Below are 1,135,518 nucleotides of genomic sequence, written 5' to 3' on the forward strand. Positions count from 1 at the left end.
CAACAATGAAAAATCAATTCTGGACTCACACGCCATTCCAGCAGGGGGTGGTAAGTCATCTTTATATTAAACGTTTGAGTGTGTGCAAGCATGCATGTGTGTGTGCGTGCATGATTTTATTTAGTAAGTTCAATGTAAGTACATAATATAATTGTAAATATGTTAAAAATACATGGATGACACAAGAAATTGAAAACACTTATTTCCATTGTGGTCCAAAATGACAAAATAGATGTAATAATACAATAAAATATCAGTAATACTGATAATAATAATAATAATAATAATAGTTGTCTATGATAAGAAGAACCTAAACAATTTATAAATACAGTACATTTCAGTAAATTAACAATAAAAATGATTAAAGGGTTCAGTTCTTCTAAAAATAGTTGAGGTAAGGTCCTAAAAACATTCTGGACTCACACATATTCTAACTCATTATACAAACATTGCTTAATTTATTACCATCCTTGAAAAATGTCAGCTACCTATTTCATAAATATGACCCAATCAAGAGCCCGTGGATCCCCACAGGCAATGTGCTAGATTAAAGATATTAGTGTATTTCTTACAGAATTAGCCTATCAACCACAGCTGCTTACTGTACTGTAGTGCTGTAATTGTTCTTACAGTAATAAACTGTTGTATGTTACAGTAGGCGCACTGTAGAAGAATACTACAGTAAAGCCCTGGTCCCACCCAATAATGAAGGATGAATAATGAGCCACGTAGCATGTTTTTTTTTTTTTTTTGGTACAAGTCCAGTTATTCAACAATCGTGGGAGAATAGTGGCTCTTAGAGGCTCTTAGAGGCAGAATATTCAGCTAACAAGGGTCATCTCTGAGTGTGGCGCTAATTTCAAGAAGTTCAAAATTTCGCAACAGCGTGGGGCAGTTTGTGTATGAGGTAATACGAGGACTAAGGAGGATTTTAGAGGCTGTTAAAAGCCCATTATCCGAGCACCTGGCGGCTACAAGAACAGGATAGGTTATTTTGGACAGGCTATTTTGGCTCAGCCCTCTCACACACTTCGTTGTGACAATCCCCTGCTTTATGCGCTGGACACTGTATATAAAATAATTATTTTGTAGTGGATTATCATTTTCTGTCACACTTTGGCAGTTGAAAACTCCTCTAATCGCTTCTGGAATCACATAGGACTGTTTCATCTGGACCCTTTTTTTCTTCTCTCTGTCTCTCTCTTGTGCGGTGAGGTGGAGAACATATTTGGAACAGCCTAAAAGGTAATGATTTAAAATGTTTATATTGTAATAGCTTGGTAAAACAGTTGCATGCTCATTCCTTCTTTATAAGCAGCTGTAAAAGTATGTTAATTACAAGTGCACAAAAGAGTATTTTTGCAGAATTTAGTAAATTAGCACAGGGTCCATTGATACTTATGTGTAGACACTAGTCTCTAGAGCAGGGGTGGGCAATGAGGGCCGAGACACTGCAGGTTTTCCTTGCAACCAATCACCTCAGCAGGTGGGTTGCTGATGAGCATCTCCCTTGAACATAAACACCTGGTTGTCAATGAAATCACCTGTTGAAACACCTGAACATTAATGAAATCACCTGCTGAGGTGATTGGTAGCAAGGAAAACCTGCAGTGCTTCGGCCCTTCATGGCACATGATTGCCCACCCCTGCCCTAGAGGCAACTATTTTTGGTTTCAAATCTGGGCAAATGCAGTCCCAGAAAATTCTGAATGTGACAAACAAGAAACAGGTGTTGTAAACAAGTCAATGCTGCTAAAAATACAAACTTGCAGAAACAAAGATACTATTCTGACATGGTTTTGCACATAAGAATGACATGGTTTGACTGGCATAGCATGTTTCAAGTACACACATATATGACCCGACTCCGGATAAAGCGGAAGAAAATGGATGGATGGATGGACATATATGACAGAAGGTGGGGGGACATACCATATTCTGTTCCCCCCTGGTTGAAAAGGTGGGGGGGACATTCCCCCCATCCCCCACCAAATTGCACCCATGGGGGGAGCGACTGGGGGGGGGGGGGGGTGCTCGATCCACCCAGTTGCGGTTGTATATAATTAAAGTGGCCACCTCATTGTGGTGTCTTTTTTTTTTTTTTTTGAACACAGAGAGCTGGGTGAACAAGTAGGACTGCTGCATTTAATCACTCTGGAACACAGGTGAACAGCAGCCTGGCGGTCAGATGTGTACACCTGTGGACTGTACAGGAGCGTCTTTTTTTGGACTGCGTTTAAAAAATATGACAACATCTTGAACGGATGCTGTGAAATGAAAACCCACACTTTAAAGGGACCAAGTGTGGGAGGGCTGGAGGTTTGGACCAAACCCATCCCTAAACATGCACCAACATCACATTATATGGCACTACATAGATCATATGTGGCTTGACGTGGATCATATACGGTGACACGACAGGTCAGTCGTGGCTCACTAGAGGCTGATACATGGCACATGTGAGGTACAGAGAAGCACATAGAGGCGCCTTAGTTGCGGGTACGTGACGGCTTAAAATGTGGATCATTCTTTGAATAATCGCTGACATGCCCATGCGTGGCTCATTATTCATGGATTATTATTCGGTGGGACCGAGGCTTTATATGCTGTGTCCTGGCTCCAACCCATCTCACATGAAAATTCAGTAAGCTATTTCTTATATATTATATTCCAATTCTAGGTGGAACTGTGCTAGTATACTAAGGTATATTTATAAATATCTAAAAAAGGAAGAGTAAAATAGAGGAGTAGAAAAGTGTAGAGTAGAGTCACTTAGGTGCCTGGTCTTGAGAACCAGGGACCAGGAACCAGGGAAAAGCTTTTTTATCCCAATGGGAACTCTCGCTACCCACCCAAGCGGCTCAAGAAAAAAGGTATATATAATAATAAATAATAAGACATAAGAAAGATAAGACATCATATATATATATATATATATATATATATATATATATATATATATATATATATATATATATAACATATTTAATGGGTAATGAACAACATATATAATAAATATGGTACTATATAATATACAGGAGTAGGTATTAAAATCTATTAATACAGGAGAAGATTGTAGTATAGGTAATTTAGTATGTAGACTAGTAGTAAAATTAAATTATAGTTAAGCTATAAGCTATAAATATGGTATTTTATTATAGAAACAGAAGCTATGATGTAATGTGTATTGGTATCTATCTAAAGCAACTAAGAGCGTCAGGAAGGTGGCTCTTGAGGACAGAACCTGGCCACCCCTGATCTAAAGTAACTCTGTTAGCATACTATAGATACGGTCGACATCCGGGTCCCTGATGCGTGTGCACATAGTAACCAGGGAGCCGCTGCAAACAAACCGCTGTCACGCTCATTTCCTGCTTGACGTCCATCACGCTCGCAGCATTCTGCCGTGGCTTTTTCTACTTAACACACACCAGTTTTCACAGAGAATGCCACGACTGTGTGTTCTAGTTGGCTGTACCAACCACGATAAGTTAAAAGATCAAAAAGTGCGTTTTTTCGAGCTCCCAAAGCACCACATTCTGCTTCTCTCCTCATTCCGCTCGGCTCGCAGGAACACATTCTGTCTTCAGCTGTGAGTTCTCCACTTTCAGGCATTCCAACTCTTCCTTTTAGGACATCTGTTCCATGTTAATGTAATCATGATGTTGGACAAGACGAGTCCTCATGGTCACTCAGGTCAGCTGGAGGCAGGTACTCTCTGGGTGAGGTTACGGCTGCAGCAGGTTCACCAAGAGAGGCAGCTGCAGGAGGTGAGCCGAAATGAAGCTTCGACTTCGCCCTCATTGGCCTGGGGCGTGGCTGGTCGAGAAGCTTCATATTTCTGCTTTGGCTGCGGCTGTGGCGTTCCACAGCCTTTGAAGCACTATTACTGCAGCACACGATTGTGGCATTTGTTGTGAAAACTGGTTATGTTAAGTAGAAAAAAATGTGGCAGAATGATGCGAGCGTGACGGATGTCAAGTAGGAAATGAACGTGACAGCGGTTTGTTTTCAGCGGCTCGCTGGTTACTATGCGTGTTGCTATGTGTGCGCACATCAGGGACCCGGATGCCCGACCGTACCTACGCCATTAGGCATGACCAAAAAGGCAGGCCTTTGCGAATGAACTGCAATAAAGATGGCATGAGCATCTTTATGACATGAACACTCCCTTTTCTACTTTTTTTACTAATAGCCCAATTTCATAGTCTTAAGAGTGTGCATATCATGAATGCTTGGTCTTGTTGGATTTGTGAGAATCTACTGAATCTACTGGTACCTTGTTTCCCATGTAACAATAAGAAATATACTCAAAACCTGGATTAATCTTTTTAGTCACATAGTACTACTATTATTCTGAGCACTACTGTAGTTAGAGGAGCTAAATTAGCCGTTAATAAGCCAACCATATAACATGTAGGAGGAGGGAGGAGGAGGACATCGCATGCGATCCATGCCATATCAACATGCAGATCCCCCTCGGATTTGCTGTGGTGACCCCGAGTGAAAAAGACCAAGGGAACAACCAAAGGTCTTACTATGTTATTGCTGAATAAATCAAATCAAAAGACGCATACCCCAGAATTGCTGCTGGACATCACGCTGTGTCATGGAGAGGTCACCATTCCAACATGTCCAGGAGTGCTTCAATCAGATCCCGAGGAGAGGAGAAGAGTGGATCCTATAGAGACATCATTCTGAAAATAGGTGACTGTGCTGTCCACACTTTTCTTCCTGTGTTTTCCCTCTCCATGGAGCCACACCAGGAATTTTACCTCCGCCAAAGAGGTTATGTTTTCGGTCGAGTTTGTTTGTTTGTCTGTCTGTCTGTTTGTCAGCAGGATAACTCAAAACGTTTTGAACAGATTTTGATAAAATTTTGTGGAGTGGTTGGAAATGACAAGAGGAACAAGTGATTAAATTTTAGTGGAGATCTGGATCATGATCCGGATCCAGGAATTTTTTAAAGGATTCTTCACTATTGCGGGATAGGGGGAATTTTGACATTCTAGTTTCTAACTCCACAAAAACAAGGCAGAAAGGCTTGAAAAAAAAAATTAGGGTGTAACATAGTCAAATGTTCTATCAAACAACAAAGTTTGGTGATGATCGGATCCAGATTCCGGATCTGGTGATCCAGAATATGCAAAAATATAGGGAAAATAGAAAATGTGTCAGTGTGAGGTGACAAATGAAGGTAGAGATGCACAACTAACACCAAATTGTAGCTGAATCTGTACTGATTCAGTAAGGTGTCATCAGATTTGATGTAGCTTCAAATGTTATGGAGCTAGATCCAGAAGAAAACCGCCATTACCGAAAAATCGTTTTTATACAATAACCTTTGAACTAATAAAGACATAAAAGTGATTCCAAGTTCTAGTGGTTTGTTTTCATGGTCAAGGATGTCAAATATAAAGGAAAGAAAAGTGTATGTATCGTAGTTTTGGTTGTAACACTGAATTGTTGAATAGATCACTGTGCCAAGGAGGGAATCTCTTTAGGGTCAGTGACCCTATGGCCTTGTTTAGAGAAGTGTTTCATAAATGTTAAAAAATTCATATATTTGCAGTTTACTTGATTAATAAATTGAATTTTGTCTCTTATTTGTTTTTGTCTATAAGCACATGCAATATCAATATGAGTGCTCAGATGACAGTAGCTTCTGGGAAAGGTGCAAGTTGCAATAAACTGTGATGCCAAGCGCTAAGGATACATGCAGATGAAACTTTTTTTTACTACTGAGCAAACATCATTGTTAGACTTTTTTAGGTTCAATGATTCTACGGCGTGTAGATGTTATGGCGTCAGTGACCCCATGGCCTTGGCAGAGGTTTGCACTCTCTGAGTGCTTCTAGTTTTTATATATATATATATATATATATAATTCTTATTATTTACATGGCTGTGCCTTCCTGGCTACAGTCTGAGGAATGTCCACAGCCTCTTTTCACATAATTGCAGGATAATAACAGGATAATACCCACAGCCATCATGAGAACTTTGTTCACGAATGTGTCATCATTTCAGCTGCTAGTGGCATTTGACATCTTTGTATGCAAATCAGCGAGATCCTTGCACCTGTGAAAGCCGCGTTTAACCTTTGCCATGCAACATTCGTGCGGCACCCATACGATATGTATGCAGCCATTTTATCCATAAGTCTATGCAATTTTTGGCCGACATTCGGTTGATGTGCATTAGCATGTCATGAGTACAAATTTAGTGAGATACCAACCGAGAATTTGTTGCTGATTTGCATTTTGTCGCAAATGACCATCTCCGACTATTCTCCAACAGTCGCAGCCCAGTGAGATAGCATATTCATGATATGACAAATTGTGCTCGTCCGTGTTCGTGACAGAGATTGCAGGCACATGCCAAGAACATCGACCCCTTGAGGACAGTGTTGTTATGAAGCTCTGTAGTGACAAACTGTGATGTAAATGACTTTTATCTTCTTAGTTCCTGTTTTTCTCTGTAATGACAGTCTGTCATGCACTAAATGGCCAAAAACAGCAATTAATGTTTACCAGAATAAAAAGTTTGAATGTTTGGAACTTGGAGTACAGACACTTTAAGAAGTGTGACAATTGGAGGTCATGCACTGTTCTGAATAACAAAATTCACTGCTGAACTCAGAGTTCATATTTTATAAACTGTCCCAGCCCCAATAAGCTCATTTTTATGCAAACCTTTTGTCTTTCAGCCTAATAAAGTGATTTTTCAGGGGTATTTGAGAGTCTAATATAATCTACAGAATGTTAAGCTGTTTTTAATTGTATTAGTGACTCTTACCTGTGCGGCGAGAGAGCAGCAGATGCTCCAGAAGACGTCTCTTCAGTAATTAGAGGATTAAGAGGCTTCATCGCATGTTAATTAAGATATAGACACAATGTTAAAAAAAAATAGCCAAGCAGACAAATGAGCCATCTCTAAGTACTAATCATCAGCATTTACACGCACTTAATTATGTTATCTGAGCTTCCTTTGTTGGTCAGCATCCCAGAACCTTCTCTGTATATATCTACAACCCCCAGTGAAGCCAGGATGCATGTAAAAAAGGAAACTGATGCAGTCTCATCCATCCATCCATTTTCTTCCGCTTTATCCGGAGTCGGGTCGCGGGGGCAGCAGCTCAAGCAAAGCCGCCCAGACCTCCTGATCCCCACACACCTCCCCCAGCTCCTCCGGGGAAACCCAGAGGTGTTCCCAAGCCAGCTGAGAGACGTATTCCCTTCCAGCGTGTCCTGGGTCTTCCCCGGGGCCTCCTCCCGATGGGACGTGCCCGGAACACCTCTCCAGCGAGGCGTCCCGTGGGCATCCGAAAAAGATGCCCGAGCCACCTCAGCTGGCTCCTTTTGACGTGGAGGAGCAGCGGCTCGACTCCGAGCTCCTCCCGAGTGACCAAGCTCCTCACCCTATCTCTAAGGGAGCGCCCACCCACCCTGCGGAGGAAACTCATCTCGGCCGCTTGTACTCGCGATCTCGTCCTTTCGGTCATGAGCCGAATCTCATGACCATAGGTGAGGGTTGGAACCTAGATTGATCATTAAATCGAGAGCTTTGCCCCCCTACTCAGCTCTCTCTTCACCACGACGGTCCGATACAGCGACCGCATCACTGCAGACGCTGCACCGATCCGTCTATTGATCTCACGCTCCATCCGTCCCTCTCGCTCGTGAACAAGACCCCGATACTTAAACTCCTCCACTTGAGGCAAGGACACTCCACCGACCTGAAGAGGGCAAAGCACCTTTTTCCGGTCGAGAACCATTGACTCGGATTTGGAGGTGTTGATTTTCATTCCGGACACTTTTCTCTAACATCTTCTGAATAACTGAGCACAGCACTGGGTTAAGGATGGTCTTTGTCACAGAATATTATGCAAAATAAGTGATCATACAATATACATCTTTGAGGATGCATGTGTCAGTCTTGGTTATTAATATTTATATAGCACCGGAACAGATCCTTGTCATGTAATTGGTGGATTGTATATCACGTGGCATTAATTATTTCTCCCATCGTATTGAAAAATAGTTCATTATTTGATTTACGCCATTTTTTCTTGTTGTTTAATTACGCCCACCGAGGACATAATAAAACCATCAGTGTTTATTTATTTATTTGTCTTTTAGCAAGATTACATCAAAACTACTGCAGGGATTTTGATGAAATTTTTACCACAGATAGATATTAGACCATTAAATTTTGGAGGTGATCCGGATCCAGATCCGGATTCTGGATCACGTTTCACTTCATATAGGCTTTGAAGGATTTCGTCAAAACTACTTCACGGATTCTCACCAAATTTGCACCACACATAGATATTAGGGCATGGAAGACTCCACTGAATTTTAAAGGCCATCTGGATCTGGATTGGTGGACGTCAGAAATCTCTGATTGCTCTTATTCCATATTTTTTGCTTCACTTAAACAACTCCATTATTTTTTGGTAAAAAATGCATCCATGATATAAGGAAGCTAAATCCAGCATGCCATAAGCCTATCAGAAGCTTACGCATTGTTCTCTGTGACATCTTTAGTGGCCGCAGAAGTGCTGTCAGAAAATTGGTTAAGTTCCTATTGTGACTTTTTGCTTGATGGAAAGGAAAGCAGATATGTGTTTCCTCACACTCCATTTCGGTCCTCAGTGGCTCTCAGACAGATCAGTCAGTGTGTTGGTTGCTTGTCTGCCAGGCAGTGTGAACTGTTCTGTGGACACAGTGCCCACTTTGCCCCATTGCTTTTGGCTTCCTGTTCCAAGTACAAATGACTATCTAATCTTAAGTAAAATATCAAATGACACTGATCTATTTAGGTGTCATATAAAACGAATAATGAATGTTTGAATTAGGAGAAAATCAAATTGAATTATTTAAAAAATGGAATGTGCCATTCAGCAAGGCAAATGGAGGATTACTTGCTTAATACGAGGATGGCCTTCAGTTTGTACACTATTAAGATGGCCATGAACTGCACAAAAGAGCAATAGCCATGAAAGTTTATAATGAACTCAGTTGGCCAATCTCTGATGTGTCATTCCAAGGCCTAAGGTCAAAGTCAAATCATAGGTCATCAACTAAAATATGTTAATTTTAATTTAATTTAATTAGCTTATAATGTGCCAAATCACAGCAAAAGCCGTCTCAAGGCGCCTTACATAAAACAAGTCAACATAAAATTGAATAAATAATTTAAAATGAATAAAAAATTCAAATACATAAATAAAAACAGAAGTAAAAGAATAAAACAAATAAAATAAAAACTATCCATAAGAAAGAGAATAAAAATAGGTTTTGAGTCTTGACTTAAAAATGTCCACAGACTCAGACTGCCTCACAGTCGCAGGAAGACTGTTCCACAGGGTGGGTGCACGATACGAAAAGGCTCTTTGACCTACTGACTTCTTCTTCACCCTGGGAACACAGAGAAGTCCCGCATCCTGCGACCGCAAAACCCGGGCCGGCACGTAGAGTTCCACCAGATCACCCAGATAAGATGGCGCCAGTCCATGAACAATAAGTCAATAACAAAACCTTAAAATTTGCTCTCACAGAGACAGGGAGGCAGTGCAAAGATGCCAAAACGGGTATGATATGTTCAGACCTTCTGCTACGTGTCAGAAGTCTGGCGGCAGCGTTCTGAACCAGCTGAAGACTCCTAATGCTGGACTATGGTAACCCTGAAAATAGAACATTACAATAATCTAGTCTAGAAGAAACAAAAGCATGAATCAGGGTCTCAGCATCAGCCATGGACAGGATGGGGTGGATCCTCGCTATATTTCTCAGATGGAAAAAAGCAGTCCTAGTAACATCCCTGATGTGGAGGTCAAAAGACAACGTGGGATCAAAAATTACCCCAAGGTTCCTCATTTTGTCCATATGATGTATGACACAGGAACCCAGGCTGAGCGCCAGCTGGTCACACTGATGCCGATGTCTCGCTGGACCAAGAACCATCATTTGTTGCTATGTTAATGACCATACCTCAGAAACTAGAAGAGATAATGAAACATGGTTTTCTGCATAGACCTATGTTCTTTTAGTCAGCTCTAACATCTAACGAATGGAGCAATACCAGAGAATCGTCACAGTACTTTTTGCCCCGGGTGAGTTTTACTCATTACTTTCAAAAGGTATTGTAATATCAGAGAACTGTAATCCCAGACAGCAAATGGATCCAGGCTGGATGTAGTCCAATATCCAGTACCAATCCTGAAAACACATCCAGTCCAGACAATTTTTGCACCCTGGCCCAGATCCAGTGTCCCGTCGAGATGAGGTGAACGTCGAGATGAGGTGCGTCGCGCTACTGCGCATGCGCACATCGCTCTACCCCAGATTTGAAGATGTCACCTGTCGAGGTGAGATGCGTCGTGCAATTGCATGTGGAGATGATGCAACTCGCTCGATGTGCAACTGCGCATGTGCATTTTGTGTTTTTTTTCCTCTACCCACCACGGAGAAGTGTACTTCATCTGCGGAGGTGAACAGCCAGTGGAGCAAACGACGTTTTTAAAAAATATATATAGAAACACACTGCTTCACTTTAAATGCACAAGCCCGTTTCAGACGATCAGCACAGACCCTTTCTCTTAAAAGGCTTTATTTTACTCAGCATGTGGCTTTGTAAACTTGTAGCATCGCCTGCTACATTGATTAGCGCTTACATTAGTTATGGACATGCTCTTTGGTCTTCTTCTGGGATTTTTATACATTTACGTGCCCATCAAAATAAGCGAACTTCATCAAGTAATTTTTTCAGTGCATGCATGTGCAGTTACGCGAGGCACCTCATCTTGATGACGCACCTCCGCTCGACAGAACACCGGCACAGCTCCACTTTACAGTTCTGGAACAGATCCAGATCAGATCTGAACCGGATCCGCAAAAGACCAACCATTTACAGCCCATATCTGTCACGGATCTGGGACAGATGTGGTCCGCATCACATCACCGTGGCAGGAACATGGGGTTAGCATAACGATGAGCAATTTTATCTGCACTCGGCAGAAACTATTCATTACCGGTTATAAACTCAGGGCTGTGAAAACTCCACAAATCATGTGGAGGAGGGGGGGTGTTAGTGTGTACTCTGTAATCATGATCGTCACTGAGGTTTTTTAAATGCTTATCGCAAAGCGGTTTGTTTCAGTCCACGGACACTGATCTGTGTGTTACAGATACAAATCAGTTTCCTCGGATCCATGGAACTTACCCCTGTAAAACTTGTTCCTGCTACGGTGCTGTGATGCAGACCACATCTGTCTCAGACTACATCTGGCCCGGATCCATTTACTGTCTGGGATAGTACAAACAGGTCAGGGTCAAATGACCTTGAGTTTGCAAGACGTCACTGAGGTTCCAGAAGAGCATGGTACACTAAAATTTTCCTTCTTGTTTAAAGTGCAAGTATTTGTTTCTCTTACTGTGGCGCGCTGGTCGGGTGGGACATTAAGATGACACAAATTTGGCCCACAGGACTTCTTCACACTTTGTGTCAGCTTTGGTTCCCCCACTCTTTAAAAATGGGTTGGACAGGAACGTTTTCTGATGCTTCATTTTTCTGTGACATGATGCTTGGGTGTGCGTTTATTGTAAAACCTTTGTGAAGCTTTTTAAAGCTGAATTTCAAAGCAGCCACATAAATCAAGCAGCAAATAATCATTTAGAAATTGCAAATACAGGCCCAGCACCGTAGAACCGCAGGGAGCACAGCCAGCCATTAGTGAGAGTTTGTTGGTCTCACATCATCAATTTAATTAAAAATCCATTTAAGATGGAGGCACGGTTAAGCCCCCCCCCCCCCCCCCCCCACCACACACACACACACACACACACACACACACACCCTGCCTCCCCCCACCACACTGCCTTTTCAGTGAAATCAGTACTTCAAGGCCAACAAAAGTAAGATTATATTTTCCATCTTCCAGGAATGGATCTGAACGCAATCAGTATATTTCCTCTTCTGTATCCAAGCAGACGTGAACATACGTCTAGAACCGGCACCCAGGGGAGCGGACACAGTTCGTCTTTAATGGGCTGTCCGGATCTACTCCTACCTGAAGAAGCTCTGTTATCATAAAAGACAAAACTAAAGTCACAGTGTTGTTTTAATTATGCAGAGTTCTCCATCATTCATTCCTCTAGTGGCTGACAGTGAAACCCCTTCTTGACCAAAACGGGCTCTTCTTCTCCCTCACAGTCCACAGGCTGAGCTCAGGTAGCAGCACACTGCACACCGATCCTTCTTCAGTTACACACAGTCAGTGATCCTAACACCATGAGCAGCAGACTGCAGCAAAGGGAGGCTTTTAAATGGACTGCATTTATATGTAACGCTTTTCCATCTGCAACAGACACTTAAAGCATTTTACAGTGATGCCTCACAGTCACCCCGATGTCAGGGTGATGCCACAGAAGGCGCTCACTACCCACTGGGAGCAAGTAGGGGATTAAGGACCTTGCCCAAGGGCCCTTTGTGATTTTCTGGTTAGGCTGGGATTTGAACCAAGGATCCTCTAGTCTCAAGCCCAACGCTTAACCACTAGACCAGGGGTGGGCAACCTGTTCCAGAAAGGGCCAAGAGGGTGCAGGTTTTCTTTACAGCCACTGACTCCACCAGGTGATTTCACTGATTAACTGATTGCAACTGATTCCATCTGCTCAAAGTGATATTAATCAGTGAAATCACCTGATGGAGTCAGTGGCTGTAAAGAAAACCTGCACCCTCTTGGCCCTTTCTGGAACAAGTTGCCCATCCCTGCTCTAGACCTTCACCTCCGCTTTTTCATTGTTACTGATTTATTTATCCTTTAAAATGACAACATAATTACCTCCGCCAAGGAGGTTCTGTTTTCGGTCGCGTTTGTTTGTTTGTCTGTCTGTCTGTCAGCAGGATAACTCAAAAGGTTTTGAACGGATTTTGATGAAATTTTGTGGAGTGGTTGGAAATGACAAGAGGAACAAGTGATTAAATTTTAATGGTGATCCGGATCACGATCCGGATCCAGGAATTTTTTAAAGGATTCTTCACCATTGCGGGATAGGGAGAATTTTGACATTCTAGTTTCTAACTCCACAAAACAAGGCAGAAAGGCTTGAAAAAAATTAGGGTGTAACATAGTCAAATGTTCTATCAAACAACGTTTGGTGATGATCGGATCCGGATTCCGGATCTGGTGATCCAGAATATGCAAAAATATAGGGAAAATAGAAAATGTGTCAGTGTGAGGTGACAAATGAAGCTAGAGATGCACAACTAACACCAAATTGTAGCTGAATCTGTACTGATTCAGTAAGGTGTCATCAGATTTGATGTAGCTTCAAATGATATGGAGGTAGATCCAGAAGAAAACCGCCATTACCGAAAAATTATAAAATAAAATAAGTTATTTTTATATAATAATTTTTGAACTAATGTAGACATAAAAGTGATTCCAAGTTCTACTGCTATGTTTTCATGGTCAAGGATGTCAAATATACAGGAAAGAAAAGTGTATGTATCATAGTTTTGGTTGTAACACTGAACTGTTGAATAGATCACCGTGCCAAAGAGGGAATCTCTTTAGGGTCAGTGACCCTATGGCCTTGGCGGAGGTTTGCACTCTCTGAGTGCTTCTAGTTGCATATACAGTGGGTAAAATAAGTATTGAACACGTCACCATTTTTCTCAGTAAATATATTTCTAAAGGTCCTACCGACATGACATTTTCTCCAGATGTCGGTAACAACCCAAGTAATATACACATAGAAAGAAACCAAAATATATGTACAGAAATTAAGTTATGTGTAATAAAATGGAATGCCACAGGGAAAAATTATTTAACATACTTACTGAAATTCATTTAATACTTTGTAGAAAAGCCGTTGTTGGTTTAAGATGCCTCCTGACACGGAGAAACTACTTACATGCATTGCTTAGGTGTGATTTTGGCCCATTCTTCCACACAAACAGTCTTCAAGTTTTGAAGGTTCCGTGGACCTCTTCTATGAACTTTGATCGTCAGTTCTTCCCATAGATTTTCTGTTGGTTTCACATCAGGTGATTGGCTGGATCATTCTACCAGCTTTATTTTCATTCTCTGAAAACAATGGGGCAGTGCAGTCTCCTTTGAACCCTTGCATGATATCACAAGATTTGACCACTTCTGGGAACAGCCTGCACAAATGCAGCATCACTTCTAATGGAAAAATGGTGTACTGTTTTGTTTTTGGTTGCAATCACCGAAGCAGTTGTGAAAAGTGCACGTTTTTTTTTTCAGTTCTTCATCGAAGGGAGAAGAAAAACAAGTCAAATGGCAGAGGTTATGTCAGTAAGTTTGAGCGATATTTACACACCTTGACAGAGTAGCTGCAGTCTCTCATGGACTCCTGCACAACCTCTGTGACATGTCTGAGTTCCGGGTCATAACCAAACGACAACACATGTCCACTTTCCACTACATCTTCACTTTCGCTTTGCATTTTCTCTTTGTTTGCCGTGTAATTTGCCCAAAAACTGAGACGATGCCATGTTTCTAATTGGGACAGATGAGTGACTGGGCAGTAATGGGGCTCTCCCAGGAAGTACATTTATTGGGTCATAAGCTCTTTCATTTTAACCCTGTAGGGCCCAACCTCAAATGAGCCTATGGTACCCAACTGTGAGTTTCCTTGGCTGTGTATTTGCGATCATTGTCTAACTGAAATGTCCACCCTGTTAACCCCCAAAATGTGAATCAGCTGCAAATCATGAATTACCCAAAAACCATGAACTACAAAAAGTGAATTCTGAAAAATATCTCCCAAAATGTGAACACAAGTCTTGCAAAATGTAAGTTGCAAAACATGAATTTCTTCACAAATTGGTGCATGTACTTGGCAAAGGAGCCAATGACAGGAAGCTACCATCTGTGGGATTGTGACTGTGCACTAGGGCTGTTCATGTTATATAGTGAAAAAAATAAAAGTTGTGAGAGACTTTGGGCCACATGTTTTTGTTCCACTTGGGGTTTTATAGGTGCAGACCAAGTTTGAACTCGATTAGATTTTGAGGTCCCCCAGACTGACATATTTTCCTCTCCCTCTGCTGACAAGGCAACGTCACCCTAATGGGAGAAGGCTCTGGTGCTATTATTTTTCTTTTCCAGGTGCATGTGATGGCTTCTAATCGCAAAAGGTGGTGGTTGATTGTCACCAAGAGGAGAACATTACTGGAATTACTGCATTACTACATTGCTTGTTTGGGGAAAACTATCGCTTTGTGCGGGACCCCTAAACAGTGTCCGATTACAATCAAATTTGGCACAGATCTTTATTTTATTATTGAAACAAGAACAACATGTGACCCAAAAGATTTTGTAACATCTGACATTTTGAACAGGTCTGCTGTGCCTTCACGTGCAAAGAAAATTTTGAAATGTTCCAAACTTCTGGCACGCATTAATTTTGTGAACTAGTCATGAATATTGCACAACCTCTTCAAAAACACTGCGTGTCAATGCATGTCATTACACACAGGGCATCTGAACTTGAAATTGAGATTATAATGAGATGCAACATCTATGATAAACATAACTTTACAGATACATTATCTAACTCATAACAAAGAATGAAAATGTAACTGTTTTACCAATCCTGTTGTGTGTTGGGGGGTTTGGCTGGACATTTGGGTGTTCTTTTCTTTTCTTTGCTCTCCAGGTGGTATGCAAACTGATTTATTGTCTGTGGAGAAGGTGCTGGCAGAAGACTCCTTCACCCTCATCAACGTGATGTGCAGCACCTCTGGATGGTGCTCACGTGCAACCTTAGACTTTCAGCTGAAGCAGATAATTAGATGGCGTTCTGCATTTAAGCCATGTGTGATTCAAGCAGAATTGCCGGGAACTCGACCTTGTGATGTTCGTTTGTGAGACGCTGAGGACCGCGCCTGGGTTTGACACATTGTGCCTGTGAAGGAGGACGGGTGAGGGACACATACTGTCAGCACACATCAGAGGTGATTAATTGTCTGAATAAGTGTTAACAGTAATTTGGTATTTTGTTACGCAGTATATGTGAATATTGATGAGAATTGTGCAGCTCGCTTCTCACGGCCGTGGCGTGCGGACTGATGATCCTCCACCTGTTGTGAGAAGCTGCTCATTTACATAAAGCTTAAATTCAGACCTGAATGTGTTGCTGATAGTGTGTGCCTTTGAAGGATATTAGTTGTAGCTGCTGACTTACCTCACCTTTTCTATCCTTCACAGAGTCGGTTTGTCGTGTCCACCTGGGGGGTGTTTGGCGATGAACGTGAGTCCAGAAGCGCCGGGCTTCGATCCCTTTGGGAGCTGGAGAGCGCGCCGTCCTTCACTCCGCCAGATAAACGCGCCTTATGTTTGTACACTGAGTTTTGCACAAAAGGGGGAAAATAAACTGTTTTGTTTTTGGAACCGCTTTCTGGTTATTTAGCGCTGGGTTCAGTCAGACGCAGGTCCGCTCCTCAACCCGCGTCGACACATAAGAAATCCATTGCTATATAAATATTATAAATAATTACCTTTGAGACAAGATTCCAAATGTGTTCACCACACAATGCACACAAGACAACTTGCAGCTGTAGATAATTTCTCTGGGATTCTGTGATGAGAGATAGTTTCATCACCCAAGTTCTGTGGCAGGACTGAATTATAATTATTGATAAATTTTAGTTGGTGTCTTGGCTTTCCATGTCTTTTTACACCTCCCTTTCTTCAGGTGTTAAATACTTTTTTCCTGTCGTTTTACATTATTATGCATAATTTATGGACATCTATGGTTTAATTTCTTTGTATGTGTGGATTACACAGCTTGTTACCTACACCTGGTGAAAACCTCATGTCATCATTAAAAATATATTTACTGAGAAAAATGGTGTTGTGTTCAATAATTATTTTACCCGCTATATATATATATATATATATATATATATATATATATATATATATATATATATATATATATATATACAACCCCTGGCAAAAATTATGGAATCACTGGTGTTGTGAAAGTGTAGGAACACGGACCCACAACAGGGGGCGCAATGAACGGACAATGGAGGAAGGTGAATAACAAGGTTTACTATTGTGAAACGAGCACAATGAATACAACAATCACAATTTGGGGTCGAATCCGCTGGTGTCGTGTGGGCAGGCTCGAAGGTAGGAGACGTCCGTCTCAGTCGAACCGGAACCACCCAGATCTCCTCTGCCACCGAACCCTGGAAATACTGGAACCGCCAAGTCCCGAATTCCCAGGTGGCCACTGCCTCCGCTCGTTGGATCCGGTACTGCTGGCGGGAGAGAGCAACAACACACAGGTGTGGATGCGACAGCACCCAGTAACGGAGAGGAGAGAAGCCGCCTCCACCTCTTGTCAATGTATAGCAGGAAGGTGAGTACTATCCAAGCAATGTAGCTACCAGTAGTCAACAGTCCTGAAAAGGTTTAACAAGTTTTAGCTGGTTGTTCAGAATATGAATGCAGAGAATGTTACCTCAGTCTTAGGCGATATCTCGGCACTGAGGTGGAGACGCCGTCCTCCTGATATACCTCTGTGCTGAGTGGAACAGCTGTGTCCAGTGATGGGTGACAGCTGTCACCCCGGCTGCTCCCATAAGGCGGCAGCGCCCTCTGGTGCCTGGAGCCCGCACTCCAGGCAGGGCGCCCTCTGGTGGTGGTGGGCCAGCAGTACCTCCTCTTCAGCGGCCCACACAACAACTGGCCTCGGATGATGTTCATTCAGTTCTTTAATTTTGTAGAAAAAAAGCAGATCACAGACATGACACAAAACTAAAGTCATTTCAAATGGCAACTTTCTGGCTTTAAGAAACACTATAAGAAATCAAGAAAAAAGATTGTGGCAGTCAGTAACAGTTACTTTTTTAGACCAAGCAGAGGAAAAAAATATGGAATCACTCAATTCTGAGGAATAAATTATGGAATCACCCTGTAAATTTTCATCCCCCAAACTAAGGTGTGCCTTAGACTGTCCACAATAAAAGGCCACTCTGAAAGGTGCAGTTTTGTTTTATTGGGGGGGATACCAGTCAGTATCTGGTGTGACCACCATTTGCCTCATGCAGTGCAACACATCTCCTTCGCATAGAGTTGATCAGGTTGTCAATTGTGGCCTGTGGAATGTTGGTCCACTCCTCTTCAATGGCTGTGCGAAGTTGCTGGATACTGGCAGGAACTGGTACACGCTGTCGTATACGCCGGTCCAGAGCATCCCAAACATGCTCAATGGGTGACATGTCCGGTGAGTATGCCAGCCATGCAACAACTGGGACATTTTCAGCTTCCAAGAATTGTGTACAGATCCTTGCAACATGGGGCCGTGCATTATCCTGCTGCAACATGAGGTGATGTTCTTGGATGTATGGCACAACAATGGGCCTCAGGATCTCGTCACGGTATCTCTGTGCATTCAAAATGCCATCAATAAAATGCACCTGTGTTCTTCGTCCATAACAGACGCCTGCCCATACCATAACCCCACCGCCACCATGGGCCACTCGATCCACAACATTGACATCAGAAAACCGCTCACCCACACGACGCCACACACGCTGTCTGCCATCTGCCCTGGACAGTGTGAACCTGGATTCATCCGTGAAGAGAAACCTCTCCAACGTGCCAAACGCCAGCAATGTGAGCATGTGCCCACTCAAGTCGGTTACGGCGACGAACTGGAGTCAGGTCGAGACCCCGATGAGGACGACGAGCATGCAGATGAGCTTCCCTGAGATGGTTTCTGACAGTTTGTGCAGAAATTCTTTGATTATGCAAACCGATTGTTTCAGCAGCTGTCCAAGTGGCTGGTCTCAGACGATCTTGGAGGTGAACATGCTGGATGTGGAGGTCCTGGGCTGGTGTGGTTACACGTGGTCTGCGGTTGTAAAGCTGGTTGGATGTACTGCCAAATTCTCTGAAACGCCTTTGGAGACGGCTTATGGTAGAGAAATCAACATTCAATACACGAGCAACAGCTCTGCTCCCTCAAATCTTGCGACGTCTGTGGCATTGTGCTGTGTGATAAAACTGCACCTTTCAGAGTGGCCTTTTATTGTGGGCAGTCTAAGGCACACCTGTGCACTAATCATGGTGTCTAATCAGCATCTTGATATGGCACACCTATGAGGTGGGATGGATTATCTCAGCAAAGGAGAAGTGCTCACTATCACAGATTTAGACTGGTTTGTGAACAATATTTGAGGGAAATGGTGATATTGTGTATGTGGAAAAAGTTTTAGATCTTTGAGTTCATCTCATACAAAATGGGAGCAAAACCAAAAGTGTTGCGTTTATATTTTTGTTGAGTGTACATACATACATACATATATATATATATATATATATATATATATATATATATATATATATATATATATATATACGTGGTCTATTAGATAATAAACCGACCCTTTTATTTTTTTTTTAACTATATGGATTTGAATGACGTGCGATTACACCAATCATGCTTGAACCCTCGTGCACATGCATGAGTTTTTTCACGCGTGTCGGTGACGTCATTTCCCTGTGGGCAGGACTTGAGTGAGATGTGGTCCCACCCTCTCGGCTGAATTCCTTTGTTTCACACGCTGCTCGAGACGGCGTTGCTTTATCAACATTTTTTCTGGACCTGTGAGGAATATCCGAGTGGACACTATTCGAGAAATTAAGCTGGTTTTCGGTGAAAAGTTTAACGGCTGATGAGAGATTATGGGGTGTTTCTCTCGGTGTAAGGACTTCCCACAGAGCAGGACGTCGTGCAGCGCTTCCAGGCACCGTCGTCGGCCTGTTTTGACCTGAAAACATCCTAATTTAAGGCTTAATTCACCCAGGACGTCGTGAGAGAACAGAGAAGATTCAGAAGAGGCCGGCATGAGGACTTTATGCGGACATTCCACTGTTTAAGGACATTTTTTAATGAAAGACGTGCGCGCAAATTTGCCAAGTCGTCACGGAAACGACTCGGCAAATCTGTGTGTGCCGCGAAAAGAAAAACACCTCCGTGTTGAAAACCATTTGTAAAATTCAGGTGGCTTTTGATGGCTTTCAACAAGTGAGTAACTGAGAAATTGTTTAACAGCTTGGGCATGTTCCAACTTGCCCGTTAAGGTTTCCAACGGAGGTGTTTTTCCTGTCGCGACCCCCCGCGGTCGGGTCCGGCCCGACATGCGACTCTGCCCACACGTTCTTTCATTACAAAATGTCCGTTAATAATGGAATGTACGAATAAACTCCTCATGCTGACTTCTTCTGAAAGTTCTCTGTTCTCTGACGACTTCCTGGATCAACAGAGCCTGAAATGTGGAAGTTTTCAACTTGAAACGGCGAGACGCTGCCGCCTCGAAGCGCAGATCACCGTCAGGCGCCGTGGGCTGTCCTTACGGCGACACTACCAGACCAAAATCTCTCATCAGCCGTTAAAATTTTTACCGAAAACCAGCTGAATTTATCGAATGGTGTCCACTCAGTTGTGCCTTACAGTTTTGAAAAAAATTTTGATCAAACAAAGCAGCAGTCTCTGAGCCATTCCTAAACAATGAAAAAACAACAAGAGGGTGGGCCACTCCTCACTCAAAGACTGCCCACAGGCGAATGACGTAACCGACAGGCGTGAAAAAACTCTTGCATGCCCACGAGGGTTCAAGCATGTCTGATGTAATCACACGTGATTCAAAACCATATGGTTTTTGAAAAAAATAATAAGGTTGGATACTTTTCTAATAGACCTCATATATATATATATATATATATATACATACATACATATATACATATATATTTATATACTGTTTTCGCCGTTATGTGTCACGGGGCACTGTTGTTCCAGTCGGCGCTTGGGTGGTGCCCATCATTGGACAGCGGGAGGATCTCTGCGCGCTGTGCCCTCGTCATTCTCTTCATTCGGGCTCTGGTGGTGTGTCCCTGAGTAACCTTAGGCCGCTGGGCCGGGTGGCTCATACGGCTAATACGACGGCGGCTGCTACAAAGTGCGCGCTCGTGAATGCAAGGTCCGTAGGGAATAAAACCTTCATTCTTTGAGACTTCTTCACATCATGATCGCTGGATGTACTGTTTTTAACTGAGACATGGATCAACGTTGGTGAGTCCACCGCTTTCTCAGAGTTATTACCTCCTGACTGTACTTTTATTAACACACCAAGAGCCTCTGGTCGTGGCGGAGGAATAGCTACTGTTCTACGGGTTGGCATTCAGCACAAAGTTGTTGCGGAGTGATCTTTTGCCTTGTTTGAACTGAGCTGTTTCGAGCTAAGAGCGCGACAGACTGATCCAGTGTTGTGTGCTGTCATTTACAGACCACCGAAACACAACATGGATTTCATCAAGGATTTTTATGATTTCATGGTTTCTATCTGTACACGCTATGACAGGATTTTAATTGTCGGAGATTTTAATGTGCATGTATGTTGTCAGTCCGTGCCGATGGCCAGAGACCTTTTAGACTTATGTGAAGTTTTTAATCTAACACGTCACTGGCTCAACGCAAATACACGGACACACATTGGACCTGGTGTTGTCGCATGGCTTTTCGGTTGGCCATGTTATTGTTGAGGATGCTGTGTTCTCTGATCATTGCCCTGTCATGTTTGACGTGTTTTTAACTTTTGGAGAGCAGCTGCCAGCTGTGCGTCATAGCCGTGCTATTAAGGCTACCACAGCGGCTGATTTTAGCTCTCTCTTTACCGCTGCAGCGTGTAGTCTTTTAAACCCGTGTCCATCTATAAACATGAACACGGAACACCTGATGAACTCTTTTGTTTCCACCTGCTCTGATGTGCTGGACAGCGTAGCTCCTCTTAAAATCATGCGCCCAAAGTCCAGGCAGGAGCCCTGGCTAAATGACACTGCGCGTGCAGCTCGGCGTGAGTGTTGGAGGGCGGAGCGGAGGTGGAAAAAGAACCACCTGGAGGTTTTTTACCAGGTTCTTAAAGATAGCTGGAGGAACTATCAATGTGTGGTTAAAGCAGAGAAAACAAAATATTTATCTGACTTAATCCCCAACAGTGTTAACAAACCCCGTGTTCTTTTTAAAACTGTGAACTCTATTTTTAATCCTAATCCTTCCACTGCATTGGAAATAACCAATGAAACCTGTGAGAGATTTCTCTCCTTTTGTAATGATAAGGTTGCTACGATAAGGACCAATATTTCGTCCTCTTCACCTTGTGGTCCAGGGGCTAACGCATGTACGGCTGCATTTAGCCAGTTTGAGCCTGTGCCACTTGCTGTTCTTACTGGGATTGTAGGTAAACTCAAAGCCTCTACTAGTCCTACAGACCCAGTTCCTCCTCACTTTTTTAAAGAGGTTTGGGGCACCATTGGCACCTTTGTGAGCAAGGTAATAAACAGTAGTCTGGTCTCTGGCACTGTCCCCACGTTTTGTAAAAATGCTGTTGTTGAGCCTCTGATTAAGAAGCCTGGCCTTGATCCTGTGACTTTAGCAAATTATCGGCCCATTTCTAAGCTTCCTTTGGTTTCCAAGATCTTGGAGAAATGCGTGCTTGCTCAATTTCAGCCGTTTTTAGATGCACATGGCATTTTAGATCCATTTCAGTCGGGTTACAAAACGTTTCACAGTACAGAGTCTGCACTTCTTAAGGTTTTTAATGATCTGTTTTTAATAGCTGATGCAGGAAGCTCTGCTAATTTTAGTGCTTTTAGACCTGACTGCTGCTTTTGACACAGTGGACCATGCAACTCTCTTATCTCGGTTGGAAACCTGTGTGGGTGTCAGGGGGATTGCTTTGAAGTGGTTTGAGTCTTACTTGAGTGGGAGGTCCTTCTCTGTGAGGCTGGGGGACTCCTGCTCCTCTTCTGCTCCCCTGCAGTGCGGTGTCCCCCAGGGTTCTATCTTAGGCCCAATTCTTTTTGCTCTGTATCTCCTCCCACTCAGGAGATATTTAGAAAACATGGCATGTCATACCATTTTTATGCTGATGACTGCCAAATTTACATGCCGATTGTCAAGAAAAACCACTGCCCCCTGACACCCCTTCTCGACTGTCTCGGTGATGTCAAGACTTGGTTAGCACAGAATTATTTAAAACTTAACGAGGGAAAAACTGAGATAATTCTGTTTGGCCATTCCTGCTTTGACTTGGGACCTCTCCAAAGTTTTGTGCGTCCCAAAGTCACCAGCCTTGGTGTCACCATAGACAGCGATCTTAAATTTGATAAACAGGTTAACACGGTTTTAAAATTGAGGTTTTTTTACCTTCGTCTTTTATCAAAAGTGAAACCTTTTATCCCTTTTAAATTGTTTGAACAAGTCATGCACACTTTTATTTCTTCTCGTTTAGACTACTGCAATGCACTTTATTCGGGGTTTAGCCATAACGCACTTTCCCGACTGCAGTTAGTCCAGAATTCAGCGGCTCAACTTTTAACAGGGGCCAGAAAGCGTGAGCATATTACCCCAATTTTGGCTTCTCTGCACTGGCTACCTGTATGTTTTAGAATTGATTTTAAGATACTTTTGTTTGTTTTTAAAGCTCTGAGCGGACTGGCCCCACAATATATCATCAGCTGCCTCCAGGTCTACACTCCAGCATGAGCTCTGAGGTCTGAGGGCCAGTCCCAGCTCATGGTGCCTAGGACGAGACTTAAAACTCGAGGGGACAGAGCCTTCTCCGTGGTCGGTCCCAGACTCTGGAACGCTCTGCCCCTACACGTCCGATCTGCTCCCACTGTGGAGTGTTTTAAGTCCCGTCTTAAGGCCCATTTTTATTCCTTGGCTTTTAACACCGCATGAGTTGTACGGTCCTTGTGTCTTATTTTATTTTTATTTTATTGAAATTTATTTTTTTTATCATGGTTTTTATCTATTTATGTATTATTTTATCTTATCTATTTTATTGTTATTATTGTTATTATTGCTATTTTCCGTGTCTATGCTTTTGTTGTGAAGCACTTTGGAGACTCGGGTCTGTTTAAATGTGCTTTATAAATAAAATGGATTGGATTGGATATATATATATATATATATATATATATATATATATATATATATATATATATACACGAGGTCTGTCCAAAAAGTATCAGACCTTTTTCTTTTGTGCAAAGACCATATGGATTTGAATCACGTGTGATTGCATCAGCCAAGCTTGAACCTTCGTGCGCATGCGTGAGTTTTTTCACGCCTGTCGGTTGCGTCATTCCCCTGTGAGCAGGCTAAGAGTGAGCAGTGGTCCACCCCTCTCATCGGATTTTTATTGCGAATAAATGTCTGAACGATTTGGAACTTTGCTGCATCAAATTTTTCCAGAAACTGTGAGAGACCTCCAGGTGGACACCATTCGGAAAATTTAGATGGCTTTCAGCGACGATTTTATGGGGATTACACAGATTAAGGAGTGCTCCAGCCAGTTTAAAGACCCCCCACAGCGTCTGAGAGCGCGGCGCGCTCCAAGCGCCGATCGACAGGCTCAAACCCCACTCAAACAACCAGATCATTTCCAACGTGAAGGCTTTGTTGATCCAGGACGTTGTCTAACTTTCACAAAAAAGGCAGAAGGCGTGGACATCAGCACTTTTTCGGCACATTCTACTGTTACAGGAGTTTTTTTCATGGAAAGAGAAGCGGAGGATTGCGCCACCATGCCGCTCATGGCGCGGGACAAAACCACCTCCGTGTTGGTCTCACAGGACGGCTTTCAGATGGCTTTTGGTGGCTTTTCAGTCGTGTGAGTATCCGAGAAATTGTGCATGAGCTGGACATGCCCCAACATGTTCTGTGAGGCTTCATCACGGCGTTGCTTTGCGCCATGAGGCTCCACCACGACGCGCGGAATTCCGCTCCTCTTTCCATGACAAAACTCCTGTAACAGTGGAATGTGCCATTCATTTCTAAACTGGACGTTGTCTTGATCCGGTATGTCGTCTGACTAGCACAGGAATTGCGGAAGACGTGGACATCAGCACTTTTTCGGCACATTGAAACAGACCTGCGGCAGAGCCACATGGCGCAAAGCACCGCCGTGATGAAGCCTCACAGGACATGTTGGGGCATGTCCAGCTCATGCACAATTTCTCGGATACTCACACGACTGAAATCGGTGCTCAGAGCGAGCGGCACTCTCAGACACTGTGGGCGGTCTTTAAACCGGCTGGAGCACTCCTTAATCTGTGTAATCCCCATAAAATTGTCGCTGAAAGCCATCTAAATTTTGCGAATGGTGTCCAGCTGGAGGTCTCTCACAGTTTCTGGAAAAATTTGATGCAGCAAAGCTCCAAATCGTTCAGACATTTATTCGCAATAAAAATCTGACGAGAGGGGTGGACCACTGCTCACACAAAGCCTGATCACAGGCGAATGACGCAACCGACAGGCGTGAAAAAACTCACGCATGCGCACGAAGGTTCAAGCTTGGCTGATGCAATCACACGTGATTCAAATCCATATGGTTTTTGCAAAAAATATAAAGGTCCGATACTTTTTGGACAGACCTCGTATATATATATTAGAAGTGGGCGGATTGATCCTAATATCGATAATATCGATACCAATGCTGGTATTGATATTGAACGATCTTCATGTAAAAAGATTGAGACTCAAGCTTTTTTTCTCCCCTGCACGCACTGACTGCTGCGCACGCAGATTCATCAAAATCTATTCTCTGTCTGTAAGAGCAGCGCTGCATTGTGTTACACAACACGGAGCAGCGCACCCTCCCCTCTCTGGTCTTTTGTTGTTGTGCCATCACGTGGCTCAGCGACGCCAGCTAACAGCCTTGCAGGTAGGCTCAGCCTGGCCTGCCCACTCAGCGCTCTCCTCGAGTTAAACAAAAATGTTGATTGTGATAAGGTATTTTGTTGTCACGTACAATGTTTGGCGAAATTCTATCCTAGGTCCTTTGGATCCTTTGGCTCTAGGAAACTTACATATGAAAAAGTATCGGTATTGGTATCGATATCGGTGATACTGGGCCTGTATTTACTTGGTGTTGGATCAATGCCAAAATTCCCGGTATCGCCCACCTCTAATATATATCGCTGACGGTATGATCCATCTTTCACCTCATGAAAATATTTTTACCATTACACTCATGACCATTCATTATTTGTATAATGTACAACTCAAAATCTGGATCCACTATTGTCAAAACATTATCAGAACAAAAACTATATCCAGCCAATCGTGTCACTTGTTGTAGTGCAGCATCCAGGATTGTTTGCCTTCAGTGGAGGTAAGCCCTCTCTGAGTGCCCACAGCTAAATCATCATTATTTAATATCTTTCTGTCAAAAACCCATTTTCTTGGAGTGGTAATTTGATGTGGAGCTTTTGTATCTATTGAATCAATAGCATCGCCATAGATGTGCAGAAATGAAACAGTCAACAAGCTGCTTGAAGTATTTAAGTAAAAACAGAAGAACCATGAAATATGCACAACTGTGTGTGAGGAACGGTTGCATTCATGTGCTGACTTGCTCAGAAAATTGAATCAGCGCAGATCTGTGTTTCAGGAATGGTCCCACTCTCCTCCAATGTTACATTATGAGTTTTGCTGATTAGCAGTCTGACGCACACTGCAGCAAGAGTTAACATACTGTGAACATTATTACGCTTGATTAAAAAAAAAAAAAAAAAAATCATCCAGCACGACTGTGGTGATATTAAAATTCACAATGCAATTGTTCAACCTGCCCATTTTTTTAAAAGGACATTTTCAAAGATGATTATTATTTGTGCAGCTATCTGAACAGTAAAACGTCCATGTTGAAAGTGTTAACATTTCCCACCGCCTTTGTGTCCACGTGCACCCCGAGAGCGTGAGAGAACACGTTCCATTCCACTTTGTCCTTCACTGTGCTTTCCCACACACTTGGGGAACAGAGGGTAATGAGATCTTAATTGGCATTTCTTTCAAAGCTCACCAAACTTTAAACTTGAAGGAGCAAAGGAAATGTCACATTACCATGTTGTGCAGATACTCAGCTTAAAAGCATTTTCAGCGGCTGGCGTTCACGTGGTGTATGAATAAATGAGAGTAATAATGTGCTTGAAGAACACCAATGGGCAGCATTAAAGAGAAGCTGGCTGTATTGTGTTTTGTGGGCATTTTAAAATCTCATAAAATAAAACTCCTCACACATAAATGAATGTGTAATTTGCTCCTTCTGTTCCTCAGCCAGCCATACTAACACAAACTTCAATTTTTAAAAAAAGCCCTTTGAAAGTGAAGTTAAACATTAGTTGCAATCAAGCATCTGAATTCACGGTTTTAGAGTATCCCGCTGGTGAGGGAGGCTTGATAATGGTGAGCCATTAGCATTAAGTTAGCATTAAGCTGAGGTTTAATGCTAACTTTAACATTTAAAATGCCATAGACATGCTAACACGTTAGCATCGGTCCCGTTTTTAAGTTATAAAATACATCTATCAACTGTTTCAGAAGACCATAACAGGTCAGTTTAACATAAAAAGGTAAATATTACTCACAGACATATGCTCTTCGGGGTTTTAGCAGGGAAAAATTAAGATCAAGCAAAATAAAACAAAGAACCAATGAAGCAGCAGATCGAAGATCGAAACACTGCTTCATTGGATCAAGGTTCAAAGCAAAGCCGTGCTGCAGAAATGGCTGATTATAGAGACCCGCTGCAGGGTCTGTAATCAATGTAGAGAAATGATCATTTTCCCAAGAAACACCCTCAAAAGCAATGGCCACTCTGAAGGACCGATAAGGGAATTGTTAAGCAAAAAGGCTATTGATGTCAATGGATCAAATCATTTCTTAAGGATACCTGAAAAGAACCAGTTCCCGACACACAACCCTAATGCTACACAAACAGCAACAAGCTTTTTTTTTATTTTTATAAAACTCACATTAAAGACTCACGATTATCTTGGTTAAACACCTAAATACATATTTTGGTTGAACTCACCTCCATAACGACACAATAATGCAAACAACTTGCTTGTTGCTTGTTCAAACACCACCCGCAAAGGCTTGTTTACACTGACAACGAAATCTCCGCCTCCTCAGCGAGAACGTGATTACGCGCGAGATTTGACACCGCAAAGGCGTGTATACCATATTCACCTTCCGCAATGGCTGAATTTGCATTCTTTACACTTTTTTTTTGTAATTTAATCCATGTATGAGTTAAATGTACAGCTGTGCTAGGAGTTAAAAAGCCAACATGCACTCAAAGTTGAAACAAAATAATGCTAACAATTGAGGTTTTTTTTTTTTTTACTTTGCTTTGTTGTTCTGATATGTTTATTAGATAAACATACTGCCAAAATATGGCCAACATATCATGTTTCCCTAATATGTATATGTCACGGACATGAACGAGTGAGACTCTTCAGCATCTCACCATGTCTTTTTTCAGTTAATGCTTCTGGGAAGCATTAGCATGGCTATAAACATTCAGCTTCTAGGGAGCTTCCCCCAAACCCCACTATGGCCCTCTTAACCCCCCCATCAAGCATTTTCTTTATTTGCATCTCACATGCCTAGTAAGTCCTCACTATCTCATTTAGGTCCTTCGGACTTTATTTTCAGTAAATGCTTCTGGGCAGCATTAGCATGGCTAAAACATTCACGCAATTTACACACTAAATAATCACTGACCTCATGTGCTGTCAAGGTGCATGCTGCCTCACACTTTAGTGTTCCTGGATTCAATGTCGTCTCAACATTTTGTATTTCCTTTTTCTGTGTCGACTGTACACTGAATTCCCACGAGATCTCCTCTATTCACGTGAGAGCTCATCTTTGTCTTTTAAAATTTTACTTTCTTTTTTTTTAATTGAGACAAACAAAAACTTACACAAAAACTTTACAGAGGATAAACATTGCAACGCGCAAAAAAAAAAATGTAATGAAAAACAGGTAAATATCCTCTGATGTAGCTCCAGGAAGTCAACATTTGACATTTCCTGTTTCACTGTGGGCTCAAAAGTTGGCACTTCCTGTTTCAGTGTCATCTTGTCACTGAATTCCCACAAGGTCCCATGAGATCTCCTCTATGGTCAATCCAGAAAGTGTTCAACATTTGACATTTTGTTTTTCACTGTGGACTCAAAATTGGGCATTTCCTGTTTGTGACACAGTGTACCATGAGCGAGCTTCACGCTGCTGAGCATCGCTTCACTCATAATATGTATACGAGGTCTGTTAGAAAAGTATCGGCCCGTTTTATTTTTTCAAAAACTATATGGATTTGAATCACATGCAATTACATCAGACAAGCTTGAACCCTCGTGGGCATGCAAGAGTTTTTTCACGCCTGTCGGTTACGTCATTCGCCTGTGGGCTGGCTTTGAGTGAGGAGTGGTCCACCCCTCCTGTCAGAATCTCTTTGTCTGAGAACTTCATGAGAGACTGGCGCTTTGCTTGATCAAATTTTTTTCAAAAACTGTGAGGCACATCGAAGTGGACACCATTCGAGAAATTCAGCTGGTTTTCTGTGAAAATTTTAACGGCTGATGAGAGATTATGGACTGCTGCTGTCGCTTTAAGGACTGCCCACAGAGCGGGATGTCGTGACGCGCCCTGAGTCGCCGCTGTCTGCCTGTTTCGAGCTGAAAGCTTCCAAATTTAAGCCTCTGTTGACCCAGGACGTCGTGAGAGAACAGAGAACTTTCAGAAGAGGTCGGGATCAGCAGTTTATCCGGACATTCCACTGTTAAAGGAGTCCGCGCATCAGGACGCAGCCGGCACCGCGCGCCGCCACAGGAAAAACACCTCCGTTGGAAGCCTTAAGGACAAGTTGGAACATGTCCAGCTGTTAAACAATTTCTCAGATACTCACTCAACTGAAAGCCATCAAAAGCCGCCTGGTTTTTACAAATGGTTATCAACACGGAGGTGTTTTTCCTGTGCCGCCGCACTGCGCCGGCTGCGTCCCGACGCACGGACCCGTCCGCACCTCTTTCATTAATAAAATCTCCTTTAACAGTGGAATGTCCGGATAAACTGCTGATCCTCTTCTGAAAGTTCTCTGTTCTCTCACGACGTCCTGGGTCAACAGAGGCTTAAATTTGGAAGCTTTCAGCTTGAAACAGGCAGACAGCGGCGGCTCAGGGTGCGTCGCGACGTCCCGCTCTGTGGGCAGTCCTTAAAGCAACAGCAACTGTCCATAATCTCTCATCAGCCATTAAAATTTTCACAGAAAACCAGCTGAATTTCTCGAATGGTGTCCACTTCGATGTGCCTCACAGTTTTTGAAAAAAATTTGATCAAGCAAAGCGCCAGTCTCTCAGGAAGTTGTCAGACAAAGAGATTCCAACGGGAGGGGTGGACCACTCCTCACTCAAAGCCTGCCCAGAGGCGAATGACGTAATCGACAGACGTGAAAAAACTCACGCATGCGCACGAGGGTTCAAGGTTGTCTGATGTAATCGCATGTGATTCAAATCCATATAGTTTTTGAAAAAAATAAAAAGGTACGTTAGTTTTATCACAGACGTCGTATGTCGCCGACATGAATGACGGAAGTTCTTCAGTATCTCACCATGTGATTTAGGTCCTTCAGACTTTTTTTGAGTAAATGCTTCAGGGGAGCATTAACATGGCTAAAACCTTTAGCCATGACCAGACCCCCCCGCCTTTTTAAACATTTTTCTTTTTTGCCTTTCAGCTTCTGGGGGGAGGGGGGGGGGTCCACCCCACAGAACCCCCTTGTTATAGCCCTCTTAACACTCTGCCACTTCAAGTATTTTTAATGTAGACGTAAATTAATATGCAAAGTTTTCAGCTAGTTGACAAAAGGCTGTACAATAGGGCCAAATTATCGTATCTCAATATTGTCATATCGTGCTGAGAGCGCAAATGGTCACACATTTTCTAAGTGCGAACCATGCGGTGTTAGATGATTGTGTGTGTGTCACCTGCCGCAAGAGGGATCGAGTGGGCTCACAGGGCACACTCTGTCTTTCAACCGCTAGTGTGGGCAAGTTGTTGTAGCAGCACGTGTATGAGTTGTTGGAGCTCCAGTGTTTCACAATTGCATGCAATTCCTCCTTCATGTGCAAGTGGACGTAGATTGCGTTATGTGTGAAGGGGCCCTAAACAAAACAGTAATAATACCACACTCATTTGCATTCATCATAAAGTTAGGATACTGTGCCCTCCAAAAGTAATGGAACACTTGGTATTGAGTACAGTTGAGAAACACTTCGTGGCATGTGTATTTGAAGTGAAATGCATCATCCTGGTGTAATTTAGAGGGCAAAATTAAGAGGTTATTCAAGTCCTTCAGACAGCAAAATTAAGAGGTTACTGAATCAACAGCTGCCTACTCGTTTAAAAATCACTGGAGACACATATATAAGTCAACCCAAATTAAAGGAGAAATGCCGCCTTTAACAACCTGGACCACATTTCTGGCATAAATTATGGTCGTTTACTCACTAATATAACTTTGGTGTCATTAGTAGTCCATGGTTCAAACAGTGTTTTCAGTTCAAATCTGAGGCAAACATTTTTCTTCTTCTACTAAGGTGGATTAGAACTTTTTTGTGGTGCACCGCACCAACTACTGGACAGGAAGTACTTAGCAGTCAAAATGACTCACTGATTTCAAAATGCATCCAGATGTGTGGTGCTGTGACATGTCAATCATCTGTGTCCAATCAGATTTCAGGGGAGTCCAGTGCAACCCCGGCCCCCGCTCTAGCTCTACCAATGCCAGGAAGTGTTTGCCATTTGACATTTCCTGTTTCACTGTTAACTCAAAATTTGGCAGTTCCTGTTTGGGACTCCCTGTACCATGAGTGAGCTTCATGCCGCTGCGCGAAGCTTCACTCGTATAATCTCCCTGTTTATATTGACATTGTGTTAGTCTTTCTAGTTAGCCCTGATCAGTAACAATCCATAGTACACCAATCAAACGAAAAGTATCTATTTATGTGTCGTATACAGTAATGGAGGCTGTAGCACACTATAAACAATTCCTATATTAATTTAGCAACTGCCTGCAACATATTCTAAGTTTTGGTAAAATGTGGTTTGGACTGCTTGGTTGGGGCCACATTGCCACCCATGTTATTTCCTTCTGCAGCAATTTTCTAAAAATTAGATTTCTCTCAGATGATGTATTAACACTTATGTTGGTAAGGATGATAGCATGTTGTGCAAATGCATCAACCTGGAGATATCTGGATGCACAACACGGGATCAGGGCAGTTTCAGCATTAGGCAATACCACAAAAGTCAGGTTTGTTATTAAGGACATTTGTCATGATATATGTAGACATTCATGACACAGAGATGGACAAAGAAGGACATTTGTGGGTATTTAACAAAAGAAATATCACAACAAACAACTACAAAAACGCAGACGTAGCTGAGTTCACAAATAAAATAGATGTACGCTAAAGCTGATGACCACTGTCAACATTTTGTTGACTGCCACCATGAGCAGACCAGACTTTCCAGCATTGCACTGTCTCTATGACCTTACAAGGTGTGGATGATCAGTTCTGAAGATGGCAATGTGCATTGAGACCATCACTGTGCATATATATATATCTATATATATATAGATATATATATATGTGTGTGTGTGTGTGTACAGCCCCAATTCCAATGAAGTTGGGATGTTGTGTAAAATGTAAATAAAAACAGAATACAATGATTTGCAAATCCTCTTCAACCTATATTCAATTGAATACACCACAAAGACAAGATATTTAATGTTCAAACTGATAAACTTTATTGATTTTGTGCAAATATTTGCTCATTTTGAAATGGATGCCTGCAACATGTTTCAAAAAAGCTGGGACAGTGGTATGTTTACCACTGTGTTACATCACCTTTCCTTCTAACAACACTCAATAAGCGTTTAGGAACTGAGGACACTAATTGTTGAAGCTTTGTAGGTGGAATTCTTTCCCATTCTTGCTTGATGTACGACTTCAGTTGTTCAACAGTCTGGGGTCTCCATTGTGGTATTGTGTGTAAGTTGCCCATGGCATGGGCAACTTACACCCCCCCATACCATCACAGATGCTGACTTTTGAACTTTGCGCTGGTAACAATGTGGATGGTCTTTTTCTTATTTTGTCTGGAAGACACGACGTATATGATTTCCGAAAACAATTTGAAATGTGGACTCATCAGACCACAGCACACTTTTCCACTTTGTGTCTGTCCATTTCAAATGAGCTCGGGCCCAGAGAAGGCAGCGGCATTTCTGGATGTTGTTGATGTATGGCTTTAACTTTGCATGGTAGAGTATTACCTTGCACTTGTCGATGTAGCGACGAACTGTGTTAACTGACAATGGTTTTCTGAAGTGTTCCTGAGCCCACGCGGTAAGATCCTTTACACAATGATGTTGGTTTTTAATGCAGTGCCGCCTGAGGGATCGAAGGTCACGGGCATTTAATGTTGGTTGTCAGCCTTGCTGCTTACATGTAGAAAGTTCGCCAGATTCTCTGAATCTTCTGATTATATTATGGACTGTAGATGATGGAATCCCTAAATTCCTTGCAATTGAACATTGAGAAACATTGTTCTTAAAGTGTTGGACTAGTTTTTCATGCACTTGTTCACAAAGTGGTGATCCTCACCTCATCTTTGCTTGTGAATGGCTGAGCCTTTTGGGGATGCTCCTCTTATACCCAATCATGACACTTGCCTGTTTCCAGTTAACCTGTTCACCTGTGGAATGTTCCAAACAGGTGTTCTTTGAGCATTCATCAACTTTCCCAGTCTTTTGTTGCCACTATCCCAACTTTTTTTGAAATGTGTTGCAGGTATCCATTTCAAAATGATCAGATATTTGCACAAAAACAATAAAGTTTATCAGTTTGAACATTAAATATCTTGTCTTTGTGGTGTATTCAATCGAATATAGGTTGAAGAGGATTTGCAAATCTTTTCTGTTTTTATTTACATTTCACACAACGTCCCAACTTAATTGGGATTGGGGTTGTAAATAAACACACACACATTTTCTACATATTCCAATGAAGGGTCATGGGGGAACTGCAGCCTGGAGCACTCATAGGGCATCAGGAGCCGTAGACCCTGGACACGCACACTTACGGTCAAGTTAAAGTTTCCAGTTCACCTAACCTGCATGTCTTTAGATATGGAAGGAAGCCAGAGCACCTGGAAGAACCCACATAAACATGGTGAGAACATGCAAACTCAATGTTGTGTGGGCCGCTGAAGAGGAGGTACTGCTGGCCCACCACCACCAGATGGCGCCTGCTTGAAGTGCGGGCTTCAAGCACGAGAGGGCGTCGGAGCAACGGAGAGTGACAGCTGTCACTCATCATCTGCACCAGCTGTCACTCATCTTCCACATCACCATAAAAGCCGGACTACAGCTCCACCTCCCCGCCGAGAAATCAGCAACCAAGAGGTAACCGTCTCTATTGAGATTTCTCTGCTAAACTGAACTCTTCTTTGAAGCCGTTTGCCCTGTGGTGTCCTTATCAGAGCTGGAGTAAGGGCGTGACCGCGACAACTTCGCATCACGCTCCATATCAGATAAGTGGTTACACAGGAGCTGCACGAGTGTGTGATTGGAGGTGGAGGTGCTCCCTCCTTAAAGAACATTATCTGTGAGTGGACTACTGAGTGTGCGGACTCACACTCACCTGGATTTTCTCTGTTCTCTGCCAGCAGTACCAGGGTCGACAGCCGAAGGCAGAGGCCACCTGGGGACTCGGGACTTGGCGGCTCCGGTGTTCTTCAGGCCCGTTGGTGGTGGAAGCTGTGTGGGAATCAGCTCTTCTCTCGCCAGAGGTCTTCTATCTTCGAGCCTGCCCACACGTCACCTTGTGTATAATCGGCAATCCATATTTCTGTCTGTATTCCGTTGTGTGTTTCCACAACATTAAATTGTTACTCGTTGGCTTATCCATTGTCCGTTCCTTAGCGCCCCCTGTTGTGGGTCCGTGTCACGACACCTTCCCAACACTCAACACAGAAAGACTCCAGGTGGGATGTGATCCCACGGCCTTCTTGCTGTGCCAATCACTAAGACACTATGCTGAGGGGTCTGTTTTCCTGACTGTTTCTGCCTGGTCAGTGTGTTGTACATCTGGGTACCTACACATTGATGCATGCGTAAAACATGCCATAACCGTGATAAATGCTGGTTGTCAAACATATATGCAGCTGTCTGAGGCTCGATGGGTAACTATGTTTTAATATGACAAAGAAGAAGTAAGTATATCCTATAAAGACTCTCAGGCCTGTTCGTGATGGTAATTAACACAGGATTCTGAAGCATGAAGCACATGAGAGCCTACAATTTCCCCTGGACAAATTTACCGCCTGATACAGGTAACTTCCCCAGCCAAGGCTGGTACCCATTTTCACCTGGGTGCACTTGGACAATGTACGTAAAGTGTCTTGTCAATGGACAGAGACAAGTAGTGTGACCAGGACTCAAACCCAAGCCTACATATTGGAGGCCAAACCCAAACGTGTCCATGAAGATGCGGTCAATAAAACCTGATACAATACCTCTTTATATTTTTGTGTATTCCTTAAATGTTATGAAAATACAATTTACAGAGTAACAATACAATGCTTTTTAGGACACTGTTCGGTGTATACATAAAAAGTTCTTCTGCCACGTTAAAGAGGAGGAACTGAAAAAAAGTTGTGCCTTGTGTTTTGGACTGCATGCAGACTTGGTTTGGTATTTCCAGAACTATGAAGAAGAATAAGGACTTGGCATGAGAAATATCCATAAAGTTACAAAACTTCCAAAACCATTTAATGAGTATACACATTCCGAACATCTATGCAGTCGCTGATCATTTTAAAATCTACATGTTGACTGATTATCACAAGTTGATGCAGATCAGTACGCTTTCCTTTATTTTATTGTGTCTAAGCCCATAACGATAAAATTATGATACAAAGGTAATAACTGATAAACAAATGTTAAAGAACCATCTGAAGTCCTCATTCATTGATTTTTTTTTTTCATGGTCATGATACAATATTTGCAGAATCACAAGAATGCTCTTGAATTTGGGGACCCTTTCACGGGTTTGGGTAATCCTCTTTCACGCACCTGTAGGTGTAATTTCTGCCCAGAACATCTTTCTTATGAAAGGCATAAGGGTGAGTTTGTTACAAGTGCGCACAGTGCATTATGCCACCTCTTTTGTGGCACAATCATTTAATCTTTCCATGTAATTACGAAGCTCCTTGGAGTCACCCATCTCCACATCTTGGCACACCCACTTAATGTCTTGACTGTGGCTCGCGCTGAGCGTGTTCACTGTACGGTAGCTACTGTCTGAGGCGATGGTGGTGAAGGTGGTGAATTTGACTCGCTTCCGCTTGGTGGTGGGGGAGTCTCCTTTGCTGTCCTTGGTTATGCAGCCCACGTCTGCTCCTCGGTGCACTTGTCCCTGCACATTCTTCTGGGCTGAGCCTCCGTTAAGTAACTGACTGCCTTCCTCCAGTCCACTGTTGGAGTCCATCATGGACGTTTGCTCCTCCTGCTGGGGTGACAAGCTGATCTGGCTCTCCAACAGCTCTGCCTCATTCCCTAGCCACACCCAATCATGGGCATGGCTCATGTTCTCTTGGTCCTCAATGGAGAGCTCCTTGTGGCGATATTTGAGGGTGTAGGAGATGCAGTTGATGAGAAAGACCAGAATAGCCAGGCAAAAGACCCCGAGTAGGGCGTACATGCCAATCTCCAAGTCTGTAAGTCCACGAGCAGTTTGGATGAGATCATCATCCATGTTTCGACCACGGGGCAGGTCTACTTGAGCGGGAAAGTCTGCAAAGTCAACAGGTATGTTATGGTTGCTGTCATGTGAAAGTTTATCCCCACTGGGTCTGCGCATTATTGCACTTCTTGTGGTGGTGGCCCTCCTTAAAACCCCGTCCTCCATGTCAGAGATGGAGCTGCCATAGTAGTGGGTGTCGAGGCCGGTCCTGTCCTGGGAGGGTGACAGCCTGCCTCTGTTCTCCATATAGTCTCCATCTGGGCTGTAATCACTGGTCCCTCCTCTGGAGCTGTCACTTTGACCAAACTTCACTCTGACGTTGCAGTTTCCTGCTGCCAGGATGCTGCGGCGCTTGAATTTTTGGCAGATCTCACAAACAGTCATTTCCACTCTGACCAGGAGGCCTTGGCCCTCTGCCTCCGTCACGATGACAGGCCATTTCCAGGATGGCTCCTGCTGCACTGTCACCACATCCTCATCCAGGGAGGTGGCTGTCAGAACAAAAACATCAGGATTGTACAAGTCTAGAGGAGCCACAGAGCCGTCACTGAACTGCAGCCAGGCGCTGATCAAGGCCTCCTGTGGACACACAAACACAATAATAGTCATGAGTAAGAAAAGAATTCAGCATATTATGTTTTGGCACACCAAATACATTGAAATTGTAGCACAAAAATACAACGGTATCCCACATTTCATGGAAACAGACTGGAAGTAATAGTTTCATTCTCAGTAGATAGGGCCTCATGTTTTTCAAAGGTTTCTTTGCTGAGCATTTAAGAACATCCATTAGACCAGTGGTTGGTGGCAGTCACAAATGGCTCAAAGTTCAGTTCATGTGTAGTAAAATGAATTAATTAACAACTGTACTTCACGTTTCATATGTCTCGTTTATGGTCAGATCATTTAATATTTCTTTAAAGAGTGAGAATACATCCTGTTCAGTAGAACCAGAAGCTTACAACATTTTGCTGTGGATATTTATATTCAGTTACGTATTGTAGGTTACTAGTGGAATTGTAAAACAATATATAAGTAAGTAGTTATTTTCTGTTTTCACATATGCATGAATATGTCCATCAGCTCAAGAAGCAACTAACTACTCACCAACCAAAATGCATCATGCCCTTCAAACCAAAGCAACAACTAATTACACATATTGTGACCACAGTACCACGGTCCAGACAAAATCAAATCAAATCAAATCAATTTTATTTATATAGTGCCAAATCACAACAAACAGTTGCCCCAAGGCACTTTATATTGTAAGGCAAAAGCCATACAATAATTACAGAAAAACCCCAACGGTCAAAACGACCCCCTGTGAGCAAGCACTTGGCGACAGTGGGAAGGAAAAACTCCCTTTTAACAGGAAGAAACCTCCAGCAGAACCAGGCTCAGGGAGGGGCAGTCTTCTGCTGGGACTGGTTGGGGCTGAGGGAGAGAACCAGGAAAAAGACATGCTGTGGAGGGGAGCAGAGATCGATCACTAATGATTAAATGCAGAGTGGTGCATACAGAGCAAAAAGAGAAAGAAACACTCTGCATCATGGGAACCCCCCAGCAGTCTAAAGCCTGGTTCACACGACAGGATTTTAAAATTATCTGTAGGTTTCCAAAACCTGAGAGACCACACACGTGAAGATAAAAAATCATGGATCTAACAGGTTTGGTGGTACAGTGTGTGGTGTGCAGCCACACGGTAAGGACAACAACACCACACACGAACAGATTTCAGGCACCAACATTTACAGTTCAGACAGGAAATCTCGCAAAATCTCTCGAGATTAAACGTGACTTCAGAGTAAACAAACGGAGGTACTTTGTGGACTATTTACAACAGAGGGAAAAAAACGATACAAAAAGAAAAAGAAAAGGTGCTCTTTAAAGGAGTGGAGACAGCGCGACCACCGGACTTTCTGGTAAGTCAGAACAGCTGTTTTGATTTTATTTTCCGCTCCGTACGTCCGTCACCTCACTTGCTGATTGGCTGCACGTCACATTCAGCAGGCTGCGTGCTCGTTTATGGTCGGAGGACACAACACACACTGCGATATTGGGCCAAAAAGATCCAACATGTTGAATATCCCCGATTTGCGATCGGAGCGTTCCTGACGTCCTTCCGAGCAGATGAGAGCGCTCTTAACACACCACACACGGCAAGAATATCTGATAAGATTATCTTTAGAGTCATCACGATTGTTGGGGCGTCCTTAAGATTGTCAGAAGGGGGAGATCGGGTCCAATATTGGCCTAATTATCCTGCAGTGTGAACCCGGCCTAAGTCTATAGCAGCATAACTAAAGGATGGTTCAGGGTCACCTGATCCAGCCCTAACTATAAGCTTTGGCAAAAAGGAAAGTTTTAAGCCTAATCTTAAAAGTAGAAAGGGTGTCTGTCTCCCTGATCTGAATTGGGAGCTGGTTCCACAGGAGAGGAGCCTGAAAGCTGAAGGCTCCCCACCTGGAAGTGAACATTTGCAAACATCAAACAAATGTTCATAGAATGTTTACTGTTCAGCAAGTTTGCGAATGTTCATATAATGTTTGTGAGCAAAAACCAATCAAGTGTTCATAGAATGTATGCTTAATGTTCAACATTCACATAATGTTCATGTTGTATGTGTAAAGCTTGCCTCTAAATAAAAGTGTATATATATATATATATATATATATATATGTAAAATTTCACATTATAGGAAAACATTAAATATCATTTACGGCATACAGAAAGTTAATGTTGGACTCCATTTAAATTATGTGTGCAAACATACGTAGAATGAACAATAGGAAATGATTTAAGCACTCTACCATGGTAACCAAGAATTTGTCAATTTATGATTTATTCAGGCCTACTGTATATCCTGTATAATTTCAAGATTACTGTAATAAACTGACAAAGCTAACTCCAAAACATGTCTTGGTGCAACTTGCATAAACATGCACTCTGTTAATTGGAACACTAATTTTTGCAAAATAATTTACATCACTACAGACTGTGATTGTCAGCTACCAAAATATGTTTTTTATGGAAACAGATTGCAATGGCAGCTTATTATCCAGACGTCCCACAGACCTGAGTTACATACATTTTGCCAAATTTTAAAAAAGCCTATCTTTAGCATTTTTATTTTAATATGGAAAAATACATTAAAGTTATTAAAAATTGATTTACAAAATAATGTTTTCAACATGCATGAGCAGGAAGCATTGACATTTAAATAAAACAGCTCACAGACAAATAATATTTTTTACTGGTCACTTCACAACTTGCAGTTCAAACATGTTTTTAAACAAACATGCTGAACATGAGATGAATATAACAGTCACACACGTTACAGTGGCAGAAATCAACTCGATTTCACATTTCCAGAATGAACATTTGTCCAGAGTTTAGTGTTTCGCTCAGGACTCATTTGCCAGAGCAGGTTTATCAGCTCAGAGAAATGCTGTCTCACAAAACTACTGTAATAATTGGGTCAGAACGTCTGAAACACTATAGTGCTTTATTTTAAAACATGTTTGACCAACATTATCAGAGGATACAATTCCAATGAATTAATTTTATTTAAAGTAGTTTGTGTACATAGATCTATTTACTATTAAATTATTTTGTTAACAATATGCTTGCTGCTTCACAGTTGCTTGCTGTGCTGCTCACGAACCAGTTGGTGGCAGTAGTGCACCGAGTTGGGTTAAAACCCGCTGTTTAACAGAGCAGCAGAAGAAGAAGATTTAGATGAGTTGCAGCAGGCAGGTCCGTTCTGTTTTAGCAAATAGAAGTTTGTGTTCCACAAGTTAATTTGCTTGTTCAGTCTCTATACTATGATTAAGAGACCACTGAGAGCAGAAGAGGAAACTAATGCTGGACGCTCGTCGACTGGGATTCCTCACAAAGAACCACCACATAGCTACCATCGGGTAGCAGCTAGCTTCAAATGGCTGGGCCTTTGTGTCGTGATATCGACGCTGTGACTATCAAAAGAAGGTAATGGAACCTGATGTGAGCACAAATTCGTTTTAGCCAGAAATAACAAAACTTGCTTGAAGCTTGATTATGCCAGCCATAGATTAATGGGAACCAAACCAACACATTTTTGACTAGCATGGAGCTAACGTTAGCCACAAGAGAGGCACAGGCCTAATTAGTATTTTGACTAAAACATGACTAAAATATATACTCTTTTATTAGGTGTTGACGCATTTGAAGTTTAAGTAATGTCAGTGCCCAGAAAGAGAATTTATGAAGATAAGCTTGTGATATTATTTTTGGATTATTGTTTGTTTCCCCCCCAACAGCAACCATGCCGGCTGCCATAAGAGTTGTTGAATCAGTGAATCCTCCATCTAATCAGTGGGTTGAGTGTGTGCCTGCAGTTGATTCACAACAGCCCGATTATCCCGAGGTTTGTACTATGTTTAAATAAGATTGTACAGTGTCTTGTGCCAGTAGATTCTAAAATTCATGTTCAGCAAGCAAAATATTCAAACATTTCTGGCAAGAAATACTCTGTTCTATTTGGGATATAATTTGAAAATAGAGTAAAATCTGTCAGTAATCAAGTTGTATATGCTAACTTTCCTTCCTTAAAGAAATAATTTACAGGCCCTGTTACTCAAACATATTTATTTATTGCTGATATAAAGTTTCAGAATTTCTTATATAAAAAATTCTGTGTCCCTTGCATAATGTTTCATTTGCATAGTGTGTGCATACTGTCTATGGTACCATACACTTGAAACATAAGGACTTCTATGCTGTACTACTGAGGTTTACCACCTTATCTGGGGTGGAAAAACTGACCTGTGCCAACAAAAAAAAATAATTTTTGGAGATTATTTTGGAATAGACCTGAGTAAGCACCAGAATGCATTTGAGATTTCACATTTTTCTGGGGGACAACCACCAGACCCCACCAGGGCCTTGTCAAGATCTTTCAAGTTTTTTTTTTTTTTCCTCAGTTCATTCACAGATTTGTCCGTGCTCATGATGAAAGGTCAACAGCATTGGCTTAATCATTTGTGAAACATAGGATTTAATAAAAAAGTGGGAACTTCTGTATTAAGGTTGTAACGTGGATCTATATACATTTTGTGTTCCAGGAGAAGCAGAATGACATCATTCACAGTATCGAACAGCTGAATGACAAAGTTGATGCACTGCATCCTTGGACCATCCGTGAAAGTGTCGGTTCCCAGACATAGCAGGAGAGAGAACAATGTGGACGTTGCTGACACAAGCAGTGCCTGGAAGTAATGGGGCTTCCAGTAAAGTCGCTCAAAGAAATGAGTTAATGTGTTTTCTGTTTGTTAGATCCTCTTCACTTCAATAAAGTTTTGCCTTTTTTTTTTTTTTTACACAGTGTATTATAAACATGCTGTATTTATGGAAACTAGTAACTAAAGGGCCTTTCACATTGCATGCTTTATACGCGTCAGGCAACAACTCCCAATGTGTCGTCAGTCATGTTGTATCAACGCCTCCCTATGCCCTGACGCGCAACATGCAGCAGGGTGGTAGAGATTTTCACTTTTTTTTTTTTTTCCAGAGGAAAGCTGAATGATCGCCATGTTGTATATGTGTCGATGAACCAAGAAAAAGCTTTAATATAGCAATTTGATTTCACAATCAAATTAATTTTTGGGTTAAACATTTGCAAGGATTTTTCTTCAGAAACTGCTCTGTATAAATGAGCAGTCCTGTGACACGTTTCTGTTTTGTAGAGATCAGTGGTTTCTGCCACGAGTATTCCATGTTTGGACCCAACACGTTTCTATTGGACAGTGCGAAGCTTTGTCACAGTTCAGAGCGCCAAAAGTTGGATTGGGTTGAACTTTGAACGTCATTCTGTTGACAAGCAGGTATGTGCACACTCCTGGCAGAAGCATCTGTTTAGCTCAGCTTTTGACGCAACACTTCTAATGCCTGTAAAAAGCTACGTGTTTCATTGAAAATAATGCTTTTTAGACCGATTTGTGATGCCTCTGACACTTCCAAAGCATGCGGTGTGACATGCCCTTTACACAAATAGCGTTGGGTACAGAGGATTAATCATTTTTGTCTGATCTGCTTTCACCTGTGTGGTATACCTCGCTGATAACTAACCTGAGAAAAATTCTGCAAGCAAATAAACAGCTTGTTAAAAATATAGGGCCTGTCCAATAAGGAGTTGAGTTGAATACCAGTTATGACCATGCCGCTCAAATTATGCAGTATCTGAACAGGAAAGTATATGACTAACAATGGAAATGTTCAACTTGCAGCTCAAGAGTGCTAATGACAGACTTGAAGGCGAGGACAAGTGAACCAGGCACCAGAGGAATGCCCTAATCAGTGCCTTGACTGCATACACCCCTGGAATGGAACAAGGGAAGAATACGGTAACAAGCATTGTCAGGGGCTGCTTGTACGCTACGGCTCCTGTTTATCTTTGTCAGTGCTTCAGCAGTCAGGGCAAGTCAGGAACCGTCAAAGGCAGCCTTGCCAGGGACGTGCCACAAATTTACAGAGTTGTTATGGAGGCTGCAATAAATATCACATCAATGGACAATACTACCATCATTTCTACAATTGTGCCATAATCCGAAGTTGTCCTATCCAAGCAGAAGTATAGACAGGACTATCCTGAACTTCTTCCTGACCCAGATTACAGGTTTGAGAAACTAACAATCTTGCAAATCTGTCTTTTTTGGGGGGGGGGTGACACCCAGTCACAGTAGAGAGGCACTGTGACGTCTGGTCTCTCTCTGGCTACTAATGCAACATGGCAGAATCCACTCCAAAACAGATAAATTTCCATGTAAATCTAACATGTCCATCATATATTATGTAAAAGCTACTGAAAAACACTTCAAAAATGGAAAACGCTGTTTTCACAACCTGATAACATGACATCTCGCAGACAGTGTGCACACACATCCTGCAGACGAAGGTAACTTACACATTTTTCAGAAGCTCATGCATGTGCACACGCATGATCTCCTTTGGATGCCATTAGAATGTCATTGAGTTTATCCTACAACACCAATATAAACATACAGAGGCGAATATATTAGTGACACACAGATAACACAATAAAGGGCGCATATATATATATACTTTGCACTGGGATACCAATTAAGTAATTAAGAAGACAGTCCTCATACGGCTGAGGGTATTTTAGTGCTGTGTTTATATTTCATAATATCAAAGCTGATGAGCAGATTAGCAGCAGCATTTAATTTGTAAATGGAATATTTTTGATAAAATTAAATTTTACTTCCAGAGAAACTTTCTGTGGTGACCAAACATTAACTTAAATTAATATTTTTTTTATTTATATATATATATATCATATGAATTTCCTCAGGGAATTTTATTGTAATGTGTTTGTTAAAACTTCAGTTTTGCTTTAAAAATTGTGTTCAGTTGTCGTATCTGACTCATACTTTTATGTGATAAAAACTTAGTGTTTTGTCATGTGAATTTCCTCAGGAAATTTATTGATTGTAATGTGTTTGTGTTAAATTGTTCAATTTTCAGTTTAACTATGTAGATGTAAGCTGAATTTTTTTTGCTCCTAAAATGTGTAGTTGGTTGTAGATCAATAGAATTTTTTTAGGTTTCATTATTATTTCTCGAAGATTTGTTCTTATTTTGTCTGAACATCTTTTGTAGTAGTGTCAGTGGTATGCCATGTAAGAAATCATTTGTAAAGTTGAAAATTTTTCATTTTATGTGCTTTTTTATTTTGGAGCATGATGTTTAATTCTGTAAAGATGAATTCCATCATTAAATCTGTAACTGATTTCAAAAGTTTCTGCATTATTGATTTTATATGTGAATTCCATAAATACATTACAAGTTACTATTTGAATAAAACCTGTTGAATTTTAAAACATTTATAAAGTTTGTTTTACATCATTTTTAGTTCTCAATAGGAAACATCACAAAAAAATTGTAGATATTGAGCAGGAACATTGCACGAAGGTAATGTTAGCATTTGAACATTCTACAAATGTTCATTTAATGTTGTGGTTCAACTGTTTGTTTCTGTTTGTGAATATCTGAATGTTTGTATAATGTTCATTGAATGTTTGCATGCAAACATTACCTCGTCATTCTTTGTCATATGATGTTCATCCAATGTTCATGCATGTTTGGAAATGTTCTCATGCAAACGTTCAATGAACATTCAAAGAATGTTCAGTTTCCGGGTGGGTCTGCCTCCCATTCTACTCTTAAAAACCCTAGGAACTACAAGTAAGCCTGCAGTCTGAGAGCGAAGCACTCTATTGGGGTGATATGGTACTATGAGGTCCCTAAGATAAGATGGGACCTGATTATTCAAAACCTTATAAGAAGAATTTTAAATTCTGTTCTAGAATTAACAGGAAGCCAATGAAGAGAGGCCAATATGGGTGAAATATGCTTTCTCCTTCTAGTCCCTGTCAGTACTCTAGCTGCAGCATTTTGAATTAACTGAAGGCTTTTCAGGGAACTTTTGGGACTATTGAAATACAATAGTCCAGCCTAGAGGAAATAAATGCATGAATTAGTTTTTCAGCATCACTCTGAGACAAGACCTTTCTAATTTTAGAAATATTGCGCAAATGCAAAAAAGCAGTCCTATATATTTGCTTAATATGCACATTGAAGGACATATCCTGATCAAAAATAACCAAGATTTCTCACAGTATTACAAGAGGTCAGGGTAATGCCATCCAGAGTAAGGATCTTGTTACACACCATGTTTCTAAGATTTGTGGGGCCAAGTACAATAACTTCAGTTTAATCTGAATTTAAAAGCAGGAAATTAGAGGTCATCCATGTCTTTATGTCTGTAAGACATTCCTGCAGTTTAACTAATTGGTGTGTGTCCTCTGGCTTCATGGATAGATAAAGCTGGGTATCATCTGCGTAACAATGAAAATTTAAGCAATGCTTTCTAATAATACTGCCTAAGGGAAGCATGTATAAAGTTAATAAAATTGGTCCTACCACAGAACCTTGTGGAACTCCATAATTAACCTTAGTCTGTGAAGAAGACTCCCCATTTACATGAACAAATTGTAATCTATTAGATAAATATTATTCAAACCACCGCAGCGCAGTTCCTTTAATACCTATGGCATGCTCTAATCTGTAATAAAATTTTATGGTCAACAGTATCAAAAGCAGCACCGAGGTCTAACAGGTCAAGCACAGAGACGAGTCCACTGTCTGAGGCCATAAGATCATTTGTAACCTTCACTAATGCTGTTTCTGTACTATGATGAATTCTAAAACCTGACTGAAACTCTTCAAATAGACCATTCCTCTGCAGATGATCAGTTGGCTGTTTTACAACTACCCTTTCAAGAATTTTTTGAGAGAAACGGAAGGTTGGAGATTGGCCTATAATTAGCTAAGACAGCTGGGTCAAGTGATGGCTTTTTAAGTAATGGTTTAATTACTGCCACCTTAAAAGCCTGTGGTACATAGCCAACTAATAAAGATAGATTGATCATATTTAAGATCGAAGGATTAATTAATGGTAGGGCTTCCTTGAGCAGCCTGGTAGGAATGGGGTCTAATAGACATGTTGATGGTTTGGAGTAAGTAACTAATGAACATAACTCAGAACAATCAGTAAGAGTCTAACCAAACACCAGCATTACTGAAAGCAGCCAAAGATAACGATATGTCTTTGGGATGGTTATGAGTAATTTTTTCTCTAATAGTTAAAATTTTATTAGCAAAGAAAGTCATGAAGTCATTACTAGTTAAAGGAATGCTCGGCTCAATAGAGCTCTGACTCTTTGTCAGCCTGGCTACAGTACTGAAAAGAAACCTGGGGTTGTTCTTATTTTCTTCAATCAGTGATGAGTAGTAAGATGTCCTAGCTTTACGGAGGGCTTTTTTTGTAGAGCAACAGACTCTTTTTCCAGGCTAAGTGAAGATCTTCTAAATTAGTGAGACGCCATTTCCTCTCCAACTTACGGGTTATCTGCTTTAAGCTGCGAGTTTGTGATTTAAGGCTCTCTTTTTCAGAGGAGCTACAGCATCCAAAGTTGTGCTCAATGAAGATGTAAAACTATTGACGAGATAATCTATCTCACTCACAGAGTTTAGGTAGCTACTCTGCACTGTGTTGGTATATGGCATTGGAGAACATAACAAAGAAGGAATCATATCCATAAACCTAGTTATAGCGCTTTCCGAAAGACTTCTACTGTAATGAAACATATTCCCCACAGCTGGTTAGTCCATTAAAGTAAATGTAAATGTTATTAAGAAATGATCAGACAGAAGGGGGTTTTCAGGGAATACTGTTAAGTCTTCAATTTCCATACCATAAGTCAGAACAAGATCTAAAGTATGGTTAAAGTGGTGGGTGGACTCATTTACATTTTGAGCGAAGCCAATTGAGTCTAATAATAGATTAAATGCAGTGTTGAGGCTGTCATTCTCAGCATCTATGTGGATGTTAAAATCGCCCACTATAATTATCTTATCTGAGCTAAGCACTAAGTCAGACAAAAGGTCATTATTAATTATTAATTCACAGAGAAACTCACAGTAACGACCAGGTGGACAATAGATAACAACAAATAAAACTGTTTTTTGGGACGTCCAATTTGGATGGACAAGACTAAGAGTCAAGCTTTCAAATGAATTAAAGCTCTGTCTGGGTTTTTGATTAATTAATAAGCTGGAGTGGAAGATTGCTGCTAATCCTCCCCCTCGGCCCGTGCTACGAGCATTCTGACAGTTACTGTGACTCAGGGGTGATGACTCATTTAAACTAACATATTCATCCTGCTGTAACCAGGTTTCTGTAAGGCAGAATAAATCAATATGTTGATCAATTATTATATCATTTACTAACAGGGACTTAGAAGAGAGAGATGTTAATGTTAATGTTAATAAACCACATTTAACTGTTTTAGTCTGTGGTGCAGTTGAAAGTGCTATATTATTTTTTCTTTTTGAATTTTTATGCTTAAAAAGGATCCAATCTTGGTGTGACTAAAAACAGTTGGGACTTTTGGACAAATTACAGGAAGGAAGCAAGTTGTCATCGCCCATTATACAGTAGACGAAGAAAAGAAATGGTCAATATTTTAATTAATTTATCTGATTAAAACTGACTGTTTCGACCACTGTCTTCACTCACCGCTCGCTCCAAAAAAGAAAACATTCGACATTCAGAGAGGTGCTGGCCAGTGACCCCTGGATCAACCAAAAAAAAAAAAAACCAAAGCAGACCAAATGGATACAAACGTCAACATTCCACTACTACAATTTTTCTCTCCAGATCACTTCCAAAATTTAGTCTTCCATGGCCTACTATATGTCCGTGGTGAAAATTTGGTGAGAATCCGTGAAGCAGTTTTGACATAATCCTTTGAAGCCTATATAAAGTGAAACTTGATCCAGAATCTAGATCCGGATCATCTCCAAAATTTAATGGCATCTTCAATGGCCTAATATCTATCTGTGGTGAAATATTTGTCAAAATCCATGCAGTAGTTTTGATGTCATCCTGCTAAAAGTAATCCGTCAAAACCTATATAAAGTGAAACCTAATCCAGAATCTAGATTCGGATCTGGATCACCTCCAAAATTTAATGGTGTCTTCCTTGGTCTAATATGTATCTGTGGTGAAAATTTCATCTTACATAAATAAAACGTAGATGATTTTATTATGTCCTTGGTGGATGTAATTTAAAAAATACATTACATGGGGTTTTCAATGTTAAATTGAAACGGCCACAAAATCTGTAATCTGGATCAGATCTGGATCAAACTTTGTCAATTAATACTATCCTACATAACACTCTCAAATATGAAAGAAATTTGATCTTTATTGACAGAGTTATGATTTTTTTTTAAATTCATTCACTGTTAAAAATAGGGATTGTTCCACGATTTTTCCTGACTTTGCCCTTTGACATATGACCTTGAAAATGAAATCACTTCTTGGCTATCAGGGTATGAATTTTCAGTAAAACCTTCATAACAATGTATGAAAAATTTTGGGCTCCAGGTCGTTCACAATCAGACAGGGGCGAAAACATAACCTCCTCCAACCTCATTGGCAGACTTAATTATTACCCACTGGGGTTGTTTGTGTGGTGCTACGTCGCTCTGAAAGAAAAGATGAGCGGAGGATTAAATATTAAACATGGTTCATGTGACTGAGAATTTGATGTACATAAGCATTTTAAGCCCTTCTCCTCCTGCAGTTTCACATTTCGCCCTTCAGTGTTGCTGCAGGAGGACAAATCCCCAAAGACTCACATGTACTCATGGGTACGTCGGTGCTCTCTAATTATTGACACCAGAGGGCTTATAGAGCACAACCGTGTGCTCGTACCTTCACACTGTGTGTGTGCAGATACAGGAGATAAACGGATCTCCGAAGATCCTCAGAGGAAAAGTAAGAAAAATGCGCAGTTCAGAGATATTTGTGAAAGGGGTTTGAAGGCCAGATCAAAGGGGGCGACAATTAGAATAGCTCAGGTCAGTTGGGAGAGGAAGCAAAGTCTGAGAGGACGAAGTTTGGGCTGTGATATTTTGGTGCAGACGGCGCACTGGTACTCTGAGATTAGACTCCTGTTTGCATTAGCTGCCCAAGGAAACACATTGTGTCGCACTCTGGCATTTAAAGCGTGGAGTTAAGAGGGTTAGAGAGGGTGGGGAACGCACAAACACACACCACTTTATTGCATGCTAACTCACTCGCTCATACTTGCAAAACTGCTCATTCAAGGACACTCATAGTGTAAAATTAAATCTTGTTCTGGGATGCACATTAATTGAGAATACAGAATGCACTTTTTTGTACTTATACAAATGTCTCTACAGATACAGAGTCTTATACACTGTAAACCAGCAGTGGATGATACATATCTTCCCTGTTCCGGCACAGCAAGCCTGCTGCAGAATATCACTCGTTTCATGCCAACAAGACTGACAAAACAGAAAACAGCATTGATTGTGGCATTTTTGCAAATTACTGCATGATCTGATTTCAATCAAAGATGGCAGAAATTTACAGTGCATCCGCAAAGTATTCACAGTGCTTCACTTTTTCCACATTTTGTTGTTACAGCCTTATTCCAAATTTCTACACACAATACCCCATAATGACAATGTGAAAAAAGTATTTTTTGGGAGATTTTGGCAATTTTATGTAAATACTAGCTGGGGTACCCGGCGCTGCCCGGGTTAACCTGTTTTAGAAATAAGCCAAATGCCAATCATTTTAATCAAAACAATTGCCCAACATTTGTTTTTTTAATGCTGATGTCTTATAAATATAGATAATGGGCTAAAGTTTGTCCACCAGAACTATAAGAGGTGGACTCCCCAAACTAAATGGAAATAAAATCAAAAATCAAATCAATTTTATTTATATAGCGCCAAATCACAACAAACAGTTGCCCCAAGGCACTTTATATTGTAAGGCAAGGCCATACAATAATCACTTGGTTAAAAGACAAACACATTTGAAATCCTTTGTGCAGACTTTGTTTTGCAATCAAATTGATATCAAAATTACACACAAAAGGTAGGTAACAGTAAATGTAAATATCAATGAATCAAAATTGAGGCAGTAATGTATTTCACTGTTTTTGCATTGCAATTTTACTCTGACTGTTGTTTGTGCGTATGCACCGAACAACATTTTGGAGTATTCGGCCTTCTTGGAGTCCCTGAATGGAGTCCTGTATGGGGCTCCAGAGGGGGACTCCATTGTTCTGCTGGGGGACTTCAACACACACATGGGTAATGACAGAGACACCTGGAGAGGTGTGATTGGGAGAAACGGCCACCCTGATCTAAACCCAAATGGTCGTTTGTTATTGGACTTCTGTGGTAGTCACAGACTGTCCATAATGAACACCATGTTCGAACATAAGGATGCTCATAAGTGTACATGGTACCAGAGCACCCTAGGCCAAAGATCGGTGATCGATTTTGTGATCATATCATCTGATTTGAGGCCACATGTTCTGGACACTCGGGTGAAGAGAGGGGCAGAGCTGTCAACTGATCACCATCTGGTGGTGAGTTGGATGAGAGGGTGGGGGGAGGACTTTGGACAGACCTGGTAAGCCCAAACAGATAGTGCAGCTGAATTGGGAACGTCTGGAGGAGCTCACTGTCCGACAGATCTTCAACTCACACATCTGGTAGAGCTTCTCTAGCATCCCTGTGGAGGTTGGGGGCATTGAACCAGAATGGGCAATGTTCAAAGCTTCTATTGCTGAAGCTGCAGCGGGGAGCTGTGGCCTGAAGGTCTTAGGTGTCTCAAGGGGCGGCAACCTCGAACACCGTGGTGGACACCGGTGGTCAGGGAAGCCGTCCGACTGTAGAAGGAGTCCTTTCTGGATATGTTATCTCAGAGGCAGTTGCAAGGTACCGACAGCCCCGAAGGGCAGCAGCCTCTGCTGTGGGGGAGGCAAAGCAGTGGGTGTGGGAGGAGTACAGAGCAACCATGGAGAAGGACTTTTGGTCGGCACCAAGATGCTTCTGGCAGACCATGAGGCACCTCAGGAGGGGAAAACGGGGAACCATCCAAGCTGTCTACAGTAAGGATAGGACTCTGTTGACCTCAACTGAGGATGTAATCTAGCACTGGAAGGAACATTTTGAGGAACTCCTGCATCAGACCGGAGCACCCTCTATAGTCGGGGCAGAGCTGGAAGCTGATGGAAGTCACTGAGGTAGTCAAACAACTCCGCAGTGACAAGGCCCCGGGGATTGATGAGATCTGTTCAGAAATGCTGAAGGCTCTGGGTGTGGAGGGATTCTCTTGGATGACGTCTCTTCAACATTGCATTGAGGTCTGGGACAGTGCCTAAGGAGTGGCAAACTGGGGTGGTGGGCCCCATATTTAAAAAGGGGGAGCAGAGAGTGTGTGCCAACTACAGGGGTATCATACTACTCAGCCTCCCTGGTAAAGTCTATTCCAGGGTGCTGGAAAGGAGGATTCGGCCGATAGTCGAACCTTGGATTGAAGAGGAACAATACGAGTTCTGTCCTGGTCATGGAACAACTGACCAGCTCTTTACTCTCACAGGGATCCTGGATGGTGCCTGAGAGTATGCTCACCCAGTCTACATGTGTTTTGGGGACTTGGAGAAGGCGTATGATCGGGTACTCCGGGAGATACTGTGGGAGGTGCTGCGGAAGTATGGAGTGAGGGGGTCCCTTCTCAGGGCCATCCAGTCTTTGTACTCACAAAGAGAGAGCTGTGTTCGGGTGCTCGGCAGTAAATCGGACTTGTTTCCGGTGGAGGTTGGCCTCTGCCAGGGCTGCGCCTTGTCACCAATCTTGTTTGTGATATTTATGGACAGGATATCGAGGCGTAGTCAGGGTGAGGAGGGTTTCCAGTTTGGTGGGCTCAGGGTCTCATCACTGCTTTTTGCAGATGATGCGGCCCTGTTGGCATCATCAGCCGGTGACCTCCAACACTCACTGGATTGTTTCTCAGCCATGTGTGAAGCGGCTGGGATGAGGATCAGCACCTCTAAATCTGAGGCCATGGTTCTCAGCAGGAAACCGATGGATTCCCTACTGTGAAGGAGTTCAAGTACCTTGGGGTCTTGTTCACGAGTGAGGGGACGATGGATCATGAGACTGGCCGGAGAATTGGCGCAGCAGGAGCGGTATTGCATTCACTTTACCGTACTGTTGTGATGAAAAGGGGGATGAGCCAAAAGGTGAAGCTCTCGATCTACTGGTCAGTCTTCATTCCTACACTCACCTATGGTCATGAGTGTTGGGTCATGACCGACAGAACTAGATCGCGAATACAAGCAGGCGAAATGGGCTTCCTCAGGAGGGTGGCTGGTTTCTCCCTTAGAGATAGGTCATCCGTGGGGAGCTCAGAGTAGAGTCACTGCTCCTTCACGTTGAAAGGAGCCAGCTGAGGTGTTTTGGGCATCTGGTAAAGATGCCTCCTGGGCGCCTCCCAGGGGAGGTGTTCCAGGCACGTCCATCTGGGAGGAGACCCCGGGGAAGACCCAGGACTAGGTGGAGAGATTATATCTCTACACTGGCCTGGGAATGCCTCTGGATCCCCCAGTCAGAGGTGGTCAATGTGGCATGGGAAAGGGAAGTCTGGGGTCCTCTGCTGGAGCTGTTGCCCCTGTGACCCAAACCTGGAAAAGTGGTTGAAGATGAGTGAGTGAAGAGTGAGTGAATTTTACAAACATAAAATTAATGTATTCAGACAGGAAGGCAAACTGGGTTGTACAGGACAGTCAGGTGCTTAACAGCTGAGAACATAAAGTAGCTGAAAGAAGGGATTAAATAACCAGAGATGGCCAACACATATACAGGGCTGGAACTTTGAATCTGCCTGGTCATACCCACAGACTCAGCCTAAGCATATTGTTGTTCTGTTGAGTGTGCTGTGGCTGTGCTGTGCTGAGTGTGCTGTAGAAAGGGATTAAATAAACAGAGATGTCCAACACATAAACAGGGCTGGAAATTTGAATCTGCCTGGTCATACCCACAGCCGGCTATTTTGGGGGTAATTTTCAGTTCAGCTTTTAAAAAATGGTACCAGTTTGTTCACCATGTCACAGAGATTCAGAATATATATAGTTTTTAGGGCTACGTTATAGTTTGGGAGTTTATCCCAGACAGACAGAAAGACAGACAGAAATGCCAGCATGACAAGCACATGGTACAACACTGTATGGTCTTACATAAATGGCTATTTTGGGGGTAATTTTCAGTTCAACTTTTTAAAAATGGTACCCGTTTGTTCCCCATGTCATGAGGATTCAGAATATATATAGTTTTTAGGGCTACATACTATTGTTTGGGAGTTTATCGCACATGGTACAACACTGTATGGTCTTACATAAATGGCTGTTTTGGGGGTAATTTTCAGTTCAACTTTTTAAAAAATAGTACCATTTTGTTGCCCATGTCATGAGGATTCAAAATATATATATACGTATAGTTTTTAGGGCTACATATTATGGTTTGGGAGTTTATCCCGGGCAGAGAGACAGACAGACATAGCCCTTTATGTATGAATGTATGTATGTGTGTATATACGAGGTCTGTCCGTAAAGTATCGTACCTTTTTATTTTTTTCAAAAACTATATGGATTTCATTCATATGTTTTTACGTCAGACATGCTTGAACCCTCGTGCGCATGCGTGAGTTTTTCCATGCCTGTCGGTGACGTCATTCGCCTGTGAGCACGCCTTGTGGAAGGAGTGGTCCCGCCCCCTCGTCGGATTTTCATTGTCTGGAAATGGCGGAATGAAAAGGACTTTTTTTCCATCAGAATTTTTTCAGAAGCTGTTAGAGACTGGCACCTGGAAACCATTCGAAAAATTTATCTGGCTTTCAGTGAAAATTTTACGGGCTTTACAGAGAATAAGGACTTTAACTACAGGTTTAAGGACCCCTTTAAAGGACGGTCGGTGCGCCGCGCTGCGAGCTGTGATGATGCGGCACAAACCACTGGATCATTTCTAAGCTGATGGCTCTGTGGATACTAGACCGTCGTGTGCTCTTTCTCTGGTTATCACAAGACCTGGACATCAGCCATTTTCCGGCAGATTTCACTTTTAACAAGAGATTTTGTCATGGAAAGCCGCGCGGAGGCTTCGCACGTCACGACCGATTCGCTGATGAAGCGAGACAAAGGAACACCTCCGTTTCGGAGTGTTAGAGGACAAGTTGGGACATGTCCAGCTCTCCACAAGTTCTTTTATACTCACTGGGCTGGTAAGCACTGAAAGCCAAGATAGACATGTCCCAGATGTATATATAAAACAAATGGTGACTGGTTTCTAAACACAATTATGACAGAGTTTTTTGGGGAAGAGCGAGCAGCAGCCCCACAACAAGCAGCGGAGTTTCTTTTTTTTTCTTTTTTTTTTTTTGTTTATCGCGCCCAGTGTGAACGCTGCATAAGACAAAAAAGCATAGACAAAAAAAGAGGTTATTGTGTTTGGTCCAAAACACCACCAAAACACATTAAGTAATCATCTACTTACTTTACATGGCATTGCCTCGACTCCCAGCACCATTGTGCTTTAACTGCTAAATAAAAACTTGTTGCTTAGTGATTGGTCTTTTGGAAGTGATCAAATTATGCAGTCCAGAGTTCAGTCTGGACTTGGTGCTGTATGAATAAAACTGAATTGAGGTCACTATGTCTTTTTCAGGAAAAAAATTACAAAAAGTGCCACTCAAGTCCAGTTCCATTCCAATGGCAGTGTTGGTGAAAGTAAAATAAGTTTTCAATGACTCAATCCCTAGATCTGTAGCAGTGCTGAAACTTAATAAGTTAGCTCAGTGTACATCTGGGGAAAACACGACTAAGTTCGTATAGGCTCTATAACTTGTCTAAATCAGTCCATTAGGTTTTGAGTTACCTTGATGACAAACAGATGAAATGAGATGGCAGACACAACATTATTTAGACGTTTATCAGACCTGTTTGGGACTCTGCAGAACCTCCTGGGTGGTTGTGGTGGCCAGGATGGCTCTGTTGCTTCCTGGGCTAAGCTGCAGTGTCATGGAGAGGCCTGTGACCAGCTGGACTCCCAACTCTGTGATGGTCACTTTGTCATCCACCACCATGATGGTCTTCTCTGCTAAGATGGAGTCTGACAAAGGCGACAGCACCTAGTAGGGGCAACAACAAGAATGTGGCTAGTTGAAACAAAGCAGCCAGAAATAGCAAATGCAACTTTGAAGGAAAGGAATAACAATTATTTAACCTGTGTTGCAGGGTGGCCAACCTGAGGGAAACAGGCTGTGTACAGCCTGCCTAGTACCAAATCAACTGCTGCCAAACAGCGAGGGCTGAATAGATCACCAAACTTACATGATACTGCAGTCAGTTTATGAAAGCTTCGTGGTCCAAGATGAAATCCACAGCTGGGTCACTTCATGAAAAGGAGTCACAATATGTGTTACGAGGGTTAAATTTTTTAATTTCCTAGCAAGGTGATATAGACTGTAAGATATGAATATACGAACCACGAGGAATTCAAAAAATCCACTATGGAGATAAGTTATGAACTTACGATGTACTTTTTTTTTTTGGATGGGCTTCCGGAAAAGCCACACAAATTTGGTATGGTGGGGTTTAGTGTCCCCCTTTTCAGATAAAAACTGAAAATAGAAAAATTTCAAGATAATTATGCCCTCTAAGTTATCACAATTATTTAATCAATATATAGAGAGACAGCTGCAGGGACTACATCTCTCGGCTGGCTTGGGAAAGCCTTGGGGTTCCCCCGGAGGAGCTGGGGGAGGTGCGTGTGGATCGGGAGGTCTGGGCGGCTTTGCTTGAGCTGCTGCCCCCGCGACCCGACTCCGGAAAAGCGGAAGAAAATGGATGGATGGATGGATATAGAGAGACAATCATTTTATATTTTCCCTGCACATAGGGCTGTTCTGTTTTTACTGACCAATAATGTTGGCTTGCATAATGGTCACCCCTTTCATGAAGTGACACAGTTACAGCAATCAGAGTACCACCAACTGCATTGCTACAAATAGGAGTCGCTGCTGGTCATGTTGTTTGACTGATGCTCTTGTATGTCAGAGACAAGCAAAAACATCACATCAGTGACATCTGAGCAGTGATGCCACAGTTACTTTGAAAAGTTACTTTATTATTTACTTTTTACAGTAACATTTTACAGTTACTTCATACAATTACTTCATTAGCAGCTGTGGACAACTTGTCAGCAGTTGCTGAAAGTATCTAATAAAGTAACTAGTAATCTAACTTGGTTATTTTTAAGGTTGAGTATTCAGAAAAGTAACTACAACTACTACTAGTTACTTTGCTGATTAGTTACTCTGCTGATTACTCAATCTTAAGAGTAACCAAGTTAGATTACTAATTACCTTATTACCGTATTTTCCGCACCATAAGGTGCACCTAAAAGCCTTAAATTTTCACAAAAATCGGCCGTGCGCCCTATAATCCGGTGCGCCTTATGTGCGCACTGAATTCCAAAATCTGTAAAAACGACTGACGTTGTCTTTGACCGTCCGAATATCGGACCATTTCCTGCTGACACAAGGACGTAATACGTAAAGTACGTACGCTAGCAGCGTAGAGTACGTACCCTAGCAGTGATAAACCAATCGGAGAACATTACGTAATATGTAAAGTACGTACGCTGGTAGCGTAGAGTACGTACGCTGCCAGCGATAAACCAGAGAAGAGTCCGTGAGTCCGTGGTACGTACACTTACCTCCGCCACTCCTCCGGTAGTTACCGTATACTACAGGTATCCTGCAAAACAACATTTGTTTGTCTAAGGACCCCCGAAAATGGCGCCAGCGAAGAGACATGCTTACGAGGCACAATTCAAACTGCAGGCTATCAGTTACGCGGTTGTTCATGGGAATAGAGCAGCTGCGAGAGGAAACAAGAAAATGAACTGCGCCAAGTTAAAAAGACCAAACAGAGTTTCCGCAGAAACAAAGCGAGGTGGCCACAGCTAGAAGACCAGCTGTTCAATTCAGACACAGAAGATGAAGACTTCGATGGATTTGTGACAGAACCATAATAAAAAATAATGTGAGTACCATATTGTTAAATACTGGTAGTTCAAAGTTGTTAAAAAGTTCAAATAAACTCACTGTTTTGCTTCCGTGACCTTTTTTTGTTTTTTTTGTAGACTATATGTTTTAGCGTTCGCCTTTTGTAAGGGTTAAGTACCCGCTAATTGAGGGCATGCCTTATAATCCGGTGCGCCTTATGGTGCAGAAAATATGGTAGTTACATTCCTTATTAGTTACAAGTTGTCAGTAGCTGCTAATAAAAGTAACTTCATAAAGCTGCTAATGAAGTAACTATAAATTTACTGTATAAAGCAGGGCTGTGAAAAATCTGTGGATCCACGGAATTCCGCGGATTTTGTCATTGGGAGGAATGGGGTGGGGTGGTGTTAGTGTTTTACTTTGTAATCGTGATTGCCACTGAGTTTTTATAATACATATCGCAAAGCTTTCTTTTTTTTTTACAACATTGTGCAAGTTTTCTAAGTCCGCGGACACTGATCTGTATAACAGATACAGATCAGTGTCCGCGGATCAGCAGAACTCCGTAGAGAAAAATGTCAATCAAAGCAAGGCTGTTACGACAGTTGTCGTAAAGTGGGACTGGTTAGTTGCTATGGCGATGCTGTGTGCCTGGTCTTTAAGCTAAACGTAACATGTGGGTATATCGCATACTTTAAGAGCTATCAAGTTTTTAAAGAAAAAAATCTGCAGTATGTCTGTGTCACGGAGTGATGTCGGATGTCAAAATGTTGGATAAGGACTCAAGAGTCTGTGGTAGAGGTCGGCGGATCGATCCTAATATCGATAATATCGATACCAATGCTGGTATTGATATTGAACGATCCTCGTGTAAAAAGATCAATACTCAAACTTTTTTTCTGTCCTGCACGCACTGACTGCTGTGCACGCAGATTCATCAACGTCTCCTCTCTGTCTGTAAGAGCAGCGCTGCGCTGTGTCACACATCACGGAGCAGCGCACCCTTGTATTGTGGTTTGTCAGCCCTCTACCTCAGGAGATTTTGTTTTAAGTTGTGTTGAGTGATATTTTTTAAACAAAAATGTTGATTGCGATAATAAAGTATTTTGTTGTCATGTACAATGTTTGGCGAAATTCTGTCCTAGGTCTTTTGGATCCTTTGGATCTATGAAGCTTAAATATGAAAAAGTATCGGTATTGGCGATACTGTGCCTGTATTTACTTGCTATCGGATCAATACCAAAATTCCCGGTATTGCCCACCTCTAGTCCGTGGAACTGGTGCTGATTTAAAATCGTCTTCATAAACACACTTGAAAGATAAAAGAAATGGGAAACGCAAACTGCATCTTCTGCTCTCAGAAAAGATGGTAAGAATTTTTCTCTCTCTGGAAAATATACATTGTGCTGTTCAAACAGGATTTCAGACAAGTTTATGTGACTTTTTTTTATGAATGTAGACTTTCTTTCATTGGAAAAAAGACACTCTGGCCTCAATGGATTTACAGTAATTCACACAAGAATATGTGACTTTTTACTGTAAGGTATGTTGATAATTTACCATGATTTTCTAAATATTCTACAAGCTTTAGCTGTAGTTTTTGAAATTGTTGTGAGTTAATGCATAATTTGGTTTACAATTAAAAGGAAAATCATTCTAGGTCCACATTCCATGTCATATTCTGTTATTTCAACATTATCATTGACAGTTCAAATGAAAGAGTGAATATAGGATCATTTAAATATGCACTTCTTTTGAGATTTTTTCTTCCAGGAGATGCTCAAAATGTATCATTAGACACAACATTAATTTGGTTTCTGGGGCCTCGCAGGCCCCAAACCCCAGCTCGCCCCCTGCAAATGTTCCTGGGGCTTCACAGTTTTCATTTCACAGCTCTGATAAAGTAACTAAAAAGTAACTAATAAATTAACTTTTCAAAGTAACTGTGGCAGCACGAAAAATGCCACAGACATTAGATAATCACAAATTAGAGGCAATTAAATGATGCATCAAGTTGTCTATCTAAAGCCCCGGTCACACGGCACTAACGAAGGACACCAAAGCCAAAACGAAACAAGAAATCTGGACTTATATTGACTTTTGGAGGCATCGTTTAACTGTCATCCAGCTTCATTAATGTAGCGCTTTGTCAGAATTTTCAAACTGTTGAAAAATTTGAACGAATCCCGACGACAACTTCAGTTCTCCTCTATTCTGTTTTGCTTTCTGTCTTAATGGTTCCTCATCGTTTGCATAGTTCCCACACCGTCAGCTGTCCAAATTCGACCAGCCTCCCAAGTCCGATGTCGTGCATGTTGACGATATCTGATCGGATCAATAACTAAAACTCTGAAGAGCTGAGCATAACATCCTTGTATCGCTGATGACTCATCCATGTGTGGGACGAAAAGCAACATTGTCATACAGAAACAATAGCAGCAAGAACGTTTTATCAACTACTTTAACAATTAACGTATGTTCCAGCCGTCTGTGGCTGGAAAGGCTGTGCGCACGCGCACACTCCAGCCGTTTCTGGCTGTGCGCACAGCCATTTGCATGTTTCGTTTTGATTTTGTTTGCAGCGTCAAGGTCGGCATTCACCTCGTTTTTCTTTTGTTAGTTTCGGTTTTGTTTCGTTCCTTTATGCTCTCTTGATTCGCAGGTTTTCCGGTGATGGGAGAAGTGCAGGATCATTCGTCCACCTTTTCTCGACGATTTGTGACTTTTTTCCTTGGTTCAGCTATCGTCGTGTGCCGTTTGACCAGGCCCTAAGCAGCCACTCCCAAACTATATAGCTTACCTGCAGTACCTTCATGCCACACAAGGGGACTGTGGCGCACATGCAGTATCTTTACAAATCACTGATCTAACCTACTTTTTTCTTTTTTAAATGGCTGCCTTGACCAAACACCAAATCTATGTGCCGACTACCTTTGGCAGGTAAGAATTGATTCTCTCTTGACTAACAGGAATAGTCCAGACTATTTAACACCAAATAAAAGTCAGAATGTGGTTGAAAGAGATTTGTCTGATCCTCTGGGTGCACACATCCTGAAAAAAAAAAGGTTTCCTGCTTGTCAAGCTTGTTGGTGGTAGAATCTTGTCACAGCTGTCAGGATTTCCCAGTTGTTATTTTTCCTGTCTTGTGAAAGTGTTTTACTCAGGCGAGCACACATCTGCACGCATAGACAGCCAAGGCCTGGACAGCGGGCAGAAGAATCCATGTGCACAGATGTCATTAGGAGGCTGATATTCATCCAGTTATCCTACAGAACCTGACAAACTAAAGAACCGCGGAAGGAACGTGTTTACTGTCACCATGGGCCAATACGGCCAGCTGCTGAGAGCCGGCAGCGCACGCGCTCACACACCAGAAAGCACCTGTCTGCACCAGACAAAAAGCTAGAAGTCATCAAACAGCAGCACTGACAGCAGCATCTGTCGTCAACCTGGAAATAAACAATATGTTCACATCCCTACAGTACAGTCATTCAGTTTTCATGAGTTTGTTGCCTGCAACAAGGAAGTTACACTTTTTTCTGCACCTGTCTGTTGGATTACTTACTCATTATTACAGCAGGGTTACTTAATTTTTAGCGAACTGATTTTCACCAGAGTTGCTGAGGAAGTCAAGTCCAAACTAACACAGTCATTCAACTTTGTGGTCTCAGTTGGAACTGAAATGATAACATTTTGAGGAAAATTATCCTGAAGTTCTGGTGTTGATGCTGCAGCTCTCTATGTTCCAGGGGTCAATGCTCCAGCACCTGATACCTACTTCCCTGCTTCAAAACCACAATCAAGATCCATCCCCACTCAGCCATATCTATCTGAGGAAAGTTCTGCCCAGTTCTGTTCTAGAGCTTAAAGCCGTTTTTAATGTACAACCCCACCTCTTCCACCTCAGAAAAGGCCTCTGCAGCAGCTCCAATCCCTCCTGTTCATAGAACCAGAGCAAGATTTTGCGTGCACAAAGGCCAGCCAGAGAATCTGCTTTCGTGAGTTGAGAGCCTATACCCCGAGGCTGTTCCAAAGCCTGTCTATCCATGGATCTTCTTCCTACTTGCTTGAAGCAGACTGTTGGCAATGCCAGGACATTATAGGCAAGATCCTGTTCCCTGCCCTGTTTCTGAGTCTGCCTGCTGCACTGTCTGTGTGTCTGTTCTTCTTCCTGCTGTGATCGTGCTGTTCATGATTCTGTGTGAAAGTCCAGCATTGAGAGCATCTGCCCAATATCCAGTTTAAAAGCCACCTACTTCCAGCATATCATCCTCTTGCTCAGTCTGATCCTCTACCTCTTGATTGCTCCTATTTACTTTCTGTCTTCATGTGCCATCGCTCATTTGACTCAGACCTGGTCCTTCCCTCTTCCACATGACCACTCAGGCCCCGTTGTTTTCCCAACAGATGAGACAGGTCAAGTCTGAGAGCAGGTTCTGGCGCTGCTTGTCGCCATGCACAGCACACGACATATTAGACCAACTCATATTAGATACAACTGCACATGCATCATAATTCATACTGATTTCACAATAAATTGGAAAGTTGGGTGAACAATGGTCTTCCCTGTGACCTTTGACATGCAAAAAGCAAGCCAGTCAAACAATGAGGGTCAATAGGTTCCTACTTTACCACAATAAAAGTTGCATAAATTAAAAAAGGCATGAAAACATTGTCTGACTTTTTAAAAGAGAGTGGTACTGGCATTATGTTTGGTCACTATTGACAAAAAAAAGGCCACATATTACACATACACATTTACACTACAAATTATGGGCTTGACAGAAGACTGCTTTTGACAAAATCTGACTAAGGGGACAAAAATAATATATATCCCACTTTTAAGCAGCTTGTAAAAAGGTGCTCTTTTAAAAGTAACACATTACCTACCTGTATAGTGGTCATTCCAGTGTCAAGTCCGACAAGTATCCTCCTGTCCAGTAGCTTGGCGATCTGTTGATTCTCTACCTTCAGGAAATCCCACACCAACTCTGTGATGTCCACCTGCCAATCAGATCCCAGCATGAAGGTTGTCTGGCCGCGGGGATCTGCAGATTCAGCTACAAAATGGGTCAGGACTCTGAGTATTACATGCTGGTATTGCAGAGTGCAGGTTCGTCCTCTTCTGTCTTCATAATCCTCATCGTCACTATCCCTTATGGACCTGTCAATTAAAAAAATGACATACATATTGTGATATGCTTAAGGACGTTCCCCTCCCCTCTCCTCTCTGTCTGTACAGTTGTATGCAAAAGTTTGGGCACCCCTGATAATTTTCATGATTTTCCTTTATAAATCATTAGTTGTCTGGATCAGAAATTTCAGTTAAATATATCATATAGCAGACGAACACACTGATATTTAAATATATCATATAGCAGACGAACACACTGATATTTGAGAAGTGAAAGTTTCTAGTATTTATAGAAAGTGTGCAATGACTATTTAAACAAAATTAGGCAGGTGCATAAATTTGGGCACACTGGTCATTTTATTGATTTGAATACATTTAGCACTAATTATTGAAACACAAAATTGTTTGACCTCCTTACACAGGTGTATCCAATCATGAGAAAGGGTATTTAAGGTGGCCATTTGCAAATGTTCCCCCTCTTTGCATCTCTTCTAATGAGTAGCAAGCCTCTAAACAACTCTCAAATGACCTGAAAACTAATTTTGTTCAACATCATGGTTTAGGGAAAGGAAACAAAAAGCTATCTCAGAAATTTCAGCTGTCAGTTTCCACTGTGAGGAACATAGTGAGGAAATGGAAGTACAGGCACAGTACTAGTTAAGGCCCAAAGTGGCAGGCCAAGAAAAATCTCAGATAAGCTGAAGCAAAGGATGGTGAGAACAGTCATAGTCAACCAGACCTGCTCTAAAGACCTACAACATGATCTTGCTGCAGATAGTGTCTCTGTGCATCGTACTGAGACACAACACACTTTGCACAAAGACATGCTGTATGATGCTGTAATGCAGAGGAAGACTTTTCTGTGTACACGCCACAAACAGAGTCGCTTGAGGTTTGCTAAAGCACATTTGGAAAAACCAGCTTCATTTTGGAATAAGGTGCTGTGGACTAATGAAACTAAAATTGAGTTATTTCTTATACTTTCCTGTGTCATCCATGTATTTTTAATGTATTTACAATTATATTATGTACTTACATTGAACTTACTAAATAAAATCACTTGCCACACTCACACTTTTAATATAAAGATGACGTACCACCCTCAGCTGGAATGGCGTGTGAGACCAGAATGTAGTTAGCAACATCCATTGTTCAGTGTTGTTAACTAATATCTTCAACTTCTCCAAAAATATTAGTTGTATCAATGTTCCATTTTTGCAGCATTCATCCTTGACCCGAAATACAAAAGCATACCAAACGGCAAATGTCAGCTGTCCACAGTTTGTCTGTGATCAAAGTTGCATGCATGCATTCACGTACTCATGCATGCACGCTTGCACGCATGCACATACAGATGCTATAAGCAGGTGCTTTTAATTTGACAAAAAAAAAGACTGTGGCGAAAGACATTAAAACCTACACATTTCACTCTTGGTACCAACATGAGACTTAACTATCTGATGGTAAGAGCAACATAACACTTAACTAAACTGACTAAACCAAGTGATCTACAAAAACACAATAAATCAATAACACAACACTGTTAAAATAACATGAACCACAATAACAACATTTAAAATCTGAAAGCCCTGAACACCCATGGTTCATTGCAGCAGAATGTCTCCCTCTTTATTGGTTAGATAACTTACTAATTTCTCCAAAAATATTTGTCCTGTCAACTTTCCTTTTTTGCAGCATTCATCCTTGATCCAAAATACATAAGAATACTAAACAGCAAATGTCATCTGTCCCCTGCTTTTCCGTGATCAAAGTCATAGACACGCATGCACACACATAGAGGCCACTTAGCTATTATAATATGTATATGTCGCGGACATGAATGAGCGAAGCTCGTCAGCATCTCACCATGTCATTTAGATTCTCCAAACTTTATTTTGAGTAAATGCTTCAGGGGAGCATTAGCATGGCAAAAACTTTTCAGCTTCTGGGGGGCTCCACAAGGAAGTTTTATAAGTCCGCAGACACTGATCTGCGTGTTACAGATACAAATCAGTTTCCTCGGATCCATGGAACTTACCCCCGTAAAACTTGCTTGCCGTAAAGAAAAAACTGCTTTGCGATAAGCCTTTAAAAAACCTCAGTGACGATCACGATTACAGAGCACACAGTACACCCCCCCATGATGAAATCTGCACATTCCACGGATTTGCAGAGTTTTCACAGGCCTGAGTTTATAACCCCTAATGGTGAGTTTCTGCAGACTGCAGATAAAATTGCTTATTGTTATGCTAACCCCATGTTCCTGCCACGGTGCTGTGATGCGGACCACATCAGTCTCAGATCCATGCCAGATATGGGCTGTAAATGGTTGGTCTTTTGCGGAACTGGTTCAGATCTGGTCCGGATCTGGGCCAGGCTGCAAAAATTGTCTGGACCGGATCCGTTTTCAGGAATGGTACCAGATGCTGGACTACATCCAGCCCGGATCCATTTGCTGTCTGGGTATGGTCCCACTCTGACTAGAGTAGGACCATATGTACACCAGCAGTGTTAATTTAACACTGTCAGTGTTAGTTTCACACTGGTGATTTTACTGTATGTGTGACAGAGCTACGGTATAATAAACACAATGAGATGTGTGAAAATGTGAATGAATGTGAGGAGTTGCACCAGTGCCACATAGCCCCCAGATTGCAGAGACAGCTTCACCACCAACAACCACACCATGAAGAGGCAAAGAGCACCCACAGGGAGCACACACCAGCTACCCCATGAAGAGGTGCCCCTAACCGTGCCACCCTCAGGAGCAAACCAGCCTCGTGAGCAGGAGCTACAGGACACAGATCCCAGTGCAAATGGACACATTTGAACTAATTCACATGTTCACATGCTGCAGATACGTGTGCCTGAAAAAAACACCAAGTGCTGAAACAGTGTTACTCATTAAAACACGAAAAAAAATTATCAATTCATTACCCAGGCATCACTTTTCATCCTCGTTCCTTTAAGATGGAGCACTCAGTCAGGAATCAGTGAATGCGCCTTCACCTCCTTAATGCTTTATTTAATAGCTTCTACAACTGCTCTGTTGCTTACGAATCTAATTTGATTACTGTGGGCAACAAATCAGCCGCTACTGGCTCTGCTCGCTCTCACTGAGAAAATTGCTTGGAGCATAACAAACTAGGCTTAAATGGTTACAACACAGCTATGTTGGGATTTAATTTTGCCGATGAATGTTTAATTTTCGCTTCAACAGATGACTTTATCAAAGCAGCAGATAACAGCTCTGTTGGAGCCGTTATTCCAGCAGAATAAATGCTGTTGCAGGTAGAGCAAACAGAAAAGTGACTGAAAAAAAAGATTAATCACACTGTGCTGTGGATGTACGTCCATCCGTCAGTGTAATCACCATCACTCACTGCTTTGACTCAAATACACACACATTTAAGAAACAATACATACTCACAGGTTGAGCTCATGATAAAGGGGAGAGAAAAATACACATTTCCCCCCCTTTACTTGTTTTTTTTCCCCCTAGGAATTATCCACTCCGCTTTTAGTTCCTCCTAAGGAACGTATCTGGATGTGGAGTCATGGGAATTAGGATATTACTGCATGCTTCAGAGGGAAGCCGAGAGCACGCAGGGAGATTTGAGGTTTTGTCTTCCAGCCGGCATAAACCGGAGCGCACCCCAACACAGGAGTCATTTCTCAGTTCCACTTCGCGCTGTTGTCATTTTTATATCCAGTGGCCCTGTCCTCTGAGTACAGCACAGTATCTTTTTGTGTTACAGACATGAATCACTGATCTGTGGATTTATGCTGAGCAACGTTTCAGAAAAAAGTACTCCACAGCACTGTGAATCCCCCCTCACCCCTACAATATATATATATATATATATATATAAAACAAGAGCAAACAGTGAATTCTGACGTCCACCAAGCCGGATCCGGATCACCTCCAAAATTCAGTGGAGTCTTCCATGGTCTAATATGTACCCGTGGTGCAAATTTGGTGGGAATCCGTAAAGTAGTTTTGACGTAATCCTTCAAAGCCTATATAAAGAAAAATCTTGATCCAGAATCTGGATTCAGATCTGGATCACCTCCAAAATTTAAAGGAGACTTCCTTGGCCTAATATGTGTCTGTGGTGCAAATTTGGTGGGAATCCGTAAAATAGTTTCGACGTAATCCTTCAAAGCCTATATAAAGAGAAATCTTGATCCAGAATCTGGATTCAGACCTGAATCACCTCCAAAATTTAATGGCGTCTTCCTACTCGTAATATGTGTCCGTGGTGCAAATTTGGTGGGAATCCGTAAAGTAGTTTTGACGTAATCCTTCAAAGCCTATATAAAGAAAAATCTTGATCCAGAATCTGGATTCAGACCTGAATCACCTCCAAAATTTAATGGCGTCTTCCTACTCGTAATATGTGTCCGTGGTGCAAATTTGGTGGGAATCCGTAAAGTAGTTTTGACGTAATCCTTCAAAGCCTATATAAAGAGAAATCTTGATCCAGAATCTGGATTCAGACCTGAATCACCTCCAAAATTTAATGGAGTCTTCCTTGGCCTAATATGTATCCGTGGTGTAAATTTGGTGAGAATCCGTGAAGTAAGTTTGATGTAATCCTTCAAAGCCTATATATAAAGAGAAATCTTGAGCCATAATCTGGATTCAGATCTGGATCACCTCCAAAATTTAATGGAGTCTTCCTTGGCCTAATATGTATCCGTGGTGTCAATTTGGTAAGAATCAGTGAAGTAGTTTTGATGTAATCCTTCAAAGCCTATATAAAGAGAAATCTTAATCCAGAATCTGGATCCAGATCTGGATCACCTCCAAAATCTAATGAGTTCTTCCATGGCCTAATATGTATCAGTGTTGAAAATGTCATCAAAATCTGTGCAGTAGTTTTGACGTAATCCTGCTAACAGACAGACAGACAGACAAATAAATAAACACCGGTGATTTTATTACGTTCTTGGCGGACGTAATAAAATAAGCAAAATAAGTGAAATCACATGGCTCCTTGTGTGACACACAACAACATTAAGTGGACCTTTTCAGCCTGTATTTGTTGTTGCTTTCAGGTGATCGAGTGTAAAATAAACTGTACTTGAAGGTACATCTGAGATGCAAGCCGAGATATGATGTTTTAGTGAAAGAAAATCCTCTTCTATACCACTTCATCATGAAGCTGTACAACTGGTGATACAAAATGCAAAATATGCATGATGCACAATTTCTCCAATCACAGCCACAGAAGCCTATATCTTCTTCAGGGTTGTCTGGGTGTCTTGGTGGCTTTCCTCACTCTTCTCCTTCTTGCATGGTCACTCAGTTTTTGAGAACTGTCTATTCCACACAGATTTACCACAGAGTGTCATACTGTTTGTTCTTCTTCATAACTGATGGAAATAAAGTCCAAGACATATTCAGTGAGTTGGAAATGTTCATGTATCCATCCTCTGACTTGTCTGAAGAAAACTGGCAATTAAACTGATTATCTACTTATGCAACCCATCATCTTGTCTTTTATATTTTTAATTAACATATATCAAGCTCTAAAGATTTGAAATAAACGAAACACTCATGATGATGTGACCGACAGTGGGTATGAGACCGAGCGTAGCCAGCCTTGTCCTCATGTCTGCAGTAGCTGCAGGTGCTGGTGTCGCCGACCGAACGGTCCCCCCTAAAAATTGCACCTGCACATGCGACATTAGCTGCGGTTCACAGATTATCACCTCGTTTCTGCTTCAAACTGTACTCCAGTCATTATCCATCTCAGCGACAGATATTTGAAGCTTTTGTACAACAATCTTTTCCACATAAACTCAGCATTATTTCACCATAATAGACAGCGGAAGTGATCAGAGCGCTATGGCTAAATGAGCTTCTAGCTGATGCGTTCACTGTGCGTCGGCCATTTCAAAGCATCACAGAATTTTGCAGAGTTTCTGCTTAAAACTGACTTTAGAATGATTTAAGAAGTTTTGCCTTGACATCTGATGGTTAATAATCCCATTAATCCATTTGATTACTTTGGGTGAAGAGACACTGTCTTAAGGCCCCGTCCCACTGGCGTTTAGGAAGATTTGCATATGAATTGCACACAAAATTGGTTTATATTCGCTAAACATCTGTGAAACATGCTTGTATGAGTCGGCCGATATCCGCACATGTCCGCAATTTTTGCAGAGGCACGTTTTTTTCCGTTGCCACCTTTTTTGAGCTGCACAAAATTTTGGTTGCAGATCGATCCAGTTCCTCAATACATGCGTCATACATCCGTGATTGCATATGATGGTGATTACATACCGAGGAATTTGTTATTTTTGGCCAGTTTTGTTGCGGACGACAACGAACGCCCAAAATGTGTATACTCAATTCATGCGCAATTAATCCTCTCCCCAGTGGACCGGGCCTTTAGACAAACGGCAGAGCTCCGAAATGACGCATGCGCAGATGCAAAAGGTAGACGGATTTTTAGGGGCGGACCATTCGGTTTGTGACACCGGATCTGGTTGTCTTGACAACAGGTAAGATATGTTGTTTGTCTTCACAACAACGTGTGTGCACACACAGGCCAGCCACAAACGGCTGGAATGTGCGTAAATAGTTAAAGTAGTTGATAAAACGTTCTTACCGCTATTGTTTCTGTATGACAAAGTTGCTTTTCGTCCCACGCATGGACGAGTCATCAGCGATACAAGGATGTACATTCAGCTCGTCAGAGCTTTAGTTATTGATCCATTCAGATATCATCAGCGATCGTGCAAGACGTCGGACTTGGGAAGCTGGACGAAGTTGGATGAGTTAAACGGAACACTGATGTCACAGCAACTACAGAAATGATGAGGAACCATCAAGACGAAGAGCAAAAAGGAATACGGACGAATTGAGGTTGTTGTCGGGATTCGTTCACATTGAAAATTCACACAAAGCGCGAGCTACAGGATTGAATCTGGACGACAGTTAAACGATGTCTAAGTCCAGATTTGTGGTTTTGTGTGGGCTTCGGTGTCCTTTGTTAGTGCTGAGTGACGGGGGCTTAAGCTTCCATGGAGAGAGATGAGTCGATATTAAAACTACATCCCAAGGTGAAAATAATGATCTGTCAGTAACCCTGTGTGATATGCACAGCCCGCTTCACCACACCATCCAGCACAGACTGTTTCAAGAACAACACATACAAAGACAGATGGCAGGATGAAGTAATACTGGTGTTGGAGTCTTAACTTGGCTGTCTTGGATACAACTCAGCCACTTAACGTTTTCTGTAATGTTTCTCCAAGGTGATCTCAGTTTGGCAGACCTACTCGTGGCAGAGCACTGTCACGAGTAATATCAGACCAGACTGCTCACACACAAGACACTTATTGGTGGAGGATTTGATTCTGGACCACACCAACACTGTGTGTTCCAGACGGGCGCTGACAGAAATGAATTTCATAGAGTTTACGAATCCAGACATGTTATAATTCGGTTTGAATGTGATGCAGACCTGCAAGGAGAGGATAACTGATTTTAGATATCAGACTGATACTAGGAACATGCCAATTTGGCCTTAATACCAGACTAGGATGGAGTCTGGGTCAGAACCCACATAGTTTGTACAGCACCTGTTCCCCCTTTTTGTAACACTGCTAACATTTTGTTTTAAAACTTACATTTTGATGACTGCTTAAACTCACTCATTAGTATGTCTGAACAATCTCAATCTTTATTTCAATGCATATTCAGGAAGAGTAATTCATCCACATGTGACACTGTGACAAATTTTCCAAGAAGAATGATATCTCAGGTTCTTATGTGAGGTCAATAACGGTTTTAGTTTAATCAAAAATATTGAGCGTTCTCACTCTGTTAATTTATACCACCACAGATAATTAAATACTAAAATGAGAAGTCACGTATAAACAAAAAGACAAGCAGCTGCAGAAAATCAAGCACTTGCTCTGATCCATTTTTTAAATTACAAAATGAACAGTGACTGTAATTAATGGATTGTTGAGCAGATATTCCAGATTTACGTTCTCATTTCTTAAAAACCTCTTATCAGCTGTCTGCTTTTGTTTCCCTTCAAAATATTAATGAATCTACACTGTGTCCACTCAATGCACATTTCAGCCAAAGTGCATGAAATTCAAATCTGGTTTGCAAACCCAATTTGGAGCTGTTATGAGCATTTTGAGCAAAAAACCAACCAACCAAAAATAGGCTGTGTGTGTGTGTGTATGTATGTATGTATATATATATATATATATATATATATATATAGTATAATTTCTATCATTTTGTGTTCAAAACACATTCTCGGGCACAGTGTGTATCATTCTGTATTAGAAGGACTCCAGCCAGATGCCAGGAATGCCCCCAAAGTGACACAGTGTCGTGATCTGGAACCGGCAAAAGTGATCCATTTCTGGCAAATGTTTGCACCACACATAATGTGGCTTCACACTTTAAGTAGAAGTGCCACTCCACCCAGACTTTTTCAGCTAAATAACATCCAAATACCCAATACAACAATACACAATAAAGGACATTCAGTTGCATTATGGCTACGTATAGCGGGACTTTAAAAAAGGTGATCCGGAACTGGGCAACCGTCTGTATCTGAGCACAACAACCTTCTTCCCTCAGTAAGAGTGTTGAAGATGGGTCATGGCTGGGTCTTCCAGCATGACAATGACCCCCAAGCACACAGCCAGGGAAACTAAGAGCTTTAAAAATGATCAGCAATAGTCATTTTAGAGATCCATCTAATCCATTATTCATTAAGTATAGGGTACTTAAGTTTCATGATTTATGTTGTGTGGGCCGCTGAAGAGGAGGTACTGCTGGCCCACCACCACAAGATGGCGCCCTGCTTGAAGTGCGGGCTTCAAGCACGAGAGGGCGTCGGAGCGACCAGGAGTGACAGCTGTCACTCATCATCTGTACCAGCTGTCACTCATCCACTACTCATCACCACCACCATAAAGGCCGGACTGCAACTCCACCTCCCCGCCGAGAAATCAACTACCAATCAGGTAACCTTCTCTGCTGACTCAAAACATTGAGTAATAATCTGTACTTCTTTGCAGCCGTTTTCCTGTGGTGTGTCCTTATCTGTGGGATTGGTGTTTGGTGTGATCAGCGACGGCTTCGCTTCACACTCCAACCAGATAAGTGGTTAGACAGGAGCTGCACGAGTGTGTGATTGGAGGTGGAGGTTCTCCCTCCTTTACTGAATACAGACTGTGGGATTACTGAGTGTGCGACCTCACACTCATCTGGACTGTCTCTGTTCTCTGCCAGCAGTACCGGGTCTGACTGCTGAAGACAGCGGCCACCTGGGGCGCAGGGCTTGGCGGCTCCGGTGTTCTTCAGCTCCGTTGGCGGTGGAAGCTGTGTGGATCCGACTTTTCTCTCGCCAGGCGTCTTCTATCGTCGAGCCTGCCCACACGTCACCTGGTGTATGATTGACAGTCACTGTATTGTTATTGTCTGTACGTCGTTGTGTGATTCACAACATTAAATTGTTACTTTTTGGCTTATCCATTGTCCGTTCATTAACACCCCCTGTTGTGGGTCCGTGTCACGACACTTTCACAACAGGATTTCTCGGCCAGCGTCATGGATCCCGAGGGGCGTCAACCATCGCTTGAACAGCCAATGGGAGAGCGAGGTGCACAGGCGCCAGCAGGAGGCATGTTGGGTGAGCTGCAGCACATCTTAACCGCCTTTACCGCTCGGTTGGACTTAATTACCGAGCAGAGCAGTGTTCTCAATCGTAGGATGGAGGCTCTCACCACCCAGGTGGAAGCGCGTGCTCAGGGCGCTGCTGCAGCACCTCCTCCTGCTGACCGTGTGCCAGAAACAGACATTCCGCTGGTCGTTCAACGAACCCCCCCCACCTTCCCCTGAAGCATACATAAGTCCTCCGGAGCCGTACAGAGGCTGTGTGGAGACGTGCGCGGACTTCTTGATGCAGTGCTCGCTCGTCTTTTCACAGCATCCCGTCATGTACGCAGCAGACGCCAGCCGGGTGGCTTATGTGATCAATTTGCTTCGAGGAGAGGCACGCGCCTGGGCTACGGCGCTTTGGGAGCAGAATTCACGGCTCCTAACGGTTTATACTGAGTTTGTGAGGGAGTTCCGACAGGTGTTCGACCACCCTCATAGAGGCGAGACCGCTTCAAGTGTGCTGCTGTCGATACGGCAGGGGCGTCGGAGCGCAGCAAAGTATGCAGTCAACTTCCGCATCGCGGCAGCGCGAGCCGGCTGGAATGCTGTTGCGCTCCGCGCCGCCTTTGTAAACGGACTGTCTCTGGTCCTTAAGGAGCACCTGGTGGCGAAGGACGAGCCGCGGGATTTAGATGGGCTTATCGACCTGGTTATACGGTTAGACAACCAATTAACGGAACACCGACGGGAACGAGACGAGGGGCGTGGCCAGGCACAAGCCGTCCCTCTTCCTCCCGGGTCCAAAAGGAAGCCAACTTCTCCACGTGACAACAGCTCCCCCTGTTGATGTTGCTATGGAAACGAGCAGGGCCAAAAAAATGATCAGATCAGAGACAAAGGAGGCTGATCCGTGGAGAGTGTTTTCTCTGCAGCTCTACCAAGCACATACACAGAGAATGCCCCAAAAGGTCAAAACAACAGCACTCGTCCTTAGAGACTGGGCTAAGGGTGGGTCACAACACCCACGTGGGGAAACCCCGACGATCTGCACGAATCCCAGTCACGATCCTGAGTGGGGATCTAACCCTTCACGCCCCAGCACTGGTGGACACGGGGTCGGAGGGGAATCTGCTGGATAGCAGATGGGCAAAGGAGGTTGGGCTCCCTCTAGTGGCCTTACCGTCACCGTTGTCGGTGCGGGCGCTAGATGGCACCCTTCTTCCACTAATCACACACCAGACACAGCCAGTGACATTGGTGGTGTCTGGGAATCACAGGGAGGAGATTGTGTTTTATGTAACACCTTCTACCTCCCGAGTGATTTTGGGTTTTCCATGGGTGTTAAAACACAATCCCCGGATTGATTGGCCGTCTGGGGTTGTGGTTCAGTGGAGCGAAACCTGCCACCGGGAGTGTTTAGGATCCTCGGTTCCACCCGGTGTGACAGCTAAGGAGGAGGTTTTAGTCCCCCCCAATCTGGTGGCGGTGCCAGCCGAGTACCACGACCTTGCTGACGTCTTCAGCAAGGATATGGCACTCACGCTGCCCCCGCACCGTCCGTACGATTGTGCCATTGATTTGATACCGGGCGCTGAGTACCCGTCCAGCAGGCTGTACAACCTCTCACGTCCGGAACGCGAATCAATGGAGACCTACATCCGGGACTCATTAGCAGCCGGGTTGATCCGGAACTCCACCTCCCCGATGGGTGCTGGTTTCTTTTTTGTGGGCAAGAAGGATGGCGGACTCCGTCCATGCATTGATTACAGAGGGCTGAACGAGATCACGGTTCGCAACCGATACCCGTTACCTCTGTTGGATTCAGTGTTCACGCCCCTGCATGGAGCCCAAATTTTCACGAAATTGGATCTTAGGAATGCTTATCACCTGGTTCGGATCCGGGAGGGAGACGAGTGGAAGACGGCATTTAACACCCCGTTAGGTCACTTTGAGTACCTGGTCATGCCGTTCGGCCTCACCAATGCGCCCGCGACGTTCCAAGCATTGGTTAATGAGGTATTGCGGGACTTCCTGCATCGGTTTGTCTTCGTATATCTAGACGATATACTCATCTTTTCTCCGGATCCTGACACCCATGTCAAGCATGTACGTCAGGTCCTACAGCAGTTGTTGGAGAACCGGCTGTTTGTGAAGGGCGAGAAGTGTGAGTTCCACCGCACTTCTTTGTCCTTCTTGGGGTTCATCATCTCCTCTAACTCCATCGCCCCTGATCCGGCCAAGGTTGCGGCGGTGAGAGATTGGCCCCAACCAACGAACCGTAGGAAACTACAACAGTTCCTCAGTTTTGCAAATTTCTACCGGAGGTTCATCAAGGGCTACAGTCAGGTAGTTAGCCCCCTGACAGCCCTGACCTCCACAAAAGTCCCCTTCACCTGGTCGGATCGGTGCGAAGCAGCGTTTAGGGAGTTGAAACGCCGGTTCTCGACTGCACCGGTTCTGGTGCAGCCCGATCCCAAGCGCCAGTTTGTTGTTGAAGTGGATGCCTCTGACTTAGGGATAGGAGCCGTGCTATCCCAGAGCGGGGAGTCCGACAAGGTTCTCCATCCATGTGCCTACTTTTCCCGCAGGTTGACCCCAGCTGAACGGAACTATGACGTCGGCAATCAGGAACTTCTTGCGGTGAAGGAGGCTCTTGAGGAGTGGAGACACCTGTTGGAGGGAACTCCCCGTTTGAGGTGTGTTTGGGGTACCAGCCCCCATTGTTTCCACTGGTGGAGGGAGAGGTCGGGGTGCCCTCGGTCCAGGCCCATCTGAGGAAGTGCCGTCGGGTGTGGCGTACCACCCGCTCTGCCCTGCTCAAAGCCCGGACGAGGGCTAAGGCCCATGCAGACCGCCGGCGTTCCCCGGCCCCTGCATACCAGCCCGGGCAGGAGGTTTGGCTATCCACTAAGGACATCCCCCTGCAGGTGGAATCCCACAAACGTAAGGACAGGTACATCGGACCATTTCCCATACTCAAAGTCCTCAGTCTGGCCGCAGTGAAGCTGAAGCTGCCAGCTTCACTGCGGATACACCCCATGTTTCATGTGTCAAGACTCAAGCCCTGCCATACCTCACCACTGTGTGCCCCGGGACCAGCGCCGCCTCCTGCCCGGATCATTGACGGGGAGCCCGCTTGGATGGTACGCCGGCTCCTGGACGTCCGTCGAAAGGGCCGGGGGTTGTAGTATCTGGTGGACTGGGAGGGTTATGGCCCCGAAGAGCGCTCCTGGGTGAAGAGGAGCTTCATCCTGGACCCGGCCCTCCTGGCCGACTTCTACACCCATCACCCAGACAAGCCTGGTCGGGCGCCAGGAGGCGCCCGTTGAGGGGGGGGGTCCTGTTGTGTGGGCCGCTGAAGAGGAGGTACTGCTGGCCCACCACCACAAGATGGTGCCCTGCTTGAAGCGCGGGCTTCAAGCACGAGAGGGCGTCAGAGCGACCAGGAGTGACAGCTGTCACTCATCATCCATACCAGCTGTCACTCATCCACTACTCATCACCACCACCATAAAGGCCGGACTGCAACTCCACCTCCCCGCCGAGAAATCAACTACCAATCAGGTAACCTTCTCTGCTGACTCAAAACATTGAGTAATAATCTGTACTTCTTTGCAGCCGTTTTCCTGTGGTGTGTCCTTATCTGTGGGATTGGCGTTTGGTGTGATCAGCGACGGCTTCGCTTCACACTCCAACCAGATAAGTGGTTAGACAGGAGCTGCACGAGTGTGTGATTGGAGGTGGAGGTTCTTCCTCCTTTACTGAATACAGACTGTGGGATTACTGAGTGTGCGACCTCACGCTCATCTGGACTGTCTCTGTTCTCTGCCAGCAGTACCGGGTCTGACTGCTGAAGACAGCGGCCACCTGGGGCGCAGGGCTTGGCGGCTCCGGTGTTCTTCAGCTCCGTTGGCGGTGGAAGCTGTGTGGATCCGACTTTCCTCTCGCCAGGCGTCTTCTATCGTCGAGCCTGCCCACACGTCACCTGGTGTATGATTGACAGTCACTGTATTGTTATTGTCTGTACGTCGTTGTGTGATTCACAACATTAAATTGTTACTTTTTGGCTTATCCATTGTCCGTTCATTATAGCCCCCTGTTGTGGGTCCGTGTCACGACACTTTCACAACAATTTAGTTGATTTGAAAATATTACAAACAATGCACCAAGCTAATAAAAATACCTTACCAATAAACATTCAAAATATGTTTGAAAAAAGAGTAAGTAGTTATAATTCGAAAGGAATAGAAGTCTTTAAAAAACCAAGATTCAGAACTAAAGTAAAGGAACGGAGTATTGCAGTGAATGGTGTAAAATTATGGAACAACCTCAGCAAAGAAATCAAAGAATCAACTTAACAAATTAAACTAGATGTATTAAGTAAGTATGAAACTATGAAATAAGTCAGTGGGTTGTGACAAAGTCTAAAATGTAATCTGTTAATAATGTCTAAAATGTTTTAAGTCTAAAATGTAACCTGTTAAAAATATAATGTTTTAAATAATGGCTAAAATTATGAAATAAGTCAGTGGTATGTGACAAAGTCAAAAAATGTAATCTGTTAAATAATGTTGAATAATGATGCTTAAAATGGAAAGATTGTATTGTAAAAAGGGGCAGAAAATATAAGACTTCTTCTTCCCTCTGCTCCTTTTCATTCAATGTCTTGTAATATATTCATTAATATATTAAATAAATATTGAAAAAAAATACTTATTTCCCTCACTGTATATGTATAAAATACTAGACCTATAGTTCTCAAACTGTGTTAAATGTCCAAGGTTCCTTATTATGTTAATCAAGAAATAATCTAATCTGAAACAACAGGTAAGTATGGTTTTAATTTACAGATGAAGAAAGGTTTCTAAAGATTTTTTCACTATGTTAATTACATTACATTACATAATTATATTCATTTTGTCAACTGTGTCTGTAGCATGGCCCAAGCAGAGGGTCACCCCTTTGAGTCTGGTCTGCTTGAGGTTTCTTCCTCAGAGGGAGTTTTTCCTTACCACTGTTGTTCTGGGGGTTGGTAAGGTTAGACCTTACTTGTGGGAAGCGCCTTGAGGCAACTTTGTTGTGATTTGGCGCTATATAAATGAAATGAAAAGAAAATACAAGTGTTCTAATGTAAGAAACATTTTTTACAGTAATCAGAAAAAAAAAAAAAAAACATTTGTAAGGATTTTCTTCAGAAAACTGCTGTGTATAAATGAGCAGTTCTGTGACATGTTTCTGCACTGTAGTCTACCGTGTTTTGGCCTGATGCCTCATTTCTATTGGACAGCGCAAAGCTCCATCACAATGCACAGCGATGAAAGTTGGACCGTGGCAGCTTGATAACAACCAGCAATGTGCGCTCCCGGCGAAGAGAAGAAAACTGAATGATCAAATGCATTGAACACTGTTATCAAAGATTTAGAAAACTGAATGATCAGCCATTATCTCTCTCTCTCTCTCTTTCTCTCTCTCTGTCTCTCTCCCTCTCTGAAATGTTCAATTAACAGCTTGTGTGTGCTCAGCAAGTACTCAGCAAAGTAACTAATAGTTACTTTGCTGAGTACTTAATCTTAAAAATAACCAAGTTAGATTACTACTTACTTTATTAGTTACATTCAGCAGTAACTAACTGTATAATATAACTGTATGAAGTAATTAATATAGTAACTTTTCAAAGTAATTGACAAAACTGGTGAAAACTAGGGATACACGATACCACTTTTTTCCAGACGTTTCCAGAAGTATGCATACATATATTTGGTACTCGTTGATACCGAGTACCGATATGAATACTTAATGATGCCATTACAGTTTTATGATGACTTTGAAAGCTTTTTTTTTATTCACAAACATTTCAGTTAAATCATGTAACATCACTTTTTGACTACAACAAATTGTCCTTTAACATTAATTGCGTGTTTCTTAAACACAACACTGCCAGACATCTCATTGAAATGTAACCTGTGGACTTCATCACTACAAAAACACCAATAACTGAACTGAAACTGTCCATCAATAACTTTACTTATGTCTGTGAGGACTAAAAGAAGCTTCTCTGTGTTATCAGCTCTTTTTTTAATGTACAATGTGTGACACTGAGCTAAACAGCCTTGCACTCTCCACACTATTTTTTTTTACTTTTAATTAAATACGTACAGGTAACATACAAACCGTAAATGTTTTTTTCCCCCATAGGTGGAACATGTAAATGTTGATGAGTATGACATCGCACGTAGACACACACACATGGTGTTGTGCGGTGTCTCCGCTCCACACGGGGGGCAAAATGGAGTAATTTTAACATTAGCCGGTTGGACAATGGAGAAGTAAGGTGACTCCTTCCCTCCACTAGCCTGGGTGCTCACCTTGGGCAAGTGTCAGTACACCCTAAGCCTCCCTTGGCTGGGGTTACGGTGTGCATGCTCACCAGTCTGGTGTGTATCCATCGACAAGACCAGGGTATGTCTCAAAACTACTTCCAAGGACGCTGGCAGCAGCGTGTCCCTGGTGCTCTGTGGCAGAGAAACCCTTTAGGTCAATGGAAGAATCCTATAGTTGGTCGATGGATGCCATCAGCGAGTAGGATTACTGCCACTGCAGGGCAACCTCCATGTCTGCCAAGCCTGTGGTACACCTATGCACCACTTGACACTCGACCTGGAGGTCCATAGAGGCAAAGCAGTGGGGGCACGACACTGCTTGCCTTAATTACTGTGCAAGGCGTTATTTCTACACGTTAAGAGTGTAGAAAGAATGTGACCTTTTGACCCCTTAGAACAGGTTAAGGTTAGCCATCTTTGAACTTGTCCAAGGTCTGTGTCTCAGGAGTGCTCCCAGCAAATGTGAAGACCCTGGCATATAATAGGACTGGACTCATGCTAAGCATAGGCAGATGGACAGACAGACAGCGGACACAAAGTCTTCGCAATACCTGATGGCCATATTGTGGGCTCGGGTAAAAATAAAAGCTCCTACCTATTTAAATCCAGTCGACTCTGTACTTAAATAATCCATTTGTTGCTGTCCATGATTCCTGCTTGTCAAAGTAAAAAAAACAAAAAAAAAAATCCATATTTTCCCCTTCAGCCTCTCACTGAAAACAGTAGAACATCCAGACTGTTGCTGCTGGGTGTTCTCTCTGTCCCACTTCGTCACACTCAAAAACAACAAACAAAGATCCAGGCAGCAAGAAAGATCCATCTGAACTGCGTTCAAAGTTCTGAACATGCACAAAGTTAGTCAGAAAGGTTTGTGCATTTCCAGCTCATTTTGCTGGATGGTAAAAAGTACTTTTGTCAGAAAAAAGGGACACATAGTACACAGGATGATACAAAGCCAGCCACATTGTCACAGAACACTTCCTGTTCCTTGCACAAGAGTCTTTCACAATAAGAACACAGTACAAACAGATGACATGATCACAACTCTGACAGGGAAGAGGAGAAAAGCATCATTTTTTTGCATTTTACATTGTGCTGGTGGTCACAGAATTAATTTTAGGTGGGCGTTTAATAAACTTGAAGTTAAAAAAATAATAATTTTGGCTGGGCATTTATCCAACTTTCGTTCTGGGTTTATGCATGACCCTGGGCTCTCAGACATGTGAATATGGTACAGTGAAATAGTTTTAATTTGGCAGCACCATGGCTTAGTGGTTAGCACTGTTGCCTCACAGCAAGAAGGTCATGGGATCTCTTCCCACACGGGGCCTTTCTGTGTGGAATTTGCATGTTCTCCCTGTGTTCACATGGCTTCCCTCCAGCTGCTTCAGCTTCCTCTCACTTCCAAAGACATGCAGGTTAGGTGAATTGGAAACTTTAAATTGACCGTAGGTGGGTGTGAATGTGTTTGTTTGTCTATACAGTGAGGAAAATAAGTATTTGAACACCCTGCGGTTTTGCAAGTTCTCCCACTTAGAAATCATGGAGGGGTCTACAGATGGACTACAGGACAACAGGCAAGCAGCTTGGTAGAAGACAACAACTGTTATGATTATTTATTAGAAAGCGGAAGAAACACAAGATGACTGTCAGCCTCCCTTGGTCTGGGATTCCATGCAAGATCTCACTTTGTGGGGTAAGGATGATTCTGAGAAAGCTCAGAACTACACAGGAGGACCTGGTCAATGACATGAAGAGAGCTGGGACCACAGTCACAAAGATTACATTAGTAACACATGATGCTGTCATGGTTTAAAATCCTGCAGGGCAGCAAGGTCCCCCTGCTCAAGCCAGCACATGTCCAGGCCCGTTTGAAGTTCACCAGTGACCATCTGGATGATCCAGAGGAGGCATGGGAGAAGGTCATGTGGTTAGATGAGACCAGAATAGAACTTTTTGGAATCAACTCCACTTACCATGTTTCGCGGATGAGAACAACCCCAAGAAAACCATCCCAACCGTGAAGCATGGGGGTGGAAACATCATACTCTGGGGGTGCTCTTCTGCAAAAGGGACAGGACAACTTCACCGTATTGAAGGGAGGATGGATGGGTCATGTATTGCAAGATTTCGGCAAACAACCTCCTTCCCTCAGTAAGAGCACTGAAGATGGGTCATGGCTGGGTCTTCCAGCATGACAATGACCCCAAACACACAGCCAAGGAAACTAAGGAGGGGCTCCGTAAGAAGCATTTCAAGGTCCTGGACGGGCCTGGCCAGTCTCCAGCCCTGAACTCAATAGAAAATCTTTGGAGGGAGCTGAAACTCCAAACCTGAAAGATCTAGAGAAGATCTGTATGGAGGAGTGGACCAAAATCCCTGCTGCAGTGTGTGAAAACCTGGTGAAAAACTACAGGAAATGTTTGACCTCTGTAATTGCAAACAAAGGCTACTGTACCCAATATTAACATTAATTTTCACAGGTGTTCAAATACTTATTTGCAGCAGTAACATACAAATAAATTATTTAAAAAATCATACAGTACATTGTGATTTCCGGAATTTTTTTTTTTTTTTAGATTATGTCTCTCACAGTGGACATGCACCTAAGATAAAAATTTCAGACCCCTCCATGATTTCTAAGTGAGAGAACTTACAAAACTGCAGGGTGTTCAAATACTTATTTTCCTCACTGTATATTGTACAGGAAGTGGGATATATGTTTATAGTGTTATTGTATAGGTTGTCTTGGTTTGGTATGGAATTGTACAAGAATTATGATTACATGGAAAATGGGTGGGATCAAATAAGTGAAAATGTCTCCCTGTTCCCTTTTGAACATGTAACTTATAATATTGAACTTTGCTGTTATTAATTTTGTATGTCTTTTGTTAAATTTTCTCAGAAAATTGCATTTTTTCTTCTTTATTTTTTATGTGTTCAAAATAAAAAATAAAAAATAACTCATTCACTTATTCACAGCTCTATCCATTAAAGGTACAGCCACGTTGCTTGTTTTAAACCTGATGGTAGTTTACACTGGAAATGACCTGTTTTAATTCATTTTAAATAGTTGTAAACCGAAGGTAAAAATTAAAATTTTCTCTAAAAGTCTAATAACCTGCTCCACATGAACCCATTTTTCCCCACTGGCAACATTGTTGCCGAAGTGTATCATCATCATCATCACTGTCACTTTCTACTCACAATAAAAAATCTCAAAGGTACTAATGCAAGTTTTTCCACTTATAAAAACAAATCTGGGCATAAACGGGTTAAGGATAGATGGATATACGTATATTGCTGTTAAAACATTAAGCCTGAGTATATTTGACATTCATTGGATTTTACTGATTATCAAAGCATGTGAATATCTGAATTTATGGCCATTGATCACAAGAGCAGGCAAGTTTTTTTCTGGTATTTTAAGCAGCCTGAGTAATTAATAATGGGCAGATTTATGGACATAATAAACCTGGTCGATATGCATGCACACAGACTCAGCACTTTCACAATATAGAATTTATTGACATTTATATAGTATATGCAGGTATTAGTCAGGTGTAATGAACACCGGTCTAAACAAGCTGATAATGATGTTCAAATACTTTAACTGTGCTATAAATCTGACAAGCCAGTGATTGTGCCACCATCTCAAAATCTAATCTGAGGTTAATCTAATAAACAAATCACACTCGGCACCAACAACAACCTGCTTCAAAAGCACATTTCCTTTCTGCTTTGTTCGCTTTCAAGCCCGGATTTGACTTCACAGGCGATGCTGAATATTAATGTGTACGTCACGCTTATTTTTATTGTGCTGCATGGATCCTGTGATGTATTTGTTTTGTCATTTTGCTGCCTTTTATTTTCTGCTACCATATCACTGTGAAGGTCATTTGGTCTGAAATAGGAAGCGGTGCTTCTATATATACAGAGCGGCCGATTGTTTTTTTTTTGGCTTGAATGTTGTGAAGGGTTCCAGTGCGCCTGTTTATTTTACAGTACAAAGGCAACATGGAGTTTAAGAAGGGTCAACGCTAAAGCAAGATGAAGACGGAGAAATAAAAACTGCAAGATGCAAATATGCAACACTCTGGAGAAGACGGAAAAAATCTCGATGCGTGAATCTTAAAAGGAACATTAAAGGAGCGGTGCAATCCTCCACGCTTAGGTTTGCTGTCTGTGGAGACTTATCTTGTCTACGTTTTGACAGGGATAAGCCAGAGAAGAGGTGAGGCATCAAAACTATGTGAGGAGTGCTTCTGTAGCTATAGCACTAACGGGTCTGATGTCTCTTTGTTTTTCATTCATCTCTCTCTCTCTCTCGCTCTTGTCTTTGTGCCGTCCAAACATGCCGTCTGGCTGACAGATGAACATCCCACCACTTCCTATTGTAGCACTTTGGCTTATGTGCTTATGCGTAGTCCTTTTGGCTATTGTGGAATTACAGACAGTGGACCGATGCCCATTTTGCAAGGTCACGCCTGCTATCCCCAGATAAACAAAGCCGGGCAATAAGAGAGGAGAAAACAAGCTCTCCGCTGCCCATAAGCGCCGTTTGCTGACGTCAGCAGTGACAACGTGACTCGGCTGTCTCCGCTGATAAAAGCGTACCATCGTACAACTGAGAAAAGAACATCCTCAACATGCCGTGGCATTGCTCGCATGCTGTACCTCTGTTGGTCAAAGGAAAAATGGAGCAGCAGTGATTAGAGTAGCTACACTGGTATGTGGGATGATTCCAAGGAGAAATCCGGAATTAATTACAGCAGGTCGACTGTAGCTGTGAGGGTGCACAGTGGCAGCGATGAGGCCTTCGGGGGAAGGTCTGACCTCCACACACTCTAATAATGTTCCATCCTACTGGCAACCAAGGAGGTGCAATGGCAGGTCACTTTGGGTCGGTTGTAATGACAGGCTCTTTTGCACAGGTCGGCAATTTTTTTTTAAATCTGCCTGAAAGTGATGAAGAGACAAGCGGAAGAAAGTTCGTCACATATCTCATTAGCGTCTCGTCTCAGGCCGATGCATCTGAAATGGAAAATATCACTGAAAGGCGATGTGCTCCAAATGAAAACCAAGCTGGACTTTCCGTGACAATGGACAAAAGACTGAATGTTACACAAGTGTATGAAGTACTTAAAAAGCTAATATGTCTGTGTTTTGATGGAGTCCTATTCCACTAAGCTGTTGCTGTCCATTCGCCTGCTCCTGTTTTGTTCGGGGTCGCCACAGCGGATACAGCCAGGATGCCCTTCCTGACGCAACTCCAGTGTTACCAGGAGAAACACACACAGCTGCTGGTGTTCCAAAGAGGTCTCCCATCCAAGTACTAACCAGATGCCACACTGCTTAGCTTCTGAGATATGTTGGTATCAGGGTGACACAGAGCAGGCTGGGTGCCCCTATTCCACTAAGTAGAATGTTGTTATTATGATTTGTGTTCAATGGAACCCAAAATGCAGCAAGGCAACCACACAGGAAGTATAGAAATGACTTGTTTATTACGTAGTGTCCAACAAGCCCGTTAAAAAAGGGGAAACAGTCCAAAACATCAGAAACACAGGAGTCATGTCGTCAGTAGAAAGTGTCAGAAAGATAATAAATAATAGGAGTAAAGAACACCGTAGACAAGAACAAACTGAGCAACTAAGCTAGAACTGTGACAAATAACTACATAGTGACACATAACAAGGAGAACAGTGACAGGTGTGGTGATTGTGATGTGAAACAGCTGTGCAGTGCACCAGGTGACAGGACCACATCCAGAGACACACAGAACCAGACCAACAGACAGAATGAAATATCAAATTACGAAGGACCCAGAGTCCTTTATCCATCCATCCATCCATTTTCTATACCTGCTTAGACCAATTAAGGGTCACGGGGGCTGGAGCCCATCCCAGCAGTCAAGGGGCATGAGGCGGGGTACACCCTGGACAGGACACCAGTCTGTCACAGGGCCACATATAGATAGATGGATAGATAAAGTCCTCTGGCTTTATCTATCCATGAAGCCAGAGGACACACACCAATTAGCTAAACTGCAGGATTGTCTTACAGACATAAAGACATGGATGACCTCTAATTTCCTGCTTTTAAACTCAGATAAAACTGAAGTTATTGTACTTGGCCCCACAAATCTTAGAAACATGGTGTCTAACCAGATCCTTACTCTGGATGGCATTACCCTGACCTCTAGTAATACTGTGAGAAATCTTGGAGTCATTTTTGATCAGGATATGTCATTCAAAGCGCATATTAAACAAATATGTAGGACTGCTTTTTTGCATTTACGCAATCTCTCTAAAATCAGAAAGGTCTTGTCTCAGAGTGATGCTGAAAAACTAATTCATGCATTTATTTCCTCTAGGCTGGACTATTGTAATTCATTATTATCAGGTTGTCCTAAAAGTTCCCTAAAAAGCCTTCAGTTAATTCAAAATGCTGCAGCTAGAGTACTGACGGGGACTAGAAGGAGAGAGCATATCTCACCCATATTGGCCTCTCTTCATTGGCTTCCTGTTAATTCTAGAATAGAATTTAAAATTCTTCTTCTTACTTATGAGGTTTTGAATAATCAGGTCCCATCTTATCTTAGGGACCTCGTAGTACCATATCACCCCAATAGAGCGCTTCGCTCTCAGACTGCAGGCTTACTTGTAGTTCCTAGGGTTTGTAAGAGTAGAATGGGAGGCAGAGCCTTCAGCTTTCAGGCTCCTCTCCTGTGGAACCAGCTCCCAATTCAGATCAGGGAGACAGACACCCTCTCTACTTTTAAGATTAGGCTTAAAACTTTCCTTTTTGCTAAAGCTTATAGTTAGGGCTGGATCAGGTGACCCTGAACCATCCCTTAGTTATGCTGCTATAGACGTAGACTGCTGGGGGGTTCCCATGATGCACTGTTTCTTTCTCTTTTTGCTCTGTATGCACCACTCTGCATTTAATCATTAGTGATCGATCTCTGCTCCCCTCCACAGCATGTGTTTTTCCTGGTTCTCTCCCTCAGCCCCAACCAGTCCCAGCAGAAGACTGCCCCTCCCTGAGCCTGGTTCTGCTGGAGGTTTCTTCCTGTTAAAAGGGAGTTTTTCCTTCCCACTGTAGCCAAGTGCTTGCTCACAGGGGGTCGTTTTGACCATTGGGGTTTTACATAATTATTGTATGGCCTTGCCTTACAATATAAAGCGCCTTGGGGCAACTGTTTGTTGTGATTTGGCGCTATATAAAAAATTGATTGAATTGATTGATTGATAAGTCGATTATTAAACCCATACCAAAGTCTGCAAAGAAAGACCCTAAAATTCCTATGAACTATATGGGAATAAGTCTGATGAGCACAGTATATAAACTTTATACAAGTGTTCTCCACAACAGATTAAAGCACTACCTCGAGTCTTCAAACTTGATAGAGGACGAGCAGAATGGTTTCTGCAAAGCGAGAGCCTGTATCGATCACATATATACAATTTCTACTGTTATCAAAGCAGGAGGGAAAATCAAGTTTTGCATGTTATATTGACTTCCAAAAGGCATTCAATTGGATAGACAGAGATCTCCTTGCATACAGACTTATTGAAGCCGGGGTGGACAGTAAGTTCTACGAAGCACTTATGACATTATATAAATTGCCTGTGGCATGCATCCAACTCAATACACAATGGTTCCCTACTCCTTTTGGAGTTAAGCAGGGCGATGTTTTGTCCCCAACTTTATTTGTATTGTATGTTAATGATCTTGCAAAACTAGTGAAAGCATCTGGGCTTGGAGTTAGGATAGATGATACAACACTTAGCATACTACTCTATGCTGATGATATTGTTCTAATAGCTGAGACTGAAGATCATCTCCAGGAAATGTTGAATTTAGTAACAAAATGGTGTTCTCGATGGAGACTAATGATTAATCAGACAAAAACTCAAATCATTCACTTTAGGAAATATGGTACTAAACAAAGTACTTATGAATTTATATTTCGAAAAGTGAAGCTGGAGTATGAAAGCTCCTGCAAATACTTGGGTCTCTATTTAGATCAACATTTAACTTTTACTCCTGGTACTATTATACTTGCTGATGCAGCAGGGAGGACTTTAGGAGGAATACTTGGCAAAGTTAAATGTTTAAAGGACCTAGGGTACCAAACATACTCTGCACTTTTTGATGTATGTGTTTGTCCTATATTGGACTATGCTGCAGGAGTATGGGGTTTTAAAAACTATGACAAAAGCCTTGTTATTCAAAATAGGGCCATCCGCTGCTTTCTTGGTGTTCACCGCTTTTGCACCCACCTCTGCAATCATTGGTGACATGGGCTGGATACCATGTGAGGTTAGGTGGAAGGGAGCTATGTGGGCACTCTGGAACAGGCTAGTGAGTATGCCTGACGACAGGATCACAAAGAAGGTTGCTAGATGGGACATAAGTAATCGAGGTCCCTGGAGCAAAAGATTTATTTAAATGCTTTTGTGACTCAGAGCAGGAACATATTTTCTTGAATATGCTCAATTGTGATACAAGGCTCATCAAAGATGCATTGTTCTCTAAATATGAGCAAAATTGGTCCTCTCATATATGGATAAAACCAAAGTTAAAAACGTACGTGATGATTACAGATACATTCTCACATGAAAAATATGTAACTCTACCTCTTACATGGTCCCAGAGGTCTTTGTGTGCCCAGGTTAGAGCTGGGATTCTACCTTTGTCTATTGAAATGGGCCGATACCGTGCTATTCCAGAAGAAGACAGAATTTGCTTGTTGTGTGACTTACATGAAACAGAGAATGAGGCTCACTTTATATTTTACTGCCCATTCTATGATAACCTGCGTCACGCTCTTTTTGTTAAAATGTATAATAAGAGACCGGATATCATCTGGGAAAGAGATGAAATTAAACTTAAAGGGTTATTTACAGAGGGTGTGTTTGAAATTGCGTCATGTTTACAGCAGGCGTGGAAAAGATGTAAATATTCCATTTATGTGTAAGAGAAAGTGATTTTATATTGTGGAAATATGTAATGTTCCCTTTTAGATGACTGTAAGATTAAATATCTTTACGTTTTGTAATGAGATTAAATTATTCTATGTAGTGTATGTAATACTCTTGTTATGGTGTCTTATAAGCCCATGTGGGCTGGGCGACCTGTGGCCGCATGACACGTTAATAAACTTTCATTCATTCATTCATTCATATAGACAGACAAACACATTCATACCCACGCACACACACGGTCACTTAAAATTTTTAGGAGGGATTCCACGCAAACACGGAGAGAAAATGCAAAGTCCACACAGAAAGGCCACAGGTGGATTTCAAACCCATGACCTTCTTGCTGTGGGGCAACAGTGCTAACCACTAAGCCACCGTGCTGCCCACCCAGACTCAGCATAACCTAAAACAATCCAAAAATACATACAACACTAGTGCAGAGAAACTAAAGTGGAACCAGCATGTTCCCAAACAGTGAGTTGCCACATACGCTATCGAACATAAGAAAAATTCACTGTGATTTTGTCCTGTGTGTGCATGTGTCTGTGCATGTGTGTCTGCACACGTGTGTGTGTGTGTGTGTGACTGCTCTCTCATGCCTGACGTTGCCCTTCTCTGGACGCAATGCCCTGAAAATTCACTGTACACTTCCCAGCGACTCATCTTATTTTGTCTGTGTACTATTGTGAATATCTCACGATGTCACATAATTCGAAGCAAAACTTGTCACAAGAAGCACTTGAATCTCCAACCTGCATTTCAAAGATTTGAATCAGCGCCTTACATACTGACTAAGCTATGATACCGAGTTATCAATTGATAATGTTTGATATCAAAGTAATTTTGGGTAATCCACTGTGTGAGCAGTGGTTTTTCTAGGGCAGTTGCAGTGTGAAGCACTCTTTCAAGCTCTCTTAGATCACTGAGTTGAAGTGACTCTTGTAGGCTGAAGTCAAAACAAGAAGCTGTCTACAGAAAACGTCAGCTACAGTACCTACCTATTGGCTGATAACATTACATATCAAGGTAACATGCGGTATTCCACTGAGGTATCAGGCATCTCTGCTTGAAATTGTGCTGCTAACAAATCCTGTTGATGTGGCTGGAAACCCAGTTATATGCTTATTATTATTGCTCAACTCAAAAATGGATAAAGTATAAAATAAATGACCATGTAAAACCCAGAAATGACAACTATTACAGTAAAAGACAAAACAGAAGACAAAGACTACACAATGAAAAGACCAGGTCAAATGGTGGATCATGACAGTTTTCTTATTTCACATTTTAAAAAGGATAGGCACTGGTACAAACAACAAAAGTTTGCACCATAGCTGTAGGTTACTTACTATAATTGAGCTAATCACTTCTTACCCTGTTGTATACCATTTAGAGAGCCAGAAATATATCTGTAAATTATTAATCACTAAGTGGGAACTCGGCTGCCTGACACATGGGAAAATTTTGTTTTGCATCTCCGGCTGAATCCACAGAACTTGAATGAATTTTTCTGACACTGTAGCATTCTGATCATTTAGTTCATCATTTCATCATTCTTACATACAGCCCCAATTCCAATGAAGTTGGGACGTTGTGTAAAATGTAAATTAAAACAGAATACAATGATTTGCAAATCCTCTTCAACCTATATTCAATTGAATACACCACAAAGACAAGATATTTAATGTTCAAACTGGTAAACTTTGTTGTTTTTGAGCAAATATTTGCTCATTTTGAAAAGGATGCCTGCAACACATTTCAAAAAGGTTGGGACGGGGCAACAAATGACTGGCAAAGTTGATGAATGCTCAAAGAACACCTAATTGGAAACAGGTGAGTGTCATGATTGGGTATAAAAGGAGCATCCCCAAAAGGTTCAGCCGTTCACAAGCAAAGATGGGGTGAAGATCACCACTATGTGAAAAACTGCATGAAAAAATAGTCCAACAGTTTAAGAACAAGGTTTCTCAATGTTCAATTGCAAGGAATTTAGGGATTCCATCATCTACAGTCCATAATATAATCAGGGGATTCAGAGAATTTGGAGAACTTTCTACACGTAAGTGGCAAGGCCGAAAACCAACATTGAATGCCTGTGACCTTCGATCCCTCAGGCGGCACTGCATTAAAAACCAACATCACTGTGTAAAGGAGCTTATTGTGTGGGCTCAGGAACACTTCAGAAAACCATTGTTAGTTAACACAGTTCGTTGCTACATCTACAAGTGCAAGTTAAAACTCTACTATGCAAAGCGAAAGCCATACATCACAACATCCAGAAACACTGCCGCTTTCTCTGGGCCTGAGCTCATTTGAAATGGACAGACGCAAAGTGGAAAAGTGTGCTGTGGTCTGATGAGTCCATATTTCAAATTGTTTTTGGAAGTCATGGACGTCGTGTCCTCCTTGACAAAAGAGGAAAATGACCATCCAGATTGTTACCAGCGCAAAGTTCAAAAGCCAGCATCTGTGATGGTATGGGGCTGTGTTAGTGCCCATGGCATGGACAACTTACACATCTGTGATGGCACCATCAATTCTGAAAGGTATATCCACGTTTTGGAGCAACACATGCTGCCATCCAAGCAGGGACGTCCCTGCTTATTTCAGCAAGACAATGCCAAGCCACATTCTGCATGCGTTAAAACAGCATGGCTTCATAGTAAAAAAGTGCAAGTACTAGACTAGCCTGCCTGCAGTCCAGACCTGTTCACCCATTGAAAATGTGTGGCGCATTATGAAGCACAAAATACAACAACGGAGACCCTGGACTGTTGAACAACTGAAGTTGTACATCAAGCAAGAATGGGAAAGAATTCCACCTACAAAGCTTCAACAATTAGTGTCCTCAGTTCCCAAATGCTTATTGAGTGTTGTTAGAAAGAAAGGTGCTGTAACACGGTGGTAAACATACCACTGTCCCAGCTTTTTTGAAATGTGTTGCAGGCATCCATTTCAAAATGAGCAAATATTTGCACAAAAACAATAAAGTTTATCAGTTTGAACATTAAATATCTTGTCTTTGTGGTGTATTCAATTGAATATAGGTTGAAGAGGATTTGCAAATCATTGTATTCTGTTTTTATTTACATTTTACACAACGTATATAAACCCAACACTTTTGGTTTTGCTCCCATTTTGTATGAGATGAACTCAAAGATCTAAAACTTTTTCCACATACACAATATCACCATTTCTCTCAAATATTGTTCACAAACCAGTCTAAATCTGTGATAGTGAGCACTTCTCCTTTGCTGAGATAATCCATCCCACCTCACAGGTGTGCCATATCAAGATGCTGATTAGACACCATGATTAGTGCACAGGTGTGCCTTAGACTGCCCACAATAAAAGGCCACTCTGAAAGGTGCAGTTTTATCACACAGCACAATGCCACAGATGTCGCAAGATTTGAGGGAGCGTGCAATTGGCATGCTGACAGCAGGAATGTCAATCAGAGCTGTTGCTCGTGTATTGAATGTTCATGTCTCTACCATAAGCCGTCTCCAAAGGCGTTTCAGAGAATTTGGCAGTACATCCAACCAGCCTCACAACCGCAGACCACGTGTAACCACACCAGCCCAGGACCTCCACATCCAGCATGTTCACCTCCAAGATCGTCTGAGACCAGCCACTCGGACAGCTGCTGGAACAATCGGTTTGCATAACCAAAGAATTTTGCACAAACTGTCAGAAACCGTCTCAGGGAAGCTCATCTGCATGCTCGTCGTCCTCATCGGGGTCTCGACCTGACTCCAGTTCGTCGTCGTAACCGACTTGAGTGGGCAAATGCTCACATTCGCTGGCGTTTGGCACGTTGGAGAGGTGTTCTCTTCACAGATGATGCAAAGGAGATGTGTTGCACTGCATGAGGCAAATGGTGGTCACACCAGATACTGACTGGTATCCCCCCCCAAATAAAACAAAACTGCACCTTTCAGAGTGGCCTTTTATTGTGGGCAGTCTAAGGCACACCTGTGCACTAATCATGGTGTCTAATCAGTATCTTGATATGGCACACCTGTGAGGTGGGATGGATTATCTCAGCAAAGGAGAAGTGCTCACTATCACAGACTTAGACTGGTTTGTGAACAATATTTGAGGGAAATGGTGATATTGTGTATGTGGAAAAAGTTTTAGATCTTTGAGTTCATCTCATACAAAATGGGAGCAAAACCAAAAGTGTTGCGTTTATATTTTTGTTGAGTATATATATTAGAAAAGAATGTCATGTGTTAATATACACAGAATGGTGTGAGTAATGGGCCTTTTACATTGAACAGGCCGAAACTTCACGCAACGCATACCAACGCTTTAACGGGTCAGATGCTTCGCTTCGGAAGCAGCAAGGGGGAGGAGATTGCTAAGTCACACTCTAGCTGTTTGCACAACCTGAAAAAAGTTCAGCGATCGCCATCTTGAATTTGCATTGCCTGAACCACAAAAAAGCAGCAGTAGAACGATTCTCCCATCACCCTGCTGGGAGAAGCTTTTTTTCAGCTACTTTTCGGAGTGATGCCGACCGACGGCTTGGTGGGATATTGATCAAACCGCGACAGCGGGCCGACCCGCATGGAGAAGCCGGCCTTCAGGAGGAAGGCCGGCTTCTCACCACTCAAACCCACTCAGTCCGAAATATCCCACTTTTTGGATATATGCGAAGTCCCAGTTTGTCCATCGGAGTTTAGTTCTGCAGCTTTATCGAGGTGAGAATAATGTAAAAATAAAACGTGATGTTTACTGAACTGCTGTGAAGGTTTAATGATCGGCTAACATTAGATTAGCCTTTTAGCACAGTTGATTTGAGTGAACGCTTTAATTTGTAAATGGTTGTCTTTTTAATTTTTACCAAATAAAGCTACAGCTTTTTTTTTCAGAGACCACAAAAGCTCAACTTTAAATAACTTTTTTCGGGCGTTTTTTTTCCATCGTTTTTTTTTTCTTTTTTTATATATATATGAACTGTTTACTGTTTCTTTATATTTAAAGAAATATTTTTATTTGTCCCAATCAGGAACATTTGCTGTGCAGACAACCAAACATTGATGAGCTGAACACCACGAAGTCCAGTCGAAAGAAAACATCTCTGCTCTTCAAAATAGGACAAAAGTGTCTTCAGCAACACCACCAGAGTTCAAAGCTGCAGAAGAGACCTTCATCTGGCCCTGAGAATTCAGCATAACATCGCCTGCTTCTAAATAAAAGGCTCTTTCAACAGCAACTTATTATTTTTTAAAAAGCTGTTTCATTTTATATTTTAACAATAAATGAACGGATCATTAAAAATGTCCACGAATCAAAGTCCAAAGACATTTGCACAGGTAGAAGCTCTCCACTTATTCTGCTCAAATTCATATTTTAGAAACGACTCTGTCCTGATAATAATATTAAAGGCCAAGTGGTTAATGCGCTTGGTTTCAGTTCAGAAGGTTCCGGGTTCAAATCCCACCCCTGCCACATTTCTCCATGTAATGTGGAGTTGTGTCAGAAAGGGCATCCGGCATAAAACTTGTGCCAATTCAACATGCAGATCCACCTTGGATTTGCTGTGGCGACCCCGAGTGCAAACAAGGGAGCAGCTGAAGGGACTTTCTTTTAGTTGAATGTTGAAATGACCATTAAAAAATTCATCATGAGGTTTATGTCACAGAAATCCTACTTTACAATCACACTGCAGTCACTGGTGATGTCATGACAGGCGGCTGCCCGACACCAGGAGTGGGTGGACCCATGGTACAAACTCCCAAATCAGACGTCGTTATGTTTATTGCAGGCAGAGGTTCGGTACACAGGTGGTCATATCGCGGAGCAGAGGTACAAAGCAGGACCAGGCAAAACGTATCATAGACGAGCAGGGTCCAGTGGCACAGGCAAACTCAGACATCAGAGATTAGTAAATACGCAGTCAAAAAATCAGGGCAAAATACGGTACACGGCTGGACAGAAACAAGGCTGTGAACAAAGGCTGGAGAGTGTACTAAGACAACAATCCTGGCGGTGAGCTGTAAGACTGTGAGGGCTTAAATAACAGGTGCTGTGAAACAATGTGCATGTGCAGAATGATTAGGTAATAAGGTGCAGGTGTGCAGTGAAGATTCCAGAGAGGGGGCGTGGCTAGTAGACAAGATCAAACACTGTGCAAGAGAGTGATGTAAGGAGCAAACATACTTGGGCTGGTGTAGGGAGTGTGAGTGAGATGAACACACACAGAAACAAGGTGAGAGACAGGGCCATGTGCAAAGAGCGTGACTGAAAGGAAACAAAGCAGGCAGAACCAAAGAGAAAGACAGACATGAGGCCAGGTGCAGAGAAGTGAACATGATTAACTGGAAGTGAGGAATAGCAGGGAATGATGAACAGGCTAGACGTGAGACAGAATAGCATATAACAGAACTGGGCAAGAACAGGAACAAATACCAAAACAGAGCAACAAGGAAAACAGAGACTACATGATACAGATGCAAAACCCAATGTAACTGACAACACAATGAAAAAATACACAGATGATGATCTAATGATCACTAATGCAAACATAATCTGACAGAACAAAACTAGAACGGAACTGGATGATGGCAACAGAATAACAAGAAACAAAGTAACAAGAAAAACATAACCGAATAAATCCCAAAGAAAACAAATATTAATAATCAAAGCCGAAGCAGACCAGAAGCAACAGAAAGGAGGAAAACAAGGGCTCAGTGCCCTGACCCTGCCAAAGCCCTGACAGTACCCCCCCCCCCCCCCCCCAAAGCAGCTGTCCCCAGACGGCCGCACCAAAACAAACCGACAACTGGGAGGGTGGCTGGGGAAACGGCAAGGAGGCGGGGACATACAGAGACCCGGTGACACACAGGAGGCCTACATGGCATGAGGCCCCAAGGATGACTGACAACCTGACTAAAAATGGGCCAGGGAACAATGGGTGGTTAACAGGGCGTAAGGAATTAGCAGGAGGCCGGCCACATGGCATTACATGGTGCAACCCAAGGTCTGGGGTCCGGCTTAAACCATGGTCCTGGGGGCGATCAGGAGGTTTTTTACAATGTAATATATCATCCGGGGCCTGAGACAGAGACGCTGACCTCAGGGCCAAAACATTGGGACCCCCATAGGGTAGAAGCCAGATGCTTAAAGGAGGTGTCTACAAATAGGGAAGCCATAAAACAGACAACTTAGCAGAACCACCAAAAATAACATAGGACCCCTGACTAGCCGCCAACCCAGTCAGTCTTCAAGACCCAATGTACTGGTAAAACATAGTCCATGTTTAAACCTTGAAACCAGTCAACCGACTGTACTAACCAGTAATGCACAGTATCCTGAACAGGCCGTAAAATTTTACCAATACGCCAAGGTGAGCATCAGAAGGGAGTTTAAGTGAGGCCCACAGGCACCCAAACCAAAATACCAAAACATCTCGTATCCAAAGAAAGGAAGAAAAACACTGCTGCAGAAAAGGAATCTTACCAGAAAACAAGCAACTCTTGTAAGCCTTTTCAGTCCATGAACACAAAAAATAACTGATTTCACCAAAAGATCCAAAACCTGTGGAGACAGAGAAATGCAATTCTGGAACTTATTAAAGGTCTCAGCAATGGCTATGAGAAGAATTTAGCCCCACAAATGACAAATTTTCTCAGAAAAGGGCCTGAAAAAGTGAAAGAAGCTGGCAACTCGATATTAAACTGATGTAATCAGAAATTCCAAAAGACACCGATATGTAGAGCAGCTCAGGCTCTGGCGTGACAATTTTAACAAATTTTCAACAGATATACATGAAAACCACCTTAGGTTAAGTCGTGGCATCATTAACAGAGAACCCACGGATTTACATGAACATTTCTTCAGAAATACGTGCGACCTCTTTAACAGATCTCTGCCGGCATTAAAAGACTGAGAACAGAGGAACAAAGCAAAAAAGCAAAAGGAAAAGTCACTGACCGTCCCATAGTTACATTTTTCTGGAGAGGCATGCAGGATGGACGCTGGAGCAGGCAGCCGATGAACAGGAACAGCTGCTCCGTGCGGGCGGAGACCCTCCTCTGGAGCCGCCGCTGCAATGCTTCCCACAGGGCGTGAGGAGGTGGAGCTGACTGAGGCCGATGTTTCTATTGTGTCGAGCTTTATTGAGAGCGGCGCAGGCGTTGTGGGCGTGGCTTGAGCTGAGAGTTGTAAGGAGTGCTGAACAAGTGGTTCGGATGATGTCATAGTGGAACTCCGTGTCGCCTGCACAGCCACCGTGGTGCGCGCTGATGCAGAATCGATGACCGTGTGTTCATTGTCATGGTACTCACGATATCATGGTCGGGTGCAGTCTGGTGAGTGGTGACGTGAACTCTGACGTCGTTGTGGCCGGCAGGAGATCCCTTAGACACGTGCTGCTGCAGAAGCAGAGTAGGCGTGGTTGGGAACAACAGCTCATTGACGGTCTGTGAAGGCAGCTCTGATGACGTCAGCATCATTGTTGTGGAAGTTAGTCGAGCACGTTCGGCCGGCTCCTCCACTGATGCAAGCACCGAGGTAGAACCGACAGGCGTGCTCGCCATCATGGTGCCCACAGAAGTTCTGATCGGTGGAGCGGAAGAGGACTGGGCCGGCTGAATGGTCGGTAAGAGTCTAACTGCCGGCTCCACAGGTGCCATTACTGAGTCTCTGGGCTCGTGCGCTGCGACTTGCGGCAGCGATATGGAGATTCCCGATGGCTCGGCGGCATGTATGGCGGCGTCTGATAGTGTGATTACACGTGGTTCCTTCCAGAGGATGGCAGTAATACTGATTCAATCAAAAAGTCCATCGGATCTTCGATACATGGAGGCACCCAGCCCTGCTGGAACTGTGTTTAATGTCTCTTAATTCAGGAAAAGCAGTCAACAGATCAGGCGCTGTAACAAAAATCTGATCCAGCTCTGAAAAAATACACTCTTTGCTCCGCTGGCTGTGGCAGTCCTGATATTCAAAAAACAGATCTTGTATTCTGAACAGTTTAGTAGCCGTGTCCTGTAATGCCTGACCTTCAGCCTCGGATGACTCGTCGTCCTCTATGTCCTCCCACTCTGAGTCATTATCAGTGTGTAGGAAGCTAGATGCCAGGTGATCTTCAGGCTGTCCAATCCAGGCCGGAAGTTGCTCAACAGCAAAAAACTCATCCAGATTTTCTAGGCCTGGAAAAAGATCATATAGCCAAGCATTGGCCTCAACAAGATCTAGGGCCTGGTTGAGATAGTCAAATTTATTTTGGTGTAAAGCATGCTCTATAACAGTCAAAACAGAATTCGATTTCTGAAAAAATGTCTCTCAAGATGGCAAGATTGTTGGCTGAGATGGCTGATGAAGAGTTCGCTGGGTCCATCTTTTGGCCAGATTGTACTGTCATGACGGGCGGCTGCCCGACACCAGGAGCGGGGTGGACCCATGGTACAAACTCCCAAATCAGACTTTGAGGTATCAGAAGTCATTATGTTTATTGCAGGCAGAGGTTCGGTACACAGGTGGTCATATCACGGAGCAGAGGTACAAGCAGGACCAGGCAAAAACGTAGTCATAGACGAGCAGGGTCCAGTGGCACAGGCAAACTCAGACATCAGAGATTAGGCAAATACGCAGTCAAAAAATCAGGGCAAAAATACGGTACACGGCTGGACAGAACAAGGCTGTGAACAAAGGCTGGAGAGTGTACTAAGACAACAATCTGGCGGTGAGCTGTAAGACTGTGAGGGCTTAATAACAGGTGCTGTGAATAATGTGCATGTGCAGACTGATTAGGTAATAAGGTGCAGGTGTGCAGTGAAGATTCCAGAGAGGGGCGTGGCTAGTAGACAAAGATCAAACACTGTGCAAGAGAGTGATGTAAGGAGTAAACATACTTGGGCTGGTGTAGGGAGTGTGAGTGAGATGAACAACACACACAGAAACAAGGTGAGAGACATGGGCCAGGTGCAAAGAGCGTGACTGAAAGGAAACAAAGCAGACAGAACCAAAGAGAAAGACAGACATGAGGCAGGTGCAGAGAAGTGAACATGATTAACTGGAAGTGAGGAATAGCAGGGAATGATGAACAGGCTAGATGTGAGACAGAATAGCATATAACAGAACTGGGGAAGAACAGGAACAAATACCAAAACAGAGCAACAAGGAAAACAGAGATTACATGATACAGATGCAAAACCCAATGTAACTGACAACACAAATGAAAAAATACACAGATGATGATCTAATGATCAGTAATGCAAACATAATCTGACAGAACAAAACTAGAACAGAACTGGATGATGGCAACAGAATAACAAAACAAAGTAACAAGAAAAACATAACCGAATAAATCCCAAAGAAAACAATATTAATAAATCAAAGCCGAAGCAGACCAGAAGCAACAGAAAGGAGGAAAACAAGGTGCTCAGTGCCCTGACCCCTTTCCTGTTGCATTTATAATAAACATTTGTATTTATTTACAGTGTCTGTTTGTTTGGTTGAAATGAGATATAAATAATCTACCAGACTTTAAAGTTTCCATGTTATTTTATTTGTCTAAAAATAAATGTCCAAGGTTCCTTATGTTAAACAAGAAATGATCTAATCTCAAATAACGGGTGGTTTTAATTTACAGATGAAAGGTTTCTAAAGAACCATTTATTGATTTATTTAGCTATTTTAATAAGTGTTCTAAACTTTTTTTAACAGTAATCAGAAATTCTGAGGTAACAAACAACAACAACAACAAAACATTTCCAAGGATTTTTCTTCAGAAAACTGCTCTATAAATGAACAGTCCTGTGACACGTTTCTGTTTTTATAGATCAGTGGTTTCTGCGACTAGTCTTCCGTGTTTTGGCCCGACGCGTCATTCCTATTGGACAGGCGAAGCTACGTCACGGCTCAGAGCGTCGAAAGTTGGACTGGATTGAACTTTGACCACATCAGCCTGCTGACAAGCGGCAATGCCCGCTCCCGTCAGAAGTGTCGTTTTAGCTCGGATTTTGACGTGACGCTTCTGACGCGTCTAAAAAGCAACGTGTCTCATTGAAAATAATGCATTTTAGACCGATTTTTGACGCTTCTGACGCATCTGACACTTTCAGTGTGAAAGGCCCTTTAGTGAGTGAGTAAATGTGTTTGTCTCTGTATGTCTATGTATGGCTATGACAGACTGGCGTCCTGTTCAGGGTGTACCTCTCACCCCATGACTGCTGTGATAGGCTCCAGCTCCACCATGACCCGTGGAGTAAGCGGGTATAGAAAATGGATGGATGGCTCATTCAGGGTACATATCTGTCAATACATACGATGAGAAGATCTTGCTGTAATTTCATATCTTAGATGTGATGCTGCTGCTTTTGCAGTGTGAACGATACCATTGACTGCTGTTATTGTTTGCATTCTGTTTTTCTGGTGTGTGCTTCCTGGTTGGCTAAACAGCTGTAGTAGCAGTATGCGACAACAGTCATTCATTTTCAGTCAGTTGTTGGTGTTATTCGGCAGTACATTTTGCTATTTGGTAAAGACATTTATTTATATTTGCTTGCAATGAGCATGATTTCTAATTGGATTTTATGTCCGGAGCCCGACCATCAATAAAGACATGAAGAAGAGCTCAAAATATTGACATCATCACGATGGCTTTAATTGTTAGCCCACGTACCCAACATCACCATCTTGTGTATGGTGTTAAATTTGTCTCAGTACCTGCAAATGCACAGAGGGTGATCAACAAATATTCCTTGATTTATACACATCCACAAACAGAAATTTCTGGGTTTGTAAGTTGTGTGTTGGTTTTAACAAACATATGTGTTTTTGTAAATATATCTTTTTTTTTTCATTTGTTAAATAAAAGCATTTGCAAAACTGAAAATTTTGTTTGTGAAGTGTGAATTAGGAATTGTGGCTCACTGATCACACGCATTCATTGCTTTGCTCAGTTATGGAATTTTCAGACATTCTAAGCACAAAACTACATAAATCCACTAACAAAAAACTCGCAGTTCACACAAAGCAACACTGTCATACTTGCAAATGTACAGAGGGTGATCAACAAGTACTCCTTGATTTGCACATGTTTTGCGATCCACAAAGTGTGATTTGTGGGTCACCAATTACACACATTCATCGCTTTGCTCAGTTACAGAATTTTGAGACATTCTGAGCACAGAGCTGCATTTCAGTTTTACAAATATGTAGCTTGCGATTCACACTGCCATCCAGTAGATTTCTACGACACTATCTGGCTTTTTGAGAGGCCGATGAGGGAAAAGCAAAACAGTCATAACCACAGAAGAATGAGTGATGGATATCACCCACTGATCTGTATATCGCCCTGCTGGGAGAAGCTTTTTTCAGTGACTGTTCAGTGATGAGGGGGAAGTGATCAGATACTCGGAAAATATTTTCCCATAATTCCTTTTAGAGCGTGTGTTGGTTAAAGTGCAAACCTTCAGAATTAGTGCTTTACTTTAAAAGATATGTGTGATATTTTCACTTTGTAAAATTGTCTGAGTTGCAGTTAATGTCGATAAACTATTCAGAATTAGTTTGTTTCTAAATAAACCATGAGTGTAACTGTTGGATGGTTCTCTAAGAGCGATTGTGACTCTTTGTTTCTGAATTCATGGCCAAGCCCACATCAGTCTGGCCATGTAACAGTACATGCTAAATAGTAAGTGTGTGTGTATCACATGCTGCTGTTGCAGATGTTACGCTGTTGCAGTAGGCAGTAGACATGCTGAGTGAAACTCATCGGATTTAACGTTGTATGCTAACTGCATAACATTACATTTATTGTGTGATTAAAAAAAATGCACAGATAGTCCATTTGCAGGTATTATGAGACAAATTTAACTCCATACATCTGCCACTTCTTATAGAATGTCTGAAGTAGTTCATATAACTTGTGTTAGTTACAAGTCCAAATGACACTCAGTGGTGGGCACAGTTCCGATAATCTTGCCAAGGTTGCGGCGGTGAGAGATTGGCCCCAACCAACGAACCGTAGGAAACTACAACAGTTCCTCAGTTTTGCACATTTCTACCGGAGGTTCATCAAGGGCTACAGTCAGGTAGTTAGCCCCCTGACAGCCCTGACCTCCACAAAAGTCCCCTTCACCTGGTCGGATCGGTGCGAAGCAGCGTTTAGGGAGTTGAAAACGGTTCTCGACTGCACCGGTTCTGGTGCAGCCCGATCCCAAGCGCCAGTTTGTTGTTGAAGTGGATGCCTCTGACGGATAGGAGCCGTGCTATCCCAGAGCGGGGAGTCCGACAAGGTTCTCCATCCATGTGCCTACTTTTCCCGCAGGTTGACCCCAGCTGAACGGAACTATGACGTCGGCAATCAGGAACTTCTTGCGGTGAAGGAGGCTCTTGAGGAGTGGAGACACCTGTTGGAGGGAACTCCCCGTTTGAGGTGTGTTTGGGGTACCAGCCCCCATTGTTTCCACTGGTGGAGGGAGAGGTCGGGGTGCCCTCGGTCCAGGCCCATCTGAGGAAGTGCCGTCGGGTGTGGCGTACCACCCGCTCTGCCCTGCTCAAAGCCCGGACGAGGGCTAAGGCCCATGCAGACCGCCGGCGTTCCCCGGCCCCTGCATACCAGCCCGGGCAGGAGGTTTGGCTATCCACTAAGGACATCCCCCTGCAGGTGGAATCCCACAAACGTAAGGACAGGTACATCGGACCATTTCCCATACTCAAAGTCCTCAGTCTGGCCGCAGTGAAGCTGAAGCTGCCAGCTTCACTGCGGATACACCCCATGTTTCATGTGTCAAGACTCAAGCCCTGCCATACCTCACCACTGTGTGCCCCGGGACCAGCGCCGCCTCCTGCCCGGATCATTGACGGGGAGCCCGCTTGGATGGTACGCCGGCTCCTGGACGTCCGTCGAAAGGGCCGGGGGTTGTAGTATCTGGTGGACTGGGATGGTTATGGCCCCGAAGAGCGCTCCTGGGTGAAGAGGAGCTTCATCCTGGACCCGGCCCTCCTGGCCGACTTCTACACCCATCACCCAGACAAGCCTGGTCGGGCGCCAGGAGGCGCCCGTTGAGGGGGGGGGGTCCTGTTGTGTGGGCCGCTGAAGAGGAGGTACTGCTGGCCCACCACCACAAGATGGTGCCCTGCTTGAAGCGCGGGCTTCAAGCACGAGAGGGCGTCAGAGCGACCAGGAGTGACAGCTGTCACTCATCATCCATACCAGCTGTCACTCATCCACTACTCATCACCACCACCATAAAGGCCGGACTGCAACTCCACCTCCCGCCGAGAAATCAACTACCAATCAGGTAACCTTCTCTGGACTCAAAACATTGAGTAATAATCTGTACTTCTTTGCAGCCGTTTTCCTGTGGTGTCCTTATCTGTGGGATTGGCGTTTGGTGTGATCAGCGACGGCTTCGCTTCACACTCCAACCAGATAAGTGGTTAGACAGGAGCTGCACGAGTGTGTGATTGGAGGTGGAGGTTCTTCCTCCTTTACTGAATACAGACTGTGGGATTACTGAGTGTGCGACCTCACGCTCATCTGGACTGTCTCTGTTCTCTGCCAGCAGTACCGGGTCTGACTGCTGAAGACAGCGGCCACCTGGGGCGCAGGGCTTGGCGGCTCCGGTGTTCTTCAGCTCCGTTGGCGGTGGAAGCTGTGTGGATCCGACTTTCCTCTCGCCAGGCGTCTTCTATCGTCGAGCCTGCCCACACGTCACCTGGTGTAGATTGACAGTCACTGTATTGTTATTGTCTGTACGCGTTGTGTGATTCACAGACATTAAATTGTTACTTTTTGGCTTATCCATTGTCCCGTTCATTATAGCCCCCCTGTTGTGGGTCCGTGTCACGACACTTTCACAACAATTTAGTTGATTTGAAAATATTACAAACAATGCACCAGCTAATAAAAATACCTTACCAATAAACATTCCAAATATGTTTGAAAAAAAGAGGTAAGTAGTTTTAATTCGAAAGGAATAGAAGTCTTTAAAAAACCAAGATATCAGAACTAAAGTAAAGGAACGGAGTATTGGCAGTGATGGTTGTAAAATTATGGAACAACCTCAGCAAAGAAATCAAAGAATCAACTTAACAAAGTTAAACTAGATGTATTAGTAAGTATGAAACTATGAAAATAAGTCAGTGGGTTGTGACAAAGTCTAAAATGTAATCTGTTAAGTAATGTCTAAAATGTTTTAAGTCTAAAATGTACCCTGTTAAAAATATAATGTTTTAAATAATGGCTAAAATTATGAAATAAGTCAGTGGTATGTGACAAAGTCAAAAAATGTAAATCTGTTAAATAATGTTTGAATAATGATGCTTAAAATGGAAAGATTGTATTGTAAAAGGGGCAGAAAATATAAGACTTCTTCTTCCCTCTGCTCCTTTTCATTCAATGTCTTGTAATATATTCATTAATATATTAAATAATATTGAAAAAAAATACTTATTTCCCTCACTGTATATGTATAAAATACTAGACCTATAGTTCTCAAACTGTGTTAAATGTCCAAGGTTCCTTATTATGTTAATCAAGAAATAATCTAATCTGAACAACAGGTAAGTATGGTTTTAATTTACAGATGAAGAAAGGTTTCTAAAAGATTTTTTCACTATGTTAATTACATTACATTACATAATTATATTCATTTTGTCAACTGTGTCTGTAGCATGGCCCAAGCAGAGGGTCACCCCTTTGAGTCTGGTCTGCTTGAGGTTTCTTCCTCAGAGGGAGTTTTTCCTTACCACTGTTGTTCTGGGGGTTGGTAAGGTTAGACCTTACTTGTGGGAAGCGCCCTTGAGGCAACTTTGTTGTGATTTGGCGCTATATAAATGAAATGAAAAGAAAATACAAGTGTTCTAATGTAAGAAACATTTTTTACAGTAATCAGAAAAAAAAAAAAAAACATTTGTAAGGATTTTCTTCAGAAAACTGCTGTGTATAAATGAGCAGTTCTGTGACATGTTTCTGCACTGTAGTCTACCGTGTTTTGGCCTGATGCCTCATTTCTATTGGACAGCGCAAAGCTCCATCACAATGCACAGCGATGAAAGTTGGACCGTGGCAGCTTGATAACAACCAGCAATGTGCGCTCCCGGCGAAGAGAAGAAACTGAATGATCAAATGCATTGAACACTGTTATCAAAGATTTAGAAAACTGAATGATCAGCCATTATCTCTCTCTCTCTCTCTTTCTCTCTCTCTGTCTCTCTCCCTCTCTGAAATGTTCAATTAACAGCTTGTGTGTGCTCAGCAAGTACTCAGCAAAGTAACTAATAGTTACTTTGCTGAGTACTTAATCTTAAAAATAACCAAGTTAGATTACTACTTACTTATTAGTTACATTCAGCAGTAACTAACTGTATAATATAACTGTATGAAGTAATTAATATAGTAACTTTTCAAAGTAATTGACAAACTGGTGAAAACTAGGGATACACGATACCACTTTTTTCCAGACGTTTCCAGAAGTATGCATACATATATTTGGTACTCGTTGATACCGAGTACCGATATGAATACTTAATGATGCCATTACAGTTTTATGATGACTTTGAAAGCTTTTTTTTTATTCACAAACATTTCAGTTAAATCATGTAACATCACTTTTTGACTACAACAAATTGTCCTTTAACATTAATTGCGTGTTTCTTAACAAACACAACACTGCCAGACATCTCATTGAAATGTAACCTGTGGACTTCATCACTACAAAAACACCAATAACTGAACTGAAACTGTCCATCAATAACTTTACTTATGTCTGTGAGGACTAAAAGAAGCTTCTCTGTGTTATCAGCTCTTTTTTTAATGTACAATGTGTGACACTGAGCTAAACAGCCTTGCACTCTCCACACTATTTTTTTTTACTTTTAATTAAATACGTACAGGTAACATACAAACCGTAAATGTTTTTTTCCCCCATAGGTGGAACATGTAAATGTTGATGAGTATGACATCGCACGTAGACACACACACATGGTGTTGTGCGGTGTCTCCGCTCCACACGGGGGGCAAAATGGAGTAATTTTAACATTAGCCGGTTGGACAATGGAGAAGTAAGGTGACTCCTTCCCTCCACTAGCCTGGGTGCTCACCTTGGGCAAGTGTCAGTACACCCTAAGCCTCCCTTGGCTGGGGTTACGGTGTGCATGCTCACCAGTCTGGTGTGTATCCATCGACAAGACCAGGGTATGTCTCAAAACTACTTCCAAGGACGCTGGCAGCAGCGTGTCCCTGGTGCTCTGTGGCAGAGAAACCCTTTAGGTCATGGAAGAATCCTATAGTTGGTCGATGGATGCCATCAGCGAGTAGGATTACTGCCACTGCAGGGCAACCTCCATGTCTGCCAAGCCTGTGGTACACCTATGCACCACTTGACACTCGACCTGGAGGTCCATAGAGGCAAAGCAGTGGGGGCACGACACTGCTTGCCTTAATTACTGTGCAAGGCGTTATTTCTACACGTTAAGAGTGTAGAAAGAATGTGACCTTTTGGACCCCTTAGAACAGGTTAGGTTAGCCATCTTTGAACTTGTCCAAGGTCTGTGTCTCAGGAGTGCTCCCAGCAAATGTGAAGACCCTGGCATATAATAGGACTGGACTCATGCTAAGCATAGGCAGATGGACAGACAGACAGCGGACACAAAGTCTTCGCAATACCTGATGGCCATATTGTGGGCTCGGGTAAAATAAAAGCTCCTACCTATTTAAATCCAGTCGACTCTGTACTTAAATAATCCATTTGTTGCTGTCCATGATTCCTGCTTGTCAAAGTAAAAAAAACAAAAAAAAAATCCATATTTTCCCCTTCAGCCTCTCACTGAAAACAGTAGAACATCCAGACTGTTGCTGCTGGGTGTTCTCTCTGTCCCACTTCGTCACACTCAAAAACAACAAACAAAGATCCAGGCAGCAAGAAAGATCCATCTGAACTGCGTTCAAAGTTCTGAACATGCACAAAGTTAGTCAGAAAGGTTTGTGCATTTCCAGCTCATTTTGCTGGATGGTAAAAAGTACTTTTGTCAGAAAAAAGGGACACATAGTACACAGGATGATACAAAAGCCAGCCACATTGTCACAGAACACTTCCTGTTCCGTGCACAAGAGTCTTTCACAATAAGAACACAGTACAAACAGATGACATGATCACAACTCTGACAGGGAAGAGGAGAAAAAGCATCATTTTTTTGCATTTTACATTGTGCTGGTGTCACAGAATTAATTTTAGGTGGGCGGTTAATAACTTTGAAGTAAAAAATAATAATTTTGGCTGGGCATTGATCCAACTTTCGTTCTGGGTTTATGCATGACCCTGGGCTCTCAGACATGTGAATATGGTACAGTGAAATAGTTTTAATTTGGCAGCACCATGGCTTAGTGGTTAGCACTGTTGCCTCACAGCAAGAAGGTCATGGGATCTCTTCCCACACGGGGCCTTTCTGTGTGGAATTTGCATGTTCTCCCTGTGTTCACATGGCTTCCCTCCAGCTGCTTCAGCTTCCTCTCACTTCCAAAGACATGCAGGTTAGGTGAATTGGAACTTTAAATTGACCGTAGGTGGGTGTGAATGTGTTTGTTTGTCTATACAGTGAGGAAAATAAGTATTTGAACACCCTGCGGTTTTGCAAGTTCTCCCACTTAGAAATCATGGAGGGGTCTACAGATGGACTACAGGACAACAGGCAAGCAGCTTGGTAGAAGACAACAACTGTTATGATTATTTATTAGAAAGCGGAAGAAAACACAAGATGACTGTCAGCCTCCCTCGGTCTGGGATTCCATGCAAGATCTCACTTTGTGGGGTAAGGATGATTCTGAGAAAGCTCAGAACTACACAGGAGGACCTGGTCAATGACATGAGAGAGCTGGGACCACAGTCACAAAGATTACATTAGTAACACATGATGCTGTCATGGTTTAAAATCCTGCAGGGCAGCAAGGTCCCCCTGCTCAAGCCAGCACATGTCCAGGCCCGTTTGAAGTTCACCAGTGACCATCTGGATGATCCAGAGGAGGCATGGGAGAAGGTCATGTGGTTAGATGAGACCAGAATAGAACTTTTTGGAATCAACTCCACTTACCATGTTTCGCGGATGAGAACAACCCCAAGAAAACCATCCCAACCGTGAAGCATGGGGGTGGAAACATCATACTCTGGGGGTGCTCTTCTGCAAAAGGGACAGGACAACTTCACCGTATTGAAGGGAGGATGGATGGGTCATGTATTGCAAGATTTCGGCAAACAACCTCCTTCCCTCAGTAAGAGCACTGAAGATGGGTCATGGCTGGGTCTTCCAGCATGACAATGACCCCAACACACAGCCAAGGAAACTAAGGAGGGGCTCCGTAAGAAGCATTTCAAGGTCCTGGACGGGCCTGGCCAGTCTCCAGCCCTGAACTCAATAGAAAATCTTTGGAGGGAGCTGAAACTCCAAACCTGAAAGATCTAGAGAAGATCTGTATGGAGGAGTGGACCAAAATCCCTGCTGCAGTGTGTGAAAACCTGGTGAAAAACTACAGGAAATGTTTGACCTCTGTAATTGCAAACAAAGGCTACTGTACCCAATATTAACATTAATTTTCACAGGTGTTCAAATACTTATTTGCAGCAGTAACATACAAATAAATTATTTAAAAAATCATACAGTACATTGTGATTTCCGGAATTTTTTTTTTTTTTTTAGATTATGTCTCTCACAGTGGACATGCACCTAAGATAAAAATTTCAGACCCCTCCATGATTTCTAAGTGAGAGAACTTACAAAACTGCAGGGTGTTCAAATACTTATTTTCCTCACTGTATATTGTACAGGAAGTGGGATATATGTTTATAGTGTTATTGTATAGGTTGTCTTGGTTTGGTATGGAATTGTACAAGAATTATGATTACATGGAAAATGGGTGGGATCAAATAAGTGAAAATGTCTCCCTGTTCCCTTTTGAACATGTAACTTATAATATTGAACTTTGCTGTTATTAATTTTGTATGTCTTTTGTTAAATTTTCTCAGAAAATTGCATTTTTTCTTCTTTATTTGTTATGTGTTCAAAATAAAAAATAAAAATAACTCATTCACTTATTCACAGCTCTATCCATTAAAGGTACAGCCACGTTGCTTGTTTTAAACCTGATGGTAGTTTACACTGGAAATGACCTGTTTTAATTCATTTTAAATAGTTGTAAACCGAAGGTAAAAATTAAAATTTTCTCTAAAAGTCTAATAACCTGCTCCACATGAACCCATTTTTCCCCACTGGCAACATTGTTGCCGAAGTGTATCATCATCATCATCACTGTCACTTTCTACTCACAATAAAAAATCTCAAAGGTACTATGCAAGTTTTTCCCTTATAAAACAAATCTGGGCATAACGGGTTAAGGATAGATGGATATACGTATATTGCCTGTTAAAACATTAAGCCTGAGTATATTTTGACATTCATTTGATTTTACGATTATCAAAGCATGTGAATATCTGAATTTATGGCCATTGATCACAAGAGCAGGCAAGTTTTTTTCTGGTATTTTAAGCAGCCTGAGTAATTAATAATGGGCAGATTTATTGGACATAATAAACCTGGTCGATATGCATGCACACAGACTCAGCACTTTCACAATATAGAATTTATTGACATTTATATAGTATATGCAGGTATTATTCAGGTGTAATGAACACCGGTCTAAACAAGCTGATAATGATGTTCAAATACTTTAACTTTGCTATAAATTGACAAGCCAGTGATTGTGCCACCATCTCAAATCTAATCTGAGGTTAATCTAATAACAAATCACACTCGGCACCAACAACAACCTGCTTCAAAAGCACATTTCCTTCTGCTTTGTTCGCTTTCAAGCCCGGATTTGACTTCACAGGCGATGCTGAATATTAATGTGTACGTCACGCTTATTTTATTGTGCGCATGGATCCTGTGATGTATTTGTTTTGTCATTTTGCTGCCTGTTATTTTCTGCTACCATATCACTGTGAAGGTCATTTGGTCTGAAATAGGAAGCGGTGCTTCTATATATACAGAGCGGCCGATTGTTTTTTTTTTTGGCTTGAATGTTGTGAAGGGTTCCAGTGCGCCTGTTTATTTTACAGTACAAAGGCAACATGGAGTTTAAGAAGGGTCAACGCTAAAGCAAGATGAAGACGGAGAAATAAAAACGGCAAGTGCAAATATGCAACACTCTGGAGAAGACGGAAAAAATCTCGATGCGTGAATCTTAAAAGGAACATTAAAGGAGCGGTGCAATCCTCCACGCTTAGGTTGCTGTCTGTGGAGACTTATCTTGTCTACGTTTTGACAGGGATAAGCCAGAGAAGAGGTGAGGCATCAAAACTATGTTGAGGAGTGCTTCTGTAGCTATAGCACTAACGGGTCTGATGTCTCTTTGTTTTTCATTCATCTCTCTCTCTCTCTCGCTCTTGTCTTTGTGCCGTCCAAACATGCCGTCTGGCTGACAGATGACATCCCACCACTTCCTATTGTAGCACTTTGGCTTATGTGCTTATGCGTAGTCCTTTTGGCTATTGTGGAATTACAGACAGTGGACCGATGCCCATTTGCAAGGTCACGCCTGCTATCCCCAGATAAACAAAGCCGGGCAATAAGAGAGGAGAAAACAAGCTCTCTCCGCTGCCCATAAGCGGCCGTTTGCTGACGTCAGCAGTGACAACGTGACTCGCGCTGTCTCCGCTGATAAAAGCGTACCATCGTACACTGAGAAAAGAACATCCTCAACATGCCGTGCATTGCTCGCATGCTGTACCTCTGTTGGTCAAAGGAAAATGGAGCAGCAGTGATTAGAGTAGCTACACTGGTATGTGGGATGATTCCAAGGAGAAATCCTGAATTAATTACAGCAGGTCGACTGTAGCTGTGAGGGTGCACAGTGGCAGCGATGAGGCCTTCGGGGGAAGGTCTGACCTCCACACACTCTAATAATGTTCCATCCTACTGGCAACCAAGGAGGTGCAATGGCAGGTCACTTTGGGTCGGTTGTATGACAGGCTCTTTTGCACAGGTCGGCAATTTTTTTTTAAATCTGCCTGAAAGTGATGAAGAGACAAGCGGAAGAAAGTTCGTCACATATCTCATTAGCGTCTCGTCTCAGGCCGATGCATCTGAAATGGAAAATATCACTGAAAGGCGATGTGCTCCAAATGAAAACCAGCTGGACTTTCCGTGACAATGGACAAAGACTGAATGTTACACAAGTGTATGAAGTACTTAAAAGCTAATATGTCTGTGTTTTGATGGAGTCCTATTCCACTAAGCTGTTTCTGTCCATTCGCCTGCTCCTGTTTTGTTCGGGGGTCGCCACAGCGGATACAGCCAGGATTGCCCTTCCTGCGCAACTCCAGTGTTACCAGGAGAACACACACAGCTGCTGGTGTTCCAAAGAGGTCTCCCCATCCAAGTACTAACCAGTGCCACACTGCTTAGCTTCTGAGATATGTTGGTATCAGGGTTGACACAGAGCAGGCTGGGTGCCCCTATTCCACTAAGTAGAATGTTGTTATTATGAATTTTGTTCAATGGAACCCAAATGCAGCAAGGCAACCACACAGGAAGGATAGAAATGACTTGTTTATACGTAGTGTTCCAACAAGCCCGTTAAAAAAAGGGGAAACAGTCAAAACATCAGAAACACAGGAGTCATGTCGTCAGTAGAAAGTTCAGAAAGATAATAATAATAGGAGTAAAGAACACCGTAGACAAGAACAAACTGAGCAACTAAGCTAGAACTGTGACAAATAACTACATAGTGACACATAACAAGGAGAACAGTGACAGGTGTGGTGATTGTGATGTGAAACAGTCTGTGCAGTGCACCAGGTGACAGGACCACATCCAGAGACACACAGAACCAGACCAACAGACAGAATGAAATATCAATTACGAAGGACCCAGAGTCCTATTATCCATCCATCCATCCATTTTCTATACCGCTTAGACCAATTAAGGGTCACGGGGGCTGGAGCCCATCCCAGCAGTCAAGGGGCATGAGGCGGTTAACCCTGGACAGGACACCAGTCTGTCACAGGGGCCACATATAGATAGAGGATAGATAAAGTCTCTGGCTTTATCTATCCATGAAGCCAGAGGACACACACCAATTAGCTAAACTGCAGGATTGTCTTACAGACATAAAGACATGGATGGACCTCTATTTCCTGCTTTTAACTCAGATAAAACTGAGTTATTGTACTTGGCCCCACAAATCTTAGAAACATGGTGTCTAACCAGATCCTTACTCTGGATGGCAATTACCCTGACCTCTAGTATACTGTGAGAAATCTTGGAGTCATTTTGATCAGGATATGTCATTCAAAAGCGCATATAAACAAATATGTAGGACTGCTTTTTTTGCATTTACGCAATCTCTCTAAAAGCAGAAAGGTCTTGTCTCAGAGTGATGCTGAAAAACTAATTCATGCATTTATTTCCTCTAGGCTGGACTATTGTAATTCATTATTATTCAGGTTGTCCTAAAAGTTCCCTAAAAAGCCTCAGTTAATTCAAAATGCTGCAGCTAGAGTACTGACGGGGACTAGAAGGAGAGAGCATATCTCAACCCATATTGGGCCTCTCTTCATTGGCTTTCCTGTTAATTCTAGAATAGAATTTAAAATTCTTCTTCTTACTTATGAGGTTTTGAATAATCAGGTCCCATCTTATCTTAGGGACCTCGTAGTACCATATTCACCCCAATAGAGCGCTTCGCTCTCAGACTGCAGGCTTACTTGTAGTTCCTAGGGTTGTGTAAGAGTAGAATGGGGAGGCAGAGCCTTCAGCTTTCAGGCTCCTCTCCTGTGGAACCAGCTCCCAATTCAGATCAGGGAGACAGACAACCTCTCTACTTTTAAGATTAGGCTTAAAACTTTCCTTTTTGCTAAAGCTTATAGTTAGGGCTGGATCAGGTGACCCTGAACCATCCCTTAGTTATGCTGCTATAGACGTAGACTGCTGGGGGGTTCCCATGATGCACTGTTTCTTTCTCTTTTTGCTCTGTATGCACCACTCTGCATTTAATCATTAGTGATCGATCTCTGCTCCCCTCCACAGCATGTGTTTTTCCTGGTTCTCTCCCTCAGCCCCAACCAGTCCCAGCAGAAGGACTGCCCCTCCCTGAGCTGGTTCTGCTGGAGGTTTCTTCCCTGTTAAAAGGGAGTTTTTCCTTCCACTGTAGCCAAGTGCTTGCTCACAGGGGGTCGTTTTGACCATTGGGGTTTTACATAATTATTGTATGGCCTTGCCTACATATAAAGCGCCTTGGGGCAACTGTTTGTTGTGATTTGGCGCTATATAAAAAAATTGATTGAATTGATTGATTGATAAGTCGATTATTAACCCATACCAAAGTCTGCAAAGAAAGACCCTAAAATTCCTATGAACTATATGGGAATAAGTCTGATGAGCACAGTATATAAACTTTATACAAGTGTTCTCCACAACAGATTAAAGCACTACCTCGAGTCCTTCAAACTTGATAGAGGACGAGCAGAATGGTTTCTGCAAAGCGAGAGCCTGTATCGATCACATATATACAATTTCTACTGTTATCAAAGCAGGAGGGAAAATCAAGTTTTGCAGGTTATATTGACTTCCAAAAGGCATTCAATTGGATAGACAGAGATCTCCTTGCATACAGACTTATTGAAGCCGGGGTGGACAGTAAGTTCTACGAAGCACTTATGACATTATATAAATTGCCTGTGCATGCATCCAACTCAATACACAATGGTTCCCTACTCCTTTTGGAGTTAGCAGGGCGATGTTTTGTCCCCAACTTTATTTGTATTGTATGTTAATGATCTTGCAAAACTAGGTGAAAGCATCTGGGCTTGGAGTTAGGATAGATGATACAACACTTAGCATATACTCTATGCTGAGATATTGTTCTAATAGCTGAGACTGAGATCATCTCCAGGAAATGTTGAATTTAGTAACAAATGGTGTTCTCGATGGAGACTAATGATTAATCAGACAAAAACTCAAATCATTCACTTTAGGAAATATGGTACTAAACAAAGTACTATGAATTTATATTTCGAAAAGTGAAGCTGGAGTATGAAAGCTCCTGCAAATACTTGGGTCTCTATTTAGATCAACATTTAACTTTTACTCCTGGTACTATTATACTTGCTGATGCAGCAGGGAGGACTTTAGGAGGAATACTTGGCAAAGTTAAATGTTTAAAGGACCTAGGGTACCAAACATACTCTGCACTTTTTGATGTATGTGTTTGTCCTATATTGGACTATGCTGCAGGAGTATGGGGTTTAAAACTATGACAAAAGCCTTGTATTCAAAATAGGGCCATCCGCTGCTTTCTTGGTGTTCACCGCTTTTGCACCCACCTCTGCAATCATTGGTGACATGGGCTGGATACCATGTGAGGTTAGGTGGAAGGGAGCTATGTGGGCACTCTGGAACAGGCTAGTGAGTATGCCTGACGACAGGATCACAAAGAAGGTTGCTAGATGGACATAAGTAATCGAGGGTCCCTGGAGCAAAAGATTTATTTAAATGCTTTGTGACTCAGAGCAGGAACATATTTTCTTGAATATGCTCAATTGTGATACAAGGCTCATCAAAGATGCATTGTTCTCTAAATATTGAGCAAAATTGGTCCTCTCATATATTGGATAAAACCAAAGTTAAAAACGTACGTGATGATTACAGATACATTCTCACATGAAAAATATGTAACTCTACCTCTTACATGGTCCCAGAGGTCTTGTGTGCCAGGTTAGAGCTGGGATTCTACCTTTGTCTATTGAAATGGGCCGATAACCGTGCTATTCCAGAAGAAGACAGAATTTGCTTGTTGTGTGACTTACATGAAACAGAGAATGAGGCTCACTTTATATTTTACTGCCCATTCTATGATAACCTGCGTCACGCTCTTTTTGTTAAAATGTATAATAAGAGACCGGATATCATCTGGGAAAGAGATGAAATTAAACTAAAGGGTTATTTACAGAGGGTGTGTTTGAAATTGCGTCATGTTTACAGCAGGCGTGGAAAAGATGTAAATATTCATTATGTGTAAGAGAAGTGATTTTATATTGTGGAAATATGTAATGTTCCCTTTTAGATGACTGTAAGATTAAATATCTTTACGTTTGTAATGAGATTAAATTATTCTATGTAGTGTATGTAATACTCTTGTTATGGTGTCTTATAAGCCCATGTGGGTCTGGGCGACCTGTGGCCGCATGACACGTTAATAAACTTTCATTCATTCATTCATTCATATAGACAGACAAAACACATTCATACCCACGCACACACACGGTCACTTAAAATTTTTAGGAGGGATTCCACGCAAACACGGAGAGAAAATGCAAAGTCCACACAGAAAGGCCACAGGTGGATTTCAAACCCTGACCTTCTTGCTGTGGGGCAACAGTGCTAACCACTAAGCCACCGTGCTGCCCACCAGACTCAGCATAAACCTAAAACAATCCAAAAATACGATACAACACTAGTGCAGAGAAACTAAAGTGGAACCAGCATGTTCCCAAACAGTGAGTTGCCACATACGCTATCGAACATAAGAAAAATTCACTGTGATTTTGTCCTGTGTGTGCATGTGTCTGTGCATGTGTGTCTGCACACGTGTGTGTGTGTGTGTGTGACTGCTCTCTCATGCCTGACGTTGCCCTTCTCTGGACGCAATGCCCTGAAAATTCACTGTACACTTCCCAGCGACTCATCTTATTTTGTCTGTGTACTATTGTGAATATCTCACGATGTCACATAATTCGAAGCAAAACTTGTCACAAGAAGCACTTGAATCTCCAACCTGCATTTCAAAGATTTGAATCAGCGCCTTACATACTGACTAAGCTATGATACCGAGTTATCAATTGATAATGTTGATATCAAAGTAATTTTGGGTAATCCACTGTGTGAGCAGTGTTTTTCTAGGGCAGTTGCAGTGTGAAGCACTCTTTCAAGCTCTCTTAGATCACTGAGTTGAAGTGACTCTTGTAGGCTGAAGTCAAAACAAGAAGCTGTCTACAGAAAACGTCAGCTACAGTACCTACCTATTGGCTGATAACATTACATATCAAGGTAACATGCGGTATTCCACTGAGGTATCAGGCATCTCTGCTTGAAATTGTGCTGCTAACAAATCCTGTTGATGTGGCTGGAAACCCAGTTAGTATGCTTATTATTATTGCTCAACTCAAAAAGGGATAAAGTATAAATAAATGACCATGTAAAACCCAGAAATGACAACTATTACAGTAAAAGACAAAACAGAAGACAAAGACTACACAATGAAAAGACCAGGTCAATGGTGGATCATGACAGTTTTCTTATTTCACATTTTAAAAGGATAGGCACTGGTACAACAACAAAAGTTTGCACCATAGCTGTAGGTTACTTACTATAATTGAGCTAATCACTTCTTACCCTGTTGTATACCATTTAGAGAGCCAGAAATATATCTGTAAATTATTAATCACTAAGTGGGAACTCGGCTGCCTGACACATGGGAAAATTTTGTTTTGCATCTCCGGCTGAATCCACAGAACTTGAATGAATTTTTCTGACACTGTAGCATTCTGATCATTTAGTTCTCATTCATCATTCTTACATACAGCCCCCAATTCCAATGAAGTTGGGACGTTGTGTAAAATGTAAATTAAAACAGAATACAATGATTGCAAATCCTCTTCAACCTATATTCAATTGAATACACCACAAAGACAAGATATTAATGTTCAAACTGGTAAACTTTGTTGTTTTTGAGCAAATATTTGCTCATTTTGAAAAGGATGCCTGCAACACATTTCAAAAAGGTTGGGACGGGCAACAAATGACTGGCAAAGTTGATGAATGCTCAAAGAACACCTAATTGGAAACAGGTGAGTGTCATGATTGGGTATAAAAGGAGCATCCCCAAAAGGTTCAGCCGTTCACAAGCAAAGATGGGTGAAGATCACCACTATGTGAAAAACTGCATGAAAAAATAGTCCAACAGTTTAAGAACAAGGTTTCTCAATGTTCAATTGCAAGGAATTTAGGGATTCCATCATCTACAGTCCATAATATAATCAGGGGATTCAGAGAATTTGGAGAACTTTCTACACGTAAGTGGCAAGGCCGAAACCAACATTGAATGCCTGTGACCTTCGATCCCTCAGGCGGCACTGCATTAAAAACCAACATCACTGTGTAAAGGAGCTTATTGTGTGGGCTCAGGAACACTTCAGAAAACCATTGTTAGTTAACACAGTTCGTTGCTACATCTACAAGTGCAAGTTAAAACTCTACTATGCAAAGCGAAAGCCATACATCACAACATCCAGAAACACTGCCCGCTTTCTCTGGGCCTGAGCTCATTTGAAATGGACAGACGCAAAGTGGAAAAGTGTGCTGTGGTCTGATGAGTCCATATTTCAAATTGTTTTTGGAAGTCATGGACGTCGTGTCCTCCTTGACAAAAGAGGAAAATGACCATCCAGATTGTTACCAGCGCAAAGTTCAAAAGCCAGCATCTGTGATGGTATGGGGCTGTGTTAGTGCCCATGGCATGGACAACTTACACATCTGTGATGGCACCATCAATTCTGAAAGGTATATCCACGTTTTGGAGCAACACATGCTGCCATCCAGCAGGGACATCCCTCTTATTTCAGCAAGACAATGCCAAGCCACATTCTGCATGCGTTAAAACAGCATGGCTTCATAGTAAAAAAGTGCAAGTACTAGACTAGCCTGCCTGCAGTCCAGACCTGTTCACCCATTGAAAATGTGTGGCGCATTATGAAGCACAAAATACAACAACGGAGACCCTGGACTGTTGAACAACTGAAGTTGTACATCAAGCAAGAATGGGAAAGAATTCCACCTACAAAGCTTCAACAATTAGTGTCCTCAGTTCCCAAATGCTTTATTGAGTGTTGTTAGAAAGAAGGTGCTGTAACACGGTGTAACATACCACTGTCCCAGCTTTTTTGAAATGTGTTGCAGGCATCCATTTCAAAATGAGCAAATATTTGCACAAAAACAATAAAGTTTATCAGTTTGAACATTAAATATCTTGTCTTTGTGGTGTATTCAATTGAATATAGGTTGAAGAGGATTGCAAATCATTGTATTCTGTTTTTATTTACATTTTACACAACGTATATAAACCCAACACTTTTGGTTTTGCTCCCATTTTGTATGAGATGAACTCAAAGATCTAAAACTTTTTCCACATACACAATATCACCATTTCTCTCAAATATTGTTCACAAACCAGTCTAAATCTGTGATAGTGAGCACTTCTCCTTTGCTGAGATAATCCATCCCACCTCACAGGTGTGCCATATCAAGATGCTGATTAGACACCATGATTAGTGCACAGGTGTGCCTTAGACTGCCCACAATAAAAGGCCACTCTGAAAGGTGCAGTTTTATCACACAGCACAATGCCACAGATGTCGCAAGATTTGAGGGAGCGTGCAATTGGCATGCTGACAGCAGGAATGTCAATCAGAGCTGTTGCTCGTGTATTGAATGTTCATGTCTCTACCATAAGCCGTCTCCAAAGGCGTTTCAGAGAATTTGGCAGTACATCCAACCAGCCTCACAACCGCAGACCACGTGTAACCACACCAGCCCAGGACCTCCACATCCAGCATGTTCACCTCCAAGATCGTCTGAGACCAGCCACTCGGACAGCTGCTGGAACAATCGGTTTGCATAACCAAGAATTTTTGCACAAACTGTCCGAAACCGTCTCAGGGAAGCTCATCTGCATGCTCGTCGTCCTCATCGGGGTCTCGACCTGACTCCAGTTCGTCGTCGTAACCGACTTGAGTGGGCAAATGCTCACATTCGCTGGCGTTTGGCACGTTGGAGAGGTGTTCTCTTCACAGATGATGCAAAGGAGATGTGTTGCACTGCATGAGGCAAATGGTGGTCACACCAGATACTGACTGGTATCCCCCCCCAAATAAACAAAACTGCACCTTTCAGAGTGGCCTTTTATTGTGGGCAGTCTAAGGCACACCTGTGCACTAATCATGGTGTCTAATCAGTATCTTGATATGGCACACCTGTGAGGTGGATGGATTATCTCAGCAAAGGAGAAGTGCTCACTATCACAGACTTAGACTGGTTTGTGAACAATATTTGAGGGAAATGGTGATATTGTGTATGTGGAAAAAGTTTTAGATCTTTGAGTTCATCTCATACAAAATGGGAGCAAAACCAAAAGTGTTGCGTTTATATTTTGTTGAGTATATATATTAGAAAAGAATGTCATGTGTTAATATACACAGAATGGTGTGAGTAATGGGCCTTTTACATTGAACAGGCCGAAACTTCACGCAACGCATACCAACGCTTTAACGGGTCAGATGCTTCGCTTCGGAAAGCAGCAAGGGGGAGGAGATTGCTAAGTCACACTCTAGCTGTTTGCACAACCTGAAAAAAGTTCAGCGATCGCCATCTTGAATTTGCATTGCCTGAACCACAAAAAAGCAGCAGTAGAACGATTCTCCCATCACCCTGCTGGGAGAAGCTTTTTTCAGCTACTTTTCGGAGTGATGCCGACCGACGGCTTGGTGGGATATTGATCAAACCGCGACAGCGGGCCGACCCGCATGGAGAAGCCGGCCTTCAGGAGGAAGGCCGGCTTCTCACCACTCAAACCCACTCAGTCCGAAATATCCCACTTTTTGGATATATGCGAAGTCCCAGTTTGTCCATCGGAGTTTAGTTCTGCAGCTTTATCGAGGTGAGAATAATGTAAAAATAAAACGTGATGTTTACTGAACTGCTGTGAAGGTTTAATGATCGGCTAACATTAGATTAGCCTTTTAGCACAGTTGATTTGAGTGAACGCTTTAATTTGTAAATGGTTGTCTTTTTAATTTTTACCAAATAAAGCTACAGCTTTTTTTTTCAGAGACCACAAAAGCTCAACTTTAAATAACTTTTTTCGGGCGTTTTTTTTCCATCGTTTTTTTTTTCTTTTTTTATATATATATGAACTGTTTACTGTTTCTTTATATTTAAAGAAATATTTTTATTTGTCCCAATCAGGAACATTTGCTGTGCAGACAACCAAACATTGATGAGCTGAACACCACGAAGTCCAGTCGAAAGAAAACATCTCTGCTCTTCAAAATAGGACAAAAGTGTCTTCAGCAACACCACCAGAGTTCAAAGCTGCAGAAGAGACCTTCATCTGGCCCTGAGAATTCAGCATAACATCGCCTGCTTCTAAATAAAAGGCTCTTTCAACAGCAACTTATTATTTTTTAAAAAGCTGTTTCATTTTATATTTTAACAATAAATGAACGGATCATTAAAAATGTCCACGAATCAAAGTCCAAAGACATTTGCACAGGTAGAAGCTCTCCACTTATTCTGCTCAAATTCATATTTTAGAAACGACTCTGTCCTGATAATAATATTAAAGGCCAAGTGTTAATGCGCTTGGTTTCAGTTCAGAAGGTTCCGGGTTCAAATCCCACCCCTGCCACATTTCTCCATGTAATGTGGAGTTGTGTCAGAAAGGGCATCCGGCATAAAACTTGTGCCAATTCAACATGCAGATCCACCTTGGATTTGCTGTGGCGACCCCGAGTGCAACAAGGGAGCAGCTGAAGGGACTTTCTTTTAGTTGAATGTTGAAATGACCATTAAAAAATTCATCATGAGGTTTATGTCACAGAAATCCTACTTTACAATCACACTGCAGTCACTGGTGATGTCATGACAGGCGGCTGCCCGACACCAGGAGTGGGTGGACCCATGGTACAAACTCCCAAATCAGACGTCGTTATGTTTATTGCAGGCAGAGGTTCGGTACACAGGTGGTCATATCGCGGAGCAGAGGTACAAGCAGGACCAGGCAAAAACGTAGTCATAGACGAGCAGGGTCCAGTGGCACAGGCAAACTCAGACATCAGAGATTAGGTAAATACGCAGTCAAAAAATCAGGGCAAAAATACGGTACACGGCTGGACAGAAACAAGGCTGTGAACAAAGGCTGGAGAGTGTACTAAGACAACAATCTGGCGGTGAGCTGTAAGACTGTGAGGGCTTAAATAACAGGTGCTGTGAACAATGTGCATGTGCAGAATGATTAGGTAATAAGGTGCAGGTGTGCAGTGAAGATTCCAGAGAGGGGGCGTGGCTAGTAGACAAAGATCAAACACTGTGCAAGAGAGTGATGTAAGGAGCAAACATACTTGGGCTGGTGTAGGGAGTGTGAGTGAGATGGACACACACAGAAACAAGGTGAGAGACATGGGCCAGGTGCAAAGAGCGTGACTGAAAGGAAACAAAGCAGGCAGAACCAAAGAGAAAGACAGACATGAGGCAGGTGCAGAGAAGTGAACATGATTAACTGGAAGTGAGGAATAGCAGGGAATGATGAACAGGCTAGACGTGAGACAGAATAGCATATAACAGAACTGGGCAAGAACAGGAACAAATACCAAAACAGAGCAACAAGGAAAACAGAGACTACATGATACAGATGCAAAACCCAATGTAACTGACAACACAAATGAAAAAATACACAGATGATGATCTAATGATCACTAATGCAAACATAATCTGACAGAACAAAACTAGAACGGAACTGGATGATGGCAACAGAATAACAAGAAACAAAGTAACAAGAAAAACATAACCGAATAAATCCCAAAGAAAACAAATATTAATAAATCAAAGCCGAAGCAGACCAGAAGCAACAGAAAGGAGGAAAACAAGGGCTCAGTGCCCTGACCCTGCCAAAGCCCTGACAGTACCCCCCCCCCCCCCCCCAAAGCAGCTGTCCCCAGACGGCCGCACCAAAACAAACCGACACTGGGAGGGTGGCGGGGGAAACGGCAAGGAGGCGGGCATACAGAGACCCGGGTGACACACAGGAGGCCTACATGGCATGAGGCCCCAAGGATGACTGACAACCTGACTAAAAATGGGCCAGGGAACAAATGGGTGGTTAACAGGGCGTAAGGAATTAGCAGGAGGCCGGCCACATGGCATTACATGGTGCAACCCAAGGTCTGGGGTCCGGCTTAAACCATGGTCCTGGGGGCGATCAGGAGGTTTTTTACAATGTAATATATCATCCGGGGCCTGAGACATAGAGACGCTGACCTCAGGGCCAAAACATTGGGACCCCCATAGGGTAGAAGCCAGATGCTTAAAGGAGGTGTCTACAAAATAGGGAAGCCATAAAAACAGACAACTTAGCAGAACCCCAAAAATAACATAGGACCCCTGACTAGCGCCAACCCAGTCAGTCTTCAAGACCCAATGTACTGGTAAAACATAGTCCATGTTTAAACCTTGAAACCAGTCAACCGACTGTACTAACCAGTAATGCACAGTATCCTGAACAGGCCGTAAAAATTTTACCAATACGCCAAGGTGAGCATCAGAAGGGAGTTTAAGTGAGGCCCACAGGCACCCAAACCAAAATACCAAAACATCTCGTATCCAAAGAAAGGAAGAAAAACACTGCTGCAGAAAAGGAATCTTACCAGAAAACAAGCAACTCTTGTAAGCCTTTTCAGTCCATGAACACAAAAAATAACTGATTTCACCAAAAAGATCCAAAACCTGTGGAGACAGAGAAATGCAATTCTGGAACTTATTAAAGGTCTCAGCAATGGCATGAGAAGAATTTAGCCCCACAAAATGACAAATTTTCTCAGAAAAGGGCCTGAAAAATGAAAGAAGCTGGCAACTCGATATTAAACTGATGGTAATCAGAAATTCCAAAAGACACCGATATGTAGAGCAGCTCAGGCTCTGGCGTGACAATTTTAACAAATTTTCAACAGATATACATGAAAACCACCTTAGGTTAAGTCGTGGCATCATTAACAGAGAACCCACGGATTTACATGAACATTTCTTCAGAAATACGTGCGACCTCTTTAACAGATCTCTGCCGGCATTAAAAGACTGAGAACAGAGGAACAAAGCAAAAAGCAAAAGGAAAAGTCACTGACCGTCCCATAGTTACATTTTTTCTGGAGAGGCATGCAGGATGGACGCCGGAGCAGGCAGCCGATGAACAGGAACAGCTGCTCCGTGCGGGCGGAGACCCTCCTCTGGAGCCGCCGCTGCAATGCTTCCCACAGGGCGTGAGGAGGTGGAGCTGACTGAGGCCGATGTTTCTATTGTGTCGAGCTTTATTGAGAGCGGCGCAGGCGTTGTGGGCGTGGCTTGAGCTGAGAGTTGTAAGGAGTGCTGAACAAGTGGTTCGGATGATGTCATAGTGGAACTCCGTGTCGCCTGCACAGCCACCGTGGTGCGCGCTGATGCAGAATCGATGACCGTGTTCATTGTCATGGTACTCACGGATATCATGGTCGGTGCAGTCTGGTTGAGTGGTGACGTGAACTCTGACGTCGTTGTGGCCGCGGCAGGAGATCCCTTAGACACGTGCTGCTGCAGAAGCAGAGTAGGCGTGGTTGGGAACAACAGCTCATTGACGGTCTGTGAAGGCAGCTCTGATGACGTCAGCATCATTGTTGTGGAAGTTAGTCGAGCACGTTCGGCCGGCTCCTCCACTGATGCAAGCACCGAGGTAGAACCGACAGGCGTGCTCGCCATCATGGTGCCCACAGAAGTTCTGATCGGTGGAGCGGAAGAGGACTGGGCCGGCTGAATGGTCGGTAAGAGTCTAACTGCCGGCTCCACAGGTGCCATTACTGAGTCTCTGGGCTCGTGCGCTGCGACTTGCGGCAGCGATATGGAGATTCCCGATGGCTCGGCGGCATGTATGGCGGCGTCTGATAGTGTGATTACACGTGGTTCCTTCCAGAGGATGGCAGTAATATCTGATTCAATCAAAAAGTCCATCGGATCTTCGATACATGGAGGCACCCAGCCCTGCTGGAACTGTGTTTTAATGTCTCTTAATTCAGGAAAAGCAGTCAACAGATCAGGCGCTGTAACAAAAATCTGATCCAGCTCTGAAAAAATACACTCTTTGCTCCGCTGGCTGTGGCAGTCCTGATATTCAAAAAACAGATCTTGTATTCTGAACAGTTTAGTAGCCGTGTCCTGTAATGCCTGACCTTCAGCCTCGGATGACTCGTCGTCCTCTATGTCCTCCCACTCTGAGTCATTATCAGTGTGTAGGAAGCTAGATGCCAGGTGATCTTCAGGCTGTCCAATCCAGGCCGGAAGTTGCTCAACAGCAAAAAACTCATCCAGATTTTCTAGGCCTGGAAAAAGATCATATAGCCAAGCATTGGCCTCAACAAGATCTAGGGCCTGGTTGAGATAGTCAAATTTATTTTTGGTGTAAAGCATGCTCTATAACAGTCAAAACAGAATTCGATTTCTGAAAAAATGTCTCTCAAGATGGCAAGATTGTTGGCTGAGATGGCTGATGAAGAGTTCGCTGGGTCCATCTTTTGGCCAGATTGTACTGTCATGACGGGCGGCTGCCCGACACCAGGAGCGGGTGGACCCATGGTACAAACTCCCAAATCAGACTTTGAGGTATCAGAAGTCATTATGTTTATTGCAGGCAGAGGTTCGGTACACAGGTGGTCATATCACGGAGCAGAGGTACAAGCAGGACCAGGCAAAAACGTAGTCATAGACGAGCAGGGTCCAGTGGCACAGGCAAACTCAGACATCAGAGATTAGGCAAATACGCAGTCAAAAAATCAGGGCAAAAATACGGTACACGGCTGGACAGAAACAAGGCTGTGAACAAAGGCTGGAGAGTGTACTAAGACAACAATCTGGCGGTGAGCTGTAAGACTGTGAGGGCTTAAATAACAGGTGCTGTGAATAATGTGCATGTGCAGACTGATTAGGTAATAAGGTGCAGGTGTGCAGTGAAGATTCCAGAGAGGGGGCGTGGCTAGTAGACAAAGATCAAACACTGTGCAAGAGAGTGATGTAAGGAGTAAACATACTTGGGCTGGTGTAGGGAGTGTGAGTGAGATGAACAACACACACAGAAACAAGGTGAGAGACATGGGCCAGGTGCAAAGAGCGTGACTGAAAGGAAACAAAGCAGACAGAACCAAAGAGAAAGACAGACATGAGGCAGGTGCAGAGAAGTGAACATGATTAACTGGAAGTGAGGAATAGCAGGGAATGATGAACAGGCTAGATGTGAGACAGAATAGCATATAACAGAACTGGGGAAGAACAGGAACAAATACCAAAACAGAGCAACAAGGAAAACAGAGATTACATGATACAGATGCAAAACCCAATGTAACTGACAACACAAATGAAAAAATACACAGATGATGATCTAATGATCAGTAATGCAAACATAATCTGACAGAACAAAACTAGAACAGAACTGGATGATGGCAACAGAATAACAAGAAACAAAGTAACAAGAAAAACATAACCGAATAAATCCCAAAGAAAACAAATATTAATAAATCAAAGCCGAAGCAGACCAGAAGCAACAGAAAGGAGGAAAACAAGGTGCTCAGTGCCCTGACCCCTTTCCTGTTGCATTTATAATAAACATTTGTATTTATTTACAGTGTCTGTTTGTTTGGTTGAAATGAGATATAAATAATCTACCAGACTTTAAAGTTTCCATGTTATTTTATTTGTCTAAAAATAAATGTCCAAGGTTCCTTATGTTAAACAAGAAATGATCTAATCTCAAATAACGGGTGGTTTTAATTTACAGATGAAAGGTTTCTAAAGAACCATTTATTGATTTATTTAGCTATTTTAATAAGTGTTCTAAACTTTTTTTAACAGTAATCAGAAATTCTGAGGTAACAAACAACAACAACAACAAAACATTTCCAAGGATTTTTCTTCAGAAAACTGCTCTATAAATGAACAGTCCTGTGACACGTTTCTGTTTTTATATAGATCAGTGGTTTCTGCGACTAGTCTTCCGTGTTTTGGCCCGACGCGTCATTCCTATTGGACAGTGCGAAGCTACGTCACGGCTCAGAGCGTCGAAAGTTGGACTGGATTGAACTTTGACCACATCAGCCTGCTGACAAGCGGCAATGCCCGCTCCCGTCAGAAGTGTCGTTTTAGCTCGGATTTTGACGTGACGCTTCTGACGCGTCTAAAAAGCAACGTGTCTCATTGAAAGTAATGCATTTTAGACCGATTTTTGACGCTTCTGACGCATCTGACACTTTCAGTGTGAAAGGCCCTTTAGTGAGTGAGTAAATGTGTTTGTCTCTGTATGTCTATGTATGGCTATGACAGACTGGCGTCCTGTTCAGGGTGTACCTCTCACCCCATGACTGCTGTGATAGGCTCCAGCTCCACCATGACCCGTGGAGTAAGCGGGTATAGAAAATGGATGGATGGCTCATTCAGGGTACATATCTGTCAAATACATACGATGAGAAGATCTTGCTGTAATTTCATATCTTAGATGTGATGCTGCTGCTTTTGCAGTGTGAACGATACCATTGACTGCTGTTATTGTTTGCATTCTGTTTTTCTGGTGTGTGCTTCCTGGTTGGCTAAACAGCTGTAGTAGCAGTATGCGACAACAGTCATTCATTTTCAGTCAGTTGTTGGTGTTATTCGGCAGTACATTTTGCTATTTGGTAAAGACATTTATTTATATTTGCTTGCAATGAGCATGATTTCTAATTGGATTTTATGTCCGGAGCCCGACCATCAATAAAGACATGAAGAAGAGCTCAAAATATTGACATCATCACGATGGCTTTAATTGTTAGCCCACGTACCCAACATCACCATCTTGTGTATGGTGTTAAATTTGTCTCAGTACCTGCAAATGCACAGAGGGTGATCAACAAATATTCCTTGATTTATACACATCCACAAACAGAAATTTCTGGGTTTGTAAGTTGTGTGTTGGTTTTAACAAACATATGTGTTTTTGTAAATATATCTTTTTTTTTTTCATTTGTTAAATAAAAGCATTTGCAAAACTGAAAATTTTGTTTGTGAAGTGTGAATTAGGAATTGTGGCTCACTGATCACACGCATTCATTGCTTTGCTCAGTTATGGAATTTTCAGACATTCTAAGCACAAAACTACATAAATCCACTAACAAAAAACTCGCAGTTCACACAAAGCAACACTGTCATACTTGCAAATGTACAGAGGGTGATCAACAAGTACTCCTTGATTTGCACATGTTTTGCGATCCACAAAGTGTGATTTGTGGGTCACCAATTACACACATTCATCGCTTTGCTCAGTTACAGAATTTTGAGACATTCTGAGCACAGAGCTGCATTTCAGTTTTACAAATATGTAGCTTGCGATTCACACTGCCATCCAGTAGATTTCTACGACACTATCTGGCTTTTTGAGAGGCCGATGAGGGAAAAGCAAAACAGTCATAACCACAAGCAGAAGAATGAGTGATGGATATCACCCACTGATCTGTATATCGCCCTGCTGGGAGAAGCTTTTTTCAGTGACTGTTCAGTGATGAGGGGGAAGTGATCAGATACTCGGAAAATATAATTTCCCATAATTCCTTTTAGAGCGTGTGTTGGTTAAAGTGCAAACCTTCAGAATTAGTGCTTTACTTTAAAAGATATGTGTGATATTTTCACTTTGTAAAATTGTCTGAGTTGCAGTTAATGTCGATAAACTATTCAGAATTAGTTTTGTTTCTAAATAAAACCATGAGTGTAACTGTTGGATGGTTCTCTAAGAGCGATTGTGACTCTTTGTTTCTGAATTCATGGCCAAGCCCACATCAGTCTGGCCATGTAACAGTACATGCTAAATAGTAAGTGTGTGTGTGTATCACATGCTGCTGTTGCAGATGTTACGCTGTTGCAGTAGGCAGTAGACATGCTGAGTGAAACTCATCGGATTTAACGTTGTATGCTAACTGCATAACATTACATTTATTGTGTGATTAAAAAAAATGCACAGATAGTCCATTTGCAGGTATTAATGAGACAAATTTAACTCCATACATCTGCCACTTCTTATAAGAATGTCTGAAGTAGTTCATATAACTTGTGTTAGTTACAAGTCCAAATATGACACTCAGTGGTGGGCACAGTTCCGATAATCTGATAGCTGATAATTATCTAAGATAATGTTTTCATTATCAGATTATCTTTTTAGATAACTTTAAAAATCATTATCGGACTAATTATCTTGCGATAAATTTTTGTCCAATAATTTTAGAACGATAACGTGGTAAATACAGCTGAACAGCTACAAACATTTATAAAATTTAAAATCAGTTGAGCACCTACCTGTTAAATGTTTTGTAGCTGATGTGTAGTTCTACTCTCTGCAAAACAGAGAAGAGCTGCTTCAAGAAGAAACCGCTCTATCCTCTGCAGGCAAAGGAGCACTGGTCCCCAAAAAAACCTCATTTCTTTTAACCCCATGCTAATACGAGGGCAATATCACCCAAGTCATCCAGAGGCATACATTTTTAACTTATGGTTCAACTTTTAACCAAACTAATTTCGGAAAAGTTATTTAAATTAATGTCATATCTGAAGTTTTACAAAGTGAAAATATCAGATATATGTTTTAGTTTTAAAGTAATGCGCTAATTTTTAAGGTTTTAGTGTGGATATATGCTGTGCCCAGCAGTGCATTATGGGTAGGATAGGGTAATCTCAGTACGTTCATGCCATGAGAAATGCATTTGAAACACTCTAATCAGGCTCCACGGACAACAACATTAAACTCTAGTGCCTAAAACTCTTGTGAATATATTCTCTGGGTTTATAGATGTTGTTATTGTGTCTGTATTTATTAAATTCCATGCATAATTAATGTAGCAGACACAGATTATCTGGAATTGTGTTTTTGCAAGTTTTCAAGGTCTCTACTACCATTTACTGGCCAGTAGTGTTCATGGCAGTATTGGCCCTGAAGCTGGGCTGATATATTTTTCAATCACTGTACTCGGTTCCACCTCAAACTGTACCACAGAACCGCACGGTGTAAAAGTTCAGAGCACACGATTTATGTTCTCATACACATTGTACGTTCAAAAACCACACATCGGACTCATGTTTCCAGAAGCAAAACGTAAACAGAAGCTTCTTTTTCAAACTTAATTTACAAAAACTCCCGATGGGAGTACGGAACCCGGGAGAGGTCACTTAAAGTGATATTTTTTTATGAAACTGGGAGAGGTCACTTAAAGTGATATTTTTTTCTGAACCCGGGAGAGGTCACTTAAAGTGATATTTTTTTCTGGCCATGATCATTTGTGCACACGTTTTCCTTTAATTGAGCCCACGAATTAATAAAACATGCTCTCAAATGAATAAAACATGCGCATGTTTTCCTGGCTGTGATAATTCGTGTGCACGTTTTCCTTTAACTGAGCCCTCGAATTAATAAACGTGCGCACGTTTTCCTTTTGTTCCAAATGAACTTCATAATATGACCTAAATTGTCATCCTCACAATGGGAAGACGCTTCACCCTCAGCATCCTTTTAAATGTGCTTAAACTCCAGATGATGTCATGCTGGGCAGCAGGAGTTCTCTGTATGTCCTTGTGCACCCAAACCATGATGATATACTCTGAATCTCCAAACCTGAAATATGTAGAGAAGATCGGTATGGAGGAGTGAACCAAAATCCCTGCTGCAGTGTGTGAAAACTTGGTCAAGAACTACAGGAAACGTTTGACCTCTGTAATTGCAAACAAAGGCTACTGTACCAAATATTAACATTGATTTTCACAGATGTTCAAAGACTTATTTGCAGCAGTAACATACAAATAAATTATTAAAAAAATCATACATTGTGATTTCCGGATTTTTTTTTTTTTAGATTATGTCTCTCACAGTGGACATGCACCTAAGATGAAAATTTCAGACTCCTCCATGATTTCTAAGTGGGAGAACTTGTAAAATCGCAGGGTGTTCAAATACTCATTTTCCTGACTGTAAATACCAATATTTATTGGATGGAGAGTTTTGTGATTCTCGTATTTGTCTATTGTCTTACCTTAAATGAATTATTAGGCTATGCAAATTGATTAATAATTTTATTACAGCCTAAAATATAAATAGGATGACATCAAATTAATTATGATGTGTAATTTAAGTGAGATTTTCAAACTACAACTGCTTCAAAGTAATGAAATATACAATGATTTTTTGAAAAATCAAGTGTGGGTGGTGGCTTAATGGTTAAAGATAAAGATCAATATCAACTCTATTTATCCTGAAGGAAATTATTTTGCCAGAGTGAAAACAGTGAACAACAGTTAATTAAATATACACAATTACAGAAAGTGTTAGTAGTTAAATAGAAATAATTAAAAAGTCAACTAGAATACAAGTAGAAAAAGCAAGTGTAAAATAGTGCCTAAAATAATAATGATAATAATAATAATAATAATAATAATAAGATATAGTGCACAAGATGTTAGATAATATTGCACATAAGTTGAATAGTACTGTTAGCACTGTTGTCTCAGAGTGAGGACGTTCCAGGTTGGCTTCCGACTTAGTCCTTTCTGTGTGGCATTTGCGTGTTCCTGCCATGTTCATGTGGGTTCCATTTGGGTGCTCTGGCTTTCTCCCACTTCTAAAGATGGGCAGGTTAGATGAACTGGTGATTCTGAAGTGACTGTAGGTGTGAGTGTGATTGTGTATGTGTTTGTCTGTCTACATTTGGCCCTGTGATGGGGTAGTGACTTCTCCAGGGTGTACCTTACCTCTTGCCCAATAACTGCTGGGATAGGCTCCAGCCCCACATGACCCTTAACTGGAATAAGAAGGTTTAGAACTGGCGTGCCCAACCAGTTGATTGCAGGCAACAGATCGATCTCTGGCCGAATTCCAGTCAATCGCATTGGGCGGGGGTAAACTCACGTGCTTCTTTATATCTGTGCATGTGCAGGGTCAAGAGGTTGTGATAAGTTACAGTGGAGAGCGAGGCAGGCGTACAATAGCGGAAGCTAAAAAATCCAAAACATATCGTTTTCATCTAGAGTGGGAAGAGGATTATTTTTTTTATTTATTTGAATAGCAAATCCTTCTGCTTTATCTGTAGGGTTGGGTATCGAAAACCAGTTCTTTTTAAGAATCATAAAGAAATGATTCGATCCACTGACATCAATAGCCTTTTTACTTAACGATTCCCTTATCTGTCCTCCAGTTCATATTACGCCGGAGTGACCATTATTTTTGAGGGTGTTTATCAGGGAAATGATCATTTCATGATCATGATCTGCTTGAAGCTTGAAGCAACGAGGCAGCGCTGTGACCCTCTGCTTCACTGGTTCTCTGCTTCGCTGCTTTTCAGAAGCGGCAGGTCTGCAATTTCTTAATTAACCCACCTCAAAGCCATTTAAAGATGTCAATTGTGAGTCACCTTTGTGCAGATTAAAGTCGCTAACTGGGACTCTTGTCTTGTTGTGGGCAAGAAATGAGAATTGTCCTCCATTCTGTTTGTACAGCTTGAAACGCTGCGTGGCTCTCTGCCGAGTAAAGTTGCGAAGTTAGAGTCCAGTTGGAATTAATAACAATAACAATAATAAAACAAATCACCAATTTAAATCAAATGACACCTCTTTCCAAATGTTCTAATACAGACAACAAAGTACAACAGACCAAAACTGTTTTTTTTCTCCCAAAATAAGACGTCCTCCGTTCTTTACAAATTACACTGATGTTGATTTCCAGGACAGCCGGCTGTATGAGCTCAGCTCAGGCTTATGGAGTTACATTTGTCTCATTAATATCTGAAAGGAAGTGATTTTGGCAAAAATTACAGATTTTGTTTATTTCTAAGATTGCGTGTTCTGTTCGAGCCAGGAGTCTGCAGAGACGATTATAACATCAAAAATAGCATCACTCTTCAACATGGATATCTTTGCTACTGAGAATGAGATCCTGACCTAAAAAATGACATTGAGCTGAAATCCAGAGAAAGACCAGGCATGAATGCCCAATTTTGGAACCTAATGGCCCGGTCACAAGACATACGATGATTCCTGAACAAAGACAAAAAAGTAAAAAAGTCACAAATCATCGAGAAAAGGCCAACAAATGTGCTTTTGACTTGTCACCAAATAGCCTGTGAATCAAGAGCACAAAAGGAATGAAAGAGGAATAAAACAAAAGGGAAGCTAACGTTGATCTCAGCGCTTTAAAAGAAACACACCTGGATCCACTGTGATCCACCTGCTCTGATTGCTCTTCCAGAGCAAAAGAGTTATCATCTCCATCATCAGAATCCTCACTGTCTGGTTCAGAATCTGATGACGCGCTGCGCACTCCATCTTGCTCCGACTGAGAAAAAAAAAAACTGAAACGCTTGCTCAGCATTCATAAGACGCCTCATTTAAAAAAAAAAAAAAAACACCACCACACTAACCGCACACGCTAAATACTCCACCAAAATATAATACACACTCCAAGCACACCAAATATTTCTCAAATCTCTCAAACACCAAAACTCTAATCGCTGTCTGTACAACCAAAATGCGCATGTTTTTTCGTGTTGTTGCATTCATACATTTGCTTGCAGTTACGTATGTTTGCTTTTTAATGTATGCATTCTGTCGTGATGCCACATCCTGCCTTCATTTTTTTTTCCATTGCAGAAATGCGCTCCATTCTCAAAAAGATAAGGCAAACGGCACTGTTTTCCAGATATACAATGGGACACACTGTTTCCTTGTCAGGCCGCAAAGTTCAGAGTGCTTCTGTGCCCCCCCCACAAAAAAGTAGAAAATTGCAATTGCAATTTAAAGTCACAAGCAAGCTTACAACTTTCCGTCTCTTGTTTCAACATTGAGAGCAAGACAGAGAGAGAGAGAGAGAGGGAGAGAGAGAGATAGCACTGTCTCTGCCTTTTTTTCAAAACCCTGGAGTTTCTCATAACCGGTGCCGCGACTGTGTGATCAAGCAGTAAGTCACACGCACATGCACGGGTTTGATTACTAATTCTGATCACGCACGCACAGGCACTGCGTACGTGGATCAGACACACACACACGCGTGCTTCACCTTTTCTCCAGCTGATTCATTCTGGATGAAGTGTTTGGATGTGTTGTAGTGCACGAGCAAGTACATGTGCACACAAAAGGACTGTCTCGTACATGATTCAGCGGTGGAAACAAAAAGAAAAGACTGCAGCCATTTGCGATCACACTGGGTTTTCTGTTTTTTATATATCACACCTCTGTGGATCAAAGCTGTTCACACACAAATGTCTGCTACTGCTGAAACTTTTTCCACACTTGATGCTCAAAGTCACGCTTCTGTAAACTAGTGCCTGGTTTGCACAGACCGAGGTGCAGTTCGCTCTGAGAGATCACTGCAGACGACATGAAATATTATTACGCTGTATCGGCCCTCAGCGGCACCATGGCAACAAGGCGAAACTTTTTCCACACTTGATGCTCAAAGTCATGCTTCTGTAAACTGCCGCCTGGTTTGGACAAGTTTGGACAAACCGCGGTGCAGTTCGCTCTGAGAGATCACCGCAGACAACACAAAATACAGTATTACGTCCACAGCAACGAGGCTGATCGTGCTCCTGCAAAACTCCCCCGCTGCAAACAAATACACAGCGATCAAGGATCACCTCCTCAAAACTGTTGAACTGTCAGATGTTGACAGGGCCAGCAGGCTCTTCTGGACTGGAGGACAGCAAGCCCTTAAGAGTTCATGGCATTTGTTCAAATTTTTCGACAGTTTAAAAATCCCGACGAAGCGCCAGCTGCAGGAACCAGGTTAAATGATGCCAACGAAAGTCCAGATTTCTTGTTTTGTTTGAGCTTCGTTGCCCTTTGTTTTGTTATGTGCCGAGTGATCGCGCCTTAATGCAGAAAGAGAAATACCCTAACCTCAGACAAACTGCACACAACTTGACTGCACCTTTTGTATCACCTTATCTGTGTGAATCTGCATTTTCAAAAAAGAAAACCATCAAATCAAAATACAGAACCATCATGACTGATGACCACCTTGTGGGCTGGCACTCAGCTCCTACTGTCCAGACTATGAGAGACTAGCTGTGTCCTCTCAGTGCTAGAAGTCCCACTAAGGTAGGGAAAAACATTTCCAACTTGAATTAGGGATTGTATAATTTGAGTTGTTCATTGTCGTTGTCTAATTATGGGCCTGTCCTAGGCCTATTTGTGCTTATTCTTTGCACCATGGGCACTATAATGTATTAATACTATTAAAACTTTATATTTGTGCCAGAAGATTGTGCTATTATATTGGTGCACAAAAACATTTAGCTACGCTATGGCTTTCAATATGGGTTGGTAGATCTCGATACACTTTTCAACTTTAAAAGTAGATCTCAGTTCAAAAAAGGTTGGGCACCCCTGGTTTAGAAAAAGGATGGAAGGACAAGTTTGGATGACAGCAGACTAATTGCACATGACTGCTACTACAGGTCTGGACCACTCATAGGTGTTGGTGCCTATGGAAAATGTCAATTATCAGAACATTGGTTAACACAGGAAGTTCTTTATTCACTCCTATACATCACTGATGAGCAAATCTATTAGTATGAGAAGTTCCTGCATGATGCCTATTAACATGGAGTGCTCTTGCAATTTGGTACTGGGACATTCCACTAACTTTTAATTTGGATGTAACTACCACTACATGAATTAGTGTTCAGATGACACAAACCTGTACTGAGTGTTAACTGTACCTGGTATGCATAATAATCAAATTATTTCATTTTCTGCCATTTATCCAGGTCCTGAAGGTAGAAGTAGGTCATCTTACACTTCCCTATTTTAAGCCATGTCCTCTAACTCTTCCTGAGGGATCCAAGGAGTTCCCAAGCCAGCTGGGAAATATAATCCCTCCAGCGTGCCCTGGGTTACTTGGGGCTTCCTTCCAGCTGGATGCACCTGGAAGAACTCTCTGGAGACAACCGAGGCCATCCTACGAGATGCCAAAAACACCTCAGCTTGCTCCTTTTGATGTGAAGAAGCTGCTGCTCTACTCAGAGTCCCTCTTGGATATTGGAGCATTGGAACCTGTGCCTGAGGTTAAGCCCAGCTACCTGATGGAGGAGTCTCATTTCAGTGAGATTCATCAATTGCAATCAAAATAAATAAGTAAATAAAATAAAATAAAAAATTGGCAAATCATTGATACATAAAGGCAACAAAACAGGGAAATGTGCACATTGCAAAACTACAGGAAAGAATATATAATTGCTACAAAAAAGACATTCTCAATCCATATTAAAGAAGGTGCTGCCCAAAATTAACATATCTGATTCTTTAAACAATATATTGGCATAATTTTTATTGCATTTGAAGTTTTTCTCTTGGCGTGGACATACAGTAACTCCGTTTGTAGTGTTCGTTGTCCGTTCACCGAAGGGCCAACACAGTAAACCCTGTATATCTGTGTCGAGGTGCATTGTTAAAAGTTTTTCACAAATTTGCACGTCATTATCCTGCCAAGGCCTAAGTCCTGAGCACAATGTTAAACTGTATCTGGGACTGTGGATGGTCCTGCTAATACCTACTTTATGGACATTGGCAGTAGGAGTGGCACTCCAGCTATCACTTCACAGGAACAAACATAAGATGGTTCATGCAGATGGTTCATGCAGGTCGGTACCTTGAACATTCTTTCTCTCAGCAAACATGAGCATCTTCCCGTAATGTCAAGGAACCTTTGAAAGCTCTGCATTACAGTAGCTGCACTCTGTGAGGACTGCAGACCTGGAACTAGTCAATTTGGTGGATGAATACAGCTTCTTTCAGGCTGGTAACTACACAGTTCATTATAATTTTAATTTCAATTTATTTTCATTGATTTAGCACCAAATCACAACAAAGTTGCCTCAAGGTGCATCACACAAGTAAGGTCTAACCTTACCAACCCCAAGAGCAAGCACACAGGCGACAATGGTAAGGAAAAACTCCCTGTGATGATTTGAGGAAGAAACCTCAAGCAGACCAGACTCCAAGGAGTGACCCTCTGCTTGGGCCATACTACCGACACAATTTACAAAATGAATATACAGGAAATTTTGTCGGGGCACAGGACGGGAGGGTTGCCGAAGTAGACACCACACCCATCTCTGGATTGAACCGCACCTCAAACTGAGAGAAACAAACAGAATCAGGCATCGGAAACACAACAAATACAGTAGAATTGGTCAGCATTAAGCAACAAGAAAAACAGAAGAAATACTAAGGTGATTGCCGGCCACTAGCCCTAAGCTTCACTAAAAGACCCAGACTTTAGATAAGGTTGAGGCTGCAGCCCGCTCCGTTTCCCAATAAAATGAATTTTAAAGGGTAAGATACTATGCCAGTATGCTAGCCATATGAAAGGGAAAATAAGTGCATCTTAAATCTGGACTTGAAAGTCTCCACAGAATCTGACTGTTTTATCGACACAGGGAGATCATTCCACAGAACAGGGCATGATAAGAGAAAGCTCTGTGACCCGCACATTTTTTATTCACCCTAGGGATAGAAAGTAGTCCTGCACCCTGAGAACGCACAGCCCGGGCCGGTATGTAGGATTTAATTAGGTCAGCTAGGTATGGAGGTGCCAGTCCGTGAACAATTTTATAGGTTAGTAGCAGAATCTTAAAATCTGATCTCACTGGGACAGGAAGTCAGTGAAGAGATGCCAAAATGGGTGTAATGTGGTCAAACTTTCTGCTTCCTATCAAAAGTCTGGCAGCAGCATTTTGAACCAACTGGAGACCCCTAATGCTGGACTGCGGTAAACCAGAAAATAGAACATTGCAGTAGTCCAATCTAGAAGAGACAAACGCATGAATCAGGGTCTCAGCATCAGCCATAGACAGGATGGGAAGTGGCTATCACAGTAGCAGACTGGCTCCTTCGGTTGGTAACAGATAAACCCCCTGTCAGGTCAGGTCTGGCAACATGAGCTGGTGTTGAATGTCAACACACATTGACACATCTATCGCACCATGGAACTTTTCAAAAGTGCTGTGGCCAGATGAAGTGTGGACAACACCTTGACCTTCTGCACTGGCTGAGGTCCTCAACACTGAGGCACCTGTGTTCATCATGCCCAGAGAACATGCCACATGGCCAAAATGTTGTAGCTGATGTTTCCTTACAACACAACCAATACTCTTCAGCTGAGTCTCCTTAAGTCACCATTCATTTGAAAGAAACTCATTGCATTGGTACCCAAGGATCACCCAAAGATACCTAGTATGAAAGACATCTATCCATTATCTTAGGTCAATGGTGTGTGTCCAAGTCTCGCAACCATCCAATAACACAGGAAGAAGCAAGACTCTAAAGACTTGGGCCTTCATTCTCCTGCAAGGATATTGATATCTGCAAAAAACTTTGTCCAAAAATCTCATGACTTCATGAGTTTTCATAAGATTGTTTTCTCTTGATCTCAAAGGCCAAGGATCCAGAGACAGGAATGTCACTGCCATGATAAGAGAATGTCTTTAGTCTTTTCTCCTGAGTTCAGGAACTTATTGAAAGCCCAGGCATTCAGAGGCGGTCCTGGAGGCGGGCCGATGCCCGGGGCGGCATCACGCGCGGGGGGGTCTAGGAGCGTGCGAAAAAAAACAAAAAAAAAAAAAACGGTCCAAAAAAACAAAAAACAAAAAAAAAAAACCTGTCCAAAAATAAATAAATAAATAAATAAACAATAAAACCGGGGGGGGGGGGGGGGGGGGGGGGGGGGGGTTGTCCTGATGGGGGAGTTCGTGGTTACGTTACGGCAGAGGCCCCCCCCCCCCCCCATCTCACCTCTCGCGTTAGGTGTGCAACGCTGCACAGTGCAGAGTTTGTGCAGGGGGAGGGGGGAATCATTCAATGTTTGGACGAGGAGGTGGTCGAAACGGAGTAAGACATAATCATGGATAGGAAACGATCAAAGCCATCAGGTGCCCAATTTCGAAAGAAAAAGAAAGAAGAAGAGGAGAAACCAGCAAAGGAAAAGGTATGTATTAATTTACGTATTCCCGCAGCTTCACAGTGCTTTAAACAGTGTGGACGCTGAGCGACCACAGAGTTAAATAGCGACACAAAGCATGCAGCGAAACGAGACGAGTCATTGGATAAATGCTGGGCTTTGTCCCGCCCATTGGATGCTCAGCGTGTCTGGGGGTCTATGGGGCAGTGGGCTGGCCTTGGCTGGCCCTGACGTTCAGCTTCTGCATGATGATTGGATGATTTGTCTGAGGCTGAATCCCTTTTGATTGACAGCGAAATGAGCGAATCAGCGATCTTTTGGTGTAAACATCCGTGGGAGCATTTTTTAATTTTCATTCTGTTCTGAGTTGAACTGGAGACTTTTCTATTCCTCTTAGCGGCATTTTCTTTGTTTAAAAACAACTAGCGACAAATCGAGCTTCTATTTCTGGTGTGTTTTTTTGTAGCTGCTTGTGTTTGGAGACTGACTTCTATCACTCTTTCTGACTTCTATCGCAGTTTCTGTCCCTACCGAGCAGCGGGTGCTGCTGAGCTCCACCACCGTCACAAAGCACTCACAGGCGGACACACTTTACACTAGCCTCGCGCCAGTCCCAGCTAGTGAGCTAGCTAGGTAGCAAGCTGCACATAATGGCAGACAATTTGAATGTTGTTGACCAGATTTTGGCGAAGCCATTTGATAGTCTTCCTTACGATGAAGCCATGGCTGCTGTCATGGCTTCAGCTCGCAATGGTTTGCAGGCCAAAGTTAAAGCAATAGCCCCCAGTGCAATGTTTGTGCATTGCTATGCACACAGACTGAATCTGGTTCTGTCTCAGGGGGCTAAATGCTTATCTGAGTGCAGAATATTTTTTGCATCACTCTCTGGGTTTGCCACATTTTTCTCAAAATCCACAGAGGATGTCTTTTCTTGAGTCTGCAGGCTGCTCAAGGTTGCCCAGAAATGCTCCTACTCGATGGAATTTCACATCATGGATAGTGAGCACTGTGGCAAACAATTATGATGCCTCCTGCAAACTTTTGTATATAGACTGTTTTCCTCTTACTTCTTTTGCACTTCTTATTTATGACAAATGATTGTGGTTTGCCATTTTTGCCTTTAAAGAGTGTTAACTTCTTCACTTGTTGCTTCCTGTTACTTATGATACACAATAGTGTTTGTTATTTCTTCTTAAGTGTACAGTAATGGGTATAGAATTTACCTAGTGTTTGTTATTTCTTCTTAAGTGTACAGTAATGGGTATAGAATTTACCTCTGTCATTAGTTCATTTATTTATGATACATGATTGAGCTTTACCATTTTTGCCACTTTAATGTATAGGTTTTTTTGTACATTTTTTGTCACTTCATGGTATTCTGTAATATACAGATTGTTTAACTTCTTTTGTTATTTATATGGTGCGACTTTAATGGAGGTTTAAGTCTTGTTCATTATGGTGAATGGTACTCTGTGATAATGCAAAGTGCACTCTGTTGGTAAAACTGAATGACGTGCAATATTTTGACCATCGGGTGGTGCTGTAGTGCAGTTGTGCTTTCTTAAATACCTGTACTGTACATAGTTGTAATGTGAAGTCACTGAGTCTTTTGTTTTTTTATGTTCAAAAACTTTATTGAAGTAATTATTGTTTATCTTTGTGTTTGTTATTGCAGTAGAGATTAAAACCGGAAATTTGTTCTTGAAAATAGCTGTTGTGAGTTAATTTGTGGGATTGTGGGTGTTCTGGATGAAGTTAGTGTTTTCATGGGTGGTGGGGCAGAGGTGGTGGCTACGATAGTGTGCGCGCGCGGGGGGGGGGGGGCGCACGCAGGGGGTTTCACCCGGGGAGTAAATCACTCTAGGACCGCCACTGCAGGCATTTGTCTTGATCTGGGACAATTGCAAACCCAGTCACTCCAACTCCTTGCTCTGCTTTTCAGGTACTGAAATCACGTCATCCACTGACTCTGCAAGGATCAAAATGTCATCTGCGCAGTCAAAGGCAGTCAAGTTTTTATTCACCAACAAATGCTTTGTGAAACTCAACATAGGCTGGAAAGAAGCCATGTTGATATTCACAATTATATTCAGTGAGCAACAGCAAAAATAGGACACAGAATTTGGTCGACATCCTGTGTGCTAAACCAGATTGCTTCGGTTGCCAAGTGGCAAGTAACTGGGAGTGAAACCTGCAAAGAATAATCCTTGTGAGCATCATTCCTGATGCCACAGACAGCAGTATAATAGCCCTGTAGTTGTTGCATTCCCGGTAATCACTTTCCTTTCCACGGTAGAGTAACAATTCCATTCTTTCTGTCCCCTAGATTACAAGAAAGATAGTTTGCAATGCCAAGAGAAAGCCTTCTCCACGTGCCTGGAGGAGTTTAGTTCCAATACTGCAGATACTTGCAGATTTCTCCACCCTCTGCTGTTTCATTGCCATCCTGGCATTGGTGTATGAATGAGAATGTAAATTGCTGTAGAGAAAAGCATTTATTAATCCCCCCAACAACAAACAAAAGAATGAAACAAATAAAAAACAAAACAAAAACAAACAACTTGAAACACCTTATGTATCTAATGTTTAAAATACTTTTAAAGTGCATCCAGAAAGTATTCACAGAGCCTCACTTTTCCCTTATTTCAAAATAGACCATTCTATACGCAATATCCCATAATAACAGTGAAAAAAGGTTGTTTTTTTTTTGTTTTTTTGGATGTTTGCAAATTTGTTAAATATTAAAAAGCTAAGAAAAAAAAAATCACATGTACATAAGTATTCACAGTCTTTGCCATGAAGCTCAAAATTGAGCTCAGGTGCATCCTGTTTCCACTGATCATCTTTGAGATGTTTCTTCAGCTTAATTAGAGTCCACCTGGGGTAAATTCAGCTGATTAGGCATGATTTGGAAAGACACACACCTGTCTACATATAAGGTCCCACAGTTCAGAGTGCATGCCAGAGCACAAAACAAGCATGAAGTCAAAGGAATTATCTGTCGACCTCCAAGACAGGATTGTCTCAAGGCACAAATCTGGGGAAGGGTACAGAAATATTTTTGCTGCTTTGAAGGTCCTAATGAGCACAGTGGCCTCCATCATCCATAAATGGAAGAAGTTTTGATCTACCAGGACTCTTCCTAGAGCTGGCCGCCCATCTAAACTGAGTGATCGGGGAGAAGGGCCTTAGTCAGGGAGGTGACCAAGAACCCGATAGTCACTCTGTCAGAGCTCCAGCATTCTTCTGTGGAGAGAGAAGAACCTTCCAGAAGGACCACCAATCAGGCACGTATGGCAGAGTTGCCAGATGGAAGCCATTCCTTAGTAAAAGGCTCATGGCAGCCTGCCTGGAGTTTGCCAAAAGGCACCTGAAGGACTCTCAGACCATGAGAAACAAAATTCTCTGGTCTAACGAGATAAAGATTGAACTCTTTGCCATAAATGCCAGGTGTCATGTTTGGAGGAAACCAGGCACCATCTCTATAGTGAAGCACGGTGGTGGCAATCATCCTGTGGGGATGTTTTTCAGCAGCAGGAACTGGGAGACTAGTCAGGACTGAGGGAAAGATGAATGCAGCAATGTACAGAGACATCCTGGATGAAAAACTGCTCCATAGCGCTCTTCACCTCAGACTGAGGTGACGGTTAATCTTTAAGCAGGAAAATGACCCTAAGCACACAGCCAAGATATCAAAGGAGTGGCTCCAGGACAACTCTGCGAACATCCTTGAGTGGCCCAGCCAGAGTCCAGACCTAAATCTGTTTGAGATCTGAAAATGGCTGTGCACCGACGCTCCCCATTCAAGCTGATGGAGCATGAGCAATGCTGCAAAGAGGAATGTGCATAAATACCCAAAGATAGGTGTGCCAAGCTTGTGGCATCATATTCAAGAAGACCTGAGGCTGTAATTGCTGCCAAGGCTGCATCAACAAAGTATTGAACAAAGGCTGTGAATACTGATGTACGTGTGACTTCTTAGGTTTTTATTTTTAATAAATTTGCAAAAAAAAACAAAACTTTTCATGTTGTCATTATGGGTTGTGAGTAGACGTTTGAGGGACAAAATGAATTTACTCTATTTTGGAATGACGCTGTAACATAACAAAATGAGGAAGAAGTGAAGCGCTGTGATATTTAGTTTAATTTATTAATTTATATAGCGCCAAATCACGACAAAGTCGCACCAAGGCGCTTCACATAATTCACAACACAAATTAATCTAAATTCAAAATTAAAAGCAAGAAAAGCACGGTTAAAAGATAAAACACAGTAGAATAAAAATAAATTACAAAGCAAACACAAACAGATTAAAAAATTAATGATAAGACAGTCTAAAAAAGTGGGTCTTCAGTCTTGATTTAAAAATCTCCACCGTGTCAGACTGCCGAATAACAGCAGGTAGATTATTCCAAAGAGCCGGACCACAGTAGGAGAACGCTCTATACCCCATAGACTTTTTGTTCATCCTCGGAACACACAGAAGCCCTGCACCCTGCGAACGCAAAGGCCTCGCAGGTACGTAGGGCTTAACCAAGTCCGCCAAGTAGGAAGGCGCCAGTCCATGAACAGTTTTATAAACCAACAATAAAACTTTAAAATCCAATCTGGCAGAAACCGGTAGCCAATGAAGGGATGCCAGAATGGGAGTAATGTTTCTTCCTCTTCCTGCACATGCCTCGTCGTACAGTGATGAGTTGCTGTGCGGTGCTAGCAGTGGCTGCAGGGGTTAGCATGGCCATGGACCATGAGTCACTTTGAAGGCCCTCCGGCACTGATGGAACTCCTCACTGTTATTCATGTAACACACATTTTTATATACACAGTAAAATCTAAAATCCTTCATATTTCAATAATCACTGCTATTACCCTGGCCACCTTCTTGCATATACAAGGTTTGGTTGTTTGTTGCTTGTTATGTTCCATCTATCTCTTTTCATTATCCTTGTTGGCATCTTTATTGTTGCAAATATTGTCTTTGTTGGTACATCTTAGTGACACTCAGTGGTGGGCACAGTTCCGCTAATCCACTAATTATCGAAGCTAACGTTTTCATTAGCGGATTAGCTTTCCAGATAACTTTGAAAACCATCAGCGGATCAATTAGCTTCCGGTAAATTTAGTTCTGATAACTTTTAGACCGCTAACATATTTTTGCAGGCATAGTGAATAAAGCTTAACAGTTAAAACATTTGTAAAGTCTGAAATCAAAGATTTTAGTGCCTGGCTGTTGCATATTTTGTAGCAGACAGACAGCCATGAATGGAAGAGCTCTATCCTCTGCAGGCAGCAGAGAGTTGACTACCAGAGAGAACGGAAGAGCGAGTGAAGAAGAAGAAAAAAAGATAAATCTTTGTTGTTATTTGGTAACTGTTATGGGGTGAAGAGAATTTTTTTTTTCCTTCTTTCCTTTCTCTCTGAGCATCAGGTCTCTTTTGCTGAGAGAAAGTCGATCTGAGGCTGAAGCGCTGACTTGTTGTTGTGTCAGTAGCTGCCATGTACTGAAGTCAATACTGAAAGTTATTGGTTTAGCTTTTATCTGTAACATCCACAAAATTTTTTTAGGGATTTATCGATCTAGCTTTATCAAAGTTAACTTTTCAGTTAGCGGATTAACGGTTATCGAAGCTAGCTTTTTGTTTAGCTGTGCCCACCACTGCTGACAGTGTTGGTTTAACATTGCTGTAGTGTGTAATGTAAACTAAAAGAAAATGGAATCGATATACTGTAATGGAGACGTTTGTTTTTAATATCAGCAAATCACTGCTGCAACATGAACAGCTGTATGTATTCTTTATGGTATCAGCCATCCATGACTCATACTGAAGTGATAGGCAGCGAAGAGGTAAAAAAGTGCATATGAATCAGCAAACAGATTGCCATATGCTGATTTGTGCAAGATATAAGATATGTCATTATGTGACAGTATACAATTTAAAATTCACACAGTAGCCATGAAACTAGAAGAGCTAGAAGGATGATCTACAGCAAATATGAATCAGAAAATAGAGTGTCATATTCTCATTTATATTTGTCATCATTGTAATGTCAGTGTTGGAACTGAGATTCTTCCACCTTGTGTCTGAGTGCAGAGTGAGAAAGCCTGACCATCCCAGGGGACTTGGAGTTGAGCTGCTGCTTCTTCGCATCGAAAGGAGCCAGCTGAAGTACTTTGGGAATCTGGTGAGGATTCCCCCTTGTTTCCCTAGGGAAGACTTCCAGGCATGTCCAACTGGGAAAAGTCCCCGGGAAAGACTCATGACATGAAAGATTATATTCCCAGTTGGTTTGAGAATAAACAGGGATGCTCCAGGAAGAGTTAGAGGACTTGGCTGAGGACAGGGAATTGTGGGAAGAGCTGCTTGGTCTCTACTGTGACTTCACTGAATCACTTAAATCTTTGTTGTTATTTGGTAACTGTTAATAAATAAAACAAGAGTCACCAGGAGATGCAACATCACCCAGGTCCCTACAAATCTTTAATACAATGTGTCGGGGACCATCCAAGTACACCCTTATGCTAAATATGAATGAAATTGGTCAACTGGTTCTTGGGATATCATACTAACAAGGGTGGCAATGACAATACATTGAATATCTCACTGTGACCTTGAAATCAACCCCAAGGTCACCATAATCAACTGGTGTTGAGGGATTACCCAAGTACATCCTTATGCTAAATATGAATGAAATTGATCAACTGGTTCTTGAGATATCATACTAACAAAGGTGACAATGACAATACATTGAATATCACGCTGTGACCTTGAAAGTGACCCCAAGGTCACCATAATCAAATGGTGTTGGGGATTACCCAAGTACACCCTTATGCTAAATATGAATGAAATTGGTCAACTGGTTCTTGAGATATTGTGCTAACAATGGTGGCAATGACAATATCTTTAATATATTGCTCTAACCTTGAAATTGACCCCAAGGTCACCATAATCAACTGGTGTTGGGGGATTACCCCAGTACACCTGTATGCTAAATATGAATGAAATTGATCAGCTGGTTCTTGAGATATCATACTAACAAGGGTGACAATGACAATACATTGAATATCGCGCTGTGACCTTGAAAGTAACCCCAAGGTCACCATAATCAAATGGTGTTGGGGATTACCCCAGTACACCCGTATGCTAAATATGAATGAAATTGATCAGCTAGTTCTTGAGATATCATACTAACAAGGGTGACAATGACAATACATTGAATATCGTGCTGTGACCTTGAAAGTAACCCCAAGGTCACCATAATCAAATGGTGTTGGGGATTACCCACGTACACCCTTATGCTAAATATGAATGAAATTGGTCAACTGGTTCTTGAGATATTGTGCTAACAATGGTGGCAATGACAATACATTGAATATCTCGCTGTGACCTTGAAATTGACCCCAAGGTCACTATAATCAACTGGTGTTGGGGGATCACCCAAGTACACCCTTATGCTAAATATGAATGAAATTGGTCAACTGGTTCTTGAGATATTGTGCTAACAATGGTGGCAATGACAATATCTTAAATAACTTGCTGTAACCTTGAAATTGATGCCAAGGTCACCATAATCAACTGGTGTTGGGGGATTACCCAAGTACATCCTTATGCTAATCATGAATGAAATTAGTCCATTGGTTCTTGAGATATCATATGAACAAGGGTGGCAATGACAATGTCTTGAATATCTCGCTGTGACCCCAACATCACCATAATGGACTACTCTTGGGGGATTACCCAAGTACACCCTAATGCAATGAAATTGATCAACTGGTTCTTGAGATATGATGATAACAAGCGGGTGAACGGATGGACAAACAGACATGATGATTGCTATATCCCCAATATTTCATACCTGGGGGATAACAATTTGTATTGTGTAAAGTAAAAATTAATTAAGGCAAGCAGATTTTTGACCGACACCCAAGTTGGTAAGTGAAACAAACAAACTGATAACTTTCGTGTTGCTCTCCGACAAAGACGTGATTTTTTTTTTCTCTCTGACTTCCCTTTGGCCTTAACCTAAGGAATCGTGCCCTCTGTGGGCAAACAGCCTGATTGCAAAAATGAATTCCAATCAGTATTCAGTCCAACATAAGTCCCGTACCTCTGACCGCCGGGCGTGACGGGAACCCTCCACCCTTTGATCTGGCTCAGCTCCGTGTCAGACACCTCGATCTGGAGGGGGAGTTGAGGAATCCACACGCTCAGCTCCAACTGAGCACTCAGGTAGCTGTATGTGAAATTCACCATCATCTTCATTTTTCCCTTCATCTCCTTTCCATTCACAAAAACGTAGTCACACCTGTCTGAGACCTGAGTGGGAGGAGAGAGAGAAAGAGACGGATTTAGACAGACGGTATTACACCCCCTGAAACGGTGAATTTCACAGTGCGCGTGGCGCATGCTTGGCCCTCGCGGCTGATTGTAAGGCTTTGCACTCCTGGCCGCACTGATACAGTACTCCTGTAACTACTCTGAACAAGCTGAAAGGTCCTCTACCTGCTCCTCTCTCCGGAAAAGAGAGAGGGAGGCAGCGAGGTCGTCTTTGAACCTGAGGGAATACAGGCTCTTCTCTTCCATGCCTACAGCTAAAACAGGAACCAACACACAGAATGGAGGATGGAGAGAGCACCAGATGTCTCTTGATAAAATAACCAAACTCAAAGCCACCTGTCTTGTAATTTCCATTACAAATCCCCATATTTTGGGCTGTAGGAACACAACACCTTGATCTTTGGCTTAGTCCTTTTGAAGGAACCCAAATGTCTTTTTCTTGAACCGACTGTCAAGAATTTTTAAAAGTATCGTGATATGGCCATGGATGCAAAGCGAGCCCTTAAAATACACGAAATAGAGGAAATACAGGTAAAGAGAGGTACAGATGTTCAGTGTGTCTATAAAAATACAAAGGGTTTTTTTTTCTTGGCCACTCAGTTGATCCCATCATACAGCAAACTATCATTCCTGAAGCCAGATGAATGAGGTTGTCTTGGGAATGAACATTTTTTTCCCCACTTACAAGTTATTTCTCCTCTGCGAGATAAAACCTTTATCAGCCCTTCATCATAAGGCAGAGGCAGGATCTCCTCTGTGACCAGCAGGAACGCTTGGCATGCGACACATCCACTTCTTCCACTTCACTTCAAGAGTGACGCTGGCAGTTTACTTCGCGAGGAAAATACTTTTGACTAATTCTGAATTCCTATTTTAATCAAGCTTCACCAAAGCATTATTTTATTTTACAGTTGAATTCCATTCTTCATGATTGTGTGTACATTTTGCATCAGACCTCTGCTACAGATCAAAGTACAGAAACAAATACAATGTCAGATTTTCTTTGATTTCAATTGTCATTTTTCAGTTAAACATATAATCTAAGGGCCCGGTCACGCGGCACACGGCGATAGCTAAATAAAGGAAAAAAAAGTCACAAATCATCGAGAAAAGGTGGACGAATGATCCTGCACTTTTCCCATCACAGAAAAGTCTGCAAATCAAGAGCACAAAAAGGAACGAAACAGAACTGAAACTAAAGAAAGAACAACGAAGGGAACGTCTACCTCGACGCTTTAATTGAAATCAAAACGAAACATTCAGAATGATGTGACTAACAGGATGTATGAGACCGAGCACAGCCAGCCTCGTCCTCATGTCCGCAGTACCTGCAGGTGCGGGTCTGGCTGTCTTAACCCCTTCACACATAGCGTGAAGTTTGGTCGAAGTGCACATGAAGCACAAAACTTGTAAAATCGTCCCTGCCTCGAACGCCTCGTACACCTGTTACTACAGCTATTTGCGCACACCAGCGAGTGAAAGACAGAGTGTGCGCTGTGTGAACTCATCGATCCCTCTCGCTGCAGGTATCATCCAAATTCCAGTTGACACGCACGTAAATCTAACACCGCTCGTTTGGTTGGCACTTAGAAAATGTGTGGCCAGTTGTACTCTTGGCACGATAACAGTCTGCAGACAATCACTGTCGTGCTGGCAGTGAAATTTGTCTAAGTTCCTCACAAGTGTGGCTTTGGTGTGTGCGCTGAACTGGCAGGAGGTGTGGAGAGGTGTGTCGTTAGTAAGTTAGATCAACTCTAACTTACTAACTTACGTTCAAACAACTTAATTCATTTAGATGTTACCAATTTAAACAATTCATTTATGTTGGTTCAACTATTCTCTTTTTTCCAGTGCAGGAACAGAGAACATTTCTAGTATGTGCAGACTGGGTGACTGCTCTCAATCCAATCAGAGAAATGTTTACATTTTTTGGAAATCAGAAGATTAAATAGCAACAACCAGCCTCATATATGCATTTTTGTCAGTCTGGAGTATCAGTCTTGCAGCAAATAATTGAATCTAAATTAATTTCATTGTATTTTCAGTGGCAGCACGGTGGCTTAGTGGTTAGCACTGTTGCCTCACAGTGAGAAGGTCATGGGTTCAATTCCCGTGGCCTTACTGGTTGGAGTTTGTATGTTCTCCCCGTGTTTGTGTGGGTTTCTTCCGGGTTTGTTGCGGTTTCCTCCCACATCCAAAGACATGCGGGTTAGGTGGATTGGAATCTTTAAAAAATTGTCTGTAGGTGTGGGTGTGTGGGTGTGTCTGTGCTTGTTTGTCTATTTGTGGCCCTGCGACAAACTGGCATCCTGTCCTGGGTGTACCCCGCCTCACGCTCTATGACTGCTGGGATAGGCTCCAGCCCCCCGCGACCCTTAATTGGACTAAGCGGTAGAAGATAGATGGATGGACGTATTTTCAGTACTTCTCCTACAATGTAACTGTCAAATCATGCTTTTTGTTTCACAAAGATGCATTCAAATGCATAGTTTCATGTAAAACAGTGTCAAAAGTTTCTGCCGGCCTGTTGGGCCAGGGGGCACTGTGTGTGTCTGTTCACTCCGACATCGCACAGAGACGAGGTGAGAACGTGCACAGATTTACAGAATTGGGATTCAATGATCCTAAAACAGTTCAACAGACAAAATGCTTCCGCTACCACAAGAACATCACTGAAGGATGCTGATTTTTGACCAGATTTCCTGTCCTGTGCTCTGTACTGTAGTTTATCGCCCACCAAAATTTAATAAGGATTTTATTCAAGATTCCTGAGTTTTTTGCAGATTTTACCCAAAATATGACAAACTCTTGATCCGTGGTGATTTTTATATTCTTGTTTATTGTCAGTTTAATCAGTTGGCTGATGATTTTAAAAGCTTTTTGGACTAACAGTCAGTGGGTGGACCAACACATCACCTTGGACACACTTTGGACATAGTTATCTTTCATGGGCTCTCAGTTTCCCTTTATGACATATTGAACACTGTTATTTCAGATCACTTTCCTGTTATTTTTGAACCTACTGCTCCTCTCTCTGCTCATAAGCCACTTGTTTCTGGAAAGAAGGTGGAGAAAGGACAAACCACATCATCAGCATTTATGTATTTGTCTGTCTCTCTGTTAGCAGGATTACGTCAAAGCTACTGCACTGATTTTGGTGAAATTTTCACCACACATACATATTAGGCCATGAAACAACCCATTAAATCTGGGAAGTGATCTAGATCCTGACAGACATAGTAGAGAATCTTGAATCTTCAACTGGACTGGGTTGTTTGACGCGAGGACGTTTCGCTTCAAATCGCAGAAGCTTCCTCAGCTAAAATTCTTACTCTGGTAGTCTGACTTCTGTCTTGACTCTTGTAGAGAAGAATGAACAGAAACCAACAAAAGCTGGAGTTTTAAACCTAACCAGACCCCTCCTACCGAGAGGCAGACTGCTATAGGCTAGTGACTAAACAATAGCTCTAATTATCACCTATTGTGCTCTAGTTAGCACCCTCCTAATGACAGGGCAGCTGTCCCTCCTAATGATGGGACGGACCCTCTCCTGATGGCTCCCTTGACGACTCTGCTGATGACGTGAATGACTCATTACCATGAACAAAAGACTGAAACTGCTTTGACCTGAGTACCCCATTGTAAACAGGGGACAAAGCGTGTCTCAGACCACCTCCCGGGTTAAGGCTGGGTTTCAACCGTTTCACAAAGAATGCCTCCTTGACGCCTCTCTCAAACCATTCTTCTGCACTTCTGCACAAAGTGCAGAAGTCCCAGAGAACAAAGAGACCAGATAGACAGGAGATGGAGACAAGAAGATGAGGAGTGTCTCTCCCTTATTTAGCAGGAGTAGGGGAAAAAACTACAGAGGATCTTCAGACAGCACAAAATCCCAGTTTACTTTAAACCGGTTAACACCTTGAGACAGAAATTAGTTCACCCTAAGGACAGGATCCCTAGTTACAAACAGAGCAATGTAGTGTATTATATCAGATGTCAGGAAAACTGTAATGAACACTACATAGGCGAGACTAAGCAACCTTTACACAAAAGGCTATACCAGCACCGCAGAGAGGGCACCAGTGGACCTCAGTCTGCAGTTCATCTCCACCTTAAAGACACTAACCACACGTTTCAGGACAAGAAAGTTAAAATATTAGCCAGTGAGAAGAAATGGTTTGAGACAGGGGTAAGGGCATGAAAGACTCCATTAAATTCTGGAGGTGATCCGGATTTGGACTCGGGTTCAGGATTTCACTTTATAGGCTTTTAAGGCTTACGTCAAACATACTTCATGGAGTCTCACCAAATTTGCACCACAGATAGATTTTAGGGCATGGAACACTCCACTCGATCTTGGAGGTTGTTGTTGTTGTTATTATTGTCATCATCATTAGTATTCTTCTTTTTATTATTACTTCTAATTTGTCATTTGATTTTTAAATGGACCCCAATGGAAATAAGTGTTTTCACTTTCTTGTGACATGTATTTTTAACACATTTACTATTATATTATGTACCATTACCTTGGCGAAGGTAATGAAAATAAATAAATACATATAGAAATAAACAACTGTTTCCTGTGAACACCTAGTGAGTAGCCTACTCTTGTTTAGGTTTTGAAACCTTGTTTTTGAAGTGTTTTGTGTGATGTGAACAATTTTCAGTATTTTGACTAATACTACCAGTCATTTACAAGCCTAGATAAACTTATATATATATATACATACGAGGTCTATTAGAAAAGTATCCGACCTTATTATTTTTTTCAAAAACAATATGGATTTGAATCACGTGTGATTGCGTCAGACAAGCTTGAACCCTCGTGCGCATGCGTGAGTTTTTCCACGCCTGTCGGTTGCATCATTCGCCTGTGAGCAGGCTTTGAGTGAGGAGTGGTCCACCCCCTCGGCGGATTTTCATTGTCAGGAAATGACGGAATGATTTGGGCTTTTTTTCCATCAGAATTTTTCAGAAACTGTTAGAGACTGGCAGCTGGAAACCATTAGAAAAATTTATTTGGCTTTCGGTGAAAATGTTACGGGCTTGGTAGAGAATAAGGAGTGTTACTGTCGCTTTAAGGACGGCCCCCAGCGGCTTTGGGGTGCGCTGCGCGCCAAAGCCGCCATCAACAGGCTGAACGACCATTTCATTTCTAAACGGATGGCTGTCTGGATCCGTGACCATCGTGTGCCATTTCTCTGGTTATCACAAGAGCTGGACATCAATCATTTTCCGGCAGATTTCACTTTTAACAAGAGATTTTGTCATGGAAAGCCGAGCGGAGGCTTCGCGCGTCACGATGGATTCGCTACTGCAACGAGACAAAACCACCTCTGTTTTGGTCTCACAGGACAGCTTTGAGATGGCGTTCAGACAGCTGTCGGTGGTTTTTCCATCGAGTGATTATCTGAGAAATTGTGGATGTGCCTGGACATGCCAGAACATGTCCCGTGAGGCTTCATCACGGCGTTGCTTTGCGCCATGCGGCACCGCCGCGACACGCAGAATTCCTCCGCACGTCTGTCTCAATGTGCCGAAAAAGTGCTAATGTCCACGTCTTTTCACAATTCCTGTGCTAGTCAGACGACGTCCCGGATAAAACACAGCATCCAGTTTGGAAATGAACGGCACATTCCACTGTTACAGGACTTTTTGTCATGGAAAGAGGAGCGGAGGCTATTAGAAAAGTATCCGACCTTATTATTTTTTTCAAAAACCATATGGATTTGAATCACGTGTGATTACATCAGACATGCTTGAACCCTCGTGGGCATGCGAGAGTTTTTTCACGCCTGTCAGTTACGTCATTCGCCTGTGGGCAGTCTTTGAGTGAGGAGTCGCCCACCCTCTCGTCGATTTTTTCATTGTTTAGGAATGGCTCAGATACTGCTGCTTTGTTTGATCAAATTTTTTTCAAAACTGTAAGGCACAACTGAGTGGACACCATTCAATAAATTCAGCTGGTTTTCGGTAAAAATTTTAACGGCTGATGAGAGATTTTTGTCTGGTAGTGTCGCTGTAAGGACGGCCCACGGCACCTGACGGCGATCTGTGCTTCGAGGCGGCAGCGTCTCGCCATTTCAAGTTGAAAACTTCCACATTTCAGGCTCTGATGACCAAGTAAGTCATCAGAGAATAGAGAACTTTCAGAAGAAGTCGGCATGAGGAGTTTATTTGTACATTCCATTGTTAACGGACATTTTGTAATGAAAGAACGTGCGGGCAGAGTCGCATGTCAGGCCGGACCCGTCCGCGGGGGGTCGCGACAGGAAAAATACCTCCGTTGGAAACCTTAACGGGCAAGTTGGAACATGCCCAAGCTGTTAAACAATTTCTCAGTTACTCCCTTGTTGAAAGCCATCAAAAGCTGACTGAATTTTACAAATGGTTTTCAACACGGAGGTGTTTTTCCTGTCGCGGCGCACACAGATTCGCCGAGTTGTCACGGAAACAACTCGGCGAATTTGTGCGCACGTCTTTCATTAAAAAATGTCCTTAAACAGTGGAATGTCCGCATAAAGTCCTCATGCCGGCCTCTTCTGAATCTCCTCTGTTCTCTCACGACGTCCTGGGTGAATTAAGCCTTAAATTAGGATGTTTTCAGGTCGAAACAGGCCGACGATGGCGCCTGGAAGCGCTGCACGACGTCCCGCTCCATGGGAAGTCCTTACACCGACAGAAACACCCCATAATCTCTCATCAGCCGTTAAACTTTTCACCGGAAACCAGCTTAATTTCTCGAATAGTGTCCGCTCGGATATTCCTCACAGGTCCAGAAAAAATTTTGATAAAGCAACGCCGCCGTCTCGAGCAGCGTGTGAAACAAAGAAATTCAGCCGAGAGGGCTGAACCACATCTCACTCAAGGCCTGCCCACAGGGAAATGACGTCACCGACACGCGTGAAAAAACTCACGCATGCGCACGAGGGTTCAAGCATGATTGGTGTAATCACACGTCATTCAAATCCATATAGTTAAAAAAATAAATAAAAGGGTCAGTTTATTATCTAATAGACCTCGTGTGTATATATATATATATATATATATAAAATTCAGTCCGTTTTTGATTATTAACATTTACTTGTACTTTTACTTTCAATACTTGAGTACATTTAGTTGTACATTACTTGTCATACTTAAGTACAATAAATACTAGATACTTTAAGACTTTTACTTAAGTAGCATTTCAATCGGTGACTTGAGGTCAAGATAGACTTGAAATCAACTCCCAAACCTATTGGCGGTTTTTAGAAGATGCTTTCTTCAAACAGTGGTACAGGATAAAGTCTGCGTCATTCAAGAAGGTCATGATTGTTGTGGAGAGCAATGCTTCTTCACATGAATCCAAGTAGTCCACTGCTTCACTAACCAGCAAAGGCTTCAAAGGTGATAGAATAATGACACGGATTCATTCCTCACCTGACTTCAATCCTAGCAGATTGCGGGTTTTATGCAATGAATTTATTTTACAGATGCTGACTTGAGTTGTGCATCTTGGTGTTACTGTCAGCACAGCAAAGCACCACAAAACCGTGACAATCCCTTTCTCAGGATGGTGGATGAAAATATCACGGAAAGGAGCTGCTCTCATGGGTTTTTTTTCATCTCTATGATGAAAGGTCGGCAGTCGCTTTTAGTGGAGATGAAGCTAGCTGGCTAGTGAGGGTGAAAATGAATGAGAAAATGAAGAAACAAATGACAAGAACTTTTTTTCTGGGCTGCAGATAAAAAAAAGCCCCCAGGCACTGAAGCTTCATTCATATCAGTGGGGAGGAATGGATATGTGATACTTTTATTTCCAAACCATCATCTTAATCATCTCTCACACCAGCACAAGAGGACAAACTACGGAAGTTACAAAAAATATATAAATAAACAAATGGAAGAATAAAAACTTTATTCACATCCCAATGTGTCTGGATTAAAGTTTAAAGAGAATACCCAGAATTGCCTGTGAGGCTGGATTTTCTGCTCTGACTGTCTGACTGTCTCCAGAAAACAGGCTCAGGACTCATATTGATGGTGAGTTAAATAATTATTTTCATGTCTTTTGTATAGCGGTTAAGGTTGAATTATGAGGTTACTATGCTTTATGCTTCTTAACGTAGAAAATTACAATCAGGTCTGCAGTACCCCCCCCCCCCCCCCCCCCCCACCCCCTTCCCTCCACACTGGTCTAACATGTCTGTGGAGTGAAAAAAGGTGGCGGCCCCTGATTTAAAGGACTTATGGGCTTTTCACACTGAACATGTTCAGGGCATTAAATGCGTCATGCATCACTCTAAAACCCATTATTGTCAATGAGAAGCATTGCGTTAGCTCCCTTGAGAAAATCCAGAAAATCACTAAGGGCCCTTGGAGGCAAGGTCCTTAATCCCTAAGTTGCTCCCGGTGTGTAGTGAATGCCTTGCATGGCAGCACCCTCACATCGGTGTGTGAGTGTGTTTGTGTGAATGTGAGGCATAATTGTAAAGCACTTTGAGTGTCTGATGCAGATGGAAAAGCGCTATATAAATGCAGTCCATTTATCCGCAAAATGCAGAGATGCAACTCTGAGGACACCAAACTAGACACCTTCCAGTCCCTCACTGCACCTTGAAATCCCATCCAATTAATAATCACAAATAGGACTGGTTGACTCTGGGCAGCCCTGGTGGAGTCCAACACCTACCGGGAATAGGTAATTAAAGTGTTACTATGAAGAGTTTTGAAAATATCTACATAGCAGATATAGATATCTGGGTTTGTGTACATCTGATTTCTTAGTACCCTAATTCGTCACTACCTCCCCAAGTTGGGAGTGGGTAATTTGCACGCCTGCTGCCTACCTTGGATGTGGTAACGCTTTGTCAGCCCCCCTCTCCAGAATTGACCCCTGATTTCCCGTTACCCGTGGTCACCATGGTAGGCACAGAAAGTACCACTGAAAGTTGAATGGGTAGACATTCAAATGAGACATCGCTGCCATGGGGGAAGCGATCAGCGCCAAGTTATCTAGAGTCACCAAAGGGGCCAAGGCGCCTGCTCCGGGTTGGAACTGGCCACCCCGCATGGGTTTTGGATCTGATAAATGCATGCATCCCATGAGGGTCAGCGCTGGTTGGAATGTACGAGGGCTGTCAATAAAGTAACGGTCCTTTTTATTTTTTTCAAAAACTATATGGATTTCATTCATATGTTTTTACGTCAGACATGCTTGAACCCTCGTGCGCATGCGTGAGTTTTTCCACGCCTGTCGGTGACGTCATTCGCCTGTGAGCACTCCTTGTGGGAGGAGTCGTCCAGCCCCTCGTCGGAATTCCTTTGTCTGAGAAGTTGCTGAGAGACTGGCGCTTTGTTTGATCAAAATTTTTTCTAAACCTGTGAGACACATCGAAGTGGACACGGTTCGAAAAATTAAGCTGGTTTTCAGTGAAAATTTTAACAGCTGATGAGAGATTTTGAGGTGATTCTGTCGCTTTAAGGACTTTTCACGGTGCGAGACGTCGCGCAGCGCTCTCAGGCGGCGTCATCAGCCTGTTCAAGCTGAAAACCTCCACATTTCAGGTTTCTATTGATCCAGGACGTCGTGAGAGAACAGAGAAGTTTCAGAAGAAGTCTGTTTCAGCATTTTATCCGGATATTCCACTGTTAAAGGAGATTTTTTTAATGAAAGACGTGCGGACGGATCCGTGCGTCGGTACGCAGCCGACGCGGTGCGGCGGCACAGGAAAAACACCTCCGTGTTGATAACCATTTGTAAAATCCAGGCGGCTTTTGATGGCTTTCAGTGGAGTGAGTATATGAGAAATTGTTTAACAGGCAGGACATGTTCCAACTTGTCCTTAAGGCTTTCAACAGAGGTGTTTTTCCTGTGGCGGAGCGTCGCGGCGGCTGCGTCCCGACGCGCGGACCCGTCCGCACGTCTTTCATTAAAAAAATCTCCTTTAACAGTGGAATATCCGGATAAAATGCTGAAACCGACTTCTTCTGAAACTTCTCTGTTCTCTCACGACGTCCTGGATCAATAGAGCCTGAAATGTGGAGGTTTTCAGCTTGAACAGGCTGATGACGCCGCCTGAGAGCGCTGCACGACGTCTCACACCATGAAAAGTCCTTAAAGCGACAGAATCACCTCAAAATCTCTCATCAGCCGTTAAAATTTTCACTGAAAACCAGCTTAATTTTTCGAACCGTGTCCACTTCGATGTGTCTCACAGGTTTAGAAAAAATTTTGGTCAAACAACGCGCCAGTCTCTCAGCAACTTCTCAGACAAAGGAATTCCGACGAGGGGCTGGATGACTCCTCCCACAAGGAGTGCTCACAGGCGAATGACGTCACCGACAGGCGTGGAAAAACTCACGCATGCGCACGAGGGTTCAAGCATGTCTGACGTAAAAACATATGAATGAAATCCATATAGTTTTTGAAAAAAATAAAAAGGACCGTAACTTTATTGACAGCCCTCGTATTAGCTCAAGAATTACCATCATTATCCAAGTAACTGGGAGTGACCAAAGGAACCATAACTGATTTAATGAACCATTTGCAGTTTCACTTTACCGGCCATGTGTACTTAAACTTGCATGGCTTAATCTTTGAAACAAGCATATGCTACTGGCAGGATCAAGCAGGTAGGCTGACTCTTAGCAGTGGTGGTGGGAGGGAGGGAGACAGGGCTGCAAGGCAGGGCCCTGCTGTGACCACACCTCTCTTCCTCTGCCACCAGCATGCGCAGTGGCCCAACACAGTGCCCAGATTCCCTGGGTAATGGACAGGAAGCCTGGATGTGCAGGAGAGAGTTGGGTGGGGGGGTCCTGAGAAAGCAGTATTTGTCAGAGGCAAGCTGCGCAGGCCAGGTTGGCCCCACCACACCAGTTTCTCGAGGCTGGGTGGCAGGGACCCCCTGGGGCATGGCAGGCTCCATCGGATGACACCTGGGTGAGATGGGGAGTCTCGGTTTCACTACCGCCCTTACCAAAAAATAGTACTGATAAGTATATAAAAAGTAAACTAGAAGTATACTTGAAACATACTTGTATATACTACTTTTTGGTAAGGGCGAGCTTTGGTGGACACCAAAGGACCAGGAAGGGCGGGCGGGAACAACGACCCATTGCCACTCAAACCGCATCCAGCAAGTTGCCACGAGTAAAGGGGCCTGCCAGGCGGGGAAGAACCACCTACCGAAATGCCAGCGGTAAGGCCGCGCCTGCCCAGCCTTACCGGGACAGGTAGCAGTTGCCTTTTGGTCAAAGAAAAAAAAAAAATCAAGTTTGGGAAGGTGGGACTGTGACCAGAGGTCCCTATATTTGACTCCCTGTGAGACAGAAAACTCACAAAGTTGCCCTTAAATCCCAAATTGGTGCATAGTTGAGCAACTTCAATGACAGCACACGGACATCAGTGGGAATGTGTGTGTGAATGGGAGAATGTGAAGTATCATTATAAAGCATTTTGAACATCTGCCTTAGATGGAACAACACTGCAGAAATGCAATCCATTTATCAGTAAAGGTCGTGGATACAGGCCTGAATCACTGCTGGGAAATCTTTACAGCAGAGATGAAGCAGATGCGGGACTGGCGGAACCCGGGAGTCAGTGTCCCTCTGAAACTGGGTCAAAAGGCAGGTGGCACACAAACAGGTAGTTCAGCTACAAGCAGGGTTCAGGAACAGTAGTGTGGTCGGAATAGGAATGCTGGAACGTTTTACACAGGCACACAAATCTGTCTGGCATCCTTCTTCTGTTCTGTGTGCACATTTTATGCTGAGTACACTCAGTGGAAATGAGATGTGTGTGTCCAGAAATGCTGGTGTCATCAAGAGGGAGAGTGCTACAGAGGGCCAGACAAGGGGGTGGCTCCAGACACGCTTTGACACTGCTATTTATTACTGTTATTCATGATTACCTTCATCATTATATTTTCAGAATCATCATGAGGCTTCATATGAAAGAAGTAAGAAATTATTAAATTAAATCTGCATTGATTTCCATGAAGTGCAGATAGTCTATAAATGTCACCAAACATAACCAACCATCTGTGCTATAGGTCAGGACTGTGGGCTTTCTATCATAAACAAATGCTGGGATTTGTCTTTGCATCTTGACCTGAAGATATCAAATGCATTTTAACCCTCTGGGGTCAGAGGGCATTTTTTTGGACAGTTCACTCACCTAGCATAAATGTTTTATTATTGCTGTTAACAGCTCTCCCTGCATCCCACAATCAAGTTTTATGTCTCTTTTTTTCAGCACAACCTGTGTTTTCATAATATATATGCTTTTGTTGTGTCTTATAAGTGTAATAAAGGTTTACAATCAAAAATAAGGAAGGAAAAAGTAAAGCGGAAAATAATTTTCCACACATATTTATTCAAAACACACAGAAAACTATAATAAACATCTGTTTTGACACTTTATAAAGATAATTTGAAGTCTTGTGTGAAAGACTGTACAACAAAAAGGTTCAAACAATAAACACAAATGCGCATTTTGAAAAATATATACAAAATAGTCGGTGTGTTTTTTTGTCTTCATGGTAAAAGCAACCGAGTTATCCAGTAACATTCACATGCAAACTAGTGGAGCAAGCCTGATAGTTACACACTCTTTGTTTGAGCATGTGAGATTGTCATCAGAGGCTTTCCGTCTGCTCCGTCTGCTTTCAATGATCGCAGTGAGTAATGGCGCAGGGCGCATTTGGAGCCCGATAGTATGTACTCATTGGAGCACCCAGGGGGCTATTCAAACGGCCCAACTAGTAGCATATCACTCCTAAAAATGATCTTTGGCTTTTCACGTGAGGTGAATCTGCCCTACGATTGGATTTTGGAAAACCATGTGATGGTGAACCAATTCCGAATGGACATTCACATTGTGCACATCATCACACAGCTTCTGTGAGGAGTACAAAGATGGCCCGATGGCTGGCTCGAAAGTCCGCGGAGTTAACTTCTCAACAAAAAAAGGTAAGTTCCTATCTCATATCATTAAAAAGTTATTTAAAATTTAGTAAAGCTTGGTCTTAGCCGTCATATATAACAGCGTCGGCCCCAGAGGGTTAAATATTAGACATTTGCTATACAGAAATTTTTAAAAGTCTTTATATTAACACACTTTTCCACTATTTTTTTTTTACAATGTATGTTAATTTGAAGAATTTAGAAAAATATCATGTATGTTTAGAATTGAGTAGGCCATATAATTAGGCAAAACCAGATGGTTTAAGTTGGCCAGTAGTTCATTAACGCATTGCACAGTGCGCACTGGCACATATGCAGTTACCGCACTTGCAGCCCAAATAGAATATCTGTTTCAAGGCTGGACAAGCAAAATTCTCTTTGTACAGCATTAGAAAAGCTAAATCAACAGGATCTCAGAATGAAGCTCCTTTAGTGCATCCAAGGAAAATGGATGAAACACTGTGAAATTTTTGGTAGGGTAAAGGCATTTACATTTTTTGTATCTATATGTTAAAAGCCAAGTGGCCTCTGTGTGCGTGTGTGCATGCATGCATGCATGTGTACGGCTTCGATCATGGAGAAACTGAGGAGAGCTGACATTTGCCAATTTGTATGCTTATGTATTTTGGGTCAATATAGAGCCTGTTTTTTTTTGTTTTGTTTTGTTTTTTAACAGAATTATTCTGGCAACCACAGCTGTTTACCGCTTACTGTTGTTTAACACTGGTACAGTAATCTTTTTTTTTTTTACAGTAATAACCTGTTGTGTGTTACAGTACGGTACATTGTAGAATAATAGTATAAAGCTGGCAACTGTAACTGCCAGACTTTTACTGCATCCAGAAAACATTCACAGTGCTTCACTTTTTCCACATTTTGTTACATTACAGCCTTATTCCAAAATTGATGAAATTAATTTTTTTCCACAAATTTCTACACACAACACCCCATAATGACAATGTGACAAAAATATTTTTTTGTTGAGATTTTTTCAAATTTATATATAAAAACAAACAAACAAACAAACAAAAACTAAGAAGTCACATGTACATAAGTATTTACAGCCTTTGCCATGAAGTTCAAAAATTGAGCTCAGGTGCATCCTGTTTCCACTGATCATCATTGAGATGTTTCTACAGCTTAATTTGAGTCCACCTGGGGTAAATTCAGTTGTCAGCATATACGAGGGCTGTCAATAAAGTAACGGTCCTTTTTATTTTTTTAAAAAACTATATGGATTTCATTCATATGTTTTTACGTCAGACATGCTTGAACCCTCGTGCGCATGCGTAAGTTTTTCCACGCCTGTCGGTGACGTCATTCGCCTGTGAGCACTCCTTGTGGGAGGAGTCGTCCAGCCCCTCGTCGGAATTCCTTTGTCTGAGAAGTTGCTGAGAGACTGGCGCTCTCAGCCGCCGTCGTCAGCCTGTTCAAGCTGAAAACCTCCACATTTCAGGTTCTATTGATCCAGGACGTCATGAGAGAACAGAGAAGTTTCAGAAGAAGTCGGTTTCAGCATTTTATCCGGATATTCCACTGTTAAAGGAGATTTTTTTAATGAAAGATGTGCGGACGGGTCCGCGCGTCGGCTCGCAGCCGCCGCGACACTCCGCCACAGGAAAAACACCTCTGTTGAAAGCCTTAAGGACAAGTTGGAACATGTCCTGCCTGTTAAACAATTTCTCATATACTCACTCCACTGAAAGCCATCAAAAGCCGCCTGGATTTTACAAATGGTTATCAACACGGAGGTGTTTTTCCTGTGCCGCCGCACGCGCATTAAAAAAATCTCCTTTAACAGTGGAATATCCGGATAAAATGCTGAAACCGACTTCTTTCAGGTTTTCAGCTTGAACAGGCTGACGACGGCGGCTGAGAGCGCTGAGCGACGTCTCGCACCGTGGGAAGTCCTTAAAGCGACAGAATCACCTCAAAATCTCTCATCAGCCGTTAAAATTTTCACTGAAAACCAGCTTAATTTTTCAAACCATGTCCACTTCGATGTGTCTCACAGGTTTAGAAAAAAAATTTGATCAAACAAAGCGCCAGTCTCTCAGCAACTTCTCAGACAAAGGAATTCTGACGAGGGGCTGGACGACTCCTCCCACAAGGAGTGCTCACAGGCGAATGACGTCACCGACAGGCGTGGAAAAACTCACGCATGCGCACGAGGGTTCAAGCATGTCTGACGTAAAAACATATGAATGAAATCCATATAGTTTTTGAAAAAAATAAAAAGGACCATTACTTTATTGACAGCCCTCGTAAGGTCCCACAGTTGACAGTGTATGTCAGAGCAAACCAAGCATGAAGTCAAAGGAATTGAATTTCCGTTGCTGTGAAGGTCCTATTGCACACAGTGGCCTCCATCATCAAAGTTCAGACCCAGCAGGACTTTTCCTAGAGCTGGCCGCCCATCTGAGTGATCAGAGGAGAAGGGCCTTAGTCAGGGAGGTGACCAAGCACTCGATGGTCACTCTGTCAGAGCTCCAGCATTCCTGGGTGGAGAGAGGAGAACCTTCCAGAAGGACAACCATCTCTGCAGTAATCCACCAATCAGTCCTGTATGGTAGAGTGGCCAGACGGAAGCCATTCATTAGTAAAAGGCACATGGCAGCCAACCATGAGCTTAACAAAAGGCACCTGAAGGACTCTCAGACCATGAGAAACAAAACTCTTTAGCATGAATGCCGGGAGTCATGTTTGGAGGAAACCAGGCACCATCCCTACAGTGAAGCATGGTGGTGGCAGCATCATGGATGCAGCAATGTACAGAAACATTTTGGATGAAAACCTGCTCCAGAGTGCTTCTGACCTCAGACTGGGGTGACAGTTCATCTTTCAGCAGGACAATGACCCTAAGCAGACATCCAAGATATTGAAAGAGTGGCTTCAGGACAGTTAACTCTGTGAATGTCCTTGAGTGGCCCAGCCAGAGCCCAGACCTGAATCTAATTGAATATCTCTGGAGAGATCTGAAAATAGCTGTGCACTGATGTTCCCCATCCAACCTGCAAAGAGGTGCTACAAAGAGGAATGGGCATCATATTCAAGAAGACTTGAGGCTGTAATTGCTGCCAAGTTGCATCAACAAAGTATTGAGAAAAGGGTGTGAAGACTTGTGATTTCTTAGATTTTTATTTTTAATACATTTGCAAAAGTAAAAAAAAAAAAAAAACTTTTTTCATGTTGTCATTATGGGGTGTTGTGAGTAGAATTTTGAAGGAGAAATGAATTTATTCCATTTTGGAATAAGGAGGTAACATAACAAAATGTAGAGAAAGTGAAGCGCTGTGAATACTTTCTGGGCGCACCAAAAATTATTTAAAATAAACAGGGACATTTTTTTTTACAGTGCAGCCATCACAATTTGGTCCTTGTCAAAGTTACTAAAATCTTCCGTTTTGTTTTTCTTCTTTTTTTGCTTCAAACACATCATCTTCAAGAACAGAATGTACAGTAACTTACTGTGTAATACATCTCACTCACTGACAGGTGTCATTGTAATGAGATAGTCAGTATTATTTACTTCCCCCATCAGTGGCCACAGTGTTATGGTTGATTGGTGTATTTACAAGGAATCAGTGATGTGCAGCATTCTTCCCGAGGCATTTACACGTTGCCTCTTCAATTTGGGAAACAATGTTTTTCTGTAAAATGTTCCTCTATTTACCACTAAAAGCAAAGCATTAATCCTGTTCTTCAATATTCCCTTACTGGGAAATTTCTGTCTTGATGGACACATGGTGGTTTCATGTACACCAAATGACTTGTTGTGGACAAAACAACCATCTTTCTTTCTACAGATTTAAATCAGATGCAGAAAGATGAGCTAACTCTCTGAAGTAGAATGTTTAGCAAATATGTCAATAATGGTAACCTGTTACTCTCATCTTATTCGTGCTTGAATGATATCTGATAATTTTAATAAAACAGACTCACAGGAGTCTGTAGGATTGCCCTGTGTGTGTTCGTGTGCACAATCCAGCGGGTAAAATGACACTGATTTATGTTGAAGTCTGGCACTCAATCAACATTTTTCAAATACACTGGATTTGAAAAATGGATCAATATAGAAATTCTAACATTGACTCAACATCTACATTCACCGTAGTTATTCATTATAATATTCAACTTATTATAATAAATGTGAAAATCACCAAGTAACACATCTGCTGCTTTATGTGAAAAATACTCCACATGGTTTTCTGACAGAAATTAAACTCAATCAAAATACAGGTAAGGAGCCCATCCAAATTTTAATGGTGTATCAATGTCATATTCTGATGATGTGACAATATTGAGAGATTTGACATTGAAGTGACATTGGTATCAAGTTGATTCAGGTCAAAACACAATATAACCAAAAGAGAACCTTGATTCAAAGGTGCTGTGCCTTCTGGGACGTTACTGTGTACACAGATTTGGGAAGAGAAAACATCAGCACAGGTTCTCAGATATATTAACTTTTTAATTGGTGACCATTTGTTCTTTCTCTATAATGATTGCTCGAGTGCATGGGTTAATTCAGGCAGCATCAATGTCATGTCAAACTGCTGTTAAAGGTGTAACATGGATTGCAAAGACTGCAAAGGGGTGTTGATTTGTTTTAATTAAACAGTCAGATACCACTGGTCCACACCAGTTCAAAGTCATCTGCTGGGTGCCAACTTACTTGTCAGCAATTTAGCATCAATAAATGTTGCACTCACAAAGGCATCTCAGACCAAAGCACTGTCTTAGATTGGCCACTCCTCCCAACCATCTCTTGTAACATCCTCCATTCTCTAAGCTCAGGAGAAGGAACGTCAGTTGGAGCCGTTCTGCAGCATGAAGAGCTGTCCATCTCAGGAAAACAAGACTTTGTTGATTCTACCATCGTCCTATGACATGTTTGTTCAGATGCTTTCTAAATCCTGTGAACTTGGTTTCTAAGAGACAGCAATTTCTGGAATGTTGCTGCTGTCATCTAGAAATACGAGGTCTGTCCATAAAGTATAGGTCCTTTTTATTTTTTTCAAAAACTATATGGATTTCATTCATATGTTTTTACGTCAGACATGCTTGAACCCTCGTGCGCATGCGTGAGTTTTTCCACGCCTGTCGGTGACGTCATTCTATTGATCTCTATTGAACTCTATTGATCCAGGACGTCATGAGAGAACAGAGACGTTTCAGAAGAAGTCGGTTTCAGCATTTTATCCGGATATTCCACTGTTAAAGGAGACTTTTTTAATGAAAGACGTGCGGACGGGTCCGCGCGTCGGGACGCAGCCGGCGCGATGTGGTGGCACAGGAAAAACACCTCCGTGTTGATAACCATTTGTAAAATCCAGGCGGCTTTTGATGGCTTTCAGTGGAGTGAGTATATGAGAAATTGTTTAACAGCTGGACATGTCCCAACTTGTCCTTAAGGCTTCCAACAGAGGTGTTTTTCCTGTGGCGGAGCATCGCGGCGGCTGTGAGCCGACGCTGCAATCCGCCCGCACATCTTTCATTAAAAAAATCTCCTTTAACAATGGAATATCCGGATAAAATGCTGAAACCGACTTCTTCTGAAACTTCTCTGTTCTCTCACGACGTCCTGGATCAATAGAGCCTGAAATGTGGAGGTTTTCAGCTTGAAACAGGCTGACGACGGCGCCTGAGAGCTCTGCGCGACGTCTCGCACTGTGGGAAGTCCTTAAAGCGACAGTATCACCTCAAAATCTCTCATCAGACGTTAAAATTTTCACTGAAAACCAGCTTAATTTTTCAAACCGTGTCCACTTCGATGTGTCTCACAGGTTTAGAAAAAATTTTGATCAAACAAAGCGCCAGTCTCTCAGCAACTTCTCAGACAAAGGAATTCCGACGAGGGGCTGGACGACTCCTCCCACAAGGAGTGCTCACAGGCGAATGACGTCACCGACAGGCGCGGAAAAACTCACGCATGCGCACGAGGGTTCAAGCATGTCTGACGTAAAAACATATGAATGAAATCCATATAGTTTTTGAAAAAAATTAAAAGGACCTATACTTTATGGACAGACCTCGTAGAGGTGGAACAGTACAAATCATGGTTGGGGGGCAACAAACATCACCTTAGTATTTCTTCTGTTTTTCTAGTTGCTTAATGCTGACAAATTACACTGTATTTGTTGTGTTTCTGATGCTTGATTCTGCTTTTTTCTTTTCTCTCTGTTTGAAGTGTGGGCGATACCGGGAATTTTGGTATTGATCCGATACCAAGTAAATACAGGCCCAGTATCGCTGATATCAATACCGATACTTTTTCATATTTAAGCTTCATAGATCCAAAGGATCCAAAAGACCTAGGATAGAATTTTGCCAAACATTGTAGGTGACAACAAAATACTTTATTATCACAATCAACATTTTTGTTTAAAAAATATCACTCAACACAACTTAAAACAAAATCTCCTGAGGTAGAGGGCTGACAAACCACAATACAAGGGTGCGCTGCTCCGTGTTGTGTGACACAGCACAGCGCTGCTCTTACAGATAGAGAGTAGACTTTGATGAATCTGCGCACGCAGCAGTCAGTGCATGTGGGAGAGAAAAAAAGCTTGAGTATCGATCTTTTTACACGAGGATTGTTCAATATCAATACCAATACCAATCGATATTAGGATTGATCCGCCTGACTCTACCGGAAACCGTCCTGTGCACTGGCAACATTTCCTGTTTTTCGTTTTGTGAATTGTTCTGTAATTTGTGTCTGTAGCATGGCCCAAGCAGAGGGTCACCCCTTTGAGTTTGGTCTGCTTGAGGTTTCTTCCTCAGAGGGAGTTTTTCATTACCAAATTACCTGTCTTCAATGCAGGTTGATGTAGCTCAGTGGAGGGCGATGTTGTACTGCAGGACCTCAATGCTTGGCGACAGTTTATGAACCTACGATGGGAAATTGTTCACCTTTCACCATTGGAGGTCGAGCTCATTAGTAGCGCATGCTGTGAAGCTGTAGTGTAGCTTGGCAGAGCTGATCGTTGACTCAACATTTGAGACGCCGCATGACAGAGTCTATATAAACCCGACATAACTGCAATTATGTTGACTGCTACTGATGCATTGAGACAGAATCTACATTCCTTCATATTTCATCATGCCAAAGTGATCTCATGGAGGTGGTGTGTCCAGTCAAGCCTCTGACGTTGGCCAGCAGAGGTCGGCAGAGGTGAACGGAGCAGTAGCAGTGTGCTGATGAAGGTGATGTAATGGCAATGGCGCTAATAAAAGCCAGAATTTTAGAACTTCAAAGACTGTACACATGTTGACAATTTTTTCAGGTCAACAACAAGCATCAGCGTTGCCGGGAAGAACTTACACATGTGAAATTTGGTTCTACATTACATTTTTATACCACATATTCGCCGTATGATGCCTGCACTGAACCATCATGTCTGTATTATGATGGTTCAGTACAAATAGGGCAGCACGGTGGCTTAATGGTTAGCGCTCTTGCCTCACAGCAACAAGGTCATGGGTTTGATTCCCACCTGTGGCCTTTCTGTGTGTAGTCTGCATGTTTTGCGTGGGTTTCCTCACACATTTAAAGACATTCAGGTTAAGTGAATTGGAAACTTTCTAATTGTCCAGGTCTCCCTTGCAAAAGAGGTCTCGATCTCAATGGGACTAACCCGGTTAACCCTCTGGGGCCAAGCTTTACTAAATTTTAAATAACTTTTGAATCATATGAGATAGAAACTTAGTTTTTTTTGCTGAAAAGTTAACTCCGTGGACCTTCGAGCCACCCATCGGCCATCTTTGTACTCCTCATAGAAGCTGTGTGATGACACATGTAATGTGAGTGTCCAATCAGAATTGGTTCACCGTCACATGGTTTTCCAAAATCCAATCATAGGGCAGATTTACCTCACGTGAAAAGCCAAATATCGTTTTCAGGAGTGATGTGTTACTTGTTGGCCCCTTTGAATAGCCCCCTGGGTGCTCCAATGAGTACATACTATTAGTACATAGTCGGTGTGCCTTGCACCATTACGCACAGCGATAACTGAAAGACGGAGAAGCTGGAGAGCCTCTGATGACAATCTCACGTGCTCAAACAAAGAGTGGGTAACTATCAAGATTGCTCCGCTAGTTTGCATGTGAATGTTACTGGATACCTCTGTTGCTTTCTCTGCGTAAAACACTGTTTACCATATCAATGGACAACAAAACACATAGACCATTTTGTATATATTGTTCAAAATGTGCATTTGTGTTTATTGTTTGAACCTTTCTGTTGTACAGTCTTTCCCACAAGACCTCAAATTAACTTTATAAAGTGTCAAAACAGTTGTTTATTATAGTTTGCTGTGTGTTTTGAATAAATGTGTGTGGAAAAGTATTTTTCGCTTTATTTTTTCCTTGCCTATTTTTGATTGTAAACCTTTATTACACTTATAAAACACAACAAAAAAACATATATTCTGAAAGCACAGGTTGTCCTGAAAAAAAAGAGACATAAAACGTGATTGTGGGATGCGGGGAGAGCTGTTAACACCAATAATAAATTATTTATGCCAGGCGAGTGAACTGTCCAAAAAATGCCCCCGACCCCCAGAGGGTTAAATAAAAGTTAAATTAAAAAATACATGTACTGTTCCATCACTCTTTTGAATGCACAATGCTATGTGGGCAGTTACTTGCTGTCTCTTTATACACGTGTAGTAAAGGTGCACATGCAAAACATGAATGCGCAGTTGCTACGGCAATGAAAACTAGGGGGAGAAAAATTCAGATTACAACACACACAGAGTGAGTGTGGCATTAGTCTCTGAGCAGGATGCTATTACTTACACAACAACTTTACAACAAGCAGTATTGCAATATGAATGTTTAAAATTATGTTCAGAACAAGTGGCTTGTTGATTAGAGGCACATTATTCATTCACATCTGGTTCTGTTCTGGTCCACTGCATTTTGAATCTGGTGCATTTAGCCTGGGGAGACTCTGGATTTCATTAACCTCGGGTTACTTCCAGCACGGTTCTCTATTTATAGAACTGAATGTCTGCATTTGCAGGTCCACACAGGAGGTCAATTTAAACTCACTTTCAATGTTTGATTTGTGTTATTTGGTCATCAATCATCACGACGCATGTGGTGACAGGTTCAGCCAGATTTGCTTGATCGATGTGAATTTTGTGGAAGAAAAGGCAGTGTGTTAAATTATCCAGGAACACTGTATGGATCTGTTGTCCAACTGGTAAATAATTTGCTGAGCAAGTAAATCAAACATGTTGGCAACAGCACCGAAGGTTACGCGAGTGCACGGGGTCAACAGAACACCGGCAACCTCAAACGTCGGTGTGGTGTGTTGATACACAGACTCACCACAGACTTTCTCACTGAGATAAATGAAACAAAGATGAAATGGCAGGACAGAAAGAAAAGAAAAAGGCGAAAAGAGAAATCTTTTAAAAAGCGAAAAACTCAAACCGTGTCATCAAAAAACTTTTAAAGAAAATACTCTGGCTTTACTTGCAACATGGTGAAATGAAAGTTGTGAACGAAGACGACTGTGAATGTTTCCACTTGCAACTTGGAGAAGGATGTAAAATATAAAAGATGAAAGACGTTCATTCCGTTGGGGGTCCTGGACAGACCTGCACCGTGTCTTTCAGCACTGACTGATGACTTTTTGTCCTGAAAATTTTGCTTCTTTTGAAGTTCACTTGCACCTTTAGGCAGAGACAGTTATTAAAAACATGGGTGCAGAAATCGAGCCGTCCCTGTCGGTGCCTCCTGTGGTGCACCGTCGGCAGTGTAACTCCAAATCAGTACTTTTACATCCAGCCCTGTTTGACACCTTTGACCTCAAATACACCCACCCCCAACAAGATGTGTACATTGAGTTTCTCTCTGTGAATCATCAATGAAACGTCCCGGAGGACCTAGCACCACTTTAATCGGACACATTAGGCAGCCAGCAGGAGAATACTTAAAGAAGAGTGCGTCTAGAGCTAACCCAGGAAATTAACAGCTCACCAGACAGGTATAAGCTGTGGCAGATATGAACGATGGGAGTAGGGGGCGTGAAGGTGCGTTTGGCTTGACAGAGACAATTAAGCTGTTCATTCTTTTCTGCATGAGCCTCAGCACTGCCGCCAGTGCTAGCAAGTGATATATATCAGTAAAAAGGTTTATACCAGACACCACGTACGTACAGCGTGGCCTAGAATCACTACAGGCCAGAGTCAGGGTTGTTATTCAAAAAAAGTAAATATTTACACATTACGCACAATTTTTAAGATGGCCATCGGGTATTGCAAAGGCTTCGCGAATGTCTGTACGTCTGTCTGTGCTTAGCATAAGTCTAGTCCTATTAATGCCAGAGTCTTCAAATTCTCAAGGAACATTCTTGGGACCCAGACCTTGAACACGTTCAAAGATGGATAACCTGGACCTATTTTAGGAGGTATTTTAAGAAGTTAAATATCACATTCTCTTTCATTCTGTTCCGTTTTCTTTTTTGAGTGGCGGGGGTGACAGCCAATCAGAGTACAGCGGCTCCTTGATGTCAGTGGCTGGTCTCTGTAAAACTGCTTAATTTATGTATTTATATAACATGTTTCTCATATATTCTCTAAAAGGTAGCGAGAAATAAACACTTCTGAAACTGAAAACACTGTTTTTGGAACCTAATAACACTTGAATTGATTTACAAGACATTTCATGGGTGTTAGCATGGGGACGTCATAGGCTAGCTGCAAACTGTTTCATTTGTGTGCAACTATAACCTCTTTGTTATATATTATGTAAAACCTAGCAAGAACTAAACACTTCTAAAACTGAAAATGCTGTTTTTGGAACCTAATAACACTTTTGAAATGATTTACAAGACATTTCATGGGTGTTAGCATGGGGGCGTCATAGGCTAGCTGCAAACTGTTTAATTTGTGTGCAACTATAACCTGTTTGTCATATATTGTGAAAAACCTAGCAACAACTAAACACTTCTAAAACTGAAAATGTTGTTTTTGGAACCTAATAACACTTTTGAAATGATTTACAAGACATTTCATGGGTGTTAGCATGGGGACGTCATAGGCTAGCTGCAAACTGTTTCATTTGTGTACAACTATAACCTCTTTGTCATACATTGTGTAAAACCTAGCCAGAACTAAACACTTCTAAAGCTGAAAACGCTGTTTTTGGAACCTAATAACACTTTTGAAATGATTTACAAGACATTTTATGGGTGTTAGCATGTGGACGTCATAGGCTAACTGCAAACTGTTTCATTTGTGTGCACCTATAACCTCTTTGTCATATATTGTGTAAAACCTAGCAAGAACTAAACACTTCCAAAACTGAAAACTGTTTTTGGAACCTAATAACGCTTTTGAATTGATTTACATGACATTTCATGGGTGTTAGCATGAGGACATCATAGGCTAGCTGCAAACTGTTTCATTTGTGTGCAACTATAACCTCTGTCATATATTGTGTATAACCTAGCGAGAACTAAACACTTCTAAAACTGAAAATGCAGTTTTTGGAACCTTATAACACCTCTGGAGGCATTTACAAGATATTTCGCTCTTGAAATGCGTTGAAAGATGTTGGGCTTGAGACCAGAAGATCCTCGGTTCAAATCACAGCCTGACGGGAAGATCACTAAGGGCCCTTGGGTAAGGCCTTTAATCCCCTATTGCTCCTGTGTTGCGTTATGATTGAAAATGTATTGCCTTGCTTTACTTGCTTGTCTGTGGATAGACTTGCACAGTGGCATACTAGTTAGCAGTGTTCCCTCACAGCGAGAAACTCATAGATTCGATTCCTACCTGTGGCCTTTCTGTGTGTAGCTTGTGTGTTCTCCAGGTGCTCCGGCTTCCTCCCACATTCAAAGACACGCAGGTTTGGTAGTTTGGAAACTTTAAATTGTCCATAGGTGTGCGTGCGGGTGTGAATGTGTTTGTTTGTCTAAATGTGGCCCTGCAACAGACTGCCGTGCTGTCCAGTGTGTACCCCACCTGCCGCTCTGTGACTGCTGGGATAGGCTCCAACCCCCCGCAACCCTCAGTTGGACTAAGCGACTAAGCAGTTGAAGATGAGTGTGTGTGTGTGTGTGTGTGTCTTGTCTCAGACCTCTATAGATAATTAAGGAGGCTGCTGGAGAATGTGTTTGTGAATGTGAATGTGCTTGGCTCAACTTAATAGATCTGGCATTTTGTGTGTGTGTGTGTGTGTGTGTGTGTGTGTTGTGCACAACATATGAAAATGTCTCAAAAACCAAACGGAAAACTCAAACATCCTGAGAAAATTTGCTGCATATCAAAGGCATGTGCCTCGCCTGGTTTTTATTTGTCCATGTGCCAAACATAAAATCAAAGCATCTGCTTTTTTTTTTTTTTGACTAGTTATTGATTTCATACAAACACAAGGCGATTGTCGTTGGACCACTGCCCTTTTGATTTATTTTGCGGTTGTGCTGGATTTAATAGGAATTATGGGGAGGGAATGTGAGCTGGAACTGCCAACTGACAGTTTGTTACTTTAAATGGTTTAAAAGAGACAAGCTGCAGATAAGGATCAGGGGAAGCATCAGATTGGATCCTCATCTTCTGGGAATGGATAATCTGTTCTTATCTTGAACCTTATCAGAAAAAGCCAACTTTAATTTCACATTTATGTTGTATTTCAAGTGTTGATGTAAAGTTTTGAACTTTGGCCCTGCATATCTGTCCATAAAGTTCTCCACATTCTATGAAGAATTCCAATGACAGATAGCTCCATATGGTGAGAACAACGTACACCTTCAGCAGGCATTAGGAACTGTATAGATCAAACTGAACTGATTTAAGAGAAATCAAAAACATAGAGGCAATTTTAGTGTCTTTCAATTATCTAGACCTGCGTTTGATTCCCAAACGCGCTACCTGTGTTCTTGTGTCACCTGCACTCTCCTAGTCCACCCAGCTGTACATGTGTGCCAGACTTAGCTGGGGAAGTAATTTGGCGTCACGTCCATGGGGAGGTGTAGACAGCACAGTTTCGCACCCAAGTCATCACATTTCGATGCAAATGGTTCATTTGGACCAAAAGTCACTATGTGATGAGTTGGGTAGCCAGGAAATGCCAAACATAACCCTAAAATAACCCCAGTCCATAAAGTCAACAAGAACCAAAACATGGATGAATGCTCCATGATGATGCAGAAATGAAGCAGATGCTTCTGTGCACAGTCAGAGAGGAATGATGCTATCCTCAAAAAAATGCATCTCCTCGCCCATCACTAAACGTTGCAGCAGAGCTACCTGACCTGTCACACAGTGACGTGAAGGGACATTGACCAAGTGTAAAAACGTGATGAATTGGGAGCAACAATGTGTTGGTATACAACCCCTGGTAAAAATTATGGAATCACCGGCCTCGGAGGATGTTCATTCAGTTGTTTAATTTTGTAGAAAAAAAGCAGATCACAGACATGACACAAAACTAAAGTCATTTCAAATGGCAACTTTCTGGCTTTAAGAAACACTATAAGAAATCAAGAAAAAAAATTGTGGCAGTCAGTAACGGTTACTTTTTTAGACCAAGCAGAGGAAAAAAATATGGACTCACTCAATTCTGAGGAAAAAATTATGGAATCATGAAAAACAAAAGAACGTTCCAACACATCACTAGTATTTTGTTGCACCACCTCTGGCTTTTATAACAGCTTGCAGTCTCTGAGGCATGGACTTAATGAGTGACAAACAGTACTCTTCATCAATCTGGGTCCAACTTTCTCTGATTGCTGTTGCCAGATCAGCTTTGCAGGTTGGAGCCTTGTCATGGACCATTTTCTTCAACTTCCACCAACGATTTTCAATTGGATTAAGATCCGGACTATTTGCAGGCCATGACATTGACCCTATGTGTCTTTTTGCAAGGAATGTTTTCACAGTTTTTGCTCTATGATTTCATCATCCCCAAACATCCTTTCAATTGATGGGATAAGAAAAGTGTCCAAAATATCAACGTAAACTTGTGCATTTATTGATGATGTAATGACAGCCATCTCCCCAGTGCCTTTACCTGACATGCAGCCCAATATCATCAATGACTGTGGAAATTTACATGTTCTCTTCAGGCAGTCATCTTTATAAATCTCATTGGAATGCACCAAACAAAAGTTCCAGCATCATCACCTTGCCCAATGCAGATTCATCACTGAATATGACTTTCATCCAGTCATCCACAGTCCACGATTGCCTTTCCTTAGCCCATTGTAACCTTGTTTTTTTCTGTTTAGGTGTTAATGATGGCTTTTGTTTAGCTTTTCCGTATGTTAATCCCATTTCTTTTAGGCGGTTTCTTACAGTTTGGTCACAGACGTTGACTCCAGTTTCCTCCCATTCGTTCCTTTGTTTAGTTCTGCATTTTCGATTTTTGAGACATATTGCTTTAAGTTTTCTGTCTTTACGCTTTGATGTCTTCTTTGGTCTACCAGTATGTTTGCCTTTAACAACCTTCCCATGTTGTTTGTATTTGGTCCAGAGTTTAGACACAGCTGACTGTGAACAACCAACATCTTTTGCAACATTGCATGATGATTTACCCTCTTTTAAGAGTTTGATAATCCTCTCCTTTGTTTCAATTGACATCTCTCGTGTTGGAGCCATGATTCACGTCAGTCCACTTGGTGCAACAGCTCTCCAAGGTGTGATCACTCCTTTTTAGATGCAGACTAACGGGCAGATCTGATTTGATGCAGGTGTTAGTTTTGGGGATGAAACTTTACAGGGTGATTCCATAATTTATTCCTCAGAATTGAGTGAGTCCATTTTTTTTTTCCCTCTGCTTGGTCTAAAAAAGTAACCGTTACTGACTGCCACAATTTTTTTTTCTTGATTTCTTATAGTGTTTCTTAAAGCCAGAAAGTTGCCATTTGAAATAACTTTAGTTTTGTGTCATGTCTGTGATCTGCTTTTTTTTCTACAAAATTAAACCACATGAATGAACAGCCTCCGAGGCCGGTGATTCCATAATTATTACCAGGGGTTGTACAGACTCTCATCTAGTGCAGCAGATAAGTGAAACAATCATGCAAATGGTGATAAAAGCATCACATTTGGCAGAAATATTCCTTAGACACTCCTCTTTTGAAAAAAATGATTGGCCACTTGACTTTTCAATCGGTGGTCAGGTAGGGGTCACTTGAAGAATTACACAGAGGTCAAAATTAAAAGATCCTCCAATCATATTGAAAAATATTCCACATTATTTGCCTGATCATAAAGATTCCAAAAAGGTATAGTTTGGACTATCTGTAACTGAATTCTATGGAGTTACGCGATAAAAACAGTAAGAATGGTGACAAAGATCAGTGTCATTTTGTACAGGGGTCAAAAGTTAAAGTTGCTCCAATTTTGGTAAAAAGTGATGCAAATTATTGGTTGAGCTAATAGGATTAATAAATGGAATACTGTTGACAGTGTTGAATGCTTGGTCTCCAAAGTAAAGGTCAAACAAAGTCTTCATCTATTGGATTCTATGACATCTGACATATGTTACCCTGTAACGTGGTAAGTAAGGATGATACATGATCCAAACTATTCCTTTTTAGAACCGTGTTAACTCAACTAGTAATTTGCATCACGTTTTACCAAAATTGGAGCAACTTTAACTTTTGACCCCTGTACAAAATGAAACTGACCTTTGTCACCATTCTTGCTGTTTTTAATCCCGTAACTCCATGGAATTCAGCCACAGATAGTCCAAACTATACCTTTTTGGAATCTTTATGATCAGGCAAATAATGTGGAATATTTTTCAGTATGATTGGAGCATCTTTTAATTTTGACCTCTGTGTAATTCTTCAATTGACCCCTACCTGACCACCGATTGAAAAGTCAAGTGGCCAATCGTTTTTTTTCAAAAGAGGATTGTCTGAGGAGTATTTCTGCCGAATTTGTTGCTTTTATCATCATTTGCAGGATTCCCCTCTAAATATTCTCTTATCTGCTGCACTAATCTACTTCATTTTATGGGAACTAGGACCACCGGCACCACTGAGCTTCGGAACCTACCCAGGCTTTAGCTGATGTTTGTAAAATTGGATTTTGCCTGTTTGTTCTTTACCATGTTACTCAATGTCAGCATGACAAAGATCATTGAAGTTGTGATGACACAATTTTGTTAAAGTCTGAACAAAACAATTGCTGCACTGAAAACACATATGTCCAAATGAATAAATAATGTATTTTGGATGGATGGGTGCTTGGAAAAGGCTAAAGAAAAAACAAAAATCACAGTGATTATTACTTTTGTTTGATGTCTATTTCATTGCAGACAGCACAAACACAAGAGATTCCATGTTTTGCGTTGTCACCCCCCGCCCCTTTTTTTGTTTTGTTAATATACATTAGGGCTGCCACGATTAGTCGTCTAGTCACGATTATGTCGGCTATCAAAGTTTTCATGCGACTATAATAATCAATGTCATCGTTTATTTTTTAAGCTTCGTTTCTCTCAAAATTGCTGCTGTAGCTTCTGCTGCCTTTCTGTCCTTGATGCACATGCACAGTAGTGGTAATCCGGGTCAGCCGTGATGTCACTGGACAAAGCAGAGAAGCTTGAATCTTCGACTGGACTGGGTTGCTTGACACGAGGACGTTTCACTTCAAATAGCAGAAGCTTCCTCAGCTAAAATTCTTGCTCTGGTAGTCTGACTTATGTCTTGACTGTTATAGAGAAGAATAACAGAAGCCTCAAATGCTGGAGTTTTAAACCCTCCAATAGGCTAGTGACTAAGCAAAAGCTCTAATTAGCACCTATTGTGCTCTAGTTAGCACCCTCCTAATGACAGGGCAGCTGTCCCTCCGAATGATGGGATGGATGCCTCTCCTGATGGCTCCCCTGATGACTCTCCTGATGACGTGAATGACGTCTGCATGCTGGTGCATTAAGCCGCAATTTATGTATGATCCGATTAGTCAACTAATCACAAAAATAATCGGTGACTAGTTGGTTATCAAAATAATAATTTGTGGCAGCCCTAATATACATCCATGCCTGGATGTAAGGCCAAAACACATGGAATAAATCATCACTTTTACAGCCAGTTTTCCTGTGACAAGTCAGGGGATGTAGACATGAACATCTGGAGACATGAAAAGTCACTGAATACGTCCTCAACTTCATTTACATCATTCATTTAGTAATGCACCACCAAAACAACCAGACAACTATGAAGGAGTCATAGTCTTCTGTGGTTGAGATGGAGAAACTGCACAGTACAACTTTTGTCTGCTGCATCACCGGTTACACAGCTTCATGATGAAATGCTATAGAGGAGAATTTTCTTAAAAGGAACATGCAAAATTTCAGCTGCAGCCTAGATATGATCTGTTTTCCAGTTTCACAGTAATCTTTGTGAAGTGATGATGTCAAATCCTTTTGACAACTGCTTAGCTGGTTCTACATTAATGGATGCTTGGGGAAAAAAAAAATGTCATCACAATAGCCTCATTAGTGTCCTATTTTTCTGAAAAACCAAACCTGCTACAGTGAGGAGAAAACAACCACAAATCTGATCATGTGGAAAGCTGTAATTATTTTCCAGGTGACCGTGAGCCATCGTGCAAGCGAGCATGGAAAAAACAAACAAAAAACAAAACAAAAGCTGTTCTCCATTCTGTTATGTCATTGCCGGTACTGAAGTCCTCTCTGTCCATATCAGTGTGCCTTTGAGTTCCGTGAAAGATAAATGCTGTGATAGATAGGCTAACCTCTGTGTGGATGTCATATTTATTAGCCTCAATCTGACAGTGGCATGCCATATAATTTTTCACAATGTTGTTGATTTAAAAGTTCCCACACTGTGTAAATCCTACACAATGGATGAGTAGTCTGATTGTAACCCTGGTGCATGAAGTGTTGTGCACAGTGGTGGCATTTGCAAGCACTCCAGGTACTAACTAAGTTGATATTCTGTCACCAAATTGAGGATTCAATAAGATAAATATATATAATTATATAACGGCTGAGTGGATCCTTGTCATTTCATTGGTGGGTTGTATGTCACGTGACATGGATTATTCATAACATTTGCCGTTGTGTTTCATTGACCGTGCAATAGTTGTTTTTCAGCATGCAATTTTGATGCTATATGAACTATGCTATTGCACACCTCGACCACTGCGTGCGCTCACACTACAGGGGCGGTGTTGAGCTAAACATAGCAGTTTGTTTTGCTGATGGACGATGACTTGAAAAGGCTACTTGTAATTGAGGCTCCTAATTTTTCACACACGCAGAAAACAAATCCACTACACTGTAAGCCGTCTAGAGGCATGAAGAGCTGTTAAGATGAAAAGCTAGAAAAATTCCTCGTGATTTTTTTTTGCTGGACTGAGGAACTACACAAAGTTTTTTTTTTAAATACATGAAGTCAGTGCACAGCATCACGGACTACATTATCACAATTTTGGACTCTTATTTAAAGTTTGTGTTGAACTTGTAAGTCCCTTTTCTGTTTAAAAATTAATAAAATATCATATGACAAGGATCTATTTTAGCAATAATATAAAACAAATAATGAATGTTTTTACATTCTACCAATGGAACAAATATTTAATTTGGTGAAAGCTGGAACATACCATTCATTCATACCATTCCACTCATCTTATTTGTTTAATCCACCACTGCTGTACACAAGTATGAGGAAAGTCCACACATTGCACTTGGAGTGGACTTTCACCACAAAATAGCCATTTTGACAAGATTTGAGTTCAGTATAGACTTTCCACAGCATTTCACCATGCCTACTTTATATATATATATATATATATATATATATATATATATATATATATATATATATATATATATATATACGAGGTCTGTCAATAAAGTATAGGTCCTTTTTATTTTTTTCAAAAACTATATGGATTTCATTCATATGTTTTTACGTCAGACATGCTTGAACCCTCGTGCGCATGCGTGAGTTTTTCCACGCCTGTCGGTGATGTCATTCGCCTGTGAGCACTCCTTGTGGGAGGAGTCGTCCAGCCCCTCGTCAGAATTCCTTTGTCTGAGAAGTTGCTGAGAGACTGGCACTTTGTTTGATCAAAATTTTTTCTAAACCTGTGAGACACATCGAAGTGGACACGGTTCAAAAAATTAAGCTGGTTTTCTGTGAAAATTTTAACGGCTGATGAGAGATTTTGAGGTGATACTGTCGCTTTAAGGACTTCCCACGGTGCGAGACGTCGTGCAGTGGTCCCAGGCGCCGTCGTCAGCCTGTTTCAAGCTGAAAACCTCCACATTTCAGGCTCTATTGATCCAGGACGTCGTGAGAGAACAGAGAAGTTTCAGAAGAAGTCGGTTTCAGTATTTTATCCGGATATTCCACTGTTAAAGGAGATTTTTTTAATGAAAGACGTGCGGGCGGATTGCAGTGTCGGCTCGCAGCCACCGCGACGCTCCGCCACAGGAAAAACACCTCCGTTGGAAGCCTTAAGGACAAGTTGGAACATGTCCAGCTGTTAAACAATTTGTCATATACTCACTCCACTGAAAGCCATCAAAAGCCGCCTGGATTTTACAAATGGTTATCAACACGGAGGTGTTTTTCCTGTGCCGCCGACCCGTTAAGTTAACAGGTCTGTGTGAGCCAGAATTCTTGCTGGTTGGTAGGGGGTCAAATACTTATTTTATGCAATAAAGTGCAAATTAATTATTTAAAAATCACACAATGTGATTTTCTGGATTTTTTTTTTTTTTTTAGATTCTGTCTCTCACAGTTGAAGTGTACCTACGATAAAAATTACAGACCTCTCCATTCTTTGTAGGTGGGAAAACCTGCAAAACTGACAGGGGGTCAAATACTTATTTCCCCCACTGTATGTGTGAAATACCAAGTGTTCCAGTGCTTTTGGAGGGCACTGTATCCTGTATAAATATTGCAGGGCTGGATCCAGAGTGAAAATTTGACAGATGCATTTTTGCCCAGAGATAAAATAAAAATCGTACGCGTCTTGTTATTCAATAATCTTCATTCTTTTATTCGTGTGCAACATACACTGTCACACTTCTTTTAATATATTTGTTATACTTCATGGACCATAGTGAACACTTCTTATTTGTATAAATATGATGTCCTAAAAAAACACTATAACAAAAATTGACATGGTGGATCCTTGATATCTGGACATAAATAGGAATAAACAAAATCTGTAGTTTTTGTCAAAAGCATTTCCTTTCAGACATTATTGGCATGAATGTCTTTCCATACATCTGAGCTGAGCTCTTACAGCTGCTGTGCTGCACGTCAGGATGAAATTTGTAAAGAAATACAGCACGTCTCATTTTGGGAGGAAAAAAATGTTTTAGTCGATTGTAGTTTCTTGTCTGTATTACGACGTTTGTAAGAGGTGTCATTTTATTTAAAGCGGCAATTCATTTTGAAGATATTAATTCTGACCAGACTCTGTCTAAGCAGAGAGCTGCACAGCATTTGGAGCTGTGCCAACAGAACAGAGGACGATTCTTGTTTCTTGACTGCAACAAGACAAGAGTCCCAGTTAGTGACTTTAATCCACACAAAAGTGACTCACGATATTTTAATGGCTTTGAGAGGGGTTAAGAAGTGGACTTACCGTTTCTGAAGAGCAGCGAATCAAAGAACCAATGAGCTAGTGGATCGAAGCATTGCTTCAATGGTTCACATTTCAAAGTGGAGTCACGCTGCAGAAACGGTTGATTACAGAGCCGCTGCAGACCAAACCCTGAATATCCGACTTTATTTGTACATCCGTATCACTCTGAAACTCGGAAAAATCTGTATAATTTACGGACAATCCATATAGGTTGACATGTATGGACGGAAAACCACCGAAAATGTAATTTCAGTCATCACAGAATTTCACCTTTCACCTTTCAAACACACTACTGTCTGAAAACTATTTATAAACAACTCACCGTTTCTTGCTGAAATAAGCGCCCAATTTTCCTTGCACAACTTTTTTCCTGGATGCCATGATCATCAACTCGACTGGACTGACGCTATGTTTGTTTGATCCGGTTTGAATTTTCCTGTGTACACCTGCGTGGTGCATTGTGGGATAAAATCAAAAGCTGTGTTCACCGCGGGGACACGTTTGGCACTATTCGGGATTATTCGAGATTTTTTTTTATAACCGATGACGATCGATGCATAAACAAAATCTGACCAATGCAACTGCATCGGTCCAAACCGGTCTGGATCCGGGCCTGTATTGCCATATGATATTTTGGCCATATTGTAGGCAAAAAAAGAAAAAATGCTTAAAAAGGCAGTGGAGCTCCCCCAGAAGCTGAAAGGCAAAAACAACAACAAAAAATGTTTAAAAAGGCAGGGGTCTGGGGGAGCTCTGAAAGGTTTCCATAAAGCATTTACTCAAAAAAAAAAAAAAAAAAAAGTCTGAAGGACCTAAATGACATGGTGAGATGCTGAAGAGCTTCACTCGTCATGTCCGAGACATATACATATTAAAACTGAATGGAATTGAAAGGCCAAAAAGACACCCAAGATTCACCTGGCTCAGGGAGAGGACAACCTCTCAAGATGTGGTGATGGACTGGTTGTCTACCTGCATGGTTGAAGTCCAGAACCCAAAAGAAATCCATGGTGTGGTTTATGTGGTAATGCGGGGAACCAGTACATGGTCCCACACAGTGTGGTTGTGCCATCATCAGGCTGGAAGACGAAGGGAATTAATGGACTAAAACATCCATAGACTATTTTCAAAGTGCTCATGCAGCATAAATCTCTGAAGTGCTGTCTATCATTATGCTGAGGATACAGTATATACAATAAAATGAAAAATAATCCCAGCAGAATGCCTTTATAAATGGATACAGTCCAAAATTCAGATTTTGGAACACAGTGTGGACAGATGTAACTGGATGACACTGCAGATTTGGCCTGAACAGCTTATGTGCACAATTCAATCATTATTTCTGCTGTCAATGATTTTTTTTTTTTAAAATGTGTCAATCAGTTGGGGAACTTACTGACCTTGACCACATCTTCATCTGTGGAGCGGCACGTGACTGCTTCAGACACATCTGTGATGGTGGCATCAATTCCAATGGTCACCACTTTAACAGGGACAGCGACTGTTTTCCCTGTTAGCACGGCGGTGTTCAGAATCTCAGAATCCTAAGAGGGCAGGTTGTGAGACACAGAGACAGAAAGATGGAGACATGGAGAAAAGAGATTAGGATAAATAAAGACACTGACATGACACAAGTCCACACAGTAACGCAAGATTTCAGACTTTTTGTGAAGTTGGTTCATGCCCAACTTCTTTAAAAAGGGTGTTTGCAGCCCAGAAAGTAACACCGATTAGTACTAAACATGAAAGCATGTTCGTCTGCCGACAACAAACAAATGTATCCTTTAATCTGTATCATTTCATACAGATCAGCAGGTGTTGCTGAGTTACTTTTTTAACATTTCACCACAAATATGTGTAAAAGACAAAATCCTTGTAAAAATGACCCCATTTCTCAAAGATAACATTTTTTTTTCAAACTGTCATTTCAGCTGATGAATGACATGAATGCCATATTACTCCATGCTGTGTAAAGAAGGGCATCCGGTGTAAAAACCAGTTAACACGTGGCAACCCTGAGTGAAAACAAGGGAACAGCTGAAGGGAATTACTTATTCCAAACTGAATGAAATTCATTTTCCCTCAAAATTCACCACACAACATCCCATAATGACAATTGGATTTTTTTTTTTTTTTTTTTTAGAGTTTTGGAAATGCATTAATGTAAACACAAACTAAGAAATCACATGCACATAAGTATTCACATCCTTTGCCATGAAGCTCAGAATTGAGCTCAGTTGCATCCTGTTTCCACTGATTATCCTTGAGATGTTTCCACAGCTTAATTGAAGTCCACCTGGGGTAAATTCAGTTGATTGGACATGATTTGGAAAGGCACACCCCTGTGTACATATAACGTCCCACAGTTGACAGTGTATGTCAGAGCACAAACCAAGCATGAAGTCAAAGGAATTGTGTGTAGACCATCGAGAAAGGATTGTCTCGAGACACAAATCTGGGGACGGGTACAGAAATATTTATGCTGCTTTGAAGGTTCAAATGAGCACAGTGGCCTTCATCATCCATAAATGGGAGAAATTCTGATCCACTAGGACTTTTCCTAGAGCTGGCCGCCTGTCTAAACTGAGCGATCCATTGAGAATGTAGCCAGGGAGGTGACCAAGAACCTGATGGTCACTCTGTCAGAGCTCTAGCATTACTCTGTGGACAAAGGAAAACCTCCCAGAAGGACAGCCATATTTGCAACAATCCACCAATCAGGCCTGTATGGTAAAGTGGCCAGACGGAAGCCACACCTTAGTAAAGGGCACATGGCAGCCTGCCTGGAGTTTGCCGAAAGGCACCAGAAGGACTCTTAGACCATGAGAAACAAAATTCTCAGGTCTGATAAGACAAAGATTGAACTCTTTGGTGAGAATGACAGGCATCATGTTTGGAGGAAACCAGGAACCATCCTTACAGTGAAGCATGGTGGTGGCAGCATCATGAATGCAGCAATGTGCAAACATCCTGGATGAAAACCTGCTCCAGAGCACTCTTGACCTCAGATTGGGGCAACGATTCATCTTTCAGCAGGACAGTGACCCTAAGCACACAGCCAAGATATCAAAGGAGTGGGTTCAGGACAACTCTGTGAATGTCCTTGAGTGGCCCAGAGCACAGGCCTGAATCCAACTGAACATGCCTGGATAGATCTGAAAATGGCTGTGCACCGACACTCCCCATACAAATTGATGGGTCTAAAAAAACAAAACAAAACAAAAAAAAAAACTTCTTTTATTTTGTTATTATGGGGTGTTGTGAGTAGCATTTTGAGGGAAACATGAATTTACTCCATTGTGTAATAAGGCTGTAACATAATAAAATGTGGAAAAAGTGAAGTACTGTGAATACTTTCTGGATGCACTGTAATTGCCACTTCGGAATCAACAGAAAACATGTAATTAGTAGTACATAAAATGAGTTGAATGATCTTGACACAGCCTCCACATAATTAGTAATTATTAGGTGAAGTACTTTGAATTCAGAACCACTCGTGGGTGGACAGCTCCTCGCTGTTTACTGTTGGTGAACAAATTACTTTGGACAGTGTTGAAGTGCACAGTGTTTTTCTTATTTAAATTTCGCTGCAGCAGTTTTTTTCAGCCTTTAAATGAACTCTAGGAAAGATTTTGTTTACTGATTAGTTTTTAAAGAACAGAATGAGCTTCACTTTTTGTTTCTCACAATCATCACATACATACTTAGGATTTAAAAGGATGAACCTGAATTTAAAGCCTTAAATGCTAAATATGAAACCACAGTGACTTGAGATTTATGTCAGTTATAAATTATGAAAATATATAAACCACAAACATGCTTCTCATTCATTTGATGAAGGTAATTAACATAAAATCATGGTTGAGTAGTTACCAAAAGCCACATACCCTGCGTTGCCTGTAGCCCTCAATTTTTCAAAACCCATGTGATCACTAATTTATAGTACAGATGAAAAATTTGGGTGTTATCCCCAGTCACACATTCTATCCATTTTTTAATTCCAGTTTTATTTCCCTTTCAGCCCCATCCCATATTTTTCCATGTACTGGCTTGCATAACTTGTTAGCTGAATCATATGAAGTGGGGGCTGGTAAGCAAAACACACTGATGAGCACATGCTGTGCACAGTGGGTGACAGACAAAATACATTTAGGTTCAACTACAGTTGTTTAAAGAATTCTTTATTGTATGTAACATCCACTAATCATCCAACACATGGCAGAAATATTTATGCATTAGTTACAAAACTTCAAGGGTTGGAAAGTTGAACTTTTTTTTTTTTTGCTTTTACACAATGAAATCAGTGCATGTATCTTGCAGCTAACATTGATTGGGCTATCCAGTGCATCCAGAAAGTATTCACAGTGCTTCATTTTTCCACATTTTGTTATGTTACAGCCTTATTTCAAAATGGAGTAAATATTTTTTTTTCTCAAAATTCTACCCACAACCCCTCATAATGACAACATGGAAGAAGTTTTTTTTTTTGTTTTTTTTTGCAAATTAAAAAAAAATCTAAGAAATCCTACATACATAAGTATTCACACCCTTTGCTCAATACTTTGTTGATGCACCTTTGGCAGCAATTACAGCCTCAAGTCTTCTTGAATATGATGATGCAAGCTTGGTGCATCTATCTTTGGGCAATTTTGTCCATTCCTCTTTGCAGCACCTCTTAAGCTCCATCAGTTTGGATGGGGATGCTGGAGTTCGGACAGAGTGACCATTGGCTTCTTGGTCACCTCCCTGACTATGGCCCTTCTCCCCCCAAGCAATCGGTTTGGACTTGCGGCCACCTCTAGAAAGAGTCCTGGTATAAATATATATATATATATATATATATATATATATATATATATATATATATATATATATATATATATATATATATGTTTTATTTGTTTTCCCTGTTTGTTTTCTCCTGCTCTGAAAGCAACATTCACACTTTGAGGCTCATTCAGTTTGAGCCATTCTATTTATTTATTTATTTATTTATTTATTTAGATAGATAGATAGATAGATAGATAGATAGATAGATAGATAGATAGATAGATAGATAGATAGATAGATAGATAGATAGATAGATAGATAGATAGATAGATAGATAGATAGATAGATAGATAGATAGATAGATAGATAGATAGATAGATAGATAGATAGATAGATAGATAGATAGATAGATTGATTGATTGATTGATTGATTGATTGATTGATTTACTAGTCAAAAGTTTGGACACACCTTCCCATTCAGCTGAATTCTACAGTGAACCTAGAACTGAGCCCTACTATGCCACATCCTTCAATGGGGAAATTTCAGACATATTATTGTAAATAAAAATGCACTGCATTCAGCCTGACAAGCAAGGTCTGATTCTGTCCAGCAAAATTCTGCCCAGCAGAAATATACATTCACCACTTAACAAGTGCAGTTTCCAGAGATTGATGGACCTTAAAAGCTGGCCTTAAATGTTTAAGTAGGTGATTCTCCAACATGTATGCAAGTTTTTGATTCTGGATCATCTTCTTAAGAATTTTCAATAAAAATGGAGAGGCTGAAACAGTTTAATAAATAACCAGCATGCCTGGGTCCAAATTAGGTTTCTTTCAGAGAGAGCTTACAGCAGCAGTTTATTAGAAACAAGAGCAATCTGAGATTTCTGATGTCCACCAATCCAGGTCACCTCCAAAATTCAGTGGAGTCTTCCATGCAGTAGTTTTGACCTAATCCTTCTTACAGGCAGCCAAATAAATAAATACAGATGATTTTATTATGTCCTTGGCAGATCTAATAATGCCAGTGGTGATATATTTAAAAGGGTGAGAGATCTTTAATAAATGAAGATGGCAACTGATCCAGAAAATGAATAGAACATCTGACACCTCTAATGATCACTGAAAATTTGGAGGAAGAAAAATCATATCTAATTAAAATACAACCAGTTTAGTCAAGCCCAAATAAAGAGTCTCACCACAGAATACAAATGGCTACACTATTTCAAACATGCTTTTCTTCAGTGTGGCCTGCTGGAGGAGCATTATTAGAGCTGGGGACAACAACACACTCAACAAACTCATAAGAAGAGCTGGCTCCCGGATTGGCTGCAAGCTGGACACTTCTGAATCTGTCGTGGAGATGAGAACACTGATCAAACTTGTCCATCATTGATATCCTGAACCACCCTCTCCACCACACAGTGGGCAGACAGCAAAGAACCTTCTCAAGTAGACTCCTACAGCCCCACTATCACACGGAGTGCTCCAGGATATCTTTCCTGTCTTACTCAATAGAACTCTCCAATAAGTCACACTCTTCAGACAGAGAGCAATGTACAATGTCCTTTTTCCTGTAGTTTTAGCTGTATACTTTGGCCTTTTTGTTGCATATTTTCTATATTTTGTAGCTGTATTTTACTGATTATCTATCTATCTATCTGTCTGTCATTTTTTGCACTATGGACAATCACCTAATTCCCATCATACTCGACATTACACATTTTCGAGGAGAGAGATGCACATACTTGAGGACCCAGAAAAGACTGTCAAGGATTTTAGGGTGAAAAAACTTAAAATATCAGCAGACATTCATGGAAAAGATCACTTTTCACCATTTTCACCAGTCTGTGGTCCCAAGAATGAAGCAGAACCACAATGTCAGCATCAGCATAGATTTAAAAGGACCTGTGAAACACAAGGCAAAAGCCAAATGAGCATAACCCTACTGACCAAAATAAAAGAACACAACCACATTCTGAAATTGACTATATTTTAAATGTGATTTAGATCTCAAATGTAAACCCAAACTGTGAATCTGAGCCATCCTTCTGCCTGGTCTTGCATCTTGAGGAAAATGATTAGCATAGCCAAGCAACAGGCCACATTTGATGGCATGTGAACATCCAGTTTCAGCCATGTTTCAAACAAAAACCTCATATGTAATTCATGTCCATTAGTGAGGAACAACTTAGTGGACAATGACAATCAGCTGGACCTTAATGAGTAGCAGGAATTAAACATCTTCGTCGGGAAGAAGAATTAGGCCAATGTTGTTAACCCTGTGCAACACAATCATCATTTAATGCCAAGTTATGTGCCAAGTCACAAACTACAGGCATTAGCAGTAAATGCTAATTTTCCTTTTGACCTCGATGAATCGTGTTGCATGTGTAAATCTCACCTGTTTGCATGTTTCTTCCCACATTTTTGAGCTTTTGGGTGGACAAACCTATGAGTGACAGATATAGTCTGTGTCTTTGAGACTGGCTGTTCAATCTTTGAGATTGAGAAAATGTAAGAAATCATGCTCTCAAACTGAATAACTACACTTTGGAAAAATGAAGGAATCTAACTTTCATAGTTCTCAGCACAACACTTATTTGCACTGTCTCTGACAACAAGGGCATATATTTGTATTGTAAATATATAATGCCCTTTTAATTACATTGCACTTTCACCTCACTTATGAGCATCTGTTCAGTGGTGACAAGAAGCAGTTTACTTACACTATGTGACTTGTACTATAACATTAATTAGTTTGTTAGCTTATGCTCACTTAACACGGTGTTTGGGTTCTAAAAAAAGTAATGCACCAATTAAATTCATTTTGCTTCTTGCTGAGCACCATGTTTGTTTTTTGTTTTTTGTCTGTTACAGTGATTATAGACAGGTATGACTTTTTTTATGTTCATGATTAATTATTTGGACAAATGCGACTTATAGTCCAGAAAATAAGGTAGACTTTACCACTAACAGCCTTTGCATGAGAAACAAACTAACAAACAGGCATGAGCGACAACATAACTAAGGGCCCCTTCACACATAACACGAAAGACGCAGAAACCGGAAGAAAATCCACAAACCAATCATGAAATGGGGAACCATGAAACATTCCACCTGCTGTCGTGAGGGACGCACATTTGCACAGGTGTGCACGACACAACAGTGATGGTTTCGGGCACACTCATGAGAAACAAAAAATAAAAAATATAAGTCACCCGCGGGATCCGAACCTGCAATTTAAAAAAGCGCCGACTAATGGACAGAAACTTTACCACTGCACTACAATCGCTGTCCTGGAACACGAGAATAAATGCCTAAAATCAACAAGGAGATAAACATATTTTTTTTAAAAAAAAGAGAAATTAGACGATGTAGATGAAGAGGAAGTCTTTAATTTTCTCTGTAATAACTGACAAAATGCCATTTGTTATGGCACATTTTTGGTGATACGTGACTGAAAGTGGTGTATTTGTTGAATTTGAGCGGGAGAGGGCATGAAACACATGCACCCACATGTTGTGTGTGTGTGTGGGGGGGGGGGGGTGCAACACACACGTGATACACATGCACGGCACATGTGTTGAGGGGGAGCTGACACTCTGGCATGCCACGTGTGTAGCTTGGCAATTCCACACTCATGGGGGCACTTACACAAATGCCACAGCCAGCTCGAAAGTGGCCGCATGCTCACTATTTTCATGCTGACAGTATGAATGGCGTCACATTTTAGTGTTCAGCGAGCGGTGTTGGACGTTCGTGTGTGTCACCTGGAATTTGGCCGACACCTGCCTTGAAAGGAATTGAATGGGCTCTCACATGGCACTCTGTCCTTTCCTCCACTGGTGTGTGTGAATAGTTGTAGTGACAAGTGTACGAGGTGTTAGAGGCAGCTCCAATTTTTCATGACTGGCATGCAATTCCTCCTTCGTGCGCTAGTCGGCTTCAATTGTGTTCTGTGTGAAAAGACACTAAGTAATGTTTGGTCCCCACAAGGACCCCATAATTCATTCTGCATGTCAAATTCAACAATACTGCTTCTGCCTCTTAAATGTTTCAGCACCAAATGAGTGACCTTAGCTGTCTGGTTGGCCTTGATTTTAAAGTTCACTGGCACAACTTCAGTATTCTTAACACAAGTCTTAGCCTTTAATTACACTCACACACTTTAAGGCACCACAATGGTCACAGAAGATAATTGGGGCCAATTAAGATAAGTTTGAAATACGTTTTTCTCTTCAACTCCAGCCATGCACACTAAATTGTCACTTTTAACTTTTCAGCCCTTAGAAATTGCACTTAAATTGCAGAGATTTGTCTGGAAGTCTGAGCAGCATTGCAAATAACTGCCACAAAGGCCAAAGTACACTCCTAAGTAGTTGTATTATAGAGTGAACAGAGCCATAATTTCTGCAGGCTTGATAGGCTTTAGGTAATTGTACAGCACAACAAAAGTCGCTGTGAAGCTGTTGTTGTCTTCTTACTGGGATTATTTCATACAAAAGCTTGGCATTGATTCCCTTAATTTCAATGGACAGGAATACATCGATTTCTCCCGTTTTTCATCTTTATTTAACATACTACAGCTCTGCCAGCACATCAAACCGCCTGCTGACTGACGTAGTTATTATTTAGGTTTTCTTACAAAAGCCTCGTTGAATAAAGTGTCGCATTCATTTCCAGTGATACCGCTAAAACCAAGAAGCTGAGACGGGGCCAGTCGACGGCGCCGGTGGAATTCCTGCTGATTCCACAGTCACAAGCAGATTTTGCTGGATTTGTACCCCGCTCTGTTAACTCTAAAGACGAGCCTCTGAGCTCACCAGGACGACAATCGCAGGCATTCAAAATGGAGAAAAGCCAGATTACGTTTGGTTGAAAGGATCCTGGTCTTTATATGCGTCAATTACTGAACCCATTCAGCATTTGGAGAGAAATGATTATTAGTTGAGCCGAGAGATACAAATGAATCACAGAAAAACATAATCTTCAAATGGCTTTTCATTACAGTTTTATAGAGTGTGACAGTGTTCTATGGTGTTATAAACACTCCTTTCTGTGCAGTTGGCTTTGATTCAATTCCCCTTAAAGTCGAGGGTTGCTGTAAATTAATTCTCTGTCTGCTGGGATTCCTGCATTTCCACGGGGTTATCTGTAACCCATGATGGGCTAAATGGATGGGTGATGGTGACAGCGGAGGCTAATGTCTGATTACGGCAGGTGGAAATGACCCTTGCTGTTAGGGAGCACGGCCCGGCTGTAATACGCCACAGTGATGCTTCAACGGGCCACCCGCTGACACCAAGGAAGCATAATTAAACGGGAGCTTGACTCACTCTGCGGGCTGAGGGAAGACACAATGAAATACTGGCCTGTGAAATTGGAGTTTATTACCTGAAGAGAGGTTTTATTATGGTCACAGATTTATATGATTCTTGTTGGAGACGTTAGAAAGAGAAATTTTCCTGAAAACGATTTTGACCTTCGACTTGATGCGAGTGCTCCGCTGGAACACTTTATGGCCGTTTGTGTTGGAACATTGCGAGGTGCAGAAATATTCCTTGTGGTTATTTTCATGTTTTCTGAATGACAGATGATGTCACTATAAAAGGTTTTTCTGTTACCTCAAACCAGATCTTTGGATTTTCCGTCAGGAAAGGGTTCCATTCCCATTGTGGTTTGTTTTTACGTCCTTTAAGGACGTAACAAAATCATCAGCATTTATTTATTTGTCTGTCTGTCCGCCTGTTAGCAGGATTACATCAAAATTACTACACGGATTTTGACAAAATTTTCACCACAAATAGGAATTAGGACATGGAGGAACCCATTTAATTTGGGAGGTAATCCGAATCCAGATCTGGATTCTGGATCAAGTTACACTTTATATAGGCTTTAAAGGATTAATTTTAGCAGGATTATGTCAAAACTACTGCACGGAGCTTGACGACATTTTCAACACAGATACATATTAGGCCATGGAAGACTCCATCAAATATTAGAGGTGATCTGGATTTGAAACTGGATTCTGGATCAAGCTTTCACTTAGGATGATGTCAAAACTACTACACAGATTCTCACCAAATTGTCACCATGGATACATATTGGGCCACGGAAGACTCCATTAAATTTCGGGGGTGATCTGGATCCGAAACCGGATTCTGGATTAAGATTTCACTTTACATACACTTTGAGGGATTACGTCAAAACTACTTCATGGATTCTCACCAAATTTGCACCACAGATAGATATTAGGACATGGAAGACTCCACTCAATTTTGGAGGTGATCTGGATCCAGATTAGCAGATGTCACAAATCTGTGATTGCTCGTTTCTTTTTTTTGTCTTTGATATGCATATTCTGTCTGTGCTAAATCTCATTGATTTATTTAAATTAAAATATAATCAAACAAAAGCAAAGCTGTTTTTTATTAAAGTAGCATTAATAAGCATGTCCCACATGGTTATTTTCACTGCTTACACACATTCCTGTTGAACAAATGAAATTGTTTCAATTTGCCCAAACTTAGAGTTCTTGCAAAACTGACATAGGAACCAGGAGCAAGGTGATAGCCATCCTGCTTTGTCTTTTACTGGTGGACTCACAAGACCTCAAGGTAGGAGTCCTGTCCTGTTTAAGATTTGTTTGAATCAGTAACCTTGTGCTATAACAACCAGTATGGGATACCAGGGCACAGTGGATCAGAAATGTTGTTTTGTGGCAGCATAAACACATTATGCATAGGTTTAGGTCATTCTATTGTGGATTTAATACAGCAAGTTATAAAGCAATTATTAAGCAAACCAGCTATGCAATGTGTGACTAACTTATATAGTGATATAAGTCCTTTAGAAACTACTATAAATACAACTGTCACAATTTCTATTCAAACATGAAAACAGTTGTTTATGGAAAAATAAATGTCTACACTTTAACAAGTAATATTTGTCATCCACTTGATACTGGGGCTTAGTAAATCAATTTCTAGACTGATTCACTGTGTCCTGAGTGCATGTGACACACAGGAGTCATGTTATCAAATAACTGATAGTCTGGAGAAGACATAACACATGCTTATCAGTTGGACGGGGTAGTCTTCTAACTTATACGTTTTTGGGCCACCTTTCCTCTGTTGTGAGAAATAAATACAAAGACACTGACATCCACAAAATTTACTTTTGATAGGAAAAAACTGACTTCACTTGCCACTTAGTTTTTCTCTTAACCCTCTGGGGCCAACGCCGTCATATATGACGGCTAAGACCAAGCTTTACTAAATTATAAATAACTTTTGAGTTTGCATGTGAATGTTACTGGATAATTCTGTTGCTTTCTCTGCGTAAAGCACTGTTTACCATATCAATGGACAATAAAACGCATAGACCATTTTGTATATATTGTTCAAAATGTGCATTTGTGTTTATTGTTTGAACCTTTTATTGTTTGACCTCAAATTACCTTTATAAAGTGTCAAAACAGTTGTTTATTATAGTTTGCTGTGTGTTTTGAAAAAAAAATGTGTGTGGAAAATTATTTTTCGCTTTATTTTTTCCTTGCCTATTTTTGATTGTAAACCTTTATTACACTTATAAAACACAACAAAACATATATATTCTGAAAGCACAGGTTGTCCTGAAAAAAAAGAGACAAAAAAGTTGATTATGGGATGCAGGGAGAGCTGTTAACAGCAATAATAAAACATTTATGCCAGGCGAGTGAACTGTCCAAAAAATCCCCTTGGACCCCAAAGGGTTTATGTATCTAAAAACAAAACACTAATTTATAAGGGGGATGTCTTTATACATAAAAATATGGCATAATTGCTGCAAATATACTGATTCACTATGCCCTGTGATTCACTGTGCCCTGGTTTCCCCTACACAATCAGATCCATAACTAAACACACTGTCAAAAATTTGGAGTGAAACTTACTGAAAAAATAAATAAATAAATCACACAGAAATTCTATGTAAATTTTTCTGAGTGTATTCTCCTGCTTTGTGGTTTGCACTGTTGCCTAATAGCAAGAAGGTCATAGCATCATTTCCCATGTAGGGCCTTTCTGTGTGGCGTTTGCATGTTCTCCTGGTGTTTGTGTGGTTTTGCTCTGGCTTCCTCCGACATGCAGATTAGGTGAACTGGAAACTTTAAATTGTCTTTAATTGTACGTGTGAATGTGTTTGTCAGTCTGTATGTGGCGCTGCAACAGACTGGCATCACTGTTTTAAAGTAAATTTCACTCCTCATTTTTTCAGTGTGGCCAACGAGACAATTTTTGTCATGTTGCGTCTGTACGCCACCGCAATGGCATTAAAATGAAATAGTTAAACTTTGTTTGTAGTGTCGGTGATCAGCTTTAATTCAAACATCACATTATCTGTTTAGCAAGTATGGCCATTTGTGTACATCGTGTCTCCATTTTCAGCGCCCATATGCAACTGCACAAATTAAATATAATGATTATTACGATCACAGCTCTTTTCCAGCTAGTTTTCTTGAGACAAATCAGGGGATGGATATTTGAACCTTTCCAAGTGACTGAATACGTCGTAGATTTAATTTATATCAATCATTCTGAAATAGAAGCAGCGGGGTACTGTAAGGCAAATATGTCTGGAGTAGAGAGCCCTCAAAAGCTGAGTGACTGTGGAAGAACTTGACTCGTGAGGGAAGCCACCAAAACACCTCTGGAGGAGTGACCGTCTTCAGTAGGTGTGATTGGAGAAACTGGGCATAGTGCAACATTTCTCTTGCATACAGCTTCATAGTGGATTTCCACAGATGAGCATATTCTTAAGAAGAAGATGTGAAAATTCAGCAAAAGCTTGCCATAAGGTAAGATTTGCTTTCTTTTATTAAAATCCTTCTCTGTTTCACTTCACCGTGAAGCCGTGATTACACATCTCGATTGTTTAATTTTAAATCCACAGAAGCAAATTCCAAACACTGAATCACTTCCAGGCTGATTTTCATGAAGCTTGGCAGATGGATAGAAAACAGGCAAAGGAAATATCCTTAAAATTTTGGAACAGATCCAAGTCAAGGTGAGACTCCAGGAATTTTTTTCCCCCGACATTAGCAGACATCTGCTTTTTCTAAGTGCCTTTTGTTATATTTTTTTTTTTTTGTCAGAGGTGATAATATTTCATATAGTTTTATCATAAGCAAACCCAGAGGTGAAAACACAAAATTAAATAATTAATAGGAAACTTATACATCACACAAGAACTACAACCCCTAGCAAAAATTATGGAATCACCGGCCTCGGAGGATGTTCATTCAGTTGTTTAATTTTGTAGAAAAAAAGCAGATCACAGACATGACACAAAACTAAAATAATTTCAAATGGCAACTTTCTGGCTTTAAGAAACACTATAAGAAATCAAGAAAAAAAGATTGTGGCAGTCAGTAACGGTTACTTTTTTAGACCAAGCAGAGGAAAAAAATATGGACTCACTCAATTCTGAGGAATAAATTATGTAAATTTTCATCCCCAAAACTAACACCTGCATCAAATCACATCTGCTTGTTAGTCTGCATCTAAAAAGGAGTGATCACACCTTGGAGAGCTGTTGCACCAAGTGGACTGACATGAATCATGGCTCCAACACGAGAGATGTCAGTTGAAACAAAGGAGAGGATTATCAAACTCTTAAAAGAGGGTAAATCATCATGCAATGTTGCAAAAGATGTTGGTTGTTCACAGTCAGCTGTGTCTAAACTCTGGACCAAATACAAACAACATGGGAAGGTTGTTAAAGGCAAACATACTGGTAGACCAAGGAAGACATCAAAGCGTCAAGACAGAAAACTTAAAGCAATATGTCTCAAAAATCGAAAATGCACAACAAAACAAATAAGGAACGAATGGGAGGAAACTGGAGTCAACGTCTGTGACCGAACTGTAAGAAACCGCCTAAAGGAAATGGGATTTACATACAGAAAAACTAAACAAAAGCCATCATTAACACCTAAACAGAAAAAAACAAGGTTACAATGGGCTAAAGAAAAGCAATCATGGACTGTGGATGACTGGATGAAAGTCATATTCAGTGATGAATCTCGAATCTGCATTGGGCAAGGTGATGATGCTGGAACTTTTGTTTGGTGCTGTTCCAATGAGATTTATAAAGATGACTGCCTGAAGAGAACATGTTTACAAGTTTACGTTGATAGTTTGGACACTTTTCTGTTTGAGGATGATGAAATCATTTTTCAAGAAGATAATGCATCTTGCCATAGAGCAAAAACTGTGAAAACATTCCTTGCAAAAAGACACATAGGGTCAATGTCAACGAGCAGATGTGATTTGATGCAGGTGTTAGTTTTGGGGATGGAAATTTACAGGGTGATTCCATAATTTATTCCTCAGAACTGAGTGAGTCCATATTTTTTTCCTCTGCTTGGTCTAAAAAAGTAACCGTTACTGACTGCCACAATCTTTTTTTCTTGATTTCTTATAGTGTTTCTTAAAGCCAGAAAGTTGCCATTTGAAATGACTTTAGTTTTGTGTCATGTCTGTGATCTGCTTTTATTCTACAAAATTAAACAACAGAATGAACATCCTCCGAGGCCGGTGATTCCATAATTTTTGCCAGGGGTTGTACACACTACAGAGGAAAATCTAAATAAACTGTGCTCTGCGGTAGGCAGCAGGATCTGCTCCTCTCAGTTTGAGTGAATTTTTTCCACATGTAACTTCCATCAGAAGAACCAAATCATTCTGGTTCAAAGACCTAATTTTGATGTATGAAAATTGCAGAAGTTGTGGGTAAAACTCACGGAACTCCGCTCGAGTTGGTGTGTGCTTTCCCCCCTCAGCACAAAAGAAAAAAAAAAAAAAAAAAAAAAAAAAAGCATTGCAGCATGTTAGAATCTCACTGGAGTGTGTTTGAGGCTGAAGTGAAACCATTTTGCCGATGGGCTGATCCAAGAACAGACACCTTTCTGTAGATTGAGTAATTAACATTTTTACATCTGATCAAAAGCCAATCAAACCAGAGCCCAATGCAAATGGTGTGAAAACACTCCAACTGGGCTGGTTCTTGGTGAGTCAGTTGTTCCTAAGGGCCCCCTTTACACATAGTGCGAATTTGGCCGAATTGCACATTAAGTGTGCATGAAGCAGGAGTTGTATACAAAACGTGTAAAATTGTAGCTGCATCCGACACCTCGTACACCTGTTGCTACAACTATTTGTACACACCAGTGGCTGAAAGACAGAGTGTGCGCTGTGTGAGCCCATCGAACCCTCTCGCGGCAGGTGTCAGCCAAATTCCAGGTGACACGCACGAACATCTAACCCCGCTCACATGGCACTTAGAAAATGTGTGGCCATTCATACCATCATCACAAAAAAGTCTGCAGACAATCACTGTCAAGCTGGATGTGAAATTTGTCTAAATGACCCACGACTGTGGATTTGTCGAATGCACATGTGGCGTGCCAGAGTTTCAGCTCCCCCGTCCAACACGTGTGCGTGTGTTTCGCGCACTCCCCCCGCAAGCGAGGCATCACTCATCTGATCACAGAGTGACATCTTGGTCTGTGTGCTGACAGGACAGGGGGTGTGGGTGACTGCCCACAGCTGTTGAGACATCTCCGGTTCTGGACATCACCGCTGCAGCACACGTCCCGTGTTTTGATGGACATGTGTGTGTGTGTGTGTGTGTGTGTGTGTGTGGAAATACATAAAAACATATATCGCTTTGGTGACAGGATGGAGAAATGGACCGTCAGTTCAAAACAGCGATTGTAGTGTAGTGGTAAAGTTTCCGTCTGCTAATCAGGGCGTGGGTTTGAATCCCGTGGCATTTTTTTTATTTAACCAGGGTTATTTAGTCGCGGGGTTCTGTATTGCGTCCCCTTTTATGTATTATTCATATCAACGCAGTGATATTCACTAATTATACAGCTGGTTTTTATTTTATTTTCCTCATCTCGTTGTGCACCTCATCTCATTCCTGCTCGAAAGACACTGTTGCGTGCACAAACCGTCGCACCAGGATCGTGCACACCTGCCATCAGCACAATGTTTCGAGGTTCGCTCATACGAGCTGTTTCGCCGTGAGTCACCTTGAGTTATTCGCACTATATGTGAAGGGGCCTAAGGTTTTTCCTTCAAACCTGCAAAAGTTTCAGTGGAACCCACGTGTCTTCTTTTCTGTGTTAAACCTGACTCTTACCTCATTGCATGGATCTGTTTTATAGCGTTGCAAGATGAAGTGTCTTGGACCTTTTTATTTATTTGTTTAGTTGTTGCAAACACAATAACTCAAATAAAGTATCCATCTTGCTTTGAATTTCCAAGTACTAGTTTTATCCTAGTTTGTGTTATTTATTATGAATTTGAATGGAGAAATCTGCCATGATTAAATAAATATTTGACATCATATTCATTGTTGTGACAATCCTTCGGCAGTGAGGAAGGCTGTCTCTTGATTGATTTCCAGATAGGTTGGTGCATGCGGAGATGATTAAACAGGCCCAGTCTTGACGTGCACTGTTTCTGATAGACCCTGCACGTGGTTTCTGCAAGAAACGTCTACCCCTCAGGATCTTGCTCTCTCCTCTTCCTCTTTCTTCTCTTCTCCCCTGTGTTGTTCATCTGTATTTTTTCAAAGACTTCCACTCCTGCATGGATCATTGCATCATGTTCTTCCCGGGTCTTCCAATCAGAGGAGCAGTTCTTGAGGTTGTGCTTCAGGATGTCCTTGGAGCATTTCTTCTCCTCTCCTCTGGACTGTTTTCCTTTCGTCAGCTGGTAGTAGAAGATCTACTTGTGAAATTAGCTGTCATCTATCACTGTGACATGCCCAACCCACCCACCAAAGCTGGTTGTTGATGATAACACACTCTGTACTCTGGAGCTTGACTTCAACCAGGGTGCTGATGTCTGTATGATGGTCTTCCCACCTGATGCAGAGGGCATTCCTCAGGCATCATTAGTGGAATCGCTTGGGGGTCTTCAGCTGGCAGTAGTAGGTGGTCCAGGTTTCAGATCCCTACAGGAGGGTTGGCATGTTGATGAGGATTTTTGTCTTGTGTTGAAGGTCCCTATTGTTGAAAGCATGGGTGTGAAGACATCTCAAGACATTTGCTGCACACTTGAAGTGGTATTGGATCTCATCATTGATGTTGGCATTTGTTGACACATGAATGGTTTCTGCTGTCAGACGTGTCCTTTAAGCTCATAGATGGTAACAATCAATGAGTCTGCGGGTATTTTTTCTTGAGTCCAGATTTTGATGAGCTGCGGCAGATGGAGAAAGGAACCTACCTTTTTAAAGATCTCAATGGGAATGTAGTCTTCACTGGGTGCTTTGTTGTTTTTCATGTCTTGAAGGCAAGGAGAAATTCTGTGAGAGCTGGGGTTCAGCATGCAAATGTAATATCTAGGAAAAACTCATATCAGACCGATGTCACAGACCAAACAGTCTGCCCCTAAAAATCGGCCCGCCTTTTGCATCTGCGCGCGTGTCATTTCAGACCACAGCAGCACGTCTGAGACGGGGTCTCTTCATCCAAAGCAATCAAATAGATTAATGGGATTATTAACCATCAGATGATAAGGGCCCCTTCACACATACTGCAAAGTTTGGACAAAGTGCACACTTAGTGCGCATAATACTTCCACGTCCTTCCTGATGTGAGGCAGATTCCCGCAACTTTCAAAGAACAGCTCCGTCGCTCGGAGTCGCTGACTGGGAATCAGAGCTTTTGAAAGGCGTGAGTTCACATCTGGTGGGTTGTGTGTTTTTCTCTTTAAAAAAATAAAAAAAATTCCACATAAGTGACACAATGTGGTTCCACAAGTACCGGCTGGTTTTTATTTTTTTTATTTCTTTCACATAAGTGGCACCATGTGCTGCACCTGGCACTGTTCCTGCTCAAAAGACACCAGCACGTGCACAAACTCTTGCACCAGATTCATGCAGGCCTGCCCGTTGGCGCAATGTTTCGTGCGTTAATTTCAAACTGTTTCGCACTGTTTCACCGTTTTCATCCAAACACCGTCCAAATGTCATACAATGTGTGAAGGGGCCATGAAGGTAAAACCCCTTAAATCATTTTAAAGTCAGTTTTAAGCAGAAACAAGGTCGTTTTAAGCAGAAATTCAGCAAAGCTCTGACGTTTTGAAATGAATGACGTGCAGTGAATGCATCAGCTAGCAGCTCATTTAGCCACAGCGCTCTGATCACTTCATCTGTCTTTTATGATGAAATAATGCTGAATTTATGTGGAAATGATTGTTGTACAAAAGCTTTACTTATCTGTCGCTGAGATAGATGATGACTGGAGTACAGTTTGAAGCAGAAACAAGGTTTTAATCCGTGAACTGCTAATTACTGCTAATGATGCATGCGCAAATGCAAAAGGCGAACCGATTTTTAGGGGGGGACTGTTCGGTTGGCGACACCTGGACTCAATATCGGCAGATAGTCAATATTAAATGACTCAGATTGTGAATGGGAGAGGTGGTATATCTGCACTGCCTTAGTTCCAATTACTTCAACTTTCAGGGTCTTTCCTGTTCCAGCCATGAAAGTTTAAACCCGTGCAGTGTGGTTCATATTTCATTTGATCTCTTCTGCTTCAAATCATAAATCCTTGTGGATTATTTACTTGTAGATCTCAGTGTCACAGATAAGAGTCTTTCTCTTCAATAATCTGTGGGACAACCGCCTGTCTGCTTTATCAAGGATCTCTGCCTTAGCATTCAGCACCCTACTGGAGCTGGTAATGTGTTCTGGGCCGTAATTTCTGCCTGTGTCTTGGTGGGATCTGAAAATAAGTGAGATTTATGGTGTCAGCCTGAGTGACACAGCCAGCATGGGAAGTAGCAAAGCTGCCCATGCTGGCCTTGTGAATAGCTTCTGATTCTACCCTGGTACCACACATCCACAGTCTGACCACTGGTTCCTAATGAACAGGTCAAGCACAGTGTGGATTTGGGGATTTTTTTTTCCACCTGCATTATTCATGGTGCAATAGCACAGATCGTGGTAAACACTGTATATATGCTCAGTACACCTGCCTGTTTTTGTCAGTAGCACACTGTTTTGACTCTCCGTAAGCCAACAGACTGTAATTATAATCTCATTCGTGCTCTGGGATTGTTACAATGGATAGATGTAGTTAGGTATACACTCACTGGCCACTTTATTAGGTACACCTTGCTAGTTCTGGGTTGGTTTTCCCTTTAGAACTGCCATAATTCTATGTGGCACAGATTCAACAAGGTGCTGGAAACAGTCCTCAGAGATGTTGGTCCATATTGTCATGATAGCATCACGCAGTCACCCATTCAACCAGTCTGCCCATTCTCCTCTGACCTCTAACATCAAGAAGGCATTTTCTTCCACACAACTGCCACTCACTGGATATATCCTCTTTTTGTACCATTCTCTGTAAACCCTAGAGATGGTTGTGCATGAAAATCCCAATCGATCAGCTGTTTATGACATATTCAGACCAACAACCATAGTTCATAGCCTCAGAAATCCCCTTTCTACCCCATTGTGGTGCTCGGTTTGAACTTCAGCAAGTTGTCTTCACCACGTCCAGATACCTAAATGCATTGAATTGCTGCCATGTGTTTGGCTGATTAACTATTTGTGTTAACAAGCAGTTGAACAGGTGTACCTAATAAAGTGGCCAGTGTGTATTTGCAACAGCTCCCCAGAGTTAAGACAAAGGCCCTGTGTCCATATAGCATATTTTTTCTAAGTGCCAGCATTTTTCAGTGCTTTAAATGAGAACTGAGTACATGCTGACCACCACCTCAAAAAAAAAAAAAAAAAAAATCACATGCAGCACTTTTTATCAGATGGGACCCCTTTTCTATGCACCAGCTCAATGCATGAAGTTGAAAATTTCTCAACTTTTGAGAGAAGTGCCGTGCGAGTGCTTTACCTGGCCTATGGGAGGAGAGGGTTATTTTTGCTGATTTGTCACTCAAACTCTGTGCAGTCTGTGATAGCAGATTGGTCAGACCCTTGGTTCTAGCTGTGGACGACTACACAGGAACATATCAGATGGAGAACTTTTTAGTGCCCACTCAATACACAGGAAAGAAAGCGTTTCTGAGTGGTCACTCAGCGCTTTTCCGTTAGTGGTAGACTCCCCATTGCCTCGGGCTTGTTCTTGTGCTGTTGTGATCAACAACTCTGTGCTGCACTTTAGGCTGTCGTTATCCTCTTCAGCCAATAGGTGTGGCTCATATCTGGTCCTGGTGATGTCCATCTCTGCATTCCTATATCTTTCCCTGTCTTAAGCATTTTTCAGCTTAAAGTGTTATATAAATACATTTACTATGATTATTATTGTTGTTCTTGTTGTTATCTGATTGTTAAGTGCTGACGTAATGCATCACGTGATAAATCTGTTTCCGGGTCCAAAGACCTCCACGTTTATAATTAAAGTTACGTCTGTTTGATCCTTTTAAGGATTTACAGTTTAAGTTTAGTTTGTGTTTACATTATGCGCAAACCTCCGTTAACCGCATTCGTCTGGTTCTATGGTCAGAACACTTAATAAAACTTTTTTTTTCTTTTACTTTACATATTTTATTATGCACAGGTAAAAGATACATGTCTGTTTGTTAATAAAAAAATTATTTATTAAAATAAACAGGACGTTAAAGTGCAAACTTCACTTTCTCCCCGAACGACATGAACAGGAAGCGATCGCTGCTCGCAGTAACTCCCATTGAAAATAATGGAGAAACAACCTGAGCGTCTGACATTTTTACATAAAACAAACAGTAACAACGTCTAAAAACCCAGGTAATATATCCAGGAGAGTTTTAGGCACAATATACAAAGAGTTTTATGTTGCGATGTTAATGCTGTTGTCCGTGTGCAGTGGTGTAAGTGCAGCCTGATCAGATCATCTCAGTGCAGTTCTCAATGTTAATGACAGCGCGCCTTTTTTGTTTGGAGCCGGAAGTTGAAAATCACATGATGCGTTATGTCACACTTAACAACCGGATTATGACTAAATCATGTACAAAATTGAGTTGAATTCATCCATTGAGCTATTTTTTGAATGCATATAAGTCTTAATGACAGTATGCTTCATGCATTCTGACTAAACATAATGACAACAGATGACATGTCAGGAGTTCAACAGAGAATTATTACTGATCAAAACGTGTTTCCAGATAGCGACAAGTTCTTTTTCAATGTATTAAATAGAATAAGAACTAAAATTCATCTTAACTCCACATTAGTTGTGACTACTCATAACCTGTCGTTCAGATATGGTAAATGGACTGCATTTATATAGCACATTTTGCACCTGAATTAGAAGCTCAAAGTGCTTTACAACGATGCCTCACATTCGCCCATTCACACACCGATGTCAAGATGCTGCCATGCAATGCACTCAACTGCACACCTAGAGCAACTGGGGGATTAAGGACCTTGCCCAGGGGTCCTTCGTGACTTTCCAGTCTGGCAGGGGTTTGAACTGAGGATTCGCTGGTCTCAAGCCCATCACTTAACCACAAGATCATCATCTCCGCATGGACTGAATATTGGGAGGTGATGGTCTGGACTGATATGGACTGTTATATCTATCGAACACTGAAACATTTTAAAATTGTGTACACTTAAGCTGTCTAACTGGGATGAGTAGTCAGCACTGCAACTGAGAACTCGTGATTTTGAATTTTGATGTGTTATAACTTAAATTGGTCAGAATTAATTCAAGAGGTTAAACTGGTGGGCTCAAGACCAGATTATCCTCACTTCAGTTCCCTGTCAGAGTGGACGTCTTGTACCAGCAAGTCCACATTAATGTTTTTTTTGTTGTTGTTGTTGCTGTTTGTTTCTGGACCCCATAAGGGTTAAATAAGAATTTTGGCTCATCTTAAATTAATTTCTCATATTGTGATCCTGGCTAAGTAACAAATGTTAAAATGGGTAGCTGTTGTACAGATGAACTCCAAAACACATCTAAAGTAAAAAAAGAAAAAAAAAAGAAACAGGTGAACAGACCCTTTGGAGAAAACAGGAATAATTCTGATCAAATATGGGGCAATAATGATTAATAATCAGTGAAAATCTTTGTGCAGGTAAACAATGATTCCAAGAATCTATATGCAGATTTATAGAAAAAAAAAAATATAAAGCAGTTCTTCTGCAATAAACTGAGATGTGTGCAAAATGTCATATTTGGCCTGAACAATGATGCAAGGACAGTTCACCTCCCAAAGAATCTATCCATCCATTTTCTATACCTGCATACTCCAATTAAGTGCCTCTGGGGGGTGGGGTGGAGCCTATCCCAACAGTCATACACTCAAAAAAAAGATGGCTCTTTAGACGAACTCAATTCAGTTATGTGAAGGATTCCATCCCCAACTCAAAAAAACAAACAAACAAACAAAAAAACCCATCCATACAAGATCATTTTATTTAATGTAGTAGGGACTACATATATTTATTAGATGGAATCCAATCCAGTACGTCAGTTTTTTGATTGTATCACACAAACAAATGACTCATTGGATGAACTCAATTTAATTATGGACAAGATTTCCATCTAATAAAAATCTGTAGTCCCAACTAAATTAAATTAATTTAAATTATCTTGCATGGATGTGCTTTATTTGAGTTGGGACTACATATATTTATTAAATGGAAATTCTGCACATAACTGAACTGAGTTCATCCAATGCATCAGTTTTTTGAGTGTAGGGCGTGAGGCAGGGTACACCTTGGACACAACACCAGTCTGTCGCAGGGCCACATATAGACAGGCAAATAGCATTCACACTCGCACGCATACATATGGTCAGTTTAAAGTTTCCAAGATGTGGGGAGCAGCCGGAGCACCTGGAGAGACACAGCGAGAATGCAAACTCCACACAAAAAGGACAGGAAGCGACCTCCTGTCCTTCTTGCTGTTAGGCATTAGTACTAACCACTAATCCACTGTGCCACCTCCCAAAGAATCTTCATGCAAAATTGGAGATAAAGCTATTGGCAAGTATTTTATCTTTTTGTTGTTGTTTGCCTTTCTTGGAGACCAATACACTCAAAAAATGGCTCTTTGGATGAACTCAATTCAGTTATGTACAGGATTTCAATCTAATAAATATATGTAGCCCCAATTCAAATAAAACACATCCATGCAAGATAATGTAATTTTGCGTAGGGGTTGTGGCCAAGTGGTTAATGCACTTGGTTTCAGTGCGGAAGGTTCCCGGTTTGAATCCCACCCCTACCACATTTCTCCATGTAATGTGGAGTTGCGTCAGGAAGGGCATCCCGCGTAAAATTTGTGCCAATTCAAGATGCAGATCCACCTTAGATTTGCTGTGGCGACCCCGAGTACAAAACAAGGGAGCAGCCGAAGGGACTTACATGCAAGATAATGTAATTTAATTAGATGGTACTACATATATTTATTAGATGGAATCCAATCCAGTGAGTCAGTTTTTTGAGTGTATCACACCAACAAATGACTCATTGGATGAACGCAATTCAATTATCGGCAGTATTTCCATTAAAAATATATATATGTAGCCCCAACTAAATTAAATTATCTTCCATGGATGCACTTTATTTGAGTTGGGGCTACATATATTTATTAGATGGAAATCCTGCTCATAACTGAATTGAGTTCATAATGCATCAGTTTTTTGAGTGTAGGGTTTCGCTCTGGAAGTCTAATTTACCATGAGCAGACAATTCTCCAGTGATTATCTGTACCACATTTCAGAAAAAAAAAATTCTCAAAATCATTGGATGCACAACGCATTACGGGGAGAATGTTGATGGCATCAGTCCTACGGACCGTGCTCCTTGGGACAACTGCAACCAATGCATGATCACAACCACTTCATATTCTGGTTTTACCTCAATGATTGATGAATGTCACTCGACACGTGTGTCATCATCCTTCTTGTCATTTCAAGAATGAAAACACTTAAAGTTACCTTTAAAGTTTTGCAGTCACCTAAAATGTAGCCAATGACACAGTCATCATTCCATTAAACATTGTTATTGCACAATGATAAAGTATGCATACAGAAACTGAAATGAAAGGTTTAGATGAAGATACCGTCAACACTAAACACCACTCAAACAGAGCGATTAAGTGGACTAAAAGAGATGTCCTTTCATCAGCTCTTCTCTCCACGTTGTGCAGCGCTCAATGTGGCACTTCCTTCCTCTATTCCAGTGACCGTTTAATTGGCAAGAAGTGAGGAACACAGTGGAGGGAGAATAAAGGCCTTGGTAGCACCATGCAGAGTGATACATCACTGCATGACAGCACACTGAAGTGGTGAGATGATTGTGAAGCCAACATACCGCCTTTTAATAAGGGTCTCTTTCTTCTCTCTCTACTCTCACTTCTCCAAAAAAATGAACCTGTTCCTCTTCTGTCTTTCCCCTTCTCCCAGCTTATAGGCTGAGGTCGGCTGCAGCAAAGACCTGTCCTCCACAAGGCAGTCATCGCTCATTGCCTCCTAAAACACCACTAACGCCTTTTCGCTGGCGGCCCCTCTCTGTGGTACGCGCCATTCAGAGATCTGATCTGCCCATTATACTTGGCTGTGGCTGACAGGAAGAAGATTAACTCAATGGCCACTTTGATAGCGGATCCGCTCCACAAAGAGGTGACTAAAAGGAGAGGTAATGAGATATCAAGCTGAGAATCACATGGAAACGATGAATGAATTGGTGCCTTGGTATTAGCTGCTGTGTCAAAGCCCAATTTAATAGGTACCTCATTCAATAATTAAGAGATGTTATCAAAAGGTCACTTTGCTTCCTGTCAAAGTGCAGACTATATCAATTATACACACAATAGTGACCAAATGTTGACCTCTGGACCACATTTAAAGTGGCACTATATAGAGGGCTGGTACGATTGTGATAATAACTGAATAAAATATACTTGCCTCCAGTCCACTCAAAGAGAATGACATATAATTACCTTCAGACCCCTGAAAGGGCAGATAAGGAGAATGCCACATATGTGAGTCCATGTTTCAACTCAAATGAATGGGAAATTTCTCTAATTGCCTTAAATATGACTTTATAAACTTTGCCATCACAAAAGTATCTGTTTGTGGTGGAAATGTCAAACTTGTTGAGAGATTCATGTCTCTGGGACATCAGCCTTTGATATCCACAAACATCTGGGTCACCTTATGGAATCATGTGGTTACTGGTCAAAATGTGTGTTGGCAATACATTTACAGGAGAACAAGGATTGAGGTATTTAGAGTGATGGTGCTACCCGTCTTACTGTACAGTTGTGAGACCTGGATCCTAACTTGTGACCCAAGATGAAATTATGATGATTGTATTTCTAGGTCTTTGGAGACTAGAGGATTCTGAGTACTGCTGGAGCTGGGACTTCAGCGAGGGCGGTTGCATCTCCTCCTCCTCTCTCCTGCGAATTCTTCAAACTATATTGGAATAACCATGGAATTGATCAGCTGGTCTCTGAACGCTATTGACACCATTTTTTCAACAAAGAACTCTGGCTGGGGGACCCTGTGTGCCCAGATGGAACCTATCCTGCGGGCTATGTTCTCGACGCCTGGAGAAATGGTGCATTGCGTGCTTGGCTCTGCTCTCTGTGGAGGACATCAAAGATTTATTTTTATTTGGTTTTATAGAATAGAATGCTTTTTATTGTCATTATACACAAGGTACAACGAAATTAAAAGACAACTCCCGTAGTGCAAAGGTGTAAAAGTAAATATAAAAAGACAAATAAGAATATGTACATGTACGAGGTCTATGAGAAAAGTATCGTACCTTTTTATTTTTTTCAAAAACCATATGGATTTGAATCACGTGTGATTGCATCAGTCAAGCTTGAACCTTCGTGCGCATGCGTGAGTTTTTTCACACCTGTTGGTTGCGTCATTCGCCTGTGAGCATGCCTTGTGGGAGGAGTGCTCCACCCCCTCGTCGGATTTCTGTTTGTGCAGAAAATGGCTGAATGGTTGGAGCAGCGCTACTGCATTAAATTCTGCCAGAAACTTGGCGACAGCCAAGTGGAAACGATTCGGAAAATCCAGACGGCTTTCGGAGATGAAGCTATGAGCACCACACGGATTAAGGAGTGGTACAACCGGTTTAAAGACGGCCGCGTAACGGTGGAAAGCGAGCCGCGCTCCGGTCGACCTTCAACATGCCGAAATGAGGAGATCGTTTCCAAAGTGAACGCTGTGGTGATGCGGGACCGTCGAGTGACCATCTGAGAAATTGCGGAGGAAGTGGACATTAGCACTTTTTCGGCACATTCCATCATGACAGAAGATTTGGGCATGAAGCGAGTGGCTGCGAAATTTGTGCCGAGGTTGCTGACGGCGGAGCAAAAGCACCTCCATGTTGAAGTCTCACAGGACATGCTGGACTCCATTCACACTGATCCCAGCTTTATGGACAAAATTATAACCGGTGATGAGTCCTGGGTGTACGGGTACGACCCGGAAACCAAATTCCAGTCGTCACAGTGGAAGCATTCCACGTCGCCACGACTGAAGAAAGTGCGCCAAGTGCGCAGAAATGTGAAGGTAATGCTGACTGTTTTTTTTTTTACTCCTGTGGTGTGGTACACCATGAGTACGCACCACAGGGTCAAACAGTAACGAAGGAGTATTACAGGAATGTCCTCCGTCGCCTCCGTAATGCTATACAGCGCAAGAGACCAGAGTTGTGGGCCACAGGAAAATGGCGCCTCCACCACGACAATGCTCCAGCACATTCCTCGAACTTAATTCAGACTTTTTTGTCTCAAAACGAAACTCATGTGGTTCCACAGGCTCCATACTCTCCTGACATGGCCCCTTGCGACTTCTGGCTGTTCCCAAAAATTAAAAAAACCATTAAAAGGAACACGTTTTGAGACGAGGGAGGACATCATGGCTGCAATGACGGCGGAGCTGCGCTCCATCCCGAAAGAGGCTTTTTTGGAATGCTTCCAACAGTGGAGACACCACTGGATGAAGTGTGTGGAGTCCCAAGGAGACTACTTCGAGGGTGATTAGGTTTCCAGTGCTCCAGGTAAGCCAGTTTTTTTTCCCCAACCAAAGGTCCGATACTTTTCTAACAGACGTCGTATTTACAAAGGAGCCAGTAGGTGTATATACGAGGTCTATTAGGTAATAAACTGACCCTTTTATTTTTTTTCAATCAATCAATCAATCAATTTTATTTATATAGCGCCAAATCACAACAAACAGTTGCCCCAAGGCGCTTTATATTGTAAGGCAAGGCCATACAATAATTACGTAAAAACCCCAACAGTCAAAACGACCCCCTGTGAGCAAGCACTTGGCAACAGTGGGAAGGAAAAACTCCCTTTTAACAGGAAGAAACCTCCAGCAGAACCAGGCTCAGGGAGGGGCAGTCTTCTGCTGGGACTGGTTGGGGCTGAGGGAGAGAACCAGGAAAAAGACATGCTGTGGAGGGGAGCAGAGTACAATCACTAATGATTAAATGCAGATTGGTGCATACAGAGCAAAAAGAGAAAGAAACACTCAGTGCATCATGGGAACCCCCCAGCAGTCTAAGTCTATAGCAGCATAACTAAGGGATGGTTCAGGGTCACCTGATCCAGCCCTAACTATAAGCTTTAGCAAAAAGGAAAGTTTTAAGCCTAATCTTAAAAGTAGAGAGGGTGTCTGTCTCCCTGATCTGAATTGGGAGCTGGTTCCACAGGAGAGGAGCCTGAAAGCTGAAGGCTCTGCCTCCCATTCTACTCTTACAAACCCTAGGAACTACAAGTAAACCTGCAGTCTGAGAGCGAAGCGCTCTATTGGGGTGATATGGTACTATGAGGTCCCTAAGATAAGATGGGACCTGATTATTCAAAACCTTATAAGTAAGAAGAAGAATTTTAAATTCTATTCTAGAATTAACAGGAAGCCAATGAAGAGAGGCCAATATGGGTGAGATATGCTCTCTCCTTCTAGTCCCCGTTAGTACTCTAGCTGCAGCATTTTGAATTAACTGAAGACTTTTCAGGGAACTTTTAGGACAACCTGATAATAATGAATTACAATAGTCCAGCCTAGAGGAAATAAATGCATGAATTAGTTTTTCAGCATCACTCTGAGAAAAGACCTTTCTAATTTTAGAGATATTGCATAAATGCAAAAAAGCAGTTCTACATATTTGTTTAATATGCGCTTTGAATGACATATCCTGATCAAAAATGACTCCAAGATTTCTCACAGTATTACTAGAGGTCAGGGTAATGCCATCCAGAGTAAGGATCTGGTTAGACACCATGTTTCTAAGATTTGTGGGGCCAAGTACAATAACTTCAGTTTTATCTGAGTTTAAAAGCAGGAAATTAGAGGTCATCCATGTCTTTATGTCTGTAAGACAATCCTGCAGTTTAGCTAATTGGTGTGTGTCCTCTGGCTTCATGGATAGATAAAGCTGGGTATCATCTGCATAACAATGAAAATTTAAGCAATGCCGTCTAATAATACTGCCTAAGGGAAGCATGTATAAAGTGAATAAAATTGGTCCTAGCACAGAACCTTGTGGAACTCCATAATTAACCTTAGTCTGTGAAGAAGATTCCCCATTTACATGAACAAATTGTAATCTATTAGATAATATGATTCAAACCACCGCAGCGCAGTGCCTTTAATACCTATGGCATGCTCTAATCTCTGTAATAAAATTTTATGGTCAACAGTATCAAAAGCAGCACTGAGGTCTAACAGAACAAGCACAGAGATGAGTCCACTGTCTGAAGCCATAAGAAGATCATTTGTAACCTTCACTAATGCTGTTTCTGTACTATGATGAATTCTAAAACCTGACTGAAACTCTTCAAATAGACCATTCCTTTGCAGATGATCAGTTAGCTGTTTTACAACTACCCTTTCAAGAATTTTTGAGAGAAAAGGAAGGTTGGAGATTGGCCTATAATTAGCTAAGATAGCTGGGTCAAGTGATGGCTTTTTAAGTAATGGTTTAATTACTACCACCTTAAAAGCCTGTGGTACATAGCCAACTAATAAAGATAGATTGATCATATTTAAGATTGAAGCATTAAATAATGGTAGGACTTCCTTGAGCAGCCTGGTAGGAATGGGGTCTAACAGACATGTTGATGGTTTGGATGAAGTAACTAATGAAAATAACTCAGACATAACAATCGGAGAGAAAGAGTCTAACCAAATACCGGCATCACTGAAAGCAGCCAAAGATAACAATACATCTTTGGGAGGGTTATGAGTAATTTTTCTCTAATAGTTAAAATTTTATTAGCAAAGCAAGTCATGAAGTCATTACTAGTTAAAGTTAAAGGAATACTCGGCTCAATAGAGCTCTGACTCTTTGTCAGCCTGGCTACAGTACTGAAAAGAAACCTGGGGTTGTTCTTATTTTCTTCAATTAGTGATGAGTAGTAAGATGTCCTAGCTTTACGGAGGGCTTTTTTTTATAGAGCAACAGACTCTTTTTCCAGGCTAAGTGAAGATCTTCTAAATTAGTGAGACGCCATTTCCTCTCCAACTTACGGGTTATCTGCTTTAAGCTGTGAGTTTGTGAGTTATACCACGGAGTCAGGCACTTCTGATTTAAAGCTCTCTTTTTCAGAGGAGCTACAGCATCCAAAGTTGTCTTCAATGAGGATGTAAAACTATTGATGAGATACTCTATCTCACTTACAGAGTTTAGGTAGCTACTCTGCACTGTGTTGGTATATGGCATTAGAGAACATAAAGAAGGAATCATATCCTTAAACCTAGTTACAGCGCTTTCTGAAAGACTTCTAGTGTAATGAAACTTATACCCCACTGCTGGGTAGTCCATCAGAGTAAATGTAAATGTTATTAAGAAATGATCAGACAGAAGGGAGTTTTCAGGGAATACTGTTAAGTCTTCAATTTCCATACCATAATTCAGAACAAGATCTAAGATATGACTAAAGTGGTGGGTGGACTCATTTACATTTTGAGCAAAGCCAATTGAGTCTAATAATAGATTAAATGCAGTGTTGAGGCTGTCATTCTCAGCATCTGTGTGGATGTTAAAATCGCCCACTATAATTATCTTATCTGAGCTAAGCACTAAGTCAGACAAAAGGTCTGAAATTCACAGAGAAACTCACAGTAACGACCAGGTGGACAATAGATAATAACAAATAAAACTGGTTTTTGGGACTTCCCAATTTGGATGGACAAGACTAAGAGTCAAGCTTTCAAATGAATTAAAGCTCTGTGTGGGTTTTTGATTAATTAATAAGCAGGAATGGAAGATTGTTGCTAATCCTCTGCCTCGGCCCGTGCTACGAGCATTCTGGCAGTTAGTGTGACTCGGGGGTGTTGACTCATTTAAACTAACATATTCATCCTGCTGTAACCAGGTTTCTGTAAGGCAGAGTAAATCAATATGTTGATCAATTATTATATCATTTACTAACAGGGACTTAGAAGAGAGAGACCTAATGTTTAATAGACCACATTTAACTGTTTTAGTCTGTGGTGCAGTTGAAGGTGCTATATTATTTTTTCTTTTTGAATTTTTATGCTTAAATAGATTTTTGCTGGTTATTGGTGGTCTGGGAGCAGGCACCGTCTCTACGGGGATGGGGTAATGAGGGGATGGCAGGGGGAGAGAAGCTGCAGAGAGGTGTGTAAGACTACAACTCTGCTTCCTGGTCCCAACCCTGGATAGTCACGGTTTGGAGGATTTAAGTAAATTGGCCAGATTTCTAGAAATGAGAGCTGCTCCATCCAAAGTGGGATGGATGCCGTCTCTCCTAACAAGACCAGGTTTTCCCCAGAAGCTTTGCCAATTATCTATGAAGCCCACCTCATTTTTTGGACACCACTCAGACAGCCAGCAATTCAAGGAGAACATGCGGCTAAACCTGTCACTCCCGGTCCGATTGGGGAGGGGCCCAGAGAAAAGTACAGAGTCCGACATTGTTTTTGCAAAGTTACACACCGATTCAATGTTAATTTTAGTGACCTCCGATTGGTGTAACCGGGTGTCATTACTGCCGACGTGAATTACAATCTTACCAAATTTACGCTTAGCCTTAGCCAGCAGTTTCTGTCGCCTGCTCTGGCCCCCGGAAGACAATTGACTATGGTTGCTGGTGTCGCTAACTTCACATTTCTCAAAACAGAGTCGCCAATAACCAGAGTTTGATCCTCGGAGGGTGTGTCGCCGAGTGGGGAAAAACGGTTAGAAATGTGAACGGGTTGGCGGTGTACACGGGGCTTCTGTTTAGAACTACGCTTCCTCCTCACAGTCACCCAGTCGGCCTGCTTTCCCGGCTGCTCGGGATCTGCCAGAGGGAAACTAACGGCGGCTAAGCTACCTTGGTCCGCACCGACTACAGGGGCCTTGCTAGCTGTAGAATTTTCCACGGTGCGGAGCTGAGTCTCCAATTCGCCCAGCCTAGCCTCCAAAGCTATGAATAAGCTACACTTATTACAAGTACCATTACTGCTAAAGGAGGCCGAGGAATAACTAAACATTTCACACCCAGAGCAGAAAAGTGCGTGAGAGACAGGAGAAGCCGCCATGCTAAACCGGCTAAGAGCTAGTAGCTGCGCTAAGCTAGCGGATTCTTAAAAACACACAAAGTGAATAATGTGTAAATAATTTAGAGGTGATTCAGCAGAGGGAGTGCTTTAGTTAAGGCACGTGAAGATTACACTGTGAAACAAATCATTATCTAGTTAACTAGATCAATCTAACTGCACAGATTAAACAGCTAACAGATACAGCAAAACACCGCTGTGCTCCGGAACAGGAAGTGATACGATACCGCAGTGAGAGCCAACCACCAGTAGAGGCAAGCAAGTTTTTTTAACTATATGGATTTGAATGACGTGCGATTACACCAATCATGCTTGAACCCTCGTGCGCATGCGTGAGTTTTTTCACGCGTGTTGGTGACGTCATTTCCCTGTGGGCAGGCCTTGAGTGAGATTTGGTCCCGCCCTCTCCTGAATTCCTTTGTTTCACACGCTGCTCGAGACGGCGCGCGTTGCTTTATCAAAATTTTTTCTGTACCTGTGAGGAATATCCGAGTGGACACTATTCGAGAAATTAAGCTGGTTTTCGGTGAAAAGTTTAACGGCTGATGAGAGATTATGGGGTGTTTCTGTCGCTGTAAGGACTTCCCATGGAGCAGGACGTCGTGCAGCGCTTCCAGGCGCCGTCGTCGGCCTGGTTCGACCTGAAAAATCCTAATTTAAGGCTTAATTCACCCAGGATGTCGTGAGAGAACAGAGAAGATTCAGAAGAGGCCAGCATGAGGACTTTATGCGGACATTCCACTGTTTAAGGACATTTTGTAATGAAAGACGTGCGCACAAATTCGCTGAGTCGTTTCCGTGATGACTCAGCGAATCTGTGTGCGCCGCGACAGGAAAAACACCTCCGTGTTGAAAACTATTTGTAAAATTCAGGCGGCTTTTGATGGCTTTCAACAAGTGAGTAACTGAGAAATTGTTTAACAGCTTGGGCATGTTCCAACTTGCCCGTTAAGGTTTCCAACGGAGGTGTTTTTCCTGTTGCGACCCCCCGCGGTCGGGTCCGGCCCGACATGCGACTCTGCCCGCACGTTCTTTCATTACAAAATGTCCGTTAACAATGGAATGTCTGAATAAACTCCTCATGCCGACTTCTTCTGAAAGTTCTCTGTTCTCTGAAGACTTACTGGGTCAACAGAGCCTGAAATGTGGAAGTTTTCAACTTGAAACGGCGAGACGCTGCCGCCTCGAAGCGCAGATCACCGTTAGGCGCCGTGGGCCGTCCTTACGGCGACACTACCAGACCAAAATCTCTCATCAGCCGTTAAAATTTTTACCGAAAACCAGCTGAATTTATCGAATGGTGTCCACTCAGTTGTGCCTTACAGTTTTGAAAAAATTTTGATCAAACAAAGCAGCAGTCTCTGAGCCATTCGTAAACAATGAAAAAAACGACGAGAGGGTGGGCGACTCCTCACTCAAAGACTGAAAAAGAATGACGTAACCGACAGGCATGAAAAAACTCTTGCATGCCCATGAGGGTTCAAGCATGTCTGATGTAATCACACGTGATTCAATTCCATATGGTTTTTGAAAAAAATAATAAGGTCGGATACTTTTCTAATAGACCTCGTAAATATGTGTATATAAATAGAAGTCTGTACTATTCATTGCATTCACCTTTATAAAAATTAAATGCAATGAACAGTGCAGACTGTAGGCTAATGTGCATTCAATACTCGTATTGCACTTGGAAAGAACATGTTGAGTCTGGATGTGCAGGCCTTGATGGATTGGTACCTTTTTCCTGAGGGCAGCAGTGAGAACAGGCTGTACCCAGGGTGTGAACCATCGAAGCTGATGCTTCTGGCCCTGTGCAGGCATCTGGTGTTATAGATGTCTGACAGAGAGGACAGCTGCGCTCCTATGATGTTCTGTGCTGACTTCCTGACTCTCTCCAGAGCCTTCTTGTCAGCCTGAGAGCAGCTCCTGTACCACACCAAGATGTTGTTGGTGAGGACGCTCTCTACAGAACACCTATAGAAGGACAGCAGCAGTTCCTGGGACAGGTTGACCTTCCTCAATGACCTTAAAAGTACAGAAAAAAGTACCTTTTTCACAAGGGCACTGGTGTTGGTGCCCCATGTAAGGTCCTGAGAAATGTATGTTCCCAGGAACTTGAAGTCACTGACCCTCTCTACGGTGTCTCCCTGAATGAGAAGGGGGGGGGGGGGGAGTCCTCTCTCTTCCGCCTAAAATCTTTGAGGAGTTAAGTGCCAGGTTATTCAGGGAGCACCAAGTAGTGAGGTTCAGGACCTCCTCTCTGTAGGCCGTCTCATCGTTGCTGTGAATCAGCCCGACCACGGTAGTGTCATTCGCAAATTTGACAAAGATGTTGCTGCTGTGGGTTGGTGCACAGTCATGGGTGTACAAAGTGTACAGCATGGGGCTGAGCACACAGCCCTGAGGGGCCCCAGTGCTCACTGTCAGCACTGAGGAGTGGTGGGACCCTATCCTGACTGACTGCAGACAGTTGGTGAGAAAGTCTCTGATCCATCTGCAGGTGTGCTCACCAATGCCCAGACTGCACAGTTTGAACAACAGTCTGCTTGGAACAAGTGTGTTAAAAGCAGAACTGAAGTCCACGAACAACATCCTCGCATAACTGCCAGACTGTTCAAGCTGTTGACACACTGTGTGGAGGGCTGTGTTGATGGCATCACCTGTGGACCTGTTGGCTCTGTATGCGAATTGGTGCTGATCAAGGCTGGGAGGCAGTAAGGATTTTATGTGCCTCAGCACCAGCCTCTCAAAGCACTTCATCACAGTTGAAGTGAGAGCCACAGGTCTGTAATCATTCAGACTGCTGACCGACTGTCTGTTGGGGATGGGCACATAAGTGGCAGATTTTAGGCAGCTCGGGACTGCGCAGGCAGCCAGCGAGAGGTTAAAAATGGTAGTAAAAACCTCTGCCAGCTGGTCTGCACAGCCCCTCAGTACCCTCCCCTGGACACCATCGGGACCAGCAGCCTTCGGGTTCACACCCCGGAGCACCCTCCTGACCTCTTCTGTGTGCACAGTGAGAGCCAGATTGTCAGCGGGTGGCAGCATGGGGACATTCTCTTCCTCACTAACTTCAAACCTAGCAAAGAACTGATTTAGCTCCTCCGCTAGGCTTGTGCTGGTGTTGGTGGTGGTGGCATTAGAAGAGGAAGTGTTCAAGTTGACAAGTCACGAATGACCTGCCAGACACGTCGGGGGTTCCCCACCGTGAAGTGCCCCTCGATCTTCTTTGCATATGCTGCCTTTGCCCGTTTTATGCCTCTTTTCAGGTTGGATCTGGCTGAGCTATACAATTCCATGTTCCCAGACCTGAAAGTGGAGTCCCGCTCTCTCAGCAGCTGTTTGACTTCACTGTTCACCCACTGTTTCATATTTAGATAATGTCTAACCCTCTTCTCCACCGTGACATTATCCACGCACATTTTAATGTAAAACAGTACAACAGTACAGTGGATGTGTAGTCCGTGAGGTCCTCCTGTGCAAAGATGTCCCAGTTGGTAGTTTGGAAGCAGTCCCGGAGCTGTGGAATGGCATCTTCAGACCAGATCCGAAAAGATCTCACCTCAGGCAGAGTTCTTTGTATGAGAGGCCTGTATGCTGGGGTGAGGAACAGGGACAAATGGTCTAATTGTCCAAGGTGTGGGGGGGGAGGGGGGGGGGACTTTATATGCATCCTTGATGTTACTGTAAGCCTTATCCAGCACGTTATGGCCTCTCGTTACACATGTAATGTGCTGGTAAAACTTAGGGAGCACAGATCTTAGGTCAACATGGTTGAAGTCTCCGGTCACAATGAAAATGCCATCTGGGTGGGCACACTGTTGTTTGCTAATAGCTGTTAGCAGGGTCTTTAATGCTACATTAACATTAGCACTCAGTGGTACGTACACAGCCATTACCATGACAACCGCGTGCTCTTGGGCCAAATAAAACGGACGGCATCTGAGTGTCATAAACTCCAAATCAGGGGAACAGTGTATCTCAGTCACTGTAGTATTTGTACACCACCTGTTGTTGGAGTAGATGACCAGTCCTCCTCCTCTGCTTTTCTCCGAGTCACTCGTCCGGTCGGCTCGGTACGCTGTGCGGCCAGCTAGCGCAATAGCTTCATCTGCTACCCCGGGGTGAAGCCAGGTCTCCATCACGACGACGATGCAGCTATCCCACACAGTTTTCTGTGCCTCGATGGTGACCAATAGCTCATCAAACTTGTTGTTCAGTGACCTGGCGTTCGTAAAGAAGATGCTGGGTAACGCTGGTCTGTGCGGGTCTCTCCGTAGCCTAGCCTGGACACTGGCTCAGCAGCCCCTCTTCCTATGCCGCCTGCTCCTTTGTTTGGCCCAGGTAAGCTCCAAGCTGCTTGCTGATCGTGCGATCTCCGGTGGAAAGTTATGGTTAAAACTCAGTTTGGAGTCCGCCTCGCCATAACACATACCAATCCAGAGTAGCTCCTCTCTGCTGTACTTCGTAGAACACATAATTTAGTAGGGTTAAAGTTGGAGATAAAGAAAAAAAAAAGTAAAAAGTAGGTCCAAAGCAAGAGAGAGTTGTCAGGCTGCTGCACTCCTGCGCGCCACCATTATTTGTCCATTATTTGTCCATTATTATTTATAGTAGGAGGTCTAGTGCTTATTGGTTTATGTGCTGCCCTGACCTACCAGAGAATTGGCAAGACGGCTGCTACCAGAACCACGACCTCATGATTAATGAGGTGGGCAAAGCAGTACAATCTCAGACTGTTAACCCTTGAACAGATGCAAGTTGGAAAACATCTCAGAGCAACTGTCCACCTTGCAAAGGAAGATATCGGAGACCAGGTAATACTCATAAATTGGATTTGGTCAGTCAGAGAAGCCATAAATGGAATTTGTGTGTTTCTCTGCTTATTCCTAAACATGGCAGGCTTATCAGCCCCAGAAGGTCAAAACGTCCCATTTGTTTTCCTCCAGAAGAATCTCTACGGCCTTGGTGAACCATTCAGCTCCCCCTATTATCTTTCTGCCCTCCCCTACAGATGTTGTCAAGGCAACTCCAGACATTATGGACACACGGACAGTAACTGATATAAACTCATCTGCGCACTCATGCATGATGCACGCCTCCCCTACCAAGATTTCTACCTCCCGCTCTGCCGCTCCTTTTCTCCCACTGAGAGACAGCATGGGTCAGCTGCTGCAGCTTTCTGTTTTCCCCCAAGCTCGCGACTGCGTGGGAGACTGCTGTGGCCCCCCACACTCATATTGCTTCAATTTAGATGACGGACTGTCTTAAAGTTTAGTGTACATAAACAATCAAATCTATATATGAGGTGTTTTAATTCTGATGTGTGCCATTATTACATTCAACTTGTAATAATTGTGGATTATCTGTTGTATTTTTTGTCTGAGATAATTGGGTGTGATATGAATTGCCCTTTTAGGGATCAATAAAGTTGTTTGAATCTTGAATCTTGAGATGATTGCTTAGCACTTGTGTCTATATGTTCCCAGTTAGTTTCCATTTAGGTTCCAGATATAAACTGGGAAGCAACTAACATCTGAAAGGGGCAGAGCTGAAGCTGGCGGTGACTTTGCCACTGGTGACACCTATTCACAGGATGGAATATTTCGCCACCTGCTTGCTGCACTGCCATGGTGAGCATTATGATAACAAATTGGGTTCAGATCTGCATCAGTGTTTGGTACAAGTCTAATGTCGTCAGCTTGCAGCAGGGTTCCTGGAACATTGCAGATGGCCCGGTTAAGTTGTCGCAAGCTTGCTGGTGACCAGGTTGGGTTCCCAATGACTTCTATCAGCGTAGAAACTTTGAACAGTCCAAGATCTTGTTCACAATTGTCCCACTAATCCCGATAGTCCAGACAGTGTCCGGCATACTCTGAGATGACCATGTGTGCTTGCAGATGGGTTGCAGTGGAGTCCGCGATTATCCTGTGAATTTGCTGTTTTGCAGTTGTTTCTATTCGGATACCAACTACAACCAAACAAGACATATGTGGACATGGCGTTTTGTGAAGATGCATGCATTGCATTATGAGAGAATGTCAGATATGGTACTTTGTCCATGTGGTGCACTTCCTTGAGCACAATCTAGCATGCATGTCCCTCGGTACTGAGAATCCCAGAAAAGCCAAGTGTATGTCTGTGTATCAGTCTAGCAACTGATTCCAGAAATGGCTGGGGTGCAGGTTTTCTTTGCAACCACTCACTCCACCAGGCGATTTCACTGATTAACATCACGTTGAGAAAGATGGAATCGGTTAATCAGTCTGGTGTATGCAGCAACTAGACCTGATTTGACTTTGAGTCATTCTGATTTGGCTGATTTTCTGATAGGATCAGACATATTCAGGCTTTTTTTTGTTGTTGTTCTTTTCTTCTTTCTGGCAATTTTGGCATTTACTGTTAAGTGATATTTGAGAAAGAACAGCAAACACAAGAAAGAGACAGTGCAAAGCCAAGCAGTACAGCTTGTACATAGAAGAAATAGAACTGTTTGTGATCAGAATGGGCAAGTCGAAAATGTTTTTAAAAATGTGCTATTATTGACAGAAAAGGAAATTTACATTTTTGCTCCCAATCATGTTTCTGCAGCTAACTTGACATTTTACCAAACTGGAGATTACTTTGTGTGCATACCACTGCCAAGGGTGAAAAGTCTTTTTATCTATTTAAAACGCAAATAAAATAAACACCAGTGAGAGGTATATAAAATCTTAATAATACATTTTTTGTGGCTAGCTGGCAGTAAAAAAAAAAAAAAACCTTTGAGATTATCCTGAAATTCACCATATATGGTGTGATATATTTACAGAAAATGTGAGGAATGTGATACAATTTCAGGCTAAGTTTTAAGTAATAAGACAGGATCTGCTAAAAATTACACATCTTTATGAACAAAGTCTTTCTACTCGTTGAATTCCATTCATTAATCTTTAAGAAATTACAGAAAATAAGATAGACCATATCTGCTTGCTCTCATGTAACTCACAATTCCACACCCCTCTCAATCGAAGCCACGCCCTCCCAAACCAGAACGGGGCCAAAAGTTTGAAACTGAAAAAATAAGATCTGAAAGTGGAAAAAAAAAAAAAAAGATCTGAAGGTGAAAAAAAGAAATATGAATGAAAATAAATTATTTGATCAAAATAATTACAGAGCTGAATCAAAAATGTATTTAAACTGAAAATATATATCTTACACTTATTTTAATTTTAATACTTTTTAAATGATTATAAAATTCAAGAACAAACATTGAATTTTCAGTTTAAAAATGTATTTTTTCAATCTTTTTTATTTTCAGATTACAAAACTTTTGGCCTGGATTTAGCTCCATATAGCCCCACAAAAAAAAAAAAAAAAAAAAAAAAAACCACATACACAAAAAAACACAAAATAACAAAAATAAAGAAATGAATAAAATAAAATATAACTGACATTTGCCATGGAACATCCTGCTTTCAGTCTTTTTTTTTCACCACCATCCTCTGCTTGATTCAGTTCTCCAGCAGCCCCACTTTCTATAGCTTCCATGACAGCTATAGGAGCAACTGAGCAAGTTCACTCACATAATATAGGTCAGGTCTGGGAAAATTCCCTGGTACCTTGCATTGTTGCATCTACATGCTATGGGACCCCTTGGGCCATGGTTGACAACGACCAAGGCAAACAATTGGTTCATCCCCATCTTCTGAAAGAACCTATTTATCTCATCACAGTCAGGTGATCCATGGCCACCTCGCTGACCTTTTCCAGTTGCTGGGATTCTCAGCACTGAGGCACGAGTGCTGAATGATGCACAGAGGAATGTGCTACTTTTGTAAAATGTTATAGCTGACGTTAACATATGATGCAAGTAGTACAGTGTCATTGTAGTTTCCCTAAGAAAGAATTCCTTTGATGCAAAGTCACTCAAGCAGTACATCTCTGGAGAGACCTAGTACCAAAGACATTCAGTCATTGTCTTTGGTCAATGATATGAATCCATGTTCCCCACTACAGTAATAATGGAATCAGCAGGACCCTGAAGACCTGGACCGAGTTTATGAAGCAGTAGTAAAAGAGAGAGACCAAGACTGATGCCTAGTATTCAAATGTTAGTCACATACTCAAAACTGTGGTGTGTCTAGTCCAAAGGCTAAACATTTAGACCACACCTTTGGCTTGGTTTAAGCTTCTTAGTTCTGGTCTAACTCCAAGATGACAGCAATTGTTTTGGTTCAAGACAACTGCCAATCTTCAAATACATGATTTATTTATTTATTTTTTGGCTGATTTTGATTAAAGCATTTTTTGAATCATATATGAGTATGATTCAAAAATGGTTATGGAGTGTATTTGTTGATGCCTGCAGCAAGATGCATGCAGAATTAAGCCTGTGAGAGTTGAAAAAATGTATTTGACAGATGAATCATTCCTGTTTCCATTAATTTTCACAATTTTCCAGTGGGTGAAAATAGGAAAAAACATGACTAAAACTTTGCTTTTTGGTTCCGGACTTTCCTTATAATGTTCTTTAAGTACCACAAGCAAGAATCCACGTGTGTTAAATTTTAACACACCACAGTTTTAATCCAGGAATAGAGAACTACCTCAATTTTGCTTCATTTTTTTCCTTTGGACGTGTTTCAACAGCAGCATTTCTCTTTCAAGTCACCATTTTCAAGGAGTGTATATTTTGGCATTGGTAAAATTTTCACTTCTCCTTTTTGCATCAATTCCACTTATGATGATGAGAAACCACAAAGCCACAGCTGATGAATGCAAAAATGACACCACAATAAAGATAAAATGAGATTTTGCCCTATCAAGCAAACATGCAATGGACAAAAAAAAAAAAAAAAAGTGTATTTGTACAGTGAATACGTCACACGCAACTTTAGTGTAAAACTTTTCCATAGTCAAGGGCTATCTAGAAAGCAACCTAAGCACGAATAAGTAGGAATCAGGGCAAATCAACATCCGAAATGAGTGAACCACAAAAACACTGTTGGGAGGGACACACAGTTGGGCAAGCGTGATGATCCAGCTGCGACAGTTTAATGCACGTGCACGAGCATGCACAAAACCATCCCAGTGGGAACAGAGTGTGAGCATATGGAGCATGTGGAACCACATCGTGCAGCTGCTGTGGAAAAAAAAAAATACATACCACCCACTGGATTCAAACTGGCAATTTAACAAAGCTCTGATTACAGACACAAACTTTACCACGCGCTACCATCACTGTCCTATAAAAGGAGTGTAAAATGCCTAAAATCAACAAGGACATAAACGCATTTAAAAAAGAAATTAGACAATGTAGACGAAGAGGAAGTCTTTTATGGTGAAAAAGCGCTGTAATTAGGAGGGGGGAAAAAAAAACAGCTGGAAGTGTGTCTGCTGTGGAGAAACAAACACACACCATAAAAAAAACCACCCCATTTTATTGAATCCCTCTTATTGAGCAGACAATACAAGTATGAACCGTCTGTTCCTCTGTAGATGACCCATAGACGTACAGTCATGACATGACATGAATGAAGCAGGGCGCTCTTATCATGTCCACATCTGCTTACCCGGCATGTCCAGCCACCCCTGTGTGCATGTCTGGCCAGACATGCATGTCCTGTGGATGGTGCACCACAGGCCCGACACCACGTCATGTGGAACAGAGCTCACATGGATGACATGACATTCAGATTGCCCATTGCGTGTTATGATCTGACTGTCTGTTTCACCTTGGACAGCCCGCCAATGTGCGTGCCATGTGCTCGCTCACTGCAGCCTGTCGCAACAAAGGAAGTCTAACTTAGGGTTGGTGATGAGGTCCTGGATGAGATGTCCCTTGCTTGTCACTGAGCGGATGCAGAGCAGAGTGAAGTTGAGTGAAGTGTTGTCACAGCTGGTGGCAGTGCTAGCTGACTGGGCTAGGTGAGCTAACACACTGATCAACTGTTCGACTGGGGGAGGGTAGAGGGCATCGAGAACTGGACCAGATGGACTTTATTGCTGTTGAAATGTTGTTGTGGATATTCCGGTGGGATGTATCTCCAGCGGGGCTGGAAAATGATGTCCAGATGAAGGTGGAGTGCCAAGGCAGGTGACAGCACAGCCAGAGCCGGTCAGTGGCTGAGTAATGAAGCAAATCTGTCACTGGTAGATGAACAGGCAATAGAAAGAGCCATACACAGATAAACAAAATGTATGTCCTACCAGCCCACACTGTGGATGTGGACTCAGGCAGCGTCGACAATCAGAAAACACCAGATGAGGCTCAAGCCGGTGTTGCGGTGAACAAACAATGAGGACTCACAGATGGTAGTGCCAACAGTTCATGAAAGTATTCCAAAATGAAAGCAATTGCATAGTTAGTTTAGTCATAAAACCACAAAAATAAGTCAGAAGAGTTAAAAGCTACTAGCGAGGAGCTGCAGCAAGGTGCGCCAGCGTTCTTTCATCTGCCATAATAGCGCCAAGTCACAACAAAGCATTAGCGTTACATACGAGGTCTGTTAGAAAAGTAATGGACCTTTTCATTTTTTTTCAAAAACTATATGGATTTGATTCATATGTTTTTACGTCAGCCAAGCTTGAACCTTTGTGCACATGCGTGAATTTTTCCACGCCTGTCGGTTGCGTCATTCGCCTATGGTCAGGCTTTGAGTGAGCACTGCTCCACCCTTCTCGTCATTGTTTCATTGCAAGGAAATGGCGGAATGATTTGGGATTGTTTTCCATCAGAATTTTTTCAGAAACTGTTAGAGACAGGCAGCTGGAAACCATTCGAAAAATTTATCTGGCTTTCGGTGAAAATTTTACGGGCTTCACAGAGAATAAGGAGTGTTACTACAGCTTTAAGGATGGCTCACAATGGCGCACGGCGCGCCGTGCTCCAAGCCGCCATCGAGAGGCAGAAACCACCACATAATTTCTAAACGGATGGCCGTGTGGAGCCGGGACCGTCGTGTGCAATTTCTCGGGTTATCACAAGAGCTGGATATCAGCCATTTTCCGGCAGATTTCACTTTTAACAAGAGATTTTGTCATGGGAAGCCGCACGGAGGCTTTGCGCGTCACAACCGATTCACTGATGAAGCGAGACAAAGGAACACCTCCGTTTCAGAGTGTCAGAGGACAAGTTGGGACATGCCCAGCTCTCCACAATTTCTCTTATACTCACTCGACTGGTAAGCAGTGAAAGCCGAGATAGGCACAGACCTTGTATAGTAAAGCTAGAGGGCAGACCCCCTATATAGCTAACGTAATGCTGCCTTGCCTACATGGGGGCATGGTTGCCATTACCAAAGTGGGCAAAAAGCACATGAAGTACCCTGATGTGCAGTACAGCATGCATGTTGAGTGAACAAGATTTATCCAACTACATACATAAATGTCGTTTATAACCTTACCTAACCTTATTCATTGGAGAAATTAGTTAAAACTTTATTAAATGTGTTTATCATTGATTGAATCCAATAATGCTTCAAAACTAGTTTCTGTTATAATGGTAATGGACTACATTTATATAGCGCTTTTCCATCTATATAAGAAGCTCAAGGCACTTTACAATGATGCCTCGCACTCACCACAGACACACTCATGCGCCAATCACAGCAAAGCCATCTCAAGGCACCTTACATGAAACAATTCAACATAAAATTTAAATAATTAAAATGAATAAAAAACAAATATATGATTAAAAACAGAAGTAAAAGAATAAAACAGATAAAGACTAAAAAAAAAACAAAAAAAAACTATTCATAAGAAAGAGAATAAAAATAGGTTTTCAGTCTTGACTTAAAAATGTCCATGGACATTGACTGCCTCACGGTCGCAGGAAGACTGTTCCACAGGGTGGGTGCACGATGAGAAAAGGCTTGACCTGCTGACTTCTTCTTCACCCTGGGAACACAGAGAAGTCCCGCATCCTACAACCTCAAAGCCCGGGCCGGCACGTAAGGTTCCACCAGATCAGCCAAATAAATCTGCTCACACAGATTTTAAGGCTGGCAGAAGAATGGCTGACTGTAAATCTCTTCAAAATAAGGCAAATAATAATAATGCACCCCCTATGATGGCCCAGATGTGAGTATATGCTGGTAGGAAGAATTCCATAAGGGTGAAGGACAGTAAAGCAAAGCAACCTCTATTCTGACTATTTTGCTTGTTGTTGTTTTATGTACTTTTTCAAATTTTTTTGACTATAGGTTTTTCACAAATTTTTGAAATTTGCATTTTTGTCCTGTCAGAAGAGAAATTATGAGTTTTAAGTCTTTGATATAGTTAGTTCTATCTGTTGTGTACTCAATGCACAGCCCAGTCTCAGTTTTTTTTTTTTTTTTTGCATGCCCGTGATGAAATTAGTCAAATTTTCATGACAGGTTTTTTTTTAACTCATTATTACTAACCCTACTCCTACCCCCCACCCTAACCATAACCACTCCCGACTCCCCCGCTTCACTTTAATTTCATGCAGCCGTCACGGACTGAATTAGAATGAATTCATGCTGCCGTGACGAAAATGAGGCGCTTTTCGTCGCAATATCATGAACCAATAGATTAATGTATATTTTGTGCTGCTGAATCATGACTTGCCGTGAGACTGGGTTGCTATGCAACATGTATCCAGCAGTCACAGGACTTAAGGACAGGCTAGTGAATCTACCACTCTATCACAAAGCCACATGTAGATGGACAAACACATTCATTGATCATTACATTTATATGCATATCTGTATATGTACAACAAATTCTGCTGCCTCACTACACACCAAAAAGCCCTCCACCTAACCTCAACTAATAAACTCTGGAGCCGCCACTGTGTTTGACTTAATTTTTCCCACCTGACCATAATAGCAGCTGAACAGGCTTCAACAAGACCTCCGGTTTATGTTTGGAGTGTGAAGCACTGGAAGACTTTGCTGGGATGATTAACGTTGTACAGTTGCACTCGTATATTCCAAAATATGGGCAACCAATGTCGCATAAAGAACTTCATTTTTATCAGAGCTGCTTAGTGAGAGGTCAGTTACCTCGGGAGGATTCACACGACAGCACCTTGATGTATTGACGTTTTAGTCACATTGAATTGCTCTCAGCTGCTGCAAATTATTTATGAATGCACACGATTTATGGGTAAATCTCGGGTGTAGAAAAGAATGGCACAATGCTGACGGGACAGTCCCTCGACTAATAATTACATTATAGATTGTCCCTGATTCCTTAATCTGGAATGATCGTTGAAAAGTTAATCATTTTTCTAGCATGCAAACAGTTTTTTTTAATGGGTCCAGCCTAAATCCTGTTGAGAAGGGAAGAGAAAACATTTCTTGTTAGACAGAATGAACTTCATTGTGAGTTCTTTCATCTTCTGCACATCTCTGTAAAGATTCCTGCCAATCACATTAATGTTGTCTGTAATTTCAGTTGATGGGAGATATAGTGGGTCAGTACTGGAGAATGTTTCTGGGGGAACAAAGACGTTACCTGTCGCCAGACAGCCATAAATTCCACCTCATGCTGTGAAACCTTTGAATAAACATGGCCAAACCTGGAAGCACTTCATTCTACTTTGTAGGACAAATCCCTGCAGTTCTAATAAACACATTACCTGTAATATATCTAGATGGGTAGGGGGGTGGGGGCTGGATGTCCCTGCTGAATTTTAAGAACAGTGAGGCTCAACTGCAGATGAATCAAGGACAGGCAACAGGACGCAGCCAGGTCCTTGCGCACTTCCATGTGTTGGTAGTATAGATGTTCCGACCAGGTTCATTCATTCATTCCTTTTCTCTGCTAATGCCAGTCAAGTATCATTGGGGGTTGGAGTCTATCCCAGCAATCACAAGGTGAGGAAAAACACTTTTTTGTGGAAATAACTTCCTGAATGTCAGGAGGAAGGTCATATCACACCCCCTGTCCATCAGAAACAGATTATGTGTGTATTTTAACCCTCTGGGGTCTGAGGGCATTTTTTGGACAGTTCACTCGCATGGCATAAATGTTTTTTTATTGCTGTCAACAGCTCTCCCTGCATCCCACAATCAAGTTTTATGTCTCTTTTTTCAGGACAACCTGTTCTTTCATAATATCTATGCTTTTGTTGTGTTCTTATAAGTGTAATAAAGGTTTACAATCAAAAATAAGGAAGGAAAAAGTAAAGCGGAAAATAATTTTCAACACACATTTATTCAAAACACACAGCAAACTATAATAAACTGTTTTGACACTTTATGAAGGTAATCTGAGGTCTTGTGTGAAAGACTGTACAACAAAAAGGTTCAAACAATAACCACAAATGCACATTTTGAACAATATATACAAAATGGTCTATGCGTTTTTTTTTGTCTTCATGGTAAAAGCAACAGAGTTATCCAGTAACATTCACATGCAAACTAGTGGAGCAATCCTGATATTTACACACTCTTTGTTTGAGCACGTGAGATTGTCATCAGAGGCTCTCCGTCTGCTTTCAGTGATCGCTGTGCGTAATGGCGCATGGCGCATTTTGAGCCCAATAGTATGTACTCATTGGAGCACCCAGGGGGCTATTCAAACGGGCCAACTAGTAACATATCACTCCTGAAAATGATCTTTGGCTTTTGATGTGAGGTGAATTTGCTCTACTATTGGATTTTGGAAAACCATGTGATGGTCAACCAATTCCGATTGGACATTCACATTGTGCGTGTCATCACACAGCTTCTATGAGGAGCACAAAGATGGCCGATGGCTGGCTCAAAAGTCAACTCAAGAGTTAACTTTTCAGCAAAACAAATAAAGAAAAAAAAAGTAAGTTTCTATCTCATGTCATTCAAAACTTATTTCTAATTTAGTAAAGCTTGGTCTTAGCCGTTGTATATGACAGCGTTGACCCCAGAGGGTTAATAGCCACATTCGAAGATGTTAAGGGTGCTGTGGTAGGTCGCTTGTGCGCATGCACCATCAACCTAGCAACATGCATGGCCAGGTACAACATACTGCGATGCCATTTTGAATCTATGTTTAGGTAGCTGAAGTAACCCCATGGCTGAGAAATGGGCAATTAAAAGCATCAGAGAGTATTTAAAATTTCAATTTCAATTTATTTTCATTTATATAGCAACAAATCACAACAAAATTGCCTTATGGCACTTCACGCAACTAAGGTCTAACCTTACCAACCCCTAGAGAAAGCACACAAGGAACAGTGGTAATGAAAAACTCACTCTGATGATTTGAGGAAGAAACCTCAAGCAGACGAGACTCAAAGGGGTAACCCTCTGCTTGGGCCATGCCACTGACACAATAGACAATACGTAAAATTATAAAGCAAATTTTGGGAGATTTTGGGAGTCCATGCTGGTGGTTTAACCAAGAGGAATGTTTCGACCATGGGTTACAGAAAGCAGAAGCTGTTAGATTTGGCGGAGAGAGCGGATGAGTTTGGCATGCCGGCGAGAGAAGACAACAATCAGGGACGGGAATACCAGTAACAGACTGGACATTGTTCCGATGGACCGACACTACCAGTAAAATGTAATGAGCAAACCCGAGAAATGTAAGTTGGCTCATTTTTGTCAGGTCTACGACACATCTTCACTCATTGAAATCTTAATTTATCTTGACAAGTTTTGTGTGGAAATCGGTGAAGTGTAATGTCTTGAAGCCATCCATGCTTCAGGAATCGATCAATCAATCAACTTTTTTCTTATATAGCGCCAAATCACAACAAACAGTTGCCCCAAGGCGCTCCATATTGCAAGGCAAGGCCATACAATAACCATGAAAAACCCCAACGGTCAAAACGACCCCCTATGAGCAAGCACTTGGCCACAGTGGGAAGGAAAAACTCCCTTTTAACAGGAAGAAACCTCCAGCAGAACCAGGCTCAGGGAGGGGCAGTCTTCTGCTGAGACTGGTGGGGCTGAGGGAAAGAACCAGGAAAAGACATGCCGAGAAGGGGGGCAGAGATCGATCACTAATGATTAAATGCAGAGTAATGCATACGGAGCAAAAAAAGAAAGAAACAGTGCATCATGGGAACCCCCCACAGTCTACGTCTAAAGCAACATAACCAAGGGATGGTCCAGGGTCACCCGATCCAGCCCTAACTATAAGCCTTAGCGAAAAGGAAAGTTTTAAGCCTAATCTTAAAAGTAGAGAGGGTATCTGTCTCCCTGATCTGAATTGGGAGCTGGTTCCACAGGAGAGGAGCCTGAAAGCTGAAGGCTCTGCCTCCCATTCTACTCTTACAAACCCTAGGAACCACAAGTAAGCCCGCAGTCTGAGAGCGAAGCGCTCTAATGGGGTAATATGGTACTACGAGGTCCCTAAGATAAGATGGGACCTGATTATTCAAAACCTTATAAGTAAGAAGAAGAATTTTAAATTCTATTCTAGAATTAACAGGAAGCCAATGAAGAGAGGCCAACACGGGTGAGATATGCTCTCTCCTGCTAGTCCCCGTCAGTACTCTAGCTGCAGCATTCTGAACCAACTGAAGGCTTTTTAGGGAACTTTTAGGACAACCTGATAATAATGAATTACAATAGTCCAGCCTAGAGGAAATAAATGCATGAATTAGTTTTTCAGCATCACTCTGAGACAAGACCTTTCTGATTTTAGAAATATTGCGTAAATGCAAAAAGGCAGCCCTACATATTTGTTTAATATGCGCTTTGAATGACATATCCTGATCAAAAATAACTCCAAGATTTCTCACAGTATTACTAGAGATCAGGGAAATGCCATCCAGAGTAACGATCTGGTTAGACACCATGCTTCTAAGATTTGTGGGGCCAAGTACAATAACTTCAGTTTTATCTGAGTTTAAAAGCAGGAAATTAGAGGTCATCCATGTCTTTATGTCTGTAAGACAATCCTGCAGTTTAGCTAATTGGTGTGTATCCTCTGGCTTCATGGATAGATAAAGCTGGGTATCATCTGCGTAACAATGAAAATTTAAGCAATACCGTCTAATAATACTGCCCAAGGGAAGCATGTATAAAGTGAATAAAATTGGTCCTAGCACAGAACCTTGTGGAACTCCATAATTAACTTTAGTCTGTGAAGAAGATTCCCCATTTACATGAACAAACTGTAATCTATTAGACAAATATGATTCAAACCACCGCAGCGCAATGCCTTTAATACCTATGACATGCTCTAATCTCTGTAATAAAATTTTATGGTCAACAGTATCAAAAGCAGCACTGAGGTCCAACAGAACAAGCACAGAGATAAGTCCACTGTCCGAAGCCATAAGAAGATCATTTGTAACCTTCACTAATGCTGTTTCTGTACTATGATGAATTCTAAAACCTGACTGAAACTCTTCAAATAGACCATTCCTCTGCAGGTGATCAGTTAGCTGTTTTACAACTACCCTCTCAAGAATCTTTGAGAGAAAAGGAAGGTTGGAGATTGGCCTATAATTAGCTAAGATAGCTGGGTCAAGTGATGGCTTTTTAAGTAATGGTTTAATTACTGCCACCTTAAAGGCCTGTGGTACATAACCAACTAACAAAGATAGATTGATCATATTTAAGATTGAAGCATTAAATAATGGTAGGACTTCCTTGAGCAGCCTGGCAGGAATGGGGTCTAATAAGCATGTTGATGGTTTGGATGAAGTAACTAATGAAAATAACTCAGGCAGAACAATCGGAGAGAAAGAGTCTAACCAAATACCGGCATCACTGAAAGCAGCCAAAGATAACGATACATCTTTGGGATGGTTATGAGTAATTTTTTCTCTAATAGTCAAAATTTTGTTAGCAAAGAAAGTCATGAAGTCATCACTAGTTAAAGTTAATGGAATACTCAGCTCAATAGAGCTCTGACTCCTGGGGTTGTTCTTATTTTCTTCAATTAGTGATGAGTAGAAAGATGTCCTAGCTTCACGGAGGGCTTTCTTATAGAACAACAAACTCTTTTTCCAGGCTAAGTGAAGATCTTCTAAATTAGTGAGACGCCATTTCCTCTCCAACTTACGGGTTATCTGCTTTAAGCTACGAGTTTGTGAGTTATACCACGGAGTCAGACACTTCTGATTTAAAGCTCTCTAAATTGCCTGTTTCTTGTCAATTATTTTTGTTTCCTTGTGTCCAATTTGCAGATGCCCAACAGTTATTCCCAGCTATGTCTACAATCTAATTATTTCCAAAGATTGATCAAATTTAAGAATAATCTGTCATTTCTGCAGCAACAAATGTCCTATAGCACAGCCAGACTTCTGAGCTCTGGATAGCCAAAAATGTCCGGTTTCTCAACTTTGACAGTGAGGAAAATAGTATTTGAACACCCTGTGATTTTCCAAGTTCTTCCACTTAAAAATCATGGAGGGGTCTGAAATTTTCATCTTAGGTGCATGTCCACTGTGAGAGACATAAAAAAAAAAAAAATCCGGTAATCACAATCTATGATTTTTTTTTAAAGATTTATTTGTATGTTACTGCTGCAAATAAGTATTTGATCCCCTACCAACTAGCAAGAATTCTGGCTCACACAGACCTGTTAATTTTTCTTTAAGAAGTCCTCTTATTCTGCACTTCTTTACCTGTATTAATTGCACCTGTTTGAACTTGTTACCTGTATAAAAGACACCTGTTCACACACTCAATCAATCACACTCCAACCTGTCCACCATAGCCAAGACCAAGAGCTGTCTAAAGACACCAGGGACAAAACTGTAGACCTGCACAAGGCTGGGATGGACTACAGGACAACAGGCAAGCAGCTTGGTAGAAGACAACAACGTTATGATTATTTATTAGAAAGTGGAAAGAAACACAAGATGACTGTCATCTCCCTCGGTCTGGGATTCCATGCAAGAGCTCACTTGTGGGGTAAGGGATGATTCTGAGAAAGCTCAGAACGACACAGGAGAACTGGTCAATGACCTGAAGAGAGCTGGGACCACAGTCACAAAGATTACATTAGTAACACATGATGCTGTCATGGTCTAAAATATTGCAGGGCAGCAAGGTCCCCCTGCTCAGCCAGCACATGTCCAGGCTTGTTTGAAGTTCACCAGTGACCATCTGGATGATCCAGAGGAGGCATGGGAGATAGGTCATGTGGTCAGATGAGACCAGAATAGAGCTTTTGGAATCAACTCCACTTACCATGTTTAACCCAAGAAACCCCAAGAAAACCTTCCCAACGTGAAGCATGGGGGTGGAAACATCATACTCTGGGGGTGCTCTTCTGCAAAGGGGACAGGACGACTGCACCGTATTGAAGGGAGGATGGATGGATTCATGTATTACGAGATTTTGGCAAACAACCTCCTTCCCTCAGTAAGAGCATTGAAGATGGGTCATGGCTGGGTCTTCCAGCATGAAAATGACCCCAAACACACAGCCAGGGCAACTAAGGATGGGCTCAGTAAGAAGCATTTCAAGGTCCTGGAGTGGCCTGGCCAGTCTCCAGACCTGAACTCAATAGAAAATCTTTGGAGGGAGCTGAAACTCCAAACCTGAAAGATTTGGAGAAGATCTATATGGAGGAGTGGACCAAAATCCCTGCTGCAGTGTGTGCAAACCTTGCAAAATACTACAGGAAACATTTGACCTCTGTAATTGCAAACAACGGCTACTGTACCAAATATTAACATTGATTTTCACAGGTGTTGAAATACTTATTTGCAGCAGCAACATTCCTCACTGTACATCCGGGCATTGCAAAAACTGTGTGCACACAAGTGACCTACCGCAATTGGGCAGCCGCATTTGGGGGCGGGTACTAAAGGGTTAAAATATGAGCATATAACGCAATAACCCTACATCTGGGGACAGCCCTAGTATGTCCCCATCAGAAACACGCCACTTTTTATGGGTTTTTTGGGAAAATTACATGCAAACAAAGTGAAAATACAAAGAAAAAGTGACGATGCGGTGGAAAGTAGACATGTTTTGTGGATTGCTTATGACCCGGAGCTCAAACACGTCTGAGGCGTTTGTACAGGCGATGAGACCGCAGCTGCTTTCGCAAGGTGTGTAGGCTAACACTTACCAACACGACCTCTTTACTTGCCTCGTCTTCCCTTCTCCACTGGGGAACCGAAAAAAACTGCACTTTCGCGACTGCTTTGGCAGCCGAAAACAAAAACATTTTTGTGAAAAATGGTGTACTGTTTTGCATTTTGGAGTACTGTACTGCATTTCAGACCAGACTCAAAGGGGTGACCCTCTACTTGGGCCATGCTATGGACATAAATTAAAGAACAATTCACGAAATGAATATACTGCTGATCCTGACCTCTTCTGAAACTTCTCTGTTCTCTCACGACGTCCTGGGTCAACAGAGGCTTAAATTTGGAAGTTTCAGCTCGAAAAAGGCAGACGACGGTGGCTCGGGGCGCAGCGCGCCCTCGGCTCGTGGGGAGTCCTTAAAGCGACAGTAACACTCATAATCTCTCATCAGCCGTTTAAATTTTCACCGAAAACCAGCGAGTTTCTCAAATGGTGTCCACTCGGATGTGCCTCACAGTTTTTGAAAAAATTTTGATCAAGCAAAGCGAGAGTCTCTGAGCCATTCCTGAACAATGAAAAAAAGATGAGAGGGGTGGACCAGTGCTCTCTCAAAGCCTGCCCACAGGCGAATGACGCAACCGACAGGCGTGGAAAAACTCACGCATGCGCACGAGGGTTCAAGGTTGGCTAATGTAATCGCACGTGATTCAAATCCATATAGTTTTTGAAAAAAATAAAGAGGACCGTTACTTTATTGACAGACCTCGTATATATATTTTCTACCATTACCACCTCCTGCTAACCAGATGAACCTGCTTTCTGAAACGACAGAGGTGACTCAGATATGTGAAGCGCCCTCTACTGGAACTGAGTGGTATAAATGACTCAGTTCTTATGTATGATCCTGCATCTGAGCCTATTCTATTTTTTTCTTATGTCTTTTGTAATATTCTGGCATTTATTGCTGATATTTGAGGAAGCTTGACTTTTGTCCAACAGAAACACAGAGAGTTTACGTGTCATTAATGCCCCCCCACAGGCTTTCAATTAGAAATGATTGTAAACTTCAAAATCTTGGGTGAAACTAGAAAAATATGCTATTAAAGTGCAGCATGCCTGTTGTTTTCAGGGATTACTTTCAGTGTGTAGCATTCACATGCAAATGCACTTCACACCCACACTGTCACTTGTAACAGGCAGTCAAACTGAAAAACTGTGACACTTCTTTTCTCAACTGTGTGATTATGAAGAAGTCAGAATTTAGGTAACTCTCATACTTCGTTGAGTTTGACACAGTGACAAGCCATGTTACAATGTGGAGCACTTCGGCTCATTTCCCCAAAGCTGTTCCCGCCTGGCGGTATTCAGCTTTGTCATTCTGAGCAGGCGCACCTCTGTGCAAACCTCGTGAAAAGTCAGCAAACGGCCGCCTCCACCCTGCTCACCATCAGTGCAGAATAGCAGACCAGGTGCAACTCTGTGTTTCATATTTTGCACCGTATCAGTCATGGGATTTCTGTATTTGTTTGGGAGAAATTTATACGAAACCTATACTCAGGTGCAACCTATATAGGGGAAACCCGGGATCAGAAATATTGTTTTGTGGTAGCATAAACACATTATGCATAGGTTTAGGTCATTCTATTGTGGATTTAATACAGCAAATTATTGTTTATAAGGATGTGTTATTTATCTCTCCCCAAGTGTAATTTACAGGTGCTTTAAATCGATTTTAAACTTTTTTATTCACTGTGCCCCGGACACTAATTCACAGAACGCAGTGAATCAACTTAGAATATAATGAAAAAAACACATGATTATAAAGATTTCTTCAAAATTATTAAATATATGCTGATGCATATACAAACTATAATTCAGCAAACCAGCTATGTAATGTGTGAGTCTTATATAGTGAACTAAGTCCTTTATAAACTATTATAAATACAACTGTCATAATTCTGTTCAAATGAGAAAACAGTTGCTTATATACAGAAATTATAGACATAATTCATGGAAAAATAAATGTATAAGCTTCAACAAGTAATATTTGTCATCCACTTGATACTGGGGCTTAGTAAATCACTTTCTAGATTGATTCACGGTGCCCCGATTCATTGTGCCCCAGGTGCATGTGACACACGAGTCATGTTATCAAATAGCTGATAGTCTGGAGAAGACATAACACATGCTCATCAGTTGGATGGGGTAGTCTTCTAATTAATAAACTTTTGGGCCACCTTTCCTCTGTTGTGAGAAATAAATACAAAAAGACACTGACATCCACAAAATTTACTTTTAATAAGAAAACACTGACTTCATTTGCCACTTAGTTTTACCCTTAATGTCTCCAAAAACAAAATACAAATTTATTAGGGGGATGTCTGTATGCATAAAAATGTGGCATAACTGCTGCAAATATATATGTCGTTTTGCAGATATAGCTACTGATTCACTGTGCCCTGTGATTTGCCGTGCCCCGGTTTCCCCTATCTATAAATTATGCGTTTGTTAATAATAATAATAATAATAATAATAATAATTATTATTATTATTATTATTATATTATAATTATTATTATTATCATTATAACAATAATAATAACAAGAACAATCCGAGACTTCTGACATGTGCCAATCCAGATCCAGATCACCTCCAAAATACAGTGGAGTCCTCCATGCCCTAATATCTATCTGTGGTGCAAATTTGATAAGAAGACGTGAAGTAGTTTTTTTTTTTTTTTTTTTTTTTTATAAAAACCTTAAAAGCCTATACAAAATGAAATATTGATCCGGATCACCAAAATTTGGCGGATGTAATTATGCATGTGTACATCAGGCTTTTCAAGGAATCAATGCACTAAAAAAAAAAAAAGAACTCCAATAATAAAAGCACGATAATAATTTGTAAAAGCTAAAGAGCCAAATTAACCAAATTAAAGAGCTGATTACAGAAAAAATGAATAAAATGGATTCAAATTTGTATCGTATTTTCCAACACTGTGGGACAGCTTACACATGTTCATCTGCATCAAATAACATCACATATGTTGTACAATGCAAATTTATTTGTCCATCTTGCTTGTTCTTGGAATTTAAATGTCATGATGACACACATCACAGATGGAGGGCTTCCTGCATGAATCCACATTTCACTTCTCCATTTGTGAGCATACATACAATGCACATTTATTTGTCAATCTTGCTTCATTTTTTAAATTTAACAGTACTTATGCTAAGTACAGCACACTGTTGTGTGGACATGTGCTACAGAGATCCTGTCTGCTGTTAAATGCACCAACAGAGAAACACTGTTGAAAATGAGACCCATTTACAGAAAAATGGTATGAATTATGTGTTTTTATTTTTTTTCTAATTGGCATTTTTTAACAGGTGCAACATCTGTGTGATTTATACTCCAGAAAATACTGTAATTCCTGGAAACCACGGTGAAGCATTTGATATCTTAGGGAAATTCTTCCTCTCTTTGATGTGAAAACTGGATGCTGAGTATGTTTTTGTACAGTTTCCACTTTGTTTCATATCCAACAATAAAACATATTACTGTTTCATACATCACACTGGATGACCTGGAGAAAAGAGCAAGGTGACTGAGCTGCTGAAAAACTTTCAAGCCAGGCATAAGTTAAACAGATATTTCCGTACTTGTGGTGATCCACAGTGCATTTCAGCATTTTCCACATTTTGTTATGTTACAGCCTTATTCCAAATGGAGTAAATTAATTTTTTCCCCTCAAAATCCAACTCAACTTTGTCTGAGAAGTTGCTGAGAGACTGGCGCTTTGTTTGATCAAAATTTTTTCTAAACCTGTGAGACACATCGAAGTGGACACGGTTTGAAAAATTAAGCTGGTTTTCGGTGAAAGTTTTAACGGCTGATGAGAGATTTTGAGGTGATACTGTCGCTTTAAGGACTTCCCACGGTGCGAGACGTCATGCAGCACTCCCAGGCGCCGTCGTCAGCCTGTTTCAAGCTGAAACCTCCACATTTCAGGCTCTATTGATCCAGGACGTCGTGAGAGAACAGAGAAGTTTCAGAAGAAGTCGGTTTCAGCATTTTATCCGGATATTCCACTGTTAAAGGAGATTTTTTTAATGAAAGACGTGCGGACGGGTCTGCGCGTCGGGACACAACCGGTGCGGTGCGGCGGCACAGGAAAAACACCTCCATGTTGATAACCATTTGTAAAATCCAGGCGGCTTTTGATGGCTTTCAGTGGAGTGAGTATATGAGAAATTGTTAACAGCTGGACATGTTCCAACTTGTCCTTAAGGCTTCCAACGGAGGTGTTTTTCCTGTGGTGGAGCGTTGCGGTGGCTGCGAGCCGACACTGCAATCCACCCACACGTCTTTCATTAAAAAATCTCCTTTAACAGTGGAATATCCGGATAAAATGCTGAAACTGACTTCTTCTGAAACTTCTCTGTTCTCTCACTACGTCCTGGATCAATAGAGCCTGAAATGTGGAGGTTTTCAGCTTGAAACAGGCTGACGACGGCGCCTGAGAGCGCTGCACGACGTCTCGCACCGTGGGAAGTCCTTAAAGCGACAGTATCACCTCAAATCTCTCATCAGCCGTTAAAATTTTCAATGAAAACCAGCTTATTTTTTCGAACCGTGTCCACGTCGATATGCCTTACAGGTTTAGAAAAAATTTTGATCAAACAAAGCGCCAGTCTCTCAGCAACTTCTTAGACAAAGGAATTCCGACGAGGGGCTGGACGACTCCTCCCACAAGGAGTGCTCACAGGCAAATGACGTCACTGACAGGCGTGGAAAAACTCACACATGCGCATGAGGGTTCAAGCATGTCTGACGTTAAAACATATAAATGAAATCCATATAGTTTTTGAAAAAAATAAAAAGGACCTATACTTTATTGACAGACCTTGTATATATATATATATATATATATATATATATAAATAAATTTTTTTCACATTGTCATTATGGGGTATTGTGTGTAGAATTTTGAGGAAAGAAATTAATTGAATCCATTTTGGAATGTATGCGAAACAACATGGTACAGGTTCCCTGTGGATGTGTCACAGGGAAAGGTTGAGAAAGGTATAATGAATTAATGCCTTTCTGAAATACCACACAAATTAATTCATGTTTACCTGTTTCTAACTGCATAAAAAGTTACACAACTTTTTAAAATGCTTTAAGTGCCAGGGCTTCCTGTTTTAATAGAATGTTGTGCAATATGTTAAAACTCTGTTGTGTCTTTCAATACAGTTAATTATTGTCCATGTCATTACCATTGTAAAATGACCACACCCCTCTTCATCACCTGTAGTCGACAGAAATTCTACTAATCAACCTCTGTGATGTTTTTTTCTGACACCAACATCTTAAGGCAGCATAAACCCAGATACAAACACATACGGCTTGAATTCAGCTTGATCCAGATTGAGTTTGGACATGTGTGTTGGATGAGCCAGATTTCAAGAACACATCTTAATGCTATCCAGCTAGAAAGCAATTCGGATTGATTGATTGATTGATTGCCAGCCTGGGCCTGAACAGGGTCTGAAGGTTGTTCACATACTAACATGCGAGAGCTGTCATGTTCAAAAGACAGTTGTCTGAGGCGATGCAGCCATACAGGAGAGGCTGTAATATTTTAACCAGATATCAAAGTCTGACTAAATGTAAAGGAGTTAAAGATTTCACTTGCCACCTTTTGGTATATAAATACCCTTTATTTTACTTTGTAAATTGTTTAAATGCTTTGTGTTGAATTTCAAATATCCCTGGAGACTTGGTGTATTAGGAGCGCCCCCTGCTGGTGCCCTTGCAGACTTGAGCGGTGCAACCTGTACATTTTCTGCCAGAAAACACCACACTTCTCTGTGGTAGGTGTATGTGTTAAGCTCAGCTAAAATACGTTATAAAAGTCAGTTTTTCTTTATAAATGTAATACCTTTCCATCTGACATGGTTGAGAGAGTCTCTGAGACTTCTGTAAAACCTTTCTGTGATTATATTTGTTTTTGAGTCATTTAGGCTGAACTTGTGGTATATTTTGCTAGCTAAAATCTTCTGTTCTCCATGGTGTAGCATCCTGGACTTTTAGCTCAATTTTTTATTTTTTTTTCATGTTTAGCAAAGCTGGAGCTTATTTTGAAAGAGTGGCTGTGAGAAGACATTTCTGCTTCTGTTCTTATCAGAATAAATGGCGTGTTGGTGCCAAAAGCTCAAGATCTTGCCTATTTCATCACACAACACATTCTCCAGGGCGGGATTCTGCTGTGACACCGCAGGGATGCAACTTTGGTTTGCCCCTTTTCTGAGTGGTTTCAAGAGCTTAGCCGCGGCGCAGTGAGTGTTTATGGACTAAGTCATATGATGAACTTTATTTCAGATCCAAGATAAGAAAAAAAAAAGAAAGGGGAATCAATAAAGTTGTTTTCTTTTGTGAAAGTGTGTTTTTATCCATACAACTGGTCATTTTCTTTTGCAATTATTATGACATTTAATGGCACATACAATATATATACAGTAGTGTTCAGAATAATAGTAGTGCTATGTGACTAAACAAGATTAATCCAGGTTTTCAGTATATTTCTTATTGTTACATGGGAAACAGGTACCAGTAGATTCAGTAGATTCTCACAAATCCAACAAGACCAAGCATTCATGATATCTACACTCTTAAGGCTATGAAATTGGGCTATTAGTAAAAAAAGTAGAAAAGGGGGTGTTCACAATAATAGTAGTGTGGCATTCAGTCATTGAGTTGATCAGTTTGTGGAACAAACAGGTGTGAATCAGGTGTCCCTATTTAAGGATGAAGCCAGCACCTGTTGAACATGCTTTTTCTTTGAAAGACTGAGGAAAATGGGACGTTCAAGACATTGTTCAGAGAACAGCGTAGTCTGATTAAAAAGTTGATTGGAGAGGGGAAAACTTATACGCAGGGGTAAAAAAATTATAGGCTGTTCATCTACAATGATCTCCAATGCTTTAAAAATGGACAAAAAAACAGAGATGCGTGGAAGAAAACGGAAAACAACCATCAAAATGGTAGAAGAATAACAGAATGGCAAAGGCTCACCCATTGATCAGCTCCAGGATGATCAAGACAGTCTGGAGTTACCTGTAAGTGCTGTGACAGTTGGAACACGCCTGTGTGAAACTAATTTATTTGCAAGAATCCCCCGCAAAGTCCCTCTGTTAAATAAAGACATGCAGAAGAGGTTACAATTTGCCAAAGAAACACATCACTGGCCTAAAGAGAAATGGAGGAATATTTTGTGGACTGAGAGTAAAAGTTGTTCTTTTGGGTCCAAGGGCACAGACAGTTTGTGAGACGACCCCCAAACTCTGAATTCAAGCCACAGTTCACGGTGAAGACAGTGAAGCATGGTGGTGCAAGCATCATGATATGGGCATGTTTCTCCTACTATGGTGTTGGGCCTATATATTGCATACCAGGTATCATGGATCAGTTTGGATATGTCAAAATACTTGAAGAGGTCATGTTGCCTTATGCTGAAGAGGACATGCCCTTGAAATGGGTGTTTCAACAAGACAATGGCCCCAAGCACACTAGTAAATGAGCAAAATCTTTGTTCCAAACCAACAAAATTAATGCCTCGCAGATGTGAAGAAATCATGAAAAACTGTGGTTATACAACTAAATACTACTTTAGTGATTCACAGGATTGCTAAAAAAAGCAGTTTGAACATAATAGTTTTGAGTTTGTAGCATCAACAGTAGATGCTACTATTATTGTGAACACCCCCTTTTCTACTTTTTTTTACTAATAGCCCAATTTCATAGCCTTAAGAGTGTGCATATCATGAATGCTTGGTCTTGTTGGATTTGTGAGAATCTACTGAATCTACTGGTACCTTGTTTCCAATGTAACAATAAGAAATATACCCAAACCTGGATTAATCTTTTTAGTCACATAGCACTACTATTATTCTGAACACTACGGTATATATTGAGGGATGAGTATGAATGAGTGGACTGTGCAAAAGCAACTTCTGAACTGATTTCTGAACTGCTCACATTCAAGTGTATTGAATTTGGTTTTTCTTTGGGAATGGAGAAGCCACATTTTTCTGGTTTTGGGAGGGGGTCAAAAGCTGTGGTTTAGCCCATCTCTTCCAACTGTGGGTGGGCTTGATGCGGGACATCTTTTGTCTTGTACTGCTCATCCGGCTGAAACTGATCATAGGATATGTGATGAAACCTATGTTGATGCAAATGTTAGGTCAGGTGGCCTTGCTTTTTCTGAGGGTCAAGATGGAGAGCATGTGTCAGTTAATGCTCTCAGTGAATTAGTCAAGCAGATAGGGACAAGTATTGGTGAGAATATTGTCTCTTGTCTTAAGTCTATCCCAGCTAATGATGCGAGTGTAGTTCACCCGACCGTTGCTGATCTTTCCAAGTTTAGCTTGACAGTTAGCCACCAGAATATGAGCCACAACCTTTTAGGGGGGACAGCACTGATAGATTCTCAGTTTTGGAGTAGGAGTAAGCTGTCAAAGTGTATATGTCTAAAAGTGGCAGTCAGCTTAACGATCAGGCTGGGGAGGTCTTGAGTAAACTACAGGGTAAGCTCGTGATGTAGTGAAGATTGGGCTGCGTAGCAAACCCACTGTGGACTTACAGTTCGGTCCTCAGCCCATTTTTGACATTTTGAAACAGCACTTTATTGACTCTGTGTCCTCTTTATGCCTTTGGCTGACTTTTATGATACTAAACCTTCCTCCACTGAGACTGCTGGTTGACTACTGGATTCGGCTCACCAAAGCAGTTGATACTGCTGTAGAAGGACTTAGAAGGCAGGGCAAAACCCTTGATAACCCTTCTAGAGAGGTAACTGTAATGTTTATCACTCATTGCCCTGACCCTGAACTGTCCGTGGTCTTCAGCTGCAGACCTATCAAGCAGTGGACAGCCAGTGATGTTCACGTACGTAAAAAGCGTCTGCAAGCAACGTCAATCTGCAGATTCAGTGACTCAGCTGCATCCAACCCAGGCTGTGGGGAAGCTGCACAGCCATGTTCAGACTGTAGTGAGCCCTCCAGCTCCTGCTCCAGCTCCTCAACCAGCTACAGCCTGTAGAACCTTGTCGGGTGAAGGACAGTCCTTTGAACATGTTATCACCTTCTTGAGCGCTTGCTGCAGAAGGATTCGGTTTCAACACTTCAGACGTTCTAGACCCAGAAGTTACAGTCATGCCAAAGTTCGAGGGCTGTGTGTCATCTGTGGAAAGGGGAATCATGACACTGTGTCCTATTGTCGAAAGGAGCGCCTTTGCTTCCGTTGTCATGCTGCTGGGCATCAGGTGATAAACTGTACTGTCACGTCAGTTTCTAATGCCCCTGCTGCTCGAGCTGATCCACCCACTCAGCAGGGAAACTAGATGTCCACACGAGGGGGGGACTAGTGAAGGGCCGGATGACATGTCCCCACATGATTTGTGACATCGAGTCAGTCTACTCTCAGTTTCTGTGCTTCAGTTGCGAGTGATGCTACAGTGACTTTTCAGAACACACAGAGACTGCTAGTGAAAGATGATCTTTTCTACACTAATGTGACCATTTAGGGTGCTGTTGATCTGCAGGCCATGTTGGATAGTGGCTTAATGGCTTGCTCTCCAAGTTCACGTGTGCTTCCTCTGCTTGAGAAGTCTAATGGTGTTTTTTTCTGACTCTATCTCGCCCACATCAGTTGTTCTGATTGGATGTGGTGGTTTGAGGACCAGCCCCATTGGCGTCTGTGAACTTCAGATGAAAGTGCTAGATTGTAATATTTCAGTGCCTACGCTGATTGCGGATGGTCAAAGTGATGACTTGATTCTTGGAAGCAATGTTATAAAGTACCTCATTCGTGTTCTAAAGGCTTCTGGTGATTTCTGGTATAAAGTATCCCTTTCGGATAAGTCAGCTGTTGATGATGGGGGTCTGCTGCAGCTGTTGGCTTCTGTGGAGAAATGGAGAGGCAGTGACATACCAGACAAGGTGGGCACAGTGAAACTGAAACATGTTGTGACTTTAGAACCCATGAAAGAACATCTGGTTTGGGGTCACCTGCCGAGTCATAAATGCCTGTCAGCTGGCAGCACAGTTATTGTGGAGCCAAGTGAGTCCCGTACAGTGCCCAGGACAGTTATGGTGGGATGGATAGTGACTCCGTTATGGGGTGATGGATGGGTTCCGGTGAGAGTCATCAATCCTTCCAATAAGCCAGTGACTCTCAGACGCAACTGCAAGCTAGCTGACGTGTCTCCCTGCACAGCACTTGAGGACTTTGACATCAACTACCTGTATGCTAATGACAAAACAGATGATGTGAACTCCAATGTGACCAGGACTGTTACAAAGACGGACACTGGTAGTGAAAAGAGCTTGACTGTTGACCACTGACTCTACTCTGCCTAAGCTAATGGTTCAGTGCTATGTGGCCTTGGACTACAGGACATTGACATTGACTCAAGTGACTTGTCCCCCTTCTGGAAGTCGAGGCTGGTTGAACACGTGGCCAAGTATGAGTCGATCTTTTCTTGTAACAGTTTGGACTGTGGGAAAGCTAAGGACTTTGTTCACAGAATCAGGCTCAAGTGAGTGAGTACGCATCACCCCTAGTTTTGGTCTGGAAGAAGAATGGCGATTTGTGGCTTTGCACAGATTTTCGTTGGCTCAATGCGAGGACCATCAAGGATGCTCATCCCCTGCCTCACCAGGCTGATGCTTTGGCTGCTCTTGGAGGGAAGCTTTCTTCTCAACTATGGATCTGACCTCTGGATACTACAATGTGGAAGTCCATGAGGAGGACAAGAAGTTCACTGTGTTCACCTCTCCCTTTGGGTTGTACGAGTACGACAGGCTTCCACAGGGACTCTGTAACAGCCCTGCCACGTTCATGAGGATGATGATGTCCATTTTTGGTGACCAAAACTTCTTAAGCCTCCTGTGTTACCTGGATGAACAGCTTGCCTTGCAAAGACTTGAGATGGTGTTTGAGAGGTTACGGGCACACAACTTGAAGTTCGCGCCTAAGAAGTGCCATTTCATGAGGTCTTCTGTTAAGTTTCTTGGGCACACTGTGACCAAAGATGGCATCTCCGCTGACCCAGAGACGGTCAAAGCCATTATTGATCTGACTGAGAAGGATTTAATGGAAGAGAGCAGCAACAGCCCCTCTCCACCAAAGTCGATCGATCATTTATTGAAATGGTTGGATTCTACCAACAGGTCTTTGAAGGCTTCTCCACATCAGCAAGCCTCTCTTTGCCTGACATCAGGCGCGAGAAAGCCATGGCATGCCAAAGGTAAAAAGAGCTCAATTGTGGAAGAACAGGAAGTTGACTGATGATTGGACACCAGAGTGCAGCAGAGCTTTTGGGTCACTGAAGCAGGCTTTGTTGTAGAGTGCCACGCTGGCTCATCCAGACTTCAGTAAGCCTTTTCTGCTGTCGGTTGATGCTTCATTCAATGGCCTCGGTGCTGTTTTGTCGCAACTGGCAGATGGTGATGATGTTGCTCGACCGATAGCCTTTGCCAGCAAATCTCTGAACTATGCGCAGTCACATTATCCAGCACACAGGCTTGAGTTTCTGGCACTCAAATGGACTGTTACTGATAAGTTCAGTCACTGGTTGAGAGGTCATCCATTCACCGTATGGACTGATAACAACCCTCTGACCTACATTCTCAGTAAACCAAAGCTTGATGCCTGTGAACAGAGATGGGTTGCAAAGCTTGCTCCTTATGACTTTGAAATCAAGTACATTCCCGGTCCTGAGAATGTGGTAGCAGACGCACTGAGCCGTGAGCCCTTTGTGCAGCCGAGTATGCTACGTTGCCTCACCAAAGTACCCTATGGAGCACTTCTGGAAGGAGCTAATGCTCTAAACTCTGACTGTGTGCAGGATGCTTTCCGCTGGTCCTGTGAGGTTCCGGATGTGTTCCACACAAAACATCACTCGAATGTGGCCTGTAGAGCAGCTGTTTCTGGTGTTTTGGAAAAGTCTTTGGACCAAGACGAGCTGCCCCCTCAGGCCTTCCTCTTGCCTCATCTCGGGTCAGTCTGTTCAACCACCTGAGCTGTCGGAGGTCCGTCCTCTGCCAAGAAACAAGCTGATGGATGTACAACGTGCTGACCCTTGCTTGAGTCATGTTCTCCTGTTTGTGGATCGTCAGAGATGCCCATCAAGACGAGAGCGCTCACATGAGCCTGTTGAAGCTCTCGGAATTCTCAGACATTGGGATAAGCTGACAGTCAAGGCAGGTGTTCTCTACCGTGTCTCAAAGGACCCTGTTACTATGAAAAAGACCTACCGTTATGTTGTGCCCCCTGCACTGAGAGGTGAAGTCTTTAAGGGTGTTCATGATGAGGCAGGTCATCAGGGTCAGAGACGGACACTATATCTGACAAGACAAGATTCTTCTGGCATAGGAGTGAAGAGCGATGTAGGGGACTATGTGAATGTGCTGTCGCCGTTGTGTGTGGCAAGTCCCCTGAGCCTGAGGCCAGAGCACAGCTTGAAGGTGTGACCACATCCAGACCTCTTGAGCTAGTCTGCATAGACTTTTGGTCTGCTGAAGACTGCTTCAACAAGTCACTTGATGTGCTGTGTTGTCGTTACTGACCATTTTACTAACTGGCGTAGGCCTACCTGTGTCCAAACCAGTCAGCCAAGGTTGTTGCCCAACAGCTCTGGACAATTTTTTCTGTGTTTACGCTTTCCCGAGCAGATACACTCAGATCAAGGTGCTAATTTTGAAAAGCAGCCTGATTGGTGAAGTTGGGTGATGTTCAAAAGTCACATACAGCGCCTTACCACCTGATGGGCAATGGTACTGTAGAGAGATTCAATTGCACGCTTGGCAATATGATCAGAGCCCTTCCCCCTAAAGCCAAACACAGATGGCCTCGATTGCTGAGATCTCTCACCTTCTCCTACAACGCTACAGTGCATGAGACCACTGGTTTTGCCCCGTTTCAACTGATGTTTGGCAGAACTCCCAGGTTGCCGGTTGATGTAATGTTTGGGTCTGTTCTCATGGATGATCAGGGCGGTGGACTATAATGACTATGTGCTGAGTCTCAGACATGGACCTAGCAGAGGCTGTGAAAGTTGCTCAGGCCTCTGCCACAAAACAGCAGCAGAAACAGACAGAATATTACAACAAGAGGTTCAAAGGTGCTGTGGTTGAGGTCGGAGACAGAGTTTTGTTGGCCAATAAGGTGAAAGAGGTAAAAGGAAACTGGCTGATCATTAGGGAGAATCACATTTACACTGTTGTGGAGAAGCATGACAACACTCACACCTTCAGGATCAAGAACAGTGCTGCGGATCAGGAGAAAGTGGTCCACAGGAACTTCATAATGCCTGTTAATTTTCTGTCAGTTCAGACTATGTCTGAGGATGATGATGGTTCTTGTTTGAGTGATCTTACCACTGGAGCTACGGATGGCTCACTACAGGTCTCTGATGTTCCATGCTGTGTTACACTGCCTGACGGTGAACCTGTGGACAGGAATGTTTCATGGATCTCTCAACTGCCTACTTCCTCTGGGGACAGCCAACCTGATTTACTTGATGTTCCTTTGACTGGCCTCTACTGGTGGTTGGCTCTCACTGCGGTATTGTATCACTTCCTGTTCCGGAGCACAGCGGTGTTTTGCTGTATCTGTTAGCTGTTTAATCTGCGTAGTTAGATTGATCTAGATAACTAGATAACGATTTGTTTCACAGTGTAATCTTCACGTGCCTTAACTAAAGCACTCCCTCTGCTGAATTCACTAAAATTCTAAATTCTAAATTATTTACACATTATTCACTTTGTGTGTTTTTAGGAATCTGCTAGCTTAGCGCAGCTACTAGCTCTTAGCCGGTTTAGCATGGCGGCTTCTCCTGTCTCTCCCGCACTTCTCTGCTCTGGGTGTGAAATGTTTAGTTATGCCTCGGCCTCCTTTAGCAGTAATGGTACTTGTAATAAGTGTAGCTTATTCGTAGCTTTGGAGGCCAGGCTGGGCAAATTGGAGACTCGGCTCCGCACCTTGGAAAATTCTACAGCTAGCCAGGCCCCTGTAGTCGGTGCGGACCAAGGTAGCTTAGCCGCCGTTAGCTGTCCCCCAGCGGATCCCGAGCAGCCGGGAAAGCAGGCCGGCAGGGTGACTGTGAGGAGGAAGCGTAGTCCTAAACACAAGCCCGCTGTACACCACCAACCCGTTCACAACTGTAACCGTTTTTCCCCACTCGGCGACACACCCGCCGAGGATCAAACTCTGGTTATTGGCGACTCTGTTTTGAGAAATGTGAAGTTAGCGACACCAGCAACCATAGTCAATTGTCTTCCGGGGGCCAGAGCAGGCAACATTGAAGGAAATTTGAAACTGCTGGCTAAGGCTAAGCGTAAATTCGGTAAGATTGTAATTCACATCGGCAGTAATGACACCCGGTTACGCCAATCGGTGGTCACTAAAATTAACATTGAATCGGTGTGTAACTTTGCAAAAACAATGTCAGACTCTGTAGTTTTCTCTGGGCCCCTCCCCAATCGGACCGGGAGTGACATGTTTAGCCGCATGTTCTCCTTGAATTGCTGGCTGTCTGAGTGATGTCCAAAAAATGAGGTGGGCTTCATAGATAATTGGCAAAGCTTCTGGGGAAAACCTGGTCTTGTTAGGAGAGACGGCATCCATCCCACTTTGGATGGATCAGCTCTCATTTCTAGAAATCTGGCCAATTTTATTAAACCCTCCAAACCGTGACTATCCAGGGTTGGGACCAGGAAGCAGAGTTGTAGTCTTACACACCTCTCGGCAGCTTCTCTCCCCCTGCCATCCCCCCAATAGCCCATCCCCGTAGAGACGGTGCCTGCTCCCAGACCACCAACAACCAGTAAAAATCTACTTAAGCATAAAAATTCAAAAAGAAAAAATAATATAGCACCTTCAACCGCACCACAGACTAAAACAGTTAAATGTGGTCTATTAAACATTAGGTCTCTCTCTTTTAAGTCCCTGGTAGTAAATGATATAATAATTGATCAACATATTGATTTATTCTGCCTTACAGAAACCTGGTTACAGCAGGATGAATATGTTAGTTTAAATGAGTCAACACCCCCGAGTCACACTAACTGTCAGAATGCTCGTAGCACGGGCCGAGGGGGAGGATTAGCAGCAATCTTCCACTCCAGCTTATTAGTTAATCAAAAACCCAGACAGAGCTTTAATTCATTTGAAAGCTTGACTCTTAGTCTTGTGCATCCAAATTGGAAGTCCCAAAAACCAGTTTTATTTGTTGTTATCTATCATCCTCCTGGTCGTTACTGTGAGTTTCTCTGTGAATTTTCAGACCTTTTGTCTGACTTAGTGCTTAGTTCAGATAAGATAATTATAGTGGGCGATTTTAACATTCACATAGATGCTGAGAATGACAGCCTCAACACTGCATTTAATCTATTATTAGACTCAATTGGCTTTGCTCAAAATGTAAATGAGTCCACCCACCACTTTAATCATACTTTATATCTTGTTTTGACTTATGGTATACCAACACAGTGCAGAGTAGCTACCTAAACTCTGTGAGTGAGATAGATTATCTCATCAATAGTTTTACATCCTCATTAAGCACAACCTTGGATGCTGTAGCTCCTCTGAAAAAGAGAGCCTTAAATCAGAAGTGCCTGACTCCGTGGTATAAACTCACAAACTCGTAGCTTAAAGCAGATAACCCGTAAGTTGGAGATGAAATGGCGTCTCACTAATTAGAAGATCTTCACTTAGCCTGGAAAAAGAGTCTGTTGCTCTATAAAAAAAAGCCCTCCGTAAAGCTAGGACATCTTACTACTCATCACTAATTGAAGAAAATAAGAACAACCCCAGGTTTCTTTTCAGCACTGTAGCCAGGCTGACAAAGAGTCAGAGCTCTATTGAGCTGAGTATTCCTTTAACTTTAACTAGTAATGACTTCATGACTTTCTTTGTTAATAAAATTTTAACTATTAGAGAAAAAATTACTCATAACCATCCTAAAGACATATCGTTATCATTGGCTGCTTTCAGTAATGCTGGTATTTGGTTAGACTCTTTCTCTCCGATTGTTCTGTCTGAGTTATTTTCATTAGTCACTTCCTCCAAACCATCAACATGTCTATTAGACCCCATTCCTACCAGGCTGCTCAAGGAAGCCCTACCATTAATTAATGTTTCGATCTTAAATATAGTCAATCTATCTTTATTAGTTGGCTATGTACCACAGGCTTTTAAGGTGGCAGTAATTAAACCATTACTTAAAAAGCCATCACTTGACCCAGCTATCTTAGCTAATTATAGGCCAATCTCCAACCTTCCTTTTCTCTCAAAATTCTTGAAAGGGTAGTTGTAAAACAGCTAACTGATCATCTGCAGAGGAATGGTCTATTTGAAGAGTTTCAGTCAGGTTTCAGAATTCATCATAGTACAGAAACAGCATTAGTGAAGGTTACAAATGATCTTCTTATGGCCTCAGACAGTGGACTCATCTCTGTGCTTGTTCTGTTAGACCTCAGTGCTGCTTTTGATACTGTTGACCATAAAATTTTATTACAGAGATTAGAGCATGCCATAGGTATTAAAGGTACTGCGCTGTGGTGGTTTGAATCATATTTATCTAATAGATTACAGTTTGTTAATGTAAATGGGGAGTCTTCTTCACAGACTAAGGTTAATTCAATCAATCAATCAACTTTTTTCTTATATAGCGCCAAATCACAACAAACAGTTGCCCCAAGGCGCTCCATATTGCAAGGCAAGGCCATACAATAACCATGAAAAACCCCAACGGTCAAAACGACCCCCTATGAGCAAGCACTTGGCCACAGTGGGAAGGAAAAACTCCCTTTTAACAGGAAGAAACCTCCAGCAGAACCAGGCTCAGGGAGGGGCAGTCTTCTGCTGAGACTGGTTGGGGCTGAGGGAAAGAACCAGGAAAAAGACATGCCGAGAAGGGGGGCAGAGATCGATCACTAATAATTAAATGCAGAGTGATGCATACGGAGCAAAAAAAGAAAGAAACAGTGCATCATGGGAACCCCCCCACAGTCTACGTCTAAAGCAACATAACCAAGGGATGGTCCAGGGTCACCCGATCCAGCCCTAACTATAAGCCTTAGCGAAAAGGAAAGTTTTAAGCCTATATTAAAAGTAGAGAGGGTATCTGTCTCCCTGATCTGAATTGGGAGCTGGTTCCACAGGAGAGGAGCCTGAAAGCTGAAGGCTCTGCCTCCCATTCTACTCTTACAAACCCTAGGAACTACAAGTAAGCCCGCAGTCTGAGAGCGAAGGCGCTCTAATGGGGTAATATGGTACTACGAGGTCCCTAAGATAGGATGGGACCTGATTATTCAAAACCTTATAAGTAAGAAGAAGAATTTTAAATTCTATTCTAGAATTAACAGGAAGCCAATGAAGAGAGGCCAACACGGGTGAGATATGCTCTCTCCTGCTAGTCCCCGTCAGTACTCTAGCTGCAGCATTCTGAACCAACTGAAGGCTTTTTAGGGAACTTTTAGGACAACCTGATAATAATGAATTACAATAGTCCAGCCTAGAGGAAATAAATGCATGAATTAGTTTTTCAGCATCACTCTGAGACAAGACCTTTCTGATTTTAGAGATATTGCGTAAATGCAAAAAGGCAGTCCTACATATTTGTTTAATATGCGCTTTGAATGACATATCCTGATAAAAAATAACTCCAAGATTTCTCACAGTATTACTAGAGATCAGGGAAATGCCATCCAGAGTAACGATCTGGTTAGACACCATGCTTCTAAGATTTGTGGGGCCAAGTACAATAACTTCAGTTTTATCTGAGTTTAAAAGCAGGAAATTAGAGGTCATCCATTATGGAGTTCCACAAGGTTCTGTGCTAGGACCAATTTTATTCACTTTATACATGCTTCCCTTAGGCAGTATTATTAGAAAGCATTGCTTTAATTTTCATTGTTACGCAGATGATGCCCAGCTTTATCTATCCATGAAGCCAGAGGATACACACCAATTAGTTAATCTGCAGGAATGTTTTACAGACATAAAGACATGGATGACCTCTAATTTCCTGCTTTTAAATTCAGATAAAACTTAGTTATTGTACTTGGCCCCACAAATCTTAGAAACATGGTGTCTAACCAGATCCTTACTCTGGATGGCATTACCCTGACCTCTAGTAATACTGTGAGAAATCTTGGAGTCATTTTTGATCAGGATATGTCATTCAATGCGCATATTAAACAAATATGTAGGACTGCATTTTTACATTTGAGCAATATCTCTGAAATTAGAAAGGTCTTGTCTCAGAGTGATGCTGGAAAAACTAATTCATGCATTTATTTCCTCTATGCTGGACTACTGTAATTCATTATTATCAGGTTGTCCTAAAAGTTCCCTGAAAAGCCTTCAGTTAATTCAAAATACTGCAGCTAGAGTACTGATGGGGACTAGAAGGAGAGAGCATATTTCACCCCTATTGGCCTCTCTTCATTGGCTTCCTGTTAATTCTAGAATAGAATTTAAAATTCTTCTTCTTACTTACAAGGTTTTGAATAATCAGGTCCCATCTTATCTTAGGGACCTCTTAGTACCATATCACCCCAATAGAGCGCTTCGCTCTCAGACTGCAGGCTTACTTGTAGTTCCTAGGGTTTGTAAGATTAGAATGGGAGGCAGAGCCTTCAGCTTTCAGGCTCCTCTCCTGTGGAACCAGCTCCCAATTCAGATCAGGGAGACAGACACCCTCTCTACTTTTAAGATTAGGCTTAAAACTTTCCTTTTTGCTAAAGCTTATAGTTAGGGCTGGATCAGGTGACCCTGAACCATCCCTTAGTTATGCTGCTATAGACTTAGACTGCTGGGGGGTTCCCATGATGCACTGAGTGTTTCTTTCTCTTTTTGCTCTGTATGCACCACTCTGCATTTAATCATTAGTGATTGATCTCTGCTCCCCTCCACAGCATGTCTTTTTCCTGGTTCTCTCCATCAGCCCCAACCAGTCCCAGCAGAAGACTGCCCCTCCCTGAGCCTGGTTCTGCTGGAGGTTTCTTCCTGTTAAAAGGGAGTTTTTCCTTCTCCCTGTCGCCAAGTGCTTGCTCATAGGGGGTCGTTTTGACTGTTGGGTTTTTCTGTGATTATTGTATGGCTTTTGCCTTGCAATATAAAGTGCCTTGGGGCAACTGTTGTTGTGATTTGGCGCTATATAAATAAAATTGATTTGATTTGATTTAACCGCTGACTTACCTGACATGACTGTTGATGTGCCTGTTGACACTGGCTGTCCTGCTGACCAGTCTGACCTTATGCCTGTGATCTCTGAACATGGACTTGAGTCACAGTCCTTAGATACAGGTACTGAGGTCTTATCTGAGGCGGGGCAGTCTCAACACAAGGGTTCCTGCTCTGACAGGGCAGTAAGTTTTCATACCAGATATGGGAGAGTCGTTGCTTATTCAGCAAATGCAACAGAAGGTTTTTGCTGGACACTAGTGTTATGTCCTGGGATTTTGAGGAGAGTGATGGTATTTTATTTTGCTTTATTTTTGTAATGAGACCATCTTCTACTTGGGAGACTATGCGAGTGCACAGGTAGAGTATGAGAGGTGTATGGGTTTTGATACCTAGTTGCTTAACATGTAAAAAGGCCATGTTTTCCTATGGGGTTGTTGGAAGGATTAGCTCCCCTTTCTCATTCTATTTTTTTTGGGAATAGTGAATGACTGGGTTTCTGGGTATCAGTGTCACATACAGTCCTACGTAATTGTTTTTTTTATTATTATTTGTTGATTTTTTTTTCCCTCTTTCACTCTCTTTACAATGGTTGTGTGTGTATAAAGTATTTGTTGGTACCTGATATGTTTTTGGTTCAAGGTGTTCTCACAGTACTTACATTATTAATTTTTAGGGGGAATTGTTTGTTTGTTTGTTGGGATGGGCAAGTAGAGATCAGTAGGGGGGCGTGTAAAGGAGTTAAAGATTCCACTTGCCACCTTTTGGTATAAAAATACCCTTTATTTTACTTTGTAAATTGTTTAAATGCTTTTTGTTGAATTTTAAATATCCATGGAGACTTGGTGTAGTAGGAGCGCCACCTGCTGGCGCCCTTGCAGACTTGAGCGGTGCAACATGTACATTTTCTGCCAGAAAACACCAGACTTCTCTGTGGTAAGTATATGTGTTGATATGTATATGTGTTAAAATATGTTATAAAAGTCCATTTTTCTTTATAAATATAATACCTTTCCATCTGACATGGTTGAGAGAGTCTCAGACTTCTGTAAAACCTTTCTGTGATTATATTTGTTTTGTTTTTGAGTCATTTAGGCTGAACTTGTGGTATATTTTGCTAGCTAAAATCTTCTGTTCTCTATGGAGTAGCATCACAGACTTTTAGCTCAATTTTTATTTATTTTTTTCATGTTTAGCAAAGCTGGAGCTTATTTTTGAAAGAATGGTTGTGAGAAGACATCTGCTTCTGTTCTTATCAGGTACACATTTCAATTCATTACTGTACATTTCTGCCAGAAAACACCAGACGTCTCTGTGCAAAGCTGGAGCTTATTTTTGAAAGAGTGGCTGTGAGAAGACATTTTCTGCTTCTGTTCTCAGAATAAACGGCGTGTTGGTGCCAAAAGCTCAAGATCTTTGCCTATTTCATCACACAATGCAAGAGAGAGTACAAATCCACTACATAAAGGCGCTGCTGTCACACCAACCCTGTTTAGTTTGGACATACTGATTTTTGAATTCGGTCTGAAAGACGTGAACGCAGCCCTGGACCATAGTATTGAGATCAACAGCCATATTATGTGCACACAAAAGAGATGCTATTGCTCCAGATTAAGTGTCTTGTTGGGATCATGCCAGAAAAACAGCCTCATCCTGCCTAAAGTTTTAGTAAAGTAACACTGCTGTTAGATTTTGTTTAAACTATGTCTGTGATTCCTGGTCCGTGATTGTGTAAACAGCTGGTTCAGCTGGTCAGTCCGACCACATTAATTCCTTACACTGTTGGCTCAGATGTACTAATATCCATAGATATCAACACTTCCGGGTAAATAATAATTTGAGACTGCTTTTCCAAGAGTTGGTTATTAGTCTTTGAAACCAGGAGTTGCCCCATAATTAATAAATTTATTCAATAATAAATTAAAGAATTTCTTTAATATTAAAAGATCGCTTTGATAAGTGTTAATATTGTGCTTGTAAAAAGACCTGTTCTGTCTGTTCACAACAGTATCATTGTTCACTTTGTTTGCGCTGTAATTAGGCTTGCAGTTTTTGGAAGATCGGTTGTGGTCACCTAATTAGCTATTGCAAAACAATTGCTTTGGCTTGCTAGACTATTTGTACTCTTTGGCTTTCCTGTCACTGATGACAGTTTTAGCACAACAAGGTTGTTCTTTTGGCAAACTGGAGCTTTTGCACATGGATTTGTTGTTGCTGGTAGCAATGCCACAATAATATTATTAAAATAGCAGCAAAATGAATTGAAATTAGCTTGTTCACTTTCTTTTTTTTTTTGCTGTTGATTTTTACTGTAACACTGTTAGATTTGAAAACATGTCAACATTTGCAAGTGTAAGGGCTCCTTCACACATAGTGCGAAGTTTGGTCAACGTCTGGTCGATTACAGTGAAACAGCGTGAAACAGTCCTTTGCACTATGTGTGAAGGGGCCCTAATGGGAACATTGGGGCAGAAATATACTTCTTTAACCACACTTTCGCATAGACAACTGGTCATGTCATGAATGTAATTTTATACAGATTTGCCTATGGACGACATGCATTATCTGAGAATTCCACCAGATCGTGCAGCAGTGGACGCACCGAGGATGCTTCCAGATTTATATGGTGGAAACAAATTAAAAATTTGACCAATCTCTTGCTAGCTGTTCTGACAAACACATTTCTCGCTGTGCAAAGCGAATGACTCATCATATAAATATAGGAAATTGTGGACTAGGTCACAAAATGTCTTTTAAATTTTGTTTGTTGCTCGCCTATATTGCAAACTGTTTTTCTTTTTTAATTTCACGTTTGATAACCTGTTTTTTTCTTACTCTGTATCCTGCTATACAATGCTGCTGGAACTTCAATTTCCCCAAGAGAGTCTTCCCAAGGAATCGATAAAGTTCTATCTAATCTAATCCTAATTTCTGAGGTCGTACACGAGTGGTGCACCACATGGATGAAGAATAAGCATCATGCGTACACGGATGTGTAGTTAAAATCTAATCCAATTCATTAACACTTTAGAGTCACCAATTCACCTAACCTGCATGTCTTTGGAAGTGTGAAGAAGCTGGAGCAGCCGCTGGGAACCCATGGAAACACGGAGAATATGCAAACCCCACACAGAAAAGACCTGGGCCCGTATTCACAAAGCATCCTAAAGCCCCGGTCACACGGCACTAACGAACGACACCGAAGCCAAAACGAAAAGAAATCTGGACTTATGTCGACATCCTTGAACCATCGTCCAGCTTCGTTCCTGTAGGTGGCGCTTTGTCAGATTTTTTAAACTGTTAAAAAATATGAACGAATCCCAACGACAACCTCAATTTGTCTGTACGAGGTCTGAGGTCTGTGAGAAAAGTATCGGACCTTTTTATTTTTTTCATAAACCATATGGATTTGAATCACGTGTGATTGCATCAGCCGAGCTTGAACCTACGTGCGCATGCGTGAGTTTTTCATGCCTGTCGGTTGCGTCATTCGGCTGTGAGCAGGCTTTGTGTGAGCAGTGGTCCACCCCTCTCGTAGGATTTTTATTGTGAATAAATGTCTGAACGATTTGGAGCTTTGCTGCATCAATTTTTTTTCCAGAAACTGTGAGAGACCTCCAGGTGGACACCGTTCGGAAAATTAATATGGCTTTCAGGGACGATTTTATGGGGATTCTACAGATTAAGGAGTGCTACTGCCACTTTAAGCACGGCCCACAACTACTGAGAGCGCGGCACGCTCCCAGCGCCGATCGACATGCTCAGACCCTGCTGAAACAACCAGATCATTTCCAACGTGAAGGCTTTGTTGATCCGGGACCTCGTCTGACTTTCACAAAAAGGCAGGAGACGTGGACATCAGCCCTTTTTGCACATTCCACTGTTACAGGAGTTTTTTTCATGGAAAGAAAAGCGGAGGGACACGCCACGGAGCTGTTCATTACGCGGGACAAAACCACCTCGGTGTTGGTCTCACAGGATGGCTTTCAGGTGGATTTCAGATGGATTCCAGTTGCTTTTCAGTCGTGTGATTATCCGATTGTGATTGTGCATGAGCTGGACATGCCCCAACATGTCCTGGAAGGCTTCATCACGGCGTTGCTTTGCGCCATGCGGCTCCACCGCGACGTGCGGAACTCCTCCGCACGTCTGTCTTAATGTGCCAAAAAAGTGCTGATGTCCATGTCTTTTCACAATTCCTGTGCTAGTCAGACGACATACCGGATCAAGACAGCGTCCAGTTTAGAAATGAACGGCACATTCCACTGTTACAGGAGTTTTTGTCATGGAAAGAGGAGTGGCTCCACCGCGCGTCATGGTGCAAAGCAACGCCGTGATGAAGCCTTCCAGGACATGTTGGGGCATGTCCAGCTCATGCACAATCACAATCAGATAATCACATGACTGAAAAGCAACCGGAATCCATCTGAAATCCACCTGAAAGCCATCCTGTGAGACCAACACCGAGGTGGTTTTGTCCCGCGTAATGAAAGGCTCCATGGCGTGTCCCTCCGCTTTTCTTTCCATGAAAAAAACTCCTGTAACAGTGGAATGTGCCGAAAAAGTGCTGATGTCCACGTCTCCTGCATTTTTGTGAAAGTCAGATGAGGTCCCGGATCAACAAAGCTGATGCAATCACACGTGATTCAAATCCATATGGTTTTTGAAAAAAATAAAAAGGTCCGATACTTTTCTCACAGACCTCGTATTTCGTTTTGCTTTCTGTCTTGATGGTTCCTCATCGTTTGCGTAGTTCCCGTAACGTCAGCGTTCCGTTTGACTGTCGTCCAATTTCGTCCAACCTGCCAAGTCCAACGTCTTGCACGAACGTTAATGATATCTGAACGGATCAATAACTTATGGGCCTTTCACACTGAATACTTCAGGCCAATCCGTCAATGTGTCCCAATCCGTCAACGCATCCGACGCATGACATCAGACGCGTCGCTTTGGAAGCAGCAAGGGGGTGGAGATTGACACGTCACACTCTGGCTGTTTCCACAACCTGAAAAAAGTTCAGCGATCGCCATCTTGAATTTGGGTCACCTGAACCACAAAAAAGCTTTAAAAAACAGCAGTAGAATGATTCTCCCATCACCCTGCTGGGAGAAGCTTTTTTTCGGCTACTTTTCGGAGTGATGCAGACCGAAGGAGGACTGGCGACTTGGTGGGATATCGATCGAACCGCGACAGCGGGCCGACCCGCACGGAGAAGCCGGCCTTCAGGCATCATCACTGGGCAGAGCGAGGCAGGCAGCCGGGGTGATGGAGCAAGCCCACTCAGTCTGAAATCTCCCACTTTTTGGATATATGCGTCCCGTATATAAGTCCCAGTTTGCCCAATGGAGTTTAGTTCTGCAGCTTTATCGAGGTGAGAATAATGTAAAAATAAAACATGATGTTTACTGAACTGCTGTGAAGGTTTAATGATCGGCTAACATTAGCGTAGCCTTTTAGCACAGTTGATCTGAGTGAACGCATTAATTTGTAAATGGCTTTCTTTTTTATTTTTACCAAATAAAGCTACAGCTTTTTTCAGACACCACAAAAGCTCAACTTTAAATAACTTATTTTTTCGGGCGTTTTTTCCATCGTTTTTTTTTTTTCCTTTTTTATATATAAACTGTTTAGTGTTTCTTTATATTTAAAGAAATATTTTTATTTGTCCCAATCAGGAACATTTGCTGTGCAGACAACCAAACTTCCATTGATGAGTTGAACACCACGAAGTCCAGTCGAAAGAAAACATCTCTGCTCTTCAAAACAGGACAAAGGTGTCTTCAGCAACACCACCAGAGTTTAAAGCTGCAGAAGAGACCTTCATCTGGTCCTGAGAATCCAGCATAACATCACCTGCTTCTAAATAAAAGGCTCTTTCAACAGCAACTATTTTATTATTTAAAAAAAAAAGCTGTTTCATTTTATATTTTAACAATTAATGAACGGATCATTAAAAATGTCCATGAATCAAAGTCCAAAGACATTTGCACAGGCAGAAGCTCTCCACTTACTGCGCTCAAATTCATATTTTAGAAATGACTCTGTCCTGATAACAACATTGAAGGCAATTACATATTTTAAGTTGAAATGACCATTAAAAAAAAATTCATCATGAGGTTTATGTCACAAAAATTCTATTTTACAATCACACTGCAGTCATTGTTAAATTATTTCCTGTTGCATTTATAATAAACATTTGTATTTATTTACAGTGGCTGTTTTTCTGGTTGAAATGAGATATAAATCTACCAGACTTAAAAAAAATGTACAAATTTCCATGTTATTTTGTCCTTATGGTTCCTTATGTGAAACAAAAAAATATCTAATCTGAAATAACAGGTGGTTTTAATTTACAGATGAAAGGTTTCTAAAGAACCATTTATTGATTTATTTAGCTAATTTAATTACAAGTGTTCTAAACTTTTTTTTTAACAGAAATCAGAAATTCTGAGGTAACAAACAACAAAAAACATTTCGAAGGATTTTTCTTCACAAAACTGCTCCATAAATGAGCAGTCCTGTGACACGTATGTTTTGTACAGATCAGTGGTTTCTGCACCAATCTGTTTTGTAGAGATCAGTGGTTTCTGCACCAATCCGTTTTGTAGAGATCAGTGGATTCTGCACCAATCCATTTTGTAGAGTGGTTTCTCAGAGTCACAGCTCAGAGCATCGAAAGTTGGATTGGATTGAACTTTGACTGCGTCAGCCTGCCGACAAGCGGCAATGCGCGCTCCCGTCAGAAGCGCCGGTTTAGCTCGGCTTTTGACGCGACGCAGTTGACGCATCTAAAAAGCAACGCACCTCATTGAAAATAATGCTTTTTAGACCAATTTTTGACGCATCTGACGTATTCAGTGTGAAAGGTCCATAAAGCTCAGACAACGATAATGACGGATAATGGATGGATAATGTTTGTGCTTGACCTCATCAGGTATGAGCATTACTTTTCCCACTCAGCATAGTCATGCAATTACACCTGAGATGAATGTCATTAAAACATTGTGATACCTGACTACTGGAAACATGTAAATTGCATGTAAATTCTGTAACATTCATACAATTATTAATAGAGTAAGTGATGCCAGCAGCCAGAGCCTCAACTCTAACTCAGAACTTGCCTTGTGTGCTGCAATCTCCGCTCTCACTTTGGATTACAGCACGCACCATCACTTCTCACACTCATCGCATGTGCGCAATTACAGCACCATCAAGTTGAGTAAACAATAAGATAATCAATATACAACCCCAATTCCAATGAAGTTGGGACATTGTGTAAAATGTAAATTAAAAACAGAATACAATGATTTGAAAATCCTCGTCAACCTATATTCAATTGAATACACCACAAAGACCAGATATTTAATGTTCAAACTGATAAACTTTATTGTTTTTATGCAAATATTTGCTCATTTTGAAATGGATGTCTGCAACACGTTTCAAAAAAGCTGGGACAGTGGTATGTTTACCACTGTGTTACATCACCTTTCCTTCTAACAACACTCAATAAGCATTTTGGAACTGAGGACACTAATTGTTTAAGCTTTGTAGGTGGAATTCTTTCCCATTCTTGCTTGATGCACGACTTCAGTTGTTCAACAGTCCGGGGTCTCTGTTGTCGTATTTTGCACTTTATAATGTGCCACACATTTTCAATGGGTGACAGGTCCCGACTGCGGGCAGGCCAGTCTAGTACCCGCACTCTTTTACTATGAAGCCACGCTGTTGTAACACATGCAGAATGTGGCTTGGCATGGTCTTGCTGAAATAAGCAGGGACATCCCTGAAAAAAGACATTGCTTGGATGACAGCATGTATTGCTCCAAAACCTGGATGTACCTTTCGGCATTGATGCTGCCAAATAAACTGATATGAGTGAATGACTGTTCAGAGTGAATGGCTGTTCAAACTGATAAAGTTTCTCAGTTTGAACATTAAATATCTTTTCTTTGTGGTGTATTTAATTGAATATAGTTTGAAGAGGATTTACAAATCATTGTATTCTGTTTTTATGTACATTTTACACAATGTCCCAACTTCATTGGAATTGGGGTTGTAATAATCGGCATGTGAATGAGGTACGTTCAAACATTTTGAAGCTGTGTAACAATTTAATTTTGCTGAGGTTCATCTCCATGACATTTCCCCTTTTGTGACATCCAATCACAGCTCTTAGAAGACTGTGTCATACCTAGCAAAGGGTCAACCCCACCTCCTCACAAAGATAAAGGTTCTGTCCACTGTTTGCCCAGAATTGCTCTAAGACACTTCCTGGATCAATCTTAAGCTAAGATTCCTTGCTAGGAATCTTAATTTGGAGCTTGCTAAGAGAACTCTGCTTTGTGAATACAAGTCCTGGTCAGAAGCAAACCTTGTGAGACAACACTGCTAACCACTAAGCCATCGTACTGCCCATTTCTAAACCATCAATCAGAAAAAAGAGACCTTAAAAGCATTGCTTCCTACCTTTCCTGGGGGCATTTGGTGTGTACTAATTCAAGTAAGATACCCCTTTCAAATGAAATTTCAGATACTTGATACTGTCTTGAATACAATTATGTTTTTTCCCAAAATGTATATATTTCACAGTTATTTGCAATGTGTGAAGTGTTTTAAAACACCTGTCGTAGGTTGTGGGAGGTGTAGGGGAAGTGATGATCTACTTGTTAAGGCGTTGGCCTTGAGACCAGAAGATCCTCGGTTCAAATCCCAGCCTGACTGGAAAGTCACTAAGGGCCCTTGGGCAAGGTCTTTAATCCCCTATTGCCCCGGTGTGTAATGAGCGCCTTGTATGTGAGGAATTATTTGTACAGTGCTTTGAGCGTCTGATGCAGATGGAAAAGCACTATATAAATGCAGTCCATTTATTTGTCATATTGCATTCAGTATGAATACAGAAGGGCAGCAATTACTCATAACGAAAAGGTGACCGATTCAAGGCCACCATTCCTTTCTCCACCAATCCATTCCCCTTGTATGTAAAAAGCAGTGTCAGGAAGGGTATTTGGCATAAAGGTCGTGCTAAATCAACATGTAAATGCATATTGTATCCACTAAGGTGGATCATTGGGTTCAATGCCTTCAACTGGAGAAACAACATTTGTAAGGTTTGTGGTAGAGAGTGATGAGAAAAGGTTCTGGGATGGAGTGTGGATATTTTCTGACATGAAGAAGCAAATGCCACTTGATAAAATCAAGATGACTGTCTTCAACAATGACATACTCTACAGGCATCTATTGGCAGTTTCACACAACAGAGCAATTGACCTCAAATTGGTACTTACAAATGAATTGGCAACTGTGTCTCCTACATTGTTCCACGCTGATGGCACAATGAGAGAGACATACAGTCTGATATGGCTAAAAAAGCTTGAATCAGTATGTGAGGAAATAACTGAGCTTCCATGGAACCACAGAGATGTAACCACAGGGTACATCATTTATGGGATGGGACTAAGTCAAGCCCTCAGTGAACATCACTTCCCGACTTACAATGACCTTGTTGAAGTAGTTCTGAAGAGAGTTCTTAGAAGTACGTAACATGCTTGTTTTGAGAGCAGTAAAGTCACTCTTCTTTTAGACAGACACAGACAATTGTCAAATAAATCTGGAGAATGTCAGAGTAGAGAAGGCACAGCTGGACAGTTTGCAGCTACTCATCAGATCATAAACAGTTCTTGAAGGCAGGCATTAAGGTGGCTCTGGTCATCATCATTACTGACTACATTGTAGAAGATGCTGGAGAACATAAGGGAGTTGTTGTGGCTGGGTGATTCTAGGATAAAGAAAAAGTAGTGAAAATCACAAAGTATGATCAAACTCTACAGCACACAGAAAGAGTTGAATGGTTTTGCAATAAAGCAACCACTCCGTTTTCAATTCGAGAGAGTCATTATCCACAAGGATGACACTGATGACTTTGTTTTGCTTTTGCAATATATGAATGAAGGAATGTTGAGTCAAGACGTTTTCATGCACACAGGCTATATAACAAAATCCACTACAAAGAAGAGTTTAATTCCTATTCACATCATTGCATTTGAAACTGATGACAAGATTTGTGAGTGTTTGGCAGCAGTGCACGCTCCTACAGGTTGTGATACGACTAATGCCTTGTTTGGAATTGCCAAAATGACGGTGTACACCACACTTCAGAAACAGATGCTACCATTTAGTCTGGTAATTAATCTGAAAGATGTAGCATCTCGATGATGGACTGAAGGAGCCAGAACTCTGATCAATCAATCAATCAATCAATTTTTTTTATATAGCGCCAAATCACAACAAACAGTTGCCCCAAGGCGCTTTATATTGTAAGGCAAGGCCATACAATAATTATGTAAAACCCCAACGGTCAAAACAACCCCCTGTGAGCAAGCACTTGGCTACAGTGGGAAGGAAAAACTCCCTTTTAACAGGAAGAAACCTCCAGCAGAACCAGGCTCAGGGAGGGGCAGTCTTCTGCTGGGACTGGTTGGGGCTGAGAGAGAGAACCAGGAAAAAGACATGCTGTGGAGGGGAGCAGAGATCGATCACTAATGATTAAATGCAGAGTGGTGCATACAGAGCAAAAAGAGAAAGAAACAGTGCATCATGGGAACCCCCCAGCAGTCTACGTCTATAGCAGCATAACTAAGGGATGGTTCAGGGTCACCTGATCCAGCCCTAACTATAAGCTTTAGCAAAAAGGAAAGTTTTAAGCCTAATCTTAAAAGTAGAGAGGGTGTCTGTCTCCCTGATCTGAATTGGGAGATGGTTCCACAGGAGAGGAGCCTGAAAGCTGAAGGCTCTGCCTCCCATTCTACTCTTACAAACCCTAGGAACTACAAGTAAGCCTGCAGTCTGAGAGCGAAGTGCTCTATTGGGGTGATATGGTACTACGAGGTCCCTAAGATAAGATGGGACCTGATTATTCAAAACCTTATAAGTAAGAAGAAGAATTTTAAATTCTATTCTAGAATTAACAGGAAGCCAATGAAGAGAGGCCAATATGGGTGAGATATGCTCTCTCCCTCTAGTCCCCGTCAGTACTCTAGCTGCAGCATTTTGAAATAACTGAAGGCTTTTTAGGGAACTTTTAGGACAACCTGATAATAATGAATTACAATAGTCCAGCCTAGAGGAAATAAATGCATGAATTAGTTTTTCAGCATCACTCTGAGACAAGACCTTTCTGATTTTAGAGATATTGCGTAAATGCAAAAAAGCAGTCCTACATATTTGTTTAATATGCGCTTTGAATGACATATCCTGATCAAAAATGACTCCAAGATTTCTCACAGTATTACTAGAGGTCAGGGTAATGCCATCCAGAGTAAGGATCTGGTTAGACACCATGTTTCTAAGATTTGTGGGGCCAAGTACAATAACTTCAGTTTTATCTGAGTTTAAAAGCAGGAAATTAGAGGTCATCCATGTCTTTATGTCTGTAAGACAATCCTGCAGTTTAGCTAATTGGTGTGTGTCCTCTGGCTTCATGGATAGATAAAGCTGGGTATCATCTGCGTAACAATGAAAATTTAAGCAATACCGTCTAATAATACTGCCTAAGGGAAGCATGTATAAAGTGAATAAAATTGGTCCTAGCACAGAACCTTGTGGAACTCCATAATTAACTTTAGTCTGTGAAGAAGATTCCCCATTTACATGAACAAATTGTAATCTATTAGACAAATATGATTCAAACCACCGCAGCGCAGTGCCTTTAATACCTATGGCATGCTCTAATCTCTGTAATAAAATTTTAATGGTCAACAGTATCAAAAGCAGCACTGAGGTCTAACAGAACAAGCACAGAGATGAGTCCACTGTCCGAGGCCATAAGAAGATCATTTGTAATAGAACAATTATGGACCCAGTTAGTTGGTTTTGTGATGATACAGTGCTTCATCCAACATTTTTCACCAGAGTTTGTGGAGGGTTGGTGAGTGTAGCAATAATAGCACATACACATGTGTGACAGCTAGTCTGTGTTGTATTGAGATCTGAGAGTGTGGGAATATGTTCCAGTGTCTTACCTCTCCCAATAGAAAGTGATTATGAAATATTGCAGGTCCTCAATAAGAACTGCTTACAAAACAATGCACTGTACAATTTCCAAAAAAATTCCCCAAATACATTTAGAATAAAACATATTGGAAATATAAAATTGACTGTTAATGGCTGTTCCTATAGGCATTATGTTTCCATATTCTTACAAATTCAACCCAGTGCCCTTGTTGTGATATTGGTCATTTAGCACTGACTTGTTGAGACTTACTTTCTGCTAAATTATAGCCTCTAATGCAGGGGTGGGCAACTTGTTCTAGAAAGGGCCAAGAGGGTGCAGGTTTTCTTTGTAGCCACTGACTCCACCAGGATGTATTGAAACTACGTTTAATAAGTAGCGGTGATAAACAAAGTTTAGAATAGTCTTTATTGTCACTGTACAGTGGGGTACAATGAAATTGGAGTAAATTCTTACTCCAAAATGGAGTAAATTCATTTTTCCCTTAAACGTCTACTCACAATACCCCATAATGACAACATGAAACAAGTTTTTTTTTTAATTTTCACAAATTTATTAAAAATAAAATAAACTAAGAAGTCACATGTGCATAAGTATTCACACCCTTTGCTCAATACTTTGTTGTTGCACCTTTGGCAGCAATTACAGCCTCAAGTCTTCTTGAATATGATGCCACAAGCTTGGTGCACCTATCCCATTCCTCTTTGCCACGCCTCTCAAACTCCATCAGCTTGGATGGGGAGTGTCGGTGCACAGCCATTTTCAGATCTCTCCAGATATGTTCAATCAGATTCAAGTCTGTGCTCTTGCTGGACCACTCAAGGACATTCACAGAGTTGTCCTGAAGCCACTGTTTTGATATCTTGGCTGTGTGCTTAGGGTCATTGTCCTGCTGAGGGATGAACTGTTGCTCCCATCTGAGGTCAAGAGCGCTCTGGAGCAGGTTTTCATCCATCCATTGCTACATTCATCTTTCCCACAATCCTGACTAGTCTCCCAGTTCCTGCTGCTGCTGAAAAGCATCCCCACAGCATGATGTTGCCACCACCATGCTTCACTGTGGGGATGGTGCCTGGTTGCCTTCAAACATGAACTCTTTAGCATTCACACCACAGAGTTCAATCTTTTTCTCACCAGACCAGAAAATTTTGTTTCTCATGATCTGAGAATCCTTCAGGTGCCTTTTGAAAAACTCTAGGTGAGCTGCTGTGATCCTTTTATTTAGGAGTGCCTTCTGCCTGGCCACTCTATGATACAGGCCTGAATAGGTGTTTGTATTTGACAAACTGCATTCTGTTTTGAGAAGTTCTGAAGTTACTGGGAGCAACAGTGCATGCCAAACAATTTGTTACAGGATCGAACTGCAGTAAATGCAAGTAGTGCAGCTATTTAGCTCCAGAAATCAGACACTTTCAAGCAAAAGTATTCATGCACTTCCTTTAGCCTGCACAGTATCACAAGCAACCATGCCATATTTCCGTGGGATTACCCAGCGTGAAAGGACCTCTGTCCGTAAGTCTATGTGTTTGATAAATGGTGCCCCAGATTCCACTTTCCTGGCAGAGAAGATGTGCAATGCAACGAAGGGAATGAAATCGAAAGCAGTAAAATGAAACATTCATTGGAAGATGTTGATAGATGACTTTATCATGTGAGAGCAAAAGTGGCCAGAGAAGGGCTCGGTGATGTATTGTTTAACGATACATGGGAGCAGCACGTGAATGCAAACGGCTGCTTTCATTTCTTCTCATCTCCATGCCTGCAAACGCTTGCGTGAGAGAGCAGGGTTTGGTGTCTCGGCTGGAACAGGAAGACTGATGAGTCCAGATATGATGTATGCCCTGTCCTCCTGCTCCCTCTCCATCACCAGAATTCTACAGGATGGGTAATGATGATGAAGGCAGCATGGACAGGAGCATATTACTTCATGATGATAAAGATAATGGACCAGCCTCCTACTGTGCAAAAGAATTTGCTCAGATCAATCACACGGTGACCCCAAAAAGAAAAAGAAAAATATGGTGGAAGCAATTCATTTACATCTGGAATGCATTACTATATGTTTGTTTGGAACACCCTGTCATGGGTAAACTGGTGGTTTCCGCCTGTCTTCGGTCTCTGTCATTATCCAGCATTGGTTGTAATTCGTCCCAGCTCATTCTTCTAACTACCTGCAGCTGCTTAACTGGATTCTGTCTCATTATGGGCTCTGCATACATAGTGTTACATCCATGTGGTTCATTTGTACCCCTGATTGTTTGTGTCCAGGTGCACCGAGGAGAGAGAGTGGATGACTGGACTAAGTTGAGGCACCTGGTGTTTCTACTACATCCAAACAGGCTCAGCTGCTGCCTGAGTCAACTGGGACTCTCTACTGCTCACATCTTGTTTTATTTTATTTTCATTACAAATGAATGTTTCACTGTTTGTTTGTTTGTTATGTCTTCAAGCCAGACATAACAATGTTTGTTTTATGTCTCCAAGCCAGACATAACAATACCTTCACTAACTGTGATTGGCTTCTTGTTCGTAAGTGTCAGAAATTATCTGTAATGTATCTATCTGTGGTGTCTGCAGTCCTCAGGGACCCCTTAATCTGCATAGGATGTCTGTTAACTCTCAAGTGGCTGAGCACACCTGAATGATCTTTTTGGCCTTTAGCAGAGCACAAAGACAGGAAAATTTTGCAGGTCTTGTTTCAATGAGGACCAGAGTTGGGAACTATAATGTACAAATAATGAATGTTTATGAGTTCAATGATACAAATATTTCACCAAATTAAAATATTCCACTGAAAGAATTTAAAAACATTATTTGTTTTATATAATGGCTAAAATAGATCCTTGTCATTTTATAGTACATTAATTTACAAACAACAGAAAAGGGACTTACATTTTGGTACCTCCTCAGTGCAGTGAAAAAAAAGTCAGAAATTAATCCAGCTTTGGTGTGTCACTGTTGCTTTGGCATCAACAGTCCAACACAAACGTTAAATTGGAGTCCAAAAATAATTTTGACGATAAAGTCCACCATGCTGTGCATGAAATCGTTGTGGCATCAGAAAAACAAACTCTGCCACATTTGCTTAAAAGCTAAGCACTAGCTGGCTTGTGTGAATGTGCGTACACGCGGTGCACACTCACACAAGTGCAAAGGTGCTTGTGCGCACGTGTACTACCAAAAAAAGAGAGACTGTATTCCACAGTGCAGCAAAAAAAAAAAAAAAAAAAATCACATCAGATGGCTTACAGTGCAGTGGATTTGTTTTGTGTGTGTGTGTGTGTGTGCGCGCATGTTGTGTGTATGTGCGTGCATGTGTGTATGTGCACATGCACATACACACATGCACGCACATACACACATGCACGCTTGTAAGTGTGTGTGTGTGTATATATATGTGTGCAGAGTGCAATGGTACCAAACGTATGGAAGCAAATTTGCACTCTAAATGGAACCAAATTGCACGCTAAATGCAATGCAGCACAAATGGGACGAATAATCCATGACATGTGACATACAAAGCACCAATCAAATGACAAGGATCCACTCAGCTGTTATATAATCAACATTATTGCCCTGTTGGCAGACAGCTGACAGCACATTGTGATATTCTTGGTACTGTACTCTTAAATGATTAAAGAACTTTCTTCAAAGCCAACACATACACAATGAAGTAGCATCATATTTCAATATGCCAAAATGAATTCACATGTACACTGTGGACAAAATTGGTGGTACCCCTATAGTTTATGTACACATTTCATTATATGGTCAGAAATAAATGCAAACAAAGAATTTATTCTGAATTTATTCCAAATATTTTTTTTTAAATGTCCAAAGTTATTTGGCAACAGCAACAAAACAAAATGTTTTCAAAAAATGAAACCAAAAATCCTGACATAAAATGTATGCTGGACACAGTAATTAACACACTTTGATGAATTTACAGTAAATCATCCCTTTTACAGCCAGTTTTCTTTAGACAAGGCAGGGGGTGGATACATGAGCATTTCCAAGTCACTGAATATGTTTTGGACTTTATTTACATCAATTATGAAGAAACGCAAACAGTGTTTTACTGACTGGTAAAGCTGTTCTCAAAAACTAAAGTGCTATGCAAGAAGTAGATAAGTGCGGAAAGCCACCAAGACACCCAGACAACCCTGGAGTGAATCAGAGCAGAGAAGGATTTGCATACAACAAATCAGATCAAATCTAGGCTTGCATCTCTCCTGTACCTTCTGGCAAACTGTAGCTGAAATTTCATATCTTGAAGTGGTATAACTGGTGATGCAAAATTCTAAAGTTGCCTTATGCACACTTTCTCCATTTCATAGCCACAGTAGCCTATAATGTCTTCAGCCTGCTGCTTCTGGATTTGTTGACTTGGTATGACAGATCTCTGTGTACTGACCTACTGCTTGTATTTTGGATAACTCTTCTGCTACTTCCTGTGAAAGACTGTTGGATGGATTACCTGTGTGCCTGACTTCCACCTACATTACCGACAAAGCCTTTTGTCTGCCACTCTGAGAACGGCATCTCCAGCTGTATAAAATATAAAGTAGTTTTTTTTTTTGTTTTTTTTTAACCTATGTTCGTTGTGGTGCTGTCTAACGATTACAACCAACACCCCTGATTTTTAAAGACAAAATTTTAAATATGTTCAGAAATAAATATAAATGTGAAATGACCAGTTTTATGTAACTAGAATATTTATTAAAATGTCAAAAGTTACTGAATGACAATCATTTTTTTTCCCCAGTATATCTTGAAGCTGGGACATTTTGGTACATTTACTTTGTTTGTATTTTTACTTTAGTCCATGCATCATTCATGTGATGGCAGAACTGGGCCTCAGACTGCTATAGTTACATAAGTAGAAAACATACAGCCAGAGACAAAAAAATAGAGTGAGAAGCAAAGATGTGAAAATGCAAATCTGTAAAGAAGACAAACCAGAACAGGCAAGCAAGTACTACATGCACTCGACAGAAAATACTTCTTTCGTCTCTCTAAACTGACTAAAACTTTTGAGTAGTCTTTCTTTTTTGGCGTTTGAAATAATTGCTGCATTTGCAGAACTCCTCGTGGTTTGAAATTGGTGACAAAGTGGCGAGCGTTGCTCTGAGCCCTCCCACTGCAGGTGGGAGTGTGACAACACGCAGGAGGAGATGTCTTCAAAGACACATCGGTGACAAAAAAATCGAGCGTGAGCTCCTCTTTCAAAGCGATGTCGCTGCTTTCCCAGAGGTGCTACCCACAGCACAGCCCGTCACTTCATCGGAGAAATGCAAGAATGAAAATAGACCTTTCTTTATAATCATGATTTCCAGCAAGGGTGCAGTAATTTCGAACATGCTGTAAATGGAGCGGGTCTGAGGAGCCATCGCAATGTAATAGGCCATAAATGTGATCAAAGCCAAAATAAGTTTCTCATTACAAATAGTCATTAGCTTTATTACATTATAACCTTTACGGACGCAGTCACTTCTTGATTCATATTCAGAGAATCGGATTATTCTTTTGGGTCAAAACACAATTACAGCAGCTTTTCCAATATGACAAAACAGCCAATTTTATGAAGCTAATTAGTGCTAATTATATATGAAAGCTCTTCTCGAGCAAAACCAGTGAGTTGTCGTGTCAACAGATGCCTTCAGCATGCTGTGTGAAGTCTCTCCTCTCAGCTTGATTAAAAAAAAACCCTGCAGATGTTCCTCTTCACTGTGCACTGTACGCCTGTTCCTCACATTTTCTCCTTTTCCATTTACTGTAAACTTGATTTAGTGTCAACATAATAATAGTGTTCAACTGCAGCGAAAATAAGACGACGATAATCATAAGAGTACAACCGCAGCACCAAACTGTTGTGCACAGGAAGGAACTGGTCTGATTATTACCATAATATTATAGCTGCCAATGGTAACTGTTAAGTGAAGCTCTTCAAAATCTCACTGTCACCCCCCAGACACTCCCCCGCAAGTCATCTTAACCCCCCACCACTTTAAGCATTTTTCTTTATTTGCCTCTCACATGCCTGGTAAGTCCTTACCATCTCATTTAGGTTCTTCACACTTTATTTTCTGTGCATGCTTCTGGGGAGCATTAGCATGGCTAAAATACTTCATGCAATTGACATACTAAATAGTCACTGACTGACCTCGTGCTGTCAAGGTGCGCGCTGCCTCTCACTTTCACGTTCCCGGATTCAATGTCAACTTACCATTTAGCATTTCCTGTTTCAGTGTTGAATGTGCACTGCATTCCTGTGAGATCTCTTTACTTTCATTAATATATTTTATAGTGATGTGCGGGTGAGGGTTTTTGAACACCTGCACCCAATTGACCCATCAGAAGAGTCATTCTGTAAAGCATATCCTCCAACAATACGCACTGATTAATGACCCGTGTGACCTGATCCATGCCTAGAGATGCCTATGTGTGGGTTTGTTTAAACCTCTTGGTACGACGGCTAAGACCAAGTTTTACTAAATTATAAATAACTTTAGAATGATATGAGATAGAAACTTACTTTTTTTTTTGCTGAAAAGTTAAGTCCGCGGACTTTCGAGCCAGCCAACGGCCATATTTGTACTCCTCACAGAAGCTGTGTGATGACGTGTGCAATGTGAGTGTCCAATCTGTATTAGTTCACCGTCACATGGTTTTCCAAAATCCAATCGTAGGGCAGATTTACTTCACGTGAAAAGCGAAGATCCTTTTCAGGAGTGATATGTTACTAGTTGGTCCATTTGAATAATCCCCTGGGTGCTCCACTGAGTACATACTATTAGTACATAATCAGTGCGCCCTGCGCCATTACGCACAGTGATCAGTGAAAGCAGGAGCAGACGAGAGCCTCTGATGACAATCTCATGTGCTCAAACAAAGTGTGTGTAACTATCAGGATTGCTTCACTAGTTTGCATGTGAATGTTACTGGATAACTCTGTTTTCTCTGCGTAAAGCACTGTTTACCATATCAATGGACAACAAAACACATAGACCATTTTGTATATATTGTTCAAAATGTGCATTTATGTTTATTGTTTGAACCTTTTTGTTGTACAGCCTTTCACACAAGACCTTAAATTACCTTTATAACGTGTCAAAACAGTTATTATAGTTTGATGTGTGTTTTGAATAAATGTGCGTGGAAAATGATTTTTTGCTTTATTTTTCCCTTGCCATTTTTGATTGTAAACTTTTACTACACTTATAAAACTCAACAAAAACATATATATTCTGAAAGCACAGGTTGTCCTGAAAAAAAGAGACATAAAACGTGATTGTGGGACGAAGGGAGAGCTGTTAACAGCAATAATAAAACATTTATTCCAGGCGAGTGAACTGTCCAAAAAAATGCCCTCGGACCCTAGAGGGTTAATGTGGAAATGTCGCTGCACGCTGACAAACACAAGGTCCTTGACAGATCCTTTGCCTGGTTTGACGGCTGGAAAATCCCAGATGATCGGGATCTAAAGATCTGTTGCAGCCGCCGTCCACCTTCACAGCCACTGGGTTACAAGCCATCACCTCCTTCGTTTGATACACCATTGAGGACTTCTTGTTTCACCAGAGGCTCATTAGCTGTCTCATGTTCAGGGTTCCTGTTGGGCCTTCAATTACTTACTGGGGAAACTGGTTTGTCATTTTTTGACCTGCTCCACCCACAAGTATGATATTTTTAGACCAAGTCTACCCCCACACCTGCTCGACCAGCAGGTCAACCCATGGGAGCCTGCCGGTTAAGGGTTGACCCGTACATTGCTAGTACTTTATTTACTAATGCTAGAACACAAAACAAATATATAACCAATGCTATATATGTTTGTTAGGCAGATATGTGTCCCATACTGGAATGGGGCAATATATCAAGATGGCTGCCAGCCATATTGACAGTATCCCAATTTAAGATGGTAAATAGACTTCATTTATATAATGCTTTTCTGTCTGCAACAAAAGCTCAAACCACTTTACAATTATGCCTAACATTCACCCATTCACACAGAGACACTCACACGCTGATGTCAGGATGCTGTCATACAAGGCTCTTACTACACACTTGGAGCAACTAGGGGGCAAAGGACCTTGCCCAAGGGCCGTTAGTGATTTTCCGGTCAGGCTGGGTTTTGAACCGAGGATCCTCTGGTCTGCAGCGCAACGCTTTACCACAAGACCATCATCTCCCCTACGATAAGCAAAACGTGCTGGAGGTGTGGCTTTGCCTGAGATCGAGAGAGGTAGAAATACAGCAGACACTCACAAAGCAACTAGTTGTGGCAGCTTTGAACAAGATCATCAACACAGGAGTCTACTTAGCTGATAGATTTACAATCCGTTATGTGTTTGCTTCTCTCAGTGCCCACAGTTCATGGACAAAACAATATATAATCCTGGCCAGACGCAAGCATCTTGGAGTATGTAGATGTTGTTTGTTGTTACAGCATAGATCTGTGCTGAACGTTGAAGCCATCCATTCACTCACGCAGAAGTACGATCACAATCACAACTTGAGCTAATCTCCCTTGGAAATGGGTGGAGCTGTGGTTTATGGCTTCATCAGTGCTTGCACCCTTAAGCAGGTTGATGCCAAAGCATGGGGTGATGATGCTTCCTTGGTTGTGAGTTACAGGTAGATGCCAGTCCTGCACATCATATGGAGAATGGGCAGGGGTGGGCTTGAACCTGCTTTGGAAACAAGTGCTCTAGCCGCATGACCACCACACTTTTCTATGGATCAATTTGCAGAAAAATGACTGAAATTCAGATTAGAAACCACTGAGAACCTGTGACAATACATGCCCATGTTAAACTAATCCTGTCTGAACAGGGTTTAAGAAAAACTCACCAAACTCATTTAAACAATATGGTTCCCTTTTTTAAATAATATTAAAGATGATTCAGAAAAGATTATTGTAATTTCACAGTTTTAAGCCCCTTTCACACTGGCACAAATGTAGAGTTGCGCATTGTGGCGTACGTAGTACATTGGGTTATGCAGCTCTACGCAGCTCAGTGCCAAGTTTTTGGTCCTCAGCACAGCAGTAAGCTGTAAAAATTAAAAATGTTTAATTTCTCTGTAGAGCACTGGATGATTAAAGCACACCATTTTAAGTAAGTCTGCACTTCTGCATGTAAATCTGCGCTACACTGAGCTACTGCATGCAAATCTACACAGTACACTGTAGAAACTGAGTCAGTAGCTCTGAACGTTCTGTGGTAGAAACAGAAGCCGGTTTGTGAGCGCTGCTGTGGTGGGAGAGGCTTCGCAGGATCACAATTACCCTTGTTGTCTTGGTGCTGCTGAGTGCCAGCATGGTGATCAGAGTGAACTGCGCCTCAGATTGTGCAAACCAGGCAGCAGTTTACAGAAACGAGACTTCAAGTGTGAGAAGGTTTCATATTTGCATGTGAACAGGTCTGATCCACACAGCACGCAGCGCGTGTGATCCAAGGTGTGCAAGTCTGTGATAAAGAATCCACTCTGCCCGGTGTGTGTGCATGAGCCGACAGGGATCCATCCGTTAAAATGCACATCAGAAAACATGGTTACATTCTTTCAATTCATAAAATGGATTTCTTTCGAAATCCAGAGAACACAAACAGCAGGTCTCGAAAAAAGAGCAGTCAGAGAGACAGTGCGCTCTCTCTCTCTCTCCATATCTCTCCCTCTCAGGAAAAACGTCGAGTATGCGCACATTTCAGGCGTACTCTAAATGCAATAAAACGCTACTCTATGTTTGTGCTGATGTGAAAAGGGCTTTAGTTTCACAGAATTTCTGTTGTCAATCTCTTCACACATTTTATGACAACAGTCCCCGAAGTCATGTGATCATGCTCCTGTCACCACCTTAACTCCCTGTGCATCTTCTTTCTGAAGCACATAAAAAAAATTGACATTCGAAAATACAAAGTCAGTGGAAGGCTTCAGACCACCTGCTCTGTTTTGGCTGAGTACACCTCTGCATAAAATGCACGTCTGTATAAAATGCACCTCTGCATACAGTGCACAGTTGCATAGAGTGCAACAGGTCAAAAACAAAATAAGATGAAAATCCAACAGACAACATACTTTCAAGAGGAAGATGGTAGAGACTGTGAAGATTGAATACATTCAGCTGCATAACAGAAATCACAGATAGTGCAGAAGCCTGGTAAATGTCTTATTTACTTTTTATTTTGGTGGGGGTGGTGGTGACAGTGGTGCATCAGGCCAGTTTCCTGAGAAGCCGCTCTGTCATTTATACAGATATTTATAGTAAAATGACATCATCAACCTCCCCGTGTAAAAATCTGGTCTGAACAGGGCTTTATTCGTATTATAAATACTTATTCATTATTAATACATTGTTAGCAATCAAGCCTTTGAGAGCTCCCCTCACCTTGGACAACTGTGTCATGTCAGACAAATTCCTTTTTTACATAAACTGCAAAAGAAACTACACGTGTATCAACAGGGCATCTGCAGTTGAGCTCCAGGTGAACCCAGAATACACTTTTTTATTAAACTTCAAATTGCATAGTTTAGTTATTAATGTGTTTGTGCCTTTTATAATAACATTTTATTTCATATAACATACTATTTCTATTTACCTTCTGTGGTACTGTGAAATTCCAAAAAAAAGAGATGCATTTGGGAATAAATAATGATGCTTCTGGTTTTCAGCTGTATGTTAGCCAGTTTAGTGAATAGTAAAGATGGGTCACGTCATGCTGGCTTGCTTAATAGAGAGGCTTCAAAATTATTTTATGTTGTAATGGTTGGAAACATAATTTATATTTCCAGCTATTGGTTTTATTCAGTTGTTTCTTATATTTTATTTTCAGTATGTTAATAAAATTAAAATAAATAAATAAATACATAAAAATTCAAGTGAGATATAAGCACAAAGTCACCAATAAAGAAATTGGACATCATTTCTCAGTTTAATGGTGTAGGTATAATGCAATATATATATTAGACTGCAAGAACCTATCCATCATTCATGAGACTTCATTGTACCATGAAAGTTTAAATGGCAAAATGATGGAAAAGTGGCTGACAGTCTTGCCTCACAGCAAGCAGGTCTGCGGTTCAATTCCACCAATGCCCAGTTCTGGTTTCTTCCAACACTGCTTCTTAAATGAGCAGCACATCCATTACTGAGGGGAAATACCCATATTCTGTTAACATTTGCATCACAGCCCACGTGAACAGGCTGATCACATTTATTGTTTGACTTTGAAAATCTAAATGAAAAGTAATGATGGATAAATAGTCTTTCATTTCATCCATTTTGGCATTGTGACAGAAAGCTCTGAAAGTACAACTTGACTCGTCCATCAAGTCCAACTCAGTAAAATCCTTTCAAGCTTTCTGCACAGGGAAGGAAAATGAGCAAAGAAAGTGTTACAGCGCAGTCACAAAATTTGTAGTGAAATGTTTGTGCCCTTTCTTAACGTGACAAGGACCAAAATTTCTTTAAGTCCAAGTTACATCCTTCAAAGTAACACAACAACATATTTCAAACATGCTTAAGGGCCCTTTCACACATAGTACGAATATGGTCGAATTGCGCATGAAGCAGAATTGTATGCAATACGTCTAAAATCGTAGCTGCCTCCAACGCCATGTACACCTGTTGCTGCAACTATTTGTGCACACCAGTGGATGAAAGACAGTGTGCACTGTGAGAGCCCATTGAACCCTCTCGCAGCAGGTGTCGGCCAAATTTCACGTCACACACACGAACATCTAAAGGTGTGCTGAAAATTGATGCACGCACTTGGATGCACATTGTCGTGACGATCCCACTCGCTGTGTTCCCAGCTAGATGCTGTGCTTTGTTCCACTAACTGCCACACGCTGAGCACTGGACACTGCATGTATATAACCCTAACCCTAACCCTTATTTTATAGAGGATTAACCATTTTCTCTGCAAGTTGACTGCTGAAAATGGCTCTCATCGCTTCCTGAACCACAGAGGACTGCTCCAGCTGGAGTTGTTCGTGCGCACAGAATAAGCTTGATAAAGCATTTGGAGCTGTCTAACAAGGTAATTATTTGTCATGTTGACATTGTCATGGCCAGTGTTGCCACAGTTACTTTGAAAAAGTAATCCAATTACTGATTACTGATTACTCCTTGAAAAAGTAACTTAGTTACTTTACTGATTACTCAATTGTAAAAGTAACTAAGTTAGATTACTAGTTACTTTTTTAGTTACTTTCCCCAGCTGCCGCAACAACCCATGTCAACATGACAATGATACCTGTTTTGCCAAAACTCACTTTATAGTCACCCTTTCTTGACTTCAATGAAAATAAATACTTGTTTTATAAAAAGTAAAATAAAGACCTCTTTCTTGACCTCATATTTAACTGTTGACAGCACTGTAACAGTAAAACTTGCAATTTCGAACCTACATTGTTTATAAATGTAACTATTAAATTCATTCTAGCATTTTTCTAACATTTAAATTCTCTCTAAATATTTTACTTGTCGAAATTAATATTATTTTAAGTAGTATTAGTAGTTGTAGTAAAAAAAGGCTTCAAAACTGGACCTTTAATCTAGGGGTGTTGTGAGGGGGGCACATCCCTCCCCCACGCCCCCATTCCATCTGGATTCGCCCCTGCTTTGGCGTTTGAGCACAAAGAATGGATAACATGTTGACGCGTCGCGGAGGATCAGCTGTTTTAACGTGCAGATACGGAGCGGCTCAGCTCAGCTCTAAATAAAGGAGGAAAAAAAGTATAAAAATGTCTTTGTAAAGCTCAGTGCAGGTGTGCTGATCACCGTGCTTTAAGAGGAGACGACGAGTCGAGCAGCTGCAAAAAACCGTGGATGAAAAGCTCACAGCTCGCTTAAAGTGGGCAGTTCAGTCGAACCCCGACCTCCTGCCCACGGACCAAGTTTAATGCTGCTATCGACCCACAATGAAAAATAATAGTAACGCACAGTGACATGAAGAAGTAACTTTAATCTGATTACTGATTTGGAAAGATTAACGCGTTAGATTACTCGTTACTAAAAAAAGTGGTCAGATTAGAGTAACGCGTTACTAAGTAACGCGTTACCGGCATCACTGGTCATGGCTTGGTAAAACAGTTGCATGTCCTTTCCTTTTTGTGTGCAGCTGTAAAAGTATGTTTATGATAAATTTAACATCTCGTTATAATCAATCAGACCAGCTACACTCTGATGCAGTGTCCTGATGCAACCACTCGCTCTGTTCACTTCTTCTTTACTCCACTTGACAAGCTGCACTTAGTGTTGGCGAGCTGATTGTGCCACGTTGCACGACATTTATGCGTGAAAGATTTTTTTGAACATTTTAAAATTCTCTTTGTGCAGTTGCACACACCGACGACCCTCTCGTGTTCAGTCTGCACCCATTAAAGATGACTTTACTCTCCTGCACGACACAGGGCGTGCAAGTGCATGCATCAAAGTTCTGCAAGTGTCAGTGGCCTTAACACCGCTCACTCGGCACTTAGAAAATGTGTGGCCATTCACGCTATTAGCACGACAACAGTCAGCCGACGATTACTTTCGAACTGGATGTGAAATTTGTCCATGTGCCCCCACGAGTGTAGCTTTGCAAACAGACACAGTGACACGTTGGCGGTGTGTGTGCTGAACTGACAGGGGGTGTGTCCGCCCACAGGAGCACCTGTGGAGATGTGTGGTTCTGGACGTCCTAGCTGGAGAACACGTACTGTGTTTGGACAGACATGAACTAACAACTGTCCACTGTGACGCGCATGTGTCTGCTTGCTGTCCTCACGTGGACATACATAAAAACATATATCGCTGTGGCAATGGGCTGCAGTGAGCGAATGGACGCTACGCACATTGATGAAACGGACCGTCGGATCATAACATGTAGCGGGCGATCTGAATGTCATGTAATGTCATGTCACCCATGTGAGCTCTGTTCCACATGATGCTGTGCCTGCCCTGTGACACACCATCCATCAGACACACGTTTCAGGCAGGACATGCATGCGGGGCCGTCTGGACATGCCGCCAGCAGATGTGGACATGATAAGAGCTCCCTGCTTCTCATTCATGTCATTTCATGGCTGTACATCTGTGACCATGGGTCATCTAGAGAGGAACAGATGGATCATATTTGTATTGCTCGCTTGATAAGAGAGATTCAATGAAATGCAATGTTTTTATATGGTGTGTGGTTGCATTTTTTTTTTATAGGGTGTCCCAAAAAATATACAACATTTAAAACAGTTTCACCCTTAAATGCTACAAACTTAATCACTTATGTTTCTTTTTTACTTGCAGAGACCCTGAAGTTTATGTTGATGCCAAGCAAGACTCAGGAAAATGCTAAGATTAACTATACTACAGCAAACACAAATTATTGTGTTTTGGCACCAGACTAAGAGTGTCAAACAGGTGCAGTGACTTTAGGCTAGACTGACAAAATGCAGGGCCAATATTGACATTGGTATGAAAAACTCCAACCTTTCAGCTTTCTATCCAGCCATAAATTTATTTGCTAGACATATGCTTTGACCATTTTCTTTGTTGATAAATTTAGCATATTTTTTGGGACACCTGATAAATATGTCAATGTCCATCTTGATATCAGGCATTTCCCCCTACCTTTTACAGGACAGCGATGGTAGCTCAGTGGTAATGTTTCTGGCTGGCAATCAGAGCTTTTGGAAATTGCAGATTCAAATCCCATGGGTGGCATATATGTTTTATTTTTTTTTTTTTTCACAGCAGCTGCGCAATGTGGTTACACATGCTGCTGCTGCTCGCACTGTGTTCCTGCAGCCACAAAACTGTCACAGCATCTATTTTTTATTTTTTTATTTAATTTTGTTTCACAGCAGCTGCACAATGTGCAACCACATCGCACAGTTGCTCGCACTGTGTTCCCGTGTGCACGAAACCATCGCAACCATCGTGGTTCACTCATACGAGCTGTTCCGCCCTGATTTGTACTTCTTCGTACTATATGTGAAGGGACCTTAAAGCTTAATAGGCAGACATTCCGGGCCTGATTTACTAAGATCCCAAATATAGGGTTAAATCGTGTTAGCAATCCAAAGTTTTGCGGGTTGAGGTGAAAGCAGCTTTGTGGGTCATTTACAAAGAGTAACTGCACAGTTGATAACGGCCGGGATACGTGATGTTCGTAATGTCTGTAAGTGCAAAATGAAAGTAAAAGCGCCTTAAAGAATCTTGACACTTACATGCATTTAACTCCCGCACTGCCATGCAATTCGTCATGCCACTGCACCCTGCTGTGTTCCGCTGGATGCTGCGCTTTGTGCCACTGGGTGCTGTGTTATATAAAATAATTATTTTGTAGCGGATTAATCATTTGCTCTCAGAGGTTGGCTGATGAAACCACCTCTAATCCCTTCTGGAATCACAGAGGAATTTTCTACAGCTGCAGCTTTTGTGTCTCTTTCGTACACTTCATGATGTGGAGAATGCATTTGGAATCATCTAAAGGTAATTATTTGTAATATTTATATTGTAATAGTTTGGTAAAGCAGTTAAATTTTCATTCCTTACGAGTATCTGTAAATTATGTTTATGAGCAATTTAACATCTTGTCATAACCGTTCAGATGCGCTGCACTGACACAATGACTCGCACTGACACTCAGTGTTTTTGAGTTGTTTGCACAATGTTTACATAATTAAAGCGTGCCAGGGAATTTGAACATTTCCAAATTTTCTTTGCGCACTTGCACCAAACCATGCACACTTTACAACAGTTTACAATGAGTTTACAGTGAGACTGCAGATTGCGTACCAGTGCACGGATCAAATTTGTGCAAGTGTCAAGGCACCTTTGCATACAATATCTGCCACATAGCTGAGCGTGTTCACTCACTGGCAATAAAAAAGACAGAAAAACAAGCTCCTCTTTCAGACATTTAATTATTGTTCCATCTATGGCATTTAAGCAAAGTGGTGAATAATTATCCTGTGCACTGCCGGTGGAATGCACGCAAATAACTGCGCATGTGGTTTTCTGTATTCCACAGGTGGAACACAGCATAATTATTCACCAGCTTGCTTCAATGCCAGGGATGGAACAATAATTGAATGTCTGAAAGAGGAGTTTGTTATTCTTTGTTTTTGTACCAGGCAGGGCATGAGTGTGCTCATGCATTGTGCGGACAGCTGTGATGTACCACACAGAGTTGGATATCTATGTCTGTGTACAGTGTTTTTATTATGCATGGATACATTTATTCTGAAAGAAACAAGCACAAAGTAAAGGTAATATGCTCAACATTTAAATTAAATCATTTTTTTTTTATTCGGTATGACCTCTGAATTGGAACAGTGTTCTGGAACAGCAGTCTGTCAAGTGCAAGAAGTTAGGCCAAAGTTTCAAACTCTCAGACACCTGCTAAATTTCCTTTTGATCTTGATAAATTATGCTGGTGGGGCAGCCTTGCCTATATGCATGTTTTCTCTCACAATATTGTGCATTTTGTTTGACAAACTCCAGCTGCATATTCAGCACAGTGGCTTGGTGGTTAGCACTGCTGCCTCACAGCAAGAAGGTAATGGGATCGATTCCCACCTCTGGCCTTTATGTGTGCAGTTTGCATCTTCTCACTGTGTGTGGGTTTCCTCCGGCTGCTACGGCTTCCTCCCACATTTAAACACATGCAGGTTAGGTGAGTTGGAACCTTTATAATTGTCCAGGTCTCCTTTGCAAAAGAGATCTCAATCTCAGTGGGACCAAGATGGTTAAATTAAATTAAGGGGAAGGTGCTAAATGGACAACACATGATAGTTTGCACTTTTGAAAGATGCAGTCCTCAGTGCATTCTGTTAGTAAATCAAATTGAACGTACTTTTTTGCAAGGGCCGTGGTGTTTATGTACATTTTAACACATTCAAACCTTTAGCAAATCAGGCCCTTTGTGTTCAGGCTTAGATAATTAAATTCATTCATTCATATTCTACCTTTTATCTGGGTCGTGGTGGCAACAGCTGCATTGATATAGAAAATCTGGACTATTTTTATCCACACAGAAAATTGATCATGGATTCATATAAGAATGGTATTGGTGTATAAATTTTTTTTTATCAATTTCCATCCTTTCTGCAAATGGAATTTTGTAATTAGCCATGCAATGCAGGTATTGGCCAATTAACTCAAAGGCATTTAATTATCCAGATTAATTTCCCAACCACAGCTCACTGATGATGTTGTTGTTTGCCTTTTCGACTACAGTAGTGTTCAGAATAACAGTAGTGCTATGTGACTAAAAAGATTAATCCAGGTTTTGAGTATATTTCTTATCGTTACATGGGAAACAAGGTACCAGTAGATTCAGTAGATTCTCACAAATCCAACAAGACCAAACATTCATGATATGCACACTCTTAAGACTATGAAATTGGGCTATTAGTAAAAAAAAGTAGAAAAGGGGGTGTTCACAATAATAGTAGCATCTGCTGTTGACGCTACAAACTCAAAACTATTGTGTTCAAACTGCTTTTTTAGCAATCCTGTGACTCACTAAACTAGTATTTAGTTGTAAAACCACAGTTTTTCATGATTTCTTCACATCTGTGAGGCATTACTTTTGTTGGTTTGGAACCAAGAGTTTGCTTATTTACTAGTGTGCTTGGGGTCATTGTCTTGTTGAAACACCCATTTCAAGGGCATGTCCTCTTCAGCATAAGGCAACATGACCTCTTCAAGTATTTTGACATATCCAAACTGATCCATGATACCTGGTATGCGATATATAGGCCCAACACCATAGTAGGAGAAACATGCCCATATCATGATGCTTGCACCACCATGCTTCACTGTCTTCAGTGTGAACTGTGGCTTGAATTCAGAGTTTGGGGGTCATCTCACAAACTGTCTGCAGCCCTTGGACCCAAAAAGAACAATTTTACTCTCATCAGTCCACAAAATATTCCTCCATTTCTCTTTAGGCCAGTTGATGTGTTCTTTGGCAAATTGTAACCTCTTCTGCACATCTTTTATTTAACAGAGGGACTTTGCGGGGGATTCTTACAAATAAATTAGCTTCACACAGGCGTCTTCTAACTGTCACAGCACTTACAGGTAACTCCAGACTGTCTTTGATCATCCTGGAGCTGATCAATGGGTGAGCCTTTGCCATTCTGGTTATTCTTCTATCCATTTTGATGGTTGTTTTCTGTTTTCCTTTTGATCTTGATAAATTATGCTGGTGGGAAAGCCTTGCCTATATGCATGTTTTCATGTTTTCGTGTCTCTGGTTAAAGCATTGGAGATCATTGTAGATGAACAGCCTATAATTTTTTGCACCTGGGTATAGGTTTTCCCCTCTCCAATCAACTTTTTAATCAAACTGCGCTGTTCTTCTGAACAATGTCTTGAACGTCCAATTTTCCTCAGGCTTTCAAAGAGAAAAACATGTTCAACAGGTGCTGGCTTCATCCTTAAATACACAAAATTGACGAACTCACTGACTGAATGCCACACTACTATTATTGTGAACACCCCCTTTTCTACATTTTTTTTTTTTACTAATAGCCCAATTTCATAGCCTTAAGAGTGTGCATATCATGAATGCTTGGTCTTGTTGGATTTGTGAGAATCTACTGAATCTACTGGTACCTTGTTTCCCATGTAACAATAAGAAATATACTCAAAACCTGGATTAATCTTTTTAGTCACATAGCACTACTGTTATTCTGAACACTACTGTACCTTCATTTTGTTTTTAGGGTAACTATAATAGATCCAGTATAGATCTGCTTGCACGCATGCACAGAATTACAATATCCATAATGTGTAATATCATGTGGAATATATGCTAGTGTATACTACTTTTATTCAATATGCAATAAACAAGTCAAAGTTTGCAAAATCCCTCTCCATTTTCATTTTTTGATCACTTTGATAATAGCAACTTACTTTACTTTACTATCCTTAACGTCACATTGTATTGCCAATTAATTTTCTATTCTGTGATGAAGGCATTTAAGTATTTTGTATTTTAGCTAAGCAATTTTACAGCATAGCGCTTTAATGACAACACAAAGCATGTTGGACAGGAAACAGCACTTAAGGGACATCAAAGCGCTTTGATGACATCACAACGCATGTCAATGGTTGCACAGCCAAGGGTGCAATTTAGAACTAGAAATTGGGAGGTACAAAGTGCGAGGCCCACAGGGCTGAAGCCCATAGGCAGGGGGTCTGGAGGCCGCTTTAGGCTCCCAGAAGCCAACGGTTTCTAGATAAGCTCAGATGCATTCTGAGCATCCAGAACAGTAATTTTAATGTTTTGAGAAGACCATAAAGTGGACACCATTTGACTTATGCAATTTGAAACTATGGATATAAGTACTTTATTCTGAGAATAGCCAGCACTGATTTTATTAACATCCTGGTGTAAATAAGGTATCACCACATGTGTAGAACTCAAAAAGAATGATAGGTTGAGTTTTCATTAAAAAAAACAACTGCAATGTGGTAAAATGTATTCATAAATATGAAAGAACAGGCTCTTAATAATTATTAACTATTGCATACTGTATTTTTTTCTCAAGATTTATTTTTGCAAAAGTTTGAAAAAACAACAGATCATAAGTTTAGGATAAATTACTTATCATGAATTTAATTTCCGAAGTGGCACTAATGACAACACTCATACTGAACATAATTTCACTTGCATAAATTGATTTTGGAGATCAAGCACTAATTGCAGATGGGCTTTCTGAGGTCCCAGATAGCTTTTCTGATTTCTTTTTCTAACTTTCAGAATTTAGTAAATTAGCATATGGTTAATTGATACTTATGTGTAGAAACTAGTCCCTAGAGGCAACTATTTTTGGTTTCAAATCTGGGTAAATGCAGTCCCGGAAAATTCCGAATGTGACAAACAAGAAACAGGTGTTGTAAACAAGTCAATGCTGCTAAAAATACAAACTTGCAGAAACAAAGATAATATTCTGACATGGTTTGCACATAAGACTGGCATAGCATGTTTCAAGTACACACATATATGCCAGAAGGTGGGGGGCGGGGGGCATACCATATTCTGTCCCCCCTGGTTGAAAAGGTGGAGGAGACATGTCTCCCCTATCCCCCACCAAATTGCGCCCATGTGCACTGCTGCACTTCACTGACATTACAAAGCAAGCTGAGTTAACAACTAGTGACTACACACATGTGGCAGTTGGTGTTTCATTCTATATTTCTGCATCATCAACAGAAACAGAAACAACACCACAAAAGCCTGAAGTTAGACTATTTGTAACTACTACAAGCATTCAGACAGTGCAAACCTCCGCCAAGGCCATAGGGTCACTGACGCCATAACATCTACACGCCGTGGAATCATTGAACCTAAAAAAGTCTAACAATGATGTTTGCACAGTAGTAAAAAAAGTTTCATCTGCTGTGACTGGATAGCATGTATCCTTAGTGCTTGGCATCACAGTTTATTGTAACTTGCACCTTTCCCAGAAGCTACTGTCGTCTGAGCACTGATATTGATATTGCATGTGCTTATAGACAAAAACAAATAAGAGACAAAATTCAATTTATTATTCAACTAAACTGGAAATATATTAATTTTTTTTTTACATTCATGAAACACTTCTCTAAACAAGGCCATAGGGTCACTGACCCTAAAGAGATTCCCTCCTTGGCACAGTGATCTATTCAACAATTCAGTGTTACAACCAAAACTATGATACATACACTTTTCTTTCCTTTATATTTGACATCCTTGGCCATGAAAACAAACCACTAGAACTTGGAATCACTTGTTTGTCTTTATTAGTTCAAAGTTATTGTATAAAAACGATTTTTCGGTAATGGCGGTTTTCTTCTGGATCTAGCTCCATAACATTTGAAGCTACATCAAATCTGATGACACCTTACTGAATCAGTACAGATTCAGCTACAATTTGGTATTAGTTGTGCATCTCTAGCTTCATTTGTCACCTCACACTGACACATTTTCTAGTTTCCCTATATTTTTGCATATTCTGGATCACCAGATCCGGAATCCGATCATCACCAAACTTTGTTGTCTGATAGAACATTTGACTATGTTACACCCTAATTTTTTCAAGCCTTTTTGCCTTGTTTTTGTGGAGTTAGAAAGTAGAATGTCAAAAATTCCCCCTATCCCGCAATGGTGAAGAATCCTTTAAAAAATTCCTGGATCCGGATCGTGATCTGGATCACCACTAAAATTTAATCACTTGTTCCTCTTATCATTTCCAACCACTCCACAAAATTTCATCAAAATCCGTTCAAAACTTTTTGAGTTGCTGACAAACAGACAGACAGACAAACAAACAAACACGACCGAAAACATAACCTCCTTGGCGGAGGTAACAAGAAACCATGAGCCATGGAACCAAGAAGCAGCAGGTTGTTCAGGACATGAAGGAACCATCAACCTCAACAGGCCCAGTTTCAGTGGACTATAAATTCACTGAAACTGAGGTCTTAGGTACCGCCCAGTGGTACAACTTGAAGGATGGATATGGTTTCATTAGAAAAGCTCACACAGAACAAGACATTTTTCTTCACCATATGGCCATTGGGAGCACCAATGTCCAAAAACACCTCTCCTGAGAAATGATGAAATTTGACCTTGTGGAAGGAAAAAAAGGACCACAAGCTGCAAATGTCACCATCACTGTCCTGTCCAGTCAGTACACACCTCTTTTTTTCTGTGTGATGCTGATGTGATGTTTTGGTGGAGTGTCAACGAGTATTTTTTTAAACACATTTCGCATTTCATCCTTGTTTGGTGTTATATCTGATCTTTGCTGGTGTCCTCTGCAGGTCTGACAACAAAAAGTGAGCTCTCGGAGGCTTACCTGAAGGAGCTGTGGATGCACGAAGAGCAAGTGCACCTCAAAGAGGAGCTGGAAGCTGCAAAACTTAATTTCAACGAATAGCTGGAAGCCATGAAGAAGGACAATGACAGACCTGAAAGCCACTGAGGAAGAATACAAAAGGAAGCTGGAGGCCCAGATGGCAAATTCCAAAAAAACATCAGGAAGAGAGAGAAGCTGAATTCTGTAAACAGCTGGAAGTCCAGGAGGCCAACACCAGACTAGAGCAGGAAGAAATTGAAGCCAGATTCTGTAAAGAGCTGGAAATCCAGAAGGCCATCACCAGAAAACAGCAGAAGAACAAGAAGACTGGTACCATGATTAGCTAGAAATCCAGGAGGCCAACACCACAAAACAGCAGAAGGAACAAGAAGACCGATTCCATGAACAGTTAGAAATCCAGGATGCCAAAACCTGAAAACAAAGGAAAGACTAAGACGACAGGTTCCGTGACAGCTAAAAATCCAGGAGACCTATGCCTGAAAAGAAAAGAAAGACCAAGAAGATTGTTTTCATGAACAGCTGGATGCCCAGGAAGCCATCTTCCAAAAGATGCCACTCCATGGCACAGCGCCAAACTAAGCATGCAGTCACAAAGTTCTGCAGTGGATTAATTTAGATTTTGATTGTTCAGCAACTGATGGTTGGATGAATATGGGTGCGTGTGTGTGGAGACAATTCACCTCATTCACAAAGTGACAGAACTTAACAATGTGCTGTCCTGGATCTGGGCTCATGTCCTGTTTTGCCTTTCATATGTAAGACATTTATCTTTGCTCTTCTGTTTCAGTCAATGGTTATATGTATCTGGTCATGGTATTTTAGTCACTTGCTAAGTCTCATTTTGGTTTTGTTCTGATTATCTCTTTTCTGTGCGTATTACTTTTGTCACTGGTTTCATGCTCTGTTTATCATTTATCATTCATTTGTTTTCTGGGAAGTTGTTAGTTGTATTTTCTGTTATATTGTTGCCACTTGTTTAGTACCATTCTGGTTTGGTCTCTGCCTTTATTTTCTTGTTGATAACTGTCTGTTCATGTTAGTATTTTTCTTGTCTTTCATATTTGCTTCCTCTCTGCATTAGGTATGATTTTCAGTCACTCTGAGTCTGCTTCTGTTAGTCATGCCTACCTGTCACTCTAATCCTGTCTCACCTCTGTCTTGTCTGACCACACCCCTTCCAGCACATTCCCTGACACCTGCGTTTTATTTCCCTAATTACAGCACCTGTTATTTAAGCCCCTCACTTTCTCCACTCCTTGCCAGTTTGTTGTGATTTCCAGTCCACGTTCCAGCCTGTCGTCTTGCTCCGTTTTTGCCTTCTTGTGTTTTGACCAGTGTTCCGTTTTTGACCTCATTCTGGCCTCTGCACATGAATTTGTTTACTCCTGTCTTGACCAGTGCTTGTTTTTGACTACGCCTAAGCACATTACCTTTCTGTACTGCTGCCTCTGACTGACAACCTGTGTACCGAATTCCAGCCTGATTTTTTTTAATATAAAAACTTCTACTCTCACGCCTGTGTCTGCAAGCTTTACATATGTGTCCGACCACCTTCTGTGACACACCTATTCAGACCTTAACAGAAACTGCTCTGCCAAAAAAAGTTAGGAAAAAAATTGTGAAGACTGTTTGTCAAAATATTTAAAAATAAACAATGACAATGTGCACCCGCTTCTCTTCTTAAACATATTTTTAGGGATTTAAATGAAAACTCATAATTTATTATCAGAGTTCTGTCATTTTTAAGATGATACAGATGTTTTTCAGCAAGGATTTCATGTTCTTGTGTTGGAAACAGTAAACCTTAATGGTAGTGGTGCTCCAATCAATTGGCCACTGATTATTGTCGGCTGATTTCCGTGAAAAAGCATGTGATCGGCATCTGCCGATCAATGCGTTTCATTGCTGATCACAAAAATCGATCGCCTGTAGCTCATACTTTCAAGCAGTTGGTGGCGGTAATGCACCGTGTTGGTTTGCAAACTGCAAATAAACTTGAAAAAAGAAGAAGTTCCTATGTGCAATGTTGCGCAGGTGCGACACTGCACATAGGGCAACAAACCCCAACAAACATGTCTACTGTGTGGAACTTTTATCTGGTCTGTGAGAGCAATGGAAAGTTTGCATCATTGTGGGGGAAGTACGTTAAAATGCTTTAATACAGCTAATTTAATCAGACATTTAAAGAACAAACACTTGTCGAAGTATGGTGAGTTTCCAAATCTCATGGCAGAGAATGAAAGGAAGACAGCCAGAGCTACAGTCAGATGTCATCTAACACAGCCCACACTTAGGGCCCCTTTACACATAGTGTGACTTTGGTTGAATTACGGTGAAACAGTGCAAAACAGTTCGAATTAGTGCACCATGAAACATCGCACCAAGGGGCAGACGTGCACGATCCCGGTGCAATGGTTTGTGCATGCGAGGTGCTGCAGCTGCTCGCACTGTGGGTCAACCTGCACCACATTGCACTGCTGATGTGGAGGAAAATAAAATAAAAACCAGCTGTAAAATTAGTGAATATCACTGGGTTGATATAAATATACATAAAAAGAGACGCATTACAGAACCCTGTGGTTAAATAACCCTGGTTAAAAAAAATGCCACTCACAGGATTTGAACCCACACACTCCGATTACCAGATGGAAACTTTACCACTGCGCCACAATCACTGTCTCATAACAGGAGTGTGAAGTGGTTAATATTAACAAGCAGATAAACATATTTTCTAAAAAGAAAGAAAGCGTTGTGATAACTGACCAAACGGAGTTTGGTACGGTGTATTTCTGCTGATATGTGACTGAACGTGGTATATTTGTGGTACTGTTGGCCTGTCATATGGTCCTGTGGCATGCCGCTCACTGTCCTGTCAGCCAGACGTGACATTCAGATCACCTGCTGCATGTCCACATGAACTGGTGGTCCGGTCCAGCTAGAACAGCCTGTCAGTGTGCACACTCTACAGCCCGTCGCAGAAGCGATATATGTTTTTATGTATTTCGATGTGAGGACAGCAAGCATACACACACACGTATGTCCATCAAAACACGGTGCGTGTTCTGCAGCTCTGATGTCCAGGACCAGAGTTGTCAACAGTTGCCACGCCCCTGTCCGTTCAGCGCACAGACCAAGGTGTCACTCTGTGATCAGATGAGCGGGGGGCATGAACCACACACATGCACATGTGGGGGAGAGTGGGGGGAGCGCGCGACACATGCACACGTGTTGTGGGGGGAGCCGACACTCTGGCACATCACATGTGCATGTGGCAACTCCACCTTCGTGGGGCACTTGGTCAATTTTCACATCCATCTCGACTGTGATTGTCTGCCGACTGTTCTCCTGATGATAGTATGAATGGCCACATTCTAAGTGCCAAACAAGCAGTGTTAGATGTTCGTGTGTGTGACCTGGAATTTGGCCAACACCTGCTGTGAGAGGGTTCGATGGGCTCTCACAGCGCACACTCTGTCTTTCAGCTGCTAGTGTGCGCAAATTGAATTGAATTTATTTATGCTGGCACACAAACTCGACAATAACAAAAAATGATACACAAGACAATTCCATAATGACGTGTGACCAAAAAGGGGGTGAGCAGAAGCAAAGCTTATAAACGCCCACCGCATATATACATACATACATATATACTCATTACCAACCCCCAGAGCAAGCACACAGGCGACAGTGGTAAGGAAAAACTCCCTCTCATATATTGAGGAAGAAACCTCAAGCAGACCAGACTTGGGCCATTCTACAAACACATTTAACAACACAAACTCAAATCCCATTATCATAAACAATATCATATACTGAACAATATGAGCCTTCCAATTAATTTTTCATTAATAATGACACCTAAAACGTATTCTCTTTGACATGTTCTATGTTTACCCCATGTATATTTAACTGAATTTGTATGTCTTTTTTATAATTTCCAAATAAGATTAATTTAGTTTTTTGTCAAATGTAATGATAATTTGTTAATATTAAACCATCTCTTTAACTTTATCATTTCTGTTCCTAAATCAGATAATTGTTGCAGATTTTCCCCTGAGCAAAACAGGTTTGTGTCATCTGCAAAGAGAACAGTTTTAACCAGATCTGAGACTTTACATAAATCATTAATGTATAATTGTAGTAACTGGTGTACGAGGTGTTCGAAGCAGCTACGAATTTACACGTTTTGCATACAATTCCTGCTTCATGTGCACTTCAACCAAATTCGCACTGTGTGTGAAGGGGCCCTTGCAACACTCACCCATGTCAGCATAACAATCAGAAGGCGAAGCAAATAACTTGAATAATAGTTGAATTCATCGGGTTAGATGACCAGCCTTTCTCAGTGGTGGAAGACACCGGGTTCCGCTGACTGCTCTCTCACTTGGAGCCCCGCTACGTGCTACTGGGGCCGTAAGGAAGGAAAGGTATACACTTGTTTTTTTGTTTGACAATGCACAACAGAGTTTGCTTATGCACAAACCAGTGAGCCATGCTCTCGGGTATTTTAGATTTAGTAATTTATCATAGTTTATTTGAATGCCATCTGCATTTGACTTTGAATATATCTCTTTGTACTTGATACGATTTGACTGATGCAATGTTGTGAGATAATCTGTTAGAGATTGTGTTTCTGATAGCAGGTAAGTTTTGGTGTTTTTCAGTTGTCCTTTTGTACCTGTGTGATTGTTTGTACATTTTTCCTTGAAGAATTAAGTAAAAATATGTTTTTGTCTAAATTGAGGTGACTTTATGTAGCCAGTAGCACTCATCATAACTAAGTCCAAAAATTTACAGCCAATCCATGTGATCGAAATCGGTGTCGGTGGTCGACAGCATAAAACCTGATGGGAGCATCCCTACTTAAAGGTACAGGGCCTTTCAAATGTCAAAATCTGAGAGAATTTAGTGTCTCCCAAAATCCAAGCATTATAATGTAGGTTTATTTCTGTAACATGTTGCAAAATTACAGCTCATTATAAATGAACAGGACATATTTATGTGGTTGGAAATTCTATTGTGAATATGGTCTTTTTCTTTATTGACATCATGCAGACTAACTATAGGAGGAAGCACATGTGTGCATGTGATGATTTGAGATTACCTGTCACCCATTTTACATTAAAATCCATAAGATTTCTTGTAAATCACTTTCAAATCTACCAAATGCTGGTCATATCATCTGATCCCTAAAATTTCTCCTCCTCAGGGGTTGAAATTCTAAATTATTTCCAGAGAGCATGAATTTTTATCATATTTGCAACATCATATTATGAATACTTAATATAAATACGAAGGGATAAAATTATAGTGGTGCCAAAGAAAAATCTTCTCATGACTTAAATCTTTCACATTTGGTGTGTTTTATTTTTCTGTTGACTTGTTGATGAAGAAAATAAAATCAAAGTGATCAAAATATTGGAAACGGACACACACACACACACACACACGGTTTAGGTTCTGAGATCTGATGGGATCAGGTTTACACAGAGCAGTCTGTCTGCACAGCTCACTTATGATGTTAAAGGTAAACCTCACTGATGGCCTACTGTAGGTAAATAAACGCACCGGTCCAAGTAGACAATGAAGTTTTCAATGATTTTTCTTTACTCAGTGTTAACTATTTTTAATTCATTTTTAAACTTTTCATCAATGCACACTGCCAATTTGGCTTGTGCTGCAACATTTTTTGATCTGTTAAATCACCTGTACAGTTGTTCTTGTCTACCGGCCTCCAAAATCCAGCTCATCCTTTATCCCAGAATCTTTTTAATTTCATCATCTCAGTATGTTGTACTCTTTCTAACATCTACATGTACACTCCCCCAAATGTTCCATGGCTACTGACTTCCTGTCCCACCACAACTCATTGAATCTTACACAACATGTTCATGGTCCCACCCATAACTGTGGCCACACACTGGACCTTATTATGACTGGAAACATACGTGTCTTCAACCTGAACATCGTCGATCTTGGAGTCTCTGACCATAAGGTCTTTTCCCTTTCTCTGGCAATCCCATTCTCCAACCATCCACACCCCATTGAGAGGGTTATGAAGTACCACAACCTGCACAATCTGGACACTCCTCTTTTCCTCAATTCCATAATACCCAATTGATCTCAGTTCATTTTCTGCCGATGACATGATCCATCTTTACAATACCACCATGATGACCTCCCTCAACACCCTTGCCTCTGAACAATCAAGGAAAGCTACCTTCCAACACTCCTCGCCTAGTTCACGGACGACCTCCACTTAACTGCTGCTCTAAAGGCTGCACGCTCATGCTACTACTCTGCACTAATTGACAGTAGCAAAGGCAATCCCAAAACCCTATTCTCCACCATCAACCGCTTTCTCAACCCCACCAACACAGGCCCTCTAGCTGCTTCGTCAGGTCTGTGCAATTGTTTCTCTGCTGTCTTCAAGGCCAAGGTGCCCCTACATGTCCGATCTGCTCCCACTGTGGAGTGTTTGAAGTCCCGTCTTAAGGCCCATTTTTATTCCTTGGCTTTTAACACCGCGTGAGTTGTACGGTCCTTGTGTCTCATTTTATTTTTTATTTTATTGAAATTTATTTTTTTATCATGGTTTTATCTATTTATGTATTATTTTATCTTATCTATTTTATTGTTATTATTGTTATTATTGCTATTTTCCGTGTCTATGCTTTTGTTGTGCAGCACTTTGGAGACTCGGGTCTGTTTAAATGTGCTTTATAAATAAAGTGGATTGGATTGGATTGGATGGTCGCAGATATTAGAGCTAACATTGTACTTTCCACAGTAGCTGTGACCCCACCTACATGCCCTCCCTCTTCAACAGTTCCACCCTGTGCCGCTTCAACAAGGTGACAACATCTGCACTTTTAGCTATCATTAACAAATCCAATCATTGCAGACTGGTGAGGTGCCTGTTCATTATAAAACAACAGTTGTCATCCCACTTTTAAAGAAACCAAATGTGGACCGAGAACTCCTCTCCAATTACAGACTAATTTCCAACCTTCATTTTTTTTGCCAAAATCCTTGAGAAGGTTGAGGCCGCACAGCTCCATTGTCACCTTTCCGACAGTAAACTTTATGAAGTTTTCCAATCTGGTTTCCGGCCTGCACATAGCACAGAAACAGCCCTGGTAAAAGTGGTTAATGAACTTTTGATGGCAGCTGACTCTGGGTCACCTGGTCCTACTTAACCTGAGTCCGGCATTTGACACTGTGAACCATAACATCTTCCTCCACCACCTAGAGACTTATACTATGGTGTCAGTCACGGCCCTGAAGAGGTTCTCCTCCTACCTGGGTTGGTTTTGGGTCCGGCAACATCGCAGTGACATGGTGTCCCACAGGGGTCAGTGCTTGGGTCTATCCTGTTTGTAATCTATCTATTCCTACTTGGTCATATCATCAGACAACACAATATTGATTTCCACTGTTACGCCAACAACACCCAGGTCTACATCAAAACAAAACTCATACCTCACTTCCAGCTCAACAGCAACAAGACAGAGGCAATCCTGATCAGCACCCCAACCAGCTTGCCAAGGTGGCCAATATTAGTCCCTCCCTTGATGGTCAACTCATTCCTCTCTCCTCTGTTGTCATCAATGTTGGTGTTAAGTTTGACTCCACTCTCTCATTCCAAGCCACTCTCTCATTCCAAGCCCATATCAAACATCTCCAAGACTTCCATTTTTCACCTCAAAAATATTTCCAGACTGAAACCTTCACTTTCATGTGATGACACCAAAAACTGGTCCATGCACTAATCTTCTCACAAATAGATCATGGCAATGCACTCTTCTCTGGTTTCCCAGCCAGATCAAACAGCTATCTTCAACTAATCCAGAACAGTATGGTTCAAAAAAGGCAACCCACATAACCTCCATACTTGCCTGACTCCACTGGCTCCCAGTCCACTACAGCATCAAATTCAAAGTCCTCCTACTGTCTTACAAAGCCCTGAATGGCCAAACCCCAGCTAGGGGTTTGTTAAGGTTAGACCTTACTTGTGTGAAGCACCTTGAGGCAACTTTGTTGTGATTTGGCCCTATATAAATAAAATAAATTGAATTATTTCTGTGACCACATCTCTATCCACACACCTACACACTCCCTATCCTCAAACCATGCTCCTCTGCTTCACATCCACACCACACGTCTCTGGGCAATGGGAGACCGAGCCTTCTGCTCATTTGCTCCTTGCCTCTGGAATTCCCTCCCAGATGACCTAAAATCCACTGAGGCCTTTAAAACTGGCTTTAAGACCCTCTTCCACGGGCAGGGCTTTCAATAAACCTTTATAGTGGTCCATAATCTTATAACCTTTGTTTTATTTTAGATTTTATCATTTTTATTTTATTTATTTAACTTTTATCATCATCTTTAACCTGTGAAGTGCTTTGAGATTTGTCTTGGCAGATGAGAAGTGCTATACAATCTGTTATTATTATTATCACAAAAGCAGCCACAATTCATTTAATTTTCCCAAAAATGTAGAGGTGAAAAAATGATCTCTCATTTGGACCCGCGTGGTGGTGTTTCACTTATTCAGACAAGAAATTAACTTCAGAGTGGAGTTGATCAGTAGCCTGGTATCAGTGCAGCTCAATGGGGATGAGCTGGCTCGCTTTTTTTTTTTGCCACAAACAAGCTGTAAAACAGGATTTTCATGGACAATTTGGACTACTTTTTCAAGACAAGCAGTAGAGCAAATAGCTGAGTGGATAAGAAGCTGGTCTTTCAATATGTAGACCTGAGTTTGTATCCCACTAATGTTATGTGTCTGTGTCTTTGGACAAGACACTTTATCTGTCTCAGTCCACCCATCTGTAAATGGGTATTATATAACACGTCATTTAACTGGTGGTTTTTATGTCATGTAATATTGATCATTCATCCCATTTCCCATTATGTTCCATTTAACATGCAACTTTGGTTCCATACTTTCTGTAACATTGCACTAGTAGCAATGGCGCTTTGCTTAAAAACAAGCAGCACCCCAACATAGTGCCCAGACTAACTGGGTAATGGACGGGAAGGCTAGATTTCGCAAGGAGGCTTGAGAGTGAGTCAGGGGGGCCCTGAGAAAGCTGTGTTTGCCTAGAGACAGAGCCACACAGGCCAGTTTGGCCCTGCCACAACTCAGGGCTTGCAGGGGGCCACTGGGGCACAGCGGCTTAATCAGATGACACCTGGGTGAGACCGGGCATCTCAGTCTTGCTAATGAGCTTTGGAGGGCACCATAGTTCCGGTAAGGGCCTAAGTCCCTTTTCTCTTGTTTATAAATTAAAAAAATCAAATGGCAAAGATCTATTTTAGGTGTTCTATGAAACAAATAATTTAATGTTTTTAATCATTTGTTCAATGGAAATAATACTTTCATTCAATGAAAGATGGAATGTTGGAACATGATGAAAATGAAACATTCCATCTTTCACCTCATGGAGTATTCTTACCATTGCACTCATAGCAAATGGACTGCATTCATATCACACTTTTTCATCTGCATCAGAAGCTGAAACGCTTTACAATTATGTCTCGCTTTCACTCATTCACACAAACACACAATGTCAGGGTGCTGCCATGCAAGGCGCTCACTACACACTGGGAGCAATTAGGGGATTAAGGACCTTGCCCAAGGACCCTTAGTGATTTTCTGGTCTTGCTGGGTTTTGAACCGATGATCCTCTGGTCTATAGCCCAACACTTAACCACGAGACCATCACCTCCCCAACACACTCATAAACATTCATTATTTGTATACCAGCGTAGGTTGGGAGTGTAACCTGCGTAGGACCGGTGTCCCATCCATGAGGAGTTGTAGACTCTCATCCACTTGACACTATGGAATCCGGAGATAAGCACCGACACCAAAGGACCTCAGGGCCTGTATAGGACTTATATTTCTGACAGAAGTATTTCTTAGAAAGCTATTCTCTGGGTGACATTCTGTGAAAACCTCCATAATAATGTTGCATTTCTACCACAGAAAATGTACTTGAAATAAAATAAAAATACATGTGAAATGTTTCATATTTACTTATTTTTTTTATTATTTCAAGTAAATTTAAAGTAACAGATGTTATTAATTACTGTTAATTACTGTTTACATGTACTCATCTTATCAGAAACACTATAGCTGCAAAGGATTGTGGGGCACCCCAAAAATGTCTGATTCAGTCTAAAGTGCTGCAAAATTCCTCTAAAATGTGATGATTCTCAGTGACAGTCATGGTGTGATTCCATTCCCAAACTATATTATATTCATGGAATCACACCTTTTGAAAGTGTTCCATAAACATGCGCTGCCTGCCTGTGAATGCTGGTTGTGTAGCTGAACACATTTATGAGCAAATGCTGCCACAAAACACCCTGCATCTGCAGTTAAAAAAAACAAACAACAACAAAAAAAAAACTGTGTACAGTCTGGGTAATTTTTGTTCCATCCAATTCATGACAATATTTGCTGATATAATGTGACATGCCTACAAATTACAGTCTAATCAACAAACAGTCAGTGTTGGTCTGTTTTTCTCACTCTATAACTTTGCACATTCATTTTCACATCTGTTGATTTGGGTCATGTGATCACAACAAACAAATGGCTGCAGCCAAGTATTCAAAGTGAAATTCCGAATAGCAATCTAAAAAAAAAAATTTGTGTGCGCGCGCGTGCGTGCGTACGTGTGTGTGTGTGTGTGTGTTTGATGCTAATACAGATGAACTGCTTTGTTCATATCTCCACCAAATCTGGTGTCTTTGGTTGGGCTATGTTAGTTAGTTAATCCTCCTGCATTCAAGGTGCATGGAGCCATACATGGTAACTAGACGTCTCCATCTCAGTCTATCATGGGTGATATCCTGTTAATCTGTCAGGGTCACGTTACAGGCTCTGAGGTCCCAGGCTATTACATCCAGCCAGTGGGTGCAAGGGGAGCCTCTGGGTCGCCTACAGCCAGCTTGGCATGTGTTTGATGTTCCGTGGGCAGGTGGAAGATTTGGCCATATCATCACATGTGCCGCATTGCTTCATGGCGGGAGCTGCTGGGTCAGCTCTCTCAGAACCTGGTTGGTTATGTGTTGGGACCAGGTAATGTCTTCCATCCTCCTGAGGGATATGGTATCAAAGCCATCAAGTCTGGTTGCCAGGGTGTTGCTCAGTGGCCAGGCTTAGAACAGAGGTATTATAGACCCGGAGTTTGGTGCCCCGAGAGATGTGCCGGTGCCCCTACAGAGGTCTTGACAGAGACTCCATGATGGTGACTGCCAAGGCTTGGCATCATTCAGCCTCTGGCTTGAGATCCCCAGTGTTAGAAACTATGGAGCCGAGCTATTCAAAGGGCTACAAATGGATATATTCAAAATATGATTTGTTGCATATTTAACAGAACATTCACATTTCTTCTTCTATACAGTTGAATCAACAGGCAATCATGGTAGGATGCCAGGAGCTGCTGGGTCAACTCTCTCAGAGCCTGGTTGGTTATGTGTTGGGACCAGGTAATGTCTTTGATCTTCCTGAGGGCTATGGCGTCAAAGACATCAAGTCTGGTTGCCAGGGTGTTGCTCAGTGGCCAGGCTTAGAACGGAGGTATTATAGTGCCAGAGTTTGGTGCCCCAAGAGATGTGCCGGTGCCCCTACAGAGGTCTTCACAGAGACTGCATGATGGTGACTGGGGACCAGAGATCCCCAGTGTTAGAAACTATGAAGCCTAGATATTCAAAGGGCTACACATGGATATATTCAAAATATGATTTGTTGCATATTTAACAGAATATTCACATTTCTTCTTCTATACAGTTGAATCATCAGGCAATCATGCCATGGCTATAAATAGCTTGGCAGTCCCGGCCAACTTGTAAATGGGTAAAGAGGTGGAGTGTAGTCAAGACCCTTGGTGGCCTGGGAGGGACAAACAGGCCCCATCTCAGAGTTACTGAACAAAGCTAACAGGCTAAAGTTAGTTCTGGTGTTTCATTTAAATAAATTTTTGTGGACTGGGTGATGGGTGTCGATAGATGGCTTGGGTGGGGTGTGGGTATTAAAAAATATGACAGGCTTATTGTTTCACCGTGGGATATGAAGGTTAATGTGGAGTGGAGCTAACTTCAGCTCTGCTATGATACATGCTAACACACTCATGGTGCTAAGATAAATTAAATAACACAAAAATTTCACTTGACAGAAATACTGGCGCAAAGACCTCTTATATGATCCTTTATAACAATTAACACAGCAAGCCATATTTTTACTGAAATTTGTTATAAAATGCTCAGAAAGGATGCCGGGCATTATAATACTCTAGTAAGCTGAAAATGATAACATTAATTTCAAGATACGTGAAGGATTAAATCCATCATAAATAACTGTCTAAAAGGCACTGCCCTCACTCAGGTTCTCAACCACAGTTTGGAAGGAAACTTTAAACTTTTCTGCGCAAGCTACCCGCACTAAAACTACATTTCCCATAACTCAATTGTGGTTCGTGTGTGATTCATTGGTGTTTTGGAGTGGAGTTTTGCTGAGTTTTGCTGCATTCAGAAGCGTCAGAAGTTTTAAGATTCTGACCTCTAGTTTGGGGGAAACTGCCTTGAAGTCAACATTGGGCAGGAATTTTCATTCGGAAACTTGTGAGGAATTTGAGGAGCCCGAGGTATCCAAGTTAGCGTCACAACCATAGTGGCCCCCTTTGCAACTGGTAAGATATCAATGCTACTCATGTCGAAAAAGCATATTTAAATGAATTTCTAACAAGACATTACAGCTATATGTATGTAATATATTCACATTCTACACACAGTTAATAAAGTTTCTCACACCGCGCATCAGCAAGCATGTCTTCGACAATTTCATTTAACCCGAAAGCTAACGTTAGCCTAGCTCTACTGTGGAATAGGCTAAGTAGTTGATGCCTGAAATTCTAAAAACATATTTCAAAGGTTATCTGAGGTAATCTATATTTTATAGTCTATTTAACAGAATATTAACATTGTAATTTTGGACAGGCAGAGGTTGAAATCTGGTATATATCACAAATGTCTAGGTACTCTCACACCTGGGTATTAATGCGCGGGTGCACCGCTCTGTGTAAATATATGTTGCACTGCAGGGAAAGCACATCTGATAACAACATTTTGCCCATGTTAGAGTGAATTGTACCAAGTCACTGTTATGTCTCTTTCACTGCTGTGTTCCAGTGACTTCAGTTCTGTTTTTCAGAAATCTGTTTTCTATTGGAATCATTGAGCATGTTTTCTCTCTGGTGGATGCAAGTGCTGATGGAGGTGTGTGTGGCGGTTGTCAGCACAGCTTTTACATTACCTTGCTTCCCTTTTTAAAATATATGTCAGCGAGGGCTGTGCAAGGGGGAGGGAATGGAACTTATCTGTGGGCCTTTCATGGCAGAGTGATCCCAAGTAATCTAATTCAGCCTTCCGCTTCCTCGCTTTTGTGCTTCTCTCATATTGGTGCATGCAGATTGTAAAAGCCTTATGTATCTGAGAGTATCTGAGAGAGAGGCTGAGAGACGGAGAGGGAAGCAGGAGGACAGACAGAGTTAATGTCTTCTGAATGCGCCTGCATGTGGACGTGTTTGTGTATGTGTGCTCTAAGCACTGAGGTGGCTGGAGAGGTCGCCTACCTGCGGAATGGTTCTGAAATAAACAGAGAAAGCTAAAGCGAGCACATGACCTTGTGACAGAGTGGAAAAGTCTGAGCAGATAAATCAACTTGTTTTAACTGACTTCTGCTTTCTCTCATATATAATAAGGGGATTCAGTGCCCTGGATTTGCTGTTCTGTATCTTGCTCAAAGACACACTCGGCACACAGTAGCACACAGCGCACTTCAAATGTCACTAGTAGTTTCCAACTGACAAAAACTGTCATTTATTACTTTTTGTAGTAACAGGCTGAGTAGGAACCTTTGTCCCTGTATGTTCCTGGAGGGAAGACAAATAAATGGTCCAGATTGACTTGAATGCAGCGGTGCCAGTCTTAGCCCGACAACCGGCCTGAATTGGGCCAGATACTGGACACCATTTACGAGTAGGAGTTCCCACTCCGAGTGACCTGACACCTACTTGACCTGGTGCTGGTCACGTGACGCGTGATAATGAATATGGCGCGATAGTTGAGGCTGATGGACTTGGATCATGCAGTTTCATCGTAAAAGTAAGTATGCGGTTGCGTTTGTTTCTGTTGAGGAAAGTTTGAAGAATGAGGTCGGGGAATCCCTTTTGCAAAGGACCAATAGGAGAGCAGCGCTTGCGCCACACCCCCAAACTTGACCAAAGTGAGGCTGACCAACGCTGATGCCAGCATCTCGGCCGCCAACCAATTATAGGCTATGAGAAAAAGATAGGTGTCCGTCCTTATTCAGGACGGTTGTCGGGCTCTGTGGGGTTCTATGTACAAGGTCTGTGAGAAAAGTATCGTACCTTTTTATTTTTTTCAAAAACTATATGGATTTGAATCACGTGCGATTACATCAGCCAACCTTGAACCCTCGTGCGCATGCGTGAGTTTTTTCACGCCTGTCGGTTGCATCATTCGCCTGTGGGCAGGCTTTGAGTGAGCACTGGTCCACCCCTCCCGTCGGAATTCCTTTGTCTGAGAACTTGCTGAGAGACTGCCGCTTTGCTTGATCAAAATTTTTTCAGAAACTGAGAGACACATCCATGTGGACACCATTCGAGAAATTCATATGTTTTTCGATGAAAATTTTAACGGCTGATGAGAGATTAAGGAGTGTTACTATCTCTTTAAGGACAGCCCATGGCGCCGGACGGCGCGCCGTGCCCCAAGCCATCGTCGTCAGCCTGTTTCAAGCTGAAAATTTCCAAATTTAAGCCTCTGTTGACCCAGGACATCATGAGAGAGCTGAGAAGTTTCAGAAGAGGTCATGATCAGCAGTTTATCCGGACATTCCACTGTTAAAGGAGATTTTGTAATGAAAGACGTGCGGACTGATTCGCGCGTCGGCACCCTGCCGCTCATGACACGGCACCACAGAAAAACACCTCTGTTGGAAGCCTTACAGGACAAGTTGGAACATGCCCAGCTGTTAAACAATTTCTCGGATACTCACTCGACTGAAAGCCATCGAAAGTCGCCTGAATCTTTCGAATGGTTTCCAATACGGAGGTGTTTCTCTGTGCCGCTGCACGATGAGCGGCTGCGTGCTGACGTGCGACTCTGTCCTTATTTTGTCTTTCAGCTTCTGGAGGGGCTCTGCCCCCCATACTCTCCACCTTTTTAAGCATTTTTCTTTTTTTGCTTTTCAGCTGACCCCCCTCATTACAGCCCTCTTAACCCCCTGCTACTTTAAGCATTTTTTTTTATTGTAGATGTAAATTAATATTCAAAGTTTTCAGCTAGTTGAAAACTGTAAAATACTGTACAGTATGGCCAAATTATCGTATTTCAATATTGTCATATAATTTGTCATGTAAATGTCACTTGTGAGGTCTGTCCATAAAGTATCGTACCTTTTTACCTTTTTTTACAAGTTGGGACATGTCCAGCTCTCCACAAGTTCTTTTATACTCACTCGAATGGTAAGCACTGAAAGCCGAGATAGACATGTCCAAACTTGTCCTCTGACACTCCGAAACGGAAGTGTTCCTTTGTCTCGCTTCATCAGCGAATTGGTCATGACGCGCGATGCCTCCGCGCGGCTTTCCATGACAAAATCTCTTGTTAAAAGTGAAATCTGCTGGAAAATGGCTGATGTCCAGGTCTTGTGATAACCAGAGAAAGAGCACACAATGGTCTCGTATCCACAGAGCCATCAGCTTAGAAATGATCCAGTGGTTTGTGCCGCATCGTCGCAGCTCACAGCGCGGCGCACCGACCGTCCTTAAAGGGGTCCTTAAACCTGTAGTTAAAGTCCTTATTCTCTGTGAAGCCCGTAAAATTTTCACTGAAAGCCAGATAAATATTTTGAATGGTTTCTAGGTGCCAGTCTCTAACAGCTTCTGAAAAAATTCTGATGGAAAAAAAGTCCTTTTCATTCCGCCATTTCCAGACAATGAAAATCCGACGAGGGGGCGGGACCACTCCTTCCACAAGGTGTGCTCACAGGCGAATGACGTCACCGACAGACGTGGAAAAACTCACGCATGCGCACGAGGGTTCAAGCATGTCTGACGTAAAAACATATGAATGAAATCCATATAGTTTTTGAAAAAAAAAAGGTATGATACTTTATGGACAGACCTCGTATATACATGCTGTTCATATTGTTGAGCCGCTTAGGTGGGTAGGGAGAGTTCCCATGGGATAAAAAAGCTTTTCAACCTACCATCCCTGGTTCTCAAGACCAGGCACCTAAGTGGCTCTTCTCTCTATCTCTCTCTCTCAAGATATTTACGTGTATCTTAGTAAACACTAGTAGAGTTCCACCTTAGATTTGGAATGTATAGTAGAAGATATACCTTACTGAATTTTCATATCAATATGATAAACAATATGACTATGATTTGACACAAAGTGCAGCAACAATGAAAATTAAACATTCTTAAACAAAACAGTAATAATACCACGCTCATTTTGCACTCATCATAAGGTTAGGATACTGTGCCCTCCAAAAGTATTAGAACACTTGGAATTTCACACATTTTAACTTATGTCATTTTACACTCAACAAAAATATAAACGCACCACTTTTGGTTTTGCTCCCATTTTGTATGAGATGAACTCAAAGATCTAAAACTTTTTCCACATACACAATATCACCATTTTCCTCAAATATTGTTCACAAACCAGTCTAAATCTGTGATAGTGAGCACTTCTCCTTTGCTGAGATAATCCACCCACCTCACAGGTGTGCCATATCAAGATGCTGATTAGACACCATGATTAGTGCACAGGTGTGCCTTAGACTGCCCACAATAAAAGGCCACTCTGAAAGGTGCAGTTTTATCACACAGCACAATGCCACAGATGTCGCAAGATTTGACGGAGTGTGCAATTGGCATGCTGACAGCAGGAATGTCAACCAGAGCTGTTGCTCGTGTATTGAATGTTCATTTCTCTACCATAAGCCGTCTCCAGCCCCGGACCTCCACATCCAGCATGTTCACCTCCAAGATCATCTGAGACCAGCCACTCGGACAGCTGCTGAAACAATCTGTTTGCATAACCAAAGAATTTCTGCACAAACTGTCAGAAACCATCTCAGGGAAGCTCATCTGCATGCTCGTCGTCCTCATCGGGGTCTCGACCTGACTCCAGTTCGTCATCGTAACCGAGTTGAGTGGGCAAATGCTCACATTCGCTGGCGTTTGGCACATTGGAGAGGTGTTCTCTTCACGGATGAATCCTGGTTCACACTGTCCAGGCCAGATGGCAGACAGCGTGTGTGGCGTTGTGTGGGTGAGCGGTTTTCTGATGTCAATGTTGTGGATCGAGTGGCCCATGGTGGCGGTGGGGTTATGGTATGGGCAGGCGTCTGTTATGGACGAAGAACACAGGTGCATTTTATTGATGGCATTTTGAATGCACAGAGATACCGTGACGAGATCCTGAGGCCCATTGTTGTGCCATCCAAGAACATCACCTCATGTTGCAGCAGCATAATGCACGGCCCCATGTTGCAAGGATCTGTACACAATTCTTGGAATGTCCCAGTTCTTGCATGGCCGGCATACTCACCGGACATGTCACCCATTGAGCATGTTTGGGATGCTCTGGACCGGGGTATATGACAGCGTGTACCAGTTCCTGCCAATATCCAGCAACTTCGCACAGCCATTGAAGAGGAGTGGACCAACATTCCACAGGCCACAATTGACAACCTGATCAACTCTATGCGAAGGAGATGTGTTGCACTGCATGAGGCAAATGGTGGTCACACCAGATACTGACTGGTATCCCCCCCCCCAATAAAACAAAACTGCACCTTTCAGAGTGGCCTTTTATTGTGGGCAGTCTAAGGCACACCTGTGCACTAGTCATGGTGTCTAATCAGCATCTTGATATGGCACACCTGTGAGGTGGGATGGATTATCTCAGCAAAGGAGAAGTGCTCAGTATCACAGATTTAGTGTTGGGAAAGTGTAGGTACACGGACCCACAACAGGGGGCGCAAATGAACGGACAATGGAGGAGGTCAAATAACAACACTTTACTGTTGTGAATGGGCACAACAAATACAACAGATTACAACAATAGACAAAAAGCCAAATCACAAAAGGTGTCATGTGGGCAGGCTCGAAGATAGGAGACGTCTGTCCAAAGCAGAGCCGGAACCACACGATTTCCTCCGCCACCAGACCCCGGGAATACTGGAGCCGCCAAGTCCCGAACTTCCAGGTGGCCACTGCCTCCACTGCCTAACCCTAACCCTAACCCTAACCCTCGTCCTGCTGATGTACCCCTGCTGATCGGATGATTGGTAACAGCTGTTGCAGGCGATGCGTGACAGCTGTCACCCTGGCTGCTCCTGTGAGGCGGCTGCGCCCTCTGATGCCTGGAGCTCAGGCTCCTCTCCTGTGGAACCAGCTCCCAATTCAGATCAGGGAGACAGACACCCTCTCTACTTTTAAGATTAGGCTTAAAACTTTCCTTTTTGCTAAAGCTTATAGTTAGGGCTGGATCAGGTGACCCTGAACCATCCCTTAGTTATGCTGCTATAGACGTAGACTGCTGGGGGGTTCCCATGATGCACTGTTTCTTTTTCTTTTTGCTCTGTATGCACCACTCTGCATTTAATCATTAGTGATCGATCTCTGCTCCCCTCCACAGCATGTCTTTTTCCTGGTTCTCTCCCTCAGCCCCAACCAGTCCCAGCAGAAGACTGCCCCTCCCTGAGCCTGGTTCTGCTGGAGGTTTCTTCCTGTTAAAAGGGAGTTTTTCCTTCCCACTGTAGCCAAGTGCTTGCTCACAGGGGGTCGTTTTGACCGTTGGGGTTTTACATAATTATTGTATGGCCTTGCCTTGCAATGTGGAGCGCCTTGGGGCAACTGTTTGTTGTGATTTGGCGCTATATAAAAAAAATTGATTGATTGATTGATTGATTGGAGCCCGCACTCCAGACAGGGCGCCCTCTGGTGGTGGGCCAGCAGTACCTCCTCTTCTGGCAGCCCACACAACAGGACCCCCCCCTCAACGGGCGCCTCCTGGCGCCCGACCAGGCTTGTCCGGGTGGCGGCGGTAGAAATCGGCCAGGAGGGCCGGGTCCAGGATGAAGCTCCTCTTCACCCAGGAGCGTTCTTCAGGACCGTACCCCTCCCAGTCCACCAAATACTGGAAGCCCCGGCCCATCCTACAGACATCCAAGAGCCGGCGTACAGTCCAAGCCGGCTCGCCATCGATGATCCGGGCAGGAGGCGGCGCCGGACCCGGAGTACAGAGGGGTGAGGTGTGATGCGGTTTGATTCGGGACACATGAAACACAGGATGGATCCGCAGTGAGGTCGGAAGCTGAAGCCTCACTGCGGCTGGACTGATGACCTTAAGGATCTTGAAAGGGCCGATGTAACAGTCCTGTAGCTTGGGGGAGTCCACTTTGAGGGGAATGTCCTTTGTGGATAACCACACCTCCTGCCCTGGCCGATACGCAGGGGCCGGGGTCCGCCGATGGTCTGCATGGGCTTTTGCCCTCGTCCGGGCCTTTAGCAAAGCAGAACGGGCGGCACACCACACCCGACGGCACTTCCGTAGGTGGGCCTGGACCGAGGGCACACCGACCTCTCCCTCAACCACCGGAAACAACGGGGGCTGATACCCCAGACACACCTCAAAAGGGGAGAGGCCGGTGGCTGAAGACACCTGGCTGTTATGGGCATACTCGATCCAGGCCAAATGGGTACTCCAGGCCGCCGGGTGCGTGGCAGTCACGCAGCGCAAGGCCTGTTCCACCTCCTGGTTTACCCGTTCTGCTTGCCCGTTGGTCTGAGGGTGGTACCCGGACGGGAGACTCACCGTGGCCCCCAGTTCCCGGCAGAAGCTCCTCCAGACTTGCGAGGAGAACTGGGGACCGCGATCGGAGACGATGTCTGTTGGAATCCCATGCAGCCGGACGACGTGGTGGACCAGGAGGTCCGCTGTCTCCTGGGCTGTTGGGAGCTTCGGGAGGGCCACGAAGTGGGCCGCCTTGGAGAATCGGTCCACTATCGTGAGGATGGTGGTGTTACCCTGGGACGGCGGGAGGCCCGTGACAAAATCCAGGCCGATGTGGGACCAGGGGCGATGAGGCATAGGCAGCGGCTGGAGTAGTCCTGATGCCCTGCGATGGTCAGCCTTGCCCCTGGCGCAGGTGGTGCAGGCCTGGATATAATCCCAGACGTCGGCCTCTAGGGACGCCCACCAGAAGCGCTGCCGGACAACTGCCACGGTTCTTCGCACCCCTGGATGACAGGAGAGCTTGGAGCCGTGACAGAAGTCCAGGACTGCAGCCCTAGCTTCTGGTGGGACGTATAGTTTGTTCTTCGGCCCAGTTCCGGGGTCTGGGCTTCGTGCCAGGGCCTCCCGGACGGTTCTCTCTACGTCCCAGGTGAGGGTGGCCACGATAGTGGACTCCAGGATGATGGGTTCCGGTGGATCCGACAACTCCGCTTTGACTTCATCTTCATGTACCCGGGACAAGGCATCCGATCTCTGGTTTTTGGTCCCGGGACGGTAGGTGATCCGGAAGTCAAAACGGCCGAAGAACAGTGACCAGCGGGCTTGCCTGGGGTTCAGCCGCTTGGCGGTCCTGATATACTCCAGGTTCCGGTGGTCAGTGAAAACCGTGAATGGCATGGACGTTCCCTCCAACAGATGTCTCCACTCTTCAAGAGCCTCTTTCACCGCAAGGAGTTCTCGATTGCCGACGTCATAGTTCCGTTCGGCCGGGGTCAACCTGCGGGAAAAATAGGCACACGGGTGAAGGACCTTATCGGTCTTCCCGCTCTGGGAAAGCACAGCTCCTATCCCTGAGTCCGAGGCATCCACTTCAACCACTAACTGGCGACTAGGATCGGGCTGCACCAGAACGGGTGCAGACGAGAAGCGTCGTTTCAACTCCTTGAACGCGGCATCACAACGATCCGACCAGGTGAAGGGGACTTTTGGTGAGGTCAGGGCTGTCAGGGGGCTAACTACCTGACTGTAGCCCTTAATGAACCTCCTGTAGAAATTTGCAAAGCCGAGGAACTGTTGCAGCTTCCTACGGCTAGTGGGTTGGGGCCAGTCTCTCACCGCCGCAACCTTGGCCGGATCAGGAGCGACGGAGTTGGGGGAGATGATAAACCCCAGGAAGGACAAAGAAGTGCGGTGAAACTCGCACTTCTCGCCCTTCACAAACAGCCGGTTCTCCAACAACCGCTGCAGGACCTGACGTACATGCCGGACATGAGTCTCAGGATCCGGAGAAAAGATGAGTATATCGTCTAGATATACGAAGACGAATCGGTGCAGGAAATCCCGCAAGACATCATTAACCAATGCTTGGAATGTCGCGGGGGCGTTTGTGAGGCCGAACGGCATGACCAGGTACTCAAAGTGACCTAAGGGGGTGTTAAATGCCGTCTTCCACTCGTCTCCCTTCTGGATCCGAACCAGGTGATACGCATTTCTAAGATCTAGCTTCGTGAATATTTGGGCTCCATGCAGGGGTGTGAACACTGAATCCAACAAGGGCAACGGGTATCGATTACGAACCGTGATTTCGTTCAGTCCCCTATAATCAATGCATGGACGAAGTCCGCCGTCTTTTTTACCCACAAAAAAGAAACCTGCACCCATCGGGGAGGTGGAATTCCGGATCAACCCGGCGGCTAAAGAGTCCCGGATGTAGGTCTCCATTGATTCGCGCTCAGGTCGTGAGAGGTTGTACAGCCTGCTGGACGGGAACTCAACGCCTGGAACCAAATCAATGGCACAATCGTACGGACGGTGGGGGGGAAGGGTGAGCGCCAGATCCTTACTGAACACATCCACAAGGTCATGGTACTCCACCGGCACCGTCCCCAGATTGGGCGGGACTCTGACCTCCTCCTTAGCCTGGGAACCGGGAGGAACCGAGGAACCTAAACATACCCGATGGCAGGTCTCGCTCCACTGAACCACTACCCCGGACGGCCAATCGATCCGGGGATTGTGTTTTAACATCCAGGGGAACCCTAGAATCACGCGGGAGGTGGCAGGAGTCACAAAAAACTCGATCTCCTCCCGGTGATTTCCTGACACCACCAGAGTTACTGGTGGTGTCTTATGTGTGATTAGAGGGAGTAGGGAGCCATCTAGTGCCCGCACCTGCACAGGTGAGGTAAGCGCCACCAGAGGGAGCCCTACCTCCCTGGCCCATCTGCTGTCTAACAGATTCCCTTCAGAGCCCGTGTCCACCAGTGCTGGGGCCTTCAGGGTTAAATCCTCATAAAGGATTGTCACTGGGAGTCGTGTGGCAATATGGGTATGTCCCACGTGAATGTTTTGGCCCACCCCTAACCCAGTGTCTAGGGGCGGGCGTTGGTGTTTAACCGCTCGGGGCAGTCCCTTACTTGATGCTCTATTGAGCCACAAACAAAGCACGCTCCGCGGGCCAGCCTTCTCTGTCTATCTGGTGCCCTAAATGTGGCCCTGCTCGTGTCCATAGCTTTGTCAACAGGGGGAGTTGTCACCACACGAAGCGTAGACGCCGTGGAGCGTGGGGAGGGCGGAACTCGGTCGGAACCGGAAGGGAGAGGGACGGCGCGTGCCCGGCCACGCCCTTCGTCTCGTTCCCGACGGCGTTCTTCTAACCGATTGTCTAATCGTATAACGAGATCAATAAGCCTGTCTAAATCCCGCGGTTCGTCCTTGGCCACCAGGTGCTCCTTCAGGACCAACGACAGTCCGTTTACGAAGGCGGCGCGGAGGGCAGTGTTATTCCAGCCGGACCTCGCAGCCGCGATGCGGAAGTCGACTGCATAAGCAGCTGCGCTCCGGCGCCCATGTCTCATTGACAGCAGCACGGCTGAAGCGGTCTCTCCTCTATTTGGGTGATCGAACACTGTTCTGAACTCCCTCACAAACCCATCATATGTCAGAAGGAGCCGTGAATTTTGCTACCAGAGCGCTGTAGCCCAAGCGCGTGCCTCGCCGCGAAGCAGATTAATCACATAAGCTATCTTACTAGCATCAGTCGCGTACATGACGGGACGTTGTGAGAAGACGAGCGAACACTGCATAAGAAAGTCCGCGCATGTCTCCACACAACCCCCGTACGGCTCTGGAGGGCTTATGTATGCTTCAGGGGAAGGTGGGAGGGGTCGTTGAACGACCTGTGGAATGTCACTGTTGCGCACAGGATCGACAGGAGGGGGAGCCGCAGCAGCGCCCTGAGGGCGCGCCTCCACCTGCGCGGCGAGAACCTCCACCCTGCGGTTAAGGAGGACGTTCTGCTCGGTCATCAGATCCAGCCGAGCCGTAAAAGCGGTGAGGATTCGCTGCAACTCACCGACCATTCCTCCTGCACACACCTGTGCGCCCTGCTCTTCCATTGGCCGTTCAACAGCCGGTTGACGCCCCTCGGGGTCCATGACGTAAGCCGAGATATCCTGTTGGGAAAGTGTAGGTACACGGACCCACAACAGGGGGCGCAAATGAACGGACAATGGAGGAGGTCAAATAACAACACTTTACTGTTGTGAATGGGCACAACAAATACAACAGATTACAACAATAGACAAAAAGCCAAATCACAAAAGGTGTCGTGTGGGCAGGCTCGAAGATAGGAGACGTCTGTCCAAAGCAGAGCCGGAACCACACGATTTCCTCCGCCACCAGACCCCGGGAATACGGGAGCCGCCAAGTCCCGAACTCCCAGGTGGCCACTGCCTCCGCGTGTCGGACCTGGTACTGCTGGCGAGGAACAAAAAACAATTAAATGTGGATGCGTTTGCACCCAGCAATCCGCACGGCAGGAAAACTACCTCCACCTCTTGTTGGAAAAGGAGTCTGCTAAACAACGCACAAAAGTCACAAAAGGTTACTGTCACACAGTCAGCTGAGTACGTTACCTTCCAGGTAGAACGATATCTCGGCAAAGAGGTGGAGACGTCGTCCTGCTGATGTACCCCTGCTGATCGGATGATTGGTAACAGCTGTTGCAGGTGATGCGTGACAGCTGTCACCCTGGCTGCTCCTATGAGGCGGCTGCGCCCTCTGGTGCCTGGAGCCTGCACTCCAGACAGGGCGCCCTCTGGTGGTGGGCCAGCAGTACCTCCTCTTCTGGCGGCCCACACAACATTTAGACTGGTTTGTGAACAATATTTGAGGGAAATGGTGATATTGTGTATGTGGAAAAAGTTTTGGATCTTTGAGTTCATCTCATACAAAATGGGAGCAAAACCAAAAGTGTTGCGTTTATATTTTTGTTGAGTGTAAACACAAAAAATAAAGAATTAAAATTTCTAAAATTATCTTCTGAACTGAAAACAAATCTCTAAAACTTGATAAAGCCTGTAAATAATAATCAGTTTTATTGCCAGTTTTCTTTAGACATATGTCTTTGACTTTATTTACATCAATTATGAAGAAATACAAAAGTTTCTTTCACCAACACATCAAATCTAGACTTTCATCTCAAATGTACTTTCTGTCAAATTGTAGCTGATCTCCTCTATTGTCAATCCAGGAAGTGTCAATCCAGGAAGTGTTCAACAGTTGACATTTCCTGTTTCAATGTGAACCCAAAATTTGGCACTTCCTGTTTCAGTCTCAGTTTGCCACTGAATCGCCACGAGATCTCCTCTATTGTCAATCCAGGAAGTTTCAATCCAGGAACTGTTCAACAGTTGACATTTCCTGTTTCACTGTGGACTCAAAATTTGGCACTTCCTGTTTCAGTTTCAACTTGCCACTGAATTGCCACAAGATCCCACGAGATCTCCTCTATTGTCAATCCAGGAAGCGTCAATCCGGGAAGTGTTTGACAGTTGACATTTCCTGTTTCACTGTGGACTCAAAATTTGGCACTTCCTGTTTCAGTCTCAGTTTGCCACTGAATTACCACGAGATCTCCTCTATTGTCATTCCAGGAAGTTTCAATGCAGGAACTGTTGAACGGTTGACATTTCCTGTTTCACTGTGGACTCAAAATTTGGCACTTCCTGTTTCAGTTTCAACTTGCCACTGAATTCCCACAAGATCCCACGAGATCTCCTCTATTGTCAAACCAGGAAGTGTTCAACAGTTGACATTTCTTGTTTCACTGTGGACTCAAAATTTGGCACTTCCTGTTTCAGTCTCAGTTTGCCGCTGAATTACCACGAGATCTCCTCTATTGTCATTCCAGGAAGTTTCAATGCAGGAACTGTTCAACGGTTGACATTTCCTGTTTCACTGTGGACTCAAAATTTGGCACTTCCTGTTTCAGTTTCAACTTGCCACTGAATTCCCACAAGATCCCACGAGATCTCCTCTATTGTCAAACCAGGAAGTGTTCAACAGTTGACATTTCCTGTTTCACTGTGGACTCAAACTTTGGCACTTCCTGTTTCAGTCTCAACTTGCTACTGAATTCCTGTGAGACCCCACAAAATCTCCTCTGTCAATGCAGGAAGTGTTGATGCAGGAAGTATTTAACATTTGACATTTCCTGTTTCACTGTACACTCAAAATTTGGCACGTGCTGTTTGGAAGTCCCTGCACCATGAGAGAGCTTGTGCCACTTGCATGGAGCTTTGCTCGTATTATTTTATTATTATTATTTTTAATATTTTAGAAGTGTCCCTGAAATTGCAATTGAAATTGACATCAAAAGACTGCAGGCTACAATACAACTCTTATACAAAACATCCATGAATTGTAAATTTGAATAAACATGCTCTTGCTTGCTAAATGTCTGTCATTAGACACTTTATTAATCTGTTCTTCAGGGAGGAACAATTAGCTCCTTCATTAGTCCCTCGAACTCTATGCTTGACACACTTTTATTTATGACTGGTTAAACTGTGCCTTGTCATTAAACAGAGATGTAGCAAATCGCAAATGTTCATCTTTGAAACTACCTACAGATATGAAAATTCTCTTGGCTAATTACAGGACCCAATGTTAATGTTAACCCAAATGATGGCTATAAATAATAAATGAACTTGTAACAGTTTTGTTGCAAGCATGAGTCATTCTCTTATTGAAATGTGTTCATTTTACACACATTTCTGCTTATTTGACATTTCTCTCATAAAATATCCACCCAGAAATGACAGAAATTTGTTTGCACTAGTTAAAGAATTATCTTATTTACTTGTAACTCACCTTCAGCCATTTTTACCTCACAAATTCTCATAAATAATAATAATAATAATTATAATAATTACAAGTATAATAATAATAATAATAATAATAATAATAATAATTATTATTATTATTATTATTATTATTATTATCATTATTAGTGCATCCCTCTGACAATATCCAGTTTATGCCATTTAGCAGTGTGTAAAATAATAATTTTTAAAAGCCTGACAATTTGTCTGACCAATCTGAGTACAGTTTTATGATGAAATTAGATCTCATTTTTGTTGCGTTAAGACTGAATTATTGTTGTATAAGCATACCAACTTAGCAAGTATCATAGCAAGAAGGCTAACACACGTGTTACACGACCAAATAACATTAGCCCTTCTTTCATGACATGGGCACAGTAATAATACAGAGAGAACACATTTCCATTCATTTATCCTTTGCTCGTTTGTCCTCTTCTTTTTCTAAACTGGGCACCTGATGGCTTTGACCATTTTCTGTCCAACTCTGCTAATTTGGCACCCCACAATCAACAGACCCCCCCCCCCCCCCCACACACACACACACACACACTCACAACCAAAAGTCAAGACTAAACCATTTCACCTGGGTGTCCACATAATCGTTTTGTATCACCTATTTTTATTAGCCATTTCACATATTTCAGAAAAAAACATGCAGGAATTATAGTCCTGTATTTATAATATTGTGAATGAGATGTACGTTAATTAAAGAAAGTCGAGGTGTAAATGATTTCAGCCCACTAACCACCCTCCCTTGTCCCTTCATTCAATTAGAGAAACCCAGAGGTGAACGGTCTCCAACGAGCCTCTCCCCTTTCTCACAATGATTCTGTGTACCGTTCTTCTCAGCAAGCAAGGGCGCCAACAGCTGCAGGGGCAAGAAAACCGTTTTGCGGCACAGATGTTTTTTTTTTTTTAAAGTGTTCGTACCCATGGTGCTGCCCCCTATAAATGCTAAACCAGGCAGCTGCCCGGTTCACCCGTACCAAAACCTACTACTGAAAAATATGTTATGTTCAGAAGTACAGTACATATGTTTAGGACTACAAATGAAATTCCTTCTGTTGAATCTTGGGCTTGGAATTTCAATTCAATTCAATTTCAATTCAATTTATTCAGTTTATAATGTCGCCTCAAGGTACCCCACACAAAGCAGTTTAAAAAAACAATGTAAAATAAAATTAAAAGATCAAGAAGCACAATTACAAGTTCAGAAAAGCACAATAGAAAAGTAAACACTTAAGAGTTAAAAAAAGATGCTAGCACAACATTCTAACCATAGCACTGAGTAAAAAGATGTGTCTTTAGTCTGTTTTTAAAAGTCTTCACAGAATCTGAATGAGACCATTCCACAAGACAGGGGCACGGTATGAGAAGGCTCTCTGACCTGCAGACTTTTTATTCACCCATGGAACACGGAAAAGTGACCCAAAAGCACCCTCTAGCAGAGTCCCTTGTTTTGTTTTGTTTTTCTACTTTAGTTTTCTTAAGTCTGGTATTTAGAGCAGTGATTTCTTTTTGAGGAAGAAAAAAATCTGTCAAAATGTCAACAACTGTGACTGGAACACCAGGCACTTGAGGCATTTATTCATTATTTTTGCTGTTTGGCTTTAATTTTGAGTGTCTGTGAAAAACACTTAACACTTGGGCTAAAAACAATTTATGAATAAAACTTTATGTAGCAAAAAATAAACACACAGTTACAGAGACGGAGGCAGGAACCAGCCTGTCTTGCATTTGTGTGAGCCCATCAGAAGAGCTCAGTACAAAGAGCTCTCAGCCAATGTAATGGTGTAACTAGCTGCTGGTTGTCTGCCTCCTTTTCCGTATGAGTCGAGGAGGCAGGCCGTCTCCTGTGAGTGCTTTGGGCCGGGGGAACGGACCAGTCCCACAGCAGCACACGCTGCTCACTGAGGAGAAATACAGTGAGGAAAATAAGTATTTGAACACCCTGCGATTTTGCAAGTTCTCCCACTTAGAAATCATGGACGGGTTTGAAATTTTCATCTTAGGTGCATGTCCACTGTGAGAGACATAATCTAAAAAAACAAACAAAAAAAAAATCTGAAAATCACAATGTATGATTTTTTTTTTTTTTATAATTTATTTGTATGTTGCTGCTGCAAATAAGTATTTCAACACCTGTGAAAATCAATGTTAATATTTGGTACAGTAGCCTTTGCTTGCAATTACAGAGGTAAAACATTTCCTGTAGTTTTTCACCAGGTTTGCACACACAGCAACAGGGATTTTGGTCCAATCCTCCATACAGATCTTCTCTAGATCTTTCAGGTTTGGAGTTTCAGCTCCCGCCAAAGATTTTCTATTGAGTTCAGGTCTGGAGACTGGCCAGGCCACTCCAGGACCTTGAAATGCTTCTTACAGAGCCCCTCCTTAGTTGCCCTGGCTGTGTGTTTAGGGTCACTGTCATGCTGGAAGACCCAGCCATGACCCATCGTCAGTGCTCTTACTGAGGGAAGGAGGTTGGTTGCCATAATCTCGCAATACATGACCCCATCCATCCTCCCTTCAATACGGTGCAGTCGTCCTGTCCCCTTTGCAGAAGAGCACCCCCAGAGTATGATGTTTCCACCCCATGCTTCATGATTGGGATGGTTTTCTTGGGGTTGTTCTCATCCTCTAAACATGGTAAGTGGAGATGGTTCCAAAAAGCTCTATTCTGGTCTCATCTGACCACATGACCTTGTCCCATGCCTCCTCTGGATCATCCAGATGGTCACTGGTGAACTTCAAACGGGCCTGGACATGTGCTGGCTTGAGCAGGGGGACCTTGCTGCCCTGCAGGATTTTAAATCATGACAGCATCATGTGTTACTAATGTAATCTTTGTGACTGTGGTCACAGCTTTCTTCAGGTCATTGACCAGGTCCTCCTGTGTCGTTCTGAGCTTTCTCAGATTCATCCTTACCCCACAAAGTGAGCTCTTGCATGGAATCCCAGACCGAGGGAGATTGACAGTCATCTTGTGTTTCTTCCACTTTCTAATAAATAATCATAACAGTTGTTGTCTTCTACCAAGCTGCTTGCCTGTTGTCCTGTAGTCCATCCCAGCCTTGTGCAGGTCTACAGTTTTGTCCCTGGTGTCCTTAGACAGCTCTTTGGTCTTGGCTATGGTGGACAGGTTGGAGTGTGATTGACTGAGTGTGTGAACAGGTGTCTGTTATACAGGTAACAAGTTCAAACAGGTGCAATTAATACAGGTAAAGAGTGCAGAATAAGAGGGCTTCTTAAATAAAAATTAACAGGTCTGTGTGAGCCAGAATTCTTGCTGGTTGATAGGTGTTCAAATACTTATTTGAAGCATTAACATACAAATAAATTATTAAAAAAAATCATACATTGTGATTTCCGGATTTTTTTTTTTTATATAGATTATGTCTCTCACAGTGGACATGCACCTAAGATGAAAATTTCAGACCCCTCCATGATTTCTAAGTGGGAGAACTTGCAAAACCGCAGGGTGCTCAAATACTTATTTTCCTCACTGTATGTGCCTTCACATTCCAAAAATCTCGAATAACACCAGGAAAAGTGGCTAGATTTCTTGTTGGTCACTTTTTGGAATAAAAAAAGTCCATACAGGGGTTTGAATAGTCACTAAATTTAGCAACAAAGCCATTAAATTGGCAAGACTGCCTGACCCAGAAAATTGCTACAAACATGGCTAGATTTCTTGTTGGTTATTTTTTGAAAAAAAAAAAAAAAGTCGCTAGAGGGGTTTGAATAGTCACTAAATTTAGCGACAAAGCCGCTAAACTGGCAAGACTGCCTGACCCAGAAAATTGCTACAAACAGATGTTCTGATGGTGTAAAGATACAATGTTAAGAGCCTAGCCTGTGGGCGTGGAAGGTCTCGCCCTCAAATAGTATAACGGACAGGCATGTATCTAGGTTAGGTCAGAGCGGTCTTGGTATAACTTCAGCGCACTGCAGAATTTTGCTCTCTTTTCTGTCGTGGCAACAAAGATACAGTGTTACACCAGTGAACACCTTTAAGTACTTACAGCTGCACTGAGTTTTTCTTTTTCTGTGTAGGTTGGAATGTGTGATTGTTTTTTTGTAATTTGGTTTTTGTCCAAACTCAGGTTACTAGGCATCTTCATGATGTATTATACACATTCAACACTTTTACTTCAGAAGTTTAAAGGTCTGACTCCCTGTGAAAACTGAATTAACCCAAGCATGTTGACCTTGATGAAACAAAAGCCCAGATTCCTTTGTGCAAATGAGGACTCAGAACTAGCATATTGGAACAGAAAATCAAGTACTGTTGCAGTTTTTGTATTTTACAAAAAAGTAAGAAATGCTAGTACTAATACAAAAGTGTTAAGCAATTCAAGAAAATACAGAATTGGTTTCAATGCAGCTAATTCCTTTTAATACTGGATTTATTGTGACACAGTGTCTCTGCCAGTTGAAGCTTCTTCAATACGTTCCTCAGAAAAAGTGTACTGTCGGCAGGGCTTCTTTTCTACCCAAACATGCATCACTGCCATTACTGACATGACTATGATGAACACCCCAAGTTGATCTTTTTCCCCAAAAAGAATAGGTGAAGGTTGCCAATTTTCAGTGGTCTTATGGTTCATCATTTGATGTATCACTGACATCAAAATGATGAACATCTCTTGGTCAGTTCAGGTGCTATTGGGTTAACATTGTTACTGACCATGTTGACCTGTTTCTCCAAAAAAAAAGCAGGTCAATGTGACCAATCTTCAACAGGTTTCTGGTGCATTCTAAGACATATCAAATTAAGTTAAGTCAAGTCTGGGAGCATGTGCTGGTGCTGTTCTGCATGTTGCTGCATCTGCCATACAATGGAACTGCCTTGGGTCATGGAAAGCAACCAGCCAGACAACCAGTCCATCCCCAGCTCTGGAAAATAGCCATCTATGTGGCACAGCCAGGTGAAACATTGGTATCCTGCTGAAGTCTTCAACATTGAGGGAACTGCTGGGTCATGCCCAAAGAAATGTGCCACACATCCAAGACATGGCATTCCCTCACCGTACAATTGATACTCCTTGTCTGAATTTCCCAAAGTAACTGCTCATTTGACACAGCGTCATTCCAGAAATGCCCAAGGGGTACTAGTAATACTACTATTAGTCCTAGTACAGTAAAGACATCTAGTCATCGCCTTTGGTCACTGGTTACCATTCAGCGTCAAAACCATACGGTAACACAGGAAGCACCAGGACCCTGAAGACTTGGATCATTGTTCTCCTGCAAACACACTGACACTTTGAAACACATTTGTCCAGCAATCTGTAAGAGTGTTCCATGATGCATAACACAAAATGGCTGACGCACATCCAAAATGTCTTTGTAACTATCTGATCTTAACCTATCTTTTTTCAAAATGCCTGACGTGCAAAATGTCCTTGTATTTGGTAAAACTATCAGATCCTTTCACACCTGTCTAATTGATAAAACCATCTGATCTTTTTATAGATGTTTAATTGATAAAACCAATAAGCATGATGGAACACTCTGTTTTATTGCGTGACACTACACCATATACATAAACACACACTATAAGATTTTTATATTACAACCATGACCGCACCACAGACAGACAGCCACCTATTTTCACTACACTTTGCAGCCATCTCAAATAGATACTGATTCAAGCCAGGTTAAGGACTGCCCATGGGCACCATGACTGCCCATGGTGGCTTAGCCTGAAGGAACAAAAGGTAGTGAAGGAGAAAAATCTGGGTTCTTTGTTCCAGGTGGTTCTTTGTTCAAGATCCTAGCGCTGAGATAACTCTGTATCAGCCTAACAACTCTTTACAATACAACATCTAAACTTTGAAATCCATTTCCTGTCTAATTCTTTTCGGGGATCCCACCATTATAAAAGAACCTAACAAATCTCATGACTCAATAAGCTCTTCCCAGTCTCCTGATCTCAAAAGGACAAGATGCCAAGTAAGACATATGACTGACTATAAGGAGGAGTACAAAGAAGTTACAAAAACAAAATAAGCAAAATTATTTCAGTCATCATTCAGTGTCAACTAGAGATCTTGGATTAGTGTGCACTCAAAGAATTAACTGGAAGAATCGGTAAATTCATTAAAAACAAATCAACAAAATATCAAATTTTAAAGTCTGGCCTATTTAAGTCAGATGGGGTTAAAAAAAAAAAACAACATTCTTTGTAAAATTTTGTTCTAACAATCTCAAGTCGATCTTTTACCAAATGATCTTACAAACCATGCTTAGATTCTTCACCTCCAGAGGAAGGTATGGGAGCATACTTTTGTATTCCTTGAGTGAGAAAGCAGGCTGTTGATAAATGAAAAGGATGTGAAGCAACGAACTCTTACGATTGCTGCACAAGCTTCAATTATCCTGAGAAGTGATCGGTGGGTGAGGATACCTTCCTACATTTGTCTGAACCCAGAAACAGCCACCTGCAGGCATCTATCATCTGCAGAGCTACAGGCAGAGAATAACATTGACACAGCAGTCAGTTGTGTGTCATGCAGATCACAAGCACCAAAATAGAAATGAAAGCAATCTTTGTTTCGCTAATCAGAGCTGATATAGGAACATGTTTTTCTTTGTAGTAAAAAGAAAATTTGGGCTTTTTTTTCTCACCTCGGTGTTCATGTAAATCAGAAACAGCGCTGAACAGACGTGTGAAAACATCTCCCCTTGTGAGGATCTTTTAGGGAACATTGTTAATCCACACAGCCGTGTAGCTGCAGATCGCTGAGGGAGACACAGAGCTCCCGGCTCCGCTTCAGGCCAGAACCAGCCACTGGGCTCCGTCACAGGCCCACTGGGAGTTACAGGTGCCTGAATATATCTGTCTGGCAGATGACTGAGGATGAAAATGAAAGTTGTTTGGGTTGATGAAGGCTATGTCTTATATTTTGTAGGATTTCCATGTCAGGGATTTTAGCAAAACAACAAAATGCTGTGTATGCAAATATCTTAACATGCATATACAGTACTGTGCAAATGCACATTTAATGCATCACAAAAGCATTAAAAATGATGAAAACCTGATAAACATTAACAAATAATTCAAAGCTTATTTAACGAAGCCATACACGCATGCATATACACCCAATAAAGCGTAGAAAGGACTGTATGCCTTCAGTAACCACACCCAGGGGCAAATTAAAGCACAGGTTTGCCTGGGTTGAAGAACAGTGACCCAAAGTTACACAGGAGCCCCACATTAATGTCCAACAACATGTTTTGGAGACCACACATAACAACTTAAACACGAATATACAATCTAAAACAAAATGATCATCTACAAATGCCAGCAACTATCACCAGTCACACAGACTGTATTAAGGAGCAACAGTTCAGACAATCTGACTGAGGCACAGAGGAGAATACAGACGACAGAACAGTACAGTGTGAAGTGAAATCAGAACAGCCGTGTCTCAGCTGTAATGCTGTTGAGCTTTTTTAATTTAATAGCGCTTCATATTAAAGTTTATGAGCTGTCTTGAATGTTGTTTTTAATTTGCACTTCCATACTATTAATTACTCGCACATTTCCATTAATTTACATATTTGGATTTTTTTTCTTTTGAATCAATGTGTGGCTGTTCAACCAAATAAAATGTAGCAGAACAATCTTCATTTATTTTCTGAAGCTTATCTGGGTCCGGGTCATGGTGGCAGCAGACAAAGCAGCTCAGCTCACACATCATTATCTTCTGCCAAGTCCTGGTCATCTTCCCCGGGGATCCTGAGGTGTTCCCAAGCCAACTGGGAAATATAATCCCTCCAGCATGTCCTGGGTCTTCCCCAGTGCCTCTTCCCAGTTGGATATGCCTGGAAAACCTATCTATGGAGTCAACCAGAGGACATCCTCAACTGATGCCCATAACACCTCAGCTGGGTCGTTTCGATGAGAAGAGACAGCAGCTCTACTCCGAGTCCCTCCCACATAGCTGAGCTTCTCACTCTGTCCAGGAATGTAAGCCCAGATACCTGATGGAGGAACCTTATTTCTGTTGTTTGTACCCGGGACCTTATTCTTTCAGTCATTGCACAAAGCTCATGTCCATAGGTGATAGGAGTGTAAGGTGACTGGTAAATTGAGAGCTCCAGCTTCACCACAGTAGTCCGGTACAGTGTCCATAAAACATCAGATGCTGCCCCAATCTGTCTCCAAAGCAGAGTAATGCAGATTGTTCCACCCAGAGCGGAACAGTCTGAATTACTCATTTGATTTTTGTTTTCAGCTTCAGCTGAAAATGCTTCGATCTATGGTACCTCACCCCTTAATGCGTTAGTGTTCAACTCAACCATTTGGTAGGGCATATTGATATTTACTACACACTACTGAAAAATATGAGGTCACCATATCTGCTAACAATTGAACTTACCAATGTGGGACACACACGCGTGCCCGTCAGCGCCAAAAGCACGAAGCACAACTAGGGGGGTTCGGGGGCATGCCCAGACCCACACAAATGCAGGACAAATGTGTGACCCACACACACCCATGCGGGAAGCAGGACATGGGTGTACATACTGGAACTGTCCCACCCAATGTGGGATGGTTGGTGGCACTGGGCCACAAAAGGATTAAAAAGATATTTCCTCTGTGCTAATTATGACAAAACCACTTAGGTTCACTCAGGAATCCTGTGGTGACACAAAGAGATGCAAGAAATAGTGTTAGTTGAAGTTAATGACATGTGACCTGGCTTGGGTCCCGGCTGAATTCACTTGTGAATACCTTCACCCCAAACAGAATGCACTCTCTTATAACATGGCTCACATTTCAATCAATCAATCAATCAATCAATTTTTTTTTTATATAGCGCCAAATCACAACAAACAGTTGCCCCAAGGCGCTTTATATTGTAAGGCAAGGCCATACAATAATGATGTAAAACCCCAACGGTCAAAACGACCCCCTGTGAGCAAGCACTTGGCTACAGTGGGAAGGAAAAACTCCCTTTTAACAGGAAGAAACCTCCAGCAGAACCAGGCTCAGGGAGGGGCAGTCTTCTGCTGGGACTGGTTGGGGCTGAGGGAGAAACAGAAACATTTTCAAACAGAAACCTGTTAACACTTTTGGGGTATTTTAAAGCAGCATTGCACCTGAATGTGTTGTGTTAAGATACCGCAGGATCACCAAAAACATAAGAACCCCCTAGAACAAGCCACTTGAGTTCAGATCCAGAACATTTGCCTGAGCTACTATTCCATGCCGTACCCCTGAACAGACTAAGCACATTTGATTGTCTGCTTCATGCCGTCACTCCACATGATTAAGTTTGTATTTATAAATGTGTAAAACAGGCTGCATCTTCAAAGCAAGGAATAGCCTGAGTACGGCCTTCTGTTTTGAGTTTTGACTGAAGGAGGTGTCACTCACCATAGCCAGTGGCACAATGCCTGCAAGGTCCTCCTGTGCCAGACGGATCTCAGTCTCGGCCTCTGGTGTGGTGGCGTGGCTGGCTGGGTACTCTACCTGCCAGGCCATCCAGCGACTGCCCTGCAGCTCTGACATAGTTTCCATTTTCAGATCCACCTGGAGCACTCGCTGAACACCCATCTCAGACCTGCCAGAGTTCACAAAGACAGTCAGTGGACATGTGCAATTGTGCACCTGCGAGTATGTTTTATTCACAAACTTGTACTGTCAGTGGTAAAGGCTGATAAATGTCTTTGGCACCTATCTAAGACATTTTATCAACTAATTTTCTTCAAAATGTCAGGTCCCTTTCAGTTTGATTCTTTCACCAGTCCTCCTCTATGTGTAATAAGATAATTCCCTTTGTCTATTGCTGTATTATGTTTCTGTTGGTAATGTGCACTTCAAACAGAACATATTACGTTCATAAGAGTGCTTCAGCAATCATCACCCCTGCTACCTGTGTTGATAGTCAGGTTTTTCATCAGTGCCCTTGTTTGCTGTTGTACCATGCAAATATACAGAATGCCTTAGTGCAATATATGACATGGTTGAATTAAATCATACAAATGTAAAATGTTGATCATAAAATTTCTCATGGCACCATAAGTCTCTGGTGCTTGCCGTTTAAATATAGCCAACAGGCAGGAAAGGTCAGTTTTTTTGTAGCAGCCGGAGTTGATGGGAATCACTGTAAGATCTGTTGACCATATCATGTGTGTCAAATGGTGGCACTCAGAGCCAATAAATTTCAAGAATGTGTCTGTGGTACACAGCACAAAACAGCAAAAATTCCGAATGGAGAGGAAAGAACTGGAGAAAGACAGGAACTCTGAACTTACAATATATACTCAACAAAAATATAAACGCAACACTTTTGGTTTTGCTCCCATTTTGTATGAGATTAACTCAACGATCTAAAACTTTTTCCACATACACAATATCACCATTTCCCTCAAATACTGTGCACAAACCAGTCTAAATCTATGATAGTGAGCACTTCTCCTTTGCTGAGATAATCCATCCCACCTCACAGGTGTGCCATACCAAGATGCTGATTAGACACCATGATTAGTGCACAGGTGTGCCTTAGACTGCCCACAATAAAAGGCCACTCTGAAAGGTGCAGTTTTGTTTTATTGGGGGGGGATACCAGTCAGTATCTGGTGTGACCACCATTTGCCTCATGCAGTGCAACACATCTCCTTCGCATCATCCGTGAAGAGAACACCTCTCCAACGTGCCAAACGGCAGTGAATGTGAGCATTTGCCCACTCAAATCGGTTACGACGACGAACTGGAGTCAGGTTGAGACCCCGATGAGGACGACGAGCATGCAGATGAGCTTCCCTGAGACAGTTTCTGACAGTTTGTGCAGAAATTCTTTGGTTATGCAAACCGATTGTTCCAGCAGCTGTCCGAGTGGCTGGTCTCAGATGATCTTGGAGGTGAACATGCTGGATGTGGAGGTCCTGGGCTGGTGTGGTTACACGTGGTCTGCGGTTGTGAGGCTGGTTGGATGTACTGCCAAATTCTCTGAAACGCCTTTGGAGACGGCTTATGGTAGAGAAATGAACATTCAATACACGAGCAACAGTTCTGGTTGACATTCCTGCTGTCAGCATGCCAATTGCACGCTCCTTCAAATCTTGCGACATCTGTGGCATTGTGCTGTGTGACAAAACTGCACCTTTCAGAGTGGCCTTTTATTGTGGGCAGTCTAAGGCACACCTGTGCACTAATCATGGTGTCTAATCAGCATCTGGATATGGCACACCTGTGAGGTGGGATGGATTATCTCAGCAAAGGAGAAGTGCTCACTATCACAGATTTAGACTGGTTTGTGAACAATATTTGAGAGAAATGGTGATATTGTATATGTGGAAAAAGTTTTAGATCTTTGAGTTCATCTCATACAAAATGGGAGCAAAACCAAAAGTGTTGCGTTTATATTTTTGTTATATATGGAACAAGAAGGGCAATCAGAGAGCACAGACCTCTGTCAAGGCCAACAGTCCACTCTACTGTGATATGTGTTATTTCCAGTCAGGTCCACAAGTCATTTTTATTATTATTTTGCTTCTGTACCCCACCACAATGGATGTGAAATGAAACAACCAAGACGCACTTATGGTGTAGATGCTGAACTTTAATTTAAGAGATTTAACAAAGCTATTACCCATTTAGGTTTTACAGATGTTGGTATACACAGTACCTTCATTTTTAGATTCAGACTCTTTATTGTCATTGTAACAACTACAAAGAAAAGTAAGGTGCAAACCTTTTCAGTGCAAATGTAAACCACAAGCAGACTTAAAAGGTCTTAAAAGGCTTAAAAGAAAATAAACATAAAATGTAAGAGAAAGAAAAAAGATGTCAGGATTTGGCCCTGATCTGGGTTATGGTTTAATTTTTCCCCCTTTCTTTTGCCCTTCATCTGCCCCAGCTGTGATTTATTAGCTGTTTTTTGTCACTTGTTTGTTCTCTGTTTTGTTGCTTTGTCACTTTTTGTTACTTTTCATACTTTGCCCATGGTTCAGTTCGGTTCTTGTTTTGTTTAGTCAGTTGATGTTTTCTTTGTTTATCATTTAGTTATTTGTTTATTTTGCCCTTCTCATTTCTGTAATTATCTGTTGTGCTTTAATGTTGGGTTTTGTTTATCACTTGGTCTCCATTTTACTTAGAGTTTGTTTCTTAGTCAGTTACAGTTTAGTTTTGTCGTAGTGTTTATTTTCTTATTGTTCTCAGCACTGTTTCCATGTAGTTTTTGAGATCAATAAAGTTTATCTTCATCTTTTTCATCTTTATTTATTATCTGATGGTTTGTTTTTCAGTTCTCGTGTTCATACTCAGATTGTTTTACAGTTGTATTGTATTCTGTCCTCGGGTTTTGATTTTGTGCATTCTCTATATTCTTCATTCCATTTGTTCCTTTTCATGCTACACCCCTGCACCTGCTAATTGCATCTTTATCTTTCACTTTGATTCTTTCTGCATTGTGTTTCTATTCACTCACGCTCTTGGCACCTGTTCACGTGTCGTTGTCTTTTTCATCACTTCACCTTGTGTCGTCATTCCTCACTATCTTGCACCATGTATCATGTTTGTCCTCCAGCCACACCCGTTTTCTAGATCATTCACATGCATGTGCACCTTGGTAACACCAGTCTGTTTAAACTCCTCTAGCTACCACACCTCTGCCAGTTTGTTGTCTCCATGCACTTACCAGCTCTCTTCACACTCCTGATTTCCCTTGCCATGTTTTTTGATCCTGCTTTGTATTTTTGACCATGCCTTTTGCCTCATCCCTGATGTCTGTGTTTGCTCGTGTCACTGAGCACTGCTTGACTATGACTCCATGTTTGCCTAGCCGTGTGTGTACCTTTGCTCCACTGAGTGATAACCTGTGCACCAAACATAAGCCTGGAATAAAGATGACTTCTTTTACACTAACACCTGGTCTGGGAGTCTACATTGAGGCTCCACCCTCTTCAGATGCCAGGCACTCTGACAGCATTCCAAAAGGTATGTTCGGAGCGCAAGTTACAAAAAAGAAAAAAAAGTTATAAGGACATAGTTGCAAAATTATATGCAAAAAAAAAAAAAAAAAGAAGAAAGAGAAGTGTATACTGCATTTATTCCCAGTGTGGTATGTGACATGGCTATTATATTTCAGTGGCATCCAAAGCGCTAACAGCAGTTGGGTAGAAACTGTTTTTCATTTGATTTGTACTTGCTTTAATGGCCCTGTACTGTCTGCCTGATGGTAACAGCTCAAACAGTGTCCAGGGTGGGATGAGTCCTTTAGGATAGTGTTGACTCTCCTGAGACAGCAAGAGCCATGAAGGTGTAGTGAGAGGGCACCCAGTCATATTTTCTGCCATTTTGCTAATCCTCTGGAGTTCTTTCCTGTTTGCCACTGTGCAGCTGGCAAACCATGTACAGAGGAAGTGTGTTATCAAATCAAAACAAATCAATTTCATTTATATAGCGCCAAATCACAACAAACAGTTGCCCCAAGGCGCTTCATATTGCAAGGCAAAGCCATACAATAATTACAGAAAAAACCCAACTGTCAAAACAACCCCCTGTGAGCAAGCACTTGGCGACAGTGGGAAGGAAAAACTCCCTTTTAACAGGAAGAAACCTCCAGCAGAACCAGGCTCAGGGAGGGGCAGTCTTCTGCTGGGACTGGTTGGGGCAGAGGGAGAGAACCAGGGAAAAGACATGCTGTGGAGGGGAGCAGAGATCAATCACTAATGATTAAATGCAGAGTGGTGCATACAGAGCAAAAAGAGAAAGAAACACTCAGTGCATCATGGGAACCCCCCAGCAGTCTAAGTCTATAGCAGCATAACTAAGGGATGGTTCAGGGTCACCTGATCCAACCCTAACTATAAGCTTGAGCAAAAAGGAAAGTTTTAAGCCTAATCTTAAAAGTAGAGAGGGTGTCTGTCTCCCTGATCCGAATTGGGAGCTGGTTCCAGAGGAGAGGAGCCTGAAAGCTGAAGGCTCTGCCTCCCATTCTACTCTTACAAACCTTAGGAACTACAAGTAAGCCTGCAGTCTGAGAGCGAAGCACTCTATTGGGGTGATATGGTACTATGAGGTCCCTAAGATAAGATGGGACCTGATTATTCAAAACCTTATAAGTAAGAAGAAGAATTTTAAATTCTATTCTAGAATTAACAGGAAGCCAATGAAGAGAGGCCAATATGGGTGAGATATGCTCTCTCCTTCTAGTCCCCGTCAGTACTCTAGCTGCAGCATTTTGAATTAACTGAAGGCTTTTCAGGGAACTTTTAGGACAACCTGATAATAATGAATTACAATAGTCCAGCCTAGAGGAAATAAATGCATGAATTAGTTTTTCAGCATCACTCTGAGACAAGACCTTTCTAATTTTAGAGATATTGCGCAAATGCAAAAAAGCAGTCCTACATATTTGTTTAATATGCGCATTGAATGACATATCCTGATCAAAAATGACTCCAAGATTTCTCACAGTATTACTAGAGGTCAGGGCAATGCCATCCAGAGTAAGGATCTGGTTAGACACCATGTTTCTAAGATTTGTGGGGCCAAGTACAATAACTTCAGTTTTATCTGAGTTTAAAAGCAGGAAATTAGAGGTCATCCATGTCTTTATGTCTGTAAGACAATCCTGCAGTTTAGCTAATTGGTGTGTGTCCTCTGGCTTCATGGATAGATAAAGCTGAGTATCATCTGCGTAACAATGAAAATTTAAGCAATGCTGTCTAATAAAACTGCCTAAGGGAAGCATGTATAAAGTGAATAAAATTGGTCCTAGCACAGAACCTTGTGGAACTCCATAATTAACCTTAGTCTGTGAAGAAGATTCCCCATTTACATGAACAAATTGTAATCTATTAGATAAATATGATTCAAACCACCGCAGCGCAGTGCCTTTAATACCTATGGCATGCTCTAATCTCTGTAATAAAATTTTATGGTCAACAGTATCAAAGCAGCACTGAGGTCTAACAGAACAAGCACAGAGATGAGTCCACTGTCTGAGGCCATAAGAAGATCATTTGTAACCTTCACTAATGCTGTTTCTGTACTATGATGAATTCTAAACCCTGACTGAAACTCTTCAAATAGACCATTCCTCTGCAGATGATCAGTTAGCTGTTTTACAACTACCCTTTCAAGAATCTTTGAGAGAAAAGGAAGGTTGGAGATTGGCCTATAATTAGCTAAGATAGCTGGGTCAAGTGATGGCTTTTTAAGTAATGGTTTAATTACTGCCACCTTAAAAGCCTGTGGTACATAGCCAACTAATAAAGACAGATTGATCATATTTAAGATCGAAGCATTAATTAATGGTAGGGCTTCCTTGAGCAGCCTGGTAGGAATGGGATCTAATAGACATGTTGATGGTTTGGAGGAAGTAACTAATGAAAATAACTCAGACAGAACAATCGGAGAGAAAGAGTCTAACCAAATACCGGCATCACTGAAAGCAGCCAAAGAGAACGATATGTCTTCGGGATGGTTATGAGTAATTTTTTCTCTAATAGTTAAAATTTTATTAGCAAAGAAAGTCATGAAGTCATTACTAGTTAAAGTTAAAGGAATACTCGGCTCAATAGAGCTCTGACTCTTTGTCAGCCTGGCTACAGTGCTGAAAAGAAACCTGGGGTTCTTATTTTCTTCAATTAGTGATGAGTAGTAAGATGTCCTAGCTTTACGGAGGGCTTTTTTATAGAGCAACAGACTCTTTTTCCAGGCTAAGTGAAGATCTTCTAAATTAGTGAGACGCCATTTCCTCTCCAACTTACGGGTTATCTGCTTTAAGCTGCGAGTTTGTGAGTTATACCACGGAGTCAGGAGTCAATTATGATGCTCGCCATGGCAGAGCGGTAAAAAGACACAAGCAACCTCTGGTTTGTTATTTTTCCTGAGGATTCTCAGGAAGTGGAGTCTTTTCTGTGCCTTCTTTGCCAACTGTGGTTTTTTTTTGTCCCAGGTCAGTTTCTCCTCTATGTGGACTCCCAGGAAACAGAACTCCCTGACCCTTTCCACACAGGTTCCCCAATGATAATGGGCTGAATGTCTGTTGTGTTTCTCTTGAAGTCTATGATTAGCTCCTTGGTTTTGGATGTGTTCAGGAGCAGGTTATTTTCTCTACACCACACTGTCAGCTGTTCCTCCTTGTCCCAGTAGGCGGACTCATCTCCTCCAGTGATACACCCTACCACTGTGGTGTCATTCGCATACTTGATGAAGGTGTTGCTGGTGTGGATAGGGGTGAAGTCAGAAGTGTGTAGTACCCTGTTGCTCCAGGTGGGTCAGTGTGGTGTGGAGGACAGCGGTCACAGCATCCTCTGTTGACCTGTTGGTCTGTAAGCACATTGGTATGAGACTGAAATGGGAGTTATGATTGTCATGATGTGACTTCTAACCAGTTTTTCAAAACACTTCATGACCACCAGTGTGAGTGCAACAGGCTGGGAGCCATTAAAGCTGGTTATGGGGGATTTCTTGGGTAGGGGGACTACAGTGGAGGTCTTCAGGCATGACAGGACAGCAGACTGTGTCAGGGACTGGTTGAAGATTGGTAAAAATCCCGGCAAGATGGTCTGCACAGTCTTTTACCACTCTCTGTCCCCCCCCAGACTCCCACCTTTTTAAGCATTATTCTTTATTTGCCTCTCACATGCCTAGAATAGCTCCTCACCATCTAACCATGTCCTTTAGGTCCTTCAGACTTTTTTCAGTAAAATAGCTCTTAGGAGCATGAGCATGACTAAAACCGTTCAGCTTCTGGGGGGCTTTGCTCCCAATACTCCCCACCTTTTTAAGCATTTTTCTTTTTTTTTGATAATTATAGCCCTCTTAACCCCCTGCCACTAAGCATTTTTTTGTTATGTAGATGTAAATTAATATTCAAAGTTTTCAGCTAGTTGACAGTAGGGCTGTACAATATGGCCAAATTATTGTATCTCAATTTTGTCATATAAATTGTCATGTAAATGTCACATATACATGCTGTCCATTTCTTGAGCCATTTAGGTGGGTAGGGAAAGTTTACATGGGATAAAAAAGCTTTTCAACCTCCCATCCCTGGTTCTCAAGACCAGGCACCTAAGTGGCTCTACTCTCTCTTTTTTTTTTCTTTAAAGATATTTAGGTGTACCTTAGTAAACGCTAGCAGAATTCCACCTTAGATTTGGAATGTATAATAGAAGATATACCTTACTGAATTTTCATATCAATATGATATACGGTATGACTATAATTTGAGACAAAGTGCAGCAACAGTGAAAATTAAACATTCTTAAACAAAACAGTAATGATACCACACACATTTTGCACTCATCATAAGGTTAGGATACTGTGCCCTCCAAACGTATTGGAACATGTGGAATTTCACACATTTTAATTTGTTTATGCCATTTTAAATACAAGAAAAACAAAAAATAAAGAATAAAAATTTCTAAAATTATTTTCCTCAAACTCAAATTTTGCACTCTTAAACAGCTAACAGACAGACATGGCAAGCTGAATTAAAGGAGAAATGCTGCTTTTAACAACCTGGACCTCATTTCTGAAATAAAATACGGTCGTTTGCTCACTAATACAAGTTTGGTGGGATTAGAAGTCCATAGTTCAAACGACATGTTCAGTTCAAATATGGAGCAAACATTTTTCTTCTTCTACTAAGGTGGATTAGAACTTTTTGTGGTACACAGCACCAACTACTGGACAGGAGGAACCTAGCAGTCAATGTGACTCACTGATTTGAAAATGCAGGTCTTTCAACCAGACGTGTGGTGCTGTGACATGTCAATCATCTGTGTCCAGTCAGATTTCAGAAGAGTCCAGTGAAACCCCGGCCTTCGCTCTAGCTCCACCCATGCCAGGAAGTGTTTGACATTTGAACATTTCCTGTTTCACTGTGACTGATAAATTGGCACTTCCTGTTTGAGTGTGAGCTTGCCACTGAGTTCCCGCGAGATTCCATGGTATCTTGTCTGTCAATCCAGGAAGTGTTTGACATTTGAACATTTCCTGTTTTACTGTGGACTTGAATTTTGGCACTTCCTGTTTAGGATGACCTGTACCAAGAGTGAGCTTTGCTCTGCTGTGTGACGCTTCGCTCATATTATTATTTATTGATTTTATTTATTAGTATTTCATGACTAATTTTTTTATTTTTTATTATTTACAGGGCTGTACTGGGTACAGTCAGGGAAATGTCCACTGCCTCTGTTCACATAACAGCAGGATAATAACAGCTGAGCACTTTGTGCGGCAACGTGTCATCATTTCAGCTGCAAGTTAGACATCCGTGAGAGCGCCGCATGGCATTCTCATACAAATCCTCAGACGCTTGTATCTGTGAAGGCTGCACTCGACATTCGGGATATTTGAGCGGCACTCAACCAATATGTATGCAGACATCTTTGCCATGAGTTCGTACAATATTTACCTGACAATCTGCCGACATTCTGGTGACATGTGCTAACGTGTTGTTAGCACCAATTCAGTGAGATACCAACTGTGATTTGTCGCAAATTTGCATCTCCAACTACTCTTGGACAGTCAAAGCCCAGTGGGATAGGACCCTTAGCATTGTCATGAGAGACTTGGTGGCTTTTTTGGTCATTCATTTGTCTACGTTTTGCATGATCACTGAGTTTGAGACAGATTCATCATATTGTTTCACACTGTTTGTATTTCTCAATGATCAATGTAGATGATATACAATTAGTAGTCATTTTAGGGAGTGACTGTGTGGAAAAAAATGTCTGTAATTCTTAAAAGGTTCAAGTGATGTTTTTGTGAAATCCTTTAAGAAAAGATATTTATGAATCCAACTGCAAGTCTGACTTTAATATCAGGCAGAGAAAATGTGGTGAATCCAATTCATGTAGTTTAGTGAATCTTAGAAAGACAGGTGACAGACTGCACAACATCCTAAATTAATAAAGATGTCAAATCTTTTAACTATGACTTTGATATTCACAAAGCTCTGACATGGTTACCAGAATATTCTCTTACCTGAGAAACTAAGCTGTTTGCTACACAGCACAACAACTCAATTTTCACATTTTGTTGACTTGTGTGTTAATAATTAATATGACAACCAAATAACTTGTCAAATTTCAATGACCACGTTCTTACAGCACACCAAGACTTTTACTGCAATGAGGTTGTTCTGACAGATAAACATAGAAGTCCGCATACGGCAGGAAGGTTACACTGCACTCACTGTACACTGCAGGAGCCAAACATTGATGTTTGAGAACTTAAAAACCCCACAGAATGAATGATTAATTTAATTTACCCAGGTTAGTCCCATTGAGATCAAGATCTCTTTTACAAGGGAGACCTGGACAATTTTAAAGTTTCCAATTCACCTAACTTGCATGTCTTTAGATGTAGGAGGAAAACAAAGCACCTGGAGAAAACCCACGCAAACACTCCACACAGATAGGTCACAGGTGGGAATCGATCCCATGATCTTCTTGCTGTGAGGCAACAGTGCTAACCACTAATCCACCGTGCTGGTTGTTGAAAGTTAACTGTAATTACAGTTTTTTTTCTTTTCAGAAACGCCAGTAATTTCCCTCACTTGAACCAGTTTAATAGCAAATGTGATTGAGTAAAATGAATGCATATGCTGGTTAAAAAGAAAAGAATTGTAACACTGAAACATGGTGCAAGTGTGGCATCCCGTACCCATAACAATGACACACTCTTTTTCAAATGGCTATTTTGTGCTTTGGAGGCCGACGTCATAGTTCCGTTCAGCCGGGGTCAACCTGCGGGAAAAATAGGCACACGGGTGAAGGACCTTATCGGTCTCTCCGCTCTGGGACAGCACGGCTCCTATCCCTGAGTCAGAGGCGTCCACTTCAACCATGAACTGGCGGCTACGGCTATATATATATAAATTAATCCAGATAAAGAAGAAGAGGAGAGTGAGAGCCCAACAAGGGATCAGATGGTAGAAGCTGAAGGAGGAAAACTTTTGTGTGAAATTCAGTGAGCAGGTAACAGATGCACTAGAGGTTGTACTCCAAATCTGGTGAGGGAGAAAGCTCGGGTGTGACATCTGGACAGTGGAATGAAGGTAAGAAGACTTGGTGGTGGAAGGAAGATGTCCATGAAATAAGGAGAAAGAGGTTGGTAAAAAGATTAAGAAAGTCGGAGAAATTAAGAAAGTAGACAGGAGTAAAAGGAGATGCAGAATAAGGCAAAAAAGCTAAGAAAAAGGCATTTAGCGAGCTGTACAAGAGGTTGAATAGTAAAACTGGAGTTGCGTCAGGAAGGGCATCTGGCATAAAACTTGTGCCAAATAACAATGCGGATCAACAACAACAAGAGGTTGAATAGTAATACCCCTGTCACACATAGCCAGAATCACACAGAGTGGCATCGGACTTATGAATTGACGCACATCCAAAAAGTGTCGGATTTTAGTTCCAAAACGTCCTGACAGCCATCTGCGGAAGTCGACACAGTTGGTCAAAATTGGCTGGCGGCCCCGAGTGTGATGCACATGTTCAAAACTCTCCTGGCACTGTCGAAGTGGGACACCTATCCGATGGCGGTCCATGTGTAATCTGACGACCATCTGACCACAATTTACATATTCTGATGGCATCAAGACAGCATCTGAAACAGCACATGACAACATAAAGAAACATATAATTCACCTCCGGTACCCGCGTTCCACAGCACAGCACAGACAGCTGGTGAAGTCCCTTTCACCCGGCTGCAGGGGTGGTGTTGCATTCGCTCTACTGTACTGTTGTGATGAAAAAAGGAGCTGAGCCAAAAGCCAAAGCTCACAATCTACTGGTCAATCTTTGTTCCTATTTTCACCTATGGTCATGAGGATTGGGTTATGACTGAAAGAACTAGATCATGGGTACATGCGGCCTTAGGAGGTTGGCTGGTGTCTCTCTTAGAGATAGGGTGAGAAGCTCGGTCATCCGCGGGGAGCTTGGAGTAGAGTCGCTGCTCCTTTGCGTTGAAAGGAGCCAGCTGACTAGGCGGAGAGATTATATCTCGACACTGGCCTTTGAACACCTCAGTATCTCCCAGTCAGAGGTGGTCAATGTGGCATTGGAAAGGGAAGTCTGGTGTCCCCTGGTAGAGCTGTTGCCTCCTCAACCTGATCCCGGATAAGCGGTTGAAGATGTGAGATGAGTGAGTTGTTCCACTGCTATTTTTTTATTTTTATTTATTTATTTTGCTTCTGTGGACTATTTCATAAGTTATTTTTTGTTCTTTAGTGCTATTTACTTACCTTTATGGCTATCGCTCTGTGACTTCAGTTGTGGTATTTGCCCCTCCCAATAGTCTGTGTTCAGTTTCACTTTCAGTTCTTGTGCACCAGTCACACATGTTGCCAATTTAATCAGTAACCCCTCACAGCCAATTGTTGTAATTAGGTCTGCCTAGAACCTCCTGGTCAAATGGTTAAGTCATGGAACTTTCCTTCTCATGGTCCTTCTAAGTTATACTCAGGGTTTTTTTTTTTTTCTGAGACAATATCATTATCTGGTTGTCAGTATTTTGCACAAATAACACAATCTGCATTTTATTTTGATTTCTTCTATTTTAGCCTGGCATCCTTAAAATAAATGAGGTGTCCACTCCATATTTAGGTGGGCATTATTTATTACAAGAGTCACAGGTGAAATAATAACAATGACATCTGTCCAAATAACAGAGTTCAGTACCCGTATAAAGTACTGTATCTCCCGGTGAGTTGGTGTACGTCCTGCTTAGCTGCTGTGTGCCCCACGAAGCCATGCAAATCTCCTCCCGGTTCCTGGTGCACAGTTACTGCACCACTGCACATATCCATGCCTGCTCAGGTTAATGAAATTGCTGTGCACCCAAACAAAAATAAACCTGCATTATATTTTTATTTCAGCACATAAGTTTAACTTGACATCTAAGTGAGTGTGCAGCCAAATCTGCATTCAAGCAGAAATTATTCATTTCAAGATGCAGTAATGTGGACAGCACGGTGGATTAGTGGTTAGCACTGTTGCCTCACAGCAAGAAGGTCATGGGATCAATTCCCACCTGTGGCCTTTCTGTGTGGAGTTTGCATGTTCTCCCCATGTTTGAGTGGGTTCTCTCCGAGCACTCCAGCTTCCTCCCTCATCCAGAGACATGCAGGTTAGGTGCACTGCAAACTTTAAATTGTCTGTAGGTCTGCATGTAGGTGTGAATGTGTTTGTCTGTCTATATTTGGCCCTGTGGCAGACTGGCATCCTGTCCAGGTTGTACCCGCCTCATGCTCCAGGGCTGCTGCACCCTGTGACCCTTAATTGGAGTAAGTGAGTATAGAAAAAGGATGGAAAATGGAGGCATGTAATACAAAACAAATAGTCTGTAACAGCAAAGTAATGCGTATCGCCACGTATCTGCACAGATTCCAACCTGATTGTTCACATTTGTGGATCATGACCATTTTCAAAACCTTCACACCTTCACAATAGGATATAGTGGTCTGCATCCTACCACCCTTGGTTCTCAAGACCAGGCACCTAAGTGGCTCTACAGTACTCTTTTCTACTCTTCTATTTTACGCTTCCTTTTTTAGATATTTAGATATACCTTAGTATACTAGCATAGTTCCACCTTAGAATTGGAATATAATATATAAGATATACCTTACTGAATTTTCATGATTATCACATATTACTCACGATAGTATGATCCGATTGGGTAGCTGATTTTTTTTTTTTTAGCAACTATAGTAAACAAACACGTGCCAGACATTGGAGTGCCAAACTCTATGTATGATGACATGTGACTGCAGTAACCATCTTTACCCAACCAAAATGCTATTTGCATTGCCCCAGTCCATCTGGCTGTAAATGGGTACCTGCCTTGCCTGGGGAAGCAACCAGAGATGGACTGGATTCACATCCCTGGGGAGTCATAAGCTTTCATCCACATCAGGCTACATTGGGTGAGGCAATAATGGATTACATGTCATCACGATTACATAACAACATAAAAAGAAAAAATAATCAGACCAGATTATACTGGGAAAGTATAATCAGAACATAGATGCATGGTAAAGGATTACTTTATGACATAAATTATTCAAATATGGTAAATTTAAAATTGTGAACATTTTTTAAATGACCCTATGTTATAAACTCATCAACTTGACTAGTGGTCAACCTTTCACTACAATCACAAACTGGATAATAAACAGTACACTTGCACATATTTCTGTCATCTCAACAAAACTATAGATAAATACAGTAGTCCCTCGTTTATCGCGGGAGTTACGTTCTAAAAATAAGCCGCAATAGGCGAAATCCGCAAAGTAGTCAGCGTTATTTTTTTACAATTATTATAGATGTTTTAAGCCTGTAAAAGCCCTCACTACACACTTTTTACACTATTCTGAAACAGGCATTAACATTTTCTCACTTTTCTCTCCTGTGTAAACACTCTCAAAGTTCAAACCTTTAATAGAAAAATAAGTCCAGTATTATAGAATGAAACCAAAGATAAAAACCTGTTTTCAGGCCAAACGTGTTTGAGAAATAAAAATAGAACATTTTCTTATAAATAATTATGATGGCTTTTAGAACTAACGAATTTAATTTTAATGATCAACCTATGAGGTTGGACACATAAGAAATTATTAATAGTGACTCACCAGTATTTCACAGTTCCTCTGACTGTGCCTCTTTGTCCTGGCGCCACTCCGATGTAGCGTCTTTTTCCACTGATTTATTCCATTTATTCAGTAATGGCGCCCTACACGCACGTAACTTCTACCTTCCTTTAGCATGTCCAGAAGTCCAACTTTTTGTGCGATGGTCAGCATCTGCAGGTCACACCTACAGATGCACCTGCGGTCGCACGTACGACCGTAGGTGCCTTTGACGGTGCAGAATGTTTTGTTGACATTGTGGGTTTTGTTGGGGAAGAAAACTTACAAACATACAGCACTTCAGAGTCACACTGCTGAAGATCGAAGATTTATGTAAATTTGGCAAGCGGATTGCATTCTGTACTGTACAGGAGACACAGCACAGAGGAGACTGATTGACGATGGTCTACAGTCCCTTAGCCAATCAGGATGCAGAACACAATGCACATGCTCTCCCTTAGCCAATTGCGGTGATGCCAACCAGTGCTGCGACTGACCTGCCTAATGAGGACACAGAACAAAAAAAAAAAAAAAGGATGCAAAATTGCACTAAAAAATCTGTGAAACTGCGAGTCCACGAAAGGTGAACCGCGTTATAGTGAGGGACCACTGTAAATCACTTCAGTGTCAGTAATTGCACAGTCTGATCAGAGAGACTCACCTTGGCTTATACCATAGAGATAGTATCTGTAAGGTTTCGATTGTAAGCAGTCTGTAGCTTGGTAGCTCCTGGTAGCACACACCCATACAATTTCATATTTAATTTCTGTAAACAGAAACGTGAGATTTCAACATGGACTGTATACCAGGGTGCTATCTGGGTGCAGGTCCTGTCCATAGCAGTAATGACCTAAGCTGTAACATATCAACAGTTATATCCTGTTTACCAGTGCTCTCTGTTGTAAACAACAGTCCCATACTAACCTTAAGCATGGGAGAAGGATCCCTGTCTTTCCATGTGAGGAAGAGTGGTGAGCATTGAGATCTAAATACTGTCTGACCACCCTGTGGCACATGATGGGTAGTGAGGGAAAGGTTGAACCCTGTACCTCTGGAGAATGATACTGCACTGGGAGGAGGTTACAGACAGACTCTACAGTCATTATTTGTAATAAGTAAAGTAGAAGCAGCTTTACCCTGCAGCCACTCGAAGTCAGTCTAAAACCAATAGCCTGGCTTGTTTTCACAAGACGTCTATTTACAACACTTGCAACTTGAAAGAGAACATCTCCACAACATGGAACACTCAAACAGCAATCTTTCATCTGCATTACCTGGGGAAGGGGAAGCACGCTTTCAGTTGCAGACATGCGTGGAAGTGTGAATGAGTTTACCTGTCTACAGAGGATATGCATTTATTACATCAAACCAATCCCTGAGACGGTATACCTCCATGTTGGGTGGAAAATGGCAGAATGAAAACATTTGTTTACAGCGGCCGAATGTTCCGAAATTCTGCAACATCCATCATCCATCCAGCATGGATGGTAAACTGCTGACTTCCAGTTCTGACAACATCACGTGCATGCCCTCTATATATAGCTCTGCGACAGATTGTCATGGGTGTACTCTGCCTCTCCCCACATGACTGCAGGGATAGGTAAAGTGGGTGCAGTAAGTGGGTGTAGAAAATGAATGAGAGTGATATGTTTTGAGATAATTTGTTGTAATTTATAATTTGTAGTGAAATAAAAGAAAAAAGAATATTGTGGGTGTGTCCTTATTTTCATTTGATGTGCATCATTTTCAATAATTGATTATGAAGCCCTCCAAACATGACTTTTTTTTGTAATTCAAAGGATTACCTTACGAATTTTTAAAAATAGCCATGTAATATTTCAAAGTAATCTGACCAAAGTAATCTGACCAAGCTCTGACAGTATGGAATCCAGGGATAGGCAATGTGTTAAATATCAAAATCAATAAATATTGGTGGAAGTATGGTTTCCAACTTCATTAATATTTTTTGTGTTGTTAATTCATCCTAAATGCATTTTTAAAAGCTGAGGAATGCAAATGCAAATGTGTGGATCGGGAGGTCTGGGCGGCTTGCTTGAGCTGCTGCCCCCACAACCTGACTCTGGATAAAGCGGAAGAAAATGGATGGATGGATGGATGCAGTTTGTCTGAGGGCTGGAGAAGAAGGGTACTGTTTACATTTTAGGAATAAGTAACCACAGAGACATAAAGTTGATCAGCCACAGCATGAAGTTATGGGATATAGAAGTGGAAGTTAGGGCTAGAAAAGAGGTGAAGATCTACCAGCAGCCAATATGTTTTCATGCCGAGAAGAGCACTACAGACGTAGTGTTGTTGTGAAAGTGCTGATGGGATAGATATAGTAGTATAGAAAGGTCCACAATGAGTTACATTGTGTGTTTGTGGATTTTGAGAAAGCTTATGACAGGGTGGCAAGAGCAGAGTAATGGTATTGTATGAGGACGTGTGAAGTGACAGACAAGTATATGAGGGTGGTACATGATATATACAAGGATAGTGTGACAGCACTGAGATGCACAGTAGGAATGACAGATGCATTCAAGGTAGAGGTGGGATTACCCAAGGATCAGCTCCGAGTGCTTTCACATTTACAAAGGTGATGGATGAGATCAGAATGGAGTCTCCATGGACTATGATGTTTGCAGATGACTGTGATCTGTAGTGAGAGCAGAGAACAGGTTGAGACTCGCCGAGAGAAATGGAGATGAACTCTGGAGAGAAGGGGAATGAAAGTCAGTAGGAGAAAGACTGAATGCAGTGTGTAAAAGGGGGAGAATGGTGTAATAGTGTGGTTGTAAGGGTAGTTAAGGTAAGTGAGTTTAAATACTTCGGTTAACTGTCCAAACTAATGGAGAGTGCTGGCAGGGTGGAGTGAGTGGGAGAAAGTGTGGCAGGAGTGATTCGTAACAGAAAGATAAGGGGAAGTTTGTAAGATGGTAGGGAGACCAGTTCTGTTGTACGACTTAGAGGTGGTGGCACAAATGACAGAAGATAGAACTGGATGTGGCAGAGCTGACAATACTGTTGTGATGAATGTTGAGATTTTCATTTTTAGTGATGTGATGGACAGGATTTGGAATGAACATAGTGTATCAGAGGGACAGTGCAGGTAGGATGGTTTGGAAAGGTCAGAGAGGTGAAAGTGAGCTGGTTTACACATTTTAAAGACTCAACTGTTTTACCTTTCGTATGGATAACATACATGTGTAGTGTCAAACTATTTTTCCTCTCTTAAATTGTGTTATTAAAAATGGAGTAGGTTTCAGTCTCATTTTATCAAATTTTTTTTGGTAGTTAGTGAAGCATGTTGTTAAGATGCACAGGTCAGGTGCAGCTCCTTCATCTTCCACTATCTGATCCTTTGTTGAGCTCTCACTCTCTTCCTCTTCTTCACTTCTAATATCCTCCTACAAACCAACATCCCATGCTGTGTAGCTACACTCACCCCTGCCACCACCTTACAGTCTCCAATTTCTTTCTGGTTGTATCTTCTACAAAGAATGTAGTCTACCTGTGTGCACCTTCCTCCACTCTTATATGTCACCCTGTGCTCCTCCTTTTTCTTGAAGTAAATATTCACCACAGCTATTTTTATCCTTTTCGGAAAATCTAGGACCATCTCTCCTTCCACATTCCTCTCCTTGATACCATTCCTACCCATTGCTTTCTCATCACATCTGTTCCCTTCACCAACATGCCCATTGAATCCACTTCAATCACCACTCTTTCATGCTTGGGTACACTCGTCACCACGTCATCTAACTCAATTCAGAAATCATTTTCCTTCATCTCACAACCTACCTGTGTGGCATATGTACTGATGACATTCGTCATCACCCTTTCAATTTGCACCTTTACACTCATTACCCTGTAAGACACTCACTTAACTTCCAACACACTCTTGATATACTCTTCCTTTAAAATGCCCCCAACGCCATGTTTCTTTCTATCCACACCATGATAAAATAACTAGAATTCACCGCCTATGTATCTGGCCTTACTTCTCTTCCACTTGGTTTCTTGTACACAGAATATGTCTACCTTTTTCCTCACCATCTTATCATCCAACTCTCTTCCATTACCAGTTATACTGCCTACATTCAACATGCTGACTCTCACTTCCACCCTTCTAACCTTCCTCCTCTGTCCTTAATATTATTATCTTCAGTAAATATTTTTAAGTGGCATTTGTGAATGTAACTCTGCAGTGTAGTGCTTGACAAAGCTTTCCCAAAGTTATCTCTTGCCTATGTGGTTATATAAGCTATTGATGAAAGATGGTTCTCCATGCAGTGCATTTTTCATGCATTTGTGCACAAACTGAAGATCTTCTCTAGCCGTCTTTGTTCCTTAAAGTCTACATTGCCTTTCTACCAAATCATAATTGCAATCATCTGTTGACATCGCCTGCTTGAAATAGCATAATTATTTATTTACCCTTTTTTTCTACATCATTTCTTGCCCCACATTGCCCAAATCCTAACTTTTGTGGAATGTGTTGCAGGTCTGAAATGCATGAATAGATGTGCATTGGAAATGAAATTAAGTTGACCACACAAAACATGAAATATCTTGGGTTCATACTGTCTGTAATGAAACAGAAGTCCAAGTAAATGTAAGGATCCCTGCTGTTTGTTTGTGTGTGTAATTTATTTTGCATTTTCCACATCACATTTTTTTTCTGATTTGGCATTGTAATTCCTCTCTTGTTTTGGCACACCAAAGAAAATTAGGTAACATATCAATTTTTGGATGTCTGTTTTCTTTAACCAAAAGAAAAAAAAGGACAATTTTTTTACCTACTTTAAAATACAAACTGGAAATCAGGTTGTTTCCAAATAGTCAGAGTTATTCAGTTACTTAGAGTTATGTGTAATATTGTTGAACATGTGCAAATGTCTTCCAGTATTTTCACAGAATATGCTGTACTCATTGGAAAACAAACAACAACAAAACAACAACAACAACAACAAAATAATGTTCACTGTTAATTGTTTCTGTACTCTGGCAAAATAATTTCTTTCAGGATAAATAAAGTTGATCTTGTCTTATTTTTCATTTGAAATCCAAAATCCAATCACTGCAAAGTACAGGCAGCAGCCCCACAATGTCTAATCTTCTGGAGGTTTCTTCCTGGTAAAATGACGTTTTACCTTGCCAGTGTCACCAGTGTGCTTGCTCATGGGGTAGGTACTAGACTTTGTGTTGATCAGTATGAGACAACCTCTGTTATCAAGATGTATATATATGTATATATTTATGTATGTAAAGTATATACGTATGTATATAGGTATATATGGCACAGCCCAAGCAGAGGGTCACCCCCAAGAGCCTGGTCTGCTTGAGGTTTCTTCCTTATAGGGAGTTTTTCCTCACCACAGTTGCCTAGTGCTTGCTCTGGGGGTTGGTAAGGTTAGTCCTTACTTGCGTAAAGTGCTTTGATTTGACTTTCTTGTGATCTGGTACTATATAAGTGAACAGTATATTGATGTGTATGTCTGTGTGTCGACATGTAGTAGTGAATTTGTTCTTATGTAAATATGACTGATTAGAATTGTTGGACTTGTACTAGCAGGGGTGGGCGCTAATAATTTGCGTTTTGATGGCGCAATGTGGACATTTTACAGTCTCCACCTCATATGCAATCACTGGCAGAGGCTTTTATTAATTTATTTGTTGCACTTAACATAGTGGACATGTGACATAATACCACCACAGATATGTGCACAATACACTCAAGTTATGCCATCTCTAGGCAACCTCCAGCACAAGATTTAATTTATTATATTGAGCCTGTAGGTTTGTGACATAAAGCTGACCTCAGCCTGTTAATTATCTAACTACTAACTGGGGTTTCACTGAATCTGTGGCCACACAGACAAAAGAAGCACAGCCAAAGGGACTCAGATAAGAGGCCATAAAGACTGAAGCAGTTGATTTCAGAGACTGGACCAGGCAGGAAATCAAACCTAAACTGTCTGAGATGTCTGACAACTGACTCACTGACAGTTTAAATACATGCTCCAAGACAACTATTTTGAAGACTGTGAAGTTGTTCATAGCCACAACATTTACTGCAGCTGTTGTTGGAGAGTTGCAACAAAATTAAACAATTTGACTGACACTGCATAATCATAAATCCTGCGTTTTGAGTGTAATCAATTTTAGTATCTCCACATACTAAAAGTGTGTTCATGAGGAACTGAAGGGGACAATGTGCATTATGACGGAACAGCTTGAGCAGAACACTTATTGCACCCTTCAGTTAGTGCACACGCTGTTTACCAGCAGCTTTGCTTGTATAGTTCTGCCCCGTTGATCTTGGGTATTCAAACTGCCATTCCTACCAAGCAGTTTCCAACTCACACCTGCAGCTAATAAGGCAAATTCAAATCCATTTCCTCTTCACCACAGACAAAGTATGATTGTAAACATGACAAGCTTGGCTATTCCTAATAAAAGTTTATTGCCACAAAAAAAGCAACCTTTAAATCCACCACCAATAATTGTCATTTGGGTTTAAACATCTCAGAGGTCCTTCAAGTCCATTTAAAAACATTGTGAATGGAAGTATGTTGGGAAATGGTATTTTAGGTTCCATCCATCTTTCTAAGGTCCTAAAGAATTGCTCCAGGCTATTTTTTCAAGGGACATGTTTTTCTGTTTGTCTTTGTCCCATTATCAAACTCACCATTTCAGTATTCTGCCATTGTTTAATCACAGTCAGATTTGATTGGATCGGTGTGTCCTCTCCTTTCCCCAGTGGGGTTTAAACCATATAAGAACAAGAAGGCAATGGGACAGTGCACCTTTGTGCATTTTATTAGATAAATTAGATTTGTCAAGTTTGTTCATTGCCAGATGTTTAGATCAGGGGTTCCTGGACATGTTGAAGTCTTCTCTACATTAATATGTAGATTTTTAAAAACAGATAGGTCTCTGTTTTAGCCGTGCACCCACACTAATCTGTCATTTTCACAGCCAAACATGCTGGTTTTTGAAAATGCCTTTATGTGTAGATGGGAAAGATGGAGCTTTTGCTAAGTGCTGCATTCATGCCACCTGTCAGGCGATGGTAGCCGTTGTATGAGTTTTGCACTCAAAAACAAAAGAATAACACCACATTTGCTGTATTATAGAACCGCCTTGAGTCCTGGATGTCATCCTCACAAATCCAGAATACATGATTTGGCTGCACGTGTGAAATGAGTGCATCATTGCAGTGACCTGTGCCAACAAGAATGATGTAGTCACAACTTCCACCACACGCAGACACATCTGAATCTTTGCCTGAATATACTGTGTGCCACTACCTTGGATTATTCTTAAAATAATTCTCATCCTCACTCTATTTCCTTTTTTCTACATCAAGCACCAAGCTAAGTGATATTCCTGCATCAGAGATCATGAAATCATCTTGCAGTTCTTAGCATCCCACTGAAACACCAGGATCTAGTTCATTGAACTTAGAATCCAGTGAATGAAAAGAGAACACTAGAGAGAGGCAGCTTGTTTTCTCACTTCCTTAACCTGTTACAATATCCCTATAGCCAAGATTGGGTATGATTACTTTGAAAGAATACATGTGGATTACATGTACGTATGTATGTACATACATTTGGATTACTTGTAATCTGATTACTTTTGGATTACATTTCAAAGTAATCCTACCCAACCCTGCCTATAGCATGGCCACAAGTCCTTTTTTGCATCACAAAGAAGAGCTTATTGTGTGGCTGCAAGATTGTTATTGTTTGACCACAATATTCTTATTGTGTGGACACGAGTCTTATTACATTGCAATTAATTCCTTATTTTGCAGCCATTATAGCCATATAGTGGTGCCACAAGTTCCTTCATGCATGGCCGTGACATCCTTATTGTGTTACCACTAGACTGATTGTTAGATTAATTGATTGGGTTATTGATAATGTCTGACATCACATTTATTATTGCATTGTCATGAGCTCTCTATTACATGGGCACAACATTCTTATTGTGATATTACTAGATCATTATTTTGGCTTTATACTGGTCCCGAGTCCATATTAGTTCATTGCATGTCCATGAGGACTTCACTGCATGAACACAGTTTTAAAGAGCACGTGGGAACAAGATGATTAAAGATGTATAATCTGCTTTTTTTTTTTTTTGAGATTTACATCATAAATACAATTTTCTTTGGTTCTATAATTTTATTCCTTAGCATTTAAATGCGGGATTCATAGCACCTCAGTTCCACAAGGTCCTGTTCTACTATGATTGCCCAGGATCCAAAAAAAGTGCAAAAAAAAAACATGGTGAAACAGCTTAAGCCGACTTGCCTCTTAAAAGGCTGCTTTATAAAGTGCAGACCTGGCAACCCACCCAAAAACAAAATTTAAATGGAGCTGTGCCCTCGGCCATAACGGCAACAAGTGCTACTTTGGCTTCAAATATTTAACCTAATGGAGCATGACCAAACAAGTTTCAAGCCATAATCTCTAGGAATACCCCTTTTAAGACGTCAAACATGACTGAAGCTGTAAGACTACGAACACCCGGAAGTTATCAACCAACCAGCAATGAATTGCAAACTGGGATGAAATTTTTGAACAGTTCGAAAATTTGATCCTGATTTCAAAAACTGTACCAGTGATGGCCATAAACTACTATGTATACCAAGTTTACTCAACATTGACGAAGATGGATGAAGAAGTTACTATGATGCTTCAAGAAATGCCCTAATTTGTTATGTGGGATTAAACAGAAAGAAACGGAGCTCTGTGGACTAGCACCATAATATGATCTACTCAGACTACCCAATCATACGCCTTCCACAAAGCATCAGCTGATCTGCATCAGCTTCCAGCTCTGCCTCTACTACAGAGGGCACTCCAGTCTGATGCAGGAGTTACTCAAAGTGTTCCTTCCACCGCCTCCTCAGTTGAGGTCAATAGAGTCCCATCCTTACTTTATACAGCTTGGATGGTTCCCCGTTTCCCTCTCCTGAGGTGCCTCATGGTCCTCCAGAAGTATACTGGTGCTCCAATCTCCTCCCACACCTGCTGCTTTGCCTCCATCACAGCAGAGGCTGCCGCCATTGTACCTTACAACTGCCCCCGGAGTCCTCAGAGATGACATGCCGGAATGTTCTTCTGTCGGATGGCTTCCCTGAGTGCTGGTGTCCACCATGGTGTTCAAGAGTTACCGCACCTTGAGGCCCCTACGACCTTCAGGCCATGGCAATGACAAATAGGCAATTGCTCAAATAACTCCAATATATCTCATAATGAGTATTGTTGTGTTCTCCTCATTGAATGGAACATTCCATATTTCAAGGAATGAAAACATTCTTTCCATTGCACAAATCGAAAACATTCATAATAATTTGGTTTATCTTCGTCTGTTGGCTGCTCCCATTAGGGGTTGCCACAGCAAGTCAACTGTTTCCAAACCATTTCTAAACCTCCTCTTTGGCACCTTCTGCTCCTCCAGCCTGGTGGGTCCATCCACAACGTCTTTCTCCCTATATACCCTGGGTCCTTCCTCTGCACATGTTTATACCATCTCAATCTCACCTCTCTGACTTTGTCTCAAAACCATCTGACCTGAGCTGTCCCTCTGATATGTTCATTCCTAATCTTGTCCATCCTCGGCATTCAGCTCTGCCACCTCCAGCTCTGCCTCCTGTCATTCTGTTAGTGCCACTGTCTCTGAGCTGTACAACATAGCTGTTCTCAGTACTGTTTTGAAGACCTTCCACTTCACTCTTGCAGATAACCTTCCATCACAAATCACTCGTCACCTTTCTCCATCCACCCCACCCTGCCTGCACTGTATTCTTCACCTCTATACCATACTCTCCATTACTTTGGATAGTTGACCCGAAGTATTTAAACTCATCTACGTTAGCCACCTCCATCCAGTCACACACAGGTACTCAGTCTTGCTCCTACTGACTTTCATTCCCCTTCTCTCCAGAGCATATCTCCTTGTCTCCAGGTTAGTCTCAACCTGCTCTCTACTCTCACTACAGATCACAATGTCATCCGCAAATACCATAGTCCATGGAGACTCCTGTCTGATCTCATCTGTCAACCTGTCCTTCACCTTTGATATGTAAAAGTCTTTTACGTATTTGATACATAAAATGAACAGTAAACACAAGCAAACTGCATGAAAAATATGACAAATAATCAAGTGACAAGGATCTATTCAGGTGTTATACTACCAGATTATTAATATCTTGTTGCCACATATACTTACGTTGTGGCCACACAAAGAGGATGTTGTGGTCATGTATGATTTATTTTTTTAATTTTTATTTTTAAATTTCACTTCCTAAGCTCTATGGAAATGTTTATTTTCCCCCCTACCAGTTTGTGTTTTAGCTATTAGTCATTCAACATAACACAAAAGCCATCAAATACCGTTGAAGATTTACTGCAACAGGACATGTTGACAGATGGAGATACATGATGCAGGCTGGTGAAAGAGTGACAATCTGAAGCAGTGGTGCACACGATGCCCTCGTAAAAACAACAAACAACAGCAACAAAAAAAAAAATCAAAACTACATGCAGAGGGTGGGGCGAAAAAAAAAATCAAATTTGTGGCTTCAGTGGTGCTTGAAAACAGCCCTGAAACTCTACTACTCTCATGCTCCGTCACCTGGAACAGCAATAAAGCAGTCAGCACAGTGAGGCCAGAAACCATGTGCAATCTCAAAAACTCACAGCAAACCTGGAATGTCCTCAGACACACACAGGGAGGGACAGACGAATCACTCATACACGATGTACTGAATCGACAAAAACACAACACTAAATCTACATATCAAAGCATCTTTATGCATGTAACTCATTTGTCTAGTGTGTAATTTGTTTTCTAAATACATCAAGACACCCTTTTGTAAAAAATAAAAAAATGTGTTTGCACAAGATTGAGTGAGTACCAATTTTTAAAAAAAGGATGACAAAAAACTTTGTGTTGTGTTGGGCTCAATCCCCCCCAAAATTTTTATATCCACATGAAAGTATAATTGAAATACACCTCTCAACTACTGTGGGTCAGCATCCGTCAGGAAAATATTTTAAAATAGCTCCTAATTAGTATTACTTTCCTCTCCAGCATGTGATTTGCTGTCATGTCATCATGTCAGTGGAAATGTTCCTTTTTTAGGAACACAATGCTTTTAAATCATCCCTTTATTTTAGTAATTCATCATGTCATCTGCTGAGATAATAAATCAGAACATGTAACAGTGTATGTATTGGCAGAGCTTAACCTTACTATCAATTCCAAGCAGAACACAAGTGAAAAAGGCAGATGTTGTGCTCAAAAGATTCACAGTGAAGATAGAACAGCTTTTGTATGTAATCCCCTGTAGCACGGGAATGATGAATTACATGTTACCACAGTATGATTCATCATGTGCTCCAGTACTTGACAATTTAGATTCTCAGTCAGAACATATCTATAAATCTGGGGCAAAGTCAAAGGTCAGAGATGCTTCTTTCTAACTGAATGGTGTGTATGTTTGATTACTCTGAGAGCATTGGCAAATATGGATGGGGAATGTGAAGGTGCAGCATTTTTCTAAACTTATGCTGCGTTTACACATAACGACGACAAGTCACGAATGCCACGAAGTATACATTCTTGAATGTGATGATTCGGGGCAGAGGCGTCAGGTGTCCTCAGGAACTGTTGCAACCTGTTACCACACGTTATGATTAATGGCACGTGTTGCTGGAGAATTATCAGGAACCATTACGCACGCTCAAGAATAGTGTTCCAAGTTGTTCCGCACTATTGCGCGTAACAGCGCATCATTAAGTCCTGTCACGTTGTGAACGAGGTGAATTGTCTCCACACACACAGCCATATTCATCCAACTGAATTCAGATCGCTCCAGTTTTTGAGAAGAACTTTGTGACTGCATGTGTAGTTGGGCTCTGTGCCATGGAGTGGCACAGAGAGGGGGAGGACAGAGCGAGATGTGTGGCTTCATGCGGCTCTCGTCTCGCGCATTTTCCCAAACATCAGGCACATGCAGCAGGTGGAACACCTGCAGGAGCACGCTGAAGAGCACTGAAATTAGACTTTTAGCCAACTTGGCGTCAGCAATCAAACTGAATACGGTGCAGCAGGGTTTAATTGTGCGTGTGCTTCTTCCTCCACCGGACTGGAGGAGGTGCAGAGATGATCTCCCGCTCATCGGTTACAACAGCAGGTGGAACACCTGCAGGAGCATCCCGAGGAGCTTCAGCAGAAACTGTGGAATGACATTTGGAGCCAAGTTTAATTGTGCGCATGTGACAGAAAACTGATTTGTCGTGGCGTGCAGTGAAATGTGACGCCGCGTTACAAGTCGTGTGAAAACTTGACAGTTTCCGTGTCACTTCATAATAATGCCTGACAGTTTGGGCTCCAAGAACCATCGCAGGAACCATTACGAACGTTGTCACGTTCTATTAAGGATCACTACTCATCAAGACGGATCAATATGCTCAGTTGTGACCTCCACGACGTGAGACGAAATGAGGGTGGTGTGTGACATTCGTGGAAGATTTTTTGACAGCCAAAAACATGCTCCACGAATATCAAGAATATCACACACCAAAACGCACTATTAAGAAACCTATTCAGATGCGTTAAGTCACATTAAGAATGTCAGGAATGTGTCACGAATGACAGAAAAATAACATTCGTAACACGTCTTGGTTATGTGTAAACGCACCTTAACTAGTGTGTCTCTCACAAAATAGAGGGTCTAGGATAAGAAGTTGCTGTCCTCGTAGAAAGGATCACATGAATTGATTTAGTACTTTTCCTCATCCTTGTGATCTATTTATCATTTTACTAAGGGTTCATCTCTGTTGAAGAAACAGTGTGCAAAGGTTTAACGCCAGCAAAGAAGGAAAAAAAGACTGTGCAAACTGATTGTGATGAGTGCAGAACTGACCACTCAGCACATAAGACTACTGAAGCTGTCAACGGGTATGTCACAGAGATAAAATAATTAGTTGGCTGCATACACTCAAATGGTGAGATCGACAACAGAAAAAGGTCACGGTTCCTTTTCTTTCTCAGCTAGATCTCCTTTCAGCATTGACTCAGACTCACTTGGGCTGTCGATAGACCATAAAAGCTGTCATCTGTGCATGATTTACATTTATCTTGGCTTCCATGCTGGTAGGAAACTTTTCAGTCCTGTGGTGTAGTGGGTGGTCGGAACTGAACTACAGAAATTGGTCTCTGTGTAGGGGTTTGCTGTAGATGTCAGTGACCATGTTATTGCTTTTTTTAGCTTAACCCATTGGGTGTCGGAGGGTATTTTTTGGACAGTTCACTAACCTGGCATAAATGTTTTATTATTGCTGTTAACAGCTCTCCCTGCATCCCACAATCAATTTTATGTCTCTTTTTTCAGGACAACCTGTGTTTTCATAATATATATGCTTTTGTTGTGTTTTATAAGTGTAATAAAGGTTTACAGTCAAAAATAAGAAAGGAAAAAGTAAAGCAAAAAATAATTTTCCACACACATTTACTCAAAACACACAGCAAACTATAATAAACAACTGTTTTGACACTTTATAAAGGTGATATGAGGTCTTGTGTGAAAGACTGTACAACAAAAAGGTTCAAACAAACACAAATGCACATTTTGAACAATATATACAAAATGGTCTATGCGTTTTTTGTCTTCATGGTAAAAGCAAGAGTTATCCAGTAACATTTACATGCAAACTAGTGGAGCAATCCTGTTGCACACGCTTTGTTTGAGCACATGAGACTGTCATCACAGGCTCTCCTTCTGCTCCATCTGCTTTCAGTGATCGCTGGCGCAGAGTGCATTTGGAGCCCGATAGTATGTACTCATTGGAGCACCCAGGGGGCTATTCAAACAGGCCAACTAGTAATATATCAGTCCTGAAAATGATCTTTGGCTTTTCACATGAGGTAAATATGCCCTACGATTGGATCTTGGAAAACCATGTGACGGTGAACCAATTCCGATTGGACACTCACATTGCACGTCATCACACACTTTCAGTACAAAGATGGCTGATGGCTGGCTTGAAAGTCCGGAGTTAACTTTTCAGCAAAAAAACAGTACGTTTCTATCTCATATCATTAAAATGTTATTTATAATTTAGTAAAGCTTGGTCTTAGCCATTGTATACGACGGCACCAGCCCCAGAGGGTAAAAAACCTTGATCATGAGTGCAGATTGATTTCTTTCTCCTTTTTTAATTATTTTGGGGTATATCCAAGCTCTATTTGCAAACAAGAAGGTGCATGTAATGAGCACAAAGCTGGGCACTGGAATGGAAATGAGTTGGATGTACTGTGTTCCTGAGTCTTGGGTGTGTTGTGTTCCTAACATTAATTCCACCAATCAAAGTGGCACCTGCCACTGTTGCACAGTGCTTTGTTATTCAGAAAGCAGACACAAGGGATGAGCACCAAACTGTCAGAGCACATCAGCCACCAAAGCTCCCTGAGGTGAAGTTGGAAGGTGATGTTTTGTATTTTTCCTTTAAATTCAATGAATGGTTGCTATCAGTTGATCTTTACTGGGTATGTTATGGCAGATAATGTTATCCATATATTGTCATCTAGTACAATGTGTGCCAGAAGTGTCAATCAATGGAGTCAACACAGCAACAGCATGTGCTCCAAGTCTTTGACAACATGTTGCAACAGCTGTGTGTGTTACAGAGAAAGCGAGACCACCTTATGAAATGTGTTTTTTCTCCCATCAGCTGCTCCATTTTTCCTCTACAATTGCCACAATATGATTTTATACCACTACAGGAAGGTGACTGACACTGACATGTGCATGTAAACAGTTATGCATTGTGAACATGCTTATGTGGGCAGGGTCGACACATCGACCCAATCAGTTGCTTAGTCGATGCATCACAAGGAGGGAGTGACATAGCAACATTTAGGCAGAACATGGACTCTACTGAATAGCAAGCTGAAGAGAAAATCCTGACCTGTGTGGAAGGGATGTGGACTGAAACCCAGTATAAAATGGGTCCCAGGGCTAAATTATTAAAGACCGCTATCAGTAGCTCCAGTGTTTGGTACTGCTTTTGGTACTGCAGAAAGATCGCTTTCTCTCACTCTTCCTCTGTAGGGGCCTCTGCAAAACATATGCCTCTCCATCCATCCATCCTTGATAAATTAGGACCTGTTGGTGTCTTTCTTGCTAATCTTGATGACACACAGGTGTGCACCTCTTGTGTGTGAACACATATGCACTCCATACAGATAACGCACAGAGGCTTGCCTCTACTGGTGGTTGGCTCTCACTGCGGTATTGTATCACTTCCTGTTCCGGAGCACAGCGGTGTTTTGCTGTATCTGTTAGCTGTTTAATCTGCGCAGTTAGATTGATCTAGTTATCTAGATAACGATTTGTTTCCCAGTGTAATCTTCACGTGCCTTAACTAAAGCACTCCTTCTGCTGAATCACCTCTAAATTATTTACACATTATTCACTTTGCCTGTTTTTAGGAATCCACTAGCTTAGCGCAGCTACTAGCTCTTAGCCGGTTTAGCATGGTGGCATCTCCTGTCTCTCCCGCACTTTTCTGCTCTGGGTGTGAAATGTTTCGTTATTCCTCGGCCTCCTTTAGCAGTAACGGTACTTGTAATAAGTGTAGCTTATTCATAGCTTTGGAGGCCAGGCTGGGCGAATTGGAGACTCGGCTCCGCACCATGGAAAATTCTACAGCTAGCCAGGCCCTGTAGTTGGTGCGGACCAAGGTAGCTTAGCCGCCGTTAGTTCCCCTCTGGCAGATCCCGAGCAGCCGGGAAAGCAGGCCGACTGGGTGACTGTGAGGAGGAAGCGTAGTTCTAAACAGAAGCCCCGTGTACACCGCCAACCCGTTCACATTTCTAACCGTTTTTCCCCACTCGGCGACACACCCGCCGAGGATCAAACTCTGGTTATTGGCGACTCTGTTTTGAGAAATGTGAAGTTAGCGACACCAGCAACCATAGTCAATTGTCTTCCGGGGGCCAGAGCAGGCGACACTGAAGGAAATTTGAAACTGCTGGCTAAGGCTAAGCGTAAATTTGGTAAGATTGTAATTCACGTCAGCAGTAATGACATCCGGTTACGCCAATCGGAGGTCACTAAAATTAACATTGAATCGGTGTGTAACTTTGCAAAAACAATGTCGGACTCTGTAGTTTTCTCTGGGTCCCTCCCCAATCGCACCGGGAGTGACGTGTTTAGCCGCATGTTCTCCTTGAATTGCTGGCTGTCTGAGTGGTGTCCAAAAAATGAGGTGGGCTTCATAGATAATTGGCAAAGCTTCTGGGGAAAACCTGGTCTTGTTAGGAGAGACGGCATCCATCCCACTTTGGATGGAGCAACTCTCATTTCTAGAAATCTGGCCAATTTTCTTAAATCCTCCAAACCGTGACTATCCAGGGTTGGGACCAGGAAGCAGAGTTGTAGTCTTACACACCTCTCTGCAGCTTCTCTCCCCCTGCCATCCCCTCATTACCCCATCCCCGTAGAGACGGTGTCTGCTCCCAGACCACCAATAACCAGTAAAAATCTATTTAAGCATAAAAATTCAAAAAGAAAAAATAATATAGCACCTTCAACTGCACCACAGACTAAAACAGTTAAATGTGGTCTATTAAACATTAGGTCTCTCTCTTCTAAGTCCCTGTTGGTAAATGATATAATAATTGATCAACATATTGATTTATTCTGCCTTACAGAAACCTGGTTACAGCAGGATGAATATGTTAGTTTAAATGAGTCAACACCCCCGAGTCACACTAACTGTCAGAATGCTCGTAGCATGGGCCGAGGCGGAGGATTAGCAGCAATCTTCCATTCCAGCTTATTAATTAATCAAAAACCCAGACAGAGCTTTAATTCATTTGAAAGCTTGACTCTTAGTCTTGTCCATCCAAATTGGAAGTCCCAAAAACCAGTTTTATTTGTTATTATCTATCGTCCACCTGGTCGTTACTGTGAGTTTCTCTGTGAATTTTCAGACCTTTTGTCTGACTTAGTGCTTAGCTCAGATAAGATAATTATAGTGGGCGATTTTAACATCCACACAGATGCTGAGAATGACAGCCTCAACACTGCATTTAATCTATTATTAGACTCTATTGGCTTTGCTCAAAATGTAAGTGAGTCCACCCACCACTTTAATCATATCTTAGATCTTGTTCTGACTTATGGTATGGAAATAGAAGACTTAACAGTATTCCCTGAAAACTCCCTTCTGTCTGATCATTTCTTAATAACATTTACATTTACTCTGATGGACTACCCAGCAGTGGGGAATAAGTTTAATTACACTAGAAGTCTTTCAGAAAGCGCTGTAACTAGGTTTAAGGATATGATTCCTTCTTTATGTTCTCTAATGCCATATACCAACACAGTGCAGAGTAGCTACCTAAACTCTGTAAGTGAGATAGAGTATCTTGTCAATAGTTTTACATCCTCATTGAAGACAACTTTGGAAGGAGAGCTTTAAATCAGAAGTGCCTGACTCCGTGGTATAACTCACAAACTCGTAGCTTAAAGCAGATAACCCGTAAGTTGGAGAGGAAATGGTGTCTCACTAATTTAGAAGATCTTCACTTAGCCTGGAAAAAGAGTCTGTTGCTCTATAAAAAAGCCCTCCGTAAAGCTAGGACATCTTTCTACTCATCACTAATTGAAGAAAATAAGAACAACCCCAGGTTTCTTTTCAGCACTGTAGCCAGGCTGACAAAGAGTCAGAGCTCTACTGAGCTGAGTATTTTAGTATATAGTTAAAGTATATTAGTTAAAGTTAATCTTTAACTAGTAATGACTTCATGACTTTCTTTGCTAACAAAATTTTAACTATTAGATAAAAAATTACTCATAACCATCCCAAAGACATATCGTTATCTTTGGCTGCTTTCAGTGATGCCAGTATTTGGTTAGACTCTTTCTCTCTGATTGTCCTGTCTGAGTTATTTTCATTAGTTACTTCATCCAAACCATCAACATGTTTATTAGACCCCATTCCTACCAGGCTGCTCAAGGAAGCCCTACCATTATTTAATGCTTCGATCTTAAATATGATCAATCTATCTTTGTTAGTTGGTTATGTACCACAGGCTTTTAAGGTGGCAGTAATTAAACCATTACTTAAAAAGCCATCACTTGACCCAGCTATCTTAGCTAATTATAGGCCAATCTCCAACCTTCCTTTTCTCTCAAAAATTCTTGAAAGGGTAGTTGTAAAACAGCTAACTGATCATCTGCAGAGGAATGGTCTATTTGAAGAGTTTCAGTCAGGTTTTAGAATTCATCATAGTACAGAAACAGCATTAGTGAAGGTTACAAATGATCTTATGGCCTCGGACAGTGGACTCATCTCTGTGCTTGTTCTGTTAGACCTCAGTGCTGCTTTTCATACTGTTGACCATAAAATTTTATTACAGAGATTAGAGCATGCCATAGGTATTAAAGGCACTGCGCTGCGGTGGTTTGAATCATATTTGTCTAATAGATTACAATTTGTTCATGTAAATGGGGAATCTTCTTCACAGACTAAAGTTAATTATGGAGTTCCACAAGGTTCTGTGCTAGGACCAATTTTATTCACTTTATACATGCTTCCCTTAGGCAGTATTATTAGACGGTATTGCTTAAATTTTCATTGTTACGCAGATGATACCAAGCTTTATCTATCCATGAAGCCAGAGGACGCACACCAATTAGCTAAACTGCAGGATTGTCTTACAGACATAAAGACATGGATGACCTCTAATTTACTGCTTTTAAACTCAGATAAAACTGAAGTTATTGTACTTGGCCCCACAAATCTTAGAAACATGGTGTCTAACCAGATCCTTACTCTGGATGGCATTACCCTGACCTCTAGTAATACTGTGAGAAATCTTGGAGTCATTTTTGATCAGAATATGTCATTCAAAGCGCATATTAAACAAATATGTAGGACTGCTTTTTTGCATTTACGCAATATCTCTAAAATTAGAAAGGTCTTGTCTCAGAGTGATGCTGAAAAACTAATTCATGCATTTATTTCCTCTAGGCTGGACTTTTGTAATTCATTATTATCAGGTTGTCCGAAAAAGTTCCCTAAAAAGCCTTCAGTTAATTCAAAATGCTGCAGCTAGAGTACTAACGGGGACTAGAAGGAGAGAGCATATCTCACCCATATTGGCCTCTCTTCATTGGCTTCCTGTTAATTCTAGAATAGAATTTAAAATTCTTCTTCTTACTTATAAGGTTTTGAATAATCAGGTCCCATCTTATCTTAGGGACCTCATAGTACCATATCACCCCAATAGAGTGCTTCGCTCTCAGACTGCAGGCTTACTTGTAGTTCCTAGGGTTTGTAAGAGTAGAATGGGAGGCAGAGCCTTCAGCTTTCAGGCTCCTCTCCTGTGGAACCAGCTCCCAATTCAGATCAGGGAGACAGACACCCTCTCTACTTTTAAGATTAGGCTTAAAACTTTCCTTTTTGCTAAAGCTTATAGTTAGGGCTGGATCAGGTGACCCTGAACCATCCCTTAGTTATGCTGCTATAGACGTAGACTGCTGGGGGGTTCCCATGATGCACTGTTTCTTTCTCTTTTTGCTCTGTATGCACCACTCTGCATTTAATCATTAGTGATCGATCTCTGCTCCCCTCCACAGCATGTCTTTTTCCTGGTTCTCTCCCTCAGCCCCAACCAGTCCCAGCAGAAGACTGCCCCTCCCTGAGCCTGGTTCTGCTGGAGGTTTCTTCCTGTTAAAAGGGAGTTTTTCCTTCCCACTGTAGCCAAGTGCTTGCTCACAGGGGGTCATTTTGACTGTTGGGGTTTTACATAATTATTGTATGGCCTTGCCTTACAATATAAAGCGTCTTGGGGCAACTGTTTGTTTTGATTTGGCACTATATATATATAAAAAAAAAAATTTGATTGAATCGATTGATAACAATAATAATGTCTAAATTAGTATGATGTGAAACATTTGTTTTGTGCCTCCATGAGATGTTCAGACAACTACCTCTGATATGCCCACAAGACACATTACAACCCCTGGCAAAAATTATGGAATCACCGGCCTCGGAGGATGTTCATTCAGTTGTTTAATTTTGTAGAAAAAAAGCAGATCACAGACATGACACAAAACTAAAGTCATTTCAAATGGCAACTTTCTGGCTTTAAGAAACACTATAAGAAATCAAGAAAAAAAGATTGTGGCAGTCAGTAACAGTTACTTTTTTAGACCAAGCAGAGGAAAAAAATATGGAATCACTCAATTCTGAGGAAAAAATTATGGAATCATCCTGTAAATTTTCATCCCCAAAACTAACACCTGCATCATATCAGATCTGCTCGTTAGTCTGCATCTAAAAAGGAGTGAACACACCTTGGAGAGCTGTTGCACCAAGTGGACTGACATGAATCATGGCTCCAACATGAGAGATGTCAATTGAAACAAAGGAGAGGATTATCAAACTCTTAAAAGAGAGTAAATCATCACGCAATGTTGCAAAAGATGTTGGTTGTTCACAGTCAGCTGTGTCTAAACTCAGGACCAAATGCAAACAACATGGGAAGGTTGTTAAAGGCAAACATACTGGTAGACCAAGGAAGACATCAAAGTGTCAAGACAGAAAACTTAAAGCAATATGTCTCAAAAATCGAAAAATGTACAACAAAACAAATGAGGAACGAATGGGAGGAGACTGGAGTCAACGTCTGTGACCGAACTGTAAGAAACTGCCTCAAGGAAATGGGATTTACATACAGAAAAGCTAAACGAAAGGCATCATTAACACCTAAACAGAAAAAAACAAGGTTACAATGGGCTAAGGAAAAGCAATCGTGGACTGTGGATGACTGGATGAAAGTCATATTCAGTGATGAATCTCTAATCTGCATTGGGCAAGGTGATGATGCTGGAACTTTTGTTTGGTGCCTTTCCAATGAGATTTATAAAGATGACTGCCTGAAGAGAACATGTAAATTTCCACAGTCATTGATGATATGGGGCTGCATGTCAGGTAAAGGCACTGGGGAGATGGCTGTCATTACATCATCAATAAATGCACAAGTTTATGTTGATATTTTGGACAATTTGGGGATGATGAAATCATTTTTCAAGATGATAATGCATCTTGCCATAGAGTAAAAACTGCAAAAACATTCCTTGCAAAAAGACACATAGGGTCAATGTCAATGAGCAGATCTGATTTGATGCAGGTGTTAATTTGGGGGATGAAAATTTACAGGGTGATTCCATAATTTTTTCCTCAGAGTTGAGTGATTCCATATTTTTTTCCTCTGCTTGGTCTAAAAAAGTAACCGTTACTGACTGCCACAATCTTTTTTTCTTGATTTCTTATAGTGTTTCTTAAAGCCAGAAAGTTGCCATTTGAAATGACTTTAGTTTTGTGTCATGTCTGTGATCTGCTTTTTTACTACAAAATTAAACAGCTGAATGAACATCCTCTGAGGCCGGTGATTCCATAATTTTTGCCAGGGGTTGTAGCTGGTGAAGAGCACATAACCCCCAAAAAACACCAACCTGGGAAAAAAAAAAAATTGAACGTGACTAAAAAGGCACAGAAGCCCAATTACTTGTTTCATTTATTTAGGATTGACAGCTGTGCATCTGGCCTGTTTGTTCACTCTGTCATTTAAATACGATGCTGCTCCACCTCCTTACATAGACAAATCTCTTCAGAATATGGCTAAACTCAGTTGTCTATAAACAATATGCTCCATTACTGTGATGTGTGGAAGAGCACTCGTTCTCAAAATAAAAATACGAACAAAAGCACTGTTAAAATACTGAACCAATAAACAGTATATTGCACTACATTTCCTTTACCTGAATGAAACAAGCTCTTGTATTAATTTTGTTTGGGATAAACTTTATGTCAGACATTGAATTAGGGAATAACCCTGTTGTGTCTGATGATTTGCGGACGTTAATGCTGGATTTTACGGTCGCAAGTTGAGTTTTACCGGCGACGCGTTAGTGGAGCCGGTAAAACAGCTATTTACAATATTCGCACTATGTGTGAATGGCCACTTCACACATAGTGCGAAGCTTGGACGGCTCTTGGATGAAAATGGCAAAACAGTGCAAAACAGTTCAAAATTATTCCACGAAACATCGCACCGACAGGCTGGCATGCACGAACCCGGTGCGAGAGTTCGTGCAAGTGCCGGTGTCCGTCGAGCAGGAACAGTGACAGGTGCACCACATTGCGCCGCTTATGTGGAAGAAATAAAAAATAAAAACCAGCCAGTACCTGTGGGACCACATTGTGCCACTTATGTGGAATAATTTAAAAAAAGAGAAAAAAAACCCCACACCACTCGGGACGCAAACTCACACCTTTCAGCAATTCTGATCCACAGTCAGAGACTTTACCACTGACCTACAGAGCTGTTCTTTGAAAGCTGTGGGAATCTGCCTCATATCAGGAAGGACATGGAAGTATTACAAAAAAAAAAAAAATCCCACACCATATAAAAACACCACATTTATCAAGCGAGCACTACAAATATGATCCGTCTGTTCCTCTGTTGATGACCCATGGTCACAGACATACAGTCATGAAATGACATGAACGAGAAGCAGTGTGCTCTGATCATGTCCAAATCAACTGGTAAGGTGTGCTCAGTCAGTGGCACACATGTTCTGCCCAACACGTGTGTCTTGTTGACGGTGTGCCACAGCACAGACACCACATCATGTGGAACAGAGTTCACGTGGGTGACGTGACGGTCAGATCGCCCATTGCGTGTTCTGATCTGACGGTCCGTTTCAACCTGGGGGGCTGTCAGTGTCCGCTCTGTGCGTGCACTCACTTGCTGCAGCTTGTCGCTTGCTTATGTGGAATAATTACAAAAAGAAGAAAAAACACACCACCTGGGATGCAAACTTGTGACTTTCAAAACCTCTGATCCACAGTCAGAGACTTTACCACTGAGCTACAGAGGTGTTTTTTGAAATCTGCGGGAATCTGCCTCATATCAGGAAGGACATGGAAGTATTACAAAAAAATTTAAATCCCACACCATATAAAAACACTGCATTTATCAAGCGAGCAATACAAATATGATCTGTCTGTTCCTCTGGTGATGACCCATGGTCACAGTCATACAGTCATGAAATGACATGAATGAGAAGCAGTGTGCTCTGAGGTCCACAGCTACTGGTCAGGTGCGTCCAGTCAGCCGCGCACGTGTTCTGTCCAACATGCGTGTCTTGTGAACAGCATGCCACAGCACAGACACTGCGTCATGTGGAACAGAGCTCATGTGGATGACGTGATGGTCAGATCGCCCGCTGCATGTTCTGATCTGATTTCCGTTTCAACCTGGGGGCTGTCAGTGTCTGTGCTACACATCTGTCCACATAAATACAATAATCAGACACATGTGCCTCACAGTGGACAGTTGTTTGTTTATGTCTGTCCAAACACAGTCGGTGCTGTCCAGCTGGAATGTCCAGAATGACAGATCACCTCAGCTGCTTCTGTCGGAAGCTACTCCTCCCATTAGTGGGGCGCACACACCCACGTGTCAGTGTGTGTTTGCAAAGTTACACTCATGGGGAACTTAGACAAATTTCACAGCAGTACGACAGTTATTGTCTGCAATCTGTTGTTGGCCAAGAGTGCAACTGGCCACAAATGTACTAACTGCCATGCGAGAGGTGTTAGGTGTTCGTGCGTGTCACCTGGAATTTGGCCGGCACCTGCCGCGAGACAGTGCGATGGGTTCGCACAGCACACAGTTTGCGTTTCAGGCAGTTGTGTGCGCAAATAGTTGTAGCAACAGGTGTATGAGGTATTGGCGACAGGAACGACATTACATGGTTTGCACACGATTCCTGCATCATGCGCACTAAGTGTGCACTTCGTCCAAACTTCGCACTGTGTGTGAAGGGGCCCTTAGGTGAGTCAGAAAGTTCTGGTCTTTAAATAAATAAATAAACAATGTTAGACTTTAAACCAGGCTTTTGGTGGACTGAGGCACAAATGCTTTCTTGTGGCAGACCTATAATTGTATAATTGTTTTTAGAGCATAGGAGCTTAAGCGGTCTTGTGATTTATAGGATATAGGTGGTTGACGTAAAAAATAAGGGGAAACTAGCAATAATAATTAATAAATTCATACATTCATTCATCTTCTACCGCTTAGTCCAGTTAAGGGTCGCAGGGGGCTGGAGCCCATCCCAGCAGCCATAGAGCGCGAGGCGGGGTACACCCAGGACAGGACGCCAGTCTGTTGCAGGGCCACAAACAGACAAACAAACACAGACACACCCACACACACCTACGGACAATTTAAAGATTCCAATCCACCTAACCTGGATGTCTTCGGAAGTGGGAGGAAACCAGAGCACCCGGAGGAATCCCACGCAAACACGGGGAGAACATGCAATCTCCACACAGAAAGACCACGGGAATTGAACCCACGACCTTCTCGCTGTGAGGCAACAGTGCTAACCACTAATCCACTGTGCTGCCCTAATTAATAAATTGATTACATCATTTCAGTAGAAAAAAAATTACACAGCAAAACATCAAGACACAACGGTATAACAAGTTCAAATAAAACAGTGACCAGCAGGTGCAATGAAGATCAGGTCAGGTCTGGGAGTATGGCACATCCACCAAACCACAAAAATGCCTAGGGTCATGAATAGCAACAAGCTAGGCATCCATCCCTGTTATTTTTTCATCCAGTCTTTCAAAAAAGGTAAATATGTATAGTGGGAAAACACGTGAGGGACTATGTGCTGAATGAAAACAGTGACTAAATAACAAAGATAGCAAAACGATAGAATCAAACTGAGACTAACATGATAAAGTATGAACTAATGAAAAGTAAAACCAGAAAAATCACAAAAGAAATATGCCAAGGGCTAAGACCTAAAACCCGAGCCGGGCCAAGCATGACAGAACCCCCCTCAAGGCAGCCAACACCGAGGGCTGCCAAAACAACCCCGCACACACCCGACAATGGGAGGGATGGAGGGGGACTGGAGGTGGGCACCAAGGCCATGGGAAGCCGGCAGTGACCCCTAAAAAAATGCCCATGAGGCAGGTGACCAAACGGTGCAGGACCCCAAACAAAAATAAAGGGGGCAGGAGACACGGACCCAAATGGGCAACTAAAGGAATGAAACCCACCAGACAGGCGACTGTATGGCTGACCAGGGGACAAGTGAACACCAGGGGACCGGTCTGGGGTCCCACCATAGCTCACGGGAGGGTCAGGAGGTCTACCACCAGGACAATTCAGGTGCAATGACACATCAGGGGGTCTGCCAGCAGTGACATCGGGAAAAGAGGTGGGACAGGGATCAGGACCAAAATAAGACAGGCTAGTAGGACGACCTCTCTCCTGATCAATAGCAGACAGTACACGGGCAGGACAGAAAAATTTCAAAACCCTGAGTAACAACCTGCGGCAGAGAAGAGTCACCACTAAAATCCAGATTACCCAATAAGAGAGTGGTGAATTATCAGCTATAGACAATCCCACATCGGACCTGGGGGAGACAACCTCAAACTGACCTTGAGAGACAATAGGTTGGAAACTCAAGCAGTGTGGAGACTGGAGAGACAAAAGTTCCCAGAACCACCATACAAGGAACCTGATTGCCACTAGCTGGGTAATGTATGTAAGCAGGGACCGGGCCTGGTTGACATTGGAATCACCTAACAGTTTACCACATTGATGCAAACAAAAGAATATTGCATGTTTGACAACAGAACTAATAACATGGGGCAGCTTGCTCAAAGTAGAGAAATAAACCGGTGACTTGTGGGTGGAATTAACTGGTCCCAAAAACACATCTGTAAAGCGGGAAGAAAATTTTACTGAACCATAAAAAGGAGTGCTGACCATTTTCCAAGGAAAATGAATATTCTGAGGAGACTGAAAAAATGAACAAACTTCGAAAGTAATGATTAATATCAAAACTGGTAACCACTTCGCAAAACAGGAGGGCGAGGCCCATGTGGAATCCAGAAATACGTCACAGAACAGACTTTCAACAAAGCATGTAAACTGGAAACATAAGATCAAAAAATAGAATGACAATACACTCACTGTCCTGTTTATTATGGCTGTTGCTGTTCCAGTTGGGAAGAACACAGAAGAACAGGTGAGCGCCAGATGTGATGAGATGATTGTCTGCGTTGAGTGTTCCATGGAAGTCTCTGCTGGTGGGACTGAGAACTGAGGTGCGGCAATTGCCGGGGCCATCTCAGCTAGGTTAGCAGAAGAGCATGGAGCGCTGTCTGAATCTGCTGGCTTGGCTGTAAGTGGAGGCGTGGGGCATGTAATTGCGGGACGTGGTCTTTTATGCACGGTGTCGGAATCCGCAAACGTTGGGGCTGGCGGAGGAGCAGTGCGTGCTTCTATTGAACGAGGTGAAGCAGCTGGCTTCAAGTCTGGCCCAGGAGCGGTGTGTGCTTTAGTTGTTTCAGCTGCTGGTCGTGACGGCAAGCAGCATGCTGTAGCCGCTTCAGCTAGTACTGTCACCTGATGTGCAGACGATGTAGCGGGAGGCGGGACAAGCTGTGACGTCATGAGTGGTTCCTCTTGCTCCTGAGGTGTGAGCACTGTGGAAGTCTCGGGTGAAGCGGCCGTGCTCTGAGGAGGCGTACTCATTCCCGGTGACTCTGTGAAACCTGGGAGAGGCATGACCTGCACAGAGGGGTCGGGCAACTTGGGGACTGAGGATCCCGTGGGTGTGGACATCACGGTGGCTATGGGTTGGCACAGAGGTGCACGGAGCTTCCGGGGGACCGGCACTGGAGCTTGACAAAATGGCACCGGCTCTGTAATGGCACCCGGTCATGTATCTGATTCCCCAGGCTGATTTTGCTCCATCAGTTCTCTTGTGGAAGATCTCCGAGGAGCAGGTGTGGGAGGCAGACAACATGAGGGAGGAGCGCAAGGCCGTGGAGGTGCTACTGCTTCAGCGGTAATGAAGCTGGTGTGTCAAGACAAGCAATGATGTCTGCTTCAAACAGGAAGTCCATTGGATCCTCAATGCAGGTAGGTAACTGACCTTGCTTAAACAGTGCTTTTATTTTGGTTAGCTCAGGAAATGCAGTAACCATTTCTGGTGCATCGAGGAGAAGTTTATCTACTGTAGAAAGAATGTACCGCTTGCTCCGCTCACCTGGACTGTCCATGTACTCAAAAAATAAGTCCTGAAGTTTGAACAAAAATTCTGCCTTGTTCTGGAGTGATGATTCCTCCGTTTCTGATGAGGAATCTTCTTCCAGGTCAATCCAGTCATCTTCATTGTCTTGTGGTGGGTGAGCGTATTGCAGGTATGACTCAGGGTGTTTTACCCAATCAGGCAGCCTCTCTGCCGCAAATAAGTCGTCCAGCTCTTCAAGCTCAGGAAAGTATTGATACAGCCAGGTGTTCGTTTCCACCACTTCCCAAGCCTGATCCAAGTAGTCAAACTTTTCTCTTGGAGTGTGGATGTGGCGGAAACAAGTAAAAAAAAATTTAGGTCAGCAAAAATCTCTTCAATTCAGGGGCTGAGTCTGCGGCCTCCTGGTATTGGCCCGATTGTTCTGACAGGACTGGTGATGGCTTGACACATGAAACAGGAGGAGACCAATGCAGACTTACAGGCATGGTTGGCTTAGATTGGTAAACAGCTTTATCCGAAGACCAGGCATAGGATTCGGTACACAGGTAGTCAAACTTACTGGCAGAGGTATCAGACATGATGCAGGTTGGGTCAGGGTCCAGGAAGTTCATACAACCGGCGTCAAGGAGTAAAATGGGCAAAACAGTGGCAGAGTCAAAAAACAGGCTGAGTCCAGGGCAATGGCGAGGCGGAGGTCGGAGGATACAAGCAAGGTCAAAAACACAGAAGAGCAAAAACGAGACAAGAACAAAAGGCGAGAAAGTGAGCAGAGTCAACAATCGGGCAGCATGATCTGTGGAACTGTGAGGGTTTTAAAGAGGAGCAAAGTAATCAGGCTGATGTGAAGCAGGTGTGTGGAGAGAGGTGTGGTGAAGTGAACAAAGAGGAGAGAAGAAAGGCAAGAGTGTGCGAGAGGGCAAAACAAAGCGGTGCAAAACAAGAGAAGTGAGTGACAGAAAAACTGAGAAACGTATATACAACGTATATACGTATATACGTATATACAAAATCTTTAACACATGACATGTTCAAAAATGAATGTGAACAAAACAAAAGGGGCAAACGTAAGAACTACCATAACAAATCAAAAAGGGGAAAACCAGAAAACTAAAACTTGAATGGACTAACTGAACGGTACAGAAAAGTGAATACAATAAAATGGCAAAACAATCTATCGGTTAATCCACAAATAAACAAAACCTGCATAATGCAAAGAATAAAACAAGATCAATGATAAACAGAAAATGCAATGAATAACAAATGGAACATAATCTGATGAGCAACACCAAAGATAAATAATAACAAAAACTTGTAACTAAACATTATAAAACAAATGTGATAACCAGAACTAAATTAAGACTAAAGTAACATAAAAGACCCAGAGTAACAAATACAAACTGCACAATAAATGATAAGCAAAGAATGAACCAGTGACGAACGTGTAACACAAGGAAAAGCACCAAATAACTGAAAGACTACAAACTAAATGATGAGGTGCTGAATGAAAACAGTGACTAAATAATAAAGAAAGCAAAACGATAGAATCAAACTGAGACTAACATAATAAAGTATTATGAACTAATGAAAAGTAAAACCAGAAAATCACAAAAGAAATATGCCAAGGGCTAAGACCTAAAACCCGAGCCGGGGCCAAGCATGACAGTTTCAGTCTTTTGTTCATGGTAATGACTCATTCATGTCATCAGGAGACTCGTCAGGAGAGTCGTCAGTCCCATCGTTAGGAGGGACAGCTACCCTGTCATTAGGAGGGTGCTAACTAGAGCACAATAGGTGCTAATTAAAGCTATTGTTTAGTCACTAGCCTATAGCAGTCTTCCTCTCGGTAGGAGGGGCTGGTTAGGCTTAAAACTCCAGCTTTTGTGGCTTCTGTTTGTTCTTCTCTACAAGAGTCAAGACAAAGTCAGACTACCAAAGCAAGAATTTTAGCTGAGGAAGCTTCTGCGATTTGAAGTGAAATGTCCTCTGGTCAAGCAACCCAGTCCAGTCGAAGATTCAAGCTTCTCTACTATCATAAAAAAATACTTTTGACACATATGTGTCTGGGCCAGAAGAAGAAATAGTCAGTAAAGATCATTTGCCATTTTCCCTGATGGTGGGGGTATTTCGTTGACCTGATTTGTGTCTTTTCCAACAGCAGGAAGCATGTGTCAGTGGGAGCTTTTAAGGCTGATTTCTATGAAAAAAGCTGAATAGTCACAGCATGAAACAGTTCCAGTTTCTTTGGACGTGTGATTACCACCAGGCAGTAAAAGTAAATCCCTCAGTGCATGAATGAACTGTACTAATGGATATATTAAAAGCAAAAATCTCTGAGCAGATGAGAGAAGGCTTTTGCGTGAGTTACTACACAGTTGCAGACCCGACATGAGCATGTTGATGTGGCACAAGCTTTACACCAGATGTGTGAAGAATGGGTGTTTAACCAGGTACTTTCTACTCCTGGAACAAACACACTAACCACTTGGCCACCATCCCTGACCTGGAGCTACATAGATGTATTTAAGAAATATTAGACTTTTGTGAGTGGAGAAAAGAAAATTGGAGTACAAGGACAGGTAAGGTAAGCCCATCAGCATTTTGATATTCCCAAAAGGTCTTTCCAGTAAATTACAGTCTGTCAGTGTGGGGGAAATGAGAAGCAATACCAGAGGGGAGGGGACGCCAGCATTACGTCTGAGTGAAGAGGGCAAAGCGCCCTGTGACACCCATAGTCTGTAGACTTTTTCAATTCAGCCTTTGTTGAAAGTGACAGGAGTAGGAAAAGGTGCAGTTCCCCCGAGAAACTGCCAAATAAAACGAAGACAGGACTGAGTACAATAGTGATAAATGTCAGTGAGCTGTTGATGCATGTGTCACTCTCAAGGTTCACGTTTCTGCAGAGATCTGACAAAAGTAGTGATCACAGCAAAGATAATACACAACAATTCAGGGAAAACCAAAACAGGAGAAAGAACTTCAATGATATTCAAAGATATTTCAAAGATCAATGATATTTCGAGAAAAAAAGTATTCTGAGACTAAAGAAAAGCTTCTCGCCTACAGAGTAAAGCTTTGTCAAAAGACTAAAAAAAAAAAAAAAAATGCAAAGTAGGTACTTTTCTTGACATTTTTAGATGTCATTATGCAGGATGTGTGACATGTCACAGCTCAGAAAATCACAGTCAAAGGAACAAACAAAATTATTATGGGGTAATGATAGCCTCCCCTTTGTGTTCAACAACCTTCAGAAATAGGGAATACATTGAAGCATCATGGGAATGCATGCCCGAGTTGTCCTTCATGACAGACCCAGTAGGATGTGTGCGAACAAAGACGGGAGAGGGCCTGCAGTCTGAAGATGGAAAAAGTTGCACATATTCGTCGATAGCACTGAAGTAGAAACATTAGCCTAATATGCTCATTCAGTCACATAAAAATATCATCTCTTTAACATCACACAAGTCATTCCTGCTAACCTGTGCACAGTTCTAGGTTTTTAATAGACTTCCCAAAGAGTTGGGTCAACTGCAGTCTGAGCAGTATTGAGCCACATCAACTCAATTTTCAGCATTGAAGTATGGGGTACCTCAAGGTTCTGTTGTAGGTCCCTGTTAGCCTCCCTGCAGCACTTCTTAGTCAGATTATACATAGATATTAGATTTACTATGTGTTTATTCTGGTGACCTTCATACAGTATATACATAACTATTTATGTTGCTAAAGTATCTCATATCCTAAAGATAGAAACTTGTCTGGCTCTGGTATTCTCTTATTGTTTTTTAACAGTTGAGTCAACAGTCAGAGAGCACTGAGATGATTATTACTCCCCCGACTAGGAAGATACGCCATGATCATTAATTCGCACTGTCACTGGGTGCCTGTGTGATTTATCATTATGAAAGAGCTGTTGGTGTGATGTTTTTTTTTTATTTGTTTTTGTTTTTGATCCAATGTGGTCTACTGACTTGCAGGTTACAGAGGTGGCTAAGATGGCCATTTGTTTTACATAACATTGCCAAGACTAGACCTATTCTGTCCATGGCTGATGCTGAAACACTGATTCATGCTTTTTTTTTTTTTTGTCCTCCAGAGCTGATGTCAATAAATAAAAGTGTTTTTGGCAGCAAAAACTGGTTCTGGCATGTGTTTTGGACCCGTTTTATACAATTTAAACAGCAGCACCAAAGCAAATGTTTTTATTTTTTTAATAGTGCCCAAGAATAATAGCACATCCACAGCACACACACATTAGTTTATGTTCTTCTCTGATGTGAAAATAGCATTGTGAAGGGCCCTTTCACACATAACACAAGACTGAGTGAAAGAAGCAGAAACTGGCCCCAAATCTGCAAACAAAAAACAAAATGGGGAACCACAAAATATTTATTGATCGCTTGGGAAGACTCCCTCATGGAAACTGAGGTTCCCGCAGCATTGTGTAGTAGCACATAGTGTAAGAAGCACACAGAGTATCAAAAGTGAAAGTAAATAAATAAATAAATAAATAAAAACAGTTTGCAAATATCAATATAAATACACAAATATAAATACTAGACATACTGATCGCTACTGCCCTACTGGCACTATTGTTCCTCTCCTTCCCGTCCTCTGTCTTCCCGTTACTCCTCCTCCCGCTGAGTGATGTGCCATTTTACCAAAGTTTACCGATTACAATTAATTTTATACAATAAAATATTTCTGTAATTGAGCCTGAACCAGTGACCTGTGCTGCCAACTAGTGGGGAAAATTTCATGTCTCATCCGGGCAGCTAGTGGACACACAAAATCCAACATGACAATCTGCTCTTTGTCACAATGATGGGAACACAGCCTTGAACATTTGCTGACGTTTATTTTATCCGTAAAATTGCCACTTACATCTTTCCCTTCACATCTGCTAAGGTTTTTCTTTGCATCTGTTTTGAGCTGCCGGGACTTTGGGCTATTTGACTCAGCTGACACTCGAAATCCACGAGCAAAGCTCTAGCTTTTTCAGTTTGCCAGAATGTGACACACATTCTGCAGCTTCACAGAAGAAAATCCTGCTGTCTAAGAACAATTAATGTCAGTAATTCACTTTAAACACACACTTGATAAGAAAAACTTTAGAATGACAACTAGAAATGGTGAGGCAACTCAGTCTCACGGCAGTTCATGGTACCATTACGAAAACTATATAAATCTATATGGGTTCACGACGGGGGCACAAAAATGGGGCGCTTTTCATAACAGGGACACAAATTAATTTTGTGATGGCAGCACAAAAATAGGGTACTTTTCATGATTTGGGCACGAAAAAAGTGAGATTGGGCTGAACGAGGCATGTTGACCTTTTTCCCCAGAGTGCATTAAGGTGACACACAAATGTTTATCCACTAGGGGGCAGCACAGGTCACTCAGTCAAGCTGAATTGTTTTTTATAAGACTGATTTTTTTTTCATTGCTTTGCATTTCTGAGTGCATTACAATTTGATATTTTCAAAAATGTATTCATATGACTAATCTAGATAAATTAGTCATAAACCTTGTATACTAAAAAAAAAAAAACAACTGAATGTGTTCAAATGGTAACAGATAAATGAAGTTCTTTGAAATTAAGTTAATAAATTAGATTAACATATGTGTTATTCTGACAATTCAATTAAGTTGGTTCAAGTATTTTCTTTTTCAGTGTAATTCAATCAGTCATTTATTTTCTATACCTGCTTACCCCAGTCAAGGACTGGAGCCTATCCCAGCAGTCTATCACAGGGCAACAGAGAGCAACCAGAGGGAGCCCATGAGAACACACAAACGCAATACAGAAATGACCAAAAGAGAAGTGATCCCACAACCTTCTTGCTGTGAGGCAACAGTGCTAACGACTAAGCCACTGTGCTACCAACCTTGTAATTAATCGGATTCATTTTTTATTTCATTTTTCATGTAAGGTGCTTTGAAATTTTCTGACAGAAAATGCCATATAAATAATTATATTATTTCAGACTTTTGACACGTAGCAGAAGGTCTGAACATATCACACCCATTTTGGTATCTTCTTGGTATCTGCACTGGCTCCCTGTCTCTGTGAGAGTAGTTTTTAAGGTTTTGTTATTTACTTATAAAGTTGTTCATGGACTCTGTGTTCCCAGGGTGAAGAAGAAGTCAGCAGGTCAAAGAGCCTTTTCTCATCGTGCACCCACCCTGTGGAACAGTCTTCGTGCGACTGTGAGTCCGTGGACATTTTTAAGTCAAGACTGAAAACCCATTTTTATTCTCTTTCTTATGAATAGTTTTTTTTTTTTTTATCTGTTTTATTCTTTTACTTCTGTTTTTAATTATGTATTTGATTTTTTTAATTCATTTTAATTATTTATTTAAATTTTATGTTGAATTGACAGCTTTTGTTGTGATTTGGCGCATTATAAGCTAATTGAATTTAATTGAATTTAATTGAATTGAATTGAGTTGTGCCATCAGCTTTCAGATACTGCAGTGAAACAAAGTAGGAAAAGAAAAACAAACTTCCTTTGCTTGTATTCATCATCAATGTGACCATGCAGTCTGAGCACCGTCTGCATTCTCAGCTATACAGAGCTTTCTGTACAAACGCCACGACACGAGGCTGTAGTCACCACCAGCCCGCTATTAACTTGTCAATATGCCATCTAACACAGCATCAGTTTGGCATTTGATTAAACCTTCTGAATGCATGTGTTTGGGATGCATGGTTGCAGACTCTCATGTGTCAAAAAAAAATTGAAATATTTTGTCTAATACACGGAGGCTGGAAGTGAAAGAACGGTGATAGAACCCAGCGTCACCTGCTCTGCTATCATTTCCTCCACTGTACCAAAGCAATAACTTTGATTTATGATGAGTCCGCTAACATTCGTTTACACCGCTCTAAAAGGAAAGAGCAAAAATAGACAACGCGATAAAGTTGGGCTGTTCAGAGGAAGCTCATGCTTTAAAACTTTATTGGCGATAGTGTGAAGAAAAACAAAGCGGTAGGTAACATTTCCTTCATTTTTAAAGGCAGACAGATGAATTACTGTCAGGCCAACAAATAATTCACTGAATGTTTAGTAGGGGAGAGTGGGGTTGGCTGCAACAGTGCTTGGTATTATCAAGGTTCACAGTGTGTACTCGTCTCCAGAGGTGGCAATTTAAAACTGACTGCGATATAAGATTGACTTTTGAGAGACAGAAATTATCATCAAAAAAACCTACCACACATCACATTTTCAACCGCTTATTCAGGATCAGGTACCTTAGAAAATACCACTGCTTACATAAATTATTTTAATATGCTTCATGTTAAAAATTTTATCAGCTTGTTAACCTCCAAAATGTGACTCAGCTGCAGATTGTGAATTGTCCGCAAACTATGAATTGTAAAATGTGAATACTGTAAAAATATGTCCCGGATCGTGAACGCAAATCTTGCAAAACATGAATTTCTTCAAGATTTAGTGTATGTGTTTGGCTGAGGAGCCAATGGTGTGACGCTACCATCTGTGGGATTATGACTGCGCGCCTCTCACTTAAACTGCACCATGGAGCTTCGCGCCACCATTCGACTATTTCACTTTCCCCATTAGTGGGTGAATAATCCAATGCTTGGTGAATTCTGCTTCATGATGATACAGTAGGAAGACTCGACATTGAAGGATCAAAAAGTGATGTTACTATAAACATTTGGCCGCCACATGCCAGTTAGCCCTGTGGTAACTTCTGTGACACCCAAAAACTCAGAAGGATCACGAGGCTACACTTTCAAGGTCCCTATTCATACTAAAAATCCAGATCAAGTGAGCTTTTGTCCTTCTGCTCCATGTGAGGTTCTGTGCTCCCTAAGTTTGCCTTCAGACACCTGCGTTACCATTTGACAGGGATATGACCCCAGTCAATTTTTTGTTGAGAGAGAATCTGCGATCAAGATTTCCTGAAGTAATTGATCCATAAACTGAAATCCGTAAACATATGTCACATTTTGTGACATATGTTTTATGAGATCTGTGTTCACGTTTTGTGGGATATTTTATTCACTGTTTGCAGCAAAATTATTAACAGTTCATGGATATTCACAGTTTCTGTAAATTTTCATTAAAGGTTTGCAGATAATTCAAGATGTGCAGCAGAGTCATGTTTTGGGGGTCATCACAGCTTCTACAATTTCAATTATAGATGACCGTGCTGATGCTACCATCTTGGTGGGTAAAAGAAATGCCAGCTTGATTTGTTCAGTGCAACAACAACAAAAAGTCCTCTTACTGTGACTGTGTGTTTTGTTCTCTCCTGCTCTGAAAGCAGCTTTAACACTTCGACGCCCATTTACACTCTGAGGAGCTGCCTCTCCCCCCTCGCTCCATCGATATGGTAAATAGTGATTTATGCCGGAGCGAGAGAGCTTGCCACAGGCTTATCCAGTAACATTCACACGAAAACTAGTCGAGCAATCCTGATACACACTCTTTGTTTCAGCATGTGAGATTGTATGAGAGGCTCTCCGTCTGCTCCATCTGCTCACTTTCACTGATCGCTGTGCGTAATGGGCCAACTAGTAACACATCACTCCTAAAAACAATCTTTGCTGTATCACGTGAGGTAAATCTGCCCTACGATTGGATTTTGGAAAACCATGTGACGGTGAACCAATTCCGATTGGACACTCAGAACCACATCAAGAATTCATTTCATTACATGGCATGGGTTAAATGGACCAGCCTTGTCCCTTTGTTATCTGATAAGTGAATGATGTCAATATCTGACTCCATACAGATTTTGGAACAATCCTTGGGCATGAAATTTGTTTCCCAGCTCTGAAACTTTGTAAATGGGGATCTAACAGCTGGTTGTTATTTTTTATTTATTCCACATAAGCGGCGCAATGTGGTTCCACAGGTACCAGCTGGTTTTTATTTTTTATTTATTCCACATAAGCAGAACATGCAAACTTCACACAGAAAGGCCACAGGTGGGAATTGAACACATGACCTTCTCACTGTGAGGCAACAGTGGTAACCACTAAGCCACCATGCTGCCTGATTGAGCTAACAGATGCTGCTAATTCTTGTAACACACACACACAAAATCCACTCTGCTGTAAGACATCTGGATGCATGAAGAACTGTTCAGATGAAAAGCTGACGTGATTTTTGGCTGGACTGAGGAACTACACAAAGTCTTTTTTTTTTCATTTTTTATGGAAGTCTGAAGTCAGTGCACAGCATCACTGGACTACATATCACAATTTGGACTTTAGCAGCAGTAGACCACCAAAATGTTAGTCCCTTTTCTGTTGTTTAGAAATTAATAAAATATCAAATAACAAATAATGAATGTTTTTACATTCTTTCAATGGAACAAATATTTAATTCGGTGAAAGCTGCTCACCTTTTTGGAATTTTTATGATGACACAAATAACGTGGTATAGTTTCAAAATAATTGGAGCATCTTGTAATTTTGACCACTGTGCAATTCTTCAGTTGACCTCTACCTGATGTTTTTTTTTTTTCAAAAGAGGAATGTCTAAGGAGTATTTGTGCTGAATTTCATGTTTGTTTCACCATTTGAAAAAACTCATCTGTTATCTAATGCACTAAAAGGGCTTTTCAATGTTGAAATCAAATATCCACTAATTCCGCAGTGCACTGCAAACTTAATCTATTCATTGAGACAAATGAGAGTGAATGAGGCAATTTTGTTTGATATAATGCAAAATGTACCCCCAATGAGCTTTTTCATATTATATTCAAATGTCCACAAAATCCACAATCTGGTTAAGATCCAGATCAAACGTTGTCAGGTGATATCAGAGTGACTGAGGCATGTTTGATTAAGATGTAATGTAAAATATACATTAAAAGTGGTTTTCAATGACCACAACATCTGCAATCTGGATCAAATCCAGATCAAACTTTGTCAGTCGATAAAGGATCCCATCTGCTGGATGGTTGCATTGGCATGACAAATTGCAAGGCAGTATGGGGTTTAAATGCGTGCAAGCGTCAAGGTGCCTTTAGAGTGACTGTAGTTGTCTCACAAAACCCTCCACCAGGGTGTTAACAGATACGTTGGTTTTAGTTGTAAAACTGTCTCCTTGCTTTCTGAGAAATTCTGTTGGACCTTTTGCCAATATTTTCTGACATTTTACAACTTTATTAATTCATCATTCATCCATTTTCTATATCTGCTTACTCCAATTAAGGGTCACGGTTGCTGTAGCCTAACCCAGCTGATTCATTATGAAAATAATCAAAATGTTAACTGATAACAAAGTCGGTGATTATAAGAAAAACAGTCACTGAGTCAAGTAATAGTCAAATTTCACTGGTGATTTTTTTTTATTTAGATTTTTTTTTTTAATTCTCTTTTTTCAAACATTCCTGCCTTATGATGCCTGCTTTCTTGCATACGCTGTGTTTTTTGAGTCACCACTGCAGTTCAGGAGACTCCACAGAGGACAGTTAAATGTCAGTTTGGAAAGGCATAAAAAGTAGAAGGATGAGTGAAACATAGAGTGTCTGAAGCTGAATATCTCATTATTAAATTTGTTTTCAAAGTTATTCCTGAACTAGCGTGTTGCCCGTGGGGATCCACGGGCTCTAGATTGGATCATGTTCATAAAATAGATATCTGACATTTTTCAAGAGTGGTAATAAATTACACAAAGTTTCTATAATGATTTGGAATGACGTGTGAGACCAGAATGTAATTATCAATGTCCATTGTTTACCGTTGTCATGTAATATTCATAACTTCTCCAAAAATATTTGTCCTATCAACATTCCGTTTTGGCAGCATTCATCCTTGACCCAAAATACATAATCATACCACACAGCAAATGCCAGCTATCCGCAATTTCTCTGTGATCAAAGGTGCACACACGCATGTATGCACGCATACACATACAAAGGGACCATATGGCTTTTAATATATAGACAATTTACTGCCCTCTGCTGGAATGGAGTGTGAGTCCAGAATGTAATTATCAGCGTCCATTGTTCAGTGTTGTTAGCAAATATCCATAGTTTCTCCAAAAATATTAGTCCTATCAACATTCCATTTTGGCAGCATTCATCGTTGACCCAAAATAACAAAAGGCAAATGTTGGCTGTACTCAGAGTCTCTGTGATTGAAGGTACTCGCACGCACGCTTGCATGCACGCATACAAGGACAAGGAGGCCACTTTAAATATATAGATTTACCGCCCCCTGCTGGACTGGAGTGTGAGTCCAGAATGTAATTATCAATGTCCATTGTTCATTGTTGTTACCTATTTCTACAAAAATATTAGTTCTATCAACTTTTTGTTATTGCAGCATTCATCCTTGACCTAAAATACATAATCATACCACACGGCAAATGCCAGCTATCCCCAATTTCTCTGTGAACTAAATCATACACACACATGCACGCATAGAAGTACACAGAGGCCACAGGAGACACAATACACTCAGCAAACCAGCCCATACAAAAACTGAAGCACATCAATTCCCCAAAACAAACTGTTATCTTGAATGAAATGAAATGCACCATGGCAACAATTGTCAAATTAAAACTAAATGCTTTTCTCCAGTCAAAGATCATTAGAGTCCATCAGCTGAAGTCGCTCCACGGCCTAATGGCTCCCTAATGACTGCAGTTATCATCACTGCTGACCTGTGACCTCTGTGCAGCACTCTTCCACTCAGTCATACTCCATATCTGTCTCATTCAGCACAAGGCCGTCTACATGGCAAATTGCAATATAATATATTGCTGCATATGTCCCAACAGTTCCTCTTAATTTGCCTCATGTCAGAGCACTAAGCTCAGTGCTGCATAACCATCATTAACCATCAGGAAAGTGCCACTGGCCTGTTGAGACAGCCATACAGACACACACACACACACACACACACACACTAGGGGGCAGCAGACACTTATCCCTGGGGTGCTGATGCAAATGATAAAATATGGCATAGGCTCACCCTGCTGATTTATGGGTGACGTCATGTGACCATCCGGGTCTGCCCTTGCACCTGTGGGTGCTGTAACACTGGGAGAGCCTGTCTTCTCCCAAAAGTCCTTAAAGACCTGCAAAACCAATCTTTTCCTCTCTCTCTCCCTGCTCTACCACTGTTGGCATGGCAACAGATCCAAGAGAACACACAGGAGCCATTGACCAGGAAGGGCTGGGTGGGGGGGGGACATGACTGGATCAATGACACTCTATTTTCACCTAGGCTTTAGCCCTGCTTGTAGGGTGTGTGAGATCAACTCTGCCTCTGCGACAAATGCTGTGAGAGAAAATACTTCAATATTACAGCTTGTGTTTTCCAAACAGGTCAGTGGCAAACAGGGACAGCAGAGGCAGATGTCTAATATTCTGGATCGGTACAGCCAGATGTGTGCGGAAATCTTATGAGGAGCAGTGGGATGATTCAACAGGAGGTATTTAACCTTTTGCACTGATTGCAGAGAAACATCCCACATGCATATCAAATGCAGAGCGCGCTGGAATACCAATGTCACTTATTAGAGGTGCAAAGCAAACAAAGAGTTCAACATTTGCAGACACTTTTAAATACAAATGTCGTGGAGGTCAAATCAAGTTGTTACACAATTAACTGAAGAAAAAGCTGAGCAGTTCACTGGGTGCTAGAGGTGGGCGGATCGATACTAATATCGATAATATTGATACCAATGCTGGTATTGATATTGAATGATGCTCATGTAAAAAGATCGATACTCAAGCTTCTTTTCGCTCCCACACGCACTGACTGCTGCGCATGCAGATTCATCAAAGTCTACTCTCTGTCTGTAAGAGCAGTGTCACACAACACAGAGCAGCGCACCCTCCCCCCTCTGGTCTTTTGTTGTTGCGCCGTCATGTGGCTCATCGGCGCCAGCCAATTTTGTTGTAGCATGTTAATTTTGTTGTATTGTGGTTTGTCAGCCCTCTACCTCAGGAGATTTTGTTTTAAGTTGTGTTGAGTGATTTTTTTTAAACAAAAATGTTGATCGTGATAATAAAGTATTTTGTTATCATGTACAATGTTTGACGAAATTCTATCCTAGATCTTTTGGATCCTTTGGATCTATGAAGCTTAAATATGGAAAAAGTCAGATACTGGGCCTGTATTTAGTTGGTATTGGATCAATACCAAAATTCCTGGTATCGCCCACCTCGACTGGGTGCTGGATTGCTTATAATGTTCTGTTGTCAGCTTTGTATTGCAAATGTCAGAAGATTAAATCAATAATACCAGAATAATACCAAAAATAATTCTGAATAATACAGATATTCCTTTACCAAATTCAATATCGTCAAGCTTTCTGCTTGACAATTCATGGAACATTTTCACCATTTGGGAAAGTTGTGCAATATCATCAGGTTGAAGAGCTTTCCATCCCTTAAGTACACAATAACAATTAATGGATGCACTTTGTCATTGATCAGGTGGCGGATTGTTGCCACAAAGATGATGAAGCGTGTCGGGGTGATGACATAGCCCTGCTTTAATCCTGAGTGAACACTGAAGGCTTCAATTTGTGACCATTCACCAGAACTTTTGCAGTTGGAGAAGCGTCAGGATCTTGATGAATTTCTCCGGACTGAGGAGAAATTCATCAAAGATGACAATCTTCTACAGAAGTGGGCGTGAGTCACTGGTGAGTCACAGGCCTATGTAGGCCTGTGAGGTATTTTAAGAGTTTAAAAAGTCAAATTCAGTTTTGTTTTTGAGTGGTAAGAGTGAGAGCCAATCAGAGTAGAGCTGCACCGTGACATTAGTGGCTGGTCTTTCCTTTGCTTTCTGTGTTTATATGCATGTTTCTCATATATTATGTAAAAGCTAGTAAGAAATAAGCATGTGTAAAACTGAAAACACTGTTTTTGAAACTCAATAACACTGCTGAACTTATTTACAAGACATTTTGCGGATGTTAGCATGGTGACATCACAGGCTGGTAGCTAGCTGCAAAACTTAATTTTGTTTGTGTGTAAATATAACCTCTATCATATTTTATGTAAAAGCTAGTGAGAAATAAACACTTCTAAAAGTGAAAACACTGTTTTTGGAACTCAGTAACACTGCTGAACTTATTTACAAGACATTTTGCGGATGTTAGCATGGTGACATCACAGGCTGGTAGCTAGCTGCAAAATGTAATTTTGTTTGTGTGTAAATATAACCTCTGTCATATTTTATGTAAAAGCTAGCGAGAAATAAACACTTCTAAAACTGAAAACACTGTTTTTGTAACCTGATAACACCTATTCAGTAATTTACAAGACATTATGTGGATGTTAGTGTGCATGGTAACTATCGCTAAAGACTTTTTCCCCCCAAATAATAACGCCATGAATAATGAGCCACGTATTTGTCATTTCTAATAATAATTTGTTTCACTGGCTTTATTTCTTCTGCGGTTTACAGTCATTTTGACACTGCTGATCCAAATTTTGTGTTCATCTGTTATTGTCAGCAAAATCGCTCTTTTGTGTGCTCGCATTCTGTGTTCCTGGACAGTCATCTCTGTGCTTCTTCTCGTTGACTTTATTTCTTCTGTGGTTTTGCAATCATTTTGACACAGGTGATCCAACTTTTAACTTTGTGTTCATCCTTTATTTTCTGCAAAATCTCTTTTGCACGCTCGCGTTCTGAGTAAATGCTGGTCTTGAGAGTGAATCATTGCATGATTTGCCTCATTTGATCCATTATAACAAGATGTTAAGTCCATCATAAACATACTTTTACAGCTGCTTATAAAGAAGGAATGAACATGCAACTGTTTTACCAAGCTATTACAATATAAACATTACAAATAATTACCATTTAGGCTGTTCCAAATATCTTCTCCACCTCAGTGCACGAGACAGAGAGAGGAAAAAAGCTCCAAATGAAATGGTCCTCTGTGGTTCCAGAAGTGATTAGATGTGTTTTCAACATCCAAACTGACAGAAAATAATTAATCCGCTACAAAATAATTATATACAGCATGTGGCGCACAAAGCAGGTGAGACTGAAGTGCGCAAGAGGGCGGGGCCAAAATAGCCTGTCCTGTCCTTGTGGCTGCCAGGTGCTCGGATAACGGGCTTTTAACAGCCTCGTCCTCACCACTAACACGCCTCTAAAATCCTCATTTGTCTTCATAGTACCTCGTACACAAACTGCCCCATGCTGTTGTTGCTAAATTTTGAACTTCTTGAAATTAGTGGCTTGCTCAGAGATGAGCCTCGTTATCCAAATATTCTGCCTCTAAGAGCCTCTCAGAGCCATTATTCTCCCACAATTGTTGAAAAACTGGACTTGTACCAAAAACAAAAAACATGCTACGTGGCTCATTATTCATCCTTCATTATTGGGTGGGACCAGGGCTTAACTCAACGCTAACTTCCTATGGAATTAAATTTGTCTCATTAATACGTGCAAATGCACAGAAGGTGATCAACAAATATTCCTTGATTTGCACAACATGAAGAAATGATGATTTCATTTGAACATGTACAAATTGTACGTAATCAGTAGGATCTTAATAATTAATTAAACAACTGTAAATTATAAAGAACACAATGCTCAAATGGCCGACGGTATTTTAGCATCATGTTATATTTTATACTTTATTAATTTAATTGAATTTAATTAACTAAAATCTATATAGATTACAGTGGATTTCGTTTACACTCCTCAGTGACTGTTACTTGAACTTGTTGAGTTTCTCTAAGTCACAGTTATGGTTCTTCTCAAGTTACTTTGTTACCTTTTACATCTTACTTTCATCACAGTGTTACAGTTACCCTACTTATTGATGACTGGATCTTCTCAAAAATTCAAAGAGGTCATTCTGGGACCAGTGCCTCTGCACCAAATTGAATTCTCTTCATGTGTTTATGAGTTATTGTGCTGATAAACAAACACACACAAATAGCAATGAAAGCACAGCTTCTACTTCAGTGGATGTCATAAACAGTGGCGCCTATGATGAAAATATAAATGTCTGCACATTTATGAATATATTAGCCTGCATTAGTTTACAGACTATAGAAAATAATATACTTTGACATAAAATTCAGTTTTCTCTTCTGTAAACTCCAAGCACACATGCATGGAGAAACACTAATGAAGATAAGTCAGTCAAGAGGAAGATTCATTCATGTTTGAAATCCACAAAGGCCTGATCTACTAAGGGAGCTACGACCACTACCTTTGCACCCCCAGGACTAAACCAAACCAACCTTTTTAGGTTCCTCAGATGACCCCAAAACACAATCAGTGTTATGATAAGGGTCTATTGGTGGCCATTTTGGACGCCATTTTGAATCTTAAACCCATGAATGAATTTAGTTTAGGCACAGCACAAACGAGTTTGCTGTGACCTGCAATGGTGTTCCCATTGAATCTCTGTGATATTTAAGTTGTTTATATGTTGTTTAAAGGTGTTTTAGTGAAAAACCCTATTTTGGCAGCCACTGTGGATGCCATCTTGGATAAATGGGTTGAGGCCAGTTTTTATTTTTGGGAACATGCAAATTGTGTTTTGGGGTCATCTAAGGAACCTAAAAAAGTTGGTTTGGTTTAGTCCTGGGTGGGGGGAGTGGTGCAAAGGTAGTGGTCGTAGCTCCCCTAGTAATCAGGTAACACAGGTTCTTGGAACTGAACCCCTGGAGCCAAATCACCATTTCCAGAACACAATCAGAGTATTTTACAGTCTCCGAGCAGTTTATCAGCATCTCCACACGGAAACAGAAGACGGCCCCGTTTCCCGCACTGCTGAATCAGCTCTGTTTTAACGGATGACCGCACATTATCAGTCCAGATGTTCATTACATCATGCAGATATGAACACATTAGTGTGGGCCATTCTGTAAATAAAATGTGGAAAAGTGTGATTATATTCATAAAATAAATCATAGCTGTCCACTCATCATAATTCTTACAGCAGCAGTTTGTCATTGATCAGCAGTTAGGTGATGTGATGTGAGCAGAGAAATTAGAAAGCATTTTGGAACAGAAAAAAGAACCTTCACACACCCAGGACTCTCTGCTGAAATGAGACATTGATCCATAATTGGAAGCACTCAGTCATGAAATCTAAAGACTAATTAAAGAAAGAAAGCTTTAATGGCCACCATTTAGATATTCAGCAAAAGTGATCCGGTGCTGCTGACTGACTCTGGCTGCTTTGAGACTGCACGGTGAAGTCCAAGCTGTGAAAACTCAAGCTGGCTCAAACAGCAAAGAAAGAATGATAAATGTCTGAAATGTCATGCTGCATTGGCACAAGCTGTACTCAAAACACAACCAGGATGATGAAGCATCTTTACTTCTGTGGGCTACATTCAAAATAAGCTAAAAACTAACAACTTTACACTCTGAAAGAAGCCAAAAAATGTTACAAATGGCACGTCTGGGAGCCCACACTGGTGCCAGGTGTCACTGCATCCACCACACTATGCAACTGGCTTTGGTCCTGGGTAGCAACCACCCAGGTAGACAACCGGTCTATCCTCACATTTCAAAAATACCCTTCTATCTGCTGCAGCCCCGTAGAATGTGGGCATTCCTGAGTCTTTTTGACTGTTTCTTTCCCAACTTACTTAACGCATTACTACTTCCACGGTTACAAACATGACCAATTAGCCAATGAAGACTAAATAATAAAAAGTAAAACAACAGCATACAGGAAACTGGCAATAATTTGGTTTGCTTCACTGAGCCCAAATATCCTGGGCCATTTTGGAAGGAAACCCAAAAAGAAATTTGTATCTTTGTGTAGTTTTGCCCATTCCCCGCTTCTCAAGCTCCATCGCGTTGGATAGGGAGCGTCGGTGCACAGACATTTTCAGATCTCTCCAGAGATGTTCAGTCAGATTCAGGTCTGGGCTCTGGCTGGGCCACTCAAGGATATTCACAATGTTGGCACTCCTTTGATATCTTGACTGTGTGTTTAGGGTCACTGTCCTGCTGAAAGATGAACTGTCGCCCCAGTCTGAGGTCAAGAGCGCTCTGGAGCAGGTTTTCATCCAGGATGCCTCTGTACATTGCTGCATTCATCTTTCCCTCAATCCTGACTAGTCTCCCAGTTCCTGCAGCTGAAAAACATCTCCACAGCATGATGCTGCCACCACCATGCTTCACTGTAGGGATGGTGCCTGGTGTCTTCCAAACATGATGCCTCAGACCAGATCGGAGCAGAGAATTTTGTTTCTCATGGGCTGAGAGTCCTTTGGGTGCCTTTTGGCAAACTCCAGGCAGGCTGCCATGTGCCTGACAGCTCTAACAGAGTGACCATCAGGTTCTTGGTCACCCTGACTAAGGTCTTTCCCCCCTAACCACTCAGTTTAGATGGGCGGCCAGTTCCAGGAATGGTCCTGGTGGATCCAAACTTCTTCTGTTTACAGATGATGTAGGCCACTGTGCTCATTGGTACTTTCAAAGCAGCAGAAATGATTCTGTACCCTTCTCCAGATTTGTGCCTCAAGACAATCCTGTCTCAGACGTCGACAGACAATTCCTTTGACTCCATGCTTGGTTTGTGCTCTGAGATGCACTGTCAACTGTGGGACCTTATATGCAGACAGGTGTGTGCCTTTCCAAATCATGTCCAATCAGCTGAATCTACCCCAGGTGGACTCCAATCAACCATCTGGAGTCGACTGGCGTGCCTCTGCATCAAAGGTCACATGACTTAATTAAGCGGATGTAGCACACAGTCTGCTTCACTCTGTCTGTTTGAATGTGTGTTAAAAGTGTGGAATTCAACCTCCACACCACTTTTTAAATTTGTTAACAGGCCAAGTATAACTTGAATTATGATTAATAATTTGCATGCATTTTTTAAGGGGATAATATTCTCATATTCATGGCACCTTTTGCAGACACTCACAGCAAAAATGACTCATTTACTGATTAAGCTGGAGGAGGGAGAGGACTGGAATGAAATACGACTCCCTCAACTGCAGCAGGAGAAAGGGGTGTTACTGTTGGTGGAAAACACAGGAGTGAACCAATCACAACCTCCAACTCTCACGTGGGTTTGATGACAACCCACAGACCCCACGTGGGTGTGTGTGCGTGTGTGTGTGTGCACGCATTTTGCAAACGGGACTTGTCTTCCATCAAAAAAACGCCTGAAGCATTTCCTGCACTTTAATGTGAATTGTTGTATATAACTTTGTTTATGCTATATTTTTACATATATTTTTGAAATTTACAATTTATATTTGCATTCTAGGTTATAAAAATGGTTTGTAAAACATATTTCTGGTTTTCACAGAAAAAAAAACTTTTTTCTGCTTCGAATTTTAGGTTTTGAGATGAACTTGCTGTCACTGTTTTAATGTAGTATGTCAGAAAGAATGAAAACTGTCACACAGGTGATTTGCTGAAAAAATGACCAAACAAGGCCAGGTAAACAGTTTTTAAGGTAAATTATGAAGGTAAAACCAAAAGTAGTCAAAAATGCCTAAAAACTGCCAAGACTCCATAGGGTTAAGTTGTAGAAACATATCAAGGATGATCAGTGGTAACAGGATGCACCTGAGTTCAATTTTGATCTTCATGGCAAAAAGTGTGAATACTTACATAAATGTGATTTTCTGGCTTTTCTTTTTTCTTTTTAATAAATATGCAACAATGTCAAAACATTGTCACATTGTCATTATGGGGTACGGTGTGTAGAATTTTGAGGAAAACAATGAATTTCATCCAGTATGTAATAATGCTGTAATATAACAAAATGTGGAATAAAGTGAAGCGCCGTGAATACTTTTCAGATACATCGTACAACCCAGAACAACCAACATTTAGAAATATCTTTAGAAACAGACACTCTAAAGCCTTTAATAAAAAAAGAGGATTTGGCAACAGTGAGCATGCACCAAGGTCTTTGAACAACAATCAATCACACATAGACTTTTGGCAAACACACTTGTGCAACTATTGAAGTTATTGCTTTGGATGCATTTTCAGTGTGATTCCTACATTTCAAGGACATCGTCTGATGCTTCAGTTTCACCATAACATGTAAAACAACAATTCCTGCAACATCACTTGTCCTTGTGTGTAAACTTACATCTGAATGCCTATGATGTGTACACGTGCTGTATGCTCAAGATAGAGGAGGTGACAAGTACAAAGTGTGGAATCTTATCTGTAGGCATGAACATGTGTCGCAGCTTGTGGCTTTGATGCCCCTGTGGCCCATTCACCCTGACAACGTGTCACAGCTGGTAAATCAGACTGTAGACCTTTTGTGTTTGTCTTCTTGAACATCCATTTCTATACACATGTGAAAACAGCTTGTATTTATTTAATCAAAACATTTTCTGGACCCTTTTGAAAAACCTAGGACATCTATAATATACTGCTGCCTACCACAGAAAATTCGCCACATCAGGGTTTGTATAAAGTAAAATCTTTGAATAATTTGAAACAAATCACGGGGGATGAGTTTTTATAATTATTCATCAAATGCAACGTGGTGAAAATTTAATCACTTCTTGCCAATCAGGATATGAATCTTCAGTGAAGAATTCATGACGATATATGAAAAACTATGGGCTCCAGACAAATAGACAAACAAACAAACAGGGGCAATAACATAGGGCCCCTTCACAAATAGTGCAAATTTGGCTGAATTGCGCATGAAGTGTGCATGAAGCAGGAATCATATGCAAAATGTATAAAAACATAGCTGCCTCTAACGCCTCGTACGCCTGTTTCTACAACTATTTGTGCACACCAGCAGCTGAAAGACAGAGTGTGCGCTTTGCAAGCCCATCGATCCCTCTTGCGGCAGATGTCAACCAAATTCCAGCTGACATGCACAAACATCTAATGCTCGCATGTCACTTAGAAAATGTGTGGCCATTCGCACTATCATCACAAAAACAGTCAGAAGACAATCACAGCTGAATGTAAAATTTGTCTAAGTGCCCCATGACTGTGGAGTTGCAAAAAGCCACACACATGTGGTGCATGTGTCTTGCACGTGTGCACGTGTTGCATGCTTATATGTATGTACAGATCTGACCACATGGGGGCTGGACAGCAAGGTCTGATTTCACACAGCATGGGGAGGAGCCTGTCAGCTGATCGCAGCACAATGACAGCTGGATGACAGATCAGTGCACACATTAAAAACAGAAACCACCGCTAGGACAGGTATATAAATAATTACAACAATACCTACATATGCAAGTACATAACAAATAGCGAAAATGAATGACCACATAACACTGATGACATGTTGGTCTGGGCGCTGAATAGACAAAGGGGTCCGTGTCCGCCCACAGCTGTGGCTGTAAAGATCTTTGCTCCTGGACGTCCCGGCTGGAGGACATGAACTTACAACATTCCCCAGTGAGGCACGTGTCTCTGCCTGCTGTCCTCAAGTGGAAATATGTAAAACATCTTTCGCCTTTGCACCAGGCAGCAGCAGCCGGACACAGTGCACTTCGTTCATGTCTTTGTTGATTTCAGGCATTTTTCCACACTGATTACAAGCCAGTGATGGTAGCGCAGTGGTAAAGGTTCCATCTGGTAATCAGAGCTTACGGGTTAGAATCCTGTGAGTGACATTTTTTTTTTAACCATTGTTATTTAACCGCAGGGTTCTGTATTGCGTCCCCTTTTATTTACTATTTATATCAACCCAGTGATATTCACTAATTATACAGCTGGTTCAGACAATGCAGAGCGGACCCCCCCCCCCCCCCTGGCCTCCGCTCTGACACTCCAGAAGACTGCGCGGCACATAGCCGCAGCGCCTCCATTCCACTCCCCCCAGCTTGGCTGGCTGCTCGGGTAACTGTTGTTTCATTGTTCTCCACATCAGCATGATGTGGTGCAGCTGCTCACACTGTTTTCCTGCTCGAAAGACACCATCACGTGCAGGGACCTTCACACCGGGATCGTGCATGCCTGCCCGTCGGCTCGATGTTTGCATGGTTCGCTCACCCGAGCTGTTTCGCTGTGAGTTTCCCTGAGTTGTACTTATTTGTACTATGTGTGAAGGGGTCCATAACTTAATTGGCGGCGGTAATAAATAGTTCTACAAGTAGACCTTAAAGACATGTTAATGATCCCCTATTAACCCCCAATTATACCAAATAGTAATTCACAAGCTCTTAAAGATGATTTAAAAACCTTTGGAATTCATTCAAAGCATTCATCTTGGTGAAAATGTATTTTAAGTTTTGATTATTGCTGCTCCAGCTTTAAATCAATGTGTAACTGTAAGTCGCTTGCTCCAGTAACTAAATATGAACTCTAGCAATGCAGTACTTTAAATGCTGGTCGTCACAATCTAATCCTCTGGAGGATTAACCTCAAAGTGCAGGATATTCTTTCATAAACCTTTTTAAATCTGAAACACATGAACCCAAATACATGCAAATGCAATCTGTCTCTCTTGTGCATAGCACAAGATGACACACACAGACACACACCACAGATCAGAGTGGATTTAAGGTAGTACCGCATGCCACGGCTACAAACAGTACTGTGTATGCAGCATGACCATATGAAAAGACACCTGATTTTGCCTAAATCAGCCTTCTATTTTAGGTGCTTTTGAAGAGCATTGATTGATGGGGGTGGGGGGTGCAATGCCAGTACTGACAAAGAAACATTGTTTTTTTCTTTACGTTCATAAAAGACAGCCAAGTGTCTCCTGAACAAGAATCTATATTCTAATGGCCAAGGAGCATCTGTGTTTTGTGTGGTTATCTCTTCGATCACGGAAAAACCGGGAAGAGGTGACATTTGCCGTTTGGCATGCTTATGTAGTTTTTAACTGAACCTTTATTTAACCAGATTAGTCCCACTGAGATCGAGATCTCTTTTGCAAGGGAGACCTGGGCAATTCTAAAATTTCCAATTCACCTAACCTACATGTCTTTTAAATGTGGGAGGAAACCAGAGCACCTGGAGGAAACCCACACAAACACTGGAAGAACACGCAAACAAAAAGGCCACAGGTGGGAATCGATCCCATGATGTGCTTGCTGTGAGGCAACAGTGCTAACCACTACACCACCATGTTGCCCATTGATGGGTCAAAGATGAATCCTGCAAAAATGGAAAGTTGATAGGACAATTATTTTTTGGAGAAAGTACCAATTTTATATAACCAGGAAACGATGGATGTTGTGCTGTAATGCACCATGGGGGCTCTGGGTTTTGGGGTTTTAAATGTTGTTATTGTGGTTCATGTTAGTTTAACAGTGTTACTAGTGTTATTGATTACATCCACCAAGGGCATAATACAATCATCAGCATTTATTTATTTGTCTGTCTGTTTCTCGGTTGGCAGGATTACATCAAAACTACTTCATGGGCTCTCACCAAATTTGCATCACAGACAGATATTAGGACATGGAAGACTCCACTGAATTTTGGAGGCGATCTGGACCTGGATTCTGGATCAATAATTCACTTTATATAGGCTTTGAAGGATTACATCGAAACGACTTCACAGGTTCTCACCAAATTGGCACCACAGAGAGATATTAGGGCATGGAAGACACCACTGAATGTTGGAGGTGATCCAGATCTGGATTGGTGGACATCAGAAGCCTCTCGTTCCTCTTGTTTATTTCGAATTTGTAGTTCAATTGGTTTGTCAGTTTAGTTCAGTATCATGTTGTCATTACCATTAGTGAGTTAAGTTTCATGTTGCCAGTACTGAGTGGAAGCTGTAGTGTGTTTAATGTCTTCCGCCACTGTTTCTGCCTGTTTAAAATTAGAACCACCTAGTTGTGGCAGAATGCGGGAAAGACAAAACACTGTGTGTGTGTTTGTGCATGCATGTGTGTGTGCATACATGCATGTGTGTGAGTAACTTCGATCACAGAGAACCTGTGGAGAGCTGACATTTGATGTTTGGTATGCTTATGTATTTTAGGTAAAGGATGAATGCTGCCAAAATTGAACATTAATAGGACTAATGTTTTTGAGAAGTTACGGATATTAGCTAACAACACTGAAGAATGGATGTTGCTAACTACATTCTGAACTCACATACCATTCAACAGAAGGCGGAAAGTCATCTTTATATTAAAGTGTGAGTGTGGTGAGTGATTTTATTTTGTAAGTTCAATGTAAGTACATAATATACTTGTAAATACGTAAAAATACATGGATGACACAAGAAAATATATAAGTCCCTTCGGCTGCTCCCTTGTTTGCACTCGGGGTCACCACAGCAAATCCAAGGTGGATCTGCATGTTGAATTGGCACAAGTTTTACGCCGGATGCCCTTCCTGATGCAACTCCACATTACATGGAGAAATGTAGCAGGGGTGGACTTGAACTGGGAACCTTCCACACTGAAACTAAGTGCATTAACCACTTGGCCACCACCCCTGCAGATGAAACAAGAAAGTGAAAACACTTATTTCCATTGTGGTCAATTTAAAAATCAAATGACAAAATAGAAGTTAAAATAAATAACAGTGGTGTGTATATGATAACAAGAACCTAAACAATTTCTAAATACAACCCCCATTCCAATGAAGTTGGGACATTGTGTAAAATGTAAATAAAAACAGAACACAATGATTTGCAAATCCTCTTCAACCTATATTCAAACTGATAAACTTTATTGTTTTTGTGTAAATATTTGCTCATTTTGAAATGGATGCCTGCAACACATTTCAAAAAAGCTGGGACAATGGTATGTTTACCACTGTGTTACAGCACCTTTCCTTCTAACAACACTCAATAAGCGTTTGGGAACTGAGGACACTAATTGTTGAAGCTTTGTAGGTGGAATTCTTTCCCATTCTTGCTTGATGTACGACTTCAGTTGTTCAACAGTCTGGGGTCTCCATTGTCGTGTTATTCGCTTCATAATGCACCACACATTTTCAATGGGTAACAGGTCTGGACTGCAGACAGGCCAGTCTAGTACCCACACTCTTTTACTACAAAGCCACGCTATTGTAACACGTGCAGAATGTGGCTTGGCATTGTCTTTCAAATAAGCCAGGATGTCCCTGAAAAAGACATTGCTTGGATGGCAGCATTTATTGCTCCAAAACCTGGATGTACCTTTCAGCATTGATGGTGCCATCACAGATGTGTAAACTGCCCATGTCATGGGCACTAACACACCCCCATACCATCACAGATGCTGGCTTTTGAACTTTGCGCTGGTAACAATTTGGATGGTCTTTTTCCTCTTTTGTCTGGAGGACATGACGTCCATGATTTCTAAAAACAATTTTAACTGTGGACTCATCAGACCACAGGACACTTTTCCACTTTGCATCTTTCTATTTCAAATGAGCTCTGGCCCAGAGAAGGTGGTGGCGTGTCTGGATGTTGTTGATAGTAGAGTTTTAACTTGCACTTGTAGATGTAGCGACAAACTGTGTTAACTGACAATGGATTTCTGAAGTGTTCCTGAGCCCACGTGTTAAGATCCTTTACACAATGTTGGTGTTTTTAACGCAGTGCCACCTAAGGGATCGAAGGTCACGGGCATTCAATGTTGGTTTTCAGCCTTGCCGCTTACGTGTAGAAAGTTCTCCAGATTCTCTGAATCTTCTGATTATATTATGGACTGTAGATGATGAAATCCCAAAATTCCTTGCAATTCAACATAGAGAAACATTGTTCTTAAACTGTTGGACTATTTTTTTCATGCAGTTGTTCACAAAGTGGTGATCCTTGCCGCATCTTTGCTTGTGAACGGCTGAGACTTTTGGGGATACTCCTTTTATACCCAATCATGACACTCACCTGTTTCCAGTTAGGTGTTTTTTCAGCAATCATCAACTTTTCCAGTCTTTTGATGCTCCGTCCCAGCTTTTTTGAAATGTGTTGCAGGCATCCATTTCAAAATGAGCAATTATTTGCACAAAAACAATAAAGTTTATCAGTTTGAAGATTAAATATCTTGTCTTTGTGGTGTATTCAATTGAATATAGGTTGAAAAGGATTTGCTAATTGTAATTGTGTTGTGTTTTTATTTACATTTGACAGAACATCCCAACTTCATTGGAATTGGGGTTGTACATTAAGACAGTAAATTAACATGAAGAATTATATAATTAACAGGAAATAAAAAGGGTTGAGATCCTCTTCTAAAAATCGTTGAGGTCTAAGGTTTAAGCTTCTTAAAACATTCTGGACTCACACGCCATTCCAAGTCATTATACAAGCTTTGCTTAATTTATTACCACCCTTGAAAAATGTCAGCTACCTATTTTCTAAACATTACTCAATTTAAAGCCTGTGGCTCCCCATGGGCAACATGCTACTAGACCTATATTATACTAAATATAAATGCTACTTTAACCTAGTGGTCTAGTGGTTAAAGCGTTGGGCTTGAGACCAGAGGACCCTTGTTTCAAATCCCATATATATATATATATATATATATATATATATATATATATATATATATGCATGCCCTTGGATGTGGCTGGATGCCGGAGCACGTGGAGGGAACCTATGCAAACATGGGGTGAACATATGAACTCCACAAAGAAAGTAGTGGGAAATGATCAAATGACCTTCTTGCTGTTAGGCAACAGTGCTAACCTCTCAGCCATGAGAAATATGTATCTCATGATATAAAGGATTGTGTCCAGATGCAAAGCACCATTTAAATGCAGTCCAATTTCCATGTTAACAATTTAACATTTTTATAATTTTAAGGTTGCTGTTGTTGACGGTGTGTGATCATAATAATTTCAGGGAAAAAAATCTGTAAAATAACTATTTCTCTGGAAAGGTTTATGCAAATTTTTTATTTTCACTTCACTGTATTCAGTTTGCTTTCATGTTTCTGTTTGGCAGTCTTTGCTGCAAGTTATTTTGCTCTTTTCAGTGGCTTACTCTTGTTATAATAGCCTTTTTGTAGATAAAAGCACCATAAATAATGTTTGATTCTGCCCTACATGTATCAATTAGAAAACAACACATTTGTGATGATTTGTCCATTTTTCATGAGTGAATTTCTAAACTTTAACCACATAAACTTGCATGAAATCTTAATTATCTGCTGGTGCAACTTGTTAAATTACTACTACTACTACTACTACTACTACCACTATTTGTCAGTTAATGTATTACAGAGTAGAACAATACTACGTAACAAAAAATGGAAAGAGAAATAGAAATGAGAGGAAGAGGGAAAAGAGGAAAAAAATACAGTACAGAATGTTCAGAAAAACATTTCAAAAGTTCCAAAATACAGCTCAAATGTTCAGAAAACAACAACAACAACAAAAAAAAACAGTTCAGAGTTCATTTCCAGAAGTTTGTTTGGTTGAGTCAGTTGCATATTGTCAGCATCTTCTATTGTTTTCCGGAATTTCCCAATTTCTATGAACTGCTTCGGCGCCTTCCCTCACTACCGTGCACCATCCAACTTGGCCGTTCACCAACATCTCCAGCTGCTGATACCTGATACCCGCCAGGCCAAGGCAACATTTTACCGTGTCCTTAAAACGCAGTCACAGTCGACCACGGGGCCTTTATAACAGCAGGTCCTGCAGCAGTCCTTTAGACAACCTGATTCCATCTCCAGTCCAAGCAACCTTTTACAGTAAAAAACTAAAATTAAGAACCTTATGCTGCTATATGTGAGCTCCAAACTGTGACCCTCAGCTCTTGATTGCACAAACGTCATTTTCTGGATTTTGTTTAAATAGCAGATGTAGGCATTAACTCCTGATTTTCATCGCGAATTCTGCACCGCAGCAGCAGAGTCGATGCACACACACACACACACACACACACACACACACACACACACACACACACACACACACATACATACACACTCACATATTTACTAGATAGGGTTGAGCTGTACAAAAGGCCTGCCCGAGCAGATCGCAGCCATGCCATCTTGGGAGGTTGAAGCGCTGCAGCGGTCTCGCACTGTCGGTGGAAAATGCATGCTCTGCACTTGTAATCACTGTCGATTCTCTGGCCGACTTCTCTGCTGTTATTTACATTTAAGACATGGAAACTTGTACTTAGGTCAATTCAGATACATAGATTCGATTTGTGAAGTCAGATTGATCATAACTGTTTATCGTTTCACCCTATAAGGCTGTGAATGGAGTGTAAAGTGGAGCTCCTGTCAATAGAAAATTCATGTCATCAGTCAACTCTCTGGCTGATTACTCTTTTTTTTCCTCTGTGCTTTGACAGTAAAGGATAGGAACAAAATCACTCCATGCTAGACCACAGTCTCCAGCTCCACACCCACCGTCCCCCGAGAAAGGGCAACCACGCAAAACGCATGGATGCTGAAGCCCCCGCATACCTGGCAGCTGCATTCAAGCACCCGGCCGCCGAGATCGCTGAACCGGCCAGCAACACAGCTCATGAGCTCCTCGTTGTTGCGGACAGCCAGCTGCTGCTGATGGGGAATAATACAAGTCTTCCCACTGTGACTGTCCCGAGCAGTGCCGCCGGCCAACTTGAAGACCTCAGCGACCAGGCACTTGAGCACAGCCGCAAGGTAAATGGGCCCCAGTACCCCCACCCCACCCCCCCGGCCCCATGACTCACTTTTGTGCAGATTAAAGTGACTAACTAGGACTCCTGTCTTGTTGTGAGAGAAAAACGAGAATCATCCTCCGTTCCATGCTGCACCGCCGAATCAAGTTAGAAACATAGAGTCCTCTCAGAATTTATAACTTCAAAGCGAATCGACGTTTAAATCAAATGACACGTCTTTCCAAATGTTGTAATACAAACAATAAACTGCAATCGATCAAAATGTTTTTTTTTTTCCTCCCAAAATGAGATGTCCTGGCTGACATGCAGCAACCCAAGACTGTATGGCTGCAGACCTGCAGACTCCAGGAGCCAGCAGAGTTCAGCTCACATGTATGGAGAGACATCCATGCCAATAATGTCTGAAAGGAAATACTTTTGACAAAAACTACAGATTTTTTTCTGTCTATGTCCAGACATCAAGCATCCACCATGTAGAGTTTATTTATAATAATTATAATTTACAATAATAATAATAATAATAATAATAATAATAATAATAATAATACTAATTTATTATTAATTTATATAGCGCCAAATCACGACAAAGTCGCACCAAGGAGCTTCACATAATTCACAACAACAGAAATTAATCTAAATTCAAAATTAAAAGCAAGAAAAGCACAGTTAAAAGATAAAACACAGTAGAATAAAAAGAAATTACAAAGCAAACACAAACAGATTAAAAAATTAATGATAAGACAGTCTAAAAAAGTGGGTCTTCAGTCTTGATTTAAAAATCTCCACCGTGTCAGACTGCCGAATAACAGCAGGTAGGTCATTCCAAAGAGCCGGACCACGGTAGGAGAAGGCTCTATACCCCACAGACTTTTTGTTCATCCTCGGAACACACAGAAGCCCTGCGCCCTGTGAACGCAAAGGCCTCGCAGGTACGTAGGGCTTAACCAAGTCCGCCAAGTAGGAAGGCACCAGTCCATGAACAATTTTATAAAGCAACAATAAAACTTTAAAATCCAATCTGGCAGAAACCGGTAGCCAATGAAGGGATGCCAGAATGGGAGTAATGTGGTCAAACCTTCTACTTTGTGTCAAAATTCTGGCAGCAGCATTCTGCACCAACTGAAGTCCTCGAATGCTAGACTGCGGCAGACCAGAAAATAAAGCATTACAATAATCCAATCTAGAAGAGACAAATGCGTGAATCAGAGTCTCAGCATCAGCCATAGACAGGATGGGGCGAATCTTTGCTATATTTCTCAGATGAAAGAAAGCAGTCCTCGTAATGTCCCTAATGTGGAGGTCAAAGGACAACGTAGGATCAAAGATTACCCCAAGGTTCCTCACTTTGTCAGTATGATGTATAACACATGAACCTAGGCTAAGCACCAGCTGATCAAATTGGTGCCGATGTCTTGCTGGGCCAAGAACCATCATTTCAGTCTTATCAGAGTTCAAAAGTAGAAAGTTGCTAGACATCCAACTTCTCACTGCTGCAAGACAGTCCTGTAAAGATTTTATGTGGACAGGATTTCCAGCAGCTATCGGCATATACAACTGAGTATCATCAACATAACAATGAAAAGCAACCCTGAAACGCCGCAAAATGTTCCCAAGGGGTGCCATATACAGGGAAAAAAGCAGGGGACCCAGAACGGATCCCTGCGGAACCCCGAACTTCATGCCCTTAAAGTCAGAGGTAGTGTAATTGCACAAAACACAATGGGAACGACCAGACAGATAAGACGTCAGCCACACAAGAGCAGTTCCAGTAATCCCGAAACAGTTTTCTAGCCTATCAAGTAGAATATGATGATCAACTGTGTCAAACGCAGCACTGAGATCCAACAACACCAATACTGTAGTAGTATCCGAGTCCATTGCTCGCAGAAGATCATTAACAACTTTAATAAGTGCTGTTTCTGTGGAGTGATGTCTTCTAAAAGCAGACTGCAGTGGCTCAAAAAGGTCATTCTCAGTAAGATAGTCCACAAGCTGCCGTGAAACCACCTTTTCCAGAATTTTAGAGCAGAATGATAGATTTGATATCGGCCTATAATTTTTCAATTCACCAGGATCAAGATTAGATTTCTTGAGTAGTGGTTTAACCACTGCAGATTTAAAACAATTTGGAACAGATCCAGAGTTTAAAGAAAGGTTAACAAGTTCCAGCACAGTCGGCCCAAGAATGGGCCAAAGATCCTTAAACAATTTTGTTGGTATAGGATCAAATAAACAAGTTGTGCTTCTAGTAGACATCACGAGTTTCATCAGCACACCTTGTGAGATACTGTTAAATTCCATGAATCTAGGTAGCACCTCAGTAGTAGTCCCCAGCTCAGTAGCTGGATACAATGATTCAACCAAAGTATGCTGAGATGTGCTCAACCTAATATCTTCTATTTTCTTTTCGAAATAGTCCAGAAAGTCCTGTGCTGAAAAAGGAGAACGACCAACAGGTGGCTGTCCATGAATAAGAAATGCCACCGTATCAAACAAGAACTTTGAGTTATGCTTGTTTTTGTTGATCAATTCAGAATAATACGCCTGCTTCGTAGCCAATAAAGCATGCTTCTAATCTAAAATAGCTTCACGCCACGCAAGGTGAAACACCTCTAGTTTGGAACTACGCCATTTCCGTTCCAACCCTCTAGCCTTCTTCCTAAGGTCACGCAAATAACTATTGAACCAGGGTGTCTGTGCATTGGGAAGGCGTGGCTTTAATAGAGGAGGCGCAATCTTATCAAGTGTGGTTTTTAGCACTAAATTCAGGCTATCTGCAAGACTATCTACTGACTGAAATATCATCAAGCTTGAAGTTAGGATTTCAGGTAGTCTTGCTTCGAGTTCAGTCAAAGTTGAAGGTTTAATTTGTCGCCGCAATGATAGGCAAGGTTGTTGCTCCACTAAACGCGGCAGCGTAATTGTAAACCCAATAAGCGAGTGGTCAGAGACCACTGATGCAAGAGGCAGGATGTCAATATTTGTGACAGCAAGGCCACGTGCAAGAACCAAATCCAAAGTACTACCAGTGATATGCGTTGAACCATGAACAAACTGCTGAAATCCTAATGCATCCATGATTTCCATAAATTATTTACCAAGGGGATCAGAGAGCTTATTTATATGAATGTTAAAGTCACCAATAATCAAAATGTTGTCTACACTAGTTGAAAGACTAGAGATGCATGTGCCAAATTCATCTAAAAAATCAGAATATGGGCCAGGAGGCCTGTAGACAGTGACAATATAACATAGCTGATTTCCAGTTTTATGATCCTGACAGTACTTAGCATCATGGGCATAACGGAGAATCAGATGCTCAAATTAATTATATTTCTGACCCCCAACAGTTACTAAAGTAAACCTGGATTTATAAATAAAAGCAACACCCCCGCCTTTCTTCACATCACGTGAAACGTGACTAAAAGTGTACTCCGGTGAGCAGGCCTCATTCAGAGGAAGGACAGCTGTGGATTTAATCCAGGTTTCACATAATCCAAGCATATCCAGACGATGATCCACAATTAAGTCATTCACCAGCAATGACTTCAGAGACAATGATCTGATGTTAATGAGACCCAAACTAAGGATCTCGGTGGGATCAGCAGGTTTTAATGAGGTCATGCGGAAGTTCGGCTCCTCAGCAGCCAGTGACGCAGCGTGTTTCAACGGCAGGAGGAGCTCAGGTGAAACACCACGTCTGAGAGCCTGCAGACGACAGCACCGGCATAAAAACTCCGCAGCCCGGCGAGAGGCAGCCGCGGGAAGCTGCGGCACAAACGGGCACAGCTTTAGCAGAGCTGGTCCGGTCATCAGTTCAGGAACAGGACGAATCCAGCAGCCTCTCGTGCGCAGCGCGCACTCCCACGCCCAAAAATATTGTCCATCACAGAGGCAGTGAGGATCAGACCCTGTAGTGAAGGCTGCCAGATAAAACTTAAGTTTCACCAACAGACCGCTCCGCTTTCCGCGCCTTCTAAAGCGCCTCCTCCGGAGAGGAACGCAAGGAAAACAGAGCAGGTGGAGCGGGACGTCCGCGAGCACAGGTGGCAGAGCAGGGCGGGGCCCTCCAAGCCCGGACCCAGACGACAGCAGCGGCTCATAAAGAGCATCAATGTCCAAGAGAGACTGGCGACCATACACAATCAAGGCTGAAGTGTCCCGGCAGAACACACAGAGCAAAAACACAGCAACAAATAGCAAAAAACTCGACGAGCGACAGGGCTGACGGCATGCCAAACACACAGGCGCCATCTTTGATATCTGGACATTTATGTCCAGATATCAAGGATCCGGTGACCAATTTCATATTTATTTACTTTAAGACTCAAAAAAATGTTTTTGACATAAAAAACCTGTAAAGCCTACTTGTAGCACACAGAAAATTCATAGGAGGTATTGATAAGGGAATCTATAAGGAATCAGACTGATAAGCGGAATCGATAATGGTATCAATATCAATAAAATGCAATAAGCTGCAATTTACGTATAATCGCAAAAATAATTGTTCACTAGTCGACTATCAAAATAGTTGTTTGTGGCAGCGGTAATCGGAACTGACCTAAGCACAAGTTCTCACATCTTAAATGTAAATAACAGCGGAGAAGTCGGCCAGAGAATCGACAGTGATTACAAGTGCAGAACAAGCATTTTCCAATGACAGCACGAGACCGCTGCAGCATTTCAATCTTTCAAAATGGGCAGCTCAGCGTTCCAGGTCACGTGACCAAAATACCTGTCTATTATGGGGTGTCTATGCACACACCCCACATGCTAATGTTAGCATCACATTACATGATGTGAGCAAACTGTAAAACATAATGTTTTCAAGACATGAATGATTAAATCCATGTTGAATCACGGCTTCCACTCAGTCCTTTCACTCAGGCTGTCAGCCGTCATGTGTAAAATTAAATTTTACAACATTTCTGCAGTCTAACATTGCTAAAACAACATTTCCCATAATGCATTTGGACAAATACTTTGTGGATCACGTCTGATGCCATACTTGTGGTTCCTTGCTATTTTTGCTTTAAAAGAAAGAATTTGACCACGTTATATTAATAAACTCTGTTTCTCCGATTCAGACAACATAATAGAGTACCCCTGTTAGCTTTTCTACTTGTCCTGGATAATCAGACAACTGCTAGTTCCAAACCCTGTATACCCTGACTTGTCAAAAGAAAACAGGATTTGAAAGTGTTTATTTGAATTCAAAATAACCCTGATCAGTTTTCCCACATTAGGTATGCTAGTCTCACTCAGAAGGTGTGTGTATTATATGTTAGCATTGTGTAGTTACATGTTTGTGGCAGACAAACCTTCTGGAGTCACAAGCACATATTTATATTTTAATATTTACACAATTTTGGTGATGCATCGAAGCAAAATTTCAAAAACTGTGTCACTGTGCAAAACGTTGGAGACTTGTCTAAAAATAACATTGATAAAAACATGTTGCCAGCCTCTCTGGTAAACTTATAAACTTTGTAACATTTAAAAAAAACAAAGGCTGCAACTCAAAATGACTATTTTCACCAATGCTAGTGGTCAGTAGAAATTTAATAACATTAATCACAATGTATGTTTTAAGTCTTTATAAAATGCAAAAAAAAAAAAAAAGTTTTAATATAGAAGGCTGACAAATTATAGGGAGTAAACTGAGGAAAAAAGTGTATAAACAACAAATACATCTGGATGTTTGATGAGTATGAAAATATATGTCTAATTTGCTATGGCCTGTACAGTCACCAGATCTCAACATAATTGCACACCTTGAAAGATTTCAGGGTAAGACTTTTGGCAGTGTACTCCACCATCATCAAAATGGCAACTGACTGGATATCTTATTGACATATTGGTGCTTCATCCCTCCAGTAGAGTTGCAGAAACCTATAGAATCAGTGACAAGGTGCAATGAAGCTGTTCTAGTAGCATGTGGTGCACCAAAACCTTCCAAAGACACAATGTTAGATTTGCCTTCACGTTTTCACCGCATGTAATGACAGAATGTACTTTTAGGGTTTGGATCCATGTACTGTGCAAACTACTTCCAACTCTACTACAGGTGTCCCAAACATCAGATGTATTTCTGTTTCAAGAATTTGTTGAAATAGGGATTCCTTATCCAGCACAACTGACCAAGGTAAGTAGCACACTCAGAAATCTTATATGCACACTTTAATTTTCAAAAATGGATTTCTTACAGATGAAGTAAACCTCAAACATAAGTACAGCATTGAGAGGCCTGATGGCTATGAATGTTTTAATTTCACTAAGGCCGTCAAAACAAACACAAAAAACAACTTGTCTTGTAAGAGCAATCTTCCAGACTTAAAATGAACAAAAGCAAGACATGATTTTCTTTAACATGTGGAGGGGAAGGGGTACATTTCTTATTGCATCTCGAACAGATGCAGCTTAATACGTGTTGCCAAGGCCTCTGACAAATGTGCCAAGACTTATTGCCCCGGGGATGAGTGTAGTCTTGAATAGTTAAGGTGATGGGTGACACTTGAAATTTTGACACGTTACCTTGGTAACACCATGGCCACTGCAGCACAGAACAGATCCTCCCCAATGAGTGTTATTACTGTGTTTGGTCAATTGGGAAACATGGGATTGGCACGCAAGGACATTACTTCCCCTTATTGTTTCCTTGGCAGCAGAACAGAGGAGCAGCCAGAAGAGTCAGATGTAATCTGTGCTGACTGCTGTAATCAGCTGGCTGTCGTAGGCACACTCAGAATGCCACATCTCTGCTGTGGACCTGATAAAGGAAACCAACCCATATTCATTCTATTAAAGTAATCGGACTTCTCCTATCTCATCAAACTTACATTATAGCAGTAATGGCAGTGTGCATCCCTGTGTTCGCTCTGTCCCGTTGGATAAAGAGCCTTAGTGCCGAGCTGGGACGCATCTGTGCTGTCAGACATAAGCACTGATCACTCGTCATTGTGATTATTATGAGACAAGCATGAAATTAGAGCAGCGCAGACAGTTTTGTATTGGTAAACAGTGCCAATGAGGCTGCTTTGAGATGGTTTACCGTAAACAAGGACCACGGGGAACAGAGCTGATTCATTATTAAGGGTGTTAGCATTAAGACTGTCAAGTTAACATCCCCGGTTGTCCCTAATGTAATTGGGCCATTTCATTCCAGCCTTGATTTATGCAGCATTTTGCAGCATTAATACCTGCAGTGGATGGCTTGTTCTCAGAGATGCACAGAGAAGGTTGATCAAGAAAAAAAAAATCAGTTTAGCACCTACAGTAAGTTCAAATAAAGTTTTATAAAAGCAGTTGCATTGATTTTGTGTTTTTGGAATAGTCTTGAGACAGGGATCTCAAATCTGTATTACAGCCATCGGCCATAACACTGTGACAACCTGCTTAATATTGTGTAGGTCTCCCATTTGCCACCACGACAGCCCTGACTCATCCAGGCATAGACCTCAGAAGATGTGCTGTGATAACTGGCACTAATTTGTGACCAGCAGATCCTTTAATTCCTTTAAACCAAGAGTTGGGGCTCCATGGATCAGACTGGTGTCCAGCACTTCCATCTTCACTGGTTATCTTTCCTTGAACCAGTTTTGGTAGGTACTGACCACTACAGACAGGGAGCATCCTGCAAGACCTGGAGTTTCAAAGATACTCTGACCCAGAGTGCCAATCTGAGCCCAGCTGTCCTCACGCCTTCTATAGAGGAACAATAGAGAGTGTACATACCAGTAGTATCTTTCTGTGGGATGAAAGTAGCAGGCTTGCAGACAGGAAGGCACTGGGGAGAGTCATAAAGGCAGCAGAGAAGATACGATACGATACACTTTATTGTCCCTTCCGGGAAATTTGTCTTGGACTCCAAGAGCTGCACAAGTAAAACGGCTATGACATAATTACATGACTCATGCATATTACATAACTGAATACATACACCAATCATACATATTGCACATATCCCTAAAACACATACCCCTATTGCACAGCCGTCTCCCACATATGGTTAATGAAAATACTGACAGTGAATAAATAACACTAAAATAGCAATGCCACCATGTCATTAACACACAATCCTACTACCTATCCCACAAACCACTATTTAAGACTCTAATTGACGTGGGCACAAATGAGTTTTTAAAGCGATTCAGTTTGCACTGAGGGACTCTGTATCGCCTACCAGACGGTAGGAGTTCATACTCAGAATAGAGGATGTGAGAAGGATCTGACAAAGCTCACTGTGCTTGTTTGAGAACAGACTGTTCATACATGGACTGCAGGGAAGAGTTTCCCGTCCTCCCTACAACTTTCATAGTAGTCTTCACCAGACGTGCAAGCTTAGATTTTAACTGGACAGAGAGATTACCATACCAAGATGACATCCCATACCGGATAATGCTTTCCAAAACAGCCTGATAAAACAGAAACAATCAACCCCATAACACCCTGAGTCTGCGCAGAAAATATAACCTCTGCTGTAAACGAGAGCATAAATTATTGACGTGTTTCCCAGCTGAACTGGTTATCTATGTAAATGCCTAGATACCTGTAAAAGCTGACCTGAATGATTTCTTCATCATGGATTACCAATAGAATGAGGGTCAATTATCATCTCCTTAGTTTTCTTTACATTTATTTTAAGAAAATTAGCATTGCACCAGTGGACAAAAGACTGCACCTCCTTAAAGTACAATGATGGATCTAAGTCTTTATGAAGCAGACTGAGGATGGCAGTATCATCAGAAAACTTATAAACATGATTTCCATGAAAGTGGCTAATGCAATCGTTAGTATAGAGAGTAAAAAGGACAGGTGAACTGACACAGCCCTGAGGTACGCCAGTACTGATGTTTTTAGGATGAGAGATAGTGTAACTTTGACATTTTGTATTATGTCTGTTAAAAAAGAATAAAACCATTTTATAATTACAGGGTTTACTGACAGATGAATTAATTATTGGATCAGTAAATGAGGCTGTAACGTGTTAAAAGCAGAACTAAAGTCAATAAATAAAAGACGTGCGTAAGCCTTTGGGTCTTCAAGGTGTTTTAGTGACAGGTGGGTGATGCCATTAATGGCATCATCTGTACCCCGCCCTCTCCTATAAGCAAACTGTAAGGGATCTAGATCTGAATTTATCTCTGACTTTAAAATACACACCATATATTTTTCTAAACATTTCATAACAACAGAAGTTAAAGCTACCGGTCTAAAATCATTGTTAATCGTTGGGCAGGGTTTTTTGGGGACTGGAACAATAATTGACTTTTTTCAGAGTAAAAGAACTGTGTGCTGATCTACAGATTGCTGGAAGACAGGGCACCAGGCTGGTGTGAGCTCCTGTGCAAAAGTCTTTAAAAGAAAAGCTGAGATGCCATCTGGGCCAGCAGACATATTTTTCTGAAACCTACTAAAAAGTAACTTAATTTTGTCTGTATCAACTACTAACCTAGGGTGCGAATCAGTAAGTGAAATGGAATTTAAAATGTTAGCACGATCCAAAGAAAAATCCAGAGTCTCAAATCTCAAATAAAACTCATCGAGCTCATTCGCTTAGATTATTAGGGCCAGGCTGCCAACCACTGGTGAACTGGCAGAACAGCACTGCTTGTCCAGGGCAAGAAGGATAATCAGGGACACTTCACATCCCTTTAACAATCTGTTTTTCCTCCTGCCCTCAGACTGATGATACCATAGCCTGAGTTGCAAAACATGTAGATTCAGGGACAGCTTTTACCCAACCTCCATAAGACAGTTAAATACAAATTGATAAAAAGAACTGTGCAATACAGAATGTAGGATATAGAATACTCTGTAGCATCTGGCAAATGTATCCTTGTAGCAATATCCTGTGTCCTTTATTTACTATTGCATGTTGTGTATACACAGTTGCAGAGACAGTTACCAACAGATTAAAAAAACAAAACAAAACAACAACTATTTATTACTATCACACACCTTGGACTGGTATTTTGTGTTTTATTCTGTGTTTTTATCTATCCATGCAGTGCCTTGATATTTGTTCTGTGACAAATATTGTTATTTCTGTGAGCATTTTTTACTGAATGGCAATAAAAATGAGTCTAAGTCTAAGTCAGTCTTCTAGATATTATAATTTGGCCCTTGTGAAAGTCACTCAAACTTTTATGCATCCAACACATCAACTTTGAGGATGAAATGTTAACTTGCTGCCTATCATATCCCACCCACAACATAATCAATTTTATTCATTTGACCTGCCAGTAACAATGTTATGGCTAGTCGGTGTACAAATACAATAAAAAATATTTTTGTATTATTATGACATAAAATATAGCAACCTGTTTTTTTACAACTGCTGTGTAGTTTTGTCTATTAGTTCAAAAAAGCGACACTGCGTAAACAAGAAAGGTACTCAATGAGCGCAGACCTCCACCAAGGCCATTAGTTGGGGCTCCATGCATCAGACTGGGGGCTAGCCCAATACAGTAATATAATGGATTCAGGTGAACCAGCGAATTTTGTCCATTATAATCGAAATCTGTTACACACACACACACACACACACACACACACACACATATATATATATATATATATATATATATATATATATATATATATACGAGGTCTATTAGAAAAGTATCCAACCTTATTATTTTTTCAAAAACCATATGGATTTGAATCACGTGTGATTACATCAGACATGCTTGAACCCTCGTGGGCATGCGAGAGTTTTTTCACGCCTGTCTGTTACGTCATTCGCCTGTGGGCAGTCTTTGAGTGAGGAGTCGTCCACCCGCTCGTCGATTTTTTTCATTGTTTAGGAATGGCTCAGAGACTGTTGCTTTGTTTGATAAAAAATTTTTCAAAACTGTAAGGCACAACTGAGTGGACACCATTCAATAAATTCAGCTGGTTTTCGGTAAAAATTTTAACGGCTGATGAGAGATTTTGGTCTGGTAGTGTCGCTTTAAGGACGGTCCACGGCGCCTGACGGCGATCTGCGCTTCGAGGCGGCAGCGTCTCGCCGTTTCAAGTTGAAAACTTCCACATTTCAGGCTCTGTTGACGCAGTAAGTCGTCAGAGAACAGAGAACTTTCAGAAGAAGTCGGCATGAGGAGTTTATTCGGACATTCCATTGTTAACGGTCATTTTGTAATGAAAGAACGTGCGGGCAGAGTCGCATGTCGGGCTGGACCCGACCGCGAGGGGTCGCGGCAGGAAAAACACCTCCATTGGAAACCTTAACGGGCAAGTTGGAACATGCCCAAGCTGTTAAACAATTTCTCAGTTACTCACTTGTTGAAAGCCATTGAAAGCCGCCTGAATTCTACAAATGGTTTTCAACACGGAGGTGTTTTTCCTGTCGCGGCGCACACAGATTTGCCGAGTCGTCACGGAAACGACTCGGCGAATTTGCGCGTACGTCTTTCATTAAAAAAATGTCCTTAAACAGTGGAATGTCCGCATAAATTCCTCATGCCGGCCTCTTCTGAATCTTCTCTGTTCTCTCACGATGTCCTGGGTGAATTAAGCCTTAAATTAGGATGTTTTAAGCTCGAAACAGGCCGACGACAGCGCCCGGAAGCGCTGCAGGACGTCCCGCTCCGTGGGAAGTCCTTACACCGACAGAAACACCCCATAATCTCTCATCAGCCGTTAAACTTTTCACAGAAAACCATCTTAATTTCTCGAATAGTGTCCACTCGGATATTCCTCACAGGTCCAGAAAAAATTTTGATAAAGCAACGCGCGCCGTCTCGAGCAGCGTGTGAAACGAATTCAGCCGAGAGGGCGGGACCACATCTCACTCAAGGCCTGCCCACAGGGAAATGACGTCACCGACGCGTGAAAAAACTCACGCATGCGCACGAGGGTTCAAGCATGATTGGTGTAATCGCATGTCATTCAAATCCATATAGTTAAAAAAAATAAATAAAAGGGTCGGTTTATTATCTAAGAGACCTCGTATATATATATATATATTAAAACAGACAAAATCCGTTATATGTATGTATGTAATGGATTAATTACAGTCAAAAGCCGCCGAACGATCTATGGGGAAACCTGAATCAGGACCTGTTTAATTTATTGATCTGAAAAAAATAAAGATCTCCATTAAAAAGATTACATTTGGTCAAGTCACTCTTTTTTCCAAGTCTGCCGTGGAATCTACTTTAAAATCCCCTGCAACTCTAACTCCGTCGACGTGCGTGTCATGTTTTGGCCGCAGTCTGCCCCAGTCTGTCACTGGTTTTATTTTCTGTTTATATTTAGTCATGTGTCTAGTTTCAGTCCTGCCATTGCATAATCATTAGTTTTATCTCCTGTTTGCTTTTCTTTTGTCTTATGTTGAATTATCTGTTTATTATTACGTGAGTTCTGTTCTAGTTTATCTTAGCATTTATTTTCTTGTTGACCCCCTTTTCAGTTCTTGCATTTGGTTCCTTTTGTTACTCCTTCGTGTTAGGTTTTATTTTATTTCTTTTTTATTAGGTCTTCGGTTTTGTTGTATTTTATTTAGATCACTGTGGCTTCAGCTTCATAATTTGGTTGGGTCTTGTTCACTTTGCTTTTTGTCTTACTGCACTCTCTTGTCTGGTTTTCAGGGTTTGGTATGGGTGTGTCTTCTCCCTTATGTTTGCCACACACCCCTTCCGCATTGTTCCTCCACACTTGTGTCTTGTTCCCCTAATCACCACCTGCCCTATTTAAGCCTTTTGACTTTACCGCTTCCCCGCCAGTTCGTTGTGATTTTTTTGTCCATGTTCCAGCCTTTGTCTTTTGCTTTGTTGTGCCTTGCCGTATTGACTGTGTTTTGTTTGTACCTCGCTCCTTCCTTGTTGTGGTCCTGTAATCACTTTTAAGCTTTTTCAGCTGTTCTCTGCGTTGACGTAATGTCCGGTTAGCCGGGTGCGGCCAAAGACTGGGAGATTTTCTCATTTCGGATTGCTTCATCCACCTCTCTGGATTCTCTCCTCCGCCAACAAACACAAACATCCGCAACTCATCCACAGACCACGGTGTGGTTTTGTGCGAGTTAAAAAAAAAAAAAAACTCGCTGTGAAACGAAAGAAAAGGACGGTCGCTGTAATGCCACTGCGACTATTTGAAAATGGCGGGTTTTGATTTTCGTCTCAGACGGCGCGCTCATGACTCATCCAGTGACGACATTCTCTGACCAATCAGTGGACGACAGCCTGTTGACGTCATATTTTAGTATTGGCTCGACTCGCTTGGAACCGCTCCTGAGCAGGTACTAAAAAAAGCACCCGGTACCAGGTACTAACCCTAGTGGAAAAGCAAAAAAAACGAGTAGAGTCGAGCCGAGTAGTGCAACTTTTGTGAAGTAGAAAAGCGCCATTAAAGTACTGAGAGAGAAACATGAGGAAGAATCAAGCCAAGCACAGAGTGAGAGATCCTGTCTGTGTGTGTGTATGAAAAGCTGCAGTGAGACGTGTCTGTGTAGGGAGGGACGGGCACTGTGTGTGACTGGCCAATCACAGAGTGTGAAGAGAGTAAGTTAGCCAATGAGAATTTTCCTTCAGCACGAGCACAGATATTGATGTTTTGTTTTGTTTTTTCGGATCATGCTCGTTAAAAATGCTTTATCCATACAGGATACTTGTCTGAAACGAGTATCTGGCTCAATCCTATTTGCAGCTGTATTACCAAGCCATCATAGTATGAATAAATTGAAGTAAGTAACAATAAATAGTAACATAGTAACAATAAATTGAATTGAATTGAACTGAATTTATTAGACACCCATGCATAACAGAAATTCACTCGTATACAAACAACCAAACTCATAACAGAAAAGTCAAAGACAAAAAGAAATATAAGAAAATAAACAAAATACATGGTGCGTAAAGGCGTAGGCAGAAGCAACGCTTATCAATGCCTACCCCCTGTATAAAATCAAATCAAACCAGGCATATACGAGGGCTGTCCGTAAAGTATAGGTCCTTTTTATTTTTTTCAAAAACGATATGGATTTCATTCATATGTTTTTACGTCAGACATGCTTGAACCCTCGTGCGCATGCGTGAGTTTTTCCACGCCTGTCGGTGACGTCATTCGCCTGTGAGCACTCCTTGTGGGAGGAGTCGTCCAGCCCCTCGTCAGAATTCCTTTGTCTGAGAAGTTGCTGAGACACTGGCGCTTTGTTTGATCAAAATTTTTTCTAAACCTGTGAGACACATCGAAGTGGACACGGTTCAAAAAATTAAGCTGGTTTTCAGTGAAAATTTTAACAGCTGATGAGAGATTTTGAGGTGATTCTGTTGCTTTAAGGAGTTTTCACGGTGCGAGACGTCGTGCAGCGCTCTCAGGCAGCGTCATCAGCCTGTTTCAAGCTTAAAACCTCCACATTTCAGGCTCTATTGATCCAGGACGTCGTGAGAGAACAGAGACGTTTCAGAAGAAGTCGGTTTCAGCATTTTATCCGGATATTCCACTGTTAAAGGAGATTTTTTTAATGAAAGACGTGCGGATGGGTCCGCGCGTCGGGACGCAGCCGACGCGGCACGGCGGCACAGGAAAAACACCTCCGTGTTGATAACCATTTGTTAAAATCCAGTTGGCTTTTGATGGCTTTCAGTGGAGTGAGTATATGAGAAATTGTTTATCAGCTGGAGATGTTCCAACTTGTCCTTAAGGCTTCCAGCAGAGGTGTTTTTCCTGTGACGGAGCGTCGCGGCGGCTGCGAGCCGACGCTGCAATCCGCCCGCACGTCTTTCATTAAAAAAAATCTCCTTTAACAGTGGAATATCCGGATAAAATGCTGAAACCGACTTCTTCTGAAACTTCTCTGTTCTCTCACGACGTTCTGGATCAACAGAGCCTGAAATGTGGAGGTTTTAAGCTTGAAACAGGCTGTTGACGCTGCCTGAGAGCGCTGCGCGACGTCTCGCACCGTGAAAAGTCCTTAAAGCGACAGAATCACCTCAAAATCTCTCATCAGCTGTTAAAATTTTCACTGAAAACCAGCTTAATTTTTCGAACCATGTCCACTTCGATGTGTCTCACAGGTTTAGAAAAAATTTTGATCAAACAAAGCGCCAGTCTCTCAGCAACTTCTCAGACAAAGGAATTCCGACGAGGGGCTGGACGACTCCTCCCACAAGGAGTGCTCACAGGCGAATGACGTCACCGACAGGCGTGGAAAAACTCACGCATGCGCACGAGGGTTCAAGCATGTCTGACGTAAAAACATATGAATGAAATCCATATAGTTTTTGAAAAAAATAAAAAGGACCTATACTTTACGGACGGACCTCGTATACCTGTTCATAGACATTTATATCCAACACAATCTGAACAACAGAAGCACATAGCTACAGATAAAAGAAGTCAAATATTTCTCCAGGCAGCTGCCAAAAAAAACCAACAAAACAAAACAAAAAACCCCCAAAGGTTCCAGTATAACAGCATCTACACACAACTCAACCATATTCATCTAATACATATCTAGAAAATACCATTTCTCTGTATAAATATTTGAACCGGTTAATATCTGGACATCGCTTAAGTTTCTCCGGTAAATTATTCCATTTTTTTTGGACCACAAATGGAGACACAGAAGCACTTCCTAGTCGTCCTAGCGCCAGCACTTTTAAAATAAAGCGAACCCCTTAAATTATACATTCCTTCTCATTGCATAAAATATTCTTGAATTCTGAAAGGTAATTGTTTATTTCCCGCTTTATGCATCAACTGAACAGTCTTAAATGAAATCATATCATAAAGTTTTAACCCTCTGGGGCCAACACCGTCATATACGATGGCTAAGACCAAGCTTTACTAAATTATAAATAACTTTTGAATGATATGAGATAGAAACTTTTTTTTTTTGCTGAAAATTTAACTCCGCAGACTTTCGAGCCAGCCATCAGCCATCTTTGTACTCCTCATAGAAGCTGTGTGATGATGTGCGCAATGTGAGTGTCCAATCGGAATTGGTTCACCATGACATGGTTTTCCAAAATACTGTCGTAGGGCAGATTTACCTCAAGTGAAAAGCCAAAGATCATTTTCAGGAGTGATATGTTACTAGTTGGCCCATTTGAATAGCCCCCTGGGTGCTTCAATGAGCACATACTATCAGTACATACTCAGTGCGCCCTGCGCCATTATGCACAGCGATCAATGAAAGCAGGAGCACACAGAGAGCCTCTCATGACAATTTCACATGCTCAAACAGTGTATAACTATCAGGACTATTTGCACGTGAATGTTACTGGATAACTTTGTTGCTTTCTCTGCGTAAAGCACTGTTTACCATATCAAAATAACAAAACGCAGAGACCATTTTGTATATATTGTTCAAAATGTGCATTTGTGTTTATTGTTTGAACCTTTTTGTTGTACAGTCTTTCAAACAATACCTCAAATTACCTTTATAAAGTGTCAAAACAGTTGTTTATTATAGTTTGCTGTGTGTTTTGAATAAATGTGTGGAAAATTATTTTTCGCTTTATTTTTTCCTTGCCTATTTTTGATTATTTGCAAGGGGGACTCGCACACAAAATAACAAACTCAGAGTTATTTCAGAAATGTTTTTTACTTAAAGGAGCCTTACCCAGAAGGGTGCAAGAAAGAAAAGAAAAGAAAAGAAAAGAAAGGTGCAAACGTTTCAGTCCCCCTGGACTTTCCTCAGTGCAAACCGGGTGTGACATTGGAGCCATCATTTACAGAGTTCATCAGGTGTCATGAATTAATGGCCAATCAGCCACATACCAATCACAGACTAAGACCAGTTACAAAAAAACTATTATTAACAAACATTACAAAACTATTTTTGATTATAAACCTTTATTACACTTATAAAACACAACAAAAACATATATATTCTGAAAGCACAGGTTGTCCATCTACTGCCTGGTGGCTCCATCCTCAGCATTCTTCTCCCTATGTATCCTGGGTCCACCCTCTGCACATGTCAAAACCATCTCAGTCTCGCCTCGCTGATATTGTCTCTAAACCATCTGACCTGAGCTGCTTCAAAGATATTTTCATTCCTAATCCTGTCCATCCTCATCAGTCTCAAAGAAAATTGCAGCATCTTCAGCTCTGCCACTTCCAGCTCTGCCTACTGTCTTTGTGTTAGCGCCACAGTCTCAAAGCCATACAACATAGCTGGTCTCATTACTGTCTTGTAGACCTTGCTCTTCACTCTTGCACATAGCCTTCTATCTCATATCACTTCTGCCACCTGTCACCATCTACTCCATAATTCCTGTACTCTCTTCTTCACCTCTCTACCACACTCTGCATTACTTTAGATAATTGACCCCAAGCATATAAACTGATCTACTTTCACCACCTCGACTGCTTGTAACCACACTATTCCACTAGGCTCCCTCTCATTCATACATGTGCTCAGTCTTGCTCCTACTGACTTTCATTCTCCTTCTCTCCAGAGTGTATCTCCACATCTTCAGGCTAGTCTCAACCTGCTCTGTACTCTCTCTACAGATTACAATGTCATTAGCAAACATTATAGTCTATGGAGACTCGTGTCTCATCTTGTCTGTCAACCTGTCCATCAGTGTTGTGAACAAGAAAGGACTGAGAGCTGATCTGTGGTGCAACTATACCATCAACTTACACAATATTTGCCACCCCATGCATATGAAAGAGGGTTATGAATAGAAGACTGCCTTTAATTCTCCATTTGACCATTTTAAATATATAGTTATGTGTTTTTGGCTTGACTAACGCTCTATCCACATTTCTTGTCTTAGTTAAGAATATTATCCAAGACTTCCACAACCAGCTCATCTTTCTCTATCTGGACAATATTTTCATTTACTTCAAAACAATAGTGGATCACTCTATCCATGTACGTTAGGTGTTACAGCGCCAGCAATAAATACGTCTATCCATCAAGGAAGAAAAGTGTGGTTTCCATAAGTCATTTTTTTTCCTCTTAGGTTAGATCTTTGAGAGGGGGCTCTTCAAACAATATCAAGGAAAGATGCATGCTGTTACAGTTTGGCCTGCACTTACTAGTGCAGCGGATAAGAGAATATTTAGAGGGGAATCCTGCAAATGGTGATAAAAGTATCAAATTTGGCAGAAATACTCCTCAGACAATCCTATTTTGAAAAAACAATTGGCCACTTGAATTTTCAATCGGTGGTCAGGTAAGGGTCAATTGAAGAATTACACAGAGGTCAAAATAAAAAGATGCTCCAATCATATTGAAAAATATTCCACATTATTTGCCTGATCATAAAGATTCTAAAAAGGTATAGTTTGGACTATCTGTGACTGAATTCTATGGAGTTACAGAATAAAAACAGCAAGAATGGTGACAAAGGTAAAGGCCCTGTCCCACTGGGGAGAGGATTCATTGCGCATGAATTGAGTATAGAAATTGCAGGTGTTCATTGTCGTCCACAACAAATATGGCCAAAAATGACAAATGTCCCAGTATGAATTACGGATATATTAATAATATATAGCGAATATATGATGAACAATCACGGTTATATAATGCACGTAGTGAGGAAACTGATCCGACACATTGAGATTATCACGGCACTATTACGGGTGTATTATGAATGCATCGTGCACATGTTGCGCGTGCACGGCATCTACATTGCGGTCATAAAAGAAGCTCACTCAGGCCGTCAGCATCACTATTCACACCAACAATACAGCCTCTGGAGCATTTGCTGGAGAGTGTTGCCATGCGAGGGTTAACTGTTCATGAGTTTGGGGAGTGGGAGCGGTGAAGCCGCTCCGGGTGTGAGACAGTGTTTTTTTGGGTTTTTTTGAGTGAGTTGTGGATAAACAGCAACTTTTCCTTTTGTTGGTGTTAAATAAAAGTCCTGGATTGCAGCAGCTACGTCTTTGTGAATCTACACAGCTGGACCGGCACTGACAGGTATGTTGCTTTCTGCCACACTTTGGGTTTACGTGACGTGTTTGTTATGCATTCACACATTGTCCGCAAATCAGCTGTAAAGCAGATGTAATAACAACGCTTTATTTGTGGCCAGTTTGTATGCATTCACTACAACATATTTTAGTTTATGATGTGGACATCATAGGCACGATATATATCTGTTTTACACACTGTCCCAGTCCGCTGTCAAGCTGCAGATCCCCATCAGTTGCGGATATCAGCGGTTAACGTCAGCTATACAGCACATTGAGTATGTATTGTGTATGAATTGAGTATGTATGGAGTATGTCAGGCGGACGTCATCCACATCCAGATTTTTGAACAGCTCAAAAATCCTGGCTGCGGACATGCGTGCCTCTGCGGATGATCACGGGCTTGTTCGGATGACGGCCGACTCATACAGGCATGTTACACGGATATTGCGGATGTTTGGCGAATATGGGCCAATTTTGTGCGCAATCCATACACAAATCCTCCTAAACGCCAGTGGGACAGGGCCCTTAGGGTGTATGGATTGCGCACAAATTGGCCCATATTCGCCAAACATCCGCAATATCCGTCTAACATGCCTGTATGAGTCGGCCGTCATCCGAACACGCCCGTGATCATCCGCAGAGGCACGCATGTCCGCAGCCAGGATTTTTGAGCTGTTCAAAAATCTGGATGCGGATGACATCCGCCTGACATACTCCATATATACTCAATTCATACACAATACATACTCACTCTATGCGCTGTATATCTGCCATTAACCGCTGATATCCGCAACTGACGGGGATTTGCGGCTTGGCAGAGGACTGGGACAGTGTGTAAAACAGATATATATCATGCCTATCCTATCCACATCACAAACTAAAATATGTTGTAGCGAATGCATACAAATTGGCCACGAATAAAGCGTTTTTATTACATCTGCTTTGCAGCTGATTAGCGGACAATTTGTGAATGCATAACAAACACGTCACGTCAACCCAAAGTACTATATGTGGCAGAAAGCGACATACCTGCCAGTCAGTGCCGGTCTGGCTGTGTAGATCCACAAAGACGTAATAGCTGCAGCAATCCAGGACTTTTATTTAACACCAATAAAAGGAAGAGTTGCTGTTTAGCCACAACTCATGCTGAAGCCTGTTTTCTGTGACACTCTCAAAAAAAAAAAACATGTCTCACACCCCAAGTGTCTTCCCCTCTCCCGCTCCCCAAACTCATGAACAGTTAACCCTTGCATGACAACAAGAACATTAACTTTGTGATCAACTTGTAAAGTCCAGCAAATGCTCCAGAGCCTGTATTGTTGGTGTGAAGAGTGATGCCGACGGCCCGAGTGCGCTTCTTTTATGACTGCAATGCAGATGCCGTGCACGTGCAACACGTGTGCGATGCATTCATAATACACCCGTAATACTGCCGTGATAATCTCAATGTGTCTGATCAGTTTCCTCACTACATGCGTTATATAACCGTGATTGTTCATCCTATATTCCCTATATATTATTAATATATCCGTAATTCATACTGGGACATTTGTCATTTTTGGCCATTTTTGTTGCGGATGACAACAAACGCCCGAACTTTGTGTACTCAATTCATGCGCAATTAATCCTCTCCACAGTGGGACAGGGCCCTAAGATGTAGATAATTTCTCTGTGATTCTGGGAGCAATGAGAGAATGGTTTCATCAGCCAAGTTCTGAGAGCAAATGCGTCATCAGCTACAAAATCATTATTTTATATAGCGTGGTGTCAAACGGGACAAAGCAGGATGCATTGGCACGACGAATTGTACGGCAGTGTGGGGATCAAATTCATGCAAGTGTCGAGGTGCCTTTCAACTTCATTACCTGATGTCCACCTCAAAAGGAACCAAAACACCACACAGAAAGTGCCAGGTCAGAAGTAAAGCTTCTCACCTTCTCACTGTGAGGCAAAAGTGACACACAAAGCAATTATGCTCCCAATTTTCTTGCTAAATGACAAAGAAAATTCTACAAATCCTGTTTATGCATGAATAGCCAATGTGAACAATTTGTTTGTTAGCTCTCATCAGAACTTTACCTTTGAGGAAGAAGTGACGGTAATTGGTAATTGGGTGATTCATAACAGAATAATTGATTTGTTGTAATCAATGGATTAATAGAGTATCAAAATTGCAAATTTTAATGCAGTCCTACTACCAGTTGATCAGCTTTTCAGTCAATTATTTTCTCGATTAATCAATTAAAAATAACTGTTAGTTGTGGTCAGTTCTGTTACATTGATTCCATTTTGCACAATCATCAGTTTTGATGCTATGCATTTTTTTTCCTCAAGATAATCCAGCATATAGGGAACTTAGTCCTGAAGACCTCAGCAACGGGATGAGGAGCATGAAATTTCCACATTTCACCAGGACAGGTGAAATTGATACCGACTTCCATGAGACAAAGTGAACTGTTATCCTGTCTGATACAGGATGGTTCAGTATGTGACAACACATAGAACGAGTGTATACTTCCAGACATGAGACACTGATTGATAATTGATGTATTATGTTGAGTCAAAATTTTTTGTTTCATACAAATGGGTCCTGGATAAGCCCAGAGGCCACTTGGTGACACCGCTTATCCCCAGTTTCCATAGCACGAAGTGAATGAGAGTCTATGTACGAGTACCCCCTGGATGGGAGGCCAGTCCAGTGTCCGCTACTTCCTCATCTAAGGCTGGTACCATTAACACCAAGAGCAATCAGAGATTTCTAACACGCCAATCCAGACCCAGATCACCTCCAAAACTCAGCGGAGTCTTCTACAACCTAATATCTATCTGTGGTGGAAATTTGGTGAGAATCTGTGAAGTGATTTTGACCTAATCTTTCAAAGCCTATATGAAGTGAAATCTTGATCCAGAATCTGGATCCAGATCCAGATCACCTCCAAAATTCAGTGGAGTCTTCCATGCCCTAATATCTATATGTGGTGCACATTTGGTGAGAATCCATGAAATAGTTTTGAAGTAATCCTTCAAAGCCTATGTAAAGGGAAATCTTGATCCAGAATCCAGATCTGGATCACCTCCAAAATTCAGTGGAGTCTTCCATGGCCTATTATCTATCTGTGGTGCAAATTTGGTGAGAATCCGTGAAGTAATTCTGAAGTAATCCTTCAAAGCCTATGTAAAGTGAGATCTTGATCCAGAATCCGGATCCAGATCCAGCTCACTGCCAAAATTTAATGGAGTCTTCTATGGCCTAATATGTATCTGTGGTAAAAATTTGGTGAGAATCTGTGCAGTAGTTTAGATGTAATCCTGCTGACAGACAGACAAATAAATAATGATTTAATAATAATAATAATAATAATAATAATAATAATAATAATAATAATAATAATAATAATAATGATTTTATTACATCCTTGAGTGACATAACTAGACTGAGACAATGGAGATAAAGTGCTAAGGAAACAGACAGGTAGGGTGACCAGGAATCAAACGAGATGTACATATTGGTCGTGCAACATCTTCTCCCACTGAGCTACCTGCTGTCATGCCTCATGTACACTTGAAGAAATACTGAAAGTCAGTGTCATTGAAATATTCCATCTTCGTTTTGTCTCCCTGTAATAAGAGTTTCTCACTTTGAGCTATGCGTGTGGGTGCACATTTCAAACTCTGACACACCTGAGTAAGAGTGACACAAGCACACTGGAACACAGTTAATATTTCTCCAGAGCCCAGAGGACTGAGCAAGCTATCTTGGGCCATTTTTGTCATTGCAGTTTTGCAGTAAATGTCAGAAAGTATAAATGATTATGTTCGTAAAGGCTTTCTCAAATTTGAAATTGAGATAAATTGCGAGTTCCCTGCCAAATCTCACCTGTCATTACACAGCTGCATGATTTTCTTTCCCTCTGCTAACCATTCACAACGATGAGATTTATCGGCCTGATTCAGGGGAAAAGTTGTGTATGTTAATAACCGGTGTACTTTGAATATAATTGCATTAATCGTGAATGTGTGCAAGTTTGTTTGAGACACTGAGAGAACAGGCCACACGTGTGTCGAGTGTTTAAGGAGTGGACGCCTGCTGTTTCTCTGCTGGCTGTGGGGTGGAGGATTAATCAAGTGACTGTTCACAGGGGAGATCCATCTACACACAGACAGTATTAATGAAGTACCAAAGCCAAGATACAGCATTTTCACCGAGGATTCCACTTTCTGCTTTTAACATTGTGAGGAAGCGTTTGTTTTGAAAGACTGTCCATTTAATGGTGACAAAGTGAACTTTTCACTCTACCTGAGTGCACTGATATTCTATGCACTCCATAGGGCAATTTGTCCCTTCCTATCAGGACTCATTCCAATTGTTGAAAACTTCAACCTGCCACACACACACACACACAAACACACACACACACAGTATACGACATTGCTGGTCACTATGAGCCACTCCGTCTCCCACAGATAACATAGGCATGATGCAAAGACCACAGAATTAGCAAAGGAGTATAACATTTTTCCCATTGGCAACAGCCATGGCTCAATAATCCAAAGTCAGCCATACACTAAATGACAGTTGTAATATGAATGTCTGTTAGACCAGGATTTTAGAAAAAATGGGCAACATATTGCAGCCTGTATTGGGCAATTCAAATTCAATTAAATTTATTACATTTATATATTGCCAAATCACAACAAAGCTGCCTCAAAGTGCTTCACACAAGAAAGATCTAACATGACCAACCCCTAGAGCAAGGACACAGGTGGCAGTGGTAAGGAAAAAACTCCCTCTGGTGATACTGAGGAAGAAACCTCAAGCAGACCAGACTCAAGGGGTGACCCACTGCTTTGGCCAGTCTAGCAATTGCAAGGTTTTGCAAAGTTTTACGAAGCTGAAGAAGCAGAAAACATGAAACCAAACAACATAATAATATAAAGAAGATGAGAAATCCACACAGGCATTAGCACGGGTCATCTGGCAATCTTCACACCGTCAGTGGGCCTGGTCCTGCGACAGGGTCGCTCTTAAACACAGACAGCAGCATGCAGCACCTGTTTCAGGCTTTGTATCTCACAATCAATCTGGCCCCTTGTGGTTTGGATCCATCAATACTACAATCTCATGTGACATTGTCTGTGCCTCGGACAAAGAGAAAAAGAGCAGAATCAGTTGGCCGATAAAAAAAGTTACACCAAAGGTATAATTCACCAGCAGTAAGTCGACAGGAAAACAGAGAAATTACTAAGTTGATTGCCAGCCGCTAGCCCTAAGCTTCACTACTAGACCCAGAGTTTAGATAAAGGGATAAGAAGTATATTATGCCAGTATGTTATAGCCATATGATAGGGAGAATAGATGCATCTTAAATTGTAGGTGACACATAATGCCATGTTTTCATGAAAATTTAAGATGAGAATTAAACAACAGCGCAGTTCTTGAAGAGATAAATATTCCAATTTTGAATTGCATGCCACTGAAAAGAGAGTGTCGACATCAGAGAAGAAGGAGTAAGTGGCATCAGCACGCAAACCATTATCTTAATAGCCCCATTAATTTATGGACTTTTACAGGCTACTGACAGCCCCGATTCCACCGAGTGGTTCCGGTCGGAGCTGCACCATGTTTTTGGTCTCAGAACGGTTAATTTTCTCCGGCAGAATGGCAGGTGGAACACTTATATTGATGTGTGTGCATCTTCATGGTGTCCGTGACTGCTCCACATGACATGGAGACAAAATAGTATTTTCAGATTATATTATTGTTTTTCTGGATCATGGGGTAATGTTGTCGCATGCAGACTGAGATGTTATGTTTTTTTTTTGTTGTTTTTGTTTGGTTTTTTTTGTGCTCCCGTGACGAAATCAAATTTTTGTAACGGGGGTTTTTTTTAAATCACTATTCCTAACCCTACTCCTACCACTGACCCTAACCTTAATCATAACCTAATCTTACTCTCCCTAACCATAACCACCCCTGACCCCACCGCTTTACTTTTAATTTCATGCAGCCATCACAGAATGAATTAGAATTAATTTGTGCTGCTGTGACAAAAATGAGGGCTTTTCGTCACAATATCATGAACCAATAGATTAATGTATGTTTCATGCTGCTGAATCATGAGTTGCCGTGAGACCAGGTTGTATGAGCACATGAGGCGCTGCGAGTCTTTTTCTTGCAGCGCAAAGCGGCTCCTTAACAGAGCGGCTTTGCACAAAGCTGCTCGTTAACAACAGCTCAATAACTGATTACAGCCGGCACAGGAATCTGGCACCAAAGTCCCATGTGACAAATGGACTTTTCTTCAACCAGGACAGAAGGAATTAAATTAATTTCAGATGTTGTTTCTAAAGGTGGATAAGTTTAAAGATGATCTCGCTGAAACGGACAGGTAAGACTATATTATTTACTTCTTGTGCGAATGGTTTTAATAATAATGTGTTACACACTAACTACAGTACATTAAATGCATTCAAGAAGGAAACTATTTCTTTTAAAAATAGCTGATATCTTCAGTCCCTCGTGTCATTTTTTAGATTTGAAATTGTTTCTAAGAAAAAAAAATAGTAAAACTATTTTTTTCATCAGTTGAGTCTGACCAAAGAGCTTAAAAAACAAACAAACAAAACTAAAAAAAAAACAGTTAATCACCTCCCCCATGTCGAAATTGCTTGGATTATTTCTAATTTTTTATTTTTTTTATAACCACCATTTTGTGGTCTGAACTCTGTCAATATTGTCACTGTTGTCAGACTGAAGGTTTTCCTCTGAAGTTTATTGTCATCTAAATAAGGCTCAAACCATAACTGCTGTGTCCCCCACAGCTGCTTCAGAAACACCTTCAGACTGGACTTTTAAAAAAAAAGCTCCACACTAGAAAAAACATCCAAAAACAGTTTGATCTCCACAGTGTTTACAATTGATGTGGGCTTGAACTAGCAGGTGCAGTTCACCTGATGACGTAGCAACAATATGGCTGCGGCTGAGGGCTGAACGGGGCTGAAATAGAGTTGCAGTTTATCCTTCACCTGTACACTTATCGTCGACTTTTATTGTTCAGGATTTTTTAAAATATCAACACTTCATCATTTTTAGTGATTACTTGTGCACATTTTTGGTGTCACCTACAACACTTTAAGTCCAGACTTGAAAGTCTCTATAGAATCTGACTCTTTTATTGACACAAGGAGATCATTCCACAAAACAGGTGCATAATAAGAGAAGGCTCTGTGGCCCACAGACTTTTTATTTACCTTCGGGACACAAAGTAGTCCTGCGCTCTGAGAACGCAGAGCCCAGGTCGGTACATAACAACTGCATTTGGTTAATGCGTGTTGCTGAGGTCAGACCACAACACAGCGGTCTGAGCATGTTAAAAAAAAATCCTACAATGTGGCCTGTGCTGTATTTTCTGGATTATATCATATTGCCTTATGTGTAGCATTACATAGATGTTATCACAGGCACAAGGGGAGACAAGGGTATACAGGTGTGGGTATACACACAGCCAGTCAAAATATACAGTTGCATGATAGCATCATGCTGTTGCCTCACCATTAAACCACTGCCTCAGCCAAGATTGTTGAAACCATTGCAGACATAAGATTACATATACGAGGTCTATTAGAAAAGTATCCGACCTTATTATTTTTTTAAAAAACCATATGGATTTGAATCATGTGTGATTGCGTCAGACAAGCTTGAACCCTCGTGCGCATGTGTGAGTTTTTTCATGCCTGTCGGTTGCGTCATTCGCCTGTGAGCAGGCTTTGAGTGAGGTGTGGTCCACCCTCTCGTCTATTTTTTATTGCGAATAAATGTCTGAACGATTTGGATCTTTGCTGCATCAATTATTTCCAGAAACTGTGAGAGACCTCCAGGTGGACACCGTTCAAAAAATTAATATGGCTTTCAGGGACAATTTTATGGGGATTAAACAGATTAAGGAGTGATCCAGACGGTTTAAAGACCGCCCACAACTCCTGAGAGCGTGGCGCGCTCCCAGCGCCGATCGACAGGCTGACACCCCGCTGGAACAACCAGATCATTTTCAACGTGAAAGCTTTGTTGATCCGGGACTTCGTCTGACTTTCACAAAAAGGCAGAAGATGTGGACATCAGCACTTTTTCCGGCACATTCCACCGTTACAGGAGTTTTTTTCATGGAAAAAGAAGCAGAGGAACGCACCACCGTGCTGCTCATGGCGCGGCATAAAACCACCTCGGTGTTGGTCTCTCAGCACAGCTTTCAGGTGGATTTCAGACGGATTCCGGTTGCTTTCCAGTCGTGTGAATATCCGATTGTGACTGTGCATGAGCTGGACATGCTAGAACATGTCCTGGAAGGCTTCATCACGGCGTTTCTTTGCACATTTCATGCGCAAATGCTCCTAAACACCAGTGGGACAGGGCCCTTATTCAGTGAAATCACCTGGTGGAGTCAGTGGCTGCAAAGAAAACCTGCACCCTCTTGGCCCTTTCTGGAACAAGTTGCCCACCCCTGACTTAAATTGTTCAATATGTGGTGCTAAAGGTTCTTCAATGCCTTGTAATGTGACAATTCCAATGCCTATCAACTCCTTGTCACTGATCATGATTGACTACATTTGGTAGTTTATTTTTGTCAGCATTTGGTAGTTTCATTTTGACAGCATTCATTGGACTGACCCATACTCAGAACAATGGGAAAGCCCAAGGAACTCAGTGAAAATCTAAGAACTGTATATGAATTTCACAAGTTGTGAAGGTCTCTTGGAGCCATTCCTGAACAAATGCAGATTCCAGGATCATCAGTTCAAAGAACTGTACGTAAGTACAAGTTTAATGTGTCACTGCTTTTCTGAGGACTGGAAGATGATCCAAACTGTCACCATCTGATGACAGGATTAGGATGTTCAGGAACAACCCAGGAACCACCAAGGTTCAGGCCTGCCACAAACTATAACACCAGCCTCACTGTCCACAGTGAAGCAAGATTTATATCACCTTTGACTGAGAAGGTGCCAACCAAGAAAAAAGCTGCTGTTGCAAAATTAACTCCTTGAAAAATGAAATTTGCCACTGCACACATGGGCAAGCAAAATGTCATCTGGAGAAACGTTTTTATGGTCAGATGAGACAAAGATTGCGCTATTTGGCCACAATGACAAGAAGCATGTATGGAGGAGTAAAGTTCAGGCTTTTCAATTTAACAACACTGTACCAGCTGTCAAACATGGTGATGGTAGCATCATGCTGGGGGGCTATTTTGTTATTAGTTGAAATGGTGGATTACACAAAGTGGATGGAATAATAAAGAAGGAGGACTACTTCTAAATTATTTAATGTCACCTCAAATCAACAGCTAGATGGTTGAAACCTGGCCACAATTGGGAGTTCCAGCAAGACAAGGATTCCAAACGCATTAAAAGTGGTTGTGGTTTGGCTAAAGCAAGTTAATATTAGCCTTATGGAATAACCTTCCCAGAAAACCAACCAGTTCAACCAACCAGTTTTTCCTTACCACTGTCACCTGTGTGCTTGATCTAGGGGTTGGTAAGGTTAGACCTTACTTGTGTGAAGTGCCTTGAGGCAACTTTGTTGTGATTGGATGTTATTATTATGGGTGTTTGTATATATACATATATATATATATATATATATATATATATATATATATATATATATATATATATGAATAATTTTGAACTTGTATGGGTTAGAAAAGCTCCAAAATAAATTCAAACTTGTGCTTCCAGGTCTTGTTTTGTAAAGTCATTAATGTTGTATGCTGTACAGTCATTCCACCCTGTCAAAAGAACAGTTCAAAACATCTTTAAAAGCCCAAAAGTGGTATGACATTCATGTCCATGATGTGTGTATGTAAATATCTGACCACAACTGTAGCTGTGTAATGAAGGAGGGTGTGGCCAAATGGCAGTGGGAGTGGCCTAAAGTGATTAACACTCAATATCATGTTGAGGGTAATTAGTAGGTAACATCCTTAGCATATGCAAAATGGGGGAAAAGAAAAAGACAGTGAAATGTCAATTTTTTTAAATGCCTTTCAGAGGGATGCACCACTCCTGAAATAACACAGAAAAATCGAACATAATTTTACAGCTGGTCAACAGGACTACAAGAATCTTGTGGAGAAGATAATATGTAAATTATATGCAAAAGACTGAGAAAAATGAAACAGGGCACTACCTGGAACCAATTATCCTCCATTGCCACCATCCTCCAGAACTGCAACCTACCTGGAGTGTTCAGAAGTACAGGACGTTCACTGCTCAGAGATGTGGCTAAGGTAAGAAAGGTTGAAATATGACCACCACTGAATAAGACTCTGAAGACAGTTTTCAAAGGTTTTATGGACAGATGAAAGGAGAATGATTCTTGATGGACCAGATGGATGTGCCTGTGGCTGGATCACTAATGGACACACAGCACCACTTTGAGCAAAGTGGAGGATGGGTACTGTTATAGGCTACTATTACTGGGGATGAACTACTTGGAACTTTTTGTGATGTCTTAAAATCAACTCCCCAAAAAACTTTTGGCTGAGGAGTCATTGGAGGACCTCGTCATTCTCAACAAACCAGTCCTGGTGCTTCCCTTTCTGGTGTTTCTGGAGTGTTTCTCAGCAGATTGTTGTTATGGCTGTGACTGTCTAGCGTTGGGACCAGGAGGCAGAGCTGTGGTCTTATACACCTCTCTGCAGCTTCTCTCCCCCTGCCATCCCCCTATTACCCCATCCCCGTAGAGACGTTGCCTGCTCCCAGACCACCAATAACTATCAAAAATCTATTTAAGCATAAAAATTCAAAAAGAAAAAATAATATAGCACCACAGACTAAAACAGTTAAATGTGGTCTATTAAACATTAGGTCTCTTTCTTCTAAGTCCCTGTTGGTAAATGATATAATAATTGATCAACGTATTGATTTATTCTGCCTAACAGAAACTTGGTTACAGCAGGATGAATATGTTAGTTTAAATGAGTCAACACCCCCGAGTCACACTAACTGTCAGAATGCTCGTAGCACGGGCCGGGGCGGAGGATTAGCAGCAATCTTCCATTCCAGCTTATTAATTAATCAAAAACCTAGACAGAGCTTTAATTCATTTGAAAGCTTGTCTCTTAGTCTTGTCCATCCAAATTGGAAGTCCCAAAAACCAGTTTTATTTGTTATTATCTATCGTCCACCTGGTCGTTACTGTGAGTTTCTCTGTGAATTTTCAGACCTTTTGTCTGACTTAGTGCTTAGCTCAGATAAGATAATTATAGTGGGCGATTTTAACATCCACACAGATGCTGAGAATGACAGCCTCAACACTGCATTTAATCTATTATTAGACTCTATCGGCTTTGCTCAAAAAGTAAATGAGTCCACCCACCACTTTAATCATATTTTAGATCTTGTTCTGACTTATGGTATGGAAATAGAAGACTTAACAGTATTCCCTGAAAACTCCCTTTTGTCTGATCATTTTTTAATAACATTTACATTTACCCTGATGGACTACCCTGCAGTGGGGAATAAGTTTCATTACACTAGAAGTCTTTCAGAAAGCGCTGTAACTAGGTTTAAGGATATGATTCCTTCTTTATGTTCTCTAATGTCATATACCAACACAGAGCAGAGTAGCTACCTAAACTCTGTAAGGGAGTTAGAGTATCTTGTCAATAGTTTTACATCCTCATTGAAGACAACTTTGGATGCTGTAGCTCCTCTGAAAAAGAGATCTTTAAATCAGAAGTGTCTGACTCCGTGGTATAACTCACAAACTCGTAGCTTAAAGCAGATAACCCGTAAGTTGGAGAGGAAATGGCGTCTCACTAATTTAGAAGATCTTCACTTAGCCTGGAAAAAGAGTTTGTTGCTCTATAAGAAAGCCCTTCGTGAAGCTAGGACATCTTTCTACTCATCACTAATTGAAGAAAATAAGAACAACCCCAGGTTTCTTTTCAGCACTGTAGCCAGGCTGACAAAGAGTCAGAGCTCTATTGAGCTGAGTATTCCATTAACTTTAACTAGTAATGACTTCATGACTTTCTTTGCTAACAAAATTTTGACTATTAGAGAAAAAATTACTCATAACCATCCCAAAGATGTATCGTTATCTTTGGCTGCTTTCAGTGATGCCGGTATTTGGTTAGACTCTTTCTCTCCGATTGTTCTGTCTGAGTTATTTTCATTAGTTACTTCATCCAAACCATCAACATGCTTATTAGACCCCATTCCTGCCAGGCTGCTCAAGGAAGTCCTACCATTATTTAATGCTTCAATCTTAAATATGATCAATCTATCTTTGTTAGTTGGTTATGTACCACAGGCCTTTAAGGTGGCAGTAATTAAACCATTACTTAAAAAGCCATCACTTGACCCAGCTATCTTAGCTAATTATAGGCCAATCTCCAACCTTCCTTTTCTCTCAAAGATTCTTGAGAGGGTAGTTGTAAAACAGCTAACTGATCACCTGCAGAGGAATGGTCTATTTGAAGAGTTTCAGTCAGGTTTTAGAATTCATCATAGTACAGAAACAGCATTAGTGAAGGTTACAAATGATCTTCTTATGGCTTCGGACAGTGGACTTATCTCTGTGCTTGTTCTGTTGGACCTCAGTGCTGCTTTTGATACTGTTGACCATAAAATTTTATTACAGAGATTAGAGCATGTCATAGGTATTAAAGGCATTGCGCTGCGGTGGTTTGAATCATATTTGTCTAATAGATTACAGTTTGTTCATGTAAATGGGGAATCTTCTTCACAGACTAAAGTTAATTATGGAGTTCCACAAGGTTCTGTGCTAGGACCAATTTTATTCACTTTATACATGCTTCCCTTGGGCAGTATTATTAGACGGTATTGCTTAAATTTTCATTGTTACGCAGATGATACCCAGCTTTATCTATCCATGAAGCCAGAGGATACGCACCAATTAGCTAAACTGCAGGATTGTCTTACAGACATAAAGACATGGATGACCTCTAATTTCCTGCTTTTAAACTCAGATAAAACTGAAGTTATTGTACTTGGCCCCACAAATCTTAGAAGCATGGTGTCTAACCAGATCGTTACTCTGGATGGCATTTCCCTGATCTCTAGTAATACTGTGAGAAATCTTGGAGTTATTTTTGATCAGGATATGTCATTCAAAGCGCATATTAAACAAATATGTAGGACTGCCTTTTTGCATTTACGCAATATCTCTAAAATCAGAAAGGTCTTGTCTCAGAGTGATGCTGAAAAACTAATTCATGCATTTATTTCCTCTAGGCTGGACTATTGTAATTCATTATTATCAGGTTGTCCTAAAAGTTCCCTAAAAAGCCTTCAGTTGGTTCAGAATGCTGCAGCTAGAGTACTGACGGGGACTAGCAGGAGAGAGCATATCTCACCCGTGTTGGCCTCCCTTCATTGGCTTCCTGTTAATGCTAGAATAGAATTTAAAATTCTTCTTCTTACTTATAAGGTTTTGAATAATCAGGTCCCATCTTATCTTAGGGACCTCGTAGTACCATATTACCCCATTAGAGCGCTTCGCTCTCAGACTGCGGGCTTACTTGTAGTTCCTACGGTTTGTAAGAGTAGAATGGGAGGCAGAGCCTTCAGCTTTCAGGCTCCTCTCCTGTGGAACCAGCTCCCAATTCAGATCAGGGAGACAGATACCCTCTCTACTTTTAAGATTAGGCTTAAAACTTTCCTTTTCGCTAAGGCTTATAGTTAGGGCTGGATCGGGTGACCCTGGACCATCCCTTGGTTATGTTGCTTTAGACGTAGACTGTGTTTCATAATTATTGTATGGCCTTGCCTTGCAATGTGGAGCGCCTTGGGGCAACTGTTTGTTGTGATTTGGCGCTATACAAGAAAAAAGTTGATTGATTGATTGATGGCTGTCTTCAGCTTCTCCCAGTGTTTAACCCTCTGGGGTCCGAGGGCATTTTTTGGACAGTTCGGTCACCTGCCATAAATGTTTAATTATTGCTGTTAACAGCTCTCCCTGCATCCCACAATCAAGTTTTATGTCTTTTTTTTTTCAGGACAACCTGTGCTTTCAGAATATATGTGTTTTTGTTGTGGTTATAAGTGTAATAAAGGTTTACAATCAAAAATAGGCAAGGAAGAAAAAAAGCGAAAAATAATTTTCCACACACATTTATTCAAAACACACAGCAAACTATAATAAACAACTGTTTTGACACTTTATAAATGTAATTTGAGGTCTTGTGTGAAAGACTGAAAAACAAAAAGGTTCAAACAATAAACACAAATGCACATTTTGAACAATATATACAAAATGGTCTATGCATTTTGTTGTCCATTGATATGGTAAACAGTGCTTTATGCAGAGAAAGCAACAGAGTTATCCAGTAACATTCACATGCAAACTAGTTTAGCAATCCTGATAGTTATACACTCTGTTTGAGCATGTGAAATTGTCATCAGAGGCTCTCTGTGCACTCCTGCTTTTACTGATCGCTGTGCGTAATGGCGCAGGGCACACTGAGTATGTACTAATAGAATGTACTCATTGGAGCACCCAGGGGGCTATTCAAACGGGCCAACTAGTAACACATCATTCCTGAAAATGATTTTTGGCTTTTCACGTGTGGTAAATTTGCCCTATGATCGGATTTTGGAAAACCATGTGATGGTGAACCAATTCCGATTGGACACTCACATTGCGCACGTCATCTTTCTTCTATGAGGAGTACAAAGATGGCCGATGGCTGGCTCAAAAGTCCGCGGAGTTAACTTTTCAGCAAAAAAAAAAAAAAAGAGTAAATTTCTATCTCATATCATTCAAAAGTTATTTATAATTTAGTAAAGCTTGGTCTTAGACGTCGTATACGACGGCGTCAGCCCCAGAGGGTTAAGATCTAGCATGGAGTACTTTGTGGGGAGTTCTTTCATCATGCAATCTTAAATCTTGGCTTTTGATTCTGGGTATTCAAGCTTGGTGCTGTTGAACAGTTTTGCGGTGTCCAGGCCTCATGTTGGGGCAGATGTTCAGTTGGATCATGGGGCAGATCAGCCAATGATCCATCCAACAGTCATCTGCACCAGTCATTGACTTGGTGGGCATGACATCTCTCTGGTCGTGCTTTTGGACAATGATGTAGTCAAGCAAGTCACAATGCTTTGAACAAGGGTGTTGCTAGGAGACTTTGGACTTGCTTTTGCCTGTAGATGGTGTTGTGATGACAAGATCATGTTTGGTATACTTCTTGAGAAGTAGGGTGCCGTTGACAATAACTTGCCCCATAAGATTCTCCTGATGTTTCTGTTCCAAAGCAGGTGGTGTGTTCCAACACAGTTATTGAAGTCACTGAGGAGGATGATCTTGTCTGATTGCTGGAATGGCAGATAGAATGATGTCCAGGTTGGTGTAGAAGGTTTTCTTTTCTTCATAGTTTGTTTCAAGTGTTGGTGTATAAGTACTGATGATGGTGTTATGGCATTCACTTCCAAGATGGAGACAGAGTGTCATATTTTGTTGTCCATCAAGTTTGATATGATGTTTTTCTATTGCAGAGCAGGTTGGCCTAAATTTTTTGTTGTACATCAAGGTTTTTATGTTCCATATACCAAATTTCATCATTTGGCTATGTGTCTTTTTGCGGACTTCTTGTATCACCAATGCCCCATTGTCTGTCTCATGTTCAGAATTCCTGTTGGGCCTTCATGGTTACCAGAGTGGCCATAGGGCACATAAGGTCCCCACCGAATTTTACCCAAACAAGTAATCCGCTACTTGATTGGTTGTCCAGGTCCACGTTAGTATAACACAACTAAATTATCAGTTCATACTGGAAGTGGATCTCAGCAAAAACAGACAATGAAATGATGTGGAAGCATACTGACATCATACCAGCAATATGAAACAATTAATAACTGTGCTGTAGTTCCCACAGCAGTATTTCTGGTCATTCTGACTCCCAAGGAATGATCCTGTATTCATATCCTGCCCATTTATATAATATATTATCCAAGTACTAAATGTCTTCAGTTTTATGAAACAGTGAAGCTGTTTTTTATGAATTATTTGTATTTCGGTACTAATCTTTAACAACTGTGTTGCTGGTTAAATCTTCTTAAGAATGTACGTAAGTAATGTGCTATGTTTTCAACTCAGTCTTTACTCATAGTTTTAGGAAGTTACTCTATTCCACTTAAATTACAAAATTGTTTCTAATGATTATATTTCAGTTTGCCTGTCGACAAATTAGTACTTTTTATTTTCTGTGAACCACAAAGCAAAAATGGTGTATGGCTAATTATGTTTTCTTCAGCAATATTTAGTGCATATATTTGTCTTGTAACTTGCCTTGTTAAATTAAATCAAAACATTAGATTTAATCTTTAACTTGCACTTTCATTACTGCATCCTTTTTGGCCTAATTAACTGACAGGCAAACTGCTCCAAATCTACTTATTTTAATAGCAGAGCAAGCTTTTTCTGAACAAAAATGAGCCCATCTCCTTTTTCAGAATCTAAATGATTTCTGTTCGGTCTCTCACATGAGAAACATCGATAACTACTGCAACATTGAGCTGAGCCCACAGAGCTTATATGCTTGATTTTGCAGGGAAACTGGTCAAGTTGCAATGTGACTAAATTCTAAAAGATCTTGTTTTCAAGACATCTACAAATAAATGCATTGTTAATTGTTACACTCAACAAAAATATAAACCCAACACTTTTGGTTTTGCTCCCATTTTGTATGAGATGAACTCAAAGATCTAAAACTTTTTCCACATACACAATATCACCATTTCCCTCAAATATTGTTCACAAACCAGTCTAAATCTGTGATAGTGAGCACTTCTCCTTTGCTGAGATAATCCATCCCACCTCACAGGTGTGCCATACCAAGATGCTGATTAGACACCATGATTAGTGCACAGGTGTGCCTTAGACTGCCCACAATAAAAGGCCACTCTGAAAGGTGCAGTTTTATCACACAGCACAATGCCACAGATGTCGCAAGATTTGAGGGAGCGTGCAATTGGCATGCTGACAGCAGGAATGTCAACCAGAGCTGTTGCTCGTGTATTGAATGTTCATTTCTCTACCATAAGCCGTCTCCAAAGGCGTTTCAGAGAATTTGGCAGTACATCCAACGAGCCTCACAACCGCAGACCACGTGTAACCACACCAGCCCAGGACCTCCACATCCAGCATGTTCACGTCCAAGATCGTCTGAGACCAGCCACTCGGACAGCTGCTGAAGCAATCGGTTTGCATAACCAAAGAATTTCTGCACAAACTGTCAGAAACCGTCTCAGGGAAGCTCATCTGCATGCTCATCGTCCTCATCGGGGTCTCGACCTGACTCCAGTTCGTCGTCGTAACCGACTTGAGTGGTCAAATGCTCACATTCGCTGGCGTTTGGCACGTTGGAGAGGTGTTCCCTTCACGGATGAATCCCGGTTCACATCTGTCCAGGGCAGATGGCAGACAGCGTGTGTGGTGTCGTGTGGGTGAGCGGTTTTCTGATGTCAATGTTGTGGATCAAGTGGCCCATGGTGGCGGTGGGGTTATGGTATGGGCAGGCGTCTGTTATGGACGAAGAACACAGGTGCATTTTATTGATGGCAGTTTGAATGCACAGAGATACCGTGACGAGATCCTGAGGCCCATTGTTATGCCATACATCCAAGAACATCACCTCATGTTGCAGCAGGATAATGCACGGCCCCATGTTGCAAGGATCTGTACACAATTCTTGGAAGCTGAAAATGTCCCAGTTCTTGCATGGCCGGCATACTCACCGGACATGTCACCCATTGAGCATGTTTGGGATGCTCTGGACCGGCGTATACGACAGCGTGTACCAGTTCCTGCCAATATCCAGCAACTTCGCACAGCCATTGAAGAGGAGTGGACCAACATTCCACAGGCCACAATTGACAACCTGATCAACTCTATGCGAAGGAGATTTGTTGCACTGCATGAGGCAAATGGTGGTCACACCAGATACTGACTGGTATCCCCCCCCATTAAAACAAAACTGCACCTTTCAGAGTGGCCTTTTATTGTGGACAGTCTAAGGCACACCTGTGCACTAATCATGGTGTCTAATCAGCATCTTGGTATGGCACACCTGTGAGGTGGGATGGATTATCTCAGCAAAGGAGAAGTGCTCACTATCACAGATTTAGACTGTTTTGTGAACAATATTTGAGGGAAATGGTGATATTGTGTATGTGGAAAAAGTTTTAGATCTTTGATTTCATCTCATACAAAATGGGAGCAAAACCAAAAGTGTTGCGTTTATATTTTTGTTGAGTGTACTTTAAGCTGCTTCCCCTGCTCAGGTTATCAAGAAAAGATTGAAGCAAAACTTTAAAAATATATTTACAGGCTAACAGTGGCAATAACCAAAACAAACTATTATTCCCATAATGCATTTCTACTTCAATATGTGTAATGTAACGCAATGCTATCATACCCTCGGCCATATAAGCATAGGTTTCTTTATAATTTGAAGTTGTTTAATTGGTATACCAGTGCAAAGTGTATGTATAAAATTAATTGTACATGTATTGTTACTTAAATTAATTATTAAGATCCTATTGTCTACGTTTGTGAGCTTTGGACAAGAGTGGAATTTAGCTTTGAGTTAGCGAAAGTTAGTGTGCATGCTGACATCTGCAAAATGTCTTGTAAATCACTCCAGAGGTGTTATCAGGTTACAAAAACAGCATTTTCAGTTTTAGAAGTGTTTATTTCTCCCTAGCGTTACATAATATATGACAAAGTGGTCATATTTACACACAAATGGAATGGTTTGCAGCTAGTCTGTGACGTCACCATGCTAATGTCCATGAAATGTCTTGTAAATTACTTCAGATGTGTTAGGTTCCAAAAACAACGTTTTCAGTTTTAGAGATGTTTATTTCTTGCTAGCTTTTACATAATATGTGAAAAACTTGTATATAAACACATAAATGAAGCAGTTTTATAGAGACCTGCCACTGACTTCATGGTGCCGCTTTAGTCTGATTGGCTGTTACCCCGGCCACTTAAAAAAAGAAAACAACCAACACAATAGAATGAAACTAAATGTCACTTTTTAACCTCATAAAATACATCTTAAAATAGGTAAAGGTTAGCCATCTTTGAACTTGTCCAACATCTGTGTCCCAAGAATGTTCCCTGTCAATTTGAAGACTCTGGTAATAATAGGACTGGACTTAACCTTAGCACAGACAGATGGACAAATAGATGGATGAACTGATGGAGGCAAAGTCTTTGCAATACCGATGACCATATTTGATGTCCTCGGGTAAAAACACATTAATATTGGATGGATATACATGCCATTTGCTGCTGTGTTCAAAAACTGCATACAGTTAATTTAATCTGTGAGCAGCAGACAGTAAATCTAAACACTTTTTCATTAAATGTTTTTCAATTGGATTATAACTCTTGCCATTCATGTTGGAATAATTTACTCTGGAGCACATTTATTTATTTATTTATTTTACTGGAGGTGTGGCATGTTGCATCAGACCTTCAATATTTTGCCAATGTTAAGTCTGACTTTTGCACAAAATATGGCATGTCACAAAGCATCACTCTGTACAAAAAAAAAACAAAAAAAAAAAAACAAAATCATCATAGGCAGTGTTTCTACTCGGCAAACATCCCATCTGTGAAATCTTATACCAATTAATGTAAAACGTCAAATGAATAATAAGCAATGTAATACAATAAGTTGCTGATGTCACCCATCAGGGTCAGGGTTACCCGTCTTTGAACTTGTCCAAGGTTTGTGTCCCAACAATGTTTCCTGTCAATTTGAAGACTCTGGTAGTAATATGACTGGATTTATACTGAGCACAGACAGATGAACAGATGGATGGAGGGATGGACAGACGCAAAGGGTTCACAATTCCTGATGGCCATATTTGATGAACTTGAGCAAAAATTACAATACCTTTCACCAGTCAACTGTCTGGAAAACTACGAAAACATACCAGTGTTGCAAGATGTTACAGTGAGAAGCACACAAATTTTGGGGCATTTTCATTGGCATAAATTTTGACATGTGCACCCAGTTAGTGCCCGCCCCACCAGTCCCTGCAGATGGAGCCCAAGGTGACTGCCTAGGTTGCCAAATGCCCAGAGCTGGCCATCAATGTTCAAATCATATGTGGTGCACAAATGTGCATCAGGCTGGAGGCTGACATGGTACATTATGGGTGGTTGCTGTGTATATAGTGTATTTGTGTAATTGTTTCGAATGAAAACCAGTGTGGGCACATTTGGGCATGTGCACAGTCAAATATGTTGTTTGTTATTATCAATGTGTTTTCTTTTTCTTGATGATGAGACTGGAGCAGCAGAGCTTCTTAATCAACTGTCTTTCTGTGTTCAGTATTTGTCAATAAATACATGTGCAAAGCTGTGAATATCACACACTGTCAGCAGCGGCGCACCTCACGTTTTTTACTTCAGTGTGTGTGCGCTGTTCTGAGCCAACAGCATTTATGGGCTTACACACACACACACACTCCCACGAAGACAAATAAAGGTTAAATTAAAATAAATATTCCATTTAACAGGGTACCAAATAAACTATCGCTGTGTGTCTCCATGTAATTTCCAGTCATCTTAAGCTCACACTCATTATAAATTCTTTTCTGTATTCATGATGACTGATCTGACGGGATGGGGAATCCAAGCTCCAGGGTCTATTTACATGGTTTTACATATTTAAATAGGGTGTGGCCAGGGCAGAGTTTTGTGCATGTCCATGTGCGCTCAATTCTGCGTTCAGTGGGATGTACAAATGAAAAGTGCTTACGCACACTTTGATAAATGTGGATATTTTAGTGCTTACACCAGTTTCTGTGTTTGGGCATACGACATTTTTCAGTAGGAAATCCACAAAAGTCTTTGTACATGAGGCCCCAGGTGAACAAGTAGGGAATGTTCAGCTTTCATAGGGATTCTGGATGTTTAACACACTTTGAAACTAGAGCACCGCGCTCATACAGCGCAAACCTCCTCCAACACTAGTTTCCATTTCTACAATGTTTTACCTTGGAAAAAAAAATTCAAGGTCAAAGTCCTGTTAGGAGTGGATTTTCACAAGCTAAATTAGATGTGATCAAATGTCAAGGGTACAACTGTCTTTAGTTCATGCACTTGAAGTGTTTTTTGTGGTTTTGTCAGGTTTTTTTTTTTCAACTTTTTTGGTTTCTGAAATCTATTTCAGATCATTTTTAAAGAACACTGGTTATCTCTGCTATTCACAATCTGTCATTGCTTTTTGGCACTTTGACTGATAACTAGAAGATAGACAAGTACGCATAAAATTGGAACCTCCATCCAACTTTGGTGGTGTAGGTAAATCCAGAACACAAAAATTACAGTGATTAAGCACTTCTGTTTGAGATCTAATGGAAAATATACACTAAATAGGCTTTTCAATATTAAATTCAAATGTCCACAAAATCCACAATCCGGATCAGATCCAGATCAAACTTTGTCAGACAATAGTAAGTGCCAGTCTGCACCTCACTTTCATAAGAGTGAGTGGGGCACCTTTGACTAAGAATATAATTGAATGGGGTTTTCAATGTTTAATTTAAATGGCCATGAAATCTGTAATCTGAGTCAAATTCAGATCAAACTTTGTCAGTCGATAAAGGACACCATCCTACATAATGCTCTCAAATATGAAAGAAATTTGATCTTTATTGACAGTTGTGAATTTTTGAAAATTTGTTCAATGTTAAAGAATATGGATTTTTCCAAAATTCCAAGATTTTTCCTGACTGATCTTTGACCTATGGCCTTGAAATTGAATCTTGCTTATCAGTGAAAAATTTCACAATGATTTATGAAAAATTGCGAGTTACAGGCTGTTCACAAACAAACAAACAAGGGTTAAAACTAGTGGTGCTCAAATCGTTTGACCACTGATCATCATCGGCTGATTTCCACGAAAAAGCATGTGATCGGTGTGTGCCAATCAATGCATTCCATTGGCGATCACAAAAAACTGATCGCCTTTAGGTCATACTTTGCAGCCTGTAGAGGCAATGGAGCAGCAATGGTCAGACGGCATCTAATGCAGCCCACACTTAACAACGCTCGCCCGTGTGAGCGTAACAATCAGAAGGCAAAGCAAATAACTTGAAAAATAGTTGAATTCATCGGGTTAGATGACCAGCCTTTCTCGGTGGACAGCACGGGGTTCCACCGACTGCTCTCTCACTTGGAGCCCCGCTACGTGCTACTGGGACCGTAAAGAAAGTTAAACACTTGTTTTTTCTTTGACAATGCACAACAAAGTTTGCTCATCCACAAACCAGTAAGCCATGCTCTCAGGTATTTTAGATTTAGTAACTTACGATACTTTATTTGAATACAATCTGCATTTGACTTTGAATATATCCCTTTTTACTTAACATGACTTGATTTAGGCAATGTTGTGAGATATATTGCCTTTTAGTTATTTGACTTTCTGCACTTTTTGAGAGCCTTAATGTTTTCAATCTGTTCAAGATTATATTTCTGATAGCAGTGCCTGCAAGGTTTTTGTACATTTTTACTTGAATAAATAAGTAAAAATATGTTTTTGTCTAAGTTAAGGTGATTTTATGTAGCCAGCCCAGGAGCACTCATAACTAAATCGAAAAATTTACAGTCAATCCATGTGATCAGCATCGATGATCTGTATCAGTGAAGTTGTGGGCAGCACTGTGGCTTAGTAACCGTTAATTGGAGTAAGCGGGTATGAGTGAGTCCACTTAATAGGCCTCATGTATCAACGCTCTGAATACACTTCTCAATCAGGCATGAACATTTTCTCACTTTTCTCTCGTGTGTAAACACTCTCAAAGTTCAAACCTTTGTAGAGAAATAAGACCAAATTGTTTTCAAGCCCAAACATTTGTTTGAGAAATAAAAATAGAACATTTTCCTATAGATAATTATGATGGCTTTTAGAACTAATGAATTTAATTTTAACGATCAACCTACGAGGTTGGACACATAAGAAATTACTAATAGTGACTGACCAGTATTTCACAGTTCCTCTGATTGCGCCTCTTCGTCCTGACGCCGCGCCACTGAGTCAAACCTCGCTGCAGGTGTCTTTTTCCAAGTGAAGAACACAGTTATGGGTAGTTGTTGGCGCTCTTTTTTCTTCTGGGTGAGAAGATTCTTATAAACAGACACGCAGACCACAATGCACTGTAAAAAAAAAAAAACATGCAAAATTGGACTAAAAAAATCCGCGAAACTGCGAGGCCACGAAAGGTGAACCACGTTATAGCGAGGGACCACTGTATTCTCTTTTCACATATCAATAATTCTTGACATGTGGATATTTGCTCGCTCAATTAATAAGACATGCCTAATTTTTCAGATTTCTTTATTTTTAAAATGTATTTCTTTATTTATTTTATTGTAACAAACGAATGGAGAAGACAAAACCTGATTGCAGCACGGGCGAAGGGAATGACAACACTACAGCTGTAATTATCAATTCCATTGTCTAAAACGATCACACCACATAAAATTAAGCTCAGTGCTGCTCTGGCTCCAGGCTTGAAGTCTGGAGAAAATGGCGAGCAGCGCTTTCTTTGTGGTCAGCGCTGTCGCCACGGATCGTGCTCGAGACCAACAATCCCGCAAAAGCGGGATTTGTATTATTAGGTAGTAGTATAATCAAGAAAGTGTTATTTATGTAACATATGCTTTGATTTGTATAATGGCACTGTTTATCATGTTGATAATTTTCATTTTTATGTGGATTCCAGTGCTGGTTCATTTTGGTGTATAATTTACACCACCTCTCAACCTGGTGTATATTTTCAGTGCACCGTACGCCAACGACCACAATGATAAATGCCAAGTAGCGCAGCCATTTTGGCGTACACCCCATATACGCTCAAATATCGCCGTACGCAATGTTGATACATGACGCCTAATGTCCTTATGTCATACATAATGCTGAGAAGGGCTTTGGCCTGGCAGAGAGTGGCTAGTTGCATGATTCAAAACTGATATATTCAAACTTGTCTGGCTTGTGTCGTCCTGAGTGCACCACCTTCTAAAAGTCAACAGTTTTTACCTTACCATAAACAGTTCTGTAAGTGATGAGTCCTCTTCCTAATCATTCCTTTAATTCCATTAAGGCACAGTGGTCAGTGAACAATCTTCACACATAAGACTGACGGCAACTGGTGTTAATGCAACTATCATACCAGTCAGTATAATTCCAGGTTTTTGCCTGATTCTGACTGAGTGAACTGACAGCTGTAGCAGGCGTTTCACTCTCCTTAATGAAACACATGATTTTTTTTTTTGGTCCACTGTAAAAATACATTCTTAAACAGATCATCACCATAAGCATGCCCTTGAGCAAGGTACTTAATTTTGAAATTAATGCTGGTGTGTAGCTGGGTACCACATAAAATTGGTATATGAAGGAGTGAATGTGAAGCATTGTTGGAAAACTGTTTGAAAAACTGTGGTGAAAATGGACCCCATTTCAAATTTGTATGCATAATTGCTTTAGACTTTGGGTTCACAATGCAGTATTTGGGTGGCAGTTCCATTTTTTTATACCTGTAATAGACAGTTTGAAGACATTATAATCCTGAACAAGCCGTACTTTTTAAAAATAATTGCAAAAAGCACAGTCTGAAAGGGTTCAGCATCAACAACAAGAACAACAAAGTAGTGGTGCTGTTGTAAAGGACAAGCTCGGCCCATCCTGCAGTATATTTTAAACTCTATGCACCATGTACTGTATATGTGGAAAACAGAGGGTCCACAAAGATTTTAAGAAGATATACACTACCAGGCAAACATCTGGACACACCATCCCAACTATGTCCAAATGTTTGCCTGGTAGTGTATATTTAATGTTCTAAATGTCATCATCGATTAAGATAACATGCTAAACTGAATCACTAACTTCTCAGCCAGCAGTGCTGCAGCCTGGACATTCTTTTGAAGTATTTCATTCCATTACTGAAAGGCTGCTGGTGTTTTGGCGTGTTTTAGCCTTGGGTTTGAGTACGAATTAAACGCAATGTACGGCAGCCATGAAAGAAGGTGAATGATCTAAATCAAAGGAAAAAGCATCCCTCACAAATCCTTCATGACCAGAAGAAAAATAAAATGAAGGTTAATATCAGAGTGGCATTTGAAAGATGGAGGTGGTTTCAAACCATGAAGGATTTCAAGAAAGACATGTCTGGGAGTATGCCATGGTGTTGCACTTTGCTGCACCCACAACACTACAGAACTGCATTGGATCCTGGATCGCAACCATCTAGGCAAACAACCAGTCCATCCCAACCTCTCAAAAGTAACAACCTATCTGCCAACAACAGGTGAAGTGTGGCATCCCCTTGGTCTTTTCCAACTACTGCAGTCCTCAACATTCATGTAACTATGCGCTGCACCATGCACAGAGAAATGCACCACATGGCTAAAATATTTTGGCTAATTTTCTCTTGAACACTTAAGCATTAACCTTCAGTTAGGGTTATCTAACCTTAACTAATTCATTGCAGTTACTAATAAGGATGAGCATTTTTAGGTCAGAAGTCAAGTATTCACTTTCTTAAGCCCCGGTCACACAGCACTAACGAAGGATACCGAAGCCAAAATGAAACAAGAAATCTGGACTTATGTTGACTTTTGGAGACATCATTTAACCATCATCCAGCTTCATTCCTGTAGCTGGCGCTTCGTCAGAATTTTCAAACTGTTGAAAAATGTGCACGAATCCTGACAACTTCAATTCATCCATAATCCGTTTTGCTTCCTGTCTTGATGGTTCCTTGTCATTTGCGTAGTTCCCGTACCGTCAGCATTCCGTTTGATTGTCTCACACTTCCTCCAACCTCCCAAGTCCGACAACTTGCACCAAAATTGACAATATCTGAATGGATCAATAGCTAAAGGTCCGACGAGCTGAACATGATTTATCATGTGTGGGATGAAATGCAACGTTGTCATACAGAAACAATAGTGGTAAGAACGTTTTATCAACTGCTATGAACTATTTACGCACGTTTGCATGCCATCTGTGGCTGGAGAGGCTGTGCGCACACACAAATGACTGTGCACCACAGACGGCTGTGTGGACGTTAATTTTGTGAAGATCCGCTGTCAAGACAAACAGAACTCGCGCCTGCAGGTGCTATGGAGAGCACATGTTGGCTGCAGAAATGATCACAGGCTGGCGCTCGGTTTGATACCTGCTATCAAGTCACGTCATCATGAATGTTTTGTTTTGATTTTGTGTAAAACGTCAAGGTCACCGTCTGCTTCATTTTTCTTTTGTTAGTTTCATTTTTGTTACGTTCGTTTATGCACTCTGGACTCACAAGCTTTTCGGTGATGGGAGAAGTGCAGTCTCATTCGTCCACTTTTTCTCAACGATTTGTGACTTTGGGACTTTTTTCCTTCATTCATCTATTGCCATATGACCGGGCCCTTACACTGTGGTGTGTGTGTATGTGGGTTAGAAAAGGCAGCAAGTGTTTCAAACACACAGTCAACTGGCGATGACTACTCATCATCATGCTAGTGCATTCTAATGCTGTGTTCACACCGGACGACACAATAGTGATGGCGGCGACAGGTTGCCATGCAATCCCTATGGAAGGATGCGTTGTGGCACCACAAACGTCCAAGCCACGCAATGCGATGCAATGGACGCGAATGAAGCAACGCGACTGAAGGGATTTTGAGTGATTGCACGTTTGTGGAGCAATATTGCGTCGTGTTGCCCTCCTCCCCAAGTTGAAAAATCTGAACTTTTTCGTCTTGTCGCATCGTGATGACCAATTAGGGACTGGATATGTAGTGACGTGGAGATGTCTGGAGTTTATACTTGATGTGGACATATCCTGTCTCTGGCAGCCAACCTGTGAGCAGGACTTATATCCCTTTTGTCCTTTACTTCATAATTATGACAGAGTTTGAGGGCGAGTGAGAAGCAGCACTGCAACAGTGGCAGCAGCCAGTTTTTTTTTTCATGTGCACATGTGAATGAATTGTCGGTGAAGATTATTTTATTTATTAACTACACAGATGTATAATAAAACAAATGGTGATTGGTTTATAACACAGTTATGACAGAGTTGGAGGGAAGAGCGAGCAGTAGCACCACAGCAGTGGCAGCAGCCAGTTCTTCTTTCATGTGCACACGCGAACAATTGTCCGTGAGATAATTTTATTAACTACACAGATGTGTAATAAAACAAATGGTGACTAGTTTATAACACAATTATGACAGAGTTGCAGAGCAGCCAGTTTTTTTTTTTAATTGATCACATGTGCGCGCGCGAACAGGTCAGGAGGTCCTCAAACTGGGTCCTGGAGAGGTGGAAGTACTGCTGAAAGCGGCCGTCATCCAGACGTAGCTCCTGCAGCAAATAATGAAACTCCCTGAATTAGGAACGTCTCATGAGGATATTGTGAACCCAGGGACAGCACCGCTGGTGACATCTGTCAGCTTTCCACAACAAATAGAGCACAGCAACTCGCTCCATGTGATCAAGGTCTGGTATGTTGACTTGACGGCGAGTGGAATGGAAGCTCCTCCTATTTGTTGACGCATTGGGGTGAATTTTCGCAGCGACAGCAAAGCGACACACCGGGCCATTGGTGGTGCGTCCATCGCCAGGCAAGAGACGCAGATTTGTGGCGTTGCGTGTCGTGCGGTGTGAACGCGGCATAAAGCCTAAAACCCAACGGCAACTTCAAGTGCACATCAAAGTTGCACTGCATGATGTTTTTAATTATGGCAGCCATGTTAACACATTAAATGTTGCAGAATACTGTCATAAGCAAAACATCCCAGACGCATTTGTTGAATCGCAATTGACACACCCGGGGACCTGCTTTGTTACCATGATTGCATTGAAATGAACACAGTTATCACTTTAAAAATGAGTCATCATGAAACAAATTCACACTTAAACTTTGCAATTAACCTGCAGCTCAGTTACAGCAGTGGCGGCTCCAGATTTTTTTTCTGCAGGTGCTATGGGGGACCTTGGCATTTTTATAAGGGTGCTATGGGCTCGTGGGTTGCGGCGGCTTTCTGCTACACCTCTGCCACATTCACGGGCATGCCCACACAGAGCCACATTCTGATCTGTGACAGTCACTAAAGACATACACAATGACCAAAATCACACACACAAACCTAGACTACTGTTCAATACAAATATTTACAGACCTACACATGTAGCCTATTGCCTCAGGGAAAAAAAAATGCTAACTGCAAGCAGAGAGAAAATCTTTCACCTACCATTGATGTCTTCATAACAGCACAATCCACCTGTTGTTGTGATTAAGAGCAAAAGCATCAATGATTTGGTTGCTGTCCAGATGCCGTGCTCTCCAAGGGGTAATTGCCATGAGTCACTGGTTTGTTTGTGCCTACTGCTGTTTCTCAGGTAGTTATTTAGGCGACACAGACTTCACTTCTTTCCAATTCCACTCATGGATATTGGGGCAGCAAAAACCGAACCATTTCAACAACTTGAAACTACACTCACTACAGTACGACCTCATCGTTGATGCTGAAAAACTCCTCTAGGCTTGACTACTGTAACTCCCTGCTCTTTGGGATCTCTGGAAAAACCTTCAAAGGCTCAATACATTCAAAACAGTACAGCTAGAATTCTGATGAGAGTACGTAAACAGGAGTATATTACAACTACACTCCATAACCTTCACTGGCTCTCCATCACCTATAGAATCCATTTTAAGATTTATGTCATCAATCGCCAATGCATCCATGGCAATGCCCCCACATACCTCAAAGACCTCCTCACTCCCCACACGTCATCCCTTTCCCTCTGTCCATACAACACTAATCTTCTCCATCCCCATCACACCAAACGTCACACCGTGGGAGACAGGGCCTTACGTTCAACTGTCCCTCATATTTGGAACTCCCTCCCTGACCATCTGAGGACTCCACAGACTGTTGAACCATTTTAAAAAAGCCTCAAGACATACCTGTTTAGACAGGCCTATCACAGATCTCAATAATTTGAATCTGTTGCATTTTAGTCTTTTTATTCCATTTTATGATTTTATTTTGGTTTTATTCTGTTCTGCTGACTATATTTTATCTTATGATTTTCTATTTTTATTCTCTTGTTTATCTTTCGTTTTATTTTATTTAATTTTTCTGTTGTACTTTGAGATTTTTATTGATGAAAAGTGCATTATAAATGAAATTTATTATTAAAGTGTTTGCCAATTTCTTACATTTTGCAAAATTTGGCTTGCTGTGTCAAAACTCTACACACAAACAAGACAAGACACAACACTTGCAAAACACCTCACATACCTGTCAAAATGAAACCCTACAATCAAAACTTAACAATCCCTTCTAAAAATCTCATTCTAGCAACAAAATGATACACACATTCACTGCTTTGAAACACGTTCAAATCAACTGAAGTAAAGATATATTTACTTTTTCTCAAACAAGCGCTCAAAGTTACAGCATTTAGCAACAAAAGTGTTACATGTATTTCCCTGTTTTGATTTTTTTTTACAAAGAAATTGAAATTTCTTACAAGTACCGAAAGAACAATAGAGTACTGTACAGTTCAAACTCAAAACACAAATCAAAACAATGAAAACAAGTATTTACAGTGCTGTAGGATGGACTGCATTTATATAGTGCTTTTCCATCTATATCAGAAGCTCAAAGAGCTTTACAGTGATGCCTCGCATTCACACAGACACACTCACACACATCGATGTCAGAATGATGTTGCACTTGACAGTACTGTCCACTGTGTGGTGGCTTTGTCCAGTTTCCCTCAGGGAGAGGCTGTGGTTGATCACACGGTCCTCCAAAGTTGCTTGAATTTCATCTGAAACATTTCTCCTTCTTGATCTTCTTTCTAATGTAGGAAACCATGTGTAGTGTTCTGCAACAACTGTGGTGAAAAATTGCGAGCAAAGGGCAAAGCAGAAAATGTGTTTAAGGTATTGTCACGTAGCTATTGTTACAAGTTTTGGATTTGAAATTCTGGTTTAAGCATTCACTTTTTGGGTGTAAGTAGTTGACAAAAACTGTAAGGAAATCTATGCAAATTCTTACATCACTTTTTCTCACTGAAACAGCGTTTTATTTTTTAGAGTGTGGACAATGGGTCAACTCAAACCTCAGCCACCACACAGTGGATAGTACTGTCAAGTGCAATATCATTCTGATGTTACTGGTCCATGTATGTAAACTACAGTACTGTAAACACTTGTTTTCATTGTTTGATTTGTGTTTTGAATTTGAACTGTACAGTAATCTGTCTTTCTTTAGGTATTTGTAAGAAATTTGTATTTTTTTTCTAAAAATAAATAAATAAAACAGGGAAATAACACTTTTGTTGCTAGCTACTGTAACTTTCAGCTTTTGTTTGAGGAAAAAAGTAAATAAAAAATATATTGACTTCAGATAAGAATGTTGAAAATATTTATCACTACTGAATTTTCATTGTTACATTTGCAGCAGTTTGAGCAAATGTCTTAGTGTGCATTGTGGAAAGGAATGTAGACAGAGTGATGTAAATACTGTCAAAAAAGTAAGTCCCTTCGACTGCTCCCTTGTTTCCACTTGGGGTCACCACAGCAAATCCAAGGTGGATCTGCATGTTGAATTGGCACACATTACATGGAGAAATGTGGCAGGGGTGGGATTTGAACCCGGAACCTTCTGAACTGAAACATTCAGAAAAACAAGTACTTTGTTTTCAACAGTCTCTGTAGCTTTTTGTTTTAATTTCTGTATGCTTATACCCCATCACACTAGTGGCTGAATTAGCCCAAATCCCATCCAAATGAAAATTTGCCCCACATTCGGGAGGTGTCGAGGTGCATTCACCGCCATCAAACAGTATTCCGAGCGCAGTCTAAACAGTCAGGCACAGCCGCCTCGACTGTTTTGCACATGTTCAAAACAATCGTGGCGCAGTCAAAGTGGAAAAACCATGGCACCATTATTGTAGCAAAAGTATTTGCAAATGTGTATTTCGAACTGTGTGTATGTAACCAGATCCACAAATGTATATAAAAAAAAATCTGTGTGTGTTTTTCAATTCATGCGTGTAACCAGATCTACAAATGTGTAAAAACAATATGTGTGTGTGTAACCAGATCTGCAAATGTGTAACAAAAACAAAACAAAACAAAAAAACTGTGTGTGTATTTCAATTCACGCATGTGTAACCAGATCCACAAATGTGTAAAAAAAATATGTGTTTGTGTAACCTGATCCACAAATGTGTAAAAACAATGTGTGTGTGTGTGTGTGTGTGTGTGTGTGTGTGTGTGTGTGTGTGTGTGTGTGTGTGTGTGTGTGTGTGTGTGTGTGTGTAACCAGATCCACAAATGTGTAAAAACAATATGTGTGTGTAACCAGATTTACAAATGTGTAAAAACACTCTGTGTGTAACCAGATCTACAAATGTGTAAAAAAAATATGTTTGTGTAACCTGATCCACAAATGTGTAAAAACAATCTGTGTGTAACCAGATCTACAAATGTGTATAAACAATATGTGTGTGCGTAACCAGATCCACAAATGTGTAAAAACAATATGTGTGTGTAACCAGATTTACAAATGTGTAAAAACACTCTGTGTGTAACCAGATCTACAAATGTGTAAAAAAAATATGTTTGTGTAACCTGATCCACAAATGTGTAAAAACAATCTGTGCGTAACCAGATCCACAAATGTGTAAAAAAAAAAAAAAAAAAAACTGTGTGTGTATTTCAATTCATGCATGTGTAACCAGATCCACAAATGTGTAAAAAGAATATGTGTTTGTGTAACCTGATCCACAAATGTGTAAAAACACTCTGTGTGTAACCAGATCTACAAATGTGTAAAAACAATATGTGTTTGTGTAACCTGATCCACAAATGTGTAAAAACACTCTGTGTGTGTAACCAGATCTACAAATGCGTATAAACAATATGTGTGTGTGTAACTAGATCCACAAATGTGTAAAAAAAATATGTGTTTGTGTAACCAGATCCACAAATGTGTAAAAACAATCTGTGTGTGTAACCAGATCTACAAATGTGTAAAAAAAAATATGTGTTTGTGTAACCTGATCCACAAATGTGTAAAAACAATATATGTGTAACCAGATCTACAAATGTGTATAAACAATATGTGTGAGCGTAACCAGATCCACAAATGTGTCAAAAAAAAAAAAAAAAAAAAATCAGTGTGTGTGTATTTTGATTTGTGTGTGTGTAACCAGATCCACAAATGTGTAAAAAAAATGTGTTTGTGTAACCTGATCCACAAATGTGTAAAAACACTCTGTGTGTGTAACCAGATCTACAAATGTGTAAAAACAATATGTGTGTGTAACCAGATCTACAAATGTGTAACAAAAACAAAACAAAACAAAAAAACTGTGTGTATTTCAATTCATGCATGTGTAACCAGATCCACAAATGTGTAAAAAAAAAAAAAAAAAAAATCAGTGTGTGTGTATTTCGATTTGTGAGTGTGTAACCAGATCCACAAATGTGTAAAAAAATCTGTGTAATTCAATTAGTGTGTATGTAACCAGATCCACAAATGTGTAAAAACAATCTGTGTGTGTAACCAGATCCACAAATGTGTAAAAAAATCTGTGTAATTCAATTAGTGTGTGTGTAACCAGATCCACAAATGTGTAAAAAAATCTGTGTACTTCAATTAGTGTGTATGTAACCAGATCCACAAATGTGTAAAAAAATCTGTTTACTTCAATTAGTGTGTATGTAACCAGATCCACAAATGTGTAAAAACAATCTGTGTGTGTAACCAGATCCACAAATGTGTAAAAACAATATGTGTGTGTGTAACTAGATCCATAAATGTGTAAAAAAAGAAAAAAATCAGGGTGTGTGTATTTCGATTTGTACGTGTGTAACCAGATCCACAAATGTGTAAAAAGATCTGTGTACTTCGATTAGTGTGTATGTAACCAGATCCACAAATGTGTAAAAAAAAAAAAAAAATCAGTGTGTGTGTATTTCGATTTGTGAGTGTGTAACCAGATCCACAAATGTGTAAAAAAAATCTGTGTACTTCAATTAGTGTGTATGTAACCAGATCCACAAATGTGTAAAAACAATCTGTGTGTGTGACCAGATCCACAAATGTGTAAAAAAAAAAAAAAAAAAAAAAAAAATCAGTGTGTGTGTATTTCGATTTGTGAGTGTGTAACCAGATCCACAAATGTGTAAAAAAATCTGTGTAATTCAATTAGTGTGTGTGTAACCAGATCCACAAATGTGTAAAAACAATCTGTGTGTGTGTAACCAGATCCACAAATGTGTAACAAAAAAAAAAAAAAAAAAAAAAAACTGTGTGTGTATTTCAATTCATGCATGTGTAACCAGATCCACAAATGTGTAAAAAGAATATGTGTTTGTGTAACCTGATCCACAAATGTGTAAAAACACTCTGTGTGTAACCAGATCTACAAATGTGTAAAAACAATATGTGTTTGTGTAACCTGATCCACAAATGTGTAAAAACACTCTGTGTGTGTAACCAGATCTACAAATGCGTAAAAACAATATGTGTGTGTGTAACTAGATCCACAAATGTGTAAAAAAAATATGTGTTTGTGTAACCAGATCCACAAATGTGTAAAAACAATCTGTGTGTGTAACCAGATCTACAAATGTGTAAAAAAAAAATATGTGTTTGTGTAACCTGATCCACAAATGTGTAAAAACAATATATGTGTAACCAGATCTACAAATGTGTATAAACAATATGTGTGAGCGTAACCAGATCCACAAATGTGTCAAAAAAAAAAAATAATAATCAGTGTGTGTGTATTTTGATTTGTGTGTGTGTAACCAGATCCACAAATGTGTAAAAAAAAATGTGTTTGTGTAACCTGATCCACAAATGTGTAAAAACACTCTGTGTGTGTAACCAGATCTACAAATGTGTAAAAACAATATGTGTGTGTAACCAGATCTACAAATGTGTAACAAAAACAAAACAAAACAAAAAAACTGTGTGTATTTCAATTCATGCATGTGTAACCAGATCCACAAATGTGTAAAAAAAAAAAAAAAAAATCAGTGTGTGTGTATTTCGATTTGTGAGTGTGTAACCAGATCCACAAATGTGTAAAAAAATCTGTGTAATTCAATTAGTGTGTATGTAACCAGATCCACAAATGTGTAAAAACAATCTGTGTGTGTAACCAGATCCACAAATGTGTAAAAAAATCTGTGTAATTCAATTAGTGTATGTGTAACCAGATCCACAAATGTGTAAAAAAATCTGTGTACTTCAATTAGTGTGTATGTAACCAGATCCACAAATGTGTAAAAAAATCTGTTTACTTCAATTAGTGTGTATGTAACCAGATCCACAAATGTGTAAAAACAATCTGTGTGTGTAACCAGATCCACAAATGTGTAAAAACAATATGTGTGTGTGTAACTAGATCCATAAATGTGTAAAAAAAGAAAAAAATCAGGGTGTGTGTATTTCGATTTGTACGTGTGTAACCAGATCCACAAATGTGTAAAAAGATCTGTGTACTTCGATTAGTGTGTATGTAACCAGATCCACAAATGTGTAAAAAAAAATCTGTGTACTTCAATTAGTGTGTATGTAACCAGATCCACAAATGTGTAAAAACAATCTGTGTGTGACCAGATCCACAAATGTGTAAAAAAAAAAAAAAAAAAAAAATCAGTGTGTGTGTATTTCGATTTGTGAGTGTGTAACCAGATCCACAAATGTGTAAAAAAATCTGTGTAATTCAATTAGTGTGTATGTAACCAGATCCACAAATGTGTAAAAAAATCTGTGTACTTCAATTAGTGTGTATGTAACCAGATCCACAAATGTGTAAAAACAATCTGTGTGTGTAACCAGATCCACAAATGTGTAAAAACAATATGTGTGTGTGTAACTAGATCCATAAATGTGTAAAAAAAGAAAAAAAATCAGTGTGTGTGTACTTCGATTTGTACGTGTGTAACCAGATCCACAAATGTGTAAAAAGATCTGTGTACTTCGATTAGTGTGTATGTAACCAGATCCACAAATGTGTAAAAAAAATCTGTGTACTTCAATTAGTGTGTATGTAACCAGATCCACAAATGTGTAAAAACAATCTGTGTGTGTAACCAGATCCACAAATGTGTAAAAACAATCTGTGTGTGTAACCAGATCCACAAATGTGTAAAAACAATATGTGTGTGTGTAACTAGATCCATAAATGTGTAAAAAAAGAAAAAAAAATCAGTGTGTGTGTACTTCGATTTGTACGTGTGTAACCAGATCCACAAATGTGTAAAAAGATCTGTGTACTTCGATTAGTGTGTATGTAACCAGATCCACAAATGTGTAAAAAAAATCTGTGTACTTCAATTAGTGTGTATGTAACCAGATCCACAAATGTGTAAAAACAATCTGTGTGTGTGACCAGATCCACAAATGTGTAAAAAAAAAAAAAAAAAAAAAAATCAGTGTGTGTGTATTTCGATTTGTGAGTGTGTAACCAGATCCACAAATGTGTAAAAAAATCTGTGTAATTCAATTAGTGTGTGTGTAACCAGATCCACAAATGTGTAAAAAAATCTGTGTACTTCAATTAGTGTGTATGTAACCAGATCCACAAATGTGTAAAAACAATCTGTGTGTGTGACCAGATCCACAAATGTGTAAAAAAAAAAAAAAAAAAAAAAATCAGTGTGTGTGTATTTCGATTTGTGAGTGTGTAACCAGATCCACAAATGTGTAAAAAAATCTGTGTAATTCAATTAGTGTGTGTGTAACCAGATCCACAAATGTGTAAAAACAATCTGTGTGTGTGTAACCAGATCCACAAATGTGTAAAAACAATATGTGTGTGTGTAACTAGATCCACAAATGTGTAAAAAAAAAAAAAAAAAAAAAATCAGTGTGTGTGTATTTCGATTTGTGAGTGTGTAACCAGATCCACAAATGTGTAAAAAAATCTGTGTAATTCAATTAGTGTGTGTGTAACCAGATCCACAAATGTGTAAAAACAATCTGTGTGTGTGTAACCAGATCCACAAATGTGTAACAAAAAAAAAAAAAAAAAAAAACTGTGTGTGTATTTCAATTCATGCATGTGTAACCAGATCCACAAATGTGTAAAAAGAATATGTGTTTGTGTAACCTGATCCACAAATGTGTAAAAACACTCTGTGTGTAACCAGATCTACAAATGTGTAAAAACAATATGTGTTTGTGTAACCTGATCCACAAATGTGTAAAAACACTCTGTGTGTGTAACCAGATCTACAAATGCGTAAAAACAATATGTGTGTGTGTAACTAGATCCACAAATGTGTAAAAAAAATATGTGTTTGTGTAACCAGATCCACAAATGTGTAAAAACAATCTGTGTGTGTAACCAGATCTACAAATGTGTAAAAAAAAATATGTGTTTGTGTAACCTGATCCACAAATGTGTAAAAACAATATATGTGTAACCAGATCTACAAATGTGTATAAACAATATGTGTGAGCGTAACCAGATCCACAAATGTGTCAAAAAAAAAAAATAATAATCAGTGTGTGTGTATTTTGATTTGTGTGTGTGTAACCAGATCCACAAATGTGTAAAAAAAAATGTGTTTGTGTAACCTGATCCACAAATGTGTAAAAACACTCTGTGTGTGTAACCAGATCTACAAATGTGTAAAAACAATATGTGTGTGTAACCAGATCTACAAATGTGTAACAAAACAAAACAAAACAAAAAAACTGTGTGTATTTCAATTCATGCATGTGTAACCAGATCCACAAATGTGTAAAAAAAAAAAAAAAAAATCAGTGTGTGTGTATTTCGATTTGTGAGTGTGTAACCAGATCCACAAATGTGTAAAAAAATCTGTGTAATTCAATTAGTGTGTATGTAACCAGATCCACAAATGTGTAAAAACAATCTGTGTGTGTAACCAGATCCACAAATGTGTAAAAAAATCTGTGTAATTCAATTAGTGTGTGTGTAACCAGATCCACAAATGTGTAAAAAAATCTGTGTACTTCAATTAGTGTGTATGTAACCAGATCCACAAATGTGTAAAAAAATCTGTTTACTTCAATTAGTGTGTATGTAACCAGATCCACAAATGTGTAAAAACAATCTGTGTGTGTAACCAGATCCACAAATGTGTAAAAACAATATGTGTGTGTGTAACTAGATCCATAAATGTGTAAAAAAAGAAAAAAATCAGGGTGTGTGTATTTCGATTTGTACGTGTGTAACCAGATCCACAAATGTGTAAAAAGATCTGTGTACTTCGATTAGTGTGTATGTAACCAGATCCACAAATGTGTAAAAAAAAATCTGTGTACTTCAATTAGTGTGTATGTAACCAGATCCACAAATGTGTAAAAACAATCTGTGTGTGACCAGATCCACAAATGTGTAAAAAAAAAAAAAAAAAAAAATCAGTGTGTGTGTATTTCGATTTGTGAGTGTGTAACCAGATCCACAAATGTGTAAAAAAATCTGTGTAATTCAATTAGTGTGTATGTAACCAGATCCACAAATGTGTAAAAAAATCTGTGTACTTCAATTAGTGTGTATGTAACCAGATCCACAAATGTGTAAAAACAATCTGTGTGTGTAACCAGATCCACAAATGTGTAAAAACAATATGTGTGTGTGTAACTAGATCCATAAATGTGTAAAAAAAGAAAAAAAATCAGTGTGTGTGTACTTCGATTTGTACGTGTGTAACCAGATCCACAATGTGTAAAAAGATCTGTGTACTTCGATTAGTGTGTATGTAACCAGATCCACAAATGTGTAAAAAAAATCTGTGTACTTCAATTAGTGTGTATGTAACCAGATCCACAAATGTGTAAAAACAATCTGTGTGTGTAACCAGATCCACAAATGTGTAAAAACAATCTGTGTGTGTAACCAGATCCACAAATGTGTAAAAACAATATGTGTGTGTAACCAGATCCACAAATGTGTAAAAACAATCTGTGTGTGACCAGATCCACAAATGTGTAAAAAAAAAAAAAAAAAAAAATCAGTGTGTGTGTATTTCGATTTGTGAGTGTGTAACCAGATCCACAAATGTGTAAAAAAATCTGTGTAATTCAATTAGTGTGTATGTAACCAGATCCACAAATGTGTAAAAACAATCTGTGTGTGACCAGATCCACAAATGTGTAAAAAAAAAAAAAAAAAAAAATCAGTGTGTGTGTATTTCGATTTGTGAGTGTGTAACCAGATCCACAAATGTGTAAAAAAATCTGTGTAATTCAATTAGTGTGTATGTAACCAGATCCACAAATGTGTAAAAAATCTGTGTACTTCAATTAGTGTGTATGTAACCAGATCCACAAATGTGTAAAAACAATCTGTGTGTGTAACCAGATCCACAAATGTGTAAAAACAATATGTGTGTGTGTAACTAGATCCATAAATGTGTAAAAAAAGAAAAAAAATCAGTGTGTGTGTACTTCGATTTGTACGTGTGTAACCAGATCCACAAATGTGTAAAAAGATCTGTGTACTTCGATTAGTGTGTATGTAACCAGATCCACAAATGTGTAAAAAAAATCTGTGTACTTCAATTAGTGTGTATGTAACCAGATCCACAAATGTGTAAAAACAATCTGTGTGTGTAACCAGATCCACAAATGTGTAAAAACAATCTGTGTGTGTAACCAGATCCACAAATGTGTAAAAACAATATGTGTGTGTGTAACTAGATCCATAAATGTGTAAAAAAAGAAAAAAAATCAGTGTGTGTGTACTTCGATTTGTACGTGTGTAACCAGATCCACAAATGTGTAAAAAGATCTGTGTACTTCGATTAGTGTGTATGTAACCAGATCCACAAATGTGTAAAAAAAATCTGTGTACTTCAATTAGTGTGTATGTAACCAGATCCACAAATGTGTAAAAACAATCTGTGTGTGTGACCAGATCCACAAATGTGTAAAAAAAAAAAAAAAAAAAAAAATCAGTGTGTGTGTATTTCGATTTGTGAGTGTGTAACCAGATCCACAAATGTGTAAAAAAATCTGTGTAATTCAATTAGTGTGTGTGTAACCAGATCCACAAATGTGTAAAAAAATCTGTGTACTTCAATTAGTGTGTATGTAACCAGATCCACAAATGTGTAAAAACAATCTGTGTGTGTAACCAGATCCACAAATGTGTAAAAACAATATGTGTGTGTGTAACTAGATCCATAAATGTGTAAAAAAAGAAAAAAATCAGTGTGTGTGTACTTCGATTAGTGTGTGTGTAACCAGATCCACAAATGTGTAAAAAAAACTTTGTGTGTGTAACCAGATCCACAAATGTGTAAAAAAAATCTGAGTGTGTGTAACCACATTGACAAATGTGTAAAAATCTGTGTGTACTTCAATTAGTGTGTATGTAACCAGATCCACAAATGTGTTAAAAAAAAAAAATCTGTGTGTGTGTATTTCGATTTGTGCGTGTGTAACCAGATCCACAAATGTGTAAAAAGATCTGTGTACTTCGATTAGTGTGTATGTAACCAGATCCACAAATGTGTAAAAAAAACTTTGTGTGTGTAACCAGATCCACAAATGTGTAAAAAAAATCTGAGTGTGTGTAACCACATTGACAAATGTGTAAAAATCTGTGTGTACTTCAATTAGTGTGTATGTAACCAGATCCACAAATGTGTTAAAAAAAAAAAATCTGTGTGTGTGTGTGTTGGTTGTGTTCTTACACGTGACTTTTGCTACACTCTTGCAGCATTAGGATCTGTAAACGCATGCAGCGATTTGTGTGTGTATCTGTAGGACTAAGTTTCTTCTCAGAATTGTTGGTTACCAAAGGAATGACTTGAGAGCCGTTTCGAGCACCTTTGCATGTATCTCCACTAGGGTTAGGTATCGAAAACTATTTCTTTTTAAAAATCGTTAAGAAATGACTCGATGCATCGACATCTATAGCCTTTTTGCTTAACGATTCCTTTATCGGTCCTTCAGTTCACATTACGCCGGGTGTAGGTGTTTAACAAGAAAATGATCATTTCTCTATGTTGATTGCAGAACCACTGTACTTGAAGCAACAAAGCAGTGCTGCGACTCGCTGCTTTGTTGGTTCTCTGCGTCACTGCTTTTCAGAGGTGTCAGGTCTGCAATTTCTTCATTAACCCCTCTCAAAGCCATTTAAATATGTCAGTCGTGAGTCACCCTTGTGCAGATTAAAGTCACTAACATGGACTCTTGCCTTGTTGCAGGCAAGAAATGAGAATTGTCCTCCGTTCCATTTGCACAGCTCCAAACGCTGCGCAGCTCTCTGCTGAGTAAAGTTAGATAGATAGAGTCCAGTTGGAATTAATAACGTCAAAGCGAATCACTGTTTTAAATCAAATGAGACCTCTTTCCAAGCATTGTAATACAGACAACAAACTACAACTGACCAAAACCGTTTAATTTTTCCTCCTAAAATAAGACACCCTCCATTCTTTATGAATTACATTGATGTTGACTTGCAGTGCAGTCAACTGCAAGAGCTCAACTCAGAGGCTATGGAGTTACATTTGTCTCAATGTCTGAAAGGAAATGCTTTTGACAAAAACTACAGATTTTGTTTATTTCTATTTATGTCCAGAGAGCTAGGATCCACCATGTACAGATTTTATTTATGTTCAGATATCAAGGATCCAGTGACTATGTACAGATTTTATTAATTTTGATTTATGTCCAAAGATCAAGGAACCAGTCACCAATTTCATATTTATTTACTTTATGACTCAATAGAATGTTCTTGACATAGAAAAGCTGTTAAACCTACTTTTAGTACACAGAAAATTCGATATAGAATTGGATCGATAAGCAGAAATGATAATGGCCATGATATTAATACCCATCCCTCATCTCCACTGCAGGATCTGTCACAAATTTTGTTTGTTTGATTGTTTTTTGCCTTTTTTGGAGTCGAAAAAGTAACTGTTCTGGGATGGATAATTCTGAGCTGCTCTAAAATGCTACTGGGCGGGGCTCAATGCTGACTGGTAAAACTCACTCAAGAGAAGATTACGAGTAAGCAGATGAAAATGTAACAAATAAAACTTGGACAAAAGAGCTGGTGCTTTTAATGTCTGACCACAGATGTTTCAATGGAAAGCAGGGCTGTAAGTATCTGAAGGACCACAGGCTCACACCGCAAATGTCTGCACTGTGCCACAGACCTTAATGTACTGGTGACTTATGGAAAAGTATTTGCTGCTTTTTTGTAAAGCAAAAGACACTGCAGAGGAGAGGACATTGCTTGCATTACTTCTACTTGCATTACACTGCAGCAAACTCTTCATCCAGAATATTAACTAGTTGCAGGCCATGTTCTTTGTGACTGCGAGCCCAGCAGGTCTTCACCGCAGTGGAGACACAACAGCTGAAAAGGCCAGTTGTCTGTCAACCAGTCTGTAAACCAATGGTTCACAACCCTGGTCCTCAAGTACCATCTAACCTAAACCACCATCATGGGAAATGAACAGCAACAGGCCTATTTGCATCACAGGATCCTGATCTACTCCCCAGATTTCACAAACATTCACAGCACTCTGCAAAAAAAAAAAAAAAAAAAAAAAAATAGACAAACAAACAACACCTGGTTAACAGTCCAATTAATGTCCTCAGTCCCCAAATGCTTATTGAGTGTTGTTAGAAGGAAAGGTGATGTAACACAGTGGTAAACATACCACTGTCCCAGCTTTGCAACACATTTTTGAAATGTGTTGCAGGCATCCATTTTAAAATGAGCAAATATTTGCACAAAAACAACAAAGTCTATCAGTTTAAACATTAAATATCTTGTTTTTGTGATGTATTCAGTTGAATATAGGTTAAAGAGGATTTGCAAATCATCGTATTCTCTTTTTATTTACATTTCACACAACGTCCCAACTTCATTGGAATTGGGGTTGTAATGGCTAAAACAGATCCTTGTCATTTTATATTGCATTCATTTACAAACAACAGAAAAGGGACTTGCATTTGGTACCTCCTCAGTGCAGCAAAAAAAAATAATAAATAATAACAATAATAATAATAACATCAGAAATTAATCCAGCTTTGGTGTGTCACTGCTGCTTTGACATCTACAAACCAACACAAACTTTAAATAGGAGTCCAAAAAGTAATTCTGACGATGACGTCCGCTATGCCGTGCATCAAATCATCATCCATCAGCAAAACAAACTCCGCCATGATTGTTTAAAAGCAAAGGGCTGCCCGGCTTGTGTGAGCATGTGCACGGTGCGCCGTCCACACTCACACAAGTGGGAAGACTCTTGTGTGCACGTGTACTACCAAAACAAAACAAAACAAAAAAGACTATTTCCTCAGTGCAGCGAAAAAAAATCATGTCAGATGGCTTACAGCGCAGTGGATATGTTTTGTGTATGTGTGTGTGTGTGCGTAGGTGTGTGTGTGTGTGTGTGTGTGTGTGTGTGTGCACGTGCAGAGTGCAATGGTACCAAACGTATGGAACCAAATTTGCACTCTAAATAGAACCAAATTGCACTCTGAATGCAATGCAACACAAATGGGATGAATAATCCATGTCACGTGACATACAAAGCACCAATCAAATGACAAGGATCCACTCAGTCGTTATATAATACCTGCTGCCACTTTCACATTGCTAACATAAAATAAATTAGACTAAAATTTCAGTTGAGGGGAAATACTGGACCAGACACTTCTTAGATGATCTATTTGGACAATTAACTGCACAACAAGCCATATTATGAGATGTTTGTAATAAAATGCTCAGAAATGCTCATGCTAATTACCACTTGCTAATGATTTCCAAAGGATAAAGTTCTCTAAAAAAAAAAAACATGCAAAACCCTCTGGGGTCTGAGGGCATTTTTTGGACAGTTCACTCGCCTGGCATAAATGTTTTATTATTGCTGTTAACAGCTCTCCCTGCATCCCACAGTCAGGTTTTATGTCGCTTTTTTTTCAGGACAACCTGTGCTTTCAGAATATATAATTTTTTGTTGTGTTTTATAAGTGTAATAAAGGTTTACAATCAAAAATAGGCAAGGAAAAAACAAAGCGAAAAATAATTTTCCACACACATTTATTCAAAACACACAGCAAACTATAATAAACAACTGTTTTGACACTTTATAAAGGTAATTTGAGGTCTTGTGTGAAAGACTGAAAAACAAAAAGGTTCAAACAATAAACACAAATGCACATTTTGAACAATATATACAAAATGGTCTGTGCGTTTTGTTGTCCATTGATATGGTAAACAGTGCTTTATGCAGAGAAAGCAACAGAGCTATCCAGTAATTTACATGCAAACTAGTGGAGCAATCCTGATTGTTACACACTCTTTGTTTGAGCAAGTGAGATTGTCATCAGAGGCTCTCCGTGTGTTCCTGCTTTCACTGATCGCTGTGCATAAATGGTGCAGGGCGCACTGAGTATGTACTAATAGTATGTACTCATTGGAGCACCCAGGGGGCTATTCAAATGGGCCAACTAGTAACATAAACGATCTTTGGCTTTTCACGTGAGGTAAATCTGCCCTACGATTGGATTTTGGAAAACCATGTGACGGTGAACCAATTCCGATTGAACGCTCACATTGCACACATCATCACACAGCTTCTATGAGGAGTACAAAGATGGCCGATGTCTGGCTCAAAAGTCTGCAAAGTTAGCTTTTAAGCCAAAAAAAAAAAAGTATGTTTTTATCTCATATCATTCAAAAGTTATATATAATTTAGTAAAACTTGGTCTTAGCCGGTTAAATCCATCATGAATCACTGTTTTAAGGCCATCCTTTTAGACGTCATTAGCAACAACCTGAAAATAAACTGCAAATAAAAATACTAACATTCTTTGTATTTATTGTCAGATCACAAATCAGTTTTACAGGCACATACTGCCATGTACTGTAACACAGTGTGTGGAATTACAGCATTAATTATTCTACATCAATACAATCCAGAATGTGAAAAAAATTAAATCAAGAACAAAACTGTTAGTTCCTTCAGCTTCTCCCTTGTTTCCCTCTGGGTCACTGCAGAAGATCTGCTGTGGGTCTGCATGATGATTTGGCACACTGGATACCCTTCACTAGTGGATGAACCTTGGGACTGTGTTTTGATTGGCAGGAAGATGGATGACCACTTTAAAAACTGACAACTTACTCATCCGTCTTAAAGAATTACAGACACAACTGGGCATGAATTCCACAAGGCACCAACAAGACGTGTCCATGCGATGGAACAATGCATTCTATATGCTAAGTCTGCTGGAGCAGAAGCGAGTGCTCACAGCATATGCAGTAGATTTTGAATGACCTCCATCTCAGAGTGTACATCAATGGACTTTCAGTGAACATATGTGGACTATTGCTGACCCATGTGAACAGTTGGCAAAAGACTTTAGTTAAGCTGCAGCAGCAGATGTGATCCCCTCAACCGAATCCTAAAAAATAAACCTCAAACAGGCAGTCACAACTGTTCAGGGAGTTTAACCTTCGAGGATCACCCTATTACAAGCCACAGAGCAGAGATTCAGTGATATCTGTTCAGCCCCTGTTTTATCTGGCCACAAACTTGGACCCTTAGATATCAGAACTGTTATTTTAACCAAGCAACAAAAAATCAAGCTCCAGAAATGCTGCTGGCCAAGATAAACTGTGCACGAGCAGAGAACATGGATGAGCTGCAAGGGAAGAAGACCAAAACAGATGGCAACGATGTCTCCTCGCTGGCAATGTCTGAAGAAATAACAGTGTCACAAACGAGGTGATCCAAAGTAAAAAGTGCAGGTAATTCAGTGTTTAAATAAATAAAGCTTTCAGTGTATCTTCAACAATATACCAAAACATCCATCTATCCATGCATCTTCTACCGCTTAGTCCAATTAAGGGTCGTGGGGGGCTGGAGCCTATCCCAGCAGTCATAGAGCGCGAGGCAGGGTACACCCAGGACAGGACGCCAGTCTGTCGCAGGGCCACAAACAGACAAACAAACACAGACACACCCACACACACCTACGAAACAATTTTTTAAAGACCCCAATCCACCTAACCCGCATGTCTTTGGATGTGGGAGGAAACCGGAGCACCCGGAGGAAACCCATGCACACACGGGGAGAACATGCAAACTCCACACAGAAAGGCCACGGGAATTGAACCCACGACCTTCTCGCTGTGAAGCAACAGTGCTAACCACTAATCCACCGTGCTGCCCCTATACCAAAACATGTTAATACATAATTGTGTTTTTATTCTACTTTAAGAGGATATTTTTCAGAGTTGTCTATCACCAGACCCAAGAGTCCCATGGAATACTGGGGAAGAACAAATCCCAGTTTCCGGATCTCACCTCATTTGCACGTAAATACCTGTCAGCCACTTGCACGAGCATAGCCAGTGAATGGTTGTTTCGTGCTGCTGCAAATGTTCCGGAAAAAATGAAGGCAACTAGGTGCTTCTTTTTAATCAAGAAACATTTTCCGATGATGTCCGCAAAAAGCAAATAGAAGGGATAACGTAGAAACAGAATACGCGTAAATAATACTATATACTATTATAATAATAATAATAATAATAATAATAATACTCGTAAAAGGTACTTTTGAGGACTAGCTGATTAGTGGAAATGTGAAAAAATTAAGTTGTTTTCAAAAAAACCTACAACATTTAAGAGAAGAAAAAAATTCTCATCAAAATCTCTAGTGGCCAGCCTACTTTGCCCTATATGCAGATAAGCAGTCATGACTCTGCAAAACCCTTTTGTGGAGCTATGCACTTTATTTATTTATTTCGTACTTGAGGGCATTTAATTAACTTGTATTAAAATATTTATGAAAGATATTTGACTTAAAAATCTACCTTATACTCGTGCACTAAACGTTGCATGTATACACTGCCACTTCTTTATTGAGTTTGATAAATTTAATTTAAAGAGTTAAAGCATTTTCTTGAAGGATGCACTTTTTTGTTTTAACAGTGTGAACTCATATGAACTTTTTTTTACATTATTTGTGCCTTTTCTGTTTTTTTTTTTAAATATTATTATTTTTTACACCTCCAGCAACTGACCATAGGCCTTAGCTTTAAGATTTCTAAATACACTACAATGCACTTGACTTCAGTTCACTGTATGCAATCACAATTTATTTATTTCCATTTCATTTTTGCATTTTGTTTCACCTGCTTTCTTATGAATATGATATGACAATGCACCCAAATGTTATTTACTGTTTATGATGCATTGCAATATTCAGTTAAGAAACAAGCTAATAAACATCTGAAGAGCTAAGACTGATGTTTGCTGTTAAAGTTGGGTCAGAGCCACAAAATACCAATTTTGAATTAGTTAAAATTTGCCTTTTGGCTCTCGCAGGTGCACAAACTGCAGATTATATGGAAAAAATTTTAAATCTAAAAATGTGAAGTTATTGATTACTGATATCAGTATCCACCAAGAGTGGCAGTTAATTATCGGTTACAGGTATCGGTGTAAAACTTTCATATTGTTAAGCTACTGAGTACAGAAAAAATATGCACATCGATGCTGTGATTTTAGGCTACTGACAAAAATTAAAATACTGTAGCTCTCACAGAGTGCATGCCTCCCCCAAGGAAAAAATCCTTAAAACTTGGTAATGACAGGGCAGCGAAACAATCTAAGCAAACTGTGGTTAAAGGCTATAAATGAAAAGGCTTATTAACCACGGTGAAGCTGGGGACCTCTGAAACCTCATCATGTTTTCAGAGCAGGTTCCTATTTTGTAACAACACAGTGGTGCAAACAACAAGCACTTTTGTCTCCCAAGCAGGGTCGGACTGGGAACAAATTTTGGCCCTGGCATTTTTCCTCTGGACCAGCCCACTATTGGCCCGACGAATCCACCCCCAAACACGCACACCCACCCGGCCATACCGAACCCCCAATGAACAAATACTATACACCTAAACACCATGAACACACACCTAAACACACACTTTCACTGTCATTTCACCTTGATCATAGTACAAAACGCGGACCCGGCGCCACGAGGGGGCGTCCTGATAACATTAAAGGCAATTGCATATTTTGACGAAATTACAAGTTTAAATGACTATATATATAAAACATCATGAGGTTTATGTCACAGAAATCCTACTTTACAATCACACTGCAGTCATTGTTAAATTATTTCCTTTTGCATTTATAATAAACATTTGTATTTATTTAGTGTTTGTTTTTCTGGTTGAAATAAGATATAAATAATCTACCAGACTTCAAAAAATATACAAGTTTCCATGTTATTTTATTTGTCTAAAAATAAATGTCTGAGGTTCCTTATGTTAAACAAGAAATTATCTAATCTGAAATAACAGGTGGTTTTAATACAGATGAAAGGTTTCTAAAGAATCATTTAGGTGGTTTTAATACAGATGAAAGGTTTCTAAAGAATCATTTATTGATTTATTTACCTGTTTTAATTAGTGTTAATTAATTAATTAAGTGTTCTAAACTTTTTTTTTAACAGTAATGTTGTGTGGGCCGCTGAAGAGGAGGTACTGCTGGCCCACCACCACCAGATGGCGCCCTGCTTGGAGTGCGGGCTTCAAGCACAAGAGGGCGCCAGAGCCACTGGGAGTGACAGCCGTCACTCATCCTCAACACCAGCTGTCACTCATTCATCTCATCACCATCACCATAAAGGCCGGACGGCAACTCCACCTCCTCGCCGAGAAATCTTCTACGATTAGAGGTAACTATCTCTGCTGTGATTACTGTTAATCAACTATTGTTCTGTGTGCAGTCGCATGCCCATGAAGACCCAGGAGAGGGACAAACGGGAGCTGCACGAGTGAAGGCGTTTCCTGGAGGTGGAGGTTATCCCTCCCGGAGGAATCACTACTAAAGGTTGCTGGGTGTGAGGACTCACACTCACCACCTTCTGTTTCTGTCTGCCAGCAGTACCAGGGCCGACAACAGAGGACAGAGACCACCTGGGGACTCAGGTCTTGGCGGCTTCGGTGTTCTTCAGGCCGTTGGTGGTAGAAGCGGTGTGGGCCCTGGCTCTTCGTTCATCCGAGGTCTCCTATCTTCAAGCCTGCCCGCAGTCCTCCTGTGTATGATTGGCATTATTACTCTTGTTTATATTCCGTTGTGTTCTTTCGCAACATTAAATTGTTACTCCTTCTCTTATCCATTGTCCGTTCATTTGCGCCCCCTGTTGTGGGTCCGTGTTACGACACTTTCCCAACAGGATTTCTCGGCCATTCGTCATGGATCCCGAGGGGCGTCAACCACAGCTTGAACAGCCAATGGGAGAACAAGGAGCGCAGGCATCAGCAGGAGGCGTGGTAAGTGATCTGCAGCAAATCCTTACCGCGTTCACTGCTCAGTTACAGCTGGTAACCGAGCAAAATGCAATCCTCAATCAGAGGATGGAGGGTCTCACCGCCAGAGTGGAAGCACGCGAGTCGAGCGTCGCTGCAGTGTCTCCTCCTGCTGGCCCGGGGCCTAATGTAGATGTTCCATTGGCCGTTCAACTACCCCCCCCCACCGTCCCCTGAAGCTTACATAAGTCCTCCCGAACCGTACGGAGGCTGTGTGGAAACGTGCGCAGACTTCCTAATGCAGTGTTCGCTCGTTTTTGCACAGCGTCCAGTCATGTACGCAGCAGACGCCACCCGGGTGGCTTATGTAATTAATCTGCTTCGAGGTGAGGCACGCGCTTGGGCTACAGCGCTCTGGGAACAGCAGTCATGGCTTCTGACGTCATACGCTGGGTTTATACGGGAATTCAAACAGGTGTTTGATCATCCCAACAGAGGCGAGACCGCCTCGACCGTGCTGCTGTCACTGAGACAGGGGCGTCGGAGCGCAGCTGATTACGCTGTCGACTTCCGCATCGCGGCTGCGAGGTCGGGTTGGAATGACGTTGCGCTCCGCGCTGCCTTCATAAGCGGACTGTCTCCAGTACTGAAGGAGCATTTACTGGCTAAGGACGAACCGCAGACTTTCGACGGGCTTGTCACTCTGGTTATACGCTTAGACAACCGCTTGAATGAACACCGTCGGGAGCAGGCCGGGGGGCGTGGCCGGGCACAAGCCGTCTCTCTCTCTTCCGGGTCTGAAAGGGTGACGTCGTCCCCACGCTCCATTGCCAGTGGGCTCCGTGTGGCAACAGCTCCCCCTGCTGACGAAGCTATGGACACGAGCAGGGCCAAAGTGAGATCTGATATCAGACAAAGGAGACTGGCCCGCGGGGAATGTTTTTACTGTGGCTCATGTGAACACATGTTAAAAGACTGCCCCAAACGGTCAAACACCAACGCCCGTCCTTAGAAACTGGGCTAAGGGTGGGCCATAACATGTGCACGGGGAAACCCCGCAAATCAGCACGAATCCCAGTGATAATCCTGAGTGGGGATTTAACCCTTCACGCCCCAGCACTGGTGGACACGGGGTCCGAAGGGAATCTGTTGGATAGCAGATGGGCAAAGGAAGTGGGGCTCCCTCTAGTGGCTCTGCCTTCGCCTTTGAAGGTACGGGCACTAGATGGCACTCTACTCCCGCTAATCACACACCGGACCCAGCCTGTGATCCTGGTTGTGTCTGGGAATCACCGGGAGGAGATAGTGTTTTACGTGACACCTTCTACCTCCCGAGTGATTTTGGGTTTTCCTTGGATGGTGAAGCACAATCCCCGGATCGATTGGCCGTCTGGGGCCGTGGTGCAGTGGAGCGAAACCTGCCACCGGGAGTGTTTAGGATCCTCGGTTCCTCCCGGGATCACGGCTAAGGAGGAGGTTAAAATCCCTCCCAATCTGATGGCGGTGCCAGGGGAGTACCATGATCTGGCTGACGTCTTCAGCAAGGATCTGGCGCTCACTCTTCCACCGCACCGACCGTATGATTGTGCCATTGATTTGATTCCGGACGTTGAGTACCCGTCCAGTAGACTGTACAACCTCTCACGTCCGGAACGCAAATCAATGGAGACCTACATCCGGGACTCCTTGGCCGCCGGGTTGATCCGGAACTCCACCTCCCCGATGGGTGCTGGTTTCTTTTTTGTGGGCAAGAAAGACGGCGGACTCCGTCCATGCATCGATTACAGGGGATTGAACGAGATCACGGTTCGCAATCGATACCCATTGCCCCTCTTGGATTCGGTGTTCACACCCCTGCATGGAGCCAAAATATTCACCAAACTTGATCTTAGGAATGCGTACCACCTAGTTCGGATCCGGAAGGGAGACGAATGGAAGACGGCATTTAACACCCCGTTAGGTCATTTTGAGTACCTGGTCATGCCGTTTGGTCTCACCAATGCGCCCGCGACGTTCCAAGCATTGGTTAACGACGTCTTGCGGGACTTCCTGCATCGGTTTGTCTTCGTATATCTGGATGATATACTCATCTTTTCCCTGGATCCTGAGACCCATGTCCGGCATGTACGTCAGGTCCTACAGCGGTTGTTAGAAAACCGGCTGTTTGTGAAGGGCGAGAAGTGTGAGTTCCACCGCACTTCTTTGTCCTTCTTGGGGTTTATCATCTCCTCCAACTCCGTCGCCCCGGATCCGGCCAAGGTTGCGGCGGTGAGGGATTGGCCCCAACCAAAAAGCCGTAGGAAGCTGCAACAGTTCCTCGGCTTTGCAAACTTCTACAGGAGGTTCATTAAGGGTTACAGTCAGGTTGTTAGCCCCCTGACCACCCTGACCTCCACCAAAGTCCCCTTCACCTGGTCGGACCGGTGCGAAGCCGCGTTTAAGGAGTTGAAACGCCGATTTTCGTCTGCGCCAGTTCTGGTGCAGCCTGATCCTACTCGCCAGTTTGTAGTGGACGTGGACGCCTCAGACTCAGGAATAGGAGCCGTGCTGTCCCAGAGCGGGGAGTCCGATAAGGTTCTCCATCCTTGTGCCTACTATTCCCGCAGGTTGACCCCCGCTGAACGGAATTATGACGTGGGCAATCGAGAACTCCTCGCGGTGAAGGAGGCTCTAGAAGAGTGGAGACACCTGTTGGAGGGAGCTACGGGGCCTTTCACGGTTTTTACGGACCACCGGAACCTGGAGTACATCCGGACCGCCAAGCGGCTGAACCCCAGGCAAGCCCGCTGGTCCCTGTTTTTCGCGCGCTTTGACTTCCGGATCACCTACCGCCCCGGGACCAGGAATCAACGATCCGATGCATTGTCCCGGGTGCACAAAGAGGAGGCCAAGGCCGAGTTGTCGGACCCCATCGACACCATCCTTCCCGAGTCCACTGTCATGGCCACCCTCACCTGGGACGTGGAGGAGATTGTCTGGGAGGCCCAGGCAAAGAACCCGGACCCGGGAGACGGTCCGAAGAACAAACTCTACGTCCCACCAGAGGCTAGGGCTGCCGTCTTGGACTTCTGCCACGGATCCAAGCTCTCCTGTCATCCCGGAGTGCGTAGGACCGTGGCAGTAGTCCAGCAGCGCTTCTGGTGGGCGTCACTGGAAGCCGACGTCCGGGACTACGTCCAGGCCTGCACCACCTGTGCCAGGGGCAAGGCGGACCATCACAAGACCAAGGGTCTACTCCAACCCCTGCCTGTGCCTCATCGCCCCTGGTCCCACATCGGCCTGGACTTCGTCACGGGCCTCCCGCCGTCCCAGGGCAACACCGCCATACTGACAATAGTGGACCGGTTCTCCAAGGCGGCCCACTTCGTGGCCCTCCCGAAGCTCCCGACGGCCCAGGAGACGGCAGACCTCCTGGTCCACCACGTCGTGCGTCTGCATGGGATACCGTCGGACATCATCTCGGATCGTGGTCCCCAGTTTTCCTCACAAGTCTGGAGGAGTTTTTGTAAGGAGCTGGGGGCCACCGTACGTCTCTCGTCCGGGTATCACCCACAGACGAACGGCCAGGCAGAGCGGGCGAACCAGGACCTTGAACAGGCTCTTCGTTGTGTCACCTCCGTGCACCCGGCGGCCTGGAGTAACCATCTGGCCTGGATCGAGTACGCTCACAACAGCCAAGTATCTTCTGCCACCGGCCTCTCCCCCTTTGAAGCGTGTCTGGGCTACCAGCCCCCGTTATTCCCACTTGTGGAGGGAGAGGTCGGGGTACCCTCGGTCCAGGCCCACCTGCGGAGGTGCCGCCGGGTGTGGCAAGGCCCATGCAGATCGCCGGCGTTCCCCGGCCCCTGCATACCAACCTGGGCAGGAGGTGTGGTTATCCACCAAGGACATCCCGCTCCAGGTGACATCCCACAAACTAAAGGACCGTTTCATCGGGCCATTCCCCATCGCCAAGATCCTCAGTCCGGCCGCAGTGAAGCTGACACTCCCGGCTTCACTGCGGATCCATCCGGTTTTTCATGTTTCTAAACTCAAGCCATACCACACCACACCACTCTGCACCCCTGGACCCGACCCACCTCCTGCCCGGATCATCGACGGGGAGCCGGCATGGACTGTTCGTCGGCTCCTGGACGTCCGTCGGAAGGGTCGGGGTTTTCAGTACTTGGTGGACTGGGAGGGTTACGGACCCGAAGAACGCTCCTGGGTGAAGAGGAGCTTCATCCTGGACCCGGCCCTTCTGGTCGATTTCCACCACCGACACCCGGACAAGCCTGGTCGGGCACCAGGAGGCGCCCGTTGAGGGGGGGTCCTGTTGTGTGGGCCGCTGAAGAGGAGGTACTGCTGGCCCACCACCACCAGATGGCGCCCTGCTTGGAGTGCGGGCTTCAAGCACAAGAGGGCGCCAGAGCCACTGGGAGTGACAGCCGTCACTCATCCTCAACACCAGCTGTCACTCATTCATCTCATCACCATCACCATAAAGGCCGGACGGCAACTCCACCTCCTCGCCGAGTAATCTTCTACGATTAGAGGTAACTATCTCTGCTGTGATTACTGTTAATCAACTATTGTTCTGTGTGCAGTCGCATGCCCGTGAAGACCCAGGAGAGGGACAAACGGGAGCAGCACGAGTGAAGACATTTCCTGGAGGTGGATGTTATCCCTCCCGGAGGAATCATTAGTAAAGGTTGCTGGGTGTGAGGACTCACACTCACCACCTTCTGTTTCTGTCTGCCAGCAGTACCAGGGCCGACAACAGAGGACAGAGACCACCTGGGGACTCAGGTCTTGGCGGCTTCGGTGTTCTTCAGGCCGTTGGTGGTAGAAGCGGTGTGGGCCCTGGCTCTTCGTTCATCCGAGGTCTCCTATCTTCAAGCCTGCCCGCAGTCCTCCTGTGTATGATTGGCATTATTACTCTTGTTTATATTCCGTTGTGTTCTTTCGCAACATTAAATTGTTACTCCTTCTCTTATCCATTGTCCGTTCATTTGCGCCCCCTGTTGTGGGTCCGTGTTACGACACTTTCCCAACAAGTAATCAGAAATTTTGAGGTAACAAACAACAACAAAAAAACATTTCCAATGATTTTTCTTCAGAAAACTGCTCTATAAATGAGCAGTTCTGTCCCACGTTAATGTTTTGTACAGATCAGTGGTTTCTGCACCATTCAGATTGGTCCAATCCATTTTGTAGAGATCAGTGGTTTCTGCCATGAGTCTTCCATGTTTTGGCCCGACGCGTCGTTCCTATTGGACAATGCCAAGGTACGTCACAGCTCAGAGTGTCGAAAGTTGGCGCATCTCATCTCGACAGAACACTTACTCTGTGTGGAATGCAGGAGATCACTTGACCGAGCGTCTATACATTCAAATAATAATTTTAAAAAAAATACTGTCATCACTCTTTACTCTTAGTCAGTCTCTTAAATAAATAAATACACGAGCTTTCCAGGAGCGCACGTCTCCTCCGGTGCGCACTTTTTTGGGGGGGAGCGACCCTGCCCCCTGTGATATTTTTTTTTTTCCTGGCGCCGGGTCTGACAAAACGGAAGCAAAAGCACACAAGCGGAAAAAAAAGTTTTTGTGTCTCCAAAGTGTGTGTGTGAGTGAATGAGAGAGAGAGAGAGAGAGAGAGAGAAAGAGAGGGGTAATGTGTAACCACTGCTAGGATTCACACAGCAGCAAATTAAGGAGCTGAAGTCCATAGCTGTTGCATTTAAAGATTAACAAAAGTAAAGCACAGTTAATTAAGATAAAAGAAATGATTCCAACCTTGTATCAGTAGAAGAGTGGAGAGAAGTCCAGGCGCCAAGGACTCAATCCATTCACAGGGGCGGGAGCGGCTGCCTGCTCTTCCTGCAATCTGATTGGCCACCCTGTATGCTTCTCCATTGTCATTGGCTGTTGGTCATGTCAATCATTGTGCTCGATGTAAGTCTCCGTTGTGTGATCAAATGGAAACAAAACTGAAACCTAGAATAAGACTGCGCCATGTATGACACACTATAGAACTTTTATTTTGACACAAATTCAGGAAGTGGCTCTGCAGCTGTGCCGATTAAATGCTGTAGCTTCACCGATCATGGATTTTCCTCGAGAACACTGTATATTTCCATAATCTCTATAAATATGGGAGGGCCAGCCCACACACGTCTAAACGTGCAGCAGCCCACCAGGCAAATGCCCAGAATCACAGATTATCAGTCTGAGCCTGCTCCCAAGCTAAATATCGCAGACTCAAGGCTGCCCAAGGCCAATTCACCTTACACAGCTCGAGCTATGTTCGAAAAAAACGTCAACAACATATGGATCCCATGCTAAAACTCCCGTGGTGGCCCTGAGCAAAGTGGGAGTAGAACAACATCTAACTAAATAGGAAAGAAATAGCTTTACAATAAGCATGATAATATAATTTCACAAAATAAAAATAAACGAGCGAGCTGCTCATGGGGGTCCACGGGCTCTAGAATGGACAGTGTTAAAAAATAGGTAGCTGACTTTTCTATCACCAAAACAGATCAAACTTTCAGGTCTAAACTGTCAGGTCTTCTTTTTAAGAAAATCCTCCTCTGTACCACTTCATCATGAAGCTGGATAACTGGTGATACAAAATGCAAAGCTTGCACTGTGCACAATTTCTCCAATCACAGCCACATAAGCCTATAACTTCTTCTGGGTGTCTTGGTGGCTTTCTTCACTCTCGTCCTTCTTGCACAGTCACTCAGTTTTTGAGAACTTCCTACTCCATGCAGATTTACCATAGAATGCCATATTGTTTGTATTTCTTCAGAATTGATGTAAATAAAGGTGAAGACATATTCAGTGGCAGCTTCACCATCAGAGAGCCTCATCCACAGCTACCACAGTTCTCCAAGCTGTCATTGATATTAAACTGTAGGTGACATGATATGTAAAATTAAACCACAGTTTGAAATTTATCCTTTCCTGGTGCTCAGTTATTGAAGAGATAAATATTCAGATTTTGAACTGCGCGCCACTAAAAACCAGGAACTTCCTGGTGAGTCCCGACATTGGAGAAGAAGGAGGAAGTGACATCAGCATGAGAATCATTAACTTAACCCCTTAACGCCTATTGTCGCATATATGCTACAATATTTGACTCAAATATGCAACATACCAAATTGACCAGTATGCCTGTTGTCGCAAATCTGCAACATACCAGTATTATTAGTATAACATTATAACATACATTATTACCAAAATACCAAAATTACTATTTATTTTTTGTGCAAAAGTGAAATTAATAATCTCAACATTATTTACCATCTACTTAAAGGCAAAAACACACACAAAACATTTTTTTATATACAGCTATATAAATTCAGGCGTTAAGGGGTTAATAGTCCCATTCATTTATGGATTAATTTATGGATTTTGACAGGCTACTCAGAGCCCCGTTTCCACAGAGTGGTTCGGGTTCGGAGCTGCACGGTGTTTTCTGTGTCAGAATGGTTAATTTTCGTTGACAGAATCCTTTTGATTGGCAGGTGGAACAGTTAGATTGACGGTGTCGTGTGGATTCTCCACTCCACATGGAGGCAAAACAGAGTATTTACACATTATTTTATTTTATTGTTTTGGGGATCGTGAAATAATTTCATTGGGTGCTGACTGAGACGTTATGAGCATATGAGGGACTGGGAGTCTTATAACTTGCAGCGCAAAGTGGGCTGCAGTGGAGGAGAGGAGAATTTGTTCACAGCAGAGGCTCACTTTTCTTCAGCCAGGACAACAAATTAAATTATTTTTCAAATGACTTTTTCCAAATGTGGATAAGTTTTCATCAATTTCTGAATATGATCTCACTGAAATGGACAGGTAAGACTATATTATTTACCCTTGTGTAAATGGTTTTAATATTTAATAATAATGTATTGCACTGCTAATGTACAGTACTTTAACTGTATTCAAGGAAACATATTAATTTTAAAAATAGCTGGTATTTTCAGCCCCCCCCCCCCCCCCATGTCATTTTTCAGATTTGAAATGTATGTACTTGTTTTGATGAAAAAATAAAAATTAAAACATAAATAAAAATCCACACTTCCTCATTATTTTTTTTCAGATGTCACAGATAGTTAAACTCTTTTTTAATCATTTGATTATGACCTAAGAGCTGGTTAAAAAAAAAAAAAAGTTTATCATCTCCACCCCATGATGACATCATCTGCATTATTTATTTATTTATTTTATAATCATTTTGTGTTCTGAACTCTGCCAATATCATCACTGTTGTCAGACTGAAGGTTTTCCTCCAAGGTTTCTTCTCCCTCGTGATCTAAATAAGGCTGAAAACCACAAGGCTGTGTCCTCCACAGCTGCTTCAGAATCATCTTCAGAGTGGACTTAAAACAAAAGCTCCACACTAGAAAAAAATCATCCGAAAACAGCTCGACCTCTGCCATGTTTACAGTTAAATTACGCTTGAGTCAGCAGGTTCCGTTCTGGTGATGACGTAGCAACAGTATGACCGCGGCTGAGGGCTGAAATAGAGCGTAGGCTTCAGACAGCTGTAGTTTATCCTTCACCTGCGCACTTATCGTCGACTTTTATTGTTCAGGATTTTTTAAATTTCATAATTTCATCATTTTTAGTGATTATTTGTGCACATTTTTTGGTGTCACCTACACTTTAAAGGGTGCAACACATGGTATTAGTAACAGGGGTATGTAAACTTCTGATCGGGGTCATTTGGGTAGTTTCTGTTGTCATTATGATTTAAAAAGAGCGGACACAGTTGTTTGACAATAAATGGCTTCACTCAACCACTAACCATGAGTGAAAAAAAAAAAAAAGTTTTGTGCTATTATACATATTCTTTGAAAAATGTCAAAAAATAAAAATAAATTCTGCCATTGTATGTAACCTTTTGAGTACATCTGTCAGCATACCAAACGACAAATGTCATCTCACCTGTTTCTCCGTGATTGAAGCCATACACATGCATGCACGCATGCACACACACACACACACACACACACACACACACACACACACACACACACACACACACACACACACACACACACACACACACACACACACAGAGAGAAGCCACTTAACTGTTTATATTATTGATAAATTAATTAATTAATAATAATAATAATTGCTGTGGGATTTACTAGCTTAAAATGTATTGTCAGTGATTTTTTTTTTTTTTTTTTGGTTTTCTCACAACAGCTTTATGAGCCCAACTCTCATCTCCATCCCCTCCAGTCATATATGCACATGTTCATGCATATCTACTTTCATGTGTTTTATCAAAAACATTGCAGAGGGGACGATGAACATATTTTTGCTTTATAAACTGCACTCAGTACATTCATTTCATCAAAACTGAGTTGAGGTCAGCGTTGAACTGCACACTATCTGCAGTCTTCACACCACCAGCAGGCTGTGACAAAACTGTTACACCGCTGCTTCTATTGCTGTGGATGTGTGTATCGGGAGACATATCAAGTGCACAATTTCATGTGAAAGACGCATGTGACAACAGCATGTAGTGAAGCTGAAGACAACATGTCCTATGATGTGAAAATCTTAAGAACTGGCAAGTGCACAGCCGTTACAATGTGCATCGACAGCAGGTGTAGTTTAGACTTCAGCTGTGAAAGAAAAGAAAGGAGAGGCTCAGCTGGTCAGCGCTGCTCGCTCCGTGTGCCTGATTTAACATACGTCTGTGTGCTCACACTTGCAGTGGAGCAGCGGTCACATCACAGCACATACACAGGCTTTAATTAAGTCCAGGAACAATATTCATCACACTTGCACTCCACAATCTAACATCCAGTATGTGTCTTAACAAGCTATTTCAACTTCCACTGGCACTTGGTGCTATGACGAGAGTTATTGTTGCCTTGAAAAGAGCTTCTAATGTCTCATCCTGTATGTTAGCTGTTGTCACAAGGCAGCTATGAAAACTGATATCCGAAAGCGGGGTTTCCACATTCATAAAGTGTTACATTCTATTGTCCAAACCACCACAAACTGCCACACTCACCATGTCACCATCACGCTGCTGATACATCCTCATGCCAGTGTTGCTATGGTGCAACATCATTAAAGACATCAACACCACCTCTGCCAGACCTGACAAAACTTCAGCAAGAATCATCATGAATTGTGACAATGTAAATTTGGAATATAAGACTACTCATAAGTACGACTCATAAGACTACCCGTAATAAAGGACTTGTTCCATAATGTGCATATGCCAATTGAGTTTCTGTTGTGTGTGTGTGTGTGTGGGGGGGGGGGGGGGGGGGGGGGGGGCTGCAGTGCAAAAATGCATGACGTGGTGTGATTCTGCAGCTATCTTTATCTAAAGTAGTTTCAGCAGTGAAAGTCAAATGGAAACAGGAGGACCTCATCCTGATGTGGGAACAGGAGCACATGGACTCCTGGGTAATGGCAAATAATTTGAATTTATTGTGTCTTTTATGAATTTTTTATGCTAGTCCTTGTGTAGATAATTAATTATGATGTTGAAATGTAGAGAAGCACCATATGGCAACATGCGTACGTGTAAATAGTGCATGAAAGTATGGCATTAGCTTGATATTGCCTGTTGCAGAAGAGTCATGAGAGCCACAGACAGCTGGGTTGCACACTTGGTTCATGCATTACATTTTTCCACATGTATTTTTAGGAAAATAAAACACGTCTTATATTCATGCCAATGTGGTAACTATGGATGCATGAAATGGTTTAGTTAACTTCAATGGTTTGGGTTAATCATTTTCTTCAAACTGAGTTGGTCTAATTCAGATTTTTATCATGTTTACAGTGTTGGTAAAAAGACAAAAAGCAAAGAAACATTTGTTTAACCTCCAGTTGTCATGTGCCTCATTATCCTCAACAAGGAAACAAGGAGAAGAAAGACATCTGAACAACAGACACCTCCACAGATGAGATAGGGATGTTTAATCTTCTAAAAAGGGGTTTCTTTGAAATATCTGAATGCAGGGAAAGCAAATGAGAGCATTTTGAGTTATATAGGCTTCATAGGGTGTCTTTGGTCTTCTGTCTGAAGTGACTTTGACAGCTGCGGGGATTAAGGAGCAGTCTGTCGTACATGGCCTAAACAGCAGGGATTAAACTAAATATGCTCCATCTTGCCTTTGACTCCCTCACTTAGTGAATCAATAAAACATGATTTCACAACACGTGCATCAGTGAAACAAGGTGAGGCCACAAGACAGAGCACAGAGAATATTATATATACTTTTAAAGAAGGAAGAATGAAGGAGGAGCCATCTGCCAAGTGGCGCTGCAATTTGCTGAAAGCTCCTTTTAATGTCGTTCAAGATGCTGCCGCTTCATTCAGCACCACACATCAAAATAACACCACATCCTTGGGAGCATTAAGTATTAAACTTGGACAAACCTGTAGTGAGATGGAAGTTCCAAGCAGTAAAGCAATTTTGTCGAAGAAAACAAACACACACTCACACGAAAACAGCAATTTTCCTGTTTATATTTATGACAAAGGAGGTCCACCTTGGATCTGCTGTGGTGACCTTGAGTGAAAAAAAAACAAGGGAGCAGCCAAAGGGACTTACTTGATGTCATTAAAGGGGATATTCCACAGAGCGCCGTTCCTTCCTGTTTCATCTCATTTTATCCCCAACTGCAAATCAGGAGGCATTTTGAAGCAAACTTTTTGATCTGTCTTTGTCAATCTTGAACAAACGTGGTAGACATAGTAGTTACAGCCATCACTGGCACCCGTTTGTGAATAAGGATGAAATTTTTGAACAGCTTGAAAATTTCATCGCTATTCGCCAAATCATCACTAGTGCATTGCATGGTAACCTCTGCATGATTGCCGTCTTATCTGCTTCAGTCATGTCTGAGCGTCTTTACGGGCCCCTTCACACATAGTGAGAAGTTTGGTTGATTACCGTGAAACAGCACGAAACAGTTCAAAATTAGCGCACCACAAAACATCACGCCGACATGCAGGCCTGCATGATCCCGGTGCGAGAGTTCATGCACACGCTGGTGTCTTTCAAGCAGGAACACAGTACCAGGTGCAGCACATCGCACCGCTTATGTGGAAATAAATAAATAATAAAACCAGCCGATACATGTGGAACCACATCTCGCCGCTTCAATGGAAATACATAAATAATAAAACCAGCCGGTACGTGTGGAACCACATCTCGCCGCTTCAATGGAAATACATAAATAATAAAACCAGCCGGTACGTGTGGAACCACATCTCGCCGCTTCAATGGAAATACATAAATAATAAAACCAGCCGGTACGTGTGGAACCACATCTCGCCGCTCCAATGGAAATACATAAATAATAAAACCAGCCGGTACGTGTGGAACCACATCTCGCCACTCCTGCGGAAATACATAAATAATAAAACCAGCCGGTACGTGTGAAACCAAATCTCGCCACTCCTGCGGAAATACATAAATAATAAAACCAGCTGGTACGTGTGGAACCACATAGCGCCGCTCCAAAGGAACTCACTGCAGCTTCTCACCACAGTGATATATGTTTTTATTTTATTTATGTCCTTGTACGTACAGCAAGCAGACGCATGCGCTTCACAGTGGACAGTTGTTAGTCCACGTCTGTCCAAACAGAGTAGGGGATGTCCACATCCAAAGCTCCCCACAGCTGCTTCTGTCAGCGACTACACCTCCTGTGGCACCCTCCGACGTGTCAGTGTGAGTGCGACTGGCCACACATTTTCTAAGTGCCAAACGAGCGGTGCAAGATATTAGTGCATGTCAGTTGGAATTTGGCCGACACCTGAATCCAGAATGTTTTTACAACCTTAGACCTCAATAGTTTTTAGAGGAAGAACTCAACCGTTTTATTTCCCATTAATTATGTAATTATTTAATGTTAATTTACTGCAGGGGTGGTGGCCAAGTGGTTAATGCGCTTGGTTTCAGTTCAGAAGGTTCCGGGTCCAAATCCCACCCCTGCCACATTTCTCCATGTAATGTGGAGTTGCGTCAGGAAGGGCATCCGGCGGAAAACTTGTGCCAATTCAACATGCAGATCCACCTTGGATTTGCTGTGGCGACCCCAAGTGCAAACAAGGGAGCAGCCGAAGGGACTTACTTTTTATTTAATGTTAATTTACTGTTTTAATGTATTTATAAATTATTTAGGTTCTTGTTATCATATACACACTTTGTTGTCCATTCATCTGCTTCTGTTTTGTTCGGGGTCACAACAGCAGATACAGACAGATCCGCAATGGTATTTGGCACAAATTTTACACCAGATGCCCTTCCTGACGCAACTCCAGTTTTACCTGGAGAAACACACACAGCCGTAGGTGGTCCGAAGAGGTCTCCCATCCAAGTACTAACCAGATCCCGCACTTAAGCTTCTGAAATCTGACAGGATCAGGCTAACACAGAGCAGACCGGCTGCATTATCATATACCCACTATGATGATGATGATGATGATGATGATTATTATTATTATCATTACTTTTATTTTGTCATTTGATTTTTAAATGTACCACAATGGAAATGAGTGTTTTCACTTTCTTGTGTCATCCATGTATTTTTAATGTATTTATAATTATATTGTGATACCAACAACATGACACTTAACTAACCTGGCCAAACCAATTGAACTACAAAAATCACAATAAATCAGTAACACTAACAACACTGTTAAACTAACATGAACCACAATGGTAACATTTAAAACAGCAAAATCCTGAACTGCATTGTAGCACAATGCCCATTGTTCATTGTTGTTAGCTAATATCAGTAATTTCTCCAAAAAATATTTTTCTAATTTTGCAGCATTCATTCTTGACTTCCAGCTCAAAACTGATCATCTGCTGACTGTTTCTGTACTAATAGCGCAAATGGCCTCATATTTTATTTTATTTTTTTACCACTGTTGTCGTGCGTTACCTGTGCTGCTCCTCAGCCTGTCTAGTGGATTTTTATTTTATTTTTTACCACTGTTGTCGTGCGTTACCTGTGCTGCTCCGCAGCCTGTCTAGTGGATTTTTATTTTATTTTTTACCACTGTTGTCGTGCGTTACCTGTGCTGCTCCACAGCCTGTCTAGTGGATTTTTATTTTATTTTTTACCACCGTTGTCATGCGTTACCTGTGCTGCTCCACAGCCTGTCTAGTGGATTTTTATTTTATTTTTACCACTGTTGTCGTGTGTTACCTGTGCTGCTCCACAGCCTGTCTAGTGGATTTTTATTGTATTTTTTACCACCGTTGTCGTGCGTTACCTGTGCTGCTCCACAGCCTGTCTAGTGGATTTTTATTTTATTTTTACCACCGTTGTCGTGCGTTACCTGTGCTGCTCCACAGCCTGTCTAGTGGATTTTTATTTTATTTTTTACCACTGTTGTCGTGCGTTACCTGTGCTGCTCCACCAGCCTGTCTAGTGGATTTTTATTTTATTTTTTACCACTGTTGTCGTGTGTTACCTGTGCTGCTCCACAGCCTGTCTAGTGGATTTTTATTTTGTTTTTTGCCACCGTTGTCGTGCGTTACCTGTGCTGCTCCGCAGCCTGTCTAGTGGATTTTTATTTTGTTTTTTGCCACCGTTGTCGTGCGTTGCCTGTGCTGCTCCGCAGCCTGTCTAGTGGATTTTTATTTATTTTTTACCACCGTTGTCGTGCGTTACCTGTGCTGCTCCGCAGCCTGTCTAGTGGATTTTTATTTGTTTTTTGCCGCCATTGTCGTGCGTTGCCTGTGCTGCTCCGCAGCCTGTCTAGTGGATTTTTATTTTATTTTTGCCGCCGTTGTCGTGCGTTACCTGTGCTGCTCCACAGCCTGTCTAGTGGATTTTTATTTTATTTTTTGCCGCCGTTGTCGTGCGTTACCTGTGCTGTTCCACGGCCTGTCTAGTGGATTTTTATTTTATTTTTATTTTTTTTACCACCGTTGTCGTGCGTTACCTGTGCTGCTCCGCAGCCTGTCTAGTGGATTTTTATTTTATTTTTTGCCGCCGTTGTCGTGCGTTACCTGTGATGTTCCACGGCCTGTCTAGTGGATTTTTATTTTATTTTTATTTTTTTTTACCACTGTTGTCGTGCGTTACCTGTGCTGCTCCACAGCCTGTCTAGTGGATTTTTATTTTATTTTTTGCCGCCGTTGTCGTGCGTTACCTGTGCTGCTCCACAGCCTGTCTAGTGGATTTTTATTTTATTTTTTACCACCGTTGTCGTGCGTTACCTGTGCTGTTCCACGGCCTGTCTAGTGGATTTTTATTTTATTTTTTACCACCGTTGTCGTGCGTTACCTGTGCTGCTCCACAGCCTGTCTAGTGGATTTTTATTTTATTTTTTGCCGCCGTTGTCGTGCGTTACCTGTGCTGTTCCACGGCCTGTCTAGTGGATTTTTATTTTATTTTATTTTTTTTTACCACCGTTGTCGTGCGTTACCTGTGCTGCTCCGCAGCCTGTCTAGTGGATTTTTATTTTATTTTCTACCACTGTTGTCGTGCGTTACCTGTGCTGCTCCACAGCCTGTCTAGTGGATTTTTATTTTATTTTTGCACCGTTGTCGTGCGTTCGCTGTTGCCGTGCGTTACTTGTGCTGCTTCATGGCCTGTCTGGTGCCTTAACTAAAGCACTCCTTCTGCTGAATTACCTCTAAATTATTTACACATTATTCACTTTGCGTGTTTTTAGGAATCCACTAGGTTGCGTAGCTACTAGCTTTTAGCCGATTTAGCATGGCGGCTTCTCCTGTCTCTCCCGCACTTTTCTGCTCTGGTTGTGAAATGTTTAGCTGTTCCTCGGCCTCCTTTAGCAGTAACGGTACTTGTAATAAGTGCAGCTTATTCGTAGCTTTGGAGGCCAGGCTGGGCGAATTGGAGACTCGGCTCCGCACCGTGGAAAATTCTACAGCTAACCAGGCCCCTGTAGTCGGTGCGGACCAAGGTGGCTTAGCCACCGTTAGTTCCCCCCTGGCGGATCCCGGGCAGTCGGGAAAGCAGGCTGACTGGGTGACTGTGAGGAGGAAGCGTAGCCCTAAACAGAAGCCCCGTGTACACCGTCAACCCGTGCACATCTCTAACCGTTTTTCCCCACTCGACGATACACTCGCCGAGGATCAAACTCTGGTTACTGGCGGCCTCTGTTTTGAGAAATGTGAAGTTAGCGACACCAGCACCATTGTCATTGTCTTCCGGGGGCCAGAGCAGGCGACATTGAAGGAAATTTGAAATTGCTGGCTAAGGCTACGCGTAATTTGTAAGATTGTATTCACGGCGGCAGTAATGACACTCGGTTACGCCAATACGGAGGTCACTAAATTAACTTAATCGGTGTGTAACTTTGCAAAACAATGTCGGACTCTGTTGTTTTCTCTGGGCACCCTCCCCAATCAGACCGGGAGTGACATGTTTAGCCGCATGTTCTCCTTGAATTGCTGGCTGTCTGAGTGGTGTCCCAAAAATGAGGTGGGCTTCATTGATATTGGCAAAGCTTCTGGGGAAAACCTGGTCTTGTTAGGAGAGACAGCATCCATCCCACTTTAGATGGAGCAGCTCTCATTTCTAGAAATCTGGCCAATTTTCTTGGATCCTCCAAACTGTGACTGTCTAGCGTTGGGACCAGGAGGCAGAGCTGTGGTCTTATACACCTCTCTGCAGCTTCTCTCCCCCTGCCATCCCCTCATTACCCATCCCCGTAGAGACGGTGCCTGCTTCCAGACCACCAATAACCAGCAAAAATCTATTTAAGCAAAAAATTCAAAAGAAAAATAATATAGCACCTTCAACTGCATACACAGACTAAAACAGTTAAATGTGGTCTATTAAACATTAGGTCTCTCTCTTCTAAGTCCCTGTTAGTAAATGATATAATAATGATCAACGTATTGATTTATTCTGCCTAACAGAAACCTGGTTACAGCAGGATGAATATGTTAGTTTAATGAGTCAACACCCCCGAGTCACACTAACTGTCAGAATGCTCGTAGTACGGGCCGGGGCGGAGGATTAGCAGCAATCTTCCATTCCAGCTTATTAATTAATCAAAACCTAGACAGAGCTTTAATTCATTTGAAAGCTTGTCTCTTAGTCTTTTCCATCCAAATTGGAAGTCCAAAAACCAGTTTTATTTGTTATTATCTATCGTCCACCTGGTCGTTACTGTGAGTTTCTCTGTGAATTTTCAGACCTTCTGTCTGACTTAGTGCTTAGCTCAGATAAGATACTTATAGTGGGCGATTTTAACATCCACACAGATGCTGAGAATGACAGCCTCAACACTGCATTTAATCTATTATTGGACTCTATTGGCTTTGCTCAAAAGTAAATGAGTCACCCACCACTTTAATCATATCTTAGATCTGTTTGACTTATGGTATGGAAATAGAAGAACTAACCAGTATTCCCTGAAAACTCCCTTCTGTCTGATCATTTTTTAATAACATTTACATTTACCCTGATGGACTACCCTGCAGTGGGGAATAGTTTCAATTACACTAGAAGTCTTTCAGAAGCGCTTCGTACTAGGTTTAAGGTATGAATTCCCTTCTTTATGTTCTCTATTGTCATATACCAACACAGAGCAGAGTAGCTACCTAACTCTGTAAGGGAGTTAGAGTATCTCGTCCATAGTTTTACATCCCTCATTGAAGACAACTTTGGATGCTGTAGCTCCTCTGAAAAGAGAGCTTTAAATCAGAGTGTCTGACTCGTGGTATAACTCACAACCTCGTAGCTTAAAGCAGATAACCCGTAAGTTGGAGAGGAAATGGCGTCTCACTAATTTAGAAGATCTTCACTTAGCCTGGAAAAAGAGTTGTTGCTCTATAAAAAAGCCCTCCGTTAAAGCTGGACATCTTTCTTACTCATCACTAATTGAAGAAAATAGAACAACCACCCCAGGTTTCTTTCAGCACTGTAGCCAGGCTGACAAAGAGTCAAGAGCTCTATTGAGCTGAGTATTCCATTAACTTTAACTAGTAATGACTTCATGACCTTCTTTGCTAACAAAATTTTGACTATTAGAGAAAAAATTACTCATAACCATCCCAAAGATGTATCGTTATCTTTGGCTGCTTTCAGTGATGCCGGTATTTGGTTAGACTGTTTCCTCTCCGATTGTTCTGTCTGAGTTATTTTCATTAGTTACTTCATCCAAACCATCAACATGTTTATTAGACCCCATTCCTGCCAGGCTGCTCAAGGAAGTCCTACCATTATTTAATGCTTCAATCTTAAATATGATCAACTTATCTTTGTTAGTTGGCTATGTACCACAGGCTTTTAAGGTGGCAGTAATTAAACCATACTTAAAAGCCATCACTTGACCCAGCTATTTTAGCTAATTATAGGCCAATCTCCCAACCTTCCTTTTCTCTCAAAGATTCTTGAAGGGTAGTTGTAAAACCAGCTAACTGATCACCTGCAGAGGAATGGTCTATTTGAAGAGGTTCAGTCCGGTTTTTAGAATTCATCATAGTACAGAAACAGCATTAGTGAAGGTTACAAATGGATCTTCTTATGGCTTCGGACAGTGGACTTATCTCTGTGCTTGTTTCTGTAGGACCTCAGTGCTGCTTTTGATACTGTTGACCATAAAATTTTATTACAGAGATTAGAGCATGTCATAGGTATTAAAGGCCACTGCGCTGCGGTGGTTTGAATCATATTTGTCTAATAGATTACAGTTTGTTCATGTAAATGGGGAATCTTCTTCACAGACTAAAGTTAATTATGGAGTTCCACAAGGTTCTGTGCTAGGACCAATTTTATTCACTTTATACATGCTTCCCTTAGGCAGTATTATTAGACGGTATTGCTTAAATTTTCATTGTTACGCAGATGATACCCAGCTTTATCTATCCATGAAGCCAGAGGACACACACCAATTAGCTAAACTGCAGGATTGTCTTACAGACATAAAGACATGGATGACCTCTAATTTCCTGCTTTTAAACTCAGATAAACTGAAGTTATTGTACTTGGCCCCACAAATCTTAGAAGCATGGTGTCTAACCAGATCTTACTCTGGATGGCATTTCCCTGACCTCTAGTAATACTGTGAGAAATCTTGGAGTCATTTTTGATCAGGATATGTCATTCAAAGCGCATATTAAACAATATGTAGGACTGCCTTTTTGCATTTACGCATATCTCTAAAATCAGAAGGTCTTGTCTCAGAGTGATGCTGAAAAACTAATTCAGCATTTATTTCCTCTAGGCTGGACTATTGTAATTCTTTATTATCAGGTTGTCCTAAAAGTTCCCTAACAAGCCTTCAGTTAATTCAAAATGCTGCAGCTAGAGTACTGACGGGGACTAGCAGGAGAGAGCATATCTCACCCGTGTTGGCCTCCTCTTCATTGGCTTCCTGTTAATTCTAGAATAGAATTTAAATTCTTCTTCTTACTTATAAGGTTTTTGGAATAATCAGGTCCCATCTTATCTCAGGGACCTCGTAGTACCATATCACCCTAATAGAGCGCTTCGCTCTCAGACTGCAGGCTTACTTGTAGTTCCTAGGGTTTTGTAAGAGTAGAATGGGAGGCAGAGCCTTCAGCTTTCAGGCTCCTCTCCTGTGGAACCAGCTCCCAATTCAGATCAGGGAGACAGATACCCTCTCTACTTTTAAGATTAGGCTTAAAACTTTCCTTTTCGCTAAGGCTTATAGTTAGGGCTAGATCGGGTGACCCTGGACTATCCCTTGGTTATGCTGCTTTAGACGTAGACTGTGGGGGGGTCCCATGATTGCACTGTTTCTTTCTCTTTTTGCTCTGTATGCATCACTCCGCATTTAATCATTAGTGATCGATCTCTGCCCCCCCTCCACAGCATGTCTTTTTCCTGGTTCTTTCCCTCAGCCCCAACCAGTCTCAGCAGAAGACTGCCCCTCCCTGAGCCTGGTTCTGCTGGAGGTTTCTTCCTGTTAAGAGGGAGTTTTTCCTTCCCACTGTTGCCAAGTGCTTGCTCACAGGGGTCGTTTTGACCGTTGGGGTTTTTCATGATTGTTGTATGGCCTTGCCTTACAATATAAAGCGCCTTGGGGCAACTGTTTGTTGTGATTTGGCGCTATATAAAAAAAAAAGTTGATTGATTGATTGATTTTCTAAGTGCCAAGAAAACGGTGTTAGATGTTTGTGTGCATCAACTGGAATTTGGCCGACACCTGCTGCAAGGGGGGTGGAATGGGCTCTCACAGGGTTCACTCTGTTTTTCAGCCACTGGAGTGCTCAAATATTTGTAGCAACATGTGTACGAGGCATTAGAGGTGGCTCCAGTTTTACACGTATTGCATACAATTTCTGCTTCATGTGCAATTTGTCCACATTCGTACTATGTGTGAAGGGCCCTTACACATGAAATCAGTGACACTTTGGGTTCTAAATATACCTAAAATTTGTCCAGTCAAATGGTAAATGGCATGAAAACACCCTGTGATCAACCACTGCAAATTCACAGTACACAGAGGTCAGTAGACTGTCAAATGAGGCTGCATGTGTGGATACTGTTATTTGCATTGAAAACTCATTAATTAAGATGACGCAACAGCCCCTACTGCAACCACTCACTATTTATAGTAGACATAAAATGCCTGTCATATGGGATTCATTCCAAGAGCAAATAATACACATAAACTTTGAAAAGTATCAAACGCAGTTTGATACTGAGAGAGATACTGAGAGATGGGTGTGGTATTTGTGCTGGAGACCCTCCGGTCCTGTGCACCAACAGCATTTCCTGTATGTTCGTTTTGTGAATTGTTCTGTAATTTATGTCTGTAGCATGGCCCAAGCAGAGGTTCAACCCTTTGAGTCTGGTCTGCTTGAGGTTTCTTCCTCAGAAGGAGTTTTTCATTACCACTGTTGCTCTGGGTGTTGGTAAGGTTAGACCTTACTTGTGTGACGTGCCTTAAGGCAACCTTGTTGTGATTTGGCACTATATAATGAAAATAAATTGAAAATTAATTGAAACTGAAAGTATACTAAATGTACTGGGATGTGAGAATTCCTGTAACGCAGGTAGATCAGTTAGGCTACCTGTCTGTGTCATTGGACAAGACATGTTTTCTGTTCACCCAGCAATAAATTTGTGCTGTCTTTGACTGATAGAGTAATCAGCAATGGACTGGCCATTCAGGAGAGTTACAGACTCCCATCATCTGCTCCCTCATTTTGCTTCAACCTATGGAAAATGGGGTTTGGGCACCGGCACCACTAGGCCTCAGAGCGTACTTTGTATATAGGACTTGCTTCATTAATCATCAAGAGTATTGAGACGGGAAATATCCTGCATAGAAGCAAATGATCACTTGTAACTGACAAAGAAGAAATGAGGAAGACCAGCAGTAGTGAGTGCAAGGAGTTATGCAATACTACACAACGTACAATTTTATTACTCACTCATTGATTATAGATATGAGAAATAAAGCTCCATGGCTATTCTGTAACTTCATCCTTAGTTTGAATACCAGTCAAGAAACCTGCTTCTGATTTAGAAGTACTCCACTCAATGTATTTTGACATCAACAGTCCAACATGAACTTAAGTTGGAGTCCAAAATTGTTCTGAGTTAATTGGAAAAACAGTTAGATAATTGCGACTGCTGGAGGGTTTCCCATGATGCACCCAGTGTTTCTTTTTATTCACCTCTGTTTGCTCTGTATGCACCACTCTGCTTTTAATCATTGGTGATTGATCTCTGCTCCCCTCCACAGCATGTCTTTTTCCTGATTCTCTCCCCTCAGCCCCAACCAGTCCCAGCAGAAGACTGCCCCTCCCTGAGCCTGGTTCTGCTGGAGATTTCTTCCTGTTAAAAGGGAGTTTTCCTTCCCACTGTCGCCAAGTGCTTGGTCATAGGGGGTCATTTAGACCGTTGGGGTTTTTATGTAATTATTGTATGGCTTTTGCCTTACAATATAAAGCGCCTTGGGATGACTGTTGTGATTTGGCACTATATAAATAAAATTGATTTGATTTGATTTGATATAGTCTGTGATGCTGTGAGAGAGTAAACTGAGTGACCTTATGTCAAAAACTGATTTATGGCCCTGTCAGCCAATCAGAATCGACTATGTCACTAAGCCCCGCCCCCTTATGACGTCACAGCCAATCAGAATCGACTACGTCACTATGTCCCACCCCGCCCCTAACCACACCCCTAACCCCTCCCTAGTCCTGCCTCCAAGCCATGCCCCTGGCTCATCCCCTAACCCCACCCCTGGCTCCTCCCCTAGCCCCACCCCTAGCTCCTCCCCTAGCCCCACCCCAAGCTCCGCCCCTAGCTCCACCCCTAACCCCGCCCCTAGCACCTCCCCTAAACCCGCCCCAAGCTCCGCCTCCAAAAACCTACCTCCCCTCCCACCCGGGGTCTAATATTTTAATGTCATTTTATTTCATGAATTAAAGAATGATTAAAAAAATACCTATATCTTTTTTAATGTATTAAAGAATTAACTAATTCTGAAATAATTAAACATAAATCAGTGTCTAATATTTAATACCCCTTTAATATTTTTTAATTCTTAAATTAAAGCGTGTCCTTTTATGGTTTTTAATGCCTCAATTAAAGAAGGATTAAAAAATACCCGTAACTTTTGCACAGTTATGGGAGGTTTTCTTCAATTTAGTGATTAAACACGAATATTTTAATACCCCTTTAATATTTTTTAATTCTTAAATTAATGCGTCTCCTTTTCTGTTTTTTAATTCTTAAATTAAAGAAGGGTTAAAAATAACCGTCTCTCGGCTGTAACGGCTGTAAGTCTTTGCAGCAAGACGGTCAAATACCCACGCATAGAGCTCCTCACGGAAACATGACCCCACGGCTGTAATACCTGTTGCAGACGCTAGCTGTGTGCGTGTGTGTCGGTCTGGGGGTGTGTGTGCGTGTGTGTCTGTGTGGGTGTGTGTGTGTGTGTGTGTGTGCGTGTGTGTGTGTGACCTGCGCAGCGGGGGTGTCATGCCGGATGGTCTTTTATAACATAGTAGAGAAGCTTGAATCTTTGGTTGAAGCTTGAATGTTTTATTACATCCGATTTCCTGATGACGGGGTCGTTCGCTGGGCTTGTTTGAAGACGGGAAAACAAAGCTTATTCTTAGTCATGATAGATGCAGTTTCTTTTAAGATAGTACCCGCCTCGATCAGGGGCCTGCGGGGACACCCGCTGATCAGAGATGACGCCCGAGGTGATGAAGGTGGAAAAAACAAAGTTTCTTCTCAGTCACGTCCCCCTGTGGGAAGGAGTCGCCGCTCATTTCCACTACGGACCGGTGAAGAGTGAAGGGTCTGGACCCCGTGATGGGTATAAAATAGAATTAATTTGCGGTGTAAAAAAAAAAATCCCCTGGTCCTGAAAAACCATGTTGTTTAATTAAGTTTTCTCGTCTTCGAGCAGAGTGCGGAAAACCACATCAGCTTTCAGGGTAAGTGATTTAAGTAATTTTTTTGATAGAAATGACTGTTTTTAAATGATGCACGCGGTCTGAAACTGTCTTTTTTAGACAAAACCGCGCAGACGCTCCAGAGTGCGTTCAGACCCGGCCTCCTGTAATATATTTGAAATATTACAGAATATCTGCTTGCGAGGGTGCTGCTTTTTATTATTTATTATTTTAATTCTAGAAATCAAGTCACAGCCCCTGAAGAAGTTCGAAGGCTGGAAGCCCGACTTCACCACGCAGATGTAAGTACACCGACCCGAAATTAAATCACGGTTTAAAACTCTGGAATAACCCAATTTTTTTCTGTTACAGCCCATGGAGAAGCGGATCAGCGGCAGAGAACCGTAAAACGATCCACGGATTTACATGGTAAGGAGTCAGAGTTATGTATTTATTTATTTTTAAATATTAATAACTAAAGTTTTTTCTCTTTTTTTCAGCACGCGGTGGAGGGAGATCGTCTATTTTCCACCGAGACGCAAGGCTCGAAGATATTCTGAGCTGGGATTTAAAACTCATCTCGCAATTTTTTGAAAATGTGTATTCTGGTTTTTTTTTTCGTATTCCGATGGAACGGGAGATGAGAGAATTTATTTTGAAGAGGTATATTAACTGATTTTCTTGAGGTAGATTCATCCTGGTACAGATTTTAAAGATGGAAGGAGAGAATTCAGGTCGGGAAAATAACTTCAGACGTGTATCGGATTTAAACGCTTCAATAATCGACCTCAGCGGGGAGCGCTCCTGGAACAGATGGCCCATTACCCGAGGCGTTAAATTCGCCGCCCGAATAACATCGAGTCCGGAGAGAGACTTTTAAGCCATGTTCGTTTAACACCGCTAAATGATACTCTTAACAATTTTGCGGCTGAACGAGAATCGGAAGAAATTAACCCCTACATCATTTCTGCGATTAATGCGATAAATTCGATGGTCTAGTCTGATACTGAAGAGCCCCCTGACCCCCCGCACACCCGGCCTCGAGACGAGTCCGGTCCCCGCGGCGTTGAACCAGGTACATCTGACTCCCCTAAATAATGCCATAAACCTCCTCGCGTGTGAAGTTAATCCTCACGTCCAATCCGCGGTGGATGAATTAAATCAAATGCCTAACGACGCGTGCGTTTTTTTCACTTTTAAGAAGTCCCTCCCCGCGCAATGCGCACGGAGAAGATATTTTAAACAGAGCTCGTTTAACCCCCGATAAACGCGGCAATCCTCTGTTTTGATGGAAGGCGGGGATGATGCACGACCGGGGTCCAGCCGACACGCTCCCATGACGGGCGGTGGGGCTGCTAACGTCATCAGGAGACCGGCTTTTAACAATATCGAAATCAGGCAGCCTCTAAATTTCCACCGCGTCGACAAAATTCTCGACTACGCGGAATTTTATCGTAACGTCATTGGGACTCTTCAGAACTCGGTCGAAAAGGCTTTAACACACACCAAATGGAGATTCGTGGGGACTCAGTCTACAACGATGCCGCTTTGGTCAGCTCATATAACGACGCGGGCGATGTGACGGGCTTCCAAAATCTGCTAGAACGATTGATACAATCGAATTCCAACGTTTTATCTGACGAGTCTCTGGAATTAGTGGTCCAAGTCATCCGCAACCAGAACGGCGCGGGGAAGCATAGAATAGATGACCTCCTCCATCACGAGGTTCTGCGGAAAAAATCCAAATGCCTTAATATCGTGTATAATCCTGACAATAGTTTATGTTTCGCGATAAACCTTGTTCAGTTATTGAATCCTCATCTGACTATGCACGAGGCGGAGCAGCGTAGGCTGGCGTTACAAATTAGCGTCGGATTAACGGCTGCTACGCCGGTATCTTTAGAGCAGGTGGGAAAATTTGAAAACGTTCTGGGTTGTAAAATTGTGGTGTTTTTTCAGAGCTGAAGGGGGGAGAAAGCTGACAAAATTCCAAACAGGAATACCGGCGCAGTTTTTCTATTTGATAATCATTTTTACGGAATCACCGATTTTAAAGAGCTTTTTGGGAGTGAGATATGTATGTGAGTTTTGCTTTGAGGGGTACAATAACCCCGCCTCCCATAATTGTCCATCATATTGTAAAATTTGTGAATCCATGCAGTGTTACGAGAAAAATAACCCGGTATTCTGCAGCGAATGTAACAAGAAGTGTCGCTCGCCCGCCTGTTACAGCCTACATAAACAGCCGAAGTATCGTCCTTCCGCCGGTAAGTTCGTTAATGTGTGTGATAACAGAAAAAAATGCCCTCAATGTAAATGCGAGTATTACATAGCATTTTCTAAAAACAGCGCTCCGCACGTGTGTAAGCAGAAGAGGTGTCATATATGCGGCGAGGCTCTCCAGGAGCCGAGCGAGGGTCACCTCTGCTATATGACGCCGGTCAAAGCTGGAGATGCATTCAGAGAAATATGTTTTTTATGACTTTGAAACGTATGTCAATAATAACGGGGAACACGTGCCGTTTTACGTCAGCGCTGTAACAAAGACGGGTGATTTTTGGAGCGCATGGGGGACAGACTGCGTAGCCCGCTTTTTTAAACATTTTAGAACGAGAACATTCAAGGAATACGTGTTCATCACTCACAACTCAAAAGGTTTTGACGGCTATCTGCTTCTAAAGTATTTAGTCCAGCAGGGCGTAACCCCCGCTGTGATTATGACCGGGAGTAAACTATTACTCATGACAGATGCCGCCTTTAAACAGAAATATATAGATTCGTTATCTTTCCTTACAATGCGCTTATCTCAGATGCCTAAAGCCCTGGGAATCCAACTGAAAGACAAAATCGTCCGCAAAGGTTACTTTTCTGCACCTGTTCAGTTCAGAAAAAAAATCTGAACTATGTCGGGCCGTACCCTGACTCTGCGGCTTACGGGTCGCAAATATGTCAGAGGGAGAAAAGAGAGGAATTTAATGCGTGGTACGTGAGCAAAAAAAAACGCAATTTTCGATTTTAAAATTTTAAAGCCGAGGCCGTTATGTATTGTGATAACAATACAAAAATCCTGGCTGCAGCCTGCTCCAAATTTATGGCTGAATTCATCGCTGAAACACGCGTGGATCCTTTTACCTGCGTTACAATAGTCTCGGCGTGTATGAAAGTCTTCCAAACTAACTTTCTCGCTCCAAAAACGCTAGCGATCCCCTCCGCCGACAATTATAGAACGAAGCATAAAAAATATTCGGACGTGGCCGTGCAGTGGTTAGAATGGGTTGCTGAGACGCAAAACATTACCATCGATCACGCTCTAAACAGGGGCGAGAAAAAAATAGGAGGTTATTATGTTGATGGGTATGTTCAGATTGACGGGCGGATAAAAGTGTGGGAGTTTCTCGGGTGTTTTTACCGCGGGTGTGCAACGTGTTTTACACAGCATGAAATAAACCCTCTCACAAACACCTCATTTGGAGAGCTCCACGCAGCCTGTCAGAAAAAAATAGCCTTTCTGCGGGCTATGCCGGGCGTCACCGTCAGCATAATTTGGGAACATCAGTGGCTTGAAATGAGGCTGAGGGATGAGAGCGTTCGCTGTTTTCTCAGCCGCAGGGGGTTACCGCCGCCCCTCGAACCTCGCGACGCTTTATACAGAGGTCGGACTTGCGCGTCCCGTCTGAGGTACACGGCTAAGCTAGATGAGAGGGTCTATTACGTCGACATGACCTCGCTGTATCCTTACGTTAACGTAAATTTCACATATCCCACGGGGCATCCGGAAATTATCGAGAGAAATTTCCGAGACCCAGGACTTATTTCGGGCTCATCAAACCCGTCGTGTATCCGCCCCGGGGGCTAAAATTCCCCATCCTCCCACACAGAACTCTTCACGGTAAACTGGTGTTTACTCTGTGTCGCACCTTCGCTGATGAAAATAATCAAGCAGGAGCGTGCACACACAGTCAGCAGCAGAGAGCTCTGTCTGGGACTTGGATGACCCCGGAATTCCACAAAGCTCTGGATACAGGCTACGTTGTAGCTAAGATTTTTGAAGTCTGGCATTTTGAGGAAAAAAGTGATAAAATCTTTGAGGGGTACATAAACACCTTCTTAAAACACAAGCAGGAAGCCTCTGGTTTCCCTCCCGAATTTGATAAAGACCCCGAGAGCAGAGAAAATATATCACGGACTACTGGCTGAATCAGAAGATTCGTTTAGACCCAGAAAAAATCAGTCACAATCCGGCAAAACGACAGATGGCTAAGATCTGCCTCAACTCCTTCTGGGGGAAATTTGCCCAGAGGTCAAATCTGACGCAGACCGTGCTCGTTAAAAACGCTGACGATCTGTTCAGGTATCTGTTTTCTGAAGAGTACGAGGTCACATATCTAACATTCCTCAGCAGTCAGGTGGCTATGGTTCAATGGAGGTACGGCCCGCGGTACGTCAGCCGACCGGGTAAAGCGGTCAATATTTTCATCGCAGCGTTTACAACAGCGTACACGCGTTTGACCTTGTACGGTTTTATGGAGGCTGTGGCAAATCCTGACAGGATTCTGTATTATGATACCGATAGCCTGATTTACGTTTGTAGGCGGGGTGAAACCCCGCTGCCTACCGGTATTATCTGGGGCAGCTCACCGACGAGTTGAACGGCGGACGTCATCACAGAGTTTGCAGCAGCGGGGCCTAAAGTTACGCATATAAATCGTACGAAGTAAAATGGTCATGCGTGTGAAGGGGATCACTCAAACCCACGAGAGCTGTCAGAAAATAAACTTTGACAGCGTCAAAGATCTGGTCGAGGGTTATATAAAAGACCCCGCCCTCGCTGCATCTATCAAAACACCACAGCAGGGAATTAAACGTCATAAAAGCAGTTTCAGTTTGACAAACGTGTCATTTCAAAAATTGTTCAGGGTGGTGTATGACAAGCGCCGTCTTTTAAAGGACGGGGAAACTGAACCGTTCGGATTTTGAAACATGTCTCACTTGGGAAATACGGTGGAGTTTGACCCCAGACTTTAGCCACCATTCTCCTGTCTCATCGTTGGACCGAGTGGTTTTTGGAAAGAGTGTGTTTGTGAAAACATTGCTGGAAAATTGTTGCCACGCTATGAGATATGTGCCTGACAACATTGTATGGCTGTATACGTCTGAACAACCTCTGTATTCTGAACTGAAGAATAAAAATATTAAATTTACTTGCGTCGCTAAGCAACCTGAGGAGGAGGAGGAGCTGGATGAGACTGTCACAGAGGTCCTGAAGAATATCCCCTCCAGAGAGCGTAGAAACGCTGAATATATTATGAGGAAATTGTCGATGGGTGATACGCGCTGGAGTCCGTCGGGGGAATTTATTTACAAGGGGAAAGCCGTGAGGGGGTCTCACGCCATAGATCTTATGAAACATCTCGGATCCTCGTTCAAGAAATCGAGCCCCCCTACAGGTTGGGCGAAGTTCCTCAATATTTTACAGGAGCGGAACATTCCGGTAGCGTGCGTATCAAAACCCCGCAAGCTTGCGAGCAGTTTTCAGAAGCTTAAAAAAGGATGGAGCAGCTCGCCAGAATGAAACCTTCTTTTAACCGATTCGCCGGCCAGGAAGAAACTTAAGAAAAAAAAAGACTTCCAACGCTGGGAAGGTTTCTCACTATAAAAGGAGGGTGTCGAATTAAAAACTGACTGGATATTATGATCAAGATTTTTAAAATACATCGCAGTCAGACCGTTTTTGTATATTGTTACTAATAAACACCGACTGAAACGCATCTCCGGCCTTCATCACTTTTATTCGCATATGGTTTAACACAACTTTCAGCACTTCTCTACTTAATAACAACCGATGCAAAAACACGAAAAACATTAAAGGTATATCGGGGTGCATTTTCTACACATCTGGAACATTTTTCACAAAAAAAAAAACCACACATAAAAAAATCAAAGGTCAAAGGTCAACGCTTCTTTCTAGGGTTAATAACGGGGGTTTAAAGCGTGCAAAATGCGATAAAACTTTAAAGGTATGATCGGGAGGCCGCTCTCACACATCCATCCCGTTTTCAGGTGAAAAAAACACACATAAAAAAATCAAAGGTCAAAGGTCAAGGCTTCTTTCTACCTTAATAACGGGGGTTTAAAGCTGTGCAAACGCGATAACAACTTTAAAGGTATGATCGGGAGGCCACTCTTCACACATCCATCCCATTTTCAGGCGAAAAAACACATAAAAATCAAAGGTCAAAGGTCAAGGCTTCTTCTATGCTTAATACGGGGGTTTAAAAGCATGCAAAACGCGATAAAACTTTAAAGGTATGATCGGGAGAGCATTTTCTACACATCCGAAGACATTTTTCACAAAAAACACACATAAAAAAATCAAAGGTCAAAGGTCAAGGCTTCTTTCTTCTATGCTTAATAACGGGGGTTTAAAGCGTGCAAACGCGATAAAAGTTTAAAGGTATGATCGGGAGGCCACTCTCACACATCCATCCCGTTTTCAGGCGAAAAAACCATAAAAAATCAAAGGTCAAAGGTCAAGGCTTCTTTCCTACGCTTAATAACGTGGGTTTAAAGCATGCAAACGCGATAAAACTTTAAAGGTATGATCGGGAGAGCGTTTTCTACACATCCGAAGCATTTTTTCACAAAAAAAACACATAACAAAATCAAAGGTCAAAGGTCAATGCTTCTTTCTACGCTTAATAACAGGGTATTAAATTCTGCAAACGCGATAAAACTTTAAAGGTATGATCGGGGGTTACATTTTCACAACGAAAAACATAAATAATAGGACGCCCGGGTAACACAAGCCGTGACATATTTAAACTCATGACAAGAGGCCCTGCTAGCTGGTTACAGGAGGTATTGCAGCTTTTTCTTAAGGCAATAACAATATCAGAAACCAAATCATCGTTCGCGATAGTATTTTCAGTGTATAAAGACACCACGTCCTGGTACGACTTCCCGGCGGCTCTGTTATACAGATAATACCCATTGTTTGTCCGCATACATCCGATAACTCGTGCTGAAGCTGTTGTTGTGATACAGAATGTTTTTAACATCTGGGAGATTCTCCAGAATATCGCAGGATTGCTTTAGGGTAGTATCAAAGTCTGGGCTGAGGCCGAACGAGTCAAAAAATGTTGGCTCGACCATTTTTTTCAACAGTGACGCTAACCAGTGTTCCCCCGGTAAATGTCTAGGGTGGGTGTTTACAATGAAATAGATGGGTGGGTCCGGCCTGATCCGGAATTAACTCTTCAGACGCGAAAACACCGGCGAACAGGTCTCCTATTAAGCCCCTCATAACAGCGTCCAATTCCAGGGCTGTGTTCACTCGCAAAAATTGCGAGTGAACGGCGAGTTGTTTCTTGGGCCTAAGCCCGTAATTTTGCTTCACCCTGAAACGGACAGCAAGGCTTTCCGGGATATTTAACCAGTGTGTGGGATAAGAAATTTCCGTCAGCGCCACATCCCAGTCACCCTCTAGATTCAGGTGTCGAGCCAAGTCCACCTGTACATGAATTGTGTTTGTTCGGGAATACTTTTTAGGCTGGCGTTTTGAAGCAGAGTCATATAAATCCATGTGTTCAGAGTGCCCGATCCATTCATCATATGTTCGGTGAAGATAGATGTTCTCATATTATACGGCCCATCAGCTGGTCCGCGGGAACCCAGAGTTAAATTTCTTCGGGCCAATTTTTTCCATCTGACAAATACAAATTCTTCCCCTTGGTAAACGTTCACGAATAATTTCTTGACCTGATACGGTCGTGGCTTTTGCTATTTTAACCTTCTTGCATTCTGGTTCATAGAATGAACCTTCAATGATCTCGCCGTCATATTCTTTCAATTTATAGTTTTATACATTCTGACAACCGTGAACAGTTCATCCGTAAAAACTTTGTTCATATTTTTTATCAAAAAACTCCCCCGGATCTTGGAGACCCTAGACTATATCTCCCGACCTTATATTTAAACTTCACAGGCCTCCTGCGTAGGTGGATGCCCCGTACAAATTTTGAAACACTCGATCTACGTTTCCGAGCGTTAACCTCATTCGGCCTCATCTTAATGCTTTATGATAACTCTCGTTATAAGCCGTGAGTAAAGACGGCAGGACGTCGATGTATCTTCGTGTGTTTTAGCAGTAAATATCTCCACATTCTCGTCTTTAGCATGCGATTAAACCTCTCGACAACCGAGGCTTTCAGATCACTGGCCGTGGCAAAATGTAGAATCCGGTGTTTTTTTCATTAAATCTTTGAACGTTTTTTGTTTAAAAAAACACTTTCCCAGCATCAGTCTGCAGCTTCAGAGGCACCCCGCTGTGCTTAAGAGCGAGGCAAAGGCCTGTGAGACTTCGCCGCCCTTGCTTCGATTTCAGGGCTCTGGCATAACGCTTTTTTTGAGAAGATATCGATAACGTCAGCAGGTACTTGTACTCGTCATTAAAATCTGATTAACCCCTGCATGTCGCATAAATCCGCCTGAAATTGGTTAAGCGGGTTTGTGACAAATACTCTATTTCTTGGAAAATGCGTCCTGGCAGGTTTGTGTAATGTGTATGCATCTTCCCCCGACAGGAAATCTCTGATATGCTTCATACGAATTTTAGATCCGAGTTGATCGCGCAGAGCCCTCCGTAAACGCTCCGGTCCTCCAAAACTCCCCGGATTTGCCGGACTATAATACATAACCCTCATTAAATCCTCATCACCCATCTTTTAGGCAGATCTCTTCAGAATGATGAAGCGGATAGTCCTTTTCATTTTTATATGTTTTAGCGAAATAAAAATATTAATCTTTTGTTTTAAATAGGCGCTCTTGGAAACATTAAATTGAACTCTGATTCAGTACCGCGGAGAGCGCTCACAGATGAGCGCGGGCCTTTAATACAGCCGCTCTTGAGACTTAAATTGAACTCTGATTCAGCACCGCGGAGAGCGCTCACAGATCAGCCTCGACCTTTTAATAAGAACCGTGTTAAAAACCACGCATAAATTCATACGAGAACCTTTTTTTCCACCAAAACCTCGTTTGTATGACTCTGTCTTGCAATATGAAGCGCCTTGGGGCAAACTGTTTGTTGTGATTTGGCGCTATATAAATTTGATTTGAAAACATTTCACCCTTTTTTCAACATTATTGGAAAGAACACTGACCGTCTAAGTTTAAGAATATATGCTTTATTACATTCATTAAAGTCACACACAGAGAAAAAAAACAATTGTTCATGTTTATTAAACACAACATACGTGGAGGAAAAAAAAGTATACGTTCATGTTTATTAAACACAACATACGTGGAGGAAAAAAAAGTATACGTTCATGTTTATTAAACACAACATACGTGGAGGAAAAAAGTATATGTTCACGTACAAAACTGGAAAACTCTGAGTAATACATCTCCCCCGCATTTACGGTTTATTTCAGTATTCAGACTGTAAAAGTGTAGGAACAATCTCCCTCTTGGCCAGTTCCAGCTGTTTCACCCGGCACGCCATCACATCCACAAACAGAGTGTATAATGTAAGCAGGTGCAGCGGATTACACCGTGTAAAATCGTCGGTGGTCAAAACAGAGATTTTCAGTAATAACGTTGTACAGAGATTTTTCAGATGAATGGAGAGCCCGCGTTGTAGATATGTTCTGGTCCAGACTTCGGTCCTGTGACGACATCTGATAACGTCGAAGGACCCTCTCCATAACGCATGAAGGCGGGGTTGTCTGGGGTCTCCAGCCCTGCGAATGACGGCCCGCTCCAGCTTATACGAGAGTCCACGTATAATATAAACTTCCGCAGGCTTTGAAAGAGACTCATCACACAATTACCCATGACTGTAAACAATATAATGATGATATTAAAAAAAATAAAAAAAATGCAGGTTTTTTTTCAGTCGTCGGGGTTATAGTGGCTACCATCCCCTCCAGGTCCGAGATCGGTGTCTTCACCGAAACGTGTACAGTTCGTTGATCTTTGCTTCAAAATTATCAGTGTATTTCAGCTCAGTGAGGATGTTTTCTACCGCCCCCTGGACCCTCGCCGTCGATGGTTTGAGGAAGCGCTGGGCTAGGAGTTTTACCACAGCCGGAATGAAGGTCGGTCTCCAGAGTCTCACCATTAATCTCTCAAAATGTTCGGTAAAGAAATATTCATTAACGGGTCCAGGCACTCGTGCTGGCGCTGGCCTGGGGTGATCGATCTCACACCCGTAACAGAGTTTTTGTCTGTAACTTTTGATCACAGCCAAAAGTAAGTGGGCCACGCCGACTTTCACCATTTTCAGGAATTTCTCTGACAGGGAACACGTCTGGCTGGTCTGATGCTAAGATGTGGCGTATTTCTCAGCCCGCTCGAGGTCTTGTACCTCCCCCGGACTCGCGGCCGTCCGTGATCAGCGGGAAGAGAGCCCACCGCCTCCCGGGCTAGAAAGCGCGTGAGAAGGATGGATCTCGCCCCAGACCGGTTCGAGCTGAACTCCCCACAGGGTCTCGTACCCGCCGCGGGTCTGTGAAGCCTTCTGACGCCGGTCCTGGTTCACGACCGGCTCGGCGGATCTCGTCCAGGCCTGCCCCGGGGATGGCGGGTCCTCTTCCACAGGCGAGTGGCACAGTCCACAAGTGATGTCATCGGCCGGTGCGATGGGGGAGGTTGAGGAGCTCATGCTGGTACCGTCGTCCGATCTTAAATGAGATGTGGTCCGCTGGTTTTTTTTATAAAAATCCCCGTGCATGCGGGGGAGGAGCTATGGCAAACGACCCCGTCATCAGGAAATCGGATGTAATAAAACATTCAAGCTTCAACCAAAGATTCAAGCTTCTCTACTATGTTATAAAAGACCATCCGGCATGACACCCCCGCTGCGCAGGTCACACACAACACACCACACACACATGCACACACACCCCCAGACAGACACACACGCACACAGCTAGCGTCTGCAACAGGTATTACAGCCGTGGGGTCATGTTTCTGTGAGGAACTCTATGCGTGGGTATTTGACCGTCTTGCTGCAAAGACTTACAGCCATTACAGCCGAGAGACAGTTATTTTTAACCCTTCTTTAATTTAAGAATTAAAAAACAGAAAAGGAGACGCATTAATTTAAGAATTAAAAAATATTAAAGGGGTATTATAATATTCGTGTTTAATCACTAAATTGAAGAAAACCTCCCATAATTGTGCAAAAGATACGGTATTTTTTAATCCTTCTTTAATTGAGGCATTAAAAACCATAAAAGGACGCGCTTTAATTTAAGAATTAAAAAATATTAAAGGGGTATTAAATATTAGACACTGATTTATGTTTAATTATTTCAGAATTAGTTAATTCTTTAATACATTAAAAAGATCTAGGTATTTTTTTAATCGTTCTTTAATTCATGAAATAAAATGACATTAAAATATTAGACCCGGGTGGGAGGGGAAGTAGGGTTTGGAGGCGGAGCTTGGGGCAGGGTTAGGGGAGGTGCTAGGGGCGGGGTTAGGGGTGGTGCTTGGGGCAGGGTTAGGGGAGGAGCAAGGGGCAGAGCTTGGGGGTGGGGCTAGGGGAGGAGCCAGGGGCGGGGCTAGGGGAGGAGCCAGTGGTGGGGTTAGGGGATTAGCCAGGGGTGGGGCTTGGAGGCGGGGCTAGGGTAGGGGTTAGGGGCGTGGTTGGGGCGGGGCTTAGGGGGGCGGGACATAGTGACATAGTCGATTCTGATTGGCTGTGATGTCATAAGGGGGCGGGGCTTAGTGACGTAGTCGATTCTGATTGCCTGACAGGGCCATAAATCAGTTTTTGACATAAGGTCGCTCAGTTTACTCTCTCTCTCATCCTAACAGCTCTTTATGGCTCCAGATGGCTTACAGTGTAGTGGATTTGTTTTTTGTGTGAGAAGAATTAGCAGCGTCAATTAACTCCTTCAAATCATCGTCCACCAGCAAAACAAACGCCGCTATGTTTAGCTAAACACCGCCCCTGGTAGTGTGAGCGCACATTGTGGTCGGGTGTGCAATAGTATGTTTCACATACCACCAAAATTGCACACTAAAAAAACCTACTGCATGGTCAATGAAACACAACGGCAAATGGTACGATGTACCATGTCACATGACATACAACCCACCAATCAAATGACAAGGATCCACTCAGCCATTATATAAAATTCAATAAACACCAGTAAGCTATATATATATATATATATATATATATATATATATATATAAAGATTGTGAAAACTCTTCATGGACTTTGGAAAAGCAGAGTTAAATATTTGGGGTAATTCTGAGTTCTGTGTGGGTGTGAAACCTGAGGACAGCACTGCAAAGTGAGGCCAAAATACCCAAGTTTTCTTTGTGTGAGCTGGTTCAACAGATCCAAAGGTCGCTGTCACACTTATTTGGTACCACAGCAGTGATTACCAGCATTTTTTTTTTAACCTGGCTTTCTGCTTCAAGCTTTGTGTGTGTTCCCATAAAACAGGGTGTTGAATGCATCATTTGGCTTTTTTTTCCACAAAAATGGACCAGTCAGGTGTTGCATATTTCACCCAGGGGAACAGGTTATTAGGGAGAGGAATAAAAGACATCCTTACACCTACGCACAATGCTTTTTCTCCAAATTAAGCAAAAGAGGAATGCTGGTTAAAATATGCTGATCATATCAATTTGTAGATATTTGTCTATAATTTTTCCTTTCAATGCCTTCCACATTCAGAGCTCTTAAACTTAAAACCTGATGCAGCAGATTTCAAAGTTACATAGAAATGACTTCCATTTAGGTCTGACTCTTGCATATTGAAGGACAATTAGAAATCAGTTTAGCTTGGGCAAAATCAGAGTGAAATTAATTTTATTATCCGAACTCCCCCTGATTGAAAAACAGCTCTCTGCATTTCAACAAAATCTCATTCCACAGAAGCCCTTACCACGTACACCATTACCATATAAACAGCAAACGTTCAATTCTGTAATCAGTTTACCAATAACTTTTACAGTCAATTTAAGCAGAAAGTCAAAAAATAATCAGACTCACACTTTTCTTTCTTGATAGTGTCACTAAATGCCTCCCATTTTCATGACATAGTCAAGTTTCAGTGACTACTTTTTACCCTAATCCTAACCCTAACCATAACTGTAACCCCGATGGCACTCCACGTCACCCCAAATTTCGTGATAACATCATGAAATAACTTTGTGACATCATCATGAAAATGTAACACATTTCATGGTGGTATCACAAACTAACAGATTAAATCACTTTTTGCTATCATGAACTAGGACTCAGATTGTGTTACAGATTACTTGTCATGATCTGGACTTGTTATATCATGCTTTGTCTGTTTTGTTTTGTTTAGTTTAGTTTTGCTTGTTGTTTCACTGTGTGATTTCTCTTGCTGGGTGTTTCCTGCTTGGGCTTTGTCTGTCCCTATCTCTCTTGTCTGTCTCTCTTGGTGCTTGGTGGTGGGCATCACACTCTGTCTGGGCCACACTCTGTTCTGGAAATTGCCACACACCTGTTTCTAATCTGTAGCTCATCACCTGGGTGTATTTAAGATCCACTGGTCGCAGATCATTGTGCCTTGTGCCTTTGCTTCCAGCTCTGTGTTCTAGTATGTCTCCAAGTCCTGCTACCACGTTGTGTTTCGAGCACCTGCCTGTTTGTACCAACCACGCCTTATGCCTGATGTTTTGGACCTGTTTGCTCATCTTTGACTGCCTTGCTGTGTACCGGACCCCACTGAATCCTTCAGTAAACGTTTTGACTAACCAGAGCTACTGTGTTGAGCCACGCTCAGTGGCTCATGCAGCCATTATGAACACACACACACACACACACACACACACACACACACACACACACACACACACACACACACACACACACACACACACACACACACACACACACACACACACATACACACACAGGTGAGTGATCAGCGGGGCACACTTGTGCATGTGCCTCTGGACACCTTTGCTGAAAGTTTGCTGGCAGTGGGCCAAGCAGTCACATCATGCGTCAGACGCAGCCTTTCCAGCGAACTTTCATTTGTTTTTCTTTTTTGCTTACTTCAGGAGCACAACGCACCGCTGTACACTGTGATGTCGGTTAGAGTAACACATGGGATTTTATTTTTGTGTGGTCATTTGCAGCACACGGAGAGAGGGAGAGAGGCTTTTCACCACAGGCTGTTTTGGATCCTGTGCACTCTGCGCTGTTCTGGTTCCATGCTGGAGGTGAGTTTTATGTTTAATAATGTTGTCATGGCCTGGCAGTACAGTTCAATGTCACATCTCCTACAGTTTAGATGGTGATCAGGTAATAATATGTTATTATAGCGTGAGATCCATTCAGCTCTGTGCCTGACGTGCGCTATGATGCATTACTGTGCATGAGACCATGGAGAGGCACAGCAGCACACAATGCTTTCGGTTTGATTGCGCACTATTCATACTCACTGTACATGATGAATGTGTGCCACATACATGTTATTACATATCAACATTTCCTTTGCTCTTTGCTGTGACCGGTTGATGTCAGAGCTCAATCAACCGTGATCAGATTGTTTCAGATGCTGTTTTGATGCCGTCAAAATATGTAGACCGCGATCAGATGAAGCAAAAACTGCACATAGACCACTGTCAGATGTCTGTTCCAGTTCGATGGCGCCAAAAGTGTTTTGAACATGTGCACCAGCCGAGCGAATGGGACCAAATATGTAGATTGCTCATAGACTGCCACCTGTAGGTCTTCAGACCGCACCACGATATTTCCCGATTGTGGCCGGATCGGACGCCATTCGGCCTCAATCGACGTATGTGTGATGAGGGTATAAACTAGAAAATATAAAATTTTCACTTTTTGAAACAACTGGCAAAAATATAGAATTTTTTTGCAATATGCAAATTTTTACATCTGCCAAGGACATAATCAAATCAACAGCATTAATTTATTTATTTGTCTGTCTGTCTAACTTTTAGCAGGATTATGTCAGAACTACTCCACGGATTTGGACAAAATTTTCACCGCAGATAGATATTAGGCCATGGACGACTCCATTAAAATTTGGAGGTGGTTCAGATTCATATTCTGGGTCAAGATCTCACTTTATATCTGCTTTGAAGGATTACATCAAAATTACTTCACGGATTCTCACCAAATTTGCACCACATATAGATATTATGGCATAGAAGAGTCCACTGAATTTTGGAGGCAATCCGTATTGGCAGACGTCAGAAATTTCTGATTGCTCTTGTTTGAGGTGCACCTCTACTTTATGTTTCACCTCCATGTATAAGAAAAATGTAATTCTGTAAGAAGTACTTTAAGACTAGTCAACTATTGCTGCAACAAATTATTAATGGATAAAAAACAAACCAACATTTGTTTTTGTTTTTTTTTAATTTACCACCCCCTTGGCTGAATATGGTGGAAGATAGAAACCGAATGATCTGCACAGCCACAGTGCTCCAATACAAAAAAGACTTTATTTAACAAAACATAAATGTAATGTTTCATCACCCAAAACGTTACATTTATGTTTTGTTAAATAAAGTCTTTTTTGTATTGGAGCGCTGTGGCTGTGCAGATCATTCGGTTTCTATCGTTGGTATATTTTTCTTGGTCCTGCACACCTTTTTACGTGTTTTGTATTTGTGTGTCTTCATTGCATCACATGACTTGAATATGGTGGAAGAACACAACAAGCTCTGTCCTCATGGAGGTGCAGTGATTACTAACTGAACAAACATTACAAAGGAGGAGAGGCACACCTGTGATTGGTCACGTCAGCTCAGGTCTGAGCTTGTGCCTAGTATCACTGCATCTGTCACGCTACAGAAGTGCCATGGACTTTGGTGGGAAACTACCCAGGAAAATGCATGGCATGGCATAAAGAAAATTGTTTATATTTTTGTAAAAAATCAGATTTTTCCTGAAAACAGATGTTTGTTTCTGTTGCACTTCATCCAGTAGTTCCCATTGTGCAGAATTGGTACCTTTAGGTATTGAAATAATGGGGAAATAATTTAAATTACAAGGCTGACATTATTTTGATTTATGAGGAAAACAAATGAAACAAAAAGTGCCAATGCTGCAAGGCTACCACAGCTCATGTTAGCTCAGGGCATGACCACTACAGTGTGAGAACATTTGATTTAGACAAAAAAAAATAAAATAAAATAAATAAATAAAAGTGATAGTGGTGTTTCCTCACAAAAGTAAATATTTCAATATTTAATTAATGTGATTCTTCTGTTCTGTCACCACAGTGACTTAAACTTTAACACTTTGGAAATCAGCATTAATGAAGTAAATCAGCTTAATTTAAGCTTAACTCCATACTTGCTGCGTTCCATTGACCTGAGCTTAATTTCTGACCTTTGATCGTAGCTGGATTCCTTCCTGCGGCAGTGGAGCGTGACCACACGGTGGCCTTCACTCCGCACATCCTGGCTTACTATCCACTGAGTGGGATTGCTGGGCCGAGCTCCCAGAAATGTTATTCCTTCTTTCAACTTCACCCTGTGGAGAGACAAAGACATTTTCAGAGAGCTGATGAGGCAAACTCCCTCCAACACATGGAGCTTTAGAAGAACCTTAATTTAGGCAGCCATTGGAGGTACCTGCTGATCCGTGTGAAGCAGCTGGGGCAAACAAAAAACCATTTTTTTTTTGGTCACTGTGAGTTTCCCAGATGGTGCACTGCAGGAGCTTCAAAAGATGCCCCAGCTGTTTACTTGATTTTAATCATCTTTTTTGTTTTCTCAGGAGAATCGTGTGCTTTATATACTTGCTTGTGTAGTACACCTGTCCACTGTAAATAATCAAAACACCACACACACACACACACAACCTGAGACATGAATCTTTTTAGCATAAAGGTCTATACCGCATCACAGTATTGTTGAGTACCTGTATAAGATGTTTGGTATGCATACCCATAATCCCATCCCACTGTGTCTCATAACGCAGTGGCAAAACAAGACCAGCACATTCGAGGTGAGTTTGAGATACATTTTTCCACTTTATTTTCTTTCAAAGTCTATGCACATCATCTGGCTGTGTTTGTGTGAATTCGATAGCTTAAAACAGAGAACAGCAGCACATCCACAGTGTTAAAAACACTAATGCTTTGCTTTTTTTTCAAATGCATACAAAGTCTCTTTCTGAAGATGGCACGAGATAAAAGCATGGATAAAACCTTCTTACATGTCAATCAGGTAGGGCTTTACATATAAAAATACAAGTTCTCCATTCTTCCTGCTCAGAATGAGCAGGCCAGGGGCACAGCCAGAGAGAAAGAGGACAGAATAGTCTCATCCCCACACCCTTTAGAGGAAATTTTTTAGGGTCCCTTCACACAGAGTAGGAATAAATACAAATCAGGGTGAACCACAGTGGAACAGCTCGTATGAGCGAACTTGAGGTGGGTGATACCGGGAATTTTGGTAATGATCCGATACCAAGTAAATACAGGCCCAGTATCGCTGATATTGATACCGATACCGATACTTTTCATATTTAAGCTTCATAGATCCAAAGGATCCAAAAGACCTAGGATAGAATTTTGCCAAACATTGTACGTGACAACAAAATACTTTATTATCACAATCAACATTTTTGTTTAAAAAATTATCACTAAACACAACTTAAAACAAAATCTCCTGAGGTAGAGAGCTGACAAACCACAATACAAGGGTGCACTGCTCCGTGTTGTGTGACACAGCGCAGCACTGCTCTTACAGACAGAGAGTAGACTTTGATGAATCTGCGTGCGCAGCAGTAAGTGCATGCGGGAGAGAAAAAAAGCTTGAGTATCTATCTTTTTACACAAGGATTGTTCAATATCAATACCAGCGTTGGTATCGATATTAGCAATATTAGGATCGATCCGCCCACCTCTAGAGCGAACCATGAAAACATCCAGCCGACAGGCAGGCATGAACAAACCCGCTGCGATGGTTTCGTGAATGTGACGTTGTCATGCACGAGTGTGCATGAAACCGTCACAGTGGGAACACAGTGCGAGATGTTGGTAAGGTTAGACCTTACTTGTGTGAAGTGCCTTGAGGCAACTTTGTTGTGATTTGGTGCTATATAAATTAAATAAATTGAAATTCAGCAGCTGGAGCATGTGTAACCACATAGCACAGCTGCTGTGAAAAAAAAAAATAAATAAATAAAATGCCACCCACAGGATTCGAACCTGCAATTTACAAAAGCTCTGATTGCCAGCCAGAAACTTTACCACTGCGCTATCACTGCTGGCTTGTAAATGGTGCGGGAAAATGCCTGAAATCAACAAGGACATGGACGAGGTGCACTGTGTTGGCCGCTGCAGCCCGGTGCAAACGCAAAAGATGTTTTATGTATTGCCACGTGAGGACAGCAGGCAGAGAAACCCGCCTCATGGAGGAACGTTGTAAGTCCATGTCCTTCAAAACACTGTATGTGTTCTCCAGCTGAGACGTCCAGGAGCACAAATCACAACAGCAGCGGCTGTGGACGGACTCGCCCCTCTGTCTGTTCAGAGTTGTGCCACTCCCTGTGTTATGTGGTCATTCATTTTCATTATTTGTTATATAATTGCGTATTGTCGTAATTATTTATATAACTGTCCTAGCACTGCGCTGTCATTCAGCTGTCAGTGTGCTGCGATCAGCTAACAGGCCCCTCCCCGTGCTGTGTGTGATCAGACCTGGCTGTCTGGCCCCCATGTGATCAGATCTGTACATATAGTATATATAAGCATTTTATGCAAGTGTGCACAAGTGCGAGACATATGCACCACATGTGTGTTGCTTTTTGCAACGCCATACTCATGGAGGCACGTTGACAAATTTCACTGCCAGTTTGAAAGTGATCATCTGATGACTGTTTTCATGCTAATTGTGCAAATGGCCACATATTTTCTAAGTGCCATGCAAGCAGTGTTAGATGTTCGTGTGTATCACCTGGAATTTGGCTGACACCTGCCGCGAGAGGGATTGAATGTGGTCTCACAGAGCACAGCCGCTGGTCTGTGCAAATAGTTGTATCAACAGGTGTATGAGGCATTGGATGCAGCTCTGATTTTACACGTATTGCATATGATTCCTGCTTCATGCACAATTTGACCACATTTGTACTATGTGTGAAGGGGCCCTTACACATATCACTTCTACTACTACGGCTAGTACAATCACATGAATGTATCAAAATTGTGATACCTATCTAGTAGCAGACATCCAATGATACGTATTGTACTGAGTTTTGAGAAATGATATAGACCTCTATATAGAACTAATCATCCTTCTATGTTTAAAAAAGTCATATGACATAGCAGTGCAACATGCACATTTCAGCAACCATGTACAGTATATGATCGGCTAGGTTGGGATGGTGCTTGTATTTGTACAAAACCATCATAGTACAGACATTACAGTTCTGTGAAGGCACTCATAAGGCAAATACAAGGTATAAAAATGCAATGTAGAGTTGGGTTTCACACATGCAAGTTCTTTTAAGATACCTCTAAGTCGGTCAGAACCAAAGATTATATTAATCATCTTCTGTCAGTGGTTAAAATTTAAGGACCCAAGCTCAATCCAACCCAAAGTCTCAAGCACAAAGTCCATTTGGGGCATGTCCAACTCCACTTTTCTCTTTACATGGCACAAAATCTGTGTAACATAGGGGATAGGATGCCAAGTACTTGTCTTTACTCAAATGTATACATATCACAATGTATGTCTGCTGTGAACCCAACTATGTAAGGTGTGCATGTACATTTTGCCAACAAATAATAAGAAACCCTACACTTCACTTTAGACCAGGTTTTCAATAGTCTGCAGCACAAGAGCTTTCTACTTCTTCACAATACCAGTGCATTGCACCAGACCATTTCCTTTAACAACCCCAATTCCAATAAAGTTGGGACGTTGTGTAAAATGTAAATAAAAACAGAATACAATGATTTGCAAATCCTCTTCAACCTATATTCAATTGAATACACCACAAAGACAAGATATTTAATATTCAAGCTGATAATCTTTATTCGTTATATGCAAATATTTGCTCATTTTGAAATGGATGCCTGCAACATGTTTCAAAAAAGTTGGGACAGTGGTATGTTTACCACTGTGTTACATCACCATTCCTTCTAACAACACTCAATAAGCATTTGGGAACCAAGGACACTAATTGTTGAAGCTTTGTAGGTGAAATTCTTTCCCATTCTTGCTTCATGTACAACTTCAGTTGTCCAACAGTCCGGGGTCTCTGTTGTCGTGTTTTGGCGTTCATAATGCACCACACATTTTCAATGGGTGACAGGTACTAGACTGGCCTGCTTGCAGTCCAGTCTAATACCTACACTCTTTTACTACAAAGCCACGCTGTTGTAACATGTGCAGAATGTGGCTTGGCATTGTCTTTCAAATAAGCCGGGACGTCCCTGAAAAAGACGTTGCTTGGATGGCAGCATTTGTTGCTCCAAAACCTGGATGTACCTTTCAGCATTGATGGTGCCATCACAGATGTGTAAATTGCCCATGTCATGGGCACTAACACACCCCCATACCATCACAGATGCTGGCTTTTGAACTTAGTGCTGGTAACAATCTGAATGGTCTTTTTCCTCTTTTTTCCAGAGGACATGGCGTCCATGATTTCCAATTTCTAATACAGTACTGCCTGAATTTTCTGATTATATTATGGACTGTAGATGATGGAATCCCTAAATTCCTTGAGTATTGAGAAACATTGTTCTTAAACTGTTGGACTATTTTTTCATGCAGTTGTTCACAAAGTGGTGATCCTCACCCCATCTTTGTGAATGGCTGAGCCTTTTGGAGATGCTCCTTTTATACCCAGTCATGACACACAATTAGTGTCCTCAGTACCCAAACATTTATTGATTGAGTGTTGTTCGAAGGAAAGTTGGTGTAACACGGTGGTAAACATATCACTGTCCCAGCTTCTTTGAAACGTGTTGCAGGCATCCATTTCAAAATGAGCAAATATTTGCAGAAAACAATAAGGTTCATCAGTTTGAACATTAATTATATCGTGTCATATATCTGTCTTTGTGGTATATTAATCAGCCGAATATAGGTTGAAGAGGATTTGGAAATCATTGTATTCTGTTTTTATTTACATTTTACACAACGTCCAAACTTCATTGGAATTGGGGTTGTAAGTCCAGCACTTTCATGGAACACAAGTAAATGACATCGACGCTGGGCACAAAAATGACAATTGCACGAGCTGTACACAAGCAATGACACTTTATACCCAATTAAAGATTGGGCCCAATGCCACATGAACACATACTAAAGCCAGAAGCACGATGACCCTGAAAACATTCTCCAACATACACCTCTGTTCAGTGATTTGATGACTCCATAAGCTTTTCTGAGATGTCTCTTGACATTATAGGCCACGCTGCTACAAACAACAAACACACCCAAGATTTTATATAGCCAAGTGAGCCTTTAGCAATCCAAGGGGGTTAAATGGGTCAAGCTAAAGGTTAACTGGAGCTCCAGTCACAAAGAGAAAGCATTCAATGGATACAATTTTCTGAGAGATATGATCTACACCTAAACATATATATAGTATAAGCCTCTTGATATGCCACACCACCTCTGTGAATGGACTGTCCTGTTCACTGACACAGATTTTAACAAATCAATGGTAACAATTTGAGGAAAATGTTTTGTGGATCATGGGAATTTTGTCACATGCAGACTGAGACGTTATGCTCAGATGAGGAGCTGTGAGTTTTTTAACTTGCAGCACAAAGCAGCTGGAACAAGATGATCCATTCACAGCAGAGACTCTAACCATCAGGCGCAGCCGTGTAATGGATTACAACTGTTGCTGACCGTACCGGTTGCAGATCAGTACAGCAGAGACTCAAACCATCATGGACTTTTCTTCAGCCAGGACAACAAATGAAATTGTTTTCATTTTAATTTTGATGTTTTCATCAAAATGAAGATGATCTCACTGAAACAGACAGGTAAGACTATATTACTGACTCCTTGTGTGAATGGTTTTAATATTAAATAATAACGTGTTACGCTACTAACATACAGTACATTAGCTGTATTCAAGAAGGAAGCAATATTTATTTTTAAAATAGCTGATATTTTCAGTCCCTCATGACATTTTTCAGATTTGAATGTACCTTTTTCTCATTAAAAAAAAAACCATAAATAAAAAAATCCATCACTTTTCTTCTGATGTCACGGATAGTAAATCTTTTTTTAACGAGTTGATTAGACCAAAGAGCTGGCAAAAAAAAGTATCATCTCCACCGGGATGTCGAAATCGCCTGCATTATTTATTTATTTTTAGGGAATAACCCTGTTGTCTTTGATGATTTGTGGACGTTCATGCTGGTTATACAATCACAAACTGAGCTTTCCTGGTAAAAAGGAGTTTTACCGCCGATGCGTTAGCCCCACAAGTGTAGTGTCACCAAGCAACACACAAGGCTGTGGCTTGCCAGTGTGTCGGCTCCTCCCTCAACACATGTGGTGTGCGGGGGGGCACACTTGCATAACATGCTAATATTTATGTGCAAAAAAGATCACATGGAAACCAGCTAGCCACGTCTGTGCACACACAGCACAGCAAGGCGCCTTTCAGGTGATCGCTGGCGAGCCCCTCACTGACAGCTGTAAATGATGGCTCAGTGCACATGATGTGTCAAATTGAAAACACAGAGAGCACAGCCAGGTCAGGTATATAAATAATTACTACAATAACTACATGCACAATTACATAACAAGTAACTAAAATGACAAATCACAGAACACAGAAACAGAGAGTGACACTTTGTTCTGTGGGCTGAACGAACAGGTGGGTGTGTCTGCACACAGCAGCAGCTGTTGTGATCTCTGGACCCACCTGTCACAGCTGGAGAACACATACCGTGTTTTGAAGGACATGACATTATAACTATACACCATGTAGCACGTGCATGTGCTTACTGTCCTCACGTGGAATTACATAATTCCACGTGATTATTAATCATTTGTTGTGTGGGCCGCTGAAGAGGAGGTACTGCTGGCCCACCACCAGAGGGCGCCCTGCCTGAAGTGCGGGCTTCAGGCACGAGAGGGCGCAGCCACCTCGCAGGAGCAGCCGGGAGTGACAGCAATCAATCATCACCACCTCATCACCAGCTGTCACTCATCACCATCCACAATAAAAGCCGGGCAGCAGCTCCACCTCCCTGCCGAGAAATCGTCTACCTACAAGGTAAACTCTCAGCCGTAAGTCAATATTACAACATATACGTGTTATTCTTGAGATTGTTTGCAGGCGTACGTAGAGTTTATCCGCAGCTGGAGGCTGAGTCGGTGGAACTGTGGAGGAGACGACGGATTTCGCTCCTCACCGGATAAGTAACTCACACAGACGCTGCATATAATTGTGATCAGGAGGTGAAGGTGTTGTTTCCCACCTACCGACAGGAGAGGACGTTTGCTGACTGTGTTACTGGGTGTGCACACACCCACGCCTAACTGTTTCTGCTTCTTGCCAGCAGTACCAGGTCTGACAGCTGGAGACGGTGGCCACCTGGGGACTCAGGACTTGGCCGCTTCGGTGTACTGCAGACCCGTTGGCAGTGGAAATCGTGTGGGACCCGACGTTTCTCTGGACAGACGTCTTCTATCCTCGAGCCTGCCCACACGTCACCTTTATACATTGACTGATTTCAAATTCTGTAATTGTCTGTATTTCGTTGTGCACATTCACAACAGTAAAGTTGTTATCTTTTGGCTCATTCCATTGTCCGTTCATTTACGCCCCCTGTTGTGGGTCCGTGCCGAGTATGCAGTCGACTTCTGCATTGCGGCTGCGAGAGCCGGCAGGAATGCTGCTGCACTCTGCGCCGCCTTTGTAAACGGACTGTCTCTGGTCCTAAAGGAGCATCTGGTGGCTAAGGACGAGCCGCGGGATTTAGATGGGCTTATCGACCTGGTTATACGATTAGACAATCGGTTAGAAGAACGCCGTCGGGAGTGAGATGAAGGACGTCGCCAGGCACGTGCCATCCCTCTCCCTTCCGGGTCCAAAAAGGTTCCGCCCTCCCCACGCTCCACAGCCGCAGCGCTCCGTGTGGCAACAGCTACCCCTGCTGACGTTGCAAGGGAAATGAGCAGGGCCAAAATGAGATCAGATGACAGAATGAGGAGGCTGGCCCGCGGGGAGTGTTTTCTCTGCAGCTCAAAAGAGCACATACAGAAAAACTGCCCCAAACGGCCAAAATGACAACACTCGCCTTTAGAGACTGGGCTAAGGGTGGGTCAAGAAATTCACGTGGGACACACACGCATTTCAGCACGTCTCCCGGTCACGATCCTGAGTGGGGATCTAACCCTTCAAGCCCCAGCACTGGTGGACACGGGGTCAGAAGGGAATTTGCTGGACAGCAGATGGGCAAGGGAAGTGGGGCTCCCTCTAGTGGCGCTTTCTTCACCATTGAGGATGCGGGCACTAGATGGCACCCTTCTTCCTTTAATCACACACAAGACACAACCAGTAACTCTGGTGGTGTCTGGGAATCTTCGGGAGGAGATTGAGTTTACATAACTCCTTCTACCTCCCGCGTAATTTTGGGCTTCCCATGGATGATTAAACACAATCCCCGGATTGATTAGCCGTCTGGGGTTGTGGCTCAGTGGAGCGAAACCTGCCACCGGGAGTGTTTAGGATCCTCGGTTCCTCCCGGTTTGACTGCTAACGAGGAGGTTAAAGTCCCTCCCAATCTGACGGCGGTGCCTGCGGAGTACCACAATCTTGCTGACATCTTCAGCAAAGATCTGGCACTCTCTCTTCCCCCGCACCGGCCGTACGATTGTGCCATTGATTTTATCCCGGGCGTTGAGTACCCGTCCAGCAGGCTGTACAACCTCTCACGTCCTGAGCGTGAATCAATGGAGACCTACATCCGGGACTCGTTAGCTGCCGGGCTGATCCGGAACTCCACCTCCCCGATGGGTGCTGGTTTCTTTTTTGTGGGCAAGAAAGACAGCGGACTCCGTCCATGCATTGATTACAGAGGGCTGAACGAGATTACGGTTCGCAACTGATACCCGCTGCCCCTGTTAGATTCAGTGTTCACGCCCCTGCATGGAGCCAAAATCTTTACGAAACTGGATGTTAGGAATGCTTATCACCTGGTTCGGATCCGGAAGGGAGATGAATGGAAGACGGCATTTAACACCCCGTTAGGTCACTTTAAGTATCTGGTCATGCCGTTTGGCCTCACTAACGCCCCCGCGACGTTCCAAGCCTTGGTAAATGATGTCTTGCGGGACTTCCTGCACCGATTCGTCTTTGTATACCTGGACGATATCCTCATCTTTTCCGCAGATCCTGAGACTCATGTTAAGCATGTACGTCAGGTCCTGCAGCGGTTGTTGGAGAACCGGCTGTTTGTGAAGGGCGAGAAGTGCAAGTTCCACCGCACTTCTTTGTCCTTCCTGGGGTTCATAATCTCCTCCAACTCCGTCGCCCCTGATCCGGCCAAGGTTGCGGCGGTTAGAGATTGGCCCCAACCAACAAGCCGTAGGACGCTGCAACAATTCCTCGGCTTTGCAAATTTCTACAGGAGGTTCATTAAGGGCTACAGTCAGGTGGTTAGTCCCCTGACAGCCCTGACCTCCTCTAAGGTCCCCTTCACCTGGTCGGATCGGTGCGAGGCCGCGTTTAGGGAGTTGAAACGCTGGTTTTCGACTGCACCAGTTCTGGTGCAGCCCGATCCTAGCCACCAGTTTATAGTTGAAGTGGATGCCTCTGACTCGGGGATAGGAGCCGTGCTATCCCAGAGCAGGGAGTCTGATAAGGTCCTCCACCCCTGTGCCTATTTCTCCCGCAGGTTGACCCCGGCAGAAAGGAACTATGACGTCGGCAATCGGGAATTCCTAGTGGTGAAAGAGGCTCTTGAGGAGTGGAGACACCTGTTGGAAGGAGCTGCGGTACCATTTACGGTTTTCATGGACCATCAGAACCTGGAGTACATCCGGACCGCCAAGCGGCTGAACCCCAGGCAAGCCCGCTGGTCACTGTTCTTCGGGCGTTTTGACTTCAGATCACCTACCGCCCCGGGACCAAGAATCAACGATCTGACACCTTGTCCCGGGTACACGAAGAGGAAGTCAAAACCGAGCTGTCAGATCCACCTGAAACCATCAACCCCGAGTCCACTATCGTGGCCACCCCCACCTGGGACGTGGAGAAGACCGTCCTGGAGGCCCTGGCATGGAACCCGGACCCGGGGACCGGCCCTAAGAACAAACTCTACGTCCCACCAGAGGCCAGAGCCGCAGTCCTGGACTTCTGTCACGGTTCCAAGCTCTCCTGTCACCCAGGGGTGCGAAGAACCGTGGCAGTGGTCCGGCAGCGCTTCTGGTGGGCGTCCATGGAGGCCGACGTCCGAGAATACATCCAGGCCTGTACCACCTGCGCCAGGGGCAAGGCTGATCACCCGATGACACAAGGACTCCTCCAGCCGCTACCGGTGCCTCATCGCCCCTGGTCCCACATCGGCCTGGACTTCGTCACGGGCCGCCGTCCCAGGGCATGGCTACCATCCTCACGATAGTGGACCGGTTCTCCAAGGCGGCCCACTTCATTCCCCTCCCGAAGCCCCCAACGGCCCAGGAGACAGCAGACCTCCTGGTCCACCATGTTGTACATCTGCATGGGATTCCTTCAGACATCATCTCCGACCGTGGTCCCCAGTTCTCCTCGCAAGTCTGGAGGAGTTTCTGTAGGGAACTGGGGGCCACCGTAAGCCTCTCGTCCGGGTACCATCCCCAGACGAACGGACAGGCAGAGCAGGTGAACCAGGAGCTGGAGCAGGCCATCCGCTGCGTGACCTCCGCGCACCCAATGGCCTGGAGCAACCATCTGGCCTGGATCGAGTACGCTCACAACAACCAAATCTCATCTGCCACCGGCCTCTCCCCGTTCGAGGTATGTTTGGGGTACCAGCCCCCATTGTTTCCGCTCATGGAGGGAGAGGTCGGCGTGCCCTCAGTCCAGGCCCACCTGAGGAGGTACCATCGTGTGTGGCGCCCTGCCTGCTCTGCCCTGCTCAAAGCCCGGATGAGGCCAAGGCCCATGCGGACCGCCGGCGTTCCCCAGCCCGGGCAGGAGGTTTGGTTATCTACGAAGGACATCCCACTCCACGTGGAATCTCAGAAACTCAAGGACCATTTCATTGGACCCAACAAAATCCTCAAAGTCCTCAGTCCGGCCGCAGTGAAGCTGCAACTTCCTGCTTCACTGCGGATTCATCCAGTATTCCACGTGTCCCGCATCAAGCCTTACCATACCTCACCACTCTGCACCCCCGGACCGGCGCCGTCTCCTGCCCGGATCATCGACGGAGAGCCTGCATGGACGGTGCGCAGGCTCTTGGACGTTCGTCGACAGGGCCGGGGGTTCCAGTATCTGGTGGACTGGGAGGGTTATGGACCTGAAGAGCGCTCCTGGGTGAAGAGGAGCTTCATCCTGGACCCGGCCCTCCTGGCCGACATCTACACCCGTCATCCGGACAAGCCTGGTCGTGTGCCAGGAGGCGCCCATTGAGGGGGGACTCCTGTTGTGTGGGCCGCTGAAGAGGAGGTACTGCTGGCCCACCACCAGAGGGTGCCCTGCCTGAAGTGCGGGCTTCAGGCACGAGAGGGCGCAGCCACCTCACAGGAGCAGCCGGGAGTGACAGCAATCAATCATCACCACCTCATCACCAGCTGTCACTCATCATCATCCACAATAAAAGCCGGGCAGCAGCTCCACCTCCCTGCCGACAAATCGTCTACCTACAAGGTAAAATCTCAGCCATAAGTCAGTATAACAACGTATACGTGTTATTCTTGAGATTGTTTGCAGGCATACATAGAGTTTATCCGCAGCTGGAGGCTGAGTCGGTGGAACTGTGGAGGAGACGACGGATTTCGCTCCTCACCGGATAAGTAATTCACACAGACGCTGCATATAATTATGATCAGGAGGTGGAGGTGTTGTTTCCCACCTACCGACAGGAGAGGACGTTTGCTGACTGTGTTACTGGGTGTGCACACACCCACGCCTGTTTCTGCTTCTTGCCAGCAGTACCAGGTCTGACAGCTGGAGACGGTGGCCACCTGGGGACTCAGGACTTGGCAGCTCCGGTGTACTTCAGACCCGTTAACAGTGGAAATCGTGTGAGACCCGGCGTTTCTCTGGACAGACGTCTTCTATCCTCGAGCCTGCCCACACGTCACCTTTATACATTGACTGATTTCAAATTCTGTAATTGTCTGTATTTCGTTGTTCACATTCACAACAGTAAAGTTGTTATCTTTTGGCTCATTCCATTGTCCGTTCATTTACGCCCCCTGTTGTGGGTCCGTGTCATTACACTTTCCCAACATAATTCCATAATTCCATAACAAATATTGCTTTTGCCATGGGCTGCAGTGGCTGCACAGCGCGCACATTGGGAGGCTGTCCCATGTGAAAAGGACCATCTGATCATGTGCACACTCAGATGGCGATCTGAATGTCCACATAATGTGGTGTCTGTTCTTTGGCATGCTGCTTGCTGGATATGTGTGCAGGGCCAGCTGGACATGCCGGGCCAGCAGATATGGACATAATAAGAACAAACTCCTTCATTCATGTAATTTCATGACTATACGTCTATGACCATGGGTCATCTACAGAGGAACAGAAGGGTCATGCTTGTATTGTCCACTTGATAAGAGGGATTAAATATGATAAATTATATGGTTTGTGGTTTTTATTTTTTTTCTCCACAGCAGTGGCACAATGTGGTGCAACACATTCCAGCTGCTCGCACCGTGTTCATGCATCAGCACAAGCATGCACAAAACCATCGCTGCTGTATCATGCACGCCTGTCCGACTGTGTGCCCCTCCTGACAGCAAACGGAATGTGTCATGGTTCCCCATTGCATTTTTTGTTCTTGTTTTTTTTTTCATTTTCTGCGTGTTTCGTTGTGTTATGTGTGAGGGGACCCTAAAACCCACATAGCAAGAATGTGGAGGAGCCATTCCGATACAGCAAATATTGCAATTATCCAACACAGTCGGGAGCAAATGAGGCGTGGCCAGCTGTGATCCGAACGCATCCAGACTGCCTCACCCACACCTGCATGATGGCATCCAAAGCATATGTCAGATGCATGGCAGACCAGAGCGCTGTTTTCCTCACATGCAGGTCCACGCGTGTGTGGGTGGCACACCTGTGCTCCGCACACACGTGTGGGGCTGTAACTATCACTCAGCCGTGTGTGTGTGTGCATAACACTGCATGGGCCACTACACGCGCATGCAGGGTGCACGTGCACGCGCCTGCCACTGGACAAGTCGACAGCTTAGTTCCAAAGTTTGCTGGCAGTTGGGCCATGCAGTCCCTCGGACAGAGTGCCATTCCAGGGAACTTTCTTTTTTCTTGTTTGCCCACTTCAGCAGCACAACGCAACTCTGGACACTGCAATAGTTGGATTATCACATGGAATTAATTATTTTCTTTTGGGTGAGAGGATTCAGATTGCAGGCTGCTGTCCCAGCTTCATGTCCATGTGCGTGCTGTGAAACATCCTGGACCGCTGTTGGAGGTAAGATGCGTGTTTATTAATGGTGTAATGGCCTTCCACAAGGTCCATGTGATATCTCCTCCAGAGTTAGAAGGTGAACATTTATTACATCGTGAGATCTGTTCAACTCTGAGCCTGGCGCGCGCAATGATGCGTTACTGCACAGCATGGAGAGGTGCAGCTGCCTGTGTTATGATGGAGACAATAGTTCACATTATTTACATCACCCATGGGAAGAAATGGACAAATATCTGTACTCTAAGGTTTATTGTGGATATAACAGCCTGTTCAGATTTGCAGCACCATGCAAGCAGCAGCGCACAGAGCTTTCGGTTTGATAGCCGCTGTGCACTGTGCATGATAATAATTCATAATTATTGTGATGAAGCGTGCCACATACAGTTTAACAGTTCCTTTGCATCCGGGGGGGCATTATTATACATGGCACTGCAGGTCATACCGGCAGGCATACTCTCCCAGATTCATCTCGAGGTTCCCTTGTATGCGCTCAAATCTTTTTGGATCCCGTTTTACCGCCACCGGAATATGTAATTTGCAGTTAGATGGTCCTCAGATAACACATGGACCGCCGTCACATAGGTATCCCATCTCGATGGTGCCCAGAGAATTATGAACATGTCACACTCGGGCGGCCTGCCAAGTTTGACCAACTGTGTGGACTTCAGCAGATGGCTGTCAGGCTATGTGTGATTGGGGTATTAATGTTGGGAGATGCCGGGGAAGAACTTATGGCCTCATTAGATCACTGAACAGAGGTGTCTGGTGATGCAATACATTTGCAGGAGAACGAAGCTCAAATTCTTGAAGGGCATGGTAATACTTACTTTATGGTTGTGAAACCTGACCACTGTGACAAACTAGCATTTAATTATGGAGAATAAGATAAGTATTGTTTGCATATTGTCAGCCACAACAGTTTGGTCATTTGGTGCATTTCCTCAGTACACAGGTACCTTGGTGGTGAAGACTCCAACATCTGAAGAAGGCCAATGAAATGCCTATGCCTCACCTGGCTACAAAAGATAAATGGCTACTCTCAAGAGATAAGGATGAACTGGGTATCTACCTGTTTGGTTGCTAAACAGGACCCCATGTGGTTGGTTGAATTGTGTTGTGCAAACAGCAATATGTGGCACCAGAGTATGTTCCCAGACCTGACCCTGTATACAAGGATTATTTTTCATCCAATTCATCAATTTTACATCCAGCTTTCTTCAGACAACTCAGGAATGGATATGTCAACCATGGCAAGTCATTGAACAAGTCTTGGACTTCATTTACATCAATCATTAAGAAATACAAACAGTATGGTAGTGTGAAGTGAATATGTCTGCCACAAGACATCCAGACAGCTCTGAAGGTCACTGTGGAGAAAATACAGTAGTGATAGTGTATCACTAGTCAGAGCTTCATGTTAGAGTGGAGGAGTGTAAGATTTTAATACAGGAAATGTGATGTTACCTTACAACACACTGTAGCTGAAATGTTATGTCTTTTTCTGAAAATCTTTCTTTGTTTCACTCCACCATGAAGTTGTATAACTGGTCATGCAGTACCATGCTCCATGTATTTCTTAATGATGGTCATTTCTCCTTTCCCCGACTTGTCCTGGGAAAAGTGGCTGCAAAAGTGATGATCTGTATGAGCAGTAATCCTTATATTTACTTTGTCCAATTAATTGTGTATGTGTGTGGGGTGGGTGGAGGGGTACCAACTCATGTAATTCATGTTTGGATTTTCTAAATGGTTCAAGCAATTATTTTCTTCAAAGCATTAAATTAAAAATGAAAGTTTACAGATCAAGCACATTTTGATTGCTTCACGGCCGCTCCATTGCAGTGGAGGCACAATGAGGCAAAATTACAATAAATAAATGAATAAATAAATAAATAAAAATTTAAAAAGCTGTCTGTCACGGTTTGAGTTTTGCTAGGTGTTCTGTGTTATTTTGTTCTTTTGTGCTATTAGTTATTTTTGCGTTTCACTGGTTGGCTTCTTCTCTTGCTGTTTTTTTTCTGCTTGGGTCTGCCTGTCTTTGTTTCTCTTGTCTCACTCCCTTTGATCTTGGTTATGGGTGTTTCTCTCTCTCTCTGGCCATGCCTTGTTCTGGTGCTTTCCATGCACACCTGTTCCTGATTTGCTGATTACCACCTGCAGTTATTTAAGCTCACTGGGTGTGTTTGTCTCTCGCCAGTTTGTCGTGCCTTGTGCCCTCAATCCAGCTCTGTTCCTGTGTTCCATATTTCTGCCTGCCTCATTGTGTGTACCTGACCTCCAGCCTGTTGCTTTGACCACGTCTGATTGCCTGATGTTTTTTGTACTGCTGCTTTTCCTGGACTGCCTACTCGTGTACCGACCTCCGCTATCTTCTACAGTAAAATCACCTAAAAACCAGAGCTGTTTGTTTGAGTCATGCATTTGTGTCCTGCAGTTCCAGACCATCCAGCCTGATACTGTCACTGTCCATATATGTGTTGACCAGACTGTAGATTTGGGAAATGTATATATTTTGTAAAAGCGATGTAGATATTGTGAATGTCTATGGGCAAACTGGTGTTCAATCAGTCAGAGATATGATATGGATGTGGCACTGAGGGAAGCATGATACCTTATCACCTGTAATGACAATCTAGTAATCATAGACTTCATGTAGCAAAATGTCAATCATATGATTTTAAATTAAATCTATAATACTAAATTTGGAGAGAAAATTTGCCTATGCAAATCGCAATGTTTGGATGGATGGATCTGATACCGTGCCGTCATGACCTGTTGCAGATGGCAGTTAAATCTTTCTTCCCCATCTTTCATCCTGTGGGAGGAGAGGGATGTTTCCCCCTATTAAAGTATGGGCATTTGCTGTGCACAGTGTAGGCCCTTGTGTAAAGTCAATATAATGTGGGTATATATATATATATATATATATATATATATATACATGCACCACCCCACAATCCACACACATACACACACAAACACCTCCCTCTGCAGACACCCCATCCCCTCACTGCCACCACACATGCAAATTTTTAACAAATATAGTACATTCCTAATGTGAACTACATAAAGGTATTGATCCTTGAATCATTCTGCAAATGTAGATATCCACAAAATGTCACATCCAGGCACCGCCTGGTTACACGGCTGGTGTAATCAGAGTTACTGGGTGTAAATATTACTTGATTTTGCATGGTTGTCACACACTAAAAAGGTCTGACTTGGTCAAATTTGTCTTATTTTCATATGCTTTCATTATACAGTGAAACCTCGAGATACAAGTTTAATTCCTTCCATAACTAAGCTCGTAAGCCAATCTGCTCATATTTCAAACAAATTTTCCCCACTGAAAATCATTCAAATAATTTTAATTCGTTCCAGCCTTGCAAAACATCCCCAAACCACTCTAAATTATGAAAAAAAAAAATCAAATTTTTTATTAACAAATAGACATACATATTTTACCTATGCATAATAAAATATATCAAATAAAAGAAAACATTTTTAAGTGTTCTTAGAAACAGATGAATGCATTTAACAGAGCTGGAGGTGGAGAAGGGAGGGAGGAAGGTTTGCACACACTGTAAACACAAACTAAACTTAAAACTGTAGCTCCTTAAAAGGATCATACAGATGTAACTTTAATTGTAAACTTGCAGGTCTTTTGGATAAAAACCTATACTAGGAGGTTTGCTTCTACCTGTCTTTCAAAACGTTGTGGAAATGTGACGTACAAGTGTCATTAAAAAGTGCTGAAGCACGACCAGTCGACACTTTTTCTGAGTGTTTCTTTTCAATGAAGCAACTTCTCCTCTGCTGTTATATACGTCCTCTGTGGCATTTTTTTTTAACAAAATAATCCAGTTTCATCACAGTTAAACACTTGTGGAGGGACATAGCAACCCAGTCTCACGGCATGCCGTGATTCAGCAGCATGAAATATACATTAATCTATTGGTTTGTGATATTGTCACGAAAAGCGCCTAATTTTTGTCACGGCAGCACAAATTCATTCCAATTCATTTCGTGATGGCTGCACTAAATTAAAAGTGAAGCAGGGGGGTCGGGGTGGTTATGGTTAGGGTTGGGGGTCGGAATAGGGTTAGTAATATTGAGTTAAAAAAAAAACCCTGTAACGAAAATTTGACTCATTTCGTCACTGGAGCACAAAAAAAAAAAAAACAAAAAAAAAAAAAACAAAAACAAAACAAAACAAACAAAACAAACAAACAAAAAAAACATGAGACTGGGCTGCACATAGCCTTCCTTCGCAACAAGTGCAGCCAAATGTTTGACGTAGTCTTCCAATGTCTTAACGTCCGCAATAGAAGCTTCTCCTCCTTCTTCTCTCCACTTTCCTTTTTGCTCTGGTGGTGTCCCGAAGCGCGACTCGTAACTCAGATTTCCGCTCATATTCCAAACAAAATATGGACCGAGCGACGGCTCGTATTTCAAAAAACTTGTATGTTGAGTCACTCGTATGTTGAGGTTCCACTGTAATTAGTTGTCCTACGTGGTAATGGGCCTACTTGTTCATGGGACACATTAATGAGGCTTCTTAATCAAGTGCCTTGGTAATTGGGTTAGTTGGTAATGGGGCTCCTAGGTAATTGGGTTAGTTATGTATGGGGCTCATTGGTAATGGGATTACTTGGTAATGGGTTTCATTGGTAATGGGGCTGTTTGGTAATTGAGCCACTTGTTAAAGGGGCTCCTTTGTAATGGGGTTAGTAACGGGGCTCCATGTTTATGAGGCGTCTTGGCAATGGGACTCATTGGTCATGGGGCTAGTCGACTGTAAACTGTCAGGCTGAGAAAATGGTAATTTACCATCCATATTGTTGTGCTGTTTGCCACAAAAAGACTTCATGTGTTTGAAGTGAGCATACTGTTGTATCGTTCTTCCTCTTTTCACCTTCCTCTGTAATAGATTCACTGTCTCTGAGTCTCAAAAGGACATCATGAGAATACTTCTTTTTCTGTGGCAAAATTATAGTGTCGATGCCTTTGGCTCAGTGGACTACAAAGGAAGAAAATGTCAAAGTGAAAAAATAAAATTAAATGCAAATGCCAGTCAAAGGTAACCCATTTGTAAAGTGTATTCACAAAGAAGACAGTGATCTCAGGATGAAAGTGCTGACATAAAATAGATTCAGACTAACATGTCATGGTCAAAGGCCTGTGATTTGGTCTGAGAGCGACAGCAGCATCCCAGGTTTGAAGGAGAGACGAAATTATAACAGAAGGCCCAATCACTTTCCCTATCCAATCTACAGCCACTTGGCAGATGAGACCACATGCAGGACTTTTGCTTTCATCTTGAATTTGCTGCCTCACTTCAACATGCACGATGTGATTGCCTGCCTGTGTGTCAATGAATATATCTGCCCTCTCCAGTCAAACCTTTCTTTGATGTGATGTCTTATCATGTTGTGAAGAGGGGGTATTTTCACAGTTAAAATGGTTAATATGACAGATGGTGTGCTTCCTCTCTCCAGAGGAAAAATTCATTCACACTGCACATACAGGCCTCTTTCAATATCGGTGTGTATTTTTGTTTTTACTGTGTCCACATACTATTATTTTGCCTGCTTCCTTTCTTAATGGTGATTAAATAATATATTTGCTTTTGCTACAATGTCACATTTAGTCTCCAACCTGTAGAGAGAAGTTAACAATATAATAATAAAAATGCTAATTGATTGGTTTGTGGACAAATGTGCAGCTGACTTCGATATGTGGTCAACTGCAACAATATTACAATCTGAATCAATAGAGGAAAAACTGTAAGGTTCATCTTATTGTTCAAGTAATACTCAACAGGAGTTGCATTAGCATTTCTGGTCACCACGTCTTAGGACACACTTCGTATTAGAGGTGGGCGGATCGATCCTAATATCGATAATATTGATACCAATGCTGGTATTGATACTGAACAATCCTCGTGTCAAAAGATCAATACTCAAGCTTTTTTCTCTCCCGCATGCACTGACTGCTGTGCACGCAGATTCATCAAAGTCTACTCTCTGTCTGTAAGAGCAGCGTTGCGCTGTGTCACACAACACGGAGCAGCACACCCTTGTATTGTGGTTTGTCAGCCTTCTACCTCAGGAGATTTTAAGTTGTGTTGAGTGGTATTTTTTTAAAAATGTTTATCGCGATAATAAAGTATTTTGTTGTCACGTACAGTATTTGGTGAAATTCTATCCTTGGTCTTTTGGATCCTTTGGGTCTATGAAGGTTAAATATGAAAAAGTATCGGTATCGGTATTGATATTGGCGATACTGGGCCTGTATTTACTTGGTATTGGATCAATACCAAAATTCCCGGTATCGCCCACCTCTACTTGGTATTGAATTTGTGAGTCCCAAGTAAAGTGTGTCTAATTTATGTAGTTTCGTATTTGAAAAAGGCAATGTAAACAAAATTAAATCTAAGAAAGGGGTCCAGGGCTTTTGAATGAAACAAGTGGTGGATCTATTTCTTCTTTTTTTGCACATTCAGAATTGGCTGGGAATTTATTAGTGAAGCAGAATACAATAAAAATATAACACAAAGCTAAAATACCCTCGGCCAGATGAGAATTGTCTTCTTTATAATTTGTAGTTGGCATGTGATAATTTGACAAGGACCACAATTGAAATAAGCGTTTATGCTTTATTGTGTCATCTGTGGATCATTGATATTTTCACCTATGTGTGTTTATACTGATGTTATGGAATAAACTCAATCAATCAATCATAAACAATATTTTATTTGCGTTTTAATGGCATCTGCAGGAGGGCCTGAATGTGTGCATACATCAGCTTTTGACAAGCGCGGACATTACCTTTGGACTCGTGTGATGCGCGTGAACACTGACGACCATGAAATGTCTTGTAAATCACTCCAGAGGTGATACCAGGTTCCAAAAACAGTGTTTTCAGTTTTAGAAGTGTTTATTTGTCAGTAGCTTTTGTATAATATATGAAAAAAATGTTATATTTACACACAAACAAAGCAGCGTTAGCAGATTGCTAGACCAGCCAGTGACATCACCATGCTAACATCCATGAAATGTCTTGTAAATCACTCCAGATGTGATATCAGGTTACAAAAACAGTGTTTTCAGTTTTAGAAGTGTTTATTTGTCAGTAGCTGTTGTATAATATACGAGAAAGACGTTATATTTACACACAAACAAAGCAGAGTTAGCAGCTTTCTAGACCAGTCAGTAACATCACCATGATAACATCCGTGAAATGTCTTGCAAATCACTCGAGGTGTTATCGAGTTACAATAACATTTTCAGTTTTAGAAATGTTTATTTTTCACTATCTTTTTACATGATATATGATAAAGACATTACTGTATATTTACACACAAACAAAACAGAGTTTGCAGCTAGCTACACCAGCCACTGAAGTCACGATGCCACTCTACCTACTTGGACTGGCTGTCATCTCCGCCTCTCAAAAAATGGAACAGAATGAAATGGAATGTGACATTTTCTTAAAATACATCTTAAAATAGGTCAATGTTACCAATTTCTGAACTTGTCCAAGGTCTCTGTCCCAAGAATCTTCCCTGTGAATTTGAAGACTCTGGTAGTAATAGGACTGGACTTATGCTGAGCACAGACAGACAGATGGACGGATGGATGGACGGACGAATGTAATGACAGACTGATGGAAACAAAGTCTTTGCAATACCCAAAGGCTGTATTTGATGGCCTTGGGTAAAAACACATTAATATGGGATGGATATAGCATTTGCTGCTGTGTTCAAAAACTGCATACAGTTGATTTAATCTGTGAGCAGCAAACAGTAAATCTAAACATTTTTTTTCACTGAATGTTTTTCAACTGGATTACAGCTCTTGTCATTGGATGAATTTACTCTGGAGCACATTTATTTATCTATTTTACTGAACATGTGGCGTGTTGCATCAGACTGCCTTCAATATTTTGCCAATGTTAAGTCTGACCTTTGCACAAAATAAGGCATGTCACAAAGCATCACTGTGTAAAGATAAAAAAAATATCATCGTAAGGCAGTGTTTCTATTCTGCAAACATCCCATCTGTGAAATCTTACACCAATTAATGTAAAATGTTAAATTAATAGTCATGTAATGTAATAGGTTGGTGGTGTTGTCTTCTTAAAAGCACATTCAGCGTGGTCTCTCATACAGGGACAGTGATTCAACACAAATGTGGATCAGTACACTTTGGTTTTTAACCCTCTGGGGCCGAAGCCGTTGTATACAACAGCTGGGACCAAGCTTTACTAAATTATAAATAACCTTTTAATGATATGAGATAGAAACTTGCTCTTTTTTTTCTGAAAAGCTAACTCCGCGGACTTTCGGGCTACTGTCGGCCATCTTTGTACTCCTCATAGAAGCTGTGTGATGACGTGCAGAATGTGAGTGTCCAATCGGAATTGGTTCACCATCACATGGTTTTCCAAAATCCAATCGTAGGGCAGATTTACCTCACGTGATAAACCAAAGATCATTTTCAGGAGTAATATCTTACTAGTTGGCCCATTTGAATAGGCCCCTAACTCCTCCAATGCGCCTTGCGCCATTATGCACAGTGGAAGTGAAAGCAGATGGACAATGACAATCTCACATGCTCAAACAAAGAGTGTGTAACTATCAGGATTGCTCCACTAGTTTGCATTTGAATGTTACTGGATTACTCTGTGGCTCTTTCCCTCTGGTGTAAAGCACTATTTACCATATCAATGGGGTGAGGGAGAGGGGCTACTCCTCAGACTCTAAGGAACCAAAGTATGAAATGAAAGCTCCTTGCAGAGTCAGACAGAAGACTCCAAAACACAGTAGAAATAGAAATTTGTGATGTAACCTTTGTGTAATAGCAGACAGAAATTGCTTTGAGATGAAGACAAACAAAAATACATAGACCATTTTGTATATACTGTTCAAATTGTGCATTTGTGTTTATTGTTTGAACCTTTTTGTTGTACAGTCTTTCACACAATACCTCAAATTACCTTTATAAAGTGTCAAACAGTTGTTTATTATAGTTTGCTGTGTGTTTTGAATAAATGTGTGTCGAAAATTATTTCTGCTTTTTTTCCTTTGTTATTTCTGATTGTAAACCTTTATTACACTTATAAAACACAACAAAAGCATATACACTCAACAAAAATATAAACGCAACACTTTTGGTTTTGCTCCCATTTTGTATGAGATGAACTCAAAGATCTAAAACTTTTTCCACATACACAATATCACCATTTACCTCAAATATTGTTCACAAACCAGTCTAAATCTGTGATAGTGAGCACTTCTCCTTTGCTGAGATAATCCATCCCACCTCACAGGTGTGCCGTACCAAAATGCTGATTAGACACCATGATTAGTGCACAGGTGTGCCTTAGACTGCCCACAATAAAAGGCCACTCTGAAAGGTGCAGTTTTGTTTTATTGGGGGGGGGGATACCAGTCAGTATCTGGTGTGACCACCATTTGCCTCATGCAGTGCAACACATCTCCTTCGCATCATCCGTGAAGAGAACACCTCTCCAACGTGCCAAACGGCAGCGAATGTGAGCATTTGCCCACTCAAATCGGTTACGACGACGAACTGAAGTCAGGTTGAGACCCCGATGAGGACGACGAGCATGCAGATGAGCTTCCCTGAGACGGTTTCTGACAGTTTGTGCAGAAATTCTTTGTTATGCAAACCGATTGTTTCAGCAGCTGTCCGAGTGGCTGGTCTCAGACGATCTTGGAGGTGAACATGCTGGATGTGGAGGTCCTGGGCTGGTGTGGTTACACGTGGTCTGCGGTTGTGAGGCTGGTTGGATGTAGTGCCAAATTCTCTGAAACGCCTTTGGAGACGGCTTATGGTAGAGAAATGAACATTCAATACATGAGCAACAGCTCTGGTTGACATTCCTGCTGTCAGCATGCCAATTGCACGCTCCCTCAAATCTTGCGACATCTGTGGCATTGTGCTGTGTGATAAAACTGCATCTTTCAGAGTGGCCTTTTATTGTGGGCAGTCTAAGGCACACTTGTGCACTAATCATGGTGTCTAATCAGCATCTTGATATGGCACACCTGTGAGGTGGGATGGATTATCTCAGCAAAGGAGAAGTGCTAACTATCACAGATTTAGACTGGTTTGTGAACAATATTTGAGAGAAATGGTGATATTGTATATGTGGAAAAAGTTTTAGATCTTTGAGTTCATCTCATACAAAATGGGAGCAAAACCAAAAGTGTTGCATTTATATTTTTGTTGAGTATATATTATGAAAGAACAGATTGTCCTGAAAAAAGAGACATAAAACTTGATTGTGGGATGTAGGGACAGCTGTTAACAGCAATAATAAAACATTTATGCCAGGCAAGTGAACTGTCCAACAAATGCCCTCGGACCCCAGAGGGTTAAGTTCCCACTTTGCAAGAAAATGATGACCGGTTCAGTTCATTTTTCCAAACTTTTGTAACAGAGTAATGCAGGCTGTTTCACTGTTGTATGATGTCCCCTCTAAGCACTCTTTCAGTTTGAAGAATCAACAGCTCCACTTTGAGTTCCTCCCGTATAGTTGAGCTTCTCACCCTGTCCTGAGTGTAAGCCCAGATACCTTCCCGGAGTGTAAGCCCAGATACCTGACAGAGGAATCTCATTTCTGCTACGTGTATCTGAGACCTTATTGATGCTCTCATTACCTGAAGTTCATGACCATATGTGGGGACAGGAGTGTAAAATGTGATGGTCAGGTACAGCCTCTGTAAAACATCGGACACCTCCCCAATCAGTCCATCAATCTCACGCTCCAACTTACCCCCACTCATGAACAAGACCCTGAGATACTTAACTTGTCCCCTTAGGACAATAAGCCTCCACTGAACCAGAGTGCACAATCCACCCTTTTCCGAGAAAGAACCACAGTCTCAGATTTGGAGGGGCTGAGTCTCATCCCAGTCGCTTCACACTCTGCTTCAAATCTGCTAAGTGCACATCGGAGCTCACCGCCTGATGAAGCCAGATCCACCTTATAGTCTTCCACTGCTGCCTCAAATGAAGGCATGTCAGTAGGGTTGATGAGATCCTCAAAGTGTTCTTTTCCCCACCTGACAATATCCTCAGTTCAGGTTAGCTGCTCTCCTCCCTTGCTGAACATAGCCTGGGCTAAGAACTGCCTCCCTTTCCTGAGTTGTGATAGTTTACCAGAACCTCTTGAAGGCAGACCAAAAGCCATTCTCCATGGCCTCTCCAAACTCCTCCCACACCTGTGTTTTGCCTCAGCCTGTTATGTGTCGGACGCAGCTCGGAGAACCGACCAGCGTTTGAAGGACCCAGTATGAAATAAGCAGAGCACGGTACAAAGGCTAACTGAATTTAATACATAACAGTGATAATATAACAACAAAAGGTGCGGCCTGGCGTGGTGCGCTCCCAGCAGCGCTAACGGTCCGGAGCCAGAAGTTGTTTCGGACCCAAGGACCCCGCCGACACCCCCCAGGTGGCCGCAACAACCGAGTCTGTGAAAGAAGGAACCATTATGTGAGTCCACACTCTACACACAGAACACTTAAAGGTGTACAAACAGCAAACACTTCCTGGCTTGATTACTGATCAGCTTCCCAACCTGCAGGCATGGAACAATCAGTTCACAAAACTCCACTGCAGTGAAAGCTGATACATGACTAACATACAGCTCAATACAATAAGGTGTGAGGGACACCACATTTACTGACTGTATAACTGTTAGTCACAAAATCTAACGTACCTCAGGAAGTGTGCTGACGAGCGTGAGACCTCACCCCCTCCTCTTTCACAGACTGTGCATCAAACCTGGACGTTCTCAGCATCCGCTGCTGATGAGATGGCTCCCAAGACGACGATCTCACCCGTCTGGTCACAAGGTCGAGTCTCTGGCAAATACACACTGTGCACTCCAGTCTTAAATGCCAACATGTTCCAATCCATCCAGATGCACCACAGCTGTGAGTCCTGACGAGTCGCAGGTGATCAGGGTGAGGTCCTGACAGCCTCAGCAACACAGCCACTCAGTCCCAAACGCACGCCACCTGGGAGGAAAACCAAAAAACAGAAACAAACCGGCAGCCAGGCCCCCCCAGCCATATAACACAGCCACCACTGTGGCTGCAGTCCTTCTGGCCTGCTGGTAGCTGTCCACTGATTACAGACACTTCTGTGCCTACCAGACACAAAAGGCCCCCATCTTCAGCGTGAGGGTTTATTTACCGCAGGTGTCCACGAGCAGGTTCTTGGGTAGCCACCATGACAAGCACCGCTCAAAACAGAATGAGTTAAAGGCTGTCTGGACAGGCTCTTTCTCCTAATGTTGCCAGAAAACCCTCACCACACTGTAATGCCTTCCAGATTATTTTGGTATCTTACGCCACCATCTGACAGCAACATCCTCCTCTTCACTCGAGGGTAGAAGACACATGGTCGTAGGTCTGTTTGGTGCATATGCACAAACAACAGACTCAACTCTGAGACATGAAGTTGCACTGAGACAGCTCTCTCGTTCAATGGGGAAAACTCCATAATAATGACAGCAGGGGATTTATGAGTATCCTCACACCTGCCGGGCACCTCTCGCCCAGGACAAGCATGGGCAAGCCCCTCTCAGGCAGTTTGTTTTTGGAGCCCATGCTATGCATGGAGATCAGCCCAACTATTTCTCGTTTGTATCGCTCAACCTCCTGCACAAGCTCTAGCTTCCAATTGTCAAAGACCTTAACCAAGTGCCAGCCCTTGTGAGCATTTGCCTATAACAGGACAGGACACCATGTGGTTGTGCCTGACAGAGTCCTCTGGGTGTAGACCTGGGCACGAGAACCCCCCCCCAGGCCTGGCTTCAGGAGGACGCTCCAGTTTCTCTAATCTGGGAAAGGTGACTCTGTCCTTTATTGTGTCCATTAGAGACACCTCACCCAGATTAGGGAAGCATCAGGGTTGTTGGAGAGAACTGCCACGTGGCCAAAAATATCATAGGTGACAATTTCTCACCATGCAAATGATACTCTTCAATTTATTGTTGACACAAAGTCAATCCAGCAGTCTCCAAGGATCCTAAGAGATCAAGCACCAGAGATATCCAGTCTTTGCCTCAGATCACAGGTTAACATCCAAGTCTTACAACATACAGTAAAACAGGAAGTACCACAATCCTGAACACTTGCACTCTTTCCTTATACTGCAAAGTAATTGGCTGTGGTGAAATCCACAGATAGATCCACCACTATCAAAATCCATTCAGTAATTTTGACATAATCCTGCTAACAGTAATCCTTCAAAACTTATATAAAGTGAAACTTGATTCAGAATCCGTATCTGGATCACTTCCGAAATTTATTGGAGTCTTTCATGTATCTGTGGTGAAAATTTTGTCAAAACCTATGCAGTACTTTTGATGTAATCCTGCTAAAAGACAGACAAATAAATAAATAAATGCAGATGATTTTATTACGTCCTTGGCACATGTAATAAATACATTGCAACACAACTGAATCCTGCTGACTTTACTTCTCCTGAAGTGGCACAAAACAAAGACATACAATATCATGCTGCTGTCTGATGCTGCTTCAGGCTTCACATGGCTTCATAAGCTTTGATACTCCAAAATCCCGCGAGTTCCGCATGACGCTCATCAAACAACCAAACGCCATTGTCACATTTATGTTTCTTGATTGTCTTATTTATCCAACCACACTCAAGCAGGTATTCATGTTTAATCTCTGCATTGTGTATGTGTTTCTCTCTCTGTCGCTCCACCTTGGGATGCAAACTCATGATCTCCGGCATGGGAGGCGTGCACTCTGACCAGGATGCTAAAACAACTTCACCCAACTGAGATATCCCATAGACCTTGCACTCCAGAGAGGCACTGCAGTCAAAATAAAATGGATAAACCACATGACGACATTGCAAATGAACATTATACTACCAATATGTACATTTTTATGCCTTTCATAACATTTATAAGAGACGGCATGCATGAGACCATGAAAACAAATATCCCATATATTCCTGTCTGCCAAGTTTAACCTGCATTGATCTTCATGAACGTAAACTGAATTTCAGACATTTCATATATTACTCTGGAACAAACAGGACAAACAGTGCTGTAAAGGACAATAAGCAGGGCGTTAAAGCGCAAACTTCACTTTCCCTCAGAATGACAAGAACAGGAAGCGACCGCAGCAATTCCCACTGTAAATAACAGTGACATCACTTGAGATTATCGCATGTTTACATAAAACAAACACAATAACAATGTCTAAAAACCCAAATAATATATTCATGAGAGGTGTAGGCACAAAGATTTTGCGGGATTTGAAACCTTAATAGGGTGGATGGGCTCTGGTGTCTGTGGGCAGACCTTTTTGGCGTTGGGGAGTGAGGTTTACAAACTACTATATGCACAGTGAGCTCCGCTGGCCTCCATCACACTCACCCCCCTAAACATCATTTCCACCTCGATCAATTTAACATTGTGTATGCATTGTGTAGCATTGTGTATGTGTTGTTCTCCCACTCTCACTCCACTTTCAGGATGTGAACCCATGATCTCCAGCATGGGAGGAGGCTATGACCAGGAGGCTAAAACCCCATGGGCACTAGCACCTATGGCCAGAGCATCTTTTGGCTTTGGGGAGTGAGGTTTACTGACTATCATATGCACAGCGATTCCTGTTGGCCTCCATCACACATGGACATCGGTAATAGTTAGCAGTTGTAACTGTTCGCTATCCCACTGAAATCCCGACCAGAGCTGTCTGCTGTTGTCAGAAGATGCTGCTTCCTCACCAAGTCTTCATGGTCACACATTTCTAACATGGGAGAAACATGTGTGATTGTCATGGTTCTCCCTGACCCCTTGTTTTTATGCTGTCTTTAAACTTGTTGTCATGTGTGCTTTTCCCCCAGATGGTGCCGTTGGGTTAGTTCCACACCTGCTGCACCTCACCGCTTATCTCTGCCACACACCTGCTGTGAATAAGCAACTGATGAATGGCAGACTATTTAAACTCAGACTTTCAGATCAGTGGTTGCCAGATTCTTGCATGAGATTCCACAGCAAGATTCTTCCCAGAAATCCCAGAGATTCCAGGTGCTTCCATGATCCTGTGGACCAAGCCTGATTCCTCTCTGTGACCTTGACCCCGTGTTCCTGCTGCTCCCATGTGCTTAAGACATCGGAGCTTCCCACAGCTAAACTCAAGGTAACTTGGCCAATGCTCTAATTACCGTATTAGAGCGAACTGTCTTTCCTGGTGTTCCAGACCACTTCCTGAGTGGCTCCCATGCTACCCTGGTTCCTGGCTCCAGGGTACCTGCACAGCAACGTCACTTTGGAATTCTACGGCTCTTAGCTCAGAGATCGGCTCTGCTTCACACCAGTTAAGTTCCTTCTCATCTCAGTGGGATTTTGTTGTCACTTGTGCCTGTCTGTGACTGTGCTATGATAAAGAACTGTTCCAAGAACTCTTTCTAAGAACTGTATGAACTCTGACATTACGATTAAGAGCCCAGCTGTCTAAGTCCTGCTTATCTGGAACTGTATCACAAACCCGCAGTACTTGATCTCTGGAGACGATTTATGAACTGTGAACTCTTTCTGAACAGTAAACCTTATTTTCTAAGAAGAGAACATTATTTTCAGAACTGTGAACAATTCTATTTTAAGCCTTCTGAGAGCTGTGAATAGTTTAAGGTTCCAGTGTTACAAGTGCAATCACTCATAATCAGTGTCTTCATTCCCTCAGTTCCCTGTCTCAGATCCATGCGTTCCACCTGGTCCTGGTCCCTGAACCCCAGCTCTCAGTTCTCCTTCAAGACTTGCTCAGGAAACTGCAGCTCCCACTCCTTATTTTCACTGCCCAGAGCGGGCTAATTCTTTATTCTGCAGGCATCCCCAGCACAGCACTTTCATTTGTCCTTATAAATATCTTTTCTTTTGCAATCCACTCTGTGTCTTGCATTTGGGTTCATTGCCTGAATTGGTCCGGTCCCGACTGGACCTCTAACCTTAACAGTGATGTTCTCATTGACACATAGAATTAAAAGATAGTCGTCAACCACTGCAAAGTGAATCTCTTCAATATGTGAATGTGACCGCACTTTCATGTGTCAGAGGAACAGTAGAAGAAAAAAAACATTGGATATTTATGATGTAATACATTCTAAGTCAATTCTGACGATATGTGATAGAGAGAATTACAGCCCCAATTCCAATGAATAAAAACAGAATACAATGATTTGCAAATCCTCTTCAACCTATATTCAATTGAAAACAGCACAAAGACAAGATATTTAATGTTCAAACTGATAGACGTTTTTGTTTTTGTTTTCATTTTAAAATGGATGTCTGCAACATGTTTCAAAAAAGCTGGGACAGTGGTATGTTTACCATTGTGTTACATCACCTTTCCTTCTAACAACACTCAATAAGCATTTGGGAACTGAGGACACTAATTGTTGAAGCTTTGTACGTGGAATTCTTTCCAATTCTTGCTTGATGTTTGACTTGTTTGTTCAACAGTCCGGGGTCTCCATTCATAATGTGCCGCACATTTTCAATGGGCATCAGGTCTGGACTGCAGGCAGGCCAGTCTAGTACCCGCAATCTTTTACTACGAAGCCACGCTGTTTTAACGTGCAGAATGTGTCTCTGCATTGTCTTGCTGAAATAAGCAGGGACGTCCCTGAAAAACACGTTGCTTGGATGGTAGCATGTGGTGCTCCAAAACCTGTATGTGTAAGTGTAAGGGCATCAATACAAGGCTGCATTTTCTCAAAGAATCCAGGCTGAGTGAAATGAATTACTGAAGCTGAACTAACGCCAGAGACACAAAATGCACACAGGTGTTTCTAGTTCATTTCCACTTCAGAAATCAGGATGTCTACCAGAAATTTTCAATGAGGCTTCACAAACGTCTAAACACCATATAGCCTGAGCGTTGCAGCCATTAATCCACAGACTGTGTCCAACTATGCAGATCAGTTTTCAGAGTATGCTTCAAGTATTGTTTATTGATTCAGTGTTCAGCCTGGCCATGTATCCAGCCTATGGACGTTTTGCAGCAGGTAATGATTAGATCCATGTTATAACATCTCTTAAGACATAATTACTCATAACCATCCCAAAGACGTATCGTTATCTTTGGCTGCTTTCAGTGATGCCGGTATTTGGTTAGACTCTTTCTCTCCGATTGTTCTGTCTGAGTTATTTTCATTAGTTACTTCCTCCAAACCATCAACATGTCTATTAGACCCCATTCCTACCAGGCTGCTCAAGGAAGCCCTACCATTAATTAATGCTTCGATCTTAAATATGATCAATCTGTCTTTATTAGTTGGCTATGTACCACAGGCTTTTAAGGTGGCAGTAATTAAACCATTACTTAAAAAGCCATCACTTGACCCAGCTATCTTAGCTAATTATAGGCCAATCTCCAACCTTCCTTTTCTCTCAAAAATTCTTGAAAGGGTAGTTGTAAAACAGCTAACTGATCATCTGCAGAGGAATGGTCTATTTGAAGAGTTTCAGTCAGGTTTTAGAATTCATCATAGTACAGAAACAGCATTAGTGAAGGTTACAAATGAGCTTCTTATGGCCTCAGACAGTGGACTCATCTCTGTGCTTGTTCTGTTAGACCTCAGTGCTGCTTTTAATACTGTTGACCATAAAATTTTATTACAGAGATTAGAGCATGCCATAGGTATTAAAGGCACTGCGCTGCGGTGGTTTGAATCATATTTATCTAATAGATTACAATTTGTTCATGTACATGGGGAATCTTCTTCACAGACTAAGGTTAATTATGGAGTTCCACAAGGTTCTGTGCTAGTACCAATTTTATTCACTTTATACATGCTTCCCTTAGGCAGTATTATTAGACAGCATTGCTTAAATTTTCATTGTTACGCAGATGATACTCAGCTTTATCTATCCATGAAGCCAGAGGACACACACCAATTAGCTAAACTACAGGATTGTCTTACAGACATAAAGACATGGATGACCTCTAATTTCCTGCTTTTAAACTCAGATAAAACTGAAGTTATTGTACTTGGCCCCACAAATCTTAGAAACATGGTGTCTAACCAGAGCCTTACTCTGGATGGCATTACCCTGACCTCTAGTAATACTGTGAGAAATCTTGGAGTCATTTTTGATCAGGATATGTCATTCAATGCGCATATTAAACAAATATGTAGGACTGCTTTTTTGCATTTGCGCAATATCTCTAAAATTAGAAAGGTCTTGTCTCAGAGTGATGCTGAAAAACTAATTCATGCATTTATTTCCTCTAGGCTGGACTATTGTAATTCATTATTATCAGGTTGTCCTAAAAGTTCCCTGAAAAGCCTTCAGTTAATTCAAAATGCTGCAGCTAGAGTACTGACAGGGACTAGAAGGAGAGAGCATATCTCACCCATATTGGCCTCTCTTCATTGGCTTCCTGTTAATTCTAGAATAGAATTTAAAATTCTTCTTCTTACTTATAAGGTTTTGAATAATCAGGTCCCATCTTATCTTAGGGACCTCATAGTACCATATCACCCCAATAGAGCGCTTCGCTCTCAGACTGCAGGCTTACTTGTAGTTCCTAGGGTTTGTAAGAGTAGAATGGGAGGCAGAGCCTTCAGCTTTCAGGCTCCTCTCCTCTGGAACCAGCTCCCAATTCGGATTAGGGAGACAGACACCCTCTCTACTTTTAAGATTAGGCTTAAAACTTTCCTTTTTGCTAAAGCTTATAGTTAGGGTTGGATCAGGTGACCCTGAACCATCCCTTAGTTATGCTGCTATAGACTTAGACTGCTGGGGGGTTCCCATGATGCACTGAGTGTTTCTTTCTCTTTTTGCTCTGTATGCACCACTCTGCATTTAATCATTAGTGATTGATCTCTGCTCCCCTCCACAGCATGTCTTTTTCCTGGTTCTGTCCCTCAGCCCCAACCAGTCCCAGCAGAAGATTGCCCCTCCCTGAGCCTGGTTCTGCTGGAGGTTTCTTCCTGTTAAAAGGGAGTTTTTCCTTCCCACTGTTGCCAAGTGCTTGCTCACAGGGGGTCGTTTTGACCGTTGGGGTTTTTCCGTAATTATTGTATGGCCTTGCCTTACAATATAAAGCGCCTTGGGCAACTGTTTGTTGTGATTTGGCGCTATATAAATAAAATTGATTTGATTTGATAATATAGCTCTTTGAAATACAGTGAAGCAATCACCATATTTTTCAAATCTAATGTGACACAGAGTCCTTTAAAAATAATCCAAGCATGGTTTTAAAATACTTATTTTTAATCGCAGTGGAGAAAATGTCTCCATTAGGTATTAATTTTTCAAACACACAATGGTACCTTTCTTACAAATGGCTTAATGTTTATTGTGTTTTCTGTAGTTTCAGCTCTCAGACACTGAATATATTAAGAGCGAGCGAAAGAGAATATATACATTAGACATTAAATTATTCACAATATACCAGTGCTATCAGATATTTTGGTTCATCTGCACAGCAGATCTGAAGAGCCCATCTACCACCCAATCTAAAGTGTCAATACTTGTGCATAACTGATGCAGTTGTCATTTTCACCCCAAGTGCCCACATTCTTTAATATAATGCAATGCTAAAATACCCTCAGGCATATGAGCATTGTGTTCTTTATAATTTGCAGTTGTTTAGTTAATTATTAAGATCCCATTGTCTTACATACAATTTGTATATGTTCAAATTAAGTAATCATTTCTTTATGTAGTGCAAATCAAGGAATATTTGTTGATCACCCTCTGTGCATTTGCACATATTAATAATGAAACAAATTTAACTCCATAGAAAGTTAGCTTTGAGTTAGTGAAAGTTAGTGTGCAAGCTAACAACGACAAAATGTCTTGCAAATGACACCAGAGGTATTATCGGGTTACAAGAACAGTGTTTTCAGTTTTAGAAGTGTTTATTTCCCATTAGCTTTTACATAACATACCAGAAACTAAGCGATTAGGAAGTCGCTAAACTAGGAAGTGATGTCTCCATGCTAACCTCTGTAAAATGTCTTATAAATTCAGAGATGTTAATAGGTTCCAAAAACAGCATTTTCAGGTTTAGAAGTGCTTATTTCTCACTAGCTTTTACATAAAATATGATAAACGTATATAAACAGCACAGAATTTTTCTGACACTTGCAAGGCACAATATTCAATATTCAAATTGCCTCACATATGTGATTTCACAATATACCTACATTTTGCTTGAATATTCAGGAATGCAGATTAGTGCATTATACTGCCTTGTAACTGAACTGAAACCTAAATTTTTAAAAAGGTTCAAAGTAAAATTTATGCAAAAATAGAAAACTATGATATCACTGATTTGTACTATAATTTTACACGTGTTTTCTTAAGCTGACCAGTGGACAACACCAACAAACAGACCAGGAGGTCAGGGAGGTATTCAGTTTCTCACTGTTATATGTGGTGAATGCCTGAGGACCCCGACACAAACATAAAGATGGGCTGAAACAGTCTTTATTGCAAAAACAAGGGATGGTGTAGAGGTCAGTACACAGAAATTCAATTTGATCAAGCAACAGTGTCTGTAAGGGGATAGGCAGGTGGATAACTCAAATAACAGAGCTTGACGTCAAAGCACAGAGAGCAAACAAAGTATCTGGCAACAGTGTCCAATAATCACCAGGCAATATCAAAAATACAGGAAAGAAAATAAGGTTCACCAGCAAGAAGTCAAACATGAGATAATGCTGGTAAACACAGGCAAAAAAAAGGTAAAAGGCACAATGTTCTGGCAAGGACTGAGTGGAACACAGGGGTTTAAATGAACCTGGAGACAGCTGAGGATAATCAGTAATGAGAAACAGCTGAGGAGATAGACAGGAAGAAAATCAAAATAAAATAGGAAGAATAGGAAGAAGGACTGAACCAGAATGAAAAAAAATGCTGTATAAAGAAACAGAATGCCCAGAAAAATAACAGAGCTATGGTTCTCAACCGAGTCCTCAAGTGCCACCTATCTCACATATTTGTCTGCCACAAGTTGATTTGCTCCTTTAGGTGCACTCAGCCAATCAACGACAAGTAGACACTAGCTTTAGAACTGCCTTAGCTATACATGAAACCTGATTTCCAGAGGAAGGCTCTCACAGATCTCATCAGTGGGTATTTCTTCTTTGGGAAAGGAAAAGCACCTAAGAAATGCAGGACCTATGTTGTTGGCCTGACTGTCAAGACAATTCTGATTAGTCGACGGTGCATCCAGAAAGTGTTCACAGCTCTTCACTTTTTTCCACATTTTGTTATGTTACAGACTTACTCCAAAATGGAGTAAATTTATTTTTACATAAAAATCGTGCATACATAAGTATTCACACCCTTTGCTATTCACACCCTTTGCTCAATACTTTGTTGATGCACCTTTGGCAGCAATTACAGCCTCAAGTCCTCTTGAACATGATGCCACAACCTTGGTGCACTTATCTTTGGGTAGTTTTGCCCATTTCTCTTTGCAGCACCTCTCAAGCTCCATCAAGTTGGATGGGGAGCATCAGTGTACAGCCATTGTCAGATCTCTAAAAGAGATGTTCAATCAGATTCAGGTCTGGGCTCTGGCTGGGCCACTCAAGGACATTCACAGAGTTGTCTTGAAGCCACTCCTTTGATATCTTGGTTGTGTGCTTAGCGACCTTGTCCTGCTGAAAGATGAACCGTCACCCCAGTCTGAGGTCTTCATCCAGGTTTTCATCCAGGATGAAAATGAAAACCTGGATGAAACATCCAGGATGTCTCTGTACTTTGCTGCATTCATTTTTCCCTCAATCCTGACAAATCTGTTGTGTGGGCCGCTGAAGAGGAGGTACTGCTGGCCCACCACCACCAGAGGGCGCCCTGCCTGGAGTGCGGGCTCCAGGCACCAGAGGGCGTCGCCGCCTCACGGGAGCAGCCTCGGTGACAGCTGTCACCCATCACCTGAGACAGCTGACGGCAATCATCTGTGGGGTATATCAGCAGGACGGCATCTCCACCTCATTGCTGAGATATCGTACTACCTGGAAGCAGTACCAGGTCCGACACGCGGAGGCAGTGGCCACCTGGGAGTTCGGGACTTGGCGGCTCCAGTATACCCGGGGTCCTGTGGCGGGGGAAGCCGTGTGGTACCGGTCTTACCTTGGAGAGGCGTCTCCTATCTTCGAGCCTGCCCACACGACACTCTTGTAAATTGACTGTTATCCATTTCTGTGATTGGTTGTATACGTTGTGCACATTCACAACAGTAAAGCGTTGTTATTTGACTTACTCCATTGTCCGTTCATTTGCGCCCCCTGTTGTGGGTCCGTGTTCCTACACTTTCCCAACAAAATCTCCCAGTTTCTGCCACTGAAAAACATCCCCACAGCATGATGCTGCCACCACCATTCACTGTAGAGATGGTGCCAGGTTTCCTCCAAACATGACACCTGGCATTCACACCAAAGAGTTCAATCTTTGTCTCATCAGACCAGAGAATTTTGCTTCTCATGGTCTGAGAGTCCTTCAGGTGCCTTTTTCAAACTTCAGGTGGGCTGCCATGTTCCTTGTACTAAGGAGTGGCTTCCATCTGGCCACTCTACCGTACAGGCCTGATTGGTGGATTGCTGCAAAGACGATTGTCCTTTTGGGAGGTTCTCTTCTCTCCACAGGGAAATTCCTGAGTTCCAAAAAAAATCCAAAGTGCTTTAATAGTCCAAAGGAGATCAAAAACAACACAAACAGGTGCAGGGGGGTTACAACAAAAATACAGAGTCCAACACATGGGACTGAGGGAGACCCGGGGGTGCAACAGCGATGTTGTAACCAAAAAGAGCTGACCAAAAGAAGTGCAAGAAATCAAACAGAGTACTTACAATGACCATACACACTGAGGGAACGTGAGCTAAGAACACCAGTTAATCAGTCAATCGACCCACAACACAAACAAAACAGGATGGGCTTAAATGCAGAAACACAAATGGCCCTTCACACATAGTTTGGATGAAATTTGGACAAAAATGGCAAAACAGCGCAAAATGGTTCAAAATTAGTGCACGGCACATCACACCGAAGGGCAGGCGTGCACGAATCTGGTGCAAGAGTTTGTGCAGGTGCTGGTGTCTGTCCAGAAGGAACAGTGCCAGGTGCACCCCATGGTATTGCTTATGTGCACTGAAAAAAATGATACTTTGGATCAACTTAAAAAAATTGATGTAATTTGTTACAGCTAATTTTTTTAGTTTCTCACAACGTATATTTATGATTTCGTAAAGTGATTCCAGCAGATTTAAACTGGAAACCACAATTTTCCATTAGACCAATGTAAATAAGTACTTTGAATGAAGTGCACTGTGTTTCACTTTTTTAGTGTGGACGAAATGAAAACCAGCTGGTACATGTGGAACCACATCGCACTGCTTATGTGGAATAATTAAAAAAAGAAGAAAAAACACACCACCTGGGATGCAAACTTGTGACTTTCAAAACCTCTGATCTGCAGTCAGAGACTTTACCACTGAGCTACAGAGCTGTTCTTTGAAAGCTGTGGGAATCTGCCTCATATCAGGAAGGACATGGAAGTATTACAAAAAAAAAAAAAAAAAAATCCCACTTCATATAAAAACACCGCATTTATCAAGCGAGCAATACAAATATGATCTGTCTGTTCCTCTGTTGATGACCCATGGTCACAGACATACAGTCATGAAATGACATGAATGAGAAGCAATGTGCTCTGATCATGTCCACATCAACTGGTCAGGTGTGCTCAGTCAGCCGCACACATGTTCTGCCCAACACCTGTGTCTTGTTGACGGTGTGCCACAGCACAGACACCATGTCATGTGGAACAGAGTTCACGTGGGTGATGTGACGGTCAGATCGCCCGTTGCGTGTTCTGAACAGATGGTCTGTTTCAACCTGGGGGGCTATCAGAGTCCGCTCTGTGTGCGCGCACGCGCGCTTGCTGCAGCTTGTCGCCACCACGGTGATATATGTTTTTATTTATGTTCACATAAATACAGCAATCAGACACATGTGCCTCACAGTGGACAGTTGTTTGTCCATAACTGTCCAAACACAGTAGGTGTTGTCCAGCTGGAATGTCCAGAATGACAGATCACCACAGCTGCTTCTGTCAGAAGCGACACCTCCTGTGAGTGGAGCTCACACACTTACATGTCTGTGTGTTTGCAAAGTCACACTCGTGGGGAACTTAGACAAATTTCACATCAATACGACAGTGGTTATCTGCAGTCTGTTGTTGTGCCAAGAGTGAGACTGGCCACACATTTTCTAAGTGTCATGCGAGCGGTGTTAGGTGTTCGTGCAAGTCACCTGGAATTTCACCGGCAAGTGAGACCGCGAGAGGGTGCGATGGATTCGCACAGTGCACACTCTGCCTTTCAGGTGCTTGTGTGCGCAAATAGTTGTAGCAACAGGTGTACAAGGTGTTGGAGGCACGGACGACATTACATGGTTTGCACACGATTCCTGCATCATGTGCACTAAGTGTGCACTTCATCCAAACTTCGCACAATGTGTGAAGAAGCCCTAACAATGGGGTAACCAAAGACACAAAAAGGGTAACCAAAAGACACAATGCAAGTCAAAAATACAGAACAGTGAACAGGTGACAAAATCACAGAACATATAATAAAAGATACTGAAGAACCAAAACCATAGAGACAAGAACAACCAAGAATGTAGGACACGGAGACGTGACAAGAGTACAAAACAAAAGACATGATGGACCAGGAACGAAGGAGTGACCAGGACACACAGATAACAGACACATACCGAAGGGGACACACGGCGGGAGACACAACCACATACGCCAAAACTGGACACGCAGAAATGACAGACGCAGGACCAGACATACACACACCTGACCCACACGAGACACACCTACACATACAGGACCTACACCAGTGACACACACATACGGGACACACACAACAGAGACACACACGAGAATCCAGACACGAACTAGGAAACAGACACCTACTGAGACATACGCCACACCAGTACGGCCCTGGGTGAGATGAGATGGCCGCTGAATAGTTACACTGCATACAGTGATTTCAGTGATTTGCAGTGTTACAGCATATATATTTAACTCTTCTCCATGGTCTAGTCATACAAAAAAGCATACAAATCACAATATATTGTAATAATAAATTGCAATACTTCACATTTCTCAAGCATTGCAAAACATATCGCATCACATATCGTATCACATATCGCAAGTGTATCCAAAGAGAATGTAGTAACCAAGAGGTGTCACTCAATAGAATGCCCCATAGCAACAGATTCCCCTATGGCTTAATTCTGCCGCTGCCATGTTGGACTGTTTTGAACACGTCAGACCCACACAGTCTGTGGTCAGACCGCATGATGTGGCTAATAAAAGAAGCCAGGATCACCGCAGTTGTTGTGGAAGTGAACATTTTTTTTTGTCTTTTCGTCATATATCGATACTTTGAATCAGTAAAATTAGTACATTAATAAAATGGGCAGTCTTAACATGTAATAAGCTCCCCAATGTTCCATACAAGCCACACTGTTCATGCAAACTGTACACATCCATAAAATGACAGCATTGTGATTCTTCCTCAGAAATCAAAGCTGCGCTAAAAGCAATTTTAATTGTGCAATTTTTCTACTTTGGGGGACAGAAACACTGCATTTTCTCTGAGTTGTTGGGCAAATTACACGCAAACAAAGTGAAAATGCAAAGAAAAAGTGATGATGCAGTGGAAAGTCTTGGAAATGTATTGCAGTTTGTTTACGACCCGGGGCTCAAACGTTAGCTGATTAGCTGTGCAGGCTAACACTTACCGACATGACGTCTCACATTTGCCTCGTCTTCCCTTCTCCATTGGACACTGAAAAAAAAAGCACTTTTTGCGACTGCTTCGGTGATTGCAACTGAAAACAAAACAGTACGCCATTTTCCCGTGTGAAGTTATGCTGTGTATTGCACAAAGGGCGCGGGTGTTCCCATAAGTGGTCCTACACTTATTTGGACTATGTGAAACAACTAGGACAGCACTTTTAAGAAGAAGAAAATTACTGGTGAATTTATGATCTTTTACATATGTACAGCAAAAGAGTTTTCAAATGTTAATTGCACTGCATGTCTGTTCACTAGCTTAAATAAGCAGTTTATTCACATTTTGCAGTTGTTAAAATAACATTAATTAGCTCATAGCTTCTGATCACTAAGGCAGTGATTGTGTGATAAATAAATAATTACTGGTGAATTACTGGCAAAAATTACTGGTGAAATTATGATCTTTTACAGGTGTACAGCAGAAGAGTATTCAAACGATTAATTGCATTGCATGTTTCAAATCAAATCAAATCAATTTTATTTATATAGCGCCAAATCACAACAAACAGTCGCCCCAAGGCGCTTTATATTGTAAGGCAAAATCCATACAATAATTACAGAAAAACCCCAACGGTCAAAACGACTCCCTGTGAGCAAGCACATGGCGACAGTGGGAAGGAAAAACTCCCTTTTAACAGGAAGAAACCTCCAGCAGAACCAGGCTCAGGGAGGGGCAGTCTTCTGCTGGGACTGGTTGGGGCTGAGGGGAGAGAATCAGGAAAAAGACATGCTGTGGAAGAGAGCAGAGATCAATCACTAATGATTAAATGCAGAGTGGTGCATACAGAGCAAAAAGAGAAAGAAACACTCAGTGCATCATGGGAACCCCCCAGCAGTCTAAGTCTATAGCAGCATAACTAAGGGATGGTTCAGGGTCACCTGATCCAGCCCTAACTATAAGCTTTAGCAAAAAGGAAAGTTTTAAGCCTAATCTTAAAAATAGAGAGGGTGTCTGTCTCCCTGATCCGAATTGGAAGCTGGTTCCACAGGAGAGGAGCCTGAAAGCTGAAGGCTCTGCCTCCCATTCTACTCTTACAAACCCTAGGAACTACAAGTAAGCCTGCAGTCTGAGAGCGAAGCGCTGTATTGGGGTGATATGGTACTATGAGGTCCCTAAGATAAGATGGGACCTGATTATTCAAAACCTTATAAGTAAGAAGAAGAATTTTAAATTCTATTCTAGAATTAACAGGAAGCCAATGAGGAGAGGCCAATATGCGTGAAATATGCTCTCTCCTTCTAGTCCCTGTCAGTACTCTAGCTGCAGCATTTTGAATGAACTGAAGGCTTTTCAGGGAACTTTTAGGACAACATGATAATAATGAATTACAATAGTCCAGCCTAGAGGAAATAAATGCATGAATTAGTTTTTCAGCATCACTCTGAGACAAGACCTTTCTAATTTTAGAGATATTGTGCAAATGCAAAAAAGCAGTCCTACATATTTGCTTAATATGCGCATTGAAGGACATATCCTGATCACAAATGACTCCAAGATTTCTCACAGTATTACTAGAGGTCAGGGTAATGCCATCCAGAGTAAGGATTTGGTTAGACACCATGTTTCTAAGATTTGTGGGGCCAAGTACAATAACTTCAGTTTTATCTGAATTTAAAAGTTGCCTTGCATATGGTCGCAAATGTTTGCCTTGCATATGGTCATCTTTTCAGTGGCTTAAAGAACATTTACTCATTTTTTGTGCCTGGTACAGCATCATTAATTAACTTGTTAGCTGTGCTGTGCCTTATAAATAATTACAAGGTTGATTAAATTCATTTTTTGCTTCTTGTTGCATGAATGACCTGGTGCAACTTATATAGGTTTTTTTTTGTTTGTTTTTTTGCTATTTAAGAGGCATTTTTGGACAGGTGCAATTTATACTCTAATGCAACTTGTACTCTGTAAATCTGGGACTTACTTTATTTATCTATTTATTTTTTCCTGTTTTTTAAATCATTCAACATGAGGTTGTTTCAGACAGGTGATAGAGACTGTGAAATAAAATTCATTATCAAAGACAAATGATGGGGAAAAGATTGAGCAGTCACATGTAACATCTCTGCCCAGTATAAATACACACACACTTGCATGTGACATGAATGTCTGATGTGATATGGCTTTGCCACTTGCAGTGTGATTTAGGTGTCATGTAAAGTGGATGCAGTGAAAGCAGTACTGACCGGATACAAGCGCAGAAATAAAAAAAAAACAGGGTCAATGCAAGGATTCATAGTCAAAAACAGTCAAACAGGCCAGAACCAAAAGACAAACCATAAACCAAGAAGACAAGACAGATGTGGACAAGGCATACAGAAAGCAGATTTTATCACCAAGTGATAAAGAACTGAACAACCAGAAGGAATCAGGAGAGTTCAAACAGGCACAGTCGAGACTCTACTGGCTGAGAGCAGAGGGCTGTATGAAAAAGAAAGGGTGTCGCCGACCAAACGGTCCCCCCTAAAAATTGGTCCACGCTGCCCACACTGCGCAATGCCCATGTGCCATTTCTGTGCATCAGCTGCGGTTCACCGATTATCACCTTGTTTGTGCTTCAAACTGCACTCCAGTCATCATCTATCTCTGCGGCAGATATCTGAGGCTTTTGTACAACAACCATTTCCACATCAATTCAGCATTATTTCATAATAAAAGATGGAGGAAGCGATCAGAGCGGCGCAGCCAGAGGAGCAGCTGCTGCTGCATTCACTGTGCCTCCGTCATTTCAAAGCGTCAGTAGCGACCCACGATTATCATTTTGTTCTGCTTAAAATGCCATTGTTTCTGCTTAAAACTAACTTTAGAACAATTTAAGAGGTGTTACTTTGTTATCGGATGCTTAATAATCACATTATTCCCTTTGATCGCTTTGGGTGTAGAGAGTCAGACTCAGACAAGCTGCTGTGGTCCCAAATGATGCATGCACAGTGAAGGCAGGGAGGACCAATTTTTAGGGGGGACCGTCTGGTCTGTGACAAGGGCAATGGGTAGTGAGTTATTTTAAGGGCTGCAATAATTAATGAAAATTAATAGTCAATTGGTTCCATTAATCATTCACAAATCAACTACTAATCTTGCAACACATTGTTATTCACCCATTGTTTTTACCTGAGGCCATCAAATATAGCAATTGTGTATTGCAAAAGGCATGCGTCCATCTACCAGTCCATAGGTCTGTCTGTGCACAGCATAAGTCCAGTCCTATTATTGCCACAGTCTTCAAATTCACAGGGAACATTCTTGGGACAGAGACCTTGGACAAGTCCAACCTTGATGTATTTTAAGAGGTTAAAAAGTCACATTCTGTTTCAATCAGATCCGTTTTGTTTTTGAGTGGCGGGGTTGACAGTCACAGTAGTGCTGTACTGTGACGTCAGTGGATGGTCTCTCCTAAAATGCTTTGTTTAATAACAACTCTGAACTTATTTACAAGACATTTTTTGGATGTTAGCATGGTGACGTCACAATAGCTAGCTGCAAAACATCATTTTGTTTATGTGTAAATATAACCTTTTTGTCATATATTATGTAAAAGCTAGTGAGAAATAAACACTTCTAAAACCAAAATTAGAGTTGTAATCACAAGGGAACCCATTCTGTGGGTGGTAGCAGTGTGAGTGTGGACCGGAGCGCGGCTCGCTCTCCACCGTTGTGCGGACGTCTTACGGTTGTACCACTCCTAATCCGACTGGTTTCCACCTGGCTGTCTGTCAAACTGTGATGCAGTCGCGCTGCTCCAGTTGTTCCGTCTTTTTCCTTGGAATGAAAAAACGCCGAGCGCACGACACACACCTCACACAAAGGCTGCTTACAAGCAAATGACGCAATCGACAGGCTCATGCAAGCACACGTGATTCAAATCCATCAGGTTTTTGAAAAAAATAAAAAGGTCCGATACGCGGGAGCCAGAGGGAAAAGACGCGCCGCCGAGAGAAGAGACAGACGGAGTCCCTCCCCTGATGGTTTTTTTTTTCTTTTTTTGGTACATTATACAATAGGATCACTTTTCATAATGTTTGAGATGTCACTGAAACAAAAACAATTATAATCAAAGACATTTTCTCCTTGAAATGTTGCTTGTCACAAAAAGCCAATTTTCTCAGTTTTTTTTGTCAGAAATCAGCATTTTTAGTGATACCCACACATGTTCTGCAGACAATTACTAAAGAATAGAAAGAGGTACAAACAAACGTTTTTTTTTTTTTTTTTTTTTTTTCTGATGATAAAGGAAAGTCTGAAGTTTCTTTTGGTATGTTTGTTGTTGACATGGACATAGAACTCAATTTTCTATGGGTCTTGAAAAAAACACTCAAATGCTGAAAAATCCTGGCACTGGGATGTTCTGAACTTTGAAAATGGCTGGCACTCAATGAGTTAATACCTGCAAATGCACAGAAGGTGATCTACAAATATTCTTTGATTTATACAACTTCCACTCATGTTCACGCACACACAAGGCCTCATGCAGATTCCATTAAAATGTAAATATTGTTTTTGATTGATTGATTGATAGAGAGGCTTTATTGAACATGTACAAATGGTATGTAACACAAAAGATCTTAATAATTAATTGAACAACTGCAAATTATGAAGAACACAATGCTCATTCCCGTCAAGGGTATTTTAGTATTGCATTATATTTTATAACAGAAAAATAAAATCATGAAAATTAAGTCATACCTGCCCCAGATGACAGCCCACATCCGTGTTAATCAGTCTACAGTTCCCCATCTTAACAATTATATCTGAATTAATAAACATTAAACAATTAACAACTAACATATGTTCCGACTCCATCCTCAGCAGTCCCAGGTGTTTGCAGATCTTAAACAAGTGCTAGTGAAACACACACACACACACACACACACACACACACACACACACACACACACACACACACACACACACACACACACACACACACACACACACACACACACACACACACACAAATAATAATAATAATGATATTAATAATAATAATAATAATAATGTGAAGGGAATGAACAGATAACAGATAACCAAAATGGCATATCAAACTAAAATAGATGCTAAAAAATAAATAAATAAATAAAAATACATATATGGGCCCGAGCTCATTTGAAATGGACAGATGCAAAGTAGAAAAGTGTGCTGTGGTCTGATAAGTCCACGTTTCATATTGTTTTTGGAAATCATGGACGTTGTGTCCTCCAGACAAAAGAGGAAAAAGACCATCCAGATTGTTACCAGCACAAACCTCAAAAGCCAGCATCTGTGATGGTATGGGGGTGTGTTAGTGCCCATGGCATGCGCAACTTACACATCTGTGATGGCACCATCAATGCTGAAAGGTACATCCAGGTTTTGGAGCAACACATGCTGCCATCCAAGCAACGTCTTTTTCAGGGACATCTCTGCTTATTTCAGCAAGACAATGCCAAGCCACATTCTGCATGTGTTACAACAGCGTGGCTTCATAGTAAAAGAGTGCAGGTACTAGACTGGCTGTCTGCAGTCCAGACCTGTCACCCTTTGAAAATATGAAGTGCAAAATACGACAATGGAGACCCCGGACTGTTGAACAACTGAAGTCGTACATCAAGCAAAAATGGGAAAGAATTCCACCAACAAAGCTCCAACAATTAGTGTCCTCAGTTCTGAAATGCTTATTGAGTGTTGTTAGAAGGAAAGGTGATGTAATACAGTGGGAAACGTACCACTGTCCCAGCTTTTTTGAAATGTGTTGCAGGCATCCATTTCAAAATGAGCAAATATTTGCAGAGACTGTAAATACTTGCTTAGAGATTCTTAGGTAATTTCCCCAGTACGTAGTTCAATACCCAAAACTCTCTTTATTTCCTTTTGCACAGATTTCCAATAAGCTACAATCTTTGGGAGATCCCAAAATATACGAGTGAACTCACCCAGCTCCCCACAGTTCCTCCAACATAAATGAGATGTTTTACTGTATTTTGAGGTGACAGATGGAGTGTTAAAATAACGCTTCCCAACTCACCCATTATTTTGCTTCATCAATGCCCCTTTCTGTCACTATCTGACGAGTTACAAAACCCCGTAGCATCACTTAATGATGGGCAGGGAGATGTGGTTTTTTGACATCAGTATCATTTTTCCCTGACAGCACAAAGAAATACCTGCTTTATTCTGTGTCACCAGGGAACATTTATTTCTGTTTGAGCTATGGCTGAGATTCTGATTAGGGTTAGAATTTCCCTGCACATCACATGGTGATGCACCAGGGCTACCCAATTCATCACGTATTAATGTTCATCAAAATGAAGAAATTAACGGGGTCCGAGGGCATTTTTTTGGACAGTTCACTCGCCTGGCATAAATGTTTTATTATTGCTGTTAACAGCTCTCCCTGCATCCCACAATCAAGTTTTATGTCTCTTTTTTTCATGACAACCTGTACTTTCAGAATATATATGCCATAGTTGTGTTTTATAAGTGTAATAAAGGTTTACAATCAGAAATAAGAAAAAGTAAAGCGGAAAATAATTTTCCACACACATTTATTCAAAACACACAGTAAACTATAATAAACAACTGTTTTGACACTTTATAAAGGTAATTTGGGCTCTTGTGTGAAAGACTGTACAACAAAAAGGTTCAAACAATAAATGCAAATGCACATTTTGAACAATATATACAAAATGGTCTATGCATTTTTTTGTCTTCATCTCAAAGCAATTTTTGTCTGCTATTACACAAAGGTCACATCACAAAACTTCTGCTGCAAAAGCAGCTTTGACACTTTGGCCCAATTACACTCTGAGGAGTCGCCCCTCCCCCTCGCTCCATTGATATGGTAAATGGTGCTTTACGCCGGAGTGAAAGAGCTTGCCACAGGCTTATTCAATAACATTCACAGGCAATGAGGAGTGGAGCATCTCTCTAACTCATACAATCTGTGTTTGAGCACGTGAGATTGTCATCAGAGACCCTCCGTCTGCTCACTTTCACTGATCGCTGTGCGTAATGGCGCAGGGCGCATTGCAGAAGCTAACAGCCAGATGGCTATTCAAACGGGCCAACTAGTAACACATCACTACTAAAAAATGATCTTTGGTTTATCACGTGAGGTAAATCTACCCAACGATTGGAATTTGGAAAACCATGTGACGGTGAACCAATTCTGATTGGACACTCACATTGTGCACGTCATCACACAGTTTCTATGAGGAGTACAAAGATGGCCGATGGCTGGCTTGAAAGTCCGTGGAGTTAACTTTTCAGCAAAAAAAGTAAGTTTCTATCTCATATCATTAAAAAGTTATTTATCATTTAGTAAAGCTTGGTCTCAGCCATCGTATACGACGGTGTCGGCCCCAGAGGGTTCATATATGCAAATCCAAACAGATCACCCATTTTCTATACCCGCTTGCTCCAATTAAGGGTTGCGGAAGGCCTGTAGCCTATCCCAGCAGTCATAGGGCATGAGGCGGGGTACACTCTGGACAGGACGGCCGTCTGTTACAGGGACACACACAGACAAACAAACACATTCACCCACGCACACACACCTACGGTCAATTTAAAGTTTACAGTTCACCTAACATGCATGTCTTTTGGATGTGGGAAGAAGCCAGAGCATGTGGAGGGAGCCCACGTGAACATGGGGAGAACATGCAAACTCCACACAGAAAGACCCCAGGTGGGAAGCAATCTCACAACCTTTTTTTAATTCTAACCACTAATCCACCGTGGTCCCAAATCGAAAGAGTAACACTCCAAATTAACTTTAATTAAAATCAACTATATAACAGCAAGTTGAAAATATACCATTAACACACTAAACCACATAGAAAAAAATGTTTGTGCTACTACTAGATGTAAGCTATTTATTGAAAGCCCTTGAGTGAAGCTTGTGCTGGCTGCTGGTGGATGTTGGCTCCTGCCTGATCTTTTTCCTCTATGACATAGTCTCTCCAAGGGTACTCTGTGTGTTTTTGATAACTGCAGGAAATGTTCATTCACTTTATCTGGGTCCAGATGTGCCCTGACCTTGGCAACAGTGTTATCAGCAGCAAAAAATAGACTGAGCATTGAAGCCATGAAAATACATTAAGTTATTTGAAATTAAAATGTAATACTGAAATGAAATATTCGTTCCATTGAAAGAATGAAAACAAAAAACATTCAATATTTGTTTTATATAATGGCAAAAATAGAGCCTTGTCATTTGATATTCATTTTATAAACAACAGAAAAGGGACTTAAATTTTTGTGTTTGTCACTGGTGATTAACAGTCCAACACAAACTTTAAACAGGAGTCCAAAATTGTTCTCAGTAGTCTGTGATGCTGTGCACTGACTTTGTGTACAGACTGCCGTCTGCTTTCCTCACTCCAGCGAAAAATCACGTCAGAAATTAGTCCAACTTTTCATCCTAACTTCATCCTCTTAATCCTAACAGCTCTTCATACCTCCAGACTGCTTACGGTGTGGTGGATTTGTTTTTTTTGTGCTAGAAGAATTATCAGTGTCAATTAGTTCCTTCAAATTGTCGTCCGCCAACAAAACAATTTCTGCCATGTTTAAATAAACGCCGCTCCCGCTAGTGTGAGCACAAGCGGTGGTCTGGGTGTGCAATACACTCAAAAAAAAAAAAGACTCATTGGATGAACTCAATTCAATTATGAGCAAGACTGCCATCTAATAAATATATGTAGCCCCAACTCAAATAAAGCACATCCATGCAAGATAACTTAATTTCATTTAGTTGGGACAACATGTATTTATTAGATGGAAATCCAATCCACTGAGTCAGTTTTTTTGAGTGTAGCAAATTTCATCGCGCACCAAAATTGCACGCTAAAAAGAACTATTGCACAGTCAATGAAACACAACGGCAAATGTTACGAATAATCCATGTCACGTGACATACAAGCCACCAATCAAATGACAAGGATCCACTCAGCCGCTATATAATTTATCATGATATCGCTTCATACAACACATAACTTTTAGGTGGATTTTGTATTTAAGTTAAATAATCTCAAAAATATCAGTGCAGCTGCCTGCCTTTTGTTTTAAAGTTTTCTCTCTTTTTTGATAGCAGGAGAAAATATACGTAGTGAAAAGTGACTGAGTTCCTTTAAGTTTAGGAATGGCTGGTTTGTAAAATTACATCAATTATTTATGTGCTTTATTTATTTGAGAAGCAGTGGGCTGAAGACCAGAGGATCCTTGGTTCAAACCCCCCAAAAATCACTAAGGGCCCTTGTAAGTTGCTCCCGCTGTGGAGTGAGCGCTAGAGGTGGGCGGATCAATCCTAATATCGATAATATCGATACCAACACTGGTATTGATATTGAACGATCCTCATGTAAAAAGATTGATACTCAAGCTTTTTTCTCGCCTGCACGCACTGACTGCTGTGCACACAGATTCATCAACGTCTACTCTCTGTGTGTAAGAGCAGCGCTGCATTGTGTCACACAACACAGAGCAGCGCACCCTTGTATTGTGGTTTGTCAGCCCTCTACCTCAGGAGATTTTGTTTTAAGTTGTGTTGAGTGATATTTTTTTAAACAAAAATGTTGATTGTGATAATAAAGTATTTTGTTGTCACGTACAATGTTTGGCAAAATTCTATCCTAGGTGTTTTGGATCCTTTGGGTCTATGAAGCTTAAATATGAAAAAGTATCTGTATCGATATCGGCGATACTGGGCCTGTATTTACTTGGTATTGGATCAGTACCAAAATTCCCGGTATCGCCCACCTCTAGTGAGCGCCTTGTGTGGCAGTACCCTGACACTGATGTGTGAGTGGGTGAATTTGAGGCATTACTGTAAAATGCTTTGAGCTTTGATCAATGGAAAAGCACTTTTTTTATTTGTAAGTCAAAGTATGCCTTTTGTCTTGGTTCAGTAAGTGTTCTTGTCTCATAAGTTTTTATCTAAGTGTTTTCACCCCCTGGTTCTATAGACTAAAATCTGATTCCAAAAAACTTGTTCTTTCAATCCCTGTGCATGTACAGATTGTTATGGAAATTAAATGATCTCAGAGCAGATGAGTTAGATGTGAAAAAGTACAACTGAAAACAGAGTGATGAATGACATATTTGGTGGAGTTATGATGGTGCTGCTTCCCCATCAAGACAAACGCTAGACCAGCTTAGTGATGCAAATAAATAAGAAGTGGCCTTCATCATAAAATTAAAATTAAATAAATATTTTTTATTGAATTTCATTAAAATTAATGAAATTAAAAAGGGAGATGAATAATTACAGAGTTTTTTAAGTAATTGTAAATGCTGATTTTGCAAGAGTTGATAAAAAGCCAGTAAGAAATGCATACTTAAGCAGTTTAGGCCAACCTTTTTTACTGCTACTATTATTTAGACAGAGAGAGACATTTAATTCAGTGGATTGGAACCAACTGTGAATTACAGATGAGAATGGCCATGTGTTGCATTTCTTTGGGTATGTTCCAGCACATTGGTGCCTCAGTGTTATGAACCCCAGTGGCAGGAGAAGGCCGTGGGGATGCCCACAATTCACATGGCTGATGAGTCTTCAGTGGCAAAGAGAAGAATCTGACCAAAATACTAGATGTAGAGAAATGTGGAAGCACAAAGGTCATTGCAGAGCAGAGAGCGGTCCACTTCTAGTAGGGAGGGGTGTTATTTCAAAAAATTTGGAAATCTATAAATGTTTGCATGGAATATGGACTTATGCACAGAATAAACCATAGCAGGATAAATTTTGGGTCATTTGTCATATCTTGAGAACAGCTGCACTGAGAGACTTGAAATTTGGCTCCAAATGTTGCTTGACCCCAAGTTTATATTCAACTTCTATAGTAACAATAAGCCTATCTGGTGTTTTTTTTTGTTTGTTTTTTTTTTAAGAGTAATTGACAAAAAACTAATTTCAGTACATATGTTACAATCAATTGTAACAAACAAAATCTATGTAGTTTTTATTTCAGGAACATTAGTTGAGTATAATCATCACATGTAAAGAATGACATGGCCACAATGAACTAAGTATAAGCAATAGAGTGGTTTTCTACGTCAACACCACATATACGACACACGCGTTACTTGAAATTTTCAAACGCTCCATCCATATGGGTTTTTGGAACCAAATGACCCAAAATTTATCCTGCTATGGTTTATTCCACGTATATTTCCATATTCCATGCAAACATTTATAGATTTCCAAATTTTTTGAAATAACACCCAATCCCTACTTCTAGTTTAATGCTATGCCACCTTTGGTTCTTGTTGTTGAGAAACAGTGCAAAAATATGTGCTTTCTCAGTTGAGTGTTTCTTTTGTCTCCAGCTGTTTTTTTTTTTTTTTTTAAGGATGATGTTCAGATAATCAGGTCTGGATATTGTATGGATTTGCTCTTTCATACATGTAGCACAAGAATGTCACAGCACAAGAATGTCACCTACTGCAAATGTTCGCTTTGGTTTGGCTGAGGGGTGGTGGCTCAGTAGAACAACCAGGAAAAATAACAAAATGCAAAAAGTACGAGGGCTGTCAATAAAGTATAGGTCCTTTTTATTTTTTTCAAAAACTATATGGATTTCATTCATGTGTTTTTACGTCAGACATGCTTGAACCCTCGTGCGCATGCGTGAGTTTTTCCACGCCTGTCGGTGACGTCATTCGCCTGTGAGCACTCCTTGTGGGAGGAGTCGTCCAGCCCCTCGTCGGAATTCCTTTGTCTGAGAAGTTGCTGAGAGACTGGCGCTTTGTTTGATCAAAATTTTTTCTAAACCTGTGAGACACATCGAAGTGGACACGGTTCGAAAAATTAAGCTGGTTTTCGGTGAAAATTTTAACGGCTGATGAGAGATTTTGAGGTGATAGTGTCGCTTTAAGGACTTCCCACAGAGCGGGACGTCGCGCAGCACTCCCAGGCGCCGTCGTCAGCCTGTTTCAAGCTGAAAACCTCCACATTTCAGGCTCTATTGATCCAGGACGTCGTCAGAGAACAGAGAAGTTTCAGAAGACGTCGGTTTCAGTATTTTATCCGGATATTCCACTGTTAAAGGAAATTTTTTTAATGAAAGACGTGCGGACGGGTCCGCGCGTCGGGACGCAGCCAGCGCAGTGCGGCGGCACAGGAAAAACACCTCCGTGTTGATAACCATTTGTAAAATCCAGGCGGCTTTTGATGGCTTTCAGTGGAGTGAGTATATGAGAAATTGTTTAACAGCTGGACATGTTCCAACTTGTCCTTAAGGCTTCCAACAGAGGTGTTTTTCCTGTGGCGGAGCGTCGCGGCGGCTGCGAGCCGACGCTGCAACATATGAATGAAATCCATATAGTTTTTGAAAAAAATAAAAAGGACCTATACTTTATTGACGGACCTCGTATGCTGTGTAAATCACTTTTGCGGTTTCAGCAGTGGCCCTGCTATTGTCTAACATGTACCACAAACCTGATTTGTGAGAAGTTCTCGATCTTGTTGTGTCTCCAGTTAGACATTCTATTTTTATTGATGAGAGGCGTTAAATGTTAGCATACAGTAGCCTAATTTCTCTCTGATGACTTACAACACTATTTGCTTGACTCCCACATCATCTGTTAACACAGCAGGGAAAATGTATCTGTCACTAAATGGTGCATCACATATTGACGTTTACTCACAACAAGGATTTTACATCAAAATGTGATTACTTAGGTATAAGATAGTTTTGCGCTGGCATGTTAATGTGCACTCAAAATAATTTAGTTATTTGTGTTCTCTCTCTCTCTCTCTTTCTCTCACTCGTGAATTTTGTACTAAAAGTAGGCTTTACAGGTTTTCTATGTATTTCATTGAGTCTTAAAATAAATAAATATGAAATTGGTCACTGTATCCTTGATCTCTGGACAGAAATAAAAATAAACAAAATGGTGTTTCGCTTTGAAGTTATTAATTCAGACTGGACTCTATCGTTCTAACTTGACTCGACAGAGAGCCGCGCAGCGTTTGGAGCTGTGTGAACTGAACGGAGGACGATTCTCGTTTCTTTCTCGCAACAAGACAGGAGTCCCAGTTAGTAACTTTAATCCGCACAAAAGTGACTCACAATTTCACATATTCAGGGATGAAAGTGGTGAAAAACAAAAAAAGCTGAAACCCAAAATTACCCCCCAACACCACCTGCACGAAAATGTTTGAATTCTAGAAGCTCTGAAATGCAATCTGGGACTATTCCAGACAATAAACTGCAGTGAGAGCAGCACCCATTTAGTGAGAAAAAAAAAACAACTTTCCTTATTCAAATTCATTCCAGTAGTATTCTGCTCTTACTAGGATGCAGCAGTTTTCTAGTTTGGCAGATAGTTCTGGAGGAAATCACTGAAGAAATTAACACATTAAAAATATGGTTTGACTGAAACAAACTGTCAAACTTAAATAAGACAGGGATGAAATGGAGGTGTAAGAGTCACTAGGTGTTCACAGGAAACATTTATTTCTGTATGTATGTATGTATTTATTTATTTATGTATGTATGTTCATTGTTAGTTGGTTTTATATTTTCTGTTGTGTTTTTAATTCAGGTGCTTTTTGTCTCTTTCTCTAAAATTGTATATAATCATTAGATTAGTTATTAGGGCCCGAGTAGGCAACGTCCTACGAGGACCCTATTGTAATTGCGCTGTTTATTATTATTATTATTATTATTAGGGCCCGAGAAGGCAACGTCCTATGAGGACCCTATTGTAATTGCGCTGTTTATTATTATTATTATTATTATTATTATTATTCTCACTTTTGAAATCGAAATTTCGGCCTCTTCCCATGCTCAAAAACTCACCAAACTTTCCAAAGTCGTCCGGCCAGATCTGAAATTCAATATTTTGGGGGCGTCGCACACGCTTGCAGAAAAATTGTGAAATAGCGCCCCCTAGAGATTTTCAAAAACCCCTCCTCATTGGGCTTTTTTCATCGTAGCCTCACAAAATTCGGTACACATATTTACCATGCCAGGACGCACGAAAAAGTCTCTTACTGTCATGGTGAAATATCGACAGGAAGTCGGCCATTTTGATTTTAAGTTTCAATTTTGAGCAAATTTTTGCCATTTTTGGCTATTTCCACTACTTACATTTGAACGAACTCGTCCTAGGGATTTCATCCGATTGTCTTCAAATTTGGTCAAAATCATCACAACACAATGGTGATCAAAAGTTATCAAAAGATTCTAATTAAGTCAAAAGGCGTGGCTGCTAGGGGTTGTCAAACTTTGGCGAGCTTTTCGGAGCACGCCATTTCACTTCGAACGGCTGTCACGCCCACATACTTCATCATAGATCCTTCAAACTTGCTGGACATGATGAGGGCTCTGCCCTGAACGTCTACATATCTTAAGTTCCCACTTGCGCCATAGCGCCCCCCGGTGGTGGCGGGAAATGTCCTATTTTTACTTTAAGAGGTCCTGATGTCACATACTTAACCAAATCAACTTCATTCCACTTCTAAAACATGCAGAAGAAATTGGTGAACGTAGGCGATGAACGCCGTGAAGTTACGAGTAATGGCGTCCGTGTGGCGGCGTGCCGAATATTGCCCATTCACCATGAAATTACGTTCTTCATTTTGACGGCTTTAATTTTGTCACATCATCATGAAAATTGATACACAGGTCGAGCACGACAACCTCTTACAATTCATAGGGGCGTTGCCCATGGGCGGGGCAAAATGCCTCAATAGCGCCCCCTTGAAACTTTCAAAAATCCCTCCCCATAGGGGTTTTTTTTTGGAGTAGGGAGATGAAAATTGGTACACATGTGTGACTTGCATAGACGTACAAAAAACTCTCTTGCACCATGGGTCTACTCCAAACAGGAAGTCAGCCATTTTGAATTTTGTTCTCATTTTGGCGTGATTTCCACATGTTGTATTTGAACGAACTCTTCCCAGGGATTTTGTCCAATGCACTTCAAATTTATTTAACAGCATCCACAGATGATACTAACCAAAAGTTTTTGAAAGCTTTTTCTCTATGTTGAAGGGTGTGGCCGCTGTGGTGCCGCCATTTTGACCCTTCGCCATAGAACATCAAGTCATGATAACTCCTTCATGCTTTGCCGGATTGACTTGAAACTTCACATGTATGATGACGGTTGGCCCCTCAACACACCTGGCCCCTCTGTTTCTACACTGAGCGCCGCCTAGTGGATGAACCATCAACATGTCATAACTCCTTCATGCATTGTGTGATTTGCTTGAAATTTGAACTGTGGGATGAGTGGTTGCCCCTGTACGCACATGCCCACATCTGGTCACAAGAGAACACAATGCCCTGGATAGGCGGTCGCGCGGAACGAGGGCCCGTATATGACTGCTTGCAGTCCTATTTATTTATTATTATTATTAGGGCCCGAGTAGGCAACGTCCTACGAGGACCCTATTGTAATTGCGCTGTTTATTATTATTATTATTATTATTATTCTCACTTTTGAAATCGAAATTTCGGCCTCTTCCCATGCTCAAAAACTCACCAAACTTTCCAAAGTCGTCCGGCCGGATCCGAAATTCAATATTTTGGGGGCGTCGCACATGGTCGCAGTGAAATCACAAAAAAACGCCCCCTACAAATTTTCAAAAACCCCTCCGCATTGGGCTTTTTTCGTCGTAGCCTCACGAAATTCAGTACACATATTTACCATGCCAGGACGCACGAAAACGTCTCTTACTGTCATGGTGAAATATCGACAGGAAGTCGGCCAATTTCATTTTAAGTTTCGATTTTGAGCAAGTTTTTGCCATTTTTGGCCATTTCCACTACTTACATTTGAACGAACTCGTCCTAGGGATTTCATCCGATCGTCTTCAAATTTGGTCAAAATCATCACAACACAATGGTGATCAAAAGATATCAAAAGATTCTAATTAAGTCAAAAGTCGTGGCTGCTAGGGGTCGTCAAACTTTGGCGAGCTTTTCGGAGCACGCCATTTCACTTTAAATGGCTGTCACACCCACATACTTCATCGTAGATCCTTCAAACTTGCTGGACATGATGAGGGCTCTGCCCTGAACGTCTACATATCTTAAGTTCCCACATGCACCACAGCGCCCCCGGTGGTGACGGGAAATGTCCTATTTTTACTTTAAGAGGTCCTGATGTCACATACGTAACCCAATCAACTTCATTCCACTTCTAAAACATGCAGAACAAGTTGGTGAACGTAGGTGATGAACGCTGTGATGTTACGAGTAACGGCGTCTGTGTGGCGGCGTGCCAAATATTGCCCATTCACCATGAAATTACGGTACACTGATACACAGGTCGAGCACGACAACCTCTTACAATTTGTAGGGGCGTCGCCCATGGGCGGGGCAAAATGCCTCAATAGCGCCCCCTTGAAACTTTCAAAAAACCCTCCCCATAGGGGTTTTTTTGGAGTAGGGAGATGAAAATTGGTACACATGTGTGACTTGCATAGACGTACAAAAAGTCTCTTGCACCATGAGTCTACTCCAAACAGGAAGTCGGCCATTTTGAATTTTCTTGTCATTTTGGCGTGATTTCCACATGTTGTATTTGAACAAACTCCTCCTAGGGATTTTGTCCAATGCACTTCAAATTTCTTCCAGATCACCCAGAGACGATACTGACCAAAAGTTATCGAAAGCTTTTCTTTATGTTGAAAGGTGTGGCCGCTATGGCGCCGCCATTTTGACCCTTTGCCATGGAACATTATACTTAAACAGGTACTGAAGTCACATAGTTAACCCCATGAACTTCCTTCCACTTCTAAAACATGCAGAACAAGTTGTTGAACATAGGCGATGATCGCCGTGAACTTACAAGTAACGGCTTCTGTGTAGCGGCGTACCAAATATCGCCCCTTCCCCATGAAATTACGTTCTTCCTTTTGACGGCTTTAGTTTTGTCACATCATCATGAAAATTGATACACAGGTCAAGCATGACAACCTCTTACAATTCATAGGGGCCTCGCCCATGGACTGGGCAAAATGCCTCAATAGCGCCCCCTTGAATATTTCAAAAACTCCTCCTCATAGAGGTTTTTTTGGAGTAGGGAGATGAAAATTGGTACACATGTGTGACTTGCATAGACGTACAAAAAAGTCTCTTGCACCATCAGTCTACTCCAAACAGGAAGTCTGCCATTTTGAATTTTCTTCTCATTCTGCAATGATTTCCACATGTTGTATTTGAACAAACTCCTCCTAGGGATATTGTCCAATGCACTTCAAATTTCTTTGACAGCATCCAGAGATGACACTGACCAAAAGTTATCGAAAGCTTTTCTCTATGTTGAAGGGTGTGGCCGCTATGTTGCCGCCATTTTGACCCTTTGCCATGGAACATCAAGTCATGATAACTCCTTCATGCTTTACCTGATTGACTTGAAACTTCACATGTATGATGATGGTTGGCTCCTGAACACACCCAGCCCCTCTGTTTGTACACTGAGCACCCCCTAGTGGATGAACAATCAACATGTCACAACTCCTTGATGCATTGTGTGATTTGTTTAAAATTTTAACTGTGTGATGAGTGGCTGCCCCTGCATGCACATGCCCACATGCGGTCACAAGAGAACACACTGCCCTGGGTAGGCGGTCGCGCGGAACGAGAGCCCCTATATGACTGCTTGCAGTCCTAGTTATTACTGTTATTGTTTGGTTGCTATTATTATTAATATATAAACAAAAATAAATTTAAAAAAAATTACAATTTGTAATACATTTGACTCTTTTACGACAACAAACGCTTGACAGCTGCAACTGCTTAATGCTAACTTTAACATTGAAAATGCCATAGACATGCTAATGTGTTAGCATCAGTACCATTTTTAAGTTATAAAATACATCTATCAACTGTTTCAGAAGACCATAACAGGTCGGTTTAACATAAAAAAAGGTAAATAATACTCACAGCCATATGCTCTTTAGGGCTTTAGTGGGGGAAAATTAAGATAAAGCGAAAGAATAAATGAATCAACCAAGCAATGATCAAAGCACTGCTTCAATATGTGAATCACTGCTTCGATTGGTTCAAGGTTCAAAGCAAAGCCACGCTGCAGAAAAGTTGATTACAGACCCGCTGCAGAGTCTGTAATCAGTGTAGAGAAATGATCATTTTCCTGACAAACACCCCCAAAAACAACAGCCACTTTGAAGGACTGATAAGGGAATCGTTAAGCAAAAAGGTTATTGATGTCGGTGGATCGAATAATTTCTTAACGATACCTGAAAGGAACCAGTTCTCGATACCCATCCCATATATATATATATATTTAGAAGCAGGTTCACAACTTATTCATCATCCTCTGTCAAAGCTATTTAAAGATGTCAATCATGATGACTGGGACTCTTGTATGTTGCAGACAAGAAAGAGACTCATCCACCGTTTAATTCACACAGTAGTGTTTTTTTTCTTTCCTTCCTCATAACGTGCCTTTTCTGTGGGACAGTGCGCAAAGGTTCTCTGGTGTGGACTTACTTTTCAATCAGTCTTTTCCACCAGCACTCACTATGCGGCTGTAGAAGTTCTCTTGCAGTGTGCTGCAGACGTATTTGTAGGTGAGACCGGGACCATTTGCCCCCGGAAAATTTTTTAAATTTCTAACTCTCTGAAACACTATTGCCTGCATTTTGAGGGCCAAATTTTGTGAAACGAGGCATCAGCCCAAAACATGGAAGCGTGTAGAAATGTGTCAGGAGCAATGAAGCAGGTACCTCTGGCGCCCTCTTTTGGCTGCACTGGATCTGTTCAGTAATTCTGCCCTTCATCACGTTTGTAAAATAAAAAAATACTACTCTATCATTCTGGGAGGGGAATTGGTCCGTGCCATCAGTCTTCTAGCCATCATTATTAACTACCAATACTTTATTAATTTGCTGTCAAATGTCAGCATAATACTCATATTAATATGTTGCACAAGTAGACAATCAGGTAGCAGCTCAAAAAACGGTTTTAATAACACTAATCCAAATCAATATCAGATGGAATCGAATCAAATCAAAATAATTGAATAATCTGAATCTTAAGAATCGGAACTGAATCGATGCTCCCACAAAAAGCTGCACCTTGTAACATGTAGTCAGGCCTCTTTCATATGTACGTGGCACTCCTGAACTTGTGTCTTTCTGCTGTCCAACCTCCTTCAGACATAATTTGTGTGGTTGGACTCCTCAGAGACTCCCTTAATACATAGTGATGAGATAAGTGGAAGCATTGCTTCCGCTTATCTCAGCTGAAAGGCAGTTGAACGGAATGAATATTTCCACAAGACATTCAATAAGGTTGAAGCTTGACAATAATGGGAGTCCCCAGCCAGCGGTCTATGTCCTTTGACCCAGGCTGCACTCCTGTTCCCGCAGTGGCCTCCTTCCATCTGGCTCCGTCAGGCTGCCTGGCTCCAATGCATCACAATGTTTGTGACCAAATTTGACCATTTGTCTCTGGCGACTCCCCTGAGAAGAATATGCATCTACAATCAGCAGCTCCCCAAGGAAGTGTTTGCTGTTTTATTGTGCCATATTGCTTCCATGACCAGTGCACAGGGAATGAGACGCCTAAGTCAAAAACGGGGAAAAGAGAAGCTGTGGGGGAAATGGCAGACAGACAGTGGGGAGAGTGTGTTTTGTGATGGTTTGTGCTTGATGGAAAATGGAAGAGAGTTCTTCTGAAGCATTGTGTTCATCCACACATCTGCTGCATTCAGTTGCACATCTGCAAGAGCACAAGTTGGAAAGCATGCTCACATACACAGTTACTCAAGCTGTGCAGCAAACAAGAAGGTCAGTCAGGTCAAGTGCCAATACTCCAATCCCAAAGCCAAGAAGAGAAGAGATGGAAATCAAACGGATTCCGAAAAAGTTGGTACACTGTCTAAAACGAAAATAATGACATCAGAATGTTATTATTTTCAAATTATTCAACACCTTATTCAATACCTATATATATATATATATATATATATATATATATATATATATATACAGTGGTGGGCACAGCTAACCAAAAAGTTAGCTTTGATAACTGCTGATCAGCTAACTAAAAAGTTATCTTTTATAAAGCTAAACCGATAAACCACACAAAAACTTATCGGAAGCTACAGCTAACTGCTAACTCATAACTTCAGTATTGTCTCCAGTACACTCTCAATTACTAACAAGCGGATTTTGAGTTTCAACACCGCCAACTCTTCTGATAGAGTCAAAGGTCATCACAAACACAGCCAATGAGCCAGCACTTGTCTTGTCTTTGTGCACCCTGCCCACAGCTGTAGGGAAGCGTCATTCACGTAAACAGTATACATTCATCTTGATGTGCGATATATTTGGGGTCAAAATACATAGAACACTGCCATGTTCAATGCATGTGTTTTATGCATTTTGACCCTGGCTATATCACATGGTTGTCGAATCAGTAATCACAACTTAAAAAAACAGACTTTTCGGTTTTGCAGATGCCTTTTTTTAACAAGTGAAAAAAATGGCATATTTTACAAAAGCATGTTTATTTGTAAATGCCTACACACACATCACATTAACTTGTCTTGGTTTTTACATAGAATGAAAGACCAATCAGTGTTAGCGGAGGATCAGCTTACCCATCTGTGTGTGTTAATGTTAAAAAACTTCAGAATTAATGCATTATTTTAAAATTAACACATATGTCTTATACTTTCAATCTGTACAAATGACAGAGTTGACATTAATGTAGTTATTCTATCCAGATTAATTTGATTTATAAATCAAAACCATAAGTCAAACCAGCTTCCTTTTCAAGACTCTGCCTCATGGCAAGACCACTGTATGCTGTCAAGGGAAATATTTTTTTGTTGTAGCAGCTTGGCAGCGAGGCTCTTTCTGCTGGGGTAGAGTTGAGCTCAGCTCCTCTCAGCTGCTTCACTTCTGCAAAATACGTAGCAGCTTGGAGTCAACAGGATTTATTAATGTTTTTTTCCCAACGTTAGCGGTCTAAAAGTTATCGGAACTAAATCTATCGGAAGATAATTGGTTCACTGATGGTTTTAAAAGTTATCTGAAATCCGTGAACAAAAACATTAGCTTCAATAATTATCCGTTAGCAGATTAGCTGAACTGTGCCTACCACTGCGTGTGTGTGTATATATATATATATACTTCTATATATTATACTATATATACTTAGAGCTTATGTCTGCCTGTTCCAGTTTAGTTTTGTCATGGTGTTTAATTTCTTATTATTCTCTGAGCAGTTTTATCTAGTTTATCTCCGGTCTGCTTTTCTGTCCTGTTAAGTACGTCTCGCCAGTTCATGTTTAGTCTAGTTCTCATGTTCATGTCTGATTCCTGTTCACGGTAATATTATTCAGCTGTAGCTCAGTTTTGTTTTTGCCTCTTGTTCCCACGTAACATCCTGCACCTGCTTTCATGTCCTCGTCTCACCCAGTTATTTATGTTCACTTCACGTCCTGCACCTGCCATGTTTTTCTCTCACTTTAACTCTGTCTGCTTTGTGTTCTTCTCTCACTCACGCTCTGTGCTCCTGTTCACATATCTTTGTCGTTTTTTCACTCCACCTTGTGTTGTCCTCCCTCACTGTCTTGCACTGTCGTATCTTCGTTCACTATCCACGCCCCCTTCTTGATTGTTCCTCATGTTCACCTTGTTAACTCCTGTCTTATTTAATCTCCACCCAGCCACCACACCCTTGCTCGTTTGTTGTCTTTGTACACTTACCAGTTCTGTATCTGTTTTTGCTTTGCTGTGAATCCTGATCCTGCTTTGAATTTTTTGACTTTGCCTTTTCCCTCACCCATGAAGTCTGTGTCTGCTTGTGCCTTTGAACCCTACTTGCCCATGACTGCGTTTTTGCCTGACCCTGTTTGTGCTTCTGCCTCGCCGACTGATCACCTACCTGTGTACCGAACCAGAGCCTGAATTAAAGACTATGATTTCTTCTACATCCAAGCCTAGTCCGAAAGTTTGCATTTTGGGTCCAAACACCTCGGTTGCCTGGCACCCGCTGGGTGTGACAGCAGTTTCTGGTTTCATTTCATTTACCTTCTGTGTGTTTTATCTGGTTATGTTACTTTAGTTATTTATTGCATTCTCTGTTTATCATTTACTTTGTGTTGTCCTTCATTGCATCATCTGTATTCTTTAGTCACTGGTTTCATTTTCTGCCATTTATTTTCTGTTTAGCTTGTAGTCTGTTTTGCCATCTTATTATCAGCTATTGCATTTGCATTTATACTTTAGCCAGTATCAGTTCTGTTCTAGTTTTTGTTATAGTCATTAGTTTTCTTTTTGTCGTCCTTGTAGCCATGTCATGTTATTTCCTTGTTTTGCCCCTTAGTTTTGTTCACGTTAATTATTGTTTGTCTTGGGCACGTCATGTTTTTCACCATTGGGTTTTTCTGTCACTTAATTCTCTTGCTTTGGTTTGCTTTGCTTTTTGTGTTACTTTTCTCTATTGCACCTGCCTTTGTGTTTGTCAGTCCAGCCCCTCCAGAACCTTCCTCACACTTATTCCTCATTCACGCCCTGATTAGCCTGCCCCTTATTTTAGCCCTCACAGTTCCACAGCTCACCGCCAGACTGTTGAATGTTATTCACTTTCCAGCTTTTGTACCTTGTACCCTTTGCCTTGTTATCAGCCTGCCTGTATTTGACCTCATTTTGCCCTCGACCACAATATTGTCATTGCCTCTGAATGCCACCACACTGTGTTTTTTGACCTCTGCCTGTTTTTTGAACCAAGCCTCAGCCTCACGTCTGTCTTTACCTTAGTCTTGCTGCTAAACCACACATGTACCGATTCCCTGCTTGTTTTTTCCATTAAACCTTATTCTAACACCATCAGCTGTGAGAGTTTGCATTTGTGTCCACCCAGTTTGTGCCATGCCTGATAAAATATTTTTATTTGTGTTCCAGTGATGTGAGCTTTTTATCTCCTCATGCTCCTCTGGGTTAACCGATCTCAGAGCTGAGTGAACTCAGATCACCTCTTCTAAGATGAAAAAAAAAATGTATTTAATTTAAATAAAAAAAAAGTTTTAGATTTTCTTTCTGAAACAAGTGGTCGCAATCGCTGACATGATAATTGTGTTCAGCCGGAGTTAATCTTCTTGATAAAAAGCCACAAGGATGTAACCTCTTATCCATAGGAACGATCTGGGACAAAACGGCTCTGATACCTACATCGGAAGCATCCACTTTGACCACGAACTGTTTGGCGGGGTCAGGGAGGAGAAGCATGGGGGCCGTTGTGAACTGTTTCTTTAGAACCTGAAAAGCTTTGTCACACTCCGGTGACCACTGAAAGGTCTGGAAGGACGAGGTTAATTTATGCAAAGGAGCTGCCACAGAACCAAAATTGCGAATGAACTTTCTGTAGAAATTAGCAAAACCCAGAAACCTTTGGACCTCCCTACAGTCCTTTGGAGTTGCCCACTCATGAACTGCGGCTACTTTTTGAGGGTCCATTTGAATCTTCCCTGGGGAGATAACCAATCCTAAAAATGAAATTACGGATTTATGAAACTCACATTTCTCGGCTTTGACAAATAACTGGTTGCGTAATAAAGTTTCCAGGACCAAACGCACATGTCGGGAGTGAGCATCAACATCGGGAGAGTAGATCAGAATGTCCTTTAAATATACAAACACAAACTTGTTCAGGAATTCCCGCAAAACGTCATTAACCAGATTTTGAAACACAGCTGGTACATTAGTTAAGCCAAAGGGCAGGACTAAATACTCATAATGCCGGTGGGAGTGTTGAACGCAGTTTTCCATTCATCGCCTCCTCTAATGCACACTAAATGGTACGCATTGCGGAGATCAAGTTTAGTGAAAATAGTGGTGCCCTCTAGTCGCTCAAAGCAGTAGCAATCAGAGGTAGGGGATAACGGTTCTTAACGGTAACATCATTCAGTTCCCGATAGTCTATGCAGGGCTGGAGTGACTTGTCTTTCTTTTCAACAAAAAAACCCTGCCCCTACAGGAGAGGACAACAGACATATCAAGCCAGCCTCTAATGACTTGCGGATGTAAACATTCATGGCGAGGTGTTCAGGTACAGTCAGAGAAAACAACTTCCCGCGTGGAGGGCTGGCGCCGGGAAGTAGCTCAATAGCACAGTCATAAGCCCTGTGGGGAGGGAGCGATTTAGCCCTTGCTTTGCTAAACACTTCTGCTAAATTGTGATACTCTGGAGGAACACCAATAAGATCGGGATTAGGAGAACAGGTGATTCTTGCAGACCAAACTATGCATCGTCCTGTACAGGCGGGGCCCCAGGAACTGATACGTCCCTCACCCCAGTCTATCTGTGGACAGTGTTTCTTTAGCCAGGGATGCCCCAAAATGGCGGAGTGAGTCATTCTATCAAATACATGAAAGCTGGTACATGAAATGTGTACCGGCTATGATCAGCTGTACTGACTGGGTGCGGTGAGTTATTTGACCGAGTTTATGGCCATTGACAGCGGACATAACCAGCAGACGTGAGAGACGGTAGAGCTTAAGGTGTAGTGACCTGGCCAGAGAGGACTGCAGCAAATTAGCATCACATCCAGAGTCAATATAAACCGGTACCAAACATGACGAATGTCCGGAAACAAAACTCGCCATGATAACATTCTGGGGAGAGATAGAAGTAATGGAATTCTGACTCACCCGTCGTACTGATCGCGGCCGCACGGGGGCACCCCTGGCTTGACATTCTGTGACCACATGACCTGCTTGTCCACAATAGAAACACAGGCCCTTGTCTCTTCGGCGTTGCCACTCCGCTGTGGTCAGCTTGGTGCGACCCAACTGCATGGGTTCCTCTGCAGGTGAGCGAGAAGAACTGGAGCCAGAGCTGGAGGAGGTGGTTCTGACGTGATGAGCAGATGACTCCTCCAAGCGCTGGACCGCAGTGTGTCCGTCACATCAAGGCCGGTCTGCCAGCCGGCGGTCAGTGCGGATAGCCAGTGCTATCAGCTGGTCCAGCTCTTCTGGGAGGTCGACGGCAATTAACTGGTCCTGGATTTGCACCAACAGACCTTGAAAAAACACATCATGGAGTGTTGCTGGGTTCCACTCGCTTTTTGCCGTCTGGACGCAGAAGTCGATGGCGTAATCGGTGACGCGCCGGTTTCCTTGACGAAGCCGCATCAGGGAATGGGCCTCTTCCTGGCCTGCAGATGTGTGCTGGAACACCTGCAGGAATGTTGTCCTGAACGCCTGGAGTGAGTCACAAGCTGGGGACTGCCTGCTCCACTCTGCCGAAGCCCACGCCGCTGCCCGGCCAGTCAGGTGAGTAATTATGAATGCAATCTTCGTTCTGTCGGACGGAAACATTGCTGACATTAATTCAAAGTGGAGGTCACACTGAATGAAGAAGGGTTTTGCATCTCCGGATTCTACAGGGAACCGTTCTGGTCGTGATAGCTGGTTGCAGACAACAGGGGGTGCTGTAGGCGCAGGCGGGGCAGCACTTGGTCCTGGAGATGGCCGACTGGCGGTGACTGGAGTAGACGAGGCCTGATGAGTCAAAGTGGCAACTAGTTGGTCGATCTGCGAGCTTACAGATGTCATAAAGGCATCCTGCCTCTTGGCGAGATCTGAAATACTGGCATTTAATGCTGTGAGGCGATCCTCCTGTTCTGTCAGCTTGCGGCTATGGTGACGGACCGCCAACTGGAAAGGGTCTGAGTCTGCTGTCTCCATCGTTGACCTGATTGTTCTGTCAGGTTTGCTTAGAATAGATGGTTGGAGACAAATGCAGGACTCAACACAGTAGCTCAAGCTCAAAAAAGCGTTTACTGAATTAATCAGTGGGGTTCGGTACACAAAGAGGCAGTCCAAAAACAGCAAACAGATCCAAATCATCAGGCGAGTAGAGTGGTCGAGAAAAACAGGCAGGTGGTCAAAACACACGTGGAAGCAGGACTAGAATAATACAAGAACAGAGTTAGAAGCAGTGGCACAAGGCACAATGATCAGGCAAAGAACAGTGCAACCAGTGAAGCTTAGATACACCAAGTAGTGAGCTGAAGACTGGGAACACCTGCGGAAAGAACCGGAACAGGGTGTGGCCCAGACTGAGAATGACCCCCCCCCCCCACCACCACCACCACCACCACCACCACCACCACCAAGCACTAAGCGAGACAGACAAGAGAAACAGGGGAAAGGAAGCCCAAGCAAGAAACACCCAGCAACAGAAGTCACAACTACCGCACACAACAACCATTCCCCAAAACAGACTATAATCCAAGAACTACACTGAAAAGCACAGAACCCAAACCAAGACATGACCGAAAACTGGATAACACACCCAATACATGACAGATTCTACAACCCCAATTCCATTGAAGTTGGGATATTGTGCAAAATGTAAATAAAAACAGAATACAATGATTTGCAAATCCTCTTCAACCTATATTCAATTGAATATACCACAAAGACAAAATATTTAATGTTCAAACTGATATTTATTGTTTTTGTGCAAATATTTGCTTATTTTGAAATGGATGCCTGCAACACATTTCAAAAAAGTTGGGATGGGGCAAAAAAAAGACTTGGAAAGTTGATGAATGCTCAAACAACACCTCTTTGGAAACAGGTGAATGTCATGATTGGGTAAAAAAGGACCATCCTCAGAAGGCTCAGCCATTCACAAGATGATGGGGTGAGGATCACCACTTTGTCAACAAATGCGTGAAAAAATGCCCAACAGTTTAAGAATAATGTTTCTCAATGTTCAATTGCAAGGAATTTAGGGATTCCACCAACTGCATTCCATAATATAATCAGAAGATTCAGAGAATCTGGAGAACTTTCTACACATAAGCAGCAAGGCCGAAAACCAACATTGAATGCCCGTGACCTTCGATCCCTCAGGCAGCACTGCATTAAAAAACGACATCATTGTGTAAAGGATCTTACCATGTGGCCTCAGGAACACTTCAGAAAACCATTGTCAGTTAACACAGTTTGTCACTACATCTACAAGTGCAAGTTAAAACTCTACCATGTAAAGCAAAAGCCATACATCAACAACATCCAAAAACTATGACACTCACCTGTTTCCAATTAGGTGTTCTTTGAGCATTCATCAAATTTCCCAGTCTTCTGTTGCCCCGTCCCAACTTTTTTGAAATGTGTTGGAGGCATCCACTTCAAAATGAGCAAATATTTGCATAAAACAATAAAGTTTATCAGTTGAACATTAAATATCTTGTCTTTGTGGTGTATTCAATTGAACAGGATTTGCAAATCACTGTATTCTGTTTTTAATTTACATTTTACACAACATCGCAACTTCATTGGAATTGGGGTTGTATTCAGTGGGAATCCTCAATGAGTGTGGGCACAGCCGCCTACACAGCACTCCTTTAAACTTTTTCCACTGTCACATTACTGTTCTGTGTTGCATTGTTGTTTATCTGCCAACACAAGTCACTGCTTAAAAGAGACTCAAGACCAGTTTGCACCTGTATCAGCTTAAACACAACACCTCAGGTTTATCATATACGAGGGCTGTCCATAAAGTATAGGTCCTTTTATTTTTTTCAAAAACTATATGGATTTCATTCATATGTTTTTACGTCAGACATGCTTGAACCCTCGTGCGCATGCGTGAGTTTTTCCACGCCTGTCGGTGACGTCATTCGCCTGTGAGCACTCCTTGTGGGAGGAGTCGTCCAGCCCCTCGTCGGAATTCCTTTGTCTGAGAAGTTGCTGAGAGACTGGCGCTTTGTTTGATCAAAATTTTTTCTAAACCTGTGAGACACATCGAAGTGGACATGGTTCGAAAAATTAAGCTGGTTTTCAGTGAAAATTTTAACGGCTGATGAGAGATTTTGAGGTGACACTATCGCTTTAAGGACTTCCCACGGTGCGAGACGTCGCGCTGCGCTCTCAGGCGGCGTCATCAGCCTGTTTCAAGCTGAAAACCTCCACATTTCAGGCTCTATTGATCCAGGACGTCGTGAGAGAACAGAGAAGTTTCAGAAGAAGTTGGTTTCAGCATTTTATCCGGATATTCCACTGTTAAAGGAGATTTTTTTAATGAAAGACGTGAGGACAGGTCCGCGCGGCGGGACGCAGCCGGCGCGGTGCGGCGGCACAGGAAAAACACCTCCGTGTTGATAACCATTTGTAAAATCCAGGCGGCTTTTGATGGCTTTCAGTGGAGTGAGTATATGAGAAATTGTTTAACAGCTGGACATGTTCCAACTTGTCCTTAAGGCTTCCAACGGAGGTGTTTTTCGTGTGGCGGAGCGTCGCGGCGGCTACGAGCCGACGCGCGGACCCGTCCGCACGTCTTTCATTAAAAAAATCTCCTTTAACAGTGGAATATCCGGATAAAATGCTGAAACCGACTTCTTCTGAAACTTCTCTGTTCTCTCACGACGTCCTGGATCAATAGAGCCTGAAATGTGGAGGTTTTCAGCTTGAAACAGGCTGCTGATGACGCCGCCTGAGAGCGCTGAGCGACGTCTCGCACTGTGGGAAGTCCTTAAAGCGACAGTGTCACCTCAAAATCTCTCATCAGCCGTTAAAATTTTTACTGAAAACCAGCTTAATTTTTCGAACCATGTCCACTTCGATGTGTCTCACAGGTTTAGAAAAAATTTTGATCAAACAAAGCGCCAGTCTCTCAGCAACTTCTCAGACAAAGGAATTCCGACGAGGGGCTGGACGACTCCTCCCACAAGGAGTGCTCACAGGCGAATGACGTCACCGACAGGCGTGGAAAAACACACGCATGCGCACGAGGGTTCAAGCATGTCTGACGTAAAAACATATGAATGAAATCCATAGAGTTTTTGAAAAAAATAAAAAGGACCTATACTTTATGGACAGACCTCGTACATGCTTTTCAAGGTTGAGTTCAATGGCCTGTTTCTTTTGTCTGACGTCTTCTTAAGTATACAGGTGCACTGCCTGTGTACTTGCAGGCAAGAGTACATCTTTGCAATCTGTATCGACTTAAAATGAGTCTGTTTGCACTGTTGAGTTGGACCACTCAAAAAAGGAACAGATGCTTTGAGACATTGAAATCGCTATGTTTGCAGGAATGCCAGTGCTGAGAGACGGTTTAAAACATCATAAACTGTTAACAGGACAACTACAGTAATTGAAATTCAATGCACTGACAAAGTGTTGAGTTTGTTTAATAAAAGCATTAACGTAAGCATGAAGCAGGGACAGACATCACTGTCTGTTGGCTGTCAGCAGCACCTCAAGTTGGTAACTCATCCTCACATCAGGCTTTTCTCATCACATGAATTATTCATGCTCTCCTCTTGTAACAAAGCATCATGCCAGTGTTATGATAAGAAAAGACTTGGGATTCCCAACCTGTAAACGTCATGTAAATGTCAGCATTTATTAACATATTTTAGCTTTTCTTTTTGTTTAACAGAGTGCAACTGTCATAACACAATAAAGGGTTGCACCAGCGATGGTGTCAGGTTGCATTACATCTTTACTAATTTCCCAAAGCAATTGCTAGTTACAACTGGGGCTGAGTCCTCCCCTGGAAGTGCACCACACTCCCAGCCAACCGGGCCTGGCACCTGCAGGCTCGACTCAACTCAGTGTCACTCCACAGTACAGTCCATACTCAACTCTTCATAGCCTACTGAAATTACCCTGCGTGCCAGCAAAGCAGGGTATTGTAATCCATCCTGCGTGTGTCTGTCTGTGTTAACTAAAAAAACAATTAGATGTATTTTCAACAAGCTTGGTGGGAATGTTACTTTGGCAGATATCTTGAGATGATAAGTTTCTTTGGAGGATCGGTCTATGCCAACCAAAACATGGTGCAAAAAACAAACAAACAAACAAAAAACATTTCCTGGCATATTACTAGGGGAGCTACGACCACTACCTTTGCACCCCCACCCCCCCCAGGACTAAACCAAACCAACTTTTTAAGGTTCCTTAGATGACTTCAAAACACAATCAGGATGTTCCCAAAAATAAAAACTGGCCTCAAGCCAGTTAGCCAAGATGGTGTCCAAGATGGCCACCAAAATGTTTTTTTTCCACTAAAACACCTTTAAACAACTTATAAACAACTTAAATATCACAGAGATTCAATGGGAACACCATTGCAGATCACAGCAAACTCATTTGTGCCTAAACAAAATCATTCATGGGTTTAGATTCAAAATGGCATCCAAAATGGCTGCCAATATAGCCTTATCATTAAAATACATATTAGGAAGTTGTTTATATGTTGTTTAAAGGTGTTTTAGTGAGAAAAAAAACCATTCTGGTGGCCATATTGGACACCATCTTGGATAACTGGCTTGAAGCCAGTTTTTATTTTTGGGAACATCCTGATTGTGTTTTGGGGTCATCTAAGGAACCAAAAAAAGCTGGTTTGGTGTAGTCTTGGGGGTGGGCGGGGGGGGGGGGTGCAAAGGTAGTGGTCGTAGCTCCCCTAGTATATGTTCACAACCAATAGATCTACAGAGATGATCTCAAGTTTATGAGGCGCGCTGAGCGTCCTTAAAGCTGTCCTTAAAGCTGTCCTTAAAGCTGTCCTTAAAGCTGTAGTAACAGTCCTTATTCTCTGTGAAGCCCGTAAAATTTTCACCGAAAGCCAGACAAATTTTTCGAATGGTTTCCAGCTGCCAGTCTCTAACAGTTTCTGAAAAAATTCTGATGGAAAAAAAAGCCCAAATCATTCCGCCATTTCCTGACAATGAAAATCCACCAAGGGGGCTGGACCACTCCTCACTCAAAGCCTGCTCACAGGCGAATGACGCAACCGACAGGCGTGGAAAAACTCACGCATGCGCACGAGGGTTCAAGCTCGTCTGACGCAATCACACGTGATTCAAATCCATATGGTTTTGAAAAAAATAAAAAATAAAAAGATTGGTTTCTTTTCTAATAGACCTCGTATATATATATATATATATATATATATATATATATATATATATATATATATTTTTTTTTTTTTTTTTTTTTTTAAATGGAGTGCCAAGATGGTGCCATTGTGTCTGGCTGCTCGTCTGCTGCTCTCCAGTCTGTTTGTTATTTTATTGTTTTTAATTTATGCTGTTTTTGAGTCAGAGGCACTGCGGGTGTATGATCGCCAAACTCTGCTGGATCTCCAGCCCCCGGTTCGTGGTGCGGTGTGGTTATCGCCAGGTGGACAGAACTTTCCACCCCCATTTTTATCGGAGGTGCCGGCTTTTCTGTGCCGTGCTCATGCGCTGCCTTTCAGCCGAAAGCGCAGTCGTCGCCGCGGGAGACGAAGTGGACATCTGGTGAAGCTGAAGCTCTGTTTGGCCTGCTGTTTGGCTTCTGGACGAGCTGTGCACAGAATTCTGGCAGGATCTGTGCTGCCCTGGCGCCTTGTGGATCCGGTTAGAGCCTGTGTGGTGCACTGGTCGGCTCTGAGGACCGTCGGCCCGGACGTCCACATCTTCACCGGATTGATGTGCGCCAGTGGTGCTCTCGGAACCTGGGCTTGCTTTGCCGGGTTCCGAACAATGAGACTGTCATCCCCACTGAGGTCCTTACCCTGGGTCTCCTGAACATCAGATCACTGTCCTCGAAATCATTGTTGATTAATGATTTAATCATGGATCATCATTTAGATATGATTGGCTTGTGTGAAACCTGGCTCAAACCCACAACTCTCCTTCCTCTGAATGAGGCCTGTCCACCAGCATACACATTTAGTCACGTGTCTCGTGGTGTGAAGCAAGGCGGGGGTGTGGCCTTTATTTACAAATCTAGGTTTTCTTTATTAGCTGTTGGGGGTCACAAATATAATTCCTTTGAGCATCTGACTCTCCGTTATGCCCATGATGCTAAGTACTGTCAGGGTCATAAAACTGGAGCTCAGCTATGTTATTTTATCACTGTTTATAGGCCCCCTGTCCCATATTCTGACTTCTTAGATGAATTTGGTGCGTTCATCTCTAGTTTGTCTACTAGTGCAGATAACATTTTGATTATTGGTGACCAGTGTTGCCACAGTTACTTTGAAAAAGTAATCCAATTACTGATTACTGATTACTCCTTGAAAAAGTAACTTAGTTACTTTACTGATTACTCAGTTGGAAAAGTAACTAAGTTAGATTACTAGTTACTTTTTTAGTTACTTTCCCCAGCTGCCGACAACAACCCTCTGCCACCTCAACATGACAATGATACTTGTTTTGCCAAAACTCACTTTATAGTCATCCTTTCTTGACTTCAATGAAAATAAATACTTGTTTTATAAAAAGTAAAATAAAGACCTCTTTCTTGACCTCATATTTAACTGTTGACAGCACTGTAACAGTAAAACTTGAAATTTCTAACCTACATTGTTTATAAATGTAACTATTAAATTTTTTCTAACATTTAAATTCTCTGTAAACATTTTACTTGTCGAAATTATTATTATAAGTAGTATTAGTAGTTGTAGTAAAACAACAACTTCAAAACTGGACCTTTAATCTAGGGGTGTTGTGGGGGGGCACATCCCTGCCCCACGCCCCCATTCCATCTGGATTCATCCCTGCCTTGGCGTTTGGGCACAAAGAATGGATAACATTTACTTACGCAGGAAACATGACCAGATTTACAGGTAAGAAAGTTTTATTGTGTTTTCACATCATGTGGTCCTCAGAAAGAGAGTTTAGGTGCATTTGAGTGGAAAATAGTGTTAGTTGTTGACGTGCCTGACGCGTGGCGGAGGACCAGCTGTTTTTAGCAGCAGATACGGAGCGGCTCAGAGAGAGAAAAAAAAAGCATAAAAATGTCTTTGTAAAGCTCAGTGCATTTGTGCTGTTGTCACTGCTTTAAGAGGTGAGGACAAGTCGTAGCTGCTGCCCGGAAGCTGCTGCAAAAAACCGTGGATGAAAAGCTCGCAGCTCACTTAAAGTGGGCAGTTCAGTCTTCCTGCCCACGGACCACGTTTAATGCTGATATCGACCCACAATGCAAAAATAATAGTAACGCACAGTGACATGGAGAAGTAACTTTAATCTGATTACTGATTTGGAAAGATTAACGCGTTAGATTACTCGTTACTAAAAAAAGTGGTCAGATGAGAGTAACGCGTTACTAAGTAACGCGTTACCGGCATCACTGTTGGTGACTAACATTCATATAAATAAGCGCTCTGATCCCCTTAGCAAATCATTTATGCAAATTGTGGATGCTTTAGGATTCCAGCAATGGATTCAGGATCCGACACACATTATTGGAAATACCCTGGATCTGGTTCTTGCACGTGGGTTTGCTGTCACAAATATTGACATTTTGCCTCTCGCATCTATAGTCTCTGACCATTCACTTATCAGGTTTACGTTTACGCTGCCACGTTTAGTGGAACAACAACCTTGTCTACTACTGCAGTGTTGTATTAAACCCTCAACTATGACTGAACTTGAGGCCAGACTACCTGATATTTTAGCTTTGAATCTGGAGAATGCTAAATCAGTGGACAGCCTCGCGGATAGTCTAAATTTAACGCTTAAAACTACACTTGATGAGATTGCGCCTCCTCTTTTAAGGTCACGCCCTCCTAAGGCACAGTCACCTTGGTTCAATGATTATTTGTGTGACCTCAGGCAGAAGGCTAGAGGTTTGGAACGGAAATGGCGTTATTCCAAATTAGAGGTGTTCCGCCTTGTGTGGCGGGATGCTATTTTAGATTATAAGCATGCACTACTGGCCACAAAGCAGACCTATTACTCAGATTTGATCAGTAAAAACAAACATAACTCAAAGTTTTTGTTTGACAAGGTCGCATTTCTTATTCATGGGCAGCCACCTGTTAGTCATTCTCCCTTTTCAGCACAGGATTTCTTGGATTATTTTGAGAAGAAAACAGAAGATATTAGGCTGAGCATATCTCAGCACACCTCAGCCCAGCCATTAAAACCTGCTCTGGAGGTGGGCGCTACCATTGAGGTGTTACCTAGATTGACAGAATTTAATAGTATTTCACTGGGCGTGCTGACGAAACTTGTGGCGTCTACAAAAAGCACAACCTGTTTATTTGATCCCATACCAACAAATCCTCTGACATTTTGTTTTACTGATTTGTGGTAACCGGGGGATATGTCATCTCCTCATGACTCTTGTTGAAACATGGCACTACCACTTTATGCAGCAACAAGTCCCTCCAGCACAATCATTTATGTTCATCTCCTTGGGAGCTACCTCGGCACGGAGAGGTAACTCTACTGTTGATGAGCTTCTACCAATGGCTCCCTGTTAGAGGTGGGCGGATCGATCCTAATATCGATAATATCGATACCAGTGCTGGTATTGATATTGAATGATCCTCATGTAAAAAGATCGATACTGAAGCTTTTTTTCTCTCCTGCACGCACTGACTGCTGCGCACGCAGATTCATCAAAGTCTATTCTCTGTCTGTAAGAGCAGCGCTGCGCTGTGTCACATAACACAGAGTAGTGCACCCTCCCCCCTCTGGTCTATTGTTATTATGCCGTCACGTGGCTCAGCGGCGCAGCCAACAGCCATGCAGGTAGGCTCAGTCTGGCTCGCCCACTCAAAGCTCTTCTCGAGTCAGCCCTCTACCTCAGGAGATTTTGTTTTAAGTTGTGTTGAGTGATATTTTTTTAAACAAAAATGTTGATTGTGATAATAAAGTATTCTGTTGTCACGTACAATGTTTGGCGAAATTCTATCCTAGTGCTTTTGGATCCTTTGGATCTATGAAGCTTAAATATGAAAAAGTATTGGTATCGGTATCAATATTGCCGATACTGGGCCTGTATTTACTTGGTATCGGATCAATACCAAAATTCCCGGTATTGCCCACCTCTACTCCCTGTACAAGGACTCACTTCCAAGTCTGGCCATCAGGGTTTCAGCACAGAATTAGCATTCTTTTTCAAAGTAATAAGAGTTATTGGTATTCACTGCTTTTCGCCAGTCCCTGAAAAGTGTCTCACTCACTGCAAACTTTCTTGTATAGCTAACTTCTCCTTCTGTAGCTGCAGTTACGTCATAAAATCCAAATCAACATGTGGATGCCAAACAGAACCTTAAAATTCTGTCAGAAATGGTATACGTCATGCCGGGGCATGATCAGTTATCAGCCATCCCATCCAGGAATTGATCAAGAGACAATCTTCCCTTCCACCAAGGGATTACCACGATGATGACAACAATGGCACTGTAGAGTAAATTAACTCAAGTCATGTCTGGGAACATGTACTGATGCTATGCTTTGCTGTATACACAACACAGCAGAACTGCCTTGGATCCTGGATGGCAACAACCCACACAAAGAACAACCTCTCTGTGGGGTTTTCCGTATGTATTGCAAATTAACAGGGACTTTTTTTATACAGTATAGGGTTGTGAAAAAAGTGGCATTTCGATAGTCTTTACTTATCATGCACCATAACAATTTGCCTTTGATATTAGGAAGTCCATTTCCATTTATTCTTTTTGGGCTAATTTTAAAACCTATTTATTTTCTGTTGTCTACAATTAAGTAAGTAAGTAAATTTTATTTTATTTATATAGCACTTTTCATAGATAAAAATCACAAAGTGCTTCACAATGAAATATAACATATCCCAACTATATAAAACAATAGAATACAGCATAAAACAACAAATTAATTAAAAGCTTATCTGAATAAAAATGTCTTCAGCTGCTTTTAAAATAGTCAATGGATTCTATACAGCTTAAAGACAGGGGAAGAGAATTTCACAGCCTTGGTGCCACTACCTGAAAGGCCTGATCCCCACGAGTTTTGAACCACGTACATGGAACCAACAGCAACATTTGACCTGATGATCTAAGAGCTCGGGATGAAGAATAAGGTTTCAGCAGGTCAGAGATATACTGAGGAGCTTCACCATGTAAGGCCTTAAAACTAAAATTTTAAAATGAAACCTAAAATTTACTAGCAACCAATGAAGAGAAACCAAAACTGGAGTGATATGGGATATTTTATTGGTGCCAGTTAAAAGCCTCGCAGCAGCATTCTGTACAGACTAAAGGCAATCCAAAGCTGATTTACTGAAACAAGTAAAAAGGCCGTTACAATAATCTAAACAAGAAGAGATAAAAGCATGAATAATCATCTCAAGTTCAACCTTTGACACCGGTAATCTTAGTTTTGAAATATTCTTTAAATGATAAAAACAATTTCAAACCAGCTGTTTGGAATGATGCTCGAAGGACATTGAACTGTCAAAAATGACACTGAAATTTCTAAGGCTCGACTAAACAGAAGAGCCTAAGAAGCTGATATGCTGTCTAATTTCTGAAAACATATGGTCAGGAGTAATAATCAATGATTCTGTTTTATCAGTATTCAACTGGAGGAAATTGTTGTTTAACCATTGCTTTATTTCTGTCAGGCAATTATTTAAACTAGACAATTTATAAAACTCAGAGGCTATGAAAGAACAATATAACTGAATACCATCATCATAGAGATGATAAGAAATGTTATTCTTTCATTCATTCATTCATCTTCTACCGCTTAGTCTAATTAAGGGTCGCGGGGGGCTGGAGCCTGTCCCAGCAGTCATAGAGTGTGAGGCGGGGTACACCCAGGACAGGATGCCAGTCTGTCACAGGGCCACAAACAGACAAACAAGCACAGACACACCCACACACACACCTACGGACAATTTTTTTAAAGATTCCAATCCACCTAACCCACATGTCTTTGGATGTGGGAGGAAACCGGAGCACCCGGAGGAAACCCACGCAAACACAGGGAGAACATGCAAACTTCACACAGGAAGGCCATGGAATTGAACCCACGACGTTTCTCACTGTGAGGCAACAGTGCTAACCACTAAGCCACCGTGCTGCCCAAGAAATGTTATTGTAATGTCTTATAATTTGTTCAAGAGGGAATATATATATATATATATATATATATATATATATATATAGTAAAAAGAGAACTGGACCCAGAACAGATCCCTGAGGCACCCCACAAGACAACATTTCAGACATCACTTGATTCATATAAACAGTAAAGGATCTCTCAGATAAACATGACAAAAACCATTTTAAAACAACACCAGTAATCCTAAACAGAGCCCTAAGCCTGTTTATTATAATACTGTGATCAACAGTATCAAAAGCAGAGGTGACATCTAGTAAAACCAGAACTGTATACTCTCCAGAGTCTGCTGCCATCAAAATATCACTAGACACTTTAAGTAAAGCGGTTTCAGTGGAGTGCAATTTGAGAAAACCAGACTGAAAAATGTCCAAAACACAGTTATCCTCCAAGAAAGAGTTAAGTTGTGTCGCTACTGTTTTTTACAAAATCTTTGACACAGAAGGTAATTTGGATATCGGCCTGTAACTATTTGGAAGAGATGGATCTAAATATGTTTCTATAAAATTGGCTCAACAACAGCTTGTTTAAAAATGATGGGAAATAAACAGGTATGAAGAGTAGAATTAATCATCTCCACTACACAAAGGCCAATGGGGTCAAACACACTAATAAACAAAGAAGTAGGAAGGACATCAAGAGGGCTTGAAGTCGGTTTCATATGACCAAACAAAGCACTGATGTCCTGTAAAGTAACAGAAGCAAAGGAGGACCAGGTATCAGAAGTAAGCAAATTACAAGCATAACATTGAGAGGATGATGGAGAAATACTTGACCTGATGGCAGTGACCTTATTCACAAAATAATTCAAAAACTCATTGCAATCAGACTTTGTATAGACTGGTGCATGAGGAATATCTGGAGAGACAGTATTCTTAATGGTATCAAACAAGACTTTAGGATTTTTCTTTTTTGAAACTGTAAGATTTGCAAAATACTTTGTTCTGGCATTTTTCAACATGTCATTTAATAAAAAAATAAATAAATTCTTTAAGATGTAACCTATGAACGTCAAGCTTGGAAGCTTTCCATGAGCGTTCTAACTTGCGACATCATCTTCTAAAAATTATGAATATTTTCGTTTATCCAAGGATAGCAATTTGAACATTGGACCATGCTTTTTTTTTTTTTTTTTTTTTGAGGTGCCACTATGTCTAAAACAGAATTACACTGATTATTAAGGGACAAAACAAATGAGTCCACATCACTGTGAGCCATATTTGCGTTAAACAAGGCAGAGAACCTTTCAGCAGTATCCTGGTTAATAATCCGCCTTTGAATTTTCAATTTAGGAGGCAAAGGATCCAAATAAAATAACAGATTAAAATATATGCAGGTATGGTCACTCACATGCACATCCTCCACACATACATCATTTATATTTAAGCCCAGGGAGAAAACAAGGTCCAATGTGTGGTCCTTGCTAAGTGTGGGGCCAGAAACATGTTGCCTAAAGTTAAAAGTCTCAGTGATAGCAATGAGATCAGCAGCCATGATACAGGATGCATCATCAATATGAAGGTTAAAATTTCACAATATTACGACCTTCTCCAATTTGATGATGGATGATAGCAGGTCGTTAAATTCGGTTAAAAAGACTCCAGCAGCGCCAGGAGGTCGGTAGATTAGAATACAATAAAACGTTTTCAAAGAACCGACCTTTATCATCTGTAGCTCAAATTAAGAAAGGGAGTCTGAATTCATCAACCTGCAAGTGAATTTGTCCCGGTACACCGCAGCGAGTCCTCTGCCATGTCCTGAAAGACGTGGAGTTCCGATGAAGGTGCAGGCAGCCGGGCAAATTTCCTTCAAGTGAATATAATCCATGCTTTGCTGCCACTTCTCAGTCAGACACATGATGTCCAACTTTTAATAAAGAGATCGTTGAGAAAAAAAAAAAAAAAAGATTTTTAATTGAGCGAGCGTTAAACAGGGCGAACCGGATCAGTGAAGGCTGAACGGCGAAGTTGACGAATGACGCACCTGTACACCTTCTGCACAGGGTGGTGACTCCAAAACCAGGTGGGACCAGACAGCACTGGCAGCAGCAACAGATGAAGGACACAAGGTGAGCACATCGTCGTCCAGCCACGGACCCCGGGCCACAGACGACAGGGCAGGGTCCCCGCCAAATGACAGGAGAGGAACTGCTCGCAGGCACTGGGAGTCTCCCCTCAGCCAAAAAGCTAACCTCCGGTCTCTTCTCAGTTTCACCTGGACACCAACCCACCAACCCAAGTTGTGAACAGCAAGCACTGATGTGCAGAACACACAAAAGGAGGTGGAGAAGTTTTCCTGTAGCTGTCACAGTAGCTCTCCATTGAGTCCTTAATGTTTAACAGGGTGCCCTGATCATAAATTCGAACAGCAGAAACAGCGTCATAACACAAAATAGTAAAAATAACATTGCAAACAACGATGACCGGCAATGCACAACTGTACCAGTGAGACACAAGAGCGGCAAAGCAAAACACAGGCACCATCTTAGATCATCAAGATGAGTTGAGTTGTCAAGTCATGCAAATGGGTTCTGCTCATCTCATGGTTTTGTCTCTTGTTTGCTTCCACGTCGTTCGTCATACCCACTGTCTTTGATCATTTGTTTATTATTCGTTTGCCACTTGTGAGTTCTGTTCTAGTTTAGGGCCCATTCACACATAACATGATTGAAGCCGACTAGTGCACAAAGGAGGAATTGAATGCCATTCGTGAAAAATTGGATCCGCCTCAAACCGACCTGTCACCACAACATTTGCACACACAAGAGGCCGAAAGACAGCGAATGCCCTGTGCGTGCTCATTCGATCCCCCTCTCGACAGGTGTCAGCCAAATTCCAGGTGTTGCACATGAACATCAAACACCACTTGCTGTATACTTAGAAAATGTGTAGCCATTCGCGCTGTTAGCACTAAATTAGTGAGCAGACGATCACTTTCGAGCTGGATGTGAAATTTGTCTAAGTGCCCCCACGACCGTAGTGTTGTAAAGCAATGCACATGTGGCATGCCAGAGTGTCGGCTCCCCCGTCAACACAATGTGCCGTGTGTGTTTCGCGCCCCCCCCCCCCCAACACGCAACATGCGTGGTGTGCCCGGGGGGAGGGGGGGGCACACTTGCATGGAATGCTGATAGATGGGGACTGGCCATCCACGTCACACAACACAGCAAGCTGTTTCCCAGCTGACTGCTGGCCACAGCTGCTGCAAATGATGGCACAGTGCACACAATGTGTCACATTAGAAACACACAGACCACAGCCAGGGCAGGTATATTAATAAGTACGACAATAACTACATACCCAATTACATCAAGAGGGGCATGAATGGGGTGGCAAGATGGCGCCTGTGTGTTAGACATGCCGTCTGCCCTGTCTCTACCGCTCGTCAAGTTTTTTGTTATTTGTAGCTGTGTTTTTGCTCTGTGTGTTCTGCCAGGACATCTCTGCCTTGCTTGTGTATAACCGTCAGTCTCTGTTGGACATTAATGCTCTTTATGAGCCTCTGCTCTCATCTGGATCCGGGCTGGGAGGGCCACGCCCTGCTCTGCCACCTGTGCTCGCGGAGGTCCCACTGCACCTGCTCCGTTTTCCTTGCGCTCATCTTTCCTTGCGCTCATCATCATCAGGAGGCACTTTAGAAGGCACGGAAAGCGGAGCGGTGCGTTGGTAAAATTTAAGTTCTACCTGGCAGCCTTCACTAGAGGGTCTGATCCTCGCCTCCTCTGGGATGGATGATATTTTTGGGTGTGGGAGCGTGCGCTGAGCACGAGAGGGTGCTGGATTCGTCCTGTTGTTACTGGACTGTCCTCTCCGATGACTGGACCGGCTCTGCTAAAGCTGTGCCCGTTTTGCCGCAGCTTCCTGCTGCTGCCTCTCGCCGGGCTGCGGAGTTTTTACGCCAGTGCTGTCGTCTGCGGGCTCGCAGACGCGATGTTTTACCTGAGCTCCTCCGGCCGCTAAAACACGCTGCGTCACTGGCTGCTGTGGAGCTGAACTTCCGCATGACTTCATTAAAATCTGCTGATCCCACCGAGATCCTTAGTTTGGGTCTCATTAACATCAGATTATTGTCTCTGAAGTCATTGCTGGTGAATGACTTAATTGTGGATTATCGCCTGGACATGATTGAGTTATGTGAAACCTGGATTAAATCCACAGCTGTCCTTCCTCTGAATGAGGCCTGCCCACCAGCGTACACTTTTAGTCATGTTTCACGTGATGCGAGGAAAGGCGGGGGTGTTGCTTTTATTTATAAATCCAGGTTTACTTTATTAACTGTGGGGGGTCATAAATATAATTCATTTGAAGATCTGATTCTCCGTTATGCCCATGATGCTAAGTACTGTCAAGGTCATAAAACTGGAAATCAGCTATGTTATATTGTCACTGTCTACAGGCCTCCTGGCCCATACTCTGATTTTTTAGATGAACTTGGCACATTCATCTCTAGTCTTTCAACTAGTGCAGACAACATTTTGATTATTGGTGACTTTAACATTCACATAAATAAGCCCTCTGATCCCCTTGGTAAATCATTTATGGAAATCATGGATGCATTAGGATTTCAGCAGTTCATTCATGGTTCAACGCATATCAGTGGTAATACTCTGGATTTGGTTCTTGCACGTGGCCTTGCTGTCACAAATATCGACATCCTGCCTCTTGCATCAGTGGTCTCTGACCACTCGCTTATCAGGTTTACAATTACGCTGCCGCGTTTAGTGGAGCAACAACCTTGCCTATCATTGCGGCAATGTATTAAACCTTCAACTTTGACTGAACTCGAAACGAGACTACCAGAAATCTTAACTTCAAGCTTGATTAATTTTCAGTCGGTAGACAGTCTTGTGGATAGCCTGAATTTAGTGCTAAAAACCACACTTGATAAGATTGCGCCTCCTCTATTAAGGCCATGCCTTCCCAAGGCACAGACACCTTGGTTCAACAGTTATTTGCGTGACCTTAGGCAGAAAGATAGAGGGTTGGAACGAAAATGGCGTAGTTCCAAACTAGAGGTGTTCCACCTTGCGTGGCGTGAAGCTATTTTAGATTATAAGCATGCTTTATTGGCTACGAAGTAGGCCTATTACTCTGAATTGCTAAACAAAAACAAGCATAATTAAAAGTTTTTGTTTGATACGGTGGCATTTCTTATTCATGGACAGCCACCTGTTGGTCATTCTCCTTTTTCAGCACAGGACTTTCTGGACTATTTTGGAAAGAAAATAGAAGATATTAGGTTGAGCACATCTCAGCATACTTTGGTCCAGTCATTGTATCCAGCTACTGAGCTGGGGACTACCACTGAGGTGCTACCTAGATTCACGGAATTTGATAGTATCTCATTAGGTGTGCTGACGAAACTCGTGATGTCTACTAAAAGCACAACTTGTTTATTTGATCCTATACCAACAAAATTGTTTAAGGATCTTTGGCCCATTCTTGGGCCGACTGTGCTGGAAATTGTTAATCTTTCTCTAAACTCTGGATCTGTTCCAGATTGTTTTAAATCTGCAGTGGTTAAACCACTACTCAAGAAATCTAATCTTGATCCTGGTGTATTGAAAAATTATAGGCCGATATCAAATCTATCATTCTGCTCTAAAATTCTGGAAAAGGTGGTTTCACGGCAGCTTGTGGACTATCTTACTGAGAATGACTTTTTTGAGCCACTGCAGTCTGCTTTTAGAAGACATCACTCCACAGAAACAGCACTTATTAAAGTTGTTAATGATCTTCTGCGAGCAATGGACTCGGATACTACTACAGTATTGGTGTTGCTGGATCTCAGTGCTGCGTTTGACACCGTTGATCATCATATTCTACTTGATAGGCTAGAAAACTGTTTTGGGATTACTGGAACTGCTTTTGCATGGTTGACGTCTTATCTGTCTGGTCGTTTCCACTGTGTTTTGTGCAACGACACTACCTCTGATTTTAAGGGGCATGAAGTTCGGGGTTCCGCAGAGATCCGTTCTGGGTCCCCTGCTTTTTTCCCTGTATATGGCACCCCTTGGGAACATTTTGCAGCGTTTTGGGGTTGCTTTTCATTGCTGTGCTGATGACACTCAGTTGTATATGCCGATAGCTGCTGGAAATCCTGTCCACATAAAATCTTTACAAGACTGTCTCGCAGCAGTGAGAAGTTGGATGTCTAAAAGTTGGATGTCTAACAACTTTCTGCTTTTGAACTCTGATAAGACTGAAATGATGGTTCTTGGTCCAGCAAGACATCGGCATCAATTTGATCAGCTAGCGCTTAGCCTAGGTTCATGTGTTATACATCATACCGAGAAAGTGAGGAACCTTGGGGTCATTTTTGATCCTACGTTGTCCTTTGACCTCCACATTAGGGACATTACAAGGACTGCTTTCTTTCATCTAAGAAATATAGCAAAGATTTGTCCCATCCTGTCTATGGCTGATGCTGAGACTCTGATTCATGCTTTTGTTTCTTATAGATTGGACTATTGTAATGCTTTGTTTTCTGGTTTACCACAGTCCAGCATCAGGGGTCTTCAACTATTTCAAAATGCTGCTGCCAGACATCTGACACGAAGCAGAAGGTTTGACTATATTATGCTGGTTCTGGCATCCCTTCACTGGCTTCCGGTCTCTTTGAGATCGGATTTTAAAGTATTACTATTGCCCTATAAAATTGTTCAAGGACTGGCACCCTCCTATCTGGCCTGCCTGGTTGAGTCCTATGTGCCAGCTAGGGCTCTGCGTTTACAGGGTGCAGGACTATTGTGTGTCCCGAGGATGAAGAAAAATCAGCGGGTTACAGAGCTTTTTATCACCACGCCCCAGCTCTGTGGAATGATCTGCCTGCGCTGATACGACAGTCGGACTCTGTGGAGACTTTTAAAGCTAGGCTGAAGACACATTTGTTCTCCCTGTTTTAGCATTAGTATTTTATATGATTGTGTGTATTTTTTTTATTTGTTTTACTTATTTTATTTCTTTTACCTTTTTATGGTTAAATTTTTTATTGTGTTTTAATCTTATTTCATTTTATTCTGCTTTTAAATGTTTGTGAAGCGCCTTGAGGCGATTACTCGTGATTTGGCGCTATATAAATTAATAAATTATTATTATTATTACATAAAAAAATAACTAAAAAAAACATGATCACATAACATGGAGTGACACATTGGTGTGTGTGTGCAGAACGGACAGGGGGCATGGCTGCCGACAACAGCTGTTGAGATCTCTGGTTCTGGACGTCACGGCTGGGGAACACGTACTGTGTTTTGACAGATATGGCAACAACTGTCCACTGACATGCTCATGAGTCTGCTTACTGTTCTCAAGTGGAAATACATAAAAACATATATCACTGTTGAGGGGGGGTTTTATCTTTTTTCCCCACAGCAGAGGCATGATGTGGTGCAACCAGCCCAGTCTCATGTTTTTTTTTCAAGCTCCCAGCACGAAATGAGTCAAATTTTCGTGACGGGGCTTTTTTTAACTCACTATTCCTAACACTACTCCTACCCTCAACTCCAACCTTAACCATAATCCAATCTTACTTCTTCTCCCCCACCCTAACCATATTCACCCTAACCCCCCCACTTCACTTTTAATTCTGTGCAGCCATAATGGAATGAATGAGAATCAATTTGTGCTGCCGTGACGAAAATTAGGCACTTTTCATCACAATATCACGAACCAATAGATTAATGCATATTTTGTGTTCTTGAATCACGACTTGCCGTGAGACCAGGTTGGGTGCAACACATTCCAGCTGGTCACACTGTGTTCGTGCACGCGACGCGTGCATGCATGAAACTGTCGCCGGTGTGTTGTGCATGCCTGTGTGACTGTGCGTCCCTCACGACAGCAGGTGTAATGTTTTGTGGTTCCCCATTTCATTTGGTTCGCAGCTTTTTTTCTGGTTTCTGCATCTTTTGTGTTGAATTATTCTCGGGATTCTGTCTTTGTGTTTGTCTTACTGCACTATCTTGCACCAGCTTCAATCACCTTCATTGTAATTCTGCCCGCTCTGTCTTACTGCACTGTCTCGCCTCATGTCTTCCCTCATCTTTGATTCATCTGTCCAGGCCCCTTCCTGAATGTTCTCCACACCTGTCTCTATCTTCCCTAATTAATTATTTAAACCCTGCTTGCCCTCTGTTCTCTGCCAGTTTGTTGTGCCTCTGCCCTTGTTTCAGCCTTTGTTTCATGCCATTGTCAGTCAGTGTCTCGTCTTGCCGTGTATGACCCCGCTTTGCTTTTGTCTCTGCCTATGAACTCTGCTGACCTGTGATTTTGAACCTTGCTTGTTGTATGACCACGCTCTATCTGCCAATCATCTGCACCTGTGCCTCGCTGACTGCCTGCCAGTGTACCATACCATTGGCTGTGTTTTTGGATAAAGCTTTTTGAAATCTCCAACACCTGTATCTGTGAGTCTGCGTTTGTGACCACCATCTCTTTGTGCCACAGCACCCTTGCTGCCTGACAGAGAACATCAAAGGAACCAGTCAAACAACTGGAAATCTTGTATCTGTCTTCAAAAGAAGGACTGAAATGCTATCCAAATTCACCTGTAGTGTTGCGAGAAACACTAGAAACTGAAATCGGGTGCCCTTTTGGATAATTAGTTAATTATGCTGCTCAATGATTCTGAATTCAGGAAACATGCAGACATCTTTCTGACTGGCCCAGACACTAAACATGATCGAGTTATTGAAGCTCGGGAGAAGTCACGATGGAGGAAAAAATGACTCAACAAAATTAGATGCCAGTGATTTAAAGAAAAGATGGTCAGGTGTTCAAAAGAAATTCAGGCAAAGGTTTTGCCACCAACTTCAGGTGCAGCAAAGTACTACCAACTATGTATTTTCCATCAGATATGTGAATGGAAAAGAGAAAGCCTAAATACCACTGAATATGGATGGAAAGAAAAGAATGGCAAGTTCATTCCAGTACAAACAGATTTCTCTCCAGCTCCTGACTGTCTACTGGAAAGTATTCACTGTAACTGTAAAATCGGATGTAGCACTTGGAAATGCACTTGTTGCAGGCATGGCCTTGAGGGTACATTTGCTTGTGGAGACTGCAAAGGTTCTAGCTGCTCCAATGTAATGGATCCAGAAATTGTGACTGAAGTTGATGAATGAACAATCACAGATCTTCAAAAAGTGTTTTGTGGCTGACAAATCATCTCGCTGCGGGTTTTGTCTTATCAGGTACAAGGCGTGCTTTTTGTTTAAGCCATATTTGCATCATTACAACCTCTTTAGGATTCTTATATGTGTTATTTGAATGCCTCCTGAATTTGACACTTATCTCATATGCATTTGTTTGAAGTTCTAAGTGTTATGGTAAAATAGGTGTTCTTTTCAATAATGGTGAAACTTCATTAGTTTAATTATGATTACATAATTAGCTAATTTTCCAAAAGGGCACTTGCTTTCAGTTTCTAGTATTTGTAACAACAATACAGATGAATTTGGTAGCATTTCAATCCTTGTTTTGATGACAGATACAAGATTTCCAGTGGTTTGACTGAATCATTTGATGTCCATACCTAATTAGCATACACTGGCTATACGTGGCTATATGTTGGGCCCTTCCACCCCTTCTACTGTTCTCTAATTTGAATATATTTATTCATTTATTTTACAGTTTCTGAATCTTAGGAGTGGTTAGCGTTTTGCTAGTGGTTATCTTGCATTCACTAGGTCGGATTGTTTTTCCTCCCCCCGTTTCTTTTATTACTGTTACTACCAGCTGAATACTTCTGTTAGTTTTTCAGTGTAAGTACTGTGAATTGTAGCTCATTATTTTTATCCTGTGTGAATCTTAGGAGTGGTTAGCATTGTTGTTAGCGGTTAGCTCATGCTAGCTTGGCTATAATTGGCTATATGTTGGGCCCTTCCACCCTCTCTACTGTTCTCTAATTTTAATATTTTATTACTTTTGGCTTGTTTTGCAGTTAGTGGTGGGTCAGGTCTCAATATGACTGGCCTACTGTGTCCAGAAAGAAACTGTGTAAGAAAGACCTTCTGATTGACTTTTTGGAGACAACTGGGCCCATAGCTTCTGTTTCATCTACCTGAATGAAGCTGTGACTTCACAGTGCTCACTTTTAATTTTGGATTTTAGTTAAATGGTGTTTTTTTTTTTTTTTCAGTGTTCTGCCAGTCATCTGTGTCTTCAGGCTAGACATAATTGTCAGGAAGCAGAATGTGGCTAACAAAGGACCTGCTGCTTCCTTCATGGGGGCTATTTTTCAGCTAAACATGTAACCTTACATTTTGAGATCAACACTCACGGAAGTACACAATAACACACACAAAAACACAAGCTGGGACAAACTGTTTCAGTGTTGCCTTCAGCAAAATGTATTTACCTGTGCATGTTTTCTTTTTCTCCCTCTTTCATTTCATTTTCAATTTTTAAAAAGTGGGAGAAACAAATAGTTGCATGCCCACAGGAAATGTTCGTAAATAGGATGTGATCGTGCAAGTTCTGCTCTGGCACACACGCATCTCTGCTTTTGGTGTTTCATTCAAGAGATGCATGTACAGTGTATCACATGATGATGATGATGATGAAGATGATTATGCAGAGAAAGAAAGAGGAGCAGGACAGTGGCCTCTTTGTCCTGCTCCACTGTCACTACTGGATTATTTTTGAATAGGATCTGATTCCGTAGCCATGAAACTATTATAATAATATATATTAATATAATATCATGATATAAAAATATAGAATAAGTAATAAGTATATATGATAAATATAATAATAATGTATACAATAAGATATAGATAGATAGATAGATAGATAGATAGATAGATAGATAGATAGATAGATAGATAGATAGATAGATAGATAGATAGATAGATAGATAGATAGATAGATAGATAGATAGATATTTACTGTTTCACTGCCGTGTTTAGTGGTACAACAATCTTATTTATCACTGTGGCATATGCATCAACACCTCAACCAGGACTGAACTCGAAGCTAGACTGCCTGATATCTCAGCGTGACATTTGGAAAATGCCCAATCAATAGACAGTCTTGCAGATAGTTTAAACTCAGCGCTCAAAACTACACTTGACATGATTGTGCCACCTTTATTAACCCCCCCCTCAAAAAAAACAAAAAACAGTCACCTTGGTTCAGTGATTACTTATGTGATCTCAAGGATAAGGGTAGAGTTGTAGAACAGAAATGGCGTAGTTCAAAATTAGACGTCTTCCACCTTGTGTGGCGTGATACTATCTTAGAGTATAAGCATGCACTACTGGCTACAAAGCGGACCTATTACTCTGATTTAATCAATAAAAACCCGGCATAACTCAAAGTTCTTGCTTGACATGGTGGCAGCACTTATGCATGGACAACCACATGTAGTTCGCTCTCCTTTTACAGCACAAGATTTCCTGGATTACTTTGAAAAGAAAATAGAAGACATTAGGTTCAAGATATCCCAGCATGCCTTAACCCAGCCACTACACCCTGCTATTGAGGTGGGTGCCATTACTGAGGTATTACCTAGATTTACAGAATTTGATAGTATCTCACTAGGTGTGCTGACAAAACTCGTACAAAAAGCACAACCTGTTTATTTGATCCTATACCAACAAAACTGTTTAAGGACCTGTGGCCCACTCTTAGGCTGACTGTGCTGGAAATGATTAATCTCTCATTAACTTCTGGATCTGTTCCTAAATGTTTTAAATCTGCAGTGATTAAACCATTACTTAGGAAATCTAATCTTGACCCTAGTGTATTGAAAACTACAGGCCGATATCAAATCTATCATTTTGCTCTATAATTCTCACAAAATTTATAGTCCATTAATACAGCACATGTGTAGGAGTTATGGCACTGACAAAGGTTTGACTGTGACTTACTCTTACTGAGGTAACAGTTGCCACAGAATGCTTATTTTGGACGAAAGTCTGTGTATCCAATATGAAAGTTGTACCTGGAAACCTTGATGAGCCATCATGATATGGTTTTGACCATGATGACCTACTTTTAATAGTGTCATAAAAGTCGCAGACTGCTCATGTGGGAGCTTGTCCCATTTAGTCCATGGAGCAGGTGTATCCAATAAGAAAGTGGTACCTGGAAACATGATAAGACTCAATGAAGCAACAGATTTTATGTCAGCCTTCTGGGGGTTAGGGAACAAGATATCAAATGGAAACAAAATGTACTTTGCTTTTCAAAAATACAAAAAAAAAATGTTTACAATGGTCAATTCAATCTTTTTCACAAGTGATTAAAAACTGGTATTTGAAAGTCTGATAGTAGATATTATTTACTGTGTAACTTTTTTACGTTTATATTCCTCCATCTGGGAACGCAGAAGCAGCGTGTGATGACATCCACTCTGTAACTGCAGATCTCCAAGGAAAACGGCCTGGAGCTTTCTGATATGTACTGTAATTAACAAATCGAACATATATTTTAAATCAGTCTGATTCCTCAGGTTTATGTAGTATTTATAGTCTCACATGCGTATATGCCTTGCTGTCAAGATCTGCCCTGTATCTGGCTTCTTATTTTGGTTTTGACTCTTGTCTGTGTCAAAGGCCCTTGTCTTTGATATTTAGTTTAGGATTATTTTGTTTAGTATTTTAGTTTAGGAGTTTAGTTCAGGAAGTTTAGGATTACTTAGTCTGTGTTTTGTTTTTGTGTGTGTGTGTGTGTGTGTGTGTGTGTGTGTGTGTGTGTGTGTGTGTGTGTGTGTGTGTGTGTGTGTGTGTGTGTGTGTGTGTGTGTGTGTGTGTGTGTGTGTGTGTAGTCATTGTAGTCATTGTTTGTTATACTTTTACCACACATTAGTTCTGTTCTGGTTTGCAGCTTGAGTTTTTAATTTTCTTGTTGATCACTTGTTCACTTTTGTTTTCCTGGTTTTGTTTCTTTGTTCTTTCCATGTGTAGATTCTTTGCATTCTGTTTGGCACTCATGTTTCAGTTTATTTCTCTCTGCTTAGTGTTTACTGCACTATCTTGCACCAGCTTCTCTCACCTTCTTTCTAATTCTATCTGTTCTCTCACTGCACTATCTTGCACCAGCTTCCCTCATCTTTGATTCATCCAGCCACATCCCTTCATGAATGTTCTCCACACCTGTGGCTAGTTTCCCTAATTTCCACCTGTGTATTTAAACCCTGCTTGCCGTATGTTCTCCACAGTGTTTTTCAGCCCTCGTCCCAGCTGCTGTATCCGTGCTCTAGTTTTCTTTTGATCTGACCAGCCATGTTTGACCTTGCCTCATTTTTGTGACCTCGCTTATGCCTCAGCTCTGTTTGCATTGTCTCTGCCTGTTTTTGACTACCCCATTCTCTTGCTCCTGCCTGTACTTCTGCTTCACTGACTGTCCACCTGTGTATCGAACCTGTGCCTGTTTTCAAGATAAAGCCTTCTTTTTACTCCAACACTTGTGTCTGTGAGTCCTGTAATTGCGTCCAGTCACTCAGTGCCTGTAAGCCTTACGAAGCCTGATGCTTGCGCCCTATGGCTGCTGGGAAATGCTCCCGTCCCTCCCCTATGAGCCTTGGTTGGAGTAAGCAGGTATAGAAAATGGATGGATATGAATATGGTAATGCCACATAAGTAAGCTTAAATTGTAACTTCACATTATAAAGTATTTTAAAAATACAAAAATAAATAAATAAATAAAATTAAAAAATAAAATAAAATACATAAAGCATACAAATTGTTCTGGGACTTGCCTTAATGATGAATGAATGAATGAATGAATGAATTTATTTGGCACACAAAACAATTAAAAAAAAAATCACAACAAAACATCTCAGCAACAAACCCGTGTGACTGAAAGGGTGAGGGCAGAAGCAAAGCTTATGAAAACCCACCCCTTATACCATAAAAATAACACACACATTATATATATATATATAAACTTAATCACTTATGTTTCTTTTTTACTTGCAGAGACCCTGAAGTTTATGTTGATGTCAAGCAAGACTCAGGAAAATGCCAAGATTAACCATACTACAGCAAACAAAAATTATTGAGTTTTGGCACCAGACCAAGAGTGTCAAACAGGTGCAGCGACTTTATGGTAGACTGACAAAATGTAGGGCCAATATTGACATTGGTATGAAGAACTTCAACCTTTCAGCTTTCTATCCAGCCATACATTTATTTCTTAGACATGTGCTTTGACCATTTTCTTTGCTGATAAATGTTGCATATTTTGTGGGACACCCGATATACATACAGAGATATCTATACACATACAAAGATGTATATCTTTCAGTTGTCCAGGTGGTTTCCATAGTAGAGAAGCTTGAACAGTGCTAAGCCTCCTCCGTCCAACATCACAGGAGAAGAACGGAAAGCACTGTCAGCACTGCAGAAGGACCAAAGCATCCTTATCCTGCCAGCGGATAAAGGCAGATGCACGGTGGTCCTGAACACATCGGACTACGAGGCCAAGGTCAACAACTTGCTCAGTGACTCCAATACATATGAGCGTCTGAAGAGAGACCCCACCAGCGGCTATAAGAAGAAAATCATTAACTACCTCCAAAACCTGGAGAAAGAGGGACTCATCGACAGGCAGGCATACTACAGACTGTACCCTGGGGATGCCACTCCATGCATCTATGGGCTGCCCAAAACCCACAAACAGGATGTGCCACTCAGGCCTATTGTATGTAGCACAGATTCCATCACTCCAGCACCTCAAGTGGATTTTGGCTCTTCTCGTGGGTAACTCAGACCACCATGTGGAGAACACACAAGATTTTGTGAACAAGATCAAGGACCTTCAGCTGGAGGCAGATGAAACTATGGTGTCATTCGATGAGACATCGTTGTTCACCTACATCACAGCTGTGAGCCAGAGGCTGCTTTAGGACGCATCTCTACTTGAAAGGACCAAACTTACACCAGACCACATCTGCCAACTCTTGGAGATCTGTCTTAATACCACGTATTTCCAGTTTAGGGGGAATTACTACAGGTAGATCCATGGTTGTGCGATGGGGTCTCCAGTATCCCCCATTGTGGCCAATCTGTACATGGAGCTAGTGGAGAAGAGAGCCTTGTCTTCGTTCATGGGCATCTCTCCCAGTCATTGGTTCAGATAAATCGATGACAAATGGATTAAAATCAAGCAACAGGAAGTGGAGGCCTTTACAGAGAACATCAACTCAGTGGACTCCAATATCAAGTTCACACGTGAGGATGCCAGAAACAACCATCAGGGCTGTGAAAACTCCGCGGATCCGCAGGATTCCGCGGATTTCATCATGGGCGGGGTGGGGGGGGTGTTAGTGGGTACTCTTTGATTTTTTAAAATGCTTATCACAAAGAGTTTTTTTAACGACATCATGCAAGTTTTATAAGTCCACGGACACTGATCTGTGTGTTACAGATACAAATCAGTTTCCTCGGATCCTAGGAGATTCACGGAGGAAAAATGGCACTCAAAGCCTGGCTGTTACAACAGTTGTCGTAAAGCGGGACTGGATGGTTGCTGCGGTGACACTGTGGCTCCTTTGCGAAGCTTAGCTAAATGTAGCACGTGGACATCGCAAACTTTTAGAACTTTCAAGTTTTTAAAAGAAGAATTTTGCAGCATGTCTGACACGGAGCGACATCAGACAGAGCGAAGATGGCGAGAAAGACAGTTTGAAAAAGTCTGATAAGGACAAGAATCCGTGGAATTGTTGCTGGCTTCATGAACACACCTGAAAGATGAACGGGAAAAGCGTACTGGTAAGAATTTTTTTCTTTCTCTGGAAAATAAACATTGTGCTGTTCAAACAGGATTTCAGGAAAGATTATGTGCCTTTGTTCTTTCATTAATCTAGACTTTCTTTCACTGAAAAAAATACATTGTGGCTTTGAATGAATTTAGGCTACATGAATTTACACAAAAATGTAAATTAGTTTTTATTAATGTAGACTTTTTACATGGTAAAAAGACACTGTGGCTTTGAGTGGATTTACAGGAATTTACACAAGAATGTGTGGCTTTTTACTATAAGGTATGTTGTTGATATTTTACCCTGATTTTTTAAATATTCTACAAGCTTTAGCTGTGGTTTTTGAAATACTTTAACAGTCTTTTCAGTCTTCATAAATTTCATGTAGTTTAATTGTTCTGAGTTAATGCATAATTTGGTTTACAATTAAAAGGAAAATCATTCCAGGTCCTACTCCCACGTCATATTCTGTTATTTCAACATGATCATTGATGGTTCAAATGAAAGGTTGAAGCTAGGATCATTTAAATACGCTCTAATTTTGAGAATTGTTCTTCCAGGAGATGTTGAAAAAGTATCAGTAGATGAAAATTTAATTTGGTTTCTGGGGCCCCACAAGGCCCTAGACCCCGGAGCTGCGCCCCCCAGACCCCCTGCAAATTTTCCTCAGATTTTACAATTTTCATTTCACAGCCCTGAACCATTTAGCCTTCTTGGACTGTGATGTTACGATTGGAGAGAACAGGCAGCTCCAGACAGGGGTTTACAGAAAACCCACTCACACTGACCAATATCTGCTCTTTGGCTCAAACCACCCCCTTGAACACAATCTCGGGGTGATCAGAACTCTTCAACACAGAGCCCTACAGGTGCCCACAACTACAGAGGGAAGGGCTAAAGAACAACAACATGTCCGGAAAGCCTTCACAGTATGTGGGTACCCACGAGGGTCCCTGGATAAAGTGCAGAAGTCCCAAAGAACAAAGAGACCAGACAGACAGGAGACAGAGCCAAGAAGGACAGGAGTGCCTCTCCCTTATTTAGCAGGAGTAGGGGAAAAACTACAGAGGATCTTCAGACAGCACAAAATCCCAGTTTACTTTAAACCTGTTAACACCTTGAGACAGAAATTAGTTCACCCTAAGGACAGGATCCCTAGTTACAAACAGAGCAATGTAGTGTATGCTATCAGACATCAGGAAAACTGTAACAAACACTACATAGGTGAGACTAAGCAACTGTTGCACAAAAGGCTATACCAGCACCGCAGAGAGGGTGCCGGTGGACCTCAGTCTGCAGTTCATCTCCACCTTAAAGACACTAACCACACGTTTGAGGACAAGGAAGTAAAAATCTTAGCCAGAGAAAAGATATGGTTTGAGAGGGGAGTGAAGGAAGCACTGTATGTGAAACAGTTGAAACCCAGCCTTAACTGGGGAGGGGGTATGAGACACGCTTAGTCCCCTGTTTACAATGTGGTACTCAGGTCAAAGCAGTTTCAGTCTTTTGTTCATGGTAATGTGTCATTCGGACAGTTGTCAGGAGAGGCTTCAGTCCCATCATTAGGAGGGACAGCTGCCCTGTCATTAGGAGGTTGCTAACTACAGTACAACAGGTGCTAATTAGAGCTATTGTTAGTCACTAGCCAACAGCAGTCTGCCTCTCGGTAGGAGGGGTCTGGTTAGGTATAAACTCCAGCTTTTGCTGGCTTCTCTTATTCTTCTCTACAAGAGTCAAGACAGAAGTCAGACTACCAGAGCAAGAAATTTAGCTGAGGAAGCTTCTGCGATTAGAAGAGAACCTTCCTCGCATCAAGCAACCCAGTCCAGCCGAAGATTCAAGCTTCTCAACAAATATATACGTGCATACATACCCACATATACACACATACACACTTACACACACCCATGATGACAAATGCCAAAAAACATGCAAAATTAGTCAATGAACTCAAATTTACAAAACACAACAGACAAACACTGGTGCACAACACTCAAGCCCCAAAGCAATAACAAAAATCGATAAACAGCAATTTTATTACCCTTATAATGTCTTTTAAAGCAAACCAAAGTACCAAGTACTTTAATATTGTCAGGACATTTATTCCAGATGTTAACGCCTTTAACAGAAACACTGTGAATTTTTGCAGGAGTTCAATTCCTTCATTTCTCAAAAAATAATATTCCTCTCAAATTAATGGAGTCCCTCAGTTTAAACAGACCCTGCACATGCTGTAGCAACAGTTTATTTTTAACTTTATACATAATTTGGGTTGTGATGTAATCAACCAAGTACCAGAATTTTAGAATATGTAAACAGGCAAATAATGGATTTGTTGGCTCACAATAGGATTTGTTACAAATAATTCTTGTAGCCTTCTTTTGTGACAAAAATACTGGATTTGTATTAGTTTTATATGTATTGCCCCATACCTTGAGCAATGAATGATATAAAATAGTTAATGAACGTTGCGAAATAAAATGTTGTTGCAATGGCTTTTTACATTAAGACTTAACAAAATTAATATGTGTATTCCAACTCAGTTTATCATCAGTAATAACACCTTGATATTTAGTAACAGTTACAATTTCAATATCATTTAGTGATACATTTCTCCCAAAATTCCTGGATTTGTTTCCAAATATGACCCACTTAGTTTTACAAAAGTGAAGCGATAATTTGTTTCAATCAAACCACTGTTTAAACTTCTGTAATTTCTTCTCCATCATGTCCAAGGTCTGTCCCAAATGATCCCCACTACAAAACACCATCGTATCATCAGCAAACAAAATACAAATGATGGACTTGGAAACTAAACATATGTCATTAATATATAAAACAAACATGGCTCCAGAACTGATGATTTATGGTTTATGGTCACTTAAGCATGGGCAGACTTTTTCATTTAGATTAATTAAACCAATTAGTGTAATCTGTTATTCCATTAACAGCCAGAGTACCAGGAACCAAGTAAAGTACTATTTAGATGGCACTTAGTAGGGGACAGAAAAGAGAGGCTTTCTGGTGAGAAAACTAATTTCACAATGGAAGATAATTTACTGGAGCAACAGTTAGCCACCACAGCACCCTGAGGTCAAACATTTGAGGAACATATTCCTGCAACACCTCCCATCATCAGAATACTCAGTCTTATTCATCTTTACACATAATACAAAAGACGCAGAAACCAGAAAACAATCGGCGAACCAAAAATGAAATGGGGAACCATTTGGACAGGTGTGCACGAAACCGCGGCAACGGTTTTGTGCATGCTCATGTTCATGCGCACGAACACATTGTGAACATGTGGAAAGTCGCACACAGCAGTGGAGGAGAAAAATTAAAAAACAACACAATTTATAATACTTACTTTCTGTTATAAAGAGCAGATTTATCCTCTGCCTAGACGTACACCAGGAAGTAATGAAATGATGTGGATTACTGTTCTCCCTTTTATGTTTCTTACATGAATTACCTGATGCGCTCCAGCCGGCCAGCTCCCATGTCATGAAGAGTTGGCGTTTGTGTCGTGAACACATCAGCAGTGATCCGCTGCAAATGTGATCTGTGTTTTAATTATTACAATGTGTGGAAATCCTGCAGTGACACGCACCTTGCGGGGGCGTCCCGTGTATGCAACGTCATATCCTACAAGCCAGTACAGGTGTTTCCCAGCTTTGACTTGCGAGCACCAATATCTGAACAGTTGTAGGTTGCAGTGGGACATGCCTACCTCTGTCAGCGGCCATGCTTCACACTGTGCTATGCACTCAGATGCTGGCCGGTCCTCATGAGAGCGTGAGCACCCACACACACACAGCAGCACACAGCGGTCAGCTGGTCCAGCTCCGGCCTCTGGAACCTTTAGCCAGAGCTGACAATGTTGGATTCATGGTGTTTGTGTGTGTGTGTGTGTGTGTGTGTGTGTGTGTGTGTGTGTGTGTGTGTGTGTGTGTGTGTGTTTGTGGTGGTTGGGGGTATGATGACGACACACTCCACAAGCCATTTGTGTTGGGGGTAGCAGACAACAATGACACACTCCACATGCCATTTGTGTTGGGGGTAGCAGACAACAATGACACACTCCACATGCCATTTGTGTGTGTGTATGTGTGGGGGGGGTGTTCAGCACAGTTACACCCATGTGTGTTGCTAGGTGACGTGACTTTTGTGTGGCAATTAGACACTTTTCACAGACAGATCAAATGTGATCGTCTGCTCTCCACTATCGTACCAGGTGCGTGAATACCCCCACCTTTTTTAAGTGTGCAGCGAGCAGTGTTAGATGTTCATGTGTGACACCTGGAATTTGACCGATACCTGCCAAAAGGGGGATTGAATGAGCAAGCGCAGGACATTTGCTGTCTCACGGCCACTTGGCGAATGTTGTGGCAACAGGTGTACGAGGCGTTTGATTCGGATCTAATTTTTCATGAATGGCATGCAATTGCTCCTTCGTGTGCTAGTCAGCTTGAATCATGTTATGTGTGAAGGGGCCGTTAAAGGTGCATACAGCTCTATGGCCCTTCTACCACTGGGGAGGTCAGACCACAACTTAGTCCTGCTCACACCACCCATACATCGAGCACATAAGCGGAACCTGTTTTTCAACAGGTTTGACTCCAGCTCGACCACCCCACCCCACCCCACGGCCCCCCAACTGTTCCTCTGAATAATGACCCCAGGTCTCTCTTACAATGCTCATAGCCCTCAACCAACTCATGCAGCAGACACCCGCTGACATCCACCATTGATTTTGCCACATCTTCTGTGCCTCGGACCGGAATACAAATCACACTCAGCCAGGTGATGAGAGCTGGAGAGGCTAAACCGGGGGAAAGCTGCTGGACCGGATGGTATCAGCTCTCATGTGTTGAAAGCCTGTTCCAGCCCCCTCTGTGGAGTACTCCAGCATCTCTTCAACTTGAGCCTTCACCTTCAGAGAGTTCCAGTGCTGTGGAAAACACCTTGCCTGATCCCAGTGCCTAAGAAAGAGCATCATGTGACTCCTAATGACTACAGGTCAATAGCACTGACCTCTCACATTATGAAGGTGATGGAGAGACTTGGTCCTGGCACACCTCAGATCACTGGTGTGCTCATCACAAGACCTCCTGCAGTTTGCATATCAGCTCCATCTCGGTGTGGATGATGCTGTAATATATCTGCTGCAGAAGGCCTACTCCGCCCTGGACAGACCCGACACCACAGTCCACCTCATGTTCTTAGATTTTTCCAGTGCCTTTAACATCATCCAGCCTAGATTGTTAAAGGCGAAATTGGAGAAAATGCAGGTGGCTGCTGCCCTGGTCACATGGATCACAGAGTATCTGATGTGCAGACTGCAGTTCCTGAAGCTTCAGAGTTGTGTGTCTGAGCATCTCATCAGTAACATAAGCCCCCCCAAGGGAACTGTGCTATCCCCCTTCCTTTTCACCACCTTCTCACCACCAGATTTTAAGTACTGCACTGAGTCATGTCATCTACAGAAATTGTCTGATGACACGGCCAAAGATATGTGTGTGGAAAATAGTTGGGAGGATGAGTATAGGGACCCGGTTGACCAGTTTGTGAGGTAGCGTGGGGAGAATCACCTGCATCTGAATGTGGCAAAGATGAGAGCAATGGTGGTGGATTTCAGGAGGAACAAGCCCCTGCCTTCTCCAGTCTGCATCAGTGGGACTGATGTGGACATAAGTATCTGGGCATCTACCTGGACAATAAACTGGAATGGTCTACAAACACAGGGGCAAGAAGGCCCTGAAGTGGCATTAATTTCTGAGGAGGTGCATATCCTATAATGTATGTTACAGGATGCTCCAGATGTTCTATCAGTCTGTTGTTGCGAGCATCATCTACTTTGGTGTGGTTTGCTGGGGTGCAGGCATCAAATTAAAGGATGCCAACAGACTGAATAAACTGGTCAAAAAGGCAGGGTCTGTTGATGGCTCCAAGCTTGCCACCCTGGAGGAAGTGGCTCAGGACAGAATGCTTAGACGTCGATGTTGTGTGGGCCGCCAGAAGAGGAGGTACTGCTGGCCCACCACCAAAGAGCGCCCTGCCTGAAGTGCGGGCTTCAGGCACGAGAGGGCGCTGCCGCCACGGACACAGCCGGGAGTGACAGCTGTCACTCATTAATTCCTGACAGCTGTCACTCATTCTTCATCATCGCACTCCATAAAACCCAGACATCATCTCCACCTCATCGCCGAGATATCGTACTTCTTTGGAGGTAATATCCTCAGCCATTTGTTTTACAATATATCTGTATATTGTGAGTGTTTGCAGGAGTACCGGTCCTTCTTTCTGTGGAAGCTGAGTGAGTGCTGGACGGCACTCTTTTTCCCTGAGGAATCACTGCGGTACTCTGCTACATATTGAGTGAGAGGTGGAGGTGGCATTCCCACCGTTGTTGTTACTGGGTGTGCACACACCTACACTTGACTGTCTTTGTTCTCGCCAGCAGTACCAGATCCGACAGTCGGGGACGGTGATCACCTGGGAATTCGGGACTTGGCGGCTCCAGTATTCACCAGGTTCAGTGGCGGCGGAAATCGTGTGGTTCTGGCTCTTCTCAGGACAGACGTCTTCTATCCTCGAGCCTGCCCACACGTCACCTTTGTGATTTGACTGTAATTATATTCTGAGATTGTCTGTATTTCGATGTGCACATTTCACGACATTAAATTGTTACTTTTTGGCTCATCTATTGACCGTTCATTTGCGCCCCCTGTTGTGGGTCCGTGTCACTACACTTTCCCAACAGTCGACTCATGTTTATTATCTGTCACAGAATGAAATATCGATGGACTGCACAAATAAATAAAAACACAGGAAAAAAGTCCAAGGTGTGTGATCATGAAAATTGGGGTTAAAAAAACTATTGATAACTGTCTCTGTATCTACTATACACAGCATACAATAAATAAATAAAGGACATCGGATTTTCCATATATACTCAACAAAAATATAAACGCAACACTTTTGGTTTTGCTCCCATTTTGTATGAGATGAACTCAAAGATCTAAAACTTTTTCCACATACACAATATCACCATTTCCCTCAAATATTGTTCACAAACCAGTCTAAATCTGTGATAGTGAGCACTTCTCCGTTGCTGAGATAATCCATCCCACCTCACAGGTGTGCCATATCAGGATGCTGATTAGACACCATGATTAGTGCACAGGTGTGCCTTAGACTGCCCACAATAAAAGGCCACTCTGAAAGGTGCAGTTTTTGTTGTGTGGGCCGCTGAAGAGGAGGTACTGCTGGCCCACCACCACCAGAGGGCGCCCTGCCTGGAGTGCGGGCTCCAGGCACCAGAGGGCGCTGCCGCCTCACAGGAGCAGCCAAGGTGACAGCTGTCACCTATCAACCGAGACAGCTGACATCCATCTTCGCACAGCGTCCCGTCATGTACACGACCGACGCTAGCAAAGTAGCTTATGTGATAAATCTGCTTCGTGGTGAGGCACGCGCTTGGGCTACAGCGCTCTGGGAGCAGAATTCACGGCTCCTTCAGACATATGATGGGTTTGTGAGGGAGTTCAGAACAGTGTTCGATCACCCTAATAGAGGAGAGACCGCTTCAGCCGTGCTGCTGTCAATGAGACAGGGGCGCCGGAGCGCAGCTGCCTATGCAGTCGACTTCCGCATCGCGGCTGCAAGGTCCGGCTGGAATAACACTGCCCTCCGCGCCGCCTTTGTAAACGGACTGTCGATGGTCCTCAAGGAGCACCTGGTGGCTAAGGACGAACCGCGGGATTTAGATGGGCTCATCGATCTTGTCATATGATTAGACAATCGGTTAGAAGAGCGCCGTCGGGAACGAGACGAAGGGTGTGGCCAGGCACGCGTCGTCCCTCTCCCTTCCGGTTCCGACCGCGTTCCGCCCTCCGCACGCTCCACGGCCCCTGCGCTCCGTGCGGTTACAGCCCCCCCTGCTGACGAAGCTATGGACACGAGTAGGGCAACATTTAGGGCACCAGTTACACAAAAGAGGCTGGCCCACGGAGCGTGTTTTGTTTGTGGCTCGATAGAGCATCAATTAAGAGACTGCCCCGAGCGGTTAAACGCCAAACGCCCGCCCCTAGAAACTGGGCTAGGGGTGGGCCAAGACATTCACGTGGGACACACCCACATCGCCACATGACTCCCAGTTGCAATCCTGTATGAGGATTTAACCCTGAAGGCCCCAGCACTGGTGGACACGGGCTCAGAAGGGAATTTGCTATACAGCAAATGGGCCAGGGAGATGGGGCTCCCTCTGGTGGCGCTTACCTCGCCTGTGCAGGTACGGGCACTAGATGGCTCCCTACTCCCTCCTATCACTCACAAGACACCACCAGTAACCCTGGTGGTGTCGGGGAATCACCGGGAGGAGATCGAGTTTTTTGTGACTCCGACCACCTCCCATGTGATTTTAGGGTTCCCCTGGATGTTGAAACACAATCCCCGGATCGATTGGCCGTCCGGGGTAGTGGTTCAGTGGAGTGAAACCTGCCATCAGGTATGTTTAGGTTCCTCGGTTCCTCCCGGTTCTCAAGCCAGGGAGGAGGTCAGAGCCCCGCCCAATCTAGGGACGGTGCCGGTGCAGTACCATGACCTTGCGGAGGTGTTCAGCAAGGATCTGGCGCTCACCCTTCCCCCGCACCGCCCGTATGATTGTGCCATTGATTTGGTTCCAGGCGTTGAGTTCCCGTCCAGTAGGCTGTACAACCTCTCACGTCCTGAGCGCGAATCAATGGAGACCTACATCCGGGACTCTTTGGCTGCTGGGTTGATCCGGAATTCCACCTCCCCGATGGGTGCGGGTTTCTTTTTTGTGGGGAAAAAGGATGGCGGATTACGTCCATGTATCGATTACAGGGGGCTGAACGAAATCACGGTTCGTAACCGATACCCCTTACCCTTGTTGGATTCGGTGTTCGCGCCCCTGCATGGAGCCAAGATATTCACCAAGCTTGATCTTAGGAATGCATATCACCTGGTTCGGATCCGGAAGGGAGACGAGTGGAAGACGGCATTTAACACCCCGTTAGGTCATTTTGAGTACCTGGTCATGCCGTTCGGTCTTACAAACGCTCCCGCGACGTTCCAAGCATTAGTTAATGACGTCTTGCGGGACTTCCTGCACCGATTCGTCTTCGTATATCTAGACGATATACTCATCTTTTCTCCGGATCCTGAGACCCATGTTCGACATGTACGTCAGGTCCTGCAGCGGTTGTTAGAGAACCGGCTGTTTGTGAAGGGCGAGAAGTGTAAGTTCCACCGCACTTCTTTGTCCTTCCTGGGGTTCATCATCTCCTCCAACTCCGTCGCTCCCGATCCGGCCAAGGTTGCGGCGGTGAGAGACTGGCCCCAACCCACAAGCCGTAGGAAGCTGCAACAGTTCCTCGGCTTTGCTAATTTCTACAGGAGGTTCATTAAGGGCTACAGTCAGGTAGTTAGCCCCCTGACAGCCCTGACCTCGCCAAAAGTTCCCTTCACCTGGTCGGATCGTTGCGATGCCGCGTTCAAGGAGTTGAAACGGCGCTTCTCGTCTGCACCCGTTCTGGTGCAGCCCGATCCTAGTCGCCAGTTAGTGGTTGAAGTGGACGCCTCGGACTCAGGGATAGGAGCCGTGCTGTCCCAGAGCGGGAAGACCGATAAGGTCCTTCACCCGTGTGCCTATTTTTCCCGCAGGTTGACCCCGGCCGAACGGAACTATGATGTCGGCAATCGAGAACTCCTTGCGGTGAAAGAGGCTCTTGAGGAGTGGAGACATCTGTTGGAGGGAACGTCCCATTCACGGTTTTCACTAACCACCGGAACCTGGAGTATATCAGGACCGCCAAGCGGCTGAATCCCAGGCAAGCCCGCTGGTCACTGTTCTTCGGCCGTTTTGACTTCCGGATCACCTACCGTCCCGGGACCAAAAATCAAAGATCGGATGCTTTGTCCCGGGTACACGAAGACGAAGTCAGAACGGAGTCGTCGGATCCCATCATCCCGGAGTCCACTATCGTGGCCACCCTCACCTGGGACGTGGAGAAGACCGTCCGGGAGGCCCTGGCACGAAACCCGGACCCCGGAACTGGGCCAAGGAATAGACTCTACGTCCCACCAGAAGCAAGGGCTGCGGTTCTGGACTTCTGTCACGGTTCTAAGTTCTCCTGTCATCCGGGGGTGAAAAGAACCGTGGCAGTCGTCCGGCAGCGCTTCTGGTGGGCGTCCCTGGAGACCGACGTCCGGGATTATATCCAGGCCTGTACCACCTGCGCCAGGGGCAAAGCCGACCACCGCAAATCATCGGGATTGCTACAGCCGCTGCCCTAACTCATCGCCCCTGGTCTCACATCGGCCTGGATTTTGTCACGGGTCTCCCACCGTCCCAGGGAAACACCGTCATCCTCACGATAGTGGACCGATTCTCCAAGGCGGCCCACTTCGTGGCCCTCCCGAAGCTCCCAACGGCCCAGGAGACAGCGGACCTCCTGGTCCACCACGTCGTCCGGCTGCATGGGATACCATCAGACATCGTCTCCGATCGCGGTCCCCAGTTCTCCTCGCAAGTCTGGAGGAGCTTCTGCCGGGAACTGGGGGCCACGGTCAGTCTCTCGTCCGGGTATCACCCCCAAACCAACAGGCAAGCAGAACGGGCCAACCAAGAGATGGAGCAGACCCTACGTTGTGTGACAGCCGCGCACCCGGCGGCCTGGAGTACTCATCTGGCCTGGATCGAGTACGCCCACAACAGTCAAGTGTCATCAGCCACCGGCCTCTCCCCTTTTGAGGTGTGTTTGGGGTATCAGCCCCCATTGTTTCCGGTGGTTGAGGGAGAGGTCGGTGTGCCCTCGGTCCAGGCCCACCTGCGGAAGTGCCGTCGGGTGTGGCGTGCCGCCCGTTCTGCTTTGTTGAAGGCCCGGATGAGGGCGAAGAACCATGCAGACCGGCGGCGGACCCCGGCCCCAACGTATCGCCCCGGGCAGGAGGTGTGGTTGTCCACCAAGGACATCCCACTACAAGTGGCCTCCCCGAAACTGAAGGACTGCTACATAGGACCATACAAGATCCTCAAGGTCATCAACCCCGCCGCAGTGAGGCTTCAGCTTCCGGCCTCACTGCGGATCCATCCCGTGTTCCACGTGTCTAGACTCAAACTACATCACACCTCGCCCCTCTGTACTCCCGGTCCGGCGCCACCCCCTGCCCGGATCATCGATGGCGAGCCGGCTTGGACTGTGCGCCGGCTTCTGGACGTCCGACGGATGGGCCGGGGCTTTCAATATCTGGTGGACTGGGAGAGGTACGGCCCCGAAGAACGCTCCTGGGTGAAGGAGAGCTTCATCCTGGACCCGGCCCTCCTGGCCGACTTCTACTGCCGCCACCCGGCCAGGAGGCGCCCGTTGAGGGGGGGGTCCTGTTGTGTGGGCCGCTGAAGAGGAGGTACTGCTGGCCCACCACCACCAGAGGGCGCCCTGCCTGGAGTGCGGGCTCCAGGCACCAGAGGGCGCTGCCGCCTCACAGGAGCAGCCAAGGTGACAGCTGTCACCTATCAACCGAGACAGCTGACATCCATCAGCAGAGGGTATATCAGCTGGACGGCATCTCCACCTCATTGCTGAGATATCGCTCTACCAAGGAGGTAACGTATCCAGCCCAACGAATTGTCTTCTGACTATTGAATACTTTTGCCTTTGCACAGAAAGAGAGAAGAACAGCAGGAGACTGTATTTTGGGATAAGTACTCGCATTCCTGCACTACAGTGTTGTTGTTGATTAGAGGTGGAGGTGGTGTTTCCACCCTACGTGTTGCTGGGTGCAGCCGCACCCACATCTGAGTGTTTCTGTTCCTCGCCAGCAGTACCGGATCCGACGAGCGGAGGCAGTGGCCACCTGGGAGTTCGGGACTTGGCGGCTCCAGTATTCCCGGGGTTCGGTGGCGGAGGAAATCGGGTGGTTCCGGTTCGACTTGGACAGACGTCTCCTATCGTCGAGCCTGCCCATTGGAATTGGTTATAACCACAATTGTAATCTGTTGTGTTTGTTGTGCGTATTCACAACAGTAAAGCTTTGTTATTTGACTTTCTCCATTGTCCGTTCATTTGCGCCCCCTGTTGTGGGTCCGTGTTCCTACACTTTCACAACAGTTTTGTTTTACTGGGGGGGATACCAGTCAGTATCTGGTGTGACCACCATTTGCCTCATGCAGTGCAACACATCTCCTTCGCATCATCCGTGAAGAGAACACCTCTCCAACGTGCCAAACGCCAGCGAATGTGAGCATTTGCCCACTCAAGTCGGTTACGACGACGAACTGGAGTCAGGTCGAGACCCTGATGAGGACGACGAGCATGCAGATGAGCTTCCCTGAGACGGTTTCTGACAGTTTGTGCAGAAATTCTTTGGTTATGCAAACCGATTGTTTCAGCAGCTGTCCGAGTGGCTGGTCTCAGACGATCTTGGAGGTAAACATGCTGGATGTGGAGGTCCTGGGCTGGTGTGGTTACATGTGGTCTGCGGTTGTGAGGCTGGTTGGATGTACTGCCAAATTCTCTGAAACGACTTTGGAGACGGCTTATGGTAGAGACATGAACATTCAATACACGAGCAACAGCTCTGGTTGACATTCCTGCTGTCAGCATGCCAACTGCATGTTCCCTCAAATCTTGCAACATCTGTGGCATTGTGCTGTGTGATAAAACTGCACCTTTCAGAGTGGCCTTTTATTGTGGGCAGTCTAAGGCACACCTGTGCACTAATCATGGTGTCTAATCAGCATCTTGATATGGCACACCTGTGAGGTGGGATGGATTATCTCAGCAAAGGAGAAGTGCTCACTATCACAGATTTAGACTGGTTTGTGAACAATATTTGAGGGAAATGGTGATATTGTGTATGTGGAAAAAGTTTTAGATCTTTGAGTTCATCTCATACAAAATGGGAGCAAAACCAAAAGTGTTGCGTTTATATTTTTGTTGAGTGTATGAAGATGCTACAGTATCTTCTATATTGCACAGTTTTTCTATTGATTTGTATGTAACTGTCTTACAGCAGTTGGGTAAAAGCTGCCCCTGAATCTCCATGCTTTGCACCTCAGGCTACGGTGCCGTGTACCTGAGGACAGGAGGGAAAACAGTTTGTAAAAGGGATGTGAAATGTCTGCTGGCAAAACTGCTGGCAATTAAAAACAATGCCTCCCACCCCTCCATAAGAAATGAGACAATCTTAAGAGCAGCTTCAGCAACAAACTCATACAACCATACTGCCTAAGGGAACGGTGCAGGAGATCATTCCTGCCTGGTGCCATCAGACTCTTTAATATATCTGCCTCTGCTGGACCTGCGGTTATTGAACTGGACTAAAATGCCATTTATCTGTTGCACTCCACATAACAATACCCATGAATACATGCCTTATAACAATGTTGTTCCTTTATTACTGCACTTTCTGTGTATTTCTACCTCAGTTTTTCTTATTGTTTGTTTTATTTAAATTATTTATTTATTTTTGAGGTACCTGGCTGCTGCAACAACTGAAATTTCCCTTTGGGGAGTTATCTGTTGACACAACACACTGGGAAACTCAGTTTCCCAGCATCCTGTTTCGAGCACCAAAGGGCACTGCCAGCTACATGTAATAGTGTTAGCATCACTGAGCTGAACAAATGTGGTAGACATTTGCGATTGAAAGTGTGAAACAATGGAAAGAAACTGAATGACACAGCTAATAAACATCACCCACCAGTTTTTTTTTTCTTCGCCATTTGGCAGACGGACTGTTAAAATCTGGGCATGCAGCATTTCACACAATTTTTGCTTTATCTGTTAGACAGATAAGACCACTCTCAGATGGATCTGCTGGGTCAGATGTCAATACTAACATCAGTTGTAGTTACAATGATTTTACTTGGTAAGACTGTGGTTCCTGCAGTTGCTCCTAACCTCCAGGTAGCAAGAGATTTTGATGCTGTCACTGTGCATATTCCCTCCCACTGGGTCAGAGATGCCCTGTGCCTGTGGGACCCCGAGCCTGCAGTATTGGGGCGGTATGGCACTGATGCAACTGTTAGATAATATCTGTGCTAATACTTTGTTTTATGTTAGCTATTAAGTATTTGTGTTATTTGTTTGGAAGTTCTGAGAAATATGTTAAGTTTTACTCATCTGTCCAAGTTTCAGATACAGGGAGAGGTCCCCTGTTGGTGAGAGCCAGTAACAGAAATATGAGACTAAACCACACCCTTGTTAACACCCACAAGGTATAAAAAGTGTTGTATGACTCATTTTAGGGGCCTTTCACAAGATGGACACTGTCTGTGAGGGTCCCAGGCCTGGTTTCTAACATGACCTTGAATAAACTCAAAATGAGGAATACAATGGTTTGGTTTTTGGTAAGGGGCAGAATTTTACATAAAAAGAACCAGGTAGAAATAACACAACTCATCACAATCATTCATGACTTACAAGAACAAACGTCACAGCTACATTACTGTGAAAATACATTCATACCTTTCACACACATCTGTTGGCATCCTATTTGGTGTTGCAGACTTGTCTAATGGCTCATATGTCTAATCCCATTACGTCCAGGACAGCAAATTGAATTGATGTGTGTGTGTGTGTGTGTATGTGACACTTCGATGGTTTCAGCCACTGGACTCCGTTTGGGTATATTTAAAAGGTTTTACTGCACATTCAACAGATTGTTAACATTTCATTTTTGATGGATGGCGAACGGGGCCTGCCATATATCACAAATGTCTACATCAGGGGTGCCCAACTTTTTTTGAACCAAGATCTACTTTTAAAGTGTATCGAGCTGTACCAAGCCATATCGAAAGCCAGCATAGCCACAATTTATTGTGCACAAACATAATGACACAATTTTCTTGTACAAAGATAAAGTTTTAACAATAATAACATATTATTTAAGAAATGTGCAGAATAAGCACAAGTAGGCCTAGGACTGACCCATAACAACACAACAAACAACCCAAATAATATAATGCCTAGTTCAATTTGGAAAAAGTTGTTCCCTACCTTAGACCCCCATCACACATAGGCCGACTGAGGCAGAATGGGGTCAGAATGACTCATCCACCCACAGTCGGGAAGTGTTGAGGTGTGGTTTGAAGATGGATGAACAGCATTCTCAGAGCAGTCTACATAGTTGGTCCCATTCGCTTGGCTGTCCACAGTGTGTTGCACATGTTCAGAACACTCTTGGGGCCGTTGAGATGGGACACTCATCTGACGCCGGTCTATGTGCAGTTTGTGCAACATCTGATTGCAATCTACATATTCTGATGGTGTCATAACAGCATTTGAAACTAGAAGCACTCAGAGAGTGCAAACCTCCGCCAAGGCCATAGGGTCAATGACCCTAAAGAGATTCCCTCCTTGGCACAGTGATCTATTCAACAATTCAGTGTTACAACCAAAACTATGATACATACACTTTTCTTTCCTTTATATTTGACATCCTTGACCATGAAAACATACCACTAGAACTTGGAATCACTTTTATGTCTTTATTAGTTGAAAAGTTATTGTATAAAAAACAATTTTTCGGTAATGGCGGTTTTCTTCTGGATCTAGCTCCATATCATTTGAAGCTACATCAAATCTGATGACACCTTACTGAATCAGTACAGATTCAGCTACAATTTGGTGTTAGTTGTGCATCTCTAGCTTCATTTGTCACCTCACACTGACACATTTTCTATTTTCCCTATATTTTTGCATATTCTGGATCACCAGATCCAGAATCCGGATCCGATCATCACCAAACTTTGTTGTTTGATAGAACATTTGACTATGTTACACCCTAATTTTTTTCAAGCTTTTCTGCCTTGTTTTTGTGGAGTTAGAAACTAGAATGTCAAAATTCCCCCATCCCGCAATGGTGAATAATCTTTTAAAAAATTCCTGGATCCGGATCTAAAATTTAATCACTTGTTCCTCTTGTCATTTCCAACCACTCCACAAAATTTCATCAAAATCCGTTCAGAACTTTTTGAGTTATCCTGCTGACAAACAGACAGACAAAAGATTTCTTTTTGTCTCTTTCTCTAAAATTGTATATAATAATCATTAGATTATTAATATATAAACAAAAATAAATTTAAGAAATATTACAATTTGAAAACAAATGCACCCGAACGTGATGACAGCTGCAACTGCTTAATGCTAACTTTTAACATTGAAAATGCCATAGACATGCTAACGCGTTAGCATCGGGATCCAGATCGTGATCCGGATCACCACTAAAATTTAATCATTTGTTCCTCTTGTCATTTCCAACCACTCCACAAAATTTCATCAAAATCCATTCAAAACCTTTTGAGTTATCCTGCTGACAGACAGACAGACAGACAAACAAACAAACGTGACCGAAAACATAACCTCCTTGGCGGAGGTAATGATCTGATCGCAGTTGATTGAACTCTGGATGGATCGGTCACGGCAAAGCCTGTCACCATGTCCTGCTTGTGCCATGTATGTCCAACTCCACTGGTCCCTGGCCAGGGAGTGCAAAGGAAATGTTAACATGTAATAGTCCAGCCGAGAAGTAATAAAAACATGAATGGCTTTTTCAAAATCTACACGATTTTAAAAAAAGGCTTCACTTTCACTAAAAGCCGCAGTTGATAAAAGCTCGACTTTACCACAGAGTAAATATGTTTGTCAAAGTTAAAGCCACTGTCAAACATCACCCCAAGATTTCTGACAGTGGGTTTAACTGAAAATCCACCAACATCCATTATCTGTGAGTCAACAAACAGAATACATTCAGTCTTGTCTTCACTTAAGTGTAGGAAATTCAAAGACAACTATTGTTTTATTTCTGCCATACAGCTGGCCACTCTGTACATGTATGTGGCATGCATTCATCAGGTGCACTGGATGTGAACAGTGCGCAATCAAACCAAAAGCACCATGTGCCACTGCAAATCAATACGTCACACAGTGCACGCAACAGCAGATCTGAACAGGGTGTTATATCCAAAATAGACCTTACAGTACAGATACATTTCCATTCCCTCCCATGAGCTACATAAATAATGTGAAATATTGTGCCCATCATACCTGTGATACCACATGCAGGTATGCCCCACCACTGCCTCATGCGCATCAATGCGTCATTGCACGTGTCAGAGACTCACAGCTGAACGTATCTCACCACTGTAATATACATATTATTACTTGATCACCATCTAACTCTGTAGAAGGTATGAAATGGAACTGTTTCAACAGCCCAAGACAAAATTATTAAACATGAATCTCACCTCTGGCACGTCCCCAGAAGCATTTCAGAGCACAGGGCGGACCGGAGTTAGGGACCACAACCTGTGTGAAAACCCTCTCACCTGGCTGTGCTGTACGTGGGCTGGAAACAACCATGGCATACAGAAATCCCATGTGACATGTGTGCACCGATAATCCAACCGAACACTGCGGTGTACAGAGTTGCGTTGTGCTGCGTATGCAGGAATGACAAAAAAAAAAAGTTTGCTGGAATGGCTGCGTCTGACAAATGTTGCATGCATGGGGAACCTTGGCCCACTGCCAGCAAAGTTTAGCAGCAAATGTGGGATGAATAAAATGTGGCACTGCTGGTAAAAAAACCTAAATGGATATTTTGGCGGACTGTACACCAGGAGGTGATCACTGACAGTGAAGAGGCAAAACGTTATGCACTTCCTCTTTTCCTCCAGCTGTTTGACAGAAGCAAGTTTTAGAACTGTCATGTTCTTGTGCGTTGTCAGCCTTTTTGTGTGCGCACTCTGAATGGAGAGCCTGAGCTCTCAGAGGCGCACATGCACAAAACATGCACCCCACCCACATGCACTACCAACCCACACACGCAGTGGCTTGTTCAGCCATTATGAACATGCACACACACAGCTGAGTGATCATTTCATAACCTGTTCCACACACATGCACATGCAATCTCGTGCTGTGACGTCAGTGAGTGCTGGAAAAGAGAGGATGAGCAAAGATGTGATTGCATGGGTGAGGGAGTGACAGCACCAATGCGGGCTTTGACACATATGGCGTGAGTCTGGTCCATACATTGGTTGTACTCCGATGCCCAGTACTGGCAGGGTCTGTGCAAAGCAAGGACAAAGTGCTGGGTCCCACTCCAGTTTTATGTTTGCCATCCAGACATTTGGACATCAGGCAGTCTTCAGTGCTTTGTTTATGGCCATCTGACAGCAATCTGTGTCATCTAACTGTTGGCTAGATTGGGGACGGGTATCGAAAACCAGTTCCGGTTAAGAAACGCTAAGAAGTTATTCGATCCATCGATATATGTATATAACGTTTCCCTTATCAGTTATTCTTTAATTCACATCACATCGGAGTTAGCTGGTGGTTGGAGATCAATCACTATGATGAATACACGTTTGTTTTTGTCTTGCACACACTCTGCTGAGGAAACAAGATTAGCTGCACAATCAAAGGGAACGAGTTCAAAGATTTACCCAGACTGACAACAAATAGGTGTAAATTAAGTACGTTTATGCATTTTTTGTGGTTTCTTGAGGCATTTTCTGAATGCAGAAATGTGCTCCTGTGACATAAAACAAAACCTCATGCACGTTCCGTGAGGAAACGAGTTTAGCTGCACCATCAATGGGTCCTAGTCTGACAATTTACTCAGACTGACAACAAATATGAGTAAATTAAGTACTTTTATGCATTTGTTTTAGGTTTCATGGGGCATTTTGTGATGCAGAAATGTGCTCCAGCCTCAAAACGCGATCCTGTGATGCAAACCAAATGTAGCCTGTCTTCTTCTGTGGCATTTAATGGCAGCCGGGATCCTTATTGTTGCATTGCTGCCACCTGCTGCATCAGTCCGTTATAGCAGTACAGTACTCGTGTTCAGTGGCTTTCAAGTATTTAAAAAGCCAACACTTCCCCCTCCCCCTTTAATTTAATCTTTATTTAACCAGGCTTGTCCCATTGAGATCAAGATCTCTTTTACAAGGGAGACCTGCACAATTATAACATTTCCAATTCACCTAACCTCTGATCCTATGTCTAAAATACTTCCAACAGAAACTTCTAAATTCTGAGAGAAGCACTTGCCTTTCTCCGGAATATTAATTACAATACATGAGGACATCCCTAATCGCCAAAACAATGTCCTAAACAAGGTGTTGCTGACTCCTGGGTGAACCTGTCCCAGAGATCTAGGATCCAGTGACCATGTACAGATTTTATTAAATTTTATTTATGTACAAAGATCAAGGATCCAGTGACCAATTTCATATTATTTACTTTAAGACTCAATAAAACATTGTTGACATAGAAAACCTGCAAAGCCTACTTTTTGTACACAGAAAATTCACAAGTGGTATTGACAAGGCAATCAATAAAGAATCAGATTGATAAGCAGAATCGATAATGGCATCAATATTGATAAAGTCTTATCAATACCCACCCTAACCCTAACGTCTAGATATGCTTTGGTTGTGATCATGCAGGTGTGGACGAGGCAGTCTGGATGGGATCCGCCCACAGTCTACAAGCCTCTTTCGCCCCGACTGCATCTGGATTATGACCATTTTTGCCGTGTCAGTCTCAGTCGGCCTGATTCCTGCGCATTATAACTATGTGTGATGGGAGTCTTAGTGGCACCTCTGGCACTGAGAGGAGGCAGCTCGTCTCTCATATTTTGAACAGTAGGAGCTGAGTGTCAGCTGTAAGCAGCCCACAAGGTGGTCATCAGTCATGGTGGATCTGTATTTTGACTTGATGATTTTCATGTGTGAAAAGGCAGATTCACACAAATATGTTGATTCAAAAAGTGCAGTCAAATCCTGTGCAGTTCATCTAAGGTTGGGGTATTTCTCTTTCTTCATTAGATTCCAGAATTGGACATTCATGCCAGCTTTTGCTCTGGATTTGAGCTTAATGTCAGTGTGAGGATTTCATTCTCAATAGCACAGCTATCCAGGTTGAAGAGTGATGCCATTTTGGATGTTATACAATCCACATCTTTGAGTCGTTGTGGCTCGTTTTCAAATCCTGCTCCAAATTCCCTCTCTTTGGTAAAACCACATTTGCATTGCAGATAAGACAGATGGATCTGACATTTGAATAAAGTTTAATGGAAGCCGGCATCCTTATTGGTGCACTGCTGCTACATTCTGCATCAGTCATTCACAACAGCACTCCTCTTGATGAGTCCAGATTTTTTATTTTTTTCATGTGATCGACTAGAACTCTGTGTAGAAGCCTGTGATTGACCTGTTGATTGCGATCGACTGGTTGGGCATGCCAGGTCTACAGAGTTTCACACCCAGGCATCAATCCCTGGGTACGTTGCTAGTTGTATTCTTAATTTATGAGGCAGCCGTGACCCTTACTAGGGTAAGGCCAGCCTCCCATTGCTGACATATGACACCTGACTGACAGTTTTTGTTACAAAATATCATGGGATACCTAATTGCGGCCTACCATCGCAAGGTGTAAAGGTTAAAATGTAGTGTCGTACAACATTTTGAACAACTGGAAAATAGTGGGAAATATTCCCAAAAAATTGACGTAGAATACATTGTGATCCAAAAGAGTGAACAGTCAGGTGTAAACTGAGCAGCGTGGGAGTAATATTTTGCAAAAGTAGGTGACTGTGGATACATGATACAGTCTCTGAGCAGAAGCCTCCTTCTGATCCTCCTCTGCAACACAGTTTCGATGTAATAGTGTGGTGCGATATGTCATAAAAAGGGCTCCCGTAGGATTTTTGTGCCAAAATTGATTTTTTTGCTGATTTGACTTGGGTAGGGGTCCAGTTGACTGAAAATAGCGGGGTACAATTTTTTCTGACCCCCATAACTCCCTTTTGGAGGGACTTGTTTGCCGAGGATGCAAAAAACCCTCTAAATTACTATCTTCCCCTGTTCTTAGTCACTTCTATTAAACTTTAGAGTCTTTTATGGGTTTTCATTGTTGCTAACTTCATATAAAACTTTTTTTTATAAATTGCAGACTCAGCACAGACTGATATTTAAGTCTTTATATTATTAATGGAATAAGGATTTGTTACAATTTACCAGTTTTATCAACTACATGTTACTCATAAATTTTTCAGTGACCACAGTCAGTTTTGGACAGACAGGAATCTTTGGAGATGCTGTGGTTTTTAAGGGAATAATAATTTCAGTGTTAACATTTGGTTTCATGACCAGTTAAGTAATATTTATTTTTATATACTGTAACAATAACACGTTATATAAGTAAATAAGGTAAATGTTTTCTGATTAACAATTAGTTTACACAAGATAACATAGAATAAGATAGAATAAGTTAGAATAAGACACCACACATTATCAAAATAACATCTATAGGTAACTGTATTAAAATATATTTATATTTGTGTGTGTTGTAGATTATGCATAACGGTGAAGTGAGTATCCTTGAAGGTGTGTCTGCAAAATGAGTGCTTGTATCATCTGCAATGAGGGTGAAACATCATCCAAAAGACTTGTTTGTAATCCACAGATGGTTGAAGAATTCCTGGACTGTTGTAAAGAAAGACTAAGCCTTGGGGATACCAGCATTCAAAACCTCACAGAGAGCTTATCAAGTTTGGAACAGTCAAAAAGAAAAGACTTGTTATATCACAGTGAATGCCGTAAACCCCTTGTGAATAAATGTGTAATTAAAAGACTCAGGGAGGGTGCTAAAAAGCGTGATAGATCTAACTCCCCCATAGGTTTCTTTCCTGCTCTAGGTCACCCCTCATGTTCAAATGCTCCAAACCGTCCAAAAAGGTCAAAAAGTCTATCTAAAGCAGAGGTGTGTCTGTTCTCTTCATGTTCTTTCTGTGCATCTGAGGCCAAAGAGTCTTTGCATCAGGTTTTTACTGATAGAATGGGTGAAACATTGCTTCAGATAAAGTTGAACACATGTGATGATCATGTCCGAACTTGTGTTTCTGATCTGTTTGATGCTGGTGATGCAGCTGCTCAAGAAAAGTTCTATCACAGAAACTGCTTACGGTCAGCACAGAGAACCTGTCTTTCTGAGGGCCACAGCAATGTGCCTCTGATCCAATCTCTTTGTGATGAAGAGTTACTCATGTTCATTCAAAATACAGTTGTGGATGATTGTGACACAATAAATATGGCTGAGGTGAATGAGGCCTACATCTTGCTCTTGAAAAGATATCAGATAGAGGTCAAGGGTGATGAAAACTACAGAAAACACCTGAAAAGGTTAATCACTGAGCGTCTGCCAAATTTCCAGTTTGTCAAATCACTGCGTAAGAATGAGCCTGACAAACTTGTTACCCTGAAGGGTGTTAGCAAAGCTATTGATGTCCACCTAGATTCACTTGACACAGTTGCAAAACTGAGAGTGACAGCTGATATCTTGCGAAGGGAGATAACCAAAAATGAAATCAATATTTTTCATGTTATCCAGGGTGTATCATTATTATGTTGAGTACCCTCATAACCCCATAGATTAATTTTGGGGTCCTTAGGAGACCCAGCCCCCCAAAATACAGAAAAGCAACAAAGCTTGATTTATTGCATGCAGGGTGTATTATTTATGTATTTAGCACCCTTACAAATTAAAAAAAGGACTGTAAGATTGTGAAAATTGGTCTAGAATTGAGGAAGATACGCTTTATACTGTTTGAGGGCCACCCGGGCAGAATGACCCCCATAGAGGGGGGTTACAGGGGTCAGAAAAATTGTACCCCATTATTTTCAGTTAACTGGACCACTAACCAAGTCAAATCAACAAAAAAAAAATCAATTTTGGCACAAAAATCCTACGGAATTACATATCGCACCACACTATAAAGAATGTCTTGCTCCTCACAGATGGGAGAAGTAGCTTGTGGAACTGCGGTATTAAGGCCAGAGTAGCACATGCACACAAACACTTTTGTAATGGGACGCCATTATTCTGGTGTATTCAGCAATCATCATTTACACTCATTTGTAAACTGTCATGTCATTAGTAGACCAGGGAAGAGGAGAATCACATGTTTCTCTAATCTGAACATGGAGCCTACTACCTTTTGATATTTGACCTTACTGGGGTTGTTTTGGATACATGGGTCCATGAACTTTAAAACTTGTAGTGGACTACAGTTCACTATGATCACTGGACTGGAAGTACCGGGATGCTGAGTTTGATTAACTCACCTGATTGGCCCATCCAGTTTTGTGGTAGAACAAGGATCCAAAGGATGAAAGATACAGTGGCCCTTGAAGCAGCTGGCAGGCCAGACCATAGTAGTGTAAATGCTTCTAAATAATAATACAGTAAGTGTAAGGGCTGCAGAAGTATGCCATAAGCAGTATATTTCTGTTTAGTCTAAAAAGTGCATAGTTCATCATTTATGCACATATGCAAACCAACTCTGAAATTCTTACGGGATCTGAAGGAACGAATGAATGAATGAATAAATTAATGGTTTATTCAGCATGCACAAACAAAATCTCTCATTTACAAAACAAATCAAGAGAAAACAAAAATTAAAACATATAGAACAAAACTCAAACAATTTACCAATTTAGTGCGGCTGAAAGGGCGTGGGCAGAAGCAGAAGCTTATAAACGCCCACCCCGTACATCAGTTTCTGTGTACAAACAAAAAAATAAACACGAAAAACAAATACCAGTCAGTAATGTAACGCAGTGAAACAAACAAAGTAATACTACAGACAAACAAACAAAAATTGCCACACAGGCAATTTACTTAATTACTCAAACTATAACAAGTTAATATATTATTTAAAACATCTTAATATATCTTTTAAAACAAGCCAATGTACTAGATACCTTAATACAATCTAAACAATCCTTCCACACTCTAACACGCTTTACCGAAACGCAATGACCTTCAGCAGTAGTTTGAATATTTCTTCTATCAAAGTTCCACACAAATTATAACTGGACTATCTCATTTTAAACAGCTCCTGGACATGTTGAGGCAAGAGTCCATTTTTAACGTTATACATTATCTGTATTGTAAATTAATCAACCAAGTCATAAAATTTCAAAAACTGAAGACGAACAAACAATGAATTTGTTGGTTCACGATATGTTTTTTACTTATCACTCTTATAGCTTTTTTTTTGTAACAGAAATGGTAAATGGACTGCATTTACATAGCGATTTCCATCTGAATCAGATGCTCAAAGCGCTTTACAATTATGCCTCACATTCACCCCGATGTCAGGGTGCTGCCATACAAGGCGCTCACTACACACCGGGAGCAATAGGGGATTAAAGGCCTTGCCCAAGGGCCCTTAGTGATTTTCCAGTCAGGTGGGGATTTGAACCCAACACCTTAACCACTAGACCATCACCTCCCCTAATATTGAAATATTGGATTAGTATTTGTTTTAGATGTATTTCCCCAAACTTCAATGCAATAAGTCATATAAGGGGCAAGTAATGAGTGATACAATTAAACCAACAGATGCTGGGGATAAAGTATTGTACTTTGTACAAGATAGTAGTAACTTTTTTTTATATTTTGGACTCAATATGTTTTATATGAGTTTTCCAACAGAGCTTATTTGTTGTGTGTTGGGGGGGTGTGGCTGGACATTTTGGTGTTCTTTTCTTTTCTTTGCTCTCCAGGTGGTATGAAAACTGATTTGTCTGTGGAGAAGGTGCTGGCTGAAGAGGTGAAATGTGCAGAGGTGAATCAGTCCCACAAAAAAAAAAAAAATCTAAAAACACAGTGAAGCACACAGACTATGGAGGCAGCAAGGAAATTAATCAAAAAACAGAGCCAGCGGTGCCAAGGACTACGAGGGGGTAAACACAGGGAGCTGGTACTTACACATGGAGCAACACAGGAAGAAAGGTGAGGAGTGAATGAACCAGCAACTGGCTGTTAAAGAAGGACGTGCTTAAATAACCAACGGGGAAGTAACAACAGGTGAGTGACAAACGAGGAGGCGGAACTTAAAGACTCACGTGGATGAAACAGAATACAGAGAGAAAAATAACTGAACAGACAGTAACCGGTGCTAGAATAATAGAAATAATAATAATAAAGACAATAATAGGACCAACAACAGGTGAGAAAGAACGAAAATAATCAACCAAAATGGCAGAAAACAAGAAATAAACAGAAGACAATACACAAAGGAGAATGAAACGCAAACCCATATGAAAAACTAAGATATAAAACATCAAGGTAAATAAAGTAAAAAAACAATGAAAACCAAACTATGATCAACCCAAAACTAAGACGTAGAACAATGGAATAAACCATGTGCACACAAAGCCAGTAGACCACAGACAGAAAAACAATCACATGCGCAGGGAGATGACAACACATAAGACCAGCCCAGTCTCACGTTTTCTTTTTTGTGCTCCCATGATGAAATGAGTCATTTTTTTTAGTTCACTATTACTAACCCTACGCCTACCCCCAACCCTAACCTTAACCATAATAATCCTACTCATTCCCCCTACTCCGACCCCTCCGCTTCACTTTTAATTTCATGCAGCCATCACGGAATGAATTAGAATGAATCTGTGCTGCTTTGACAAAAATGAGGCGCTTTTCGTCACAATATCACAAACCAGTAGATTAATGTATACGAGGTCTGTCTATAAAGTATAGGTCCTTTTTATTTTTTCAAAAACTATATGGATTTCATTCATATGTTTTTACGTCAGACATGCTTGAACCCTCGTGCGCATGTGTGAGTTTTTTCACGCCTGTCGGTGACGTCATTCGCCTGTGAGCACTCCTTGTGGGAGGAGTCGTCCAGCCCCTCGTCAGAATTTCTTTGTCTGAGAAGTTGCTGAGAGACTGGCGCTTTGTTTGATCAAAATGTTTTCTAAACCTGTGAGGCACATCGAAGTGGACACGGTTCGAAAAATTAAGCTGGTTTTCAGTGAAAATTTTAACGGCTGATGAGAGATTTTGAGGTGATTCTGTCGCTTTAAGGACTTCCTACGGTGCGAGACGTCGCGCAGCGCTCTCAGGCGCCATCATCAGCCTGTTTCAAGCTGAAAACCTCCACATTTCAGGCTCTATTGATCCAGGACGTCATGAGAGAACAGAGACGTTTCAGAAGAAGTCAGTCCGCGGGTCCGCGCGTCGGGATGCAGCCGGCGCAGTGCGGCGGCACAGGAAAAACACCTCCGTGTTGATAACCATTTGTAAAATCCAGGCGGCTTTTGATGGCTTTCAGTGGAGTGAGTATATGAGAAATTGTTTAACAGCTGGACATGTTCCAACTTGTGCTTAAGGCTTCCAACAGAGGTGTTTTTCCTGTGGCGGAGCGTCGCGGCGGCTGCGAGCCGACATTGCAATCCGTGAGAGCAATAGGTGAGAGCAAAGTGTCTGCCTCCTCTGTGTAGGGAGTGCAGAAACAAGCGATGCACGTGCACATCTGCAAGCTGGGAGAAAGTCCATAGCTCGTGAAAATAATATATTCCCAGCTTTTTTCCAAGTGTCTCCTCACAGGTCCACTGATCTGAATGAATGCTGAGTCATCACTGTCGTGGAAATGGTCAGTAGTTTCATGATCTGCTGTCGCAATGCTCGTTTCACTCTGTCTGTTTGCCATTGTCCTGTTTCTGCGTTTGCTCACACTGACATCACCCACTGAGAAATGCAGAGTAAAACATTTAGTGGAAATGCACCTGCTGACTTGCCAAGCGAGAGGTTTAATTAGCATTAAAGTATGTCAGTGACCACTAATCATGACCACGTGTGCGGATTGACTTACAATCACAAGTACAACCCCAATTCCAATGAAGTTGGGACATTGTGTGAAATGTAAATAAAAACAGAATACGATTTGCAAATCCTCTTCATCCTATATTCAATTGAATACACCACAAAGACAAGATATTTAATGTTCAAACTGTTTGATTATTAATTACAGGGGCATCACACTACTCAGCCTCCCTGGTAAAGTTTACTCTGGTGCTGGAAAGGAGGGTTTGGCCAATAGTCGAAACTCAGATTGAAGAGGAACAATGCTGGTTCCATCCTGGCCATAACAACCGACCAGCTCTTCACTCTCACAAGGATTTTGGAGTGGGCCTGGGAGTATGCCCATTCAGTCTACATCTGTTTTGTGGACTTGGAGAAGACATATGATCGGGTACCCCAGGAGATACTGTGGGAGGTGCTGCGGGAATACCGAGTGAGGGAATCCCTACTCAGGGTGAAAAATTCACTAACATTTCCTAGGGCTGTAAGGAAGCTTACACTCTGCACCATATTTGCTACACATCTTCTTGAGATACAGTATGTAAGAATACATGGTAAAAATATGAATATGATGCTCAAATACCCACAATGCCATCTGGGATGCAGAAAATGGGCATATTTTGAAGGTTGTTCAAAATGATCAGATTTCTAATGACTATAGATTTTGCTCCAAACAGCCTGATTTATGATTTGATTGTATAGATATGTTGTAACACATCATAAATCATGGTGTAAACAATTAGACGGACATAGCTAGTGTATTTCTTTGATTTATCAGCAATCAGAAATATTAATAACATGTCAAATTTTGGGCTTGCTACCATTTTCAGGCCTTTGTGGGAGCCAGATCATAAAACATAGACCAAACCTTGCTCAATCTTCCCACTCTACACCAAATGTTAGCCCCGGGTGAGCAGTTTCACACATGTGAAGCTAACAGCAAGCTAGGTATTAACATCTAAAGTTTGCACAAGCACCATTTTTGCAAAATGTGAAAAATTCACCAAAATTTCCCGGGGCTGTAACTTGAACACTTTTCAAGCTACAGACCTAATTTTTGGCATTTCATCGTAACTTATCAAATTGACATTGACAACATATCAAATTGACAGAGCAGTGCTGAGGAGTGACCTGGGAAATATTTTTAAAACTGGGCGATTTGACATGGAATAACCCTACAGCCTTATTCCAAAATGGATGAAATAACTTTTTCCCCTCAAAATTAAATTGAAGATACAGGCTGTTGGAATACCTGCTGGGCATTGCTGCCTGACGCACCTCCACCAGTGCACTCTATGCAAGTGTGCTCCCCCATACACCTATGGGCAGGAACGGGTCATCAGCTGGGGACCACCAGTCACCGATGTTTCGCTCCTTTAACCCCAGTACATCTCTTGGTGGTGGAGCGATAGCAGGTGTCTTCACCTGCCACCCCCTGCTGATGCCCTAGGTGTTCTGCCCCCACCCCCTATCTCTCCTCCTTAGCCATAGCCATAAGCTGCCCTTCTCCACCTCCTCTACTAGCTCCTTGATGGCTTTGCGGCTCCCTGCCCCTATGCAGCCAATGTCTCGCAACAGATGAACTGTTGAGGAGCCCACAAAGCCCCTACACCCCACCTCAACGGGGCATGTAATGGCTTTCCAGCCAGCCTCCTGACACTCCGCCGCCAGGTCAGCGTACTTGGAATGCTTACGTTCATTAGCAGCCTCCATCCCCTGTTCCCATGGGACAGTTAGTTCTACCAACAGGATGGTCTTGTGTGGGACTGACCACAAGATCAGGTCTGGCCGGAGCAATGTTTCCACTATCTCCCTGGGAAACTGGAGCTGCCTCCCCAGATCAACATTCATAGTCCACTCACCACTGGGTGAGAGGAATCTTGATGTTACTCTCTGGTGGGTGAGTTTGGGGTTCTCCCCACATCTTACAAAAGGGATGGGAGGTCTCATTGGGACAGGAGGTTTGCTGTTCGCCCGTTGTCTGCATGCCTCTGTCACCTCTGCCAGCTTTTTCAGCACCAGGTCATGCCGCCACCTGTAGCGGCCTTGAGATAGTGCGGTCTTGCAGCCTGAGAGGATATGCTGGATGCCTGCATTGATGGTGTTGCACAGGGGGCAGCTTTCTTCTGTACCAAACCATAAGTGGAGGTTTCGGGGACAAGGCAGGGTGTCGTAGGTGACCCTAATAAGGAAGCTGAGTCTGGCCTGGTGGATCTTCCACAGGTCAGCCCATGACATGGGCCTTTCTGTGACGCCTTTCCAAGTCATCCAGCCTCCTTGATGGCTTTGAGCCACTGCTTTGACACGTAGCCGGTCTTCCTCCGTCCTTGCCACCTCTGCCACCACCATGGCTCTTCTTTGTTCCTTGGAGGCCTTGGACCAGAAGATGGGGGCCTCGCCTCTGCCCAATCCTGCTCGACCCTCCTGGACTCGTCCAATGACCTCCCAGTGTTTCAACCTGCTGACGGCCATGTCAACCTCCTCCTGGGCTTTCCACTTCCTCCCTGTTCGCACTTGAGAGCCAGCTGCTCTCACTAGCTGGTCAGTGGAATCCCTTAGCTCCAGCACCAGTCGGGCCTTTTCCTGCCTGTATCCCTGGCTGATGGATTGAAAAGGCAGTTGCAGCGTGTTCCTCCTGAATAGCCCCACGTCCGAAAGGCATCTCGGCAGTCCCAGCCACTTCTTGATGTACAGGTTTGCTAATCTGTCCATCTTTTCTGCCACTGACGAGGGGACTTCACACATTTTCAGCGGCCACATCACCCTTGGATACAGGATGATTTGGTACATACTTTGTACTTGCCAGGGAACTGGCTCTCGCTGATCCGTGCAAAGCCATCGGCAAGCTGCTGCATCCCCCATCTGCTTGTCGGAGAGGTCTGCCGTATAGGTCCGCCCGAGGCTGCGGACGGGTTGGCTAGCCAGCAACGGGATCTCCTCGCCACCTGAGACAAAGAGGGTATGGTCGCTCCTGACCCCTTTCCTTAGGGACAGGCTACGTGACTTCGCAGGTTTGATTTTCATTCTTGCCCAGCCCACAAGCTCGTCGATCCACTTCAGCAGTCTCGCCATGCATGCTGCTGTCTGGAGGATGGTGGTGACATCGTCCATATAGCCTCTCACTGGTGGCAGCCTTTGTCCAGATGGTAATTTCACCCCTCCCACCATCTTCCTTGCCCCTATGAGGATGATCTCAAAGACTGTAACGAACAGGATGGGGGAGATTGAACATCCTATGGCAATACCAACTTCCTGTCGTTGCCAGCTTGTGATGAAATCTTTATGGGTACAGCACATCTGAAGGTCTGCGAAGTAGCTTGACACCAGGGCGCGAATGCAGACGGGGATATAGAAGAATTCAAGGGCAAATTCGATGAGCTGGTGGGGGACTGACCCGTATGCATTGGCAAGATCTAGCCAAACTACACTCAACAAAAATATAAACGCAACACTTTTGGTTTTGCTCCCATTTTGTATGAGATGAACTCAAAGATCTGAAACTTTTTCCACATACACAATATCACCATTTCCCTCAAATATTGTTCACAAACCAGTCTAAATCTGTGATAGTGAGCACTTCTCCTTTGCTGAGATAATCCATCCCACCTCACAGGTGTGCCATACCAAGATGCTGATTAGACACCATGATTAGTGCACAGGTGTGCCTTAGACTGCCCACAATAAAAGGCCACTCTGAAAGGTGCAGTTTTGTTTTATTGGGGGGGGGGGATACCAGTCAGTATCTGGTGTGACCACCATTTGCCTCATGCAGTGCAACACATCTCCTTCGCATAGAGTTGATCAGGTTGTCAATTGTGGCCTGTGGAATGTTGGTCCACTCCTCTTCAATGGCTGTGCGAAGTTGCTGGATATTGGCAGGAACTGGTACACGCTGTCGTATACGCCAGTCCAGAGCATCCAAAACATGCTCAATGGGTGACATGTCCGATGAGTATGCCGGCCATGCAACAACTGGGACATTTTCAGTTTCCAAGAATTGTGTACAGATCCTTGCAACATGGGGCCGTGCATTATCCTGCTGCAACATGAGGTGATGTTCTTGGATGTATGGCACAACAATGGGCCTCAGGATCTCGTCACGGTATCTCTGTGCATTCAAAATGCCATCAATAAAATGCACCTGTGTTCTTCGTCCATAACAGACGCCTGCCTATACCATAACCCCACTGCCACCATGGGCCACTTGATCCACAACACTGACATCAGAAAACCGCTCACCCACACGACGCCACACACGCTGTCTGCCATCTGCCCTGAACAGTGTGAACCGGGAATCATCCATGAAGAGAACACCTCTCCAATGTGCCAAACGCCAGCAAATGTGAGCATTTGCCCACTCAAGTCGGTTACGACGACGAACTGGAGTCAGGTCGAGACCCCGATGAGGACGACGAGCATGCAGATGAGCTTCCCTGAGACGGTTTCTGACAGTTTGTGCAGAAATTCTTTGGTTATGCAAACCGATTGTTTCAGCAGCTGTCCGAGTGGCTGGTCTCAGACAATCTTGGAGGTGAACATGCTGGATGTGGAGGTCCTGGGCTGGTGTGGTTTCACGTGGTCTGCGGTTGTGAGGCTGGTTGGATGTACTGCCAAATTCTCTGAAACACCTTTGGAGACGGCTTATGGTAGAGAAATGAACATTCAATACACGAGCAACAGCTCTGGTTGACATTCCTGCTGTCAGCATGCCAATTACACGCTCCCTCAAATCTTGCGACATCTGTAGCATTGTGCTGTGTGATAAAACTGCACCTTTCAGAGTGGCCTTTTACTGTGGGCAGTCTAAGGCACACCTGTGCACTAATCATGGTGTGTAATCAGCATCTTGATATGGCACACCTGTGAGGTGGGATGGATTATCTCAGCAAAGGAGAAGTGCTCACTATCACAGATTTAGACTGGTTTGTGAACAATATTTGAGGGAAATGGTGATATTGTGTAAGTGGAAAATGTTTTAGATCTTTGAGTTCATCTCATACAAAATGGGAGCAAAACCAAAAGTGTTGCGTTTATATTTTTGTTGAGTGTACATGCAGGTCACTTTTCTCTCTTTTTACTCACTGGATCTGCTCCCATATTACAGCCGAGTGTTCCACGCACCCTGGGAAGCCTGGCACCCCGGCCTTCTGGCAGCTGGTGTCAATATACCCATTGTTTGTGAGGTAGCTGGTCAACCTCTTGGCAAGGATGGCAAAGAAGATCTTGCCTTCGACGTTCAGGAGTGCAATACTTCTGAACTGGCCAATGGTGGTGGAATTTGCCTCCTTCGGGATGAAGACAGTGGCTGCTCTTTGCCACTCTGACGGGATGACTTGGTTCTTCCAGGCCACTCTCAGGAGCTTCCATAAGTGTTTCAGGACCCCTGGGCAGTGCTTATACAACCTATAGGGTATCCCGTTGGGGCCTGGGGCTGAGGCTGCTCTTGCTTTCCTAACAACCTCTGCTGCCTCACTGAGGTTGGGCAGAGCAATGTCAAAGAGGTGAGATGGCGGAGCTGGGCGAGGAACATACCCTGGTGGTCCAAGCGGGGTTTGTCTCGCTGGGTCACTGTAGAGCTCCTTGAGGTAATTCTCCAGCTCTGACTGACTGATCTCCAGCTTCCCGCTCCTCTTATCCTCAAGCAGCCATCGTGCATGCTGGTAGGGGTTCCTAAAGAAGCTGCTTCTCTCCTTCTCCTTCCGCCTTCTAAGCCTGCAGATGCGCTCTGCCCTCCGTAGGCTGGCGATGCTCTCTTTCACCTCCTCCCACAGTGGCTTCAGGCCCTCCTTCTCCTCTGGGTTCACCTTTCTCCACTGCTTTCGAAGGTGACACCGCCTCTTCACCAGTGCCTCGATCTCTCTCACCCTCCTCCCCTTCTGCTTTGGGCCAGCGCTCTGCTTCGCTGCCAGTATCCCGAACCTGCCTCTGCATTCCTCATACAGTATATCCCCAATCCTGTTCAGCTTGGTCTCCAACTGTCCACGTAATGAGTGTTCCAGGATGACGCTGAGGTCCTTGTCCAGCTGCTGCCAAACTGCTGTCTCATTCGCTTTAGGCCATTTGACTGGTTGCCTTCCCCCTGGATCTTTCTTTTCCGTCCTCAGTCCTGGTTCTTGGGTGTCTAGATGTACTGGTGTTCTGGGGTCAGTTGGTGTTCTGGGGATGTTATCAGCACCACCTTCAGACAAATCAGGATCCACCATGGTCCCTCCTACCTCTACCACCCGCCTTTCCTCCGCAACATTGGATCCCTCAGCTCTGTGGTTTGCGACCTGGCTCTGGCTTCCTTTTGTCTGACCTGCAGCTGCAGAGCAATGTTGACAATACTTTTTTTTTTTTTTTTGCAAATTTGGAGGGAGGGGGGGGGGACTTAAAAAAATCACACGTACAAAAGTATTCACAGCCTTTGCTATGAAGTCCAAAATTGAGCTCAGGTACATCCTATTTCCACTGATCATCCTTGAGATGTTTCAACAGCTTAATTGGTGTCCACCTGAGGTAAATTCAGTTGACTGGACATGATTTGTAAAGGCAGACACCTGTCTACATATAAGGTCCCACAGTTGACAATGCATGTCAGAGCACAAACCAAGCATGAAGTTAAATGAATCATATGTAGACCTCTGAGAGAGGATTGTCTCAAGGCACAAGTCTGGGGAAGCGTATAGAAATATTTCTAGAGCTTTGAAGGTCCCAATGAGCACAGTAGCCTCCATCATCTGTAAATGGAAGAAGTTCGGATCCTCAGGACTCTTCTTAGAGGTGTCCACATGTCTAAGCGGAGCAATCAGGGAGAAGGGCAATGGTAAGGGAGGTGACCAAGAATCCGATGGTCACTCTGTCAGAGCTTCAGCATTCCTCTATGAAGAGAGGAGAACCTTCAGCAAGGACAATCTTCTCTGCAGCAATCCACCAGGCCTGTATGGTAGAGTGGCAAAGAGGAATGTGCAAAACTGCCCAAAGATAGGTGCACCAAGCTTATGGCATCGTATTCAAGAAGACTTGAGGCTGTAATTGCTGCCAAAGGTGCATCAACATTTTTTCTCTTTTTTTTTTTGGCGGGGCCAACACAGATGAACAAACACAGTGAAGTTAGTCACCAGTTCACCTAACCTGCATGTCTTTGGAAGTCAAAGACTGAGCACCCAGAGGGAACATAGTCAAACACAGGGAGAACATACAAACTCTACATTTAAAGGACCAGGTGGGAAGCGAACAAAGGACCTGTTAATGGCTTTTACTTGAATTGACTAGTTAATGACATTTTTTCCAAATGGGTAACTGTAACAGGTCTGTTAATTCAACAATTTATGCTCCTAACAATTATGGACTTTCTTCTGTGGAACTCTAATAGCAAGATGTTCACCACTATGTGCAGGGCACATCATTGTGGCAGTCCCTTTGTGGTGAGGAACATTCTCTTGATCGATTCCTAGATGAGATGGTGGACTTATGTGACTCACTGTCCTCGTGAACATGTTTGGGGCTTACACACGGATGACATTCCACATTTACATGTCATTTTTGAGGCTGTCTGAGTTTATAGGGTTTTCCTGGAGGTGACATGGCATGCAAATTGATTTTACGAACAAAAGGTAAGAAATTTGAAACACGTTTACCAACATGTTCTTGCATGAGGCCACATCTTTTGTAATAAAGTTAATTTCATGTGTGGTGTTAGAGCGTTCCCATGGTTTTGTGCACACACAATGTTTATTAATGAGGTTTGGACTGAATTTGCAGAATATGTTTTACAAAGTTAATTTGCAAAAAACAACAATTGTCCAATTTGCCTGTTGGCTACTGACTTGTAGTCAAACTCGATAACAAATTAAGAACAGTTACATTGCCATGTTTGCAGGTGGCTTCCAGTATGACACTTAGTATTCAGCTTGTTGTTTGCTTCTTAACCTTCGCCCAGGGCTCAGGGTAATTTACACCAGGCTGTAGCTTCCTGTCTTTTTTTACAAATCGCCTGCCACCATGTCTCCCGTTCAAAATGAGAATGGGAGGTGGTGAAGGATAAGATTTGTGGCAGCACAGACAACTGACAGGCAAAAAAAAAAACCTGATGATTGACCCCCGACAAACAGAAAAACAGGGACATGTGGATAATCAGATGGTTGCCCATAAGCATTTTCTCATGTGATTCTGGACATATATGGAGACAGATATACATATGCACATGCAAACATACACATAGGAGTTTCCAAACATCCAACAAGGCATGAGCAGTCGTTCACATTTGGAAGCCCCACGCTTGGCTTACTCCTCTAATTCTCAGGAAATTGCTTTTAATTGGTAAAAGAGGATAAATCAATGCAGAATACATTTGAAAAACTGGAGTAAAGACAAGAAACAGATGAACAGGGCATGTACGCATCAGCTGAAGCTCGAAGATGAAAAATGTGACCAGTGAAATATTAAGTGCCTTGCACCTCCAAACATGCTGACAAATAATGCGAATAAGCAGGGATCGATTTAACAGCATTCTTCTCTTCAAAAAAAAAAAAAAATCAACAAATCTAATTTTTTAAAAAATGATGCAGATTTAGCATACATGTGTCATCACATGGAATGTATGGCATATAAAGTCTGCTGGTATAGGTTTTGTTTACAGCAGTCTCGTAACTCCCTCGCCCAGACTGCAGACAACATTTCAGTCAGAGTGAGTGTGACAAGACACAGAAACACAGTGGTCTTCACTTAAACAAAACTGTTCATTAGTCAAAAATACTGTTTTGTGATTGTTTCACAGTGGTTCAGCTGTAAAATACAAATAAACATGGACCCCAGGAGCATGTTTGCACTAGTGTGTGAGTGTGTGTGAAATGGAGCCCAACCAATATAGATTTTGTGGGGGGCCAATACATATAAAGGGGAGGGGGGGACTGTGATACTGATACAGGGATAAAGAAAACAATGAAATTCCTCACTGGACCAACATCACTTTTCATTTTTAACTCTTTGGGGTCCAAGGGCTTTTTTGGACAGTTCATTTGCCTGGTATAAAGGATTCAAGGATTCAATTCAAGGATTCAAAGAAATTTTATTGTCATATGCACAGAAGAACATGTTCCCTGCACAATGAAATGTGTCTACTGCATTTAACCCATCCTAATTGCCAGTAGGAACAGAAGTCGCCATTAGGCGCCCGGGGACCAGCTTCAGATGTACATCCCTGCCTTGGTCAACAGCAGGGCTGAGCAAACCAACACCGACCCATAACAAACAACACACACACAACACACAACACATAGGCCGGCCCGGTACATAAAACATATATATGAAAGCAAAACACAAGGGAAAAGGAGAAAAAAAAAACCCTCATAGCCGCTGCATTACACAGCGGCAATGAGGAAAAAAATGCCCATCAGCACAGAAAAACAATAATCACACAGACAAAAACAAGGACACAGGACGACAACCGAAATTTGAAAAGGTCCAGTTTATCAGAACACTTCGGAGGCAGCCTGTTTGGCGCCATCAACGGCCTTGTCCAACAATCCTGGAGGGGGAGGGGGCAGCCCTGCGCAGTCTGAGCAGTCCTGAACACAGTCAATGTCAGAGCTGGAGAAGCTGAGGGGAGGGGGGGAAGACCAGGGAGCGAGGCTTAAGTGTTGATCTTCTGAGGAGGTTTTGTCACAGCGACCTTGAAGTGCAGCTGTATTTGGGGAAGCCAAATGAATAGCCAGATTAGCAGACGCCTGAAAGATTCCACAGTTCTAAGAACAGAGTGGCTCTCAATGCATCTGACTGTAGAATGTGGTCTTCACAGACGGTCAGAGCGGGTTTCAAGGGCTGCAATTCTGCTTGAGATGTTTCCAACGTGCGGTTAACCCCCGCCGACTGCGCAGCCACTGCCTTCCCAATCGAATTAATCATGTAGGGCAGCCTGGAAGAACCAATCAAAGCTGCTTCCACTTTCTTGATTTTCCGGTAGACCAGCACAGTGCCCGCTCCACACATCAGAAAGCCGGTCACCACCAAGCCGAATATGTACACATCTTCGACGTCCTCCACAGAAAGCATGTAAAGGCACATGACCTGCCATCTCCTCCACGAGTCCATCACGTAACCCATCGCATGTGTCCCGGCAGGACAGGTCGGGTCCTCCGCCCCCGAATGTCTTGTAGAAAAAATAGTGTCAATTGCGTTCAGAGACCACTTTAACAGATCCATTTTTGTCGTTTTCCAGAAGAGCAAAGCTGCAGCCTCACAGACAACACGCCACAGAAGCAGGAAAGATAAGGAGGGAGGGAGAAGAGGAAAAGTACGTCCGTCTCGGCCGAGTGCAAGCTGGCAAAAAAAAAAAAATGTATTATTGCTGTTAAAAGCTCACCCTGCATCCCACAATCAAGTGGTATGTCTCTTTTTTTCAGGACAACCTGGACTTTCAGAATATATATGCTATAGTGGTGTTTTATAAGTGTAATAAAGGTATACAGAAAAAAATAAAGTGGAAATAATTTTCACACACATTTATTCAAAACACACAGCAAACTATAATAAACAACTATTCTGACACTTTATAAAGTTAGTTTGGCATCTTGTACAAAATAATTTGCAAAATTAAGGTCCTAACAATAAACACAAATGCACATTTTGAACAATATATACAAAATGGTCTATGCGTTTTGTTTGTCTTTATGCCACATCTCAAAGCAATTTCTGTCTGCCAAAGTTCGCGGTAGTTCCGGCTGTTTTCGCGGTGGAAAGGGCAGAGCATTTCGCCGCCATTTTGAGCACCATACTAGCCGCAAATACGCAGATAAAACGCCGTTAAATCCACCGAATAAAGTGCCGTTTTAACGCCGTAGCATCTGGCACACGTCAGGCAATGGGGGTTAATACCCAGTTCTATCCTTTACAATCGCAGGTTAAGACGCGCGTGAGAACGGCGGTGTTCTGCTGCCGCCGATAATGCCCTGTGTACCGCTGGATTTATCCAAGCAAATCCTGTGTTACGTTTGCATATAGGCACCGCCCCCAGAGTATAATAGGCTGAAGCAGCTGTCACTGCAGTGGGAGGGAGCTCATACTCAGCCTCTTATTCTCCTTCCTTTTCCCCTCCTCAACGTGTTGCTCGTCTCCACCACAGGGCTCTCCTCTGCTTCTGAACCAGACCTCTTGGTAAGTCCTTGCCGCTGCCAATTTTCTTTTAGGAGGCATACTGGAGCTTCTCTGCAAAAATATCTGGAGCTGGCCACGAGTGAGAGGCCTGCATGCAGCGCGCTAGCGTTTTTATATTGACCACCGCCTATCGGCCGTTTGGAACGCCGTTAACGGGGAGGTGGCATTTAGAATGGCGTACTGTCCGCTAGCGCCGCCATTTGGTCTAGAATTACCATTTCTTGTGGCGATCTTCAACCGAGCAGACGTATTTTGAAACACACACTTTTGATTCAGAAAATTTGAAGTGGGACTATATTTGTGATCGATTTTTTTTTAATTACCATTTCTTGCGGCGATCTTCAATATGGAGGAGGAATCACTTGTTTCTGAGCCTCAAAATGAATGTCAGGAAAATGCACACCCCAAAGAAGAGCGAAACCAGCGATTTTCAACATTCAGGAAAAAAATGTCCCAACTGATAGTCTTCCTACAGACTGGGAAGACCTCCAGTGATACATACTGGGAAGACCTCCAGTGATACAGACAAAAAGGACCATCACAACATCAGGAACCAGTCCAAGAAGCATGTTTGGGATGAAGACAGTAAGTACATATCTTTTTGTTTACTTCTTGTGGAATGGTACAATACACGAACTGTAATCCTACTCAGTTATACAAATCATCATTTTTACAGTGTTAATGGGTTCATTTCAAATACAGAAATCCCATACTATGTTGCCCTGGTAAGTTCAGACTGGTATATATAGTCTAAGCTGGTAAATTCAGACTTGCAGGCTGGAAATTTCAGAATAGCTAGGTAACTAGTAACCAGAATTATAATGGTTAAATCAATAAGCATCAATATAAAGTGACAGGGTTTACTTGTGGTTCCAATAAAGAAAAAAAATGTAATATATTTGCTTGGCAAATTTGGACCAGGGTCAGTAACACACAAGTCTCAATATACCAAGATGGTAAAATCAGACTGGTGGTAAGTTCAGACTGTGGCTGCTACAGTCTAATTTCTGGCACTCTTAGTTGTCTTCCTGCTCCAACACACCTGAATCCAATGAAAGACTCATTAGCAGACTTTTAATGAGCCTTTCATTGGCTTCAGGTGTGTTGGAGCAGGGAGACAACTAAGAGAGCCAGGAATGTGGCTCTCGAGGACCGAACTTGGCCACCCCTGACATAAACAGTACATCTCTACACTTGAGGCTCCAAAATCTGACACTATGAAAAAGTCAAGAGTTTTGGGGTGAAACGCATCGTCTCCTGTCCGTAAACCCGAGCCATCACTTTCGAACAGCAGCTCAGAAGCTTCGTTTTTGGATGGAGCAGGGTTGTTTCCTTCTGTCTGTCAGTCATGGGATGTTTCTGTTTTGCTAATTAGGACGTCACACACTGAACAATGCCGAGAATTGCCGAGTGAAACATTTTCCAGAAATGCACCTGCTAACGCTCAGAGTGAGAGGAATCAAATACATCAGAGATCACTAATTATTAGCACGTGCAGAGACGCTTACAATCATGAGTACATTTATGTTGTCTTACTAACTGGGTTGTTAAAAAATGTCAGACATATCCTTTAACTACAACAAACCGGTTATTGTTCTTCTATAGTAATGTCTGCCTCTTTGCATTTTGGGTCCTAATCCTGTAGTTTTGTACTGTCTACAGAACCAAACACACCACACAGAGGTGTTTATCAGTAGGCCAGAAGGACTGCTGCCCCAGTGGTTGCAGAGGCAAAAATGTAGGCATGGGAGGAGCTTGAAGAAACCATGCTAAAATTACTTTTGGTCACCCTCAAAGCAGTTCTATCAGGTGACTCAGGTCTTAGCCCAGGATGTGATCAGCAACAGTGGATAGCTGCTAACCTCGACTGAGGTTATCATCAAGCAGTGGAAAGAGCACTTTGAGGATCTCCACCATGACCCGGATTCAGATACAGAAATTATTTTTCTTTTTTTGGAGGGGGGGGGGCATGAATTGGGCAGGACAGCAGTTGCTCGTCACAACTGAACAATATATTCAGAAGCAATGGAGCTAACACTCTTAAAAGCTAGCCTCCTCAAAGAAGAACCTGGACCCCCTTGTCTGTATATATTAGTGTTGGGACAAAAGGTCAACTGCAATGAGATAACACTTAACTCCCTAAATAATTTCCTTCTAGTTGACCAGTTGGATAATTCAGATAACATAATTTTCCTATCATTTTAAGGATAATATCCTGCATATAATTTATGTATTTTCTGCTGCTGACAACACGACACAGACAGTGCTCATCTCGACCCAGATGAGAGCAATGCCAATGCCGCACCTGGGGCTGCACACTGAGACGTGACCCGGCAGCACTAACATGCACCATTGTGCCACCAAGAGCCAACAGGGGGGATGACTGTAGCCAAAGGTGTCAGCATGCATCACCTCTAGATGCAAAATGCCAATAAGTGGCCCACAAGCGCCCTGCAGCACACCATTCCCACCAACCATCTCAGGGGAGCCCCGAGTACAAAAAACAAAACAGACTTTTTTTTTTGCCAGAAAAGTTGGTTAAGGTTCAAGTTTCCCATGTACCTTCTGAAAATCTGTAGCTTAAAATTCCCATAAACCTTTATCGAAGTTGTTTCTCTGTTCCACTCAAAGAGCAACATGCTGACGACTAACATACATATGCGCGGGGCAAGTCCCAGACATGAATGGAGCGGATCGCTAATATAGCAGACTATGCACAAGTTCTCCAATCACATTCACAGGACCTGACACGTCCTTCAACATTATCATTTGGTGTATTGATGACTTCTCTCAATTGTTGTCTTCTTGTATGGTGAGCAATTTTTCTACCTATACTCTCACCAGATTTGCCAACAAGAAAGGCACATCAGCATACTAGCTGAACTTGTCCAGGCAGGAAGTAATGAAATCTTTGATGTTCACACAGTATGCAACAGAATCTGACACACGACCACAATTCAGTGGACATGGTGCCGCTTAATCAGATTAGCTTTATTTTGCGGGTAAAATATCCTTTGTGCTGGTCTGTATTTAACATTAATTTGAAACTAAACCCAGGAGTGCATAATCAATCTGTAACATGACATCATCAACTTGCATTGTTGTAGGTAGTTGAGAGTAGTTGATGTGACTGGATGCTGCATTTTATTGCTGCAGCTGCAGTACTTTTTGTGACACCCTAGCCGAAGCAATAAGACAGCTAAAATACTAAAAACAACAACAACAAAAAAAAGCCAAATTTTTTGAGTAGTTTTGAATGTGTGAAACTTTCACCTGTGTCTGGCAGCATTGCTCTCCTCAATATTTTGGGACAGGAATATGACTTCAGAGTCATTTTTCCTCATCTCTGACACTGGTAACATAGCATTTTAAAATTACAAAATAGTGCATGTATTTGCTACATGAAAAAAATATTTTCAATCTGGCATGGACTTTAGTAAAAAGCTAAATTTGAATATTCATGCTCCAATGGAGACTACAAAAAAGAAAAAAACAAAAAAACAAATCAAATGACATTCATTATTCTGAATTCTGCAGATGATCAAACTTTGATTTCATTTTGACAATATTTTCTCTTGAATGTCACAAATGCATTACTACGGGTCTTTCAACATTTTTTTCTTTTTTTTTTTTTCCAAAAAAAGCATCAAGCAAGATTCTACAATTCTGTAGGAATTCGGATTCCACACTAGGTGGTGTTCTGTATGTTGGAAAGAACCATGGATATATATATATATATATATATATATATATGTTGGTGATGGTGAGGTCCAGCAGCACCAGGTACTGCGGGTACTGAGGAAGATCGATATCAGCAAGGCACCTGGGCCTGACAACGCTGCTGAAGTCATGTGCTTACCAACTGGCTGACGTTTTTACAAAGATTTTTAATCAATCACTGCAGCAGACCACAGTCCCCGCCTGCCTGAAAACTGCCAGGATCATTCCTGTGCCCAAATGCTCTGACATTTCGGGACTGAATGACTACCGGCCGGTGGCTCTGACACCAGTGATAATGAAGTGTATGGAAAAGCTGGTGCTCAACTACATCAAGGACAAGATTCCACCCGGCCTCGACAAGCACCAGTTTGCATACAAGTCCAATAGGTGCACAGATGACGCAGTTTCCATTGCGCTTCATTCTGCTATCAGCCACTTGGAAAATCCAAACACTTATGTCCGAATGCTGTTTGTTGATTTCAGCTCAGCGTTCAATTCCATCAGCCCTAGTAGGCTTGTCAACAAACTGCAGGCATTGAAGCTTGGAACCCCGCTATGCCTCTGGATTAAGGACTTTCTGACAAACAGACAGCAGTATGTAAGAATAGGCAACTCCACATCCGCTTCCACTGTCATCAACACTGGCGTGCCACAAGGGTGTGTACTAAGCCCCATCTTGTACACACTATACGAGGGCTGTCAATAAAGTATAGGTCCTTTTTATTTTTTTCAAAAACTATATGGATTTCATTCATATGTTTTTACGTCAGACATGCTTGAACCCTCGTGCGCATGCGTGAGTTTTTCCACGCCTGTCGGTGACGTCATTCGCCTGTGAGCACTCCTTGTGGGAGGAGTCGTCCAGCCCCTCGTCGGAATTCCTTTGTCTGAGAAGTTGCTGAGAGACTGGCACTTTGTTTGATCAAAATTTTTTCTAAACCTGTGAGGCACATCGAAGTGGACACGGTTCGAAAAATTAAGCTGCTTTTCGATGAAAATTTTAACGGCTGATGAGAGATTTTGAGGTGATACTGTCGCTTTAAGGACTTCCCACGGTGCGAGACGTCGTGCAGCGGTCCCAGGCGCCGTCGTCAGCCTGTTTCAAGCTGAAAACCTCCACATTTCAGGCTCTATTGATCCAGGACATCGTGAGAGAACAGAGAAGTTTCAGAAGAAGTCGGTTTCAGCATTTTATCCGGATATTCCACTGTTAAAGGAGATTTTTTTAATGAAAGACGAGCGGACGGGTCCGCGCGTTGGGACGCAGCCGGCGCGGTGCGGCGGCACAGGAAAAACACCTCCGTGTTGATAACCATTTGTAAAATCCAGGTGGCTTTTGATGTTCCAACTTGTCCTTAAGGCTTCCAACGGAGGTGTTTTTCCTGTGACGGAGCGTCGCAGCGGCTGCGAGCCGATGCTGCAATCTGTCCGCACGTCTTTCATTAAAAAAATCTCCTTTAACAGTGGAATATCTGGATAAAATGCTGAAACCGACTTCTTCTGAAACTTCTCTGTTCTCACGCATGCGCACGAGGGTTCAAGCATGTCTGACATAAAAACATATGAATGAAATCCATATAGTTTTTGAAAAAAATAAAAAGGACCTATACTTTATTGACAGACCTCGTACACCCATGACTGTGTTGCTATTCACAGCGCCACCAACTCTGTCATCAAATTTGGTGATGACACGACAGTCGTGGGACTGATTAGTGACAACAATGAAACGCCCTACAGAAAGGAAGTGGATTCACTGGTGACATGGTGCAGTGAAAACCATCTCGACCTGAATACTAAGAAAACGAAAGAAATAATAATTGACTTTCGGAAGGCGCGGGCTACACCTCACCATGCTCTGATAATCAAAGGGGAACGGGTGGAATGTGTCCAAGAATTCAAGTTCCTAGGACTACACATCTCTGAGGAAGTTGGCTGGACAGCCAATACCAATCATATGGTTAAAAAGGCCCAGCAACGCCTATTTTTCCTAAGAACATTGAAAAAGAACAAGCTGCCTCTGCCTCTGTTGAAGAATTTCTACAGCTGCACCATTGAGAGCGTACTCACATATGGATGTACGGTGTGGTACGCCAGCTGCACCGCATCTGAGAAGAAACAGCTTCAGCGAGTGATTAAAACAGCTCAGCGGATCATCGGTTGCCCGCTCCCATCCCTGGCTGAGATTTACTCAAAACGCCTTCTTGGACGGGCCACAAAGATCACGAATGATCCCTACCATCCGGGACACTCCCTCTTCTCCATCCTCTCGTCTGGCAGGCTCCGGGTTATCCGAGCCCGCACAAACAGACTGAAGGACAGCTTTTTCTCAATGGCTGTGAAAAGACTTTTAGAAGAATATTGACTAACTGTATCGCACTGGGGATTACACTGCACTGTTTTTATTATTGCACCGGATATTCCCTCCACTGTTTTATTCTTTAAAATATGTATTTAATATTCATTATCTTATTTATACTGAATTTTTAACAGACTATATATTTTATATGTGATAGTCTATTGTATATTGTAATTTATCTGTGAGGGAGCTGCTGCACAGGGGTGTTGCCGAACGACATTTCATTGTGTTTTTTATACAATGACAATAAAGCTTATTCAATTCAATATATATATATATATATATATATATATATATATATATATATATATATATATATATATATATATATATGCGTGTGTACTAGTGCAGTGGTTTTCAAACTGTGAGGCGTACCCCCCTGGAGAGCACCAGAGTTCTTCAGGAGAGGGCGTAAACTGTTGTGTGGGCCGCTGAAGAGGAGGTACTGCTGGCCCACCACCACAAGATGGTGCCCTTCTTGAAGTGCGGGCTTCAAGCACGAGAGGGCGTCGGAGCAACCGGGAGTGACAGCTGTCACTCATCATCCGTACCAGCTGCCACTCATCCACTACTCATCACCACCACCATAAAGGCCGGACTGCAACTCCACCTCCCTGCCGAGAAATCAGCTACCATTCAGGTAATTTCTCTGCTAAGCTTAACTGTGACTAATAGTCTGATCTCATTTGCAGCCGTTTTCCTGTGACGGTGTCCTTATCTGTGGGATTGGCGTTTGGTGTGGACTGCGACGGCTTCGCCTCACACCCCAAACCAGATAAGTGGTTTCACAGGAGCTGCACGAGTGTGTGATTGGAGGTGGAGGTTTTCCCTCCTAACTGTATACAGACTGTGGGATTACTGAGTTTGCGAACTCACACTCATCAGGACTGTCTCTGTTTTCTGCCAGCAGTACCGGGTCTGACTGCTGAAGACAGTGGCCACCTGGGGCGCAGGGCTTGGCGGCTCCAGTGTTCTTCAGCTCCGTTGGTGGTGGAAGCTGTGTGGGATCCGGCTCTTCTCTCGCCAGGCGTCTTCTATCATCGAGCCTGCCCACACATCACCTGGTGTATAATTGACATTCCACCATATTGTTATTGTCTGTACGTCGTTGTGCGATTCACAACATTAAATTGTTACTTTTGGCTTATCCATTGTTCGTTCATTAACGCCCCCTGTTGTGGGTCCGTGTCACGACACTTTCACAACAGTAAACACTGTTAACCAACAAAAGAAGGGGGAAAAAGGAAAAAGAAAACCTTGTTAGCAAACATGCCAGGAGCAAAATGGATCAATTTTTAGTGTGTAAATCCACCAGTGAGAAGACAGAGTTTGGGGCAACCAAAAAAGAAGAAAGTAGAGGATGATCTTCATTTGCTCCTCTCCACAGTGCATCCCCGCATCAGCCATCTGTGTGCGTCAAAGACCCAAACTCAATTCTCACATAAATATTTATAAAAGTTTAATTAAGATTTTTTTATGTTAAAATGTGTTAGTTATGACGAAGACGTTTAAAAACACAGAGATGTTTAAATGTTAAAAAACGATGTTTAAAATATGACAAAAGGTAAAAATAGAAGAATAGAATGTTTTTTAAAAACACGTTTTAATGTGTGAAATGTGTGAAAGAATAGAAACGTCTTTAAAAATATGTTAAAAATTTTTACAAAGACTATAAAATGTTCAAATGCATAGATAGTTCCTCAAAACACATAAATATATTTAAAATGTGTTTAACGTGTAAAAGAATGAAAAGAAACACACAAAGATGTTGAAACTGTGTGTCGTGGGGGGGGCTATTCATTTGTTCTCCACAGGCTCTAGAGTGGGTAGTGTTTATAAAATAGGCAGCTGACATTTTTCAAGCCTGGTAATAACTTGTGCAAAGGTTCTATAATGAGTTGGAATGGCGTGTGAGTCCAGAATGTTTTTAAAACCTTAGACCTCAATAGTTGTTTTTTTTTTTTTTTTGCAGATGAACTCAATCCTTTTATTTCCTGTTAATTACATATTTTTAAATATTAATTTACTGTCTCAATGTATTTAGAAATTATTTAGGTTAGTGTTATCATATACACACTATTATTATTATTATTATTATTATTATTATTATTTTATTTGTACTTCTATTTTATCATTAGATTTTTAAATGGATGACAATGGAAATAAGTGTTTTCACTTTCTTCTGTCATCCATGTATTTCTACTGCATTTACAAAATAATGTACTTAAATTGAACTTACTAAATAGAATCGTGCACAAACACACTCATGCTTTCAATATATAGATGATTTACTGCCCCTTGCTGGATTGGCGGGTGAGTCCAGAATGTAAATATCAATGTCCATTGTTCAGTGTCATTAGCTAATATATTGATCTTCTCAAAAAATATTAGTCCTATCAATGTTACATTTTGGCACCCAAAATATATAAAGCCTCATCAGTCCCACTGAATAATAAGCCATGAATAATGTGTATCAGCGATTATTCAAAGAATAATGTTTTAAACTATAATGTGTCTGCTAATAAGGGATCTCTATGTGCCTCTCTGTACCTCACATTTGCTAGGTATCAGCCTTTAGTAAGCCACGACCGACCTGATATTTGAGCCCCGTCCAGCCTCGAATGGCTCATGTCGCCACATATCAAGCCACATATGATCCATCTAGCGCCGTGTGACATGACGTTGGTGCTTGTTTAGGCATGGGTTTGGTCCAAACCTCCACCCCACCCACACTTGGTCCCTTTAAAGTGTGGGTTTTCAATTCACAGCATCCATTCAAAATGTTGTCACACAGTCCGGCCGGTATGCACCAGACTGCTATTCTCCTCTCTTCCAGAGTCATTAAATGCACCAGACCAGCTACAACCAAACCACAGGTTCCTGGACAGTCCCCTCTGTACTTCTTCTCACTGGCTTTATTTCTTCCATGCTTTACAGTCATTTTGACATTGTGATGGAACTTTTAACTTTGTGCTCGTCCATTAATGTTTGCAAAATCTCTCTTTTGCAAGTTCATTGCAAATGAACTGATGCCATTGCATCAGTGCACTCAGAGTGCGTCTCATCTGATCCATTATAACAAGATGTTAAATCTATCATAAACAAACTTTTACAGCTGATTATCAAGAAGGAATGAACAAGCATCTGTTTTACCAAGTTACTGAAATATAAACATCACAAATAATTACCTTTTAGGCTGTTCCAAATGTGTTCTTCACCTCAGCACATGAGAGAGAGAGAGAGAGACAGAGAGAGAGAGAAAAGTTCCAAATGTCCTCTGTGATTCCAGAAATGATTAGAGGTGTTTTCAACATCCAAGCTCTGACAGAAAATGAGTAATATGCTAAAAAATATATATATATATATATATATATATACAGTACAAAGCAGGTGGGATTGTGTTGTGCAAGAGGGCTGAGCCTGTCCAAAATAGCCTGTCCTCTCCTCATAGCCACCAGGTGCTCGGATAATGGGCTTTTAACAGCCTCGTCCTCACCACAAACATGCCTCTAAATTTCTTGTTTGTTTGTGTACCTTGTACACAAACTGCCCCATGCTGTTGTTGCTAAATTTTGAACTTCTTGAAATGAGCACCACACTCAGAGATGAGCCTCGTTAGTGCAGTATTCTGCCTCTAAGAGCCTCTTAGAGCCACTATTCTCCACGACTGTTGAATAACTGGACTTGTACCAAAAACTGGGACCAAGGCTTAAGCATACAAAACAGCAAATGTCAGCTATCCACAGTTTGTGCATGATCAAAAGCTGCTGTAAGCAGGTGCTTTTAATTTGACAAACAAAGACAGTGGCATAAAGCATTAAAAACACTACACATTTCACTCATGGTACCAACATAACACTTAAGTCATTCATGGTAACAGCAACATAACACTTAACTAAACTGACTAAACCAACTGAACTAAAAACACAATAAATCAATAACACTAACAACACTGTTAAAGTAATCACCATAACATTTAAAACCCCAAACTCCCATGGTGCATCGCAGCACAATATCCACTGTTTACTGGTCATCAAAAATTTCAAATTTTTCAAAACATGTTAGTCCTATCAACTTTTGATTTTTGCAGCGTTCATACTTGACCCAAAATACATAAGCATACCAAATGGCAAATGTAAGCTCCTCCTGGTTTTGACAGGTGCAAAGCCGTACACACGCATGTATGCACACACAGGCCACTTTGCTATTATTTTAATATACATATTAACTTTGTTAATATGCATATGTCGCGGACATGAACGAACAAAGCTCGTCAGCATCTCACCATGTCATTTAGGTTCTTCAGACTTTATTTTGAGTAAATGCTTCAGGGGAGCATTAACATTGCACCCCCCCGCCTTTTTAAGCATTTTTCTTTATTTGCCTCTCACATGCCTGGAAAAGCTCCTCACTATCTAACCATGTCCTTTAATTCCTTCAGACTTTTTTTCAGTAAAATGATTCTTGGGAGGATTAGCATGACTAAAACCTTTTAGCTTCTGGGGGGCAGCCAGACCCCCTGCCTTTTTAAGCATTTTCCTTATTTTGCCTTTCAGCTTCTGGAGGGGCTCTGCCAACAAACTCTTCACCTTTTTAAGCAATTTTCTTTTTTTGCTTTTCAGCTGACCCCCTCATTACAGCCCTCTTAACCCCCTGCTACTTTAAGCATTTTTTTTATGTAGATGTAAATTAATATTCAAAGTTTTCAGCAAGTTGACAGCAGGGCTGTACAATATGGCCAAATTTTCATATTTCAATAATGTCATATAAATTGTCATGTAAATGTTACTTATATACATGCCGTCCATATTCTTGAGCCGCTTAGGTGGGTAGGGAGAGTTCCCATGGGATAAAAAAGCTTTTCAACCTACCATCCCTGGTTCTCAAGACCAGGCACCTAAGTGGCTCTGTTCTCTCTTTTTTTAAAAGATATTTAGGGGTACCTTAGTAAACAATAGTAGAGTTCCACCTTAGATTTGGAATGTATAATAGAAGATATACCTTACTGAATTTTCATATCAATATGCTATATTTTAAATACAAGAAATACAAAAAATAAAGAATTAAAATTTCTAAAATTATCTTCCTCAAACTCAAACTCAAAGCAAATCTCTAAAACTTGATAAAACCTGTAAATAATAATCAGTTTTATTGCCAGTTTTCTTTAGACAAGTCAGGGGTTGGAAACATGAACATTTCCAAGTCACTGAATAAGTCTTGGACTTTATTTACATCAATTATGAAGAAATACAAACATTTCTTTCATCAAAACATCAAATCTGGACTTTCATCTCAAATGTACTTTCTGTCAAATTGTAGCTGAACTTTCAGGTCTTCTTTTTAAGAAAATCCTCCTCTACACCAGTTCATCAGGAAGCTGGATGTTATATTTTTCTTATTAATTTACATCAAGTTGTAGAGATTTGCTTTCAGTTTGAGTTAAGGAAGATAATTTTAGAAAAAAATGTTTTTGAAATGGAATAAACAAATTAAAATGTGTGAAATACCAAGTGTTCCAATACTTTTGAGGGCAAGTGAGAAACACTGAGGAGCAACATCTTACATCTCAGTGCAGCAGATAAGAGAATATTTAGAGTGGAATCCAGAAAATGGTGATACAAGCATCAAATTAAGCACAAATAATCCATAGACATTAACGCTTAAAAAAAAAAAAAAAAACTGATTGGCCACTTGAATTTTCAATAGGCAGCCAGGTAGGGGTCAATTGAAGAATTACACAGGGGTCTAAATCAAGGGTGGGCAACTTGTTCCAGAAAGGGCCAAGAGGGTGCAGGTTTTCTTTGCAGCCACTGACTCTACCAGGTGATTTCACTGATTAATATCACTTTGAGCAGATGGAATCAGTTAATCAGTGAAATCACCTGGTGGAATCAGTGGCTGCAAAGAAAACCTGCACCCTCTTGGCCCTTTCTGCAACAAGTTGCCCACTCCTGGTCTAAATTAAAAGATGCTCCAATCATATAGAAAACTACACCACATTATTTGACTTATCATAATGATTCCAAAAAAAGGTATAGTTTGGAGAATCTGTGACTGAATGTTATGGAGTTATGAGGTAAAAGCAGCAAGAATGGTGACAAAGGTCAGTTTCACCATTTGAAGGATTGTTTCAGTTATCTGCTGCACTAATAAGCCAACAACAATAAGACACCCAAATTAAAGGGGAAGTGCTGCTTTTAACAACCTGGACCTCATTTCTGGCATAAAATACGGTCGTTTACTCACCAGTATAAGTTTGGTGTGATTAGAAGTCCATAGTTCAAATGACGTGTTCAGTTCAAATCTGGAGCAAAGATTTTTCTTCTTCTACTAAGGTGGATTAGAACTTTTTGTGGTACACAGCACAAACTACTGGACAAGAGGAACCTTGCAGTCAATGTGACTCACTGATTTGAAAATGCAGCTCTTTCAACCAGACGTGTGGTGCTGTGACATGTCAATCATCTGTGTCCAATCAGATCACATTTCAGGAGAGTCCAGTGAAACCCCGGCCTCCGCTCTAGCTCCACCCATGCCAGGAAGTGTTTGGCATTTGAACATTTCCTGTTTCACTGTGACTGAGAATTCGGCACTTCTTGTTTGAGTGTGAGCTCGCCACTGAGTTTCCGCGAGATTCGATGGGATCTCGTCTGTCAATCCAGGAAGTGTTTGACATTTGAACATTTCTTGTTTTACTGTGGATTTGAAAACTGGCACTTCCTGTTTAGGACGCCCTGTACCATGAGTGAGCGTCTCGCTGCTGCACGACACTTCACTCATATCATCTTCTGATCATGTAGCCTTTCTTTCTCCCATTGAAATTGAATGAATTTTTGTTTTCCTTTGCCAAATATTTAAAGCAGGCCACTGGATCTGTTTGGCATGTCATTTAAAGCCTCTGGAGTCGAACGATGCGCCCTCGCGTCAAAAGTCACATGACCTAATTAAGCCAATGTAGCAAACACGCATTTTGAGTGTCTGTTTGAATGCGTTTTGAACATGGAGACTTCAACCTCCAAACCACCTTTTAATTTTTTGTTAATAAGCCAAGTATAACTTGAATTATGATTAACAATTTCTGTGAGTTTTTATGGGGGATAACATTCTTAAATTCGCTGCGCGTTTTGCAGACAACTGCAGCAGGAGAGAGGGGCATTACCATTGGTGGAAAACTCAGTAACTAACCAGTCACATTCACCAAGTTCACGTGGGTTTGATGACATTGCACAGATGTCACGTGGGTCTGAGTGTGTGTGTGTGTGCGTGCATTTTGCGAATGGGATTTTCTTCCATTTCTCTCTCTCTGCAACAGCAAACAGGTAAAAACAAAAATACACACATTTTTCTTTATCACTGGTGTAAAATATATTACCAATTAATCAGTGATCCCCAATCCACGTAATTTGGTTGCTGAGTGAAGGGAAATTGTGGTTTCATGCGGAGCTAAAAGAAGAAAGCATGTGTAGTTGGTGTGTGGTGTAGTTTTTATTGATTTAGTGCATCAAAATAATCAGGCATCTTGGAACAACGCGTCAAGTGTCTCTCTTTTTTTAACTTCATGAAGATGATCAAAGTGAGGAGTGCATCATCAGAAGGTGAACAAAAGTGTGATCAATCTGATGATGAAGAGGTCTTTATTGTTCTGGACTGGACGAATGAGAGCAGGTGGATTCACCGATCTGTGTGCACAGACCAGCTCAATGGATCAAACCGCGTGCTTCTCCTTCTTTCTGCTCCAGCGCCAATTCTTGGAGCACAGGAGGGTGGAGACACACACACTGCCCCAGCACTAAGCAGGCTCAAAGGGCGGAGAGCACACGAATTCTGGTAGGAACCCCCCCAAACACCTTTTGCTATTGTTTTGTTTGTTTTTTTGCCACTAACACAGTCAGGACAGTCTGTACCAACACCAATAAAAATGTTACAAAAACAAGGAATTAGGGAAAAATACACATGGATATTGAGGTGGAATATCTGTACAGTTTTTTTGGAGCTTCTGATGTGCATTGTGTTATGTGTTGGGGGGGTTTGGCTGGCCAAGATACTGTTTGTGTGTTTTGTGTACACTCCAGGTGGTTTGTGGGGGGGGGGGGGGGGGGGGGCGTGTATGAAGCTGTGATGATGGATGAAGCGTCTCTCACCCTCCACTGTCATCACGCCAACCCCATGCACCTGATGAGCAGTTCACGTGCAGATCTAAAGGACTACCAGCTGAAGAGGATGCACCTGATGAGCAGTTCACGTGGAGAGCTAAAGGACTACCAGCTGAAGTGGATATCCTGATCAGCAGTTCACGTGCAGTTCCAAAGGACTTCCAGCTGAAGTAGATATCCTAATGATGTACTACATTTAAGCCATGACTGCTCTGTGCAATGGGCTGGGGACTCAACCTTGTTGCCGCTGTGAGACGGTCGTTTGTCTAACACTGTGACGCTGAGGATCGCTCCAGGTTTGACGCACCATGCCTGTTAAGGAGATGGGTGAGAGACTTGCTCCATCAGCACACTTCAGAGGTAACTAAAGCTTTAAATGACTTTGAGTAATTAACAGTAGTAATTTGGCGTCTTGCACGCAGCAATATTTGAGCTACTTTGATAATTGTGTAAATTGCTCTTCACAGCCGTGGCGTGCGGATTGATGGTCCTCCACGGGCTGTGAGAGCTGTCTCTTTAATTGAGTCTGAATTAGAACCTGAATGTGTTGTTGTGTGGGCCGCCAGAAGAGGAGGTACTGCTGGCCCACCACCAGAGGGCGCCCTGCCTGAAGTGCGGGCTTCAGGCACGAGAGGGCGCTGCCGCCTTAGGAACAAGCCGTGGTGACAGCTGTCACCCATCATCCGTGACAGCTGTCACTGATCATCCAATCCACATCTGGAATAAAAGCAGGAAGACACCTCCACCACATTGCTGAGATATCATCTTCTACCAGAGGTAATATCCTCAGCCTTTTTGGTATTTTCTAAATCTTTCTATTGTGAGTGTTTGCAGGAGTACCGGTCCTTAGTTTGTGGAGGCTGTGCAGGACGGCACTCTTTTTCCTCTGAGGGATCGCTGCAGCACGTATTGAGTGAGAGGTGGAGGTGGAATTCCCACCAGGATTGTTACTGGGTGTTCACACACCCACCCTTGACTGTCTTTGCTTTCTGCCAGCAGTACCAGATCCGACACGCCGTGACGGTCGCCACCTGGGGACTTCGGGACTTGGCGGCTCCAGTATTCCTCGGGTTCGGTGGCAGTGGAAATCGTGTGGTTCCGGTTTGTTTCCAGACGGGCGTCTCCTATCGTCGAGCCTGCCCACACGACACCTTTATTGATTGACTTGTGCACATTCTGTAATCTGCTGTGTTTGGTTGTGTCATTCACAACAGTAAAGTGTTATAATTTGACTCCTTCCATTGTCCGTTCATTTACGCCCCCTGTTGTGGGTCCGTGTCACTACACTTTCCCAACATGTGTTTGCTGATGGTGTGAACCCTAAACAGTATTTGTGTGAACAGTGTGGACTTACCTCACCTCTCATCCTTAACAGGCACTGTCCGATTCATTAACCTCCTGGGGGGTGCCGGCTGTAATTCCTGGGTCCAGAGCGTTCGGGCTCCAATCCCCTTGGGTGCTGGGAAGAGCGCGCCGTCCTCCACCCAACCAGGCCGTTAATGTATATATTTGCACTTGAAATAAATCTGTTATGTTCTTTGGATCCGCTCTCTGTTTATTTAGCACTGGGTCCTTGTCAGATGCTGGTTCGCTCCTCTAACCCGCGTCACAACATAACACACTGAACAGGAATTGTTTTTCTGAGTGGCATAAATATAATTTGTGTGGCATCTTACTGTATGCAAATAGCCAAAAAAAAAAACAACAACAAACAAACAAAAAAAAAAACGCCTGTAGCATTTCCTCCATTTTGTGAATTGTTGTATTATACTACATTTTTCACACACACACATATATATATATATATATTTGAAGTTTACAATTTATATTTACATTCTAAGTTATGAAAATGGTTTGATAAAAATATTTCTGTTTTCATAGTAAAAAAAGAACCAACTTTTTTCTGAATCAAATTTTATGTTTTGTGGTGAATATTGGGTCACTGTTTTAATGTATTATGTCAGAATGAAAGAAACTGTAAGGTCAGACAGGTGAGGTTGTGCTGAAAAAATGACACCAAATAAGGCCAAGTAAACAGTTTTTGAAGGTAAATTATGAAGGTAAAACCAAAAGAAGTCAAAAACGGCCAAAAATACCCAAGACTCCAGAGGGTTTTACAGAAATTGCTTAGAAACAGTCATTCGTCATAAAGGATGATTATTTAATAGACTAAAGCTTGGTTCACACGGCAAGATAATTAGGCCATTAACGGACCTGATCTACCCCTTCTGACAATCTTAAGGACGCCCCCACAATCATGATGACGCTAAAGATAATCTTATCAGATATTCCTGCCATGTGTGGTGTGTTAAGAGCGCTCTGATCTGCTCGGAGGAATGCCAGGGGCGTTCTGATCACAAACCAGGGATATTCAACATGTTGGATTGTCTTGGTCCGATATCGCAACGTGTGTTGTGTCCTCTGACCACAAATGAGCACACAGCCTGCTGAATGTGACGTGCAGCCAATCAGAAAGCGAGATGACGGACACATGGAGCGAAATCTAAAATCAAAACAGCTGTTCTGACTTACCAGAAGTCCGGTGGTCGCGCTGTCTCCACTCCTTTTAAAGAACGCCTTTTCTTTTACTTTTTGTATTGTTTTTTTCCTTTGTTATAAATAGTCCAAAAGTATTTCTGTTTGTTTACTCTGAAGTCACGTTTAATCTCGAGAGATTTTGCGAGATTTCCCATCTGACCTGGGAATGTTCGTGTGTGAAATCTGTTCATGTGTGGTGTGTGTTTTCTTTACCGTGTGGCTGAACACCACACACTGGACGGCCGACACCGTTAAATCTATGATCTTTTATCTCCATGTGTGGTCTCTCAGGTTTTGGAAACCTACAGACAATTTTAAAATCCTGCCGTGTGAACCAGGCTTTAGGTGAAAGTCACTGTTATGACAAATGTCTCTGGGTGGGGTTTTGGTTGCAAAGTGATGGCATTTTCCACCCTACCCATTACACACTGATGATGGCCTGGGGCTGTGAATTTGCCTTCCTTCGGGGCAGTGTTACCCATTCTTGGCCCTTCAGATCTAAAGTACTGTACATTTTTCCATTTGTCTCTGAAGTAATCTTTCTCAGTCACTACTTTTGGTCTCGTGGACCAGGATTGGGTAACACAGAGTGTTGTTACAGAGTGTGTTACAGCACCCATGCACGGCATTTCAATAGTGACTCAGTAAGGCAGATGTTAAATGGCAAATCCACAAAAAGGACAAGAGACCCACAGGAGCCCAATGACTCGACCCCAATATCCACAGATACTTTGATGAAAATTAGCTGTCAGACTGTGGCAGTCCTCTGAACAACATGTTTTCATCCCAGGCTTACTGACCTTTACAGAGACCATTGAGGAAGGCCGGCTGCCCGCCACCAGCAGACATCGAAACAAAGAGATAAAACAACAGCATCAGGAGCACAGTGTGGTGACGCAGCAAAGAAAGCACAATTTGCAGAAAGACGAAGTAGCAGATGTAGATACACCATGCACATGATAGGTTAAAAAACAGCATGTATGTTAACAAGGTATTCAAATTAACAAGGTGCTCAAATTAATCAAATCAGACTTCATAAATCGATTAGAATCTCCTCGTCACCACAGCATTACCAAATGCTCAACAAATGAAAATTGCACCTTTTTTCCCTGCTTGAATTTCTTGAAGGAGGAAATACGTCTTCTTAAAATGTTCAATTTACAGACTCACCAGGTAAAAAATCCATTAAAGCCCTGCTGGTAATGTGGATTGAATTAGGGCTGTGTCTTGTAAAACACAGATTTTCTGCTGAACGACTCTGCTGGCATCTTCTTTGTAACCACAAGGTAATGGGATTAGCAGGAGACACCAGCCACTAATGGAACACGAGAACTTTTCAAATCATGCAAAACCACAGAGAGCCACTAAAGACTTGATGCATCAAAGAGAAGCAACGGCACACTCTATAAAACAGTCACATCTGCACAGTTGGCACCTGGCTCGCTGAAACTGCTGTTCACCTGCTTATTTACACAGTGATTTACTCGCTATGAGGATCAGGATGTGCAACGCAGCTGATTTCCACTGCAATCCAACATCAAGTAATACTTAATCCAGCATCCAGATACCAAAACAGATACTTCTAAATGTCTTCTCTGCATGGAAAGGAAACCCAAGACTGTGGAACAACTGAATCATACATCAAGCAAGAATGGGAAAGAATTCCACCTACAAAGCTTCAACAATTAGTGTCCTCAGTTCCCAAACACTTATTGAGGAAAGGTGATGTAACACAGTGGTAAACATACCACTGTCCCAGCTTTTTTGAAATGTGTTGCAGGCATCCATTTCAAAATGAGCAAATATTTGCACAAAAACAATAAAGTTTATCAGTTTGAACATTAAATATCTTGTCTTTGTGGTGTATTTAATTGAAGATAAGTTGAAGAGGATTTGCAAATCATTGGATTCTGTTTTTCTTTACATTTTACACAACATCCCAACTTCATTGGAATTGGGGTTGTAGAACATGTGCAAACACCACAGCACTCAAAAACTTGCATGCCAATTTACTAAGAGAGAGCACTGAGGATTGCATTTTGCTAATGCACAAGATAGTGCATACTGTCCATTTAGCTCATTTGCCTTGATGAATATGCAATTTGCAGTTTGTCCACCAGAGTATGCAAAATTGCAGGAAGAAGCATGCAAATAGGTAATGTTTGCACAGCCAACACAATTTATCAATGTCAAAATGAAATTTAGCAGGTAGCGAAAGGTAAGGTGGAAGCCTTTCAGTGCAAATATAAACCTAAATAAACCACGCAGACTTAAAAGCTCTGGTGAAGAAAGAAAATCAAGATAAAATTCAACAGAATGAAAAAAGGTATGCCCAGAGTGCAAATTAAATAAGAAAAAAAAAAATGGACGAAGTAGGAAAAAGAGATCGCATATGAAAAAAAAAAGTACAAAACTGGTTATTTCAGTGGCAGTGGATAAATATGCGCAAATAAACAAATATTCCACTCATTTCAAGTGTGGCATGTGACCTGGCTATTTGGTTCAAGTAGCATTCATAGCTCTAACAGCAGTTGGATAGAAACTTGGATAGAAACTTCAGTCTATTTGTACTCACTTTAATGGCCCCGTACCATCTGCCTGATGGACCGTAACCGTAATTTTCATGGTACAACTCATGAAAATTACTGCCACTGATGTGTCACACAAATACATACATCTCTGAATCTGTGCAGGTCAATGCACAGCTGTATGTGTGTGCAGCTGTCTGCATTTTCTGCTGGTAGATACTAAACATGGATAACTGTGAGCATGGAGCACACACACACACACAGCTGTGCATCAGCGTTGTACAGCAGATGATGCACAGCTATCTGCTGCACATCATCCCACATGTGTGCAGCAGTGGAATATACAGTTGTCTGTTAGAGGTGGGCGGATCGATCCTAAATACCAACGTTGGAATTGATATTGAACGATCCTCGTGTAAAAAGATCGATACTCAAGCTTTTTTCTCTCCCGCACGCATTGACTGCTGCACACGCAGATTCATCACAGTCTACTCTCTGTCTGTAAGAGCAGCGCTGCGCTGTGTCACACAACATGGAGCAGGGCACCCTTCCCCCTCTGCTCTTTAGTTGTTGCGCCATCACATGGCTCAGCGGCACCAGCCAACAGCCATGCAGGTAGGCTCAGCCTGGCCCGCCCACTCAGCGCTCTCCTCGAGTCAGCTCTCTACCTCAGGAGATTTTGTTTTAAGTTGTGTTGAGTGATATTTTTTAAACAAAAATGTTGATTGTGATAAATAAAGTATTTTGTTGTCACGTACAATGTTTGGCAAAATTCTATCATCGGTCTTTTGGATCCTTTGGATCTATGAAGCTTAAATATGAAAAAAAAGTATTGGTATCGGTATCGATATCAGTGATACTGGGCCTGTATTTACTTGGTATCGGATCAACACCAAAATTCCCGGTATCGCCCACCTCTACTGTCTGTGTGTGTTTCACTGACAGAACACAGTATAATCAGTTTGCTTCAAAGTCATGGATGGAAGTAGAATGTCTGAAATACTGTAATACTTTAATTGCCTGCATGTGAACGCACATGACATAGAAGCACCAGTCTGAACTCCAGCAATTCACTCCGTTCTCCAGTGCAGGATTAACTCAGAGGTCAATGGATGTGTTGGTGTGGCCAACTCTGTTTTTTGTAATTTTTCCATTAATTGTGATGGAATGTCACAAAGACTTAATTTGACGACTTCTTGAAAATACAGTATCACCTCTTGTTTCAGTCACTGTTGGAGACTCTTTCATTCACAGCCATACTTACAGCTCAGAGAAGGTCACATGTGTTTCTCACTCTGCCTTCCTGCTACTGCCAGAAGCTGGGAACACAGTGCACCATCGCTCCGTCAGGATTCATATTATGGCATACTTCCGCAAAATGCACATGAATGCTAAAAGAATGGTCCTGCCAGCCTGAAAACACTTTCATATTTTCACTTTGTTCTACACGCTAATGAAACACTGTCTCAACAAGAAAAAGTGATACAGCAATTTGCATAGGTTTTTCAACTTAACTAAAGTTATTTAAACTTAACTAGAGAAGTGTTGCAGCACTGAATCAGTTGGATGTTGAAATAACTTTAAAAAATCTTTGCAAATTGTTAAATAATTTTTTATCATTTAGACAGCAGTTCATTTTTGAGTGTACAGACAGAGCAAAGCTTGACCGCCAACACCACTAACGGAGCAAATGTACATTTTTTAGGGCCCCTTCACAAAATAACACGAAAGACGCAGAAACCAGAAGAAAATCTGCGACCCAAACACAATGGGGAACCACAAACCATCCACCTGCTGTTGTGAGGGACGCATGGTCGCACAGGCATGCATGACACATCAGCGATGGTTTTGTTCATGCGCACGAGCGTGCAACGAACACAGTGCGAGTAGATGGAACGCGTTGCACCACATCACGCCGCTGATGTGAAGAAAACAAAAGCCAACTCAATAATTAGTGAAAATCACTGGGTTGATATCAATAATAAATACAAGGGAGTGCAATACAGAACCCTGTGGTTAAATAACCCTGGTTAAATTAAAAAATAAATGTCACTCATAGGATTTGAACCTGCAATTTACAAAAGCTCAGATTACCAGATGGAAACTTTACTACTGCACTACAATCACTGTCTTATAACAAGAGCATAAAATGGTTAAGGGCCCTGTCCCACTGGCGTTTAGGAGGATTTGCGTATGGATTGCGCACGCCTGTGATCATCCACAGAGGCATGCATGTCCGCAGCCAGGATTTTTGAGCTGTTCAAAAATCTGGATGTAGATAATATCTGCCTGACATACTCCATATATACTCAATTCATACACAATACATACTCACTCTATGCACTGTATAGCTGCCATTAACCGCTGATATCCGCAACTGACGGGGATTTGCAGCTTGGCAGCGGACTGGGACAGTGTGTAAAACAGATATATATCGTGCCTATGATGTCCACATCATAAACTAAAATATGTTGTAGTGACTGCATTCAAATTGGCCATGAATAAAGCCTTTTTATTACATCTGCTTTGCAGCTGATTTGCGGACAATTTGTGAATGCATAACAAACACGTCACGTAAACCCAAAGTACTATATGTGGCAGAAAGCGACATACCTGCCAGTCAGTGCCGGTCCAGCTGTGTAGATACACAAAGTTGCTGTTTACCCACAACTCACGCTGAAGCCTGTTTTCTGACACCGTCTCACACCCTGAGTGGCTTCCCCCCTCCCACTCCCCAAACTCATGAACAGTTAACCCTCGCATGACAACAAGAACATTGACTCTGTGATCAACTTGTCCAAGTCCAGCAAATGCTCCAGAGCCTGTATTGTTGGTGTGAATAGTGATGCCGACGGCCAGAGTGCGCTTCTTTTATGATCGCAATGTAGATGCCCTGCATGCGCAACATGTGAGCGATATATTCATAATACACTCGTAATACTGCCATGATAATCTCAATGTGTCGGATCAGTTTCCTCACTACATGCGTTATCATATATTCGCTATATATTATTAATATATCCGTAATTCATACTGGGACATTTGTCATTTTTGGCCATTTTTGTTGCGGACGACAACGAACGCCCGCAATTTGTATACTCAATTCAAGCACAATTAATCCTCTCCCCAGTGGGACAGGGCCCTTAAATCAACAAGGAGGAGAAAGAATCGCCATAATAACTGACAAAACGGTGTTTGTTACAGCATATTTTTGTCTGTGTTGTAAATGTAACACCTTGCCTGCACAGTCAGCTGATATGCGTTAGTGTCCACAGCAAAGCGAGCATACAAGAATGAGTTCACGCCTTCGTCACCCTTATTTGTTTGATTTCATTTACACTCTTTTGTCTGTCATGTGAACTGCAATTTATGTGGTGGAAGGCCTCATGAGAGCATGAGTGCCCGCCCACACATGTACATTGCATCTTATCCAGGTGAGGTGCAGTACACAGCACACTGTGCTGGTCCAGCACCAGACTCCGGGACCTTCAGCCAGACTCCGGGACCTTCAGCCACAGCTGACAATGTTGAATTCATGGTGTGTGTGTGGTGGTGGTGGGGGAAACACACTGCACAAGCTATTTGTGTTTGGGGGACGGCGACACAGTCCACAGCCATTTGTGTGTGTGTTGGGGGGGGGGGGGGTGTTTGGCACAGTAACACCCATGTGTGTTGCTAGGCGACGCCACACTCTTTTCACAGGTTGAATGTGATCGCCTGCTCTCTGCAATCATACTGGGTGCACAAATAGCCCCACCTTTTCTAAGTGTCTAGTGAGCGGTGTTAGATGTTCGTGTGTGACACCTGGAATTTGGCCGACACCTGCTGAGAGGGGAACTGTGTGCGTAAATGTTGTGGCAACAGGTGTACGAGGCGTTTGAGGTGGCTCAGATTTTTCACAAATGGCATGCAATTCCTCCTTCGTGTGCTAGTCGGCTTCAATTGTGCTATGTGTGAAGGGGCCCTTAGTGAGGGATTTTCCACTTTTCATTCACTGAAGGATTTTTATGGACATTTTTGAATAGAGTGAAGTAAAAACAGATCTAGCTTGGACTGGTGAGTTTTTTTTTTATTGTGATTATGATTGCAATTTAATATCATTGTTACTGTTATTATTAACATTTTGAATGTGACTGATATTGACGGTTCCCGGTGGTTAGAGCTGCGGGATTTCACTGTCAATATCAGGAATGAAAATTTTGTGACCTAAAAACTTTGGTGACCCCATTTCTTGCACCAGAACAGTTAAACAATATGAATAAAGGTGCATTATCAACAACAATTTTAACGGGGAACTAAGATGGTGGCAAAGAGGAAGTATGGTATTTCGCTGAGCTCCGGTGATATTCATTTATTTATCTGAGTGTTTTTCATTTCTCGCAATGGAGTAACTATATAATGTCCCTGGACAATTTTTTTCCGCCAAAATATCAGATAACATGTCCAAATCTAATAAGAAACCATTGAAGCCCATCAAACAGAGCAAAGATGCTAATGCTATGGAAGCGGCCGAGTGTGAAGGAGCTACCAGCAGCTCCATGCAATGGACTGCATAACTGATAACATTACCAAGGTTACAGATGCTAAAGTGCATACACTTCTTGCAAAAGAAGGAACTACAAAGGTCCAAACAACTTAAATAGAGGCGCTCGGGGCTCAACTCAGTGAGGCAGAGAGCAGGATTGCTAGCATGCAGATCACAATACAGTTGCTACAATCTAAAATGACAAAGCTGGAGAAACAACTGAGTGGATTTTCAATTTCAGTTTTCAATTTATTTTCATTTATATAGCGCCAAATTACAACAAAGTTGCACCAAGGCGCTTCACACAAGTGGAGTAGAATGTGGAACACTTGATGATTTTGAGATTCGTGCACGTAGGACGCGCCGCGACGCTCCGCCACAGGAAAAACACCTCTGTTGGAAGCCTTAAGGACAAGTTGGAACATGTCCAGCTGTTAAACAATTTCTCATATACTCACTCCACTGAAAGCCATCAAAAGCCGCCTGGATTTTACAAATGGTTATCAACACGGAGGTGTTTTTCCTGTGCCGCCGCTCCGCGCCGGCTGCGTCCCGACGCGCGGACCCGTCCGCACGTCTTTCATTAAAAAAATTTCCTTTAACAGTGGAATATCCGGATAAAATGCTGAAACCGACTTCTTCTGAAACTTCTCTGTTCTCTCACGACGTCCTGGATCAATAGAGCCTGAAATGTGGAGGTTTTCTGCTTGAAACAGGCTGATGACGCCGCCTGAGAGCGCAGCGCGACGTCTTGCTCCGTGGGAAGTCCTTAAAGCGACAGTGTCACCTCAAAATCTCTCATCAGCCGTTAAAATTTTCACTGAAAACCAGCTTAATTTTTCGAACCATGTCCACTTCGATGTGTCTCACAGGTTTAGAAAAAATTTTGATCAAACAAAGCGCCAGTCTCTCAGCAACTTCTCAGACAAAGGAATTCCGACGAGGGGCTGGACGACTCCTCCCACAAGGAGTGCTCACAGGCGAATGACGTCACCGACAGGCGTGGAAAAACTCACGCATGCGCACGAGGGTTCATGCATGTCTGACGTAAAAACATATGAATGAAATCCATATAGTTTTTGAAAAAAATAAAAAGGACCTATACTTTATGGACAGACCTCGTAGATATTACACTGGTGCAAGTAACCCACCTTAATTATAGACAGCATCTGAAGTTACAACAGGGAATATTTGGACAAGGTTTTTTTTTATATATATATATCCACAAGCAGGTGAGTTGCTATTCTGATTAAGCAGATTCTACCCTTTATGATCAATAATTGTGTTAAGAACAGAAATGATTGTTACGTTATGATTAAAGGTTGTTTACAAGGACAAGAAGTTTTGATAATTAATGTCCATTATCCACCAGGTCATCCAGTGGAGTTCATTACTAAGGTGATTGTAGGTTGTGCAGAAATGAGAGCTGATTGCGGAAGGTGATTTTAATTGTATGTTAAATCCACTCAGACAGATTTCCCAATCATAAGATTGCCCCTTCTCCTCGAGCAAAGGCTCTTCATGACATTTGTTAAGATCTTGGATTTGAAGGTGTGTGGAGAAATCTTGACACATCCAACAAAGACATCCAACAAAGAGTATATTTTCTACTCAGCATCTCATGGGTGACAGACTAGAATTGACCATTTTTTTCATGCCTAAAACTCAAATGTATTTAGTGATGTCCTGTAGCATATGGAATATACAGTAATTGTGCCTGACCATACTGGTGTGGTTATGGATATAAGCCCCATCATATCAATCTCGACAATGGAGACAACCCTTTATCTACGGCGATGGCGCCCACGCCATATTTTCCATATGCGTATTTTTGTTTTTACCGTAACTTCGCCATAGTTTGTCCAATCCGAATGATTCAAAGTGCATTGTTAAGCTAACACCAAGGGCTTTCCAATGATATATGGTGTATTACGGTAAACGTAAGCCTGTGACGTCATCATGCAGAGGAAAAACACAGAAGTTTCACACTAGTGCGCCGCTGATTCTCATTACCGTAAGTTCTCATGTAAGCCCTCAATCTGAAAACTTTCAACACTGACAGCAAGCCAAGAACCCATGCTTTCCAACAGTATGCTATATGTTGCATATATTACGGTAAAGTGCATTCAGTGACTTTTGAAACGAGGGAAAAGTATGAAAAAGAGCGCAAAAGTGACAGAAACGTACAGAGACAGACAGCAAACATAAATGTAGTAATTTTTGAGGAAAAGGCAGGGTGTTAAGTGTCATTTGTGAAGGTGTGTGTGCGTGTTTGTGTGGGTGTGATGGCTCCATCAGCCACAAGCCACAGCCCGGTGCCAACAAGCAGAAACCCAACTTGCCAGCGATCCACAAAGGGGCGGCGTTCTTGCAAGGTTTGCAAGAGGTCAACCTGCTGGATGTGCAAACTTTGTAAAATTGGCCTCTGTCTTCAGCCAGACAGAAACTGTTACAAACAGAACCACACTGACAATGGACTGATGTAGTTTAGATCTAATTTTGATTCTTGGTTATATATTTGTATATAGTTTGACACTTTATTGTTTTATTCATATTGTATAATTTTGCACAAAATGAGTGATCAAATAAGTGATTTATTGCACATTTTAATAATACAGATAATAATTGATATATTTATATATAGGTTTGCACTTTGTTGTTATTCATATTGTTTGGGTCTGCACTTTAAAATTGGTTACTTTTTGCATATTTTCGCCTTGTAAAATGTTTACTTTTGCACTGTTTCTGCACTGTTTCTGAGTTCTAGACACACAAAATTAATTATTTTGATTGTAAACACGTACAGCTTCCTGTTAAAAATGTGAAATCCAAACTTCCTTTACATAACAATCATTTTTCACTAAAAAACTGAAAAAAAAAATCAAGTTCGTTTTTGTGTTTTTTCTCATTTTAAATGCTAAAACTTAGAAATAATGTGTATAAATAGTTAATCAGGTGTAATATACTTGAAATTCAGGTACTCTTGGAAAAGGGTACCAAAGCACACAAACATAGAACATTATTTCTTAATTTTATTGCTATAATAAAAAATTATAACCAATCGTCCATTTATAGCCTCAGTAGGTAAAGGGTTAACACTGTCATCCAAAAGGATAATACTTTTATATATTATTTCTCCAGTGAATTTAAGTCTTTTTTAATCTATTAATTCACAATCAACAGATTATCCCTTTTATGGGAGAGTTATAAAGCCTATGCAAGAGGATTGATCATATCACATTGTGTCACAAAAGGCATCAAAATATAGAAAAACAAAAAACTTTCAAGGATAAATTTTCATTTAAAGAAAAAGCTATTAATTTTCTTTCAGCTACTTTATGGAAAGAAATATCCACTCAGATCAACTATAAATTGTTGCTTGACTAAAGAGGCAGAGAAAGTGATTAGAGAGTCCAGAGGTTTTATGAACATGGAGAGAAACCAGGGAAATATCTTACATATCTTGGAAAAAATAAGAGTCCCAGACCATATCATCTATTGTTAATGATGAGAGTAACAGATTGTATGCAAATAAATGATAAATGATAGTTTTAAAGCATATTACGCAAATCTATATGCATCAGGGCAAACAGATGATGCATCTCAGTTAATGGATGATTTTTTTTAACCCAGTTAATTTTCCCAACAATATCAGAAGAACAAAAGTTTTACTTCATGGCCCAATTACAAGAGATGAAGTAATTAATACTATTAATACCTTCAGAAAGGGAAGGAACCTGGGCCTGATGGGTTTTGTTCTGAATTTTATAAGGAGTTTAAAGATATGCTTGTAGATCCATTACGTCAAATGTTTAACCATTCATTTTCAATGGCAGAATTACAACATAGTCTTAATTAAGGAGGCCAACATATCACTTATATTAAAAAAGGGAAGTGTTGGCAATCGTGTTCCTCCTATCTACCAATTGCTCTCTTAAATGTAGATTGAAAATTGCTTTCTAAATTTTTATCTTTTCATCCAGAGGTGCTTTTGCCCATCTTGATTAAAGAAGATCAGAATGGTTTTATGAAGGGCAGATACTCAGCTAATAATACTAGAATTAGAATAGCCTTTATTCGCCAGGTATCCACAAGAATACAAGGAATCTGACTTTATTTTGAGCTGCACTCTCTCTGTGTGGCATGCATTAATGTACACTAAAAACTGAATAATTCACAAAAAATGTGCAAATGAAGTGTGTAAGCAAAATAAAATGTACAGTAAGAGAAAAAAACACCCCTTTAATGTCATTCAAGCCTGTGAACAGAAATTTATAGATTGTCTTGTGCTTACTCTGGACCCTGAGAAAGCATTTGATTGGATTGAGTGGTCGTTTATGTAGGTCGGAGAAAGAAGTCATAGGGTAACTTTGTATGCTGATGATGTACTTGTGTTTTTATGTTACCCTGAGATATCAGCTCCAACTCTTATTGGGATAATTAATACATTTAGTAAATTCTCTGGCTAAAGCTATGCCACTGGGCAGTCTTACTTCTATACCTATTTCTATGCCACCCTTTCATTTAAGTTGTCACCTTCTGGCTTTAATTATTTGGGTATTTATATCACCCCACCATTTAGTCAGTTGTACAAAGTGAATTTTCTTCCATTATTTGAGAAAATAAAACAGGACTTAGAGCAATGGAACTCTCTCCCTGTTTCCTGGTCAGGGCAAGTACCTCTGATAAAAATAAATGTATTCCCCGGTTACTTTATTACAATGAAATGATTCCGATATTGTTTTCTAAATGGGTCCTAAAAGATAACAGTTGGCTCAGCTCTTTCATATGGAGTGAATATAGACTCAGATTCTAAAAAAACAGTATTGAAATTGCCAGTAGGGATGAAATGATTAGTCGAGTAACTCAAATAATTCTATTACAAAAAATGTTTGAGGCAAATTCTGTACCTCAAAGCGCTGTTTAATGTTGTAGTACATATGCCAGGCCTGTGTGTGATGCTGTAATTTCCCCAGAAATAATGCAGAAGACTAGAGCATGTGCATTAGCCGCGTAAAGGCTAATCAATGTAGAATCAAAAGCTACAGCTTTCCAACGCGACACAAAAAGAGTAAAATAAAGCCTTTTAAGAGAAAGAGTGTCCACGCTTATCATCTGAAACAGATATACTGTGCATTTAAAGTGAACCTGACTCCAAACATAACAAAATGAATTACTTTTATTTATTTTCGGAAATGCGCTCTGTTCTCAAAATGGTACATGAAAAGCAAAGGGCACTCACTTTTGCTGATGTACAGCGGGATGCACTGCTGCCTCGTCAGGGCTCGTAACATCAGATCTTAAAGTTTAGAGTCCATTGTATTTGCCCCCCCAACCCCCAAAAAATGCCAGTACTCACAAAAAGTACTTAAACATCCCCTGTTTAGTGTTTCAGCATTCTAAAGAGATAGTGAGGGAGACAGAGTGCTTCATGTACTGTTTTGAGAACAGAGTGCATTTCTGAAAATAAATAAAAGTGGTGGCCAAGTGGTTAATGCACTTGGTTTCAGTGCGGAAGGTTCCCGGTTCGAATCTCACCCCTACCACATTTCTCCGTGTAATGTGGAGTTGTGTCAGGAAGGGCATCCGGTGTAAAATTTGTGCCAATTCAACATGCAGATCCACCTTGGATTTGCTGTGGCGACCCCGAGTACAAAACAAGGGAGCAGCCGAAGGGACTTACTTTTACTTCATTTAGTCATTTGGAGTCAGTTTGGGTAAATTGTTGGAGTCAGTTTGGGTCAGTTTGGGGAAATTGTCGCACCCCTCGCAGAGCCCAGTTTTTCACAGGCTGTGCTCATGTTCAGGTGCAGCCTGACTGACTGAGGATTACACCAACCGCCTGAACTTATGGTCCGGTGTCAGGGGAGGGCTGAGCTCCTGACACCGGGAAAGATCCAAACTTGTAAAGACGTAAAAAATAAATAATTACCCAGGAAAACAGAAAGGTACACTAAATTTGACAATCTGCATGGTGGCGCAGTGACATTGTGCTATTGCTGAGGGAGAGCCCTTGACTACTGATGTTGTTTAAAAACGCAAAAGTACTTTTTATCTGATTACTCGATTAATCGCCAGAATAACCGACAGAATACTCGATTACTAAAATAATCGATAGCTGCAGCCCTAATTGCCAGATTCTAAGGGTGGTTTAGATTTGTCTAATATCAAAATATACCAGCTGTGTGCCCACTTGAAATTTATATGAGAGTGAACAAAGGACAAGACATCCTCTGCCTGGATAGATATTGAACTGACTTTATCAAAAGACAGACTACAAGATTCATGATTCTTTAAAGTTTGTAAAAAAATAAGAATTAATTGTACTAACCCAGTAATGATAAATGCCGTGAAGACATGGTGATCGGTTTGTCATCTTGAAGCGAGGCTTCACATTTACTCCAATAATTAACAATCCTGATTTTTTGCCAGGGATGTTGGACCCTTTTTTAACAGCAATGGCATAGTAAAGGTATAATTAAACTTGGAGATTTATTTTTAGATAACAGTTTGTCGCGTGAACAAGAAATACCAACTCTCAAAACAAGACTTTAACATTGTTCACAAATAAGGCACTATATTACCAAGTGCAAGACTCGAATCAAACATTCTGAAATTTCTACTGTGGAGAAAATACTATTTCAATACAGTTGTTGTGTCTGTAGAAAATATGAAAACTCAATAAAAATAAAAATAAAAAATAAAATAAATATTTTAACAGTCTAAAAATTCATTAAATTTTTTTCATGTTTAGAGCCCAGTTTTATCTAGATTCAGTGTTCTTGACAATTACGTATGGTACACATATTCTGAAAGCTAATATTATTGTGAACATTTTGATGTGAAACATAGGCGTATACATCAGATACATTGGCATTATACTAAAAAACAGTAATTTTTACAAAAGAGAATTACTGAAAGTATGGTAAAATCAAGAAGGTACCTGTGGAACTACCAAGGGCTGGATCCCAGAAGGTTAATAAAGGAATAACCTCATATCTGAAATGAATGACATAGTTAGGCAATGTAGAATAATACATTTCAAACTCTAGAGTTAAACGGGAAAGTGTCAGTGTAATTATGACAATTTGCGAAGGACTGTCAAACTAAAACTGATTCATTGTAATGATGCATTCAATCAGTTACTGCAAACATACATTTGGATCACAGCAGACTAAGTCGACATGACAGTTCTGGATGATTCGTAGATGTTGGATCAAAAATCACACCAAAATTTCCAGTCTCTCACTGTGATGAATCAAACAGTCACCCAGAGATAATGTTAACAGATGACAGAGTTGTGGCAGGGCTATTAAAATCCTATCCAGCTTCTCAGAATTCAAAAATAGAAAGTTACAAGACATCCAGAATTTCACATTTTCTGTATTAAACCTGTCATTTAGATTACCAACAGATGATGGCTTGAGAACCTCCAGCAATCTAATACTAAATCCTGTAAAAGCGAAGTCCTCAGTTGAGTGTAAAGGCAATTGAATATTACTCGAAAAAAGGTGAGGCCCATGATGAGATGGATGAGTGCCATCTAACTTAAAAAGCTGCGGTTTATTTACAAAGCCAGTTCCAATGAAGTTGGGACATTGTGTAAAATGTAAATAACAACAGAATACAATGATTTGCAAATCCTCTTCAACCTATCTTCATTTGAATACACCACAAAGACAAGATATTTAATGTTCAGACTGCAGACAGACCAGTCTAGTACCCGCACTCTTTTACTACGAAGCCACGCTGTTGTAATACGTGCAGAATGTGGCTTGGCATTGTCTTGCTGAAATAAGCATGGACATCCTTGAAAAAGATGTTGCTTGGATGGCAGCATGTGTTGCCCCAAAACCTGGATGTACCTTTCAGCATTGATGGTGCCATCACAGATGTGTAAGTTGCCCATGCCATGGGCACTAACACACCCCCATACCATCACAGATACTGGCTTTTGAACTTTGCGCTGGTAACAATCTGGATGGACTTTTTCCTCTTTTGGCCAGAGGATATAACGTCCATGATTTCCAAAAACAATTTGAAATGTGGACTCATCAGACCACAGCACACTTTTCCACTTTGCATCTGTCCATTTCAAATGAGCTCGGGCCCAGAGAAGGCCACAGCATTTCTGGATGTTGTTGATGTATGGCTTTCGCTTTGCATGGTAGAGTTTTAACTTGCACTTGTAGATGTAGCGATGAACTGTATTAACTGACAATGGTTTTCTGAAGTGTTCCTGAGCCCACACAGTAAGATCCTTCAAACAATGATGTCGGTTTTTAATGCAGTGGCGCCTGAGGGATCGAAGGTCACAGGCAATCAATGTTGCTTTTCGGCCTTGCCGCTTACGTGTAGAAAGTTCTCCAGATTCTCTGAATTTTCTGATTATATTATGGACTGTAGATGATGGATTCTCTGAATACCTTACAATTGAACGTTGAGAAACATTGTTCTTAAACTGTTGGAATAATTTTTCATGTAGTTGTTCACAAAGTGGTGATCCTCACCCCATCTTTGCTTGTGAATGGCTGAGACATTTGGGGATACTCCTTCTATACCCAATCATGAGTGTCTTCAGATCCCAAATGCTTATTGAGTGTTGTTAGAAGGAAAGGTGATGTAACACAGTGGTAAACATACCACTGTCCCAGCTTTTTTGAAACGTGTTGCAGGCATCCATTTTAAAATGAGCAAATATTTGCTCAAAAATAATAAAATTTATTTTTAATAAAATTTATTAGTTTGAACATTAAATAGCATATACATGTCTTTGTGGTGCATTCAATTGAATATAGGTTGAAGAGGATTTGCAAATTGTATTCTGTTTTATTTACATTTTGCACAACGACCCAACTTCATTGGAATTGGGGTTGTACAAAGACAATGAGGTTGTCCTTAAAAGGGATGTTTCATTCATACAGTACCCATTTAGCAGATATGTAATTCTTCTGGCCGCATATACGGAAAAAAAAAATGGGCTCAGAATTCATTGTTCTGTCAACATCATTTTTTCTTTCAGTCAGATGAGTTTCCTCTCCCATTGCTTACAATGCTTGATATCCACATTTTAATTTTAGTTATTAAGCCATGCAAGTTTATCCAATTTAGCAAGAGTGTGAAAATGAAAGCTTGAAGAGGAAGTTAAGAATCTCAACAAGATGGCTGCAGTGCCAATCTTGGTCTTTCAAGCAGTGGAGATGGTTGTTTACTTCAGAAAGAACCCAGTCCCGACCAACCCCATCACCCTGTGTGACTCCTCAGTCGACAACGTAGATTCCTTCTGTTACCTGGGAATCACCATCACCCAGGACCTCAAGTGGGAGGTGAAAATCAGCTCTCTCACCAAGAGAGCACAACAGAGGATGTACTTTATGCTGCAGCTTAGGAAGTTCAACCTGCCAAAAACAATGATGGTGAGCTTCTACAATGCCATCATTGAGTCAATCATCTCCTCCTCTATCACTGTCTGGTATGCTGCTGCCACTGCTAAGGTCAGGAGCAGACTGCAGTGTATCATCCATGCAGCAGAGAAGTTGATCAAGCGCAATCTGCCATCCCTACAGGACCTGTACCCCTCCAGGGCCCTGAGGCGAGCAAGGAAGATAGTGCCTGATCCCTCTCACCCAGGACACAAACTTTTGTTGCCCTCTCCTCTGGCAGATGGCTGAGGTCCATCAGGACAAAAACCTCAAGACACAAAAACAGTTTCTTTCCGTCCACAGCTAGACTTATAAATAATGCCAGACACCACCACTTACCCTGCCTCCTCCCCACTACTCCCACAAAGTACAGACTGAAAGGTACTGTACATCTGCAGGCCTGCAGAGCCCCATTCCACTATATCTATTTGACAGTAAACATGGTTTTGCATATTTGTCTATTTGACTCCTTTACTTCTCACAGAAGTATCTTTTCCTTTTCTTTTATTGTTGTTTATATCAGGTCTGGTTGACGGATGAGGCAGGATGCAAATGCAGGACTCAGACACAAAGCTCTGTATGTAAAAACAGTTTACTGTGATAGTAAATGGGGTCTGGTACACAGGAAGGCAGTCCAAAATTAGCAACAGTACAAAGAGCATCAGGCTAAGGCATGGTCAAGGAAACAAGCAGGTGGTCAAAACACACGTGAAGCCAGCAGGTCGAGAATACAAAAACAGAGCTGGAGAGAAGGCACTATAGGCACATCAATATGGCGAAGGACTGAGGGATCTGGAGAGCTATATATACACCCAGGTGATGAGGTGCAAATTGAGAGCAGGTGTGTGTGGAACACACCAGAATGAGGGAGTGGCCAGATAAAAGGAGATGCCCACCACCAAGAGCCAGGAGAGAGACAGAGACAGACAGACCCAAGCAGGAAGAACCCAACAAGAGAATACACACACAGGAAAGCAACAAAACCAAGAACATCTAACAAAAGAACACAACCAAACCAAAACATGAAAATAAAGCCAAATAAAACTCACTCTGACAGTTTATGCACCAATTACGTCTTACAGAAGTATTTTTTCTTGCCCCCCCCCCCCCCCCCCCCACACACACACACATACACCTTTTCTTTTAGTGTTGTTGTATGCACCACTGACACCAGATCAAATTCCTTGGATGTAAGAACTTGGCAATAAATTTGATTCTGATTCTGATTAGCACTGCTAGCTATTAGCAATGTCTACTTTTACCGGCTTTTTGACAGTGGCTGGACAATAAAAGAATACAAACACAGCAAAGGTGACAATGACTATTTGGGTGTTTGATGACCGTCATGTGGAACTTGTGGAACCTTACAATATATAAGGCTGCAAAGCCCCCGCAGCATCGGCTAGCACAATGACATTCTCTGTGTTTACTGTGTGCCACTTCAGGAGAGGTAAAATTATTATTTTTTTTAATCCTGGCTGCACCAGTTAGAGTGCAACCAGAAAAATGGCTAACTATAAATCTCTTCAAAATAAGGTAAATGGTAATTATGTGCCCCCTCCCCCCCATGGTGGCCATATGTGACCATGGGTGGTAGGGAGAATTGGCAAAGGTGACTATAGTTTGCTTCATCAAAATGTAGTGGTGGAAGCAGGCCAGTTGACGACTTGCCAGGTGTTGTCCAGCAAACTCTCCATAAAGTCTTCAAAGTCCTTCTTCAGAAGCTCCGACTGCTGGTTATGAATGGCATAGCCTATGTGATGCCCGTTAGGCAAGCACAAGGAAAACAGAATGTCTGGCCACTGCACACCACCACATTGTGGACCACAGAGGAGCCTATAATGAAAAGACCAAGATTTCCCATCTTGAGTATAAACCACCCACTGGATCATCTTGAGTCATGGCTATTACATGAAGGTGACAGCCACCTTGCCAGGAAGTGCTAATGATTGGGAGAGATTACTTGGTGGAGACTTTATATTTGTTTTTTCTTTGTAAAGCACAATGGAAGGTCTTAGATAAAGTGCTTTATAAATGAAGTTGTTTTTATTAGGATATGTGGATGTAAAAGAAATCCTGCAAACATGGATGTCTGCATTTTCTAATCATTTTATGCTCAATGATTGGTTATAATCAGAATAAAACCAATTTAGAGTTATGGATATGTTGGAAGAGCTGTGTCAGAGGCAATGCCTTTTGTTGGATGGTTCAAGGTCTTCGCTAGACAAACACCAGTAACAAAAAAAAAAGTGTACATACATTAGCATAGCCTTATTACAGCTCATAAGTACCATTTTAAATGTGAATGTTTACACAACTTCAGCTCAGTCTTAAATCCACACCAATGTTTATATTCCTCTCTAAGCATGATTCTAGCTGTATCAATCTTGGAACTGAATGACTTCTTCAAAAGACATGATCTTGAACTTTTCCACTATGTTATAAAGCTTACAATCAGTATTTTTCAACCAGTCCTGTCCATCTTCTTTCTTCATATTAGCAAGCTTTCAAGTACGTCCAACATCTTACCTCAACTCATATGGTCTTGTTATATTAACCAGAGAGACATGGCATAGTGTATAGAACCAAAACAGTATGTAAAACTGGGGAAAAAGAGATACTAAGCCCAAATGGGGTAGGTTTACTAGAAACTTTTTCTATTAAGTCCAAATGAACTGACACCAGGAGACAATATGTATAGTAAGAAGCAAATCAGTATGTGTAATTACTGAACGTAATGAGATTACAATTGCTACCATCGGCACTGGTGCATCCTGAATATAAATCTTTCAGAAATGGTTTAAATATTGATCCAATACACACCATTTCATCAGTCGATAATAATGTCATAGTATGCTGCTCCTCTAAAAAGAATATAACCATTGATTCCATTCAAATGCCACATCAGGCGATCAATATCCAGTACAACTAGATAGCGCAGACTTTAAAAGGCTTCTGTCACAGAACTACTCTCTGCAGACACCTCTGATTCACTGTCACTGATGTTCTGCAGTGTGGCTGAATACCACTGCTAAGGAGCTTTTATACAGTGGGAAAAATAAGTACTGAACATGTCACCATTTTTCTCAGTAAATATATTTATAAAGGCACTACACACGTACGGACAATTTAAAGTTTCCAATCCACCTAACTTGCATGTTTTTGGATGTGGGAGGAAACCAAAACAAAAAAGTAGAGAAATTAAGTTACATGCAATAAAATGGAATGAAACAGGGGAAAAGTATTAAACACCTGAAGAAATGGAGATGTAAAAAGACATGGAAAGCCAAGACACCAGCTGAAATCTATCAGTAATTAGAAAGCAATCCTGCCCCTTTTCAGCGCAAATTGATGTTAGATGGTTTAGTCCCAACTGATGGCCTATAAAAAGTGTGTCATTATCAAGGTGTCACACAAGAAACATGTCATGATGGGTAAAAAGAAAGAGCTCTCTCAAGATCTTCAGAACCTTGTTGTTGCAAAACATGCTGATAGCATTGGTTGCAGAAGGATTTCTAAACTTCTGAATGTTCCAGTGAGCATTGTTGAGGCCATAATCTGGAAGTGAAAAGAACATCACTTCACCATAAACTGGCCAGAACCAGGTGCTTCTCATAAGATTTCTGACAGAGAAGTGAAATAAATTATCAAAGAGTTGTCCAAGAGCCAAAGACCACTTTTGGAGAACTTAATAACAACCTGGAATTAGTAGGTACAATTATTTCAAAGAAAAGTATAAGTAATGTATTCAACCACCATGGCCTGTATGCATGCTTACCACGCAAGACCTCATTGTTGAAGAAAAAGCATGTTGAAGCTCATTTAAAGTTTGCTACACAATATTTAAACAAGCCTATGAAATACTGGGAGAATATAGTCTGGTCAGATGAGACCAAAATCTTTGGATGCCATAATACGCACCGTGTTTGGAGGTCAAATGGCACTGCACATCAATCCAAAACACCATACCGACAGTGAAGTTTGGCTGTGGAAACATCATGGTGTGGGGCTGTTTTTTTTAGCATCTGGCACTGGCAACTTCATATAATTGAAAAAAGGATGAATGGAAAAATGTACTGAGACATTCTTGATAAAAATCTGCTGCCATCTACCAGGATGATGAAGATGAAATGAGGGTGGACATTTCAGCAATACAATGATCACAGACACACAGCCAAGGTTGCTTTCAGATAATGAAAATAAAGCTGCTAGAATGGCCCAGCCAATCACCTGCCTTGAATCCAATAGAAAATCTATGAACTAAAGATCGGAGCTCATAGAAAAGGTCCACGGAACCTTCAAGATTTAAGAGTATTTGTGGGGAAGAATGAACAAAAATCACACCTGAGCAATGCACAAGACTAATTTCTCCATACAGGAGGCATCTTAAAGCTATAATTTCCAACAAAGACTTTTGTACGAAGTAGTAAATACATTTTAGTGTGCATGTTCAATACTTTTTCTCTGTCATTCCATTTTATTACACGGAATTTCATTTGTGTACTTATTTGTTTTGGTCTCATTGTGTGTCTACACTGTTGAGAACAAATCAATCGTGCAAACCTACCGACAACATCAGTGTCATTTTGCAGTTAGAAAATTTCCAGACAGAAAGACAATATGGAGCATTGTAAAGAAGTTTCAAACTGATAGAACTGTTCACAATGTTAACAAAGGGAGATCTGGCCGAAACAGAGGCACATATTGCACATATTGCACATATTGCACACATATCTTGTGAATGCCAAAACTCTTACAAACTGAGGTGAAATTAGAAATGAACACCAGAGATAAAAAAAAATCTGAGATATGCTTCAAGATGACATTATGACAAATATCAGTATTAGTGCAGCAGATAACTGAAACAGTCGTGCAAATGGTGATACAAGCACCAAAGTTGGCACAAATACTCCTTTACTCCATTACTCTTTTGAACAAACCGACTAGCCACTTGAATTTTTAAATAGGCGGCCAGGTAGGGGTCAATTGAAGAATTACACAGGGGTCAAAATTAAAAATGCTCAAATCATTTTGAAAACTGCACCAAATTATTTGTCTGATCATAAAGATTCCTAAAAGGTATAGTTTGGACTGTGTATGACTGAATGATCAGGAGTTATTGGGTAAAAACAGCAAAAATGGTGACAAAGGTCAATTTCAGTTTGTACACGGGTCAAAAGTTAAAGTTGCTCCAATTTTGGTAGAAGGTGATGCAAATTATTGGCTGAGCTAATAGGATTAATAAATGGAATAGTTTTGATTGTGTTGAATGTTTGGTCTCCAAAGTAAAGGTCAAACAAGGTCAATGCCCATTGGATTCTATGACATGTGACATATGTTACCCCGTAACATGATAACTAAGTATGATACATGGTCCAAACTATTCCTTTTTAAAACCCTGTTAACTCAACTAATAATTTGCATCATGTTTTACCAAAATTGGAGCAACTTTAACTTTTGACCCCTGTACAAACTGACACTGACCTTTGTCACCATTTTTGCTGTTTTACCCCATAACTCCTCATCATTCAGTCATAGATTGGCCAAACTATACCCTTTTGGAATCTTTACGATCATACAAATAATGTGGTGTAGTTTTTAAAATGACTTGAGCATTTTAATTTTGACCCTGTGTAATTCTTCAATTGACCTGGCCGCCTATTGAAAATTCAAGTGGCCAGTCAGTTTGTTCAAAAGAGTAATGTCTAAGGAGTATTTGTGCCAACTTTGGTGCTTGTTTCACCATTTGTATGATTTTGTTCTAAATATGCTCTTAGCTGCTGCACTATATCCAAACGTGTATAGATTTTCTATGGTTTTATTTTTGTGGCACTTTTTTTTCGACACTCTGTATTTCAAATATGGTAAACAAAAATGTTGCATTAACCATTTTGGGGCTTCTATTTAATTAAAAAGCTAAGATAAGCTTAAAAATAAGGATCAGTTTTCTTCTTTATCAGAGGATGGATACATGAACATATCACTGAATACATCATATGCAAGAAGGAGATGAATGAGGGAAGCTACCAAAACTAAGACAAAGAAGTAGAGACAAAGACAAAGAGGATTTCGAGGGGTAAAAAAGCTACATAAATTTCATTTGAAACCCAAAATGTATCATTTTAGGAAATACATTTTTATATACAAATAGTCCTTGCTTGGGATTGGATCAGTTGCCATAAGAACCACCCAGGAAGAACCAAGATAACATTAATGCAAACTTTATACCTGCCTGTCGGTGAAAAAACTCACGCATGCGCACAATGGTTCAAGCTTGGCTGATGCAAGCGCACATGATTCAAATCCATATAGTTTTTGCAAAAAATAAAAAGGTCAGATAGTTTTCTAACAGACCTCGTATTTAGCGATATTAATATTCGCATTTACATTATGAATATGTACGTATATGTACGTTATGTATTAAAATAGCGGTATTTGGTGACCTTGTTTAACTCGCGAAATTTGCATAATAAATCCCACGCGAATATTTGCACCTTTACAGTATTTGCAACAGGAAGGAGAAGCTCCCTTTATTTCTCAGCTTATACATACAAACATGTTTTTACAAACCAGACAAGTGTAATTGTGTGTCTACATGGGTATTTACAAGCCTACTAATCTGTTTGATATCAGAGGAGGATAGGGACCAGGGAGCAAAAATTCTCAACCCCAATGGGAAAACTTTATCCAGCAGTTTCCCCTTTCAACACTTAAGGGATTACTCTGGCAGAGGAAACTGAAACTTGAGGGTGTGTGATAATAGCTGTGTAACAGTTAGTGCTTGTTGCTTATTATCAATGAAAAGAAAATACATAACGTTGATATCCAGATCAGAAAAAAATCAGCAGAATTCTCAGGGTTGGGGGTTCGGTTGAACCCCCTGAACCCCCTCTATATACGGGCATGTATGTAGTAGTTGTGTCATCTGTAAAAGGTTTGAACTCAGGATCCAATTTCTGAACTCTTTAAAAATTTCATCCCGATTCTTGACATTGTTGACAGTACACGGCAACCTCTGGGTATTCGTAGTCTTAACGGCTTCAGTAGTGTTTAAACATTTTTTAAAGAGAGTATTTGTAGTGACTACAGCTTGAGACTAGTGGGTGATCGTAGTAGCACAGTGCCCTGTTGAATAGCCCTTTAACACTCAGTAATGTTGAATGATATTTAATGTTATAGTCACCAAGTCTCACTTGTAAGCATATGTGGTCAAAATAACAATTTATAAATAAACTGTATAATGTGTTATATCTTACAATGTCTCTGCATATCAAACAAGTTTTTTTTTTTTTTTTTTTTTTTTTGAGTGCTGGTGAATCTTTGACAAATTTTGTGTGATTTTGAACAGAATATTACATATTTCTCCATACTATTTCTGTCAGAGCTCCACTGTCCTTTGAAGGTTAACGAGTATGAGAGGACAGGTTCTACTGCAGCCACACTTCTACCAGCTAATCTACAAAACACCTTCTTAATAACCCTCTTCTTCAAGGTGACCAGTTCTTGTTTCTTTTCAGAATTATCATGCATTGTGTAGACCCTTATTACATGATTCCAGTGTCTTCTCCAGACTTAATTATCATGAGAGCTAGCTATGTCCTTGGCCTATGCACTTGAAAATACATTACTCACCTGTGATTGACAGTTGACAGTGCCAGTGTCAGGTAACACTGCAAATAACAGTGGATATGCTTTCCTTGTCCTGTTTATCTATACCATAATTACCTGAGGTCTAAATATGCGTCTGTTATATGTTAGTTCGTCTGCCCAGTGAAAAACTCAGAAAACACACTTTTTTTTTTCAGGTAACATTATCTGAAGATATACAGTAAGATTTTTCTGAGCAAAATTGTAACTCTATGTTTTTAAAGCACATTGTGTTTAAAAAAAAAAAACACATTGTGAGTCCCATTGCTCACAATGGTGTTGCTCAGTTCATGCTAACACAACACGATGATTGAATTATTGATTAATGACGCCAATTATGAACTGCAACTAGAATAAATATTCATAATTTAGAAGGAACCTTGGAACATATTTTTCAAGATTATAGCCAAGTTTTATTTTTATTTGGGGGAATTTTGACAAGAGTGGTTTGATCCATGAGGATTGCTCTAGGGTGGTCATGTTGCTGAGAACATCAGATTGACACACCTACTAACAGTGACCCAATACCTCTTAAGAAATAAGACTCTGTGCTTCCACTGACATCCACTCTTAAAGCTGTATGGCCTTTCAAGTTTCACAAAACTGACACAATTTAGTTTCTGCTAACATTTAACCACTATAATGTTGGTTTATTGTTGGAACCTGTTGCAAAATTAAAGCTCATTTTAATGATGAGAACATATTTACTTGGGGGGGTTGCCATAACAAATATATAATTTTCTTTTTAACACTTTTTTCCCACTCAGATTTGTCAGAGCAGGTCCAAAGACCTCTTAGGAAGCCCGGGGGCTGTGTCTTTATCTCGAGGTGAAACTGGATTTATATCAGGAAGGGCATCCGGTCCCTCTGCAGATCTGTACTGGCCCTGAACAGATGTGCACATTCATGGGAGTAATTGGTGCAACGGATGGTGACACTTTATTCTTTATATTTATTAAAGAGCAAAAAGGATTAGGGGTATGTACAGATGTGTGCATTATATAAGCTACACTAGGGGTTTTCAAAGTGTGGGAGAGTGAGCCCCCCTCAGAGAACAAATGAATAGCTGCCCCCCCCCCCCCCCCCCCCAACTGACAGACACAATTTCAACATCTTTGGGTGTTTATTTTTATTCTTTTATACATGTTAAACACATTTTAAATATATTTATTTGTTTTTAAGGAACTGTCTTTGCATTTACACATTTTACAGCCTTTGTAAAGATTTTAAACATATTTTTAAATAATTTTCTATTCTTTCACACCTTTTACACCCTTTTCAAACATTATTCTTCTATTTTTACCTTTTGTCATATTTTCACCATCATTTTTTTTAACATATCTGTGTGTTTTGAAACACCTTTGACATAACGAACACATTTGAACAAATAATATTAATTAAACTTTTATATTTAGTCTCTCATCTCACCTCTTATTTAATGTGAGCAATGAGTCTGGGTCTTTGACGTGCACAGGCGGCTGATGCGGGGATGCAGTGTGGAGAGGACCAAACAAAGATCATCCTCTACTTTCTTCTTTTTTTGGTTGCCCCAAACTCTGTGTTCTCACTGGGAGATTTACGCACTAAAAATTGATCCATTTTGCTCCTGGCATGTTACCTAACAATGTTTTCTTTTTCCTTTTTTCCCCATTCATTTTTGTTGGTTACACACAGTGTTTACAGGTATTTTGTGCACCCCCCCTCGAAGAACTCGGGGGGGGGGCATGTCCCACAGTTTGAAAACCACTGAGGTACACTGCACAAAAATATAAATACAGCAGTTTTTTTTGCTCCGATTTTTCATGAGCTGAACTCAAAGATCTAAAACATTTTGTATATACAGTGGTCCCTCGCTATAACACAGTTCACCTTTCATGGCCTCGCAGTTTCGCGGATTTTTTAGTGCAATTTTGCATGCTTTTTTTTTTACATTGTGTTAAGCGTTCTCATCAGGTGGGCCGGTCATTGCACTGGTCGGCATCACCGCGATTGGCTAAGGGAGAGCACACGCATTGTGTTCTGCATCCTGATTGGCTAAGGGACTGTACACCATTGTCAATCAGTCTCCTCCGTGCTGTGTCTCCTGTACAGTACAGAATGCGGTCAGCTTGCCCAATTTGTTTATAAGAATCTTCTCGCCCAGAAGAAAAAAAGAGCGCCAGCAACTACCCATAACTATGTTCTTCACTCGGAAAAAGATACCTGCACCGAGGTGTCACTCAGTGGAAAAAGACGCTACATCGGAGCGGCGCCAGGATGAAGTGGCGTGGTCAGAGGAACTGTGAAATACTGGTGAGTCACTATTAATAATTTCTTATGTATCCAACCTCGTAGGTTGATCATTAAAATTAAATTCATTAGTTCTAAAAGCCATTATAATTATTTATAGGAAAACGTTCTATTTTTATTTCTCAAACAAATGTTTGGGCTTGAAAACAGATTTTGATCTTAGGTTTCATTCTATAATACTGGACTTATTTTTCTACTAAGGTTTGAAAAGTGAGAAAATGTTAATGCCTCTTTGAGAAAAGTGTATAAAGTGTGTAGTGAGGGGTTTTACAGCCTTAAAACATCTATAATAATTGTAAAAAAATAACGCTGACTACTTCGCGGATTTCACCTATTGCGGTTATTTTTACAACGTAACTCCCACGATAAACGAGGGACCACTGTACACAAAAGACCTATTTCTCTGAAATGTTTTTTACAAATCTGTCTAAATCTGTGTTAGTGAGCACTTCTCAGCCAAGATAATCCATCTCACCTCACTGGTGTGGCATATCAAATTGCTGATTAGACAGCATGATTATTGCACAGGTTACCAGTCAATGCCTTTTACTGTGGCCAGCCTAAGGCACACCTGTGCATATAGAAAAAAGATTTAGATCTTTGAGTTCAACTCATGAAAAATAGGAGCAAAGCAAGTGTTGCTTTTATATTTTTGTTCAGTATATTTGGGTGTGTCGTGATTGTCCGGCTTACCTGACATTCATTCACACTGTAAGAGCAACATTCCGATAATGACATGTGTGATGTCACTCAGGTGGCATGAATGTGTCCCAGCATTACAATTGCGCAGCAGAGAAACGAAGGTGCAGTCAACACATTCTTCCATGACTGCTGCAGACAGCTACGCGCTGAACCCACCCAGGCGTCTCACGGCATACATCACGTTCATCTCGGCGAGCTAATGTGCCCTCATCAGTCAGCTCGAGGAGAATTGTATGAAGCATTAATGATGAATGCATGCAGCAGTCAGCGCTGTGTATCCCCAAGTGGATGTCATGTTCTATCCGGATTCAGAATGGACATTAATTGCTGCGCGTTTCATTGCACAACGTTTTATTGGCTGCAGTGTTTTACTAAACAGGGTAATTTCCGGTGATGCAGTGGTGATGACTTGGTGTCAGGATGTGGCTGAGGACACAAAGCAGGAATGAAGGGAAACAAAGCTCAGGCGAATTTGATGACTAATGAGGAGGAAGTCTGTTCATTTCCATTTCCTCCTTCAAAACACTGAGATTTAATTTCCTTTCAATACATTTTTTTTGTCGTCATCATTTTTGTTTAATTTAAATACTCAGCCTTGTCAAGCCCATCAGACGAAAGCCCTTCACCCAACACACAAAGCTCACAGACCAGTTCACTGTTTTAACATTTCCCATAATCCTCCTGCACTTCCCAGAGTGCTGCGCGTCGCCAGCAGAGTTCCGGTATTTCAAAGCCATGTAAAGAATGACTAGCGAGGATGTGGATGGCGTCGAATCAGCGAGTTCACGGGCGTTCTCCCAAGTTGAAAGGGTTATTATCTAGAGGAGGTGTAGACCCACCCTGCTCAGAGTGCCGCTCTCATTGGACCGACATCTCTGCTATTTTGGAATTGTGAGATAACTTGCACCATCAGTAGATCTCTTTCAGTGCAGCTTCTTGTTCTGACTTTAACACAAAGTTAACACCCAAGTCTTTCATCACCAACGTAACTGGTAATCAAACCATTCCAATCGTATCTTTCTGAACTCTTCTGCATCAAACTCCATCGTGTCAGTGTTTACAATGTGCTTGAGCAATAACAGGTGAAGTTGCTCATAAACTTTAAGTTTCTTAAATATTTATTACGGCCACTCTTAAAACTTCAGTTCTCTTTATAATTTTATTACTGGTAAATTTTAGAATTGATTTAGATGACATATATTCATTATCTCACAGGAATATATATCACAATTATCTGGGAACTACTTTTTGCACAGGAATTCATCAAGCACATCGGCCACGGGCGCGTACTAAGGGCCTGGTCTCACTGCAGAGAGGATTAATTGCGCATGAACTGAGTATACAAATTACGGGCGTTCATTGTCATCCACAACAAAAGTGGCCAAAGATGGCTAATGTCGCAGGATGAATCATGGATATATTCATAATGTATAGCGAATATATGATGAACAATCACTGATGTATAATAATACAACCCCTGGCAAAAATTATGGAATCACCGGCCTCGGAGGATGTTCATTCAGTTGTTTAATTTTGTAGAAAAAAAGTAGATCACAGACATGACACAAAACTAAAGTCATTTCAAATGGCAACTTTCTGGCTTTAAGAAACACTATAAGAAATCAAGAAAAAAGATTGTGCCAGTCAGTAATGGTTACTGTTTTAGACCAAGCAGAGGAAAAAAATATGGAATCACTCAATTCTGAGGAAAAAATTATGGAATCACCCTGTAAATTTTCATCCCCAAAACTAACACCTGCATCATATCAGATCTGCTCGTTAGTCTGCATCTAAAAAGGAGTGAACACACCTTGGAGAGCTGTTGCACCAAGTGGACTGACTTGAATCATGGCTCCAACACGAGATATGTCAATTGAAACAAAGGAGAGGATTATCAAACTCTTAAAAGAGAGTAAATCATCATGCAATGCTGCAAAAGATGTTGGTTGTTCTCAGTCAGCTGTGTCTAAACTCTGGACCAAATACAAACAACATGAGAAGGTTGTTAAAGGCAAACATACTGGTAGACCAAGGAAGACATCAAAGCGTCAAGACAGAAAACTTAAAGCAATATGTCTCAAAAATCAAAAATGCACAACAAAACAAATGAGGAACGAATGGGAGGAAACTGGAGTCAACGTCTGTCAAACCGAAAATGTGATTTACATACAGAAAAGCTAAACGAAAGCCATCATTAACACCTAAACAGAAAAAAACAAGGTTACAATGGGCTAAGGAAAAGCAATCGTGGACTGTGGATGACTGGATGAAAGTCATATTCAGTGATGAATCTCGAATCTGCATTGGGCAAGGTGATGATGCTGGAACTTTTGTTTGGTGCCGTTCCAATGAGATTTATAAAGATGACTGCCTGAAGAGAACATGTAAATTTCCACAGTCATTGATGATATGGGGCTGCATGTCAGGTAAAGGCACTGGGGAGATGGCTGTCATTACATCATCAATAAATGCACAAGTTTACGTTGATATTTTGGACAATTGAAAGGATGTTTGGGGATGAAAAAACTGCGAAAACATTCCTTGCAAGAAGACACACAGGGTCAATGTCATGGCATAGGGTCAATATCAACGAGCAGATCTGATTTGATGCAGGTGTTAGTTTTGAGGATGAAAATTTACAGGGTGATTCCATAATTTTTTCCTCAGAATTGAGTGATTCCATATTTTTTTCCTCTGCTTGGTCTAAAAAAGTAACCGTTACTGACTGCCATAATATTTTTTTCTTGATTTCTTATAGTGTTTCTTAAAGCCAGAAAGTTGCCATTTGAAATGACTTTAGTTTTGTGTCATGTCTGTGAGCTGCTTTTTTCTACAAAATTAAACAACTGAATGAACATCCTCCGAGGCCGGTGATTCCATAATTTTTGCCAGGGGTTGTAAAAGTCAAATAAAAGTAAAAAAAAAAAGTCCTGAAGAAAGGGAACCGAGGTCCACGGCTGACGTCTCTGCAACTGGGGATTTACAGTATGTTGTTGGATGGCAGCAGCTATTACGTCTTTGGGGATCTCCACAGCTGGGCCGGCACTGACTGACAGGTATGTCGACTTCTGCCACATATAATACTTTGGGTTTACGTGACATGTTTGTTATGCATTCACAGATTGTCCGCAAATCAGATGCAAAGCAGAGGTAATACAAAAGCTTTATTCGTGGCCAATCTGTATGCATTCGCTACAACTTATTTTAGTCCATGATGTGGACATGATATGCACACAATATATCCATTTTACACACTGTCCCAGGCCGCTGCCAAGCCGCAAATCCCCGTCAGTTGCGGATATCAGCAGATAATGGTGGATATACAGAGCATAGCTTCAGTATGTATTGAGTATGTAAGGCGGATGACATCCACAACCAAAGTTTGTGCAGCTCAAAAATCCTGGCAATGGACAAACGTGCCACTGCCGATAATTGCGGACATGTGCGGGTGTCGGCCGACTCATAAAAGCATGTTTCACGGATATTACGGCTGTTTAGCGAATATGAGCCAATTTTGTGCGCAATCCATATGCAAATCTTCCTAAATGCCAGTGGGACCAGGCCTTAACACAGAATCCCCAGAAACTGGACAGTTGTTCAGCCATAACGAGAGCGTCCACTTTTAACTTGCCATAAGCCAAGCTAGTGGCGCTCGTGAGAGTGCGATGTAGAACCTGTGATGACCTTCTGCCGTGCCCTGATGTTGTCTTGTTGTCCATACTTCATGAGGTGTGTTTACATTGTGCCCTAAAACGGAACTCTGCTGAAACCAACATCTCGCGTAAGTCAGGGACCATGAGAGAGCGCGAGATTCACAACTGAAAAACAGCAAATACTGCTGTGTGAAACACACACTGATTTTGCTGATTTTCTCCTCTCATAATGTACCAACGTACACCATTTGGAGTCTAACTGTCTACATTTTTGTGCATTTGCCAAACAATTCCTTATTTTTTATTTTTCATTTTTTTGCATTGGTGCGATGTAAAAACTGAACTACAGTACTTTTGGAGTCATGGCAACCTCACCATCTGACAGTGTGAATTCACCAATTCTAAAAAATACTGAAAGGTGTGTGTGTGTGCGTATGTGTTTATCCTAGGAGAACACAATTCCTTTAACTGTACTGTTGTCAGGGACGATGAGTTCTGAGATCCTTGTTTCAACATCCAATGTGAATAAACACTGAGATTTGAAATCTCCTATGAAATATTGTTTGCCCCAGTCAGAACGTGTAGTGCGACAACAGACAACATGTAACATGTAAAGACAGCATGTAACAGGTAAGACAACATGTAAAGGAGAGGTATGTTGAAGCGTTTATACCTGTGATGGCTTTGATGGTAAAGTCATTAAAGCGGTGGGCTTGTGCCCAAAGGACACGTGGTTCAAAATTCCCATCAGACTGGAAAATCACTAAAGGCCCTTGGACAAGGCCCTTAATCCCTACTGATTGGTCCTGCTATGTAGTTGAGCACCTTTCATCACAGCACACTGATATTGGTGTGCCTGTGTATGTGAAGCATCACTATAAAGCACTTTGAGCATAAATGCACTATAAAAATCCATTCCATTTACTATAATCTTCTCATTCACAGGGTGAATGACAACAATGGCCACTTGTTCAGTACACCAGCCATTCGGGCAACCAGACCAAAAAATGGGTGTTGCCACCCACTGTCTAAATCCCAGATAACACAGTCACTGCAATGGAAAGATTTACAAACTATTTCATATATATATATATATATATATATATATATATATATATATATATATATATATATATATATATATACACACACACAGTAGTGTTCAGAATAATAGTGCTATGTGACTAAAAAGATTAATCCAGGTTTTGAGTATATTTCTTATTGTTACATGGGAAACAAGGTACCAGTAGGTTCAGTAGATTCTCACAAATCCAACAAGACCAAGCATTCATTATGAAATTGGGCTATTAGTAAAAAAAAGTCGAAAAGGGGGTGTTCACAATAATAGTAGTGTGGCATTCAGGCAGTGAGTTCGTCAACTTTGTGGAACAAACAGGTGTGAATCAGGTGTCCCCTATTTAAGGATGAAGCCAGCACCTGTTGAACATGGTTTTCTCTTTGAAAGCCTGAGGAAAATGGGACGTCCAAGACATTGTTCAGAAGAACAGCGTATTTGATTAAAAAGTTGATTGGAGAGGGGAAAACTTATACCCAGGTGCAAAAAATTATAGGCTGCATCTACAATGATCTCCAATGCTGCAAAATGGACAAAAAAAAAAAAAAAAAAAAAAAACAGAGACACATGGAAGAAAATGGAAAACAACCATCAAAATGGATAGAAGAATAACCAGAATGGCAAAGGCTCACCCACTGATCAGCTCCAGGATGATCAAAGACAGTCTGGAGTTACCTGTAAGTGCTGTGACAGTTAGAAGACACCTGTGTGAAGCTAATTTATTTGCAAGAATCCCCTGCAAAGTCCCTCTGTTAAATAAAAGACGTGCAGAAGAGGTTACAATTTGCCAAAGAAAACATCAACTGGCCTAAAGAGAAATGGAGGAATATTTTGTGGACTGATGAGAGTAAACTTGTTCTTTTTGGGTCCAAGGGCCACAGACAGTTTGTGAGACGACCCCCAAACTCTGAAATCAAGTCACAGTTCACAGTGAAGACAGTGAAGCATGGTGGTGCAAGCATCATGATATGGGCATGTTTCTCCTACTATGGTGTTGGGCCTATATATCGCATACCAGGTATCATGGATCAGTTTGGATATGTCAAAATACTTGAAGAGGTCATGTTGCCTTATGCTGAAGAGGACATGCCCTTGAAATGTGTGTTTCAACAAGACAATGACCCCAAGCAGACTAGTAACCGAGCAAAATCATGGTTCCAAACCAACAAAATTAATGCCTCACAGATGTGAAGAAATCATGAAAAACTGTGGTTATATAACTAAATACTAGTTTAGTGATTCACAGGATTGCTAAAAAAGCAGTTTGAACATAATAGTTTTGAGTTTGTAGCATCAACAGCAGATGCTACTATTATTGTGAACACCCCCTTTTCTACTTTTTTTTTTTTACTAACAGCCCAATTTCATAGCCTTAAGAGTGTACATATCATGAATGGTTGGTCTTGTTGGATTTGTGAGAATCTACTGAATCTACTGGTACCTTGTTTCCCATGTAACAATAAGAAATATACTCAAAACCTGGATTAATCTTTTTAGTCACATAGCACTACTATTATTCTGAACACTACTGTATATATATATATATATATGTGTGTGTGTGTGTGTGTGTGTGGCTATTAATGTCTATGTTGGGACTGTGTTGGAGTGTCTTCATGCATGTCTATGTTAACACTGTGCAAAATGTTTGCAGATAAATACGCCACCTCCTGCATTACAAATAAGACCAGCCACTGAAGACAATTTTCTTCTGGGAAAACTGAGATCCAATCAGAAAATTGACAATGTACAAACATGCTTGTGTTTACCACGTGTTTAGCCATGCTGAACAACCATTTTACAAAAAGGCACTGCAGGTGTCGTGCCCTTACTTTCTGAAGGTGTAAGTGTAAGTGTGGAATAAGTATAGTGTGGTGACACAAACACTACATTCTGGTCTTCTTTTTGTTTAAAATAGAATATTCCTGCACATTAGTACTCAGGGTCTATTTATTGGTCGGCAGAAAATAACATAGTTCAAGGTTTTCCCCAGGCTGCCATCATCTTGAAACATAACAGACTTGCAAGCACTGTGAAGGCCCCAAACATTACATATCTGCAAGCAGCATGCCTCTAAACAAAGTTGGTCTCCATGCTTTGCAGTTCGAAAGGGGTATTGAAGTTTCTGCAAAAGCTATTGTGGCATTTTACCGAGGCCCGGGAGGATGGATAAAGCCGACACTCGTATCTTCTGCTCAGCCACAAGGAGATGGGGATGTCACACAGTAAATTGCGGAGAGAACAGGGAAGCTGTTTCCTGTGAAATTTGCATTTTAACAGCTGCAGTACACAAAAGTGTCAAGAGCCACTGCCGTGCAGGATGATATACTGAAATCTAACTTGAGGTCTGAGAGGATAAGTTCGACTCAAAAATGGTTGAAGAAATCACAGAGGGGAAGCAGCATACATTTTTACTGTTACATCTGCATTTTTGTATCATCTCTGACAATTTGATGCTACAAGGCTGTGGACAAGATTTGGCAGCACCTAATTTTTTGTTACAGTGACACTGAACAGAATATGAAACATATGGAGCCCTCCAAGAGCAAAGCCTTAGAGGGAATGTCACTGATTCTCTGTTGGAACAAGCCAAAAAGATCTAGTCAGGCTCTAGTAGAACCGCCATTAATAAAAACAGTGGTTGTAGTGTTTTATGAATGTTGCATCACTTCTTTGGTGGGGAAGCACGGGTACAATGGTTGGAACAATGCAAAATGTTGGCTTCTTCCAGATATGAGGAACACAGATCTGGAAGAACCTCAACACAGAGGTCCTTCATAATGGAAGAAGACAGATGAGCTATTCCAGGTATATGAAGAACACTCATTCCTGGATGACTCACTTCCATGGGTGGTCTGTGATGAGAGCCCAGAATAGACTCAGAAAATGTCTCATCTCGTCTTACAACGCCTTTGGATAATAAAAGAGATGCAGGAATATGGGTGGGGGGTGTGGGATCTTCTCAGCTCTCTTAAACAAGATGTAATACACAAGATCTATGGCAGCTAGCACATCACAGAAGTTTTCAACCTGCTTGAAACGCTACACTGGGATGTCAATTCAGTAAAACACAATTATAACCAAACCAGTCTCAGCCCAGTCACTCAATTAATCTATTGCCGTCATGAAAAGTGACACATTTTCATGATAGGAGGTAATGGTTAGGAGAAGGGAGAGGCTTAGGTTATACTTAGAGTTAGGGGAAGGGTTAGGGTTAGAAAAAAAGTGTCATGAAAATGTGACTCATTTTGTGATGGGAGCACAAAAAAGTTTGACTGGGTTGCTCATAACTCAGCTGATATGTATATGTTGCAATAGGACTTGCAGTTTTGCGTGATCATTGAAAAATGTGCATTCATATCACATCATTAAGATGAGATTAATAAAATAACAAACTGCACAGTTGATAAAGGTTTGTGTGATCATTTACCACCATCTGATGGGCTTTGACATAAGATTCCTACAAGATTTTATATCAGGTCAAACATATTTATTTCATAAAATCAGGTGTTGTTGTTAATATTGTGGTTAAGGAATTTTTTATTTGTATTTATTTATTTATTTTTTTTTTAATCCAATGTGTTTTTTAAGAAGATGTTTCAAATATCCCAAAAGTAAACACTCAGGCCTAGATCCAGTGGGTCATTTATAACCCCATCTTTGCAAATATGCACTAGAGGTGGGCAGATCGATCCTAATATCAATAATATCAATACCAATGCTGGTATTGATATTGAACGATCCTTGTGTAAAAAGATCGATACTCAAGCTTTTTTCTCTCCCGCACAGACTGACTGCTGCACATGCAGATTCATCAAAGTCCACTCTCGGTCTGTAAGAGCAGCGCTGCGCTGTGGTACACAACATAGAGCATAGGGAAAAAACTACAGAGGATCTTAAGACAGCACAAAATCCCAGTTTACTTTAAACCGGTTAACACCTTGAGACAGAAATTAGTTCACCCTAAGGACATGATCCCTAGTTACAAACAGAGCAATGTAGTGTATTCTGTCAGATGTCAGGAAAACTGTAACGAACACTACATAGGTGAGACTAAGCAACCTTTACACCAGGGGTGGCCAAGTTCGGTCCTCGAGAGCCACATTCCTGACACTCTTAGTTGTCTCCCTGCTCCAACACACCTGACTTCAGTGAAAGACTCGTTAGCAGACTTTTAATGAGCCTTTCATTGGATTCAGGTGTTTTGGAGCAGGGAGACAACTAAGAGTGTCAGGAATGTGGCTCTCGAGGACCGAACTTGGCCACCCTGCTTTACACAAAAGGCTATACCAGCACCGCAGAGAGGGCACCAGTGGACCTCAGTCTGCAGTTCATCTCCACCTTAAAGACACTAACCACACGTTTGAGGACAAGGAAGTTAAAATATTAGCCAGAGAGAAGAAATGGTTAGAGAGAGGGGTCAAGGAGGCATTCTTTGTGAAACGTTTGAAACCCAGCCTTAACTGGGAAGGGGGTCTGAGAGACGCTTTATCCCCTGTTTACAATGGGGTACTCAGGTCAAAGCAGTTTCAGTCTTTTGTTTATGGTAATGAGTCATTCACGTCATCAGCAGAGTCGTCAAGGGAGCCACAGCTGCCCTGTCATTAGGAGGGTGCTAACTAGAGCACAATAGGTTCTAATAGAGCTATTGTTTAGTCACTAGCCTTAGCAGTCTGCCTCTCGGTAGGAGGGGTCTGGTTAGGTTTAAAACTCCAGCTTTTGTGACTTCGGATCATTCTTCTCGACAAAAGTCAAGACAGAAGTCAGACCACCAGAGCAAGAATTATAGCTGAGGAAGCTTCTGCGATTTGAAGCGAAACGTCCTCGCATCAAGCAACCCAGTCCAGTCGAAGATTCAAGCTTCTCTACTATGTGTCCTTTATGGCTCCCCATTGGAGCAACCAGACTAAAAGCAGTCATGTCCACCCACAGAGATCTGTCCTCTTTCAAGTCTGAGGACCTTTCCAAGCTTCCTTTGCAACACTGGAAGGTGGTCACCCTTGCTGAGAGAATGGGTGTTCCAGATGACCAACCACAGGACCTTTGGTCCTCTGTGGATGCATATTTCTTTTCCAAGAATGAGGACCCAAACAGCGTCCCCCATTCCCTTCATAACATGTAATTCTGTGGAAAGCAGCAGCAGAGTTACTGTCACAGAGTGCAGAAACAACATATTTTCATTTCTGGTATGATCCTTTTATGATGACTGACGTCCCAGTCATGTCACCAAACCCCAAAGGGAATTGTCTACAGGCTGAAGGACAACCTACAGTCTCAGACGTAGTTTTAAAGTCATGTTCAGGACAAGATGTGAAGATACTTGCCTTTAGTTATGAAGAAAGTTATGAAGTTATTTCAGCTCACACAAAACCCAGGTAAAGGCTTTCATGCAATATGTATTATAACCCAGAGAATGTGTCAATAAAACAGAAGTCAAATGTGGACAGATGTTGCACCATACACTTTCCCTGACAATGAAATAAAAAAGTACAATCCACTGCCCAACTGAACTTGCAGACCACAGTGACATTCATGTCTCTGGGTCCTCAGCCTTTCAAATCTGGATATGCCTGGGGAGACACTATGAAGTCATGAGTGTTTGGTGATGCCAATATCTATTCAGGAGAATGAACGTCCAAGTCGTGAGGGTCCTTGTCTTTATACAGTTGTATGTAAAAGTTTGGGCACCCCTGATAATTTTCATGATTTTCCTTTATAAATCATTGGTTGTTTGGATCAGCAATTTCAGTTAAATATATCATATAGCGCACAAACACAGTAATATTTGAGAAGTGAAATGAAGTTTATAGGATTTACAGAAAGTGTGCAATAATTCTTTAAACAAAATTAGGCAGGTGCATAAATTTGGGCACCCCAACAGAAAGAAAAATACATCAATATTTAGTAGATCCTCCTTTTGCAGAAATAACAGCCTCTAACCGCTTCCTATAGCTTCCAATGAGAGTCTGGATTCTGGTTGAAGGTATTTTCGACCATTCTTCTTTACAAAACATCTCAGGTTTGTTGGTTTCCAAGCATGGACAGCTCACTTAAAATTACACCACAGATTTTCAATAATATTCAGGTCTGTGGACTGAGATGGTCATTCCAGAACATTGTACTTGTTCCTCTGCATGAATGCCTTAGTAGATTTTGAGCAGGGTTTAGGGTCATTGTCTTGTAGAAATATCCAGCCCCGGCGCAACTTCAACTTTGTCACTGATTCATGAACATTGTTCTCAAGAATCTGCTGATATTGACTGGAATCCATGTGACCCTCAACTTTAACAATATTCCCAGTACCTGCACTGGCCACACAGCCACACGGTATGATGGAACCACCTCCAAATTTCACTGTAGGTAGCAAGTGTTTTTCTTGGAATGCTGTTCTTTTTCTGCCATGCATACCACCCCTTGTTATGTCCAAATAACTCAATTTTAATTTTATCAGTCCACAGCACTTTATTGCAAAATTAAGCTGGCTTGTCCAAATGTGCTTTAGCATACCTCAAGTGACTCTGTTTGTGGCGTGTATGCAGAAAAACCTCCCTCTGCATTACAGCATCATGCAGCATCTCTTTGTGCAAAGTGCGCTGTATAGTTGAACAATGCACAAAGACATGATCTGCAGCAAGACCATGTTGCTGGTCTTGCTGTATAGTTGAACGATGCACAGAGACACGATCTGCAGCAAGACCATGTTGTTGGTCTTTGGAGCAGGTCTGTGGGTTGACGATGACTGTACTCACCATCCTTCGCATCAGCTTATCTGAGATTTTTCTTGGCCTGCCACTTCAACCTTAACTAGTACTGTGCCTGTGGTCTTCCATTTCCTCACTATGTTCCTCACAGTGGAAACTGACATCTGAAATCTTTGAGATAGCTTTTTGTATCCTTCCCCTAAACCATGATGTTGAACAATCTTTGTTTTCAGGTCATTTGAGAGTTGTTTAGAGGCTCCCATGTTGCCACTCATTAGAAGAGATGAAAAGGGGAGAACATTTGCAAGGGGCCACCTTAAATACCCTTTCTCATGATTGGATTCACCTGTGTAAGGATGTCAAGGGTCAATGAGCTTACCAAACCAATTTTGTGCACCAATAATTAGTGCTAAATGTATTCAAATCAATAAAATGACAAGGGTGCCCAGATTTATGCACCTGCCCAATTTTGTTTAAATAATTGCACACTTTCTGTAAAAATTAGAAACTTCATTTCACTTCTCAAATATCAGTGTGTTCGTCTGCTATATGATATATTATTATGAAAGTTATCAGGGGTGCCCAAACGTTTGCACACAACTGTAGTTGTTAGACTTAGATGCTAACGCGTAATCTGAGCTGGCGACTATACGTCTCTAGTACCAGGTCTCTTTGGAGGATCATTGGAAACTGCTTAGGTACAGCTGCAATAACTGGTGGTAATTTAGGAAGACTCAGACGAGACATATCACTTGCATGGTGAGAGAACAACTGCAGCATTTTGGCCATGTGGTATGTTTCTCTTGGTGTGATCCAGCATGCAGATGCCCACATTTTGCCTGGCTGTAACAGCTGGTTTGGTACTTTGAAGAGGTGGGCCTGGCTGTCAGGATGGTTGCCATCAAGGATTTGAGGCAGTTCCATAGTGTGGTGGCTGTGGCACAAGCACATCCTCCCAAACATGGTTTGACTTGTGCAGTGCAGATGCAAGTGTACACTCTGTCATGCACATTTGTGTCTTTGGAAACTATGGAGGCCAAGTTGTAAAAGGAGTTACAGGGCAATCTGTCGAAATGACTTGACATTCTCGGGAGGTGTTCTTCAAGAGTCTCCTGTTGACAGGAGTCACATGACCCTCCTCTGTCTTTTAGTTTAGCCGCTATAATGAAGGGGCCCTGCTTTTTCCGCCCAGTACACCAGATAGAACTTTACTATATCCTTTGGGAAGACTCCCTCAGGGAAATTGAGGTTCCAGCAGCATTGTATAGCAGCACACAGGGTAAGAAGCACAGAGTATCAAATGTGAAAGTAAAAAAAATAAGATGAGAACCAGTTGTTATGAAACTTGGTGGAACTCCTGAATGTTTCAGCCTCAAATCAATCATCAATTTGAGTGCATTTCAGTGTGAGCCCATTTTGATTTGAGCTATTTTCTTTGTTTCATTCACAATCCCACACTGCAAAAACTGATATCTAAGAGAGTAAAAAAAAGACTTGTTTAAAGAAAATTTGTCTTTTTTGTCTAAACAGAAAAATAATCTTGTCAAGAATTTTTTACATAAGAAAAAAATGTCTTATTTTGGGAAAATGTATCTCGCTTTTTTTTAATAACTTTTTCCAGCTAATATCAAGCTGTATTTAGCCAATAACAAGGAAAGGCAATGGATTTCAAATCATCCAAGCAAAGGAACAAGACTGTTTTCCTTGAGACAGAAAATAATCTTAACATAAGAATTCTGTCTCGTTTAAGGCACATTTTGATTATTCAGTGCCGAGACATTTTGCTAGTTTTGAGAATTCTAACCAAGTAAATTTTTCTTACCCCATTTGCAGATTTTTCTTTCCATAATACAAGACAATTTGGTGAGATTTTGGATTATTTTGCTTATTTTGAGAGGGACTGTTTTTGCAGTGTACTGAAAATGGTTAATGTACATTGAATAATATACTTGATGTTTTTTGCCCCCCTCCCCCTTTACCACCAATGTAACAACCATTTATTCATTGTAACCATGGGTACAAGGAAAGGTGATAAAAAAAAGCTAAACCCTTAATCCCTTTTTTTCTGTCCTCAAGGTGACATCTGCTTAAAAGAAGTCTAATCTCAGCTGATATAAAAGCACTGCCAAAAGCCATTTCACTGAACTTTGTGTGTGAACTTCCTCTGGTGTCCTCAGTCCCTCAGAGGAAACATAATGAAGTAAAAGGTAATCAATTTGTGAAAAGGCTCCTCAACAAACTCCCCCACACTGGAAGAATAATACTGAATCTTCGCCCTGTTTTATGAACACCTTTTATCCTGAGACAAAGTGCACTGACAAAAAGAAACTACTTACATAAGCTTCAGTTCTAATGATGACAATCACTGATCCATTCTTTAATTTCTCTTCATTACAGGCTCTCTTTCATCCTTTGGTGTTGCATAATAAAACACAATAACTTCATTAATTTAATTAATTTTTAAAGTAGTATTCCATGATTGGTGAATGCCGAAGGCGCGAAAAGTTTAAAATCTGCTGATAGGAACTGATTAAATCAAATTTAAGTCTGACTCAGGATCTGAGCTGGGTTGGATGTTTATGGCAGAGATTTGTTGTTTTTTGGTGAGATGAAACTCATCTACAAACCCAAATCAGAAAATGGTGCGAGTGTATGAAGGGGGGCAAAAAACATAACCCTCCATTGAAATTTACTTAGTCTTGTATTTGATTGCAGACAGTATAGGCTGGGTTCTCTCTTGTCTCCCTTCCTCGAACCTTATTCATAACTCCCCTTCCTCTCCCCATGGGTCACCCCGCATTTCGTGCCACGTCTGGCATGTGTGCGTGGTTAATTGGTGCTCATTTCAATTACCCACATGGGAAGTTGATTAGTCAGAAACATTCAAATGAAAAAAGTGCAAATATGCATGAGTACAAATTCAAAATCCAAGTGAGGGCATAAACTTTAATTAAAAAAAAAAAAAAAAAAAAAAACCAAACAGCTTTACAGCTTAGACCCGTCAGTTCTGATTTCAGTTCACACTGTGCTGCTTTCGATTCTGCAGCCTCAGTCAGACTCTCTGAACTTTTGCTCCTTAACACTCTGGAGTCTTGGGTATTTTGGGGCATTTTGACTACTTTGGTTTCACCTTCATAATTTTACCTTAAAAAACTGTACCTGCCTTTTTTTTTTTTTTTTTTTTTTTTTTTTAGCACAACCTCACCTGTGTGACATTACAGTTTTTCTTTCATTGTGACATACTGCATTAAAACAGTGACCCCAAATTCACCCCCGAACCTAAAATTTGAATGAAAAAACTTAGGTTTTTCTTTTTTTCTTTTTTTTTTTTACTGTGAAAACCAGAAATATGTTTAACAAACATTTTTATGACTTAGAATGCAAACATAAATTGTAAATTTCAAAATTATATGTAAAAATGTAGCATAAACAAAGTTATATACAACAATTCACATTAAAATGGAAATGCTTTCAGGCCTTTTGTGGCTATTTACAAGCAATAAGATGTCACACAAATTATATTTGTGCCACTCAGAAAAACAATTCCTGTCCAATGCACACCAGAAGCCCAAAATCTGTACAGATATTCCACCTCAAATGTATTTTTCCTTGATTCCTTGTTTTTGTTTTTGTAGCATTTTGTATTGGTGTTGATACAGACTGTCCAGACTGTGTTAGTGGTTAGTGGTCGACCTGGAATCCTGTGTTCTCCGCCACTGGAGCCTGCTTAGTGCTGGGACAGTGTGTGTCTCTACCCTACTGTGTTCCAGGACTCAGCCCTGCAGCAGAGTTCTGCAGCGCCTGAGTCCTCGAGAAGATGGAAACAGAAGTTTCCGGTCCGGTCCACTGTGCAGATCTGTGCGCCCAGATTGGTGGATCCACCTGCTCTCGTTCATCCAGACCAGAACAATAAAGTCCACTTCATCATCAGACTGATCACGCTGTAGTTCAGACTCTGATGACGCGTTCCGCACCTCAATCATCTTCATGCAGTTCAAAAAAGAGAGAGAGCGACTTGACATGTTGTTCCAAGATGCCTGACTATTTTGACGTACTAATAATAAAATAACTACACACACACTAACCACACATGCTAAAACACTCCCACCACACACTAAAAACACACTGCAAGCACGGAAAATATCACACAACTTTTAAAATTTTGCTCCGCTTTTCGCTCCGCACGAAATAATTTTCTTCACTCAGCAACCAAATTACATGGATTGGGGATCATTGTTTATTCAGTAATATATTTTACACCAGTGATAAAGAAAATTTTCTGTATTTTTGTCGCAGACAGAGATAAATGGAAGAAAAGTCCCTGTTCACAAAAATGCACACACAAACACACACACACACACCCATGTGGGTTGTGTGGGTTGTTTCAATTTCAATTTCAATTTCAATTTATTCCATTATATAGCGCCAAATCACAACAGAGTTGCTTCAAGGCACTTCACACAGGTAAGGTCTAACCTTACCAACCCCCAGAGCAACAGTGGTAAGGAAAGACTCCCTCTGAGGAAGAAACCTCAAGGAGAACCAGACTCAAAGGGGTGACCCTCTGCTTGGGGTCACCCCTTTGACCCAAAGGGGTGACCCCACTGATGACAACATGATGGGTTTGATGACAACCCACGTGGAGTTGTCATCAAACCCACGTGGGGTTGGTGATTGTGATTGGCTAGCTCCTGAGTTTTCCACCAATGGTGAACAGCCCTCTCTCCTGCTGCAGTTGAGGGAGTCATATTCTTTCCAGCCCTCTCTCTCCTACAGCAGAAATGATGAAATGAGCTGTTTTTGCTGCGGCTGTCTGTAAAACGCAAATATGAGCACATTGTCAGTAAATATGACCACATTGTCCAGGAAAAAAATGAATAAAACTTGTGTAATTTATTAATCCTAATTCAAGTTATACTTGGAGCATTAATAAAATTTAAAAAGTGGTGGTGCAGGTTGAATTCCACACGTTCAACACCCACTCAAACAGATACTCAGATGGAGCAGATTGTGTGCTACGTCCACTTAATTAGGTCATGTGACTTTTGACAGAGAGGTGCGTCAATTGACTCCAAAGGGACAATACAATCTGTGTGATAGGTGGGAGTTGCTAATGATAGTATTTGATTATTTGTGTGTTATTTGTGTTGATGTTGTTCTGTGTAATCCCCAAAACATTTGGTGGACATTAATCAGGGCCGCAACAGTGGGGTAAAAAAGTATTTAGTCAGTCCCTGATTATACAAGTTCTCCTACTTAGAAAGATGAGAGAGATCTGCAATTTTCATCATTGGTACACTTCAACTAGAGAGATAAAATGAAAAAAAAAAATCCAGGAAATCACACTGTAGGATTTTTAAAGAATTATTTGTAATTATGGTGAAAAATAAGTATTTGGTCAATAACAAAATTTCAACTCAATACTTTGTAACATAATCTTTGTTTGTAATGACAGTGATCAAATGTTTCCTGTAAGTCTTCACCAGGTTTGCACACACTGTAGCTGGTATTTTGGCCCATTCCTCCATGCAGATCTCCTCTAGAGCAGTGATGTTTTGGGGCTGTCGCTGGACAACATGGACTTTCAACTCCCTCCACAAATTTTCTATGGGTTTGAGGTCTGGAGACTGGCTTAGTCACTCCAGGACCTTGAAATGCTTTTATAGAGCCACTCCTTCATTGCCCGAGTAGTGTGTTTTGGATCCTTGTCATGCTGGGAAAACCCATCCATGTTGCATCTTCAATGCTCTCACTGATGAATGGAGGTTTTGGCTTAAAATCTCACGATACATGGCCACGTTCATTCTTCCCTTAACATGAATCAGTCGTCCTTTTCCCTTTGCAGAAAAACAGCCCTAAAGCAGATGTTTCCACCCCCATGCTTCACAGTAGGTATGGTGTTCTTGGATGCAACTCAGCATTCGTCTTCCTCCAAACATGACTAGTTGAGTTTTCCACATGAAGGAATTATATGCCATTTGTAAAAAATTGGAGATGCCTCTAATGCCTCGTACCCTGTTGCCACAACCATTCGTGCCACACCAACGGCCAAAGACAGAGATTGCCCTGCGAGTGCCCATTCGATCCCTCACTTGACAGGTGTCAGCCAAATTCCAAGTGTCACACATGAACATCCAATAACACTTGGGGAGCACTTAGAAATGGCGAGGCCATTCGCTCAGCCAGCATGAAAATAGAGAGCAGGTGACCACTTTTGAGCTGGCTGTGAAAATTGTCTAAGGGCCCCACAAGTGTGGCGTTGCCAAGCTACACACATGTGGTGGGTCAGAGGTCACCTCCCTCCTCAAAATATGTGGCATACATGTGTATCATGCGTGTGCATGTGTGTCCCCCCCCCCCCACTCTCTCCCGCAACACATGTGGTGTATGTGTGTATCACTCTGTGCACTCGCTGCAGCCCATCACAAAAGCGATATACAGTATGTTTTATGTATTTCTACATGAGGACAGCAAGAACACACGTGCCTCACAGCGTGGAGTTGTAATGTCATGTCCTTCAAAACACGGTAGGTGTTCTCCAGCTGTGACTCGTGGGTCAAGAGATCTGAACAGCTGCTACTGTTGGCAGACACGTCCTCTGTCCATTCTGCGCACAGAACAAAGCGTCACTCTCTGATTCTGTGTTATGTGATCATTCATTTTAGTTATTTGTCATGTGCTTGTGTATGTACACTCAACAAAAATATAAACGCAACACTTTTGGTTTTGCTCCCATTTTGTATGAGATGAACTCAAAGATCTAAAACTTTTTCCACATACACAATATCACCATTTCCCTCAAATATTGTTCACAAACCAGTCTAAATCTGTGATAGTGAGCACTTCTCCTTTGCTGAGATAATCCATCCCACCTCACAGGTGTGCCATACCAAGATGCTGATTAGACACCATTAGTGCACAGGTGTGCCTTAGACTGCCCACAATAAAAGGACACTCTGAAAGGTGCAGTTTTGTTTTATGGGGGGGATACCAGTCAGTATCTGTGTGACCACCATTTGCCTCATGCAGTGCAACACATCTCCTTCGCATAGAGTTGATCAGGTTGTCAATTGTGGCCTGTGGAATGTTGGTCCACTCCTCTTCAATGGCTGTGCGAAGTTGCTGGACACTGGCAGGAACTGGTACACGCTGTCGTATACGCCGGTCCAGAGCATCCCAAACATGCTCAATGGGTGACATGTCCGGTGAGTATGCCGGCCATGCAAGAACTGGGACACTTTCAGCTTCCAAGAATTGTGTACAGATCCTTGCAACATGGGGCCGTGCATTATCCTGCTGCAACATGAGGTGATGTTCTTGGATGTATGGCACAACAATGGGCCTCAGGATCTCGTCACGGTATCTCTGTGCATTCAAAATGCCATCAATAAAATGCACCTGTGTTCTTCGTCCATAACAGACGCCTGCCCATACCATAACCCCCCCGCCACCATGGGCCACTCGATCCACAACACTGACATCAGAAAACCGCTCACCCACACGACGCCACACACGCTGCCATCTGTCCTGGACAGTGTGAACCAGGATTCATCCATGAAGAGAACACCTCTTCAACGTGCCAAATGCCAGCGAATGTGCGCATTTGCCCACTCAAGTCGGTTACGACGACGAAACTGGAGTCTGATCGAGACCCCGATGAGGACGACGGGCATGCAGATGAGCTTCCCTGAGACGGTTTCTGAGAGTTTGTGCAGAAATTCTTTGGTTATGCAAACCGATTGTTTCAGCAGCTGTCCGAGTGGCTGGTCTCAGACAATCTTGGAGGTGAACATGCTGGATGTGGAGGTCCTGGGCTGGTGTGGTTACACGTGGTCTGCGGTTGTGAGGCTGGTTGGATGTACTGCCAAATTCTCTGAAACGCCTTTGGAGACGGCTTATGGTAGAGAAATGAACATTCAATACACAAGCAACAGCTCTGGTTGACATTCCTGCTGTCAGCATGCCAATTGCATGCTCCCTCAATTCTTGCGACATCTGTGGCATTGTGCTGTGTGATAAAACTGCACCTTTCAGAGTGACCTTTTATTGTGGGCAGTCTAAGGCACACCTGTGCACTAATCATGGTGTGTAATCAGCATCTTGATATGGCACACCTGTGAGGTGGGATGGATTATCTCAGCAAAGGAGAAGTGCTCACTATCACAGATTTAGACTGGTTTGTGAACAATATTTGAGGGAAATGGTGATATTGTGTATGTGGAAAAAGTTTTAGATCTTTGAGTTCATCTCATACAAAATGGGAGCAAAACCAAAAGTGTTGCGCTTATATTTTTGTTGAGTGTAGTTATTGTAGTGATATTTATATACCCAGCTGGACATAATAAGACATGATGAGAGTGCACTGCTTCTCTGTGTCTCTCCCGATGATGACTCGATGTTTTCAGGGTTCGCTCATTCGGGCTGTTTCGCTGTGATTCGTACTTCTTCATGCTATGTGTGAACGGGCCCTAAAGCCATCACAACTTGCATTGCAATTTTTTTTGAAAAGTTGGCACAACTTCAGAAAACACCAAGACATTGCAGCAGCTTATAAATTTGAGGTAAACAATAAATAATATGAGCGAAGCGCTGCACAGTGGCGCGAAGCTCGCTCTTATGGTAGATGAAGGCACAAACCGGAAATGCCACAAAACAATCTGGAAATGGCAAAAAAAAAAAAAAAAAATCACAATCTGGAAATGACACCAAAAATCTGCCCAAAGGGGAACACAAACCGGACAACATTGTCGTAGAAAGCTGTAAAAAGACACAAACCGCCACAAACAGGTCTGTGAGAGCCAGAATTCTTGCTGATTTTTTCTTAGATGATTTCTAAGTGACAGAACTTGCAAAATCGCAGGGTGTTCAAATACTTATTTTCTTCACTGTATATATATATATACAGGGTTGGGAGGGTTACTTTAAAAATGTATTCCGATACAGTTACTAGTTACCTGTTGAAAAATGTAATAAGTAACGTAATCTAAGTACCATAATATTAAAATAATGTAATTTGATTACTTTCAATTACTTCTGGATTACTCCAATATCAAATATGCTAATACAGACAAAGAAACTAAATAAATAGTCTTGACTACATAGTACAGTTTATTAAGCAAAAATAAAACTGTTTCTTTTACATGGCATGCTCTGTTTACTTCACATTATGAATTAAGAGCACCACAATATTGTTTTAAACACACCCAGTGTTCACCTGCTAAATTTTCAACAAAAAATGCCAAACAAATGAAAGATAATGAAAACTCAGGCGGTAGGCGGATAAATTTGTAATTAAAAGTGGCTTGCAGAACAATATACAAAACAAAAAAAATCTGCTACTTGTTCAGTAAACATAAAATTATCTTACTTTAGTCTTTCACGTAGCATTTGCACCATGTTTAACTTATCAGTCCACTTATTGAACTTTCAAAATGAGAATAAAGCATAATGAAAACCATTAGGTAAATACTGTCAGTAAGGAGGCGCGGTTGCCATTTTAATTCCGGGCATGTTAGTGATTTGTGTGCAAAGAAGTTCAAGAAACAGGTGGAATATGCCGGAAAGCTGCGCATGTTGGCCAAGCCACAAACGGAGGAACAAGGGAGACAATATTTCCTTCCATAAGTAAGTGGTTTTGGTTCTTCGTGTCACTTTGTGATATTTGGATGATAAACAGCTGTATGTCTCCTGCCGTACCTGTGTCGCGGGATGACACGGACCATTAACTCTTCACTTATGTGTAGTTGATATTTTCCACTGCTAGACCAATGTCTAGTTAAAATACTTGTTGTTAGTGATTAAAATTGTTTGACAAGATGGGATTTTTTTTTATTTGCACCTTAAAATAATGAGATTATAATGACCCACGCTGTAAGTTAGCTGACTAGCTAATCCGCTAATGAAAACGTTATCTTGGCTAATTAGTGGTTAGCAGATTAATGGAACTGTGCCCACCCACTGACCATAACCCCTATGCTCGCCTCCCCACATCACCCCAACTTTCACGATACCATCATGAAATAATTTTCGGATGGCGTCACAAAAGGTGTTACTTTTCATGATGGTATCGCAAACCAATACATTAAATCACTTTTCATCATCAACCTGGAGTGAGACTGGAAAATGCAAATGAAGTTAGATTTGAATTAGTGATGCGACGATGTGAGCAAGTCTGCTTCATCTGTTTAATCGAAACAATTTATTATCAGTAAGACAGGAATATTACATAGTGTCAGATAGAACAGTGTTTACATTATCCTGACAATGAATAATGGAGCACACATGTGTCCCCATTCATTGGATGGATTGGGATTCATCAAACCTGACCAGGAAAAAAAGCTATCAGTTTTATATACTGGCTGTTGGCCGCCCTGCTTTCCAAATTTTGGTATTGGCATCAGCCATTGTAAAACCCATATCAGTTGATCACTAATTAAACCATTCCTGCATTACAAGCCTGCAACACATTCCAAAAAAAGTTGTCATTGTGCAAACTTAAAGTGCAAATCTCTGGTAAATGAAATGTCAAATGAACTGACTATTTTAAATAAATTCAGCATTCTGAAAATACTGATGTATTGTGCTTTGTTTTTGGTGCCATATGTCCTGAGACATTAAGTTAAATATGGGGAAATTAGCTTGATTCATTTGCCGCTAATAAACCCTCAAAGACATGAACTTGTCAGAAAAGTTGACTTTGGTGACATCATGAGGCACCGTCTCCTCAGTCACATTGTTGGAACAAATGAGAAAACTGGAATTTTTTGCAGCTTGAAATCAGTGTTTTTTTTGTGTAATTTGATGGTGAATATGTAAAAAATGGTGAACAGTTGTGTTTTGGGAGGCCCCATAATAACCGGTTGTGGGTTTATTAGTTGTACATCTTTCGTAATTACTGAACGTAATGAGATTACAATTGCTACCATCGGCACTGGTGCATCCTGATATAAATCTTTCAGAAATGGTTTAAATATTGATCCAATACACACCATTTCATTAGTCGATAATAATGTCATAGTATGCTGCTCCTCTAAAAAGAATATAACCATTGATTCCATTCAATGCCACATCAGGCGATCAATATCCAGTACAACTAGATAGCGCAGACTTTAAAAGGCTTCTGTCACAGAACTACTCTCTGCAGACACCTCTGATTCACTGTCACTGATGTTCTGCAGTGTGGCTGAATACCACTGCTAAGGAGCTTTTATACAGTGGGAAAAATAAGTACTGAACATGTCACCATTTTTCTCAGTAATATATTTATAAAGGCACTACACACGTACGGACAATTTAAAGTTTCCAATCCACCTAACTTGCATGTTTTTGGATGTGGGAGGAAACCAAAACAAAAAAGTAGAGAAATTAAGTTACATGCAATAAAATGGAATGAAACAGGGGAAAAGTATTAAACACCTGAAGAAATGGAGATGTAAAAAGACATGGAAAGCCAAGACACCAGCTGAAATCTATCAGTAATTAGAAAGCAATCCTGCCCCTTTTCAGCGCAAATTGATGTTAGATGGTTTAGTCCCAACTGATGGCCTATAAAAATGTGTCATTATCAAGGTGTCACACAAGAAACATGTCATGATGGGTAAAAAGAAAGAGCTCTCTCAAGATCTTCAGAACCTTGTTGTTGCAAAACATGCTGATAGCATTGGTTGCAGAAGGATTTCTAAACTTCTGAATGTTCCAGTGAGCATTGTTGAGGCCATAATCTGGAAGTGAAAAGAACATCACTTCACCATAAACTGGCCAGAACCAGGTGCTTCTCATAAGATTTCTGACAGAGAAGTGAAATAAATTATCAAAGAGTTGTCCAAGAGCCAAAGACCACTTTTGGAGAACTTAATAACAACCTGGAATTAGTAGGTACAATTATTTCAAAGAAAAGTATAAGTAATGTATTCAACCCACCATGGCCTGTATGCATGCTTACCACGCAAGACCTCATTGTTGAAGAAAAAGCATGTTGAAGCTCATTTAAAGTTTGCTACACAATATTTAAACAAGCCTATGAAATACTGGGAGAATATAGTCTGGTCAGATGAGACCAAAATCTTTGGATGCCATAATACGCACCGTGTTTGGAGGTCAAATGGCACTGCACATCAATCCAAAACACCATACCGACAGTGAAGTTTGGCTGTGGAAACATCATGGTGTGGGGCTGTTTTTTTTAGCATCTGGCACTGGCAACTTCATATAATTGAAAAAAGGATGAATGGAAAAATGTACTGAGACATTCTTGATAAAAATCTGCTGCCATCTACCAGGATGATGAAGATGAAATGAGGGTGGACATTTCAGCAATACAATGATCACAGACACACAGCCAAGGTTGCTTTCAGATAATGAAAATAAAGCTGCTAGAATGGCCCAGCCAATCACCTGCCTTGAATCCAATAGAAATCTATGAACTAAAGATCGGAGCTCATAGAAAAGGTCCACGGAACCTTCAAGATTTAAGAGTATTTGTGGGGAAGAATGAACAAAAATCACACCTGAGCAATGCACAAGACTAATTTCTCCATACAGGAGGCATCTTAAAGCTATAATTTCCAACAAAGACTTTTGTACGAAGTAGTAAATACATTTTAGTGTGCATGTTCAATACTTTTTCTCTGTCATTCCATTTTATTACACGGAATTTCATTTGTGTACTTATTTGTTTTGGTCTCATTGTGTGTCTACACTGTTGAGAACAAATCAATCGTGCAAACCTACCGACAACATCAGTGTCATTTTGCAGTTAGAAAATTTCCAGACAGAAAGACAATATGGAGCATTGTAAAGAAGTTTCAAACTGATAGAACTGTTCACAATGTTAACAAAGGGAGATCTGGCCGAAACAGAGGCACATATTGCACATATTGCACATATTGCACACATATCTTGTGAATGCCAAAACTCTTACAAACTGAGGTGAAATTAGAAATGAACACCAGAGATAAAAAAAATCTGAGATATGCTTCAAGATGACATTATGACAAATATCAGTATTAGTGCAGCAGATAACTGAAACAGTCGTGCAAATGGTGATACAAGCACCAAAGTTGGCACAAATACTCCTTTACTCCATTACTCTTTTGAACAAACCGACTAGCCACTTGAATTTTTAAATAGGCGGCCAGGTAGGGGTCAATTGAAGAATTACACAGGGGTCAAAATTAAAAATGCTCAAATCATTTTGAAAACTGCACCAAATTATTTGTCTGATCATAAAGATTCCTAAAAGGTATAGTTTGGACTGTGTATGACTGAATGATCAGGAGTTATTGGGTAAAAACAGCAAAAATGGTGACAAAGGTCAATTTCAGTTTGTACACGGGTCAAAAGTTAAAGTTGCTCCAATTTTGGTAGAAGGTGATGCAAATTATTGGCTGAGCTAATAGGATTAATAAATGGAATAGTTTTGATTGTGTTGAATGTTTGGTCTCCAAAGTAAAGGTCAAACAAGGTCAATGCCCATTGGATTCTATGACATGTGACATATGTTACCCCGTAACATGATAACTAAGTATGATACATGGTCCAAACTATTCCTTTTTAAAACCCTGTTAACTCAACTAATAATTTGCATCATGTTTTACCAAAATTGGAGCAACTTTAACTTTTGACCCCTGTACAAACTGACACTGACCTTTGTCACCATTTTTGCTGTTTTACCCCATAACTCCTCATTCAGTCATAGATTGGCCAAACTATACCCTTTTGGAATCTTTACGATCATACAAATAATGTGGTGTAGTTTTTAAAATGACTTGAGCATTTTAATTTTGACCCTGTGTAATTCTTCAATTGACCTGGCCGCCTATTGAAAATTCAAGTGGCCAGTCAGTTTGTTCAAAAGAGTAATGTCTAAGGAGTATTTGTGCCAACTTTGGTGCTTGTTTCACCATTTGTATGATTTTGTTCTAAATATGCTCTTAGCTGCTGCACTATATCCAAACGTGTATAGATTTTCTATGGTTTTATTTTTGTGGCACTTTTTTTTCGACACTCTGTATTTCAAATATGGCAAACAAAAATGTTGCATTAACCATTTTGGGGCTTCTATTTAATTAAAAAGCTAAGATAAGCTTAAAAAGGATCAGTTTTCTTCTTTATCAGAGGATGGATACATGAACTATCACTGAATACATCATATGCAAGAAGGAGATGAATGAGGGAAGCTACCAAAACTAAGACAAGAAGTAGAGACAAAGACAAAGAGGATTTCGAGGGGTAAAAAAGCTACATAAATTTCATTTGAAACCCAAAATGTATCATTTTAGGAAATACATTTTTATATACAAATAGTCCTTGCTTGGGATTGGATCAGTTGCCATAAGAACCACCCAGGAAGAACCAAGATAACATTAATGCAAACTTTATACCTGCCTGTCGGTGAAAAAACTCACGCATGCGCACAATGGTTCAAGCTTGGCTGATGCAAGCGCACATGATTCAAATCCATATAGTTTTTGCAAAAAATAAAAAGGTCAGATAGTTTTCTAACAGACCTCGTATTTAGCGATATTAATATTCGCATTTACATTATGAATATGTACGTATATGTACGTTATGTATTAAAATAGCGGTATTTGGTGACCTTGTTTAACTCGCGAAATTTGCATAATAAATCCCACGCGAATATTTGCACCTTTACAGTATTTGCAACAGGAAGGAGAAGCTCCCTTTATTTCTCAGCTTATACATACAAACATGTTTTTACAAACCAGACAAGTGTAATTGTGTGTCTACATGGGTATTTACAAGCCTACTAATCTGTTTGATATCAGAGGAGGATAGGGACCAGGGAGCAAAAATTCTCAACCCCAATGGGAAAACTTTATCCAGCAGTTTCCCCTTTCAACACTTAAGGGATTACTCTGGCAGAGGAAACTGAAACTTGAGGGTGTGTGATAATAGCTGTGTAACAGTTAGTGCTTGTTGCTTATTATCAATGAAAAGAAAATACATAACGTTGATATCCAGATCAGAAAAAAATCAGCAGAATTCTCAGGGTTGGGGGTTCGGTTGAACCCCCTGAACCCCCTCTATATACGGGCATGTATGTAGTAGTTGTGTCATCTGTAAAAGGTTTGAACTCAGGATCCAATTTCTGAACTCTTTAAAAATTTCATCCCGATTCTTGACATTGTTGACAGTACACGGCAACCTCTGGGTATTCGTAGTCTTAACGGCTTCAGTAGTGTTTAAACATTTTTTAAAGAGAGTATTTGTAGTGACTACAGCTTGAGACTAGTGGGTGATCGTAGTAGCACAGTGCCCTGTTGAATAGCCCTTTAACACTCAGTAATGTTGAATGATATTTAATGTTATAGTCACCAAGTCTCACTTGTAAGCATATGTGGTCAAAATAACAATTTAAATAAACTGTATAATGTGTTATATCTTACAATGTCTCTGCATATCAAACAAGTTTTTTTTTTTTTTTTTTTTTTTGAGTGCTGGTGGATCTTTGACAAATTTTTTGTGATTTTGAACAGAATATTACATATTTCTCCATACTATTTCTGTCAGAGCTCCACTGTCCTTTGAAGGTTAACGAGTATGAGAGGACAGGTTCTACTGCAGCCACACTTCTACCAGCTAATCTACAAAACACTTCTTAATAACCCTCTTCTTCAAGGTGACCAGTTCTTGTTTCTTTTCAGAATTATCATGCATTGTGTAGACCCTTATTACATGATTCCAGTGTCTTCTCCAGACTTAATTATCATGAGAGCTAGCTATGTCCTTGGCCTATGCACTTGAAAATACATTACTCACCTGTGATTGACAGTTGACAGTGCCAGTGTCAGGTAACACTGCAAATAACAGTGGATATGCTTTCCTTGTCCTGTTTATCTATACCATAATTACCTGAGGTCTAAATATGCGTCTGTTATATGTTAGTTCGTCTGCCCAGTGAAAAACTCAGAAAACACACTTTTTTTTTTCAGGTAACATTATCTGAAGATATACAGTAAGATTTTTCTGAGCAAAATTGTAACTCTATGTTTTTAAAGCACATTGTGTTTAAAAAAAAAAAACACATTGTGAGTCCCATTGCTCACAATGGTGTTGCTCAGTTCATGCTAACACAACACGATGATTGAATTATTGATTAATGACGCCAATTATGAACTGCAACTAGAATAAATATTCATAATTTAGAAGGAACCTTGGAACATATTTTTCAAGATTATAGCCAAGTTTTATTTTTATTTTGGGGGAATTTTGACAAGAGTGGTTTGATCCATGAGGATTGCTCTAGGGTGGTCATGTTGCTGAGAACATCAGATTGACACACCTACTAACAGTGACCCAATACCTCTTAAGAAATAAGACTCTGTGCTTCCACTGACATCCACTCTTAAAGCTGTATGGCCTTTCAAGTTTCACAAAACTGACACAATTTAGTTTCTGCTAACATTTAACCACTATAATGTTGGTTTATTGTTGGAACCTGTTGCAAAATTAAAGCTCATTTTAATGATGAGAACATATTTACTTGGGGGGTTGCCATAACAAATATATAATTTTCTTTTTAACACTTTTTTCCCACTCAGATTTGTCAGAGCAGGTCCAAAGACCTCTTAGGAAGCCCGGGGGCTGTGTCTTTATCTCGAGGTGAAACTGGATTTATCAGGAAGGGCATCCGGTCCCTCTGCAGATCTGTACTGGCCCTGAACAGATGTGCACATTCATGGGAGTAATTGGTGCAACGGATGGTGACACTTTATTCTTTATATTTATTAAAGAGCAAAAAGGATTAGGGGTATGTACAGATGTGTGCGTTATATAAGCTACACTAGGGGTTTTCAAAGTGTGGGAGAGTGAGCCCCCCTCAGAGAACAAATGAATAGCTGCCCCCCCAACTGACAGACACAATTTCAACATCTTTGGGTGTTTATTTTTATTCTTTTATACATGTTAAACACATTTTAAATATATTTATTTGTTTTTAAGGAACTGTCTTTGCATTTACACATTTTACAGCCTTTGTAAAGATTTTAAACATATTTTTAAATAATTTTCTATTCTTTCACACCTTTTACACCCTTTTCAAACATTATTCTTCTATTTTACCTTTTGTCATATTTTCACCATCATTTTTTTTAACATATCTGTGTGTTTTGAAACACCTTTGACATAACGAACACATTTGAACAAATAATATTAATTAAACTTTTATATTTAGTCTCTCATCTCACCTCTTATTTAATGTGAGCAATGAGTCTGGGTCTTTGACGTGCACAGGCGGCTGATGCGGGGATGCAGTGTGGAGAGGACCAAACAAAGATCATCCTCTACTTTCTTCTTTTTTTGGTTGCCCCAAACCCTGTGTTCTCACTGGGAGATTTACGCACTAAAAATTGATCCATTTTGCTCCTGGCATGTTACCTAACAATGTTTTTTTCCTTTTTTCCTTTTTCCCCATTCATTTTGTTGGTTACACACAGTGTTTACAGGTATTTTGTGCACCCCCCCTCGAAGAACTCGGGGGGGGGGCATGTCCCACAGTTTGAAAACCACTGAGGTACACTGCACAAAAATATAAATACAGCAGTTTTTTTTTGCTCCGATTTTTCATGAGCTGAACTCAAAGATCTAAAACATTTTGTATATACAGTGGTCCCTCGCTATAACACAGTTCACCTTTCATGGCCTCGCAGTTTCGCGGATTTTTTAGTGCAATTTTGCATGCTTTTTTTTTACATTGTGTTAAGCGTTCTCATCAGGTGGGCCGGTCATTGCACTGGTCGGCATCACCGCGATTGGCTAAGGGAGAGCACACGCATTGTGTTCTGCATCCTGATTGGCTAAGGGACTGTACACCATTGTCAATCAGTCTCCTCCGTGTGTCTCCTGTACAGTACAGAATGCGGTCAGCTTGCCCAATTTGTTTATAAGAATCTTCTCGCCCAGAAGAAAAAAAGAGCGCCAGCAACTACCTAACTATGTTCTTCACTCGGAAAAAGATACCTGCACCGAGGTGTCACTCAGTGGAAAAAGACGCTACATCGGAGCGGCGCCAGGATGAAGTGGCGTGGTCAGAGGAACTGTGAAATACTGGTGAGTCACTATTAATAATTTCTTATGTATCCAACCTCGTAGGTTGATCATTAAAATTAAATTCATTAGTTCTAAAAGCCATGATAATTATTTATAGGAAAACGTTCTATTTTTATTTCTCAAACAAATGTTTGGGCTTGAAAACAGATTTTGATCTTAGGTTTCATTCTATAATACTGGACTTATTTTTCTACTAAGGTTTGAAAAGTGAGAAAATGTTAATGCCTCTTTGAGAAAAGTGTATAAAGTGTGTAGTGAGGGGTTTTACAGCCTTAAAACATCTATAATAATTGTAAAAAAATAACGCTGACTACTTCGCGGATTTCACTTATTGCGGTTATTTTTACAACGTAACTCCCACGATAAACGAGGGACCACTGTACACAAAAGACCTATTTCTCTGAAATGTTTTTACAAATCTGTCTAAATCTGTGTTAGTGAGCACTTCTCAGCCAAGATAATCCATCTCACCTCACTGGTGTGGCATATCAAATTGCTGATTAGACAGCATGATTATTGCACAGGTTACCAGTCAATGCCTTTTACTGTGGCCAGCCTAAGGCACACCTGTGCATATAGAAAAAAGATTTAGATCTTTGAGTTCAACTCATGAAAAATAGGAGCAAAGCAAGTGTTGCTTTTATATTTTTGTTCAGTATATTTGGGTGTGTCGTGATTGTCCGGCTTACCTGACATTCATTCACACTGTAAGAGCAACATTCCGATAATGACATGTGTGATGTCACTCAGGTGGCATGAATGTGTCCCAGCATTACAATTGCGCAGCAGAGAAACGAAGGTGCAGTCAACACATTCTTCCATGACTGCTGCAGACAGCTATGCGCTGAACCCACCCAGGCGTCTCACGGCATACATCACGTTCATCTCGGCGAGCTAATGTGCCCTCATCAGTCAGCTCGAGGAGAATTGTATGAAGCATTAATGATGAATGCATGCAGCAGTCAGCGCTGTGTATCCCCAAGTGGATGTCATGTTCTATCCGGATTCAGAATGGACATTAATTGCTGCGCGTTTCATTGCACAACGTTTTATTGGCTGCAGTGTTTTACTAAACAGGGTAATTTCCGGTGATGCAGTGGTGATGACTTGGTGGTCAGGATGTGGCTGAGGACACAAAGCAGGAATGAAGGGAAACAAAGCTCAGGCGAATTTGATGACTAATGAGGAGGAAGTCTGTTCATTTCCATTTCCTCCTTCAAAACACTGAGATTTAATTTCCTTTCAATACATTTTTTTTGTCGTCATCATTTTGTTTAATTTAAATACTCAGCCTTGTCAAGCCCATCAGACGAAAGCCCTTCACCCAACACACAAAGCTCACAGACCAGTTCACTGTTTTAACATTTTCCCATAATCCTCCTGCACTTCCCAGAGTGCTGCGCGTCGCCAGCAGAGTTCCGGTATTTCAAAGCCATGTAAAGAATGACTAGCGAGGATGTGGATGGCGTCGAATCAGCGAGTTCACGGGCGTTCTCCCAAGTTGAAAGGGTTATTATCTAGAGGAGGTGTAGACCCACCCTGCTCAGAGTGCCGCTCTCATTGGACCCGACATCTCTGCTATTTTTGGAATTGTGAGATAACTTGCACCATCAGTAGATCTCTTTCAGTGCAGTCTTCGTGTTCTGACTTTAAACACAAAGTTAACACCCAAGTCTTTCATCACCAACGTAACTGGTAATCAAACCATTCCAATCGTATCTTTCTGAAACTCTTCTGCATCAAACTCCATCGTGTCAGTGTTTACAATGTGCTTGAGCAATAACAGGTGAAGTTGCTCATAAACTTTAAGTTTCTTAAATATTTATTACGGCCCACTCTTAAAACTTCAGTTCTCTTTATAATTTATTTACTGGTAAATTTTAGAATTGATTTAGATGACATATATTCATTATCTCACAGGAATATATATCACAATTATCTGGGAAACTACTTTTTGCACAGGAATTCATCAAGCACATCGGCCACGGGCGCGTACTAAGGGCCTGGTCTCACTGCAGAGAGGATTAATTGCGCATGAACTGAGTATACAAATTACGGGCGTTCATTGTCATCCACAACAAAAGTGGCCAAAGATGGCTAATGTCGCAGGATGAATCATGGATATATTCATATGTATAGCGAATATATGATGAACAATCACTGATGTATAATAATACAACCCCTGGCAAAAATTATGGAATCACCGGCCTCGGAGGATGTTCATTCAGTTGTTTAATTTTGTAGAAAAAAAGTAGATCACAGACATGACACAAAACTAAAGTCATTTCAAATGGCAACTTTCTGGCTTTAAGAAACACTATAAGAAATCAAGAAAAAAGATTGTGCCAGTCAGTAATGGTTACTGTTTTAGACCAAGCAGAGGAAAAAAATATGGAATCACTCAATTCTGAGGAAAAAATTATGGAATCACCCTGTAAATTTTCATCCCCAAAACTAACACCTGCATCATATCAGATCTGCTCGTTAGTCTGCATCTAAAAAGGATGAACACACCTTGGAGAGCTGTTGCACCAAGTGGACTGACTGAATCATGGCTCCAACACGAGATATGTCAATTGAAACAAAGGAGAGGATTATCAAACTCTTAAAAGAGAGTAAATCATCATGCAATGCTGCAAAAGATGTTGGTTGTTCTCAGTCAGCTGTGTCTAAACTCTGGACCAAATACAAACAACATGAGAAGGTTGTTAAAGGCAAACATACTGGTAGACCAAGGAAGACATCAAAGCGTCAAGACAGAAAACTTAAAGCAATATGTCTCAAAAATCAAAAAATGCACAACAAAACAAATGAGGAACGAATGGGAGGAAACTGGAGTCAACGTCTGTCAAACCGAAAATGTGATTTACATACAGAAAAGCTAAACGAAAGCCATCATTAACACCTAAACAGAAAAAAACAAGGTTACAATGGGCTAAGGAAAAGCAATCGTGGACTGTGGATGACTGGATGAAAGTCATATTCAGTGATGAATCTCGAATCTGCATTGGGCAAGGTGATGATGCTGGAACTTTTGTTTGGTGCCGTTCCAATGAGATTTATAAAGATGACTGCCTGAAGAGAACATGTAAATTTCCACAGTCATTGATGATATGGGGCTGCATGTCAGGTAAAGGCACTGGGGAGATGGCTGTCATTACATCATCAATAAATGCACAAGTTTACGTTGATATTTTGGACAATTGAAAGGATGTTTGGGGATGAAAAAACTGCGAAAACATTCCTTGCAAGAAGACACACAGGGTCAATGTCATGGCATAGGGTCAATATCAACGAGCAGATCTGATTTGATGCAGGTGTTAGTTTTGAGGATGAAAATTTACAGGGTGATTCCATAATTTTTTCCTCAGAATTGAGTGATTCCATATTTTTTTCCTCTGCTTGGTCTAAAAAAGTAACCGTTACTGACTGCCATAATATTTTTTCTTGATTTCTTATAGTGTTTCTTAAAGCCAGAAAGTTGCCATTTGAAATGACTTTAGTTTTGTGTCATGTCTGTGAGCTGCTTTTTTCTACAAAATTAAACAACTGAATGAACATCCTCCGAGGCCGGTGATTCCATAATTTTTGCCAGGGGTTGTAAAAGTCACATAAAAGTAAAAAAAAAAAGTCCTGAAGAAAGGGAACCGAGGTCCACGGCTGACGTCTCTGCAACTGGGGATTTACAGTATGTTGTTGGATGGCAGCAGCTATTACGTCTTTGGGGATCTCCACAGCTGGGCCGGCACTGACTGACAGGTATGTCGACTTCTGCCACATATAATACTTTGGGTTTACGTGACATGTTTGTTATGCATTCACAGATTGTCCGCAAATCAGATGCAAAGCAGAGGTAATACAAAAGCTTTATTCGTGGCCAATCTGTATGCATTCGCTACAACTTATTTTAGTCCATGATGTGGACATGATATGCACACAATATATCCATTTTACACACTGTCCCAGGCCGCTGCCAAGCCGCAAATCCCCGTCAGTTGCGGATATCAGCAGATAATGGTGGATATACAGAGCATAGCTTCAGTATGTATTGAGTATGTAAGGCGGATGTCATCCACAACCAAAGTTTTGTGCAGCTCAAAAATCCTGGCAATGGACAAACGTGCCACTGCCGATAATTGCGGACATGTGCGGGTGTCGGCCGACTCATAAAAGCATGTTTCACGGATATTACGGCTGTTTAGCGAATATGAGCCAATTTTGTGCGCAATCCATATGCAAATCTTCCTAAATGCCAGTGGGACCAGGCCTTAACACAGAATCCCCAGAAACTGGACAGTTGTTCAGCCATAACGAGAGCGTCCACTTTTAACTTGCCATAAGCCAAGCTAGTGGCGCTCGTGAGAGTGCGATGTAGAACCTGTGATGACCTTCTGCCGTGCCCTGATGTTGTCTTGTTGTCCATACTTCATGAGGTGTGTTTACATTGTGCCCTAAAACGGAACTCTGCTGAAACCAACATCTCGCGTAAGTCAGGGACCATGAGAGAGCGCGAGATTCACAACTGAAAAACAGCAAATACTGCTGTGTGAAACACACACTGATTTTGCTGATTTTCTCCTCTCATAATGTACCAACGTACACCATTTGGAGTCTAACTGTCTACATTTTTGTGCATTTGCCAAACAATTCCTTATTTTTTATTTTTCATTTTTTTGCATTGGTGCGATGTAAAACTGAACTACAGTACTTTTGGAGTCATGGCAACCTCACCATCTGACAGTGTGAATTCACCAATTCTAAAAAATACTGAAAGGTGTGTGTGTGCGTATGTGTTTTCCTAGGAGAACACAATTCCTTTAACTGTACTGTTGTCAGGGACGATGAGTTCTGAGATCCTTGTTTCAACATCCAATGTGAATAAACACTGAGATTTGAAATCTCCTATGAAATATTGTTTGCCCCAGTCAGAACGTGTAGTGCGACAACAGACAACATGTAACATGTAAAGACAGCATGTAACAGGTAAGACAACATGTAAAGGAGAGGTATGTTGAAGCGTTTATACCTGTGATGGCTTTGATGGTAAAGTCATTAAAGCGGTGGGCTTGTGCCCAAAGGACACGTGGTTCAAAATTCCCATCAGACTGGAAAATCACTAAAGGCCCTTGGACAAGGCCCTTAATCCCTACTGATTGGTCCTGCTATGTAGTTGAGCACCTTTCATCACAGCACACTGATATTGGTGTGCCTGTGTATGTGAAGCATCACTATAAAGCACTTTGAGCATAAATGCACTATAAAAATCCATTCCATTTACTATAATCTTCTCATTCACAGGGTGAATGACAACAATGGCCACTTGTTCAGTACACCAGCCATTCGGGCAACCAGACCAAAAAATGGGTGTTGCCACCCACTGTCTAAATCCCAGATAACACAGTCACTGCAATGGAAAGATTTACAAACTATTTCATATATATATATATAATATATATATATATATATATATATATATACACACACACAGTAGTGTTCAGAATAATAGTGCTATGTGACTAAAAAGATTAATCCAGGTTTTGAGTATATTTCTTATTGTTACATGGGAAACAAGGTACCAGTAGGTTCAGTAGATTCTCACAAATCCAACAAGACCAAGCATTCATTATGAAATTGGGCTATTAGTAAAAAAAAGTCGAAAAGGGGGTGTTCACAATAATAGTAGTGTGGCATTCAGGCAGTGAGTTCGTCAACTTTGTGGAACAAACAGGTGTGAATCAGGTGTCCCCTATTTAAGGATGAAGCCAGCACCTGTTGAACATGGTTTTCTCTTTGAAAGCCTGAGGAAAATGGGACGTCCAAGACATTGTTCAGAAGAACAGCGTATTTGATTAAAAAGTTGATTGGAGAGGGGAAAACTTATACCCAGGTGCAAAAATTATAGGCTGCATCTACAATGATCTCCAATGCTGCAAAATGGACAAAAAAACAAAAACAAAAAAAAAACAGAGACACATGAAGGACAATGGAAACAACCATCAAAATGGATAGAAGAATAACCAGAATGGCAAAGGCTCACCCACTGATCAGCTCCAGGATGATCAAAGACAGTCTGGAGTTACCTGTAAGTGCTGTGACAGGTAGAAGACACCTGTGTGAAGCTAATTTATTGCAAGAATCCCCTGCAAAGTCCCTCTGTTAAATAAAAGACGTGCAGAAGAGGTTACAATTTGCCAAAGAAAACATCAACTGGCCTAAAGAGAATGGAGGGAATATTTTGTGGACTGATGAGAGTAAACTTGTTCTTTTTGGGTCCAAGGGCCACAGGACAGTTTGTGAGACGACCCCCAAACTCTGAAATCAAGTCACAGTTCACAGTGAAGACAGTGAAGCATGGTGGTGCAAGCATCATGATATGGGCATGTTTCTCCTACTATGGTGTTGGGCCTATATATCGCATACCAGGTATCATGGATCAGTTTGGATATGTCAAAATACTTGAAGAGGTCATGTTGCCTTATGCTGAAGAGGGACATGCCCTTGAAATGTGTGTTTCAACAAGACAATGACCCCAAGCAGACTAGTAACCGAGCAAAATCATGGTTCCAAACCAACAAAATTAATGCCTCACAGATGTGAAGAAATCATGAAAACTGTGGTTATATAACTAAATACTAGTTTAGTGATTCACAGGATTGCTAAAAAAGCAGTTTGAACATAATAGTTTTGAGTTTGTAGCATCAACAGCAGATGCTACTATTATTGTGAACACCCCCTTTTCTACTTTTTTTTTTTTTTACTAACAGCCCAATTTCATAGCCTTAAGAGTGTACATATCATGAATGGTTGGTCTTGTTGGATTTGTGAGAATCTACTGAATCTACTGGTACCTTGTTTCCCATGTAAACAATAAGAAATATACTCAAAACCTGGATTAATCTTTTTAGTCACATAGCACTACTATTATTCTGAACACTACTGTATATATATATATATATGTGTGTGTGTGTGTGTGTGTGTGGCTATTATGTCTATGTTGGGACTGTGTTGGAGTGTCTTCATGCATGTCTATGTTAACACTGTGCAAAATGTTTGCAGATAAATACGCCACCTCCTGCATTACAAATAAGACCAGCCACTGAAGACAATTTTCTTCTGGGAAAACTGAGATCCAATCAGAAAATTGACAATGTACAAACATGCTTGTGTTTACCACGTGTTTAGCCATGCTGAACAACCATTTACAAAAAGGCACTGCAGGTGTCGTGCCCTTACTTTCTGAAGGTGTAAGTGTAAGTGTGGATAAGTATAGTGTGGTGACACAAACACTACATTCTGGTCTTCTTTTTGTTTAAAATAGAATATTCCTGCACATTAGTACTCAGGGTCTATTTATTGGTCGGCAGAAAATAACATAGTTCAAGGTTTTCCCCAGGCTGCCATCATCTTGAAACATAACAGACTTGCAAGCACTGTGAAGGCCCCAAACATTACATATCTGCAAGCAGCATGCCTCTAAACAAAGTTGGTCTCCATGCTTTGCAGTTCGAAGGGGTATTGAAGTTTCTGCAAAAGCTATTGTGGCATTTTACCGAGGCCCGGGAGGATGGATAAAGCCGACACTCGTATCTTCTGCTCAGCCACAAGGAGATGGGGATGTCACACAGTAAATTGCGGAGAGAACAGGGAAGCTGTTTCCTGTGAAATTTGCATTTTAACAGCTGCAGTACACAAAAGTGTCAAGAGCCACTGCCGTGCAGGATGATATACTGAAATCTAACTTGAGGTCTGAGAGGATAAGTTCGACTCAAAAATGGTTGAAGAAATCACAGAGGGGAAGCAGCATACATTTTACTGTTACATCTGCATTTTGTATCATCTCTGACAATTTGATGCTACAAGGCTGTGGACAAGATTTGGCAGCACCTAATTTTTTGTTACAGTGACACTGAACAGAATATGAAACATATGGAGCCCTCCAAGAGCAAAGCCTTAGAGGGAATGTCACTGATTCTCTGTTGGAACAAGCCAAAAAAGATCTAGTCAGGCTCTAGTAGAACCGCCATTAATAAAAACAGTGGTTGTAGTGTTTTATGAATGTTGCATCACTTCTTTGGTGGGGAAGCACGGGTACAATGGTTGGAACAATGCAAAATGTTGGCTTCTTCCAGATATGAGGAACACAGATCTGGAAGAACCTCAACACAGAGGTCCTTCATAATGGAAGAAGACAGATGAGCTATTCCAGGTATATGAAGAACACTCATTCCTGGATGACTCACTTCCATGGGTGGTCTGTGATGAGAGCCCAGAATAGACTCAGAAAATGTCTCATCTCGTCTTACAACGCCTTTGGATAATAAAAGAGATGCAGGAATATGGGTGGGGGTGTGGGATCTTCTCAGCTCTCTTAAACAAGATGTAATACACAAGATCTATGGCAGCTAGCACATCACAGAAGTTTTCAACCTGCTTGAAACGCTACACTGGATGTCAATTCAGTAAAACACAATTATAACCAAACCAGTCTCAGCCCAGTCACTCAATTAATCTATTGCCGTCATGAAAAGTGACACATTTTCATGATAGGAGGTAATGGTTAGGAGAAGGGAGAGGCTTAGGTTATACTTAGAGTTAGGGGAAGGGTTAGGGTTAGAAAAAAAGTGTCATGAAAATGTGACTCATTTTGTGATGGGAGCACAAAAAGTTTGACTGGGTTGCTCATAACTCAGCTGATATGTATATGTTGCAATAGGACTTGCAGTTTTGCGTGATCATTGAAAAATGTGCATTCATATCACATCATTAAGATGAGATTAATAAAATAACAAACTGCACAGTTGATAAAGGTTTGTGTGATCATTTACCACCATCTGATGGGCTTTGACATAAGATTCCTACAAGATTTTATATCAGGTCAAACATATTTATTTCATAAAATCAGGTGTTGTTGTTAATATTGTGGTTAAGGAATTTTTTATTTGTATTTATTTATTTATTTTTTTTTTAATCCAATGTGTTTTTAAGAAGATGTTTCAAATATCCCAAAAGTAAACACTCAGGCCTAGATCCAGTGGGTCATTTATAACCCCATCTTTGCAAATATGCACTAGAGGTGGGCAGATCGATCCTAATATCAATAATATCAATACCAATGCTGGTATTGATATTGAACGATCCTTGTGTAAAAAGATCGATACTCAAGCTTTTTTCTCTCCCGCACAGACTGACTGCTGCACATGCAGATTCATCAAAGTCCACTCTCGGTCTGTAAGAGCAGCGCTGCGCTGTGGTACACAACATAGAGCATAGGGAAAAAACTACAGAGGATCTTAAGACAGCACAAAATCCCAGTTTACTTTAAACCGGTTAACACCTTGAGACAGAAATTAGTTCACCCTAAGGACATGATCCCTAGTTACAAACAGAGCAATGTAGTGTATTCTGTCAGATGTCAGGAAAACTGTAACGAACACTACATAGGTGAGACTAAGCAACCTTTACACCAGGGGTGGCCAAGTTCGGTCCTCGAGAGCCACATTCCTGACACTCTTAGTTGTCTCCCTGCTCCAACACACCTGACTTCAGTGAAAGACTCGTTAGCAGACTTTTAATGAGCCTTTCATTGGATTCAGGTGTTTTGGAGCAGGGAGACAACTAAGAGTGTCAGGAATGTGGCTCTCGAGGACCGAACTTGGCCACCCCTGCTTTACACAAAAGGCTATACCAGCACCGCAGAGAGGGCACCAGTGGACCTCAGTCTGCAGTTCATCTCCACCTTAAAGACACTAACCACACGTTTGAGGACAAGGAAGTTAAAATATTAGCCAGAGAGAAGAAATGGTTAGAGAGAGGGGTCAAGGAGGCATTCTTTGTGAAACGTTTGAAACCCAGCCTTAACTGGGAAGGGGTCTGAGAGACGCTTTATCCCCTGTTTACAATGGGGTACTCAGGTCAAAGCAGTTTCAGTCTTTTGTTTATGGTAATGAGTCATTCACGTCATCAGCAGAGTCGTCAAGGGAGCCACAGCTGCCCTGTCATTAGGAGGGTGCTAACTAGAGCACAATAGGTTCTAATTAGAGCTATTGTTTAGTCACTAGCCTTAGCAGTCTGCCTCTCGGTAGGAGGGGTCTGGTTAGGTTTAAAACTCCAGCTTTTGTGACTTCGGATCATTCTTCTCGACAAAAGTCAAGACAGAAGTCAGACCACCAGAGCAAGAATTATAGCTGAGGAAGCTTCTGCGATTTGAAGCGAAACGTCCTCGCATCAAGCAACCCAGTCCAGTCGAAGATTCAAGCTTCTCTACTATGTGTCCTTTATGGCTCCCCATTGGAGCAACCAGACTAAAAGCAGTCATGTCCACCCACAGAGATCTGTCCTCTTTCAAGTCTGAGGACCTTTCCAAGCTTCCTTTGCAACACTGGAAGGTGGTCACCCTTGCTGAGAGAATGGGTGTTCCAGATGACCACCACAGGACCTTTGGTCCTCTGTGGATGCATATTTCTTTTCCAAGAATGAGGACCCAAACAGCGTCCCCCATTCCCTTCATAACATGTAATTCTGTGGAAAGCAGCAGCAGAGTTACTGACCACAGAGTGCAGAAACAACATATTTTCATTTCTGGTATGATCCTTTTATGATGACTGACGTCCCAGTCATGTCACCAAACCCCAAAGGGAATTGTCTACAGGCTGAAGGACAACCTACAGTCTCAGACGTAGTTTTAAAGTCATGTTCAGGACAAGATGTGAAGATACTTGCCTTTAGTTATGAAGAAAGTTATGAAGTTATTTCAGCTCACACAAAACCCAGGTAAAGGCTTTCATGCAATATGTATTATAACCCAGAGAATGTGTCAATAAAACAGAAGTCAAATGTGGACAGATGTTGCACCATACACTTTCCCTGACAATGAAATAAAAAAGTACAATCCACTGCCCAACTGAACTTGCAGACACAGTGACATTCATGTCTCTGGGTCCTCAGCCTTTCAAATCTGGATATGCCTGGGGAGACACTATGAAGTCATGAGTGTTTGGTGATGCCAATATCTATTCAGGAGAATGAACGTCCAAGTCGTGAGGGTCCTTGTCTTTATACAGTTGTATGTAAAAGTTTGGGCACCCCTGATAATTTTCATGATTTTCCTTTATAAATCATTGGTTGTTTGGATCAGCAATTTCAGTTAAATATATCATATAGCGCACAAACACAGTAATATTTGAGAAGTGAAATGAAGTTTATAGGATTTACAGAAAGTGTGCAATAATTCTTTAAACAAAATTAGGCAGGTGCATAAATTTGGGCACCCCAACAGAAAGAAAAAATACATCAATATTTTAGTAGATCCTCCTTTTGCAGAAATAACAGCCTCTAACCGCTTCCTATAGCTTCCAATGAGAGTCTGGATTCTGGTTGAAGGTATTTTCGACCATTCTTCTTTACAAAACATCTCAGGTTTGTTGGTTTCCAAGCATGGACAGCTCACTTAAAATTACACCACAGATTTTCAATAATATTCAGGTCTGTGGACTGAGATGGTCATTCCAGAACATTGTACTTGTTCCTCTGCATGAATGCCTTAGTAGATTTTGAGCAGGGTTTAGGGTCATTGTCTTGTAGAAATATCCAGCCCCGGCGCAACTTCAACTTTGTCACTGATTCATGAACATTGTTCTCAAGAATCTGCTGATATTGACTGGAATCCATGTGACCCTCAACTTTAACAATATTCCCAGTACCTGCACTGGCCACACAGCCACACGGTATGATGGAACCACCTCCAAATTTCACTGTAGGTAGCAAGTGTTTTTCTGGAATGCTGTTCTTTTTCTGCCATGCATACCACCCCCTTGTTATGTCCAAATAACTCAATTTTAATTTTATCAGTCCACAGCACTTTATTGCAAAATTAAGCTGGCTTGTCCCAAATGTGCTTTAGCATACCTCAAGTGACTCTGTTTGTGGCGTGTATGCAGAAAAAACCTCCCTCTGCATTACAGCATCATGCAGCATCTCTTTGTGCAAAGTGCGCTGTATAGTTGAACAATGCACAAAGACATGATCTGCAGCAAGACCATGTTGCTGGTCTTGCTGTATAGTTGAACGATGCACAGAGACACGATCTGCAGCAAGACCATGTTGTTGGTCTTTGGAGCAGGTCTGTGGGTTGACGATGACTGTACTCACCATCCTTCGCATCAGCTTATCTGAGATTTTCTTGGCCTGCCACTTCAACCTTAACTAGTACTGTGCCTGTGGTCTTCCATTTCCTCACTATGTTCCTCACAGTGGAAACTGACATCTGAAATCTTTGAGATAGCTTTTTGTATCCTTCCCCTAAACCATGATGTTGAACAATCTTTGTTTTCAGGTCATTGAGAGTTGTTTAGAGGCTCCCATGTTGCCACTCATTAGAAGAGATGAAAAGGGGAGAACATTTGAAAGGGGCCACCTTAAATACCCTTTCTCATGATTGGATTCACCTGTGTAAGGATGTCAAGGGTCAATGAGCTTACCAAACCAATTTTGTGCACCAATAATTAGTGCTATAAAGTATTCAAATCAATAAATGACAAGGGTGCCCAGATTTATGCACCTGCCCAATTTTGTTTAAATAATTGCACACTTTCTGTAAAAATTAGAAACTTCATTTCACTTCTCAAATATCAGGTGTGTTCGTCTGCTATATGAATATATTATATGAAAGTTATCAGGGGTGCCCAAACGTTTGCACACAACTGTAGTTGTTAGACTTAGATGCTAACGCGTAATCTGAGCTGGCGACTATACGTCTCTAGTACCAGGTCTCTTTGGAGGATCATTGGAAACTGCTTAGGTACAGCTGCAATAACTGGTGTAATTTAGGAAGACTCAGACGAGACATATCACTTGCATGGTGAGAGAACAACTGCAGCATTTTGGCCATGTGGTATGTTTCTCTTGGTGTGATCCAGCATGCAGATGCCCACATTTTGCCTGGCTGTAACAGCTGGTTTGGTACTTTGAAGAGGTGGGGCCTGGCTGTCAGGATGGTTGCCATCAAGGATTTGAGGCAGTTCCATAGTGTGGTGCTGTGGCACAAGCACATCCTCCCAAACATGGTTTGACTTGTGCAGTGCAGATGCAAGTGTACACTCTGTCATGCACATTTGTGTCTTTGGAAACTATGGAGGCCAAGTTGTAAAAGGAGTTACAGGGCAATCTGTCGAAATGACTTGACATTCTCGGGAGGTGTTCTTCAAGAGTCTCCGTTGACAGGAGTCACATGACCCTCCTCTGTCTTTTAGTTTAGCCGCTATAATGAAGGGGCCCTGCTTTTTCCGCCCAGTACACCAGATAGAACTTACTATATCCTTTGGGAAGACTCCCTCAGGGAAATTGAGGTTCCAGCAGCATTGTATAGCAGCACAACAGGGTAAGAAGCACAGAGTATCAAATGTGAAAGTAAAAAAAATAAGATGAGAACCAGTTGTTATGAAACTTGGTGGAACTCCTGAATGTTTCAGCCTCAAATCAATCATCAATTTGAGTGCATTTCAGTGTGAGCCCATTTGATTTGAGCTATTTTCTTTGTTCATTCACAATCCCACACTGCAAAAACTGATATCTAAGAGAGTAAAAAAAAAGACTTGTTTAAAGAAAATTTGTCTTTTTTGTCTAAACAGAAAAATAATCTTGTCAAGAATTTTTTACATAAGAAATGTCTTATTTTGGGAAAATGTATCTCGCTTTTTTTTAATAACTTTTTTCCAGCTAATATCAAGCTGTATTTAGCCAATAACAAGGAAAGGCAATGGATTTCAAATCATCCAAGCAAAGGAACAAGACTGTTTTCCTTGAGACAGAAAATAATCTTAACATAAGAATTCTGTCTCGTTTTAAGGCACATTTTGATTATTCAGTGCCGAGACATTTTGCTAGTTTTGAGAATTCTAACCAAGTAAATTTTTCTTACCCCATTTGCAGATTTTTCTTTCCATAATACAAGACAATTTGGTGAAGATTTGGATTATTTTGCTTATTTTGAGAGGGGACTGTTTTGCAGTGTACTGAAAATGGTTAAATGTACATTGAATTAATATACTTGATGTTTTTTGCCCCCCTCCCCCTTTACCACCAATGTAACAACCATTTTATTCATTGTAACCATGGGTACAAGGAAAGGTGATAAAAAAAAGCTAAACCCTTAATCCCTTTTTTTTCTGTCCTCAAGGTGACATCTGCTTAAAAGAAGTCTAATCTCAGCTGATATAAAAGCACTGCCAAAAGCCATTTCACTGAACTTTGTGTGTGAACTTCCTCTGGTGTCCTCAGTCCCTCAGAGGAAACATAATGAAGTAAAAGGTAATCAATTTGTGAAAAGGCTCCTCAACAAACTCCCCCACACTGGAAGAATAATACTGAATCTTCGCCCTGTTTTATGAACACCTTTTATCCTGAGACAAAGTGCACTGACAAAAAGAAACTACTTACATAAGCTTCAGTTCTAATGATGACAATCACTGATCCATTCTTTAATTTCTCTTCATTACAGGCTCTCTTTCATCCTTTTGGTGTTGCATAATAAAACACAATAACTTCATTAATTTAATTAATTTTTAAAGTAGTATTCCATGATTGGTGAATGCCGAAGGGCGCGAAAAGTTAAAATCTGCTGATAGGAACTGATTAAATCAAATTTAAGTCTGACTCAGGATCTGAGCTGGGTGGATGTTTATGGCAGAGATTTGTTGTTTTTTGGTGAGATGAAACTCATCTACAAACCCAAATCAGAAAATGGTGCGAGTGTATGAAGGGGGGCAAAAAACATAACCCTCCATTGAAATTTACTTAGTCTTGTATTTGATTGCAGACAGTATAGGCTGGGTTCTCTCTTGTCTCCCTTCCTCGAACCTTATTCATAACTCCCCTTCCTCTCCCCATGGGTCACCCCGCATTTCGTGCCACGTCTGGCATGTGTGCGTGGTAATTGGTGCTCATTTCAATTACCCACATGGAAGTTGATTAGTCAGAAACATTCAAATGAAAAAGTGCAAATATGCATGAGTACAAATTCAAAATCCAAGTGAGGGCATAAACTTTAATTAAAAAAAAAAAAAAAAAAAAAACCAAACAGCTTTACAGCTTAGACCCGTCAGTTCTGATTTCAGTTCACACTGTGCTGCTTTCGATTCTGCAGCCTCAGTCAGACTCTCTGAACTTTTGCTCCTTAACACTCTGGAGTCTTGGGTATTTTGGGGCATTTTTGACTACTTTTGGTTTCACCTTCATAATTTTACCTTAAAAAACTGTACCTGGCCTTTTTTTTTTTTTTTTTTTTTTTTTTTTAGCACAACCTCACCTGTGTGACATTACAGTTTTTCTTTCATTGTGACATACTGCATTAAAACAGTGACCCCAAATTCACCCCCGAACCTAAAATTTGAATGAAAAAACTTAGGTTTTTCTTTTTTTCTTTTTTTTTTTTTACTGTGAAAACCAGAAATATGTTTAACAAACATTTTTATGACTTAGAATGCAAACATAAATTGTAAATTTCAAAATTATATGTAAAAATGTAGCATAAACAAAGTTATATACAACAATTCACATTAAAATGGAAATGCTTCAGGCCTTTTTGTGGCTATTTACAAGCAATAAGATGTCACACAAATTATATTTGTGCCACTCAGAAAAACAATTCCTGTCCAATGCACACCAGAAGCCCAAAATCTGTACAGATATTCCACCTCAAATGTATTTTTCCTGATTCCTTGTTTTGTTTTTGTAGCATTTTTGTATTGGTGTTGATACAGACTGTCCAGACTGTGTTAGTGGTTAGTGGTCGACCTGGAATCCTGTGTTCTCCGCCACTGGAGCCTGCTTAGTGCTGGGACAGTGTGTGTCTCTACCCTACTGTGTTCCAGGACTCAGCCTGCAGCAGAGTTCTGCAGCGCCTGAGTCCTCGAGAAGATGGAAACAGAAGTTTCCGGTCCGGTCCACTGTGCAGATCTGTGCGCCCAGATTGGTGGATCCACCTGCTCTCGTTCATCCAGACCAGAACAATAAAGTCCACTTCATCATCAGACTGATCACGCTGTAGTTCAGACTCTGATGACGCGTTCCGCACCTCAATCATCTTCATGCAGTTCAAAAAAGATGAGAGCGACTTGACATGTTGTTCCAAGATGCCTGACTATTTTGACGTACTAAATAAATAAAATAACTACACCACACACTAACCACACATGCTAAAACACTCCACCACACACACTAAAAACACACTGCAAGCACGGAAAATATCACACAACTTTTAAAATTTTGCTCCGCTTTTCGCTCCGCACGAAATAATTTTCTTCACTCAGCAACCAAATTACATGGATTGGGGATCATTGTTTATTCAGTAATATATTTTACACCAGTGATAAAGAAAATTTTCTGTATTTTTGTCGCAGACAGAGATAAATGGAAGAAAAGTCCTGTTCACAAAAATGCACACACAAACACACACACACACACCCATGTGGGGTGTGTGGGTTGTTTCAATTTCAATTTCAATTTCAATTTATTTCCATTATATAGCGCCAAATCACAACAGAGTTGCTTCAAGGCACTTCACACAGGTAAGGTCTAACCTTACCAACCCCCAGAGCAACAGTGGTAAGGAAAGACTCCCTCTGAGGAAGAAACCTCAAGGAGACCAGACTCAAAGGGGTGACCCTCTGCTTGGGGTCACCCCTTTGACCCCAAAGGGGTGACCCCACTGATGACAACATGATGGGTTTGATGACAACCCACGTGGAGTTGTCATCAAACCCACGTGGGGTTGGTGATTGTGATTGGCTAGCTCCTGAGTTTTCCACCAATGGTGAACAGCCCTCTCTCCTGCTGCAGTTGAGGGAGTCATATTTCTTTCCAGCCCTCTCTCTCCTACAGCAGAATGATGAAATGAGCTGTTTTTGCTGCGGCTGTCTGTAAAACGCAAATATGAGCACATTGTCAGTAAATATGACCACATTGTCCAGGAAAAAAAATGAATAAAACTTGTGTAATTTATTAATCCTAATTCAAGTTATACTTGGAGCATTAATAAAATTTAAAAAGTGGTGTGCAGGTTGAATTCCACACGTTCAACACCCACTCAAACAGATACTCAGATGGAGCAGATTGTGTGCTACGTCCACTTAATTAGGTCATGTGACTTTTGACAGAGAGGTGCGTCAATTGACTCCAAAGGGACAATACAATCTGTGTGATAGGTGGGAGTTGCTAATGATAGTATTTGATTATTTTGTGTGTTATTTGTGTTGATGTTGTTCTGTGTAATCCCCAAAACATTTTGGTGGACATTAATCAGGGCCGCAACAGTGGGGTAAAAAAGTATTTAGTCAGTCCCTGATTATACAAGTTCTCCTACTTAGAAAGATGAGAGAGATCTGCAATTTTCATCATTGGTACACTTCAACTAGAGAGATAAAATGAAAAAAAAAATCCAGGAAATCACACTGTAGGATTTTTAAAGAATTTATTTGTAAATTATGGTGAAAAATAAGTATTTGGTCAATAACAAAATTTCAACTCAATACTTTGTAACATAATCTTTGTTTGTAATGACAGTGATCAAATGTTTCCTGTAAGTCTTCACCAGGTTTGCACACACTGTAGCTGGTATTTTGGCCCATTCCTCCATGCAGATCTCCTCTAGAGCAGTGATGTTTTGGGGCTGTCGCTGGACAACATGGACTTTCAACTCCCTCCACAAATTTTCTATGGGTTTGAGGTCTGGAGACTGGCTTAGTCACTCCAGGACCTTGAAATGCTTTTTATAGAGCCACTCCTTCATTGCCCGAGTAGTGTGTTTTGGATCATTGTCATGCTGGAAAACCCATCCATGTTGCATCTTCAATGCTCTCACTGATGAATGGAGGTTTTGGCTTAAAATCTCACGATACATGGCCACGTTCATTCTTCCCTTAACATGAATCAGTCGTCCTTTTCCCTTTGCAGAAAAACAGCCCTAAAGCAGATGTTTCCACCCCCATGCTTCACAGTAGGTATGGTGTTCTTGGGATGCAACTCAGCATTCGTCTTCCTCCAAACATGACTAGTTGAGTTTTCCACATGAAGGAATTATATGCCATTTGTAAAAAATTGGAGATGCCTCTAATGCCTCGTACACCTGTTGCCACAACCATTCGTGCACACCAACGGCCAAAAGACAGAGATTGCCCTGCGAGTGCCCATTCGATCCCTCACTTGACAGGTGTCAGCCAAATTCCAAGTGTCACACATGAACATCCAATAACACTTGGGGAGCACTTAGAAATGGCGAGGCCATTCGCTCAGCCAGCATGAAAATAGAGAGCAGGTGACCACTTTTGAGCTGGCTGTGAAAATTGTCTAAGGGCCCCACAAGTGTGGCGTTGCCAAGCTACACACATGTGGTGGGTCAGAGGTCACCTCCCTCCTCAAAATATGTGGCATACATGTGTATCATGCGTGTGCATGTGTGTCACCCCCCCCCCCACTCTCTCCCGCAACACATGTGGTGTATGTGTGTATCACTCTGTGCACTCGCTGCAGCCCATCACAAAAGCGATATACAGTATGTTTTTATGTATTTCTACATGAGGACAGCAAGAACACACGTGCCTCACAGCGTGGAGTTGTAATGTCATGTCCTTCAAAACACGGTAGGTGTTCTCCAGCTGTGACTCGTGGGTCAAGAGATCTGAACAGCTGCTACTGTTGGCAGACACGTCCTCTGTCCATTCTGCGCACAGAACAAAGCGTCACTCTCTGATTCTGTGTTATGTGATCATTCATTTTAGTTATTTGTCATGTGCTTGTGTATGTACACTCAACAAAAATATAAACGCAACACTTTTGGTTTTGCTCCCATTTGTATGAGATGAACTCAAAGATCTAAACTTTTTCCACATACACAATATCACCATTTCCCTCAAATATTGTTCACAAACCAGTCTAAATCTGTGATAGTGAGCACTTCTCCTTTGCTGAGATAATCCATCCCACCTCACAGGTGTGCCATACCAAGATGCTGATTAGACACCATTAGTGCACAGGTGTGCCTTAGACTGCCCACAATAAAAGGACACTCTGAAAGGTGCAGTTTTGTTTTATTGGGGGGGATACCAGTCAGTATCTGGTGTGACCACCATTTGCCTCATGCAGTGCAACACATCTCCTTCGCATAGAGTTGATCAGGTTGTCAATTGTGGCCTGTGGAATGTTGGTCCACTCCTCTTCAATGGCTGTGCGAAGTTGCTGGACACTGGCAGGAACTGGTACACGCTGTCGTATACGCCGGTCCAGAGCATCCCAAACATGCTCAATGGGTGACATGTCCGGTGAGTATGCCGGCCATGCAAGAACTGGGACACTTTCAGCTTCCAAGAATTGTGTACAGATCCTTGCAACATGGGGCCGTGCATTATCCTGCTGCAACATGAGGTGATGTTCTTGGATGTATGGCACAACAATGGGCCTCAGGATCTCGTCACGGTATCTCTGTGCATTCAAAATGCCATCAATAAAATGCACCTGTGTTCTTCGTCCATAACAGACGCCTGCCCATACCATAACCCCACCGCCACCATGGGCCACTCGATCCACAACACTGACATCAGAAAACCGCTCACCCACACGACGCCACACACGCTGTCTGCCATCTGTCCTGGACAGTGTGAACCAGGATTCATCCATGAAGAGAACACCTCTTCAACGTGCCAAATGCCAGCGAATGTGCGCATTTGCCCACTCAAGTCGGTTACGACGACGAAACTGGAGTCTGATCGAGACCCCGATGAGGACGACGGGCATGCAGATGAGCTTCCCTGAGACGGTTTCTGAGAGTTTGTGCAGAAATTCTTTGGTTATGCAAACCGATTGTTTCAGCAGCTGTCCGAGTGGCTGGTCTCAGACAATCTTGGAGGTGAACATGCTGGATGTGGAGGTCCTGGGCTGGTGTGGTTACACGTGGTCTGCGGTTGTGAGGCTGGTTGGATGTACTGCCAAATTCTCTGAAACGCCTTTGGAGACGGCTTATGGTAGAGAAATGAACATTCAATACACAAGCAACAGCTCTGGTTGACATTCCTGCTGTCAGCATGCCAATTGCATGCTCCCTCAATTCTTGCGACATCTGTGGCATTGTGCTGTGTGATAAAACTGCACCTTTCAGAGTGACCTTTTATTGTGGGCAGTCTAAGGCACACCTGTGCACTAATCATGGTGTGTAATCAGCATCTTGATATGGCACACCTGTGAGGTGGGATGGATTATCTCAGCAAAGGAGAAGTGCTCACTATCACAGATTTAGACTGGTTTGTGAACAATATTTGAGGGAAATGGTGATATTGTGTATGTGGAAAAAGTTTTAGATCTTTGAGTTCATCTCATACAAAATGGGAGCAAAACCAAAAGTGTTGCGCTTATATTTTTGTTGAGTGTAGTTATTGTAGTGATTATTTATATACCCAGCTGGACATAATAAGACATGATGAGAGTGCACTGCTTCTCTGTGTCTCTCCCGATGATGACTCGATGTTTTCAGGGTTCGCTCATTCGGGCTGTTTCGCTGTGATTCGTACTTCTTCATGCTATGTGTGAACGGGCCCTAAAGCCATCACAACTTGCATTGCAATTTTTTTTGAAAAGTTGGCACAACTTCAGAAAACACCAAGACATTGCAGCAGCTTATATAAATTTGAGGTAAACAATAAATAATATGAGCGAAGCGCTGCACAGTGGCGCGAAGCTTGCTCTTATGGTAGATGAAGGCACAAACCGGAAATGCCACAAAACAATCTGGAAATGGCAAAAAAAAAAAAAAAAAAATCACAATCTGGAAATGACACCAAAAATCTGCCCAAAGGGGAACACAAACCGGACAACATTGTCGTAGAAAGCTGTAAAAAGACACAAACCGCCACAAACAGGTCTGTGAGAGCCAGAATTCTTGCTGATTTTTTCTTAGATGATTTCTAAGTGACAGAACTTGCAAAATCGCAGGGTGTTCAAATACTTATTTTCTTCACTGTATATATATATATACAGGGTTGGGAGGGTTACTTTAAAAATGTATTCCGATACAGTTACTAGTTACCTGTTGAAAAATGTAATAAGTAACGTAATCTAAGTACCATAATATTAAAATAATGTAATTTGATTACTTTCAATTACTTCTGGATTACTCCAATATCAAATATGCTAATACAGACAAAAGAAACTAAATATAAATAGTCTTGACTACATAGTACAGTTTATTAAGCAAAAATAAAACTGTTTCTTTTACATGGCATGCTCTGTTTTACTTCACATTATGAATTAAGAGCACCACAATATTGTTTTAAACACACCCAGTGTTCACCTGCTAAATTTTCAACAAAAAATGCCAAACAAATGAAAGATAATGAAAACTCAGGCGGTAGGCGGATAAATTTGTAATTAAAAGTGGCTTGCAGAACAATATACAAAACAAAAAAAATCTGCTACTTGTTCAGTAAACATAAAATTATCTTACTTTAGTCTTTCACGTAGCATTTGCACCATGTTTAACTTATCAGTCCACTTATTGAACTTTCAAAATGAGAATAAAAGCATAATGAAAACCATTAGGTAAATACTGTCAGTAAGGAGGCGCGGTTGCCATTTTAATTCCGGGCATGTTAGTGATTTGTGTGCAAAGAAGTTCAAGAAACAGGTGGAATATGCCGGAAAGCTGCGCATGTTGGCCAAGCCACAAACGGAGGAACAAGGGAGACAATATTTCCTTCCATAAGTAAGTGGTTTTGGTTCTTCGTGTCACTTTGTGATATTTGGATGATAAACAGCTGTATGTCTCCTGCCGTACCTGTGTCGCGGGATGACACGGACCATTAACTCTTCACTTATGTGTAGTTGATATTTTCCACTGCTAGACCAATGTCTAGTTAAAATACTTGTTGTTAGTGATTAAAATTGTTTGACAAGATGGGATTTTTTTTTTTATTTGCACCTTAAAATAATGAGATTATAATGACCCACGCTGTAAGTTAGCTGACTAGCTAATCCGCTAATGAAAACGTTATCTTGGCTAATTAGTGGTTAGCAGATTAATGGAACTGTGCCCACCCACTGACCATAACCCCTATGCTCGCCTCCCCACATCACCCCAACTTTCACGATACCATCATGAAATAATTTTCGGATGGCGTCACAAAAGGTGTTACTTTTTCATGATGGTATCACAAACCAATACATTAAATCACTTTTCATCATCAACCTGGAGTGAGACTGGAAAATGCAAATGAAGTTAGATTTGAATTAGTGATGCGACGATGTGAGCAAGTCTGCTTCATCTGTTTAATCGAAACAATTTATTATCAGTAAGACAGGAATATTACATAGTGTCAGATAGAACAGTGTTTACATTATCCTGACAATGAATAATGGAGCACACATGTGTCCCCATTCATTGGATGGATTGGGATTCATCAAACCTGACCAGGAAAAAAAGCTATCAGTTTTATATACTGGCTGTTGGCCGCCCTGCTTTCCAAATTTTGGTATTGGCATCAGCCATTGTAAAACCCATATCAGTTGATCACTAATTACAACCATTCCTGCATTACAAGCCTGCAACACATTCCAAAAAAAGTTGTCATTGTGCAAACTTAAAGTGCAAATCTCTGGTAAATGAAATGTCAAATGAACTGACTATTTTAAATAAATTCAGCATTCTGAAAATACTGATGTATTGTGCTTTGTTTTTGGTGCCATATGTCCTGAGACATTAAGTTATAAATATGGGGAAATTAGCTTGATTTCATTTGCCGCTAATAAACCCTCAAAGACATGAACTTGTCAGAAAAGTTGACTTTGGTGACATCATGAGGCACCGTCTCCTCAGTCACATTGTTGGAACAAATGAGAAAACTGGAATTTTTTGCAGCTTGAAATCAGTGTTTTTTTTGTGTAATTTGATGGTGAATATGTAAAAAATGGTGAACAGTTGTGTTTTGGGAGGCCCCATAATAACCGGTTGTGGTGTTTATTAGTTGTACATCTTTCGCACGGATAAGATTTTTGAGCTAGAAGTGGAAGTGTTTTTGTACGCGCTTCCCGTAAAGAGTGGAGAAATTGTAGCTGACTACAGCATGAGAAATGTACTTCAGAAACTACTTGGAGGTGGAGTCACAGAGAAAGAAGGATTTTATCTGTGTGTTTAAAGATGAGAACAGGAAGACTTTGAGAAAAAAGTGACTGCTTTTGCAATATTAATGTGAGAGATGTGCTGTGGACACCGGGCCCATCCACAGCCATTTAACAGCATTAGTTTCTTGCTAGATCAAGCGAACAATGCAAAGTGCCAGATGGAAGCAAAAGAAACCAATCTGCAATCAGATCTTTACTGACAGTCACATGTTCCTATAATTTGTATTTTTTTTAAAGAAGATAACAACTGTGGAATTGGAGCAGGTGCAGTTCTACGTGACGGTGTGTGCTCGAGATGGGCGAATCGATCCTAATATCGATAATATCGATACCAACGCTGGTACTGATATTGAACGATCCTCGTGTAAAAAGATCGATACTCAAGCTTTTTTTCTCTCCCACACGCACTGACTGCTGCGCACGCAGATTCATCAAAGTCTATTCTCTGTCTCTAAGAGCAGCGCTGCGTTGTGTCGAACAACACAGAGCAGCGCACCCTCCCCCCTGTGGTTTTTTGTTGTTGCGCCGTCACATGGCTCAGCGGCGCCAGCCAACAGCCATGCAGGTAGGCTCAGCCTGGCCCACCCACTCAGCGGGCCAGGCTGAGTGGGCGGGCCGCTGTAAACAAAAATGTTGATTGTGATAATAAAGTATTTTGTTGTCACGTATAATGTTTGGCGAAATTCTATCCTAGGTCTTTTGGACCCTTTGGATCTATGAAGCTTAAATATGAAAAAGTATCGGTACCGGTATCGATATCGGCGATACTGGGCCTGTATTTACTTGGTATCGGATCAATACCAAAATTCCCGATATCGCTCACCTCGAGTGTGTGCAAACACACGAGGAGAACTATTTAAATAAACGTTCAATAATACTGTGTGTTTTTCAGTCTTATGTACACATATTTGATGTGTTTTTTTTTTTTTTCTGAATACAAAAGCAACCTAGATTGACGTGCTGGCATGAATCTGAAAATTTATGCCAGCCAGCCGGGAAATCGCTAAGCAACCTTGGGCAAGGTCCTTAATCCTCAAGTTGCTCCCGTTGTGCAGTGAATGCCTGCACCCTGACATAGGTGTGAATGTGAGGCATCACTGTAAAGCGCTTTGAGCTTTTGATATAAATGGAAATGTGCTTTATAAATGCAGTCCATTTACCATTCATTGCTTGATATTCTTAATGCTAAAAGGTATTTTAAGGGTCATGAGACTGCGAGCCGACGCTGCAATCCGCCCGCACGTCTTTCATTAAAAAAATCTCCTTTAACAGTGGAATAACCGGATAAAATGCTGAAACCGACTTCTTCTGAAACTTCTCTGTTCTCTCACGACATCCTGGATCAATAGAGCCTGAAATGTGGAGGTTTTCAGCTTGAAACAGGCCGACGACGGCGCCTGAGAGCGCTGCACGACGTCTCGCACCGTGGGAAGTCCTTAAAGCGACAGTATCACCTCAAAATCTCTCATCAGCCATTAAAATTTTCACTGAAAACCAGCTTAATTTTTCGAACCGTGTCCACTTCGATGTGTCTCACAGGTTTAGAAAAAATTTTGATCAAACAAAGCGCCAGTCTCTCAGCAACTTCTCAGACAAAGGAATTCCAACGAGGGGCTGGACGACTCCTCCCACAAGGAGTGCTCACAGGCGAATGACGTCACCGACAGGCGTGGAAAAACACACGCATGCGCACGAGGGTTCAAGCATGTCTGACGTAAAAACATATGAATGAATTCCATATAGTTTTTGAAAAAAATAAAAAGGACCTATACTTTATTGACAGACCTTGTACTTTCAATAACTTGCCATTCAGATGATGTTCAGCTGAATGCATGGAGAACCAAATTAGGAACTTCTGTTGGTGGTCATTCATATTGGTTCACTGTCACAGACAGGAAGAAACCTGAGGTTTTCCCCTGTAAAATCCACAATGATTTTGTTGTTGTTTGTTTTAATCATTCCCTCATTTAATCCAAAGTCAAAGAAACCAAACAGAATGTTGACTGCAGGAGGATCACAGCGGATGTTCCACATTAGTTTAATACCCAGACATCCAGAATTCAAAATATTCAGGGTTATTATCTGGTTAATGAAATGGCAGAGGATTGACACATTATTCACAGGGTGACAGTCACAAAAGCTAACTGCCATACTGCTTCTAGACAGCAGACACTGTCAGGGTGTTAAGATAAGGTCAGGGTCAGATTTAACACAATAGTGCATCATTTGTCTTTGGGTTGGGATGACTAATGAAAATCATTTGGCAACTAGTAGCATATCCTTAGTCAGTGAGGACTAATATTATAATAATACAATAATTTAATAATTTCAAATCTAAGGGCACCTTCACACATAACACGACATTAGGTGAAAGAAACAGAAACCAAAAGAAAATCTGCAAACAAAAAACAATAAATGGTTTGTGCACTGCCCTGACCCACAGGAATATTAGCAAGACAACTGCTTCCAGAATTTTGTCCCATCATCTGTCTGTAATATTAATGAGTTGGGCAATGCTGTGTAATCTCAGACTGCGTGAACTCTTGAACTCAAACGCAAAATGGATACAATCTCGGAGCAAATCGCTGCATTGCAAAGGAATGTGTTGCTGAGGACCGGAGAATATTCTTCATAAATTTGGACTCTAGATGGTCAGAGGTGCAGTAAATGGAATTCTGTATCTCTCCACCTAACATCAACATGGCAGCCTTATCGGCTCCTGAAGGCCAAATTCCCTGCTGTTCCCCCAGGTTCTACGGCCTTGGTGAAGGAATTTGGCTCCCCCTTCTCATCGATACCCCCCAGCCTGCTGTTGCCCAGCAATGTCAGACTTTACACACACACGGACAGAAATTGACAGAAATTTAACTCATCTGCACACAATGCATGTCTACCTCCCTCCATCCCTATTACACCCCCCCGTGTCTCCCCACTCCCCTCACCCTGGCTTCCTCCCTGCCATCTCGAAGGCAGCGTGGTTTTTACTGCTGCAGCCTTCAACCCGCAAGTTGGGCAGCACGGGCCCCTCCTGCTGCGGCCTTCACCCACGTTGCCTTAATTTGGATGATGGACTGCTTCAAGTTTAGTGCACATAAACAATATCAAATGTATATGTGTTGTCTTTAATTTTGATTTGTGCCATTATTACGGTAAACAGGTAATAACTGTGGATTAATTTCTGTAGCTTGTCTGAGGTAATTGGAGTGTAAACGTAATTGCCCTTTTAGGGATCAATAAAGCTGTCTGAAATCTGAAGTCCGACAGGCGTGCACGATACTGCCGCAGCAGTTTTGTGCATACTCATGTCCGCGTGCACGATCACAGTGCAAGCACGTGGAATGTCGCGCACACAGCAGTGGAGCAAAAAATAAAAAGCACCACTATTTATAATACTTAATTCCTGTTATTAAGAGAGGACTTAACCTCTGCCTAGACATACACCAGGAACTAATGAAATGACATGGATCACTGTTCTCCCTTTTATGTTTTACATGAATTACTTGATGTGCTCGTCTCATAAAGAGTCGGCTCCTGTGTCATAAAGAGCCGGGTTCTCACGTCGTGAACACATCAGCCGGCATGGCATGTCCAACGCACAGTGATCCTCTACAAAGGTGATATGTGTCTTAATTATTACAATGTGGGAAAATCCTGCAGATACATCCATCGGCCATATTTGTACTCCTCATAGAAGCTGTGTGATGATGTGCGCAATGTTGGTTCACCGTCACATGGTTTTCTAAAATCCAGTCCTAGGGCAGATAATAAAAAAAAACAAAGATTGGTGATGAACCAAAGATTGTTTTTAGGAGTGATGTGTTACTAGTTGGCCCATTTGAATAGCCATCTGGCTGCTCCAATGCGCCCTGCGCCATTACGCACAGAGATCAGTGAAAGTGAGCAAACGGAGGGCCTCTGATGAGAATCTCACGTGCTGAAACACAGAGTGTGTTAGTTTCAAAGATGCTCCACTCCTCATTGCCTGTGAATGTTATTGAATAAGCCTGTGGCAAGCTCTCTCACTCCGGCGTAAAGCACTATTTACCATATCAATGGAGCGAAGGGGGAGGGGCCGCTCCTTAGAGTGTAAATGGGCCAAACTGTCAAAGCTGCTTTCAGAGCAGGACGGAACACTCCAAAACACAGTAGAAGTAGAAGTTTGTGATGTGACCTTTGTGTAATAGCAGACAGAAATTACTTTGAGATGAAGACAAACAGAAACTGTTAGAGACTGGCAGCTGGAAACCATTCGAAAAATTTATCTGGCTGTCGGTGAAAATGTTACGGGCTTGGTAGAGAATAAGGAGTGTTACTATCGCTTTAAGGACGGCCCCCAGCGGCTGTGGGGCGCGCCGCGCTCCGAAGCCGCCATTGACAGGCTGAACGACCATTTCATTTCTAAACGGACGGCTGTCTGGATCCGTGACCATCGTGTGCCATTTCTCTAGTTATCACAAGAGCTGGACATCAACCATTTTCCGGCAGATTTCACTTTTGACAAGAGATTTTGTCATGGAAAGCCGAGTGGAGGCTTCGCGCGTCATGATGGATTCGCTACTGGAGCGAGACAAAACCACCTCCGTTTTGGTCTCACAGGACGGCTTTGAGATGGTGTTCAGACAGCTGTCGGTGGTTTTTCCATCGAGTGATTATCCGAGAAATTGTGGATGTGCCTGGACATGCCAGAACATGTCCCGTGAGGCATAATCACGGCATTGCTTTGCGCCATGTGGCACTGCCGCGACACACAGAATTCCTCCGCACGTCAGTCTCAATGTGCCGAAAAAGTGCTGATGTCCATGTCTTTTCACAATTCCTGTGCTAGTCAGACGACGTCCCGGATAAAACACAGCATCCAGTTTGGAAATGAACGGCACATTCCACTGTTACAGGAGTTTTTGTCATGGAAAGAGGAGCGGAGGCTTCGCGCGTCGCGCGTCATTCTGGTATTGTGGTGCTTTTGTTTTTTGCTTTTCTGTTTTTCTTTTAAATGAATGAAATAAATATTAAAAAAAACAAAAAAAAAACAGCAGATGCTACTATTATTGTGAACACCCCCTTTTCTACTTTTTTTACTAATACCCCAATTTCATAGCCTTAAGAGTGTGAATATCATGAATGCTTGGTCTTGTTGGATTTGTGAGAATCTACTGAATCTACTGGTACCTTGTTTCCCATGTAACAATAAGAAATATACTCAAAACCTGGATTAATCTTTTAGTCACATAGCACTACTATTATTCTGAACACTACTGTAAATTGCTAACACATGACCACGTGTTAACATAAACAGCAGTATGTCACCCTTTTCCATTTTAATGGCATTTTTTTATTCCCATTTTGACCCACAGCACCTTGATGGCGCTGTGGTATTAGCTTGACTCAAAATAACTCGGGCTGAAAAAAGTGAATCTGTTGTAAACACTCTGCTAATGCCATCCTGTTTCCGCATCCTCGTCCTGGGCCCCAGCCAGCTGGCGGCTCCCCTGGCCTCCTCCAATGTCCCCCATCACCTCACTCCATTGTGGGACAACTATCTTCCAGTATCAGCTACAAATGTGATGGATGACAGGGGGAGGGAAAGAGAACAGGGATCCTCAGAGCCCATCAGGCTGGCTCCCACTTCCCATTAGTCTTCCATTTAGTCGAATACTGAGCCAGCCACGCTAATCTCACACACACAGGCACACACACACTCGAAATTTTAGCTCAGTGATGAATATCTAACATTGCTGCTGCAAGATAGGCCTGCAGTCTTCTTCAGGGAAGAAGACTGTGGGCACACAGTGGGCTCACAGTTTTTAGCAACTCTGACCAAAACACTTTGCTCCGTTGCTTCCTTCCTGTCAGGTTCTGCATAATGCTACAGGAGAAACTGTCACATTCTCAACGTTAGTCCAGGCTTGACGGATTCGGAGGTGGACAGGATTCCTCTCTGCAGGAAAGGCAGATTCAGTGCAGTGTAAAGAGCTACACCGCAGAGAAACACAAGATTTAGAATTTCCCTTGATGTTTAGTCAGCGGCTGCCACTGGGCTTGTCAGAGGGGTCCTCACTGTGCACCAGCACTTCTCTTCATTTATCTGCTGGAACTGTAATTCTGCAGCCAGTTGGGTATAGGTGCATTGATTGGGACAGTAAGATCAAGGAAAGGATGACAGGAAGAAAAGATCACAGGAAGGCCTGCTGAGAATTGAAGGATGTGCTGATTGGACTCTTCTGCACCCCTAACAAGGCTCGAATCTCTGACATCTGCCCTGAGAAAACTCATGTTGAACGCAGAAGTATTGACACTGAAAGCACCGAACCAACAAGTAAATGTTGTGACCTTTCAAAATGCCAGGGAGTTGAATAACACTGACCAAATTTGGAAGGATATGTGAAATGCCAGAGTTCAGGAACTGAGTAGTCAAATCCCCAGATTTTGCAGTGAGAGTGAGACAAGATGCAAATGCTGAGCAAAGTGTGTCTCCAGCTGACAGAAAAAAATAAAACAAAATAAAGATTATTGTTTGATTTGTAGTCCTCAGTGCATATTAGAATGATCAAGATATGATTCAATCAAGGCGAGCTGCAATATCTGCATTAAACTGGTCATTGAAACATGAACCCCAAGCACCATAATCTAAGTGCAAGCCAAATATTACATTATCTCACAGCGTCTTCTAAACAGAAAATCTAATTTTTAAGTCATATCACGTCTTATCTCCATATTCCTTTTTACGAGAACAGGGTCTTCTCAGGTTAATAACCGTTTCTAGCAAAGATATTACAGAAACAAGATGAAATGTATAGAATAAAGTTGCATTTTGGTAATAGCTGTTCACTACAGTGTTCTATTCCCGAGGGGAGAGGAGGGGTTTTAGCAAAATAGTGTACTTGACAAAAGTGATGCCACTGTGATTTAGATAGATAGATAGATAGATAGATAGATAGATAGATAGATAGATAGACAGACAGACAGACAGACAGACAGACAGACAGACAGACAGACAGACAGATAGATAGATAGATAGATAAAGGTTGACTCCAGGAAATTACATTGTAAATGTTAATGCAAATGATTATTTTTAGCTCTTAATCCAGACTGTCATCTGGAATTGTGGGTAGTTCAATTCAGTTTACTTCAATTTATTTAGTTTATAAAGACCTTACTTCACACAAGTAAGATCTAATCTTACCAACCCCTAGAGCAAGCACACAGGTGACAGTTGTAAGGAAAACCTCCCTCTGATGATTTCAGGAAGAAACCTCAAGCAGACCAGATTCAAATGGGTGATCCTCTGAGTTGGCCATTCTACCAAAAAGGTTTACAATGCAGAACACAACACAACGACAATTGACGAGAGTCCATGTAGGCATCCAGTCCACCATCGGGGGGAGGGGGTGGTGGTGGGTGCTTGCGATGCCACTTGTTGGATCTGTTCCTACAACAGAGTCCGTCCCACGTCCCCCACAGAAATCATCCAATCCACCACACAGGTCCAGCCGCACAAATCTACACTAAAGGTATAATTCGTCAGTATTAAGGAACAGGAAAGCAGAAGAAATACTAAGGTGATCGCCGGCCACTTCCCTAACAGACCCAGACTTTAGATAAATTTGAGGCCAGACCCGCTCTGTTTACTAATAAATTGAATTTAAAATGGAATTTAAAGCATAGTTACCATACTATACCACTATGGTAGTTGTATTTTAAATGGATAAATCCTGCAGAGATAACATCACATTTTACAGCATATATGCAGAATTATGCAGGAAACAGAATTAGAGCTGGGTCAGAAGTATTTCGACAGTGAGGCAATTGTGTACCTTCCACTCTGTGCACCATCACAATGGGGTTGAAATGAAACAATCAAGATGAGCTTGTAGTGTAGAGTTTTAGCTTTGTTTCATGGGATTAAAAAAAAAGTACTCACCTTTTTAGCAGTTATAGTAATTTACATATACATTTCTATGGCCTGCAAGTAATTGGAAAAACTGAACATAATGATTTTTATTATACACATCATCACTTTTACAGCCAATTTAGGGCACAAACGTTTCCAAGTCACTGAATATGTCATGGACATCACTCATTAAAACAAACACAGTCTGGTACTGTATGATAAAACTGTCATTATTGGGCAGCTCTCAAAAACCAAGTCACTGTGCAAGAATACAAATAGTGAGAGAAGTCACTAAGGCCCCCATAACAACTGAAGAAGTTATAGGGTTCTGTGAAAGTGACTGAAGGAACTGTGCAAGTTTTGTCATTTGCATAACCAGTTGTATATTTTCACAACTGAGAGGTAGATTTTTTTCTTAAAAGAACTTGTGACATTTCAGCTACAGTTTGCCAGACAACAGATAGGAGAATAGAGCCAAAATGCACTCAAATGCCTTGTACAGCAGTCACCACATCGATTCGGACACAGCATATGCACTCTACATTCGTGTGCCACTTGCGCCGAAAACCCTTTCGAGCAGCGGGCAAGATGAGGTCGCACTACCATCTGATCGTGCTCACAGCATTTTCACAGCTTGTCATATGCAGGTTGGACATATCATGTCGCGGCCGAGGAGCTGCATGAAATCATTTGCCATGTCGAACCGTGGCCAAATGGCGCGATCGAGCCAGCCTTCACACCAGCGGCTGAACGTTGGCGAATGCCAGATGAATGCCCATTTGACCCACCCTCGGCAGGAGTGTAGGTGCGACCCACGAACATCCAGTGAACCCATCTACCTATGTGAGAATCCATCGAACCCTCTCGCGGAAGGTGTCGGCCAAATTCCAGGTGACACGCACAACACCACTTGCATGGCACTTAGAAAATGTGTGGGCAGTCGCACTCTTGGCACGACAACAGACTGCAGACAATCATTGTAATGTTGGCAGTGAAATTTGTCAAAGTGCCCCAAAAACTGACAGAAGCGGCTGTGGGGATCTGTCATTCTGGACATCCCAGCTGGACAGTACTGTGTTTGGATGGACATGGACTAAGAACTGACCACTGTGATGCGCATGTGTCTGTTTGCTATCATCAAGTGGACATAAATAAAAACATATATCACTGTGGTGAGGGGCTGCAGCAAGTGAGCATACGCGCATGGCGTGCACATGGACAGGCTGCCCCAGGTTGAAAAGGGCCGACAGATCATAACACGCAGCAGGCGATCTGACTGTCATGTCACCCACGTGAGCTCTGTTGCACGACGCAGTGTCCTGCGGCGCGCCATCCACAAGATACGTGTCGGCAGCAGTGTTGCCACAGTTACTTTGAAAAAGTAATCCAATTACTGATTACTGATTACTCCTTGAAAAAGTAACTTAGTTACTTTACTGATTACTCAATTGTAAAAGTAACTAAGTTAGATTACTAGTTACTTTTTTAGTTACTTTCCCCAGCTGCAGAGAACAACCCACCTCAACATGACAGTGATACCTGTTTTGCCAAAACTTACTTTATAGTCACCCTTTCTTGACTTCAATGAAAATAAATACTTGTTTTATAAAAGTAAACTAAAGACCCTCTTTCTTGACCTCATATTTAACTGCTGACAGCACTGTAACAGTAAAACTTGCAATTTCGAACCTACATTGTTTATAAATGTAACTATTAAATTCATTCTAGCATTTTTTCTAACATTTAAATTCTCTCTAAATATTTTACTTGTCGAAAGTAATATTATTTTAAGTAGTATTAGTAGTTGTAGTAAAAAAAAGGCTTCAAAACTAGACCTTTAATCTAGGGGTGTTGTGGGGGGGCACATCCCTGCCCCACGCCCCCATTCCATCTGGATTCGCCCCTGCTTTGGCGTTTGAGCACAAAGAATGGATAACATTTATTTATGCAGAAAACATGACCAGATTTACAGGTAAGAAAGTTTTATTGCGTTTTCACATCATGTGGTCCTCAGAAAGAGAGTTTAGGTGCATTTGAGTGGAAAATAGTGTTAGTTGATGCGTCGCAGAGGATCAGCTATGTTTAGCAGCAGATACGGAGCGGCTCAGCTCAGAATTCTAAATAAAGGAGGAAAAAAAGTATAAAAATGTCTTTGTAAAGCTCAGTGCAGGTGTGCTGATCACCACGCTTTAAGAGGTGAGGACGAGTCAAGCAGCTGCAAAAAACCGTGGATGAAAAGCTTGTAGCCCGCTTAAAGTGGGCAGTTCAGTCGAACCCCGACCTCCTGCCCACGGACGAAGTTTAATGCTGCTATCGACCCACAATGAAAAATAATAGCAACGCACAGTGACATGAAGAAGTAACTTTAATCTGATTACTGATTTGGAAAGATTAACGCGTTAGATTACTCGTTACTAAAAAAAGTGGTCAGATTAGAGTAACGCGTTACTAAGTAACGCGTTACTCTAACGCGTTACCGGCATCACTGGTCGGCAGGATATGCGCATGTGCGGGCTGGAGACGTGCCAGCAGATGTGGACATGAATGCGATGAGCGAACTGCTTCTCATTCATGTCATTTCATGACTGTACAACAGTGACCATGGGTCATCTACAGAGGAACAGATGGATCATACTTGTATTGCCCACTTGATAAGAGGTATTTAATACACTGTGAAGTTTGTATGTTGTGCATTGTTTTAATTTTTTTAAAATACATCCATGTGCTTGCTGATGTCAGGGAGTTTTCAGTACCTTTTAGAGGACAGTGATTGGAGCTCACTTGGTAAAGTGTTGGGCTGGCAATCAGTGAACTACAGGTACAAATCGTATGGGTGATATGTTTTGGGTTTTTTTTTCCCTTTTTTTTTGTTTTTCTTCTTCTCCCCCACATAACTGGTGTGATGTGGTCCCACAGGTACCAGCTGGTTTTTATTTTTTATTTATTCCACAAGCCGCTGCTTATGTGGAATAAATAAAAAATAAAAACCAGCTGGTTGTGCTGCACCTGGCACTGTGTTCCTGCTTGAAAAACACAGGCGTGTGCACAAACTCTCACACCTGGATTGTGCACGCCTGCCCACTGGTGTGATGTTTCATGGTGCGCTAATTTTGAACTGTTTTGCACTGTTTCGCTGTAATCGACCAAACTTTGCACTTTAAACTCATCTACTTTCACCACTTCTACTCCTTGTAACTGCACTATTCCACTGGGCTCCCTCTCATTCACACACATGTACTCAGTCTTGCTCCTACTGACTTTCATTCCCCTTCTCTCCAGAGCATATCTCCACCTCTCCAGACTAGACTCAACTTGCTTTCTACTCTCACTACAGATCACGTCATCTGCAAACATTATAGTCTATGGAGACCCCTGTAAGACAATAGGATCATAATAATTAACTAAACACTGCAAATTATAATAACATAAATAAATAACACGGCCGAGGGTAGTTTAGTATTATGTTATATTTTATATGATTGTTGAAGTCAGTAACAATCAGAATGTTATCAATGCACACTCAAAAATCTGATTCATTGGATTGGATTGGGGCTGTCTCAGTGTATCTGGACAAGATAAATCAAAAGTCACTGGAGGGATTTCCGTTAAGCTTGATGGGAATATAACTTGAATACATGTTGACAATGGACTAACCTTTGGGCATCAGATTGACCAGGTAGGGGAAGGTGGGGCACAGTGGATTAGAAATGTTGTTTTGTAGCAGCATAGACACATTATGCATATGTTTAAGTCATTCTATTGTGGATTTAATACAGCAAGTTATTGTTCATAAGGCTGTGTTATTTATGTCTCCCCAAGTGTAATTTACAGGTATTTAAAATCAGCCCCGGACACTAATTCATGGGGTACAGTGAATCAACTTAGAATATAATAAAAAAACACATGATTATAAAGGTTTCTTCAAAATTATTAAATACATACTGATGCATATACAAACTATAATCCAGCAAACCAGATATGTAATGTGTGTGTGTCTTATATAGTGAAATAAGTGCTTTAGAAACTATTATAAATACAACTGTCATAATTTCTGTTCAAACGTGAAAATAGTTGTTTATATACACAAATTATAGAAATAATTCATGGAAAAATAAATGTATAAGCTTCACCAAGTAATATTTGTCATCCACTTGATACTGGGGCTTAGTAAATCACTTTCTAGACTGATTCACTGTGCCCCGGGTGCATGTGACACACACGAGTCATGTTATCAAATAGCTGATAGTCTGGAGAAGATATAACACATGCTCATCAGTTGGACGGGGTAGTCTTCTAACTAATAACACTTTTTTGGGCCACTTTTCCTCTGTTGTGAGAAATAAATACAAAAAGACACTGACATCCACAAAATTTACTTTTAATAAGAAAAAACTGACTTCATTTGCCACTTAGTTTTACCCTTAATGTCTCCAAAAACAAAAGACTAATTTATTAGGGGGGTGTCTGTATGCATAAAAATGTGTCATAACTGCTGCAAATATATATGTAGTTTTGCAGATATAGCTACTGATTTACTGTGTCCCATGATTTACTGTGCCCCGGTTTCCCCTATGTAAGAAAGCTCACCAACGTGCATATTTTTAATGTAAACTCAAGCATTTTAATGTGGACAGTGCTTTTATGAAGATGTTGTATTGTTGTTTGTTTGAATCTGTTCTTACCTTTTGTGTTATTTGCTGGTATGGGTTTTTAACTTTGAAAAAAAAAATGTCTGCATCGTATTGTAAACTAGAAATGAAAGGTCTTCGAAAATAAAGCAGTGCTGACGTATGGTTTTGAAGTGTAAATACAATTAATACAGATAGAACTAGAAGCACTCAGAGAATGCAAACCTCCGCCAAGGCCATGGGGTCACTGACGCCATAACATCTACACGCCGTGGAATCACTGAACCTAAAAAGTCTAACATGACGTTTGCTCAGTAGTAAAAAAAGTTTCATCTGCTGTGACTGGATAGCATGTATCCTTAGCGCTTGGCATCACAGTTTATTGCAACTTGCACCTTTCCCAGAAGCTACTGTCATCTGAGCACTGATATTGATATTGCATGTGCTTATAGACAAGAACAAATAAGAGACAAAAGTCAACATATTATTCAACTAAACTGCAAATGTATGAATTTTTTAACATTTATGAAACACTTCTCTAAACAAGGCCATAGGGTCACTGACCCTAAAGAGATTCCCTCCTTGGCACAGTGATCTATTTCTTTTTGTCCCTTTCTCTAAAACTGTATATAATAATCATTAGAATATTAATATATAAACAAAAATAAATTTAAGAAATATTACAATTTGAAAACAAATGCACCCTAACGTGATGACAGCTGCAACTACTTAATGCTAACTTTTAACATTGAAAATGCCATAGACATGCTAACGCATTACCATCGGGATGCGGATCGTGGTCCAGTTCACCACTAAAATTTAATCACTTGTTCCTCTTGTAATTTCCAACCACTCCACAAAATTTCAACAAAATCTGTTCAAAACTTTTTGAGTTATCCTGCTGACAGACAGACAAACAAACAAACACGACCGAAAACATAACCTCCTTGGCGGAGGTAACAAATGCAGCAGAACGTGATGACAACTGCAACTGTTTAATGCTAACTTTTAACATTGAAAATACCATAGACATGCTAACGCGTTAGCATCCTGATCTGGATTGTGATCCGGATCACCACTAAAATTTAATCACTTGTTCCTCTTGTCATTTCCAACCACTCCACAAAATTTCAACAAAAATAAATTTAAGAAATATTACAATTGGAAAACAAATGTTTTTGTATCTAAAACGATTTTTCGGGTAATGGCGGTTTTCTTCTGGATCTAGCTCCATAACATTTGAAGCTACATCAAATCTGATGACACCTTACTGAATCAGTACAGATTCAGCTACAATTTGGTGTTAGTTGTGCATCTCTAGCTTCATTTGTCACCTCACACTGACACATTTTCTATTTTCCCTATATTTTTGCATCTTCTGGATCACCAGATCCAGAATCCGGATCCGATCATCACCAAACTTTGTTGTTTGATAGAACATTTGACTATGTAACACCCTAACTTTTTTTCAAGCCTTTCTGCCTTGTTTTTGTGGAGTTAGAAACTAGAATGTCAAAATTCCCCCCTATCCCGCAATGGTGACAAATCCTTTAAAAAATTACTGGATCCGGATCATGATCCGGATCACCACTAAAATTTAATCACTTGTTCCTCTTGTCATTTCCAACCACTGTTCAAAACTTTTGAGCTATCCTGCTGTCAAACAAGACAGACAGACAGACAAACAAACAAACTCGACGGAAAACATAACCTCCTTGGCGGAGGGTAGTAAGTGCAGCAAGATAGCTTGTGCTTCCTTAAACGACCTGCCATCCACACATAAAAACAGAGCCATTAAGAAGACACCTTGTACCCAGAGTTCAAACTGCTTCCCTCTGGTGTAGATTTGTGTCCAAGAGATGTAACAGCAATAGGTACAAGTCTCCTTCATACCCACTGTCACTAGGTTTTAAACACTATCACATGGGTGGTTTTTAGTTTATTACTGTTTTATGTTGTATTATTATGCCCACAGTCTGGTGAGTTTTCATGCCATATTTAAGATCATGTTATGTTTAAGTTTATGTATGTATGAATGTGTTCTACCTGCTGGTTGCACAACAAATTGCCCCATCGGGGATAATAAAGACACCTTGAGACGTTGATATGTAGAGGTGAAGAGATTTTTCGAGTAGTTTGGTCAAATGTCAAGGTCAAGAAAAATGTGATTAGAAAAACACCTTTTATGTATAGCTAAACAACCAAGAAGCATAGATGAATCAAACTTGGTGGGAATATTACTTGGATAGATATCTACAGGAGATTAGATTTTGGATGAGTTTAGCCAAAGGTCAAAGTTGAGGAAAACATGGCCTGTAAAAATAGTTTTTGAATATCTTAACAACCAAGAAGCCCTGGATTGATCCTTAGATCTTGCAGTAGGTTGGACAAACATCAAGAGCCAAATAACATGGTCTGAAAACAGAGTTTTTTGGATTTCTCAATAACCAAAGAACCGAGATGGATGATTGAAAGTAGATTATGTTATTAGCAAAAAAAAATTGTGATTGATTGGTATGAAGGGCAGCACAGTGGTTAGCACTGTTGCCTCACAGCAAGAAGGTCAAGGGATCACTTCCCACCTGGTCCTTTCTGTGTGGAGTTTCCATGTTCTCTCTGTTTGTGTGGGTTCCCTCTGGGTTCTCTGGCTTCCTCCCAGATTCAAAGACATGCAGGTTAGGTGAACTGGAAACTTGAAATTAACCAGAAGCGTGTGTATGTGAATGTGACTGTCTACATGTGGCCCTGTGATAGACTGGCATCTTGTCTAGGGTGTACCTTGCCTCTCACCCTATGACTGATGGGATAGGCTCCAGCCCTTCCATGACCCATGACTGGCATAAATGGGTACAGAATGAATGATTGGTATGAATGACTTCAAAACAAAGTCACACAGAAGTCATATAATGAAGACATACATAGTCAAAAGCACCATCACTATGTGTATTTATCTACTTATGCATTTACATTGTGTTGAGTAGAGTTCACAGAGTGAAGGGGAAATGTTACAAGACAGTAGTGTATGCTTTAGAGGCGGTGGCACTAACAAAAGGGATACAGGGCATATCAAAAGAAGAGGACGATCAAAGAGGAGGTTTATGGATCTGGTGAGTGAGGACACACAGGTGGTTGCTGTAGCAAAAGGCGAAATAATGACATTGTGATGGATATCTTATGTGGCAACCCCTAATGGGATCACCTGAAAGAGAAGGTGCATTAATGAAGAAGAAGCAGACTATTGTTATTCGAAAATGAGGGCAATAGGTTTTCCTAGTTGTGATGTACATCAGGAAATCAACACACGGGGGGCTACTGTTGACATGCTGAAGAGCAGCCCAGTCTCACTTTTTTTTTGTGCTCCCGTCACAAAATGAGTCCAATTTTCGTGACGTTTCGTTTTTAACTTGCCATTACTAACACTACTACTACCCCCAACCCTAACCTTAACCATAACCTAACAATACTCCTTCCCCCAACCGTAACCTTAACCACAGAAACAGACGATGGCTAAGGTAAGCTGCTAGGTTTATAATCAGTTGTTTTTAGAACTTTATTCATATTTAATGAGGTAAATGTTTAACTCTGCATTGAAATATTTCATCCCATCAGCCACTTCAGATGACATTTTTGTCTGGGTGTGGCAACAGGAAGCAGTTTACTCTGAATTCATGTTGCCTGCCCAGTAACATAAATTAGTCCGGTAGCTTTTGTTTGTGGGCAGCACGATGGCTTAGTATTTGGCACTGTTGCCTCACAGCAAGAAGGTCATGGGTCACACTTCACACCATGCTCCTTTCTGTATGGAGTTTCCATGTTCTCCCCAGTTTGCATGGGTTCCCTCTGGATGCTCCGGCTTCCTCCACATCCAGAAGACATGCAGGTTAGGTGGATTGGAAACTTTAAATTGTCCATAGGCAGGGTTGTAGATGTGTCTGGATTGCGCTTATGAGGTTCTGCATACAAATCGCTTCTTGACTTGCATTACCATAGGATTTATGGGGTGTTGCAGCAGAAGAGATTTTGTTATCGGATACAAGCCTCGGTAAGCTTTCACTTGCAATGGTTATCTCATTTTCTGTGTGCGTGGCGCTTACGGGGTTTTGCGCCTGAACTCTTCAAATGCTCCTGCTAGTCCTGCTCAAGTAATGAGCTGCTGCTTTATGTCAACTTGCTGTAAAGTGTCCTGCGCATTGAGGCTTCCTTATACCCCCGTCACACTAGAGGGCGAATGAGGCCGAAATGGCGTCTGAATGAAAGCTCGTCCCCCATTTCAGAAATGTCAAGGTGCATTTGAGGACATCGGACAGCATTCTGAGAGCAGTCTAAACAGTCGGCCAGATTTCTGTAATTCCCCAAATGTTTTGCACATGTGCAAAAAAGTCGAGATGCAGTCAAGGTGTAAAAATACCAAACGCATGCAGTCTGACCACAATCTGACTGCAATGTAAATATTCGTACGAAATGATCCACTTCAGATGCTGCCCAAATGTCCCGACTGTGCCTGAATGCTCCACGAGCGCACCTCAAGTGCTGCTGGATTATATTTCCTCCATTCACAATTGGACTTCACTCATACAGCAATGTAAGTGCATTCGTCATATTCCCACTGTATTCTGACAGCTGTCTGGGTGATCCTAATGTGTTCCATTTACATTTGTACAGCGTTTGGAGGCTCATGCGCAGAGCACGTGCATGTATCAGTCAGCGCAGTCTGAGTATTCGGACAGCTGTCCTTTGCAATTCTTATGCCCTCCCAGATGTGGTATGAACCCTGTTTTTTTTTTTTTTTTTAATTCCACCTGATTCAGCTTGGCTCGTGCCCATCCGTACTAAGTGTGATGTTGCCTTATGCTGCATAGGAAGCATTTTGAATGTCATTTTTCTGTCATTTGTGGCGCATTCCTGACATTCTTAATGTGACTTAATGCATCTGAATAGGTTTCATAACAGCACATGTAGGTGCATGATATCCGAGCATGTTTTTGGCTGTCAAAAAATCTTCCACAAATGTCACGCACCACCCTCAATTCGTCTCATTTCCTGGAGTTCGCAACTGAGCATGTTGATTAGTGATGATCCTTAATAGAGCGTGACAGCGTTTGTAGTGGTTCCTGTGATGGTTCTTGGAGCCCAAACTGTTATGCGTTGTTTTGAGTTGACACGGAAACTGTCAAGTTTTGATCAAGAATTGTAACACGGTGTCACATTTCACTGTGCACCACTACAAATTACTGTTTTCTCTCACTTGTGCCCAATTAAAACCCTGCTGCACCGCATTCAGTTTCATTGATGCAGTATGCTAAAGTGGAGCAGTGACGCCAAGTGAGCCAAATGTCATTCCACACTTCCTGCTGATGCTCCTCAGAATGTTCCTGCAGGTGTTCCACCTGCTGTTTTGCTTAATGACTGGGAGAATGATTCTGAGCTTCCTCCAGTCTGGCTCTCTCAGTCTCTTCTTCCTCCTTCCTGCACAACTCCATGGCAAAGAGCCACACTAAGCAATGCAGTCACAAAGTTCTTCTTCTGCTGAGGATTCATCTGGAGCGATGGGAAGGGTTCAGCAGCTGACGGTAGGATGAATATGGGGGTGTGTGGCGACAATTCACCTGATTCACAACATTCCTGACAGATTAGTGACAGAACATAAAAATGCACTGTTGCGTGCAATACTGTGTAAAAGCCCGGGACAATATTCTTGACCATGAGTAATGGTTTGTAATAATTTGCCAGTGAGACGTGCCATTAATTGTGACATGTGGTAACAGGTTGCGACAGTTCATGAAGACACCTGATCCCTCTGCCCCGAATCATCATATCCGTGATTGGCGTCCAAAAATGTATACTTCATGACATTCATGATTTGTCATCATTATGTGTAAATGCAGCATTACATTTTAACCTCCACCTCAACAGTGACTATCAACAACCACCAGGAGTAAAGAACTGTTGCTCCACAGTTCCTTATTGGATAGTTACACCATGCTTGAGAGAGTGATGAAGTCAGCAATTTTATGCCAAACATTATCTGTCACACCTCCAAAAATAAGAAAATATCCCAAGTAGGGTGACTGCCATAAATAAGGTCGTTTTCACACTTGCAAGAAAGCAATACAACTCACCACATGGCCGGACTCAGGTTATGGGCACGTTCGGTTTATGTAAATGACAAGCTTAATATCCGGCATTCAGAAATTTCTTTCTCTCCCTTCAGATCTCCTCCGTAATCCCAATATGGTTTTATCTTGGACTATGATACATACATACCGAAATACACATACATCTTCAACCGTTTATCCAAGATTGGGTTGCTGGGGCAACAGGGACCTGAAACTTCCCTTTCCTGGGCCACATTGACCACCTCTGACTGTGGGATACTAAGATGTTCCCAGGCCAGTGTGGAGATATAATCTCTCTACTTTGTCCTTGGTCTTCCCCGGGGTCTCCTCCCAGCTGGCCGTATCTGGAACACCTCCCTAAGGAGGCACCCAGGGGGCATCCTGACCAGATGCCTGAAATACCTCAGCTGGCTCCTTTCAACATGAAGGAGCAGTGACTCTACTCCGAACTCCTCACGGATGACTGAGCCTCTCACCCTGTCTCACCCTAATATGTGGCTGATGATGAGGATGATGATGATGATGATGATGATGGCCAACCCATTAGCTTCCAGCTCTGCTCTACTACACAGGATGCTCCAGTCTGATGCGGGAGTTCCTCAAAGTGTTCCTTCCAGCACCAGATTACCTCCTCAGTGGACGTCAACAGAGTCCCATCCTTACTGTAGACAGCTTGGATGTTCCCCTTTATCCTCTCCTGAGCTGCCTCACGGCCCGCAATGTGTGGACTGGGATGTATGAATATTATGTGGGTTTTCCTGTTATGGGTAGCATTATATTTTTATGACTCTCATTAAACATATCTTTTCATAAAAAAAAATGTTAAAGCTTTAAAAGCTGGTTGATGATTGGAAGAAGCCATTAATGATCTAAACTTGTTCCACTAAGCTGCCTGAATGTGCCAGAAAATATTAGATAAAAGAGGATGGGCCAACTATTTGTGCATGCACTTCATTAGTGAGTAGACATTAAGTAATCTGAGAGCACAAAGTAATTTCTGCACATAAATTTATAATTTAGATGCATAAAGACTTTCTTCTTATAGTACCTGCTGAGCACTGTATTTTTTGTATTCCAAAGTAATTCTCCTTTGCAGAAGTTTAACATAATCATACAGTCGCAGAAAGACCCCTTATTATTTGCTATGATTGATAGGAGTAATTCAAATAACTTTCTTCTCAAGGACACTGTATCAAGAGAAACTCCTCATTTACATGCATGATCATAATTTATCCAATAACATCTAGGTGGTGAAGTTGAGGTATTGGATATCCATCCAATACCTCAACTTCACCACTTGACATTTAAAAATTCATGCCTTTTAGAATATTCAAATCTTAAAAAAAAAACCTCACAGCTTAAAACCTGTTTCCAAATGGAAAAGATGTCTATGAAGCTTTATAACTGGTGATGCAACCAATAAAAGTTGCACTATGCAGTTTATTCCATCGCAACCACAGAGGGCTACAACTCCTGCATTGACTTAGTATGCCCAGCTGTAAATGGGTACCTCCTATGGGTAGGTAAGAAACCTGCATGGGACTGGAGTCTCGTCCCAGTGGAATTGTACACTCTCATCTACTACTATGGAACCCGGGGATAAGAATAGGCACCAGTGGGTGTCAGGGTCCTATGTAACACTTATTTACTTAAATTTAATATGTCCAAATACTCATGAGCTCTTAAAATGGATGGATGTTGTTATAAAAAATCGCTGTAATTGCTAAATGATTACTGCAATATTTTTGTTCAATCCCTTGAAAGTTTGGACAACAAAAATGTCTTCACAGTTTCATTGCAACCCCATTGTGGTCTGTATTTGTCACTGGACAAATACTTATGGACCATACTTTAATTTGGACTTAAACCATTTTAGAAAAGTTGTTTTTTTTTTTTTTTCATGGCCATGCATTGCTTCAGTTGCAGAAGAGGATACCATGTTATTAAATACAAGTTCCACCAGGTAGAGTCAGATTTCAAAGCTTTCATACAAATTCACTGAATAATTAACACTGTAATCTCAAGTGGGAAGCAGCTAATCTCCCTTTCAATCATCAACCCACAACCAATTGGAAATATGCATATTTATTTTTAAAAAATGTTAGTTTTAATCCATCTCTCTGCTGTTTGCAGTTACTGACCTGGACACTACCTCCTCCACCCCACCACCACCAGTCAGACCCTGTCTGCTGCCCAGGGTTAGACACCACCTCAACCTTCTTCTGAATTCCATATATTATCACTATGGATATTTTTTTTTTACTTTTTCTTCTCTCCTAAGACTTTTTGGTAGAATTAAAAATGTTAGAGTTCCATGAATCATTAATTTATGTATAAAATAAATCATCAAAAGCTTTTTTTTGTGTTATGATATAAAACCAGACTGAAATGCTTCACACTTTTATCATCCAAAACAACTGATATGTTAATATGTGGAACTATTGGTCTTTATTAATCCCATATAAAAGCTTGTGTAAATGTCTCAAACATTTTTTATATAATATCTGAGAAGCATTTAAATGCAAGTGTTCTGCACTCATCTTTATTAAACCAATGTGGTTTTTAATCAAACAATAATACTCGTCATACAATGTGCTGCTGCCACTGCACTGCAGATCAGCAGCATAGGCAAACAGAAAAATAAATCTGTCTATTATATTGCGGCATAATAGCACCATTGATTGGATGAAGGTCTATGGTTGCAGTGCTGTATCACAGGGGCGTGGAGATGTGTCTGAGGAGTACAGAGTTTCTCAGAGATGTGGGTTTTATTGGCTTGCTGGATACAGAGAGACAGATATACACCAGTTGACACACAAGGTGAGGATGAAGAGAGCAAATCCTACATTTGAAGAGGTTTCCTGTAGGTCTGGCACAGAGGTCATTAGGATCAAGTGTCAGATTGGCAAAGCAACTTCAAGGCCAAAGAAATCCAATCTGATGATCATAACAGGGTTAAAGAGGCCCAGCAGCTCCAAGAGTCGCTCTGAGCAAGATAAATCCATATGAGTCACGTGCAGCCGTACATCAAAATGTAAAGCTGAACAAATCTGTGTGACGCACTACATTTGAAGTCAGGATATTTGAGCAATCAACGCAGTTTGGTTAAAGCGGGCAAAATAAATGGCATGTGTCCCCATTTCCCTTTGGCTGGACTTCTTGTGCTTTTAAAAATCAATAGAGAAACAGAGCTGATGCTGATTGCATTTGGTCTCAATGGAACTCATGTCCTTGAGGCTGACACACATGGTGTGCTATTATGCCTCATGAATGGCTAAATCATTATGTAAAAAAAAAAAAAAGACAACCATGGCAACACAAATTAAAAGCTGCAATTAGAGATGCCTGTCTTTTAAGATTAAACTAGGGTCGTAGGATTAAGTGAATTTTCATCAAGATATGAACACATGGCCAAAGACTGCCTAAAACATGATGAATTGAAAAATAATTTTATTTACATGCGTCATGACACAAAGTCTTTCAAGAGGTGAGATGTGATCTGGAAGTAATGGTTAGTGCTTAGAAAAGAAGCATTGTGTGTTTTTGTTTTTTTTTGTAAAGTGCAGTATGTCAGGGGAATAAAGGAGCCAGAAATCACAGTGGGTGATTTTAGAAGGTGAACATTGATTACTGAAACTTTTACGGATGTTTGGAAAAACAGAGACTGAAGCTGCGTTAGAACAACAAGGATCTAATTGCCTCACTTTCACGGCAAAGCAACCAAGCACCACCAGATTTAATGACCAATATGTAACATATTACAACGAGACTTTGTTGGCTACAGACAAAGAATAAGTCAACAAATACTGAAACTTATAGACGAGAAACAAGGCCGATAAGAAAAACGAGTGAATTTTAGCTCAGAACAATGGATATTAGATACAACAGCATCGTTGCTAATAATGTTCGCAAGTTAAAATTGAACTTCATGGGTTTGTAAACACCTGGCATTTTCAAATAGTGTTTGTTGTTCAGTGAGGTCGACCTGAGTGGTGTTCCACAAAGTAGATTTAGCCATTTATCAGGATATATTAATTCAGAGTAAGCAGAAAACTTTCACGTTGTGTTCCAAACACACCAGGCTAAGTTAGTAACCATGGGAACATATACCCTGAGTGCATCCTGCAATGAGTCTGGTTATGTTCAGGTTATGTGAGTAGGATATTCCAGAATTTGGGTGTACTTCTCATTATTCCTATGTCAACTCAGAGTAAGCAGTAAACTCAGATTTTAACAATATCTCACAAAATTTCACAATGCCATCATTAAAAGTGATTTAATATTTTAGTTGATACCATCACAAAATGTAGTAGATTTTTGTGATGTATCACAAACTAATTTTGTGATGTACCAGGAAATTACGGATCACAAATGGGAAAGTGTGTGTGTGGGGGGGGGGGGGGGGGGATTGCAGACCTACTGTGTTGTGTTTTGGTTATGGTTCGGATAATAACCCCCATCAGAAAACCTATTACATTTTGAGATAGCATCATGATCTAATACAGTGAGACTTTGTTCCAAAAACCCCAGGCTGGGTTAGTAACCACAGGAACATATGCTCTGAAGATATCCAGGTATAGAGTAGGTTATGTTCAGGATATAGAGTGGGTAAAATAAGTACTATAGTATGTTTTCTCAGTAAATATATGAGGTCTGCGAGGAAAGAAACCGACAGTTTTATTTTTTTAAAAAAACTATATGGATTTGAATCACGTGTGATTACATCAGCCAAGCTTGAACCCTCGCGCGCATGCGAGAGTTTTTCACGCCTGTCGGTGACGTCATTCGCCTGTGAGCACGCCTTGTGGAAGGAGTGGTCCAGCCCCCTCAGCGGATTTTCATTGTCTGAGAAATTGCTGAGAGGACTGGCGCTGTGCTTGATCAAAATTTTTTTCAAAAACTGTGAGGCACATCCGAGTGGACACCATTCGAGAAATTTCAGCTGGTTTTCGGTGAAAATTTTAACGGCTGATAAGAGATTTTGGATTGTTTCTATCGCTGTAAGGGACTTCCCACGGAGCGGGACGTCGCGCAGCGCTCCGAGGCGACATCGTCATCCTGTTTCAAGCTGAAACCTCCTAATTTAAGCCTCTGTTGACCAGGAACTCGTGACGAGAACAGAGAACCTTCAGAAGAGGTCAGAATCAGCAGTTTATCGGACATTCCACTGTAAAGGAGATTTTTTTAATGAAGATGTGCGGGCGATTGGCGCGTCGGCTCGCAGCCGGCGCGGCGCGCCTTGCCACAGGAAAAACACCTCCGTTGGAAGCCTTAAGGACAAGTTGGAACATGCCCCAAACAATTTCTCAGATACTCACTCAACTGAAAGCCACCAAAAGCCGCCTGGATTTTACAATATGGTTATCAACACAGAGTTGTTTTTCCTGTGGCGGGCGCGCCGCAGCGGCTGCGAGCCGACGCGCCAATCCGTCCGCACGTCTTTCATTTAAAAAATCTCTTTTAACAGTGGAAGTCCGGATAAGCTGCTGATTCCGACCCTCTCTGAAAGTTCTCTGTTCTCTCACGACGTCCTGGGTCAATAGAGGCTTAAATTTGGCGGTTTCAGCTTGAAACAGGATGACGACATCGCCTCGAAGCGCTGCGCGACGTCCCGCTCCATGGGAAGTCCTTACAGCGATAGAAACAATCCAAAATCTCTCATCAGCCGTTTCAAATTTTCACTGAAAACCAGCTGAATTTCTCGAATGGTGTCCACTCGGATGTGCCTCACAGTTTTTGAAAAAAATTTTGATCAAGCACAGTGCCAGTCTCTCAGCAACTACTCAGAAAATGAAAATCTGACGAGGGGGCTGGACCACTCCTTCCACAAGGCATGCTCACAGGCGAATGACGTCACCGACAGGCGTGAAAAAACTCTCGCATGCCCACGAGGGTTCAAGCTTGGCTGATGTAATCACACGTGATTACAAATCCATATGTTTTTTTTTTTTTTTAAATAAGGTCGGATACTTTTCTAACAGACCTCATATTTCTAAAGGTGCTACTGACATGAAATTTTCACCACATGTCAGTAACAAGCAAAGTAATCCACACATACAAAGAAATCAAACCATAATGTCCATAAATTATGTGTAATAATGTGAAATGACACAGGAAAAGTTATTGAACACCTAAAGAAAGGGAGGTGCAAAAAGACATGGAAAGCCAAGACACCAGTTGGAATCCATCATTAATAAGAAAGCAGTCCTGCCCCTTGTCAGTGCAAATTAATATCAGGTAGTTCAGTCCCAAATGATGGCCTATAACATGGGGTCTCATTACCAAGGTGTCACACAAGAAACATCTCATGGTGGGTAAAAGCAAAAAGCTCACTTAAGATGTTTGTGATCTTATTGCTGCAAAACATAATGATGGCATTAATTACAGAAGGATTTCTAAAATTCTGAATGTTCCAGTGAGCACTGTTGGGGTCATAATGTGGATGTGGAAAAACATAATTTCCCTATAAATTGGCCATGACCAGGTACTCCTCGCAAGAGTTCTGACAGAGGAGTGAAAAGAATTATCAGAAAATTATCCAAGAGACAAGGACCACTTCATAAATACCTGGAATTAACAGGTACAATTTTTAAAAGAAAATTATAAGTAATCACTCAACCACCATGGCCTATGTGCATGCTTTAGGTCCTTCAGACTTTTTTCAGTAAAATTGTTCTTGGGAATCACCGTGATTGCTCTCACTGCCAATCACACCACCGCCCTCCTGTCTGCTGTGCAGAATTGCACCAAATCTGGCAACAGGTCCAGAGGCTACTTCTCTGTTTTGATCCGGATGTTGACCGTAGCCGCAGAGCTCCATGGCCACAGAGAGAGGACTTGGATTCTTTGCGGGTCCCGCATCCATACCCACGGAGGCAGTGAGTGAAGGGAGAGTCGCGCATTGTGTTCTGCGTGTGTCTGTTTAGAATCTTCTCGCCCAGAAGAAAAAAGAGAGTATTTACACAAGAGAGAAAAGTGAGAAAATGTTAATGCCTGTTTGAGAAAAGTGTGTAGTGAGGGGTTTTACAGCCTTAAAACATCTATAATAAGTGTAAAAAATAGTGCTACTTTGCGTATTTCGTATATCGCGGGTTATGCCGCATTCACACTGGGCGCGATCAGATGCTACAAATTCGCAGGGGTCGCATGGCAAGGGACGCCCCTCCTTCGCCCTTGTGTCACTCTGCTTGGGTGGACTTTCACTGCGAAAATTCGCCCCGGTGCGTCATCAAATAGGAGGAGCTTCCATTCCGCTCAGCGTCAACTCATCATGACGGACCTTGATCACACGGAGCGAGTTGTTGTGAAAAGCTCCCAAGCAGAGAGTATCATCATTTGCTGCAGGAGCTGCGTCTGGATGATGACCTCCTTCCGCCTCTGTGGGACCCAGTTTGAGGACCAACTGTCCCGTTCACACGCGCACATGTAAACAATTTAAAAAAAAAGAAACTCCGCTGCTTGCTGCAGCTCGCTCCTCCCCCAAAAAACTCTGTCATAATTGTCTTTAGAAACCAGTCACCATTTGTTTTATTATACATCTGTGTAGTTAATAAAATATTCTCCACACAGACGATTCGCTCGCGTGCGCACGTAAAAAAAAAAGGAAAGAAATAAACTCTGCGGCTTGCTGTGAGGCTGCTCCTCGCTCTTTCCCAAACAACTCTGTCATAATTGTGTTTAGAAACCAGTCACCATTTGCTTTATTATACATCTGTGTAGTTAATAAGTAAAATAATCTCCATGGATGATTCCCTCGCGCGCGCACGTAAAAAAAGAAAACGAAACTCCGCTCCCGCTGCTGTGGGGCTGCTGCTCGCTCCAAAAACTCTGTCATGATTGTGAAATAAAGGACAAAAGAGACATAAGTGCTGCTCACAGGCTGCTACCAGAAACAGGACATGTTCACATCTTCAGTCAAACTCCAAACATCTCCACGTCACTACATATTCAGTCCCTGATTGATCATCGTGGTGCGAAGAGTCGAAAAAGTTCAGATTTTTCAACTTGGGGAGGAGGGCAACATGACGTGATGCGACGCAATATCGCGCCACAAACGTGCAAAACGCTCAAAATTGCTTCAGTCGCGTCGTGCTGCGCGGTTTGGCGCCAAAACGCGTCCTTACATAGGGATTACATGGCATCCTGTGGCTACAGTCGCTCGTGTCGTGCCTGGTGTGAACGTGAAAGCATTGGAACACATTTTAATTTGTTTATGCCATTTTAAGTACAAGAAAAACATAAAATAAATAAAAAATTATAAAATTATCTTCCTCAAACTCAAACTGAAAGCAAATCTCTAAAACTTGATAAAACCTGTTGTGTGTTGGGGGGGCGTGGCTGGCTGTGTTGATGTTCTTTTCTTTTCTTTGCTCTCCAGGTGGCATGAGGGCTGATTTGTCTGTGGAGAAAGTGCTGGCTGAAGAGTCCTCACCCTTATTAGCGTCATGTGGAACACCTGTGGCAGGGGCTCACGTGCGGCCTTGAAGACTTGCAGCTGGAGCAGATAATTGGATGGCGTTCTGCATATAAGTCATGTGTGATTTGAGCAGAACTGCCGGGAACTCGACCTTGTGACGTTCATTGTGAGATGCTGAGGACCGCGCCTGGGTTTGACATATTGAGCCCGTGAAGCAGGGAAGGGTGAGGACACATGCTGTCAGCACACGCTAAAGGTAATTAAGTGATTAAGTAATTGTTGATAGTATCTTGGTGTTTTGTTACACAGTGAACTGAGACTGTGAGGAGAGTTGTGCAGCTTGCTTCTCACTGCGGTGGCGCGCAGGATAAGTGATCCTCCACTTGTTGTGAGAGGCTGCTCATTTGCATAAAGTTAAAAAGAAACATTGACCTAAGTGTGTTGCTGATAGCGTGTGTTATACGAAAGATAGAGTTGTATCTGCTGACTTACCTCACCTTCTCTCTGCTCCACAGAGAATCGGTTTGTCGTGTTCACCTGGGGGGTGTTTGGCGGTGGTAGTGAGTCCAGGAGCGCCGGGCTTTAATCCTTGCGGGCGCTGGAGAACGTGCCGCTTATCACTCCACCAGAGGGACGTTTTTTTATGTTTTACATTTGTAAGCACAGGTGAAAAATAAATTGTTTCTGTTGGGAACCGCCTTCTGGTTATTTTTACCGCTGGGTTCTGTCAGACGCAGGTCCGCTCCTCAACCCGCGTCTACACATAACAGTAGTTCCCGGCCATTCCATAATGGACCCAGCGGCAGAGGCGGTTCCTTTTGCCGAAAAGATGCAAGAACACTTGGAGAAAATATGGGAGCAATTACAGCATCTCGCAAATCGACTTGAACAAACAGACGCACGTGTTACGGAGCTTGCAGAACAAGCCGTTCCGCTTCCTGCAGCTCCAGTTGTGGCATCATCGATACCGGGGCAGATAACTCCGTCACCCAGGGATTCGGTGTTCGAACCGGTTATTTGTCATCCGGAGCCTTATGCGGGAGACGCCGAAGCTTGTGCTTCGTTTCTGATGCAATGTTCTTTGGTCTTTACTCAGCGACCGGCTTCCTTTTCTTCCGATGGAAGTCGTGTTTCCTATGTAACAAATCTGCTCCGAGGCGACGCCTTAGCTTGGGTTACTGTGTTGTGGAGTAACAACTCGCCATTGTTAGGGTCCTTTAAGGATTTCTCCCGGGAGTTCCGATTGGTTTTTGACCATCCGGTGAAAACGAATACCGGTGCTCAACGGTTGCTGAATCTCAGGCAGGGGAGGCGGAGTGCGGCGGAGTATTCCGTGGACTTTCGGATTTTTTCTGCTCAATCCAGTTGGAATGCCGTAGCTTTACGGGGCGTGTTTGTAGACGGGTTAAATGAGGCACTAAAAGACGAGCTGGCGGTCCGTGATGAGCCAAACGATTTAGATGAGCTAATATCGTTGGTGATTCGTCTGGATGATCGGATGAGGGAGCGTGGATGCGAGACAGGATGCCCATCAGAGCGGTTTTTTTTGTCTCGGAGCTTTCCCCGACACAGGTCTGGGCCGCCTCTTCTTCGCCCCACTGAGGCTCCTCCGACGGGACCTCCAGCTCCTCCTGTTGATGAGCCCATGCAGCTCGGACGAGTAGAGATGTCTGTATTGCCCCGACACATAAGCGTCAAGAGAAATAACGGCGACGTAACTCCAAGTGTTCTGGGACAGGCAAAATAACACAATAAAAAAAAAAAAAAAAAAAAAATTCTAGCACAAGTAAATGTTTTGTTTTCTTTAATCAGGGGTTATGAGTGTTGGGGAGTTAGGGGCGTATCTGGTGGAGTGATCGATGGGCTCACTTAATTGTCAAGTTTGTATGTGGTTTAGGTATTTTTTGTTTGGGTGGGTCGTTTTATTTTGTTGTTTTTATTTCTCTACATCCCTAACCCCGACCTCACTTGCCCCAAGCCTGTTCGTCTTGTGGGTTGTGGGGTGGTGCAGGTTGGTCACGCTGAGCATTCTCAGAAGACCTCTGCACCTAGTGGGGGGGGGGGTGTTGGAGGCGTTTCTTTGGTTTGGTTAGGGCCCGGTTCCACTCCAGCCTCGGTGAGCCTTTGTACCGTTTGTCATTGGTGTTGCCGGGGTGTGGTGCAGCGGAGACTTACCTCAGTTGGAGGGGTGGGCCGAACTGTTGCCGTTTGCCATTTCGGTAGTTCCACCCCTCCCGTGCGGCTGGGGTATGGTCGAGTTGTGGCACTGGACGCACTTCCAGTTCTCTGCTGCGCCTTGGGGTTGAGCTGGGTTAGTTTTTTCCTTGTTCCCTTCTCCGGCTTACTATTTTGGGCCGTTTGCCAAAATTGAGCCGCCGGGGGGCTCTGGGAGGGACCTGGGGTCTTTCGGGGTGCTGGGGAGGGTAACGGGATTTATGGTCGTTTCTGTCCCCCCGGGGTTGTTTTGGTTGTCCTCCGGGGGTTGGTTTTTGATTTCGTTTTGTTTTCCTTCCGGGTTCCACCTCCGGGGTTGATGGGACGGTCCCCCGGGGGGGGGGAGTTGGCTTGGGACCGACCAGCCATTTGTGACCAAGTCTGGGGTTCCGGGGTTGTTGGGTGGGTACCTCCTGGGGTTGATGGTACGGTCCCCTGGGGGGGGCGCCGTGTTGCTCCATGTGCACCTGGGGACCTTTGTTGGGCTTATGGTTTTGGCTGTTCCTCCTGGAACTGGCAATGAAGGCCTTCTGGGGGGGGTTGGGCTCTGCAGGTCATTCTGGGGGGGTTGTTTGTTACTTTTCTTTTATGCATTTACGTTTGTATTGTGTTTGTGGGACTGTGTTGGGGGTTTTCCGTTTGGGAGTTTTGCTTTTCTTCCCGGGGTTGATGGGACGGTCCCCTGGGGAGGTTGTTGGGTGGGTTTTTGTGTTTTTTTTTTCTGTGTGTGTGACTTTGTTTTTGGGGGATGTTTTGGGGACTTTTGTTGATTCCAGCCGGCCTTCCTGCTGCGGTGCCTGTCCTGCTTCCTGACGTGGACCCTGGTGGGGGCAGCTGTTCTCGGGCCTGGTTGGTTCGGTCGCCGGGAGGCTTCCCGTTGATGGGGGGGTACTGTTGTGTGTTGGGGGGGCGTGGCTGGCTGTGTTGGTGTTCTTTTCTTTTCTTTGCTCTCCAGGTGGCATGAGGACTAATTTGTCTGTGGAGAAAGTGCTGGCTGAAGAGTCCTCACCCTTATTAGCGTCATGTGGAACACCTGTGGCAGGGGCTCACGTGCGGCCTTGAAGACTTGCAGCTGGAGCAGATAATTGGATGGCGTTCTGCATATAAGTCATGTGTGATTTGAGCAGAACTGCCGGGAACTCGACCTTGTGACGTTCGTTGTGAGACGCTGAGGACCGCGCCTGGGTTTGACATATTGAGCCCGTGAAGCAGGGAAGGGTGAGGACACATGCTGTCAGCACACGCTAAAGGTAATTAAGTGATTAAGTAATTGTTGATAGTATCTTGGTGTTTTGTTACACAGTGAACTGAGACTGTGAGGAGAGTTGTGCAGCTTGCTTCTCACTGCGGTGGCGTGCAGGATAAGTGATCCTCCACTTGTTGTGAGAGGCTGCTCATTTGCATAAAGTTAAAAAGAAACATTGACCTAAGTGTGTTGCTGATAGCGTGTGTTATACGAAAGATAGAGTTGTATCTGCTGACTTACCTCACCTTCTCTCTGCTCCACAGAGAATCGGTTCATCGTGTCCACCTGGGGGGTGTTTGGCGGTGGTAGTGAGTCCAGGAGCGCCGGGCTTTAATCCTTGCGGGCGCTGGAGAACGTGCCGCTTATCACTCCACCAGAGGGACGTTTTTTTATGTTTTACATTTGTAAGCACAGGTGAAAAATAAATTGTTTCTGTTGGGAACCGCCTTCTGGTTATTTTTACCGCTGGGTTCTGTCAGACGCAGGTCCACTCCTCAACCCGCGTCTACACATAACAAAAACCTGTAAGTAATAATCAGTTTTATTGCCAGTTTTCTTTAGACAAGTCAGGGGATAGAAACATGATAAGTGATAAGAATGATAAATGATAAGAATGGTGACAACGGCCAGTTTCAGTTTGTACAGGGGTCAAAAGTTCAAGTTGAGCCATTAATTTTGCTCCAGATCTATTTGTGCTGAATTTGATGCTTGTATCACCATTTGAAGGATTGTTTCAGTTATCTGCTGCACTAATAAGCCAACAGAGCATTGAAGCAGCTGTTGTCTGTTACCTTAAACATGTTTGCACTCTTAAACAGCTAACAGACAGACATGGCAACCTGAATTAAAGGAGAAATGCTACTTTTAACAACCTGGACCGCATTTCTGACATAAAATACGGTTGTTTACTCACCAATATAAGTTTGGTGTGATTAGAAGTCCATAGTTCAAACGACGTGTTCAGTTCAACTCTGAAGCAAACATTTTTCTTCTACTAAGTTGGATTAGAACTTTTTGTGGTACACAGCACCAACTACTGGACAGGAGGAACCAAGCAGTCAATGTGACTCACTAATTTGAAAATGCAGGTGTTTCAAACAGACATTTGGTGCCATGACATGTCAATCACCTGTGGCCAATCAGATTACAGGGGAGTCCAGTGAAACCCCGGACTCCACTCTAACTCCACCCATGCCAGGAAGTGTTCAACATTTCCTGTTTCACTGTGGCTGAGAATTTGGCACTTCCTGTTTGAGTTTGAGCTTGCCACTGAGTTCCCGCGAGATTCCATGGGATCTCGTCTGTCAATCCAGGAAGTGTTTGACATTTGAAAATTTCCTGTTTTACTGTGGACTTGAATTTTGGCACTTCCTGTTTAGGATGCCCTGTACCATGAGTGAGCTTTGCGCCGCTGTGCGCCGCTTCGTTCATATAATCAGAATTTTCAGAGAATCTGGAGAACTTTCTACACGTAAGCGGCAAGGCTGAAAACCAACATTGAATGCCCATGACCTTCAATCCCTCAGGCGGCATTGCATTAATAATCGGCATCATTGTGTAAAGGATCTTACCACGTGGGCTCAGGAACACTTCAGAAAACCATTGTCAATTAACACAGTTCGTCACTACATCTACAAGTGCAAGTTAAAACTCTACCATGCTGTAAAATACTGTATATGTTGGATGTAATACTCCCTGAAACAACCCAACTTATACCCTAAGAACTAAATACCACCAAATATGATTTCATTTTATGGTTCATACTTGTTCAGTACTTATATGATCTTGCAGGGGTATGGTCAGGCTGAGATAGAACAGATGTCTAGATATTATAGACAACAAAATTTTCTTTTTCCTGGTGAAGTAATTCTATATCCTTTCACGTCATGTTACTAAGTAAAACATGGCTAATGAACCAGGTGCACAATGGCAGAATAACCTGCAGGTGCCAATAGAGGGCATGCTTGTATAACTTCTCCTGTATTAAAATTTAGGTTTTAGATGCTAACTCCTATAATATTATGTAGTAACTATATTTCTTGTATATGTTGTTTATTACCTTTATTATGCAAATATCACTTATATATATGATGTCCATTTTCTTATGATATGTCTTAAGATAAATGATTATGATATGTCCAATTTCTTGAGCCATTTGGGTGGGTAGGAAGACCAGGAACCTAAGTGGCTCTACTCTACTCTTTTTTTTTTTTTTTTTTTAGATATTTAGATATAACTTAGTATACACTAGTAGAGTTCTACCTTAGAATGGGATGTATTATAGAAGACATACCTTACTAAATTTTCATGCAAAGCAAAAGCCATACATCAGCAACATCCAGAAACACCGCCATCTTCTCTGGGCCGAGCTCATTTGAAATGGACAGGTGCAAAGTGGAAAAGTGTGCTGTGGTCTGATGAGTCCACATTTCAAATTGTTTGTGTTAGTGCCCATGGCATGGGCAACATACACATCTGTGATGGCACCATCACTGCTGAGAGGTACATCCAGGTTTTGGAGCAACACATGCTGCCATCCAAGCAACGTCTTTTTCAGGGACGTCCCTGCTAATTTCAGCAAGACAATGTCATGCCACATGCTGCATGTGTTAGAACAGCATGGCTTCGTAGTAAAAGAGTGCGGGTACTAGACTGGCCTGCCTGCAGTCCAGACCTGTCGCCCAATGAAAATGTGGCACATTATGAAGCACAAAATATCACAATGGAGACCCTGGACTGTTGAACAGCTGAAGTCATATCAAGCAAGAATGGGAAAGAATTCCAACTACAAAGCTTCAACAATTAGTGTTCTCAGTTCCCAAATGCTTATTGAGTGTTATTACAAGGAAAGGTGATGTAACACAGTGGCAAACATACCACTGTCCCAGCTTTTTTGAAATGTGTTGTAGGCATCAATTTCAAAATGAGCAAATATTTGCATAAAAACAATACAATTTATCAGTTTGAACATTAAATATCTTGTCTTTGTGGTGTATTCAATTGAATATAGGTTGAAGAGGATTTGCTAATAATTGTGTTCTGTTTTTATTTACATTTTACACAATGTCCCAACTTCATTGGAATTGGGGTTGTATTTGTGTAGAAGAATGGGCCAAAATCACATCTGAGCAATGCATGTAACTAGTTTCTCCATAGAGGAGGCGTCAGTACCAACAAAGGCTTTTGGAAATATATTAAAGAGGGAATAGCTTAAAAATAATTCTTATATTATCTGATAAAACATACTAAAAACATGTATTTCCCACTCTTATTATGATTTTTTTTGTTTTCGTTTTTGATAATAAATCAAAAAAAAAAAAAAAAAGATAACGAACGCATCTGATTGGTCTGACATTTTATGACCTATGTGTGTGGGGACCAAGCTCCTGCCTGTATGTATTCATATTGAATTCTATGTTCAACAAAGGCAGATGTTGATAAGATGGACTGACAAAAGTTTCAGCAAGTTCAGATGCGATCAGTGATTGTCACAACCAGCGTTTGTGTCTGTGTACACTTTGCCATCTGTTTATATGCTTGACTAAAAACAGTCTGACTCATTGAGTTATAGACGCAGACACTGATGTGACGGCGACTCACTTCCTCATTTGCTCCCCTGAGAATGAAAAACTTTGCTGAAAGATACTTCAGTCGTAACATTATTTGATTTTAGTAAGCGTGTACAGGTGGGGCAAACCACAGCCAAAGTCTTAATCTTACCTGTTACGCCGTTTCATTCCAATTCACCATTATAGCCTGATGAAAACTTATCCACATAACACGTCTTAATTGTGGACGACATCTGAAAATAGTTCCTTGTCATGACTGAAGAAACGTAGCATTTAAAAAAAAAAGTCCCTCTGTGTTTTCAGCCTGAACCAGAGAATGCCAGCGTTTTGTTCCAGAAGAACAAATTTAACATTTCAAATCAATCATTCACATGACGTCAGCATTTATCACAGCCATCAGTCGACTCTTCCCATGATGATGATACATTCCATGTTCCACCAGCACAAAAATAAAATAAAATCTAAAAAATGTTAAATTACTCTTTTTGGCATTTGTGTAAAAAGTGAAAGAGCTCAAGAGCATCTGTCTTCCCCACACGTTTAAGTCATACTACCAGATTGAATGCAGCGCCTCTAGTGGTGGCTTATTTTTACCAAATATGCTTAGAGAGACAATTATTAATAGAAAATGCTAATTTTGAAAATAACTGTAAATATTAGTTTTATTTACCACTTAGAATGATACTATAATACCTAAAAATTACAAGAGGTCCCTTTTAAATAAGTTTCATTAAGTCTGTTCAATATTTTTCCCTGTTTCATTCCATTTTGTTAAACATACTAGTTTATTTATTTGTTTTTGTTTCTTTGCATCTATGGATTATTTATGTTGTTAAAGATATCTGATGAAAAGTTGACATCAATAGCACTTTTAGAAATATATTTACTGCGTAAAAAAGGTGGCATGTTGAATACTTATTTTAACTGCTGCAGTATATAAGTCCACACTAGCAAGGCTGTTGTTTTGTCAGTTTAACACAACGGCATGTCCTTTGAATGAGGCCTTGTCGTCTTCATCTTGTTCTTAATATTCATGATTATGGTGGCTGTGGGCAAATGAAAGAAATGTCTGACTTACAGCTGTATGAGGGCTACATGCTGATGGAGGTACTATACAAATAAAAAATAATGCAAAGGTCAGACCTGAACATTAAACGTTATTTGAAGAGTTTTCTTCTGCTGATGCACTTGGCCACAAAGCTTACAGTGAATGTCCTCTGGGTGAAAGGACTTAAGTGACCTTTTGTCTAAATATTTGTTAATTTATTACAAGTCGCATCGTTATCAGAATATTGAAGAATGATACTGTAGATCACAGGCCTAATCTACACATTGAATTAAAATCTGACCATTTAGAGTGCATGGTCTGAAGGCCCTTTATCACATATTACAACCAAAATCGGCCCCGTACTCGTAAACCAGCCCTCATGAGATACAAGAAAAAATAGGGCTGATAAATCATACACTTGTCCTATCAGTTTTACTGCCCTGGAAACTGTGACAATAAAATCAGGGTAATACAAATTTTAAAACAGGGTGATACAAAAAAAGACATTGAAACTACCAGGCTTTGTATTGCCCCATTTTTCATCCAATCAGGAGCCACCATTTCTCGGCTCCACCAATGACACACCCCCATTTTGTGTTACCCTGGTGACAAGTGCAGGATCCTGATACAGGATCCTGATCATTTCATTCATTCAAGATGTCTTATCAAGGTGAAAGAGTTTTAGCCTCTTTATAGAGAGACATAAGAACATTCCATAATTTACATATTTAACTCAATTTCAATTTATTTTTATTTATATAGTGCCAAATCACAACAAAGTTGCCTCAAGGCACTTCACACAAGTAAGGTCTAACCTTACCAATCCCCAGAGCAAACACACAGGCGACAATGGTAAAGAAAATCTCCCTCTGATGATTTGAGGAAGAAACCTCAAGCAGACCAGACTCAAAGGGGTGACCGCAACTTTGGCCATGCAACCAACACAATTTACAAAACAATTCACAAATGAATATACAGGAAATGTTGCCGGTGCACAGGTCAGGAGGGTTACAGAAACAGACACCACACCCATCTCTGGATGGAGCTGCACCTCAAACAGAGAGATAAAAGACAGAATCAAGCATCAGAAAGACAACAAATACAGTATCATGTGTCAGCATTAAACAAGAAAAACAGAAGAAATACTAAGGTGATCACCGGCCACTAGCCCTAAGCTTCACTAAAATAATTTAAATGAGTAAAAAGCATAGTAACATACTCGGCCAGTATACTAGCCATATGAAAGGGAAAGTAAGTGCGTCTTAAGTCTGGACTTAAAAGTCTTTACAGAATCTGACTGCTTTATTGAAGCAGGTAGATCTTTCCACAGAATAGGGGCACAATAAGAGAAAGCTCTGTGACCTGCAGACTTTTTATTCACCCTAGGGACACAAAGTAGTCCTGCACTCTGAGAACGCAGAGCTGGTACGTAGGGTTTAAATAGGTCACCTATGTAGGGAGGTGTCAGTCCGTGAACAATTATATAGGCTAGTAGCAGAACCTTAAAATCTGATCACACAGGGAAAAGAAGCCAGTGAAGAGATGTATTGGTTGCACCCTACCTGACTTACTGTGCTGACGTTTGGGGCAACAATTCTAAAACTGCATTGCAACCATTATTCATTCTTCATAAAAGAGCATTAAGAACAATTCTCAATGCAGGTTATCGAGACCAAACCAATCCATTGTTCATTAAATCTAAAAATTAAAACTCCATGATATGATTTCATTTAAGACTGTTCAATTAATGTATAAAGTGAAAAACAAGCAACTGCCCTTTAGAATTCAAGAATTTTTCAGTGAGTGAGAGGGAAAATATAATTTAAGGGGCTTGAATCATTTTAAAATTGCTGGTGCTCGGACGACCAGGAAAGGTTTCTGTGTCTCCATTTGTGGCCCTCAAATATGGAATAATGTGACAGAGGAACTCAAACAATGTCCAAATAGTAATCAGTTTAAATATCAAAATAAAGAAATGATTTTCTCTAGATATGTGTCTGATGAAAAAGATTAGTTTTGCTATATTTTAAATGCAAATTGTTGGGTAGCATTCGGATTGTGTCCGTTAAGTTGAAGTGATTAAAAACATAGTAAGAATGACTGGTCAGGTATAATGTCAAGCATGCAAGGGCACTCCCAGTAATCCTAAAATGATTATCCAGCCTATCGAGTAGAATATAGTGATCCACGATATCAAACACATCACTAAAATCTAACAGCACCAGAACCATAGTGGTGTCCGAATCCATTGCACACAGAAGATCATTCACCACTTTAGTGAGAGCCGTCTCTGTGGAATGATATTTTCTAAAAGCAGACTGCAGTGTCTCAAAAAGATTAATCTCAGTAAGGTGGTCCATGATCTGAAACACCTTTTCCAGAATTTTTGAGCAAAATGATAGATTTGATATTGGCCTATAGTTTTTCAACAAACTAGGGTCAAGATTATATTTCTTAAGTAATGCTTTCATTACTTCAGATTAGAAACATTTAGGAACAGATTTCAGAGAAGTTAATGAGAGAATAATAATTCCCAGCACAGTCGGCCCAACAGTGGGCCAACAGTTTTGTTGGTATCGGATCAAATAAGCAGTTGTGCTATTTGTATATATTACAAGTTTCATCATCATGCTAACTGAGACATTATGAAGTTCTGTAAATCTAGGTATTACCTCAGTGATGGCACCCACCTCAAAGTGTAGTGGCTGGGTTAAGGCATTCTGGGATATGTTTAACCTAATGTCTTCTATTTTCTTCTTGAAGTAATCCAAGAAAGGAGAGCGACTTACGGGTGGTTGTCCATGAATAAGTGTTGCCACCATGTTGATCAAAAACTCTGAGTTATGCTTGTTTTTGTTGATCAAATTAGAGTAATAGGTCCACTTTGTAGCCAGTAGCGCATGCTTATAGTCTAAGATAGCAACACACCATGCAAGGTGGAATACTTCTAATTTTGAACTGTCATTTCTGTTCTAGACCTCTAGCCTTATGCTTGAGGTCATGCAAGTAATCACTGAACCAAGGTGATTGTGGGGTTTTTTGGGGGGGCATGGTTTTAATAAAGGTGGCACAATCATGTCAAGTGTGGTTTTCAGTGCTCAGTTTAAAGAGAGGACAATTCAACTGGTCTAGACTGTTCTAGACTAATGTGACCCAATGAACTAATGGGGATATGTGCCAAAAGCTCAATCCAGAACGAACAGCCCGAAGATTACAACGTCCCGAGTGTTATTTCAAATGCAGCTGTATTTTCTAAACTACAGCAGATATAGGTTTTCCAAGGTATTCAAAATGTTCAGAATGACCAATACATGTTTGAGACGGTCATAGAAAAGTGTAAAATTTCTATTTTGGTATTTTAAGAGAAAATGGCTCAAATAAGTGGGGCAACATACATGGAAAGAAAACAAACATTTGCCAATTATAATGAAATTTTATTTTCAGTCATACTGTTATCAATGGAATATTGATTTAAAGTGAAAAATACAAAACTTGTTTCTTTAGCAGAATGCACATTCTAAAAAATGAACCACTGTCTCTTTGAGAAACAGTGATGTAACAATTTGCATAGTTTTTTTTAAAAAGTTGTTCCGAACTGTATCTCGTTCATTTGAACTGATGTTTCTGACATTTTTTTTTTTGTTAAAATATCAAAATTAAAAATGTTACACTCTTTTGTGACTCTTCTAAACATGTACTGGCCATTATGAACATATTAATTATTTTAGAAAATCTGTAGCTGCTGCAGTTTAGAAAATGCAGCTGTATTTGAAGTAACACTCAGGATGAAAAATGGCATGGTCATGTTCAGGCTCTTTGTCCCAGATAGAGATTTTGGCTCATATCCCAAGGTGTTCATTAAAGACAAACATCCATATCTTTAAGGGAGATGGAGCAGTTGTAACACTGTACCAATTATACAATACATTGGAGTCATGTCATCATGATGAAACGTGCATGTTTTTCTTTATGGTTTACACTGCTTCCACAGACGTTGCTTTCATATATACAATTCACACTTCAACACAAAGAACAAGCATAACAGGGAAGATAGAAATACTAGTACGAGAAACTACAACATGCCAATGATCACTAACTTTACCAAGGCCCGAGGCGCCAGCGCGGAGTTATCTGACCATGGGTCCGAAGAAGGCACTGACGGCAGAGGAGGGAGACGATATCAAAAAGTCCCTGGACTTTTTGTCTGAGGAAATCTCTGTTGTTAAAATGCAGCAGAAATCCATTATGGAGCTGGTGGAAGAAGTGAAGGCTCTCCGGATCCAGAATGCCGAGAAAGACCGGCGTCTGGTGTACCTGGAGAACCGTTTTGCAGAGTTGGAACAGTACACAAGGATGAACGACGTTATTATTACAGGAATTCATATTAAACCTCGATCCTACGCACGGGCGGTATCAGAAGACAGCGGAGGGGAGGCCAGTGAGCAGGAGGCCAGCTCAGTGGAACAACAGGTGGCTGACTTCCTGCAATCTAAAGGTATTCAAATGGACTCTAATAACACTGAAGCGTGCCACCCCCTGCCCAGGAGAGAGGATGGAGACAAGCGAGCAGTTATAATGAGGTTTGTCAACAGAAAACATAAAATGGCATTGTTAAAACAGGAACGGAAACTTAAAGGAAGAAACGTATTCATCAATGAACATCTGACCAAAAGAAACGCAGACATCGCCAGGAAAGCTCGTTTCTTAAAAAAGCAGGGAAAAATTCAACAGACATGGACATCCAACTGCAAAACATTTATCAAATTGAATGGAACACCAGAACAAGCAAAGGTTATGGTAATCAGGAACATCGAGGATCTGGACAAATATGACCAATAAGGTATGAGGACACAAACATATCACAACACCATGACACAGACCAGAGGAACCTATTCATCTACTACCTATTCATCTACATCTGGAGACAAGAAGGATATAACTCAAAGGATTGCTGATCATGGAAAAGTAGAACTGAGAACATTTAAATACACAGACCACAATGTACTGGACTTGGAGCACGATATAGACCCGGACAATAATTTCTTCTCAAATATCAATGACAGTTGTTGCTATTATACAGATGAACAGTTTAATCGGATCATTAAAACAGATAACAAATTATCAATAATCCATTTCAACAGCAGAAGTCTATATGCAAACTTTAACAACATTAAACAATATTTAAGTCAATTTAAAAAAATATTTAACATAATTGCTATATCAGAAACATGGATCAATGAAGATAAAGGAATGGATTTTGAACTGGATGGATATGAATTTAATTGTGTAAACAGAAAGAATAAGAGTGGAGGAGGAGTGGCTGTGTATGTGGATAAGAACATGGATTATAAAATAGTAGACAATATGACACCTGTGATTGATAACTTATTAGAATGTATAACTATTGAAATATGTGAAGAAAAAAGAAAAAATGTATTAGTCAGCTGTATATATAGAGCACCAGGATCTAGTATTGAAACATTCACTGACTGTATGGAAAAAATGTTCTCAAAAACTAATCAAAAAACTGTGTTCATTTGTGGTGACTTAAATATTGATCTGCTCAATCCAAATAAGCATAAAATAACAGATGAATTTATCAGTATAATGTACAGTATGAGTTTATATCCAAAAATCACCAGGCCAAGCAGAATTACATCCCATAGTGCCACCTTAATTGATAATATATTCAGCAATGATACTGACAATAACACTGTGAGTGGATTATTAATCAATGACATTAGTGATCATCTACCAGTTTTCATTGTTTATAATAGAAACCATCGGCGGAATCAGCCAGAGGAGAAAATAAAATACAGGCGAGTGTGGACAGAGGAAAACATGAACACACTAAAGAAGGATTTACAGGAGCAAAACTGGGAAAAGGTATACAGTGAAAGTGATGTTGATAGTGCATATGAAACTTTTTTACAAATATTTACATCATTATATGATAAAAATTGTCCAATTAAACAAGACTACAGAAAACAAAAAATCCAAGCTCGACCATGGATGACGAAAGGGTTACGAAATGCATGTAATAAGAAAAATACACTGTATAGAGAATTCATAAAACTAAAGACTAAAGAGGCAGAAAATAGATATAAGAAATACAAAAATAGATTAACTAATATTATACGGGTATGTAGGAAGGAATATTATAGTAACATATTATATAATAACAAAAACAATATTAAAGGAATATGGGATATATTAAATAGCATTATCAAAAATGGTAATAAAAAACAGAGTTACCCTCAGTATTTCATTGATAATAATGTCAAGAAGGAAAATAAGGATGAGGTAGTCAACGGTTTTAATAATTTGTTTGTAAATATTGGACCAAGCTTGGCAGAAAAAAATCCCAATTCCCAACCTGAGGATTGGGATAATAATCTCATAGAAAGAAATCCCTGTTCAATGTTCCTCACAGCAGTGGATGGAAAAGAAATTATAGACATTGTGAATAATTGTAAATATAAAACATCTACCGATTTAAATGAAATTGATATGGTGGTGGTAAAACAGGTCATTGAATGGATTGTAGAACCATTAACATACATCTGTAACTTATCATTTCAAACCGGTAAATTTCCCAATCAAATGAAAATATCTAAGGTTGTGCCGCTGTATAAGACTGAGGATAGACACCACTTCACAAATTATAGACCTGTTTCTTTGCTTCCACAATTTTCCAAATTATTAGAAAAGTTATTCAATAATAGATTAGACAAATTCATAAATAAACATAAATTACTTACTGATAGTCAATATGGATTCAGAGCACATAGTTCAACATCACTTGCATTAATAGAATCAGTTGAGGAGATTACAAATGCCATAGACCACAAATTACATTCAGTTGGAATATTTATAGACCTTAAAAAGGCTTTTGATACAATCAATCATGACATATTAATCAGTAAACCTGAACAGTATGGGATTAGGGGGTTGGTGTTGCACTGGGTGAGAAGCTACTTAAGTAACAGAAAACAGTTTGTGAAGTTGGGGGAATATACATCATCATGCTTGGACAATGCTTGTGGCGTCCCACAGGGGTCAGTATTGGGTCCAAAACTGTTTCTAATTTATATAAATGATATTGTCAATGTTTCCCAAATATTAAAATTAGTATTATTTGCAGATGACACAAGCATTTTTTGTTCAGGGGGGGATTTGCAGGAGTTACTGAGGAGGATCAGTATAGAAATGGGAAAATTGAAAATATGGTTTGACAGAAACAAATTATCATTAAACTTAAGTAAAACAAAATACATGTTATTTGGCTATTGTAATACAGACATACAGGTTCAGTTACAAGTCGAGGGGGTAGATATTGAAAGGGTACATGAAAATAAGTTTCTGGGGGTGATAATAGATGATAAGATAAACTGGAAGACTCATATAAAACATATACAAAGTAAACTGTCAAGAAGCATTTCAGTTCTAAACAAAGCGAAACATATTCTGGACCACAACTCACTCCGCATTCTTTACTGCTCACTGGTTTTACCATATTTACAGTACTGTGCAGAGGTATGGGGTAATACTTATAAAGGTACAACACAATCACTATCAGTAATGCAGAAAAGAGCTATAAGAATTATTCATAATACTGGCTATAGAGATCCACTATTTTTACAATCCAAATTCTTAAAATTCACAGACTTGGTTCATTTTCAAACAGTACAAATCGTGTATAAAGCAATAAACAATTTACTTCCAGCAAATATTAAAAATATGTTTTTTAACAGATCAGGGGATTACAGTCTGAGGGGGAAATTTAATTTAAAGCATCAGTGGGCACGAACAACATTAAAAGGTTTCTGTATTTCTGTCTGTGGGGTGAGGATGTGGAACAGATTGGGAGTGGGGCTCAAGCAATGTCCAAGCATGAACCAGTTCAAACAGCGGTACAAAAATATGTTTTTTTTCTAGGTATAGGGAGGAGGAAGGGTAATGAGGGTTAGGGTGTTTTTGTTTTTTTTGTTTTTTGCTTCGGCTTGTAAATATATAGTATTTTGTATGTAAGTAGGTATGTGTAGGTGTATATTTATGTTTGTGTATATATATGAGTATGTGTATATATGTATGTATATATGTGTGTATGTATGTTGATATATATATATATATATATATATATATATATATATATATATATATATATATATATATATATAGATAGATAGATAGATATAGATATATATATAGATATATAGATATATATATAGATAGATATATATATATTGATATCGGTTTAGGTGTGTAGGAATCTATGTGTATATGTGGCAAAGGGTATTACTGCTTGTGGGGAAGAAGGGGTAGAGATAAATAAGCTGATGCTTCACCCTACCCCTTTTCGGACATGTTGGGTACACAGTAGGAACTTTTTTTGTTGTTGTCTTTACTGATCTATCTTGTAATTGTTGTTGTATCAAATGTTCGAAATAAACAGTTTTCATTCATTCATTCAACTTTGCACTCTTCCCACTGCATGACAGAAGCTGGCCTTCGAACACGACAGCGTCAGGTCAAATCTGGAACACATGGATAAATGCATTCAGCACACTACAGAGTAACTTTGGGTCCTGGATAGCAAGAGAAATAGTCAATCTATGCCTCTTGAAAGTAGTCATCTTTCTGTCACAGCTGGATCAAACGTGCATCCTCTTGGCATACTCCATCCACTGGGGTCCTCAAAATGGGTGGCACCTGCGTGCTGGACCATGACCAGGGACATGCATCACATGGCTAAAAATGTGATAAATGATGTTAAATCACAATGCAAATGATACTCTGCATCTAATTATCCCTAAGGTACCATTTGTTTGACACAAAGTCAGTCCAGGGGTACACAAAGATCCTCCAAAAAGACCTTATATATATATATATATATATATATATATATATATATATATATATATATATATACAGTGGTGGGCACCGTTCTGCTCATCCACTATCCGCTAATTATCAAAGCTAATGTTTTCATTATCGAATTAGCTTTTCACATAACTTTGAAAACCATCATCAGATCAATTATGTTGCAAAATTTTTTTGATCCAGTCATTTTTTGACTGCAACATATTATTGTAAGCTTAGTGAATAAAGCTTTAACAGTTAATAAACATTTTTAAAGTCTGATATCAAAGATTTTAGAGCCTGAGCTGGTTTCAGGAGAAACCCCTCTATCCTCTGCAATCAAATCAGAAGATGGTTGGAGTGGCTCCATAAAAAGCATTTCAAGGTCCCATATATATATATATATATATACAAACACAGTGGGGCCAATAGCTATTTAGTCAGTCCCTGATTGTGCAAGAAAGATGAGAAAGATTAGAAAGATGAGAGAGATCTGTAATTTTCAACATAGGTACACTTTAAATGTGAGAGACAAAATGAGAAAAAAAAAATCCAGGAAATCACATTGCAGGAATTGTAAAGAATTTATTTGTAAATTATGATGGAAAATAAGTATTTGGTCAATAACAAATATTCAACTCAATACTGTGTAACATAATCTTTGTTGGTAATGACAGTGATCAAATGTTTCCTGTAATTCTTCACCAGGTTTGCACACAATGTAGCTGGTATTTTGGCCCATGTAGTTCTCCTCAAGAGCAGTGATGTTTTGGGGCTGTCACGTGAGCAACATGGACTTTCAACTCCCTCAACAAATTTTCTATCTGGTTGTGGTCTTGGCCACTTCAGGACCTTGAAATGCTTTTTACAGAGCCACTCCTTTGTTGCCCAAGCGGTGTGTTTGGGATGATTGTCATGCTGGAAGACCCAGCCACATTGCCTCTTCAATGTTGTCACTGAAGGAAGGAGGTTTTGGTTTAAAATCTCACGATACATGGCCCTGTTCATTCTTCCCTTAACACGGATCAGTCTTCCTGTCCCCTTTGCAGAAAAACAACCTCAAAGCATGATGTGTCCACCTCTATGCTTCACAATAGATATGGTGTTCTTGGAATGCAACTCAGCATTCTTCTTCCTCCAAACACGACTAGTTGAGTTTTTACCAAAATGTTCTATTTTGGTTTCATCTGACCACATGATACTCTCCCAATCCTCTTCTGGATCATCCATATGCTCTCTGGCAAACTTCAGACGGGCCTGGACATGTACTGGCTTAAGCAGGGGGACATGCCAGGCACTGCAGGATTTGAGTCCCTCTCTGCGTAGTGTGGCCTTTGTTACTTTGGTCCCAGCTCTCTGCAGGTCATTCATCAGGTCCCTCCCTGTAGTTCTGGGATTTTTGTTCACCATTCTCATGATCATTTTGACCCCATGGGATGACATCTTGCGTGGAGCCCCAGATCGAGGGAGATTATCAATGGTCTTGTATGTCTTCAATCTTTTTACAATTGCTCCCACAGTTGATTTATTCACACCAACTTGCTTGACTATTGTAGATTCACTCTTCCCAGCCTGGTGCACATCTACAATTTTCTTCCAGGTGTCCTTCGACAGCTCTTTGGTCTTGGCCATGGTTGAGTTTGGAGTCTGACTGTTTGAGGCTGTGGACAGGTGTCTTTTATACAAAGATCCCTGGATGGACAATTTATTATTATCCTTAGAGAAACTAGAAAGAAATGGAGCTTAAATTAAATGTGAACCTCAAGCATATTCATGTAGCTTTGAGACTGTAATTAATTATCAAAAAAAATTATTTGATCATGTTTATGCTTAGAAGGGAATTAAAGCACGAGGGGCGAAAGATAGTGTAAGTAAAAGAAGAGGGATTGAATAAGCTGACCCATTAATTAGCTCCGTGTAACAGAAAGAATGATTATAATTTAATTCAGTAACTCTACAAAGAAATAATTACTGTTGCATGTATAATGGTGAGAGGGGAAGTGTATTATCTTTGAGGCCCCATTCTTGTCAGAAATTCATCAGTAGTAGGAGTGTGGCCCTTTGTTTGATTGTGAAGCACACCTATTTAGTAGGCATTTGCATTCATTTAGCAAGCTAATCTCACCTGTAGATGATCAGGATGATATGAATGTACTTATTGCAGGGTTCTACCCAAAGTTTTTTTAACAGCGGTGCTGTTGGCAACTACCACCCGAAGTGGTGCACAATGCTTCCACTCGGGGTCCCATCCAACCTTGTGTCCTGAAGTCCTAAGACAAATGAAAATCTTTTAGTACCGTTTCAGGTCTGACTCTGGGCTGCATTGTAGTACTTATGTACTTATTAGTACTTATGTCTTCCTTCTTGTAAGAATAATAGAGAAATGGAATAGAAAAATAACCCCAAAAATTGGCTACATCTCTGACTGCAGCAACAGCAACAACAACAACAATAAAAACTCCTGTCTTTCCAGATTACTTTTGGTCAGAGAGTATTTTCTCGATTTTACCACAGTTTCAGTTATTTCAATTTTAGGTATTTTGTATTCATATAATACAGATGTGTTGCATATCAAAAAGTTCAGAACAGTCTCCACACAGTGATCCTGGGTGCTGAACATGACACTAGAATCTGCACTCACAAACTCATGAGAAAAGGGTCATCCCTTCTGTTCTCAGGGTCCAGTGTTCCCAGAGTCCATGATCCTCAGTTCAGTTTTTTGTTAACACATATTACTTACATTATATTCAAGCCAGGACACATTTGACATTAGAATAATTCATTATCCAGGCTTTGTTAGTGAGCAAAGTTTAAGCAGCTATAAACACAACACAACCATTGATTGTCATTATGAGGGTGATGGTCTCTAAAAACAATGACATCTTTGGTGTCCTTGGTTAGCGCACAAAGGAGGAATTGCATGCCATCCTTGAAAACTCTGAGCCGCCTCTAACGCCTTGTACACCTGTCACTACAACCATTCGTGCACACCAGTGGCCGAAAGACAAAGAGTGCCCTCAGAGTGCCCATTCGATCCCTCTCTCGGCAGGTGTCAGTAAAATTCCAGGTGTCACACACAAGCATCCAACACCTCTCGCGGTGCACTTAAGAAATGCAGTGCCATTCACACGGTCAGCACGAAAACAGAGAGCAGGAAATTACTTTTGAGCTGGCTGTGAAATTTGTCTTAAGTGCTCATGAGTGTGGCGTCAGCAACCAACACGTGGCGTGCAAGAATGCCGGCTTCCCCCTCAACACATGGCGTGCATATGTGTTTCACGCCCCCCCCTCCCCAAAACAAAAAAAAAATGTGGCATGCGGGGAGAGCACACTTGCATGAAATGCTGATATGTATGTACAGATGAGAACCGGCCAGCCATGTCTGAGCGCACACAGCACAGCAAGGTGCCTCTCAGCTGATCGCCGGCCAGAGACTCACTGACAGCTGGAAATGATGGCTCAGTGCATACGATGTGTCACATTAAAAACACAGACTACAGCCAGGACAGGTATATAGATAAGTACTACAATTACATGTCAAATAACTAAAATGAATGTGTGCTCGTGTGCGTGAACACCAGCGTGCATCAAACTGTTGCTGCGGTATCGTACACGCCTATCCGACTGCGTGTCCTCCAGACAGCAGGTGGAATTTTTCGCGGTTCCCCATTTCATTTTTGGTTTGTGGATTTTTTTTTTTGTCGGTTTCTGCATCTTTTTTTTTTTTTTTGAACACTGTTTATTCAAAAGGGCAACTCCATATTCAATTACAACATAAAATTAATACAACAAATCGAACAAAGCGACTCAGCAAATTCTAGGACAGTATTCCATCCCACTGAAAGTAAAAGGGGCATATTCTAAAATATATTTTACTTTATCTACAACTGGTATATATAAAAAAAAAAAAAAAGGAAAACATAATTCCTGTGAGGAACCCTGAGCAAGTATAATTATGCCCAACCAAAGTAAATAATGACAGGGGTCCACCTATCCAAAACAAATCCATATTCAAATGAAGCTTTACCGTAATTTTTTCCATCAGATATACGTTTTTTAATCCCTCACGCCATTGAAGGAGAGTGGGAGGTAGTGCTTTTAACCAAGATCTCGTTATCATTTTCTTTGCTACCAATAAACAAATGTGGAGCAATTGAGCTTCCCTTTTTGTCAAACCACCCCTTGGGGTCAGCCCTATAATGTAATATTTTGGATCCAGCGGCAAATTAAAATTTAGGATGGCTCGGATCTCTGGTTTCTGCATCTTTTGTGTTATGTATGAAGGGGCTCTAAGATCTGACCTGACAGAAAATATTCAAGAATGAGGCTAGCTCTGAGGATAAAATTTTACACAATCTTCACTTCAACTCTTGCATAGGTTGACTACTTAATCCACAAAACTACCCCAAATTGTGATGGAAGCATGCTATACTACTGCAGTATTTTCTGACAGAAAAGAAAATTTCATCATTTATCATTAACATAACTGAGCTCAAACTAACATCAATGGTTAATGTTGTATAGGACCACGAAACAGAAATCATTGCATGGGTAATTTTGACCATAATGACCATGGGCTACTACAAACTACAGTACATGGAAGTTTGACTTATAAGTCCAACATTGTCTCTGGGGTCTATTGGAGCCAGTGGTTATCTTCAAATGCTGTAGCTTGATGCAGATGCTCGCCAGTCCAGTGCAGGTTACTTCCCCAGACAAAGACTGGTACCCATTTACAGCTGAGTGAACTGACGTAATATTAGCAGGATGCAATCCCAGATCAACAAATTGCTAGGCCAGTTCCTTATCCACTGAGCTACCTTATAGATCTTGATAATTCATGAAAGTGGAAATTTTGATTAAAAGCATTTCAGGCTAATATTTTGCTTATAACACAAGAATCTGTACATTTTAAAAAATGGAATTACGTGACTTTGAGGATAAGTAACCCAGACTATATGTAACTGTCATAATGAGGTACAGTTTTGCTATTTAGAATATTTTTGGTAGACGCCGTTTTAACAGTTTCCAGAAAGGGTCGACCATTGTGAAATAGATGTTTTAGGACAGAATATTTTCAGAAAGCAAAATGGTTTGTGTACACACAGAATGCATGCCTTTTGGAGGTGTGTATTCTAATGGGTGTCCTTCTATTTCTCTCAGTGTACAATATTCAGTTTATGGCAAAGCGATACCACCCATTAGAAGCCGAGGCAGTCAATGAGAACCCCCGTGGAGCTGCTTGATGTGGGAACCAGGCTTCACTCCACTCTGATGTATGGATATAAACCTCAGACATACCAGATTATAAAATGCATAAAGCTTAATCAGACAAATTTGAATTGGCAGACTCAGTACAAGAACATCAATGTTTGACAACTTATACGACATGAAAAAAAAACACTACTGAAAAGACTCTGTCTACAATCTCAACAAGTGCTGTATTTTGAGATTTATCTTGTTGGCAGTACTTATTATTCCATCAAGAAGGACGGCAGAAAATCTCTGCTGTTAGCACTGTCAGTGCCTTTAATGGAAATGAGAATTGTTTTTTTGGGGGGTTTTTTGTGGTCGAAGGCTGCCTGCTGCAGGCTTCCCAAATTATATTGAACCCTCTCACACAAATTATTCATAATGATGAGGAGACATCTGACAATGCTTGATGCTGGCTCAGATACATTTGGCCTTAATTATCGTCGTCTGTTCCCTGAAGTGGTTCTTTTGTTACGGGGATACTTTTTTCGAAAGATGGCTTATGGCTTCAATGCCTGCCAATAAATGACAGGGCTTTTTTTTTTTTCTTCATCTTCTTTTTTCATTAGGCTGGGGTCTCGTTTTGCTGGGGGTCACCACAGTCATAACAGAAGTCAAATTAAATGAAAATGACTCAGTACTCTGTGTGAGGTTGCTCTGGTTCATTATGTGCAAAAAGAGGTTATTTCCCATTTAGCCAGCACCGTCAACCATATTAAAGCAGTCAGGTCAAATGTTCACAAGCCTAATTTATTTATAACCATAAAACCTTCGTGTTGATCAAGATTCAATTGTGGATTTCAAGTTTTTTTAAGGTTCTTTTTCAGCTGTACCCATAGTCTTTAAAGTCTATGGCTGTCTAGCATCAAAACAAACGGTTGACTTTCACCCAAATGACTGACGTCTCTCTGACTTTGCCAGGAAGATTCTGGAATTCACCTCAGCATGTGAAACATTTGCTTCAAATCTGGTAGAAAATCTAATTCCTTGACCTTGAACTCTGGCAAAATGATTTTTTTTTTTTTTGAAAGGACAGTTTTGGGGCCAGCCTTTATTGAGTTTTATATAATGGCTGAGTGGATCCTTGTCATTTGATTGGTGCTTTGTATGTCACATGACATGGATTAATTCATCCCATTTGTGTTGCATTGCATTTAGAGTGCAGTTTGGTTCTATTTAGAGTGCAAATTTGGTTCCATACGTTTGGTACCATTGCACTCTGCACACATACACACACACATACACACACACACGCACATGTACACAAACATAAGCGTGCCCACGCACACACACAATGAGCGCATGCATGCACACACAAAACAAATCCACCGTGCTGTCTGGAGGCTGTTGCCAGGAAGAAAGAATGAAAAGCTGGACTAATTTCTGATGTGATTTTTTTTTTTTTTTTTTGCTGCACTGAGGATGTACACAGTCTTTTTTTTGTTGTTGTAGTACACGCGTGCACAAGCGCCAACCCGTTTGCGTGTGTGTGCACACGCGCACGGGGGACATCGACTTTACCGAGATAATTTGATTGAGCTAACTGATGCTGCTAATTCTGGTAACACACACACACACACAAAATCCACTCTGCTGTACACCGTCCAAATGCATGAAGAACTGTTCAGATGAAAAGCTGACATGATTTTTGGCTGGACTACACAAAGTCTTTTTTTTTTTCACTTTTTTTATGGAAGTCTGAAGCCAGTGCACAGCATCACTGGACTACACGTCCCAATTTGGACTTTAGCAACAGTGGAACACCAAAATGCAGAGTTGAATGGTACGAGGTCTCTTAGATAATAAACCGACCCTTTTATTTTTTTTTTTAACTATATGGATTTGAATGACATGCGATTACACCAATCATGCTTGAACCCTCGTGCGCATGCGTGAGTTTTTTCACGCGTGTCGGTGACGTCATTTCCCTGTGGGCAGGCCTTGAGTGAGATGTGGTCCTGCCCTCTCGGCTGAATTCCTTTGTTTCACACGCTGCTCGAGACGGCACGCGTTGCTTTATCAAAATTTTTTCTGGACCTGTGAGGAATATCCGAGTGGACACTATTCGAGAAATTAAGCTGGTTTTCTGTGAAAAGTTTAACGGCTGATGAGAGATTATGGGGTGTTTCTGTCGGTGTAAGGACTTCCCACGGAGCGGGACGTCCTGCAGCGCTTCCAGGCGCTGTCGTCGGCCTGTTTCGAGCTAAGGCTTAATTCACCCAGGACATCGTGAGAGAACAGAGAAGATTCAGAAGAGGCCGGCATGAGGAATTTATGCGGACATTCCACTGTTTAAGGACATTTTTTTAATGAAAGACGTACGCGCAAATTCGCCGAGTCGTTTCCGTGACGACTCGGCAAATCTGTGTGCGCCGCGACAGGAAAAACACCTCCGTGTTGAAAACCATTTGTAGAATTCAGGCGGCTTTTAATGGCTTTCAACAAGTGAGTAACTGAGAAATTGTTTAACAGCTTGGGCATGTTCCAACTTGCCCGTTAAGATTTCCAACGGAGGTGTTTTTCCTGCCGCGACCCCCCGCGGTCGGGTCCGGCCCGACATGCGACTCTGCCCGCACATTCTTTCATTACAAAATGACCGTTAACAATGGAATGTCCGAATAAACTCCTCATGCCGACTTCTTCTGAAAGTTCTCTGTTCTCTGACGACTTACTGCATCAACAGAGCCTGAAATGTGGAAGTTTTCAACTTGAAACGGCGAGACGCTGCCGCCTCGAAGCGCAGATCGCCGTCAGGCGCCGTGGACCGTCCTTAAAGCGACACTACCAGACCGAAATCTCTCATCAGCCGTTAAAATTTTACCGAAAACCAGCTGAATTTATTGAATGGTGTCCACTCAGTTGTGCCTTACAGTTTTGAAAAAATTTTTTATCAAACAAAGCAACAGTCTCTGAGCCATTCCTAAACAATGAAAAAAATCGACGAGCGGGTGGACGACTCCTCACTCAAAGACTGCCCACAGGCGAATGACGTAACCGACAGGCGTGAAAAAACTCTCGCATGCCCACGAGGGTTCAAGCATGTCTGATGTAATCACACGTGATTCAAATCCATATGGTTTTTGAAAAAAATAATAAGGTCGGATACTTTTCTAATAGACCTCGTATGTTCCAGCTTTCACCTCATGAAATATCTGTACCATTGAACTCATAAACATGCATTATTTGTATAACATTTGATGGAACTCATCAGGGGGTGGTGACCAAGTGGGTAATGCTCTTCATTTCAGTGTGGAAGGTTCCTGTTTCAAATCCTACCCCTGCTACATTTCTCCATTGTGCCAATTCAACATGCAGATCCACCTTGGGTTGGCTGTGGCGACCCCAAGAGCAAACAAGGGAGCAGCCGAATGGACTTACTATTTGATGGAACTCAGCAATAGGACCTGGAAAGTAAAATGAAAAGTAAATGTCCACATACGCATGTAAGAAAACACAGAAAACAATGCTTATTTTTCTCTGTATGACATGCAGTACATCCAAAAATAATTCACTGCGCTGCACTTTCTCCACAATTTTTACAGCCTTATTCCAAAATGGAGTGTCAAGTGGTCTTGAATATGATGCCACAAGCTTGGTGCACCTATCTTCTCCATCACATTGGACAGGGAGCGTCGGTGCACAGCCATTTTCAGATCCCTGCAGAGATGTTCAATCAGATTCAGGTCTGGGCTCTGGCTGGGCCACTCAAGGACATTCACAGAGTTATCCTGAAGCCACTTCTTTGATATCTTGGCTGTGTGCTTAGGGTCATTGTCCTGCTGAAAGATGAACCGCAGTCTGACGTCAAGAGGTTTGTCCATAAAACTATGGACAAACCTCCACCATTCATACTTCCATACATACTTCCACCATTCGGAAGACTCAGACGGCTTTCTGTGGCTTTTCAGTCGTGTGACTATCCGAGAAATTGTGGACGAGCTGGACATGTCACAACATGTCCTGTGAGCCTTCAACACGGTGGCGCTTTTGCTGCGCCATCAGCTTCGTGCTGATGAATTTCACTGCAAATCTTTTCATGGCCAAATCTTCTATCACGGTGGAATGTGCCAAAAAAATGCTGATGTCCACCTCTTCCACAATTTCTCGGATAGTCACATGACGGTCCCGCATCACCACAGCATTCACTTTGGAAATGATCTGGTCATTTCAGCGTGCTGATGGCTGCCCGGAGCGTGGCTCGCTCTCCACCGTTGTGCGGTCGTCTTTAAACCGGTTGTACCGCTCCTTAATCTGTGTGATGCCCATAGCATCGTCACCGAAAGCCGTCTGAATAATCCGAATGGTTTCCACCTGGCTGTCGCCCAGTTTCTGGCAAAATTTGATGCAGTCGCGCTGCTCCAGTCGTTCCGCCATTTCCTTGCAAAGAAAAAACGACGAGCAACTCCACCCATCCTCACACAAAGGCTGCTTACAAGCAAATGACACAATTGACAGACGTGAAAAAAATCACGCATGCGCACAAAAGTTCAAGGTTGGCTCATGCAAGCACACGTGATTCAAATCCATCAGGTTTTTGAAAAAAATAAAAATCTCTGATACGTTTCTAACAGACCTTGTATCGTATATTAAAAAACAAAACAACAACAACAAAAACATTGAGTGGGGATGATCTGTTAGATAAATAAGGACATCAAATCAGTCAGTGAGAACTTTCTGTAGTCATCACGACAAGATGGGGAGGTGATGGTCTATTGGGGAGGTGATGGTCTAGTGGTTAAGGTGTTGGGCTTGAGTCCAGAAGATCATGGGTTAAAATCCCCGCCTGACTGGAAAATCACTAAGGGCCCTTGGGCAAGGTCTTTAATCCCCTATTGCTTCCGGTGTGTAGTGAGCGCCTTGTATGGCAGCACCCTGACATCGGGGTGAATGTGAGGCATAATTGTAAAGTGCTTTAAGCGTCTGATGCAGATGGAAAAGTGCTATATAAATGCAGTCCATTTAAAAGCTTCTTTTCAAAATAGATGCAAGAGCCACAAGGGCAAATGTGTCCATCACATAAGGGGCTATGCTGAAGGGGGGTGGGAGCTAGAGCCTATCCCAGCATCCACAAGGCGTGAGGCAGGGTATACCCTGGACAGGACGCCAGTCTGTCTCAGGGCCACATAAAGACCAAAAAAAAAAAAAACAATCACACCCACATGCACATCTATGGTCAATTTACAGTTTACAATTAATCTAACCTGCATGTCTTTGTATGTGGGAAGAAGTCAGAGCACCCGGAGAGAACCCACTTAAACACGGGGAGAACATGCAAAACTCTACACAGAAAGGCCACAGGTGGGAATTGATCCCATGACCTTGTTGCTGTGAGGCAACAATGTTAACCACTAAGCATTTGTGCTGCCATTATTATTTTATTATTTATTTTATTTTGTTGTTACTGGGTTAAGTCATGGGAACTTCCATAGTCTGACAGTCAGATAACTTTATTAATCCCATAAGACAAATTTCAGTAATTTTCACATGTATTATAGTAGGATAATAAGAGCTGAACACTTCATTGAATTGCTGTGTACAATTTATGTACTGCAAAACATATGGATACAAATATACAGTGAACCAGGTGCAATACGGCATAATTGGCACTGATGGATCATGCACTCTGCAAGTACCCTTTTACTACCTGGATCAGTGTACAAAAAATAATACCAGGAAATTTTGTGCCATTGCTACCACCAATCTCTTCTGTTTCAGCATCTTTTAAAAGGTAAAAACAAGCAAATGGTGCCCAAGAGAGGAAAATCAAAGACAAATTTTAAGGGGAGTGAAATGTGAAAGTAGTGCTCTGCTGCTAAGAAACATTTGACAGATTTTCTGCATATTATTTTGGACAAAAGCAAAAGTTCTGGTGGCAAAAATGTAATTTTGTGTTCAACATGCAGCGTTAACCCTTTATCTACAGTGATGGCGCCCACGCCATATTTTACATATGCATATTTTTTTTACCGTATCTCCGCCATAGTTTGTCCAATCCGAATGATTCAAAGTGCATTGTTAAGCTAACACCAAGGGCTTTCCAATGATATATGGTGTATTACAGTAAACGTAAGCCTGTGACATCATCACGCAGAGGAAAAACACAGAAGTTTCACACTAGTGCGCCTCTGATTCTCATTACCGTAAGTTCTCATGTAAGCCCTCATCTGAAAAATTTCAACACTGACAGCAAGCCAAGAACCCCGTGCTTTCCAACAGTATGCTATATGTTGCATATATTACGGTAAAGTGTGTTCAGTGACTTTTGAAACGAGGGAAAAGTATGAAAAACAGCGCAAAGTGACAGAGAAAAGTACAGAGACAGCAAACATAAATGTAGTAATTTTTGAAGGCAGGGTGTTAGTGTCATTTGTGAAGGTGTGTGTGTGTTTGTGTGGGTGTGATGGCTCCATCAGCCACAAGCCACAGCCCGGTGCCAACAAGCAGAAACCCAACTTGCCAGCGATCCACAAAGGGGCGGCGTTCTTGCAAGGTTTGCAAGAGGTCAACCTGCTGGATGTGCAAACTTTGTAAAATTGGCCTCTGTCTTCAGCCAGACAGAAACTTGTTATGTTTCGGACGCGGTCGGAGCACCGACGCAGCGTTTGAAAGGACCCAGCATAAAATAAGCAGAGCACGGTTCAAAGGATAACAGAATTTAATAAACATAACAGTGGGTGCAGTGCTAAACAACTAAAATGTCGGCGGTCTGGTGAGGTGGAAACACGACGCGCTCTCAACAGCGCAAACGGTCCGGAGCCACAGCAGTTCGGACCCAGGGACCCCGCCGACACCCCCCAGGTGGCCGCGACAAACCAAGTCTGTGAAGAAAGAAAACATGGAGGTGAGTCCAACTCCACACAGAGAGACACAACTCAAAGGTGCACGCAATCAGCAAACACTTCCTGGCTTAAATCTATATATCAACTTCTTACCCTGCAGGCACGGAACAATTCAGTTCAAATCTCCACTGTAGCAGAAGCTGATTAGACAATTAGCATAACGTGACAGCTCAATAACACAAGGTGTGAGGGACACCTAATCCACTGTCATTACTTCATAAAAGTCACCAAAACCAAATTACATCAGGAAGTATGCTGAAGAGCGTGAGACCTCACCCAATCCTCCTTCACAGACTGTGGCGTCAAACCTGGAGCGGTCTCTGCGTCCGTGATGGTGAGATTGTTCTCCTGACGTCGATCTCACACGTCTGCTCACAAGGTCGAGTCTCTGGCAATCACACACTGTGCATTCAAGGTTTAAATGCAGCAATCTCTGATCAAGACAAAATACACCACAGCTGTGAGTCCTGATGACCTGCACGTGAAAACAAGCCTCAGGTGTTCAGGGTGAGGTCCTAATGCTCAGCCACTCAGTCCTGAATGCATACCACCTGGTGGGAGAAACAGAAAACAAAAACCAAGCCAGCCAAACACCCCAGCCCACAACAAAACTGTTACAACAGAACCACACTGACAATGGACTGATGTAGTTTAGATCTAATTTTGATTCTTGGTTATATATTTGTATATAGTTTGACACTTTATTGTTTTATTCATATTGTATAATTTTGCACAAAATGAGTGATCAAATGAGTGATTTATTGCACATTTTAATAATACAGATAATAATTGATATATTTATATATTGTTTTGCACTTTGTTTGTTGTTATTCATATTGTTTGGTTCTGCACTTTAAAATTGGTTACTTTTTGCATATTTTCGCCTTGTAAAATGTTTACTTTTGCACTGTTTCTGCACTGTTTCTGAGTTCTAGACACACAAAATTAATTATTTTGATTGTAAACACGTACAGCTTCCTGTTAAAAATGTGAAATCCAAACTTCCTTTACATAACAATCATTTTTCACTAAAAAACTGAAAAAAATCAAGTTCGTTTTTGTGTTTTTTCTCATTTTAAATGCTAAAACTTACAAATAATGTGTATAAATAGTTAATCAGGTGTAATATCATTGAAATTCAGGTAGTCTTGGAAAAGGGTACCAAAGCACACAAACATAGAACATTACTTCTTAATTTTATTGCTATAATAAAAAATTATAACCAATCGTCCATTTATAGCCTCGATAGGTAAAGGGTTAAAGCGTTGTGCATTTCAAAAAAGAATCCACTGTGCATTTTGAAAATGAATCCAAATTACTGTGCAACCAAGATGTTTTTAAAGTAAATTCACCTCAAGCCGCTGTCAACTCTGTATTTGTGTGTGTGTGTGTGTGTGTGTGTGTGTGTGTGTGTGTGTGTGTGTGTGTGTGTGTGTGTGTGTGTGTGTGTGTGTGTGTGTGTGTGCACATGTGCACATTCTTTTGAAAATTCTGATTATTGGTCATGTCCCAGTTGCTGTGGCAGGAACTGAGGTTGTCTGGCATTTACATACACAAAAGAGCTGAGAGTTAAGCTGGAGAAGATCTCTTTTCACATGAGGTACCGTGTTACTTAAATCGACTGTCGGCTGTTGAAATGATGACTGGAGGTGAACAATGCAAAGTAATGACCCTGACTGTATGACTCACACTGTACAACACCACAAAAAAAGAAACCTATTTCCTTTCGTCTGCTTGGTTTTCTTTATTCCACTCAAGACTCCAAGAGGAAAATATCACTTAAAATTAGTTTGTTCATTGTATCTGCTTTGCATATAAACCACACAATACTGGGAGATGATAATGAATAATCAATGACATGCAGTAATCTAAACCACTCACACAGTGAAAGCGCAAAATGTATTATTGTAACGACTTCAGATTATAGATTATTTGCATATTAAATTTAATAGCCTTAAAACCCTAAGTGCCATTTCACTTTCACTTTCTGTGACTTGTGTGCAGAAATGTCTTTGTTTAAACTACTATGAGGTGCAACTTTTAGTCTTTGTAATATGGCTCTATAGAAGGGTATGGTTTCCTATTTGTTGTCACAAAGCTTGGAAATATCATATTAGTGGGGCAGAAATGTGAAATGATTGTGCGTTTGATATATGATGTGCAAAATGTGGAGTTTTTACCATAAAATGCACAAACGTGATGACATTTCCCACATATCTGTTGAGCTAAATTAAGTCAATATCATATTACCACTGTTGCCTCACAGTAAGAATGTCCCTGGATCGCTTCCCACCTGATCCTTTCTGTATGGAGTTTGCATGTTCTCCCCGTGGTTCGAAAGGTTCTCTCTGGGTCCTCCTGCTTCATCCCATTTCAAAAGCCATGTGGGCTTGCTGAATTGGTGACTATACTGACTGCAGGTGTAAGTTTTTTGTCTGTCAATATGTGCTGACTGTAGCGTAAATGGATAACTTTAGAATTTTGTGAGATTTAAAAATCTCAATTACCTTGGGCACCACCGTTTATCAGCAGAAAAATCGGTTTCATATTAAGTCAAAAGTTACTAGTTGGTGGAATAAATCTCTGTCCTTAATTGTACCAAGACAAGCAATGACATTATCTTCATGTTCATCTTCAACCGTTTATCCGGGATCGGATCACGGGAGCAACAGCTCCAGCAGGGGACCCCAGAATTCCCTTTCCCGGGCGACATTGACCACCTCTGTTTGGTGGATCCCAAGGTGTTCCCAGGCCATTGTGGAGATATAAACCCTCCACCTAGTCCTGGGTCTTCACCGGGGTCTCCTCTCAGATGGATGTGCCTGGAACACCTCCCTAGGGAGGCATCCAGGGGGCATCCTTACCAGATGCCGAACCACCTCAGCTGGCAACTTTCAATGCGAAGGAGCAGCAGCTCTACTCTGACCTCCCCACGGATGACCGAGCTTCTCACTTTATCTCCAAGGGAGACACCAGCCACCCTCCTAAGGAAGCCAATTTTGGCCGCTTGTACCCACAATCTAGTTCTTTCGATCATGACCCAACCCTCATGACCATAGGTGACCAATGGCAATGACATTATGTAAGTTTTAAATTGATCAAACTTGACACTGAATGAACACCACTTTTGATTGGATATCGTGAGGCTAAATGCATACAAAATGAGTTTTCCTACTCTGAGTACACTCAATGACAGGTGAAATATTAGAAAGAAGTACAACCCCAATTCCAATGAAGTTGGGACGTTGTGTAAAATGTAAATAAAAACAGAATACAATGATTTGCAAATCCTCTTCAACCTCTATTCAATTAAATACACAACAAAGACAAGATGTTTAATGTTCAAACTGATAAACTTTATTGTTTTTGTGCAAATATTTGCTTATTTTGAAATAGATGCTTGCAACACATTTCAAAAAAGCTGGGACAGTGGTATGTTTACCACTGTGTTACATTACCTTTCCTTCTAACAACACTCAATAAGCATTTGGGAACTGAGGACACTAATTGTTGAAGCTTTGTAGGTGGAATTCTTTCCCATTCTTGCTTGATGTACGACTCAGTTGTTCAACAGTCCAGGCTGTTGTAACACGTGCAGAATGTGGCTTGGCATTGTCTTGCTGAAATAAGCAGGGACGTCCCTGAAAAAGACATTACTTGGATGGCAGCACGTGTTGCTCCAAAACCTGGATGTACCTTTCAGCATTGGTGGTGCCATCACAGATGTCTAAGTTGCCGTGTCATGGGCACTAACACACCCCCAAACCATCACAGATGCTGGCTTCTGAACTTAGCGCTGGTAACAATCTGGATAGTCTTTTTCCTCTTTTGTCCAGTGGACATGATGTCCATGATCTCCAAAAACAATTTGAAATGTGGACTCATCAGACCACACCCTGTTTTTGCACTTTGCGTCTGTCCATTTCAAATAGGCTCGGGCCCAGAGGAAGGCGGTGGTGTTTCTGGATGTTGTTGATGTATGGCTTTCACTTTGCATGATAGAATTTTAACTTGCACTTGTAGGTGTAGCGACAAACTGTGTTAACTGACAATGGTATTCTGGTGTTCCTGAGCCCACGCGATAAGCTCCTTTACACAATGATGTTGGTTTTTAATGCAGTGCTGCCTGAGGGATCAAAGGTCATGGGCATTCAATGTTGGTTTTTGGCCCTGCTGCTTATGTGTAGAAAGTCCTCCAGATTCTCTGAATCTTCTGATTATATTATAGACTGTAGATGATGGAATCCTTAAATTCATTTCAATTGAACATTGAGAAAAATTGTTCTTAAACTGTTGGACTATTTTTTTCACGCAGATGTTCACAAAGTGCTGATCCTCACCCCATCTTTGCTTGTGAATGGCTGAGACTTTTAGGGATGCTCATTTTATACCCAATCATGACACTCACAATTAGTGTCCTCAGTTCCGAAATATTAAGTTATTGAGTTATCTTACTGAGTGTCGTTAGAAGGAAAGGTGATGTAACACAGTGGTAAACATACCACTGTCCCAGCTTTTTTGAAACGTGTTGCAGTCATCCATTTAAAAGTGAGCAAATATTTGCACAAAACCAATAAAACGTTTATCAGTTTGAACATTAAATATCTTGTCTTTGTAGTGTATTCAGCTGAATATAGGTTGAAGAAGATTTGTCATTGTATTCTATTTTTATTTATATTTCACACAACGTCCAAACTTCATTAGAATTGCAGTTGTAGAACCCAGGCAGTTCTCAACTGGGTCTCTGGTGGATTACCAAAAGCGGAACAAGGTGAGTTAGGAAGGCTTGCCAAATTGGGTGTTCAACTCTGAGCTTCCCCATGGTACCCTCGAAAAGACACTGGAACTGGAAAATTGCTCTCGTCCTGGGTTTGGTTTGCTGACATTATCAGCTGAACAGTAAAAAAAAAAAAAAAAAATTGAAGGTTTGTGAAAATAAAAAGAGAGACCTGAATTGTAATCTTGCAAATGCTTCAAAAGCAGGAAACTCTGGAGATCTGACAGGAAGTTTTGTATCAGTGAATGATTACGAGGTCTGTCAATAAAGTATAGGTCCTTTTTATTTTTTCAAAAACTAAATGAATTTCATTCATATGTTTCTACGTCAGACATGCTTGAACCCTCGTGCGCATGCGTGAGTTTTTCCACGCCTGTCGGTGACGTCATTCGCCTGTGAGCACTCCTTGTGGGAGGAGTCGTCCAGCCCCTCGTCGGAATTCCTTTGTCTGAGAAGTTGCTGAGAGACTCGCGCTTTGTTTGATCAAAATTTTTTCTAAACCTGTGAGACACATCGAAGTGGACACGGTTCGAAAAATTAAGCTGGATTTCGGTGAAAATTTTAACGGCTGATGAGAGATTTTGAGGTGATACTGTCACTTTAAGGACTTCCCATGGTGCGAGACGTCGCGCAGCACTCCCAGGTGCCGTCGTCAGCCTGTTTCAAGCTGAAAACCTCCACATTTCAGGCTCTATTTATCCAGGATGTCGTGAGAGAACAGAGAAGTTTCAGAAGAAGTCGGTTTCAGCATTTTATCCGGATATTCCACTGTTAAAGGAGATTTTTTTTAATGAAAGACGTGCAGGCAGACTGCAGCGTCGGCTCGCAGCCGCCGCGACGCTCCGCCACAGGAAAAACACCTCTGTTGGAAGCCTTAAGGACAAGTTGGAACATGTCCAGCTGTTAAACAATTTCTCATATACTCACTCCACTGAAAGCCATCAAAAGCCGCCTGGATTTTACAAATGGTTATCAACACGGAGGTGTTTTTCCTGTGCCGCCGCACCACGCCAGCTGCGTCCTGATGCGCGGACCCGTCCGCATGTCTTTCATGTCCCTGCGCTGCTATTACATCGTAAATTTTCCAGTCGTGGGACTATCAACCCTCTGGGGCTGACGCCGTTGTATACATCGACTGAGACCAAACTTTACTAAATTATAAATAACTTTTTAATGATATGAGATAGAAACTTACTTTTTTTTTTTTTTTTTGCTGAAAAGTTAACTATACGGACTTTTGAGCCACCATCCACCATCTTTGTACTCCTCATAGAAGCTGTGTGATGATGTGAGCAATGTGAGTGTCCAATCGGAATTGGTTCACCGTCACATGGTTTTCCAAAATCCAATCGTAAGGCAGATTTACCTCACGTGATGAACCAAAGATTGTTTTTAGGAGTGATGTGTTACGAGATGGCCTGTTTGAATAGCTATCTGGCTGTTGGCTCCAATGCACCCTGCACCATTACGCACAGCGATCAGTGAAAGTGAGCAGAAGGAGCACCTCTCACACAATCTCACGTGCTCAAACACAGAGTATGTGAGTTTCAAAGATGCTCCACTCCTCATTACCTGTGAATGTTATTGAATAAGCCTGTGGCAAGCTCTCTCGCTCCGGCATAAAGCACTGTTTACCATATCAGTGTTGTGTGGGCCGCTGAAGAGGAGGTACTGCTGGCCCACCACCACCAGAGGGCGCCCTGTCTGGAGTGCGGGCTCCAGGCACCAGAGGGCGCTGCCGCCTCACAGGAGCAGCCGGGGTGACAGCTGTCACTTATCGCCTACACAGCTGTCATCAATCATCTGATCAGCAGGGGTATATCAGCAGGACGACATCTCCACCTCTTTGCCGAGATATCGCTCTACCTAGAAGGTACCGTACTCAGCCGACTGTGTTCTTTGACATTAACCCTTTGTTACTTTTGTGCGTTAAATAGCAGACATTCTTCCAACGAGAGGTGGAGGTGGTTTTCCCGCCATACGGGTTGCTGGGTGCAAACGCACCCACATTTAACTGTTTTTGTTCCTCGCCAGCAGTACCAGATCCGACACGCGGAGGCAGTGGCAACCTGGGAGTTCGGGACTTGGCGGCTCCAGTATTCCCGGGGTTCGGTGGCGGAGGAAATCGTGTGGTTCCGGTTCTGCTTTGGACAGACGTCTCTTATCTTTGAGCCTGCCCACGTGACACATTTTTGTGAATTGACTTCTTTGTCTATTGTTGTAATCCGTTGTGTTTGTTGTGCTTATTCACAACAGTAAAGTGTTGTTATTTGACTTCCTCCATTGTCCGTTCATTTGCGCCCCCTGTTGTGGGTCCGTGTTCCTACACTTTCACAACAATCAGAATGTCACAGACTGCCTGTGAAGATGTTCACTGCTGCACATTCTACGGCTCCTGTGAAAGTTCAAGAATGCATAGAGCACATACAGGGCCGTACTGCCATCGTACACCTGAACCAAGTCAGAAGCACGGCTAGTACGGGCCGTGTGATGACAGATTCATTGCACGGGTGCTGTGCATCACCTGTCACTTGTGCGGCCTGCAAAACAGAAGTAAATCTCACTCTCCACCCCTATGTGTGGCGTGCACACAGCACATTTTTTTACAAGAGAGTATGTGTGATAAGATGTGCAAAAAGTGAAAATGCCCACTGTGGGTATGTGCTTCAATACAGCACTGTGCTCTGGCACACCACTCATAGGGGAGGAGAATGAGATGTACTTCTGGTTTACTGTGCTATTATCCCTCACCGCTGTCAGCGCTGCTGATTATAAAGCGCTGTTATAAAACACAAAATGAGCTCCTCATTAGCTGAACTTGCTGAATTCAAACTTGCGCTCTCTCTCTTTCTCTTAATGAGGAGTTGCGGTGAAGACGTTTGATGTCCTTGCACACAAACAGTGAGGAAATGTAACATCATGCTTTCAAACCACAGCAAACTCTGCATAAAGCCAGCCCGAGTGTGGCAACATTGGGTAAAGTGCCGTTCGTGTGTTTTGGTGTATGTGCTGATGTGGAGTGATGGTCTGGACGATGGCGATGCAAATGCAAATGGCTGTGGTTTGATTTCTACTCTGTTTAAATGTAATCCCCTCCCCACCCCAATAATCTCAGGCACTTTTTTTTTTTTTTAAAGAGGAGGTGTGATCAGTTGAAAGGTGCTGTCCAAAGTGCTGAAAGCAAAGACGCGTGAGCACCGCTACTTACAGTGCAACTTTTACGCCTGAAAAACATTTAGTTGGTATTTTCTGTTCATGAGGACTCACTAGAGCAGTTCGAGTGGTTTCCACGAATGAAAGTAATGTTGCATTTTTAAGTGCCACAATTGTTTATCATGAAATCATAGCACTCATGAATTGTTGCCGAGAATGCTCTGTGTGGAAAGCTACGTTCTTTGTCCAGCTCATCCTATAGGCTAGTCATAAAAGCTGAGGAGAGGCATGAAGTGATATTGGCTTTGCTGACATGTTTGTCAGGAGTGACTGTCACGTGTGAACCACTTGCGTCACAGGTACTCCTGGCTTACAACACTGGTTGATTGCAAGTCACACACACTCCCAGTGGTGGGCACAGCTCCGCTAATCCGATAGCAGATACTTATCAAAGCTAATGTTTTTGCTATCGGATTAGCTTTTCAGATAAGTTTTAAAACTATCATCTGACCAATTATCTTCCGATAAATTTAGTTCAGATAACTATCAGTGTGATAACATTTTCTTTGCTGGTAAAGTTTAATGGTCAAAAACGTTTGTAAACTCAAAAATCAAACATTTTAGTCTGTTTGTTGTGTGTTTCTAGCCACAGAGCAGACTGGTTGCCTGTCGCTTGCTGATGATGTCATCATTAAGCGCAAAACGTGATTGGCCGGTCAACGCAGGGAGCATTGTGGGTAGTGTAGTTCAGGTTCACTTTGCACATTACAGTGACTTGTCCAATCGACACAAAAACAAAACAGACTAATTTTAACATTATTTTATTTCTTTGTGGCTGTAATTTAATTGCCAAGACTCGGTGGGGGAGAGGAGCTCTCATGGCGCAGCTGTGTGTACAGGGAGGGACTTTTTGTTGTGGGCTGGGGTGTTTGGTTGGCTTTGTTTTTGTTTTCTGTTTCTCCTTCCAGGTGGTATGCGTTCAGGACTGAGTGGCTGAGTTTGAGGACCTCACCCTGAACACCTGAGGCTTATCACGTGCAGTTCATCAGGACTCACAGCTGTGGTGCATCTGTCTTGATGAGGGCATGGTTGCATTTAAACCTGGAATACACAGTGTGTATTTGCCAGAGACTCGACTTTGTGACCAGACGGGTGAGATCGACGTTGGGAGAACAATCTCACCACTACGGATGCAGAGACCGCTCCAGGTTTGACGCCACGGTCTGTGAAAGAGGATTGGGTGAGGTCTCACGCTCTTCAGCACACTTCCTGAGGTATTATGGTTTTTATGACTTTCATGAAGTAAAGTCAGTAAATTTGGTGTCCCTCACACCTTGTTATATGGTGCTGTTATGCTATGCTAATTGTCTAAATCGGCTTCTACTGCAGTGGAGTTTTGAACTGAGTGTCCCGTGCCTGCAGGAAGAGAAGCTGATTTTATATTTAGGCCAGGAAGTGTTTTGCTGATTGTGTGCACCTTTGAGTTGTCTCTCAGTGTGGAGAGTGTTGGACTCACCTTACGGTTTCTTCTTTCACAGACTCGGTTTGTCGCGGCCACCTGGGGGGTGTCAGCGGGGTCCTTGGGTCCAGAATGGCTGTGGCTCCGGACCTTTTGCGCTGCTGGGAGTGCGCCGTTTTGTCACCTCGCCAGACCGTGGACTTTGGGTTATTTTCACTAAATACACTATGTTAATTAAAATTGGTTTTCCTTTGAACCATGCTCTGCTTCTTTTATGCTGGGTCCTGTCAAACGCTGGGTCGGTTCTCCGCCCGCGTCCGACACATAACACTTTTCTTCACGTTTTGACATTGTTTTGGATTTAAAATGTGGATTATATATTCAGATGAATCACACTGAAACTAACAGGTAAGAATTTATATTTACTATGTGTATTTTACTCTGCCAATCAATGCATTAATGGATGTATTTTTTTTTTGGTTGTTTAAGCGACAGGGCTCAAAGCATGTGAAAAAAGTGACAACTTTTAGCTCGTAAATGATGGTGTATCTAATACCGAGATAAACTGTGACTTCTAATACTGTGTTACTGCTTTTGAAAGATGATGACAGTGTTTGTTTGTTTTTTTAATTTATTCATTTTTTGTGTGTTCTTTGTGTTTGTGAACCTTGAATTTACCCAGAAGCCCCTGCGGCACTTAAAGTGCAACTGGTTTATCAGAAGTCGACAGTGTAATCGGATGTGGCCGCGTCCAAATCAATACTAATAGTTATTGGCTATCGGCTATCTGTAAGAAAGATTTTTTTTTTTTTTGCACTTTATTGGTTTATCGTCATAAACGATAACTTTTCAGTTATCTGATTAATGGTTATCGAAGCTAACATTTTGGTTAGCTGTGCCCACCACTGCGCACTCCACAAGCACTGCACATGCACTGTTCACGTGCGTCAGACATGCAACTGCCACAGGCTGACAGCACAATATTTGCCACGCCTCGTGTATGACAGCCGTACAGCCTGTATGTGACAAGTAGAATGCCCACACTCTTTCGCACACTTTCCCCTGCGCACTGCCACTGCACGTGTCCACCACACATGCAGTGAATTGTGAGGCAAGCTGAAAGCAAACACTGGTGAGAGTGGTTGTACGCATGGTGCAAAAGAAATGAAATCAATAGGACATTTTTCAATTTAATGTGACAGTGGCACAAGGTGCCTGCCCTTCTCAATCTATGTACCATTCCAATTCAATTCAATTTCAATTTATTTCCTTTATATAGCGACAAATCACAACAGAGTTGCCTCAACGCGCTTCACACAGGTAAGGTCTAACCTTACCAACCCCCAGAGCAACAGTGGTAAGGAAAAACTCCCTCTGAGGAAGAAACCTCAAGCAGACCAGACTCAAAGGGGTGACCCTCTGCTTGGGCCATGCTACAAACATAAATTACAGAAATAATTTACTGAACAATTCACGGACGAATATACAAGAATTGCTGTTGGTGCACAGGACAGGAGGGTCACCATCACAAACACAACTCCCATCTCTGGATGGAGCTGCACCTTAAACAGAGAAAAAAAAAACAGAATCAGGCATCAGAAAGACCAAAAATACTGTATAATTTGCCAGAATTAATCAACAAGAAAAACAGAAGAAATACTAAGGTGATCGCCGGCCACTAGCCCTAAGTTTCACTAAAAGACCCAGAATTTAGGTGAAGTTGAAGCCGCGGCCGACTTCAATTGCTAATAACATGAATTTAAAGAGTAAAAAGTGTAAAATAAAACTGCACCAGTATGCTAGCCACATGAAAGGGAAAATAAGTGCGTCTTAAGTCTGGACTTGAAAGTCTCCACAGAATCTGATTGTTTTATTGATGCAGGGAGATCATTCCACAGAACAGGGGCACGATAAGAGAAAGCTCTGTGACCGTCAGACTTCTTATTCACCTTAGGGACACAAAGTAGTCCTGCACCCTGAGAACGTAAAGCCCGGGCCGGTACGTAAGGTTTAATTAGGTCAGCTAGGTAGGGAGGTGCCAGTCCATGAATAAATTTATAGGTTAGTAGCAGAACCTTAAAATCTGATCTCACTGGGACAGGAAGCCAGTGAAGAGACGCCAAAATGGGTGTAATGTGGTCAAACTTTCTGCTTCGTGTCAAAAGTCTGACACAACTTTTTATGATTTGGGGTTGTATGACAGCAATATACTATACACCAGGAATTTTGAATTTCCATGGAACAGCAGATTTTCATGGTTTACTGGTGTAACAGATCAGAATGCATGTGTTGTAAGAATGTTCCATGATGCATTACACAAAATGGCTGGCTTGTATTTGGTCAAACTATCTGTTCTTTTTACAACTGTCTCACTGATGAAACCATCTGATCTTTTTATAGATGTTTAATTGATAAAAACCAATCAGCATGATAGAACAGTCTGTTTTATTGTGTGACAGTACATTACAGACATAAACACACACTATAAAATTTTACATAACAACAATGAACGCAACAAGAACAGACGCCCGCCTATTTTCACTACACTTTGCAGCCATCACACATAGACACTGATTCAAGCAGGGTTAAGGACTGCCCATATGGAGGTGGTTTAGGCTGAAGGAACAAAAGGTAGCGTAGAGAGGAAATCTGGGTTCTTTGTTCCAGGTGTTTGCATGTGACCTGGTCAAGATGCCAGCACTGAGATGATTCTCTGTATCAGTGTAACAAGTCTTTACAATACAACATCTAGACTTTGAAGTCCGTTTCCTGTCCAATTCTATGAACAGTGTGATTCTTCCAAACCACCATGGTGACTTGATTTAAAAGTGGTGCAGTTGCAGTAAAAGTCACAGTCTGAATGGAAGAAATGTAGTAGCTCTGTGGCCCCACAGCCTGTTTAACCTCTCAAACCCTAGAGTCCCTAAATTTGGGGACTTGCCCTGGTTTTGGAATATTTGAACAGTCATAACTAACCAATGCTGACACCAACATACACTTATTATACATCAAAATGTCAAGTGAAGTATCCTCTACAAAAGTATCCACTTCAATCACACATCAGGGGAGGTGATGGTCTAGAGGGGAGGTGATGGTCTAGTGGTTAAGGTGTTGGGCTTGTGTCCAGAAGATCATGGTTTCAAATCCCCACCTGACTGGAAAATCACTATTGGCCCTTGGACAAGGCCTTTAACCCCCTATTGCTTCCGGTGTGTAATGAGCGCCTTGTATGGCAGCACCTTGACATCAGGGTGAATGTGAGGCATAATTGTAAAGCGCTTTGAGCATCTGATACAGATGGAAAAGCGCTATATAAATGCAGTCCATTTACCATTTTATCAACTAACCACAGCTGAAACGCCAAGCAAATAAATACATAAATTGGAATTAATTTTTTTGGGGAAAAAACCTCATTTACTCCAACCAAGTATTATTTACTTTCAATTTTTTTGCATCCACAGCATCCCCTAGAACCTGTCTTTTAGCTGATCCAAACTTTTGCATTTTTGACCTTGTACAAGCTGAGAGATAAATCGTAATGTACGATAGTGTGCTCAAGCAGCTTGTGCTGCCTCCAGCTCTGCAAGGACAACAGGCTCATCACTTGTGGATCTAACCCCTCCCCCCCGAAAAAAATCTCCTTGACATCGAGGTCAAAGTGTCCGCTGTCTCTTCACTGTGCAGCTACGAGTCCCATGAACCCAGTGTCATGCTCAAAGCACTACACAGCCAATCTTGCTGAAGGTCCACAACTCCAGAAATTAACAGGTATTGTCGATTGTTTCTGAGCATCTGCTCACCAGGACCACTGATCTGAATGAATTATGATCAGTGGGTAGGATGAATGTATTATCCAGAAGGGCAAGAAATAAAATTTCTTCAAGGACCCTCCAGCGTACACCTTTAGTAACCATGGCAGTATTATGTTAGGGCCCTGTCCCACTGGCGTTTAGGAGGATTTGCGCATAAAATGAGGAGACAAAAGCTGAGCGTCCGCAACAAAGGTGGGGGAAATGACAAATGTCCCGGGGTGGATCTGTGAATACATGAGGAAGAAAAGCGGATATAACAGGGAACAGAAGCGAAGGCAACAGCGGAGGCGTCCCCATGAAGGGCACAGCGGCCGTGATGCACTCGCTTCATCTGTGCCCACTCTGTCTGCATTAGAGGATGACATTTTTCGGGAATTCCCGTGGGTCACGTGATTCCTGCGGGATTCCGGCGGGATGGGAGTCAAAATTTTATCAATCCCGTGATTGGGATGGGATGGGAATAAAAATGAACGGGAGCGGGCAGGAGCGGGAATGCCAAAAATAGATGATGATTTTCATCTATTTAATGCCGCGTTCACACCGGGCACAATCAGACACTACAAATTCACGGGGGTCGCATGGCGACGGATGCGCCTCCTTCGCCCGGTGTGTCGCTCTGCTTTTGCTGTGAAAATTCACCCTGGTGCGTCATCAAATAGGAGGAGCTTCCATTCCGCTCGCCGGCTCCGGTTGTCAGTCAAGGTAACATAACGGACCTTGATCACACGGAGCGAGTTGTTGTGAAAAGCTCCCAATACAGAGAGTATCATTATTTGCTGCAGGAGCTGTGTCTGGATGACGGCTGCTTTCAGCGGTCCTTCCACCTCTGCAGGACCCAGTTTGAGGACCAACTGTCCCGTTCACGTGCGCACATGTAAACAATTAAAAAAAAAGAAAAATAAAAGAAACTCCGTGTTATGTGTCGGACGTAGCCCGGAGAACCGACCAGCGTTTGAAGGACCCAGTATGGAATAAGCAGAGCACGGTACAAAGGATAACTGAATTTAATACATAACAGTGATGTGATAAAAAACACAATAAAAGAGTGCACGGTCTGGAGTGGTGGTGACACGGTACGCTCCTAGCAGCACAAACGGTCCGGAGCCAGAACTGTTCGGACCCCAGGACCCCGCCGACACCCCCCAGGTGGCCGCGACAAACCGAGTCTGTGAAAGAAGAAATCATTATGTGAGTCCACACTCCACACACAGAGAGACCGCTCAAAGGTGTACAAACAGCAAACACTTCCTGGCTTAATTGCAAATCAGCTTCCCACCCTGCAGGCATAGAACACCCTGTTCACAAAACTCCACTGCAGTGGAAGCTGATTAAACGACTAACATACAGCTCAATACAATAAGGTGTGAGGGACACCACATTTACTGACTGTATAAATGTTAGTCACAAAACCAAACGTACCTCAGGAAGTGTGCTGACGAGCGTGAGACCTCACCCCCTCCTCTTTCACAGACCATGCATCAAACCTGGACGTTCTCTGCATCCACTGATGGGAGATGGCTCTAGAGACGACGATCTCACCCATCTGGTCACAAGGTCGAGTCTCTGGCAAATACCCACTGTGTACTCCAGACTTAAATGCTACCATGTTCCAATCCGTGTAGATGCACCACAGCTGTGAGTCCTGAACGAGCTGCACCTGATCAGCCTCAGGTGATCAGGGTGAGGTCCTGGTAACTCAGCCACACAGCCACTCAGTCCCAAATGCGCACCACCTGGAAGGAAAACCAAAAGACAGAAACAGAAGACAAACAAAAGCCAGCCAGGCACGCCAGCCACAACACTCCACTGCTTGCTGCAGCTCGCTCTTCCACCAAAAAACTCTCTCATAATTGTGTTTAGAAACCAGTCACCATTTGTTTTATTATACATCTGTGTAGTTAATAAGTAAAATAGTCTCCAAGGACAATTTGCTTGCGCGCGCACGTAACATAAAAAGAAGAAGAAACTCCATTCCCGCTGCTGCTCGCTCCAAAAACTCACAGGCTGCTACCAGATACAGGACATGTTCACATCTTCAGTCAAACTCCAGACATCTCCACGTCACTACATATTCAGTCCCTGATTGATCATCATGGCGTGAGACATACGGGAGTGGGATGGGAGTGGGACTGATTTTGAGTGGGAGCAGGATGGGATTGGGAGTCATCTTTACAGGAGTGGGACGGGATGGGATTTTCTTTTTACTTCAGTCCAGGATTGGGACAGTATGGGATTTTTTTTCTGGGAGCGGGATGGGACAGGAGTGAAAATCCACTCCCGTGTCATGCTCTAGCCTGCATGCGTGACATACCATTTGCGACCGTGATGTGGCCATGCTGGGCACGCGTCATTTCTGTTTTGCACGCTGTCCCGGTACGCCGCCAAGCCGCACCAACCCGTCGGTCGTGGATATCAGCGGATGACAGGGGATATGCGGCGCGTTGGTTGTGTATGTCCTGCGTATGTCTTCAGTATGTGTTCAGGCAGTGATGCGGATCTCATCCGCAGCAGGATTTTTGAGCCGCTCATGTGTGCCTCTGCGGATGATCACGGACGTGTTCGGATGGCGGCCGACTCATACAGGAATGTTACACGGTTATTGCGGTTGTTTGGCTAATGTGGGCCACTTTTGTGCGCATTCCATCCGCAAATCCTCCTAAACGCCAGTGGGACAGGGCCCTTACCTACTTACACAGGAAATTTTGCTGAGTAAAATTTGTTTTTTTCCCCACTCAAAATCGTTGTTAGTGACATTGTTGTTGTTGTTAAAGACTCTGTTTTTGTCATCATTTGTCAATGTCACCGTATGTCTCATGGTTCTCTTTGTGTTATCGCATTCATTAATGGGGGTGAGCAAATTGATGTTGCAAGACTAAAATTGTATACTGTATATTATTAATTTTAGTCTTGGGGGCTGGAGCCCACATATGAAGAGTTCAGATTCAAAACCCAGTAAGTACTTTGTTTTTTTTGGTTGTTTTTTTTTAATGGAGAAAAGTGCAGTTGAAAGTGGAGATTTAAAGGAAACCATATGTTGAAATGCACAGACTTTCATCAATAAAACGAAAACAGTTTGGTCAAATTCTATCATATTTTGTACACTGATGGTCCCCTTGACAGCCAAGTACATGTTGGCCTCAACTAAAAATTTATGGTTTTGGAGATACTGGGTTTTGCATCTGAACTCTTCTTATAGACCGACAAACACATTCACACTTATGATAAATCTGAAGTTTCCAAGCCACTCACACAAACACGGGGAGAACATGCAAAGTCCACAAAGAAAGGGCCAGGGGGGAAGCAATCTCACGACCTTCTGCTGTGAGGCAACAGTGCTAACCACAAAACCACTTTGGCACCCTCTGCATGCATTACCAAATTAAAATAAAATCATGGATATTTGGAGAATGCTTTTGTTCTATCTCAAAACACCAGTAATGCTGGTGGCACTCGACCCTGCTAGTTAACCCCAGTCATCACTGCATCATCATCATCACTGAACATACTCTCCATTTTATAGTGTACACAAAAATGTTATTAAAATTCATACTATTGATAGTAAATTCACGACCATTTGTCTTGTAATCCCCATTTCAATATTGTATTTGCTGTTCCTGTTCAATGCCATCGTGAAACACACACATGCACTCAGTGTGTTCCCGTAACCAACAAAACTAAATCTGAGGAAAGCAAATGAAAATAACTAAAAGTTTTCCTGTTGAGTGGCAGAGCCTATTAACACAGAGGAAGTCAAATCAAATCAGATCCCATCAAATTAAAATACCAGAGCATCACATACCACGCTGGGCATCCACAAAGCAATAAATTGCCCAGATGACTGGTTATTAAAAATATGAGAAATTAGCTTTCTTTGAGCAATATCGATCACAGCATGACCCATTATTTATAAGAGATGAGATGAAGGTGAAAAGTGAAGTCAAAAAGAGCAAAGAATTACTGACAAGCTCCTTTTTTACTAAATGAAGTTTTTTTAAACCATATGTTTACACAATTGTTTAGCAGTACTCAAACTGTTAATTACCTATATTTGAATACAGATAATTAACACATTTAATGCATGTAATGAACATATTAAAGTGCTAACTACCTGTGAAGCGACAGCATTCTGTGTACACCTGATCCTACTGCACGCATGCTTATGAACCAGAGCAAGACTGATGCATGCTGTTGATGATCTATATGAATAAAATAGACAAGTTGAGTATTTAAAACAAAGAAGAGTGTAAATGTGCGATTGAAACATGCACTCTGTGGTGAAGCAGTGACAGTGCTGTACAGCTGCTCACTCTACTGGCACAGGACATTTGATAAAAGAGCAAAGAGAGATTGCTGACGTCCGCCAATCTGGATCTGGATAGCTTCTAAAATTCAGTGGAGCCTTCTATGCCCTAATATTTATCGGTGGTGCAAATTTAGTACAACCTCTGGCAAAAATTATGGAATCACTGGCCTCAGAGGATGTTCATTCAGTTGTTTAATTTTGTAGAAAAAAAAGCAGATCACAGACATGACACAAAACTAAAGTCATTTCAAATGGCAACTTTCTGGCTTTAAGAAACACTATAAGAAATCAGGAAAAATAATTGTGGCAGTCAGTAACGGTTACTTTTTTAGACCAAGCAGAGGGAAAAAAATATGGACTCACTCAATTCTGAGGAATAAATTATGGAATCACCCTGTAAATTTTCATCCCCAAAACTAACACCTGCATCAAATCAGATCAGAATCATGGCTCCAACATGAGAGATGTCAATTGAAACAAAGGAGAGGATTATCAAACTCTTAAAAGAGGGTAAATCATCATGCAATGTTGCAAAAGATGTTGGTTGTTCACAGTCAGCTGTGTCTAAACTCTGGACCAAATACAAACAACATGGGAAGGTTGTTAAAGGCAAACATACTGGTAGACCAAGGAAGACATCAAAGTGTCAAGAAAGAAAACTTAAAGCAATATGTTTCAAAAATCGAAAATGCACAACAAAACAAATGAGGAACGAATGGGAGGAAACTGGAGTCAATGTCTGTGACCGAACTGTAAGAAGCCGCCTAAAGGAAATGGGATTTACATACAGAAAAGCTAAACGAAAGCCATCATTAACACCTAAACAGAAAAAAACAAGGCTACAATGGGCTAAGGAAAAGCAATCATGGACTGTGGATGACTGGATGAAAGTCATATTCAGTGATGAATCTCGAATCTGCATTGGGCAAGGTGATGATGCTGGAACTTTTGTTTGGTGCCGTTCCAATGAGATTTATGAAGATGACTGCCTGAAGAGAACATGTAAATTTCCACAGTCATTGATGATATGGGGCTGCATGTCAAGTAAAGGCACTGGGGAGATGGCTGTCATTACATCATCAATAAATGCACAAGTTTACGTTGATATTTTGGACACTTTTCTTATCCCATCAATTGAAAGGATGTTTGGGAATGATGAAATCATTTTTCAAGATGATAATGCATCTTGCCATAGAGCAAAAACTGTGAAAACATTCCTTGCAAAAAGACACATAGGATCAATGGCCTGCAAATAGTCCGGATCTTAATCCAATTGAAAATCTTTGGTGGAATTTGAAGAAAATGGTCCATGACAAGGCTCCAACCTGCAAAGCTGATCTGGCAACAGCGATCAGAGAAAGTTGGAGCCCGATTGATGAAGAGTACTGTTTGTCACTCATTAAGTCCATGCCTCAGAGACTGCAAGCTGTTATAAAAGCCAGAGGTGGTGCAACAAAATACTAGTGATGTGTTGGAGCGTTCTTTTGTTTTTCATGATTCCATCATTTTTTCCTCAGAATTGAGTGATTCCATATTTTTTTCCCTCTGCTTGGTCTAAAAAAGTAACCGTTACTGACTGCCACAATTTTTTTTTTACTGATTCTTATAGTGTTTCTTAAAGCCAGAAAGTTGCCATTTGAAATGACTTTAGTTTTGTGTCATGTCTGTGATCTGCTTTTTTTCTACAAAATTAAACAACTGAATGAACATCCTCCAAGGCCAGTGATTCCATAATTTTTGCCAGGGGTTGTAAGAATCCATGAAGTAGTTTTGTAGAAATCCTTCAAAGCCTATATAAAGGGAAGTCTTGATCCAGAATCTGGAACCGGATCCAGATCACCTACAAAGTTCAGTGGAGTCTTCTATACCCTAATATCTCTCTGTGGCGCAAATTTGGTGAGAATTCGTGAAGTAGTTTTGACGTAATCCTTCAAAGTGTATATAAAGAGAAATCTTCATCCAGAATCCAGATTCAGATCCAGATCACCTCCAAAATTTAATGGAGTCTTTCATGGCCTAATATGTATCCATGGTGAAAATTTGGTGAGAATCTGTGAAGGAGTTTTGACGTAATCCTTCAAAGCGTATATAAAGTGAATCTTGATCCAGACTTCAGATCCGGATAACCTCCAAAATTCAGTGGAGTCTTTCATGTCCTAATATCTATCTGAGGTGCACATTTGGTGAGAATCCATGAAGTACTTTTGACGTAATCCTGCTAACAGTAATCCTTCAAAGCCTACATAAAGTGAAACCTGTTCCAGAACCCAGATCTGGATCACCTCCAAAATTTAATGGAGTCTTCCTTCATCTAACATCTATCTGTGGTGAAAATTTTGGCAAAATACGTGCAGTAGTTTTGACGTAATCCTGGTAACAGACAGAAAGACAGACAGACAAATAAATAAACACCGATGATTTTATTACATCCTTGGCGGACGTAATGAAGCCAGAGGGAACACACTAATTTAACGACTCATGTTTAACTTGTCCAACACTGACCAATCAAAGAAAAAAAAAAAAGTCTCAAATGACCGGAGCCTTCAATGTGAGTGGGACATCCCTCTGTCACGTTCTGCCCTGCCCGAGTCCACCTTGTGGATTTGTCCCCCATTTGTATCTGTCTCCCCTTCTGTGCTCCTCTTTTTCCCGTTGGTTTTGAGTGGTTTGTGTTATGGTATTCTCTGGTTTTGTTTATCTTTAATGTTTTATTAAGTGGTTATGTTCCTGTTGTCATTTGTGTTGTTCTCTGCATTTCCTGTTTTACTGTAGGTTCTGGTTTTGATTTCTGTTCATCATGTATTTTCTGGTCAGCCCATAGTTTGTTTTTGCTATTATTATTATTATCGGATCAGTTCCGTTCTTGGTTTGGTTATAGTCTTTTATTTTTCTTGTTATCCTCTTTTTAGGGTTGTCACTCTATTTCCTAGGTTACCCTTTTTGTTTTGTTCATGTTTATTATCATTGGTCTTTAGGCACATTTTACTTTTCACCATTGTTTTTTTTTTCTGTCACTTACTCCTCTTGCTTTGGTCTGCTTTGTTTTTCACTCACTCACTCTCTTGCCTCTCTTCCCTCTTCTTTGATTCACCAGACCACATCTCCATCCAAAACCTTCTCTAACACCTGTCTCATGTTTCACTGATTACATCACCTGTGTTACTTAAGCCCTTCACTTTCTCCACTTCGGTGCCAGCTCATTGATCTTTGCATCCTCGTTACAGCCTTTTTCTTGTCTTCTTTTGCCACACAGTGTTTTTGACCTCGCTGTGTTTTCTCGGATTGTGCCTTTTGCTTCAGCCCATGAAATTGTATCTCTCTGTGTCTTTTGAACCCAGCCTGTTTTTGACCACACATTTTGCCTCGTACTTACCTGTACCTTTGCCACGCTGCCTGCCTTTCTGTGTACCGGACCCTCGCCTGCTTATAAGATAAAGTTCCTTTTATCACCAACGCGTTGTCTGAGAGTTTGCATGTTGTGTCCTCCCACCTTCTGTGCCACACGACCACATATCATGACAGAAGAAGCTGGCCCGAACTTGGACACAGCAGACTCTCACCCAGCCATGAACTCGGCCGTAATTGATCCTGATATCACCACCATCAAGGATGTATTTTCCGACCTCAGGTTTTTTTGTGTGTTCAACCAAAAAGTCGATTGGGTCCTCTATGCATGGAGGAATCTGACCTTGCTTGAACAAGATTTTAATATTTGCAAGTTCTGGAAAGGCAGTGACAGTATTTGGCTCGGCTTATAGTAGCTGATCAAGAGCGGAAAAAAATACGCTGCTTGTGCTGTTGTCCTGATTTGTCCCAAAATTTAAAAAACAAATCCTGAATTTTAAACAGCATGTCAGCAGTGTCCTGAAGCATCAACCCCTCCATCTCAGGTGAGGACTGAGGTGACTGAGCATTGTTATTAGGTTATATCACATATAATGTTGTTTTATGCCAAATATATGGTTGCTAGAATTGTGCTAATTTTCCCAAAGCCTTAAAATATGGCGGTTTTCGACACCCCAGATGACAATGGCAGTAATTGCTAATCAAATTCATAATTTTATGATATATTTTTACACATGGTAAAAATATGAATGAGGAAGGAAGTGTGGTCTGGTGAATCAAAGAAGAGGGAAGAGAGGCAAGCGAGTGAGTGAGTGAGTGAGTGAAAAACAAAAGCGGACCAAAGCAAGAGGAATAAGTGACAGAAAAAAACTAATGGTGAAAAACATAACGTGACCAAAGACCAACGATAATAAATGTGAATGAAACAAAAGGGACAACCTAGGAAATAGAGTGACAACCCTAAAAAGAGGACAAGAAAAAGGAAAGACTACAACCAAACCAAGAACTGAACTGATCATGACTGAAGAATAAATGTTACAACAATCACAGATAATAAAAATAGCAAAACAAACTACGGGCTGACCAGAAAATACATGATGAACAGAAAACAAAACCAGAGCCTACAGTAATACAAGGAAATGCAGAGAACAACACAAATGACAACAGGAACATAACCAGATAATAAAACATTAAAGATAAAGAAAACCAGAGAATACCATAACAAAAACCACTCAAAACCAACGGCAAAAAAGAGGGGCATAGACGGGGAGATAGATACAAATGGGACGAATCCATAAGGCAAACCCGGGCAGGGAAAAACCTGACAACCTCATCCCGAGGCATTGTTAGAAGCCCAGACAAAGGGCCTTGACAACATAATGTAACCTTTACAAATCTATCTGGCAACTTCAGTGTCAGCAACAAAAGGGTTCAAATGTTAAAGAAAAGGTTTTAACCTGACATTAATTTTCATTACGGATGCAATAGCATGATCAAAGACTCTGCAGCAGGGCATTTGTGAAGATATTCCTGTAAATGATGTGACACAACTCTAAAATAGTACCTTCTTCATATTGCAGTTTTCAGACAAGATAAGGCAACCACCAAACTAAGAACAGTGTCTGAGGCATCATTACACAATAAACGTTGTCCATCCATAAATGACTGCTTGCTGACCAGGATGAAACTGCCTGGACGGTTGGATGTGCTGATTCAGTTCCAACTACATGAGGTTGCCTACACAGCTGACATCATCAAGACATTTTTGCAAACTGTGCTAGATGGCTGCACAGGCCTACAATTAAACACTAATGATGATGAGCTGTGCATGATGTGAATCAACTGCCATCATCAAGCCTTGTCCTTCTAGCAGCGACTATTAAGATCAGCAATCTAAATCTGTAAGTACACTTGTGGAAGCTTATGTGGATTGATATAACTGGACGCTCATGTGGTGTGGAAGAAAGCCTTCTCAGTCATCATGGTGCAAGGGATGTTATGTCAGGTGCTGGCATAAATCTACACAAATAGATGACAAACGTGCCAGATCTGAGATCCAAGTGGGAGGAGAGTGCAATGCAATGTATGAGAGTACCAGACCCAAGTGTAAATGCTTTGAGTGAACTGGGATGAGGTTGGAGACCAGGAAATAATGACTTTATGTTTGATTTGAAGCGATTCACAATTCACAATGCTTATGCCAGGAAACGTGACAGAGAAGAATTGGATGAGCAATTCACCCTGACTTGACCAAAATCACGGAATACCAGCACAGTACAAGATCAAATTCTAACAAATGCACATTCGCACAAACGACATGGTTCAATGAATCATGTTGTGGCTAGAGGTCCGGATAGGACCAAACCAGTACAGGCTATGGACCCAAATGGAAGCAAGGAAGAGACACTGTTGTGAACAAAAAGAGATTTATTTACAATAAATAAACAAATAATAATGCTGTGCTGGGGGTGCCTGCAGAGTGGAGAGTCAGCCCACTTGAAGTGGTGGTAATAGGGAGCCGCAGGTTCCCGAGCCAGTCTTGTAAGAGGACTGAAATCCAGGGTATACGGGACTGGAGCCAGAGCCAGGTGGGATGCACTGATCCGAGGACGAGGAACGAGGAGAACGGAGAAGAACAGAGTTGAGTGATTGCACTTGTAATACTGAAGCCTTTAACAACAAGCAGTTCACTGAAGGCTTAAAGCAGGAATGTTCACAGGTCAGGTAATAAAGTTCACAATCTAGGAAATAAGGTTCACTGTTCAGAAATTGTTCACAGTTCATGAATATTTTCAGAGGTCAGAGGTGAGGTACCGCACATCTTATGACGCAGTTCCATTTAAGCAGGACTTGGCTTCAGAAATGACTTGGAAAGTTCTTTATAGTTCAGCATCTGAGTTTATACAGTTCTTAGAACAGTTCTTGGAAATAGTTTGTAAATATAGTTCTTGGAAACAGTTCTTGGTCATGCACTGTCACAAACAGGAGCAGCATGAGAATGGGATCTCATAGAAATGCAGGAACTTAGTTGAGCAGGGCAGAGCTGTGTGCTCTGAGGCAGAGAGCAGATGAGTTCCAAAGTGACGTCGTGCAGAGACTGGCGTGGAGGCCAGGAGTAGTGCAGCATGGAAGGCGTCTGGAAACACCAAAAGATCAACGAGCTCTAATATGAGGCCAGGTTACCTTGAGATGACCCGTGGGAAGCTCAGATGTCAGAGCACATGGAAGCGACACCGTACAAAAGGTCATGCATTCAGCAATAGATTCATGCATCATGGAAAGGAAGAATCCAGCAGTGACTGAGCATAAAGCCGGGGTTTAAGTAACCCACTCCTGATGAGCCACTCATGAGTGCCCAGGGCCCGGTTTCATAAAGCAGTCTAATTTTTTTTTAGTCTACTAAACTTTCTTAGTCGACTATGGTTAGTCACCCAACATTATCCGTCTAATCACCGTTTCACATTGACAGCTAAACTTGTAGATTAGCCGTCTTACCTTAGTCAATGATTTTCACAGGGATAACAGCCTCGCGAGTGCCGCTGCCAAAAAATGCCTCCAACGCGTGAAAGTTTTGTTTACTTCTGGGTTGGTCGTTGTCATGCACTATCCGGGTGCTTGTAGAATTTATTACAACAGGCCAGATTGTTGACAGCCTGATCCAGATTCATCTGTTGGAACTGACCTACCTTTGACACGGTAGTCTGCATTTGATTACCTTTGACCTACCTTTAGCCATGAATCCATACTGCACAGGAAATACTGTCATGGAATGTACTGCAGATCATGCAGACACTGAGTTTAACATGAAGTTTCAGGTCACAGTACAGCTTAAACCACTGTTAGACCTAAACAGGTACAGCAGGCTAAAAATGCTCAGAGGTTAAGAGGTTTGTGGCTAATACATACTGGATTGAAAATCTCAGGGGGAGCTTACTGCTGAAGAGCTTGTTGAAGTTTAAATGTACCGGGAAAAGGAACTCAGGAACATAGCTTTAGCCAAGAAATCAATCTGTTAAAATCCAGACTGTGTTAACCTCGATTTCAAAATCAAGTCCCTCAAGCTTTTTTTAGAAGATACAACTCCACATCAGAAAAAGTTGGGATGACATGAAAATGTAAATTTTCACCATTGACATAGAGCATATGAGATACAGTGAAAGGAAATGCACACAGGTTTCATTTATCCAACACTTATCAATTCCAATAAATAAATAAAGAAATGCCTTTGCACCTACAGGAACATCACTGAGCCTGAAAATTAACTTACCACATCAGAGAAGATGGAAGTATGTTGCGCTAGTTCGATAGCGCCATTCACTCACCAGTGTTGAGTGGGCAAGTGTTACGCCCCTATTCCACAGGCACTATCCAATTACGATCCCCCACGATCAATAAAAGTTGCAAAAATTAGATGAAACGGCTTACTCCAGCACGCCTCCTTTCAGGCTGGCTTATAAAGTGCAGACGTAGCAAACCGCTCAAAAATGAAAGTAAAGCTGCGCCCTGTTGCATTCTCAGCCAGAACTGCAACAAATGCTGCTTTTGCTTCAGATTTTTACCCCAATAGAACACATTCAAACAAGTTTAGAGCTGTACTCACTAGGACTACCCCCATTTAAAGATGTTTGAACATCACTGAAGATGGTGACACTCTTAAATGGCCCCAAATGATGCCAATTTGGCAAAACGGGATGAAATTTTTGAACAGCTTAAAAATTTCAGCCCAATTTCAAAACTGGTGTTGATGATGGCCTTAACTACTGCGTATACAAAGTTTGATCAGGACTGACAAAAGATGGATCAAGGAGTTACTGTGATTCTTCTAAATGTGCCCCAATTTGCTATTTAGAATGAAATTAGAAGGGCCGGTGCTCTGTTGAATGACTGCAACATGGTGGCATGATGGATTAGTGGTTAGCACTAGTGCCTCACTGCAAGAAGGTCGTGGGATCACCCTTTCTGTGTGGAGTTTGCATGTTTTCTTCGTGTTTGTGTGGATTTCCTCCCGGCATTCTGGTTTCCTCCCACAATCAAAAACATGCATATTTAGGGTCTGCTCCTTTCTCTGCCCCTGACCAAGGCAGCGTCTACATCTGGAGTTGGTCCCCGGGCTCCGGACTGTGGCTGCCCACTGCTCCTAGTGGTTGGATTGTGTCTAAATGTAATAAGGATGGGTTAAAGGCAGAGGACAAATTTCATTGTATGTATACAGGTGCTGGTTATATAGTTAGAATATCATGAAAAAGCTGATTTACTTCAGTAATTGCATTCAAAAAGTGAAACTTGTAGATCATATTCATTCATTCCACACAGACTGATATATTTCAAATGTTTATTTCTTTTAATTTTGATGATTATAACTGACAACTAATGACAACCCCAAATCACCTAATGACAACCCCAAATTCAGTATCTCAGAAAATTAGAATATTGTGAAAAGGTTGAATATTGAAGACGCCTGGTGTCACACTCTAATCAGCTAATTAACTCAAAACACCTGCAAAGGCCTTTAACTGGTCTCTCAGTCTCGTTCTGTAGGCTACACAATCACGGGGAAGACTGCTGACTTGACGTCTTGCCTGGGCTAAAGACAAAAAGGACTGGACTGCTGCTGAGAGGTCCAAAGTTATCTTCTCTGATGAAAGTAAATTTTGCATTTCCTTTGGAAATCAAGGTCCCAGAGTCTGGAGGAAGAGAGGAGAAGCACAGAATCCACGTTGCTTGAGGTCCAGTATAAAGTTTCCACAGTCAGTGATGGTTTAGGGTGCCATGCTATCTGCTGGTGTTGGTCCACTGTGTTTTCTGGGGTCCAAGGTCAACACAACCGTCTACCAGGAAGTTGTAGAGCACTTCATACTTCCTGCTGCTGACCAACTTCATGGAGATGCAGATTTCATTTTCCAACAGGACTTGGCACCTGCACACAGTGCCAAAGCTACCAGGACCTGGTTTAAAGACCATGGTATCCCTGTTCTTAATTGGCCAGCAAACTCGCCTGACCTTAACCCCATAGAAAATCTATGGGGAATTGTGAAGAGGGAGATGACATGTCAGACCCAGCAATGCAGAAGAGCTGAAGGCCACTATTAGAGCAACCTGGGCTCTCATACCACCTGAGCAGTGCCACAGACTGATCGACTCCATGCCACGCCGCATTGCTGCAGTAATTCAGGCAAAAGGAACCCCAACTACATATTGAGTGCTGTACATGCTCATACTTTTTATGTTCATACTTTTCAGTTGGCCAACATTTCTAAAAATCCTTTTTTTTGTTTTTTGTATTGGTCTTAAGTAATATTCTCATTGTCTGAGATAGTGAATTTGGGATTTTCATTAGTTGTCACTTATAATCATCAAAATTAAAAGAAATAAACATTTGAAATATATCAGCCTGTGTGTAATGAATGGATATAATATACAAGTTTCACTTTTTGAATGGAATTACTGAAATAATTTTTTTTTTTTTTTTTTTTATATATAGCGCCAAATCACAACAAACAGTTGCCCCAAGGCGCTTTATATTGTAAGGCAAGGCCATACAATAATTATGTACATCCCCAACGGTCAAAACGACCCCCTGTGAGCAAGCACTTGGCTACAGTGGGAAGGAAAAACTCCGTATTAACAGGAAGAAACCTCCAGCAGAACCAGGCTCAGGGAGGGGCAGTCTTCTGCTGGGACTGGTTGGGGCTGAGGGAGAGAACCAGGAAAAAGACATGCTGTGGAGGGGAGCAGAGATCGATCACTAATGATTAAATGCAGAGTGGTGCATACAGAGCAAAAAGAGAAAGAAACAGTGCATCATGGGAACCCCCCAGCAGTCTACGTCTATAGCAGAATAACTAAGGGATGGTTCAGGGTCACCTGATCCAGCCCTAACTATAAGCTTTAGCAAAAAGGAAAGTTTTAAGCCTAATCTTAAAAGTAGAGAGGGTGTCTGTCTCCCTGATCTGAATTGGGAGCTGGTTCCACAGGAGAGGAGCCTGAAAGCTGAAGGCTCTGCCTCCCATTCTACTCTTACAAACCCTAGGAACTACAAGTAAGCCTGCAGTCTGAGAGTGAAGCGCTCTATTGGGGTGATATGGTACTACGAGTGTTGTGTGGGCCGCCAGAAGAGGAGGTACTGCTGGCCCACCACCAGAGGGCGCCCTGTCTGGAGTGCGGGCTCCAGGCACCAGAGGGCGCAGCCGCCTCACAGGAGCAGCCAGGGTGACAGCTGTCACACATCACCTGCAACAGCTGTTACCAATCATCTGATCGGCAGGAGTATATCAGCAGGACGACGTCTCCACCTCTTTGCCGAGATATCGTTTCTACCGAGAAGGTAACGTACTCAGCTAACTGTTTGACAGTGATCTTTGTGACTTTGTGCATTTCTCTGAGAGAACTTCCCAACGAGAGGTGGAGGTAGCTTACCTGCCGTTCGGATTCCTGGGTGCGAACGCGCCCTCCTTTAACTGTTCTTTATTCCTCGCCAGCAGTACCAGGTCCGACACACGGAGGCAGTGGCCACCTGGGAGTTCGGGACTTGGCGGCTCCAGTATTCCCGGGGTCTGGTGGCGGAGGAAACCGTGTGGTTCCGGTTCTACTTTGGAGAGGCGTCTCCTATCTTCGAGCCTGCCCACACGACACCTGTGTGAATTTGACTTTGTCCTTTATTGTAATCTGTTGTCCTTGTTGTGCATATTCACAACAGTAAAGTGTGTTATTTGACCTATTCCATTGTCCGTTCATTTGCGCCCCCTGTTGTGGGTCCGTGTACTTACACTTTCCCAACAACGAGGTCCCTAAGATAAGATGGGACCTGATTATTCAAAACCTTATAAGTAAGAAGAAGAATTTTAAATTCTATTCTAGAATTAACAGGAAGCCAATGAAGAGAGGCCAATATGGGTGAGATATGCTCTCTCCTTCTAGTCCCCGTCAGTACTCTAGCTGCAGCATTTTGAATTAACTGAAGGCTTTTTAGGGAACTTTTAGGACAACCTGATAATAATGAATTACAATAGTCCAGCCTAGAGGAAATAAATGCATGAATTAGTTTTTCAGCATCACTCTGAGACAAGACCTTTCTGATTTTAGAGATATTGCGTAAATGCAAAAAAGCAGTCCTACATATTTGTTTAATATGCGCTTTGAATGACATATCCTGATCAAAAATGACTCCAAGATTTCTCACAGTATTACTAGAGGTCAGGGGTAATGCCATCCAGAGTAAGGATCTGGTTAGACACCATGTTTCTAAGATTTGTGGGGCCAAGTACAATAACTTCAGTTTTATCTGAGTTTAAAAGCAGGAAATTAGAGGTCATCCATGTCTTTATGTCTGTAAGACAATCCTGCAGTTTAGCTAATTGGTGTGTGTCCTCTGGCTTCATGGATAGATAAAGCTGGGTATCATCTGCGTAACAATGAAAATTTAAGCAATACCGTCTAATAATACTGCCTAAGGGAAGCATGTATAAAGTGAATAAAATTGGTCCTAGCACAGAACCTTGTGGAACTCCATAATTAACTTTAGTCTGTGAAGAAGATTCCCCATTTACATGAACAAATTGTAATCTATTAGACAAATATGATTCAAACCACCGCAGCGCAGTGCCTTTAATACCTATGGCATGCTCTAATCTCTGTAATATCATTTTATGGTCAACAGTATCAAAAGCAGCACTGAGGTCTAACAGAACAAGCACAGAGATGAGTCCACTGTCCGAGGTCATAAGAAGATCATTTGTAACCTTCACTAATGCTGTTTCTGTACTATGATGAATTCTAAAACCTGACTGAAACTCTTCAAATAGACCATTCCTCTGCAGATGATCAGTTAGCTGTTTTACAACTACCCTTTCAAGAATTTTTGAGAGAAAAGGAAGGTTGGAGATTGGCCTATAATTAGCTAAGATAGCTGGGTCAAGTGATGGCTTTTTAAGTAATGGTTTAATTACTGCCACCTTAAAAGCCTGTGGTACATAGCCAACTAACAAAGATAGATTGATCATATTTAAGATCGAAGCATTAAATAATGGTAGGGCTTCCTTGAGCAGCCTGGCAGGAATGGGGTCTAATAAACATGTTGATGGTTTGGATGAAGTAACTAATGAAAATAACTCAGACAGAACAATCGGAGAGAAAGAGTCTAACCAAATACCGGCATCACTGAAAGCAGCCAAAGATAACGATACGTCTTTGGGGTGGTTATGAGTAATTTTTTCTCTAATAGTTAAAATTTTGTTAGCAAAGAAAGTCATGAAGTCATTACTAGTTAAAGTTAATGGAATACTCAGCTCAATAGAGCTCTGACTCTTTGTCAGCCTGGCTACAGTGCTGAAAAGAAACCTGGGGTTTAAATAATAAATCAATAAATAAATCAACTTTTTCATGATATTCTAATTATATGACCATCACCTGTATGTCAAAGTAGAGTCTGCGATTTGGTAGAATTGTAAATTCTACCAGTAGGCAGTGTGATCAGAGTCTCTAGTAGAATCTCCGATCGGAGAATCTTCTGGCAGAATCCCAGTAGAGACTCCGATTGGAAACTTTACGAGAAGAGTCTCCGATCAGACAATTTCCGTTGATTACAAGTTCTCCCTTTCTTACTGTGATCAGTATGGGGTGGGTCTACTGTGAAGTTGATATCACAGATATTTTTGTAATTTCCACAGTAAGGTATTGCTGTCATTTGATGTCTTGATATCATCTTGTCATGATAATGAATGGCTTGGTATAATCAAGTCTCTACTAGTAGAGTCTCCGATTGTAGTCTCTACTGGTAGAGTCTCTGATTCTGCCAGTAGAATCTCCGATCGGAGACATATTTATGTATGTACAATGACAACAAAGGCTCTATTCTATTCTATTCTATTCTGAGCACTGCAAAGTGCTGAATGTTTCAGCATACTAACTTGTTTTGGAATGTGTTTCAGGAATGGATGTATATTAACAAATGAAGTGATGGCTGCAGGAAAAATGTCAACCTCAGTGTAATACTCAGAAAAGTTCTTGTTGGGGATTTTTTTTTTTTTTTTTCAATGTCCATATTGTTTCAGCTTCTTTCTGAATTGGGCTGCACTTTTGCTGCTTTGACAAGTGACATATGTTTTGTAGATTGATGAAGTAACAATTCATTGTTATTCATGGGGAGGGAGCATGAAGCAAATTAAAAAGGTGGAATAACTCAAACTAAATACAGAAAAAGTGAATTGATCATACATTAATCATAGTGAACCACAAACTGCCCAAAGCATATAATATGAATAACAAAGTAACAACATCAAAATACACTGTGAGCCTCTCTCATAAGCCCGCAAAGATAAAAGTTATGAATAGCTGAACCAACTAACATAAGGCTGCACAGCTGCAGCTTTTTTTTTTTTTTTTTTCAAACTTTATTGAACAATGAAGAACAACGACAGATGTCGAATCCGCAGCAGATGTTTGCAGAATGAATGCTACCCAATCATCTCTGGATAGTGAATTGGTGATAACTCACTTATAGGAGAACAAGGATTCAGACTGAAAATTTTAGGAGCACAAGTAGAAAATTTCAGAAACATTGTTTTCTTGTTATCGCCCTTAATTTATTCAAATTTTATAAGTGAAAAACAATAACTTGGAAAATAAGACAAGGGCATTGAACATTCATATATATTTGATTGTCATTTGTAGATATAATTGAAGGGAGACTTTAACAGAACCGTGAAAGTTAGAAAACATTATTGATTGTTGTTGTTATTATTATTATTATTATTAATTTCTAAACAGCTACATGTTTCAAGGCCTTTTTTAAGCACTATAAATCCCTTCATTGTATTATAAACACGGGGGTTAGTATTATTATAGAGTGGTACATTGCCTTGCACAAGTATTCACCCCCCTGGGCCTTTGCACATTTTAATTTGTTTATGCCTTTTCAAATGTAATTCAGGCTTCTCAATATCAAAATTTTTAAAATTATCCTCCCTAAACTTAAACTAAAAGCATATCTCTACAACTGGATATACATTAAATAAAAATATCAAAGCCAAGAAGAGGAGCTGCATAAATAATGGGCTCTTTTGTTACGACAAGTCAGAGGATGGATACATGAACATTTCCAAGTCACTGACTATGCCTTGTGCTTCATTTACATCAGTCTTTTAAAAAATATGGTAAATCTGTGACTAGGCAGTTCTCGAAATCTGTGTTCTTTCGGCAATACTTAAGAAAGCTAACCTTGACCACAGCCTAGTGAGAAGCTATAGGCCGATACATCTCATTTTGTTCTTCTTCACAATTCTTGTGGTGTTTCACAGCAGCTCCTGGAACACCTTCCTGACAATGACCTCTTTGAGCCACTGCAGTCTGCATTTAGAATGCACCATTCCACAGAGACAGCTCTTACTAAAGGGGTAAATGATCTCCTGCTTGCAATGGATTTGAACACCACCACAGTTCTGTTACTGTTAGATCTTATACCCCTGTCACACTTTAACAATTTATCAGCATATGCCGAAAATGCTGGCATACGCAGGAGTACATCTAATACGTTATGGGTAAGTTTTGTGTAAGGTAAGAGCACTTTGAATCACGCTGATATACGAGGTCTATTAGATAATAAACCGACCCTTTTATTTATTTATTTTTTAACTATATGGATTTGAATGACGTGTGATTCCACCAATCATGCTTGAACCCTCGTTCGCATGCATGAGTTTTTTCACGCGTGTCAGTGACGTCATTTCCCGTGGGCAGGCCTTGAGTGAGATGTGGTCCCGCCCTCTTGGCTGAATTCCTTTGTTTCACACGCTGCTCGAGACGGCGCGCGTTGCTTTATCAAAATTTTTTCTGGACCTGTGAGGAATATCCGAGTGGACACTATTCAAGAAATTAAGGTGGTTTTCGGTGAAAAGTTTAACGGCTGATGAGAGATTATGGGGTGTTTCTGTCGCTGTAAGGACTTCCCACGCAGCGGGACGTCGTGCAGCACTTCCAGGCGCCATCGTCGGCCTGTTTCGAGCTGAAAACATCCTAATTTAAGGCTTAATTCACCCAGGACGTCGTGAGAGAACAGAGAAGATTCAGAAGAGGCCGGCATGAGGACTTTATGCGGACATTCCACTGTTTAAGGACATTTTTTAATGAAAGACGTGCGCGCAAATTCGCCGAGTCGTTTCCGTGACGACTCGGCAAATCTGTGTGTGCCGCGACAGGAAAAACACCTCCGTGTTGAAACCATTTGTAAAATTCAGGCGGCTTTTGATGGCTTTCAACAAGTGAGTAACTGAGAAATTGTTTAACAGCTTGGGCATGTTCCAACTTGCCCGTTAAGGCTTCCAACGGAGGTGTTTTTCCTGTCGCGACCCCCCGCGGTCGGGTCCGGCCCGACATGTGACTCTGCCCGCACGTTCTTTCATTACAAAATGTCCGTTAACAATGGAATGTCCGAATAAACTCCTCATGCCGACTTCTGAAAGTTCTCTGTTCTCTGACCACTTACTGGGTCAACAGAGCCTGAAATGTGGAAGTTTTCAACTTGAAACGGCGAGACGCTGCCGCCTCGAAGCACAGATCGCCGTCAGGTGCCGTGGGCTGTCCTTACTGCGACACTACCAGACCAAAATCTCTCATCAGCCGTTAAAATTTTTTACCGAAAACCAGCTGAATTTATCAAATGGTGTCCACTCAATTGTGCCTTACAGTTTTGAAAAAATTTTGATCAAACAAAGCAGCAGTCTCTGAGCCATTCCTAAACAATGAAAAAATCGATGAGAGGCTGGGCGACTCCTCACTCAAAGACTGCCCACAGGCGAATGACGTAACCGACAGGCGTGAAAAAACTCTTGCATGCCCACGAGGGTTCAAGCACGTCTGATGTAATCACATGTGATTCAAATCCATATGGTTTTTGAAAAAAATAATAAGGTCGGATACTTTTCTAATAGACCTCGTATGTCGCAATACGGCAAGTACGTTGAAAAATTTTGGGCATGCACAATATTTTCGATGCATGCCAGCAAATGGCTCATATGTCCCACATACACAGAACATAAGTTGTAGGTAAGTTATGCGATTGTTGACACACATTTCTTGTAAGTTACTCATAAGTCAAAATGTGTCCGTTGACTGGCTGGACCACTGAAAGCTGCAGTCCTCATGTGAACAGCTCAGACTGTTTCAAATATTAAAACCATTCACACATGCACTAAATATAAAGTCTTAAACTTACCTGTTCATTACAGTGGGAGTCATCATCACAGCCTAACAAAAATGTATCCACATAAAGCGTCCTGATTTTCGAAAATGACTTACTTTAGTTCCTTGCTGTAGCTGAAGAAAGATAGCATTTTAAAAGAAGTCCCTCTGTGTTTGTCTGCTCCTGGTATGTGTCTCAGCGACTAGAGAACACCGGCACTTTGTGCCACAACAAGAAAATTAACTTTTTTAAAAGTTGATTCACAGCGCCCCATTCATTCACGCCAATGTTTACCAAAGGCATCAGTCGATTGCTCATCATTCTGCACACAATGAAACTAAATCCCATGATTCAGCAAGAGAACATCAAAATAAAAAAAAACGCTACATGCTAAATTGTTTGGCCTCCGTGTGTAGGAGCGAGACCCCGCAACCGTGTACATGCACTCCATGATGCGCTTGTCAATATTTATGTGCACAGCCTGCAAAACCAAAAGGTTTTCTGGCAGTGGAAATGCAAACAAAGTCAGACTTAACTGTTCTGACTCATACCATACAGTGCAGTACCGACATGGTCCACTCTGTGAAAACGGGGCTGTCAGCATATGCTGGCTAAATTGTCATGGTGTGACAGCTGCATAACTATGTATCCATGGTATTCTGTACATTTTTCATACATCAACATATGGTGGCTAAATCATCAAGGTCGGACAGGGCCCTTAGCGCTGTATTCAACATGGTGGCTCATTGCATACTACTCAATAGGCTAGAGAATGACTTTGTCATTGCTGGGAATGTGCTTGCGTGATTGACATCCTACCTAACCAGTCGCTCTCAATGTGTCCTGTAAAATCACATCACCTCATACCTTGTTCCGATGAAATATGGGGTTCCACAGGGGTCCATCTTAGGTCCCCTGCTTTCTCCCTTTATATAGCACCCCTTGGGCACATACTGCGACACTATGGGATTACATTTCACTGGTACACTGATGATAGTCAGGTGTACATGCTGATAAATGCTGGTAATCTCATACACATAAAGACTTTAGAACAGGGGTGGGCAACTCGTTCCAGAAAGGGCCAAGAGGGTGCAAGTTTTCTTTGTAGCCACTGACTCCACCAGGTGATTTCACTGATTAATATCACTTTGAGCAGATGGAATCAGTTAATCAGTGAAATCACCTGGTGGAATCAGTGGCTGCAAAGAAAACCTGTACCTTCTTGGCCCTTTCTGGAAAAGTTACCCACCCCTGCTTTAGAACATTGCCTTACTCCGTTGAAAAGCTGCATCTTGAGCAATTTCTTAAATCCCCTTCACACATAAAACGATTGAAGCCGACACAAACCCTGTGATTGCTGGGATAGGCTCCAGTTAGTGAGCACGACTTCAGCAACTCAGGTCCAGCTCTTGAAACCCTGTTCTCACTTTCACACATATCCATCTCAGAAGGCCACCGTTTGAAATTGGGCCCATATCTTGGGAAAGCTGGTGGTGAACCAGAATGGGACCATGAGCATCTTGGGATTTTCAATATGTTCAAAAATGTGTTTTTTTTTTTGTTTTGTTTTTTTTGCTGCATCGCTAACTTTAACATAATTTGGTCATCTCTTGAGCAGCATGGTGGCTTTGTAGTTTATGCAAGATGGCGCCGTTGTATGTGACTTGCCATCTGCACCCACTAAGGTTATTCTTGTCACTTCGCCAACAAATTTGGAAGAAGTTATATTATCGCCCCTGTTTGTTTGTCTGTTTGTGAACCAGTGTTTTATGAAAATTATGTGAAATTATGTGAAAAAGAATTCAGAAACTGAAAAAGATGAAAAAAAAAACCCCTGACAACACCACAAAAAACTTTGATTCAAGTGGATGAACTAAATACATACTCCTGACAGTTGAGCAGATCTAACTTAGTTTATGAAAAGTCACTTCTAATAGGACTTTGACCTTGAAAATGTTTTTCCAAGTTAAAATTTTGTGAAATTGGAAACTAGTGTTGCCATATTTTGTTCCTCTCTCCTATAGCTGTTTGTGTGCCAAGGAGATTGTGTCTTCACCAGGTAAGTCTCAAATACCCCAGGAATGGATGGACCAAAAACAAGTTTCCAGCTTCATTATTATTATTATTATTATTATTATTATTATTATTATTATTATTATTATTATTATTATTATTATTATTTATTTATTTATTTTTTTGGAAATTTTTGTTCTAAAATTTCTAATTTTGCAGTAATTTTGAAGCATTTTTATATGGTCCCCTCATTGTACCTGTTTTTCATTTTGTTAGACATGGCACAGTTTAAAATTAAAGAACACTATTCTTATTTGTCATGTATTGTCATATTTTGATATATTTTAATGACAAGTACTTTTTATTGGGTATATTATATCAGGTAAAAATCACCCGGTAAAAATTAGTAATGGTGTACTAATTTGAGCGACAGTGTTCTAGGGTTAATGTTCTTTCTCAAATGTTTGATTCAGCTTGTGATGCAGTGTCGCCTCCGCCCCGGACGTCTGCTGAAATAAACAAACAACGGCTTTGTGGTGTTCAGCGCACATGTCCGCGACAGATCCCCTGTTTAGCTGACTGCTAAGTGTGAAAGACACTGCTCCAAACACTCCTTGTCTCAGTGAGAGACACGCCTCAGCTCAGAACCCCCCTTGCCTTCACTCTGTCTGCAGCAAAGAAGCACATACATTTCACAAAGTTTTCCTGAATGCTAAAACTTGCGTTATCACGATTGGTACCGCCAATCGTACCAATTTGATACAGCCAATTTATATTGTGTACCACCTATACCATGTAGTACTACTTAATAAGTAAGACTTTTATCCTGAATGACTTTCCTCCAGTTATGTTCTGGATTTTTTGCTGTTCACAGAGACCTGGCAGAAAGCGCATGAAAATAATACCTTTTCAGAGCTCCTCCTCCACTGGCTGTTCATTCTTCAGTTCCCTGTGAACACCAGGACAAGGCAATGATTTGGATGCTGTCGTCAAAGCGAACTTTAGATGCTGATTATTATATCCACATAATCAATCAATCAATCAATCAATCAATCAACTTTTTTCTTATATAGCGCCAAATCACAACAAACAGTTGCCCCAAGGCGCTCCATATTGTAAGGCAAGGCCATACAATAATTATGAAAAACCCCAACGGTCAAAACGACCCCCTATGAGCAAGCACTTGGCCACAGTGGGAAGGAAAAACTCCCCTTTAACAGGAAGAATCCTCCAGCAGAACCAGGCTCAGGGAGGGGCAGTCTTCTGCTGAGACTGGTTGGGGCTGAGGGAAAGAACCAGGAAAAAGACATGCCGAGAAGGGGGGCAGAGATCGATCACTAATGATTAAATGCAGAGTGATGCATACGGAGCAAAAAGAGAAAGAAACAGTGCATCATGGGAACCCCCCCACAGTCTACGTCTAAAGCAACATAACCAAGGGATGGTCCAGGGTCACCCGATCCAGCCCTAACTATAAGCCTTAGCGAAAAGGAAAGTTTTAAGCCTAATCTTAAAAGTAGAGAGGGTATCTGTCTCCCTGATCTGAATTGGGAGCTGGTATAATTATTCTAGTTTTAAACTCCAGCTGTTTGTGGTGGAGATTGCCTACCCTGTGCTGTGCCTTCTAAACTCCTTTGGGCTAAATGAATCAGTGGCTGGAACAACACATAATCTTGGACACTCTTTGGCCCTTTGTGTCACATGGGCTCTCAGTTTCCCTCAGTGACACATCTGACAGGGCTATTTCAGATCATCTTTCTATTACTTTTTAATTTACTGCTGCTCCATCTGCTAATAAGCCACTATTTTCCGCCTGTGGCTGCCGATTGGTCACCTCCTCAACAGCTGGGGAATTTGCTGATGCTTTTATGGACTCTCAGTTTTATGCCATGCATGGGCTGGTTTCTATCTCACTCCCAGAAAAAAATTCTTTCTTCTTTGCAGTCCAAATGCTCTACAATTCGACACTCTGGGGGTCCTTTTCAGTGCAAATCCACAAAATGAAGAACTGATCCCTGGTTGGCCGCAAGCCACGCTGCAGACAGGCTGAACAAAGGTGGAAGGACAAATTACACGTGTCTCTGGGTATACAGAGAGACACTCTAACAAACTACCAGAAGGTTGTGAAGGAGGCTTTTAAACATGTAACATGTTTGGTTCAGCCCCTTCTTAACCCTCAAGTGACAGAGTGGGGTCATTTATGACCCCAAGCATCTATTTTTGTGCACCATTTTTCTAAATTTAATTGGAAAACAGTTCCCTACTGCGAATTTGTCAATCTATTTGTCCTACATTTGTTCATAGAATTTTGTAAGGATCGGCCAATGCATTCCAACCTTGTGCAGGGTCACTTATGACCCCAGGAAGATCTATGAGATTTTTGACATTATAGCTTCACATGGTATTGTAATTAGCCAACTCTTATCATTATATTTTACTGTTTTGCAAAGAAGCATGGCCAACAGACCTAGAATAGCACGATTTACAGCTGCACAAGCATTGAGACCGATTCTTGATGCCCAGAGTGAGGATGAAAAGAATGACAGATAAATATATTAGAGAGTGAAATAAATATGAAGAACCCTAAAACAATCATTTATATAGAAGTATTCCAATATAAAGTCAGTGGGGTCATAAATAACCCCATTCGGCCATATCCGTCGCTCAAATAATTTGGCCGCTTGAGGGTTAAAAAAAACCTAAAAAAAACTCTCCCTTTGATTCATCAGTTTTGTGCACTTTAAGACTCGTCTCTCATCTGTCATTTCTTTCCAAGGTTTTAGAAAAGGTTGCTTCGATACAGCTGCAGTCTTTTTTAGAATGTAATTGAAAAAATCCAATCTGGATTTAGGTCATGACACAGCACTGAGTCAACACTTTTAAAAGTACACAATGGCATGACTTTGTCTGTTGAATATTACTGTGCTGCTACTGTGGATCTCACAGCAACCCTTGATATTGTGGACCACCTTGTACTTGTTTCCCATTTTGCTAATTTTGTTGATATTAAATGGCACTATACTTAAGTGGTTTAAATCCTATTTGGCTCAGAGGGTTTTTCTGTGATGATTGGTGACCTGTCCTCTTTATTATAGAGTGCTCCAGACTTCTATTCTTGGCCCAATTCTATTTTCTTTGTAGATTAGGATGGTCCTGAGAAACAAACTTGAAGTTTTTCAAGGTATTTCTTCATTTTTTGGTTCCTTTAGATGTCAAACTGATTCCAGAAAGGGCCAAGAGGGTGGAGGTTTTCTTTGTAACCACCAACTCCACCAGGTGATTTCACTGATGAACTCTTCCCATCTGCTCAAAGTGATGTTCATCAGTGAAATCACCTGGTGGAGTTGGTGGTTACAAAGAAAACCTGCACCCTCTTGGCCCTTTCTGGAATCAGTCTGACACCTATGCTTTAGGGGTAAAAATTAATTGGGTGAAATTTCATGAGATTTGAAAGATATTAACCACTGCCACCCGGCTCGTGTTTTTTGTGACATTTTGATTTATGGACTGGATATATTAGTTCATTTGTGACAGATTTTGTTACATCTGCATCAGCTCGCATTTTTGAGGCATTTAACATCAACATGGACTTCCTCATCAAGGACCCCTCAGAGTAGGAGGATGGCCTGTCATTCCAGTGGTCACAGCAGGTCCTGGATAACATTGCTGCTATTAATGATTTTGCTGAGGGAGAAGTTGCACTTAGCCAGGATTACAATCAGATCCCAATGAAAGATGAACAGCAGCACCAATACCTGCTGCAGGTTGTTGAGTGGCATCGACGTCAGTTCCCGGAGGCGAAGAAAATCGGAACCAAATGCCACTTCCCATGATTGTTTGTATTTACCAAAGAGGTGGACAGTGACGTGTAATACTTTTTTTAATCTCTCCTGTATGGTCAGTGAAAGGAGAAAGGATTGTTGTTTCAATTATTATTTCATTTGTGAACAGGTACATTACTATTGCTGGTTTGAGCAAATATGCTCAACCACTGCAACTTCTACCCCGCGTGTGGCAGTGGTTAGAATAGTTGTCACTTATCACTCTCATTCATCTTCAACCACTTATCTGAGATTGGGTCATGGATGCAACAGCTCTAGCAGGGGACCCCAGACTTCCCTTTCCCGGGCCACATTGACCACCTCTGACTGGGGGATCCCGAGGTGTTCCCAGGCCATTGTGGAGATATAATCTCTAAACCTAGTCCTGGGTCTTCTCCTGAGTCTCCTCCCAGGTGGATGTGCCTGGAACACCTCCCTAGGAAGGTGCCCAAGAGACATCCTTAGAATAGTCATATCAAAATAAAACATTGCACAAAACATTTTCTCATCCAGATGAAGAATTCTGTCAGGAAGCACCTTAAGAAAGTCATATTTTTATTTTTGGCATACTGTAGAGGACCACCCTACTGTACATGCTGTCTTTAAGGTTAATCATAGCCAAGCATAATCTGTCTAATTGATTTTGGCTTCCAGTTGTAGTCCAGATAAATGAGTGTGAAAAAGCAGTGGCTGTCACAAAATTTCCTGTATGCGAATGACAATAACACTGAGAGTGTTCAGTTTGGATAGTGATGCATGCTGAATGTTGTAGCCTCTAACAACATTGGTGTCCTGGCTAATTATTTAAAACCAGCTGTTTAGAATTTGGGAGTGATATTTGACAGCTGTTTGAGGTTTGATCAGCAGAAACGTTTTGCTGTGAAAACAATTTTTTTTCCAACTTCGTATTTTGGCTGAAGTAAAGCCCTTCTTCAATAGACATGATCTGGAGAAGGTCACTCATGCTTTCATCAGCTCCAGACTAGACTATTGTAATGCAATCTATGTTGGCATTAACCAGTGATCCCTTGCACACCTCAAGCTTGTACAAAATGTTGCTGCTGATCTTTTAAAAAAGCTTTAAGATGTGAGCATATTACTCCTGTACTTTACTCACTCCACTTGCTTCCATTTCATTTTAGAATTGATTTTAGGAGTTTGTTTGATCTTAACCTGTCTACTTTGTAGGGCAGCATGGTGGTTTAACGGTTTGCACTATATTCTCACAGCATCGATTCCCACCTGTGGCCTTTCTGTGTGGAGTTTGCATTTTCTCCCCTTGTTTGCATGTGTTCCCCAGGTAACAAAAAAGTTCCCAGAACGTTATGTAAAATGTTTGCAAAACGTTCTTATGGATGATTTTCTTGAGAAAGGGTATTTAAGGTGGCCATTTGCAAATGTTTCCCCTCTTTGCATCTCTTCTAATGTGTGGCAACATGGGAGCCTCTAAACAACTCTCAAATGACCTGAAAACAAAGACTGTTCAACATTGTGGTTTAGGGGAAGGGTAAAAAAGTGATCTCAGAGATTTCAGCTGTCAGTTTCCACTGTGAGGAACATAGTGAGGAAATGGAAGACCGCAGGTACAGTACTAGTTAAAGCCCTAAGTGGCAGGCCAAGAAATATCTCAGATAAGCTGAAGTGAAAGACAGTGAGAATAGTCATAGTCAACCCACAGATTTTCTCCAAAGACTTACAACATCTTGCTGCAGACAGTGTCTCTGTGCATCGTTCACCCAAGACATCAGAGATCTCCTTGTTCACACTTTGCACAAGGAGATGCTGTAATGCAGAGGACGCTTTTCTGCATACATACCACAAACAGAGTCGCTTGAGGTACACTAAAGCACATTTGGAAAAGCCAGCTATATTTTGGAATAAGGTGCTGTGGACTGATGAAACTAAAATTGAGTTATTTGGACATGACAAGGGTGGTATGCATGACTGAAAAAGAACACAACATTCCAAGAAAAACACTTGCTACCTACAGTAACATTTGGGGTGGTTCCATCATGCTGTGTGGCTGTGTGGCCAGTGCAGGTCCTGGGAATCTTGTTAAAGTTAAGGGTCACATGGATTCCAGTCAATATCAGCAGATTCTTGAGAACAATATTCATGAATCAGTGACAAAGTTGAAGTTGCGCCGGGGCTGGATCTTTCAACAAGACAACGAACTTAAACACACTGCTCAAAATCTACTAAGGCATTCATGCATAGCAACAAGTACAATGTTCTTGAATGGCCATCTCAGTCCCCAGACCTGAATATTATTGAAAAAATCTGTGGTGTGATTTTAAGCAGGCTGTCCATGCTTGGAAACAAACAAACCTGAGATGTTTTGTAAAGAAGAATGGTCCAAAATACCTTCAACCAGAATCCAGACTCTCATTAGAAGCTATAGGAAGCATTCAGAGGCTGTTATTTCTGCAAAAGGAGGATCTACTAAATATTGATGTATTTTTCTGTTGGGGTACCCAAATTTATGCACCTGCCTAATTTTGTTTAATGAATTACTGCACACTTTCTGTATATCCTATAAACTTCATTTCACTTCTCAAACATTACTGTGTTTGTCTGCTATATGATAAATTTAACTGAAATTTCTGATCCAGACAACCAATGATTTATAAAAGTATCAGGGGTGCCCAAACTTTTGCATACAACTGTACTTAGCTTTGTCAGTTCCAGTAATATAGGTAGAAATATGGCGATCACGACAGGCTACGACAGTATTTATCCGTGCAGCTGCTGTTTGATTTCTTTTGCATGGGCAAAGCTTACCAGCATGCTGGTTGCAACAACTAAATTTCTCCCATTGCTTGCATGATGTCGCTGTGGTGCACTTGTTAGAGGCCTTTATTAAAATCCAAAAAAGCTCCAGTGTGTTACAAGAGAACAAGAAAATATCAAATATAAAGTCAAATGTCTATAGCGATTTGATCTAGGACTGGGTAATCTTGAAGAATAATTCACAGGCCCACATACACATAATTTCATGGTAAAGAGAGCTGAAATGTTCCAGCAACATTCTTGGGACCTTACTTGTGGCCCCTTCACACAGAGTGTGAAGTTTGGACGCCGTTTGTACAAAAATGGCGAAACAGCGTGAAACAGTTCAAAATAAGAGCACGAAACAATTAGCGCCGACAAGAGTTCGTGCATGCGCCGGTGTCCGTCGAGCAGGAAAAGTGCCAGGTGCACCACATGGCACCAGTTATGTGGAAGAAATAAAAACCAGCTGGTACATGTGGAACCACATCACGCTGCTTATGTGGGAAAAAACAAAAACAACTGGTACGAGTAGAACCACATTGCGCCGCTTATGTGGAATAAATAAAAAACATTAAAAAAAAGCCGGTACCTGTGGGACCACATTGCAACGCTTATGTTTAACAAAAAACAAAAAAAAAAACATACCATCCGGGACACAAACTTGCACCTTTCAAAACCTCTGATTCCCAGTCAGACAGTTTATTACTGAGCTACAGAGCTGTTCTTTGAAAGCTGTGGAAAGCTGCCTCATATCAGGAATGACATGGAAGTATTACAAAAATAAATAAATAAATCCCACACCATATAAAAACAACGCATTTATCAAGTGGGCAATGCAAATATGATCTGTCTGTTCCTCTGGTGATGACCCATGGTCACAGACATACAGTCATGAAATGACATGAATGAGAAGCCGTGTGCTCTGATGTCCATAGCTACTCGTCAGATGTGTCCAGTCAGCCGCACGCGTGTTCTGCCGGACACGCATGTCTTGTGGACAGCGTGCCACAGCACAGACAATACATCATGTGGAACATAGCTCACGTGGGTCACGTGACGGTCAGATCGCCCACTGCGTGTTGTGATCTGATGGTCCATTTCAACCTGGGGGGCTGTCAGTGTCTACTCCATGCGTGCAGTCGCTGGCTGCAGCTTGTCGCCACCATGGCGATATATGTTTTATGTCCACGTAAACTCAGCAATCACACAAACTTGCCTCACAGTGGACAATTGTTAATCCATGACTGTGCTAATACAGTAGGTGTTGTGTTGCTGGAATGTCCAGAATGACAGATCACCACAGCTGCTTCTGTCGGAAGTCACGCCTCCCATGAGTGGAACGCACACACCCACATGTCAGTGTGTGTGTTTGCAAAGTCACACTCGTGGAGAATGTGGACAAATTTCACAGCAGTATGACAGTGATTGTCTGCAGTCTGTTGTCGTGCCAAGAGTGCAACTGACCATGCGAGCAGTGTTAGGTGTTCGTGCGTCATCTGGAATTTGGCCGGCACCTGCCGTGAGAGGGTGCGATGGGTTTGCACAGCGCACACTCTGTCTTTCCAGCCCAGTCTCACGTTTTTTTTTTGTTTTTTTTTTGTGCTCCCGTGACAAAATGAGTCAAATTTTCATGACAGAGCTTTTTTAACTCACTATTCCTAACCCTATTCCTACCCCCAACCCTAACCTTAACCATAACCTAATCTTACTCCTTCCCCCCACCCTAACCATAACCACCACCAACAACCCCACTTCACTTTTAATTTCGTGCAGCCACAATGAATGACAATGAATTTGTGCTGCCGTGACAAAAATGAGGCGCTTTTCGTCACAATATCACAAACCGATAGATTAATGTATATTTCGTGATGCTGAAGCACGACTTGCCATGAGACCAGGTTGGTCTTTCAATTCCATTTCAATTTATTAATTTATATAGCACCAACTCACAACAAAGTTGCCACAAGGCGCTTCACACAATTCATAACAACACAAATTAATTTAAAAACAAAATTAAAAACAAGAAAAGCACAATAAAAAGATAAAACACAGTAGAATAAAAAGAAATTACAAAGCAAACACAAAAACAAATTAAATTAATGATAAGACAGTCTAAAAAAGTGGATCTTCAGTCTTGATTTAAAAGTCTCCACCGTGTCAGACTGCCTAATAACAGCAGGCAGATCATTCCAAAGAGTCGGACCATGGTAGGAGAAGGCTCTATACCCCACAGTCTTCTTTTTCATCCTCGGAACAAACAGAAGCCCTGCGCCCTGTGAACGCAAGGGTCGCGCAGGTACGTAGGGCTTAACCAAGTCCGCCAGGTAGGAAGGTGCCAGTCCGTGAACAATTTTATAAACCAATAAAAAACTTTAAAATCCGATCTGGCAGAAACTGGTGTTTTCGGGTGCTTGTGTGCACAAATAGTTGTAGCAACAGGTGTACGAGCCATTGGCAGCAGGGACGACATTACATGGTTTGCACACGATTCCTGCGTCACGCACACTAAGTGTGAACTTCGTCCAAACTTCGCACTATGTGTGAAGGGGCCCTAAGGAATGGATAAAACAACACAATAAATTTGAAACTTTTCAATTATTTAAAATCATAAGCAAGCAAGCAATTTAGATAGCAAGGAAGAAAGAAAATACAGACAGACAGTTTAGCGAGGGACCCTGGGATAGGGTCCAGCACCCGTGACCTGATCTTGGATAAATGGTTGAAAATGAGTGTGTGTGTTTCTACTTTGTGTGCCTACAGTTATGAAAAGTCAGCAAGGCACAGACCCTTCTCTTACTGTGTACCTGTACTGTGGAATGATCTCCCTGCAGAGATAAAGCAGATTCTGTAAAAGACATTCAAGTCCAGGATAGACTCATCTATTCCAGAATTATGTTTCCTCTTCTATTAATTACTACTGTTAGCAATGGAACATGTTTTAGCCTCACTATATCTTAATTTCTGGGTTTGTTAATGAAGCACAGGGCTAACTGCCGGCGACCACTTCAGCAAACTTTCTGCTTCCCTGTTGATTTATTGCTGTTGAACAAATGCCATAGGTGCAGTTATTTCTGGCTGACTGATTTTTTTTTTTTCTCTCTGTCCAAATTGCTGTTGCTGGGATCACAGAGGCTCACGTAGTGCAGCAGCTAAGAGAATATTAAGAGCAAAATCATGCAAATGGTGATACAAGCACCAAAGTTAGCACAAATACTCCGTAGACATTACTGTTTTGAAAAAAAAACGACTGTCCACTTGAATTTTCAATAGACGACCAGGTAGGGGTCAATTGAAGAATTACACAGGGATCAAAATTAAAAATGCTCAAATCATTTTGAAACCTACACCACATTATTTGTCTGATTGTAAAGATTCCAAAAAGGTATAGTTTGGACTATTTATGACTGAATGATCAGAAGTTATGGGGTAAAAACAGCACAAATGGTGACAAAAGTCAGTATCAGTTTGTACAGGGGTCAAAAGTTAAAGTTGCTCCAATTTTGGTAAAAAATAATGCACCAAGATGGACCATTTGTATCTTAACCCTCTGAAGTCTTGGGTGTAACTGGATGTTTTTGACTGCTTTTGATTTTACCTTCACAATTTACCTTAAAAAAACTGTTTGGTGTGACATGCTCCGCGCTTCGATCATCTTCATGCAGTTCAATAAAAAAGAGAGATTATGATGATGACACGTTCTCACAAGTTGAGAGGGTTATCTATAAGACGGGCTCTCAATCTGGTGTCACAGACCGAACAGTCCCCCCCAAAAATTGGTCCCCCTGATGATGCGGTTCATGGATTAACACCTCGTTTCTACTTCAAACTGCACACCAGTCATCATCTATCTCAGCGACAGATATCTGAAGCTTTTGCACAACAATCATTTACACATAAATTCAGCATTATTTCATCATAAAATGTGGCGGAAGCGATCAGAGCGCCGTGGCTAAACGAGCTGCCAACTTATGCGTTCACTGCGCGTCGGCCATTTCAAAGCGTCATGAAATTTCTTCATGTTTCTGCTTAAAACGGCCTCGTTTCTGCTTAACACTGCCTTTAGAATGATTTAAGAGGGTTAACCTTTATCATCTGATGGTTAATAATCCCAATAATCCATTTGATTGCTTTGAGTGAAGAATCTCCATCTTAGATGTGCTGCTGTGGTCCAAAATGACACATGCGCAGATGCAAAAGGCGGACCGATTTTTAGGGACGGACCGTTTGGTCTGTGACACCGGTCCTCAAGAACCACTGAACCTGCACATTTTCCATCTCTCCCTGCTCTGCGACACGCTGATTTGCTAATTCAGGTGTCTGTCAGGAGTTGATTAACTCTGCAACTGAATTAGCCCAACAACTGGCCCAGCTATGAATTGGGCCAAATACTGGCCCCCATTTTGGAGTGAGATTTCCTACTCCTACACGACCAATAGGAGAGCAGCGCTTGCGCCCCATCAAAGTGAGGCTGATATCAGCATCTCGGCTGTCAATCAATCACAGGCAACGAGAGATAGGCCAATATCTGGCCCAATTCAGGGCCAGTTGTCAGGCTACAACTGAATTAGCAAATCAGCTTGTGGCAGAGCAGGGAGAGATGGAAAATGTGCAGGTTCAGGGGTCCTTGAGGAGTGGATTGAGAACCCCTCATCGAAAAGAGGTTTAGCACCTGTGATAAACTTCTGCTGTGCCCCAATGTTTTCTTGTTGTCCATACTACACGAGCATTGATTTCTATTTAATCACTAGATGGAGGACCAAGCCGATCCGCTCATTCGCTGGCTGTTGCCACAGCGCCGCCATCTTGGATAGCGTCTAACAACCAGATATACGAGGTCTGTGATGAAAAAAGCGGTCCTTTTTATTTTTTTCAAAAAATAAATGGATTTGATTCATATGTTTTTACGTCAGACAAGCTTGAACCCTCGTGTGCATGTGTGAGTTTTTTTACGCGTGTCGGTGATGTCATTCGCCTGTGGGCAGGTCTTGAGTGAGGAGTGCTCCACCCCGCCCGTCAGAATCTCTTTGTCTGAATAGCCGCTGTGGATGGCGCGCGTTGCTTTATCAACATTTTTTCTGGACCTGTGAGGAATATCCGAGTGGACACTATTCGAGAAATTAAGCTGGTTTTCGGTGAAAAGTTTAACGGCTGATGAGAGATTATGGGGTGTTTCTGTCACTGTAAGGACTTCCCATGGAGCGGGACGTCGCGCAGCGCTTCCAGGTGCCGTCGTCGGCCTGTTTCGACCTGAAAACGTTCTAATTTAAGGCTTAATTCACCCAGGACGTCGTGAGAGAACAGAGAAGATTCAGAAGAGGCCAGCATGAGGACTTTATGCAGACATTCCACTGTTTAAGGACATTTTTTAATGAAAGACGTGCGCGCAAATTTGCTGAGTCGTTTCTGTGACGACTCGGTGAATCTGTGTGTGCCGCAACAGGAAAAACACCTCCGTGTTGAAAACCATTTGTAAAATTCAGGCGGCTTTTGATGGCTTTCAACAAGTGAGTAACTGAGAAATTGTTTAACAGCTTGGGCATGTTCCAACTTGCCCGTTAAGGTTTCCAACGTAGGTGTTTTTCCTGTCGTGACCCCCCGCGGTCGGGTCCGGCCCGACATGCGACTCTGCCCGCACGTTCTTTCATTACAAAATGTCCGTTAACAATGGAATGTCCAAATAAACTCCTCATGCCGACTTCTTCTGAAAGTTCTCTGTTCTCTGACGACTTACTGGATCAACAGAGCCTGAAATGTGGAAGTTTTCAACTTGAAACGGCGAGACGCTGCCGCCTCGAAGCACAGATCGCCGTCAGGCGCCGTGGGCCGTCCTTAAAGCGACACTACCAGACCAAAATCTCTCATCAGCCGTTAAAATTTTTACCGAAAACCAGCTGAATTTATCGAATGGTGTCCACTCAGTTGTGCCTTACAGTTTTGAAAAATTTTGATCAAACAAAGCAGCAGTCTCTGAGCCATTCCTAAACAATGAAAAAATGACGAGAGGGTGGGCCCACAGGCGAATGACGTAACCGACAGGCGTGAAAAAAACTCTTGCATGCCCACGAGGGTTCAAGCATGTCTGATGTAATCACACGTGATTCAAATCCATATGGTTTTTGAAAAAAATAATAAGGTCGGATACTTTTATCACAGACCTCGTAAGTAGAAAGCGATGGGCATGATCAATGTTTTCAGGAGAATTTCACCATAAATCTGCATTTTCCGTGCTGTTACTTTGCTGATTTTTACAGACTCTGTCCGGCATTTGTGCAGCAACTGTTTGTCAAAACAAATACAGAAAAAGATCAGACTATTTATATAATAGCCTTGAATGAATTTGTTAGTCCCAGTCCAGATAGAAAATAATGATCAGTTTGTCAAACACATTATGTCTGCCATAACACAAGATATTAGTCTGATCCTTAATTAATTTCATTATGAAGTTAAAGATGGGAAATAATCAGGGGTGAAAGTAAGAGCTTCACACACTCTCATCATATTAAATACAATATTAAAGACTGCTCTTAACCCTCGTGCAGCGCCACTTTTACAGAGCGCTTCTCCGTGAAAATATCAAATAAAATAAATAAAACAAAGCAGCCACGCCGGCCAGGGTGAAAGTAAGATTATTCAATCATTTCTGAACCAAGCTGAGAGAAATCTGAAAACACAAATATAGAGTATATCACAGAGAAATATATTCATATATTAGTAGAATATACCATGTCAAAGCGAGTGTCATGTGACACACCAAACTGAGAGAAAAAGCATTTCCATTCTATGATTTTGCTCTTACAGAATATCTGAGGATGGAAAACCTGATGTGAAGAAAAAACCCGGGGCTAATTAAAAAGGGATAAATTGAGGCTTATGAAAGTGAGACGTCTAACTGAACTGTTAAACAAATGGTGAGATATTTATCACGACAAAACATTCAGGCAGTAAAACTTAAGTAATTACTTTGCAGAATACAGATCGACACAAAACTAAATCATTTTTAATGTTTATTCAGCAATTTTAGTCATTTCCCCACATCATTATTTAACCAGCTGATATTCCTTTGTCAGTTTGTCGCAGCACCTGAACGCTGCACAAAACAGCATTTTCAGATCAAGTTAACCCAAGTTTAACCCTCTGGGGCTGACGCCGTCGTATATGATGGCTGAGTACAACTTTTACTAAATTATGAATAACTTTTTAATGATATGAGATAGAAATTTACTTTTTTTTGCTGAAAAGTTAACTCCATGGACTTTCGAGCCAGCCGTCCACCATCTTTGTACTCCTCATAGAAGCTATGTGAAGATGTGCGCAATGTGAGTGTCCAATCAGAATTGGTTCACCATCACATGGTTTTCCAATATCCAATCGTAGGGCAGAGCAGTCTCACATGGCAGACCAAAGATCGTTTGTAGAAGCAATGTGTTACTCTTTGGCTTATGAATGCTGTCTGAATAGCCATCTGGCTGTTGGCTTCTTGCGTAAAAGCACAGCGTTACGCATATGAATGAAGGAGATCAGAGTAAGAGGGTCTCATACAACCTCACGTGGTTGACCAAAGAGTGTCACTGGGAGAAATGATTCACTACTTGGCCAGGAAATATTGAATAAGCCTCTCTCGCTCTCAATCGTAAAGTGCTGTTTACGTCTTTGAATGAAAGGGCGGGGGGGGTGTTAACAGGGCGTCAAACTGTGAAGATAGCAATTTCTGTCTGTCTGCTATTACACAAAGGCTTACAACACAAACAAAATGCATAGACCATTTTGTATATATTGCTCAAAATGTGCATTTGTGTTTATTTTAGAACCTTTTTTGTACATTCTACTTTACAAGATACCAAACTACCTTTATAAACTGTCAAAATAGTAATTATAGTTTGCTGTGTTTTGAATAAATGTGTGTGAACATTATTTTCCGCTTTTTACTTTCTTATTACTGATTGTAAACTTTTATTACACTTATATAACACCGCTATACCATATATATTCTGAAAGTGCAGGTTGCACTGAAAAAAAAGAAACTTACTACTTGACTGTAGGATGCAGGGTGAGCTTTTAACAGCAATAATTAAACATTTATGCCAGGCAAGTGAACTGCCCCAAAAATGGCCTTGGACCCCAGAGGGTTTTAATCTAATGACTGACGATGTGGAATTCTGATAAAGGCCCCTTCACACATAATGCAAATGTGGTTGAATTACAGCAAAAAAGCATGAAACAGTTCGAATTAGCACAACACGAAACATCGCACGGACGGCCAGGTGTGCATGATCCCGTTCGTGTGTGTCAGCTGGAATTTGGCCGACACCTGCCATGACAGGGTTCGATGGGCTCTCACAGTGCACACTCTGTCTTTCAGCTGCTGGTGTGTGCAAATAATTGTAGCAACAGGCGTTCGAGGCGGCAACATATTTACATGTTTTGCATATGATTCCTGCTTCGAGCGCACTTTGACCAAATTCGCATTAAGTGTGAAGGGGCCCTAAGCAACATGGGGGCTGCCAGCAACAGCTCATAGGCTGCATCTGCCATCTAGTGGATTAAATAGAAATAGATGTTTACGAGGTGTGTTTACATTGTGCCCTAAACCAGAATGCTGCTGAAACCAACCTCTTGCGTAAATCACGGTCCATGAGATGGCCCGAGATTCACAACTGCAAAATAACAAATGACTACACTATAAAATTTTTAAGGTTTGGTCGAACTTAGTTTGAGTTATGGGGGACAGATCTTTTCATGCAGCTGTCCCACGACTATGGAACACCCTGCCCCAACACCTGAGAGTGCCACAGTCTGTAGCGTCTTTTAAAAAGCAGCTAAAGACATTTTTATTTAGAAAGGTTTTTAATGTGTAATTTGAATATGTTTTTGTTCTTTTTATGTTGTAGTGCTTTGAGATTTTTTTGTAAATGTAAAGTGCATTATAAATAAAATGTGTTAATATTATTATTATTATTATTATTATTATTATTATTATTATTACCTGTCCTGCAGCTTCCCTGCTGACAGACATGAATTTACTTTTTGGCAATTTGCGTGAAACAAGATGTCTCTCAAAGGGATTACAGTGGTCCCTCGCTATAACGCAGTTCACCTTTCGCGGCCTCGCAGTTTCGCGGATTTTTTTAGTTCAATTTTGCATGCTTTTTTTTTTTTTTTACAGTGCATTGTGTTCTGCGTGTCTGTTTATAAGAATCTTCTCGCCCAGAAGAAAAAAGAGCGCCAACAACTACCCATAACTGTGTTCTTCACTCAGAAAAAGACACCTGCAGCAAGGTGTGAGTGGAAAAAGGTGCAGCGCCAGGACAAAGAGGCGCGATCAGAGGAACTGTGAAATACTGGTCAGTCACTATTAATAATTTCTTATGTGTCCAACCTCGTACGTTGATCGTTAAAATGAATTTGTTAGTTCTAAAAGCCATCATAATTATTTATAGGAAAACGTTCTATTTTTATTTCTCAAACAAATGTTTGGGCCTGAAAACAGGTTGGTCTTATTTTTCTACTAAGGTTTGAACTTTGAGAGTGTTTACACACGAGAGAAAAGTGAGAAAATGTTCATGCCTGATTGAGTAAAGTGTATAAAGTGTGTAGTGAGGGGTTTTACAGCTTTAAAACGTCTATAATAATTGTAAAAAATAACGCTGACTAGCTACTTCACGGATTTCGCTTATCGCGGGCTATTTTTAGAACGTAACTCCCGTGATAAACGAGGGACCACTGTATTATTAAAAACTAATTAATATGACAAATTAAAAAAAAAAAAATCTTTCACCTCTGGGAAGGTGTATGTGTTCTAATGAGTACAGGCCGAGCAGTTAAATGCACCAAATTTATACAAGAATATTACATTCACTGATTTCACAGCCACACAGGGTGTGGACAGCCAACAATGCTCGAACAGACGCATGTCGCACACAGATGATAATAATGTTGTGAATATAGAGATCAAAGTCTTGTCGCTGCGGTGATTAAACGTCCTAACAAATGCATGTGTGAGGACAGCCTTATCACCTCGGACCACACAGAGGCCTTTTCATATCTGTAGCTCTCAGATGGCCAACCTGCGCCTGCCATGTGCCAGACTGCCAAATAAACACACCACAGGCATCGCCTCTGTGTCCACCAACGGCTCATTCATTTGCCTGATGAAAGAACTCATTCAGAGTTTCTCGCTTTAGAAAAGTTTTCAATGCCTTATCACCTCAGAACAACTCATGGGTAATTAAACGGAAAATGGGAAGGACACAAATCTGACGAATTCGGCTTGTTAAAATTTCACACTCGCCTTATTTACATGGACTACAACTGGGAGCCGAAAACAAACTTTATCGATCTTTTATGTTTTCAGGGACAATAGTCTTAGCAAAAAAGTGGCAAAACAAAATTAAAGACTAACTATTATGAGCTGCTTTTCCCCCACATATAAATAATTAGTTACACCGTGAATTCGCTGCATCACTTTTCGCTTCACTTAAGTGGAAAAAAAAACTGTTGTGCATGATTTTGTTTTGTTTTTTTTAGCACAGGCTGACAAATTGGCTTGACCCTTCATTGCAGCATCACTGAAGGTTTCTAAATGCTCTAAACTTGTGCGATCATCATCGCGACAGTCATTACGCTAATGGACGTGCATTTTAATGAATGACTTCCTCATTTGCATTGCATAATTATCTAAATCATTTTGTCTCAACCGCTCTCTGTGATTAGCATCCATCAACACACTCAGCGAGTCAACTCGCTTCTGCAAGATAACCTTGCCCTCTGTATTTCACTTAAAATGATAAAAAAAAATTACACATTCTCACTGAAATTACATTTTCAGATTCAAAGCAAAAATGTAATTATTTCATTTTACTTATTATACAAAGCACATTCTTCACCAAAGCCTGAACTTGCACATACTTACAGAGCTGTCAAAAACATTTCAGCCTGTTTATTGTTTGCAATTAATAATAATAATAATAATAATAAAAAATAAAATAATGGAAAATATGTGATATTTCTAACAGACCAACAGACTGAAAAAACTCCTTTGTCCCTCAAGCCATCAGACTGTACGACACCTCACTAAGGCTGGGCAGACACTGTACGATATTTTCAATCATTGTACTTGGCTCCAACTCAAACTGTGCAACAGAAACACAGGGTTTAAAAGTTCAGAGCGCACGATTCATGTTCTCACACTGTACGGCCCGATGCGCTGATGCGATCTGACTGCTCACATTGTACGTTCAAAAACCACACATCGGAAGCTTTTTTTTCTTAAAAAAAAAAAAATATTTCATGCCTATCAGCGCGCACAGTGAGTGAAATCAGGTGGGGGGAGACTGAACGTATATGCACGCGCGCTGTGCATATATATGCAGCGCGTAGACGCTTGTAGCACTGCTTCAGCAGCGTGGAACCCTCACGAGTCATGACAGCCAACCAAAATATCAAAAAGGTTTGATTTTCAACCGACCATACGATTCCTCATCGGGAGGTGGTTGTGAGATGTTAATTGCAGCTCATTACTCCATGTAGACTGCACGATGCAGGACGCACGATTAAGCTGAAACTCGGTGCGATCCAAAAAATTCTCGCACGAGTGAAAAATCAGCTGAAAAAGGGCCAAAACTCACACAGTGTAAGCCCGCCTTAAGGGGAGGAGGAGTAACAGGAAGACAGAGGACGGGAAGGAGAGGAAAAGTAGTCAGTAAATCAATAGCGAGCAGTATTTCTGGTATTTATATTTGTGTATTTATATAACCCAAATTACACTGAAGTTGAGACGTTGTGCAAAATGTAAATAAAAACAGAATACAATGATTTGCCAATCCTCCTCAACCTATAGTCAATTGAATACATCACAATACTTTGTGGAGACAAGATGGCGCTGTTAGGTGCGGCAGGTATAGTAGCAGCTCTGCTTGTTTATGCTCTACTCAAAAGTACAATGAATTTTAACATTAGCCAAACCTGGACTTTGAAAGACAACCGGATTTTCAACGGTATAGTCAAGTCATCAGGAATGCCCGAGCTAACCAATGCCAACAAACATTTTGGGTATGGGAAATATGCCATTGCCGCTACATTCATTCATCCATACCTCTTTAATTCAGCAAAGAGGTGTTCACAAACTGTTCTCAAACCACAACAAAGCCTCGCATCATGATCTGTCTCATGCTGTCCGGCGACATCCACCAATGTTCTGGACCTGGTTCGATCAACAACACAACAATAGACAGATCCCACGCTAACAACACCGCTAACAGCAAGAGCACCGCTGGAAACTTACAGGTACTCCCTTTAAGTATGCCATATTATACATCTAGTCTACAAACTTACCCTAATTCCATCTTTCCGGCGAGCACCGGGGCAACACCGATCGCCAGCCATGATGGGATGACACACAGACTGAGATCGGGGACACCTTGCTCCTGGAGCGGCATGGATTCGCTGTGCGTGCAGATGCCCAGTCCACAGCGGGTACATCCGAGCCCGAGGGGTCGTCCGGAGGGAGCGGACCTCTCCGGAGACGTCTGCAGACCAGGGGCTCAACAGAATCCACGGAATAATCCAAAGAGGGCACACGGACCAGCAGTGTGGGTCGCGCGTGGCAAACCCTCGCAGCAAACTATCGATGACATCAGTGCTCAGCTACCTGGCCTGCGACGTGAGCGTACTGCTGACCAGCAGTCACAGACCAGATCCAGTGTAAAGATGAGTAACACTACCTCGACTACAGCCAGTATTAAGCAGCGAGCCACAAAAATGTTTCAAACTGTAAATCATGCAAAAATACTTTGGGGAGAAAAAATGAAACCAAAGGGAACATTTGGAGGGCATCTTAATATAAGAAGTGTTGCACAAAAAAGTGAACAAATCCAGCAGCTACTAACAGATTCTAACCTGGACTATCTCTGCCTATCTGAGACCTGGCTAACACCCACTACACCCTCTGCTATAATCAATGTCCCGGGGTTTAAAATCTATAGGAAGGATAGAGTAAGAGGGAGAGGGGGAGGTGTTATGATATATGTAAGGGAAAATATTAAGACTGAAGAGATGGAAATTGAAGATGTTAACATTGAGTGTGCTGGAGTGAAAATTACATTATCTCCAGAGATGCATTTTAACCTTATTGTTGTGTATAGACCTCCCAATGCTAAAGACATATTTTTTAATTCACTGTCAGATATACTCAAAAAGTACAGCGCTAAAGAATTAATATTAATGGGGGATTTGAACTTGGACTGGCTGAATAAAATACATAGGAAGAAACTTAAAGAAATTATGAATAGCTTCCACATGACTCAAATGGTGAGCAGTCTTACTAGGGTAACCAATTCCACTCAAACACTATTGGATTTAATTTTCACCACTAAACCTGACCGCATATCCAAAACATACAACTTGATAACAGGTTTATCAGACCATAACATCACATTGATAGCACGAAAGACGACAAAATCACGGCATAAAAACCAAAAAGGTGTTCTGAGTCATAAATTCTTACCCCATATACCTAAAAAAAACTATGAACTTTTAAACAGTGAGCTCAAGAATGTCCCTTGGAGTGACATAATCAATTGGACAAACACTGAACAGGCTTGTGATGAACTAATAATGACAATCAAACAAATAATTTCCAAATTCACCATAACTCAGCCCAACAACAACAACAACAAAAAAAACGGTTAAAGTGAGGGTCACGTGGTTAAATGAGATAAGCTGGGGACTCATGAAAAAAAGGGACTCAGCTCTTAAAAGAGCCATTAAAACTGGCCTTAATACTGTCCGTATGATTTTTAAAAGCCTTAGAAACAAAGTTACAATGCAGTTACGAAAGTCTAGAGCAGATTTTTTTTAGACATCACTAAAGCCGCTAAAGGGAATACTAGAGAACTCTGGAAATCCATTGATAAACTTACATGTAAAGGACAAGCAATGAATGAAAATATAACATTAAAAATGAATGGCTCTATCCTCTATGATAATTTGGAAATTGGCAACTGTTTTAATCAGAACTTTATTCAATCAGTTGAAACAATTAACAAGAATTTCCCCCAAAAAATGTACAATGAAATAGTGGTGAACAATAAAAATGAATTAAATCTAGAGCCAACAAATGAAGTAAAAGTAAACAAAATCCTATCTTCATTATCAAGCTCCCGGGCTAAGGATATCTATGGCTTTGATACAGTTTTTTTAAAAACACACAAAGACACCTTATCTGCTCCAATAACTAGGTTAATAAATCAGTCTATGGCAGAAATTCATTTTCCTTCTGCCTTGAAAACGGCAATTGTGATGCCAATTCACAAAGTTGGCAATAGGGAAGACGTCAATAATTACAGACCAATCAGTATCCTCCCTGTAATATCTAAGATCCTTGAGAAAGTGGTAGGGGAACAACTCACCCAACATCTGGAGGATGAGCAACTATTACATCCCATGCAATTTGGGTTTCGTGCAAATCACTCGACTGAAACTGCCTGCTGCTTGCTCATTGAAACAATAAAATCAAACCTAGACAATGTAGGGGTTGTAGGAGCTATTTTTTTAGATCTCCGTAAGGCATTTGACACCGTTAGCCACCCCATACTACTGTTGAAACTAACACAATATAAACTGTCTTCAAATACTCTGGCCTGGATTAAGTCCTATCTGTCCGACAGTTCTCAGTGTGTCCGCATCAATAACATCAGTTCATCTATAGAAAATATCCATTTTGGTTTACCACAGGGCTCTAATATCGGTCCTCTCCTTTTCTCACTCTATATAAATGACCTTCCATCTGTGTGCAAAGATGTACACATCCAGATGTACGCAGATGACACGGTCGTTTATGCCTGGGGGAAGGATGCAGAACAGGTAGCCAATAAACTCACCGTGGCCATGGAGAAGGTAGCCAGGTGGCTACATGACTCATGCCTCACTCGAAACAAAAAGAAAACTGCTACAATGTATTTCACTAATAAATGCAAAAAGTCACCCTTTCCCAATATTACAGTAAATGGAGAAACAATTCAGAATGTGACAGAGTACAAATATTTAGGTATCATGTTAGACCCCACACTCACCTTCAAAAAACACGTTAAACAACTGTGTCAAAGCCTCAAATACAATATTAAAACTTTTAAATGCATTAGAAAATCACTCACACAAAGAGCGGCACAAATCTTCTTTAATGCCATGATAATGTCCCGTGTTTACTACTGCATAACCTGTTGGTCCCAGGCAGGAAAAACCACACTCAGGCCATTAGAATCACTTCACAAGCAAGCCCTAAAAGTACTGGACAGGAAACCAAGACAATACCATCATGCCATATTCTAGAAAAAACATGGACTCCTCAATTTTGACAATATCCAGAGATTTGCCTCAATTCGTCTGGTCTTCAGAATCTTAAATAACTCTGCACCTGCACCACTTAAGGATTTTGTTCACTTCACATCTACAGTCACTACCAGAGCCACACGAGCCTCCACCAGGGGGCAGTGTGCCATCCCAAAGTGCAAAACTTTATTTGCACAAACTGCCTTTTCTTATAATGTCATAAAAGAATGGAATAATCTTCCAAATGAACTAAAACATCAGACAAGCTATATCACCTTCACAGCAGAGCTTAAATAGTGGCTAGGGAATAACCAAACCTGCCAGCACTAATATTACTGTGTAGAAGTGGTTATTTGTTATTTATGTCTTGATATAAAATGATAGATATATTAGGTAGGTCATTATGTATTTATTTATTTATTTTTTTATTTATTTTTTTAAAGATAAGGACTTGTCTGTAATTGCAATCATTGTTGAAATCTGTAATTTATTTTGTATATGTGTGAAAGTTGGAGCGGTTGTGGGAGTGTGTGTGTCTGACAGTGTCGGACTGTATGTGTGGTATTGTTTGACTGAGTATTCCTTCACTGTATTTTATTATGTAATGGGGACTGCAGATGGAAACTAGCTATTTAGCTACAATCTGGTACAGATCATCTTTGTTTTATTAGCTTAATGTCTCTGTACATTGTCCCTTTTCAAATAAAGGTGAGTAATAATAATAATAATAACAAAGACAAGATATTTAATGTTCAAACTGATAATTTTTTTATTGTTTTTGTGTAAATATTTGCTCATTTTGCAATGGATGCCTGCAACACATTTCAAAAGAGCTGGAACAGTGGTATGTTTCCCACTGTGTTACATTACCTTTCCTTCTAACAACACTCAATCAGCGTTTGGAAACTGAGGGCACTAACTGTGAGTGTCATGATTGGGTATAAAAAGAGCATCCTCAAAAGTCTCAGCTGTTCCCAAGCACAAATGAAGTGAGGATCACCACTTTGTGAACAGCTACGTGAAAAAATAGTCCAACAGTTTAAGAACAATGTTTCTCAATGTTCAATTGCAAGGAATGTAGGGATTCCATCATCTACAGTCCATAATATAATCAAAAGATTCAGAGAATCTGGAGAACTTTCTACACATAAGCGACAAGGCTGAAAACCAACACTGAATGCCCGGGACCTTCGATCCTTCAGGCGGCACTGCATTAAAACCAACATCACTGTGTTAAGGATCTTACGTCCTTTTCAGGGACGACCCTGCTTATTTCAGCAAGACAGTGCCAAGCCACATTCTGTACAACAGCGTGGCTTCATAGTAAAAGAGTGTGGGTACTAGACTGGCCTGTCTGCAGTCCAGACCTGTCACCCACTGAAAATGTGTGGCGCATTATGAAGCGCAAAATACAACAACGAAGACCCTGGACTGTTGAAAAAATGAAGCCGCATATCAAGCAAGAATGGGAAAGAATTCCACCTACAAAGCTTCAATAATTGGTGTCCTCAGTTCCCAAACACTTATTGAGTGTTGTTAGAAGGAAAGGTGATGTAACACAGCGGTAAACATACCACTGTCCCAGCCTTTTGAAACATGTTGCAGGCATCCATTTCAAAATGAGCAAATATTTGCATAAAAACAATAAAGTTTATCAGGTTGAACATTAAATATCTTGCAAATAAGCTCAATATTCCATTTTAACTCAGTGCCTCACTTATGATGTCACATGCACTGTTATTTAAAGATGAATGAAATAAGAAACATTGTCCAAAGCAGAGTTGTGCAAACAACAAAAATGTCATCAAGTGTGGAATAATTGTTTTTAACAGCTTTTTCAAGCCTTTTTGTTACACTATTGCAATAAGGAACATATCATTAGGGATGTAAAAATGTTACATTTGGATTTGTCAGTTACGGAAATACTTATAGAGACCATTCTTGTAATTACAAATCTCTTAATAATGTATATGAAATTTTACATACACAAATGTAAATATAACAATTTGGTTTGTGAATTGTATATAAACAGCAAATTTATTACTGTTTTGGTGTGGTTGCCTGACATGTGAGCTTCTTTGGTTAAATGTGTTTGTGAGTGTTCATCAAAGTTGTTAAAAATGCAGCGAAAAAAGGGAGAAACGAACAAGCAACAGAGAGATTGCGTTGCCTCTATAGCTACTATGCAGAATTTATGAGCGAAACCGAACACATCAGGATAAAAAATTGCTGCCATGTGTCTGTGTTTGTGTTTTACAGCTTATCTGCTGTGAAACAATCACAAAATAGTTTTGTGATTTTGTTTTGTTTGTCTGATTAACAATTTTAAGTGAAGACTACCGTGCTCAGTCTCAGCCTTTCTCTTGCTCTGACTGAAACTTTCTTCCTGCTGCCAGGGGAAAAAATGCAGCTGGATTCCCATGATAAAGCAAAGCTCAGCAAGGTCTAAACAGAACTTTTATGCCATTCATTCTGTGTTCCCAGGGCTCTATGTTTATCTGCAGCATTTTTACCATTGTGGGGTTTTTGTTTGTTTAAGAAACAGTGTTATATCAAACCTTGTTGACTCTTGTTGCTGAAAACTTGACAAGGTTGAGCCAGCCTGCCTATTTTCTATGGACCCAGAGAGTAGATGAGCAAATGGCGTGGATGAAAATACACTCATAATGCAGCATCAGAGCTATATTTTTGTATAATGGTATTGTTCCATTTACATATCTTCTTCTAAAATATATTGGTATAACTCATACTGATATACTAGCCAACCCTACAAGGTGAGCCAAAAAAACCTGAACCCATAAAAACTGTAATAAATCCTACAATGGTCCAGCAAATTTGCAGGACTTAAACTTCACTCTGTGTACTATCATTTCCCAAATTTTCAGTTATCTTGGTTGCTTTGCAAAAAAGTCATGTTCTTTCAAAATTAGGCTCCAAATGGTAACATTTGTTGAAGAAAGAGGCCTCCAGGCAAAAATGTCTTTTCCTTGGTTGACCAAGATGTTGGGAAAGATGATTCCCAACATCTTGGTCAACCAAGGAAAAGACATTTTTGCCTGGAGGCCTATTTCGCCAACAAATCAAACCATTTGGAGCATTTTTAGTTTTTTTGGGATCATCCTATACATTGTTTTAAAAGCCTCCAGGTGCTCTGGCCTCCTCCCACATCCAAAGACATTCATGTTAGGTGAATCGAAACTTTAAATTGTCCATAGGTGCGTGTGTGGGTGTGAATGTTTTTGTCTATCTATAAGTGGTCCTGGGACACAGTGGTGTCCTGTTCAGGGTGTACCCAGCCTCACATCCTATGACTACTGGGATAGGCTCCAGCCCCCCGTAACCAAATCTTGGATGAGTGGTTGAAGATGAGTGTGCTTGCGAGTGTTTGAAAAGCTTTTTGACATAAGGCAAGGCAAGTTTATTTGTATGGGACATTTCATGTAAAAAAAAAAAAAAACAACTCAATGTGCCTCACAGCATTTAAAAATAGTACCCCACAAATACAATGCAATAAAACAGTAGTTAAAACATAAAAAGGTTAAAAACAAGCAAAGACAGCTATAAAATTAAATAAAAACAAACAGATAAAAATTACTGATCATATACAAAGACAAACAGGAATGTTTTAAGCCTAGTTTTAAAAACTGTCAGACTGGTGGCGTTCCTCGCATCCTCAGATAAGTTGTGCGGATAATGCTGAAACGCAGCCTCACCATGTTTAGTCCTAACTCCGGGGACCAACGGAAAAGCACTATTCAAGGTTCTCAAAGCACGAGATGGTTCATAGGACACAAACATGTCAGAAATGTATTTTGGTGCTAGACCATGAAACAATTAATATACCAACAGAGCTATTTTAAAATCTATTCTCTGGGCCGATGAAGCCAGTGAAGAGACCTGAGCACTGGACTCATACGGTCATAGGCCCTGGCTCCAGTCAGGTCTCGGGCAGCAGCATTTTGAATACACTGAAGCTGATGGACAGCTCCTCTAGAGAGACCACTGAGCAGGCCATTTGTATAGTATACATACATACACATAGTATACATATAACACAAAAATAGTTTGTCCACTTGGATAAACATGTACAACCCCAATTCCAATGAAGTTGGGACATTGTGTAAAATGTAAATAAAAACAGAATTCAATGATCTGCAAATCCTCTTCATCCTATATTCAATTGAATACACCACAAACCCTTACCAAAAAGTAGTACATGCAAGTATGTTTCAAGTATACTTCCAGTTTACTTTTTATATACTTATCAGTACTATTTCTGGTAAGGGAAGACAAGATATTTAATGTTGAAACCCATAAACTGTTTCCAATAAGGTGTTCTTTGAGCATTCATCAACGTTCCAAGTCTTTTGTTTCCCCGTCCCAACTTTTTTGAAGTGTTGCAGGCATCCATTTCAAAATGCGCAAATATTTGCACAAAAACAAAAAAGTCTATCAGTTTGAACAATAAATATCTTGGTTTTGTGGTGTATTCAATTGAATATATGTCATTGGGGTTCTCTGCTTCAGGTTTCCTTGTCGTGTTGCACCCATTACTCAAACATGCCAACAACATAGATGAAGATTTTCCAAGAATTACCAGATGTGAAAAAAAAAAAAAAAAACTGTAATAAAACCAAACACTGCTGTCTCACAAGTGTTGCCTATTATTGTTATTATTGGCTCATTTTATTTATTTACTGTATTTATTTATTTTTTATTTGTTCCATTGGTAGATTTCTTTCATATTTATAGAGGGTGCTGTTAAAATGTAACAGATGAAAAATTAAGATATTTAAGACATATATTACATATTAAGGGTAATTGGATATTTAAATGAGAAATTAGAAGAATATACTTGGTAAGATTTTGAGTTTTTGCAGCATTTAAAGAATATCACCAAATTATTGTGTTACTGGTCCTCACCTGTAGTTATCATAATCTAAAATATTTGATCTGAAAATCCAATAGTTTTTAATCGAGTTACTGACAGACATTTTGTGTCTTCACTCAGTGATTGACAGCATTATGCCTGTGCATGCCCTGCTAATCACAGAGAATATAATATTAGTTAGCCACCACTTTTCCATCAATCAAAACAAGCAACAATGGCCTCGATGGCCTCCAAGATCTTGCATTTACTAACAAGGCTTCATAAGCTACATGGCATGAAAAGCCTGAACAAGCCCAAATATACTCCACTGTGCCAACACTCCTGTTAAATAACTAGCTTACTGTGCTCAAAATAGCCAACATAGCCCATAATATTAAGTTCCTTGGGACTCACTTGTATTTATCAGAATACAAAGTTTCAAAACTGAATAGTAGTAATTTGTACAGCCTTGCTGACATAAAAAATTTTGTGGACCCACTCACTGAGTCACTCACTGAGTCCATTATGCCGATGTTTGCTGTGGTAATTGCAGAGGAATTCCTCTTCATTCAAGGAATTCTGTTTCATCAGGAAAGGCATTTAGCAGGCTTAAGGCATCTTGCACACATTTTGCACGCATTTAACCCCTGCACTGCCGCGCAATTCATCGTGCCAACACATCCTACTGCTGCCGGATGCCACGCTTTGTGCTGCTGGATGCTGCATTATATTAAATAATTAATTCATAGCAGAATAATCATTTTCTCTCAGAGTTTTGAAACCACTTATAATCGCTCTGGAAATTTACCATAGCTGCAGCTGTTCTCGTGTGCTTCATGATGTCGAGAACGCATTTGGAATCATCTCAAAGATAATTATTTATAATATTTAGATTGTAATGGCTTGAAAAAATAGTTGCATTTTCATTCCTTCTTATGAGTATCTGTAAAATTACGTTTATGACAGATTTAACATCTTGTCATAATCATTCAGATGAGTTGTACTGTTGTGCGCTGTGCTGACGCAATGACTCGCACTGACACTCAGTGTTTTTTAATTGTTTGTGCAATGTTCACATGTAGTTCACAAAATTAACATGTGCTAGAGAGTTTGAACCTTACAAATTTTTCTTTGCAGTTGCACGAAGCCATGCACAGTTTACAACGGTTTACAATGAGTTTACTCTCTGGCACAACAGACTGAGTACCAGTGCGTGGATTAAATTCATGCAAGTGTCAAGGCACCTTTATTTGAGCCACAAAATTAGGCCCAAAGCTGATCTTTTCCACGACCACCAGACAACAGTCTGCAACATTCCTTCACTGGACAAATCACATTTGTGCACAATTATTCACATAACACACACTTTCAAATTTGTGTCCATGCATTACTCTGTGATTTACAGTGGTCTGTATCTCCAAGTTGCACATCTGGATCATAACATCTGGATCATAAGTAAAATGTTATATTTTTAATAATGAATTATTCTTTTCCACAGACATCACCAAAATTTATAACAAAGTGCAAATCAAATGACAAAAAAGTGTGCACATTCTGCAGCTTCATAGCACTGTCTGACAATCTTATTCATCATTGTCTGTGAGAAACAGTGTGCAGCGACACATCTCATGTAAGAACAAATGGAAACACATTCTTACCTGAGAGTAAACATCTCCACAGGAGAGTAGGCTGCCACAGTGATAAAAGCGGACACAGTTTCCCTCTGCCTCATGGGTGTGGCCGGTACCATTACCATGAAGTTATTATCCAGTCTGTGTTCGGCAAGGGGGGGAGGCGTGGGGCTCTGGTAGAGCCTCACTCCACCAATCCTCCTCAGAGGTGTGGAGGTATAAGAACCAAACAGCCCTTCCTGTGCATAGCGGATGAAGTTTTCCTTCTTTGTCTCCTCCGAGTGGCACTCCCCTGCTTCTGTAGCTTGCAGTATATAGTAGAGCTCCACTGGCGTGCCCTCGGACATCTCAAGATTCTTCTGGCGTCCTGGCACAATGCTGGGTGAGCTGAACCAGGTGGCCAGGGGTTCCAGCTCAGCTATGCACACTCCCAGCTCACCCTTCAGCTGACAAGTACCGTGCACCTCCTGGGTTTCGTGGAAAGCAAACATGTGCACACAGGGCAGCTTGTCAATGGCACTGTAGTCATCCCAGTCTCTGCCTGCAACATAGAACAGGACTTGGACTTTGGGTTTGGCCAGGTGAATTCTGTTATTCATGATAAAGGTTTGCACCTTCCAATTGAAGGTAAATATGGAAGAGGCAGGAAAAGTCCCTGGGCTCTGCAGGAGATCTAACGGGACAGACTGCTCCACCGACAGAGGCCCGTAACTGGCATTGACTGATGGGAAACCTCGGGCCTGGTAGATGAAAAAGGACTCAGTTCTTGACATCAGGCTAGAGTTCCTCATGAAATCCTGATTGGCTTCCTTCAGGAAGAATGCCAAGTCCGCGTTGAGCACCTGGTAGTTGACTGGAAGGTAAGTAGGGATGGAGGGATATCTCTGTAATCCCTCTAACACTCGACAGTCGGCTGCTGCAAGACAGAACAAAGAACTGAATTACTGGAACAGCAACTACAATTCATTTCACAGAGATGCAGATCCATGTAAAAAAAAAAAAATACCTTTCATCTCACAGAAAGTGATCCATTCAATATGAAAATCCTACAAAACTGACAGTAGATTCCCTACTCCAAAGATCCCCTCACCAAAAGTCATTTTGATTCTTGCCATTAATTAAACAGTATATAAGAAGTATAAACATTGTTAAAATACAAGTTTGAACTTTTAGGCCATGGGCCAAACAGGTACGAGAATGAACAGACTAAACACAGTTGCAATCCAGCCTCAGTATATCACAACCTACACAAAAATGTATGATAGTGAAGTGAGTAGTGGTATATGTAAGGTATGGTAGGTATTTTATACTGCCTTATCTTGTGCTTATATCTTGGTTTGGGGTCAGTGAAATCACACAGGAGTTAACATTTAAAAATGCTACATTCATATTGAGAAGTATACTACATTATTTGTCTGATCATAAAGACTCATAAAGTAGAAATGGTGATGATGGTAATTATTACTGCACATAACACATGATTTGTACCATGTGTTATGCTTACTTATCACGTCACATGATAACACGTATGTCATAGAATCCAATGTACCTTGTTTGACCATTACTTTGGAGACCAACCATTCAAAACAATGTAAACATTTAATAATCCTATTAGCAATATGGACTTTTGGCAATGAAGTTGAAATTCGACACTACAGCAATGAAAGCTGAAAATACTGGATTAAAAACATATTTCATCAGCACAGTGCCCAGTGGTTAGCACTGCTGCCTCACAGCACGAAGGCTGTGGGACTGCTTCCTACCTGGGCCTTTCTGTGTGGAGTTCATTGGTTTTCCAAATTGAGTATCCCCCTTCAGAAAAAAACTTGGACAGGTCATTTTTTCAATTAATAAATAATTATTATTCAAAAAATGCTGATAGTAATGCAAGCAGTTAGTACACTTGCCTCCCAAACAGAAGAACCAAGATCAAGGCCTCCTGTGTCCCATTGTACATGTGTAATTTCATCAGGGAAAGCATACAACATAAAACTTGTGCCAAGTCAACAACTGGATCCATACTGAACCGCTTCGTGCACATGCGTGAGTTTTTCCACGCCTGTCGGTTGCGTCATTCGCCTGTGGGCAGGCTTTGAGTGAGCACTGGTCCACCCCTCCCGTCGGATTTCTTTTGTCTGAGAATTTGCTGAGAGACTGCCGCTTTGCTCCATGAATTTTTTTTTCAGAAATTGTTAGAGACAGGCAGTTGGAAACCATTCGATAGATTCAGTTGGATATCGGTGAAGATTCTGTCGGCGTCACGCGGATTATGGACCTTTTTAAAGACGGCCCACAGCGGCGAAGGGCGCGCGGCACACCGAGCGGCCATCGACAAGCTGGATCGACCAGATCATTTCTAAAATGAACGTTGTGTTGATCCGGGACATCATGTGAATACCACAGAAATGGCAACAGAGCTGGACATAGCACTTTTGCGGCACATTCCACTGTTACAGGAGATTTTGTAATGAAAGACGTGCGGAGGATTTCGCGCGTCGGCACGGAGCAGCTCAGGACGCGCAGCAAAAAAAACACCTCCGTCTTGGAAGTCTCACAGGACATGTTGGGGCATGTCCAGCTGTTACACAATTTCTCAGATACTCACTCGACTGAAAGCCGTCGAAAGCCGTTTGAATCTTCTGAATGGTTTCCAACACGGAGGTGTTTTTTTTTTTTTGCTGCGCGTCCTGAGCTGCTCCATGCCAACGCGCGAAATCCTCCGCACGTCTTTCATTACAAAATCTCCTGTAACAGTGGAATGTGCCGCAAAACTGCTATGTCCAGCTCTGTTGCCATTTCTGTGGTAGTCACATGATGTCCCGGATCAACACAGCATTCAGTTTAGAAATGATCTGGTCGATCCAGCCTGTCGAATGGCCGCACGCCCTCCGCCGCTGTGGGCCATTTTAAAAAGGTTTTAACAGTCCATAATCCGCATGACGCCGACACAATCTTCACCGATATCCAACTGAATCTTTTGAATGGTTTCCACTGCCTGTCTCTAACAGTTTTCTGAAAAAAAATTTCATGGAGCAAAGCGGCAGTCTCTCAGCAAGTTCTCAGACAAAAGAAATCCGACGGGAGGGGTGGACCAGTGCTCACTCAAAGCCTGCCCACAGGCGAATGACGCAACCGACAGGCGTGGAAAAACTCACACATGCACACGAAGGTTCAAGCTTGGCTGATGTAATCACACGTGATTCAAATCCATACAGTTTTTGAAAAAAATAAAAAGGGTACGATACTTTTTGGAGAGACCTCGTATATATATATAAATATCTTTGCAAATTCAAAAAAAAAAAAAAAAAAAAACAGAAATCACATGTACATAAGTATTCACAGTCTTTGCTCAATACTTAGTTGATGTACCTTTGGTAACAGTTACAGCCTCAAGTCTTCTTGAACATGATGCCACAAGCTTGGCACATCTATCTTTGGACAATTTTGCCCATTACTCTTTGCTGCACCTCTCAGGCTCCATCAGCTTGGATGGGGAGCATAGGTGCACAGCCATTTTCAGATCTCTCCAGTTCAATCAGATTCAGGTCTGGACTCTGGCTGGGCCACTCAAGGACATTCACAGAGTTGCCCTGAAGCCACTCCTTTGATATCATGGATGTGTGCTTAGGGTCATTGTCCAGCTGAAAGATGAATTATCACCCCAGTCTAAGGTCAAGAGCGCTCTGGAGCAGATTTTCATTCAGGATGTCTCTGTACATTGCTGCATTCATCTTTCCTTCAATCCTGACTAGTCTCCCAGTTCCTTCCACTGAAAAACATCCCAACAGCATGATGCTGCCACCACCATGCTTCACTGTAGGGATGGTGCCTGGTTTCCTCCAAACATGATGCCTGGCATTCACACCAGAGTTCAACCTTTGGCTCATCAGACCAGAGGATTTTGTTTCTAGTGGCTTCCGTCTGCCCACTCTACCATACAAGCCTGATTGGTGGACTGCTGCAGAGATGACAGGTTGTCCTTCTGGAAGGTTCTCCTCTCTCTACAGAAGGAATGCTTGAAAACTGACAGATGTGACCAATGGGTTCTTGGTCACCTCCCTGACTAAGGCCCTTCTCCCCCAATAGCTAAATTTAAGTGGGTGGCCAGCTCTAAAAAGAGTCCTGGAGAATGCAAATGACTTCCATTTATGGATGATGATGCAAGTGTGCTTAATGGGACCTTCAAAGCAATAGAAATGTTTCTGTATCCTTCCCCAGATTTGTGCCTTGACACAATTCTCTCTCGGAGGTCTACAGGCAATTTATTTGACTTCATGCTTGGCTTGTGCTCTTACATGCACTGTCAACTATGGGACCTTATGTGTAGACAGTTGTGTGCCTTTACAAATCATGTTGAGTCACCCCAGGTGAACTCCAATTAAGCTGTAGAAACATCTCAAGGATGATCAGTGGAAACAGGAAGCACTTGAGCTCAGGTTTGAACATCAAGGCAACGTGTGAATATGTTCACACAGATCATTAAAAAATAAAGTCTTACAGACTGCTTACACACATACTGTACACACATACAGCTAAACACACAAATTAGCCTATGTTAATATTTTTATTGAATATGGCTGAATGCAGTATCTGACACTTTCTCACTGCAGTTCATAAAATTTAATTGGTCAGTCAAACAACCTCTCTCTCTCTCACACACAGTCACTCAGTCTCACACACAGACACACAGACACACATGCACACACAGACACAGACACACCTTAATCAATATTGTTTAACTTTGTGTGGAAAAAAAATGCCAAAGAACGTTAGGTAGTAAAAAAAATAAATAATTGGAAAAAAAATCACAGTTTGACATAAAATTTAAAAAAAGGGAAGTTGTGTTGAGTATGACAATTCTTGCTCATGCATACTTATAACCCCAATTCCAATGAAGTTAGGACGTTGTGGTAAAATGTAAATAAAACAGAATACAAATGATTTGCAAATCCTCTTCAACCTATATTCAATCGAATACACCACAAAGACAAGATATTTAATGTTCAAACTGATAAACTTTATTGTTTTTTGCAAATATTTGCTCATTTTGAAATGGATGCCTGCAACACCTTTGCATCATGTGTTGCTCCAAAACTTGGATGTACCTTTCACTATTGATGGTGCCATCACAGATGTGTAAGTTGCCCATGCCAGGGGCAGTAACACACCTCCATACCATCACAGATACTGGTTTTTGAACTTTGCACTGGTAATAATCTAGATGGTCATTTTCCTCTTTTTTTCCAGAGGACACGACGTCCATGATTTCCAAAAACAATCTGAAATGTGGACTCATCAGACCACAGCACACTTTTCCACTTTGCGTCTGTCCAATTCAAATGAGCTCGGGCCCAGAGAAGGCAGCGGCGTTTCTGGATGTTGTTGATGTATGGCTTTCGCTTTGCATGGTAGAGTTTTAACCCTCAGGGGTCGACGAGGTCGTATACACCCTTACCAAAAAGTAGTACATGCAAGTATGTTTCAAGTATACTTCCAGTTTACTTTTTATATACTTATCAGTACTATTTTTGGTAAGGGCAACCTCAGAGTTTGCTTTACTTTTACACGTGTATCGTTTGATCCGTAGAGAAGCTATCAACTTACTTTTTTTGCAGAATAGATTTGAGATTCAAGCTTTCAGGGCATGTCTCCGGTTTCCAGTTTGGCCCTCCCAACTTCTTTTTCTAAAGCTCTGAAAATCCCTGTCCAAAGACAGCGTGCGCCTTATGCATGTGATGCATGGTTCTCCAATCGGAGCACAAATACTCATGACAAAGGTAGTTTGTGAACAAAAGAATGATCTGCTTTGACTCTGTACGCTTGTAGTCACTCAGCTGACACTTTTTACGGCTATAAATGCGATCAAATCATGAAAATAATGATATCAAAGTATATTGTGCGCAATTACACAGGTGCACTGCACAAACAATAGATATACTACAGAAAGGCACAAACACAATACAGTGATGGAAATGACATCACGAACAGAAACAGCTCTGGACTCGGTTGCTATGATAAAATAAGGACGTGTCTTCATGCACCCCGGTGCCTTTATGCACAGACCTGCATGCAACCATCTGATATACTTTTTCTTGGGAAGAAGCAAGAATGGCAAAGAAAACTTTCACCGTCCAGGAAGTTTTGCAGCAGATTTTTGACGACGGTGATGTAAGTCAGGCTCATCCGGTGAGGAAAGTTTTTACACCGACGAAGAGCTGGACTATCCCGTGCTTTTGGATCCAGTTGAGGAGTGAGTATCCAAAGGTAATAAGAAGTGCAGTAAAACTATTATATCTGTAGTAAATTGTGATAAACAGCAGTGCATTATGTTGTTTTGAGTGCATTTTTCTTTCTATTGGAGAATATGCAGTTTTCCTCTGCTCAGCAGTGTAAACATATGAACATGTGTGTCTATGCATTTGTTATGTGAATAGACTATATGAAACTCACATTTTAGTGATTCTACACTAGTATGCACACATATACTGTAATGTATGTGTACTGACTGTAAAAGCTAAGATTGGAGTTTTACTTTGGGATCGAAGGTCATGGGCATTCAGTGTTGGTTTTCGATCTTGCTGCTTATGTGTAGAAAGTTCTCCAGATTCTCTGAATCTTCTGGTTAAATTATGGACTGTAGATGATGGAATCCATAAATTCCTTGCAATTGAACATTGAGAAACATTGTTCTTAAACTGTTGGACTATTTTTTCACACAGTTGTTCACAAAATGGTGAGCCTCGCCCTATCTTTGCTTGTGAATGTCTGAGCCTTTTGGGTATGCTCCTTTTATACCCAATCATGACACTCAACTGTTTCCAATTAGGTGTTCTTTGAGCATTCATCAACTTTCTCAGTCTTTTGTTGCCCCATCCCACCTTTTTTGAAACGTCTTGCAGGCATCCATTTCAAAATGAGCAAATATTTGCACAAAAACAACAAAGTTTATCAGTTTGAACATTAAATATCTTGTCTTTGTGGTGTATTCAATTGAATATAGGTTGAAGAAGATTTGCAAATCATTGTATTCTGATTTTATTTACATTTTACACAATGTCCCAACTTCATTGGAATTGGGGTTGTAGTAGTTCATTATTTCCTACTTCATTCAATGTCAGTTCTGAGGCTGTTCTGTTATTCATTCATACACTTAAGAATATTCATGCTCTGAGTTTATAAAAAAATGTTCTGTAAATAGTTCATTTACTATTGTAATCAAAACAATTGAATCTCAATTCTGAGGCTGTTCTGTAAATATCCATTCATGCATTTAAGAATATTCATGTTCTGAGTTCATAAAAAACTTGTTCTGTAAATAGTTCTCTTACTTTTGTGATCAAAACACTGATTTGAATCTCAGTTTTCAGGCTGTTCTATAAGTAGTTTTCAAATAAACAATAAATATAGCAACTTCTGATCAATCCATATCAATTTCAGACTTAAAATAATGTACTGATTTAAGCCCCAGCCATTTTGGGTTTAAACCACGGCCCACTTCCAGTTTAGACCATGCCCACTACAAGTACAGATATACAGAAAATTTAGATGGTTGAACAGATACAGATAGTGGTGTACTCGCTCATCCCTAGTTTTCAGTCTAGAATTAAACTGTCCTACAGACTCTGAGGACCTGACAGACCTCTGTCTGACAAACCTCTTAAGACTGTTCCAGACTCAGGGTGCTGCCACAGAAAAGGCTCTGTCACCTCTGGATTTAAACCTGGCTTTAGGGACAGCCAGGAGGAACTGATCAGCTGACCTCGGAGCTCTAGGTGGAGTGTACGGCTGCAGGAGCTCATTCAGGTATGTCGGGCCTATACAGTGCAAGCACTTAAATACAATCAGCAGAAATTTATCTTTGACACAAAAGCCAACAGGGAGCCAATGTAAGGTGCAGAGCACAGGGGTGATGTGCTCATGCCTCTTTGTTTTAGTCAAAAGGCGGGCTGCAGCATTTTGTACACTCTGCAGGCACTGCAGGAGCCCTGGTCCCAGCCCAACATACAGTGTATTACAGTAATCCAAACATGACATTACAAATGCACGGACAGCTCTTTCGAAATCAGCTCGAGTAGCATAAGATTTAATTTTGGAATTTTTGAATCTCAACTGGACTTGACGCAAGGACGTTTTGCTTCTAATCACAGAAGCTTCCTCAGCTAAATTTCTTGCTCTGGTAGTCTGACTTCTGTCTTGACACTTGCAGAGAAGAATAACAGAAGCCAGCAAAGCTGGAGTTTAAAAGCTAACCAGACCCCTCCTACCGAGAGGCAGACTGCTATTGGCTAGTGACTAACAATTGCTCTAATAGCACCTATTGTGCTCTAGTTAGCACCCTCCTAATGACGGGGCAGCTGTCCTCCTAACGATGGGACTGATGCCTCTCCTGAGGCCTCTTCCTGACGACTGTCCTGATGACTCTCCTGATGATGTGAATGACTCATTACCACGAACTAAAGACTGAACTGCTTTGACCTGCGTACCCATTGTAAACAGGAGACAAGCGTGTCTCAGCTCCCCTCCCGGTAAGGCTGGGTTTCATCTGTTTCTAGCATTGTATGTGAAACTATTTCTAGCATTGTATGTGAAACGGATGAAACCCAGCCTTAACCGGGGAGAGGGTCTGAGACACACTTTGTCTCCTATTTACAATGGGGTTACTCAGGTCCAAGCAGTTTCAGTCTTTTGTTCATGGTAATGAGTCATTCACGTCGTCAGGAGAGTCATCAGGAGAGTCATCTGGAGAGGCGTCAGTCCCATCGTTAGGAGGGACAGCTGCCCTGTCATTAGGAGGGTGCTAACTAGAGCACAATAGGTGCTAATTAGAGCAGTTGTTAGTCACTAGCCAATAGCAGTCTACCTCTCGGTAGGAGGGGTCTGTTAGGTTTTAAACTCCAGCTTTGCAGGCTTCTGTTATTCTTCTCTGCAAGAGTTAAGACAGAAGTCAGACTACCAGAGCAAGAAATTTAGCTGAGGAAGCTTCTGTGATTAGAAGCGAAACGTCCTCGCGTCAAGCAACCCAGTCCAGTCGAAGATTCAAGCTTCTCTACTGTGGAAACCACCTGGACAACTGAGAGCCTTCACAGAAACTTTGGAAAGAGTCCTTTCCAAAATTCAACAGCATTCAACAGCACATTCAACATTCAACAGCACATTTTGCTGTGTGGTAAAGACATATATTTGCATTTGCTTGAAATGACCATGACTCCTAATTTTATTTAATCTCTGGAGCCCAGTGATCAAGTAGTGACATCATTGCAATTGCTGCATTTGTTAGACCACCCACTGATAATAATACTCATCCCCAATCAATTCACACAATCATCTCATCATTTGACTTCCATTATTATGACCAGTATACAAGAATATGCTGCAGTCATGTTACAAAACCCCAGCTTTACTGTTACTTTTAACTCTGATGTTTGAGAAATTGCACAGCAAAGAAAGAGAAAAAAGCTTTTAATCGTATCTTGTGGGGGTGGGGAGGGGTGTTTGACCTTCTTCTCAATAGCAATATGCCCTGTGATTGCACTACCATCTTTGTGCTCGCTGTTGCAGGAGTTCTTTTCTCTGATCACGAGTGTAAGTCAGCATCATGACAGTTTACAAAGCAGCTCCCGGCTTGTGATTCATTTTGAACTCAGTGCTGCATGAAGCAAGGGTTTAGACAGGCAACCTCTCTGAAGGCCATCACCTTTGTGTTTACAGGTTTTCAAACCAGCTACAGAACAGTCCTCCTTAAAGCATCAGTCGGCCGCTTCAAAGTAAACAGGTCGCGTCTTTGTGACAGGAATCAGACATCTGAGCCACGCAACACCAACAAGCAATTTGTATTTTTCCTGAACAAGCAGAAGCTTTGTGCTCCTTGTTGGCAGGACATGTTGGTGTTTACAAGGATTTGGAATGCTGACAAATGAAAAGCTTGACAGTCCAACAAGAGCAAAAGTAAGACAGAAGAGTGGGGAACTAAGTCATGCTGTGGTCCTGGAGTGGTAACATTTCCACTCTAATGAAGGAACGGTGAATTGTCAAATCTCCAGGAAGGGAAAGTATCCACAGTGTGAGCTGGTGATATTTGCTGTATTAACAGCTGACATAAAACATTTAAAGGCCATAGAAACATTCTATTTTTAACAATCTGATGTTGTTGGACGTGGTGGCACATCCAACATAATTTTCTATTCATAGCTGCGCAACAGAATGTCAGGGAGACTTCAATGACCACTTCCCAAAACTACAAACTCGCTCATCTTCAACCGCTACACCCTGGACAGGACACCAGTCTGTCGCAGGGCCACATATAGACAAACAAACACACTCACACCTACGGACAATTTCCAATCCACCTAAATTGTATGTCTTTGGATGTGGGAGGAAGCCTGAGCACCCGGAAAGAACCCACACAAACACGAGGGAGAACATGCAAACTCCACACAGAAAGGCCACAGGTGGGAATCGAACTCATGACCTTTTTGCTGTGAGGCAACAGTGCTAACCACTAACCACCATGCTGCCCTCAAAACTACAAACTGACAGCTTTAAAATAATCACTCCCACTAGTCGATGTGTGTCTCACAGTCAATCTTAGAGGCTGTAAAAGATCACATGGGTCTGTCTCCATCTCATCCTTCCGGCAGTGACCATGCACTGTATGGCCAAGACAGGCTCATTTTTTTACTGACATAACATGTGAAGTGCTTCTAATTGCAAAACAAGAATAGGAAAAACAGTATTTTCAACTGCTGGAAAACACTTCAGATTTTATTGTTTTTGGCAAAGGAATTAGATGTAGAAAACACAATCCGTAGAATGACTGTGAAACTCAAATTTCACCATGGATGTCCACTGATTTACAGGAAGGACAGCCTAGAGCGGAGTTGGTGAGTGAAATCATGCTAAAAGTGTATTTTTATATGTTTTCATTTTGGACATTATTATACACTGACGCAATGTTTACTTCATATATTACACTACATTTGTGAAACAAATACTTTGGTAATCCTATTTCTAGCACCACAACAATTTATCCACATGAAAAAATGTATATTTTTAATAAAGATCTGGAGAATTTTTGAAAAACACTTTTCATTTTTAAGGATTAGAGCCAATTTTTTTTTTCAGTGCAGTGTTGTAAACAAATATTTAAAGTTGAGATTGTTCTGAACCTTTTGATATGCAACACAAGGGCATTGTGCAAAAAAAAAAAAAAAAAAAAAAAAAGAATTCAATGGGAATTACACTGGTGTATGGAAAAATTGAGAAAATACACCTAGACCTGAGAGGATTAAGAAAAGCAGGCATAAACATTTGGGGTCTGGCTTACTGAGATCCCAGAAAAAGAGTGGTAAATGCCGTGGGCAACCCAAACCTTTGGGCATTGCTTGAAGAAAGTTTAGGGGTGATTTAACAAGACTAATTACACAATTGATAGCAAGCAATAACATGATACATATATTAGTTTGTAAGTTAGAGTTTTGCTTGTTAATGACTGTAAGCACAAAATGGAATTGCCACTTATAGATATAGTGCTTTGAAAAAAGTTAGTGCCCCCTTGCATTTTTACGTTTGATTTTTTTTTTTTTTTTTTTTTTAGGACATTAAAAAAAATCCAGGCTTGTTATATTAAAATTTCTAAAATTATGCCCTCTAAACTCACAGTGAAAAGTAATCTCTACTTCATGAATTAAAAGAAATAAAGATCTAAAAGCCAAAATGACTGTGTGAATACGTAAGTGCCCCCTTTATTATAACACATGCGAATCATCACTTTTACATCCAGTCTTCTTCAGACAAGTCAGGGAATGATGCATCAACATTTCCAAGACACTGATTATGTCTTGGAATTAATTATATCAATTATGCAGAAATACAAACAATATGGAACTCTACGGTAAATCTATGTGGAGGAGACAGTTCACAAAAACTAAGGGACCATGCAAGAATTTTGCATCATCAGTTATACAAGGCAAGAGTCCGAGTTAATTGCTTTAATCAGCACAAAAGTGACTCATGATTGACATCTTTAAATGACTTTGAGAGGGGTTAAGAAACACACTTGCCATTTCTGAAAAGCAGCGAAGCAGAGAACCAATGAAGCAGCGGGTCAGAGCACTGCTTTGTTGGTTCCAGTGGTGAGCACAGTTCTGATAATCCGATAACCAATAATTATCGAAGATAATGTGTTTTCATTATCGGATTATCTTTTTAGATAACTTTAAGAACCATTATCGGACTAATTATCTTGCAATAAATTTTTGTCCAATAATTTTTAGACCGATAACGTGGTAAATAAAGCTGAACAGCCACAAATATTCATAAAACTTAAGATCAGTTGAGCACCTACCTGTTAAATGTTTCATAGCTAATGTGTAGTTCTACCCTCTGCAAAACAGAGAAGAGCTGCTTTAAGAAGAAACTGCTCTATCCTCTGCAGACAAAGGCAAACTGGTCCCCAAAAAAACCTAATTTCTCTTAACTCCATACTGAAATGCGGGCAATATCACCCAAGTCATCCAGAGGCATACATTTTTAACTTATGGTTCAACTTTTAACCAAACTAATTTCGGACAAGTTATTTAAATTAATGTCATGTCTGAAGTTTTATAAAGTGAAAATATCAGATATATGTTTTAGTTTTAAAGTAATGCGCTAATTTTTAAGGTTTTAGTGTGGATATATGCTGTGCCCAGCAGTGCATTATGGGTAGGATAGGGTAATCTCAGTACGTTCACGACATGAGAGAAATGGATTTGAAACACTCTGATCAGGCTCTACGGACAACAGCATTAAACTCTTGTGCCTAAAACTCTTGTGAATATATTCTCTGGGTTTATAGACATTGTTATTGTGTCTTCTGCGTTTATTAAATTCCATGCATCTTAAATGTAGCAGACACGGATTATCTGGAATTTTGTTTTGGCAAGTTTTCAAGGTCTCTACTGCCATCTACTGCCCAGTACTGTTCATTCACCCTATTGACGTATCCCATAATCCCTTGCGTGCCAGAGAGTCGCTGCAGTCAACACGATGACAGTTGCAAATGAATATTATACTACAAAAATGTAATTTTTTATGCTTCTCATCACGTTAATAAGAGACTGCTGCATGATACCCTGAAAACTTTCTAAAACAATTATAACAAATAATCCGTGTCTGTTACGTTTAATCTGCCTGGAATTTAATAAATGCAAACTTCAAATTTCAGACATATTATATATATTAGTCTCAAACAAAGAGGACAAACAGTGTTGTAAAGAACAATAATCAAGACGTTAAAGAGCAATAATCAAGACGTTAAAGAGCAAACTTCACTTTCCATCCGAACGACATGATCAGGAAGCAAGCGTAGCTCACAGCAGCTCCCATTGAAAATAACGGAGAGACGGCCTGTGATTCTCGCATGTTTACATAAAATAAATGCAATAACAACATCTAAAAACCCAGAGAATATATTCACATGAGTTTTAGGCACAATATAAAAATAGTTTTATGTTGCGATGTTAATGGTGTTGTCTGTGTGCAGCAGTTAAAGTGCAGTATTTATGTGTCAAGACAATATTGAGTGCACGTTTTACAGTATAATAAAATGTGTGCCCAATATAATAAAATGTGCGCACATCATAAAACGTGCGCACAATATCATGAAATGAGCGCACATTCTCTCCACATGCAAAACATTTTGCGATGACACTTCCAGGGCTCCATAAAAATGTCTGTTTTTACTAATAAAAAAATGGAATATTTTACAAAAGCACATTTATCTGTAAACACCAACACACGACACACATCACATTAACGTGTGGATTTACATAATGAATGACTCAACCAATCAGTGTTTAGCAGAAGAGGCACATTTTACCCAGAATCCATTGTGATCTGTCTGTGTTTTTACAAAACTTAAGCATTAGTGCATTATTCAACATTAAAAGATATATGCTATATTTTAACTTTGCACAAATGACAGAATTGACATTAATGGAGTTATTCTATCAATATTCATTTTATTTATATACCAAACCATAAGTCAGCATGGCCTTATTTTCCAAGACCTCCACCTGACCGGCGCATTACGATTGACTAGAGAGCTGGGCTTTATGGCTGCTCTTAGCTTGTGTCTGTGCTTGAAACCATGTAGTAAACCAGAGCTTCCAGCAGGGGGCAAGATGTTCAAAGACAGAAGTGTGGGCTCATTGTTTGGGTCTGTTGTCGCTTTTGATACTACCAGAAGCGACCGTGGTGTTAACTCAAATTCAGTTTGTTAGTAGTTGTAAATGTATCAGAGACAATACTGGAATTTATCGGTTATCTGTAACCTCCTATACATTTTTGGGTGGTTTATCATTTTATCTTTATCAAAGATAACTTTTCAGTTATCTGATTATCTGTTATCGAAGTTAATTTTTTGTTTATCTGTGCCCACCACTGCAGAAGCAGGTGATTACAGACATGATGCAGGGTCTGCAATCAATGTAGAGAAATGATCAGTTTTCCGATAAAACATCTTCAAAAACAACGGTTGCTCTGAAGGACTGATAAAGGAATCATTAAGCAAAAAGGCTATTGATGTTGGTGGATCAAATAATTTCTTAACGATTGTCGAAAACAACCGATTCTCGATACCCATCGCTATCTAAAATGCAGGGGAGTCTTCCATGCCCTAATATCTCTGCGTGGTACAAATTCTGGTGAGAATCTATGAAGTATACTTAAAGTAACCCTTCACAGCATATATAAAGGGAAATCTTTATCCCGGGTCCGGATCACCTCCAAAATTTAATGGAGTCTTCCATGGCCTAATATATATCCATGGTGAAAATTTGGTGAAAATCCATGCAGGAGTTTAGGTGTAATCCTGCTAACAGTTAAATAAATAAATAAATAAACACTGATTATGTAATTATGTCCTTGGCTGATGTAAAAATGGAAATAAGCATTCATTTTTACCATACCTATCATCATTTAATAAACGTTTCGCAATGTATGGATTAATAACTACGATGTTTTGAGTCCTTTATTAACACAGGGATGCTGTTATAGTTCAAGGAGGCGTGGCACAGAAGGTAGTAGGAAGCAAATGTGGACTCATAGACACGATGGATGGAGTGAATAACAAGGCTTTATCTGGGATACTGGCAATAGGTTCAGTACACAGGATTACAGTCAGCGTGGTGGAGGTATCAGGCAGGTAACAAACTGAGGCAAGATCCAAAAAAATGAGCAGAGTTCAAACACACAGTGTAGCGGAGTAGAGAAGGCAGAGAGAGGCAGAGTCAAAAAAATCGAGCAGAGTTCAGGTATACGGCAAGGCAGAGGTCAGAAAAAACAAGCAAGGTCACAATACTACAAGGCAAACAGGACTATGATGTGAGGCTGAAATGTGAAATAAATTAAACAAACTGGCAATTGACATGACTGAGAAACACAAAGACAGGTGTAAGAGAGTGAAGTGAGACGAAAAGCAAACTAGACCAAAACAAGAGAAATAAGTGACAGAAAAAAACAATGGTGAAAAACATGACGTGCCCACAGACCAAAAATAATTAACGTGAACAAAAAAGGGGCAAAGTGGGAAATAAGGTGACAAGCCTAAAAAGAGGATAACAAGAAAATTAAAGGCTATAACCAAAACTAGAATGGAAATGACAATGGCTAAAGAAGAAGGTAAATACAATAAACAATAATAAAATGGCAACACAAACTATTGACTAAACCGAAAATAAATGATGAACAGAAAACAAAATCAGAGACTACAGAATACAGATAATGCAATGAATGACTACACAACAAAAAATAAATGATAAACAGAGAAAGCAATCAATAACTAAAGGAACATAACCAGATTACAAAACACTGAAGGTCAAAGCATGAATAAGACACATACAACCATAATGAGAGCCCAGAATGAGCAGGATCATAACAGATGCTGGTCTAACAGCAGTCAATGCCAAGCGTTAAAGTTGTGCCCAGCATGTGACCTAATGCTTCTCTCTGATTGGCCACCTCAGTTTTGCCGGCAGGGTGCACAGAACTGCTCCCAGACACTCCCATTGTTTATTGACAACAAATTGTACTGTTTTAGTGTTTCTTTTCCTCATGTGACTGGACAACTAATGCTGTCAATCATAGACACATCACCACCACAGCAGGTCACCTATTCATGTGCAATAATCTAAGGTGTCAGTTGGTGGCAGTAATACACCATGTTGGTTTGCAAACTGCCACTAAACTCGACAGAAGAAGAAGCCCTTTCTCTTACCAGTGTCCACCAGTAGATCTGCAGAAAACTTGCTAATTTCATTACAAATAAACAGTTCTCAAGGTGTTCACTGGAAAAGAAAAGACAATAAAGTGTACCTGACCGGCCCAACTTACAAAAACAGCATCAGGAACATTATCAGCGGCGAGCTTACACCCAAGGCTTCTATGCTATGCTAAGCAGAGCAGGCTAGCAGCTCTGCTGCTAATGGAACGTCCGGATTTCAAGTTCTTCCTGCAAGTTTTAAATCGCATCATGCCACACGTGGACCTCGCTACAAAAGAAAACCATTGAAAACCAGTTCTAACAAGAGCAATCAGACATTTCCGATATCTGCCAGTCTGGATCCGGATTGACATAATCCTTCAAAGACTATATAAAGTGAAATATTGATCCAGAATCTGGATCTGGATCCAGATCACCTCCAAAATCTGGTGGAGTCTTCCATGCCCCAATAGCTATCTATAGTGCAAATATGGTGAGAGTTTTAACGTAAACCTTCAAAGCCTGTATAAAGTGAAATATTGATCCAGAATCCGGGTCCGGATCTGGATCACCTCCAAAATTTAATGGAGTCTCCCATGGCCTAATGTGTGTCTTCTTCTTATGCTTCCAAAGTGAGAGCTGTGTTTGGGGTCTCTGTAGTAAGTCTGACTTATTTCCTGTGGAGGTTGGCCTCCACCAGGGCTGCACCTTGTCACCAATCCTGTTTGTGACATTCATGGACAGCATATCGAGACGTAGTCAGGGGGAAGAGTGTGTTCAGTTTGGTGAGCTCAGAGTCTCATAACTGCTTTTTGCAGATGATGTGGTCCTGTTGGCTTCATCAGCCTGTGACCTCCAGCGCTCACTGGATCGGTTCACAGCTGAGTGTGAAGCGGCTGAGATAAGGAGCAGCATTCTAAATCTGGGGGCATGGTTCTCAGCAGGAAACCGATGGATTGTCTACTCCAGGTAGGGAATGAGGGGTTGCCCAAGTAAATGAGTTCAAGTACATATGGGTTCTCAGTCATGAGTGAGGGGACAATGGAGCATGAGATTGGCCAGAGAATCGATGCAGCAGGGACAGTGTTGCATTCGCTCTACTGTACTGTTGTGATGACAAGGGAGCTGAGGCAAAAAGCGAAGCTCTCAATCTACTGGTCAATCTTCATTCCTACTCTCACCTATGATCATGAGGGCTGGGTCATGACCGAAAGAACTAGATCGTGGGTACAAGCGGCAGGAATGGGCTTCCTCAGGAGGGTGGCTGGTGTCTCCTTAGAAATAAGGTGGGAAGTTCGGTCATCCGTGAGGAGCTCAGAGTAGAGCCACTGCTCCTTAGCGTTGAAAGGAGCCAGCTGAGGTGGCTTGGGCATCTGGTAAGGATGCCCCCTGTGTGCCTCTCTAGGGAAGTGTTCCAGGCACGTCCATCTTGGAGGACACCCTGGGGAAGACCCGGGACTAGGTGGAGAGATTATATCTCTACGCTGGCCTGGGAACGCCTCAGTGTCCCCCAGTCAGAGGTGGTCAATGTGGCCCGGGAAAGGGAAAGGTTGGGGTCCCCTGCTGGAGCTGTTGCCCCCCGCAACCTGCTTCCAGATAAGCGGTTGAAGGAGACTGAGTGAGTGAGTGAGTGGGCCAGTCAAACCAACTTTCTTCAAAAAGGGTGGTGGGCTGAAGCATGGCCCTGGGCCCTCCGGTGGGCAAATATAGTATTTAAAAACAAGCTTGTACAAGTGGGTCTTGAGCTTCTCTTTAAAAGTTTCAACAGTCTACAGAATGCAGATGCAGTGGCAGTGCAATTCCAAAAGCTCTAAAAGTGATCACCAATATTTTAAACTACATTCTGTACTGAATGAGGAGCCAATGCATAGAGAAGAGAATGGGAAAAAGTGAAAAAGACACTGTGGGTGCACTGATGTAGTGAAGACGCTTGACATCATGATCCCAGAACTAGCCGGATTCTAGCCACATTTGCGTTCCGCCTCAATCCACTTCCAAGCGTGGATTCAGCAAACAATCCAGATTAAATCCAATTTTAGCTGGTTAGATTCAGGAAAAACAAAAAACAAAAAAAAAAAACCCTTTCTATCTCAAGCCAGATTCCACCTAAATCCTGCTCAAGCCGGATTGTCAATTGAAGTCTGAATGGGGTCCAATTCTCTTCAGAAACCCATAGATTAAAATAAGGACATTGGTGTTGTGGGTAGTACACTGTTGCAACCACGCTTGTGATAAAACTTCCAAGCATGGTTGCAAATGCATGAGTAGTGGGCAAAAACAGGTCAATTCTAACCACTAATGCAATAATTACAACAGTGATGATTATTACAAATGTGAAGAATAAGAAGAACTGTATTAATCCCAAAGGATTTTTCTTTTTTTGCTAGAGTGCTAAAACAGTAAACATTGCTTTGTTTTTTGTTTTTTTTTGTCGATGCAAAAATGAACATGAACACCTGTATTTGTTTGATTTATTACTTCTATTTATTTTATGTTTGTATTTATTTTAACAATATGCAGTGCTGTCTTGGCCAGTCCAATCTTGAAAAGTGATTTCTTTAATGTATCTCAATGCTTCTATGTGGTGAAATAAAGGAAATTATTATATGGCTGTGATGCTACATGCACTCTGATTGGCTGATAATCGGTCGGATATTTTCCCATATTGGACCGGTTTCCATGACAATCAGTCCGAAACGCGTATTTTCTTTACAAACCAGAAGCTACAAAGGCAAGTCGGACATAAATGTACTCCATAAATATCTGAACAGCATCTGATAAAACACATACTGAAAGCTTACCAGCTAACGACCGGACCATCTGTTAGCAAAGTTCTTCATGGAGGTGAAGTGAACAAGTCGGACTACGAGCCATCAGCAGCTTTCACATTCGGGCGATACTGTAAGTTTGTGTGTTTATATAATAATAGCCATATAATAATGAATTGTTAACCTCACTTGCTCGGTCTGTACGGGAAATCAGACTGACGTGTTGTCAGTATAAGCGAAACGAGGTCCGTACTGACAACACGTCAGTCTGATATTTCCCGTACAGACCGAGCAAGTGAGGTTAATAATCCTTTTTTACCTCCGCCAAGGAGGTTATTTTTTTTGGTTGCGTTTGTTTGTTTGTCTGTCTGTTTGTCAGCAGGATAACTCAAAAAGGTTTGAACGGATTTTGATGAAATTTTGTGGACTGGTTTGAAATGACAAGAGGAACAAGTGATTAATTTTAGTGGTGATCCGGATCACGATCCGGATCCAGGAACTTTTTAAAGGATTCTTCACCATTGCGGGATAGGGGGAATTTTGACATTCTAGTTTCTAACTCCACAAAAACAAGGCATAAAGGCTTGAAAAAAAATTAGGGTGTAACATAGTCAAATGTTCTATCAAACAACAAAGTTTGGTGATGATCGGATCCGGATTCCGGATCTGGTGATTCAGAATATGCAAAAATATAAGGAAAATAGAAAATGTGTCAGTGTGAGGTGACAAATTAAGCTAGAGATGCACAACTAACACCAAATTGTAGCTGGATCTGTACTGATTCAGTAAGGTGTTATCAGATTTGATGTAGCTTCAAATGTTATGGCACTAGATCCAGAAGAAAACTGCCATTACCGAAAAATCGTTTTTATATAATAACTTTTGAACTAATACAGACATAAAAGTGATTCCAAGTTCTAGTGGTATGTTTTCATGGTCAAGGATGTCAAATATACAGGAAATAAAAGTGTATGTATCATAGTTTTGGTTGTAACACTGAATTGTTGAATAGATCACTGTGCCAAGGAGGGAATCTCTTTAGGGTCAGTGACCCTATGGCCTTGGCGGAGGTTTGCACTCTCTGAGTGGTTCTACTTATTTGTTTGTTTTTTCCTGTTCATAATTTGACTGTTCAAGTGGAAAAGTGGGAATGGAACAGACAGTAGAAAATCAAACAGAAATTTTAATTAGAAATGAATTTCTAATGATGAATATTTTGACTTATGGTTATATTTCAAATTCACGTTGAAAACTGTCCACAAGCCTTTACAGCTTTTCTCTTTGGACAACATGCACACACACACACACAACACATACACGCACACAGAGCGCAAACATTACCTTATAATGTTGGAACTTTAATTGTTCTTTTTTCCCTTTTTCATTGGATATACAGTCTGACTGAGATCGGGGACACCTTGCTCCTGGAGCGGCATGGATTCGCTGTGCGTGCAGATGCCCAGTCCACAGCGGGTACATCCGAGCCCGAGGGGTCGTCCGGAGGGAGCGGACCTCTCCGGAGACGTCTGCAGACCAGGGCTCAACAGAATCCACGGAATAATCCAAAGAGGGCACACGGACCAGCAGTGTGGGTCGCGCGTGGCAAACCCTCGCAGCAAACTATCGATGACATCAGTGCTCAGCTACCTGGCCTGCGACGTGAGCGTACTGCTGACCAGCAGTCACACCAGATCCAGTGTAAAGATGAGTAACACTACCTCGACTACAGCCAGTATTAAGCAGCGAGCCACAAAAATGTTTCAAACTGTAAATCATGCAAAAATACTTTGGGGAGAAAAAATGAAACCAAAGGGAACATTTGGAGGGCATCTTAATATAAGTGTTGCACAAAAAAGTGAACAAATCCAGCAGCTACTAACAGATTCTAACCTGGACTATCTCTGCCTATCTGAGACCTGGCTAACACCCACTACACCCTCTGCTATAATCAATGTCCCGGGTTTAAAATCTATAGGAAGGATAGAGTAAGAGGGAGAGGGGGAGGTGTTATGATATATGTAAGGGAAAATATTAAGACTGAAGAGATGGAAATTGAAGATGTTAACATTGAGTGTGCTGGAGTGAAAATTACATTATCTCCAGAGATGCATTTTAACCTTATTGTTGTGTATAGACCTCCCAATGCTAAAGACATATTTTTTAATTCACTGTCAGATATACTCAAAAAGTACAGCGCTAAAGAATTTATAATGGGGGATTTGAACTTGGACTGGCTGAATAAAATACATAGGAAGAAACTTAAAGAAATTATGAATAGCTTCCACATGACTCAAATGGTGAGCAGTCCTACTAGGATAACCAATTCCACTCAAACACTATTGGATTTAATTTTCACCACTAAACCTGACCGCATATCCAAAACATACAACTTGATAACAGGTTTATCAGACCATAACATCACATTGATAGCACGAAAGACGACAAAATCACGGCATAAAAACCAAAAAGGTGTTCTGAGTCATAAATTCTTACCCCATATACCTAAAAAAAACTATGAACTTTTAAACAGTGAGCTCAAGAATGTCCCTTGGAGTGACATAATCAATTGGACAAACACTGAACAGGCTTGTGATGAACTAATAATGACAATCAAACAAATAATTTCCAAATTCACCATAACTCAGCCCAACAACAAAAAAAAAAAAGGTTAAAGTGAGGGTCACGTGGTTAAATGAGATAAGCTGGGGACTCATGAAAAAAAGGGACTCAGCTCTTAAAAGAGCCATTAAAACTGGCCTTAATACTGTCCGTATGATTTTTAAAAGCCTTAGAAACAAAGTTACAATGCAGTTACGAAAGTCTAGAGCAGATTTTTTTTAGACATCATTAAAGCCGCTAAAGGGAATACTAGAGAACTCTGGAAATCCATTGATAAACTTACAGTAAAGGACAAGCAATGAATGAAAATATAACATTAAAAATGAATGGCTCTATCCTCTATGATAATTTGGAAATTGGCAACTGTTTTAATCAGAACTTTATTCAATCAGTTGAAACAATTAACAAGAATTTCCCCCAAAAAATGTACAATGAAATAGTGGTGAACAATAAAATGAATTAAATCTAGAGCCAACAAATGAAGTAAAAGTAAACAAAATCCTATCTTCATTATCAAGCTCCCGGGCTAAGGATATCTATGGCTTTGATACAGTTTTTTTAAAAACACACAAAGACACCTTATCTGCTCCAATAACTAGGTTAATAAATCAGTCTATGGCAGAAATTCATTTTCCTTCTGCCTTGAAAACGGCAATTGTGACCAATTCACAAAGTTGGCAATAGGCAAGACGTCAATAATTACAGACCAATCAGTATCCTCCCTGTAATATCTAAGATCCTTGAGAAAGTGGTAGGGGAACAACTCACCCAACATCTGGAGGATGAGCAACTATTACATCCCATGCAATTTGGGTTTCGTGCAAATCACTCGACTGAAACTGCCTGCTGCTTGCTCATTGAAACAATAAAATCAAACCTAGACAATGTAGGGGTTGTAGGAGCTATTTTTTTAGATCTCCGTAAGGCATTTGACACCGTTAGCCACCCCATACTACTGTTGAAACTAACACAATATAAACTGTCTTCAAATACTCTGGCCTGGATTAAGTCCTATCTGTCCGACAGTTCTCAGTGTGTCCGCATCAATAACATCAGTTCATCTATAGAAATATCCATTTTGGTTTACCACAGGGCTCTAATATCGGTCCTCTCCTTTTCTCACTCTATATAAATGACCTTCCATCTGTGTGCAAGATGTACACATCCAGATGTACGCAGATGACACGGTCGTTTATGCCTGGGGGAAGGATGCAGAACAGGTAGCCAATAAACTCACCGTGGCCATGGAGAAGGTAGCCAGGTGGCTACATGACTCATGCCTCACTCGAAACAAAAAGAAACTGCTACAATGTATTTCACTAATAAATGCAAAAAGTCACCCTTTCCCAATATTACAGTAAATGGAGAAACAATTCAGAATGTGACAGAGTACAAATATTTAGGTATCATGTTAGACCCCACACTCACCTTCAAAAAACACGTTAAACAACTGTGTCAAAGCCTCAAATACAATATTAAAACTTTTAAATGCATTAGAAAATCACTCACACAAAGCGGCACAAATCTTCTTTAATGCCATGATAATGTCCCGTGTTTACTACTGCATAACCTGTGGTCCCAGGCAGGAAAAACCACACTCAGGCCATTAGAATCACTTCACAAGCAAGCCCTAAAAGTACTGGACAGGAAACCAAGACAATACCATCATGCCATATTCTAGAAAAACATGGACTCCTCAATTTTGACAATATCCAGAGATTTGCCTCAATTCGTCTGGTCTTCAGAATCTTAAATAACTCTGCACCTGCACCACTTAAGGATTTTGTTCACTTCACATCTACAGTCACTACCAGAGCCACACGAGCCTCCACCAGGGGGCAGTGTGCCATCCCAAAGTGCAAAACTTTATTTGCACAAACTGCCTTTTCTTATAATGTCATAAAAGAATGGAATAATCTTCCAAATGAACTAAAACATCAGACAAGCTATATCACCTTCACAGCAGAGCTTAAATAGTGGCTAGGGAATAACCAAACCTGCCAGCACTAATATTACTGTGTAGAAGTGGTTATTTGTTATTTATGTCTTGATATAAAATGATAGATATATTAGGTAGGTCATTATGTATTATTTATTATTTTTTATTTTTTTTTAAAGATAAGGACTTGTCTGTAATTGCAATCATTGTTGAAATCTGTAATTTATTTTGTATATGTGTGAAAGTTGGAGCGGTTGTGGGAGTGTGTGTGTCTGACAGTGTCGGACTGTATGTGTGGTATTGTTTGACTGAGTATTCCTTCACTGTATTTTATTATGTAATGGGGACTGCAGATGGAAACTAGCTATTTAGCTACAATCTGGTACAGATCATCTTTGTTTTATTAGCTTAATGTCTCTGTACATTGTCCCTTTTCAAATAAAGGTGAGTAATAATAAATAATAACAAAGACAAGATATTTAATGTTCAAACTGATAATTTTTTATTGTTTTTGTGTAAATATTTGCTCATTTTGCAATGGATGCCTGCAACACATTTCAAAGAGCTGGAACAGTGGTATGTTTCCCACTGTGTTACATTACCTTTCCTTCTAACAACACTCAATCAGCGTTTGGAAACTGAGGGCACTAACTGTGAGTGTCATGATTGGGTATAAAAAGAGCATCCTCAAAAGTCTCAGCTGTTCCCAAGCACAAATGAAGTGAGGATCACCACTTTGTGAACAGCTACGTGAAAAAATAGTCCAACAGTTTAAGAACAATGTTTCTCAATGTTCAATTGCAAGGAATGTAGGGATTCCATCATCTACAGTCCATAATATAATCAAAGATTCAGAGAATCTGGAGAACTTTCTACACATAAGCGACAAGGCTGAAAACCAACACTGATGCCGGGACCTTCGATCCTTCAGGCGGCACTGCATTAAAACCAACATCACTGTGTTAAGGATCTTACGTCCTTTCAGGGACGACCCTGCTTATTTCAGCAAGACAGTGCCAAGCCACATTCTGTACAACAGCGTGGCTTCATAGTAAAAGAGTGTGGGTACTAGACTGGCCTGTCCTGCAGTCCAGACCTGTCACCCACTGAAAATGTGTGGCGCATTATGAAGCGCAAAATACAACAACGAAGACCCTGGACTGTTGAAAAAATGAAGCCGCATATCAAGCAAGAATGGGAAAGAATTCCACCTACAAGCTTCAATAATTGGTGTCCTCAGTTCCCAAACACTTATTGAGTGTTGTTAGAAGGAAAGGTGATGTAACACAGCGGTAAACATACCACTGTCCCAGCCTTTTGAAACATGTTGCAGGCATCCATTTCAAAATGAGCAAATATTTGCATAAAAACAATAAAGTTTATCAGGTTGAACATTAAATATCTTGCAAATAAGCTCAATATTCCATTTAACTCAGTGCCTCACTTATGATGTCACATGCACTGTTATTTAAAGATGAATGAAATAGAAACATTGTCCAAAGCAGAGTTGTGCAAACAACAAAAATGTCATCAAGTGTGGAATAATTGTTTTTAAACAGCTTTTTCAAGCCTTTTTGTTACACTATTGCAATAAGGAACATATCATTAGGGATGTAAAAATGTTACATTTGGATTTGTCAGTTACGGAAATACTTATAGAGACCATTCTTGTAATTACAAATCTCTTAATAATGTATATGAAATTTTACATACACAATGTAAATATAACAATTTGGTTTGTGAATTGTATATAAACAGCAAATTTATTACTGTTTTGGTGTGGTTGCCTGACATGTGAGCTTCTTTGGTTAAATGTGTTTGTGAGTGTTCATCAAGTTGTTAAAATGCAGCGAAAAAAGGGAGAAACGAACAAGCAACAGAGAGATTGCGTTGCCTCTATAGCTACTATGCAGAATTTATGAGCGAAACCGAACACATCAGGATAAAAAATTGCTGCCATGTGTCTGTGTTTGTGTTTTACAGCTTATCTGCTGTGAAACAATCACAAAATAGTTTTGTGATTTTGTTTTGTTTTGTCTGATTAACAATTTTAAGTGAAGACTACCGTGCTCAGGTCTCAGCCTTTCTCTTGCTCTGACTGAAACTTTCTTCCTGCTGCCAGGGGAAAAAATGCAGCTGGATTCCATGATAAAGCAAAGCTCAGCAAGGTCTAAACAGAACTTTTTATGCCATTCATTGCTGTTTCCCAGGGCTCTATGTTTATCTGCAGCATTTTTACCATTGTGGGGTTTTTGTTTGTTTAAGAAACAGTGTTATATCAAACCTTGTTGACCTCTTGTTGCTGAAAACTTGACAAGGTTGAGCCAGCCTGCTATTTTCTATGGACCCAGAGAGTAGATGAGCAAATGGCGTGGATGAAATACACTCATAATGCAGCATCAGAGCTATATTTTTGTATAATGGTATTGTTCCATTACATATCTTCTTCTAAAATATATTGGTATAACTCATACTGATATACTAGCCAACCCTACAAGGTGAGCCAAAAAAACCTGAACCCATAAAAACTGTAATAAATCCTACAATGGTCCAGCAAATTTGCAGGACTTAAACTTCACTCTGTGTACTATCATTTCCCAAATTTTCAGTTATCTTGGTTGCTTTGCAAAAAAGTCATGTTCTTTCAAAATTAGGCTCCAAATGTACACATTTGTGAAGAAAGAGGCCTCCAGGCAAAAATGTCTTTTCCTTGGTTGACCAAGATGTTGGGAAAGATGATTCCCAACATCTTGGTCAACCAAGGAAAAGACATTTTGCCTGGAGGCCTATTTCGCCAACAAATCAAACCATTTGGAGCATTTTTAGTTTTTTTGGGATCATCCTATACATTGTTTTAAAAGCCTCCAGGTGCTCTGGCCTCCTCCCACATCCAAAGACATTCATGTTAGGTGAATCGAAACTTTAAATTGTCCATAGGTGCGTGTGGGTGTGAATGTTTTTGTCCTATCTATAAGTGGTCCTGGGACACAGTGGTGTCCTGTTCAGGGTGTAACCCAGCTCACATCCTATGACTACTGGGATAGGCTCCAGCCCCCCGTAACCAAATCTTGGATGAGTGGTTGAAGATGAGTGTGCTTGCGAGTGTTTGAAAAGCTTTTTGACATAAGGCAAGGCAAGTTTATTTGTATGGGACATTTCATGTAAAAAAAAAAAAAAACAACTCAATGTGCCTCACAGCATTTAAAAATAGTACCCCCACAAATACAATGCAATAAAACAGTAGTTAAAACATAAAAGGTTAAAAACAAGCAAAGACAGCTATAAAATTAAATAAAAACAAAACAGATAAAAATTACTGATCATATACAAAGACAAACAGGAATGTTTAAGCCTAGTTTTAAAAACTGTCAGACTGGTGGCGTTCCTCGCATCCTCAGATAAGTTGTGCGGATAATGCTGAAACGCAGCCTCACCATGTTTAGTCCTAACTCCGGGGACCAACGAAAAAAGCACTATTCAAGGTGCTCAAAGCACGAGATGGTTCATAGGACACAAACATGTCAGAAATGTATTTGGTGCTAGACCATGAAACAATTAATATACCAACAGAGCTATTTAAAATCTATTCTCTGGGCCGATGAAGCCAGTGAAGAGACCTGAGCACTGGACTCATACGGTCATAGGCCCTGGCTCCAGTCAGGTCTCGGGGCAGCAGCATTTTGAATACACGAAGCTGATGGACCAGCTCCTCTAGAGAGACCACTGAGCAGGCCATTTGTATAGTATACATACATACACATAGTATACATATAACACAAAAATAGTTTGTCCACTTGGATAAACATGTACAACCCCAATTCCAATGAAGTTGGGACAATTGTGTAAAATGTAAATAAAAACAGAATTCAATGATCTGCAAATCCTCTTCATCCTATATTCAATTGAATACACCACAAACCCTTACCAAAAAGTAGTACATGCAAGTATGTTTCAAGTATACTTCCAGTTTACTTTTTATATACTTATCAGTACTATTTCTGGTAAGGGAAGACAAGATATTTAATGTTGAAACCCATAAACTGTTTCCAATAAGGTGTTCTTTGAGCATTCATCACGTTCCAAGTCTTTTGTTTCCCCGTCCCAACTTTTTGAAGTGTTGCAGGCATCCATTTCAAAATGCGCAAATATTTGCACAAAAACAAAAAAGTCTATCAGTTTGAACAATAAATATCTTGGTTTTGTGGTGTATTCAATTGAATATGTCATTGGGGTGCTCTGCTTCAGGTTTCCTTGTCGTGTTGCACCCATTACTCAAACATGCCAACAACATAGATGAAGATTTTCCAAGAATTACCAGATGTGAAAAAAAAAAAAAACTGTAATAAAACCAAACACTGCTGTCTCACAAGTGTTGCCTATTATTGTTATTATTGGCTCATTTTATTTATTTACTGTATTTATTATTTTTTATTTGTTCCATTGGTAGATTTCTTTCATATTTATAGAGGGTGCTGTTAAAATGTACAGATGAAAAAATTAAGATATTTAAGACATATATTACATATTAAGGGTAATTGGATATTTAAATGAGAAATTAGAAGAATATACTTGGTAAGATTTTGAGTTTTTGCAGCATTTAAAGAATATCACCAAATTATTGTGTTACTGGTCCTCACCTGTAGTTATCATAATCTAAAATATTGGATCTGAAAATCCAATAGTTTTTTAATCGAGTTACTGACAGACATTTTGTGTCTTCACTCAGTGATTGACAGCATTATGCCTGTGCATGCCCTGCTAATCACAGAGAATATAATATTAGTTAGCCACCACTTTTCCATCAATCAAAACAAGCAACAATGGCCTCGATGGCCTCCAAGATCTTGCATTTACTAACAAGGCTTCATAAGCTACATGGCATGAAAAGCCCTGAACAAGCCCAAATATACTCCACTGTGCCAACACTCCTGTTAAATAACTAGCTTACTGTGCTCAAAATAGCCAACATAGCCCATAATATTAAGTTCCTTGGGACTCACTTGTATTTATCAGAATACAAAGTTTCAAAACTGAATAGTAGTAATTTGTACAGCCTTGCTGACATAAAAAATTTTGTGGACCCACTCACTGAGGTCACTCACTGAGTCCATTATGCCGATGTTTGCTGTGGTAATTGCAGAGGAATTCCTCTTCATTCAAGGAATTCTGTTTCATCAGGAAAGGCATTTAGCAGGCTTAAGGCATCTTGCACACATTTTGCACGCATTTAACCCCTGCACTGCCGCGCAATTCATCGTGCCAACACATCCTACTGCTGCCGGATGCCACGCTTTGTGCTGCTGGATGCTGCATTATATTAAATAATTAATTCATAGCAGAATAATCATTTTCTCTCAGAGTTTTGAAACCACTTATAATCGCTCTGGAAATTTACCATAGCTGCAGCTGTTTCTCGTGTGCTTCATGATGTCGAGAACGCATTTGGAATCATCTCAAAGATAATTATTTATAATATTTAGATTGTAAGGGCTTGAAAAAATAGTTGCATTTTCATTCCTTCTTATGAGTATCTGTAAAATTACGTTTATGACAGATTTAACATCTTGTCATAATCATTCAGATGAGTTGTACTGTTGTGCGCTGTGCTGACGCCAATGACTCGCACTGACACTCAGTGTTTTTTAATTGGTTTGTGCATGTTCACATGTAGTTCACAAAATTAACATGTGCTAGAGAGTTTGAACCTTACAAATTTTCTTTGCAGTTGCACGAAGCCATGCACAGTGTTACAACGGTTTACAATGAGTTTACTCGCTGGCACAACAGACTGAGTACCAGTGCGTGGATTAAATTCATGCAAGTGTCAAGGCACCTTTATTTGAGCCACAAAATTAGGCCCAAAGCTGATCTTTTCCACGACCACCAGACACAGTCTGCAACATTCCTTCACTGGACAAATCACATTTGTGCACAATTATTCACATAACACACACTTTCAAATTTGTGTCCATGCATTACTCTGTGATTTACAGTGGTCTGTATCTCCAAGTTGCACATCTGGATCCTAACATCTGGATCATAAGTAAAATGTTATATTTTTAATAATGAATTATTCTTTTCCACAGGACATCACCAAAATTTATAACAAAGTGCAATCAAATGACAAAAGTGTGCACATTCTGCAGCTTCATAGCACTGTCTGACAATCTATTCATCATTGTCTGTGAGAAACAGTGTGCAGCGACACATCTCATGTAAGAACAAATGGAAACACATTCTTACCTGAGAGTAAACATCTCCACAGGAGAGTAGGCTGCCACAGTGATAAAGCGGGACACAGTTTCCCTCTGCCTCATGGGTGTGGCCGGGTACCATTACCATGAAGTTATTATCCAGTCTGTGTTCGGCAAGGGGGGGAGGCGTGGGGCTCTGGTAGAGCCTCACTCCACCAATCCTCCTCAGAGGTGTGGAGGTATAAGAACCAAACAGCCCTTCCTGTGCATAGCGGATGAAGTTTTCCTTCTTTGTCTCCTCCGAGTGGCACTCCCTGCTTCTGTAGCTTGCAGTATATAGTAGAGCTCCACTGGCGTGCCCTCGGACATCTCAAGATTCTTCTGGCGTCCTGGCACAATGCTGGGTGAGCTGAACCAGGTGGCCAGGGGTTCCAGCTCAGGCTATGCACACTCCCAGCTCACCCTTCAGCTGACAAGTACCGTGCACCTCCTGGGTTTCGTGGAAAGCAAACATGTGCACACAGGGCAGCTTGTCAATGCACTGTAGTCATCCCAGTCTCTGCCTGCAACATAGAACAGGACTTGGACTTTGGGTTTGGCCAGGTGAATTCTGTTATTCATGATAAAGGTTTGCACCTTCCAATTGAAGGTAAATATGGAAGAGGCAGGAAAAGTCCCTGGGCTCTGCAGGAGATCTAACGGGACAGACTGCTCCACCGACAGAGGCCCGTAACTGGCATTGACTGATGGAAACCTCGGGCCTGGTAGATGAAAAAGGACTCAGTTCTTGACATCAGGCTAGAGTTCCTCATGAAATCCTGATTGGCTTCCTTCAGGAAGAATGCCAAGTCCGCGTTGAGCACCTGGTAGTTGACTGGAAGGTAAGTAGGGATGGAGGGATATCTCTGTAATCCCTCTAACACTCGACAGTCGGCTGCTGCAAGACAGAACAAGAACTGAATTACTGGAACAGCAACTACAATTCTTTCACAGAGATGCAGATCCATGTAAAAAAAAAAAAATACCTTTCATCTCACAGAAAGTGATCCATTCAATATGAAAATCCTACAAACTGACAGTAGATTCCCTACTCCAAAGATCCCTCACCAAAAGTTCATTTTGATTCTTGCCATTAATTAAACAGTATATAAGAAGTATAAACATTGTTAAAATACAAGTTTGAACTTTTAGGCCATGGGCCAACAGGTACGAGAATGAACAGACTAAACACAGTTGCAATCCAGCCTCAGTATATCACAACCTACACAAAATGTATGATAGTGAAGTGAGTAGTGGTATATGTAAGGTATGGTAGGTATTTTATACTGCCTTATCTTGTGCTTATATCTTGGTTTGGGGTCAGTGAAATCACACAGGAGTTAACATTTAAAAATGCTACATTCATATTGAGAAGTATACTACATTATTTGTCTGATCATAAAGACTCATAAGTAGAAATGGTGATGATGGTATTATTACTGCACATAACACATGATTTGTACCATGTGTTATGCTTACCTTATCACGTCACATGATAACACGTATGTCTAGAATCCAATGTACCTTGTTTGACCATTACTTTGGAGACCAACCATTCAAAACAATGTAAACATTTAATAATCCTATTAGCAATATGGACTTTTGGCAATGAAGTTGAAATTCGACACTACAGCAATGAAAGCTGAAAATACTGGATTAAAAACATATTTCATCAGCACAGTGCCCAGTGGTTAGCACTGCTGGCCTCACAGCACGAAGGCTGTGGGACTGCTTCCTACCTGGGCCTTTCTGTGTGGAGTCATTGGTTTTCCAAATTGAGTATCCCCCTTCAGAAAAAAACTTGGACAGGTCATTTTTCAATTAATAAATAATTATTATTCAAAAAATGCTGATAGTAATGCAAGCAGTTAGTACACTTGCCTCCCAAACAGAAGAACCAAGATCAAGGCCTCCTGTGTCCCATTGTACATGTGTAATTTCATCAGGGAAAGCATACAACATAAAACTTGTGCCAAGTCAACAACTGGATCCATACTGAACCGCTTCGTGCACATGCGTGAGTTTTTCCACGCCTGTCGGTTGCGTCATTCGCCTGTGGCAGGCTTGAGTGAGCACTGGTCCACCCCTCCCGTCGGATTTCTTTTGTCTGAGAATTTGCTGAGAGACTGCCGCTTTGCTCCATGAATTTTTTTTTCAGAAATTGTTAGAGACAGGCAGTTGGAAACCATTCGATAGATTCAGTTGGATATCGGTGAAGATTCTGTCGGCGTCACGCGGATTATGGACCTTTTTAAAGACGGCCCACAGCGGCGAAGGGCGCGCGGCACACCGAGCGGCCATCGACAAGCTGGATCGACCAGATCATTTCTAAATGAACGTTGTGTGATCCGGGACATCATGTGAATACCACAGAAATGGCAACAGAGCTGGACATAGCACTTTTGCGGCACCTTCCACTGTTACAGGAGATTTTGTAATGAAAGACGTGCGGAGGATTTCGCGCGTCGGCACGGAGCAGCTCAGGACGCGCAGCAAAAAAAACACCTCCGTCTTGGAAGTCTCACAGGACATGTTGGGGGCATGTCCAGCTGTTACACAATTTCTCAGATACTCACTCGACTGAAAGCCGTCGAAAGCCGTTTGAATCTTCTGAATGGTTTCCAACACGGAGGTGTTTTTTTTTTTGCTGCGCGTCCTGAGCTGCTCCATGCCAACGCGCGAAATCCTCCGCACGTCTTTCATTACAAAATCTCCTGTAACAGTGGAATGTGCCGCAAAACTGCTATGTCCAGCTCTGTTGCCATTTCTGTGGTAGTCACATGATGTCCCGGATCAACACAGCATTCAGTTTAGAAATGATCTGGTCGATCCAGCCTGTCGAATGGCCGCACGCCCTCCGCCGCTGTGGGCCATTTTAAAAAGGTTTTAACAGTCCATAATCCGCATGACGCCGACACAATCTTCACCGATATCCACTGAATCTTTTGAATGGTTTCCAACTGCCTGTCTCTAACAGTTTCTGAAAAAAAATTTCATGGAGCAAAGCGGCAGTCTCTCAGCAAGTTCTCAGACAAAAGAAATCCGACGGGAGGGGTGGACCAGTGCTCACTCAAAGCCTGCCCCAGGCGAATGACGCAACCGACAGGCGTGGAAAAACTCACACATGCACACGAAGGTTCAAGCTTGGCTGATGTAATCACACGTGATTCAAATCCATACAGTTTTTGAAAAAAATAAAAAGGTACGATACTTTTTGGAGAGACCTCGTATATATATATATATATCTTTGCAAATTTCAAAAAAAAAAAAAAAAAACAGAAATCACATGTACATAAGTATTCACAGTCTTTGCTCAATACTTAGTTGATGTACCTTTGGTAACAGTTACAGCCTCAAGTCTTCTTGAACATGATGCCACAAGCTTGGCACATCTATCTTTGGACAATTTTGCCCATTACTCTTTGCTGCACCTCTCAGGCTCCATCAGCTTGGATGGGGAGCATAGGTGCACAGCCATTTTCAGATCTCTCCAGTTCAATCAGATTCAGGTCTGGACTCTGGCTGGGCCACTCAAGGACATTCACAGAGTTGCCCTGAAGCCACTCCTTTGATATCATGGATGTGTGCTTAGGGTCATTGTCCAGCTGAAAGATGAATTATCACCCCAGTCTAAGGTCAAGAGCGCTCTGGAGCAGATTTTCATTCAGGATGTCTCTGTACATTGCTGCATTCATCTTTCCTTCAATCCTGACTAGTCTCCCAGTTCCTTCCACTGAAAAACATCCCAACAGCATGATGCTGCCACCACCATGCTTCACTGTAGGGATGGTGCCTGGTTTCCTCCAAACATGATGCCTGGCATTCACACCAGAGTTCAACCTTTGGCTCATCAGACCAGAGGATTTTGTTTCTAGTGGCTTCCGTCTGCCCACTCTACCATACAAGCCTGATTGGTGGACTGCTGCAGAGATGACAGGTTGTCCTTCTGGAAGGTTCTCCTCTCTCTACAGAGGAATGCTTGAAAACTGACAGAGTGACCAATGGGTTCTTGGTCACCTCCCTGACTAAGGCCCTTCTCCCCCAATAGCTAAATTTAAGTGGGTGGCCAGCTCTAAAAAGAGTCCTGGAGAATGCAAATGACTTCCATTTATGGATGATGATGCAAGTGTGCTTAATGGGACCTTCAAAGCAATAGAAATGTTTCTGTATCCTTCCCCAGATTTGTGCCTTGACACAATTCTCTCTCGGAGGTCTACAGGCAATTTATTTGACTTCATGCTTGGCTTGTGCTCTTACATGCACTGTCAACTATGGGACCTTATGTGTAGACAGTTGTGTGCCTTTACAAATCATGTTGAGTCACCCCAGGTGAACTCCAATTAAGCTGTAGAAACATCTCAAGGATGATCAGTGGAAACAGGAAGCACTTGAGCTCAGGTTTGAACATCAAGGCAACGTGTGAATATGTTCACACAGATCATTAAAAAATAAAGTCTTACAGACTGCTTACACACATACTGTACACACATACAGCTAAACACACAAATTAGCCTATGTTAATATTTTTATTGAATATGGCTGAATGCAGTATCTGACACTTTCTCACTGCAGTTCATAAAATTTAATTGGTCAGTCAAACAACCTCTCTCTCTCTCACACACAGTCACTCAGTCTCACACACAGACACACAGACACACATGCACACACAGACACAGACACACCTTAATCAATATTGTTTAACTTTGTGTGGAAAAAAATGCCAAGAACGTTAGGTAGTAAAAAAATAAATAATTGGAAAAAAAAATCACAGTTTGACATAAAATTTAAAAAAGGGAAGTTGTGTTGAGTATGACAATTCTTGCTCATGCATACTTATAACCCCAATTCCAATGAAGTTAGGACGTTGTGTAAAATGTAAATAAAAACAGAATACAATGATTTGCAAATCCTCTTCAACCTATATTCAATCGAATACACCACAAAGACAAGATATTTAATGTTCAAACTGATAAACTTTATTGTTTTTTGCAAATATTTGCTCATTTTGAAATGGATGCCTGCAACACCTTTGCATCATGTGTTGCTCCAAAACTTGGATGTACCTTTCACTATTGATGGTGCCATCACAGATGTGTAAGTTGCCCATGCCAGGGGCAGTAACACACCTCCATACCATCACAGATACTGGTTTTTGAACTTTGCACTGGTAATAATCTAGATGGTCATTTTCCTCTTTTTTTCCAGAGGACACGACGTCCATGATTCCAAAAACAATCTGAAATGTGGACTCATCAGACCACAGCACACTTTTTCCACTTTGGCGTCTGTCCAATTCAAATGAGCTCGGGGCCCTGAGAAGGCAGCGGCGTTTCTGGATGTTGTTGATGTATGGCTTTCGCTTTGCATGGTAGAGTTTTAACCCTCAGGGGTCGACGAGGTCGTATACACCCTTACCAAAAGTAGTACATGCAAGTATGTTTCAAGTATACTTCCAGTTTACTTTTTATTACTTATCAGTACTATTTTTGGTAAGGGCAACCTCAGAGTTTGCTTACTTTTACACGTGTATCGTTTGATCCGTAGAAGCTATCAACTTACTTTTTTTGCAGAATAGATTTGAGATTTCAAGCTTCAGGGCATGTCTCCTCCGGTTTTCCAGTTTGGCCCTCCCCAACTTCTTTTTCTAAAGCTCTGAAAATCCCTGTCCAAAGACAGCGTGCGCCTTATGCATGTGATGCATGGTTCTCCAATCGGAGCACAAATACTCATGACAAAGGTAGTTTGTGAACAAAAGAATGATCTGCTTTGACTCTGTACGCTTGTAGTCACTCAGCTGACACTTTTTACGGCTATAAATGCGATCAAATCATGAAAATAATGATATCAAAGTATATTGTGCGCAATTACACAGGTGCACTGCACAAACAATAGATATACTACAGAAAGGCACAAACACAATACAGTGATGGAAATGACATCACGAACCAGAAACAGCTCTGGACTCGGTTGCTATGATAAAATAAGGACGTGTCTTCATGCACCCCGGTGCCTTTATGCACAGACCTGCATGCAACCATCTGATATACTTTTTCTGGGAAGAAGCAAGAATGGCAAAGAAAACTTTCACCGTCCAGGAAGTTTTGCAGCAGATTTTTGACGACGGTGATGTAAGTCAGGCTCATCCGGTGAGGAAAGTTTTTACACCGACGAAGAGCTGGACTATCCCGTGCTTTTGGATCCAGTTGAGGAGTGAGTATCCAAAGGTAATAAGAAGTGCAGTAAAACTATTATATCTGTAGTAAATTGTGATAAACAGCAGTGCATTATGTTGTTTTGAGTGCATTTTTTTCTATTGGAGAATATGCAGTTTTCCTCTGCTCAGCAGTGTAAACAATATGAACATGTGTGTCTATGCATTTGTTATGTGAATAGACTATATGAAACTCACATTTTAGTGATTCTACACTAGTATGCACACATATACTGTAATGTATGTGTACTGACTGTAAAAGCTAAGATTGGAGTTTTACTTTGGGATCGAAGGTCATGGGCATTCAGTGTTGGTTTTCGATCTTGCTGCTTATGTGTAGAAAGTTCTCCAGATTCTCTGAATCTTCTGGTTAAATTATGGACTGTAGATGATGGAATCCATAAATTCCTTGCAATTGAACATTGAGAAACATTGTTCTTAAACTGTTGGACTATTTTTTCACACAGTTGTTCACAAAATGGTGAGCCTCGCCCTATCTTTGCTTGTGAATGTCTGAGCCTTTTGGGTATGCTCCTTTTATACCCAATCATGACACTCAACTGTTTCCAATTAGGTGTTCTTTGAGCATTCATCAACTTTCTCAGTCTTTTGTTGCCCCATCCCACCTTTTTTGAAACGTCTTGCAGGCATCCATTTCAAAATGAGCAAATATTTGCACAAAAACAACAAAGTTTATCAGTTTGAACATTAAATATCTTGTCTTTGTGGTGTATTCAATTGAATATAGGTTGAAGAAGATTTGCAAATCATTGTATTCTGATTTTATTTACATTTTACACAATGTCCCAACTTCATTGGAATTGGGGTTGTAGTAGTTCATTATTTCCTACTTCATTCAATGTCAGTTCTGAGGCTGTTCTGTTATTCATTCATACACTTAAGAATATTCATGCTCTGAGTTTATAAAAAAATGTTCTGTAAATAGTTCATTTACTATTGTAATCAAAAACATTGAATCTCAATTCTGAGGCTGTTCTGTAAATATCCATTCATGCATTTAAGAATATTCATGTTCTGAGTTCATAAAAAACTTGTTCTGTAAATAGTTCTCTTACTTTTGTGATCAAAACACTGATTTGAATCTCAGTTTTCAGGCTGTTCTATAGTAGTTTTCAAATAAACAATAAATATAGCAACTTCTGATCAATCCATATCAATTTCAGACTTAAAATAATGTACTGATTTAAGCCCCAGCCATTTTGGGTTAAACCACGCCCACTTCCAGTTTAGACCATGCCCACTACAAGTACAGATATACAGAAAATTTAGATGGTTGAACAGATACAGATAGTGGTGTACTCGCTCATCCCTAGTTTTCAGTCTAGAATTAAACTGTCCTACAGACTCTGAGGACCTGACAGACCTCTGTCTGACAAACCTCTTAAGACTGTTCCAGACTCAGGGTGCTGCCACAGAAAAGGCTCTGTCACCTCTGGATTTAAACCTGGCTTTAGGGACAGCCAGGAGGAACTGATCAGCTGACCTCGGAGCTCTAGGTGGAGTGTACGGCTGCAGGAGCTCATTCAGGTATGTCGGGCCTATACAGTGCAAGCACTTAAATACAATCAGCAGAAATTTATCTTTGACACAAAAGCCAACAGGGAGCCAATGTAAGGTGCAGAGCACAGGGGTGATGTGCTCATGCCTCTTTGTTTAGTCAAAAGGCGGGCTGCAGCATTTTGTACACTCTGCAGGCACTGCAGGGAGCCCTGTCCAGCCCAACATACAGTGTATTACAGTAATCCAAACATGACATTACAAATGCACGGACAGCTCTTTCGAAATCAGCTCGAGTAGCATAAGATTAATTTGGAATTTTTGAATCTTCACTGGACTTGACGCAAGGACGTTTGCTTCTAATCACAGAAGCTTCCTCAGCTAAATTTCTTGCTCTGGTAGTCTGACTTCTGTCTTGACACTTGCAGAGAAGAATAACAGAAGCCAGCAAAGCTGGAGTTTAAAAGCTAACCAGACCCCTCCTACCGAGAGGCAGACTGCTATTGGCTAGTGACTAACAATTGCTCTAATTAGCACCTATTGTGCTCTAGTTAGCACCCTCCTAATGACGGGGCAGCTGTCCCTCCTAACGATGGGACTGATGCCTCTCCTGAGGCCTCTCCTGACGACTGTCCTGATGACTCTCCTGATGATGTGAATGACTCATTACCACGAACTAAAGACTGAAACTGCTTTGACTGAGTACCCCCATTGTAAACAGGAGACAAAGCGTGTCTCAGATCCCCTCCGGTTAAGGGCTGGGTTTCATCTGTTTCTAGCATTGTATGTGAAACTATTTCTAGCATTGTATGTGAAACGGATGAAACCCAGCCTTAACCGGGGAGAGGGTCTGAGACACACTTTGTCTCCTATTTACAATGGGGTACTCAGGTCCAAGCAGTTTCAGTCTTTTGTTCATGGTAATGAGTCATTCACGTCGTCAGGAGAGTCATCAGGAGAGTCATCTGGAGAGGCGTCAGTCCCATCGTTAGGAGGGACAGCTGCCCTGTCATTAGGAGGTGCTAACTAGAGCACAATAGGTGCTAATTAGAGCAGTTGTTAGTCACTAGCCAATAGCAGTCTACCTCTCGGTAGGAGGGGTCTGGTTAGGTTTTAAACTCCAGCTTTGCAGGCTTCTGTTATTCTTCTCTGCAAGAGTTAAGACAGAAGTCAGACTACCAGAGCAAGAAATTTAGCTGAGGAAGCTTCTGTGATTAGAAGCGAAACGTCCTCGCGTCAGCAACCCAGTCCAGTCCGAAGATTCAAGCTTCTCTACTGTGGAAACCACCTGGACAACTGAGAGCCTTCACAGAAACTTTGGAAAGAGTCCTTCCAAAATTCAACAGCATTCACGCACATTCAACATTCAACAGCACATTTTGCTGTGTGGTAAAGACATATATTTGCATTTGCTTGAAATGACCATGACTCCTAATTTATTTAATCTCGGGAGCCCAGTGATCAAGTAGTGACATCATTGCAATTGCTGCATTTGTTAGACACCCACTGATAATAATACTCATCCCCATCAATTCACACAATCATCTCATCATTTGACTTCCATTATTATGACCAGTATACAAGATATGCTGCAGTCATGTTACAAAACCCCAGCTTTACTGTTACTTTTAACTCTGATGTTTGAGAAATTGCACAGCAAAGAAAGAGAAAAAAGCTTTTAAATACGTATCTTGTGGGGGTGGGGAGGGGTGTTTGACCTTCTTCTCAATAGCAATATGCCCTGTGATTGCACTACCATCTTTGTGCTCGCTGTTGCAGGAGTTCTTTCTCTGATCACGAGTGTAAGTCAGCATCATGACAGTTTACAAAGCAGCTCCCGCTTGTGATTCATTTTGAAACTCAGTGCTGCATGAAGCAGGGTTTAGACGGCAACCTCTCTGAAGGCCATCACCTTTGTGTTTACAGGTTTTCAAACCAGCTACAGAACAGTCCTCCTTAAAGCATCAGTCGCGCCGCTTCAAAGTAAACAGGTCGCGTCTTTGTGACAGGAATCAGACATCTGAGCCACGCAACACCAACAAGCAATTTGTATTTTTCCTGAACAAGCAGAAGCTTTGTGCTCCTTGTTGGCAGGGACATGTTGGTGTTTACAAGGATTTGGAATGCTGACAAATGAAAAGCTTGACAGTCCAACAAGAGCAAAAGTAGACAGAAGAGTGGGGAACTAAGTCATGCTGTGGTCCTGGAGTGGTAACATTTCCACTCTAATGAAGGAACGGTGAATTGTCAAATCTCCAGGAAGGGAAAGTATCCACAGTGTGGAGCTGGTGATATTGCTGTATTAACAGCTGACATAAACATTTAACAGGCCATAGAAACATTCTATTTTTAACAATCTGATGTTGTTGGACGTGGGGGCACATCCAACATAAATTTTCTATTCATAGCTGCGCAACAGAATGTCCAGGGAGACTTCAATGACCACTTCCCAAAACTACAAAACTCGCTCATCTTCAAACCGCTACAACCCTGGACAGGACACCAGTCTGTCGCAGGGGCCCACATATAGACAAACAAACACACTCACACCTACGGACAATTTCCAATCCACCTAAATTGTATGTCTTTGGATGTGGGAGGAAGCCTGAGCACCCGGAAAGAACCCACACAAACACGAGGGAGAACATGCAAACTCCACACAGAAGCCACAGGTGGGAATCGAACTCATGACCTTTTGCTGTGAGGCAACAGTGCTAACCACTAACCACCATGCTGCCCTCAAAACTACAAACTGACAGCTTTAAAATATCACTCCCATAGTCGATGTGTGTCTCACAGTCAATCTTAGAGGCGTAAAAGATCACATGGGTCTGTCTCCATCTCATCCTTCCGGCAGTGACCATGCACTGTATGGCCAAGACAGGCTCATTTTTTTTACTGACATAACATGTGAAGTGCTTCTAATTGCAAAACAAGAATAGGAAAAAACAGTATTTTCAACTGCTGGAAAACACTTCAGATTTATTGTTTTTGGCAAAGGAATTAGATGTAGAAAAACACAATCCGTAGAATGACTGTGAAACTCAAATTTCACCATGGATGTCCACTGATTTACAGGAAGGACAGCCTAGAGCGGAGTTGGTGAGTGAAATCATGCTAAAAGTGTATTTTTATATGTTTTCATTTTGGACATTATTATACACTGACGCAATGTTTACTTCATATATTACACTACATTTGTGAAACAAATACTTTGGTAATCCTATTTCTAGCACCACAACAATTTATCCACATGAAAAAATGTATATTTTTAATAAGATCTGGAGAATTTTGAAAAAACACTTTTCATTTTTAAGGATTAGAGCCAATTTTTTTTCAGTGCAGTGTTGTAAACAAATATTTAAAGTTGAGATTGTTCTGAACCTTTTGATATGCAACACAAGGGCATTGTGCAAAAAAAAAAAAAAAAAAAAAAAAAGAATTCAATGGGAATTACACTGGTGTATGGAAAAATTGAGAAAATACACCTAGACCTGAGAGGATTAAGAAAGCAGGCATAAACATTGGGGTCTGGCTTACTGAGATCCCAGAAAAAGAGTGGTAAATGCCGTGGGCAACCCAAACCTTTGGGCATTGCTTGAAGAAAGTTTAGGGGTGATTTAACAAGACTAATTACACAATTGATAGCAAGCAATAACATGATACATATATTAGTTTGTAAGTTAGAGTTTTGCTTGTTAATGACTGTAAGCACAAAATGGAATTGCCACTTATAGATATAGTGCTTTGAAAAAAGTTAGTGCCCCCTTGCATTTTTACGTTTGATTTTTTTTTTTTTTTTTTTTTTAGGACATTAAAAAAAATCCAGGCTTGTATATTAAAATTTCTAAAATTATGCCCTCTAAACTCACAGTGAAAAGTAATCTCTACTTCATGAATTAAAAGAAATAAAGATCTAAAAGCCAAAATGACTGTGTGAATACGTAAGTGCCCCCTTTATTATAACACATGCGAATCATCACTTTTACATCCAGTCTTCTTCAGACAAGTCAGGGAATGATGCATCAACATTTCCAGACACTGAATTATGTCTTGGAATTAATTTATATCAATTATGCAGAAATACAAACAATATGGAACTCTACGGTAAATCTATGTGGAGGAGACAGTTCACAAAAACTAAGGGACCATGCAAGAATTTTGCATCATCAGTTATACAAGGCAAGAGTCCGAGTTAATTGCTTTAATCAGCACAAAAGTGACTCATGATTGACATCTTTAAATGACTTTGAGAGGGGTTAAGAAACACACTTGCCATTCTGAAAAGCAGCGAAGCAGAGAACCAATGAAGCAGCGGGTCAGAGCACTGCTTTGTTGGTTCCAGTGGTGAGCACAGTTCTGATAATCCGATAACCAATAATTATCGAAGATAATGTGTTTCATTATCGGATTATCTTTTTAGATAACTTTAAGAACCATTATCGGACTAATTATCTTGCAATAAATTTTTGTCCAATAATTTGTTAGACCGATAACGTGGTAAATAGCTGAACAGCCACAAATATTCATAAAACTTAAGATCAGTTGAGCACCTACCTGTTAAATGTTTCATAGCTAATGTGTAGTTCTACCCTCTGCAAAACAGAGAAGAGCTGCTTAAGAAGAAACTGCTCTATCCTCTGCAGACAAAGGCAAACTGGTCCCCAAAAAAACCTAATTTCTCTTAACTCCATACTGAATGCGGGCATATCACCCAAGTCATCCAGAGGCATACATTTTAACTTATGGTTCAACTTTTAACCAACTAATTTCGGACAAGTTATTTAAATTAATGTCATGTCTGAAGTTTATAAAGTGAAAATATCAGAATATATGTTTAGTTTTAAAGTAATGCGCTAATTTTTAAGGTTTTAGTGTGGATATATGCTGTGCCCAGCAGTGCATTATGGGTAGGATAGGGTAATCTCAGTACGTTCACGACATGAGAGAAATGGATTTGAAACACTCTGATCAGGCTCTACGGACAACAGCATTAAACTCTTGTGCCTAAAACTCTTGTGAATATATTCTCTGGGTTTATAGACATTGTTATTGTGTCTTCTGCGTTTATTAAATTCCATGCATCTTAAATGTAGCAGACACGGATTATCTGGAATTTTGTTTGGCAAGTTTTCAAGGTCTCTACTGCCATCTACTGCCCAGTACTGTTCATTCACCCTATTGACGTATCCCATAATCCCTTGCGTGCCAGAGAGTCGCTGCAGTCAACACGATGACAGTTGCAAATGAATATTATACTACAAAAATGTAATTTTTTATGCTTCTCATCACGTTAATAAGAGACTGCTGCATGATACCCTGAAAACTTTCTAAAACAATTATAACAAATAATCCGTGTCTGTTACGTTTAATCTGCCTGGAATTTAATAAATGCAAACTTCAAATTTCAGACATATTATATATATTAGTCTCAAACAAAGAGGACAAACAGTGTTGTAAAGAACAATAATCAAGACGTTAAAGAGCAATAATCAAGACGTTAAAGAGCAAACTTCACTTTCCATCCGAACGACATGATCAGGAAGCAAGCGTAGCTCACAGCAGCTCCCATTGAAAATAACGGAGAGACGGCCTGTGATTCTCGCATGTTTACATAAAATAAATGCAATAACAACATCTAAAAACCCAGAGATATATTCACATGAGTTTTAGGCACAATATAAAATAGTTTTATGTTGCGATGTTAATGGTGTTGTCTGTGTGCAGCAGTTAAAGTGCAGTATTTATGTGTCAAGACAATATTGAGTGCACGTTTTACAGTATAATAAAATGTGTGCCCAATATAATAAAATGTGCGCACATCATAAAACGTGCGCACAATATCATGAAATGAGCGCACATTCTCTCCACATGCAAAACATTTTGCGATGACACTTCCAGGGCTCCATAAAAATGTCTGTTTTACTAATAAAAAAAATGGAATATTTTACAAAAGCACATTATCTGTAAACACCAACCACGACACACATCACATTAACGTGTGGATTTACATAATGAATGACTCAACCAATCAGTGTTTAGCAGAAGAGGCACATTTTACCCAGAATCCATTGTGATCTGTCTGTGTTTTTTACAAAACTTAAGCATTAGTGCATTATTCAACATTAAAAGATATATGCTATATTTTAACTTTGCACAAATGACAGAATTGACATTAATGGAGTTATTCTATCAATATTCATTTTATTTATATACCAAACCATAAGTCAGCATGGCCTTATTTTCCAAGACCTCCACCTGACCGGCGCATTACGATTGACTAGAGAGCTGGGCTTTATGGCTGCTCTTAGCTTGTGTCTGTGCTTGAAACCATGTAGTAAACCAGAGCTTCCAGCAGGGGGCAAGATGTTCAAAGACAGAAGTGTGGGCTCATTGTTTGGGTCTGTTGTCGCTTTTGATACTACCAGAAGCGACCGTGGTGTTAACTCAAATTCAGTTTGTTAGTAGTTGTAAATGTATCAGAGACAATACTGGAATTTATCGGTTATCTGTAACCTCCTATACATTTTTGGGTGGTTTATCATTTTATCTTTATCAAAGATAACTTTTCAGTTATCTGATTATCTGTTATCGAAGTTAATTTTTTGTTTATCTGTGCCCACCACTGCAGAAGCAGGTGATTACAGACATGATGCAGGGTCTGCAATCAATGTAGAGAAATGATCAGTTTTCCGATAAAACATCTTCAAAAACAACGGTTGCTCTGAAGGACTGATAAAGGAATCATTAAGCAAAAAGGCTATTGATGTTGGTGGATCAAATAATTTCTTAACGATTGTCGAAAACAACCGATTCTCGATACCCATCGCTATCTAAAATGCAGGGGAGTCTTCCATGCCCTAATATCTCTGCGTGGTACAAATTCTGGTGAGAATCTAGGAAGTATACTAAAGTAACCCTTCACAGCATATATAAAGGGAAATCTTATCCCGGGTCCGGATCACCTCCAAAATTTAATGGAGTCTTCCATGGCCTAATATATATCCATGGTGAAAATTTGGTGAAAATCCATGCAGGAGTTTAGGTGTAATCCTGCTAACAGTTAAATAAATAAATAAATAAACACTGATTATGTAATTATGTCCTTGGCTGATGTAAAAATGGAAATAAGCATTCATTTTTACCATACCTATCATCATTTAATAAACGTTTCGCAATGTATGGATTAATACTACGATGTTTTTGAGTCCTTTATTAACACAGGGATGCTGTTATAGTTCAAGGAGGCGTGGCACAGAAGGTAGTAGGAAGCAAATGTGGACTCATAGACACGATGGATGGAGTGAATAACAAGGCTTTATCTGGGATACTGGCAATAGGTTCAGTACACAGGATTACAGTCAGCGTGGTGGAGGTATCAGGCAGGTAACAAACTGAGGCAAGATCCAAAAAAATGAGCAGAGTTCAAACACACAGTGTAGCGGAGTAGAGAAGGCAGAGAGAGGCAGAGTCAAAAAAATCGAGCAGAGTTCAGGTATACGGCAAGGCAGAGGTCAGAAAAAACAAGCAAGGTCACAATACTACAAGGCAAACAGGACTATGATGTGAGGCTGAAATGTGAAATAAATTAAACAAACTGGCAATTGACATGACTGAGAAACACAAAGACAGGTGTAAGAGAGTGAAGTGAGACGAAAAGCAAACTAGACCAAAACAAGAGAATAAGTGACAGAAAAAAACAATGGTGAAAAACATGACGTGCCCACAGACCAAAAATAATTAACGTGAACAAAAAAGGGGCAAAGTGGGAAATAAGGTGACAAGCCTAAAAGAGGATAACAAGAAAATTAAAGGCTATAACCAAACTAGAATGGAAATGACAATGGCTAAAGAAGAAGGTAAATACAATAAACAATAATAAAATGGCAACACAAACTATTGACTAAACCGAAAATAAATGATGAACAGAAAACAAAATCAGAGACTACAGAATACAGATAATGCAATGAATGACTACACAACAAAAAATAAATGATAAACAGAGAAAGCAATCAATAACTAAAGGAACATAACCAGATTACAAAACACTGAAGGTCAAAGCATGAATAAGACACATACAACCATAATGAGAGCCCAGAATGAGCAGGATCATAACAGATGCTGGTCTAACAGCAGTCAATGCCAAGCGTTAAAGTTGTGCCCAGCATGTGACCTAATGCTTCTCTCTGATTGGCCACCTCAGTTTTGCCGGCAGGGTGCACAGAACTGCTCCCAGACACTCCCATTGTTTATTGACAACAAATTGTACTGTTTTAGTGTTTCTTTTCCTCATGTGACTGGACAACTAATGCTGTCAATCATAGACACATCACCACCACAGCAGGTCACCTATTCATGTGCAATAATCTAAGGTGTCAGTTGGTGGCAGTAATACACCATGTTGGTTTGCAAACTGCCACTAAACTCGACAGAAGAAGAAGCCCTTTCTCTTACCAGTGTCCACCAGTAGATCTGCAGAAAACTTGCTAATTTCATTACAAAATAAACAGTTCTCAAGGTGTTCACTGGAAAAGAAAAAGACAATAAAGTGTACCTGACCGGCCCAACTTACAAAAACAGCATCAGGAACATTATCAGCGGCGAGCTTACACCCAAGGCTTCTATGCTATGCTAAGCAGAGCAGGCTAGCAGCTCTGCTGCTAATGGAACGTCCGGATTTCAAGTTCTTCCTGCAAGTTTTAAATCGCATCATGCCACACGTGGACCTCGCTACAAAAGAAAACCATTGAAAACCAGTTCTAACAAGAGCAATCAGACATTTCCGATATCTGCCAGTCTGGATCCGGATTGACATAATCCTTCAAAGACTATATAAAGTGAAATATTGATCCAGAATCTGGATCTGGATCCAGATCACCTCCAAAATCTGGTGGAGTCTTCCATGCCCCAATAGCTATCTATAGTGCAAATATGGTGAGAGTTTTAACGTAAACCTTCAAAGCCTGTATAAAGTGAAATATTGATCCAGAATCCGGGTCCGGATCTGGATCACCTCCAAAATTTAATGGAGTCTCCCATGGCCTAATGTGTGTCTTCTTCTTATGCTTCCAAAGTGAGAGCTGTGTTTGGGGTCTCTGTAGTAAGTCTGACTTATTTCCTGTGGAGGTTGGCCTCCACCAGGGCTGCACCTTGTCACCAATCCTGTTTGTGACATTCATGGACAGCATATCGAGACGTAGTCAGGGGAAGAGTGTGTTCAGTTTGGTGAGCTCAGAGTCTCATAACTGCTTTTTGCAGATGATGTGGTCCTGTTGGCTTCATCAGCCTGTGACCTCCAGCGCTCACTGGATCGGTTCACAGCTGAGTGTGAAGCGGCTGAGATAAGGAGCAGCATTCTAAATCTGGGGGCATGGTTCTCAGCAGGAAACCGATGGATTGTCTACTCCAGGTAGGGAATGAGGGGTTGCCCAAGTAAATGAGTTCAAGTACATATGGGTCTCAGTCATGAGTGAGGGGACAATGGAGCATGAGATTGGCCAGAGAATCGATGCAGCAGGGACAGTGTTGCATTCGCTCTACTGTACTGTTGTGATGACAAGGGAGCTGAGGCAAAAAGCGAAGCTCTCAATCTACTGGTCAATCTTCATTCCTACTCTCACCTATGATCATGAGGGCTGGGTCATGACCGAAAGAACTAGATCGTGGGTACAAGCGGCAGGAATGGGCTTCCTCAGGAGGGTGGCTGGTGTCTCCCTTAGAAATAAGGTGGGAAGTTCGGTCATCCGTGAGGAGCTCAGAGTAGAGCCACTGCTCCTTAGCGTTGAAAGGAGCCAGCTGAGGTGGCTTGGGCATCTGGTAAGGATGCCCCCTGTGTGCCTCTCTAGGGAAGTGTTCCAGGCACGTCCATCTTGGAGGACACCCTGGGGAAGACCCGGGACTAGGTGGAGAGATTATATCTCTACGCTGGCCTGGGAACGCCTCAGTGTCCCCCAGTCAGAGGTGGTCAATGTGGCCCGGGAAAGGGAAGGTTGGGGTCCCCTGCTGGAGCTGTTGCCCCCGCAACCTGCTTCCAGATAAGCGGTTGAAGGAGACTGAGTGAGTGAGTGAGTGGGCAGTCAACCAACTTTCTTCAAAAAGGGTGGTGGGCTGAAGCATGGCCCTGGGCCCTCCGGTGGGCAAATATAGTATTTAAAAACAAGCTTGTACAAGTGGGTCTTGAGCTTCTCTTTAAAAGTTTCAACAGTCTACAGAATGCAGATGCAGTGGCAGTGCATTCCAAAAGCTCTAAAAGTGATCACCAATATTTTAAACTACATTCTGTACTGAATGAGGAGCCAATGCATAGAGAAGAGAATGGGAAAAAGTGAAAAAGACACTGTGGGTGCACTGATGTAGTGAAGACGCTTGACATCATGATCCCAGAACTAGCCGGATTCTAGCCACATTTGCGTTCCACCTCAATCCACTTCCAAGCGGTGGATTCAGCAAACAATCCAGATTAAATCCAATTTTAGCTGGTTAGATTCAGGAAAAAACAAAAAACAAAACAAAAAAAAACCCTTTCTATCTCAAGCCAGATTCCACCTAAATCCTGCTCAAGCCGGATTGTCAATTGAAGTCTGAATGGGGTCCAATTCTCTTCAGAAACCCATAGATTAAAATAAGGACATTGGTGTTGTGGGTAGTACACTGTTGCAACCACGCTTGTGATAAAACTTCCAAGCATGGTTGCAAATGCATGAGTAGTGGGCAAAAACAGGTCAATTCTAACCACTAATGCAATAATTACAACAGTGATGATTATTACAAATGTGAAGAATAAGAAGAACTGTATTAATCCCAAAGGATTTTTCTTTTTTTTGCTAGAGTGCTAAAACAGTAAACATTGCTTTGTTTTTTGTTTTTTTTTGTCGATGCAAAAATGAACATGAACACCTGTATTTGTTTGATTTATTACTTCTATTTATTTTATGTTTGTATTTATTTTAACAATATGCAGTGCTGTCTTGGCCAGTCCAATCTTGAAAAGTGATTTCTTTAATGTATCTCAATGCTTCTATGTGGTGAAATAAAGGAAATTATTATATGGCTGTGATGCTACATGCACTCTGATTGGCTGATAATCGGTCGGATATTTTCCCATATTGGACCGGTTTCCATGACAATCAGTCCGAAACGCGTATTTTCTTTACAAACCAGAAGCTACAAAGGCAAGTCGGACATAAATGTACTCCATAAATATCTGAACAGCATCTGATAAAACACACATACTGAAAGCTTACCAGCTAACGACCGGACCATCTGTTAGCAAAGTTCTTCATGGAGGTGAAGTGAACAAGTCGGACTACGAGCCATCAGCAGCTTTCACATTCGGGCGATACTGTAAGTTTGTGTGTTTATATAATAATAGCCATATAATAAATGAATTGTTAACCTCACTTGCTCGGTCTGTACGGGAAATATCAGACTGACGTGTTGTCAGTATAAGCGAAACGAGGTCCGTACTGACAACACGTCAGTCTGATATTTCCCGTACAGACCGAGCAAGTGAGGTTAATAATCCTTTATTACCTCCGCCAAGGAGGTTATTTTTTTGGTTGCGTTTGTTTGTTTGTCTGTCTGTTTGTCAGCAGGATAACTCAAAAAGGTTTGAACGGATTTTGATGAAATTTTGTGGACTGGTTTGAAATGACAAGAGGAACAAGTGATTAAATTTTAGTGGTGATCCGGATCACGATCCGGATCCAGGAACTTTTTAAAGGATTCTTCACCATTGCGGGATAGGGGGAATTTTGACATTCTAGTTTCTAACTCCACAAAAACAAGGCATAAAGGCTTGAAAAAAAATTAGGGTGTAACATAGTCAAATGTTCTATCAAACAACAAAGTTTGGTGATGATCGGATCCGGATTCCGGATCTGGTGATTCAGAATATGCAAAAATATAAGGAAAATAGAAAATGTGTCAGTGTGAGGTGACAAATTAAGCTAGAGATGCACAACTAACACCAAATTGTAGCTGGATCTGTACTGATTCAGTAAGGTGTTATCAGATTTGATGTAGCTTCAAATGTTATGGCACTAGATCCAGAAGAAAACTGCCATTACCGAAAAATCGTTTTTATATAATAACTTTTGAACTAATACAGACATAAAAGTGATTCCAAGTTCTAGTGGTATGTTTTCATGGTCAAGGATGTCAAATATACAGGAAATAAAAGTGTATGTATCATAGTTTTGGTTGTAACACTGAATTGTTGAATAGATCACTGTGCCAAGGAGGGAATCTCTTTAGGGTCAGTGACCCTATGGCCTTGGCGGAGGTTTGCACTCTCTGAGTGGTTCTACTTATTTGTTTGTTTTTTTCCTGTTCATAATTTGACTGTTCAAGTGGAAAAGTGGGAATGGAACAGACAGTAGAAAATCAAACAGAAATTTTAATTAGAAATGAATTTCTAATGATGAATATTTTGACTTATGGTTATATTTCAAATTCACGTTGAAAACTGTCCACAAGCCTTTACAGCTTTTCTCTTTGGACAACATGCACACACACACACACACACATACACGCACACAGAGCGCAAACATTACCTTATAATGTTGGAACTTTAATTGTTCTTTTTTCCCTTTTTCATTGGATATACAGTCTGTCTGTTCTTCAAGCAAATCATACGGGACTGTCAGCATGTTCATTCCAGGCTTGTAGAAAACTGGTACTCAAATCTAACACTGAATATATAAACTCAAAAATAATCTCATCTCAAGCCAAACAGAGCCTGGAAATCGCTAAATCCAAAAGAACCAGAATCAGCAAGCCTGTGTTATAGAGTGGAACTAATAAAACATACAAAGCTGTTTGAAGATGGATTACTTTGTTCTTAGAGGAGAAAATGAAAAAGCACAGTCCAAACTAACTTTCAAACTCCAGTAGACTGTTTTTCTGTGCAGCAGAGTGTTGCCGGTTATCTGCACCCCTCAGAGAAAAAAATGCTCTCGGCTCTTTTGTTTAATAAAATATTCCAGATGGAATATTTGTGGGGTCTCTCCAGCTGTAACCCCTAAATCTGTACCTTCTTTCAAGTCTACAATATAGTGTCGGATGTCACATGACCCAGTCTGGTACAGCCTTCATCCATCTGTTTGCTATGAATAAACATATTGTTGACATACGTTTTACGAGTCACTTTGACGGTTTAATTCTGGGAGCAAGCAGAAAACCTTGTGCAGTTATGATCTGGCTTTTCACAACAGTGTTTCTGCCAAACTGGTGCAGTCTTGGGTCCAGTGGGCTGCAGAAAATAAAATCCTGATTGTACAGCAGAAATCAAACATAATGCACTGATAGATTTGATACCATCAGGAGGCCACCATGCTTTTCTAACTGCAGTGGCTGTAAAGTTATTTCCGGCATGCCAGGACAATTGCATTGAGGCTATTTTTGCAGCTCTGAATATGTTGCTAGTTTCAAGGTGTGATCATGTGATTCAGTTTGACTTCTGCTTTCAGGGGTGTCACACGGTGATGTTTTTGTTGCATATTCTTATTGATGGTGCAGTTTTTGAGTGTACTGGGTTCAAGTGAAGGTTAGGTTGGTAAGTATCAGTTATATTTTTTCCATCAGGTGTGATAAAGTAATTGATCACATGACCACTATTAATATGGTTAGTCAAAGGAAAAAAACTGATGATTATTGTTCCAACAGCCAGAGAGATCGTCGCTGCCTTTTTCAAACAGCGATACGGTCATCACAAAAACGTTGGGTAGACCAAACTCGGTGCCTGTTGTGTCATGTTTCCATGGTGAAGGTACAGTCATACTATGGCGGACTGAGGATCTGAGTGTAGAGGACTGAAATAATTTATCCGTTGATCTGGAGGTGGACTTGGGGCTCTGACGGACAGATGATACAATTCCCTGGCAACACGAAGAGCAACATTCAGCAGAACAATTTTTACTCATATGCGCTTTGGGGGAGCCAGATTTGAGCAGCATTTGCCAAGGTCTGAACTCAAATACGGATACAGTCAAGCTCACTCAGTGATCGTGACATCATACTTCCTCACTACGTTTGTGTGCTGACAGTGCCCTCTCCATTCTGCATGTTGCTGTATGGGCTCCTCCGTACTTCAGTGCTGAATTCACACTCCGCTCCAGTGCTTTGGCCAATCAGAAGCGCAGTCTGAAGCATTGGACAACCACACGATATAAACACAGTATTGTAGAAGTAACAAAAAAGTACAGGAGAAAATGGTAAACCAAAGTACAACCACTTAGGGGAGGTGATGGTCTAGTGGTTAAGCGTTGGGCTTGAGACCAGAGGATCTTCGGTTCAAATCCCAGCCTGACCGGAAAATCACTAAGGGCCCTTAGTCAAAGTCTTTAATCCCCTAGTGCTCCCGGTGTGTAGTGGGCGCCTTGCATGGCAGCAGCCTCACATCAGGGTGAATGTGAGGCATTGATGTGTAAAGCGCTTTGAGCATCTGATGCAGATGGAAAACTGCTATATAAATGCAGTCCATTTACCACCAGGAAAGCTTTGAGCCTGAGTTTGGTGCATGCTCAAAACTTTCCGATGGACTCGCCGTACATCAGCTGACAAGGAACACATTTAAAGAATGAGAAAATGATTTTTATGTAACAAAAACTATCAAACAAAAATAAATAAATAAATGTTGTGATTTTAATGTTAAAGTAAATTCTACTAAAACTCTTAATTTGCATGCATGGGTACAATTGCAATATAAAGTACAACAAAACGTCATCACTGTCAAAATCACTAGACCTATTTAGCCTTAAAATATAGAGGGAATGAAAATGAAAACAGAACTAATGAAAGCAACAAATGTATTTACTTCTAAGTACAAAAATGAACAACATTAATTAGTTCTGCACTGAACAATTTGTACATTATTAAGATCAGTGTTATCATCATCATCATCTGATTGATAATCAGAGCTGTTCTCCATGAGATCACATTTGTTTGCATCATCATCATCATTAAGCACAGTGAAGCCAGGAATTAGTCTCTTGGTCTGATGAGTTCTTCACCAGACAGCTTTTGCACAACAGTGTCCTGCATGGATTCATTTCTTCTGTTGTTCACTTCTTTAGAATCTTTTGAATCTATCATTGACTGCATGTGTAGTTGTTGCATTGCATCGCTTACAATGATATCATATTTCTGCAAAATATTACAAATAAAACATAGTATTTTCATTGTATTATTATACACATTAATCTATTTATTATTTGGGTTAATTGGCTTCAACTTCAAATCTGATATATTACAAAAGAAAATAATAATCTTTCATCTTTTCAAATTACTTATTCTATGTGTAGTTCTTATATTATCTAGATCAGTGGGTGGATTCGGGTTACAACCTGAGACACTGCAGGTCCATTAGTGCTCACAGGGCTTGCCTCCACAACAGCTTCTTTCCAGCCACTGTCAGACTAGTGGAATAAGACATCAAAGCGGGACAGAAGTATCTCATTCTAACCCAAAACCAGTTTGTGCAATAAAATCTGACATATAAATGTCCTATATGCAATATTTTCTACACTAAATGTGAAATATTTAACAATACCTATGCAGTAATTTCATGATGGATGAAACTGCACATATGTATCCTCATGAGGTACTAGCTGTGTTATATGGCTGGGGGGGGCCTGGCTGCCGGTTTGTTTGTCTGTTTGTTTTCTTCCCAGGTGGCGTGCATTTGGGACTGAGTGGCTGTGTTGCTGAGGCTGTCAGGACCTCACCCTGATCACCTGCGACTCGTCAGGACTCACAGCTGAGGTGCATCTGGATGGATTGGAGCATGTTGGCATTTAAGACTGGAGTGCACAGTGTGTATTTGCCAGAGACTCGACCTTGTGACCAGACGGGTGAGATCGTCGTCTCGGGAGCCATCTCATCAGCAGCGGATGCTGAGAAACGTCCAGGTTTGATGCACAGTCTGTGAAAGAGGAGGGGGTGAGGTCTCACGCTCGTCAGCACACTTCCTGAGGTATGTTAGATTTTGTGACTAACAGTTATACAGTCAGTAAATGTGGTGTCCCTCACACCTTATTGTATTGAGCTGTTTGTTAGTCATGTATCAGCTTCCACTGCGGTGGAGTTTTGTGAACTGGATGTTCCATGCCTGCAGGTTGGAAGCTGATCAGCAATCAAGCCAGGAAGTGTTTGCTGTTTGTACACCTTTAAGTGTTCTGTGTGTAGAGTGTGGACTCACATAATGGTTCCTTCTTTCACAGACTCGGTTGTTGCGGCCACCTGGGGGGTGTCGGCGGGGTCCTTGGGTCCGAAACAGCTTCTGGCTCCGGACCGTTAGCGCTGCTGGGAGCGCACCACGCCAGACCGCACCTTTTTGTATTATCACTGTTATGTATTAAATTCAGTTAGCCTTTGTACCGTGCTCTGCTTATTTCATACTGGGTCCTTCAAACGCTGGTCGGTTCTCCGAGCTGCGTCCGACACATAACAAGCTGCTCTTCTTTTCTCAATTCAAAGAGATGATTTGTACATATATATATATATATATATATATATATATATATATATATATACACAACAAAAATATAAATGCAACACTTTTGGTTTTGCTCCAATTTTGTATGCGATGAACTCAAAGATCTAAAACTTTTTCCACATATACAATATCACCATTTCTCTCAAATATTGTTCACAAACCAGTCTAAATCTGTGATAGTGAGCACTTCTCCTTTGCTGAGATAATCCATCCCACCTCACAGGTGTGCCATATCAACATGCTGATTAGACACCATGATTAGTGCACAAGTGTGCCTTAGACTGCCCACAATAAAAGGCCACTCTGAAAGATGCAGTTTTATCACACAGCACAATGCCACAGATGTCGCAAGATTTGAGGGAGCGTGCAATTGGCATGCTGACAGCAGGAATGTCAACCAGAGCTGTTGCTCGTGTATTGAATGTTCATTTCTCTACCATAAGCCGTCTCCAAAGGCGTTTCAGAGAATCTGGCAGTACATCCAACCAGCCTCACAACCGCAGACCACGTGTAACCACACCAGCCCAGGACCTCCACATCCAGCATGTTCACCTCCAAGATCGTCTGAGACCAGCCACTCAGACAGCTGCTGAAACAATCGGTTTGCATAACCAAAGAATTTCTGCACAAACTGTCAGAAACCGTCTCAGGGAAGCTCATCTGCATGCTCGTCGTCCTCATCGGGGTCTCGACCTGACTCCAGTTCGTCGTCGTAACCGATTTGAGTGGGCAAATGCTCACATTCGCTGCCGTTTGGCACGTTGGAGAGGTGTTCTCTTCACGGATGATGCGAAGGAGATGTGTTGCACTGCATGAGGCAAATGGTGGTCACACCAGATACTGACTGGTATCCCCCCCCCAATAAAAGAAAACTGCACCTTTCAGAGTGGCCTTTTATTGTGGGCAGTCTAAGGCACACCTGTGCACTAATCATGGTGTCTAATCAGCATCTTGATATGGCACACCTGTGAGGTGGGATGGATTATCTCAGCAAAGGAGAAGTGCTCACTATCACAGATTTAGACTGGTTTGTGAACAATATTTGAGGGAAATGGTGATATTGTGTATGTGGAAGAAGTTTTAGATCTTTGAGTTCATCTCATACAAAATGGGAGCAAAACCAAAAGTGTTGCGTTTATATGTAATTTTATGATTGTGTTTTTTTTTTACATTCTGTATTTTCAAGAATTTTTACAACTCAGGGAAACACACAAGAATTCCATTGTGCTTGTACTTAAATGCAATTTATTTTATTCTATTGTAAATATCATAATTCATTAAATTTGCTATGTCGATTAACGGAATATTTGTCACATAAAATGACAAAGCCAATGATGAATGAATCTTAATTATTTTATGTGAAATTGTACAGGAAATCAACTTCAGAACCTTGTGCAAACAGTACAGATGTCAGAAGTGTTGGCAAACTGATTTTTGGCATTTTGAAACCTAAATGACCTACTGGGCACTTTACTGAGTTTAGGGCCCCTTCACACATAACACAAAATTGGGTGAAAGAAACAGAAACCGGCCAAAAAGCCGCAAACAAAAAACGAAATGGAGAACTGCTGTCGGGAGGGACACATGGTCGGACAGGCATGCACAAAACCATTTCTCTGTGCACGTACATAGTGCAAGCATGTGGAAAGTCACACACAGCAGCGGAACAAAAAAATAGAAAACAGCACAATTTATAATACTTAATTCCTGTTATAATGAGCAAACATAGCCTCCATGTAGACGTACACCAGGAAGTAATGAAATGACGTGGACTACTGTTCTCCCTTTTATGTTTTACAAGAATTACCTGATGCGCTCATCTCATGAAGACATCAGCCGGGCTCATAAAGAGCCGGGCTCTCATCTCATAAAGAGCCGGTGATGCAGACTGAATGGCCCCCCCCCTAAAAATTGGTCCACCCTGCCTCCACTGCGCGTGCGGCATTTCGGAGCATCAACAGCTCATCTGAGAAAGAGTCTCTTCACCCTAAGTGATCAAATGGATTAATTGGATTATTAACCATCAGATGACAAGGTAAAACCTCTTAAGTCATTCTAAAGTCAGTTTTAAGCAGAAACAAGGCCATTTTAAACAGAAACAAGGTGACACTTTGAAATGGCGGCCGGTCAGTGAATGCAACAGCTAGCAGCTGGTGTAGCTGCGGCACTCTGATCGCTTCCTCCGTCTTTTATGATGAAATAATGCTAAATCTATGTGTAAATGATTGTTGTACAAAAGCTTCAGATATATGTTACTGAGAAAGATGATCAATGGAGTGCAATTTTAAGCAGAAACGAGGTGATAATCTGTGAACCGCAGCTGATGATGCATGCGCAGTGAAGGCAGGGCAGACTGATTTTTAGAGGGGACCGTTCGGTCTGCAACAGTGGTGCCGGTGTCATGAAGAGCCGGCTCCTGTGTCATGAACACATCAGCCGGCATGGCCTGTCCAGCGTCCAGTGATCCGCTGGTGACCGCGTTGCAAATGTGATATGTGTTTTTATTATTACAATATGGGGAAATCCCGCAAACACATGCACCTTGTGGTGATTTTCTGCATGGCACAATATTCACCAGTGTTGCGGTGCACTGACGTGGCGGTCAGCTGACAGACGATATGTGTTTTTATTTATTTCCACGTAAGGAGAGCATGCCAACGTCCATGCCTCACGGTGAAGTTATGTGAGGTCATATTCTACAACCCCTGGCAATAATTATGGAATCACCAGCCTCGGAGGATGTTCATTCAGTTGTTTAATTTTGTAGAAAAAAAAGCAGATCACAGACATGACACAAAACTAAAGTCATTTCAAATGGCAACTTTCTGGCTTTAAGAAACACTATAAGAAATCAGGAAAAATAATTGTGGCAGTCAGTAACAGTTACTTTTTTAGACCAAGCAGAGGGAAAAAAATATGGACTCACTCAATTCTGAGGAATAAATTATGAAATCACCCTGTAAATTTTCATCCCCAAAACTAACACCTGCATCAAATCAGATCTGCTCGTTAGTCTGCATCTAAAAAGGAGTGATCACACCTTGGAGAGCTATTGCACCAAGTGGACTGACATGAATCATGGCTCCAACACAAGAGATGTCAATTGAAACAAAGGAGAGGATTATCAAACTCTTAAAAGAGGGTAAATCATCACGCAATGTTGCAAAAGATGTTGGTTGTTCACAGTCAGCTGTGTCTAAACTCTGGACCAAATACAAACAACATGGGAAGGTTGTTAAAGGCAAACATACTGGTAGACCAAGGAAGACATCAAATCGTCAAGACAGAAAACTTAAAGCAATATGTCTCAAAAATCGAAAATGCACAACAAAACAAATGAGGAACGAATGGGAGGAAACTGGAGTCAACGTCTGTGACCGAACTTTAAGAAACCGCCTAAAGGAAATGGGATTTACATACAGAAAAGCTAAACGAAAGCCATCATTAACACCTAAATAGAAAAAAACAAGGTTACAATGGGCTAAGGAAAAGTAATCGTGGACTGTGGATGACTGGATGAAAGTCATATTCAGTGATGAATCTCGAATCTGCATTAGGCAAGGTGATGATGCTGGAACTTTTGTTTGGTACCGTTCCAATGACATTTATAAAGATGACTGCCTGAAGAGAACATGTAAATTTCCACAGTCATTAATGATATGGGGCTGCATGTCAGGTAAAGGCACTGGGGAGATGGCTGTCATTACATCATCAATAAATGCACAAGTTTACATTGATATTTTGGACACTTTTCTTATCCCATCAATTGAAAGGATGTTTGGGGATGATGAAATCATTTTTCAAGATGATAATGCATCTTGCCATAGAGCAAAAACTGTGAAAACATTCCTTGCAAAAAGACACATAGGGTCAATGTCATGGCCTGCAAATAGTCCGGATCTTAATCCAATTGAAAATCTTTGGTGGAAGTTGAAGAAAATGGTCCATGACAAGGCTCCAACTTGCAAAGCTGATCTGGCAACAGCAATCAGAGAAAGTTGGAGCCAGATTGATGAAGAGTACTGTTTGTCACTCATTAAGTCCATGCCTCAGAGACTGCAAGCTGTTATAAAAGCCAGAGGTGGTGCAACAAAATACTATTGATGTGTTGGAGCGTTCTTTTGTTTTTCATGATACCATAATTTTTTCCTCAGAATTGAGTGATTCCATATTTTTTCCCTCTGCTTGATTTAAAAAAGTAACCGTTACTGACTGCCACAATTTTTTTTCCTGATTTCTTATAGTGTTTCTTAAAGCCAGAAAGTTGCCATTTGAAATGACTTTAGTTTTGTGTCATGTCTGTGATCTGCTTTTTTTCTACAAAATTAAACAACTGAATGAACATCCTCCGAGGCCGGTGATTCCATAATTTTTGCCAGGGGTTGTACAAGCCACTACAGTTGTTCTCCAGCTGTGACTTGCGAGCACAGATATCTGAACAGCTGCCAGTTTCAGGGACATACCAACCGTTATCTGCAGACCTCTGTTGGGAAAGTGTAGGTACACGGACCCACAACAGGGGGCGCAAATGAACGGACAATGGAGGAAGTCAAATAACAACACTTTACTGTTGTGAATGGGCACAACAAACACAACAGATTACAACAATAGACAACAAGTCAAATCACAGAAGGTGTCGTGTGGGCAGGCTCGAAGATAGAAGATGTCTGTCCAAAGCAGAACCGGAACCACACGATTTCCTCCGCCACCAGACCCCGGGAATACTGGAGCCGCCAAGTCCCGAACTCCCAGGTGGCCACTGCCTCCGCGTGTCGGACCTGGTATTGCTGGCGAGGAACAAAAAAACAATTAAATGTGGGCGCGTTTACACCCAGCAATCCACACGGCAGGAAAACTACCTCCACCTCTCGTTGGAAAGAGTCTGCTATATAATGCACAAAAGTCACAAAAGGTTACTGTCGAAAAGATCTCACGGTCAGCTGAGAACGTTACCTTCCAGGTAGAACGATATCTCGGCAAAGAGGTGGAGACGTCGTTCTGCTGATGTACCCCTGCTGATCAGGTGATTGGTAACAGCTGTTGCAGGTGATGCGTGACAGCTGTCACCCTGGCTGCTCCTGTGAGGCGGCTGCGCCCTCTGGTGCCTGGAGCCCGCACTCCAGACAGGGCGCCCTCTGGTGGTGGGCCAGCAGTACCTCCTCTTCTGGTGGCCCACACAACAACCTCAACAGCTCACAGAAAAAAAAAAGGCTCACTATCTGTTCCTTCATTCTGTGATTTTATTTTATGTATGTATTATTATTTTTTGTCTTGCATCTCTCTGATGTCTGTGCTTTTAATTTAACACCTTGCATGCACGGTCAGGTCCAGCTGACAGTCGGCTGTCAGCTGACAGGTGCTGTATATCCACAGCAAAATGATCACACATGAATGAGTTCACGCCTTTACACCTTTGTTTTATTTAATTTTCACTCTTTCTGTCTGTCATGTAAACTACAATTTACATGGTGGACGTGATATCAGCGTGCCTGGCCAGCTCATTAATTTCACACCGTACCGTGTGCTCAGTCGCTGGCCGGTCCTCATGTGATCGTGTCTGTATGAAATTATGAGCATGTCATGAGGGCATGAGCACCCGTCCACACATGTGCATTGCGTGTTCACCAGCTGAGTTGCAGTACACAGCAGTCAGCTGTTCCAGCAGCGCACTGTGCTAGACAGTGACCAGACTCCGGGACCTTCAGCCACAGCTGACAGTGTTGGATTCATGGTGTGTGTGTGTGTGTGTGTGTGTGTGTGTGTGTGTGTGTGTGTGTGTGTGTGTGTGTGTGTGTGTGTGTGTGTGTGTGTGTGTGTGTGTGTGTGTGTGTGTGTGTGTGTGTTGGAGTGTCTTGTACACTCCACAAGCCATTTCTGTTGGGGGAATGACACACTCCACAAGTCATTTGTGTGTGTTTGTTGGGGGGCAGTTTGGCACAGTCACACCAATGTGTTGCTTGGTAACACCACACTCTTGTTGCACTTGTGTGCAATCATCTGGACTCCACTATCATGTCAGGGGCATGAATAGCCCTGCCTTTTCTAAGTGCCCAGCGAGAGGTGTTGGATGTTCATCTGTGGCACCTGGAATTTGGCTGGCACCTGCCAAGGGGTTGGGGGGATGGAATGGGCACTCGCAGGGGCACTTGCTGTCTTTCAGCCACTGGTGTGCGTGAATGGTTGTGGCGACAGCTGTACGAGGCGTTTTTTGAGGCAGAGGTGGGACAAAATCACTGTCAAGTCATTCTCAGGTCATTAATTTGCAAGTCCCAAGTCAAGTCTCAAGTTTTAATTATGACTTGAGACTTGACTTGGGACTTGCTGATCCATGACTTGAGAGTGACTTGATGGTGACTTCGTCCCACCTCTGGTTTGAGGCAGCTCAGATTTTTCATGAGTGGCATGTAATTCCTCCTTCGTGCGCCAGTCAGCTTCAATTGTACAGTATTATGTGTGAAGGGGTTGATATCTTTTTGCCATGTTTTAGTTGCTTGCTGAAAGAGTCAAAGCAGTCAGCACTCATGGAGTTGTGGGAAAAGACTACACATGCTGTACACAGTCATTCACAACAAGAACCAGGTTACACTAAATTCTTTTTACCTTGTTCAGTTAAGTTAGTTAGCCCGCTGGCTTCTGCATGTTAATACTAACCCAATGTTTGCATTTAATTTGATGTGCACGACAAGCTGACCCCCCCCCCCAACACACACACACCACACACACACACACACACACACACACACACACACACACACACACACACACACACACACACACACACACACACCAAATAAATAAATAAATAAATACATAAATATGTAAAAATAGAGCCTAGGTTGTAATGAGGTGTAATTGTTCTTGATCAACAGGATAATTATGTCTCCATGCCTAGAATTAATTGTCAAGCAGATGAATATAAATCGTTTTGCTGATGGACCTCACTGCAACCCACAGACCAGTGGGACTTATGTGTGTGTGTTTTTTTTTCCCTTCATGACACATTATTTCACAGATGTGACTAATACTCCTGTATGACATATAGTCCAGAATATATGTTTAACTTAAAGGCATTTTCCAGGTTGGGCAGCAGACCAGACATCGTTCCGCCTTTATTAATATTTGCAGTTTGAGTTGTGGTTGGGTTAAAGTAAAGCAAATGACAAGTTTGGGTCACTTGTGACTCACTGGTGCACAGAGACACATTCTTTTCCCCCATATTTATAACTCCATGCATGTGCATGGCCCTCTTTTAAAAATCTAAATTGTTGTGAAACTATGCATATGTGCAAATCCTACTTTCCACCCCCATCTTTAGCCCTATAGTAGTATGAAGATATACCCTCAGGTAAAAAAAAAAAAAAAAAACAGCATATAAAAGGCATTGACCTACATCACAAATATTGGACACACAATGTGAAAACAGGAAGGAAGAAGCAAAGTTTCACAGTTAATGAAAATGTACCACCCATCAGAAAAATCCAGAGCAGTATATATGCTGTATGTGGTTGTCTCAGTTATAAGGATAGGCATGGAGAACTAGTTCCACCTTAAAACCAGTTCCAAATTTTCCAAAGCTTCAGAATAGTATGCCTCGGAGATTACTGATTCCTTTTACGATGCCAGCAGACACTCGCGCATTCAGTAAAGTCATCACCGTTTTGTAAAGGTATCAGAAAAGAAGATACAGTATGTTCAATAGTATGGCTATATTTCATGAAGAAAGATGATAACAGTGGTAGTTGTATGGGCTGAAACACGTTGTACCATTTTTTGATGCAACATGGGATTCACCTGTTGTGCCTTTTATTTGACACCGTGCACAAAGACACTGTAGCACAAGTGCTATTGCTAATGTCCACCAATGAAGCAGTCATCTGTAAAGACAGTAAATAACCTGCCTGATTATAATATTAGCACCATGCGCATGTACCACCCTTTTTCTTTGACTAAGAACACCAAAATAAATGCTACACAAATATTCTTTCATTTTCTCCATTTTAGATGTTGCTCAAAAGAGTGCTGTGTATAGCATTAGCTGCCAGTCTAGTAACAGCTTGAGTCACCACTGGACAGCTAAACCTAATGTTCTTCCAGGCAGGCCTTTTCTTCTTAACAGGCCTGCGGAAGACATGTTTGGCTGCTGATCAACTCTATGCGATGGGATGTGCTGCACTGCACGAGGCAACTGGTGGTCACACCAGATACTGACTGGATTTCTGACCCCCCCCAGACTCCCCTAATAAAGCAAAACTGCACATTTCAGAGTGGCCTTTTCTTGTGGCCAGTCTAAGGCACACCTGTGCAATAATCATGCTGTATAATCAGCATCTTGATATGCCACACATGTGAGGTGGGATGGATTATATCGTCAAACACAGATTATGGATTATCTCATCTAATACAAATTTAGACACATTTGTGAACAATCCATGTAATGTGGGTGTCATGCTCGGCTCATGGTTTAGGTCCTAGCCTCTGCATAAACTCTGATTCTCTGGTTTTGCTTTTCATACGAGGTCTGTTAGAAAAGTATCCAACCTTTTTATTTTTTTCAAAACCTGATGGATTTGAATCACGTGTGCTTGCATGAGCCAACCTTGAACCTTCATGCACATGCGTGAGTTTTTTCACGCCTGTCGATTGCGTCATTTACTTGTAAGCAGCCTTTGTGTGAGGATGGGTGTAGTCTCTCATCGTTTTTTCTTTGCAAGGAAAATGGCAGAACGACTGGAGCAGCGCAACTGCATCAAATTTTGCCAGAAACTGGGCGACAGCCAGGTGGAAACCATTCGGATTATTCAGATGGCTTTCGGTGACGATGCTATGGGCATCACACAGATTAAGGAGCGGTACAACCAGTTTAAAGATGACTGCACAATGGTGGAGAGCGAGCCACGCTCAGGGCGACCATCAACATGCTGAAATGACCGGATCATTTTCAAAGTGAACTCTGTGGTGATGCGGGACCATCATGTGACTATCCGAGAAATTGTGGAAGAGGTGGACATTAGCACTTTTTCGGCACATTCCACTGTTACAGAAGATTTTGCCATGAAAAGAGTTGCAGCGAAATTCATGCCAATGGCTTTGGCATGAAGCTGATGGCGCAGCAAAAGCACCACCGTGTTGAAGCCTCACGGGACATGGTGTGACATGCCCAGCTCTTCCACCATTCGGAAGATTCAGACGGCTTTGGGTGGCTTTTCAGTCGTGTGACTATCCGAGAAATTGCGGAAGAGCTGGGCATGTTACATGTCCTGTGAGGCTTCAACACGGTGGCGCTTTTGCTGCACCATCAGCTTTGTGCCAAAGCCATCGGCATGAATTTCGCCGCCACTCTTTTCATGGCAAAATCTTCTGTCACAGTGGAATGTTCCGAAAAAGTGCTGATGTCCACCTCTTCCACAATTTCTCGGATAGTCACACGACGGTCCCACATCACCACAGAGTTCACTTTGGAAATGATCCGGTCATTTCAGCATGTTGATGGCCTATAGGAGCGTGGCTCGCTCTCCACCATTGTGCGGACGTCTTTAAACCGGTTGTACCGCTCCTTAATCTGTGTGATGCCCATAGCATCGTCACCGAAAGCCGTCTGAATAATCCAAATGGTTTCCCCCTTGGCTGTCGCCCAGTTTCTGGCAAAATTTGATGCAGTTGCGCTGCTCCAGTCATTCTGCCATTTTCCTTGTAAAGAAAAAACGATGAGAGACTACACCCATCCTCACACAAAGGCTGCTTACAAGCAAATGACGCAATCAACAGGCATGAAAAAACTCACGCATGCGCACGAGGGTTCAAGGATGGCTCATGCAAGCACACGTGATTCAAATTCATCAGGTTTTTGAAAAAAATAAAAAGGTCGGATACTTTTCTAACAGACCTTGTATATTCATACTTTAGCATGCTTGTCTCAGTTTGGTTCTGTTTGTTGTTTTTGCTTTGTTTTCTGTTTAGTCACTGGTTTCATTCAGCACCTCATCATTTAGTTTGCATTCATTCAGCTATTCATTGCTTATCCTTGTATTACACTTTCATCACTGGTTCATTCTTTGCTTATCATTTATTGTGTAGTTTGCATTTGTTCACTCTGAGTCTTTTAAGTTACTTTAGTCTTAGTTTAGTTCTGTTTATCACATTTGTTGTATAATGCTTAGTCACAGGTTTTTGTTATTTATCTTTGGTGTTGCTCATCAGATTATGTTCTATTTGCTATTCATGGCATTTTTTGTTTATCAGATATCTTGTTTTATTTATGGCAATATTCTGTATTCACCGGGTTTTGTTTATTTGCGGTTTAACCAATAGTTTGTTTTGCCTTCATCAGTTATTGTGTTCTCCTTTTGTCTGAGCCAGTATCTGTTTCGTCCTAGTTTGGTTTGATATTAAGTTCTTTGTTTAGACTAGTCACAGTATTTCTTAGTTCTGCCCCTTTTTGTTTTGCTCATGCATTATTGTTTGTCTAGATGACGTCACGTTATTCAGTTTGCTATTCTCCTGCACTCTCTTGCCTTTCTTCCCTCTTCTTTGTTCACTAAACCACACCTCTTTCCAGAACCTTCCACACACATGCTCCACATCACCCTGATTAGTTTGCTCCTATTAAAACCCTCACAGTTCCACAGCTCACTGCCCGATTATTGACTCTGTTCACTTTCTCGCCTTTCGTTCTCGTCTTGTTTGCCCCTCAGTGTTCTTGACCTTGCTTGTGAACTCTGCCTCGCCGTTGCCCTGTACTCAGCCTGTTTTTTGACCCTGCCTCTGTTTTTCCTGTATTACTTCTTGATGCTGTTTGTATGAACTTTGCTCATTTCTGGACCTTGACCCAGCCTGCACCGTGTCTGATACCTCTGCCAGTAACTTTGACTATCTGTGTACCGAACCTTATGCCTGGTCTTCAGATAAAACTTTTTATCAGTCTAAGTCTGCACTGGTCTCCTCCCATTTCTTGTGTCAAGCCAACACCATTCCTGACAGTAGGATTGCATCAGGAATGGCATCCGGTGTAAAACTTGTGCCAATCCAACATGTAGATTCATCTTGGATTTGCTGTGGCAACCCCATGTGCAAACAAGTAAGCAGCTGAAGGAACTTACTTATTTACTTTTTAGAAAGTTTTATATCTTTGAAATCAGCTCATGAAAAATGGGAGAAAAACAAAAGAGTTGCATTTATATTTTTGTTCAGTGTAATGTGTGTGTGTGTATATATATATATATATATACAGTATGTGTGTGTATGTTTGTATGCGATTAATAGGGAAACAAAAGAAAATAATAATTCAACTGAGAAAAATGTCTATTTCAGCACACGCTTTATGATCCACATCATCTATAATTAAATGTTCTTATTGTGAGACATTAAAATGTGAAAGAGCAGCCAGCAAAATGCTGAGTCCGATAATTCAAAAGTTTAAATCTCTCTTTCTTTGCCACTTTTTTATTAAAACTGGATGTTCTCTCTCTCTTTCTCTGAGTAAAAACACTGTTTGGCTCTTGGAACCTTGTTGTCATAAGACCTCTGGGACTGTATAGCCTATCTTCAATGCACGGATGGCATCTACTTAAAATGTACTTTAGCAAATAGCATTTTTTTTTTTTTTTTTGCTTTTCTGTTCTATTCCCCCAGTTGCTTGGGTAGCCACTGCAAATGTGATGCAGATGTGAATGTGCTGACAGTTGGATGAGTTGGAGCAGCAAATGTGAGAGATCAAACTAGAGGGTACTTACAGAGAGTATACTTCCATTAAGGCTCACCTATACTTTTTCTCTGTCATTAAACAAGGTGAAATGCAGGTGTTTTGACAAGATTTGAATAACATTAAAACCAACCGGATGGATAAAAACATGAATTCATAAAAATTATTTTTCAACCTCTTTTGGATCATAATTTAACAATGTTTTAATTTACCCAAGGTCTACATGCCCAGTAAGTTTAACGATAAGGTAAGATAACGTATCCTATTAGTCCCACGATGGGAAATTTACAGTGCTCCAGCAGGAAAGGGACAGAACAACTGAGCAAGTATCCAAAAACAAGGTAAAAGAAAAATAAATATCCATAAACACATGTAAGTCAAGTTCTGTGTGGAATAACAATATACACAGTAGAATACACTATTTACAAGCCATTTACAAGAAAAAAAAATGAATGTGATGTTGTACACGAGTGTACAAGTAATTAATGCACAAGAATGTAGTATTATTTCATATGTGCGGGGTGACATCAAAAAATGCTGTTTCTGATGAAAAACTAAGAAATACGGAGGAATAAATTTGATCAATTGTTCTTCATGTTTTGATTTGGAATAGAATGTGCAGTGAATTTTAAGCTTTACTCACTTTTTAAACACACTGCTATTATTTTAAACATAACTGTGTGTGTGTGTATATATATATATATATATATATATATATATATATATATATATATATATATATATATATATATATATATACGCACAGTGAGGAAAATAAGTATTTGAACACCCTGCGGTTTTGCATGTTCTCCCACTTAGAAATCATGGAGGGGTCTGAAATTTTCATCTTAGGTGCATGTCCACTGTGAGAGACGTAATCTAAAAAAAAAAAAAAAATCCGGACATCACAATGTATGATTTTTTTAAATAATTTATTTGTGTGTTACTGCTGCAAATAAGTATTTTGATCACCTGTGAAAATCAATGTTAATATTTGGTACAGTAGCCTTTGTTTGCAATTACAGAGGTTAAATGTTTCCTGTAGTTTGTCAAGTTAGGTTTCCACACACTGCAGCAGGGATTTTGGTCCACTCCTCCACACAGATCTTCTCTAGATCTTTCAGGTTTGGAATTTCAGCTCCCTCCAAAGATTTTCTACTGAGACTGGCCAGGCCACTCCAGGACCTTGAAATGCTTCTTATGGAGCCCCTCCTTAGTTGTGCCCTGCACGATTTTAAACCATAACAGCATCTTGTGTTATTAATGTAATCTTTGTGACTGTGGTCCCAGCTCTCTTCAGGTCATTGACCAGGTCCTCGTGTGTAGTTCTGAACTTTCTCAGACTCATCCTTACCCCACAAAGTGAGATCTTGCATGGAATCCCAGACCGAGGGAGATTGACAGTTATCTTGTGTTTCTTCCACTTTCTAATAAATAATCATAACAGTTGTTGTCTTCTACCAAGCTGCTTGCCTGTTGTCCTGTAGTCCATCCCAGCCTTGTGCAGGTCTACAGTTTTGTCCCTGGTGTCCTTAGACAGATCTTTGGTCTTGGCTATGGTGGACAGGTTGGAGTGTGATTGATTGAGTGTGTGAACAGGTGTCTTTTATACAGGTAACAAGTTCAAACAGGTGTAATTAATACAGGTAAAGAGTGCAGAATAAGAGGGCTTCTTAAAGAAAAATTAACAGGTCTGTGTGAGCCAGAATTCTTGCTGGTTGGTAAGTGTCCAAATACTTATTTGCAGCAGTAACATACAAATAAATTATTAAAAAAATCATACATTGTGATTTCCGGATTTTTTTTTTTAGATTATGTCTCTCACAGTGGACATGTACCTAAGATGAAAATTTCAGACCCCTCCATGATTTCTAAGTGGGAGAACTTGCAAAACCGCAGGGTGTTCAAATACTTATTTTCCTGTATATGACTTGCACCTGTTTTCACACAGTGAATTGAAAATTCTAAAACCATTCAAACCTGAGGTGACTGCTCACAAATTTCCTTTCAGAAATGAGTGTGCAGAAGTGAGAAATGTGGAAAAGACCGATCCCAGGTGCACACTAACTAGCCAAGCAGCACCCCACCGACACGTCCTTAGCTGTTACATGTCAAACTGGAACAGGACTGGCAGAGCAAAGAGCAGACTTCAGTCTCACTCATCCTGTATAACTGATCAGTGAGCATCAAGGACACCACTGAAACTGTTCATGGTAACATTGTGGGTGGAACCAGACAATGGCTACATAGGGGGCAAGAGTAAACTGTATTTCTGAATGCTAGAATTCATCATAATAACACTCAACATCATGTAGTTTCCTGATTTTTCCTGATTTTACAGTCTTTCAAGTGACACCTTATTGACCAAATTTCAGTTTTCTGAAACATCCAAACATCCTTTCTTGTACTTGAAAACAAATTGAATTGTAAAAATAGAATATAAAATAGTATTCTAATCATATTAACCATCTTGGGTGATATTCAAACATTTGGGAAATTGTATAATTGTCTAGCTAAGTGTTACTTGTTTTGAATGATTCAACTCATTCTTTTTAGTGTAGTCATGTATTCAAAAGTAAGTCCCTTCATCTGCTCCCTTGTTTTTGCATTCGGGGTCACCACAGCAAATCCAAGGTGGATCTGCATGTTGAATTGGCACAGGTTTTATGCCGGATGCCCTTCCTGACGCAACTCCACATTACATGGAGAAATGTGGCAGGGGTGGGATTTGAACCCAGAGCCTTCTGAACTGAAACCAAGCGCATTAATCACTTGTCCACCATAAAAAGCTCTAAAAAGGCATATTCTTGGGAAAACATTTGAAAGATGAATCTGGTATATTTTTAGCTGCCATCTTGGATATTGACTGCCATATTGCATTTGTATGCATGCATGTGTGTGTTTAAAACTGAACATCATTTGATATTTAGTGTGTGATTAGAATTATATTCAGTCTCATTTTTTTTTTTTTTTTTTGTGGGAGGAAGCCAGGAGTGTCTGGAGGAAACCCAAGCAGACACAGGGAGAACATGCCAACTCCACACAGAATGGCCCAGGTGGGAAGTGATGCCAGGACCTTTTTGCTATGAGGCAAGTGCACTATTTTGCATTTATAAGTGTTAATATGATCTGCCATATGTAAAATATGGTGTATTTTTATTTTTAGTCTTTTTACTTATTCAGCACATTTTTTTTTTAAGATTTAAAAATGAATGTAAATGTTAAATATGATAAATTGCTAAATATTTAACAAATGGAAATATATTTGTTCAGTGTGAATGTTGCATGTAAATTTATTTTTTAATATAAATGTTAAATATATTTAATAAAGGTAATCTATATAAATATGTTGTTATATGTTCAAAAGTTTCAATGTATTTTTAGTCTTCATATCCTTCAGGGTTTTAAGATAAAATAAAAAGACACTCATTATGAAATCCACATAATGTGTGTTTCCCTGTCAACCATTTTGATCTGTAGAATTTACAGAGGATAACAGTCAGATTAAACAGTTAGCTATATTTACTACTGCTGTCCACAGTTATTCCAAAGACAATACCCCTATGAGTCTTTAACGTGTAGATTTGTATTAGGATTTGCCACAATTTATACGTAAGATGCCCTTTCTGACACAACTCCACTTTTCCTGGACAAACACACAGCCCTCATCTTCCTAAGGGGTCTCCCATCCAAGCACTAACCAGGTCCTACTCTGCTTAGAATCTGATAGGATCAAGATCACACAGAGCAGAACAGCTGTAAGGGCCCCTTCACACATAGTACGAATAAGTACAAATCAGGGCTACTCACGGCGGAACAGCTCATATGATCGAACCACGAAAATGTTGAGCCGATGGCAGGTGGTAAACGAACCCGCTGTGATGAATTGTTGCACACTTACGTGCACAACACTGTCGCTGCGGGAACACAGTTCCAGCAGCTGGAGCATGTGTAACCACATCACACAGCTGCTGTGGGAAAAAAAGATAAAACTAAAAAATAGATGCCACCCATGGGATTCAAACCTACAATTGAAAAAACTCTGATCACCAGCCAGAAACTTTACCACTGCGCTACCATTGCTGTCCTGTAGAGGTGCGGAAAAATGACTGAAATCAAAGGCAAAGGCTATACGCCCATCCGTTTGGCAGATAAATATAATGTCTTACCTTATTCGGCCAACCATTGGGCAGATAAGTCATACACTGAACGTTACATGCACAACCGCTGGGCAGATAAATATAATGTCTTATCTTATTCGCCCAACTGTGATCATGTATTTGACACGTCTTGTGCATCTAAACTACGTTTTTTTACACCACTTTTTAAGGCTCTATTGCAGCCTATGTTTGACACATTTAATGGTGCCGTCTTTAATTACTGCGAAAACACTGCAATGCATGACAACAGACAAACTTCATAAGCATTTTGAATGGAAGCCTGTTAACAATGACAAAACAGTTTTTGAACAAAATGCTGCTTGTTGGCTGTAAGATGGTGTTAGTTTGACACTGTTCCCTGGGTGTAATGAGCCAAACAGATCCACTTTAGATCACAGCTCCTCCACGGGCTGAAAGCCCTCCCGTAACCCACGAGAAAATATCTGGCTTTTTTCCCTCCCGCGTTGAAACCGGAAGTGAGCTTACAAGTGCGCTCATTGGTCGGTTGTGGTTGAGCTTATATACTCACGTATTTACTTTATTGACCCAACGGTTGGGCGTATAGCCACTCCGGAAATGAAAAGGACGTAAATGCAGTTTGTTTGTTTTTTTTTTAGAAAAAGTGCCGTGATAACTGACCGAACGGCGTTTGTTACAACGTATTTCTACTGATACATGACTGAAAGTGGCATATTTGTTGCACTGTTGGCTTTTCATATAGTCCGGTGCACCGCTCAGAGAAGATGCATGTCCTGTCAGACAGACGTGACATTCATATCGCCTGCTGTGTGTTCACATGATCTGACGGTCCGTTTCAGCTGGAACAACCTGTCAATGCGTGCGCTGTGCACACTCTCCAGCCCGTCACAAAAGGGATATATGTTTTTATGTATTTCCATGTGAGGACAGCAGGCAGAGACATGTGCCTCACGGAGGAATGCTGTAAGTTCATGTCCTTCAAAACACGGTACATGTTCTCCAGCTGGGACATCCAGGAGCAGAGATAACAACAGCAGCTGCTGTGAGCAGACACACGGCACTTGTCCGTTCAGCCCCCACACCAACGTGTCTCTGTGTTATGTGGTCATTCATTTTCATTATTTGTTATGTAATTGCATATGTAGATATTGTCGTAATTATTTATATACCTGTCCTGGCGGTGGTTTCTGTGTTTGTAATGTGTGCACTCAGCTGTCATCCAGCTGTCAGTGTGCTGTGATCAGCTGACAGGCCTCTGAGCCCTGTGCTGTGTGCGCTCATACCTGGCTGTCCGGCCCTCAAGTGATCAGATCTGTACATACATATAAGCATTTTATTTAAGTGTGCTACCCCCCCTCCCCCCACGATGCCACATGTGTCGGGGGGAGCAGGGGGCCGCGACACAGGCACCACTTGTGTGGCTTTTTGCAACTCCACAGTCGTGGAGGCACTTGGAGAAATTTCACATCCAGCTCCACAGTGATGGTCTGCTGACTGTTTTCGTGTTGATAGTGCGAATGGCCACACATTTTGTAAGTGCCAAGCGAGTGGTGTTAGATGTGCGTGTGTGTCACCTGGAACTTGGCCGACACCTGCCACAAGAGGGAATGACTGGGCTCTCACAGCGCACACTCTGTCTTTCAGTTACTGGGGTGGCAAGTAGTTGTAGCAACAGGTGTACAAGGCGTTGGAGGCAGCTACAATTTTACACATATTGCATACAATTCCTGCTTTACGTACAGTTTATGCACAATTCGACCACATGTGAAGGGGCCCTTAGCAATGTCCTTTTCTGTCAAATTCTCAGATTGGAAAATGTAGTCCTGTTGGACAGCTCATGGTTACTTGGTTTTATTGTGCGCAATGTTTAATAATAGATAGATAAAAAGTCACACTTGACTGGTTAACGCAGTGATTCTCAACCGGGGTGCCGCGGTGATCAATCGTCAGGGGTGCCGTGGGCAATTATCAAATATCACCATTATCGGGTGTATGTGCTGTAATAGTGTGGCAGATGGTGTAATGCTCTTTTATTCCAGTAGATGGCAGCAAAGCGCGCAGTAGCGCTGAGCCGTGTGCCGACAAGGAGGCGTGATCGCCATTTTAATTCCGGGCAAGTTAGTGATTTGTGCATAGAAGTTCACTTAGTCTCGTCAAGAAACAGGTGGAATATGCCGGAAAGCTGCGCATGTTGGCAAAGTCACAAACGGAGGAACAAGGGAGACAATATTTCCTTCCACAAGTAAGTGGGTTTGGTTCTTCTTGTCACTTTGTCCGTGATATTTGGATGATAAACAGCTGTATGTCTCCTGCCGTACCTGTGTTGCCCGATGACACAGATCATTAATTTCACTTATGTCTAGTTGATATTTTCCACTGCTAGACCAATGTCTAGTTTAAAATTCTTGTCGTTAGTGACTAAAAATTGTTTGACAAGACTGGGGGAGTTTTGTTTTTTTTGCACCTTAAAATAATGAGATTAATGACCCGTGCTGTGCTGCCACACACACAGAGATGTGCGCACACACACATACCGCTGACTTCATGAATGAAACTCGGTCAATAAAGGATAATTGTGTAAAAATATAATATGTATATAAATGTATTGTAATGGTTTTAGGAGCCACGCTGCGTTGAACAGCAGCTGCAGCTCAGCCGAGCAGCGTAGCTTATCAGCGCAGATCCGTGTAACTTTCAACACTAATATTTGTGAATGTGTGTGTGTCAGAGTAAGTTTAATACTTTCCTGACATAATTTAATGTAATTTAATTTTACTGGCTCGATATCCAGGACAAAATGGCATTTTAACATGTATTTTGCGAGCATTTTTCTGAGTGTGTTCAGTCGCGAATCTCCATTGAAATGCATTAACATCCGGGTACTTTGTCAATATTTTGCCCCGTTAGGAGGTGTCATGTCGCTGTCCATGAAGGGACCTTTTCGTTTAGTGTGCAGCATTGGGATCTGCGCTTTCTAGTTCTTATATACAGCTCCATGACTATAGTATACTATGTTACGTCATATCTGTACCGCACGTGTTGCTAAGGTGCTAACAGCACGTGTAGAGACACGAGTTAGTGGTGCGTGACACATGACACATGACAGTGGTGTGCCGCAGGATTTTGTAATATAAAAAGGGTGCCGCGGCTCAAAAAAGGTTTGAAAATCACTGGGTTAACGGAACCACAATTTGACTGACATTTGTTTCAGTTACAACATGTGACACAGGGGCATTCCTGTGTCCCTAGTTTAGTTTGCTTGGTAGCATCTTCCCAGCCTATCCCAGCAGTCATAGGGCATGAGGTGGGGTACACCCCTGCGCAGGATGCCAGTGTATCGCAGGGCCCTTCTGGTATTTCAAATGTAATAATTATATAGTTATTATAGGTTACAGCTATTTGTAGTCTAACCAGGGCTCCACCAGAACTGAAAACAAAGATGATGTTGCAATTACTTGAGAGAAATTCTCTTTTACAAGGTTTTAAATGACTTTCCCTTTGACCCTGATTCTGACCTTGAATTAATCTGAAGCTTTGTCATGAATGCCAAACCAGATGGCCTTAAACATGAACGATGAGAGAATGATTTCCAGTCTTGTTGAATTACCCACATCATATTTCTCACTGTGTTCAATTAATAATGGCTACTGCATTTGAGCCCATGCATCAAGAATAATAAACACAATATTTCCTTCAAGGACCATGTGAAGATAATTTCTTTATTTATTGAGTCAGTAACAAATCCAAGAAAGACAGAAAAAAAAATGAAAACAGAAAAATCAGTAAATGACAGAGTATGGCATTATTTCATGCTAACATCTGCAAATAAAAAAAATTGTAAATTGTAAAAGAGGTTTTCGATCCCAATGGAATTCTACCTGGTTAAATAAGATTATTATTATAAAGAATCATTTGAAATGTAAAGGTCTGCGAAGACCGACCACATCTGAAGTCAATGTCGTGAAGAAAGGAAGTCCTGCTGACGTTAAACTCTTGGATGCTTGTAAAGGGAGCGGGTGACTCTACTCTCTTTTTAAGATAAGCTGAACAAATGTACAATAATTGCTTTTGATTAAGGTCAGTTCAAATTACATGTGTGAGCTGGCAGGCTACTGAGGACCTGCTGGGGATGTTTGTTGCTTTGCCTCTAATGGATAGGCACATTAATAACGCTAAGCGCTAATAAGAGTAATGGGCCTGTGGTGTCACTGGGGAGGAGGAAGAGTAATTGGGGGTTCATGAGAGAAAGCATCGCGGGGATTAAAGAGTATCGGCCGATGAGAGTAAACACTGCACCGCTGCGCCTCTGGCCTATTGGTGAAGCTGCGGATTAAAAGACGGACCCAAATCAGTTTGTGTTAGTGGCCGGGCTGGTCATTGGGGATGTCATTACGGTATGCCGAGAAGGGCTTCCAGGTGGTTGGAGGAGGCCTGATGTGTCTGCAACAGCAGGGGCCTACAGTGCACGGAGCGGTAAAAACTCAGAGCATCCTGGAGGCAGAGACAACAACGAGCCTTTTGTGCCATCCAGTGCACATGAGGGTAGGGGAAAAGGGCTAAGAGCATTTGGCTGGAGTCCGCAGGATGAGACAAACACATATCTGTGAGCCAATCAGTATTCCCACGGTCCTGCCGGACTTCTCTCCAACATAAAGTGGTTCCCTTAATGAATCTCTTCCCCTCACGTGGGTCTTTATGGCAAAACAATATCGTAAATCAGGCTAAATACAGAGGCATCTGCAGGACAGTCAGCTAGCTCTTTGTGAGCACGCAGGGATGTTTAATGTGAGCGAGCTCTGTTAGGACGGAGCAACAAATCCCATACTTACGGACCATCAACAGAAGTGACATCGCAAGTACATTCAGCAACTATTTAGCAGAGAAGCAAGTTATCCTCTGGAAAAATGTAGTCAAGGGTATGAAAATTATTGCACAAAGTTTTGTAGATACCTCAAGTATTAATGATGTCATAGGTAACAAGATGGCACATCTTTTTTTTTTTTTGTCCAGAAAGGAAAAAAGTAGAAATTTGTCTTGTAGTTATTATTGTTAATCCAACTCTAACCTTAATCATAATTCGACCGTGCAAATGTGACAACCCTATCTCACGTCACGTGATACTGTCACAAAATCGTTGCATTTTCGTGAGGGGACAGGAGCATTTCATGCTCCTGTCTCCTGGGTGTGTGTGAGGGTTATAGTTAGGGTTAGAAAGAATAAAATTTTAGAAACCGTGTCACCAAAATGTGGTTCATTTCGTGACGGGAGAGTGGAAAAAAAGCATGAGACTAGGCTGGAATTTGAACACAAAATGTGAAATTCATGTGGAAATTCACAGGAATATAATAACAAAATTCATGTGTAACCTTTTGTATATCACACGAAATGTATCATCAGAATTCAATACGAGATGATACTCAGGGTTCTCACCAGGATTTTTTTACAGCATAGGTGGATCTTAGCGGGGCAGAGCCTCATGAGTGTTGCAGGTGCGAGGAATGTAGGAGGATTTGGGGCACTCCCCCACCCCAAAAAATGGAAATTTACAACACTTTGAAACACTATTTCCTGCATTTTGAGGGCCAGTTTGTGTTGCTAACTGAGACGATAGATAATGTGCGACGTCCTTTAGAAAATAAACAAAAATAAAAAAAGCCCCCTACGCTGGTTAAATCACAGCATAGGGGCCCAAATCACAGCAAAGGGCCCCCTGTGCTCAACTGCGCTGGTAAGAACCCCGATACAGATAATCATTGAGGATGATCTCTCATATTTGCATTTAAGGTATGCTGACATGCTGGCAAAGATTGGGGAGCCTTGGGCTTTTGCAAATTTTAATTTTTTTATGACAAAATAAATCAAGCTTCTTGACATCGGACTTTGTTACAAGAAAAGAAAACCAAAGCTCGTCTCATATGTTGCTTCTGGCAAACTAGCTGATATTTCACACGTTTTTGAAGGAAATCCTTTTCTGTTACACTCCTCCATGAAGCTGTCAAACTGGTGATGCAGCAGACAAAATTGTCACTATACACAGTCATGGATGGTTTATTGGTGATTTCACAGACACTCTTGTGACATTTATCACTGTTGAGTTGTCTGATGATTTATTGTGAACCTACACGGTATTTTCAGGTCAAACATTGCTTCTATTTTTGTTTCGCTGTTGTTCCAGTGGAGTATTTTCTAACAAAATTTATACTTTACTGAACTTTCAGTTTTTTACTGACTTAGCAGTGATACTGAACCCATGACACAATTCATACTTGCAACCACAAATATGCGTACTGTATCTTCCAAAGATATAGGACATTGTGTGGCTTGATTAACAGTGCAGTGGCCCGATCGTGCATCCAGATCAAGCAGCAAACAGCGCAGTGCAAGAGTCATTACTAGTTCCAAACTACTTGTCATGTTCAAACCCAGCGACCACATTCTTTAAAGAGCAAAAGTAAAAGTATTGCCTCCTATGAGAATATTTCAATAACAAGAAAGATACATGAATCACATATCGGCTAAAAGCTCGGAATGTCAGGCAGTAAATGGTAAATGGTCTGCATTTATAGCGCTTTCCCATCTGCATCAGACGTTCAATACTAGGGGAGCTACGACCACTACCTTTGCCCAACCACTCCCAGGATGAAACCAAACCAACTTTTTTAGGTTCCTTAGATGACCCCAAAACACAATCGGGATGTTCCCCAAAATAAGCAAGTTATCCAAGATGACATCCAAGACAGCCACCAAAATAGGGTTTTTTCACTAAAACACCTTTAAACAACATATAAACAACTTCCTACTATGTATTTTAATGATAAGGGACTATTGGTGGCCATTTTGGATGACATTTTGAATCGTAAACCCATGAATGAATTTAGTTTAGGCGCAAATGAGTTTGCTGTGACCTGACTTGAATCTTTGTGATATTTAAGTTGTCTAGTATATGTTGTTTAAAGGTGTTTTAGTGAAAAACCCCATTTTGGCAGCCATCTTGGATGTCATGCCACTTTTTATTTTTGGGAACATCCTGATTGTGTTTTGGGGTCATCTAAGGAACCTCAAAAAGTTGGTTTGGTTTAGTCCGGGGGGGGTGCAAAGGTAGTGGTCGTAATGCTTCACATTCATCCCAATGTGAGGGTGAATGTGAGGCATTCAAAGCACAAAATAACTTCCAGGCCAAGTGTTCTGTCTTAAACACATTAGCAGTGACATCGTAATTATACAAATGTTTATGACTAGGATAAAAATAATAATAAAAATAAACAGACAGCAAATAGATCCGGGCCGGATGTAGTGCAACATCTGGTACCAATCCTGAAAACAGATCCGGTCCAGACAGTTTTTGCACCCTGACCCAGATCCGGCATGGCTCCGCTTTACAGTTCTGGAACAGATCTGGACCAGATCTGAACTGGATCCGCAAAACACCAACCGTTTACAGACCATATCTGGCACGGATCTGGGGCAGATGTGGACCGCATCACAGCACCGTGGCAGGAACAAGTTTTACAGGGGTAAGTTCTGTGGATCCAAGGAAACTGATTTGTATCTATAACACACAGATCAGTGACCCTGGACTTCTAAAATTTGATTGTCGTAAAGAAACAAACCGCTTTGCAATAAGCATTTAAAAAAGCCTCAGTGACAATCACGATTACAGAGTACAGAGTTTACAACCGCTAATGGATAGTTTCTGCCGAGTGCAGATAAAATTGCTTATCGTTATGCCCCATGATCCTGCCACGGTGCTGTGATGCGGACCACATCTGTCCCAGATCCGTGCCAGATATGGTCTGTAAACGGTTGGTGTTTTGCGGATCCAGTTCAGATCTGGTCAAGATCTGTTCCAGAACTGTAAAGCGGAGCCGTGCCGGATCTGCGCCAGGGTGCAAAAACTGTCTGGACCGGATCTGTTTTCAGGATTGGTACCAGACGTTGGACTACATCTGGCCCGGATGTATTTGCTGTCTGGGTAATGTCATACTAAAGAGGTTAAAGGAGAACTAATTAACTTTGTACAGTTTTTTGCTGTTTTGCCTGTTTTTTGTTTGTTTTTTTTGGCCACATTCTTTTTCTATGGAGCTCCCCCTACAGCTCAGGAGTACATGTGTAACAAACTGTCAACTTACTTCCAGCCCTGCCCCCTCCTCACCCACCTCCCCCATGCTTTCCATGTGCATTTGTTTTTATACAATCCATGGAATTGTGTCAAGAAAGCGACAACCCACAGAAATACACAGAGAACAAAGTTTAGAGTTCAGGCAGATCTAGTTCTCCCTCTTCCTCTATTTCTCTCTCTCTCGCTCTCTCTCTCTCTCTCTCTCTCTCTCTATGTCCCTCTCTTTATCAGCCTCTCTTGTGTGCAATCTCATTTTATTTTCATTTCACTGGAGGTTTATTGACATGGGAAACATGCATTTCAGCATTCGTTCAACATGAACGAATGAATGCAAAGATGTGAGTGGAGACCTGTGAGCAGTTTATTCTGAGTCGTGCAAACTGAGGTCATGATGTACAACCAGCTAGATCTGGAGAGATAACACCTAATGTAATTCTTGACAACACTGGATTCCTGTTCATTGGTGAGAAACCACAACAAGATCATGAGTAGGTTAGTATACGAATAATGAATGTTTATGAGTTAAATGGTAGGAATATTTCATGAGGTGAAAGATGGAATGTTCCATTCAACAAGGTGAAGCTGCACATTCCAGCTTTCACCAAATTAAATATTTGTTCCATTTAAAGAATGTAAAAATTCATTATTTGTTTTATATAACGGGTAAAATAGATACGTTATTTGATATTATATTAATTTCCAAAAAACAGAAAAGGGACTTACATTATGGTGCATCACTGCTGCTTTGACATCAACAATCCAACATGAACCTTAAATAGGAGTCCAAAATTGTTCTCTGTCAACTTGGAAAAACAGTTGGGTAGTTACAAATAATTCTAACGATGTAGTCTGTGATACTTCCAAAAAGAAAAAGACTGCATACATCCTCAGTCCAATGAAAAAATGCGTCAGATATTTATCCAGCTTTTCATCCGAACAGCTCTTCATGCCTCCAGACGGCTTATGGAGTAGTGGATGGTTTTGTGTGTCTGTTAGAATAATTAGCACCGTCAATTAGCGCCTTCAAATCGTCATCCATCAGCAAAAAAACTCTGCCATGTTTAGCTAAACGCCGCCCCCACGAGTGTGTGCGTGGGTGGGGTTTGCAGTGTGCAATGGTACAAAATGTATGGAATCAACTTTGCACGCTAAATGGAATGGCTAATCCACGTCACGTGACATACAAACTACCAATCAAATGACAAGGATCCACTCAGCCGATATATAATAGTTTATGATGAAATAGAAAGGGTCCCCTCCACACCACAGTGCCCTGTTCACTTTGGAAAACAGCTTCTGTTGTGGCTGCAGAAGGTCTGGGTGTAAATCTGCGCTTCGGGTATAAATCCTGTCAAACTGCGAACGAACTCCATGAACAAGTAACTCTATTTTGGGCCATGTAAAGAAAGCTGTTAAAGTGAGGGGAAGGAAATGCTCCAATTTCAGTGTCGATCAGAAGCTAAACCCGTATGCTGTCACACTACTGACAAACTCTTTTAGTTTTAGGGAAATATTTGCATCGAGTGGGGCATATTTTGTTTTCAAAGATTTCCTTCTAGCTGCCAAAATCAACTTTATTCAAGTGAGTGAAAGCAAGCTGATCTACTCTGAGGCAAAGTAGTCAGTCTTCGAAGATTCGTATTTTCCTTTCTTTGGATCCAGCTATGTGGGCACGGGCTTTCGGAAAAGTAAGGAAACAGAAACTAATTATAATTTCAGCTCTATATTTCTTGGATGCAGAGCTGCTCTGCAGGCAGAAATAATCTTACTGTTTGAGTTAATCCTCAATAGGCCAAGGCCATGAAAGTTTAAAAGTAAATAATGCTAGACTGAGCCATGTGAGTGGAGAGAACTTTATGAGCTTAATCAAAGCACATGTAAAATCCAGTTCCCCATATTGAAGTTTGTCCACAAATGAATAAACTGCAACAGTCAGGCAGCTTTCCACATGACTCATAATATTTAAAGATAATAAACTTCATCATACCTGACAAATAGAAGCAATTCATCTGTAACTCTTACTAATAATCAGGTGTGTGCATAAATGGCACACCACCATGCAGGCATGGTCTCATGAAAATACAAGACTGAGTTTACCATGAAAAGCCAATTTGTGAAGGTACCAGTGCATTCCAAAGGAGAAAAAAATCAAATATGAGTGAATACCTTTTATTTTTGAGTATAAAATTTAAAATGTAATAAGAAATAAGTCTAATCCTGTGTGGTCATCATAGAAACTCACTCACTCATCTTCAACTGCTTACTCCAATTATGGGTCACAGGGGGCTAGAGCCTGTTCCTACACCTACGGACAATTTAAAGTTTCCAATCCACCTCACCCACATGTCTTTGGATGTGGGAGGAAGCTGAAGCACCCGGAGGGAACCCACGCAAATTCCACACAGAATGACAACAGGTGGGAATCGATCCCATGAACTTCTTGCTGTGAGGCAACAGTGCTAACCACTAAGCCACTGCGCTGCCTCATAATACAAACTGCTCAAAATAATTTAATCACATCTCTCTCTCTCTCTCTCTCTCTCTCTCTCTCCTCTCTCTATATATATATATATATATACTACATTACTTTATACTATACTGTACTACTACTACATACACACACTGAAAAAAGAGAATAGTTGAACCGAGTTAAATGAATTATTTCAATTTGTAACATCTAAATGAATTAGGTTGTTTGAACTTAAGTCACTAATTTAACTTACTAACTTAAGTTCAACCAACCTAATTCATTCAAGTGTTACCAATTGAAACAGATTTTTAAGTCAGTTCTTTTTCAGTTATTTCATTTTTGTCATGGCAGCACAAATTCATTCAAATTCATTCCATGATGGCTGCAAGAAAAGTGAAGTGGGGGGGGGACAGGGGGGTTGGGGGGGAGGAGTAGGATTAGGTTATGGTTAGGGTTAGGGGTAGGAATAGAGTTAGTAATAGTAACAAAAAAAAAAAAAAACGTCACGAAAATTTGACTCATTTCATGACCAGAGGACGAAAAAAAATGTGAGACTGGGCTGTGTGTGTCTATATATATATATTATATATATATATATATATATATATATATATATATATATATATATATATATATATATATATATATATATACGAGGTCTGTTAGAAAAGTATCAGACCTTTTTATTTTTTTTCAAAAACCATATGGATTTGAATCACGTGCGATTACATCAGACAAGCTTGAACCCTCGTGGGCATGTGAGAGTTTTTCACGCCTGTCGGTTATGTCATTCGCCTGTGGGCAGGCTTTGAGTGAGGAGTGGTCCACCCTCCCGTCGGAATCTCTTTGTCTGAGAACTTCCTGAGAGACTGGTGCTTTGCTTGATCAAAATTTTTTCAAAAACTGTGAGGCAGATCGAAGTGGACACCATTCGAGAAATTCATCTGGTTTTCTGTGAAAATTTTAACGGCTGATGAGAGATTATGGACTGTTGCTGTCGCTTTAAGGACTGCCCATGGAGACGGACATCGCAACGCGCCCTGAGCCGCCGCTGTCTGCCTGTTTTGAGCTGAAAGTTTCCAAATTTAAGCCTCTGTTGACCCAGGACATCGTGACAGAACAGAGAACTTTCAGAAGAGGTCGGGATCAGCAGTTTATCCGGACATTCCACTGTTAAAGGAGATTTTGCAATGAAAGAAAGTGCAGACGGGTCCGCGTGTCGGGACGCAGCCGGCGCCGCGCGCCGCCACAGGAGAAACACCTCCGTTGGAAGCCTTAAGGACAAGTTGGAACATGTCCAGCTGTTAAACAATTTCTCAGATACTCACTCAACTGAAAGCCATCAAAAGCCGCCTGGTTTTTACAAATGGTTATCAACACGGAGGTGTTTTTCCTGTGCCGCGCCAGCTGCGTCCCGACGCACGGACCCGTCCACACGTCTTTCATTAATAAAATCTCCAACAGTGGAATGTCCGGATAAACTGCTGATCCCGACCTCTTATGAAAGTTCTCTGTTCTCTCACGATGTCCTGGGTCAATAGACGCTTAAATTTGGAAGCTTTCAGCTCGAAACAGGCAGACAGCGGCGGCTCAGGGAGCGTTGCGACGTCCCACTCCGTGGACAGCCCTTAAAGCGACAGCAACAGTCCATAATCTCTCATTAGTCATTAAAATTTTCACAGAAAACCAGCTGAATTTCTCAAATGGTGTCCACTTCGATCTGCCTCACAGGTTCTGAAAAAATTTTGATCAAGCAAAGCGCCAGTCTCTCAGGAAGAAGTCAGACAAAGGAATTCCGACGGGAGGGGTGGACCACTCCTCACTCAAAGCCAGCCCACAGGCGAATGACTTAACCGACAGGCGTGAAAAAACTCACGCATGCGCACGAGGGTTCAAAGTTGTCTGATGTAATCACACGTGATTCAAATCCATATAGTTTTTGAAAAAATAAAAAGGTACGTTAGTTTTATCACAGACCTCGTATATATATATATATATATATATATATGTGTGTGTGTGTGTGTGTGTATATGTGTGTGTGTGTGTGTGTACACAGGGTTCTAGCCACGGTGAGCAGCGCCAGCTGGCCCCGCTCAGTACTGCAAATTTCCACCCATCCCTTGGGTTCAAATAGGCTGTGCTACCCAGCACTGAATTTTTGAAAAATGAGCTGAAATGTTGCTGAAAATATACCAATTTGCTCATATTTCAAGGTGATAGAGTAATAGTTTTGCCATTTTAAACCAATAATTAAAGTAAGAAGAATATATTTGTCAATGTCTTCATATGAAATTGCAATCAGCAGAGATCAGAGAGTCAGCGCGTTCTGTGGCCACAGAGCTGTGAACAGCAGCAGCTGAAAACAGCATCTGCTGCTCTCTGAACTGAAGAAAAAAAAAACCCGCCAGGAAAATCTGACATTAATTCAGAGGTCCTTCTGTGTCAGTATGTGATGATATATTCAGAAATTTACAGTTTATTTTACAGTTGAAAGGCTTCATGTTTCCAAAAAGCTCAGACTTTCATAAACAGCAGATGCCTGCGGGATCCAAGTGGGAGGGGGACAGACAGAGAACGAGACAGAGAGAAGAGGAGGAGGGGTGGAGGAGGAGGGGCACAGCATCAGTGAAATAGGTGGAAAACTGATTCACAAAGTTTTTCATTTAAAACAGCAGGTTTGACAAATCAGTCCAGGTTCAGCTCTTGTTCAAACAAGGCAATTACGTGCTATATTGTTTTGAAAGAAATGCCCAACCTGGTCTCACGGCAAGTTGTGCTTCAGCAGCACGAAATATACATTAATCTGATGGTTCGTGATATTGTGATGAAAAGCGCCTCATTTTTGTCACTTCAGCACAAATTCATTCTCATTCATTCCATGATGGCTGCACGAAATTAAAAGTGAAGTGGGGGGGGTCGGGGGGTTATGGTTAGGGTGGAGGGAAGGGGTAAGTTAGGGCTGGGGTTGGGAGTAGGGTTAGAAATAGTGAGTTAAAAGAAAGCTCCCTCACAAAAATTTGACTCATTTCGTCACGGGAGCAGGAAAAAAAAAAACAAAGAAAAAAATGTGAGACTGGGCTGGAAATGCCATACAATCCCACTCAGAAATGTTGAAAAAACAAAAAACAAAACTGTCAGGATGACAGAAAAAAGAAACTGCCTGCTTCAATGGATTAAAAACTACTGTGTCATTTTTGAAGAAGAGAGGAAATGCTATGTCCATTAAACATTAACCCTCTGGGACCGCCGCCGAAGACCAAGCTTTACTAAATTATGAATAACTTTTGAATGATATGAGATAGAAACTTACTTTTTTTGCTGAAAAGTTAACTCCGTGGACTTTCGAGCCAGCCATCGGCCATCTTTGTACTCCTCATAGAAGCTGTGATGACGTGCCCAATGTGAGTGTCCAATCGAAATTCGTTCACCGTCACATAGTTTTCCAAAAATCCAATCGTAGGGCAGATTTACCTCACGTGAAAAGCCAAAGATCATTTTCAGGAGTGATATGTTACTAGTTGGCCCGTTTGAATAGCCTCCTGGGTGCTCCAATGAGTACATACTATTAGTACATACTCAGTGCGCCCTGCGCCATTACGCACAGCGATCATTAAAAGCAGGAGCACACGGAGAGCCTCTGATGACAATCTCACGTGCTCAAACAAAGAGTGTGTAACTATCAGGATTGTTCCACTAGTTTGCATGTAAATTACTGGATAGCTCTGTTGCTTTCTCTGTGTAAAGCACTGTTTACCATATCAATGGACAACAAAACGCACAGACCATTTTGTATATATTGTTCAAAATGTGCATTTGTGTTTGTTTGAACCTTTTTGTTGTACTGCCTTCCACACAAGACCTCAAATTACCTTTATAAAGTGTCAAAACAGTTGTTTATTATAGTTTGCTGTGTGTTTTGAATAAATGTGTGTAGAAAATTATTTTTCGTTTTATTTTTCCTTGCCTATTTTTGATTGTAAACCTTTATTACACTTATAAAATACAACAAAAACATATATATTCTGAAAGCACAGGTTGTCCTGAAAAAAGAGACAAAACTTGATTGTGGGATGCAGGGAGAGCTGTTAACAGCAATAATAAAACATTTATGCCAGGCGAGTGAACTGTCCAAAAAATGCCCTCGGACCCCAGAGGGTTAATGTGTTTTAACATTTTCAACATTATTTCATTTTAGAACTTAGCCTTTGAGAGAAACATACATATATATATATATATATATATTATATATAGATTTGTCATGGAAAGCCGTGCGGAGGCTTCGCGCGTCACGACCGATTCGCTGATGAAGCGAGACAAAGGAACACCTCCGTTTCGGAGTGTTAGAGGACAAGTTGGGACATGTCCAGCTCTCCACAAGTTCTTTTATACTCACTCGACTGGTAAGCACTGAAAGCCGAGATAGACATGTCCCATGTTTTTCACCGACAGGCGTGGAAAAACTCACGCATGCGCACGAAGGTTCAAGCATGTCTGACGTAAAAACATATGAATGAAATCCATATAGTTTTTGAAAAAAATAAAAAGGTACGATACTTTATGGACAGACCTCGTATATATATATATATATATATATATATATATATATATATATAATCATTTTTTTTAACACCATACTGATACCCTGGCAATATCACCCAAGTCATCCAGAGGCATACATTTATAACTTATGGTTCAAATTTTAACCAAAGTAATTTAAAATTACTGTCACTTCTGAAGTTTTATAAATTGAAAATATCAGATATATGTTTTAGTTTTAAAGTAATGCGCTATTTTTTAAGGTTTTAGTGAGCACATGCTGGGTCCAGCAGTGCATTATGGGTAGGATAGGGTAATCTCAGTACGTTCATGACAGGACAAATGCATTTCAGACACTCTGTTAAGGCTCCACGGACAACAGCATTAAACTCTAGTGCCTAAAAGTCTCGTGAATATATGTCTGTGTGTATAGACGTTATTGTATTTGTTAAATTCCACGGATCTTGAATGTAGCAGAGACAGATTATCTGTAATTTTGTTTTGGCAAGTTTTCACGGTCTCTACTGCCAGCTACTGGCCAGTAGTGTTCATTGCAGTTCATGTTATGACACCAGCCTCGGAGGATGTTCATTCAGTTGTTTAATTTTGTAGAAAAAAAAGCAGATCACAGACATGACACAAAACTAAAGTCATTTCAAATGGCAACTTTCTGGCTTTAAGAAACACTATAAGAAATCAGGAAAAATAATTGTGGCAGTCAGTAACAGTTACTTTTTTAGACCAAGCAGAGGGAAAAAAATATGGACTCACTCAATTCTGAGGAATAAATTATGAAATCACCCTGTAAATTTTCAGCCCCAAAACTAACACCTGCATCAAATCAGATCTGCTCGTTAGTCTGCATCTAAAAGGAGTGATCACACCTTGGAGAGCTATTGCACCAAGTGGACTGACATGAATCATGGCTCCAACACAAGAGATGTCAATTGAAACAAAGGAGAGGATTATCAAACTCTTAAAAGAGGGTAAATCATCACGCAATGTTGCAAAAGATGTTGGTTGTTCACAGTCAGCTGTGTCTAAACTCTGGACCAATACAAACAACATGGGAAGGTTGTTAAAGGCAAACATACTGGTAGACCAAGGAAGACATCAAATCGTCAAGACAGAAAACTTAAAGCAATATGTCTCAAAAATCGAAAATGCACAACAAAACAAATGAGGAACGAATGGGAGGAAACTGGAGTCAACGTCTGTGACCGAACTTTAAGAAACCGCCTAAAGGAAATGGGATTTACATACAGAAAAGCTAAACGAAAGCCATCATTAACACCTAAATAGAAAAAAACAAGGTTACAATGGGCTAAGGAAAAGTAATCGTGGACTGTGGATGACTGGATGAAAGTCATATTCAGTGATGAATCTCGAATCTGCATTAGGCAAGGTGATGATGCTGGAACTTTTGTTTGGTACCGTTCCAATGACATTTATAAAGATGACTGCCTGAAGAGAACATGTAAATTTCCACAGTCATTAATGATATGGGGCTGCATGTCAGGTAAAGGCACTGGGGAGATGGCTGTCATTACATCATCAATAAATGCACAAGTTTACATTGATTTTGGACACTTTTCTTATCCCATCAATTGAAAGGATGTTTGGGGATGATGAAATCATTTTTCAAGATGATAATGCATCTTGCCATAGAGCAAAAACTGTGAAAACATTCCTTGCAAAAAGACACATAGGGTCAATGTCATGGCCTGCAAATAGTCCGGATCTTAATCCAATTGAAAATCTTTGGTGGAAGTTGAAGAAAATGGTCCATGACAAGGCTCCAACTTGCAAAGCTGATCTGGCAACAGCAATCAGAGAAAGTTGGAGCCAGATTGATGAAGAGTACTGTTTGTCATCATTAAGTCCATGCCTCAGAGACTGCAAGCTGTTATAAAAGCCAGAGGTGGTGCAACAAAATACTATTGATGTGTTGGAGCGTTCTTTTGTTTTTCATGATACCATAATTTTTTCCTCAGAATGATGAGTGATTCCATATTTTTTCCCTCTGCTTGATTTAAAAAGTAACCGTTACTGACTGCCACAATTTTTTTTCCTGATTTCTTATAGTGTTTCTTAAAGCCAGAAAGTTGCCATTTGAAATGACTTTAGTTTTGTGTCATGTCTGTGATCTGCTTTTTTTCTACAAAATTAAACAACTGAATGAACATCCTCCGAGGCCGGTGATTCCATAATTTTTGCCAGGGGTTGTACAAGCCACTACAGTTGTTCTCCAGCTGTGACTTGCGAGCACAGATATCTGAACAGCTGCCAGTTTCAGGGACATACCAACCGTTATCTGCAGACCTCTGTTGGGAAAGTGTAGGTACACGGACCCACAACAGGGGGCGCAAATGAACGGACAATGGAGGAAGTCAAATAACAACACTTTACTGTTGTGAATGGGCACAACAAACACAACAGATTACAACAATAGACAACAAGTCAAATCACAGAAGGTGTCGTGTGGGCAGGCTCGAAGATAGAAGATGTCTGTCCAAAGCAGAACCGGAACCACACGATTTCCTCCGCCACCAGACCCCGGGAATACTGGAGCCGCCAAGTCCCGAACTCCCAGGTGGCCACTGCCTCCGCGTGTCGGACCTGGTATTGCTGGCGAGGAACAAAAAAACAATTAAATGTGGGCGCGTTTACACCCAGCAATCCACACGGCAGGAAAACTACCTCCACCTCTCGTTGGAAAGAGTCTGCTATATAATGCACAAAAGTCACAAAAGGTTACTGTCGAAAAGATCTCACGGTCAGCTGAGAACGTTACCTTCCAGGTAGAACGATATCTCGGCAAAGAGGTGGAGACGTCCTGCTGATGTACCCCTGCTGATCAGGTGATTGGTAACAGCTGTTGCAGGTGATGCGTGACAGCTGTCACCCTGGCTGCTCCTGTGAGGCGGCTGCGCCCTCTGGTGCCTGGAGCCCGCACTCCAGACAGGGCGCCCTCTGGTGGTGGGCCAGCAGTACCTCCTCTTCTGGTGGCCCACACAACAACCTCAACAGCTCACAGAAAAAAAAAAGGCTCACTATCTGTTCCTTCATTCTGTGATTTTATTTTATGTATGTATTATTATTTTTTGTCTTGCATCTCTCTGATGTCTGTGCTTTTAATTTAACACCTTGCATGCACGGTCAGGTCCAGCTGACAGTCGGCTGTCAGCTGACAGGTGCTGTATATCCACAGCAAAATGATCACACATGAATGAGTTCACGCCTTTACACCTTTGTTTTATTTAATTTTCACTCTTTCTGTCTGTCATGTAAACTACAATTTACATGGTGGACGTGATATCAGCGTGCCTGGCCAGCTCATTAATTTCACACCGTACCGTGTGCTCAGTCGCTGGCCGGTCCTCATGTGATCGTGTCTGTATGAAATTATGAGCATGTCATGAGGGCATGAGCACCCGTCCACACATGTGCATTGCGTGTTCACCAGCTGAGTTGCAGTACACAGCAGTCAGCTGTTCCAGCAGCGCACTGTGCTAGACAGTGACCAGACTCCGGGACCTTCAGCCACAGCTGACAGTGTTGGATTCATGGTGTGTGTGTGTGTGTGTGTGGGTGTGTGTGTGTGTGTGTGTGTGTGTGTGTGTGTGTGTGGTGTGTGTGTGTGTGTGTGTGTGTGCGTGTGTGTGTGTGTTGGAGTGTCTTGTACACTCCACAAGCCATTTCTGTTGGGGGAATGACACACTCCACAAGTCATTTGTGTGTTGTTGGGGGGCAGTTTGGCACAGTCACACCAATGTGTTGCTTGGTAACACCACACTCTTGTTGCACTTGTGTGCAATCATCTGGACTCCACTATCATGTCAGGGGCATGAATAGCCCTGCCTTTTCTAAGTGCCCAGCGAGAGGTGTTGGATGTTCATGTGTGGCACCTGGAATTTGGCTGGCACCTGCCAAGGGGTTGGGGGGATGGAATGGGCACTCGCAGGGCACTTGCTGTCTTTCAGCCACTGGTGTGCGTGAATGGTTGTGGCGACAGCTGTACGAGGCGTTTTTTGAGGCAGAGGTGGGACAAAATCACTGTCAAGTCATTCTCAGGTCATTAATTTGCAAGTCCCAAGTCAAGTCTCAAGTTTTAATTATGACTTGAGACTTGACTTGGGACTTGCTGATCCTGACTTGAGAGTGACTTGATGGTGACTCGTCCACCTCTGGTTGAGGCAGCTCAGATTTTCATGAGGGCATGTAATTCCCCTTCGTGCGCCAGTCAGCTTCAATTGTACAGTATTATGTGTGAAGGGTTGATATCTTTTTGCCATGTTTTAGTTGCTTGCTGAAAGAGTCAAAGCAGTCAGCACTCATGGATTGTGGGAAAAGACTACCACATGCTGTACACAGTCATTCACAACAAGAACCAGTTACACTAAATTCTTTTTACCTTGTTCAGTTAAGTAGTTAGCCGCCTGGCTTCTGCATGTTAATACTAACCCAATGTTTGCATTTAATTTGATGTGCACGACAAGCTGACCCCCCCCCCCACACACACACACACACAACACCCCACACACACACACACCACACACACACACACACACACACACACCACACACACACACCACACACCAACATAAATAAATAAATAAATACATAAATATGTAAAAATAGAGCCTAGGTTGTAATGAGGTGTAATTGTTCTTGATCAACAGGATAATTATGTCTCCATGCCTAGAATTAATTGTCAAGCAGATGAATATAAATCGTTTTGCTGATGGACCTCACTGCAACCCACAGACCAGTGGGACTTATGTGTGTGTGTTTTTTTTTTCCCTTCATGACACATATTTTCACAGATGTGACTAATACTCCTGTATGACATATAGTCCAGAATATATGTTTAACTTAAAGGCATTTTCCAGGTTGGGCAGCAGACCAGACATCGTTCCGCCTTTATTAATATTTGCAGTTTGAGTTGTGGTGGGGTTAAAGTAAAGCAAATGACAAGTTTGGGTCACTTGTGACTCACTGGTGCACAGAGACACATTCTTTTCCCCCATATTTATAAACTCCATGCATGTGCATGGCCCTCTTTTAAAAATCTAAATTGTTGTGAAACTATGCATATGTGCAAATCCTACTTTCCACCCCCATCTTTAGCCCTATAGTAGTATGAAGATATACCCTCAGGTAAAAAAAAAAAAAAAAACAGCATATAAAGGCATTGACCTACATCACAAATATTGGACACACAATGTGAAAACAGGAAGGAAGAAGCAAAGTTTCACAGTTAATGAAAATGTACCACCCATCAGAAAAATCCAGAGCAGTATATATGCTGTATGTGGTTGTCTCAGTTATAAGGATAGGCATGGAGAACTAGTTCCACCTTAAACCAGTTCCAAATTTTCCAAAGCTTCAGAATAGTATGCCTCGGAGATTACTGATTCCTTTTACGATGCCAGCAGACACTCGCGCATTCAGTAAAGTCATCACCGTTTGTAAAGGTATCAGAAAAGAAGATACAGTATGTTCAATAGTATGGCTATATTTCATGAAGAAAGATGATAACAGTGGTAGTTGTATGGGCTGAAACACGTTGTACCATTTTTTGATGCAACATGGGATTCACCTGTTGGGCCTTTTATTTGACACCGTGCACAAAGACACTGTAGCACAAGTGCTATTGCTAATGTCCACCAATGAAGCAGTCATCTGTAAAGACAGTAAATAACCTGCCTGATTATAATATTAGCACCATGCGCATGTACCACCCTTTTTCTTTGACTAAGAACACCAAAATAAATGCTACACAAATATTCTTTCATTTTCTCCATTTTAGATGTTGCTCAAAAGAGTGCTGTGTATAGCATTAGCTGCCAGTCTAGTAACAGCTTGAGTCACCACTGGACAGCTAACCTAATGTTCTTCCAGGCAGGCCTTTTCTTCTTAACAGGCCTGCGGAAGACATGTTTGGCTGCTGATCAACTCTATGCGATGGGATGTGCTGCACTGCACGAGGCAACTGGTGGTCACACCAGATACTGACTGGATTTCTGACCCCCCCCAGACTCCCCTAATAAAGCAAAACTGCACATTTCAGAGTGGCCTTTTCTTGTGGCCAGTCTAAGGCACACCTGTGCAATAATCATGCTGTATAATCAGCATCTTGATATGCCACACATGTGAGGTGGGATGGATTATATCGTCAAACACAGATTATGGATTATCTCATCTAATACAAATTTAGACACATTTGTGAACAATCCATGTAATGTGGGTGTCATGCTCGGCTCATGGTTTAGGTCCTAGCCTCTGCATAAACTCTGATTCTCTGGTTTTGCTTTTCATACGAGGTCTGTTAGAAAAGTATCCAACCTTTTTATTTTTTCAAAAACCTGATGGATTTGAATCACGTGTGCTTGCATGAGCCAACCTTGAACCTTCATGCACATGCGTGAGTTTTTTCACGCCTGTCGATTGCGTCATTTACTTGTAAGCAGCCTTTGTGTGAGGATGGGTGTAGTCTCTCATCGTTTTTTCTTTGCAAGGAAAATGGCAGAACGACTGGAGCAGCGCAACTGCATCAAATTTTGCCAGAAACTGGGCGACAGCCAGGTGGAAACCATTCGGATTATTCAGATGGCTTTCGGTGACGATGCTATGGGCATCACACAGATTAAGGAGCGGTACAACCAGTTTAAAGATGACTGCACAATGGTGGAGAGCGAGCCACGCTCAGGGCGACCATCAACATGCTGAAATGACCGGATCATTTTCAAAGTGAACTCTGTGGTGATGCGGGACCATCATGTGACTATCCGAGAAATTGTGGAAGAGGTGGACATTAGCACTTTTTCGGCACATTCCACTGTTACAGAAGATTTTGCCATGAAAAGAGTTGCAGCGAAATTCATGCCAATGGCTTTGGCATGAAGCTGATGGCGCAGCAAAAGCACCACCGTGTTGAAGCCTCACGGGACATGGTGTGACATGCCCAGCTCTTCCACCATTCGGAAGATTCAGACGGCTTTGGGTGGCTTTTCAGTCGTGTGACTATCCGAGAAATTGCGGAAGAGCTGGGCATGTTACATGTCCTGTGAGGCTTCAACACGGTGGCGCTCTTGCTGCACCATCAGCTTTGTGCCAAAGCCATCGGCATGAATTCGCCGCCACTCTTTTCATGGCAAAATCTTCTGTCACAGTGGAATGTTCCGAAAAAGTGCTGATGTCCACCTCTTCCACAATTTCTCGGATAGTCACACGACGGTCCCACATCACCACAGAGTTCACTTTGGAAATGATCCGGTCATTTCAGCATGTTGATGGCCTATAGGAGCGTGGCTCGCTCTCCACCATTGTGCGGACGTCTTTAAACCGGTTGTACCGCTCCTTAATCTGTGTGATGCCCATAGCATCGTCACCGAAAGCCGTCTGAATAATCCAAATGGTTTCCCCCTTGGCTGTCGCCCAGTTTCTGGCAAAATTTGATGCAGTTGCGCTGCTCCAGTCATTCTGCCATTTTCCTTGTAAAGAAAAAACGATGAGAGACTACACCCATCCTCACACAAAGGCTGCTTACAAGCAAATGACGCAATCAACAGGCATGAAAAAACTCACGCATGCGCACGAGGGTTCAAGGATGGCTCATGCAAGCACACGTGATTCAAATTCATCAGGTTTTTGAAAAAAATAAAAAGGTCGGATACTTTTCTAACAGACCTTGTATATTCATACTTTAGCATGCTTGTCTCAGTTTGGTTCTGTTTGTTGTTTTTGCTTTGTTTTCTGTTTAGTCACTGGTTTCATTCAGCACCTCATCATTTAGTTTGCATCATTCAGCTATTCATTGCTTATCCTTGTATTACACTTTCATCACTGGTTCATTCTTTGCTTATCATTTATTGTGTAGTTTGCATTTGTTCACTCTGAGTCTTTTAAGTTACTTTAGTCTTAGTTTAGTTCTGTTTATCACATTTGTTGTATAATGCTTAGTCACAGGTTTTGTTATTATCTTTGGTGTTGCTCATCAGATTAGTTCTATTGCTATTCATGCATTTTTGTTTATCAGATATCTTGTTTTATTTATGGCAATATTCTTTATTCACCGGGTTTGTTTATTTGCGGTTTAACCAATAGTTTGTTTTGCCTTCATCAGTTATTGTGTTCTCCTTTGTCTGAGCCAGTATCTGTTTCGTCCTAGTTTGGTTTGATATTAATTCTTTGTTTAGACTAGTCACCAGTATTTCTTAGTTCTGCTGCCCCTTTTTGTTTGCTCATGCATTATTGTTTGTCTAGATGACGGTCACGTTATTCAGTTTGCTATTCTCCTGCACTCTACTTGCCTTTCTTCCCTCTTCTTTGTTCACTAAACCACACCTCTTTCCAAACCTTCCACACACATGCTCCACATCACCCTGATTAGTTTGCTCCTATTAAAACCCTCACAGTTCCACAGCTCACTGCCCGATTATGGACTCTGTTCACTTTCTCGCCTTTCGTTCTCGTCTTGTTTGCCCTCAGTGTTCTTGACCTTGCTTGTGAACTCTGCCTCGCCGTTGCCCTGTACTCAGCCTGTTTTTTGACCCTGCCTCTGTTTTTCCTGTAATTACTTCTTGATGCTGTGTTGTATGAACTTTGCTCATTTCGGGACCTTGACCCAGCCTGCACCGTGTCCTGATACCTCTGCCAGTAACTTGACATCTGTGTACCGAACCTTATGCCTGGTCTTCAGATAAAACTTTTTATCAGTCTAAGTCTGCACTGGTCTCCTCCCATTTCTTGTGTCAAGCCAACACCATTCCTGACAGTATGGATTGCATCAGGAATGGCATCCGTGTAAACTTGTGCCAATCCAACATGTAGATTCCATATCTTGGATTTGCTGTGGCAACCCCATGTGCAACAAGTAAGCAGCTGAAGGAACTTACTTATTTACTTTTAGAAAGTTTTATATCTTTGAAATCAGCTCATGAAAATAGGGAGAAAACAAAAGAGTTGCATTTATATTTTGTTCAGTGTAATGTGTGTGTGTGTATATATATATATATATACTAGTATGTGTGTGTATGTTTGTATGCGATTAATAGGGAAACAAAAGAAAATAATAATTCAACTGAGAAAAAATGTCTATTTCAGCACACGCTTTATGATCACACATCATCTATAATTAAATGTTCTTATTGTGAGACATTAAAATGTGAAAGAGCAGCCAGCAAAATGCTGAGTCCGATAAATTCAAAGTTAAATCTCTCTTTCTTTGCCACTTTTTTATTAAACTGGATGTTCTCTCTCTCTTTCTCTGCGTAAAAACACTGTTTGGCTCTTGGAACCTTGTTGTCATAAGACCTCTGGGACTGTATAGCCTATCTTCAATGCACGGATGGCATCTACTTAAATGTACTTTAGCAAATAGCATTTTTTTTTTTTTTTTTGCTTTTCTGTTCTATTCCCCCAGTTGCTTGGGTAGCCACTGCAAATGTGATGCAGATGTGAATGTGCTGACAGTTGGATGAGTTGGAGCAGCAAATGTGAGAGATCAAACTAGAGGGTACTTACAGAGAGTATACTTCCATTAAGGCTCACCTATACTTTTTCTCTGTCATTAAACAAGGTGAAATGCAGGTGTTTTGACAAGATTTGAATAACATTAAAACCAACCGGATGGATAAAAACATGAATTCATAAAAAATTATTTTTCAACCTCTTTTGGATCATAATTTAACAATGTTTTAATTTACCCAAGGTCTACATGGCCCAGTAAGTTTAACGATAAGGTAAGATAACGTATCCTATAGTCCCACGATGGGGAAAATTTACAGTGCTCAGCAGGAAAGGGACAGGAACAACTGAGCAAGTATCCAAAAACAAGGTAAAGAAAAATAAATATCCATAAACACATGTAAGTCAAGTTCTGTGTGGAATAACAATATACACAGTAGAATACACTATTTACAAGCCATTTACAAGAAAAAAATGAATGTGATGTTGTACACGAGTGTACAAGTAATTAATGCACAAGAATGTAGTATTATTTCATATGTGCGGGTGCATCAAAAAATCTGTTTCTGATGAAAAACTAAGAAATACGGAGGAAATAAATTTGATCAATTGTTCTTCATGTTTTGATTTGGAATAGAATGTGCAGTGAATTTTAAGCTTTACTCACTTTTAAACACACTGCTATTATTTTTAAACATAACTGTGTGTGTGTGTATATATATATATATATATATATATATATATATATATATATATATATATATATATATATATATATATATATACGCACAGTGAGGAAAATAAGTATTTGAACACCCTGCGGTTTTGCATGTTCTCCCACTTAGAAATCATGGAGGGGTCTGAAATTTTCATCTTAGGTGCATGTCACTGTGAGAGACGTAATCTAAAAAAAAAACAAAAAATCCGGACATCACAATGTATGATTTTTTTAAATAATTTATTTGTGTGTTACTGCTGCAAATAAGTATTTTTGATCACCTGTGAAAATCAATGTTAATATTTGGGTACAGTAGCCTTTGTTTGCAATTACAGAGGTTAAATGTTTCCTGTAGTTTGTCAAGTTAGGTTTCCACACACTGCAGCAGGGATTTGGTCCACTCCTCCACACAGATCTTCTCTAGATCTTCAGGTTTGGAATTTCAGCTCCCTCCAAAGATTTTCTACTGAGACTGGCCAGGCCACTCCAGGACCTTGAAAATGCTTCTTATGGAGCCCCTCCTTAGTGTGCCCTGCACGATTTTAAACCATAACAGCATCTTGTGTTATTAATGTAATCTTTGTGACTGTGGTCCCAGCTCTCTTCAGGTCATTGACCAGGTCCTCGTGTGTAGTTCTGAACTTTCTCAGACTCATCCTTACCCCACAAAGTGAGATCTTGCATGGAATCCCAGACCGAGGGAGATTGACAGTTATCTTGGTTTTCTTCCACTTTCTAATAAATAATCATAACAGTTGTTGTCTTCTACCAAGCTGCTTGCCTGTTGTCCTGTAGTCCATCCCAGCCTTGTGCAGGTCTACAGTTTGTCCCTGGTGGCCTTAGACAGATCTTTGGTCTTGGCTATGGTGGACAGGTTGGAGTGTGATTGATGAGTGTGTGAACAGGTGTCCTTTTATACAGGTAACAAGTTCAAACAGGTGTAATTAATACAGGTAAAAGAGTGCAGAATAAGAGGGCTTCTTAAAGAAAAATTAACAGGTCTGTGTGAGCCAGAATTCTTGCTGGTTGGTTAAGTGTCCAAATACTTATTTGCAGCAGTAACATAACAAATAAAGTATTAAAAAAATCATACATTGTGATTTCCGGATTTTTTTTTTTTAGATTATGTCTCTCACAGTGGACATGTACCTAAGATGAAAATTTCAGACCCCTCCATGATTCTAAGTGGGAGAACTTGCAAAACCGCAGGGGTGTTCAAATACTTATTTTCCTGTATATGACTTGCACCTGTTTTCACACAGTGAATTGAAAATTCTAAACCATTCAAACCTGAGGTGACTGCTCACAAATTCCTTTCAGAAATGAGTGTGCAGAAGTGAGAAATGTGGAAAAGACCGGATCCCAGGTGCACACTAACTAGCCAAGCAGCACCCCACCGACACGTCCTTAAGCTGTTACATGTCAAACTGGAACAGGACTGGCAGAGCAAAGAGCAGACTTCAGTCTCACTCATCCTGTATAACTGATCAGTGAGCATCAAGGACACCACTGAAACTGTTCATGGTAACATTGTGGGTGGAACCAGACAATGGCTACATAGGGGGCAAGAGTAAACTGTTATTTCTGAATGCTAGAATTCATCATAATAACACTCAACATCATGTAGTTTCCTGATTTTTCCTGATTTACAGTCTTTCAAGTGACACCTTATTGACCAATTTCAGTTTTCTGAAACATCCAAACATCCTTTCTTGTACTTGAAAACAAATTGAATTGTAAAAATAGATATCAAATAGTATTCTAATCATATAAACCATCTTGGGTGATATTCAAACATTTGGGAAATTGTATAATTGTCTAGCTAAGTGTTACTTGTTTTGAATGATTCAACTCATTCTTTTTAGTGTAGTCATGTATTCAAAAGTAAGTCCTTCATCTGCTCCCTTGTTTTTGCATTCGGGGTCACCACAGCAAATCCAAGGTGGATCTGCATGTTGAATTGGCACAGGTTTTATGCCGGATGCCCTTCCTGACGCAACTCCACATTAACATGGAGAAATGTGGCAGGGGTGGGATTTGAACCCAGAGCCTTCTGAACTGAAACCAAGCGCATAATCACTTGTCCACCATAAAAAGCTCTAAAAAGGCATATTCTTGGGAAAACATTTGAAAGATGAATCTGGTATATTTTAGCTGCCATCTTGGATATTTGACTGCCATATTGCATTTGTATGCATGCATGTGGTGTGTTTAAAACTGAACATCATTTGATATTTAGTGTGTGATTAGAATTATTCAGTCTCATTTTTTTTTTTTTTTTTTTTGTGGAGGAAGCCAGGAGTGTCTGGAGGAAACCAAGCAGACACAGGGGAGAACATGCCAACTCCCACAGAATGGCCCAGGTGGGAAGTGATGCCAGGACCTTTTGCTATGAGGCAAGTGCACTATTTTGCATTTATAAGTGTTAATATGATCTGCATATGTAAAATATGGTGTAAATTTTTATTTTTAGTCTTTTTACTTATTCAGCACATTTTTTTTTAAGATTTAAAAATGAATGTAAATGTTAAATATGATAAATTGCTAAATATTTAACAAATGGAAATATATTTGTTCAGTGTGAATGTTGCATGTAATTTATTTTTTAATATAAATGTTAAATATATTTAATAAAGGTAATCTATATAAATATGTTGTTATATGTTCAAAAGTTTCAATGTATTTTTAGTCTTCATATCCTTCAGGGTTTTAAGATAAAATAAAAAGACACTCATTATGAAATCCACATAATGTGTGTTTCCCTGTCAACCATTTTGATCTGTAGAATTTACAGAGGATAACAGTCAGATTAAACAGTTAGCTATATTTACTACTGCTGTCCACAGTTATTCCAAAGACAATACCCCTATGAGTCTTTAACGTGTAGATTTGTATTAGGATTTGCCACAATTTATACGTAAGATGCCCTTTCTGACACAACTCCACTTTTCCTGGACAAACACACAGCCCTCATCTTCCTAAGGGGTCTCCCATCCAAGCACTAACCAGGTCCTACTCTGCTTAGAATCTGATAGGATCAAGATCACACAGAGCAGAACAGCTGTAAGGGCCCCTTCACACATAGTACGAATAAGTACAAATCAGGGCTACTCACGGCGGAACAGCTCATATGATCGAACCACGAAAATGTTGAGCCGATGGGCAGGTGTAAACGAACCCGCTGTGATGAATTGTTGCACACTTACGTGCACAACACTGTCGCTGCGGGAACACAGTTCCAGCAGCTGGAGCATGTGTAACCACATCACACAGCTGCTGTGGGAAAAAAAGATAAAACTAAAAAATAGATGCCACCCATGGGATTCAAACCTACAATTGAAAAAACTCTGATCACCAGCCAGAAACTTACCACTGCGCTACCATTGCTGTCCTGTAGAGGTGCGGAAAAAAATGACTGAAATCAAAGGCAAAGGCTATCGCCCATCCGTTTGGCAGATAAATATAATGTCTTACCTTATTCGGCCAACATTGGGCAGATAAGTCATACACTGAACGTTACATGCACAACCGCTGGGCAGATAAATATAATGTCTTATCTTATTCGCCCAACTGTGATCATGTATTTGACACGTCTTGTGCATCTAAACTACGTTTTTTTTACACCACTTTTTAAGGCTCTATTGCAGCCTATGTTTGACACATTTAATGGTGCCGTCTTTAATTACTGCGAAAACACTGCAATGCATGACAACAGACAAACTTCATAAGCATTTTGAATGGAAGCCTGTTAACAATGACAAAACAGTTTTTGAACAAAATGCTGCTTGTTGGCTGTAAGATGGTGTTAGTTTGACACTGTTCCCTGGGTGTAATGAGCCAAACAGATCCACTTTAGATCACAGCTCCTCCACGGGCTGAAAGCCCTCCCGTAACCCACGAGAAATATCTGGCTTTTTTCCCTCCCGCGTTGAAAACGGAAGTGAGCTTACAAGTGCGCTCATTGGTCGGTTGTGGTTGAGCTTATATACTCACGTATTTACTTTATTGACCCAACGGTTGGGCGTATAGCCACTCGGAAATGAAAAGGACGTAAATGCAGTTTGTTTGTTTTTTTTTTAGAAAAAGTGCCGTGATAACTGATCCGAACGGCGTTTGTTACAACGTATTTCTACTGATACATGACTGAAAGTGGCATATTTGTTGCACTGTTGGCTTTTCATATAGTCCGGTGCCACGCTCAGAGAAGATGCATTCCTGTCAGACAGACGTGACATTCATATCGCTCTGCTGTGTGTTCACATGATCTGACGGTCCGTTTCAGCTGGAACAACCTGTCAATGCGTGCGCTGTGCACACTCTCCAGCCCGTCACAAAGGGATATATGTTTTTATGTATTTCCATGTGAGGACAGCAGGCAGAGACATGTGCCTCACGGAGGAATGCTGTAAGTTCATGTCCTTCAAAACACGGTACATGTTCTCCAGCTGGGACATCCAGGAGCAGAGATAACAACAGCAGCTGCTGTGAGCAGACACACGGCACTTGTCCGTTCAGCCCCCACACCAACGTGTCTCTGTGTTATGTGGTCATTCATTTTCATTATTTGTTATGTAATTGCATATGTAGATATTGTCGTAATTATTTATATACCTGTCCTGGCGGTGGTTTCTGTGTTTGTAATGTGTGCACTCAGCTGTCATCCAGCTGTCAGTGTGCTGTGATCAGCTGACAGGCCTCTGAGCCCTGTGCTGTGTGCGCTCATACCTGGCTGTCCGGCCCTCAAGTGATCAGATCTGTACATACATATAAGCATTTTATTTAAGTGTGCTACCCCCCCTCCCCCACGATGCCACATGTGTCGGGGGAGCAGGGGGCCGCGACACAGGCACCACTTGTGTGGCTTTTTGCAACTCCACAGTCGTGGAGGCACTTGGAGAAATTTCACATCCAGCTCCACAGTGATGGTCTGCTGACTGTTTTCGTGTTGATAGTGCGAATGGCCACACATTTTGTAAGTGCCAAGCGAGTGGTGTTAGATGTGCGTGTGTGTCACCTGGAACTTGGCCGACACCTGCCACAAGAGGGAATGACTGGGCTCTCACAGCGCACACTCTGTCTTTCAGTTACTGGGGTGGCAAGTAGTTGTAGCAACAGGTGTACAAGGCGTTGGAGGCAGCTACAATTTTACACATATTGCATACAATTCCTGCTTTACGTACAGTTTATGCACAATTCGACCACATGTGAAGGGGCCCTTAGCAATGTCCTTTTCTGTCAAATTCTCAGATTGGAAATGTAGTCCTGTTGGACAGCTCATGGTTACTTGGTTTTATTGTGCGCAATGTTTAATAATAGATAGATAAAAAGTCACACTTGACTGGTTAACGCAGTGATTCTCAACCGGGGTGCCGCGGTGATCAATCGTCAGGGGTGCCGTGGGCAATTATCAAATATCACCATTATCGGGTGTATGTGCTGTAATAGTGTGGCAGATGGTTGTAATGCTCTTTATTCCAGTAGATGGCAGCAAAGCGCGCAGTAGCGCTGAGCCGTGGTGCCGACAAGGAGGCGTGATCGCCATTTTAATTCCGGGCAAGTTAGTGATTTGTGCATAGAAGTTCACTTAGTCTCGTCAAGAAACAGGTGGAATATGCCGGAAAGCTGCGCATGTTGGCAAAGTCACAAACGGAGGAACAAGGGAGACAATATTTCCTTCCACAAGTAAGTGGGTTTGGTTCTTCTTGTCACTTTGTCCGTGATATTTGGATGATAAACAGCTGTATGTCTCCTGCCGTACCTGTGTTGCCCGATGACACAGATCATTAATTTCACTTATGTCTAGTTGATATTTTCCACTGCTAGACCAATGTCTAGTTAAAATTCTTGTCGTTAGTGACTAAAAATTGTTTGACAAGACTGGGGAGTTTTTGTTTTTTTTTGCACCTTAAAATAATGAGATTAATGACCCGTGCTGTGCTGCCACACACACAGAGATGTGCGCACACACACATACCGCTGACTTCATGAATGAAACTCGGTCAATAAAGGATAATTGTGTAAAAATATAATATGTATATAATGTATTGTAATGGTTTTAGGAGCCACGCTGCGTTGAACAGCAGCTGCAGCTCAGCCGAGCAGCGTAGCTTATCAGCGCAGATCCGTGTAACTTTCAACACTAATATTTGTGAATGTGTGTGTGTCAGAGTAAGTTTAATACTTTCCTGACATAATTTAATGTAATTTAATTTTACTGGCTCGATATCCAGGACAAAATGGCATTTTAACATGTATTTTGCGAGCATTTTTCTGAGTGTGTTCAGTCGCGAATCTCCATTGAAAATGCATTAACATCCGGGTACTTTGTCAATATTTTGCCCCGTTAGGAGGTGTCATGTCGCTGTCCATGAAGGGACCTTTTCGTTTAGTGTGCAGCATTGGGACTGCGCTTTCTAGTTCTTATATACAGCTCCATGACTATAGTATACTATGTTACGTCATATCTGTACCGCACGTGTTGCTAAGGTGCTAACGCACCGTGTAGAGACACGAGTTAGTGGTGCGTGACACATGACACATGACAGTGGTGTGCCGCAGGATTTTGTAAATATAAAAAGGGTGCCGCGGCTCAAAAAAGGTTGAAAATCACTGGGTTAACGGAACCAACATTTGACTGACATTTGTTTCAGTACAACATGTGACACAGGGGCATTCCTGTGTCACTAGTTTAGTTTGCTTGGTAGCATCTTCCCAGCCTATCCCAGCAGTCATAGGGCATGAGGTGGGGTACACCCTGCGCAGGATGCCAGTGTATCGCAGGGCCCTTCTGGTATTTCAAATGTAATAATTATATAGTTATTATAGGTTATCAGCTATTTGTAGTCTAACCAGGGCTCCACCAGAACTGAAAACAAAGATTGATGTTGCAATTACTTGAGAGAAATTCTCTTTTACAAGGTTTTAAATGACTTTCCCTTTGACCCTGATTCTGACCTTGAATTAATCTGAAGCTTTGTCATGAATGCCAAACCAGATGGCCTTAAACATGAACGATGAGAGAATGATTTCCAGTCTTGTTGAATTACCCACATCATATTTCTCACTGTGTTCAATTAATAATGGCTACTGCATTTGAGCCCATGCATCAAGAATAATAAACACAATATTTCCTTCAAGGACCATGTGAAGATAATTTCTTTATTATTGAGTCAGTAACAAATCCAAGAAAGACAGAAAAAAAAAATGAAAACAGAAAATCAGTAATGACAGAGTATGGCATTATTTCATGCTAACATCTGCAAATAAAAAAAAATTGTAAATTGTAAAAGAGGTTTTCGATCCCAATGGAATTCTACCTGGTTAAATAAAGATTATTATTATAAAGAATCATTTTGAAATGTAAAGGTCTGCGAAGACCGACCACATCTGAAGTCAATGTCGTGAAGAAAGGAAGTCCTGCTGACGTTAAAACTCTTGGATGCTTGTAAAGGGAGCGGGTGACTCTACTCTCTTTTTAAGATAAGCTGAACAAAATGTACAATAATTGCTTTTGATTAAAGGTCAGTTCAAATTACCATGTGTGAGCTGGCAGGCTACTGAGGACCTGCTGGGGATGTTTGTTGCTTTGCCTCTAATGGATAGGCACATTTAATACGCTAAGCGCTAATAAAGAGTAATGGGCCTGTGGTGTCACTGGGGAGGAGGAAGAGTAATTTGGGGTTCATGAGAGAAAGCATCTCGGGGATTAAAGAGTATCGGCCGATGAGAGTAAACACTGCACCGCTGCGCCTCTGGCCTATTTGGTGAAGCTGCGGATTAAAAGACGGACCCAAATCAGTTTGTGTTAGTGGCCGGGCTGGTCATTGGGGATGTCATTACGGTATGCCGAGAAGGGCTTCCAGGTGGTTGGAGGAGGCCTGATGTGTCTGCAACAGCAGGGGCCTACAGTGCACGGAGCGGTAAAAACTCAGAGCATCCTGGAGGCAGAGACAACAACGAGCCTTTTGTGCCATCCAGTGCACATGAGGGTAGGGGAAAAGGGCTAAGAGCATTTGGCTGGAGTCCGCAGGATGAGACAAACACATATCTGTGAGCCAATCAGTATTCCCACGGTCCTGCCGGACTTCTCTCCAACATAAAGTGGTTCCCTTAATGAATCTCTTCCCCTCACGTGGGTCTTTATGGCAAAACAATATCGTAAATCAGGCTAAATACAGAGGCATCTGCAGGACAGTCAGCTAGCTCTTTGTGAGCACGCAGGGATGTTTAATGTGAGCGAGCTCTGTTAGGACGGAGCAACAAATCCCATACTTACGGACCATCAACAGAAGTGACATCGCAAGTACATTCAGCAACTATTTAGCAGAGAAGCAAGTTATCCTCTGGAAAAATGTAGTCAAGGGTATGAAAATTATTGCACAAAGTTTTGTAGATACCTCAAGTATTAATGATGTCATAGGTAACAAGATGGCACATCTTTTTTTTTTTTTTTGTCCAGAAAGGAAAAAAGTAGAAATTTGTCTTGTAGTTATTATTGTTAATCCAACTCTAACCTTAATCATAATTCGACCGTGCAAATGTGACAACCCTATCTCACGTCACGTGATACTGTCACAAAATCGTTGCATTTTCGTGAGGGGACAGGAGCATTTCATGCTCCTGTCTCCTGGGTGTGTGTGAGGGTTATAGTTAGGGTTAGAAAGAATAAAATTTTAGAAACCGTGTCACCAAAATGTGGTTCATTTCGTGACGGGAGAGTGGAAAAAAAGCATGAGACTAGGCTGGAATTTGAACACAAAATGTGAAATTCATGTGGAAATTCACAGGAATATATAATAACAAAATATCATGTGTAACCTTTTGTATATCACACGAAATGTATCATCAGAATTCAATACGAGATGATACTCAGGGTTCTCACCAGGATTTTTTTACAGCATAGGTGGATCTTAGCGGGGCAGAGCCTCATGAGTGTTGCAGGTGCGAGGAATGTAGGAGGATTTGGGGCACTCCCCCACCCCAAAAAAATGGAAATTTACAACACTTTGAAACACTATTTCCTGCATTTTGAGGGCCAGTTTGTGTTGCTAACTGAGACGATAGATAATGTGCGACGTCCTTTAGAAAATAAACAAAAATAAAAAAAGCCCCCTACGCTGGTTAAATCACAGCATAGGGGCCCAAATCACAGCAAAGGGCCCCCTGTGCTCAACTGCGCTGGTAAGAACCCCGATACAGATAATCATTGAGGATGATCTCTCATATTTGCATTTAAGGTATGCTGACATGCTGGCAAAGATTGGGGAGCCTTGGGCTTTTGCAAATTTTAATTTTTTTTATGACAAAATAAATCAAGCTTCTTGACATCGGACTTTGTTACAAGAAAAGAAAACCAAAGCTCGTCTCATATGTTGCTTCTGGCAAACTAGCTGATATTTCACACGTTTTTGAAGGAAATCCTTTTCTGTTACACTCCTCCATGAAGCTGTCAAACTGGTGATGCAGCAGACAAAATTGTCACTATACACAGTCATGGATGGTTTATTGGTGATTTCACAGACACTCTTGTGACATTTATCACTGTTGAGTTGTCTGATGATTTATTGTGAACCTACACGGTATTTTCAGGTCAAACATTGCTTCTATTTTTGTTTCGCTGTTGTTCCAGTGGAGTATTTTCTAACAAAATTTATACTTTACTGAACTTTCAGTTTTTTACTGACTTAGCAGTGATACTGAACCCATGACACAATTCATACTTGCAACCACAAATATGCGTACTGTATCTTCCAAAGATATAGGACATTGTGTGGCTTGATTAACAGTGCAGTGGCCCGATCGTGCATCCAGATCAAGCAGCAAACAGCGCAGTGCAAGAGTCATTACTAGTTCCAAACTACTTGTCATGTTCAAACCCAGCGACCACATTCTTTAAAGAGCAAAAGTAAAAGTATTGCCTCCTATGAGAATATTTCAATAACAAGAAAGATACATGAATCACATATCGGCTAAAAGCTCGGAATGTCAGGCAGTAAATGGTAAATGGTCTGCATTTATATAGCGCTTTCCCATCTGCATCAGACGTTCAATACTAGGGGAGCTACGACCACTACCTTTGCCCAACCACTCCCAGGATGAAACCAAACCAACTTTTTTAGGTTCCTTAGATGACCCCAAAACACAATCGGGATGTTCCCCAAAATAAGCAAGTTATCCAAGATGACATCCAAGACAGCCACCAAAATAGGGTTTTTTCACTAAAACACCTTTAAACAACATATAAACAACTTCCTACTATGTATTTTAATGATAAGGGACTATTGGTGGCCATTTTGGATGACATTTTGAATCGTAAACCCATGAATGAATTTAGTTTAGGCGCAAATGAGTTTGCTGTGACCTGACTTGAATCTTTGTGATATTTAAGTTGTCTAGTATATGTTGTTTAAAGGTGTTTTAGTGAAAAACCCCATTTTGGCAGCCATCTTGGATGTCATGCCACTTTTTATTTTTGGGAACATCCTGATTGTGTTTTGGGGTCATCTAAGGAACCTCAAAAAGTTGGTTTGGTTTAGTCCGGGGGGGGTGCAAAGGTAGTGGTCGTAATGCTTCACATTCATCCCAATGTGAGGGTGAATGTGAGGCATTCAAAGCACAAAATAACTTCCAGGCCAAGTGTTCTGTCTTAAACACATTAGCAGTGACATCGTAATTATACAAATGTTTATGACTAGGATAAAAATAATAATAAAAATAAACAGACAGCAAATAGATCCGGGCCGGATGTAGTGCAACATCTGGTACCAATCCTGAAAACAGATCCGGTCCAGACAGTTTTTGCACCCTGACCCAGATCCGGCATGGCTCCGCTTTACAGTTCTGGAACAGATCTGGACCAGATCTGAACTGGATCCGCAAAACACCAACCGTTTACAGACCATATCTGGCACGGATCTGGGGCAGATGTGGACCGCATCACAGCACCGTGGCAGGAACAAGTTTTACAGGGGTAAGTTCTGTGGATCCAAGGAAACTGATTTGTATCTATAACACACAGATCAGTGACCCTGGACTTCTAAAATTTGATTGTCGTAAAGAAACAAACCGCTTTGCAATAAGCATTTAAAAAAGCCTCAGTGACAATCACGATTACAGAGTACAGAGTTTACAACCGCTAATGGATAGTTTCTGCCGAGTGCAGATAAAATTGCTTATCGTTATGCCCCATGATCCTGCCACGGTGCTGTGATGCGGACCACATCTGTCCCAGATCCGTGCCAGATATGGTCTGTAAACGGTTGGTGTTTTGCGGATCCAGTTCAGATCTGGTCAAGATCTGTTCCAGAACTGTAAAGCGGAGCCGTGCCGGATCTGCGCCAGGGTGCAAAAACTGTCTGGACCGGATCTGTTTTCAGGATTGGTACCAGACGTTGGACTACATCTGGCCCGGATGTATTTGCTGTCTGGGTAATGTCATACTAAAGAGGTTAAAGGAGAACTAATTAACTTTGTACAGTTTTTTGCTGTTTTGCCTGTTTTTTGTTTGTTTTTTTTGGCCACATTCTTTTTCTATGGAGCTCCCCCTACAGCTCAGGAGTACATGTGTAACAAACTGTCAACTTACTTCCAGCCCTGCCCCCTCCTCACCCACCTCCCCCATGCTTTCCATGTGCATTTGTTTTTATACAATCCATGGAATTGTGTCAAGAAAGCGACAACCCACAGAAATACACAGAGAACAAAGTTTAGAGTTCAGGCAGATCTAGTTCTCCCTCTTCCTCTATTTATCTCTCTCTCTCGCTCTCTCTCTCTCTCTCTCTCTCTCTCTCTATGTCCCTCTCTTTATCAGCCTCTCTTGTGTGCAATCTCATTTTATTTTCATTTCACTGGAGGTTTATTGACATGGGAAACATGCATTTCAGCATTCGTTCAACATGAACGAATGAATGCAAAGATGTGAGTGGAGACCTGTGAGCAGTTTATTCTGAGTCGTGCAAACTGAGGTCATGATGTACAACCAGCTAGATCTGGAGAGATAACACCTAATGTAATTCTTGACAACACTGGATTCCTGTTCATTGGTGAGAAACCACAACAAGATCATGAGTAGGTTAGTATACGAATAATGAATGTTTATGAGTTAAATGGTAGGAATATTTCATGAGGTGAAAGATGGAATGTTCCATTCAACAAGGTGAAGCTGCACATTCCAGCTTTCACCAAATTAAATATTTGTTCCATTTAAAGAATGTAAAAACATTCATTATTTGTTTTATATAACGGGTAAAATAGATACGTTATTTGATATTATATTAATTTCCAAAAAACAGAAAAGGGACTTACATTATGGTGCATCACTGCTGCTTTGACATCAACAATCCAACATGAACCTTAAATAGGAGTCCAAAATTGTTCTCTGTCAACTTGGAAAAACAGTTGGGTAGTTACAAATAATTCTAACGATGTAGTCTGTGATACTTCCAAAAAAGAAAAAGACTGCATACATCCTCAGTCCAATGAAAAAATGCGTCAGATATTTATCCAGCTTTTCATCCGAACAGCTCTTCATGCCTCCAGACGGCTTATGGAGTAGTGGATGGTTTTGTGTGTGTCTGTTAGAATAATTAGCACCGTCAATTAGCGCCTTCAAATCGTCATCCATCAGCAAAACAAACTCTGCCATGTTTAGCTAAACGCCGCCCCCACGAGTGTGTGCGTGGGTGGGGTTTGCAGTGTGCAATGGTACAAAATGTATGGAATCAACTTTGCACGCTAAATGGAATGGCTAATCCACGTCACGTGACATACAAACTACCAATCAAATGACAAGGATCCACTCAGCCGATATATAATAGTTTATGATGAAATAGAAAGGGTCCCCTCCACACCACAGTGCCCTGTTCACTTTGGAAAACAGCTTCTGTTGTGGCTGCAGAAGGTCTGGGTGTAAATCTGCGCTTCGGGTATAAATCCTGTCAAACTGCGAACGAACTCCATGAACAAGTAACTCTATTTTGGGCCATGTAAAGAAAGCTGTTAAAGTGAGGGGAAGGAAATGCTCCAATTTCAGTGTCGATCAGAAGCTAAACCCGTATGCTGTCACACTACTGACAAACTCTTTTAGTTTTAGGGAAATATTTGCATCGAGTGGGGCATATTTTGTTTTCAAAGATTTCCTTCTAGCTGCCAAAATCAACTTTATTCAAGTGAGTGAAAGCAAGCTGATCTACTCTGAGGCAAAGTAGTCAGTCTTCGAAGATTCGTATTTTCCTTTCTTTGGATCCAGCTATGTGGGCACGGGCTTTCGGAAAAGTAAGGAAACAGAAACTAATTATAATTTCAGCTCTATATTTCTTGGATGCAGAGCTGCTCTGCAGGCAGAAATAATCTTACTGTTTGAGTTAATCCTCAATAGGCCAAGGCCATGAAAGTTTAAAAGTAAATAATGCTAGACTGAGCCAGTGTGAGTGGAGAGAACTTTATGAGCTTAATCAAAGCACATGTAAAATCCAGTTCCCCATATTGAAGTTTGTCCACAAATGAATAAACTGCAACAGTCAGGCAGCTTTCCACATGACTCATAATATTTAAAGATAATAAACTTCATCATACCTGACAAATAGAAGCAATTCATCTGTAACTCTTACTAATAATCAGGTGTGTGCATAAATGGCACACCACCATGCAGGCATGGTCTCATGAAAATACAAGACTGAGTTTACCATGAAAAGCCAATTTGTGAAGGTACCAGTGCATTCCAAAGGAGAAAAAAAATCAAATATGAGTGAATACCTTTTATTTTTGAGTATAAAATTTAAAATGTAATAAGAAATAAGTCTAATCCTGTGTGGTCATCATAGAAACTCACTCACTCATCTTCAACTGCTTACTCCAATTATGGGTCACAGGGGGCTAGAGCCTGTTCCTACACCTACGGACAATTTAAAGTTTCCAATCCACCTCACCCACATGTCTTTGGATGTGGGAGGAAGCTGAAGCACCCGGAGGGAACCCACGCAAATTCCACACAGAATGACAACAGGTGGGAATCGATCCCATGAACTTCTTGCTGTGAGGCAACAGTGCTAACCACTAAGCCACTGCGCTGCCTCATAATACAAACTGCTCAAAATAATTTAATCAAATCTCTCTCTCTCTCTCTCTCTCTCTCTCTCTCTCTCTATATATATATATATATATATACTACATTACTTTATACTATACTGTACTACTACTACATACACACACTGAAAAAAGAGAATAGTTGAACCGAGTTAAATGAATTATTTCAATTTGTAACATCTAAATGAATTAGGTTGTTTGAACTTAAGTCACTAATTTAACTTACTAACTTAAGTTCAACCAACCTAATTCATTCAAGTGTTACCAATTGAAACAGATTTTTAAGTCAGTTCTTTTTCAGTTATTTTCATTTTTGTCATGGCAGCACAAATTCATTCAAATTCATTCCATGATGGCTGCAAGAAAAGTGAAGTGGGGGGGGGACAGGGGGGTTGGGGGGGAGGAGTAGGATTAGGTTATGGTTAGGGTTAGGGGTAGGAATAGAGTTAGTAATAGTTAAAAAAAAAAAAAAAACGTCACGAAAATTTGACTCATTTCATGACCAGAGGACGAAAAAAAATGTGAGACTGGGCTGTGTGTGTCTATATATATATATATATATATATATATATATATATATATATATATATATATATATATATATATATATATATATATATATATATATATATATATATACGAGGTCTGTTAGAAAAGTATCAGACCTTTTTATTTTTTTCAAAAACCATATGGATTTGAATCACGTGCGATTACATCAGACAAGCTTGAACCCTCGTGGGCATGTGAGAGTTTTTTCACGCCTGTCGGTTATGTCATTCGCCTGTGGGCAGGCTTTGAGTGAGGAGTGGTCCACCCCTCCCGTCGGAATCTCTTTGTCTGAGAACTTCCTGAGAGACTGGTGCTTTGCTTGATCAAAATTTTTTCAAAAACTGTGAGGCAGATCGAAGTGGACACCATTCGAGAAATTCATCTGGTTTTCTGTGAAAATTTTAACGGCTGATGAGAGATTATGGACTGTTGCTGTCGCTTTAAGGACTGCCCATGGAGACGGACATCGCAACGCGCCCTGAGCCGCCGCTGTCTGCCTGTTTTGAGCTGAAAGTTTCCAAATTTAAGCCTCTGTTGACCCAGGACATCGTGACAGAACAGAGAACTTTCAGAAGAGGTCGGGATCAGCAGTTTATCCGGACATTCCACTGTTAAAGGAGATTTTGCAATGAAAGAAAGTGCAGACGGGTCCGCGTGTCGGGACGCAGCCGGCGCCGCGCGCCGCCACAGGAGAAACACCTCCGTTGGAAGCCTTAAGGACAAGTTGGAACATGTCCAGCTGTTAAACAATTTCTCAGATACTCACTCAACTGAAAGCCATCAAAAGCCGCCTGGTTTTTACAAATGGTTATCAACACGGAGGTGTTTTTCCTGTGCCGCGCCAGCTGCGTCCCGACGCACGGACCCGTCCACACGTCTTTCATTAATAAAATCTCCAACAGTGGAATGTCCGGATAAACTGCTGATCCCGACCTCTTATGAAAGTTCTCTGTTCTCTCACGATGTCCTGGGTCAATAGACGCTTAAATTTGGAAGCTTTCAGCTCGAAACAGGCAGACAGCGGCGGCTCAGGGAGCGTTGCGACGTCCCACTCCGTGGACAGCCCTTAAAGCGACAGCAACAGTCCATAATCTCTCATTAGTCATTAAAATTTTCACAGAAAACCAGCTGAATTTCTCAAATGGTGTCCACTTCGATCTGCCTCACAGGTTCTGAAAAAATTTTGATCAAGCAAAGCGCCAGTCTCTCAGGAAGAAGTCAGACAAAGGAATTCCGACGGGAGGGGTGGACCACTCCTCACTCAAAGCCAGCCCACAGGCGAATGACTTAACCGACAGGCGTGAAAAAACTCACGCATGCGCACGAGGGTTCAAAGTTGTCTGATGTAATCACACGTGATTCAAATCCATATAGTTTTTGAAAAAAATAAAAAGGTACGTTAGTTTTATCACAGACCTCGTATATATATATATATATATATATATATATGTGTGTGTGTGTGTGTGTGTGTGTGTGTGTGTGTGTGTGTACACAGGGTTCTAGCCACGGTGAGCAGCGCCAGCTGGCCCCGCTCAGTACTGCAAATTTCCACCCATCCCTTGGGTTCAAATAGGCTGTGCTACCCAGCACTGAATTTTTGAAAAATGAGCTGAAATGTTGCTGAAAATATACCAATTTGCTCATATTTCAAGGTGATAGAGTAATAGTTTTGCCATTTTAAACCAATAATTAAAGTAAGAAGAAATATATTTGTCAATGTCTTCATATGAAATTGCAATCAGCAGAGATCAGAGAGTCAGCGCGTTCTGTGGCCACAGAGCTGTGAACAGCAGCAGCTGAAAACAGCATCTCTGCTGCTCTCTGAACTGAAGAAAAAAAAAACCCGCCAGGAAAATCTGACATTAATTCAGAGGTCCTTCTGTGTCAGTATGTGATGATATATTCAGAAATTTACAGTTTATTTTACAGTTGAAAGGCTTCATGTTTCCAAAAAGCTCAGACTTTCATAAACAGCAGATGCCTGCGGGATCCAAGTGGGAGGGGGACAGACAGAGAACGAGACAGAGAGAAGAGGAGGAGGGGTGGAGAGGAGGAGGGGCACAGCATCAGTGAAATAGGTGGAAAACTGATTCACAAAGTTTTTCATTTAAAACAGCAGGTTTGACAAATCAGTCCAGGTTCAGCTCTTGTTCAAACAAGGCAATTACGTGCTATATTGTTTTGAAAGAAATGCCCAACCTGGTCTCACGGCAAGTTGTGCTTCAGCAGCACGAAATATACATTAATCTGATGGTTCGTGATATTGTGATGAAAAGCGCCTCATTTTTGTCACTTCAGCACAAATTCATTCTCATTCATTCCATGATGGCTGCACGAAATTAAAAGTGAAGTGGGGGGGTCGGGGGTGGTTATGGTTAGGGTGGAGGGAAGGGGTAAGTTAGGGCTGGGGTTGGGAGTAGGGTTAGAAATAGTGAGTTAAAAGAAAGCTCCCTCACAAAAATTTGACTCATTTCGTCACGGGAGCAGGAAAAAAAAAAACAAAGAAAAAAAATGTGAGACTGGGCTGGAAATGCCATACAATCCCACTCAGAAATGTTGAAAAAACAAAAAACAAAACTGTCAGGATGACAGAAAAAAGAAACTGCCTGCTTCAATGGATTAAAAACTACTGTGTCATTTTTGAAGAAGAGAGGAAATGCTATGTCCATTAAACATTAACCCTCTGGGACCGCCGCCGAAGACCAAGCTTTACTAAATTATGAATAACTTTTGAATGATATGAGATAGAAACTTACTTTTTTTGCTGAAAAGTTAACTCCGTGGACTTTCGAGCCAGCCATCGGCCATCTTTGTACTCCTCATAGAAGCTGTGTGATGACGTGCCCAATGTGAGTGTCCAATCGAAATTCGTTCACCGTCACATAGTTTTCCAAAAATCCAATCGTAGGGCAGATTTACCTCACGTGAAAAGCCAAAGATCATTTTCAGGAGTGATATGTTACTAGTTGGCCCGTTTGAATAGCCTCCTGGGTGCTCCAATGAGTACATACTATTAGTACATACTCAGTGCGCCCTGCGCCATTACGCACAGCGATCATTAAAAGCAGGAGCACACGGAGAGCCTCTGATGACAATCTCACGTGCTCAAACAAAGAGTGTGTAACTATCAGGATTGTTCCACTAGTTTGCATGTAAATTACTGGATAGCTCTGTTGCTTTCTCTGTGTAAAGCACTGTTTACCATATCAATGGACAACAAAACGCACAGACCATTTTGTATATATTGTTCAAAATGTGCATTTGTGTTTGTTTGAACCTTTTTGTTGTACTGCCTTCCACACAAGACCTCAAATTACCTTTATAAAGTGTCAAAACAGTTGTTTATTATAGTTTGCTGTGTGTTTTGAATAAATGTGTGTAGAAAATTATTTTTCGTTTTATTTTTCCTTGCCTATTTTTGATTGTAAACCTTTATTACACTTATAAAATACAACAAAAACATATATATTCTGAAAGCACAGGTTGTCCTGAAAAAAAGAGACAAAACTTGATTGTGGGATGCAGGGAGAGCTGTTAACAGCAATAATAAAACATTTATGCCAGGCGAGTGAACTGTCCAAAAAATGCCCTCGGACCCCAGAGGGTTAATGTGTTTTAACATTTTCAACATTATTTCATTTTAGAACTTAGCCTTTGAGAGAAACATACATATATATATATATATATATATATATATATATATAGATTTTGTCATGGAAAGCCGTGCGGAGGCTTCGCGCGTCACGACCGATTCGCTGATGAAGCGAGACAAAGGAACACCTCCGTTTCGGAGTGTTAGAGGACAAGTTGGGACATGTCCAGCTCTCCACAAGTTCTTTTATACTCACTCGACTGGTAAGCACTGAAAGCCGAGATAGACATGTCCCATGTTTTTCACCGACAGGCGTGGAAAAACTCACGCATGCGCACGAAGGTTCAAGCATGTCTGACGTAAAAACATATGAATGAAATCCATATAGTTTTTGAAAAAAATAAAAAGGTACGATACTTTATGGACAGACCTCGTATATATATATATATATATATATATATATATATATATATATATAAATCATTTCCTTTAACACCATACTGATACCCTGGCAATATCACCCAAGTCATCCAGAGGCATACATTTATAACTTATGGTTCAAATTTTAACCAAAGTAATTTAAAATTACTGTCACTTCTGAAGTTTTATAAATTGAAAATATCAGATATATGTTTTAGTTTTAAAGTAATGCGCTATTTTTTAAGGTTTTAGTGAGCACATGCTGGGTCCAGCAGTGCATTATGGGTAGGATAGGGTAATCTCAGTACGTTCATGACAGGACAAATGCATTTCAGACACTCTGTTAAGGCTCCACGGACAACAGCATTAAACTCTAGTGCCTAAAAGTCTCGTGAATATATTGTCTGTGTGTATAGACGTTATTGTATTTGTTAAATTCCACGGATCTTGAATGTAGCAGAGACAGATTATCTGTAATTTTGTTTTGGCAAGTTTTCACGGTCTCTACTGCCAGCTACTGGCCAGTAGTGTTCATTGCAGTTCATGGCAGTATTCGTCTTGAAGCTGGGCAGACACTGTATGATATTTTTAATCAATGTACTTGGTTTCAGTTAAAACTGTACCACAGAACCGCACGGTGTAAAAGTTCAGAGCCCCCAATTTATGTTCTTGCACACATTGTACGTTCAAAAACCACACATCGGAGTCATGTTTCCAGAAGCAAAACGTAAGCTTTTTTTTCAAACTTAATTTACAAAAACTGTCGATGGGAGACATCAAAGTTTAAAAACAAAAGAACAACAAAAAAAAACATTACAAGACAGGTCTGCGGTGTTTGCACATGCACAGTGTGAGCGGTTGGATGCTTGTAGCTCTTCAGCAGCAGGATACCCTCCTGACGGCCGACCAGAATAATATCAAACAGGCTTGATTTTCATCTGACCATACGATCGGCAATCAGGAGGTGGTTGTGAGATGTTAAACGCAGCTTGTTACTCCATGTACACTACACGATGCAGGACGCACGATTAACCTGAAACTCGGTCCAAAAAATTCTCGCACAAATAAAAAATCATCTGAAAAAGGGCCAAAACTCGCACAGTGTAAAGCCAACATTTATGTGTCAAAACAATATTGAGTGCACGTTTTACAATATGATAAAACATGTGCACAATATAATAAAATGTGCGCACAACATCATAAAACGTGTGCACAATATAATACTGTAAAATGAGCGCACATTTTCTCCACATGCAAAACATTTTGCGATGACACTTCCAGGGCTCAGTAAAAATGCCTGTTTTTACAAATAAAAAAATGGAATATTTTACAAAAGTACATTTATCTGTAAACACCAACAGATGACACACGTCACATTAACGTGTTGGTTTACATAATGAATGACTGAACCAATCAGTGTTTTGCAGAGGCACATTTTACCCAGAATCCTTTATGATCTGTCTGTGTTTGTTACAAAACCTCAGAATTAGTGCATTATTCAACATTAAACGATATATGTTATATTTTAACTTTGTACAAATGACAGAATTGACATTAATGGAGTTATTCTATTGGTATTAATGTTATTTATAAATCAAAACCACAAGTCTCTCTCTCTCAGAGAGAGAGACAGAGTGCGTGCACGGGAGAGCGCTTTTATTTTAAGGACTCTGATAGAGAGAAGACATAGAGAGAAGACATTCTCTCTCTCTCTCTCTCTCTCTCTCTCTCTCTCTCTCTGTGTATGTGTCTGATCAGAGCTGTCGCTGTGACTTTAAAATAAAAGCGCTCTTTTGCACGTGCGCACTCTCCCTCTTTACAGGACATCCAGATGTTGGAGGATTGCAGCTTTTAGGCGAGGGCTTAAAAACCTCATGATAAAATCCTACTGATTTTCAAGCGCAGCGATTTGTACTGCTCAGCCGACAGGAGAGAACAGAAAAAAAAGGGGAAGTGGCTTTTTATAGTGGCAAGGGTGACACGCACTTGTGCACACATTCAAAATCAAACGCACGCAGCTCTACTAACGGAATGCACACAGGAAAAAGCCGAGTACGTGCATACTTTGGGCATATTTAAATGAAACAACGCCGCAATGAGCAGATCTACAAATACACCAGTGTGACAGGGGCTTTAGGCAGGGTACACCCTGGACAGGATGCCAGTCTGCTGCAGCAAAACAAGTTGTTGTTGTTATTATTATTATTATTATTATTATTATTATTATTATGTACCATAATTCCCAAAAGCTCAAATATATATGTTAATTATCCTCTCCTTTTGAAAAAAACTCAAAAACCACAGTTATCTTGTAATTTTTTTCAGGCAATGTGTAAAATTACATGAAGATGTACAGCAAATTTTTCCTTTTTAAAATTGTAAAAGTATGTTTTAGGCACCTTACAAATTATTCACCCATTAGCATTGCAATATGTGATGTTTGCGAATTTTCATTCTAACATTAGCCTGTATAATGTTAGCATGAATGCATTTTGTAAGCAGATTAACCCTTTGGGGTCCGAGGGCATTTTTTGGACCCTTCACTCGCCTGGCATAAATGTGTTATTATTGCTGTTAACAGCTCTCCCTGCACCCCACAATCAAGTTTTATGTCTCTTTTTTTTCAGGACAACCTGTGCTTTCATAATATATATATGATTTTGTTATATTTTACAAGTGTAATAAAGGTTTACAATCAGAAATAAGAAAGGGAAAAGTAAAGCCGAAATAATTTTCCACACACATTTATTTAAAACACACATCAAACTATAATAAACAACTGTTTTGACACTTTATAAAGGTAATTTGAGGTCTTGTGTGAAAGACTGTACAACAAAAAGGTTCAAACAATAAACACAAATGCACATTTTGAACAATATATACAAAATGGTCTATGCGTTTTTTTGTCTCATGGCAAAGCAATTTCTGTCTGCCATTACACAAAGATTACATCACAAACTCTACTTCTACTGTGTTTTGGAGTGTTCTGTGCTGCTCCTAAAGCAGCTTTCATTCACACTTTGGCCTACTTTGGCTCCTTACAGTCTGAGGAGCGCCCCTCCCCCTCGCTCCATTGATATGGTAAACAGTCCTTTACGCTGAGATAGCAAGAGAGTTATCCAGTAACATTCAACGTACATGCAAACTAGTGGAGCACTCCTGATAGTTACACACTCTTTGTTTGAGCACGTGAGATTGTCATCAGAGGTTCTCCGTCTGCTCTGTCTGCTTTCACTGATCACTGTGCGTAATGGCGCAGGGCGCATTGGAGACCAATAGTATGTACTAATTGGAGCACCCAGGGGGCTATTCAAACGGGCCAACTAGTAACATATCACTCCTGAAAATGATCTTTGGTTTTTCACATGGGGTAATTCTGCCCTACAATTGGATTTTGGAAAAACAAATGACGGTGAACCAATTCCGATTGGACACTCACATTGTGCAGGTCATCACACAGCTTCTATGAGGAGTACAAAGATGGCAGATGGCTGGCTCGAAAGTCCGCAGAGTTAACTTTCAGCAAAAAAAAAGTAAGTTTCTTGTGTATCATATCATTAAAAAGTTAGCCATCGTATACAATGGCGTCGGCCCTAGAGGGTTAATGCCATTGCTCACAATCAAGACACTAAGCTCATGCTAACATCAGGTGTGATGTCAGTGGCGTGACATCATACCTAATACCAAGCCTGACCAAGATGGATTTTTTTTTTTTTTTTTTTTTAGTAAATACAATATGCAATATTGGGAAGTAAAAAAAAAAGTTCTAATACCAATGTATCTGCCAATACACACATAAAAAAGCCATGATTACTGACTTTTTTCAAGCCCTTATGACAAAGAAATACAACTAAGGCATGATGCTTTAGATGTTAAACATTACTTTATTTTAAAACTCTATCAATCTAACCAATGACCAACCAAAATACATCAAGCTGCCTTCACTCAGATTGGCAGTCACTGTGTCGTATCGCTCAGCATTTGCATAAAACAGACTTCCTGTCTATTTTGGCCCCACCTATCGGGTAGCACAGCAATCACTTGTCCCTATTCCCTGTAAAACACCCACTACGACTGAAAATGAAAGACAGATGGTTGCTTTTTCTCTGTCTCTTGCAGGTAACCTGACCAAGGGATGATGGGGGTCCAAACATGGTTCAAAGGATTGTAAACAATCAGTGTTAGCCTGTTAGTTTGTTTTCAAGAAACAAGCAAAAAACTAACCAGAATTGCATTGTGCCTCTTTAAAAGTACCTTGGAACATGTTTCTCAGTATTTTTCCAATAACTTCTCAAAGGAAAGACTGATGATTCAACAGATAATAGGAAAATGTATTAGCTGATGATAACAAAGTATATTTTGTAAATATTAAAATAGTGAGATATTGTTATATAAGAGATTTTATACACTTAATTTAACATAAATTTAAATATATATATATATATATATTTTTTGGGGGGGGGGGTTAAATTTTGGCAAGAATGGAGTGGATTTACCCATGGGGATTGTGCTAGTTTGTATCATTATTATCGTTCTAAGATGAGCCTGTTATCAATGCTAACATTAATGTTAGCATTATAACTCAGCCACATGGGGTGTGCAGCCAGTAGATTCTGAGTACCGGTCCCAAGCCCAGATAAATGAGGAGAGCAGAAGAAGGCAAGGAATTAAAGTTTGTCAAGTCTCAGCCACATGAGGAGTGCCGGTCCCAAGCCTGGATAAATGGGTAGGGTTGCATCAGGAAGGCCATCCAGCATAAAACAAGTCAACCCAACCATGCAGAGAACAAATTGAATTTCCATACCAGATCCGTCAAGGCCTGGGTTAACAACCTCTGCCAACAGTTCTGTTGCCCAACAGGGTGCCAGCGGAAATTGGGCTACTGCAGGGCAAAGAAGAAGAGGAGGAAAATATATCCACAGAGAGCAGGAGGAGAGGATAACTAAAAGGGTGAAAGTGAGAGTCAGGGGTCTAAATGTTGACAGGATGACTGGTAAAGAGAGAGAGCAGGCTGATATGATGGAAAGGAGAAAGGTAGACATATTGTGTGTGCAAGAGACCAAGCACTGCAAAAACTGATATCTAAGAAAGTTTTTTTTTTTTTTTTACGGAAAATTTGACTTAATTTTTGTCTAAATAGAAAAATAATCTTGTCAAGCATTTTTTTAAATAAGAAAAAGTTTATTTTGAGAAAATGCATCTCACTTTTTCTTAATAAGTTTTTCCAGCTAATATCAAGCTGTATTTATCCAGTAACAAGGAACTTCAATGGATTTCAAATCATCCAAGCAAAGGAATATGATTGTTTTACTTATTTTAAGACAGAGGCTAATCTTAAAATAAGAATTCTCTCTAGTTTAAGGCACATTTTGATTGTTCAATGCTGAGGAATTTGGCTTGTTTTGAGAATTCTAACCAAGTAAATTTTTGTTACCCTATTGCCAGTTTTTTTTTTTTTTTTTTTTTTTTTTTTCTTAATAGAAGACAATTTGGCTCGATTTCAGATTATTTGTCTTATTTTGAGAAGGACAGTTTTTGCAGTGAGTGGAAGGGAAACAAGAGCAGGAGGATAGGCGGGGGTTCAAATTGTTTTATCATGGTGAGGATCGGAAGAGAAATGATCTTGGGGTCATTTTACCGGAAGAGTAAGTTAAGAATGTGTTGCAGGTTAAGCAATTCTCTCACAGGGGTGATGATGAATGTCATCAGTGCATATACCCGACAAGTAGGTTGTGAGACAAAGGAGAAAGAAGATTTCTGGAGTGAGTTAGATGAGGTAGTGGGGTGTGTGCCCAAGCGTGAAAAAGTAGTGATAGGAGTAGACTTCAATGCACATGTTGGCGAAGGGAACAGGGGTGATGAAGAAGTAATGGGTAGATATGGTATTAAGGACAGAAAGGTGGAAAGGCAGAGATGGTAGTTGATTAGTTGATACAATGTTGGGTCTGAGAATAAAGTTGGAGAAGCATAGAGAAGGCCAGAAGGAGTTACACTGTCTGTTTGTGGATTTAGAGAAAGCTTATGACAGGGTGCCAAGAGAAGAGTTGTGGTATTGTATGAGGAAGGCTGGAGTGATCGAGAAGTATGTGAGGGTAGTGCAGGAAATGTACCAGGATAGTGTGACAGCGGTGAGATGCACAGTCGGAATGAGACTCAATCAAGGTGGAGGTGGGATTACCCCAAGGATCAGCTCTGAGTCCTTTTGTGTTCGTAATGGTGATGGATAGGTTGATGTATGTATGAGCTCAGACAGGAGTCTTCATGGACTATGGTGTTTGCAGATGACATTGTGATCTGTAGTGACAATGGAGAACATGTTGAGTCTAAGCTGGAGAGGTGGAAATATACTCTGGAGAGAAGAGGAATGAAAGTAAGTAAGAGCAATACTGAGTACATGTGTGTGAATGAGAGGGAGCCCAATGGAATTGTGCAGTTACAAGGGGTAGAAGTGATTGAAAGCAGATGAGTGTAAACACTTGGGGTCAACTGTCCAAACTAATAGAGAGTGTGGTAGAGAGGTGAAGAAGAGAGTGCAGGTGGGGTGGAATGTGTTGGAGAAAGGTGATCTGCAAGAGTGAAGGGGAAAGTCTACAATACATTAGTGAGACCAGCTATGTTGTATGACTTAGAGACTGTGGCACTAACAAAAAACATGAGGCAGAGTTGGAGGTGACAGAGCTGAAGATGTTGACATTCTCTTTGGGAGTGACAAAAATGGACAGCATTAGGAATGAACATATCAGAGGGACAGCACAGATGGGACGGTTTGGAGAGAAAGTCAGAGAGGTGAGATTGAGACAGTTCGGACATGTAGAGAGGGTATATAGGGAGAAGGATGATAAGGATGGAGCCAAACGACAGGAGGAGAAAAGGGAGGCCAAAGAAGTTTATAGATGTGTTGAGGGAGGACATGCAGGTGGTTGCTGTGACAGAGGAAGATGCAGAGGACAGAGTGAGATGCTGTGCCCCCCTAAGGGGAGCAGCTGAAAGAAGATTATTATTATTGCTGTTGTTCATAGTAGTAGATAATTGTTGTTGTCGTACCCCACCTCTTTTTAAATGTGACTGGTCTGACTAAAGCTCATATTAACTCTAGGTTCTTGGCTCTATCTGTATCACTTCAGTGCAGTCTTCAGTGTTACTCTATGTATGTGTTCTGTAAGCCCTCCCTACTACAGATGAGATATGCCAGAAAAAAAAAAAAAAAAAAGTACAATTTCTCTTTGCAGTTCCTTTTCTAAAATTGGGTGCTACTCTCGATCCCTTATCAAATAATTGATAGAATTCCTCTCTATAGTACTTTTTCATTGCACTTTGTGTGTTTGTGTGAGATCGAGGATGTGTACATGGGCTCGTGGTTTCTCGCTATTTCGCTCTGGGGTGTAGTCATGTTTGCTGTACCATATCACAGCAGACAAAACCTATTCTTTCTCATCTGTCTTCATTCAAGAGGCAGACATCTCAGAGAGAAACCATCTCCTTGTTCTGCCCACGCTGCATTTCCAAAAAAGTTACTCATTCTACCACGCAGGTCTGATCCTGCATATTTCTTTGAAAAAAAAAAACAGAAAACAGCAAAGAACAGAAAAATCTGACACCTGAATACACACTATGTTCTGAAACATTTTTAGCTGTTTTAGAGGTCATTTATCTTGATCAAGCCATCCTTTTCTCGTTTCCTTCTGTTTCAACATGAAGGTTGCATTTACCTCACTGCATAAACTGTCCCTAAGACAAATAATCTGAAATCTAGCCAAACTGTCTTGTATTAAGCAAAAAAAAAAAAAACTGCCAGTGGTGTTGTATGGCTGGGGGGGCCTGGCTGCCTTTTTGTTTCTGTCTTTTGGTTTTCCTTCCAGGTGGCTTGCATTTGGGACTGAGTGGCTGTGTTGCTGAGGTTATCAGGACCTCACCCTGATCACCTGCGGCTCGTCAGGACTCACAGCTGTGGTGCATCTATATGGATGGGAACATGGTGGCATTTAAGACTGGAGTATACAGTGTGTATTTGCCAGAGACTCGACCTTGTGACCAGACGGGTGAGATCGTCGTCTTGGGAGCCATCTCATCATCAGTGGATGCAGAGAACGTCCAGGGTTTGATGCACGGTCTGTGAAAGAGGAGGGGGTGAGGTCTCACGCTCGTCAGCACACTTCCTGAGGTACGTTAGATTTTGTGACTAACGTTTATACAGTCAGTAAATGTGGTGTCCCTCACACCTTTTTATATTGAGCTGTATGTTAGTCATGTATCGGCTTCCACTGCAGTGGAGTTTTGTGAACTGGATGTTCCATGCCTGCAGGTTGGGAAGCTGATTAGTAATCAAGCCAGGAAGTGTTTGCTGTTTGTACACCTTTAAGTGTTCTCTCTGTGTGTAGAGTGTGGACTCACATAATGGTTCCTTCTTTCACAGACTCGGTTTGTTGCGGCCACCTGGGGGGTGTCGGCGGGGTCCTTGGGTCCGAACAGCTTCTGGCTCCGGACCGTTAGCGCTGCTGGGAGCGCACCACGCCAGACCGCACTTTCTTTTGTTATTTTTTGTATCACTGTTATGTATTAAATTCAGTTAGCCTTTGTACCGTGCTCTGCTTATTTCATACTGGGTCCTTCAAACGCTGGTCGGTTCTCCGAGCTGCGTCCGACACATAAGAAGTGGAGTAAGAAAAATTTACTTGGTTAGAATTCTCAAAACTAGCAACATGTCTAGGCACTGAATTCAATTTTCAATGTTATTAATTTATATAGCGCCATCTCACGACAGTCGCCTCAAGGCGCTTCACACAACACACAACTCAAAGCAGCACAAACTGAATTCAAATCAAAAAGGGCAGAGCAAAAAGGCTAAAACATAGTCAAATAAAAAGAAATTACAAAGCAAACATAAAAAAACATAAATTCACGATAACACAGTCTAAAAAAAAGTGGGTTTTCAATCTTGATTTAAAAGTCTAATTCTAAAAAGTCTAAGAATAATCAAAATGTGCCTTAAACCTAGACAGAATTCTTGTTTCTAATTTGCCTCTGTCTTAAAATAAGGAAAACAATCTTGTTCCATTGCTTGGATGATTTGAAATCCATTGCCTTTCCTTGTTACTGGTTCAATACCAGTGGATGGCACACTTCTGCTAATCTGCTAACCACTAATTATGAAAGATAATGTTTTCATTATCTGATTAGCTTTTCAGATAACTTTGAAAACCATCATCAGACCAATTATCTTCCGATAAGTTTTGGTCCGATAATTTTTAGACCGCTAACATTTTTGAAGACGTAGCTTTTTGTAGTAGATGCGCAGTTCTATCCTCTACAAACAGATAAGAGCTGGTTCCAGAAGAAACTGCTCTATCATCTGCAGGCAAAGTAGAACTGGTCACACAAAAGAAAAAAAAATACTTTGACCCCATACTGCTACGTTGGCATCACCCAAGTCATCCAGAGGCATAAAGTTTTAACTTATCATTAAAAATTTAACCAAACTAATTTCAGACAAGTTATTTAAATTAACATCACGTCTGAAGTTTTATAAAGTGAAAATATCAGATATATGTTTTAGTTTTCAAGTACTGCACTAATTTTGAAGGATTTGGTGTGGACATGCTGTGTCCAGGTGCATTATGGATGCAGTCATGACAGGATAAATGCATTTGAGATGCTCTGATCAGGCTCCACATGGACAACAGCATTAAACTCTTTCTATATTGTCCAAAAATGCTCGCAAATATATTCTCTGAGTTTATAGACGTTACTATTGTGTTTATGTAAAAACGCCAGAAGAAGCCCAGATTGTTTCTCCAAAAGCCAAAAAGTCTGTTAAATTGTGATTCAGGCCATGTGATATAACCGGTGTCAAAATACATAGAACCCTGCCATCTACTGGCAACCGTTATATAACACTGTTGTCAACCGCAGGATTTTAAAATTATCTGTAGGTAACCTGAGAGACCACACATGTGGAGATAAAAAAAAACAAAACATAGATCTCACAGGTTTAATTGTACAGTGTGTGGTGTCAGCCACACAGTAAAAACAACACACACAAACAGATTTCACACACTAACATTCCCAGGTCAGACACTTCGCTTTCTGATTGGCTGCATGACACATTTAGCTCCTCACATCCTTCTTAACACACCACACATGGCAGGAATATCTGATAAGATTATATTTAGTGTCATCACGATTATCGGGGGGGCCTTAAGATTGTCGGAAGAGGAAAATCGGGTTCGATATCGGCCTAATTATCTTGCCATGTGAACCAGGCTTGATGTTATGACGCCTCACGGAGTGACTGATTGATCTGTTATTAACACCGCACCGAGCCGCTAACCGATCTGATGTTATGACATCACACAGAGCGACAAGTTCAGCGACCAAAATACCAACATTCTGGGCGCAATGAACATGTTTTCACTATTATTTGATTTCTTTGTGTGACTGACATAATTATTCAAGCATTCAAAAGGTGATTCCTATCGCCACACAATTCCAACCACACGAGAACATTTTTTGACAGTTTCTGTTATTGAAAGAAACCTTGTCTCCCTAACCGGATAGAGTTGTGATGTCATCACACATGCGCTTAGGCGCTGTCTAGCGGGATCTTGAAAATTTCTTTCTTTTTTTTATACAAATGAAAAAATAACATTTTACAAAGGCACATTTATTTGTAAACACCAACACATGTTACACTGATTCACTTGTGTTGGTTTTTACATAGAATGAATCAACCAATCAGTATGAGCAAAGGCTTAGTTACCCATAATCCCTTTGGGAATCTGTCTGTTGTTGTTCAAATCTTCAGAATGAGTGCACTATTTTAAAATTAACAGATATGTGTTATATATCACTTTGTACATTGTAAGAGTTTACATTAATGTAGTTATTCTATCCGGAATAATTTTATTTTTAAAGCAAAACCATAATTCAAACCTGCTTTCTATTTCAAGACCTCTGCATCATCGCTGGACCACTGTATCCTGTCAGGGTAAATGATGCATTCCTACAGCGGGGAGCAGAGTGCACAAAGAAAGAAGTGCTGGTTCATTGGCGGTTTGGGTTTGTGATCGCCTTTGATTCTGTTAGAAGCTTTGGCGGTGTTTAAACTCAAAATCAGCTTCTTAGTAGCTGAGAGTGTATGGGAGGCAAAACTGAAAGTTATCGGTTATCTGTAGCTTCCGATAAGTTTTTAGGCAGTTTACCGGTTTAGCATTAAAAAAAGCTAACTTTTCAGTTGGCTGATTACCAGTTATCGAAGCTAACCTTTTGGTTAGCTGTGCCCACCACTGTTCAATACTATACAAATAATGAATGAGTTCAGTGGTACGAATATTTCATGAGGTGAAAAATGGAATGTTACTTTAAATGAGATGAAGCAGAGCTGAATGGTACATTCCAGCTTTCACCAAATTAAATATTGGTTCAATTGAAAGAATGTAAAACATTCATTATTTGTTTTATAATTAAAATAAGGAAAACAATCTTGTTCCTTTGCTTGGATGATTTGAAATCCATTGCCTTTCCTTGTTACTGGTTAAATGCAGCTTGATATTAGCTGGAAAAATTTATTAAGAAAAAGTGAGAAACATTTTCCCAAAATAAGACATTTTTTTCTTATGTAAAAAAACGTTTGACATTATATTTCTATTTAGACAAAAATTAAGTCAAATTTTCTTTCCTCTGGGGCAGATGCCATCATATATGACGGCTAAGACCAAGCTTTACTAAATTATAAATAACTTTTTAATGATATGAGATAGAAACTTGCCATTTTTGCTGAAAAGTTAACTCCACAGACTTTCGAGCCAGCCATCGGCCATCTTTGTAATCCCCATTGAAGCTGTGCGATGACGTGCACAATGTAAGTGTCCAATTGGAATTGGTTCACCGTTGCATGGTTTTCCAAACTCCAACAATAGGGCAGATTTACCTCACATGAAAAGCCAAAGATCGTTTTCTGGAGTGATATGTTACTAGTTGGCCTGTTTGAATAGCCCCCTGGGTGAACCAATGAGTACATACTATTCCAATACGCCCTGCGCCATTACGCACAGCGAAAGTGAAAGCAGACGGAGCAGATGGAGAGCCTCCGATGACAATCACACATGCTCAAACAAAGAGTGTGTAACTATCAGGATTGCTCCACTCATTTGCATGTGAATGTTACTGGATAACTCTGTTGCTTTCTTGGCGTAAAGCACTGTTTACCATATCAATGGAGCGAGGGGGAGGGGCTGCTCCTCAGACTGTAAGGAGCCAAAGTGGGCCAAAGTGTGAATGAAAGCTGCTTTAGGAGCAGCACAGAACATTCCAAAACACAGTTGAAGTAGAAGTTTGTGATGTAACCTTTGTGTAATAGCAGACAGAAATCGCTTTGAGATGAGACAAAGAAAATGCATAGAACATTTTGTATATATTGTTCAAAATGTGCTTTTGTGTTTATTGTTTGAACCTTTTTATTGTACAGTCTCAGACCTCAAATTACCTTTATAAAGTGTCAAAACTGTTGTTTATTATAGTTTGCTGTGTGTTTTGAATAAATGTGTGTGGAAAATTATTTTTCCCTTTATTTTTTCCTTTGTTATTTCTGATTGTAAACCTTTATTACACTTGTAAAACACAACAAAAACATATATATACTGAAAGCGCAGGTTGTCCTGAAAAAAAGAGACATAAAACTTGATTGTGTGATGCAGGGAGAGCTGTTAAAAGCAATAATAATACATTCATGCCAGGTGAGTGAACTGTCCAAAAAATGAACTCAGACCCCAGAGGGTTAAAAAAAATATGTATATATATATATATATATATATATAGAGAGAGAGAGAGAGAGAGAGAGAGAGAGAGAGAGAGAGAGAGAGAGAGAGAGAGAGAGAGAGAGAGAGAGAGAGAGAGAAAAAAGAAAGAAAAAATATATATATATATATTTTTTTTCTTTTTTTCAATTTTCTTTCTTAGACATGAGTTTTTGCAGTGCTTGCAGTGCAGTTCAATACAGAGTGGGACAAATAATAATCCAACACATAAATCCCACATACGAGGTCTCTTAGATAATAAACCGACCCTTTTATTTTTTTTTTTAACTATATGGATTTGAATGACATGCGATTACACCAATCATGCTTGAACCCTCGTGCGCATGCGTGAGTTTTTTCACGCGTGTCGGTGACGTCATTTCCCTGTGAGCAGGCCTTGAGTGAGATGTGGTCCCGCCCTCTCGGCTGAATTCCTTTGTTTCACACGCTGCTCGAGACGGCGCGCGTTGCTTTATCAAAATTTTTTCTGGACCTGTGAGGAATATCCGAGTGGACACTATTCGAGAAATTAAGCTGGTTTTCTGTGAAAAGTTTAACGGCTGATGAGAGATTATGGGGTGTTTCTGTCGGTGTAAGGACTTCCCACGGAGCGGGACGTCCTGCAGCGCTTCCAGGCGATGTCGTCGGCCTGTTTCGAGCTGAAAACATCCTAATTTAAGGCTTAATTCACCCAGGACATCGTGAGAGAACAGAGAAGATTCAGAAGAGGCCGGCATGAGGAATTTATGCGGACATTCCACTGTTTAAGGACATTTTTTTAATGAAAGACGTGCGCGCAAATTCGCCGAGTCGTTTCCGTGACGACTCGGCAAATCTGTGTGCGCCGCGACAGGAAAAACACCTCCGTGTTGAAAACCATTTGTAGAATTCAGGCGGCTTTTAATGGCTTTCAACAAGTGAGTAACTGAGAAATTGTTTAACAGCTTGGGCATGTTCCAACTTGCCCGTTAAGATTTGCAACGGAGGTGTTTTTCCTGCCGCGACCCCCCGCGGTCGGGTCCAGCCCGACATGCGACTCTGCCCGCACGTTCTTTCATTACAAAATGACCGTTAACAATGGAATGTCCGAATAAACTCCTCATGCCGACTTCTTCTGAAAGTTCTCTGTTCTCTGACGACTTACTGCGTCAACAGAGCCTGAAATGTGGAAGTTTTCAACTTGAAACGGCGAGACGCTGCCGCCTCGAAGCGCAGATCGCCGTCAGGCGCCGTGGATCGTCCTTAAAGCGACACTACCAGACCAAAATCTCTCATCAGCCGTTAAAATTTTTACCGAAAACCAGCTGAATTTATTGAATGGTGTCCACTCAGTTGTGCTTTACAGTTTTGAAAAAATTTTTATCAAACAAAGCAACAGTCTCTGAGCCATTCCTAAACAATGAAAAAAAATCGACGAGCGGGTGGACGACTCCTCACTCAAAGACTGCCCACAGGCGAATGACGTAACCGACAGGCGTGAAAAAACTCTCGCATGCCCACGAGGGTTCAAGCATGTCTGATGTAATCACACGTGATTCAAATCCATATGGTTTTTGAAAAAATAATAAGGTCAGATACTTTTCTAATAGACCTCGTATATTGAGCTGATTTTGGAAAAGATAGATTGGTGCTATTTTCACTCTACTGGACTAAATTAGCACCACACAGATTACATCACACAGTTTCAGCAGTTGCCACAGTCTGAAAACATCTAATTACAGGCTTTTCGCACAAAACTTTCAAAGTTTGCATAGAATGCATGAAAACAGCATGAAAAAAGAAGGAAACAGCAATAAAATGCAGACCAGCATGGCAAGGAACCATTTGCTAAGTGCTTCTTTCCCTGCTTATGGCTTTATACACAGGAATAGTTTGCGTGCTCTTGCAGCAAATCATATCAAGGCCTCCACCACTGTTAGTGAATCTGTGCCAGGAGTAGAGGAGGTTTGAGTAAAATGTGAGAGGGCAGCTGCTTCCTACTGCCTCAACACCAACAATAATTTTAACCACATCACCGGGATTAATGTAAATCAAATAGAATGGAGGAAAGGTAGTAATTTTACATGAGGATAAAGTGCGACCATGTAACAGCGTGCAAATAATAAATCCCCACAGCACCCCGTCCCAATCAAAGCTTAATGTTAGTTTTCCACTGATTTATTAAAAGTAGTCAAGGTCCAGTATAACTCAAGAGTGAATAAAATGTATCCCAGCATTCAAACCAACATATAACATCAGTTTGAACAGAACAGCAGCAGCAGACTTTTAAAAAAAAGATAGCCCCATTTTGACTCTACATGCTGAGCGTGAACAGAATTTCAACATAATGTCCACATATTACGTAATATGAACGAGCGAAGCTGTTCAGCATCTCACCATGTCATTTAGGTCCTTCAGATGTTTTTTAGCAAATGCTTCAGGGGAGCATTAGCATGACTAAAACCTTTCAGCTTCTGGGTGGTCTGCCTCCCCAGACCCCTCCTAATGACAGCCCTCTTAACCCCCTGCCACTTTAAGCATTTTTTTTAATGTAGATGTAAATTAATATTCAAACTTTTCAGCTACTTGGCTGTACAATATGGCCAAATTATCATATCTCAATATTGTCATATCAATATGATATATAATATGACAAAACAAAACAGTTTCTTAAACAAAACAGCAATAATGCCACACTCATTTTACACTCATCATAAGGTTAGGATACTGTGCCCTCCAAAAGTATTGGAACACTTGGTATTTCACACATTTTAATTTGTTTATGCCATTTCCAAAACAAAAATTACATAAAATATAAAGAATAAAAATTTCTAAAATTATCTTTCTCAAACTCAAACTGAAAGTAAATCTCTAAAACTTGATAATACATGTAAATAACAATCAGTTTTATTGCCAGTTTTCTTCAGACAAGCCAGGGGATGGAAACATAAAGATTCCAAAAAGGTATAGTTTTGACTATCTATGATTGAATGCTATGGAGTTATGAGGCAAACGCAGCAAGAATAGTGACAAACGTCAGTTTCAGTTTGTACAGGGGTCAAAAGTTAAAGTTGTTACAATTTTGGTAAAAAAAAAAAAAAAGATGTAACTTATTGGTTGAGTTAATCGGGTTTTTAAAAGTAACAGTTTGCATCATGTGTCATGCTTAGTTCATGTTACAGGGTAACATATGTCATGTTGTAGAAACCAATGGACATTGACCTTGTTTGACCTTTACTTTGGAGACCAAGCATTCAACATTGTCAAAACTATTCCATTTATTAATCCTATTCTGTTAAAATAAAAATGATATATCATATAGCACCCGAGTGGACAAAACATGGCATGCAAGTTCCATCAGCAATGGCCAGTAATGAAGCTGCTTGACAAAACAGTTTAGGGTGAACGCCAGTCAGTTTTCATTTTGATCACTTCATGTGCATTCGTATGGTCACATGTCTCATTCTGAGTCCACTTCAAGGTAAAACACAGGAGAGACACACACTGTAAGTATGGAAGAGGGTCGCCTACTGAAACGCTTTTAACTGCTCCAGACTATTGGAGGAAAAACTGCACAGCTAACAGCCACATGCAGTTTTCTCACTGTGGTTCAGCATGCTTATGAAACTGCAAGCAAGGTAAAGCTGAGAAGACCCCATGGGTCTGAATTGCCCAGACATGGACACAACTACGATCGCCATCAGACAAGCAACCTGGGATACGAGTCTAAAGGTGCTGAGAAAGACATTACAGGAGAGTTTCACATTGTCAAACATGACAGGGGCCATAGAAGAAGGTGAAAAAAGACAACTACTAACAAGAAATTTAAGTGGAAGAAGAGTATCCATGACAGCCATAAATAATCTACTCACCTAATCTGTTTCATAAATCTATTTCTCCCTACTGCATACTGCCACCTAGGAACCACCGTAGGGTGCATACGATGATTATTGCCTTATTAACAGCGCCGCCGTTCAGCATAAGCAGACTACGCAGCCTGTGTGGGGCACCAACCATGTTGCACTAGTTTGCAGGGCCTCCAATTGACTGAAAAATGTGTTGAAATTATTACATTATTACATTTCAAAATCAATATGAATTATTTATGAATAGGCCCATCGTTTTTCAATCAATCAATCAATCAACTTTTTTCTTATATAGCGCCAAATCACAACAAACAGTTGCCCCAAGGCGCTCCATATTGTAAGGCAAGGCCATACAATAATTATGAAAAACCCCAACGGTCAAAACGACCCCCTATGAGCAAGCACTTGGCCACAGTGGGAAGGAAAAACTCCCTTTTAACAGGAAGAAACCTCCAGCAGAACCAGGCTCAGGGAGGGGCAGTCTTCTGCTGAGACTGGTTGGAGCTGAGGGAAAGAACCAGGAAAAAGACATGCCGAGAAGGGGGGCAGAGATCGATCACTAATGATTAAATGCAGAGTGATGCATACGGAGCAAAAAGAGAAAGAAACAGTGCATCATGGGAACCCCCCCACAGTCTACGTCTAAAGCAACATAACCAAGGGATGGTCCAGGGTCACCCGATCCAGCCCTAACTATAAGCCTTAGCGAAAAGGAAAGTTTTAAGCCTAATCTTAAAGTAGAGAGGGTATCTGTCTCCCTGATCTGAATTGGGAGCTGGTTCCACAGGAGAGGAGCCTGAAAGCTGAAGGCTCTGCCTCCCATTCTACTCTTACAAACCCTAGGAACTACAAGTAAGCCTGCAGTCTGAGAGCGAAGCGCTCTAATGGGGTAATATGGTACTACGAGGTCCCTAAGATAAGATGGGACCTGATTATTCAAAACCTTATAAGTAAGAAGAAGAATTTTAAATTCTATTCTAGAATTAACAGGAAGCCAATGAAGAGAGGCCAACACGGGTGAGATATGCTCTCTCCTGCTAGTCCCCGTCAGTACTCTAGCTGCAGCATTCTGAACCAACTGAAGGCTTTTTAGGGAACTTTTAGGACAACCTGATAATAATGAATTACAATAGTCCAGCCTAGAGGAAATAAATGCATGAATTAGTTTTTCAGCATCACTCTGAGACAAGACCTTTCTGATTTTAGAGATATTGCGTAAATGCAAAAAGGCAGTCCTACATATTTGTTTAATATGCGCTTTGAATGACATATCCTGATCAAAAATGACTCCAAGATTTCTCACAGTATTACTAGAGATCAGGGAAATGCCATCCAGAGTAACGATCTGGTTAGACACCATGCTTCTAAGATTTGTGGGGCCAAGTACAATAACTTCAGTTTTATCTGAGTTTAAAAGCAAGAAATTAGAGGTCATCCATGTCTTTATGTCTGTAAGACAATCCTGCAGTTTAGCTAATTGGTGTGTATCCTCTGGCTTCATGGATAGATAAAGCTGGGTATCATCTGCGTAACAATGAAAATTTAAGCAATACCATCTAATAATACTGCCTAAGGGAAGCATGTATAAAGTGAATAAAATTGGTCCTAGCACAGAACCTTGTGGAACTCCATAATTAACTTTAGTCTGTGAAGAAGATTCCCCATTTACATGAACAAACTGTACTCTATTAGACAAATATGATTCAAACCACCGCAGCGCAGTGCCTTTAATACCTATGACATGCTCTAATCTCTGTAATAAAATTTTATGGTCAACAGTATCAAAAGCAGCACTGAGGTCCAACAGAACAAGCACAGAGATAAGTCCACTATCCGAAGCCATAAGAAGATCATTTGTAACCTTCACTAATGCTGTTTCTGTACTATGATGAATTCTAAAACCTGACTGAAACTCTTCAAATAGACCATTCCTCTGCAGGTGATCAGTCAGCTGTTTTACAACTACCCTCTCAAGAATCTTTGAGAGAAAAGGAAGGTTGGAGATTGGCCTATAATTAGCTAAGATAGCTGGGTCAAGTGATGGCTTTTTAAGTAATGGTTTAATTACTGCCACCTTAAAGGCCTGTGGTACATAACCAACTAACAAAGATAGATTGATCATATTTAAGATTGAAGCATTAAATAATGGTAGGACTTCCTTGAGCAGCCTGGCAGGAATGGGGTCTAATAAACATGTTGATGGTTTGGATGAAGTAACTAATGAAAATAACTCAGACAGAACAATCGGAGAGAAAGAGTCTAACCAAATACCGGCATCACTGAAAGCAGCCAAAGATAACGATACATCTTTGGGATGGTTATGAGTAATTTTTTCTCTAATAGTCAAAATTTTGTTAGCAAAGAAAGTCATGAAGTCATTACTAGTTAAAGTTAATGGAATACTCAGCTCAATAGAGCTCTGACTCTTTGTCAGCCTGGCTACAGTGCTGAAAAGAAACCTGGGGTTGTTCTTATTTTCTTCAATTAGTGATGAGTAGAAAGATGTCCTAGCTTTACGGAGGGCTTTTTTATAGAGCAACAAACTCTTTTTCCAGGCTAAGTGAAGATCTTCTAAATTAGTGAGACGCCATTTTCCTCTCCAACTTACGGGTTATCTGCTTTAAGCTACGAGTTTGTGAGTTATACCACGGAGTCCACGAAGCTCTCTTTTTCAGAGGAGCTACAGCATCCAAAGTTGTCTTCAATGAGGATGTAAAACTATTGACGAGATACTCTAACTCCCTTACAGAGTTTAGGTAGCTACTCTGCTCTGTGTTGGTATATGACATTAGAGAACATAAAGAAGGAATCATATCCTTAAACCTAGTTACAGCGCTTTCTGAAAGACTTCTAGTGTAATGAAACTTATTCCCCACTGCAGGGTAGTCCATCAGGGTAAATGTAAATGTTATTAAAAAATGATCAGACAGAAGGGAGTTTTCAGGGAATACTGTTAAGTCTTCTATTTCCATACCATAAGTCAGAACAAGATCTAAAATATGATTAAAGTGGTGGGTGGACTCATTTACTTTTGAGCAAAGCCGATAGAGTCTAATAATAGATTAAATGCAGTGTTGAGGCTGTCATTCTCAGCATCTGTGTGGATGTTAAAATCGCACACTATAATTATCTTATCTGAGCTAAGCACTAAGTCAGACAAAAGGTCTGAAAATTCACAGAGAAACTCACAGTAACGACCAGGTGGACAATAGATAATAACAAATAAAACTGGTTTTTGGGACTTCCAATTTGGATGGACAAGACTAAGAGACAAGCTTTCAAATGAATTAAAGCTCTGTCTAGGTTTTTGATTAATTAATAAGCTGGAATGGAAGATTGCTGCTAATCCTCCCCCTCGGCCCGTGCTACGAGCATTCTGACAGTTAGTGTGACTCGGGGGTGTTGACTCATTTAAACTAACATATTCATCCTGCTGTAACCAGGTTTCTGTTAGGCAGAATAAATCAATACGTTGATCAATTATTATATCATTTACCAACAGGGACTTAGAAGAAAGAGACCTAATGTTTAATAGACCACATTTAACTGTTTTAGTCTGTGGTGCAGTTGAAGGTGCTATATTATTCTTTCTTTTTGAATTTTTATGCTTAAATAGATTTTTGCTGGTTATTGGTGGTCTGGGAGCAGGCACCGTCTCTACGGGGATGGGGTAATGAGGGGATGGCAGGGGGAGAGAAGCTGCAGAGAGGTGTATAAGACCACAGCTGTGCTTCCTGGTCCCAGGCTAGACAGTCACAGTTTGGAGGATCCAAAAAAATTGGCCAGATTTCTAGAAATGAGAGCTGCTCCCTCTAAAGTGGGATGGATGCCGTCTCTCCTAACAAGACCAGGTTTTCCCCAGAAGCTTTGACAATTATCAATGAAGCCCACCTCATTTTTTGGACAAAACTCAGACAGCCAGCAATTCAAGGAGAACATGCGGCTAAACATGTCACTCCCGGTCTCATTGGGGAGGGGCCCAGAGAAAACAACAGAGTCCGACATTGTTTTTGCAAAGTTACACACGATTTAATGTTAATTTTAGTGACCTCCGATTGGCGTAACCGAGTGTCATTACTGCCGACGTGAATTACAATCTTACCCAAATTTACGCTTAGCCTTAGCCAGCAATTTCAAATGTCCTTCGATGTCGCCTGCTCTGGCCCCCGGAAGACAATTGACAATGGTTGCTGGTGTCGCTAACTTCACATTTCTCAAAACAGAGTCGCCAATAACCAGAGTTTGATCCTCGGCGAGTGTATCGTCGAGTGGGGAAAAACGGTTAGAGATGTGAACGGGTTGACGGTGTACACGGGGCTTCTGTTTAGGGCTACGCTTCCTCCTCACAGTCACCCAGTCAGCCTGCTTTCCCGACTGCACGGGATCTGCCAGGGGGGAACTAACGGCGGCTAAGCTACCTTGGTCCGCACCGACTACAGGGGCCTGGCTAGCTGTAGAATTTTCCATGGTGCGGAGCCGAGCCTCCAATTCGCCCAGCCTGGCCTCCAAAGCTACGAATAAGCTGCACTTATTACAAGTACCGTTACTGCTAAAGGAGGCCGAGGAATAACTAAACATTTCACACCCAGAGCAGAAAAGTACGGGAGAGACAGGAGAAGCCGCCATGCTAAACCGGCTAAGAGCTAGTAGCTGCGCTAAGCTAGCGGATTCCCAAAAACACACAAAGTGAATAATGTGCAAATAATCCAGAGGTGATTCAGCAGAAGGAGTGCCCCAATCAAGGCACCAAACAGGCCATGAAGCAGCACAGGCAACGCACGACAACAGCGAGCGCACGACAACGGTGCTAAAATAAAATAAAAATAATAAAAATAAAAAAAATAAAAAAATAAAAACGAAAGCGTTAGCAAGCTAGTTAGCTTGCCAACGCTAATGAAAGTTGGCTGATAAAAGTGCTCCGTCGCGATGTTTCGACCGTTAGAGGTCTTCCTTAGGCGTTGGAGCACAGTAAAAAAGTTAAAAAAGTAAAAAGGTAAAAAAGTAAAAAAGTCTTGAAAAAGACTGTTAGTTCAAGTCCAAAGCAGGTACCAGGTAGCAGTCTCTGTGTAAACAGTCCCAACCACTTATCCTTTTTGATATCCTTTATCACAATGTTTTTGTCTTTAAACATTGTGTGGGCACCTACCCCATTACTTAATTGTGACAAATTAACAGTTTTTTTTTGCCTAATATAAAGCCCCCATCCACCCCCGCCCCGATTCCCTGAAATGGTACAGCCCTGTTTGTGTCTTTCTCTGTTCGCTGTGTCGCCTAACCAGGGTTGCCAGATGTGACGATTTCCAGTCCAATAAATGCTCAAAAATGCATGGAGGCACTAAATCCTGCGCAATTTGAACTGATTTTTAAAATGCAGTGCCATATTTTTACCCTAAACAAACTAATTGGATGGGAAAACACCCAATCTGAGGAGATTTTCATTAGATTTTTCTAATGAAAGATGTGCGGACGGGTCCGCGTGTCAGCTCACAGCCGCGACGCTCCGCCACAGGAAAAACACCTCCGTTGGAAGCTTTAAGGACAAGTTGGAACATGTCCAGCTGTTAAACAATTTCTCATATACTCACTCCACTGAAAGCCATCAAAAGCCGCCTGGATTTTACAAATGGTTATCAACACGGAGGTGTTTTTCCTGTGCCGCCGCTCCGCGCCGGCTGCGTCCTGACGCGCGGACCCGTCCGCACATCTTTCATTAGAAAAATCTCCTTTAACAGTGGAAAATCCGGATAAAATGCTGAAACCGACTTCTTCTGAAACTTCTCTGTTCTCTCACGACGTCCTGGATCAATAGAGCCTGAAATGTGGAGGTTTTCAGCTTGAAACAGGCTGACGACGGCGCCTGAGAGCGCTGCGTGACGTCTCGCACCGTGGGAAGTCCTTAAAGCGACAGTGTCACCTCAAAATCTCTCATTAGCCATTAAAATTTTCACTGAAAACCAGCTTAATTTTTCGAACCATGTCCACTTCAATGTGTCTCACAGCTTTAGAAAAAATTTTGATCAAACAAAGCGCCAGTCTCTCAGCAACTTCTCAGACAAAGGAATTCCGACGAGGGGCTGGACGACTCCTCCCACAAGGAGTGCTCACAGGCGAATGACGTCACCGACAGGCGTGGAAAAACTCACGCATGCGCATGAGGGTTCATGCATGTCTGACGTAAAAACATATGAATGAAATCCATATAGTTTTTGAAAAAAATAAAAAGGACCTATACTTTATGGACAGCCCTCGTATATTTGTTCATTGCTCATTGTTTATTTGGAATCTACAGTGTTTTTTTTATTTAATTTAATTCTAATGCTGCTGTTAAGAAAGTTATTTATTATTTATACATTATAAATGGTGCTGCTGTTCTTTACTGTTATTGGCCTTACTTATTATAACATTGTAAATGTTCATTGCTATATGTGTATTTAATGTGAATTTTAATAAATAGTAACGGTTTGAGTAGAACTTTTGTGTGTGTGTGTGGGGGGGGGGCTTCTCTTGTATGGGGGTGGGGGGGGGCTCCCTGACCAGTTATGCTTAGGGCCTCTAAAACCTTAACAGCGGCCCTGCTTATTAGACATTTAAAGTCAGCTATATATCCATCTGGTTGTGTTGAAACTCATGAAGTGTTCATAAAGTGAGTGATAAATACGTCCAACAAATGTAAACCAAACTGAACTAACTATAAGGAATAAATAATAAATACCTTGCAACACAACCATATCCTGCTGATTTTACTTCTCCTGAAGTGGCACACAGCAGCCAACAGAATACCGTGCTGTTGTCTGACACTGCTTCAAGCTTCACGCGGCTTTGTATGCGTCAGTACTCCCAAGTTCCACATGTCGTTATTAAATGTCTGAGTGCCACCATCACATTTGTGTTTCTTAATGGCCCAACCCCATTATGTAAGCATTCAAGTAAGCACAGACATTGTTATATTACTGCTAAGTGGATCCTTGCCATTTGATTGGTGCTTTGTATGTCACATGACATGGATTATTTGTCCCATTTGTGTTGCATTGCATTTAGAGTGCGATTTGGTTCCATTTAGAGTGAAAATTTGGTTCCATACATTTGGTACCATTGCACTGTGCATGCGCACACCCACATACACGGACACGCACACGCACCAAATCCACTGCACTGTAAAACCGTCTGGAGGCTGTTAGCAGCAAGTTAGAATGAAAAGCTGGACTAATTTCTCAGATTTGTTTTTTTTTTTTTTGCTGCACTGAGGAAATACACAGTCCTTTTTTTGGTACACACGCGCACAAGCACATCCCTTTTGTGTGAGCACGCACATGCACCGCACACACGCGGGACGACAGAAGTGAGACGATTGAATTGAGCTAACTGACGGTGCTAGTTCTTGTAACACACACACACACAGAGGCATGCACACACACAAAAGCCACTCCGCTGTTAACCGTCTGGATGCATGAAAAGCTGAAGTGATTTTTGGCTGGACTGAGGAACTACGCAAAGTTTTTTTTTTTTTTTTTTTTATGGAAGTCTGAAGTCAGTGCACAGCATCACTGGACTACACGTCACAATTTGGACTTTAGCAGCAGTGCAACATCAAAAAGTAAGTCCCTTTTCTGTTGTTTATAAATTAATAAAATATCAAATGACAATAATCTATTTTAACCGTCATATAAAACAAATAATGAATGTGTTTACATTCTTTCAATGGAACAATATTTAATTAGGTGAAAGCTGGAACATTTGGTATGTTCCAGCTTTCACCTCATGAAATATTTGTGCCATTGAATAAACATCAGTTAGCAGTGCTGTTCGCTGACCTGTTGATATAACTAACAGTTATATCAACAGTGTCTGATGTCACTTTCTCTTCATGACAAACTTGTCGAAATAAAACATAATGGGGAGGTTCTGCAAAACAAAACTATTCATTGTGTGAAAGTGAACGGAGCGTCGGCTATCTCAGAATAAAAAGTGGATGTTGACAACACACAAGGTTGCCAACTTTGGGACTTTGGTTGGAGTGAGACTCTGTGCGCACGTACCGTGCGCTGAATGAAAAGTTTTGATAACCCTAACCCTAATCCTAATTAAAAAACATTACAGTTCACAAATAAAAATAATAATAGAAGGGAAACTCTGCTTGATTCTTCTCCTGTCCATCCTCCTTCTTTTTTCTGAAATACTTCACCAAGTTCATCCACAGGCATGTGAGAGGCAAATAAAGAAAAATGCTAAAACAGAAGCTGAAGGGTTTTAGCCATGCTAATGCTTCCCTGAACACAGGCTGGATGTGTGTGTGTCCCGGTTGTCAGGAGGATATGCCAGCAACTCCTGTGCAGTGTGAGCCTTCTCCAGAACTGAAGAGGAGGAAAAGACTCAAGCCTAACACCGCTGAAATGATCTTATTTTTAAATAAAAACCTTTTGAAGGCCCCAAATCTCTATTACATACAGTATTTTATGACTAATGTCTTTAAATGAAAACAGTCAAAAATTTGGAGATGCCCACTGAACCTTTATTATTTAACATACACAACAGTGTCCTGTTTAATTGTTCCATGCAAGGGCTATGTTAAAAATTGGCCAGCAGATGTCACCATACTTAACTGTATCAAATGCTTCTAAAAAAAATTGAGCCATTTCAACACAATAGCTTCCTGTTGATTCAATGGCTTCAGTTTCTCCGTCAGTAATAATTTAGCTATAAAATACATCAGTGAACACATTTTTTAGTGCATGTACACAGATAGACAAAATCATGAATACTTGCTAACCACGACATTAACATGTCCTTTAAATTACCTAGTTTGTAACTAGTTGAAGTCTGTAGTCAAAAAAAGTGGCCGACTCAGAAACAAGCTTCGATGCTATGCTTGAATTCTCTCTGAACTCTTCCCGAACAGCTGACATATCAGATGCAAGGTTTTCAGCAACTCAGCAATCAGAGAATCCTGCAGTCAGAATGTTGTCAGCAGATGTTAACAGCTGTTTCAGGTGTGCACCTTAAACTTCCTCTCTTTTCATTAAGAAACAATATGCTGTGGTCTGGTCTAATCTAGTCACCAACAGAAAATTAACAAGAGTTATTTTTAGTTTGGCATGACATTTCTTGCTTGTGCGTGAGATTGATGGTGATAGCACAAGTGTCACGCCAGATGTGTGAGAGTTGGCACCCCGAACACAATATTCTGGTTCTATTTTGCATATACAATAGGGATAATTGGGCATGGCACAGTGCCTTAGTGGTTAGTACGCTTGCCTCATACCGAGGTGGTCATGGGATCACTTCCCACCTGGTCATCTCTTTGTGGAGTTTGCATGATCTCCCCATGTTTGCGTAGGTTTCCTCCGGTTGGTCTGGTGTCACCGACTGAACGGCCCCTCTAAAACTTGGTCTGCCCTGCCTTCACTATGCATGCATCATTTCAGAGCATCAGCAGCATCATTTCTGAGTGTCAATACCGATTCATTGATTATCACCTCATTTCTGCTTAAAACGGTCTCAGTAACAGATGCCTGAAGCTTTTGTACAACAATCATTTCCACATACATTCAGCGTTATTTCACAATAAAAGACAGGGGAAGCGATCAGAGCACCACAGCAGCACATCTGAGTCTGGTGTGCTGCTGTGGCGCCTACGTCATTTCAGAGTGCCAGTTGCGATTCACCAATTACCGCCTCCTTTCTGCTTAAAACGGCCTCATTTCTGCTTAAAAATGGCTTTAGAATGATTTAAGAGGTTTTAATTTGCCATTGATGGTTAATAATCACATTATTCCCTTTGATTGCTTAGGGTGTAGAGAGTCAGACTCAGAGAGTCAGACTCAGACATGTGCAGTGAAGGCAGGGCGGACCAGTTTTTAGAGAGGACCGTTCCGTCAGCGACACCGGCTTCCTTCCACTTCCAAAGAGGTGCGGGTTAGGTGAACTGGGCACTTTAAATTGACCATAGGTGTGAGTGTGAGTTTACTTTCTATAGTCTTTCTTTCTATATGTGGCCTCGTGATAAACTGGCATCATGCCCACGGTGTATCCTGCCTCTTGCCCCATGACTGTTGAGACAGGTCCAGCTCCCATGACCCTTGATCAGAGTGGGAACTTCCCACTAGTCCTAGGGTACACTACTCCTAGGGTACACTAGTCCCAGTCCTAGGGTTAATTATTCCTAGGGTACACTAGTCCTAGGGTCCACTAGTCCTAGTCTTAGGGTCAATTATTCCTAGTGTACACTAGTCCTAGGGTCCACTAATCCTAGTCTTAGGGTCAATTATTCCTAGGGTACACCAGTCCTAGGGTGCACTAGACCTGGTTAGGGCTCGGGGTTCATGTGAACTTTAAAATCTGAATTGCATTTCTTTTCTGTGTGGTGTTTTGCATGTGCCTGCGTGGGCTTCCCATGAATACTCTTGTTCCTCTAAAAATGTTAGATTTGATCTTCTTCCAGTCAATGTAAAATCTTTCACTTACTTTGAAACCACATGAGGGTAGAGACTGTTGTGGTGCTAAAGTGACACCCTCATGAGAAAGCATGTGATCCTCAGTCAGATTTAATCAGTTGCTTTGTCAGTAGAGCAGGGTGTCCACTAAATGATGGATCACTGGGTTTGAGTCCTGATTGCAGCTGTGGGGAAAACGTCCCTGACACTGAAGCCATAAACACCGCTTAACCTCTAAAATGACATCTGGCCTAGTTATAACCCTCATCGCCCACATTCTCCTGGACCACAAACTTTATGGAACGAATGCAACGAGTCAGTCCAGACAGCATAGACGTCTGGGCCTCATATATGCCAACTATGGTGCCACATGGCTTTGTTCTACCAATGTCACATTAGATTTTGGGCAAATCTGGTCCACACACAAAAAGCTGATTTTGGATGAATACTGCATGGGTCAAACTGGCAAGTATACAAGGAACCAGTTTTAGGGTGAGTTTTGTTTTCTGTGTCTGTGCAAAATATAGTCCATATGAACTAAATGATAAGTGAAATTTTTCCCAAAATTGAGAGCTATCTGGGTGGTATACATTGTATTAAAAAAAAAGTCTGTGAAATTAACAGTAAAATCCTGTGAAATCACGACATTAAAAACTGTAAAAAGAAAAACAATGGAGTAATGTTTAATTTACAGCAGTAATATGTCAAATGTGGAACAGAACTGAACTGTGAATTTAACAGTACAAATATGTTAAAATATTATATATCACTGTAGAATTTACAAATGACTGTAGTTTAAACACAGAAAAGCCGTAATACCAAAAATTGTACATTATAGTTAGATTATCCAGATGACAATTTTCACAAATATAGTAAAATATTGATAATGAAGGGTTTGAATAAAGAAAAAAAAATACATTTTGAGGATAATTAAACATAAGGTGACCGTTTTGCAGAGATTTTATCTTCTAAATATACAATAAAATTATGACAGGTTTACATTGTAAAATTTACATATTTTATATATGTGAGTTTCGAAGGGTTATTTTGTTCTATTATTCTGTTGGTTATTTTTGCATTTCATTGGTTTTGGTTTGTTTATTCTCTTGCTGGGGTGTTTCTGCTTGGTTCTGTCTGTCTCTGTCTCTCTTGTTTGTCTCTTGGGTCTTGGTGGTGAGTGTTTCTCTCTCTCTCTCTCTGGCCATGCCCTTGTTCTGGTGCTTTCCATGCACACCTGTTTCTGATTTGCCAATTATCACCTGGGGTTATATAAGCTCACTGGATGTGTTCGTCTCTTGCCAGTTTGTTGTGCCTTGTGCTTTCATTCCAGCTCTGTTCCTCTGTTTGTATTCCTGCCTGTCTCAGTGTGTTCCTGACCTCCAGCCTGTTACCTTGACCACACCGTTTGCCTGATGTTTTTTTTACTGCTGCTTTTCTTTGACTGACTACTTGTGTACCAACCTCTGCTATCCACCTCAGTAAAGCCTTCTAAAAACCAGAGCTGTTTGTACGAGCCGTGCATTTGTGTACTGCAATTCCTGGCCATCCAGCCTGATAATGTAAAGCCATATGCACTGTAATTTTTATCTTTCTCCTGGTAACCACAGCTGCCAGAATTTTTTCTATGAAAAAGAAGGGATTTTTTTTATAGTGTATAGTGTCCTTTTGACCCCACACAAATATGGAATAAAGATGAAGATAAAGACAATTGATAGTCCAGTCTCACACTTTGTTTTTTTTTTTTCTTTTCTTTTTCCGTGATACAGATTCAGAAATGTATTACCTTTTCATGATGCAGTCACCCTTCCCTCACCTATTTTGACCCTAACCCAAAGACCAACCCCCCTGCGTGCATGTCACCCCAAATTTCGTGATACCATCACAACATTCTATTGTGACACCATCACGAAAATCTACTCTACTAATAGATTAAATCATTCAGATGTACTCACACTTGGTGCTCTGGACTGGGTCCAAGCGCATTACAGCCCCAAACGCCCACTTTGTTTGGCGAGTGCTCTTGTCTACTGGCACGTCTTTCTCAATTTGTGGAGCAACTAATTGGTGAAAGACCCCAGACCAGCCCAGCTGACTCAGCTGTGGCCACAAGTAATGTGATCAAAAACACCATCATCACATCACTGACATAACTAATTTAACAATTCCTACTTTTAATAAGTTTATTCAACAACATTTGCGTTAGAAACTGGTCTGGTTTCTCACTTCATTCATGAAGGTGAATCACGGTCAGTGATCAAAGCTGCAAAATATATCCTCATCACATGCAGTTGTGGGCACAGTTAAACAAAAAGTTAGCTTCGATAACCATTAATCTGCCTCCTGAAAAGTTAACTTTTATAATGCTAAACCGATAAAAAAAATTTGTGGAAGTTATCGCTAACTGCTAACTTTTAGTGTTGATACATTTGCGGCCACATCGGATTACACTGTTGGCTACTGATAAGCCAGCAGGGGTTGCTGGATAAATTCCCAGGATCACAAACACAAAATAAATCACAAAAAACAGAAGTTCAAGAAGAAGTTCAAGAAACAGGTGGAATATGCCGGAAAGCTGCGCATGTTGGCAAAGCCACAAACGGAGGAACAAGGGAGACAATATTTCCTTCCATAAGTAAGTGGTTTTGGTTCTTCTTGTCACTTTGTCCATGATATTTGGATGATAAACAGCTGTATATCTCCTGCCGTACCTGTGTCGCCCGATGACACGGACCATTAACTCTTCACTTATGTCTTATCCTATATTTTCCACTGCTAGACCAATGTCTAAATACTTGTCGTTAGTGATTAAAATTGTTCGACAAGACCTTAAAATAATGAGATTATAATGACGACATGACATTAGGAGATGTCATGTCGCTGTCCATGAAGGGACATTTTCATTTCAAAGAAAAAAGTATATTATATACAGCTAATATCATAAAATGCATTAAAATTGTAATCCTGCAAACTAATCCCCATTTTTACTAAATACACCTGTAATCTGAATATGTCTTTTTTTCTGTAACTGTAGCGGAATACAGTTACCTTTTTTTTTTTGGTATCCTAATTACGTAACGCCGTTACATGTATTCCGTTACTCCCCAAGCCTGATTATATATTCATAAACCGTTAATGGAGTTGCGTTCACAAATACAAATAAATGCACAAAAAAATAAATAAATAATAAAATCCCAAACACAGTGTCTTTATAAAAAGCAGTAAATCGCAATATTAATAGTCACAGTTTATCTCTGTATTATATAAATACAGGAACAGCTCACCTGTGTTGCGTTCAACACGACTGGTAAAATCTACGCTTTCCCCACTGAAGAAACTGTCTTTTCACTTTACAAAAGTAAAGATTTGCATGTACACTGTGTTTTTAAAGCAGACACACTACCTGTCGATTTACACTACGGGAGCTCATCTCGACAGAACAGACTGTTGCAGACACGCAACAGACAGGAACTAACATGTAACGTATGATTTTAGGGTTTACAAATGTTTTGACCATCAAATTTACTCAATTTACCAGTTAAAAAAAAATGTTAGCAGACTGAAAGTTAGCGGAATTAAATTTAGCGGAAGCTAACTGGTTAGGGCTGCCAACTTTGGGACCTTAGCTGTACTGAGATTCTGCACATGCATAGCGCACGCCAAAAAATTTTTGTAACCCTAACTTTAAAAAAAAAACAGTCCTCTTTTACTAATAAAAATAATAGAAGGGAAACTGTGTTTGATCCTTCTTTTCTCTACGTCCATGATCCTTCCTTTTTCTGGTTTATCCAGCTCTTTACAAGCTGGGCAAAATCTATCTTCATATGCCACCAGCTTCTGTTCCTGTTCGAGTCTTCTCCAAAACTGGAGAGAAGAGAAACAGACTCAAGCTTAACACCGCTGAAATGATCTTGTTTTTAAATAAAAACCTTTGAAATCCCCAAATCCCCTTCAATTTGTACAACTATGGTCATAACTGTCACTAGTTGAACAAACATTTCACAATTTTTATCTGTATTACATACAGTATTTTATGATGGCACAGTCACATTATAACACAAGTGTATTATTAATGTCTTTAAACACGTTTCATTGTACCATGCAAGTGCTATGTTAAAGATGGGCCAGCAGATGTCGCCATATTTAATTGTATCACATGCTTCAAACACTGAACCACTTCAACACAATTGTTTCATATTTATTCAGTGGTTCAAAAAGCTTCAGTTTCTCTGTCAGTAATAAGTATCAATAAAATGCATCATATACCACATGTTTTCAGCGCATATGCACAGATAGACTTACAATCATGAATACTTAGGATACTCATGATATGTTCTTTAAATTACCTAGTTTTGCAACTAGTTGAAGTCTGTAGTCTACTCTCTCAACACACAGTTAGACTGACAAGGCTCCATCTGTTGTGGCAAGGGATCCAAAGTTAGGTTTTTTATGGGTTTACCTTGTCATCCAAAACTTTCAATCCCGCATCAGTGGCTGACTCAGAACCAAAAGCTCAGAAGCTTTGCTCAAATTCTCTCTGAACTCTTCACGTGCAGCTGAGGTATCAGGTGCAAGGTTTTCAGCGAATCAACGATCAGAGAATACTGCAGTCAGAACGTTGTCAGTAAATGTTAACAGCTGTTTCGGGTGTACGCTTTAAACGCCTCTACTTTCATTAACCCTCTGGGGCCGAAGTCGTCGTATACGATGGCTAAGACCAAGCTTTACTAAATTATAAATAACTTTTGAATGATATGAGATACAAGCTTACTTTTTTTGCTGAAAAAGTTAACTCTGCTGACTTTTGAGCCAGCCATCGGCCATCTTTGTACTCCTCATAGAAGCTGTGTGATGACGTGCGCAATGTGAGTGTCCAATCGGAATTAGTTCAACGTCACATGGTTTTCCAAAATCCAATCGTAGGCCAGATTTACCTCACGTGAAAAGCCAAAGATCATTTTCAGGAGTGATATGTTACTAGTTGGCCCATTTGAATAGCCCCCTGGGTGCTCCAATGAGTACATACTATTAGTACATACTCAGTGCGCCCTGCACCATTACGCACAGCGAAAGTGAATGCAGAGGAGCAGACGGAGAGCCTCTGATGACAATCTCATGTGCTCAAACAAAGAGTGTGTAACTAGTAACTATCAGAATTGCTCCACTAGTTTGCATGTGAATGTTACTGGATAACTCTGTTGCCTTCTCTGCATAAAGCACTGTTTACCATATCAAAATAACAAAACGCATAGACCATTTTGTATATATTGTTCAAAATGTGCATTTGTGTTTATTGTTTGAACCATTCTGTTGTACAGTCTTTCACAGAAGACCTCAAATTATCTTTATAAAGTGTCAAAACAGTTGTTTATTATAGTTTGCTGTGTGTTTTGAATAAATGTGTGTGAAAAATTATTTTTTGCTTTTTTTTTCTTCCTTGCCTATTTTTGATTGTAAACCTTTATTACACTTATAAAACACAACAAAAACATATATATTCTGAAACCACAGGTTGTCCTGGAAAAAAGAGACATAAAACTTGATTGTGTGATGCAGGGAGAGCTGTTAACAGCAATAATAAAACATTTATGCCAGGCAAGTGAACTGTCCAAAAAATGCCCTCAGACCCCAGAGGGTTAAGAAACAATGTGCTGTGGTCTGGTCTAGTCTAATCTAGTCATCAACAAAAAATTAATGGGAGACATTTTTATTTTTGCGTGACATTTCTTGCTTGTGCATGACAATGTGAGATTGATGCTGAAAGCGTGACTGTCACCTCAAGCTAATCCGCTAACAAAGAAGTTAGCTTCGCTAATTAGAGGTTAGTGGAACTGTGCCCACCACTGATCACATGTGAGTGTATTTTTTTGTTGTTGTTGTTTTGTTTATTTGTTTTTAGATATTTTAGGGTTTTGTTTTTTTTTTATACACATGTTGCCATAGAGCATACATTCAATTTGCTACTTCAAACTGCACAATTTGGAAGTGAAAACAAATCCACTTACTGTCTGACCAACAGTGCTAAATTTAAAGGCAGTTGATTTACAACAACATGAAATACAAAAGCAAAACAAAATAAAAAAAAAAAAAACCCTCACATTTGGGAAAAAAAAAATGTTAAAGTTTGGCATATTTCCCTGATTAAAACCATCAGTTATCAAAACAGTCAAATATTTTATGCCATTCAACTAATCAGTTAATTGCCTGCATTTTTCTGCATGAGAATAGAAAGTATTGTATAATGGAATCATACATTCAACATAATTCCATGAGGGCGGTTAAAAAAAAAAAAATTGCCTTCAGTGACAAATTAACATCTTACCACAGTTTTAATGGCAGTTTTACTCAAACAAATTTTTATTTTAGGCTAATCCTCCATTATCATTAAGGTTATTCTATCCTGGTTTGGTGTGGCTCCTTCTAATTTGTGTTAAACTGAGGGCCTTGGGGTTAAGAGGCGAATCTGCATAAGCAGATAACGCTTCAGAATGAGCCGCTGTAGGACGGCAAACTGCCAGCACTGCCCCCTCCTGGCCTAAGCGACACCATCGGTAATTCACTGCTGCCGTGCTGTCTGTCCGTGTTATGGCTGGACAGCCTAATCCTCCTGAAGCCTCAACTCACCGTCCTCCGGTGTGAGACAGACAAAGCAGCACAAAGTGCCAAAGACAGACTGCTGCAGGACACACGACACAGTGACAACGTGTTTCCAGGTGAAGATAAGGCACAGGACAGGAATAAAAATGGGCTCAGGATGGTGTTTTTCAGTTCCACAGATGGGTTGTAGCCTTTGTGTGCAGACACTCCTTGAGTTCACTCAAGAGAGTTCATTAAGTTAAGCCACTCCTGCCACACTGATTGGACTCAGAGGTGGCCATTATTTTCACACTGATTAGAAGCCAGCGACTGTGTCAGGAAGGACGTTCAATTTACACCAACTACCAACTATTCCAATTACCAGCAACGGTCACAAAGTGTAGTCTGGGCCACTTTCACTCAACCAAGATGTACAAAAGGAAGGATTACACTGAACAGGTGTTTTTGTCAAAACTTTGAACAGAAACCCTTTGATAACCACTATCCTACCAAGTCTCCGCTTCACGGATCTATTCCAGCTTTTATATCATCCACGTGACACTGCAAAAACTGATATCTAAGAAAGTTAAGAACGACTCGTTTCAAGAAAAATTGACTTAATTTTGATCTAAATAGAAAAATAATCTTGCCAAGCATTTTATACAGAAAAAATGTCTTATTTTGGGAAAATGTAGCTCACTTTTTCTTAATAGGTTTCTCCAGCTAAAGGCTGGGGAAAGGATTAATTGAGCATTGAATTGAGTATACAAAGTTCAGGCGTTTGTTGTCGTCCACAACAAAAATGGCCAAAAATGACAAATGTCCCAGTATGACTTACGGATATATTAATAATATATAGTGAATATATGATGAACAATCACGGTAGTATAACGCATGTAGTGAGGAAACGGATCAGACACATTGCGATTATAACGGCAGTATTACAGGTGTATTATGAATGCATTGTGCACGTGTTGTGCGTGCACAGCATCTGCATTGTGGTCATAAAAGAAGCGCACTCGGGCCATCTGCATCACTATTCACACCAACAATACAGCCTCTGGAGCAATAGCTGGACTTGGACAAGTTGATTGGAGTAAACAAGCAGTGAACAGGGCGAATGGTGACGGCAGCGGATCACATCAGAGCGCAGCTCATCTGAACAATTATAACAAGAAGTTAAATCTGTTATAAACATAGGAATAAATACTGTAACAGCTGCAGACAAGAAGGAAAAAACACACAACTGTTTTATCAAGCCTTGACAATGTAAACAAGTCAAATAATTACCTTTTTAGATGGCTCAAAATGCTTTCTGCAGCTTACTAGCCGTTCACGCGCGTGCTGCAGCTTCCTCTGTGATTCAGAAGGTGATTAGAGCCGTTTTCAACAGCCAATTTGCACAATAAAGTGATTAATCCGCCACAAAATAATTATTTTATATATGCAGCGTCCAGCGCAGAGTGCGTGGCAGCCGGGAGAACAAAGAACGGTGTCCAGCTGAGAACACAGCACATCTGATTTGCATCCACCGCAAATCAGCTGCAAAGCAGACGTAATAAAAACGCTTTATTCATGGACAGTCTGTATGCAGTCGCTACAACTTATTTTATTTCGGGATGTGGACATGATGGGCACACAAAATATCCGTTTTACACAGTGTTCCAGTCCGCTGCCAAGCCGCAAATCCCTGTCATTTGCGGATATCAGCAGATGACGTTGAATATACAGCGTATAGATTGAGTATGTTTGTGTATGTATTGAGTATGTATGGCAGATGTCATCCGCAGCCAAAATTTTGCGCAGCTCAAAAATCCTGGTAACAGAAAAACGTGCCTCTGCGGATAATTATGGATGTGTGCGGATGTCGGCCGACTCATACAAGCATGTTTCATGCATATTGCGGATGTTAAGCAAATATGAACCAATTCTGTGCGCAATCCATACGCAAATCTTCCTAAATGCCAGTGGGGCAGGGTCCTAATATCAAGCTTTATATAACAGCTGAGTGGATCCTTGCCATTTGATTGGTGCTTTGTATGTCACGTGACATGGATTATTCATTCCATTTACTGTGCAAATTTGGTTCCATACGTTTTGTACCATTGCACGCTGCGAACCCCGTCCACGCACAGATGAGGGGGCGGAGATTAGCTAAACACGCCAGAGTTTGTTTTGCTGACAGATGACGATATGAAAGAGCTAATTGACAGTGCTAATTCTTCCAACACACACAAACACACACACACACAAAACAAATCCACTATTCCATAAGTCGTCTGGAGGCATGAAGAGCTGGATAAATTTTGCTGGACTGAGGAAGTACACAGTTTTGTTTTGTTTTTTGTTTTTTTGGAAGTATCACAGACTACATCATCAGAATTATTTTTGAACTATCTGTTTTTCCAATTTGACTGAGAACAATTTTGGACTCCTATTTAAAGTTCATGTCGGATTGTTGATGTCAAAGCAGCAGTGATGCACCAAAATGCAAGTTACTTTTCTGTTGTTTATAAATTAATACGAGGTCTGTCCATAAAGTATCGTACCTTTTTATTTTTTTTTTAACTATATGGATTTGATTCATATGTTTTCACGTCAGACAAGCTTGAACCCTCGTGCACATGCGTGAGTTTTTCCACGTCTGTCGGTGACGTCATTCGCCTGTGAGCACACCTTGTGGAAGGAGTGGTCCCGCCCCGTCGTCGGATTTTCATTGTCTGGAAATGGTGGAATGATTTGGGGTTTTTTTCCATCAGAATTTTTTCAGAAGCTGGTAGAGACTGGCACCTGGAAACCATTCAAAAAATTTAACTGGCTTTTGGTGAAAATTTTACGGGCTTCACAGAGAATAAGGTCTGTTAGTACAGCTTTAAGGACCCCTTTAAGGATGCTCGGCGCACCGCGCTCCGAGCTGCGACGACGCGGCACAAGCCACCGGACCATTTCTAAACGGATGGCTCTGTGGATACGAGACCGTTGTGTGCTCTTTCTCTGGTTATCACAAGAGCTGGACATCAGCCATTTTCTGGCAGATTTCACTTTTAACAAGAGATTTTGTCATGGAAAGCCACGCGGAGGCTTCGTGCGTCACGACCGATTTGCTTTGGAAGCGAGACAAAGGAACACCTCTGTTTCGGCATGGCAGAGGACAAGTTTGGACATGTCTATCTCGGCTTTCAATGCTTACCAGTCCAGTAAGTATCAGTGAAATTGTGGAGAGCTGGACATGTCCAAACTTGTCCTCTGACACGCCGAAACGGAGGCATTCTTTGTCTCGCTCGAACAGCGAATTGGTCGTGATGCACAAAGCCTCCGCGTGGCTTTCCACGACAAAATCTCTTGTTAAAAGTGAAATCTGCCAGAAAATGGTTGATGTCCAGCTCTTGTGATAACCAGAGAAAGTGTACATGACGGTCCCAGCTGCACACAGCCATCCATTTAGAAATGATCCGGTGGTTCATGCCTGTCGTCGCGGCTCGGAGCGCAACATGCTGAGCGCCATTGTGGGCCATCCTTAAAGCTGTAGTAATAGTCCTTATTCTCTGTGAAGCCCGTAAAATTTTCGAATGGTTTCCAGGTGCCAGTCTCTAACAGCTTCTGAAAAATTCTGATGGAAAAAAACCCCAAATCATTCCGCCATTTCCAGACAATGAAAATCCGAGGACGGGGCGGGACCACTCCTTCCACAAGGCGTGCTCACAGGCGAATGACGTCACCGACAGGCGTGGAAAAACTCACGCATGCGCACAAGGGTTCAAGCTTGTCTGACGTGAAAACATATGAATCAAATCCATATAGTTTAAAAAAAAATAAGGTGCGATACTTTATGGACAGACCTCGTATAATATCAAATGACAAAGATCTGTTTTAGAGGTTATATAAAACAAATAATGAATGTTTTTAAATTCTTTCAATGGTAGGAATATTTCATGAAGTGAAAGATGGAATGTTCCATCGTTGAATGGAACATTCCACCTTCACTGAATTAAATATTTGTACCATTGAACTCATAAACATTCATTATTTGTATAGTAACCAGTAACAAGGAAAAGCAATGGATTTCAAATCATCCAAGGAAAGGAACAAGATTGTTTTCCTTATTTTAAGACAGGGGCAAATCTTAAAATAAGAATTCTGTCTAGTTTTAAGGGCACATTTGATTATTCAGTGCTGAGACATTTTGCTAGTTTTGAGAATTCTAACCAAGTAAAAAATTTCTTACCCCAATGGCAGATTTGTTTTGTTTTGTTTTTGTTTTGTTTTTTTTTTGTTGTTGTTGTTGTTTGTTTTGTTTTTTGTTTTGTTTTGTTTGTTTTTGCTTAATACAAGAAAGTTTGGCTAGATTTTGGATTATTTGTTTCATTTTGAGATTTTAAAAGCTTTTATTTTCATGTCCATTACCCAAAAGTCCAATTTTATCTTCATTCATATTTATATTAATTAGAATGTACGGTTTGGTTTAAGGTGGTTTTTAAACTTGGCTGAGAAGTGAGGCGAAGATATGTGAGCAACAATATGGGTTAACGCAAAGAAAGAGCAATACAGATGTCATGTGAGAGTGTTGATGGAGAATTACAGAGCATGCCAGATGGAGATGTCTAAGACAGGGTGCCAAGAGAAGACTTGTTGTATTGTATGAAAAAGTCAGGAGTGGCAGAGAAGTATGTCAAGGTTATGTAGGTGGACAGTGTGAAAGAAGCGAGATGTGTGACACTCAACAGGTTCAACGGGGAGGTAGGATTACATTAAGGATTGCCTCTAAGCCATTGCTGACAGTGGCAATGGGCAGGTTGACACATACACTCAGACAGGGGTTTAAATTCATTATGATGTTTGCAGATGATGTTGTGACCTGTAGTGGGAGATGGGAGCAGGTTTAGGCAAACCTGAGTGGGTGGAGATACACAGTGAACACTGAAGACATGTTATGAGTGAGAATGTTTTGAGCATATTCCCAGATCATCAGGTCAGAAGAGAATAGAAAGACTAAGGAGGAGACTGGACCAACATTTACTGAGAATGTGTGAAATTTTTACTCACTGGGTGCAATGTTGAGAAATGTTAGTTTCTCAGAATCGAAAAGATGGAGAACCAGATCCTACTTTTTGGTTCAGGCAAAACTTCTCAATCGCCCCTTGTATTATACTATTTATAGTTGTTGCTAAGTGTGTACAATTTGATACTTTTTAAAATTCATCCATTTATTCATTTTCTATACCCACTTACTCCAATCAAGGATCACATGGGAACTGGAGCCCATTCCAGCAGTTACTTTATTTTATTTATTTATTTTTTTAATAGTAGTATGTCATGGATGTCCAGTGGACCTGTACAAAATGTCAAATGTTACAAAATCTTTTTGGGCCGCATGTTGTTCTTGTTTCACTAATAAAATAAAAGATCTGTGCCAAATTTTACTGTAATCGGACATTGTTTAGGGGTCCCCCACAAAGCAACAGTTTTCCCCAAACAACCAATGTAGTAATCCAGTCATTCCAGTAATGTTCTCCTCTGGGTGACCAATCAACCACCACTTTTTATGATTAGAAGCCATCACATGTACCTGTAAAAGAAAAATAATGGCATCAGTCTTCTCCCGTTAGGGTGACGTTGCCTTGCCAGTGGAGGGAGAGGAAAATGTGTCACTCTGGGGGACCGCTATCTTATCTGATTGAGTTCAAATTTGGTCTGCACCTATAAAACCCAAAGTGGAACAAAACAACGTGGCCAGAAGTCTTTCACAACTTTTATTTTTTCATTATATAACATGAACAGCCCTAACGCCCACAAAATAAGAATTTCATTGTATGGTGCAACACTGTTTTCACTGTGCATATGACAATGAAGACTCTTCATCTAGCAAGTGATAATAATTAATAAATGAGATTGAGACTAAAATAACTATAATAGCACCTTCTTGAAGGCAGCACGGCATGTTTTCTCCCTGCGTTCTCTCCAGGTGCTTTTTACATTTTAAATTGTCCGTAAGTGTGCGTGCAGGTATGAATGTGTCTGTATATGTGGCCCTACGACAGACTGGCAACCTGTCCAGAGTGTACACCGCCTCACGCCCTGTGACTGGTGGGATAGCAGGGGTAGAGAAATCCACTGGTCTGAGGTCACAGACCAGTAACTTTTGACTTATGTCTAACTGATATTTTCTCCTGCTAGACCGATGTCTAGTTCATAATTGTTGGTCTAGTGCTTAAATGATTTTTTTCCTACTTGCGCCTTAAATAACAGCCACTGTTCACAGATTACAATGACCCGTGCTGTGCCACTCACTCACATCACTGACTTCATGAATGAAGCTATTTTTACTTTTGTCCTGCTTGAGGCCACGCTGTACATTTGTATTTGCTGTGGAGGTGATTGTAGAAAGAAGACCTCCTTGAGTGACATATTAATCCAGAAAAATTACATAAAGACCCAACAGAGAACTTTAAAACTGTCACACACGTTGACATCTTTGCATGACACGGAGTTACAGAGCTGCAGAAGCATAAATTAGGCTTTAGAATTTTAATGAAGCACTCTGCCCCAGATTTAGGAAAACAAAAAAAAAAGAGGGACTGACCAAATGTAATATTTTTAATTAATAATGTCTACAGCTTATTTAAGGACAGGCGTTTATTGTTTCCAAGACAAAGTTCTGACCCGGTCATTAGGCTGGTCCTGATTCAGATGATGTTTATTGTAGATGTAACATCTGCTCATAATCGATCAGATGTGCTGTGGCAATGAGATGCATAATTGACAAGCAGTGACACGGTGTTTTGCACACTGGCATGCAGACGTGCATTGCTCACAACAATTCCTAACGAGTGAGTAAACTCACTGGGTTCATATCCATGCAGGTGTCTAGGCACCTTTACCACACGCCCGTCATTGGCCCACTCTGAAACGTCACAGTGGCAGGACCCAATCATGGTTGTCTTTCTGCTTGGCTTCAAATTAACCAGATCCAGATTAAAAATGGCAAAGCGACAGACACATATGCAGGCAAAACTGTCCTCTTTTTGGGGAAGAAAGACTGAAGGTAAATTAATTTACCATTGTTGTTGTCTAAAATTGTTCACACCAGTCAAGGCAATATGGGCTTATGATAAATTGTACATCACGTAGGCCACATCAAAAATATTTTAATGGCAGAAAATAATTCAACTGAGACTTGCCAGTTGGGCTCAGACGTCAATGATGATAAAGTAGAGATGTGCCAGTGGCAGATCTGTCAGAACCTACTACAAGTACCACAAACAAGCTGTCTAAGGTGATAATATCTGCATATCAGTTGTATACATGTGTCTCTGTTGTGTGTGTGTGTGGGGGGGCCTGCTCATAATCGGTGGAAATTAAATTATCTTTCTTTTGGGGTGTGATATGGAAGTGGAATATTGAAAGACTTAATAGAGTTCATCATTTTTCATTAAAACAGTTCATATTAAAACACAAATTGAGAAAAAACAGGTGTTTTGGTTTGTAATTGCGTAGTTTAATTTTTTTTAATTTATTTTAATTTACTTACTGTAAAAAAAGAAAAAATCGTTAAAAAATACATACTGATGCAGGACACGAAGTATGACATCTTGAAGAGCGAACGGCGCATGTTCTGTAAATGATGCCGGAGATATCCAAGTAAAGCCGACACAAAGTCTGCGCTGTATCCGGGAACATTAAACTTCAAGACTGACCCACTCAAAGCGCATGGATCCTCATTACGACATATGAACTGCGCCAGAGAAGTTGTGTGATCCCTTCTTGACCCAAACAGCAATGGCAGTGCGGCAAGTGAACCACTGAAGAAGCTACTACAACTAGACATCAGGGAAACGCCCATAGGCAAGGCCTTGAAGAAAAAGCTTATCACTGAATGTCAACGGGAAAGTTTCTGCTCCTTTTCAATACTGCATATGCTGTCGCTAAAAAGGAAAGGTGTTCACTGATTGAGTGGATGATACAACTCCAAATAAATCAATCAAACAAGGAGTTGCAGCTGGTGAATCTGAATGCAAATTAAAGCTGCTAAGGATTTTATATCAGCAAGCGCCGGGGTATTGCGAAACAATATCAACGAAGAAATCTCTCAAGCTCAGTTTGTGTACCTTTTTCTCTGACAGCAGCACAGATGTATCAATGGTGGAGCAAGAGATTGTTTATCTCAGATATGTCCGCCCTAATAGTGACACCGTTTTCCGTTTTGTTGCCTTAGTGGCAAAAAGCAGAGGAGTGCTTAACGGAATCAATGCCGGTCTCAAGGAGAACATAAAACTGGATTTGGAGCATCTGAAGCCAAGCAACCTTGGTCCGAGTCTTGTATGCTGCCACTTTGATGGTGCTAATGTCAACTTTGGCATCAAAAATGGAGTGTGTGTTCATATACAACAAGTCATCCCCAGTGTACTGAGTATTGTGTGTATTGCACATTGATTGGAAAGCGCTGTCCTTAAAGTGAGTAAAGGGAATTCATAAATGTCAAAATTTGAAGAGACACTGAAGGGTGTGTTTAACTGTCATCACTTCAGCAGTAAACAGCTAAGAGAACTGAAAAACATACCGTCACCCTCAATCAAGATTATATCAGTCTTGGTACCCTGAAATCCATGAGCTTTAAAGAAGATCTGTTTGCTGTCATATACCAGTTGGAACATGGAGTGTCCAGAAGTGACGGTGCCAAAGCACATGGATTCCGCTCTACACTGAAATCCGTCAAATTCATCAAAATGTTGTACTGTCTAGTATTAATATTTAATGTGTGTGTTGTGGTGTCTTAATAATAAGTCATTTGATTGGTCAATCAAAATAAAAAGTTAACTGAAAATCAATTGTATTTTGTTACCAAATCGGAATGTGATGTAAAACCTGAACATGATTTTCTTCAACAATCCTAAAATTTTGGTCATACTAGTCTGAGAAGCAATAGATATAATTGTTGCCCACAAAAACAGATATTATAGAGCTTACAGAGCAAGAATAGATTAAACGTAAAGGCTATGTTTCGGCTGCATAAGACAAGCACAAGTCCATAATTACAGAGCAAAGTATAAGGTCACCGTGCATTCACATGAAAGCAGAAGATCATATATTCAACGCAAAATGAAAATGTTCTATCATGCTATAGATTTACAAATACAATATTGATTGAAAGCATACGCATGATGTGGTGATTAATCCTCTGGAGTCCAAGGGCATTTTTTTGGACAGTTCACTCGTCTGGCATAAATGTTTTATTATTGCTTTAACAACTCTCCCTGCATCCCACAATCAAGTTTTATGTCTCTTTTTTTCAGGACAACCTGTGCTTTCAGAATATGTTTTTGTTTTGTTTTATAAGTGTAATAAAGGTTTACAATCAAAAATAGGCAAGGAAAAAATAAAGTGAAAAATAATTTTCCACACATTTATAGCAAACTATAATAAACAACTGTATTGACACTTTATAAAGGTAATTTGAGGTATTGTGTGAAAGACTGTACAACAAAAAAGTTCAAACAATAAACACAAATGCACATTTTGAACAATATATACAAAATGGTCTATGCGTTTTGTTGTCCATTGATATGATAAACAGTGCTTTACACAGAGAAAGCAACAGAGCTATCCAGTAACATTCACATGCAAACTAGTGGAGCAATCCTGATAGTTACAAACTCTTTGAGTCGGTGAGGTTGTCATCAGAGGCTCTCGTCTGCTCCTGCTTTCATTGATCACTGTGCATAATGGCGCAGGGCACACTGAGTATGTACTAATAGTATGTACTCATTGGAGCACCCAGGGGGCTATTCAAATGGGCCAACTAGTAGCATATCACTCCTGAAAACGATCTTTGGCTTTTCACATGAGGTAAATCTGCCCTAAGATTGGATTTTGGAAAACCATGTGACAGTGAACCAATTCCGCTTGGACACTCACATTGTGCACGTCATCACACAGCTTCTATGAGGAGTACAAAGATGGCAGATGGCTGGCTTGAAAGTCAGCAGAGTTAACTTTTCAGCAAAAAAAAGTATGTTTCTATTTCATATCATTAAAATGTTATTTATAATTTAGTAAAGCTTCGTCTTAGCCATCGTATATGACGGAATTGGCCCCAGAGGGTTCATTTATTTATCCAGGTTAGTCCCATTGAGATCAAGACCTCTTTTGCAAGGGAGAGCTGGACAATTATAAAGTTTCCATTTCATCTAACCTGCATGTCTTTAAATGTAGGAGGAAACCGGAGCAAACACACGTGAACACAGGGAGAACATGCAAACTCCACACAGAAAGGCCACAGGTGGGAATTGAACCCATGACCTTCTTTCTGGGAGGCAACAGTGCTCTCGACTAAGCCACTGTGCTGCCCTGGTACAATGAGGCTCGCCGACTCACCTTTGGAGACTATGAGCCACTACCTTGGACCAGGAGGACCAGTAACAAAATTGGTGCTACTGGTCCTGACCAGTAGGCTCAAAACATATTCCTCTAACCCTGGATAGGCTCCAGCTCCTGCCCATGACCCTTAATTGGAGTAAGCGGTTGAAGATGAGTGAGTGAACACCTTGTTATCGGAACAGAGTGTTTGGGTTTGCAACTGTCCTGGAAGTTGTGTGTGTGTAAAATGGATATTTCTACACCAGAAATGGTAGCCATCTTTGAAAAGTCATTTTGAATTTTTGAGTGGCTATTGGGCTCCCCCCCCCCCCCCCCCCCAAAAAAAAAGAAACCCCATAAGAGTGCCCATACCAAATTTGGTGCTTTTCTCACTAAGTGAGCAATTCTTAACTTATTTGCTCTGCCATAGGGACATTCCATTATCTCAACAGCGACATTCATGTTTCTGGGTCCTTGGCCTTTGAGATCAAGAGACCTCTAGGAAAAGCTTTTGGAGCCATGAGCTCATTGGACCAAGGAGTTTGGCGATGCTGACACCTTTACAGGCGAACAAATGTCCATGCCTTTAGGGTCATGATGCTTCTTATCTTACTGTATGGTTATGAGACTTGGGCTCCAACCAGTGACCTAAAGCAATAACTGTCTTTGGTTTAAGGTCTTTGCAGAGGATCCCTGACGACCACTTGATTTACCTTGCATAAAATGTATAGTTACTGAGATGATTTAGATTCCGTTAAGGAGCATCACTTGCATTGTTGGGGAGCATGACCCACCATGCTGGTGCCAAAGTGTCGAGGACCCCAACGGATGGAGAAAGCCAAGGGGTCGCACACATTTTAACTGACTGCAACAGAGGGATGGTTACTTTCAGGAGGTGAGGGTGGACCAGATGTCTGTCTGGGTGGTTGCCAGGTGTAGTGGATGGAGCCACAAGAGGAACCACATGTTCCCTTGTTGTTGCCATTGTGACAGCAGGGTTAGGGTTAGGGCTTTAAAATGGTGCCTATTCTTTCTATATAAAATATCAACAACAGTAACTTAAACTTAACATAAATGTTAAAAATAAATGTCAATCAAATCACTGTAAGTCCATCTAATAATTCATATATGTGTTGGGGAGAAAGAAAAAATCTAATCCTGCTTCAGCAACAGTGTTGACTTTATTCGGTGCTTGTTTTACATCCAAATGAGTTTTTCCAGTGGGGATACGCACTTTGTTTTAAATGAGAATACATGCTGTGTCAGTTACACCTTTGCATCCGCAACAACGTATCGTCTGAGCGGGTGTGCATTCATTTGCTGTCACGGATGAGAGGTCACAGCGAACCTTTCTGTCCAGTCCCGACTGCAGCAGACAATCGTGATTATTCATAAACAGAAAGTACTGCTCAGAGGACAGAAATGTTTGTAAAATTAAAATTAAATGGCAGTCCTAAGCTGTTTCCTATTCTGCTGCATGAGCGTGCTACCCTGAATCACAACGAGGAGCGCAGCTGCCATTTTAACATAATCATGACAATCAATCAGCTACACCACAAAGGAGTCAATGGGCCTTGACAATATGTACCTGTCAGATCATTGCCTCTAATGCAGTACGATCTGATGCTTGTCATCGACTGACACAGCGCTGCATACGGCCGCCTGCTGCGCTCGCTCACAAGCAGAGGCGGCATTTCATGGAGCCACCTGTCTGCAGTTATTCAAATTAATTAAAAACACTAATCATGAGTTAATCACAAATCATCAGTTGAAAAGAATCTTTAACTGGATGGGAAAAAAACAGAACAGATAATGTAAAATTATCTTTTTAGTCTGTCTTTTAAAGTTTGTAGAGGCAAATATGATTGTATCAAGTTGTCATCTTGACGTCACAATAGTCAAAGTCAAATAAAGCATTTTCCTTTAAATCCCCGGAAAACGTGGGATGTGATTATTCATCTTTTGCATTGTGATCAGTGGTGGGTACAGTTCAACAAATCCCCTAACAAGCTAATTAGCGACTCTAACGTTAGCAGATTAGCTTTTCAGTTAACTTTGAAAACCATCAGAGGACCAATTAGCTTCCGTCAAATTTTGTCCTGCTAACTTTCAGTCTGCTAACATTTTTTTTTGTTGGTAAAGTGAGTAAAGTAAATGGTGAAAACCAGAGGACCCTTTAGCTTACGCTAAATTTTGTCCTGCTAAGTTTAAGTCCACTAACAGTTTTTTTTTTTTTTTTTTTTTGCTGGTAAAGTGAGTAAATTTAATGGTCAAAAATGTTTGTAAACGATAATATCATACATGTCATACAGTTCCTGTTTATGAACGTAGAGAGCTAATTAACACTTCTGGTTCACATGTCAAAGCACACAAGTGCTGCTGTTGTTGCAACATACAACCCCAATTCCAATGAAGTTGGGACGTTGTGTAAAATGTAAATAAAAACAGAATACAATGATTTGCAAATCCTCTTCAACGTATATTCAATTGAATACACCACAAAGATATTTAATACTCAAACTGATGAACTTTATTGTTTTGTGCAAATATTTGCTAATTTTGAAATGGATGCCTGCAACACATTTCAAAAAAGCTGGGACGGGGCAACAAAAGACTGGGAAAGTTATTGAATGCTGTCATGACTGGGTATAAAAAGAGCATCCCCAAAAGGCTCAGATGTTCACAAGCAAAGATGGGGCAAGGATCACCACTTTGTGAACAACTGCATGAAAAAATAGTCCAACAGATTAAGAACAATGTTTCTCAACATTCAATTGCAAGGAATTTAGGAATTCCATCATCTAAAGTCCATAATATAATCAGAAGATTCAGAGAATCTAGAGAACTTTCTACACGTAAGCGGCAAGGCTGAAAACCAACATTGAATGCCCGTGACCTTCGATCTCTCAGGCGGTATTGTATTAAAAACCAACATCATTGTGTAAAGGATCTCACTGCGTGGGCTCAGGAACACTTCAGAAAACCATTGTCAGTTAACACAGTTTGTCGCTACATCTACAAGTGCAAGTTAAAACTCTACCATGCAAAGTGAAAGCCACACATCAACAACATCCAGAAAGGCCACTGCCTTCTCTGGGCCCGAGCTCATTTGAAATGGACAGACGCAAAGTGGAAAAGTGTGCTGTGGTCTGATCAGTCCACGTTTCAAATTGTTTTTGGAAATCATGGACGTTGTGTCCTCTGGCCAAAAAAGGAAAAACACCATCTAGATTGCTACCAGTGCAAAGTTCAAAAGCCAGCATCTGTGATGGTATGGGGGTGTGCTAGTGCCCATGGCACGGGCAACTTACACATCTGTGAACACCATCAATGCTGAAAGGTACATCCAGGTTTTGGGGCAACACATGCTGCCATCCAAGCAACGTCTTTTCAGGCACATCCCGGCTTATTTCAGCAAGACAATGCCAAGGCACATTCTGCACGTGTTACAACAGCGTGGCTTCGTAGTAAAAGAGTGCTGGTACTAGACTGGCCTGCCTGCAGTCCAGACCTGTCGCCCATTGAAAATGTGTGGTGCATTATGAAGTGCAAAATACGACAACGGAGACCCCGGACTGTCAAAGCTTCAACAATTAGTGTCCTCAGTTCCCAAATGCTTATTGAGTGTTGTTAGAAGGAAAAGTGATGTAACACAGTAGTAAACATACCACTGTCCCAGCTTTTTTGAAATGTGTTGCAGGCATTCATTTCAAAATGAGTTTATCAGTTTGAACATTAAATATCTTGTCCTTATGGTGTATTCAATTGAATATAGGCTGAAGATGATTTGCAAATCATTGTATTCTGTTTTTATTTACATTTTACACAATGTTCCAGCTTCATTGGAATTGGGGTTATAGAACTGAAAGAAGTAACACTGTGGACAAAAACGGTATGTAAGCAGTTCAAAAGTCAGTAATTTTATTTATTTATTTTTCATGCATTTGATTTATCTTGGTGAACACGATATGGATGTGCCGTAGCACCGTTAATGGTTTATAAATACATAATATAAACTGTGACTTCTAATACTGTGATTTACTGCTTTTGATAAAGATGGTGATAGTGTTTGGGGTTTTATTTTTTATCTATTTGTTTTTCATGCATTTGTTTTGTCTTTGCGATCCTGGGAATTTGCCAGCATCCCCTATGGCCCTTAAACTTGAAACTGGCTTATCAGCAGCCGACAGTGTAAGCAGATGTGGCCGCGACCAAGTCAATACTAAAAGTTACCCGTAACTTTTGCAAATTTTTTTAACAGTTTAGCGTTATAAAAGTTTACTTTTCAGTTAGAGGTTTAATGGCTATCAAAGCTAACTTTTCAGTTAGCTGTGCCCACCACTGATTGTGACAAACCAATATTTCTCAAATGTGTGATATTTTCACTCATTTGGTGCAGTGTTGAGAATGTTGGCTTGTCAGGATACAGCAGATGAAGAACCACGCCCTACCTTTTGTGGGACAGGCTCAAAACTTTTCAGTCGGCCCTCGTAGGCAGGTAGGTAGATTTCACCCAAGTCCAGTTATTTTCTGTTTGGAGCTGTATGTTCTCCCCGCGTGTGTGTGTGTGTATACCATCAAAAACATTCACATTAGAGTCTGCTTCTTTCTCTACACTAGACCATAGCAGCATCTCTGCATCTGGAGTTGGTCCCTGGGTGCCTGACTGTGAGTGCCCACTCCTCCTAGTGGTTGGACTGTGTCTGACTATAGTTACAATGGGTCAAATGCAGAGGACAGATTTCATTGTATGTGTTCATGTGTGCAAATTCATTAATTATTTTATCTTCTGCATGTAACACCCCTATTCCACAGGGCACTGTTCTATTATAATCCCCCACGATCCATAAAAAGTGCAAAAACAGGATGAAACAGCTTACTCCGGCTCGCCTCCAATCAGGCTGGCTTATAAAGTACATACCTGGCAACCTGCTTGAAAACAAAGCTGCGCCAGAACCACAACAAACACTGCTTCTGCTTCAAATTTTTACCCCCATGGAACACGATCAAACATGTTTCAGGCTGTACTCACTAAAACTACCGTGTTAAAAGATATCTGAACATGATTGAAGCTGATACCCAGAAGTAATGAGGGCGATTTGGCGAAGCAGGATGAAATTTTTGAACAGCTCGAAAATTTCACCCCGATTTCAAAACTGGTGCTGACGATGGCCCTAATTACTGCATATACCACGTTTGTTCAAGATTGACAAAAGATGGATCAAGAAGTTAATGTGATGCTTCAAAAACGTGTCTCGATTTGCTATTCGGGATGAACCAGGAAGGAACGGCGCTCTGTGGAACAGACCTGTAACATGCATAGAAGTGTTTCTTTGGAGGTTAACCGGAACGCTTATAAGTTGGTAACTACTGGGCACAGAAAAACATTTTGGCATACCAGTGGAATCAACGCATCAATGCACTGGTTTCAAAGCTATAAATAAACTCATACCCAACCAGGGAAAAACACATAACTCTGGAACTACAAGGTGTAGAAAATATGTCAGCATACTGAGGAATGGCCAATTTAGGCAAAAATCAAGTTCAAAAGTTGCAAGAATGAATTGCATATGGAATGCGCGGGATCATGTGTGCGATACGACATTAGCAGGAGCACTGTGAGAACATGGCAGAGACATAATCAATCTTTACAGTCCTTGTCTGAGTGTGTCGGGGCCCTTAGGCTCAGAACAGCAGCTATTCAAACAGGTCTGGGAGTCCATTGAAAACAGCTCCAAAGCTTCAGTATGAAGTGGCCACGGTCATTGTTAAGTGAGTTTGTCAAAGCCTCCGTGGTGCAGATGGAGAACATTTGCCTTGAAAATAAGTAAGAGTTTTTTAATGTTTGGCTGTCGTTGAACGCTGTGCCTTGGAGACTTCAAGACATATCGTCAGACATGAAAAGACAACCCTGTGAAAGCACAGATGAGAAGATTTGACGATGATATCTGCATGGACACCAAATTTTAAAGGGGAACTCCAGAATTTTTCAACCTGGGCACTATGTTTATATGGTTTTTGGTTCAACCTTTGGACTAATGTTATGATAATCAGCCCGGTAGTGAATTTGAATGCTAACACCATCCCGGGCTAAACAGCAAAACATGTAAGCCTGTTTTAAGCAGAAGAACATGGAGTATGATGTCGCTAAGCAGGAACAAGGCCAGGGTAAGTATCAACCTGTGTAATTAGACATTTTATTTTATTAATTTACTTGCATTTACTTTTTCCATTGTCAGCACAGGATTCAATGACTGAATATTATCATGCTCTCACGAACGCGGTAGGCAAAAGTGACAGTGAAGTGAGTTCAGATGCAAAACCCAATAAGTATTTTTTTTTTAATGGAGAAAAATGCAGTTGAAAATGAAGATTTAAAGGAAACCATATTCAGAAATGCACAGACTTTCATCAACAAAAGTGAAAACAGTTTGTTCAAATTCTTTCATATTTTCCACATTGATGGTTCCCTTGACAGCCAAGTACATGTTGGCCTCAACTAAAAATGTATGGTTTTGGAGATACTGGGTGTTACATCTGAACCATTCATTTATTTAATATTTGTGCTCTATGTAGAGTGAGTTGGACTTCTACACAGATCTTTCTCAGAGGCTGGACAACCCTGCTTTGAAGGAGTAAAGGCTGATGACTGCCACTAGTTCTTGGGGTAGAGCATTCCATAGTCTGATAGTATGTGGAAGAAGCTGTTCTTGTAGATCTGAGTCCGATCATATGGTACCTGGAACTCACCACGGTGGTTTCTTATGGAGGTAAATGCACGTTTACCTCCGTAAAGCATCACTCCATGCTAGCAGACACTTCAAATGACAGCTTTCTCCTACTCAATGACAGCAAGAACCAGTTTCTTTTGAGATGTTTATCTTGCCCCACAGGTTTGCGTGATATAGCTGTTTAGCCTGAGTTAGCATTCTAAATCCTCTCATCACACTCACTCATCTTCAACCGCTTTTCCGGGTTCGGGTCACGGGGCGACAGCTCCAGCAGGGGACCCGAGAGTTCCCTTTCCTGTGCCACATTGACCACCCCTGACTGGCGGGTTCCAGAGGCGTTCCCAGGCCAGTGTAGGAGATATAATCTCTCCACCTAGTCCTAGGTCTTCCCCGGGGTCTCCTCCCAGATGGACATGGCTGGAACACCTCTCTTGGGAGGCACCCAGGAGGCATCCTTACCAGATGCCTGAACCACCTCAGCTGGCTCCTTTCAATGCGAAGGAGCAGCGACTCTACTCCGAGCTCCCCACGAATGACCAAACTTCTCACCCTGTCTCTAAGGGAGACACCAGCCACCCTCCTGAGGAAGCCCATTTTGGCAACTTGTACCCGTGATCTAGTTCTTTCAGTCATGAACCAACACTCATGACCATAGGTGAGGGTAGGAACGAAGACTGACCAGTAGATTGAGAGCTTCGCCTTTTGGGTCAGCTCCCTTTTTGTCACAACAGTACGGTAGCGCGAATGCAATACCGCCCTTGCTGCGCCGATTCTCCCGCCAGTTCTGGATGAATTATTTAGGGTGACCAAATGTCCTGTTTTCACTTCCTGTCCTGGCTTGTTTTATAGAAAGTGATTACAATGCCATGGTTTTCATCATTTTTCACTGGGCCATTAAACTGACCGCCATTCGAGTATCATTTGAGTATCTCATTGCCGGGCTGAGTGTCCTGGTTTTCGGTAATCAAAATATGGTCAACCTAAATTATTATTTTTGTCACCAGTGAAAAGCAACATCTAAATCTTGGGCCCAGGTTGAAAAATTCTTGAATTCACCTTTAAAAGGCCAAGCAAGATTAACTGATTGACTCATCTCTGTTCAACTGTTGATTACCTGAAACATGGCCAAAGTGCAAAGATAGCGGAATCACTACAGGTGGTGTTCCTGGTGCTACAAGGTAGCTCAGCCAGGATCCATACTGCAGATTTGCCTTTTTTGGTGTCCATACCAGATCATTTGACTGTGCTGGACAACAACCTACAACAGCAAGATGCTGTGGTGAGACAGCTACATGAACATTTAAAGGGCTTTGGGGGAGGTGATGGTCTCACGGTTAAGCATTGGGACCAGAGGTTCCTCAGTTCAAATCCCAGCCTAACAGGAAAAATCACTAAGGGCCCTTGTGCAAGGCCCTTAATCCTCTAGTTGCTCCCGGTGTGTAGTGAGCGCCTTGTATGGCAGCACCTTCACATCGGGGTGAATGTGAGGCATTATTGTAAAGCGCTTTGAGAGTCGAATGCAGATGGAAAAGCGCTATATAAATGCAGTCCATTTACCATTTGGAACAAGTGGCAACTGAGATGCTTGTCTTGCACTGCACATTTCCCCACTGGGTGACATCATGCACAGTTTTCTCCCTGACAATATGCTACACAGACTAGGAGGAATCCTGCAGCCATCATATATCTCTCTGAGATTAATCAATGCTTTCAGGATTGTGCTACTATTAAAAAGGGCATGTTGCTTTTGTCTTCTCTCAATAACAAATGATGCAATCAACACCAGCAGTTTTCCTTTTATGAACTTTGCTGGCAGCTAGTTAAAGGCAGGCTCCCAACATTTGCCCATAGCCATAAAGACATAATGTAGCGCTAAAGATCCGGCAGTATTCTGACAAGAATGGACATGATGAGCAACGAGCATATCAGAGGGGCAGCGTGGGTCAGATGATTTGGAGACAAAGTCAAAGAGGTGGTTTGGATGTGCGCAGTGAAATGCAGGGTATGTTGGGAAAAGAATGCTGAAAATAGAGCTTCCTGAGGTAAGCAAAGGAAGACCAAAGAGAAGGTTTATGGATGTGGTGAGGAAGTGTCATCAGCTAAATTTTGGGTGTTCTGTTTTTTTTGTTTTTTTTCTATTCTGCTCAAGAGTTAGAAGAAGAGCACAACCAATAAACATCACAAGACAGAGTGAACCCTCGGAGGAGCATATGGAGTCATGAGGTCACTGGACAGAGGTGTTTGGCATGCCGGGATCTTTGCAGGAGTCTTTAGGGTCCTGGTTCTACCAATCATACTGTATGACTGTAAGACAGTGACCTAAGGCAATGACTGGATGTCTTTGGTACTCAGTCTGTTTGGAGGATCCGTGGGTAATGCTGGAATGACTTTGTGTCAAATGAGCTGCACCTTGACACTTGCACGAGTTTGATGCCCGCACTGCCGCACAATTTGTCATGCCAATATGTCATGCCAATATGTACCGCTTTCTGCTGCTTGATGCCACACTATATAAAATAATCATTTCATAGCCAATGTTGCATTTGCTCTCAGAACTTGGCTAATGAAACCATTCCCACATTGCTCCCAGAATCACATGGGAAATTATTTACAGCTGCAGGTTCTCTCGTGCTCGTCGTGTGGTGGAGAAGGCATTTGGAATCTTGTCTCAAAGGTAATTATTTTAATATATTGTAATGGATTGGTCAATCACTTGAATTTTCATTCCTTCTTATGAATTAGATGTATCTGTGAAGTTCTGTTTATTTTAGATGTAGCATTTCTTCATAATCTCAATTTCAAGTTCGGATGCTAACATTGACACATAGTGTTTTTGAATAGTTTGCGCAATGTTCACGACCACTAGTGGCACAAAAGTAATGAGTGCCAGAAATTTTGAACATTTCAAAATTTTCATTGCGCACTGGCACATAGCTGCGCACAGTTCACACGCAGTTTCTATGAGTTTACTCACCTTGCGTACCACTGTGAGGATCAAATGCGTGCAAGTGTCAAGGTGGTTTTAGAGAGACTAATGTCACACCTTGACGATTGAGCCTGCATATGCTGACCGTATTAAAAACTCTGGCGCATGCTGGAACACGTATAATAAATTAATGCAGCTGTCACACCTTGACGATTATCCAGGGTATGCCGACAGCCCTGTTTACACCCAGTGGTTTGGGTCAGTACTGCACGGTGTGGTGCTGGTCACAAACAGAGTAATTTAACATTATTTTATTTTATTTTTTAATTTTCATTTTTTTATCTTGGTGGACCATTTTCATTGTGTACAGAATGCTGATTAGTGGACTGGCTGTAGGAAATGCTGCCGTCAATGAACAGAGTGCTGTGACTCTTTAAATGTTGAAAGCGCCAAGCGGCTGCTTCCTGATCAGCAGATCTGATCAAGTCTGATCAGGTCATCAAAGACCTGAATAATGAAATGCTGTGATGATTTAAACTTTTAGGGCCCCTTCACACATAGTTGGAAGTTTGGACAAAGTGCACACTCGTGCGCATGACACAGGAATCGTGTGCAAACTGTATAATGTAGTCCCTGCTCCAACGTGACAAACACGCTGTGCGAACCCATTGCACCCTCTCGCTACAGGTGTCGGCCAAATTCCAGATGACACGCACAAACATCTAACACCGCTCACATGGCACTTAGAAAATGTGTGGCCACTCGCACTCTTGGCATAATAACAGACTGCAGACAATCACTTTGGTACTTGCAGAGAAATTTGTCTAAGTCCGACACAAGTGTGGTTTTGGTGTGTGTGCCGAGATGACAGGCAGTGTGTCCTCCCACTGTGGAAATCTGTGGATTTGGACAGTGTAGCTGGACACCACGTACTGTGTTTGGATGGACATGGACAAACAACAGCCCACTGTGATGCACGTGTGTCTGTTTGTTGTTATCAAGTGGACATAAATAAAAACATATATCACTGTGGCAATGTGCTGCAGCAAGCGAGAAGCCTGTCCATGTGCACGCGCCGGTTGGAGATGCGTCAGCAGATGTGGACATGAATGAGACGAGCGAACTGCTTCTCATTCACATCATTTTATGACTGTATGTCTGTGCCCATGGGTCATTTACAGAGGAACAGAACGGATCATACTTGTATTGCTTCCTTGATAAATGTGGTGTTTTTATATGATGTGTGATTTTAATTATTTTTTTCATACTTCCGTGTCCTTCTTGATATGAGGCAGATTCCCACAGCTGTCAAAGAACAGCTCTATAGCTCAGTGGTAAAGTCGCTGACTGGTAATCAGAGCTTTTTGAGAGGCATGAGTTCGTGTCCAGTGGGTGATGTGTTTTTCTCTCTTTTTTTTTTATTATTCCACATAAGTGGTGCGATGTGGTTCCACAGCTACCGGCTGGTTTTTATTTATTTATTTTATTTATACCACATAAGCGGCGCGATGTGGTTCCACAGGTATCGGCTGTTTTTTATTTATACCACTTAAGCGGCGCCATGTGCAGCACCTGGCACTGTTACTGCTCGAAAGACACCGGCGTGTGCATGAACTCTTGCACTGGGTTCATGCATGCCTGCCCGTCGGCACAATGATTCATGTTTGATGTTTCGTGCACTAATTTCGAACTGTTTCATGCTGTTTTGCCATTTTTGTCCAAACACCTTCCAAACATTGCACTGTGTGTGAAGGGTCAGTTAAGCACCAGTCAACCACTATCAGCTGTGGTCTGATCTGTTGGTGTGATCTGTCAGTTGGCTGTACAAATGTGGGACTGAGTTTGAATAAATGTACAGAAAATGCAGATTTATCCTGAAATTCTGCTGAAGGCATTCATCATGCCCACACTGATTTCTGTTTATGTCTGGATGTCAGACACTAACCAAGATGGCGGCACTCTGGCAACAGCCAGTGAATGAGCGGATTGCCCCGGTCCTCCATCTAGTGATTAAACAGATATCTATGGTTTATATACATGTTTTGAGAAATAAACACTACTAAAACTGCAAACACTGTTTTTGTAACCTGATAATACTTCTGGAGTCATCTACAAGACATTTTGCAGAGGTTAGCATCCATGCTAACTTCCACTAACTCAAAGCTAGCTTCCTATGGAGTTACAGGAAATGTGTATCATTAAAACCTGCAAATGCACAGAGGGTGAGCTACAAATCATCCTGTGAAAAAAAAGTGTTTGAGGTTTTGCCCTTAGGCCATGGTTTTAGGGCTCCTATCAAATCAAATCAATTTTATTTATATAGCGCCAAATCACAACAAACAGTTGCCCCAAGGTGCCTTATATTGTAAGGCAAGGCCATACAATAATTACGGAAAAACCCCAACGGTCAAAACAACCCCCTGTGAGCAAGCACTTGGCAACAGTGGGAAGGAAAAACTCCCTTTTAACAGGAAGAAACCTCCAGCAGAACCAGGCTCAGGGAGGGGCAGTCTTCTGCTGTGACTGGTTGGGGCTGAGGGAGAGAACCAGGAAAAAGACATGCTGTCGAGGGGAGCAGAGATCAATCACTAATGATTAAATGCAGAGTGGTGCATACAGAGCAAAAAGAGAAAGAAACACTCAGTGCATCATGGGAACCCCCCAGCAGTCTAAGTCTATAGCAGCATAACTAAGGGATGGCTCAGGGTCACCTGATCCAGCCCTAACTATAAGCTTTAGCAAAAAGTAAAGTTTTAAGCCTAATCATAAAAGTACGTAGAGAGGGTGTCTGTCTCCCTGATCTGAATTGGGAGCTGGTTCCACAGGAGAGGAGCCTGAAAGCTGAAGGCTCTGCCTCCCATTCTACTCTTACAAACCCTAGGAACTAGTAAGCCTGCAGTCTGAGAGCGAAGCACTCTATTGGGGTGATATGGTACTATGAGGTCCCTAAGATAAGATGGGACCTGATTATTCAAAACCTTATAAGTAAGAAGAAGTATTTTAAATTCTATTCTAGAATTAACAGGAAGCCAATGAAGAGAGGCCAATATGGGTGAGATATGCTCTCTCCTTCTAGTCCCTGATAGCACTCTAGCTGCAGCATTTTGAATTAACTGAAGGCTTTTCAGGGAACTTTTAGGACAACCTGATAATAATGAATTACAATAGTCCAGCCTAGAGGAAATAAATGCATGAATTAGTTTTTCAGCATCACTCTGAGACAAGACCTTTCTAATTTTAGAGATATTGCGCAAATGCAAAAAAGCAGTCCTACATATTTGTTTAATATGCGCATTGATTGACATATCCTGATCAAAAATGACTCCAAGATTTCTCACAGTATTACTAGAGGTCAGGGTAATGCCATCCAGAGTAAGGATCTGGTTAGACACCATGTTTCTAAGATTTGTGGGGCCAAGTACAATAACTTCAGTTTTATCTGAGTTTAAAAGCAGGAAATTAGAGGTCATCCATGTCTTTATGTCTGTAAGACAATCCTGCAGTTTAGCTAATTGGTGTGTGTCCTCTGGCTTCATGGATAGATAAAGCTGGGTATCATCTGTGTAACAATGAAAATTTAAGCAATGCCGTCTAATAATACTGCCTAAGGGAAACATGTATAAAGTGAATAAAATTGGTCCTAGCACAGAACCTTGTGGAACTCCATAATTAACCTTAGTCTGTGAAGAAGATTCCCCATTTACATAAACAAATTGTAATCTATTAGATAAATATGATTCAAACCACTGCAGCGCAGTGCCTTTAATACCTATGGCATGCTCTAATCTCTGTAATAAAATTTTATGGTCAACAGTATCAAAAGCAGCACTGAGGTCTAACAGAACAAGCACAGAGATGAGTCCACTGTCCGAGGCCATAAGAAGATCATTTGTAACCTTCACTAATGCTGTTTCTGTACTATGATGAATTCTAAAACCTGACTGAAACTCTTCAAATAGACCATTCCTCTGCAGATGATCAGTTAGCTGTTTTACAACTACCCTTTCAAGAATTTTTGAGAGAAAAGGAAGGTTGGAGATTGGCCTATAATTAGCTAAGATAGCTGGGTCAAGTGATGGCTTTTTAAGTAATGGTTTAATTACTGCCACCTTAAAAGCCTGTGGTACATAGCCAACTAATAAAGATAGATTGAACATATTTAAGATCGAAGCATTAATTAATGGTAGGGCTTCCTTGAGCAGCCTGGTAGGAATGAGGTCTAATAGACATGTTGATGGTTTGGAGGAAGTAACTAATGAAAATAACTCAGACAGAACAATCGGAGAGAAAGAGTCTAACCAAATACTGGCATCACTGAAAACAGCCAAAGATAACGATACGTCTTTGGGATGGTTATGAGTAATTTTTTCTCTAATAGTTAAAATTTTATTAGCAAAGAAAGTCATGAAGTCATTACTAGTTAAAGTTAAAGGAATACTCGGCTCAATAATGCTCTGACTCTTTGTCAGCCTGGCTACAGTGCTGAAAAGAAACCTGGGGTTGTTCTTATTTTCTTCAATTAGTGATGAGTAGTAAGATGTCCTAGCTTTACGGAGGGCTTTTTTATAGAGCAACAGACTCTTTTTCCAGGCTAAGTGAAGATCTTCTAAATTAGTGAGACGCCATTTCCTCTCCAACTTACGGGTTATCTGCTTTAAGCTGTGGGTTTGTGAGTTATACCACAGAGTCAGGCACTTCTGATTTAAGGCTCTCTTTTTCAGCATCCAAAGTTGTCTTCAATGAGGATGTAAAACTATTGACGAGATACTCTATCTCACTCACAGAGTTTAGGTAGCTACTCTGCACTGTGTTGGTATATGGCATTAGAGAACATAAAGAAGGAATCATATCCTTAAACCTAGTTACAGCGCTTTCTGAAAGACTTCTAGTGTAATGAAACTTATTCCCCACTGCTGGGTAGTCCATCAGAGTAAATGTAAATGTTATTAAGAAATGATCAGACAGAAGGGAGTTTTCAGGGAATACTGTTAAGTCTTCAATTTCCATACCATAAGTCAGAACAAGATCTAAGATATGATTAAAGTGGTGGGTGGACTCATTTACATTTTGAGCAAAGCCAATTGAGTCTAATAATAGATTAAATGCAGTATTGAGGCTGTCATTCTCAGCATCTGTGTGGATGTTAAAATCGCCCACTATAATTATCTTATCTGAGCTAAGCACTAAGTCAGACAAAAGGTCTGAAAATTCACAGAGAAACCCACAGTAACGACCAGGTGGACGATAGATAATAACAAATAAAACTGGTTTTTGGGACTTCCAATTTGGATGGACAAGACTAAGAGTCAAGCTTTCAAATGAATTAAAGCTCTGTCTGGGTTTTTGATTCATTAATAAGCTGGAATGGAAGATTGCTGCTAATCCTCCGCCTCGGCCCGTGCTACGAGCATTCTGGCAGTTAGTGTGACTCGGGGATGTTGACTCATTTAAACTAACATATTCATCCTGCTGTAACCAGGTTTCTGTAAGGCAGAATAAATCAATATGTTGATCAATTATTATATCATTTACTAACAGGGACTTAGAAGAGAGAGACCTAATGTTTAATAGACCACATTTAACTGTGTAGTCTGCAGTTGAAGGTGCTATATTATTTTTTCTTTTTGAATTTTTATGCTTAAATAGATTTTTACTGGTTGTTGGTGGTCTGGGAGCAGGCACCGTCTCTACGGGGATGGGGTAATGAGGGGATGGCAGGGGGAGAGAAGCTGCAGAGAGGTGTGTAAGACTACAACTCTGCTTCCTGGTCCCAACCCTGGATAGTCACGGTTTGGAAGATTTAAGAAAATTGGCCAGATTTCTAGAAATGAGAGCTGCTCCATCCAAAGTGGGATGGATGCCGTATCTCCTAACAAGACCAGGTTTTCCCCAGAAGCTTTGCCAATTATCAATGAAGCCCACCTCATTTTTTGGACACCACTCAGACAGCCAGCAATTCAGGGAGAACATGCGGCTAAACATGTCACTCCCGGTCCAATTGGGGAGGGGCCCAGAGAAAACTACAGAGTCCGACATTGTTTTTGCAAAGTTACACACCGATTCAATGTTAATTTTAGTGACCTCCGATTGGCGTAACCGGGTGTCATTACTGCCAACGTGAATTACAATCTTACCAAATTTACGCTTAGCCTTAACCAGCAGTTTCAAATTTCCTTCAATGTCGCCTGCTCTGGCCCCCGGAAGACAATTGACTATGGTTGCTGGTGTCGCTAACTTCATATTTCTCAAAACAGAGTTGCCAATAACCAGAGTTTGATCCTCGGTGGGTGTGTCGTCGAGTGGGGAAAAACGGTTAGAAATGTGAACGAGTTGGCGGTGTACACGGGGCTTGTGTTTAGAACTATGCTTCTTCCTCACAGTCACCCAGTCGGCCTGCTTTCCCGGCTGCTCGGGATCTGCTGGAAGGGAACTAACAGCGGCTAAGCTACCTTGGTCCGCACCGAATACAGGGGCCTGGCTAGCTGTAGAATTTTCCACGGATGCGGAGCCGAGTCTCCAATTCGCCCAGCCTGGCCTCCAAAGCTACGAATAAGCTACACTTATTACAAGTACCATTACTGCTAAAGGAGGCCGAGGAATAACTAAACATTTCACACCCAGAGCAGAAAAGTGCAGGAGAGACAGGAGAAGCCGCCATGCTAAATCGGCTAAGAGCTAGTAGCTGCACTAAGCTAGCGGATTCCTAAAAACAGACAAAGTGAATAATGTGTAAATAATTTAGAGGTGATTCAGCAGAGGGAGTGCTTTAGTTAAGGCACGTGAAGATTACACTGTGAAACAAATCCTTATCTAGTTAACTAGATCAATCTAATTGCGCAGATTAAACAGCTAACAGATACAGCAAAACACTGCTGTGCTCCGGAACAGGAAGTGATACAATACCGCAGTGAGAGCCAACCACCAGTAGAGGCAAGCCAAATTGGCAAGCTTTGCCTCTTTTAGTCCTCCTATGAGGAGGACTAAAAGATTTCAGGTCTCATTTATCCCCAGTGCAATGCTATTACTTAATGGCAATTAGCCCTCTTGTTTTTCTTGCACTACTATTACTTATTTGCACATCCACACATTGCACTTTTTTTCTTTTTTTTTTTTTTTCTTTTTTCAGTTTTGGCATGAATTCTGGATTGAACATTTGACAGTGATTTTGTGTATGTGTATGGTGCTTTTTAATATTGTATTGTTTTTATTATGTCTGATTTTAGACTTTTAATTGGGTCTTATTTTCACTGTTAATATTGTCATATTATTGTCATTGTGAACCTTGTCTTTTGTGTGCTCCTGCTACAATACTAATTTCCCTTTATGGGACAATAAAGAAATTCTGATTCTGATTAAATATTCCTTGATTTGCACAACTTCCACTCTTAAAACATAATTATTTTTGATTGATTGATGATAGATAGAGGGGCTATTGAACATGTACAAATTATATGTAAGACAATAGGATCTTAATAATTAAACAACTGCAACTTATAAAGAACACAATGCTCATATGGCTGAAGGTATTTTAGCATTGTGTTCTATTTAATCATGTTAGCAGGCATGTGAGCAATGGAATAAGGAGTCAGGCTACTAATATGTACATGTGGGTTTGATTCCCAGTCACACTATCTGTCTGTGTCCTAGGAAAAGACACTTTTTCCTGCACTGTCTCAGTCCACCTAGCTGTAAATGCTTTCCACTGGCGACACATCCAGGCAGAGTCATCTGCTCTTATCTGCTTCATGCTACAGAATCTGGAGATAAGCTACATCACCAATGGGCCTCAGGGCCTATACCATCTTTTTTCTGCTGCTTCTGGCATAATGAAGCATCTGGAATAACAACTAAATGAATTTTGGGTTGCATGTGTGAACTTGTTGAATTGATCCCGGTGCAGTGCCAAAACCATAATCATGGGTGTTGTGGAAACCAGAGGTGCTTTGGTTTAGTGAAGAATAGTGATGGTGGTAAGAAAGTGAAGCTGAAAATGTTGGCTTTTCACTAACAAATGACAGCTCTCTGCTTTGGGTATGATGCTGGGGCTTCCAAATTTCAAAAGGGGCTCCAACCACATCAAACCCCTCTCTATGCAAACAGAGGAAGAGTGGGCCACTGAGTGTCCTCTTTATCACTGTGATTCCTAAGCCTGATACGGACTTTGTGATTAAGTGGGAATTAATGTTTGTATCGCAGTGTGATTGTGCACACCTTGAACCAATGGTGGTCCCTGCAGGTCTTCTTTCTGTTGTAAACACCTGGATATGGGCAGGTCTTCTGTTCCAACATGACTATCCACAGCATGCATAAACTTTACATCAGCACATTTGACAGTTATTACAATGGTACCCCATGACTACCTACACAAACACATAACCCCTCCCCTTTAAAGAGCTCATGCACACTTCTTCCTTTCACCTTCCCTCATCGTTAAATTTGATTAAATTGAATGTGAGATCAAGTCTGCTGTAAAGAGCCAATTAACATGGGGCAGGTGCAATTTGCAGAAATATTACAGGACATTATAGTGCTGATATATGAAGAGGTGGCAGCAAAAAACCCTCGACTCAGTGACTGCAGAGCTCTTATGTATACTTCCCACGTGCACTTTAAACATAATGAGCATGACAGAATGCAACAAGGAATTTCGATGTCCACCTCCGCGTGTTTCACACCACGATCATTACACAAACAAAGGTGCACAGTTTGACTTGCAAATCTATAGCTTAAAGCATTTGTGGTGGTTAGTAATTACACAGCAGGGAGCGTCAAAGCTCAGCTTGTCTTACTGCGCTGCTCTGATTCTGTTTTCCATCGGTGACAAGGGAACTATGGAAAACACTCAGGCCACACCAAATTGAATTTGATAGATGGGGGAAAAAATCTGCCTCCTTTGATCAGTTCCTGCCATTGCAAAGCTTAGAAGTGAGTCACAGTGTGCTCAAAGCACATCCTTGAGATACCGTAGTCTTGACTAAAAAAAATAAAAAAATACCACAGTGCCACAGATCGCTTCCATTAACCCCCCTCATCTTTAAAAAAACATCACGGCAGAAATCAACCACAAACAAAAGACTTTAGGGCTTTTTATCCAATGCAACCACAGTTAGTCTTTTAAGTCAAACAGTTGTACAGTGTGAATATTAGTATTATTATAATTGTGATTGTTATTATATTGGTGAATGTAATTTAAACACGATCTAGACTCAGCCTGTATTGATTGTTTGTGTTAAAACAAACTAAACATTAATTGATTAAACTTACTATAAATATGTTAACACAACTAAATCATGACATACTCTGTATTGCACATTGATTGCCCCTTACTTGACTTCCTGTGCTGAAGTATGGGGCAATAACTATAAAACTACAGTGCAACGATTATTCATCCTTCAAAAAATGGCATTAAGAATAATTCATAATGCAGGCTATCGGGATCATACCAATATATTGTTTATCAAATCAAAGATTTTAAAACTCTATGACATGATTTCGTTAAGACTGTTCAATTGATGTATAAAGTGAAAAATAAGCAAGTACCATTTAGAATTCAAGGATATTTTATGCAAAGAGAAGGAATATATAATTTAAGGGGTTTGTATCATTTTAAAATTGCTGGCACTAGGACGACCAGGAAATGCTTCTGTCTTTTTATTTCTGGCCCCAAAAAAATGGAATAACCTACCTGAGAAACTCAAACGATGTCCAAATATTAACCAGTTTAAATATTTATACAAAGAAATAGTGTTTGCCGGATATGTATCTGATGAAAAACTGTAAGTTGGGTTGTATGATGAATCTGCTTCATATGAATTCTTACTATTGAATTGTACCGATGTAACTGCTATGAAACAGGAGCTGTTGTGAAATACTCACTTCCCTCAGCGTGTATGAACTGGCACATAGCTTGCGTTGATTTGACTGTATGGGTGGGTGTAGGCCCTGATAAGTGTTGTGTCAGCCTACACCTTTTGGGCACCATGTACATTGTTTTCTTGTTCTTTCTTTCTTGTAAGTTTTTTGTTTTGTTTTGTTTTCTTTTGTTTTTGGATTGACTTTGGGGTCTATACGAGGGCTGTCAATAAAGTAACGGTCCTTTTTATTTTTTTCAAAAACTATATGGATTTCATTCATATGTTTTTACGTCAGACATGCTTGAACCCTCGTGCGCATGCGTGAGTTTTTCCACGCCTGTCGGTAACGTCATTCGCCTGTGAGCACTCCTTGTGGGAGGAGTCGTCCAGCCCCTCGTCGGAATTCCTTTGTCTGAGAAGTTGCTGAGAGACTGGTGCGTTGTTTGATCAAATTTTTTTCTAAACCTGTGAGACACATCGAAGTGGACACGGTTCGAAAAATTAAGCTGGTTTTCAGTGAAAATTTTAACGGCTGATGAGAGATTTTGAGGTGATTCTGTCGCTTTAAGGACTTCCCACGGTGCGAGACGTCGCTCAGCGCTCTCAGCCGCCGTCGTCAGCCTGTTCAAGCTGAAAACCTCCACATTTCAGGCTCTATTGATCCAGGACGTCGTGAGAGAACAGAGAAGTTTCAGAAGAAGTCGGTTTCAGCATTTTATCCAGATATTCCACTGTTAAAGGAGATTTTTTTAATGAAAGACGTGCGGACGGGTCCGCGCGTCGGCTCGCAGCCGCCGCGACGCTCCGCCACAGGAAAAACACCTCTGTTGAAAGCCTTAAGGACAAGTTGGAACATGTCCTGCTGTTAAACAATTTCTCATATTGTTGGGTATTTTCTCCTCCAAACATTTTTAAAACCTTTAACAAGACAAACAGAGTCAAGAAACACCAGTGAGACAGAAAGTCAAATTTTACGCGCGGAGTGCGGCCAGGCTGTACACCAAGGCTACACTAAAGTCTGGCCTGCTTTTCCGCTCTTTTTATTAAGAGACGCCCTCATCACATAAACAAAAAACTTGTCCTAAGGGTGGGGGTGATGACGCAAGACAAGTTTCTTCCCGTAACATAAACGCATACGTCAATAAGTGCAGCTGTAAGGAAGGACACTTTCTTTTACACAGGTCAGCACATCTCGTTCGTCTGTTGCAGTTATCAGCTGTTCTGCATCTGCCTGAAGTGTCCTGTCCTTCACACTCCTTCACACTAAGCACCACATCACAACAGTCAAAACGTTCTCTTACTCCCAGTCGTTAAGAGGCTGCGAAAACAAAGTATATATAATATAACAAAGTTATATTATAATAATAAGTACATCCAGCCCTTCATTCCCAGCTCAGATTGACCCCAGAGTGCTAAAACAAAATTGAATTCTCAGGCTTGGTTAAGACAGGTGCAAAACAGCACAACACCGTTCTCATGAGAAAGAAGACAAAGCTAAAACAAGGTTGAATAACACATACATTCTCAGGGTGAAGTGCAAACAGCACAACACCGTTTTCATAAGAAAGAAGACGAAGGTACAAATGTTTAACAGTGATAACATATATATATATATATATATATATATATAAAATCCTTAACATTTCCCACCTGTTTATCACCTGTTAAACATACAGTAGGCATCACCCAGCTTAGTTAGTTAGTTTATTAACTTAATCTATTCTGTCCACGTTTTATTAATTGAACACCACCAACAGATGGAAGATTCGAATCCAGCTGCTATTTGATCAACCAGTTTATACTCGTCAGGCACTCCTCTGGGGACTCCTATTGCGTCAATATATGTTGGATTTCCTACTCCTTTCCAATCTCTTTTTACTCTATGTCTGGCTATGCCTTTCTGCCAATCCTCAGGAATAAGAGAGGCTGCATATGTCGTAACGTCTTCAGGGGTCATGGGTAACAATAATGATATTAATGCACAATAACCTGACACATTTCGTGGCAGTCTGTCAAAGATTCTGTTATCACCACACCACCACCATACATCACTCCTACCGACTGGTATAAATGAACTGTTTTTTCTGTATTATTCGACTACACCACTTGTCTTATTACTTTTTCAGCTAAAGCTTCATAGGCTAAGAGTGTGTTAACTCATCACATCAACAGTTCAAGCTTGAACTGGAGTTGTGAGCTTTTCAATATCATCATAATTCTCAGTACAGTCATTACAGTTTTCTCCACTAAGGTCTGACTGTTTCAATGCTTGATATTTTGGCATAGTTTGTTGGAAGGCCAGATTACACTGTACAAATGTATTTGACACCATTTTGCCAACCATTGTTTTGATATAAGGGATCACACAACACATGCAAAGTCCAATCAGAATTAGGACTATAATAACTGGTGTCACCATTTTCAATAGTAACTGCCAACATGGTCCTGAAGTCAACCAGGACCAGGGATTCCACCGGTTCACGGCTAGGGTGTCTTTATGCATTGCATCACGAAGTTTATTCAGCTCTTCCAATGCGTCCTGCATATCCACTGAATGAATGGAGTCTGGGATGAAAGTACAGCATGTTGTGTTCAGCAGAACACAAACTCCTCCCTGTGAACCAGTAAGCAAGTCTAAAACCATGCGATTTTGCATCACCATGGTACGTAAAGCATCTATTTCAGTGTTTTGAGCTGCTACTATTTTTTTAGTTACATTCATGAACAGACCCAATCGATAATTCAGAGTTTCAATCATTAATGAATTTTTTCCCACTCCTATCCAGGGGAACAATGAATGTGCTATTTTATCTCCTACAGACCACAATTTTTTGGTCCTTTAGTACATCCGAGCCCCACATGTGATCATGTGGTAACACATCTGGGTATATCAATCTCCTCCGTCTGGTGCTGCCATTCTTCTCTGTGGAGGTCCTACCACATATGTATGGTCAGTCACCTGGGTAGGTGCACACACACCACCCCAATTTGGTGGGAGACTCATGTACAGTCTGGAACCATAAAGCCAATAGATGTCATCATACACCGGAGTACCATTTATAGGTGGTAGCAAAAACTTACTAACATAAGCACATGATTCATCCGTTCCCCATGGACAGGAGCCTGTATAATTACATCCCCGTCCAATGTGATGAAGATAAGTACCATCCACATATTATGTTTTGGTTAGGCTTAAATTATTTGATAAAACATACGTTTGGGTACACAGACGTTTCTTAATTTTACCTACATTTTTATTCCCTGTCCCGTAAAAGCAAATTGGGAATGGCCGTTGTGATGACAATTTAACGTGATGATATTTTTGCGTTTCCCTTCAGTCTAGTCAATGGAGCAGCACTTGGGCACGCTTGTACGTCCTCTGTTGAAATCCCTATCATATAAGTGGTTGCACTGAGGCAAGTGGTGTTACATCTTATCAGATTTGCTGAGAACTGCTGCCCCCGAAATACAGTTTGATTATGCATCCGTATGATAAGACATTCTGTCACCCTAGCAGGGTACGGTTTAGCCGTCAGAGCTGGGTGTGTTGAGGATATAGGTATCTGTGAACAAACATAACAATTAGTAACGTAATTCCATTCCACCAGGCCAGGAATCCGAGGAGCACGAAACACACTAAGATCACAACGCAACTGGCTGCCCTACCAACAGTCCGGCAGCGGCGGCGCTGAGCACGCCGCTCCGGGGTCTGCTGTAGTTCAGTCATGATTGCTAGGATACAGTGTTGTTAACCACCTCACCTAATAGTGCAAGGATCTCCCTGCTTCACTGGCATTGAGACAATCTATTGCTAATTAAATAGACTCCCTTTGTAGCCAGACTTCCCCTGTCACTGTGGAGGCCGCCAACACACGCTGTATCTTACAGTGATGTATCCACGTTGATCTCTCCGCTATCTTTACTGCAGTTGGTGTTGTTAACAGCACTTGGTATAGACCTTCCCAACGAGGACTGGACTCTGATGAACACCCAGTCTCCTGGCTAGACTACTGGAAGGCCGTCCTGTGGAAGATCAAAATTATTCGGCAGTAAATGTGTTTAAGTTATCTCTTTCTGTGTTAATGTCTTTTTCATAAAATTTGCTAATGTTTGTTCCTCATCTGCTGTTTTAGTATCCATGTCAAAATTGGTAGACGATATGGTCGTCCATAAAGTATCTCAAATGGTGTTAACCCTGATGGTGTTGGTGTTATTCTCATATACAATTTTACTAGGTCCAACATTCAATCCAGGTTTGTTTTGTCTCTTCTATACATTTCCTTAATCTTATTTTTATTGCGCCCTTTTATGTGCCCTTTGTCCTTTCCACTAATCCGGCACTGTGTGGTTGATAAGCACAATGATTTTTGAGATTGACCTGTAGCGCTTCTCCTACGTATTGCACTATTGTATTAACAAAATGCGCTCCATTATCTGAATAGACTGTTTCTGGTATTCCAAATCATGGAATGATGTCTTTGCACAATGCCTTAGCCACTGTAAGTGCACCTGCATGTTTTGTAGGGAACAATTCTACCCATTTTGAGAAGGCATCAATTATGACTAAACAAAATTCCTTCCCTTCATGTTTACTCAGCTGTATATAATCCATATGAATCACTTGAAAGGGATATTGTGGTGTTGGAAATTTGCCTCTTTGGGGTCTCAAATTGCCTTGTGAGTTGTGTTTTGCACATGTCATGCATGCTCTACAATGCTGTTTTGCATATGCATCGAACCCATAAAGACAAAAAATAGATTGCAATTGCGATATCATACCCCCTGATGAGACATGCGTCACGCCATGGCTCATAATAGCTGCCCATTTAAACATATTTTTTGGCAATATGGGTTTCTTTTGTGGTCATATCCGGAGGGGTGTCATATAGGAGAAAAATAGAAAGAGCTGTTGCCGCCTTTGCGGTTTTGTCAGCAACGTCATTTCCTTTTGAAACACTGTCAGAGCCTTTGGTGTGAGCCGCACATTTGCATATAGCAATTTGTTGAGGCAACTTCACAGCTTGCAGTAGGGCAGTTAGGAGAGTGGCATGAGTCACTGGCTTTCCAGATGATGTCACCATTCCACGCTCCTCCCACAGTTTTGCAAACACATGCACTGTGCTGAAAGCGTACTGGCTGTCTGTATAAATTGATACAGCCGTACCTTTAAACAGATAGCAAGCTGCAGTTAAAGCAACTAATTCAGCTGCTTGTGCTGAAAATGACGATGGCAATGAAGCAGAATCCAATACTTCTGAATTTGTGACAACAGCATATCCAGATTGTGTTTGTCCATAAGCTTTGTCAGTGGAAGAACCATCCACATACACAATTGTACTGTTTGGGATGGGTGTGTCCTGGAGGTCTGGGCGTGCTTTCGTACAGACCGTAGCTACATCAAGACAATTGTGCGGCTCACCATCCTCAGGTAAGGGTATCAATGGGGATGGATTCAATGTCGTACAGCGCTCTACCGTAAGGTGTGGTTGTGATAATAGCAAGGACATGCACGAAAGATGTCTTGCTGGGGACAAAAGGCTCATTTTTGTCTGCAACAGAAGTGCAGAAACTGCATGTGGAACTTCCAGTGTCAACTGATGGAATAGAACAACATTACTGCTACTTTGAACAGCCATAAAGGCTGCAACAACAGCCTGTACACATGGTGGTAGAGGTCTAGGGGTATGATTCTCGCTTTGGGTGCGAGAGGTCCCGGGTTCAAATCCCGGACGAGCCCCCAGTCAATGTTGGGTATTTTCTCCTCCAAACATTTTTAAAACCTTTAACAAGACAAACAGAGTCAAGAAACACCAGTGAGACAGAAAGTCAAATTTTACGCGCGGAGTGCGGCCAGGCTGTACACCAAGGCTACACTAAAGTCTGGCCTGCTTTTCCGCTCTTTTTATTAAGAGACGCCCTCATCACATAAACAAAAAACTTGTCCTAAGGGTGGGGGTGATGACGCAAGACAAGTTTCTTCCCGTAACATAAACGCATACGTCAATAAGTGCAGCTGTAAGGAAGGACACTTTCTTTTACACAGGTCAGCACATCTCGTTCGTCTGTTGCAGTTATCAGCTGCTGTTCTGCATCTGCCTGAAGTGTCCTGTCCTTCACACTCCTTCACACTAAGCACCACATCACAACAGTCAAAACGTTCTCTTACTCCCAGTCGTTAAGAGGCTGCGAAAACAAAGTATATATAATATAACAAAGTTATATTATAATAATAAGTACATCCAGCCCTTCATTCCCAGCTCAGATTGACCCCAGAGTGCTAAAACAAAATTGAATTCTCAGGCTTGGTTAAGACAGGTGCAAAACAGCACAACACCGTTCTCATGAGAAAGAAGACAAAGCTAAAACAAGGTTGAATAACACATACATTCTCAGGGTGAAGTGCAAACAGCACAACACCGTTTTCATAAGAAAGAAGACGAAGGTACAAATGTTTAACAGTGATAACATATATATATATATATAAAATCCTTAACACATATACTCACTCCACTGAAAGCCATCAAAAGCCGCCTGGATTTTACAAATGGTTATCAACACGGAGGTGTTTTTCCTGTGCCACCGCACCGCGTCGGCTGCGTCCCGACGCGCGGACCCGTCCGCACGTCTTTCATTAAAAAAATCTCCTTTAACAGTGGAATATCCGGATAAAATGCTGAAACCGACTTCTTCTGAAACTTCTCTGTTCTCTCACGACGTCCTGGATCAATAGAGCCTGAAATGTGGAGGTTTTCAGCTTGAACAGGCTGACGACGGCGGCTGAGAGCGCTGAGCGACGTCTCGCACCGTGGGAAGTCCTTAAAGCGACAGAATCACCTCAAAATCTCTCATCAGCCGTTAAAATTTTCACTGAAAACCAGCTTAATTTTTCGAACCGTGTCCACTTCGATGTGTCTCACAGGTTTAGAAAAAATTTTGATCAAACAACGCGCCAGTCTCTCAGCAACTTCTCAGACAAAGGAATTCCGACGAGGGGCTGGACGACTCCTCCCACAAGGAGTGCTCACAGGCGAATGACGTCACCGACAGGCGTGGAAAAACTCACGCATGCGCACGAGGGTTCAAGCATGTCTGACGTAAAAACATATGAATGAAATCCATATAGTTTTTGAAAAAAATAAAAAGGACCGTTGCTTTATTGACAGACCTCGTAAATGAGTGAATTTCTTTTTCTTTTGTTTTGTAAGCATTGGTGCCAAATAAATTAAATTCAATTCAAAAATGGACTGGTATGGTTTATTATTATAGGGGTCACATTGTTCATAATCAGGTTTTATACATTTTACAATTAAATATAGTTGGGGTTTCATGCAAAATATTCTCTGTCTCACAATTCAACAACTGTTCATGTCAAAATTCTCGTGGTATAAGGAGGATTTACACTTGGCTCACATTTTATTGTCTGTCCACTCAGGGATGAGGGATCAAACCTACAACCCTCTGCTACCAAAGTCAGTTCTTTAATAAAATATTGATAAATGTTAAATATTGATAAATGTTGAACACCTAATTTTCAGAAGTTATGTAAAAATGGACTGCCTACTCTGGGTAGGGAATACGGCCTTGCCCCAAGTGAAGGAGTTCAAGTACCTCGATGTCTTGTTCTCGAGTGAGGGGATGATGGAGCGTGAGATTGGCCAGAGAATCGGCGCAGCAGGGACGGTATTGCATTTGCTCTACTGTACTGTTGTGACGAAAAGGGAGCTGACCCAAAAGGTGAAGCTCTCGATCTACTGGTCAATCTTCGTTCCGACTCTCACCCATGGTCAGGAGTGTTGGGTCATGACCGAAAGAACTAGATCGCAGGTACAAGCAGCTGAAATGGGCTTCCTCAGGAGGGTGGCTGGTGTCTCCCTTAGAGATAGGGTGAGAAGTTCGGTCATCCGTGGGGAGCTCGGAGTAGAGTCGCTGCTCCTTTGCGTTAAAAGGAGCCAGCTGAAGTGGTTCGGGCATCTGGTAAGGATGCCTCCTGGGTGCCTCCCAAGGGAGGTGTTCCAGACACGTCCATCTGGGAGGATACCCCAAGGAAGACCCCGGACTAGGTGGAGAGCTTATTATTGCCACACTGGCCTGGAAACGCCTCAGAATCCCCCAGTCAGAGGTGGTCAATGTGGCACAGGAAAGGGAAGTCTGGGGTCCCCTGCTGAAGCTGTTGCCCCCACGACCCGAACCCGGAAAAGCGGTTGAAGATGAATGAATGAATGAATGTAAAAATGTTTAATTATGCTCTTTCGTCTCACAATGAAAACATGATAGATTTAGCAAATATATAAAACAAACTAATGGATTGGATAATAACAACAACACGCCAGTGCTGTTACAGCCAGTTGGCTTTTGAAAACACATCATTTTCTAAATGGAGATCAGCTGTGTTTATTTTGGGGGATGAAATGATTGCAGGATAAACAAATGGTCCAACATGTGATGACTCCATTAGAACAAGGGGAACTCCATGAATACAAACAACTCTATTGGAAGGTGATGGAAAAGCACAAGGCAATGGATACAGGAACAATTCCAAGCCAGGTATGATTCCTCTGAGACAAATCAATGTGGCCAACCTTAAAAGTGCTTTAACTTTAAATACACAATAATCCTATTTCAGATGATCAGTGCGGGCCCTCTTTCTGTTAAAAGGCTTGATATACGGCTGAGTGGATCCTTGCTATTTGATTGGTGGAGTGCATGTCATGTGACATGGATTATTCGTACCATTTGCCGTTGCGTTTCATTTACCATGCAATAACTCCTTTTAGCATGCAATTTTGGTGCTATATGAAATGTGCTATTGCACACCCCATCCACCGCACATGCTCACACTACCAGGGGTGGTGTTTAGCTAAACATGGCAGAGTTTGTGGTACGTACCATTCCACAAGGCTTCCTCGTGGAATCATACGTTCTGTCATGAAATAGTCGTACCATTGAACTCAAACATTTATATTATTGTACTCAGTGTCTGGTTTTGAGAAGTTCTAGCTTCTGCTGCCTGCTACAGTACGCTTTATTGCCTTCTGTTTTTTGTGGGAGTGTTACAGCGCCACAAACAGGTCTGGCATATACATTGTTGTCAGTGACCCACGGTTAACATGGAACATTATTAACCGGGAATACTTGGAAACATTTTTTGTTGTTGTTGTTGTAACCGGTTTGAGAACGTCAATTTTCGGGTGGAACCCAAAACTGGAAACATTAAAATACCGTTTCTGTTTGGAATGAACCAGTTGGGAAAAAATTCTGATTCAAAGCTCTGCTCAAAAACAAAATGTCACTGAGTTCCATTAAGAATAGTGCCCATCCTATCCTCTCTGGGGCCACAAGCAAAATCTTACAAAGGGGCCCTCCTACGTGACTTGTGAGAAATGTAGACCATGTGCCATCAGTGCACAATCACCAGATACCCCAGTGCTCCCATTACAATCTGCCCTCCTTTAAAACAGCTTGCTTCATCTGGCATCTGGTCTAAGAATAAACAGATATGCACAAAACCGAATGATATATAACAAACATTGTTTAGGTTATTTTTATATTGATGTTAAACTGATACTTTTAAAACTGTGTTGGTGCCTAAACTATGCCTTAAGCAAAAGCATGTAGGCTGACTAGATTAAATCTGAATGTTAAATTGAATATATTAACATAATAAATATATGGATAGAAAGAAATACACAACATATTTGCACAACTCCACATAATAAATGCAGGTATCTCAATTACAATAAGGTTATGTTTAAACTAAATATGCTTTGTCACAAACATTGTGTTGAAAACTAAAATCCACATGTGAGCAAACTTTTGATCTACTGTGGCAAAGAGAAACACTCAAATCAAATATAGAATTGATAAGAAGCACTATGTACAGCTTTGTGAGCCTATATAGGTTTTATTATAATGTGTCAAACTAGTTCAAAATAATATTTCATATTGTTTTTTTTTTTGTTTGTTTGTTTGTTTTTTAAAGAATGAGAATTCAAATATAGGTTTTCAAATATATTAAATTTGAAACTCGGATGTAATTATACAGAACAGTTAACATATTTAAAAAAGCAAATTCCTCATCCACCTTCTTCCCAGTTTCCACGTGGAGCCGCCCCTGAACATAGTTCATTGAAACATTCCAGACAGCACAGAAGATTTTATTCAGCATTTTTCTGCTGAAAACAAATTTAACTGGCAAGTCACATTCATAAATATATATATATATATATATATATATATATATATATATATATATATATATGTGTGTGTGTGTGTGTGTGTGTGTGTGTGTGTGTGTGTGTGTGTGTGTGTGCATTAATTAAATATTTAAATAGGGAATCTGCTGTCGTAAGATGTTCTCCTCTTGACTGTTCTTTTCATTTTAAACTTGTGTGCTTCTGAGGTCTGTAGGGAGTTGAAGATGTTGGATTAAAAAAAAAAAAAAAAAAAACCTCCCTAAAGTTTGAAAACTGCTAAAATAAGGAGGTGAACCTTCAAATGTGAATAATTACAGACTTCTCTCAAAATTATGCATCTTGGCTAAAGTATTTGAAAAATTGGTCTGTGATCAATTGAAGGAATTTTTAGAATCAAACAAGATTTTAAACCCTGTTCAGTCTGGTTTTTGGAAACACAGCACTGTTACTTCTATTTTAAAGGTTTGCTGTCTAAAAGTCAGCTAAAATTAAAGTTGAAAGGTCACATTGGGTACAGAAACACAGGACACTCGACACAAAGCTCTTCAAGAACAGCTAACAGGATGATTTGACAGCCCCATTTGTTTCTTAATACAGGAATTGCTGGTTTGATGTCAGATCTCATTTCATTTGATTTTCCACATAGCACTATATTTTATAAGCCCTTGACGAATTAATAATTAGCCTTCCTATTTTTACATGGATCAAAGCATGGAATCAAATGTAGTACACACAAATGGCAAAAAAAAAAACAGTGAATGAAATATATGCAGCATCCTGACATATATTCCATTCTAGCCAAAATAATGTGCAGCAATTAAATAGTTATATAAATTAAAAAAATAGACATATTTATGTATTTATCCATTCACTTATCTTCTAGAGGACAAAGCATTAAAATCAAACAAAATAATCAAAATAAAAGAATATATGCATGTACAAAATAGATTAAAAATTTAACATATAAAAGTATAAAAAAATCATCCTGCATCAGCTTCCAATATGGCGGCACAGTGGCTCAGCTGTTAACACAGCTGCCTCACACCATGAATGTGGCAAGTTCGTTGCCTGGCTGGGCCTTTCTGTGTGGAGTTTGCATGTTCTTCCCAAGTTCACGTGGGTTTCCTCCAGGTGCTCCGGCTTCCTCCCACATCCAAAGACATGCAGGTTAGGTGAAGTACATTGACTGTAGGTGTGTGTATGTGGGTGTGAATGAGTTTATCTATATGTGGTCATGTGATAAACTGGCATCCTGTCCAGAGTTAACCTACCTCACGCCCTATGACTGATGGGATAAGCTCCAGCCCCCATGACCCTTGACTGGAGTATGCGAGTATTTGTCAATCTCACCTCTCTGACTTTGTCTAAAAACTGTCCTACTTGACCTGTCCCTCTGATACTGTATTTTCATTCCTAATCCTGTCCATCCTCATCACTCGCACATAAAATTGCAACATCTTCAGCTCTGCCACCTCCAGCTCTGTCTCAGAGTGTTTTTGTTAACGCCACTTTTTGTGAGTGCTGGTCACACTACCATCTGGTAAACTTTCCCCTTCACTCTTGCAGATATTCTTTGGTCACAAATCACTCCTGCCACCTTCCTCCACCCACTCCACCCTGCCTACTTTCTTCTTCACCTCTCTACCACACTCTCCATTACTTTGGATAGTATATACAACCCCTGGCAAAAATTATGGAATCACCGGCCTCAGAGGATGTTCATTCCATTGTTTAATTTTGTAGAAAAAAAAAGCAGATCACAGACATGACACAAAACTAAAGTCATTTCAAATGGCAGCTTTCTGGCTTTAAGAAACACTATAGGAAATCAAGAAAAAAAGATTGTGGCAGTCAGTAACGGTTACTTTTTTAGACCAAGCAGAGGAAAAAAATATGGAATCACGCAATTCTGAGGAAAAAATTATGGAATCACCCTGTAAATTTTCATCCCCCAAATTAACACCTGCATCAAATCAGATCTGCTCGTTGACATTGACCCTATGCCATGACATTGACCCTATGTGTCTTTTTGCAAGGAATGTTTTCACAGTTTTTGCTCTATGGCAAGATGCATTATCATCTTGAAAAATGATTTCATCATCCCCAAACATCCTTTCAATTGTCCAAAATATCAACATAAACTTGTGCATTTATTGATGATGTAATGACAGCCATCTCCCCAGTGCCTTTACCTGACATGCAGCCCCATATCATCAATGACTGTGGAAATTTACATGTTCTCTTCAGGCAGTCATCTTTATAAATCTCATTGGAACGGCACCAAACAAAAGTTCCAGCATCATCACCTTGCCCAATGCAGATTTGAGATTCATCACTGAATATGACTTTCATCCAGTCATCCACAGTCCATGATTGCTTTTCTTTAGCCCATTGTAACCTTGTTTTTTTCTGTTTAGTTGTTAATGATGGCTTTCGTTTAGCTTTTCTATATGTAAATCCCATTGCCTTTAGGCAGTTTCTTACAGTTCGGTCACAGACGTTGACTCCAGTTTCCTCCCATTCGTTCCTCATTTGTTTTGTTGTGCATTTTCGATTTTTGAGACATATTGCTTTAAGTTTTCTGTCGACGCTTTGATGTCTTCCTTGGTCTACCAGTATGTTTGCCTTTAACAACCTTCCCATGTTGTTTGTATTTGGTCCAGATTTTAGACACAGCTGACTGTGAACAACCAACATCTTTTGCAACATTGCGTGTTGATTTACCCTCTTTTAAGAGTTTGATAATCCTCTCCTTTGTTTCAACTGACATGTCTCATGTTGGAGCCATGATTCATGTCAGTCCACTTGGTGCAACAGCTCTCCAAGGTGTGATCACTCCTTTTTAGATGCAGACTAACGAGCAGATCTGATTTGATGCAGGTGTTAGTTTTGGGGATGAAAATTTACAGGGTGATTCCATAATTTATTCCTCAGAATTGAGTGAGTCCATATTTTTTTCCCTCTGCTTGGTCTAAAAAAATAACCATTACTGACTGCCACAATTATTTTTCCTGATTTCTTATAGTGTTTCTTAAAGCCAGAAAGTTGCCATTTGAAATGACTTTAGTTTTGTGTCATGTCTGTCATCTGCTTTTTTTTCTACAAAATTAAACAACTGAATGAACATCCTCCGAGACTGGTGATTCCATAATTTTTGCCAGGGGTTGTAGAATAGAAGTAGATAGATAGATAGAAGTATTTAAACTCATCTACTTTGGCAGGGGTGGTGGCCAAGTGGTGAGTGCACTTGGTTTCAGTGTGGTAGGTTCACTGTTCAAACCCCATCCCTGCCATATTTCTATCCGGCAAAAAATCTGTGCCAATTCAACATGCAGATCCCCTTAGATTTGCTGTGGTGACCCCGCATGCAAAACAAGGAAGCAGCCCAAGGGGCTTATTATTTAAGCTCATCTACTTTCACGACCCCTTCTCCTTGCAACCTCACTATTCCACCAAGCTTCCTGTCATTCACGCACATATACTCAGTCTTGCTCCGACTGACTTTCATTACACTTCTCCCCAGAGCATATCTCCATGTAATACGTAATATAGTACCTTCAACTGCACCACAGACTAAAACAGTTAAATGTGGTCTATTAAACATTAGGTCTCTCTCTTCTAAGTCCCTGTTAGTAAATGATATAATAATTGATGAACATATTGATTTATTCTGCCTTACAGACCCTGGTTACAGCAGGATGAATATGTTAGTTTAAATGAGTCAACACCCCCGAGTCACACTAACTGTCAGAACGCTCGTAGCATGGGCCGAGGCGGAGGATTAGCAGCAATCTTCCACTCCAGCTTATTAATTAATCAAAAACCCAGACAGAGCTCTAATTCATTTGAAAGCTTGACTCTTAGTCTTGTCCATCCAAATTGGAAGTCCCAAAAACCAGTTTTATTTGTTATTATCTATCGTCCACTTGGTCGTTACTGTGAGTTTCTCTGTGAATTTTCGGACCTTTTGTCTGACTTAGTGCTTAGCTCAGATAAGATAATTATAGTGGGCGATTTTAACATCCACACAGATGCTGAGAATGACAGCCTCAACACTGCATTTAATCTATTGCTCAAAATGTAAATGAGTCCACCCACCACTTTAATCATACCTTAGATCTTGTTCTGACTTATGGTATGGAAATTGAAGACTTAACAGTATTCCCCGAAAACCCCCTTCTGTCTGATCATTCCTTAATAACATTTACATTTACTCTGATGGACTACCCAGCAGTGGGGAATAACTTTCATTACAATAGAAGTCTTTCAGAAAGTGCTGTAACTAGGTTTAAGGATATGATTCCTTCTTTATGTTCTCCAATGCCATATACCAACACAGGGCAGAGTAGCTACCTAAACTCTGTGAGTGAGATAGATTATCTCGTCAATAGTTTTACATCCTCATTGAGGACAACTTTGGATGCTGTAGCTCCTCTGAAAAAGAGAGCCTTAAATCAGAAGTGCCTGACTTCGTGGTATAACTCACAAACTCGCAGCTTAAAGCAGATAACCCGTAAGTTGGAGAGGAAATGGCGTCTCACTAATTTAGAAGATCTTCACTTAGCCTTGAAAAAGAGTCTGTTGCTCTATAAAAAAAACCTCCGTAAAGCTAGGACATCTTACTACTCATCACTTATTGAAGAAAATAAGAACAAGCCCAGGTTTCTTTTCAGCACTGTAGCCACGCTGACAAAGAGTCAGAGCTCTATTGAGCCGAGTATTCCTTTAACTTTAACTAGTAATGACTTCATGACTTTCTTTGCTAATAAAATTTTAACTATTAGAGAAAAAATTACTCATAACCATCCCAAAGACGTATCGTTATCTTTGGCTGCTTTCAGTGATGCCGGAATTTGGTTAGACTCTTTCTCTCAGATTGTTCTGTCTGAGTTATTTTCATTAGTTACTTCATCCAAACCATCAACATGTCTATTAGACACCATTCCTACCAGGCTGCTCAAGGAAGCCCTACCATTATTTAATGCTTCGATCTTAAATATGATCAATCTATCTTTATTAGTTGGCTATGTACCACAGGCTTTTAAGGTGGCAGGTTACAAATGACCTTCTTATGGCCTCAGACAGTGGACTCATCTCTGTGCTTGTCCTGTTAGACCTCAGTGCTGCTTTTGATACTGTTGACCATAAAATTTTATTACAGAGATTAGAGCATGCCATAGGTATTAAAGGCACTGCGCTGCGGTGGTTTGAATCATATTTATCTAATAGATTACAATTTGTTCATGTAAATGGGGAATCTTCTTCACAGACTAAGGTTAATTATGGAGTTCCACAAGGTTCTGAGCTAGGACCAATTTTATTCACTTTATACATGCTTCCCTTAGGCAGTATTATTAGACGGCATTGCTTAAATTTTCATTGTTACGCAGATGATACCCAGCTTTATCCATCCATGAAGCCAGAGGACACACACCAATTAGCTAAACTGCAGGATTGTCTTACAGACATAAAGACATGGATGACCTCTAATTTCCTGCTTTTAAACTCAGATAAAACTGAAGTTATTGTACTTGGCCCCACAAATCTTAGAAACATGGTGTCTAATCAGATTCTTACTCTGGATGGCATTACCCTGACCTCTAGTAATACTGTGAGAAATCTTGGAGTCATTTTTGATCAGGATATGTCATTCAAAGCGTATATTAAACAAATATGTAGGACTGCTTTTTTGCATTTACGCAATATCTCTAAAATTAGAAAGGTCTTGTCTCAGAGTGATGCTGAAAAACTAATTCATGCATTTACTTCCTCTAGGCTGGACTATTGTAATTCATTATTATCAGGTTGTCCTAAAAGTTCCCTGAAAAACCTTCAGTTAATTCAAAATGCTGCAGCTAGAGTACTAACGGGGACTAGAAGGAGACAGCATATCTCACCCATATTGGCCTCTCTTCATTGGCTTCCTGTTAATTCTAGAATAGAATTTAAAATTCTTCTTCTTACTTATAAGGTTTTGAATAATCAGGTCCCATCTTATCTTAGGGACCTCATAGTACCATATCACCCCAATAGAGCGCTTCGCTCTCAGACTGCAAGCTTACTTGTAGTTCCTAGGGTTTGTAAGAGTAGAATGGGAGGCAGAGCCTTCAGCTTTCAGGCTCCTCTCCTGTGGAACCAGCTCCCAATTTGGATCAGGGAGACAGACACCCTCTCTACTTTTAAGATTAGGCTTAAAACTTTCCTTTTTGCTAAAGCTTATAGTTAGGGCTGGATCAGGTGACCCTGAACCATCCCTTAGTTATGCTGCTATAGACTTAGACTGCTGGGGGGTTCCCATGATGCACTGAGTGTTTCTTTCTCTTTTTGCTCTGTATGCACCACTCTGCATTTAATCATTGATGACTGATCTCTGCTCTCTTCCACAGTATGTCTTTTTCCTGGTTCTCTCCCTCAGCCCCAACCAGTCCCAGCAGAAGACTGCTCCTCCCTGAGCCTGGTTCTGCTGGAGGTTTCTTCCTGTTAAAAGGGAGTTTTTCCTTCCCACTGTCGCCAAGTGCTTGCTCACAGGGGGTCGTTTTGACCGTTGGGGTTTTTCCGTAATTATTGTATGGCTTTGCCTTACAATATAAAGCGCCTTGGGGCAACTGTTTGTTGTGATTTGGCGCTATATAAATAAAATTGATTTGATTTGATGTGTCCAGGATAGACTCAACCTGCTCTGTTCTCTCAATATAGATCACAATGTCATCAGCAAACATTATTGTCCACTGAGACTCCTGTCTATTCTTGTCTGTCCATCACCATTGTGAACAAGATAATACTCAGAGTCGATCCTTGGTGTAATCCCACTGCCACCTTGAATGCATCTGTTATTGCTGTTGAGCATCTCACCGCTGTTACACTATCCTTGTACATGTCCTGCACTACCCTCACATACTTCTCTGCCACTCCAGGCTTCCTCATACAATACCACAACTCTTCTCTTGACACCCTGTAATAAGCTTTATCTAAATACACAAACACACAATGCAACTCGTTCTGGCCCTCTCTATACTTCTCCATCAGCACTCTGAGCAAATATTGCATCATGGTGCTCTTTCTCAACATGAAACCATATTGCTGCTCATAGATCTTCACCTGTTTTCTAAGCCAAGCATCTACTGTTCTTTCTGAAAACTTCATGTTGTGGTGCTCCTAAACATTTCCATGCCTCCACTGGAATGTCATCTGGACCAACTGCCTTTCCACTCTTCATCCTCTTTATAGCGGCTCCCACTTCACCCTTACTGTAATCCCCTGCACTTCTTGACTTACTCTCTTACTGTCATCCAGCCATCTCTCTTTCTCATTTTCTTCATTGATCAGCTCCTCAAAATATTCCCTCCACCTTCTCAACGCACTCTCCTCGCTTGTCAGCAAATTACCATCAGCATCCTTTATCACCCTAACCTGCTGCACATCCTTTCCAGCTCAGTGCCTTTGTCTGGCCACTCGGTACAAGTCCATTTCTCCCTACTTAGTGTTTAACTTTATGTATAGTTTGCTATATGCCTTTTCCTCAGCCTTTGCCACTTCTCGTTTCATGTTGCACTACATCCCAGTTCTTTTTTCTCCTTATACTTTCCTGAAGAACTTCATTCCACCACCAAGTCTCCTTGTCTTCCTTCCACTGTTCAGATGTCACACCCAGCTAGCTAGCTCCCTCACCACATTTACAGTCCTTTTCCAATTGTCCAAAATCACTTCACCTCCATCCAGTGTCTGTTTCACCTCCTCCTTGAATTACATACAACACTCCTCCTTCAGCTTCCTCTTATTCACCTCTAAAGACATCCTACAAACAACAATTGATGCTGGTTATCTACATTCTTCCCTGCCACCACCTTACAGTCTCCAAATTATTTTAAGTTGCGTCTACTGCAAAACATGTAGTCCACATGTGTGCACCTTCCTCCATTGTTACATGTCACCCAGTGCATCTCCTTTTTCATAAAGTATTCACAACAGCCATTATGTCCTCTTCACCTGTGTTCCCTTCACAAACATACTCAGTGAAGTCTGCTCCAGTCACCTCTGTTTCATGCTTTGTTACGCTCTACACCACCTCATCCAACTCACCCCAGAAATCTTCTTTCTACTTCATCTCACAACCTACCTGTGGGGCATATGCGCTAATGACATTTATCATTGTCAACCGATCACCACCTGGTGGTGAGCTGGATCCGCTGGGAGGGGAGGAAGCCGGTCAGACCTGGCAGGCCCAAATATATTTTGAGGGTCTACTAGGAATGACTACCGGAACCCTCTGTCGGCGAGGTCTTCAACTCCCACCTCCAGGAAAGCTTCTCCCAGATCCCGTTGGAGGTTGGAGACATGGAGTCCAAGTGGACCATGTTCTCCAGCTCCATTGTGGATGTGGTTGCTTGTAGCTGTGGTTGCAAGGTCTCTGGTGCCTGTTGCAGTGGCAATCCCTGAACCTGGTGGTGGACGCTGGAAGTAAGGGATGCCGTCAAGCTGAAGAAGGAGTCCTACTTGTCATTGTTGGTAAGTGGGACCCTGGAGGCAGGCCAAGCATGCTGCAGCCTGTGCAGTCGCAGAGGAAAAAACTCTGGTCTGGGAGGAGTTTGGGGAGGCCATGGAGGAGGACTATCGGTCGGCCTCGAAGAAATTCTGGCAAACTGTCTGATGCCTCGGGAGGCAGAAGCAGCTCTCTGCCAATGCTGTCTATAGTGCGGGTGGGGAGCTGTTGACCCCGACTGGGTATATTGTCTGCCGGTGGAAGGAATACTTCAAGGATCTCCTCAATCCTATCATCACGTCTTCCGAAGAGGAAGCAGAGACTGGGGACTCAGAGGCAGACTCATCCATTACCCAGGCCAAAGTCACCAAGGTGGTCAGAAAGCTCCTTGGTGGCAAGGCTCCTGGGGTGGATGAAATCCATCCTGAGTACCTTAAGTCTCTGGATGTTGTGGGACTGTCTTGTTTGACACGCCTCTGCAATGTCGCGTGGCAGTTGGGGACAGTGCCTCTGGATTGGCAAACTGGGGTGGTGGTTCCTCTGTTTAAGAAGGGGGACCGGAGGGTGTGTTCCAACTACAGGGGGATCACACTCCTCAGCCTCCCCGGTAAGGTCTATTCCAGAGTACTGGAGAGGAGAATTCGGCCGATAGTCGAACCTTGGATTCAGGAGGAGCAGTGTGGTTTTCGTCCTGGTCGTGGCACACTGGACCAGCTCTACACCCTCCATCGGGTGCTCAAGAGTTTATAGGAGTTCGCCCAACCAGTCCACATGTGCTTTGTGGATCTGGAGAAGGCGTGTGACTGTGTCCCTCGAGGCACCCTGTGGGGGGGGTGCTCCTGAAGTACGGGGTCCGGGGTCCTTTGCTAAGGGCCATCCGGTCACTGTGCGACAGCAGCAGGAACTTGGTTCACACTGCCGGTTGTAAGTCAAACCTGTTTCCAGTGCACGTTGGCCTCCGCCAGGGCTGCCCTTTGTCACCGGTTCTGTTCATTATTTTTATGGACAGAATTTCTAGGCGCAGCCAGGGTGTAGAGGGGGTCCGGTTTGGGAACCACAGAATCTCATCTCTGCTGTTTGTGGATGATGTGGTTCTGTTGGCTTTGTCAAATCAAGACCTTCAGCGTGCACTGGGGCGGTTCACAGCCGAGTGTGAAAATCAGCACGGGATGCACCTGGGATGAAAATTAGCACCTCCAAATCCGAGGCCATGGTTCTCGACCAGAAAAAGGTGCCTTGCCCTCTTCAGGTCGGTGGAGTGTCCTTGCCTCAAGTGGAGGAGTTTAAGTATCTTGGGGTCTTGTTCACAAGTGAGGGACAGATGGAGCGAGAGATTGACAGATGGATCAGTGCAGCATCTGCAGTGATGCGATCGCTATATCGGACTGTCGTGGTGAAGAGAGAGCTGAGCAGGGTGGTAAAGCTCTCGATTTACGGATCGAGCTACGTTCCAACCCTCACCTATGGTCATGAGATTTGGCTCATGACCGAAAGAACAAGATCACGAGTACAAGCGGCCGAGATGAGTTTCCTCCGCAGGGTGGCTGGGCCCTCCCTTAGAGATAGGGTGAGGAGCTTGGTCACTCAGGAGGAGCTCGGAGTTGAGGCGCTGCTCCTCCACATCGAAAGGAGCCAGCTGAGGTGGCTCGGACATCTTTTCCGGCTACCCCCTGGACGCCTCACTGGAGAGGTGTTCCGGGCACGTCCCATCGGGAGGAGGCCCCGGGGAAGACCCAGGATACGCTGGAGGGACTACATCTCTCAGCTGGCTTGGGAACACCTCTGGGTTTCCCCGGAGCAGCTGGGGGGAGATGTGTGTGGATCGGGAGGTCTGGTCGGCTTTGCTTGAGCTACTGCCCCCGCAACCCGACTCCAGATGAAGCAGAAGAAAATGGATGGATGGATGGACATTTATCATTGCACTTTCAATTTCCAACTTCACACGCTGACACTCGCTTCACCTCCAGCACCATCTTAATATACTCTTCCTTTAAAAAGACCCCAGCACTATTTCTCCTCACATCCACACAATGATACAATAACTTGAAACCACTGCCTATGCTCCTGGCCTTACTTCTATTCCACTTGGTTTATTGTACAAACAATGTTTACTTTTCACTTCTCCATCATATCAGCCAAATCTCTCCCTTTACTAGTCATACTCCAAAAATTCAAATTCCAGACTCTCATATCCACCCTTCTTCACCCAGCAGTAGCCCAGTTTCTGCTGGCAGCCTGTTGGGCAAGAGCACCAGTGGTGGTCATTGTTAACCGGGCTTCAACTGTGCTTGTATGGAATTTCAGTTTGTGACCTACATCATTTTTGTAGCTTTTTTTTTTGTTCCAAGATGCCATTCTTGATGCAACCCTACTCATGTTTTTTTTTTTTTTTTTTTTTTTTTTTCGGGCTTGGGACCAGCACTCACAATGTACTGACTGCACTGTGGCTGAGATTTGACCAAATTTATGGTTAACGCCCTTCCTCCTTCTACCCTCATTTGTCTGAGCTTGGAACTGGCACTCAGAATGTTCTGGCTGCACACCCCATGTGGCTGATTCGATAAAAATAACTTTATGTATATATTGATTTGTCTTCTTATTTATATATTTATGTGTTTATCTATTTGTTTACTGTTAATTCATGCTTGGCTATACATATATCAGAGTTTAAGCTGAAACTGGGAGCATTCTGTTTTCTGCAAGGACTTCGCGGACTCACTCTGAAATTTTCTAATCATCAGTAAGCAGGGGGGAAATGCAGGCTGAGCTCCACACAATGTTCTTACTGTGATGACAAACTACTCACAGAATCTATAGGGGTGAACGCTAACCTTCTGGGGTCCAGGTTATTTTCCTAGATTTTACCATACTTTCACTAAATTCCATTTTAAGGTACTTTGAGTATAATACCCATGTGTTGCATATCAAAATGTTCACAATAATTGTCATGGTCGGCCCTGGCTCGGGTTTAGGTATTAGTTTATTGATTTATTTCCTCTGTGGTTCTCTAGTTTTATTTCCCATATGTTCATGCTTTGTCTTTTTAGTCTCTGTTCAGTTTTATTTATTGCTTTACTTTGTGCATACTGCAGTAACCAGATCATAATTATTCATCAAATTATTAAATCAAATTATTTGGAATGAATTGCACCTGACACGGAGGCACCAATTTAATGTAGTGAAATTGAATAATTTAATAATTATTTTTGTTGAGCCTCGCAATGTGTCATTGGCCTCATGGAGAGGACCAAAAATAGTGAAAATAAACTGAAGTAATATGCATATGTCGCGGACATGAATAAGCGAAGCTCGTCAGCATTTCACCATGTCATTTGGGTCCTTTATTTTGAGTAAATGCTTCAGGGGAACATTAGCATGGCAAAAACCTCTCAGCTTCTGGGGGGGGAGCACCCCCCCCCAACTTTTTAAGCATTTTTCTTTATTTGCCTCTCATATGCCTGGAAAAGCTCCTCTCCATCTAACCATGTCCTTTAGGTCCTTCAGACTTTTTTCAGTAAAATTGTTATTTCAGTTCTTTCAAGTTTTCAGCTAGTTGACAGTAGGGCTGTACAATATGGCCAAATTTTCATATCTTAATATTGTCATATAAATTGTCATGTAAATGTCACTTATACGAGGTCTGTCAATAAAGTATAGGTCCTTTTTATTTTTTTCAACAAAAAAAAAACAGTATCACCTCAAAATCTCTCATCAGCCGTTAAAATTTTCACCAAAAACCAGCTTAATTTTTTGAACCGTGTCCACTTCGATGTGTCTCAGAGGTTTAGAAAAAATTTTGATCAAACAAAGCACCAGTCTCTCAGCAACTTCTCAGACAAAGGAATTCCGACGAGGGGCTGGACGACTCCTCCCACAAGGAGTGCTCACACGTGAATGACGTCACCGACAGGCGTGGAAAAACTCACGCATGCGCACGAGGGTTCAAGCATGTCTGACGTAAAAACATATGAATGAAATTCATATAGTTTTTGAAAAAAATAAAAAGGACCTATACTTTATTGACAGCCCTCGTATACATGCTGTCCATATTCTTGAGCCGCTTAGGTGAGTAGGGAGACTTTCCATGGAATAAAAAAGCTTTTCAACCTACCATCCCTGGTTCTCAAGACCAGGCACCTAAGTGGTTCGACTCTTTTTTTTTTTTGTTAAAGATTTTTACGTGTATCTTAGTAAACACTAGCAGAGTTCCACCTTAGATTTGGAATGTATAATAGAAGATATACCTTACTGAATTTTCATATCAGTATGATATACGATATTACTATGATTTGACACAAAGTGCAGCAACAGTGAAAATTAAACATTTTTTTAACAAAACAGTAATAATACCACACTCATTTAGCTGATTGGTGTTAATCAGTGAAATCACCTGGTAGAATCAGTGGCTGCAAAGAAAACCTGCAGCCTCTTGGCCCTTTCTGGAACAAGTTGCCCACCCCTGGTCTAAATTAAAAGATGCTCCAGTTATATAGAAAACTATACCACATTATTTGCCTGATCATAAAGATTCCCTCAGAGTGATGCTGAAAAGCTAATTCATGCATTTATTTCTTCTAGGCTGGACTATTGTAATTCATTATTATCAGGTTGTCCTGAAAAGTTCCCTGAAAAGCCTTCAGTTAATTCAAAATGCTGCAGCTAGAGTACTGACAGGGACTAGAAGGAGAGAGCATATTTCACCCATATTGGCTTCTCTTCATTGGCTCCCTGTTAATTCCAGAATAGAATTTAAAATTCTTCTTCTTACTTATGAGGTTTTGAATAATCAGGTCCCATCTTATCTTAGGGACCTCATAATACCATATCACCCCAATAGAGCGCTTCGCTCTCAGACTGCAGGCTTACTTGTAGTTCCTAGGGTTTGTAAGAGTAGAATGGGAGGCAGAGCCTTCAGCTTTCAGGCTCCTCTCCTGTAGAACCAGCTCTCAATTCGGATCAGGGAGACAGACACCCTCTCTACTTTTAAGATTAGGCTTAAAACTTTCCTTTTTGAAAAAGCTTATAGTTAGGGCTGGATCAGGTGACCCTGAACCATCCCTTAGTTATGCTGCTATAGACTTAAGCCCAGGTTACACATAGACGGTTTTGTCGGTGGGTAGTACGTAGACTGAAGTTCGCGGTAGTTCTGGCTTTTTTCACGGCGGAAAGGGGCGGAGCATTTTGCTGGCGTTTTGAGCGCCGTACTAGCCGCAAATACGAGGATAAAACGCCGCTAAATCCGTTGAATAAAGCGGCGTTTTGACGCCGTAGCATCCGGCACACGTCAGGCAATGGGGGTTAATACTCAGTTCTATCCTTTACAATCGCAGGTTAAGACGCGCGTGAGAACGGCGGTGTTCTGCTGCCGCCGGTAATGCCCTATGTACCGCTGGATTTATCCAGGAAAATCCTGCATTACTCCGGGAACTTTTGCATATAGGCACCGCCCCCAGAGTATAATAGGCTGAAGCAGCTGTCACTGCAGGGGGAAGGAGCTCACTTCTCCGGGACACTTCCAGGAGCTCTTACCGTCTATGTGTAAACAGGGCTTTAGACTGCTGGGGGTTTCCCATGATGCACCCAGTGTTTCTTTTTATTCACCTCTTTTTGCTCTGTATGCACCACTCTGCTTTTAATAATTGGTGATTGATCTCTGCTTTCTTCCACAGCATGTCTTTTTCCAGATTCTCTCCCCTCAGCCCCAACCAGTCCCAGCAGAAGACTGCCCCTCCCTGAGCCTGGTTCTGCTGGAGGTTTCTTCCTGTTAAAAGGGAGTTTTCCTTCCCACTGTCGCCAAGTGCTTGCTCATAGGGGTTATTTTGACCGTTGGGGTTTTTTTGTAATTATTGCATGGCTTTTGCCTTTCAATATAAAGCACCTTGGGGCAACTGTTTGTTGTGATTTGGCGCTATATAAATAAAATTGATTTATTGATTGATTTAATAAGCCAACAACAATAAGCCACCCGAATTAAAGGAGAAATGCTGCTTTTAAAAACCTGGACCTCATTTCTGGCATAAAATATGATCGTTTACTCACCAATATAAGTTTGGTGTGATTAGAAGTCCATAGTTTAAACGACGTGTTCAGTTCGAATCTGGAGCAAACATTTTTCTTCTCCTACTAAGGTGGATTAGAACTTTTTGTGGTACACAGCACAAACTACTGGACAGGAGGAACCTAGCAGTCGATGTGACTCACTGATTTGAAAATGCAGCTCTTTCAACCAGACGTGTGGTGCCGTGACATGTCAATCATCTGTGTACAATCAGATTTCAGGAGAGTCCAGTGAAACCCCGGCCTCCGCTCTAGCTCCACCCATGCCAGGAAGTGTTTGACATTTGAACTTTTCCTGTTTCAATGTGACTGATAAATTGGCACTTCCTGTTTGATTGTGAGAGTTCCCACGAGAGTCCATGGGATCTCGCCTGTCAATCCAGGAAGTGTTTTGACATTTGAACATTTCCTGTTTTACTGTGGATTTGAAAATTGGCGCTTCCTGTTTAGGATGCCCTGTACCATGAGTGAGCTTCGCGCCGCTGCGTGATTCCTCGCTCATATTATTAAACACCTGAATTAAATTAAACTGGCTTGGACCTCATTTAATGGGTTACCAAAATAATTAACAATTTTAATGTTTAATAATTATTATTTAATTAGAATAATATATATACTCAACAAAAATATAAACGCAACACTTTTGGTTTTGCTCCCATTTTGTATGAGATTAACTCAACGATCTAAAACTTTTTCCACATACACAATATCACCATGTCCCTCAAATACTGTGCACAAACCAGTCTAAATCTGTGATAGTGAGCACTTCTCATTTGCTGAGATAATCCATCCCACCTCACAGGTGTGCCATATCAAGATGCTGATTAGACACCATGATTAGTGCACAGGTGTGCCTTAGACTGCCCACAATAAAAGGCCACTCTGAAAGGTGCAGTTTTGTTTTATTGGGGGGGGATACCAGTCAGTATCTGGTGTGACCACCATTTGCCTCATACAGTGCAACACATCTCCTTCGCATCATCCGTGAAGAGAACACCTCTCCAAAGTGCCAAACAGCAGCGAATGTGAGCATTTGCCCACTCAAATCGGTTACGACGACGAACTGGAGTCAGGTCGAGACCCCGATGAGGACGACGAGCATGCAGATGAGCTTCCCTGAGACAGTTTCTGACAGTTTGTGCAGAAATTCTTTGGTTATGCAAACCGATTGTTCCAGCAGCTGTCCGAGTGGCTGGTCTCAGACAATCTTGGAGGTGAACATGCTGGATGTGGAGGTCCTGGGCTGGTGTGGTTACACGTGGTCTGCGGTTGTGAAGCTGGTTGGATGTACTGCCAAATTCTCTGAAACGCCTTTGGAGACAGCTTATGGTAGAGAAATGAACATTCAATACACGAGCAACATTTCTGGTTGACATTCCTGCTGTCAGCATGCCAATTGCACGCTCCCTCAAATCTTGCGACATCTGTGGCATTGTGCTGTGTGATAAAACTGCACCTTTCAGAGTGGCCTTTTATTGTGGGCAGTCTAAGGCACACCTGTGCACTAATCATGGTGTCTAATCAGCATCTTGATATGGCACACCTGTGAGGTGGGATGGATTATCTCAGCAAAGGAGAAGTGCTCACTATCACAGATTTAGACTGGTTTGTGCACAGTATTTGAGAGAAATGGTGATATTGTATATGTGGAAAAAGTTTTAGATCTTTGAGCAAAACCAAAAGTGTTGCGTTTATATTTTTGTTGAGTGTAATTACCTCAGGGCACCACCTGTTTAAAGCATAGGTACTTTAATTTAAACAATGATTAATTAATCAGTCTCAAATTAATTAATCAGTCTAAATTTAATTGATCAGTCTTGGGTCTGAAAGTCTAAATTCTATGATACGATTGACCAAGGGTTTCCTTCTGAACACAAAACGAACCACAGCAGAAATATTTACATTTTATTTACAAATATACAAGGAATGAACAGTTTACTGCCATTTTTGAGTGGGTAGTAATTAAATAAGTTCATTTATGGACACAATTTGCTTACTCATGAGACGTTGAAAGAAAGTACTGAGATAAACCTTAAAGACTTTAAGTAAATAAAACTGATTTGAATTTAGTGATGAAATTTGAAGCCAGTTATTAAGAAAATTATTAAACAAATATGTGAATATGTTTAAAAAGCCACTTTGCATCCACTGACAACAAAACCCTTTTTCTGGAACCTTTATCTGGATCACTTAGCTGACCCGTTGAAGAGATGGATCAGGTGAACTGTCCATCCGGCTCTTTGCAGCGTGAGCTCACCTGGATCAGGGGTTAAACCAGTGGTCTCCCCGGCGATCCCAAGGCCTATAGGAAGCCATGCTGTTGTAACACGTGCAGAATGTGGCTTGGTATTGTCTTGCTGAAATAAGCAGGGATGTCCCTGAAAAAGATGTTGCTTGGATGGCAGCATGTGTTGCTCCAAAACCTGGATGTACCTTTCAGCATTGATGGTGCCATCACAGATGTGTAAGTTGCCTATGTCACGGGCACAAACACACCCCCATACCATCACAGATGTTGGCTTTTGAACTTTGCACTGGTGACAATCTAGATGGTGTTTTTCCTCTTTTGTCCAGAGGACATGTCATCCATGATTTCCAAAAACAATGTGAAATGTGGACTCATCAGACCACAGCACACTTTTCCACTTCGCGTCTGTCCATTTCAAATGAGCTCGGGCCCAGAGAAGGCGGCAGCGTTTCTGTATGCTGCTGATGTATGACTTATGCTTTGCATGGTAGAGTTTTAACTTGCACTTGTAGATGTGGCGACAACCTGTTAACTGACAATGGTTTTCTCAAGTGATCCTGAGCCCATGCGGTAAGATCCTTTACACAATGATGTCAGTTTTTAATGCAGTACCGCCTGAGGGATCAAAGGTCACGGGCATTCAATGTTGGTTTTCGGTCATGCCGCTTACGTGTAGAAAGTTCTCCAGATTCTCTGAAACTTCTGATTATATTATAGACTGTAGATGATGGAATCCCTAAATTCCTTGCAATTTAATGTTGAGAAACATTGTTCTTACACTGTTGGACTATTTTTTCACACAGTTGTTCACAAAGTGGTGATCCTTGCCTCATCTTTGCTTGTGAACGGCTGAGCCTTTTGGGGATGCTCCTTTTATACCCAATCATGACACTCACCTGTTTCCAATTTGGTGTTCTTTAAGCATTCATCAACTTTGCCAGTCTTTTGTTTCCCCGTCCCGACTTTTTTGAAACGTGTTGCAGGCATCCATTTCAAAATGAGCAAATATTTGCACAAAAACAAAAAAAGTCTATCAGTTTGAACATTAAATATCTTGTCTTTGTGGTGTATTCAATATAGGATGAAGAGGATTTGCAGATCATTGTATTTTCTTTTTATTTACATTTCACACAACGTCCCAACTTCATTGGAATTGGGGTTGTACTCTACGCAGGTGAAAGGGGCTTAAGTAAGTTTCATAGACTGAAAGATCAGATTGCTTTACGAAACCAGGCCCCACTTTGTTATTATGAACAAACACGTGGACTGTGTTTACTCACAGGTACAACCAAAACAGTACATAAAATAAGTTCATAACACGGTGTTGCAGACCAAACAGTCCACCCCTAAAAATCAGTCTGCCTTTTGCATCTGCACATGGGTCATTTCAGACCACAGTAGCACGTCTGAGACGGAGTCTCTTCACCCAAAGCAATAAACAAAGTTAAAATATAACATATATCTTTTAATGTTGAATAATGCACTAATTCTGAGGTTTTGTAACAAACAGACAGATCGCAAAGGATTCTGGGTAAAAGTGCCTCTTTTTGGAGCGAGGCGGAGGGGAAGGCGAAGGGCTACAAATCCCTCCGTTTGGAGGGGTAGGAGGAGCTTACTGCTGTCTCTGAAAAAACAAACATGGCGCCGAAAGAGCCGCACAAATGAAGCGGCTTTCATTACAAATTACGCTGTTTAGAAAGTTATAACTTGGCAAAAAACTTTACAGGCAGTTGTCTATGACAGCAGCGTGTCTGATGCCTGATGCATGTTGCGTATGTTGTCGTTCTGAAGAATATCGTAACGTCGCTCGTGCGCTGCGTTATAATGCATATACAGACGAACGCTACGATAAGACACTTTTATATCTCACAATGGAGAAAATCATGATAAAGTGTAAGCATGTTAATTTATATGTTCATAAATCTTTGGATAATATCAATCCCTGCTGTTGGATTTCAAGGTCTGTAACACGTGTGTATTTTGTAAACAAATGGAGCCCTGAACACACTTGTCTAATAAGCTTTCAGGCAGAAAATGAAAAGTTTCATCAATGGGAATAAGTTGGAAAATATATACACACACGTATATGTGTAACACATAACCTGACGTCCTAATAGACTGATATTATTTGTCAAGGAAATTTCTAAAGGAAATAAGGCTGGATGCAAAAAATGGGAGAATTTGAAAAAGAAATAAGGTTGTAATTCCATTAAAAAAGGGAAACTTGTATAATGTATACATTCATTGCACACACAAAAAAAGCCATTTGCAAAGCCAAAAAGTTGATTTGACAATCATCTGACATAACCGGGGTCAAAATAAATAGAACACTGCTATCTACTGGTTCCCACACGCTTAGTGAACACTACTGACCAGTAGATGGCAGTAGAGGCCTTGAAAACAAAATTCCAGCTACAGTAATCCCTGTCTGCTACATTTAAAATGCATGGAATTTAACAAATGCAAATAAAACCAACATCTATAAACGCAGAGAATATATTCAAGAGAGTTTTAGGCACTAGAGTTTAATGCTGTTGTCTGTGGAGCCTGAACAGAGTGTCTGAAATGCATTTGTCCTGTCGTGATGTACTGAGATTACATCATCCTACCCAAAATGCATTGCGGGTCACAGGATGTGCTCACAAAACCTTAAAAATTAGCACATTACTTTAAAACTAAAACATATATCTGATATTTTCACTTAATAAAACTTCAGACATGACAGTAATTTTAAATAACTTGTCCAAAATTTGCTTGGTTAAAATTTGAACCATAAGTTAAAAACCTATGCCTCTGGATGACTTAGGTGATATTGGCAGCCTATTGGTATGTTGTTAAAAGAATTTTTATTTTTTTTTTATTTTGGGGCTGTTTTTCTTTTGTTTGCAGAGGATTGAGATGCTTTTTATACAAGCGTCTCTCTTCTGTTAGCAAAGGTTATAGCTGTGCGTCTGTTTTTAACAGGTGAGTGCTAAACTAATTTTAAAAATGCTTGTTGCTATTCAGATTTGTTTATTTTGTTTGGCAGAAAATGGACAAGGAGATGTTTATAGTGGAAGTGGAGTCGTACAGTCTGTTATGTGATCTTTCTGATCCTTTTTCACAAGGACATTGCAAGGAAAAATAAAGCCTGAAAAAAAAAATGGTCAAAGTTGTGTTAGTGGACTATAAACTAACATTTAAACAGTACAGAACATCGACTGTAGATGTAAATAAATAAACAAAACAGGTGGGGCACAGCACAATGCAACACAACACGCAAGTGTGTACGGCAGACCAAGACGTGATGGCTATGTCACATAATGCAAATGTAGCATATGGAAGAGATACGAAGCTCGTAGGTCAGGACAGGTTTCACCGGGAAACTTTTGTATTCAGCCAAAATAAACTGATTGCAAGAGAAAACACACACAGTAGGAAGTTAATGAGTTCCTTTAATCTGTAGGGATGAAAAAATCTCTGCTTATTGGCAGATTTCTGTTGTGTGTTGGGGGGGTGGCTGGATGTTTTGTTCTTTTCTTTTCTTTGCTCTTCAGGTGGCATGAGAACTGATTTGTCTGTGGAGAAGGTGCTGGCTGAAGAGTCCTCACCCTCATCAACATCATGTGTAGCACCTGTGACTGGTGCTCACATGCAACCTTAAAGACTTTCAGCTGAAGCAGATAATTGGATGGCGTTCTGCATTTAAGGCATGTGTGATTCAAGCAGAACTGTCGGGAACTCGACCTTGTGATGTTCGTTTGTGAGACGCTGAGGACCGCGCCTGGGTTTGACACATCGAGCCCGTGAAGCAGGGAAGGGTGAGGACACATGCTGTCAGCACACGTTAAAGGTAATTAAGTGTTTGATTAATTGTTGATAGTAACTTGGTGTTTTGTTACACAGTATACTTGAATTGTGATGAGAATTGTGCAGCTTGCTTCTCACTGCTGTGGCGTGCGGATAAGTGATCCTCCACCTGTTGTGAGAAGCTGCTCATTTGCATAAAGTTAAAAAGATACAGACCTGAATGTGTTGCTGATAGCGTGTGTCTTTTGAAAGATATTGTTGTAACTGCTGACTTACCTCACCTCTTCTTTGCTTCACAGAGAGTCGGTTTGTTGTGTCCACCTGGGGGGTGTTTGTCTGGTGGTAGTGGGTCCAGGAACGCCGGGCTTCTATCCTTTTGGGCGCTTAAGAGCGTGCCAACAGTCACTCCACCAGAAGGACGTTTTTTTAGTTTTGTACACATTATTATGCACAGGTGAAAAATAAATTGTTTCTGTTGTTGGAACCGCTTTCTGGTTATTTTTAGCGCTGGGTTCTGTCTGACGCAGGTCCGCTCCTCAACCCGCGTCGACACATAACAGTAGTTCCCGGCCATTCCATAATGGACCCAGCGGCAGAAGCGGTTCCTTTTGCCGAAAAAGTTCAAGAACACTTGGAGAAAATATAGGAGCAATTACAGCATCTCGCAAACCAAATTAAACAAACGGACGCCCGTGTTACGGAGCTTGCAGCGCAAGCCGTTCCGCTTCCTGCTGCTCCAGCTGCGGCATCATCGATACTAGTGCAGATAACTCCGTCACCCAGAGATTCGGCGTCCGAACCGATTGTTTGTCGTCCGGAGCCTTGTGCGGTGATGCAATGTTCTCTGGTTTCTGCTCAGTCAGGTTGGAACACCGCAGCTTTACGAGGAATGTTTGTAGATGGGTTAAATGAGTCATTAAAAGACGAGCCGGCAGTCCATGACGAGCCAAACGATTTAGATGAGCTAATATCGTTGGTGATTCGTCTAGATGATCGGATGAAGGAGCGTGGATGCGAGAGAGGACGCCCATCAGAGCGGGTTTTTTCGTCTCGGGGCTTTCCCCGACACAAATCTGGGCCGCCTCTTCTTCGCCCCACTGAGGCTCCTCCGACGGGACCTCTGGCTCCTCCTGTTGACGAGCCCATGCAGCTCGGACGAGCAGAGATTCCTGTATTGCCCCGACATGTAAGCGTCAAGAGAAATAATGGTGACGTATCTCCAAGTGTTCTGGGACAGGCAAAATAACACACATAAAAAAAAAAAAAATAAAAAAAAAATCTAGCATGAGTAAATGTTTTGTTTTCTTTAAATAGGGGCTATAACTGTATGGGGAATCAGAGGCGTATCTGGTGGAGTGATTGTTAGGCGGTTAGAAGTCCGCCTGGGCTCACTTAATTGTTAATTTTTTATGTGTTTTTAGGTATTTTCTGTTTGGGTTTGTTGGGTCGTTTTATTTTGTTGTTTTTTATTTCTCTACATCCCTAACCCCAACCTCACTTGCCCCAAGACCGTTTGTCTTGTGGGTTGTGGGGTGGTGCAGGTTGGTCACGCTGAGCATTCTCAGAAGACCTCTGCACCTAGGGGGGGGGTGTTAGAGGCGTTTTCTTGGTTTGGTTAGGGCCCGGTTCCACTCCAGCCTCGGTGAGCCTTTGTACCGTTCGTCATTGGTGTTGCCGGGGTGTGGTGCAGCGGAGACTTACCTCAGTCGGAGGGGTGGGCCGATCTGTTGCCGTTCGCCATTTCGGTAGTTCCACCCCTCCCGAGAGGCTGGGGTATGGTCGAGTTGGGGCACCGGACGTATTTCCGGTTCTCCGCTGCGCCTTGGGGTTGGATCTGGGTTAGTTTTTTCCTGTTCCCTTCTCCGGCTTAATTTTTGATTTTGTTCTGTTTCCTTCCGGGTTCCACCTCCAGGGTTGATGGGACGGTCCTATGGGGGGGAATTGGCTTGGGGCCAACTAGCCAAGTGTGACCGGGTCTGGGGTTCCGGGGTTGTGGGGAGGGTACCTCCTGGGGTTGATGGTACGGTCCCCTGGGGGGCGCCGTTTTGCTCCATGTACACCTGGGGACCTTTGTGGGATTATGGTTCTGGCTGTTCCTCCTGGAACTGGCGATGAAGGCCTTCTGGGGGGGGGGGGGGGGGGCTCTGCAGGTCATTCTGGGGGGGTTGTTTGTTATTTTTCTTTTATGCATTTATGTTTGTATTGTGTTTGTGGGGCTGTGTTGGGTTTTTGCGTTTGGGAGTTTTTCTTTCCTTCCCGGGGTTTGATGGGACGGTCCCCTGGGGAGGTTTTGGGTGGGTTTTCTGTTTTTTTTTTTGGTGTGTTGAATTGTACTGGGGAATGTTTTGGGGCTTTTGTTGATTCCAGCCGGCCTTCCAGCTGCGGCGCCTGTCCTGCTGTCTGTGGTGGACCTTAGGAGCGTGGTGCCGTCTGCTTCCTGACGTGGACCCCGGAGGGAGGTGCTGTTCTCGGGCCTGGTCTGTTCGGTCGCCGGGAGGCTTCCCGTTGATGGGGGGGTACTGTTGTGTGTTGGGGGGGTGGCTGGCTGTTTTGGTGTTCTTTTCTTTTCTTTGCTCTTCAGGTGGCATGAGAACTGATTTGTCTGTGGAGAAGGTGCTGGTTGAAGAGTCCTCACCCTCATCAACATCATGTGTAGCACCTGTGACTGGTGCTCACATGCAACCTTAAAGACTTTCAGCTGAAGCAGATAATTGGATGGTGTTCTGCATTTAAGGCATGTGTGATTCAAGCAGAACTGCCGGGAACTCGACCTTGTGATGTTCGTTTGTGAGACACTGAGGACCGCGCCTGGGTTTGACACATCGAGCCCGTGAAGCAGGGAAGGGTGAGGACACATGCTGTCAGCACACATTAAAGGTAATTAAGTGTTTGATTAATTGTTGATAGTAACTTGGTGTTTTGTTACACAGTATACTTGAATTGTGATGAGAATTGTGCAGCTTGCTTCTCACTGCTGTGGCGTGCGGATAAGTGATCCTCCACCTGTTGTGAGAAGCTGCTCATTTGCATAAAGTTAAAAAGATACAGACCTGAATGTGTTGCTGATAGCGTGTGTCTTTTGAAAGATATTGTTGTAACTGCTGACTTACCTCACCTCTTCTTTGCTTCACAGAGAGTCGGTTTGTCGTGTCCACCTGGGGGGTGTTTGTCTGGTGGTAGTGGGTCCAGGAACGCCGGGCTTCTATCCTTTTGGGCGCTTAAGAGCGTGCCAACAGTCACCCCACCAGAAGGACGTTTTTTTAGTTTTGTACACATTATTATGCACAGGTGAAAAATAAATTGTTTCTGTTGTTGGAACCGCTTTCTGGTTATTTTTAGCGCTGGGTTCTGTCTGACGCAGGTCCGCTCCTCAACCCGCGTCGACACATAACAGTAGTTCCCGGCCATTCCATAATGGACCCAGCGGCAGAAGCGGTTCCTTTTGCCGAAAAAGTTCAAGAACACTTGGAGAAAATATGGGAGCAATTACAGCATCTCGCAAACCAAATTAAACAAACAGACGCCCGTGTTACGGAGCTTGCAGCGCAAGCCGTTCCGCTTCCTGCTGCTCCAGCTGCGGCATCATCGATACTAGTGCAGATAACTCCGTCACCCAGAGATTCGGCGTCCGAACCGATTGTTTGTCATCCGGAGCCTTGTGCGGTGATGCAATGTTCTCTGGTTTCTGCTCAGTCAGGTTGGAACGCCGCAGCTTTACGAGGAATGTTTGTAGATGGGTTAAATGAGTCATTAAAAGACGAGCCGGCAGTCCATGACGAGCCAAACGATTTAGATGAGCTAATATCGTTGGTGATTCGTCTAGATGATCAGATGAAGGAGCGTGGACGCGAGAGAGGACGCCCATCAGAGCGGGCTTTTTCGTCTCGGGGCTTTCCCCGACACAAATCTGGGCCGCCTCTTCTTCGCCCCACTGAGGCTCCTCCGACGGGACCTCTGGCTCCTCCTGTTGACGAGCCCATGCAGCTCGGACGAGCAGAGATTCCTGTATTGCCCCGACATGTAAGCGTCAAGAGAAATAATGGTGACGTATCTCCAAGTGTTCTGGGACAGGCAAAATAACACACATAAAAAAAAAAAAAAAAAAAAAAGAAAAAATCTAGCACGAGTAAATGTTTTGTTTTCTTTAAATAGAGGCTATAACTGTATGGGGAATCAGAGGCGTATCTGGTGGAGTGATTGTTAGGCGGTTAGAAGTCCGCCTGGGCTCACTTAATTGTTAATTTTTTATGTGTTTTTAGGTATTTTCTGTTTGGGTTTGTTGGGTCGTTTTATTTTGTTGTTTTTTATTTCTCTACATCCCTAACCCCAACCTCACTTGCCCCAAGACCGTTTGTCTTGTGGGTTGTGGGGTGGTGCAGGTTGGTCACGCTGAGCATTCTCAGAAGACCTCTGCACCTAGGGGGGAGGTGTTAGAGGCGTTTTTCTTGGTTTGGTTAGGGCCCGGTTCCACTCCAGCCTCGGTGAGCCTTTGTACCGTTCGTCATTGGTGTTGCCGGGGTGTGGTGCAGCGGAGACTTACCTCAGTCGGAGGGGTGGGCCGATCTGTTGCCGTTCGCCATTTCGGTAGTTCCACCCCTCCCGAGAGGCTGGGGTATGGTCGAGTTGGGGCACCGGACGTATTTCCGGTTCTCCGCTGCGCCTTGGGGTTGGATCTGGGTTAGTTTTTTCCTGTTCCCTTCTCCGGCTTAATTTTTGATTTTGTTCTGTTTCCTTCCGGGTTCCACCTCCAGGGTTGATGGGACGGTCCTCTGGGGGGGAATTGGCTTGGGGCCAACTAGCCAAGTGTGACCGGGTCTGGGGTTCCGGGGTTGTGGGGAGGGTACCTCCTGGGGTTGATGGTACGGTCCCCTGGGGGGCGCCGTTTTGCTCCATGTACACCTGGGGACCTTTGTGGGATTATGGTTCTGGCTGTTCCTCCTGGAACTGGCGATGAAGGCCTTCTGGGGGGGGGTGGGCTCTGCAGGTCATTCTGGGGGGGTTGTTTGTTATTTTTCTTTTATGCATTTATGTTTGTATTGTGTTTGTGGGGCTGTGTTGGGTTTTTGCGTTTGGGAGTTTTTCTTTCCTTCCCGGGGTTTGATGGGACGGTCCCCTGGGGAGGTTTTGGGTGGGTTTTATGTTTTTTTTTTTTTGGTGTGTTGAATTGTACTGGGGAATGTTTTGGGGCTTTTGTTGATTCCAGCCGGCCTTCCAGCTGCGGTGCCTGTCCTGCTGTCTGTGGTGGACCTTAGGAGCGTGGTGCCGTCTGCTTCCTGACGTGGACCCCGGAGGGAGGTGCTGTTCTCGGGCCTGGTCTGTTCGGTCGCCGGGAGGCTTCCCGTTGATGGGGGGGTACTGTTGTGTGTTGGGGGGGTGGCTGGATGTTTTGGTGTTCTTTTCTTTTCTTTGCTCTTCAGGTGGCATGAGAACTGATTTGTCTGTGGAGAAGGTGCTGGCTGAAGAGTCCTCACCCTCATCAACATCACGTGTAGCACCTGTGACTGGTGCTCACATGCAACCTTAAAGACTTTCAGCTGAAGCAGATAATTGGATGGTGTTCTGCATTTAAGGCATGTGTGATTCAAGCAGAACTGCCGGGAACTCGACCTTGTGATGTTCGTTTGTGAGACACTGAGGACCGCGCCTGGGTTTGACACATCGAGCCCGTGAAGCAGGGAAGGGTGAGGACACATGCTGTCAGCACACGTTAAAGGTAATTAAGTGTTTGATTAATTGTTGATAGTAACTTGGTGTTTTGTTACACAGTATACTTGAATTGTGATGAGAATTGTGCAGCTTGCTTCTCACTGCTGTGGCGTGCGGATAAGTGATCCTCCACCTGTTGTGAGAAGCTGCTCATTTGCATAAAGTTAAAAAGATACAGACCTGAATGTGTTGCTGATAGCGTGTGTCTTTTGAAAGATATTGTTGTAACTGCTGACTTACCTCACCTCTTCTTTGCTTCACAGAGAGTCGGTTTGTCGTGTCCACCTGGGGGGTGTTTGTCTGGTGGTAGTGGGTCCAGGAACGCCGGGCTTCTATCCTTTTGGGCGCTTAAGAGCGTGCCAACAGTCACCCCACCAGAAGGACGTTTTTTTAGTTTTGTACACATTATTATGCACAGGTGAAAAATAAATTGTTTCTGTTGTTGGAACCGCTTTCTGGTTATTTTTAGCGCTGGGTTCTGTCTGACGCAGGTCCGCTCCTCAACCCGCGTCGACACATAACAGATTTCCACTTTTTTGCCAGTCACCTGGGTAATTTTTGAAATCTGTGTTGTCCTGCAGGAACCGTTCAGTGCTGAATTTAGTGTTTTTACATCAGGCACCTTATTGGGCAGCTAAGGGAACATAATAGCCGTAGGCGGCATTCTTATTCCCTTTCCATTGATGACTGTTTGTGTTTCTGATAAAGGTGAGTTATAATGGTCCATTAACAATCATTAATTTGTTCTATTGCTATGCAAATGGTGCTAATATAAGATAATGTTGTTTGTATGGCAGTGTCTGTCTGGTGTTTAACATGCTAACTGACTTGCTAACTGTTAGTCTAGTTCAAGTTAATGTGCTTATTAAGACAGTGCACCTTCTCAATTATATCGTGTTTTGTTTATTGCAAATACCAGTACAGACTGAGTCAAGCAGACAAGTTGTGAACTGATGGTACAGGCAGATTAATTAATGCATAAAGCCCTGGTCACACCGAATAATGAGCTATGACTAATGAGCCACATGGCATACTTTTTTGGTACGAGTGGAATTATTCAGGAAACATTGGAGAATAGTAGCTCTTAGAGGCTCTTTGAGGCAGATTATTCAGCTAACGAGGCTCATCTCTGAGCCTGGTGCTAATTTCAAGAAGTTCAAAATTTAGCAAAATAGTGTGGGGAGATTTGTGTATGAGGTACTACGAGGACAAACAAGGATGTTAGAGGCGTATTACTGGTGAGTACAAGGCTGTTAGAGGCCCATTATCCGAGTACCTGTTGGCTACGAGGACAGGCTACCTGCAACAGAGCAGGTTCCACTCTGAGAACTTGGGGGAGGTGATGGTCGAGTGGTTAAGGCATTGGGATTGAGACCAGAAGATCTTCGGTTCAAATACCAGCCTGACTGGAAAATCACTAAGGGCTCTTGGGCAAGGTCTTTAATCCCCTATTGCTCCTGGTGTGTAGTGAGCATCTTGTGTGGCAGCACCCTGACATCAGAGTGAATGTGAGGCATTATTTGTAAAGCACTTTGAGAATCTGTTGCAGATGGAAAAGTGCGATATAAATGCAGTCCATTTTTACCATTTGAGAAAGCCCTTGTAGCCTTTTTTAACATTTCCTGCATTTCCTTGTGCCTCGTTATTTGAACGATCACTGAAATTTCTGACAAATTTACGAGGTCTATTAGAAAAGTATCCGACCTTATTATTTTTTCAAAAACCATATGGATTTGAATCACGTGTGATTACATCAGACATGCTTGAACCCTCGTGGGCATGTGAGAGTTTTTTCATGCCTGTCGGTTACGTCATGTGCCTGTGGGCAGTCTTTGAGTGAGGAGTCGCCCACCCTCTCGTCGTTTTTTTTCATTGTTTAGGAATGGCTCAGAGACTGCTGCTTTGTTTGATCAAAATTTTTTCAAAACTCTAAGGCACAACTGAGTGGACACCATTCGATAAATTCAGCTGGTTTTCTGTAAAAATTTTAACGGCTGATGAGAGATTTTGGTCTGGTAGTGTCACTTTAAGGACGGCCCACGGCACCTGACGGCGATCTACGCTTCGAGGCGGCAGCGTCTCGCAGTTTCAAGTTGAAAACTTCTACATTTCAGGCTCTGTTGACCCAGGAAGTCGTCAGAGAACAGAGAACTTTCAGTAGAAGTCGGCATGAGGAGTTTATTCGGACATTCCATTGTTAACAGACATTTTGTAATGAAAGAACATGCGGACAGAGTCGCATGTCGGGCCGGACCCGACCGCGGGGGTCGCGACAGGAAAAACACCTCAGTTGGAAACCTTAACGGGCAAGTTGGAACATGCCCAAGCTGTTAAACAATTTCTCAGTTACTCACTTGTTGAAAGCCATCAAAAGCCACCTGAATTTTACAAATGGTTTTCAACACGGAGGTGTTTTTCCTGTCGCGGCGCACACAGATTCGCCGAGTCGTCACGGAAACGACTCGGCGAATTTGCGCGCACGTCTTTCATTAAAAAATGTCCTTAAACAGTGGAATGTCCACATAAAGTCCTCATGCCGGCCTCTTCTGAATCGTCTCTGTTCTCTCACGACGTCCTGGGTGAATTAAGCCTTAAATTAGGATGTTTTCAGGTCGAAACAGGCCGACGACGGCGCCTGGAAGCGCTGCACGACGTCCCAGTCCGTGGGAAGTCCTTACACCAACAGAAACACCCCATAATCTCTCATCAGCCGTTACACTTTTCACCGAAAACCAGCTTAATTTCTCGAATAGTATCCACTCGGATATTCCTCACAGGTCCAGAAAAAATTTTGATAAAGCAACGCGCGCCGTCTCGAGCAGCGTGTGAAACAAAGGAATTCAGCCGAGAGGGCGGGACCACATCTCACTCAAGGCCTGCCCACAGGGAAATGACGTCACCGACACACGTGAAAAAACTCACGCATGCGCACGAGGGTTCAAGCATGATTGGTGGAATCGCACGTCATTCAAATCCATATAGTTAAAAAAAAAAATAAAATTGTCGGTTTATTGTCTAATAGACCTCATATACATGCCTCATTATTCATGGCTTTATTATTCAGCCTGCCGGGGCTTAAGACAAACTGTAAGCAGAATGATATTAAAGGAGTGATTTTGAAAAAGGAAAATTGTTTTTTTTTTTTTTTTTTCTGAGAAAAATGGGTGCTGCACTCACTGTAATTTACTGTCTAGAATAACCCCAGATTTCATCACTCATCTTCAACCGCTTTTCCGGGTTCGGGTCGAGGGGGAAACAGCTCCAGCAGGGGACCCCAGACTTCCCTTTCCCGTGCCACCCCTGACTGGTGGATCACGAGGTGTTCCCAGGCCAGTGTGGAGATATAATCTCTCCATCTAGTCCTGGGTCTTCCCCGGGGTCTCCTCCCAGATGGATGTGCCTGGAACACCTCCCTAGGGAGGCGCCCAGGAGGCATCCTTACCAGATGCCTGAACCACCTCAGCTGGCTCCTTTCAACACGAAGGAGCAGCGACTCTACTCCGAGCTCCCCACGGATGACTGAACTTCTCACCCTATCTCCAAGGGAGACACCAGCCACCCTCCTGAGGAAGCCCATTTGGGCCGCTTGCACGCGCGATCTAGTTCTTTCGGTCATGACCCAACCCTCATGACCATAGGTGAGAGTAGGAACGAAGACTGACCAGCAGATTGAGAGCTTCGCCTTTTGGGTCAGCTCTGTTTTCGTCACAACAGTACGGTAGAGCTAATACAATACTGTACTGTACCGTACGCAGGAACAGTCTTCCTGCGACCGTGAGGCAGTCTGAGTCTGTGGACATTTTTAGGTCAAGACTCAAAACCTATTTTTATTCTCTTTCTTATGGATAGTTTTTATTTTTATTTGTTTTATTCTTTTACTTCTGTTTTTATTTATGTATTTGAATTTTTATTCATTTTTAATTATTTATTCAATTTTATGTTGACTTGTTTTATGTAAGGCACCTTGAGACAGCTTTTGCTGTGATTTGGCGCATTATAAGCGAAATAAATTAAATTAAATACCGCCCCTGCTGCACCAATTCTCCGGCCAATTTCACGCTCCATCGTGCCCTCACTCATGAACAAGACCCCGAGGTGCTTGAACTCCTTCACTTGGGGCAAGGCCGTATTCCCTACCCGGAGTTGGCAATCCATCGGTTTCCTGCTGAAAACCATGGCCTCAGATTTAGAGGTGCTGATCCTCATCCCAGCCACTTCACACTCAGCTGAGAACTGATCCACTGAGTGTTGGAGGTCACCGGCCGATGAAGCCAACAGATCTCAGAGCATCTAGAACTCAGAAATTTTTGGGGGGTTCATGCCCCGTCTCCCCTAGTAATTTTGGGTTTCAGCTTTTTTTTGTTTTTCACCAATTTCCTCCCTGAATCTGGGCAAAATTCATGTACAGCAGGTGTTACCAACTGAAGTAGTAATGTAGTTTTCACCTGCTCAGTTTTAACACTGTTTATTTCTCTTCAATACAGTTTGGTCCTTTGCTTTGCTCAAGGACCGGGCTACAAAGCATGTTTAAAGGCCTGTCAGGGGTGAAGAACAACAGCGGTGGCTCCCCTGAATGAAAACCACAGATAAATATTGCAGACTGAGAATGATCCAGCAATGTCAGTGGGGTTAATGTGATGGTGGTGATTGAAAAAAAAATCCTCCAAAAGCAGCTGCAACTGAAGGACATCCAGGGGCAGAAGGGGCCGAATGCTTCTGCTTCAGGATGTGGACTGACGGCTCTCCCTGCTCACGGCTTTTTCGGATCATGTTAAGCTCAAAGAGCAAAGGAAGATCGGACATTCTTGTTCGGATTGCCAATGTGTGAGCTCGCTGGATCTCATCAAGCGGCTTCAACGTATGTGGGAACCCAAATGAGACCTTTACTTTGCCACTGCAGGACAATAGCATTTCATTACCACAAAGTCTGGTAGCCCTGACAGTCTTTGCATTTCAAATATGGTCATAATCACACTGGCATACCACACGTCTGTCCTTTGTTGTTATGGATTCATTGTGCTGCACAGACATTCCTCCTGCACATATTTGATTCCTCTTGTTTCCTGGTTCATGTTATCCATTTTCTACACTCGTCGCAGAGTGCGTCCTGCAGCCGTGCGACACACAATCCTCAATTAGGATCACGTTGTGCACAGCAGCTCACCGGGCTTTAGCATACGGCAAGCCTCTTCACTTTGAGCCACTGAGTCATAAAAGGAGCGCTGTTCTCAGGGAGGAGCATCACCAAGGTGACTGTCATCACTGGCGCCATTAGTCACGCTGAGAAAGTGTTTAGCATCTACACTGTGCAGAGGTAAAATCAATACTCAAGCAATCAATTAGTCAACTGACAAGAAAACTGTTTTGATTGTATTATGCAGAAAAAGCAAACATATTATAGATCCTCCAATATAAAAATTGTATACATTTACAGCCAGGCCCATACGTAATTGAACAGTGACATCATTGTATTTATGCATTTTTTGTCATTTTGTCTCTGCACAGCACTCCAGTGGAGTTAGAATGAAACAATCCAGATGTGCTTGTTGTGTAGACGTCCAGCTTTAATTCAGTGGATTTAACAAAAAACTTGCACTGGGAATTAAGGCCAGTTGTATACATCGTGGTAGCATGGTGGCTTAGTGGTTAGCACTGTTGCCTCACAGCAAGAAGGTTGTGGGATCACTTCCCATCTGGGGTCTTTGTGTTTGGAACTTGCATGTTCTCCCCATGCTCACGTGGGTTCCCCCCCAGGTGCCCCCACATCTAAGGCCATGCCTATTAGGTGAATTGGAAACGTTAAATTGTGTACATGCGGGGGTGAATGTGTATGTCCAGTGGTGGGCACAGTTCTGCTAATTAGCAAAGCAAACTTTTTCATTCGTGCATTAGCTTTTCACCTTACTTTGAAAACCAAGTAGCTTCTGCTAAATTTCATTCCGCTAACTTTCAGTCCACTAACATTTTTTTGCTGGCATATACTGACTTTCAACATGCATCGACACAGACAGTGGGTAGGAGATATGAAACCCAAAGCATTTTTCACTTATGGTTTAATTTATAAACAACTAATTCCGGACAGTTTAATCGACATTAACGGCAACTCTGGCATTTATACAATGTGAAAATATTGCATATATATTTTAAAGTAATCCGCTAATTCTGAAGGTTTGAGTGTTAACTGACACACATGCCAAAAGGCATTATGGGAAATTCAAATGAGTCTCCTCTCATCACTCCCCCCCCCCCCCCCAGGAAAATACATAGAACACTGCCATCTACTGGACGGCAGTTAGCAGTTAACTGTAACTTCCACTAGTTTTTTGTGGTTTATCGGTTTAGCGTTATAAAAAGCTAACTTTTCAGTTACGGATTAGCGATTATCAAAGTTACCTTTTTGGTTAGCTGTGCCCACCACTGTGTATGTCTACATGCAGCCCTGCAACAGATTGGTGTCCTGTCCAGGGTGTACCCTGTCTTATGACGTTTGACTGCTGGGATACCCCCATAACCCTTAAATGGACTAAACGGATAAAGAAAATGGATGGATACATCATGCCCCCACAATAAGATACCATAAAAAAATCTAACAAAATTAATACAAAGATTACTGTTAATTCAAATCATCATTTTTATAGCCACTTTTCTTTTGAAAAGTCATTGGACTGATACATTAATGCTGCACTTACACATAGGCAGGACGTGTAACGAATGTCATATTGCATCATTCTTGGCACATTCCTGACATTCTTAACGTGATTTAACACATCTGAATAGGTTTCTTAATAGTGCATGTTGGTGTGTGATATTCATGATTTTCGTGGATGTTTTTGGCTGTCAAAAAAATCTTCCACGAATGTCACGCACCACCCTCATTTCCCCTCATGTCGTGGAGGTCGCAACTGAGCTTGTTGATCCATCTTCATTAGTGGTGATCCCTAACAGAGCGTGACAGCGTTCTCTGACGTGTGCACAATTAAACCCTGCTACACCGCATTCAATTTCATTGCTGCAGTATGCTGAAGGAGGACAGTGATGCCAAGTCGGCTAAAAGTTTTGTTCCAATGCTCATCAGCGCACTTCTGCAGGTGCTCCACCTGCTGCTGCTATTGTGCCTGATGTTTGGGAAAATGCGTGAGACGAGAGCCACGTGGAGCCACACATCTGGATCTCTCCGTCTCCTCCTCTTCTCTGAGCCACTCCATGGCACAGAGCCCAACTAAGCATGCAATTACAAAGTTCTGTTGTGGATTTTGAGGAGCAAACTGGAGCGATCTGAACTGTTCAGCAGCTGATGGATGAATATGTGTGTGTGTGTGTGTGTGTGTGTGTGTGTGTGTGTGTGTGTGTGTGTGTGTGTGTGTGTGTGTGTGTGTGTGTGTGTGTGTGTGTGGAGACAATTTGCCTCATTCACAAAGTGACAGAACGTAACAATGTGCTGTTATGCGCAATAGTGCAGAACAGCGCGCAACAACACGGAACATTAATTCTTGACCATGCGTAATGGTTCCTGATAATTCCATTAATCGTAATGCATGGTAACAGGTTGCAGCAGTGCCTCAAATCATCACATTCATGATCAGCGGCCAAGAATGTATACTTTGTGGCATTTCTGGCTTGTCATCGTTATGTGTAAACACAGCATAACATTTCCAAGTCACTGAATATGTCTTGGACTTCATTTACATCAAGTCATTAAGAAATACAAACAGTATGACAGTAATAAGGTGTTGGCAGGTCTCCAAAACTGATTCACTGTGCAAGAAATAGAATAGTGAGGGAAGCCACCAAGCCATGCAGGCCACTCTATGTTACAGACTTTTGTGGTTGTGAATGGACACATTGTGCATCATACAACTTTTATATGGAGTAGCTCCAGTTGTACAACCGCATAATAGAATGATACAGAAAAGGTTTTTCTTTAAAAGAATGTCAAATTTCAGATACAGTTTGCCAGAGGGAACATGGGAGACTCAAGCCTAGGTTTTGCTAGGATCAGTTTTCTTGTGAGAAACTTCTCTGTTCCACTCCACCATGATGTTATGATGCGTGATTCAACAGTCAGACTATTCACAGTTTCTACAATCACAGCCACAGAAGAGTAATCCTCCTTCTGAGTTGTCATGTGGCTCTTGATGGCTTTCCTCACTTGTCTCCTTCTTTCATGGTGAAACAGATTTTGAGAACTGCCTACTGCAGACAGATTTACAATATAATACCATACTGTTTGCATTACTTAATGATTGATGTAAATGAAGTCTGAGACATATTCTGTCATGAACTTGGGCACAAAAACACAGGATGCAATTGCAAGACCCACTCAGTAACATGGTGTGAGAAAATGGGTTTAATCCAAAACCAGGCACAGAAAAGCAGACGAAAAACAGCATTGGTTTCCAAAACATGTCACAAAAAGTGAGGTCTACGAACAGGAAAGAGGTTCAAAACATGGCATGGCAAGAAGTCAAACAAGGACTGTGGAAAGAGGCAGATAGCGAAGATACAAAGGTACAATGAACTGGCAAAGACATACAGAAAACTAGGAGGCTTAAAAACAACAGATGAAGAGGGAAAATGCCTGATTGTTTAGGAAAAGAGTCACAGCCCAGATACAAGACAATTGAAAGACAAGCAGTTCACAAAACATATACACAGTCCCACATAACATATTCAAGGACTTGGAAATTTTCATCCATCCAACTTCTGACGTGTCATAAAATAATTGTCTATAAAAGTGATTATTTATATCATAACGTGATCCTTGTATTTAGTTTGTCCAATTACTTATGAACTTTGCAAATAGACACACTATGGTACACACAGCCTTCATTCCTAAATCTTTAATGTATTATTAACCATTATACACCATTATAACCCATCAAAAAACTAACAGTTTACACTCAAAAAACACACAGCATGATTGTTTCATATTAACTCCACTATGTTGGTGTGCAGAAATAAAATTATGAGGCCTGTGTCACTGTGGATGTGCCACAAGCTTGGCCTCTGAAAAATAATTTGTATGCCTTATTTATTTATTTATTTATTTACATAATTACAAAATAATGGAAATAATTAGTTGTACTAGAAATAAATAGCCAATAGCCACTATATTAAAGTGTTTGTCGGTTAAATTCCTGTTTTTTCTTTCTTTTTCTTTTTTTTTTTTGACAACAGGCAACAAAATAAAGTGATCTGGCACAGCTTCAGAATTTTGTAGGCGACAGCAATGAAATGACAAATGTAGCATACAGTGCATCCACAAAGTATTCACAGCGCTTCACTTCTTCCACATTTTATGTTACAGTTTTATTCCAAAATGGAGTAAATTCATTTTTCCCCTCAAACTTCTACTTACAACACCCCATAATGATAGCATGAGAAAAGTTTTTTTGAAATTTTTGCAAATTTATTCATAATAATAAACTAAGAAGTCACACGTACAGTAGTATTCACACTCTTTGCTCAGTACTTTGTTGATGCATGTTTGGCAGCAATTACAGCCTCAGGTCTTCTTGAATATGATGCCACAAGCTTGGTGCACCTATCTTTGTCCATTCCTCTTTGCAGCACCTCTCAAGCTCCATCAGGTTGGATGGGGACCCTCGGTGCACAGCCATTTTCAGGTCTCTTCAGAGATGCTCAATCAGATTCAGGTCTGGGCTGTGGCTGGGCCACTCAAGGACATTCAGAGTTGTCCTGAAGCCACTCCTTTGATATCTTGGCTGTGCTTAGCATCATTGTCCTGCTGAAAGATGAACCATCGCTCCAGTCTGAGGTCAAGAGCGCTCTGAAGCAGGTTTTCATCCAGGATGTCTTTGTACATTGCTGCATTCATCTTTCCCTCAATTCTGACTAGTCTCCCAGTTCCTGCCATTGAAAAACATCCCCACAGCATGATGCTGCCACCACCATGCTTCACTGTAGGGATGGTGCCTGGTTTCCTCCAAACATAACGCCTGGCATTCACACCGAAGAGTTCAATCTTTGTCTCATCAGACCAGAGAATTTTGTTTCTGATGGTCTGAGAGTCTCAGGTGCCTTTTGGCAAACTCCAGGCAGGTTGCCATGAGCCTTTTACTAAGGCATGGCATCCATTTGGCCACTCTACCATACAGACCTGATTGGTGGATTTCTGTAGAGATGGTTGTCCTTGCGGCAGGTTCTCCACTCTCCACAGAAGAATGCTGGAGCTCTGATGGAATGACCATCAAGTCTTGGTCACCTCCCTGACTAAGGCCCTTCTCTCCTTATCGCTCAGTTTAGACGGGCTGCCAGCTCTCAGGAGATTCCTGTTGGATCCGAATTTCCTCCATTTACAGATGATGGAAGCCACTGTGCTGATTGGGACCTTCAAAGAAGCAGAAATGAATCTGTACCCTTCCCCAGATTTGTGCCTCACGACAATCCTGTCTTGGAGGTCTACAGATAATTCCAGATAATTGACTTTGTGCTGACTTTGTGCTCTGACATGCACAGTCACCTGTGGGACCTGATATGTAGACAGGTGTGTGCCTTTCCAAATAATCTACAATCAACTGAATATACCCCAGATGGACACCAATTAAGCTGTAGAAACACCTCAAGGATGATCAGTGGAAACGGATGCATCTAAGCTCAATTGTAAGCTTCATGGCAAAGGCTGTGAATATTTATGTTCATGCGATTTCTTTGTTTCTTTTTTAATAAATTTGTGAAAATCAAATAAAAAAGTTTTTTTACATTGTCATTAAGGGGTATTGTGTGTAGAATTTTGGGGAAAATTTAAATTTCAATCATTTTGAAATAAGACTGTAACATAAAAAATGTGGAAAAAGTGCAGCGCTGTGAATTGTTTCTGGATGCACCGTATATAACTATTATTTAAAATATACAATTAACCAATTGAGTCCATTCTTTGTTCATCTTTTTCTAAAAGAAAGCCAGAATAGTGAAACTTGTGCTTAAATACCAGGTATTCATTAATCCAGCCGATACAACTAAATTACTTCACAAATAAAATTACAGTCACAACAAAATTCAAGAACAAACAATGCTGGGTATTCCTGTAGCAAGATAGAAGACACACTATTATTTGTGTAATTATTCTGAGACCAGGCTGAGGAGAATGCACTTATGAGACCAACAAGACCATCCCAAACCACTGTTGCACTGTGTGGTATAGTAGCCACTGAGTGCAGAGACCTGAACAGCATGGTGAAGGCACCCCATCACATTATTGGGATGCAGCTCACAACCCTGGACACCTCCTACACTGGCCAACTGAAGAAGAAACCATCAGTATTTTCAGAGACTACTATATACACACCGAGGCCACTCCCTGTTTGAACTGCTGCAATCGGTTCAGGACATAAAAATCCAAAACCACTAGACTGAGGAACAGCTTCTATCCAAAAGCTTTGACCTCCGTCACACCCCGATCTACCCAGAACAGAACCCCCCCCCCCCCCACACACACACACACACACACACACACACACACACACACACAAGAACTGTTCGAGACTGAAATCACTTTGCATTATTTTGCACTATTTCTGTACATATGTCATATTATTCTGTGTGTTCCTTCTTGCTGCTGTTTATGACTCTGAGTCATGACTGCTACTTGTAATTTCTGTAAATTTATTTTTTTTTTCTCAATTGGTTAATTTTTTTTTAAGTTTCTAGATATGGAGAGAAGCATTCAGTAATTTCATTGAACATGTGGAAAGGCAAAAAAGAGCTTTCAGATTCAAATGTGTTGTACGTGCCTATTCTGGATTGCAGGGGAGGGACAGGTTCCTCGCACCACAACTGTCTCCACCCTCATGAGATTTCAAACTGACTGAATGTTTAGGGTTCATTTCCAGTAAGCAATCCAGATTGCAGCAGGTCTGCCATTATGTAGACCTGGGTTTGAATCCCACCTTTTTCAGATTTTCACAAAACACTGTTTATATCTGCTATGCACAATTTGTTATTGCTTTTTGGCACTAGGTTTCCGACTAATAACTGGAAGATAGACAAACAGGCATAGAATTGGAACCTCCATCTAATTTTGGTGGTGTAGCTAAATCCATAACAGAAAAAAATGAGAGTGATTGAAGCACTTTTGATTGAGATATAATGCAAAATGTACAAATGAGCTTTCCAATATTAAATTCAAATGTCCACAAAATCCACAATCCAGATCAGATTCGCATCAAACTTTGCCAGGCAATAGCGAGTGCCAGTCTGCACCTCACTTTCAAATATGAGAGTGATTGGGACATGTTTGATTCAGATATAATGTAAAATGTACATTAAATGGGGGTTTCAATGATAAATTTAAATGGCCACAAAATCTTTAATCTGGATCAGATCCTGCTCAGACTGTGTCAGTCGATAAAGGATACCATCCTACACGATGCTCTCAAATATGAACGAAATTCGATATTTTTGTCACAGAGTTATCAATCAATCAATCAATCAATCAACTTTTTTCTTGTATAGCGCCAAATCACAACAAACAGTTGCCCCAAGGCGCTCCACATTGCAAGGCAAGGCCATACAATAATTATGAAACACAGTCTACGTCTAAAGCAACATAACCAAGGGATGGTCCAGGGTCACCCGATCCAGCCCTAACTATAAGCCTTAGCGAAAAGGAAAGTTTTAAGCCTAATCTTAAAAGTAGAGAGGGTATCTGTCTCCCTGATCTGAATTGGGAGCTGGTTCCACAGGAGAGGAGCCTGAAAGCTGAAGGCTCTGCCTCCCATTCTACTCTTACAAACCCTAGGAACTACAAGTAAGCCCGCAGTCTGAGAGCGAAGCGCTCTAATGGGGTAATATGGTACTATGAGGTCCCTAAGATAAGATGGGACCTGATTATTCAAAACCTTATAAGTAAGAAGAAGAATTTTAAATTCTATTCTAGCATTAACAGGAAGCCAATGAAGGGAGGCCAACACGGGTGAGATATGCTCTCTCCTGCTAGTCCCCGTCAGTACTCTAGCTGCAGCATTCTGAACCAACTGAAGGCTTTTTAGGGAACTTTTAGGACAACCTGATAATAATGAATTACAATAGTCCAGCCTAGAGGAAACAAATGCATGAATTAGTTTTTCAGCATCACTCTGAGACAAGACCTTTCTGATTTTAGAGATACTGCGTAAATGCAAAAAGGCAGTCCTACATATTTGTTTAATATGCGCTTTGAATGACATATCCTGATCAAAAATAACTCCAAGATTTCTCACAGTATTACCAGAGATCAGGGAAATGCCATCCAGAGTAACGATCTGGTTAGACACCATGCTTCTAAGATTTGTGGGGCCAAGTACAATAACTTCAGTTTTATCTGAGTTTAAAAGCAGGAAATTAGAGGTCATCCATGTCTTTATGTCTGTAAGACAATCCTGCAGTTTAGCTAATTGGTGCGTATCCTCTGGCTTCATGGATAGATAAAGCTGGGTATCATCTGCGTAACAATGAAAATTTAAGCAATACCGTCTAATAATACTGCCCAAGGGAAGCATGTATAAAGTGAATAAAATTGGTCCTAGCACAGAACCTTGTGGAACTCCATAATTAACTTTAGTCTGTGAAGAAGATTCCCCATTTACATGAACAAACTGTAATCTATTAGACAAATATGATTCAAACCACCGCAGCGCAATGCCTTTAATACCTATGACATGCTCTAATCTCTGTAATAAAATTTTATGGTCAACAGTATCAAAAGCAGCACTGAGGTCCAACAGAACAAGCACAGAGATAAGTCCACTGTCCGAAGCCATAAGAAGATCATTTGTAACCTTCACTAATGCTGTTTCTGTACTATGATGAATTCTAAAACCTGACTGAAACTCTTCAAATAGACCATTCCTCTGCAGGTGATCAGTTAGCTGTTTTACAACTACCCTCTCAAGAATCTTTGAGAGAAAAGGAAGGTTGGAGATTGGCCTATAATTAGCTAAGATAGCTGGGTCAAGTGATGGCTTTTTAAGTAATGGTTTAATTACTGCCACCTTAAAGGCCTGTGGTACATAACCAACTAACAAAGATAGATTGATCATATTTAAGATTGAAGCATTAAATAATGGTAGGACTTCCTTGAGCAGCCTGGCAGGAATGGGGTCTAATAAGCATGTTGATGGTTTGGATGAAGTAACTAATGAAAATAACTCAGACAGAACAATCGGAGAGAAAGAGTCTAACCAAATACCGGCATCACTGAAAGCAGCCAAAGATAACGATACATCTTTGGGATGGTTATGAGTAATTTTTTCTCTAATAGTCAAAATTTTGTTAGCAAAGAAAGTCATGAAGTCATTACTAGTTAAAGTTAATGGAATACTCAGCTCAATAGAGCTCTGACTCTTTGTCAGCCTGGCTACAGTGCTGAAAAGAAACCTGGGGTTGTTCTTATTTTCTTCAATTAGTGATGAGTAGAAAGATGTCCTAGCTTCACGAAGGGCTTTCTTATAGAGCAACAAACTCTTTTTCCAGGCTAAGTGAAGATCTTCTAAATTAGTGAGACGCCATTTCCTCTCCAACTTACGGGTTATCTGCTTTAAGCTACGAGTTTGTGAGTTATACCACGGAGTCAGACACTTCTGATTTAAAGCTCTCTTTTTCAGAGGAGCTACAGCATCCAAAGTTGTCTTCAATGAGGATGTAAAACTATTGACAAGATACTCTAACTCCCTTACAGAGTTTAGGTAGCTACTCTGCTCTGTGTTGGTATATGACATTAGAGAACATAAAGAAGGAATCATATCCTTAAACCTAGTTACAGCGCTTTCTGAAAGACTTCTAGTGTAATGAAACTTATTCCCCACTGCAGGGTAGTCCATCAGGGTAAATGTAAATGTTATTAAAAAATGATCAGACAAAAGGGAGTTTTCAGGGAATACTGTTAAGTCTTCTATTTCCATACCATAAGTCAGAACAAGATCTAAAATATGATTAAAGTGGTGGGTGGACTCATTTACTTTTTGAGCAAAGCCGATAGAGTCTAATAATAGATTAAATGCAGTGTTGAGGCTGTCATTCTCAGCATCTGTGTGGATGTTAAAGTCGCCCACTATAATTATCTTATCTGAGCTAAGCACTAAGTCAGACAAAAGGTCTGAAAATTCACAGAGAAACTCACAGTAACGACCAGGTGGACGATAGATAATAACAAATAAAACTGGTTTTTGGGACTTCCAATTTGGATGGAAAAGACTAAGAGACAAGCTTTCAAATGAATTAAAGCTCTGTCTAGGTTTTTGATTAATTAATAAGCTGGAATGGAAGATTGCTGCTAATCCTCCGCCCCGGCCCGTGCTACGAGCATTCTGACAGTTAGTGTGACTCGGGGGTGTTGACTCATTTAAACTAACATATTCATCCTGCTGTAACCAAGTTTCTGTTAGGCAGAATAAATCAATACGTTGATCAATTATTATATCATTTACCAACAGGGACTTAGAAGAAAGAGACCTAATGTTTAATAGACCACATTTAACTGTTTTAGTCTGTGGTGCAATTGAAGGTGCTATATTATTTTTTCTTTTTGAATTTTTATGCTTAAATAGATTTTTGCTAGTTATTGGTGGTCTGGGAGCAGGCACCGTCTCTATGGGGATGGGGCAACGAGGGGATGGCAGGGGGAGAGAAGCTGCAGAGAGGTGTATAAGACCACAGCTCTGCCTCCTGGTCCCAACGCTAGACAGTCACAGTTTGGAGGATCCCAAAAAATTGGCCAGATTTCTAGAAATGAGAGCTGCTCCCTCTAAAGTGGGATGGATGCCGTCTCTCCTAACAAGACCAGGTTTTCCCCAGAAGCTTTGCCAATTATCAATGAAGCCCACCTCATTTTTTGGACACCACTCAGACAGCCAGCAATTCAAGGAGAACATGCGGCTAAACATGTCACTCCCGGTCTGATTGGGGAGGGGCCCAGAGAAAACAACAGAGTCCGACATTGTTTTTGCAAAGTTACACACCGATTCAATGTTAATTTTAGTGACCTCCGATTGGCGTAACCGAGTGTCATTACTGCCGACGTGAATTACAATTTTACCAAATTTACGCTTAGCCTTAGCCAGCAATTTCAAATGTCCTTCGATGTCGCCTGCTCTGGCCCCCGGAAGACAATTGACAATGGTTGCTGGTGTCGCTAACTTTCCTGACTTTGACCTTTGACCTATGACCTTAACAATTAGATCACTTCTTGCCTATCAGGATATGAATCTTCAATAAAATTTCATAACAATATGTGAAAACCTGGGGCTCCAGGCTGTTTACAAACAGACCATCAAACAAATGGGCTAAATCATATGGTGGAGATAATAAGGGTAAAGCTGTTTTTAAAATATTTTAGTGTTGGTTTAAAGTCAATGGAAAATATAAAACTAGCACGTTGCCCATGGGGAGCCACGGGCTCTAGATTGGGTAGTGTTTATAAAATAGGTAGCTGACATTTTTCAAGGGTGGTAATAAATTATGCAAAGTTTCTATAATGAGTTGAAATGATGTGTGAGTCCAGAATGTTTTAGAACCTTTTACCTCAACAATTTTTAGAAGAAGAACTCAACCCTTATTTTTTAATGTTAAGCCCAGGTTACACATAGACAGTTTTGTCGGCGGGTAGTACGTAGGCCGAAGTTCGCGGTAGTTCCGGCTGTTTTCGCGGTGGAAAAGGGCGGAGCATTTTGCCGGTGTTTTGAGCGCTGTACTAGCCGCAAATACTCGGATAAAATGCCGCTAAATCCGCCGAATAAAGCGGCGTTTTGATGCCGTAGCATCCGGCACACATCAGGCAACGGGGGTTAATACCCAGTTCTATCCTTTACAATCGCAGGTTAAGACGCGCGTGAGAACGGCGGTGTTCTGCTGCCGCCGATAATGCCCTGTGTACCGCTGGATTTATCCAGGCAAATCCTGCGTTACTCCAGGAACTTTTGCATATAGGCACCGCCCCCAGAGTATAATAGGCTGAAGCAGCTGTCACTGCAGGGGGAGGGAGCTCATCTCTCAGCCTTTTATTCTCTTTTCCTTTTCCCCTCCTCAACGTGTTGCTCGTCTCCACTACAGGGCTCTCCTCTGCTTCTGAACCAGACCTCTTGGTAAGTCCTTGCCACTGCCAATTTTCTTTTAAGAGGCATACTGGAGCTTCTCTGCAAAAATATCTGGAGCTGGCCACGAGTGAGAGGCCTGCATGCAGCGCGCTAGCGTTTTTATATTGACCGCCGCCTATCGGCCGTTTGGAATACCATTAACCGGGAGGTGCCGTTTAGAACGTCGTACTGTCCGCTAGCGTCGCTGTTTTGTCTGCCTCTGTCGCCAGTTAAAACGCCTTTGAGGATGCCGATGTGGGCTCTATCGCCGTTTTACACACATTTGGTTAGGGATACAACGCCGGCCGCCAATTACGGTGGTGTAAACTGCGGCACTACAGGAAGTGGCAGTATGAAACGGCGATTAAAAAGTATCAAACACCGTTGTTTGCGTTGTCTCCATCGTCACGCGAATTCTTCGGGAGCGCTCCCGGAATTATTCGACATGTTGAATAATTTTTTTGACAATTCCCGGTAAAGCCGGAACTAAGCCACGCCCCCTAGTGCCGGCGTTGACAACGGCGTTTGATCCTTAAGACGGCCAAAAACTCTTCCGGGAGCGCTTACCGTCTATGTGTAAATGGGGCTTTAATTACATATTTTTTATGTTAATTTACTGTCTTAATGTATTTATAAATTGATTAGGTTCTTGTTATCATATACACACTATTATTATTATCATTATCATTATTATTTTATTTTTACTTATATTTTGTCAGTTGATTTTTAAATGGACCACAATGGAAATAAGTGTTTTCACTTTCTTGTGCCATCCATAAATTTTTAACTTATTTTCAATTATATTTTGTACTTACATTGTACTTACTAAATGAAATCACGCACGTACACAGTCACACTTCTAATTTAAAGATAATTTACCACCTCCTGCTGGAATGGCATGTTACTCCAGAATGTAATTAGTAACATTAGCTAATAGCCGTAGCTTCTCAAAAACATATTAGTCCTATCAATGTTCTGTTTTGGCAGCATTCATCCTTGACCCAAAATACATAAGCATATCAAACAGCAAATGTCAGCTGTCCTCAGTTTGTCTGTGATCAAAGTTATATGCACACATGAAGAAATTCTTGTCTTTTCCACATTCTGCTGCAAGCAAGTGCTTTTATTTTTAGACACAAATAGAGGCAGTGTCGGAAGACATCAAACGCAATACACATTTCACTCATGGTAACAGCCACATGACTCTTAACTCAGTCATGGTAACAGCAACATGACACTAACTAAACTGACTAAACCAACTGAACTACAAAACACCTAAATCAATAACACTAACAACACAGTTCAACTAACAACCACAATAACAACATTTCAAACCCCAAACTCCCATGGTGCATTGCAGCACAATGTCCATTGTTTACTGGTTAGCTAAAATTGCTCATTCTCAAAAAAAAGTCCTATAAACTTTCTATTTTCGTAACGTTCATCCTTGACCCTAAATTCTTACCAAACGGCAAATGTTAGGTCTCCCAAGTTTTTGCGTGATCAAAGCCGTACTCATGCATGCATACATGCACACAGAGGCCACTTGGCTATTATAATATAGATATGTTGTTTAATCCAGTACATGCATTTTGAAGAAGTGTAAAAGCAGTTCAATAAAACATCCCAAATTCAAAAGGTAGAAAAGCCTCAAAGTTGATAAGACGGAACATTTGAAATGTATCATTTTGCCATATTAACGAAATGAAACAATTTTTAACAAAATGTATGTTATTTTCTTTTACTGTTCATTCGCTTAAGTAACTAATGGTATCTGCCCTAAATGAAAATAATTGTTAGCTGCAGCCCTGCAGTTGTAACCTTTTCCCAACCAGATAAGTGATTCATTATGAGCCCACCTCCAGCTCTCAGCTGTGTTTGCTGTGTTTTCTGAATGCATTTCCAAATATCAGCTAGAGTAAATGTTGCTTTTGACACCATGGCCTTCAAATGATAACTACAAACCCAACAATTTACATGCAGGTTAATGTAGGGCAATAGGTTTTTTCACAGTGTGCTGTCACTGCAGCTGTCTGGAACATTTTTCTTAAAAAAACAATAGTAATTCAAAATAATTATATATCATATGACAAAATAAAAATAAAGCCCCATACTGTAGCTTCTGCTGTATGTGAATATACTTGTGCATCAGACACACACTGCAGTGATCTTGAATGTGATGAATCTGTCAGAGACATTATGTTGCTGCTCCTTGTGTTCCAACTCAAACTTTGTGCAGTGGATGAGTGTCACGCGTCAGCGCGCTTACCTCCCAGAAATAACACCACCGACTGAAGCGCAAGGATGTGCAACATGTTTCAGGATCACCATGCAGAATCCCTCATTCGAAATAAATACATAAAAGGCGCACAGTATGCAAGTCCGGGCGGATTTTAGCTGTTTTAGTTTCAAGAAAATTGGGATCCTTGGATAAAAAAATATTTAAAAGTCGTCATACATGTGTGGAGATGTTTTAAAAAAATGATAGTTCCTGTGGTGAAATGTTTGGCCAAGACTTCTCTGAGATGTTACCACTTAGGCAGCTTTGATCTCGAAAATTCAGACCAACTTGCCAGCGGCTTTGCATCACTGTTAAGCATTTTTGGGGGGGTGGGAAAACGCTGGGATGGCGCAAACCGCAGCCAAACGCCGGTTATAATTCTTTTTGTGGATGAGTTGCAAAGTGTCCAAGAAGCATCCCCGCTGTTTTAACCGCGTCTCCTCCTCACGCGCTCACTTTGTCCGTTCCGTCTCCTCCGCGTCCTGCCATCTTGAAGTTGGCTGCTGTGCGCGTAAAAGTCCGGCACCTTTGCGCCAAAGTGAGCGGCTCCCGGGCGGCACAGAGCATCGTAAATACGCTAGAGTTACGGTTTAAAATTCGCAAGTGGGAGTCAGCCCGCGTCCACAGAAACTCAGCCGGTGCTGTCGAGTCCTGGAGCGCAGGTCCGAAACGCAGCAACCAAACAGAGCGCGCGACCACCTCTGATCCGAAGGGACAGACGGACAGTTACACCTCGGCACCAGCGGGTTCTAACATCCAGCCCGCTGTCAGCTCTTCAGTGGATTCAGATTGAAAGTACAGGCTGCGTAAAATGCGCGTCCGATGTGCGTCGCCGGCAGGAAAAAAGGGAGAAGAAAAGGCTCAAAGTGCTACTGAGACTAATTAACACGTGATCAACCACTTTGACCCATTAAATCCACATAAAACCCAAAGTCATCTCATCCTATAAATACCGCCATCTTCAGATATGCGCCTTTTACGCAAAGCTTTGCCCCCTCCCACTGATCCTGCTGCCCCGCGCGGACAAAAGAATGACTTTTAAAGTAGTTTCAGGACATTTCAGATTGATTGCGCGGCTGCGTCACTTGGCAGGCAGTAGCGACCCCCTGTGGTAAGAGAACTGAAATGAGAGCTGTAACGTTCATATATTACACGTCCCAAAGTAAAAACGGAATGTATCAAATATCACTGTATGCATAAAGTTTAACAATAAGATGTAAATCATCACTGCTGCAGTCAGTTTTTGAAGTGCAGGCTGCACTTCATTGAACATGACATATGAATGACACTTGACAAAGAATCATACAGTGATTTGTTTGTTTTATTGTTTAGTTTTTTGTGCCCCAAAAAATTGATGATCAGTGACAAACTGTTTATTCATTACAGGAATACTTCTTGTGTCAATAATGATGTAAATAACAATGACAATAACAGGAAATAAAAGACATTTTGACATATATGTTTTAGTTAAAGGTACAGTGTTTAGGATTTACTGTCATCTAGTGGTGAGGTTGCAAATTGCATTGTGCCTTTGTTGGTCATGATTTTCTCTCTCTTTGTATTTTGGCTTCTTTGTGGATGGGGATTCACGCTCCCCTCGCCTTCATTCATGGTAAGTGATATGTGTGATCATCCAGTTCCCATAAGATGAGGGTTCTCAAACTTAGGCCCCATAAAAAAGCAACACATACAGCACCTGCATACAAAGTGAGGAACTGAAAATATCAGATATTTTTAAAATAAATCCTGTTACCATGTTGCATGCAGTCAGTGCACTGCATGCTAGTAGCATGATAAACATGCATACTGTGTGTGAGCGAGACAGCCGCTGACTGTGCAGCTGTCAATGACCGTCTTTGGCCAAAGCATACTCACCACCTAGCGGATGTGCTGGTTCTTGCACCAGCTGTACCGCCGTCAATGAAATTCACCAAAATTAAAAAAAAGAAATGAGGCGGGCTGATTTCGGCATATGTGGGAGTGGATGATAAATTGTTGTCGTTTTCATCGGGCCTTGTTAGCATGCACCAGCAACGATTAGAGAGTGTATGGAGAGCAACCACTGGTTTCTTTTTTCTTCAGTGTTCCACCTGCACTGCAAAATACAAAAGACAGAGTATGTATGTTCATTTCGGGCAAATCTATCAGCAGCATGGCCTCCTCATGGTGGCCCCCCCCATGAGGAGGCCGGTGTTGCAGACTGGATGGTCCCCCTAAAAAAGGGTTCCCCCTTGATGACGCAGTTCACGGATTAAAACCTCGTTTCTGCTTCAAACTACACTCCAGTCATCATCTATCTTAGCGACAGATATCTGAAACTTTTGTACAATAATTTCCACATAAATTCAGCATTACTTCATCATAAAAGCGGTGGCAGCGATCAGAGTGCCGCGGCTAAATGAGCTGCTAGCTGTTGCATTCACTGCGCGTCAGATATTTCAATGCGTCACGGAATTTCACCTCGTTTCTGCTTGAAACTGACTTTAGAATGATTTAAGAGGTTTTACCTTCATCATCTGATGGTTAATAATCACATTAATCCATTTGATTGCTTTGGGTGAAGAGACTCTGTCTCAGACGAGCTGCTGTGGTTCGAAACGACGCATGCACAGATGCAAAAGGAGGACCGATTTTGAGGGGCGGACCGTTCGGTCTGCGACACCGGCTCTCGTGGTTATGAAAAGCTCATTTTAAGGTCATGAAAAGACATTGAGTCATTGTTGTAGATAATTATACCCTAATGAACAGGTGGTTATGAATGCTATTTTCCATGTCTTCTGATAAACACCCCTAAATTATACATACTGTAGCTTTAATGATGTCTGCAAGTCACCTCTCACAGAGTCAGAATAACACCTCTGTGTTTGCACTAAATTTTTGCTTTCACATTGTCTTCAAATTTCCATTTTATTTATTAATTTTTTTCCTGAAGAAGGCCAGTTTTCACTTTCTCCTGAGTGTGTGCAATTTGATCCCAGAGTAAGATTTATTCTTGCACAGCTGCAAAAAGTATTAGAGCTGGAGAACAGCGGTGCTCACTTCCCAAGCTGTAATGGTGGAGACGCACTCACACAAAGGCTCGTGGACGTCCAAAAGTTTCCCCGCTGGAGGCCGAGATTTAGTCAAAGCCCTTGAAGCCCACACCGCACTGAGGTCTATTCAGAGTCCCAGACAGGGTCCAAGTGGTGTCAGTTACAGTGTCTGGAACTGCAAGTCATTAAATAAAAGCAGTTACCATCTCCGAGCCGCACATGGTGAGTCCATTTACTGGAGACACAGGCTGCAGTGAAGCACACAACATCCATGTTGATACATTTCGAAATGTTGTTTTTCAAAAACAGGCTCTCCTGTTCTTTGAAATATTCCATCTGTAGGAGTTTATGTCTTCAGCAATGTGACATTTAGATCTGCTCATCTTTCTGAGGGCAAACTTTGATGTCTGGAAAAAGGTTTCACATCTTTGATGTCTACAAAAAAAAAAAATCTCTGGTTTTGAAGCTTTCACGCCTTGGACACTGAACTGAAGATTCAAATGCAAAATAGGATGCAACACTTCAGACATGTATTTTCACCCAATCTCACACCAGTTCATGACGGTGTCACAAAAAGCGATTTAATCTATGTGTTTGTGATACCTTTCATGAAATACGTCACATTTTCGTCACCCTCACTCACTCATCTTCAACTGCTTACTCCTATTAAGAGTGATGGAGGGGCCGGAGCCTACAGTAGTGTTCAGAATAATAGTAGTGCTATGTGACTAAAAAGATTAATCCAGGATTTGAGTATATTTCTTATTGTTACATGGGAAACAAGGTACCAGTAGATTCAGTAGATTCTCACAAATCCAACAAGACCAAGCATTCATGATATGCACACTCTTAAGGTTATGAAATTGGGCTATTAGTAAAAAAAGGAATAATAGTAGTGTGGCATTCAGTCAGTGAGTTTGTCAATTTTGTGGAACAAACAGGTGTGAATCAGATGTCCCCTATTTAAGGATGAAGCCAGCACCTGTTGAACATGCTTTTCTCTTTGAAAGCCTGAGGAAAATGGGACGTTCAAGACATTGTTCAGAAGAACAGCGTAGTTTGATTAAAAAGTTGATTGGAGAGGGGAAAACTTATACGCAGGTGCAAAAAATTATAGGCTGTTCATCTACAATGGACAAAAAACCAGAGACGCGTGGAAGAAAATGGAAAACAACCATCAAAATGGATAGAATAACCAGAATGGCAAAGGCTCACCCATTGATCAGCTCCAGGATGATCAAAGACAGTCTGGAGTTACCTGTACGTGCTGTGACAGTTAGAAGACGCCTGTGTGAAGCTAATTTATTTGCAATAATCCCCGGCAGAGTCCCTCTGTTAAATAAAAGACACGTGCAGAAGAGGTTACAATTTGCCAAAGAACACATCAACTGGCCTAAAGAGAAATGGAGGAATATTTTGTGGACTGATGAGAATAAAATTGTTCTTTTTTGGTCCAAGGGCCACAGACAGTCTCAAACTCTGAAATCAAGCCACAGTTCACAGTGAAGACAGTGAAGCATGGTGGTGCAAGCATCATGATATGGGCATGTTTCTCCTACTATGGTGTTGGGCCTATATATCACATACCAGGTATCATGGATCAGTTTGGATATGTCAAATTACTTGAAGAGGTCATGTTGCCTTATGCTGAAGAGGACATGCCCTTGAAATGGGTGTTTCAACAAGACAATGACCCCAAGTACACTAGTAAACGAGCAGAATCTTGGTTCAAAACCAACAAAATTAATGCCTCACAGATGTGTAGAAATCATGAAAAACTGTGGTTGTACAACTAAATACTACTTTAGTGATTCACAGGATTGCTAAAAAAGCAGTTTGAACATAATAGTTTTGAGTTTGTAGTGTCAGCAGATGCTACTATTATTGTGAACACCCCCTTTTCTACTTTTTTTTTACTAATAGCCCAATTTCATAGCCTTAAGAGTGTGAATATCATGAATGCTTGGTCTTGTTGGATTTGTGAGAATCTACTGAATCTACTGGTACCTTGTTTCCCATGTAACAATAAGAAATATACTCAAAACCTGGATTAATCTTTTTAGTCACATAGCACTACTATTATTCTGAACACTACTGTATCTCAGCCGTCATAGCACGTGAGGTGGGGTACACCCTGGACAGGACGCAAGTCTGTCACAGGACCACATATAGACAAACAAACACAATTCACACCCACACGCACACCTACGGACAATTTAAAGTTTCCAGTCCACCTAACCTGTGTGTCTTTGGATGTGGGAAGAAGTCGGAGCACCTTGTGGGAACTCACGCAAACACGGGGAGAACATGCAAACTCCACACAGAAAGGCCACATGTTGGTATCAATCCCATGACCTTCTTGGAGTGAGGTAACAGTGCTAACCACTAAACCACTGTGTTGCCCTCATTTTTATGACAGTATCACGAAATTCGGGGTCACATAATTCAGTGTTTGAACTCAATATACTAAACAAAACAACTGCTTCAGGCAGAAATTGATTCAAAATGCTTGCAACATGAAACTGCACAATTTGCTTCCAAAAAATATGCTTTGTTTTTTGAAACACCCAAAAAGCTCAATGAACCAATCGCTTCAGAAAATGAATGGGTGTTTTGAAAAGTAAATAATTGCTTCCATAAGAAAATCAGCATTTCTTAATGCTTCTAAAAGCTAACTGAACAATTTTGGTCGTGAAACAATCAACTGTTTCAAGATATTCGAGATATGAAATGAACCACTTAAATGAGAACATTATTATGGTGGTTTGTCATGAAATTCTTGAAAAACGAAATAACTGATTCAAAAAGATACATTTTACGTGAAACACTCATAAATGCTTCGAGATCTCATGTGTACAAATGAACTAAAAAAAACAAAACAAAACAAAAAAACAAATGAGCAGTTTAGTTTATAAAATTATCCACTGTTTCAAAAGGCTCAAAACAAAAAAGAAATACATTCTTGAGAAAAGTATTTTATTTTGAAATGCTTGAAAGTAATTTAGCTGTCCTGTGCACCTGCAACATTTCCTGTATGTTTGTTTTGTGAATTGGTTTGTAATTTGTGTCTGTAGCATGGCCCAAGCAGAGCGTCACCCCTTTGAGTCTGGTCTGCTTGAGGTTTCTTCCTCAGAGGGAGTTTTTCCTTGCCACTGTTGCTCTGGGGGTTGATAAGGTGAGACCTTACTTGTGTGAAGCGCCTTGAGGCAACCTTGTTGTGATTTGGCGCTATATAAATGAAAATAAATTTAAATTAAATTGAAACTGTCTGATTCTGAAAGACTTTATTCAAAACAACTGAAAAACAAATCAAACTCATTCCCAGTGAGACCAGGGTCCTCTTCTTGGCACTGGCAGGAAGTGACACTTAAGTGGCAACCTGTGGTCCCTCAGTGGTGGTTCTGGACTTTTAAATATAGATTAAAATGAAAACGTGCACTGCTCATAATAGATCACTGACGCTGCTTTCACATATTGATGGTACTCTGTAAAATAAAATGAAATAAAAAAAAAATACCTGTTGCTTTTAATGGTAAACAAACAAAAACAGTAGCTGTAATTGCCAGCATAATTCTGTAAAAAAAAAAAAACAGTAAAAATGCATACATATCAATTTTTTTACAGCTGTTTTAATTTACAAAAAAATATTTAAACCAGCAAATCCAACAGTGTTCTTTATTGTTTGTTTTTTGTTCAAATAACATTATCTTGCTGTCTTTAAATCAGCTTAAAGCAGTTGTTAGTTATTGTGTGTTGAATCCCATTCAATGAGATTTTGTGCTGCTCCCATTTTGGTCAAGGATGCCACAGTTGGCCTGAACCATGGTAACTGAGTAACAGTAACACAAATTCATCATGTTGACCCAATATATTTACATTTAGGTCTACATTTACCTACCTGAACCATGGTAATTAGGTAACAGCAGAGGTGTCAAATCCAGCTTCAGAAAGTAAAAACCCTCCCATGTGTTGCTTCTACCTGTGAACCTAAAACAGGTGATCTCAATGATTAGCTCATCCACCTGCCTGAAGAGCTGAACTAATTACAATCAGCTGGTTTAGTGGGAAGATGGAACAAATATGTGGCTGGACCTTTACTTTCTGAAGCTGGATTTGACACCTCTGGGTAACAGTAACACAAAGTCATCATGTTGACCCAGCAAATTTACATTTAAGTCTACATTTACCTGCCTGAACCATGGAAATTAAGTAACAGTAACACAAAGTCATCATGTTGACCCAACAAATTTACATTTAAGCCTTCATTTACCTGTCTGAACCATGGTAATTAGGTAACAGTAACACAAAGTCATCATGTTGACCCAACAAATTTACATTTAGGTCTACATTTACCTACCTGAACCATGGAAATTAGGTAACAGTAACACAAAGTCATCATGTTGACCCAATAAATTTACACTTAGGTCACTCAACAAAGTTGTTTCTGGAACAGGTGAGAACATTGTCCTAAAAATAAATTCTTGGATATTTTTTTCTCCCAGGCACTGGTTTGTGAATGTGACTGCAAGTCACTGTGTTTGGAAATGTGAAAATGTAATCCTTACAAACATAAATAAATAAATAAATAATGTCCATATTCATAAGTTACTAACACTAAATGAACAGTCAAAGTAGAAGCACACTTTAGGATGTCTTTGTAAAGTTTCTTTCTGTTGCCCTATGACCTTCAGTCGATCCCTGGAGCCTGTACCGGGGTCTGTCCTTTGCATTATACATAATGAATTGTCCCGCAACTCTTTTGGTGGGTGGTATTCTTCATCTATGACCTTTCCTGACCTGAGCAGCTTGTCCTTCAGTCAGTTTGTAGACACAAGGCCCAAATTCATCACCGCCTTTCATTCCGCTCTCCAGCCTATCTGATCTATGATAGCATTAATAATAACGGCAGCAAAACGCCCTGCTGCCCTCTGTGCTTTGCCCCGCCTGTGCAGATTGCCCACAGCTACTCATAGCCCATTAAAACTGTATTTACTTATCAGCTTCTCTGAGGGTGTCACTCTGTTTTCAAGCCTGATGGCCACAGTGACGTTCCACAGGCTGAAGAGCAGGAAAACCTCTGCAAGCTGCATTCCACCTTCACAAATATTTTGCCATTTTCTGTAATCTCTACTCAGTAAATGATAAATATTTGTGTATGAAACAGAATAGATGCTTCTTTCATGCAGTAGACCCATCCTATTACTGCTTCCCTCAATGCAGCAAATTACACAGTTTAAAGCAATCTGCCAAAAATTGGACTGATTGCTAAACCGCTCTCTGGGATCTGTTTGCCATGTGTGTAAGAAAAAAATATATCAAAATACACTTTATCAATCACTTATTTCATTACTTTTGGATAATGTGGGATGATCCTGAAGTACAAGGTCATAATTCCTAGATTAGATACAGGGTTCTCTAGGTCAGAGGTCATGGGGCTTGATAGCTCTAATTCTTGAAACGTTTGCCAGTGAAGCTGAAAGCTTTGTATCTATTTCTCACAAATCTTACAAAATTAACTTTGTGTGGAAATGTAGTTATTATAAAATACCTTTATTTCTGTAGTACAACCCCAATCCCAGTGAAGTTGGGATATTGTGTAAAATGTAAATAAAAACAGAATACAGTGATTTGAAAATCCTCTTCAACCTATATTCAATTGAATACACCACAAAGACAAGATATTTAATGTTCAAAGTGATAAACTTTATTGTTTTTGTGCAAATATTTGCTCATTTTGTAATGGATGCCTGCAACACGTTTCAAAAAAGCTGGGACAGTTGTATTTTACTACTGTGTTACATCACCTTTTCTTCTAACAACACTCAATAAGGGTTTGGGAATTGAGGACACTAATTGTTGAAGCTTTGTAGGTGGAATTCTTTCCCATTCTTACTTGATGTACACTTCAGTTGTTCAACAGTCCGGGGTCTCCATTGTCATATTTTGCACTTCATAATGTGCCACACATTTTTCAATGGGCGACAGGTCTGGACTGCAGGCAGGCCAGTCTAGTACCCGCACTCTTTTACGACTAATCCACGCTGTTGTAACACCTGCAGAATGTGGCTTGGCATTGTCTTGCTGAAATAAGCAGGGACGTCCCTGAAAAAGACGTTGCTTGGATGGCAGCATGTGTTGCTCCAAAACCTAGATGTATCTTTCAGCATTGATGGTGCCATTACAGATGTGCAAGTTGCCCATGCCATGGGCACTAACACACCCCTATACCATAACCGATGCTGGCTTTTGAACTTTGTGCTGGTAACAAACTGGATGGTCTTTTTCCTTTTTTGTCCAGAGGACACGATGTCCATGATTTCCAAAAACAATTTGAAACGTGGACTCATCAGACCACAGCACACTTTTCCGCTTTGCTACTGTCCATTTTAAATGAGCTCAGGCCCAGAGAAGGCGGCGGTGTTTCTGGATGTTGTTGATGTATGGCTTTCGTGTTACATGGTAGAGTTTTAACTTGCACTTGTAGATGTAGTGACGAACTGTGTTAACTGACAATGGTTTTCTGAAGTGTTCCTGAGCCCACGCGATAAGATCCTTTACACAATGGTGTCAGTTTTTAATGCAGTGCCGCATGAGGGATGAAGGGTCATGGGCATCCAGTGTTGGTTTTCGGCCTTGCCGCTTATGTGTAGAAAGTTCTCCAGATTCTATGAATCTTCTGATTGTATTATGGACTGTAGATGATGGAATCCCTAAATTCCTTGCAATTGAACATTGAGAAACATTGTTCTTAAACTGTTGGACTGTTTTTTCACGCAGTTGTTCACAAAGTGGTGATCCTCGCCCCACTCATGACACCCAATCATGACACTCACCTGTTTCCAGTTCACCTGTGGAATGCTCCAAACACATGTTCTTTGAGCATTCATCAACTTTCCCAGTCTTTTTTTGCCCCGTCCGAACTTTTTTAAAACATGTTGCAGGCATCCATTTCAAAATGAGCAAATATTTACACAAAAGCAATAAAGTTTATCAGTTTGAACATTAAATATCTTGTCTTTGTGGTGTATTCGAATGAATATAGGTTGAAGAGGATTTGCAAATCATTGTATTCTGTTTTTATTTACATTTTACACAATGTCCCAACTTCATTGGAATTGGGGCTGTATATCACAAAATTACAGCTGTTATTGCTGGTAAAGCATTTATTTCTGTGAGATTCCATGGAAAATGTACTGACTTCATGGCTGTGTCCTTCTAAGGCTGCATTCATTGGCTGCATACTTCATACGAATAGGATGCTCCATTTCAAAGTGAAATGCGACCGACATGTGCAGCCTTCTTTCCCATGAAAATGAAACATCCAACAGGTGTAGCCTTTGCTGCCCAAACAAACCCATGAGTCATTGTGCAATGCAACATCAACCCCCCACCCCAAGAGTAAAGTGTTGGTCTTTTTTTGAAAAGGACACTTTCACAAACCATATATACTGTTATAAATAGGCAATGCTTATAAATAAAGCATAAATAATGACTGAAAAATGACTTCGAAACTGCAGACTACACCCACTATGCCAGCTTGTTGGCTGCAGTTGTCAAAGTTGTCAGGTGGCAGAGCCAGTAACACAGTCGCTAATAGCACAAAAGCTAATGACACAATAGGGAAATACTCCATGGGCCAGACCGTGTCATTTCAGAACACTTTGTTCCAGTCTACACTGTCTCTGAAAATCAGATGTTCATGGTACATAGCCTTATAAGGGTGCAGCCCCTGAATTGGGACACAGCCCATAAGATGTTGCACCCATGGAAATAGAGACTGGAATGGACGTCACGTGACTAGTGGCGTGCCGCACGGTGGCCATTACTAAGGGTGGAGAGAGAGCACCTTGAGCCAGTTAAACAGAAGCGAAATGAGGGGAAAAAAAGGCAGCCAGTGCTTCACCATCAACTGCACCAACTACACTCAACAAAAATATAAACACAACACTTTTGGTTTTGCTCCCATTTTGTATGAGATAAACTCAAAGATCTAAAACTTTTCCACATACACAATATCACCATTTCCCTCAAATATTGTTCACAAACCAGTCTAAATCTGTGATAGTGAGCACTTCTCCTTTGCTGAGATAATCCATCCCACCTCACCGGTGTGCCATATCAAGATGCTGATTAGACACCATGATTAGTGCACAGGTGTGCCTTAGACTGTCCACAATAAAAGGCCACTCTGAAAGATGCAGTTTTGTTTTATTGGGGTGGGGGGGGGGGGGATACCAGTCAGTATCTGGTGTGACCACCATTTGCCTCATGCAGTGCAACACATCTCCTTCGCATAGAGTTGATCAGGTTGTCAATTGTGGCCTGTGGAATGTTGGTCCACTTCTCTTCAATGGCTGTGCAAAGTTGCTGGATATTGGCAGGAACTGGTACACGCTGTCGTATACGCCGGTCCAAGCATCCAAACATGCTCAATGGGTGACATGTCCGGTGAGTATGCCGGCCATGCAAGAACTGGGACATTTTCAGCTTCCAAGAATTGTGTACAGATCCTTGCAACATGGGGCCGTGCATTATCCTGCTGCAACATGAGGTGATGTTCTTGGATGTATGGCACAACAATGGGCCTCAAGATCTCGTCACGGTATCTCTGTGCATTCAAAATGCCATCAATAAAATGCACCTGTGTTCTTCGTCCATAACAGACGCCTGCCCATACCATAACCCCACCGCCACCATGGGCCACTCGATCCACAACATTGACATCAGAAAACCGCTCACCCACACGACGCCACACACGCTGTCTGCCATCTGTCCTGAACAGTGTGAACCGAGATTCATCCATGAAGAGAACACCTCTCCAACGTGCCAAACGCCAGCGAATGTGAGCATTTGCCCACTCAAGTCGGTTACGACGATGAACTGGAGTCAGGTCGAGACCCCGATGAGGACGACGAGCATGCAGATGAGCTTCCCTGAGACGGTTTCTGACAGTTTGTGCAGAAATTCTTTGGTTATGCAAACCGATTGTTTCAGCAGCTGTCCGAGTGGCTGGTCTCAGACGATCTTGGAGGTGAACATGCTGGATGTGGAGGTCCTGGGCTGGTGTGGTTACACGTGGTCTGCGGTTGTGAGGCTGGTTGGATGTACTGCCAAATTCTCTGAAACGCCTTTGGAGACGGCTTATGGTAGAGAAATGAACATTCAATAAAACTGCACCTTTCAGAGTGGCCTTTTATTGTGGACAGTCTAAGGCACACCTGTGCACTAATCATGGTGTCTAATCAGCATCTTGGTATGGCACATCTGTGAGGTGGGATGGATTATCTCAGCAAAGGAGAAGTGCTCACTATCACAGATTTAGACTGGTTTGTGAACAATATTTGAGGGAAATGGTGATATTGTGTATGTGGAAAAAGTTTTAGATCTTTGAGTTCATCTCATACAAAATGGAAGCAAAACCAAAAGTGTTGCATTTATATTTTTGTTGAGTGTACAAAACCAAATTCTCGAATACTAAAATGAACTGTACAAGAGCCTTAATGTAATTATGTAAAACAAATGGCTATTTTAAAGACGTTATGTCGCAATTTAATATTGATATACTGAGAGGGCGCGTGGCGCACCGAGCAGCCATCAACAGGCTGGAACGACCAGATCATTTCTAAACTGAACGCTGTGTTGATCCGGGACATCGTGTGACTACCACAGAAATGGCAAGAGAGCTGGACATAGCACTTTTGTGGCACATTCCACTGTTACAGGAGATTTTCTAATGAAAGACGTGTGGAGGATTTCGCGCATCAGCACGGAGCCAACGCACTCAACAAAAAAAAAAAAGCTCAACAAAAAAACACCTCCGTGTTGGAAACCATTTGTAAGATTCAGATGGCTTTCGGTGGCTTTTCAGTCGAGTGAGTATCTGAGAAATTGTTTAACAGCTGGGCATGTTCCAACTTGTCCTGTGAGAGTTCCAACACAGAGGTGTTGTTTGTCCCGCACCATGAGCAGCTGCGTCCCGACGCATGAATCCGTCCGCACTTCTTTCATTACAAAATCTCCTTTAACAGTGGAATGTGCCGATAAAGTGCTGATCCCGACCTCTTCTGAAACTTTGGAAGTGATCTGCTTGTTCCAGCCTATCGATGGCCGCTCAGGGCGCGGTGCGCCCTCCGCCGCCGTGGGCCATTTTTAACCCAGTTTTAATGGTCCTTAATCCGTGTGATACCGATAGAATCTTCACCAAAAGCCATCTGAATCTTCCAAATGGTTTCCAACTGGCTGTCTCTAACAGTTTCTGAAAAAATTTTCATGGATTAAAGCGGCAGTCTCTCAGCCATTTCCCTGACAATAAAAATCCGACGAGGGGGGTGGACCAGTGCTCACTCAAAGCCTGCCCACAGGCGAATGATGCAACCGACAGGCGTGAAAAAACTCACGCATGCGCATGAAGGTTCAAGTTTGTCTGATGCAATCGTACATGATTCAAATCCATATAGTTTTTGAAAAAAAATAAAAAGGTTGGATAGTTTTCTCACAGACCTCGTATATACGAGGGCTGTCAATAAAGTAACGGTCCTTTTTATTTTTTTCAAAAACTATATGGATTTCATTCATATGTTTTTACGTCAGACATGCTTGAACCCTCGTGCGCATGCATGAGTTTTTCCACGCCTGTCGGTGACGTCATTCGCCTGTGAGCACTCCTTGTGGGAGGAGTCATCCAGCCCCTCGTCGGAATTCCTTTGTCTGAGAAGTTGCTGAGAGACTGGCGCGTTGTTTGATCAAAATTTTTTCTAAACCTGTGAGACACATCGAAGTGGACACGGTTCGAAAAATTAAGCTGGTTTTCAGTGAAAATTTTAACGGCTGATGAGAGATTTTGAGGTGATTCTGTCGCTTTAAGGACTTTTCACGGTGCGAGACGTCGCGCAGCGTTCTCAGGCGGCGTCATCAGCCTGTTCAAGCTGAAAACCTCCAAATTAAGTTAATTAATTAGAATAACACGTGTTATTCTAACTTAATTGAATTTCAAATTACTAAATTTTTCAGGGTATGATGCCACTGCTTTTTTAATTACCATGTTTTCGGTCACATCCGTTTGTTTGTTGGTTGATTGGTTGGTTTGTTAGCAGGATTACTCAAAAAATCCTCAAAGGATTTCAATGAAATTTTTACCAGGGGTGTAACTTGGCCTAACTTAGAAGTCATTAAATTTTGGTAATGATCTGGAACATGATCCAGATCCAGTAATTTTTTTTAAGGATTCTTTAATCATTGCAGGATAGTGCCAATTTCAACATTTTTGCATCTAACGTCATGAAGACGGGTCACAAAGGCTGAACAAAAATTAAGTTACGACCAGTGTTGCCACAGTTACTTTGAAAAAGTAATCCAATTACTGATTACTGATTACTCCTTGAAAAAGTAATTAAGTTACTTTACTGATTACCAAATTATAAAAGTAACTAAGTTAAATTACTAGTTACTTTTTTAGTTACTTTCCCCAGCTGCTGACAATAACCCTCTGCCACCTCAATATGACCATGATACCTGTTTTGCCAAAACTCACTTTATAGTCACCCTTTCTTGACTTCAATGAAAATAAATACTTGTTTAATAAAAAGTAAAATAAAGACCTCTTTCTTGACCTCATATTTAACTGTTGACAGCACTGTAACAGTAAAACGTGCAGTTTCTAACCTTCATTGTTTATAAATGTAACTATTAAATTCTTTCTAACATTTTTCTAACATTTAAATTCTCTCTAAACAGTTTACTTGTCGAAATTATTATTATTATAAGTACTATTAGTAGTTTTAGTAAAAAAAAAAGGCTTCAAAACTGGACCTTTAATCTAGGGGTGTTTGGGGGGGCACATCCTTGCCCCACGCCCCATTCCATCTGGATTTGCCCCTGCTTTGGCGTTTGAGCACAAAGAATGGATAACATTTATTTATGCAGAAAACATGACCAGATTTACAGGTAAGGTCCTCAGAAAGAAAGTTTAGGTGCATTTGATGGAAAATAGGTGCATTTGATGGAAAATAGTGTTGACTCGTCGCGGAGGATCAGCTGTTTTTAGCAGCAAATGCGGAGCGGTTCGGAGAAAAAAACATAAAAATGTCTTTGTAAAGCTCAGTGCAGGTGTGCTGTTGTCACCGTGCTTTAAGAGGTGAGGACGAGTCGTAGCTGCTGCAGAAAACCATGAATGAAAATCTCACAGCTCACTAAAAGTGGGCAGTTCAGTCAAACCCCGACCACCTGCCCACTGACCAAGTTAATGCTGCTATCGACCCACAATGCAAAAATAATAGTAACGAACAGTGACTTGGAGAAGTAACTTTAATCTGATTACTGATTTGGAAAGATTAACGCGTGAGACTACTCGTTACAAAAAAAAGTGGTTAGATTAGAGTAACACGTTACTAAGTAAGTAACGTGTTACCGGCATCACTGGTTACGACACAACAATAATTTAGTATTTGTTATTAGAAAATAAAAATAAAAAACTTGTGTCGTTCATGCAGTTTCTCTTTATAAATACATTTGTTGAAAATCTAAGGGTTTAACCCTCTGGGGCTGACGCCGTCATATACGTTGGCTGAGACCAAGATTTACTAAATTATAAATAACTTTTTAATGATATGAGATAGAAACGTACTTTTTTTTGCTGAAAAGCCAACTCCGCAGACTTTTGAGCCACTGTACTGTACATGTACTCCTCATAGAAGCTGTGTGATGATGTGCCCAATGTGAATGTCCAATCGGAATTGGTTCACCGTCACATGGTTTTCCAAAATCCAATCGTAGGGCAGATTCACCTCATGTGACACACCAAAGATTGTTTTTAGGAGTGATGTGTTACTAGTTGGCCCGTTTGAATAGCCTCCTGGCTGCTCCAATGCGCCCTGCACCATTACGCACAGCAAAAGTGAAAGTGAGCAGATGGAGAGCCTCTCATACAATCTCACGTGCTCAAACAGTGTGTGAGTATCAGGATTGTTCGACTAGTTTTCCTGTGAATGTTATTGGATAAGCCTGTGGCAAGCTCTCTCGCGTAAAGATTTCGCGCGTCGGCACGAAGCAGCTCAGGATGCGCAGCAAAAAAACACCTCCGTCTTGGAAGTCTCACAGGACATGTTGGAGCATGTCCAGCTGTTACACAATTTCTCGGATACTCACTCGACTGAAAGCCATCGAAAGCCGTCTGAATCTTCTGAATGGTTTCCAACACGGAGGTGTTTTTTTTTTTTTGCTGCACATCCTGAGCTGTTTCGTGCCGACGCGCGAAATCTTCCTCACGTCTTTCATTACAAAATCTCCTGTAACAGTGGAATGTGCCGCAAAAGTGCTATGTCCAGCTCTCTTGCCATTTCTGTGGTAGTCACATGATGTCCCGGATCAACACAGCGTTCAGTTTAGAAATGATCTGGTCGATCCAGCCTGTTGATGGCCGCTCGGCACGCCGCGCGCCCTCCGCCGCTGTGGGCCATCTTTAAAAAGGTTTTAACAGTCCATAATCTGCGTCACACTGACAGAATCTTCACCGATATCCAACTGAATCTATCGAATGGTTTCCAACTGCCTGTCTCTAACAGTTTCTGAAAAAAATTTCATGGAGCAAAGCGGCAGTCTCTCAGCAAGTTCTCAGACAAAAGAAATCCAATGGGAGGGGTGGACCAGTGCTCACTCAAAGCCTGCCCACAGGCAAATGACGCAACCGACAGGCGTGGAAAAACTCATACATGCTCACGAAGGTTCAAAGGTTGGCTGATGCAATCACTTGTGATTCAAATCCATATAGTTTTTGAAAAAAATAAAAAGGTACGATACTTTTTGGACAGACCTCATGTATATATATATATATATATATATATATATATATATATATATATATATATATATATATATATATATATATATATATATAGTGAGGAAAATAAGTATTTGAACACCCTGCAGTTTTGCAAGTTCTCCCACTTAGAAATCATGGAGGGGTCTGAAATTTTCATCTTAGGTGCATGTCCACTGTGAGAGACATAATTTAAAAAAAAAAAATAAAAAAATAAAAAATAAATAAAAAATCCGGAAATCACAATGTATGATTTTTTTAAATAATTTATTTGTATGTTACTGTTGCAAATAAGTATTTGATCCCCTACCAACCAGCAATAATTCTGGCTCACACAGACCTGTTAATTTTTCTTTAAGAACCCTCTTATTCTGCACTCTTCACCTGTATTAATTGCACCTGTTTGAACTTGTTACCTGTATAAAAGACACCTGTTCACACACTCAATCAATTACACTCCAACCTGTCCACCATAACCAAGACCAAAGAGCTGTCTAAGGACACCAGGGACAAAACTGTAGACTGGGAAGGACTATAGGACAACAGGCAAACAGCTTGATAGAAGACAACTGTTAGGATTATTTATTAGAAAGTGGAAGAAACACAAGATGACTGTCAATCTCCCTCGGTCTGGGATTCCATGCAAGATCTCACTTTGTGGGGTAAGGATGATTCTGAGAAAACTCAGAACTACACAGGAGGACCTGGTCAATAACCTGAAGAGACGTGGGACCACAGTCACAAAGATTACATTAGTAACACATGATGCTGTCATGGTCTAAAATCCTGCAATGCAGCAAGGTCCCCCTGCTCAAGCCAGCATGTCCAGGCCCATTTGAAGTTCACCAGTGACCATCTGGATGATCCAGAGGAGGCATGGGAGAAGGTCATGTGGTCAGATGAGACCAGTATAGAGCTTTTTGGAATCAACTCCACTTACCATGTTTAGAGGATGAGAACAACACCAAGAAAACCATCCCAACCGTGAAGCATGGGGTGGAAACATCATACTCTGGGGGTGTTCTTCTGCAAAGGGGACAGGATGACTGCACCATATTGAAGGGAGGATGGATGGGGTCATGTATTGGGAGATTTTGGCAAACAACCTCCTTCCCTCAGTAAGAGCATTGAAGATGGGTCATGGCTGGGTCTTCCAGCATGACAATGACCCCAAACACACAGCCAGGGCAACTAAGGAGGGGCTCCGGAAGAAGCATTTCAAGGTCCTGGAGTGTCCTGGCCAGTCTCCAGACCTGAACTCAATAGAAAATCTTTGGAGGGAGCTGAAACTCCAAACCTGAAAGATCTAGAGAAGATCTGTATGGAGGAGTGGACCAAAATCCCTGCTGCAGTGTGTGAAAACCTGGTGAAAAACTACAGGAAACGTTTGACCTCTGTAACTGCAAACAAAGGCTACTGTACCAAATATTAACATTGATTTTCACAGGTGTTCAAATACTTATTTGCACCAGTAACATACAAATAAATTATTTTAAAAAATCATACATTGTGATTTCTGGATTTTTTTTTTTTTTTTTTTTTTAGACTATGTCTCTCACAGTGGACATACACCTAAGATGAAAATTTCAGACCCCTCCATGATTTCTAAGTAGGAGAACTTGCAAAATCGCAAGGTGTTCAAATACTTATTTTCCTCACTGTAACTCTTGAGGTTCACTGACACCAGTGGTTTTTCCAAATTTCAAAGTGTGTAGCAGATGAATGTCTATGATTCCCCTCGGAAGAGACACCAGTCCATCGCAGGTTACTTTCCCAGCCAAGGCCAGAATGGCTTTACAGCTGGATGCACTGAGACGATGCAGATAAAGTATCTTGTTTATGATCACAGACAGATAGCATGATCAGGCAGCTACTTATTCACTGAGCTACCTGCTCTACACTCCCTAACTGAAAGCATCAAAAGTATGAGATTATTCCAAATTACAGTAGTTCAAAATAAAATGGGGGTTTGCATGTTGTGCAGGCTTTCACGAACCACAGCAGCAGTACAGCGATGCACGAATGCTTGACGATGAAACATCCAGAGAGAATTCTGAATAACGGACTGCCAGAAAAATGTAAAACCACCGTAAGTATTTTCTGTTCACATTCATTTAGATTAAATCAGTGGTTTCAATAGCTGATGTCAGCCATCGGGATACATTGCAAAAGGGAACAGTAACTTTTTTTGGTCAACATGTCAATTTTTGAGGATGAAATATGAAGAAATACGATTAATTTTCAAAAAATACAATTGATGATTAAATCTCATATTGCATAAGTTACACTTCGGTCACTCAACAAAGTTGTTTCTGGAACAGGTGAGAACCTTGGCATGCAAGAGGTCATCAAGGCCGAAAAATATGTCAAAATGATCCCCAAAGTCAATAATGTTTCAAACTGCATTATTTTAATGGGGAACAGTGTTGCCAGGTCTACAATTATTTGCAGAATTGGGCTCATTTTGCGGTATTGCAAATTATACTGCAATTAGACTTTTTTTTTTGGAAGGAAATATATGATTAAAGGATTATTAACCGTGCGCGAGGTCTGTACAGGAAAATATCAGACCGAGGTCTTGACAAAAAAGACAGAGGTCTGATATTCCCGTACAGAGCGAGTTTGTCTATTATATGGCTGTTCGGAACTGTGTTTTCATCTTATTGGTCATCATTTTGCATGTCCATGTTTGCTGTAAATTCCTCCAATTAAACTCGTCAGTGTAATAAAATTTGCTCTGAAAATGGTGCTCTTCGTCGTTCATAATTTCTTTGTTCGCTTTTTGTTTTGTTTTATTTTGCGCCGTAAAAATTGTATACACAGTTGCAAATCTGATACACGATCTGGACCAATTGTCATGGTCACGGTCTGATGTGGGAAAATAACAGACAGGAAATCAGCCAATCAGAGCGTGCATAGTGTCATAGCCATATAATAATTAGGTTTATCATCATAGGTAAAAGTCATCAATAAATTAGTCAGTTGAAAACTAGTTGTTAGTGGCAGCCCTAGACAGGAATGAGGTTAAATGCTTGGGACTCTGACGAGGGCAATCGCATCTCCTCCACTCTCCCTTATCTCTGTTCTCTGCTTTAACCTTCAAGTGCCTATTTCACCAGACTGTGAATTCCTCAAAATATATTGGATTCTGGATCTATTGGACTACTATTGGATTAACCATGGAATTGATCAGCTGGTCTCTGAATGCTATTGACACCATTTTTTCTACAAGAAGGTCAGGACCGGGGGATCCTACCTGCCCAGATGGAACGTATCCTGCGGGCTATGTTCTCGACTCCTGGGGTTCTTGGCATGTTGCATGCTTGGTGCCTTTCTCCGTTGAGGACGTTGAGGATTTATTCATTTTTGGTCTCATGGTAGCAGGGCTGGTACTTTTTGGCTTATGTGCTGCCCTGATCTACTGGAAAATTGGCAAGACGACGGCATCAAGAACCATGGCCCCTCACTTGTCCATCATGATTAATGAGGTTGGCAAGGCAGTGCATTCTCAGATTGCAATGACTCTTGAACTCAGACGCAAATTGGATGACATCTTGGAGCAGATGCGTGCCTTGCAGTTGAAGTTGAAGATTTCACAGGCCGGTGAATATTCTTAATTCATAATTGGGAATATTCTTAATTCATAATTGGGATTTGGTTGTTCAAGTGGAACTGTTAAAAGTGTTTTTCACTGCTCAAACCATAACACTACAGGCTTATCAAACCTGAAGGTCAAATTGCCCGACTGTTTTCCCTCCAGAGGAATTTCTTCGGCCTGGGGATCATTTTGCTGTTTATTATCTCAACTCACAAAGTCAATAAACTGCTTTTCACAGGACTGAAGCATGCTCCATTCCCTCCCCCCACCCCCCTCCTATCCCCATCAACACTCCCCACTCCGGCGTCTGTTCACGTCACTCCTTTCCCCTTCTGCAGGGGCGGTGCAGTTTACTCCCCACAAGCCGACGGCGGTGCATCTCAGGGTTGCTGCGTGGCCTTCACCCACTTGCCTCAATTCGGATAACGGACTTCTTCAAACTTAGTGCACATAAACAATGTCAAATGTGTATGTGCTGTCTTTAATTCTGATGTGTGCCATTATTACGGTAAACAAGTAATAATTGTGGACTAATTGCTGTCTGAGGTAACTGGAGTGTAAACATAATTGCTCCACTGTGAGATCAATAAAGTGTATCTCATCTCAAATAACTGATCATATTTTAAGAAAAATGTTAATCTTCAGACTAAATTCTGCTGTTCTGCTACTTTGGTGGTGGTATGTGCTTTCTGTGAGTTTAGTTGAGTTTGGGCACCATTATTTTAGAATAACAGTTATATGAGATTGACAGCAGTTACTGAAGCATGAATGGGACAAGGTGAACTCGGCTCATTCTTTCTAAAGCAGACACTTATTTCTTATCTGCTCAAGTGTTTCATGTTGTACTTTGGGTGTGCTTAACTTCCTCTGACCTTTAAAAAGACTATTTCCATCCACAATCTTCGCTTGGCAATATGCTGACAGCACAAAGGAATATTAGGCCCAGACCTACTGCTGTGATCATTCTGCTTCACAGTATTGAACTCAGAGAAACCACCATGATGTTCTGCCACTCTGTTATCGTGGCATTACTTCAGCCTTCACCCCATTGTGGGTTCTCCATCACCTTTTTACCTTCAAGGTGTACTGAGCTCTTCCTTTTATTATTATTACATCTAAGCACTCTGTATCCATGGTAATTAACTTTTCCTTTATTCATCGCCCCCCTGAGACAAATTTTTGCAGTTTTGCACCCCAGAATACTTTGTAGTTCTGTAAATCTCTGTGGTGTTGAAAGATTCCAGTCTCTCACATTCCCCTGACAGTACTGTCATAAAAAATAAATAAAATAAAAATACAAGTAATCCACAGGGGGCACCAGGGCTAAATGTTTAATAGATTCCTATTTTACCTGTGGCAACTGGGGGATGGGGTCAGATCAGTCACTGAGCGAACAAATAATGGTCTTATTTCACTTCAGGAGGAAATGTGAAGAAGATAAATGAAGGCCTTGTTCCATGAGAGGCTCAATTTATTGCCAGCAATTTGTGGCCAACAAAGTAATTTTGATACCATTTTTTTTGTGTGTGTGTTGACAGATAGCTCCTAAATTTAATGAAGAGCCAATTTAGTGCTGACAAGTATAGAAATGGGTGTACAGTTATGTTTGCTCCTTTTCCCTCCATCCTCCAGTCCAGCTCAGAATCAGACGGGAGGAAAATATCACAAGGACAAGGGCTGATTTTTCTTTTGTTTATTTTTTAAATAGTGCTTTCCCTCCAATCCCGACAGTCAAAGTATTTTACAATGACACCTCATAGCCAACTACTCACACATGCACAAATATATGGTATTCAGCAATATTTATTACATCATTTGGCCCAGCACTTTATCTTGCAAAACATCAAATATTTTTCAAGAACCTTTGCCAAAATTCATGATTTGCAAGTGGTTGTATAATTAAGACTCAGGAGAATAGAAACATTTAATTGCTACAGAGATATTATACAAAATATTAGAACAGTATTTGTGGCCAGTCCTGGGCTTGACAGAAATGGTACGTTGATCTCAGATCCTGCCGTTGGAAGAAGGCGAGGGCAGAGCCTATCCCAGGTGTCAGACAAAGAACCCACCTCCACCAGTGGGGTGGATGAGGCAGGGACTTGCTCAGTGACTGCAAGCAAAAGAGAGGCGAGTCAAAAATGACATTTTAAAATAACGTGTATGTTTCCTACTGGTCATGAGTTAATGACTAAAATGTGGAACAGATGCTTATAATTAGAGATACGACTGTTATTCATTAAGCAAATATGAATGAAAGCTTGCAAATGGAGTTTTCGTGGTCAAATGTATGCAACACATTTGTCAGTGGCAAAATTTTAACTCTTTTTCCTTTGTTGAAGAGATAAATCACAAGCTATCAATTAAAGCTGTGCAGTCTTCACAGTATTTTGACAAAATTTAGTTTCTATTGAAATCCAACCATTAAAACACAGGTTTATTTTTGAAATGCGTTGCTCATGTTGATGAGAACAAATTTTTCCTGGGGGGTTCCATAACAAATATTTTTATTTTCCTTACATCATCTGCAGGAGGATGTGCATGTGCACATCCACAAGCTTTGAAATGAACGGACAATACTTATCACCTTGTGTGATACATGCACACGTAGAGTGCATACTGATGTCCAGGAGATGAATTGTAAATCAGTTTTACTTCTGTTTTTACACAGTCAAGTTGAACCCAGTTTTGCAGACAGAAACTCGACAAGAATATGGTGCCAAAAACAAACATGATTTATTTTGTTCCCCAAAAATCCACACAAAAACCAAAACAGTCTCAAATGCGAACATGACCACATTCTAACAATAGTCCACAGAGTTACAGAAAACAAACCAAACAAACCAGAAAACAAACCAAAATGTCACTTAATCATGACCTGGGGAACTAGAAAGACACAGTCTTGTAACATACGGAGGAATTCTTAAGGAGCGAATGAGAACCAGAGTTGACAGAAGGACACATTGAACAATGAACCAGCACTGACTTACAAACAAGGAAGTGCTTAAATAATGCAGGTGGAGTTAACTGCAGGTGGGTGACAAACAAGGAGGCGGAACTACAGACTCACGTGAGAGAAATGTGGTGCAGGAAAATAAATAACTGAACAGACAATAACCGGTGTAAGAATGATCATGACAATAAAAGAATAACAGGCCAAAAGAAGGCTAAAAAAACAAACAAACAAAAAAAAAAAAAACTGAAAAAGATCAGAACACAAAGACTAATAATGACCAATCAGAATCCAATCAGAACTCAAACATGTGAAGGAGTGCAAATGGAAGACAACAATACTGAGGTGAGGATGCAGGGGTGGAACAGGGGGAACACAGACCACCAGGGCACAGACAGGGATCAGACCTACACGAATGAACCTATACCAACAAAATCACTAAATGAACACATACAGAAAATAATCATATTAAAAGAATTCAACAACTGAATACCTACAGAATATAAGACATCCTGGAGGTGGCAAAAAATGGAAACATAGAAAAACTGCTAAAGATACAACAAGGTGATAAAACTGCATAATAATCAGAACTAAATGTAACAAAGGATGTGGAACAGAGACTAAACTATGTGCACAGGAAGCAAGTGGATTTAACAAAAAACAACAGCAGGTGATCAACACATGGCGGTGCAGGAACACATATCAGACATAAAAGACGGACAGAGACAACATGCATTAGACGCACAAAGGTGCACACTGGGAACAGGAGACAAGCGCACATGACGGACAGGGGAGATACACCCATATATGCACACAGTCATGCAGGGTACCAGAAGGGACACCATCACATGCCTACAGAAAATGACATGAGGACATCAGACATCACAGACAACTGAACAGATGAAGATCCACAATTAAAAATACTGAATGATTTGCACTACTGCACTTTCCACTTTTACTATTACCTCAGACACTACACTGTAAATACTAAATACTTGTCCTTGCTGTCGAAATGTCATGTCCTGTCATCACCGACGGAAGGTGAGAAACGAAATTTAGATTCCTTGTATGTCTCGTACATGTGAAGAATTGACAATAAAGCCGACTTTGACTTGTATTACATTTATTATTAAACCAAGAACTAAACCCCACAGCCAAACAGGCCGCTGGGCAGAACCACAATTTCAGCATTTTTAGATTGAGAAGTGTTTATTTATCGTGAGCTTTTATATGATACGGTGCATCCTGAAAGTATTTACAGTGCTCCACTTTTTCCACATTTTATGTTACAGCCTTTTATCAGAATGGAGTAAACTCATTTTTTTCCTCCTCAAAATTGCTCTCACAACACCCCATAATGACAACATAAAATGGGTTTTTAATTTTTTTTGCAAGTATATTAAGAAGCCCCATGTACATAAGTATTCACACCCTTTGTTTAATACTTTGTTGGTGCACCTTTGGCAGCAATTACAGCTTCTTTCAAGCTCCATCAGGTTGGATGGGGAGCATCAGTGCACAGCCAGAGGTGGAAAACTCCAGCTTCAGAAAGTAAAAGCCCTACCATGTATTGCTTCTACCTGTGCACCTTAAACAGGTGATCTCAGGAATGAGCTCATCCACCTGCCTGAAGAGTTGAACAAATTACAATTAGCTGGTTTAGTGGGAAGATGGAACAAATATGTGGTTGGACTTATACTTTCCGAAGCCGGAGTCCACCTCTGTGCACAGCCATTTTCAGATCTCTCCAGAGATGTTCAGTCGTGCTTAGTTCTGGGCTCTGGCTAGGCCACTCAAGGATATTCACAGAGTTGTCTTGGTGGATCTGAACTTCTTCCATTATACAGATGATGGAGGCCACTGGGACCTTCAAAGCTGCAGAAATGTTTCTGTACCCTTCCCCAGGTTTGTGCCTTGAGACAATCCTGTTTCAGAGGTCTACAGACAATTCCTTTGACAATATATATATATATATATATATATATATATATATATATATATATATATATGTTTCATTATGGTGTGTAGAGCTTTAAGGAAAAAAATGAATTTGATCAATTTTGGAAGAAGGCTGTATCATAAGAAAATGTGGAAAAAGTGAGGCTCTGTGACTACTTTCTGGGTGCACTGTGTATGAGAAACATATTAGATTTATATAGAAATAAGCTGTATCAGAGTGTTTCTCACTCCCTTGGATGTTTATGTTCAAGCGAACAATGTGATGGTGTCACTGTGCCTTTCTTTACTCTGACTGGCTGTCACTGTGTGCTTCCCAGCATTCCCCGTGCAATTCGGAGGAAGCCTCCTTGCAGTCTATGACGTCGCTATCATAAACTGTATGGGTCACTGCTGTAAGTACTTCAAAACCGTGTGTTCTTTTGACATTTATCCCTTCAAGGGACTATTTATTAATGTTTTCAAGACGATGTGAACCTTGATCATATTGGCAATATTATGTTATGAATCTCCTATTTATTTAAAGGCTAATAAATAAAATTATAGTGGTGCCAAAGAAAGTTCTTTGTATAACTTAAATTTTAAATTGCTCAGTGGCGGTATACTTTTTAAACTGATCCCTGAGGTCGGGTTAAATTCATCCATCACAGTCTTACTCTGATCCAGATCTTAACCATTGTCAGATCCCGCTTTTTAGATACACGGCACACGCTCACCCTCCGATGAGTGTGTTTGTGTAAAAACCAGCTCTCCGTCTCTGGGGTCCGACCTTCGTGTCTCCATGGGTATTACCCGGCAGGGCTGCACAAAGGCTGTTCAAGCTGGTGGCGAGGAGATTCGTCTAACTGCTCACTGCCTGCATCCGGACGTCCACCCCGCTGAAGCTGATCTCGCACCCCGGTCGAATAGCCTTCTCAGGAACCAGGATACGAACCGGCCACGCCCGTTAATGGCAGCTCTCCTCTTATGGATCAGGGCTCTTGGAATGTTGCTAGATTTTGAATTTAGTGACTCGTACAGCGAGTCCCCAGGATGTGTTATTTTCATTAAAAAACCAGACTAACCTTTTAGAGCCTTTTTGATGTTGTACACCCAATAAACTTTAACTTTTACACCTTAAGAAGCATCAATAATCCAATGTCCGAGCCTTAACACTTTAACTGCATGCTTGGAAATTTATTGCATGTTTTGCAAGTGCCAATAACATAATCAGCATAGATTATATGGTGATAATTTCACAATAGTAATTCAAATATAATTAGAATAATGATTGGCAGAGATTTTTGTTTTTAATTCAATAATTCTGACTGATCTTACTTTGACTGGGACTGGATTGACTTCTTAACAATTTTTTCTAGGAGTGAGGGAAGGAGGTTTTTGAGGTTAGGGTCCCCAGCTCGATGAACTTGATTTCCTCTTCATCAGCTATTAATCATTAGCTGACCACAATCCTTGTGTGATGTTGTAATCCTTCAGGAAGTTAATCCACATAAGAATTTATTCCGTCTTCAATCAACCAAAAGTTGATCTAATCCATTCTGGTATGTGGTGATGTTCCTTGAGAGAGAAATCGTTGAACATTCCCCACTCAGACTCAAGGCCAGTGGTTATTCTCCATTGTTCTGCTATTCCGTGACTGGACGGCCTGAGTGGGAGTTGAAATCTCTCTCAAATGGTCTTTTATGGCTCCAGTCCTCTCACTCCACGATTCCAATTGCTGCTCACAAGATGGTCAAGTCTTGTGATCTCCTCGTAGCAGGGGAGTAGTGGCAACAGCACCTCTCCCTGGAAGAATAACCCCGTTTTCTGGTGTTTCAACAGGTTATATATGTTCTTGACTCTTGCCGTCCTCAGATGATCTTGGTTACCATGGGGACCCTGTTGACTCAAAACCTCCTCCCTTCTCCTTCTGCTTTACTGGAAATCCCCGCAGCCCCTACCAGTAACTTATTTCTCAAGTTCCTCTTTTCTGTTAACACTTCAGCTTTTCTGAGAATTCATTCTTTTAAATCATTTCTTCAAAATCACATCAATCATATTCAATCATTTCATTACAACTCTCTTTCACATAAAAACAATTCATATGATCATATACAAACATTCTCATTCCTTATTATTCATTTCATTTTTACCAACATCTTAATCATTTGATCAGTTGTTCAACATCAGCTTTTCTTGCCCACTTGCAACATCTTCTTCACTTCCTCTTTTTCTCTGACTCTGCACTCTTTATGAAAAACAACTCATATAATCATTCATTTCACTTATTTGTAACATACTTTTTCTAATCAACTCTTAATTTTAACACATTAATACTTCATTTGATCATACTTGTCATGTTAGAATCATTCTTAGACATATTCCATCGTCTTCACCACTGAGTTCATTCTGTGGGCCTCCCCATTTGCAATGGAAAAGGCCGGTATGACCTCACTTACTCCTGGAAGGTACCAAACACTGTGCAGTTTAATCCAACAGCATGTATATTAATTCCATGGCACGTATTATATTCCAAGATGAAAACAAGCTGAAAGCAAGCTTAAAGTCATCTTTCCTGACACCCCCTCCATGACTTGAAGCTCCGCTGATCTCTCTATACCTCCATAAAAACATCCTTGTCATCATCGACAGGATGAAGGGTGAGCACTTCTTTTTCATCCACCATTGGAGACAGAACAGGAGGAGCTGGAGTTGAACGACACTCATCCAGCACCACGTACTCCTCTCCGCCCACCTGTAGATTGCCATCGCCGTCAGAAGGCTGCTCGTCCAGTAGTGGTGATTGTGATGGTAATCCCAATGGAGACGGATTTGCCTCATATTCTTGAGATGATAATCCATCAGGGAACGATGGTGAGCATGGTGAAGTGGGGGTGACGGGTGTATAACACGATGTAACTGGTGTAGATGGATGTGGTGATGTATCCTTCGTTTGAGGTGAAGCTTCAGCGAGAATATCCTCAGGCTCGGGCTGTTGAAGGTGTTCGTCCAGGAACACCTGCGTGAGGGCCTCCAAATACCAGTTCATATCCTCGGTTTGCACCCCAACCTCCGCAGTGTGCTGTGGAGATGAACATGGAACTGGTGGTAATGAAGGACCAATGGCCACGATCCGGCCATCGGCAAGATGAGCTGTGGAGAATCTTATTCCCATAGGATACATCCACATTTTGGTAAACACGGGGCAATACATATATCCCTCTGGAGACACTATAGTGTCAGCTCGTATTTGATCAATCAAGAGAGAATGCCAGATCATGTCTGCCTCGATCTCAATTTTTAAGTATGCTTCTGTTGGTACCTGGGGCAGAAAAGAAGTATCCTTCCGTCCCACTATTCCCCGTGCCACTTCAAAAGGGAAGTTGTTGCCGTAACACGTCAGGCACCACAGAGTCGGTGTTATCTCCCAGAAGTAGAGCGCTTGCTCCAGGATGCCTTGACAATGAATACATCTTATATCCCCCTATAGTGTAAGAGGAAACATTAGTCTTTTAACTATTATATTGCAAGCAAGCAAAAGTGTTCGTCGGGATTATTCAGATGTACGCCAGAGCCGCCTCATGATCACCGTAGGAGAGTGAGACTGTGGTGACGTTGTCATTCCCGCTGTAGCTGAAGGAGCCATACGCGGGAAGCAAGCATCATAGGTCATAAACCATAACAGCAGGAGTAGTTGACTAACCATGGACAGCCAGTATAAAGCTGATAACATTCCCCATCCTAAGGCCCAAATTATGATAAGTCCAAGTTTGTAGAGCCAGGGTTTCCTGCATTGTATGGCTCCAGTTAACATAGCTATGTACGCCAATAGGGTCAAGGCCATCACAGCTTCGCACACAATGTCAGCTATCACTGCAGGGGTGTAAAAGATTGCTGTCATATCTATCACCATCCAAATTGTAATTGATGTGTACTGCCATATTCCCCAATAGTCAAACTGGAGAGTAAAGCGACCGAGGACGTGAGTGATGAATAAAGACAACCCTAAGTCACTCTGACCGTAGTGCAGATTGATGATCGCCAATCTGACACATCCATATCTTATCCATATGCCAGCATTGTTCTTCTCCCAAACTGTTTGATGGCTGTAAGTGTCATACTCGCCGTCATAGTAAGCGTCACAATATTCTTCCCAGCCAGGAACATTTCTACAATTTTGGTGGGCAAGGCTTATCGTGCATGTGGTATTACGTCTATTACAAATCATTTTCCAGGGCCGTGGCGTAACATAAGGGTTTGGTCTCCAGAGTACACTGGACCAAGTAGCTCTGTCTCTGGAGTAGACCGTGGCGATGTATTGATATTTAACCCAATAATTATTACTTTGATCCAAACAGGGGAATACCCAATCTTCAACTTCATATTTCTCCATTCCCCACCAGGTGACGTCCTTACTACGTCTAACTCCTTCCTGCCATGCTTGAAGGGTCCCCTTAATGGTTGGAATCTGTAACAACTGTGTACAGTTATATACCCATCTTAGCCAATTCCCTGTCTTAATTTGGTCTATGGGACATGGGGGGGATTTACCAGAACCTTCAGCCAAATTATTATGGTATTCTGTCTCATGTAAGCTTTCATAAATTCTATTCGCCATGCATTGATCAATTTTGCTAAAATCTTCCTGAGGTACTGACCTTAGCTCATCAGGCTTTGGTAGTTTTTGCACATAGAATTTTGCTTTATGTGGACCCCGCAAACTATGGAAAATTCCCCTCAAAATGTATCAGTGGAACGCTCCAGACCCACGGAAAGGTGTCGTTAAGCCATTCATCATGTTTTGCCTCCTGTTTTTGTTTCCAAGTAATCCTGTCTATCAAATTGGTGACTGGTGCAAGCACCATGTAATTTTGAGATTTACATCCAATAGGTCGATTCCAATAACATCTATCTAATTTTGCTACTTTTTCTTTTACACATTAATCATGAATCTTTTTCCATCTTTTTTTAGCCGCGTTATCGATACTTTTAACTTTTGGTTCTAATACTTGCTGGTGTTGGCGATGTAGGGAGTGGTTTGGTTTTTCCCTGTGTTGGTGATATCTTTGTGGATCCCACCGATGCTGCTGATGGGATGGCGGTTAGTTTGGAATATAGTATTCCTGTTCCCATGCCGGTAGCGTTGTTCAATGGAGGGACTATTGTAGATGTAGTATCCACTTTCATTCTGCAAACATCATATCTTGGTAATGCTGAAAAAACAGCTTCTTTTTCCCAATATCCTGCTCGATAGCCCAGCAGTACTCTGCATCCCCATGAGCAATACCAGGCTGGCTCGCCAGGTTCAGGTCTTATCCAAGTGCAGCCTACTTCTCTTCGCTCTCTTTGTTTTAACCGTAAGATGGTTGCCACGATAATCTCTTGATCCCTCACTTGTAGGTTTTGAAGGATGTCTGCTCCAGTGGTCAGGTTGTAATTGGTGGTGACGGTTGGAAATTCCCCACTGTCGTTCAAGTATTGCAGCCACTTATTCTTTAGCATCTGCTGGGTTAGGTTCTTCATCTTTGCCCATTTTTCTGTAGAATTCTGGTCCCATATCATGTAGGTGTTTCTTGATTCAACTCCCCAACATGTCTGTTGGAAAGTTTTAGTTGTTGCGTACTGGACCCTGATATGGGTTAAGGTCCAGGGCGTGCTACCATAGTAGTACAGGATAGCTAGAAGTACAGCAACGCCGACTAATAATGCTGTAATTCTGGCCATCCAACTCCAACATTGGAGGCACTTTTCCTTCCACGGCTGGCTTTGTTGCTGCTGCTTTCTTCCAACATTTTCATAGTAGAATTCACTTGGTACTGGTGGCAGCGGCTCCAGCTTTTGGGGTCGTTGCAGCAGTGGCATTTCTATTCACTCCTCTTCTCTTGGTCTTTCGTTGGTTCTTTGAGGTTGCGTGGTGATCACGCTGTCTTCCCGTGGTTCTTCCATCTCGGAGATAGATGATCTTAGGTGCTGTTGTTTGTCTCGTGCTCCCAACAGAAACGCTTGATGCTCATTGCTGAAGAAGGGTGACTAACAAGGGAGATGGCCATGGGAGTCTAATATCTAGACCTCGCCATGCCCATTTCCAAGTGACAACTGTCACCTCCTTCATTTCAGGTGGTGGTCCCTGGGGTGTGTAGAAACACTGTGAAGATGCAGGATTCAGTTCTCCACGTAGGTGCAAGATATCCTCATAGGCGTCCCAATATGCCATTCCACTGTAGACATACTGCGCCATCACAGAGTACAGAGGAGTCGATCTCCGGAATAGTCCTCTTCCCGACTTTATGCTAAGTCGTATCAGTATAGCCCTTGGGGGTTGCCAAAGCCCCACTAGTACTCTGGTTCGCCATCCACTTCTAATAGGTGGGAGACTTCCGCCTTTCTCGATGTCAAGGTACTGTACCGTCGTGCATATTGGCAAAGTTTGGTTCTCAATCAAATAAAAAGTTGAACGTGCCTCTTGTAGTTGAAGTCTTTTAAACATATAGGGACTGCTGGTCCAAATCTGGAAAGATCCAAGCCAAATATCCACATACACTCCCTGTAATGGATCAACATAATTAGGTCCCCACCTTATTTTAAACCTGTAGCCCTTTTTCTGTACATGCACTACGTTCAAGATGCAGGGGTATGAGTCTGGACACCGGGGAATTGGGTAAAACTTCCATCCGACCCCAGGGCAACACCAGTGTTGTCCAACTTTGTTCACGATAGCTTCCAGAGGAGTGTATATTCCAGGCTCTGTAAGGTCAGCAGTCCTTTTATATGAATCATTATCTACAAAGTATCCTCCTGTTCCCAGCAACCATCCTTTCTCTTTGTAATCCTTTTGTGGCCAGTTTAAACATATTTTCTTGTAGGGTAATTCCAAGTATGGTGTAAGTCCTCCATGCCCGGATCGTAGACTATTTACATTATTTTCATCCAGTTTGAAGGTCCGCAGCATGATTCAGAGTGAGTTATCACTCCGCCATCGGTCTCCTTCCCTTTCTGCCAAGATGCACCACCATAGAGAATAGTCGTCTCTTAAAGAGATGAGTGTAGATGGGAGATGGGTGCTTAAGTTCTGAATCCATTCCTTTCCACGCCCACTTCCACATCGTAACAATTATTCTGTCAGGTTTAGGGAGGGGTCCCTCAGGGATCCTCTGTACCTGATGTGGGGGTACATAGTTCCATAGATCTTGCCAATGCTGCCAAAACTCTTTTCCAGAATACCTGGTCTGTGATAAGGCTAGATAAAGGGTAACTATAGGCTTCTCTTCTTGATCCTCAGGCTCAATTTGAAGCTGAATTTTTCTTGCTTGACAACAGTTCCAGACTCCTTTTTTGTACAGGTAGAAGAAGTCTTGATTTACAAAAATTGTTGGTATGGTTGGGGGTAGGCAGCTCACCCAGGCCCGAGGTTGATCGATAACTCTCAAATTTAATGTCTGGTTATCTAAAATGTGATATCTCGGGTCTTGCAGTCGTCTGTACATTTGACGTCGCATGTTGGGGCTTGTCGTCCAGATCAAGCACTGGTTAAGCTATATTTCAACATAGACTCCTTGGAGTGGCTCAACGTAATTAATCCCCCATCTCAATGTGAATCTCAGGCCACATTTAATATCACATTTAATATCCAGGGGTAGGTATCTGGACATCTTGGAACTGATTGGGGTATTCTTCGGCGTCCTATTATGTACCAATGCCGCAGACTTTCCTCGCTAAGCACTCGTTCAGCAAGTAATTTTTGTCCTGTTGTCTCTGTTAAGTCGGCATCTCTTTTATATTCATAATTTGAGACATAATATCTGTTAGATGCTAGTTCCCAATCTTCTTCCTCAAAATCTTTTTCTGGCCAATTTAAGTATAGTTTCTCAGCACCAATGCCACTTTGTATATAGGGTCCAAGTCTTCCTCGATTATTGATAATGGGTACTCTATTTACATCTGGTCCTTGCGACATTTTGCAAACAGCCACTTCTTTTTACTTCTTCCTTATCCCGCAGAAAATGGAGGGAAACATCCAGCGACTCTGAGGCTTTCCTGATTTTTCCTCACCTTGAGTCGGTTGGTGTAACGACTGCTGCTGTTCCTCCAGGAGGTCAACATGTGCCCCGACAGAGTAAACCCCCACATAGGGAACCAATACCATCAGCACTGTGAGCCGCACCTTAAGTGTTTGGTCCGGCCTACTAGGAGTGTCCGCTCTGCTAGCCACTCCCCCCATAGATTGTATCCTCCTCTTTCTCACCCATTCTTCAGGTGTCACGCGGTACTCGGCTGACTTCTTCTTCGGATTTGCTGCTTTATTTCCCCAGGCGTCTAGTCCAGTGGTAAAATAATACATGAGGGTTTCTCTGCCCCCTTTTTCTTGAGGCACCTCTTCTGCATCTTCCAGTGGAATTTCTGGGGCCTTTAGAACTTCTTCTATCAATTTGGCCCAAGTTGTCAGTTCCCAAGGGCCGATCCATCCTTCTTCTTGGGCTTTTTGCTGTTGATCATCGGTCAGTCCTCCCATCATGTCTGTATATCCGGGTTGCTCTGGATCTCTATACACTCTGAACACTAGTGGAATTTGCACTGTGTCTATTGGAGGGTCATAAGTTTGCCCATACTCTGGACCATGGGACCAACTTTGATGTATAGCTTCATGCAACAAAGACGGCTTTCGCTCACCACCTCCTGCAGCTTGGTCACTTCCTCCTGCTCTAGTTGTTTCTAACATCAAATAGACACTTGGTGCCGTTGGACTCACGTCACCGCTGCCTTGATTCCCTTCTGCTTGATCAAGTGCAACTGTTGCTGCAGGATTAGCCCAACAGGCTTCATCGGTGTGAAGGGTCCTCAGGGGGTCCAAAAACCTTCTCACTTGCCATCCTTCTGCTCTTGCCACATGCAGTAGTCTTCCCATATGAGTTCTTGCTTTACACACCAGGCAATACTCGATCGCATGTCCATTCCAATAGCATGAACACACCTGCATATCCACATTGTCTCCACGTATGTCCCACTGGGTGTAAAAGACCATTCTTGGCAACTGGGTTAGTCAGCATAACCCACATACAAGTGCATCCCAAACCTTCACCGGCTTGTGAAGTATTTGCTTGAACTCATGTTTTGCCCCACTTGGAATTGGGGGTTTTCTAACCCCAGGTCCCGACCATTGGACCGTCAGCGGTACTTGTTCGCAGCAAATCACACAGTGATTCTCAACTTTTTTCCATTGTAATATCTCCTTTTCACTGGATAAAAATCCTTTCTTTGCATGATATAGTTTCCTCAGGGCTCTGCCTGCCCAGAGGTCATTTTTTGTTCTTCTTAAGGCAACCACCCCATTGACAGTGGCCATTCTGACGAAGGGTGGAAGATCTTGGGTGTTTTTGGCCATGTTTAGCTCTTGGTTTCGTCTAGTTAGGAGTTGGCTTCAGCTGCTCCACTCCTTGGATTCCCTTCTTCTTCAATTCTACTGTGTTGCTGTCCAGTATCTTCACTACTGTATCTGTGGTCTCATACTTAGGTTTAACAGCAGTGTTGGTTAGGTGATCTCGAGCTCTCACCCACACCTTCTGCCCAACCTTAAATGGGATCTTTGGTTCTGGTTCTCCATCCTTTTTAGTCTGACTCCGCCCCACTTCCGGTGTTGAAAATGGGCGTTGGTTCAGTTCTTGCGAAGGGGTGGGCCTGCCGGCATGATGGCGGCCATTCAGGGCCTGTCCAATTTCCAGGGCCTTAGTACTCCATTCCCTCGTGTTAGCATTTTTTCCAATCCAGTTTTTCACCAGTCCAATAGCCCTTTCCACAACTCCATTTGCTTGTGGGGTGTATGGGGGTGAGTAAATTCTCATTACTCCATTTTTCTGGCACCACTGGTCGACCTGAGCATTACGGAAATGTGTCCCATTGTCCGTTCTCAGCTCCCTAGGTATCCCCAGATTTGTACACACTTGATCCAACATGCTGATCACACTGCTGCCGTTGGCTTTTCTCACAGGCTTAACAGTCACATAGCCCGACATAGAGTCCACAAGCACCAACAGATACTTTTCTCCTTTCTTACCGGTCACCCCCATGGGCCCGGCAACATCCATGCATACTGATCCCCATGGAACAGTACTCTTTATGGTGACACCATCCACCCTTTGTCCTCGTCGTCCTGCATTGTATCGACCACATACTTCACAGTCTTTGAGGACTCGGCAGACTTGGTTTCTCGGAATCCAAAGTTGCAGCTTCTCCAGCTCCTTCCGTGTGGGAATGGTGCCTGCATGGCCAAGTGCTTCATGTACGGCCAGCACCACCTCTGTCACGGACTCTTTTGGAACTACCCTTCCCTTGGGTGTCTGTTCCCACTTCTCGATCCCGACAACGACGACTTTTCTCAGCTGCACATAGCAGTCCACTTCTTCGTTCCTGCTCCAATGTGCTCCTTCTTTTACATGGGCCTTCTGATGTACCACATCTAAGTCCATTGTTAGCCTCAACTCGGCTATTTTCCTCCACAAATCCATATGAGCTACAGGCTTCCCCTTAGCTCCCTTGAATCCATTTTCTTCCCAAATGGATAAGTCCTCTTTCAGGGCTTGTGCGCAGTAATGACTGTCTGTAACCACTTTAGCCCTTTTTACTCTCCTCTTGTTTAACTCCAAGAGTCCTTCCAGTATTGCTGTAACTTCTCCGGCTTGGGCACTCCCTGGCGTTTGACCTTTTTGACGATATTTCTCCTTATCTTGATACTTCAGAATATAGCCCCAATAAGCTATATTGTCTGTACCCTTCTTTGACCCATCAGTGTACATAGTCCAGTCGTATGGCTCCATAGGGAGTTGCCTCTCCTTCGGCAACTTTTTTGTCGCCGACTGTTTTGGCCCAATTTCCAGCTCTGGGTCTAGCAGGATGTCCTCCCACCTTCCCCATCTGGCATTTGTGGCTTTAGTACTCTCAATAGTTCCTTTTCTTAGGAACCGGTGGACTTGGCTTTGAGTGATAACTTTTATTCCCTGACCTTGTGCAAGTTCTTTTAACGCACTCCAATATCTAGCCAGGACTGCCAGTTCTTTTTCTTCCGATGGATATTTTCTCTCAATCGAAGACAGAGTATAGCTCCACAATGTTACCATACCCCCTCCTTCGTTGCTCACTTTTACCACCGAATCCTCTTCTTCACAGCTTATTTCGGCTAGCAGACGAGTAGTCAGACTACGCGGCTCCAGCCTAACTGCGTTTGAATGGCTTTCTTTAGCTTTTCCAAGTAATCCTGATCTGTAGGTGTCCAAATCCATTGCTTTTGCTCTTGTCCATTAGGTTTCTTCTTGAGACGAGCATAAAGGGGCTTTGCGTATCTCTGATAGTGTGGAACGTGATCTCTCACATAGTTACACAATCCCAATATTTTCTGTAGGTCATTCTCAGATTGCGGTGGTTTAATCTGACTCAATTTTTCTCGGTATACTTCTGAGAGTCCCAGGTCTGATGATACCTGGAATCCCAAATAGTTAACCTTGAATTGTCCAAACTGACATTTCTTCAGGTTGAGTTTTAATCCAGCTTCTGTGAGCTTCTGAATCACCTTTTGCAGCCGCATTAGGTGTTCATTTTCATCATCATCTGCGATAAACACATCATCGATGTAGACTGTTACTCCCAGATCTTTTAATATTTCCATTACTGCTGCTTGGAACACATTTGGTGAATTTCTGTATCCCTGCGGGAGTCGTTGCCACACATAACTTTTCCCCTTATGTGTGAATGCTGTTTTCCCTTGAGACTGTTTTGCTAATCGCAGGGAAAAGAATCCATTTGCCAGATCAATGCATGATTTGTATCTCTTAATTTGGAGCGTTTTCAGTGCTCCTTGGGGATTTATCACACTCACTCTATTGGCTATTGTTCGTCGATTGAGAGCCTTGAAGTTGATTACTGGTCTCCAGCCTCCTCCTGCCGACTCTGGCTTTTTAACTGCTTGGATGGGGCTGTTAGTGATCGGATTCAATTCCACTCGAATGATCCCCAAAGCTTCCAATTCTTTTACTATTTTATCCATTTCCTCAACCGCTCCAGGGTTCAAGGGATATTGTCACACCGGTGGATGTACTCCTCCTTCAATGACATGAATGTATTTAGCCCCCAAATCTCCACAATCATTTTTAAATTGTGCTACTTTAGCTTCGGAGATAATTTACCTCAATTTTTCTTTCCCTGCTTCAGAGAAATCACTTTCTTCAATCTTTTCTTCTGTGACAGCTGGTACATCCACTTCTTTGTACCAGCTTACCGGACTCTTTCCAATTGGAGTCATATCCATTCGTATAACTCTTGCCTGTAATTTTTTCACTCGTCGTCTTATTAGAGTTCGAAGCCTTTTGGGAAATCCTTGACTGTTATCAAATTAAAGGGGCCTTTTATCCAAACTACCCCTCTCCATATTCCAAATGGTCTTTTCTCCATTGCCGCATTTGCATACTGGATCAGTAGGTATCCCTTGGTCTCGAGGCTTCTGCAGGTCATGGACACCTCTGCTCCCGTGTCCACCAGGTACAGTTCTCCATCCACATCAGTGTAGATATTGTCCCCCTCCCAGTAGGCATGGTCTAGCGTGACCCGCGCCTCCAAAGCCATTACTTCTTCTGCCCTCCAGCCGCCGCTGAGGCTTGGCGGACTTCCTGGAGGGCTTTCCTTTGTTCTGGAGTTAATTTGTCGTACTCCTCTTTAGGGAGATAGCCACCACTACGAGGTGCAGGTGTAGGTCGCGATTGTGGTGGGGGAGGTGGTGGACCTCTCGGCCGAGAGCTCCATTGTCCAGCTGGAGGCCTTTGATTATTCCTCTGTGGTGTTTGATGCGGCTGAGGAGGTGGTGGTTTAGGCACTGAATTTCTTTTCTCCACTCCCACCGGTTTTTGTCCTGATCTCGGTGTGCTCTCCTTCTTTCTCTTTTCCTCATAGAACTGCTGCTCCAGATCCCAGCTCTTCACCACCGCATCCATTTGTGGGACTGTAGTGCCGTCTATGGGCATTTTCACAAAGGTTATCTCCCCTCTTCTTCCCTTAGTGACCTCTCTCAGTGCCCTAACATAGCGTTGTGGCAAAATCGTCTGTTTTAGCCCATGCCAAACTTGAACTAATGTTTGACCTTTGTCTAGTCCAGCTTTAGCTCGAGCAATATGGGAATCTTAATCATTGGGATCTTCCAACACTAACCTGGCATAATGGTTTCGTGCTGGTTCACCCCGACTGATGGGTTGACTGGTAACTTGGGCCAGCCACATAGATTTACCCTCTTCGCTGTTAGAAGCTCTGTCAATAAGGGGCCACACTTCTTTCAAATAGTCCTTTAGGTCTTCATTTGGTTCTTTCTCTCTCACCAGCATCTTTAATTTCTTGAATTCACGGAATTCCCTGCCGTCTGCTTGAATTTCAGCTTGAATTGCTGGCAGACTTTGCTCTCTAGATCCAGCAGGAAAGTCCTGATTTGGGAGGCTTGCTTGTAATCCTGACGATGGTGGAATTGTTTCTCCTTCATCATCCAGATTTTCTTCATTAATTTCTCTCAACACTTGCCGTGACCAGCGTAAAGCTGCTGTTTTTAGTTTTCTCAACATCACATCATGGACAACTCCTAAATAGGCGACTCTGAAGTTATTTGTTAACTCTTTACAGGCAGTCAGTGTAGGATAGAAGGGCCACATTAGTACACTCAACAAAAATATAAATGCAACACTTTTGGTTTTGCTCCCATTTTGTATGAGATGAACTCAAAGATCTAAAACTTTTTCCACATACACAATATCACCATTTCCCTCAAATATTGTTCACAAACCAGTCTAAATCTGTGATAGTGAGCACTTCTCCTTTGCTGAGATAATCCATCCCACCTCACAGGTGTGCCATACCAAGATGCTGATTAGACACCATGATTAGTGCACAGGTGTGCCTTAGACTGCCCACAATAAAAGGCCACTCTGAAAGGTGCAGTTTTGTTTTATTGGGGGGGATACCAGTCAGTATCTGGTGTGACCACTATTTGCCTCATGCAGTGCAACACATCTCCTTCGCATAGAGTTGATCAGGTTGTCAATTGTGGCCTGTGGAATGTTGGTCCACTCCTCTTCAATGGCTGTGCAAAGTTGCTGGATATTGGCAGGAACTGGTACACGCTGTTGTATACACCGGTCCAGAGCATCCCAAACATGCTGTGTACAGATCCTTGCAACATGGGGCCGTGCATTATCCTGCTGCAACATGAGGTGATGTTCTTGGATGTATGGCACAACAATGGGCCTCAGGATCTCGTCCCGGTATCTCTGTGCATTCAAAATGCCATCAATAAAATGCACCTGTGTTCTTCATCCATAACAGACGCCTGCCCATACCATAACCCCACCACCACCATGGGCCGCTCGATCCACAACATTGACATCAGAAAACCACTCACCCACACGACGCCACACACACTGTCTGCCATCTGCCCTGAACAGTGTGAACCGGGATTCATCCGTGAAGAGAACACCTCTCCAACGTGCCAAACACCAGCAAATGTGAGCATTTGCCCACTCAAGTCGGTTACAACGATGAACTGGAGTCAGGTCGAGACCCCGATGAGGACAACGAGCATGCAGATGAGCTTCCCTGAGACGATTTCTGACTGTTTGTGCAGAAATTCTTTGGTTATGCAAACCGATTGTTTCAGCAGCTGTCCGAGTGGCTGGTCTCAGACGATCTTGGAGGTGAACATGCTGGATATGGAGGTCCTGGGCTGGTGTGGTTACACGTGGTCTGCGGTTGTGAGGCTGGTTGGATGTACTGCCAAATTCTCTGAAACGCCTTTGGAGATGGCTTATGGTAGAGAAATGAACATTCAATACATGAGCAACAGCTCTGGTTGACATTCCTGCTGTCAGCATACCAATTGCACGCTCCCTCAAATCTTGTGACATCTGTGGCATTGTGCTGTGTGATAAAACTGCACCTTTCAGAGTGGCCTTTTATTGTGGGCAGTCTAAGGCACACCTGTGCACTAATCATGGTGTCTAATCAGCATCTTGATATGGCACACCTGTGAGGTGGGATGGATTATCTCAGCAAAGGAGAAGTGCTCACTATCACAGATTTAGACTGCTTTGTGAACAATATTTTAGGGAAATGGTGATATTGTGTATGTGGAAAAAGTTGTAGATCTTTGAGTTCATCTCATACAAAATGGGAGCAAAACCAAAAGTGTTGCATTTATATTTTTGTTGAGTGTATATTAGCTCACTCTCCAACAGTAGCTATTACCTCGAGAGTTTTCTTTTCATCTTGTCGCTCAATCCACTCTTCTGGGATGTCATACCCAGTTTTTCCAACTTCTGGAGCATAGGTTTGTCGCTTATCTCGGGTCTCCACTGGGTTGACCCTGACATCTCTTGCCATTCTCTCTGATGCTACACGCACATTATACACCCCAACTTCTTTCTTTCGTCCTCTGTAGCGTCCAGTTCATAGTTCTGGGCGCGAGACTTCTCTTTCCCCTACCTCAGATAGCGGTTCATCCTCTTCCAAGTCTTGTGGATTGATCTCCTCTTCAGACTCTCTTTCCTGGTCCTCATCCATATCAGATTCATGGGAAGGACGTGGGTCTTGTGGTTGTGGGTCCCTGTTTTGTTCTGACCTTCGGGGTGACCTGGTTGCTTTGGCATTTCCGACAGGTAGAGGAATGAATATAGGATCCTCTTCTCCATTATCCGGTGGAGGAGCCTGGAAAGGCTCTCTCATCCGAGATTGGGAGCTTGTGGGGTGTATGATAGTCTGGAGCCCACTTGTAACTCGTCCTACAGCATGAACTGATCTTTTATCACTTGTCGCCGTGGGGACGGACTGCATCACTAGCGGGGGACTAGTTGCCACTCCACTAGCTCCAACTGCACCCTTCCTTGGACCTGCTCTATTTGGTCCTAGGTTCACCGCTTCAAGTGCCCTTCTCACTCGATCTTGCTCCTGCTCATTGCTAGTGACCACCACAATTTCTCTCACTGATCCCCATACTCCTGGGGTACGCATGTGTAGGTTCACGGCTGCCATGGCAACCTTTTCTGCCTCTTCCCATGTCATATGTCCAGATCGTAATCCGTCCACACATATCACTACCCGCCGATGCTGGCGTTCTTTAGCCAAATCAATAGCTGTTCCCAGAGTTTTCAGCATTTCCTCCATGTATTCGATTGAATTTTCTCTCCCTGGGTAGCTTTCAAAGGGCACATGTATGAGTGCATGATAAGCCATTCGTGGTGCGCTTGTTATCACCATCGATCTTCCATCCAGAACTCTCCCCTTTATGTTCTTAAGCTCTTCTTGGTATTCTCTGCCTGCCCGCTCCTTGAGCGTTGCTCGGAATTTTCGGTTGGCAATTTTCAGTCTGGGATTTGTGAAGACAATGAGACTATCTCCATCTATATCCCAAGGACTGCCAAAATAATGATATGCCCATCTTCCATCTTGGGCCACCATTTTTTTAGTTCCTTCGGGCATAGGGTCCAATTCCTCCATGTAGTCAGATTCAGTGTATACATGGTGGGTTTTTGCTTTAGATTTTCTAAAGATCTCCTGCGAACGCCCTTCCTCTTTAATATGGTAACTCGGTCCGGCAACACATTCTTCAGCTTTAAGCTGTCCCAAGCTTCTGGGCCCACATTCCGGCGATTGATGGAATATCTGTCCAGACACTCCCTGAAGGCTTCTTCATCTTTTATCCTGCTCAACCAGGCGTTCTGTCTGTTTTTTAACTGTTGAGGTTGTTCCTCTCACACGTCCTAGGGGCAATTTTGGCCACTCTGGGTCAAAGCTTGTGTGGAGCTGGTCCGGGCTTTTATATTCTTGACCATTTCCCCCAGGATTAGGACCTCCCGGGGATATCGATTCATCTCCACTTCCCTCTGGCTTGTGTTCCTCATCACTTTGTTCGGATTCGGCCTGGAAGTCTATCTTGCCTTCGTCTTCATTATCGAGGATCTGACTTCCACTCATATCTTCCATTATAGGATATTGCTCCTTAAGCATTCTTCCTAACCCTTTTAGCCATTCTGCCATGGACTTAAACTCAGCATATACGGACGCTGATTTTGCTTTAACATCAACCAGGTCTCTACTCCCAACAACCCAGCTGTCATTTTTACTATGGAGTCATAACTTTTCTCAGGGCTTATTAAGGTGGTGATTTGTCCTCTTTTCCACTCTTCTCTGAGAAGTTTGGACCACCATTCAAGCCACTCTCTGGTCCCCATCTTGTCCTTTGGGACTGGTGGGCTCCCCAAAACGGCCAGGATCTGCCCCTCCTTATGGTTACCTGGATAATATATCCCTAATGTGTGTATAGTTTCTGCCATGTCTTCTTTGAAACATTCTTCATCAGTTTCCACACTTTGATCTATGACATATTTTTGAACTGTTTCTGCCCAAGTATCATATCCTCCTCCATACAATACCACTCTGTGTGGCCGAAAATCCACTTCTTTTGTCCCTTCATGTTCGGATTCAGGGTTTGCTATGGGTCCTGGCTCTCCTTCAGCCATATTTTTACTTCTTATTCTTAATACTAACCTTACTGTTTCGTAATGATTGTCCTCCCTTTATTCTCTCGGTTGCTGAGATTGTCGATTCCACCACTGTCGTCTCCTTGACTTCAGCTATGGTCCTTGTCGTCTCGAGTCGTCTGCCTCTCAAAGCCTCTCTTGGCGCCTTGAGTCAGGGATGAGTGACAGACTACTTGGCTATTCAGCACTAATTCCAGAGGTTAATTCCAAATCAGCTGCTCCTTTTCCCGCTTCTCCCCTCAGGAACCTCACGGGTTGATGATCCTATTCTCTCTTGTAGATCACCATTTTGCACGGTATACTCTCATACCTGCTTTCTTGACAATCCGATCCAGCAGGCTCCCTCGCCTGCTTCCCTTCCTCGTCGTTTCGTGACGATCCAGCAGGCTATCCCCGTCTGCTTCTCGTCCTTGATCCCAGCTCCCTGGGATAATTACTCCTGTTTCCTTTACTTCATCCTTCTGGTGGTCACCTCCAAATTTTCACACCTCTGGAGAACAGATATGTTTCAAGCCATTACTGGACCTATACACGCCATCAGCCGACACTCTCCACAACACTGTCTCCTTTGGTGATCTACTCAGAGGCTTTCCACCTACCCAATGGCAGAGACTCTCCTTTGGCCAGGATTCTTCCTCGGACCCGACTACACTTCGTCAGGTCCCTGTTCGGGCGCCACATGTCAGATCCTGCTTTTTAGATACACGGCACACGCTCACCCTCCGATGAGTGTGTTTGTGTAAAAACCAGCTCTCCGTCTCTGGGGTCCGACCTTCGTGTCTCCACGGGTATTAGTCCAGTCCTCTCACTCCACGATTCCAATTGCTGCTCACAAGATGGTCAAGTCTTGTGATCTCCTCGTAGCAGGGGAGTAGTGGCAACAGCACCTCTCCCTGGAAGAATAACCCCGTTTTCTGGTGTTTCAACAGGTTATATATGTTCTTGACTCTTGCCGTCCTCAGATGATCTTGGTTACCATGGGGACGCTGTTGACTCAAAACCTCCTCCCTTCTCCTTCTGCTTTATTGGAAATCCCTGCAGCCCCTACCAGTAACTTATTTCTCAAGTTCCTCTTTTCTGTTAACACTTCAACTTTTCCGAGAATTCATTCTTTTAAATCATTTCTTCAAAATCACATCAATCATATTCAATCATTTCATTACAACTCTCTTTCACATAAAAACAATTCTGTTGTGGGCTGGGGTGTTTGGCTGGTTTGGTTTTTGTTTTCTGTTTCTCCCACCAGGTGGTATGCATTCAGGACTGAGTGGCTGAGCATCAGGACCTCACCCTGAACACCTGAGGCTTGTTATCACGTGCAGGTCATCAGGACTCACAGCTGTGGTGTATTTTGTCCTAATCAGAGATTGCTGCATTTAAACCTTGAATGCACAGTGTGTGATTGCCAGAGACTCGACCTTGTGAGCAGACGTGTGAGATCGACGTCAGGAGAACAATCTCACCATCACGGACGCAGAGACTGCTCCAGGTTTGACGCCACAGTCTGTGAAGGAGGATTGGGTGAGGTCTCACGCTCTTCAGCACACTTCCTGAGGTAATTTGGTTTTGGTGACTTTTATGAAGTAATGACAGTGGATTAGGTGTCCCTCACACCTTGTGTTAGTGAGCTGTCACGTTATGCTAATTGTCTAATCAGCTTCTGCTGCAGTGGAGATTTGAACTGAGTTGTTCCGTGCCTGCAGGGTGAGAAGCTGATGTATAGCTTTAAGCCAGGAAGTGTTTGCTGATTGCGTGCACCTTTGAGTTGTGTCTCTCTGTGTGGAGTTGGACTCACCTCATGTTTTCTTTCTTCACAGACTTGGTTTGTCGCGGCCACCTGCGGGGTGTCGGCGGGGTCCCTGGGTCTGAACCGCTGTGGCTCCGGACCGTTTGCGCTGCTGAGAGCGCGCCGTGTTTCCACCTCACCAGACTGTGGACGTTTTAGTTGTTTAGCACGTCACTGTTATGTTTATTAAATTCTGTTATCCTTTGAACCGTGCTCTGCTTATTTTATGCTGGGTCCTTCAAACGCTGGGTCGGTTCTCCGCCCGCGTCCGAAACATAACAAATTCATATGATCATATACAAACATTCTCATTCCTTATTATTCATTTCATTTTTACCAACATCTTAATCATTTGATCAGTTGTTCAACATCAGCTTTTCTTGCCCACTTGCAACATCTTCTTCACTTCCTCTTTTTCTCTGACTCTGCACTCTTTATGAAAAACAACTCATATAATCATTCATTTCACTTATTTGTAACATACTTTTTCTAATCAACTCTTAATTTTAACACATTAATACTTCATTTGATCATACTTGTCATGTTAGAATCATTCGTAGACATATTCCATCGTCTTCACCACCGAGTTCATTACGTGGGCCTCCCCATTTGCAATGGAAAAGTCCAGTATGACCTCACTTACTCCTGGAAGGTACCAAACACTGTGCAGTTATATTAATTCCATGGCACGTATTATATTCCAAGATGAAAACAAGCTGAAAGCAAGCTTAAAGTCATCTTTCCTGACACCATGTAAGAAATTATAATGATTATAAATTCTCTTTAGTTTGAGGGCTGTCATGTCAGAGTATCAAGTATCAAACAATATAGAGAAAAGTATATATATATATATATATATATATATATATATATATATATATATATATATATATATATATATATATATATATATATATATATATATATATATAATTTATTTATTTATTTATTTATTTTTCTGTTTCCAGCATAAAAGCATGTAATAATGACAATGACAATTTTTGAAACACCATTTCAGCTTCTCCATCTGGAGTCATGAATTACATCTGACCAGATAATGGACCATAGATTGCCCAGGCTGGACCTGAATTGTATATTTAAAGCCAGCATCACACAGGATAACTCAGCAAAATGCTCCACATCGCATCATGATCACAACATGTCTGTTTGTGTCGAATTCTCATGCTAAAACAAATTGGTGAAAACTGACAAAAACAAACAAAAACCCTAAACAATGTCATTTGTTTGGTAGTTTAACTGAGTGACTTACATGTTTGTGGCTCCAGTGGGGTTCAAACACCAGACCTTTCCCTCTCAAGGGAAATGCACTGACAGGTCAGCCAAAGGGGAGTCCTCACAAGCCAAGCTAGTGGAAACATCTGAAATTCACCTTGTTACAATCGTTTTCACACTATTTTACAGAAATATTAGCAGCATGATCTTGTTAATTCGGCAGAAAGAGAAGGCTGGATTTACTGGTTCAAAATATATATTTAATAAATATGATGTTAAGTTATTTATGCTTGCATTGTATTTTTTACAGACTTATTCTGGAAATGACAAGTGCTGGTTTATGTTGTTTTTCCTGCAAAAAAACAACAGATTTTTTCACGTCCACCACGGATGTAATAAAATCATTGGTGTGTATTTGTCTGTGTGTCTGTTAGCAAGATTACGTCAAAACTACTGCATGGATTTTGACAAAATTTTCCTCACAAATGGATTATAAGGCCATGGAAGAACCCATTCAATTTTGGAGGTGATCTGGATCCGGATTCTGGATCAAGTTTCACTTTATATAGGCTTTGAAGGATTATGTCCCAAAAAAACCTACTTCACGGATTCTCACCACATTTTCACCACAGATAGATAACAGGGCATGGAAGAGTCCACTGAATTTTGGAGGTGATCTGGATCTGGATTGACGGAGGTCAGAATTCTCAGTTTGCTCATTTTACAGTGCACCAGTCTACACAGTAGGACGTGTTTCATCTCTGAGCGCAGTCTGAGTAATATCCACATGACCTGTAGGCACGACTTGGTGTAAATTCTGGGCTGCTTGAATTGAGAGCATGAACTGTGTTGAACTAAAGGTGGGCAAGGATGCATTTATTCTGGGAATTCTGTCAACAGGTTTAAAAAAAACCCTCCTGTTTACATACATAGGAATAAAAGCACTATTTTCTTCCAAGTATAGTCACAGCAAGTGATGGCATGGTGCCGACAGATGACTCTGCTCTACTGTTATGTTGACGCTGAGATGTTTACTTTGAAAAGTTGTATCAGACTGATGCAGGGGTTGTGGCCAAGCGGTTTGTGTGCTTGTTTCCAGTGCAGAAAATTCTCAGTCCAAATGTCGCCCCTACCCATTCCTCATGTAATGTGGAGTTGCATCAGGAAAGTTATCTGGCATAAAACCCATGCCAATTGGGCAGCGCAGTCTTGTTTAAGGTGCTAAAGGGGTAAAATATGATGCATATGATGTAATTTCTCAACTTCTGGGGATGGAAACACTGCATTTTCTCTGAGATTTTGGGCAAATTACATGCAAACAAAGTGAAAATACAAAGAAAAAGTGACGATGCGGTCGAAAGTGGACATGTATTGCGGTTTGTTTATGACCCGGAGCTCAAACATGTCGAGGCAGTTTTGCAAGGGAGAGAATGTAGCTACAGTACTCTGGCTAGCTGTATCGGGCTAACATTTACCGACACGACCTCTCACATTTGCCTCGTTTTCCTATCTCCATGTTATGTGTCGACGCGGGTTGAGGAGCGGACCTGCGTCTGACGGAACCCAGCGCTAAAATAACCAGAAAGCGGTTCCAAAAACAAAACAATTTATTTTTTCCACCCTCTGGTGCATAACAAAGTGTATGAACAAAAGATGCGTCAGTCTGGTGGAGTGAAGGCTGGCACGCTCTCCAGCGCCTAAAAGGATTGAAGCCCGGCGCTTCTGGACTCACTTTACCGCCAAACACCCCCCAGGTGGACACGACAAACTGACTCTCTGCGAAGGATAGAAAAGGTGAGGTAAGTCAGCAGCTACAACCAATATCCTTCAAAAGGCACACACTATCAGCAACACATTCAGGTCTGTATTTAAGCTTTATGTAAATGAGCAGCTTCTCACAACAGGTGGAGGATTACCACTCCGCACGCCACGGCAGTGAGAAGCGAGCTGCTCAATTCTCATCACAATTCAAATCTACCGCGTAACAAAATACCAAGTTACTATCAACAATTAGTCAAACAATTAATCACCTCAGATGTGTGCTGACAGCATGTGTCCCTCACCCTTCTTCCTTCACAGGCACGATGTGTCAAACCCAGGCGCGGTCCTCAGCGTCTCACAAACGAACATCACAAGGTCGAGTTCCCGGCAATTCTGCTTGAATCACACATGGCTTAAATGCAGAACGCCATCTCATTATCTGCTTCAGCTGAAAGTCTTTAAGGTTGCACTTGAGCACCATCCACAGGTGCTGCACATAACGCTGATGAGGGTGAAGGACTCTTCAGCCAGCACCTTCTCCACAGACAAATCAGTTTTCATACCACCTTGAGAGCAAAGAAAAGAAAAGAACACCAAAATGTCCAGCCACACCCCCCCCCAACACACAACACTCCACTGGGAATCGAAAAAACTGCACTCTTCGCGACTGCTTGATTGCAAAGAAAACAGTACACCATTTTTCAGTGTGAAGTTATGCTGCGTATATATATTGCCCAACAGGAGCGGTTGCCCTCATAAGTGGTCAAATCCAGTGATATCACACAGGGGAGACTGCGCTGCCCTATTCAACATGCAAATCCACCTCTCATTTGATGTGGTGACCCTGAGTGACAAACAAGGGAGAAGCTGAAGGGACTTACTTTTAGTTGCATCAGGCTAATCCTCCTGCCAAGCTTCTGGACATCTTCAGTGCAGAGATGTTGGTGGCTGATTCACCAGTCAGCTGCAAACCACTAAATCTGACGAAGATCCCAAAAGACAATTAGTTCAAAATTCTGCTGCCAGACTTTTGACATGAAGCAGAAGGTTTGCTCACATTACACCTGTTTCGGCATCCCTTCATTGGCTCCCTTTCTCTTTGAGGTCGGATTTTAAGGTGCTTACTGGCTTATAAAATTGTTCACAGACTGGCACCTCCCTACCTGGCTGACATTGTTAAGCCCTATGTACCGGCTTGGGCCTTGCTCCTGTTCCTAGGTTAAATAAAAAGTCCTGTGGGTCACAGAGCCTTTTCTTATCGTGTCCCAGCTCTGTGGAATGATCTCCCTGCATGGATACGGCAGTCGGACTCTGTGGAGATTTTTAAGTCCAGATTAAAGACGTATCTTTTTACCCTGTTTTATCGTTGGTATTTTATGCGGTTGCGTTTTCTTTTATTCTTTTTTATCTTTTATGTTTTTCTTCTTTTATTGTGTTTTTTAAATCTTTTGATTCATGTTGTTGTTTTTGTCTTGTGTGAAGCACCTTGAGGCAACCACATCGGGAGTTGGTGCTATACAAATTAATAAAATTTGAAAATTTGAATTTGTGATGAAATACCTGAGGGTGGGTAAAGCTGCAGGGACCTGTAATGTTGGTCCTGAGCTCCTTCAGCAATCGTTGCTTCAGTTTAGGGAAATAAGTATTAACCCAAAAGAAACAAAAGGACGAACTGTACCTCTCTGGAAAGGACAAGGTAAGCAGTTGGAGCGACTACAGAGGTATAATACTGCTCTGTGGGTAAGGGTCATATTCAACAGGATTTAGTCCCAGCTACACACTTGCTGCTCAGCAGTTAAAACAGTCTGACTTCATGTCCAAGAAGTCAATCATCAAAAGCATTCTCGCCCTGCATATATACTCACTGGTTGCATATGAGGGAATAATGACATTCTTTGCAGCCTCGAATCATGGAGAAAAGTTTACATATACCTTGGCTATGTACTTTTAAAATCAATTTTCACAACTGCACATATTCCATTTTTTTAGCAATGCATGTGCTTAGTCAGTTATCATGTCTACTTAATTCCACATGCTATTTAAAAGTAATAGTTCCAAGACAAGTAAGTATATTTCAGTTTTTATTCTTCATGTGGGTTACCAGTTTATATTCACCAAGACAGTTGCTGTTGAATCCTCTGAGGTCTACGTAGGAGCCAGTGCGTCCAAATCTACTTTTTGTCATAACTATATTAATAAATCAGTGACAGAATGTCACAGAGACTTAATTTGACCACTTGCTGAAATTATGTCTACTCAGCTATAGTTTCCATCTTTCCTCTATATAATACTTTGCTCCCAACCAATCCTAGAAGCCGGAGAAGATGACATTGGTCCTGTGAGTCAGCCTGTGTCTCTGCAGCATCTTTTTGTGTAGGACTCTTAATCTAAAAAAACATCAACATAATTCAGAAAACACTTTTTTTTTTAATTAGTCTTACAGACAAAGACAAACTTTTCTGAAAAAATGCACATGGAGGGATGTTTTTATTCAGGATTGTGGATATTTTTGCAACATGAACATCCAAGCAGGGAGGACGGTCAAGATATTCAACCAGGATTCCACCTGCTCAAATAATTCGTACAGCCCCAAACGTAGTTAAAATGGTTCAAACTGTGTATGAATTGCTGTATGAATGTCACACAGCATTTGTACTGCAGTAAGAATGTGGTCTGACTGAAACTCAACTGCCGTTCAAATGTTTTCCAGCACAAGCGAAACACGAATATAGAGTTCATGTGCTGTGGTTGCACGAATGTGCTGAGACTGCTGTAGGAATGCTTTATGAGGCATTCGAATGCAGCATGAATTGCACAAATCTTGTTTGAATGTCCATTCATACGGCATTTGTGATCTCGGGTGATGGAGGTATAAAGGATGTTATTTATTCAGAAAGGATTCACTGATGTCACAAGACATCCACCTGGCACTGGTGAGAGATTTTATTTTACCAGGCACCTGCCATGCATCTCCTAGACGGTGGTGCTGCTGCACTGCAAGGCACCACCCATCCATCCATCCATTGTATATATACACTTATACCAGTTAAGGGTCACAGGGGGGCTGCAGCCTATTCCAGTAGTCATAGGGCATGAGGAAAGGTACACCCTGGACAGGATGCCAGTCTGTCACAGGGCCACATACAGACAAACAAACACATTTATTGTTTATAATTCACCTAACTTGCATGTTTTTCCATGTGGGAAGAAGTCAGAGTACCCGGAGGGAACCCACAAAAACACAGGGAAAACATGTAAACTCCACACAGAAAAGTCACAGGTGCGAATCAATCCCAAGACCTTCTTGCTGTGAAGCACAGTGTTAACTACTAAGCCACTGTGCTGCCCACTACAATGCACATATTTATTTATTGCAGGTATTGTCTGGATGTCTGCCTGGGTAGTTTAGTTTATTGACAACTTACAACATATAATCAACTCCTTAACTACAATTTAACTCAAAGTTAGACTGCCTGATATCTTAGCTTCACGTTTGGAGAATCAGTAGACACCCTTACCAAAAAATAGTACTGATAAGTATATAAAAAGTAAACTAGAAGTATACTTGAAACATACTTGCATATACTACTTTTTGGTAAGGGCAGTCTTGTGAACAGTTTAAACTGAGCGTTTAAAACTACACTCGACATGATTGCACCACCTATATTAAAACCACCCCCCACCCCACCCCCCAAAAAAAACACATTCAACCTTGGTTCAATGATTACTTGTGTGACCTCAAGCATAAGGCTAGAGGTCTAGAGCGAAAATGGCGAAGTTCAAAATTAGAAGTATTCCACCTCGTGTGGCGTGATGCTATCTTAGACTACAAGCATTCACAACTGGCTACAAAGTGGGCCTATTACACTGATTTGATCAACAAAAACAAGCATAACTCAAAGTTCTTGTTCGACAGGGTGGAAACACTTATTCATAGACAACCACCTGTAAGTCGCTGTCTTTTTACAGCACAAGATTTCTTGGATTACTTAAGAAAATAGATGACATTAGGTTAAACATATCCCAGCATGCCTTAACGCAGCCACTACAAGCTGTTGTTGTTGTTTGGACCAGAAATTGGGCAAATAAACGGCGTGGTGGTATGGCTCTTTATGTTAGATTTAATTATTGCTGTAAAATTGTTCCAAATATGTCACTTTCTTTGGATGGCATTATGGAATGTGTCACTGTGGAGATTACATGTGAAAAAAAAAAAAAACATAATCATGAATTGTATTTATAGAGTCCCGGACCGAATATAAACATTTTTGTGGAGAGGTTGACTAAAAACAATATGCTTTTATTTGTTTGTGGAGACTTTAACATAGATTTTTTTAAATCCTCATAGCCATATACACATAACGGAATTCTTAGATTCTGTGTTCTATATGGAATTATATCCAGCAATAACACACCCATCCAGTATTACCCCTGAATACTTTGATACTCATTGACAATATATTGACAAATGTGATTGGAATTTAACGGGTGGAGTACTTATTAGTGACATCAGTGATCACTTGCCATTTTTTGTTGTTTACAATTCCTTAGTTGATAAAGTCGACCATATTGACATGCCAAACTTTAAAAGGAAAGTAACTGAGGAATCTGTGACTAATCTGAGAACGGATCTATCGCACCAAATTTGGCGTGACATCTGCACTGAAGACACTGACCAATCGTATGAATCATTTATCTCCATTATCTCCAATCTATATAACAAACATTGTACATTGATACTAAATGCTGGACACAGGTGAAATACTGACAAACCTTGGATCACAAAGGAACTGCTAAATGCATGTAAAAAGAATTTTTTTTTTTTTTGTACACGTTTTTTTGTACTTGAAAGCTCTTAAATGAAATCATCAAAAATAAAAAAAACTCATCAAAGATTACCCAATGTAGATGGAAAAGAAAAGGAAAAGAAAGCTCAGCTTGGGACTCCGACGAGGGCAGTCGCAGCTCCTCCACTATTCCTTTATCTCTGCTCTCTGCCTTTAACCTTCAAGTCCCTACTTCGACAGACTATGAATTCCTCAAATTATATTGGATTCTGGATCTATTGGACTACTACTGGATTAACCCTGAAATTGATCAGCTGGTCTCTGAACGCTATTGACACCATTTTTCTACAAGAAGGTCAGGACCGGGGGATCCTACCTGCCCAGATGGAACGTATCCTGCAGACTATGTCCTCGACTCCTGGAGTTCCTGGCGTGTGGCATGCTTGGTGCCTTTCTCCACTGAGGACGTCGAGGATTTATTCATTTTTGGTCTCATGGTAGCAGGGCTGGTACTTTTTGGCTTGTGTGCTGCCCTGATCTACCGGAAAATTGGCAAGATGGCGGCATCAAGAACCACGGCCCCTCACTTGTCTGTCATGATTAACGAGGTTGGCAAGGCAATGCATTCTCAGACTGCGATGACTCTTGAACTCAGACGCAAATTGGATGATATCTTGGAGCAGATGCATGCCTTGCAGTTGAAGCTGAAGATTTCAGAGGCTGGTGAATATTCTTAATTCATAATTGGGAATAATCTTAATTCATAAGTGGGATTTGGTTGTGCAAGTGGAAGTGTTAAGTGATTTTCACTGCTGTAACCATAACATTACAGACTTATCAAGCCTGAAGGTCAAATTGCCCGACTGTTTTTCCTCCAGAGAGATTTGTTTTGGCCTGGGGAACATTGGCTGTTTTTTATCTCATCTCACAAAGACAATAAACTGCTTTTCACAAGACTGAAGCATGCTCCATTCCCTCCCCCTACCCCCCTCTTTCCCCCATCAACACCCCCCCCCCCCCTTCCGACGCTTGCTAACGTCACTCCTTCCCCCTTCGGTGTGGGCGGTGCAGTTTTAGCTGCAGCCCCCCGTCACTCTCCCCCCCAAGCTGATGGCGGTGCATCTCAGGGTTGCTGCGTGCCTTCACCCACTTGCCTCAATTCGGATAACGGACTTCTTCAAACTTAGTGCACATAAACAATGTCAAATGTGTATGTGCTGTCTTTAATTCTGATGTGTGCCATTATTACGGTAAACAAGTAATAACTGTGGACTAATTACTGTCTGAGGTAACTGGAGTGTAAACGTAATTTCTCCACTGTGAGATCAATAAAGTATATCTCATCTATAGTAGATCATTTTAATGATTATTTTGCCAATGTGTGGAAAAATTAGGCAAATTCAGTTGTACCTTCTAATAAGAATAGTTGGGATATCAGGACAACAAGGAATAACCTTTCAGATTCAATATTTTTGAGAGAAACTGATGAATATGAAATCATTGACATAGTACAAAAACTAAAAGGGAAAAAATCAACTGGTTACGATAACTTTGATATGTCTTTGATAAAAAAAATATAATTGATTGTGTCATTAAACTTTTGACTTACATCTGTAACTTGTCATTGATTACTGGAAGATTTCCGTCCAAAATGAAAATGGCTAAAGTGATACCGCTGTTCAAATCTGGTGATAAACGTTTTTTGTTTTGTTTTTTCAAACTACAGGCCAATCTCACTGCTACCTCAATTTTCAAAAATTCTGGAAAAAGTATTCTTTAAATGATTTATATCCAAACATCACATACTAAATGAACAGCAATATGGATTTAGGAAAACTCGTACTACTTCACTGGCTGTAATTGATTTTGTGGAGCATATCACAAGTGCAACTGAAAACAAACAATATACTGTAGGGTTTTTTTTTTTTGTTGTTTTTTTTTTTTTCGACCAACAGAAGGCATTTGATACTATAGATCATGTCTTGCCATTGGATAATTGTTGAAGTATGGCATCAGGGTATTGGCTCATGATTGGATAACTAGTTATCTGGCCAACAGCTATCAATATGTTCACTTGGGTGGGATAAATTCTGAATTTTTGAGGTGCACTTGTGGGGTGCCCCTGGGCTCAGTCCTTGGCCTTTTGCTGTTTCTTTTATATAGCAATGACATATCTTTGGTTTCAAAGATTGTGAGTTGTATTTTATTTGCTGATGACACAACTGTGTTTTGTCGTGAGGATCAGTTGGGACAGGTTCTGGACACGATAGAGAGGGAACTACAAAAGTTTAAGGAATGGTTTGATTCTAACAAATTGTTGCTTCACTTTGGTAAAACAATGTGTATCATATTTGGTAATAAGCCCTGGAACTCTTGTACAAATTTATGAGCACGCGATGTTAAAACTGAACTCGTTAAATAAACTAATAAATAATAAAAACTAATAATGAAACATATAAATTATGTTAAATATAAAATGTCAAAGATCATTGCCATTTTGTGTAAAGCACGACTTCCTCCCCCCAGTGTCCATTAGTTATCTTATATCATTCATTACTTGTTCCATACAAGTTTGGGGAACCACCTACAAAACTAACACAAATCCTATATTTTTACTTCGAAAGAAAGCTGTAAGAATTATTAGTAAGAAACCTTCTCGTAAGCCAACTAATCCTTTGTTTGTCAGTTTGCATATTTTGAAATTTTGGGACTTGATTGATTACATCATAATACAAATTATATTCAAAGTGAAAAACAGACTTCTGCCACAACATGTCCAGGACCTGTTTAGAATGAGGGACTCCAGTTATAATTTATGAGGAAGATTATTATTTCAGCAATCAAAGATCTGAACTACCGCAAAAAGTCGTTGTACTTCTGTTAAAGGTATAAATATTTGGAATAATTGTCCAGATAACATAATATCACTCTGTAGTTTTGGTTGCTTTTAAAAGGCTTTAGAAAAATTATTTGATTACTTGCTATAAATGGTAAATGGACTGCATTTATATAGCGCTTTTCCATCTGCATCAGACGCTCAAAGCGCTTTACAGTTATGCCTCACATTCACCCCGATGTCAGGGTGCTGCCATACAAGTTGCTCACTACACACCGGGAGCAATAGGGGATTAAAGGCTTTGCCCAAGGGCCCTTAGTGATTTTCCTGTTGTGTGGGCCGCCAGAAGAGGAGGTACTGCTGGCCCACCACCAGAGGGTGCCCTGCCTGAAGTGCGGGCTTCAGGCACGAGAGGGCGCTGCCGCCACGGACACAGCCGGGAGTGACAGCTGTTACTCATTACCTCCTGACAGCTGTCACTTATTCTTCATCATCTCACTCCATAAAACCCAGACGTCATCTCCACCTCATCGCCGAGATATCATACTTCATTGGAGGTAATATCATCAGCCATTTGTGTTTATCTTAAGCTGTATATTGTGAGTGTTTGCAGGAGTACCGGTCCCTCTTCCTGTGGAGGCTGAGTGAGTGCAGGACGGCACTCTTTTCCTCTGAGGGATTACTGTAAATACATCAGCATTCTGAGTGAGAGGTGGAGGTGGCATTCCCACCGCTGTTGTTACTGGGTGTACACACACCCACACTTGACTGTCTTTGTTCTTTGCCAGCAGTACCAGATCCGACAGTCGGGGACGGTGATCACCTGGGAATTCGGGACTTGGTGGCTCCAGTATTCACCAGGTTCTGTGGCGGTGGAAATCGTGTGGTTCCGGCTCTTCTCAGGACAGACGTCTTCTATCCTCGAGCCTGCCCACACGTCACCTTTGTGGATTGACTGTAATTATATTCTGAGATTGTCTGTATATTCGTTGTGCACATTTCACAACATTAAATTGTTACTTTTTGGCTCATCTATTGGCCGTTCATTTGCGCCCCCTGTTGTGGGTCCGTGTCACTACACTTTCACAACATTTCCAGTCAGGTGGGGATTTGAAACCATGATCTTCTGGACTCAAGCCCAACACCTTAACCACTAGGCCATCACCTCCCCTGCATGTTAAATTATGTTTATTGATTCTGTTTTGTTTTGTTTTGTTTTGTTTTTTGTTTTGTTTGTTTGTTTGTTTGTTTGTTTGTTTGTTGGTGCACTGCTGCTTGCATGTTTTTTTAAATTCAAATTCATGGATCAATGTATTATATTATAATTATTTTCTTTCTTTCTTTCTTTGTAAGTTTTTTGTTGTTCTGACCTTTGTGCAGGCACGGTTTTTAGCAGGGGCGAAGCGGGCAGTCACCCAGGGCGCATTTTTTCATGACACATATAGGGTTAGCACAAGTATACTTAAAAAAAGAGATCATTCTGTGTTGCAAAACAGTTATCATATCACTGTGTGAGGAACTGGCAAATTGACATCCTGCAGCTGCAAACAGGTGCCCCTGCTTGCTGACGTGTACCAAACAGAACTTGTGACAGAGATTTGGTGGTTGTCTCCTGCGTAACCGGGGATAGGCGCGCTCTTCCCCGGACCTTGGAGTCTGGTATAGCTCATGCACTCTGCTCCACGGCTCCAAGCAGAGCATTGTGCTCACTGCCCCCCGCTGCTCCGCCTCCACAGTGTCTCCACTCTGGCAGAGCAATGTCCATTAGGATGCAGCAGAGCAGAACCAGAACTCCAGCAAATGATGCAGGCAGCTAGTTTCTGAAATAAAAGGTGTTTGAGAGTGGACAGACAGGGTGGAACAACGGGTTTGAATCTCACTGGAGAGTACAGGAGCTCTGTTCACATACTAGCTGAAAGGACTTGAATCTGACCTTCTTTTGTGTGCCTGCAAAAGTGTGTGTTATCCAATTTTTACAATAATTTTTCAGCAGCTGGAAACTCTCTTTTTATTGTCATGTACATTGACAAAATAATAATGATAATAATAATAATAATAATAAAATTAAAGTGAGGCTTATCTTCATAATTAACTGGTTTATTTGAAGGAGAAAAAGAATCACATTTGAAAAAAGGAAAATACTACATGATCAAATTTCTCTCAAACCTAAAACTATTGCAGATTAATTAATGCTAAATATTTACACATTTAGCCTAATATTTACAAACACCAAGCTAAATATTAAGTTAAATTTTGAGATAAATATGCACCTTTATAAAAGAGCTAATTCAAAGTCAAAGTCAGCTTTATTGTCAATTCTTCACATGTACTAGACAAACAAGGAATCGAAATTGCATTTCTCACCTTCCCTCAGTGATGACAGGACAAGACATTTTGACAATAAGAATAGTAAAGTGCACAAGTATTTGCAGTGTAGTGTCTGAGGTAGTAGTAAAAGTGAGATAGTGCAGTAGTGCAAACATTCAGTATTTGTAGCAGCATCAGATTTTGTTAAGACAGTGTGCAAGTGGTGAAATTGTTCCTCCCTGAAAGACAAATTAAAAAAGCATTGAATGACAGACATTTAACATGTAAAGACATGTTTATTCAGATTTGCAATTCATGGATATTTTGTACTCCCCCTCGAACTGCCATATTATTGTGGTGGGGGAGTTCGCATACCCGGGTCAAACTAAGGGCAGTTCAGAAGCTCCCATGACCAGCATGAAATCAAGGACCGAGACGTCGCCCGGTATGGCGGAGCCGGGGCCCCATCCTGCAGCCAGGCCTGGGGTTGGGGTTCGCGTGCGAGCACCTGGTGGTCGGGCCTTAGCCTACAGGGCCCAGCCGGGCTCACTCAGAAAGAGCGATGTGGGCCCGCCCTCCTGGGGGTTCACCACCTGCAGAGGTGGCCATGGGGGTCTGGTGCAGAGAGGACTGGGTGGTTTGCTTGAGCTGCTGCCCCCGCAACCCGACTCCAGATGAAACTGAAGAAAATGGAATGGAATGGAATGGATATTTTGTATAAGAGTTGTGTTGCACCCTGCAGTCTTTAGATGTCAATTTCAATTGCAAATGCAGGGGCACTTATATATATATATATACACTCAACAAAAATATAAACGCAACACTTTTGGTTTTGCTCCCATTTTGTATGAGATGAACTCAAAGATCTAAAACTTTTTCCACATACACAATATCACCATTTCCCTCAAATATTGTTCACAAACCAGTCTAAATCTGTAATAGTGAGCACTTCTCCTTTGCTGAGATAATACATCCCACCTCACAGGTGTGCCATATCAAGATGCTGATTAGACACCATGATTAGTGCACAGGTGTGCCTTAGACTGTCCACAATAAAAGGCCACTCTGAAAGGTGCAGTTTTGTTTTATTGGGGGGGGATACCAGTCAGTATCTGGTGTGACCACCATTTGCCTCATGCAGTGAAACACATCTCCTTCGCATAGAGTTGATCAGGTTGTCATTGTGGCCTGTGGAATGTTGGTCCACTCCTCTTCAATGGCTGTGCGAAGTTGCTGGATATGGGCAGGAACTGGTACACGCTGTCATATACGCCGGTCCAGAGCATCCCAAACATGCTCAATGGGTGACATGTCCGGTGAGTATGCCGGCCATGCAAGAACTGGGACATTTTCAGCTTCCAAGAATTGTGTACAGATCCTTGCAACATGGGGCCGTGCATTATCCTGCTGCAACATGAAGTGATGTTCTTGGATGTATGGCACAACAATGGGCCTCAGGATCTCGTCACGGTATCTCTGTGCATTCAAAATGCCATCAATAAAATGCACCTGTGTTCTTCGTCCATAACAGACGCCTGCCCATACCATAACCCCACCGCCACCATGGGCCACTCGATCCACAACATTGACATCAGAAAACCGCTCACCCACACGACGCCACACACGCTGTCTGCCATCTGCCCTGAACAGTGTGAACCGGGATTCATCCGTGAAGAGAACACCTCTCCAACATGCCAAATGCCAGCGAATGTGAGCATTTGCCCACTCAAGTTGGCTACGACGACGAACTGGAGTCAGGTCGAGACCCCGATGATGACGACGAGCATGCAGATGAGCTTCCCTGAGATGGTTTCTGACAGTTTGTGCAGAAATTCTTTGGTTATGCAAACTGATTGTTTCAGCAGCTGTCCGAGTGGCTGGTCTCAGACGATCTTGGAGGTGAACATGCTGGATGTGGAGGTCCTGGGCTGGTGTGGTTACACGTGGTCTGCGGTTGTGAGGCTGGTTGGATGTACTGCCAAATTCTCTGAAACACCTTTGGAGACGGCTTATGGTAGAGAAATGAACATTCAATACATGAGCAACAGCTCTGGTTGACATTCCTGCTGTCAGCATGCCAATTGCACGCTCCCTCAAATCTTGCGGCATCTGTGGCATTGTGCTGTGTGATAAAACTGCACCTTTCAGAGTGGCCTTTTATTGTAGGCAGTCTAAGGCACACCTGTGCACTAATCATGGTGTCTAATCAGCATCTTGATATGGCCCACCTGTGAGGTGGGATGGATTATCTCAGCAAAGGAGAAGTGCTCACTATCACAGATTTAGACTGGTTTGTGAACAATATTTGAGGGAAATGGTGATATTGTGTATGT

The 1,135,518-nt window shown here is 41.6% G+C and overlaps 2 protein-coding genes and 2 long non-coding RNA genes across 4 annotated transcripts; 1 reads left to right on the top strand and 3 right to left on the bottom strand.

Moving 5' to 3' along the window:
- Positions 1-35,715: 35,715 nt before the first annotated feature.
- Positions 35,716-843,372, bottom strand: si:dkeyp-14d3.1 (transmembrane protein 132C). The gene is made up of 8 exons (XM_034169759.1): positions 842,478-843,372; positions 495,874-496,017; positions 319,093-319,279; positions 179,476-179,619; positions 144,304-144,512; positions 62,121-62,394; positions 55,158-55,349; positions 35,716-37,294 (listed from the first exon to the last, which is right to left on the bottom strand). The coding sequence occupies exons 1-8, from the start codon at positions 843,239-843,241 to the stop codon at positions 36,125-36,127; spliced, it is 3,084 nt and encodes a 1,027-aa protein (XP_034025650.1). The 5' UTR covers positions 843,242-843,372; the 3' UTR covers positions 35,716-36,124.
- LOC117510147 lies at positions 804,527-821,619 on the bottom strand. The gene is made up of 3 exons (XR_004560631.1): positions 821,608-821,619; positions 813,404-813,405; positions 804,527-804,708 (listed from the first exon to the last, which is right to left on the bottom strand). It is a non-coding gene; the product is annotated as an uncharacterized LOC117510147 (long non-coding RNA).
- Positions 843,373-872,754: 29,382 nt separating the features above from the next.
- Positions 872,755-1,075,693, bottom strand: LOC117510148 (transmembrane protein 132D-like). Its single transcript, XM_034169760.1, has 2 exons — positions 1,075,581-1,075,693; positions 872,755-873,147 (listed from the first exon to the last, which is right to left on the bottom strand). The coding sequence occupies exons 1-2, from the start codon at positions 1,075,624-1,075,626 to the stop codon at positions 872,906-872,908; spliced, it is 288 nt and encodes a 95-aa protein (XP_034025651.1). The 5' UTR covers positions 1,075,627-1,075,693; the 3' UTR covers positions 872,755-872,905.
- On the top strand, positions 1,058,176-1,077,529 carry LOC117510149. Its single transcript, XR_004560632.1, has 3 exons — positions 1,058,176-1,058,186; positions 1,069,673-1,069,676; positions 1,077,433-1,077,529. It is a non-coding gene; the product is annotated as an uncharacterized LOC117510149 (long non-coding RNA).
- Positions 1,077,530-1,135,518: the final 57,989 nt, after the last annotated feature.

The sequence above is a fragment of the Thalassophryne amazonica genome, chromosome 5 (genome assembly GCF_902500255.1).
Source record: "Thalassophryne amazonica chromosome 5, fThaAma1.1, whole genome shotgun sequence".
Taxonomy (NCBI): Eukaryota; Metazoa; Chordata; class Actinopteri; order Batrachoidiformes; family Batrachoididae; genus Thalassophryne; species Thalassophryne amazonica.

Coding starts and splice junctions, on each gene's coding strand:
- si:dkeyp-14d3.1 (XM_034169759.1), bottom strand. CDS start 843,241: ATGAGGAACTCTAGCCTGATGTCAAGAACTGAGTCCTTTTTCATCTAC. Junction 496,018..842,477: donor GTGGAGATGTTTACTCTCAG/GTAAGAATGTGT, acceptor GTCTCTCCACAG/GGTGAAGTTGAAAGAAGGAA. Junction 62,395..144,303: donor GTCACGCCCGGCGGTCAGAG/GTACGGGACTTA, acceptor TTTAATTGACAG/GTCCATAAGGGATAGTGACG.
- LOC117510148 (XM_034169760.1), bottom strand. CDS start 1,075,626: ATGTTGCACATCCTTGCGCTTCAGTCGGTGGTGTTATTTCTGGGAG. Junction 873,148..1,075,580: donor GGTGGTGTTATTTCTGGGAG/GTAAGCGCGCTG, acceptor TCTGTCTTGCAG/CAGCCGACTGTCGAGTGTTA.